Genomic DNA, 1,153,433 nt, shown 5'->3' with positions numbered 1-1,153,433 from the left:
GAGGCTTTTCCTACAAAGAAGGAGACGAGTCAGGTAGTGGCAAAGGCTTTGCTAGAGGAAATCATACCCAGATATGGGGTGCCCGAGGCAATTGGGTCAGATAACGGTCCGGCTTTTGTTAGTAAGGTCCTGCAGGGACTAGCCCAGACTATGGGGGCCAATTGGAAGCTACATTGTGAATATAACCCCCAGAGCTCAGGGCAAGTAGAAAGGATGAATAGGACACTAAAGGAGACTTTAGCCAAATTGGCCCTGGAGACTGGCGGTGATTGGGTGACGCTCCTTCCCTTGGCCATCTTCCGAGTCCGGAACTCCCCCTATGTCCATGGGCTAACTCCCTTTGAGATCCTGTATGGGGCTCCACCCCCCATCATTCAGAGGACCTTAAGCCCAGAACTAGGTGATCTGGCCCCAAATTACCTGACCATGTTGCAGGCTTTAGCTAAAGTGCAACAACGGATTTGGCCCTTAATTCAAGCATACCACGCTGTTAAGAGGGACCCGGCTCCAGAACATGGCATAGTCCCGGGTGACATGGTATGGGTTAAAAGGCATCAGTCCAAAACCCTAGAGCCTAGATGGAAAGGATCTTATGTTGTACTGTTTACTACCCCTACCGCCCTCAAGGTTGATGGCATCGGACCTTGGATCCACCACTCCCACGTGCGTCGAGCCAATCATCAAAAACAAGAAGGGGTCAAGGAGTGGACTGTACGGCGGCACCCAGACAACCCATTAAAGCTAAAGCTTTTGTGGCCCCGGGAACATGCAGAGCCTTCAGGAGCAGCCACGGATGGGGTGGCTGATCGCTCTGATCTTGCTCAATGCCCAGAGCGGGAGCCTCGCAGAAACCAACCCTCACCAGCCCTATAAGCAAACCTGGATACTCACCGATGGGGAGACTCATACCACCCTCAACGAGACTACTCGCACTGCCCCCATAGGAACTTGGTGGCCGGAGCTTCAGTTCTGCTTCAGAGACATCAATCCTGCCTACAAGTCTACTGCCCCGGAGTCAGCCCGACGTTATGGGTTTTATGCCTGCCCCGGCCACAAAAAGAACCAGGAATGTGGGGGGATACAATACTCCTTCTGTAGGTCATAGGCATGTGTCACATCCAATGATAGTGAATGGAAATGGGGGATATCAAAATCAGACCTAGTCAAATTTGCCTTTGTAAATGGGATATTAAGGGGGCACAGAATTCCAATACCCACCCATAAATGCCAGCCCACGGATCTAGATAGAATCAAGGTCACTTTCACTGAAACTGGCAAGAAGGACACCCCTGGGTGGATACAAGGTAAGGTATGGGGACTTGTATTTTATAAATATGGTGGACATGCTGGCTCGACCATAGTGGTCAGATTAAAAATTGAGCCCATAGGGCCACCGTCCACAGCAGTAGGCCCCAATAAGGTACTTAGGCCGCCCAATGTAAAGCCATCTCCCCAACCTTCCACAACTCACCACCTTCCCTCAACCATAGCTCGGGCTAATGTTACAACTCCAAGACCATCAGAAACCAGCCCTCCCCTGGTGAGGCCCAGTCTCATGACCGCATCTAAAGACCCCCTCTGGGAGCTAGTGGGTGCTGCCTTCCTGACGTTAAACCACACCAACCCTAACATGACTAACTCCTGTTGGTTATGTTATGATGTGAGGCCCCCATTCTATGAGGCAATAGGGCTAAACACCACTCACGATACCTCATCTGAGGAAAACCCTACTCAATGTTCCTGGGGAGACCGTAAGAGAGGTCTGACCATACAGCAGGTAAACGGCCAAGGAACCTGCTTAGGAAAAGTGCCAAAGAACAGACGGGACTTATGTACTGTTATTAACGCCAGTTCTACCTGGGGAAATGCTATTAAATGGGTAATTCCAAAGGACAATGGGTGGTGGCTATGCTCGCGGTCCGGACTCACCCCATGCCTATCAACTAAGGTGTTTAACAGCTCTAAAGAATTCTGTGTTATAGTGGTTGTGCTGCCCCGCATCCTCTATCATTCGGAGGAAAGTCTATATTCATACTGGAATATAGGAACAGGTGAGAGAAAGAAGAGAGAGCCTATTTCTACACTAACCATTGCTACCCTACTTAGCCTAGGGGTGGCTGGGGCAGGGACCGGCATAGCCTCCCTGGCTACTCAACATAAAGGGATGTCTTCGCTGCGCGCAGCCATAGACGAAGATATAGAGAGAATAGAAACCTCCATTAGCCACCTAGAAAAATCCCTCACTTCTCTGTCTGAGGTAGTACTTCAAAACCGACGAGGTCTGGACTTGTTGTTCCTCCAAAAAGGGGGACTATGTGTTGCTCTAGGGGAAGAATGTTGTTTTTACGCTGACCATACCGGAGTTGTTCGTGACTCCATGTCTAAACTCCGAAAGAGCCTGGAACAAAGAAAACGAGAAAAAGAGGCAGGGGAAAGCTGGTTCGAGTCTTGGTTTAACCAGTCCCCATGGTTGGCTACCCTTTTATCTGCACTGGCAGGGCCAATAATAATCATCCTACTGCTTGTTACCATAGGACCCTGGATTCTAAACCGACTTATGACTTTTGTCAAAAGTCGAATTAATACTATCCAACTTCTGGTCCTCCGCCAACAATATCAGGCTCTTCATCCTCTCGAGGATGATTCCTCAATTTAGGCCATAAGAAAGGGGGGAATGAAAGGAATATGAGGTCTCAGCGGGCCCCAACCCCCTTGTTGGAGAAACCAGTACCAAACATCCCATGTAGATAAGATAAGCAATGAGGCAGGGCTCAGTTAGGGCATATAGAATGTGAGGAATGCAAGATGTGAGATACGAGCAAGATGTGAGGTACGAGCAAGATGTGAAGTACGTGCAGGATGTGCTCTGCCTGCTTGTCTAATGTTGATAACAAAAATATGCACGCCACTGCAGTCTATATAAGATTTCCCCCTAAGAGGCTCAGGGTCTTGCTTTCCTAACCGGTCCTGCGTGTCCGTGTGGGAGCTCGACCCTGGCTAGCCAGTCCAATAAACTCTGCTTTGTTGATTGCATTCACGCCTGGCTCTCTGTCTCTCGGGGGAATAGGATTCCGGGTCCTAACATTTGGAGGCCCCAGCGAGATTTCATTTTCTCGAGAGACAGAACCTGCCTGCGAGAAAGCAGGGGCGATCCCAAGTCCTAGGCGTTGGGAGGGGATCCCAGACCCTCATTTGGAGGAACTTGAGTGTTCCATTTGGGCCGCGGCGGGGATTCGGCCAATCCCCAGGGAGATTCATTCTGGGAATCTCGCAAGGAGGACCACAGGGTCATATTGGGAGAGGCTTTCCTCTCATTTGGGCTCGAGCATTTTAGGAACCCTGGCGCCAGGTGAAGAACTAATTGAGCTAGTCGACCGACCACCCGTCAAGTGGACGCCTTTCGGCCTGATATCCCAGTTGGACGGTGAGGAGGTTGAATGGGGTGCGCACCAGTGTGAGAGAAGGACCGGTCCGAGCGAGTGCTGGAGAGTGTTGTGTGTGTGTGGAATTATTGTTGCCTTTACCCTTTTTGTTCTATCTCTCTTGGTGTTTGAGTCTCCTTCCACAATGGGACAGGGACAAACAACCCCAAAGTCTCTGATCCTTTCTCACTTTCCAGAAGTTAAAGAAAGGGCCTTAAATGCGGGTCTGGTCATCAAGAAAGGTAAGTTCGACACCTTTTGTTCTGCAGAGTGGCCCACCTTTGGAGTCGGGTGGCCCATTCAAGGTTCCCTCTCCCTAGACCTGATCACTAAGGTTAAAGCAGTCATTTTTCAGCCAGACAATCGAGGCCATCCAGACCAAGTTCCTTACATTTTGGTTTGGGAGGATCTGGTGAGGAACCCTCCCCCTTGGTTAACAGTTTTTCTGACCCACCCCTCCAGTTCGGCCCCCGGGGCTAAAACCCCAGTCACGCCCGCCTTGGTCATAAAGGAGGAGGAAAAACTTCCTCTTCCCACCTTGACCGGTCCTCAAATTAGGGCATCTCCTTCACCATCTCCGGTCTTACCAGAGAGTTCCCCCCTTTACCCATCCCTCGCAGGGGCAGAGGAAGATCGGCCGCCTCCATACGTGACTCCCCCTGGCCAAGCCAGTGCCCCGGAGGAGGAAATTTCCTCATCCTCCTCAACAGGACTGGCAGCAGGAGGAGGAATGGGTCGAAGACTTCGCCCCCGAGGGATCCGGGAAAGGGAGGGGGAAGACGGGCCCCCCTCATCAACACAGGGGGAGGAAACTGTCCCTACACTTCCAGTCCGGATGGTGGGCCAAGGGGGACCGGGAGGAGGGCAACAGTTTCAGTACTGGCCCTTCTCCTCCAGTGATCTATATAACTGGAGGACGCAGAACCCGCCCTTTTCTGAAGACCCCAAGTGTCTCATAGATCTCTTGGAGTCCATCATGCATACACACCGTCCCACTTGGGATGACTGTCATCAGCTGCTCAATACTCTTTTTACGACGGAGGAACGAGAGCGCATCCTCAACGAAGCGAGGAAGAACGTCTTGGGGGATAATGGGAGACCCACAACTCTCCAACTGGCCATAGACGAGGCTTTTCCCCTACGCCGCCCTAATTGGGATTTCGGGACCGCAGAAGGTAGGGAGCGTCTTCGGATCTACCGCCAGACTCTTATGGCCGGTCTCCGAGCGGCCGCTAGAAGGCCCACCAATTTTGCAAAAGTAAAAGCAGTCATTCAAGGGGAAAACGAAAGCCCAGCCGGTTTCTTAGAGCACCTCCATGAGGCATACCGTCAGTACACCCCAATTGACCCTGAGGCGGACCTCCACCGGTCTGCTGTGGTACTCTCATTCATTAATCAGGCAGCTCCAGACATTAGGAGAAAACTCAATAAACAGGAAAACTTAGGGGAGATGACTATAAGGGAAATGCTACAGGTAGCAGAAAAAGTCTTTACCGCTAGGGAAACTCCAGAAGAAAGGGAGGAAAGACAGAGAAAGGAAGACAGGGAAGCCCAGGAGAAATTGAGAAAGGAGGACCGGGAGTTCCAGGCTAAGGAAAACCGAAAGCAACAGAGAGAAATGGCTCGTATTTTCCTAGCGGGTGTCCGGGACCAACCCAGAGGAGGGGGCCACGCCAGGACCCCGGATAAGGAACACTGTTTTTACTGTAAGGAAACGGGGCATTGGAAGAGAGAATGTCCTAAGTTAAAGGGAAGAAGAGGGTTTGGAAGGAGACCGGGGGAAAACAGGGAAAGGGAACGAGCAGTAGAGCAGGCCAGAGTCCTACTAGCCGGAGAAGAGGACTGAAGGAGACGGGGCTCAGACCCCCTCCCCGAGTCCTGGGTAACAATGCATGTGGAGGGGAAGCCGATGGGGTTCATGGTGGATACCGGCGCCCAATATTCGGTTTTAAACAAGGCACATGGACCTTTGAACAAGGCACGAACAAGTGTTGTTCAGGGGGCCACCGGTACGCAGTTATGTACATGGACTACCAAAAGAAAGGTGAACTTAGGAAAACACCAGGTCACACACTCCTTCTTGGTCGTCCCTGAGAGCCCCGCTCCCCTGCTCGGACGGGACCTACTCACCAAAATAGGGGCCCATATCCATTTTGAACCAGATGGAATAATTGTGACTGATCGAGAAGGGAGCCCGATTCATGTCTTGTCCCTATCATTGGCTGACGAGCATCGTCTGTTTGAGAGTCAACAGGAACCAGGAGGGGACATGACTCATTGGGTAAAAAGATTTCCCACGGCCTGGGCGGAGACTGCGGGAACCAGCCTCGCCAAACACCTCCCGCCCGTAGTTATACAATTGAAGGCTTCTGCTCTCCCCATTCGGGTGAAACAGTATCCTATGCCTGAGGAGGCCCGAAGAGGCATAGCCCCTCATATCCACAGGCTAATAAAGGAAGGAGTACTGCGACCTTGTCAGTCTGCCTGGAATACTCCTCTGCTCCCCGTCCAAAAGCCGGGAAGCGGGGACTATAGGCCTGTGCAAGACCTACGAAAGGTAAACGAGCGGACGGAGGACATTCATCCCACCGTTCCGAATCCCTATACCTTGCTCAGCCACCTACCCCCCTCGCAAGTATGGTATACAACCCTTGATTTGAAAGATGCTTTCTTCAGCATTCCATTGTCAGAAATTAGTCAGCCGCTATTTGCTTTCGAATGGCAAGAAGATGGGGGCCAATCCGGACAGCTCACTTGGACCAGACTGCCGCAGGGATTTAAAAACTCTCCCACCCTGTTTAATGAGGCCCTGAGCCAGGACCTGGAACCTTTTCGTCGGAGCCACCCACGAGTCACTCTATTACAGTATGTTGATGACTTACTGTTAGCGGCAGAAACCCGAGAGGAGTGCATCAAGGCTACTGAACACCTGCTAACGGAATTAGGTGAGCTGGGGTATCGGGCAAGTGCCAAGAAAACTCACATCTGTAAAAGGTCAGTGACATATTTGGGTTATCGGATTGCAGATGGGGCAAGATGGCTGACTGATGCCATGAAACAGACTATTCTGGCTATCCCATCCCCGACATCCACTAGGGGGGTGAGAGAATTCCTGGGCTCCGCGGGGTTCTGTAGACTCTGGATTCCAGGATTTGCGGAAATAGCCAGACCCCTATATGAGGCCACCAAAGAAGCTCCAGATTGGAGTTGGGGAGAGAGAGAACAACAGGCCTTTGATCAGCTAAAAGACGCTCTTTTGCAGGCCCCTGCCTTAGCCTTGCCAGATCCTACAAGACCATTCACTCTGTTTGTAGATGAGAAAAAGGGGGTAGCCAAAGGAGTCTTGACCCAACAGCTAGGTCCCTGGAAGAGACCAGTGGCATACTTTTCCAAGAAATTAGACGCAGTAGCGGCAGGATGGCCCCCCTGCCTCCGCATCATAGCGGCCATTGCCGTGCTGGTGAGAGAAGCCGATAAACTAACCTTTGGACAGGCCCTCTGGGTAACGGCCCCTCACCCGGTGGAGGGAATCCTTAAACAACCCCCTGGGAAATGGATGACGAATGCCAGGCTCACCCACTACCAGGGGCTCTTGTTGGATTCCCCTCGGATCACATTCACAGATCCCGTAATCCTGAACCCTGCCACCTTGTTGCCTAACCCGGAACTGCAGACACCTGTCCATAACTGCAAAGAATTCCTCTCCGAAGTTACACAGGTACGGGCTGACCTAAAGGATACCCCCCTGTCCGGCTGCAAATTAAACTGGTACACGGATGGAAGCAGTTTTTTCCAAGATGGAGCCCGAAGGGCAGGGGCAGCTGTAGTCGACCAAGAAGGAAATACGGTATGGAGCAGCGCCCTCCCACCCGGAACATCAGCCCAAAAAGCGGAATTAATTGCCTTGGCAGAGGCCCTGGAGAGGGCAAAAGGAAAGCGAGTCAATATCTACACCGATAGCCGCTATGCTTTCGGTACCATCCATGTCCACGGGGCCATCTATCGCGAAAGAGGATTCCGCACAGCAGAAGGAAAACATCTAAAGAACCTAGCCGAAGTCCAGCGTCTATTAATGGCAGTGGAAAAACCGAAGGCAGTGGCAGTGATGTATGTCCCAGGCCACCAGTCTGCCAAGACGCCGGAAGCTGTCGGTAACAACAGAGCAGATCAAGAAGCAAAGAGAGTAGCAATGGTGAGTCCTCCCATGGAGACAGGGCAACCTTCCACGGTTGCGGCGATAGACGTGCCGGTCCCAGAGCTCCCTCCGCTACCCCCCCGACCAGAATACTCCACAGAGGATTTCACTTGGATGAGAGCCCACTCCCCCTTTAGAGAAGGGGAAGACGGATGGAAAAGCGACTTGGAAGGCAAGTTAATTCTGCCTGAAAAACTCGGACGATTCCTGTTGGCTAACTTACATAAGTCCACCCATTTGGGGCGGAGAAAATTACTAGACTTGTTGACATCTGCGCAGCTCCGATTTCCGAACCAGACCATAGCAGTCCGCCAAATTGTGGAAGATTGTGCCAGCTGCACAATCATGAAACCAGGACGAAGGGAGGGGCACCATACAGGTACTCGGGAACGGGGGAGGGCTCCGGGAAGAAGTTGGGAAGTGGATTTTACTGAGGTAAAACCGGGAAAGTTTGGGTACAAATATTTGCTGGTATTCATAGATACCTTTTCAGGCTGGGTGGAGGCTTTTCCTACAAAGAAGGAGACGAGTCAGGTAGTGGCAAAGGCTTTGCTAGAGGAAATCATACCCAGATATGGGGTGCCCGAGGCAATTGGGTCAGATAACGGTCCGGCTTTTGTTAGTAAGGTCCTGCAGGGACTAGCCCAGACTATGGGGGCCAATTGGAAGCTACATTGTGAATATAACCCCCAGAGCTCAGGGCAAGTAGAAAGGATGAATAGGACACTAAAGGAGACTTTAGCCAAATTGGCCCTGGAGACTGGCGGTGATTGGGTGACGCTCCTTCCCTTGGCCATCTTCCGAGTCCGGAACTCCCCCTATGTCCATGGGCTAACTCCCTTTGAGATCCTGTATGGGGCTCCACCCCCCATCATTCAGAGGACCTTAAGCCCAGAACTAGGTGATCTGGCCCCAAATTACCTGACCATGTTGCAGGCTTTAGCTAAAGTGCAACAACGGATTTGGCCCTTAATTCAAGCATACCACGCTGTTAAGAGGGACCCGGCTCCAGAACATGGCATAGTCCCGGGTGACATGGTATGGGTTAAAAGGCATCAGTCCAAAACCCTAGAGCCTAGATGGAAAGGACCTTATGTTGTACTGTTTACTACCCCTACCGCCCTCAAGGTTGATGGCATCGGACCTTGGATCCACCACTCCCACGTGCGTCGAGCCAATCATCAAAAACAAGAAGGGGTCAAGGAGTGGACTGTACGGCGGCACCCAGACAACCCATTAAAGCTAAAGCTTTTGTGGCCCCGGGAACATGCAGAGCCTTCAGGAGCAGCCACGGATGGGGTGGCTGATCGCTCTGATCTTGCTCAATGCCCAGAGCGGGAGCCTCGCAGAAACCAACCCTCACCAGCCCTATAAGCAAACCTGGATACTCACCGATGGGGAGACTCATACCACCCTCAACGAGACTACTCGCACTGCCCCCATAGGAACTTGGTGGCCGGAGCTTCAGTTCTGCTTCAGAGACATCAATCCTGCCTACAAGTCTACTGCCCCGGAGTCAGCCCGACGTTATGGGTTTTATGCCTGCCCCGGCCACAAAAAGAACCAGGAATGTGGGGGGATACAATACTCCTTCTGTAGGTCATGGGCATGTGTCACATCCAATGATAGTGAATGGAAATGGGGGATATCAAAATCAGACCTAGTCAAATTTGCCTTTGTAAATGGGATATTAAGGGGGCACAGAATTCCAATACCCACCCATAAATGCCAGCCCACGGATCTAGATAGAATCAAGGTCACTTTCACTGAAACTGGCAAGAAGGACACCCCTGGGTGGATACAAGGTAAGGTATGGGGACTTGTATTTTATAAATATGGTGGACATGCTGGCTCGACCATAGTGGTCAGATTAAAAATTGAGCCCATAGGGCCACCGTCCACAGCAGTAGGCCCCAATAAGGTACTTAGGCCGCCCAATGTAAAGCCATCTCCCCAACCTTCCACAACTCACCACCTTCCCTCAACCATAGCTCGGGCTAATGTTACAACTCCAAGACCATCAGAAACCAGCCCTCCCCTGGTGAGGCCCAGTCTCATGACCGCATCTAAAGACCCCCTCTGGGAGCTAGTGGGTGCTGCCTTCCTGACGTTAAACCACACCAACCCTAACATGACTAACTCCTGTTGGTTATGTTATGATGTGAGGCCCCCATTCTATGAGGCAATAGGGCTAAACACCACTCACGATACCTCATCTGAGGAAAACCCTACTCAATGTTCCTGGGGAGACCGTAAGAGAGGTCTGACCATACAGCAGGTAAACGGCCAAGGAACCTGCTTAGGAAAAGTGCCAAAGAACAGACGGGACTTATGTACTGTTATTAACGCCAGTTCTACCTGGGGAAATGCTATTAAATGGGTAATTCCAAAGGACAATGGGTGGTGGCTATGCTCGCGGTCCGGACTCACCCCATGCCTATCAACTAAGGTGTTTAACAGCTCTAAAGAATTCTGTGTTATAGTGGTTGTGCTGCCCCGCATCCTCTATCATTCGGAGGAAAGTCTATATTCATACTGGAATATAGGAACAGGTGAGAGAAAGAAGAGAGAGCCTATTTCTACACTAACCATTGCTACCCTACTTAGCCTAGGGGTGGCTGGGGCAGGGACCGGCATAGCCTCCCTGGCTACTCAACATAAAGGGATGTCTTCGCTGCGCGCAGCCATAGACGAAGATATAGAGAGAATAGAAACCTCCATTAGCCACCTAGAAAAATCCCTCACTTCTCTGTCTGAGGTAGTACTTCAAAACCGACGAGGTCTGGACTTGTTGTTCCTCCAAAAAGGGGGACTATGTGTTGCTCTAGGGGAAGAATGTTGTTTTTACGCTGACCATACCGGAGTTGTTCGTGACTCCATGTCTAAACTCCGAAAGAGCCTGGAACAAAGAAAACGAGAAAAAGAGGCAGGGGAAAGCTGGTTCGAGTCTTGGTTTAACCAGTCCCCATGGTTGGCTACCCTTTTATCTGCACTGGCAGGGCCAATAATAATCATCCTACTGCTTGTTACCATAGGACCCTGGATTCTAAACCGACTTATGACTTTTGTCAAAAGTCGAATTAATACTATCCAACTTCTGGTCCTCCGCCAACAATATCAGGCTCTTCATCCTCTCGAGGATGATTCCTCAATTTAGGCCATAAGAAAGGGGGGAATGAAAGGAATATGAGGTCTCAGCGGGCCCCAACCCCCTTGTTGGAGAAACCAGTACCAAACATCCCATGTAGATAAGATAAGCAATGAGGCAGGGCTCAGTTAGGGCATATAGAATGTGAGGAATGCAAGATGTGAGATACGAGCAAGATGTGAGGTACGAGCAAGATGTGAAGTACGTGCAGGATGTGCTCTGCCTGCTTGTCTAATGTTGATAACAAAAATATGCACGCCACTGCAGTCTATATAAGATTTCCCCCTAAGAGGCTCAGGGTCTTGCTTTCCTAACCGGTCCTGCGTGTCCGTGTGGGAGCTCGACCCTGGCTAGCCAGTCCAATAAACTCTGCTTTGTTGATTGCATTCACACCTGGCTCTCTGTCTCTCGGGGGAATAGGATTCCGGGTCCTAACATTAGGACCATTATAGAGGCTACTATAGAAAGAAACACAGCTGCACATGTAATGATGCTATGGAAATACAAACCCTTAAACCAGGAAAATGCTCTTTAATCCTAGATGCCTCCAGGATCATTCAGGGAACTCAGCAGACAGATTTCCCACCAGATGCTACTACAACCTTCTCCCAATAACTGGCCTTGTCTGCAAGTGAAGCCTGGAAAAAACCATCAGCCTCTGCTCCTGGGGACTCCACAAATTTCCAAATTCTATCCGAACCCCCTTTAACGATGCCTCCACTCAGTATGAAGCAGCCCAAAATACTAACAAAAGGCTGGAATGTTAGGTCCTTGGCAATCTTGGGGCAGGTGGAAGGTCCCGAAGCTAGTACCAAAACCAGACCCCCTGATTTATGACCACTTGCTTCTCCCCTGCTTGTTTCCCTGCCTGATTGTTTCTCAGCTTGCAAAACACCTCAGAAACTTCCAGCTACTCAACTAGTCAGGCATGTTGACCTGTTCCATCTGGTGATCACAGATAATCAGAGGCCAGAGACTCTCTCCTTCCCCCATGGCTTGGCCCCTCCTGTAAAGCCCACTACCCATTTTTAGCCAAGCTACTGCATTCTAAACCTGAGAGTGACAGCCCTACAGTCTGGTTCCTAATAAATCTTTCTTTTCCACACATGGTGTGGTCTTTATTCCGCAGTACCTTACAATAATTAACTTTCATTCTTCAACCATTCTTAATACTGCCTTCACAAAGTTAATTTGGATATTATTTGCTTAGAATTTACTGATAACTTTTTAACTCTGAGCTTCAGTTTTCCCTATGAGACTGCAATGATTTTGTTATGTTGGGGCAATATAATTAAAAGTAAAGTCTTCTCCAAACCCACAAAACCTTAGCAGAGAAAGAAAACAGCATCATTTTTGAATAAACATACGATTAGAATGTGATCCTCAGCACAGGGAATCTCCTAGAGATTGCAAGACCAAACAGACACAACCCAGACATACATGTTTGCTGGACAATCAGTAGTTTTTCCAAATAGTTTTCAAGAGGACTTGACTGTGTCATTTGTTAATTCAGTTCATCCTAAATTCACCTGATCATTGGGTGATCATTTGTGTCAGTTAACTGGTTCTACACAAAGGAAAATAAACTTATAACTTGTTTTTTTGGTGGCACTGGGGTTTGAACTTAGAGCCTCAAGCTTGCTAGGCAGGCATTCTTAGCACTTGAGCCACTCAGAGCCCATAAACTTATAACTTGTGAGAGGAGGTTGTTTTGCACCTTGGAGTGAGGCCCCACCTAGTGTTAGGTTCTTAACTCCCATAGATACCCTGAGACAGGGGTGCTGCTTCCCTTGATATTTACATTTCAAAGAGATGTTCCTAGGTCCCTCAGAAACACATTTCTGGGTCAGAAAACTGACAAGAGGCTTTTTAAAAGATCCACATCCATTTCAAAGGCACAGAAAAAATACTTATAGTTACATGTTTTCTATAGCAAATACTATAAGAAAAGGGGAGGTGAAGAAATATTTCCCTTATTTTGAACAGGGAAATTTTTCTTAATTTTAGTTTTGAATCATCTTTAAGTCTATCTCTATTAACACTTTTTGTTTGTTTTTGCTCACTGCTGGGTGTAGAAGCCTGGGTCTTGGTGCTGGTTAGGCAAATTGCAGGTGGAGTGGCTCAAGTGGTAAAACATCTGCCTAGCAAGTGTGAGGCCCTGCGTTCAAACTCTACAGCAAATAAATAAATAAAATTAATAAAAATTTTTGGAGAGCAGAGCAGGTCCTGCCTGGGAGGGGCTGCTACCAGTGGGAAGGGGGAGGAGGTGGAGAAATGGTAAAGGAGGATGAATGTGGTTCAAACACTGTGTATACAAATATGTAAAAGGAAAAATAATATCTGTTGAAACTATTCCAGGAATGGAGAGAGGGTGAAGGAGAATGGGGTAGGGGGTGAATTCGAGTATAATATATTTGATATACTGTAAAAACTTTTGTAAATGCCACAATGTACCCCCACCCAGCACAACAAAAAAAAAAAAAAAGAAAGAAAGAAAAAAAAAAAAAGGAAAAGTACTTTAACACTAACTGTAACCTCCAATCCTGTATTTAAATTTTGTACAACAAGCTGTGAACATTTTTAGATGAAACTTATTCATGTACTCTTTGATGACTTAGCATGTAGTTAGCACTTTCTGTCCCCATGTACAATTAAAGTTAAGAAATAAAGATTTTATGTAGGTCCTTGGTATTAGTTAGTATCAACTGCTGACTTGTTGTGTGGGAGAATACCAGAATTGACAATATTTCTAGCTTGCTGGTCAGTAATCCTCAATGTGGTTCAAATATCATTTATACCTGTTCTTCCAAGGGCAAAGGTTCTAACTTCAACATGAATAAGCCTCACTTGGACAGCTGTCTAAAACCGTGGTTGCTGAACCTGTTCCTAGAGTTTCCATCCACTAGATCTGGCATGGAGCCCAAAGATTTGCATTTTCAAGTTCCCAGATGTTCATACTGCTGCTTCTGCTGGTTGGGTTCCCACTAACCTAAGATATCTGGCAGGCAGGCATATGCCTTGGTTAGAGCCATACTTCCTGGAATTGTGTCTGTAGATCTTCCTATGAGCAAGAGCCCAGATAACAGTTGAAAAATCACAATTTGAGAACCACTGAGACAAGCTTTCAGGTTAATTTGACTATCACTGGGCAATGAATCACGTGCCTCATGTCTGACAGGTGAGGATTGAAAAAATGCAAATGGGTCACCCTGAGTCTGGCATAGTAAAAGAAAATAAGGCCTTTAGTATGCACCTGAGTTCTGCTACCTACCCATGTTGTACACAGGACCAGTTTCCCAAATCCTCTGATCCTAAATCTCATCTGTAATATGAGATTGAGTCCACTTTGAGAAGACTAATGCATTGTAACCAAGTATAGTGCTTGGCATGCAACAGATATTCAATAAATGCTATTCATTTTATTATAAGAAATGTAAGAAATGTTTTCTTTAGTGTTTGCTTTGATTAAAGTAGAGTTTTCATTAATTAAAACACAATAATTATATTCCAGGGCAATAGAAAAATAAAAGCATATAGGTGTGATTACCTACTCTGGGCCAGATAGTCTTCTAAGAGCCTTACATAAATTCATTCATTTGTTCTCATACACATCTTGTGAGCTGTGTAGTATTATTATTCTAAGTTACAGGAGAGGAAATGTAAATTCAGAGAGCTTAAACAACTTGCTCAAGTCTGTGGTAATAAGTTAATTTCTTATGTGTAGACTTAAAAAGATTTTTTTCCTTCTACAAATGTACTTGGATACTATTGCTACATCTAACAACAACTGCAATTTTTATTTTTCCAGAAATTTTAAATAGGGAACTATCAAAATCAGAACAACATATTTGTGAATGTATTTTAGAAAACTATCTTGAATAGCATTCTACATTGCTACAATCACTGACTGGCAAAACTTAATATTTAAAGATAGTAAATATCAACAAACTATAGGCTATCATTCAAAGATTAAGTATTTCATATTTCTTATTATTGGATCTATTAAAATTAAATTCTATCTGAAAGTGCCAAATAGAAAACTTTATGTGGTTAGTTGAAAATTTAGTATTTACACACCTAGGAAAAGAATTTACTTGATAGATCCCTACAAAAATTAGCAATCTTCACATAGTTTATATTAATTTGAGCAAAGTTTGTGCTTGTTTATACTCATTTTCATTTTCTGGAAATAACATAAATTAAGTTTTAGTGTAATGTAAAAATGTACAACCATATGTTTAATTTACAACTTAAAAATCAACATCACAATGTGGTATCTTTAGCTCACAGTATCCTATTATACTTTTTATGAAGAACTAGCAGAGAAGAGAGCTCCAAGTCTCCAAACAAAAAGAAATGATAGGGAGATGAAAATACCAATGACCCTGATTTAATCAGTACACAATGGATGCATCTATTGAAATATCACATGTACTCCACAAATGCATACAGTGATTAAGTGTTAATTAAATGCTTATTTAAGACAGACAGGCTCTAAATAGTCACTTTCTATGAACTGTGAGTTTTACCTGTGAGGATGCTTATCATCTATCCAGCTTTCCACTGCTTTACTCAGCCTAGTTCTGGCTTCTATTCTTTGTGTGTGTGGTAAATACACATAACAAAATTTATCATCTTAACCACTTTTAAGAACACAGTTCAATAGTCTCAAGTATATTACATTGTTGTGCAAGAGATCTCCAGAGCTTTGCATTTTGCAAATCTGAAAGTCTTTGCCACAAAGCAACAATTCCAGTTTTGTCTGTCCCCTGAGTCCCTGGTAACTATAATTATATTTTTTGAATTTGCCAATTCATTTACTCTAAATATCTATCTATCTATCTATTGAGGGAAAGAGGGAGGGGGGAGAAATGGGGCAAGAGAAAGAGAAAGAGAGGAGGAGAGAAAGAGAGAGGAAAGAGAGAGAGTTGTGTAGTAATTGTCTTTTTGGGACTGGTAAAGTTTTACTCAGCATAATGTCCTCCAAGTTCATCCTTGTTGTAGCATTCCTTCTTTTTAAAGGCTAAATAACAGTCCATTGTATATTCAGATCTTTCATGGACACTTGAGTTGTATATAAACCCATCTTAATACACTTCACAGCTCCTGTCAAGCTTTGGTTCATTGTCATTCCTTTGAAAGATTTCTAATATGGAATATTCACTTAGATTTGCTCAATGGGACTTGAGTGTTAGCTTTAAAGATGCGAGATCTTTCTATGTGACCTTCGTTCTTTCATGAGTTTCTTTCAAGTGTTTCTTAAGTTAACTTTTGGGTATTCATTTTTTATTTGCTTTACTTCTTTCCTTCAGTAGAGTCTCAGGTAAGGCAGGTTGATATCTGTATAAATAACCATACGGATGAAGATGATAAATGAGATATTCTAACTCATACATAGCTGTAGCATTGGCATAGTGAAAAGAAATGGCAAAATCTGAACAGCAACCTGGACCATCTACTGGAGGGTAATAATTATATACCCAGTACCAAAAGGTTCTAGGCAGAAACCCTGGAATTAAGTGTTGTTTTGGCAAAAAGGGATGAAAAGTTTCTTTTCCAGTGGGATCTCTGGAATCGCCTGGTTCCACATTGGCGATTTGCATGCATATCCCCATAGCCAAGTCTTCATAGTAGGGGAAAGGAGCACACGTGTTTGTTTTCACCACATGGATCAATCTCCTTAAGGCTTCTCTGCTCAGTACATATCCTGCACCTCCGCTCATGTAGCCCTGTTCTACATGAGGCTTAAATCTTCTCCCAAAGTAAATTGGTTTTTCAGGGTCATGGTTTGCAAGAAGCCATCTCAAGTTGTCCAGTATGACATACGTGTCATCATCTGTTTTCATGAACCAATCTGCATCTTCCAGGTAGTGGTCGTGAACATACAAGAAGGCTTTAATTGTTTTCCAGGACAGTTGACTTCTGCCTTCCGTGGTGTTTAAACCCACAGTGGGGAAGTCTGTGTTTTCTTCTGAGCTCATAAACAGTGCTGTATTACAACGCTGAGTCCACGTAGCTTTTACATGTTTGGCTCTGTTCTCTAGATTTTGAGGTCCTGTCATTACCCAGCAAAGAACTTTCACCTTCTGATAGAGTTTTTCAGCCACATCTGTATTTTCAGATTTATGACCTGCATCTATTTTCAACATCATTAGTCTTTTCAGATAGTTCTGTCTAGTATCATCTGAGCTCCTCAGAAGAGGATAATTAAGACTGTCAGGCTGGCTGTCACCTTGTTCTTCCAACAAAATACTAAAGAGCGATGAACATAAAAAAAATCCGATTGCTGATCCACAGAGGAAGATTAAGCGATTTCCCCAAGAGTTTAAGGCCATTTTGGAGTGTATTTCTGACAGCAGTGGCGATTGCCTATTGCTTCTGGGAGTATAGTGGGGCGGGCGACGCACAGTTGGATTTCTCCTGCTCTCCACAACCGCAGATGCTCACAGGTGCGTGCAGGTGCCAGCGGGTGTCCTGGCAGCTCCTGCTGTGGCGGCTGCGCAGGTGGCTGGCGGAGACTGCCCAGTGCTCCCGCCCCCCGCTCCGCCCCCGTCCTTGGTTTTAATGGTCCATTGTGTTTGCGCCTGTGTGTGGGATTCTGTGTCACTTTGTCTGAGAGTGTACATTATTTCCCTTACGTTTGTTGCTTTGGAGCAATTGTAAAAACTATAAAGTTTATCGTCTATTGAATCAAAGTAGCTGACGACAATTTTGGGGGTTATTAAATGTAATATGGGCTCAGGTCATAAATGAGAATTGAAAAATAGAGGGTTTCCAAAAAAAATCAACTTAAAAAAATGATGTCTGTTAAAAATGTATATTACAATGACTTTTAATAAACCTGCAAATATGTAAATTAACTGCCATCTTCAGTTTATGTTCAGAAAAAGTTATTACTTTTTTATTACATTTTGATGTGGAAGCAGATTTCCTTGTAACTTTTTTTCCTTTATGGATTGGATTAAATCTCTGAAAATCATTTCTAAGTCTTAAGATGTTTAAATGGTGAATTGAGTTGATTATGAGAGTGGGAGAAGTGTAATAAAAGATAAAGACTTTTCTTAGAAGTAGTATTGCTATATCGACCCTCTGAATGCTCTTTTAGTCCATGTAAGGAGGCAAAGCACGTTCTCATTTCTCAGAGGAAGCAAAGGTAAGGATGGCTGCTTGCATATACCAGTAGAGAACTGAATGTAGACAATTATACAGACAATTAATTTTGCAAGTACATTAGTGAGCCAGCAGTTATTAATCACTTATACTGTAACCTATCAGCATGTTAAATGGTATGAATGATGCAGATTAAGAGCCTGCAAATTAACAAAATTAATAAACTTAATTTCTGAGGCAGTCTTTTTGGAGAACCCCCCAATGCTGTTCATAAAAAGAGGCAAATTGATATTGACTTTAAAGTCAATATGTTGCCATTACTTAGTTTTCAGCTATTGCCAAAAATAACTCTTCTATAGTAATCCTTTCTACTGACTTAACCAGGTGAATATTGGATTCACTTAATACTACAGTCCAAAAAAATCACAAATTGATTTTCTAGAAACCATGGGATATAGGTGGATAATACTTAGAAAGACAGATAAATGGTGATAGATTTCTCTGTTGCCTAAGAGTGTCATTTTGAAGGATCTGGCTATTTAAAATTCTTTCTTAGAAACAAGGCAAATGCTGCTACTGCAGCAACAACCAACACAGAACGAAGTGCTTTCAATTTTTTAAGCATTACTGTATGCAAGTTTGACATTTGCATCTGCCAGGATCCCAGGAGGAAAGATGCAACTTCTTCAAATTAGGGCATTTTGAGAAGCAAGGTTGCCATATGGAAAAACAGAGGAAAGAGCAGAAATCAAGCAGGAGCTGGCTAATCCCACCATCCTACCTGAAAGGTAGTACCTCAGACCTTAATAGGAATGATAACAGCCTGCTTTCTTTTTAAGTTGTCCTTCTTAGACTTTTCCCAAAAAACAAAGAGAACTAAATAGTTGAAAAAGAGGACAGAGGTAATCAGTGTAACCTGCTTTTTTCCAGTCTTGTCTCCCTATAACTGTTTTCTCCATGGCCACAGGTGACTGTGAAACTAAATCCATTGGGCATCTTGCCCTTGGGTTAGGTACTAGGAATCTCTGTTACAAATGACAGAAATGTACTCCAAACTGGCTTAGAAAACATGGAACTTTTGGATCACATATTTGAAGAGCCTGGTTGTTCAGCTAGTTCTAGTGAAACTTGTGAGATTGTGCCTCATTACTCTGGGTTGGTGACATGTCCTCTGACCACCAGAATGACTTTCTAATGATATATGCCTGGGCTGTGTTTCAAGCCTGGGCTCAGTAGATTGATTTAGTTCAATCCAGAACACATGAGACCAGAGTGGAGAAAAACTGGATTCCCCCTGCCCAGGAAAGCTAAAGTGCCTTTGACAGAAGAAGAGACAATCTGTTAAAATCCACTATTGTTCTACATAGCAAGGACCCTTGCTAAAAAAATAAACAAATAAAAACAAACAAAAAAATTTCCATTGTTTCTATCTTATTTTGCTTGTCAGAAATACTTGACTTCAGTGGACTCTTCAGGAAACACGTTCTTTGACATGATGTAATTTTTCCCCACCCCTGGGACATTTCTGAGCAGAGTTTTTTCCCCTTTATTGTTGTGCTAGGTGGGGGTACATTGTGGCATTTACAAATGTTCTTACAATGAAGCAACTGTATCATGCTTGAATTCACCCCTTCCATCGCTCCCCTTTTCCCTCCCTGCTGGATTCATGGAACGGTTTCAACTGGTATCATTTTTGCATTTACATGCATGTGTACACATTTTTTGCACTATAGTCACCCTCCTACCCCCTGTCTCTATCACCTCCCCCCTCCTACTGGGTTAACCCTCCCCCTGGGCAGGACCTATTCCACCCTCCTGTTTTCCAATTTTGCAGAAGAGAAAAGAGAAAAAGAAAAACATGACATTTTTGCTAGCTTGAGATAAAGATAGCTACACAGGGAGTTTCCTTGTAATATTTCCATGCATATTTGTGTTATACCCACAATTGGTTTATTTTCTCTAATTACTTACATTCTACCTTAGTCCCTTTCTTATGGTGGTTTCAGCCAGTTTAAGATTTCTATATTACTTCTTGTATAAAGAATACAGTACCCATATTCAAGTTCTTAGTTTCTTCTTTTATCCCACCCCTCCGATGTGTGACCTTCCCTTAGCGTGACCAGTGTTTCATAATATTGCTGCTTTTGTATTAGGTCTATGTTCCACATATGAGAAGAACATGTGGCTTTTGGCCTTCTGAACCCATCTAACTTTACTTAAGATGATTGTTCTCCAGTTCCAACCATTTATCTTCAAGTGACAAAATTTCATTCTACTTTGTGGCTGAATAAAATTCCATTGTGTAAAAACAGATATGAAGATCAGTGGAACAGAATAGAGGACCCAGATATGAATCCACACAACTATACCCACCTCATTTTTGACAAAGGTGCCAAAAATATATGATGGAGAGAAGACAGCCTCTTCAACAAATGTTGCTGGGAAAAGTGGTTACCCGTCTGCAAGAAACTGAAACTAAATCCATGTCTATCACCTTGTACTAGTATCAACTCAAAATGGATCAAGGACCTAAATATCAGACCTGAAACTCTGAAATTACTACAGGAAGGAGCAGGAAACACTCTGGAACTAATAAGCATAGGCAAGGACTTCCTCAATACAATCCCATCAGCCCAGCAACTAAGAGAAAGGATGGACAAATGAGACTTCAAAAAATTAAAAAGCTTGTGCACAACAAAAGAAATGGTCTCTAAACTGAAGAGACCACCCACAGAGTGGGAGAAAAATTCACCAGCTATACATCAGAAAAGGGACTGATAGCCAGAATATACAGGGAACTTAAGAATCTTAACTCTCCTAAAATCAATGAACCAATAAAGAAATGGGCAACTGATCTAAACAAAACTTTCTCAAAAGAAGAAATTCAAATGGCCAAAAAACACATGAAAAAAATACTCACCATCTCTAGCCATAAAGGAAATGCAAATCAAAACCACACTAAGATTCCACTTCACCCTTGTTTGAATAACCATCATCAAAAACACCACCAACAACATGTTTTGGCTAGGATGTGGGGGAAAAGGAACCCTGGTACACTGCTGGTGGAATGCAAGCTAGTGCAACCACTCTGGAAAACAATACGGAGGCTTCTTAAAAATCTAAACATAGACCTGCCATATGATCCAGCAATCCCACTCCTGGGGATATACCCAAAGAAATACAACACAGGTCACTCCAGAGGCACCTGCACACCCATGTTTATTGCAGCATCATTCACAATAGCCAAGTTATGGAAACAACCAAGATGCCCCACTACTGATAAATGGATCAAGAAAATGTGGTACTTGTACACAATGGAATTTTACTCAGCCATAAAGAAGAATGAAATCTTATCATTTGCAGATAAATGGATGGAACTGGAGAACATCATTCTGAGTGAGGTTAGCCAGGCTCAGAAGACCAAAAATCGTATGTTCTCCCTCATATGTGGACTTTATATCTAGGGCAAATGCAGCAATGTTGTTGGATTTGGGTCACATGACAAGGGGAGAGCACATACGGGAGATATGGGAATAGGTAGAAAACCCAAAACATGAAAGTGTTTGATGTCCCCACTCCAGAGGAACTAATACAGAAACCTTAAAGCAACAGAAGTTAACATGAGAAAGGGATCAGGAACCAGTGTAAAGATCAGTTAGAGATGAATCAACTTGGGTTGTAACACATTTGTACATGAAAGCAATGCTAGGAATCTTTCTGTTTAGCTGTCCTTAACTCAACTAACAAAATGCTTTGTCTTCCTTATTATGCTTATGTCTTTTCTTCAACAAAATTAGAGATAAGGGCAGATCAGGTTCTGCCTGGAAGTGAGGGGGGGAAAGAGGGAGAGGGTGGGAGAGGGGAGCAGGAGGGAGAAATGATCCAAACAATGTATGCACATGTGAATAAATGAATAAAAAAAATAAAAATCCATTGTGTATAAATACCACATTTTCTTAATCCATTCAGCAGTAGTGGGGCATCGTGGCTGTTTCCATAACCCATAACTTGGCTATTGTGTATAGTGCTGCAATAAACCTGGGTGTGCAGGTGCCTTTGGAATAACCTGAGTTGCATTCCTTTGGGTATGTCCCTAGAAGTGGTATTGCTGGGTTGTATGGCAGATCTATTTTTTGTTTTTTGAGGTAGCCTGCATACTGGCTGTACTAGCTTACATTCCTACCAGCAGTGTATGAGCATTCCTTTTTCCCCTCATCCTCACCAACATTTGTTGTTGTTTGTGTTCTTGCTGGTAGCCATTCTAACAGCAGTGAGATGGAATCTTAATGTGGATTTGATTTGCATTTTCTTTATGGTCAAGGATGGTAACATTTTTTCATGTGTTTTTTTTGCTATTTGAACTTCTTCATTTCAAAGGCTCTGTTCAGTTCATTTGCCCATTTCTTCATTGGGTTATTGATTTTTAGAGAGATTAGTTTTTTGTGCTCCCTATATATTCTGGTTGTTAGTCCCTCATCTGATGTATAGTTGACAAAGATTTTCTCCCAGTCTTTGTGTGGCCTCTTTAATTTACAAACCATTTCTTTTGTTGTGCAGAAGCTTTTTAATTTCATGTAGTGCTATTTTTCAATCCTTTTTCTTAGCTGCTGAGCCAACTGCATTCTTCTGAGGGATTCCTGCCTATGCCTATTGCTTTCAGTGTATTCCCTGTACTAGCTTCAAGGTTTTAGGTCTTATATTAAGGTCCTTAATCCACTTTGAGTTGAGACTTGTACAGGGTGAAAGACAGAGAGCTAGTTTCAATTTTCTGCAGGCAGATATCCAGTTTTCCCAGCAACATTCATTGAAGAGGTTGTCTTTTGTCCACTGTATGTTTTTGGCACCTTTGTCAAAAATTCGGTGGGCATAGCTGAGTGGATTCATATCTGAGTCTTCTATTCTCTTCTACTTGTCTTCACATCTGTTTTTGTGCCACTACCATGCTGTTTTTATTGCTATTCTTTACAGGATGAATTACTTGCAGTTCAGACACTAGTGCACAAACTGTTGAGCCCTCCTTCTCTTGGCCTTAACAGTGAACCCAGTTAGATGAGCCCAATGGTGGCTGTCATCCTCCCAGCAGTACTGCCACTGCCACAACTTTGTCTCTGGTCATCTATTCTTGTTTCTGAGTCCCTTGGGTACAGAAACAAAGGCCTGACTTCAGCAAAACCTGCCCTGAGCCTACAGTAGGGAAGCTCCAGCAGGTCAAGTGCCCCATTTAACTCAATAGAACCCTCAAAGCATGGATTTTCTAAGCAACTTCTTGAAAGGATAGGGTAATGGAACCTGGAAATATGGAGTGTTAGTACTTGGCCTGCTTTGATCAGTAAGAAAGGAAACGAGATTAAAAGAAAAAACAGCCTATAAACTGCTTGCCTTTCCTTATCCTAAGAAACAAAACAGTTTCCTGGGCTTCATAGGCCTTTCTGAAGATGCCTGTGTAAGCAAGCACTTGGTTGCTATGAGGCTGGGCATGTGTCCAGGGTGTGGGTTTTGGTTTTGCCGTAGGCTCATGTGATACCAAAGGAATTCAGTGGGTCTCTTCTGAGACCCTGAAGCAAGTTCAAGTTAGACATGTTCTGTGCTCATCAAACTTCTTCTGGAGCATGGAAAAGCACTGTGTGGGTGACAATGTCTAGCTCATTCTTCTGAGCATTATATCACAGTATTTCAAATTCATTTCTAACTCTTGATATTGTGATAGTAAAAGCCACAGACTTAGTCCTATGAAATGTAGCAAATAGCTTCATCTTCCAGATATGAGAAGATTCCAAATCAATTGTGCCTTCTATTGAAGGCACATCCTCACCCTCTCTCCCCAGACAGGTCCTGCTCCACATGCCCCCGTGGTTCTTGGAAATGCCTCTGTTACAGCAGTCACTCACCTCTCTTCCCTTTTAAACTTGGAGTACTTGAATGGTAGGAAATTATATTTTGTTTTCATTGTAGCTCTGGGTCAAGCACAATACCAGGTACATTATTGAAAATAAATTAATATATGCTAACTAGTAGGCACAATTTAAAAGACTTCTCTAGACACCATTTACTACATTCTCTCTCTCTCTCTGGATGTTTTTTAAAATCTATTTGGTGATAAGTTTCTAAAATTTTTAAAGATAATAAAAATTGAACAGCAGTCTTCATGTACAACTACACAGAAGAATGTAGACAACTGCGTGTATACTTATGGAAACCAATCACCTGTCTTACACCTAACACTGTGTTTAGGTGCTGTGCACAAGGCAGGATGAAGGCTTTTTAAAATTTATATTGATTTCTGGAAAACTATTTTAAAAAAACATCATAAAATCATTCAGAAAGAAAAAGACAGGATCAATATTTAAAATCAATATGTAGCCATTATTTTGCTTTTAGTAATGACCGACATTGCCCCTTTATCGTACTCTGCAGTCCTCTGACTTTATATTAGGCGAAAGTCTGATTCACTTCATCTTTCAAAAGCCCTAAGAGGTATGAACTTGAATGTTTAGTAACTGGGAAACAGTGAAAGAGATGACAGATGCTTGCCTGAGAGGGCCATTGTGAAAGACTTAAACTATTGAACTGACTACTTTCCAAACTAGTAGGACACAATTTAAAAGGCCACGGTAGACACCATTTACTACATTTTCTCTCTCTGTGGATGGAAAGAAGCAAATAAAAATATTTTTAGGATCTGCCTGAAGATTAATAGTCCTCAGTGTACCCTGATAAAGATAGGATACACTTAATAAAGATAATTACATAAAACTTAGCATTCATATCAATCAGGATCCCAAGAAGAAGTATGTTGAAAAAGATCCTTTGACAAAGGAAAGGGTGGCATAGGGAGAGTGAAGGGAGCCACATGAGTTGGGGCAGGGACATGGAATGACAGCAAGGGGTTGCCACGCTGAGATCTGAAATAGGGAGAGATTAGTGACCCTGAAAGGAAGGAGGATTCTTTTTTTAATTTTTGATTTTTCTAGAGGTGTCATGATAATTTCATAATGTAGGCAATGTATCTTGAACAGATTCCCCTCTCCATTATAGTTCCATTTTCCCCTCTTTCAGAGGTTTCATTATGCTATCTTTATATGCATACATGAGGATTCTTTTGTGCAGGTCATAGTACGAGGAACAGAAAGACCTTTGTGGGACACTCAGCCATTAGGACAATATTATGCATAGTCTTTGTAACTTCTGAATTTCCAAACTCTCAATAGTGAACTTGAATGATCTTTACATAAGCAACTTATCATTTCCCCCCATAGTGCAGTGTGGTTGCATGTTTGTTGTAACAGGGTGCCTCCTGCATACACTCACACCTGAACCTGGGACTTCTGGTCACTGACCGTCATTTTAAGCCATCCATGAGCTTAAAAGCAGGGGGAATTACTTTCATCAATCTTAAGATTATGTGTCATAAAATTACGTGGAAAGTAACTCTTTAGAGAGAATGCTTTAAGGAACTTGTGAGATTTGTAGCATAGAGGTAGGTTTTATCTACAAGTTTCTCTTTAGTAGTATTCAGTATTAATACTAATACTGAAGGGTTAAGTATTTTTCTGAAAATAATTCTGTGATTTCCACATTCAAGTCATCTCTTCTTGGATTTTCACTCACTCTATCCTAGAAATACTTCCCTGTGCTTAAGAACATAGTGTCAGGATTAGAGTTTAAATCACACTGATGCTATTTTTCTGAATGCCATCTGTCCTCAGATCAATGTACCACAGTGCTACATGAAGCAAATGTGGCAGAAAGCATTAACAGACTACTGAGAGCATTTTTGTTATTATGATGCTATTTCACAGCTAATCTTGTAGCTACAGAGATGTCTCTGTGAATGAGCGCAGTTTCTTTTAATCAGGGATTAGTTGGCCTGACATTCACTTTTAAAACCTTCCTTTATCTTATTCTTAGGTCAGTGTTTACCCAGCAGAAACACTGTAGAATGACATGTTATTACTTTATGAAGATTAATAAAAAATTGAATTATACGATTCAATCTTTGGCACAATTGTACAATTTTATTTGGATTCTTCTGAACATCTGGGAGATGAAATTGTTCCCTCCAATTCCTAAGGTCAGGTTAGGCTTTTTCTACCATATTGTTAAGAGTTAGAAAAGAATTTGACATACTGTGATGGAACATTCAGAGGAAGTGAACTAGAAACAGACACCCACGTAGTGCTTCTTCATGCTTCAGAAGAAGTTTGATGAGCAGAGAGCACATCTAACTTGAACTTGCCTAAGGGTTTTAGAAGGGCCCCACTGAATTCCTTTGATGACATAAATGCCTGTGGCATAACCAAAGTCCACACTCTGGGTATGTGCCCAGGAGTCATGACCATGAATTCATGCAAATATCTTTGTTAGCAAGGGACAAGGCAAAGAAGTGTTAGAAGTGCTCACTGAAGTGTCGGTTTCAGTTAATTTTATCTTAAATTTCATGATTGTTTATGAGAACAAAGTTTACTGGCCAACCTACTGAAATACAACCTGAATAATCACTGAGAGTAATCATCATCCTGAGTTTGAAAAACTTAACAATCAATCTGGAAACACATAATTTTCACATAAGAAGTGGTTATTTGTAATGTGATGCTCAAGAGGATAAAAGTCAAATTCTACGCAAAGTCTACAATTTTTATGCCAAATTGCTGCTGGGATATAGACTGTAGCCCAGCAATCCTCAGACTCTCTGATAATTTTCTTTTAACAAGTTCTTTTCACTGCTAAATATCTCCAAATACCTCTCTCACTCTCAGCTATTGGTATCATCATCTCATTCATCCTTCAGAATATAATACAACAGGGAAAGTAAACACTGTACCTTCCTTACACTCAATGGAATCCTCTCCCATGCACCCACCTTCTCTTTTTCCCCTCTCCTGGTGCTCCTGTGCCTACCTATGTTGATCTTTCAATTTGTGCTTTAGACTGTTCATTTCTGGTCTATCAAGACTGTTCTCTATAATTATTCTCTCTCCTCACAAAAGTTTTTCTTCCAAACTGATCATTTCCATTAATATATAAATACACTTTAATATTTTCTATATTTTAAGCAGCAAAATAAAAATCCAATACATGCTTGAGTTTTTGTCTTCCTTCAGTTACTACTTCATTTTGGGGTTTATCTTGACAACCTGACAACATTTCTCTTCTGTCACAGTTTGCAATCTTCCTCTGCCATTCTTTCCACACAGTGTCAAGAAGCTTCACTCCCCACCTGATCATTACAGAGCTCTTATTCGCCACAGTAGAGATTTCCATTCTGTCAAAACCAAGAGCCAATTCTCTTCCTTTCCTCACTTGCATTCTCAGTAGGACCTGGCCTGCTTGCAGCCTTCTTTCTTCTTCCATGGTATTACCTCCTGGCTTGTCCCACGCTTCCCTATCTCAAATTCTTTCTCAGATCCTTTCATGGCCTTGCCCATGCTAGGCAATCACCCTACTACTGAGCTATACCCCAGTCCTTTTGCCTTTATTTTGTTTTTGAGACAGAGTCTCACCACTACCTTTGTCCAGGCTGGCCTTGAATTTGTGGTTCTCCTGCCTCTGCCTCCCAAGTAGTTAGATTTGCAGGTGTACATCACCATGCTAAGTGTCTTTCTCTTTTCTTTCTACCTGAAAGCCTCAGGCGATCTTAACTAGTCCTTTGACTGTAGGTATGTACCATCTTAAGAAGGATAGTGCAAGAGTCTGACCGATTTTTCCTTCTTTGAAGGTGACAGGGTAGTGCAGAGATTTCAGCTGTAAGAACACATTGCTGAGAATAAAGTTATTCACCTCTCCAGAGTCAATTTACAATGAAGTCCAGGTCTGAGTTGGATCTGTGCCATGCTACAGGGGCAAAAGACTTGGAAACACTTTAGCACCAAAACAGTTCCAAAGAAAATGAAAAAGGAGGAAGAAGATGACTTTGGAGGAATGCAGAGATTCGGGGTGACACAGCCCTTCCACATAAACTTACAGGAACTGAAAGAATCCAGTTCCCATTATGGAGGAACCAAAAGTGACTGTTTCTGTCTGAAAAGTGATTCTACTTTTGGAAAAACAACCAGAGAGCATTTAGTTGTGGAGTGGTGGTAGAACCAGTAGCATTTATTAAGCAGCTTGGTGTAGGACCATTAAAATTGGTCTTCATTTTCTTATCAGCATTAATTTGGAACACAATGTGAGAAATATTCACAGATGTTGGCACTCAACCACAGCTCTACTCGATTCATGAAACTTAGCCAGGTGCCTTCACCTGTAGAGGTGCTCTCAGGCAAGTTAGAGGAAGTTTTGGGTCAGATATGATTGGTATGTTTACAACAAAATTCATAACATATCTTGGCCTCCGTCCGACTCTCCGTGTGTCTCTCACGTCCAGGTTCCGTCCACTGATGATGTCCAGATCCTTGAGATGCAGGAGATTATTCTCTAGGTCTCATAAAGAGAATAGAGGGGAAAAGTACTTTCTGAAATAATAAATGTGGGAAAGTATTACAGATTAAGTTTTCTGTTTGTGTATTTTTCATTTTGGGTAAAATCAGTCTCTTATCTGGAGGAAAGCATTTACAAAATCTTGAGAAGGTGGAATTTGTTACCATTCTATGTGGAATCTTATCTTTTAAAAATATCATAGTATAGTTGGTAGTTAGTGAAATGTGTTTGATAATTCCCTTTGGAGCCATTAAAACTTGTCATAAGCAAGCACATTTCTGTGCTGTTCCAAAGTGGTGTTTATCAGAAGTCACTGGTGAGGACACAAGGAAATCTGACCTTCAGATTCTACTGTGTATTCTTGGTCCTCCTTCCTCTTTTTGGAGTGTACCAGATGGTCCAAGATAGAAGGACCTCAATTCCAGGCCCCAGTGACTCCCCCAACTCTTTGTGCAACTTCTGGGAGATCTCTTTCTGAACCACTATGTAAGTTGTCACTATAAATCTTAACCTCTGGAAGGAGCTCAGTACAAACGTTCATGAATTACAAGTTTTTCCCTTGGTAGGAATAGGAGGATATGGAAGTCCATTCAGCTTCAACCAATAAGAACCCAAAGGACAACAAGAATGGCAGACAGGGAGGATTCTTTTAGACAGACAACTGAATGTAGCTATGACGGATAGCTGCATAGGCTCCCATAGGATCTGTTCACTTATGAACTTATTTATTTCCCTTTTATGCAGGAAACCCTGGGCTTCAGTTCCACTGCTGAGCCATGGTTTCTTTCTCGTGTGCACCTATTGGAGCTCTCCTGGGGAGTGGGAAATGGGCAAGAACCACCTGGTTCTGCCGGGGTGGCTGAGGAAGGAAGCTCATTTGCATATGCATCCTACCACACAGGGTGAAGAAGCTTGCTCAACTAACCTGATAAAGAGGTAACAATTGCTAGAAAATTCTTTGAACCTCTAGGATGTGCTTCAAAGATCCATCACATGACAGAGAGAGATATTTGTTTTATGTCTGGCTTTGTCTGCCATTAATTTTTTTTCTTAAAATATTCATTAGAATAATAAACTTTCAACAATAGCTTCCCAGTAAAATATTGAATTTCATTTAATTTTTAAAAGAACCTGATTTTTGTTGTTATGTAATAAAACAGGAAATTCTGTACTTAAAAAAATTAAGATACATCATTACAAATCAAAATTGGGTGAGTGTAATTTTATGTTACATGTATTCATAGTGCAACAATTAGATTTTCTAACAGTTATACAATTTATGAGGAATAATAATGATTTGCAATAATCATATTATAGGGATTTAAGATTAATTAAAAATATTTAATTCTGTTATGCAGTCTTTTGTGGCAGAACTTCTGCTATGGGATGATTTCCTCTTATTTAGAAAAATCAATGGGCTGAAAAATGTATAAATAATTTATTTTTCCTGCACTTGTCAGCAGCCACACTTTCATAAGCGCAATCTCCTGTATAAGAAGGGCTTGGTGGAGAAAAATGATTCAATCAGTGTCAATGGAGTTACTGATTGATCCCAACTGAACTACTGTCAAATAGCCAGCTAAAATTTACATATACTCAAATACCTGATTAGCCCTAAAGAGAGGGTTTTATATTCAGGCTGAGACATTTCTTTTAGAACTACTAAGGACATGACTTTCTAAATTTTTGAAAGATTTACACTTTAGAAGCTAGTCTGTGCTTCTACACATTTCCTCTTCTGAGGTCAGGGAGATATTTACCCCAGTACTACTTAGGCAGGGAATAAGGCATCATAAAAGGTAATGTGAGTGTATTGTGGCATGTGTGTCAGTGTTTGTGCTTGAGTGTTCTTGTGACACTTTAGAAGCTAAATTACCTAAGTCTATGAAATTTTTGAAATATGCATTTCTATTTCTGGAGGTTTTTTTTTTTATTGTTTTATTATTCATATGTGCATACAATGCTTGGGTCATTTCTCCCCCATCTCCCCACCCCCTCCCTTACCACCTCCTCCACCTCCTCCCTCTTCCCCCCACCCCCTCAATACCCAGCAGAAACTATGTTGCCCTTATCTCTAATTTTGTTGAAGAGAGAGTATAAGCAATAATAGGAAGGAAGAAGGGTTTTTGCTAGTTGAGATAAGGATAGCTATACAGGGAGTTGACTCACATTGATTTCCTGTGCAGGTGAGTTACCTTGTAGGTTAATTCTTTTTGATCTAACTTTTTCTCTAGTTCCTGGTCCCCTTCTCCTATTGGCCTCAGTTGCTTTTAAGGTATCTGCTTTAGTTTCTCTGTGTTAAGGGCAACAAATGCTAGCTAATTTTTTAGATGTCTTACCTATCCTCACATTTCCCCTGTGTGCTCTGGCTTTTGTCATGTGCTCAAAGCCCAATCCCCTTGTTGTGTTTGCCCTTGATCAAATGTCCGCATATGAGGGAGAACATATGATTTTTGGTCTTTTGGGCCAGGCTAACCTCATTCAGAATGATGTTCTCCAAATTCCATCCATTTACTAGCGATTGATAACATTTCGTTCTTCTTCATGGCTGCATAAAATTCCATTGTGTATAGATACCATATTTTCTTGATCCATTCATCAGTGGTGGGGCATCTTGGCTGTTTCCATAACTTGGCTATTGTGAATAGTGCTGCTATAAACATGGGTGTGCAGCTGCCTCTGGAGTGACCTGTGTCACAGTCTTTTGGGTGTATCCCCAAGAGTGGTATTGCTGGATCAAATGGTAGATCAATGTCTAGCTTTTTAAGTAGCCTCCAAATTTTTTTCCAGAATGGTTGTTCTAGTTTACATTCCCACCAGCAGTGTAAGAGGGTTCCTTATTCCCCGCATCCTCGCCAACACCTGTTGTTGGTGGTGTTGCTAATTATTTCTTGAGTTTTTAAAGGAACTGTCATGATGGTACATTGCTACAGAATTACTATAGAATATTTGGGGGATAGATATGCCACAAATTGGGAAATGAATACTAGAGATTTGTTGTCTATTAATAAAATTAAAAAAATTTTAGCATTGCTAATCACAATTTTCACTCTCTAACTGCTTTTGGTTTAAGAGGAAAATAAGGTAAAAACTAATAACTTTATTATACTATAGCAAACCATTCATTATGTATCACTTTATTCATTGTGCATATTCTTTGTACCTTCAATGGGTGGGATGATATTCTTCCCCTCCCCAAAAATATTTTCACACAGAAGCTATAAATATGACTTTATTTTGACAAAGGGTCTTTGCAGATGTTAAAAAGTTAAGAATCTGGAGATGAGATTGTACTGGAATATCCAGCTGGACCATAAAATCCAAGATAAGTGTCCTTAGAGAGAGTCAGAGAGTTTGAGACACAGAGAAGATCATGAAAAGATGGAGGCAGAGATATGCCAAGGAACAGCTGGAGCCACCCAGCTGTTTGAAAGAAACAAGGAAGAGATTCTTTCCTAGAGCCTTCTGAGAAAGCATGGATATGTCAACACCTTGAGTTCAGGCTTTTAGCCTCTAGAACTATGAGAGAATAAATTTCTACTATTTTATGTCACCCAGTTTATGGCAATTTGTTATTGTAGTCCTACAAATCCATGGCGTATATCTTGAGCATATTCTGGAAGGTTTGTGTTAGGTTCCCTAAAAAGGTAGACATTTACTCAGACATGTGCTCTTTGCTGTATTACTCCATATTGCAATGTGATTTTTGTGCAATTTATCTCCAGTTCCTATCATTAAAAGATAAAGATGTATGAATATGATGAAATTACCCTAAGGCTAAAATTTAACCAATTGGGGTTAGCCCTGAGTCTGTGACATTGACCTCCTTAAGTTGAAATTTATAGTATTTCAGAATTTCCTCAAATGCATGAATGTTTTCTAATGCAATTTGTGCAAGTCATAAATTAATAGCTAAAATAGAATTATATATGTATACATATATGTATATATCATACACACATATATAATTCTAATCACGCATGGTACAATGTCATGTTGTATAATCTATCATATATTTAAAGCATCAAAATTTCTTTCCCAGGTGTTCTCTGCTTGCTCTTCTTTTACTTTCAGATCTACTTCTATGAATAAGAAGGATTGTTTCTCTTTTCCCAAGATTCCCATTTTTTAAAACTTTTCATTAGCATATGTTAGTGGTACAAAAGAGTTTTATTGTGACATTTCCATATATGTACATAATGTATCAAATTCACTATTATGCTTTCTTATCCCATTCTCCTTCTTTTTTTTATAGTTTTTGGTGGATTTCATTATTTTATTTTATACATACACATAATGTATATAATCCTATTTACCCTCTTGTCCCCTGTCTCTGGTCCCCCTCCCCAGTCTCCGTTTTTTGTTCACATCTTCTCCTTCTCCTCTTCCTCCTTATTTTCAGATTTAGAATCCACATACGAGAGAATGAAGACTCCCATTTTTAGGCAGTACTAATTCCTGATCAACCTAACCAGATTTCTAAGCAGTTGTCTAGGCTCTGTCAGAATTCTGAGCTTTCTGTCTTTTGGCTTCCCTAAGATGAGCCTCCTACACAGAACAGCATACCAAAATTTCCACTTTCCTTCTTCCCTCTCATTTCTTCTTCTACTTTCTTCTTTCTCTGTCTCCCCGCCATTGTAGCATTTTTATCATGCTTTCAAATAGTCCATTAGAGTAGCCCTTCATTTCTTGCTTGTGATTTTGGTTTTCTTCATTCATTCACATCTCTCTCTCTTTCTGTCTCTTCCTTCTCTCTAATTCTTCCTTTGTAGGAAAATTTAAAGATGTTTTACAAGTCTGTGCTGGTATGGTAATGCTCCTCCTTTGTTCCTTCCCTCAACCACCCCTGGCTTACACCCTACCAGGGCCTACCTCTTCCTATCAGGAGGTAAAGAATAGTGCAGAGAGTGATAATTCTTCAATTCTTGACTTCAGTTACTCTGAACATAGATTACTTAATCTATTAAACTTTTTTATTTTTATTTTTTCCAGAAGAGGAATGACCATCCCAACTCCATAAGCAAACACCAAGCACTCTTATTACCTGTGTTAGTTTTACTTGCTCACATATTAAGGGACAGAGAAGTAGGGAGGTAGCCACGAATAACTGTCCACATTCTCTCATCTTCAGGCAACCTAAGTGCAGGTCTGATAGGGTTTCTACCTGGTGGGGTTCCTGCCAGTGCCCCCAGTTGGCTGTCCTTCTGGACCAAGCGTATCTGCCTCTGGTCACATGGCTGAAAATGAAGGGTTTCATGACAGGCAGTAACTATTGGCAGCCTGGTTTCCAAGGAGCTATGAGCACAAACACACTGAGTATTTTATGAATCACCTCCAACTCATTATCCCTCTTTTTGTTAAAAAACAAAACAAAACAAAAACCAACCATGGTGCCTCTTTCTACTGTGGGCCACTGCCATCCACCCTATGTGGCTGTTGAGCTGATTAGAAATAACACATGCAGGGACCTGGCACTCAATCGGCGAGACTTTCATCCTTACTTTGATTTCCATTGTTGATTGTCATTTCCTATCTGGGAAAAATTCTTCATCCTCCCATCATTCATTCACTCATTTATCTGACAACTATTTATTGACCACCTACCACATGCATTCATGTGCCCAGGCCAGGGATAAAGATGAAAACCACAGAGAACACAGAGCCAATTCAAATACCCAACAGTAGGGGGCAGATGAGCTACAGCAAAACTGGAGGTGGTGTAGTGTCCACTTTGCTTTCCTTATGATGTGTAATCCAAGCAGTGCTGTATTTCCCATTGGAAGAAATATGAGACTTCAGAGAAAAGTGAGGACTGCAGATGTAGATTTGACATCCAAAAAGTAGGACGTTCCTCTACATGGAGCGTCTAGAGTTTATTAGACAGTTTATTTGTCTGAAATGGTAAAAGGTACAATTAAAAAACACAGAAGAAATCATCAGATACTTAACTTGGAAAATGGAAAATGTATATCCTCTGAAATGATTTTATTGTTAATTTTTGAAATATTGTAATAAAAGCACAATGATTATTTATTATGTAATGAATTTTATCCTTGAAATGATGCCCACAGTAACTCTAAGGGGTTCAAACTAATTTTTACAAAAGTAGACACTGAGGCACAGACAGTTTGGGAAATCGCTTGTCACCCAGCCATTGGGCAGCAGAGTGAGGATCTGGAGTCCGAGTTTGAGGTTCCCAGCCCCTTCCTTTGCCCTGCACTTCACAAGCCCCCTGTATTTACTCTGAGAAAAAATGCAGTGACTGCTCTGCTCCTGCAGCTGAAGGCCCTTCTGCCTCATTCTCTGGGCCTCTCACTTGCAGAATGACAAAGATGAAACATTTTTTTCCCTTTAGGTTATAATATCCAGAAAGGGCGTATTTTAATTAAATTTGAGTAAAATATATACTGCACTCAGGGTATGAATTTACTTTCTTCTTCACAATCCTTTGGGGCCACTTAAGTCCTATCTCTGAATTAAAGATTTTGAAGTGAACTTTATTAGTTATTTTATTTTTCAAACTCCTTTTCAATAGTTTCAAACCCACAGGCCTGAAAGGAGTAAAACACTTTAAAAAATTCATGTCAATAAAGGGAAGCTTGGTATTTTCACTTTATACCTGGGCTCTGCATTTCTATAAATGGATATTGCAGGGAAGGGGGTCTGGTGTTTCCTGAAAGTTCATTAGGAAAATAAACTATGCTAGGAGTATAATATACATAACATATATATCTATCATCTATCATATCTGTACAAAAATATGAAAACCATTAAACAAATTTTATTTTTAAAAGTTCATATGGTAGTTTGTTGTAAGGAAAAGAGGTGGAATGTCAGGACTAGTGCATCCTCCCCCACCCCATCCCACTCTCTCTCTCTCTCTCTCTCCTCCTATTCCCTTCCTCCAGGATCCTAGCTGCTTTGCTGGAACCCCCGATCCAAGAAAATGCCACTCTCTCATAGCTCACAGGGAATTTCATCCACCCCAGCATGCCTCCAATTGCCATCCACCACCGACCAATCTTCCCTCAAGGTCCTCTCTCTCAGTGAGTCCTCTTCACATGCAGAGCCCTATTCTCTCTCTCATTTCCTCAAAATCCTAGCACTAGTTCTCGGCTTGCTCTCATCCCTGGGAACTGGGTTCCCCACTAGGGACTGTGGACCCTTGTGGTGAAGACATTCCCTCTGGGTACTCCACATCTCTCTCTCTGTCCTGAGGACCTGATATTTTGGGGTCAGGCTTCACCATGGGAGTCGGACTGTCCCAAATTCCTTCAGACTCCGCATTGGGATGTCTCCTGGCCAACCTTGGGCCTCTCCATGTAATGCCTGATCTTAAGCCACAAAAACTCATTTTTCTCTGTAATTAGGCATGGCCCCAATACCCATTAGAAAATGCCTCCAAATGGCCACTTAATGGCACTTTCAATCCCAATATTTTAAGGGATTTATACAATTTCTATGAGTGTGCTGATAAATGGAAGGAACTTCCCTATGCCCAATCCTTTTCCTATCTCTGCATCAAACCCTCCCTTTGTACTTCCTGTTCCCCTGTGCAGGTTCTATTAGCCTCTAAACCAGCTTCTAAATGAACCAAATCCTCTCCCAAACCTCCTCCTTCCCCATGTAAGCAGACTTCTTAAGCTGCTCTCCCTGCCTGTTTCTTCCTATCTTCCTGAGGGACTTTCCCATCATGGTGTCAAGCCACTTCTTGCCAGCTCTGGCCTCAGGTGATTCCAGCTCTGGGAGAGTTCATGCTCCTTCCCTGTGGGTTGAGACCAAGCCTGGGGTTTATTCAGGTATGCCTCATGCTACATTTGGGGAGATTTGTTTGATTATGGCATCTGATGACTGCTTCTCTCCCCCCCCCATCTAATACCCCTTTTTCCTGAGACAGTGACCAGAGAATGGAGGTTTTGTGTTGCTGAAAGTGTTCCAGTACCAGTCAATGGGAGCGACCTAGAGGCACAGGTGATCGCTAATCCCTGAGGCATGTGTCATGCCTCCAGGCTCTGCCTTTCCCTTCCTTACCTAAGATGTCAGGACACCTTTTCTGCTTCCTCCATGATCTCACCATGTGTCCTTTGTCTCTGTATGCCTTCCCCCCCTGGGCTTACTGGGACCCCACTTCCCATGAAAAACTTATAGCATAGTATCTTATGACTTAAATTATTCCAACTAGCTTGCCAGGCCTCTCAGTCTAAAGTAACTTTAAATCAGCTGCTTTACAAAAAGTGCTTACAAAAAAAAAAAAAAACTTGCAGCTGCCATGCTAATGCCCTAACTCCACTCCCACAAGGGGAGGAGGGAAAGCAAATAGGTGTGCTCCTGCACAGTGGGAACACCTGCCATACCTAAGAGAATCCATAGGCTAACCCAACACACATCCTAGGCTGCCAGCCGCACATGGCGGTGGCTGCAGCCTGCCGCCACTTCCCCTAGAATATTCCCCTCCAAATATTAACACTTGTTGTCCCATATGGTACTGTTATTGGCCTGGGATGCCCTCTAAATGCCCCTCTCTAACTTTACAGACAATTTATTCCTTTGTTAAAAAAGTAGTCTTTATTAAAGAGGCTGCCTGCTGTTAACTAAAAGACAGAATCCTAACATCTTGTTCTTTTGAGATGGGACCTACACCTTCCAGTCTCCTGGCTTGTAGATGTTGGAAGCTTTATACTGAGGCCTGGCCTCAGTATGCCTTGGACGACTAAGAGAAGTGGCCTTCACAGGGTTCCTTAAATTACAATACCATACTCCAATTAGACCTTTCTATAAAAGGGAAAAAAGTAAGCTGAGGTCCCCTATACAAATTTACTTTCATCTCAGATTGTCTCCACAATTGCTATTTAGATACTCAAATGCTGGCCATTCTTTGTAAGTCACAGCATAAACACCCTCTGCCCTACCTTCTAAGCCATCGCAATATTCAGAACCTCCTAATAGGTGCTTCCCCCTTCAATAGGTAATGGTAAGAAGAGGGTGAGTCTATGTCTCCTTCCAGCTATCAGATCTAAGGGGAATTAAGAAAATCTGGACAGCTATACTGATGCCCCAGACCAATATATCTAAGCCTTTATCTCTGTAATCCAAACCTTTGAATTGACATGAAAGGATATTATACTTCTATTAGACCAGACTCTTTCCTCATTAGAAAAGCAATGGGTTCTGGCCCAGGCCACTCAGGTTGGAAATGATTACCATTTACAATGAGCCCCAATACTAGTGGCACCTGGAAATGAGGAAATAAATGTGCCTACCTACAGGGGCACAGGCAGTCCTCTTGACAGATCCACACCAAAAGGGGCTGATAATATGGCTCAAGCAGTAGAGTGCCACTTTGCAGGCATAAAGTCCTGAGTTCAAGCCCCACTACGCCAAAGGAAAAAAAAAATTGGGGGATAAGGGCATAGCTCATTGCCCAGCATGTGCAAAGCTCTGGGTTCAATTCCCCAGCATTGCTAAATAAAAAAAAATGGTAAGAAAGATAATTGGTGCTAATGTCACTTCAGCCATCTCATAGTGGAAGAAAGTAGTTTAACCTAGACCAGATCCCTTATTCTTTAAGTGAGGAAACTGAGGCCCAGAATGGTTCAGAGACATGCTCTCCAGAGTATCAGGTGTCAAAGTGAAATAACAACTTTGCTTTACAGCAAGAGCCTGAAGAAAATCCCCTTACCTTTCTGCAGCATCTTAAGGATGCTATAAGAAAGCATACCACGGTGGAACCAGAGTCACAGGTAAGAGAGGTTCTCCTCAAAGATAAATTTCTAACAGTCAGCCCCAGATATAAAAAACTCAAAGTCTATGGCTGAAAGAGAAAAGTCATTGGATCAGCTAATACAACTAGCCATGTCCTCATTGCCTACATCTTGAGCTTGCTACCATGGTTGACAGGAGGAGCATTTATGCAGAGAATGCTTATGGGGGACAGCCCAGGAGACAGCCCCACCCCCAACCAGGACTCTGCCCTCTGCAAGGGCAACCACTGGAGGTCAAAGTGCCCCCACCTCCAGATGGATTGATGAGTCCTGGGCTCCTGTCCACACTCCACTTCTTCGCATTGTTGTTAAGAAGCCTCATGGTAGCCATTATGGCAGAAAAACAAAAGATTATTTTCCGGCTAGACAGTGGAGCTCTTTTCTCTGTCTTACCTTTCTCTCCGGGTCCCTGATCCAATGACAAATGTTATTGTTCAGGGCAAATCTGGCTAGCCCCTAGAGCTCTGCTTTACCTGACCTCTGACCTGCTCTTGGGGAGACCTCCTGTTCTGTCACTCTTTCCTCATAGTTTCTAAAACTCCAGTGACTCTGCTGGGATAGGATTTACTATCTCAACTGAAAGCTCAAATTCTCCTCCCCCCAAGCAGCTATCTCTGCTGCCCCCTCCTTTAGGAACAAATAGATCCCACAGTATGGACTGATGAGATGAGTGTAGGGTGAGCCAGGATGGCTCTCCCTATTCAAATAAAACTCAAAGATCCCTCACAGTTTCCACACCCAAAAACAATATCCCCTCAAGTCTGAAGGACAGTGAGGCCTCAAGCCTATCATAAATTCCTTAAAACAACAAGGGCTACTAATTAGTTGCTTCAGTCCCTATAATAAATCTAAAATTCTTATAAAAGTTAATTTTAAAATAAAAGTTGCAAAGTAAACAACTGGAAAGGATATAGATAGGTAATGAATGTTTTTTCTTTTTTCTTTTTTGAGAAGTTAAAGGAAAAAGGAATGGTTGTTTGGATGAGAAAGGATTTTGTAAAGAAGGGTTTGTCCTAAAGATTGTTTCAAATAGGATGGATTATGACAAACCATCAAAGGGTTTAGTATGTTATATAAAGGTCTGAGTAAGTTTTAAAAGTGTATAATAAAAAGCTTCAGTGTGTGATAAAGTTAAAGTTGACTATAATCTAAGAGTTGCCTAAAAGATTTTTAGGGTCATGTCAAACTAAAATCAAATTCTCTATGTCTTTAAAATAACAAGGTTGTCTTAATATTTTCTGCTCTGAGTAACATCTACAAAAAAACCATTACAGAGAAAGATTTTATCAAAGAAATCATTTGTGTTTTCTGCTGATCTTGTCAAGCTTTAAGTATTACTAAATCATAGTTCATTTACATATTTGCTTATGTGTCTTAAATGACCACCTTGTAACAGTGTTGTGTCTATACTTTATCTAAATATGGTACAAACATTTACAAAGTTATATACAAAATAAACTAGAGCTCTCTTTTATCCAAAAGTGTTACATTTAACCTAAATCCTGACAGCCCCTGCCTCCCACAAGTCACCTACCAGGTGTGGCCTTAAAGGGACAGACTCACTCCCTGAGTCATGAGAGCATCAACCCAATCTTCCATTTCCCTCCCCCCCCATACCATAAGGCAGCTTAGAGCTTTCTTGGGAGTTACTGGATTTTGCAGAATTTAGATCCCTAGGTATGCAGTCCCTTAGCAGACACCTTTTTATGCTCCTCCTAATATTCCTATTTGGGTCTTAAATAATGTATGGCTGCCCATTTCTCTTAGAAAACTTGCCTCCAACAGACTCTGCTCCTCTGGCTGACTACTACCTTATCTTAACCTTCTCAGGGAACTTCTCAGAGAGCATACAGACCAGATCTTGCCCCACCCTATAACAATTTCTGTTAAACTAGGGGATCTTGTTCTCCTAAAGGATCTTCTACCTTTTCCATTTGGTGGACGAGTCCTCATCTGGTCATTCTCACAACATCCACTGCTGTCAAACTCAATGGGATGCCCCAGTGGTGGCACCTCTCAAGGAACAGTTAAAAAAATGGAGCAGGGTTTGGAGGACCCTTGAAATTGTCTAGGGGACAACATTTCACAGTGGTTCTGGCCAATGCCCATCCTAATGCCTATGTTTCTTGCTCTCCTATTGTTAAGCTTCCTCCCTTGTATCACACTGCATGTCAGCTCTTGATAATCAAAAATTTAACCAGTTGTACCTCCAGGGATATCAACCTACCAGGACTCAGGAGTCTGAGGATCTTACCCCAGACAACACCCCCTGCCAGCAGGAAGCAGCTAAAGAGACCAACGCTTCACACCAATTCCTGATCCTCAGCCCCTACTCTCATCATTATTAAAGAAAAAATGGGGGAATGATAGAGTAATAATGTTGCCATTTTGTGAATCAGCCAAAATGGCAGCCCCGCCCCTTAACAGAAATTCCCATGCTCTAAGACAGCCCCACCCCTACCAGAGACTACCGTGCATGTGCTAACTTCCTTACCCTCCCCCTTCTATAAAAACCATGCTTTGCCCAGAGTCTGGGCTGTGCCGTCTTTTCCCCAGCCAGCCTGGCTTTTTGGGCCTGCTATTAAACTTTGTTCTATGGACGTGAGACTTTTCTTATGAGCTTTCTTTGTGAGTGGCATTTTTCCTAACACTTATGTTTCCCTTGCTAATGGCTGGTCAGATTATGCATTCTTCTGATGGTGCATTCACAGTGTGTGTGTATGTGTAAGCATCTTCAAAATGGTTCTTAAACTGCTGCTATAAGGTTAATATGATACTTAAGGTAACAAAAAACCAGGGTATTTTTTTAAAGATCTCTTTTATAAACTGCTTAGGCTTTTTACACATAGATATGTAAACATCTTGAGAACAGTTCTCATTATAGAGTCAATGTAAAAAAAAATTATTTCTCTGTTCTGCTGCTACTTTTTAAGCAAAACAGTTTTCAAACTTATTTCAATCAGGTCTCACTAAAATGCAGGCATTCAGGGGTTAACACTCCAGCTCAGACCAGAGGGGGGAAAAAAAAGAAGAAAAGGGGGGGGGTGTCACAGCCTGAAGCAAAATCTTGGAATTTGAGTAGTTAAAGAAATGGCCTTCTCATGTTTCATTCTGTCATAAATACAATCTGGAATTAAATTCTCTCTCATAATACATGAGTCTATTAACAAATGGACTTTCTAGAACTTGCTTTTATACAAAAATAATTTCAAGGCTTCTTTCTTGTTTTTTTCATGCAAATATAAGGTTCTACGTTAAAAGATTTTATGAGTTAATTTTAACAGGTTGTATATATATGTATATATATGAATGATATTAAAGATATGATTTTTAAGATAAAAGGATAAAAAACTTAAAAAAAAAAGATAAAGACAAGCTCCCTGGGGGAATACAGAACAAGTTGTCATAAAGGTACAGAGTAAGTTGTCATAAAAAGATGGAACTTATAGATGCTTATGTAAGTGATTAAGTTGACTAAAATCTAAGAGTTAAATTAAAGGTTTTGTAAGGTCAAAATTTAATGTACTGATGTTAAACTAAAACTTAATTCTCTAAGCTCATAACAACAAGACTATCTTTAAAATATTGTATTGTTCTTGATAATGTTTACAAAAAATTGTCTTAAAATTGGTTTTTGTTGTGTCAAGATAACTGTCAGTAATCTAAGTCTGTGAATATATTTTAAAATATGACATGTGAGTTCTATCTCAATAAAACTGTTTAAAAAATAAACTGATAATATGTCACCAATGGCCATCTAAAAAGGGCATTAATACTGAAGTTTCATACCATGTGTGAAAAACAAAAATAAATAAATATACACAAACATAATAAACCTACCATCTTCCAAGATAAACATCTTATAGGTTTAACCCACACATTCGTCAATACAACAAGAATTTATTAAAACACAGAGAGACAAGAGGCAGCTGAGCACAGGGAGTACTGCTGCACTGATATGAGGGTTAAGACAGATTTACTTATGTAAAGCCAAATTACACCCTCCAGATAGGATAAATAAATAATAAAAACTCGAAAAGGAGCACTACACTGGAAGTCAAGACCTCTAGTTTTTATTGGACTCAACAGAGTGGAGATGTTAATCCTACTCCTTCCACATGTTGGGTGGAGGAATTTTTGCCCTGGGATGTCCAGATTGGGCTTGTTATTTTAAGGGGGGGGGGGGCTCCATTGGCTACAGGTTGGTGGGATCCTGCTATATGTCATGAGTCATATGTTAACATCAACAATCTGGGATATGATCCCTTATCAACATCTGAGCCATGATTCTTGGACACTGTGTTTCCTAACTCCACACTTAGTCCCCATAAATATTTACCTGTGTTCTCTGGTGATTTTTGTTGGGGTTTTAACTACTAAGATAACTGAGTCATGTTCATTTAGGAGTTGGTTTATGTTGGGGTTAACAATAAGGACATCCATGTTAGAACTAGACCCCCTCCCCCTTGCAGATGGCTTATCTTTATCTCCCTGGGTAGATGCCAAGGACAGTTGGGCAGACAGTGACCTAACTACAACTTATCTTTCTTGTTGCCCAGAAACAATATCCCTTAGTAACCTTCCTGGTACTTTTCCTCTAGCCCCCTATATCTAGCCCAAGCCTTTGTATGGCAATGGGCTCTAGCTCTCTTGCTGGGGTCACCATCCACAGAGCTTCTGCCTAAACAATAAACCCTGTACTGGTGTTTGAGCCATCTCTCTGCCTCTTCCATGCCTCTTATTTTCTAACAGTTTATATAAAACTTTCTAGATGACCTCATGGTTAAACAACTGTTGTCTTGGGTGATTCTAATATAGTTGGTACCCTATATGTGTCTGCAACTGGGCTATTTGGGTTTACTAAAACTCTTCTTTCCCCCTACAACTGATAAAAATCTAAGGTTTTACTTCAAGAACAACTAAACTAACGTATATATAACCTCTATTGAGTTGTGATGCTGTTGCTGGTTGCTATATGTTAAATATATTTATGTTTTTTTAAGTATACCACACCTTCTAAAATACAAAATTTAGATAAACATGGTAACAAAAAAAGTTAGTAGTACTGATACACTGTTCTGTTAGTTGCTAAATTGTCCATCAAAATTTTAACCATGACTTTTAAGTTTTTGTCATTATAGTTCTGATCCTTCTGGGGCATTTATAATCAAGTCCATAAAAAAAGACTCTAATAACTACTTATGTGTCAACCAGATTAGCTTTTTAGACATTTACTTTTATTAGATTTTGTTTTGTATTTTCCTTGTCTAGAAGCCTGCTGCCTAAGAGCCACTCCTTCTAAGCCTCTTTGTAGCTTAAATTTGGTGAAAGGGTCTATTTGTCACTGACTCCCACCTGATCTGTTTGTTATTTCCCCCCTGACATGGGACCAAAACCAGTCAAACAAACAAAATCCAGAAAAGAGCAACCAATCGAGAGATCTTCAGTTTGAGGCCATATCACCCTGAATGCGCTTGATCTTGTCTGATCTTGAAAGCTAAGGAGCATCAGGCCTGGTTAGTACTTGGATGGAAAACAGATCTTCAGAAGAGACTGCTCAGAGACAAATAGTTTGGAGACAAGGGGGGAATGCCATCAAAGTTCAAATGGAGTCACTGGTGCCAGACCTCTCAAAAATAACCAAAGCTGAGAAGACTGAAGAAATGATCCTTATACATGTGTGGCTATCTGGCATTAAAGTCCTTCCAGACACAAACTCATATTTTTAGACAAGGTCTTCTTAAATACAGACAAAGTAACTATTTTAAATGGCTCTAAACATGTCCTGTGATACTTAAAGATGGTGATTAAAAATTTTTTTTTTAAAAACAATGTGTTTTCTTGGACATATATACTGATAATATATTGTTTCCATGGTAATTCTACTCAGTTTAAAAAAAACAAACAAACAAAACCAAAAGACAATGTCTGGGTAAAAAATAATTAAAATGTCCACCCATTAAAACCCCATTGGAGGGGCCCTTTTGTTGTTATCTTGTCTACTACTCCCACTGCAGTTAAAGTAGCAGAGATTGTTCCTTGGATCTACCACAGTCAAGTCGTCAAGTCAAGCCAGCTTCTCTCGAGTGGGAATGCATTCCTGATCCAGCTTCACAGTGTAAGACAGCCCTCTTACCCTCTGGAATCTGAACACCCTCCCTTGGCAGAATTCTGCTTTGCAGGAAACAATAGGGGACCGAGAAGACAGGATGACAGCCCTGCACTAGTCACTCTGGAAGCTGACTAGTCTACCTATGGCAGAAGCTTGAGGAGTCAACTCTCCAATGGGACAAACGGGTTGTTTTCCACACCAGTTATCTCTCTGTAATGCATTGTCACCCCTTGTCTGTATCTGCTGCTGTAGTTCTCACCCTACTCTTCACCCCCGCTTGATTGGTCTCACAGTGAAAGGTTTTTATTTGCTCTCTTCTATCTCTTTTGGGCAGGATGCATACTTACTATTTATTGTTACTGATCTGTTTTCCTTTCGCGGCCCAAGAGCTCTCTTCCTGTGACCTATGTATGAGTACTATTCAGGAAGGATGTGTTGTTACCAAGACTTTACTCTTCCATACTCACTATTCCTGTGCAGGCTCTGTCATTGGGTCATGCACTCACAATCGCACCACCTATCTAGTGTGCTCCCGTGGTTATCAGCACATCTGCTTCAACCCCACTTACCACCCTCAGGAGCAGTGGTTAGAGATCAGGAGCGTCTGCCACCCTGGGAACCTCGTCAGCTGCAGCCAGGTGTTTAGTCCTGATAAACCAGTGTCATTGCTCTTTGATGCATGTGCGGCCATAGACAGAGGTGGGTGTGGAGGTACAGGCTGTGGCTGTGGGGGCCTAGCTCGGGAGAGAGCCTATACGTCAAATGATAAGTGTATGTGTGGGGAGACAACTCTTGCCATGTGATGATGTGGATTCTTATTACTGTCCTTATTGGGGTTGTGTTTCATAGGCCACATGGCAGAGGGCTAAATATGCAGCCCTCCTTCACAAGGGGACAGCTGCCCCTAACTGCACCCGCAGCACCTGTAACCCTGCAAATTTCACTGTATTTAAGTCATCTGCTTAAACACGGGGAAAAGTAATTAATATAAAAATAGATAAACAGGGTCTTGACCCTGAGAGTCTGATACACCTTAAATTAGTAACTGTTACCCATGAGGGTTCCTCATACCAAGTTTTTCATCCCTTTTATGAGGAGATGAGGAGTAAATTTTCCATCTCTGCCAAAGCTAAAAACTTGTTCCTCTCACTGGCTGAGTCTATAGCCCAGACACTGAATGTCACTTCATGCTATGCTTGTTGGGGGGCCAACATGGGAGATTACTGGGCTTGGGAAAAAGATGGTGCTGGCCTCCTGAGTAAATCATCCAGTACTGTGGTCCTGCCACCTGGGCAGAAGATGGGTCCTGGGGCTATCGCACCCCTATATATATGCTAAACCGCATCATCAGGCTGCAGGCTGTTGTTGAAATTATAATTAATGAAACTGCAAAAGCTCTCAATTTGCCAACAAAGCAAAGCACTAAGATGCACAATGCCATCTATCATAACCGCTTGGCTTTAGAATATTTGCTTGCCTCTGAGGGAGGAGTTTATGGAAAACTTAACCTGAACAACTGCTGCTTCTGGATTAATGATTAAAAAAAAAAGGTCATAAAAGAGCTCACAGACAAAATGAGAAATCTTGCCCTGATCCCCGTCCAGACTTGGAAAGGATGGGATCCCAATGACCTGTTTGGAGGATGGTTCTCTGCCTTAGGTGGATTCAAAACTTTGATGGGGTAATGTGCCTAATCCTAGGATCATGCTCAATATTGCCCTGCCTGGCCTCCCTGGTGCTGCAGTCTATCAGGACTAATATGGAGTCTGTTATAGAAAGGAAAATGACCTCACATGTAATGATGCTATGGAAATACAAACCCCTAAATAAAGAGGATGCTCTTTGACCCTAGGTGAGTCCGAGCATCAAAGAGGGGAATGATGCTGCAGGGAGGAGGACCAGAAGAAAACAAACAAGGCCTGACTCCTGATAGCATAGCAGGGGGGAAGGGATGGCATAGCAGAGAGATAAAGCCTAAAGAATTCAAAGGTGAAGAAGTCACATAGCACTGGGGTAGAAAGGCACTTAGCACTAGGGTGAAGTAGCTCATAGAATTGCATGGAACCATATATGGGTTAAACCTTGTTTTTTAATTTTATTGCCTCTGCAACCTGCTTGCAAGGGTACATAAGGTGAGACCCCTTTGTTCTCGGGGCTCAGCCTTTGGACACGAGTCCGCTGGGTCTGTGCTGGCACAATAAAATGTTGCTTCCTGCTAATTGCCCCAGAGTCTCCTATCTCAGCTAGCAAATTCCCACAACATAACAGGATGAACTATAGATTGGGGGTGGGGGAGAAAAAGAGAAACATTTTCTGTTCCCCCACACAGGAAATGGGAGCAAAGATTCCTGTGTTTCTTAGTTTTAGGAAACAAAAATATTTAACATAATGGAAATCTAAACTTACTGTCATTGAAAATGCATGGCATTATGTCAGTAAGTTTATCTGGACAAATTAAATGGCATTACCAACTGCTATTCTCAAGCCATTCTTGAGAATGTGACATGAGTATGTGTGATTGTCCCCTGAATTCTGTCATGATAAGCTCTATGTGGCAAAATAAAAAGGACAGCTGGGACAGCTTAGAGTTGAATCTCTTCAAAAGAGTGTTTTAAGAGACTTCAGTGCATTCATATGCATCTTGTACTTTTGTTTTGTCTCTCTATCTGGGTGCTTAATCCATCTTTATAGAAATATAGTGTAATGCAAATTCAGATAATTTCTCTTAAACAAAAAATTGTCACTTCTTGCCATAGCAAAACAAACAAACAAAAGTTCTGAATAGAGAGAAGGTCATGATCTAATAACAATTTCTATTAAAAAAACACTTCAATGTTTGACTTCTATCATCAAATTCTACCGTTTTTCATTTTACCCTTGAAAATTGAGATCCAAGATAAGAAAGTAATTTATTAAAGAATATTCATTCTTCTCTCTTTTGAGAAAAAAATGTAGAGGAAGAGAAAGATGGAGACCCCTTGTCAGAGTTGTTAGAAGAAGCTGTATCAGTCTTCAGATTTATTTTATTGCCAAACAGGAGGAAATATTGCCTAGTTTCTCATGTGGAAAAGAAAAATTCAGCCTGTATTTTAAATGATGACTATTGCTACACACACACAACTTCAGAGTAGGAGCAGGAATAAAAACCCTGGTTTATAAGGCTTGCACTTCCAAGAAAGTATTGGAGAGTATAATAAATTAATGTAAACACTGAGAATAAATTTAGAAATATATACTAGGTTATTTTTTCCTAAAGCATAGAGGAATTATCAACTGCAGACTATACCCCATTGCTTTTGAATTATAGAATCTTTTTCCCATACATTCTCTTCAAGTAGCCACCATCCTTTAGCACATCTTGGAGTTTACACTTTTTACTGGGTATGTAGCTTTTTTTTAATTCAAGAAGAAAGAATTTTTTCTAACTTTAGTATCAATAAAAGAGAGATTGAAGTAGTTCATACTAATAAAAACTCCAGGTTACCTGGAGTTCTCAATTTGCTATTTTCCTAATGTAATACAGTACCACAAACTGGGTGGTATCACAATTCTGGAGGCTCTAAGTTCAAAACTCAGGTGCTCCCTCTGAAACCTGTAGGGGAGAAACCTTTCTTGCTTCTTTGGGAAAGACAGCACAAGGGTGAAAAGCCCCACTCATCATTTGTATCTTCAGTGCATGATACCAAGGTGATTTAATCCTGGTAACGCTAACCTTGACCCCTTGACTAAGGCATCAGCTGACCTAGTAAAGTTACCAAGTGTCCCCTTTCCATACTCTGTTCTTTGGGAACAGGTTGCTAATATCAGTGGGTCTGAAAGGAAGAAGGATTAAGTTTCATCTTTTGATGGTGGGGATATATCAAAGAATTTGTTAAAATCAACACAACAATTAATAAGTACTTTCAGGGAGATTCTTTAAGACTGTGCAAGTCAGTTTTACTTCTTCTTACACACCTGCCCATTAATTTAGCAATCATCAGTGGATTTTGCCTGAAGCAAATATTTCTGTGGTCTACCGTGGTGATGTTTTGCTTAACTGATAGCATATTCTTTTGAAAAGCTACTAAAATGTAAGAATTCTGTTGCAAGATGAAAGTAATTATTTCCACCAGGGTGGTTTAGGACTACATAATAAAGCGCATTTGCAGTGTTTTCTCTTAATAATATCAGCTCACTCCCAGGCTCTGATGAACATCAAGTGCATTAGAGCACTGAGCACTGCAAAGGTGTTTAATGGACCCAAGAGATGGTGCATCACTCATCACAACAGTGTTCATTTGCATACACGTTTAGCCCCACCAGGAGGTATGCATTCAGGGGTATCTCAGCAGCAATGTAGCCATTCTCAGGAAAAAGCAGTTCTTCATAAACTTTATAACCTCATTCCAAACTCCAGCTGTCAGTTTACAGCTTTTCAGATTGACATCTTAAATCAAGAAAATGTCACACGTGTACAGTAACTTGCCTAATCTTTTCTGTAAATTGCTACCTGTGGTTTTCAGAAACAGTAAATTGCTAGCAATTGGCAGTGTTTCTCTCTGCACGGCTTAACTTCACTTCTGCAGTTAACAAGTTAGTCTTCAATTATTCATGTACATCGCCCAATGTCTAGGCTTTGATTGACAGCCATTGATTTTAGGACCTATAATTCTGTCTTTTATGTTGAAGCAAAATGTGTCACCTGATTTTTCCATTCTCTTTAAATGTAAAATTAAGACTGCAAGCAGAAAAAATAACTACACCCCCTATTTCTCTATTTCAGTTAAAGGTGAACACGACTCTATACATTTAGACTCTGCTGTCTTATGCTGCTCTGAAGGACAGAGTGTTTCCCCAGACTAATTGCTTGACTGTTCTCCAATAACTCAAATATACAGAATAAGTTTTTCTCCATTTAGTATGTAATTACAGGAGAACAAAAAAATGATTAATTTTACGTGCAAATGAGAACATCCGATGGCTCATTAAGAAAAGGCTTTATTATACTATTGATCACTGTTCTACAAACAAGAAAATGTAAGACCCCCTCCTTGAAACACTGTTTGAATCGGTACTAGCTCTAAGCTAAATAATATATTGGTGCCACAAAGGACTCTTATATTTGAAGAACCCATTTGTTATTTGCTTCTGAAAAATAATTACAGGGCATTTTAAAAGGAACCCCAGCAGGATGGCATGTCTGTTGTTCTGGTCTGTAAAACAGCATCTCAGTGGCTTTGTTTAGAGGTTTCTACATGAACACTTTCTAAGGGCAGTGACCCATAGTAGGATTCATGACAGTGTATGTTCACAGATATAAACTGCTGGTAGAAGTTTCTGGAAAAACAGCATGGGACAGAGATAAAGGCAAGTGCATTGCAGAGATAGATAAACTGCTTTTCTCACATATGGTTGATTATAAGCATGGTTTTTACAGAAGACTATCAACATTAAGTATTAAATATTAGCTGGATATGTGGTGCACAATCCTAGCACTCAAGAAGTTGAGGGAGTAAGATCACAAGTTCAAGGCGAGACTGGGCTACATTTCGAGATCCTGTTTGAAAAAGGTATTAAATATTAAAGGCTTATTCTCTTGGTTCTTAAATACAGTAATCTGTAAACCTGTCACAATTTTTTTTCCCATGGAGACCTTTTGCTCATTCAATGTGTTAAAGATTCCCACTGTATATATACAGGATGCTAAGGTAAGCCTCATATCACAACAGTTTCACATTCTATTATTTAAAGTGTCTATGTGTCCCAGTATGTAGAAAATTTTTATAAGAACAGAACGATCTGGTATATTCTTATGCTCCAATTGCCTTGCTCATAATTTCTAAGTTAAAATTTGTGTATCATTTTGCATTAGACTGGATTGGATATTACAGAAAAGCTTCAACATAATGGCTTACCAGATATTCTATTATTAAAAGAAATTTAATGTTAGGCAGCCCAGAGCTGATACAATAGCTCCACAAAAGTATGAGGTCCTAGAGTCTCCTGTCTTTCTGCGCTATTATCCTAATCAATGTCTTACCTGCTCATGGTTATCTTACAGCAAAGCCACCTGTCATGACTCCAGCTGATCCTTTCTCTACAATCTTACCTTTTCCTATAATTGCTTTGTTTTCCTCACCATTCTGTTTAATGTGCCTTGCTCAACCTTTTTTGATTGAGGGGTCTAGAAGTCTTGTGTTAATTTTAAGGGACCTTTGTGGCATCCTGTGATCATAGCAGTCAGTGTAAATCAAATGCAGATTGATTGGAATGCCCTTCACATTCAAGGGCACTCCACGAATTTAACTCACAGTTTTCCATGAAATCAATAATAAACTTTCACTATGCAAAAAGGAAGTATTTTGGATACACCTATAAGATACACATGATTTTTTTAAAAAAGTAACTTACAAAGGCAAATTGGTGTAGCAATTCCCCTTTATAATATGAATTGTATAATTGTATTTTATGCTTTTTTGTTCCTGTAATGTTGCTTCAGCTAGATATTCATTCATTATCATTTAATTGTGCAGGGTTACTCTGTTTTATTGTTACAAAATAGAAAAAGTTATAAATTGCTATTCTGTTAAGAAAAAGCAAAAAGTGACAAAATGCAAGTATATATGTTTATCAGGTCTTTGATAAGCTTATCAATCATTGCAAATATCACCTAAAATTCTTCATAACTTGAGTTTTTCTCTGAATTGAAGTTTCTCAACTGTGATATTGTATCCACTAAGTGCACTAATTAACTTCACAGCAAGAGAATCCATAATCTTGATGGTATTACTAATGTTCTATTTGTTCTACATATCGTTGTTCTAGAATGACCTTATGTTTAATTTGCTTCACCAGGTATCCACCTGGATATTTGAATTTCCTTTTAGAAAGCACAGCAGCATCATTTCATGAGAAGCTATTTAACCATTTTTTTCTGGAACCCCAAACTAGTTTCACTGAAGTTTAACATTCTTGGCCTACTCTTGACAGTTTAACTTTTTCAACTGGTGGGCCAACTAACTCTCATTTTCTAAAATAATTATAGACTGATTAAGGAAAATCCTGATTGTATGAAAGCATGTGAGAGAACTGGGCAGATTTGGAGATCACCCCATCAGAAGGGCTCCCAGGGCATCAGAGAAACCAACCAAGAACAGAGCTCCTCCCAGTTCCCCAACTTCCAGTTATCTGTGTACTGTGACCACTGCTGGTCCAACCTGTTCCCACCAATGTGGCAAGTTTGAAAGACAGAGTGTAGGAAGGGTTAGAAACCTTCAGGCCACAAGTCACACATCACAAATATGGTTTGTTGTGGCCAGGGTGGAAACATGAGATCAAATTTTAACAACCCAATTTAAAAGTGGAAAGGAGGACTAAACACAAAGAGTGAATGAGGGAGTTAAAGAAGAAAATAAAATGATTTCATATTTACACTCCTGAATTAAAACTTTGAAATAAGCTTCATGGGTAAAACATCTTTTCTTCAAAATTTATTTTCATATTTTGATTAGAGGGAGAATATAGTAAAAAAATGCAAAAGTCTAAGACATATTTCTGGGAATGTGTTCAATTAGTTTTGTATAAACCTTGCTCTATACACTAACTTGAAAGAAAGAATAATAGAGGTAGCTGCTATTAAAAAAAACAATGTAACAGGTCTTGAAAAAACAAAAATAAAACCTATTTATAACCTACTTGTTTGTAAAGAGGGCTATATTACTGTTATGCAAATTTCTGATAAGTAGCTATTAATATAATTAAGTTACACAATTATAACTTAAAAGTTTGGACGGTTTCTAGCTGTCATTAGACTATGTAACCTAGCAGTAAATTAAATTTTGGGTTGTCTTCTGAGAAAAGAGTCTCAGATCTTTGTTCTTGAACTAAATATCATGATAAAATACAATAGAGGTTATAAATTGCAGAAAGGGTACAGAGGAAAAATATCAGATCATCACATTCCTGAAGAATTATTAGAATGTTGTTTTTGAGAATTATATTCATTTAGATTTTAAAGTCTTTAAAGTAAAAAATCCAACTATACCTACTGTAGAGAAAGATCATAACTGCTACACATACCTAAAAAGAAAACCAGTACATGCTGTTAGAAATGCCGTTTCCAAATGATGGTTAAAGAAACACTCAAGAGTTGCTCAGTAAGGCAAAAAGAAGTTTTACTTCTGAAGAAGGGTACAGCCACAGACCACAGTGTAATAGGCAGAATACACTGAGTGGGGAGTCAGCTCAGTTTTTATTTCTTTGCTCCTCACCCTGATGGACTGTTTGGGTTCACAATTTTTGAGACTGGTTACTTAGAAAAGGGGGCACTTAGAGTAAGGGGGGACCTTGAAACAAGGAGAACAAGAAAATTCTTTTGGGTGATATTCATCTTTAAGCAAGCAGTTTGAGATTAGGACATCTGGCGGTAAACAGCTCTTTTACCGCAAGAACCTTGCAAAGTCAAGCAACATTTCAAAGTATGTAAGCAGAAATTGGGGAGGTTAACTGGCAACTACACAATGATAGTTATGCATTAACTCCTTTGACAGAAAAGACCTAACTTTACTTGATTCTCACAACACTTAGAAACACATACATTTGGTAAAATGTATGATTTGTGGACTAATCCTTGTGGATGGCCATGCAGTGTATCAGCAAAAATCTTATAGTTAAGACTAGAGAATGAATTCTATCTTCCCCATTGAGTATATGCGTTTTTTGGGCACATTTTTTAGATTCTCTGAGTTGGGGTTCTTCATAGAATAAGGAAAATAATATTCACCTCAAAGGATTGCTTAAGAATAGAACAAAAAATATAAATGTAAAATAATGTGTACAGAGTAAGCAATCAGAAAATGTAAGCCATTTTTCCTATCATTGCTTTTGGAAGACTTTGAATCAAAGTTCATAATTAATGTGAGATAAATCATGTATTTCTTCCTATTTATCTGTCCTATTTCTAGGTATAAATTTGTTATGTATAGTTAAATATCTGCTGAAAACCTGGAGAATTTGAAGCAATCATAACATCCAGGAATTACTGGTATAAAAAAAAATCACACCTGTCAAAAAAGCCAAGCACAAAGAAAATTAGCTTATACTTTTAGCATCCTTAAGATGATGAAACAATGTCTGGCTAAGATTTTTGAAAAATAAAAGCATGCATTGAATTTTCCACACTTTTTTGTATCTAAAACATTCCAGATGAAACAAGCTTTTGTAATTATGTGCTACACGTAGTGCTTGGAAAGTCATGGAATTTCCAAAGAAACAACAATAACTTAATTGTGCCCTTGCTAATCTTAAAGTGCAACAAGAAAAATAGCCTTAGAGACTTCCAAAGATGCCCAAAGTACTCCTAGTGGGAGTGGTAAGGATGCCAAGAGAATCTGGTGGTAGACATATATCAAAAAGCTATTTACATGTTGAAGGACAGAATTTAATTAATAGTGCTACTGCTGTGAAGTCAATGTGCAGAACTGAGGTCCTATCACAAGGGACCATTATATTTATTTAATGTGTCACTCAGTCCTATGATTTCTCCTTTTATGTTAATGCATAGTAATAAATGTACATCCCTGGGTACTGGCTGAGTGTTGTTGATGGCTGTTACTACTATCAATGATAATGAACGTAATGATAACTGCCGTTTATTGAATGGCCATAATATGCTAAGTCCTTTACTAAGCACTTTTTACATATTACCCTGCTTAATTCTTTCAATAGCTCAATTAGACTGACTCTATCATTGTGTTTACCTTGCAGGAAAGGAAAGGAAACTAAGGCTTCAGGAATTGGGTAATTTGCTATGGAGGATATTTTTAGTTAAATAGCCACTTGTCATTTCTTATATTGCCCCTCATAAGCATTTCTTGCCAGAGAACATTGATTTTTAAAAAATTTTTATTCATTTATTCACATGTGCATACATGTTTCTCCCCCCATTCTCCACCCCCTCTCTCTCCCCCCACCACCCTCACTTCCAGGCAGAACCTGTTCCTGTCCTTTTCTACAATTTTGTAGAAGAGAAGACATAAGCAATAATAAGAAAGACAGCATTTTTGCTAGTTGAGATAAGGATAGCTATACAGGAGATTCCTAGCATTGCTTCCATGCACAAATTGTTACAACCCAAGTTGATTCATCTCTACCTGACCTTTTCACTAGTTCCTGATCTCCTTCTCATATTGACCTCTGTCACTTTCAGTTTTCTGTATTAGCTTCTCTGCAGTGGAGACATCAAACACTTTCATGTTTTGGGTTTTCTACCTAACCCCATTCCTCCCGTGTGTGCTCTCCCCTTAGCATGTGACCCAAGTCTAACAACATTGCTGTATTTGCCCTAGATCTCAAGTCTGCATATGAGGGAGAACATATGAGTTTTGGTCTTCTGAGCCTGGCTAACTTTATTCAGAATGATGGAGAACATTGATTTATTTTAAGCAAAAGTGTACCTAAAGAGTATCAGATCCAGGGAGTGAATCTTGCAGTTTTATTTCCACATAATTCTTCTATCTCTCTTTGATTGGGAAGTGAGCTTGGACACATATCTCTGAAGGGAAAGGGATAGTTCTTCTCCATGACTTGTGGGAAAATGCTCTTTTTAAACCAAATAAAACAAACAATATTCTGTCTTCTGGATGCTATGCAGTTGTAAGCTCTAGATTTCCCATCAGCATCTTGCTATCATAAAATGAATGAATCTGGACATGAGGCTTTCAAGTCAACCTCCTCCCACTGCAATGCTCTCAATTCCTCTTCTTCTGTTCTGTTTCCCATAGAACTCATCACTTTTAACATATTCTAGGATTTTCTTCTTATTATATTCACTGCTTACATGTTTTACCATATATTATTACATTAGTTATTTATGTTATTCACTATTATTGTAGTCATTATTTGTATGTGTTATAGTATCCAATTATATCAATTTAGACCTTTTCTCCCTGGTGGCAATGTGAATTCCACAAGAGGAAATGCAATGTGTTTGCTTGTTTTTACTAATATATCTGCATACCTGGTGCTTTGCCTGCTATTGGGAGGCTTTGCTGAGTGTGAAAGAGTGGAAACGGTAGAATGAACTTGGACTTCTGAGCCACTGAGTTAACCTACCATCTCACATCTTCTTGCTTTTGAATAATAGATTACCTAGAAATAAGAGTTATTTAGGGTTGGGACCTGGTTTACTTTGAGCCAAAAACATCATAAATGATATACTTATCAAACTTCCAAGCTAGGAAATATCCAAAATAAGGTTTAAATGAACATTTGTTTCACTCTCAAGACTGCTATACTGAGTTTAGAGACCACCATGCTATATTGAATTAGAGACCTAATCTAGGAGATGCCATGAGATCACCTTGAAGTTGAAGAAGGTAGTGATGAGGCAATCATTCTGTAAACTGTTGACTACTGTGTCTTACGGAATGCTTTCCCGTCTAAGAATACACAGGGTGACCAATAAGAACTTGCAAGAACTGCAAAGAAGTAACCTACCTCAATCAACCCTGATGAGCAACAGAAAAGCCCAACTACATTCATCAGCTCAAGCAATGTAGAATTCGTTGTCTCATATAATTAGGAATCTAGAAGTCAGATTGGAGATTGTTCAATTTATTGGTACAACACATGTTATGAAGACCCAGATTCTCTCCGTTTTCCTGATCTGTCACCCTGTTTTACTCATTATCTCAATGGAGTTAAACAGATCCAGTCATCATGTCTTACACCCACATCAACATCTAGTAACAAGAAAAAAGTAAGATGCTACCTTTAATTTCTCTTTATTTTTATGATCTAAGAAAGTATCCCTTAAACTTTCTCTGGGTAAACTTGACATTGTGTTTCATTGGCCAGATTTGATCTTATTCTTAAGCAAGAAAGCACAGCATAATGACCATGATTAACTTGAGCAAAGACAGATTCATGCTCTGAATCTATAGAGTTCACCAGGAGTGTCCATATTGTATAGAAAAAGGTCACATAGCAGAGGGATTAGATGTGAAAAAATTCAGGATCATATATTAAATCACAAAACTAAAATAGTTGTGTAGATACAAAAAAATCGATGAAATCAATGGCTTTCTGAGAAAAACACCTCACAAGAATTTCGTGTATAATTTAAAAAGCATGACAAATCAATGGGAAGATTGCATGAATATACTGTTCATACAATGTTTTAGCTGTTAGCAGAAACCTCTATTCTAATGTACTACCTCACAAAATGTCCTAAGACTAAAATGCAGAGGTAATAGTAACATTTTAAATGCTTATAATTTTTAGGTCTGTAATTTCTGTTCCAGAATTCTAACAGGTAAAATAAATTTAAACAGAAAAACTAATGACTTTTATAATATCATTAATTGTAATAGTAACTTTTGAAGTAACATGATTTACAGAAAGAAAGAAATTACATATCTTATTTACAGTATGATGACTTAAAGAAAAGTCTGACACTTCTAGCCATGACATCATAACTGGTACTGGAATTGTTCTTTTGACAAAATAACAGTAAAACTGGATAAAGTAAATGAGTAACCATTTTTCAGGTATTGAGACAGACTAGAAATGTTAGGAAGGAAAATACACAACTTGACCGGCAAAATAGATCAGCCTCACTTTCTGATTGGAGACACTTTTCTTCTATTGCCCCATGTTGTTACTGATTGGAGGAAGAAAATTGGATTGAATGTGTTCCCCAAAATTCATGTTTTGGAAAGTGAACCCATAATATTGGAAAGTGGGGTGTAATGGGAGGTATTTGTCTTCATTAATGCAGACTATAAAAGGGCAAGGGTTATGAGCTCAGCCTATTGCTCTCTTACCCTCTTTTTGGCTCTCTGGTCTTCTGTCATGGGATGATGTAGCAAGAATAGCTCCTGTCAGAAGCTGGAACCTTGACATTGGACTTCCCAGACTCCAAACCTGTAACCTAATATTTTTATTCATTATAAATTTTCCAGTGCATGGTGTACTGTTATAGCAGCACAAAACCGAATAGGACATTGTTGTTTCTTCCCATCCCTTCCCTCTCAAACATTTTTTAATGGTGGGAATTTATGTGGCATTACTGGAAAATAAGGGAGGGGAAGTGGACGGGGGTAGGGATTGCAGAAATTTTTATAGGAATTCATGACAGGTCAGTGTTCAGTGGTTATAATGCACATGTGCAGGGTGGCTCTCCATGAAGTTTAGCAGAGATCACCTGCTTAGGGGGTGAGAGGATTCTGGTTTAACTTGGGTAGAATGACTTCATTGAGTACATTGAATATTCATTTAAGACTCAGAAATGTCATGTCTTAGAAGTAGGGAACATGCTCCTGAAGAAAAGCCACATCCCAAGAGTGAGTTGAAGATTGAAATAGACCTTTTACTAGCTACAAATAAAAACCAAGACTTACAGTACAAAAGAATTTGCCAATATAAGTGTCTTAACTAAAACAAAACTCAACACCCAGTAGAGGAAGAAAATGTAATCTAAATTCCATATAATGTATGAATACCACTGTTTAGCATGCAATAGGTAAAAATTGATGCTAAAAGCATGTCAATAAATGGGAGGGAACATATGACCCACTATGAAGAAAAATGAAACACCTCAAGATGACCCAGATGTTAAAATAAGCAGTCTGGGAACTTATTTATTTTGCCAAGATGCTTATCTGTTGGTGCTGTCTCCTTGTTTTAAAAAAGTAAAACATTTTTAACTGGTAAATAATTATTGCATATATCATAAGGTACAATATGATATATGTATATATACACATTATGGGATGATTATATATTACACATATATCACCTCACATATTTTTCTTCTGTGTGTGTGTGTGTGTGTGATGCGAACATTGAGGACCAGGACTTTAAAATGCTATTTTTTAATGTTTCATGGTTTTAAAGGAAATAAAACAATAATGAACAAGAAGATATGGAATCTCACTAGAAAAATGGAAAATACAAAAAGTGGAAATTCTGATCAGAAAAGTTTAATAACTGAAATAATAAATTAGATTATTTAGGACAAAATTAGGCAATATAGAAGAAAGCAATTAAAGAAGAAAACTTGAAGACTGATGGACAGACATTATTTAATTTTTATTTAACAGAGGAAAGATGGGGGTGGTACAGGAGTACTTAGGTGACATTACAGAAACTATTCAGTTTTCTGACATCAGACATGTGTACAAGTAGAATACCAGAAAATTTTATTGTATTAGAAATAATGATGACTAAAAATCATTACATTTATTAAAATGGATCAACTTATAGATCAAAGACAAACAAACTCCAAGCAGAATGAATACAAAGTGAACACTTTTAGGTACATTATAAATAAACTGCTGCAAGATGGAGACAGAGGAAAATGTTTTAAAATTTTCCAAGGAAAAGATTGTGTTACATACAGTTGAGATTATAATGAGGGGAGCTGTTATCAGAAATAAGGGAGGGCAGAACACAGTGCAGCAACATCTTCAAAGTGCTAAAAGAAAAGATAGTCTGTCAACCCAGATTCTTCTGAAGTTTCCTCCAAAAATGAGGATGAAATTAAAACATTTTTATATAAATGAAAGTGAAAGAATATGTTGCCAGTATGTATACTAAAAGAAATACAAGAAAACAACTGCATGGTAGACTAAGAGCAGATTGGCAAGCACTGCTTGGGTTGATGAACAGACAAGAAAGATCAGCACAGAAACCAACCAGGTGGGTGAACTGGTTCCAGTCCTGAGGGCTACTGTACAAGCCAGCTCAATGTATGGGAGCAAATTCATCTGTCCCTAGAGAAAACTTTTGTTTGCACTGAATGATAAAAGGCAACCAGAACTGACCACAGACTGCCAGGGAAGGAGGTGAAGCTATGGGAATGTTACTACAACCAGTGCTACCCTAAGTGCCACCATTCAGCCAAGTCCAGTGCACCTGGCCACCCCAAGAAAAGTTTTGGGTAAGCAGGCTGATTAAAGGCTCCCAGGGATGGGGTGAAGCCACTCAGCCTAGAGTCTCTATTCAAAGGACAAGTGGGAAGCAAGCAGGCTATCTGGCTAGAGCTTGGCATCTATATCTCTATTCTAAGACAAGCAGGGTTTCAAAGTGAGCTGTCCAGCTAGCCCTTAACCTACCACCTAATTCATATATACAAGTGACAGGAATGATTTGTTCCTCACTCCCCAAATGAAACATTAAGCTGGAGGCCTAAGTGGAAAAAGGTGGGGGGGAGGGGAAGAGGCTATTCATGGTGGACACACAGCAACCACTAAATCCCTTGAACATGAAAAAACTCAGGTTCCAAAAGTGGCAATGTGCTTTCTAAACCATTAGCTGTGCTTGAAGAACCCAACACTGACCCCCAACTAATATCTCACATGTTTGAATTGCCCACTTTGCTCTGGCAGCTGCTCTAATTCAGAGAGCCCTCACCAAGGTTGTACCTGGTTTATCAAGGGCCCTGAGGGGAACACATGAGTAAACACTACAGAACTGCAGACAAAAACCTGAGGGCCAGAGATTCAAGAGGAATATTCAGTGTACTGATAGGACAAAAGACATCCACTCTTCTCAAAGTGAAAGAAATTTTCTTCTTTAATTAATTTTTTAAAAGTTTTTTCTTTCTTATATTGCCATTTCCCTCCTTACTTTTTCATTTTTTTCTTCATTTTTCTTGTCTCTTATTTACAAACCATTCTATGGTAGTTTATTCTATCTCCCTCTTATATTACTCTCAACCTTTCTATTCTTTTGTAATCCCTTACAATAATATCCTTCTCTACAACAATTGAATATCTCTATACACTAGTGTTTTGTTTACTGCAGCCCTCACACTTCACCCTGCACTGCCCTTCTTCCCATCTTCCTTCTTTCTTATTTCCTCCCTCACCCCTTGAACTTTACTACCTACATTTTAACTCCTATGCAAACAAATTTTATTTTCCTGCCCCCTACTATACCATGCAAGAACACTAGTCCCTTTCATATATAACATGATTGGTTTTATAGATAATGCTGTTAATGGTGTTCTACCTCATTTAAATATGTGGTTTGATATTGAATTGGTGAGTCTGTTACTGCTGAGCTGTCCCCAGACCAGTGATCAGAAATGGCATATTAACTTAGTCACTAACTGTCAGAGCCAGCAGTGAGACCTTGCCTGTGTGAGTTGGTACCTGGCCTTGTGAGAAAGCTCCAAGGAACTGAGGCAAAAGTCTCAGACCAAACCTTGCCTGTGTGATTTGGGTATCTGGCCTTGTGAGAAAGCCAGATGTCCAGAAAAACAGTATTCAAGGTTCCCAGATTGCTTTCTGTCCTTCAGATGTAAACAAGAAAGTTATGTTGACCCTGTGCTTCTCCTGCTTCTCTGTTCCCATTTTAAAGGAGACATAACAAAGAGTTAATTTTAACTGTGCTTCCCTGTACTAATGTAACCTTAAAATGTAATACTTGGCATGCTTTTTCTAACCAAATATTCTCTGTGTAAAAGGAGTTTATAAAAGCAGTAGTAGGCTTCATTAAAGTGACTATTGAGCAGGACTCAGTATTCCCCCCCCCCATTCTTTTTATGGCTTTGGTCATCCAGGTTCTGCCGGTAAATGGCTTACAATTAACAAGCACTCTCAGAACATAGAAAATAATGCAAAGGAAAGACTTTAGATAACTAAAACCCCCAACCAACTAATTGACTACAGATTAGCAAATCTCAAAATAGACACACAAGAAATATGAAATAGCAAGAGAATATGACTCCCCAAAATGTCAAACAGCAAAGATTCTGATGGATAGTGAAGGGAATGAAACCTCAATTTCTGAGCTCAAAGGAATGATGATAAGAATGATTAATGAGATAAAAGAACACATGAATAAACAATTCAATGAGATCAAAGTCAGTACAAATAAACAACTAAACTAATACAATGAAAATACAAAGAAACAACTAAATGTACTCAAAAAAGATATAAACAGCTGAATGAACTCAAGGAGGATAAGAATAAAAGCTAAATGAAATAAGGGAGACAATGTGGGGCATGAAAGGGAAATTAAATAAAGATACAGAAAGCATGAAATAAAATAAAAAATGAAGGTGAAACTTTGGAAAAGAAAAGTTCCTTAAGTCAAATAAAATGTCAGTTGAAAATCTCTCCAGTAGACTGAATCAAGTGAAAGAATAGTAGGGCTTGCAGATAAAGTAGACAAAATAGAAAAATCAGATCAATATCCAGAAAGAAAATGTAGCAGTAGGATTTGAATATGCAAGAATTCTGTGACTCCATAAAAAGACCAAACCTATAAATCATGCACATTAAAGAAGGAGAAAAGGTCCAAGCTAAAGGCATAGGATATGTAGTCAACAAAGCAAAAGCACAAAACTTCCCAAATCTGGAGAAAGTGATGCCCATTCAGGTACAGGAAATGTCTGACTCAAAGCCCAGAAGAGACCCAAAGACAAAATTCTCTACAGAATATTATAGTTAAAACATTAAGTACAGAGAAAAAGGAAAGAATATTGAAAGTTGTAAGGGAGAAGTATCACATTATCTAAAAAGGCAAACTTATCAGAATAATAGCAGACCTCAATAGAAACCTTAAAAGAAAGAAGGGCTTGGAAGAAGGTTTTTGAAGCACTGAAAGAAAATACCTGCAAACCTAGATTACTTTACCCAGAAAACCTACCATTTATAACTGAAGAAGAAATAAAACCCTTCCATAATAATGATAAGCAGAAACTAATTCAATTTGTGACCACTAAGCCAGCACTCTAGAAAATACTAAAAGGAATCTTACACAGAAGATGAAGATAAATATACTTGGGAAAGTCTGGAAATAAACAAATCTCATCAGATGAGTAGATAAGCAAATAAAGAGGAGGAAAGAACCAAAAAATAAAAAACAGACAGTAATTACCACATGCCTTTCAATATTAACACCAAATGTTAGTAGTCTCAATTTCCCAATCAAATGTCTGACAATTTGTTTCCTACAAGAAATGTATCTCAATGACAGAAACAAACATTGGTTTAGGGTGAAAGAGTAGAAAAAGATTTTCTAAAGAAATGGATCCTGCAAATAGGTAGCAGTAGCTATACTTATATCTGATAAAATAAATTTCAAACCAAAACTAGCCAGAAAAGACAAATAATGTCACTTCATATTAATTAAAAGAACAATACATCAAGAGGAAATAGCAATTGTTACCATAATTTGTGCCTAATGTTGGTGCACCCAATATTATTAAGCAAACACTACTGTCATTAAACAAGCACAGACAGACCCTCAAAAAATAATAGTGGGAGACCTGAACAAGTCATTATCACCTATATATATGCTATCCAGACAAAAAAATCAACAAAGAAACCTCAGAATTAAATGACACTATAGGCCAAATTGACTTAACAGATACTTATATTTTATCCAGTAGCATCACTATACACATTCTTTTTAACAGCCCATGTAATTTTCTCTAAAACAGATCACATTCTAGGACACAAATCAAGTTTTCCAAATATAAGAAAATTGAAATAACTCTATGTTTTGTATTGTATCAGGCTGCAATAGAGAAAAAAGCTAGACATCAACAACAAAAGAAACTACAGAAAATAGTCAAACACATGGAAACTGAGCAACACATTGTTGAATGAAAAGTGGTCATTGAAGAAAGAAAGGGGGCAATCCAAAAGCTCCTAGAATCTAAGAAACAAGATCTACCAGAACCTATGGGTACAGCAAAGGCAGTGCTAAGGAGCAAAGTATATAACTATGAGGGCCTACCTTAAAAGCACAGAGAGATTTCAAATAAATAGCCTAATGCTTCACCACAAGATTCTAGAAAAGCTAAGACAAGTTAAACTCAAAATTAGTTGGAAGAAAGAAATAATAAAAACAGGGGCAGAGATTGATGAGAGACCAAAAAAATATAAAGAATCAATGAAACAAAAAATTGGTTTTTTTTAAAAGATAAATAAGATTATTAAGCCCTTAGTCAATCTCACAATAAGGAGAGAAAAGACTCTTATTACTAAAATTAGATCTGAAAAAAAGAGATATCATAACCAATACCAACGAAATCCAGAAAATCATAAGAGAAAAAATTTTAAATATATATTCAAGTAAACTAGATAATCTAGAAGAAATAGATAGATTTCTAGATGCATTTGACCAACCAACATTGAGTCAAGAAGATATGTCACCTAAATAGATCTACAAAGTGGAATAATATTGAAGCAGTAATAGTCTCTTAAAAAAGAAAAGCCCAGGACATGATGGACTCACTGCTGAATTCTATTAGACCTTTAAAGAACTAACACCGATACTGCTTGAAATTTTCCATGAAATAGAAAGGGAAGGAATATTACCAAACGCATTCTATGAGGCTAGTATTACCACTCCCACTAGACCCAGACAAGGACACAACAGAATAAAAGTATTAGGTCAATCTCTTTAATGAACATAGATGCAAAAATTTTCTTTTTTTTTTTTTATTTTTCTTTTATTATTCATATGTGCATACAAGGCTTGGTTCATTTCTCCCCCCTGCCCCCACCCCCTCCCTTACCACCCACTCCGCCCCCTCCTGCTCCCCCCCATCAATACCCAGCAGAAACTATTTTGCCCTTATCTCTAATTTTGTTGTAGAGAGAGTATAAGCAATAATAGGAAGGAACAAGGGGTTTTGCTGGTTGAGATAAGGATAGCTATACAGGGCATTGACTCACATTGATTTCTTGTGCGTGGGTGTTACCTTCTAGGTTAATTCTTTTTGATCTAACCTTTTCTCTAGTACCTGTTCCCCTTTTCCTATTGGTCTCAGTTGCTTTAAGGTTTCTGCTTTAGTTTCTCTGCATTAAGGGCAGGAAATGCTAGCTAATTTTTTAGGTGTCTTACCTATCCTCACCCCTCCCTTGTGTGCTCTCGCTTTTATCATGTGCTCAAAGTCCAATCACATTGTTGTGTTTGCCCTTGATCTAATGTCCACATATGAGGGAGAACATACGATTTTTGGTTTTTTGAGCCAGGCTAACCTCACTCAGAATGATGTTCTTCAATTCCATCCATTTACCAGCGAATGATAACATTTCGTTCTTCTTCATGGCTGCATAAAATTCCATTGTGTATAGATACCACATTTTCTTAATCCATTCGTCAGTGCTGGGGCATCTTGGCTGTTTCCATAACTTGGCTATTGTGAATAGTGCTGCAATAAACATGGATGTGCAGGTGCCTCTGGAGTAACAGTCTTTTGGGTATATCTTTAAGAGTGGTATTGCTGGATCAAATGGTAGATCGATGTCTAGCTTTTTAAGTAGCCTCCAAATTTTTTTCCAGAGTGGTTGTACTAGTCTACATTCCCACCAACAGTGTAAGAGGGTTCCTTTTTCCCGCATCCTCGCCAACACCTGTTGTTGGTGGTGTTGCTGATGATGGCTATTCTAACAGGAGTGAGGTGGAATCTTAGTGTGGTTTTAATTTGCATTTCCTTTATTGCTAGAGATGGTGAGCATTTTTCATGTGTTTTCTGGCCATTTGAATTTCTTCTTTTGAGAAAGTTCTGTTTAGTTCACATGCCCATTTCTTTATTGGTTCATTAGTTTTGGGAGAATTTAGTTTTTTAAGTTCCCTGTATATTCTGGTTATCAGTCCTTTGTCTGATGTATAGTTGGCAAATATTTTCTCCCACTCTGTGGGTGTTCTCTTCAGTTTAGAGACCATTTCTTTTGATGAACAGAAGCTTTTTAGTTTTATGAGGTCCCATTTATCTATGCTATCTCTTAGTTGCTGTGCTGCTGGGGTTTCCTTGAGAAAGTTCTTACCTGTACCTACTAACTCCAGAGTATTTCCTACTCTTTCTTGTATCAACTTAAGAGTTTGGGGTCTGATATTAAGATCCTTGATCCATTTTGAGTTAATCTTGGTATAGGGTGATATACATGGATCTAGTTTCAGTTTTTTGCAGACTGCTAACCAGTTTTCCCAGCAGTTTTTGTTGAAGAGGCTGCTATTTCTCCATCGTATATTTTTAGCTCCTTTGTCAAAGATAAGTTGCTCATAGTTGTGTGGCTTCATATCTGGATCCTCTATTCTGTTCCACTGGTTTTCATGTCTGTTTTTGTGCCAGTACCATGCTGTTTTTATTGTTATTGCTTTGTAATATAGTTTGAAGTCAGGTATTGTGATACCTCCTGCATAGTTCTTTTGACTGAGTATTGCCTTGGCTATTCATGGCCTCTTGTGTTTCCATATAAATTTAACAGTAGATTTTTCAATCTCTTTAATGAATGTCATTATAATTTTGATGGGAATTGCATTAAACATGTAGATTACTTTTGGGAGTATCGACGTTTTTACTATGTTGATTCTACCAATCCATGAGCATGGGAGATCTCTCCACTTTCTATAGTCTTCCTCAATCTCTTTCTTCAGAAGTGTATAGTTTTCCTTGTAGAGGTCTTTCACATCTTTTGTTAGGTTTACACCTAGGTATTTGATTTTTTTTGAGGCTATTGTAAATGAAATTGTTTTCATACATTCTTTTTCCATTTGCTCATTGTTAGTGTATAGAAATGCTAATGATTTTTCTATGTTGATTTTATATCCTGCTACCTTGCTGTAGCTATTGATGATGTCTAGAAGCTTCTGAGTAGAGTTCTTTGGGTCTTTAAGGTATAAGATCATGTCATCTGCAAATAGGGATATTTTGACAGTTTCTTTACCTATTTGTATTCCTTTTATTCCTTCTTCTTGCCTAATTGCTCTGGCTAGGAATTCCAGTACTATGTTGAATAGGAGTGGAGATAGTGGGCATCCTTGTCTGGTTCCTGATTTTAGAGGGAATGGTTTTAATTTTTCTCCATTAAGTATAATGCTGGCTGTAGGTTTGTCATATATAGCTTTTATAACGTTGAGGAACTTTCCTTCTATTCCTAGTTTTCTTAGAGCTTTTATCATGAAATGATGTTGGATCTTATCAAAGGCTTTTTCTGCATCTATTGAGATGATCAAGTGGTTTTTGTCTTGGCTTCTGTTAATGTGGTTTATTACATTTATTGATTTTTGTATGTTGAACTACCCCTGCATCCCTGGGATGAAGCCTACCTGGTCGTGGTGAATAATCTTTTTGATGTGTTGCTGAATTCGGTTTGCTATTATTTTGTTGAGGATTTTTGCATCAATGTTCATTAAGGAGATTGGCCTATAGTTCTCCTTTTTGGAGGTGTCTTTGCCTGGTTTTGGGATAAGTGTAATACTGGCTTCATAAAATGTATTTGGCAGTTTTCCTTCCCTTTCTATTTCATGGAACAGTTTAAGGAGGGTTGGTATCAGTTCTTCTTTAAAGGTCTGATAGAATTCAGCAGAGAATCCATCAGGTCCTGGACTTTTCTTTTTGGGGAGACTCTTGATTGCTGCTTCAATTTCATTTTGTGTTATAGGTCTATTCAGGAGATTAATTTCCTCTTGGTTCAGTTTTGGATGATCATATGTATCTAGAATTCTGTCCATTTCTTTTAGATTTTCAAATTTATTTGAATATAGGTTCTCAAAGTAGTCTCTGATGATTTCCTGGACTTCCATGGTGTTTGTTGTTATCTCCCTTTTTGCATTCCTAATTCTACTAATTTGGGTTTTTTCTCTCCTCATTTTAGTCAGGTTTGCCAGGGGTCTATCAATCTTGTTTATTTTTTCAAAGAACCAACTTTTTGTTTCATTAATTCTTTGTATGGTTTTTTTGGTTTCTATTTTGTTGATTTCAGCTCTTATTTTTATTATTTCTCTCCTTCTATTTGTTTTGGGATTTGCTTGTTCTTGTTTTTCTAGGAGTTTGAGATGTATCATTAGGTCATTGATTTGGGATCTTTCAATCTTTTTAATATATGCACTCATGGCTATAAACTTTCCTCTCAAGACTGCCTTAGCTGTGTCCCATAGGTTCCGGTAGGTTGTGTTTTCATTTTCATTGACTTCCAGGAACTTTTTAATTTCCTCTTTTATTGCATTGATGATCCATTCTTCATTAAGTAATGAGTTATTTAGTTTCCAGCTGTTTGCATGTTTTTTGTTTTTACTTTTGTTGTTGAGTTCTACTTTTACTGCATTGTGGTCAGATAGTATGCATGGTATTATTTCTGTTTTCTTATATTTGCTGAGGCTTGCTTTGTGCCCTAGGATATGATCTATTTTGGAGAAGGTTCTATGGGCTGCTGAGAAGAATGTATATTGTGTAGAGGTTGGATGAAATGTTCTGTAGACATCTACTAGGTCCACTTGATCTATTGCATATTTTAGATCTTGGATTTCTTTATTGAGTTTTTGTTTGGATGACCTATCTATTGATGATAATGAAGTGTTAAAGTCTCCCACAACCACTGTGTTGGCGTTTATATATGATTGTAGGTCTTTCAGGGTATGTTTGATGAAATTGGGTGCGTTGACATTGGGTGCGTACAGATTGATGATTATTATTTCCTTTTGGTCTATTTCCCCTTTTATTAGTATGGAATGTCCTTCTTTATCTCATTTGATCAATGTAGGTTTGAAGTCTACTTTGTCAGAGATAAGTGTTGCTACTCCTGCTTGTTTTCGGGGGCCATTGGCTTGGTAAATCTTCCAGCCTTTCATCCTGACCATATGCTTATTTCTGTCAGTGAGATGAGTCTCCTGTAAGCAACAAATTGTTGGATCTTCTTTTTTGATCCATTTTGTCGAACGGTGTCTTTTGATGGGTGAATTAAGTCCATTAACATTAAGCATTAGTACTGATAGGTATGTGGTGATTCTTGCCATTTAGTTGTCTTAGTTGTTTGAAGGTTTGATTGTGTGTACCTAACTTGATGTTACTCTCTACTGTCTTGCTTTTTCTTATCCTGTGGTTTGGTGCTGCCTGCCTTTTCATGGTTAAGTTGGGTGTCACTTTCTGTGTGCAGGATCCCTTGCAGAATCTTTTGTAATGGTGGGTTTGTGGTCACGTATTGTTTTTGTTTCTGCTTATCATGGAAGACTTTTATTGCTCCATCTATTTTGAATGATAGTTTTGCTGGGTAGAGTATCCTGGGGTTGAAGTTTTTTTCATTCAATGCCTGGATTATCTCACCCCATGCTCTTCTTGCTTTTATTGTTTCTTTTGAGAAGTCTGCTGTGATTTTGATTGGTTTACCTTTGTATGTTACTTGTTTTTTCTCTCTTACAGCCTTCAATATTCTTTCCTTAGTTTCTGAACTTGTTGTTTTAATGATGATATGTCATGGGGTAGTTCTATTTTGATCTGGTCTGTTTGGTGTCCTGGAGGCCTCTTGCATCTGTATGGGAATATCTTTCTCTAGATTTGAGGAATTTTCCATTATTATTTTGTTGAATGTACTTGTTTTTGTCTATTTTTGTCCTGAGTTCATTTATCTGTTTATTCATTGTGTTCTCTCTTTCACTTTGGTGTTTATACAGTGCTTCTATGGTTTCCTTTATTTCTTCTTTTGCTTTTTCAAATTCTCTATTTTTATTGTCTTGGAATTTCTTGAGTGTCTCCTGTACATTTTGGTTGACCCTATCCAGTATCATCTCTATAAAATTCTCATTGAGTACTTGTAGTATGTCTTCTTTTAAATTATTCTTGTGGGCTTCATTGGGTCCTTTGGCATAGTTTATCTTCATTTTGTTGGAGTCTGGATCTGAGTTTCTGTTCTCTTCATTCCCCTCTGGTTCCTGTACTAATTTTTTGCTGTGGGGAAACTGGTTTCCCTGTTTTTTCTGTCTTCCCGTCATTGTCCTTGGTGCTGTTACTTTCCCTGTACTGTGTGTAATTAAGTATTTTCTAGCTTGTAATAATAACAATGGTAATATTGAGAATGGAAGAGTGAGCTGAGATGGAAAGCAAGAAGTTAAAGAAAAGGGGAAAACAAATATACAGACAAGAGGGAGAAAGCAGAACAAGGTATCAGACAAGAGAGTTTCAAAGGTATAAACAGGGAGTGTTAGTGTACTAATCGACAGTAAGCTGAGCAGACAATAGAGAGACAGAGAGAGGATTGAAAATCAAAGATAAAAAAATGAAAAATAAGTAAATGAAAATAATATCTATATATAAAAATGAATTAAAATAAAATGGAAAATAGAAAATTAAAAAAAAAAAAAACAAAAATCTTCCAAGTTTATATGCAATGCAGTTTCAGTCTTAATAATTTGGGTGTCCGTCTCAATCTCCAGTCCTGGAGTTGGTGCCTCAGATGTTCTTCTGTAGTTGTCTCATCAAAGGGGATGCATAAAGTAGAACAAAACTGCACACACACACACACACACACAAGAAAAAAAAAAAAGCCCCACCAATTGTCCCCAGTTCAAATGCAATATAGTTTCAGTAAGTTTTTTGGCTTGCAGATGTAATTCGGTTGTTCTCTCATCAAAGGTAGGGAGAAAAAGAAAAAAAAAGCATCTGGAGGCAGTTCTGAGAGTGGTATCTGCAACTGTGGCTTGCCTGCCTGCTGCTCTCAGCCTGTAGCTGGCGGCGTTATTTATGCAGATCTCTGGGGTGAGCTAGCACTCACCTGGTCCCACAGGCTTTGTTTGCTCAGAGTTCTCCTGTGTGGGAGCCTCTGTTACAGGCTTTCCCCTTTCCAAGCACTGGGAAAGGTGACACTGCCCCGCATTGTCAGGCCTGCGTGTTTATTTACAGTTCATGTGGGAGGTGGGTCTTCCCCCCTCTCCTCTGAAGTTTTCCTCCCACTGCCACTTTCAGAAGCTTTCCTGCTCCTGCTTTCTGGGCGGTGCTGCTGCTCCTGCCGGCCGCCATGTTTGTTTACAGTTCACGTGGGAAGTGGGTCTTTCCTCCTCCACTCTCACAAGCTTCCCCGCTCCCGCCCGAGCCTCTCCAGCCTGCCTGGCTTGTTTATTTACAGTCCCGGGAGGGATTCCCTTCCCCCAATCTTCAGCGCTCAGGGCGCCCCACCCTCTTTCCAGCGTGTCCTAACTGTTCTTATTGCTTATTACTCAGTTTCTCTTTTTTTTTTACCCGGGTGGAGGTCAGTCTGTCCAGGGGGCTATGCTGCTCTGGCCCAGGCTTGTCTGTGGGGGAACCATGGTACCGCGAAGCTCACCTGGTCCATGTCTTCCCAAGCCGTATGGGCACTGGCCACTGGCGGCCCCGGGGGCCCTCCTTGTTTCTCCGTTTAACGTGAAGTGGAGATTCTCTGCACCGGCTGGAGATGTGGAGGGGTCAAAGTTATGCCTTTTCTCAGTGATTATGCCTGCAAAGTGTGTCTCCAGCGTCTCTCCAAGATTTCACTATAGGAGGGTCGCTTTCTGCTTCCTACCTCTAGCTGCCACCTTGGAATTCCAAAAATTTTCAGTAAAATACTTACAAACTGACATCAAGAACACATCAAAGATAATACATTTTGATCAAGTTGGTTTTATTCCAGGAATACCAGGATGGTTTGATATATATAAATCAATAAATTGCAATACAGTATATACAGAATCAATGACAAAAATCATGTGATCATCTCAATTCATGCAGTAAAACCTTTGACAAAATTCCACATCTTTTTATGACAAAAGCTCTGAAGAAATTAGGAATAAAAAGAAGGTACCTCAACATAATGAAGACTATGTATGACAAATTTGTAGCTAATATCTTACTAAATGAGGAAAAACTGAAACCACTTTTTCTAAAGTCAGGCATGAGACAAGGGTGTCCACTCTCTCCATTCTTATTCAATATAGTATTAGGATATATAGCCAAAGCAGTAAAATGGGAGAAAGAAATAAAAGGGATTCATGTAAGGATGGAAAAAGTCAAATTATCCTTATTTGCATATGAAATGATCTTATACCTAAAGGACCCTAAAAACTCTATCAAAAACTCTTAGACATCATAAACACATTTAACAAGTAGCAAGATACAAAATCAATATACAAAATCATAAACTTTTCTCTATACCAACAATGAATATACTGAGAAAGAAATCCGAAAATATAATCTTCTTTACAAAAAATCAAAAATACCTAGCAATAAGCTTAACAAAGAAGTGGAAGACCTCTACAATGGAAACTATAAATCACAATGAAAGAAATCAAAGAAGTCTAAGAAGAGAAGACTTCATATGCTCATGGATTAGCAGAATCAATATTGTGGCCCAAAACAATCTATATGTTCAGTGCAATCCCCATCGAAATAAAAACAGTGTGGTACTGGTACAAAAATAGACAGGAATACCAATGGAACAGAAGACTCACACAATCCCACACAGCTAGTCATTTAATATGTGACAAAGGAGCCCAAAACATCCTTTGGAGAAAGGACAGCCTCTTCAACAAATAGTGCTGGAAAACTGGCTACCCACATGTAGAAGACTGAAACTAGATCACTGTCTCTCATGCTGTACTAATGCCAATTAAAAGTGAATCAAAAATCTCAATATAAGACCTAAACTATTGAAACTACTACAGGAAAGAATTAGAAAAACACTGGAGTATATAGCACAGGTAATAACTTTCTGAATAGAACTCCAATATCTCACAAATAAGAGAAAGGATTGACAAATAGGACTACATCAACTAAAAAGCTTCTGTTCAGAAAAGGAAGCAGTTACTAAGCTAAATAGACAGCACACAGAATGAGATAAAATCTTTGCCACCTGTACATCTAACAAGGGATTAATACCCAGAATTTATGGGGAGTTAAAAAAAAAAACCTCTTGAAGAATAAACAAGCCAATGAAGAAATGGGCAAATGAACTGAACAGACAATTCTTAAGATTTTATCATAGGTAAAGTCTTGGCCAATAAATGTACAAAAATGTTCAATATACCTGCCCATAAAGTAAATGCAAATCAAAACTACATCATTTCACCTCACTCCAGGTAATATGGCTATTATCAACAATAAAAATGATGTGCTGAATAAAGAACTCATACATACTACTTGTAAGAATGTACACAATTCAACCACTATCAAAATCAGTATGGCGGTTCCTCAAAAAACTAAAACTAAAAATAGAATTACCATAAGATCCAGTGATATCCCTCCTGGGCATATATCTAAAGTAATGCTAATCAGGATACAATAGTGACATGTGTATACCCATGTTTGTTGCAGCATTATTTATATTATCTAAGCTATGGAAATAACCTAGATGTCCTACAACTGATGAATGGATTAAGAAAATGTGATATGTATACACAATGGAGTATTATTCAGCCATAAAGAAGAAAGAAATTATGTTGTTTCAAGTAAATAAATGGAACTTGAGATTACAATGTTAAATGAAATAAACCAGGTTCAGAATGACTCAGGTCAATTTTTTCCTCTCATAAGTGGGAGATAGATCCAAGAGTGAGAGAATATAATAGTGGAACTGAGGGAGTAAGGGGATGAGGAAGAGAAAAAGAGAATGACAGAGAGTGAATAATATCAAAATATATTGCATCTATTGTGTAAGAAGGCATAATGACATGCACTGAAAGTTGTTCAATGGTAAGGGATGGAGAAAATCATAAAGGAGAGAAACAGAGGGATTAATCAGATTAAATATATTGAAATACCATGATGATACTCCTTTGAACAATGGATAGACACTTAAAAAATAAAGGACAGTAATGTGAAACAGGACCTGTCAAGGGGTACTATTTGGAGGGGGCAGAATGAATGAAAAAGTTGAATATGGTCCATGCACTTTATATACTTGTATAAGAATAGAACAATGAAACCTGTTGTAATCATTTTAACTACAGGGATTGGGGAATGAGAGAAAATGATGGTGGGGGTGAATCCCACCAAGCTACATTGTTAGCATATATGTAAAGGTCACAAAGAAACATCCCTGTAAAACTAATAGATACACTCACACATACACAAAATTGTTTTAAAAATACAAAAGACAATTTTCTAAAGGAAGGAAATGAAATCGGATTGATATGTGCATCCACAGGAATTTCATTTGAAAACTTCAAGTATGAGGCTAAATATGAAAAAGTAAAATAAATAAAAATGATAGAAACCAAACTTATAGAATAAAATGTCTCAAACATGAATAGTAGTGGTCTTGGGTCACTTGCTTTTTGGTCTCTCTTTTTTAGAGGCACTGCAAATATCTGATAGGTACACTAAAGATGCCTCTGGAATACAGAGAAAGCATTGGTTAAAAACCATGACTTCAAAATCTATTCAGACATAGTGGGAGAGGGAAGTAAAATCTACATGATGCTGCTTCTGATGAGGATGTGGTGTAATTCATCTGGAGGGTAAAACATTCTATGTTTAAATATGTCTTCAGTTAAGGTAGGTTTTAAAGGGCAAAATCAAGACAAAGGAAGAAATGTTTTTTCTAGCACAGAGAGGAAGAGGTTTTTGTTTGTTTGGTTTGTTTTTTTTTTTCAACAAATGGCCTGGACAAGGAGAGGAGGAAAACAAAGAAATGAGGTACATGTAGAGAAATGAAGAAGGGGTCATTTGACATTTGAAATGAGGGCAAGTGGGACTTGAGGAAAACAGACAAGTGAGAGGTTACTTGTGAAGGATGTTGTTGAATATGCTCAAGTCTATGCACATACTGTTCTGTGATCCTTGTCTTTTTAAAAATCATGTCCTTTTGAAATGGTATATACAGTAGTCCTATGTGTATGTACTCTTATGGAACCAAGGAAGTGAGCTGGAAGAGGTCCAGCATCCCAGCACACCAAAGGTGGCTGTGAGAGCCCAGTCATAGGAGAACATCAGGACACAGGATGCTGGTTCCCTAGAAGACACTCTCTCTGGTTAAAATGACAGTCCATCTTGAACATGTTAAGGGGAAGTAGAAAAAAAAAATCAAATTACAAGACTCAAAATGGATTGAAAGACGACATAAAACTTTGTGTTCAAAGTGATTTTAATGATAAAATCTCAAGTTATTTTTATAATCTGTATGTGTGAGAAAAGAATTGGCCAATTACTAAAATCTTAGCACATTATTAAAGAGAAATATTAGTGTATAGAGACTGAGCTTAGTTGGAGAGATGTGGTGTCTGCCTTCTCACACATTCATTGATGTGAGAGACGTGAAAAATAGTTCTGATGATAAAGTGGTTGTGAGACAGAATTAATGGACACCCTCTGCAGAGGTTCTAGGAAATGCCTGGGGATTTCTTACTGCTTGACTGACTCAAATGCCCCGAGCTTCACAATGGGTTTTAGTCTTTAGACAGATTTCTTCAGAATCTTTCTCAACCATGCAGGTTTTTTAAGAGCTAAATAAATCACCAGGGCTAGTATAAGCCCTTAATGGTACTCCGAGAACTTTGAGAGTGATTTTAAATACAACAATCATTTGAAAACTATAGTTGCAAATGAGAAGTTTAAAAATATGTATGGCTTTCTATTTATTTATATTGCTTAGGTTCTTCTTTACAGTAACAAGTTTATACTGTTTACAGGAAAATGTTGAATCACCTGACTAAAAATTCAATGCAAGCTGCTCTTCTCCTTGAATGACAATCAAAACATACTTCTTCAGGCAAGAAGTATGAAAATCCTATTCGGTGCTGACATGTGCCACATAGACTGATGTCTGGGCTGTGTCAGGGCACATCCAGATAGCCCTGCACATCTAACCAGGAATTAGTAATGGGAGTCCCCACACTAAGTGTTCTATACTTGATATTTGTTTTTCAGAATTGCTATTCAATTGTAGTACTATTTGCTATGCATGTTGTTGCATTCATATTCTTAGTCAATTGTTTCTCCTGTTTTAATGACAAGAGTGTTCAAAGCAATTATTTTTTTCACAAACCCATTCAAAATTCTTGTCATGCTGACATTATTCATTTAAAAATGTGCGTTGAACAGACCAAAGTAAAGTATACTCATAGCAGGACACATCAAGAAACCCCTTTAAATATTGACTTAGGAAGTAATAACAAAAGACAGGTTTATAAAATAGGTACAGTGTGGGGGGTACTTGGGAGAAGGGGAAGGGTGAATGAAGAGGTAAAGTGAGGGAATATGGTTGATGGGCTTCATATACATATATGAAATAGAACAATGAAACCTCTTGCAATTGCTTTAAGTGGGGCAGAGAGGGGGCTGAGGTGTGCGTGTGTGGGTGGAGAGATGGTGGGGGTGATTTAATCAATGTACAATTTAAGCCTTTTCAGGGTTGTCACAATGAATCCCCTTGTACAATGAATATATCTTAATAAAAATGAAGGAAAAAAGTATGTGAAGGAATATTGGAAGCCAAGCCCACTTCAGCATAAAAAACCAAAAACATGAGGCTATTGTTTATTATATTTCCAAAGTCATTATTTACCATTTTAATCTGCATTTCTTCTATCATATTATCTTGGTTGTTACATTAATAATAATGTATAATAATTTTAAGAGTATTTTTTCATACCAATAGAATTATAAACAAACTTACTACAGAGATACTACCTATTTCTAGATCAGAATAGATGATAAAAACATTCCAGGTGATTGAAAGTGCAAAAGTATAAGTGAAAAAGTAAAGTAAAAGGGAAGGAAAGTGTGGAGATGAAAGGCATATAGAGGAAATAGGTTGCTAATAAAAATAGTAATATATGTAAGTCTTCTGGGAGGGAAGAGTCAGGGAACACTCAGAAACCTCAGAAATGTGTGCTGTTTACATAGTCTGCTAAGATCTTTAAAACTTCTAAGCTCAATACTTTTGAACACTTTTAGTACCTGCCAATAAAATTCAATTTGTTTTTAAAGTGTTCTGTTGGCCTGAAAGATATAACTTTTCTTGCATGCTGAATTGATTACTGCTTTCTGACTATTTTCATTTTGTAAGAAATAACATCATACTAATTTTCTGTGAGGCCCCCCCATTAGCTATGCTGGTAAACTGTCAAGATGAGAGCAAGTTAAGAAGTTCTTCCTAGTCCTGATAGAAGGATAGTTCTAAACAGGTATGGATTTAAATCAAGAAAGTTGATTTTCTTGGCCCATTTTCTGTGCTTTCTGTGGATTATATGGTGAAAAATTTTAACTAAAAAGGCATGGGTCTTTTATGAGTAAGGTTAGGAGTAATAGCAGGTTTTCAAAGTGAATCAAAGACTTCCAACCAAACCTTCATCTTATAGACCTGTTGATATCCCAGGTTGTTTTTATTTGTTTGTTTTACTAAGGACTCTTTTGTATTAGAAAATGTTGTTACTAGTTATTTGCCTGTGCCCTGCATGGGTATGCTGCATAAACCTGACTAAGAGTGTCAGGGAATGAGAAATAAGACACATACAAACATACAGACATAAAACAGAAAAGTGGGAATGGGAGGGCTCCATGCATCTGGTGGGAAATGTGAGCACCTACCTGAGCCAGAGTGTTTGTTTTATAGGTCAGTATAAGGAAAAGACTCAGGTAAAAATCAAGCTTCAACAATTCTTGATGCAAGGTAAAAGGAATGAGTTCTGGTGGGCTAATTTTCCTAAGGCTAATGAAGCTTAATTACAACACATCTGTTCTGGAATCATCAAGGCATGCAGGACAACTTATCTATGGTATTGATTAATCTGGCATCAGGGAGTCTCCTAACAGTTCTGGTACTTTATCTAGTTTTGCATCGAGGGCTGGTATGTGGACACAGCAGATTGTTTTCTTCAAGGAGATGTGAGAACAAAGGTCAAGACACCAAGTTCTGGGAAGAATGAGAGTAGGAGAGCTCTGCAAGCTCCTACTATGGAGAGGCTTTGCAAGCTCCATTATTTCCCAGTCCAGGGTTCATGCCTGGTCCCCAACATCTCCCCCTACTCTATTTCTTAAAAGCTCCCAATGCATTTCTATATCTAATCCAAGGAGTTGCCTTTTGATCTTTCGAGCTCCAACTGAAAGTAAGCAAAAACAACAAATCATTAATAACACAATGGCAATTAAATGCCAGAAGGAATATTTTAGAGTATTAAAAGGGTTAAATCCGTATAATTCATCTAATACAGTCTTTGCTATATCCTCAGGAGCAATTACCTGATCATGTGCTCCCTGCATGGCTGAAATTTTCTGTCTTAAGTCTTGTAGGTTACAGGAATCATTATTATTTTCCCAAGCCCCCATGACATGTGCTCTAACGAGTTTCCATGGGAAGTCCATGGCATTGTAGGTGCTGCAGTGACACAAATGTGTTGGAAGCCTGCACGGCACAGTAAATCTTGACAGCATTTCAGCATTTGAACTTCATCTGCCATAGCCACCAAAGCAGCTTCTAGAGAATTTAAGCAGATATCAATTTTTTCATCTATAGCAACGTGTTGTTGAAAGGCATAACTGTTGTTTCGTGTTAAGGTAATAATGTAATGAGCATTTTGAATGCTTTGGGAGAGGGCTACTGCAGCAGTAGTGATGGTGGCAATAACAGGGATGGCTGCCACAATGCTTGCTATCAAGAGCCCTATAAATCTTTTTTGTCTTACTAATAATGATTTTATTTCTTTGACAACCTGTAGTCCTCTATCATGGTCCCATGAAATTTGTATGTACCAAGATATAAGGGCTTTGTTTTACTAATAGTAGGCTGCCACTTATGAAATTTAACCCACACATGAGGTTAAATTGCAGTTAGAACAAGAGATATCAAAAATAGTTCTATTTTTAGAGATGTTAATTGATCCAGCCAATAAAGCAAAAGCATGCTGAACACAAGCTTGCAAACCTTTAACAACAGCACTACTTAGATTTGATATTAGCAGTAGCAGACCCTACTTTCCATATATCTGATTGAATGTTTCCTCTGTCTGGTCCCACCAGAGGGGAGGTCCAATACCCCATAATATTAGCTTCAGAAGTGCCATTATAGGACCCATATACAAGCTTGTAGCCTGCAACATTAATAGCCATTGGAGGAGGCTCCCTTATGGGGGCGCCAGGGATCGTGTTTGTCATGACAGCGGGGAACATGAGGCCAATGTGTACATTATATGGCTCAGTGGCATTGAAGCTGAAAAATTCTAGTTTTTTATCAAGCAACTGTGTACCATTGCATAAGAGAGCACTTTTCCAAATAGGCATGAGAGGGAGACAATAAGGCAAATTCCCCAGACATATGGATAAAGCAACAGCTTGTCCTGTAAAACTATAATTAGTGAAAGGAGGAACCAGGTGTCCACTGGAGTGACTTCCTACCAGCTCAGAGTCATTAGTAAAAACTGACACAGATGGACTTTTCCAGGTGACTGCATGAAGCAGAGGTGGATGAGGCACAAAAGCCCAATGTACTAAATTCTGGGTTCTGCAGCATTTACCTGCTGACTAATGATGGTAATCATAGCTAGCAGAAGAACAGCAGGAGTGTCTTCCTGTCCCCACCCCTTAATGGCATTCTTGGCCATATCCACCAAGCATTTTATTTGACCCCAAGTTGCGGGGTAGATCCCTGGGTTGTTTTACTGCATTTGTCAATGTGATGATGTTCTCTTGTAGGACCAGTAAGGGTGGTCCCTTATCACTTTCAGTGACAGGATCTCCATTGGTTTGGTTTTCGGCAGGCTTGGGCTGCTCTCCTCCTCCATCAGGTGGAGCTTCTGCATCTGATGGCTGATGGGTTCCATGTGTCTTCACAAACCTTGAGGGTACCCAAATTGGGCCTTCTGCACCTTCAGGAAAAACACAAGCATGGCCTCTGCCCCATAACAAGACCAGGCTGGGGCCTTGCCAGGCCCCAGTCATTACATCTTTCCACAATACCTGTGGCAAATGCTGTTTGTTATGCTGTTTCCAAGTTTTTCAGCTGGACTAAAGCCAGATTCAGAGCAATTAAAAAATTTTAAAGTAAAAAGAGTGGCAGGGGAGCTTCCCCCTTTTGTTTTTGTAATTGAAGTTTTAAAGTTTGGTGAGCTCATTCCACCACAGCTTGGCCTTGTGGGTTGTACGGTATGCCTATGGTGTGAAGACTTTGGTAGAAGAACAAAGAGCCTTGAAGGCAGCAGATGTATAGCCTGGGCCATTATCAGTTTTAATATGGAGCGGCTTGACCATCATCACAAAGGTGGCTAAACAGTGATCTGTGACATGGCATGTTGCTTCTCCTGATCTTGGAGAGGCAAAAACAAAACCAGAGTGAGTATCAAAACAACATGGACATAATGCTGTAGTCCAAAAGATGGAATGTGAGTAACATCCATTTGCCATAATGTTAGAGGGTGAAGACCACGCGGGTTAACTCCCTCAGCAGGCACAGGCAAACAAAGAGCACATTTTGAACATGATTTAACAATCTGACGAGTTTGTTCTTGGGTGATATGAAAATGTTTACGAAGAGCTCTGGAGTTTTGGTGGAACTGAGAATGACTTTGTATGGCCTGGTTTACTGGTGATGAGATATCCACATGTAAAATTAATGGAGAAACCAAGGCATCAGCTTGGCAATTGCCCTCTGCCAATGGCCCAGGAAGGCTAGAAAGGGACTGGAGATGGCCCACAAAATAGGGATGTTGGCATTTTTGTAATAAAGCCCTTAACTCACGGACATTAGTAAGTCCTATATAAGCAGTTTCGATAGTCTTAAGTACACCATCAACATATACACTATCTGTATACAAATTAAAAGGAACATGAGCAAAGTCTTGACAAGCCAATATAACTGCCTGAAGCTCAGCATGCTGAGCAGTGGAAAAACCTGTGTGTACAACCTTTGTCCCTGAGAGGAAAAGTAAGCAGTGTTTCCAGAACCTGAAGCATCAGTAAAAATCACAAGAGTCTGAGGCATGGGATCTTCTCAGATATTGTGAGGAAATAAAAAAGCATGTTGAGAAGCAAAATTAAGAAGTTTAGAGGAGGCAAATGTTCTCCAAGCTGTCCTGTAAAGTTTTCTAATGCTTTTTGCCACATGATATCTGTATGCCATAACCAAGCCGGATGTTCCTTGGTAAATGGGACAATAATAAAGGATGGTTCTAGTCCTAGCAGTTATACAGTGCGAAAACGTCCCATGGCTATTAATTTTGCTACCATATTATGGTAAATGTAGCCACTCTAGCACTCCCTGAGACTGCCAAAGAACTCCTGTGGGTAGACTTGTAGTAGGCAAAATGAGAGGTTGTATTGGTTGAGAATAATCAATACGAATTCTCTGAGAGTTGTGAATAGCTTGTTCAACCTTAGCCAGGGCCATACGACCTTCTGGTGTGAGATATCTAGGAGATGATGGTTGAGTGTCTCCCTGTAAACTTTTAAAGACAGGAGGTGTTCACAAGTGGTAAGTTTTAAGGCAGGATGTAGCCAATTTCTATCACCTAATAATTTTTGAAAATCATTTAAGGTTTTTAAATTATCTTTAGAGATTTCTGTTTTTTGGGGGACAGATAGTCCATCCCTCAATAAGCCCAAATATGAAAAAGGAGATTGTTTTTGTACCTTATCTGGAGCTACAATAAGACCCACTTGGCCAAATTATAAGGAACAAAAGAAGTTTAGAAGTGGGCTTACCTGGCATCCAGTTTTAGTTCTGTCTGGACTATAGATGATATCCTGACAACTTAAAAATGCTGCAGAATGTCAACAGACAACAGTTAAAGGTTTTGAAAAAAGCCAACAAAAATAAATATTTAGAAGGCCAACTCAATTGAAAAACAGGTACTGGGTAACTGTAAATGCTCTGAAGAAGGACCCAGACTAAGAATGAAAAGACTTAGAATAGCCATGGTTAAAGTACTGAGAAGTAGTTTGGGAATTGTCAAACATTTAGTTATTTTCATTGCAGACTGTGTTTTTAGGAAAATAAAAATGACGGATAGTACTAAAACAGCAGCACTAAATGCTCCTGGTTACAGTTAGGAACACATGGACACAAGCTTGTAAAAGTCTAGCATCATTAACTTTATATTTCTTTAAGTTAGGGGGCCAATGCCTATGATCCCAAGTAGCCTTATTTTTTGATGTACAGTTACATTTTATACATATACAGTAACATTTATTTGACTAAAACTAATATAGGCCAGGTTTTAAGTAGCAGGATTGCCCAAATGGCAAGTTTTTGTTTTTTTGAATGTTACTGATTACAAACAGCACACCTGCCAAAAGTTTTATCATGCATTTTATATGTCAAAGTTTCAGATGTAATGCTTTTGGATAAAAGAACTGTAGCTCATCATTTTACATAAACGGACACTTTTAACTTTGTAGGTGTTTGTACCATATTTAGATAAGATAAAGTATAGACAAAGAACACAGTTATAAGGTGGTCATTTAAGAGACCTTTGCTTGAGCAAATACGTAAATGAACTTTGATTTAGTAGTACTTAAAGCTTGGCAAGATCAACAGAAAATACAAGTAATTACTTTGGTAAAATCTATCCAAATAACAGTTTTTTGCAGATGTTACTCAGAGCAGAATAATATTAAGATAGCCTTGTTATTTTATGGACATAGAGAATTAGATTTTAGTCTGACATTACCCTAAAAAAATTCTTTTAGGTAACTCTTAGATTATAATCAACTTTAACTTTATCACACACCAAAGCTTTTATTATATGCTTTTAAGACTTATTCAGACCTTCACATAACATTCTGAACCCTCTGATGGTTTGTCCTTATCCCTCCTCTCCATGTTTGGAACAATCTTTAGGACAAACCCTTCTTTACAAAATCCTTTCTCATCAAAAATATTCTTTTTTTCCTTTAACTTTCCCCAGAAATACACTCAATACCTATTTGTATTCTTCCTACTTGTTCACTTTGTAACTTGTATTTCAAAATATCTTTTAAGAATTTTAAATTTAAATAAAATTTCTTTTTCAATTAGTCTTATTTTTACAGACACCTGTTGTTAATAGATCTAATTATAAAAGAGTTGAATGTAAATTACTTATGATGAAATGACAGAGATTAAGGTTACTGTCCATAAAATAATGCCTATAATTTAGTTAGAGCTGATTGACATAACCTTAAAAAAATGGCTTTCCTTAAAAGTAACAGCAGAAGAGATGGAGTAGAAAAGAGAACAGAAGCCTTGTATTTCTTTCCTAAAGATGTTTAAATATATGTGTATGTAAAAAAAGTTTTAAATTAGGCATGCATAAATGGCAATTTAAGCACATAGATTCAAGAGCTCAAGAACATGTAAAAATGAACTGAGTGGCCACAAGTACATTGATAAGTTATTTTTAAAAATTTTTAGGAACAGATTGAGAAGTGTCACATTCTGTTCTTTTAGGATTTATTTTGGGCAGCTTAACAGCTGAGGCAAGAGTCAATTTTAGAAAACTTTTTAGGTCAGTCTCAGTTTTTAATAAGACTGTTATCACAAGTATTAGATTTTTGTCTCTAATAAGTTAATCATGCAATAGATATACACAAAATTCATAATGAAACACAAAACAAACACATTAATATACACAAAATTTACACAATGAAACACAAAAAAATTTTATTAATTTCAAGTGTACTCTTAGGCATTGAAGACTTTAGATTTACCTTTAGTTTTAGGCATACCTACATAGAGATCTCTTTCTTTAGATCCAGTTTGTCCCACATTTATTACTCCCAACTATATTCAGAATTGTGCTCTCCCCTTACCTATTTTCCTTGTGGACACGTCCTTCAGAGAATGTTCCCTTGCCTTATGCACTGAGTTCTCATGTAGTCAGGCCCCAAGATTGGGTGCCACTTGCCCGAGAGCTGTGTGGGTATGCTGCATGAACCTGACTAAGAGCAGTGTGGAGTGAGAAATAAGACACACACAGACATACAGACATAAAACAGAAAAGTGGGAACAGGAGGGCTACACATTCATGCTGGGAAACGTGAGCGCCTACCTGAGCCAGAGTGTTTATTTTATAGGTCAGTACAAGAAAAAGACTCAGGTAAAAATCAAGCTTCAACAATTCTTTGATACAAGGTAAAAGGAATGAAGTCTGCTGGGCTGATTTTCCTAAGGCTACAGAAGCTTAATTAAAACATATCTGTTCTGGAATCATCAAGGCACACAGGACACCTTATCTAAAGTCTCCAAACAGTTCTGATACTTTATCTAGTTTTGCATTGGGGGCTGGTATGCTGACACAGCAAGTTGTTTTCTTCAAGGAGATGTGAGAACAAAGGTCAAGACACCAGGTGCTAGGAAGAACGAGAGTAGGAGAGACCTGCAAACTCCTACTATGGAGAGGCTGTGCAAGCTCCATTATTTCGCAGTTCAGGGTTCATGCCTGGTCCCCAACAATTATTTTTATTTTTAAAGATATCACTTTACTTTTTTTTGTTTTTAGATAGTTAATTGACAAAGATTGTATATTTATTCAAAGTGTATAGTGTGATGATTTGGTATATATTATTTAATGATTACCACAATCAGACTAACACATCTATCATCACAATTCTACCTACATTAGATCCCCAGAATGTATTCATCTTATATCTGAACTTTTGATTGACATCTCCCCATTTCCTCCACCCCAAACCAGTGTCATTGATATAATTGCTAAGTGGAGATTTTAGAGCTAACCTAATCCAGTCATTTTTAGATTCAGATAGACACTATTTCAAGAGAATGTACGTATAGAGCAGCTTGATTGACCAGGAATGCCAATTTCTTTGAGGAAAAAAGTCACAATATATTTTACTATATCAAAAAATCCCATGAGTTCTGGATTTACTTAATTTTAATCATATAGGTACACTAGTTATATTATTGTTTTCTGCCAGTGATACATGACAGTTAAGTGAAGGATAATTATAAAGGTATATTTGTTTCAACATGTTTACTTATGTAAGTAATTTCATACTTTACCCAATGATAGAATTATGCTTGATGGGTGTTACTTGTAAATAGTTAATGGTAGTTATAAGTCTCTCAGTGGTTCATGATAGTCATAAAATTTAATTTACATCTATTATGAATTTTATCATTCTTGAATTTTTTTCTAAAACTTTAGTTTCAGAATTGATTAAATTTGATGTCATACTGCTCATCTTGCCTTTGAAGTAGAGGTTTTTCTGGTAAAACTTATTTTTAAAGGACCATAAAACTATAGAAATGAGCTAGGGCTCCTGACTCTAGATATTTAGAGAAGCTGGATATGGAAATAGAAAGTTAAAAATAAGTTGTGGAGACTTGCAGCTTCAGCTTCCACATTTAATGAGATTAGAAGTCATCACTCTTAGCCTTAGAACAAGACCAGCTGGACAAACTGAAAATCAATGATTTTCATTTGCTACATAAGAAAATCAAGATTCCAGGGCAAACTAACACCCTTACATTTGGAGAGACTGTTTACAAGAGCAGAGACTGCTGGAATTGTAAACAATAGGAACACAGAAGTGGTAATTGTGATGGATTGTGGGGTACTGAGTATGGAGCAGCATTAGAGAGAAACTCCACAGAACCACAGTGGAAGAAGGCTCCCATACTCCCATGTGTTTCTCCTCCAGGAAACTGTCAAGTGTTCATGTGAGAATCTGAGATCCCCCTGGACTCTATATAAGGTGAGAAATGCTCAGCACCTCTTGCTTAATAAAGCTTAAGCTGAGGGAGAAATGTATAGGAGCCTTATTCCAAGGAAGAGAATTTCTCCCCATTGCAGCCCCTTCCAGATTTCCAGCCTCAACTAAGGATTTAAAAAAAAGCATTCATAGAGGTAAGAGGTAAGGACTTCAAGGAAATGGACAGGAATGTTGTAGCCAGGGAAGGGAATAGGCAGTTAGAGATGTTTTGGGAAGCAGCACTATATAAGGAGAGAAGTACTTGTGAACCGCAGCATCTGTTTTGCCTTCCCAGTCTCCTTTTTTTTTTTTTTTGATAAAAGACATACTTGTTTGTTTAAGATAGCTACACAAGGGGTTTCATTGTAACAGTTCCATGGATAAATATATTATAACCAGAATTGGTTCATCCCCTCTATTTTTTTCCTTTCTGCCTTAGTACCCTTGTTATGATGATTTGAACAGGTTTAAAAATTCTATATTCACTCTTGTATAGAAAGCACAGCAATAATATTCACCTTCTTAACTACCTTCTTTTACACCCTCTCCTATTAGTAACCTATCTTTTCCCCATCATATGTTTTGAGCATCTTTCTTCCAACATATCATGGTTGAATTCCCCCCTTCCATCACTCTCCTTTATCCTCCCTCCTCCATTCCTGGAATAGTTTCAACATTTCTTCTAGGAAACAAATTGTCAGATCTTGCTTTTTAATTCAGCTCACCATTAAATATCCTTTGATTAGGGAATTGAGATAAAAAACATTCAGTGTTGATATTGAATGGTATGTGGTAATTATTGCCTTTTTGTGTGTTTGGTTCTTTCCTACTTTTCATTTGCTTATTGACTCATTTGTTGACATTTATTTCTTTCCATACTTTCCAACTATATTTATCTTCATTGGGAACATTCTGTCTTAAAGTGATACTATGTGTGAAGTCATTTAGCAATATGAAGCTGAACTTCAATTAATTAAAAATATATTGTAACCATTAAAATGTTTTAACATAGGTATAATTGATACATTGAGAAGACAGAATAGAATTCTAAAAAATGTTCAATTAAAATTATCAAAGGCAGTATGTGAGGGGAGAATGGAAATAAAGAACAAATGCAATGAATAGAAAGTTATAAACATGGTTGATGTTAGTCTACATTAATAATTCCTTCAATGTAAATGGTTTCAATATTCTAATTAAAAATCAGAAACTCTCAGAGTGGATAACAAGACCTAACTATGTTGTCTAAAAGAAAAATCTCTTTTTTTCTTTTTTTTGTGGTACTGGAGTTTGAATTCAGGGCCTCACACTTTTTAGGCAAGTGCTTTACCACTTGAGCCTTGACCCCATCCTTTTTTGCTTTGGTTAATTTTCTGATAGGGTCTCATTTTTGTGTTGGTGTGACATTGGACCACACCCTGCTATCTATGTCTCCTTCATGGCTTTGATTGCAGATGTACGCCACCACTCAAAGCTTGCTATTTTTATCCAGGCTGGGCTTGAACCACACTCCTTCTTCCTCTTCCTTCTGAGTAGCTGGGCTTACAGACATGCATCACCACTCCTGGCTATCTTTTTTTACTTTTTGTGGTACTAGAGATTGAACTCAGGGCCCATGTAAGTGCTCTGTCATTTGAGCTACACCCCCAGTCCTTTTGCTTTTAGTTTTTCAGATAGAGACTTGCACTAATTCTGCTTCTGCTGGCCTCAGGCTGCAATCATTCTACCTCTGCCTTCTGTATGTACCACAATGCCCAGCCTCAAACTCATCTTAAATATAAAGACCCAGATAGGCAACATGTAAAGGGGAGGAGAATTATGTACTGTGGGAACACTAATCAAAAGAAAGCCAAAATAGCTATTTTAATTTCAGGCAAATTAAACTTCCAAACAAGTAATATTATTAAAAATAGAAAGAAGCATTATATAATGACAAAACAATAAGTTGTCCAGAAACACACAATAATCCTAAATGTGTATATATCCAAAAAGAGCATCAGAACTATGTGATCAAAATTGATGAAATGAAAGAAAAGAGAGAAGACTACAAAGTAATAGTTTAAGTAAATTCAATGTCTCGCTCAGTAATTGATAAATCAGGCAAAGAAAATATATAAAGACATAGATGATCTATGTTATCAGCTATAGTTGACAGCATCATCAGTTAACTTGATTTCATTAGAAATTTTAGACAAATCTATCCAATAATAAAAGAATACACATTTTTGCCAAGCTTGCTAGAATACTCACCAAACTAGGCTACCCTCTGGACCACAAGACATACTTTAAAAATGTTAAAAGAATGAAATAATTATAAATAGTAATTTTAGACTTCAGTGAGATTAAAGTGGAAATAAATATCTGGAAAATCTCCAAATGTTAGGGAATTAAATAATAAACTCCTGAATAATACAGGTCAAAGAGCAAGTCTCAAAAAGAATTCTAAAATATTTGAACAACTTAAATTCATTGAATGCAGCAAAACCAATAACTAGAAGGAAATTTATTGCAATAAGTGAATATGTTAGACAAAGTATCTAAGACCAGTAATCTAATTTTTTTTCATTATGAAACCTGAGAAAGTAAAGCAAATTAAGCCTAAAGCAAACAGAAGATGGGAAATAATGTTTTTAAAAATATAGCATGAATTAATAAAATTGAAGAGAAACAGTAGAGAACATCGATGAAAGCAAATGTTGGTACTTTGAAAAGTTCAGTATAATTGATTAATCTCTTGCCAGGATCTTAAGGGAAAAAGAAAAAAAACTATAAATTATCAATATCAGAAAGAAGAGACATCACTGTTGATCTCTCAGAGAAAAGAAAAAGGGAATGTAACTTAAAAATGTGCATTGTGAGCAATGCACAAATTGGACAAAATGTACTAATTTCTTTAATTAAACATATGAAATGAGGAGATTTCTTGAAAGACACAAATTAAAAAGCTCCACAAGAAGAAAGAAATTACCTAAATCTTTCTGTTTTTTAAAGTAATTAAATAACTTAAAATCTTTCAAAAAAAAAAAAAAAAGAAGCACCAGACCCAGATAGTTTCTCATGCAAATTCTGCTTATCCGTTAAGGAAGAAGAAATAGCAATAATCCACATTCTCTCCCAGAGAAGAGAAGCAGAAGGAACACATCTTTAAATCATTCTATGAGGCTAAGATACATTACAAATAAGGAAAACTGTTTTTCTCAAGTATAGATAAGAAATTGAAAAATATTAACAAAATGACTCCAACCATATATAAAAAGAAGTATACACTATGAGCAAGCAGGATTTATTCCATATATACATAGCTAGTTCAACATTTGCAAATAAATGTAATCCATAAAAGCAGAGTGAAATAAAAAATCCTATGACCTTATCAGTTGATGCAGAAGATGGTTTTAATAAAATTCATACCACTTTGTGATTAAAAAAAGTTGAAGCAAACTAGTGATAGCAGGGAATTTCCTCAACTTCAAGATGAACATCTACAGAACACCTGCAGCCAACACATTTGATGGGAACAATCTGGATGTTTTCCATCAAGATCACAAACAAGGTAAAGATGCTTTCCCTCACCACTTTTCTTCACCATATAGTACTGAGAGTCCTAGCTAGTATACTTAGAGAAAAAAAAGTATATAGACTGGAAAGAAAGGAATTACATTATATCAGTTTACAGATGACACAATTACTATGTAGAGAACCCCAAGATTAAAAATAAACAAAAGTTCCAGAAGTTTTATTGGAAGTAAAAATAATAAAAAATACTTAAAGGACCCATGGTTAACATACAAGCCCACTGACTTTCCATATATCAGGCATGAACAACCAGATTTTAAAATGATAAATTATCATTAAATTTTAAATTTAAAATTGTCATTTGCATGCCACCAGTGCAAACAATTTGAAACTGAGCTACCCTGGGGACATGAGAAAAACAATTAAAAAATTGCTGCTCAGGAATTCTTGGGTCACCTGGCTGCAGTGTATGGGAACGAGGCATTCAAAAGAGGTAGTCATGGAGACAGAGGGGCTCTGGCATGGACCCTTGGAGAAGTGTAAACAACCAGGAGCACAGTAGTGAAAGGCCTGGTGGTTGTGCCTGAGAATTACTGTAGAAATAGAACACTGAACCCACAGCTGGCAGAGTGCTCCAGCTCCAGGAGTTGCCTGCAGGCAGTGGGGATTGGCCATCAAGTGTGGGACTTGAAAAAACCATCATAGCCATATTGTACTGGGACACCAGCCACAGTGTGTGCAAGGGAGATAGCCATGGGCAGTGAGGGTGAACAGAGAGAGGGACTGACATTTACCTGCAGAGAAGTTAGTAGCTGAGAACATGGGCAGCAAAGAGCATGGTGGTTGATGGCCTTGCCCTCTCTGGTAAGAGGAAGTCCCAATACCCGAGGATTAGTACAGAAGAAGGACCAAGCCTGTGGTTGGTAGAGTATTTATTATTCATGAGCTATCTGCTGGCTGCAGAGGCTTGCTGCCTTATAGGGCTGAATGCTTTGAGTACAAGCCCAGGGCTCATATGATATCCTTCAGGCTCCTGCTTTCCATAGCTAATAACAGGTGGATGGGGTCTGAAAGAATGGAGACTTGCAGGAAGAGTACCTAAATCTTTCATTCTTTGTACTGGTCCAGAACTCAGTGTTCTGTTTGTTCCCTCCTCCAATACTATAAGATACATTTGAATGACACCCCAGGGTTGTGCAGGTGCTGCCCCTGGGGGTACAAACACAGGAGTTATGTGCAGCAAGTTGGAACTTACCTTGTTCATAGAATAAAAAGATCTGTGTGGCCAGCAATAGATTCCAGTACACAAAGAAGGGAAGCATCTAAGATGGGAGAAGCACAGAAGTAGACAGCTGACCCTTGACCAGTCCCACCCTCAACCCACATATTCCACCAACTCATATACAAGGAAATGCAAGAGACTCCAGCTAGTTTTCCTCTATCTGAATGATGCTGTGGATTAAACCTGGTGCCCTCAGCATGCAGGCAAAATGTTGGTTACTGAGCTATCCTCCAGTCCAGTATATGAAATTATATTGCAACCCTCCCACTATGCAGTCCTGCCTGAACACTGAAAACATTTCAATTGCAAGACTACAGGTGATTAAAACTTCCAACCAACAACTTAGCATTATATGCGCAAGAAATATGCAAAACTGAGGCAATGTGACACCTCTAAAGATCCACAATCCCACAGTAACAAACACTAAGATTAGTCAAAGGAAGAAAGCCCAGTCAAAGAACTCAAAAGAATGATTATAGTAATTGTCAATGAGATTAAAGAAGACACATATAAAAACCAGATGAATTCAAACAGGATACAAATAAACAGCTGAATGAAATAACAAAAACAATAGAGGATTTAAAAGAGGAACTCAAGATACATAAATCCTAAAAAAGAGTAAAATTAAAACTCTGATAATGAAAAGCTCAATAAGGCAAATAAAAACTCAGTGAAAAGCCTCTCCAGGAGAAGGAGACAAAATTGGAGACAGAATGTCAGGGTTTGAAGACAAAGTAGATGTTTTAGAATAGTCAAATAAAGAAAAATAAAAAGAAGTATGAATGGAATACTCAAGACCTCCAGTACACCAAATTTCCAAAGCACAAGCATAGAAGAAAAAGAAGAGGTGCAAGCTGAAGGGATAGAAAACATATTCAATGAAATAATAGGAGAAAATTTCCCAAGTCTTCATAAAGAGACAGGTACATAAGACTTTAAGGACATCCAATAGAAGAGACCAGAAAAGAACCACTCTAAGACATATTACAGTTTAAACTTCAAATGTACAGAACAAGGAAAGAATATTGAAAGCTGCAAGAGAGAAGGAATGAGTAACATATAAAGATAAACACATCTAAATAACAGTAGGTTTCTCAACAGAAACTCTAAAAACAAGGAAGGCATAGAATGATATATTTCAGATCTTCAAAAAAAGATAAATGCTGTATCCAGCAAAGCTATCCATCAAAATTAAAGGAGAAATAAAATCCTTCCATGGTAAACAAAAATCAAAGGAATTCATAAACACTAACTCAGCACTGCAAAAGATATTTAAAGGAATATTACACACAGAAGAGGAAGATGAACACAACCAGGACAATATGGGTAAAGAATAAATCTCTCTAGATGAGTCAAAAGCAAATGAAGATTAGGAAAGAAGCAAACATTACAAAACCAACAAAACAATAGGAATTACTACATATCTCTCAATAATAACCCTAAATGTTAAAGGTCTCATTCTCCCATCAAAAGGCACAGTCTTGTAGGTTGGCTTAAAAAAAAAACAAAAATGACCCAACCTGATGCCTACAGGAAGTAAGCCTCACTGACAAAGACAAAATCAGGCTTAAAATGAATGGATGAGAAAATATTTTCTTAGAAAATGGAACCCAAAACAAAGCAAGAATAGCTGTACTCATATCTCACAAGGCAGACTTCAAAACAAAATTAGTCAGGAGGACAAAGAAGGTTTCTTCATATTGATAAAGGGAGCAATCCATCAAGAGGAGATAGCAATTGTGAACATTTACACATCAAATGCTAGTGCACCCAATTTCATAAAGTGAGCACTACTGAATATAAAAGCATAAATAAATACCAACACAGTGATAGTGGGTGACTTCAATATCCCATTATTACAAATAGACAGGTAATTGAGGGAAAAAATCAGCAAGGAAACTTCAGAACTAATCAACACTATAGATCAATGTCTAAAGATTTAATAAATGTCTAAAGAATATTCCACCTAATAGCTACAGAAAATGCATTCCTTTCAGCAGAATTTTCTGAAAAATGGATCATAATTTGGGACATAAAGCAGGTCTTGACAAATATAAGAAAACAGAAATAATCCTCTATGTTTTATCAGACCTCAAGAATAAAACAAGAAATCGTCAGCAAAAAGTCAGAAAATATTTAAACACACAGAGAATAAACAATGCACTGCTGAATACCAGTGCATTCACAAAAAAATAAGGAAGAAAGGAAACAAACAAAAAATCCCTAGATTCAAATGAAAATGAAAACACAACTTGGCAGAACTTTGGCACACAACAAAGGCAGTATTTTGTTTTTTAACATTGTTTAGAACATTGAAGCTTCTAACTTAGGTGCTATTCTTTTTTTTTCTTTATACATATATTCATACATGCATACATTGTTTGGGTCATTTCCCCTTCCCCGTCCCCTTCCCCCTTCCCTCTTCTCTCTACCCCCCTTGCTTCCAGGCAGAATCTATTCTGCCCCTTTCTCCAATTTTGTTGAAGAGAAGCAATAATAAGAAAGACATAGTGTTTTTGCTGGTTGAGATAAGGGCAGCTATACAGAGAGATTCCTAGCATTGCTTCCATGTACAAATATGTTACAACCCAAGTTGATTCATCTCTACCTGATCTTTTCATTACTTCCCAGTTACCTTCCCATATTGACCTCTGTCATTTTAAGGTTACTGTATTAGCTCCTCTGCAGTGGGGACATCAAACACTTTCAAGATTTGGGTTTCCTACCTTTCCCTATTCCTCCTGTATGTGTTCTCCCCTTAGCATGTGCCCCAAGTCCAATAATATTACTGCATATGAGAGAGAACATATGATTTTTGGTTTTCTGAGCCTGGCTAACTTTGCTTAAGTTGAATTCCATTGTGTATAAATACCACATTTTCTTAATACATTCATCAGTAGTGGGGCATCTTGTCTGTTTCCATCCTATACTAACTTCAGAGTTTCAGATCTGATATTAAAGTCCTTCATCCATTTTGAGTTGATACTAGTACATGGATCTAGTTTCAGTTTTCTGCAGGCAGATAGCCACTTTTCCCAGCAACATTTGTTGAAGAGTCTGCCTTTTCTCCATCATATGCTTTTAACACTGACATAAAGGCAGTGTTAAAAGGATAGTCTATAGTTATGTGTGCCTACATTAGGAAATCAGAGACACGCCAAATAAAAAACCTAGTGATTTGTCTCAAGCTCTTAGAAAAACAAGATTAAGTCAAATCCTGAATTAGTATGTAGAAAGATATAATAAAGATGAGAGAAGAAATCAGAAATGAAGACTAAAATAATACAAAGAATCAATTAAACAAAAGCTGGTTCTTTGAAAAGATAAATAATATTGACAAACTCTTAGTCACATTAACCAAAAGAAAGAAGGAGAAGAAACAAATTAATAAAATTAGAGTTGAAAAAGAGGATACCACAACTAATACCAATTCAGAGAATCATTAGGGAATACTTTGAAAACTAATGTTTTAATAAACTGGAAAATGTAGAAGAAATGGATAAATTTCTGGAAATGCATGATCTCACTAAACTGACCCAAGAGGATATCAATCATTTAAACAGACCAATACAAGCAGTGAGATTTAAGTAGTAATAAAGCGACTTCCAACAAAAAAAGAGGCCAGGACCAGGTAGATTTACTGTCAAATTCTACCAGACCATTAAAGAAGAACTAACACCAATTGTCCTCAACCTAAAATAGAAAAAGAAGAAACTATACCAAACTTATTCTATGAAGCCCGTGTTACTCATATTTCCAAACTGGATAAGGATACAACAAAGAAAATTATAGACCACTTTACTTGATGAACATCGATGCAAACATTCTCAATAAAACATTCAATATATTGTAAGAACTTCTGTAAATGTCACAATATACTCCCAGCATGATAAAACATAAAATACTTGTATGTCAGATCCAACAACACATTAAAAAAATCATACACCATGATCAAGTTGGTTGCATTCCATCCTCTGCTGCTGGAGTCCTCCTGTGCTTTCATTCTCAGAGTGGACTCAAGAACCCTGAACACCTAAAATTCCTGTGCATGTCATCTGTGCATCAATATGATATGGCATCATATCAGTGCTCAAAAACTGCATTTTGTAGTATTACAGATTTTTGGTTTTCAGACCAGGGATACTAAACCTGTAGCAAATTGTGCTGTTCTATTTGTGTTTTCCAATGTTCAGCCTTGTTTTTGAATAATAGTCTTAAGAGTATTTCGAATTTCATGGAACCTGCCAGTTATGAATGTCAAAGATTTTCTAAATCTTAGCATGTATTTGCTCTTCTAACACATTGGTTTTCCTTCAAGAATAAAAATAATCTAAGGATCTCAGGGGAAAAACAGCCCTAACACACAATTTGAGTTTTTATGAAATATAATGTGCATATCTCTTTGTACCAAATATCAACATCTCTGCTCTTAGAAAGAAGGAATGCAAATTTCCAGTTTTATAAAGACCTCTGCAAGCAATTGACTTAGAAAGGAAGTATTTAATGCAATCATGACATCAAAGACTTGACTTTTCCTAAAGTGAGTATATGTATTCTCTCTGCTTTCATTTTGAAGTTGGCTGTTATTTGTAATTGAATTGAAATAATAATAAAAAAGGTAAGATTTCTATTATCACTCACATTGTAACTCTCATGGAATATGCACAATATCTTATGATCCTGTAGATATGTTTGCAATATAAACTGCTTAATTTTGCACTTCAAAGGGTCAATGTAATGAAAAACAAAAGCCAGGCTTGGCTAGGCTAGCTCAATATAAGTCTGGAGGAGGAGTGAGAGTGCAGGTAAATTCACTGTTTCTTACTATAGCACAGTCTCTGTGCTTTTTTCATGACTGTGGATGTCTATCCCACTCTGTTAGCTACTGCCAGTCATTTTTGGCAATGCTTTCCAACCCTAGTTCAACTGTCTCCTTGAAAAAGATCTATCTTCATGTTCTACCTCTGCAAATGACTGTTGAATATCTGACTTTTAAATAAAGAATATTTTGCATTCTTTTCTATTTCTGTAGAACTAGCATTATGTAAGATCTTCAATTGAATAAATGAAAATTACCTGCTCCTGACCTCATGCCCTGTACCATATGATAGAATAAGCCTATGAAATCTTCTTCTCTGATTTAGTTCCTTTTACCTAGGTCAAATTCCCTCATTATACATCCTCATTTTGCCATGTGCATGTCATAATTGCAATTTAACATTTACTGGGAATGATTGGGTAAAGTTGGCCTCAGTTCACTAGACTATACAAAGAGAAGATGGGTCTTTTTATTCATGAATGTATCCCAAAGCCTAGTAAAGATTCTACTCAAAGTAAGATCTCAATACATATTTATGGAATGAACAAATTTTAAAAAAGAAAGGAGGAAAGAAAGGAGGTGGGAAAGATGTGATAGGACCAGGAAAGAGAATTGTGGGCTATTTCATTTTATTGTTTATGTCATCCAGTTGGCAGGAAAGGCTTAATAAAGAATTTTATGCATAGATATAGCATGATTTAGGATGCAGTACAAAGATGCATTGTGGAGGTGTGAGAAAGAGTTAAAGCAAACAGCAACTAATATCCTAAGAAAGCAGTGATAGAAGCAAAAAATCAGGGGACCAATATTTAGAAGGCAAAAGCAGTAAGACTTGAAAACAGCTCTCGCATGTATATGTTCCATCCAATAGAAGCAATTGGTTTCAGGATCATCTGTTATTTTGTGACTAACAGTATACCAGCACCACAAAATAAAAAGTCACTAGGATGTAAAAGTGCTTTATGTTCATAGCAACAAACTATAACAGATCCAGAATTCAATAATACTTTGGCACTCTGAAAAATACCATTGTGCTGACAAATGTAATGCCTTGGGATACCTTTGTAGGGATCGTGCAGAAGACTAGTAAGGCTAGCTTTTGCAGAAGAAAAACAAGGCAGAAGTTGCCTAACCCAAGAAAAAAGCCATCTGATCCCAAAGTCTCCAATGTGCTCCATGATGGGCATTTTGAGCACAGCAACAGTTCTGTAGTCCCTAGAATCTTCACCTTTGTGATGTGATAGAAAATAAGATTTATTTTGAGTTTCATAGAAGGAAGTTGTTGCTTTTACAGAATTATTTGTAGGTTTATGTCTTAGAGAGATGGGGAATATTGCCACATTTCAGGGAGAGAAAATATTATCTATCATAAGGACATTGCATGGCAGAGTAAAATACTCACTAATTGTACAATCAAACTGCGTACTCTATGTTTAACTAATTTCTTTGAGAATTTAATGAACTACCTATCAGACATGCCATTTTGCACTTTTGGGGCAATGAATTTCTTAAATGTGATTTTTACAGAAAAGCAAATGAAATACAACAAATAACTTTTATAGCTTTGACTAATAGTATGCCTTTTGTATTATCCTAGAGGAGAGTATGTGTCTTTCATGTTTGGGAGAATCAGCATAAGAAGTTTGGTGAGGTTTATTTTTTTCTTTCCTGAAATTAACTTGATTTGAAGAAATACTTGTAATGTATAGGATGAAACTTGTATAGCTATCAAAATAATTCAGTGCATATATTTATAATTCACCAAATAAATTATAATTTGAGTTATATTGCTTCTTCCAAGATCTTATCTTTCTTTCATTCTGGGCAGACTCAATTTTAAATTTCCTAGGCAAACCTTGACTTTAGATATGTTGTGAGACAAACTATATCACCTTATACTTGGTGTTACAGTGTTTTGTTCTCTCTTGAAATATTCAGTACAATAAGCCATTTTTTATCTTCCTGGCAAATAATCTTTTCTTAATATTATTTAATATTTGAACTCTGAGCAAGAATTCTATTACATGTTAAAATGAATAATAAATTATTTTATCATTATTTTGTAATAATTTGGTAGTACAACAACTATGCATGGAGATCTACACTGATGGTTTCTAAACCCATAGAGCAAATGCTGTATGTAGAAAATTACATTGGAGACCAGAAAATCTGAGATATGACTCTAAAAGAGACTGAAAGTTCCAATTTAAGGAAAAATGCCATGGCAATCTAGCCATGTTTGATGTATGTATAGTCAATACTATTTTGATGTTTCTTTCATGGTTAGTATGACCGATTATGGTCTCTAGATATGGCCACATAAGTGTTTCTTGTCCTATCTCCTCTTCTTGAATCTTACTACTTCCCCATCAAGAGGTAGAGTCTATTTCCCCTTCTCTTCAAGTTGGACAGAATTTGTGACTGCCTTGACAGGGAGAATGCACAGAATCGATGCTACAGGAACTCCACTTATGCTCTCCCAGTAGTTTGATGCTGTCACTTAGCCCCAGTTACTATGTTGTGAAGAAGTCTATGACATATGACATTATTGTAAGACTTCTGGTTGACAGTACTAGCTAAAGTCTTAGACAACTGCCTTCCTCAACTGCCAGGCACATGTGTGAGTGGGTCTTTGGGTGTCAGTTTCCAGCCTTTGAGTCTCCCAGATTCAAGGAGCAAAGACCATTTCTATGGTATTCTGAATGAATTTTTCATAACTGAATTTATGGGCATAATAGTTGCTTGCAACACTGAATTTTACAACTATAATAATTGGAGTTGCTAGTGAGGTGCATATTCAATGTCATATTAAGATCCCATAAAACAGATGTTTGTTACCAATTTCATATACTACTTTATGTGACTTCTCTAGGTATGTGCCAAGGATCTTGTAAGGATTACAATTATTTATAACTATGTACAAATACATATTGTCTTTGTTTTCTTGTTTTCTTAAAAGAATGACAATTTCTGTAAGTGCTACCCACCTTATTATTTCCTATGGCTTCAGGGCCTTAATACTAAATTAGAGGAAAGCAATTCCTTTGAAGCACACTTTGTTAATAACCAACTCTACAGTAAGAAATTATCTCTTAGAGTAAACAAAATTCTCAGAGATGTGTCTCAAGTAGTAGAGTGCCTGCTTTGCAAGTGCTAAACCCTGAGTGTAAACTCTAATCCCACTGTATAAAACTCTTGTGGAATACTATAATGAAAATTAGAAGCATAGGAATTTTCAGGTATGTCAAGGTTAGTGCATTTTCATTATATATGTAACATTGTTAAGGAATTAAGAAATGTACTTAAATATGCATTTTTGTATCTTGCATGATGATGCAAATGAATTTTAAGTTCTATGACAACAAGATCACCATCATGTATTCAGGTCAGTTTTGATCCTATATCTATAATTTTTATAGTCCCATCTGCTGTAATAAGACTATCTAGCATATTTCAGTTATTTTCCCCTTAGATTTACATGGAAGAAGTCATAACTCCAAATGAAGTGAACTAAATGGTAGCTATGCTGATAACCATAGGAGTCACACATTAGAAGTGAAAATGACTGGAAGTATTTCACTAGGTATTTGTGGTAGGAGTTTGGCTGGAATAACATTAATCTTCTTTGAGAAAAAAAAATGTCTTTCATTAGTAAACTGAATCTACCTTGGTTAAGATTCACCACCAGTAAACTGTGAAGAAGAGAAAATTCTAGGAGCTGATGACCATACCTGAATAAAATTCAGGTCTATGAATTATTAAGTGGTTTGTTACTATTTCCTGCATCCACATATTAAGGATGCATAGAAGCAGTGACAAACAAAAATGGTGCAAGTAATGTAGGTAAAAGGTCAGCCTTATTATTCCCTGTTTGCCCCTACTTGTGATTTTAAATAATCCCCAGGACCACTAAAAATGCAGCCAGTTGTTTCTCCATCTTTGTGTGACATGCAAATACAAACACAAGTGCTGTGTTCAGAGAGGAGGATCCCTGAAGAGCAACTGCAGACACACATTCTGAAATGCTGCATTATTTTAAAGCTGTTGTTCAGGAGAAAATGTTTAAGGTAAAATTTTCAGATAGATAAAAAACACAATTCTTTTTCTATCAGAAATACAGGAGTAACATTCCATTTTGTGATGTTAGACCAAAAGTACATAATGAAAGTTTTCATGGTAATACAACAATAAAAGGAAACAAACAAAAATCTTTTCAGATGTGTTGTCCTGTTTAGTCATGTTTATTTTCTTGCAAATATACCTCCAAACTTTCTAACCTGTCTAAAGACACCATTTTATTTCACTGGGGTTAAAACCTATATTTCAATTGCTCTGTTCACTCAGATGGAGTTTGAAACAAATATTGCAAATATTTCTGTCAAAGTCGCTATAATAAAAAGTGGAGCTAATGAATGAGCTTCCTGTTTTAAAAGTAATTTAGCTTTATTGATTGATTATATGTCAACAATAAATAAATATTGATTTCTTCTACTATAAGTTTCCTAAAGACAACTGTTATGGTTTGAATATGAAATGTCCTCTATAGATTCATGAGTTGAACAGCTGGTCCTCAGTTAGTGGTGCTAATGTGGGAAATTATGGAAACTTTAGGAAATGGAGCCTCACTGCAGAAAGCAGATCACAAGGAGTGTGTCTTTGAAGTTTGTACCTGGCAGGGGTCCATGTCTCACTTTCTGGTTCCTGTCCACCATGATGTGAACAACTTCCTTCTCCACATGCTTCTGCTGCCTTGATGTTCTGCACAAGAACACCGTGTTCTGACATTTCTGAAAGAGTGAGCTAAAACCCTTGGGACAGAAAGCCTGAAATACAAAGTTCTTCTAACTTTGAAATACAATGTTTCTTGGGGCTTTCAATTTCCTTGTGCTAGAAACTATTTACAGCTGAAACTTATGGGTAAAAAATTTTGGAAAAAACAATTGAAGTTTAGATACAAGTTTTGTGTTGAGAAATGCTAGAAGAAAAATAAAACCTTCATGGTGTTGCAGATAAATCTATTTACCAGGGCATGGGTATCCTTATGCCACATGGTTTGAAAAAACACTTCCTTTGAAATCAGACTTAGTGAATTGGATTCTAGCACAGAAACACCAGGGGTGTTTTAAGTGTATTGTTACTTATTTGAGAACAAAAATAATACACAGATTCTATCACATAAATTATAGACAAGCGATTAAAAACATCCAGGTGAATTTGTCTTGAATCTTTGAGATAATATTGAGATGTATTTGGGTCTACAGAAGAGAAGTAAAAACTAGAATTTAACATCTGAAATGTCCTGCTTTCTGCAGTATACTCATGCAAGATTAATAGATTGAGTAGTTCTGAACAAACTTCATAGTTTCCTTGCTTCAAAATAATCTTCAAAAGGATGATACTTTGGAAGACAAAATAGATTTTGTAATTTACACATAATTAATTATATGCCATTATTATGCTTGTCATATTGGCTAATGATTCCAAACACATGTCATGAATTTAAAGGAGGTGGGAAATGGACATTTTAATAGATTGATTGGGAGACAATAAAGTGTGAGTACTTTCCTAAATGCTAAAAATGATAATCAGGGTTCCCAGGTCAGTATTCAAATTGAGAATGTGTATTTGTAACCTGTCCAGTTGTAGTACTCTTCAAAGAATAGTGCAGGAATTGAAATTGTATACTTTGATAACAATACAGAGAATAATCATCAGGATGCCTATTTGTAGGTGAAAAATTTCATTAAGGAATAGGAAAATGGAGAGCAGATAGCAGTTGGATGACAGACAGTGAGATCTGATGAGAGAAACTTCCAAGAGTCTCAGAGTACCACAGAGGCTGGTCATAAAATGTCTGGCAGAAAGCAGAAGTCTCAATCAGCAGTAGTCTATGTATAATAAATCTCACCCCATATGCAGAATTCCAGCAGATAGCCCACCATAACTAATTTTGCTTCTCTCTCTCTCTGTCAAATGCACACACACACACATACACACACACACACACACACACACACACACACCCACAGATTGATGGACAGATGGATCTTTAAAGAAATCAAACCATATGATGAGAATCCTAATGGCCAATGTGGATTGCATATCCTAGGAAATTCTCCACATTCAAACATTTTGCCTCTCCCCCAATGATCATATCCTTGCACATTTAACCACAAATCAGGTGTGCTAGGTGATACAATCTGCCCATGTGAGCTGAACTCCCAGTAGACCTTTCAGTTGCCTCCTTATGCAGCGATAGGCTAGTGATCAAGGCTCACCAGCCAATGGAGGAAAGTCTGGAAAAAGCAAGACCAACCACACAGGGAGAAACACAAGCTACTGGGAAGCAGAGCCATCACTGAAAATCACTTTTTGCAGAATGTTTGGTGTCTTCAGAGAGTACAAGAAATCTATTTCAGCCTGATAAAAATGATAAGGTGGTATGAGAAATGAATAATTGGAGAAAGCAAGATTATTCTTGGGCACCAGAAATATGCTGAAATAAACAATTAAGTTATTTGGAAGTTAATATTGTGGAAATCATACAGAAAACAAATAGGCAAGAATTGGAGTGTGAGGATAATTGACAACATAAGCCAAATGAATTCTATTTTCTGCTAATAGAAGTTCTAAAAAATAAAGGAAGAAATTATCAAATAATTAAATAGATTTTCTGGGAATGAAAGGACATTAACCTTCAAATTTCAATGTCTTATTGAGTAGAGAGAAGAACGAATAAAAATAACACATAGATACGTTATTCTTATAGTAAAAAGAGGTTTCTAAAACTGCCAAAAAGAAAAGAAAATAGAAAAGAAGACTCAACATTAGACCAAAAATAAGACTTCTTTTTAGCAGCATAAATATCAGAATAAATTAGAGGAATTCCATTAGCATTCTGAGGAGAAATTATATCTAACCTAAGATTCAATATTTAAATTATCAAAGCTTGTACACAAAATAATTTATTTGGCTGTTTATATTTCAGATAAGCAAGGATCAGAAATGACAAATGTGCTTTTATAGATTAATTACCTAATTGATGATATAGCTATAGAAAGGAGTAGAACAAAGATGAAGATATGAGCTCTGCAAAATAATGGTTATAACCCAACATAAACCTAGTACAAAGTAGCCATTCCAGATACAAACAAAAGAAAGGGGAAAGTTAAGAGGGATGATATAAAAGATCACTCCCCATGGGGGTGATACTGGAAGGTGGTGGTAGAAATTTTAGGAGGTGGGCCCTGCTGGAAGATGGTGGTCAGTTAAGGTTGTGGCCTCAGAGGGATTATGGAGCACCAATTACTCTCTGGCTTCCTGTTTTGAAATATAATTTCTTCTTCCCTTTCACATACCCTCATCATTATAAGACACAGCCAAGAGGGGCCTCAAGTGTACTGAACTGAGGCCAGCACAGGGCCTTTGAACTTCCAGAATTATGAGTCAAATAAACCTCTTTAGTTTACAAAGTTAGCTTCTGTCAGGTATTTCTTAATAGTTGCACAAACTCATAAATATATCATTATAAAATAAATGTTACACATGTGCACCTGAAAGTACCTTTACAAATTAATTTTTGCATTGCCTAAATTGCTTAATATGGCACTTTGCACAGTAACATTTTTATATATACTTCCTAAATTCAATTTTTCAATTTTTACTTAGTTACAAAAATTCCAGACAGCAAAGAATGTTCTTAGATATTTACTTAGTCTGAATCTGTAGACTGAGCATTGTCTAAATTAATAGAGTACATATATCAACTCAAAGTGGGTTAAGTACCTTAATATGAGACCTGAAACCTTGACGCTAGTACAGGAAAGAGTAGGGAATACACTGGAAGCAATAGGCATAGGCAAGGACCTCCTCAGTAGAACTTAAGCAGCTCAGCAACCAAGAGAAAGGATCAACAATGGGACTACATGAAATTAAAAAGCTTCTCCACAACAAAAGAAATGGTTTCTGAATTGAAGAGGCCACCCACAGAGTGGGAGAAAATACTTGCTAGCTGCACATTAGACAAAGGACTGACAACTAGAATATATAGGGAGCTCACAAACCTAAACTCCCCAAAAATCAATGACCCAATAAAGAAATGGGCAACTGAACTGAAGAGAACTTTTATGAAGGAAGAAGTTCAAATGGCCACAAAAACACATGAAAAAATGCTCACCATCTCTAGCAATAAAGGAAATGCAAATTAAAACCACACTAAGATTCCACCTCACCCCTGTTAGAATAGCCATCATCAGCAATACCACCACCAACAGGTATTGGCGAGGATGCGGGGAATAAGGAACCCTCTTACACTGTTGGTGGGAATGCAAACTAGTACAACCACTCTGGAAAAAAATTTGGAGGCTACTTAAAAAACTAGACATCTATCTACCATTTGATCCAGCAATACCACTCTTGGGGATATACCCAAAAGACTGTGACACAGGTTACTCCAGAGGCACCTGCACACCCATGTTTATTGCAGCACTATTCACAATAGCCAAGTTATGGAAACAGCCAAGATGCCCCTCCACTGACAAATGGATTAAGAAAATGTGGTATCTATACACAATGGAATTTTATGCAGCCATGAAGAAGAACGAAATGTTATCATTCACTGGTAAATGGGTGGAATTGGAGAACATCATTCTGAGTGAGGTTAGCCTGGCCCAGAAGACCAAAAATCATATGTTCTCCCTCATATGTGGACATTAGATCAAGGGCAAACACAACAATGTGATTGGACTTTGAGCACATGATAAAAGCGAGAGCACACAAGGGAGGGGTGAGGATAGGTAAGACACCTAAAAAATTAGCTAGCATTTCCTGCCCGTAACGCAGAGAAACTAAAGCAGATACCTTAAAAGCAACTGAGGCCAATAGGAAAAGGGGACCAGGAACTAGAGAAAAGGTTAGATCAAAAAGAATTAACCTAGAAGGTAACACCCACGCACAGGAAATCAATGTGAGTCAATGCCCTGTATAGCTATCCTTATCTCAACCAGCAAAACCCCTTGTTCCTTCCTATTATTGCTTATACTCTCTCTACAATAAAATTAGAAGTAAGGGCAAAATAGTTTCTGCTGGGTATTGAGGGGGTGGGGGGAGAGGGAGGGGACAGAGTGGGTGGTAAGGGAGGGGTGGGGGCAGGGGGGAGAAATGACCCAAGCCTTGTATGCACATATGAATAATAAAAGAAAAAAAAACACCACCACCAACAACAAATGGTGGAGAGGATGTGGGGGAAAAAGGAACCTTCATACACTGCTGGTGGGAATGTAAACTAGTACAATCACTCTGGAAAACAGTGTGGAGGCTTCTTAAAAAGCTAAACATAGATCTGCCATATGATCCAGCAATCCCACTTCTAGAAATATACCTGAAAGATTGTGAGTCAGTTTATAGCAAAAGCACCTGCATACTCATGTTTACTGAAGTATTATTCACAATAGCTAAGCTATGGAAACAGCCCAGATACCCTACTACTGATGAATGAATTAAGAAAATGTGGTATTTATACACAATGGAATTTTACTCAGCCACAAAGAAGAATGAAATTTTGCCATTCTCAGGTAAATGGATGGAACTGGAGAACATTATCTTAAGCGAAGTTAATGAGGCTCAGAAGGCCAAAAGCTGCATGTTTTCCCTCATATGCAAATTGTAGACCTAAAACAAATATAGCAACATTATGGTACCCAAGGGGAAGACATGCACAGGAGGGATAGGGTAAGGGAAGGAAACTAAAAACTTGAATGTGGTTGATGTGCTCACTGTACAGGGATGAATATAGAAATCTTAAACTGGCCAGGGCCACCATGGGAAGTGGACTAGGAAGGAGTGAACAGGACTAGAGGAGGTGAACCAATTGGGGCTGTAACACATAAATGCATGGAAACAACACAGGGAGACTTCCTGTGTAGCTATCTTTATCTCAAGCTATCAAAAATGCCATGTTTCCTTGTTTATCTTTTATATTTTTTTCTTCTACAAAATCAGAGAACAGGAGGGTGGAATAGGTTCCGCAGGGGTGTATTGGCACTGGTGAGGAGGGGATGGCAGGGAAAAAAGTAGGAGGATGAATATGGTGCAGATAATTCATACATATGTATGTAAATGCAAAAATGATACCTGTTGAAACTTCCAGGAATTGGGGGGAAAGAGGCTGATAGAGAGAAGAGGAGGGATGAATTCAATCAAGTATGACATACTTGACACGTAAGAACCTGAATAATTGCTACAATGTACCCCCCCCAGCACAACAATAAAAATGTTTTAAAAAATAGGGTAAAATGTTTTAAGAGTACTCTATCCTTGGAAACTCAGATTCATTTTAAGAAAAGTGATCTACTCTTTATTTTTATTCTTCCTGTTGACTAGTGGCAAAATAACTTAGTTTACTATGTCTTTTCTCTGATTATTTGACCTCCAATATCAGTTCCAATAGGCTGAACAACCACGAGTACTTGTATAGTGTTTGTAGGGGAGAGGTAATTATAAATATATGGAGGAGGTAATTTTTTTAAAATACCAAATATAATTACATAAATTATTCTTCGAACCAGATTCTTCATTCTGAGGTGATGAGGTTAATTAATCACCTCAGAATATTTGAGATAGGTTTCTGTCTACTACCTGAGTCCATATTCTTTATGAGCCTCATGGGTGGATCCTGTTCTTGGAGCTAATGACTCATATTAGATATTGAACCTCCTTGATCTTCGTACCAATTTTGAAGCTTGGAAAAAAGTTGCATGCAGTATTTCAAATATTCTTTCTGTGGAAATAGAAATTGGGAAAATATATTAAAGGAGCTTTCCCAATGAAAGCAAATGCTTCATTGTGTATGGACAGGTTTATGGCAATTGCAAAGCTGAAAGACTGTACCTGAAGGGCATCTGCACTCAGAAAGGTTCTTTTCAACATCCTGTGCACTGACTTAGCCATCATCTATTAGAGTGATAATGAAGTCATAGGACACAAGTGACAACTACTTCATCAACTTCTCAGTATGTCAGGGAATATGTTAAAGTACTAAAGAAAAGCTCTGAAGTCAGAGAAACTAGCAATACCATGAATATGAAATTATTCGATGCTTCAGTGTTTTTAACATCTGTTAATCTCATAAGATGCTAATAGGAATATGGAATAAATTATTGTTCCTCACTAGATTTATGAGAAAAAGTTAGAGAAAGAGCTAAAAATAGAGATGTTTACTGTTTTTTTGTTTGTTTGTTTTAAACATGATTTCATTCTGTAGCTCAGGCTTGCTTTAACTCTTAATTCTCCTATCTCAGCTTCCTCACCTGGAAAAGAATTTTATTCTTTATCCTATATTAGTACCATCTTGTCATGAAATCAAAAACTCTTTGTTTAATTGGACTGAATTCCCAAAGAAACTTCATCACCAGTGGTAGAAACAACACAGGGTGTATGGTGGAGGTTTTTCTCACTTGATCCTTTTTATTGTTCTAGCTAAACCCTTATTGCTTGGGTGATGAAATACAATTCTCCTTATCCTCCCCAAAAGTAATATGGCACTTATTATAATCTTATTATCTGAGCAAGTTTGGTCATGTAACAACCTTTGAGCCTTCATTCCTTTGTTAAATATATGTGACAGTAATCCTTGCATTGCAGGTAAATGCCTGTAAACATGACACAAATAAATGTAGACCTGACTCCACAAAATATAAAGTTCTAACAACAGGGATTAAATAAAAGGAAAGATAAATGTTTCCAGCACACCATGTTTCTCAGTAATACACTTTGAAAATGTCAACATTATGAGTAAAAGGCCTTACCCTTTGCTTAGGGAAAATGGCTTTCATGTTAGTAATGAAAAGAATCATTTGTGCTATGTTGAGTGATTCTTAATGATCAATAACAATACTTAGCACTTATGTAACAATTTTCATCGTCAAACCACTTACTGGCATTAGACAGATTCAAGATGCTGTCATTTTCTCACAAGAAAATCCATGAGATGAAAAGTCGTACTGTGTGTGTGTCTGTGTTTGTTTTATTCCAGATTCCAGGAGGCAAATCATGTAGTACTGGGCCATTTTATGCACTTCAAGACCATTATATTGATGGATCGATGGTACATTTTATTGTTTATAAAAGTAGCAAATGTGTATTACACTGTTACAAGTGTGAAAACATAAGAAAATATGAAGGAAATAAAATCATATAAATTATTCTCAATCTCATTATATGTAAGTAGACAGTATTAACACATTTATTTTTTTCCTTTATTATTTTGTGCAGCGTGGGGTACATTGTGGTATTTACAAAGGTTCTTACAATGTATCAACTATATCATACTTGAACTCCCTACTCCATTTTATCCCCCGCCCTGATTCATGGAATCCTTTCAACAGGTATCATTTGCATGCATGTGTACACACTTTTTTTGCACAGTATTCACCCTCCTACTCCCTTTCCCCACCACTTCCCCCCTCCCACTGGTGATAACCCTCCCCCCCGGGGCAAGACCTGTTCTGCCTTCCTATTCTCCAATTTTGCAAAAGGGAAAAAGAAAAACATGACATTTTTGCTAAAGGTAGCTACACAGGGAGTTTCCATGTGGATTTCCACGCATATATATGTTATTCCCCCTATCGGTTTATCTCCTCTAATTATCTACATTCTACCTTAATCCCTTTCTTATGGTGGTTTGTATCTTAGTCCCTTTCTTGTGGTGGTTTCAGTCAGTTGGTCTATGTTCATTCTTGTATAGAGAGTATATCACCCATATTCAAGTTCTTAGTTTCCTCTCCCGTGTGTGACTTCCCGTTAGTGTGGCCAGAGTTTCATAATATTGCTGTGTTTTTATAGGTCTAGCTATGACATTTACAGCATGTGAATTTAGGCTTATTATGTGTAGATTCCTTGTAAATGTGATCATAATGGATATCTAGTTTGTTGCTTTGATTTTTCACTTAGCAATGGATATGATTATTTTAAAAAATTCAAAAATGCCTATGGTGCTATCCTACTGTATTGTAGGATGTACCAAAATTTACCTTTCCATTTCCACTTAGACATCTAAGTAGTTTTCCTTCTCTTTTTGTTGCTATATTTAATGGTAAGGAATATCTTTTCTGCTTTATTTGCTGATAATTTATGAATATCAATGTACTATCAGAATGTCATGTATACTAGTTTCCCTCTTACTCCCAGTATGGACTCTGTTATATAATTCTAGAAGGCAGGTTTGAGAGCAGACTCTGAGAGTACTATGTGTTGAAAGTTTGGCAGCTACAGAATCAGAGAAAAAACTGATAGAAATTTTAGTAAGACTATATCATGGTCAAAATTGTGCATTAGAAAAATGTTCACTCTTACAGCAGGTTCAGAGTGTCTTCCTTTTGTATCATTTTCATTGAGAAAAGTTTGCCTGGAAATGGAGAATAGTGAAAACTTGTAATCATCTCAGAGAGATGAGAACATGGCTAATACACAGTATTAAGAATGGAAGTTGCCTCTGGAATTCTGTCCTTTGCTTAAGGTCAGTTGAAGCCTTGCGGAAATCACCCACTAAAAAGGCAGGTATGAGCTTCATCACTGTGCTCCATGCTGGCCCTGCATAATATGTAATTTTATGTCAAATTTTATCTAACCCTTCTAGTGTAAACCAGAAACCCAGATATTCTTCTTTTTCTTTGCTTCTAGAATAATAAGTTGGTGGATGTGTGGCTGCATTTTAGAATATACCACTTAGAAGACAGAGAGCAGTATTTTAGGGGGAAAATACCATCACTCAGAAGCAATTTCAGGGCCAGAAGTTCTTCTTCAGTTGTAGTTTATTTTTATCAGCATCAAGATCTAGCTAGCAACTAACAATGCACATACTATAAACATTAATAACTGAGATTTTAGCACAGCAAGACATAAGGAGGTGCAGGGAGCTGGCATTAGGGATAGATGGGATACCATGCAAGAGAATCGACTCACAATTAAGTCATTGAGTGGTATCCACAAATAACAATGAAATGGATACTTATTTCACATTGTGACTAGACTCTCTTTCAACTTTGTGGCTCAACCAAGACAAATTCCAAAAAGTAAAATGAGTTTAGAAACTTTATATTATGACAGGTACCAGAATATAGGAAGTTCAAAACTGTCCAGAAAATGTTATATCTGTTATAAATAGGTAAAAATATGACTAATTATTTTACGATGAAAATTTAGATGTACATGAATTATAATTATTTTTAATTGGGAATAATCTCACATAACATAAACTTCATCATTTTACAATTTTAAAATGTACATTTCAATGATTTTTGGCATATTCACTGAAGCATATTGACAATGTTGTACAATTATCACCAGTATCAAATTCAAGAATGTTTTCCAGAGATGCTGGAGACATATTTGGCAGAGGTGAAGCACCAGGGAAAGCTGAAACTTTAGCTGAACCCCTAGCCTGTGGAAGATGGTCAAGGCTGCTTTTCTGATCATCTCTCTTTCTTTCCCTATAAATTCACAATGGACATTAGTTACACCCAAGTGTAAAAGCTGGGACCCAGAAATTGATCCAACTGCTCTGATAAACTCAGGGGATTTTTGAAAAGTGGTTTCATCTCTTTTCTTAAAATTTCTAACCTCTATACTTGTGAGAGGAGCTTTTATAAATCCAATTTCTCCTGGCCTTATGGGAACTTCCCAGAGAGAAAATATTGATTGCTTAGAAGGAATGGGGAAACTTTCAATATCCTTTTTGCACTGTTCTAATTCCTTTCTTAAATGTGGGGAGGAGCTGTTGGCTCAACTTCTCTACAGTCATTAGTCCCTATTTTCTTCTGGCTCCTTGTTTGTCCCTGGCTCCTTCTGCTCCCTAGTCTGCAGAACATATGGAGGGGGAAATCTTAAAAAGGGATCCCAGAGTTGTTCTTTGAGGTCTTTCTCTTTTTCTTTAAGAGGAAACACAGGGGTGATCAGCAAAGGCATAATCATTTTCCTCCTGTGTGGATGAGGTCTTTTCATTTACATAAATAACTAGAGCTTGGCATACCCAGACTTCATCTGAGTCAAACTTGGGCTAAAAGACAAAAGGTCCACAAATTGGGTTTTTAGACCATATAAAACAATGATATTTGATAATCTTTTGTTTCTTCTTGTCCTTTGCTTAGGGGCTGCCTCCCCAGCACCTTACCATTCTCCCAGTGGGCTATCTGGGAAAATGTCCAAGGGCCCATCCTTGGCTTTGCTTTCCTTGATTTCCTTAGGCCTAGAGTTCTTGTTCCCCATTTTTGGCAGGTCCCCATGACTATCTTATGTGCTCAAGTGCTCATACTGGAGGTTTCTGGTACACCATGAGATTTGCTTCGTTGCTCTCCAGTCGTTTCCCTTGCAGGACAATGAAACCACATATTGGAACTGCACTCACTTTGTGTCTAGGACATGTTTCAGTCACACACACTCAACCCCCGAAAATACTCAAGCACCAAGGCAGTACTTAAAGTTTAATTTCTGTACCTTGGTTAGCGCACAAGTTTGCTTATATGCCGCAATGCTTGCTTTTTCCTCCCTGTGTTGCTCTCACTGTCTTCCAGAAAACAGTCTCAGGTTTGCCTATGGCTTCTGCGGAGAAACAGGGCACCCAGGCAGAGCAGGCCACCCAAAACTGGGTGGGATCCTCTTCCCCCTCACCTGGGGCCCTGCTCCATACAGGCACAGAAATCCCAGATGAAGAGCCCCCAAGTTGTGAGACCCATGCTCCCCTGCCCTAACACAAAGAATGGATTCAGAGACACATGGAATACAGTGAAAGCATGACTTTAATTATGGTCTTGCAACGTTGGGTGTCTGGTATGCAGGCATCCCCCAAATGATTACAACCATATATTCCTAGTGTGCAGGGCCCTTCCTCTGTTTCCTCACTGGCTGAGTACTACAGGGTGTACAGTCTTCCTTGACATTGCCTAAGTTTGATTATTTCCTATTGAGTTAATGATTTCCTATTGGTCAAATTTTAGGAGTGAACTTTAGTTTCTTCCACCTCCCTTTGTTTCTTTGTGTTGGGAAGGCCTCTCTGTGATATGTGCTTTCTGGCACCATAGTGAGGAAGGCTAGTTTAGGGATAGTCTGGGATTTCTCCCCCTCTAGGCTCAAGGACTCCTCCCGCTAGCCCATAAGGGAGGTGAGAGGAGCCAGGTGATGATTTAATGTCTCCCCACCTCCAAGTTCAAGGTGGTATAAAAATGACCTACCAAGAGACCCAGCCCTTGTTCTTCCCTTCCCTTATATGGCAGAACGAGTGACTCCCCCTTCCTCAATAAAGCTACTCTACCTCATCCCATCCATGTGTTCTGCTTAGATTCTTCCATTTGGAATGCCAGGACCAGGATCTTCTAAAAACTCCATTTGCCAATAACATTTGTGGTGAAGCCTTCCAGGAGCAACTGAGGGGTGAGATCCTAATATGCTATCTCTGCTATCCTGTTTATTTCAATCCAGCTTTCCTGTCCTCTGGTCCCACACTTCTCTGCCTGATATTTCAGAACCAAACACCACCCACGGCTTGGATAGTTTGGGACCCTCATGTTGGGACAGCCACCCGATGCCTGGGACTCACTTGGGAGTCCCAACACAAGCTGCAGCCTAATTGGCAAGATACAACATTCTCCCACAGGACTTATGAACTCCTGCCAGCACCCCAAGGCACAGAGTTCATGTCCAAGTTCCCTGGTCCTGCCCCAGGGGATGGACCACATTAAAATCTAGCAGTTCCTTCCCTAACCTTACCCTCCCTGACCCGTAATCTCCCTTCCCCATCCTTTAATTTGCCAATAATAGTTGCACTGTGGAAGAACATACTCCAAATTCTCTAACCCCCACATGACTGGGGATAATTAGGAATGCCCCCACTATTTGGGCTGGGTTTGTATGCCCCGCCTCCCACTTCTTTCTCTTCTTCCATCTCTCCTCTAACTGGTAGTTTTAAGAGAACAAATGGGAGCCACACCTCACTCAGCCCATCCAATCACAAGCTTCTTTTTATTTATTTATTTTTCTTTTTTTTTCTTTTTCTTTTATTATTCATAGGTGCATACAAGGCTTAGTTCATTTCTCCCCCATGCCCTCACCCCTCCCTTACCACCCACTACGTCCCCTCCCTCTCCCCCCATCCCCTCAATACCCAGCACAAACTATTTTGCCCTTATTTCTAATTTTGTTGTAGAGAGAGTATAAGCCATAATAGGAAGGAACAAGGGTTTTTGCTGGTTGAGATAAGGATAGCTATACAGGGCATTGACTCACATTGATTTCCTGTGGGTAGGTGTTGCCTTCTGGGTTAATTCTTTTTGATCTAACCTTTTCTCTAGTACCTGTTCCCCTTTTCCTATTGGTCTCAGTTGCTTTTAAGGTATCTGCTTTAGTTTCTTTGCGTTAAGGGCAACAAATGCTAGCTAGTTTTTTAGGTGTCTTACCTATCCTCACCCCTCCCTTGTGTGCTCTCGCTTTTATCATGTGCTCATAGTCCAATGCCCTTGTTGTGTTTGCCCTTGATCTAATGTCCACATATGAGGGAGAACATACGATTTTTGGTCTTTTGGGCCAGGCTAACCTCACTCAGGATGATGTTCTCCAATTCCCTCCATTTACCAGCGAATGATAACATTTTGTTCTTCTTCATGGCTGCATAAAATTCCGTTGTGTATAGATACCATATTTTCTTAATCCATTCGTCAGTGGAGGGGCATCTTGGCTGTTTCCATAACTTGGCTATTGTGAATAGTGCTGCAATAAACATGGGTGTGCAGGTGCCTCTGGAGTAACCTGTGCCACAGTCTTTTGGGTATATCCCTAAGAGTGGTATTGCTGGATCAAATGGTAGATCGATGTCTAGCTTTTTAAGTAGCCTCCAAATTTTTTTCCAGAGTGGTTGTACTAGTCTACATCCCACCAACAGTGTAAGAGGGTTCCTTTTTCCCCGCATCCTTGCCAACACCTGTTGTTGGTGGTGTTGCTGATGATGGCTATGCTAACAGAGGTGAGGTGGAACCTTACTGTGGTTTTAATTTGCATTTTCTTTATTGCTAGAGATGGTGAGCATTTTTTCATGTGTTTTTTGGCTATTTGAATATCTTCTTTTGAGAAAGTTCTGTTTAGTTCACTTGCCCATTTCTTTATTGGTTCATTAGTTTTGGGAGAATTTAGTTTTCTAAGTTCCCTATATATTCTGGTTATCAGTCCTTTGTCTGATGTATAGTTGGCAAATATTTTCTCCCACTCTGTGGGTGTTCTCTTCAGTTTAGAGACCATTTTTTTTGATGAACAGAAGCTTTTTAGCTTTATGAGGTCCGATTTATCTATGCTATCTCTTAGTTGCTGTGCTGCTGGGGTTTCGTTGAGAAAGTTCTTACCTACACCTACTAACTCCAGAGTATTTCCTACTCTTTCCTGTATCAACTTTAGAGTTTGTGGTCTGATATTAAGATCCTTGATCCATTTTGAGTTAATCTTGGTATAGGGTGATATACATGGATGTAGTTTCAGTTTTTTGCAGACTGCTAACCAGTTTTCCCAGCAGTTTTTGTTGAAGAGGCTGCTATTTTTCCATCCTATATTTTTAGGTCCTTTGTCAAAGACAAGTTGGTTATAGTTGTGTGGCTTCATATCTGGGTCCTCTATTCTGTTCCACTGGTCTTCATGTCTGTTTTTGTGCCAGTACCATGCTGTTTTTATTGTTATTGCTTTGTAATATAGTTTGAAGTCAGGTATTGTGATACCTTCTGCATTGTTCTTTTGACTGAGTATTGCCTTGGCTATTGGTGGCCTCTTGTGTTTCCATATAAATTTAACAGTAGATTTTTCAATCTCCTCAATGAATGTCATTGGAATTTTGATGGGAATTGCATTAAACATGTAGATTACTTTGGGGAGTATTGACATTTTTACTATGTTGATTCTACCAATCCATGAGTATGGGAGATCTCTCCACTTTCTATAGTCTTCCTCAATCTCTTTCTTCAGAAGTGTATAGTTTTCCTTGTAGAGGTCGTTCACATCTTTTGTTAGGTTTACACCTAGGTATTTGATTTTTTTTGAGGCTATTGTAAATGGAATTGTTTTCATACATTCTTTTTCCGTTTGCTCATTGTTAGTGTATAGAAATGCTAATGATTTTTCTATGTTGATTTTATATCCTGCTACCTTGCTATAGCTATTGAGGATGTCTAGAAGCTTCTGAGTTGAGTTTTTTGGGTCTTTAAGGTATAGGATCATGTCATCTGCAAATAGGGATATTTTGACAGTTTCTTTACCTATTTGTATTCCTTTTATTCCTTCTTCTTGCCTAATTGCTCTGGCTAGGAAATCCAGTACTATGTTGAATAAGAGCGGAGATAGTGAGCATCCTTGTCTGGTTCCTGGTTTTAGAGGGAATGGTTTCAGTTTTTCTCCATTAAGTATAATGCTGGCTGTAGGTTTGTCATATATAGCTTTTATAACGTTGAGGAACTTTCCTTCTATTCCTAGTTTTCTTAGAGCTTTTATCATGAAATGATGTTGGATCTTATCAAAGGATTTTTCTGCATCTATTGAGATGATTAAGTGGTTTTTGTCTTTGCTTCTGTTAATGTGGTTTATTACATTTATTGATTTTCATATGGTGAATAATCTTTTTGATGTGTTGCTGAATTCGGTTTGCCATTATTTTGTTGAGGATTTTTGCATCAATGTTCATTAAGGAGATTGGCCTATAGTTCTCGTTTTTGGAGGTGTCTTTGCCTGGTTTTGGGATAAGTGTAATACTGGCTTCATAAAATGTGTTTGGCAGTTTTCTTTCCCTTTCTATTTCGTGGAACAGTGTAAGGAGGGTTGGTATCAGTTCTTCTTTAAAGGTCTGATAGAATTCAGCAGAGAATCCATCAGGTCCTGGACTTTTCTTTTTGGGGAGACTTGATTGCTGCTTCAATTTCATTTTGTGTTATAGATCTATTCAGGTGATTAATTTCCTCTTGGTTCAGTTTTGGATGATCATATGTATCTAGAAATCTGTCCATTTCTTTTAGATTTTCAAATTTATTTGAATATAGGTTCTCAAAGTAGTCTCTGATGATTTCCTGGACTTCCATGGTGTTTGTTGTTATCTCCCCTTTTGCATTCCTGATTCTACTAATTTGGGTTTTTTCTCTCCTCATTTTAGTCAGGTTTGCCAGGGGTCTATCGATCTTGTTTATTTTTTCAAAGAACCAACTTTTTGTTTCATTAATTCTTTGTATGGATTTTTGGTTTCTATTTCGTTTATTTCAGCTCTTATTTTTATTATTTCTCTCCTTCTATTTGTTTTGGGATTTGCTTGTTCTTGTTTTTCTAGGAGTTTGAGATGTATCATTAGGTCATTGATTTGGGATCTTTCAATCTTTTTAATATATGCACTTATGGCTATAAACTTTCCTCTCAGGACTGCCTTAGCTGTGTCCCATAGGTTCCTGTAGGTTGTGTTTTCATTTTCATTGAGTTCCAGGAACTTTTTACTTTCCTCTTTTATTTCATCGATGATCCATTCTTCATTAAGTAATGAGTTATTTAGTTTCCAGCTGTTTGCATGTTTTTTGTCTTTACTTTGTTGTTGAGTTCTACTTTTACTGCATTGTGATCAGATAGTATGCACGGTATAATTTCTGTTTTCTTATATGTGCTGAGACTTGCTTTGTGCCCTAGGATATGATCTATTTTGGAGAAGGTTCCATGGGCTGCTGAGAAGAATGTATATTGTGTAGAAGTTGGATGAAATGTTCTGTAGACATCAAGTAGTTCCATTTGATCTATTGCATATTTTAGATCTTGGATTTCTTTATTGATTTTTTGTTTGGATGACCTATCTATTGATGATAATGGGGTGTTAAAGTCTCCCACAACCACTGTGTTGGCATTTATATATGCTTTTATGTCTTTCAGGGTATGTTTGATGAAATTGGGTGTGTTGACATTGGGTGCATACAGGTTGATGATTATTATTTCCTTTTGGTCTATTTCCCCTTTTATTAGTATGGAATGTCCTTCTCTATCTTGTTTGATCAATGTAGGTTTGAAGTCTACTTTGTCAGAGATAAATATTGCTACTCTGCCTGTTTTCGGGGGCCATTGGCTTGGTAAATCTTCTTCCAGCCTTTCATCCTAAGCCTATGCTTATTTCTGTTGGTGAGATGGGTCTCCTATAAACAACAAATTGTTGGATCTTACTTTTTAATCCATTTTGTCAAGCGGTGCCTTTTGATGGGTGAATTAAGTCCGTCAACATTAAGTGTTAGTACTGATAGGTACGTGGTGATTCCTGTCATTTAGGTGTCTTAGTTGTTTGAAGGTTTGATTGCATGTACCTAAGTTGAAGTTACTCTCTACTGTCTTGCTTTTTCTTTTCCTGTGGTTTGGTGCTGCCTGCCTTTTCATGGTTAAGTTGGGTTTCACTTTCTGTGTGCAGAATCCCTTGAAGAATCTTTTGTAGTGGTGTCTTTTCGTCACATATTGTTTTAGTTTCTGCTTATCATGGAAGACTTTTATTGCTCCATCTATTTTGAATGATAGTTTTGCTGGGTAGAGTATCCTGGGGTTGAAGTTATTTTCATTCAATGCCCAGAAGATCTCACCCCACACTCTTCTTGCTTTTAATGTTTCTGTTGAGAAGTCTGCCGTGACTTACCTTTGTATGTTACTTGTTTTTTCTCTCTTACAGCCTTCAATATTCTTTCCCTAGTTTCTGAACTTGTTGTTTTAATGATGATACGTCATGGAGTAGTTCTATTTTGATCTGGTCTGTTTGGTGTCCTGGAGGCCTCTTGCATCTGTATGGGAATATCTTTCTCTAGATTTGGGAACTTTTCCATTATTATTTTGTTGAATATATTACGCATTCCCTTCGCTTGCACCTCTTCTCCTTCTTCGATGCCCATGATTCTCAAGTTTGGTCTTTTGATGGAGTCGGTGAGTTCTTGCATTTTCTTTTCACAGGTCTTGAGTTGTTTAATTAATAGTTCTTCAATTTTTCCTTTAATTACCATTTCATCTTCAAGTTCTGAGATTCTGTCTTCTGTTTGTTCTATTCTGCTGGATTGGTCTTCTGTTTTGTTTTGCAGTTCTGTTTCGTTCTTTTTTCTGAGGTTTTCCATATCCTGGGTGGTTTCCTCTTTTATGTTGTCTATTTTTGTCCTGAGTTCATTTATCTGTTTATTCATTGTGTTCTCTGTTTCACTTTGGTGTTTATACAGTGCTTCTATGGTTTCCTTTATTTCTTCTTTTCCTTTTTCAAATTCTCTATTTTTGTTGTCTTAGAATTTCTTGAGTGTCTCCTGTACATTTTGGTTGACCCTATCCAGTATCATCTCTATAAAATTCTCATTGAGTACTTGTAGTATGTCTTCTTTTAAATTATTCTTGTGGGCTTCATTGGGCCCTTTGGCATAGTTTATCTTCATTTTGTTGGAGTCTGGATCTGAGTTTCTGTTCTCTTCATTCCCCTCTGATTCTTGTTCTAACTTTTTGCTGTGGGGAAACTGGTTTCCCTGTTTTTTCTGTCTTCCCATCATTGTCTTTGGTGTTGTTACTGTCCCTGTACTGTGTTCAATTAAGTATTTTCTAGCTTGTAATAATAACAATGGTAATATTTAGAATGGAAGGGTGAGCAGAGATGGAAAGCAAGAAGTTAAAGAAAATGGGAAAACAAATAAACAGACAAGAGGGAGAAAGCAGAACAATGTTTCAGACAAGAAAGTTTCAAAGGTATAAACAGGGAGCATTAATGTACTAATTGACAGTAAGCTGAACAGACATTAGAGAGACAGAGAGAGGATTGAAAATCAAAGATAAAAAAATAGAAAATAAGTAAATGAAAGAAATATCAATATATAAAAATGAATTAAAATAAAATGGAAAATAGAAAATTAAAAAAAAAAAACCAAAAAACTTCCAAGTTTATATGCAATGCAGTTTCAGTCTTAATAATTTGGGTGTCCGTCTCAGTCTCCAGTCCTGGAGATGGTGCCTCAGATGTTGTTCTGTAGTTGTCTCATCAAAGGGGACGCATAAAGTAGAACAAAACCACACACACACACATACACACTCACACACAAAAGCCCCACCAAGTGTCCCAAGTTCAAATGCAATACAGTTTCAGTAAGTTTTTCAGCTTGCAGGTGTAATTCAGTTGTTCTCTCATCAAAGGTAGGGAGAAAAAGAAAAGAAAAAGAGTCTGGAGACAGTTCTGAGGTATCTGCAACTGTGGCTTGCCTGCCTGCTGCTCTCAGCCTGCTGTAGCTGGCGGCGTTATTTATGCAGATATCTGGGGTGAACTTAGCACTCACCTGGTCCCACAGGCTTTGATTGTTCAGAGTTCTCCTGTGTGGGAGCCTCTGCTACAAGCTTTCCCCTTTCCAAGCACTGGGAAAGGTGACACTGCCCCCGCATTGTCAGGCCTGCGTGTTTATTTACAGTTCATGTGGGAAGTGGGTCTTCCCCCCTCTCCTGTGCAGTTTTCCTCCCACTGCCACTTTCACAAACTTTCCTGCTCCTGATTACCGGGTGGTGCTGCTGCTCCTGCCGGCTGCCATGTTTGTTTACAGTTCACGTGGGAAGTGGGTCTTCCCTCCTCTGTGGAGTTTTTCTCCCTCCACCACTCTCACAAGCTTTCCCACTCCTGGTTGCTGGACATGCGTCCCGCTCCCGCCAGAGCCTTTCCTGCCCACCCGGCTTGTTTATTTACAGTCCTGGGAAGGATTCCCTTCCCCCAATCTTCAGCGCTCAGTTTCTCTTTTTTGTTCCCCGGGTGGAGGTCAGTCTGTCCAGGGGGCTATGCTACTCTGGCCCAGGCTTGTCTGTGGGGATACCGTGGTACCATGAAGCTCACCTGGTCCGTGTCTTCCCAAGCCATACGAGCGCCGGCCACTGGCGGTCCTGGGGGCCCTCCTTGTTTCTCCGTTTAAAGTGAGGTGGAGATTCTCTGCACAGGCTGGAGATGTGGAGGGGTCAAAGTTATGCCTTTTCTCAGTGATTATGCCTGCAAAGTGTGTCTCTGGCATCTCTCCAAGATTTCACTATAGGAGGCTCGCTTTCTGCTTCCTACCTCTAGCCACCATCTTGGAAATTCCCCCTAGGTCACAAGCTTCTTTTTAAAAAGGCAAAAAAAAAAAAAAACTGCCTCCAGAGGCGCTGACTGAAACCTGCCCTGGGAAAGCATGGCTGCTCAGGAGAGCAAGGGAGGGAGCCATATAAACAGGGAGCAAATAAACTGCTACCTGTGGGTTGTGCCCCTGCACTCGCCCCAGAGGGGATAAAACTGCACGTGTGCCAGGCACACTCTCAAGCAGTAAAGGGAATGGAACCTTCCTGCTCTGTCCTGCCCAACATCGGCACGTGAGGATGGGTGTATGTATGCAGCTTCCCAAGGCCAGTGGAAGTCCTGCCTCCCGGCAACTGGAAGTCCTGTGTCTGGAAGGAAGTTCCAGTTCATACATCCTGCTCTGCAGCCACCTCTGGACCTTCAAAACTTCCCCCACTGTCCATTGGGACCTCCAGTCCTGCCCGCGGACCAACGCTTGGTAGGGCTCTCTTACCCCACTACTTGGACCTACACATCACACAGGTTCTGCCTGAAGCCCCGCCTAGCCAGTTGCACAGCACTGACCGTGACCATGGAGGTCACAGCTGCAGTGTGCAGCACCTGCGTGCACACATCTGCATGCTCAGGCCCTCTGCACAGGCTCAGGCCTCTTCCTAACAGCCTCCAGATGGAAGGCTCCCAGGGCCTGAGCTGGTTGAAAAAGGGAGGACAAAGTCATGGCAGCTCCACTGCCAGTGGAAAGGCCAGGGAGGCTTGGGGCATCTGGGACAAGATGGGAATGTCTAGCTTGGCAGCTCACCAGGTCCACCCAGCCCTATGGCCATGGTGATGACAGAAGGGGACTACATGCTCTAAGACTCTGGGGTCTCCCTCTCCCCAATTTTTTTTAAATGGTGACTGAGGTCCCATGCCTGGCCAAACCACCCTCTTCTATCTCTGCAACCTTCTCTTGTCTTCCTTTTCTGACCCACTCCCTTGCCCACCTATCTGCCATGCCTGTCTGCCCTAGACACACCATCCCAATCCTTGCCAATGCTCTCCTTGCCTGCATAGCCTACAGGGAGTTGAGGAAACACTCACCTAGAGGTCAGATCCCCTTGCTCCAGAGACTCATGCCAGGGACCTACCTGCAAGTGGTTGGCACCCTTTACAGATAGGATTAATGGGATTAAATTCTAGGTTCTAGAGATAGTTCCTAAGTCTTCTTTCTTTAGGGAAACTAATAGGGGTTGACAACAGGACTCTAGCAATGGGACACCTGCCTAACAGAAGTAAGGCCATGGGTTCAAATTCCACCCTAGTGTATTTCTATTATCTGGCATACTTCTCTGACCTTTGTTTTCCTCCTCATTAGGATAATACATGGGCTAGCATTTCAGGACAAGCACTGCATTCAGGAACCCTTTATAGGGATGGAGAGAATCACCATTAGGAGAACAGTTGACTCACAAGACAGGGTACCCTGCCACTCACTTGCTCCAGAGATGTCTAATGGGAAACAGGTGGTAGGGAATTGTGTTGAGGCTTCCTAGATATAAGGAGATGATCCATGGATCATAGGAGCTCTCATTTTTCTCTCTCCTAAAGGATAAATTTCCTCCTTCCCATTCCCTCTCTCTCTTCACAGACCAACATGGGTGGAGCCAACTCAGTTCCAGCGGATTCCTCATTTGGCTGTATCATTAAACACTGGGAATGCATTGACCCTGCTAACCTAAAAAAGAAAAGTTTGATTCATTACTATAATGAGGTTTGGCCTCAATGTTAACTGGGGACTAAAAGATGGTGTGAAAGTGGCAGTCTTGATTATGACACCATCTTACAATTAGATTGATATCGTAAAAATTAAGAGATGGTCAGAGATACTGTACATGAAAGCCTTTATGGCCCTATATCAAAACCCAACCTCTGTAAGGGGTTTGTCAGATCTCAACAAACACTTAAGAATGGAGACATGGATATCCTTGATGATCCTCTGCTGCAAGGAGCATCACATGTCTTCCAAAGGGATGGCCCATTTCCTCTCCTTTACACTCCTGACTCTGAGCCTACATTGCTTCTACCCTGAACTCCTCCCCGAACTCCTCCATCAGCACCCCAACTGCCAATGAATCTGCCACACACTCAAATGGGAAATCTCACTCAGACTCCTCAAAAAGTGCTCCCATCACAAGAAGTGTGAGGGACCAAAAGATCAATTCCTGCTCATATGACCTTCACTGTAAATAATATCCAACAGTGTAGGGAAAAGTTGGGGAGGTATACTGAGGACCCAGATAAATTTACAATTGAGTTTCAGACCCTGGCATTAGGGTTTTATCTCTCTTGGAGGGACATTCAGTTTCTCCTGGTCAACTGTTTCCCTGGTACAGAAAGGGAAAAAATTCTCACTGCTATCCATAGGGAGGCAGATGAGGCCTTCACTAGGGATCCTGTTGGCTGACATCCAGGGGATGTCACTATTCCAATAACTGAGCCTCACCGGGATTATAACACCCCAAGAGGAATGCAGAGGAGGGCCCACATGTTGGAGGCCATCCTTTGTGGAATAAAATCAGGAGCCACAAAGCCTACTAATTATAACAAGGTCAAAGGGATCATCCAAAAGCAAGAGGAAAACCCTATAGCCTCTTATGATAGACTAGAGGAAGTCATTAGAAATATACTACCCTTCATCCTGAGTCTTTGAAAGGGCTGCTCTCCTAAATCACCATTTTGTTAATCAATTTGCTTCAGAAATTATACAAAAGGTTCAGAAGCTAAATCTGGGATCCCTAACCAACAAAACTCAACTTGTAGGCATTGCCTTTCAAGTCTATAACAATCACGATCTGGAAGAGGAAAGGAGGGAATAGAGTAAGGAAAAAAAGGCAAGCCAAACTTAAGGCTACTGTAATTGGGGATGCCCCCAATGCCCAAAAGACATCCTCAGACAAAAAGTCCAGAAAGCTATCCTGCTTCAAATGCAAGAAGCTGGGCACATGGCAAGGAATTGCCCAGAGCTCCTCCTGGGACCCTGTCATGAATGCTCCAAAAGAGGAGGTTTACCAAAGGCAGTGGAGATGCCACCCAGAGAGGGGGCTGGCCAGTCAAAACTCTGGGTGTATTGGCTGAAGCCTAACATGACTGAGGAGGCCCAGGGTGCCCTCAACAACCCTCACATAAGCTTGTCATCACTTATGAGGAACGTTGGGTAGCTTTGGAAGTCTTGGGTAAACAAATTCTGCTCCTTATTGACATGGGGGTACATTACCCTGTTCTCTCTGCTTTTGTAGGAAAGCCTTCCTCTCAGACTGCAATTGTAGTTGATGGGAAAAATCAAATTAGAAACTTCACTCCTCCCCTTCCTTGCCATATTGAAATTCAGTTTTTTGTAAATAGATTTCTTATAGTCCCAAGTTGCCCCACCCCACTCTTGGACCAGGACATAATGAAAAAGTTGAGAGTGGTACTGGTAATAGGCCATTTGCCAGAACTCCTAATGCTTTAAAAGGATCCAAAAGGGTTCATAAAATTCCTTTAGAGGTGGACCAACAACTAAGCCCCTCCACTTGTTATGATGAGATACCTGGGAGGGCAAAGACAGCCATCCCTGTTAAGATACATCTCAGTGACCCCAACCACTATCCCACTTGTAAACAATACCCACTTAAGCAAAAGACTAAAGAAGGACTACAACCAGTTACTTAAAAAATTTCTAGAACATGGACCATTAAAACTTTTCCAATTTCCCTGTAATACTCCTATCTTATCTATAGTAAAACTAACAAGAGAATATGGGATGGTATAGGATTTGTGAATGGTAAACAAGGCTATGGTTCTCACTCACCCTCTAGTGGCTGATCCATATATGATCCTATCCCAAATATCTGAAGACAGTAAATGGTTCACATTCTTAGAATTAAAGGATGCCGTCTTTACCATCCCCTTGCACCAAGACTCCCAATACCTCTTTGCTTTTGAGTGGGAAGGTCATTTATGAGGGAAAGACAACAGTACACATGGACAATACTGCCCCAGGGATTTTGAAATAACCCTCACCTGTTTGCCAGTGCATTGGGAAAGGATTTAAGAGACCTTCAGATTAAGGAAAGGGAACTTTTTGGATATGTAGATGACTTCCTGATCTGTAGCACAGTTCAGGATATTTCCAATAGCAACATTGTTTTAGTTCTTAATTTCTTAGCTGATAGGGGATATAAAGTCTCAAAAAAATAAAGCCCAAATCTCTTTACTGAAGTGTGCTATCTAGTTTGCATCCTAGCTCCTGGGGTCCAGAGACTGTCCACTGAAAGAATAGAGGCCCTCTGTACTGTAGGGGTACCACTGACTAAACACCAACTGTGTTCGTTTTGGGGAATGGCAGGGCTCTGCCGGGTCTGGATACCCAACTTTGGAGTCATATAGACTCATATAGAGCAAAACCTCTATATGAGTCCACAAAGGGACCAGGTAATGAGCCTTTAAAATGAACTGGAGGAAAAAAACATGCATATAAAGCACTAACAAAGGCCCTCACTGAGGACCCAGCTTTAGGAATTCCCAATTTAGCAAAACTCTTTGTACCATACATGTTAGAGAAAAAGGAAATTTCTGTGGGGGTTTTAACCCAAAAGTTAGGAACAGAAACACATCCAGTAGCCTACATCTAAAAAAAAACTATTTAGGACATCCTTAGGTTGGCCAGATGTCTCTAACTGCTACTGCTCTGTTAGTGGAGTAGCAAGTAAAGATAACCCTGGGCCAACAACTAGAAGTTCTAACTCTTCACCAGGTTAAAGACACCCTAGAATTAAAAAGTCACTTGTGGATGTCCAGGAAAAAATTGCCTAAATAACAAGCCACACTTTTGGAATTTCCAGAAGTGACCATAAAGACTTGTAATGTCTTAAATCCTGCATCTCTGCTGTGTTCTGAACTAATGACTAAGCACATTGGTTAGCAGGTGATTATACACATCTATGCCAGCAGGAGGGACCTGACAGATCAGCCACTCCTCGAACCTGAGGCTGAATGGTTTGCTGATGGAAGTAGTTACATACTAAATGGAGAAAGAAAGGCAGGGTATGCAGTGGTGACTCAAGAGGAAATTACAGAGGCATGACCCCTGCCAGCTGGGACTTTTAGAGAGCTTTAACTCTGCTTAAAGGAAAAAGGCTCAATATCTATACTGACTTTAAATATGTCTTCCTGGTATTACATGTTCATGTAGCTATATGGAAGGAAAGAGGACTCCTCTCTGGGAGGGAATCCCCAATAAAACATGGAAAGGAAATTCTCCAATTATTTGAGGCTATCCATCTACCAAAGGAAGTGGTAGTGATCCACTGCCAGGAACATCAATGAGACCTAACTCTGGTGACACAGGGAAACAACCTGAAGGCTAAACAAGCATCTGCAGCCTCTAAAGGCCCTGCTAGCCTCCATCCTGGTTCTCTTTCCCCCACAGGAGCCTGTATATCCTAAATATATTCTTGATGAGGAAAAAGAGGCTGCATAGGAGGACATAAAGACGGAGTTTGGTGGCATGTGAATGGTAAACTAGTCTTGCCCCAAGCAACCCAATGGAAAGTAATTAAGTCTATACATAGCACTTTTCCCTTGAGCTGAGATGCAACCCAGGAGATAATAGGTAGACTGTGGGGACCAGAATAAGGTCTACAATAAAACAGTTTTGCTGGAGTTGCTCCTTGTACTCCTATAACGATCCTGGGCCTAATCTTTCCCCACTGGTTAAGCCAATCCAGAGGTGAAGCTTTTACTCGAGAGAGGATTGGCAGGTGGATTTCACTCACATACCACCCTGCTACGGTTATCATCAGTTGCTAGTTTTTATAGACATCTTCATGGAGTGGATTGAAGCCTTTTCCACTTGAACAGAAAGAGCCTCAGAAGTGGCAAATTCCCTTTTAAAATTAATTATTTCTAGGTTTGGCCTATCCTGAAAACTCCAAAGTGATAATGGACTAGCTTTTACCTTGCAAGTCACTCAGGAGTTGCTCAGGCCTTAGGAATTAAATACCTATGGAAAGCTGGGGTCAGGTGTGCTGGGCACTCAGAAGGAGATGCACAATAGCTGCTTTTACTTCTTATCTATTCTCTTCTTTCTTTTCGAGTTCCTGTATAAAATTTAAAAACTGCATTAGCATAACTCTTAAATAGTCTCTGTCCTTGGACTTGCACTGTCCCATGTTTTCTTTAGCTTATCTTTAGCATAACTTTTTCAAAGCCTATATACAGAGTTCTTGGTGCAGAAAGCTGGGATGGAGACACAACCACCTCAACAGCAGCAGCAGCAGCAGCCAGCAGCCACCTCCACCTCCAGGGAGTTTATCATATACAGTAGCAAACAAAGAGGTGGAGCAACAGTTCTTGGGAGGGTGTGACATGTAACAGGAAGAACCTGTGATTGCTACTCTCTGAACATAAACATCTTAGGAAAAATGGTGTGCTGCATTTTGCCCTCACCCCCTTCTGTGTCTGGGGCCGTGCCAACTCAGCCCGCAGATTATTGGGTACAGCTGTGCCCATGTCAAGTTCTCATAGGCTTCTCATACTCCACTCCCCACAAATACCATTTATATTCAGCCTGGAGACTCCAGTCCTCTGGTAAGGTAGAAAGGGTCAATCAAACAATCAAATGAACTTTGGCTTAACTTTGCCAAGAAACCTCTGGAAAATGGACCCAGTTTTGCTTACTAAGAATTAGAAATGAGCCAAGGGCCAAGATTCATCTTAGCCCTTTTGCAATGCTATATGGGAGGCCACTTCTCTCCCATGACTTATTGACAGACCCTGAGACTGGCAGTCTTTTAAATCATATCATGGACATAGGGACATTTCAACAAGCAATCCAAAAGCTGGGACACACGGTCCTACCTGCCCCAATGAAAGAGGGAAAACTCCAAATAGAACTAGGAGAACAGGTGGTAATTAAGTCTTGGAAAGAAGGAGCCCCGGCTGACAAGTTCCAGCCCAAATGGAAGGGCTCTTATACAGTGATCTCGGCCATGCCCCTGACTGTCAAAGCACAGGGAATAATTGTTGGGGTCATGTTTATAGGATAAAACATTCAACAAAGGAATCTACTTCCAACCAAACACAACCTGGGGATACTTACTCCTGTGACCAAATAGAAGATTTAAAGCTCATCTTCTGGAGAAACCAAAAGACTTCAACTTAAACAAGAAGTATAAGTTCTAATATGGATTATTTGGCTATACTTTTATCTCTTTCCATCCCATCTCCTAAGTACCACCATTCTGTTTACTGCAGAAACTTGGGACACTTCTTTTGGGCATTTTGTGTTATTCTTTTCCTGGGTCTGATACTTGGCTTTGGTCAGCTCCTAGAGGATTCATCAAATCATATCCATCCACTAGCTACCCCAAGTCTCATGCCACCACCTCTGACTAAAACCAGTGAGGTTATATTGGTCAAAACCTTACAGAAATAGGCAAATCAAAATGACAGATTCACTTACATGCTTTCCATAAAACCCAACTTCTGCCAAAAACCATAGGAAGTGTTTCCCTCATGCAAAACAAGTTTCTATCAATGAATACTCCCTATGTAGACTGATGCACAATCTCTGGTATGCACAGCCCACAATAAGGACATTGTCCTAAGTCATCAATCCTTTACTGCCCCAATTACAATGGCATTTCAAACCAAGAGGGCCATTCAACTTACCTCCCTTTTAATTGTGCTAAAAACAGCTACCAAAACTGACACCAAAAAAAAAAAAGCCTAAATCCCTCTCTCTTATATTATCAAAAATTATTTAAAAACTTTACTAGTAATCAAAAAAAAAAATTAAAACCATAGCCACACTTCAAAATCAGATTTACTCTCTAGTGATTGTCACTTTTCAAAATAAGAAAAAAATAGATTTTCTGACAACCAAAGAAACTTCCCAAATCTGGCAACAATCCTCAGATTTCTGGAGTGTTATTTGAGACTTGGATAATGCACCTGACAGGGCACCCTAATGGTTCTGCCAATATTCGTACTTGGGATATACCTGTTAGACTTGCTAATTGAATTTATTCCAGAATAAAGGCCTCTAGAGACAAACCATGACATGACAAGGTCATCAACTTTCAGAGGTGGATGAGATGCCTACAAGCAAACCTTATTGGGCTGGACAAAGAGTCCAGCAATCAATGTCACTGTTCATGTCCCCAGGGACAACAAAAGGAAAGGGGCAATTTTTCTGATAGGGTCTACAACCCCTTGTCATCTCAAAGCAACTACTGAAGATGGGCACCCCTTTCAGCAACCTCAAAGAAGAATTTTTGGAATATTGTCCCTCAGGGGAAGTTTGAGGCAAGCTAGGTTAGGGATAGTCTGGGACTGCTCCCCCTCTTGGCTCAAGGATTCTTCCCCTAGCCCACAGGTGAGGGAGTCAAGTGATGACTTATTGTTTTCCCACCTCCAAGTTCAAGGTGGTATAAAAATTACCTACCAAAAGACCCAGCCCTTCTTCTTCCCTTTCCTCACCTGGAAGAACAGTTGACTCCCCTTCCTGAAAGGATGTGCCCTTTGCCCCAGCAGATCCCCATAGCAGAAACCAGTAAAGCCAGCACAGGATGCCCCGTGCAGGATAAGATAAACAGGATGGGGGCAGGTGGAATGTGAGGAATGTGAGGATGTGAGCAGATTGCAAAAGACGACTAGAAGTACGTGCAAGATGTGCCCTGCCTGCTTGCTAAATGTAACTGCGTGCGTGAATACTGACCCTTGAATCTATAGGCTAAGTAATGTACTCTTAAATGGATAGGCTGGAAATGTATGTGGTGTTACAAACTCATTGGCTATGTACTGTGCGGGCTTTTGCTGTAACAGCCGGTAGGGGCCTATATAAGATCTTCCCTAAAGAGGCTTGGGGTCTTGTCTGCCCAATCGGACCTGTGTGTCTGTGTGGGAGCTTGACCCTGGCTTGCCAGCTCAATAAACTCTGCTTTGTTGATTGCATTCACGCGTGACTCTCTGTCTCTCGGAGGAATAGGATTCTCGGACCCTAACACTTCCCTCCGTACAGCTATTCTACCTCATCCCATCCATGTGTTCTGCTTGGATTTTTCCATTCAGAACACAAGGACCAAGATCTTCTGAAAACACCATTTTCCAGCAATAGTTTTTACTCATTTTCTTATTTCATAGTAGTTTACCCCTTCCAGTTTAAGTTCCCTTGTCAGTTGGCCCTTCCCCAACACCCTGTTTGTGACTTCCTGAGTGCATGAGTTTGCTGTGTCTGCAATGGCTATGTAAGCAAGTTATCAGTAATTTTTCATTCAGAGTAGATGGTTTTGCCTTAAAAATGGACATCCACTGACTTTATCTCCAACAGTTGGAAGTTGTGTTTATTATGATATGGCAATTCTGAAAATCAGGAATACTTACCTGCCAGGTTTTGTAGTTGTTTCTTTAATGACTTTTCTAAACTAATTTTGTAAAATTTACTTTCTTTGTTGTGTGTAGCCATTGAATCTCTTTTCCATTGACTTAGTGGTCAGCTAGTGGTTTTCTTAAGTGCCTGGAACTGAAAAAAATTCTCTGCAAAGGGGCTCTGTTTGTGTTGGGGCTTACATTTAACATTCTCCAACCTCCCCCTGCCCCGCCCCCACCCCACCCACACCATGGTTTAGAACTTTGCCTTTGCTCTTCACTTCCTGGTTGATCAAAGTGCCAATATCAGCCAGAGGTGTGAGTTTAGGAGTTTCTTAAGCCTCTCATGCTCAGAGGTACAATCCTAGGTATGTATTTTGGCCAGTCAATTGGATATGTGACCGATTGTTATGCATTGCCTCAAGGATTAGCAGCTAAATCACTTTCCTGTAAATGTTTTCCACAAATGCCCCTGGATATGAGCATGGAAAGAGAATGCCAGTTAGGTAATATAAAAACAAGCCTTTTAGTTGGGTCTTCTAGGGAGCCAGTAGATAATGAGCTAAGAACAGTTTGTAAATTAGGTGTTTTGTTCTTTCTTATTCTAGTACCGTGATGGTTGACTGTTAATTTCAAGGATGGGGAGTGGGAGATGGGAAAACAGAAACTTAAAATAACAAATATTTTCTGTTCTCTATTCTTACTGAAATTCAACTAGTTTCCTTGATAAGCACTTTCCAGGTCCCTGGAAGTTTGTCATTCCAAAAGAGTCAAAAAAGCATGCTTTTTTTTTTTTTTTTATAACTTTTATGCAAGAAGCATTTATTGTTTCTTTTTCTCCACCACTTTTGCTGATGCATTTTTGTATTATTAGATTTAATAATGACTAAGATAATTAGAATAAAGATGCATGTAAATAACTAAGAAATAAGAGGTAGAAAACATGAAGCATCATAATCAATTTCAATTTGTAAATGTTGGTCAAGCTAACATCCTATATTAATATTCACATGGTTTGTGTTTTCCAAACAATTATGTATGCTTTGCAGTATGATATTTATAATTTAAGAATATATAATAAATGAATATTATATTATATATTGAATCAAGGCATAAGAAAGTCAATAAAAGCTAAGTAATGCCCTCAAATATTTTGATATTGCCAGCATTACTTATTGGAATATATCAGTAATTTTTAGATATGCATTCCAGGGAAATTTAACCTAAAACATTCTACCCAATTAAAGTAATAATATTTCCAAGAAAGATGTTAATCAAACTGAATAAGCAAAATAAAAGTGTATATTACCAGATATCTCCTTGATAGCAAAGTTATTTCCCAAAGTTTAGAGAATAATATTTGTTTTCTTTCTGATTTTAGCATCCAAAAATATTTTCCTGAAACTCTTTTGCAATGTGACTGATTGCATTGGTTGTGTTATTTTCTTCCTGTGAATCAAGTTCTGAACACATTTCACAGACCCCACAAGACATCTGTAGTGTGCATGAAAATTTTACAAATAACAGTGCATTCCAGTAGCATGTGGTCAAATGAATGATTTCATTGATTCTTCCAATGTTTAAGATGCATCCTTATTTTTCTTTTTAACAATTACTAAGGAATAGGTCATTTTTTTGGTACAATATTCCCCATATGGTTCAATTGCATTAGATATTTCAAATCAAACTTTTTCAAATTCATAAGGCTGTCAGTCGTTTTATGTTTCTTAAGAATTTTCAGTTTACTTTCGACATTTTATCACAGTTCTAATTGAATTCTGTTGCTTAACATCTCTCAGACATTTGAGATGTATAAATATCCTCATCACCTATTAATGAAGTATGCCTCAGATTAGGTAGATGAGTTCTTTTAAAAATGTAGACAGAAGACTAGAAACAAATTTCATAGAAACATGATGTAAATGAAATACTTATGAACTAAAGTGAAGAGTGAAAAATGCCTGGAGTATTCCCCAGGCTTCTTCTTCTTCTCCATCCCTATCCCTTATGCTACTGTGTTCCCTGGAGAGAGCTGTGAAGAACATGAGTTGGTGACACATTGGTCAGACAAATAGACCTCTTTTTATTACTTTATTCATTTATGTATCTTTAAAAACTAAATTAGCAATTCATTTATTCATTATCTTTACTTTACCGTGGTTTAGAGCTCACAGAAAAGGTAAAATTATGGATAAATTAACTACCACCTTAACAACACCATTCTGGGTCTCTGGGGGAAGGAGCTATGTCTTGAAGACCATTCTAAATGATGTCCAGTAGCTCAAAAGATCTTCTAGAGCAATAGAATTAGTACAGTTTATCTTTGCTATTTACAGACTCCATATTTGTGACTTTTCCTACCACTAAAACTTGTTTGCAACTGTAAAATCAATACAGTGATTTTTGTGGCCATTTATGGACATACATAGATTGGCCAAAACTGAGTCGTTAACATGTATGCACCATACAGTAAACTGGGAAGTATATCCTCAGTCAAGTAATTTAGTAAGACATTTTTCATGCTTATGTGATTTTTTTCCTATTTAAGATGCTCTCTAAACATGTCCTATAATTATGTCCAGTGGTTGAAGCACAAGAAAGTTGTGATCTGCTTATGGAAAAAGTATTTGCATTAGATAAGCTTCAGGAATGAATTACAGCATTGTTGTCTATGAGTTCATCATTAATGAATCACGACATATATTAAATAAGGTATCTTTAACAGAGGCACACATAAAACAAGCCTATGTATTGAACAGTTGATGAAAATGGGACCAGAGCCTCACAGAGTGAAACCCTGTATTTCCATTAGGAGTAATGGTTCAAAGTGGTTACTCATCTGCATGAAACTGAAACTAGATCCATGTCTATCACCCAGGACCTAAATATCAGACCTGAAACTCTGAAGTTACTACAGGAAGGAGCGGGAAACACTCTGGAACTAATAGGTATAGGCAAGGACTTCCTCAATACAACTCCAGCAGCCCAGCAACTAAGAGAAAGGATGGACAAATGGGACTTCATAAAATTAAAAAGCTTCTGCACAACAAAAGAAATGATCTCTAAACTGAAGAGACCACCCACAGAGTGGGAGAAAATATTTGCCAGCTACACATCAGACAAGGGACTGATAACCAGAATGTATAGGGAACTTAAGAAACTAAACTCTCCTAAAATCAATGAACCAATTAAGAAATGGGCAACTGAACTAAACAGAACTTTTTCAAAAGAAGAAATTCAAATGGCCAAAAAACACATGAAAAAATGCTCACCATCTCTGGCCATAAAGGAAATGCAAATCAAAACCACACTAAGTTTCCACTTCACCCCTGTTAGAATAGCCACCATCCAAAACACCACCACCAAGTGCTGGCGAGGATGTGGAAAGAAAGGAACCCTAATCCACTGCTGGTGGGAATGCAAGCTGGTGCAACCACTCTGGAAAAAAATTTGGAGGCTTCTTAAAAATCTAAACACAGATCTGCCATATGATCCAGCAACCCCACTCCTGGGGATATACCCAAAGGAATGCAACACAGGTTACTCCTGAGGCACCTGCAGCATCATTCACAATAGTCAAGTTATGGAAACAACCAAGATACCCCACTAATGATGAATGGATTGAGAAAATGTGGTATTTATACAAAATGAAATTTTACTCAGCCATGAAGAAAAATGAAATCTTATCATTTGCAGGTAAATGGATGGAACTAGAGAACATCATTCTGAGCGAGGTCAGCCAGGCCCAGAAGACCAAAAATTGTGTGTTCTCCCTCCTATGTGTACTTTAGATCAAGGACAAATACAGCAATATGGTTGACTTGGATCACATGACAAGGGAAGAGCACATACGGGAGATATAGGAATAGGTAGAAAACCCAAAACATGAAAGCATTTGATTTCCCTACTCCAGAGAAACTAATATAGAAACCTTAAAGTGACAGGTTGTCATGAGCAGGGGATCAGGAACCAAGGTAAAGATCAGTTAGAGTTAAATCAACATGGGTTGTAACACACAGGTACATGAAAGCAATAGTAGGAATCTTTCTGTGTAGCTATCCTTAACTCAACTAGCAAAAATTCTTTTTCTTTCTTATTATGCACATGTCCTTTCTTCAACGAAATCAGTGATAAGGGCAGAACAGGATCTGCCTGAAACTGAGGAGGGGAGAGGGAAAGGGTGGGGGAGGGGGGTCAGGTGGAGAAATGACCCAAACAATGTATGCACATGTAAATAAGTAAACAAAACAAAACAAAAAAATAAATAAAAATAGATTCAGGCAGAAACTAAAAAAAATAAAGGAGTAATGGTTCAGTATCTTCTAATGCAATGTTAGGAGTGATTTTATGGAAAATAAAATACTGTGAATAATGATTGATTGTAATCACATTTTTATGCCTGTCAATAACTTTAATGTGTTCTCCCTTACATACATTTTTTTTCTTTTCCCCATCTTCATTACAAAGGAGAACCTATTCTAGTATTTTTGAAATCCCATATGTATACATAAATCTAAATGTTTTTAATTACATAAATATATAATGTTCATGTTGTTGCCTGTGAGATTTTTAATAAATATAATTCTTTTTCTGAGTGATTCAATGTAATAAGAATAATTTTCACTCTCCATTGTGTAAGGTATTTTGAAAAAAGTTTATGTCTATTAAAGTTTCATTGTCTCGCAGTACTAGAGAGAAAACTCCAGCTTCAATAATGTTCTGTAGAGCAGTGTAGGCATGGCCAGAGACAAAAACTGAAAACATCAAGATTGTCCTACTTGGGCTTAGAAACCTAATAGTGGTAAGAAGCTGAGCCCCTCAATAATTCATACAAATCAGAATAGAAAAGTTACATTGGAATAATGCAAATCACATGCTATGGCGGGACAAAGAAGAGGATGGAATTAAAGGATATTTTTTGTTTTGTCTACGTTTTCAAATGAAAGAGGAAAATATTAGGATATTTTCTTTTAAATACTAAGTTCTGACAGCTATCAATAAAGCAGTGCAGAAAGAGAAACATCTACTAGCAAGAAACTAGAAGATAAAGACATAAGCAAAGATATGGATATAATTGTAATCATTTAAACACTTACTGCAGTCATTTGTTTAGCAAATAATTTTTGATACCTATTCAGTGTCTAGTGTATCCAAGGTATTAGAGGTATTGGAAAGAGAGGGAAGAGCGAGTGGGGAAGAAAGAAAAAAATGAAAGGAAAGAAAGAAGGAAGAAAAAGAAGAGAAAGAATGAAAGAAAATAAAATATTAGGAGATAAGGCTTCAAGAATCTGGGAAAGGAATCTGAAACCTGAGCTGACATCTGCCAGTGAAATGCTTATAGCCAAACTACCTTCATACTTCTCAAATATTCAGAGAGAAGTTAAATTTCTTCATATTTAAGAAAATTGTGATTGAGTAAAAGATAACTCTACATTTAATTTTTCATTCTTGTTTTCTATGTGGAACTAGACCAATTTTCCTCACGTACATGTTGAAATTCTTATTTATTTGGCTTCTTAACATTTAAAGCATGTGCAAGTCCTCATTGATCCATCTCTCAAGTTTCTCTTGAATCCATCTACTTCTTTCTTCAACAAATGTCCTACAAGAATTGCTTGCATTTCACACCTGGACTATCATAAAATTTCCATAAATTTTAATATAAAGTTGAATATCCAAAAAATGACTTACAGGCTATCTTAATTTTCAGTAGCGTGTTCTCCCTTATTGTGGATATTTTCACATACTTGTTCCTTCCTGAGACAGTTTTCTTGTTTCTAATTATATAGCCACATAGTAGTCTCAAATCAAAAGTGATATTTTCTGGCATGATTTGATGTCTTTTTCTTTCAAACTTAGGTATTTTGTGCATCTTCAATTTATAATATATAAAGCCATAAAAAGAATCACTTCTATCCCAATGACCAGAAAAAAGAAAATGTAAAATCACTGCTTTTCTTGAACCTTTTAGAAAGCTGAGGTTGAAAGGTAATTTGTTCCCAGATAGTGGTAATTCATCCAAAAATAAGCAAGCACATTAACTATTTCACTGATGACTGAACACAGAAAGAAAATATGGGTAACAAAAATAAAGAGAAGTGAGACAAAATTTTAATACATTCTTAAAGGCCAAGAATGGGTTAGTTCTAAACTGGAGCTATAGGTACAGGAAAAATTGTACTGGTTTGTCACCTCTTTTATTAGACCCCCACTGTATACTTGTGTGAAATACTGAAGCCTGGGCAAAAGATCAAAAGGTATCCTCATCTATGGGCTGGCTATAAGGGTAGTGCTCAGCTGTCTCTGAGATTACCTGTTTCCCTAACTTTGATAAGAAGTGAAAACTTGAGGCATTGGGGAAGGGAACCAAGTCCCAGTAAGGATTTGCTGCTGGGAGGAAAGGAAACAATAATTATTCTTTCTTGGAAAAGCAGCAAGGAATCTTCTTAATTCCAGCTTCTAGCACAGCTACAAACCATGGTCTGATACCACTGCAGGAGGGGCAGAAAACTCTCAAAAGACTCATGATTGCATTTGTCAATCAAAGGAAACAGGAATGGATGCTGAGAAAACCACACCTATAAGGCTCAGGCTCAGAGGGCCTGACTAGGTCTGTGGCTTTGCCATGGGACCAAGGAACCCCCACCTCACCACTATGTGATCCAAGTACAGCTGATAAGGAGCACACTAGATTCAGAGAAGGAGCAAAACCACACGAAGGTCCCCCTACATGTGGCAGAAGGTCATTCTGACCTTGCGGAAAACTGAACACTGAGAAACACCTTGAAGCACATCAGGCTCTATGGGAAACTCAAAGTAATCTCAGCCCATCTTTGGAAGAACTTGAAGTTTGTGATGCACTGATGATAGCAAAGTACCAGCAAAACTGAAACACAGCTTGACTTCTGACCAGACTGACTCAGCTCCTCACTCTAATGGCTTAGAAGAAGAGATGTACTTAATTTCAGGCGTCAGCATTGTTTATTCAAGTTTCTACTGTCTTTTTTGCATGAAGCCTGGCATTTGATTAAAAAAATTATATGGCATACAAAAAAGGAAGGAAAACAACTTGCTGTTAAGAAATAAGAAAATGAAGATAACCAGATACAGATGTATACCAGATGTTGTAATTATCAGTTAGGAACTTTAAAATAAACTCAGTAAAGGACCTAGTGAATTTAGTGCATGAAGAGATAAAGAATTTTTTAAAACAGAAATGCTTAAACAAGTTGTAAGAGTTGTTTTAACTATATGCTAGTTAAACTATCTGTCTCTTGTTGGTGAGAAAAGAAACGTTTTAACTTGTCTTTGTGTTTCCATATGTGCCTTTGTAGTTCTTAATATGAAGCTTGGCTCACAATAAGCAATTTACAAATATTTGTGACAACATATGGCTGAATGTGAAAATGACAAACACAATACTTCTTACATATCATGTGTTATTGATTTAGCTTGGATTCAAATATGTATTCCACATAAAACTTTGGGTTATAGTTATAATAAAATTAACTTCAAAATATATGTCAAGGCAGAGACAACTGTTCTAAAATTTTTAGAATGATGTGGAGTATAAATAAAGAAAAAACTGATATTACAGAATTAGAAGATTGTAAAACAAGATCATATAATACATATGTCATGATGGTTTAACCTAGACTATCACTTTTTTCTTTCATTACAGGCTTTATAATATCTCTGATGATCTCTCCAACAAGGGCACAGTTACTTATATATTTATAGGAACTGCTCTAAACACTTAAAACACATACATGCAGAAAGGCTAGATGACAGTCACACCAATCCCTAGGTTGACATATTCATCATGCTATGCCCAGGGAAGTGGTTCTCATCCAGAGGAGACATCTCAGTAATTGGTAAGGCACAAGAATGCATAATTCCCCTGGAATGCATAATTCCATTGGTTTGATACTTTAATTATGGGTTGTAGCCCAGCAACAGGAGCATCATCTGGGAGCTTGTTAGAATTGCAGAATTTTGGACAGTACCTCAGACCTAAAAAAAAAAAAGGATCTGCATTTTAACAGCATGCCAGAGGAGGCGTGTGTGTGTGTGTGTGTGTGTGTGTGTGTGTGTGTGTTTGAAAACCACCCTCTCAGAGGACTCCCTCACTTCCATTCCCTGCCAAATGTATGCCAATTAATAATGCAACTCATGACTTGCCCTAAAGTCAGAGGCCAAGTAGACCTGACCCTATCCTAGGATTTTGCTTGCTGGTAATTGAAGTAGCAATTTTATTCAAGTTTTGATCGCCATTGAGCTAGTGCTCAGGGATGCTTTTAGGTAATATTCATTGAAATTCTTCAAATATTTTAGCTTAGAATGAAACGGAACTTTTCTAGGCATTTAAGTTAAGGAATGTTGACTCGTGTGTTTCCTTATGATCAGAGCAGTAGTCTCTGAGGTCCTCTTTTCGTCTGCTTATGCGTGCCAGGAGTGAGTGAGTTGGCAGTTCACTGATGCCACTATTAGTTGAAACCTTATTTTATTAAACTAAAAAAAATTCTTTTAATATATATATATGAATGTACAAGTGTGTATGTATACATCTGTACATAGAAACATGTAATTTATATTGTGATGGTTAATTTTACTTTTCAAGTTGGTTTACAATTGCAACTGTTCTGAACATAACATGACTAAAAACAATTATAAGCCTCCATGGGCTTGGGGGCTCAGAAACTAGCCAAACAGGAAAGTGTGAATGTAGTTAAAGAGAGCCCCCAACAGGGCTTCAGTTGTTGCTTTTGAGTTCAAGTATAAAATTGACTTCAGCTTTTGATGTCAGCCATGTGCTCTGCCACCCCTTTCCAGCCTACCTGCACTTAGCCTGCAATGCCCAGAAATGCCTAGGATGGAGAATGTCCAGATGGAAATTTCTTAAATGTACCTCTGAGTTAAAGATCTCTCCAATTCATAGCCAACTCCTGGAAGCAACTTGTATTGGGGAATGAATTTTTTTTCTTCTACTCACAATGGCAGACAAGTAGGAAATAGGTTTACATCAGGGATTAGCAAAATATGGTTTATGTGCCCAGTCCAGCTTATTGTCTGTTTTATAAGTAGTGTTTATTGGAGCAGGACCACATTCGTTCATTTACATATTGCTGTGTTGCTTTGTGCCATTGCACAGGATTGACTAATTACAAGAGACTGATGTTCATGCAAACAGGTTACTATTAGCAGCTTCCAGTTAAAAATAGTGATTGAGCATACTTGTTCATCTAAATTCCTACTTGAAACTCCACTAAAATGAAAAAAACTAAGAATTAATAAAAGCCTAAGTCACAAAGAAAATTTAAGTGGATATATCAGTTAATTTTTTTTTAAACCTGCAAGCAAAATGACAACCAAGAACAGACATGATGGATATGAGAAAACTGAAATTAAAGCGGTCAGTGGAGGAAGATGAAAAGTAACCTGACTTGTATTGTGGAACCTCAATAAGACTCAGGAACTGGCATTCTCCAGTATCTTTGGAGGAGGTGGGGATGGGTGAAGCAGAAGGAAGGACATAAAGAATATTCAAATAAAACTCCTGACAACATCAATCATTGTTAAGAGTTTGAAGTAGAGAGCACAAAGAAACATTTACAAGCGTATATTGATTCAACTACTTTGGAATACAATTGTCAAAAGCGAGTAAAGGTGAAAATGCATATATATTGTGATCACCAATTTCATTCCTTTATATATAGCCTAGAAGAATTGTAAACTAAATACCTGAAGATATCTCAAGGAATATCTACAGAAGTACTGTTTGTCAGAAAAAAAAAATGAATACAATCAGATATCTACCAATAACAAAGTGGATAAAACATGGGGTTATTATAAAATATATTATGAATAAACTAAGTTACATTCAGAAAAATAAAAATTTTTATGAAAAATAACATAGAATAGATTTCCTTGTTTAAAATACAAACTAATTTTCTAGGGTTTGGTCTTACACACATGACATAAATATGAAATCAAACCATGTGAAATCACCATTTGGTAAAAATGGTTAAATAATGAAGATTTCATAAATTATTTCTTTTGGAGAGCAGCAACTGGGAACAAATGTAGGCAAAAGATATAGCATTTGAAGTGGTTGATTTTTAAAATATATGAATGTATTTGATAAACAATTTTTTAAATTGATTAACTACCATTAATTACTCAAGAGCATATTACTGCTTCTAACAAGTTCGAGCTGGTTCAATATTTAGAAAGAAAAATCAAGCTATGCATAGACAATTGACTATCTTTATTTTTAATGCAATTGAGTGACTAAATAGTACATACAGGAATGTTTTCCCTGAAAGTAGAGTCTTTGTTCAGACATCTTCATATGATTCAACGAGAAGTCACCCTTCTGGTTTCTAATCATTTGTGCAACACGCATTTCAGATCTTTGTGATTTTTTTTTGTGACAGGCTATGAAAGATGGACAGTTTTGTATTGCAGGGGACTCGACATAAATCACTTCCCTTATTTTTACCAGTTTTACAGGTCGACCTTTCAGATGTTGGATATGTATTTCAATGGTAAAATTTCAACTTCTCAGCTATGATTGTAAATCAATATTCAATACGTTATTTTTAGTTCCTCTAAATTTCCTCATGATGACCCAATTATCCAAATAAAAAACTAATCCTTATGGTATCTTTCAGTAATCTGGTGTCACTAAATTTCATTTCTATGTAAAGTAATTGATGATCAATTGGGCTAGCTGGAAAATCATGGCTTGGCACAAATTCAATGGCAAAGACAGTAAAATTAGTTTGCAGAGTGTGTGAGAGTTAAAAGCTTGGACTCTAAGAAATCTTGTTCATTTCTTCAATAAACATCTATTAAGTGCTTTTCCTGCTCCTGGATGCTGCTGTAGATGCCGAACAATGAGTACAAAATCCCATTTTCATGGAGGTTACACTGAGAGTCCTTTAAAAATATATGGTATGAAGGAGGGATGCTTCTTCTATTTTAATGACCTCTTAAATGCATTCAAATAGCTTTTCCTTTTCCTCTTTCTCCTTTTGTTCTTTACTGTTCTTTTTTCAAATTTGAAAACTTGGAAAATGAAGTATTTCACTAGGCAACAAGGTTGCCTAGATAGAGTTTGTACAAAAGAATATTAATTATAAAGAATAGAGACATCATCAATTCTAACTGAATCACCCAGGTCGAAGTAGTAGTCAGTGCTATAAACTATTCGAAATTAGTCAGTAACAGAGAAATGTTCTTATATCTCTACAATGCTGCTGTCCAATGAGAATCACTTCTGTGGCCATAATTAACTAATGAGTATTTTATGGCAATAATATTCTCTGAAACTGCTTCTTTTATGGACATATACTCTCAACCTATTTTAAGGAAAACAAAATAAGAAGAGAAAGAAAAAGTATTCAATCTGTCCTGCTTCAAGCACTATCATTGCAAGTACTATTACAAGTCAAAGATACAATTTCCTGAAGTTCCTTGGGGCTGTGCTATTCAGCCTCTTCCCATGCTCAGATACCTGCTTTCTGTCAGGGGAAATAGCTCCTGGCAGAAACCTGGCACTCTGGGGAGGCTGTGCTACTCTGGGTTAGCACAACTGCTGTAATCACAGTTGCCATCACAGTGAGGCCAGACTTACAGATGAAACAGCTCTATCCTTGAACTTCTCTGAGATTGTGTCAAAAAGTGAGGAACATTCACTTTCTCTCGAAGGTTTTAAAAAGTCAATTGTTGAGCAGAGTATTTTTAATAGTTATTTGATCAGAATGCCACAGAAAAGAAAGCCGACCTTAAAAAGTCACCAGTTCTACTATGATTTGATCAAGTTCTTTTTCTTTTCCACCACAATTTATTTTCTGAAATTCCAGGAGATTTATATCAGCTCCTGTGGAACTACACATTAAATATGTAAGTTTCAAGTTTTGGCTTTCCTACCTATCCCCATTCCTCCTGTATGTGTTCTCTCCCTTAGCGTGTGACCCAAGTCCAACAACATTACTGCATTTGCCCTAGATCTAAGGTCTGCAGATGAGGGAGAACATACGATTTTTGGTCTTCTGAGCCTGGCTAACATAGCTCAGAATGATGTTCCCAAGTTCCATTCATTTACTTGTGAATGATAAGATTTCATTCTTCTTCATGGCTGCATAAAATTCCATTGTGTGTAAATATCACATTTTCTTAATCCATTCATCAGAAGCGGGGCATCTTGGCTGTTTCCGTAACTTGGCTATTGTGAATAGTGCTGCAATAAACATGGGTGTGCAGGTGCCTCTGGAGTAACCTGTGTCACATTCCTTTGGGTATATCCCCAGGAGTGGGGTTGCTGGATCATATGGTAGATCTATGTTTAGATTTTTAATAAGTCTCCATATTTTTTTCCAGAGTGGTTGCACTAGCTTGCATTCCCACCAGCAGCGTGTGAGGGTTCCTTTTTCCCCACATCCTTGCCAACACGTGTTGTTGGTGGTGTTTTTGAAGGTGGCTATTCTAACAGGGGTGAGGTGGAATCTTAGTGTGGTTGTGATTTGCATTTCATTTATGGCCAGAGATGGTGAGCATTTTTTCATGTGTTTTTTGGCCATTTGAATTTCTTCTCTTGAGAAAGTTCTGTTTAGTTCAGTTGCCCATTTCTTTATTGGTTCATTGATTTTGGGAGAGTTTAGTTTTTTGAGCTCCCTGTATATTCTGGTTATCAGTCCTTTGTCTGATGTATAGCTGGCAAATATTTTCTCCCACTCTGTGGGTGTTCTCTTCAGTTTAGAGACCATTTCTTTTGTTGTGCAGAAGCTTTTTAATTTCATGTAGTCCCATTTATTCATTCTTTCTCTTAGTTGCTGAGTTGCTGGTGTTCTATTGAGGAAGTCTTTGCCTATACCTATTGCTTCCAGAGTATTCCTTGCTCTTTCCTGACTAAATTCAGAGTTTTGGGTCTGATATCAAGGTCCTTGATCCATTTTGAGTTGATACTAGTACAGGGTGATAAACATGGCTCTAGTTTCAGTTTTTTACAGGCAGATAACCACTTTCCCCAGCAACACTTGTATGTCTTTGGTGCCTTTGCCAAAAATAAGTTGGGCATAGCTGTGTGGATTCATATCTGGCTCCTCTATTTTGTTTCACTGGTCTTCATGTCTGTTTTTGTGCCAGTACCATGCTGTTTTTATTGCTTTGCTTTGTAATATAGTTTGAAGTCAAGTGTTGTGATACCTCCAGCATTGCTTGCTGAGTATTGCCTCGGCTGTTCACGGTCTTATTGTCAATTTTCATCTTTTATTCATTTTTTCTCTATTTATAGTGTCTCTGTTTCACTTTGGTCTTTGTTTAGGGCTCTTATGAATTCATTTATTTGTTTCTGTGTCTTCTCATTTTCTTCATATTTGGTGTCTTGGAATTTCTTGAGTGCCTCTTATATGTTTTGGTTGACCATGTTTGGTAACATCTCCATGAAATTCTCAGTAATTATTGAGTGAAATCTTTGAGGTGTTCTTGTGGACAATGTTGGGTTCCTTGGCATCGTTTATCTTTGTTTTGTTGGAGTCTGGAAGTGGGTATCCATTTTCTCTCTTTCTCTCTGAATTCTGTATTAAATTATTTTTGGGGGGAGAATGGTTTCCATCCCATTTTTGTCTTCCCATCGCTCCACCTGGTACTGTGCAACTATGTTCTTGATAGGCTATTGTGGTTTCAGTCACCTGTTTTCTTTTCCTTGGTTAAATTTTGATTTGTGGGTGTATTGTATTTTTAGCTTAGTGTATGTGTGCTATTTCTGTTCCTGGTCTGGGTGTAATTTAACTAGTATTAACTAATTCACTATAGTAAAACTAATAAAACAAAACAAAAGTAAACAAACAAAAACCCCCCAAAAAATCAACAGGGAGCAGTGAACAAACAAACAAATAAGAAAGAAAACAAACAAACAATCACACAAAAAAACTACAGGTTCAGGAACAATAGAATTTCAGTCTTATTAGTTCTGGTGTTACTCCTTCAGCATCCACTCCTGGTGTTGGTATTTAAGCAGAAGCTCTATTTTAGTCTCACCAGGTGGTTGGGGAGCCTTGCCAGTTTTTCTTGTGTCTTTCAATGGCAGCTACTTAGTTAGCTCCTCCCTCACTGAGGTGTGCCTTGTCCTCCAGTTCAGGAGATCAGCTCTGTAGCACACCAGCCATCCTGCTTTGGAGTTGGGTTTTCACTGTGTTGGTTTACTAAGGGCTTGCTCCTTTGCCTAGCTGCCTTTCTCTGGGGCAAAGTCTGTGAACAGTCAGCCAGCTCCCTGCTGTCAGCATGTTGTGATGGTTTGCTGATTGTTTTTCAATTTTGCTGTGTCATTTGACTTTGGATGTTGCTCACTGGCTCAGGAGATGAGATTTGTGGACCACTACCTGCTCTATTTCAGCCAGGGGCTTATCACCTGCCCGCTGGCAACACTTCTGCCTTTCCAGATGTTTGTTTACTGAACATTCGTGCAGACATCAGCTGCTTGCTCCTACCCCTTTTTCTGGTGTGCTTGTACCACCCTGTCCCCTCTGCTGTGTGTTAGTTTTCAGTCCTTTATTTATTCAGGTTTTTTTTTTTTGGGACAGGGGTTCAGCCTGCCCAGGGGGCTATGCTGGTTTATTCCAGGCATGGCTGGGGAAATACCACATGATGCTTTGTGATCACCTGTTGATCTGCTGAGTGTTTCCCAAGCAGGTTTGGAGCCAGCGTCTGGCAATGCGGGAACCCTCTTGTTTTCTCAGTGTAATGTGGCATGGAAAAGTTTAGTAGGGGCTAGGGGTTCAGGGTGTTGAAGTTCTGATTCTTTTTGATGTTTTATTTCTGCCAAGTGTGGCTCCAGCATCTCAGCAAGATTTTTGATTTATGGAGCTCATGCTTTCTGCTTCTGCACCCTAGTCACCATCTTGGATCCTCTAAGAATTAATGCACTGTACCTATTTTGTAGTCCCATCATTCATTCTTAATATTTAAGTTGATGTTCAAAGGCATTTCTCAATGTATTTCCACTGTTAGTCTACTTTACTTTGATCCTTTCAACCCCTTACATTAGTCTCCCTTACCCCTTTACCTCCCATTCCCTTTTCTCAACAGCTTTCAATATACATCATTATAACCTCTACCTTCACAGATGTTATGTTTTAAGATATTACAGATGCTCTATCATTATCTTTTCCTTTCCCTCTTTCTCTAAGTTACATAGACTACTTCCACTATTACAGACATGTTCTACATATGAGTTTGCATATGATCATATTTGTTTTTGTGTATATGTTTATCTTTGGATCTATCTTCTACATATGAGAGAAAACATGCAGTCTTTGTCTTTCTGAGCCTGGCTTACTTCATCTAACATGATGTCCTCCAATTGCATCCATTTACCTTCAAAGCACATTTCATTATTCCATATGGCTGAGTAAAACTCCATTGTGTACATATACCAAGTTTTCTTGATCCATTCATCAATTGTAGGGTATCTGGGTTGTTTCCAATACTTGGCTATTATGAATAGTGTTTCGATGAACATCAGTGTACAGGTGTCTCTGTTGTATACTGTCTTACACTCCTTTAGGTAGATGCCCAAGAGCAGTATCACTGGATCATACAGCAGTTTTATCTTTAGCTTTTTGAAGAATATCCATACTGCTTTCTATAGTGGTAATACTAATTTGCATTCCCACCACAGTATATAAGTGTGCCTGTTTTGCTGCATCCCCACCAGCATTTGTTGTTGTTATTGCCCTTGAATATGGCCATTCTAACCAGGGTGAGATGGAATTTAAGTGCAGTTTTGATTCACATTTCTTTTACAACCAGGGAAGTTGAGCACTTCTGAGTATTTACTGGCTATTTGTAGTTCTTCTTTGAGAATTCACTATTTAATTCATGTGCCCATTTCTTCTTTGGGATGTTGATTCATGGGAGGTTGAGTTTTTTGAGTTCCCTCTAGATTCTGGATATTATTCTAGATTATCCTTATGGGATTAGTAGCTGGCAAAGATTTTCTCTATTCTGTAGGCTCTCTCTGAGGCTAGTGACTGTTTCTTTTGCTGTGTAGAAGCTCTTTAGTTTGATGCAGTCCCATTTGTTCATTGTTTTTCTTGGATGCTGAGAGGAAGGGAGGGTGAATGAAGGAGATGAAGGTGAGAGTATATGGTTGATGGACTTCATAAATTTATATGAAATAGAACAAACAAACCTCTTGCAATTGCTTTAAGTGTGGTGGGGAGAGGATAAGGGTGATATAATCAATGTACAATATAAGAAAAGTTTGCTCTTGATTGAGGATATAGTTCATGGTAGAGTGGTTTGTCTAGCATGTGCCAGTCCCTGGGGTCAGTCCCCACAACACAAAAACAAAAACCAAGCAAATATTTGCTATTATACCTAAAGTAAAAAATAGATCATTTATGTTAGAAGCTGTTTAGCATCTCCTTCCAAGTAGATTGCTCTTTCTATGCAGAGTCTTTGTAGAAAATATGGACTGGCTCCTGCTTCAACAACAGCTAAGCTGCAAAAGAGAGTGCTTCTTAAGTGCTAGGATGTATTAGCATTTTGCCATCACTGGAAATGTGCCTTTGCAGAGAAGTCATTCCAAAGTAAAATAGGGATAAATGCCTTTTCTTTCTTTTTTTCTGAATTATTGCAGTACTCACTATAAAATTCTGACTCTACATAATGTAGTCCAGTACCTATCAGTAATAAGAAACAAAGAGACAGGCATTACTGTCTGTGAATGTAGCATAAGAAAAGCAAAGGTTTTTGGTGATGCTGAGCAGAATGAGAGATAATATCCATCCTGGTATGACACTCTGGAAGGTATCAGAGTTTAAGCTGAGATTTTGTTGGTTTTGTAAGTAAGTAATGGACTTCTAGATGGAGTCTTAATGCCATTGTGGCTATATCAATTAAAGAGAAGTGTGGAAAATTGCCTGAGTCAAATTTAATGGCCTTATTTGCCAAATAAATACAATGGAGGAAGGAAAAAAAGGAGGAAGGGAAGAACAGGGTGGATAAGGAGGAAGAGGAAGAAGAGAACAGGAAGAGGAAGGAGAAGAGAAGAAAAAGACAGTGGCAAATGTTTTGAAAATAATTTGATAGATTGTTCTGAGTTATCTTATGTCTATAGAAACATTCCTGGCTATGTGTTTTCCCAAGCCTTCCTAGTCCAGAGCTCCTTGGAAACCAGAACATTGGGGAAAATGACTTCCTCATTGCTCTACTATTCTCATACCCAATTTTTATAAACAAAAGTAAAGGTAAAGCAAATATTATCTTAGAAGTCTCTAGTAGGTTATATCATTTGCAATACAGAGACAGCATATATGTATGTGTGTGTGTTTGTGTGTGATATAAAAGCAGACCTTCATTACCTTGTATGTAGTATTTAATGCTGATGTTTATGCAACTGATATATTTTCTAAATTATGTCAATGGTGGTGTGCCACATCTTTCTATCTTTCTACTTGGACTAATGGACTGTTATCATGACAGTTTTTAAATTTCATTTATGAAGGTAATAAGCCAAAAATTTAAATTTAAATGAATCTTATTTTTATAAATTACACAAGATCAGTTATTTTCAATGATAAGAAAATGTAGACATTAATACAAGTATGTAAAAATTAAGTCAAATTTTAAATAACCACTGTGACAAAGAAGAAATCATGAGGGAAATTACAAATAATCAAGATTAATAGCATAGACAAACAAAATAGAGAATAAAAAGTCAGAGACAATCAAAAAAACCAAAAGTGGTTCTTTGAAAAGGAAGGGGCTTCCAAATTGATAGGAGTAGCCTTCCTGATTTTAGTAATTTGAGTTATGTCTCTGTTTTTCCTTGTCAGTCTGGCTAATGATTTGTTACTTTAGTTTTTGCATTGAGATAAAGGCATTGTTTTTATTTTAGGAAATCATTATATTCCTCCCAAATAAAGCCTGACTCTCAAAGCTACTGAAGTAGTCTGGTGCAGTGCTTCTTAAACTATCTGCAATGAAGGAGTAGTTTAAAAATTGTTTCGAATTTGTCATGGATCAATACTTCTGTAAAGTACAATAAAAATAAATGACTAGAAAAATGAAAGAGCAAGCATTTGAAACATCACCTAATCTATTATTATACACAACCAAGAATTACTATGTGAATTGCTGTAGAAGTTTCTAAACAATCTCTATTTCTTTTTCCTTTGTGAACCAGTACAGACCAGAGGCCTGCACTTTGAGCTGCACTGGTTCAGTAGCCTTGTCATTTTTCTCCAGAGATCCATACCTTTTTCATGATTCAATTAGAGCATACATGGCATTGACTCCCAGACTTGTGCAGAACATATACTTTAAGTATGCTATCCTTTCTTCCTTGTCTGGAATCAAGGGAGTGTTTAAGGTTTTTCTTCAAAGATGAATAGAAGGGTATGGTAAATAGAAAAAGAGTTGTACTAAAAATATGAAGCAGAGTGTGGCAGTCAGTTTCATGAAAATAAGGCTTCAAAACTTTTACTCTGAGCCCACAATTAAAAATTTTTTGCCAATGGTATTTTAAAATTCTTTTTACTAAATCTAATCTCTGGGCTTCCTCGAGAAAAGTTTTTGTCAATTTCTTTTTTTCATTTTTCTATGTTTTGTGAATGGGTCATATTCTCATGTTTCTTTGTATGTCTTGTAATTTTTTGAAAATTAAACATTTTGAGTAATATAACTTGGCAATTCTGTATGTTAGACTCTCTCTCTCCTCTGGAGTTACTGTTGTTGATTGTTGAGGGCTAAAGTCATCCATTCGTTTAGTGACTTCTTCAAACCATCTTTACAAAGACAATGTTCATTGTTATGCACAGTCCCTGAAGTCTGTTCTGTGATCACAGCCCCAGCCAATAACCTGAGAGCTGAAAAAGATCTTAAGTGCCTGGAGAAAACCCAAAACAAAATACACCTCTCCTTGTCTGTGCAGACTGGTTCTTAGCTGGGGCATCCTTTCAAACCTAAACCAAGCTACATGTAACTGTCTTCTGTTTTATCTCCTGCTTGCAGGGAACCTACAGATTAACTAGAGGTAAAAGCCTGTGTTCCTTTCAGATATTTTTTGAGAATGTGTCTGGTCCTTGGCATTTGATTTGCACTCTGGCTCTTCTAGTCTACATGGAAACCCTTCAAAGACCTCATTCCTTAGAAATATCACTTCTGAACATAGATCACAGTCTTTTTCAGTCTGTCTATTTGTTCCATCTGCCATTGCTTACCCCAGGCCCCAAATATCTTTTAATCCTTTTGACAGATGCTGCTTCTGCTGGAAAACTGCTTCAATATGAGCCAAAAAGAAAGCTAGCTTCTGTGCCAACCTTTCAGGAAACTAACAGATCAAAATTCATAACTAAATGTTTTGGAGAATAAGATCTGTATTGCCTACTTTCACACCAGTAAGTCTCACCAGTAGTATGGGCTATTGTTTGTAAAGACACCACTGAGCTGGAAAATGAGGGATGGTAGGTAGGTGGGCAAAAATAACACAGTGGTTTTTGTTGTTGTTGTTTGAAAGTTAGCAATCTTTTTCTTTTCTTTTCAATTAAACATCAGTCTGGTTATTGTTTTTGTTTAGATTGAAAAGTTCCAGAAAAGTTAATTCTGTTTTTGCCAGCTTAATCATTGATTCAGTCAAGGTTTTGATTCTTTGAGTTTTCAGCTCCTCCATTTTCCATAACATCAAAGTTCATTTCAATGCAGGGGTGAAATAGGGAGAATAAACTTTTCAATAAATGGTGCTAGGACACCAAGATTTTCACATATAAAAGAATCAACTTGAACATTGTTTCATATCATATAAAAAGTCACCTCATACTTGGACAAAAACCTCATGTAAACTAAACCTATAAAATTCTTACAAGAAAACATAAGGGTAAATTTTGGGATCTTGTATTTGGAAAGAATTATTAGATATGACACAAAAGGTTTAAACAACAAAAGAAAAGTAAGTAATATACCTGCAAAAGTGAAATACTTTTGTGTTTAGAAAGGTATTATCATAAAAGGGAAAGAAAATCCACAGAATGAGAGAAGATATTCTCAAATAAAGCATCTGTTGAAGTACTCAAATTGAGCAAAGGATCTGAATAGGTAGTTCTCTATGGAAAACATACAAATGGCTAACAAGATATAAACAGTATGAGAAAGATGCTTAAAATTATTAGTTATTAGGGAATCAAAACTAAAATAAGATACCATATCATATTTACATTGTGATTATGACTACAATAAAATAAAGATCAAAACAGCAAATATTAGCAAGAATGTAGAAAAATCAGAACCCTCAAACATTGATGGTTGAATGTAAAATGCTAGACCTACTTTGGAAACAGTTTCATTTCCTCAGAGAGTTAAACCTTCTATTACTAACTGACCATCATTTGCAGGCTTATCTATATACCAAATTAAAGACATAGCACACAAAAATTTGAGTACAAATGTTATCTGCAGCATTATTCTTATTATCCAACTGGTGAAAGTGACTTAATTTTCCATTGATTTATTAAAGGATAAGCAAAATATGAAATCCCATACAATGGGATATTATTTGACCATATATAGGAGTGATGCAGTGATACATTCTATGACATAGATGAACTTTGCAAACATTATGTTAAGGGAAAGATGAAAATCACTAAGACTGTGTATCACAATCATGTATCACTTAATGATGGGGTTATTTATATCCTGAGAAATGTATCCTTAAGCAATTTCTGAAACCAGAGTTTTGTATCCAAAACTCCTGGGCTTCCACATGTGAAGTCCAACTATTCAACCCTACATGACAAAGAGACATGGTGAAGGACAAAGAAAAGAGATTTATTATACAGCTAAGAACATGCCATGGGAAGAGGCAAAGGGAACATTCAACCCATCTTCAAGGTACAGTAATGAGCTATAGGTTTAAATAGACAAAGAACAGAGGGCAGAGGAGAGAGCTATGCATATTTAAATAATCCCAAGTCACAGAGGTGTCAGGTTGGTCATTATCTCAGTCCTTGTTCTGGGAGAAGTTCTAGGAGTTGTAATCCAGTGTCATTGCTGCCTACCAGGTTGTCAATCCTGAGGGGGCGCTACTGTTATGGGTTTCAGGTTCACTATAATCTTATGGGATCACCAGTGCCTATGTGTTCCATTGTTGACTGAAATATCATCATGGGGTGAATGACTGTATTTGATTCCATTTATATGAAATGTTTGAAATTAGCAAATGTATAAAGAAAGAAAGTAGATTGATGGATCCTAAGCCTTGATGAGATGAGGGGCTTATGGGAATTAAAGTTAAAGTTGTAATACAAGAGAGATACCTGCATTCCATGTTTATAGTAGCACTGTTCACACTAGCCAAGCTGTAGAATCAGCCTAGGTGCACAAAAAACAATGGATGAATAAACATAATGTGCCATATATATACTCCGTGGAATAGTATTCAGCTATGATGAAGAATGAAATTGTGTCATTTACAGGAAAATAAATGGAACTGGAGATCATCAAGTTGAGTGAGATAAGCCAATCTCAAAAAGCAAAATATAGCACGTTTTGTTCCTGTGTATAATTTAGAACTAAAGTGATGAATAATAATAGTAATTATTAATAATAATGGGACTTGAGTATAAAAGGAAGGTGGGAGGGAAAAGGAGAGAGTATTGGTTGGAGAAGATTGAAGTATATCACATATATATGAGGACATCGTAGTGAAACCACCAAACACTATTTGTAAAGGTAGTAGAGGAGGGAAGGCGAGTTAGTTAGAGGAATATGATAGAGGAGTGAACTTGTTCAAAATAAATTGTGTGCATCTATAGAATTCTCACAAGGAAACCCCTTTGTACTATTAATGTGTACTAATAAAATTTTTTAATAGAAAATGAGCTTAATAAAAGAAGATAAAGTTGCAAAGGACTTTTGTTTTGGGAGTTAGGAAAATATTTGGAGGACCGATTCCAAGATGGCGGCTAGAGGGAGGAAGCAGAAAGCGAGCCTCCTATAGTGAAATCTTGGAGAGACGCTGGAGACACACTTTGCAGGCAAAATCACCGAGAAAAGGCAAAACTTTGACCCCTCCACACCTCCAGCCGGCGCAGAGAATCTCCACTTCACGTTAAATGGAGAAACAAGGAGGGCCCCGGGGCCGCCAGTCACCTGCGCCCAGACTGCTTGGGAAGACGAGGACAAGGTGAGCTTCATGGTGCCATGGAACTCCCACAGACAACCCTGGGCCAGAGCACCATAGCCCCCTGGACAGACTGACCTCCACCCGGGGAAAAAAGAGAAACTGACTAATAAGCAATAAAAACAATAAAGACATGTATGAAAGAGGGTGGGGCGCACTGAGCGCTGAAGATTGGGGGAAGGGAATCCTTCCCCGAACTGTAAATAAACAAGACAGGTGGGCAGGAGAGGCTCCGGTGGGAGCGGGAGCATGTGCCCAGCAACCAGGAGCAGGAAAGCTTGTGAGAGTGCCAGAGGGAGGAAAACTCCACAGGAGAGGAGGGAAGACCAACTTCCCACATGAGCTGTAAATAAACATGGTGGCTGGAAGAGCAGCAGCACCGCCCAGTAATCAGGAGCAGGAAAGCTTGTAAAAGTGGCGGTGGGAGGAAAACTGCACAGGAGAGGGGGGATGACCCACCTCCCACATGAACTGTAAATAAACATGCAAGCCTGAGAACGTGGGTGCTGTGTCATCTTTCCCAGTGTGCTTGGAAAGGGGAGAGCTTGTAGCAGAGGCTCACGCACTGGAGAACTCTGAGTAAACAAAGCCTGCAAGGCCAGGTGAGTGCTAAGCTCACCCCAGAGATCTGCATAAATAACGCCTCCAGCAACAGCAGGCTGACAGCAGTGGGCAGGCAAGCCACAGCCACAGATACCATTCTCAGAACTGTCTCCAGACTCTTTTTTTTTTTCTCTCTTTTTCTCCCTACCTTTGATGAGAGAACAACCAACTTACACCTGCATGCTGAAAAACTTACTGAAACTGTATTGCGTTTGAACTTGGGACACTTGGTGGAGTTTTTTTTCCTGTGTGTGTAGTTTTGTTCTACTTTATGTGTCCCCTTTGATGAGACAACTACAGAACAACATCTGAGGCACCATCTCCAGGATTAGAGACTGAGACAGACACCCAAATTATTAAGACTGAAACTTCATTGCATTTGAACTTGGAGGTTTTTTGGTTTTATAAAAAAATTTTTCTATTTTTCATTTTATTTTATTTTATTTTTATATATAAATATTTCTTTCATTTACCTATTTTTTATTTTTATTCTTACCTTTTTAAAATTTTTTATTTTCAATCCTCTCTCTGTCTCTCTAATGCCTGTTTAGCTTACTGTTGACTAGTACAATAATGCTCCCTGTTTATACCTTTGAAACTTTCTTGTCTGATTCCTTGTTCTGTTTTCTCCTTCTTGTCTGTTTGTTTTTCCCTTTTCTTTACCTTCTTGCTTTCCATCTCTGCTCACCCTTCCATTCTAAATAATACCATTGTTATTATGACAAGCTAGAAAATACTTAATTCAACACAGTACAGGGACAGTAACAACACCAAAGACAATGACGGGAAGACAGAAAAAACAGGGAAACCAGTTTCCCCACAGCAAAAAATTAGTACAGGAACCAGAGGGGAATGAAGAAAACAGATATTCAGATCCAGACCCCAAAAAAATGAAGATAAACTATGCCAAAGGACCCAATGAAGCCCACAAGAATAATTTAAAAGAAGACATACTACACGTACTCAATGAGAATTTTATAGAGATGATACTGGATAGGGTCAACCAAAATGTACAGGAGACAAGAAATTCTAAGACAAAAAAAATAGAGAATTTGAAAAAGCAAAAGAAGAAATAAAGGAAACCATAGAAGCACTGTATAAACACCAAAGTGAAACAGAGAACACTGAATAAATAGATAAATGAACACAGGACAAAAATAGACAACATTAACGAGGAAACCACTCAGGTTATGGAAAACCTCAGAAAAAAGAACGAAACAGAACTGCAAAACAAAATGGAAGGCCAATCCAGCAGAACAGAACAAACAGAAGACAGAATTTCAGAACTTGAAGATGAAATTGTAATTAAAGGAAAAACCAAAGAACTATTAATTAAGCAACTCAAGACCTGTGAAAAGAAAATGCAAGAACTCACCGACTCCATCAAAAGACCAAACTTGAGAATCATGGGCATCGAAGAAGGAGAAGAGGTGCAAGCGAAGGGAATGCGTAATCTATTCAACAAAATAATAACAGAAAATTTTCCAAATCTAGAGAAAGATATTCCCATACAGATGCAAGAGGCCTCCAGGACACCAAGCAGACCAGATCAAAATAGAACCACCCCACAACATATCATCATTAAAACAACAAGTTCAGAAACTAGGGAAAGAATATTGAAGGCTGTAAGAGAGAAAAAACAAGTAACATACAAAGGTAAGTCACGGCAGACTTCTCAACAGAAACATTAAAAGCAAGAAGAGTGTGGGGTGAGATCTTCTGGGCATTGAATGAAAATAACTTCAACCCCAGGATACTCTACCCAGCAAAACTATCATTCAAAATAGATGGAGCAATAAAAGTCTTCCATGATAAGCAGAAACTAAAACAATATGTGACCAAAAGACACCACTACAAAAGATTCTTCAAGGGATTCTGCACACAGAAAGTGAAACCCAACTTAACCATGAAAACTCAGGCAGCACCAAATCACAGGAAAAGAAAAAGCAAGACAGTAGAGAGTAACCTCAACTTAGGTACATACAATCAAACCTTCAAACAACTAAGACAACTAAATGACAGGAATCACCACGTACCTATCAGTACTAACACTTAATGTTAACGGACTTAATTCACCCATCAAAAGGCACCGCTTGACAAAATGGATTAAAGAGGAAGATCCAACAATTTGTTGTTTACAGGAGACCCATCTCACCAACAGAAATAAGCATAGGCTTAGGATGAAAGGCTGGAAGAAGATTTACCAAGCCAATGGCCCCTGAAAACAGGCAGAGTAGCAATACTTATCTCTGACAAAGTAGACTTCAAACCTACATTGATCAAACAAGATAGAGAAGGACATTCCATACTAATAAAAGGGGAAATAGACCAAAAGGAAATAATAATCATCAACCTGTATGCACCCAATGTCAACGCACCCAATTTCATCAACATACCCTGAAAGACCTAAAAGCATATATTAATGCCAACACAGTGGTTGTGGGAGACTTTAACACTCCATTATCATCAATAGATAGGTCATCCAAACAAAAAATCAACAAAGATATCCAAGATCTAAAATATACAATAGATCAAATGCAACTACTTGATGTCTACAGAACATTTCATCCAACTTCTATACAATATACATTCTTCTCAGCAGCCCATGGAACCTTCTCCAAAATAGATCATATCCCAGGGCACAAAGCAAGTCTCAGCACATATAAGAAAACAGAAATAATACCATGCATACTATCTGATCACAATGCAGTAAAAGTAGAACTCAACAACAAAAGTAAAGACAAAAATCATGCAAACAGCTGGAAACTAAATAACTCATTATTTAATGAACAATGGATCATCGATGAAATAAAAGAGGAAAGTAAAAAGTTCCTGGAAGTCAATGAAAATAAAAACACAACCTACTGGAACCTATGAGACACAGCTAAGGCAGTCCTGAGAGGAAAGTTTATAGCCATGAGTGCATATATTAAAAAGACTGAAAGATCCCAAATCAATGACCTAATGATACATCTCAAACTGCTAGAAAAACAAGAACAAGCAAATCCCAAAACAAATAGAAGGAGAGAAATAATAAAAATAAGCACTGAAATTAATGAAATAGAAACCAAAAAAACCATACAAAGAATTAATGAAACAAAAAGTTGGTTCTTTGAAAAAATAAACGAGATCGAAAGACCCCTGGCAAACCTGACTAAAATGAGGAGAGAAAAAACCCAAATTAGTAGAATCAGGAATGCAAAAGGGGAGATAACAACAAACACCATGGAAGTCCAGGAAATCATCAGAGACTCCTTCAAGAACCTATATTCAAATAAATTTGAACATCTTAAAGAAATGGACAGATTTGTAGATACATATGATCATCCAAAACTGAACCAAGAGGAAATTAATCAACTGAATAGATCTATAACACAAAATGAAATTGAAGCAGCAATCAAGAATCTCCCCAAAAAGAAAAGTCCAGGACCTGATGGATTCTCTGCTGAATTCTATCAGACCTTTAAAGAAGAACTGATACCAACCCTCCTTACACTGTTCCACGAAATAGAAAGGGAAGGAAAACTGCCAAACACATTTTATGATGCCAGTATTATACTTATCCCAAAACCAGGCAAAGACACCTACAAAAATGAGAACTATAGGCTAATCTCCTTAATGAACATTGATGCAAAAATCCTCAACAAAATAATGGCAAACTGAATTCAGCAACACATCAAAAGATTATTCACCATGACCAAGTAGGCTTCATCCCCGGGATGCAGGGGTGGTTCACCATACGAAAATCAATAAATGTAATAAACCACATTAACAGAAGCAAAGACAAAAACCACTTGATCATCTCAATAGATGCAGAAAAAGCCTTTGATAAGATCCAACATCATTCCATGATAAAAGCTCTAAGAAAGCTAGGAATAGAAGGAAAGTACCTACCACATTATAAAAGCTATATATGACAAACCTACAGCCAGCATAATACTTAATGGAGAAAAACTGAAACCATTCCCTCTAAAATCAGAAATTAGATAAGGATGTCCACTATCTCCACTCCTATTCAACATAGTACTGGAATTCCTAGCCAGAGCCATTAGGCAAGAAGAAGGAATAAAAGGAATACAAATAGGTAAAGAAACTGTCAAAATATGCCTATTTGCAGACGACATGATCCTATACCTTAAAGACCCAAAAAACTCAACTCAGAAGCTCCTAGACATCATCAATAGCTACAGCAAGGTAGTTGGATATAAAATCAACATAGAAAAATCATTAGCATTTCTATACACTAACAATGAGCAAACTGAAAAACAATGTATGAAAACAATTCCATTTACAATAGCCTCAAAAAAAATCAAATCCCTAGGTGTAAACCTAACAAAAGATGTGAATGACCTCTATAAGGAAAACTATAACTTATGAAGAAAGAGATTGAGGAAGAGTATAGAAAGTGGAGAGATCTCCCATGCTCATGGATTGGTAGAATCAACATAGTAAAAATGTCAATACTCCCAAAAGTAATCTACATGTTTAATGCAATTCCCATCAAAATTCCAATGTCATTCATTAAAGAGATTGAAAAATCTACCGTGAAATTTATATGGAAACACAAGAGGCCATGAATAGCCAAGGCAATACTCAGTCAAAAGAACAATGCTGGAGGTATCACGATACCTGACTTCAAACTATATTACAAAGCAATAACAATAAAAACAGCGTGGTACTGGCATAAAAACAGACATGAAGACCAGTGGAACAGAATAGAGGATCCAGATATGAAGCCACACAACTATAACCAACTTGTCTTTGATAAAGGAGCTAAAAATATACAATGGAGAAATAGCAGCCTCTTCAACAAAAACTGCTGGGAAAACTGGTTAGCAGTCTGCAAAAAACTGAAACTAGATCCATGTATATCACCCTATACCAAGATTAACTCAAAATGGGTCAAGGATCTTAATATCAGACCACAAACTCTAAAGTTGATACAGGAAAGAGTAGGAAATACTCTGGAGTTAGTAGGTATAGGTAAGAACTTTCTCAATGAAACCCCAGCAGCACAGCAACTAAGAGATAGCATAGATAAATGGGACCTCATAAAACTAAAAAGCTTCTGTTCATCAAAAGAAATGGTCTCTAAACTGAAGAGAACACCCACAGAGTGGGAGAAAATATTTGCCAGATACACATCAGACAAAGGACTAATAACCAGAATATATAGGGAACTTAAAAAACTAAATTCTCCCAAAACTAATGAACCAATAAAGAAATGGGCAAGTGAACTAAACAGAACTTTCTCAAAAGAAGAAATTCAAATGGCCAGAAAACACATGAAAAAATGCTCACCATCTCTAGCAATAAAGAAAATGCAAATTAAAACCATACTAAGATTCCACCTCACCCCTGTTAGAATAGCCATCATCAGCACCACCACCACCACCAACAGGTGTTGGTGAGGATTTGGGGAAAAAGGAACCCTCTTACACTGTTGGTGGGAATGTAAACTAGTACAACCACTCTGGAAAAAAATTTGGAGGTACTTAAAAAGCTAAACATTGATCTACCATTTGATCCAGCAATACCACTCTTGGGGATATACCCAAAACACTGTGACACAGGTTACTCCAGAGGCACCTGCACACCCATGTTTATTGTGGCCCTATTCACAATAGCCAAGTTATGGAAACAGCCAAGATGCCTCACCACTGATGAATGGATTAAAAAAATGTGATATCTATACACAATGGAATTTTATGCAGCCATGAAGAAGAACAAAATATTATCATTCGCTGGTAAATGGGTGGAATTGGAGAACATCATTCTGAGTGAGATTAGCCTGGCCCAAAAGACCAAAAATCATATGTTCTCCCTCATATGTGGACATTAGATCAAGGGCAAACACAACAAGGGGATTGGACTATAAGCACATGATAAAAGCGAGAGCACACAAGGGAGGGGTGAGGATAGGTAAGATGCCTAAAAAATTAGCTAGCATTTGTTGCCCTTAACGCAGAGAAATTAAAGCAGATACCTTAAAGCAACTGAGGCCAATAGGAAAAGGGGAACAGGTACTAGAGAAAAGATTAGATCAAAAAGAATTAACCTAGAAGTTAACACACAAGCACAGGAAATTAATGTGAGTCAACTCCCTGTATAGCTATCCTTATCTCAACCAGCAAAAACCCTTGTTCCTTCCTATTATTGCTTATACTCTCTCTACAACAAAATTAGAAATAACGGCAAAATAGTTTCTGCTGGGCATTGAGGGGGTGGTGGGGAGAGGGAGGGGGCAGAGTGGGTGGTAAGGGAGGGGGTGGGAGCAGGGGGGAGAAATGACCCAAGTCTTGTATGCACATATGAATAATAAAATAATAAAAAAAAAAGAAAATATTTGGAAATTAACTGTGGTGATGGTTGCATGATTTTGTGAATATACTAAAAGCCACTTTGTTTAAAAATGGATGATTTAAGCATGGTGCTGTTGGCCCATGCCTTTAATCCTAGCTACTTAAGAGACAGAGATCAGGAGGATCAAAGTTCAAAGCCAGCCTGGGCAAATAGTTCTTGAGATCCTATCTCGAAAAAACCTACCACAATAAAGGGCTGGTGGAGTGGCCCAAGGTGTAGGCCCTGAGTTCAAGCCCCACTACTATTAAAAAAAAAGTATAAATCATGTACTATGTGAATTATATCTCAACAAGACTATTATAAAACAGATTATAAAGCATTTACTAAAGTAGGAAATCAGGGGTCCATAGCAATGTAAATAAAGGAATGGGTAAAGTCACAGTGTGATGAGGAACAATACATTGCATAATCTCAAGATGATCTCCATTGACTTAGTTCAAAATGTATCAGGTAGGGATCTTCATGGAAATGGAACCAAACTCAATATCTACTATGTATGTACGTATCTATCTATCTATCTATGTCTCCCTCTATCTCCAAACCTTAGTATATTTTATTATTAATCCATTAAGTAAATATCTTAAAGGGTTTGTTTCAAGGAATTGGCCCACATGATTGTGGGGCTTACAGTTCAAAATATTCATGACAAGCCAGCAGGTTCAAACTTAGGAGTTGATGATGTAGTCTTAATGAAGACTTTCTTCTTCCTCTTTCAGACTTCTTTCTACTAATTGAGTGAGGCACACTTACATTATCAAGAATCATCTCTTTTACTTAAAGTCAACTGATTTTAATTGTTAACCATGTATGTGAGCTTCATAGCAACACCTATATTAGTGTTTGCTTACCTAACTGGGTAATACAGCATAGTCAAGCTAACATATCAAACCAACCTACTTGTCTATAGAGTTCTTATAAATTTTTGAGATAGGAGGCAACTTTACAATGTATCTTGTTAGGCCTTACATCATCAGTAATGGTACACATTAAAAAATGTGTTACCAGATAAAATGCAATGAGAAAGAAATATCATTTCCGTGGTATCTCTGTCAAAGAGGAATAAAATGAAAATAATCAGGAAAAACATCATCAAAGTTCTAATTTGGGAGAGTCCACAAAATAAATGACTTTTAATCTTCTTAAAGTGTTAAGGTCATGAAAGGTAAGTAATATCTCTTACTTGCCAATGTGATTTGGCAAGTCCATGTCTGCAGTCTGACAGACAGAAGAAATATTGCTGTGATCATGTAAGTTCATGGTGAAGAATCTTATTTTTTCAGGATAATAGCACAGGTTTCCATGTGAGAAGGACACAGAAGACAGGCAGCTGAATTTCACTTTTTGAAAGTAGAAAAGGACTCATCTTCACTGAAGCTGTCACATAGGAGTGCTCTGGGTTATTAACAGATTCTCACTGAAGTGAAGTCTTTGCAGTCTCACATGGCACAAATGCCACTCGTTACTGTCCTCATAATTTTTGCCTTCACATCTTATTCTACTAGTTACAACACACTCATTGATTGTATTTTTTCTAGTATAAGTGATAATTTTAAGTTGTGAGGATTGAAAACATTAGTAGGCCATCCAAAGTTACATCTCTGGTAATATCATGGTTTATCACTGTGCTTCCATGTACAAGATTGAAGGAATTCCCAAAGGACATGGTGTCCGCCAGCCAGCAGCTGATTTGCAGATCTGGTCTCAGAACTACAGCAGAAGTGCATTGCAAGTAAAAATCATCTTCCATACGTACTGCTAGTGGAGAAACTATTGACAACTGTCCTAATCTATAAATAATAAAATTGCCTACAGAATTTGAAACTGATTACTCACTTAAGTTAAACTGAATAATAAGCAAGATTAAATTATTAATAAGTAACTTATAAACTGAATAATAAAGGTACAAAAAGATTTCCAAAGGCTTATACACTAAATGGCTATAGCAATACTATACATTTTAAAGGTTTCTGATGTGAATAACTCACACTAGCACCAGAGTCTATATTTTCTCATAAAGAAGCAAAGGACTGAAATATAAAACAGAAGGTAAAGAGATATTTGGCTCACGAAAGGCCTTCACAGGCTGCCCGGGGGCACAGGATTCTTCTGATTTCATTCTAGTTATGAAAACCCTGTCTTCTTCTTCATCCTTCTCTATCTCCTGCAATTCTTCAAAATTTATTTTGTAATTTCAATTTTTTCTTTTTTGTTTTTTTGAGATAGTGGAGCTTGAACTCAGGGCCTACACCTTGAGCCACTCCACCAGCCTGTTTCTGTGATCAGCTTTTTTCAAAATAGGGTCTCGCAAACTGTTTGCTTAGACTGGCTTCAAACCACAATCCTCTTGATCTCTGCCTCCTGAGTAGCTAGGATTACAGGCAGGAGCCACTATCCCCTGGCTCAATTTTTCAAAGGTTACAATTCACCATTAAATATGCTTCCCTGATTAAACATTTGAAAAAACATAATCAGTTCTAATTAGATGGTTCCATGGTAGGATTCTGGGTATATACTCTCTACTAAAGCTAATTTGAGTGGAGTTGGTGGCTCACAGAAAGGATTATAAAGTTGTTTCTGATTTTAAAAATGTGTAAGTGGTATTTAATCTTTATCAGTTGATAAATCTTCCAACCTCCCAAGAAGAACCTCTGCAATGGAATATGACAGAGCAATAAAAGATTATGTGTGAGCTCTTCTTCATAGACCTTAAACCTGAGGTGCAATTATTACATCTTTAATATGACCATACACATCACTAAATGAGAGCAGCTGTTAAACCTGAGTAAATCGCACAACCTCCCAAAGCTAGTATTTACGAATTACTCAGTTGTAAGCAAAGTAAATAAGCTTCAAAGTAGTTAGAGTGCTCTTAGGAATAAAAAATTTCAGTATAAGAATTTAAATACCACAGATGTTCTTAATAAAATCTTTGCAAAGACAGGAAAACAAACCTGAAGAGCTCTGCATAATCATATGAAGTGTGGAAATGTTAACTGAAGAATGTCATGAGAATTTGTTGGCCAGTGGAATAAAGTTAAAAGTGAATTGAAGACAAACAATATTTTTCTTTCAATCCCATTATATGATCATAAGTGCAGAATTCATTATCACTGACAATTTATCTTCATGATTGTTCATTTTAGTCAGACAAATCTCCAAATATATAGAATCATTAATTAATAAACTACATGCAGTATAATCTTCATAGTGTCAAACTTTAGAGATTACAGTGGGAAAATACCATGCTTATCCTTCTTTTTTTTTGGTAGTATTATGATTTGTACTCAGGGCAGCATGCTTGCTAAGCAGGTGCTCTACCACTTGAGTCATGCCTCTAGCCCTTTATTTGTATTTCTTAAACAGACATACTATAGCCCTAATATAGCATTAAATCCTAATTGTCCATAAATAATTTTGCAGTGAGGATAAACTGACTGAAGGCTTATTTGGATGGATGGAGTCTAATACATTTAATTATTTTTTCATTCAATTTTCATTTTACATATCAAGGCTATAGTTATTTGTTAGTAAGTTTCTTAATGTTGCTAATAAAAATATCTTATCTTTGTCTGGATATATTATACCAAGCTTATAAAAAATATCCATAAACTTAAATGGTTAAATGGTCCTTTAAACCTGCATTATCTTTCTTCGTGATGAAAGCTACACATGAGAAATTTCTTGAAGTTACTGTAATATAACATGTGCCATAAAATAAGCCATCCAGACTTATACTTGATCATCCAGTCTAAAGTGCTAAATATACCCTTAAAAGGGTATGGGAAGGTTTATTACTTACATAATGAGACTTTCTGGAAAGAGAGCAAGGCCAGCTTTCCAGGCTGATCTGAAACTGTCTTGAGGGTGAAGTTGGTGTGAGGGGTCCTGAGTGTGGATGGGCAGGGACTCATGGAGGCTGAATATCCCACAGGGGCTTAAGGAGGAAGCATGTCTTTTTTTAAATTCACTTTATCAGATGTGGTACAATAGAGTTAGGGGTAAAAGAGAGGCTTAAAAGCATTTGGAAAGCATAAAAATAAGGAAATAGACTCTATAGTCCAATGCAAATTGTGCCATTCCTTCTACAGTGTCTTGGAGAGGCCAGGGTGTCTGTCTCATGTTGGGCACTGCAAAAGACTAGAAGTTTCTATTCCATTTCTCTTCACTAACAATGCTTTCTCCGTGCAGGTCTCTCCTAGGTAATGGTGAATAGCTGTGAATTCTTTATTCTCTGTTAGGGACCTATCTCACTGCTCTCTCCCCACCAAGTAACTTAACCATATATGGATTTAATTAAATTGACAAGGGATACTGTGAGTGATGAGATATTGAGGACTGCATGAGGTCAGCAAAGAACCAATTTTAGCTCAAGCACTAGTGACCCCTATTTCCTGCCACCTACAGTATTTAATATTGTCACCTGTGTTCATACAATGACTTGCTAAGGTATGCTACTATCTTAACTCCTTGTGGCCATGACTTGACATCCAGATTATTTCTCGTATTCAGTTTTACCTCCATGAGAAGAATGGCATAAATTGAGGCTGTGGACTCATGTGCTGTTGCTGCCACTGTTTCTAACATTGGACTGGTCTAGGGATTCCATGTCCAATCTAAATCAATACAGTAGTTTTGTTCCATATTCAATGCATTCTAAAGCAATCACAGCCTTTCAGAATTAAAACCTTTTAGACATTATAAATAGAATGAATTAGGGAAATTTTTATCTGTAGTCACATTCTGCAATAAAAAATCTGAGTAATATCAACCAGAGATATTTTCTTCATTTTGGAATTCCTCTTTCCATTTTCCTCTGAAGACTTTTCATTAATGCATATCCTAATATAATGAAAATGATGGAGAAGAGAACAAGGTGCTGCAACCCAAGCACAGACTTAGGTTGTTCCTTCCATGATTCAGTCATGTTATAGGTTACTAGCAATCATTTGTAAATGGAGTCTGTGGGCACACTCTCAGCAATTAATTCAACATGGATACATCCTTCACCACAGTTCTCTGCAGGTCAATGGAATGGATGTTTGTATGTCCATCAAAGATAGATGTGGAATTTAATGCCTTTAAAAATAAGCATAATTGTTCTTATAGAAGAGAATTTTCTTAAAAGTTCAGTGCTCATATTTACTGCTTATTTATGCCTCTTTTCTTCCTTTCTTTCTTGTTCCCTCCCTCCCTTCCTTCCTTCTTTCCTTCCCTGGGGTTGAACTATGCTAGGCATGCACTCCACTATTGAGCACCAGTTTCCCCACTTTCATAGACTCCAACAAGAACAGACAGACCTCATCTATAGCACTGATTTTTCTACACCTATTTCTGTCTGGTAAACTTAGTTATTTCCATTTAGGCAAGACATGAACATCCTACTGTGGTAGACAGAAGAATGGCTGCCCAAAGACACCTGTCTGAATCCCAAGAGCCTGTGAATCTGTTACATGACAAAGGGGAATTAAAGTTGATAATCAGCAGACCTTAAAAAGGGGATATTATCTTTGATTTTGTGGTGAGACTCAATGTAATCCTTTAAAGTGGAAGAGGGCGGTAGAAGGTAGAAGCGGTCAATGAGAAGGATTTAACCCATTGCTGTTAGCCTTAAAACTGGAGGAAGGGACTACAAATGAAGGAATGTGGGCACCTTCTAGAAATTTGAAAAAGCAATAAAATGGATTATCCCCTGAACCATCAGAATGAACATGATACTACTAAGATCTTTATATTAGTCCAGCGAGACCCACTCTGAACTTCTTTTCACCAGAACTATGGTAGTAAATTTATGTCTTAATCCATTGATTTTGTGATAAATTCTTTCAGCAGCAATAGAAAATGGAAGTAGTTTAAAGTGTAGTTGAACTATTGTTTCTATATATTTAAATTTCAATTATTGAAATTATTAAAAATTGATATTTAGCCTAGTTTTAGCAGGGAATTATTTCAGAGGACAGTGTAAAATAATCAAGAATATTTAATTCAACAACTTGTTAAATTTTACCTTTTTCTCTAAGATAAATCATTAAACACCTGCAATGCATGTATGTGTACAATTTCAAATAGAATTCTATTAATAAAATTTTAACATTTTTATTTTACTTATCTTGTTTATGATGTTTAATCATGTATTTCATTTGCAATGCATCTGTCATAGGAAAAACAAAATACATTTAGGGCATGGCTTTATCCATGCTATTGCAATAGGGAGAGTGTTCATTAACTTGGAATATCAAGGAAAGAGAAAACTTGGGGTCTTAAAGAGGCAACTTAACAAGGGAGTCAAGGAGAAGGCTGGACAGAGAGTCTATGAAGTCAAAAGTGAAGTAGAGGTGAGTGTTTCCTCTGAGTACAGCATGGTTATTTAATAGTGAGGTGTTTCATGATTATAAGAAGGGATTTCTCAACCATTGCTGCTTTCAGGGATCAAGAGTTCAACATCATCACACATAGGTGGAATATTTCAGAGAAGAGGGGTTGGTAGCATTGTCATAAATAATTGGTAGTGATAATCAAACAATACAATTAATATGTCTGAGTAAGAAAGGTACAAATGATAATCACTAATGCTGGCAGACCTCTTATTTCTATGCCTTAACTTACTCAATAAAAGTATTTATTCATAATTAAAAATCAACCTTAAGTAATAGTTCACAGTTGGTTGAAAGTTTCTTCAATCTATACTAAGTATTTTAATTATTTAAAAGTTTACCAAATACTTACCCAATATCTGGGTATATAAGGACAAAAAGGACACAAACACTTCCCTTCCAAGAGTGTATATTCCACTGGACAAACTCTGGGAAAAAATCTGTTCATACGTTAGATCTGTGAGGTGGTATGTAATGTTACTAGTTTAATGAATATACCCGGCTTTACCTAGAGTCATCATTAAATAAACTATTTAGTGAAATCTTGGAAGCAAACCATGTATAGATTTAGTTACTTTCTAATAGGAAAACACAGTATCAACACAGAATAAATACTACCATGTACTCGCAGCTACAAGTACCCTAGAGATAATTTACTTTAAATATGAATATTCTCATTTATTGCCTTTGCTAAATTTGATGTTATGTAGGCTGTGTGATAGAATGTAATATTGTAGAACTGTGTAGGAAATCTGAATTGTAATTAGTGACAATAAAATACTTAATTTTTTTCTTCTAGGGAGTTAAGAGACACCTATTTATCATAATACATTACAAATATTTATTTAAACCAGACTGCCCTTTGTACATGTGAACTAATGCTTTGATAAGAATAGATTGCTTTCCTCCATTAGTTATCTTGGAAAAAAGGTACCAAAATTAATTTCATTTAACATTTTATGTTTTCATAGTGGTTTTCATGTCAACAGGAATCAACAATGAAATTATTGGTGGAGTTATTGGTTATTGGTGATGGAGTTATTCTCACAATGACCTTGCTGCAAGAACTTTTAAAATATTTACCTGTTTCTAAAAATTTTCTAGTAGTGTACTATGTATTCAAAGAAGGTGAAAAATAATAACTAAAAGTTTTCTTGATAAGATAAAAGAAAGCTAGAATGAGGTTACAATACAGAATTAACTTAAACTTAAACATATGGCTTCACAAATAGACTCTCCAGGTACAAATTACATTTGTAATTGAAGAAGCAGCTCAAATATCAACATTATGACTAAACACATAGGCTGCTCACTGCAAAGCAGGGAAGAATTTCTGGTAGAAACAATTGTATTGTGCCTTCCCAATATGAATCTATGCCCATTGTATTGCTGGAAAGCTTACTTTCTCTCCTGTGGTTTCTGGACATAAAATTGAAATTGGTATAAAAGTGGAATTTCAGTAGAGTAAATATGGTTGAGAGGATTAAAGAGTAAAGTGAAATATTATCATTATTTCAGTGATAGATTTTTGTGTAACTACTGTATAACATAGTGATTCAAATACAACATCAAGTTAGAATTTACCACTGTTTTATGGGTTGCATAGGGTATGGCCTTGCATGTGTCATAGAGTTATATCCTTCCTGTCTGGTACACAGTGGGGAAGTCATCTGGGGTTACAATATCCAACCTGGTGCCTTATCTTCTCACACTCCATGTGATGACTATTGCTTCACTTTAACTGTACCATGATCCCACCATGAAACTGTTTCTAGAGCCTCTAATCGGTAGCAGAGACCACTGCTTAATTAGCACTCAGTCTGATCCCTGGCTTTAGAATTCTCTAGCTTTGAATTCACCATCTGAGCTGTTGTCTTTATTTATTTTTTTTTTCATTTTTCTTTTATTATTCATATGTGCATACAAGGCTTGGTTCATTTCTCCCCCCTGCCCCCACCCCCTCCCTTACCACCCACTCCACCCCCTCCCGCTCCCCCCCTCAATACCCAGCAGAAACTATTTTGCCCTTATCTCTAATTTTGTTGTAGAGAGAGTATAAGCAATAATAGGAAGGAACAAGGGGTTTTGCTGGTTGAGATAAGGATAGCTATACAGGGCATTGACTCACATTGATTTCCTGTGTGTGGGTGTTACCTTCTAGGTTAATTCTTTTTGATCTAACCTTTTCTCTAGTACCTGGTCCCCTTTTCCTATTGGCCTCAGTTGCTTTAAGGTATCTGCTTTAGTTTCTCTGCATTAAGGGCAACAAATGCTAGCTAGTTTTTTAGGTGTCTTACCTATCCTCACCCCTCCCTTGTGTGCTCTCGCTTTTATCATGTGCTCATAGTCCAGTCCCCTTGTTGTGTTTGCCCTTGATCTAATGTCCACATATGAGGGAGAACATACGATTTTTGGTCTTTTGAGCCAGGCTAACCTCACTCAGAATGATGTTCTCCAATTCCATCCATTTACCAGCGAATGATAACATTTCGTTCTTCTTCATGGCTGCATAAAATTCCATTGTGTATAGATACCACATTTTCTTAATCCATTCGTCAGTGCTGGGACATCTTGGCTGTTTCCATAACTTGGCTATTGTGAATAGTACCGCAATAAACATGGATGTGCAGGTGCCTCTGGAGTAACAGTCTTTTGGGTATATCCCCAAGAGTGGTATTGCTGGATCAAATGGTAGATCGATGTCCATCTTTTTAAGTAGCCTCCAAATTTTTTTCCAGAGTGGTTGTACTAGTCTACATTCCCACCAACAGTGTAAAAGGGTTCCTTTTTCCCCACATCCTCGCCAACACCTGTTGTTGGTGGTGTTGCTGATGATGGCTATTCTAACAGGGGTTGAGTTGTTGTCTTTAGCCAACAATAGAATCATATTATTTTAAACAAATCACAAGCATTACACAGAAATTAACTCAAAATGGATCATGGACCTAGATGTATGTTGTGAAACTATAAACTTTTTAAAAAGAAATCATAGGAGAAAATAATTGGATTCTAATACTAAGCAAAGAGTTCTTAGAATTTACACTGAATGCATAACTTATAAAAGGAAAATCTGTTAAGCTGGATGTCACCAAAATTTTCAAAAAAGGAAAATTAACAAACAAGAACTTCTCAAACTTTAAAAGATATTTCTCTTTGAAAGACCTAGTAGAGAGGATAAAAAGATAAGTTGTAGACTGGAATAAAATAAAACCAGTCCATGTCAAAGGACTACTATCTAGAATATATAAAGAACTCTTTAAAACTCAATAGTAAATTTATCCATACAATGCAATTAGAAAATAGGCAAAAGTGAGAACAGACATTTTGCTAGAAAGGATGTATACACAGTAAGTAAGCAGGTGAAGTTCAACATCAATTAATCACTTGGGAAATACAAATTAAATCAAGGGAGTGAGGAAGATAGACAAAGAGACATCACTATGCACATGAGAGAATGGCTAAAATAAAAAATAATAGCGATAGCACCAAGTATTGTCAATGATGCTTATGAGCTCAATCACATACTTTGCTGGGAATGTAAAAAGGTACAGTCACTCTGTGAAACAGTTTGGTACTTTCTTAAAAAGCCAAACATGAAATCATCATATTTCCCAGAAGGCTCAATGAAGAATGTTTAGTCAAACTATGGTACATCCATACCATGGAATACTAGCTGGCAACAAAAAGATTAAATCTCTGACATATACAACAACTTGGATGAATCTTTGGAGAATTTTTCTGAGTAAAGAAGTCTGACACTCAAAGGTTCCAAACTGAATAAATCCACTTGTGTGATATAACATTTATTACGTGATAAAATTGTAGAAATGGAGAATAGATTAGTGGTTTGTGGGCACTTTAGAAAGGGCTGAGAGGGGTAAGGGGAAGAAAAGATGATGTATCTCTAAAAGGGCCATATGAGGGACCCTGTGATGATGGAACTGTTCTGTGTCCTGATTGCTACCATGTTTGTCAAAATCCTTGGTGTGGCATTGCTCCATGGTAGTTTTACAAGATGTTAAGTTGAGAGAAGTGGATTAGAGGATGCAGGTTCTTTCTCTACTGTTTTTTTTTACAATTGTATTCAAACCTACAATTATCTCAAAGAAAAAATAAAAAAATTAATCAACAAGTTTCTTTGAGATAGATCCTCTTCTGTTAGGGACTGAGCATCTGAGCACTGATCGAGAGCAGTATTGTAACGCTTAACATTTAACGAGAAGCTCTCTGAGTGGAGGTGGGAATGATTTACAAGGCTGACCCTTTTAGTAGTGCTGATACAATAAGGAAGAAGTTCATTTCAAAACTATTGCAATCAGAGAAACCAGGTAAAGCTACATGAAGCATTTTTTGTTGCAGTCCAGGTCTTGCAGAAACAGGGCACTGTTCCATGGCTGCTTCAAGTGCTTACTTATGAATCTGAAATCAATGCAGCATTTCACTAATAGATCATAGATCAAAAGTATTCCAACACAAGATATTTTTCCCAGGCAGAGACACATCATACAGACAATAAAAGAAGGTAGCATAAGGAGCACAGCCATAAAAGTGGCAGAGAAAGGAAATGAAGGACAAGGGACAAACATCTCGCTGGCTGGAACCATTCTCCAGAACAAATGGTACTGTGGTTACTTCAGGTTACTCTCAAAGGTACTCAAGTGATGACATGAATAGCAAAGTGAGATGCAAAGCAAAAAGAGAGATGTCTCTTGAATGTCCTTTCCCATCTGGTTTCAATATGACAAAATTCCCTTAAGTTTTTCCACTCCATTCTATCAGCGATAGCAGTTGATCAATGTTTCATTCACTGCATAATTTATCATGCTTATTATGGTCATCCACATGTATATGTATTCACGATTATTGTCTTTTACTTGTTCTTTTATTTTTCTTTCCTTGTTTCTTGGTGTAATTCCCCTCATCAATAAGATTGTAAATTAACCAAAGGTGAGAACTATTGCCCCCTGTATAGGAAGCTGCTTCTCCCTAAATTTAGTGTAGAATTCTGCACACTGGGGAGGGAAGGAGGTGGCACAAACAATGTATACACATGTAAGTAAGTGTAAAATTATAAAATAAAAAGAGAAAAGACAAAAAGAATTCTGAAGATTATAAGCAGTAGCCTGATCTAACAAGGTGGCAACAACTTCGTTCTCTCTGCTCCTCCTTACTTAAGAAGCAAAACTGTTAACACTGGAAACAATACAAGAAAAACAAACAAAAAAAAAACTATGAAAGATGGTGAGGGAAATGATTTGGGACTACAGGACTGAAAGAAGAATGAGGTACCTTTTCATAAGAATTTGAAACAAATGAGAAATAGAAAAAAATCCCCCAAAAGAAATGAAAATTATTTTAAAAACCCCAGTAAAGGCATGCTCATGCCTGCAATCCTAGCTACTTGGGAGGAAGCCCAGGCAAAATGTTCATGAGCCCACATCTCAATCAATAAAACTATGGTGTGGTTGTGCACACCTGTCATCCCAGTTATTCAGGAAGCATAAATAGGTGGATACTGGTCCAAGCTGGCTCAGACATAAAAAAAGGTGAGACCCTATTAAAAAAAAAACCCATGATGATCACTACTGACTATGTCTGTAATCCTAACTACTCAAGAGGCAGAGATCAGGAGGATCAGAGTTAGAAGACAGCCTGGGAAAATAGTTTGTTAGAATCTATCTTGAAAATATTGAACACAAAAAAGGGCTGGTGAAATGGCTCAAGTGTTAAGAGTATCTGCTAGCAAGCATGATACAAGGAAAGCAAACTCCAATGCTGCCAAAAAACAAAAGAAAACAACAAAACAGAAAAATATAAAACTAAAAATACTACAGATGAATTTTTTTAAAAAGTTACTGGGTGAGATTAATAATAGAGTGGAGAGTGTCAAAAGAAGAAATGCTCAACATCCCTGGCTACAAAGGAAATGCAAATCAAAATGATATTGAGATTTCACCTTATTCCAGTCAGAATGGCTATCATCATGAAGACAAACAACAAATGTTGGCAAGGATGTGAGGAAATAGGAACCTTAATACACCATAGATAGGAATATAAATTAGTGCAACCACTATGGAAAGTAACGTGGAGGTTCCTTAAAAACCTGAAAATAGAGCCAACATACAATCTAATGATACCTCTCCTGAGCATATATCCAAAGCAGAAACTGAGCATATATCCAAAGGAATGTAAGTCAGTATACAATACAGAAACTTACATGCCCATATTCATTGCAATACTTATCACAATAGCCAAGCTGTAGAAACAGCCCATATGCCCAACAACTGATGATTGGATTAACAAAATGTGGTATGTATAGACAATGAAATATTCAGCCATAAAGAATGAAATTATGTCACCTGCAGGTAAACAGATGGAGCTGGAGATCATCATGTTAAGCAAAGTAAGCCAAGCTTAGAAAGACAAAGATCACATGTTTTCCCACATATGTGGAAGCTAGACCTAAAAGACAAACATACATAAATACAGGCATGATAGTACATACACACACACTTACATATAGAGATAACATATTTGCTATAATGGGACTGTTTGAAGGGACCGGGGGAGATGGGAGAGGACAAGAGAATGACAGAGTGAATGATATTGAAATACATTGCATCTGTGTAGGAAGATGTTATAATGATATGCACTGAAAACTGTTCCATGACAGTAGGTGGGGGAAATAGGGAAAGAGAGAGTAATTGAGGGGGTTAATCTGATTGAGGTACAGTATATTCATGTGTGACATACCATGGCAAGACCCCTTTGAACAAAAAAGAAGTTGGAGAACATTAGACTAAATGAAGGGCAGGAATATGAAGCAGGTCCTATGGGTACTAGTGGGAGAGGGGAGGGTGAACAGAGAGGGTGGAAGAGGGTGAAAAGGGTCAATGCACTTTACATACTTGTATGAAAACAGAACAATGAAACCTGTTAAAATTGTTTTAAGGAGGAGAGAATGAGGGAGAATGATGGTGGGGGTGAATATAATCACGGGACATTATAAGCACATATGGAAATGCCACAGTGAGACCCCCCGTACAACTAATATATGCTAATAAAAGTTAAAAAAACCCAAAATCAAAACAAAAAATGAATGGAAATTATAGAACTTAAAATATTATAACTGAAATTAAAAAACTGATTAGATGAGATTAAAAATAGAGTGGAGATGACAGAATATAGAAACAGTGGACTTGCCAGGCCTGGTGGTTCATACCTGTAATCCTAGCTTCTCAGGAGATGGAGATCAAGAGGATTGAGATTCAAGAGCATCCTGGGCAAAAAAGCTAAAAAGATCCCATACCAACCAATAAATACTGCACAAGGTGGAATGTGCCTGTCATCCAATCTACACAGGTTGCATAAATATGAGGATTTAGGTCCATTCAACAACATAAGGATGTATCTCAAAATCACCCAAAGCCAAAGGGCCATGGGTGTAGCTCAAGTGTAGATGGAGTACCTGCCTAGCAAGTGTGGGGTCCTGAGTTCAAACCTCAGTTGTGTCAAAACAAAACAAACAAAACAAAATACTACATATTTAACTGCATAGGTAGGTTCAAAGTAAGCAATGAAAAAAAGACATGCAATGTGTATATTAAATGATATGTGACACATAAATCATAATATATATATGTATCAGTTATGTAGGTTGTAGATATGCATGCACATTATATATATGACATATAAATATATATATGACATATGTATGTATATTTAAATGTCATATATATATATGTATATATATGTGGAGTGAGTTTTCTCTAGCTCCTGTTACTACTGAACCTAACTGGGCCTAACTGAAGGCAATGAGAGATGTAGAAAGGACACAGGATAGACAAACAGACAGAAATCTGGGGCCAGGTATATTGGGTGCTCGGGTGGAGACCCACAACAGCCTCATTGCTTCTTATCGCTATTAATCTGTTCTCTTTGCTCTGCTTCTTTTCTCTATCTTTATTCTTTAAGCTCTTACTCCTTTGCAGTTCTTTAAAACCTTGCTTCTAAAAGTCTTCTTTTCTATTCATTGAAGTCTCTTCCCTTAGACTCTCTCTGTCCCATGTTTTCTCTTAGCTTTTCTTTAGCATAATCTCTCTTAAAATCTTTGCCTCAGACTTGCACTGTCCCATGTTCTATCTTTAGCTTTCTTAAAGCCTCAGTGCTCAGAACTGCACTGTCCCACGTTCTCTTTAAAGTTCTCTGTGCACACTTTCACTCTCCCATGTTCTCTTTAGCTTTTCTTTAGCTTAGCTTTTCTAAAGCCTATATATAAAGTTCTCAGTGCAGACTTGCACTGTCTCATGTTCTCTCTTCAGCTTTCTTAAAGTCTCGGCCCTCAGACTTGTGGCTGTTCCCTCACAAGCTGCCAACCGATTCTGTCAACCCCTCTTTAGCAATTCCCCTTTGGCAATTGTCCTTCAGCAATTCTTTTCCCTTCAGCAACTCTCCTTCTGCCATTCATTTGCCCTTCAGCAATCCTCCCTCCAGCATTTTCTCTTCAGCCAAAACCCCCCATCAAAAAACCTCCCTTTATCCAAAAGCCTCCCTTCATCAAAAAGTCTCCCATCATCCAAAAGCCTTGTATCCTCCTTCTGCAAATCTTTTATACCCAGTGGTAAACAAGGAGGTGGAGCAGCAGTTCTTGGGGAGGGGTGTGACAATGTAACAAGAGGAACCTGCATTCCTGCTTCTCTGAACATAAACAATTTAGGAAAAGCAGTTGAGCTGCGTCTTGCCTTACGTCTTCATAGGCTTCTCCTACTCTGATCTCCATATATATGTATAAAATCCTATTAAAAGTCAGAATGAGAGGAAAGTAAGGGAGTCAATCAAATCCATACTCTGGGTTGGAAGCTTATCTCTAATGCTATAGGGCTTAAGAAACATATTCAAACACATTATTTCAATGGTCTCCCCAAATCTATGTGTAGAACAGGCTTGTCTAACTGGCCCTCTCTAGCAAATAAGGCAACAAAGGAGTGTCTCAGTCTAGTGTTCCAGGTATTGTGGCCACTTTGGGAGTAGACACTTGGAACAAAGGGAAACTTTGCTTCTCACAAAAATCAGTCCCTGTAGAGTTGGAATTAAGAGGTGGGTAAGAAGAAACAAGATGTATAAAGAAATTGGGAGCAGGAAAGAGCTTAAAGTGAGCAAATGTGTCTTAGGAGACTTGACTTGGAAAAGCTATTGAGAGAAAAAAGTAAATCCCTTTTGTGAAGCATTGGAGAGGAACCCAAGGGCAGAAAGAAAGTTATTAAGAGTCCACTTGGAAGGCTGAGAGGATTACCATTTGTTTTCAAAAATAAAATGAAATCTCTTGCCAAAAATCATACTGTAATTTTCAGAGTTGGGGTTGGAATCTAGGGCTGCTTACTCAAGTTGGTTGATTTGGGATTTGAGTCCACAGCACTCCCTCAATTCATATAGTTTCCTTGAAGTTGAAGAGAGAATTCTTAGAGAAAGGAACTTATGACAAGTCATTCCTCGGAAGAAATCATGTCTCCTCTTCCTCAGCAAGCTTGAATAATGAAATTGTGATGAGATGTGTGTCTCAGCAGAGCCTGTCTTATACATGTCAAGATGTCCTTTTAACATTCTTTACATTATGGAATTGAAACTTGGTATTTTTCTGTTGCCAGCACTATGTTTCAGAAAGATCTTCAGGGCTTCATCACTCCTTGCTCCATTTCACCTCATATATTTCTCTTCAAGTTATTCTCTTTCTGACCACTCACCAAAGGGCAGTCCAATACAGGCCTCATTATTTTTGAAATTCATAACAGAATTTTAATTTTCTGGGTAGTTTGTGCCAACTGTGGACTTACTTATAAGTGAGATATAGCATAGAGGAAGAAATAGTCCTGTTAGTGAGGTGTCATTCATCTAATTAGTGACCAATCCCTGTCTGTGACCACCACAAAAAAACAAAGAAAGGGAAATGCAATGTGAGGTGCATTATTCTCAAGCGGTGAAATTTAACTTTAACATTATTGAAAAGGGCAAAACTGCTGACAGTGTGTAGAAGAAAAGTTCTAGTCTCCCGCTGTGTTACAGAACAATGAAGAGTACCTTAGTGTGGGCAATAGCTCCAGAGATGGTATGAACAACTATAATGACAAGCATTAATCTAATTGTCAGAATCCAAACTCTTTATCATTCCAAATTCTATGTGACTTGGCAAGAATATAAAGGTGACTAGGGAAGTCTGGAAAATACTTCTATTATTTATATATTAAGCATTTTTGAGTTCCTTCTATATGCACAAAAGTAGAGAATTAGACATTTGCTGAGGCAGCAATAGCATGAATTTTAAATATGTAAATAATTTGCAATTCAGAAGAAATATTTCATGCTTTGTTCACATTCAAGACTCAAGTCAAAGACCAATTGGATTTTTATCTCAATATCTAAGAATAATAAAAATATAAATGAAACCAGTAGACTCATAATAGCAGCATCTCCTAACCACTCATATAATTTAATTATCTTTATTCAGCAGATCACATAAGCAGCATGTTCACAACTGAAAACATTTAACCCAAGAATAAAAGTCAGTTGTTTATCTAAGAGCTAACAACTATTGTTTTTATATATTAGTGTTATCACTTCACTTTGTTTTTGTCAAAGAAATGGAAGAGATGCTTGGAACCTATTATGCACAACACATCAGGTGAGAAAATGCAGAAAAATATAAAGTAAGTGGGAAAGGAATGGATATAATAATCCCTGGGAAGGAAACAATCTTGGAAGGTTTGCAGAACACACCATTCTGTTCTGATTCCAAAGACTAAGATTAAAAGCCAGAAAAAAACACTTGTATCCTAAATTAAAGACACACACACACACGTGCGTATGATTTAAGGAAAAGCAAGACTTAAGACACGAGTACAGATTTATTTCAAACAGTTTGCTAGATAAGAGTTGTAGTTACAATCCACAGGGAATTTTGGAGATACCAGTGATAAGGGCTGACAGGAAAGGATTATAGTACTAAATGTATGAAATCAGTTTGAGTAATGTGTCACAGGTACTATTGCCAGTGGATCTGTCTACATTTGATGATAATATGGATAAACAGTGCTAGTCGTAGTTTTATATATATATATATATATATATATATATATATAGTTACATACATATAATTTACATATATTGATATAATTTATAAACAATTATATATAATTTACATATATTGATATAATTTATAAATTATATAAAATGTAAAGATAAAAATTGCCTTTTGGAAATCATATGGAAGTTTGCTTCTATATTTTTGTGAAAGAATCATTAAGACCTCTGCCTGTTATTTTATTTAATTCTTCATAAGGTTCCGAATAGTGAATTCTAGCAGACATTACTACTGAAAATAATTTTTTCTCTTTATGCAGAATGTCATATTTCTTTCCCTTGAAAATTTGAGGTCTATAATTTGCCATTTTAAGTTCCCTGTGCACTTGGCATTTGTATCTCAATGTCTAGCATAGTATAGGATTTAAGGCACACATTCACATTATATTTGTGAAATGAATGAATAAATAAATGATTGAGTTTTATTGACTAAGGAGTTTAGAGCGAGGTTTGGCAATGATTACATTCATATTGGACATAATATTGGTGTATTTATTCTTCTCAATCCTGGCTATATATTTTCATTTTTCTTTTTTTTTTTTTTTTTTTTTGCAGATGATATGATCCTATACCTTTTTTTTTTTCATTTTTCTTTTATTATTCATATGTGCATACAAGGCTTGGTTCATTTCTCCCCCCTGCCCCCACCCCCTCCCTTACCACCCACTCCACCCCCTCCCGCTCCCCCCCCCAATACCCAGCAGAAACTATTTTGCCCTTATCTCTAATTTTGTTGTAGAGAGAGTATACGCAATAATAGGAAGGAACAAGGGGTTTTGCTGGTTGAGATAAGGATAGCTATACAGGGCATTGACTCACATTGATTTCCTGTGCGTGGGTGTTACCTTCTAGGTTAATTCTTTTTGATCTAATCTTTTCTCTAGTACCTGGTCCCCTTTTCCTATTGGCCTCAGTTGCTTTTAAGGTATCTGCTTTAGTTTCTCTGCGTTAAGGGCAACAAATGCTAGCTAGTTTTTTAGGTGTCTTACCTATCCTCACCCCTCCCTTGTGTGCTCTCGCTTTTATCATGTGCTCATAGTCCAATCCCCTTGTTGTGTTTGCCCTTGATCTAATGTCCACATATGAGGGAGAACATACGATTTTTGGTCTTTTGGGCCAGGCTAATCTCACTCAGAATGATGTTCTCCAATTCCATCCATTTACCAGCGAATGATAACATTTTGTTCTTCTTCATGGCTGCATAAAATTCCATTGTGTATAGATACCACATTTTCTTAATCCATTCGTCAGTGGAGGGGCATCTTGGCTGTTTCCATAACTTGGCTATTGTGAATAGTGCTGCAATAAACATGGATGTGCAGGTGCCTCTGGAGTAACAGTCTTTTGGGTATATCCCCAAGAGTGGTATTGCTGGATCAAATGGTAGATCGATGTCCAGCTTTTTAAGTAGCCTCCAAATTTTTTTCCAGAGTGCTTGTACTAGTCTACATTCCCACCAACAGTGTAAGAGGGTTCCTTTTTCCCCGCATCCTCGCCAACACCTGTTGTTGGTGGTGTTGCTGATGATGGCTATTCTAACAGGGGTGAGGTGGAATCTTAGTGTGGTTTTAATTTGCATTTCCTTTATTGCTAGAGATGGTGAGCATTTTTTCATGTGTTTTCTGACCATTTGAATTTCTTCTTTTGAGAAAGTTCTGTTTAGTTCACATGCCCATTTCTTTATTGGTTCATTAGTTTTGGGAGAATTTAGTTTTTTAAGTTCCCTGTATATTCTGGTTATCAGACCTTTGTCTGATGTGTAGCTGGCAAATATTTTCTCCCACTCTGTGGGTGTTCTCTTCAGTTTAGAGACCATTTCTTTTGATGAACAGAAGCTTTTAAGTTTTATGAGGTCCCATTTATCTATGCTATCTCTTATTTGCTGTGCTGCTGGGGTTTCATTGAGAAAGTTCTTACCTATACCTACTAACTCCAGAGTATTTCCTACTCTTTCTTGTATCAACTTAAGAGTTTGGGGTCTGATATTAAGATCCTTGATCCATTTTGAGTTAATCTTGGTATAGGGTGATATACATGGATCTAGTTTCAGTTTTTTGCAGACTGCTAACCAGTTTTCCCAGCAGTTTTTGTTGAAGAGGCTGCTATTTCTCCATCGTATATTTTTAGCTCCTTTGTCAAAGATAAGTTGCTCATAGTTGTGTGGCTTCATATCTGGATCCTCTATTCTGTTCCACTGGTCTTCATGTCTGTTTTTGTGCCAGTACCATGCTGTTTGTATTGTTATTGCTTTGTAATATAGTTTGAAGTCAGGTATTGTGATACCTCCTGCATTGTTCTTTTGACTGAGTATTGCCTTGGCTATTCGTGGCCTCTTGTGTTTCCATATAAATTTCACAGTAGATTTTTCAATCTCTTTAATGAATGTCATTGGAATTTTGATGGGAATTGCATTAAACATGTAGATTACTTTGGGGAGTATCGACATTTTTACTATGTTGATTCTACCAATCCATGAAAATGGGAGATCTCTCCACTTTCTATAGTCTTCCTCAGTCTCTTTCTTCAGAAGTGTATAGTTTTCCTTGTAGAGGTCTTTCACATCTTTTGTTAGGTTTACACCTAGGTATTTGATTTTTTTTGAGGCTATTGTAAATGGAATTGTTTTCATACATTCTTTTTCCGTTTGCTCATTGTTAGTGTATAGAAATGCTAATGATTTTTCTATGTTGATTTTATATCCTGCTACCTTGCTATAGCTATTGATGATGTCTAGAAGCTTCTGAGTAGAGTTTTTTGGGTCTTTAAGGTATAGGATCATGTTGTCTGCAAATAGGGATATTTTGACAGTTTCTTTACCTATTTGTATTCCTTTTATTCCTTCTTCTTGCCTAATTGCTCTGGCTAGGAATTCCAGTACTATGTTGAATAGGAGTGGAGATAGTGGGCATCCTTGTCTGGTTCCTGATTTTAGAGGGAATGGTTTTAATTTTTCTCCATTAAGTATAATGCTGGCTGTGGGTTTGTCATATATAGCTTTTATAATGTTGAGGAACTTTCCTTCTATTCCTAGTTTTCTTAGAGCTTTTATCATGAAATGATGTTTGATCTTATCAAAGGCTTTTTCTGCATCTATTGAGATGATCAAGTGGTTTTTGTCTTTGCTTCTGTTAATGTGGTTTATTACGTTTATTGATTTTCTTATGTTGAACCACCCCTGCATCCCTGGGATGAAGCCTACCTGGTCATGGTGAATAATCTTTTTGATGTGTGTTGAATTCGGTTTGCCATTATTTTGTTGAGGATTTTTGCATCAATGTTCATTAAGGAGATTGGCCTATAGTTCTCCTTTTTGGAGGTGTCTTTGCCTGGTTTTGGGATACGTGTAATACTGGCTTCATAAAATGTGTTTGGCAGTTTTCTTTCTAGTGGCTTTCAACAGGTTCCATTTATGGCAAAGAAAGACACCTGTATACCCAAAACCAATACAAGTAAGGGGAACAAAACCTCTTAATGGAGATATAAGGTAGGGTCCCTGAGGAAGAAGCAGTTGAGTGTAACTGGAATTTGTTAAGGGAAGAGAGACAGAGCAGAAGGAGGAAATGTCTTGAGCACTCACAGTATGTTTCAGTTAATTATCCAATCTGTCTAGCAGAGAGTTCATAATGAAAAGTGCTAGGAGATGAAACTGAGAAGACATCTAAGGATCTGACAGCAGAGGATGGAGAATGACAGATTAAAGAGCCAGTATCTTGTGCAGTTGGGAGCTACTGAAGCTCCCAGAAATATTGCTGTTCTTTAGGAAAATAACCTAAATGGTAATTTGAAAGATTTAGAAGATTTAGAGGAACAAGAGACTTAAAGCAGAAGAAATGATTGGAAATTTTTGCAATAATTCACATTGTAGATAACAAAGGCTGAAACAGAGGAAGATCAGTACAGGTTCAAAGAACAATGAAAAACAAAATTAATGAACAGGACTTGACTACTAATAGGATATGAAGATAGTGAAAGTAATTCACTATAAGGTTGAAAGGATGTTGAGTAAGGACATCAGGTCCAACAAAAAAAAGACATTCAGAAGTAACAGAGTGTATCACCCAGGTGTTGAGTGCCACCACATTCCAGGGAGTGTGTTAGAAACTTAAACTTCACTGTTGCTTTGTGAGGTGGACTGCCTTCCTCAAATTACAGTTGCATATGCCTGTTAAGTATTTCTTCCACACCTCTGAAAAGTGCCCAAGGCAAAACTGCAACTCATGTGTACCTGAGTCCAAAGCCATGTTTTGGGCACCTCACTTCCTATGTTCCTTTTGAGCAGATTGAATTTAGGGTTAACTGCAACCCCTCTTTTACAGTGAAGGGTTGTAATTATGGGTCCAGTGTCTAGGAGAGACTGGCTGGGAGACTTAGTTTGTATCATTTTAAGGTACGTGAAGACTGCAGTTTTATAGTAGCTAAGATCACTAGGGAAAGCATGAAAGAAGTCTAAGGATACAAGCTTGAGAAAGTCACACTGGTGCTATGGTTTATCCCCATCAATACTCATGATGAAATTTGACTTCCAATGTAATGTGGAGAGATATCTTTATCAGGAGACTGCATTAAGTCTGTTGGGAGTGAGTTTGGGTTTATAGGACTGGGTTAGATACCATGAAATCAGATTGTTATACTGCAAGGTTGTTCCTGGTGTTTTGACTGTTTCACATGTACCTGCTCGCCACTCTTGCACTGTTGATTTTCATCCACAATGAGTGCCTCACCTGAAGTCAAACAGATACTGGGATTATGCATTGGGACTCCAGTACTCTGAACTAAATCAAACTATTTTCTTTATAAATCATCCAGTGTCAGGTATTTTATTGAAGCAATACAAAATGGATTTAGACAATATAAAAGGGAGGCCATAGAAAAGTTATTAAGTAGTAGAGTGAGAATGAGGAGATTAAGATGAAACCAAGAAGGAGAATGCCAAGAATTAATTAGTGGTCCACGGTCTCAAATATTGTAGAAAGTCATGTGATGGTGAGGTCCCGAAGGAGGCACCTGCATTTTGCAAGGAAGGGCTCATCAGAGCTTCTAGAAGAGCAACAGCATTCAAATATCACAGACTGTTAAACTCAGAAGCAAGTCTTAAGGAATGAAGATACAGAAAGGAAGGGTAGTCTTCTTATTTGTATTTTTAACAGTGATCAAAAAATAGAGATGGAAAAAAAGATTTACTGATGTATAAGAAGGAAAGAGAAAGACATAAAGATAGGGCAGAGAAAGAGAGATATATTATCCTGGCTTCTAACTACATTGCCTTTGTTGTGATGGGCTGCAGATGGAGCTGTGTGGCAACTGAATGACAAACTCTGCAAATTGGAACAACATAAACCCTCTTTAAGTTAGACATCATATCTAATTAAGTATTCTACCATCTAAATGCATTCCCAGTGAGAAATTCTGCCTTTCAGACAAGATTCACCGTTTAGCATATTTTTATAATGAGAAAATACTAAAGATGCTTTCTCAAGCAGTTAATTGTACTATATGCATATATAATAGGACTTATTTGGATATCAAAGAACAAAAACAAATAGTTTCTACTTGCTACAGAAATCTCTGTATTTCATCTTTTAAATTAGTGATCATAAAACAAATATCTCAGAGTCAAAAAGGAATTAAGGACCATAAAAAAACTATTTGCAATGGTCTGAGGCTTTTGGTCTTATTGATGTCAAATGGTATATACAAAAGCAGTAATAAACATTTTGCATCATGACTAGAAATAACGGAGAGACAGAAATATACCTTGGCTCCAATAGAAGAGTTACAACAATGGTTTTAGAACAAACAACTTCAAAATCTTGAGAAATGAGAATAGAAAAAATAACTAGAAGTAAACAGAAGCCTAGTAATAATTTCTAAGAAATAAAAATAGCAAACTAGAATGTAGCAAAACTGATATGGTGACACCAAAAGGAGACCTCCAAAATATTGCTACATCCTAGATAAAGACAGCAAAGGACAGGAATGGAGTTGCTGTTCCTTACAGTGTATGTTTTGCTTCATATGAAACTGAAATGATGGAACCATTTTGTATTCCCAGCAGCATGTGTGAGAGCTCCATTTAGTCTGTATTCTCATAGTGATTGGTGCTTTTAGGATTTTAAAAACTTAGCCATTCTAAAATGTGAAGTGTATTCAACATTTTAATATTTTATCTATAGCACAAAAATAAGTTATTTGGAGATAATGAAAGATAAAGCAGCAATGCTTTTTTTCTTCACAATCTCACATTTATAATCTGGTTGGAAATAAAGAAATCTGATGGCATTTGTTCAGTGGTATTAATTAGAATATTAAGGAACTATGTTTTCATTTAAAAGGTTATTAATATGTTAGTTCTTAATTTTTTCTCAAAAGTAAGTAAAATTTTAATTTTCCCCTTTACTCTTTATTAATAATTGAGGCACAGGAAGTCACAATACCTTCCACATGAGTCATGTCCAGGATTAATATCATGCTATGTTGTCAACTCATTTTTGTTTAGAAGTATGATTCTAAGTCCTAGTAGACAGCAGAAGACGGTAAATCCAGGTTGGGTTTACTTTCACCTGAATGACACACATCATTTCATCCCAATGGTACATTGTGTTATAGGACACAATTTTCCATTCCCCCTGTATCCACATTCTCTGCCATGTAACTTTGCAGTTCTGTCTGTAAAAATCCAAGTGTATTTTCCCATCTCTTGAACTTTGGCTTGGTTTTGTGCCTTGCTTTGGCCAAGTAGAGTTTCTAGTTGAGATAGAAGCAGAGACTTGGCATGAGCTTGGACAATTGGATAATTGCAGTAATTATGAGAATAATATGCCAGCTATCCTGATGGCCAAGGCCAATAAAGGAGACACAGAAATAACCTACTGCAAGTTCTTGCATGGTGGCTTGCAGCATACTTGAAAGATGAATATAAGGAAGACAGTGGTTCCAGACCATCCTGAATGTAAAAGTTAGCAAGACCTCATCTCACCCAATAAGCCACTCATGTTGGCCAGTGTGCCTACGGTCCCACCTATGCAGGAGGCATTGGTAAGAGGATAGTAGTCTGAGGCCAGCCCCTGGCAAAAACATAAGACTCTGTCCAAAAAATAAAGCAAAGGGCTGGAATTTTGGCTGAAGTGGTAGAGCTACAGCCTAGTAAGCATGAGGCCCTGAGTTCAAATTCTAGTACTACTGAAGGAAAAGGACAAGGAGAAGGAGAGAAATGACTATAACCTGAGCTAATCTATAGACTAGTTATCTTTTCCAGTCTGCTACCTTTGGAGATAAAAACAGTGCTTTTCATTATGTGCTACTGAGGCTATTTGTTATGTGACAGTAACTGACAGATTCCATACCTGTATATGATAAAGAATAGATTGACTATGGAGACTGACCAGTATTTAGAGGAAGGACTATAAAGAAGTTTAAAAGCTATGATGCTGAGTGTGTGTGTGTATGTGTGTATGTTTGTTGGAATTTTCAGAATGGAGGAAGAGAAGAAGGATTGGGGGGTAGACTTGGATCCCATTAGACATGGGATATCATGTTGAAAATTTGTTTCAATGGCCAATCTTTTCCATGAAGAAAAAGAATGAAATGATAGAAAAATTTTATTTAAAATGGAGTTGAGTGAGATGAGGTAAGAGACTAGAGGCTGCAGAAATATATATATATATATATATATATATATATATATATACACACACATATATATATGTATGTATGTATATATAAAATACTGCCATTCTCAAGGCAAAGGATTTTGATTCACTATCTTTCCTTTCATTTTGGCAAAATGCAGAGACCCTCCACTGTTGCATGTGTACCATTTATTATTCTAAAATCTCTAAAATTGAGGCTGGCTATATGTTTTTCTCCTTTAATTCAATCTAAGAGCCTATGACTGACCAGTCTCTCATACTAGTGATAGCAGTTACTATCATCATCAATATACAATTATTGAAAAGCACACTGAGTGTCTACCGTTAATCTAAAATATGAATAAATGTAGCCAGCAGCAATAGAGAATTTAAGCTTACTGTGCCAAGTGAAAGACATTAGCCATGTATTATGTTAATCATACAAACAGTGCAAGCAATAGGTGCCCAAACAGAAGCCTTGTAGATAAATCCACGCTGGCTGAACACTGGACAAGGTAGAAGCACAGGAAGATCAGAGTAAATCTATAAGTGGAGGACAGACAGACAGTAGCTCAAATTCAGTGCATTTTGATCAGGAATGATGTTTGGTTTGGATTAGGTATTTAGGATGCTCTACAAATCAGAATAGGTCTGTTATAATGGGAAGACAACTCCCAGGACAGGACTCTCCATTGAAAACAGATTTGGGACAAAGCTGGGTCTTGCAGATAGGAAGTGAGTTTCAGATGGGCAGAAGGGATGTTTCCTGTAGTGAGAATGTGTTTCAACCAGGCTGCTTGAAGACACAGTACTTCAATTTCTGTGAGGTGTGAAAGAAGGAAATTCAGAGAGATTGTCTAAGCACTGCACATTTCACTGAGCATAGCTTTAAAAGGATTGCTTCAATTCTCTTTATTTCCCAAATAGAAAATAAGTATAATGAGCAAATTCACTATCACCAATCCTTCTAGTCTACACTAAAAACAGAATTCCTATATGCACCAGTTTATTCTTTAAAATTTGTCACTTTTTCTTCCTTAAATTGCTTTTCATTAATAATTAAACCTTATATATTAATACGTATATATACGATATATATTATAATACATATATAGATATACTATACATAGTATAATAAGTGTAGATATGTTGTGAGTCTGACAAAAATCACTATGTGAAATCTTTGTTTGAAAACTCATACAAGCAACTACATATGTATATTATATATACAGTACTAGATATGTATGTCTAGATATAGGTGTGTGTACCTACCACATATAGTATTCTATATTATGCCTCGTATTTTATACACATACATACAAGCATACATGTACACAGTCATAATCAAGTCCTTATGTAAAACGCATGAACCCTACACACATCCTCCTGTATAGATCATCTCTACATGACTTATAATACTTAATATAAGGTAAATGTTTTATGGCTAATTCTTGTAATGTAATGTTTAGAAAATAGTGTTAAGAAAAAAAGTGTTTGTACATGTTCAGTACAGACACAACCATGGCCACGCCACTTTTCAAAAGACCTAGGTTTTTATCTTTTCCTTGAGATATAGCCCTTTATGCTCTCTGTTAACCTTTGACAGACTCTTTTAGGATCTTCTTTTGGTATGTAAATCTTAGGACATTTGTTTTCACAGAAATAAGGGTATACACAATATAAGGAGTAAATGAACCAGACATGGGGGAACAATGTTCAAACAAGGAGTGCTGAAGGGAAATTGAGGACCTTTGAAATGTGGGTGGTCACAGCAGGTGAGCCTACACATTACCACATTCAAGTGAATTCATTATAGCACTCAAGAGTACTGCAAATGCAAATTTGCATTTTGGAATTTTATGGAAATTTTCCAACTATCTTTGATTCACAGTTGATCAATTCTGTGGATGCAGGTGTGGATGGCTAACCATACAGTTTCCTGTGCTGGCTGTCAAACTCCCTTTCACATACTTGGATTATGTCAAAATCAGGGACAAATGAAAATAAAATTTTGAGCCTTCAAAGAGAAGAAAAAAACTACTTGAATTACTAACTCAGATGGTAAAGTGATATAGTTAGGAACAAAAGGTCTTTTTAAAAAAACTAAGCGCTAGAACTTACATACCTTTTTAATTGTGAAACCCATTAAACTTTCACAAATGACATTATTCTCTACAGCTCATATCCACGAAGCATAGCATACCATTCCATTGTAGTTAGTAATATGCTAGGAACTGCTTTCCTAGAGAAAAGGCCAGAAAACTAGCCTACTGAACAAAAAACAAACAAAAAAATTCTGCCTAGGAAATACGTTACATAAAAATAGTAGGGAAATGCACTTCTACCTCTAGAGAGAGGAGGAGTTCAAGCTAGTCTAATTTACTCTGATTACATCATCCAAGCTGTTTTAGCTCATATTCTCTCAAAAGAGAGCTCTAATCATCTTTTAGAACCCTTCCCCTATTTCCTGCCACTATTGCAAGCTACTGCTCACTTGATCTCATTTATGATGACAGAGGAAATAAATGCATGCATGCATGAATCAATGAATGCAGAATGCCAGGAATGCTTTCTGCTGTACTCTTTGCAGCTGTTTTTATGCATCAACCAAAGCAGTGGGTGAAACACCATTCTTTCTTGCACAGATTTGGTTCCTTTTGCAAAAACCCTGCTAGTGTCTTATGACCTCATATGGACACACTAGTCATGCCTGGGTACTCTGCACTTTGAACATCTCTTAGACAAAAACAAACTGGTGTCATATGAAGTACTAATCATGATAATAACCTTACCCCTCCAAACATGGAAGGAATTTGGTAGTTTTTCATGCTAACTCAAAGGTACTTAGTACTCTAGCATAAAATAGATCATTTGATCAGTGCACTTTCATGATTTTCTGCCTTATCATTTATGTTTACATTTGTTAGCAATAGTACATTATGAAAAGTTATTAAATTTGTGTGCATTACAGCCTCCACATAAAGACCACCTAAACATCTGTGTGAAATCACTGAGCTCCAGTTCCCCACTCAGGCTGTTTCAGAAATGCAGGCACTGGGTATCTGTGTTGTGGAGCAAGCACAGGGCTAGGACCACACAGAGCTGGGCCCCATCATCCATGAGGAGCATGGTGATGTGACATTAGACAAGTTACTTAAGCTTGCTGAGTTTCAGTTACCTGGTCTATAGACTGCAACAGTTATTTCAGAGTTGCTAAGAGTGTTAAACACGACAGTGTGTGTAAATGGCTTAAGAAAACACAGAATAAATGATTATTATGTGCACCAAAATATTATGAACTACTTCAACTTCTTCCATAGTTTAATCTATTTACTTACAAAAATGAGCATGTTAGATTGAAAAAAAATCTTTTTGGGTCTTTCTAGTCCTAAAAGCCTATAAATTTGATATCCTTTTTACTAGACTGGACACCAAGAATATTCTTCCTAGGGATATTGTTGACCGAATTAACAACAACAACAACAACAAAACCCCCCTCATGTCAGGAATGTGTGCCTGAGTAATTCTCTCAAATCTGAGAGCCCAATCTTATGAATCCCAAAATGCTGGCATGTCATGCAGCTCATATCCTGCTGCCCCTTATTTTTCTGCATCTAACTTGTGCCTTCCTTTTCTTTGCTAGAATCACGTCCATTTTATTGTTCTTATTTATGCTAACTACTCTCTCCTGCTCTAATCATGGTAATTTTATTTCCTCATTCAATACATTCTCAATTATTAATTTAATACATGTCTAACAGTTATCTCCATATCCTAGATGTGAGTGGGCACCGGGGAGTGACAAAACAAAAGTCCAGCACAGCATCAAGCAGAGTTTCAGCTGCAGCTGCTGGGGCTGGAACTGGAGGGTACCGTGCATAGTGAGGAGCTGAAAATTTGAGTAAAGGGTTTCCAAGTAAGAGAAAATAGATGACTTTTTCTCTCTTCCCTCCAAAATTGCTACCAAAAAAAGTCACTGAAAATATTTTCAGGCACTCAAATGCAACTACAAAAGACATAACTGGAAATTACAGGTATAATATATTTGAAATATTTTTCACAGATTTGTGGAACAAAAATCAGAATCTTCAAACATATAGAGATAAATTATTGTAGTTGGTGTGTATCTATTTAACCACAGGATCAAGCTCAGCTGGCACCATCAGATAGGTGAGCTGTCCAAGTGAGCCCTGAACAAATCACCACTCTATTGAATCACATTGGGACACCTGAAACTAAGCAATCATGTTGTGACCATGAGAGGAGGCCACTAAGAATGATGAGTCTATAACTGTGAAGACAGAGATAAAGCAAAAAGACCCTGGGTCCTTAGTGGTACAGATGAGCACCTGACTTCCAAAACTGGGCACTGACATTTAGTGGAATTGGAACCGATTTTCTGTTTTCCATATTAGCGTGAATATGTTTCAAAATAGTAGGAAACATAGTTTAATTGATTTGTCTTGGGCCATATGTCCAGGCCAGACCAGCTCAATGGAGATGACCACCATATTGCACACAGAGCAAAGAGTAATTGCTCAGAAAGAAAATAGCTATCAGAATGTTGTAGCACAATATACAAGGGGCAGAACAGAACTCCTAATACATAGCCTCCTTAAAGCAATGACTCACATACTCATTCTTTCCAGACAGACATTGTTGAGTTAGTGTCACACTCAGGTAAATACTGGGGACACAAAGATGAGTAAGAAATAACCTCTATCCACAAAAAGCTTCATGCTTGGTAAGGACATGTTGAGGAGTAGTCAATATATAACTTGATAAACAAGCATTATTGTAAGCACATATGCACATACTTTGAGAGATAGGAGCATGTGATGAAAAATAATAATTGGGAAATTCTAAGAAAAATTTCTCCTCTGAGGAAGTGAATCCTTGAGTTTTTTTTTTCTCCTTGAAGGAAGGGGTAGAATTAGGAAGAATTACAAATAATGAAGGAATAACTTCAAAGCACGTGAAAGTGTGTTCTGAATAATACATGTTCTTTGTGTATGGCAAAAGAAAGAACAGCACAAGATGAGGTTTTTGCATGACATATAGGTAATACCTTTGGAATCTCAGGAGAGACTCCTTTAGTGATCCAGGTGCCTTCCTAGGAAATCTAAGAGCTATAACATTGAAGTTATCACATTTACTAATATTACCAAGACGCTTCAAGAGATTTACTGGTTTTTGTCATGCTCCTGGATTACTCTCTAACTCTGCTCCCATGGGTAGTTTATGGCAGGTATCCATTGCAATCTCTCCCCTTCTGTACTTACCCCCATAGTTATGAGCTTATGCTGCTCAAAAGTGAAGTGTAGATTTTCTAATTCCTTACATTCTCACCTTGGAAACTAAATGTGTGTATCAGAAGCCTTACTGTCCAATCTCCAGCTCATCAAATGCTGCATCTCTGACCCAGTTATGGTACCTACTGCCAAGTGCCTGTCTAAGATGCAGGTGGGTCCTAAATGTAATGAGGATAATTATTACCTTTTGAGATATTTCAAATGATTAAGCTCTTGTTATAATTAATTATAGAGAACTCCCTTATCTGGCAAAGCCAGGGAACAGGGTGCTCTAGTTCAATTGAAAAAAAAAGAGAGAGAAGCTAAAAGATTTAGTGTTCCTGAAATTCAGTCTGTGGCTGTCCCAGATGATTGGATTTTACCAGAGTGTTCTTCTTCTAGACTATTATACTGAACAATCAGATACCCAGGTAGCATTTTGAAAGGATTTTCAAAATTGCATCAAAACTAGTACAAATGATCTCCCACACTCTTTCCCTCTTCCAATTTATAACTTTGCCCCAGATAAAGGATGAAGTCATTGCAAGTCACCATTTACTATGCCTTGAGACACTCTGAAGCAGCAATAAGAAGAGTAACAGCTGGAAAAACCTGTGAAAATTAAGGAACAGCTTTCTCACTTTCCATTCATGTAGCCTAGGACATTTTCTCCATGTTTCCAATTTGGACAATATTTAAAGTTTCCCTGGTACTCTCTTCTAAATATTGAATATATTATATGTGCACTTTTAAAAAAAGTATCTGTGCAAGTATTTTTATGTATTGTTTAAGAAGCACTGTGACACACAGCTAAGACTACAATGTCTTCCCTCTATGACTGCATCCTTTACCAAGGACTCGACTTACAGAAATCTGCTGTCCTCTTAACTCTGTTGACCATGTTCATTTTACCTGTTTTTCCACCTGTATAGCACTCTCAACTTCCTTTGCTGGCTTCCTTTTCTTCATCTTGCCTCTTAAATATTGCTGTCCTCAAAATTTTTTTCTGTTTTCATTGTGTTTTCTACTTGTGTGATATATTCCTTTCACATGGCTTCAATGATGCACCAAAATTTATCCAAACTAATTTGAGCTCCATTTCTGACCTCTTGGCTGAGGAGTGTTTTCTTAAATGTTTTAGAAGAACTTTCCATTACAACAATCTTGGCCTGGAGATTTTTAGGGCCTACATTCTGTTCTTGATACTTTATATGCAAACATTGTCATTCATATTTATTCTTCTTTAATTGCATCTATTGAACAGAAATTTAAATATATTGATGAGCTTACTTTTTTCCAAATAATATCTTCTCTTCCTTATTTTTTCTATGTATTAATTTATTTAGAGTTTTATTGAGATATAATATAAATATCACACAATTCACCCACTTATAGTGTACAACTCAATGGGATTTGCTGTATTCATAGTTATTTGCAACTATCATCAGAGTCAATGTGAGAATGTTTTCATAACCTCACAAAGACCACCCCCTTTCCTTTTCACCCTTATTCCTATCCTCAGCCCTAAGCAATCATTACTTAATCTACTTTCTGCTTCTACATATTTTCTTTTTTTCACTTTGACATGATAGAGTCATATAATATGAAAACGTTTTGTGACTGACTTGTTTAACTTAGCAAATTTTCAAGGCTCATGTTGTAACATATGATTCTTTCCTTTTGATAACCACTGATATTCCATGGTATGAGCATACTGCATTTTGTTTATCCATTTAACTGTTTATGGACTGTTGGGTCATTTCCACCTTTGGATCATAACTGATATATTGCTATTACATTGTGTATAAGATTTTGTGTGAACACGTGTTTTCATTTCTACTGGGTATATGACTAGGAGTGGAATTTCTGGGTTAATTGGTAACTCTAAAGGTAAACTTGAGTTCAGTTCAGTTTCCAGGCCCAAGAACAGTTTAAGCCCTAAAATGAGCTTTAAAAGGGAAAGTAACTCTATGTTTAATCATTTGTGTAATGGCCAGGGTGTTTTCCAAAATATATTAATTGTTTTATATTCTCATCAGCAATGTATGAGGGTTCCAATTTCTCTTTATCTGTATAAAACTTATTGCTATCTAGCTACTTAGTTCTAGATTTCTTAGTGAGTGCAAAGTGGCATCCTATTGTGGTTTTCCATGAAAACGAATCATGTCAAGAACATGTTCCCATACTTACTGGCCATTTTTTAAACTTTCTATGAAGAAATGCCTGTTCTCATACTTTTTTTCATTGTATCATTTATTACCCTAGTCTTGAATTGCCCTTTTTATTGCTTCTAATTTGATTTAATTTTTGCATTATTTTTCACCTTAAAAACACATAGTATGCAAGCATATTTTATGAGCTACTCCTTTTCAAATAATCTTTCCTGTGCAATAATTTCTCTTGGCGCTCACAGAGATATCTCACATATAGTAAGATCTCATGCTTACAAAACCATATTATTCCCTGTCTCTTGTCATATTGTATTATACATGAACTATAACGAAACATTGACTCTTCTTTTATCATTTCTCTTAGCCATGTTCATATTCCTTAATGTAATGAAATGAGTAAGGCTGGTATTTTATGATTTTCTACTTTAGAGAAAATAAAATATTGAAATAAAAAGGAATCATGCTTTTGACTCATGAATGTTTGCTCATTTCCACAGTCTATGTTGATGGCAGGCAAAAAAATCTGACAGTTTTTATTTGGTAGTTGTTCAATTTCTGATTTATTATATATTTACTTCTGCCCCAGTTCCCTTATGCCATTCTTCTTATTCAATTTTTGGGCTACCTTCAATTGGTTTCATAATTTTCCTGTTTGTATATATTACATTAGATGACATGTATTCTTCATGTATATCCACAGAGTTCCTGCATTCCAGTCATCCGTCTCCAATTCCCCAATACCCTCTGCTCCTATGTGGCACTTCCTGGAACCTACAAGAAACACCCACAATACATCTCTCTTCATCTTTTGCTGCTCCAATCTTGTCTGCATGTAATGCTGCTTCTAAAACCCAAAATACAAGAGTTTAGGGAGTGTGAAAATGATAGCTGTCAAATAGCATCCATGTGGAATTTGTTTCCTTATCTTGTGGCCAGTGTGTGAACAACAATGGCTTTGGTGAGCAAATTAATGAGTCAGTGCTGGGGGCAAGACCAAGTCTGAGGATCCCCACTCTCAGAGGCTGTGAATTGAAAAGGCACAAGAATACAGTGGGGCAGGGCAAGGTGGAACACCGAGGGAAAATCCATGGAGTCTAACTTATGAGAAAATAAGAGCCTATGTTACTCTTGCTCCTGTTGCCTCAGCATGGCACACACAGGAAATACATGGCTTCCTATTCATGGTGTTGATGATTTTACATTTCCACTGCCAGGGGAATATGGATATGCTGTTGACACGATCATAGGACCCTTAAAATACCTATGCGCATGTGTGCATTTCTGAGGACTTGGGTGTGAAAGAGTATGCAAATCTAAGCCTGTTCACTGTCCCCATTTCAGCCTTAACAAGAAGCCACTTGAGTTTCACCATGTGATTGATACTCTAACGTCGTAACCAGCTGTTTCATTTCCATTCCTCTGTAGGAACCTTTCCTCCACTGAGATTTCCCTCTGCTCAGGAGATCTGTAATGGTTCCCTCTGTTCTTGGCTCTTTCCCATGTCTCACCTCAACCAAAGCTACTCAGATCTTTGCAAACAACATATCTTTCCATCTGAAGGTCACAGTATTTCCCCCAGATTCTCATTTCCTCCTTTACAGTTGTATCAATTCAATTTAAAGTCCCTGTGACTCCTTTAGAATGACACAGAAAAGCAGCATATTATTTATGAGATTGGAGAAAAAGACAGGGACAAAGAGAAAAGTAAAATATGAATTGACAAAAAGAAAAAAATGGGGGTGGCAAGGGAAGCATTTGATATATGTTCAGAGCTACTAGAGAAACTTACACTTGCTGTACAAATGTGCATACTCACAGCAATGTTTAAACAATAAAAATATACCAGTCATTCCTGACTTCCACCACATATGTCTCTAACTCTGCAGACTTCTCTGTCCTAAATCCCATCTGAATGGAAATGGGAGTGATTTACTCTCTTGAAACCTCCTCCTATGTTTTCATAAACCCATTTTTCAGTGGCCCAATAGTCAAATGAAATACACATCAAGGAAATAGTTCTGAAATTTTAAGCTTTCTTATTTGATGCAGATGCACAGTCACACAATGCTTTAACTTGCTGCTAGTGCAAGTCTAATCACCAATTCCATAACTGTAATCTACAGTGAAAATAACAAACATTGATGGTGTGCTTGCCTTGTGCAATACACACTTCTAACCACATTCTTCTTTTGTTTCATTTCCATCTCATTTGAATCTTCTATGTATTGCTGCAGTTGAGTAAACAGAGGCACAAGGAATTTGAATTAATTTGTCTGGGTTCTACAGTAAGGCATGGGGAAGAAACATAAATAGCCTGCAGGGAATCAAACCACAAAGCTACTGCCTTGACTCCTCTTTTATGACTCTTCAATAGGCTACACTCTCTACTGACAGCCTTTAAAATGACATTTTCTGTGTAAGCCAACCTGAGACTACCCAGTGCATACGTGCTGTACAACATGGTGAGGAACCACACACACATATATACACTGTAAATTATACTACTTGGAGACTTTTCACACTCTGGCCTTTAGTGCACTGGGAAATTTCCATGGCATCATTCTCACCATCATAATATTTCTGAACTTCTAAAGTCTAAGCAAGAGGCAGAAAAGAAATGAAGCTTTACTTGGAAGAGAGAAGAGTGGAGGCAATGTTTCTCCAGCTCTGGTGAATTATGCAGATTTCTGTGAACAAGTCTCAGTTTTCAGTGTCTGCTGCAAGGTGTTATTTTTATTCTTTTGTATGTCTGCTTTGTTTAATATATCAGGCTTCTGATTTGGACACTATGTCTCCCCTCTGATCACTGTACCTTGAGCTTGGTTTCTGAAGGTCTACAGCCAGTATTTCCAGTACCCTGGTACCCATAAAGAACTTAAACAACTATGAGAAATAAAGTTTGATTTTCCATTAGATTCTACTTTGTACTATTTTTGTATGAACAATTGAGTTTGACTGCCTAAAGATAGATGCAAGGTCTAAGAAAGTATGAGGACTTAGGCAACAAAAAAGTTAAAAATATATGAAAAAGATTTCAGACACTTCCGTTTTCTAAAAGGTCTAACGCTACCCAGAAAGATAACTTTTAGCAAAACAGGATTGCTTTCTTACTCACCTATGAAAAATAAAACAGCACATTTCCAAAAAGAAGATAAAAAGAAATGATTTCTCTCTTTCACATGCTAAAAAGTATGAGGATATAACCCCAAACTAGATTGAAATAAGAGATAATAAATAACAAGTACAGGATTTTGTTGGGTCTAGGGGATCAGAAGACAAAATGTGCCAGTGTCCCCATCCCCGGTGAAAGAACTGTGGGCCTCACATCCTGTAAAGGGATGGATGATTTCACAAGTCATGGCCCCCTGGGGATGTCTCAAAATGCCACAAGGCTGATAAGCAGGAGGGTATCACACAACTGTGTATATGTTCCTGTAGAGATATGTTAAGAGATCACTCCACACGACTCCTGCACCTCCCCTCCCTAACAGAGTATGTTTCTACAAAGACATATCAACAGGCCACTCTACTCCTGACTCCTAACTCCCCTCCCCAGCAAAAAAGGACCAAATAAAAAACCCTCCTCTGTGAATGACAGAGAACTACCAACTTTCTGGGCTCCCCGTTCATTTCTAAGGTAGCTTTTCCTTCCTCTCTAATAAATCCTACTTGTGTGCTGACCTTGTTGTAAGTCGATTTGCCTGCCTCACTGACCAATTCTTTGGCTAGTGAAGGCAAGAACCTTCACCACTGGCCTGCAACATTTCTGGCAACTGCACAAAGGGACAACTTTCCTGGACCAAGGTCAGTACAGTTGAGTGCCAAACCAATAGGAATCTTCCTAAGGTGTGATGGTGAGTCTCTAGTGTCCTGCTGGATACCCCTGATGGGGGAAACCCTTGCTGAAGACTAGCTGAAAGCAGACCTCCCTGTGTGCTGCTGGTCTCTCTCTCTCTGTTTGTGGCTTCTAGAGGGACTTTCCTGCCATGGTATCAGAACAGCTCCTAGCCAACTTTGACTTCATGGTGATTCTGGCTCTGGGGGTGATTTCTGCTCCCTCCCTGCAAGCAGAGACAGAGCCTGAGGTTGACTCCGGTATGCCTTATGGTCTGTTGAAGAGGAAGCTTGTTTTGGTTTTGGTACCTTATGATCTTCTTCTCCCACCTATCAATACCCTCTTCTGCCAAGGCTGCAACTAGAGAGTGATTTTGCATAGCTGACAGTGTTCCAGTACCACCTAATAGGAGCAACCTGAAAGCACATTTAATCATTAATTCCTCAAGCATGTGTCATGTCACTAAGCTCTATTCCCCTCCCTCACCTAGGATGTCAGGTCACCCCTTCTGACCTCACCAGAGTTGGTGGACTTTCTTCCTGGACCTTTGGGAACATACAATCCCTCAGTCCTCTTTCCACTTCCTAAGTCACCTCTGTCTTCTACTCTTTTCCTAAGACTGTCCATACTGTGACCCCATCTTTCCATGGAGACTATGCTCTCCATCTCCTTGTGACATTTACTCTACCACCTTCCCTGGCCCAAGGGTCATGATTGTGTGATGATTAGGGAAGAGCCCAGGGCATTTGGCATCAACAGGTGGCCTGGCCTTTGCTCTAGGCTTGTCTAGGAGGACACCTCTGGGAGGAAGAGGGGCATCCCTTCCACCCTGTTAAGTATATTGTTCCCTTTTGGGGTCCTCCTGGGAAAAGGAGACATGTTATCAGCCCTCTCCCTTCATGTACAGAGCCTTTATGGTAATTAGTAGTCCATTTATTCATAAGGTCCTATTTGAGTTAGCTTGCTTCTTTTGGTGGGAGCATATCAAATACTTGGGACATAAGGTTAAGAGACAAGATACCACATCAGTTAGTGGCCTCAGTAGGGTGGCTGGAATCTGAGCCATTTCCTTTGGTCCTAGCCATTGGTGGCAGAAGGGAGTCACAATGGCATGGAGACACCCACCATCATTCAGTCAGCCCCCATCGGGATGCTGATAAAGGGGGGACTCTGACTGTGAGTTCTTTGGCATTATAGATGGGACCTACTTCTTCCAGTCTTCTGGCTTTAGTGCCTGAAAATACCCACTGACTTGCCTATTGAAACACTGGAAGGAACTAGACCCTAACAACCATAAGAAGACCCTCATCTTTCTCTATACTGAGGCATGACCCAAATATCCTTTGGGAGACCAAGAGAGGTGGCCCCCTGAAGGCTCTATACATTATAATACTATCTTACAATTAGATCTTTTCTATAAGAGCAAGGAAAAATGAACTGAAATTCCCTATATCCAGCTTTTGTTTTCCCTCCAAGACCATCTGGAATGGCTCGGCAAGTGCCATTTGGACACTCAGACCATGGCTATGGTCTGAGGCCTCCAGCCCCTATGGAAACTCAGGGCCAAAATCCTTTGCCAACACCCCAAAGCCAAAATGAGGGATAAAAATATCCTCCCCAATTAGTAGACACAGACCCTCCCCTGCCATCTAGACACCCTGGGCCTATAAATTTTTAACTCAATTGGGTTATGTATGTGTGCTATCCCTTACAACAGGGAGTGGCAGGGAGAGGTAGGACCTATGCTTCCTTCTGGCTGTCAGACCTAAAAGAGATGAAAAAGGACCTGAGCAACTATACAGACAATTCTGATCAATACATCCAGGCCTTTATCACCATAATCCAAATCTATGACTTGGTCTGGAAGGATGTCATGCTCTTATTGGACCAAACCCTTACCACCCTTGAAAAGCAGTGAGTTTTGGCCCAGGCCACTCAAATGGGAGATGATTTCCACCTCCACAGGTCCCTATGCCCTCAGTCCCAGGGAATGAGGGAGTAGAGGTGGCCCAGATGCCAACAGGGGCACAAGCAGTTCCCCAGTAGACCCCTGGTGGGATGCAAATGATCCAGGGGACAAATGTAGGAGACATCACTTTATCTACCTAGTAATGGAGGGACTAAAAAGGGCCAAGGTCAAGTCAATAAACTATTCCCAGGTAACTACTGTATAACAGGGCCCTGATGCATCTCCTTCTGCCTTTTTATAGCATCTTAAGGGCACAATTCAAAAACATATCACTGTGGACCCAGAGTCACAGGTGGGGGAGTTCTCCTCAAGGATAAATTTTTAACTCAATCAGCACCTGACATCAATAGAAAACTACAAAAGGTGGTGGCCAAAGGAGAAAATTCTTTGGAACAACTGGTGCAGCTTGCCACCTTGGAGTATTACAACTAGGACCTAACTAAAAAGAGAGATAAGGATAAGAAACACCAGGACCTTATTGCTGCACACAGGGAGCTTCCCACCTAACAGGGCCCCACTACCAGGACATGCTACTGATGTGGACAGGAAGGACACTTCTATAGAGAATATAAAAGATGGGGACAAACCAGGAGAGAGCCCTGGTTCCCTCCAGGAACATGCCCCATATATAAGGGCAACCATTGGAGGTTGAAGTGCTCCCATCTCTGGACGGAAGTCAGGGTGCCACCTCCCTTAGATTGATGAGTCCCAGGGCCTCTTGTACAGGCTCCACTCCTTGATATCAAACTGAGGAGCCTCAGGTTGCCATTATGGTAGAGAAATGAAAAGTCATTTTTCTCCTGGTCAGAGGAGTCTGCTTCTCTGTCCTCCCTTTTTCTCCAGGTCCCAGGTCCAAAGATAAATTAATAATTTGAGGCATATCTGGCCAGCCTCTTGAGCATTATTGGCCACTGGCTTGCTCCTGGGGGATACTCCACTTCTGTCACTCTTCTCTTGTGGTCCCTGAAACTCCAATACCCCAGCTGGGGTGAGACTTATTGTCCCAACTTAAAGTCCAAATTCTACTTCTCCCTGGGGAATACTTCTGTTTTCCCCACATTGAAGAACAGGTAGATCCCACAGTTTAGACTGACAGTATAACTGTCAGCTGAACAAAAACTGCTTTTCCTGTACAAATAAAACTAAAAGACCCTCCTCCAGTTCCCCCATCAAAAACAATATCCTCTAAAGCCTGAAGGGTGACAGGATATATTGCCCATTATTAACTCCCTAAAACAACAGGGACTTTTAGTGGAAAGCTCAAGACCCTATAACACTCCTATTCTTGCTGTCTGTAAGGGGCCAAATAAATGGAGGTTGGTTCAGGACCTCCGACCCATAATGAGACTGTCATTCCCCTTCATCCAATTGTCCCCAACCCTTATACTCTATTGGTCCAAATACCCCCAGAGGTTCAATACTACTCTGTGATAGACCTAAAGGATGTCTTCTTCTGCATCCCTTTACATCCAGATAGTCAGCCCTTGTTTGCCTTTGAGGACTCCACTGACAAGCTGACAAGAATGGTGTTGCCTCAGGGCTTCAGAGACAGCCCCCAGCTCTTTGGGCAAGTCCTAACCAAAGAGTTAATGAACTGGCAATATCCAGGGGTCACCCTTCTCCAGTATGTTGGTGACCTATTCTTGTGTGGGTCCACTGAGCCTCTTATTTCTAGAGCAACTGAATTCCTTTTAAACTTTTTGGCCACTCAAGACTACAAGGTTTGAGAGAGAAAACCCAGTTATGCCGTCTTTGGGTTACCTACCTTGGCATGACCCTGGAAGGGCAAAACGTTCCTTAAGCCCTGAACAGATTAAGCCAACTTGGGAGTATTCCTTGTCCCAGATCTTGTGCCAGCTGTAAACCTTTTTGGAAGTCACTGGATTCTGTTGTGTTTGGAACCTGTGATATGCAGACTTAGCCAGGCCCTTATATAGGCTTCTTAAAGAGGCTCAACAAAACTTTCAGCCTATCTTGAGTGAGAACCAGAGAGCAAAAAGGCTTTCCAAACTCTCAAACTGGTACTCCAATCAGCTCTGGCCCTGAGCTTGCCTAATCAGGACCATTTCCCGCTATATGTATATGAAAAGGGAAGCCTAGCCCTTGGGGTACTCACTCAGTTCCAGGGGCCTACACCACAGCCAGTGGGATATCTGAGTAAGGTAATAGACAATGTGGCCTGGAAGCTTAAGAGCCTTGGCAGCAGTCTGTCTTTTAATCCCAGAAGCCCAAAAACTAATTCTTGGCTGGCCCCTGACCATATACACTCTTCCTGATCTGGGAGGACTACCTCAAAAGGAGGACAATGTCTGTCATATACTAGACTGCTCAAATACCAGGTTCAGCTCTTAGCATGTCCAGATATAAGCCTCCAAGTGTGTTCAGCTTTAAATCTTCTCCCCACAGAGGAGAGCTCAATCATACACTCATGTGAGGAAGTACTAGCTGAATGATATTTGGCTAGGTCTGACCTCATTGATCAGCCACTTCTAGACCCAGATCTCACCCTCTTCATGGATGGGAGTTCATAAGTACAAGAGGGAATTAGACAGGTGGGAGAAGCTGTGGTGTTTCTCACTCAGACCTTATGGGCTGAGCCCTTGCCTCCTTCCACTAGTGCCCAACTGGCTGAGTTGATAGATCTCACTTAGGTATTACAACTATCTCAGGGAAAAAGTGCCAATATTTATACAGACTCTGAATATGCTTTCCTGGTCCTCCATGCCCATGCATGTCTTTGGAAAGAGTGAGGATTATAACTACAACAGCATCTCCCATTAAACACTCTCAAGCAATCCTAGACCTCCTAGAGGCAGCCTTACTCCCAAAGCACATGGCAGTAATTCATTGCCCTGGGCACCAAGGATCTGAGGGCAAAATAACAAAAGGAAATAATAGAGCTGCTTTGGGCAGCAAAGGAGGAGGCCCAAAAACCTTATGTTCAAGACCCCTTTCTATGGGAACAATCCCTTATCCACCCCAACCATCCTTAATACTCACCCAGTGAACTCCAATAGGCCTCTGAGCAGAGGATGGTGAATAACTCCTGAGGACAATTTATTTCTTCCACAAAGTAGCCAATGGAAGGTCCTCAAAACCTTACACCAATCTTATCACTAGGGATTCATATGACTCTCTCACTGGCTAGTCAATTATTTGAGGGTATAAAACTTAAAGATACCCTCCAAAAAATTAACAGAGGATGTGAAATTTGCCAGTGCAACAATCCCCATAAATCTGCCCTACGTATCCCTAGGCCCCAGCGATGAGAGACACATCCTGGGGAAGACTGGCATCTGCCAGGAGGCCCAGACTATAAATTACTCCTGGTCTTGGAAGACACATTTACTTGATGGGTAGAAGGCCCAGGAAGTAATTAAGGTCCTAATTAATGAGATTATCTCTAGATTTGGACTTCCCCAGAATCTCCAGAGAGACAATGGGCTGGCCTTCTGAGCTGAAGTCACCCAGGGGATCTCTAAGGTTTTGGGAATCAAATACCATCTCCACTGTGCCTAGAGACCCCCATCCTCTGGCAAGGTGGAACGGGCTAATGGACTGCTTAAGAGGCATTTGTCTAAGTTGGCTCAAGAACTTCACCTCCCTGGCCAAAGCTGTTACCGCTGGCCCTAACCCGACTCAGAAATACCCCAAAATCACTGGGCCTGACACCATTTGAGGTACTCTGTGGGAGCCATTTCTTCAAAATGATCTCCTCTTAGACACTGAGACTGCCAATTTGGTGTCCCACACCACCCAGCTGGCCAAATTCCAGCAGATTTTTTCTGAGCTGGGATAAGATGAATCAAGGAGAGACTCTTCCCCACCATTTTGCTGAGGCAATATGATATAGTTAAACTTCCTTATGCCTCTTGTGGCCTCTCTGAAGCTTCTTGGGGTCCTGTTATTTACCCCCACAGAAATTAAGGTTGCTGGACTGGATTCCTGGATTCACACTTCCCGAGCCAAGCATTGGACACGGGAGAATGATGAGCCCACCCCAAAACCACACTCAGCTTTGCTAGCCTACTCCTGTGAACCAGTGGAAGACCTCAAATACCTCTTCAAAAGAACCACATCAGACACGTAACCTATGTTCCCTCTCTCCCTCTGTTTGTGTGTTGTTTACGTTCTTGTTCCCCTATGTTGAGTGTTGGTTTGTGGGTGACCTCTCCCCCTGAGTGGACATGGCCCCAGTAGTTGGCCTTAAGTGGCGGGTACCTTATCCTGTGTGCCCTGTTCCTCATGCTCCACTTACTCTTATAATCTGTGCCTTACTCTGCCTTGTAACAATGGATTCCTACCTCCTTGCAGATGCAAAGTATATCTCCTCCCCTCTTGGGATAATTGACTTGATTTATGTGTCAAACAAGGACCCACTTTCTGCCCCCACAAGGGACAAACCTACATAATGGAACCACGCTAAGACTGGTGTTATATCTCTCAGACTCTTGTCATACCTCCCAGAGATCCAGTTCCGGCCCCTGTTCCTTTTTCTCCACGTATAACGATCATCCATTCTCCTCCAGTTACAGTCACATCTCTTGATAGTCTAACTCCAGCCCCTGTAGACCCACCACTGCCACAGTGTCCCTGCACATCTGCCTATCCCCATATACCACAAAGATGTTACAAAACAGACAGTCTTTTCCTGTTATACAAGTGGGAGAAAATATTCTTTTGGAAACTTAACAGCTAACAGCCATTGGGGTTATGCAGATCCAGTTTGTCCTATGATGACAGGACCTGTCTGCTGGGTGTCTCAAATGACAGGCTTGAAAGCTCCCCCCTCAATCCAATAGGATTAATGACTTAGACCCCAGGATATACAGACTACTTGATCCCACCCATCATGTCCTAAACTATACAAATCCCTCTTTAGCTGAAAACTGCTGGCTATGCCTTTCCCCAAGTCTCTCACAGGTATTGGCTACCCCCATGGACTTCCTTGGAACGTTGCCAGGTAAAATATTGGGTCTTCCTCTGAAAAGACCCAATGTTGCCAGGGCAAAACTGACCCATCCAGCTGCCCAGTGCCTCCAAAGCCTACATGGGTCAAAGCCACTAAGAGATTCCTAAAGAACTTTGTGTTAATATAATGCTAACAACTGACCTAACATTTTTGTTCTTAGTGTTCACCTTATCCTGGAACTTATTTTGTTTGTGGAATCACAGACTATGCTTGCCTGCCTCCCCACTGAAAGTGAATCTGACTCCAGCCCTTTAACCTCACAAATCAATATTATCCCTAACAACCAATCTCTCTATTCCTCTAGCAGCCTACACTCAGCCACAGAAGGCTGTCCAAATCATTCCCCTACTTATAGCTATGGGGATCACAGCTGGAATAGGTACTGGCATTGGAGGCATCTCCTCATCAGTCTATACCTAGCAAAACCTGTCAACAGAATTTAATAACGACATAGAATGGGTCTCACACTCCATAGTGGCTTTGCAAGACGAGGTAAATTCTCTCATGTTAGCAGTGCTCCAAAATAGATGTGCACTTGAACTATTAACTGCTGAAAAGGGTGGAACATGCCTTTTCCTAAGCGAGGAATGTTGCTTTTATACTAACAAATCTGGGGTGGTCAGAGACATGGCCTGGGAGTTACAAGAACACATTATAAAAAAGAGACAAGAGCTAGCCAATTCGTGGTCCTTTTGGAACAACATATGGAGCTGGGCTCCTTGGGTACTACCTGTGGTTGGCCCCCTTGTTTGCTCCTTCTAATACTCCTATTTGGGCCTTGTATAACAAATACTCTTTCCAAGTCTATATCTTGACAGGTACAAAAGATAAAATTCCAGCTCTTAGTGAAAGAATACTCACCTCTGCTGACACATGAACCCCCCATCCAGTTCTATTAGAGTCCCCTGAAGGCCACATGGGTCAACCCCTGAGATGAGTGCCCCTGCATCTCCCCTCCCTCTTCCACTCTACTGTTAGCAGGAAGCAGATAGATGAGTTATCACCCTTTTTTCACCAACAGCAGTTGGGTGCTCATCTCAGAGTGGGGACTTGTTAGTTCTGGGGCATCAGAAGACAAAATATGCCAGTGCCCCCATCCCTGGTGAAAGCACTGTGGGCCCCACATCCTGTAAAGGGATGGATGATTTCATAAGTCATGGCCTCCTTGGTGACACATCAAAATGCCACAAGGCTGATAAGCATGATTTTACAGAACTGTGTATATGTTCCTGCAGAGATATGTTAAACGACCACTACACGCCTAACTCCTGAACCTCCCCTCACCAACAGAGTGTGTTTCTACAAAGATGTATCAACAGGCCACTCCACTCCTTACTCCTAACTCCCCTCCCCAACGAAAAGGCCAAATAAAAAAACCCTCCTCTGTGAGTGACAGAGAGCTAGTGACTTTCCAGGCTCCCTGTCTATTTCTAAGGGCAGCTTTTCCTTTCTCTCTAATAAATCCTACTTGTGTGCTGACCTTGTCTTAAGTCGATTTGCCTGCCTCGCTGGCCAATTCTTTGGCTAGTGAAGGCAAGAACCTTTGCCACTGGCCTTCAACATTTCCAAAGGAGTTGAGAAAGTAAAAATCATCAGTAACATATCCAGAAAGGATTCAAAGAAAGGAAACAAAAATTGACTTGGGTTGTTGAAGATGAAAATAATTCAGAAAAAAAATCCTGAAATATCCCATCTAATTGGTGCATAGTATATATAGAGGAAAGTAGAAGGGACAATGATCAGAGAAACCTACCTGTCAAGTTTTAAAACTATTGAGATTCTTGAATTCCAGTGTAAATATAAAAATACAGTCATGGGCCACATCACAACATTGTAGTCAACAATGAACTGCATGGTTGAACCGAGTGAAGTCACAGGACAATTCATTACTCATTTGTTTGTGGTGGTGTTGTGTAAAAAACATAGAAAAGGAGTAGCACATACAGTTATGTACTATATATAAATATTTGATAATAAATCACTTACTTGTTGATATAGTTACTATACCATACTGTACTATACTTTTAATCATTATTTGAGAGTATATTCCTACACAGCAAAGAAAGTTTTCTGTAAAACATTATGACCTGTTTTCCAGGCAGCAGTATCAAACATCCCATTTTTACGATGGTGTCTTGGTGCAATCAAGACTGATTTTAACCATCTAGGTTTGGTAAGTGCACTTTATGGTGTTCACATAATGATGAGTTTAGCTCACAAAACGTTTTTCGGAGGATTACCTGGTCATTAAACCATGCCTGATTGTAATGGACTTTGTTTTATCGGCAAAAGACTATAAGAAGGTTTTTTCAGTAAATCCCTCAACTTTGACCCCTTTCAAGGTGACAGAATAAATTTTGTGCTATAGACTTTAAGTAGAGATATCCTTTTCAGATTTTATAGAGCTGTTGGTTTCAATAAGCTCCATTTTCTTGTTTTCTTTGTATCCAGCTATAAGAATGATGCTGATGCCACCATCCGGACTGTGAAACAAATGAAGTTTTCTATTTCCTATCAGATGATTGAAAATCTAAATGGTGGAGAAATTGTAAATTCTGAACAAAAGACCTTTAAGCCACTTGTTGTACTTCACTGCACAATTATAAATCCTCCTTGCAGTCTTCTCAGACATTCAGACCTGGCGGAGCTAATTAACTGTTCCTGGCAGTGGGAAGATGTGGTGATTTGATTCACAGTTGCTGAATGGCTTCAAGGTATTTAATTTGAACAATAGAGGAATTAAAGGGCAGCAGTTAGCAAGAGTATCAGCAGATAGAGTGTGCCTATCTAAATGCTTCTTACTCAATTTCAAAATCGCCTGCCTTAAGATTTTTTTTTAAAAAACTATTAAGATAGCTTTACATTCCAAATACCAGCAAGGGAAGCCATCTCTCTGTAATTATGCACTGGCAAATTTAGTAGTGAGCAAGCAGCTACAAAGGCATGGGGGAACTGGTTTATGGTTTTCAAGGCATGAACAGCCAGGCTTCTTTTAAGCTTATGTAACTGAAGTGAGAGACAATACAGCCCACCAGCTAATGATCATTTTGAAAAGTTGAGAGATTTACTTAGGATCCATTAAGTACACCAGTAACTAATTATCAATCCTGCACCCCAACCACGTCCCCTGGTCTCAGAAGACACAACATACTTCAAATGTTTCTTGAATCAAACGCAGAGATAGCTTCGGATAGATTCCATAGTGGCTCATTGACCGCCCTTCCACCCGCCTATTTCATCACCATTGTTAATGCCTTTTCTGTGTAGGGAAGAACCTAAATTTTATTGTGGTGTGATAGTCTTTCCATATGTTATTTCATTTAATCCCCATGAGAATCTATTCATTATAAAGAAACTAAGTCCCAGCAAATTTCAAATTCCAGTCAGCTGTTCCCAGCTGAGAGGCAGTGGCACTCTGTCTCATGGCACAGCCTCTCAGAACTATAGATGTCTCTTCCAGATCTGCCCTGATTTTCTTATCTCCAGACCATCTCTGACTTCATGTGGAGTGAAGACACCTACAGCTGCTTTGCCACCTGAGTTGAGAAGTGCCTTTTGGCTAGTCCAGCTGCTCCTGGAGAGGGCTATGGTGAGGGAAGTGCTGGGGGTGGTTGCCTGGACACTGGAAGTTCCTGCTTATTATCCCAGCCCGTGGCTCCACTCACTAGACTGTTGAAGTACAAAGTGCTTGTAATGGTTTCTTGTGGCTGCTGCAACATATTACCATTCACAGGAAGCTTTAAACAATCTGAATGGATTCTCTCCCAGTTCTAGAGATCAGAAGTACAAAATTAAGGCCATGTGGCTTCCCTAGGTTCTTGGGAAGAATCCTTCTTAGCTTCTTCCTAGCTTCTTATGGTAAGCAGCAATCGTTGACATTTTTATGTCTGGCTGTATCACTCTGATTTCTGCTTCCATCTTCACATGGCTGCCTTCTTTTCCTGAAAGTCTGTATCTTTATGTGTCCTCTCCTCATCTAAGGACACCAGTCTTTGGATTTAGAGCCCATCTTAATCTGGAGTGATCTCATCTTGAGTGAGTAGATTTGTAAAGACCCAAATCTGAATGTAATCCAAATAAGATTACATTCTGAGGTTCCAGGTGGACATGAAATATGTAGCAATCCTATTACATATCATTTTTTCATGATTGCATTAAAAAAATGTGTAGCTAGTTTCTTTCAAATGAGGCAATTAGGCATGTGCACATAATAGATCCTTTTATCTGTGATTCTAGTGCACTTAGAAAGATATAGGACTTTCTTATTTTAAAGATCCTCTTAAACTTGTTTTCAGAATTTTAGATGATTTTTAAAAATTATTCAAGCAGATAGCACAGTAAACAGTAAAACAAACATTATATAGTTACCACCAAGATTAAACACATTATCATGTTTTCTTGTTTGCTATAGATTACTTTTAAAGAAGAAAAGGTGAAAATATAGCTAAGTTCTACATGCATGAATTTGCTTTTTTTGCCCTACTTTAAGCCCCAAAGGTGACTACCACCATGAAATGAAGCTAAAATAAATCATGTCATGTACTTTTGTCCATTTATTCAATAAAACTCTATTGTAAAAATTTATGACACCGTGCCTTTTATTTTCCAACTTCTTTTCTGATTCTCTTTTTGGTATCCACACTAGAGAAACTAGCTTTGTGTGTGTGGTGTAGTGGAATATTTATCATAGCTCTGCATGTGAAAGTGCAAAAAAAAAAAAAAAACCTATTTAACAAGATATTCATCCAAAGGGGATGAGTGTAAGTAAAATCATTTTATCTATTAAGTAGAATGCTATCCAGCAACTAAAATGAATAGATAAGATCTATGGAATTTACGCTTAAGAAAAACTTTAGGAAACAGAAAAAATACTCAAATCATGCATGTAAAATGATATATTTAAATTCTCTACTTTTTTAAAAGATAACTTCCTTGAAAACACAAAATACTAAATGAATTCACTCAAAAAAACCTCTGCTGTGATTTTCTCTATCTGAGATTATAGAAATCCTTCAGTTCACATGTCCAATCTTGTATTCAAGTCAGCTACTGGATACAGGATTTAGAAGTTTAAACAAATCAACACATTGGCAAAGTTTCAGCCATCCCTTGCTATTGACTATACTAAGAAAGGTAAAGAACTCTTTAATTTCCAAGAACTGTTTCTATTTACTATATCTGCGAACAATAATCAGATCAGCGATTATTTTTTAGAAGCTTGGATATATCAACTTAGTTCTCTTAGCATCTTGATATATCAACTTATCTCTGGAAATGTTTTAGGTAATTCATTTGTGTGCATTTTCAAATTGACTGCTCTAACTACTGCAGAATCCAAACTGCCATACATAGACAGCAGTAAATATTCTTCACTATTACTGCCAGACTATTAAACTACAGTGGTGTGAGACAATGCACATGTGCATATTGCTACATGTGTCAGAAGATACGCAATCAATAAAATAATATTGCTCAGAATTTCGGTAGAGTTGAGGTCTGATAGGTAATAGTAGCTTGAAATATGTCAACACATAAATATTCAGTGCCATAACACCTCACACAGGGAAGCAATTACCTGTGCAGTCATAGAATAAGCACGATGCTCTCCAACTGGTTGAAGAGATAGGGCAGCAATTCTTGGATGTGAAGAATAAGCCCTGTCAGCCTCGGTGTGCACTATGCTTTCCTCGATAGAGTTCACCACAGTAGCAATTGTGTAGTTATTAGTGTAATTACTTGACTAAAGTTTTTCTTCTCTACCAGACATTTGGCTAGATGAGGTCAGGAACCATACACAGGATTTTCAAGACACCTGAAAAGGGAGGCGAGTAAAGCCTATTCACTTAACCTAATTCAAACCAATGGTGTCAATAAAGTATGCATAAAAGATCAGATAATATTTCATTATTTGCAAAATGTCTGTCACAGTGCATGAGAAAATATGAAAAAACAGAGAAGACACTTAAATCATTCATAGGCAGTCATAATTCTGTCTAGGAGTTGCCAATATGCCACACATCTGCTGCCATTTCTGACTGCTGTGACTTTAGCAGACCTCACAGGCAGTTTTCTGAGCACTGGATCCTGCTGAGCCACACAGTCTCCAGACCTTCTTCAACAAAGCAGGAGCTTCTCCCACCCAATCAAATTTGGACCTACTCTCCCTCCCTTTGCATTTGTATGAGAAAATGGACTCCACAGGCAAAGCCTCTTTCCCTGTAAAACTCAAGGTCAATTATTGCACTTCTCCTGGTTATTGTATTTCTCTCTCTCTCTCTCTCTATCTTTTTCTCATCTTTTATAACATTCATTTCTATTTTTGTGTCTATTCCTTTAGCTTTATTGCTATAAGCTATCTCAAATATATGTAAGAAAATGTCAGCTTCTAAGTATATACATAAAATGTTATTCCTGAAGCCATGTAAGTAATTGTTATTGAGTCCAGTCAGACAATAAGTAACTGAACTTGTTTTGAAAAACCTAATTATGTAAGCAAGTATTAAAAGGAAAAAATGTTAGATCAGTTTTATTTTTTAAAAACTCATCTCAATGACAGAAATATCCGAGAATCTTCACTATCTTCTCTTGATGCTAAAACGTTAATGAAATTGAGACCTAAGTGTAAGCTACCATAGCAGCTCTTTAAAGGAGATTTTTTGAACATTCTCAGTCATTTTTGCAAGCACTTGTAAATTTGAAGCAATAGAAATAATAGAATTGATGTACAATGCTGATTTTTAGCTTTGATTGAATCTAGGTCATATTTATAACAGAGGAAATTATATTTTTGCATCAAGTACTTAATTTATATATTGATTAAACAAGGACTTTCAATTTAGTGTTATTTTAGCATACATTAAATGCTTATGGAGGCTAAAATGGGTAGATCTATGCTTTTATAACATATTTAGCCATAACCATGATTCATTTGTTATGAGATTGTTGGTCAGAGATACCATGATTATTATTCTATGAAAAGATATGATCTATTTGTGTTGGGTTCTTTGTTGTTGTGGGTGTTTTATTTTTATTTTAGGTACTCAATGAAATTTGTACAAAGAAAGGGCTGCCTAAAATCTCTGACCTTTATGTGCTGGGGTGTTGGAGAAGTAAGAGCCTGCATTGCAGGTAGAGAGAACAAGGAAGGGCAATGGCCCCAATGTAAAAAGGAATTTGAAATCACTTGGAGCAGACACTTTGCCCTGGTTACAGCAGTGAACAAAGGAAAGCAGGGAAGATGAAGAGCTAAGGAATAGCCCAACATGGACGTTTGTCAAGACCAAGGCTAGGAAATCTATTGTTAAGCCATGATTGAATTTTTAGTGCTTCAATGATCTTATCCAAATCATCTTTAAAAATGATCACATTCCCTTTAACTTTAAATTATTGTTATTTGGGTAAATATCTTCTTATAAACTATCCAATAAGTATCTGAAGATCAGGAACAGGTTTTGATCAACCGATGACTTTTTCTACTCATAACTATTCATGACAGAATTGTTACATATATACAAGAGAATGAATGGATTAAAAAATGAAATATTTGAATGTAAGGCAGAAACACTATGTGGATAGAGTTAAAAATACATACTGGACTAATTCCACATATAAAGTCTGAATGGAAATGAGGAGTCTTTAAATTAGCTGCATCTATGATTAATTGTTGGAGATGTAGTTAGGCTCTGAAATTATCCTTTTCCACAAGTTTGTGTATTTTGTATTTCTTGTGCTAATTTTTTTGTTTAACTTAAATAATATCTTACTGACTAGGATCCAGGATAAATAGCTAGGATAATTTATTAAGTTATATCTTTAAAAGAGGTTAGAGTAATTATACATTTGTAACATACAAAAATAAATCAGATGGTAACAATAAAATAGTGACAATGTAATGAGACATCATAAAGAAATATTGAATCCTATTAATGTGAGCTCCAATAGCCTCAGAAACAAAAGCTACAGGCTAGTAACTTCTCGTTTAACTCTTTAAATACATTGCATTTTCTCTGTCTAAATGTTTTCCAAGTGTTTACAATGCAATTTAAGAGATTTAAAAAAAACCCAAATTCCCTTTACATGATAAATCACTGAATTATTCTCACTATATTTTCAAATGCAAATGATAGCCTCTTACTTTTGAAAATTTTGATTTTCACTGATCAAAAGTGTTATGGCAGCTAATTCACAAATGCATCTTTGTTAACATGTGTCAGCAATTAAATTATCTACTCAAGCAAGTAAACTTCAGGCGTGTGCACTTTTCAAATGTGGCTTCAATAATACATTTCATTACATGTGCTCCGTTACCACATGTTCTTGTTATTCTCCAGAGTAAGGTTGAATATGTTCCTCCTGTTCCTTGAATCTGGACAGGCCTGTGACTGCTCTGTCCAATGGCACAAGAGGAAGTGGTGCTGCGTAGCAGAAAAGAGCACCTGTCTTGTTGGGCTTGGCAACTTCTGCTTCCTGCTTTTTGAAATGCTCAGCCTGAAATATATTCTTTTGCTTTGAATTACATCCTTGATAGACTTGATCACCTCAGAAATTATATACTTAATTATTTATGTATTTATTTAATGTTTGCTTCTTCCAAAAGAAAGCAATCTGTTTTTCACTACCCAATCCCTGGCAGAGGGTAAATCCTCAATAGATATTTTTGAATCAGTAAAATAATGCCTGAAAGGGAAAAAACTGCCTGAGTTCATCCCTAGTTTAATGGGCCAGAGTTAATGCAGGCTTTAGACTTTCCTGAGGCTGAGACCTCTGATATTGCATGAGACAGAGACTCTCAAAGACCCACTAACTTTCCAAGGATGAACTCTTGCTCATTTTGATCCAACTTCTTTCCATTTTACATTGCTAAAGACAATAAGTTGATCCCTAGAAGAGATTTTTTTTCTCTTTAGCATGATATGCATAAAACTCTAAAAGATAAAAGCAATGTAACATTAATTAGAAGTAGATATTGCTCAGTTTCTACAAATGTGAAAACTTAGCTGCAACGATAACATTGTGTTCACCAAGAATAAAGTAAAAGGTTATGTTTTTAAATGGGGGCTATAAAAATATTTTGTAAAAATTGATAAATGGGATTATATCAAATATGACCTGCATAGCAAAGGAACAATAGAGTGAAGAGACCACCTTCAGACTGGGAGAAAATACTGCAGACTATTAATCTGACAAGGAATTAATATCCAAATTTATAAGGAAATTATAACTCAACAGCAAAAAAACTTGTGTAAAAATGGGAAAATGATCTGAATAGATGTTTCTCAAAAGAAGATATACAAATGGCCAATAAATATATGAAAAAATGCTGAGCATCACTAACCCCAGGAAAATGAAAATTAGAACCACAGTGAGATATCATCTCACTTCATTTAGAATGGGTATAATCAAAAAGAGAAACTTTAACCAAAGCTAAAGAGGATGAAGAGAAAGAGGAACTCATATAATTGGTAGGAATGTTAATTGGTATGGTCTTTAGGGAAAACAGAACAGAAGTTCCTCAAAACCTAAAATTAGAACTACTACCCAGAACTATTCTATATATATCCATAGAAAATGAAATTACTGCAACAAAGACATACCAGAAGATGAATGAATTAAAAATATGCTATATATGAATAATCAAATGTTGTTCATCCTAAAAAGAATGAAATCATGTCATCTCTGGCAACATGGATGCGGATGAAAACTGAGGGTTCTATGTGGAGCATAGAAAGATAAATATTGCATATTTTCACTTATGTATAAGCTGAAAAAGTCAATTTCCTAGCAGTTGAGAGTCTGAGTACCACCATTCTCCTCATTCTCCTCTCACTAGAGCTTAGGATTGTGGTGGGGAGGAAGGATAGAGGAAAGTTGGATAACAGACAGCAAAGTACAGTTAGATAGGATGAGTAAGTTGTGCTGTTCTATAGCATAGTACTGTGAGTATAGTTCACAGCAATTTATAATGCAGTGTACAAAAAATCAGAAGAAAGGAGTTTGAAGTCTCCTAACATGCAATAAGATAAATGCTAAGTGGGATGGAAGTACTAGTTAGCATGCTTTGATCAGTACGCATTGTTCACATGTATTGAATTATCTCACTGTACCTCTGTCTATGTCTCAGAGAAGTCAACCCATAGAAGTAGAGTGCAGAATGATGGTTGTCAGAGGCTGGGAAGGGAAGGTATAAGAGAAGATGGGAGTGATTTGTCAATGGGCACAAAGTTACAATTAGGTAGGAGTAAGCTCTAATACGCTACACAATATGGTGACTATAATCAACAATGATGCTTTGTATATTTCAAAACAGCTTGAAGAGAAGATTCTGGATATCCCCCACAATGTAATGATGAATATTTGAGGTACAATTAATTGTCCTGATTTCATCATTACACCATGTATACTTTTACCAAAACATCACATGGTATTCCACAAATGTGTAAAATTATGTGTCAATTAAAATTATGCTAAGAGTATGTATGACAGAAAAGCAAACTTTCACTTGATGAAATAAGTAGGGTCAGACTAATCTTCCCATCAAAAAACAACTATTAAACTCTTCTAACTGTAGGAAGCAGCTGTTTTCAGCATTGAATAGCAAGCAGCATAGGCCTGTGAGGATAGAAGGGAAACCCACTACACAGGAGATACATTAGTCTCTTTTTCCACGTTGGAGCACTTTGTGGATTCCAGTGCAGGAAGATGGAACTTTGTGGATTCCCAATGGATGGTGAAGAAATTTCAGTTTATGGGTGCCCAAGAGTCTGTAATATAGGCACATATTCCAGGGAACTCTACTGCCTTTGATGACCTAGTTCTAGGAAGCACTACAGACATTTCTGCACAGTCAGAAACCTACTCATATTCTGGGGAAAGAATCATATTGATGTGGTGGTCTTGCCTGTGCTATAGTAGCTACCAGGAACTTTGTTTTGTGAAATCAAAGAATGAAAGTCACAGACAATGGGGTGAGTGAAAGAGCAGAGGTTTATTAAGATGAGAGGAAAAGAGAAGTAAAGCCCCCATATGGGAGGGGTCTCAGAAAGGCACTCGGGTGGCTCCTTTGTCTGGGTGTTTTATAAAGATTCTTCTTTCTTGGTTGAAGGGAAGCCCTCCATATCCCAATACCATTGACTCCTTTGAATTGCCCACCATGTATGCTTTTCTGTCCATCTCTCGTCCTGGGGTTTAGTCATGTGTGGTCTGTGGGCTGCAGCAGTTCAAGATTCCTGGAACAGTTTCAAGACATCCCACCTTTCTGCTTATTTTGCCTCTAAGCCAAGGGGGGTACATTCCCTCCCGTCTCCTTTCCTTAACCTACCTAACCAGTCCTTACCTCCTAGCTTCCGTTCTTAATATGGCACCCTCTTGGGGGGAGGAATGTTAGTGGCACATTGTAGAAATATCTTATAAGACAGGAGAATTTACTGTGACCCAGGTGATAACAGTTTTTCCTAATACTGGAAATTATATCACATGGAATAGACTAAGCACTTTGTCTTAAATCTGGTTCCTCAGGAAATTTTATGTAAAATCAAGGAATTCAATAAACACTTGCTGTTTCTTGGACACTGATTTCCAACTTACAGTTCCTGAGTTCATTGAGAGAGGCCAGAAGTAAAAAAAGAAGGAACTTTTGTAGTAGAGGGAGCCCTTTGGGTTCAGGCCACTCAACACATGGGAGAGGCTGCAGGTCTTCACCTACATTAACAAGTGCTGGCCTTTGCTCTCCTCCTATTCCAGCACCTAAGTATCCAGACTTCAGTGTATCAAGAGGAAATCATTACTGGACAATGTCTTGGCTAACCTCAGACCCACCTCAGTTGGCATTTCCTTATTTTACAATAATTCATTACTCTGGCATTCATGTTTTTATCATAAACTCAGGGCTTTACTTTGCTCAAGAGAATTATGTTTTTCTTCTGAGTATCTTTGCCTTTGGATACCAATATAATCTGAAAGGCAAGATTTTTTACTTGCCTTGGGCTTATGACTTGTTCTCTTTAATTGTGATGTTCCCTCTAATAATTATACTTAGTGTTTATTGTATTTTTCACATGCTTGGAAAAAAGTCTTGTGAAAGGGAAAGTGCCAGCATTACTTGAAGCGTAAGAGGGCTTAATTAATTTTCATACCCCTTTCAAAGTAATTTACTTTTTCCTGGACACCTAACTAGAAAGAACAGAAAATATGGATATTTTAGAGACCAGACAGCTGTTAGGTTAATATTTAAGTCATAATTTCATGTTAATCAGGGAGGACAGCAGCAGAGGACATGATATTTTCATTTGAGCTTGAGCTTGGCAACTACTAACTATGAGACTCTGGTCAGGTCATACCATGTGAGCCTACAACTCCATTTTTTTCTTTTTGATGGTGCTGGGGTTTGAATTTAGGCCCTCATGCTTGCTAAGTAGGTACTCTACCACTTGAGCCACTCTGCCAGCCCTACTTCTTATCGTTAATGTCATTTCTAATGTCTAATTGCATTTCTAAAGAACAAGTTGTTGAATGCCTTAATTAGTTTTGTAATATTACCAGTCAGGTTGAAGGTTATGGGATTTCAAAGAATTTTTAAAAAGAAACATTCGTATAAGTTTCCACCTGCATACAGATTCTCAAATTCGTGTGATTTTTCCATGAGTGTCCATAAAAATACAACTTTTGTTCTGGAGGATGCAAGTTTGATCCAACCAAATCCAGCCAACTATCTCTTTTTGTAAATGAAGCTTTATTGGAACACAGCTGTGTCTATTATTTATGTATTGTTTATGGCAGCTTTTATACTCTGGCAGAGATGAGTATTTAAGATGGAAGGCATAGCAACACAAAGTCTGAAAAATATATTTTCTATACATTTACAGAAAAACTTTGCCAGCCTCTGATTTAGAGCAAAGAAAATCAAACTCAAAAATGAAAATCAAAATCTTCAGAGATTTTCATCCTCACTCTATTAGTGAGCTTTTCAGTACTATAATGAAATACCCAACACAGGCTACTTATGAGGAAAAGAGGTCTATTTAGCTCACAGTTCTGGAGGTTCAAAGTCAAAACAGGATAGCAGTGGCTCAGTGGGCTTCCTTTTGTCTCTATCATTGCCTTATGGTACATAACAATACTGAGTGCATACAGGAGCATGGGGCATGCTGTGTGGGGCTAGGCTTGCCTGTTTTATAACAACCCTTTCTGGATAACTCAAGGCACTGCATGAGAACTATCTTCCAAGAGTATGTCTACAGTGATCTTCCCACTAGGTTCTACCTCTTAAAGATTCCTTTGCCTTCCAGTAGTTCTGTTCTGGAGACAGCCTCTAATTACTGAAACTCTGGGGGACACTGGAAATCCAAATTCAAAGACTAAAATTAAAATTACATTATTTCAGGACTGAGGTTATAGCTCAGTGGTAGAATACATATTCAGCATCCATGAGGACTTGGATTTGATCCCCAGCACCAGAAACAGAAAGGATTACATTATTTTGTATCTTTTGGAGGTCCTATGTCAAGATATTGTGGTTGCCCATCTATTTCTGTTTTCATATGGACTTAGCCCATGCCACAACTGCATAATTGACAAGTGGCAATTCTAGAAGGAAAGGACCATGTAGGTAATGATAATGACTTTACCTGTTGTCCACACAGAAAATGAGTCATCTTATGCAGCTACTTAGAAGTTTGAATAAACGCAAGTTTAGTTCATTCTGCCAACTTGGCAAAATACCACATCATCAAGAGTTAAATGGGCCTGAAGGAGTTGTGTATGTGCACAAGTGTGTGTGTGTGGGGGGGGGGGGGGCTGAAGTGGGGGGATTAAGCAGGCTGACTACCCTCCCTTAAACTATAAATGTATTATCTAGGTTTTTTTTTTTTTCCTGAGGAAAAGGGTACTTGGGTTTGAACTCAGGACTTTGTACTTGCCAGGCAGGAGCTCTACTTGAGCCAAATCTCCAGCCCTGTTTAGGTGCTTTTAATACTTAAAAGTTACTTTTGAAAAGAATATAATTTGCCACTCTAAATCATTTGCACCTGACTTAAAGGATAGTGAATAGGAGATATTTAAATTATGTATCAAAGTTTATCATTAGTTTTATGATAGAATTAATTGAAATACAAGAAAGCAACCCTATAGCTATAACTAACATAAATGAGTGGATCTTACCTAAAAGCCACAGTGTGGGGTTGTGTGTGAAGTAGATCATTCCAATAGTTCAAAGTACTCTGTAGGCTTTAAATATTTTAAGCTTTCCCTATTTGCTAATGTTTCCAGTCAAACATGGACATAAATTGGAATACAGCATGCTTGCTGGAGCTATGGCTCAGGAAATCAGGCATGAATATTATAGACTATGGATGCAACAAGCTTAGTTTCTAAACTTGGTTGCCATTTCCCTATTTTAAACATATTCTTTTCTAAAAACTTTAATACCTTTATTATTTTGTTCAGAATGAACCTATCATCTTTATAGAAAATTAAGAATGATGAGAAAATACAAAATTTTAGGGACAGACCTCAGAGTGTGTTAAACTGTTGTGTCTCCTCAGTTTCCTTGAATCTGTTGGAGGTCCTCATTCTTGCATTGTCTTTTCAGGTCCTTGACATTGTTTTTGAATGTGTGACACTTTTTTTAGGTTCTCAATTTAAGTATTTTGTCATAATTTGACTGAGGTTATGCTTTGTGGCAAGAATACCAAAAAGGTGATGTTTTTAACATATTTGCTACCATTTATATTTCATTTGGTGTTCCCTCACTTCCTATCTTAATTGATCAACTGACTGATGTTTGGAGGCATGTGAAACATTGTTTCTAATAGTCAAACTGTACATATACAAAAACTATGTGCTCTGACATTATAGGGTTAGGATTAGGGGAGGATGTGGTAAATTTATGTTTAGTTTTATCTAAACCAACAAAATCATCTTCCAAAAGAGTTGTGCACTATTTGGTATTATCCAGCAATAAATGAGAGTTTCTGGTGCTCCAAATTTCTCTTTCTCAGTAGTTTACAGTCTTTATTTTATTATCATTACTTTGATCAATTCTATTAGGTATGTGGTAGTATTATATTATAGTTTTCATTTGTAATTCTCCAATAATAAAAATTTGAGCATTTTTTCATATGCTTACCCATTCACATTTAATGAAGTACCTGTATAAGCAGTCTGCATATTTTAAATTTCTTGATTTTATAGCATTCTAAGAGATTTGCACAGGTCCTTTATTATAGGCATGGTTTTTTAAAATACTTTATCTTAGTCTATAGCTTGTTTCAAAAAATCGCTTAACAAATGTCTTCCAAAAAAAGTAAAAATTGTAACTGGGCGTGGTTGTGCCCACCTGAAGCTCAACACCTGAGAGGTAGAAGCAGGAATATCACGAGTTTGAGGTCAGGCTGGGCTATATACCAAAACGGTCTCAAAAACCAAAAACAAACACAAAGGGGGTCCAAATTGGAAATGTCGATTAAATGAAATCTAGTAAATATTTTCCTTTTATGGGGAGAACTTTTATCATGTTTAAAAACTCAAATTCAAATTTGGTTTCTGACCTTGCTTCTGAAGAAAAGTCTCCTGTTAATCTTACTGTGAGTCCCTTGAATATGTTCAGGTGCTTTTGTCCTTCTGCTTTCAGGATTTTTTTTCCTTAATCTTTTCCTTTCAAATATTTGACTATGACTTACTCTTGAGCTTCTGATGCTTAATGCTTTGTTTCACATTTTCAGCTATTATTTTCTTAAAATGTTTTTCTGTTTCTTCTTCTCCTCATCCCTCAATCTTTCTGCCTCTCTCTCATCTCTTTCTGGAATTCCCACTGTGCATTTATTATAAAATGAATGATTTTCAACAGGTCTCTAAAGCTCTATTCATTTTCTTTACTTAATTTGTCCTTCTGTTCTTCAGACTTGGTAGTCCACTGATCCATCCAGAGAGGTGCTTTCTCTTTTGTTTTGTTTCTGGCTCACATCTGCTGTTGAGGTCCTATAATGTGTTTTTGCTTCAGTTTTTCTGCTGAATTTTCATTTGATGCATATATGTCTGTATGTTAAATAAAAATCATATATATAATGTTATGTATTAATGTTATTTTTATCTTTTCATTGATGTTCTCTATTTAGTAAGTCATTATTATGCATTTCTTTAATGTTGAACATTTGTCTTCTAGGTCACATCTGAACTCTCTCATAGATCTTACTATTCCCTGACCCCGGACCTGTGGGCCATGTTTTCCTATTTCTAAGCATACTTCATTTTTTTTTCACTGAAAATAAAACATACTATATTAGGTAATAGATTCTGAGCCCTAGAGTTAGAATATTTTGTTACTTTTTGTGTTTGTTTCTTATTAATTTAAAGACATGCCTTGGCTGTTTTCTAGTCTGTCTTCCAATTAACGTGCAATGAGTTCTGTACATGTGCTTAGTGAATCATGTCTCTGCTGAGTTTTTTTCTTATCTCTATTTTTAAACCTAGATGACTAGATATTACTCTTGGTTTAGCATATCTTAGTAGTTGATCCAAGATTGCACTTAAAAGCCATAAGCCAGGAAGAATTGCCCCTCATGTTTACTACTTGTGTGTATATTGGGGAATACCTTGAGAGTCCAGGCAGCTTATAAGTCTGCCTCACCTTTTAGTTCCTGCTTGTGCAAGGCCTCACATTCATCCATGGAAAGTAGATAATTGGGGACCTCGCTAGTTTGTACTAAGCATGCATAATGTCTTAGACAATCACACAGCATTCCAGACTACCAGAAATATCTTGAAATTTATCAAGTCTCACTGTGATTCTCATTCTAGAAATTTACCTGTTACATGTCTAGCTGGTATGTTCCTTGCTCCAAACAATGCTGAAGCTTCAAAATTGCTCTCCTTCAGTTAGTTGTCACCAGTTGTTATTGCTTTTGGCAACACCCTTGAAGTGTTTTCTTTTTGCTCTCCAAATCAAGCTGGCCCCGTTCACCTGCAGATCTGCACTGCTTAAGCTTGTTCTAGGCTGCTAGAATTACTGCACTTCAGAGCGCAAAGGGAAGATGGGAATTCCCCAGGACAAAACACTAGAAATTTCTATTTTTTGTATAAATTCAGTATTTGGGGACCTGGGGGTGTAAATCAATGATAGAGTGCTTGTTTGGTATGAACAAGGTCCTAGGTTTGATCCCCAGCACAGAAGAAAGAAGAAAGAAAGAAAGAAAGAAAGAGAAAAGAAGAAGGAAGGAAGGAAGGAAGGAAGAAAGAACAGAAGGAAGAAAAGTTCAGTTTTCTGAAGAAAACATTTCTCAAACTTTTATTTCTTTGGTAATTTCAGGAATCCTAAAATGATTGATATTTTTATAAGTTTTAAAAATTTTGTAATTACATCTTTGGAAGGGTATTTTCTAGTTCTTCATTCTGTTATTCTAGAAGTTAAGCTTCTGTGATTGCCTTATAATTTTCTTTTTTTATCAGTGTATATTAATTGTCCAAAGAGTTTTCATTGTTGTATTACCATACATGTGTATAATGTATTTTGATCAAATTCACCCCCTCTATTATCTTTAGTACGATCTCTCTCTCCACTTTTAAAAAATTTTGACAGTTTCGCTATCATATTTTAATACATGTATGTAAAGTTCAATTATTACCACTGCCTCCATTCATGTGACATACACTCACGAGGTTCTAGCTAATTTGCTACATATGTTAGTCAACTTTCTGTTATTATAACAAGTACCTGAGATAATAGACTTATAAAAAGTAAAGGTTTATTAGAAGTTTCAGCCATGATCAGCTGACCCTTTTACTTTTAAACCTATGGTGTGGTAGCACCTTATGGTGGGGCACATGGCAGAGCAAACCCACTCACTCATGATTGGGAAGCAAAACAAGCAAACAAACAAAAATAATTTTAAAAAAAGAGAGACAGGGTTCCCACAATCCTCTTCAATGGCATAATTTCAATGACCTGAGGATTTTCTACTTGGTCCCATGTCCTGAAGTTTCCATGCCATGGGCTGGGGACCAAGCCTTTAGCACACGGGACTTTGAGGGACATTTTAGATCCAAACTATAACACTGCAGCAAGACAAGGAAAGAAAATATATAAGGAATTTAAAGATAGAAATTAATCTGTTGCTCTCTGCCAATAATATGATAGCATACTTAAAAAATAAAGATAAATTGCTAAAATTAATGATTACTAGAAAATTACTAGAATTAGTGAACAAAAGATTTGTATGTACTATCAATACATGACAATCAAATAGATTTTTATATACCCTCTACAACCAGAAAGGAAATGCAAACTGAAAAGTTACCACTTGGGCCGGGAGCAGTGGTTCACACCCATACCCCCACCTACTCAGGAGGTATACATTGGGAGGATCATGGTTTGAGGCCAGTCTGAACAAAAAATTGGCAAGAACCCATAAGCCAGGTGTGGTGGTGTACACCTGTCACCCCAGTTAGGTTGGAGGCATAGGTAGCAGGATAACAATCAGAGGACAGCTCTGGGATATAAAGCTCAAGAGCCTACATGAAAAATAACTAAAAGGCAAAAAATAGGCTGGGGGCATGGCTCAATTGTGGTTTATTTCTGTATCTTCTGTTCTATTCCATTGATCCACATGTCTGGTTTTGTTTGTTTTTATTTTTGCCAGTACCATGATGATTTTCTTACTATAGCTTTATAATATAATTTGAAATTACTTATTGTTATACTTCCAGCATTGCTCTTTTGGCTTTGTTCAAGATTGCTCTGGCTTCTATAGGTATTTTAGGGTTGATTTTTCTATTTCTGTGAAAAATAACATTGTAGTTTTTATGAGGATTGCACTGAATGTGCAGATTGCTTTTAGTATTACAGCCATTTTCACAATATCAGTTCTGCCTATCTATAAACATGGGAGGTTTTTTCATCTTCTGGTGTCTTCTTTGATTTTTTTTCTTCAAGGTTTTATAATTTACATTGAGGTTTGTTACTTCTATTTCTAGCTTCTTTAGGGCTTTTATCAAGAAGGGATACTGAATTTTGTCACAGGCTTTTTCTGTATCATTTGAAATGGTTGTGTCATATTTTTCTTTATTCTGTTTATGTTCTTATGTGTATAGATTTGTGTATGTTGAATCACCCTTGCATCCCTATTTACTGTCTTATTCTCCCATCCAAGTCCTAACCAGGCCCTACCATGCTTAGCTTCTGAGATCAGATGAGATTGGGCGTGTTCAGGGTGGTATGGCCATAGACTTTACTGTCTTGTTGAAATTCAGTTGCAAATATTTTATTGAGGATTTTTGCATCTATATTCACTAAGGAAATTATTCTAAAATTTTCTTTTTGTGTGTCCTTTTCAATTTTACTGTCAGGGTAAAAGTGGCTTCATAGACTGTGCTTGGTATATGTCCTTTCCTCTTCTATGTTATGGAATAGTTTGAGGAGTGTTGTTAGTACTTTTTTAAAGGTCTAGTAGAAATCAGCATCCATTAGTTCTGGGCTCTTTGTTGGGAGACTCTATTACTGCTTCAATCTCATAGCTGTGGATATGTGAGGTGGCTTATATCCTCTTCATTCAATTTTAGTAGGTTATACGCATATAGAAATATATCCATTTCTTCTAGATTTTCCAATTTATTAGAATATACATTTTCAAAGTATCCCCTAATGATCCTCTCAATTTCATTGATATTTGTTGTGATATTCCCTTTCTCATTTCTAATTTTGTTTATTTGAGTGTTCTCCCTCTTTCATTTGATTAGTTTGACTAAGAGTTTATCAATATTGTTTATCTTTTCAAAGAAAAACTTTGTTTCATTGATCCTTTATAATGTTTTTAGTCTCATTTTCATTAATTTCTGATATCTATTATTTCTTTCCATCTACTGCTTTTGGTTTGGCTTGTTCTTGTTTTTCTAAGAACTTAAGGTTCATCATTATGTTACTTATTTGTGATCTCTCTGATTTTTAAATGTAAATACTTATAGCTATAAACTTTCTGATTTTTTAATGCAAATACTTACAGCTATGAACTTTCTTTCTAAAGTGCCTTTGCTGTATCCCTTGGGTTCCAGTGAGTTGTTTTTTTCATTTTCATTTGATTCTAGGCATATTTTGATTTCTCCCCATTTCTTCAATGACCCACTGATCACTCAAAAGTGAATTGTTTATTATCCATGTGTTTTGATGTTTGCTGTAGTTTCTCTTGTTATTGATTTCTTGTTTTATCAGTCATGGACTAACAAAGTAAAGGAAGCTCTTTCAATTTTCTTATATTTGTTAAAACTTTATGTCTGAGAATATGATCTATTTTGGAAAAAGTTCTTTGGACTGCTAAGAATAATGGGCATTCTATAGATTTTGGGTGGAATATTTTGTAGAATTCTGTGAAGTCCACTTAATGTCTGGCATCATTTAATTCTAAAGTTTCCTTGTTGATTTTTTTATTTGAATGCTGGTCTATTGGTGAGAGTGAGGTATTAAAGTCACCAACTATTATTGTCATGGAATCTTGTCTCTGCTATGTCCAGTAGTGTATGCTTAATGTAATTAGGTGAACTGATGTTCAGTGCATGTATGTTTACAATTGTTATATTCTCCTGATAGAGTGTCCCCTTTATCAATACAGAGTGACATCCTCATTATCTTCTACTTTGGTTTGATTCTGCTTTGTCAGATATGAGAATAGCTATGCTTGCTTGCTTTCAGGCTGTATTTATTTGGAAATTTTTTTCCATCTTTCACATTAAACCTGTGTTTGTCTTTGTCAGTTTGATGCATTTATTGTAGGCCACAAATGGTTGGGACAAGTTTTTTAGTCTAATACTTTTTGATTGAAGAATTGAGTCAATTAATATTTAGAATTATTATTGAAAGATATATAGTAACACCTGCTGTTATGTTGTTTTTGTAGTTTTTTTTCCTTTCTGACTCCTTATTTGCTTATGTACTCATCTAGTGAGACTTCTTAGGGCTGGCAGAGAAGCTTGAGTGGTAGAATGGCTGCCTAGAGAGATTTATTCTTTCTCATTTTTTCATGGTTGTGTTTATGTTCCTTTTCTGTATGTAAAATTTCATGTATTTTCTGTCATACTGTTTTAGCAGTCATGATTTTCTTTAGTTTTTGTTTATTATAGAAAGTTTTATTTATCATTCAATTATGAAGGATAGCTTATCTGGATACTATAATTTAGTTTAGCTCTTATTTTCTTTGAGGGGTTGAAATACATCATACCATGCTCTTCTTGCTTTTAGCATCTATCAAGAAATCTGCTGTTATTCTGATAGGTTTGTTTGTACAAGTGATTTGGCACTTCTTTCTTACAGTTTATAATATTCTTTTCTTGCTCTGTATGCCTAATGTTTTAACTATAACATGCCTTGGAGAGATTCTTTTCTGGTCTTGTCTGTGTGAAGTGGTAAAAATTCTGTACCTGTACAACCATACCTTTCTCAAGATTTGGGGCATATTCTGCTATTATTGTATTGAGCATATTTTCTATACTTTTAGCTTCTACCTCTTCTTTTTCTATGGAGTTGTTGAATTTTGGAGAAGTTATGTTGTCTTTTTTTTTCATATTTCTTGTGTTTCTATGTTGGGAATTGCCAAGACATTTGTTGGAAATTTTAATCACCTGTAATCTTTCTATTAAACTATTTTCAATATTCAAGCAGGACAGTGTAGTAACAGGGTTGAGGTTTTATTTCTCACTTCTGGACTGGTGGTATGGTTTGATAACCAAGCAATCACCCACTTGTTCAGGGCACTGGGCCTGCTCTCCAGCAATGCCCAGATTGAGGTAAACTAAAGCTTTGTAAAAGGGTCTATTTTCTACCTCTGGGATGCTTTCACTGTTTAAGCTCCCCTTCTTTGTGTACTGGGAGCTGCTGCTGGTCTCAAGGAGCTTTATAGCCTGTGGCCCAGGCAAGTTCCCTCTTTTTGTTCCCCCCAGTTTGTGTCCTCAGGGATAGCAAGCATCAAAGCTTAGGGATTTATAATTGCATCACAGATTGCAGGGAACAGAGTCCTGAGTTCTGCACTGTCAGTGGGAGAACAGAGGGGCCTTGGCACTCTGCCTACTGATTTGAGCACTCTCATTCCCTACTCAGAAGTTCGCCTCTCTGTGGTAGAGAGGAGGTAAGAAAGTTATATGACTCAAAATGTCTGTCCTTGGGGTCCTCACTCTATACACTGGGATGCCTGGCAACAGATGCACTGGGATGGAGTTACTGGATAAGGGCTCAATACTTTCAGTTCCCTCCCAGCTGTTCATTTCTCTGTGTGGAGAGTAAACTGTGGATATTACATAATTCAGAGGGTACAGATTCCAGACTTTCAGACCCACCTGGTAGTCAGTACAAGTAGCCAGGAGGCAGGACCTGTCAGTTATAGGCTCCATGCCCTATGACCTATTTCTACCTCAACACTTAGGTGATGGGACTAACTACTTATGGCAGGGCAGAGGGGTGCCTTCTGACCACTGTATCCTTTGCTGCTGGAGCTCCCTTCTGCCTGAACTTCTCTGCAGGTCTCTGTCAGACCCTCTCCGCCTCCTTGACCACATCTCAAGGCCATCTTCCACTCAGACATTGTGGTAGGTTTCCCAAAACTCCCTGATTCATGACTATTTCTTGTTTTCAAGCCTACAGAGTATCTTAGTTGCAAACAATAAGCCCTATCTGATGATGGTATCTTGCTATAGCTCTCCACATTAAGGTTAATGATAGGGGGACTTTTTTTTCACTGAGGTTAGCCTTCCACACTGGAGCAATCACTATTTCACCAAATCCTCACACTGGGTTTGAGACTTTTCAGAGATGTGGGCTTATCCAGCAGGTAGAGTTGCTAGTCTATTGCTCAGGGACATTTGTCTTACCCTGTGATTATATCTTCAGCTTCCACCCCTGTTACCCTGGAGAGCTGGGCATAGGGCTTGGAACTGTTTGCTCCTTTTCTCTGTTGCCTGTTTCTCTGTGCTTTCCTGCTGTCTTGCTGCCTCTTTTGTGATTCTTAATGCTCTTCCTCTCTGTGTCTGTTCAGAATAGTCTCTCCTGTGTTACCTGATTCTTCTCATTCCTGGACTCACAGTGGATGCTTTTAATCTGCCATCTTACTGCACCTCCACAATTTTCTTTTTGGCTTTGGTTTTCAATCATTTAATTTGATTTTCCTTTGTATTTATTGTACTTGAGTTTTGGTGAGTTTCTTTGCTATTCATGTTTATGTCCATCATCAAATTTGGAAATTGTTGGCAATTATGTTTTTATTTCATATTCTTCTTTCTCTTGATCTCTTTCCTTTGGAAATTTCAAGTCTAATAGATCATATGATATTGTATCACATATCTCTGTTGTTCTGCTGTAATCTTGCAGTCATTTGGGTTTATTTTATAATGTCTTTGGAAACTGTGTCTCAGATTTGTTAGTTCTTTTACTTCATTTTATTTTGTCTACATCTAGTGTGCTGTTATAGTTAACAAACTTTTATTTCAGACATTATCTTTTTCAAATTGGCATATTCCCTTTTATTTCTTTTGTGTTTTTTTCCCCTGGCAAATTCCCAGTAGTACATTCTGTAAATAAAATATGTGTCTTAAGTTTTTTATTTTATTTTTTTAAAAAACACTTTGAAGTAGTTACTTTAATGTCTTTGCCTGCTAAAACTAATACTTGGTTTAACTTTGGTTCTACTTTTTATAACAACATTTTCCTTGATTTTTGGTTATAGTTTTCCGACTTCTCTGTTTGGTTTTGTACTGAAATGTCATGTAATATTTTATTATATATTGAATCTTCCATATAAAAAAGGAATGGAAATAAGTGGTACTTGTGTTTATAACACAAAATATTCTTTTCTTTGATCTGATTTCAGCTTGTATAGAACTTGATCTGGTTATGAAAGAATTTGTGGGAGGTTGAAGCAGTACTTTTTTCTGGGACTTTTTGGCATCTAGTCCATTTTGCCACCTAACATGTGTCCATTAATCTTCTGCTTACATCCCCTGTATATGGAAGGTTATATCTCTATCCACTCTCTGTTTAGGCATAAAAGAAACTAGAAATATCTTTTCTAGAAACTATTCATGTTTCTCTGAACTTTAGCTCATTTAAACTTTTTTTCTTTACATTTTAGTTTCTAATGGTATTCATTGAAAATTTTTGTTGTTATTGTGGAGGTTATAGCCTCTAAATCCAAACTACAAATTTTACTACAGGCTGCTTATCTTCAGATAGGAAAAAGAAAAGAAAGGAGTAATATGTTAATTATAGAAGGCTTGTGTCTTTAAGGAAGCAATTTTACCTATCTATAATCTATCTATCTATCTATCTATCTGCACATATACACATATACACACATTTATATAGAAAATGATGAAACATTGCTGGAGTGTCTTATTTTATTTTTAAAATGTTAAAAGTATTTTCAGTGTAGCAAAGGAAACATTCTTCCTCAATGGAGGTATATATAGTCTCAGATTTCAAGAACAAATGCACATTGTTTCATTGTTGACTGTACCTCATTTTCTGCAGCAATGGTTGTTTTATGCAAATGTATGAGGAAATGGTGACAAGAAAATGTCTTTGATAACATCTGCCTGAAAAAGTTCACAGCATTCAACATCTGAATTGATGTGGATGAGAACAAGTTTTCATGTTTCAGAGTTAGGCTGAGGAGTGTGATGACTGCCAAGTCTGACATAGAAGACATGATATGGGGGAGATACAATCTGTGTGCTGCATATTTTTTCCCTCAGGACAAAAGCTGCATGCAAAAACTTTGAGAAAATGTGTTTGTTTGCCTTCCAGTGGCACTTGTATTTTAATTTGGACATTTTATTTTATGCCCAAGCACTACTAAATTTGGTTTTTATATGAATTGAACAGGATGGGTTAAATGAAGTCAAAGTAGCTTTAAAGAGAAGTTAGAGATCATGGTAGTTGCCTTAATAATCTTCCGAAGTGCACTACTTCCCTTATGAGTGGATTTATGAATACTGCTTTCCATTTAAGTGGGCCTTCCTTGTGCAAAGAGAATACATCTTAGAAATCAGTGGACCTGACATAAAGTTCTTACATTATCTTTTGTCACACTGATGACATTTGACATATGCACAGTAAAATATATCACCCTTTTTAATAGTAAAATCATTCCAGAGCTTCCTAATAAGCTTCCTGAAGACGTTTTACAAGCTGTACCTTCCTCTTCAGTCTAACTTGGCTTATCCAACAGCTTGAGTTTTTATAACATATACACACAACTTTCTTAGTTCTCCAAACCTCAGCACTTCTTGGCATTCTAAAGATAAGAAACCTTAGCTAGCAACATGATGTCAACAGACATTAGTCTTCTCACAATAGCCAAGACCATGTATGGCAGCAGGAGTATTCCTGACATCGGATTGTAACATTTTCTAAATAGGTGCTGGCAGGGAGAAAGGGAAAGAGGAAAAGTAACTATTGTAAAATATGAGCAGAACATTTTCAGTAACAAAGGCCAACTCTTCAGGGATAAAAGCTTTACTAATTATTACCTCCCCTGTGAGAAAGACATGGAGTAAGTCCAATCCACTCCATTAGTCTAATCTAGAATAAGAAAGAAATCTAAGAACAATTTGTAAAGGTCAAATCCCAGTGACATTATTCTACCAAAAGACTGAAATTCAATTCTAAGTTTACCAGCACACCACTAGGACCCTATCATGGTGACAGTGAATTATAGGTGAAGAAGCTGCAAAATTCAAATATATTGAATGTATCTTATTGAAGAATGGGTTTGTGTGAAGACTTAAAGGAAAAATGGAAAGCAAAAACAAGGACCATCGCTGAAATAAAGCCTATGAGATCGGAAGTGAAAGTAAACATTAAACACACACAGCTCTGGCTCCTAGTCTGATTGACACAACCTCATACTCAAGGTGTATGTGCCTTAGAAAATAAAATATAAGTAAATAAATGAAAGTTGCACATTCACCAAAAGGAAATTCTGACTTCTTATCAGAAGTCACACAAGTAATGAGAATGGAGTAAAATACTTCAAGTTGTTGAAGGAAGAAAAACATGTAGAGTTCCATATCTAGTGAAATTAAAGGAGAAATAGACATGCAAAAACAAGAAATCTCTTACAATAGTATTGTTCTGCAAGAAGTAGATAAAAGAAGCTACTCAGAAAAAAATAAAATTATATAGGTCAGAAGCTCATGCTGACTATATAAAAATGAAAGCATTTCAATGTAAGAATAAATGAAGCTATAATAAAATATTTTATTTCTCTCTACATTCATCTAAAAGGTGTTTGTTTAAAGTAATAATAACTATGGAACACTGGATTATTACAACAATTGCATAAGTTAAATAAGTGACAGTAATGTAATATGGCAAACTCTGGAGGAACAGGGGACACTCTTTTATGTAACCTGTGTTATATGTGAAGCAACCTAGTGTTATTTTTGTTAGATTTGGATTAATGTAAAATATATTACAAATTCTAGAGAAACACTAAAAACTTTAAAAGAATTGGAATGAATATGCTAAGAAGCAGCAAATCCATTGTACACCATGTTCAAGTAAAATCAGGGAAGGCATTAAAAGAAGGGGAAAAATCAAAGATCAAGTACAATAAGTAGAAGGTTATAAACAAAATAACTATTAAGCCTACTATGGAAAAACCCTTTAACATTAATGATCTTAATATACCAATTAAAAGACACATAAAAAGAAAACCCAGCTATATGTTTTCTATAAGGAACAAACTTTAAAGACAAAGACTTAGTTTCAAAGTAGAGGTTTGGAGAAAGGTACACTGTGATAATATTAAGTAAGTTGGAACAACTGTATTAATTTCAGACAAAAAAATACCTTGAAACAAAGAAAATTTTCAGAGCTAATGAGTAGCCTTTGTATAATGATAAAAATATTAATGTGCCAGGAAGACCTAATAATCCTAAATTTGTATGCACCAAGCAGTAGATTGCCAAGACGTGTGAGGAAAAAATGGATAGGATCACAAAAAGAAATGAACAATTGTACTATTCATGTTGTTGATTTTAATACTACACTTTCAGCATTGATAAAGGACAGAAAAATTATTTTAAATTAATTATTTAAATGACCTGAACAAAGCTATGTGTCAACTGGATCCCACTGACATTTATCCTGCACTGCTTTGAAAAATAGCAGAATAAACGGTTTTCAGCCCTGCATATTATGTTAGCAAAAGAGATACCATTTTGAACCATAAAACAAATTTAACACACTTATAAGAACAGAAGTCATATAAATTGTATTTTCAGAGCAAAAAAGTGGGACTAGAAGTCAATAAAGGAGTATAGCTGGAATAATTCCAAGTATTTGGAGATCAAGCAACATAACTAAGAAGCACAGAGGCAAAAAAGTCTCAGGAATTTAAACATATTTTGAGGAAAGTAAAAAAGAATCAGCAACTTGTCAAAATTTGTGTAACAATGAGAGCAGTGTTTTCAGGGAATTTATAGTGATGAATACATGTAGTAGTAAAGAGGAAACATCTGAAATCAGTAATTTTTATTTACATCTGAGGAAACTGGAAAAGAAGATATAAAGGGAACAGAAAAAAATAAATGATGACAATTAAAACAAAGATCAATAAAAATGAAAACAGGGAACAGCAGAGAAAAATCAAAATTAGTTCATTAAAAAGACAAAAAAAAGTTAAGTCTTTAACCAGATTAACCAAATAAAAAGGGGAAAAAAAACACAACTCAAAAATATCAAGAATGTGAGAGGGTTTATTACTAATGATACTATGGAAATTAAAGTGAAGGAATATCATAAACCAAGATATATTCCACAATTTGATAACTCAGATGCTATGGATCAATTGCTTAAAAAATACAAACAGCCAAAATTCACAAAGGGAGGATGGCTCTTTTAGATTTATTTATTTTTATTAAATAAATTGAATAAATAAATTTACTACCTTCCAAAAAAAAAAGACAGCACCAAGCCCAAATAGTTTTACTACTGAATTCTGCCATATATTTGAGGAATAATTAATACCAGTTTTCCACAATCTCCTCAGAAAATGGAAACTCATTCTATCCAGTATTACCCTTACATGAATGCGAGCCAAAGACATTAACATAAAGAAGGACTGCAGATCAGTATCTCATAATGACAGATGGAAAATTCCTCAATGAAGTATTAGCAAACAAAATATAGCAATCTATAAAAATTATTATATACTATAATAAATTGGGGTCTATGGCTTATTGTACATGCCTGTAATCCCAGCACTCAGGAGGCAGAAACAAGATCAGGAGTTTAAGGCCAGATGCACAGAGAGATTCTGTCTCAAAATACCAAGAGCTGTGGTCAAGCATTGGCCTAGCATGAAAAAAGCCATATATTCAGTCCTCAGCTCCACAAAAATTTTGGTTTATTCCATTTATGAAATTTGAAGACTACCTATAGATAATAAATAGCAAAATTCACAATCATAATGAGGACTTAAAGTGTGCTGTTTCTCATGCACACATACTATATAGATAATATATACTATATATGTCTGTGTGTGTATATATATATATATATATATATAGAGAGAGAGAGAGAGAGAGAGAGAGAGAGAGAATACATTTAGTTTATAAGAAATTAACCTTAGATGTAAGAGCACATGTGCAATAAAATTTAAAGAAAGTAAAATGATATCACATGCAGTAGTAACCAAAATGAGCAAAGGTAGCTATGCTAACAAACATAATAAACAACAAAGGGCAAAATATAATGAAAAAACCAGGAAGATATACACATCAGAACACCTCAATGTTTGGAGCAAATAGTGAAAGAATTGAAGGGATAAATAATTGCTTTACAATGATAGCAGATTTCAGTATCCATATTTAATAATGGACAGAACAAACAGAGTATCAATAAAGAAACAGGGTATGAACAATTGGCCCTAGTGGACATAAACAAAACATTGTATCTAGTAACATGTTTTTTCAACCACACAAGGAAAAAATGTGAAGATGAATGCAAGATAAATTTCATTTATTTGCTCTGTGTGTATGAACATATAGTCCTTTTCTGATGAGTCCTTTGTACCAAAATTTCATTTTTAAATATTTTAATGTCATACTACAATTTGTAAGATGTTTAATTCTTTTTTCTTTGTGTGTGTGTGTGTGTGTGTGTGTGTGTGTGTTTGTGAATAATGGAATTTGAACTGATGGCCTCACGTGCTCTACTACTTGACCCATGACTCCAGCATTTTCTTTTCTTTTTCTTTGTTTTTTTGCTTTAGTTGTTTTTCAGATAGGGTTTCACATTTTTGTCCAGGCCAGCCTAGACCACAACCTTTCTATTTATGCCTCCTGTATAGTTGGGTGACAGAAGCTCACTACCACATCCAATTATTGGTTGAGATGGTGTCTCACTATCTTTCTTTTTGCCCATAATGGCCTCAAACCATGGTCTTCCCAATCTTTGTCACCAAAGTAGCTGGAATTATAAACACAAGTCAGGGCACCTAGCCTGTTTATTATTTTTGAGGAAAAAAATGACTGTACACACAATTTACATCCATTAGCTTTATATTTCAACAGGTTGAATTTAGTATTTATAAAAACATGTCTTGTACTTTTGTGCTTTATATTTCAATTCTTTAATGTAACTAATTCTGTATGTTATAGAATATGCACACTGTGATAACTAAAACACATTAGAATTTGAAAATGCATTACTTAGGCATAAATTTGAGCTATAGGAACTCCTAGTTAAGTGATCATAAAAATTTCTGAGAGTCATATCAATAAGATTCTAGCATGTGAAACCCTGACCATTCTTCCCCCCTCAAATTCATCAATTCAGCAGTTCAGAGACAAATTCCCTTTAACAGAAATCCAGAAACTGAGTGAAAATCTCCTTCATCTCAAGTGACCATGAAATCAGACTCATAGAAGCCATGGGGAAGATTAGGACACATTCATACCAAAACCCCTGTACTCAGCACAGGGTTAGATGATCAGGAGATATCTAGCTCCCAGTTTCTAACAGGAAATGGAAGAGATTGGCTATGCATTCAGTGCCCAACTTTACTGAGAGGGCTCCCCAGAGGGCTGACCTCTGTTTTACCAGTTTTAGAGCTTGGACACCAAGCCTGAGGAAAATGGAGATGAGTATACAACACAATTTTTCCTTCTGCCCAGGACAGAGCAAGAAGACAAAAAATTCCCAACTCTTAGCTTCTTTCTGTGGAGGAAAAGAGTAGAGCTATATTAATAGCACTACAACTTCTCTGATGAAGGATTATTTCTACAGGATAGACTTCAGTTCTGCCACTCTTAGAGCTTGTGTGGCCTGACAGCCTAGGAGAGAGCAGAGCTTGGGCTCATAGACACTAGCCCACCTCAGAGTGTGTGGGCTCACTGGAGTAAGCTGACAAAAGCAGCAGTTATCTGCCCCTCCTTGTGTAAGGAAGGCATTAACAGAGGACCTTAGAATTTCTGGATGGTCTCATTACTAAAGATTGTCCCCTATCTGAAGTCAATCTGAAGATCAAGAGAGGTGCCTGCAAAAAAGACATGAAGACCAGTGGAACAGAATAGAAGACTCAGATATGAATCCACACATCTACGCCCACCTTATTTTTGACAAAGACACCAAAAACATATGATGGAGAATAGATAGCCTCTTCAACAAATGTTGTTGGGAAAAGTGATTATCTGCCTGCAAAAAACTGGAACTAGATCCATGCCTGTCACCCTGTACTAGTACCAACTCAGAGTAGATTAAAGACCTTAATATCAGACCCTTAATATACAGGAAGAAATATTTGGTACCTACACATCAGACAAAGGACTGGTAACAGAATATATGGGGAGCTCAAAAACCTAAACTTCCCCAAAATTAATGAACTGGTAAAGAAGTGGGCAATTGAACTAAACAGAACTTTTTCAAAGGGAGAAGTCCAAATGGCTAAAGAACAATGAATGAATAATAAAGTGAGCGTTTTCTTTAAAAAATAGGAAATATGCTTTAAAAATATGAAATAGAAACTAGGGAAAGGAAGAGTGTAATAACTAAATAAAAATTAATAGCAGAATACATCAAGCAGAAGAAAGAATCAGCAAACAAAGATAGAACACAGGAAATACTTGCATTAGAGCAACAGAGAAATACAAAAATAAATGAGGAAAGAGTCCACAAAGTGGACCAATATACATCGTTGAGGTTCTCAGAGTGAGAAGAGTGAGTAAAAGACCAGAGAGCCTATTCAAAGAAATAATAGCTGAAATTGTCACACATGTGGAAAGGAAATGGACATCTAGTTTGTAGAAACACAAAGATCACCAATGAAAAAATGGGCCAACTAATTGAACAGTTATCAAAATAAAAAGTACAAATGACAAATATATGAAAAAATGTTCAACATTCTTAGCCATAGAGGAAATTCAAATCAAAACAACACTGAAATTCCATCTCACTATAGTCACAACAGTAATCATTAAGAAACTAAACAACAACAAATGCTGGTGATGTAGGGGAGAAAGAGACCCATGCACACTGATGGTGGGAATGTAAATTAGTGCAGCTATATGGAAATCAGTATGAATGTGCTTCAGAAAACTAAAAATACAACTTCTATGTGATCTTTTGTACCACTCCTGGGGATATTTGAAAAAATGCAAGTCGACATGCATACAGATAACTGAACACCCAGTTTTGTTGCTACTATTCACAATAGCCAAGTGCTAGAATTTGATCAAAGTACATTAGATACATCATGTAACTATCACAATGTTATTTTGTACAATTGATTTATGCTAATCAAAAAGGTTTTAAAAAGTCACCAAATAAAATGAATCAAAAATCCATATCAAGATACATTATAATCAGCTCATCAAAGTCAAGACAAAAAGAAAATTTAGAAAGCAGCAAGAAAAAACGGATGAGTTTTCCATACAAAGTAGCCACCATAAGACCATTATCAAATGTCTCAGAAGAAACATTACAAGCCAGAAAGGAGTAAGATGTTACATTCAAAGTGCAAAAAGAAAAAAAAAAAAAAACCCTGCTAACCAAGAATATAATTTCCAGAAAATCTGTTCTTCATTTACAAAGAATGATGAAGACTTTTTACATACAAAAAAAGCTGAGGATGTTCAACACAAGACTTGCTCAAATGAAACTCAAAAGGAATTCTTCAAGTTGAGAAGGTGCTAAACAGCACATTGGTAAAGGTAAATATAGACTGAAGAATAGCTGGATGAGTTTTTTTATTCATTTATTCACATGTGTGTACATTGTTTGGGTCATTTCCCCCCACTGCCACCTGCCTCCACTCTCTCCCTCCTTCCCTCCGTGCTTCCAGGCAGAACCTGTTCTGCACTTTTCTCAGTTCCGTTGAAGAGTAGACATAAGCAATAATAAGAAAGACAAAGCATTTTTGCTAGTTGAGATAAGGACAGCTATACAGAGAGATTCCTAGCATTGCTACCATGTACAAATCTGTTACAACCCAGGTTGATTCATCTCTAACTAATCTTTACACTGGTTACTAATCCCCTTCTCATGTTGACCTCTGTGGCTATAAGGTTTCTGTATTAATTTCTCTGGAGTGGGGACATCAAATTCTATCATGTTTTGGGTTTTCTATCTAACCCCATAACTCTCATATACGTTCTCCCCTTACATGTAACACAAGTCCTATGACATTGCTGCATTTGCCCTAGATCTAAAGACTGCACATGAGGGAGAACATACGATTTTTGGTCTTCTGAGCATGGCTAACCTCGTTCAGAATGATGTCCTCCAGGTCCATCCATTTACTTGCAAATGGTAAGATTTCATTTTTCTTCATGTCTGAGTAAAATTCCATTGTGTATAAATACCACATTTTCTTGATCCATTCATTTGTAGTGGGGCATCTTGGTTATTTCCATAACTTGGCTATTGAGAATAGTGCTTCAATTAACACGGGTGTGCAGGTGCCTCTGGAGTAACCTGTGTGGCATTCCTTTGGGTATATCCCCAGGAGTGGGATTGCTGGATCATATGGCAGGTCTTTGTTTAGATTTTTAAGAAGCCTCCATATTTTATTTCCAGAGTAATTGCACCAGCTTGCACTCCCACCAACAGTGTACCAGAGTTCCTTTTTCCCCACATCCTCTCCAACACATGTTGTTGGTGATGTTTTTATGTTGGCTATTATAACAGGGGTGAGGTGGAATCTTAGTGTGGTTTTGATTTGCATTTCCTTTATGGCTCAAGATGATGAGCATTTTTTCAGGTCTTTTTTGGCCATTTGCATTTCTTCTTTTGAGAAAGTTCTGTTTAATTCAGTTGCTTGTTTCTTAATTGGTTCATTGATTTTAGGAGAATTTAGTTTCTCAAGTTCCCTGAATATTCTGGTTATCAGACCTTTGCCTGATGTAAAGCTTGTAAATATTTTCTCCCACTCTGTGGGTGGTCTCTTCAGTTTAGAGACCATTTCTTTTATTGTGCAGAAGCTTTTTAGTTTTGTGAAGTCTCATTTGTCCATTCTTTCTCTTAGTTGCTGGGCTGCTGGGGTTTTATTGAGGAAGTCCTTGCCTATACCTATTAGTTCCAGAGCGTTTCCTGCTCCTTCCTGTAGTAACTTCAGTGTTTCAGGTTTGATATTACGGTCCTTGATCCATTTTGAGTTGATACTAGTACAGGGTGATAGACATGGATCTAGTTTTAGTTTCATGCAGATGGATAACCACTTTTCCCAGAAGCATTTGTTGAAGAGGCCGTCTTTTCTCCATCATAGATTTTTGGCCCTTTTGTCAAAAATAAGGTGGGTATAGTTGTGTGGATTCATATCCAGGTCCTCTATTCTGTTCCCCTGGTGTCTGTTTTTGGGATGAAAGTAATGTTGGCTTCATAAAATGAGTTAGGCAGTGTTCCTTCCATTTCTATTTCATGGAACAGTTTAAGGAGGGTTGGTATTAGTTCTTTTTTAAATGTCTGATAGAATTCAGCAGTGAATCCATCTGGTCCTGGACTTTTCTTTTTTGGGAGACTCTTGATTGCTGCTTCAATTTAGTTTTGTGTTAGTCATCTGAATAGTCAGGTGATTAATGTCCTCTTGGATGGTCATAAGTATCTAGAAATCTGTCCATTTCTTCAAGATTTTCAAATTTATTAGCGTATAGGCTCTCAAAGTAGTCTCTGATGATTTCATGATTTTCTGTGGTGTTTGTTGTTATCTCCACTTTTGCATTTCTGATTTTACTGATTTGAGTTCTTTCTTTCCTCATTTTACTCAGGTCTGTCAATTTTATTTATTTTTTCAAAGAACCAGCTTTTTGTTTCACTAATTCTTTGTGTGTTTTTTTTTGTTTCTATTTCGTTGATTTCGGCCCTGAGGGACATGGCCCAGTGGAGATTGTGCAAGCCTGAGGGGCATGGTCCTGGCAGAGATCCTGTGGGGCCTGTGGATTGCTGGCTTGGCTGGCCTTAGAGGTGTGGTCCCAGTGGAGGTTCTGCAGTGCCTGTGGATCACCAGCTTGGCAGGCTTGTTGGGTGTGGGCCCAGCGGAGATCGTGTGCGCCTGAGGGGTGGGAGTTTTGGGGTGATCCAGTGGGCCTGTGGAGCACAGCCCTAGTGGGGCTGAGGAGCAGGCTGGAGTATTGGAGATCCCACGGCCTGTGGAGCCTGGCTCTGCAGGCCTATAGGGTGGGGCTTGGCATGCAGCACCGGCTGTTCTTTTAGTAAAGGCATGGAGAAGCCTTCCACAAACTGGGGGTTCAGAGTACTGTAGTTTTGGCTCTCCCTGGTGCTTTATCTCAGCCAAGTGTGTCTCCAGCATCTCAGCAAAGTCCCTGGTTCGTGGCACTCACATGGTCTGCAGCTGTGTCCCAGTCGCCATCTTGGATCCTCCTAGTTGGATGAATTAAAAAAAATTATATGCTGTGTTTAAGAACCTCACTTTAGAGGTTAGGAAACATGTAAGTTGAAAATGAAGAGATGGAAAAAAGATATTCCATGCCAATGAAATCCAAAAGTGAATAGGGGTGTTTGTATATGTAACAGACACAACACAGTTTTAGTCAAAACCTGTCACAAGAGACAAAGAATATTCATAATTACAGAGGATTAACATAAAATGAAGATATCACAAGTAACGTGTACATGCAAGTCAAAATCAGAACACTTACAAATGCAAAGCGTAATTGACAGACTAAAGGGAGAAATGGAGTAACACAGTAAACACAGTAGATTTCAATACTCTACTTTCAATACTGGATAGAATATTCAAACAGAAGATTAAAAAAGAAAAAGGGACTTGTAGAGTGCTATAAACCAAATAGACATAAGGAAACATTCAACAGAATAAGGAGAGAACCTCTGGAATGGGAGAATATATTTGCCAAGAATCCATATGATAAGGGTTAATACCCAAAATTTGAGGAGCCCATACAAGTCTATAACAAAAAGTAGTAGAGCAACCAAAAATGGGGTAAGGACTTGAATAGACATTTCTCCACGAAAGACATATAAATGACCATGTACATATGAAAATGTGCTCATTGTCACTAATAAAAAATGGTCATTAAACTGACACTAAGATATCAAATTATACTTGTCAGAGTAATTTTTCTCAAAACAATAACAGCAAAGGACAAGTAATTCAGGAGGCTATGGAGAAATTGAAACACTTTCAGACTTTCCGTGTGATATTAAAAAATGCAAAATGGTCAGTCACAATTTAAAACAGAATGGTGGCTCCTCTAAAATTTAAAATATAACTACTATATCATCCTGCAATCCCACGTCTAGGTAACATGAAAAGAAATTAGTATCAAAGTCTCCAAGAGATATTAGCACTCCTATGTTTACGATAACACTATTCATAACAGCTAAGATAAAGAAATAATCCAAAATTCCATTAACAGATGAGCTGATCAAGAAAACATGATCTAACCATAATAGAATACTATTCCTCTTAAAAAAAAATAAATCCTGCATTGTGTGACAGCATGGATGGACTTTGAGGACAATGAAATAAGATAGACACAGAAAGACAGCTTCTGCATAATTCCACTCATATGAGGTATCTAATTGTCAAATTCATAAAGCTAAAGATTTAAATGGTAGAGATGAAGAGCCAGAGGGAAGGGAAAATGAAAAGTTTTGATCAACAGGCATAAAGTTTCAGTAATGATGCATAACTCTAGATATGCAGTACATCATACCTGCAATGACATTAATGTGTTAGACAATTAAAATTTGTTAAAAGAATTTATCTTAAGAGCTCTTACCACAATAAAAAAGTAAATACTTGGAAAATGAAAGAAATTTTCAATGTCACAATTATTATTTGTTGTTTACTGAATAACTAATGGCAGAAAAGGAGATTGACTAATCAGCTTATAATTAGAATGAAGACTATTTACTTAGAATATTGTTAAGTTTTAGTGTGAATTTATTGCTGGCTTCATAAAATAGTTGGGAAATGTTTCCTCCTGCTTTTTGAAAATGTGTAGGCAAGATGAGTGTTATTTCTCCCTTAAATATCTAAAAATTGATAATCAAAGCTATACGGATGAGGAATTATCTGTTTCTTTGTGTGCATTTTGGTAATTTACATTCTCCGACTTTTAAAAAACTATTTTCTGAAATTTTAATATATGTATTTGTGATATATATCATAACACCTTCATTTAAACCATGTTCACCTAATAACTCAGTGACATTAATTATGCTCACATTATAATAGTTCTTCCCACATCTAAGCAACAAATTTTATATTACTTTAAGCATTTAATTCCACATTCCTAGTCCACTTCCCCAAATCCTGGTAGCTCCAGTCTACATTCTGTCTCTATAAACTTGCTTATTTTATGCAAGTAGAATCATACAATATTTGTCTTTTCCCTGGCTTATTTCACTTAGCATAAGATTCATATATATTTTTCAATCTCTGTGATGAATGTCATTGGGATTTTTATAAGAATTGCATTAATCATGTAGATTGCTTTTGGTAGTATAGTCATTTTTACTATATTGTTTCTACCAATCCATGAGCATGGGAGATCTTTCCAACCTTCTGTAGTCTTCCTCAGTCTCTTTCTTCAGGAGTTTATAATTCTCCTTGTAGAAGTTATTCACCTCCTTTGTTAAGTTTACTCCTAGGTATTTGATTTTTTTTTTGAGGCTATTGTACATGGAGTTGTTTCCATATATTCCTTCTCAGTTTGTACATTGTTGGTGTATAGAAAAGCTAATGATTTTTGTAAGTTGATTTTGTATCTGCCACCTTGCTGTAGATGTTTATGGTGTCTAAGAGTTTTTGGGTAGAGTTTTTTGGGTTTTTAAGGTATAGGATCATATTGTCTGCAAAAAAGGACATTTGACAGGTTCTTTACCTATCTATATTCATTTATTTCTTCTTCTTGCCTAATTGCTCTGGCTAGAAATTCCAGTACTATGTTGACTAGGAGTGGGGATAGTGGGTACCATTGTCTCATTCCTGATCTTAGAGAGAATGGTTTCAGATTTTCACTGCTAAGTATGATGTTGGCTGTAGGTTTGTCATATATAACCTTTAAAATGTTGAGGTACATTCCTTCTATTCCTAGTTTTCTTAGACTGTGAATAGTCAAGGCAATACTCAGCAAAACAGCAATGCTGGTGGTATCACAATACCTTACTTCAAACTATATTACAAAGCAATAGCAATAAAAACAGCATGGTACTGGCACAAAACCAGACATGAACACCAGGAGAACAGAATAGAGGACCAGATATGAATCCACACAACTATACCCACCTTGTTTTTGACAAAATGCCAAAAATATACAATGGAGAAAAGACAGCCTCTTCAGCAAATGTTGCTGAGAAAAGTGGCTACCTGTCTGCAAGAAACTGAAACTAGATTCATGTCTATCACCTTGTACTAGTATCAACTCAAAATGGATCAAGGACCATAATATCAAACTTGAAACTCTGAAGTTACTACAGGAAGGAGCAGGAAACACTCTGGAACTAATAGGTATAGGCAAGGACTTCCTCAATAAAACCCCAGCAGCCCAGCAACTAAGAGAAAGAATGGACAAATGGGACTTCACAAAATTAAAAAACTTCTGCACAATAAAAGAAATGGTCTCTAAACTGAAGAGACCACCCACAGAGTGGGAGAAAATATTTGCCAGCTATACATCAGACAAAGATCTGATAACCAGAATATTCAGGGAACTTGAGAAACTAAATTCTCCTAAAATCAATGAACCAATTAAGAAATGGGCAATTGAACTAAACAGAACTTTCTCAAAAGAAGAAATGCAAATGGCCAAAAAAGACATGAAAAAATGCTCATCATCTTTAGCTATAAAGTAAATGCAAATCAAAACCACACTAAGATTCCACCTCACCCCTGTTAGAATAGCAAGAATGTGGTGAAAAAGGAACCCTCGTTGGTAGGAATGCATCCTGGTGCAAACACTCTGGAAAAATATTTGAGGCTTCTTAAAAAGAAGACCTGCTATATGATCCAGTAATCTCACTCCTGGGGATATACCCAAAGGAATACCACACATGTTACTCCAGAGGCACCTGCACACTCATGTTTATTGCAGCGCTATTCACAATAGCCAAGCTATGGAAACAACCAAGGTGCCCCACTACTGATGAATGGATCAAGAACATATGGTACTTGTACACAATGGAATTTTACTTAGTCACGAAAAAGAATGAAATCTTATCATTTGCAGGTAAATGGATGGAACTGTAGAACATCATTCTGAGCAAGGTTAGCCATGCTTTGAAGACCAAAAATCATATGTTCTGTCCCATATGTTGACTTTAAGTCTAGGGCAAATGCAGCAATGTGGTTGACTTGGATCACATGACAATGGGAGAGCACATATGGGAGGAGGTATAGGAATAGGTAGAAAACCCAAAACATGAAAGCGTTTGATGTTCCACTCTAGAGAAGCTAATACAGAAACCTTAAAGTGACAAAGGTCAACATGAGAAGGGGATCAGGAACCAGTGTAAAGATCAGTTAGAGGTATATCAACATGGGTTGTAACACATGTGGGCAGAAAAACAATGCTAGGAATCTTTCTGTATAGCTATCTTTAACTCAACTAGCTAAACACTTTGTCTTCCTTATTATGTTTATGTCTTTTCTTCAAGAAAATTAGAGATAAGGGCAGAACAGGTTCTGCCTGGAAGGGAGGGAGGGAGCAGGGAGAGGGTGGGAGAGGGGAACAGGGGGGAGAAATGACCAAAAAAATGTATGCACATGGGCATAAATAATTTAAAAAAACAATTATTTTATGCTAAAAGATTTAGCTCAAAAAATGGTCACGGAAGGCTTAATTATAAAGGAAAAAAGTTACAAATAACTGAAATTTTATAACTACTGTGTACCAGCCCTTACTCATTTACATGTCATCATCAAGATTTCTGCTATATTCCAGTGCCACTTATGTGCCATTACTTAATATGATCTAACTAGTGTACCTTTCTTATTTAAATTTACTTTAAAAGGAGATTTTTAATCCTTGTTGGAAATTAAAAGTCAGTCTCACTTGTGATTTCATTTTTAAAAAGAAATAAAAATTTATAAAATGACAAAAAAAGATTCATCTGTATTAAATATGTCAGAACTTCATTACCTCCACATGAATCATATTCACTATACATACTTTTCTTTTGAGACAGGTTCTTACTATGTAGCTTAGGCTATCCTCAAACTCACAGTCTTCCTGCCTCCACTTGCTGAGTTTAAAAATCTGCACCACCATACTTGCCTCTCTGCTATACATAGTTAACACATTTTGTTTATCCATTCATTTGTTCTTTCTATTTTTTGTCTATTGTAAATAATTTTGCTGTTAAACATCAGTCAGTAGACAAATTATCTATTGCTGTTTTGTGTGCCTCTCTATTATGTCTTTACTTCTAATTCTTTTAAATTTCATTTGCTCCTTTTTCTATTACATAAAGTGAAAATTTACTTCATTGATTTAAAATATGCTTAATGTCTAATATGTGTAACCAAAGCTATTAAATCCTCTCTAATCCTATTTAGCTATTTCTCTGCTTCAATTACATTTCATGTCAAGTATTTTCAAATTTCCTTGGGATTTCTCTTTTGGGACATGTATTATTTAGAAGTGCTTAATTTCCTAATATTTTATGTTATTGTTTTCTAAATAGTGCTATTGTTATATGATTATATATTGGTATGATTCCAAGATTTTTAAACATATATAGTGATGTTTCTTTACATAGAGCCTTGAAATATTCTTTTTGAATGTTCCAAGAGCACTTGAAGAATGAATGTGTTCTGCCTTTGTTAGGTGGGATGTTCTCACTGATGTCAGTTAGGTCAAGTTGGGTGATAGGGATGACTGGCCTTTGAGAAACTTACTGATTTTCTATTTGTTGTCTCAGTTACTTACAGAGGAATGTTAAAGTCTATCATTAGAAATGTGGATTTGTTTGTTTCCCCTTTAAATTCTGTTGATTTTGAGCCAGTTCTGTTACTAGGTACATACAATTTTAATATTGTTTTCCTTCTTGATAAATGTGCGCCTTCTCGTTATGTCCATCCATCATTTCTCTGGTGATATTTCCTTTACTGAGTTCTATTTTGATATTAATATAACCAGTGCCACTTTAGTATGACTAATACTTTCATAATGTATATTTTTTCTATCATTTTGCTTTTAAGCTTTTTATGTCTGTATATGTGAAATGTTTTTCTTCTATAGCATGTGGTTTGGTCTTAATTTATCCCCCAATGTGGTAGCCTCTATCTTTTATTTTATATGTTTAGGTCAATGTTGTCTGTTACAACTTTCTGTAATGGTGGAGTTGTTTCATATCTTCACTATCTAATATGATAGCCACTAGTCACATACTGTTGAGGACTTTATAGCTAAAGAAACTTAGAAAGTGACTTAGAAAATAAATGCAATGAAATCACCTGCAATTTTTTTTAACTGGGGCTTGAACTCAGGGTCTCACACCGTGTAGACTTGTTAGTCAGACTCTCTACCACTTGAGCCACTCCACTAGCCTGCATGGTTGGCTTTAAGTCTACCATCTTACTATTAGTTTCTGTCTCATCTCTTCCTTATTTTGTTATTGCTCTTTTACTACTTTATGTAAATGAACAATTATTTTTAGTGTTACATTTTATCTACTATATTCTCTTATCACAGTTTTTTGTATTTGTTCTCAGTGACTGTATTATAAATTAAAATAGTATCTTTAATATAATAACCTATATTTAAATGTTGTTATGCTTTTTCACATGCATGAAATAACATTACAATAATTTAACTTCATCCTTCCTCATCATGTCTGTTTTTCTCTATATATTTTACTTCTATATACATTATAAACTACACTTTATTTCTTGTACACTTATTTTGAACACTAAATTATCTTTTGAATTTAAAAAATGAGAAAACATTCATAATTACTAACATCTTTACTATTTATGGCCCCTCTAATTACTTTGTGTAGTTCTGAGGTAGCTCATTTTTCTACAGCCTTAGTAAATTGTTTTAGCATACATTGTATTGCAGTCCCACTGTTGATAAATTGATCCAGTCAATCAAATTTTATCTCATTTAAGATTGTAGGAGGGGGGACCATGATGGCAGATAGCTGACAGATCCTGAAACCCTGAACTCTCATGGTTCTGAAAGAATTCTTCAGATTCATGGTAGCAAGGATTACATAACTTGGCTTTTTTGGCAACTAAAATACTGCCAATATTAGGGTACATAATATAGGGTACAACAACCAACCTTTCAATTAGCTTTTTATAGTACATAACTGCCCTGGAAGCCCAGGCTCTGTGGACTGGAAGCTGTTGGCCTCCCTGCTAGGAAGCTGTTTTTCCTTTTTTATTTCTTTTTTTACCCCTTTTTTCTCCTCTCTTAGAAGAGCAAAAATGCAACACAGAGAAAAATGCAACACACAGAACAAGTTCTGCAAGAATCTGGGACATCTTGGACCCAACAATATTTGTGGACATGGAACCTCTGATTGCTACCTGCCTGTGCTGACCCAGGAACTACAACCCTGGCAGGTTAGTGTGCCACATCATCTGCTATGGAGGGAACCAGATAGTCCAGTGCAGATCATGGACAGATTGCACCCTCCCTGGACAAAACTGGTGGCCAAAGGAACAGAGAGAAAAGTTCATCTCTACCTGTTGGGGGCAGAGTCAGAGTGCTGAGCTGACCCAGGCTGTATCAAAGCAGGGAGGCCCAGCCACAGTCTGGGGAAAATAACAATGCATTCATCCAGCTTAAAGAAACTGATAGTGAGCTGAAAGGAAAAGACTTCCATGAGAAAAGTGGCCCACCACAAAGCTCAGTTGTAGTTCCCAGGCTTGCCTTGCAGGCACAAAGTGTTGGTAAGTGCTCACATACCAGCTCTTTGTGGGAGGACTTTGCAAAACCTGCTTACAAAAACAAACTGACCCAGACAATCCATGACCCCAAGAAGAGCTTGGGCTCAAACATACTGAGCAGATTCCCTCCAAAGCTGTCCAATAGAGAGAGGAACCATCCATTACCACTCAGTCCAGCATATCAATCTTAAGAAGAGACAGAGACACAAAGAAAGCTCCTGTTAATAGGATTAGCATCTGGATTAGGGTACTCATTGAACTGAGAGGAAACCCACTTCTCTCCATAACAAGGAAGAAATTTGGACTATACATTTTTTTTTATTATTTGTTGTTACCTATATCCCCTCTCCCATTCTGTCCAAATTTCCATTTGTTTAGCCTTCTCTTGTTCCACTTTACTCTCTCTTCCAATTTTTCTTCTCTTTCTTCTTTTCTCTCTTCATTTCTTCTCCACCTTCCTCTCCTCCTCCCCTCTCCCCTTACCCCTGCCTCCTCCACACTAACTAGTCATGAAAGGTGTATTATACCAACTTTATACATTATCCACATCCTTCCTATCTCTCCTGAATCCTTAACAATAGCACCCTTCCCCACAATGACTGAACTACAGCTTTGTATACATTAGAGATTTATTACCCTGTAGTCCCACACTTCATATGTTTTCTCCCCCTCATCCCATCATCTATACCTGCCCCCTCTTCTAGCACCATGATTTTAACTTCTTATCAATCTCTATGCAAACAACTGTTATCTCTCCAGCAAAGGGTTTTTAAATATATTATGTAAATAACTGGTTGAGCATTTAATCTGTGAATTTGTTATTGCTAAGTGAACAGAAATTTTACAACAAGCTAAATATTACATAAGCTAATCAGAGCATAGTAATTAAGTCCAGGAAAACATAACAAGTGATTAAAACCCTCAACTAACTAATGAACAACACTTGAGCAAAGCACAAAATAGAAACATGGGGCAAAAAAGAAGGCAGGGGAATATGACTGCTCAAAAGGCAAACAATAGCAAAATAGAGGATTTGGTGGAAAGTGAAGGGGATTAATGCTCAGTTGCTGATGCCAGAAAAATGATGATAAATATGTTTAATGAGCATAAAGTGGAGCTTATAGAGGACATACAGAAACAACTCAGTAAATCCTAAAAGACCACGGATTAAAAACTCAGAAGACATGGAAACAACTAAATGAACTCAAACAAACTCCTAAATGAAACTGAGATTATAGAAAAAGAGATAAATGAAATAAAGAAGACAGTACAAGGTATGAAAGAGGAGTTACACAAAGGTACAGAAAGTCTCAAAAAAAAAAAAAGGATCAAACAGAAATCCTGGAAATGAAAAGTTCCTTAAGTGAAATAAAAAATACAGTTGAAAGGCACTCCAACACACTGGAACAAGTGGAAGACAGAATTCCAGGGCTCAAAACAGATATTAAGAAGAAACAGAAGAATCCTTAGACAAAAGAGTAAAGAGCAGAGAAAGGTCCTATGACTCCATCAAAGGACCAAACTTGCAAATTATGGGCATTGAAGAAAGAGAGGAAGTGCAAGTCAAGGGTATAACTAATGTACTCAACAAAATAATAGCAGAAATTTTCCTAAATCTTGAGTAAGAAATGCCTATTTAGGTACAGGAAGCCTCCAGAACACCAAACAGACATGACCAAAATCAAACCTCTCCATGGCATATTATAATTAAAACAATTATAACAGAGAACAAGGAAAGAATGTTGAAGGGTGTAGGAGAGAAAAATCAAATAACATATAGGTAAACCCCTCAGTTCTAATAGATATATACATATAATTATCACAAGGAAACTCCCCATATAGCCACTTTTATCACTAACAAGCAAAAATGTCATTTTTTCTTTTCCCTGCTATGAAATTAGACTAAGAGGGCAGAACAAGTCCTACTCATGGGGCCATTTGGTACAAGTGGGAGGCAGGAGGTGGTGAGGAAAGGGGATAGAAGGATGAATTGCTGCAAAAACTATATACATGTGTATGTAAATGAAAAATGCTACATGTTGAAACTATTCCAGGAATGAGAGGATAGAGGGAGGATAAAGTAGAGCAGTGGAGGAGATGAATTCAAGTATGATATATTTGATATGTTGTAAGAACTTTTGTAAATGCCACAGTAAACCCCCACCTAGCACAACAATTTAAAAAAAAGGCAAACCCATCAAAATAACAGCAGATTTCTCAACAGAAAACTCAAAAGCAAGAAAAGCATGGGATAAGGTATTTTGAGAACAGAAAGAAAACAATTTCAGTCCTAGGATATTTTACCCAGTAAATTATCATTCACAATTGAAGGAGGAATGAAAACCTTCCATGATAAACAGAAATTAAAGCAATACATGACCACTAAACCACCACCACAGAAGATTCTGAAAGGAATCCTAAACACAGATGATACCAAACACAGCCTTGAAAAGATGGGAATTATTTAACTCCAGAGAAGAACAGACAAGTAATCAGAGAGTAGCAGAGAATTAATTGTACATACACAAACTCTTACACAACAAAAACAACTAAATGGCAGGAATCACCACATACTTCTCAATTTTAACACTGAATGTTAATGAACTCAATTCCCTATCAAAAGACATTGATTATCAAACAGGATTAAAAAGGAAGACCTGACAATGTGTTCTTTACAAGAAACTCTCCTTATAGGCAAACACAAACATTGCCTTAGGGTAAAGGGGTGGAAGAAAATTTACCAAGCAAATTGTCCCTCAAAACAGGCAGGGATAGTAATATTTATATCAGATAAAGTAGACTTCAAACCTAAATTAGTCAGAAGAGACAAAGAAGGTCACTTCAGACAAATAAAAGGAACAATACATCAAGAAGAAATACTTTTTAATTTATATGCACCAATGTCAGTTGACCCAAATTCATTACACATACAGAACAGGACACAAAAACACAGATAGACTCTAACACAGTGGTAGTGGGAGACTTTAATACCCCTCTATCACCAATAGATAGGTCATCCATACAAAACATCAACATAGAAACTTTAGAATTGACTAATACCATAGATCTAATGTACCTGAAAGATGTTGATAGAGTATTCCATCCTGCAACAGCACGATATGTATTCTTCTCAGCAGCCCATGGAATTTTTTCCAAAACAGACAATATTTTAGGTCACAAAGCAAGCTTTAACAAAGGTAAGAAAATTGAAATAACCACTGCATACCGTCTGATCACGATGCAATAAAACTAGAACTCAACAACAAAAGAAACAGCAGAAAATACTCAAACACCTGAAGGCTGTATACACATTGCTCCATGATCAGTGGGTCATTGAAGAATTAAGGGAGGAAATCAAAAAGTACCTGGAATTTAATGAGAATGAAAGCACAAACTTTCAGAACATTTGGGACACAGCAGAGGCAGTCCTCAGGAAAAGTTTATAGTAGTGAATGCATATATTAAAAACATAGACAGATCTCAAATAAAAGACCTAATGCTGCACCTCAGACTCCTAGAAAAGCAAGAACAAGCCCAAGAGAGAAATGATAAAAATAAGGGCCAATATCAATGAAATAAAGAATTAAAAAAATGCAAAGAATCAATGAAACAAAAAGCTGGTTCTTAGAAAAGATAAATGAGATTGAGAAACTCCAGGCAAATCTGGCTAAACTGAGGAGGGAAAAGGCTCAAATTAATAAAAATACAAACGAAAAAGTGGAGATCACAACTGAGATCAAGGAAATCTGTGAATCACTGGTGACTACTTTGAAAACCTATATTCAAGTAAATTGGTAAATCTAGTAGACAGAGATAAATTTCTAGATACACATGATTATCCAAAAGTAAACCAAGAGGATATTTAACACCCAAGCAGAGCTATAACAAGCAATGAAATTGAAGCACCAATAGTCTCCCAAAAAAGAAAAAGTCTAGGACCTGATGGATTCACTGCTGAATTCTATCAGACCACTAAAGAAGAACTAATATGAACACTCCTCAGACTTTTCCATGAGAACCCATTGTATGAAATGATTATTACACTCATCCCCAAACCAGACAAGGACACAACAAAAAAGAGAATTACAGGCCAATCTCTCTAATGAACTTAAATGCAAAAATCCTCAATAAAATATCGGTAAACCAAATTCAACAGCATATCAAAAAGATCATACACCATGATCAAGTCAGTTTCATCCCACAGATGCAGTGATGGTTCAACATATGCAAGTCATTAAAAGTAAAGTAATATAATGTATTAACAGAGGCAAAGCAAAACCCACATGATCATCTCAAGAAATGCAGAAAAAGTCTCTGACAAAATTCAATATGCCTTCATGATAATAGCTGTGCTAAAACTAAGAATAGAAGGAATGTATTCAACATAATAAAGGCTATATATGACAAGCATGTTGACAACATCATACTAAATGGGGAAAAACTGAAACCATTTCCTCTAAAGATGGAATGAGACAAGAGTGTTCACTTTTTCCACTCTTATTTAACATAGTCTTGTAATTACTAGCCAGAGCAATAAGACAGGAAGAAGAAATAAAAGGAATATAAATTGTAAAGGGAGAAGTCAAACTAACCCTATTTGCAGATGACATTATCTTATACCTAAAAGACCTGAAAAAATGCCATTAAAAAAACCTCCTAGACATCATAAAAAGCTTCAGCAAAGTAGCAGGATACAAAATCACTTTACAAAAATGAATAGCCTTTCTGTACACCAACAATGAACAGACTGAGAAAGAATATAAGTAAATAATTCCATTTACAGTAGCCTCAAAAATATCTAAGAATTAACTTAGCAAAGGATGTGAAAGACCTCTACAAGGAAAACTATAAACCACGGAAGAAAGAAATCATGACTTCAGACGGTAAAAAGATTTCCCATGCTCATGGATTAGTAGAATTAATATTGTTAAAATGGCTATATTACTAAAAGCAATCTACATGGTCAATGTAATCCCCATCAGAATTCCAATGACATTCATCACAGAGATTGAAAAATCAACCCTAAAGTTCATTTGGAAGCACAAAAGACCTCAAAGAGCCAAGGCAACACTGAGCAAAAAGAGCAATGCTGGAGGTATCATAACACCCAACTTCAAACTATACTATAGAGCCATAGCAATAAAAACAGCATGATACTGGCACAAACACAGATAAGAAGATGGGTAGATCAGAATGAAAGACCCAGATATGATTCCATGCAGCTATACCCACCAGATTTTAAACAAAGTCACCAAAAACATATGATGAAGAAAAGACAGCCTCTTCAACAAATGTTGCTGGGAAAACTGGATAACTGCATGCAGAAAACTGAAACTAGAGCCATGTCTTTCACATGTCTGAACAAATATCAATGCAAATTGGATTAAGGACCTTAATATAAGACCTGAAACTTTGAAGATTATGTGGGAAAGAGCAGGGAATACACTGGAATTGATAGGCATAGGCAATGACTTCTTAAATAAAACTTAAATGGCTCAGCAACTAAGAGAAAGGATTGACAAATGGGTCTACATGAAATTAAGAAGCTTCTGCAAACAAAAGATATGGTCACCAAATTGAAGAGGCCACTCACAGAATGGGAGAAAATCTTTGGCAGCTATACATCTGACAAGTTATTAATAAACAACATATACAGGGAGCTCAAAAAGACTAATCTCCTAAAAATCAACAACTCAATGAATAAATGGACAAAAGAACTGAACAGACCTTTTTTAAAAGAAGAAGTCCAAAAGGCCAAAAAACACATGAAGAAATGCTCACCATCCTTGGTCATAAAGGAAATGCAAATCAAAACCACTTTAAGATTCCACTTCACACCTGTTAGAATGGCAACCATCAAGAACACAACCGCAAATGTTGGCAAGGATGTGGGAAAAAAGAACCTTCATACTCTGGTGGTGGGAATATAAATTAGTACAACCACTAGGGAAAACAGTATGGAATCTCTTCAAAAAACTAAAAATAGAACTGCCATACAATCCAGCAATTTCACTCCTAAAAATGTACCAAAAGGAATGTTAGTTAGGTTACAATGAAGGCACCTGCACACCCATGTTTACTGCAGCATTATTCACAATAGCCTAAGCTATGGAAACAGCCAAGATGTCCCACTACTGATGAATGGATTAAGAAAGTGTGGCATTTATACTCAATGGAATTTATTCAACCACAAAGAAGAATGAAATTTTGTCATTTGCATGTAAATGATAGAACTGGAGAACATTAACTTAAGTGAAGTTAACCAGGTTCAGAAAGCCGAAAACCACGTTTTCTCTCATATGTGGAATATAGAACTAATACAAATATAGCATACAGACCTAATAAAAGTACAGCAATATTATGAAAAGCTGGTCATGCTAAGGGGAGATCACATAGAAGAGGGAGAGGGTAAAAAAAGGAAGTTAAGAAGTTGAATGTGGTTGGTGTACTCTCTATACAAGAATGAATATAGAATTTTTAAGCCTGTTGAAATCACCATAAGAGAGGACTTATGTAGAAAGAAGAAAAAATAGAGGTGGTGAGCAAAGTCAGGTTATAACACATACATACTTGGAAATGTCACAAGGAAACTCCCTGTATAGCTTAAACAAACAAAAATGTCATTCTTTTCTTTTATAAAATTGGAGAACAGGAGGGTAGAAAGGTCCTGTCTTGAGGGTCCTATCAGTGGGAGGGGAGAGGATGTAGGGAAAGGGTGTAAGAGGGTGAATATGGTGAAAAAACTGTGTATACATGTATGTAAGTGGAAAATTGAGACCTGTTGAAACTATTCCAGGAATGAGGGGATGGGGAATAAGGGAGAATGATGGAGGGGGTGAATTCAAGCGTGATATGTTTGATATACTGTAAGAACTTTGTGCGTGCCACATGTACCCCCAGCACAACAATAAAAAAAGAAATAAAAAAGAAATGAAGAAAACATTCTGGTTTCATTAAAATTTGAAAATACCAAGTTTTATTTCTTTAAGGTTTTTATTTCTCCATTTTGGGACTCTAGTTAAACATTTAATAGACTATTTTTTTGTCTCCTATCAGGTTGTTGTAGTCCTATTTGGCTTGTCAAATTCTTTGAATCATGTTTTCTCTATGTGTATCTAATTTTTGGGTTGTCTTCAAGTTTACTGAATGTCTTTATGACTATCTTAAAAACCTGTTACTAACCAATTTCCATACTGAGTTTTATCTAGAAGTAATATTTTGCTCAGTTCTATAATAAATTCAGTCTTTTGTAAGATATTTCTATGTTAGGTTCTGTTTTGCCTGAGTCTATAATATCTGTTACATCCAGGCGTTTCCATAGCTTCATATTTCTTCTTGTTATGGGTAAGAGTTTCCTACTTTTTCATGTTCTAGTAAATTTTAATTGGGTGCTGGTCATTTTGTCTATTGCATTTGTGTTTGGACTATTTAATCTTTCTTTAAAGAATGTTGGAATTTGTTACCAAAACTATCAAAGTTATTTGTGGAGAAGCTTGATCCTTTTCAGGATTCTTTTTAAAATGTTTTGAAGTACATCTGGCCCAGGTTTGCTCTATGTGTAGATTTTTCTTGCTGTTGAGATAAGAACCTCCTGGTTTCTCTGTTGAAGGCCCCAGTGTCAAGTGAACCACCTCCTCTATGGCATATTGTAACTTGATCATCTTCTAGCTATGGGTGAGCTCGAGGAGTTGACTTATAACACAGAGCTTATGTCTTTATATTGTCACAAGTTACTGTATCCTATACATGAACAAATTATTGTCCAACAAGAAACTCACGTGGCACACTATGAAGATTTCTGGATTTTTTTTTTTTTGGCATAGGTCACTTCTTTTAAATATTCTACCCCAAAAAGTTCAGCTACCACCAAAAGGCAACTTGTCTCCTAAATTCAGCAAAACTTCTATGGTCTGCTTAACATTCTGATTTTGAAAGCACTTCTATGTAAAACCTCAGGGCAATTTATAAGTTTCTTTGTTAATTTAACTTTCTCAGGGACACAGTCCTGCACCATCTATTATCCAGTGCTCAAACTCAGCTTTTTCCTGTGATGTCTCCAGTTGTTTTTCTACTTGCCGATGCTGGGAAGCAAAATTAGACACTGTTGACTTCAACATGGCTCACTGAAAATTTCCAGCTACTCCGACTTTTCTAGCATGTTCTCATTTTACAATCAGAAGGTCAGTTGCCTGAGACTTTTTGTCTTCTAACTAGAAGCATGAATCAGGATTAAATATTTCTCAAACTCTTGAAAATATAAAAGTTTCTATGAAATTGTAAATTATATTATTCTACTGGTGTGGTGCCTCTGTATGGTGAGGGTGGATAGTAGTTTCTTGTGTCTCAAAGAGAGGGATTATTTCTTTAATTAAACAGGTATCAAGGTATTATATGAGATTAAGGGCATATCTAAGAGGCCTGATTGAATAGGAAAACATGGTTTGTGGAGGTAAGAGTAGTAAAGACATCTGAAACATATTGTAGTCTTCTACAGCAATATCAAAGAACATTACAGCCATATTCTTTTTTTTTCTTTTATATAAAACAAGATTTATTAGAGAAAAAGGAAAGGCTACAGACAAGAGTAGCGGAGCCCAGAAGCTGGTAGCTCCTACAGCTATATTCTTTAACAGATTCATTGTTACATGTTTATGTTGAAATATAATCTAATTTTGGGGAACAGTATTCTGTTATTCTTCAGTTAGGTTATTACCCATGAAAAAATGAGAGAGCATGAAAAAATATAATGTGAAGCACTATAAGGTGTAAATGATCATGGCAATGTATCATGTCTTCTCTAGATTATTTTCAAACATATGCCCTTAATTCACACCAATGTCACAGAATGTATTGTAGGTGACAATTCTTTCTTCTTATATGGAAGGAGTTCATTAGAATAATCTTATAGTTCTATGTAATTTTTAAAATGATATTCTAATTATTTAAGACTTCAAAATGGTTAGAGAACAAGTTTTTCCTCTACTAGAAAGGCAATGCTGGGTTGGGAATTTAAATTACATGTCTAGAGGGATACTTATCCAGTGGCCTGTGATAATTTCAGACTTGAAAATAATATAATGGTCTTACTTTTCCTGGATGTGCTCACAGCATCAGCAACCTCCATGTGCATTCCTGTGGATTTATTTGGGTGATTTGGCTATATTGTAAGGAACAATAGTTTAAAGATAAGAATAATTATAAAAATAGAGCATATACATAATAAAGTAACCAGGTAAGGTAAAGTAACTGGTTCTAAAATAGTTTTTCTTGCTCATTTTGTTGCTCTTATATAAATCACCTTTCAGATATCAAGCAACTGATAAGTTAACAGTATTTCAGTTCTACTGAAAATTTGATGAATATAGTTCATAGGACAAGTTAATTAACTCCTTTTGAAAAGCTTCTCAGTTGTTCTCAGAGGATGTCAAAAAGATAACTAAATATTCTCTAAGGCATTTTTACCAACTTTATTATGACTGATTGTTAACAAGTAAACAGAAAATAATTTACTTTTTTTCAGGTTAGATAAATAATTTTTAAAAGCCTTTGTTATTTTTGAGTATAGTATTAGTTGCTACACAATAATATCTTTTAGGTGAAAGTTTAAGTTACAGAAAATGTAGGGTTGCATTTATTTCATTTTGCTGTACTTCAATCTATCTGCCAATAGGCCTACATCTGTATGAAATTACAATTCACATTTCAGAGTTCACAAGTTCAAATACAGTAATGGCTTTATATGTCAATAAATTTAGCTTGATTCAGTTTAGTCTGAATCTTAGGCACATAAAATAACATAGTTACCACAAGAGAAAAGTGTTAATATTTTTATTTTAAGTGATATGTAGGCTACATTTAACTGAATAGTGGACTTTTTGATACATTGGTATTAATTCTTGACTCTGTTTCTATGAGTATTCAGAATGGATAAAGGTGTCAGCATCTTTAGGAGAAACTTTTTATAACCAGGAGCTACAAACACATTAAAGAAAGTAGTTGTGCTTCCTTGGCTGTATTCAAACCAAATAAAAAGCAGACATTTTAGTTTCCCATTCTTCTTACTTAACTGGGCAAGTCCTATATTTGAAGTTACTCATTTAATGGACACTTCTCTATAGTAATCTATTCCCTAGAAAATTTTCATCAAGTGACAGCATTGGAGGAAGCTTCTACCTCAGCCTTTAGAGCCCATGCACAGGAAGTATGAGGTTTGCCTTCCAAGCTGAAGAAGAGTGGACAAAAAAACTGGAGAACCACTTCTACAAGGTCAGTATCCAGCTGCACGTTGTTGTATCTGGTAGAGCTATCATCTGCTTCACATCTCATGTTTTCGCCTAACTCCTCTGCATTTCAAAGGCCTTTGCCAATCTCTCTGCCCTGCACCATATTTGCTTTGTAAGCACACTATTTACTCAAGATGGAGCTCAAGTTTACCACATTCATTAAGTCTCTCTGAACATTCTGTAAGCAAAAACTCAATTGTCTCCTCTTTTTTTCTAATGATATTGATATTAATGGAAAGGAGATGGTGCATGTCTTTGGCTAGTCAAAATTCTTTATTTTCTATTTATACAAACCTAAATGTTAGAAGGAAATATAAATTTTCTTTCATACCACTCTTTTCAGTAACTAAGGTTTTTGTCTAATCTTGTCTTGTTAATTGTGGTATAAACCCTGAACATGAGATATGCTCTTTTAACACATGTTAAGGATCCAATACATTATTAACTAAAACCACAATGATGCATAGAGATCTAGAAGATCTCTAGAACTTACTTGTCTTTCATAATTACAACTTCATACTCACAGAATAGCAGCTCCCTACTTACCTTCTCACGGACCCTGACAAACATAGTGTTTGATTTTATGTTAGAATATTTTATACACCCATATATTTACATATTATTAGTATCATGCAATATCTGTTCTTATATCACCAGCTTATTTCACTTAGAATAATGTTCTCCAGGTTCATTCATGTTGTTACTATGGAAAATTTTCCTTCCCTTTAAAGTCTGAAAAATATCCTGCCACATGTGTATATCACATTCCTTTCATTCATCTGTTGATGGCATATTGAAGCACAGATGACACGCAGGAATTTTCAGGTGTTCAGTGTTCTTGGGTCCACTCTGAGAATGAAAGCATGGGTGGACTTTAGCAGCAGAGTTCAGAAAGATTTTATTTGGAGAGAAGAGAAGGTATGCATGGGGGCATGCAGGGGGACCTGGAAACCAGTGGTCCCATGGGTCAGGTTGGAAATTGGGTTTTATAGGTCTTTTTTGTATTGCCTGAGGTTAGAGATGTCTCTCAGGTCTCCTGGGAAGGAGAAGTGTCTCCTTGGCCAATTATCACCTTTTGGGACCTCCTGCAGTCCACCCTTCAATTCCCCCTTCTCAATGATCACCCTGACTGTTGTTAGGGATAGGATGAAGAAGTCTATTCAGTGACTGCTTCCTGCTGACAGGAGGCAATAAAGGAGCCCACAGCATATGGGGTGACCACGAAAGGTGTTATGAAGGGGATTGTGATAGTAAATTGTTTTCATCTCAATCAAGGGCATCTGTAGCTTGATGGGTTCTAAGCAAGAGGAAAGAAACTTGACAAGTAAGTTTAAAACGCAAGGTCCAAACACAAGCAAGAGAATAATGGCAACTAGAGACCCAAGAAAGGGTAGGAACCAAGTCCAGGAGGGGAGCCAGGGTTTTATGTGGTCCCATACCTGTGTAGAAATCTGAGTTTTAAGAGATTGCTCCTGGAGCTACTTAGCCTGTTGGAGAATGTAGTCTGCACATTCCTCTACAATGTCTGAAGTGTTTATATATGTGCAACAGGAAGTATTGGTGATGACACATCCCCCTCCTTGTTAAGCCAAAAGAAAATCTGGGGCCAGGCAGTGGTCCATGACCATACAGGCAAAGGATGACAAAGACCTTTGTATGTCCTTAATGGCAAGGCCAACCTTGTCTAAGATGCCCTCTACTACTTTGGTTAGGTTTTTTGTAGGTACATGATTGGCAATCACCCCATAACTGATTCCAGCTAGGGCTGCAATCAATGCTGTTATCCTTAAAACTATTAGAGTAATCTTCCTTTTATCTCTAGGGAAGTTGTTCCTGTTGTAGTTAGCATTCCCCTTTCCTTCCAGATGGCTGCATGAGCATGCAGGATCAGGAAGGCATACTTAGAATCTATAGATGTTGACTCTCTGTTCTGTTGACAGTCTTAGGGCTTCTGTTGGGGCCACTAATTCTGCCAGTTGAGCACTTGTATTATTACAAGGAAGAGGAGCTGATTTGAGGATGCCAAATTCTGTCACAACTGCAAACCCAGCATGTCTGATACCATTCTTGACAAAGGAACTGCTGTCAGTGTATAATTTTAGATCTGGTCTTTTTAAGGGCTGATTAGTTAAGTCAGGACAGGCAGCATAATTCTCCATAAGTACCTCCTCACATGAGTGTTCAGGATTTCCCTCTGCCTCTGGTAGAAGGGATGCAGGGTTTAGGCTCTGACAGATCCTTAAAGTTATTTCTGACTGTCCCAGAAGCTGGGACTGGTATTTAAGTATATAGCTATCAGATAGCCAAAGTTCTTCTTTTGAGTTTAAAAATCCTCCTAGGTCATGTGGGGTGTAAATCATTAGGGGGCAGTTTAGGATAAGTTTTTGAGCTTCGAGTACTAGAAGGCTAACTGCAGTGACTGCTCGAAGACATCCTGGCCATCCTTTGGCTACCTGATCTAATTCCTTATTTAAGTGGCCCACTGGCTGGGGAGTGATGCCCCAGAACTGAGTCACCACTCCCAAGGCCAGACCTCGCTTTTCATAGACATATAATTGAAATTTGTCCTGTACTGGGAGACCCAGGGCTGGAGCTGTTGTAAGGGTGTTTTTTAACTGGTGGAATGCATTTTCTGACTTGTCATCCCATTTGATAAAAGGCTAGGTCTGCATATCCCAGGATCAAAATTCTATAGTATCCTGTCACCCACAGAAAGGCCCTCAATTGTTTTAGAGTCTTAGGTAGAGAAACCATCAGGATTGGACAGGTTCTATCTTCTCCTAGAGCCCTCATTTCTTTCTCCAGGACAAGACCTAAATATGTAACCCTAGACTGATACAATTGGGCTTTTTCTTTAGAGATTTTATATCCTCTATCTGCTGGGAAGTTTAGTAAGGATTCAGTGACTCACAAAATGACAGGCTCAGGCAGTCCACAGAGGAGGAGGTCATCTACATATTGTAACAGAGTAGCTTGTGGATATTGCCATTCTGCCAAGTCTTGGGTTAGAGCCAACCCAAAGAGATGGGGGCTGTCTCTGAATCCCTGGGGGAAGACAGTCCAGGTGACCTGTCCAGACTTTTGTGAGGGGTCCTCAAAGACAAAGAAGGGTTGACTTTTAGGATGTAAGGGAATGCAAAAGAAGGTGTCCTTTAAGTCCAGGACAGAGTAGTAAGTAGTGCCTGGAGGTATTTGGGCTAAAATCATGTGGAGATTTGGAACTACAAGGTGGAGAGGCACTACTGCTCATTGATCAGGTAGAGATCTCGGATTAACCTCCATTTGTTAGGTCCCTTCTTGACACCAAGAATAGGAGTATTACATGGGCTGGAGCATTCTACTATCAGTCCTTGTCTCTTTAAGACTTTGATTATGGGAATTAGCCCCTCCTTAACTTCTGGTCTTAAAGGATATTGTTTCTGATGGAGAAACCAAGAGGGGTCCTTGAGATGAATTAGAACTGGGACCACTGTTCATGCTCATCCCAGGGTATGTCTATCTGTCCACACCATGGGATCTACCTGTTCCTCTATCAGGAGTAAGCAAAATTACTCTCCTGATGGTAAAAGGAGCTGTACCCCCAACTTAGAAAGAAGGTTTTTGCCCTAGCAGAGTAGGGGTTTCTGCAACAATTAAAAAGGAGTGTCAGAAGTGGAAATCTCCCCAGGAGCAGCCTAGAGACTAGAGTCTGAGTGAAATAACACTCTAGGGGTTGGCCTGATATGCCCCAAACAGTAACTTTCTTGGAGCACCTGGGTTCAGGAGAGAAAGGAATAGCTGAAATGCTGGCTCCAGTATCAATAAGGAGGCTGACCTTGTGCTTTTCAATAGTAAGTATTTCCTGGGGCTCCTCTACTTTTATGGTGGTTACAGAGCTTGGATGGGAGGCCCTGGGACTATCATTGGGTGGGAGGCTCTGGTCTCGGTTCACCTTGGAACTAAGGACAGTGTGCCTTCCATTGATTTCCCCAACAAATGGGGCAGGGTCCCGGAGGTGGCTTCCTCTGGGGATACTCCCTCTTAAAATGACCTGCCTGTCCACATTGAAAGCATGTCCTTGGGTTTGGAGTCTGCCCCAGGGGAGCCTTTCTGAGCACTGCAATCAGAGCCTCCTGGCATTTATCCTTTTTCTTTTCCCTCTCCAGGTCCTTCTTTTCTTTTTTAAAGTCCCTATTATAGTATACAGATGTGGCCATATGAATCAATTGGTTTAGGTCTCTGCTCCTTTCAGCCACCAGTTTTTGAAGCTTTCTATGGCTATCTGGGGTTGACTGTGTTAGACATTTGCCTTTTAGGATTTATCTCTTCCTCCTGTGACTCTGGTACAATGTTGGTATACTTTTGTAAAGCATCCTTAAGTATCTGTAGAAAAGTTGCTGGGGTTTCTAAGGGTCCTTGCTGTACAGCTGTGACTTGGGAGTAATTAAAGTGTTTTATCTTGGCTCTCCTTAGACCCTCAAGAATGCAATTGATGAAGCGGTTATAGGTCAATTCATCCTTGTCATTTTCAGGGTCCCACTTAGGATCATACCTAGGCATTGCCTCATCTCCTGTTGGAATTGGGAATTAGAGTTCCCTTTTAGGTATCCACTGTCTTTGCCTTTCTTTCCCTCCCCTTAAGGGCCCAGTATGACATAGGCCTGTAGGGCCACATTTATCTAATTGATAATCATCCCCAGCTGTTGCTGCCTGATCTAGCATTCACAGTTTCTCCAGAGGAGTAAGATTTGATTTTTGTCATGGGGGAGGCCCCATTTGACATTATTGGGGGCCCTTGAGCATAAGATGGTTTTTTTGGTTTTAGTTCCTCAAGGGAGTTTGGGGGCTTTTTGAAAAGGGTCACAATGGTCTGAGTATCTAGCCTGCTTTTGCTCAGCCATTTTGGGTGGTCTTTTAGGAAAAAGAAAAGTTGAATATATAGGACTTCAGTCCACTTTCCTTCCTTTTTTACAGAACATATCTAATTGAAGAATGGTATTATAATTAATGTGCCCTCTTTTTGGCCATTTTTCCCTATCTCCCAGAGGATACTGTAACTGGCCTGGGTGCAGTAAAACTTGAGTCACTCTTGTTAAAATTAATATTTTAGTAAGCAGACAAGCAGGGATCCTTTGAGGATCCTTGAAGCTTGACTCCCCATCTAAAAAGGGAAGCAAGAGAAAACTGATCACCTTAACAGAGGTTTTCTCCTTTTACCTAAGCATCCCAAGGTGAGGAGATACTCTACGTGAGCGAGGGCATCCCTCTCTCCCAAGCTATCCTGGCACTGCCACCTGTGACTAAGGTTGTGGGGAAGACATTTAGGTACATCTGGCCATGGTCATTCTGCCAGAGTGCCCCTTGATCAAGTTTCTGTCTATTTGTTTTGATTTGCTTGTTTGCCTGGTGACCCAGGTACCTGGTTCTCCTCTACCAGCTGACGGTTTATAATTTAAAAACAACTATATCAAAGTAACCAAGAAGGCTTGCATAGCCAGAGGGTGGACCCCTGCAGAGGCATGGAGGGGACTCTTGATGAGGTAGACTGCCCCCGCCCCACATATATCCTATGAGACGTGTATATTTTCTATAAAAAGAGAGGGAGTGTCTGAAGGCATTTTTTTTTTGTTTTTGCTGCACTAAGGGACAAAAACAGAGAAGACCATTGAAGTCTCTATTCCTTTAACTCTCTCTTTTTCATCCCCTGAGGGCAGACTAGGGAACCTGGTTAATCAGATGTCTAACAAAAACAGTTAAGTTAGAGAGTAGCACTGTAGGGAACACTCCCAGACTTGGTTGAAGAAGGAAACCCACTGCTGTTTAGAACAAAGGGGAAGGTCACTCCCACTGATCTAAAAGGAAAAGGAAGGAGAAGCAGAGGATTGGGGGGAAGAGAGTTTCCAGGTTCAATGCATGAGGGATTATTGGTCATCACTGCTGCCCAGGTCGATCCTGCCAGAGGCAGTGCTGGAGCACTGGAAGAAAGGGGTAACCTCCACTCTCAGGTCACGGGAACCATGAAGAAAGTGTAGAGATCTGATTGTCTGCTTGTTGTGGACCTGGCTGGAGGAGTCCAATACTTACCCACCTTTGGAGCCTCAGAGCAGGTCAGGAAGTTGCATCTTCAGCCTTTGGTGTCACTAGGGCACTGCCCTGGCCAGAGCATCCTTATAGCTTGAAGAGAAACTTTCCTTTTCAGAGGCTGCTTTTGGACCTTCTCCTAAGTGGGTGAGATCTGAAAGGGAGAGAGTTTAAGGAGGGAGGGAGAGGAAAAAAGCCTCAGTGCTCAAGGTTTTAGCTCTGCCCCCATAGCATTGGCAGTCCAGTATAAGTGCCCAGCTGGCCTCCAATTTCTCAGGTTTCCTGCCTTATAGCTGTAGAGGGCTCAGAGATTTTTCTCAGGTTCCCAGGGGAGAAACCCTCCTTGAAGAGAGAGATAGAAAGAGAGAGAGAGTCAGCCCTAGAGGTCCACTGTAGCTAAGCCATGGTTGGGGGGCTCTCCTGGAAGACAGACTCCATTGGAGTGCTGGACAATCATGGTCACTTCCTAGGCAGTCCCCTCTAGTTTGGCACAACCTATACTGAGCTCAAATGAAGAGGTGTCCCTTTGTAGGTCAGCAAATATGATGCACAGATGACACACAGGAATTTTCAGGTGTTCATTGTTCTTGGGGCCACTCTAAGAATGAAAGCACAGGCAGACTCCAGCAGTAGAGGTTGGAAGGATTTTATTTGTAGAGAAGAGAAGAGAAAGGCTGCATGGGGACATGCAGGGGGAACCTGGAAACTTGTGGTCCTGTGGGTCAGGTTGGAAGTTAGGTTTTTATAGCCCTTTTTTGTACTGCCTGAGGGCAGAGATGTCTCTCAGGTCTCCTGGGAAGGGTAAGTGTCTCTTTGGCAAATTATCACCTTTTGGGACCTCCTGCAGTTAGTCCTTCAATATGGTTGCGCTGATAAGTTGACCATGATGCTGTCAGGAACATGGTAGTGTATATACCTCTTCAAGATCTGGATTTCAGTTCATTAATATATACTTAGGGGTGGGTTTGCTGGATTGTAAGGTAATTCTATTTTAGTTTTTTTGAGGAACTTACTTGCCATTTTTCATAGCTTCACCATTTTACATTCCTACCAAAATGATGCAAGGGGTCCAAATTCTGGACTAATTTAGTTTGATTCTCAGTTTCATCACTTTGTACTTGCATTAAGTCATAATTTAACTTCATTCTGCCTTGGTTTTTCCATTTGGAAATTGGTGATAATAGTAGCTATTTTATAAAGTAATTATAAACATTAAATTATATGCATTTAAATGACATCATGAGCATTCAACACACATTATCTATTAAGTAGAGATGTTCTGCAGATGCAGGGAAATAAAGACATCCATGGAGAGCAAGTCTTTTGGAAGTTTCATCAGTTGCTCCAGTTCAGTAAACCCTGCCTCAGATCAGGTGAGGCAGAGTTTCTCAAATATGCCGCTTATCCAAAGAGCAAAGCCATGGGACAGCAGATTTTTTTTGGATCACTGCGGCACATGTTTAATGTTTAATTAGGTAATTGGTGTTTGAAAGGGAACTGGGAAACAGATCTCTTCATACACACTAGTAAAAGCATAAATTGATACATTCTGCATGATGGTTTGGCACTATGAGTCAATATCCCTGAAGATTCCTTTACCAAGAAATTGCACTTTTGAAATGAAACTCCAATAAAAGCATCTTTCATATATGCAGATACTATATAGAGAGTTCTAGAGCTTTCCATGTAATAAAGCAAGATGGAAAGCTGATTAAGATGTCAACTATAGGCTTAAAGTATAAATTTGCCAAAACTTGGGCTATTTTCTTTCCATAAAACAGACTATTATATAATCAATAAACCTATGTTGTAGAATAATATGTAATAACAAGGAATGAAGTTCATAAACTATTTTTGTATAGTCCTATTTTATATTTATTTCATATACATACAACAGAAAAATCTAAAGATTAACTTACTTAACCAGATGATAAATTTATATTCATGTACTCATGCCTCAAAGGTGTGGACAGATCCATACCAAAAACCATATTGACAAGGGTTATGAGTGTCACTGTGCTTATATTTTGCAAATTTTCTATAATGAATTTCCATGAATTTTATGAGGGAAACAATTGAAGGACCTTTACAACACAGCCAGTGATTCCTGTCTTTTCAGTAATATTGCACAGATCAGGATCATAACACTTGAAAGAGGCTCTCTCTATTTACCTTCAGTTTTCCTTAAGAGAGAGATCCAGGCTGTGTTAAAAAAGGAATTCAATACTTCAGTGAAATTTCCTTTGCTTAAGTCTTTTGTGGTATAGGAGTCAAAGATTCTGAGGGAGTTAATCTTGGAAGAATAGGCACCTCTTGACACAATTAAGGCCATCTGACTCTCAATAAAGATGGCAAAAACATGCCTTGGAGAAGAGACAACCTCTTCAACAAACAATGCTGAGAAAACTTCTTCATGCACATGAAGAAGACTGAAACTAAATCCTGATTTCTCACTCTGTACAAAAATCAATTCAAAATGGGACAAAGACCTTAATGTAAGATCTTAAACTTTGAAAGTACTAGAAGATAAAATAGGGAAAACACTTCATGGTAAAGGCATAGGTAATGACTTTCTGACTTTGACTCTAGTAGCTTAGGAATTAATAGCAAAAATCAACAAATGGGATTGCATCAAATTTAAAGGCTTCTGCACAGCAAAGGAAACAATTATCAGAGTGAAAAGACAGATTGCAGAATGGAAGAAAATCTTTGCCAGCTATCCATCTGACAGGGGATAAATATCCAAAATATTAAAAATGTTAAAAAATAACAGATAATCCAATTAGTATAATGACAATTAAGTCAGACTGTTCTCAAAAGAAGCAAAAATTGCCAATAAATCCATGAAAAAAAATTCAACATCTTTAACCATCAGGGAAATGAAAATCAAAACCTCAATGAGACTTTATCTCACCCTAGTCAGAAAGGCTATTATCAAGAAGACAAACAACAAAACTGACAAGGATACATAGGGAAAAAAACACTTATTCACTGTTGGTGGGGATGTAAATTAGTTTAATCACTATGGAAATCAGTATGGAGGATCCTCAAATAAAAAACTTAAATGTAAAACTTAAATGTAAAATGATCCTACTATACCACTCTTGGCTGTATACCTAAACAAATCTTAGTCAGCATTCAATAGACACACCTGCATACCCATGTTAACTGTAGCACTATTTACAATAGCCAAGTTACAGAATCAGCCTAGTTGGCCATCAACAAGTAAATGGGTAAAGAAAATGTGATGTACATACCCAACAGAGTTTTATTCAGTCATAAACAACAATATTATGTCATTTGCAGGAAAATGGATGGAACTGGTGTTCATCATGCTACATGAAATAAAACAGACTCAGACAAATACCACATGTTTTTTCTCAAATGTGGAATTAAGATTTTTTTTTAAAAGACAGGAAATCAGAAGTGAGACTATTTGGGAAGAGGGGCAATTAGTAGGAGTATGGAGGATGACAAGCAATCAGATCAAAATATACTATATACATTTATGAAGATGTCATGATTAAAATATACAAAAAAGTATTCTCACCTTTCCTTGTCAAAAACCTACCTGGATAACTGGATGCCTGGTAAGTATCTACAACCACCAACAAGTTGACAATAACATCGTTGGGGCCAGGGAGTTGGGAGAAAAGGAGCAGACTGGAAGAAAGATGATTCTTGGCTGCCTAACTGCTTTGGGTCATGACCTTGAACTCTCTGTGGTAAGTTTGCTAGCCACACAGACAGGGAGGATGACTGGACATGTTAAGTGGACCATCTACCATGCTTTAATGCTTTTGCCTATAGTAAAAGACCATTATTTTAAAAATATTGAATTCTGAGTGTGAACTAAAGAGAATATCAGCATTTTTAAGAACCAATCATTATTAGGAATGAAGGAAAATTTTTCCACTTTTAAAAAGTCTCATATGTACGAAATTTCAAATAAATAAGACCCAACATATGCATCTGATGAAGTGATAAAATTAGATGTTTATGCTATAGTACATAATCTTTATAGAACACAAAACAACTTATCTGACAAAATAACATCATAGCAGATATTTATTAAAGACTGCATTATAGGGCTGGAGGTGTGGTTCAGGTGGTATAGTACCTGGTTAGAAAGCACGAGGCCACAGATTCAAACCCCAGTACCACCAAAAAAAATTAATATGTCAATTATGCTTTAAAGTACTAATGATGGATATAGCAGTATCTACCACTTACTGCTTATCTACTTTTGTCAGATTCTTTATGTAAGATCTATTCCTCCATACTAAGAGAATGTCATTACCAGTGCAGAAATTGGCCCATCTCATAAGCAGATTAATGAGGAATTGAGACATTAATAATAATCATTATTAATTAATTTCTACTGGTAAAATCATTAAGGATAAGTCCAAGCAATGAGGTGTGCAAAGCTAGCTATGGTGGTATAGGTCTGTAATTCCAGCTATTTGGGAGGCAGAGATAGGAGAATCATGAGTTTGAGGCCAACCAGGCAAAAGGTAGAGACTTTATCTCAAAAAATGAAATAAAAGCAAAAGGGCTAGGGGTGTGACTCAAATGGAAGACCGCTTGCCTGGCATGCATGAAGTCCTGGATTCAATCCCCAGTACTGCAAACAAAGAAGAGGACACTTTGCTGAAGAAGTGACTATAAAACTGCAAGCTATAGGATGCTAGGTACAGTGCTAATGAAGACCAGGACATTCTAGGAAAAGAATATGTAGCAAAGTACATTGAAAACCGGTACTATCTTCATCATACAGAGAAAAATAGACTACATTGGAGATATAAATATAACAACTAGGTCTTATAACATGCAAATGGAAGAGGCACAATTTGATCCAGATTTATTTGACATCAAATCTTTCTTTTAAAATTATTTTATAATAATTTATTTGCTTTCATCAGAAAAAAGGACCTCTGAATTCCCATTCTCAGTTCTGTTCACTCTATTCTTTCCTTTTTTGTTAATGCAGAGATTTTTTTTTGTCTTTCTTGACTTTTGATTTGCTAATAGTATAAAATGGTGAGAATCTTAATGCTATATTAATGTTTAAAATTTTAATGTAAACAAGACATGTCAGATGTCAATATAGGACAATGATTTTAGTCAGACACTATAGGACCTGAAATAATTATTCCACAAGATTTAACTAAGTCTTAACTAATATAGTATGTATTCTAAATGAAGCAGACATATGTCCTATATTACTGAAATATTTAAGACAGATTGTGTTGTGTAGAAAATACAAACATTTTCTTTAGAAATCATTTTTCAGTTAAAAGTTTCATTATGCCACTCCTGAAAAAACTTAAAATGTACTCAAAACTTTATGTATACATATTTTACATCAAAGAATGTCTCCTGAAAAACATAGCTCATTCATAAATGTGTCATCATATTGTAGGTTCTTTATTATAATTTTATAGTGGCCTAGACATCCACATAATGTAAGGATTACTAAGACCAGCTAATAAAGTAAAATAACATTTTCAATCATTATCCACAAATTTCCTTCATAATACAAAAGAGGCACAGTTATTATTTAGAAACTTAGCAACACATCATTCATTATATTTTCACAAAAATGAAGCCTTTCCAGTACTGCACGATTCTGTTTAATATAGCATCAGTTTCTAAGGTTCCATACATACCTTGACAACTTTTTGTTACAATATTAGAAAATGCAAAGTTTTGTTTATGACAAAAATGAAGTCCTGGAAATTGACTGCTAAAATTATGCATCAATAGAAAAATATCCAATTAGGAAATAAAAATCTTAACTTTGGGCTCACACTAGAAGTTGATAACACTTCTAGATTAATCAGCTGTGTGAGAATAAAATCTGCAAAGATAAAGATTAAAGTCAACTCATTCAGAAAACCTGATTATAGATCACTGTGGGAAATTTCTCTAACCTTTGAAGAAATGGCCTTGTTTCTAACATTCCTGTCACCCATACCTTTGCATTCCTAACTCTCCAATGCCCCATCAAGTCTTTCATCAAAGGTCAACCATCCTGCACTCCAAGTTTTAGTTCTGCTATCAAGTAAACTTTTCAGCATGCTGCTTACTAACTTGTTAAATCCAAATTTTCTAGTTAAATGTGCCCACATCAGTAATTTGTTCCATTGTTATTTTGCAGTTCCCGTTGTCTACTATTGTGGAATCAGTTACCAGATGTATTTTCCCATGTTTTTACCTTGCCCTACCTGGATATTTCTTTACTGGGACATGCTCAGTGTCAGCCTCAGTAACACAGGATCCCCTCCTTAGCTATTATGGAGGTCCTGTCTTCCAACCAATCCAACAGAAAGAAGAGAGTTCCCTCCTTAGAAGTCTGAGTGCAGTTTGGTGGAGATCATTTCGCAAACTTGTAAGTTTAAGGATTTCAACTTTTATGTTTCAATTTGCCTTTCCCTATCATAGGAGATGCTTCCTACAGATAGGTATGATATATTATATAATATGCCTAATATAAGGTATATTTCCTTAAAACATAACACAGTTTTTGCATTTTTTCCTAGTTAAGAATTCTGTATGCCAAGTGTAATAGTCAACTTTATGTTGCTTTAACAGAATATCTGAGACTGGATAATTTTAAAAAGAGGTTGATTCTGGCTCACACTTCTGGAGGTTGGAAAGTCCAAGTTTGGCAGCTACATCTGAAGAGGGCCATGTGCTGCTTTAACTCATGGTGGAAAATGAGAGTCCCCAGTCCTTGCTAAAGGGAAATGGGACATTCATTGTTCATAGGTGCTGTGGGATTATGATGATCACATGTAGTTGATACCGAAAAAGTGTCTTCTCAAGCAGATATGTGGAAGATTATAAGATCTCTATATTGGATACTATTATCATAATTTTGACTAAAAACAGTATCATAAAATCATTGTTGGGATGGTAGTTGTTTAACCATGGATTCTCAAATAAAACTGCAAGCAAGGCCAATTTCCTTGATAGGAATATTTTCACCTTGGCCAATATCGTGCTATGAATATAATGTCAGTGAACGTGGAGTTGGAAGAGGTCTGCACATGGTCTTCTGTTAGCTCAAAGGAGCCAACTCCAACACATCTGCATGGGTGGACTTTTCTGACTGCACTGGAGTTGTTATAGCAAAGTCACAAACTCAAGTAAGTAAACTCATATCAAGTGATGCTAACAGAAACAGAGAGCTTCTATAGTAGCTCTAGAAGAATCTGTTGTTTGTAAAGCCATAGGAAATTTGTTCTATTTTTTCCTCTATATTCATATGTGCATACATTGTTTGGGTCATTTCTCCTCCATACCCCACACCCTCCCTCTCCCCTCTATGCCCCTTGCTTCCAGGCAGAACCTGTTCTGCACTTTTCTCCAATTTTGTTGAAGAGAAGACATAAATAATAAGAAAGAGCATTTTTGCTAGTTGACACAAGGATATCTATACAGAGAGATTCCTAGCATTGCTTCCATGCACAAGTGTATTATAACCTGAATTGATTCATCTCTACCTGACCTTTTCACTACTTCCCAGCCACCTTCCCATAGTGACTTCTGTGACTTTAAGCTTACTGTATTAGTTCCTCTGCAGTGGAGACACCAGACAATATCAAATTTTGGGTTTCCTACCTATCCCCATTCCTCCTGTATGTGTTCTCCCCTTAGCGTGTGACCCAAGTCTGACAACACTACTGCATTTGTCATAGATCTAAAGTCTGCATATGAGGGAGAACATATGGTTTTTGGTCTTCTAAGTCTGGCTAACCTCACTCAGAATGATGTTCTCCAGTTCCACCCATTTACTTGAGAATGATAAGATTTCATTCTTCTTTATGGCTGAGTAGAATTCCATTGTGTATAAATGCTACATTTTCTTAATACATTCATTAGTAGTGGGGCATCTTGGCTGTTTCCATATCTTGGCTATTGTGAATAGTGCTGCAATACACATGGGTGTGCAGGTGCCTCTGGAGTAACCTGAGTTGCATTTCTTTGGGTATAGCCCCAGGAATGGGATTCCTGGATCATATGCAAATTATGTTTAGTTTTTTAAGAAACCTCCATATTGTTTTCCAGAGTGGTTGCACTAGCTTACATTCCCACCATCAGTGTACAAGGGTTCCTTTTTCCCCATATCCTGGCCAACACCTGTAGTTGGTGGTGTTTTTCATGGTAGCTATTCCAACAGGGATGAGCTGGAATCTTAGTGTGGTTGTGATTTGCGTTTCCTTTATGGCCAGTGATGATGAGCATTTTTTCATGTGATTTTTGGCCATTTGAATTTCTTCTTTTGAAAAAGTTCTGTTTAGTTCAGTTGCCCATTTCCTTTTTGGTTTATTGATTTTGGGAGAGTTTAGTTTTTGAGTTCCCTGTATATTCTGGTTATTACTCCTTTGATGTATAGCTTGTAAATATTTTCTCCCACTCTGTGGGAGGTCTCTTCAGTTTAGAGACCATTTCTTTTGTTGTGCAGAAGCTTTTTAATTTTATGTAGTCCCATTTGTCCATCCTTTCTCTTAGTTGCTGAGCTTCTGGGGTTCTATTGAGGAAGTCCTTGCTTATACCTATTGCTTCCAGAATATTCCTTGCTCTTTCCTGTACTAACTTAAGAGTTTTGGGTCTGATATTAAGGTCCTTGATCCATTTTGAGTTGATATTAGTACAGGGTAATAAACATGGATCTAGTTTCAGGTTTCTGAAGGAAGATATCCACTTTTCTCAGCAACATTTGTTGAACAGGCTGTCTTTTCTCCATTGTATATTTTTGGCACCTTTGTCAAAAATAAGGTGGTGTAATTGTGTGGATTCATATCTAAGTCCTCTATTCTGTTCCACTGTCTTCATATCTGTTTTTGTGCCAGTACCGTGCTATTTTTATTGCTATTGCTTTGTAATATAGTTTGAATTTGGGTATTGTGATACCTCCAGCATTGCTCTTTTTGGTGAGTATTGCCTTGACTATTCACAGTCTCTTGTGTTTTCAAATGAATTTTAGGGTTGATTTTTTAATCACTGTGATGAATGTCATTGGAATTTTGATGGTAATTGCATTAAACATGTAGATTGCTTTTGGTAGTATAGCCATTTTTACTATGTTGATTCTACCAATCGATGAGCAGGGTTGATTTTTCCACCTTCTGTAGTCTTCCTCGATCTCTTTCTTTAGGGGTTTGTAGTTCTCCTTGTAGAGATAATTCACATCTTTTATTAATTTTGCTCCTAGGTATTTGATTTTTTTTGAGGCTATTGTAAATGGAATTGTTTCCATATATTCTTTCTCAATTTTTTCCTTGCTGGTGTATAGAAAAGCTAATGATTTTGTAAGTTGATGTTGATTTTGTATCTTGCCCCCTTGCTGTAGCTGTTTATGTGGTCTAGGAGTTTTTGGGTAGAGTTTTTTGGGTCTTTAAGACATAGGATCATGTCATCTGCAAATAGGGATATTTTGACAGTTTCTTTACCTATTTGTATTCTTTTTATTTCTTCTTTTTGCCTAATTTCTCTGGCTAGGATTTCAAGGACTTTGTTGAACATGAGTGGGGGAGATTGGGAACACTTTTCTTGTTCCTGATTTTAGGGGAAATGGTTTCAGCTTTTCTCCATTAAGTATAATGCTGGCTGTAGATTTGTCATCTATAGCTTTTATAATGTTGAGGTACTTTCCTTCTATTCCTAGTTTTCTTAGAGCTTTTATCATGAAATGGTGTTGGATCTTATCAAAGGCTTTTTCTGCATCTATTGAGATGATCAAGTGGTTTTTGTCTTTGCTTCTGTTAATGTGGTTTATTACATTTATAGGTTTGCATATGTTGAACCACCCCTGCATCCCTGGGATTAAGCCAAATTGGTCATGGTAAACCACCTTTCTGATATGTTGTTGGATTCAGTTTGCTATTATTTTGTTGAGGATATTTGCATCGATATTCACTAAGGATATTGGCCTGTAGTTCTCCTTTGTGGAGGTGCCTTTGTCTGTTTTTGGGATGAGTGTAATGCTGGCTTCATAAAATGAGTTAGGCAGTGTTCTTTCCCTTTCTGTTTTGTTTAAAAGTTTAAGGAGAGTTGGTGTTAGTAATTCTTTAAAGGTTTGATAGAATTCAGCTGAGAATCCATCAGGTTCTGGACTTTTCTTTTTTGGGAGACTCTTTATCTCTGCTTCAATTTCATTTTGTGTTATAGATCTATTCAGGTGATTAATAGCCTCTTGCTTCAATTTTGGGTGGTCATAATTATCTAGAAATTTGCCCATTTTTCAAGATTTTCAAATTTATTGGAATATAGGTTTTCAAAGTAGTCTCTGATAATTCCCTGGATTTCCATCGTGTTTGTTGTTATTTCCCCTTTGCATTTCTGATTTTACTGATTTGGGGTTTTTTCTCCTCATTTTAGTCAAGTTTGCCAGGGGTCTGTCAATCTTGTTTATTTTTTCAAAGAACCAACTTTTTGTTTCATTGATTCAGTGCATTTTTTTTTGTTTCTATTTCATTAATTTCAGCCCTTATATTTATTATTTCTCACCTTTGTTTGTTTTGGGATTTGCTTGCTGTTGTTTTTCTAGGAGTTTGAGATGCAGCATTAAGTCATTTTAGTATATGGATTCATGGCTCTAAACTTTGCTGTGTCCCATAGGTTCTGATATTTCATATTTTCATTTTCATTAGCTTCCAGGAAACTTTTAATTTCCTCTTTTATTTCATTGATGACTGACTGATCATTGAGTAATATGTTCTTCAGCTTCCAATTGTCTGCATGTTTTCTACTGTTGTTTTTGTTGTTGATTTCTAGTTTTAATGCATTGTGATCAGATAGAATATATGGGATTCTTTCTATTTTCTTATATTTGCTGAGGCTTGCTTTACGCTCTAAGATATGATCAATTTTGGAGAAAGTTCCATAGGCTGCTGAGAAGAATGTATATTGTTTGGAAGTAGGATGAAATATTCTGTAGGCATCAGCTATGTCCCTTTGACCTGTGGTGTGATTTAGTTCTAGAATTTATTTGTTGATTTTTTTTTTAATAGGAGGGTACTAAAGTCTCTCATTACCACTGTGTTGGAGTCTACATATGCTTTTAGGTCCCTCAGAGTATGTCTGATGAAATTGGGTGCAGTGAGATTGGGTGCATATAGGTTGATAATTGTTATTTCCTTTTGGTGTATTTCCCCTTTTATTAGTATGGAGTATCTTTCTTTAGCTCATTTGATCAATGCAAATTTGAAGTCTACTTTGAGATAGGTATTGCTACTCCTGCCTGTTTAGGGGTCCATTGGGTTGGCAAATCTTCCAGCCTTTCACCTATGCTGGTGCTTATTTCTGTCAATGAAATGAGTCTCTTATAAACAACAGAGTGTTGGATCTTCCTTTTTAATCCAGTTTGCCAGACTGTGTCTTTTGATGGGAGAGTCATGTTCATTAACATTAAGTGTTAATATTGATAGGTATATGGTGATTCCTGTTGTTTAATTGTTTTTGTTGTTTGAGGGTTTGATTGTGTGCAGCTGAATTAATGTTACTCTCTGATTCCTTGTCTTTCCTTCTTCTGTGGTTTGGTGTTTCCTGTCCTCTCATGGTTTTGCTTGCTTTCATTTTCTGTGTGCAGAATTCCTTGAAGAATCTTTTTTAGTGGTGGCTTGGTGGTCATATATTGTTTTAGCTTCTGCTTATTGTGGAAGACTTTTATTGCCCCATCTATTTTGAATGATAGTTTTGCTCGGTAGAGTATCCTAGGGTTGAAGTTATTTTCATTCAGTGCCCAGGATACTTCACTCCATACCCTTCTTGCTTTTAAGGTTTTAGTTGAGAAATCTGCTGTGATTTTGATGGGTTTACCTTTGTATGTTATTTGTTTTTTCTCTGTTGCAGTCTTCAGTATTCTTTCTCTAGTCTCTGTGCTTGTTGTTTTAATGATAATATGTCATGGGGTAGTTCTATTTTGGTCAAGTCTGTTTGGTGTCCTGGAGGCTTCCTCTACCTGAATGGGCATAGCTATCTCTAGGTTTGGGAATTTTTCTGTTATTATTTTGTTGACTATATTATGAATCCTTTTTGCTTGCACTTCTTCTCCTTCTTCAGTGCCCATGGTTCTCAGGTTTGATCTTTTGATGGAGTTGGTGAGTTCTTGCATATTCCTTTCACAGGTCTTGTGTTGTTTGACTAATAGCTCTTTAGTTTTTCCTTTAATTTCCATTTTATCTTCAAGTTCTGAGATTCTGTCCTCCACTTGTTCTAGTCCACTGGAGTGGCCTTCCATTTTGTTTTATATTTCTGTTTCATTCTTTTTTCTGAGGTTTTCCATGTCATGGGTCACTTCCTCTTTAATATTGTCTATTTTTGTCTTTAATTCATTTATTTTTCTATTTATAGTGTTCTCTGTTGCACTTTGGTGTTTAATTAGAACTCTTATGAGTTCTTTATTTGTTTTTGTGTCTTCGCAAATTCTTTATTTTTGGTGTCTTGAAATTTCTTGAGTGCCTCTTGTACATTTTGGTTAACCATGTCTAGTAACATCTCCATGAAATTCTCAGTAATTAATTGCAGGATTTCTTCTTTGAGGATTTTCTTTTGGGCATTGTTAGGTTCCTTGGCATCATTTATCTTTGTTTCTTTGGAGTCTGGATTGGGCATCCATTTTCTTCATTTCTCTCTGAATCCTATATTAAATTATTTTTGCTGGGAGAATGGTTTCCATCCTTTTTGTCGGAGCCAGCACTGGGACCTTGCCTGTGTGAGTTGGTATCTGGCCTTGTGAGACAGCTCCAAGGAACTGAGGCAAAAGTCTCAGACCAGACCTTGCCTGTGTGAGTTGTTGTCTTGCCTTGTGAGAAAGCCAGACGTCCAGAAAAACAGTATTCAAGTATTCAGATGTAAATAAGAAAGTTTTGCTGACTGTGTGCTTCTCCTGCTTCTCTGTTCCCGTTTTAAAGGAGACATAACAAAGAGTTAATTTTAACTGTGCTTCCCTGTGCTAATGTAACCTTGACATGTAATACTTGGCATGCTTTTTCTGACCAAATGCTCTCTGTGTAAGAGGAGTTTATAAAATCAGTAGTATGCTTCATTTAAGTGGCTATTGAGCAAGACTCAGTAGTCCCCCCATTCTTTTACGGCCCTGGTTATCCAGGTTCCACCAGTAAACAGCTTACACCTTTTCATCTTCCCATCACTCCATTTGGTACTGTGCAACTATGTTCTTGATAGGCTAGTTGGTGTTTTCAGTCACCTGTTTTCTTTTCCTTGGTTTAGTTTTGTTTTGTGGTTGTATTGGGTTTGTAGCTAAGTGTGTTCAGGAACAAAAGAATTTCAGTCTTATTTTAAGTTCTGGTGTTACTCCTCCAGCATCCAAACCTGGTGTTGGTATTTAAGCAGAAGCTCTGTTGTAGTCTCACCAGGAGCTTGGGTAGTTTTTTTTTTTTTTTTTTTTTTTCTCTTCTTTCAGAGGCAGCTGCTTGGTCAGTTCCTTCCTCAGTGGGGTATGGCAGTTTAAGTTTGTATGTTGTCCTCAGGTTTAAGAATCAGCTCTGTAGTCCACCAGCTGTTCTGCTTTGGAGTTGGGTTTTCACTGTGCTTGATTACTGGGGGCTTGTTTCTTTGCCTTGCCCCCTTTTTCTGGGGCAAGGTCAGTGATCCATTAGCCGGCCCCCTCCTGTCAGCATGTTGTGATGGTTTGCTGATTATTTTTCAATTTTTCAGTGTCATTAACTTCGGATGTTGCTCACTGGCTCAGAAGATGAGCTTTGTGGACCCTTACTTGCCCTATTTCAGTCAGCAGCTTATCACCTGCCCTCTGTCAGCCCTTCTAACTTTCCAGCCCTTGTTTACTGAAAGTTCTCATGGAGATCAGCTCCTTGCCTCTCCCCCTTTCTCCAGTGCATTTGCAGCATCTCTGTTCCTCTGCTGTGTGTTGGTTTTCAGTTCCTTGTTTATTGTTCAGGTTTTTTTTTTTTTTTTTTTTTTGCAGGGCATGGTGTCAGTCTGCCCAGGGGACTATGCTGGTTTATCCTAAGGGTGACTGGGGGAATACCACTTGATGTTTAGTGCTCACCTGTTGGTCTGCTGAATGTCTCCCAAGCAGGGTTGGAGCCAGCGTTTGGTGGTGCCAGCCCTCCTGGTTTCTCAGTGTAACATGGCATGGAGAAGATTTCCACAGGCTAGGGGTTTATGGTGTCAAAGTTTTCATTCTCCTTGCTGCCTTATTTCTGCCAAGTGTGGCTCCAGCATCACAGTGAGGTTTTGGAGTCTTGGAGCTCACATTGTCTGCTTCTGTGCTCTTGTCACCATCTTTAAGAAGGAAATTTGTTTTTGAAAACAAACACAGACTTTAATTTGGAAGGTTTCAGAACTACAAAATAAGTTAGATTCAATGTTTTGTCAAGCTTTTCATGCAAAAGTAAAGCTATCATTGGGAATATGTGTGCCTGGGCTGTAGAATATGGACATCTGCATAGTCTTAGATGAAACTGAGGACCTTTTATTACTGTATTCTTCCCAAGCCTGTAAAAAGAACTTGCCTTTTTCTGAGAACATTAGTCTCATCTTGTTTCAACATCTTGCATTGATTAACATGAGCAGGACCAGTGGAGTTGCTCAAATGGTAGAGCACCTGCCTAGCAAGCGTAAGGTCTTAAGTTCACAACCCCAGTTCCACAAAAAAATAAAACATAATCATAATAATTTATCACCTTGGATGTTTTTGTCTTCCTCCTCCATGTTTCTTGGAACATGGCAGTGGTGTAATGGGGGAAGTTGGTCTTTCTAAGAGAAAGCATGCTTTGCACACAGGTTCTCAAAGTGCATCTCTAGGCATAGCTGTATCTGTATTATCAGAAAATTTGTTAGAAATGCAAATTCCTGGGTCCTACACAGCACCTTTGACTAAAAAATTCTGAGGATGTGTTCAAAATTTGTTGAACAGCCTCTCCAAGTGATCTGACATTTGAGAACCACTACTTAAATTCTACTTTGAGTATATTACAATTTTATTTCACTTGATTAAGGAAAAATCTTCAGCATCAATTAAATTTTTGTATTTAAAAAAAATTGCATAGCGTTTTCTTCTAAGAGCTCACATATATAATTCATATATTTTAGACAAACACAATTTTAAAAGTTCAAGAGTCTCGAAAGTGCATAAGATTCCACCTCACTCTTGTTAGAATGGCTACCATCAAAAACACAGACAACAACAAATGTTGGCGAGGATGTGGAGAAAAAGGAACCCTCATACACTGCTGGTGGGAATTTAAATTAGTACAACACTATGGAAAACAGTATGGAGGCTCCTCAAAAAACTAAAAATAAAACTGCCATATGATCTAGCAATTCCACTCATAGGGATATACTTGAAAGAATGCAACTCAAGTTATTACAAAGGCACCTGCACACCCATGTTTATTGCAGCACTTTTCACAATAGCCAAGCTATAGAAACAGCCAAGGTGCCCCACTACTGATGAATGAATCAAGAAAATGTGGTATTTATATAGAATGGAATTTTATTTAGCCACAAAGACAAATGAAATTTTGTCATTTGCAGGTAAATGGATGGAACTGGAGAACATCATCTTAATTGAAGTTAGCTAGGTTCAAAAGGCCAAAAGCTCCATGTTTTCTCTCATATGCAGAATATAGACCTAATACAAATGTAGTAATATGAAAAACAAGACATGTCAAGGGGAGGACACACACGAGAGGGGGAGGGTAAAAGAAGGAAGTTAAGGTGAATATGGTTGATGCACTTTCTATACAAGAATAAATACAGAATTTTTAAACTGGTTGAAACTACCATAATAAAGGGACTAAAATACAAAGAACAAAAATAGAGGAAATGAATCAAGTCAGGCTATAATACAAGCACTTACATGGAAGTGCCACATGGAAACTCCCTGTGTACCTATTTTAAAGAAGCAAAAATGTAATTTCTTTTGCAAAATTGCCAAACAGGAAGGCAGAATAGGTCCTACCTGGGAGATTGAAACCAATGAGAGGGTGGAAGAGGTTGGGAAAGGGTTCAAAATGGTGAATATAGTACAAATATTGTATACACACAAATGTAAACAGAAGAAAGATACCTCTTCAAACTATTTTTCAAATGGTGGGAGGTGGGAATAAAGGAGAATGGTGAAGGTGGTGAATTTAAGTATGATACGTTTGATACATTGTAAGAACTTTTGTAAATGCCAACAGTGTACCCCTATCCAGCATAACAATAAAGTTAAAAAGTTCAAGATTCTCCTTTTTATGTTATTAAAACTATAATAAAATTATTTACACATTTGTTATATCAAATCAATAAGTAATTACTGAATATCTTGTAAATACCAAGTCATGTGCTAGACATTAGAGGGACACAGAATAAGGATAAATATTTCTTCCTTAAGAAAGATGCCAAAATGGCATTTCTTTTATCATGTGTGGCGACTAAGATAAATCCTTTCTAGTTGTACTCTAGTGAGCCCCACTGATTGAAAGTCTTACAATTTTATTGAGGTAATGAGGCTTATAAAGTAGAAACAATTAGTAATTAGTACAAAATAATTTATAGTGAAGTGACATTTTGTACAGTATAAATTATTAATGCTTCATTTCTTATAATAGAAGAATCATTGTGAGTTAAAAGACTAGGAAACTTTATTGGAAAGATTTCAATTGGGCCTTAACAATCAGTGGAATTGTGATAGGAAGAAACGATAGGCTAGAGGGGTTAGGCAGGGAAGTAAGTGCAATGTTAGTGTGATGGCACAGTGGTGGGGATGAGCATAAGCAAAATGCCAAAAAAAAAAAGACCAGAATGCTTAGACTAGTTGATAAGTTTAAGTAAATAAGTTTAATTATATTAAATGTTAACATAGTTTAAGCATACTTATCATAGCAATTAAACTGCTGTCAAAACTTCTTAGCTCATAAATCCTGGGGAATTTACAATATGACCAGAAACGAATGAACATATGCTACTTAACCTGAGGTTGGTGAAGGATAATGGAAGCCCATGAAAAATGCAGTGAGACAAGAGAAAGCACTTGGATCACAGTGGACAAATTTCCCCTTTAATTCTCCACTTGACCAGCAAGTAGTAAATCTAAGGCACAAGAATAGTGTTAGGAGACCAGTGCAGGTGGCTTACACCTGTAATCCTTGCTACTTGGGAGGCAAAGATCAGGAAGATCGTAGTTCAAGGCCAGCTCAGGCCAAGAGTTTGCAAGACCCTACCTCAAAAATGCTCAACACAAAAAAGAGCTGGCAGAGTGGCTCAGGTGGTATATTGAATGCCTAGCAAATATGAGGTCCTAAGTTCAAACCTCAGTATGGCAAGAATAGTGTTAAGAATGAAGAAAATAGTATGGGAAAAGAACATACCACTAAAACCAGACCAAATATACCAATACATTTTCAGTCTATCCTTTTTTGCCTTTGTCCATCAGCGAGTAGCCTAGTTTACCATATTCAGTACTTTTTCCCTAACCTATCTAATTCATCCTTTTGAATTTTGTGTTGCAGATTGAAAAGCAGAGCAGGGGGTAGGAGCAGTAGAAAAAAAGAGATAGATAGAACTGAACTAGGGAAAAATTTTAGAGAATTTTTGTGGAAAAGAAAAGGAAGTGGAGTATTGCAATAGACTCTATTTACTATGTGAAACAACTCATATGAGACATGTTGACCTAGTATTGCCACTGACCTCTGAGCAAATCAGGATTTCTAACTAGTCAACTACTGCAGATTCCTTGTTAAAAACATAATAATAAATGCTTATTGATGAGTAATATATCTAAAGGCATTCTCAGCAGACAGCTACAAATATGACATCCAGAAAAAATGGTCATAATATTTTAATTGAAAGTTTAAAGAACAAAAAATATTATTTCTTTTCATAAATATTGTCTGATATTATTTATGAAGGAAACATCGTTTTCTGTACCTCGTATAGAAGTTTTTAATCTGAATATTTTGCTCTCCTGGGGAAATTTGGCAGTGTTTGAAGACATTTCTAGTTGTCAAAATTAAGAGGCATTACTGGCTTCTAGTGTGTTGAGACCATGAATGCTGCTACACATCGCACAAGTCAGACGACAGGCTCCATAACAAAGGTTTATGCAGATCAAGTCAGTACTGCCAAGGCTGAGAAACCATGATGAAATCAAAAACTGCTCTCTGCATTAAAAAAAATGCAATGATAAAATAAATTTCAATAAATATTTACTGTTTTGTTTCTCTTTTTAAAAGCAATCTTCTATATTCAAACTATCACATGGCTCTAGGACTCTATTTTCCCATTAGATTTTGAATCCAGTTGTCACTCTCACTCTAAGGTCAACCATCATTTCTGCTACAATTCTTATTTCTCCAACATTTGGTTATTCAATACAATGTTTTCAAAGCCTAAAGAAGAGCACAGGTCTCCCTTGCTCCAAACCCTCCAGTGTCTTCCTTTCAGATTTAAAGTCAAACCCATTACAGTCCATGACCTTCCATATGCCACAAGAGTTGGTCAGCTTGGTTCTTATTCCCATGATGCTACTTTTTTTTTTTTTTTTTAGTATTTTCAGGACACACTGTTCTTCATTGTCCCAAGATGTGCCAAGGTGGTCTCCCTCTCGGGGCCTGCACTTGGAGTTCCTCTAGTTAGAATATTCTTTTACCTAATGTGGACATGTCTTTTCCTTTTTATTCCTTAGGCTCCAGTTTGAAGGGAACTTTTTCCAAAAGATCATGTCCTTGAACAACATCTTATTTTCCTTGTAAAATTATCATTTTCTTAAATTATATTGTGTCTTTATGTTTCAATCAACTATTGATCACAAGTGTGTAAGCTTCAGGAGAAAGGGCCTTTGTCTTAGTCTATTTCCCATGTTTGGAACAATATCTGACATGTAATACATGATAAGCAAATATTTGTTGAAAAAAATGAGTGAATTATTGAAAGAATAAAGGATACATACAGCCCAGGGAATTTTCTTAATGCTATGAATTAATGTAGTAGCTATAGTATCTTTCTTCCAATCTTTGGATATGGTTGCTTTCTCCTCAGAGAAGTATAAAATGACACTCATTAAAGAGGAGTAAATTAGACATGAGGAGAATGACGGAAGACTTTCCCAGAAAGACGGACAATGAAACGTCCTACTGGAGGCACTGAAAGAGGAAGAGCCTTACTGTGTGGAGACAGGTGCAGAGGGACCAGAGGCTCCAGGGTAATTGACATTTCCATAATTGTTCAAGTAGTACTTTCTCACAAGGGGCTGGAATGCTGCGGAAGGATTTTAACCAGTAGGTAATGTTATATAGCACAGTGATCAAAGCCTGGAACATGAATTAATCCAGGCTGTCATTAAGCCACATTTGCACAAAAAGTGAGCTCATGATTTGGGTAAAAGAATGGTTACTGCTGGATGGTCCTGCTTATGTTTATAATCTGACATGTAGGACTCATCTGGATGAATTATAAAATGGCTTAGAGCCAGTCAGAGAACCAAACACTGGGTACAATGACACTCTCTCTTTTGTGATGTATTAAGCACTTCACAAAATTTTCAAGGCATAGTTCTTGACTGGTAAGACTACTTCCATTCTGAACTCTTCCAGAGTTTTAAATACACTGATTTAGTTTTTCTTCTTCTATGCATGTGCAGACTTGCCAGATTATGTTTCACAAATAGTCAGATTCAATCAGACCATTCATTGATACCAGCCTGGACTCTGAGTAGTTACATTTTATCTTCAATAATTATAATTTGTTTTCCATTTACATAATGAAATCATTTTGTTTCACTCCACTATGATCTCAGGGGAAATATTTAAAAATATTACTATTCCTGTAATTATTAATTGTTCATTTGTTTAGCAATATTTAACAAATTCCATTATGTGCAGGTGCTATTACTTGACACGCAGTAAGCACACAGTCATGATTATCTGCAAAGCACAAAGCTGAGCAGTTATTTGGAGCTCTATGAAAAAATAATCCAGACAATTCAGGACCCGGTATGAATTTGGGGGAACTATGTAATCAGAGTTGACCATCTTCACATGGATATCAGTCAAATAACACCAAATATTTTATTCTAGTTTTCTAAATTGTAAGCCAAAATTAATGAGATAAAATTCAAATGTGTTTTAAAATTTCATTCATCTGTAGGCCGTAAGGTCCTGAGGCTCACTGTTTGTAATCAGAAATCGAGTCTTTCTTTATATTCTCTGTGTCTAGCACTGTGCTGGGCACAGAGTAGATGCAATATGTATACTACTGAATGCAACAGAGTGGAAATAATTGTCTTTTCTTCTTTTGTAAATCATTCGGCTATTAGATTTGACTGTTAGACAATTTATTTAAATGTCTACAAAATCTCATATTGAAAACTGATTCCACATGAAATATATCCTCGCTCTTGTTACAACATTCAGTATTTGCACTATCTAGTTTATTGACTTTGTCCACCTGTTCATGTATCCTAGTCACTCCATTACAGCACAGGGACACCTGTGGTCCCCCAATGATTACCTTTTGTAAAATCATGAAAGCTTGTTTGTACATGAATAATTTATATTCACATCTTGTTCCACCTAGCCATTGTAATGACATTGAAATGTAGACAGTTGAAGGCATGTTGCTATTAATATTAAAATAAGGTGGAACTGAAAAGAAGTTTGTTTTGCATTAATGAATCTTTTATGCATACTATTATTCTATTGTCAAATTAGTAATGCAGAAATGTAAATATCGTCATGAACTTGAAAACATGGCAATTTCAGCACTTTAATAACTGATTTGAGAAAAATATTTTGTTGAAAATCCATAGTAATAAAAGTTTTAAACACTGAATTAAGATTTAGAATTAAGGTTAAATAGATAAAAAATAGTTAATCAGATTAAAAGATAATAAAATAAAATGGAAACCTCCAAAATTATAAACTCAGGAAAATGCTTAAATATCTTTTCATTTATTTCTCCAAATAATTAAATAAGAAATAATTTATTTAAATAATAATACCATGGAGATATTAATAAGCCATGATATCTATTTAAGATTTGTTAGACATTACATTATATGTATATGTAGCTTAATATATTATTTATTATTAGGATATATGATTTTTTATTTTAGATTGTTACTGAGATACTTAAAGGAGCAGAGAAATAATAAATTACCTTGTACTTTTTAAATTTTCCATTTATAAAGGAAAGAGAATAATCAGGAAACACATCAAAGCATTTAATGAAAGTTTTGGTTAAAGCTTTTTATTTGTTAGTCATTATTAATTTGCATCAATTTTCACCTCATCTCTGTTTTTCTGTTCTTCCTTTCTTTGCTCCCTATATACTGAAAATTTTCTTATTGGTCCATAGTACTCCTTTCAACCCAAATCTACTTATATTCTGGGTAGTGTCAGTAGTAACGGAATGACCTCTCATGCCAGGGCTGCATGTCCCCACTCTGTACTGATCATACAGCTGCCTCTCCACATTGGAGAGAAACCCACACCTCTGCAGATCAGTGCCTTTATGAATTTATGTTCATCTTTAAGTAGAGCCTCAGTATTCCCTGGTAACTCTATTTTGCTAGCCCTCTGATTCTCGCTCCACATTCCTACAGTTGTTGTCAAGTCATTGCCTACAAAAACTTAATTCATGACAAGTGCAGAACTTGTTCTGCAGAACGCTTTGACTGATACCAGCTGGCCTTATTATGATACATTCTGTATTCTTCACTCTTACTGGATTGGAGTCGTCCTTGTCTTATCTGAGGCTAATCTTTGTTCATTATCCAGTCGACTCCGGCCTCCTCAGAATACTGTCCATTGCTTCTCCCCTTCTCTCTCCTAGTTATGGGCTATGAAAGATCATTCCTCTTAACATTTTTGACTCAATACTTAAATTTGAAAATGCTACAGTATTAGATTTTTGGTCTTCTTTGAAAGAGATTTAGATTTTGTTTGATAGTTACTTGTGGGCTCCTTAAATTATGAAATCTTATTTTCTATTTAAAAATTTTCAGTGACACAAATTATTGAACATCCTTATGAGGTACAGTGTGACATTTCAATATACCAAAACAATGAGTAATCATCAAATCAGTGTAATTGGCATTTCCACACCAAAATAAAAATAGATAAATGTTCTAGAACATTTATCATTTCTTTGTGTTGGAATAGTCAAAATTCTCTTTAGTAAGTGTTTTGAAAAATACAACTGATTGTTGTGAACCATGGTTATCCTAGTGTGCTATAGAACATTAGAAGTTATTCCTCCTATTCAACTGCACTGCTGTACACATTAACCAGCCTCTGTCCATGTCCCTCTCTTCCTCTCTTTCCCAGATTTTACAGTCACCATTCCACTCTCTACTTCTAAGAGAGCAGTTGTCTTAGTTTCCACATATGGATGAGAACATGCAATTTGTCATTCTGTGCCTTAATGGCTAACACACATCCTTCAGTTCCATCTAAGTGGCTGCTAATGGGAGAATTGCATTCTTTTTATGGTGAATAACATTCCATCAAGTACATGCCACATTTTCTTTATCTATTCATCCATAAATGAACATTGCAGCTGAGTTGATATCTTTAAAGCCCTTTTGTTTTCCATTAAAAAAAGCCTTGATTCTTATAGTTTCATTAGTGTGGATCAGAGCCAGTTTCTTAGGCATGGGACTAGCTGTCTAGATGCTGATGGGGAGATAACAAGAGCAGAATCATTTACTACATCATGACCGGAGGAAGAAGCTCTGTCCTTGTTTATTATCTTTTAAATACACTAAGGTTTCTCTCCCTAAAAACACTTCTCATTCACTAACTTACCTTATTTTTCACCATCCTAGTCCAATAAACCCAGGGGTTGGATTATCAGTGACATATTTACTGCAATCCCATACAAATTGCTTATTATCCACTTTGATATTATCAGCAAGTCTTGCTGATTTTGATTTCAAAAAATGTTTCTAATTTATTTGCTTTCTATCTCAAATCCACAAGCAAGTCATTACTGTCTGTCATCTCAGAACGGCACAGACCTCCCAAGTGGCTTCTCTGGCTTCACTCTTACCCCATTTGTCACAAACTAGACAGAGCAATGCCTTAGTAGATTAGATTAGATCATACCACTTGGCTGGTTAACACATTCCAGTGGCTTCCTATTTTATTTAAGAGAGGGTTCAAAACTTGGCTTTACACAGTCTAAGCTGCACACCTCTCTGACTGCCTCCGTTTCTTCTGTACTCTGAGCACTCGGCTACACTGGACTTCGTGTGCTGTTCCCGTAAAGGCTCATTTAACTTTGACTTTGCTCTTGACCTGACTGGTAATTCAATGAGTTCTTCACATGGCATCCTACTAACTAGATTTGAATGAATGCTATATTTAATTACAATAATTCAGACAAATTAAAGACTCTGGAGTAAGAAAAATATGAACTTTTTAGATTTAGACAAATCTAGTTTGAATCTATATTCATTTACTTTTTGAACTAAAAATTTCTTTAACCCTTCTGAGTTTCTTTTCTTATCTGTAAAACTTGGATACTAATGTCTAGTATGTATGCTTTGCAGATATAATACAGGAAAGACACAACATTGAAGGCTATTGTAGGCACTTAATGATTGGTAGCTATTAATACAGAAGGAATATAAATACAATATAAAGCTATAAATATATATAATATATAAATATATAAAGCTATAAATAAAAAGGAATAAAAGGACAAGTGTGATTGTTCTTATATTCATTAGATATATATGCACAAGCACACATGCACATGTATATATACATACACATTGTGTATATATACATAAATATACATGCATATATTTGTGCCATGGTTATTTACATTCAAATGCATGTGGTCTGAGTTTTCATAACCAATGAATTAATCCTTTGAAAAGTTCTAACCTTATCTCACTCTTCTCTACTAATTCTCTCTTCACTTACAAACTTAAAAAGTTAAAATTTGGTGTTTAATCTATAATATAGTCCTTAAAAACACTATAAAGGACCCAGGAACAGTGGTACATGCCTGTAATCTTAGTTACTCAGGAGGCAGAGGTCATGAGAATTGCAGTTCAAGGCCAACCTAAGAAAATAGTTAGTGAGACCCCCCCCATCTCAACAAACAAGTTGTGCCTGGTAGCTCAAGTCTCTAATCTCATCTACCCAGGAGGCTGGTCCTGGGCAAAAAGTGAGACCTTATCTGAAAAATAACTAAAAAGCAAAAAAGGATTGTGGGTGTGGCTCAAGATGTAGAGAGCCTGGCTAGCAAATATGAGATCCTGAGTACAAACCCCAGTACTGTCAAAAAAATGAACAAAAGACTATATCAACTAAAATTTCAAGCCTATTTTTCGTAGCCTAATAATTAAACTTTTCTTGGGGGAAACATTTTGGAAGGTACTATGGGGCTTTTGAACTCAGGTCTTTGTGCTTGCTAGACAGATGCTGTACCACTTGGGCCACACCTCTAGTCCCTTTCTCCTCTGTCCACCCACTTTTCTTTGCTTTTAGATTATTTTTTCAGATAGGGTCTCCTGCTTTTGCCTGGGGCTGGCCTTGGGTGGAATTCTCCTACTTTTGCCTCCCACATAAGGATTACAGGCATGTAACTGTTTGTGTTGAAGTTGGGGGTCTAACTTCTAGGCTGGATTGACCTTGAATTGTGATTCTGCAAATTCCCAATCTCTTCCTCCCTGGTAACTGGGATTATAGGCATAAGCCACTGAGCCCAGCCTCTGGAAAATGTATTTCTGAGATCCCAATATGCTAAAGGCATGAAGAAATGCAAGCACACATTTGAGAAGAGTGTGATGATAGAAGAGTGAAAAATTCTGCAGAGAAGATAAAGATCAGTGGAAGAGCTGGGGGCTGGTGGTTCATGCCTGTTATCCTAGCTACTTGGGAGCTAGAAATCAGGAGGATAGCAACTTGAGGTCAGCTCTGGCAAATAGTTTGAGAGAGCCTATCTTGAAAATACACAACATAAAAAGGTCTGGCTGATTGGCTCAAGTGGTAGAGCACTACCTAGCAAGTGTGAGGCCCTGAGTTCAAACCCCAGTACCACCAAAGGAAAAAAGAGAGAAAGAAAAAGATCCAAGGAAGAAGACCTGAGGTGGTTCAGGAGAGCAAGAATTACCTGCTTTCTTCCCCTTCCCCTGGACAAGGCCCCAGAGGGGGAGGGAAGATTACAAGGAGGTGTGGACATCTTTTGGAACAAGCCTAAAGGTTGACTGGACTTGGGTCCCACTCCTTAGTGAAATGTAAAGTTGCAGCTGAAGGGTAAGGTAACAGATAAACTGGAGTGGCAGTGTGTTACTCAGTTTTCTGCCAATGTGACAAAATACCCATATAAACAACAAATAAAGAAAAGAAGCTCATAGTTTCATAGGATTCCATCCATGGTTAGTCAGATCCATTGCTTTTGAGCCTGTGGTGAGGAAGAACATTACATGGGGGAGCACATGGGTGAGCAAGGTTCTTCAACCTCATGGCAGCTGGGAAGCAGAGAGAGGCCATGGTCTCAATGTCCCTTCAAGGCCATGACCCTAGTGATGGAATTTTCTCCCACTAGGCCTCATCTCTTCAAGGTTGTACCACCTCTTAATAGTGCCACAGCTGAAGACCAAGCCTTCACCATATGGACCTTTGGGGGATATTTCAGATCCAAGCCATAACAGATATCCAGGAATGGTCAGGAAGAGGAGCATACACCACACTTCTGGATCCTCTGGGTCCACAGAAAGTAGAGACAGCCTAAAGCTTTCTCCTGAGGCACTGCAGGGAATTTGGGTATATTATCAACCTAGTGAATCATCTTTAGGAGCAGGCCCAAGAGAGACGAGATCAACACATGCCAACTATGCTCAGTACAGTGGTTCTCAAAGTGAGGTCCCTGGACCAGCAGAACCAGCACAAGTTGCTGCCTACTGCATTGGAATCTCTGTCTGCAAAGCCAGGAGTCTGTTCTAACAAGTTTGCCAGGGGATGTGGATGTGCAGTCACGTTTGATGACCACTGCTCCTGGATGCCTGCAGAGGACAGAGGACGCCAGGACCCAAATTCATTCTGAGGCAAAGTAGGAAGGAGGAGGGAACCAGAACTTTAAATTGGTTGCTTTCCAAAGCTAAATTGACTAAGAAATTACTGAGTTTGGGGAAGTCACTTGAATAATTGAAATCCACACAAACCACAAATACGTCCTTATCTCAAACTTAACACTTTATGACTGCCCATAAACTGTGTATATGATATACAGAGATACAATATAATATGTAATGCATGATATATACCTGAAATATATGAGTTCTATACATACACACATATATATTTGGATCTTTTTACATTGTCTACATAACATCTGTATTTGTATCGTCTCTCTCCATATGTGTTTTATATATATGCATTATCTATCTAGAAATACTGTATGCTTATTTGTCTGTCTGTCTTACTGGGTTCCCAAGTTTCTGAACAGTTTTGCAAGTTTTATGAGTCTGTCCTGGGAGTCATGATGACTCATTCTTGGGCATGCACCTGGTTCTGTGTGTGCATATGCATTGTCTGTGTTTTCTTGCAGACACAAAGGCCTTGATCAAGCTGTTTTGTCCAGTTGTGACTGTGGCAGGCTTTAGTGAGAGTTCAGCCACTGGTCCTTTATGGGCTTCTGCAATCACGGATTTCTATCATCCCTTTCTTTACAAGCTTCTGTGATGCATATAAAGCTGGAAGCTATCCATTCTATAACTATCACTAAACAAAGGAAGGGAATCTTCCCATGCACCCAGGGCTTTGCACATGAGGCCAAGGTGCAGATGTAGCTGCCTTCCATTCTGACTCAATGATTGGCATCAGCTTCTTGACCGAAAGATTGCACAGGAATTAAGCATATGAATATTTAAAGTGGAAGTTTGGATCATTGGTTAGATAGTTTTATGTTTTCTAATAGAAACTTCGATGTGATCTATTTCTCTAGGATTGCTTACTTGTTTAATTGCATCCTGTGACATTTTTCTCTACCAGTTGAATCCTGCTTGTCATTGAGGTCTAATCAAAGACCACCTCCTCCACATAAGCTTCTCTTGTGGCCAGTAAACTCTGGTTTCTCAACCCCTGCAGGCTTTCACGTTACCACTTGGAAACAAGCTTCTAACCCTTCAGTCTCATATTTATATGACACCTGTATATACCTTTTTCCTCACACTGGCAAGGATGGTGTTTGCTGCGGTTTAGATATGGTGTGCATGTGGCCCCCAAAAGGTTTGGTGCTCCATGAAGCAGTGTTGGGAGTAGTAGGACCTTTAAGAGGTTGTCCTACTTCAAAGTAATTTGATCATAGGAGCATGCCTTGGGAAGGAATTAATGTAGTTATTGTAAGATCCTCATTTATTCCTGAGAGAGAAAAACCAGCTCCTGAATCTCTCTGGCTTCTCACCAGGTGATCTCTTTTGTCACTGTTATGCCCTTTGCTATGAGGCTCTTAGCAGAATCCAGGTGATGAGAGACAGGACCTCCCAATCTTGAACTTTTAGCCTCTAAACCCATGAGCTATGAGATACTCTAGTCTTTTACAGTACCTAGCATCTGGTATTTTCAGAAAACGGCACAATACAGTATCTTATTAAGTTTGGTGACTTTCATTTATTCCAGCCCATTGTTGAGCAAATTCTAAAGCTACTGTGTGAGAATTAAAGAAAATGACTTGCTTTTACTTTTTAGACACATTTGGATGTTTTGAGGATTCCTTTGTAGTTATGTAAATCATGCTTGTGTTTTCAGAGTCATCATATTTTTGTAGTTTATCATTTCAATAATTTATTACATGAACTAATGTTATCTTCCATTGTTTTTCTTATAGGAAAGTTATTTATTGGTAAATGAGAACATTTGGAATACTGTTGCTTCTTTATTCTTATAAAATACAATTTACATTTTTATATTAATTAGTTTGTTTCTCTTTCTCTGTCTCCCTTGTTTTTTTCTGGCAGTGGTGGACTTTGAACTCAGGGTCTCTTACTTGCTAGGCTGAGCTATGCAGCCAATCCTTTCTGCTTTGGTTAATTTTGAGAGGGGATCTCACATTTATGCCTGGGCTGGGCTCAACTTCAGTATTCCTACTTACACTGCCATGGGATCACCACTATGCCTTGCTTTTATTGGTTGAGATAGAGGTTCAGCCAACTTTTTGCCTGGGCTGGCCTTGAATTACAATCCTCTGACCTCAGCCTCCCAAGTAACTATGATTGTAGGCTTGATCTGTACTCTCTGCCCTTCTGACACAGACATACACACACACACACAACTCATTTTGTCTTTTTTTTTTTAACTGCTTGACACTAATGTACATTATTAGGTATAATATTGAAATAATAAAAAACAAGCAGCCACAATACACACAATATTCATTGTAAGAATGAATTTGGATATATATTTCCTATTGTTAAGCAGGTGAAAATGACATAAATGTGTCCTGTCAATGTCAGACAACACAAATTAGGACCTCAATATCATTGCAGTAGCATTTATATGTGCAGAGACATTTAGGAAGTTTATGACATAGCCTTCTAGTGACCAAATTTTTTTCTGTGGCACTGTGGTTTGAGCTCTCCACATTGAGTCACTCCAACAACTCTTTTTTTTTTAATTTTATTATTCATATGTGCATACAAGGCTTGGGTCATTTCTCCCCCCTGCCCCCATCCCATCCCTTACCACCCACTCCGCCCCCTCCCTCTCCCCCCCACCCCCTCAATACCCAACAGAAACTATTTTGCCCTTATTTCTAATTTTGTTGTAGAGAGAGTATAAGCAATAATAGGAAGGAACAAGGGTTTTTGCTGGTTGAGATAAGGATAGCTATACAGGGCATTGACTCACATTGATTTCCTGTGCATAGGTGTTACCTTCTAGGTTAATTTTTTGATCCAACCTTTTCTCTAGTTCCTGTTCCCCTTTTCCTATTGGCCTCAGTTGCTTTTAAGGTATCTGCTTTAGTTTCTCTGCGTTAAGGGCAACAAATGCTAGCTAATTTTTTAGGTATCTTACCTATCCTCACTCCTCCCTTGTGTGCTCTCGCTTTTATCATGTACTCATAGTCCAATCCCATTGTTGTGTTTGCCCTTGATCTAATGTCCACATATGAGGGAGAACATACGATTTTTGGTCTTTTGGGCCAGGCTAACCTCACTCAGAATGATGTTCTCCAATTCCATCCATTTACCAGCAAATGATAACATTTCGTTCTTCTTCATGGCTGCATAAAATTCCATTGCGTATAGATACCACATTTTCTTAATCCATTCGTCAGTGGTGGGGCATCTTGGCTGTTTCCATAACTTGGCTATTGTAAATAGTGTCGCAATAAACATGGGTGTGCAGGTGCCTCTGGAGTAACCTGTGTCAGAGTCTTTTGGGTATATCCCCAAGAGTGGTATTGCTGGATCAAATGGTAGATCAATGTTTAGCTTTTTAAGTAGCCTCCAAATTTTTTTCCAGAGTGGTTGTACTAGTTTACATTCCCACCAACAGTGTAAGAAGGTTCCTTTTTCCCCAAATCCTCGCCAACACCTGTTGTTGGTGGTGTTACTGATGATGGCTATTCTAACAGGGGTGAGGTGGAATCTTAGTATGGTTTTAATTTGCATTTCCTTTATTGCTAGAGATGGTGAGCATTTTTTCATGTGCTTTTTGGCCATTTGAATTTCTTCTTTTGAGAAAGTTCTTTTTAGTTCACTTGCCCATTTCTTTATTGGTTCATTAGTTTTGGGAGAATTTAGTTTTTTAAGTTCCCTATATATTCTGGTTATCAGTCCTTTGTCTGATGTATAGCTGGCAAATATTTTCTCCCACTCTGTGGGTGTTCTCTTCAGTTTAGAGACCATTTCTTTTGATGAACAGAAGCTTTTTAGTTTTATGAGGTCCCATTTATCTATGCTATCTCTTAGTTGCTGTGCTGCTGGGGTTTCCTTGAGAAAGTTCTTACTTATACCTACTAATTCCAGAGTATTTCCTAGTCTTTCCTGTACCAATTTTATAGTTTGTGGTCTGATATTAAGATCCTTGACCCATTTTGAGTTAATCTTGGTATAGGGTGATATACATGGATGTAGTTTCAGTTTTTTGCAGACTGCTAACCAGTTTTCCCAGCAATTTTTGTTGAAGAGGCTGCTATTTCTCCATCCTATATTTTTAGCGCCTTTGTCAAAGACAAGTTGGTTATAGTTGTGTGGCTTCATATTTGGGTCCTCTATTCTGTTCCACTGGTCTTCATGTCTGTTTTTGTGCCAGTACCATGCTGTTTTTATTGCTACTGGTTTGTAATATAGTTTGAAGTCAGGTATTGTGATACCTCCTGCATTGTTCTTTTGACTGAGTATTGCCTTGGCTATTCGTGGCTTCCTGTGTTTCCATATAAATTTCACGGTAGATTTTTTGATCTCTTTAATGAATGTCATTGGAATTTTGATGGGAATTGCGTTAAACATGTAGATTACTTTAGGGAGTATCAACATTTTTACTATGTTGATTCTACCAATCCATGAGCATGGGAGATCTCTCCACTTTCTATAGTCTTCCTTAATCTCTTTCTTCAGAAGTGTATAGTTTTCCTTGTAGAGGTCTTTCACATCTTTTGTTAGGTTTACACCTAGGTATTTGATTTTTTTTGAGGCTATTGTAAATGGAATTATTTTCATGTATTCTTTTTCAGTTTGCTCATTTTTAGTGTATAGAAATGCTAATGATTTTTCTATGTTGATTTTATATCCTGCTACCTTGCTATAGCTATTGATGATGTCTAGAAGCTTCTGAGTAGAGTTTTTTGGGTCTTTAAGGTATAGGATCATGTCGTCTGCAAATAGGGATATTTTGACAGTTTCTTTACCTATTTGTATTCCTTTTATTCCTTCTTCTTGCCTAATTGCTCTGGCTAGGAATTCCAGTACTATGTTGAATAGGAGTGGAGATAGTGGGCATCCTTGCCTGGTTCCTGATTTTAGAGGGAATGGTTTCAGTTTTTCTCCATGAAGTATAATGCTGGCTGTAGGTTTGTCATCTATAGCTTTTATAATGTTGAGGTACTTTCCTTCTATTCCTAGTTTTCTTAGAGCTTTTATCATGAAATGATGTTGGATCTTATCAAAGGCTTTTTCTGCATCTACTGAGATGATTAAGTGGCTTTTGTCTTTGCTTCTGTTAATGTGGTTTATTATGTTTATTGATTTTCTTATGTTGAACCACCCCTGCATCCCTGGAATGAAGCCTACTTGGTCGTGGTGAATAATCTTTTTGATGTGTTGTTGAATTCAGTTTGCCATTAGTTTGTTGAGGATTTTTGTGTCAATGTTCATTAAGGAGATTGGCCTATAGTTCTCCTTTTTGGAGGTGTCTTTGCCTGGTTTTGGGATAAGTGTAATACTGGCTTCATAAAATGTGTTTGGCAGTTTTCCTTCCCTTTCTATTTCGTAGAACAGTTTAAGGAGGGTTGGTATTAGTTTTTCTTTAAAGGTCTGATAGAATTCAGCAGAGAATCCATCAGGTCCTGGACTTTCGTTTTGGGGAGACTCTTGATTGCTGCTTCAATTTCATTTTGTGTTATAGATCTATTCAGGTGATTAATTTCCTCTTGGTTCAGTTTTGGATGATCATATGTATCTAGAAATCTGTCCATTTCTTTTAGATTTTCAAATTTATTTGAATAAAGGTTCTCAAAGTAGTCTCTGATGATTTCCTGGACTTCCATGGTGTTTGTTGTTATCTCCCCTTTTGTATTCCTGATTCTACTAATTTGGGCTTTTTTTCTCTCCACATTTTAGTCAGGTTTGCCAGGGGTCTGTTGATCTTGTTTATTTTTTCAAGGAACCAACTTTTTGTTTCATTAATTCTTTGTATGGTTTTTTTCGGTTTCTATTTCGTTGATTTCAGCTCTTATTTTTATTATTTCTCTCCTATTTGTTTTGGGATTTGCTTGTTCTTGTGTTTCTAGGAGTTTGAGATGTATCATTAGGTCATTAATTTGGGATCTTTCAGTCTTTTTAATATATGCACTCTTGGCTATTAACTTTCCTCTCAGGACTGCCTTAGCTGTGTCCCATAGGTTCCGGTAGGTTGTGTTTTCATTTTCATTGACTTCCAGGAACTTTTTAATTTCCTCTTTTATTTCATCAATGATCCATTGTTCATTAAGTAATGAGTTATTTAGTTTCCAGCTGTTTGTATGTTTTTTGTCTTTACTTTTGTTGTTGAGTTCTACTTTTACTGCATTGTGATGAGATAGTATGCACGGTATAATTTCTATTTTCTTGTATTTGCTGAGGCTTGCTTTGTGCCCTAGGATATGATCTATTTTGGAGAAGGTTCCATGGGCTGCTGAGAAGAATGTATATTGTGTAGAAGTTGGATTATATGTTCTGTAGACATCTACTAGGTCCACTTGATCTATTGCATATTTTAGATCTTGGATTTCTTTATTGATTTTTTGTTTGGATGACCTATCTATTGATAATAATGGGGTGTTAAAGTCTCCCACAACCACTGTGCTGGTGTTTATATATGCTTTTAGGTCTTTCAGGGTATGTTTGATGCAATTGGGTGCATTGACATTGGGTGCATACAGGTTGATAATTATTATTTCCTTTTGGTCTATTTCCCCTTTTATTAGTATGGAGTGTCCTTTTTTATCTCATTTGATCAATGTAGGTTTGAATTCTACTTTGTCAGAGATAAGTATTGTTACTCCTGCTTGTTTTCGGGGGCCATTGGCTTGGTAAATCTTCCAGCCTTTCATCCTTAGCCTATGCTTATTTCTGTTGGTGAGATGGGTCTCCTGTAAGCAAAAAATTGTTGAATCTTCCTTTTTAATCCATTTCATTAAGTGGTGCCTTTTGATGGGTGAATTAAGTCCATTAACATTAAGTGTTAGTACTGATAGGTATGTGGCGATTCCTGTCATTTAGTTGTTTTAGTTGTTTGAAGGTCTGATTGTGTGTATCTAAGTTGAGGTTACTCTCTACTGTCTTGATTTTCCTTTTCCTGTGGTTTGGTGCTGCCTGTCTTTTCATGGTTAAGTTGGGTTTCACTTTCTGTGTGCAGAATCCCTTGAAGAATCCTTTGTAGTGGTGGCTTTGTGGTCACATATTGTTTTAGTTTCTGCTTATCATGGAAGACTTTTATTGCTCCATCTATTTTGAATGATAGTTTTGCTGGGTAGAGTATCCTAGGGTTGAAGTCATTTTCATTCAGTGCCCGGAAGATCTCACCCCATGCTCTTCTTGCTTTTAATGTTTCTGTTGAGAAGTCTGCTGTGATTTTGATGGGTTTACCTTTGTATGTTACTTGTTTTTTCTCTTACAGCCTTCAATATTCTTTCCTTAGTTTCTGAACTTGTTGTTTTAATGATGATATGTTGTGGGGTAGTTCTATTTTGATCTGGTCTGTTTGGTGTCCTGGAGGCCTCTTGCATCTGTATGGGAATATCTTTCTCTAGATTTGGGAAATTTTCCGTTATTATTTTGTTAAATATATTATGCATTCCCTTCGCTTGCACCTCTTCTCCTTCTTCGATGCCCATGATTCTCAAGTTTGGTCTTTTGATGGAGTCGGTGAGTTCTTGCATTTTCTCTTCACAGGTCTTGAGTTGTTTAATTAATAGTTCTTCAGTTTTTCCTTTAATTACCATTTCATCTTCATGTTCTGAGATTCTGTCTTCTGTTTGTTCTATTCTGCTGGATTGGCCTTCTGTTTTGTTTTGCAGTTCTGTTTTGTTCTTTTTTCTGAGGTTTTCCATATCCTGGCTGTTTTCCTCTTTTATGTTGCCTATTTTTGTCCTGAGTTCATTTATCTGTTTATTCATCGTGTTCTCTCTTTCACTTTGGTGTTTATACAGTGCTTCTATGGTTTCCTTTATTTCTTCTTTTGCTTTTTCAAATTCTGTATTTTTGTTGTCTTGGAATTTCTTCAGTGTCTGGTGTACATTTTGGTTGACCCTATCCAGTATCATCTCTATAAAATTCTCATTGAGTACATGTAGTATGTCTTCTTTTAAATTATTCTTGTGGGCTTCATTGGGCCCTTTGGCATAGTTTATCTTCATTTTGTTGGAGTCTGGATCTGAGTACCTATTTTCTTCATTCCCCTCTGGTTCCTGTAATAATTTTTGCTGTGGGGAAACTGGTTTCCCTGTTTTTTCTGTCTTCCCATCATTGTCATTGGTGTTGTTTCTGTCCCTGTACTGTGTGCAATTAAGTATTTTCTAGCTTGTAATAATAACAATGGTAATATTTAGAATGGAAGGGTGAGCTGCGATGGAAAGCAAGAAGTTAAAGAAATGGGAAAAACAAATACACAGACTGGAGGGAGAAAACAGAACAAGGTGTCAGACAATAAGATTTCAAAGGTATAAACAAGGAGCTTTAGTGTACTAATCAACAGTAAGCTGAACAGACATTAGAGATACAGAGAGAGGATTGAAAATCAAAAATAAAAAAATAAAGGTAAGACTAAAAATAAAAAATAAGTAAATGAAAGATCTATTTATAGAATTGTATTAAAATAAAATGAAAAAATAGAAAATTTAAAAAACCCAAAAAACCAAAAAACTTCCAAGTTCAAATGCAGTGAAGTCACAGTCTCCAGTCCTGGAGATGGTGCCTCAGATGTTGTTCTGTAGTTGTCTCATCAAAGGGGATGCATAAAGAAGAACAAAACTACACACACATGCACAAAAATAACCCCACCAAGTGTCCCAAGTCAAATGCAGTACAGTTTCAGTAAGTTTTTCAGCTTGCAGGTGTAATTTGGTTGTTCTCTCATCAAAGGTAGGGAGACAAAGAAGAAAAAAAAAAAAAAGAGTCTGGAGACAGTTCTGAGAATGGTTTCTGCAACTGTGGCTTGCCTGCCCGCTGTTGTCAGCCTGCTGTTGCTGGAGGCGTTATTTATGCAGATCTCTGGGGTGAGCTTAGCACTCACCTGGACCCGCAGGCTTTGTTGCTCAGATTTCTCCTGTGCGGGAACCTCTGCTACAAGCTTCCCCCTTTCCAAGCACACTGGGAAAGGTGACACTGCACCTGCGTTGTCAGGCCTGCATGTTTATTTACAGTTCATGTGGGAGGTGGGTCTTTCCCCCTCTCCTGTGCAGTTCTCCTCCCACCACCCCTTTCACAAGCTTTCCTGCTCCTGATTACTGGGTGGTGCTGCTGCTCCTGCCGGCCGCCATGTTTGTTTACAGTTCATGTGGGAAGTGGGTCTTCCCTCCTCTCCTGTGGAGTTTTCCTCCCTCCACCACTCTCACGAGCTTTCCTGCTCCTGGTTGCTGGACACGCACCCCCACTCCTGCCAGAGCCTCTCCGGCCCACCAGGCTTGTTTATTTACAGTCCCGGGAAGGATTCCCTTCCCCCAATCTTTGGCACTCAGGGCGCCGCACCCTCTTTCCAGCATGTCTTTATTGCTCTTATTGCTTATTACTCAGTTTCCCTTTTTTCCCTGGGTGGAGGTCAGTCTGTCCAGGGGACTATGCTGCTCTGGCCCAGGCTTGTCTGTGGGAGTACCATGTACCGTGAAGCTCACCTGCTCCGCATCTTCCCAAGCCGTCTGGGCGCCTGCGACTGGTGGCCCGGGGGCCCTCCTTGTTTCTCCGTTTAACGTGAAGTGGAGATTCTCTGTGCCGGCTGGAGGTGTGGAGGGGTCAAAGTTATGCCTTTTCTCAGTGATTATGCCTGCAAAGTGTGTCTCCAGCATCTCTCCAAGATTTCACTATAGGAGACTCGCTTTCTGCTTCCTCCCTCTAGCTGCCATCTTGGAATTGTCTTGTCTTGTTAATAATATTCCACTTTTCATAAGAATCACTTCTGCTTTAATTCTGTGCTTCAGTAAAGCATTTCAATGCATTCCACATGTTATAAACATCATTCATTTTTCTCTTACTATTCTTTCTTTATTATGACCAATTATGATATCAGAGGATTTTGTATTCTGAAGCACTGAAAATAACTACAAAGCATTTACCAGAAAATATTCCTTATCTGCTCTTTTATTTTCTCTCTGAGGGAAGAATAACTAGGCTATAGTATTAAAAGAGAAAATGTAAAATAAATTTCTGAAAATCACTACAAGAAAATGAGAAACACTGTAAAATAATGTTATTTTTATGTTATTTGTGAAAATGTTTAGAGAGTAGAATGAATAATGAAAGTCTTTCCCAAATTGAATTTTTAACAATGTTCTATCAAAACATTCCTTTGGAACCATGAAAGTGTACTAATAAATGCAAACAACATTCCAATAGTAAAGGGAAAATAAAAGGAATATGAAATTATATAGCATTTTTGATTAAATAAGTTGTTTTATTTCTAAGTTTTTGCCAAAAGTTTATTCAAAAGACCTGCACCTGAGGGTTATTTTTCCTTCTGTATATGGGTGGGATTTCAGTCCCATACTTGCCTGAGCAGGTAACTATTTCAATTCACCCTGAGTTTTCCAGCACAAACTCTTGTAAGTAAAGATGTGCAGCTTTCTCACAGAACTGTGCACCATGTGGCATAAGATTTGCTATAACAGAACATTCAAGATTTTAGCAAAATAGTACCACTTTGGTAAATATTCAGTTTAAGACAGCATTTCTCGAATTTCCTTCCTCCAGACACTGTGTTATTCCTGATCTTAGCCAGCAAAACTGTCTCACATCAGGTGTGAATTAGACTGTCTCTGTTGGATGAATCAACACAGTCCTGCACTTTAGGTCAGTCTTACACAACAGAATCAGCCAAGAGATGCATTAAATACTAGCTATAAATATCTGAAGACTAAAAATAATTGCACTAAACAAGTCTTTCTGAGATGATCTAAAAGCTGCTGTTGTACCCACAGTGGTCTGTTTAACCAAATTTGAGGGAACACTGCCCAGGCCACTTTGGCAGTTCCTGATACCCTCCCAAGTCCTGAATAGGCCACTTTGTGAATGGTGCTGGCTCTCTATGCCGGGTGGCTTCACTACTACAGTGCCAGTACAAGACTTACATTTCTCTCAGGTTCAGCTTGCTTTTGTCTTACAAATTCCAGAGACTCCCTGAAATTGTTGCTGAAGTCACTCATATAGCAGCCTATTTATTTATTTAACTTCTTATGAAGTGCTACTTCCCTTCCTCTCCTTCCATTCTGCAGTAAAACTCTGGTCCTTGTTCCTACATCTGTTGCAAAGGACTTTATTCTGGCTCAAACACCTCTAAGACATGTGGAAACAGTGTTTAGTTCATCTTAATCTTTTAGTGACTTATTTGATGACACATCTTTCCCTCGAGTTATGATTCTACTTTTTCACACATTTTTCTAGTACTGTAAGAAGTCTATTGCCTCAGAAAAATCTAGGTGATTATTCCTGTTTCAATGACTATTTAAATAGATACTGCTTTCCATAAAAAAATCAACACTTCTATACAGCTAATGCCAATATTTTGTTCTACTAAACACTAGATTATACTTTTAAATTGTTATATAATCTAACAATTAGATAAAATTATGTTTAAATATTTTAGGAGGTTATTGAGATACAATTAATATACTAAAAGTTTCATACATTTAAAATGTGTAATTCACAGGTTTTTATTATATTCACAGGTGAGTGGCACCATCAATACAATTAATTTTAGAACATTTTCATCAACTCAAAAAGAAATTCCAGCCAGATGCTGCTGGCTTACACCTACTTGGAGGCTGAGATCTGGAGAATCATGATTCCAGGCCAGCCCAGAAAATGTTCAGGAGATCCGATCTCAACAGAAAGAAGCTGGGCATGGTATTTTATGTTGCTCCAGCTACCGCAGTAAACATAAACAGGAGGATTGTGATCCAGGCTGATCTGGGCATAAAGCAAGACCTTATCTCAATATTAAACAGAGCAAGAAGCGCTGGGGGCACGGCTCAAGAGGCAGTGCACCTGCCTACCAAGCACAAAGCATCTCAGTACCACCACCACCAAAAGAAAAAAAAGAAAGAAAGAAAAACAAAATCCCATACCCATTAGCAGATACTGCCTATTCCCACCTGAGAATCTACTGTAAGTATTCTAAATTCTAATTTAATTTTTGTTTCAGCATTTCATATAAACAGAATCATACGATATGCAGTCTCTTTTAATTGGCTTCATTAATTTAATGTAATATTTTGAAAAGTCATTCATGTATCATGTATCATTCCTTCATTCATTTTTATTGCAGGATAACATTTCATTATTGGATATGCTACATTATATTTAGCAAATATTAGTTAGTGGCCATTTGTGTTGCTTCCATACGTTAGCCGCTATGAATAATGCTTTTATTGACATTTTTGACAAGATGTTATGTGTACACGTTTTTACTTCTCTTAGGATATAAATATAGGAGCAGAATTACTGTATTACATGGTGATTCTATTTTTAACATTTTGGGGGACCTCCAAGCTGTTTTCCAAAGTGACTGCACAATTCTACATTTCCACCACTCCATATGAGGGGGCCAATTTTCCATATCCTCGCCAACATTGTTATTGACTGCCTTTTTGATTATAGCCATCCTAGTGGATATGGTATAGTATCTCATTAAGGTTTTGGTTACCATTTTTGCAGTGGTTGGAAACCCTGAGCATCTTTTCATATGCTTAGAAATATCTTATGCTTTGTATATCATCCTTTTTTTATTCTGATTCTTTGCCCATTTTCAATTGGTTTCTATTTTCATCGACAGAGTTTTAACAGTTCTTTATAAATTCTATAAATATAAAGAAAAATTTCTCTCTTCATATATACATACATGCACCTACAAGTATGTATGTACACACACACACACACACACACACACACACACTACCTCCAGTGTAATGCACAGAATTAGTATAGGTGCACTTATGTTGGTTCCTTATTTTAGCAGAAAGCTTTCAATTTTAAACCATTCAATATATTATGTATTTTTGTTGTTGTTGTTCATGTCCTTTATCAAGTTGAAGAAGTGTCCTTGTATTCCTAGTTTGTTGCAAAGGTGTTGTACCTTTCCCTGTGTCTATTGTGGTGATGGCAGCATGTTATATGTTGCTTATTAATATAGCAGCATGTTATATATTGATATATTTTGTTTATTACTATCTTATGAATATCTCAGATTCATAAGATATAGTGGTCTAGAGTTTTCTTTTTGCAATACCTTTTGTGTTTAGTATTGAACTGATCTGAAATATGAATTGGCACGTATTCTTTTGTTTTCTGTTTTTTGGAAAATTTATGACAGACAGGTGTTAATTCTTCTATTCTTCTTTAAACATTTGGTAGACTTCACAAATATTTCCCTCTATTGGGGCCAGGTTTTTTTTTTTTTTTTTTGCAAAAAGTTTTTATTACTAATTTAATCTCCTGTTAGGAATCTATTTACATTTTTATTTCTTCTTCAGCGAATTTGGTAGTTTGTGGTTTTGTATGGATCTTCTTATTTCATCTAAATTATCTAATTTGTTGGCCTCTAGTTGCTTATAGCAGTCTCTTATAATCTTTCTGTTATTCTAAAGTCAGAAGACCTGGGGGACTGGAGGTGTGGCTCAAGCAGCAGAGTGCCTGTTTTGCAAGCATGAAGCCCTCTCATACAAAACAGAAAAAAAAAGGTCTGTAAGATTGTAAGGTTTTCAGCTATTATGTCCTATTTTTTGTACTTTTGCATATTTTTATATTACCTTCAGTGTTGAGAGATACTTTGCTTGATATGAAATTCCTACTTGACAGTTTTGATTTTTCTTTTCAAGACTTTGAACATATCATCTCAATGCTTTCTGACTTCCATTGATCCTCATAAGAATTCAGCTGTCAACTTTCGTGTTAATCCTATTTCTTTATGTATGATCAGTTGCTTTCTCTTGCTGCTTTATCACTTGCTTTTTGTCTTTGCATTTTAACATTTCTACTGCAACATGACTAGGTGTAAATCTTCTTGCATTTATCTGACTTGGAGACTGTTGAGTGTCTTGAAGGGGTAAATTGTTGATTTCCATCAAATTCCAAAAACGTTCAGCTGCATTTCCATGAATACTATTTCTGATCTTTTCCTTTTCTCTTGTCTTATATCCTATTTATATGTCTTCTGACATGTAGTATTTCACATTTTTTTGAGATTCTCTTCATTTCCTTTCTGTTCTTTCAATTGAATGACTTCTTTTTTGTCGTTTCTTTGCAGTACTGGGGTTAAACTGAGGGCCTCACACTTTTTGGGCACAGGCTCTAACACTTAAGCCATGCTGTCAGCACTTTTTGCTATGGTTACTTTTGAAATAAGTGTTTTGCTTTATGCTTGTGGCCAGCCTGCACCCCTGATCATCCTATTTGTGCTTTCCCAGGTAGCTTAGGATGACAGGTATACTCCCTGACCAAGTCATTGATTGAGAAGGGGGTCTGATGACTGCCTTTGCAGTCTACCCTACCTTCACCTTCTGAGTAGCTAGGATTGTAGGCTTGAGCCACCATGCCCAGTCTACACAGAATAATTTCTATACAGCTGTCTTCAAATTTGTTGATTCTCATGACACTTCAAATCCCCTGTTGAGTCCCTCTGGAGAATATTTCTTTTTTAAGGTTTCTTTGTTTTTCTTCCTTCCTTCCTTCCTTCTTTACTCAGTTCCTACTGCCTCAGACTTCTAGATGCTGGGATTACAGGTATGTGCCATCACACCTGGCTCTCAGGTTTTACAGTTTTCAACTCTAAAATTTCCATTTGTTTTTTAAAAAAATAATTCATTTCATTATATTGATATTTTCTACTTGATGAAACATTGTTGCCAATCATCCTTTATTTCTTCAATTGTGATTTTCTTTAGTGCTTTGAAAATATTTTTAAGGGCACTCTTAATGTAGGTTTTGAGAAGTTCACTGTCTGAGTCCTTTCACAGACAGTCTTTCTTGACTACTTTTGCCCTCTATCCTGTTCATACATTGGTATGTTTTCATTTTCCTGTTTCTGTTTTTGTATTTTTTGTTGGTAATTGGACATTTTTGGTAGCATACAATAGTAAGTCTGAATACTGATTCCCTTTCTGGTCTTGTCACTGTGGTTTGCTTATTTTTTTGCTATGAGATTTGGCTGAACTTTATTAGTGAAGTCTACTTCTTGCATGGCATGAAGCCTCTAATACAGTCCTCAGTGGTTGCAGGCAGAATGGCACAAGGTCACCCCTGAACGACAGTTGCTTTTGGTTATCTCTCCTTCATCTCCGTTAAACCACCTTTTTCTGATGGTATCACACTCAGCTTTTAGGTTATATTAATTTCGTGGATGGTTTCTCTACTGATAATGTCCACAAGGACTTAAACTTCTCGATAGGCTGAACCTCTTAAAATAGGCTCATTTTTTTTCTCTTTTACTCTTGTTGTCTCTGGTAATCCTCTTTCTGTTGAACTTGTTTTTCCAGTGGTGTTCTCAGTCTCATCTTAATTGCATTCCTCCAAAATAGCCAATGTTTTTGTGATGAGTCTTAGATTTGAACTTCTTCACACTTTGTTATAAATAAAGTTAATTCCTTTGAGATGAGTATCAGAACTCTGTTCTAAGTCCTGTCTCCTCCCCTAAACAATATCTCTGAGTCAGTGCTCCTTATCTGGGGCTGGGGACAGTAGCCTTTTCTTGGAGTGAAATTTCTGTTTTAAGAGCAAAGCATTGGGTGAGGGCATAGCTTCTGGTTTTTGTGGCTTGCCTCTTTCAAACAGGCACTTTGTTTCTATAAGTGAGATGAGGCACAGGAAGCTGGGGCTCCCCTATTTTTTTATTGTCATATTGCTCTTTGATAGTCTTGGTTCTATGCACAATACATGGATGAAGGAAGGGTGACTCTACTTCTCAGTCACACTTATCTGAATCAAATCCCTGCAAACTGGAGCTGGGAAAGGTAATATGTGCTGATAGCTGCCCCTCCTGCAGAGATAACCTTATGTTTTTACTTGAATCTGGGACAGAGAGACTTCTGAATCATAGCCACTTCCTGCAGGGGAACTTCCTTCACACCCAGCTGGAAGCTGGAGGTTTGAGGTCATAGCTCAAGTGCTATGGATATGGATATAGTTCTTATAAGATTAAGTAGAATTTCTTGATTAAGTATTTCCTTATAGCTTTATGCTCTTAGGATAACTCACAGAGATTTTAAATTAAAAAAAAATTCACCAGTATTTTGTTTCACTGGCATGCAAGTTCACAAAACTCTTCGCACCATCTTTCCAGAGGTCAAAGCAACACTATCCACTGTGCAGCTTCTCTTTGTAAGGTGCTGTGTCTTTCTGGATGCACTATGTTTTTAGATTAAAAAAACTCACTTCTGTCTTCAGCAATTTAATGGGTGAGGCAAACACATTCACAATTAGCTATTGTATAGAGCACAATATGGTAAAGCACTAGAACAGAGATTCAAAAACCTGAGCTCAGAGTCAAAGTTCCATTGCTAGGAAGCAGCCTAAAAAGGTTCTTCAGAAAAGTAGGAGCTGAAATGGCTTTGATAGACAAAGATGGAGGAAAATACAAAAGGTAAGGAAGGTCAACATGCTTGAGAAGAGTGGAGAAGTATCTATTGTATTGGTAATGGAGGGTGAAGCATCAGAGACTGGGAGAAAATTCTGCAAAATAGGCCAAGGACATTTTATAGATATTCTTTGATTCCATATTAGGAGACATTATAGACTTTGGGCCTAAGGAATATTTTTGAAGTAAGAATGACTAAACAATATTAATTACCAAAATGATATTTGGGAATAAATGAAGAGTAAATTTATGAGAGATGTAACTATAACAGAAGTGAATTATATAGATACTGGCAAAACAGGACCTGTCTTATTCAGATTTAAGAAAAAGAATGCAAAGAAAAGGTAAACAGAAGCTCAGTTTAGATATATTATTTTCTATATCAGTATGTATGTATTGGGCATGTATACATATAAAATAATAAATTGGTTTCAGAATGAAAGGAAAATAAAGGTTATTAACTGAAACCCTATTCCTTTCCAGTGTTACTGTTTGTAAGTGAGTTGGCAAGTGGAAAAATGAATATGCTTCAAGACTGAAGGGATTACATGCCATAAAAGAATTACAGTAAAAATATTACAGGAACACAAAATGTTAAAAGATTACTTTTTGACAAGGGAAGCAAGAAGATGTCATGGAAAAGGTACCTTGCAAGTCCTCTGACCAGGATTTGAATTTAGAAAAGCTTTGGTCCTGCTGTACTAATGGGAGTGAATTATAGCTGTGGCAAAAGTCATGTTGGCATCCATAAGGATTTGGGAAACTTGGGCTCTGTTAGGGGAAGAGCAAATAATCTAGTTTGAAAATTGTGCCAGTTCCATGAAGGACAGTTTTGCAGACTGAATAATTAATTGAAATGATTGCTAGTAAATAAATATTTCTTCAAAAAAAATCTGGGGCCAGGATGGTGGTATACTCCTGAAATACTAGTTTTTCCGGATGATCATGGTTGCGGGGCAGCCCAGGCAAAAACAATGCTGGTGAGACTCCAGTTCAATGAACAAGCTATGTGTATGGTGCCTGCTTGTAATCCCAGCTATACAGAAGGTGGAGGCCAGTCTGAGGCTGGCCCTTGCAAAAAACATAAGACCCTATCTGAAAAATAAAATGAAGAAAAAAGGACTGGTGGTGTGGCTCAAGTGGTAGAGTGTTTACCTAGTAAGTGTGAAGCACTGAGTTCAAACCATAGTATTGGGAAAAAAAACCTCTGATCATCTTTGTATTCATATTTCAATTAGGTGAACTTGACAAGACAACCAGGAGGTAGCAGAGGAAGGTGGAAGTCTTATAGCCATCAGGAAAGTGCAAATCAAACTACAGTAAGATACACTATCACCCTAGTTATAGTGACTATTATAAAAAAACAAAATAACAAATGCTGATGAGGCTATAGAGAAAAAGAATTTCTTATACATTGTTGTAAGAATTCTTTCTAGGCTTCATAATTTTATAAAATTTTAAAAAGTTTAGATAAAAGGGCAAATTTCCATAATGCTGCTTTTCATTTGTATCCTGAAAAGAAACCAAGATATAATTGTGCATATCCAATAAAAAGGAAGAACACTTAAAAACACAATTTCAATATTTAGTATGAAAAATCTCCTTTGAAATAACCAAATAGATACTTTGTTGAGACTGGAGTGAGTAGTGTCCTCAGAAGTCTACTTAAACCCTGAATGGTAGAGCCAAGGAAGGAAATCTGAGATGTTATTGTAGAAATCAGACTTTGAAGCTCTGTGCTCATCAAAGTTTAGAGCAAAAAGGAATCCCTGAAAACCAGATTCATCCTTGCATTTGCCTAGTGGACTCTTCCTATGTGCAGAGAAGATTAATAGAGGGCTAAGTAAATAAAACCCAATAAAATAATAGAGCACAAATGTGTGAATATTGCCAAATAGAAATTTTTTATTGAAAAATTTAAATCACTAACAAATACTTTCATGTTAAAAAGTACCTTTATCAGTAATCATTTTAGAATGGAGGGGTTTTCTCTTAAGTAAAAGTGTTTTTGAAAAAGTCAAATGAAGTGTTCAAGGTATTAAAGAACTGTAGAATGGTGCCAGTTGATCATGTGACAAAGAAAATACATTGTCCTCTGCATATTTTGACCTAAAATACTATTTTGTGTACATTACAGAGGACTCTGCTGTAGTTTGGACCTAGAATGTTCCCCAAAGTCTCATGTGTAAAAGGCTTGGTCTCCAGCGTGGAGCTATCAGGAGATGGTGGACCTATTAACAGGTGGGGCCCAGGAGGAGGTTGGCAGGTCACTGGGGATATGCTTTTGAAAGGTGTAGTGGGATCACAGTCCTCAAATATAAGGTGTGCTCATAAGATGAGCACCTTTGCTTGCTCTGCCTTGCACTCCCTGCCACATGTGTGCCTTACCCACAGACCCAAAGCAATGGGACTGACCAGCTGTGGACTAAGACCTCCATAAACAAGAAATCTTTTCTCTTTATAAGTTGATGATCTCAGGCATTTGTTATAGTGCTGGCAACTTGACTAACACAGACCTACACTATAGCATGCTTGGTCATCTTGATGTTATATGTTCTTCTTGTCACTCTGACAGCCAACCTATAAGGATAAAATATATAAGAATATTGGCATTAAATAATTCAGATGAGTAAATATAATTATAATGATAAAAATAAAAGTATAAGGTATTATTCTCAACACTGAGGTACAGATGACTTAAACAATGAACATGGCCCTGAAAAAAATGTGCATCTTTAAATTTTATAACTTAAAAATGTTCTAAATATCATCAAATCTGCATATAAAATATCTTGTAAACCTTAAGTAAATCTGTTATATTTTCTGATGTTAACAATTCCTTCTGAATTAACCATTGGGAATTTAATTGTAGTGAGGTTTTTGTTTTATCAAAGGCAGGTATATTTAAATCTCATTAAAAAAAAGTCTTTGAGAGCGAAAAAACAAAACCTTTTTCTTTCCCATGAGTAACAGAATAATTTAAAAGGTTCCAAAAATACTTTCACTAGGCTTGCCATTTCCCTTCATATAGATAACATTTTCTCATAAAAATAATTTAGTTACATTAGAATCCAGGTTGGTACTTATTTTTCAAGCAAGTAGCCCTGAGTGTTTGCAGAGCAGATGTGGATTATAAGTAACAGAGCAGAACGTTTTGGAATAATTCCCATCCACGGTACATGAAAATGATTTCTAAGCAATTCCCAATATTTCCCAAGAGATTTAGCTTTAAAGTTTAAAAATAATCAAATAATGTGCAGCTCTAAAGCTGTTAGAAATATTGAAGATTTACTGTACACATTTTCCCCTTCTACTTTTTGCAGCTTTAAAATACCTTAACTAATGGTTCATTTGCCTGTTACCAGCATCAGCAACATTTGGACCACTGAATCCCAGGCAGGAGGGTACAACTTGTGTGTCATATGGGTTACAACTTCTTTGTTACTTTCTCAGCTATATCTGTATTTTCTTCTTTCCCTTCTTCTTTGTCTTCCTCTTTTAACCCCTGATCTGTTTACATCACTTTAAATTAGAGTAAAAGATGAGGTGAATCGTGCACATGAGTGGTTAGACTTGACATCATTTGATCCACTCTCTACCAAGCATTAACTTTAAGGATGGAGATTCAGCAGTTTTTCAAAGCTGAGCACTATGTTAACACAGTTCTAGAAGGTAATTTCCAACACAGCAATAATCAGCAGATGGTAAGGAAGGGCTTCTTTATGTAATCACCAAAAAAACTGCCATATCCTTTTGGCCCTTGAAGAATAAAGGATTGAATAGTCTGAGCATTTTGCTACCACCAGTAAACATTATCATTATCATCAAAGATAATGTGAAAATTTCACCTTCAAAAGAAAAGCATTTCATTAATAAATATTCGAAATGGAGAAGTTGAGGAAAAAGCACTGAAAATGAAAACAAAGGTTGAAATCAATCCCTGAGAAACCACAGAATAATGAAAAACCAGCAAAAAGTTGAAAATGCCCAAGTAGCTCATTACAATTAGTAACATCAAATTGGTCTTTACCACTGAAGGCACATTGGCAGGCAACTGGAAATGTACAGTAAGTAACCTGTGAGTTGAACTGGCAACTGAGCCATGCCCTAAGTGGGCAGCTCCCTTTGAGCAGTTGGTACAATTATCCCCAAATTATTTATGAGGTTGTCTGTGCATGTGTGTCATGATTCAGTAGAGACAGCAGAGTCTATGTCAAAAAAATAAGTAAATAGCACCAGAATACATTGGGAAACTTCCCTTCTTTGCATCCTACTTCATGTTGCTTCATCCTGTCAGAGAATGAAAGATCCATGCTCCTTTCCTCTGTGGCAGTAGAAGAGGACTTCTACTGCTTGTAGAAATAGCACCGTGAGCTTGGCTAAAAGTGACAAAACTCAAGGGAAAGAAAAGTGCCCCAGCCAATGAATCCACTTCTGTTTCATTACATACCACACGATCATTGCAAAGCTTCTTTAGATGTCACGGTTCCTGTGAAGCAGTTCTGCTAAAGTGAGTGTTTTCCATTTTGTTCTGCATGCCCTAGGTGATGTGCTTAAACCAACTGGATTTGTATACTTTATTTATTGGAGATATACATAGTATGATAAATGGGGTGAGAAACCTGCCTATCGTTCTTTATTTTTCAGTACTGGGGTTTGAACCCAGGTGAAAATTCAGGCAGGCTCCCATCCCAATCAATAAGCTGGGCACTGTAATACCAGCTGTTTAGGACGACTTAGGTAGGAGGATCAGGGTCTGAAGCTGGTCCCAAACAAAAATGGCAAGACCCTATTTGAAAAATAACCAATACAAGAAGGGCTGGGAGAGTGGCTCAACTGGTAGAAGTAGTAGAATGTGTGCCTGTGAAACAGGATGCCCAGAATTCCCCCAAATAAAAAAAGAATGTGTTAATAATTATAGACTAATAGATAATTTATGAATATTTTGCATGCATAAAAATCCCCTAACAACATTATAAGGTACATACTATTGACTATATTTGAACCATGAGACAATGTTCAAATCATTTTTGAGGACAAAAATGATTACCGACTTTTGCCAAGATCCTGCTCCTTATCTTCCTCTCCAGCCTTGGTTCCCCAGCAAGTACTGAACTGCTAGAGGGCAAGAGCTCCAGGGTCCTGGCTGTCACTCTTTTGAAGGCTTGCTGCAGTTTCTTGGCTGCAAGCACCTTGCCCCTTACACCTCCCCCCACAGCACTGACTCCAGCACCAGTGATCCTTAGCAGACAGGCAGTGGCCACTGATCACAGTAGTGCTTGGTCTGGCTTGGAGATAGGAGGGTGTATCCTTATGGCTCCCATAACAATGTTCCATAAACTGATTGACTTAAAACAATGGAGATTTTTCTCTCATACTTTGAAAGCTAGAAGTCTGAGATTTGGATGTTGTCAGGTCCACACTTCTTCTGAAACTGTGGGGACTCCTTCCTTGCCTCATTCTTGTTTATGATAGTTTGCTGGGAACTTTGGCCTTCTTGGGCTTGAATTTGCCTCATTCTAATCTCACTTTGCTCTCATCTGGTGCTCAGCCTGTGTGTACCTTTTCACATGGTAGTATTCTTAGAAGGGTGCCGGTATTCAAATTAGTGGCCCACTTTACTCCTGGATGACCTCATTTTAACTAGTGACATCTGCAATGACTTTATTGTTAAATAAGGTCCCATTCTAAGGTAGAGAGGGTTAGGACTACAATATAACTTTTGGAGGGAATACTTTCAACTCATAACAGAAAGAAACTTGATTCTTTCAATTTTCACTTTCATACTTTCTAAAATTTGGTTTGTTCTATAGTCAGTGCTTTTTAGAAAAATAGAATTCCAGATTTAAGATAATAAGTATGATGCTGAGATTTAAGTCATCCTTATGGAATATCCCTCTTGGCTTCTTCCTAAGAATCATTGAATATGTTGGACACAAGATAAGGAATTAATAATAAAAATCCTGGGTGTTCCCATGGATATTTTTGTTGTTGTTGTTGTCTTTGCCCTTGATCTAATGTCCACATAGGAGGGAGAACATACGATTTTTGGTCTTTTGGGCCAGGCTAACCTCACTCAGAATGATGTTCTCCAATTCCATCCATTTACCAGCGAATGATACTTTCCTTTGCCATTGGCACAGAGGTTGGTTTCTCAATAGTTAGATCATTGGTGCACTCACTTTTTAGAGGAATGTTTCTCAACCTTTATCACTCAGTAGAATAATAGTCAGTCTTCAAGATCACATGGAAATTTAGAGGATGGGTAAGAGAATATATCCCAAACTCATTTTGTGGTTGAATATTCAGGAGAGAGCCCATAGCCCAGAGGCAAAGCAGGTGACTAGCAAAGGACAGATGGCATTGACGAGTGTCCACAGAGGCCACCTGCAAAGTTCTGCTGCCACAGGCATAGCAGCTGTAGACATTGCAGTGATGAAATAGCTGGGAATAGAAAGACATCATCCAGGGGGCATAATAAGGTCAAATAGCTTTCTGATTGTAAAGACAGCTACAGAACCAAGCAAACAGAAGAGGTCATTCATAGGATAAAAAGGCAAGATGACAACAACAACAAATCAGTGCTCTGCAATTCAGAGTGGTTGCATTTGGAAATTCTCAGAGCAAATCCTCTGTATGTTTTAGGAAAAGTCCTATAGGGGCTTTGACAAGAGGGTAACTTTTTGAAAAAATATTATTTTTTAAAATAATATTTTGTCTCCCAAAGTCCCACATTAAACTATTTCTACATATAAGAATTATCTGAACCTTTTCCTGACAATGCAGGGTCCTGAGCACAAATGTGTGTCAGGAATCTGATAAGATCCAATATGAAGTGGGCATATGGGAAAGGGGTGAGTACATGAAATGCACTACATGGGACCTAGGTGGTTTCATGTGTTGATTGTGGCATTTTGGTCAATAAATCAACATTTGTAATAGTCGTCCCCCATAAATATCATAATGGAGCAGAAAAATTCTTATTGCCTAGTGGCATAGCCATTGTGACATCATAACATAATGTAGTGTTCATGCGTTTGTGGTGACACTGATGTTAAAAAACCCTACTGTGCTGCCAGTCACATAAAAGTAGAGCACATACAGTGATGGACAGTACGTAATACTTGATAATAATAATAACAAATGACTTGCAAGTGGCTTGAGTATTTCCTATTATATACTTTTGATCACTATTTTAGAGTGTATTTCAATGTATACAAAACTGTCCTGTAAAACACCGAGTGTGTTACTGCTATCACATGCTTAGGAAATGTTGTGATTACATCAAGAAACCATGCTGATTGATTGATCTAGACCATCTAGGTTTGTATAATTATGCCCCGTGATCTTTGAACTACAAAATTGCATAAGGATGTGTTTCTCAGGATGTACCCCAATCACTAAGCAACACATGACTATAGTAGATTCACAGGGAAGAATTTGCAGTGGAATTCAAGCAGATCATTCAATCAACTTATTTGACAGAGAATGCTAGAGAGAGGGGGAAGATTTAGGTTTGAGGCAAAGGTACAAAATCTTAAGAAAATGGATAAAATAAGTGATTTTGAGCAGATGAATGCAACGAGTTTGGAGAAATAAGCTGATTTTAGAGGCAGGCAGAGGGCTAGAGACACCACAGAGTAAACCTGGACCAAGAACTTATATCTTTTATCTTTGTGTATGCACTATGTTCCCTAGACAGCCTGGTTTCTCCCTGCTTTTCTTGTGTGGCTCACAATTCACCCTTCCAGCATGGCATCTTGAACTGAAATAGACGGAAACACAGCCAGCTTCATTACTTTTTGAGTGGCAATGACAAGCAGGGTACCTTCTGCTCAACTATGAACCACCAGGTTTTATAACAGTAAAATCTCATAGCATCTCAAATATCCTGCCTGTGTAGTGATAGAAAGACTAAAGACTGTGCAGTCAGCAGCCATAAAAGAAACTGATGTGGATTTTTTTTCAATATTAAAAACTCTGCCTATAAAAACTTAAAGGACCTTCTGTTTCTACACTACCCTGATGTTAGGACAATCCTATGTGGATATCGATCTGCTGTGAAAATATGGAAGCCTTTTCCAGTCTTTCAGATTCCCCAAATGAATTCTGTTGTAATTAGGCAGTCCTAACATAAATGCTTCACACAGTCATGGCATTCTTGTGTGATGAGTTTGATGCTATAGCAGTCTGGGACCTAATTTGACATTAAGCTTATAATTAGCAAACTGTGCTCTTTTGAGAGGGTAAATGAAATCTCTTAAATTTTGACAATAACTCGCACTCAAAACTTAAAACAACCTAGATAATCTTAATCCTACTCTGAATATATGAACTCAATTGGTCACATCAAAGTTCCTATCAAAAGATAAATCCAAATTACTACTCTGCTGGAGTTAGTTTTACTGGGAGCTGTTATATTTTTATTTGATACTATTTTTAGTAACATGGGAATCTTTTAGTACTTCCTTCAACATTATTATTATTTTTATTTTCTTGGTTTTTATTTTTCAGAGTTTGCAGAGTACTTGTCTGTATTTTAGAGCTTTTATGGATTTGCATTTCATTTCAAGAAAGCACATGTGTAAACAGAACAAATTGTCTTCATACACATCTTTTTTCTGCTACCTCTGCTAAGGAGAAAAGGTGCCTAAAGGCTCTGTGTTTCATGTTTCAGAGGAAGTGAAACTGGCCAGTCTAAAATGTCAACGTCTTAGGACTTTAGTCCTGGAGTACTGTCGTATAGTCTTCTGTTGGTGATCAGGGCAGCTCACTGCCCTTCTGCACAGTACCACAGATTAGGATTTAAACAGAAGTTGACATTTTATTCTCTTGTTGGTTATAGGTATGACCATGAGAGTGAAAATTTGAGCAGAAAGAGATCTGAGAGACTAGGCTATAAGAAATAGTCAGCACTTCAGTATTAAAGTTGCCAAGAATCAATGTAGGGGGAATTCATAAAAGAAATAAGACATAGATCTGAGTCTTTTGTGCTGCTGTAATAAAAGTGCTGAAACTAGGAAACTTATAAACAACAGACATTTATTTCTTACAGTTCTAGAGACTGGGATGTCCAAGATCAAGTGGCTGGCAGTTTTGGTGTCCGGTAAAGGTCTGTTACCCACATCCAAGATGGCACCTATTGCTGAATTTTCCAGAAAGGATAAGCGTTGTGTCTTCACATGACAGAAGGGGTAGAGAGAGACTGTACTCCCTCCTTTAAGACATTTTATAAGAGCATTAGTATGTCTATAAGGGACTCCCCCTCATGACTAAAACACTCCCCAATAAAGGTCAACCTCCCAGCACTGTTGCTCCAGGGGTTATATTTCAACATATCAATTTTGTACAACACAATCAGACCATTGTAGAATGATAGGAACTAAAATCTATAGAAATGAATGAAAATAATAAACCAAAAATAAAAGGATGCAAACAGAATGATCAGCTATATAAGATGCAAGCTTGAAGGGTCTTTAGAAGTAAGGGAAACATGAAAACTATCAAAGTTATTACAAACAAAAAAGTCAAACTCTCACAGCCAGGAGTTGCCAAGAGATGTGACAGCTAAATGTCCTAGAAGGTATCCTGAAATAGAAAAAAGGATGTTAGATAAAATCTAAGGAAATCTAAATAAATTACAGGCTGCGATTAACAATAATGTATCAGTGTTAGATCATTAATTGTAATGAATGTTTCATAATACTATAAAGTAGATTGGTGGGGAAAACTGGGTTTAGAGTACATGGGAACTCTGTGTTAGCTCCTGAACTTTTCTATAAATCTAAAAATAAAGCCTATTGAATAGCAAATGAACTGAAATTGCATGTTAACAGCATGATTAGATATGGCTGAAGCTATAGCTTAAACTCATGAGAAATAAAAATACAAAGATAGATTAGGGGGTGTGGCTCAAGTAGTAGAGCACCTACCTAGCAAGCACCAGACCCGAAGTTTAACCCCCAATACCACCAAATAAAATCAGAAGACATAATTCAGAAAAAGAATAAGAAAGTAATAAGGTTTAAAATAAAGAAAACTTTAAGAAACTAAAATGAGAAAGTCTAAACACCAGTTCCTACAGGAGCGAGAAGAATGATAGGACAGAGGCAATATTTCAGAAGATAATGGCTTAGGATGTCCCAGAACTGATGAAAGATCTCAATCTTCACAATCCAAACCCCAGTGAAGCAAATCAGGTTAAATAAAAAAGAAATCTGTATTAAGATGCATCAGAGTGAAAATGTAGAAACCAGAAGGAAAAAAAAATCAAAATAACAGCCTTGGTGCTGACAAGCCTTCTTTAGTGCACAAATGGCAGCTAGGAGAAAGACTTCTGATGTGCAGAGAAGTCACTGTGAACCTTGAACTTAATGTCCAAAGAAATTGCATCTCCAGAATCTAGCCAAAAGATTTTTTTTTTTTCAGGCAAGGAGTGTTTTCTTCAGGTAGGACCAGTAAAACTGCATAATTAAGTGGGAGTTGAAAGGAACCACTATCTTGATATCATTTAAGTTTGTGATAGTTGTAACTATAGCTTGATTCTTAAATATCACCAAAGACCAAGTTTTAAAGGCTTGGTCCCCAGAATGGTACTGTTGGAAGGCGGTGGAAGTTTGAAGAGGTAGAACCTAATGGTAGGCTGTTACGTTCCTGGGGGTGTGCCTTCAAAAGGACTTAGGGGACCCAGTTTCTTCCTATCTTCTTCCTTGCTTCTGGGATAATTATGTAAGCAGTTTTGCATTGACACATCTGCCATTGCCATTTGTCACCTTCACAAGGGCTCTAAAGCAATGAATCTACCCCATCTTGGGATAGAACTTCTAAAACTAGAGCCAAAAATAACCCTTTTCTCTTTATAAGTTAATTATTGTAGGTATTTCATTATAGTAATATGATGCTGATTGATACATTGCCCTAATACCTACAGTTCCTCCTCACAAGACAGAGTACTGAAATTCATGACGTGTATTGGCAGGAAAGAAGGATTCTAGGGGTATCTACCTGGTCCTTCTGCCATTGGGTTTGTTTATCAGTAGAGGCAACGGTCTAGGATGCCACCTCGTCCTGAGGATGTCTGTTCAAGCTATGTACTCAGAAGCTGTAAAATAGCCATGCAATGGGGTTGAAGAACTTTAGCTCTGACTATAGGCTAATATAAAAATTGTACTTTTCTCCTGATGTCCACAGCCATAAATAAAATTTGTGACACCACAGCAGTATTTTGGGGTCCCAGGAATTAGCTTAGGCACAGAGCCTGTTAGTCCTCAATGGGTTTGGTATTTCCATTTCATTAAAGAATTAGCCTGGTATGTAGCATTATAGCCTTTTGCTTATGACTAAAAAATTTCATAGATTGTGTGCATTGCAAGGTTCATTTTTAAGTCCATCTTCAAGAAATGAGAACTGTTTCAGAACTGGGAATTGAAAGCAAAGCAAACTATTTATTGTGGCTGCTCAAGACAGACTTTTGTTTCTTGGACCTGAACTTAAAAAAAAAAAAAGTAAAGTTTATAAGGAAAGAAATTTAGTAAAACTGACTAAAAGTGGAGGAAAAAGGAGAGAGAAACATTTCCTGTACTCCCATGAAAGAAATGGGAGTAGAGAGACTTCTGAAACTTTATTTTTAGTTTTGATTTGATTCCAGGAAACTCATGCTCAGTTGACCATGGCAATATCATCAGTCAAAATACTGTGTTTATTCTACCCATCCTACTGTTTGTTGTGATAACCATGTTTGCCTCAGAGAGTAAGACAGCTTGGCATCTGTCACCCTGGGGTCTGGAACAACGCTTATTCTTCATGGCAGAAACACTGCAACTGCTCAAAGCCTTTCCATAAGTGGGAACTTGATGTTGTATGGGCACAGGTGGTAATTTAAATAACTAATTAAGCCACTTCACTCCATGGAGTGCTATGTTCCTGGGTTTACCAATAGGAATTCTCACTGCCACCTGCCTTATTTTGCTTGGAGCCAATTCTAGCTTTCTCTTATTAAACTAATAAGCTTGTTACCTGTACTGTTGTTAAACTGGGTCCATTAGAGATCATATATGCAAGCAATAGAAATCAATATTAGACAATAAGGGAGATTTACCAGAGTACAATTGGATGAGCTCATAAACTAATTAAAATTTCTGACCTCGTATTTGGAAAACACATGGGAATCCAGGTGCTCTAGAGTGTTAAGTAAAAAGGCATGGTAGGCTGATGTAAGGATAGGGGTATCTTATTGTCTTTATCACATATGTTGTTTCTTTTATCCTGGCAAATTTCTAAACACAGGAAAAATTTAAAAGTACACATGGTATTTTTTTATTCATATGTGCATACGATGATTGGGTCATTACTCCCCCCTTCCTTGCTTCCGCCTCCCCTCGTTTTTCCCCCCACCCCCTTCCTCTTCCCCCCACCCCCTCGCTTCCAGGCAGAAATTGTTTTGCCCTTATCTCTAATTTTGTTGAAGAGAGAGTATAAACATTATAAGGAGGACCAGGGGTTTTTGCTAGTTGAGGTAGGGATATATAGGGAGATTCATAGCATTGCTTCCATATACATATGTGTTACTTTCTAAATTAATTCTTCTCAAACTAACCTTTTCTCTAGTTCCTGGTCCCCTTCTCCTATTGGCCTCTGTTGCTTTAAAGCTCCTGCATTAGTTCCTTTACATTGAAGACATCAAAAGCTATCTTTTTTTGGTGGGGGGAGTTACCTACCTATCCTCATACCTCCCTTGTGTGCCTTGTCATGTGATCAAAGTCCAATCCCTTTGTTGTGTTTGCCCTAGATCTAATGTCCGCATATGAGGGAGAACATACGATTTTTTGGTCTTCTGGGCCTGGCCAACATCACTCAGGATGATGTTCTCCAGTTCCATCCATTTACTTGTGAATGATAAGATTTCATTCTTCTTCATGGCTGCATAAAATTCCATTGTGTATAGATACCACATTTTCTTAATCCATTCGTCAGTGGTGGGGCATCTTGGCTGTTTCCATAAGTTGGCTATTGTGAATAGTGCTGCAATAAACATGGGTGTACATTCCTTTGGGTATATCTGTAATCTGTGTCCCATTCCTTTTGGTATATTCCCCAAGAGTGTTACTGCTGGATCAAATGGCAGGTCTATGTTTAGATTTTTAAGAAACCTCCAAATTTTTTTCCAGAGTGGTTGTACTAGTTTGCATTCCCACCAGCAGTGTAAAAGGGTTCCTTTTTCCCTGCATCCTCGCCAATACCTGTTGTTAGTGGTGTTGCTAATGATGGCTATTCTAACAGGGGTGAGGTGGAATCTTAGTGTGGTTTTAATTTGCATTTCCTTTATGGCTAGAGATGGTGAGCATTTTTTTCATGTGTTTTTGGCCATTTGAATTTCTTCTTTTGAGAAAGTTCTGTTTAGTTCACTTGTACACCGTATGTTTTATTAGCAATAGTTCTATCAATAATTTTGCGAAGTTTTCTTGCAAATTTATTTTGACAACATTTCTATAGGAAATTTTTTACTCAAATGCTTCCATCAGTTTACTAAAAGACAAGAGAGCAAACATTCAAGACAATGAGAATTATGCTATTTTAAGAATAGTAATAATTGGGCTACCTTTAAGCATGACCTCTTTTAATAGGATTATAAACATTCCCAGAGTAAGAAAATGAGTGGCAATTGACGCAGTAGTTTATTAGACTTCTGTTGAAAAATCAGCTGTGACTATGGCTTGTTAAATGTATCAAGGAGAGGGTGAATCTAACTAAGACATATATTGTAAGCACTTCTGTAAATGTAGCCCCTGTAATATGCTAATAAATGAAAAATAAATGTAGAGATTACATATTTTAACAAGTATCAAGAATACAGTGGGCACAATTTCCTGATTTAGGCAAATGCCATAGGTAATGAGAAGTGAAGCTGAGTTATCCAGTATCTAGAGCTAGGTAATCACCATTGGGAAACTTCCACAAACTGGTGAGATCAGGATCAAAAGAAGTAAAAACACTTATAAATAAGAAAAAATAAATAGTATAGATTAGGAAATCAAAGCAAGCATGGTATTTAAAGGCAAAAGAGACCAGGAGAATCATACAGTAAAATAAGAAAAATAAGAAATAACTCAAAATTCTCCCTTTCTTTATCTGCCAAGAACAAAGCACCTGAAGTTGTGGCTAAAAATTAACCACCAGCTTATAACCTCACTAAGTAGACAGTCCAGAAAAAGCAGGGCTTCTGCTATGGGAAGAGATTTCTTCCTATTAGAGAAAAAAAAAGAAACTTTAACTTAAGTTGATTTAGCTGTAGGAAGCTACAGTTAAGAACAGTTTGTAAATGGGTGAACAATTACTTGGAGTTGGTTTCAGTTAATTGGAGAGAAGTCGGACAATGGTAAACTCAGATTGGATTAATAAAGCACAGATTGTTTTTCTGGCCCTGCCTATTATACTGCTTGTTTGAGTTACTTGAATGCCTACCACCATCAGAACAAGCAAGGAGAATGTCCACATCATAGTGGTGACAGCGCTCATGGGGTGTTAATGACAAGGTTTTAAAACCAAAAAGATTGTCTTCCCACAGTTGAAAACCCAATTTACGGCCAGTGGAGAGGATGCAAAGTCTGAAATGTAGCTTCATAACCTAATTCAGACTCATTCTACAATTACAATCACTCAGGTTTCCCTCTGTACTCATGTTTCTGTGTTAGTATTTAACTCACTAATGGTGAACTATTTTATTATGAAAAAATATTGTTACATATTTCCTTTTAAATAGTTTCAGTTTTTCCTAATATTGCCAGGTTCCACATTTATTTGCTGTTAACACTAGGGGTCAGGCTAAGAATAGTCCTGTTTTCCATACTATGTGGCATGTTAGATACTATAGACACTTTAATATTTTGAATTTTTAGTTAGCTTTTCTGAATTTCCTTGTGTATTATTAAATAACCCAGGTACATTTTCTTAGCAATAAAAACAATGAGTAAATTTTTCCTAGAACCAAAAAATAATAGAATAAAAAGTATAGTTTTAATGTTTATGATATTGTAAGTGAAAGTTTAACAATTTGAGAGTAAAATAGCAATCTACATTTTCTTCCCCTCAATATACCATTGCTACATACACCTTCCTAATCTCATCCATTTCTTCTCTTCTTTCATATTTATCTCCTGCAGATTTACAAGTACTAGCACAAAAGCAAAGATTTACCACAAACTCAAAATAACCTAGAAAATCAAATAAAAGCATTAACAAAGGTACAAAATTTCAGCAGAAGGCCCCAGGTATTCATCCTTATTTGTAACTTACTGAGCATTTAGGTACATCTTATATATAACCAGTATCATACTCAGGTACACACAGACCTAGACTTAATACCTTTTTGTGTAGAATTAGTAAATTCCTTCATGCCACATTTATTAATCCAAAATAGAGCAGAGAAAAGTATGAGGATGTACTTTAAAGCTCAGAGGAGAAAATCAGAAAATAATAAGTTGGAATGGGTCAGACTAGGTGAAACTGGTCTCTAAGCAAAATATAAACAGATAAAATGCATCCCTTGTATTCTAGAATATACTTGTAGCCTACAGAAGTAAGCAAAGACATCTTGTGTGGGCTTGTTTCCTTAATTCACTTAGCTTATATATGCCTTGATATTAACAACTAATCCTTTTTATTATAGCCTGAAAAAAATCATGCATATAGATTTTTATGTTTGCACTCCCTGAAAGAAGAGATAATTTAAGAAATTTTCTCCTTTCAAAGAACCAATGCAATCAATCATGTGCACATAAGAAAAATTTTGCATGAAGAATCATTTGATAAAAAGATAAAAAAAAAAGAAGTTGCACATGAAAAATGATGGCATTTGACAGAGCAGACTGTCCCATACTCACTCTCTGATGTGGCTAGGAAAACCTACCTTTCCTCTTCTTCTCTTTCTTCTTCTTTCTCCTCCTCCTCCTCCTTCTTTCTTCTCTCTCTCTCTTTCTCTCATTTTTGGCAGAAGACCTCTTCTCTCTATTTCAAAATGGAAAGATTAAAATTATAATAGTGTCCAAGAATCAGAATTTTTTAAAAGGTCAAAAGCCCATTTTTATTAAATCTACCTTATAAAGCATACAAATAACAAGATGAGTAACTTTTCTGTTATGCTTGTCCTCTGGCTCCAGAGTGGTTCCTCCACCCAGGCTTTCTAAACCATAGGTGGCTATGTTCTTTTCTCCAGATCAGAACAGCTTAGTCCATGGTGCTTAAGGGAAAGAATCTTAGTTGTGCCACCCAGGAGCTCAGAGGGAGAAGCAGATGACAACACAAAACGACCTATTTTCCCTTTGTATTGCACACTGCATAGCAGGATTCATCTTTAGTAACATAGGAAAACACTTATTCAGATGATTGACATAAACATCTAAATATGTGGCAAAGAAGAGTGAATTTAAATATACCCTTTGCCTGTTTTGAAACTGATTATCTAGAATACCCAGAATGGACACAGATGATAAAACGCTCAACTGCTTGACATTGTTAAGAAGGGCTGACATGTAAAAGTGGTGTGTACATTCTTCATTTATATAATCTTAAGTGCTTGGTTCTCTTTGTATATATTTATGCATTCATCAAAAGTTTCTTGGGAGTTATTTACTAACAAAAAGTTAATGTACTATAGTGGCTTATCATTTAGGAAGACTTAGCTGTGGGTCTATCTAGTGAAATTAATAATCACATCTTAATTATTCTATTTGTATCAGTGTGTGTTTTTATACATTTATATAACATGAGATATATAAACATACAGAGTCCTGTGTGCTAGTAAGAGAGATGGATTAAAAATAAATGAAAGTACAGTTTATTGACTGCTTTCCACATACCCAGCACCATCCCAAGAATATGGTCTGATGGCATTTTCACAAGAAAGCAAAAAGAAGGTTCTTATTTGATCATCAGTTTATAGGTAGTGGAACTGAAGTTAAAAGAGTAACTCATTCATCCACAATCACACAGTGAGTACTAGACAGAGCTAGATACAGAATCTGCTTTCACTTGACTTTGGTGACCCTGATTGACACCTCTCCATTACCTTTAGTTTGAGAGAGAAATTTTCAAAATGCTGGGAGCAACTGACTCTGTAGAAGAGGAACTCTCATTCCATCATCTGTCCAGCCGTTCCAGGTAACATACTGAAGTCAAGCATAGCAGAACACACCAATCTTCTGGTGAACAATATAAGAAACAACGGTGTGTATCTGTGAAATTTTCTTTTTCCATTGGAAAAGAAGAACATGCTAATTTATCATAATTTAGGAAATAGAATAAAGAGAAAAAGGGTAAAAAGTCACCAAAATATTACTTAACAATTTTACTATTTTCAATCATTATTTCATACCTAGTTGATGTCTTTCTAGCATAGGTAAAAATTAAGGTTTTAAAGATTACATTCTGATGTATTTTTATAAACATCTTAAATTACTACATGCTTATTCATTCCACATACCTCATTTTGGATAAGTTAAATTTATTCAAGTTCAAGAATTATTTATTCTTTTCAAAATTTTGTTTCAATATAATTTCAAATTAACAAAAGAATTGCACCAAGGGTATGGAAAATTACTGCACATCATTTACCAATATTCTTTGACAAGATTGTTTTATTTTGTTCCCAAATATTTTATCATTTACTCAATTTTTCTTTCTTTCTTTCTCTCTCTCTCCTCTAATCTTGTGTTTTCCCAACACCTGACCAATAAAGTGAGTTGGAAAGTCTTTAGTTTTTGATACTTCCATAGCTGAAAGATAGATCTTTCTCTTATTACAAGTAAAATTGAATATGTTTATAATGCATTTAAATTGTTTTCTTTGTAAATTGTTTGTTCTTTTTCCTTTTTCTATTGGTATTTCATTCTCTTTTTTCAGTTTTAAATGTCATTTATACTAGTAGTATTAGTTTCTAATCTTATGTATGCTGCCAAGTACATTCTCCCAATTTGAAATTTGCATTTTAAATTTACTTGTGGTGAGTGTGTCATGAAAAAGTATTTGTTCCTTTATTTTATTTAACCAGGTTTTAAAATTGTTTTATTATCTCTAGATTTTCAATATTATTTAAAATGTTTTTCTGTACTCAGACTTTAAGAGAATTTATTCTTTGATAATTTATATAATTTTAAGGAATTGTGTGCAATTCAGTTGCTCAACAAAATATCTATCCATTTATATCAATATAAAAATCATTGCTTCCTATTTAATTCAATGGGCTGAAATAAATTACTGTGATTAATTATAGTCATGATCACATTGTAGCAAGCTGGGTTTTGTGCTCTTTTGACATTTCCTCATTATTATTGAATCACTTTCTTTCTTTCTGGCATGTGTTCTGTCTTCCAGCCTTGCACTAACATTTCTCTAAGAAGCTTCAGGTGGAGCATGCTCCCTTTTGTGTACACATTCTCACTCTAGTAGCAGCTGTGTCCCTGGGCCACGTGGCTGCCTCCACCTTCCTGGAGAGTTGTCTGCTCATCCTGTCCCACCGAAGAACTTTTGCCAAATCAATTTTGAAGAAGAGAAAAAGATGGAGATAGAGACAAAGAAAAGGAAATAGTAGTAGAAAACAGTTATTTTGTTTAATTCTTTACATTTCATTGCTATAATAGTGTCAAGTATTCTTCTGCCGATTACTTTGAATGTGTATAATATTTAGCTTATTATTTTAAGAAATTCTGTATTTTTACTTTATGTTATTTTTATTTAAAGAACTATTCCAAGAGTTGCTTAATAGAAGATTTTCTTTTATATGTATAATTTTTGAGAGGTACTCGTAGAGGTGTTAGTATTTTCTGTTTTACTGCATTGCAATCAGAAAGTGTTATTCATAATAGTTGTAGATTTTGGAAGTACAGATACATTCTTATAGCTTAAGAAAACATTAATGAATTTTATGGTCAATCTTTGTGAATGTTCAAAGTTCATGTGGTCAAGAAGGAGAATCTTCTGTTAAATAAGTGTGAAATTTCTTTTATATTTTATTATGTCTTATTTATTATATTGCTCAGCTCCTCTATATTCTTTTTTTAATCACTTGATCTGTCTTGGTTTCAAGTTTTCTCTTATTTCTTCTTTATTTACTTTCAATTCTTGTAGTCTCTACTCAATAAAGGAAGGAGTGTTTTTGATATAGTATAGTATTCATAGCTGCTACATCATTATTGAGAAATGTGGCTTTTATCATTAAAAGTACCCATCTGTGTCATGCCTAAATTTTTTTGACTTGACTTGACTTGAGTTTGCCTCTCAAGATCACAAGTCATACATTCTTATCATTTCATTTGGCTAATATATCCCTGACCATTCCTTTAGTCTTTTAAATCATATTATTTTAGGCTTCTTACTTATGGACACAATTATAACTTGACAATTCTTTGTCAGTAAAACTGAGAGTGTTATTTTAAGGCTAAGGTGATTCACATCTATTGACATGACTGGTATAACACATATTTTATAGTTTTTATGAATTTATATAATTATAATTGTATACATTGCTATATTTGTTTTCTCTCTTTTTGCATTATTTGTATTTGCTTTGTTCTTTTCATTTTTATTTTATTATTGTTTTTGCTGTTTTGGGAGTTTGAGACATGATTTCACTGTTTTTCTCAGGTTGCCATGGAAGTCAGTACATAGCCTAGGCTGGCCTCAGCCTCCTGAGTGCTGATTATAGTGTTATGTCATCATGATAAGCTCTTCATTTTAAAGTTTAATTTATTATTTCTAATAGTTTGAGTCTTCTTCCAGAAGACTTCCTAAAGTTCTTAGTATCCTGGTTTCTTATGTAAGCATTTATTATTTGGTTCATTGATTGGTTCATTCATTTGACTCCTGCCTATGGCCTATACAGAATTCATTGAGTGTATCCCCTTGTACCTCTTTTAATCTTTTAATCTTTTTTCTTCTATTTTTTGAATGTTATTTTTATTTTGTCAGAACACATAACATTTGTTCACATTCTTCTAACCCCCACCACCCTAAGCCATAGTCTTAGTGCTATAATTTGATAAAATGAATAAATCATGACTCTTTTTGTAGAAGATTTCTCCAGTTATCTCTTGATTTCCAAGCTCCTCCTTCTGCCATTTCTTCAAGGAGAGGTCATGAATTCATACTTGCCTATTTAACATTTTTCTGTAGCATTGATACTTAATTGATAGTTGGGCTTAATATAAAATCTTTGATTTACTTTCTTCCCATGAATATTCTTCCCTATTGCTGTCTTACTTTTTATGTTGTTTTTAAGAAATTTGATGTCAATTTAATTTTCTTGTCTTTTTAATGTATTGATCTTTTTACCTCTGAGTCAAAAGGATTTGCCTATAAATCTTATTTGTTTGTTTGTTTGAGGCACAGGCTCACCATACAGCTCTGGATGGTCTTAAACTTCTGATCCTCCTGCTTCAGTCTCCTGAGTGCCCAGAGTGCTGAGATTACAGATGTGATGAACCATACCTGGCTGCCTATAAACCTTCAGGTTACATTTATCATTAAAATCTTATATATTTATTAATTATACCTTGGAATTGTCATTGCTCCTCTCCAACTTTCTCTCCCTTAAGTCATTCCTATATGAAAACACATCTCACCAAATTCATTGAGTGTGGAAATTCAAAGTTTGTTATTCCTTCAGGCAAATGTAAAGTGAGGGAGTCTCTTGGCTAGGATCCTTTGATGTCAAGTCTAAGAGTGAGAAATGCAGTCCTGAATAAACATGGAGATATCTATAGCTATCTGTATCTATATTATTAACCTTCTGTATATGTGGATTTTGCATCCATGGATTCAACCAACTGCTGACCAAAAATGTTTGAAAAAAGTGAATTTGTATTTAATATGTAGAGACTTTTTCTTTTCATTTCATTATTGCCTCAATAATACAGTATAAAAACTATTTGTATTACACTAGGTATTAAGTGTAATCTAGAGATGATTTAAATTCTACAGGATGATATGAGTAGATTATACGCAAATACTATGCCATTTTATATAAGGGGACTATGATCTGTGAGTTTTGATATACAGGGGTTCTGGAACCAGTGCCCTATGGATACTGAGGGACCTCTCTCTCTGTTTCTCTCTCTCTCTCTCTCTCTCTCTCTCTCTCTCTCTCCTTCTCTCTTTCTCTCTCAGTATGTGTATGGGTATGTAGGTATACATCAGAAGACTACTAAGGATCTAGAATAATATCAAAGTATTCTAATTTCTAGCAGTATCCTAGTGTGTGGGAAGGCACATAAAGAAGCGTAGCAGCAGTGAGCAGAACTGATGTGTCTGGTGGAGCCCACACCAACAGGTGTTAACAATTTAGCTAAATGCCACTTCACTGTAAATGACTTTTTCCTTCCAAATTTATTTCTCCACAATCATTTCAAGAAAAGTTCTTAGGCTGATAGTAGGTATCTTCTATATTTAGAATTTTTACTTTATTTCCAGAAATTTTATATTAAACAATTAAATACTAGATCTACCTTATTATTTTTCATTGTCAGAACCCCTATATTACATGACTTTTTGATGCTAGTCTATTTTTCATGTTCCATCTCAGCCTTTTTATTTTACCTCATTTTCATTCTTTTGACAATAGTCTACCTTTCTCCAATTACCTGTATTAAATTATTGCTTAAGTCTCTTCTCTCAGGTACTATATAAGTTAGTCATCATGCTGATGCAATTTTATCTTCACCCCCTCCTTTATCAGCTCCTTTGCTATTCTTTTCCTCCTGCTATCCTTCATCCCCTTTTCTCCTCTTCTTCCTTCTTCTGAATCCACTTTAATTTCATTTCTTGTTAAACATACAAATGACTTGTTCTAGACAAATATATACATCACAAATGCTTGTCTGTGGACTTTAATATCCAAATTGTGTTAGACGTTATTTCTGCTTTGTGTTTTATGGTTAGTTTCCTGAATCACAATTTCCCCTCTAGGAGAATCTAAGATGACAACTAGGGTACAGAAGCAGATAGACTAAGCTCCATGACTCCAAAACCTCCCTGAGACATTGGAGCCACATTTGGGTTATTCTTTCTGCTTCTACCCAAAATAATAACTGTAATCAAACTAGGTGCAGGAAAAAATTCAAAGACTGACCCACAAACCAGCCTTTAATTGCACCTAACAGCTGTGACCCAATGCACAGCCAGCAAGGCGGGTCCAGATCTGGGGAAACCCTCCTTCTCCACAGTGATTTATTTTTCTTTCTTTCTTTTCTCCTCCTCTATCAAGCAGAACTGAAGCACCAACCAGAATCAAAACTTCAACACCCTGAACCCCTAGCCTGTGGAAATCTTCCCCACAGCACATTAAACTGAGAAAACTTGAGAACTGCCAAAATTGCCATGGCTGCCACCACTGGCTCCAAACCTGACTGTGAGACATTCTATAGACCAAACAGGTGAGCACCATGCATCATACGGAATTCCCCCAGCCACCCCCAGGATAAACCAGCACAGCCTCTGGGCAGACTGAGCTGCCCTTAAAAAACTGAATAGTAAACAGCGAAGTGTAATCTAGCACAACACAAGAGGGGGCAGGAATGCTGAAAGTTCACTGGAGAAGGGGGAGAGGCAAGGAGTTAATCTCAGTACAAACTGTCAGTAAATAAACACTGGATAAGCAGGAAGGCTGAGAGTGGTTGTGCAATAAGCCACTCCCTGAAGCAGGGCAGGTAGCAGATCACAGAACTCATCTCCTGAGCCAGTGAGCAGCACCCAAAGACAAACTAAAAAGCAAACAGCGAGCTGTCATAAAACACTGACAGCAGAAGGGACTGATGGAGCATGAACCTGCCCCAGAGAAAGGAGGTGGGGCAAAGAAATAAGCCCCTAGCATGGAAATCTCAGTAAACAAGCACAGCAAAAAGCCACCTCCAAAGCAGGGCAACTAGTGGACTACAGAGCTGATATCCTAAGCCTGAGGGCAGCATTCAAACTTAAACTGCCACACCTCACTGTGGGAAGAGCTGACCATGCAGCTGCAGGTATAGGGTAACACAGTTATCATCTGAGGAATATATCTTTGGAATTTATCAATATCTTTGACCACACTGCATGATCTGGCAAAGCTACCTCACCTCACAATTTCAATTTAATTGGTAGACAGAAGAACAAAATATTATGCACAGCCAACCACCTGGTGAGACCACATCAGAGCTTCTGCTTATATGCCAATACCAGGACTGGATGCCAAAGGAGTCACTCCAGAACTTAAACTAAGACTGAAATTCTATTGTTCCTGAACCTGGTTTTTGATTTTCTTTGTTTCTTTGTTCATTTTTTCCCATTAATTGCTTTGTTTTTCATGTTTGTTTGTTTTGTTATTGTGGGTTTTCTATTTTTATTTCTATTCTTATTATCTTTTTTTCTTTCTATACTATCAACATTACCATCATCATCTTCTCACCCTCTTCACTCTCCCTCCTTCTCCTGTGCTAAAATCCAATGCTCCCTCCCCAATAACTTTTTTCTGCCCCTTCTCACCAACTCTCTCCCACAGCCCTCACCTTTCCCTCCCATTCTCCCCCAACCTGTCACCAGACTACCCTCCTACACACTCATCACCCACTGACCAACCTAATATATCAACTTTACACAGCCTCAAACCACTGCAATCCACAACAAGCACCCTGTTCTACAATAACAGTAATACATCCAAACACATCCAAGGACCACAAAAATCAGCAGCCCCCATACTGCTTCCCCACTCACCCCCACTTCCCACCTCCACTTTTAGTGCCACTGTATCCAACTCCCCAAATTTCTCTAGCTAGCCTTACAAACATTAAAACTCCAACTCCCACTGCTTATAGATATTATAAAATATAAACTACTGCTTAGGTATTAAACCTGTGAATTAGTTATTACTAAATTACACCCAGAACAGGCACGGAAATAGCACATCAACATAGCTAAAAACACAAGACAGCCACAAAACAAAAATTAAATCAAGGGAAAGAAAACAGATGACTAAAACCACCAACTAGCCTATCAAAACTTAGTCACACAATACCAAGTGGAGCAATGGAAAGAGTAAAAAAGGATGGAAACCATTCTCCCTGCAAAAGATAATTTAATACAGGATTCAGAGGGAAATGAAGAAAATGGATACCCAGTTTCAGACTCCAACGAAACAAAGAAAAATGGATCCCAGTGATGCCCCCAAAAATCCTCAAAGAAGAAATCTTGCAAGTAATCACTGAGAATTTCATGGAGATGATACTAGACATGGTTACCAAAATGTACAAGATACACTCAAGAAATTTCAAGACACCAAAAAGAAAGAATACCGGAAAACACAGAAACAAATAAATGGAGCCCTAAATAAACACCAAAGTGAAACAGAGAACACTACAAATACAGAGATAAATGAGTTAAAGATGAAAATAAGAAATATTAAAGATATGGAAAACCTCAGAAAAAAGAATGAAATAGAATCACAAAACAGAATGGAAGGCCACTCCACCAGACTAGAACAAGTGGAAGAAAGAATCTCAGAAAGTGAAGATAAGATAGACATTAAAGGAAGAAACAAAGAACTGTTAGTCCAACAACTCAAGCCCTGTGCAAAGAATATGCAATAACTCACTGATTCCATTAAAAGACTAAACCTGAGAATCATGGGCATTGATGAAGGAGAAGAGGTCCAAGCAAAAGGGATTCATAATATATTCAATAAAATAATAACAGAAAATTTCTCAAATCTAGAGAAAGTTATGCTCATTCAGGTACAGAAAGCCTCCAGGACACCAAACAGACTTGCCCAAAATAGAACTTCCCCATAACATATTATCATTAAAACAACCAGCACAAAGAATAGAGAAAGAATATTGAAGACTATAAGAGAGAAAAAAAGAAATAATGTATAAAGGTAAACCCATCAAATCACAGCTGATTTCTCAATGGAAACCTTATAAGCAAGAAGGGCATGAGTGAGGTATTCTGGACACTAAATGAAAATAACTTCAACCCTAGGATATTCTACCCAGCAAAACTGTAATTCAAAATATATGGAGCAATAAATTCTTCCACAATAAGCAGAAACTAAAACAATATATGATCACTAAACTACCATTACAAAAGATTCTTCAAAGAGTTCTGCACACAGAAAATGAAAGCAAACAAAACCATGAGAGGACAGGCAGTATAAAACCACAGGAGAAGAAAAGGAATCAGAGAGTAACATTGATTCAGCTGCACACAATCAAACCCTTAAACAACAAAAACAACTAAATGACAGGAATCACCACATACCTATCAATATTAAGTTTGAATGTCAATGGACTCAACTCCCCCCTCAAAAACACCATTTGGCAAACTGGATAAAAAAGGAAGATCCAACAATCTGTTGTTTACAGGAGACACATCTCATTGACAAAAACAAACACTAGCTTAGGGTGAAAGGCTGGAAGAAGATTTAGCTCCAATGGCCACCCAAGACAGGCAAGAGTAGCAATACCTATCTCAGACAAAGTAGACTTCAAACTTACATTGACCAAATGAAATAAAGAAGGACACTCCATACTAATAAAAGGGGAAATACACCAAAAGGAAATAACAATCATCAACCTCAATGCACCCAATCTCAGTGCACCTAATTTCATCAAACATACTTTAAAGGACTTAAAAGCACATGTAGACTCCAACACAATGGTAGTGGGAGACTTTAAAACCCCCTATCATCAATTGATAGGTCATCCAAACAAAAAATCAGTAAAGAAATTCTAGAACTAAATGACACCATAGATCAAATGGACCTAGCTGATGTCTACAGAATATTTCACCCAATTTCCACACAATATACATTCTTCTCAGCAGTCCATGGAACTTTCTCCAAAACTGATCATATCTTAGGGCACAAAGCAAGCCTCAGCAAATATAAGAAAATAGAAAGAATCCCATGCATTCTATCTGATCACAATGCATTAAAACTAGAACTCAACAACAAAAACAACAGCAGAAAATATGCAAACAATTAGAAACTGAACAACACGTTGCTCAATGATCAGTGGTCATCAATGAAATAAAAGAGGAAATTAAAAGTTTCCTGGAAGTTAATGAAAATGAAAACACAATTTACCAGAACCTATGGGAAACAGCAAAGGCAGTCCTAAGAGGAAAATTTACACCCATTAGTGTATATATTAAAAGAACAGAAAGATCTCAAATCAATGATGTAATGTTACATCTCAAACTCCTAGAAAAGTAAGAACAAGCAAAACCCAAAGTAAGCAGAAGGAGAGACATATAAAAATAAGGGTGTAAATTAATGAAATAGAGACCCAAAAAACCATACAAAGAATCAATGAAACAAAAAGTTGATTCTTTGAAATAATAAACAAGATTGACAGACCCCTGGCAAATCTGACTAAAATGAGGAGAGAAAAAACCCAAATCAGTAAAGTCAGAAACACAAAAGGGGAAATAACAACAAATACCATGGAAATCCAGGGAATCATCAGAGACTACTTTGAGACCCTATATTGGAATAAATATTAAAATCTTAAAGAAATGGACAAATTTCTAGATACTTATGAACATCCAAAATTGAACCAAGAGGATATTAACCACCTAAATAGATTTATAACATGAAATGAAATTGAAGCAGCAATAAAGAGTCTTCCAAAAAAGAAAAGTCCAGGACCTGATGGATTCTCTGCTGAATTGTATCAGACCTTTAAAGAAGAACTAATACCAACTCTCCTTAAACTTTTCCACTAAATAGAAAGGGAAGAAGTACTGTTTAACTGATTCTATGAAGCCAGTATTATATTCATTCCCAAACCAGACAAAGACACATCCAAAAAGGAGATAGGCCAATGTCCTTAATGGACATCAATTCAAAAATCCTCAATAAAATAATAGCAAACCGAATCCAACAACGTATCAGAAAGATCATTCACCAAGACCAAGTCGGCTTCATTCCAGGGATGCAAGGGTGGTTCAGCATATGCAAGTCTATAGTTGTAATAGAGCACATTAATAGAAGCAAAAACAAAAACCACTTGGTCATCTCAGTAGATGCAGAAAAAGCCTTTGATAGGATTCAACACTACTTCATGATAAAAGTGGTATTCTAAGAAAACTAAGAATAGAAAAATGTACCTCAACATTATAAAGGCTATATTTGACAAACCAATAGCCAATATCATACTTAATGGAGAAGAACTGGAACTATTTCCCCTAAAGTCAGGAATGAGACAAAGGTGCCCACTCTCCCTACTCCTATTCAACATAGTCCTAGAATTCCTAGCCTGCAGAAAACTGAAACAAGATTCATGTTTTTCACCCTTTGCTAGTATATACTCAAAATAGATCAAGGACCTTAATATCAGACCCAAAACTCTGAAACTGGTATAGAAAAGAGCAGGGAATACTCTGGAAGCAATAGGTATAGGCAAGTACTTCCTCAATAGAACTCCAGCAGCTCAGCAACTAAGAGAAAGGATGGACAAATGGGACTACATGAAATTAAAAAGCTTCTGCACAACAAAAGAAATGGTCTCTAAGGTGAAGAGACCACCCACAGAGTGGGAGAAAATATTTGCCAGCTATACATCAGACAAAGGGCTGATAACCAGAATATACAGGGAACTTAAAAAACTAAACTACCCCAAAATCAATGAACCAATAAAGAAGTGGGCAACTGAACTAAACAGAACTTTCTCAAAAGAAGAAATCCAATGGCCAAAAAACACATAAAAAAAATGCTCACCATCTCTGGCCATAAAGGAAATACAAATCAAAACCACACTAAGATCTACCTCACTCCTGCTAGAATAGCTATCATCAAAAACACCACCAACAACAAATGTTGGTGAAGATGTGGGGAAAAAGGAACCCTCATACACTGCTGCTCAGAATGCAAGCTAGTGCAACCACTCTGGAAAACAATATGGAGGCTTCTTAAAAAACTGAACATAGATCTGCTATATGATCCAGCAATCCCACTCCTAGGGATATACTACCCTAAGAAATGTGGCTCAGGTTACTCTAGAGGCACCTGCACACCCATGTTTATTGCAGCACTATTCACAATAACTAAGTTATGGAAATAGCCAAGATGTCCCACTACTTATGAATGGGTTAAGAAAATGTGGTATTGATACACAAGGAAATTTTACTCAGCCATGAAGAAGAATGAAATCTTATCATTTGCAGTAAATAGATGGAACTGGAAAACATCATCTTAATCTAAGTTAGCCAGGCTCAGAAGTCCAAAAATTGTATGTTCTCCCTCATGTGCGGACTTAAGACCTAAAACAAATGCAGTAATATTATTGGACTTGGGTCACACGCTAAGGGGAGAATGCATACAAGAGGAATAGGAAAAGATAGGAAGCCCAAAACTTGAAAGCATTTGATGTACCCACTGTAGAGGAGCTAATATAGTAACCTTAAAATGCCAGAGGCCACTATGGGAAGGTGACTGGGAAGTAGTGAAGAGGTCCGGTAAAGATGAATCAATTCGGGTTGTAATACACTTGTGCATGGAAGCAATGCTGGGAATCTCTCTGTATAGCTATCCTTATCTCAACTAGTAAAAACACTTTGTCTTTCTTATTATTGCTTATGTCTACTCTTCACCAAAATTAGAGAAAAGGGCAGTGAGGGCAGTGGTGGGGAGAGGGAGGGAATGGGTGGCAGGGTGGAGAAATGCCCCAAACAATGTATGCACATATGCATAAATGAATAAGTAACCCCCCAAAAAAGAAAATTAAAATTTAAAAAAAAACAATTTTCCCTCTAGCTACTTCTTTACCTTTTTCTGCAAGCCTCTCAGTTTTTTCAAGTGAATCATACACCCCTCTCTGAGGTCAGTGCTTTGATTTATGAGAAATATCTTTCATTATTCTCACACTTAGACTGGACTTCTTCTTTGTGGAGATTTTTGGATCAATGTAATCCCTTTCTTCTGTTATCTCTTCCTCAGCCGTTTTTCCAGTATCCATTCTCAATGGTAGGCAAAGTTTAAGATATAGGTAGCTCTGCCAGAAATTGGTGCATATTTTCATACTTACAGGCAATTTGAAGTTTGTAGTGTTCTTTGAACCCAAGTTATATTATTTACCTTGCTTCATTTATCATATTGAGCAAAAGATACAACAAAGCAGTAGCCCATGGGGAGATACAGTGTAACAAAAGTAAGGGATAAAAAATTTTCAAGAATAAGGGAGAGATCAACATGTCAAGTGCCGTGAGGAGGCTGGAGACTGACTACTGTTGGTGGAGGCAGCCTTGGAAAGAGTCTCCTATTGAGTAGCCAAGATAAACTACCTGTTGGAATGGATTCCCCAGAGAAAGCCTGTGGAAGTGGCTAAAGTAAATTTACCAAGTGTGAGAAACTCACTTGAGAAGGCTTGTCGTAAAAGGTCAAGGGTCAGATACACACATGAAAGTTAGATGGAATCCCTTCTTTTTACCTTTTAATTTAAGCATATGCAATAGTCATATTTTATTTCTTGTATATTTAATTACCTGCAGTAATTAAACCATGGTCTCAAAATATTAAGTGGAAAATTCTAGAAACAAATAATTCAGAATTTTGAAAAAACTATTACAACATAACATTATACTTGTTCTACTTTATTATTATTGATGTTGTTAATCTCTTACTGTGCCAAACTTATAAATTATAGTTTATCATAAGTATGTATGGGAAAACACATAGTAGATACAAGGTTCTGTACTATTCATGGTTTCAGACATCCACTGGGGGTCTTGGAACCTCTGTGGATAAGGAGGAACTACTGAATTTACAAAAATTGCACATATCTTAAATATCACCTCAAACCTTCAGAAACTCAGGAGCCTGCAGATCAAAGAGAAGAACATTACCTCCTTTCCAAAAAAGCCCCAGTGCTCCTTGTAGTCAAAAATTAGCCCCCAAAAGGCACCTTCTCTACTAATATCTAACACTATAGTATTAGGTACTGTTTTGTGTCTGGCATCCTTTGCTGTGCAACACATCTGTGAGAATTATTCGTTTTTTATGAGTAGTTGTAGGTTTTCCTTTTGCATTGTTGTTTAACTTTTTGTGTCTGGATATATGACTATTTATTCATCAAGTGTTGAAGGGAATTGGGATAGTTTACTATTTTGGAAAATTACAAATAGTATTATGTGCAATTCATAATTTTCTAGTTTGCAGTTATGTATTTCCTAGTGCATGGCTTGATGAACATATGTATGAATTTCTATGACATTTTTATTTATGAATAGAATTGCTGAATCATAGAAAATGCATATTTATGTAATTACAGCCAAGATATTCTAAAAATGATTATCTTCCTAAAGCATTTTATAAGTGATCCAAGTGGTGAATATTTTTCTAACATTTAGCAACACTTCAAAACTGTGATTTTATGAACTGTGGTGGCTTTTAATTTGCATCTTCCTGATGACCAATAAAGTCATATGTTTATTGCCCAAACACATCACTTGCAGTGAGTTCCAGAAATATTGGTTCAAGTCTTCTGTCTATTATTCTCTTTGGAGAGTTTTCTTATTATTATTGATTTTTATCTTTTAAAAATATTCTAGACATAAGTAATTTACTGAGCAAAGTATATTTTGGGTATGGTCAATATTGAAGTATGTTTTGTACTGATGAAAATAACTTCATAATGTGTGATGCATTGGAAAGAATTGCAGAGGAGCAACCCTGGAGCAAGCAACAGTGGAGGAGGCCCAGCATAACAGGAAAAGCTGGCCATTGAGATGTTGTCATACTAACTCAAACTTTTGTTTAAAGTTAAACATTCCCAAATATTTTAAGTCAATAAAATCATATCCATATGTTGGATAATTTTCACATTCTACACACAGAAGCAATGATTAAAAAAACACTAAAAACACTAAAGCCTTAACACAAATTTAAAGGAGATACACTGGGTCTCTGTTGTGAAGACATGTGCCCCTATCCATAGTATTATTAGAATATTGTCATTTAAATATATATATATATACATATATATAAAATAAGCCCCTTTGCTTTTCATATTTAGCCTTTTAAATAATATTTATTTTGTATCTTTTTATCTGATTATATTATCATATCTTTTTAAATTTTAGCACTTTAGTTATATGATCAATCACTAGGATTTGTGTCTAATTTTTTATATTTATTTAGTGTGTTTTATTTTAGCAAGTTTTAGTTCTTCTGAATTTTTAAACTTCTTTTCCCATCTTGTTAATTTGCATTACTGCTTTTAAGTTTTATTATATTTTTTATTTTTGCTAATTTTAGTTTTAGTTTTTCTTAGTTTGACTAGCAGAAAATAGATTAGAGCAGATACTTAAATAACTCATGTCTTAGTGTCAATATTTTTATTCTCTCATTTTACCTTCATGGATCTTGGGCCTTTTATATCCTTTTGTGAAGCAAATATGCAGTCCCAAATCCACAGCCTCTACCTGTGCCATCAACAGTCATAATTCGAGCCATGTAGTAAGTGGCTGCTTAGCAGAAGAGAGGTGGCTGATGATTCTACGAGGGGTGGTTCCTCCTTTCTGGATTAGTTTAATCAAAGAGTTAAGTGCTCAGGAGACCCTTGAGACTTCTTTTACACTCCTATAAGGTAAGGAAAGGTTTGATAGGACTAAGCTTCTTTATTATGTAATTCTGGAGTGAAGGCAATTTACTCTGTGTAGGATGACCTAACAAATTTTTAAAGTCCCTAAAAAAGGCAGCCTGATCTTGTCTAATATTTTAGAGCAAAAAGAATCCTAACCCCATCTCTCTGTTAACACTCATTTGTCCTAAAACAAGAGTGGACCCCTTAATAGTGTTTTTTGTTGTTGTTGTTGGTTTTTTGGGTTTTTTTGTTTGGGCTTTAAAGGAGTCTTGTCTCTGTAAAGTTAGCCAAAAAGCATGCAGGAGGCAAGTCCCAGTGACTATCATTGATAGTAAAGAATAATATCATTTCCTAGTCTATGAGAAATAACTTTCTCTCAAGTCAATCTTCTAGTTTCCTACCTTACTAGAGAATGATTTTTTCCACTCTATTTCACAATGTAATCATCCCTACATCCCTTTTCTCGTACAGGATCATGGACCCTGAATCATCTGCATTGTTCATTATCACTTGCCTAAAGGTGAAAGGTATATATGATAATTCTCCTCAGCTAGCTTGATTCTCAGTTTCCCATGCATCCTCAAATAAAATGTAGTCTAGAAGCTGGAGGAGTTTTCCAACAGAGAAAATTAGATAAACATGAGATATTGTAACCTGCTTGAGACCTGCTATCTCCAGTAAGCAGTGGTACTTATCATGCTGTAGTTACACAGCTTCATGTTGCAATCACCCAGAAGCCAGTGACAGGTCATTTTACACTAAAAACACTCCCAGTGGCTAGCATTAGCATTATAGTTGCAGTAATATATATCTTTTTACTTTCCTCTTTGGTTCTAATATTTATGCCCTCTAAAGAGACCTGTATCTAAGACAGCAAACCTACTTTCTTTAAGGTTTTTGACTCTTTTCTCTCTGATTATAAAGGAAAAATAATTAATAGAAAGGGCCTGGCCATCTTAATCCTAATAATTGGAGGTGAGGGGAAGGGTAGTAGATGATCTTGGAGCTCACATGCCTAGGTTCACATTTTATAGGTTTCCCATTTTTATTCTGACATCAGTAAGTTAGAGATAGCAGGCCGTAGCATTTAGTCCTCTGCCAAAACTTCCCAGTAACTTGTTCTTGCTAGAAAAATTTCTGTCCATGGTATTATCTACAGCCTAACAGTCAGTATAATTATTTCTTAAGATCAGAAGCCCAGGCTTGGTGATGGCATGAGACAGAGTTTGCTAATTTATACTTGAAGAATTGTTTTCCTTGGGTTATTCATTTCCTTATAGAATATGATTTCAGGAAACACACCCAGGGTGAAATAATTAAGTTTAATCAATGATGTCAAAGGAAAAAGCCTCTACTTAAAATCTAAAACAGAAAGATGAAGTTATTGCTTACTAAGTAGGGAAAAATGTATGTAAGCCAGATGCAGTTTCTTTGAATAAAGCAAACTGCTAGTCTTACATGGGTTTGGAGAAGCAAAGATTTCAAGTATCAGGCATGTACACAGCAAGACTTGGCTAAGGCTATGTTGACCTTTCACTGTGGAGGGTTGGTTATTGAAGTGTTGCTGAACCTCCAATTTCGGTTCAGCTGGCTTCCAGAAGTATGGATCTGTCACAAAATGCCTGGCACCCAGAAGTGTATTTATTGATATGAAGTCATTATTAATCACTTGGGATTGTTCATACCATATCTGTGATTTACTCTTACTATAGCCAAAAGAATCACTTTCTCTATAGAAATTAATACATTTTATATCATTGACTATTTTACACACTGCTTTTTTACTGGATTTACACATGCCCTTGTTTATCCACTTTATCATATTTTAGTGCTTTGAGGGCTTTGTCTTACGGATTTTTATTCTCATTCTCTATAGCACCCTGTATGGTACTTTAAATATCAAGCCTTCAATGGGCTGAGAGATGCTACATGACCCTTTAAGAAATTTAGCAGTTTTGAAGCCAGAGAAGAGTCAGAGGATCCTTCTTGTGGATTCAAAGAGACATGAATAAGGAAAAATATTCAGACAGAGGTGGTTATAGTTACATAAGATATCTAAGCCAAGGGTATACAGTAAAGAAAGAGAAAGATGAAAGAGAGTAAAAAACAAAACTAAAATTCACAAGTGCCTTTGCTTTTCTGGATCCTCAAATCTACATTCTACTGCCAGGGTAAAATTTAAGCTCCACTATTTTGACTCCATGAATGAGAAAAGTCAGATAACTAAGGAGAAACAATATTCTGAAGAGAGAGATGGAGGAAGAGCTTTGGGACCCACGAAAGAGGGGGAAGTACAGCACAAAAGCAAAGGGAATCATAAACACCAGAGAAAAACAGTGCAGTCCCCTTCAGGGGACTAAAGACAGGAGCACAAGGAAAGATAAAGACAAAGAGTTTCCAGAGGCAAATTGCTATAAAAGTCCATAGCTCCCATAACCTTAAGTCCACATAGGAGATAGAGAAAAACTGAGACTCAACATGGACACAGTAAGCTAGTGAGGATTTAGATTTCTCACAGACACTGATTTACATGAGTTCAAGGTGAGAGCTATGCACTCTACATGACTGAAAGTCCTGAGAATTGAACTTTAATTTTGATAGAATAATAAGAACCTTCCAGGATAAGGATAAACTGAAGGAATTCATGTCCATCAAGCCTGCATTGCAGAAGACACTTATAAGAATATTTCACACAGAATAGGATGAAAAATAGTCACAAACATGAAAAACCAGGAAAGAAGAAAATAAAAGGTAGAACTGTTGATTCCATGAGAGCTAGGAAAATATCAAGCACGTTCAAATCAGCAAACCAGCAAAACATGAAGGTGAACAATGCCAAAAGTAAAGAACAATCAGCAAGAGATTCAACTTGGAGAAAAACCAATAATAAAACAGATATTAATGAATACCTCTCAATTATAACCCTGGCTAAACATATTTAACTCTGTTATCAAAAGACACTGATTCACTGATTGAATAAAAAAGAAAGATCCAAGTATCAGTTGTTTACAAGAAATATACCTCACAACCAAAGACATACACACACAAAGTAAAAGGATTGAAAAAATATACCAAGCACGTGGAACTTGAAAGCGAGCAGGAATAGCTATCTTCATGTCAGTCAAAGCAGATTTTAAACAAAAATCAATCAAAAGCTATAAAGAGGGGCACTATATAAGGGGAAACATCCAGCAAGAAGATATAATGATTCTAAACATATATGCACCAAATTTGTATACACCCAAGTTCATAAAACAAACACTTCTGAGCATAAAGGAACAAAGAGGGCCAGAAACAATAATAGTGGGGGATCTCAAAACTGTACTCTCATCAACAGACAAAACATACAGACAAAAAAATTCACAAAGATAGTGTAGAAATAATACCACAGGCAAATTGAGCCTAACAGAATTCTACAGAGTATTCCATCCTACAGCAATAAGCCAGACATTTTTCTCAGAACTTTCTCAAAATAGATCGCATCCAAGGCCATAAAGCAAAACTCAAAAAATACAAAAAATTGAAGTGATCAGGTGTATCCTAACAGGCCATAATGATTGAATGGAAATCAATGGCCAGAAGAACTACAAAACCCTTTCAAACTGATAAAGATTGAACAACATGCTTTTGAGTAATCAATGGGTCATGAAAGAAATTAGGAAATAAATTAAATTCCTAGACTCAAATGAAAATACAATTTACCAGAACCTGTGGGACACAGCAAATACAATGTTGACATGGAAGTTTATAGAAATGAGTTCCCACATCAGAAAATTAAAGAGAGCTCAAACAACCTTATGATATAGCTGAAACAGACACCAATGAAGTTCAAAAGGTAATATGGGACTATTTTGAGAACCTGTATAGCTAACTGGAAAATCAAGAAGAAATTGATAAATTGCTGGACACATATGATCCCCCAAAATGCAACCGAGAAGACATTAATGATTCACACAAGATCTATAACAAGTAATAATATTGAAACAGGTATAAAGAACCTCTCAAAAAGAAAAGCACAGAACTAAATGGATACACTGCTAAATTCTACCAGAACTTTTTGTTTGTTTGTGTGCACTGGAGTTTGAACTCAGGACCTCATGCTTGCTAGGTAGGCACTCTACTACCTGTGCCACTCTGCCAGCCCTATTTTGTGTTGAGTATTTTCAAGACAGGGCTCTGCTATTTATTTGCCTGAGTTGGCTTCGAATCCTGATCCTCCTGATTTCTGTCTCCCAAGTAGCTAGGATTATAGGCATGAGCCACCAATGACCAGGTTTCTACCAGACACTTAAAGAAGAACTAATGCCAATGGTCCTCAAACTATTCCAAAAAATACAAATGGAAGGAAAACTATGAGACTCATTCTATGAAGCCAGTATTACTCTAATACCAAAACCAGATAAAGATGCATCAAAAAAAAAAGTTTTAGGCCAATTTCCCTGATGAACATAGATGCAAAATACATGCAAACATAATCTAACATCACATTAATAAATTATACACCATGATCAAGTAGGTTTTATTCCAAGAATTCAAGAGTTTCAACATGTGCAAATTAATAAGTGTAACACAATACCTAAACAGAATCAAGGATAAGTCCACATGCTCAGCTCAATAAATGCAGAAAAAAGCCTTTGACATGATTTAATATCTTTTCATAATAAAAGCTCTGAAGAAATTAGGAATTGAAGGAACAGGCTCAACATTGTGAAGGTTATATATGAAAAACCTATAGCCAACATCATATGTAATGAGGGAAAGCTAAAAGCATTTCTTCTAAAGTCAGGAATAAAACAAGAATGTCTATTCTCCCCATTCTTACTCAGTACAGTATTGGGCTTCCTCACTAGAGCAGTAAGTCAGGAGAAAAAATAAGGCAGGAGAAGGAACTCAAACATAAAAGGAAGAAGTGAAATCCCTATTTGCAGATGATATGATCTTATACTCAAAAGACTCACCAAAAAACTTGTAGATATCGTAAACCTGTTCAACAAAGTAGCAGGATACAAAATCAATATGCAAAAATCAGTAGCAATTCTATGCACCAACAATGAATAGACTAAGAAAGGAGTCAGGAAAATAACACCAATCATAATAACATTAAAAAATACCAAGGAATACATTTATTGAAGAAAGTGAAAGGTCATTGCAAGATAAACTATAAATCACTGTAGAAAAGAATTCAAGAAGACATCAAAAGATGGAAGCACCTCACATGCTCAGGTATGGTCAGAATCAATATTGTGAAAATGGCTATACTACCAAAAACAATCAATATTTTCAAATAATCTCATCAAATTCCAATGACATTCTTCATAGAGAAAGAAAAACCAATTCTAACATTCATATGGAATCAGAAAGGACCTTGAATTGTCAAGGCAATCCAGAACAACAAGAAAAAATCCTGGAGATGTTACAATACCTGGCTTCAAACTACACTAGAGAACCATAGCAATAAAATCATCACAGTAGCCAGGCACCGGTGGGTCATGCCTGTGATCCTAGCTACTCAAGAGGCAGAGATCAGTAGGATTGTGGCTCAAAACCAGCCCAGGCAAATAGTTCGCAAGTCCCTATCTTGAAAACTCATCACAGAAAAGGACTGGTAAGTGGCTCAAGGTGTCGTCTTAAGTTCAAACCCCAGTACCACAAAAATAAATAATTACATACATACATACATCATGGCACTGGCACAGAAACATACATGAAAACAAACGGAGCAAAATAGAAGACCCAGACACAAATTCATACATCCAGAGCCAGTTGATTTTTGACAAAAGATCTCAAAGCATACAATGGAGAAAAGACAGCCTCTTCAATAAGTGGTACTGAGAAAATTGGATAACCAAATGTAAAAGACTTTAAACTAAATCTCAGTCTCTCACCCTGAACAAGTATCAACTCAAACTGGATCAAAGATCTTAATGTAAGGTACAAAAGTGTGCAATTAATATAGGAAAGAATATGCAAAATACTGGAACATACAGGAATAGGAAATAACTTCCTAAATAGAATTCCATTAGCTCAACAATGAAGAGAAAGGATTGACAAATGAGACTGCATGAAACTAAAAAGCTTCAGAATAGCAAAGTAAACAGTCACTAAACTGAAGAGATAGCCTACAAAGATGGGAGAAAATCTTTTTCAGCTATACATCTGACAAGGAATTAATATATGGAGAACTCAAAAAAACTAACCCTGCAAACAGTCAACAACCTACTGAATAAAATGGGCAAATGAACCAAACAGACAATTTTTCAAAAGAAGTACAAGTGGTCTATAAACATGAAAAAATTCTCAACATCTCTAGCTATAAAGAAAATGCAAGGCATTAATATTTCACTTCATAACAGTCAGGAATGGCCATCATCAAAAAGCACAAACAACACCAAATGCTAACTAGGATGCAGGCAACAAGAACCCTATCCATTGTTGGTGAGCGTGTAAATTAGTACAACCCCTATGAAAAGCAGTACATAAGTTCCACAAAATACTTAAAATGGAACTACCAAATGATCCAGCAATCACTCCTGTACATATATCTGAAGGAATATAAATAGAGTACAATAAAGACATCTGCATGCCTATGTTTATTGCAGCACTATTCACAATAGCCAAAGTATGGAAACAGCCAATGAATGGATTAAGAAAATGTGGTACAGTTACACAGTAGAGTATTATTCAGCCTTGAAGAAGAATGAAAGTATTTTGTTTACAGGTAAATGGATAGGGCTGGAGATCATTATATTAAGTGAAGTTAGCCAGGTCCAGAAGGACAAAGGTTATATTTTTTTCCCACATGTGTGGAAACTATATATGAAAGATAAATGCATACATAAATACATACATGATTATATATATATATATATATACATATATATATATATATATAACATATAAGATGTTCGTTATAGTGAAACTGTTTGAAGGGACTGGAGGAGGTAGGAAAGGAAAAGGGAATGAGAGTGAATAATATTGAAGTATATTGTATCTATGTATGAAGAAGGCATCTCAAAACACACTGAAAGCTGTTGAGTTGTCAGGAGGCAGGGGGTAGAGAGAGAGAGTAGAAGGGGTTAGTCTGATTAAAGTGTGACATATGCATGTGTGAAGTGTAAAACCTATTTGAGCAATTAACACACACTTAAAAAACCAGGGTGCATGTGGTCGATGTTTATATGCTTGCATGAAATAGAATGAAACCTGTCGAAATTGCTTGAAGAAGGAGGAAGGGAGATGGGGGGGAATGATGGTGGGGATGAACATGACCATGCTATATTGTAAGCACATAGGGAAAAGTCACTGTCAATCCTCCTGTACAACCAGTATATGCTAATAAAACAATCTACCTTCATCTATGATCTCACTTGCTTGGGCAGGTCTGACATGGTGTTTCAGCTAAGTGATGAAGCTTCTTGTGTTTCTCCACACACAGACTTCTTTCCAGTCCTACACTGCTTCTAAACAATTCATATCTAAAACCTACTTGAGATGTGATCCTTTCCAGAACACAAGGTTGTTCTTCACAAGTTGCACTGGGATTGAGTACTGCACATTCATGAATGTAGTGCTTGAGTCTCAGGGTACCTTGTCCTTCTATGAGTGCTAATTTAAAGGACAAAGTATCTGCCAGGGCACCAAGAACCACCTCTGGTCCAGAGACTCATCTTAAGCTTCTATACTCTGGATCTCATACAAGAGGTTCAGTTGAACCCCAGAAATATGGTTGCAGCTGTAGAGCCCCAAGGATATCTAAGAATGCCCAGATGTCTGAGAGCCACCTCTAAGAGATCTTCAAATGTAAAAATTCTAGGTGTTTTCAGATTTTCTTTTCTTTTTTTCAGTACTAAGGTTTGAACTCAGGACCTATGGGCTCTCTAAGCAAGCACTCTACCACTTAAGCCATGTCCCCAGCCCCTAGGTTTTCTTTATATTCTGATTCTACATTTTTTAGTATCCTTATTATAGCCAGCCCTAGCACTCACAGAATATAGCTAAAATTTGAATATTTTTAACATTGACTAACAATAAAAGGAGACAATAGTGGTTTTTGGTGTTGGGAGACGTTGCTATTATGAATATTTGTTCTAAGTTGAATATTCAATAAGATAAGTTTGGCAAATTAGCATAATCACTGATTAGTGTCTAATTGAAAACAAATGAAAAGAAGACTTACTAGCTAGTGTCAACACTTTCTATTCAATATGAAATATACAAAAATGATAATATTAATAGTGTAATTTTAGACTAGAATACAAGAAGGGAGTATAAATTGTCCTTAGAGCTCACACACTCTTTGTGGCAGATTTTGAGCAGTAAGAAACAAAGTGCAAAGTGAACTGGAGCAATAAATCATCAGGAGTTACACCCTGCTGGCCTATAAGATTTTCCACAGGAATTCCAAGTGATAGGAGCACACCAGAAAGGCAGGACTCTAATGAACTTCTATTTCTTGGAAAAATAGAAAAATGAATGAGTTGAAGATGTTTCAAGATGTATTTCTTTTTGACAGAGAGAAAAGATAAATATGGCAAACCGTGAGCATGATGTAGAAAAGGTTAGTATTCAAGAAGTTTTGCCAGGGGAAGACAATAATTAGGGAAGTTACCTTAAATAGATGTGGTTAATGAACCTGAGAAGATCAGTAAATGATAAAGAGAGTTATTGCAGCTGCATCATTTTAAGGGTTTATAAAGCAAACACAGTTGTTTGGAACACAGGGATGAGGGTCTTTGAGCTAAAAGTAGGGAAAATTTATGAAGGATATATATTCAAAACAGTGGCATATCAGCTTGTGCTAAGACATAGGGACTTCTGATTTACTTTAGCTAAAATCTCCAATCATTTAAAGGGCTTTTATTAACCCATAGCATTATAAAAGGACTGAGACCTAAGGAAGCCGTTAGTGCTTAAGAGGAAAAAAAGTTACAAAGAAGCAAGAGCAGTTAAGGCTATATGGTTAATGAGCAAGAAATGAAATGTCTGCAAAAGACACTTTTGTGATAAAAGGGATGGAGACAGGCTACCCCATACATTGATGGTAGGAGAGGAAATTGTTAAATTTTTTTTTGCTAAATGAATGTGTCAAATAAGTAATAAATATCATTTGACTCGATAATTCCATTTCTTGGTATTGATTGTAATATAAATTTAGATGAAAATTTAAGCAGAAATATGGCACAAATGTAAAAGTATTTTTTTTCTCTTTTGGAGATAGGACTGGGCTTTGAATTTAGGGCTTCCTGCTTGCAAGGCAGGTGCTCTACCATTTGAGCCACACCTCCAGTTGATTTTACTCTAGAAATGGGCTCTCTTGAACTAGTTGCCCAGGCTAGCCTTGAACTGAGATCCTCCTGATCTCATCCTCCCAAGTAGCTAGGATTACAGGCATAAGTTACCAGTGCCCCGTCATAACTATTTAATTGATACAAAAGCTTAAAAATAGAGGTAAATTAAATTATGTTAGAAAACAGAATGGGCTATTATACTTTATGTTTTGGAGGTAATTTAAGTGATATTTGTCAATGAGTATGATATGAAATTAAGAAAATATGAGTGCACTGTATTATTTATATAGGATTCCAATAATGTAGACATATTCATACAAATATGTATCTAAAAAGTGAAACCAAAGAAATACTAAAATATTAACACTTCTAATTGCTGTGTGGATAAGCTTTACTTTCTTCCTTTTACTTATTATTATTTAGATTATCTACAGTCAGCTTAAACTACGTATTTGAATGTAAAGAAATGAAGCCCCAGAATTGAGTGGCAGACAGAGGAAGAGGTGAAATAGAAAGTGATATAACCTGTGGTTGGAATTTGGGAAGGATCAGCATTCTCTTTCTGGTGAGGAAACAGAATCTCTAGGTTCTGCCATGACAGTTGACAGTTACTGATTAAAATGTAAAGAGTCCAAAATTTCCACAAATCCCATAGGTCAACAAGGCAGCACACAGAATGAAAGAAAATCCTTGCGAACTATACATCTGACAAGGGTTTAATAACCAGAATATACAGGGAGCTCAAAAACTAAACTCTCAAAGAATCAATGACCAAAGGAAGAAATCGGCAAATGAACTGAACAAAGATTTTACAAAGGAAGAAGTACAAATGACCAAAAAAAAAAAAAAAAAAAAGAAGAAATGCTCAACATCCCTGGCCACAAGGGAAATGTGAATCAAAATCACATTAAGATTTTAGCTTACTCTTGTTAGAATGGCTATTATCAAGAACACAAACAATAACAAATATTGCTGAAGATGTGGGGATAAAGAAATCCTAATACACTGTTGGTGGGAATATAAACTAGTATAACCACTACGGAAAGCAATATGGAAATTCCTCAAAATACTAAAACCAGAACTACTATATTATCCAGCAATACCACTCCTGGGCATATATATATAAAGGAATATAAGTCAAGATACAATAAAGATACTTGCACATCCATGTTTATTGCAGCATTATTCACAATAGCCAAGATATGGAAATTGCTCAGATTTTATATATATATATAATATATATATAATTATATATATATAATGGATCATTATTCCATCATAAAGAAGAATGAAATTGTGTCATTCACAGGTGAATGGATAGAACTGAGGAGGGAAAGGAGAAGAAAAGATAGATGGTGAATAATAATGAAATTCATAGCACCTGTGTAGAAACAAGACACAACGAAACACACTGAAAGCTACTGAACAATATATGGTAGGGAGAAAAAGCTAAAGAAGAGTATAATAGAGGAGGTTTGACGGATGAAAGTACACAGGTAAAATATCAAGGCAAAAATCCTTCAAACAATGAACACATACTTAAACAATGAAGAACGGGGATGCTAAACAGGTCATGTTAAGATAAAGGTACTAGTGGGAAGGGGAGGGTAAATGAAAAGGGTAAAGGAGAGTGAGTAAGATTGATGTACTTTCTATACATGTGTGAAAATGGAACACTGAATTTGTCAAAGTCGTTTTATGAAGGAGTAAGGGAAGAGGAAGAAAAATGGAGGGAATGAGCCTAACCACTGTACATTGTACACATATATGGAAATGTCACAACAAAACACCTCTACAGCTCTTATATACTAATAAAAACATTTTAAAAAGAGAAAATGCCTTAACATCCCTTGGAGATTGGTAGATGAAAACTAACCCAGATTGGTAGATAATTAAAATAATGTAATCACCCCAAATAGTAGAAACAATTAGTACCCAGGAACATCAGTTTAAGAAAAGAGTTGGTAAATGTGATTTGAGTAGGGAACCCAGGAGGAATAGCACTTATGCAACCTCCTATCCAGAACAAGCACTGTACCAAGTGTTTTGCAAGCATCATAGAATGTGCATTTTGCTAGTAACATACAAAGGTTTTCTAGCTGAACCAGAGTACTGAGTCTCTCAAAGTCAGTGTGTGCCAATAAGCTACAGTGTCCCTCAGCAGTTACCTTTTGACTTGATATAAAGGACATTTAGCCTGAAGGGTTAGTTACATCTCCAATTCTTCACAAGAGACTAAAATGAATGTCACCTACTGTTGGGTTCAAATATAAACAGACAATGTACAATGTGTCTAGAAAACATAATGAGCCTGAGATTACAGGGAATTTGTATAAAAGATTACCAGAAAGAGTCAGATTGTAGGTGGAGCTCCCATGGGATTATAAAATGTTGAAGCCATTAAATAGTGGTTGGGGCTCTGGACTTGGGGACAAATTATAGATATATTTGTGTCACCAATTAGTGCATACCTGAGAGTATCTAATGAGTAAGAAGAACTAAACATTCAAATGGATATGATTACTCATCCAGTAGATATTAGGCAGCCTATGGTAGTGTCAGACATCTTATTTCCTAACATAATAAACTGTAGATAACAGTCACCATCTTGGCAGAAGACGGATACTATGAATATGCCGAGAATGAATGCTATATCCATTGAAGTAGATCTCCCAGTTGCTGATGGAAAGATCACTGTTCTGACAAAGCACTCATAGCCTGCCTAAAATGCATAATTATCAGCCACTAGGAAAAACAAACTTTAAGAATGGGTGACAATAACTTGTGAGAAAATCCCAGGAAAAGCAGATCTATACTCTTTTAACTTCTTGAAACCATGTAGTGTAGAGAGAGTGTGTTAGAAGTTGTTGATCTTGTTTATTTAGAAACATACCTAAAGTGAAAATTTGAATTTACTCACATGTTTTTAACATATTTACAAATGGAATATGTGATAAAAGAACATTTTTAAAAAGAGCTCTTTTAAGTAGTATAAAACAAAAAATTACAAGTGATAAGAAATGTTTCATTATGTGGACTTGCATCTTATTGTCTTATTCATTGGTCTACTAAATAATAATATAACATAATCAATTGCATATTTAATGAAATAAAGTGATAACTATTTCAGTTAGCATTTCATTATGTTGTAAATGTCAGAAAATCTGCTCAACTACGGTCCCAATAAACATGTTGATTATGTTCTAACAAAAAGTGTTATGGCTAATATGGAAACTCAGTATCATAAAGGTCCTCAATTTTTCTCTTATCTCTCTGTTATCCTCGATATGTTGGCATTTCATTTTTGTGACTGTTGCTTGTTGAAAGATGGCTTCTGCAACTTCAGACATCACATTTATATTCATGATAGAAAGAAGGGAAAAGAGGCACCTTAACAAATCTCTTCTTGAAACAAACCATCTGTTCTAACCAACTCAAGGAGATTTTCTTTGTGTCCTTGGAGAAAATTTTTTGATACAGCCAACTATGGGTGCAATACAATCTGGAAAACTGACTATTGAGGAAATCACTGTTTTACGTCTAGTAACAAAACTTTTAAAAGTATGTGTATTATTGAACCTGAATATGACTAGAGCTGAGAAAATTCTGAAGACAGATAGATCAATGATTGATTTGTTAGAGGACTGGATGAAAACAAGAGAACAGAAGTAAAAGAAAGTGGAACACTACGCCTAGGGTTTAAGCAGCAGCGTGGATCATGGACAAATTCTACCCAAGAGAGATTTTCTTGGACCGTTGGCAGTGGCATTTTCTTGTGTATGTAGTCACCTCATTTGATGTTCCTGGTCCTAGTGTTAGGTTCATCTCTAATTTTCTCTGATGGGATCATTGGAGTTCCCTCCAAATGTAGACTCTAGGATTACTAAAGCAGTTAATACTGAGAATATCATCAGTCTTACCCCAAATCCCATAGAGATACTGGTAAAATTCTAGTAACTTAATCCTTGCTTTATTTCTTTTTCTTTGTCTGGTATCCTAGACTACTGTTCAAGCATAGATTTTATTATATCTTAAAACTAGGAGATTCCTTGATTGTGTACAAAAAAACTAGAGTCATCCAACAATCATTATTTTATTTTCTGCATAAAGTTATTCCAGTCCTTCTTATCCTTTCTACTCTACTATAAGTCCCTTGAGCATGAGGATAATAACTCTTTCTTTGAACCCATAGCAGAAATTTTGCATTTCACATGCATAGGCAAATAATACAGTAAATATTGCTGAATGCAATTCAAACCTTTTAGTGCTTGCTGAAGATATTTAAGGAAAGTCTGAGTCTCAAGCAAAAGAATAGTGACTCTTCATGACATAAACTCCCATCTAATCTGGTCCCCAAATTCATCTAAGACCATTACCACTTCTAAGTTCTTATGATGATGGATAAACTAATATATATACCAATATTCATTAGTCACATGGTCAGTCAAAGATCTATCATTCATCAGCTATTTGTTTGTGTTCCTATTTACCTTTAGATTATTGTACCCTATCATCAAAGATCTATCCTTATTCCCAATATCCAAAGTATCTATCTTTTATTCATTTATTGCTTTCCTGATATAAATATAAACTTTCTACTCAGTTCTTCTTAATTCAGTTTCTTAGGCAGTCCTGCCAATTATCCCTTGCTACAAAACAAATCTCAAAGCACAGTGGCTTGAACCAAAATGCATGACAGGCACTGTTACTTGACTACCATTCTTCTTGTAGCTAAAATCATGTTTCTTCCACATCCTCCACATGCAAAGTGTGTTCGCCCTCTGCAAAAGCTCAAAGTCTCGTCTCAGTATGGAATTATCTCAAAGTCCAGAATCTTGTTATCTGAATAAGTACTAAGTTTGTATGTATCTCAAGAGGAATTTCCTTTTGCTTTGAATGGTTTCTTTTGCTTTGAATACCTTGAGTTAAACTGAAAAGTCCTCTGCCTCCCACACACCCAACAAGTGAGAGAGTTAAGGCAACAACAAGAGACACTCTCATTCAAACTGAGGGAAAAGAGAGGGCACATAACAGACATGGATTATTAGCAATGCTGAATCCAGCCACATACATGTTACTAGTTCTGTGATTGGGGATCTATCAGGATTCCCAGGACATATCCGTTTTATTTGAATGCACTCTTTCTGGGTTTGAATTATCCTTCTTTTTCTGTATCAGAAATGCTCCAGGTTTGCAGCTGGGTAGCCTTATCATCCTCCTTCCTGTCAATAGGAAACTAGGAAGCCACATATCAAAGTTTTATTTTTTCCATTTTGTATTGTCTGTGTCTGTTTTTGTTTGACTGACAGTCATTCTGCCAGTAGAAATCACCTAAATTTTGTAACTATCTATATCAAATTACATCCCACTTCATTAAACAAAAGCCACACTAACATTACCTCACAAGATAGGAATTTACCTGTCATGGACAATTTATGAAGTTTGGAAAAAAGTATTCTTGAGATTCTTAAATATGCTACTGCCTGGCAAAGAGACTCTGTGAGGATTCTTTACACCTTTATGATGTGCTTTTCAAGGGGTCTTAAAGTCCACTCTGACACCAGCCTTTCCCAGAGACATAGTCTAACTGCCTTGGGCTTAACATTTCCCCAAAGTCTGTTAATGGTTTTGAGTAGTTTTTAATTTATTAGCATATTATAGTTGTAGGGGGGATACATTGTGACATTTACATATATGCTTATGATGTGTCTTAATGTCAACAGATTTCGTTGTTTTATTTTCATACACAAATGCAAAATACATCCACCACATTTGCCCTCCACCCTTTCTGTTAACCTGCCCTCTTCCACTGGTATCCATTCCTGGAAAAGACCTGTATTACCTCTCTGCCATTCATTTCTTACATGTGTATTGATTATTTAACTGGGTTTAGACTTGTATTTCAGACATGTATATATCATGCTTTTATCAGATTAGCCCCCCCATGTTACTTACTCTTTTTCTATCATCCTATTATTATTATTATCATCCTATTATTCAGCAGTTTACAGTGCATTACATTATACTATCTTCTGTAGCTGGCTAGAAAAACTGTTCTGGGTACTCAATATGTACTCTAATTTCTGCTTAAAAAGCAAGCAATTCATACTTCCCTTTTTGTATCTTATCATAGGCTAGATTATTTATACCATAGCTTGGATAGTCAACATTCTAGCATGTCAACATTTCAATAAATGTTTCTGCTCTCAAATCTCTCTAGTTAATCATTCTTCATTAGTTGGGTGCATGTCTTATCTTCTACATTACTGCAAATCATAAATATTACCAACATTTGGTGGTACATAATTAGGATTGCTTTTCTTGACATTTAATAATGTACTCCTCATTGTCTTTCATGTATTCATAAACAATCTTTCCAAGGCTCTTCTAGCTTTTCCTAACAGTTTCTGTGGAGTCATTCCAGCTTGTTTTCTGCCTATACCCTAAGCTAATATCTCCAGTTTCAGATTTTTGTATTGGAACACATCACTTCTTGTCCCAAACACTATACTAGTTGCCTATTGCTCTATCACAAACTACCCAAACTTAATGGCTTGACATAATATCCATTTATTTAAATCTGACAAATTTGTAGGTCAAGAATTTAGCCATGAATCTACAGGGTGATTCTCCTGCTTTTTACAGGATCAGTTGGGATCACTATGTGGCATTTACCAAGTGGGGAAAAGTATCTGGAAGGTTCAAGTTGAATTTATTCACATGCTTGGTACTTTGGAGGGGATGTTGGAAATGTAAGACAAATGGAGACTTCTTTCCTCCTCATAGCTCCCCCCTTCACATGTACTTTTTCTTAAAGGACCATCAGAGCTCTTACATGCTAATTTAGGAATTAAAGCCAAAAGGTATCATTTCCACTGTTCTTAATTGGTCAGTCAGAAGTCAGGCCAGATTCAAAAGAAAAGGAAATACAACCCAGGGTTGATAGAAGAAGAGTCAAAGAATTAACAGCTCACCTCCCCCCCCATTTTATTGATCTTTTTCCTATTTGCCTTGTCTATTCATTTGCATAAATGAGGTCTCACTATGAATCAGACGTATGGATTCTCAAAAGATGTACACCTAAGTTCATACAGCCTTAATTTTAGAAGTTTGCATATCCAACCTAAATGCATTTAAAAAATATTTGCAGTTTCATACTGTCTCATGCTCCTCCACTCTTCACAATTATCTAGTCCCCCCCATCCTTATATATAGCCAATTTCTTTCTTTTCTTCTTGTTACTTTACCCTTGCTATCCAGGAAAACTTATCCATCACTTATTTTCTCTTCTAATCTCTCTTTCTCTTTTATCTGTATGACAAGCAAAATATTCTGCTTCAGATCTGTCATGTCCTAATTGGTTTTAGAGCTTGCCCTCCAGCTGCAGCCTATGTATCTTTCCTTCTTGCTTTCTGAATTCCTGCCATGACATTTTGCTCTTTGTTGGCTCTTTCTGCCTAAAACATGTGTGACCATGAAAAACAGTCTTCTGCTGTGATCGTCTTATCAATAAATATATCTCTTCTGCTGAATTGTAAGTCCCATAGAGACAAGGTCCTTGTTTGTTTAATCACTGCTGTATGACAGCAGCCAGCTCAGTGTCACAACTATCAAAGCCTATGAAAATGCTCTAGAATCCTTTGAGATGCTCTATGTAAGTGTTCTTCTACCTCTTCCATTTCTAATATTGGGGATGAAGGAATGAGAGACATAAAGCCTATTTCAAATTAATTCATGCAGAATTTGTTTCCTTTATTAGGATAAGTAGCTTTTTGGAAATTAAGCAGGTAAATTAATCAATATCTAAAAGCACCAAGTTTGGGAGCACAGTCACACTAACTAAAGAACTGCCTCAATGAGCTTAAAGACTTAAATAGGTTATAAGCCATTTTAAAATAGCATGGTGCAATTTTTCACATTTGCATCTTCAGATTCTTTTATACTATAAATTCAGGGATAGCATTTTGGAAGGTTTCTAACATACTACCTGCTTACTGACTATAATAATAAGTGATTTTGGAGGATTCTCTCCTTCCTTGCTGTATAATTTTAAGTGACATATTAAAAACTATAGGTCATCTAAACCTCCCCCAAGCTGTGTTATCATTTCAGTCTTTGCAAGAAATGAAACAGTAAATAACTTTCAAGCAACAACAGCATTAGTATAGTACACTGCAAATGCTTGTGGTTTCCTCTAGAATGTTTTATGTTTAGTTTCTTCACACATTGATAAGATACTTTTTCAATCGATATTATTGACTTCGAAGCAGAAATCATAGAATGCCAGCTCTGGAAATGACTTGAGAAGTCATCAATTGCATATCCTTGCCTCCATATAAGGACCCACAGGTCCACCCTAGCCCACACTGGAAAATATACATTAATTCCATTTTTAAAGGAGCTTTGCTGGAGAAGAGTCCTTCAGTTTTCTTTTGTAGCACATTTCAGTGTCTAATAACCTATAAGTTATTAGGAAATTCCTCCTTATATCCACCCTACATTACCAATGGCACATAGATTTAGAGTTCAATCTTAAGTAACTGGAATAAATTACCTTTGATGTGGAAACAGACACCATTCTGACTTTGAAGGAGTGTTGTCTGTGTGAAATAAACTGAACACATTACTTCTTGGAGAAGGAGTAAGTAATTTTCAATCAAGTATCCTAACTCTACAGAGTGAAATACTGTGGTAAGCTGCATAACTGTAATCAAAAGCTGTGGTTTAGCCCTGCAGAACTTGTGAGTAGTGTCAACATCAGGGCCAACATAGAAAGCAAAAGATGAACCACGAAAAGAAGTGAGACAAGTTGTGGTCAGGCTGTCTGGGTGATGTGTGATACACATGTGCAGGCATTCCACACTGATCTCAGTGAATATCCTATGTCTAAGCAGACAACGACAAGCTGAACCATCATTTCTATGCATGCCAAAGCCTTGTGAAATGGAAGAGTCTTCACCAACAGAGTCTGTTTTGCCAGGAAGTTTTTCTCATGACATCACTGCATTATCTGTAACTATACCACTAACTTACCTTCAAGTAAAAGTATTTTTGTCCTGTCCTTTAAAGTAATGCTTTCTAATGCTTAACCTTGATATCTAATGAGTTCTGCTGATGGAAAGTTAAGAGTTTATGTGAACAGCCAGCACACTGTAAGGGTAAGAAGAAAGTGATAGTTATAGAGTATGCTACTGGAGTTGGTTATCATGAACTCAAGCACTTAGTTGTTCAACTGGGTAAGTTATATAACCTTTGAAGTTAAGTTACTTTAAAAGTAAAATAGAGACAGCCATATCAACATTACAAGTTTGCATGAAGATTAAGAGACCTTAGGAGATCACTTAAAAAAAAAGCTTATATTCTGCACTGTTGTCTCTGACAGCTACATATACAAACATGAACATGCTAATGTTAAAATATCTCATTTATTTTTAGTTTAGTAGACCTTGCAAGATGCAAGCTCAGACCCTCCAGTGGACTCAAGAATCAATTAGAGATAGATTCAAAATTCAATCAGTGTAAGAAGAGATGTGAAGCCTATCTAGCAAACATAGGTTCTCAATAAATATTTGTCAACTAACATCCCATGATAGAAAAAAAGTCATTATAATGCAATATTTAGAAATGGGTACAGAGAAGAGTAGAGATAATGGCTCATGAAGCTCAAAGGGAGAGGACTTAAGAAAATGTAGATATGTAAAGCAGGATGATATGGAAAGGAAATATTGAAAGCTTATATGATTTGGTATTTAGCAGAGATATCTTATGCCTCATTTACTTCCTAAATGTCACACTTTATTCTCCCAACTCAGCTGCCACTCAAAAGGAAAGAAATACCAAGCCTCCCTAATTTAAATATCTTTACAGATAAGTAATAGAATAGGACATCACTCTTCAGTGAGGATGGATTCACTCTTCTGTCTGAGGATACATCTTTGCTCCTATTACAGGTCATGTTCCTTCTTGCATTAGTTGGCTTTCTGTCACTATAATGAAATAACTGAGATAATTAACTCATAAAGAGGAAAGGCTTATTTTGACTCATGGGACTGGAGGTTTCATTCCAAGATTGAGTGGCCCCATCACTTGAGGTTAGCATAACATGGTGGGAGCTAGTGGCAGAAAAAAACACTTATATCATGAACCAGGAAGCTAAGATACACTAGATGGAACAGGGTGCCAAAATCCCCTTTGCAAGCAGCACCACCAATAACCTAAGGAACTTCCCACTACACTCCCACCTCTCAAAGCTCCTGCAAAAGCCAATAGTACTGTGCTGGGGACCAAATCTTTAGATATGGTCCCTTAGAGGACAATATTCAAACTATCGTACCTCTTGTCTGGTTTCTCATCTGATTCTCTCTCATTTCTCTACATGCCACCTCTCCCCATCCATTGTCTCATCCTACGCAATTCAAGTCTAACACAAAGTGAATAAATTCCTCTAATTCTTCATCTTACTGCATTCTTTCAGACCCCCAATTATGTTGTTTTAAAAAGTAGCTTGTGAGACTTAGTTTCTGGTATAGCATGTAAGGAGCTTAGAAGTCATCATTTCATCCTAACAACACATAGAAACCTAAACAAACTGAAAAATTAACAACTTTTTTCAGATCTGTCAGAGAAATAAGCCCACAGGACAATGTAATATATCAAAAATTGGAGCCAGCTGAATATAGAAAATCACACTTTACTTGAGCAGAAGTTCATGAGTGGTCACCATGGGCAACAAATGTCAGGGCAGCAAAACCCAAGCTGTAATTGACAAATTAGCAGAGCCTCAGAGAATACAATTCTGAGAGAGAAAAACTCCAGAAAGACACAGTCATGAGGGTCCTTAGATTTGTGAGTTTTGCTATCAAGACCTCTACTAAGTTCTCACAGTGAATACTGGAGAAAATTCACATCAGGTTCCAGCATGCAGAAGGGAAATGCAGTCACTGTGAAGTATGCTAGAACATTCTGCTCTACTTAGCAAGATTGTTTTACAGAGTTTAACCTTTTGGTGTTTTTGTTAAAGCCTAACTAACTCAAGGGAAGAGAAATACCCAACTCCAGCCAATGGAGGCAATGGAGAGAAACATGAAAAGTGTTTGTGTTGTTCACATCCTAGAGCTACAAACTCGTTATAAGACTGATATCTAAACCAACATAGTGGTTCATGCCTATAATCCCAGTGCTCAGGAGAAGTGCTTCAGAGAGAAGCACTTCAGTGCTTCAGAGAGAAGGATCAAGTGGTCAAGGCCAGCCTGCATAGGAAGTTTGAGGTCAGCCTGGGCTATACAGTGTGACCTTGTCTCAAGAAACAAACAAATAAAAAAGACTGACACCTAATCACAGTACTGTGAAATACCTTCATACCCATACCATACTACCATACTACCAAAAGCTTACTTAGCACATAATCATGTTTGTTTCTCAACAAAAAGTTGTAACACACATAAAAGGGCAAAATATACAGTTGAAAGAAATGCAGCATTTATCAGAACCAGATACAGATATGGCAGGATGTTACAATGATAAGACCACAAATTTAGAATAATTATAACTGATATGTTAACGGGCATAATGCTGAAAAGGGCAGATAAGTAAAGCAGAGAAATGGAACTTCTAAGGGAGAATCAAAAGAAATGCTAGAGATCCAAAGCACCATACTACACGTGAAGAATGCCTTTCAAGGGTTCCCCAGCTGACTCAACATGACTGAGGAAAGAGTCTCTGTGCATGAGGCTATGTCAGTAAAAACTCTAAAACCAAAAGCAAAGGAACAAAGATGGAAAAGAAGTGGAACAGAATATTCAAAAGTTGTGATACAGCTGCAAAAGATTTAACTTACGTGTAATGTGAATACCAGAAGAAAATGAGAGAAAGGCAGAGAAGAAACATTTGAGACAATAATTACTGATAGTTCCCCAAAATTAATGTCAAACACCAAACCACAGATCCAAGAAGTTCACAGAACACACATCAGGATGAATCCTAAACAAGCACACCCTGTCATAGCATATTTAAACTTAGAAAAACAAAGGCAAAGAAAAAGTCTTTTAAAAAGCTAAAGAAAAACAACACCTCCTGTATGGAGCATCAAAGATATGAGTTAAATCTGACTTTTTCTCTGAAAATAGTGGAGGAAAAATTTTAAAGGATTGAGAAAAAAGATCTTAACAATCTAAAATTCTGTATTACTCTTCAGAAGTGAAGGAGAAATGAAGACTTTCTCACATGAACAAAAATTTGTTCCCAGTAAACTTGCTTTGAAAAAACAATTTAAGAGATCTTTGGAGATTAAGAAAAAAGATTCAGGTCAAAAGCTCATATCAACATAAAGAAAAGGAGAGAATCATAAAAGGAGTAAATAAGAGCGAAATAAAAACTCACATTTTTACTTTTAATTGATTCAACAAATAATTTTTTAAAAAATTAGTAACAGTAATAATGTATTCACTTCTGTATGCCTATTAATATATATTTATATATAAATGAATGAATGTCAGTAATGAAAGAAAGAATTAGGAATATTTTTATAAGATAACTGCTATATCTATGATCTGTTTAAGATTAAATACCTTTTCCTAAAATGACATAGACTTGCTCTACCATGATTGTCACTGTAAGCCTACATGAGCAGCAAATTTGACCTCTATATTTTTAACAACAGCTTCTATATTAGGTATTTGCTATGTATAGTTTCTTATTTGTGCCGTAAAAAGTTACCACACACATAGCGACTTAAAACAACGCATGTTTATTTTTACAGTTGTGGAGGTCAGAAGATCAAACTATTTCCATGTGTCCTGGGACCAGCTCCTTCTGGAGGGTCCAGGGGAGATTCTCTTCCTTGCTTCTTCTACCCCCTCAGGCTCACATGCCTGGCCCCCTGGCATCATCAATCCAGTCTCTGCTTCCATATTCACATTGCCTTGTGATTGCTAAATCAGTCACATGTTAACATAAATGCTTTTGCACCGAGAACTATTTAGCTGAGAACCGGAGCAAAAGCAATCATTGCTACTTGAAAATCCATGGAGAAAACAGAAAGAAGGGGGAAAAATCCTGAATTAATCTTCCTCATTTTCTTCATGGTTACTGTAGTCTCAAAGTTTAGGAAGCAGAAGTGTGTTAAGGGGGTCATAGTTTCTATTACAAATTTAAGTTACCAAAGGTTATTAACATTGATATTGACTTTGTGTGCTGTCCTAAAATGAAGTTCAGTTATCCAAGGTTTGTGCTTAAAATAAAGATTAAGAGAAAAACCTCTATAGAGATAGTCCTGTAAACTTAAGCAACCCTCCTTCCTTGGGGGACAGCATCTCATTGTGTAGCCCAAGTTGGCCTTGAACTCCAGATCTTCCTGCCTCAGTCTCCCAAGTACCAAAATTAGAGGCATGTACTACCCTGTCCAGCTTACTTACTCCTTTTAAAATATGAAAAATGATAGTATCAAAATCTTTACTCCAAAAATTGAAATGGTTCTCATTGGCCAAGTACTGTGGCTTTAACAATGTGTCTTGGTAATGATGCACTCGGAACAGATACTGGAAAACAGGGAGGGGGATTGAAGTTGTCAGCAAGCTGTGACATAGGTATAAAAATATGATTATACTAGTGAGTGATCAAAGTTTAGAATTTTTATATATAATTTAACTTCAGTTGTTAGCAAATAAAGTAGAGGATTTAACTATAACAAATTTTATACAATCCTCCTGGTAACTACAAAGAAAAAACCTTCAATACTTCAGTTTCACTAATGGATAGAACATCTAGGCAGAAAATCAATAAGGAAAGAACCGACTCAAGCAACACTGTTGGACAAATGGACCTAACAGATATATCCAGAACTTTCCATTCAACAGCAACAGGAGAGAAATTCCTAACAAGCTCACAGAAAACCATTTCCAGAATATCACATATGTGGTAAAAAAAAAAAAAAAGTCTTAACAAAATTAAGATTAAAAGAGTACCAAATCTCAGACCACAGTAGAATGAAGGAAATAAAAAAAGTAGAAATAAGACAGAAAAATCTACAAACATGGAAACTAAACAAAATTCTCTTGAACAACCATTGGGTAAAAGGAGGAAACAAGAGAATATTCCTAAAATACCTCGAGACAAACAAAAAACAATTACCAATACTTATGAGATGTAGCAAAACCATTATTAAGATTTTTCTGACATAAAGTACAATATTTAAAAAAGAAGAAATACACTTACTGAACTTTATAACTCAAGGAATTAGAAAAAAGAAGAAACTAAGCAGAATGCCATAAAAGGAAATAAATAGTAATAAAGCTTAGAACAGAAATAAGTGAAATGGAGACTAGACAAACAATAAAAAAACCCAACAAAACCAAAATTTGGTTTTTTTAATGATAAATAAAAATTTAAAAACTTTATCTAGACCAAGACAAAGAGAGAGGGCTGAGAGTGGTGGCACACACTGTAATGCCAGCTACTCATGAGGCAAAGATTGGTAGAATTGTGGTTTGAGGCCAGCCCAAGAAAAAAAAAAGGTAATGAGAACCCACCTCAATTAATAGACTAAATTTGTTGGTGCATACCCATGGTTCCAGCTATGTAGGGGGCCATAGGTAGGAGGATCACAGTGTGAGGTTGATCCCAGCCCCCACTCCAAAAAAGTGAGACTTTACCTGAAAAACAACTAAAGCAAAAAGAGCTGGGGGCATAGCTCAAGTGGTAGATGCATGCCTAGCAAGTGTGAGTCCCTGAGTTCAAACCCAGTATGGTGAGAGAGGAGAGGAGAGAAGAAGAGAGAAGAAGAGAGGAGGGAATGGGAGGGGAGGGCAGGGAAAAGGAGGGAAGGGAAAGAGAAAGAAAAGGAAGGGAGAAAAAGAGGAGAAAGGGAAGAAAGAAGAGGAGAAGGAGGAGGAATAGAAGAACAAAAGGGGAAAGAAGAAGAAGCAGCCTGAATAAATTAATCACAAACAACGGGATTCAATCTACTACTAGATAACTTTCAACAATGAAAAACCCAAGGCCAGATGGCTTCACAAATAAATTATATCAAACAGTCTAAGAAGAACTAATATCAACTCTTCTAAAAAAATACAATAATATTTCCAAATTCATTTTATGTGGCCAGCATTACCTTGATTCCAAAAGCACATGGGAAGAAAGAAAACTACAAATCAATGTGGCTGGGGCTAACACACTGCCTGATCTCAAAATCTACAGCACAGCTAATGCAAATAAAACAGCATGGCACTGGCACAAAAACAAGCATAGAGATTATAGGACAGTCCAGAGGACTGAGAAGTAAACCTGTGCATTTACAGTCAAGAACATATTTTGGGGAAAGAACAGTCTCTTTAAGAAATCAGGTTGGGACAGCTGGACATCCTTGCAGAAGAAAGAAATTGAACGCTTATATTCCTTCACAAATAAAAGTAAATGAAAAATGGACTAAAGACTTTAACATAATGTGTAAAGACATGGGACAAAACACTTTGTCATCAGTCTTGGCAATAATTTTCTAAATATGATGCTCAAAGCACAAGCAACAGCAGCAAATAGAAATAGGATAATACCAAACTAAAAATCTATGCAACAAATGACTAACCAAATTTAAAGGTAATCTATGGAATGGGAAATATGTTTCCAAACCACATATCTGATAAGAAGTCAGTATCCAAAATACATAAGGAACTCATACAACTCTAAATAGCAAAGCAAAAACAGAACCAAGCGAAAAAACGTCCCCGAAACAAATCCCCAAACAATTCAATTTAAAAACACAACAAGGGGATTGGACTATGAGCACATGATAAAAGCGAGAGCACACAAGGGAGGGGTGAGGATAGGTAAGACACCTAAAAAACTAGCTAGCATTTGTTGCCCTTAATGCAGAGAAACTAAAGCAGATACCTTAAAGCAACTGAGGCCAATAGGAAAAGGGGACCAGGAACTAGAGAAAAGGTTAGATCAAAAAGAATTAACCTAGAAGGTAACAGTCACGCACAGGAAATCAATGTGAGTCAATGCCTTGTATAGCTATCCTTATCTCAACCAGCAAAACCCCTTGTTCCTTCCTATTATTGCTTATACTCTCTCTACAACAAAATTAGAGATAAGGGCAAAATAGTTTCTGCTGGGTATTGAGGGGGGGGAGCGGGAGGGGGTGGAGTGGGTGGTAAGGGAGGGGGTGGGGGCAGGGGGGAGAAATGAACCAAGCCTTGTATGCACATATGAATAAAAAAAAAATAAAAAAATAAAAAAAAAAAAAAACAGATGAGGGAGCAAGGGAGCCTAGCAAGCATGAGGCCCTGAATGTAAATAAATACTTCTCAGAAGAAGAAGTTCAGATGACTACTAGGCATATGAATAGCTGTTCAGCATCTCCAATAATGAGGGAAATGCAAATTCAAACTAGAATCAGATATTACTCTGTTCCTTAGTATGGCTGTCTTCAAAAAGGCAGAAGGTAACAAGAGTTGGCTAGAATATGGAGAAAAAGGGGACTCTTATATACTGTTGGTTGGAATGTAAATTGTCCTAGCCATTATGGAAAACCATATAGAAAAATTACTCAAAAATTGAAAGTAGAACAATCACATGATTTAAAAACCCCACTACTGGGCATACATCCAAAGGAATCAAAACCAGGATATTTAAGGAACATCTTCACTCCTATGCTCATTGCAGCATTATTCACAATAACCAACATATAGAAATGACCTAAATGTCCTTTAATGGATGAATGAATGAATACTTTAAAAATGTGATAACATAGAATATCACTCAATCTTCAAAAGGAAGAAAAATCCTGCCTTTTTGCAATAACACAGATGGAAGCCTGGAAACATTATGTTAAAAAAATACACAAGAAACAGAAAGTGAAATGCTATGTGATGTTAGATATATATGGAATTTAAAATAGTCAAACTCATAGAAACAGAGAGGTTGGTGAGAGCAAGAAGCTGAGGGGAGAGTGATAAGGGGTGAGACTGATAAAATAGTACACAGTTTCAGTAATGCAAGATGGATAAGTTCTGGAACTCTAATATAGAGTGTGGAGATGATAGTTTAAAACACTACTGTATCCTGGAAATTTTCCAAAAGGAGAGATGGTCACTTAAATGTTTTCACTATGCATGGGCAAGTGGTAAAAATGTAGAGGGAATATATAGGTTAATTAACTGAAATGTAGTGGCCATTTCACAACGTATATGTATATCAAAACATCAAGTTGAACACCTTGAATATATAAAATTGCTATAGATCAATGGTACCTCAATAAAGCTATGAAAAAGCAAAGAAATGTTCTGAACTTGTTCATGCTGATGGCTGCACAGCTCTGGATACACAGTGACTTGTACAATGCAAATGAGTGAGTTGTACTGCATGCTACTTTTACACCAACAAGACTTTTTGCAATAAGTACCCAAATAAATAAAACAACGATTAAAGATGGTCATGTTCCAGAATTCATGTTTATAACTACTATTCTGCACTACTTCTCGTGCTTAATCAGAGCAATTTCAAATGAAAATCCTAATTCATGTACATGTTAATTAACTTGGTTTAGCCTTTCTGTAATGTACACATATTTCAAAATATCATTTTGCACACAATAAATTTATTCATCTTCATTTGTCAATTAAAACATTAAATAAGGAGAAAATGTGAGTTTGCATTCCAAAAATGAAAGAAAATGATAGTATGTACTCATGTCATGGACATGACCGCTTGTCAACCAGACAGGGTGGGGACAGATCAGTGCATCCTATTGACACAGTTATCACTTCTGGTTAAATTCACAGAAAAAAAATGAAAATCTTAAAGAGTGATTTTCAATAAATAAAAAATAAGTGGTAATCTATTTTATCGGTAGCAATATGGATCATCTCATTTAGTTTTCACAAAGATCCTGCCATTGGGTAGGAATTATTATCTTCATTTTATAGAAGAAAAATAAGTTTCAGCAAGGTTTGAATTTGGTCAGAGCAATCATTTCTAAGAGATAGCAGAGAAGTTCTCAACAAGAGGTCTTTCATCAAGTCATGGTTCTATGCTATGTTAGTAAAAGTATCTATTGGAAACAATTTATGCAGGAGGACATATGGACTATCCTATGTCTAAAGTGGCCACAATGAATACAGCAATGAAAGCCATTGAAAAGAAACCATGCAAGGGGCTACTTCCCAGACTGGCTCTTCCCTGTGCTTTATTCCTGGAGAGCAAAGGCTATATTTCATTTTTCTTTTTTTTAAGTAAGTTTTTATTAGGATATATTCATTATACGGGAGGATTCATAGTGACAATTCTAATTAGACTTAACATTGTACATTAGTTACATTGTCCCCATCGTCTCTCCCCCTCAACCTCTCCCCACCCCACTTAAAGAAATTACAAGAGTTTCTGAGTTCTGTTTCATATAGGTATTTGAAGTCCATCAACCACATATCATCACCTTAATCTCCTTCATTCACCCTCCTCCCTCCCACTAGTACACGCTCCCACACACACACGGTACCTATTTTATAGTTCTGTCTTTCATTAATAATTAAGTTGATGTTCAAAGGGGTGTCTCAATGTATGCCCACTGTGGGTGTGCTTTACTTTGTTCCATTCAACCCCTTCTATTACTCTCCCTTACCCCTTTACCTGCCACCCACCCTCCATTTTTCAACAGCTTTCAATACACATCCTTGTATCCTCTACCTTCACATCATATGTTTTATATTACTGATACTCTATCATTCTCTTTTCCTTTCCCTCTTTCCCCAAGTTCCATAGAGTTCTTCCATTGTTACAAACATGTTCTACATCTGAGTTTGTATATGATCATGCTTATTTTTGTGTATATGTTTATTTTCGGATCTATCTTCCACTTATGAGAGAAAACATGTGGCCTTTGTGTTACTGAGCCTGGCTTACTTCGCTTAACATGATGTTGTCCAGTTACATCCATTTACCTTCAAACCACATGTCATTCTTCCTTATGGCTGAGTAAAACTCCATTGTGCATATATGCCACATTTTCTTGATCCATTCCTCAGTTATAGGGCACCTGGGTTGTTTCCAAAGCATGGCTATTGTGAATAGTGCTGCAATAAACATTAGTGTACAGGTGTCTCTATTGTATCCTGTCTTACATTCCTTTGGGTAGATGCCCAGGAATGGTATCACTGGATCATATGGCAGTTTTATCTTTAGCTTTTTGAGGAATCTCCATACTGCTTTCCATAGTGGTTATACTAATGTTCATTAAGCATCACAGATCAACAAGCCTTTATCTGAAATTCAAGTCTGAAAAGTGGAAGAAAATGTCTCTGTAATTCATTTGACTGAAAAATCTTCATGTGGGACCATTTATACACTTTATTATTCCTAAATAAATGGTCATGATTTTCACTGCTGATATACTAATGTGTTTGATTTTAGGATTCTGCTGAGGGTCCCCATGGGAGATATTTTGTAAAAGAAGATGCGTGCACCATTGTACTCCTCTTAAACTTGAAAAATTTTTGCATTCTGAAGCATATCTGGTCCCAAGGGTTGGATGAAGGGATGTGTATAGATACCATCTAGTTTGGTCTTTGCTCTGGGGCACAGTGACTGTTCAACTAATTTTACATTGTTGACTAAGTGCACTTATGAGACTTTCAAACTTTTTCTTTGATGAGGTAACATTACAAGAAGATGGAAAAACCACTCACATTCAGTTTTCTATACCTTTTAAAATCTAAAATCAGAGCTAATAAGATTAATGGATTTATATAATTACATTATTTTCTCTAATAAGAAAACTGATGTTTTTTCATCATTCACATGGGGACTATTTCCAACTTTAGGCCCTAAATATCATGCCCATATGACTAATTTTGCAATTACAAAATATCTTGAGACCATACATTTAGCCCCATTCATAACAAATAGTCACAATCTTTTATACTAGTAATAATGTTAAAAGGAAGGTCAATTTAGAATTCATTTGCTCAGAAATGTTTCAGTGTTCAAAATTATCCAATCATACCTTGTAAATAGTCAAATTGCTTTTATAGACTTTAAAATTATTAAAAAATTATAAAAGAATGGACTTAAATGTGCCAGAAATTGCCTCATTGGAATAATGTGAAAGAAAAATAATTAAAGATTAAAGGAAGTTGGGAGAAATACCAATATTTTGAAGTGCAGATTTATATGAAAATTTCTACAAGATGAATTGAACCCACTAAAAACTCATCAAGTTTTATCATGGGAGAAATCTCATCAAATTCCAGTCACATATACAGACAAGAAACACCATGAAGCCCAGAACAGAGAACGATGGGAAAAGCAAAGGAGGCCAAATTCACAAGGTGTTGGAGTCTAGGAATACTGATAGTACAGTGAAGGGGGAGGATGTCACTAGAGTAGGGTAGGAATGTGTTGTGGTTTGGATGTGAAGTGTCCCCCACAGGCTCGTGTGTTGAACGCTTGGTCCCTAACAGTGGTGCTATTTTGGGAGGTTGTGGAAACTTTAGGATGTGGAGCCTGGCTGGACTGAGTCATTTGAGGCATGCTTTTAAAGGTATACCCGGTCCCCATCTCACTTCCTTGCTCTCTTCTCTCTGTCAGCCATGAGGTGAATATCCTTCTCTCCCACGTGCTCTTGTCGACATGATGTTCTGGCTCACTGTGGGTACAAAATCAATTGAGTGATATCTCTGAGCTGAAATCTCTGAAATTGAGCCTCTTTTAATTTGTTCTCTTAGCTATTTTAGCTACACCAAAGTAATTACTACAGAAAGAATTACCAACTACTCAAAAGACTTGGAAACTCTGGTAGTGAAGGGCTGAGTGAGGACCTGAAACGCTATCTGGACCATGTGAAGGCTGCAATTCAGAGGCAAGACACAGAGCAGGTAAAGCAAGTGGAAGACCATTGCAGTAAAGCAGGTTAAGCATGATGACACTCTGAGCCAGAGCAGTGATCCTGTGGATGGGAAAGTACAGCAAGGAAAAATGGAATACATTCACTTTCTTATTTCCCTTTTCTACTTAAATCTTAGATTCATACTAATGAGTTAGCATCTCTCTGTTGATGGGCTGGAAGCTGATAGACCCTGCCTGTATCGGCATATTTCCATATTTTGGAGAAGAAAACTAAAGATTAATGAGCACATGTATGGCAATAGTTAGAAAGGTTTTGTGAATGTTTCATGAGGAACTGAAGACATATAGCAGCCCTTGCACAATTGTCATAATCTGATGTATTTTACCATTTCTTTCTGTCACTTTTATGGGGAAACGAGTGAAAGAAAAATGTGCAAACCTGCCCATGGTGAGCTCTGACTACAGCAGTGTGATGTTCCTTTTTTAATCAAAGCATCATTCTTCTTCATGATAAACTCAGAGAGTAATGGAAACTACATTGAAGGGGAGAGACTACAAATATATGAGGTTCCTCTTTGCTGTGCTGAAAACAAGTAAAAGATAACATTTCATGGAAGTCATTTGCACTGCACCATAATCCATCAGGCTATTAAATATTTCTTTGAGGATAAAACTCTAGGATTATTAATCTATATAAAACCACATTCTTCAGCCATGAGGAAAGCAGAGAAAATTTCCCAAGGGAGTTTCTACTTTTCTCTAAGCCTGATGAAAAAAACCGATTCAGATTTTTTTCAATAAACCACTAAATAAGATAATGCATATTGTTTTTTAAATGAAACACCCTTTCTATTAAGTTTCTATATGTATTTTTACCTCTGTTGTGAATCCATTGTCTGAGCTTTTTTGAATTAAGCGTTCTTGTATCCAGAACTGAATAAAGTAGGTACCCACTGATTCATTTTTAATTTCCTCCATTATTAGCTATAATATTTTGATATTGAGGGGTATTGCTCACTTACACTTTATAGTGTCTTGTAACTACATTACTTTAGCTAAGCTGTTTATCATTGTTGATGATGTAAAATGGTAACTATTATTTCTTGATGTGTGCATTATGAAAATGAGTTTGCTTGTTATACATGTTATACTATCACCTTCAGTAGTTTGGGAGCTAGCTGGTTCTGTGACTTCATGCACTTCTCTTCATATCAAGGTGTTGGTTTTCTCATTAGTAAAACTAAAAACAAAATGATCTCTACTCTTCAGGTATATAATATACATTCTGAGATTTATTTATACCATTATTAAAATATCAATGTTACTTGCTATCAAATATATGAAGGAATAGTTGCGCATCTACTTGACATTGTGGGCAATTAATAAATGCTTTGAAGAATATGCTACTATAGTATTCTTTCAATAATATGTTGATGTTGAGAGGTGTTACTCAGTTACATTTTATGGGGTATTAGTACTAATATTCTCCTGGACAAAGACAAACTTAGCAATGAATAAAACTTAAGAAAAAGGCATCAGTAAAGTGATATTCCTCATTTCTGAAGATCCAGCAGTATGAATGTGTATATTGTCTAATAGATTAGCAAATAAATCTGGAAATGCAGATAGATTTTTCTGTTAGGTCTATTTGTAGAGCAATTTCCTCAAGTCCTCTGATTCAGTGGTAAAAATACAAACTGAAGATTTTCCTGTAAATAGTGAATCCAGAAATTCTGACCACTGAGAACCACTGTTGGGGAAGATTATTGCAGGAAGAGTTGAGCAATAGACTTTGAATGATTATCTTTACAGGTACTCATTACAGAACTTTTCCTCATTTGGAGTGATGGAATTTACATCAGTCATAAATGGAACCTTAATGTCAACTGTTCCCCTTTTTGACATGAAGGAAACTTATGAGGTATGTACATATGATCTTATCTACTGCACTGTACTTGTTCCCATTTAAAGTGAGAGAAATCAGAGATTTGCTGTGCCTTCTCAGATATGTGATATTTTTGTCACCACTGGGATTGCTTTGAAGTCTGTCTTTCCAGTCTTCCTTCAGATTTTTTTGCAAGATTTGGTCATCCCACTTCATGTTTCCTAAAGCATTATTTAAAATCTTAAGACAAACATCTTGATGGGAACTTTGAATCTTGTAGATTTTTGTTTGTTTGTTGCTTCAAGCAGTGACACTCTACTTCGGTTGTAGGATTGCCTTTATTTCAGACTAATGCCAATTAAATTAAATTTAATGAACACCCCTTCCAAATCCAGCATTGCATTAAGTTTGGTAAGAAAGTGAAAAGAAATACAACATAAGGCCCTCCCTACAAGTCCAAAGCTGTGGCATATTGCTTCTTCAGCTACCTTTCTCTCACCTGAGTTCACAGACACTCTCTATGTTTATCTTCTCTCTTGCACCATTTTTCAAGTTACTTTGTATTTGAAGCAAGAATATCAATAATCACAGAAGGGAGCTGAACTCCCTGTTAACTGGTGCTCCTCAAATGTCAGACTCAGTAATCTAATCACAATGGCTAGGTCTCACACACAGCATCAAATATGCATCACTAATAATCAGAGGTAAGGAATTAAACAGAAGGGACAACACATTATCCTGTGGTCTCTTAATCAAAACACTCACCTTCTCTTTCTCAGGCTGACAAATTTCATTCACATAACTAGCTTTAGTAACTAGCCTGTGTATGATATAGAATCTGCCAGACAAGTTTTCATTGTTAGTCTTACTCTCTTTTGGTGTAAATTTTTCTCTTCTCAAATCCAATATAAGTAACATTTGCTTGATTATAACTGCTGACTTTTTTTGACCCATTATATTACAGCAAGTCACAGAAAACATTACTCTATCTTGTACCTGGAATTGGAAACTCTCTTCCAAATGACTCTTGGAATTAAATACATTGAACACTATGCATTAAATCATTTGATGGGTCTCAATGGGTATTAAAAATAACATTAGATTTTTTTTAATATAGAAAGAATTTTTTTGTGGTATGGGGGTTTGAACTCAGGGCCTACACCTTGAGCCACTCTACCAGCCCTTTTGTTTTTTGAAGGGTGTTTTTGCAATAGGGTCTGATGAACTATTTGCCTGGACTGGCTTTGCACCATGATCCTCCTGTTCTCTGCCTCCTGAGTAGCTAGGATTATTGGCATGAGCCACTGGTGCCCATCTCCCGTTTTGTTTCTTAAGCAGTGCTGAAAAGCAGTGCTAATTCTAACCAGATCACCAGCCAGAGCTGATCCTCAAGATGGTGCAGTAAAGTGTCAGTTTCTTACCTGCCAAAAGTCACCCAAACATCACCTTACAAATCAGTCTGCTCACTTGACAAGTTTTTCCTTTTAATAACATCACAATCCATACCTCAAACCTCAAAGGCACCCTGGAATCATCTTACTCTTTCTTATTTTGTGTCTACTTTCGCTCCATGATCTAATTTTCTTACATTGCTCTCTGTGCTTCATATTATGTTAACTTCCCTCACCTTAAATGTCATGTATGATCTTTTAAGTGATAATGTGAACTCCATGTTTTTTCTGCTCCAATCTATCTTACATATCTAGACAATTGTTATTGTTACTTTAATAATACAATTTTCTTCTCAAAAGTTTCCAGTGGCTTCCCATTTCCTCACATGTATGTATTAATCATATAATGAACCTTGTTTTAAATATTGTGATCTTAACCATAATGGCTTCCCTCCATGAATTCTACTTTCACTTATTCAAATTTTACCTTCTTATTCAAGTTAAAACTGCCAACCTAACTGTTCTGTAAGCTATCTAGAATCAATCCTACATAAAAGTTTTATTTCATGCTACTTGTTAGGGTTATATAAGAAATGAAGAGTAAATTCAAATTGGATAAATTGAGATTTTAATAAAGGAATATTTACAAATGTATAGACAAAGGTAAAGAAATCATCAAAGGTAGTATAGTTTCCTATGGTTAGTGTAAATGTAAGCTGTTGGGACTATTAATATTCCTACAACAAAAAAGGTCATTGTTAAAAAACAGGCGCTAGAAATTGCAGGAGGAGGTTGATAATGTGGTGACCAGGGAAGTTTTTGACTGGTAGAAGATTATGACCAGTCCGAGGCAGTCCACAGAGGAAGGGTTAGGAGAATCAATTTATTTTATTTTATTTTATTGTTTTCTGGGTGGGGGTACATTTTAACATTTATGAAGGTTCTTACAATATATCAGACTTATCTTTATTTCTCTTCTCATCTCAAATGACCTCACACTAGGAACACTACTTGTTCAAACCCTTCAAAAGCTGATAGCTGAAATGTAAAATTGGCCAGTCATCCTGTCACAGTGGGGTTTGCAGAGGGGGGGTTAGAATAATTGTGCAGTGAAAAATAAAAGAGATAAGAGACATATTTATTTTATTATTCTTGAATGTGTTTTTTCTTTACAATTTTATTCTTCCTACTACATTGTTCTTATTTTTGTATTTGCATACAATAAATACACTCTTTTGGTAGATGGTTTTGGAGTTTTAACAAGTACAACTACTACCACAATCAAGATGTAGAGCATTTCCATCACCCTTCATCATTTTCCTCATGCAGTTTCTTTTCCTGGTATCCCAACCTAGCAACCAATAATGTATCCTCCTTCCTGATAACTTTACCTCAGCTAGAATGTCATATGAATGGAATCATGTTCAAATAGCTTTTGAAGTCAGGCTTCTTAATCTTATCAAAGCATATCTGAGATTTATCCATGTCACTATGTATACCAACAGTTCATTTGCTCTTAGTTGCTGATAAATATTGTATTCCATGAATGTAAAATATTTTTAAAACCCATTCATCAATTGAAGGATATACGAGGTATTCCAGTGTACAGTGATTATGAATATAGGTGTTATAAACTTCCACATACTTGTTTTGTGTAAATTTCACCTAGGAGTGAAACCAGTAAATTAAATGATAGGTGTTATTTCACTTTACAAAGTGACAGTAGTATTTTATATCTTTCCTTGGTAATGTTTAAGGATTTCACTTGCTTATATCTTCACTAACGTTTGGTATTATCATTTTCTTTTTTTTTTTTTTGGGAATCAACAGAAGATACTTTTATTAAGTATAAAAAATATAATAAAATAGTGTTTGCATGAGCTGTTTAGTTTTTATTTATTACCATGCAATAGGTGTGCAGGGCAGATTCATTGTGACATTTACGTGTGTACTTACAATGTATCTTAATTAGATTCGCTCCTTCCATCATTTTCATTTATTTTGTTGTTTTGGCCATTCTAGAATCTATAAAGTGATATCTCATTTGGATGTAAATTTGCAAAAATTGATAGTTAATATCTATCCTCTTTCATGTGCTTACCATCCATCCATATATGTATTTTCTGGGTTTGCCTATTCGAATTATTTTTATTGGATTTATTTTTGTTATGTTGACAGTTCTTTATATATTTGGATAAAAGATTCCTGGTGCATATTTTACTTACAAATAGTTTCCCCTGGTCTGAAACCTGTCTTTTCATTCTTTTAATAGTAACTTTTAAAGAGTAAAAGATCATGAAAAGAGAATCAGTCATTAAAATAAAGGAAATCTAAAATAAATTGTGAAAGATAATGTTTTATACATGGGGCATTTGAATACATGTCAAATGAAATGCATTGTTTTTTTCTTTATTTTATTTTATCATTTTTACATTTACTTACATGTGTGCACATTGTTTGGGCCACTCCATCCTCACCAACATGTAGCTTATTTTGAAAAAGCTACATGAGCGTTTAGGGAGTAGCTTAATAGCAGAGTACTTGCCTAGTATGCATGATGATCTGGGTTTGATTATCAGAGCTGCAAACCAACCAATCAACCAACCAAATAAACAAAAATTGCTGCATGCTCAAGAAAGCCAAGATTAAGATGTTTTCATTACAACTTGCTTCAAACATTCAAGGAACCTTTGAATTTAAACCTTTTACAGCTATTTATATTGTCTCAGGACTTATAAGAAAAACTTTCAAATTAATTTATGAAGGGACTATAACATTGATCTCCAAACCTAGCAATTACAACAATTATAACCACATGAATGATGAAAGTGCAGGCTAATCTCACTAACAGATATTGATTAAAAACTTTAAATAAATCATTAGCAATTGAATTCAAAAATACATCTTAAAAGGTGCATCATGATTAAGTGAGATTTATCTCAAGTACATAAAGAAAAATCAACATCAGCTTCTTAATTAAGAAGGAAATACATTACCATTCTTAGCAAAACCACGTACAAGGCAGGAATGACTACAATATCCACTATGACTTAGTCTTATAGTGCAGGAACCATTCAATCGTTCAGAAAAGACATGATATGAAGCATAAAAATTAAAAGGAAAGGAGAAAAAATATTTTTATTCATACATTATCTGATAGTGAACCAAAGGCAATCAGTGAAAAAAATTTAGACAAGTGAATCAGTAATTTAACAGGTAATAAAAGTTAAAGTACAAAACTTGTCTTTTTTAACCCTCCCCCCAGCAGATATAAAATATACTGGGAGAGGAAAAACCCTCACTCATTACAGTATAACAACGACATATTCTGGAATATTTTTAGCAAGCAAATCTAAAGGAGAAAAAATTTTAAATGCTATTAAAAGGTAGAGAAAATAGGCTCAAACACAGAGATCTTCTATGAGTTTGGATAGAAAAAAATCGATCAATTCAAATCATAACTTTCCAAATAAATGCATGTATTTAATGTGACACCAACATATACTAACATGGTTAATTTTATTTTCTTGTTCTGATATTAAACATGCCAACTTTAAACTTAATATAAAAAAAGAAGGCCCAGAAAAACACTGAATAAATGAATGATTGTGGTGAAAATGAGGTATATTATGAGTATATAACTCATAAAATATACAAATCATATAAGTGTATTATATGTAAATATTAAATACACATATATGGCAATATAAATTATCTTCAAACACAAAGTATGTTTAATAGTTATACACATTTTATATAGTCAGATTGATATACCAATAAAACAGAAAGGAGTCTGTAAAAACTTTTATATGACAAAGGTGACATCTCAAATACCTGAGGAAAACATGGAATTTTTTTTTTTTTTTTCATTTTTCTTTTATTATTCATGTGTGCATACAAGGCTTGGTTCATTTCTCCCCCCTGACCCCACCCCCTCCCTTACCACCCACTCCGCCCCCTCCCGCTCCCCCCCTCAATACCCAGCAGAAACTATTTTGCCCTTATCTCTAATTTTGTTGTAGAGAGAGTATAAGCAATAATAGGAAGGAACAAGGGGTTTTGCTGGTTGAGATAAGGATAGCTATACAGGGCATTGACTCACATTAATTTCCTGTACATGTGTGTTACCTTCTAGGTTAATTCTTTTTGATCTAACCTTTTCTCTAGTTCCTGGTCCCCTTTTCCTATTGGCCTCAGTTGCTTTAAGGTATCTGCTTTAGTTTCTCTGCGTTAAGGGCAACAAATGCTAGCTAGTTTTTTAGGTGTCTTACCTATCCTCACCCCTCCCTTGTGTGCTCTCGCTTTTATCATGTGCTCATAGTCCAATCCCCTTGTTGTGTTTGCCCTTGATCTAATGTCCACATATGAGGGAGAACATACGATTTTTGGTCTTTTGAGCCAGGCTAACCTCACTCAGAATGATGTTCTCCAATTCCATCCATTTACCAGCGAATGATAACATTTCGTTCTTCTTCATGGCTGCATAAAATTCCATTGTGTATAGATACCACATTTTCTTAATCCATTCGTCAGTGCTGGGACATCTTGGCTGTTTCCATAACTTGGCTATTGTGAATAGTGCCGCAATAAACATGGATGTGCAGGTGCCTCTGGAGTAACAGTCTTTTGGAATTTTTAATGATTAGTGGTGAAACTCTTCAATAACAATTTAAAGCAAAGTGATTTGGAAACTATAACTCACAGAACCCACTTTAATAAATTTAAAATGAAAATCTAAATATAAAAATTATAACACACAAGCAATAGTAAAAAGTGAGTGAATTATTTTATAAAATGAATGTGAAGAATTCTTTTCTTCAAAAGATTCAAATTTCAATGTAATAAGAGGAAAATGATTAATTAAGCTATATACAATTTTATATTAAATTTACATGACAAAATAAAAGTCAGGTGATGTAAAATGACAAACTGAGAAAAAATTCTTGCAACTAATATCACAGACATAGGTGTCAATTCTCTAAAGTGTTCAAAGGTCTTAAAAATCAAGAGAAGGCATGACTTCCAAGATAGTGTGAGAAGCGCCACAGACCTGCTCTCCATCAAGATAACCGTTAAGTGGTGAATATCACTTTAAAAATATTTTAAGAGTCTTCAAATGATGTCACAAACGTGAAAAATGAAGAGATAGTTTTTCAAGAAAGTTTACTAAACTTTGTTTAGAGCAGAGTTTGTGACACATGACCATGTCCTGCTTCCCCTGATCTGACCTGGAACAGGACGTGATGCTATCTCCACACCAGACTAGAGTGACTGAGAACATGGGACTCCCTCCATGCAGCATCCAGTCAAGGACAATGTTATCTTCCCAGCAGGAGCAGGGGGAGCAAACTGCCAAGATTTCTTTTTGTCTCCCAGACCCATACTGCAGAGGCTAAATTCCAAGTGAGCAAGGGAACCTGAGATGTCGGAGAGCTCTTTCTCCACCAAACCCATCTCACTGGAGGCATGGCAGCCAAGAACACTGGTCCTTAGTCACCTTCATCCTAGACCCCTCTAAAGCTGAGATAAACAAGCCAAGATGATCTGAGTCTGCTGCCCCAACCCAGCATCACTCTGAAATAAGTGGGGCACTGCTCTGCACCCAGCTCAAGAGCAACAGCTCAGAGATTTTGCTCAGTGAAAGAATTAGTCACAGAACAGAGCTCTAAAGATTTGCTCAAAGAAACTAACTTCATTTGGTGCTGAGTTTGGGGATGATCAATCCTAGGGTTGTGGATAATAATAATGGATATTTTTGTGAAAAGCCTCTTGAAGACTGGTAGCTCCATAGAACAGAAAGCTAAATTAAAGGCTAGCTCTGTTATAAGGGAGATCTGGAGCAAGATAAAGATTCTTAAGAGCCCTCTGGAAGTCTGGAGGTAGGGAGAAATCACTCAAATACAGACCTCAAAAAATCTCCCTGCAAAGGCTCTCAGAGCTTGGGGCGTTTTGAAAACAGAGCAATTATTCAGGTAGTAGTGCACCCTGAAAGCTGTGATGGCATCAGGTGTACAGCTTAATGGAGAAAGAGACAAGGAGAACGATGATAACACTTCTGTAATCTCTGGTTGTCCATTCATGATGAAGAATGCACTTTCTTAGGGGACATCAGGGGTTAAGTGTGAACTGAGCAATAGTATTCCCTGGTGTAAGGTGACAATCTTGAGACAGAGGCCAAGAAGATCAACAGTGACCCTGGCCTGGCACTGCAGCACTGTTGGAGCAGTCAACCCTCACTGACATGCAGAGTTCTTGATATCAGAAGGGAGAAAGGCCGACATGAGCATCCTTTTATAAGTCAGATGCAACTCACTGCTGTGCAAACATGGGGGTTAAGAACACACGTGCACAGTTCTATTCCTCCAAAGGTCCTAGGACTTGGTTCCTATGTCACCTTGTGGAAGAGGACGTAGGACGGAGTTTTCTGAAAAATACAGAAAAATCCTGGGCTGTACCCTCAAACATTCTGATTCAGTGATCTAAAGTGAGGTGGCGTATCTGTATTTTTAATAAGCATCCCAAGGAATTTTAGGAAAAGACATCAATTAAGTCCATGTTTAGTTTCAAAGATCATGATAATTTACATACATTATTGTAATTCTCTTCTAAAATTCTTAGTTTTTATTAGATTCATCTGTGTTGAGAAAATTTAGTAATTCAGGAAATTAGGTATGCCAAGAATTCCTGGAATTATGTTGATACAAAAATATAATTTAAATGATTTCATTAATATTCATTCTTAATCACACTTCAAAGGAAGTTTTGTAACACATAAAAATGAATTCCTTATACTCATATTCTGCAGCCAGTCTAAATGAGAAACTATTCGTCTTTATAGTGTAATTAAGAAATGATACCATAATTTCAGATTACTGTGGACACATAATAAGGTTTCAATCCTACTCTCCTTCAACCTGTCAATCCACTCTTTTTTAGCCTGTGCCATCTCTTTGTCTATTTGAAGCAAGTGAGGATTTGTAAGTATTCTATCAAGTTCTCCATATCCTCAATGATACACTAAGTAAACAAAAATATTATTTTCAGAAGGTTGAAGCCCAAACCTCCCATTCAAAGAACTCATTGACTTCATGTGTTTCTGGGGTACAATGAGAAATAGTGTTGAGGAAAAAAATTACTCTGTGAATGACACATCCGTTCAGTTTGACTCCTTCAAACTTAAACAGCAAGAGGAGACGCCCTTGAACTCAAGAGCTACGAAGTTCCAATTTCAGATTGGAACTGCTGTAGTATAACTGCTACATTATAAGATAAGTCATTTTCACATCAATTTCTGTCTATTTTTGAAAAATGGTGGCAATATCTCATACTTCAAAGGCTGAGTATGGAATATACAAAAATTATGGTAAGTAATTTGTGCCTGGAACCTGCTTAGCGCTAAGTGTTATTTTCTCTCCTGTGCCTCAGAGAGCATCTGTTAGCACTCCCCGTGCTGCTCTGGGTCTGGATGTCCTGTGAGGGGAGGCATCCCATTTTCCTTCTTCACGACTCATTGATCGAAGCTTTTGACACTCTTGAACTTCATGTTTCTTAGAAGGTGGTTAGAACTAGTAGCAGACTGCTCACTAGGGACAACTTGGAGTGCCTCTAAAGCAGTATTAATGACGCTATGTACTGAATATCTATGGGAATTTGAAAGGTGAAAAATTATAGGCTTATAAAGTATACTCCCTCCACTGCTTCCAGTTTTGCTCTGGGGTGGATTTTCTCTAAAAATATGTTATCTGAGTGACTGTTAAAGATTCTAATAGCCCCCAGCATCACCAAAAAAATTTCCGATAGCAATAACTAGTCTGATTATGACTGTGGATTTTTAGCATCTCTGCCAAGTTTTATGGTGAAGATTCTGCAAAGCAGTAGAAATCTGAAATCTGGCATATACCACAGACTCACATTGTTCACGTGTTCTAAATAACAAATATTCCTTATCTGATATTCAATCCAGCTACATTTCTAGCAGTTTGTCTTGCCCGTTTGTCATAAAGCAGAAAACAGTGATGATTTTCCAGGCATTTTGTGCATTTTAGTTTAGTTTCCACTAAAAGTAGAGCTTGAGAGGGGCTTCAGGGCAAGCAGTTTGTCTGAGAGATGATCTTAGAAAGTATAAGTTAGAGAGGGAGGGAGACAGAAAGACACAAAAGTGGGGAAAGTCAATATAAGTGTACATTATTGCTTTCACAGCTAAAAGCAATTGGGCTTTGTTCATCCAGAACCATTGAGAAATGAACAGAATACTTCCCAGAAATGTCCTCATGGCTCAGGAGGCCTTTTTCACTGGCACCTTTCTCCCACTGGTTGAAGGTCACTTCCAAGGGTACCAGCTTCATGCTGTTAGTTCAAATGGACCAGGCCAGTCCTATTGGCATCTCTGAAAGCCCTAGAACACAATGTCTTGCTTCAAGATGTGCTTGCTTGTGGTATGACAAGGTGAGTCATCCTTGAGTCATCTACCACCACAGGTAAGGCTAAATATGAGATAAGCCAAGTAGCGTCTGGTACATTCCAGCCTTGTGCACTGTTTGGATTGTCGCACATCCCTAACTAAATCTATGTTGTCACTGCATTTTCAAGGTTGCTGGCTGCAATTTCCATCTGAAAGTTTTATTTAGGTAGGTTTAGCAGAATAAGAAATGACTCTTCTTGCTGCAAGTGGTGTGAAGACCATGATTGGAATTTATCTTCTCCCTCGTCACCCAACACTGTACAGAACTAAGCTGCTTACCCAGTAGAGTGTTCCAGACCTTTGTGCCTGAAAGTCCTGACTTCTTGTTCGCTCTGCTCTTTTTAATGCCATGGTTGGTATAATTTTCTATTCACAGTTATCTTAAGACATAGCAGTATCAAGGGACACCCCAGTGGGTCCTTACATTGCAGGACTTCTGCATTGCATTAGCTCCTGATGGTAATGAGAATAGCACTTAAAAAACAAGAGTTCCCTTTTGTGTTGCAACAAGGAACACAGAGAAACTGATCACAACTCCAGTGAGGAAACTGTCCCTTAGTGAAAGACTGCCACCCTCTTTGATCTCTAATCCAGTGGGGCTGAGGTCGGTATCACACATATTCTGCAGGTGTGTTGCTGGAAGTGATGAGGAGAGAGGCAATTATACTTGTACCTTTGTTGGATGCAGACTTACCTCTTCCTATCCTAGGTCTCTAGGTGACATTACTTCCTATAAGCAACCTTACTTTAGCAAAGAATGCCTCTCAAGATTATTCAGTTTCCATAGAACTCTTGTCCTTATTATTCAATTATGGGCTGCATTTTAGCACATTTTGCCCTATGGGTACAGATGATATTTAAATGTTGCCTGGAGTCCTTTTGGCTGTCAGAACATACCTTGGGTTAAAAATTGAGCCCCCAAATCTCTTTTCATCCAAGGCTTCTAAGACAGTTAATGAACTCATCTTACTCTATAACCTTCATGTTATAGAGTAATATTCATGTTATATTACCCATACTGTTCAAGTATCAGAACTACTGGAAAACAAATGCTTCTCTTTCTATCCTCTCTCATCCCAGTCTACCTCACATTTGATTCAGTAGTTGTGATATCAGTGATTATCATTACCCTCCAATGGGAGTGAGGAATCATGATAGACACGGTTCTAGAACCCTATCCTGAGGGTTCCTATACCATCAATCTTAGTTTATGTTCTAATAGGAAATCCTGTGATAAGAATTAGAATGGAGCTCTTTTTGGAGGAGATAGGATCACAGGAGAATGAGGAGGCAGAGAAATTGAGACAAGGAAAAACAGAAAGTCAATGTAAAGGTAAACTATGAATGAAGCTACTGTAGGCAGCAGCAGCTCAATTATTTCAGAACTGCCAGGAGGCATAGAGAATGCCCCAGAAATATCCCATGATGACCTTGCCTAAATGGACATGTTAAATTTTCTGCTCCTCAGGTTGTGCATGAGGACAGGCTGAAATGAGATCTTACTAAGGTAAATACGGTCTTGTGGAAGAATGGAAAAAGATCCATTGTGCTCAATGAGTTATAGACTGACAGCACAAAAGCAGACTGAGCTTTATAGAATTATCCATGACAGTTAAGACTAAAATCAGAAACACACAAATTGTTGTGAAGAGAGTGTGTGATATGTCTACTGTGTCACACATGAGAACATTTATCTGCTACCTGTCCTGCCTAAGTACCACCCCAACATGAGGCATTCATGTATGAGCTTGGTGAGCATCCAAAGACCCACAGCATATTCTCCTGCATTTTTGTATGCTACCCTGAAGCTGATGCTGATTGCATGTAGCGAAGACCTGCAGGGGCTGGGGTGGTGGGCTCAAGTGGTCTAAGTTCAAACCCCAGTACTAAAAAAAGAAAGAAAGAAAGAGAGAGAGAGAGAGAGAGAGAGAGAGAGAGAGAGAGAGAGAAAGAAAGAAAGAAAGAAAGAAAGAAAGAAAGAAAGAAAGAAAGAAAGAAAGAAAGAAAGAAAGAAAGAAAGAAAGAAAGAAAAAGAAAGAGAAAGAGAAAGAAAATAAAAGGGGGGAGAAATGGTCTGTGATCTTTTTGGAGAGAACTGTGATTTCACATTGTATACCAGGACCCTGGTCTCTACCACTCCTCCCAGTATTTATTTATTATAGTGTGACTATGAAATGTTCCCTTTAGGCTTGTGTTTTGAATGTTTGATCCCCAGTTGGTGATATTATTTTGGGAAGCTGTGGAAACTTTTGAAGGGGGGACATAGCTGGAGGATGTAGGTCAGTGAGGACAGATTCCAGAGGTGTCTTTTTCTGGGCCTCTCTCTCTCTCTCTCTGTTTCTCCCCCTCTTGTCCCCTATGAAGTAAATAGCTTTTGTTTGCGTCATGCTTCTGCCACCATGATGTTCTGCCCAAGCCCATGGAACCAAGTGACTATAGACTGAACCCTCTGAAACCAGGAGCCAAAATAAATCCTTTCCTCATTAATTTGCTTTTCTGAGATATTAGGTCACTGTGGTGAAAAGCCAACTTGTATAGAAAATTGCTACCAGAGAAGTAGAGTCATTGTGGTGACTAAATCTGACCATGTAATTTTCAGGCTTTTCAAACTGAATTGTAAAGGGAACTTGAAAGAGTTTGGAGAAGTAGCCTAGAATGCTGTAAGCAGTGCTTATTGGGTGATTTTGGTGGGAACTTAGACTAGAATGCCAATAGGAATTCAGACAGTAAAGATGGCACAAAAACTGGGCTTGGTGGAAGATTCAAATAGAAACAAAGAGTATATTGGGAATTAGACTAGAGGCCATTCGTGTCACATTTGGGCAAATAATTTGTCTACATTTTATCCCTGTCCTGAAACTTTATGGGGGGGGGGCGCTGCATGTAAAGATGATGAGCTAATTAATTTGGTAGAGGAAATCTCAAGGCAGCACAGCATCCAGGCTGTGACATAGATACTAATGACTGCTTTTAGCCAGGTTTACAGTGAAAATTGGTAGCAAAAAATACAGCAGGATTTGAAAAATGTGTATGTTTACAGTTGCAGACAAGGGGAGTGTGGTTCTTAAAGAGATTAGTGCCACTAAAAAGAAGCCAAGCATTTTGCATTGACACAAGAAAGATACCTTAAAGGCATCTCAGGAATTGGTCACACCCCATCATCACAGAGTCTAGGATGTATAAAATTGGAAACTCATTTGAGAGAATTTCTCTTGAAAAGAGAGATGCAGGAATGCCTGGCTTCCACAAGGCTGCCTAGCAAGTATTTTCCCAGGTTCAGCCACTAAAGCACTCAGAAGCTACTGAAAGCCATAGTCCAAGGGTTCCTGGATACTAATTGAGTTGTCCAGCAGACCTTGTCATCATCCACATGATGCTGGTTTTTCAGGCATGCAGAATGTAAAAGTTATGGGGCCATGGAGGTTTCCACTTAGAAATTCAAAGAAAGGACTGGGAAGCTAAGAATGTATAGCAGGATCAGGATCTCTACAGATACTCCCTAAGAGGGTGAAGCATGAAGCTGTGAGGGTGAAGTCAAAGTTGCAATGGAGACCCATGGATTTTTAAGAAGTGAAGAATATGGAACATCTGCTTTGAAAAGCTGTTGACAAAGAGTGGAGTCAGACCAGGTGAGAGTCTATGTGGACCACAATTCCATATGGCCAAGTTTGATCAAGCCCATTGCCTCTTACATCATGAAACCAGGTACCCTTGATGCCAGACACAAAGCTATAGAATTAATTTGTCCTGCTGGGTTTCAGTCTTGCTTTGGTTCAATCCTTCCTTGCTATTCTCCTGCTCTTCCCTTTTAGAATGGGAATGTTTACTCTGTGCCACTGTATCTTGGGAGTATGCAATTTGTTTTGATATTTATGGTTACAGATAAGAGTTTGCTTTGAGTTTCAGAAGAGACTTTAAACTTGGAGTTTTGGACAATGTTGGATCTGTTAAAATTTTGGGGACTGAGAGATTAGCTAAACATATTTTGCTTTATGAGATGACCATGAACCTTTGGGGTCAGAGATAGAATGTTATGGTTTGAATGTGAAATGTCTCCTTCAGTCTCAAATTTTGAATGTTTGATCCTTAGCTGGTGGTGCTATTTTGGGAGGTTCTGGAAACTTTTGGAAGAGGGACATAACTGGGTCAGGTTCTCTGGGTTATCTTGTCCCTGGCACCTTCCTGTTTTTTCCTCTATTTCTTGGCTTTCATTATGCCAAGTATTCTGCTCCAATAGACCCTCCTTCTGGCCATGATGGCCTCTAAAATCATGAGTCAAAATAAATATTTCCTCTTCTAAGTTCTTTCTGCCAGGTATTTGGTCATAAGATCAAGAAATGTAACTAAAACAATATCAAAATAAGGCTACATTGAACTTTATATCCTTTTCCAAATCAGAAGGTAAAGTATTGTGGTTCAGATGGGACTCATGGAATTATGGACTTGGGTTTACATATTGGCTTTAAAACAACTGGTCACTTTTTGCCAAATTAAACAATAGCTCAAGGTTTAACTGCCTCCTCCTTAACAAGGGCATATCATCTCATTCATAGTCTCGTCAGACAGATTATGCCTTAGTTTTATGTGTTTATATATGTACAGTGTTTAATGTGCTTTATAAACTGTTGGTTCACAGCCAGTGCTTTGTAAGTATCCCAGGGGATGGGAACCTTAGATGGTTGGGCCTTTGCCCAGTTTTCTGCAACTTCCCAGAATGCACCTCTTCCATGCATCCTTCATAGTGTCCTCTGCAGTACCCTTTGATGTGTTTTCTCAGTTGTCATTGCTTGGTACCCATTAATATGCACAAGCCAAATACAATCATATCTGAGAAATTGCCAGATGGCTAGGGAAAATACTCTTCTATATTTCTCCTCATATACCAATCTAGTAATCCTGTTGAAATAGAAAAAGCATTCAAATCTAACATGGCTTACACTTAGAAAACCCCTGCTATACATATCTACCTCTTCCCAAACGTTTTGATAAATCACTGTCCACTCTTCCATAGGCAGAATCTGCACATGATAGAATCAAAGACTGGTGACCATCCATAGTTTGAAGATTTAAGCTTGTGCTAGTCCAGGTCCTCAAGGAAGATGTTGCCAAGACAGGACTAGATGTGCAAGATATGGGGAGATGCCATAGATGCTAAAGGAGGGGAAAAGAGTGGGAGAAAAGAGCCTTTAGATTATAATGTGTGTGTGGCCCCTTTAAGAGTAGGAAGGAAAGGAAGGATAGAGAACTGCCTCAGTGCAGTTGTGAGATAGTCTCATCAAGCTGACAGAGTTCCACAAGCAAAGAATACCTGTGAGGAGTTCCACATGGAGCTGCCTGCTGTCCTCAGTCATGGACAGGAGTGGTGGGGAAACAGACCACAGCAAGTGTCTAAAGAGAGGTTCAGAAATACATCAGTTGGAGGCTGTCTGTCCTGCATCAGAGTTTCTCTTGATGGAGATGTCTACAGAGCATCGCATAGCCACAGATCTTTCTCTATTTCAAAGCAGCACTATCCCATTTTTAATCTTCAAGCATGTATGATTTCTGGCTCCAATTTTATAAATAGCTTAGGAGTGAAATTGGTCAGAACCAGAAGACTGAGACTCATTTAGTGTGTAAACTTACACACTTAGATCCCACATGAAGTCCCGAGTGCTCTGAACAAGGCATAATGTGCAAGGTACTTTTGAGTTAGACAGTAAGAGATGGTTGTTCTGAAAGCCAGCATTATCTCACCTAGAAGTGACATTTGACTTGGTTCACTCAGCTCTGTGCTGCCCTAGATGTGGAGGATTTTAAATGGGTATTTTAGCTAAGTTTCGGTTGTGCCAGATGCTAAACTTCTGTGAGAGGTAATTGCAGATATTTTTCCTGCATCATTGGACTTTGGCATATAACCAACTCCAGACATATCAGGCAAGCCTTTGACTGATCCTGAGCTTTCTGCCTTGCTCAGTGAGCCACTCCTTCATTTCCCCACACCCTGTCCATTTCTAGTTAAGAGATGTGCATGTAGGCTGACGTTGGCAGTTGAGTGGAGGACCTCATACTGCTCTTTTAACAGAAAGATTTGTCTCTGTCCTGCGGTTTATCAGACAGCTTCACGGGTACTATAATGAGTTTGGCAAGCTCATCTTTTGTCTCTATTGATGAGCTTTTGGCTGCATTTTTTTTTCCAGTAGGGAGTCTTTCTCTGTCTACAGATCAATTTGGAGTTGACGTTTAAAGCTGAGACTTCCTTCCACTTCTGAGTAACTTTATTGATACTGATTTCTACAGCCTGTCAGTTCCAATGCTATTCAGTATCTTTTCTAATTTAGTATTAAGAGCATTGCAGAAAATATAAACAGGCTGGTACTTTTGAGGTGTCTTACACTCCAGTATTAGTCAGTCTCAATTTATCAGTTTTGTTGATAACCAAGAGGTCAGATAGGTTTTATCTTTTCAATATTCTATGCCATGGCAAATTGAGTGCCATGAGTTTTCTCTTTCAGGTGGAGTGAACTAACTCAATGTTTAGTGTGGAGATGCACAGTTCTCTTGATTTTATCTTCACAAAGACAGCTGAGAGTGGCAGGTTTGATGTAACTGGGCAATCAAGTGCTTAGAGTCTGAAAAGTGTGGAGAAAGCTCTTCACTGCTTCCCAAAGGAAAAGGTTCAGGTATTAGAGTACTGTTCCAAGATTGCAGCTGAATTCTCATAGATGATGTCACCAGAAAAAATCTGGTTCAGCTCTGAAAAGAGCTCTTCTTCCTTTGACCATTGTCTGCTTTCCCAGTGCAATCATGGTTTAAAAATGTAAGTGCTTCACAACAATGAATTCTATCAAACCATTTTTGTGATGGAGAAAAGGAAATGGAAGCATAACAGGTATAATCTCAATAAGGCTTACAGTGGTAATGTAGAGCAATTGGTACCTTCCATATCCACATTTTGTTTATTCTACTTAATACTGACTTACGCCTTTCTTTTTATATGCTCCTATTTTCAATTGGGTACTAGTTGTCTGGCATACAGACAGAAGTATGCCACAGACAGAAATATATGGCTAATAAGTCACACAGTACTGAGTACCTTCCATTGTGTGTGCACTTTTCTTCTGCTGGCTATTTTATTCTGCTTATTTAAGGCAAAAGAAAAGAGCTTCTTTTTCTCTTCCTTTTAATATATTTTAATTTTATTTTAATGCTTGCTCTGCTTACTCTTCATGGGGATAACCTCTGCTGTTTTGTTTCTTGCATTTCCACTGTGCTAAGGTAGCCACTTAGCACAGTGCCTCCTTTCATGAAGGGAGGAATCACAAAGGCAGTTGGCCTCTTCTCCTTGACCTTCAGGTTGCATTTAAAGAGGATTCTTGTACTGTGTCCCCACATGACAGAAAGAATGCTATGGATGCTTCAGATCAACCTTCAGCTCAATTCCATTAAGTAAAAATTTATGGACATAGTTCCACAGACTGATAGAGACATACTTTTATGATTATTATTATTATTATTGATTACAAATAATAATAATAATAATAAGTTTCAGTTCCATTGTAAACCTAGAATCCAGGATCCTCAGTGGGGTTAGAGAAGCCTCCTGTGACCTTGGACTCCAGTCTTTGTTCTTCTGTTATTTGTTCTTGAAATATGAGCAGTCGGAAGTCTACTCTATTTCATGTGCACTAAAATGAATTTTAATTTTTCATGGTGATTTTACTTCCTAAAAGTTGTAAGTTTTAGAATTTGTCTTCTTTAGATGATAATCTCAAGGTATCAAGATTCAAATTGGGAAAAGATTTTAGTGGTAACACCAAATTCTGATATCACACGTGCTGGCTCAGACAAAGGGAAAGATGTTTCAAGGTGAAAGCTTTTATAAAAGCACTCCTGAAGAAAGGAAAAACTAGTCAGAATTTATTTATGTGCATTTATTATTTACTCTTTCTTTCAATTTGATATAGAATACATTTATTAGATCAGAAACAAAGATTGCAATAATGGTTTGGGAATGAGAAATATTCTATGGTGCAATCCCTTGCAATAGACTAAAACACTGAATTGTAAAATAACCAGTAAATAATCATTTGTGTCTTATATAATCCTTAAAGTGAAAAGTAAATGCCCTGGCTTTTCTTAGCTGACACTGTACATTGATGAGAATGTCTGTATACCAGGGCTGCTAGCGGCTGTCAGCTGTGGATGCAGGTAGTGGAAAGAGGACAGTGGCAGCAGATGGAGTGGGAGTAGCCCTCACGCACAGAATTGTCTAGCTCCACCCTTGCCTTGGAGGCAGTTGATAAAGTTGATGCATGGAGGAAATGGTTCTTGAACTTAGTGACCTGTCTCTGTGAAGAAAGTCTTGATGCGTTGAAAAACAGCAGTGTGGCTGGGCTGATGAGGTTTCCAAAAAGTTCACAATGGAGAACTCTTGTTTACTGGCTTCATTGTCCATGCTGCTGATAACCTGGGACCTTAGAGACTTCTGTGATGTCAGGATGAACTCATCCACAGGGTTTTATGTTACCTGTTTTGTAGGTGGGACTGGAAAAAAAAAAGGAGCCGTGACTACAACAAAATGAACAAAAAGCTTCACACCTTAAATCTCCCTACTTAAATCGCACCTTTAATTTCTCCACTCCCACACAAGACACTTGTGCTGAGTCTCAACACTGATCAATTGCCATCCCCACTTTGATGACAGTGTATACCTCTTCCAATGTTCTCTATCATCAATGCACCATCCTAAAAAATTATTAACCTATGTTAATTGTGTAAAAGGGTTTCATTGTGATATTTCAACACATGCATATCATGGACTTTGATCCAATTTATTTCCTCTATTACACTTTCTCATCCTCTCCTCCTTTTAAACAATTTTAACCAGTTTCCTTGTTCTATTTCCATACATGTGTATGAAGTATTTCCATCATATTCACCTCCCTCTTCATCCTCTCCTTTCACCATCTCCTTTGCCGCAGCCTCCCATCATAAACAGCCCCCATTTTACACTCCTGTTATTCATTTTATAAGTTCTAGATTTCTCATGAAAGAGAACACATGAGATGAGAGACACACAGCATGACAGAGCAACTCCTTCATTTAATTCACTTTCCTTTTCATCTCTCTGTAGCACAATAAAGACAATTAAACTTAGTGATTGATTATGTTTGAATGTATTATGGAATACATAAACAACGCATTGAACCAGAAACTATTCAATCACATTGTTTTTTTCCTCTCTGTATTTAATTTCATATATCATGAGCCAAGTAACTGACATTTATTTTATTCAGAAAAGAAAGAAAAAGAAATTCATTTACTTCATTTGAGTGTTTCTCCTTTATGAATAGAACATTGTATTTGCCTTGAAAAATTTATATTTAGGGAAATATATAGAACTCTTTTCATTAAATGGAAATATTTTTCATATACTCCCTTTGAAAGCAGTACTATTTCAGATTTTCCACTTAACTACTATTACTTATTTAATTCATAGGAATTATGAGTATGAATTCACAGAGTATATAGACCAGGAGATTATCTTTATTGAGGAGAGTGCTTATGAGGCTATTCCTTTTTTTGGATCAGATTATCTTATTTCATTAGATTGTATTTGGGAACAAGTTTACTAGTCTTAAAACAGAAAAAAGTAGATCTAAACCTTTTTAATTATCAAATTTCTTTCCAAGGATAAGTTTGTACTCTGGAAGAATTGGCTCACATATTGCATTTCATTTAGTTAGTTACTCATGAGGTCATACATAAAAACATTTGATGTTTCTCTTTTTTTCTTTTCCCTATGTGTGTGTGTGTGTGTGTGTGTGTGTGTGTATCAGTACTTCTCAATGAGGAACGGCAATGAATAAAATGAGCCAGTGGTATTCAGCAGTCAGACACAAAAAAACACAAGATGAATCTGGAGGAAAACTAGAAATTAATTATTTTTAAATGGTCCTCTTTTATCTTCCTCCCCTTTAAAGTATTTTTGACTTGAACATTGAAATGATATTCATTTATTTAGTTAAGAATTTATAAAAGGATTTATTTTATAACTGATTATGAAATGATTCTCGTAGAGTTGACAGTCTCTGTGAGGTGGGGCATAGTAAGTCATGAAAGACTATAATGACTGATGTAGAAGCAGTTCTCAGAAACCATACAGTTGTCACTTTTCTAACCGATAACTTGATAGTTTTGTTTGAAAAAAGACTCTGTGACAGTGTCAGGGTTGTGGCTTTAGGTCAGTATTCAAGGATGTTACAGTCGCCCAGATTGTAGAAAGCTAGATTTCAGGATGCAAACTCTGCCCCTATGCGATAAAACACAGAACTTAGTTCTCCTATCCTACTTCCTCGTAGTACCCATTGGCCACCTTATAACAATAATGCCCTGGATACTTTGCAAAACAACTTATAACAATAATGCCCTGGATACTTTGCAAAACAACTCGTAAGAAAGAATTTGAAATGTTCTCACCATGAAGAAATGTTTAATGTTTGAGAAGATAGATAGCTTTGCTCTGATTTGAACATTATACAATATATCAAACCAACACACGGGATGACATAAATATGTACAATTATTATGAGTCCGATAAAAAGTAAATAATAGGACTAGTGGCCTGGCTCAAGTGGTAGAGAGCTTGCTTGGCAAGTGCAAGGCCCTGAGTTCAAGCCTCAGGGCCACATAAATAAATTAATAGATAAAGGAAGAAGTAAATAAATAATATATTTAAACAAACAGAAACTGTCTTCTCCCTAAAGTCACTGTGCTATGCTAGGCAAGTCACTAATCCACCTGGACCTTGGTTCTGTAGTCCATGGAACAAAGATATACTAGGCTTCCTTCCCCATGCAATGTCAGTCCTGCAGTGGCTGAAGGGTCATTGCAGTATTGCCCAAGGCAAGTCCATCAACATTCTAGATAAGGCATTCTTATTTTTCCAGGACTTTATAAATCGGAGGAAGTAAAACAGAGCTATTCAAGCATTCATAGCAAAATGGGTGTGTCACCATGATTTGTGTATATATATATATATATATATATATATATATATATATACACACACACACACATATACATATTTGTGTGTGTTAGCATCAAGTTACTTTTATATATTTGAAAGTCTACAGGTAGACTCTAACAATTTTATGTTTAGTGAGTCTCACCTGGTGAGAGAGACATATGGCTTAATCCAAAAAGCTCAATTAGCAAATCATGATAGAAATGAATGTATTCTAGAGAAAAAAATTATACCACAAAGAAAGGCCTGAATAGACCTGGGAACTTTATATTTGTGTTCTTCAGGCTGTTCTAGAATGAAGACTAGGTGCCAATAAAATAGATACAGAATGGCAAAAAACCAAAATAAAGAAAAACAAAAAGAGGTCTAATAAGATCTATATTTTCCCAAGACTGATTACTGGTTTGTTTTTCAGGTATATATGATTCTGGGAGGCAAAGTCCATGTATAAACAACATTTAAACCTTTAAGACAAGACCAAAATAAACAAGAGAGCCAGAATGTTTTTATAGGAGATAATTTTTATTGTATTAATTTCTATATATTGCAAATTGCACAGAAAATAATATGTGCTAACATTAAGAAAAGCAATTAGAACTTAGAGGAAAATATAAAAATAAAATAGTTCCTGATAGTAACCTTGTTAAAGCCATTCTTTCCTCCTAATGTTAAAGTCTTTGAAGTAAATATCATTTTTGCTTCAGAATCTTTTCATAAGAAATAAGCTTTATAATTATAATTAAAGCTCTTATTTCTTTCCAATTCCTCAAATATCCCACTTCCTGTGTGTCTACTATATGTGTAGTCATAAACAGTCTGCTTACAATATGTGCTTTTATATCTCACATAAATTACATTGTATTTTACATACTTTTTGCATTTGCTATTTTCACTCAACATTATCTTCCAATGTTGACCCATCCCAGTCAGACCATTACTTTGTTTTGTTTTGCTTTGTTTTGGTGATGATGGAGTTTGAACTCAGGCCTTATGCTTGTTAGGCAGTTGTTCCATCACTTGAGTCATGGTGTTATCCCTTTGTTTTTCCTTTAGTTACTTTTCAGATAGGATCTTGCCAAGGGCCAGCCTTAGCCCAGGATCCTCTCCCACATAGATAGGACTACAGTAATCACTGCCATATCCAGCTTATTGATTAAGCTGGGGTCTTACTTTTTGCCTGGGCTGGCCTCAAACTTGATCCACCCAATTTCCACCTTCCAAGTAGCTGGTATTGCAGTCATGAACCACTCAGCCCAAATCAAGAACATTAATTTTAATTGATGTATAGTTTCATGTCCTACCTACATATCACAATTTAGTTTTACATTATCCCAATGTTGGGCTTTTAGATTATTTCTAATTTTCATTTATTATTGATAATAATCTGACAATTATCTTTGGACATGACTTTTTGGTCCATGTATGGATGGCTTGAAGAGAAAGATTTTTCCTGGTGGAATTTCTGGTATATATTTTAAGAACATGTTTTCTCTCTATATTCATTTTAATTTAGCAAATAAAATTTGTTTTAAATGATCAGGATATGATTCAATATATTATTTCAGCATGATACCTATTTTTTACAACTTAAAAATAAAACAATACATTTATAGATACTTCTATATTTCCATATCTGTATCTCTAACGTGGAATTTTGACTTAATGGAATATAAATAAAAGTTTCATAGTATACATGAGGTGAATTTTGATATGCATTAAATTTGATGAACACTAAGAATGTGATATGAAGATTTTTATTATTGTTGTGCTGGGTGGGGGTACACTGTGACATTTGTAAATGTTCTTACAATGTATCAAATATATCATACTTGAATGTATCCTCTCCATTCTTCCCTCCCATTCCTACAGTGGTTTCAACAACTATCATTTTTCCATTTACATACATGAGTACACAGTATTTGCACCATATTCACCATCCTTCACTACTTCCCCGTACCATATTCCCAAATAACTCTCCAAAGTGACAGGTTTAAATTTTCCATAGTAGTATATGAGTTCCTTATTCCCAAAGTCCTTGCCATTATTTTACATTTTCATATTTATAATGATAATAAAATCTTATGATTGTTAAATTGCATCTTTCCTCTTTAAATTGTATTTTTAAAGTAAATCAATATTCAGTTTTAGCAACTGTTGTGAATACTTTCTGTCTTTAATTTTTTCTATTTATTTAAGCTCATTGATCCTATTTCTATAGTAAATATTACATTTTAATTACACATTTTGTAAATATCTTATCCAATTTTCAAGCTTGTATTTAATCTTTAAAATGCCTAGAATTTTTATGCTGATATGGTCCAATTTATTAGTTTTTTTAATTCTTCATATTTTTGGTATTTGTTTTTTAATAAACCAATCATTCATTAAATCAAAATCATTGGTTTCCTATATGTACATTTAAAATAGTTTAAATATTCAATTTTATACTTAAGTCTTTAACCAAATAAATATGGGCTTTTGTGAAATGGCATAAAATACAGGTTTCATTTATGTATAGATAGTCAATTATTCCAGCATTGTTTATTTATAGTATTATGTTCCTACAGATTTGTCATTCCATATCTCCCAAGCCAACATATTCAGACAATCCTTAGATCTATTTTTTGATGTTAGAACTATTTTCCCCATTGGTTTTGTTTATTAATGTACCATTGAGCATGAATGAACAATTTAAATTACTATACTTACAATATATTTTAATTTTTGATAAGCTGTTATTTCTCACAACAATAATATCTCTTCCCATCTATTAATTTTTCAATATCAAGTTCTCAGGAAAATACTGATGGGTCAATGGCATATTTGACTCTAAGTGATGTTTGGTGCTAATTGAGCCCTACAAAATGCACTAGATTGGTGGCCATCTATTTCTTTCTATGTAGCCAAGTATTTTAGGAGATTTTATGTATTTATTTTTATTGTTGCGCTGAGTAGGGGTACATTGTGATATTTACAAAAGTTCTTACAATATATCATACCTATTATACATGAATTCACCACCTTTTAGGAGATTTTAATAAAGGAATTACTTATAGCACAGTAGGCCAGGCATAGAAAAACCAGAATGAATGGTGTTCTATTTTGGAGTTTGTATCAACAAGCCATGTGTTTCGCCACTTCAACTGAAGGAAAAAGGAGCAAGAGTGGCTACTGAACCCATAAATATCGTCAGCTTCCAAAGGGGACACTGCACAGAAGCTGTGACACTAAGCAAAGGGACTCAGTCAGCCTGTGCTGATCCTGCAGAGAAGCTGGGACAAACACTCTCTCTTCTCCCTTATTTTCTGCCATTTCAATTGGCTCAATACTGCCAGAAACATGAGGACAAAGAAGACCTCTCAAGTACACAGCTCAGTTCAGCCAGTGTGGAAGTTGGAATGACACTGACCACATTTGGTCCTTCCTGAAACAAAAGATAGAGAAAAAGATAAGTATACTGACATAGACAATTAGTCTAGACATAACCAAGGTGAAACACTGTGGGCAGGGAGGACTATATGTGAAACACAAGATTACTTCATTAATTTCAGCAGTAACAGAAGAGGAAAAAGACAACCTGTTGTACTAAAATACCTCTTCTTCCCAAATATATGGATGCTTTATGCATATGACTGGCTCTGCTATTTCTCAAAGGCCCCATCTCTCCTGATCTTGAAATGAGACTCAATCCAGAGCAGAGCCCACTACTGACTGATTCTCTTTATTACAAACAGGGGATTTCCTCAACCTTGGAAATGTTACAATGTTAATTGTTTTCTGAGATCTGGCTGTGAGATCCTTGTCCTGCTTCCTTTCTTACCCTTGCCTCTTCACAAATGCTTTTTTGGAAGACTCTTTTTTATTTTGGCTAAATGTTATGGCTGTCACCTGAATTTTTCAAACAGAATTTGTTTTTAGTTTTTTCATTTTGTTTGTTGCTTCTATCTTTATATTAGAAACCCTAGAGTTTATCAGATAGAAATTGATATTAGCATAGGTAATAGCTCTTGTTTTCTATTTATTTTGTGCAAAAGTGTGACATAATGTTTGAATTACCTGAAGAATAAAATATAAAAGAAATGTTTTACTCAGAACAGCATGTTAAAATGAACATAGTTTAGGGAACTGGGGATATAGCTCAGCAGTAGAAAGCTTGCCTAGTATTAGCAAGTTCTTGTGGTTGATCCCCGGAACCACAAAAAAAGAAAGAAGGAAAGAAAGAAGGAAAGAAAGGAGAGGAGAAGAAAAGGAAAGAAAGGAAAGAAGGAAGGAAGAAAGGAAGCAAGGAAGGAAAGAAGGAAGGAAGGAAGGAAGGAAGGAGGCTTAGATTCTGTTATCAGCCAATTTTGCTTTCTATTATTTCTATCCTGCTTACTAGATGTTTGATATTAAATAAATTATTGTTCTTAGAACTCCCTTTCCTTATCTGCAGTCCTTGGAGGACTTCATTAAGACTAAAAGATGTAAGAGCAATGCTTACCATATATTAGTCACTTAAAAATTGTTAGTTCTTTTTCTTCCTTAAATGATTGAGGGTTGAATCTTACTAAAAAGGAAGAAAAGGAGAAGGAAGAGAAAGAATAAGGAGAAGAATGTCTATGGAGACTGGTTTAGTAAACCTAGATATCAATATTATTTTGTGATATTTATGTAACCACACTGTATCAGAATATCCTCCAGGTTAACCAAAAGTCTTGTGGCAGAAGAACAAAAACGTGTATAAACAAAATCCAAGACCATTCTCTAGACTGCTAGCTATGAAACAAACTGTTCAACGAAGGTAGTTAAATGTTCCTAAGATAAATATGATCATCTATTTTGTTGACACACACAGTGTGTTTTAATTTTTTAAACTAATCATGATAATGGAATACTGGGAGGGATCACATTTTTAAAAAATCCATTTTCAGTCTTTTCTTGACAATCTTCAGAGATGGCCTGGCAGGGCAGATTCAGACCTCAGCCAGGCAGCAATTCACTGAGCTGAGTAACATCTTTCCCCTTAGCAGACTCCTCCCCATTCGTGGCATCCCTGTCTGCCTGCTTCCAGCCTCATGTCCTGCCTGGCCCTGCATGCATTTCTAGTGGCAATGCCTACTGTAAAGATTCACTTATTAAAACAAAATTTCTGGAATATTGTTTTATTTCTTTACTCACCAAAGCAAGATGTTAATATAAAGATAAAAGACTTAAATTTTGAGTAGTAATATTTGAACCACCTGTAACTATTAAATAACAAATAATTGGGTTGATCAAATAAATCTACTATTAAAATTACTGAAATCCTTTGTAACAGCTGGATTTTCTTTTTTCTTTACAGCTTTGAGTAAAAGATGATATTGTTTGTTCCAGATTCTCAACTCTCTGTAGCTTTGAATCTTTTTTTGATGTCAAACAGGGCTGACTGCAGGGAACTCTTTGTGCAATTTAATCAGGTTAATTTCAATTTTAAGTGCAGGAGACAGGCCTGCTTTTCATTGCCTCCTTTGTGGAGCTATGATGGATTGGCTTGTGTTGAGTTAGTAAGATTTCCAGGAAAAGACACCACAAATGCTGTCCTCAGCAGCCTGTTCACTAATAAATAGACCTCAAGTCTGAAGATCAGCCACTTGCTAGTGTGAGAGTAGAATAAAGCTCTGCTGCAGCACAGAATACATTTCACTTCATAGTCTCATTTGAAAGGCCTTCGGTACTTACATTCCCACAATTCAATAAGAAGCGCAAGTAAGGAGTCACTGTCTGCAATAATATATAGACTTGTTAGAACAAGCACTGTAAGAAAAAAGTACAGTTTCATGCTAATCCAAATATACCTTCTAAACATATTCCTACTTTACCAGATCTATTTATAAGCAGTTTATAGAAATATTTTTGTCAAGTATCTGTCTAGAATACACATGAGATAAGCTCTTAAAATAACTAATTTATATTATTTTGGTAATATAACTAAATAACTAAAATTATTTTAAAATTATTACTTATGTGTTTGTGCGTGTGTTCTTAAGTGTAAAATATCAAGTTATAATTTGTAAAGAGGCATAGCTATACTAGATTGGGAAAATTGAAATGTTTCCTAATAATTTTCTTTACTTTTTATTGTTTGAATTCTTCCAAAGAAAGAAAAATAGACCTCAAGTCTGAAGACTTGAGATAATCATTAAAAACATCCAAAAGATTATGTAACCAAATTCAATGTCAGTCTTAAACTACAATAAGGGAATTTTTTAAATTGTTCTAATCAAAATAACGTCTGCCTCTTACTACACATTTGCCATGGCACGGGGAGGCTCCCTGCTTTACATTAACTTACTCATCTAGTTCCCACAGCTCTCAGTGCCTTTATCGTCACCCTCCTTCTACAGAGCAGGACCAGGAAGAAATGTAAGTTTCTCAAAGCCAATCTTTGTTGGAGCAAAATTCTAGCCCAGCAATCTGGGTCTGGAGTTTTAACCACAGCATTGTGCTGCTGGCTTCCATTTGTCAGATAAATATGCTGATGTTTTGAGTTACAGTTAAACTTCCCCAATGCCTTCACCAATAGACATGACCATTAGATATGTCTATAGGGATCACAGGGCACATCCATTCTGCCCCTCCATGTCACCTTCCATTTGTTTGCAGTGCTCTTGGAATTTCCTGACCTGAAGAGTCTGGTGAAGCTGGGGGGAGGGACAGTTGGATAAGGCATCACAGAACAGTTGACATTCCTTTTTCTGTTTTTTATTTTTATTGGCATGTATTTGTTGTACAAAGGGGTTTCATCAATGTACCACATTGAATCCATGCCCTTATCATTCCTTTTTGTTCCCTCCTCCCCCTTCCTGAAACAAACGAAACAGGTTTCATTGTTCTATTTCCACACATGTGTATAGAATATTTCAACCGTATTCGCCCCCTATCCTCTCCTTTCACTTCACCCCTGCTTGCTTGTACCTACCCCAAACAGTACCTATTTTACATTCCTGTCATTCATTTTTAAGGACAAGATTGAACATATGACAGAGAACATGAGATATTTGACTTTCTCAGTCCTAGTAGTTTTGCTTAACCTGAAGATCTCTAGTTCCATTCATTTTCCTTCAAATGACATAATTTCAGTCTTTATGGCTGAGTAATACTCCATTGTGTAGATATACTACGTTTTCTTCATCCATTCATTGGTTGAGGGGCACTTAGTCTGATTCTATAGTTAGGGATTGTGGCTATATGTTGACTTATATTCCTTCAGAATTATGCCCAGGTGTGGGATAGCAGAATCATATGGTAATTTTATCTTAGTTTTTTAAAGAACGTCCATACTGATTTCCATAGGGGCTGCACTGACAATACTATATAAGGGTTTCTTTTTTTCTTACATCACCAGCATTTGTTGTTAATGACAGCCATTCTGCCTGGGATGAGGTAGAATCTCTGTGATGTTTTGACTAGCCTTATGGTTAATGATATTGAACATTTATTCATATATTTCTTAGTCATTTGTATTTCCATTTTTGAAAACTGTGTTCCATTCATTTGCCCATTTGCTAATTATTTATTCTTTTGGTGTTTTGACACTCTTTATATATTCTGTGCATTAATCCTTTATCTGATAAATAATTGGCAAAGATTTTCTCTCTTTTCGTAGATTTGCTTTTGATTCTGGAAATTGTTTCCTCTGTTGCACAGAAGCTTTTTAATTTGATACATTCGCTTTTAAAAATTGTTGCTACTTTCTGAGCAACTGGGGTTCTGTCTTGGAGATATATTCTTCAAAGTTTCCAATCTTACATTAAGATCCAGAAATAAGCCTACACAGCTACAGCTATCTGATTTTTAACAAAGTCCCAGAAATTTACTTTGCAGAAGAGTTAGCTCTTTAACAAATGGTATTGGGAAAACTAGATATTCACATGTAAGAGGCTGAAACTAGGCCCTTGTCTCTCATTCTGTACAAAAATCAATTCAAAATAGATCAACTAGAAGTTGGCATTTTAATTGATCCTTGAATTGGATTAAGAATTTCCCAAGTAGAGCTGGAGAGGCACATAAATTGGAAAGAAAGAAGTCAAATTATCTTTATTTGCAGATGATCTGATCTTATACCTAAAGGATCCTAAAAGCTCTACCAAAAATCTCTTAGATCTCATAAACATGTTCATCAAAGAAGCAGAATGCAAAGTCAATACCCCCAAATCAGTAGCATTTCTTTCTTTCTTTTTTTTTTTTTTTTTTTTTTGCAATACTGGGTTTGAACTCAGGGCCTACATCTTGAGCTGTTCTACAGGCCTCTTTTTTGTGATGAGTTTTTTCAAGATAGAGCCTTGCAAACTACTTGCTCAGGCTGGCTTTGAACAGTGATCCTCCTGCTCGCTGCCTCCTGAGTAGCTAGGATTATAGGCATGAGACACCAGTGCTGGCTACAGTAGAATTTCTATACACAAAACAATTAACAGTCTGATAAAGAAATCAGGAAAACAATACAATTCACAGTAGCATCAAAAAAAGTTAAAATATCTAGATCATTGTGAGAGATCTCTACAATGAAAATTATAAATTACTAAAGAAAGAAATCAAAGGAGATATTAGAAGAAGGAAGGATGTTCCATGTTCATGGATAAGCAGAATCATTATTGCAGAAATGGCTATACTACCAAAAGCAATTGACATGTTCAATGCAATCCCCATCAAAAGTCCAGTGACATTCTTCACCCAGATAGAAAAGTTAATCTTAAAGTTTATATGGAAGCACAAAGACCTCAAATAGCCAAAGCAATCCTGAGCAGTGAGAGCAAAACTGGAAGCATCACAATACCTGATTTCAAGCTATACTATAGAGCCATAGTAATAAAAACAGCATGGCATTGGCACAAAACCAGACCTGAATAAAACTCCAGTAGTTCAGTAGTTAAGAGAAAGCATTGACTAAAGGGACCACATAAAACTTAAAAGCTTCTGCACAGACAGGAAACAGTTACTAGACTAAAGAGACAGCCTACAGAATGGGAGAACATATTGACTAGCTATACATCCAACAAGGGATTAATAACCTCTCAAAGAATCAACAACCCACTGAAAAAACCAGCAAATGAACTGAACAGACGAGTCTCAAAAGAAGAAGTACAAATGGCCAATAAATACATGAAGAGAAGCCATCCTTGGCCATAAAGAAAATGAAAATGAAAATGACATTGAGATTCCACCTCACTCAGTCAGAATGGCTGCCATGAAAAACACAAATAACAAATGCTAATGAGCATGTGGGGAAAAGAATACTTATACACTTTTGGTGGGAAGGTAAATTAGCACAACTGCTGTGATAAGCAATATGGACTTTCCTCAAAAACCAAAAATAGAGCTGCCATATGGTCTAGCAACACCATTCTTAGGGATGTACATGAAAGAGTGTAAGTCAGGTTACAATGAAGACTCCTGCACACCCATGTTTATTGCAGCACCATTCATAATAGCCAAGTTATGGAAACAGCCAGCATGCCCCACTACTGATGAATGGATTAAGAAAATGTGGTATTTATACACAATGGAATTCTCTTAAGCCACAAGGAATGAAATTTTGTTATTTGCAGGTAAGTGGATGGAACTGAAAAACATCATCTTAATTGAAGTTAGCCAGGTTCACAAAGCCAAAGGCCACATGTTTTTCCTCATATGTGTAAGCTATACCTTTAAGATAAATGTAAACATAAATACATGTATGATCTACATTCATCCATATATATATATACACACATACATATATATATATATATATATATATATATATAGAGAGAGAGAGAGAGAGAGAGAGAGAGAAAGAGGGAGAGAGAGAGGGAGAGGCAACAAGACTGTATTAGTGGTCTGTCTGAAGGGTTTATTGGAAGCAGAAGTAGGAAAGCGATTGCTAGACAGTGAAAAATACTGAAACATTGCATCTGTGTATGAAGATAATATAACAATATAATGCACTGCACTATAAGGTGTTGTATAATAGGGGAATAAGGCAATAGAAAAAGAATAAGTAATGTGGAGGGGCTAATCTGAATAAAGTACAATATATAAATGAACTGTCAAAGTGAAATTCCCTTGGCCTATCAATGTACACTTAAAAAAAATGAAGGACAGAAAGGTAAATCAGATTCTTTCTGAGGATTGGCATAAGGAGAGAATGAAGGAAGGTTGATGTAGTTTATATTCATGTATGAAAATAGAATAATAATACCTGTTGAAATTGTTCTTAAAAGTTGAAAAGGGGCATGAGGGAGAATTATGAAGAAAGTGAATCAAATTAAGGTTTATTATAAGCACATATGTAAATATTGCAATATTTCCCCCCATACAACTAATAAAAAATAAGCAAAGATAAGCTACTCTTGGTAAATTGTCAGGTTACAACAAAGGCACCTGCATACCCATGTTTATTGCAGCATTATTCACAATAGCTAAGCTATGGAATCATCCAAAATGCCCCACAACTGATGAATGGATTAAGAAAATTTGGTATTTATACACAATGAAATTTTATTCAGCCACAAAGAATTAATGTTTTTCATTCACAGGTAAGTGGATGGAACCAGAGAACAACATCTTGAGTGAAGTTAGCCAGGTTCAGAAGGCCAAAATCATATGTTTTCTCGCACATGTGGAATATAGAAATATTATGAAAAACAGGTCGCAATAAGGGGAAGTTACACATGAGAGGGGTAGGTAAGAGAAAGAAACTAAGAAGGTGAACATGGTTGATGTACTCTTTATACAAGAATGAATATAGAATTTTTAAACCAGTTGAAACCACCATAAGAAAGAGACTAAGGTAGAATGAAGAAAAATAGAGGAGATGAACCAACTGGGGTTATAATACATACATACATGGAAATGTCACAAGGGAACTCCCTGTGTAGCTATCTTTACCTTATATAACCAAAAATGTCTTTTTCTTTTTTGCTTTTTTCTTCTACAAAATTGGAGAACAGGAGGCTGGCAGAGCAGGTGGGGAGTCCATCCCAGTGGGAGTGGGGAGGTGGTGGGGAAAGAGGGAAGGAAGGTGAATATGGTACAAATGTTGTGTGTACATGTATGCAAATGCAAAAATGATACCTGTTGAACCTATTCTAGGAATGGGGGAAGGGTGGAATAAAGGAGAATGGAGGAGTATCAAGTATGATATATTTGATACATTTTAAGAACTTTTGTAAATGCCACAGTGTACTACCCCCCCAGGACAACAATAAAAAAGAGGGAAAAAAAAGAAAACGTTTGTTAGCCACACATATAGTTTTTGGACAAGCATCTTCAATGATTTCCATTTTTTCTCATTAGAAATCTCCCCTCTGGGGACCAGGAACTAGAGAAAAGGTGAGATCAAAAAGAATTAACCTAGAAGGTAACACACACGCACAGGAAATTAATGTGAAGTCAACTCCCTGTATAGCTATCCTTATCTCAACCAGCAAAAACCCTTGTTCCTTCCTGTTATTGCTTATACTCTTTCTTCAACAAAATTAGAGATAAGGGCAAAATAGTTCCTGCTGGGTATTGAGGGGTTGGGGGGAGAGGGAGGGGGCGGAGTGGGTGGTAAGGGAGGGGGTGGGGGCAGGGGGGAGAAATGACCCAAGCCTTGTATGCACATATGAATAATAAAATTAAAAAAAAAAGAAATCTCCCCTCTGCACCACTGTCTATCTGACCATGCATTCATGACAAGCATGCATTAAATCCCTTTTATGAGTCACAAACTGTCTAAGAGCAGAGGCAGGCACAAAGGAGGAGCCACAACTTCTGCTTGTGATAAACTCTGAAGAAATTCTTTCAGCTTTTGACCTAATATGCCTGTCCTTTGGGATAATAACTCAGTATTTGAAATGAAGGCTACCATCAAGTATTTTTTTTAAAAAAAAAAGAATTCTAATCTTCCTACCTAATGTACTTCATGGGTGTGACAAAATTTTCAGGATTCTTAGGACTATTTTAGCTCTTCTTTTTCTACCATGACAAAAGGAAATAAGTCACTGTATTTCTAGAGTTAAACAAATTTCTTTCCCCCATACCTTCCCTACTCCATTTCAGCAAAGAAACAGGAAAGCCAAATTCCTTTGTCACTTATTATACCATAGCATAGAGGAAAAGCTGTCATGGAGCCAGATTCTTTAGTGTGTACAGCAAATCCTTGATTGCTATTCACTTGCAGAGGGCACGTATCACTGGGAAGTGGTATGTGGTGATATTATCAGGCCTAATCCTCCTGTGCCTTCGTCTTGACATAAATTTTGTGTGTTCTTTTTCCTGAAAAAAAAGAACAAAATCATTTGAGCATCTTGAAAATAGAAATGGCTGAAATTAGAATTCTACATGCCAGATAGATGTGCAGACACATGAACTAATTGTACTATTCACACTCAACTATATTTCTTATTGCTACAGACTCAATGCAGAATAAAGGTATTTTGTCTTTTGATTATGTTATTTAAAAACTAGACAGGCTTAACTGATACTATAAGATTTGATAATCTTGATAATTTCAGTGAATATTTCATAATTCATTATGAAATAATGAATTCAAATCGAAAGAAAAAATGTGCCAACCTACATCCTGCCTAGATTTATGCAATGCTTTTGCCCACATTGAAGTAGGCAGGTTGAGACATTTGTCATATCCAGGTTTTACTTCCCTTCCCAAATTCCCTGCTGAGGCTGGGTTCCACTGCTACTTGGGAAGGCTGGGATTCTACATCTTGCCATGTGTTTGAGCAAATGACTAATAATTGTCTCTAAAGGTGACCTATCCCATGGGCTTACATGTTAGGTTTCCTCTTGTTGAGGAGAAGACTAGTACATGTAGTAATTCTCAAAGATGGCTGACTGAGTACCCAAATCACTGTGAGGTTGTTTTTCCCGTATAGATTTCTAGGCCTCACAGTTTCAGTTATGGTAGTAAACACTGCTAAAAAGTTCATTATAATGAACTTTAATAGTGATAAATGTCAGTAAATATTTATTTCTTGCTGACAGGTAGGAATTGGATTGTAGTACAGCTTGGATGGTGCTACAGTGTAAATACTCGTGTCTCTTCCAAATTCATATATTAAAATCTAATCACCAGGGTGGTGGTGTTAGCAGGTGGTTCCTGTAGGAGTTATAGGGATTGGTACCCTTACAAACAGGCTTTCAAGAGCTTGCTAGTCTGTTCTACTGTGTGTGGATATAGATGAAAAGTGCTGTGTACAAAGAATGGGCCCTCACCAGACATTGAATCTTCTGGTGTTTTTATCATTGACTTTGTAACCTCCAGAACTGTAAGGAATAAGTTTCTGTGGTTTATAACTGAGTGCAAGGTACTTTTATTATCACAGTCTGAATGGACTAAGAGAGCTGGGTTAAGATGGGCTTGGGATCAAATGTGTCCACATGTCTCTTTCTAGAACACAAACAGAAGGAACAGTGGCCACCTGGGACCTGTATTCTTTATGGCAGATGGCAGGAGCATTAAGAAGGTGAATGAAGGCATGTTATAACTTTTAAAGCTCCCATTTGGAAATGATTTACCCTAATTTCTGCCCACATTTCTTGGGCCAAAGAGAAATACATGGCCAAACCCAGACCAGTATGGTAAGGAAGTATACTCTGACTCAGGGGAAGGTAGAAGTTATGATCAATGTGGATGGGGGGAATGTTCAGGGTGGGGGTGCTGAGGGCCTAGTTGTAACAAGCTGTCCAGGTGATTCTCTTGAAACTAATCCTGCACCTGTTGGAGGATTGTCATCTTGGTGCCATTACAGAATATGGAATCATTTGAGGAATGATGGGCTCTACTCCATCAGAGCTCAAAAAATATGTACTGATTTACCAATAGGTACTGTACAAAGCTAGGTAGAAAATGTTACTACAGTTCATGTAATTCAGTAATAGAAGGTACGTGCAAGTTAGAAGAGGAATAAGTAAAGGGGCGCCTCATACAAGGAAGGCTTCCTAGAGGAGATTACACCTGAGCTCAGTGATCATAAGGGGGAAACATTTTCTAGAGATGGGAAGTGCGTGAAGGAGAGGGTTAGTCTAGGCAGAGAATCTTACAAGAAAAAGTGAGTAGTTTAAAAGCAAAATAATAAATTGTCCAGAGTGTCATACGTTCTCCAAATCTACTTCCTTTTACTTGGTCCCAGAGCTACACCATATTTTTCAGCCTTTTTGCAGTTGCATGTGGCCCTGTGGCTGATTACAGCCCATGAATGAGGCCAGAAATGATATAGTCTCTTTCAGGTCCAGTCCTTGAAAATCTCCCACATGTAGATCGTTGTTCTCTCACCCTTTCTCTTTATTTAGAAGAATGAATGAGTGTGAAGACTCAGACAGAAGGTGCTAAGTCACTGGACTGTCATGTGGAAGGGCCTCCAAATTAAGTGGGAGTGTTTGCATGAGTGAAAGATAAAGTTTCAAGCCACTAAGATTTAGGATGTTTATTTGAGCAGATAATATTACTCCCCTTAACTAATGTAGTTTACATATGTTTTGCTGATGGCAATTGATGGCTCTGAGGCAAAAAGAAAGGAGACAGGAATCACTGACTAAACGCATTAGTCATTTTTCTGGATACCTCCTGGGACATTCTGAGAACCATGTGATTAAAAGATATAGCACCTCAGAATGATAAAATGGGCAAAGCATTACTGTAAACAGGCAGCCCTGCCCAGTTTAAGAGGTTTTATACTGAGACAAGCATAATCTCTTATAATCTGTATTGATGGCAGGTGAACAATGATGATATTATTCTTCTAGCATCTTCTTTATTTTAATGTGTGCCCCCAATGGTTCCTATTTAACTGCAACTGCGGAGATCTCCCTCCTCCCAGTCTTTCAAACTTGGCATTATCAGTCATTCTACAAGACCTAAAGAAAAAAATCCAGTTGGTGAATCATCACATGCCTGGAATTAAACAGTAAAGTAGTAAAACCTCTGAGTTGAAGATATAACAAGTATCACAGGTGTATGTTTCTGCTTCATTTCAGACTAGGATACTATCTGGAAGTTATTCTTCCTGCTAAAAGAAATAGAGACATAAAGGCTTTGCCTTCCTTTCTAATATGAGGACTCATAAAAGAGTCAAGCTCTGCCAATTGGAAATGAGCCCTTCCTAGAGATGTAAGGGGTAGGCAGGCAGGAGAAGCCCTGGACTAAGGCAAATTTTCCTGAATAGAGACTCTAAGTTTTGTACTGAAAATGCATTTGAGCCATCAGAGACTGGTAATGTTTGACATATAATTATAGCGAGGGTCTCGACATGAGTGTGATTGCTCTATTGGAGAGCTTCATGGGGAAATAAACACCCAGAAGAAGGCTTAGCAAATCATCAATACCAGAAGAGAAATACACTCGACCAAACAGAATTAGATCTATTTACCTATATTTTATGTCTTCTAAAGGACTTAACGTCCCTGGAAATACTGCAATATCAGGCCTGTGAGTGGAGTGGTTATAGCAAGCTCATGCTCCACCTGCCTGCTCTAAAATTCCATTTAATAACTGGTTCTTGATTAGAAAAAGTATCATATATTCAACTGATAAGAACAGATAAACTACAGTTGATCTTAGTCAACTGTAAGACTAAGAAGCAATTCTAGTTGCCTCTTGTTAAAAACTGTTTCTAATCTTCAGTTGTTAGGGAATGGAAATGCCCCCTGTGCAAAATCTGTAATATTATTTGTAGTACATGTGAGGCTTGGTTTCATGCTCATGAGTTGCAGGAAGTTCTAACCTACATTGTGGGTTCTGTTGTTATCGCCTAGTTATCTTTGTAAAGTCTGAATTCAAAGGCTATTTTAAGTAGCATCCTACTGTGCCACAAATGGACAGAACTGGTGAGTGCAGCTGGGTCTTAGTTTGGGGTTTTATGGGAAGAATTCAAATGCAAGCAATTTTATTTTGAAGGTGATCTCTGGAAACCATGGTAGAGGAGTGAGGGAGTAAAACCACAAAGAGGAAAGGCTAGAAAAAGGTAAATTATAAAACAAATTACCACTTTGAGCCACCAAAGCTGATGAACTCTGGGAGCAGTACAGCATAGCACCTCATCTTCTTCAGGGTCCAGGGAGCCAGATGCTCTCTGTCACAGGCTAAGTCACTCTGAAGGCGGCATGGGTTTCAGAGCTGCAGCCTGTTGCAGCCTGTCCTGTAGGTGAAATACTGGTGCTAGCTGCCAACAGGAGGAAGTGGAACCTCTGTGTACTGAAATGGCAAGACAAGCAAATGAGGGCCAGGCAAATATAGCACCTACTATCTTTTTTTTTTAACTACTAGGTTTTGAACTCAGCACCTCATGCTTCCTAGGCAGGCACTCTATTAAAGCCCTTTTGTCCATTTAGTTATTTTTCAGATAGGGTCTTGTGCTGCTGCCTGGGCCAGCATTAGATTTATGATTCTCCTGTTTCTGCTTCCCACATACCTGGGATTACAAGCATGTACCATGATACCCAGCTTGTTCTTAGAGACAGGATGCCACTACCATTTTTGGGGGGGTGGCCAAGCCTTGAACAATTATCTATTTCCCACGTAGGTGAGATTATGGGAATGAGCCATCAGGCTTGGTCTGTGAATACTGTTTTAGCAAGACTTTTCCTTGAGTGGATTTGCTGCTTGATAAGATTAGTTTTGTACATTTCCTGCTCTTTAACAGCACAGGTGACTTCGCTACCCACTGAGTATCTATGTCCAGGTATTGAGGGTGGTTTTTTAATCAAAAACTGGATTTCTGTGCTTTTTAGTTTTTTCTTTTAATAAATGTATCTTTTATGTGTGGCGTAAAAACTGAGCTACATTTCCAATTGCTTTAAACGCCATCAGTTCCCTACTGCTGCCAGGTATAAACACATCACAGAAATCACACTGGGTACAAACCCCAGGTAAAAGGGCACTATCTAATAAAATGGACTCTCCTATGGTGAGTGGCACCTCTTCTAGATGAGACTGTGGCCTTGCTGGGGTACATTTGGGATCCAATGAATGCAAAAGAAATGGATGCAATTTGGCCTTGATGGCCACTTTTAATTTTCAAAACTGTTCCATCATATCACAGTATTTTAAAGAAATGATTACTCTTTCTTGTGACCAATTTCATTTTCTTAAGAACAGAGAAAGAAATTATGTGATTTTGTTATTTTTAACTATTGATTAAAAATTCTCTCAACTTCCTGAGTGAAAATGGAGAGCTGGCAGAGTGGCTCAAGCAGTAGAGTGTCTGTCTAGCAAATGTGGGGCCCTAAGTTCAAACCCCAGTACTGCCAAAAAACCAAAAAAATGAATGGGGACCTAGAGGTGTGGATCAGCATAGAGCAAATATAAATCCCTGGGTTTTATTCCCAGCACTGAACAAAACAAAACAAATAAAAAACACAGGAAAAAATAGAACCACACTCATTTTACAAAGCTTATCTTTGTGATTTTTAAAAATAAACAAATGGTACAATTTGTGTATTGGTATAATCCTTTAGGGTTTTATATGTATACTAAAATAGAATGAACAAATAAACATTCATATTTCTCTATATTAGTCTGCGTTCATGTATTTTGTGTACTTTTCTGGTAGACGATTCTTTTTGTATTGCATATGCCTGCTGTGTGTATATACATAGCACATTTTGCATGATTGTTCCTCATTTTAAATTATTTATTTTTGGAATAATAGACTTGAGAAAAATTTGCAAGACTAATACAAAGACTCTGTTATCTTTCATTCATGTTAATGGCAACCTCTCATGTAACTTATTGGCATCATCCAAGGTTGATTCTTCAGCCACACAGACACGTGTGGATACATGCTCCAAGCTCAATCATCTGATAGCAACATGCTCTCCACATGTGATAGGGCAAGGTCTCCTTTGTTTGGTGTGGAGTGGGAGTGTCTCCTCTGCATGGTGGAACACTTACATGCATGCACACATAAAACATTTTGGGTGGCATCACCATTCCCTGAGACTACTAGTGCTTCTTTTCACTTTCAGCCATGCTGCCTTCACCTTTCCTTTGTTACTGTCAATTCTTAGAGGTCTGACTAAGCCAGAGGGCAGCTGAGCTAAATTTTAATGGTAATAAGGAAGTTTTTGTGTCCTTAATAAAAGAAATCTGACTCATGGCTCCTACATCACATAGTAGGCATGCAGTAACATTTGTTGCACACAAATCTGCAGTGGATGCTGAAATTCAGTAAATGCTTGACTTGTTGGTTGGGTCTGCTCAGTGCCTGACAGTAGAACATGCTAAATGCATAGTATGGCTGTATTAATTATTAATTAATTATTAATTATGTATTAATTATGGTGACCAGATCAGTGTGGCTAGACTGTTAAAAGATGGTGCTTGGGTATCTCTCTGAAAATTTAAAACCTGTTATAAATAATATTTCTTGAATCAAGATATTTCTAGGGAATTTTCCTTATCACTTTTTCTTTGGTAGTTCTCTCACTCTTTAGGATTTCAATTATCCTGAAAATCGTCTACATCACTTATCTTTCCCCCATTTTATTCTCATCTTAGCCACAAGAAATAGTCTTCTGAGAGGGATTTTTAAATGCTAAGATGTAAAGCACTTATATCTAAAGAACTATCTCTCTTTTAGGGAATAAAAAGATATAGAAATTGTAACTGCAAACTGTTCTCCCTCCTCCTTTGCTACCTTTCCATCCTAAACTTTCTGGGGCATATATTATTATGCATGGCAAGAAAATTCTAAGTAAAATAGTAGTCTTAACAGGCATGAATGTACTGGAGTCCTTAAGAGGCAAGTTTCAAATTCTCCATACATGTGTGCCCACATTTTGCATCAGTGCAAACCTTGTATTTGCTCCAACTGAGCTGACATATTGTTTTCCAACTGTCTGTCAGTTAATGAAATGAAGCCAGTTGTAAGAAGAGGTATAGAGGATTATATTTGGTTTGCTCCAACGAAGTCTCAAGATGGGACTCAAAATTAAGCAGGCACCTGAGAAAAAGCACATATTTAATGATGCATATTTTAGAAAATTCACAATGAAGACAGAAAGCTTAATAAGGCTATAAACTACTGCACTCAAAGAAAAATGCAAAACCAGAAGTCTTAAACAAATAAAATAAATAACCAGACAAAAGCAGTGAAATAATTGAGAACTTAATTTGAAAAGAATCTTAAGAAGGAACTCAAAGCTGTCATCCCAAACCTTAAGAGAGGATCTTTAATCTGAAAATCAGAAATCCAAAATGCTTCAAAATCTGAAACTTTTTGAGAGCTAACATGAGGCCACAAGTGCAAAATTCCATACCTGACCTCATGTTGCTGTCAGAATGCAAGCACACTAAAAATGTATGAAATTACCTTCAGGTTGTATATGAAACATAAGTAAATTTTATGTTTAGACTCAGGTACACCCCCTAGATATTGCATATGTATGTGCAACTGTTCCAAAAATCCAAAACACTTTGGTTTGAAGAACTTTGGATAAGGGATACTCAATCTGGGCTTGAAAATCTTGTGGAGCTGGGCACTGTGACTCACACGTGTAATCCTGGCTACTAGGGAAGCAGAGATTGGGAGAATCTCTGTTTGAGGCCAGCCCCAGAAAAAAGATCTCAAGACCCCATCTCAGCTAATAAAAAGCTAGGTGTGGTGGTGTGCACCTGTCATCTCAGCTACACTGGAGGTGTAAACAAGAGGATCATGGCCCAGCCTGGTCATAAATGTTAGATCCTATCTCAAAAATAATCAAAGCCAAAAGGGCTACCAACATGTCTTAAATGGCACAACACCTGCCTCACAAGTCCAAGGCCCGAGGGGCCTGAGTTCAAACCCCAGTACAAAAAAAAAAAAAACATCCTGTAAGGCCGAAAAAGTTGGGAACCAAAAACTACAGAAATCTGTACTTCCAGATCTGGCTTCTCAGCGGTGTTGTCTCCCTCCCCCACAGTTATTTTTATTTTTGACAGCTGTCTCTACTCACAACTTTAAGGAAGATAAGACTAGAGTTTCTCAAAAGGAATTTTATCAAGAAACAAGTAAGTAAAAAAAAAAACTGAGACAAAAATAAATAAATAGCAATAAGAAAAACTCTACATACACTGAGATGATATTCAGACATGTGCAGGCACATACACACACACGGAATTCTTGCTATGTACCATGCATGCCGCTACTGCACACACATTCGCCTTGGTCCACTTTCTTCTGCTATAACAGAATACCAACTGGGAACATTATGAAGAACAAAACTTTATTTGGATCGAGAATCTGGAGGCTGAGAAGTCCAAGATTAAGGGGCTACTTCTGATGGGTGCCTTCTTGCTGTGCTGCAACATGGTGGGAAGTATCACATGGCAAGAGAGTATGATGAGGGGATGCAGAAAGGGGTGGAATTCCTCCTTTTATAACTAACCCATTCACATAAATACCCACTGATGTTATAACAGCATTAATCCATCATGAGGGCAAAGCTCTTATGACCTCATCACTTCTTAAAGATCCTAGCTCTCAATGTTATCAAAATGGCAGTTAAATTTCGACATGAATTTTGGAGGGCACATTCAAATCATAGCAATATTCAACACTATATGAAGCATTATGTTAAAGATATACATAGGTGATCATTCTTTCAACAAATATTGAATTTTACTATTGTTAAAAGCACGAAGGAAACAACACTGTATCTGAATAAGGATACGGGAAATCACACAGTAAGAAAAAAAGTGCCTTGAAGAAAAGTAAAATAGAGCAACTGGGCTGCTATTTCAAATAGTGTGTTCCATAAAAGGTGTCCACGCAGTTAAGGCTGATACCCACATGGGGCCACGGTGTATGCTGCACCACAGCGGGGGGATAAAAGCAAATGTCAAGGCTCAGTCCTTGGCAAAAGTCATCCTATACCCCCTTCAAATTTGGGAAAAACAGTGCTCACAGGGCAGCAAAGTGACTTTTCTGATATTCTAGATGAGGAAGTAGAATAAATGACCATATATGTGATGAGCTGCTCTACTTAAGTTGTCATTTCCTCTTAGATTGGCTTTCCCAGATCCTCTTCAGACACTGTCCATTACTCTCATTTTCTACTCTCTTCTCATCTCCTTTCTTTAAAAGTTAGGTAATTTCTTTTAAACCTGGCCCTCACTAGAAGAAAACTGAATGAAAGCCCTTGGTACTGCTCACCTCTTCCAGAGGGGCTATACCTCATTTGTGTACTCACTCTTCCTTCCTTCCTGTAAGCCCTTGTGGGGAGGGCAGGCAATAGGATCACTTACCTTTTCCCAACTGGCAGCCAGCATGGTCCTATACATCATGAGTAGTTAAGAGACAACTGTCGAAAATATCAGAGAGAAGGATGGAGGAAGGAAGGAAACAAAGAGGAAGGAAGGAAGCATTTTAGTTGGGAAGACGAGAATAAGAAACTGCAGAGAGAAATAAAGGTAGTTTCACACAGGTTTTAGACTTGTTATTATGCTATCTTTGTTTCTTTAAATATATTTAAGGCAAATGCATTTTCAACTGTATTAAATTACACAAAGAAATTCCAATCTGGGTTTCTAGCAGGGGGAAGAAGGGGAACGGAAAAAATACATGGGAGTGCCTATACTCTCCTAAAATCACAGCACATGGGTGGTACTGACTCAGGAGGTTAGATCAGTGCAAATTACTGTGGCTTCTTCTGAGGGAATAGTCCACTCTCCTGCTGATATTTGCTACTCATGTCCCAAGTTCCAGCGGCAGGATGGTGAATGTGGATGCCCAAGGGCTCTAGAGTCAGATCAACTGCCTTCATTTTCCAGTTGTTTCCTCTCTCTGGTAGTCAGAGGACTCGCCGTTCCTGTCTTAGCATGTTCATGGGGAAGCTCAGAGCACCCACTGCATGGGGTTGTTGTGAGGATTAATGAATGAATACATATCAAATCTTAGACTGGTGCCTGGATTCTGACAAAACCTCAATGCATGTTAGTTGTTATATTCTACTTCCTAAGTGAACAAATAAAACCATAAATAAAGATAAAGTGGTAAATCTATATACTTTGGAGAGATGAAGTATTACTGTCTTTATTACCATCACTCATGACAGTCTCTGGAGATGAAGACAGTACAGTAGTTTCGGGAAGATATGGACAGAAGTCTTGTTCATTGCTTCTCACTCTTCTGCTGCTTGCTACAGCTTTTAGAGGGGTCAATGGCCTAAGACTTTCTGCAGTGCTCTCTTCCATATGCTAAATTATTTATTTGTCAGGGTCCTTTTTTCCTATTGTTTACATCCACCTAGAGTAAAGATGAGTATGTTTATTGAGCATAAAGGCAGCCATCTCTCATAATCTTTGATCATGGATGTCTTAATGGTTGAGTTTTTTTTTTTTAAGGCTTCTGACTCTGTTTCTCCCCTCTCCCTGAAAATGGACAGAGATGGATCATAAACAATGACTGTTTTTGACTCTTACAGACCCAAACCCGGGTTAATTCATGTGTCCCTACTAGAATTTCAAAGATATCATGAGAGGAATTTCCTGGGAACTAAAACTGTCACGTTATAAATATGTGTCCTGAAGGAGCATTTCAGAAAGAACCAATTAATTGCAAAACAAATAAAAACCGAAATCCCTTTAATGCCTGAATGGCTCAAGCAGTTTTCAAGTATGGAGCAAATGTTTTAAAAACGCAAGGATCTTTCGCCACCTTTTCTTATCAGCCTATCACCAAGAACCCAGGAGGGCAGCAGTGGGTTAGAAATTCTGTCTCTGTGCCAAATTCTGAAGAAAGTCTTGGCGGAGGCAAATGGCCAGAAGGCTTGTTGAGGGTTCTGTTGGCGTGTTCCTGAGCTACTTGCACAGTTCCACTGACGCTGATCCCCCGTGGAATTTAATTCTCTACAGAACTCAGCTTTGTTCTATTAGGCGGAGAAAGGAAGAGTTTCCTTGGGAATCATGGAGAGTTTTGCCCGGGATTTTAAGATCATATTATCTTTATTCCGGAAACACTTCCCATTTCTATAAAAAGCTACGCATTCTCTTCTCCATCTCCTTTTTTCTCACGCCTGAATCAGGATTTCAAAGGCCTTTCGGTTGAGACCTCTGCGTCAGTTCTCGCAGCGTCCAGGCCATCCATCCCTTCTCCGCAGTGCCCCTGGCCAACCAACTCTGTCTAACTTTTCCCTTGCAGACTCCAGCAGGGGCGCCCTCCGGCAACCGACTGCAGCCGGCAAAATCGAGCACAGCCCAAAGAGCCCGGGCTGAGCACCCAGCCAGCGCCTGGCCAGGCGAACCACCGCGTCCTGCAGCCACGGGAGCCCACTGCCAGGCAGCCTCCGGACCTCAGCCTTGCCCTCCGTGGCGCTCGCCCACCTTTGGCTTCTCTCTTCTCGGCATTTACTACTTGGACACCAAATCAAACCATTCCTCTCCACCTCCAGGAGAGCTCAGCTAACCCCTGTTCCCTCCTTTGCAAACCTCTCCAACCGCCTTCCCATCCCGCAGCAGGAAAGCCCAGCTCACTCTTCCCAGTTGCACGGATCACCGCGGGGGCTCCCTCACCGCCGGCCGCCCCAATTCACACTCATTCGTATTCATTCTCCTCCTCTCTTGGTTCCTCTTTCTCTCCCCCCAAAGACTCCTAACAAGACAGGCTGATATCCCCAAGTGGCAAGACAGGCTGATACCCCCAAGTGGCACTCCCTTTCATTCATCCCCTCCCAACACAGAACACACACACACACACACACACACACACACACACACTCACACACACACACACACACACACACACACACACACACACACTCCGACCCAGACAGCCCACTCCACTTTCCAGACGCCCACCTCCTCCATCCTCTCCTCCCCTAAAGAGACATTCACCCACTCACCATCTGTAGCCTCCTTCCGTCCCCTGCCCCGCCCGCCCGCCAGCTCGCCCACCAGCTCCCCCTCCCCAACAAGCAGACCTGCACAGTGGGAGGCAGGGACCCCCGCCAGACGCTCGGGCCGCGCGCGCCGCACTGACCTCCGCCCGCCCTGCCGGGAGTCTAACAAAGGCGGGCGCGAGCCCCAAGCCCGGAGCCCGAGAGCGGCGAGCGGCGGCCGCAGGGCCGGGAGTGCCTGGCCGGGCTGCTCCAGAGTCAGGAAGCAGAGGCGTTAGAAAACGAGGATCTGTCGCTGCTGGGACGCCGCCGGCACCATGGGCTGCTGCACCGGTCGCTGCTCGCTCATCTGCCTCTGCGCGCTGCAGCTGGTGAGTGTCCCGCGCGCCCCTGCTCTGGGACCAGTCCCTACTCTCGGGGACCCGCTCTTCCGCGCACCGGCGGCTCCCGGCCAGGGGTGGCAAGCGAGCGAGCTGGCACTCCAGCCGGCTCCCCTTCTCGCCGCCCCGGCTTCGCTCTCGCAGCCCTCCAGCTGTCCGCATTCGCGGGTCGCTCCTGCCCGCGGGAGGGCGCGGTCTCACTTCTGGTTCACTGCGCCCCCGCCGGGCGTCGCCACGCCGTCCAGGGGCTGCTGCTGAAGCGCCGGGGAGTGAGGGATTTCCCCGCCCCTGTCGGACACCTGGCTTCAGGACCCTCCGCATTCTGCTGAAGTTGCATAGGAGCCTGTGGGCTCTCTCTTCTCGGGATGATTTCCAGTCATGTTAAGGCTGTTTAATTAGGGGGGGCGTGGGAATACTTAGGTTTGAAAGAGCAGCACCTCAACTCTTTAGTGTTCTCACCTTCAGGGGTGGTTGAGGAACCTGGAACTCCAGGAAGGAGATCTGCCTGCGTGCTTTTGACAGAGTAATTTCTGCCTTCCAACTCCCCTTTAGATTTTGTTGAAATGTTTCATGTTCAGTCAGCGACAGACTGACAGCTGTCATCAGGAAGAGAACAGAGTGAACCGGCTTCTTTGGCTTTGTGCCTTGAGGAGGGAGTGAGTGGAATGGGAAGCTGGAAATCGGAGTGGAGAGAAAAAGACCTCTCAGTTCAGAGAACATACTCTTGATCCCTTTGGAACTGGACTGACCCCGTGGTCTATTCCATGGTCACTGGAGGTCAAGGTCAAAGACTTGTGTCAGGCTTTTGTGTGTGAGAGATTAATAGACATTCCTTTTATTGCACTTAATAGTCTGTAGGTGCTCTGTCACATTTTCTTCAAAGCCTTGCATTTATTTTGTCACAAACCACAGAGGTGTAACTTGCACATTTTGACAAGCTAGGGGGAAAAGCTTTCAATGAACTTTACGGAGTAATGTCAACTCTTGCAAGACTCATTAACTGAAGAATGAAATAATGCTGTTTAATAGTCCTTGTTCCTTGAAGGTTTTTTTTTTTTTGTGTGTGTGTGTGTTTTCACTTTTCCTTTGCTTCAATTTTCCAGTCTTCCCTAAAAGTCTCACTTTGGATGTGCTCCTTTTTCATGTAATGCACAAATAATTTCTGAATTCATAGGTTTGCAATCAGTGGCTCCTTGTTTTTAAGCCTCTTGGACAATCTATTCTGTACTAAGAAAAACTTACAGAATATATTTTATAGTTTCCTTGAAAACATAATTTTAAAAAATCACTCAAACATGAATGTTTTCTTTCACTTAAGGAAAAAAGGTGAAGGGTTTTTAGGAATGGGTGTGCATAAATTTTGAAATCTTTGGTTCTGTAGGATTGTGGACAGGCATTCTAGATTGTATAACCCATAATAGCATGATTCCTATTTTACATGGAAATAACACATAAGGTTTTATGAAGCAGGTTATCAATATAATTATGGTTTTCCTAATTGGTATTGTAATATTTGTGGATATATATCTCCACAAATATATATATATATACATATACATATGTATATATATATATATGTATGTATATATACATATATATGGTAGTCCTGATCATCCTCTTTTAAGCTTCCTGCTATCACTGGCATGACAAGTACTTGCCACTTTCTCCAGTTACTGGTTGAGATGAGATCTCCAAAACTTCTTTCCCTGGGCTGGCCTGGAACCTTGATCTTCCCAATCTTAGCCTCCCAAGTGGCTATGATTGCAGGCATGAACCACAGGTGTCCACTGATGATACACTTTTAAGCTTTCATTCTTTAGCCCAGAATGCCCCAGTATACAATTTCTCCATTGATGCAAATGCATCTTTTGCTTCAAATCTTATTTCAAGATTCTATCTTCTCTGTGAAGTCTTTCTTGATGCTCTAGGTAAAATCACTTCTGTTTCTTTCATCTCATTGTCATTTGCTTTCTCTGTTGTGACACATTTCATCTTTTCTTAAATTACCTTAAGATATTTGCATATACCTTTCATGACTAAGCTATAAGCAGGAATCAAACATTACTCATTGTTTGCAAACTCTGCAAGTTCCTTAGTGTTTATATTAGGAGCTAAAGCATACTTGCTGAATTTATGATAATACCTACTATGTGGAGTCCATATAGAGTTTTGGCATAAACATTTCTTTTGACTCTTAAGATTATTCTCTAGAAAACATATCCATTTCACTGATTTGCAGATTAGGAAGTTGATACTCATAGAAGAAAACAATTATTATTTTCAAAATCAATAGCTTTGGGATGTAGGAGACAGTATGGTGATGATAAGCACTTAACATCTGGATTTCAAACAAAGCAAAGCATATGTGTACATTACATTTTGTATCATACATGATATTATTTACATAAAGGATGTGCAGATTCCATTGACAAATTTTAGTAATAAAAATGCAATACTCTTTAGTGTACATTCCTTATAGCCAATTAAATCTGGCAGAATCCTTGTGCTGATTTTGACAAACTCTTGGTTCTCCATTTCTGACGTTAATGCTAATTAGTTTTTTTATTTGATTTAAGGAGAAATAGAAAAATGAAACAAGAAGATAGTATTGAAACTTCATCATTAACATGAACAGATTTTTTGCTAAATTGGATAATAGCTTCTGCATATTTAAAAGTTAATTTTTCAATTTCTTTTGTGCTATTGACAAAGTAATGGTTATAGGCATGACATAGTTTTAGTTTTAATATGCATTATTGAACATATTTGTCCAGAAATTGCTTAAGTCTAGGTAATCAATGAACAATAAGTCACATCCTGATTTGTAGCATTTTTCAATTTCTTTGATCTAAATATTTCCCTCTTTGCCAATTTCAAGTACACCTTCCATTTTACTGATAAAATGGGCACAAACAACCTCAAAACCATAAAAACAATGGTAAAATAATTAAAAAGGGATGGATTTTAAATATTTAATACCTTTCATTTTAGTATGATTTATTTAAACTTAAATTTGTATAATTTAATTTTAATACTGGTTGTGTTTAACAATTGATGCATAAAATTCCTGAACATTTAACAAACCAATTCTCTAGCCCATATAAGTCTGCTCTAGTGTACCACAGAATAGGGCCTCTGATCCCCAGATCATATCCAGTGCTCTTTCAACTGAAAGCTGCTGTCTTTCTTTCCCTTTCATGTTTTTCTCTGCTCCCACCAACTGTTGGAAGAGGGAAATTTTGAACCAGTAAAAGAATGTGGGTGTGGAGAGGGAATAGATTCATTGATCACATTTCCTGAAGAAAATCTTCAGGGTATTCACTAAGTCTTGACTGCAAGATAACTAAATAAATAGCACATTAGCTCCTCCTAAAATTTAAGCAAAAGGAAGTTTTACAATCTTATTCCCATTTCATTTGAACTATATAACCCTGCAGAGGGAAAAAAAAGCAAACTGGGGAATTCTAATTGGAAAGAACTTTTTAATCTGTGGATGACTTTGATTTACCAAATTTGTCTTCTACTTTCATCTTTCCAGTGTTCTGGTCATCTCCCATCATTGCATTTTCTCTATGCTTCTACTCCTATGCAGATTGTATGCATTAGGCCCATGTTTTATATTCATACTCCTGATTTTGCTATATGAAATTAAAGCAAAAGTGAAAACCCTAAATGCATGACCATAGAAAGTTGTGTGAAGAGAATCTTTTTTGAAAAAGTGATTTGTGTTTCACTAGTCCATTTTCATGAAAAAACTTTTAAATACATATTGTGTAATGATATTTTCAGTTTTGATTGTTCTATATAATACCATGTATTCTATTGTCAGATATGTATAGTTTAAGACCTAAAAAGAACACCTGAGCATATGCTTTTGTGACCACACTTCTTTTTTGGTGGCACTGAGGATTGAACTCAGGGCTTCCTTCTTGCTAGGCAGCCTCTCTACCACTTGAACATGCACCCAGCTCTTTATTCTCTTATTTCTTTGGAGAGAGGGTCTCACTTTTTGCCCAGGCTGGCCTGGACCTCAATCCTACTGTTTTAAGCCTTCTATTGTCACTGCAATTATAGGCACATGCCACCATCCCCAGCTTTTTACTGTTGAGATGGGGTGTCCTGAACTATTTTTTACCTAGGCTGGCCTGGAACTGCAATCCTCCCAGACTCAGTCTCCCAAATAGCTAGGATTACAGGTGTGAGCCACTGATACCCAGCTTAGTCACTACATTTAAGTGACACTTAATTGCATGTTCTAAAGTGTAATATTAACTGCACATGTCAGTTTAGAACCTTTTTCTCAGAGCTGCCTCTGAAAAGTTGGAGTTATTGTGTCAGCTACTGTTCATACAAAGCTCTAGCCATCTCCCCAACATTGTAAAGGTCAGACACTAAGGTATGCTAAACAAAACTTTGTGGATGTTACCAGGGGAGATGGGTTATACTTTGCATCATATTAAGATGAAAGCTGTACTTGCTATTAGAAGTAATAATGAGTGTAATAAAAGTTAAAGCTTTCACCTGACATATTGATGGTCACAGAAACCTTAAAAAATTTATACAAACAGTCAGATTTTAACTAATAGATGAATTATATGTTTTTATTTTGGAGAATATCTTCTCAAATTAAAGAAAATTAACACATTTTTCTCACAGTGAAGCCAAAGTTTAATTAACTTTCTATACTGCCTTTAAACTATCTTGTGAGCAAATTCACCTGTGACACTAAAATGTTGAAAGGAAATGTGTTGGAGGTATGTGAATGGTGGCAGTTTAGCTGTGATAATAAGTTTTTTAATTAAGTCCTACAAAATCTACAGCTCACCTGTCATAGATATTGGATAGTCAAGGCAGAAATGCATTTCTCCTATTATGTAGATATGTTGATACCTTTGTTTCAACATGGTTTTAATTTAAGTAGTGTTTTGTCTTCTCCTGGGCAAGGTAATTCTTAATCATTTAGTTTCCAGTCCAATTCTTTATTTCAATACTCTGGTTTTCCTATGAAACTTAGAAAAAGTTAGGAAACTTGAAGTCATGGCTAATGAGACTTTCTTTATAATGTGACTAGTGTGTAAGTCATCCTGCATCAGCCAGAGCTGAGGGGTTGATTTACACATCCTGAACAGCACGATGAATTGTGGTGCTTCTACAGAAAGTGAGAAGGTGTGTGTGTATGTTTTTGATCAAGCAGAAGTGTTCGTAGACATAAGGGCTCTGGTTGAGATACTTTATAAGCCTGAAGGCCAGGTTCATGAGCATGGAATTCAGAAAACATTATTGGACTGGATCTCTAGAATTATGAATCATGAGCAATATTGGTTTATAAAGCCTGGGATGAGATCAACTTGGCAGAAAGGATAAAGTTAAATGAGAAAAGTAGTGAAAACAGGACTCAGGATAGGCTGAGTGGAGAACAAGGATACAGTAGAGCAGAGGATACAGAAGAAGCCAGAAGGAAACAATTAGATTGAAAACACAGAGCTGGTATTTCAATTAAAAAAAAGACAAAATCAAAATCAAATAAATAACGACAACAACAAAACCCTTCCCAGATGTGGTAGTTCAGGCTTGTGAACTTTAATCTAGTGGTTCTGTGAAGGAAGTTGTTGGACAAGTGATTTCAGAGTCCCTGAGGGTCTTCTGAGGGATATGACTCAAACTCTCCAACGCCTACTGGACAGGAATATTTTGGAGAAAGGCTTGGGAATCTTAAATTACTGAAAGGTTATTGCATGATTCTGAGCTACATCTAGGTTTGGGGACTTTCACTCAAATAAGTAGAGTCCCGTGGGTCAGAAGAACTTGGCAAGAAAAGATTTTGATGGTTCTTGAGTTTGTCTGGGAGACGCTCAACTTCTGAAGTTAAACAGGAAAGGCTTGGTCTCCTAAGATGACTCAGAGCCATGCTTGAGATTTCTGGATGTGCTACTTCTCTTAGTGGAAGCTTAATGTCTGTGAGACCATGGAGTCATCCTATGTTGGTGGACTGTTTTGGAAAGACTGGCTGTGTTTCCCTTCCTGACGGTAAGTCACTGAGACAAGCTGTCATCAGATGCACCTACACCAGCTTCTATGCTGTTAGTGTGTAGGCTGGACTGGAGAAGGCATTCAGATAGAAGATCCAGATGTAGGTGGACCATGTACCCCTTTGTGGCCATCTTTGAACATCACATGTATTTCCTTAGTCCAGGGTAGTAAAAATCACTCTACTTCTTTAAAAAAAAAAAAAAGAAGAAGAAAGAAATGTACCTTGGGATTCATACTGCATGGTTTCAAGGTCTACTTGAAGAGAGTGGTTTCAAAAGTTTTTCTCCAGGACGGAGTACAATGGTTATAAACCCTGTTTGTGAAGTTGAGGAATGTTCCTATTTGTTTTACAAGCTGAAGTCCTCATTTTATTGTCATTGACAATAATAATTATATACATTATTGGTATATAATGTGATGTTTTGATAGATTCATTACCTCTCCTATCTTTTGTGGCAAGACGTCTAAAATACTCTTAAGAATTTTGAAATGTACAATGCATTATTATTAACTGTAGCTCTATGTTGTGCAATAGCTCTCAAAACAGTCTTTATGTTTGTAACTCTGGTATTAATTTGAATGTCTTTCTGATCAGTACTTATGTAAAAGTTCTGAAGTTCTCATGACTTAAGCTTCCCTGACAAAAGTTCATATTCCCATTGTCACCTCTTTTCTCTCTCAAGCCCCAGTTACTTATTGATACTTCAGATTCTTCAGATTAAAGCCTAATTTGTGATTCCTCTCTTAGCGGGTCCTTTAGCTTTCCTACCCTGCCCATAAACATATTCAATTACCCTTCACAACGTTGTTTGATTAATACTCCTTAAATGGGATTTTCAACATGTCACCTCTTTTTAAAAATCACATTGTCTCTATTTAAGCTACATTTTCACTCAGTGCCCTATTGACACAGAATGATCTCCACTTCCCCAAGTCTATATCCTCTGTTCTGTAGGAGCAAACTTGAGCATCCCATCAACAACCCATATTTATCCCCCTGTGCCCTTTCCTGAAATAAATTTTAAGGTTGTAAAACTGAGAAAATGAAATTAACAGAGTTCACTAAGATGGAGATATTTATATACACTTGTGTTGTTTTAGTCTTCATAAAATGTCATTAATTATTAAAACAATCTCCCAGTTTTAATCAAGTCATTTTCATTATGGTCGCTTTCATGTGGACTTTTGTTTTGTTTTGTTTTCCAGTTTTCTTTCTTTTTCCCTAAGAATAGATCTTTATCATAAATTTTGAGAAACATATTGTTTTGTAGTCTCAGAACTTCAATAGTATTTATTATTAAAACATGAGCTGATTTGTCCATGTATACATTTGCATTTCTCTTGCAAATTTTACCCATGATGTGGCAGTGCATATATTAGGTCTCCAGAAAAGATTTGAATGATTATCTAGATTACATAAGAGAAAAACTTTAAGTAATTTAAACATAAGAAATTTTGAGTCAATATTACTAAAGATTAAAATACACATTGTCATAAACTTTGCATGGTTTGTCAACAGTTTAGGTGAGTGAATAGGAAAAAGAATGAATGTTCACATTATAATTTTGACTATTCAGCATTTGCTTTCATCAAATGAAGTATATCATCCCCCAAAAAGCAGGATTACATGTATTTAATAAAAGCAAATTAAAGATAAAAAACAACAAACAATGGAAAGACAAAATTAAAGGGCTTTGGAAAAAAGGTGACAGAGAATAGAATCAACTACCTTCCCTTTCCCCAAAGTTCCAATATGTGAATAAAACAACAATGACACAAGGAAGAAAAATCATGCAAACAGATGGCCAGCAAATTTGAAGAACCCAAGAGATACAAAACAGAGTGTATTCAACTCAGGGCTCTTGGCATAAGGTTATTCTTTTTGTGCATTGCACAAAAGTGCTCATGTGCTGTGGTGAAATCCAACACTGCTTGCCTCTAGGGATGCTTTGACAGGGAACTGGAGATTTAGTTTCTTTCAGTTTTACAGTTCAAGGATCAGCTGCCTACTATCACTGTGGAGATGGCATAGAATGGAAGAATAAATATATTAATCTTTGAAAGCAAGACTGGTTAATATTTAAATAAGAATTAAGACAAGAATGAGAAGATGGAAAAGAACAACACAATGTTTTGAAATTAATTGCTGTTTTTGATTTTCTTATGGTACTTTCTGTTATGCTTTACAGTAACTTTAATATTGTTTTTTTAAATAAGGAAAAACTTTTCCAAACAAAAGTTTCAAAATGTTTTGAGTGCCAGTTTTAGGGAGACTATTTGGCAAATGCTTTATAAGGTTAAAGCATGGCTTTTTCTTATGAAAAAGTTTTTTCATCAAAAAAGTTATGCTTTTAATCCCCATTAATGTTGTTTGGTGTTGGCCCAAAAGACCAAAAATCGTATGTTCTCCCTCATATGTGGACATTAGATCAAGGGCAAACACAACAAGGGGATTGGACTTTGAGCACATGATAAAAGCGAGAGCACACAAGGGAGGGGTGAGGATAGGTAAGACACCTAAAAAATTAGCTAGCATTTGTTGCCCTTAACGCAGAGAAACTTAAGCAGATACCTTAAAAGCAACTGAGGCCAATAGGAAAAGGGGACCAGGAACTAGAGAAAAGGTTAGATCAAAAAGAATTAACCTAGAAGGCAACACACATGTACAGGAAATTAATGTGAGTCAACTCCCTGTATAGCTATTCTTATCTCAACCAGGAACACTTGTTCCTTCCTATTATTGCCTATACTCTCTCTTCAACAAAATTAGAGATAAGGGCAAAATAGTTTATGCTGGGCATTGAGGGGGTGGGGGGGAGAGGGAGGGGGCGGAGTGGGTGGTAAGGGAGGGGGTGGGGGCAGGGGGGGAAATGACCCAAGCCTTGTATGCACATATGAATAATAAAACAATAAAAAAATAAAAATAAATGTTGTTTGGTGTTATTGCATGTGAATCTTCATACATTGACAACAGAATATCACATTATACTCACAGATAATATTTTATCAATGATTAGTCTTCAAAATTTCAGTTCAGTTATAGTATAAGCAAATGACAGCATAAACTACTTAAATTGCATTTTAATTTGACAAATTTCTTAAAGATAATAAAACAAAATGGGAGCTAGGCTTTGAATACCTTGTAATGGACCATTCTTACCTAAGTCTAGGTAGAATATGGGATAGATAGCTTAGGATAAGCATAGTAAAAAAAAAATACAGATGTAAGCATTGGCATGATTTAGGGAAGGCGAAGCCCCTGAACTAGTAAATTACTGTTCTCTTTGATGCTTGTGAGAAAATCCTTGGTTCACTGGCTTGTTGGGAGAAACCTTTATCTGTTGAAAAAAGGAAGTGAGAGTAAAGGGTTGTGACCCACAGGGGTTGAGTACTAACAAGAGCTTTAATTGTAAGAATTAGATGGCCCATTTTTAAGGGAAGCAACATGAGGATCATGGCAGTGCTAATGATTTTACTATTTTTTCAAATATTTCTTTTTTTTTTTTTTTTTGCTAAAAGGTAATTCTTTAGAATATTTTCCCTGACTAACGGTTCATTTGAATCATTTAGTGGAATTAAAAGTTGGGTGCTTTCCCTCCACTCTCTCCACAGATTTTTGTCTTCTGAATGCTTCATGCTGATGCTCAGTTCCTTCATTAAGGGGTGTTGGGAAAAGATTGTAGCAATCAGGTTCTCGTAAGAGATATGAACTCAATGGGGGTGATGATAAGTCATAAATATATTAATGACAGGTTTTTTTGATTCCAGTAATGAGAGACATAGTTATACTTTGGTATTGATTAATATATAGTATAATATTATAGCTTGCATATGGGAAGCCATAGCTATGGAGGTTGATTGGTTAAATCAGCTATCTAAGATACAAAGAGGAATACTCTACATTCAAGTTATATTTCCTGTACTGATAACTAGCTGTGAATTATCTTAATTAAGATAATAGAAAATGAAAAATTCTTGTTAATGAAAATTTTGTATTTAAAATGTTTTTGTTGAAGGATGTCTTTTATCTTATGATTTCTGACATGTCTTTAGCTCTAAGATAGAAGTACATATACATTTTAAATAATGAACACTCTTCTGTTTAATCTCTCTGAAAATGGACATTTTGTCTCAGTTTCTACTCTGTCTTCTATACATTTGCTCTTTATCTGGCTGGTGAATAGCAGATGGAGGTAAACATGGACTGGAGCCAGCTTGTACCAGCTGGGGAAAGTTTACTTTTAGGACTTTGGGAATTTTGTAAACCAATTGCTTTATTAAAACCAATAAAATGTATAAATTATTTTAAAAAACAGCAGTAATAATATTAAAAGGTCAATTTATTTATGCCCTGGTGACTATTTTACATTATTTTATATTCCTGTCTGCATGGTAGGAATTCTGTAAGTGTGTTATTTGTTGAACATCTTTTACCAGTTTTGCATCTAGTGACATAATGTTGTAGCTAAAAGTCTATTGTGAAGGACATATTTACATCATGGAAATATACAGATGTCACAAATTTTGGTCCCCTGCAACCCCCTAGAGCCAGTTATTAAACATTTACTAGCATGCTGCCAAGCAAGGGCTTTTGTCAGAAGAAGGCCAATTTTCTTCTTTGTGCATGTAAGAATTGATTCATAAACCCTTCATTAATTATGCATGTGACAATTATTTCAGTAACTATTAAATGCATGCCTACAAAGTGTATTGCATAACCTAAGAATTTCTGTTTATTGCTTTGAGTGCATCTGTAAAATTGTTTAAATATAATGGACAAGCTTTATTTCCCAAAATTCCAGCATTAAGTCATTTGCATGGTGGCTTTTGGATCTCCCTAAAGTTGATAACTGATTTGTAACTAAATGATCCAAAATTGATAATGGTTCATAGGTTTCACTAATAGATGAATCACTAAAATTAGAATTCCTCACCATGAGAGAGTCATTTCTGACTAATACGTGTGGATTGGCTCCCATAAGCAAGGACGGACTTACTCTAATTCCCAGACTCCTACTTACATTATTGTTCCTAATTACTTTTTTCCACAAAGCTGTCAAGTAATCAATGTCAGAAAGATTCTAATACCTTTTACACTGACATCTGACTCTTGCAGGCTAGAATGAGCTATAATTTTCCATTGTACCCATATTGCAATAGTAAATATTCAATCTCAAAGCAGGCTACAAGAAGGTGATTTATTTGAGAATGCAGTAAAAAGTGTTTAGCCCATAATATTCATCTTCTGAATTTTAAAATTAGTCATTGTTACAACATGGAACAAAATCTTCTTGCTCTTCTAATTCCCTTGCTCTTTCTTATGACATCTTCATAAAGCAAGTATTAAAACATTCCCATTAACAGATGAGAAAACTGAAATGTGGGAAAATTAAACAGATGCTATATGTACAATTTTACATTTCTCATGCTTAAGCCATATCGTGTCAGACATTATGATTGGTTTAAAGCATGAACAATATAGAAAGGTAATAATAAAACTTGATGTTTGAGATCTTATGAATAGTTAAAAAAGAGTTTTTTCTGGGCTTAAACCAAAGATTTTGCAAAGAGTAATTGTTTGAACAAGACTTTTTTTTTAATATAAAATGTGATTTTTCATTAAATTTTATTAGCATAAATTGTAAAAAGGAGTTTCATTGTGACATTTATATACATGAATACTTTGATCCATCCCATCTATATTTCTCTTCTGTAACCCCCTTTTTCCTCTCTACCTCTTTTTAAACAGTTTTTAGAACCATTATCAATTCTGGATCCTGAGTTCATTATGCTATTTTCATACATGTATAATATACTTCTATCATATTCATACCTAGTAACTCTCTCCTTTACATGAAATATGAATTTTAAAGTGTGATCCAGGTGTTTTGAGTCATAAATAGAGACACTTGAATTCTTGGAAACCGTTTTTTGTTTTGTTTGCTATTTCTGTTGTGAGAAGGTAGCTTTTCTCATGGTTGATTTCTATCTCATCTTGAAACAAAAGAATGACATGCAAGCTTTCTACAAATCAAGGATTCTTCACTCTTTGCATGCTCTATTTTCTTCAACAGATGAACCACTTTTGGCAATGCTCTCTCACTGTCCAAATATAATCCATTAATACCAGTGGGACCTCGACTCACAAGTATCTTCTCTCTCCATAAGAGTTTCAGCCACTAATTCTTTTTGCTATGTGATGGGAAACTCTTTCTTGGCCTTGGAGTGCATGATTGCTAAAGATCTGAATGTTGTAACCACACCATTGACTGAGTGTCTTAATGCAGAGCCAATGCTTAGAGGAAAGCATTAGATGAAGCCACTGAACCATTAGGGGCCTGAAAAGATCCCCTAGCAGTCTTTTCATCTCACAGAGAGCTGTGGTTGGAAATACACAGCTGGAGTCCTCAGGGATACTTCACACACACGTGGCCCCACTGAAGCATTTCACAAGTAGGAGACTTAATGTTTTGCAACATTTCACAGACCTACATCATACTGAATAACATTGGTCATCTATTATTCATGTGTTTGTTTGGCTAGAGCAAAAATGTCTTTCTACATACTTTTTTACTCCTTCACTACTAATGGTACTTTTATTAGAAGGCAGAGGTTTTTTGGAGAGAGTGTTTCTTAAAGATATAAGCAATATTTTGGTTTAGTAGTTCAGTCTTCTTTCAGGACCACACAAACTACAGAATATTGATTTTCTTAGTAGATTTTTCTGTATTGAAGACAAATTTTCTATAAAGTGCATACTAGAAACCATCCTTGTTGGTGGGTGGACAAAGAATCACAACTTGATGGCAGGACTACCTTAGGAACAACATTTATTGTGATATATTCTTCCCAAACTGGCATATGATAACAGTAGAAACAGGCTGGTGACAATATCAACAGGTTGTTTAGATGAGCTAAATGTGAGTGAAAAGAAAAATGAAAGTCCCTGATATTTGGACTGTCTTTTAGTTCATTCAAATGATGGCAGTTTTGGAAGACTGGCATTCTGTATTCATATTTAGACTCCCATGTATGCAATGATAACAATTTGCAAGAATGTCCTGATCTGAAGATTTGAATTGTGATAAACTATGGACAAAAGATGAGTCAGCAATATAATATTTCCTTAGGCAGTAAATATTTAAATGCAAAAATAGAAGCATGCTATATAATATTATTCATTCTTCTTTACACTGGTCAGACATATTTAGACAAAGGAATGTGAAAGTTTCATATTTCTTGTGGTGAAGTATTTTGCAAAATATATAAACTGAAAGAGAAAGTTAATTTGGAAATACCTGTAGTTCAGATCGCAAAAATGAAGGAATTCAGCTTATTTAGCTTAATAGTAGATGAACAGTAGCACAAGGAGTTGTCAGAATATTTAAAGAAATATGTTCTCTCCACTTTCTGCTTCAGTCCCTGTTTTCTCTGCTCCTGAAATCGTTGCACTTTGTGAGTTCTGACACATCCAAGTTAGTAAGCCAGCTTTGACAGTCAAGATACTGTATACATAATCTTCAGTTCCTTGATTGGTTTCTGTTAAGATCTTAAATCACAGACTTAAATCTTTTCTTAGAAGCAGGAAGAATCAATGCTAACAGCACTGTAAAACAGCTTGCTAGAGAAACTTGGGTACTCTACAAAAGTGATTGATGCCTTGTCATTACTTAACCACATGGTTCACAAGGTTTGGCTACTGTTAACTAGTGATTCTACCTTGTTATTGGCCCATTATATAGCCACAATAAGATGTCATTGGAGCTATCTTGGCACCATAGTTAGCTACACTTACCACTTGTGCTTTCTGCATCAGGCCTTTCCTGCCAAGAAGGATGCAGACACACAAGATTATGTACCAACTTTCATTGTACCATGTCCTTGTCTGGCAAATGTCAGATGCAGATCTATGTGTCCATTGAGATGCATGGTACATGTGCTGCTGCTCTTGTGACAGCAGTCTGCTTGTGTCACACCATCAGTCTTTCTCCTCAGTTGCATCTTTGTGAGAGTGACATTCTTACGGGGACTCTCAGAGGTGACCTAGAGCAGAGTTTTATGATCTGGTCTTTTCCACCCTTTCCAGCACAGTCACTTTCTTGACATAAGAGAAAAGTGACATCAGAAATGCACATCGTATGGTACACACTGTGGATGAAGCAGGGACATAAAAGTGCCATTACAGAAAAGGAGTTTGGCATTAATTTAGGTGCATAAGTGATCAACTATTAACTGTTACTTCCCAAATCATTATTTAAAATTGCTACTTGGGGTTTAAGAGTATTTGCATGCTTCTTTCTATGACTCCGTTTGCTTCTCTCTCCTTAGTAAATCCATGGTGGTGACTACGCTATAATTATTCTTTTCTACAAAATGGCAGGCATAAGCAAGTTCTATAAACACTTTTGTCTGAACAAGATAGTTTCTGAAGCTAGTGAAAGAAGATTTTGAAAATTATTTCTTGGATGTTTGAAAAATAAAGCTAAATGGAGCTATATTTTTCTAAAAACATGTCTACAGCCATTAGTAGAGGCAAAGAAATACCCTGTGCCTATTGCAATAACACTTATAGACACAAAATACATGTATACCATTTTCAAAGAAATCATTTGAGTCATTTACATATTTCTATGGTAAACAAAATAATTTATTTCATCTCAATATAAAATTATTTTATATTTTATTTGTTTTTTGAGCCAGTTCCTTTGTTTTGATCACTTAAAATGTTAACTCTCTGAATTGGAATGTTTGGGAAGGTCTGCATAGGGAAATCTCTTTGGCTGCATATTTTTCAGCACACAGTTTTATGCAGAGATGTGGTATTGACATTGTCATCAAGTGGCTTTAGATTTCAGTACACCTGAAATTTAAATCATTCAAAACTTTTAATGTTTTATGATTCCTTCCCAGTTTGATTTGAGATTTTATGTAACTGAAAGTTAGTGGACTCAAATATATGACGTGACTCCTGCATTTATCATGTATGACCACAGTGCCAATAAACAACACCCTGGGGATGTAGTTCTCAGGTTATTGCATGGACCACAATGCTGGTTTAAATTGAATCTTCCATTGCTTTAAAGGAAGTTGGTTTTATAGCTCCCTCCTCCTTCTTATCCCTTCTTTCTTCTGTGCATTCATTCTTTGTTCACTCACTTTTCTTTGGGTATTAGAAAGCGTTATTTAAGCTCTTCAAAGGGGATCCAGGAGCCTTGGACTCCTTATTCTGCAGGCAAGAGAGGTTTCAGTGTGCTTTTAGTAAAAAAACTAAGATTCTGTGTTTTATAAGACACTAGGGTCTAAAAATGAATTAATTTGGAAAAGGAGCCCTACTACTGAAAAGAATCTTAAAACTATTACTTAGAGTGTGAAGTGGTTCTAGGTTTATGAAAACTTGCTAGGAATTTCATATATTTATTATTTCTTTCTTCACCTGTCTATCTTCTTGTTAAATGATGGCAAATATCTATAGAAATATGCAAATATATGAAATAAAAATGGGTGTTTTTTTATTTTTTATAGATTTTATGGTATGAGTATGCAAATACAATAGTATTGGGGAACAATCAATAGTGTTCACTAAATAGCAGCCCTCTCAGTGCATAGTCTATAGCAACACCCTTTAAAAATCTCCTGTCTCCTACATTTTTCTCTGTGCCTTTGAGATATAATCTATTAGCACTAAAAGAATTGAGCATAAGCAATGTGGAAATTTTTTCTTTCATTTCTAGAGCAAATTTCTATCTACTGCATAGCAATAATTCTGGCATTTAAATAAAAATATCTCCCTGTGTTACCTTCTGTGATGGTTCATCTCATTTGTCAACTTAATTCTATTGAACACCACCTAGGAGATTAGTAAAGTATTCCACTGAATGTGTCTATGAGGTCATTTCCAGAGAGTATTAAGTAATGTGGTGAGGAGGAGACCCCCTCCTAAATGTTGGTATCACCACCTTATAGACTAGGGGCCTAGATAAAATAAAAGAGGGAAAAAGGAGGAAAACAGCACATATTCTCTCCCTCTGCTTCCTGGCCACCATGTTGTGAGCTGTTTTATTCCTCCATGCCTTCCCCACATGATGGACTGGAACCTTTGAAACCAGGAGCCAAAATAAATTTTTCCTTCTGTAAGTTGTTTATGTCAGGTATTTTGTCAGTGATGAAACACTAACTAACACACCTGGGTGTTTTAAAATGATATTATCAAAACTTTATAGAGGTGTTGGGAATATAATAAAGGTTAGTCTTACAAAATATGTTTTAAAGGATAGCCTTGAGAATTGTAGCACATGTCTGTTGTAAAAGTTACCATAAGTTCCATCCTTCATTGTTGCTGTACAGGAATGATATTTTAAGTAAACATGTTTGATGTATACTGTATTATTTTCAAAAGCATAATAACTCCAGTTTCTGAGCTATAACAAATAATATACAGTATTCTTTCATTGTGTTTGACAATGCAAATCTTGTAAGATATGATACAAAATTGGAACAGTAAGACAAATCATTAAATATTTTCCCACAAAACATTTTTCCTTACATAGAAAGCACCCATATTTTTGTCTTTTTAATAAATGAAATTTCAACATTTTCACATCAAATATCAGCAATTTGTTATATTTTCCATTAATTATTTATCATTATGAATTTTCTTGGCTGATAACATGGGACATTAATATCAGTATATTTTGTGTCCGAAGATGATTGTGTTCTATAATTTATTGTTCCATCCTAATATGCCATATTGCTTTTAATTTTAGTTTACCTTTTATTATTTTGTATAATTTTCACTGTATTTTGAGTCCTGCCTTACTAGTTTTATATTTCCCATTGTGCCTATACCTAATTTACATCATACAGTTGTTCAGTAGATACTTGCTGAATTTTGGATAAATGTGTAATTTATGTTTCCTGTATCATTGGGATGCTTTTGGTTTCAGGAAACAAAAACTACCCAGATTAAAGTTGCTTAAATAAGTGCTACTGAAAGCATGGTCCAGCAGGACATCGTCAATGCACAAAGTACTTGTTTCTTGTCTGTAAAGAGCTAAGCATTTAGAAACATGCATAGCAATTTCAATTTATCATGACATCCAAGTGCCTGTTCATTGTCCTCTGAATTTGTGTTTTTACTGTATTTTACAATAGTTTTTGTCTTCAACTGATGAAAAATTTAAACAAACAAATGTAAAAATCCTAAGCAGCCCATGTTTAGACAATGGGTGTTTATTGATAAATCATACTTCATAAGAAATGAAGGAGGAAACAGTTACTGGATTTGGAGTCAACAATGTTTATCAATGGTAGAGATCTAAGCGGCCTTTCTTAGATCCTCTTGATCTTCTACCTGGTTGCTGTATGTCTCCAGCAGTTACATGCCTCATGTTTTCACATAAAAATATTCAACTTGAGAAGGAAATTGCCAGATGCAAAAGAGCCTCTCCTCTTTTATCACTCTCTTTTCATCTGGGAAGGATTTTTTTTTTCCAAATTTCTCCTGGTATCTAATTGATCACAACGATGCCTCTTGTCCTCCCCTGAACCAACTCCTGCTACACTGCCATGGCCAAGTCCATCATGATTTGTCTTCTGGGGGGGATTCCTCATAGCATGATCATAGCAGAGCCCTTTCAGCAAAAAAGGACCAAAGAATGGCTGCTCGTATTTTTCTCTAACAACACATCTTGATCTAAAGTTGATATAATCACCAACAACACTTAAATAAGTGGGGAGGCAAAGCAATATTTCAACTTTATGGAGTAGCTATATATTATTTTATGTATTTGCATAATTCTTTGTATTTCATACAGCTACTCTGCACATAGCCAGTGTTAGCTCTTGTATTAATTACTTTTGCATATCTGACCAAAACAGCTGAAGAGAGGAAACATTTATTTTGGCTCCTAGTGTCTGAAATTTCATTCTATACTTCTTCTCTCTGTTGATTTGGGGCCCAAGGTGAGGCAGAATATCTTAGTGGTGGGAGCATGTGGAGAAGGAGGCTGTTCACCTCATGGCTGTCAGAAAACAGGCAGGGACAAGATATGACAAAGACCTGCCCCCAGTGACCTACTTTCTTTAGCTAGGACCCACCTCTTAAACTTTTCATAACCTACCAAAATAAGATCACAAGTTGGTGACCAATGCTCTAACACATGAGCCTTTTTTTGGAGGGGGATACTTTGTATCCACACTGAAACATTTTCCCACTAACCCCCCAAGAGGCTCTTGGTCATCTCTAATGCCAAATACCTTCATGAATCTCAAAAGTCTTAACAGACTAACAATATTGGAACGTTGTTCAAAAGACTAAGTTCCAAGTCTCCTCTGAGATTCAAGGCAAAGTCTTAGCTGTAAGTCCCTGTAAAATAAAAAACAAGTTTCATACTTCTGAGATACAATGGCAGAGAGTACAAGTTCTCATGCCACAAGGGAAGAATACAAAAAGAGCAAGGAAGGATCAGATCAAGGCAAGACTGAAACTCAGCAGGGAAAATACTATATTGGGTAGCTCAATATCTGACATCCAAGGCACATGAGGTCCTCATGTGACTTTGGGCAGCTCCACCCCTATGGCCTTTCTATTTGCAGCCCACTTGGCCTCTCTCCTGGCTCCACTTGTTTGGTTGATATTCTACATTCTTGACATCTCCATCATTCCAGAATCTCCATTTCAACTTACACTTCACCTTCACAGCTTCTCATACCACTCTTTCAGGGGCTGCTTGCCGGGACTCTATAACAGCTCTATTTTACAGCTAGGGAAAGGATGTTGTAAAGTAGCTTAGTATATTATCTCACCCAAGGTCTTGGACTGGGAGGTAAACAGAGCTGGGATTCCAATTCTGCTCCATGAATGTCTAGACCCAGGTTCTCTCTCCTATGCCAGAAAAGCTATTTTATGTGGTGCTGGTTAGATGGTCCCAGTGTAGATACTGTCAGAACTCTGGGAAGATCTTCCCCAGGGAAACTCTCATAAATAGTTACTATGGCATATCTTAACAATTTGAAGCCAATTATTGAACTTCCTGCACATGGGTCTTTTAGTTTACTAAAATGTGGCCCTGTCTGCTGCTGTATGGAATGCATTCCTCTATACAATATCTTTTACTGTTACCACAAGGGTCAAAGGCCTCTGCTGTTGTCATGGGGTTGGGCATAGTCTGTAGAAGATATATTCTCTATAATTCTGGAATTTAGAAGAACATCATTCAATAAAATTCTTGATCATATTTGACAAGGATAGCTTTCCTAATATTTTATGACAATACTTTCTAGCAATAGCACTGAAGCTTACCTAGGCTTTTGTGGGCTTTCAAAGACCATTTTAACTCAAAAGATTGCCAAAACTCCAACTTTTCAACACTTGTTTGCAGCACAGCTCTTTGACAATTTGCCCCATTGTGGAATTCTCTCTTGAAATTTTAGATTCCAATACTTCAGTTCCCTAGAAAATTGCTCTACAGAAAGGTTAGGTGATAGATATCGAGAAGTCAATTTTTTTCCTTCTACTGGTGTGTGGGCAGGCAATCCTAAATACCTTTGACCATGTTCCATTCTGAAGGTGCTATTTGGTTCAAACTAAGTCATAATATGTAGCAAATTATATAGGACTGTGAAAATAAGTTTGGAAACATTCATCCTTTGTTGCTCAAATATAAATATTTTATTATCATGTTTCTAAAAATTGGTTCCACTTTAAGGTCTGTTTTTCTTACCATGACCACATAATGTCAATTATACTTAACTATAAGTTACTTCAGGTCAGCAACTGACTTGTGTGCCATTTGTTAATACTCATTAATGTTGCTGGAAAACTCAGGAATGTATATAATCACAGCTGAACATTCTCATTGGATCATGGCTTTGTGAGAAGTCATAAAAACAAGAGTTGTGTCAAAATAAGCTGATCTATTGTCTAAAAATTTCCATGTACTTTAATTAGTGTAAAATAAAGCTAATAATTTGTGTTGAAGTTTGAGCAATGAAAAGCAATTTTATTTATTTATTTCACTTTAGCTCATGTGGAGGTTTTTATATTTTCTTCCCATTATTTTGAAACCCAAATCTCATACTTTTTACCTTGAGAACATATTGCAGTATAAATATTATAATATTGAGGGAGTGGGAGCAGTAAAGTCAGTGAAGTTTAGGCTATCCTAACAAGTAATTTTTCTTTGAAAATTTGTGATATATTAAAAATTGGTTTTAAAAACACAAGTAATATTTTTATATCATTAAGAGAACTTGAAACACAGATTATTCCCTCTAGAAAAAAATTAAAAGTATTTATAGGACACTTTAATTTTGGTTGGAAAAATATAGAATAAAATATTATATATCCAAGTGCATGTTTTTCTGCCATGGTTAGAGTACAGTGTGGTTAAGATTTATTATGACCCAAACTTTCAACAAAATAGTTTATAAGAGCAAGATAGGACCATAAATGGGTTTTTAAAATTGTAATAAACCTTTAAATTTTTTATTCTTACTATTGTCCTTAAGCCCAAGATTTGTGGGAGGGCCAGAAATTGGGAAATTTAGAAAGAAAGCTTTTCCTAAGACAGTTGGACAGAGAACTGAGAATTGTCTGGGAGACTATATCAAAGTGTACCTAAAAGCTGAGATACATAAATAAGCTCCAACTCTGATATGGTAGTATTAGAAGGTTTGCAAGGTAGGATAGGTTGAGAATTTCAATTACACTTTATCCAAGCCAGTAATGTAATGTCTTTCTTAATGCTATATTTTCAATATAGTAGAGGAAATACTAACTTTTAATTCTTTCAGGATACTAAGATTTCCATTAGTATGTAACACTAGAAAGAACTTAGGATATTTTCCCTTTTTTATTTTTTTAGATTACATTTTAGATATCATCTGCCACAAAATTGATTTCAGCTCTAGTGATTCTTCAAAGGGCACCATACAATCCCAAAATTCTGGGGCTCTTCTGGCTGATTTGCCCAAAAACTTAGGGAAAGTCTTCAAAGATCTCCTGTGAGCCAGAGGAAGTATACCTGCCAACTGTGGTTCAAGGCAGGGCTGTTGGACAGAGGTATTGCCTAGCGTAGCCAAGCAGCTCATAAGATGTGGCTCTTATACAAGCAGTAGTTCTGTTGGTTAAACTGTAGAAACTGTCTGCTCTCCAACCAGCAAAATCATAGTTCCTTGAATTGATGAGGTGCTGAATAAATGTTTATTGTACAAGTGGAAGTAGATTTTAGATTTAGGGCATTCAATAATTTTAAATTGGAATTCCAACAATAGATCATCCCAGCTTGTTTTTTAACCCAGGGTAGTGTTGTACCTTTCCACTCTTGAGGGCATTTGGATGTGAAGGTATATTTTGGTTAACACAGTGATGAGATAACACAGATGATGTGATGTATGAGATGCTGCTGGCATTCAGGTTTTCTAAGGGCAAAGATGTTAATTCCCTCCAACAAACAAGAATGCCTACAAGATGAGGACTTCTTATCTAAAATAAAACATAACATCTCACTGAGAAACTGTGAGCTTCTGTCTGAGTTCTTTGGTAGAAAGGTTAAAGACAAAAAAAAAATCATCACTTTTTCAAGTAATTGTCTACCTTGTTGATCATATAACATTCAGGAAGAGAGTTCCTTACATTTTGCCAAAACCATAGAAATTCTACCCACTGTGTCATCTCTGTCCTCCAAAAGAATTGAGACTTGTCAGCTTCCAGTGGCATTATTCCTACAACTCATTTACTGACCTTCTCCATCCTGGTTACTTTCTTCAGATCTGGGTTTCCTTTATCCTTCCTTGTTAAAGTGGGCATTCCAAATTTGATCCAATCCTCTTGATATGGCCATGCAATATGAAGAACATGTAACCTTAGTGCCAATAACTACTATCATTTCTACTGATATAATTGAAGATTTAAAAACTTTTATCACCTTATCAATAGCTACAACTTCCAACTTTCTTCACATTAACTATTGATAATCTACATTTTTATCATTCTGTAGCAGGGATTTGTGAACTTTTTTGGTAAAGGGCCATAGGGTAAATATTTGAGTCTTCACAGATCCATTGGTCTCTATTTTAACTACTCAGCTCTATACTCAATAGTGAAAGCAACCACAGACAACACATAAGTCAAGGGCTATGGTAGTGTCTAAAATAAACCTTATTTATAAATAAATCGTAGTGGGACAGATTTGACCCATGGAAAATAATGTGCTAGCCTGATCCTATGTTTAAAGCATTATTAGATTACATTCTAAATGTAGTATTTCTTTGTTATGTCTGTCTATATTGTTTTGTTGATTTCATCCTCTCATTCCATCCAGCTGAGAATCTCTTGAATTCTAATTATTCCACTTCTGCTATCCAATAAAAAGATTCAACTTCTTTTCAACTGTGCGTCACCTAACATAAGGAAAGAAAAAATGCCTTAGAAAGACCTGTACCACATATCTAGGCTTTCAGTTAGATGTAATCAGTGACCTAACTGATAAACTTGTTTTAGCTTAACCATCAATTAATTTATAAAAGGATGGCAAATTTCTACCATGCAGGGAAGAGTTGCTCTTTTTCTTTGTAAGAGTTTTGAAGGACTGCATGCATCTTCCTTCTAAAATCAAGATGGATATTTATGACATTCTTAGTCATTACTAATGCCAAAAATCTAATATCAGTCATGTGAAACAGGCTTTTAGTAAATCATCTGTTTACTCGTGTATCCTTCAATTTGCTGAAAAAGATGTAAATGTTACCAGCTTGCTTCCCTCCCATGCCAACATTGCCTTTTTGAGATATTTGTTCAAATGTATTTTCATGCTTTTGTCTGGCTGGCTCTGACATCTTATGCATTTGTCTGACTGGTTCAGAGATCCTGTGTGGACCCATTAGCACCTTCATGGGAAACAAAAGTGTCAACAATGGTCTGTATGCCCCCACTCTGCCCTCAAGGACAGTCTGGGACGGGCTAACCTCCACCAGATCTCCTGCTGCAAACATTCCAAGGAAAATGAGAAACAAATTTTCCAAGGAAAATCTAAGGTCACATCTAAGAATGTTTTTCCAAGGTATTTGTTTCTGTCCCCATTGCCTATTATAAATAGACCTGTAATTGATGGATTTATGTGATTCCTGTGAAGAACACTGGAAGGTAGACAGATGAACTCTTTATTTGCATGATAAGTGAAACATGAAAACTAAGAAATTTTTAATTTTTTTTTTCAGAGATAGCTTGTACCACACATGTAGTTAACACTCATTGGTTACTTTAAGACCAAATAGTCTCCCATTTGAAGAAAAAGGAATTTGTTGGATGTTGTTAGAGGCAGGACAGCTCCCTTCTCTGTTGCATATATGCTGTTGTTACTTGTGCCCTTCGGTAGTCATTAATGCAGTTGGAGGCTTTCTACCATCTACAGTTCTTGTGAGCCTGTTGTGATAATGTAATTCTTTGGGATTCTACTCTTTGGTAAAATCCAGTTGGGCTTGAGACTCGAATACATAAGGCCTTGGAGGATCTTCAGCCATGTTACATATTTCTTGCGTTCAATTTCCTTTTTAGGTGCTTGCTATTTCATGTTCATGTTCCATTTTGACTTAAAAACATGGAAGGAAGAAATTAGGTAGTCCTGAGTTTTCTCTGCCACTTTCCCCAAATTGTTGCTTCCATAGTCACAGACGTACTCCAGTTTCTTGTGTGTGTGTGTGTGTGCTTGGGGTAGGGCTGGTGCTGGGGATTGAACCAGGGCTTTGAACAAGTGCTCTTTCACTGAGCTATACCCCGAATCCCAATTTCTTTTTTTAATTATACAAACCTTGATTGTTTTCAGTTCAAAGGCCAGTCTTGATGAGGCATTGATATCATAAATCTAAGTACTGTAAAACTTAGTCAAATATTATTTATGCTAGACTTAGTCAAATATTGTTTATACTAAAATACATTTATTTTCTTATTGAATTACCTGATAATTTTTGTAGATGTTGAAGAAAAATAAACTTATTCAGACTAACTTAGCTGTGTAGAAACTCAGGCTATCTTTTTATCAGGTTAAGTCCAAGAAATAAGACTCAAGTAGAGCTGCACATAGGAAAAAAAAAATAGATCTGAGAGCCTGGTAGATTACTTGTATAGGTCTATTATGCCAGTTCTGATTTTTATTTTTTAATTAGTAATTGAGGAGTTTTGTCTTTTTTCTTCTTCTTTCTACAGTGGAGAAAAGTTACTGAGTTGCTAGGCAACATCATTGGCTTTAAGAAAAGAAATTAGAATTCAAGCAATTTTTGTACTTCTGATGACCCCAACCTCTGACCAGTTCTTAACATGAGAGATGATGTTCTACAAAGTATATGCATGCTTATATTAAATTTGAATTTGCCTACATATTCTGTTTTGTGTATTAAAACTACTTTTTAAAAATTAGGTTCAGAACTTATCCAATTTATTGGTTTATCTATTTCTTTCAATTTACAGACAGGCAATATTCAATAGAGTACCCAGAAAGGTTAAATTTAGAAAGCTAGAAATTTAAATTACTAGCAGTCATGCTTTAATTCATGAGAATGGTAATTTTCAATGCTTTCTTTAAAGTAGGAATGTTTTCAATTTGTTTATTTCAATCATTACATTAATTCATTTTGATTGTTTTAGAAATCAACTAATATTCCTGTGCTTTTTTGTCAATGGTAAATGAAATGAAATGCACATTTTCATTGTTTTTCTGAATTTCAGTTTTCTAGTGCTTCATATTTTTATCACATAAAAGTCTATCTCTTTGATCTTTGCCTTGTGTATTTTTTCTTTTGATGTATATAATTTGTATTAACTGATAATAATAAATTTCATTGGTACCCAAATTTCACTTTTAATAATGATGCCTGTTTTTTTTTCAGAAGATATCCTAAAATTAACAGCTTTTGAAAGTCAAGGATAAACACTATTAAATTAATAGGTTTGCTATTATAGAATAAGTATATTCAGCAACATTTTAATGAATATTTTCATTATCAAAAGAGTTATTAGATGGAAAATTGTGTAATTAAGATACCTTTTTTCTTAGTGTGTCTTCCTGAATCTTTAATTACTAATTTGTAACTGAACAGAGGGAGGTTTGTATTTTTGGGTATCTGGCTTTCTCCAAAATTAAACTTAGACCTGGGCAGACTTGTGGTGATGTGTAGGGGGTAAGCATAGACTGGCTTTATTGATGGCTGTTAATGACTCTCTCACTGTCCTGACTTCTTTGAGCTGTCTGGTGTTGCAAACCCTCCCTTTGTGGGCTGCGATGGTGACTGACCTCTCATTGGAAAGAGAGATGAGTCATTATCCTTTACAAGAAAGCTTGTGTGATATGGAATATCATGTTTTCCAAAGTTGTCTGGACTAGAGGCATAGAGTCAGCCTTAAGATTAACATGAAATTTACTTATGCAAAGTTATTTTTTCTCGTTAGAAATTTTCAGAAAGGGAGATTTAATTTTTTTCTGCTATGAAAAGGATTAAGGCATGTTAACAAGGGCTTAGAATATGTCCTTGAGTAAAATTCGCTCTGTTTATTTTAAAAATCCTTCTTTAATGTCCTCTGGACATATTTCTGGCAAGGATGAAGTGACTTTACTAGTATTCAACTTACAACTCTGGGGCAGAACAAAGTAGAGGAGGCAGTGGTTTTCAGGTGGGACAACTGGGAAGTGTGGGATGCCGATCTTGAGAGAAGGGAGACCCACACAAGGCAATTCCCCAGGAAGTAGCAGGGACCTAGAACCTGACCAGAGGGCAGTGGTTCTGCTGATGTGAGGAGGCGAGTAGTGAAGGTCATGAATGAAATCCCTGGAACAGGTAACAGAGAGAAGGTGTGAGGGGGAGATGCAGAGGAACAAGTAGTCCCTGTGATTCTGTATGAAGAAAATAGCTATGGGCTGGGCCACACATGCTCAGAGGACATGCAGAAGCCTGACTTGGTGGGACCACTGTAAGAATGATGGTGATGATCAGAGAGAGCCAACAGAGTCATGGGAGCCTTGGTTCAAAGGTGGAACAAGATGAAGACTCCTTTTGAGCAGTGGAGCAGTCATCAGGTGACTGGGGTCAGTAAAAGTCATTCTGATGAGTGGGATTCATCACACCCTAGAGAAAAAGTAACATTCTAGAACTAAAGAAACAAATGCCCCAAGCATAAAACTATACCTGAAGATCCAGAAAATTTGTAACTAGTTTAACTGGCCGCTGAGATGAAACTCAATGCCCTTAAAAGACAGCAGCATAATCCAGATTCCACAGGACTCTACACAATCATTATGTCTAGAATAAAATTTTAAAAATTATTATTAATATTTGAAGAACCAACACAACAAACAAAAAGTGATCCATGATTTAAAGAACACATAATCAATGTCAATAGTCCTCATAGAGATTTCAGAATTAACAGGCAAGGGCTTAAAAACTCAGTTGTAAATACACTCAGAATTTAAAGAAAAATATGGAAATTTTGAATAAATTCAGAGGGAAACTCAGCAGAGAAATTGAGGGTAAGAAAACTAGACAAAAATTCTGAAAAATAAGTATACTGTGTTGGAAATGAAATATCCCTTTACTCTCAGAGTGGGCACATTGAAGAGGAAAAGAACTAGTCAATAAAAGATAAGTCAATAGACAAATACAAATTTTTTTCAGCAATGGTGATTAAATCCAGGGCTTTGCACAGACTAGGCAAGTGTGCTATCACTGGAGTCACATCTCTAGCCCTTGTATATATTTTTCTGAGATAGGGTCTTACTAACTTTACCCAGGCTGGCTTCAAACTCTGACCCTTGTATCTCTGCCTTCTTAGTGGCTGGGTTTGCAGGTGTGCACCACCACACCTGCCTAAAAAATGTGATACTTACACTAAAAAATGCAGACTTCATATATAACATAATCCCATCAAAAAACTTACAATGCTTTCTATGGAGTATAAATTATAAAGTGGATTTTACAATATTGTGCTGAATGTAAAGGACCCAGAACATCCAAAGCAATTTTGGGAAAGAAGAACAAAGTTGTACAAGTATGAATGGGTCCTCAACTTTTGCACAAGTTTGGTACAAGGCTAGACATGGAGAGTAAGATTACATAAGGAGTACAGCAATAGATTCATACACAGTTGGTCTACTAATTTTTCACAAAGGTACACAGCAATTTGAGGGAGTAAAGGATATCTTTTCAACAGATGGTGCAGGAACACTGAATAGACATATGGAAAAATATGAATTATGACTCCTAATTCACTCTGTTCACAAGAATTCATTTGAAACAGAGTATAGACATCAATGCAAAATCTGAACTTACAACGTTCTAGAAGAAACAGTGGGAGAATATCATTGTGACTGTGGAACAGGCAAAGAATACAAAAACATTAACCATAATAGGTAAAAAAATGGTAAGTTGTACTTCATCAAATAAGAAACTTTGTTTATCAGAAAACAGACTTTACAAATGAAGAAGCAAATGACACTGCAGAAATGCTTGTATTGCACATGTGAATAAATGAATAAAAAAAACCTTCCTGACAAGGGCTTGTGTTCAGAATGTCCTAAGTTTTAATACAAGCCAATAATTTAAAGTCCAAAGCCCAATTAAAAATGAGTAAAGGGCTTCAGACATTCATACAAGAACATAAATAAATAATACAACTATATGAAAAATGTCATCACCATTATTGTTTATAAGTAAAATGCAAATTACAGCAACATTGAAATACTACTTGTTACCCTTTAGAACTGCTAACTATTATAAAGTCTGATATCACAAATGAGGAACAACTAGAGTCCTCACACTATTCGGAGAATGTAAAATGGTACAAACACCAACAATTTCTCAGGAATTTGAATATGTACATATTTTGTCTCCTAGAATCTACTCTGAGGTATTTATACAAGAAAATATAAATATATGTTAAAATGGAAACTACATTTATTATATATTTTTATTAATATATATATTTAATTGATTTTTCAGATCAACAAAATGTATCAATTTGTTGTGCTTAACATATTTAAAAATATGCATGCATTGTGGAATGGATGAGTAGAAGTATTTAGCACATACATTATCTCCCTTTCTTTTTGGATGGCACCTAAAATCTAATCTCAGCAATATTCCAGAATACAGTGAGACATTGTTGTTAATTACAGTCATCATATTGTACAGTGGGATCTCTTTAACTTCTTCCTATCTAACTGAAATTTTGTGCTCTTTGTTCAACATCTCCTCCACCCCCACACTTCCACCTACTGATGCCTACTATTCTCTTCTCCTTCCACAAATTAACCTTTTTTAGATTCCATGTATATGTGAGATCATGAGTATATATTTTTCTGTACCTGATTTATTTTATTTAACATAATGTCCTCCAGTCCCACTCATGTGGCTGCAAATGATAGGATTTTCTTCTTTTTAAGGATGAATAGTATTCCATGATACTGTATAGAGTTTTTATACTGACTTTATTCATAATATCCCCAAACTAGAAACAATCCAAATGTCTTATCAATGTAAAGATGAAGAATGCATTACTAATACAGTAACTTAGGTGAATTTCAAAATTATTATATTCAGAGAAAAAAAACCAACATCATCTTTGAGAAGAACACATGGAACTTTTTACATGTAATATATTTCTATGAAGTCTAAGAAATTCCACTGTGGTAAAATCAGCTTTCTGGTTTTCATGGATGAGGGAGGAGGAAGGCAAGATGAGTGAAAGTTAGCCAATGGTGGATGTGTTCTGTCCTTCAGTTGGGTTGGTGGCTAAAGGGATGTGCACATTTCTACGCACTCACTGAATTGGGTGAGATCCTTATGTTTCTACTTGAGTGTAAATCTTCAATCAAAAACCAAGATAAAATATTCAGTTGTAGATTCCTTATGATACTGTGAAAGTCTGAACTATTTTGGGTTTCATATTTCATGAGTGGCAGATTTACCTGCTAATTAGCATCTTTGTGCCTTATTTTTATGACTGTAGGCATATGCTGGCAGTGGTCATTAAGTTAGTTCTGCATCTTGTACTTTCATTAAAAGGCTTGTTACCGAAGGTACTATTTCTTCCATTTTTTTAGTCATTATGTCCCTTCTCTGGAATAACCAAATGATTGTTAATACATCTATCACACACTCCTGGAAAACACAATTAGACTATATTTAGTCCTTTTAAAGGAAAAGGACTTCCTTTTCCTTTAATTTTGAAGATTTGTGACTGTAGGGAACAAACACATTAGCCTCCAATAGAGTTTCAGATACTTATTATTAGGCTGATTGCTTTACAGAATAGCCATGGGCCCAGATCTGCTTAAGGAAAAGAGCTAGGGAAACCTTAATGACTACAAATTGCAAGAGTAGGAGAAATGATGATGGAGCACAAAATGGCACTGCTGTAATCACACCAAGTCATACCAAATCACACTCTCATTAAACACCTTTTAGAACTAATTGTCTGGAATACTTTCTTTACTGAATTTTGAAATAAACTGACAGTTTATGTGCTTAATACTTGCTGAACTTGATTATGGGATGGAAAGTACTTAATTTTAAGATACAACTTCTAATAGAGTTAATAGATGAAGCAAATATTAACCCACCATAGGCAAGGTATTTGCTTGATTCTGTTGGGAACTTCAAAATGAGAATGATGTTGCTTTTGTAACCATTATGACGGTTACAATTTAGGGAGAGATTATTTCTTTATGATCTTTATGTTATATTTGTTTTTTAGAGACATTGTGTGCTTATATATGTATATATAAATGTGTGTGCAGCAGGGCTGGGGATGAGGTAAGTATAACTCAGCATATTATGCAGGGGATAATCTAGTATAATACTATACTGTGAATTCACACCTTTTAATATTGAACACATATTCAAATTGAATGCAGAACATTCAAGGTTTTCTGAGTTCCTGGACAATATTACAGGAAAGGACAAAAACCAAACCAAACCAAACCAAGAATGGCAAATTTCCCCTACCTCCATCATTAGTTCTATCCCTGCCACTTCAACTAACGTTTCTGTTCTCCTAAAGTAATCCCTGGCTGACTTGAAACCATCTTCCCTCAGGGGCCGGTTTTTTTTGTTGTTGTTGTTGTTGTTGTTGTTGTTGTTGCTGTTGAGATACACTGAATATATTTGCCTTACTTGTGGACACAGACCCTTCTTTCAATTTCTTGAAGTTGTGGACACAGAACTATCCACAGAATGTGTTACTCGAGGGTCAGGGATAACAAGGAAATTAAACAAAAAGAAAATTTGAATGGGGTCCATGGTTTAGCCACAGATCCACATCTCTCCATGAGATCCTTTATTGAGTAATTATCTAGTCCTTGGTATAATCCAATATTGCAATTTTAAAATCATGTGTATTTACCACTGTAGTTTCTTGAATGTTGAAGCTTTTCTAAGCTGCTGTTGCATTTTTAAGTATCTTATGTTTTTCATTTTGGATCTAATTTTGTGTCAAGAGAGTCCCTTACTTTTGAAATGATATAAATTTATAAACTGTAAATATTGACAACTTCTCTTCCATCTTCTTTGCACAATGTGCCACAGTATTTTAGTTTCCCAGAATTTGGTCCTTAAGGTCATTGTAGATGATACTAGACAAGCAGTTTGTTTTAAGAAATGTGTTTTATGTACTTTAGGAAAAAAACTATTTAAAAAATACTTCTGAAGTTCTTTGATTCCTCTAGAGATAGACTTATTGTTTTTTATAATTTGCTGATTTAAAGGAAAATCTTACAATAGGCAGCACAAGAGTGGCAAGAAGCATGACGACAACATGCTGAAATTAGTTTGGAAGTACTATTATTATGTGTGGAAAAGCTGACATGCTTCCCCTCCTGCCTACTGTAAACTCGCTTTACCACTTGTCCTTTCTCAGAACTTAACACAGCCCAGAATATGATTCTCCTTTCCCCAGAAAATGGGAGTCCTTGAAAGGGTATAAGAAAAAGTCTTTGCCGGGGGAGGGTGCTCCAACAATGTCGGTTGGAATTGAGAAGTGTGTTTGTGAAACTCTAGGATGTTAGCGCGTTTTTTGGTTGCTTTCATTTTTGGTGACCTCTGTGACTATGACTTAAGGGAAAATGGTAGTGACAGTGGTGGCCATTCAGACTCTTCCCACTTTCTTTGATGTCCTTGCTGTTCTGAAGATGGAAGACCATGTGGTGCTTAGTTTCTTTCCCTTCTCTCTCTCTCTCTTTTTTTAAATTGCTGTGCTGGGTGTGGGTACATTGTAGCATTTACAAAAGTTCTTACAATATATCAAATATATCAAATTTGAATTCCCCCCTTCCACTTCTCTCCCCTATCTCCCCTTGCCTGACTCCTGGAAGAGTTTCAACAGGTATCATTTTTTTATTTACATACATATGTATGCAGTGTTTGCACTGTATTCATCCTACCTACCCCTCCCCGGTTCTGCCCTCCTGTTTTCCAATTTTGTAGAAGAAAAATCATAAAAGATAAAATAAGAAACATGACATTTTGCTAGTTTGAGATAAAGACAGCTACACAGGTAGTTTCCTTGTGTATTCACATTCATATGCGTATTACAGCTCCAATTGATTCACCTCTTCCAGTCCTCTTCACTACTCCCTACTCCTCTTCTCATGGTGGCCCCTACCAGTTTCAAATTTCTGTATTCATTCTTGAGCACATCAACCTTATTGAAGTTTTTGGTTTCATTCCCTTACCTTGTCCCTCTCTTGTACAGCCTCCCCTTGGTGTAACCCATGTCCCATAATATTGCTGCATTTATTTATATTCACATATGAGGAATAATATGTGGCTTTTGACCTTTTGAGCCTGGCTAACTTCACTTAGGAGGATATTCTCCAATTCCATCCATTTACCTGTGAATGACAAATTTCATTCTTCTTTGTGGCAGAATAAAATTCCATTGTGTATAAATACCACATTTTCTTAATCCATTTGTCAGTAATGGGGCATCTTTCCTGTTTCGACAGCTTAGCTATTGTGAACAATGCTGCAATAAACATGAGTGTGCAGGTGCCTTTGTCATAACCTCAGTCACATTCCTTCAGATATATCCTTAAGAGTGGGATTGCTGGATCAAATGGCAGATCTATTTCTAGTTTTTCTAAGGAGCCTCCATACTGTCTTCCATACTGGTTGTACTAGCTTACATTCCTAGCAGTGTATGAGGGTTCCTTTTTCCCCACATCCTCACCAACATTTGATGAGAAGGAATCTTAGCATGGTTTTGATTTGCATTTCCTTTATGACCAGACAGGGGAGAATTTTTTCACATTTTTTAGCCATTTGGACGTCTTCCTTTGAAAAAGTTCTGTTCAGTTCAGTTGCCCATTTCTTTATTGGATCATTGATTTTTTGGGAATTTAGGTTTTTGATCTCCCTGTATATTCTGGTTATCAGTCCCTTGTCTGATACATAGCTAGCAAATATTTTCTCCCATTCCATGGGTGGCCTCTTCAATTTAGAAACCATTTCTTTTGTTGTGTAAAAGTTATTTAATTTCATGCTGTTCCATTTGTCAATTCTTTCTCTTAGTTGCTGAGCCATTTGTGCTCTACTGAGGAAGTCTTTGCCTATGCTTATTGCTTCTATGCTGTTTTTATTTCTATGGCTCTGTAGTATAGCGTTGTTTTTGCTCAGTATTGTCTTGGCTATTCTCAGGCTTTTCTGTTTCCAAATGAACTTTAGGGTTGATTTTCAATCTCTGTGATGAATGTCATTGGACTTTTGATGAGACTTGCATTGAACATGTATATTGTTTTGGTAGTATTGGCATTTTTACTATGTTTTACTTGTACAGGGTGACAACCATGGATCTAGTTTCAGATTTCTGCAGGCAGATGTCCATGGATCTGCCATTGGCTCTGCCAATTCATGAGCATGGGAGATTTTTCCATCTTCTGTAATCTTCTTTGATTTCTTTCTCAGTGGTTTATAGTTTTCCCTGTAGAGGTCATTTACATTGTTTATTATTTCTTGGTATTTTAATTTTGAGGGGGCTATTGCAAATGGAATTATTTTCCTATATTCTTTCTCAATCTGTTCATTGTTGGTGTATAGAAAGATGACTGATGTTTGAAAGTTGATTTTGTATCCTGCTACATTGCTGAAGCTGTTTATGGTGTCTAGGAGTTTTTTGGTGGAGTTTTTTTATTTTTAGGTATAAGATCATATCACCTACAAATAGGGATAGATTTGCTGCTTCTTTATCTTTTTGTATTCCTTTTGTTTCTTCTTCTTGCCTTGTTTCTCTGGCTAGGAATCCCAGGACTATGTTGAATAGGAGTGAGGAGAGTGGGCATCCTTGTCCTGTTCCTGACTCTAGGAGAAATGGTTTCAGTTTTTCACCATTAAGTATGATGTTGGCTATACGTTTGTCATATATAGCCTTTATTATGTTGAGGTCATTCCTTCTCTTCCTAGTTTCATCAGAGCTTCTATCATGAAATGGTGTTGAATTTTACCTAAGGCTTTTTCTGCATTTATTGAGATAATCTGGTGGTTTTTGTCTTTACTTCTTTTAACATGCTGCATTATATGTAATGATTTGTGTATGTTGTACCATCCCTACATCCCTGGGATGAAGCTGACTTGGTCATGGTGAATGTTCTTTCTGATATGGTGTTGAATTCAGTTTGCCATTATTTTATTGAGGATTTTTGCATCAGTATTCATTAAGGAGATTGGCCTGTAGTTCTTTTTCAGATGTGTCTTTGTCTGGTTTTGGGATGAGTGCAATACTGGCTTCATAGAATGAGTTAGGCAGTGTTCTATCCCTTTCTATTTCATGGAAAAGTATAAGGAGTGTTGGTGTTAGTTCTTCTTTAAAGGTCTGTTAGAATTCAGCAGAGAATCTGTCAGGTCTTGGCATTTTCTTTTTGGAGAGAATCTATTGCTGCTTCAATTTCATTGCATGTTATAGATCTGTTTAGGTGATTAACATCCTCTTGGTACAGTTTTGGATGGTTGTAAGTTTCTAGAAATTTGTCCATTTCTTCTAGATTTTCCAATGTATTTGAGTATAGGTTCTCAAAAGGAATCCTGTTGATTCCCTGGATTTTCTTGGTATTTGCTGTTATCTCCCCTTTTTTGTTTGTAACTTTATTGGTTTGTGTCATTTGCTTCCCCATTTTCATCAGATTTGCCAGGAGTTTGTCAATCTTGTTTAGTTTTTCAAAGGGCCAGCTTTTTGTTTTATTGATTCTTTGTATAGTTTTTTCAGTCTCTATTTCATTGATTTCAATCCTTATTTTTATTATTTGTCTCCTTCTACTTGTTTTGGGTTTTGCTTGTTCTTGTTTTTCTATAAGTTTGAGATGCAGCATTAGGTTGTTTATTTGGGATCTTTCTGTGTTTTTAATTTATGCACTCATGGCTATAAACTTTCCTCTTAGAACTGCCTTTGCTATGTTCCATAGGCTCTGGTAGATTGTGTTTGCATTTTCATTAGCTTCTAGGAAACTTTTGATTTCTTCTCTTATTTCTCCTATGACCCAATCACTGCAGCTAGTTTTGTTGTTGAGTTCTAGTTTTATTGCATTTTGATCAGATAGTATACAGGGGGTGATTTCAATTTTCTTATATTTGATGAGACTTGCTATGTACCCTAAGATATCTGTTATTGAGAAAGTTCCATGGGCTGCTGAGAAGAATGTATATTATGCTGTTGCAGGATGGAATACTATCTGTCATTTGCATTAGATCTATGGTATCATTTAGTTCTAGGATTTCTTTGTTGATTTTTTGTCTGAATGATCTACCTATTGTTGATGAAGGGGTATTAAAGTCTCACACTACCACTCTGTTGGGGCTATAGGTGGTTTTAAGTCCTTTAGTATATTTTTAATGAAGTTGGGTGCACTGACATTGGATGCATATAAGTTGATAATTGTTATTTCCTCTTAATGTATTGCTCCTTTTATTAGTATGAAGTGACTTTCTTTATCTCTCTTGAGTAATTTAAGTTTGAAGTCCACTTTATCTGATATAAGTATTGCTACTTCTGCCTGTTTTCTGGGACCATTAGCTTGGTGTAAATCATTTTCCAGCCTTTACCCATAAGCCAGTGCCTTTTTCTGTGAATAAGGTGGGGGGTCTCTTGTAAACAATAGATTGTTGGGTCTTCCTTCTTAGTCCAGTTTGCCAAATGATATCTTGTAATGGGAATGTTGAGTTCATTGACATTCAGTGTTACTATTGAGAGGTATGTGGTGTCTATGGCCATACCACCCTGAATGTGCCTGATCTCTTCTGATCTTGGAAGCTAAGCAGGGTTGGGCCTGGTTAGTACCTGGATGGGAGAGGTATGTGGTGATTCCTGCCATTTAGTTGTTTTTGTTGTTTAAGGATTTGAGTGTGTTCAGCTGCTGATTTAATGCTATTTTCTGAGTGTTTGTCTATTCTTTCCATTCAGAATTTTCTGCAGTGGTGGATTGGTTGTCATATATTGTTTTAGTTTCTGTTTATTGTGGAAAACTTTTATTCTTCCATCAATTTTGAATGATAGCTTTGCTGTGTAGAGTATCCTAGGACTGAAATTATTTTCTTTCAGTGCTCAAATATCTCACTCCTTTCTCTTAAGGTTGCAGTTGAGAAGTTTGCTGTTATTTTGATGGGTTTGCCTTTATATGTTATTTGTTTTTCTCTCTTTACAGCCTTCACCATTCTCTCTCTGTTCTCTGTGCTAGTTGTTTTAATGATAACATGCCATGGGGAGATTCTATTTTGGTCAAGATTGTTTGGTGTCCTGGAGGTTTCCTATATCTGAATGGATAACTCTTTCTCCAGATTTGGGAAATTTTCTGCTATTATTTTGTCGAATATATTACGTATCCCTTTGGCTTGCATCTCTTCTTCTTTGACCCACCCCCCATGATTTGCAGGTTTGATCTTTTGATGGAGTCACTGAGTTCTTGCATATTTCTTTTGCAGCTTTTGAAAATTTTATCTAAGAATTCTTCTGTTTTTTTCCTTAATATCTATTTTGTCTTCAAGTCCTGAAATTCTGTCTTCCATTTGTTCTATTCTGCTGTAGTGGCTTTCCTCTGTATTTTTATTTGATTTAAGGAGCTTTTTATTTCCAAGGTTTCTGTTTGATTCTTTTTTCTGATGTTTTCCATACCTTTGTTAAATTCCTCTTTCATATCTTGTGTTGTCTTCTTTATTCACATCTCTTTTTTTTTGTCTTCTTTATTTTACTTTGGAGTTTGTCAAAGTCCTCTCTGAGTTCATTTAGTTGTTTTTGTATCTTCTCAAGTTTTTTATTTGTGGTGTCTTAATACTCTTGAGTGCCTCTTGTACTTTCTGGTTAACCATGTCTTGTAGCTTCTCCATAGGTTTCTGAGTGACCTTGTCCATAATTTCCTCTTTGAGAGATTTTTTGTGGGCATCACTGAGTTTATTGGTGATATTTATCATTGTTCTGTTGGGGTCAGGAACTGGGTATTCATTTTATTCATTTCCCACTAAATCCTCTATTGAATTGTTGGTTTTTGTGGGTAGGATTTCCCAGCCTCCTTCTCCCCATGCTTCTGTGATGTGTTGTGCTCCTATGTTGTTCAGTGGCTGATTGGGGATTTTAATTACTTGTTATCTTCCCCTTGACTAATTTACTGTGCTATGATTGACTTAGTCATTAGCTAGGTTGATGTGCTTTTTCTGTTTCCTGACTAGATAGTATAAAAATTAGAAATAACAAATTCACTGATTCATTGCTGGACCAGTTGTTTACAAAATATGTAGTGAGCTGCTTGCTGATATTACCTATAAGCCATGGAGATTGGGGGATAATGGTTATTTGCGTAGAGGTGGATACTTAAGTATTAAAAGTGCTGGTGCTGGAGGAAGGGGAAGGAAGGGGGGAATTAGGGAGGGAAGACAGGTTTGAAACATGGGTCTTCTAGGGTGCTAAGTCCCTAATGTGTGTCAAAGTGCAGTTCAGTCTTTGTGGAAGAGGGTGCTATTGTCGAGATTGCCAAGGGATAGGAAGGATGGGGTAATGTGTAAAGTTGGTATAATAGACTATTCAGTGGATGATGGATTTTGAGGATGTTGAGGTAGTGGGGGAAGAGGGAAGGAGAGGAGAAGAAGGTGAGGAGGAGAAAAGGAAGGGGGAGAAAATGGAAAGTGAAGAGAAAGAAAAAGCAGGTAGAGAAAAGAAAGTTGGGCAATAGAGGGCTTACTTAGCAAGTTAGTGTTAGGACAGAATAGAGAAGGGAGTTAGGTAACAGTTAGATGGAAGAAAAAATGAAGAAAATAAAAGTTAAAATTAAAAAGAAAAGCCCTACAAAATTTCTTAAAGTATATTCTGGACTCTTTCCTCTGATTTCAGGTTGAAGTTATAATACTTTTATTTTTTATAGGGGCTTTGGCCAAGACTGTCCCATCTTAAGGTTGGTATGTTGGATTGTGTGACAATGAGTGTTGCTCTTCCTTATTGGTCAGCTTTTGTGGTGGTGATGGGGGGTGTCAGTTCTGGGTGTTTGAGCCTGGGCTACCTTTAGTGGAGTGGACCCTCTGGATTAGACAGGATCTCAGAAGTGGTCCCATTAGCCCCTTCCACTCACAGGGAAAATCTGTGAGTTAGAGAGGAGTCTTTCTGTTGGTGAGACTGTCAGTTTCAGCTTGCTCCTGGTTTCTCTAAGGCAATGCAGTGCCTGGCTTTCCCCACAGGGGCTGCTGAATCACTACACCCCTAAGTGGGCTTATTCAGCTCTATGTTGTGCCTATCCCCCCAGACAGAAGGGAAATATTCTCTCAGTGTATTTGACCAGCAGTTTTTCCAGAGGGGGTGCAATTGGCTCCCCAGCTGTAGTTCCCTCTCAGTGTGTTGCACTCACCTGGCAGGTTAACAGATTCTCTTCCTTAAAAATGGATTAGTGCACTTCCAGGTGCAGAGAGAAGTTTTGTGTCCACTTGTGTTTGGTGGGTCCCAGTCTTCCCAGATGCTTACAGCAGCTCTCTCTCTCTGAGGTTCTCTGCATTGTGTTGTTGTTAGTGAGGATGCAGGCACACTAAGGTGGAGAGAGATCTGTGCAGGTGAATGGCCATCAGAGGTTCTGTGTCCGAAGGTATTATGATGGGTCCAGATGCTTGCAGGTCTCTGCAGTTCTCTGTGTTGTGTTTTAGCTTTACCGACCCAGATGAGGAGAGGGAATTGAGAGAGAGAGAAAAAGAAAAGAAAAAAAGCGGTGGATTGCTCAGGGCTATCTGACCCTGCTCCCAGCTGTTCCCAGCCGGTGAACAGGCAGGTGGGCTCGCAGCAGCTGCCTGACCCTGTGCCAGTCTGTTATATGCTTTAAAAAGTTAGCTTAAGGGTCTGGTCAATGAATATTATGTGCCCCTATGTGTTGGTGGTTATCTTGTTTGGCAGAAAAAGCAGTATTTCCCCATTCTGACTGTCATGAAAATCTGGAATAATTGTTTGAAATCATGCAGGTCAAATCCCAGGGTCCATCAGCTCTCTGCCATCTTTATTTCTTTCAGTGCCTAGTTTTAAGGAGTACAGCTTACTCAACATCCAGCAGTAGCAAATCACAGTGCAGAAGAGTATCAACAATTAAAAAGGGGAAAAATGTAAATGTAGCATAAGTGAGATGCAGAAATAAACTCTGGAGGCTCAGACATGTGAATACCTAAGTATAAGTCAGTAGGACTTACTACTCCAGATGGTCACAAGACATCTGAGTTTAATAGTTTCAACAAATATTTGTGAGAAGGCTGGTGGGGAAAACTGATCTTTCAGTTTTCTTATTCTCTTTAGAGAAAAGTGGCAAAGCTGCATTCTAAAGTATTGGTCCCAGAGTGCACTTGAATGTCTCTATAATTTCATTTCAAGTATATTGCTATTTCTGGAAAATTAAGAGGTACTGTCCTAGAGCCCTTCAATACTCATCATAAAAACCTCCCCTCAATCTTTCCCCTGAAATATTCTAGGCTTCACAAATGCTAAAGCTCCCTGTCCCAATATAATTTTCACTAGAGGAGAAAAAGTCACTGTACAATTGAGAATCGATGTCTTCTAAACCATCAATCTGAAGTTGCCGGCTATAAAATCTTGGCAAAGTAATTCTCTGACTAAATGGTATATGTTATGATGGAGAAAAGTCAAGAGACTACACAAATATATATTGTGCTTACCTACAAGGATAGCATCTGCATCTTTTGGAAAATTGAAAATTCTAGCTGTTGTATAGGTCATTATCAAGAGCTATGGTGTTCTTTTAAGGGGTCCTTGGAATGAGAACTGATGCTTAAGAAGTTGAACCTAAAACAAGCTAAGGCCAGAGCAAATTAAGTAGGGCAATCATTAGATAGCTCTGAGTCCTGTCCTGGGCTTCCTTGTGTTCGCTGCACTGTTCTCTTTTATGTCTTCTCCTGGCAGGGTTCTGTGTTAGGATTTGATTTCCTATAAAATGGCTTTCAAATTGCTCTGTGTGGGCACAACTTGTTTTGCTACCATTGCCTATTTCTGATGCCACCTCCTGAAATCAGGATGAAACATGACACCCACGGGCTGTCAGATTCTACCTCTGTCCAGTCTCTTTTCCCTGGGCTTGGCAGAATAGGGTAACTCACTCATAGGGAAATATTAAGATGAGACCATTTGAAAACAATGTCAGTTTTCCTCACTTAAAATTTTACATGATTAACTCAATTTTCTATCCTTGTACATTAGAATAAAAAACTGAATTAGACATAATTTTTCTCAAAGATAATTGAATCTGTGTGTATGTGTGCATAATTATTTATGACATATCTTCTTGTGATGGCTTGCATATTTATTTTTTAAAGTGTAAGATAAGATATTTATTTATATCTGCATTCCAAATGTCTAGCCAAGTGCTTGTATATTGTAGGTACCCAATAAATGTCTGTTAAACTAAATTGAATTTAAAATATATCAATGCTGGTTTAAGGAAAGGAAGCAATCATACTAGACATGTGAAAGCACAGAAGATTATCATTGGGCTATTAATTCAACATTGGCCTTCCTAAATTCAGCACAATTCTCTGTAATAAATTGTTCAAGATTTAGTTTCCAAGAAAACAGATCATATAAACCTTACCTTGAAAGGAAAAGGATATAAAATTTATTTTAGCAGGCCTCATAAAAAAAGAACTAGTGAAATATAGTGGTTAATACCTTAACTATTGTTTATTTATATAAAGGAAGATATGGAAATGTTTTTTAAATGAAAAAGTCTCATATACCTGTTCTCAAAGCAGGAAGGCACTAATCAAAACCATATTTCAAGGATGGAATTTCCTGTGAAGGACAGATAATGCCCAGGAATCCTCTGCTTATTTTGTACATTAATATAATGCATGGAGTGTATAATTTTATGTGAATGGATTCTTATTAAAGCATCACTTTTCAATATTTGTGTTCTTGGCAAGCTCCCAGTAACAGTGTGTGTTTTCTTAGCAAGTATCTGTGCTATAGCAAGTCATTGTTGCCGATTAAAGAAAGAATCCCATACTTTCAAATCTCAATATGAAGAGGGAAAGTTGACCTTCAGTGGTGGGTGGTTTAGAATCCTGATTTGTGTTGTTACCTGGACAGAAAACCGAGCTGCAAGGGAGTTTTGGGGGAGCTAATGGAAGTGAGTTAGTGACATTTATTCATATTTAGAATATAAGATACTCAGAAATAATGCATTCTGATATTGTCTGGTTTCATTTTAGAAAATTTATTGTGGATTGTTTCTACATTTATTATAGATCTCTGTTTAGTAAACTTGGTAAATGTAAATCAAAAAGGTAAGGTTAAGGAATACCACATGTTGGAGGATGTTATCTTAAATTCTCTGTCAAAACAATGATAGAGCAAAGATCTGAGTAACATGAGGGAGGTTGTCATACTTAACTGGGAGGTTAAAGGAAACCACCTTCAATTATTTAAAAACCAAAATTCTGTATAGTCTCATCCCTGGCTTCTCTCTTGTGTTTTCATTTCCCCATTGTCACTCTGATCCAACACACTGGGCTTCTTTATGTTCCTGAAGCACAGTAAGGAGAGACCAGGTTTAGAAAATTCACTCTTACCTTCTCTGTTTAGATGAAAACTGAGAAGAGCCACAGTGTACCACAATGGAACACAAATTCCTCTCTCTTGGATACACCCCTCCTACCATGTTACATCCTGGGCTGCCTCAGGACTCTGCAGAGTCCTACCAGTAAAAAAGTCCTCACGTGATGCTGCCCTTCAGCCTTGAGCCTCCATAGTTGTGATTGTATTGATAACAACCTAAAGTCAGAATAACACAGCCATAAAAATTCTGTGTGCTAGGGATACAGTGAGGAACAAGACAGACAAATCTATACCTCCATGGAGTCCTACCAACCTCACACCTCAATGTAAACGCATTGCTTTATTCAAGACCAGCTTGAACATCAGAGGATTAAGATAATACTAAATTTTGTTTGTTCTGCAAGACTACATGAAATCGTTTCAAGAGTAACTGCTGGCTTTGACTAAAGCAATTCACTTTATCTTCTAGTGTTTGGTGTGATTTTTGCGTTTCCATTTAGTGCTAAAACTTTTTGTGTTTGGAGAAGACAAAACTATGGAGACACAAGGATATCTGAGGACTTGTTTATGAAGAAATTGAAGAAGTGGATGCTGGCATGCTTGACATTATTTACTGCCAGGATATAATGTAATTAAAGGTGGGAAATAGTGAAATATAGAAGTCCTGACGACTTGCATGAGAAGAGTTTAACTAACTCAGCTAACAGGGTTAGTGTGGACTCTGCAGCCATTTTATTCATTGCAACTAGCACTCATTTGTAAGGGGATTAAATGTGATAACAACTGAAAATGGTACTCTGATAATCACTGAGAAGAAATCCCATGCTTATGTTTGAAAATCTTTGACTACATCATGTCACATTCTGGGATTTCACATTTACTAAATTAAAAAACTAAGATATATTTTACAGTTAGTGCAATTAACATCTTCAAAAGAGCACAAAAAAAAACCACCCAAGATTAATTTCAAGTGATTAAAACCTTAAATTTTCACAGTTTAGTGTGAGAGAAACTATGTGAGATTTGTAACTTAGCAGATCTGCATTAAGAGCAGAGAAAAATGAATGTGTTCCTTTGATATCCATCTACATGCCAACAGAAACTGGAGTCTATCTCTAGCTCAGACTTCCTTCTTGGATTCCACATTTATACAGTCAGGTGCTGCCTCCACACTGGCTTCCCTAGCATAAGATGTCCAAAGTGCATCCCTTGGCCACCTCCTTCCTCTCACTCATGTCAATATCTTGGTCAATTTTCCTACCCGTAGCACCTGTTTCTGAACCAGTTGCTCATATGAGAAGGCTGACAACCTCACACTACCTCTCATCACTCTTTCCAAATCTATCACCAAATGTTTTATGTCTTATCTCCAAATAGTTTTCTAATGGATTTGCTTTCCTCCATCTCCTCTGCTAGGTCCCAGAAATCACCTGCAAGTAGACTGCTCCACTTTTTTTCTCCAAATTGAGCACCACAGGGAGCTTGCAAGGAGCAGCTCAGGTCTAATTGTGACCTACTTCAATATCAACCTCCCAACAACTTCCCACTGCAATGAGGATGAGGTGCCTGCTCCACCTCTGTCTCCTTCTCTAGCCTCACCTCCCTTTGTCTCCTGTGCTACAGTCACTCTGGCCTTTGGTCTGTCCTCCAGAGTACCCAAGCTTCTCTTTCTAGAGCTTTCCCACATGCTACCCCTAGGTAAACAGGTGGGGCTTCCTTCCCTTCTTTTAGGTATCAGTGTAATGATAGTTAAAAAAAAACAGTCTTTCCTTCCAACCTGAATATACTCCATCAGTTCTACTTATGTTTTCATAATATGATTTTGTCCCTCAGGCATTTAGGCATTTATTATAATTTGTAGCTATATATTTACTTCATGTGTTGTATATGTCCCAAGAAATTCAGGTGGATAGGAAATGTGTGTTTTCTTACTGCTCTATCCCTAGCCTTTATCCCTAACTTATAGGTAGCTGCTCAGTGAATATTTGTTGACAAATATTTGTTGAAAAATGTATAAACACATGCTGTCTCAAAGTTAAATGACCAATGTTCATGTACTAATATGAAGTTGGTAACGAGATTGAATATGCTTAGGTTTTGTCAGTTTTCTCTTAAGAAAATATTTTTAGATTTTCTTTTTGGTATGCAAAAAGCAGAAAAACTTTTCTCCGGCCCAAGGCTGCTTTAATTGCTTCGCTGATTCTGTAGAGCCGTGGCTGTCATGTGGTGGGTGCTCAGATGGAGGCAGTGTATCCCAGCTTTGTTTCATGGTAAATGGAGCCAAGATGGTTTGGCTCAGTGACTCATGCCAGAAAGACAGCTCTGACAATAGGCTTTGAAATACTCCTGCACTATTAAGTCTGCCTTCTAGGGAGACAAGTTCATCACCTTATTAGGATGAAGGCTTCTCACATAGATCTCAGGATTGAAGGCTCACAGTGCAGCTGGAGTGAATTTTATTTTACTGTGCTACTTCCCCCACCTCCATCAACTGCCCATGCAAGATCTGTATTCAAACAGTGTTAGAGAAACAAACATTTGATTGTGAATTTGGGAGCTGGTAATGACTCACAAAAGGAGAAATCTGTGTGTATATTACCACAAATCTTGGTTCTTCTATTTACAGACATTTTTGGTAATTTTTGTATATATTATGTTTAAAAAGTTTTTCATTTTAGCTATGCTTAGAAGTATGGCACAATTTTATTTTTTAATGTCTTTATTTTCCCCTATTTAAAAAGAAACATAGTATTTTGTTACCAACTTTCTGGAACAGTTTTAGTTAAAAATGATTTTTTAAAAATTGATACATTACTTTAAATTCTAGTGTTGATCTGTAAATCCTAGTAAATTTGAGAAGTGGTGGGTGTTGTGGTTTGGTTCCCAAATATCTTGCAAATGTCCATATGCTAAAGGCCTAGTCATCAGCCTGTGGTGCTTTTGGGAGATAGTAGAACCTTTAAGAGTTGGGGCTTAGGAAGTTAGGTCATAGCAAGCACAACCTTGAAGGTTCCCTATGGGAACCCTGGCCCTCTTCTCTCTCTCTTTGCTTCTTGGCCATTATGAAGTGAACAGCTTTCTCCCACACACACTGTCTACCATGATATATTTCACCACAGGCCCCAAAACAGCAGAGCCAACTAAACCTGGACTGAAACCTCTGAATCTGTGACCCCAAATAAGCATTCTCTCCTTTTTTAGCTGTTTACATCAGGTATTTTGTCCCAGGGATGGAAAGTCTACCAACACAGTGGTGCTATGTGTTTTTAAAATCATGATAAGAAAAAGAATCATTTCCTTTTTATTGGTAGGAGCTGAGTGGCTAAAGGATTTTCAGACATTATAGTGGCAATAACACTGATACTGTTGACACAGGCAACATTTGCTCCACTCAGCTGGATCCCAGTCTATGTGTGTTGTGGGTGTGGGGTTGGTGTGTATGTGAGGAGATAAGGATGGGAATACCCTCCACATAATACAAACAGAAGAAAAATATATGCTTTTTAAGATACTGGAATATAACCATATTATTGTACTTCAAAGTAGACAAGAAAACCCCTTTTGGAACAGATGAATAAATAAAATTAAAGGAGAGGCAACAAATGAGATTATACTTCTACTGGTTCATTCACCTGTCTCTGGGGGACACAAACAAATGAATGTAGATGTAGATCATAATTCCATCCACTCAGATGGAAAAGCAAACACAAATTTCTGTAAAAAGTTTAATTTCTAATCATAAAAAATAAAAATATGGGTCTATGTAACCTAACATTACCATCTTTGAAGTATTTACTTCTAGTAATTGAAAGGAAAAAATCATGAAATTAAAGATATTATGGAATAAATGAAAAGAATTTAAAACGTATTCAATTTGGCTAAAGTAATGCTTGTACTTTTTGGAGTTTACTCTTAAATTCCAGTGTTTGATGTCAAATGGGAAAATACTTTTTTCATATAAATCATTCATAAAGTTTCAAGAAATGCCATTTAGTTAGCCACACACCTTTTTGGTGGAACAGAGAATTTGATGAGGCCAGGAAGTACGAGTGTTTTTGGTCTACTGAATCACTTACCTATTCCGCAAATGTTTACTTTCTTTTCTCCTCAGCTGTATTTTGAAGCTCCTTTGTGGCAGGAATTATTGTAAAGTACAAAAAAATGCATACTTTATTGCAACAAAGAATACGGTACACTCTAAGAAAATAAAATACATATTACACTAATAGTGAATAGCAGAAATTATACCACCGGCCTTCAAAGAGAAGGCTCTGAAAACTAAAAGTAATGATTTTAGTACATGAAGAGACTGGGCAATGCACTACTTTGAATATATTTAATGCAGTAAGAAAATGAGTTTTCTGTCATCTACAGTGATCCTCTCCTACCCACAGAGTGTACATTCCAAGCTCCCCAGAGATGTCTGAAAACACGGATATTTTATAGTACTGACTACAGTTGATTCCAGATAACTGAAAACACAGAAAGCAAAACTACAGATAAAGAGGGACTACTGTAATTCATAAGTTTAGAGAAATCAAATACAAGGAGGCAACAATACATACAGTTATATTCAAAGAAATCATTCTAAAGAACACTTGATGTAAACGGTAGTTTAAGAAAATCAAAACATCAAATTGAAAGGTGCATCTCTATGACTAATGCAGACATACTCAAAAGCACACTAAGCTGGGTGTGGTGGTGGTGAATGCTTGTAACCCTAGCTACTCTGCATGCAGTGACAGGAGAGGTAGATATCTGAGCCTAAGAATCTGAGATCAGCTTGGACAACATAGTGAGACCCTGTCTCAAAACAAAAAGAGAAATAAAACCCCAAAAGAAACAGAAAGTAAGTTAATTTAACAAAACCCCAGATTCTTGAGGTTTTTGCACAAATGTTAACTCTAAAGCAGAATAGGTTTCCTAGAAATTGTACTTTGTGTATTACAATTAACTAGTATCAAAGGAAGCATTAAAAAATGAAGGTAAAGAAATATTACTAAATAACGAGTACTATTAGAGGTTATGAAATGCTGAACATAAAACCTTACTTTAAAGCAGTCTACTTCTGCAGAAAGATAATTCTCATTTTTTCAAGATTGATAAACCAGAAAGGAAAGGACCTATGATTACATGAAGTGTAAAGAATTGGGTAGCAAAAACTAAAAATGTAAGCAAAAATGAAGTGAATATTGGAAAGAACATAGTGAAGGTAGTTTTATAAGAAGAGTTCATAAAATTAATAAGAGAAACATTAAAATTCAGTAGATTAATATCCTGAACTATTCATTATGGCATTCCTTAAGACATTTAAAAAATAGAAATGAGACAATTATGCAACAGTGAAGGAGATATTCAAGTAAGTTACAGGATATCATTATATAAAACATGTAGCCCTTTAAAATAATGGTAAAGAAAATTCGGTAGCCACACACACAAAAAAACTGCTTAAAGTGCTACTGTACAGTGGTAAGTGAAAATGCAAGACACACAGGGCATGGACTATTATGATAATGGGTAAAAGTAAGGATTATGTACACATCATAAAAGTTTTGTTTTTTACTTTATTTGATAAACTTTATCACCTTATGGTTTTTAAAATTAGGAACAAGCTACAAAATTTAAGAATTTGAAAAGTTCTTGTATTCTAAAAGTAATAAGTGAAGAAAAATCAATTCAAAATTTTTATGCTTTTGATTTATTTTAAAAAATTTTAATGTTCATTTAAGTATAGTATCTTTTACCTGAATATCATGTTATATATCAGTCTGGAATATATGCTTTTTCTATGAAATGAAATATAACTGATATTTGTAAGTATGGGTGAAAGAAGTTATTAAATATATTGGAATTTAATATGGGAATAATTATTTTGTTTTTCACCATGTTATTCTATGAATGATTTTTTATTTAACATTTTCTTGTAGCATGCCATATGAGTAAAATCTGGTTATTGCACATGTCCCATTTATCCTTTTCACAAATATAGCGTGCTCCTCTCAGATCCAGTTCCCAGTGTAGACGCTCTGATCTGAGTGAGGGGCAAGCCTACAATCGCTTTGAGCTCTTCTTTAAAATGTTGTATACCTTCAGGGTCATTCAGCATTTTGGATTGGTTGAGAATCACAGAAATGGAATTGGGCTCCATCAGCCTTGTATCTCTTTCCTCCTCTGCATGTCTCACTTAAGTCATGGATCCTTCTGGATGCTAAATGGTAAATGTTAAGTACTACTTGCAGGGCCGGGAGACTGAACTGAGCAATCCCCTCCCCCCACCCCGCCCAGTATTGAGGTTTGAATTTAGGGCCTTACACATGCTAGACAAACACTCCACAATTAAGCTACACTTTTGGAAAATTTTATTTGAGACAGGGCCCTATTAAGTTGCCCAGGCCGGCCTTGAATTTGAAATCTTACTGCCTTGGCTTCCCAAGTAGCTGGAGTTACAAGCCTGAACTACCATGCCTGGTTCTAGAAAGAGCTTCTCTTTGTGTGTATAAATTAATACAGAAATGAGGCAAAGGAGCTTTGGTCTAAATTTCAGAGTAGATAGTTCAGCAGAGTCTAAGTATAGAAAGGGGTCTGGGAGATAAACTTGACCAATGTAGACTATTGAGTTGGGAGAGAAACTAGCATTGGAGCAGAATTAGTCCAAGGAGGGAGGACTGAGCTAGAGAGGGTTCAAGAGAAAGAATAAAGAATGAACAGCTTTTAGTCAAGTTCTCACTGATTTCAAAAGTATCCGCTGTTTGCCTACTCTGGGCACAACCTACTCAGACCTTGTGGTAGTGATCACCCTTGAAAGATAGAGTGTGAGAGCCTGGAAAGGGTTTGTGCTTTGAATGGACATGTAGTTATGTGCTAATAGACCTTGGTCATACATGGGTTGTGACTGCCTCTACCTTAAGAAAAGTTAATACGGCATTAAAAATACATATCAGGAATGGGGAAAATACTTCTTGACATAAAAGATAATGTGCATCTAGCACTGCTTTAGGCAATATATGTTGGGAACTTCTACATTTTAATGATATATTTACCATCACTTCCTGAGAAGGTTTTATATACTAGAATGTGCAGATTTATGTATGCATTATTACCAACAGATCTTTTCTGATTTCTAGCTTTCGAGAAACTTTGTTCTCTTCCCTTCCAAAGCATACTTTCTAGGAAAGCAGTGGTGTGTGTTCAATGTTACTTGTCAGTAGCATCTTTAGCTATGAGGTATGACAATCTAATAGAGAGGAGAATGGTGAGTCATGATTCTCAGCATGGGTCACCTCTGCATCCATGAAAGATTATCCAAAACAATACAGGCTGAAAGGAGAAAATTTGAAATCACAAACTCACACTGGGAAACCAGCTTAAAGAGATGAACTAGATACTCAATGGCTACAAACTGGTGTTACATATTAGTTATGTTTTTAAGAGCTAAGAAATATGAAGTTATGCTAACCACTCTTCTTTTGGGGTGACTCAATTATTTAGAATACTCAGTGGACACATGAGGAATAAGGAAGAATTATATCTTCATAAAATCCTGCCCACTTTGATATTGCTCATATCCCACCCTAGGTTGTGGGAACTAGTCTGAGTACCTTCTTAATATGATTCTGGTCAAGATTTATGATTATTCTTTAAGTACGTTAGCTGTACTCCAAGCCTTGACTAACAGTGATGACAAGACTATGGTGACAGCAACTACAGCCACATTTCTGTATGACTTTTTTCTCCAGAAGGAATGGTTCAGCTCTATTCTTCCTGTCGGTTTCACAGAAAGTGGAGGAGAATAGAGAGTCGGAGGCTTGCAGTTTTAGAAAAATGTGTAAGTTCCAAAAGAAGTAAGTAAAGTCTTTAATCATCATTTAGGCAAAGATCTTTCCACATTGAGTGCCTTCTGTGTGTAGTCACTGTATAAGGTATTTTGTTAATGTCATTATTCTAAAACCTTAAGTAATTCTATAAAGTAAGCATTTTATAGATTAGTAAACTAAGACACAGAGAAGTTAAGTAAGCAATCCCAGATCATATGGCTAGTGGTAGTGAAACTGAAATCTGATCTGATATTGGCCTCACTCCACAGACATTATCCTTCCAAAGACTGCACTGTTTTTTCTCTGCCAAGAGCTTAACCTGGCTGTCTAAGCTTTTATTTGCTCTTTGGGAGACTGAAGCATTCAAAAAGAGCTAACTTTTATTCAGACTTCATTCATTATTTCTGAAAAATATTTCTGTGCCATGTGGGGCTCTATGTGCCATGTCCCAGGCCACATGTTAAAAATTTCAAAATATAATTATCAGAGTCTTCATGTTCAAAAAGCTCACAGATGATAGGACGAGAAGTAGGAGAGTAGCTACAATTGATGGAAATAAATAGACATGGTGGAATGGAGCATAGGCAGTGAGCGGGAATCCTTCCTGGGTCAGTGGAAGGATTTGATCTATTCTTTGTGGTTCATCAATATTCCATGGCCCTCAAATTTTCCACTGCCTGAGAAACTCAAATATGTCAGAGTGAACAGCTAGACTCATGAGGCAAAAAGACAGGTGACTTAAGTGCCACAGTGATGTGTCTCAGCTTGCTGTAGCTAAAACTTGTAGAGCTTCACGGTATAGGCCTTTGACTTTGACTTTCCCAATGTCAGGATGAGCAAAGAAGCCAACATCTGTGTAGAAAGGATTCTTTTGGCATGCTGTGAAATATGCTATGTTGCTGCAGCTTGTTCCTATCTTCACTGGTTTGGGCACATACCCACCCTCAGCGCCAAGCTGGGAACTGCATGAATGCTGTCCTAATGAAGGGAACACACCCCCATCATCTGATAGCTTTCCCATGAGGTCTGAAGCCTCATGTAATTTATGACCTCTTAATAAGTTCCCAGGAAGGGGATAGAGGATGGTAAGAGCAGAGTCAGGATTTAGTCACTTCAATAGCCCTTTCCAGAACTGAGCTACACTTGAACTAGAACTAAAATCTGTTCAACTTTAGCAGGGGAAATGGGAACAAACTCAGATTTTTCAATTTCAGGTAGAATCTCTGTGTGTCTCTCTGTCTTTTTCCTTTGTTCTCTACCTCCCTGACTCTATCTCTGCATTTCTGTCACTGGCTCTCTTCTACAAACACACAGACACAAGCTCTGAGATTGATATTGGCCTTAATCAGACAAAAAGAATTTTTTTTAAACACTAATGCTTCCAATTTGAATCTGTCTCTTAGAGTAGCATATAAACGAGAGAAAAAAAAAAGCCAATGTGAATGTTACCTTACCTGCAACCGAAGGTAAAATCCAACTAGAGGTGTCAATAGGACCTTAATCCTTGGGTTTTGTCACACAAAGTCCTATTGAGTGCTGCCTTACCCATGTACCCCTGGAAGTGCTTGGTTTTCAGCAGTGCCACCACATTCTATTCTAAAATTAGCCTGAATGCACTCCTCAACCTGAGTGTTCTTACTTTTCCAATTTCCCTAAAGGGCTTCCAAATGAATAAAAGTACATTCATTTTCAACTGCCCCCTTCCATGCTCAGAATTCTCAAATGGAACTATTCACTGGAGCATGACTGGGCAGTGTTTTCTATTTCAGGTTCGCCAAATCGGTAAACCAGGGCAATCATGTGGGTTATCCATTCATGAGGAAGAAAGCAATTCTCTATACTTGCTCATTAATCTCTTCTACTTCTCTAAACCACATGAATTAGAGGCATCCTTTCTTCTTACCTCAGCTGGGTTCCCAATTTGTTTTCCAATCCTTTTCATCAAAGGCAAATGTACAGGTCAGTACTTCAAAGAGAAGGCACTGTTTCTAGGTGCTATTCAGAAAAATAATTAAAGTTTATTACATAAAAACTATTTGACCTTTATCTTCTCTTTAGAGATTTAATCAATAACAGGAAAAGTGTAAACACTAATTTTAAAATATCATTTTCACCATCATTATGCTTTGTTATATATAGTTACAGACTAGCCCAAGCTATTGACCATAGGAATGTCAAAATACACATTGGAGATTTTAGAGTGATTTTTTTACCTTTTGTCCTAAGGCCAGGCACATATTAGGTACTCAATGAATATTCACTGCACAAAGATGAAAATCCTGTCTCCTATATCGTTTCAGAGATCATAGAGCTTACAGATGATCTCCAGAGAAAATGTTACAGAGTTAATTTTCTTCTTAGTAAACAGACACATAAAAATGATGGTAGTGTTTAAACTGATCATAAAAAATACTATTTAGGAATCTTTGACAAAAGATTCAAATTTTATGTTTGTTTACCATCCCTTGGTGGGTCCTTTTCAGAGATTTAGGTTATTAACTCCTTCCACATTATGTCACTCAAAACCACCATGATATATTGATACATTTATATTGCAAATCACCTAAGCTGTATCCCCGAACTCTAACAGGTAGAATGAGGACATAATATGAAATGTTAGTTCCCTAACCTTGCAACTCTCAGGCTTACACATTCGTTCTTATTGCTGTTTTAATTGTTGGTAGCTATTTGAAAACAGACATAGCTACTAAATATGATAGAAATGCTTTAATGGTTGCAGATATCCAGTAGCAAATGGATTTTAAAGGGAAAAAGTAGCATTTAAATTAGAGAATACTGTGGTGTATACAGATATAATTTTGAGAACCAGCTATTGCAAAAACTGCAACAACCTTAAAAACTCATCTTGAAGCAAAATACAGTTATAGTTAGGACAAACGTGTTAATGAACTTCAATAAGTACCCACTGACTTTGTTTCTTTTTACTTTCAGAGGTCTTTTATTTTAAATGCCACATTTTGCCTTCTTTTCTGGAGACTATGGAAGAAATCCTTCTTTCCTTCTAAAATTCCTTTTAAATGCTCATCCAGGGTCCTGAAAATCTCCCTGCAGACGTAAGCTTGGTAGTATTTAAAAGGTGTTAGCCCTCCTTTTTGGTCATGGGCACTAATGTAGGCTTACAGATGGGAGAGAATGTGACGTTGTTCTCTAATTGCCTTCTCCATCTGGGTTATGAGTATTTATGGGTCCTTGGATGTATCATTATGTTTGAGGAGCCTAATTCATTCTTATTCATCACATTGGCAAATGAAGACATTGGATAATTCTGAGACCCAGGCTTTCTGCACCTCCTGTCCAATACCCTGCACCATCCCCTTGGACTCTAGTGGAACTGAACTGGACAATACTTATCATGAGATAAGAGAATATAGTGGGGGAATGGAGACCTCCTAATCTAGCACTTTCAATGTATTCAGCACCTTGAACTATTAATACCTTCTAGAAATTTTGGTCTCCCATCAAATACTTCGGTTAAACTTCCTTTTCATTTTGTTTTAGGTGTAAATCACTTCAATGTTAAAAGATTTCATTTGTACCTGCCATTACAAATTCAGTTCTCCCTGTATTTCTCAGTATTTGTTAAATGGCTTAACTGTTTTAATTACTGATGATTATTTTCTTATTTTCTGCAATACTTTGTAGAGTTCTTTTTTTTTTTTTGGTATTTCTGATTTATACTACTGAAGGAGGAACCACATTTTATAATCATTTACTAAGGCATTCTTGAAAGGAACATTTTACTGTATGTGGGTAACAATTAAGTACCCAATAAAACAGCTTAGAAAACTAAACTGTTAAGTTAAAATGCAATAGTAAGAGTAGAGCTATGGAAATTTGAATGAAATAGCTTCTCCCAGCTAGAGAAGTACCTAGCTAAATGTATTCATAAGATTTAAAAAAAGGTCATGTCAAGAAGTTCATGACAAGAGAAGGCTGTGTGTGTGTGTGTGTGTGTGTGTGTGTGTGTGTGTGTGTGTGTGTGTGCTTCCATGTAAGAAGGAAAGGAGCAGGTAGAGATATAAGTGAGCAATAGGACATTAAGGAAGAAGTCAGAATGTCCACTGATAATTTTAGTGGAATGATAGACTTAGGCAAAGATCCAGGCAGTAGAATCCCATGTTAAGGATGAATGACACTGAGCAGGTAGAGAACTCAGACCATTTAAGCTTACTTCATTACCCTTTGAAATAATGGAACAAACTTGCAGGTTCTGATCTCCAGGCTCACCAAGCAGTATTGATCTACATGTTTGACCCCCTGCAGGTGTATCTACAGGAAAGCAGTGTTCTGGGTATGGCCTCTGAAGTCCTGCAAAAGCTTTGTTTCTCAGTGTACATTTGAAGAGTCAACTAGCATTCCAATTCTGCACTTTGATTGTGAGCCTTGATCATTCAAATCCCTTCCTGTGAAAGGATTCACTGCTACAGCAGGCTCAAATGTCTGAACCTGTGTCCTATGAGACCTCCAGTAGCCAAACAGCTGGTTTATCACTCTCACGCCGCTTCGCATGCAATTCCATCTTAAATGCCATCATACCCAATTGTTTCCAAGCACATAGTCTTTTTCCCTTCTCCTCTCCTCTTTTCTTCTCCCCTCTCTACTACTCTCCCATTTCTTCCCTTTCTCTATCCTTATTTATTTTTCTTTTATTCTTCTCTTACATTTGCTTTTTGTGTGTGTGCACCACTGTATTCCAGACATATTACTGAGGTCTAGGGATTAAAACAAAACCTTATAATCTCTTTGTTTTGGTTGTTTTGAGACAGGGTCCATAACTCAGACTGGCTTTGAACTCAAGATCCTCCCATCTCAACCTCTCTAGTGTTGGGATTATATGCATGTACCACCATACTGGCAAAACTCCATCTTCTTTTTAGAAGAAAGAGATACAAGTCTGAGTGCCTGTTGTGGTGTTGCACACCTGTGGTCCTGGCATTCAGCAGGCCAAGGCTAGAGGATTGCAAGTGCAAGCCTGGGCTATTACATTTGGAGTTCAAGGCCAGCCTTTGCTACATAGGAGACTGTGTCTCAAACAAAAGCAAAACAAATTTACAGCAAAAGGTTAAATATAGTTTTCATTTGTGGCATAAAGTTTTAATTCCAAAGGATGTGTTATGGCTCTCTTGTGTGAAAGCAATATTTTAGGTTTTGTGGAAGATTAAAAAAATTGTAAGGTTTGGCCTCAAGTTGTTTATAGCCTATTAAATTTTCAGAAGATATAATAGGAGTAAATTCTAAGCAGAATGTGAGAAATCTTATGTGAATTATGCAAAATGTTTTTGCATATAAAAAGAAAGAATACTTTTAGCTAAGGTATTCTTTGATGAGGTGAGTGGTATTGGGGCATGCAATAGAGGAGCTTGCTAAGTTTAAATTGAATAATGTGTTAAATCAGGAGAGAGGGGCCAACGTGAGGTTGTGGAAAAAAAATTTTAAGACAAATAGAGATAGTCAGAGACCACTGAGATGCTAAGTGTTAGAAACATAGGACTCTATAGGGATAACAGGTCAGAAGAACATAGCATTAAGTTAGGAATTGTGGACTAGGATACAAAGCAGCCTTGGCTGGGTAGTGAGGTTGAAGCTAAAGTCAAAAGCTTTGTCTTCCAACAACTATGGGAGGTGCTTAGTAATGCTCTGAAAGATGTAAAGAAAATGATCTATTTTCAGTACTGTTTCTGAAGATGGCTGTGAATGGTCTAGTGCACTGTACTTCAAAGACTTATTCATCCAAAAGACAAAAGAATCCTCAGTCACCTGACTTCCCCTCCACACAAATCAAAGAACATTAAGGTAACTTTGGGTGGAACTTGGTATTTGTCAGGAGTAATATATACATTATTTGAAGTGGTACACAGAGCACATTTAAGCTGTTAATCCAGTTGAGTCTATCTGTGGTTATTAGTGATATCCTTAATCCATTTTAAGACTGGAACTTAATTCATATGGCAATGTGAAGACTGTGAAGGCTTTTTTTTTTTTAATGTACGGCCAAGTTTTGTTTTGTAAAGAATATTCTGCCAAGATCAAATCTGGGTGCAGGAGAACATTTATGGTCATACTGTAGCATTTCAGGAAGAGGTACAAGGTACTAGAGAGATTGCATTATGCATGAGAATGAGTTACAGAGAAGACAAAACCAACAGAACTTGGTAATAAAATTGACTTCAGATAGCAATAAACGTAATAATCCTTAGATTCAAATGGCTTGAGTCTAGGCAATAAGCCAATTTCTGCAAAAAAGTAAGCTCCCATTGGCAAAAGTAGAAAAATAAGCAAGTACATGAAAAATATTAAATTTGGAAAAAGAAATTTTAGATCTACTGAACAACATTAACACTTCATAATTGAAGGTTTACTGGTATATTGAGAGGAAGTACTCAACTACTTTCATAATAAAATGTGTATTATTTTGCCTCACCCTACTCTGAAAGTAAGTCATCTACTCAACTGTGTGTTGATATTTGGAAAGGCTAGTTATTTGCCCCGGGTTATCTTGAAAGTTAGTGTGATTCAGATTGGATAGAAAATTTTCTGTCTTTTCATCAAAAGCAGAAACAAAGAAAAAAAAGAAGGAATGAAGGAAGGAAGGAAGGAAGGAAGGAAGGGAAGAGAGGGAAGTAGAAAGGAAGGAATGACTGCTTAGTTTTAAATCTACCAATGAATACCCAACTATCATGAAACTACGCTTAAGCCATGCAACAAAAGATGTTCTGTGTCATGAAAATGGTATTCATTTCATTGGGAATTTGAATTAAAAATAGCATTTGGACATCTGTCATATGTTGAAATTGAAATGAATTTGTTTAGCCATGATTCACGAATTTGTAAGTGTAACACTAAAAAAATTTACATACACAAAATAAGATTTCTTTTGAATGCTAAATCAGATATGCTAGTTAGTAAGAAAGCATCCTGTGTTTGCTGAGAAGGAAAGCTTTCCTGCTGGAGTGTTATCCAATTTGATAACTTTGGTTCAAAGTTTCAGAGGATTCAGTCCATGGTCACTTGGTCCCATTGCTTTGAGCTAGTGGCACAGCAGAAGGTCATGGCAGGGAGCACATTGTAGATAGAGCAAAGCTGCTCACTTCATGGCAGCTTTGAAAAGCAAAGGTAGAGAGAGAGGAAGGGGCCAAAGCAAAATACACACTTCAAGGCCGTGCCCCATGACCCACTTCTTCCAAGTAGGTCTCACCTCCCAGTGTTTTCTCCATAGCCCATTAAGTTACGAATCCTTCAATGTATTAATCCATAGATGAGGTTGGAATCCTTGTGACGCAGTCATCGTCCAAAGGGCTCACCACAGAATATTGACATACTGGTGACAAAGTCTTCAACACATTAGCTTTTGGGGGATATTTCAGATCCAAACAGAAAAGTTAAGTAAAATATTCATAAGTACTTTATTCTGGGTAACATTGAATCGCATTAAACATCCCACTGACATCTTCTTTATCACCAAGTTAAACAGGACTAAGTGGGAAAAGGAAGAGGAGGCAAATCGTTTCTCCTCTATCTCTCAGCATTACTTTTGCATGTGGAATTATGCAATTTATAAGACATGCTGTGTATAAGAAAAATTCTCTGGGTTTTTAATTGCAAGGTTTGTGATCCCTAAGAAACTACTAAAAGAAAACTGTGTTTGAGTCTGAGTATTCAAAAACTTATTTCTTAATGAATTTCCATGTATGTTTCCATCTCCAGTTTTCAGGAGGGGAGAATGGTTGACATTGGCCACGAGAAGAGATGTGTGAAAATAAGTCTCAGGTGAATTGACACATGGAAAACTGTAATACAGAGTTTAAATTGGCATCTCTTATCCACCATTCCTTTATCATTGTTTCCAGCAAAGAAGAAAAACCCATTTACTTTTTTTCTGTCTCTATTATGAGCTAATGATAAATATGTGACTTGAATCCAAAATACTGTTGTCAAACACTGACTTATGTGAACTCTTTCACTCAAGCATTCCTTATTGCTGATCAAATAGACCATTGCAACTTTCCTTCAGGAAATCATTTCTGAAGATTGACTGACGTGAACTCACTACTCTAAGTCATTTAAGCAACAGAGTTACATCTTTGAAATACTAATACATCATTCTACTTTTTTTACAGTATTCTATTTAGAATTATATTCTTATATCTTTCCTTTTTTTCTGAAAAACTGGAAAAGAAAGATAGTGCAATTATGCAAGTGTTGATATACAAGTGTCTCATAAATTTCCCTGGTATGTAAGTCAGAATGTTTCTTTAGAAAAGCAAGTTCTCAGGGCATAAATATAAGCAATTTTGAGAAAGCTGCTATTAATTATTATGAGCTCAAGGGAAAATAGTACATATTATTTGTGTGAATAATGAGCACAAGGACTCAATGCATAAAAATTTTTGTTCTATTTTAGGGAATTTCTAAATATTTCACTTATATGTCCTAAAAAGTATAAAAGTTTGTTTTTTTCAGAAACTATGCTGTAACAACTCCCATACCTTTGTCAAGGGACAACTGCTTATATTGCACCAAATCCACATTCAGACTAAATATAATCCTGAATGTCCCATATTCTTTCATACACATTTATCCATTTATAAAATATTTATTTTGGACCTACTATGTACAAAACACTGAAGACATTGCTGTAAATAATTTAAACCCATCTGTGCCCAGAGAAGGGACACAATGTTTCCAGATAAAGAGAAGTGGAATAAAATATATACATGTATTTTTATCATTATTGCTTTGTTAACCATCTCTTAAATTAATTTTAAGAATCCTATAGTGGGTAACTCCATCTTCTGAATAATTATCTCTCTCTTAAACACCTACCCAGCCACTTGGAATAAGACCATATATTGAGAGATTTCAAATATTCTGCATTTAATACAATATTGAATTAAATTCATAACAGGATGAAAATTTGTAAACTACTAAATTATTAGGTACATTTTAGCTTTTTCAGTATTTAATACCACCCCAGAAAATGTTCCTACTATATTCAGCTGCTCTTCTGCTGACTTAATCCAGAGTCATAGCCTGGCTATGGCGATTGTAATTTGGGGCACCACCGTCCAAACCTCCATTCAGGTTCTGCTTTGTTCACTCAGATTGCACAGGGGACAAGTCTTTGCACTTGGTTTTGGAGCCCAAGGTATGTGAAGAAATCAGACTTCTTTCTTTCACTTTGGATTAGTGTTTCTCTGAAGAACAGGTTTAAATTTGTTGATAAGTAGTTGATCTTTCCTTGTGAAAGGGGCTGTCCTTTCAACTATCATTATCTCATTCCAACTACAGTGCTAACCAGTACCACATACTTCCTTCTGCTTGGCAGAAACTGAATCTAAGAATTAGTCCTGTTATTTGTATCAAGTTAGGATTTGGAATTATTTTTGATAGGCAGTCTTGAGTTGAAGAGATACCTCTATTAGCAAGATTGTGTTTGGTAAATAATGTATTTGCCAATATTCAAAGCACTTCATACTTTGCAGCACATATCTTTTACCATATGTTTTACACTGTATCTAAAGCTAGCCAACTCTTAGGTTGCAGAAATCTATAATCATGAACACCGAATGCAAAATTCTTTCGTGAAGAAAGATTTTGTGTTAGTTGGTTAAATCTTGAGAAGTCTAAATTGTGGAAGTTACAGGTGAGAGTATTCATTTGCCCACTTTGCTTATTTGCACTTGCTGTACTCAGTGAGTAGGACTTCTTTGGGGGGATAGAATAGCCTAGTACATGGTGTAAATAAATTGCACAAGAAGACTTGAAGACTTAATGGGTACAATAAAGACAGAGCTATCTCTTGTTTTTCTAACAGGAATAACAAATCCATTTTAGTGCATGTTTTCTAAGCAGCAGCCATTGCTTAACGGCATGTTGCAGCTACTTAGAAAAGAAACTACAAATGAAAGTATTATCTCAAATGGAATTCACAGAAAGCTCTTACACAATTCCCAGCATTGAATTGTAATGCAAAACCAGTGCCATGGATAGCATTATTGCATTTATTTTGGCTACTCATTCTGTTGCTTATAATTTCGACCCAGTACCCAGGTATTAAATGTCTTCACCCCAATTTCCAGGGTAGCCACAGGTATTCTTTAGGATTTTCTGCAAATTCTGTTGGGGTAAGTCAATTGTCCATAATACCCCGCTGAAGTTGAGTTCAAAAGTTAACTTTTTAAAGCTGTTTATCATCAGACAATTGCAATGAGAAGCCAACTCTGTTTCCAGTATATAAGATATAAATGTGTCTGAGAGTAGTGGCATGCTTAGGTAGGGAAAGGGTATAAATCAGGAGTATGGCTATCTAGGACAGCATGGTAAAGACTTAAATCTTTCAGTCCTGGGGGCTGGTATTCAGTTAGAAAAAGATGAATTTTCTCACCCCAAATGCAAGTAACTGTTGGGAATTGATTGGCAGTTTTAAAAGCTAATTGATATATTTTTATCAAGCATCATTCTGGTATAAGTTCTCAAATTTTGTTTTTGGAGATTGAGTAAAAGTTTATCAGCATTTTTTCTCAAAAGACCATAGCAGAAATGTGCCTGCACCAACCAAGTATTTTCATTCAAGGCCATATTAGAATGTGAAAGCATTTTATTTTTATTTTTGAAATTTTTTTGTTTTCATATTATTCTTGTACTTTGACATTTACAAAAATGCTTACAATATATCTTAGTTAAATTCACCCTTTCCCTCGTTCTCCTTTATCTCCTCTCCCTCCATTCTTAGAATAGTTTTAACAGGTCTTATTTTTCCATTTTCATATATCAGTACCTAATATTTTCACTATATTTATCCTCCTATACCTTTTCCTTATATCCTACCTATTCCCATTGGTACCAACCCCCACCCAAGAAAGAACCTGTTTTATCTTCCTGTCCTCTGTTTTTGAGAAAAAAGACATTTTTGTTTGTTTCAAACATCTGTACAGAGAGTTTCATCATGACATTTTCATATATATATATTCATATACATATATATGTGAAAATTGACCAAAGTACAGTATATTTGCAGCTGAAATACATCAAGAAACCCCTTTGAACTCTGAGTTTGGAATTAAAAATGAAAGACAAGACTGTAAAATAGGTCGTGTTGGGAGTGGAGGTTACTTGTAGGAGGGGAGAGAACAGATGAATGAAATGAAGGATGGCGACTATGGTACATGTGCTTTGTAAACATATATGATAAATGTATTGTTTTAGGTGGAATGGGGAGGAGGACCGGGGAAGAGGTGATAGGGGCAAACCTAACAAATTTTCAGTGTAAGACTGCTCAGAAATGTCACAGTGATTCCCTATTGTACAATTAATGTATGCTAATACAAATGGAAAAGGGCATATAGAGATGATTAATAAGCACATGAAATATGATCCATGTCATTATGACATTAGGGAAAATCAAAACACAAAGCAACATCCAGTGCTGGTGCAGATAGGGAGTAGCTGTATCGCTCATCCACTGCTGGTGCAAGTGCAAAATGGTAGAGTCACTTTGGAAGTTTTTCATAAAACTGTGACCTGGTAATTACATTCCTTCAGATCTACCCAAAGGAAGTGAAAACTTATATCTACATATAAGTCCACACGCAATTATTTCTAGCAGCTTTATTCATCATTACCAAAAACTTAGAAGTAACTCATATGTCTTTCAATAAATGAACAGATAAACAAAATCTGGTACACAAAGACATGAGAAAACTTGAATATAAGAGATAAACAATAGAAAAATATAAGTGCCCAGCTCCTTGAAGTCACCCTAAATATAAAGCCTTTTTTTTTTTTTTTTTTTTTGGCCTGGAGAAGCAGAAAGAAAGCACTAAATTCCAGGAAAGTCCACAGAGCATCAAGGTACATGTAAACCATTTTGACTGCTCAGTAGTATAGCAATGGGATCTCTCAAGATTAACAATTTGATAAGTCTCAGTATTCCACCCTTGAGAATGAAATGTAGCTTTCTATTTTGCTGATAGTACAAAATAACAAATTGGTTATCCTCTCTCTTGGCTGCAAGCATGGAAATCTTGGACATTTATGTCCTTTCTGATCTTAAAAAAATGCAATGTAAAAAGAAAAGTAATCCTGCAATGCTTCTTCTTACCAAGGCCCCTGCCACCAATTATTAAAGTCTGGATAGTATAATGGGTGTCTCTACTTTCCCTTGAAATGGAGTTGGTTTAAAGAAACTAAATGTATGTACTTTTTAATCTTGAAAAAGATTGCTGATCAGTTATTCATTCTGTAATGAACATTTGGTTTGATTCAATCTCTTGGCTATTGTGAATAAGACTCCCAAGAACATGAATATGCAAATATCTGTTTGAGTCTTTGCTTTTAATTCCTGAAGTGGAATTGCTGGCTCACATGGTAATTCTATATTTAGTCTTAAAGAACTGAGATATTGTTTCCCTTTGTGGCTATACCTTTTGCATATCCAAGGGTTCTAATTTGTCCACAAATTACCAACACTTACTATTTTCAAAATTTTTTTTATGGTAACCATCCTAGTGAGTATGAAGTGGTTTCTCATTGTGATTTTGATTTTGATTTTTCTAGTGATTACTGATGTTGTGAGGCTTTTCATGTGTTTATTAGCCAACTGTGTATCTTCTGTGGGGAAATGTCTCATCAAGTCCTTTGCAAATTTTTTATTATAAATTTTTTATTAGGATATATTCATTATGGGGAGGAAGATTTGCAGTGACAATTGTGATCAGTCTTGCATTGCACATTATCTGCCCCCATGTTTTCTCCCCCTCAACATGCTCCCTACCCCACTTAAAGCAATTGCAAGAGATTTTTTAGTTCTGTTTCATATAGGTATGTGAAGTCCATCAACCATATACCATCACCTTAATCTCCTTCCTTCACCTTTCCCCCTTCCAACTAACATCCTTCTCCCCTGCACACACTGTGCTTATTTTATAGTCCTGGTTTTCATTATTAATATTTGAGTTGATGTTCAAAGGGGTGTTTCAAGGTATGCCCACTGTGGGTGTGCTTTACTTTGGTCTGTTCAATCCCTTCAAGTACTTGCCCTTACCCCTTTACCTCTCACCCTGCATTTTTCAACAGCTTTCAATACATAACCTTATATCCTCTACCTTCACATCTTATAGAATGCAATATTACTGATGCTCTATCATTCTCTTTTCCTTTCTCCCGTTTTCTGAGTTCCATAGAGTAGTTCTACTGTTACAAACATGTTCCACCTCTGAGTTTGTATATGATCATACTTGTTTTTGTGTATATGTTTATCTTTGGATCTATCTTCCAAGTATGAGAGAAAACATGCATCTTTTGTGTTTCTGATCCTGTCTAACTTCATTTAACATTATGTAATCCAACTTCATCCATTTACTATCAAACCCCATGTCGTTATTCCTTGTGACTGAGTATTTCATTGTGTATATTATGTTCCATTTTGTATATATACCACAATTTCATGATCCATTCATCAGTTGTAGGGCATCTGGGTTGTTTCCAGAGCTTGGTTATTGTGAATAGTGCTGTGATGAACATCAGTGTGCAGGTGACTCTACTATATCCTGTTTTACATTCTTTTGGGTAGATGCCCAGGGGTGGTATCACTGGATTATATGGCAGTTCTATCACTAGTTTTTTAGGAACCTCCATACTGCTTTCCATAGTGGCTGTACTAATTTGCATTCCCACTAGCAGTGTATAAAGGTTCCTGTTTCGCCACATCTTCACCAGCATTTGCAGTTGTTATTACCCTTGATTATGGCCATTCTAACTGTGGTGAGATGAAATCTAATTATTGTTTTGATTTGCATCTCTTTTCTGACCAGGGAAGTTGGACACTTCTTTACATATTTATTGTCCATTTGTACCTTTTATTTTGAGAATTCTCTGTTTAATTCATGTGACCTAAAACTTTGAAACAATTCCAAAAAGTTGTTTCTTCACTGGGGTGTTGATTCTTTGGGGCCTGAGATTTTTGAGTTCCCTATAGATTCTGGATATAAGTCCCTTATCGGATGAGTAGCTGGCAAAGATTTTCTCCCATTCTATAGGCTGTCTCTTGAGTCTGATAACTGTTTCCTTTACTGTGCAGAAGTTCTTGAGTTTGATGCATTCCCATTTGTTCATTCTTTCTCTTAGATGCTGTCTTTTGAGTTCTGTTTAGGAAGTTGCTCCCTTTATCTATCTGTTCCAGTGTATTTCCTACTGCTTTTTGGAGTTGTTTCAAAGTTTTATGTCATATACTAAGGTCTTCGATCCACTTTGAGTTGATTTTGGCATGGGGTGAAAGGGATCTAGTTTCAGTCTTCTCCATGTGGATATCCAGTTTTCCCAGCAGCATTCATTGAAGAGGCTGTCTTTTCTCCATCATGTGTTTTGGGTTCCTTTGTTTAAGATCAGTTGCCATAGATGCATGGGTTTATGTCTGGATCTTCTATTCTGATCCCTTGGTCTTCATCTGTGTTTTTGTGACAATTTCATGCTATTTTTATTGTTATGGCTCTTTAGCATAGTTTGGAATTGGGTATTGTGATGCCTCTAGCATTAGACTTTTTGCTCGGAATTGCTTTGGCTATTGAGGTCTTTTGTGTTTCCATATGTATCTTATGATTATTTTTTCCATTTCTGTGCAGAATGTCATTCGAATTTTAATAGGGATTGCATTGAACATGAAGATTACTTATGCCCATATGGCCATTTTTACAGTGTTGATTTTAGTAATTCACAAGCATAGAAGGTCTTTACATCTTCTGATGTCTTCTTTGATTTCTCTCTTCAGTGGTTTATAGTTTTCATTAAAAAAGTCTTTAGTTTCTTTTGTTAAATTTATTCTGAGGTATTTTATTGTTTTTGAGGGTATTGTAAATGGGATTGTTTTTCTGATTTCTGTCTGTACATTGTTGATATATATAAAAACTACTGATTTCTGTAGGCTAATCTTGCATCCTGCTACTTTGCCAAAAGAGTTTATGATTTCTAGTAGGTTTTTAAAAGAGTTTTTATTCCTAGTTTCTTCAGAGCTTTTATCATGAAAGGGTGTTGGATTTTGTCAAAGGCTTTTTCTGCATCTATTTTGAGGATCATGTAATTTTTGTCCTTGCTTCTGTTTATATGCTGTATTATGTTTATGAATTTACATATGTTGAACCATCCTTGCATCCCTGGAATGAAACTGACTTGGGCATGTTATGTGATCTTTTGACATGTTGTTGAATTCTTTTTGCCAGTATTTTGTTGAGACTCTTTGCATGTATATTCATTAAAGATATTGTTCTGTAATTCTCTTTTCTTGTTACATCTTTATTAGGTTTTTGAACCAGTGTAATGCTGAGTTCAGAGAATAAGTTTGGTAGTGTTCCTTCTCTTTCTATTTCCTCAAAAATTTTAAGTAGTATTGGTGCTATTTCTTCTTTAAAGGTTTGGTAAAATTCTGCCATGATTCCATCAGATCCTGGGCTCTTCTTTGTAAGGAGATGCTTTACTACTACTTCAATTTTATTACATGTAATAGGACTATTCAGGTGTTTAATATCTTCTTGGGTCAATTTTGTTTAGTTATATGCATATAGGAATTTATCCATTTAAGCTAGATTTTCCAGTTTATTTGAATATAAGTTTTCAAAGTCCTCTCTAACAATTCTCTGAATTGCATTGGTATTTGTGGTAGGTCCCCTTTTTCATCTCTAATTTTATTAATTTGGATCTTTTTCCCTACTCCTTTTTGTCATGTTGGCTAAGGGTTTGTTGTCTTGTTTGTCTTTTCAAAGAACCAACTTTTTGTTTCATTGATTCTTTGTATAATTTGTTTGGTTTCGATTTCATTGATCTCAGCTCTAATCTTTATTATTTCTCTCTGTCTGCTGTTTTGGTTTTGGTTTGTTTTTGTTTTTCTAGGAGGTTAAGGGAATCATTAGATTGTTTATCTGAGATGTCTCTGGTTTTTTTTAATATAGGCATTTTTAGTTATAAACTTTTAACATGGTCTTTGCTGTGTCTCACAGATTCTAGTAGGTTATATTTTCATTTTCATTGGATTTTAGGAACTTTTTGATATCTTTCCTTATTACTTTGGTCACCCATTGTATTCTTAGTAGTGTGTTTTTCAGTCTTCATATGTTTGAATATTTTCTGGGGATTTTTTTGTTGTTGAGGTCTAGTTTTATTCCATTGTCATCTAATATGATACAGGGGTTATTTTGATTTTCTTAAATTTTTTGAGACTTGCTTTGTGTCCTAAAATATGATCTATGTTAGAGAAAGTTCTATGAGCTACAGAAAAGAATGTGCCTTGCCTGGTTGTTGGGTGAAATACTCTGTAGATATCAACCATGTCTATTTAGTCTAATGTGTGGAGTATCTCTGAAGTTTCTTGATTTTTATCTGGATGACCTAACTATTGGTGACAGTGGGGTATTCCCAGGTCTTCCACTATCACTGTGTTAGTGTCTATCTGTGCTCTTAGGACCATTAGAGTTTTTTAATGGAAATGGGTTTCTCTGTGTTCAGTGCATATATGTTAAGGGTTGATATTTCCTGTTGATCAATTATTCCTTTCATTAATATGATATGACCTTCATTGTCTCTTCTGATAAATTTTAATCCACTTTGTCAGATATGAGTATAGTTACTCCTGATTGTTTGTGGGATCCATTTGCCTGGAAAACTTTTTTCCATCTTTTGACACTAAGCCAGTGTTTATTTTTTTCAGTTAGATGAGTCTCTTGCAAACAACATGTGGTTAGGTCTTGTTTTTTAATCCAATTTGTTATCCTGTGTGTCTTGATTGGAGCACTGAGGCCATTTACATTTAGTGTTAATATTGAGAGGTATCTGTTGTTTCCAGTAATTTTTCTTTGCCTGTTGTTTAGTTTTACCCATTCCTTATTTATTGGCATGCTTGCTCAAAAGGATTTATTCTTTCTTGAATCTACCTGTCTCACTCTGGTTTCTTCTTCTATATGTAAAAATCCTTTAAGTATCTTCTGTAGTGCTGGCTTGGTGGTAGCAATTCCTTTAGTTTTTACTTGTCATGGAAGGTTTTAGTTTCTCCTTCAATTAGGAAGGATAATTTTGCAGAGTAGACTAGTGTAGGTTGACAGCTGCTTTCCTTCAGGGCCCGAATTATGTCTTTTCATGACCTTGCATTTAGAGTTTGAGTTGAGAAATCTGTTGCTATTCTAATGGGTTTGCCTTTATATGTGACTTGTCTTTTCTTTTTTGCAGCTTTCAGAATTCTTTCTTTGTTCTGTGTGTTCTGAGTGTTTTGATTATGATGTGCCTGGATTTGTTTCTCTTTTGTTCCTGATGATTTGGTGTTCTGTAAGCTTGTTGCACATGGATGACTCTTTCTCGAGGTTAGGGAAGTTCTCTATTATTCTATTGAATATGTTGTCAGTGCCTTTAGTTTGTATCTCTTCTCCTTCTTCTATACCCATGATTCATAGGTTTGGTCTTTTCATGGTGTCCCAGATATCTTGCATGTTCCATTCATATATTCTTAGCATGGTCTTTTACTGTTTGGTCTAATTCCTCTACTTTGTCTTCTGTTCCTGATACTCTATTTTCAACTTGCTCCACTCTGTTTGCCAAGCTTTCAAAGTGATATTTATTTGGGATATTGAGTTGTTTAATTTGGATTGATTGTTTTTTGGAGTTTTCATATCTTTATTGATTTTCTCTTTCATATCCTGGATAGTAATCTTAATTTCATTCATCTGCTTGTTTATATTTTCTTTGAGCTCATTTAATTGTTTATTCACATCTTTTTTGAGGTCAAATGTTAATTTTTATGTTTCTTATTTGAGGTCTTTAATCGTTTTTACTATTGTTTTTTGGAATTCATTATTTGATTGCTCTTCCTCTATGCACATGTTTGGATCCTCAGCTGTGGAACTGGCTTATGATGGAGAGCAGTTGTCTTGCTCTTTCATTCTGCATGGAGATTTATACTTCTAGATTTTTGGTTAGGGTTTTAATCTCTTGTGTCCCTGTAGTTGGTGTTTTGAGGTTTTTTTCTCCTGGAGCTCCACCAGTGTGAGAGGGGTATCCTGGATATGTTACCTCTTGCAAGGTTCTTATAGTGATACTGATTATCTGTTTTCTCCCCTCAGTGAGGGGGCTGGAGTTCCTACTCTTTTATGGGGGCTAGGGGCTCTTCTGCAGTCATAGTGGGGAGCATGGGTCTCTGTCCACTGTGTAGAGGTAGGCCTCCTAGCACAAGCACAGTAGTGATTGCCACTTGGTGCAGGAGGAGCTGGAATTCCAGCTCTTGGACAGTAGAGACATGACTCTCCTTTAGGAAGGTGTGTATGAAGTGCTGGTCTTCTGTGTATCTTGGGGGATCAAGATTTCTGGTGCTGCCTGCATAGTAGCAGGTTATAGCTTTTCTTCATTCTATGGGGAATTTGGCATTCTTGCTCTTTGACAGGGAAGCAAGAGCTCTCTTGTTGTCACGGACAGTGGAGAGTGCTGGGCCTCCATGTTCTGTGGGAAGGGAAACCTCCTGGTGCCAGCAGAATAGCAAGGCATGGAGCCTGTGGTTCACTTGAGTGTGTAGGAGTAGACTCCTGGCATTGTGCAGGAAGTTGAGGGTATCCATGGGTCAACAAGGCCAGCAGGCTTGAATTGTCTAGTGCCCACAAGGCAGTGGTGGTCTGAGGTCTACTTGCACTGGAACATGGGCTTCCAAGGGCAATGGCAGGTGCTGCAAGCATGGGAGAGCAAAGCCTGCAGGCAGAAAGAGTTCTGGGGCCTTATTTCCCTCATGGGTCTCTGGGAGCTCAATTCTGTGGCTCTGCTGCTCACTCAGGAGAGCAAAGCCTGTGGGCAGTGGTAGTTATGGGGCCCGATTTCCTACACAGCCTTAGGGAGCGCATTCCTATGGCACTTCTGCCTACCCAGGAGAATAAAGCTTGCATGCAGTGGAAGTTCCTGGGCCTGATTTCCTGCACAGGCTTTGGGGAGTGCAATCCTATGGTGAGACCCAAGCCTTTGGGAAGCAAGAGTTCTGGGGCCCAATTTCCCACATAGGCTTCAGGATGCACAGTCCCTTGGCTTTGCTGCCTATTCAGGATCATAAATCCTTTGGGCAGCAGGAGTTCCAGGGCCTGATTCCCCACATGGGCTTCCAGGAGAGCAGTTCTACGGCTCTGGTGCTTGCTCAGGAGAGCAAAGCCTGTTCCCCATCTTGTTATAGCCTTTAACTCTGTTGATATGGTCCTTTGATGCACAGAAGTTTATTTTCAGGATGCCCAATTAATCTATTTTTTTTCTTTTGTGGTCTTTTCCATTGCTATCATGTTCAAAAATCATTGCCATACTTGATGTTGTGAATTTTTTTCTATGAATTTTGTAGTGCTACCTTACCTTTAGGTCTTTGATCCATTTTTAGTTAATTGTATATAATGCTAGGTAAAAGTTCAACTTCATTCATTCTCATGTGTGTATCCAGTTTACTAGCTGCATTTGTTGAAGACCGTCTTTTCCCCCATTGAATGGCCTTGAAATCATTGTCAAAAAGTCTTTTGACTATATATACTAGCATTCCATTATTATTTTTGTCTGCTTTCATGTGCATTGCACTGTTTTGATCACCATATCTTTGTAGTAAATTTTGAAATCAGGGAATTGGAGTCTTCCAGGTTTGTCCTTCTTTTTTTCCAGATTGCTTTGGTTATTTTAGACCTTTTGAAACTCACTATGAGTTTTAGGGTGGAATTTTCTATTTCTGCAAGAAATGCCATCAGGATATTGGTAGAGATTACGCTGACTCTCTACATTCCTCTGGGTAGAATTAGCACTATAACATTAGGTTTGCCAGCACATGAATGTGGGATTGCTTTCTATTTAGTGAGATCTTTACATTTTTTTCAGCAATGGCTTTTAGCTTTCTCTGTACCTCATTCATTTTCAATTGTTGTTATATGAAAGCTATTAATGCAATGATTTTTATTGGTTCAGTTCTTAGCACATTACCAACAAAGTTTAACCTTATATTACATATTGATCTATCTATTATTACAACTTACATCATTTATAGCCAGAGAAGTGCTTATCAATTTTTCCTATGGGCTAAAAATTTATTAAGACCATTAAATGACATTTAATATAATACTAGAATATTAGTTAGAAAGCAGTGCCAATAGACAAACCTATTGTCATCTTGCTCAGTTCAGCATTATTTTCTACAAAATGTAAAACTCCAATGAAAAGTGAATTAGTTTAATATCCTTCACCTTATTTATGGTTTTCATTTTCTTACTTAATAGACCTGTTATTTCAGACATTATTTTCCTTCACTTTTTAAACTTTATTTTTATTATTGTTGTATTGGGTGTACATTGTGATATTTACAAAATTTCTTACACTATATCATAGTTGAATTAACCCTAAATACCAATAATGAGGCAATTCAAATTACAAGTAAAGCATGAGTTCCTATTATTGCTTATACTCTCTCTACAACAAAATTAGAAATAAGGGCAAAATAGTTTCTGCTGGGTATTGGGGGGGGAGAGGGAGGGGGGGGAGTGAGTGGTAAGGGAGAGGGTGGGGGCAGGGGGGGAGAAATGAACCAAGCCTTGTATGCACATATGAATAATAAAAGAAAAATGAAAAAAAAAACAAAGCATGAGAATCTGTTAATAGAAAAATTTGTTCTGTAGTTTTCTTTTCAGAAGATAAAGAGGTGATGCTGATATTATCTTGCAGAGATATCTAGTCTGCTTATTCTTCTTGGAATAAAGAACCATATAATATTTAACCAATCCTTATTGAACCCAATGTCTTATGCCAAAAAAGACCTCTCAGAGATTGTGGCATATATAAATTTTTTAGAAGAAAGATATATTTAAAAGGTAGAAAATAAATCTTTTATGTCTGCAAATTCCTCAGAGTAATCAGCCCATAACTTTGCACAAATTTCTTTTCTTTTATCCATTCACTCATTTATAATTTATTCTCAGATATTTGTTTAGTGTCTGTGTGGGTCAATTGCACTGCTATGCATTGGGAAATGTAATTGAGTACCATCTTGGTACTGGATGATCTCTGTCTCCTGCCACTCATACCCTTGTGAGGCCCTGTGTACATTGCACTGGGGTTGGTTTATATCACCAGTAGGAAGCTGCAGTAATGGTGGTAGTAAAGATTGTGACTTACAACTTGGGCTTTGCCTTTCTTAGTTTACTTTTTCTGGGGAAACCATGCTAACTTAAGCCCTCTGGATTAGCCCAGGTGGTGAGGAATTGAACCCACAGCTGTGTGAGTGGTTGACCATTAGATATTCTTAGGTCTGTCAAGTTCAAATGACACTAAGACTGACACCCTGATTGCAACTTCAGATGGGTTCTGCACCAGCACTCTAAGAAAACTACTTAAGAATTTCTGACTCAGAATCTTTTAGGTCATAAATGTTTATTCTTTTATCTGATAAATTGAGGACAAGTTTTACACAGTAATAATTAACAACCAAAGAGGAACATGGATGAACAAGACACTATTTTGTCTTCTAGAAATCTCTAATTATGAAAAACTGGTGAAGTGCTGATTTATCACCAAAATCAGGGAAGGTACAATGAGATCACATAGCAGCAACAACTGATTCAGTCTGTGAAGCATAGAATAACCAAAGAAATTATCTGAACCAAAGAATAAAGTGCAGAGGTGGACAGAGCTTGGAAGTGGATAGGCATGAACAGTCCAGATAGAAGGAAGAGGTGAGTGAAGGCCCAGGGCAGGGCCAGCAAATCCAAGGGTCAAGGCTCATGTGGCAGTAAGGAGTGATGAATAATGAGGAAGGGTGAGATAAGCTGGTGACAGACAAGGAAGGAACATGCCTCCTACAGGAAGGAGCTTCTTTGTGTCCTGAGGTTCTAGGACAACCATGGAAGATTTTGAAACAGGAACATGACTGCCTTCAGGGTATGAGGTAGGGTAAGTCTGGAGATAAGGAAATGCTGACCGTAGAAAATGTGGGAGCTCATTAGAGTGTAGTGGCAGAGGGAAGAAAAGACTGGATTTGAGGCATGTTAAAACATTAGACTTGACAAAATTTGATGCTAAAGTACATAATTATCCATACTCACCTCTCAGTTTTTACACTAAGAACCCAGGACATCTAACTTATATGTTCCTCCTCTAGTATAGCCATCTGGGTGACAGACATTACAGATGACCTTGTACTCAAGATGGAAACCTGGACATGACTGGAAATATGCCTCATGTTCCCTTACAACTGTGTTCAATTAGTAACCAATTATATTTGTGTCAAATGTCTGAAACATTCCCTTTTTGTCCTTTCCCCTCTAAGAGGTATTAAGTAAGCCCTTAGTACTTCTTCCTTCAATTTTTTGAATAGCTCCTCATAGTTCCATTCCTAGCCATACTCTCTCCCCACACTGACCCACTAAAAACAAATAAGCAAACAAATGAACAAATGAACCCTAAGGTGAGCACTTGCCCTGCTTGCTCAGACATAGTCACTGGTCTGTGTATTACCGAGGAAACAGTACACTCTTTGGCATGGACACCAATTACTTTTCTAAATTCTCTAGTTTGTTATTTCTTTTTCACTTCTCCCTTTCTCCTCCCTTCCTTCCTTCCTTCTTTCCCTCTCCCTCCCTTCTCTGTCTTTCCCTTCCTTACACTTTCTTTTCCTTTCCTTCCTCACTAATTCTCCATCCTTCCCTCTCTTATCTTCTTCCCCCTTTTCTACTCAAAGCCCAGTGGCAGAACCAATAAAAAACTCTTGGGGTCATTTGTAGACCTTCAAATCTGCCCTTTTCATTGACAGTATTTTCACCCTTTCCTTTCCCCAGCTATTTGTACATGACTTTGAGGATAGCTCTGTGTTGCCTCCTCTTGGACACAACTGTTGGTGTCTACAATTCTCATTTGTCCTAGCTCCCATCCTGCTATATTCCATGTTACTCACATGGAAGTTTTTCCTATAATTCACCTCCTTGAAAACAGGGACTCAGGTGATTACTCATGAGGATGATGAATCATGGGCCTGGTACTGTTGTCACAATATCTGGCATGAAACAGGCACCCAATAAATGTGAATGGCTAGGCAAAGAAGGGTGTTCAAATATTCCTCTTTTCCCCCCTGAAGAATATAAACAAAAGAAGAAAGTATTAAGCTTAAAAAGTTTTTGACTTGAAGATCATGAAAAGTTTGAATAATTCCTTCTTATCAGCTATAGGAAGGAATCTGGTTTTGAATCCCATAACTAAAGAGTGACTTGCCAAGCAGCAAAAAGCAAACTTCTCCCACTTGAACTTTTTATAAATAATTTATAGTTCCAGGACCAAAAGTTATTCTGTATCTTTGCCCTTGTTTGTGCAAGACCATTTAAAGAGTGCTTTTTAACAGTACTTTTAGAATGATAAAAAAAAATCCTATTTTTTCCTGTCTACCTTTGATTTTTAGATATGAGTCAGCTGATATCTTCTCTCAGGGGAGCTTTCTTTGATGTTAGTTGGGACTCCCCAGCTGGATGACCTGGGTAAGGGAACAATTAATGAATTATTTCCATCTTGATTCTAATAGTAAGCCTTTTTACTTGTGTACCCTTTAATCTGTCAGTATTCTAGTGGAAATGTCAATAGAGCCTTATGTCAGAACTACTAAAAGGATTTTTGGAAAAGGAACATATGAAATCCTAAATATTTCAGAAAAAAAAAGAAAGTGTTTCTCTGTCTATTACATTGTCACCCTTGTTTCTGCTTAGTGGACTTTGTAAATATCAGTTAGAATGTACCAACTGAAAATGCTTTAGAATTCCAAGAACTTACTGTTTACACTCCAATATCCATTGCTAATAAATGACTGGTTTGAAATATTCTGTCAATATTAGAGTAAAACCAAAAGCTCAATGGGCACAAACCAAATCCAAACCTAAACTTGAAAACTTCAAGTTAGAGAGAAATGCACTTGAAAATTTGTACAGCAATTTGGGGTTACTTTCCCAATTAGGGTCATGAATAACATAACATCTGCAACATGCTTTGCAGTTTTCTAGGATAATTTCTGGATGAATTCTCTTATTTTCATCATAATGACTCTTTGCTATAGGATATGATGTGATTTTATTCTATGCATGAGGTATTGGGGTCTGAGAAGATTAGGTGACTAAAGAAACCCTGCTAACCTGCTAACCTGAGAAACTAGTTAAGAAATCACAAACCCTGTTCATTTAGTGAGATAAGATTCAGTGTTGTTTTTATTAATTTGTTTCTAGAAAGTTGTTCTTCCATAATTCTCAGTATGGCTTTCAAAAATACACACTCAAATATGTTTTCAGATTTTTCTTTACAGATACTACAGAAATAAGTCACTTTATTATAAACTTTTCCCTTAAGAAATTAATTTTCTTTATCAAATGAAAAACTGGAGTTACTTCTCTCTGAAGGATATTTACCTGAATACTCATATGCATTTTTAAACTTGTGGTTCATTTTTACCTTTTTATGACTCCAGAAATTAAATGATTCTTGGCTGTACATCAAAAGATTATCATACAGTTATTATTTATTTTTATAACTGATGATCTGGTACCAGTTCATTATGGTTCGTGTCCCTTTGGCCAAATAAACAGAATCTGGAAATATGACATGCATTTTAATAATAATAAAGCAATGATTACACATCTTTGTGGGTGTATTAGGGGCTACTTAAGTAAGATTTAATGTCAATTAAGAAATACTACCATGTCATTTTTGTGATACTGTGATAGTCACAAAAGAAATATTTGGTTATTTCAATGAAGTCAGGTATAAACAACCACCTTAGAGGAAGGGTTACTGGTGTTGACATGATTCACCATTTTTCTTAGTTATACACACCATCTCTCAGACATATAAGCTATACACACTTTTTCCTATTTTGAGAGTGACAGGCAAACTGAAGTTTGGATATCAACGTAATTATACATCATTAAATACTTTACTCAGGGCTTTTGGTCCAATTTTCATTATATGAAAGTATTTAAAATGAGTAACTAAAAGCCCTAGAAAATTTCTAATCCCATTTTAGAGATTAATTACAGTTAGATGTCATCAAACTACTGGAAAGTAATGATATTGTCTCATTGGATTTTATCTTTCTTTATGACTCTGGCCCTTCCTTAGGTGTAAGGTAAATAAGCCATTAAGTGGATTTGAAGTGCCACAGGAACTGCAGGCCTGGCTTGACTTTAAGAATCAGGATATACCTTATCTCAACCAGCAAAAACACTTGTTCCTTCCTATTATTGCTTATACTCTCTCTTCAACAAAATTAGAAATAAGGGCAAAATAGTTTCTGCTGGGTATTGAGGGCGGGGAGAGGGAGGGGGCGGAGTGGGTGGTAAGGGAGGGGGTGGGGCAGGGGGGAGAAATGACCCAAGCCTTGTATGCACATATGAATAATAAAACAATAAAAAAAATTAAAAAAATTAAACTCAAAAAAAAAAGTATCAGGATATAAAGGAGCATTGGCACAATATGGAGATCTAGCCTGAGTATTAGGAGTTATATGTGCGTGGCATGTGAAGATCCCTGCCCAGGATTAGTCATATTCTAAAACCTGTGTTGTATGTTAGTAGCATTTGCAATGCAAATTAAATTCTACTTTGTGTTACCTGTTGCAAGACACTGTATAGTTACAACTGCACTAACAAAGTCCACAAACCACATGGCTTAAAGCAACAGAAATTTATTACATCATAGTTCTGGAGACTAGAAATCCAAAGCTAAAAGTGGTCAGGGTCATGCTCTTTCTGAAGGCTCCAGGGAGAAATTTCCTCATAGTTTCTGGTAGTTGCTAGCAACCATTGGTATTCCTAGATTTATTGATGCACCATTCCATTCTCTGCCTTCATCTGTGTGGCTTCCTTCTTGGTATGTTTGCATCCAGATTTCCTGCTTCTTATGACATCAGCCATTGAATTAAGATCCATTTTTCAGCATTACTTTTCCTACTTCTTTTAATGACACCAATTATTGAATTAAGGGCCCTATAATTCAGTACAACTTAGCTTGATTTCACCTGCAAAGATCCTTTCCCCGATGGCTTTGTAGATTAGTGATATTGAAAATGTAATGTATATTTTTAGTACCAGTTGCTGTACAACAAATGACACCCAAACAACAATCATTTCATTGTATTTTCAAGATCTTGTGGTCAAAATTTAGGGAGAGTTTGGCCAGGCAATTCTTCTCCATGTGACATTTATAGTGGTGTCCAGCCACAGGCTCATCTGGAGGGTCAAAAATGGTTTCTGTTGCAGCTAGAAGGCTGATGTAGCTTTATTCCTCTCACTGTTCACATGGACTCAGGACCTTTCCATATACTCTCTCCAACAGAGTAGTTGGAACCTTGTGTGGCATTCAGGGCCCCAAGAGCAAGCAATGAAAGAGCTAGAGATTAGAAATTTTTAGTGTCTTAAAGAACAGGCCTCTAAAATGGGACAACATGGCTCATATAGTTACAGAGCATACTCACATTTCAGAGGAGAGATAGAACTCTATTTGGAAGGCCTGTTGTTCACCTTTTGACCACAGATTACTTACACTCCTCTCATTTCAGCATTGCTTTGAATTTGAGAAGTTGATGCTATAAATTGAGTCCCTTTACAGATGAGATGCTTTGAATATGGTTCCTCTCCATCTGAAGACCTGAGTCTTATAGAAACAATTTGTCTCACATATAATGGTCCGAAAGGAGAAATAGGATGACTGTACCCTGTCCTCTTCAAGAAGGAGAAAAATAGGAAGCATGCAGCAGTTACTGCTCCTCAATAATTCTGAAGTTCAACAGATAGAGGTTAATTGGGTTAATTAGGCTGATTAGGGTCTAGTCCTGTGTCCTAAGAACAACCATTATGCCTCTTAGTTTTAACAAGTCATCCTCCTTTTTCCATAAAAATCTTTATAGGACTTGTATGTATCAAATGATAATCTGATCCACCAAATAAAAGTACCCACCTTACACATTTTTTCTTACATACTACTTTTTATCCTTTGGGCTGAGACTTGGGATACTCTGGGAAAATGATACAAGTTTCTTTCTTGTTGAAGTTATTTCCAGGAATATCCTTAGATTCATAGAGACATATCAGGATTCCTAGAAGGCCTATGAAGCTAATGCTTAAATAATTTTCAGATCTTAGCAAGGAAAATCTTTGAGATTTTTAGCCAAATGGTCATGTTTACCAGGTAGCAACCTGTTTTTAACCTTTGTCCTAAAATCATTTCCGACTTTGCAAGTCTATGACTTAGAGAAACTAGGAAGGAAAAACAATTTTATTTTCATACCTAGTCCATCTTGGCATCTTTATTTTTCATCTAAATTCTGCTGACAAACTCAGCAACTCTTTCTTTAGTTCATCTCTCTTTTCATACTTTACCTAGGCAGCTAGAAGCCAGTAGATATTTTCTCCATTCTACCTGTTAATCTTTCTTGCCAGACTTACAAATTCACTAGGTATTTTTTTCAATTTTCTGTGTTTTCACATGCAACACAGAGGTCAAACTTTCTGCCAATACAGAAAAAGTATCACAAATTCTCCAACCATTGCTGTCTGGGGAGTTCTAGACATCTCCTCTATCCTTGGATATACGATTTAAGAATGGGACACTGCTCCAGATAAGGCAAAAAGGCCATGCAGCAAAAGAACCATGAAGAATAGAAGGATAGTAAAAAGTGATTCAGAGCAGAGCGTTAAGTGTACTTTGAGGTATGAAGTGGGTGACCAGGGCTTGGGGTTTTGTCCAATAGGGTGAAAATTGTGGTACTCTCCAGAGGCTGCCCAGGTACAGGAAGTCATATACCTGCCCAGTTGATGTGTGCCCTTCACATCAACTATGTATGTATGGTTTAACCTGTACATGGGGAGTAGGCTCTATAGAGAGGACATAGACCACTAGCCTACTTGAAGATCCCAGGTGTGGATTATTTCATTAATTGTTGGATCAGGGCTAATAAATTGCTGGTTCAGGTGTGGTCCAATTAGGGTTTTATGATTCTGTCTCTTATAAGGGAAGTAGTTTGGGGGCATTTCCTCCTTTCTATCTATACACTAGCATAACCTCCATTAACATTTTCATCATCACTTAAAGCTTCACCAACAGTCATTTCACTGTTTTCAGGACTTTTTACCAGTAGTTCCTGTGAAGTCCTCTTCTTTATAGTCACAGTCTCCATGATGTACCTCTGGTTTCCATCCATACCCTGATTTCAAAGTTGTGGTCACACACAACACCCAGCAACACCACACTTCTAGAAAATGACTTTATCCCAATTTTCTATTGTTGCACAAATCAAGTAGCTTAAAACAGCAACCATTGTCTTCTCCTTTATAAGTTTTGTACATTAATACAGACTGAGATTGACTGAGAGATTATTCTCCTTTATATAGTATCATTTGAGGTCATTCAGAGGTGGCTGGGGTGGGGTCTACCCATGCAAGAACAGAGTTCAGGAATTTTGTGTGTGTGTGTGTGTGTGAATGACTGTAGTATTTTACTATCTGGCAAAGCTACTTGGCCCTGCATTTGAATGACAAAATTAGATGACTGCCCTGTGGGCTATAGTTTGCTAGTGCCTGATACAGAGGAACCAAGAAGGCCCCATATATTCTCCTCATCTTCACAGAGACAACCAGCAAGTTGAACTCAACAGGCCTTTTGCTTTAGGTAGTTACAGGGCATCTCTGTGTAATTTTTCCAGCAAATGATCCCACCTTCTCACATGGAATCTCAGCTCCAAGGGTTAGAGCTGTAAGACATGGAGGTAGAAGCTGTCAGGCTCTTGAAGTTCAGAGTTGCAAATACAGACCATTACTGGAACCTTCACTGGCCATAAAACCATAGACTTCTCCTTCTCAGGTTGAAAGAAAAGAGACATGGACCCTTAATGGACATTCTGGGGTTTGCTTGCTAGGCAGGTGCTCTACTACTTGAACCACATTCCCAGACCACTTAATGGACATTTTTTTTTCATTTTTCTTTTATTATTCATATGTGCATACAAGGCTTGGTTCATTTCTACCCCCTGCCCCCACCCCCTCCCTTACCACCCACTCCCCTCCTCTTCCCCCCACAATACCCAGCAGAAACTATTTTGCCCTTATTTCTAATTTTGTTGTAGAGAGAGTATAAGCAATAACAGGAAGGGACAAGGGTTTTTGCTGGTTGAGATAAGGATAGCTATACAGGGCATTGACTCCCATTGATTTCCTGTGCGTGGGTGTTACCTTCTAGGTTCATTCTTTTTGATCTCACCTTTTCTCTAGTACCTGTTCCCTTTTCCTATTGGCCTCAGTTGCTTTAAGGTATCTGCTTTAGTTTCTCTGCGTTAAGGGCAACAAATGCTAGCTAGTTTTTTAGGTGTCTTACCTATCCTCACCCCTTCCTTGTGTGCTCTCGCTTTTATCATGTGCTCAAAGTCCAATCCCATTGTTGTGTTTGCCCTTGATCTAATGTCCACATATGAGGGAGAACATACGATTTTTGATCTTTTGGGCCAGGCTAACCTCATTCAGAATGATGTTCTCCAATTCCATCCACTTAATGGACATTCTTAATGGAAAGGGCCATCTTTAATCCAACACAATGCATGACCTTAATTCAATTTTGATGAACTGATGAATATGACATTTTTCTATCTTCAGGGAGGAGCATTATAGTTCAAAACAAATGAAATAATGAGCTGAAATGCAAGGCAGAATAAGTGTGATAAAGTCAGGAACAAATTATGCATGTGGGTACTCTGAAAAGCATGATATTAATTTTGATATATACACACTTGTGCAAGTAATGGCTAGCTGCTTATTTCTGCATCTGTTACTATTGATTACAGTGGGTTTTGACTTTTGTGCAACCAATGATTTATACTGTGACCCAGAATATGTACACACAACACATACATACACTAACACGCACAATACATAAACAAATACACCTGCAATATCAAAATACATAATTAAAATGAGTTTCTTTAAATAATATGCTCAGCATACTTTATTATTTTCCATTTTTCCTAATGTTTTTAATTTTATGAAATTCTAACCATTGTCCACTGAATTGGTTTTACAACTGAAGTTTGGTTTCATTAACTAAAGTATGAAAAATGACTGATTTACAAAAGGCAGAGGATAAAGAACCTTGTAGGTCCTGATTGCATGATAAGTTACTATCCAAATTTATTCTTTATAGGAAGATCTGGGAATTGATTTATCAAGGAATATGAAAGCACTTTTCACACCAATTTTTTGCCTAGTGGCTTCTCAGACAAAACAGAACATGCCAGCATATTATAATATGTGCTATTTGACTCTTGCCAGTGCTCTGTCTTCTAATTCTGAGCTACTTTGATAACACAGTATGAAGTAGCCATAAAACATTGTTAACTTTAATAGGTTGTGAAAATACCATCATGTCTTTGTAAAAGTCATCACAGTTTATGATGAGAAAAACTTAAAGATTTTTCTAGTTTGTATAGAAACTACACAGTGATACTGAGGATTTGAAATGAGAAAAAAATATGGAGAAAATGATCATAAAAATGAATTTGAATTATAGAATTGATATAAGTATAAAATGTAGAATCATGCTTTAGAATCTATGAAGTGAGTATTTGATTAGTGTTTGGCATGAAAGAATGGACAGTCATTCAACACAAATCTTCCATCAAGGAACCTACTTTCTACAAGGACAAGTAGAAGAAAACAAGTCAACAGACAGATAAAGTGATTGTAGATTGTAGTATTCCAGAAAAGAATAAATAGAAGCTAGAATAGAGAAGATCGTGGTCAGCCCCTGACACAGAGTGGTCAGGGAAGGCCTCCACGAGCAGGTGGCATTTAAGAAGGGATTGATGAGTAATCTTGTGGTTAGACCAATAGGAAGAACATTCCAAACATAGCATAGAGCACCTTGCAAAGGTGAGGAGGTGGCTGCTGTGTTTGGGGTACTGAATCCTCCAAATAAGTGAAGCCTGATAAGTTAGGAGAGGGAGTTGTTAAGTGGGAATGTAAGGGAATTAGGGGAGATGGAATGGAGAGACAGACAGAAACCCAACCAATCTAGCTGGGCCATCATCAGGGTTTTGGATTATCTTCTTTTTTGTCTTAGGGTTTTCATTAGCCCAATGTATCTCTGCATGGTCGGGCAAGGTCTAATTTATGTTTTAAGATGCTCAGTTTGACTATGTGCAGATGGGACTAAACTAGAGCAAAACTGAAGTGAGGAGAACACTGGACTTTCTGAACATTTAGGGGTAAATATTAGTCTCTGCATAAGTTATTATCTATAATAGAAGTTAAATTGCATATGAAAATTGGAGAAATCTTAATTTAAATTTAAAAGACCAGGTTTTTGTTCAGTTTACTGGATGCTTAACCCATCTTGTAAATAATAGTCTATTTGCAAAATGATATACATCGCTTTTTATTTTTCTTTAACTACATAGAGATGACATTAGATTTAAATGTAATTTCCTCTATGAAGTTCCTGGAGAGTTATCAGCTAGATAACAGATGCTGGTGGCTCAGGCCTATAATGCTAGCTACTTGGGAGGCACAGATCAGGAGGATCAAGGTTCTAAGCCAGCCTCGGCAAAAAGTTCATGAGATCCTATCTCAAAAACAAAACAAAACAAAAAACCCTTCACAAAAAAACAAGGCTGGTGGAGTGGCTCAAGATGAAGGCCCTGAGTTCAAGCCTCAGTACCATCAAAAAAGAAAAAAAAAGAGTATCAGCAAGCAGGGTGTGTTTGTATATACTCTATGAAAAAGATAATGTATATACTTTGTAAAAAGAGGATTTTTAAAAAGTGAGAACTGAGGCCATATTGTTAAACAAAAAGTTTTTCCAACACTTTTTAATCTGGTAAAAAAAGACTTTATTCCGGACATCTATGACAGGTGTCAAGACCAACCAACAGGGGAGGGAAATAGGGCTCAACTCTGAATACACTCAAAGACAAGTGGGGAAATACAGTCTAGGTGCAAAAAAGTGTGATACTTTTCCACATCCATCACAAAGTTTGCAATGAATTAACCAAATTAAACAGAAAAAAGCTTAACGAATTTATTTAACTAAGTTTTACAGGTCATGGAAACATTCAGACAGAAGATTCCAAAGACACAGGGAAAACTACATTTTTAGGTCTCAGTTCAATGAAAAATGGACAGCTGTGTAGAAATGTGATTGGAAAAAAAGGATCTGATCTGATGGCATTAAACTGTATGGGGGAACCTAGACAGGTCTATGTGTCTGATTTTTCTTGGCCTCTCTGTATACTGGTCCTTCTTCTAGGAATGAACAGGAGCCCTGCCACTTGAAGGTCTTTAAGGGAGAAAGGAGAAGATCAGTGAATGATATTTTAGGTTTCTATGGCTTATTTACGGGAGAAGAGTTCTAGTTTCTAGGACTTGCCCTGAAGAAGAAACGGAGGAAGGAGAAAGGCAAGAAGGATCAGAGGGGATTTGTTACCTCTGATCTTCTTGAGTTCAAAGTTCTTAGCATGCCACAGCATCATATTTTGAGATATCATGTTCTGAGCCCCAACAATAGTCAAGGAGCAGGTAACAGACACGCACAGGAAATTAATGTGAGTCAACTCCCTGTATTGCTATCCTTATCTCAACCAGCAAAAACCCTTGTTCCTTTCTATTATTGCTTATGCTTTCTCTACAACAAAATTAGAAATAAGGGCAAAATAGTTTCTGCTGGGTATTGAGTAGGTGGGGGGGAGAGGGAGGAGGTGGAGTGGGTGGTAAGGGAGGGGGTGGGGGCAGGGGGGAGAAATGACCCAAGCCTTGTATGCATATATGAATAATAAAATAAAAAAAATAAAGTAGGAGAGACTTCAATAGTGACATAATTGGATGCTTGCTGAGGTCAGACCAGATTGGTCAGATGTCAAAGGTGGTGGGATTGTTTCTAAATGGACTTGAACTTAGAAGGACTTTTACTAAACTGGACTCTGCAGCTTAGCAAGAATTGAGGTGGGGGGGGAATAAGGGGAGGAGAAGGAAGGTTGAGGCCTTGTCAAGAAAAAGTCTAAGAGGAGCCTGACCAAAGTTTGGTCAAAAGAGTCTTGCCATTATACATTCATTCTTCAACACAGACTCAGCTGCTATGAAACATAATAGATTAATGGTTGTATTTTATGTGATGCCCATTAAAGTACTCACATTTTTATTTACCTGGGAACTGCAACCATATACTTTGGAGCTTTTAGATTACCCTTGGAACCAGTCTTAGCTATCGCAAGCTTTCTGCACAGTTTATTTTAGAATTTACAGGTCATACACACAGCTCACTTGTTTGCCATTAATCTGAACCTTTTAAAGACAGAAGTGGCAGTGAGAACTTTGAGATACTTATGCATCACTCAACACTGGGGATACATTCTGAGAAATGTGCTGCTAGATGGTTTTGTTGTGGGAGCATCATTGCAGTGCATGTCCATAAACCTAGATGCTTAAAAGCAACTGAGGCCAATAGGAGAAGGGCACCGGGAACTAGAGAAAAGGTGAGATCAAAAAGAATTAACCTAGAAGGTAACACCCACGCACAGGAAATCAATGTGAGTCAATGCCCTGTATAGCTATCCTTATCTCAACCAGCAAAAACCCTTGTTCCTTCCTATTATTGCTTATACTCTCTCTTCAACAAAATTAGAGATAAGGGCAAAATAGTTTCTGCCTGGTATCGAGGGAGTGGGGGGAACGGGAGGGGGTGGAGTGGGTGGTAAGGGAGGGGGTGGGGGCAGGGGGGAGAAATGACCCAAGCCTTGTATGCACATATGAATAATAAAAAAATAAAAATTAAAAAAAAAGATAGGTGGTAAAGAGATGTGAGAAGCTGCTGCTGGGGTAGCATGGCAGACAGCATTACAGCTGTCTTTTTATTTTCATAAATACAAGGAGTACTCTTTAAAATAGCATTTGAAGTATGGTATAGTTAACACACAAACCAGTACCATAGTGGTTCATTTGCATCATCAGATCTTATATATTGCACATAATTGTCTGTGCTATACTTTTATATGGCTGGCAGTACAGTAGGTTTGTTTACAACAGCATCACCACTGACTCTAATGCATGCCCTATGGCATTTCCATGACACTAAGATGTCACTAGGAAGGAGGAATTTTTGAACTTCATTATGATCTTAGCAGACTACCATTCACTGAAATATTGTTATCTAGTGCATGACTGTATGTACTTATGAATTCAACAGCATATGTTTGCAGCATATGGTAGACTTTATCTTACTTGGTTCTAAATATATTTACAGTGTTAATTTTATAAAAAATAAGAAAATGATACACCTCCATATTATGGGCATCGAAGCTTAGATGGCATGTTAACAATAATAGTAAGTCTAAATGAAGTTTATCTTACAAATAATACAACTTGTGAGTTGGAAGAAACCTTGAAGTTCATCTAATCAAAATCCTTATTTTCCCAACTGAGAGGCAAGAGAGGTCACATTGATACTTGGTGACTTTCTGTCAAGTTAGAGCATCAAAAGTAATTTACTTGAACTATAGTGGATTAACTCCCCAAAGAAATTGCCTTTGCTCAAGTACAATTCAATAAAATGTCTTTAGCATTTACCCAGAGCTTCTGTATTTTCTTAAGATGAAAAAATATTACTTGATGCTTTTTTTCATAAAGATCCACAAGAAAAAAATGTTTTGAAAATTTAGTGCTAAAAAATCCCCAGAAAACAAAACTAGTCTGTTATCAAGAGATTTCCATTGAACATGTCAGGCCCATGAGGTCTGTCATGTTTCCTTTTTTCATTTTGTGTCAGGACCTTGTGGTGTCAGATGAAGCAAGGTTAAGGACACTTTCTCCTTTTTTACTTTGTGGTGTTCCTTATTTTCCATTAAATTCTCCTGTGTTCTTTTATATGCCAGTTTTTATTGCAAGCCTCCATACAAATAACTTCTGAAAGCAATCGAGTTATAAGTTATGCAGAAATAAATGCATAGTGACAAAGTAAAGACTACAATTCAAGCCTTCCATCTCCCATGTAAATATTAATCCATTCTGTCATAACTGGTAAAGCATTCACATATCTGATAATTTTTTTCCAATAAGGAGAAATTTGTTCAGTGTTGTGCAAAAGGGGGAGAAAGAAAAAAAGAGATGTTTACCTGTCTCTATAGTTGTGACAAATTTTCAGACACAACAGTTGTACAAAGGAAGAGGAAAGGAGGAAGGAAGGAATGAAGGGAGGGAGGGAGGATGAAAAGAAGGAGGGAGAGAAAGGGAGAAAGGAAGGATGAAAAAGAAAAGAAAATCTTTTGCTTTGGAAAATTGAAAGTATATTATTTTATTGATGTTCAGAACTGTGCACAGTCCTGCTGGAGATGGCTATACTGGATATTCACAATGAAGTTTGTTACAGCCTCTGGTATTCTTTCGAGTATAAGCTATAGCCACAAAACCAATGCAATAGAAATCTTTTAAATGAAGCTTTTCCAGTGTAACAAAACATTTGGTCTCTTGATTTCTGAATCCATTAATGCCCTATGAATACCACCCAGTTACATACTGCTGGGCATCCAGTTGCCCATATGCAGAAGCCTGAGATTTCTGTTTAAAAGTACTCTCCAGCTCTTGATGTTTCTCACCTGATGACACCAAATTACAGGGCTGCCTTTTCATTGATATTCTGAATGGATGAAGGGTTATCATGGTAGCCACAGGCAGCATGGTACAGCTGCCCACACTCTTTGTAATGTTCTCTGAAAAGAATATATTACTAATGTCAACAGTTGAGTTAGGCTGTCACTGGAGAAAGAACTGCCCTTGAGAAGTTAAGATTTGCTTTCTTAGAATTCCGTGGGAGTTATAGTAGGTTTTAGAATGATGGAGCAAGGCATGCTTTAACATAAATATGAATGAGCTAATATGGTCATTTAAGGAAGAAACTGGAAATATTATACTTACTTGAAATATGTCTGAAAGGAATTCAGTGCAGAAGATATAAATGTGCACTTTCATTTTAGATTTCTGGCTATTACATATCGTTTTTCCTTTTTTCATTATCATTATTATTGCTGAATACAAACAAATACTATTAATTATTATTATTAATCCTTTAGAAAAATCTTTTTGCAACTGCATAACTGTACATACTCCAGAGTCTGAGCAGCCACATCTCGGTTTTTGTCACCTAACTCCTGGGTTACCTTTAGAATTTACTGAACCGAGTTTTGCCTCAACTCTTCATCTGCACACTAGGGGCAATAGTAGTCCCCACCATATAGGATTGTGTGGGATTAAATTTATTAATATATATGTAGAGGTAAGTTTGTTAATATTTATAGATCACATAGAACCCTGCCTGGCATAAGGTCAGCATTATTTGAGTAGTTATTATGATTTATTCTACTTACCCAGGTGATGAATTATTTTTCTATTAAAACATTATTCTTATTTATATACCTAACACTTTTATGGCAAAATTTTATTAGTATTATGTGGTCACATTAACTATTCATCTGAGAAACACTTCAATGCACGTTTACAGTGTGTACTTAGTGTTCTGTTTGTATGAATAAGCCTTTTGAAAGTCATTGTGAAATTGCTGCAGTACAGAGATCACATTTTGGTTCTTTAAAGATGATTGTGGTCATCCTTAGAGTCAATGTATAACTAGTAATCAAGTATTGTGTCACATTTTAAAAATTAACATTACTAATGCAGAAATTATTTCACCAACTACAAGATGAGAAAGAAAAAGCTGGAAAAGGCATTTCATCTTGACATGCAAGTTGGGGTTGATGGTTGGGATTAAGAAATAAACTTGACAGCAAGGCTCAGGGGTAGAGAATACTGTGGTGGCTTCTGGGGCAGCAGTGCACTTGGACTCCAGCTCAATAAGCCAAACAAATAACTCACTTTTTGAGGAGTTTATAGGAACATCAACTGTCAAGTAGTCCAATGTCCATGGTTTCTATTTATAATAGCTGATGTAAATGCTAACCATAATGTATATATTTTATATACCTGTGCACATATATTATTTATGATTCATATGTGTTCATAGCATTTCTAGGTGGCTACATTTTGAATTATTTTTATCACAATAATATTGTGATATTTCAAAGTTCTATAAAGAGAGGAGAAGCAAGTGAAAAGTATTTTAAAATGCACATTCAATTGCCCTTATTTAGCTAGATAGCATAATATTTACACATAGTCTTTTAACAGGTATGGTGTATTGTATTTTCTCTTTTCTATATTACTGTGTTTTTTATGAGTTGGCAGTGGGAAGGGATGAACTGTGTGACCTGATAAGTACTTTACACTTGTAATTACTGTATGTTTTATATTGCAGATAAACTGGACATCAGTTTTCCAATTTGCTAAGTAGATAGTAAATAAATGAAGAAAACTAATCATAAAATTTGGAATTGTGTAGTATACTATATTAGCCAAAAAATTATGAGACTTCAGTACTTTATATACCATATCCAGCCATTAAACTAATGATTCCTATTTTCTTGCATTAAAATTATGTTGGAAATAATTATTCACAGGTGTATTTGAAGAGTTTTAAAAATCATACAAATACAGAATAAGCTAGTAAGTGTAATGTCAAGGGGTGTATTAACCTTCCTATTGTGTGTCCTAAAATCAGTCCTCATCAGTTTTGAAGGGAACGAAATGGTGGGCTACGACTATTACTGAATTTGCCAGAGGCTTTTAGTTACAGATATTCAGGGCTTCCCATGCCACTCGAAGGGTCAGTCTGAGTCCAGATATTTCACATGAGCAATTCTCCACAGAATCATCATCACCACTGCATACAATGGGACAGAATGAGTTCAGGGATGGGGTCAGAGCTCAAGTGATAGAGTGCTTGCTTAGCTAGTTTGAGGCCCTGGTTTCAATCTCCAGTACTGGACGGAAAAAGAAGACAGAATGTGTTCTCTAACTCAGTGAAATCACAAATACAACAAGTCAGTGATGATTGCTAGTATTTGAAATCATCAGTAGTTGATTCCAGGAACAAATGAATGACATAACATGACTACTTTACCTTTCATTTACTGTTGTCAAGCTGAAAGCCCTAATGTAAGGAAACATTTACAACAGAAGAACTGAAGAGAAGTGAGTGGATGGATGAGGCATCTATTCCCAAAGAACCAGCACATTTTCTCTACTCCGTCTGTGGTCACATAGCACTGCAAGTAGTGCTTTCCTATGCAGATGGTAAGCTGGTTCTGGAGGGTAAAGTAGTAACAGAGGGTTTTAATATGAAGACATCTACTGTAAGTTTAGTTTAGTTCACTGAAAACATAGCACTTAGCTTATATATATATGCTGAATAACTTAAAATTATATTTCTATGAAGACAAATAAGAATTCAATAAATTATGTTGAATTTAGTCTACTGAAAAAGGAAGACTTATTGGTTTTTTTAGATCTCATGGGAACCTCAGAAGTCTATGGTGTTGTGAACCTAGAAGTTGCAGTGGAGAGAAAAGAATATGTTGAGCATCTCCAGAGAATAGTCTGGCTTTTTAAAATAAGATATCAGACAATTATAGCAAAAAAAGATTAATTTTCAAGTCCAAAGATTCTAAAACCATAGACAACCTATCTGAGAATAGATAGAAGACTTTGAAAAGGCAAATTCTGATCATGCAATTGTAAATGATATTAATGAAAATAAAAAGTAAATATTTCCATCGGAATGTAAGTAACTCTTTAATGAATCAATTTTTGACAAGTGGATGTTTTTAAAAATATGGAAGGAAAGGTACATAACTAAGCAAGGATTGAAAAAGAAAAAGATGAATAAACATAAGAATAGAAACAGATTAAACTCTAAAATGGGGCAATGTTTTTAAAATGTTTCATAATTTAAGAAGTGTTTCTGCAAAGCTTGTTAAAGCAAGAGTAATAAGAATGATGTGATAGGCACATCTCAGGAATAGGTAAGTATAAGGTCACAAAATAACATTTAGAAAGCAAGAATGGGTAGTCTTCATTTCTCCTGTCTTATCCAAGAAAGATAACGAACTTTCTACTGAAAGAAGATAGAGGAACAAAACATGAGAACAAATTTAGTGCTTAAATGTCAAGTCTCAAACAGAATTGACAGGCCTCAAAACAGTTTAAAGTTATGAGTTTTGAGCCACTGTTATACATACATATATGTGTATATATAATTAGAAATCTCTTTGTCCATAAATATAGTAGATTGCTAGAGATAAGCAATCTTGATCCCAATTTCCAAAATTGAGGAAAAGATGAATCGATCAACTATTAATATTATAATTTATTTGCAGCAAAGGGCTGATATACACAGAGCATTAGTACTTTGTAAAAAATGCTGTGATTATTAGAAGGCCTCATGAGTTGACTAAGACCAACTTAAACAGTTTTCTCTCTTCCAAAGTCCCAGGAAGAATGCTTTTATTTGTAGATGATGACACAGTCTTTAAAGCATTAAAGATAACTTTAATGGCATTTATCAAAATTAAGAAAATATTTCTGTTGGCTGGTGTATGTAATCATCATAGTAATCATTTAAAAATAATTTTGTGTGGGCAAATATAAAATCAAAGTATTGCCTAAGATCCATTATTTCTCAAGATTATTGTACATACTTGTCCTTTTCCTGCCATACCTAATTGTGTGGCTGAATCTTTGTAAAAAAGACGTTCATCTTCCCAGTTATCTGGAAGGCACAGGTGTTCCTGTAGAAGTACAGGAATGAGATTAATACTTCATCCCTATAGGAAAGGTTGAATCAAGCTACCCTGCTTTAGAGGGGCCAGGAGTTTATATGCTGAAATTGGAGCTGAGAATGAATTCAGAAAACTTAAAGCAAAAACCTAACCATACACATAAAGATAAAGATTAGAAGTGGCATAGGTATTGGAGAAAATAGATTGTTATTTGTTGAACTGGAAGAAATCAAGATACATAATTTGTGGATAATATTGGCTTTAAATGTAAGACAGGTGAAGTTGAGAAAGAAGATAAAACTTTTTTATCAAAGCGTGATTAGCAAAGCAGAGGTTGAAACTTGGTGTGTGCGTAAACTATAAAGAGAAATATGTATTTGGTTCCAATCTGGGTCCCAGTAGGATCAAACATACAAAAAAAATTAGCCGGGGTGTGTATAGAGAGAAGAAACAAGCCAGACTCAGTTGCCTGGTCTGTTGAAATCCTTCTGAAAGTAAGTTGAAGAGAACATGGCCTGTCAGGCTAGTTCCATCCAGAAGAATTATTTTCAATGCTTCTCAGTCTCAAAGAGTGGTGGTGGATACATCAGACTCTCTCCAAGTAAATCCCTGTCCTACCCCTTCCTCTGTTTTTCCCAGGACCTAAAGAGACTCTAATTGTGTCTGGAAAGGAGTCCACTTGCCTGGACAAATAGTAGTTTATCTAATTAACTTATGTTTAATTTTATGTGGTCTAAAATATATTGCCTTACAGAAATCTTGTGAATAGCTGATGGGAACGTAAAATTGTGCAGGTACTGTGGAAAATGCTATGATTGTTCCTTAAAATTTCAACAAAATTACCACGTGATCCAGCAATTCTACTGAGAATATAGACTAAAGAGTTAAAAGCAGTGACTCAAACATATATTTGTACATTGGTGTTCATAACAGCATTATTCATAATTACCAAAAGGTGAAAAAAAAACCTTAAAGTCCATTGGCAAATGAATGGATCAACGAAATGTAGTCCATACATAAAATGGGATATTTTTCTGCCTTAAAAGGAATGAAATTCTGACATGTCACATCAGGGTTTAACCTTGAAAGTATCATGCTAAATGAAATAAACAAGACACAAAAACAAAAATATGGTATGATTCAAGTTATATGAGGTATCTAGACTAACTGAATTGATAGTGTCATAAAATTGGACTGGTGTTTACCAGAAACAAGGGAGCAAGGAAAAAGGAAGTTATTGTTAATGGGTACAGAATACAGAATTTTAGTCTGGAGAAAAGTGGTGCTGATGGTTGTATGACAATGTGAATGTACTTAATAACACTGAATTATACACTTAAAATTATTTTTTAAAAGATAAATTTTATGTTATGTGTATTTTAATCATTATAAACTATCAAAACATGTCACATTAGACAGTGAGAATTTCCTCACTGTCAGTGCTAAGTAGAGTGCTTATGTATAGGTATACACACATATTTATATACATACGGAGAAGCTGTGCTCTTGGTTGGAGACAAGATTGATCCTCCTGGATGAGTGTGTGAGAGTGATGGATAAATAATAGGGAAGAAGCTAATAGGTTGTGTAAAGACCAGGTCTGAAGCCTGGCAGTACTTTCCAGGCAGGGAGATAGGTTGAAACCAAATAATCAAAGTATTGAAGAAAGGCCATATTAACAAGAGACAGTTATGCCACTGGAAAGATCAGTCCTCATATCTGAACAGCAAGGGATGTATGGATAAGTCAGACAAGGGTGGGAATGGACCACTCTTTCATGCTGCTGAGCTCAGGGTTTTTGCCTCCTTGCCTGTGTGGTGAGCACCCAGTCACTTCTCTGATCATGATATCCTCCCAAAGCCATTCCCACAACCCCTGACAGAAATTATATCTTCCTTTTGCACTGGACACACATTTCTCTCATAGCCCATGGGACATTTTATTCACTCATGCTGATTCCAACCTATTTATTGGACTTTAGCCTCTTTCAGCTATATCCTCTCTGCCTCTTCTGATATTATGGAAGAAATGAGTTTACATAAAATCATGAATAGACAAGAAAGCTGCAAATGCATGAGTTAAAGGCTCTGGGGGATTCACTGAGGTAAAAGAACTAAGCTGAGCACAGTTTTCTAAAACTCTCCCAACATTAAAGATAACTGGCATTTGATAGAGATCTGGAAGAATCATATAGAAAATGGTCGTTTATAATCTCCTGAGACTATTTTACACTATCTGAATCTTAACCAAACTTCTAACTATCACAAGGACCCTGCATGTCATTTTATCATTATAATAGAGTACTCTTTTCTCTCTCTATGCCAGAGTCATTAGGTCCACAAAGACTGTGCTCATCATTGTCCCATTCCCAATATTTTCTTTCTTAGGCAGTGACTAGAAGAAATATTTTAGGTACCATATTAGCAGTATGGAATAAAACAAATTAATGATTTTAAAAACTCAGAATGCCAGAATCATACAAACACTCAATGCATTAGAAAACTCTGTTCCTGCATTAGGGGCTTCAGCTTCCTCTTCTTGGTCCAGACAGACAGACTAATGACTTTGGGGGTTTATACCAAATAGTCTGTCTACCTTCTTACTACTTGCTCAGTGACAAAAATAAACCAACAGCCTACAAACTCTTACATAGAATAGAATTGTCTTGGACTCAAAACCACAAAGCTTCAGTGTGTAGTCCAGTGACCAAAAGACCTGTGGCATCCATGTAGAAGACTGAGATATAGATCTGTGACAGAGATTATCCATGCCTTGTTCAACCGTCAGCCTTCCAAACTCATGGGAAGCCTGCTGTGGGATTTGAGAAGAGTTGATTACAGATTCCTCTGAGATGCTTAAAAGCAGGAGATTTAACTGAACAGAGCAGGTTGGGTCTTGAAAAGTAAATTGAAAAGATACAGTTCACAGCAGCAGTGGAAACAGTAGCATTATAACTATTATTATTTAAGGAAGAGGGTCAAAGAGATGTGAAAGTTTTATATATGTGGAATCCTTTTGGAAAAATAACTTTGAAAGCTATTACACAATAAAAACAGAATTATGAACTCTGCTCTTGGCTGTGGCTATTGCTGTTCCTAATATGAATTATATGCAATTATCAAGCTGGAAAGGGATCTAAAGATTATGTAGTCCAAACTCTTTTTTTCTAGAAAAGTAAAGGAAAGAGTATAATATTTTTTAAAAACTGTGATGTGTCTGAGATTTTGTGGCTTCCTATAAACTAGCAAGTTAGCTTGTCACAGTTTCATGAATGCTGGCAGAAAACTCATGATTGCTGAATAAGAGGTCCTACATGTAGGACTGATAGTAGCCAAAGAATCTGCATCTATGTACCCTATCCCTGGGGCCCAGTTCCTACGGTGGACATAAAAGGGGTCATCTGACATGTGCATATGCAGTGGGACACAGTATACAAGAGCCCTGAGCTTAAGGATTTGGATCATTTCCCATCCAAAAAGCAACCCTGCCCTGTCCTTGGAGGGAGATAGATCTTTGTTATACTGGATTGTAAACATGTCACCCTTTTTCTCTAGAGAGAGATGCTGTCTCTGTCTTCCAAGACTGTTTGTTGTATGAACATCTTTGAAAATATAGTCCAGAACAAAGAGTAGTTAGTACCTCACTGCCAAGATGTGCAAGAATGTGAGCAGTCTATGGAGAATCACCTCCCAACAGAGAGGAGTCACTTGCAGAGGAACACAGAGTTGTCTCTAAGCAGAGGACTCTTTTTACACCATTTTATTTCCCCTAACCACCTCATCTCAACAGTATTTTCATGGTGTATAGATTCTTTTTTTTTTTTTCAAGCTTCAAACATTCCAAATAGAGAAGCAACCTTTGAAGTCTTCATTAGAAGATTTAGGGAGGTAGTAAATCTGTGTTATTCCTAAACATCCAGGTTTTACTCCCTCCTTTTTTTCTAGATCACATTGGTGTCCCTGTCTTACCTTTGATAGGGTCCTGCAAGGCATTACTTGGGCCTAAGGAAGCATTGGTGGTTGTGAAAATTATATGCATCCAGCCAGAAGATCAATTTGCCAAGTGACAAATTCATCAAATTTTCTAATTTATCAAACATTTGAAGAAACATTGCTATTCTTAGTATTATCTTGAAATTATTTTTGGTCATTTAGTGAATTCACTTGTAGAAAACTAGCTTCCATCAAATTAGTTTTGTAAAAGTTGTTTTATTAGTGAATTTCTATAGCACATTAGTTTTCTATCTAGTAAGTAGTTAAAATGATATTTTTTCTTCCTAAAGATACTATCTGTAGTAAAAATGACTTTTATGAAATTTGGATATGGGACACTTTGGAATGTTTTGTACATTTCTAAGAAAATATTTTTAATTAGTTTTATTCATGTTGTTGGTATGAATAAAATTAGTTCTACCTCAGTTGGTTATGTGGTACTCAGGAAAGTGTTATTGCTTGTCTCAGTCTAGCTCCTTATCTAAAAAGAAAAAGAAAACATTTATATTTTTTTGTCTTATAGTTCTATGTGAAGTCCAACTAAAAAGAGAACTCAGTGTAAGACTACACTGAGTGTTCACTATGTATGCATCCTAAGGACCACCTGAAATGAGAACTGTTTCCCCAGTATCTTTTAGTATTATTCATAGGTTGTTCAGGAACTTAGCATAAAGCTCAATAAAAGTTTATTCTTATTTTTAAAAAGAATGATATGTCAAAAAAACCCACAATAGTATGTCTAATAAGTGTGAATAGCTCAGCATGAAAGATAATTCTCCCATTTTCTCAATAAGAAGAACTAATATTTTGGCCATTTTAAAATCATAAACTCTTAGGATTGTACATGAAATTCTGTGGCTTATTAATTTATAATTTTAATGATGCACACACATGTCAATCACATATGCAATTGCTTGGAATGCTGGTAAAACTGCTTTTTCTCATGTTTCATGAAATAGTGTTATTCAAACTCTTTGGTTTTTATTTTTTATCTATTTATTATTTATTTATTTATTGTGATACCATGATTTAACTAGGCAAGAGCTCTAACACTAGCCACACCCCCAGCCCTTTTTGCTTTTAGATTATTTTTCAGATAGGGGTTCACTTTTGCCCTGTTTGGCCCTCGGACTGTGGTCCTCCTACTTGTGTCTCTTGTGTAGTTTGAATTGCAGTTGTGCTCTACATGCCTAACTTATTTGTTGAGATGAAATCTCATTAACTTTTTTCCTAGGCTGGCCTCAAACCATAGTCCTTCTGATCACCATCTCCCAAGTAGAGGCTTGAGTCATTCCACAGGGCAGATTTTGCTTCTGTCTCATGTTGTCACTTCAAATTTTAATTTAACTCATAAACTCAGGGTAATTTCCTTTTCACATGTCTGTTGTAAGTATGCCATGATCTCTAAAATGGAGCAACCTAGTCTATGAATTTTTGAGTCAAAACTTAAACTTTGTGAACAATAACACTGGTAAGTATTAGGACCTGACCCTCCCAAGTACACTTAAATCCCAGAGATGTTTATTGATTCCCTTTTCTTTTCTCCTTTTATTTGTTTGTTCATGATTTGATAACCACTACTTACTACATATCCCATGCTATTAAAATAAAGGAAAACATTGTTCTATAAAGGCAGATAATAAAAAACTACAAGTACCATCTTCAATGAAATAGAAAATTATAAAAAAAAATAGACATAAGCACAAAAGAAATCAGGTCAACCAAAACAGAATCTGCGCTCACTTTCACAGAGTGGCAAAAACACTCCCAAGATTCTGTGGACACATTCTTTATTAATTTGGGTGTTTGTGTGGTTTTTAAAGTGTTTTTATTAGCATATGATAGTTATAAAGGGGTGTTCATTATGACATTTCCATATATACATATATTGTAACTCAGTTTGGTTCATCCTTTTTATTAATCTCCCTCTTCTCCTATCCCCCTTCTAGAAGTGACTTCAACAGGTTTCAGTGCTCCATACTCCATGTATAGAAAATACACCAACCATATTTGCCTTCCTTTGCCCTCTTTATTTACCCTCCACCTCTTGCTATTTCCTACCCTCAACATGACTTGTTTGACTTTCTTTCCTATCAATTCATTCAACTCAACTCTGGGATCATTTGACAGAGAACATCCAGCCAATCTTTCAAAAGACATTCAGACTATGAATTGTAGACCATGAGACATTTTCTCAGGACTTAAGTACAGACAAATTTCTTCTTTATGAGTGAGGATGGAAAGGATAGAGGACAGTTTTCACCTTAGTATTCATGTGGTGTTAGCTTGCTTTAGTTAGGAAATTCACAATTCTCATTTCAATTTTTTATTATTGAAAGAGTATCTGTCCACATTGCTCATGTCTTAGAGCTGTTACTAGTATTGAATAAAATAATAAGTAGAAAATAACTTTACTAATCACAATTTATTTATACATGTGTATTTGTTTATGACCATTCCTTCCTTATTATTCTTTCTTAGTGGTCAGCACTCACATTCACCTTCACTTAAACTTCAAACCTAGGAGGCATCTTTGTTGTACTTTCCCAACAAACCTACTACCAATTCCTGCCAAACTTCTGTCTTAGTATATCCTATTCTTTATGGTCCTCTTTTTCTAAGCACCACTGCCTTGTTCTGGCCTTACTTATTTTGTGTTGACAAGCTCCATGATATCCTGAGAGCCTCTTTTCCTATAACCTTCATAGTAATCTATCTCAAAGGCAAATGTGTCACTCCTAAGACTACATGACTCCTATGTGTCTAAACACACACAAAGTACACTCTGTAGAGCCAAGTTCCATAGTCAAATGTGCTCTTAACTGAGCATTCAATAATCAAAAGACAATTAGAAATTCTGTAGAGTAGTATACTCAAAATTCTTGCTGATGAAAGTTGCTTAGTTGCATATCAAAGGCTCCTAGAAGTCCTAGAATAAAGACATCTCTTGCCCAAATAAAGTTATTTTGTTAGATAAGACTGATTATCTAGACCTAAAAAATCAAAATAAAACAAAAGCAGAAACATGAATATAAAATGAGAAGTGTTTGGTGGTGATAAGGGAAACCAGTGATATAGGAGGGAGCAAAAGGAGAGGGAAATGGGTGATGAATGAGGTAGCTTATATGCATGTATGAAAACAGAATAATGAAGCACATCAAAAATTATAAAAGAAAAAAAGGTCAATAAAATAGAATAAAGGGAGTAAATATGATCATAATACATTATATGCGTGTATGAAAATAAACCCAATTGAACAATTAAATATAATCAGGTGTTATTGCTCTAAGAAAGCAAGTGGCAAAATCCAACCTTGTAAGATAAAGCCCTAACTCCTAAATGCTATCCAACGACCTTCCTTCCATAACCTGGACCTGCCATGCTCTCTCTGTCTTCATCTCTCATCTATCCTATGTCCCACATGTCAGCAAAGTTTGCACAAAAAAAAGTAACAGGCTCGATTTTTGCCAAAAGTGAGATACAGTTTATACTCTTAAAATTCAAATAAGTTTTATGACTTAAACCTCATCAGTTTGTTCTTTGGGGTAGCATATAAATTTTAAAAGATTAGATTCAACACTAGGTTTCTAACTTTGATATTTTAAGAGTAGGCATATTGGAAAACATACAGATTCATATTGTGGAGATAATGAGTGAAAATCAGTGTAGGAATGTCTGAGGCCTAGGAAGTGTTCATATCTTTGGCAAACATGGAGGAAAGACCTGGGTTATGTCACTGACAGATTATCCAAGAGTTACATATGTTCGTAAGACTGAGAGTTGAAGCTAATTAAAGTTCTTATCCTTTTTCTTTTCTTTCTTGTATTTTTTTCTTTTTTAACACTCAGAAGACCTGAAGTCAGTAGTCTGGTAATTAGGCTGTTCTTCATTTTCAGACAGAAATAGAAGTGATTAGGAACACTGAAGCACTGGGCAGGTCAATTGCTCGTCATTAGTAAAGTCACTTAATGCATTTTAATGGTGGTTGATGAAGTACAAAATGCTACATAAGCCAAATGAAAAAGTTTTATACCATTCTTTGTTAAGTGTAGATATAAAGGAGTGCATATTTGCATTTTTATACATTAGCTCCAAAAATTTAACATCTTCTCTTTGATATGAGTAGTAGAATATGTAATTTGTGAGAGATGGGCACTGCTGAGGCCAGGTCCTGTGCAGACTCTACACCTTGGGATCCTCAGATACAAATGTACCCATAATAGATAATTAAGGAAAAGATATGTTCAGTGTTTATGTGCCTAAAAATCATACTCAGAATCATAAGGTCAATTATTAGTGTAAGCTTACCCTGTTTATGTTCTCACATTGTAGATTTCACCAATTTATATAAGTCAACAAACAAAAACAACAGCAGAAGCAATACTGCAAAACCTAGTTCCTGGTGAAGGTTCCATTTTCTTAGAGAGACTTTTAAAATATTTTTACTAGGAGTACCCTATTATAGTTAAGATTCTTAATTGGGGGAGGGGCAGTACTGGGAGTTGAACTCAGGGCGTTGCACTTCCTAAGCAGGCACACTACCACTTGAGCCACATCCTCAGGCTTTTTGATTTGGCTATTTTGAGATAGAGTCTTGCTTTATGTCTTGGCCAGCCTGGAGTATGATCCTCCCATTTATGCTTCCCATGAAGCTGAGATGACAGGCATGCACACCATGCTCAGCTTTTGTTGGTTGAGATGGGGAGGTCCCATTAACTTTTTGCTTAGGGCTTACCAGAAACCATTATCCATTGGTCTCTGGCTCACTCAGGGTTGCCCAGATCAGATAACTCACCTGAGCATAAGGTAGTTTTACTTCAAAGCACTGGAACTGGAGCCCTTTCCAGCATCAACACTTTGCAACTACCCGAGGAGGTTATCTGGCAGGAAAGAAGGGTGGAGCTGTCTGCTCTGCTTATTGAGTCACTGGGTATCTATCACGGTTTTTCCTGTGAATGTTTGAATTGTTTATATTATAGCCAAGAAAATTGCAATCAGGGCATCCCAAGAAGGTGTTTAAAAAGAAATCAGCTTTCTAATATTTGAAATCTGGTGAACAGCAATAAATAGTTCTCTCATAATAGGTATTGAGGGCATAAGAAAGCAGAAATATTTCATAAACCTCATTGTGGTTCTGAACAAGGGTCCTTGCTATTCTCTTAATGAAGTGTAACTCGGATAGCTCATATGTTTTGAAGTGCCAAGCACTGTTCTAAAAGCCTGACATTAATTAACTAATTTAAAGTGAATTAACTCATTTTAAGCCCCAGTACGGCCTATTTGGCACTATTATTATTATTATCATTTTAATTTCTTCATTATGAAAGACAGAATGAGGCTCTTAGAAGGTTAAATAACCTTCTGAAGTTCTCCCAAGTTAAAAAATGGAAGAAGGAGGATCAGGGGATGCAGCCCATCTTTACACACAGAGCGTACAGCCCAAGCACGATCTGCTTCCCACCAGTGTAACAGAATCGCTGGCTGTTCCTAACAAACTGAGTCCAAGTCTAGAAAGTTTAAGTGACTTATGGATGTTTAGTAAGTCATGAAGGAAACATAACTGATGCCATGTATCAAAAGACATTTTTAGAGTTTGGTTTGATTTCAGTAAGTATTTTTACTAAGTTAACATTTTTATGTGACTTGATCTTCTTAGGTTTATGGGTCATTATCTCTGCTATGTCTTTGATGTTTGTATTTAAAGTGCTACATAATTGATCTAGTTGTTTACTTGTTTTTATATTGTATTTCCTTCTCCACTAGCAGAGTACACAGTGAAAAGAAGTGCTTAGGAATGGCAGAATTTCATTAAATATTTGTATAATGCTTAAATGAATCAATGAAATAAAAAGTTAATGGTTTATTTTGCCTAACAGAGGTTCATTTTCTTTAATACATACTTTTAATGACTCAGATCTTTTTAGGGAGATGAGACAAATAAATTATTGAAAATCCTTGTAGATCCATGATTCTATTAAATGAAATATACTTAATGATTAATATTCTTAGTACAAGTATATACTTAATGATTCATATTCTTAACCAACGATGTACTTATTTATTTCTAATTGATGTAAAGTGATCGGTGAAAAGTTATGTGTTTAAAAATAAAATTTTCCCTGTCATTTCTAACAGTGTCAACAAGGAGCCCACTGTGCACATTTTATTTTGCCGCTAGACTTTCTACACAGGTTTAATCTCATTTAATTAGCTCTTGATTGTCCTTGAAGAATTAGCTTCCATGTCTCTTCTTCCAGAAAGATTTCCTAAGTCCATCAAGACTGGCCAGATGTACATTCTGAGCAACCTCCTCTGGCTCCCTTCATAATGCACTGTTATTGTTGGTCTGTTTCCCTCAAGTAGACTATACTGATCGGTCTCTAGCGCCTACAGCAAGGTATTCCACAGCAAATGATTTTATTAAATAATGAATGAAAGAATGAGCATCAGGGACAAAGCAAGTTGAATTTGGAAAACAGAGCAGGAGGCAGAAATCAGAAGGATAAACTGAGACTGCCCTACTTCGCTCAATGGTCATAATGGTTTAAAGAACTGGACACTAGCTTTCAGCTGATGGTTGATAATTTCCAGCCTTCTATGGAAATTCCAAGAAGCTAGGAAAATGAGCCATAACACCAGGAAAAATGTATAGGTAATATATGTTGAGGAAACAGTAGTTGCAGAAAGAGCACAGTGTGCAGAAAGACCAGTGTGCTGAATGCAAGGATAGTTTCCCAGGTGGGTGGATAACCTGCAAAAAATAGCAGATGTGTATACTGTAGAGCAGAAGAGAAATGATATAGTGTGAGGGCAACAACAATAAAGTGAAAGACAATGCATGGCAATCAGGTAATGGAATCATGTGGGAAAGTAAAAAGAGGAGGGATATGCAGAAAAGGCAAGAAAACTAAAAGAAGCAGTTACAATTGAGTTCTATTCTACTGCAGCAAACAGGAGTAGTTCCTCATAACACATACTGGTGATGTTTTCACTACTCATCTGCCTCTGTGCATCCCTAAGATATATTCTGGGAGTTTGGATTGTCTTGATAATGTACAAATGTAATTATGGACAGGGTCTTGAAGTTTGTTCCAGCAACAAGACTTGGGCAAAGATGCAGTTCTACCTCATCAAATGGACATGTCGTGGGCTCTGTGGTGGCATGTACTAATATACTACTCAAATCTAAATGATTGCTACTGGGGTAGATGAAATACATTATTCTAAAATTACAAATTAAATTGTATGTTACAAGTGACTTAAATTGTCAGAGAAAGGAGGAATCATTTTTACACTAGAGTGATTTCCAAGGATTAGAGGAAAATTAATGTGTGTCTAATAAGTTAACTCATGAGCAAACCAATATTTACCAGAAATCATTGGTGAATCTGCTAACTAAATGACTAGTAGTACTTAAAGAAGTAGTTTCATTTTTTTAGTTAGAAGACAAGAATTGTTGGTCTGAAGTTAGAAAAGTCTCCATTCAGTTCTTAATTTCTTTCTCTTTTGCAGTAAGATTAGAGATAATAATAAAAACCTGTGTAGAATGAGGTACAGTACCATAATAATGGGAGATAATAACCCAGAGACATCTTTCATTTGATTTGCCTTCTCTGTGTAGAAGGTCTACGTGAGTTTAAAATTTTTCATGTGCCCTTTCCTTTAAAACCCATCAGAGAATAAGGAAAAGTGAATTTTTATTAACCATGCTAATGAGTGAATGAATGGATTTCTGTATGTGTTCTGTTGTAGCTCCATTAAATGAAAGCACTAAAACAAATTAGGGCAGTACTTAATGTGTATATTAATTGATTCAAGCCAATTAACATAGAAAAAGTCAATTACCAAATCAGGATTTATAGCAATGCCTTAAAGGTGATTATAAAACTTTTGTTGAAATGATTCAACTTGTTTAACTTAGAAAGGTTATAAAATTATGGTATCTTTTTATAAAGAACAAAGCAAAACCAGGGGAATTTTTTTTACTGAACTTGTGGACCCTACATCTTGTCTCTTAGGATTTTAAATATTGAATGGAATCAGAGTTTGGGTTTTATTTCTTTTTAAGAAGCTTGCATAATAGTCTTCAATATGTTCACAATGATTTCTCTCTTTTACTGTGTTTCAAGAAGTATCATAGGAAATTCTACTATTCTATTTTTCTCTTCCTAATCTTTAAAAAAATCACCTACAGAATGTTTCATTTCTATGTTACACTTAAATTTTTCTGATTCTAGTCAGTTAAAATGTAGGTATACATGGGTTAAAAACTTTGATTTGCAAAGTAATTGTGCAAACCATCCCTGAAGATAAATCATTAGAGCTTAACGATGATTTGGTAGAAGACCAAATTTAATAGGCAACTGATTTGTAATTTTCTAAAGATATCAAGGGGTGAAGAATCAAAATAATTACCATCCACAATTCATTAAAGATCTAGATACCTTTTTTCCAAAGTATTTCCTTAATTTTACAATTGGTAAAGTTGCTTAAATTTAAAAAGGATTTGTTACTATTATTATAACCTTTATACATTTTTAGTATACAAATATGGGGGGGAAATCTCCAAATACTTGTGTATCTCTTACCAATTTTGCTCTCTCCTGTACTCCACATTTCAGCATTTGTTATTTATTCTTTCCAATAATGTTTTTGTACTTTATATTCATGGATCCATAGACAGCATGGTATTTTTAACTGTTTAATCTTTACTTAACTTTTAGTACATAAAATATAAATATGTGTAATGGAATACTACTATTGATTTCTTACTGATTCTAGTGTTTTTGAGATTTATTTAATGGTGCATGTAGCTCTTCTTCACCTATTTTTCAACTTCTGCATAGTATTCTGTACTAAAAAATTAGCATTTCTGTTATTCCCAGTTTTTATTCTCACAAATTCTTGCAATGAGCCATTGTACAAATATTGCCTTAAGTACATGCTACAAAAATTTGTCTAAGCCTACAGAGTAAAATTGTATAATTTACCATGTTCTAATCTCTTCATTTACACTCCCTCTTGAAGGATGTAGCCTTCATGTTTAACTACCATAACTCAGGACTTTCTCACCATAAAATTTTGCTTATCTTTTGAAGATAAAGTAATATAATTGTTGACTTAATTTACATTCATCTGATTAGTATGAGCTTGAGCTTTTTTAGCCAATCTGTTTTATGTATTTAAAATTATTTGAGGTAATACAGGCCTAATGAGTTTTGAAGTGTTCCTCCTTATATGTTTTTTTAGAAGAGTTTAAGAAGAATTGGTTTTAGTTTTTTAAATGCACAGTAGAATTCAGCCCTAAAGCCATCTGGTGCTAGGTTTTTCTTTGATGGAAAATTTTAGATTACTGATTCAATATGTATACATTTTATTAGTTTGTCCAGGCTTTCTTTTTCTTTATAATTCAGTTTTAGTAGGTTTGTGTTTCTAGGAATTTTTCATTTTCTTCTATATTGCCCATTTTGTTAGCATAAGATTGCTTATAGTAGTCTCTTAGCAGCTTTTGTATTTCCATGGTATCAGTTGTAATGTCTCCTCTTTCATTTCTGATTTTATTTATTTGCATCTTCTATTCTTTTTTTTTTCTTAGTTACTGTTCCTAGAGTTTTGTTGATTTTGTTCCCAGTTTTGTGAAGTAAACCTAATTCTTAGTTTAATTTTTATTTTTTATTTCTTGTCTCAATTTCTTTTTTTTTAATGCTCTGATCTTTATTTCCACTTTTTGCTAGCTTTGGAATGAATTTCTTCTTTTTCTAGTTCCCAAAGGTATAGGAGTATTTCATTTGAGGTATTTCTTCTTTTTTAATGTATATGTTTATAGCTGTTTATAGCAATCTAGCATTGCTTTTGCTGTGTCCCCTAGGTTTTGGTATGCTATGTTTCCATTTTCACTTGTTGCAAGATATTTTTGACCTCCTTTTTCATTTCTTCTTTGATATATGGGTTTGATCAGGAGCAGGCTTCTTAATTTCCACAAAATTACTTTTCTCATTTTATAGCATTATGATATGAAAAGATACTTATATTGTTTAATTTTTTAAAAATATGTTAAAGCTTGTTTTGTGGTCTAACATATGGTTTATTCTGGACAGATTTTCATATGTGCTTAAGAAAAGTGTGTATTCTGCTGTTGTTTGTTAGTATTCCTCTAATACCAAATAATACTAGCATTACCCTGATCCCAAAGCCAGATAAGGACACTGTAAGAAAAGAAAATTATCAGAAAACATCCCTTTGAACAGAGTCATAAAAGTCCTCCACAAAATACTAGAAAACCAAATTCAACAATACATTAAAAGGATCATGCACCATAATCAAGTGGGGTTTATCTCTGGGAAGCAAGGATATTTTATTACACATAAGGCATCAACTGTGATAAATCACATTAAAGAAAGGAAGAATGAAAACTAATTGAGTATATCAATAAATGCAGAAATGTGTGTGTCAACATCTCACAGGCTTTCATGATAAAAACTCTCAACAAAGTGGGTCTATAAGGAATGACCCTAACACAATACAAGCCATATATGATATAAGCTTGTAACTAGCTTCATACTCAGTGGTAAAATTTGAACACTATTTCTAAGATCAGGAACAAGGATGTTAGCTTAGCATTTCTATTCAACATAATACTGGAAGTCCTAGCCAGAGCAATTAATCAAGGGAAATAAATAAAAGTCATCCAAATTGGAAAAGAAGAAGTTAAATGGTCCTTATTTACAGACTACTCGATCTTATGTCTAGGAAATCCTTAAGATTCCTCCAGAATATGGGTAGAACTAATAAAGAAATTCAATAAAGTTACAGGATATAAATTCAACATACAAAATTAAGTAGTGTTTTCTATTTACTAATAAGGAACTTTGAAAAAAGAAATCAAGAAAATAATCTCATATACAATAGTTACACAAAGAAAATAAATTACTTAAAGTTAACAAAGGGGGTAAAAGACCTGTGCACTGCAAATATATTGATATTAAATAAAATTAACTTAACATTCATGTGTTCTAGAAGGAAAATAAGAAGTTGGAAAATAGTTGTTGCTAAACAAATTTTCAGCTTCAGTATAAAAGAAGACATTGCATAAGTCAGTTGACATGATATAGGTACTTAGACACTGTTAATTTCTATAACAACATATTAATTTCTGTAACAACTTGGCTTTCATGAAAGGAAAAAATCCTTTTAAATTAGGAATTCACCTACCACCATCTTCATTATTTTTACCAAGAATGAAACAATCAGCACCACCTATTGTTAGTATTATGTAATTATTAAAATTATAAAATATTCTATCCATATGATTTAAGAAACCCATTTCCTGTAAATGCACTTGGAGCAGACCTAGAAGAGAAGTTGCAGGAAATCTACAGAGTTCAGCTACCCAAGGCTGCAAAGAGAATGGAAGAAGAAGGAAGGAAGGAAGGAAGGAAGGAAGGAAGGAAGGAAGGATGGAAGGAAGGAAGGAAGGAAGGAAGGAAGGAAGGAAGGAAGGAAGGAAAGGAGGGAGAAAGAAAGGGAGGGAAGGAAAAATCATGAGATTTAAATTCAGTGAAAGTAAACTAAGTAATCCAACCAATAAGAGCCTTGAGTGGTAAATTTGTTTCTTTTCAAGCTCATCTGTAGTAAATCTTTTTATTACCATATATTAGTTGTATGGGAGGGATTCATTGTGACATTTACATATGTGCTTACAGTGTATCTTCATTAAATTTATTCCCTCATTCCCCTGTCCACTGTTCTTAGAACAATTTCAGCAGGGTTTGTTGTTCTATTTTCATACACTTACACAAAGTACACCTACCATATTCACTCTCCTTCACTCTCTCTGTTTCCTTCTTCCTCCCAGTGGTACCCGCACCTAGACAGAACCTCTTTTACCTTCCTATCCCTTAGTTTTTTAAGTGTGTATTGATTTTTCAAGGAGATGTCCCCTTGGTATTTCACACAGATATATATTGTACTATAATCAGATTAAGTCCCTCTGTTCAGAGCACATGTAAACTTAAGGACATAAGTGTGAAGTGCCCTGAGCTGTGGTATAGCTTACTTTGCCCTTCTGTTGGTATAATTTTCTGACGAAAACTGGCAGGTGTCTCAACACCATTTTATTCTCAAAGCTCTGTCAACATTAGGCTTCTGTCCTCCTGACTTACAGCCCTGCAAAGCCAAAGCCAGACATCATATTTTGCTGCTGTTGTTATTTTAAAGGCAGCAGTTTTCTTAATCCTCTTTTCCTTATTCCTGCCCCCATCTCCTCACTCCCTTTCTCTTACCCCAATCCTCCTCTTGCTTTAGTCTTTCTCTTTTTACTTCCTTTGACTTTTCAAGATCCTTCTACATACAGATCACTTTAGCTGTTGTTGATGGAAAAGTTTGATTTAAATTTTTCTGGAATAAAAGATTTAGTTCCACTTTCTCTTATTATTATTCTATTTCAGTTATCTTTTCCTCAGAGACAGTAATAATCTGTAGGTTGGGTGACTGTTTTGTGCCCTCTATAGATATGTTTTACCTGTTTAAATGTCTTTTAACATATATATATGGAGAACTTTTCCATATATATATTTTTTGGGGTTGGGGGAGTAGTGGGGTTTAAACACAGAGCTTTGTGTTGAGCTCTACCTCCTGAGCCACACCTCCGGCACTTTTTGCTCTGGTTATTTTGGACATAGGGTCTTGTTTTTTTGCTCAGGCTGGCCTGCACCAAGATTCTCCTGTTTTATGCTTCCCACCTTAGCTGGATGAAAGGCATGAACCACTATGCATAGCTTTTTTTTCTGTTCTCATAGGGTCTTGGAACTTTTTTTGCCTGGGCTAGCTGGAACTGCAATCCTCCCAATCTAAGCTTCCCACATAGCTTGGGGTGACAGGCTTATGCCATCACACCCAGTTATTGGTTGAGATGCGGTCTTAAGAACTTTTTCTTTGGTCTGGTCTCAAACCATGATCCTCCAGATCTCAGTTTCCCAATTAGCTAGGATTACAGATATGAGCCACCAGTGCCCTTTTGGAAGAACTTTCCATGTATTTTATGTTCTGCAGTATAAATTCTTGTGTGTAAATTTTTGCTCTCCATTGTAAATTTTAATTCCATTTTGTAGTAATTTTAAAACACTTTAATTCACATATTATTGCATATAATCTGCATTTTGGTGCATGTTGTTGTTTTCAATTCAGCTTAATCTGCATTCTATGCAAGTGAGAATACTAAACAAGTTTCTAAACCATCCTCCTGTTTTCTATGCTGAAATATTTTCAGTGTGCTCCTTTCATTTCCTACAGATTAAATTCTCCTTCTCTGCTTTCTGGTTTTCTTTTTGCATATTTTCTAATATTTGATTATAGAAGTCTGTGTTAGAGATACATCTTAGTTCTGTTTCAACCAATCAACATAAAAGGTTTTTAATTGTGGTAAGATTTTCTGAGATTGAAAATGCCATATTGATTGACTATGAGACACAGGAAATTATACTAGGAATTTATAAAGACTATAGATACCCATGTGAGTCTTTTGTTTCTGTGTATATGAGTTTACTTAAAGGGGTAAGGGAGAGTAATGGAAGGGACTGAATAGACTAAAGTAAAGTATATTCACAGCAGGGATACATTGAGAAATCCCTGTGAACATACACAGACTTATATATCAATAATGAAAGACAGGACTATAAAATAGGTACAGTGTATGTGGGGTACTTGTGGGAGGGGGATGGTGAATGAAAGAGATTAAGGTGAGAGAATATGGTTGGTGGGATTCATGTAACTATATGAAATAGAACAAAGAAACTTCTTGCAATAGTTTTAAGCGGGGTGAAGAGGCGGTCAAGCAATATGGTGAGAGTGATCTAACAAATGTATCATATAAGCCTATTTGTAATTGTCACAATGAATTCCCTTTGTACAAATATATCCTAATAAAAAATTAATGAAACAAATATAGAAGCAAATATTTATTTTATATCACTCAGACATACATTCTTTAAATATTATTTCTTATTTAGTTACACATAGAAGTCACATTATTAATTTTACTATCATTTTTCTAAAAAGAGAAAATGCCTTAAATATATGCATTTTATTTCTCTTAATGTTTATTTTAATGGTGCAGGGTTAGTTCATTAAGTTTTTTGGATATTCATACACATTTCTGATAAGATATGTAATTTTCTGCTCAAATGAGGAGAAAATTGTCATTGATCCATACCTCAGAAATCCTTCTCATTCTAGATATTCACATCACACATTGTGTGTCATAAGTATCTGGAACAATAGAAGTGACTTAACTAGGGATGTGGTTACTTATAGTTTTGATAGATACAAGTTGGGTTTTATGTACTTATTTATATACTGGCTTCATTCAATAATTATTGTGTTTTCAATTCATTTTTATGTTATGGTTCCCAGGTTGTTTTATGAAGATGACAACCAATTACAGTCTCATAAAATTGCAATGTTATGAAGTATTTTCAAGAAAGCAAGACACACAAGAAGGCATAAATAGATCATTTTTTATAATCGAATCTCAAGTTTGAGCATTAGTTAATATTTTATTAAATACAACTTGCACAAAGACGTTTAATTTTAACCAAATTTGGTGTTTGTTTCATCATGGTACAAGGACAACAATTTCAATGGTAGGAATGAAAGGAACTCTTATCTCCTCTTACATGCTTGTGTAGATATATGGGCAAAATTAAAGATCTTCCCATTTCCCAGTGCCTGGTTTCTTTAATGATGGGATAATAGGTTCCATTATTGGGAACATGTCTATTTACTTCAATAAATATTACCTTTAAACTTTGAAAAAAAGTGTAGACTTTTTATTGTGTACTTTCAAATTCAAAATAATAAGAAAAGGAAATAAAAGTGATAATCAGAAGGTTAAAGAAACTCAGACTAAAAATGAGTATCATCTTAAAGCCAGAGTCAAAAGGGAAAATAATTTGGATGGTTCAAAGTCTAAAAATGGAAATTTTGACCATGTAGCCATAAGTTTTCTTAATAAATAACAAAGAAGGCATGAAAATATGTTTTGCTAACTCAAATGTCCTTTATTTTTGGAATTAATAAATAGAGGGGTGTGTTCATACAATGGAATACTATTTGCAATGTAAGGGAGAGAGCTACTCATATGTACAATGACACAAATGAACTTCAAATTCACAATACTAAGCAAAAGAAGCTATACTCCTAAACTTACATTCTGTATGGTTCCATTTGCCTGCTATTCTGTGAAAAGAAAACCTATAGGGAAAGTGGATGCAGATTCTGGGAGGGAGAGGGGTTCATTACAAAGCAACAGGAAAGAATTTGAGGGGATGATGGATACTCTACATATTGACCATGGTGGAGGTGGTCTGACTGTGCATTGTCACAACTCACACAACTCTTCACTAAAAGGGTGAATTTTACTACGCTGTTAATTATGCCTTAATTTAATTTTTAAGGCAACACGTGTCTTCAAATGGAATTCACAGTAATAGAAAAATCAAATAGAAAAAAATGAAATTTGCTGTATTCGTTGTGTGGATATAAAAGCAAATACTAAGTTAAGAGCAGGTGTGTGTGTGTGTGTGTGTGCTTCTGTGTGATCATTTTGACATCTTTTTCTGATAGAGCCTGTTGAATAATATTGAGTAAATGTTCATTTCAACCCTTAATTTATCCAAACCCCAAAGAATAGATGTACAGAATCTGATCAGTGGTTGGAAGAAAGAGACTAGAAATGAGGAAGGGACTGCTGGTTTGAGCCCCTGTGAAGGAAAGTTAAGTGGGCTTTGGTAGAATGTGATTTTGACATGACACCATGTGGAAATTCTGGTGGAAGTTCTGATAAGTAAAAATAACAGCGTGGGAGCTCAAAAACTGCCAACGTAGTTGTATTCTCAGCTGGACTGTCTTGCCCTCAGTTTTGTCTGCAAGATGTTTGCCTTCTGAAGGTAGTTTAATTACAGTTTTGTTTGATTTCAGATAAAAAATTTTGGATGACCAAAAAGAATTTTTCTATTATAGTTAAAATATAAGTAGCTCCTGGTGCTATAATGTAAGACATAGATCCTTACTCCTACTACTGGTAATAACTATTAGGTTTTTAAATTTGCAAAGAGAAAATTTAAAAGCACTACATATTTTCTCCTTTCTTTTCCCCTCCCATTTTTGAACTTGTATTTTTCTACAACTCTTTCATAAGCAGGGATAGCAGGTACCTTCATGTAAGTTTTGGCTGTCTTTTGAGTTTCTTTTGTTGGTGATGCATGTCCTATTGTATACAAATTCATTGAGCAATTCTAGAATTTGACTAAAATATAGTAGGACATTTTTGTAGATTTTTTACCTTTTGTTAAATAGTTTTCCTTCACTTTCTTTATAATTAAAAAGATGTCAAAGTAGCAGAAACTCTTATGCAGAAGAGTAAAATAAATATGACCTTTTGTTTTGTCTGCCTTTACTGTCCATCACCTTTTGATCTTAAAAAAAAATCATTCTGTAATTTCTTCTCCCATCTTGTAGGCATTTTCAAAACTTATATTTCCTATTGTTGATATTTATTGGGGGAAGAGGAATACATTCTTATACCTACACATTCAAACAAGCATATTCTAGAAAGCAATTTAGAAAAAACATTTTTGAAAAGTTGTAAAATTCATGCATTTCCTTTGACTAAAAATTCCTGGTTGTAGGAAACTCATTTAGGGAAACGATCCTTGGTTTGTTCCAAAATACCATCAAAAAGAGAGTCAGAATGGAGCTGTTCATGAAGGTTACATTCTAGGATCTGAGTAGGTTCCCAAATGGTAACCCTTTATAGTGCTTACTGGATAGGAATGTCATATTTTAAATGAATTTTGAAAATTAAAGTGTTTTTGTTGATAATTCTCTCTTTGATAAAACATGGGCTAGAATATACTTCAGTATTGAAATTCTAATTATAGTTTAAAATCAATATAATTTCAGAAGTATTAAGAGAGTTCTTAGAGCAAATGTCAGAAATCTTGCCTACTTACCAACAGTTTAGAGAGAGTACCCTTATTCTTACTGAGAGAGGAGAGATTATACTGATTTGTTTTTCCCCATATTTTATTGCATTCTGCCAGTTTGGAAACTTAGAATCCTTCTAAATCAAGGCTATTTCGATAAGTTATTTCAGATTTATAGTTTAGTTCTCAAGTAGCACCTCTGCAGTTGAAATAATGAACCCTTTGATGTAAGGTTGCAAGGCAGGCAAAGCAAGTCAAAAACTTAAAGATTTAAGTTACAATTTCATTGTACTGAGAAAATGAGTTGTCATTAATTGTAGCAGTCCATCCACAAAGGCACTTTTTTTTTTAATCACAAAGGTGTTCATTGTCACTTCAATAATCCTTTTGAGACCTGATGCCCTCGTATCCCTACAATCCATTCTGTAAAACAATTCTTAAAATAAAAATGGTATTAGTGACCATCTTTGGAACCAAATCACTTTTGGCTAATGCTATTCACTAAAATTCCATTTAAAATGTTTTCATTACCAGTTGGTAGACCTTCTGCACAGACTAAGTATGTTCATTAGTATTGGAAATTGCAGCCTAACTCTTGTTAGCTTAAATTGGCAGATGAAGTTAAAATTGGACTTTCGCTTCCCCAAGAGTCATGTTGCATGTGAACTCAGGAGCCTAAGCTATGGAGGGTAGTTTGGCAGCTTTAAGCAAAATGAGGAGCATAATCTTCCTCCTAGGAAGGTTGTTTGTACTTTTCAACTGTGAATTTGAACCATGAAATGAGAGCTTCTTCATGGCAAATTGCACATTGATGCAGTCAAATTTCATGGTTTTGCTTTGTAACTTCACATTTTTAGCTACTAAAGGAAGTCCTGGCACATCAAGCAATTCTATGGGGTGGGAGTAGGAAACAATTAAAGTGAGTCTGGCAAAGCTCCAGTCAGTGGAGACTGGGCAAATGGAGTTAAAATTAGCTACTTTAACCAAACTTCAGTCTATAAAGTTAGAGCATGCTATCTACCTATTTCATTTATTCGGACTGAAGTGAATCATTTGAATATAGGACACTGAACTGCAGGAAAAGTAAGCACAATTGAAATGCATCCGCACATGAAAAGAGCCACACAAGTTTTACTTCTCTTTTTGCGAGTTTGCTAATATTTTTGTATTTCTTACATGCAAATGCTCTGTCCCCCAACTGAAATTAAATAATCCATGCACCTTTAGTGGAGATGCATTATTGGAAACAAATTTATGATCCTTAATATTGAACAAAAAGCCAACCTTATACATTTTTCATTAACCAGATTGGCTTTTTCACCTACCAGCTGTTGGATCATAAGCCATCCATTCAAACTCAGAGATTCAAATATGTCACCTATAAAATTGGACTAATATGACAAAGCCTGTTTTCCTCACACAGTGTGAATAGCCATTATGGAAACCCCATGAACTCTGTAACGTGCAGTATAAATTCTCTTCATCAATAGTGATAAGCACTGCAGGTTTTCCCTTTGAAAACATGTTTGAAATCCACCTCTGACCTGCTCTGGAAATTAGTAAATGTGAACCACAGGCCATGACAGCCATTCTAGACTTTGTGCTATGGGAGGAGCTCAGATGGGGGGAATCAAAAAAGCCTGATTCCAAGCCACTTAGTAGCCATAAACTCACAGTCACTTACTCTGCTCTTCTGAACTTCAGTTGAGTATTCATTCTTAAGAATAAAATAATTGTGCTATATTTAGGAGTGTCAAATATTAACGCTGCTACCTAGTTTAATATTACAGATGGAAGGTAGACCTTCACAAGCCAGTATATGCAGAAGCTATGCCTGGACAGGCTGTTTGGTCCAGTAGCTATAGAAAGAGATTTTAATAATATAAAAATGCTGAACTCACAATACACTCTTAAAACTTGAATTGAAAAGATATATTTAGCTACAATAAGTTATCAACATTTGTCTTTGACAAAACTTTATCTACCTTGGTGCTGCTGTTCTGGGTCATTTTATCTATGGCATCTTCAACCCATTCTCTCCTTTACGCTGTGTTTGTTTTGTTCATGCATGGAGTTCTCACTTTTTGTTGAGTGTGATGTTAGGTGCTGGGAATAAAACAAAGAGCAGGACAGACCTAATCCCTGCCCAAACTGTTTTTACATTCAGCCACCGAAGAAAATCACTCCAGTTGAATATAGAATGTAGAGTTGCAGCTGTTTGAGGAGCTTTGATGGAGCACTATGGTGAGCTAGAGAATTTTCATACCAAAGAGGGCATGCCCCCAGGACCAGAGAGCACTCTCCCTTCATCATTGCTCCATGCATAAGAAATACTGTGAGGTATAAATAGATTTTTAACAACTAACACCTAATATTGAATTTTTTAAATTCATCTTTGCAGAAAACTCTTCTGATGACCTATGGTCTCCAGTAACTTTCCTTGCCCTAACCCTGACCTTTATCCTTTTAATATTGCAGTTTACACATCTCCATTGATAGTTCTAGGATTGTCACACCTCGATGCAATCTCCAGGCTATCAGGTATTTCACCCTTGAAAAGCAAGATAATTTGATAGGGACCCTGGAGCCCCCCCCCCCTTTGCTATTTAAAAGGTACCTGCCCCTGTCTGAGACTACTCAGAGTCTTGGCTCATCAATTGTACTCCCCAAATATTTTCCAGGTTTCCCTGAGGACTGAGCTGGATGCCTCTTGGTCTTGCCCTATACTCAACTGTCCAATAGGATCCATCTCTAAGGACTTCATAGGAGGGTTCTGACCTGTAGCACAACTAATCCGACCTGGTTGAGACAATAATGTCTCCCTGAAGAGCTGTCAGTGGGTATTTGGAAGAGGTTCAGATGGTCAGCTTTCATGAGAATGACCAGTTGGAGTTGGCATAATGAAAAAGAGGCTGAGAAAGGAGAGGGTGACAGAGATAGCAACAATAGTAAGGATGACTCTTAAAAACATTGTGGGTTTAGAGATCTTATCCAATTATTTATTTTGTCTTTTGTTGTACAGGGTTTTGAACTCAGGGCCTTCACCTTGAGCCACTCCACCAGCCCTAATTTTGTGATGGGTTTTTTAGAGATAAGGTCTTGCAAACTATTTGCTCAGGCTAGCTTCAAACTGTGGTTCTCCTGATCTCCACCTCCTGAGTAGCTAGGATTACAGGTGTAATCCACCAGTGTCTGGCTCCAACTATTTCTTTACCTAGGCACATATATAGGATCAAAAATTCCACCTCCTTTCCTCCAGTTCCTTCGGTGCATGCTCACTGTTCTCCCTATTCCTGTACTTCTGATGTTCATTAATTCATATTTCTCTTTCTTAGCTCTATTTTTACTTCCTTTGACATTCCTAGAAGTTTTGCTATGCCTTACCCTGTAATTTTACTTTTAACTTTGATACATCTAAAAACTATGTATTTTTTTCTGAAGAGGGTTTTCTTTATGGAGAAGGGGGTTTTTATGGTAGATCTTAAAATCAGATTAATTGAAATAGGGAGAAAAAAAGGCAGATGACTTTTCTGGTTGAAAAATATCTCAGGAGCAAAAATGTTGAGGGGAAAACATGACAATTGTCCTAGAGAACAATGAGTAAAACTGTGACCATTGTCTTCCAGGTACATTGACCAAGTGCTTACCATGTACTCAGCTCCTGCTTGATAATGAGCAAAGGGATATGATCAAAACAAGCTACCTTCTTCAGAAGTGGGCAAAGAAGTCAGAAATTACATATGAAAAATAAGAAGGGACCTGTGAAGGGGTGTTAAAGTATGAGTGTGTTTAGACTTTATTCTTTAGGCAAATAGGAGCTTTTAAGTACGGTTTTCAGGATGATTTAAGTAGGAAATATAAGACCTTTTCTTCTCTAGATATTTATAGATTTATGTACAATCGTATTCTCTTATCTAGAATAGAACCTCTGTAGTAGTTACTGAAGTCACAATAACTACTTTTATACTTATTTTATGTATATCTTGGTTTCTCTCGGTAGAGCACAAAATAATAACCCTGTTGGAAGTCCTACATTTTATGTAAATGACACATTCTAAACTTGTTCCATAAGTTCAATCATTAAAAACTTAGTATATAAGCATAAGTTTTGATGAGAAGGTTAATGTAATGGAAAATTAACAATAGAGTAAAAACACATTTTACAACCTAATTAGCATTTAATTAAGATAGAATTTTCATTTCTGCTATGAAAAAATGTTAGCTGCTAAAAAAATGTACCTCTTTTGTTAAAAAAAATTCTCTGTTATACACTCACACACACAATCACACACACTCCTAGGGTTTTAAAACTGATAAAGGATTTGTATTTCTTTTAAATGGTTTATTTCTCAGAATCATGTTCATCATAACAGCTATATCTTTTAAAAGTTGAGTTCAATTAATTGTGTTCAATTATTGAACACATGCTAGTTTTAACTTTTAGTGGGCTCTAAACATATATACATAATAAGAAGGATCAGGAAGAATGAGGCTGACAGTAGCAGTCATTTTCAAGTACATTGAAGGGTGTTGTTTTCTGTTATTGTCTGTATAGAGAACACATATGCATGGAAATGTCACAATAAAACTCACCGTATAGCTAGCTTTTTTTCAAAAACAGAGAACAGTATAGTAAAATAGGTCTTGTCTAGGCGTTGGTACCAGTGGGAGGAGGGAGGATATAAAGAGAGGGTGTAGGAGGGTGAATGTAGTAGAAATATTATGTACTCAGTAATGAAAATAGAAAAATGAGACATGTTGAAACTATTCCAGAAATGGAGGGAGGAAGGAGATAAATGAGAATGATGGAGTGGGTGAATTCAAGTATAACATATTGTAAGAACTTTTATAAATGTCACAAGGTACCCTAGTACAATAATATGACAATAAAAGAGTGATGTACTCTAAATGTAGTATGTGTCTGGCAGGTGGTAGTGGGGAGACCCTGTATTTCTTTCAACACAGATTCTGCACCAGGGACTCTTATGCAGATTATCTCCTCAAACTGACTATAGGAGACAGACCTTGTTCATATTCTCATATTACAGATGAAGACAACAAGACTCAGGCCTGACTCACAGATGACAAAGCCATTATCTGACACTTTCAGAGGCAGTTTAGTGTATTTAGGGAAAATTGTCTTGCAACTAAGGTTGATAAGTAGTAAAACTAGGTTGTTGAAAGGTTTTCTATAACTAATACTTTTACATGGTTTAACAGCAGAATAAAATTTTATTTGAAATTTCTTTGGTAGACTTCTGCCTAAAAAAGTGAAAAATAGAGAATATAGCCTTAATATGAGCTAGGATGTCTTGGAAAAAATTTTAAATTGATAAATCCTTTGTACTTTCTAAAGAAAAATGAACTCATTCTCATGAGTCAACAGGACAACCAATACAATCACTTAGACCTCTGGGCTCTCCCTTTTATTACAAGTGTCTACCACTTGAATATGTGTAATAGCCTTTTTCATGCTGTTCTCCTATAAGACACCAATGGGAAAAAGGGCTAAAACATTGAGATACCAATGTCTTCTAGTTTATTGGACAATCCATGCTTGCCAGCACTAGTCATAAGCACCAAAAGTCCTAATCACCTCCAATTACCAGGCCTATGCCTGTGTCAGGGCTTTGACAAAGGTGACAGTGAAGAGGGCTGGGTGACCTCTGTGTTGGTCCTGGGCAACCTTGTCAGAAGGAAGTAGTAGAAAGCCAAACTAAAATCTGTTAGGTAAGAAGGCTTCCATTGTTAACCTTGTTTCCAAACTTGAATATTTTCTGTTTAACATTCAAGTGAGAGCAAAACAAAGAAAAAGCTCTCTGCATTACTTTAAAGCATAGTAAAAGCCTTGGTTTGGCAGTCTACAGCTGCTACTGAAAATGTGGGCACTTAAAGCAGATCACCACAGGTGAACTCAATCAAACGTTCATGTGTGAAATATAAGCTCAGTTGTAAGCCATTCTGAAGAACTATTATGCCAATAAAGAGAAAATGTAATGGATTTTTTTTTCCTATCAGGCACAAATGGGGACTTTCTAATTTACTTCTTATGGAGCCTATTGAAAAAACCCATTGTGATCTACTTCTGAATGTCCTTGTTTTAAAATATATCAATTACTTGGTTTCACAATTAAAAACATAAATTAACCATGCTTTAGACCATATTACATTTTCTAGGAGCATATATAAAGTACTGTTTCCATGTTTTCAAAGACCCTTTATCATTTCTGAATGTGTAGAACTTTAATTACTTTGCTTTTTCTTCCCCTTGAAATTCACAATTTTCCTGTAGTTTTTACCTATTTTTTCTTTGTATGAGAACATTTTAAAATACTGAGGATGTTTTCTTGTCTATGCTCAAGACATTTTTACCTTGTCAATCAAACTCAACTCAAATTTTATTCTTTGCCTAAAGCTTTAATTGTGCATTATATAAGGATGCCTTTTCTGTTTTCCTACCCTAACATCTAATCCTTTAAGTTCACAAAGAACTTTTACTAGCTGGCACCATTTAAAAATTAAAATATATATTTATAGCTATATATTGTTTTATATATATATATAAAACATATGTATATACATATATACATTAGAAGAGGGAAATAAAGTAGTGTTTAACAAAACGAAGGTACATTTCACCCCCATGCCTGCCCCAAAGTAGGCAAAATAGACATTTTATTTAAACAGCTGAATCGAACAGTTCACTTTAGTCTAAAACTGATAGATGGAGTGTGGAGTCTTGATCTGCCGTGAAGACCAGAGTCCAGTTCTCTTACCTTGGTGTTCTTTCTAATACATGCTAGCTGCTTATTATCAATGGATGTTTGCAAATTTATGAGTTCTGCCATAGACATGAATATCTAAATTATTTTACCAGTCTGCCCATGTAGGTTGCCCTCTTCTTCTTCTATTTTCTGGTTAAACTCCATCAATTCCAAGTCAAGAAATCATTTGTTAGTGAGGACAAGTGAGTTGAGACTACTCTCCACTCCCTCCAGTGAAGTAGCATCCTCTGTCTCTAGGGACCACACTGCTTGCTGATGTGAGCTACCACACTATAAGAATACAAAGGTGCCATGTCTTCAGAACTGATATAGGCAAGGAACTCAAGATAAAATGAAAAGTTTTCACTGAAGAGTCACAACCCTAAATGCAAAAAGTCCAGAATTCCCAAAAGATTCAGGGCTCATACAGCTCTCAAAAATGACCTTAGAGACAAGAAGAATTACAGTAGTACATCTTAAATCAAGGGTAAATCAGCAGTCTACCAGATGCCATTGTAGTTGTTGGAAAAGACCTTTCAGATATTATTACTTAAATTACCACATAGGATACCTATTTGAAAGTGTTTTATGTATAATAGGTACCTAATAAATAGGTACAGAATTCACTCACTCTGGAAATCTCCATTTTTAAAACTCTCATGTAAATTTAAAGTCAGAACTCCAAGAGTCAGTTTCCTAGAGACATACATTCCTCCCAAATAGTGTTCTTGTATTGGAGATCTTTACTGTCATCATCACAGTCATGTTCATCCTCATCATTTCCTTTTGTCCAGTGTTTACTTTTTTCCAGGCTCTGTACAGTCATTCCATTTAACTCTCAATAGTAATTCTAGAGAGTATTACTCACTTTACTTCATGCCAAAGACATGGAAACCAAAGGTGGATATTGTCATCTTTATTTTGCATAGCATAAATGAAGACTCAGAGAAATCATGGTATTTACTTTAATCACTCCACTAATAAAAAGTGGATCCAAAAACCAAATAACTCAGGTCCTTCTGACTTCAGCTCCATCAATTCTGCACAATCCCACAGTTAATATTGTGCAAGAGGAAGTTTGTTTTATAATTGCATACAATAAAATTCACGTTTTCTGATTACAAGTCTGTGAATTGGTAAATGCATAGTGTACTATGGTTACAGATCTATGCAAATGCATGGTGTATAGTGACAACCACAGAATGGTTTCATTATTTCCCCAAATTCTCTCATGGTGTCCCTGTGTAATCAATACCCTCCCCAACTTCTGGCAACTACTGAAGGGTTCTTTGTCCCTGCAGTTTTGCCTTTTCCAGAATGATATACAAATAGAATCTATAATATAGAGACTTTTGATCTGGCTTCTTTCACTTAGCTTACTACATGTGAGATTCACATAATCTGCTATGTGCAACAATATACACCATAGTTTATCTGTTTAGCAATCTAGGTTGTTCTTGCTACTAGGATGAGAGATCTGCAGTCTGTCAGCCAGAAAGCCCCAGTTCTCCTACACCATGTAGCCTCTCCAATAGTAGCTTGGGCTCATCTACTTGGGAGGCTCGGTGTGTCAAAAGCAGTGTCTGAAAGGTGCAAGTGTACAGGGGTTTTCCTCTTTCTGGCTTGCACACAGATTTTTCTGTGCTCTGTTTACACCTGAACCTGCCAATATTCTGTGAGTCAAAGAAAATTTACCTGACCAAGACACAGAGTTCTGTGTTAGACTCCATTTTTTTGAAATACATGTGACAAAATCATACTGCAAACTGTGTAAAGTCAGGAAACTTGCTTATTACTCTTTCTAAATCTCTCTATGCTACTCTGTAAATTACTTATAAAAATATCTACTCAATAGGATTATTTTAAAAATTAAAATTAAAAAAAAACTGGCAAGTTCCTAATAAGGCACAGCCACTTGATAAACACTAGTGATGATATCCCTGGAAGGAACACAGTTAGACAAGAACCACAAGGGATCTCTCCAGTAAGAATGCTAGTTTTTGATTGGTCACTTTAATATGCAAGCTTAATTATTTGATTCATGTCTATTTTTTAAAATGAGTTAAGTATGAACAACAAAACTATTGAATACATGAATGTATAACTCTTGCTTCTGACCTGCTATGGCTATTGAGGGGAGTTAAAAGCATTATTAAAATATAGATTATTGCTAAACTGGCTGGCGTAGGAAGGCATCATGATATAAGTAAAGGCCAGTTGTTCTTGGAAGACCAGACTTTGGATACCACCTACACCATTTACTGAGTGAATTTGAGCCATTACTTAACCTCCCTAAGTCTCAGGTTTCTCATCTGTAAAATGTGGCTTATGTAACTGACTGATACATGAGAAAAAGGCAACAAATCACAGGTTTCCTGTACATGTTAACAGATTATAGTTCTTAAATAGTTGGGATATACATGAAAAGGCACACAGACCACAGTAAAGTGCTTCTTTAATTTATTTTATCATATTCACCAATGGTCACAATTACTCTAAGCCAGGCTCGACATGTGACATAATTAAGACAATGGAAAATGGTTGATTCTATATATTAAATAGGGGAGTTCTTTGCTCCATCCAAAGCAAGAAATCATCAACCATTAATCAATTTAATGAGATGACTGTTGCTACATGGAATCATGGGCCATATGAAGGCTCGTGTGATTGTTTAATAAAGCAGGTATATCATAGTTTTCAGTAGTGTTGATATCCTAAACATGGACCTGATAAAATAAAAATATTCCCATAGTAGATTCAGCAAGCACGTTGCTATCATTGACCCCTGATTAAGGAAGTCAGCTTATTTCTGCACCTTTATTGATCACCCCTTCCATATGGAACTTGCCATGTGATCCAACAGCTCATCTTATCAACAACATGCACATTGAAAGAGAACCCATAATTTAATGGAGGACACTTATAGATGAGTAGCTCACATTTGCTCATCAAAATCTTTGTTCCTCATAGGTAAGAACCTATTCCTATTGGGAGGAGAAAAGCAGTAAGTTTTCCATTGTGACAATATCCTCTGGACTGGCACATGTTCTGTAATGTTCTCTGCTTTGAGAAATTCATTTAGCTAGTTCCTGCATCCTTAATTTGAAGACATTAGACCAGATTAAATTTGCAGTGGTCTCCATATCAAGTACCCCATGAGTCCACGGTACTCCCCATGGTACTAATTATAATTTTAAACTTATTCTTCTGTATGCTTTCCTGTCTTATCTTGAAAAAGAAGAAAATAACTGGATACGACTTTTTGCTTCCTAGGTAAATATCTGGCAATAAAAAATATTTCTCTTTTATATAAATTTCTAAAAATCACTCCAAAAATGATGTTTTTGAGCTATGGGTAAATTTAAGTCATATGCTTTACTTCTTATTGGCATTGTGGGGTCTGAGTAAATCATTACCTTTTATCAGACAACACTGACTTCAACATTTAAATAGTTTTCTAAAATGCTTGACTTTATATAATAGTAAACCTTCATTTACTAAGTTGGCACTGAAAATATAATATCTACTTCTTGTGAATCAATATTTATATCCCAAATGTCACTGTGAAGGTTTACCTATTGGATGGAATGGTTTACTATTTATTAATGTATTTTGGGACTCCAAAAGTGTTTTCTTTTTCAGAATAATAATTTATATCTGATTATTCATAACATATAAAATCTGTCAGACTGCCTTGTCTTTGTTCATTAAAAAATTTTGTTACTTACAATGTAATAATTGAAGATGAAAATTAGGGCAAAACATTTATTTTATAATAAAAAAACTAAGAAAAATATGTTTGAAATACTAGTTAATGGCTATTTAAGCCCTAACAGAGGTAGAATGTGGTAATAAGCAAACCCAAATAATGGGTGTGTGTAAGGAATATTCAAGTACATGTAAGCTAACTGAAGCTCACGCATAATTAGCTACATTTTATCACTCCTAATTGGCTACTTTTTTACCTGGCCATTATATTGCACACCACATGCTATTCTTGGCACTCTATAATCATGATTTAAATTAATTTTTAAAACAACTGTCAAGGTTGCATTATCCTAATTTTTAAATTAAGAGAGCAGAGCTCAGGGAGGTTATACAAGCTTCCTAATTACTTTATCTCCAAATTGGGATTTAAGCCAGCTCTGACTGTTCGCAGGCCTCTGGGCTTTCCATAGTGCTGTGAATGTGCTGGGCATAAGGAGCACCAATGCTTTCTAGGTTTTAGTTGCTCTAGATATAACAAATCTCTAGGTGACCAAAAACCCTGTGGTTAAGTGAGCAATTGGTCCATTAGCTTTATTTGTGGGTCAGAACCGGGCATCATACTCCAAAATATTGGTTGCAATGCCACAAGCACTTCATATTGCTTCAATTTATTTTAAGTGACAAGTAATGATTGGATCTGTTTGTGGAGTACAACGTGGTGTTTCCATATTTGGAAACGTAATAGAATGATCAAGTCAGGCTAATTAGCATATCACTTCAACTATTTATCACTGCTTTGTGGTGAGAACACTTGAAATCCTTCCTTTAGCTGCTTTGAAATGGAGATGTGCTGGTGCAATCGGGCACTTCAGACAAAGTGCACTTTCACATCTTCATGCCACCCAATAGGGACATATGGCCCATGGAATGCTGGGTTCTTATTGGACACTTGGGTCTTTATCCTGTGAAAAGAAGGGATAAGAGGGAAAATAAAGGTAGAAATGTCTTTTGCAGTACTTCAGCAAGGAAAAGATACTGATAGAAGTGACTCCCATTTTAAACCCAAGACAGAAAATGAGAAAATGCAGAAGTGTCTCCATCCAATCATCCCAGGGCGGGTGAGAAAATTCTTCTCTGTCCTCTTTTTTAGGTATGCAAGGGGTTTTGCTGTTGTCAGTGCTCTTTCTTTGTTTGCTTTTGAGAATAAAAGTCATTCAGTTCAGTGTAAGGTGAGTGTGATTCATATTCTAGCTTCTCCAGATACAGACAGTCATGGGAACTGCAGTCACCTGTGCATCAGACTGTGCTTTTCTCCTTTTGTCTCCTGGGAACATTACTGGACTGCTCTGTGGAGCCAAGGCTCCTTATAGCTATTGTGACCAAAAGGCTGCCTTTATTTAAAACAAGCCTTACTTAAAAGGACATTTAAATGAAAAGATGTAAATGTGAGGAAAATAAAGATCTAATTTAGGCTATGACATTAGGTCAATGCATGAGACAATATCAAATTAAAGGAATGAGCATTTAAAGTATCAGAAATTGGTAGATGAAAGACAAGAGAATATGTGAAAAACATGAACTGAACAAAACAGATGGCAGCATAAATGAGGAAAAACTATTTGGACATAGCAAAGGCAGAAGAGAAGAGATGTACAGAAATGGAATAAAATAGGAAAGTTGTGAAGTCCTATGAATTAAAAAGTGAGCTGCTTATAAAATATTATTTTAAAATAGATTTTAGTGAAAATAAAGCAATGATATTAGTACAAGCCACTGAGAACTTTTGAGATGTAATTTGCAGAGTCTTATAGGCAAGTTTTTACAGTCTCATTTTGCAGTATGAAGATAATTGTGTAGATTTTGAAGGATACTTGATTCATTTAGAAAATATACATAGTGTCAAAATGTGATAACATTTTTTCACGTTTCTTGGAGTGAATTTGTGTCTGGCTCATCTTGTCCTACCTCTAATAATTTATTGGAACATTAATCTCTGATCCACTTTCAGAGACAACAATGACAAAATACTCAGACAACTTGAGAAAATTCTAATAAAATCCATTAAAAATTGGCAGAAAAAGATTGATAACATATCAATCATTGTGATAATTCAACACTGTGATAGAATCAGACAAAGAAAATTTGTAAAGTCTACACTTTTGAAAAATGTTACTACTGATCATTTTACTGTGAACAGTGAAGTTTATTAGTAATTAAAAGAGTTTACAATAATTCAAAACTAAATAAGCATGTAACATATAGAAATAAATTTATTGCACCATCATAAAGAGCATTTGCTAACTATAACTTTTTAAAATATGTGTGATTTGAAGGAGAGATTTGCTTTCAGTTACTTTGCAGGTTTATGGGCAGAATTCAGATAAATTTTGTTAGTAGTAAGAAGTAGTAAAATATTGAACTTTGGGCGGGGAACCTCTGGCTATTTAAAATTGAAAAAGTTCTCTTGTTTACTTAGTCACTTCGTTATGTAAAGAAAAGCACATATGCATTGTACTTATTGAACCATTAAATGGGAGTCCAGCAAGCCATTAAAATTACTAGGTCATGAAGAGAATAGATACAGTTGAAAAATAAATAAAACCTATGTTGATTAGCTGTCGAAGTGTTGTATTTGCTTGTGAAGATAAACAGAGAAGCAACAGTTTTGGGTAATTATCTTTCATTTTCATCATGGCCTGTTGTCATCATTAAAAGCTGAAAATTAGATTTAAATAAAAACATCCTAACTATTCACCTCAGAAATACTAGAAATAGAATTTATGACTTGGACATAAGAATAATTGATCTTATATTCAGCATCGTGAGTTTCCTAAAGTATACCCACAGCAAGTCTTCATGTTGACGTGTGCAGAAGTGTTGGTTAACTGGGTTGAAAGATGAATTGAAAGGCTAAGAAAGTTGTCATACAGCCCTATGTGTTCATAATTCATGGAAAGTGTAAATTAGGAAGAGACACTAGTCACAATAGCAGTGTGTACTCACTATTTTCATGAAGGATCAATGTTTTTCATATGAAATACAATTCAATATTCCATGGCAGATGCTAAAGAAGTTTGTAAAAATGTCATCCTAAAGACGCTGCTCCCAAAGCCTCGGCGGTGGAACCCGGCTGACCTCCGGTCTGCCTTGAGACCATGGGCGCTCAGCTGAGCGGCGGCCCGGGCGCCCCAGAGCAGGCGCAACCCCAATCCCAACCCCCTGCCCCGGAGCAGCCCCCGCCGGAGCCCCAGCCCGAGCCAGGCCCGTGGGGGACGGCGTGCGCTTCCCCATCGCCTGCCCCTCCTGGTACTGACTCCGCTGCTCTCCAGAGAATGCCAAGCCGCCAACTCTTGCACCCGTTCCTTTGTCTCTTAAACCGTCACCCCTGTGCCCAAAGATGGGCAGAGAATCCAAACAGGTCGCAGGGTCTGGAAGTCTCAGCAGGGCTGCCCCCGGCTTACCGGCTCGCCCCAACCTCGAACTTCAACCCTCAAGTTGTTTCTTTGCCAGCCTGCACCCAAACCCAGATCAGATCTTCCTGTTCACCCCACCCCTCCAGTTGCCTGCATCTTGAGGCAGCCTTCCCTGAACCAGAGCTAGATCCAGGTCAGGCCTCCTGGTAAGACGCTGATACTGGTGAATTGTTGGCCTGTCTGACCCTCATTGCTACAACCGAGTACCCATCCGTGTCCCAGGTCGTGGCACGATGTGCCCTAAGAAGTCCTTGCCATAGTGACCCTACCAATACTCCTAATGTGACTGCTTTTCAGTCTTTGGAGAGAGATGACGTTTGATTGGTCTGGCAGATGATGCTTGGGGCACCCTCTTGAAACTTCTTAAGGCCACTCGAACCTGATCTCTGTTCCCACACCCCAGGGGAAAAAAGCCACACTCTATATTTCTGTTTTATTTAGAAATGATTTAAAAAACATTGTACAAAGGCTGATCAGTTTAAAATGTGACCGACACTGAAATGCTGTGATGTCCCACAGGCTGAGGGGAAGCTGGACTCTGGGGCCCTCAATGCTTTGCCCCTCTGTTTGACTGCCCTGATCTGGGGTGATGGACAAACAGATGACCACAGGCAGGAGAATCCAAGATTGGAAGCCTCTAGGCTGAGCCCTCTCCGGGACTAACCCTGCATCCCTCTCATCTGCAGCCTGGGCTGGCTGCTTCCATCTCCTGCTCTTTCTCAGCTGGCCTTGTAGTACCAGGAGCCACTGGGGAGCCTGGGGGCTCTAGAGCTTTCAAGAAGTGAGAGCACCAACCTGAGGAGTGGAGAGTGACCAGGAAGAGGTGAGGAGGGAGGCCAGGAAGAGATGAATGGAGACACTGATCTCAGACCCTGCAGGGGTCCACAGCCCACTGGATGGCCCAGGCAGGTAATAGAACTTCTTTGTGCTTCATCTGAGGGTATGATGAGAGTTATCCTTGGCCTCTCAGGGCCTACACGAGTTTCATGTGAGTGGACAGGTGTGAGCTAATAAAGTGCTTTGCAAAGTATAAAAAAAAAAAGATTTCATCCTAAGTTTTATTTTAAAAGATTGATAGTTTTAGCCCATATAGTTAGGTTGATGATCAAGTTTGTATTTTGTGTATGATATGAGGAAAGGGTCAAAGTTCTTTTTCGCCCATCCACAAATCTAATTACAGTACTATAATTCTCTTTATTAGAAAAACAGTTATTACCCACTCACTTTCTTTGGCATCTTTGCTGAAAATAATTTGTAATGCAATAAATGTAGGTACATTTCTGGACTCAAAATCTAAGTGTATTGCTCTATATTTTTCTCCTTATGTTAATCTCATTCTCTTTAACTGGTATGTTTTAATTTTAAGTACCTTAAGAAGCAGCTAATTTGGTTACTCTGATTTCATTCTTCATTAAAAATTATTCTAAGTCATTTCTTTTTGCACAAATAGTAACATTAACTTCTAATGTTCTTTTATGTTAAAAACTATTCGGATTTTAATTCTGACTTATTGAATTTCTTAGTCAGTTTTAGAAGAATTGACCTAATTTCAAATTTATGGAAACAATATATATCTTCACTTAGATAAGACTTCTTAATTATCTTTCAGCAAGGTTTTTAAATTTCCTGTTCACAAGATTGCACATTGTTTGTTAAATGAATTCCTAAGTATTATACTTTTAATGGTTTTGACTGTTTGAATCAATTTTTTCAAGTTGTTCATTGTTACTATATAAAAGCAAATTTGATGATTTTATGTTGATCTTACATCCTGAGATTTTTTTAATTGTTGGGCTGAGGGCACATTGTGACATTTACAGAAGTTCTTACATAGTTGGATTCGTCCTCTCCTTCATTCTTCTTTATCCCCCTTCTCATTCCTAGATTAGTTCCAACTAGTCTCATTTTTCCATTATAGCCATGAGTAAATAATGCTTCTGCCATATTCACCCTCCTACACTCTTTTCTTACTGAGATGTTGTTAAGTGCAGTGATCGCAGTGACTTTTTAGTAGATTCTTTAGGTTTTTCTACTGGCTAACAGTGGTAAGAGTAGACATCCCTGTCTTGTTGACCAATTTTAGGGAAATGGTTTTCACCATTAAGTATGATGGTAGCTCTATGTTTTTCACAACTATCCTTTAACAAGTTAATGAAGTTTCCTTCTATCCCTAACTTGCTGAGGAAAAATTTTATCTTTGCCATGAATTGTATTGAAGTTTATAAAATGTTTTTCTTCTTTTGTGAAGAGGATCGTGTAATGTTCCCCTCAATTGTGTGTAAATAATACGTTATATTAACTGATCTTTGCATGTCAAGCCAACTGTGAGTTCATGGAAATATTACACATGCTGACTCATCAACTCATATTATACATGCATACTTGAAGGATTTATTTAAATATGCCCAAAAACAAAAAATTGAGAAGGTTCTCTTTATTGAGATTTAAAATCATTTTAAGCAGGGGATTTAAATTTTTAGAGTTTGACTTCAAAATCTTTTTTGACCTTGAAAGTAGTTTTTAAATGTTTATGTGAATTCTAAGATAAAATTGTAATAAAAATGATCACCTACAGGTGTATGTACAAATGCAACATACACACACACACACACACACACACAGAAAGAGAGAGAGAGAGAGAGAGGGAGAGAGAGAGAGAGAAACTAGTTATACCATAAAAAATATTGGGCCATAGTTTTCTCTGCTGGACTTAGTTTATTATTATTTTTGTTAGCATATGTTAACGATAAAAAGGGGTTTCACTGTGATATTTCCATGCATGCATATAATGTACTGTGATCATAGCCACTCTTCTGTTATTAACATACTTTGATCATGTTCACTCCTCTATTATTCTTTCTTATCTTCTGTCTTCCCACTTTAAAGCAATGTGTAATGGCTTTCACTATGCTATTTCCATACATGTGTATGAAATACTTCGGTCATATTCGCCCCCTTCACTCACTCTCTTCACTGGCTCCTTTCACCCTCCCACTTGGTTCCCTTGTCTAAACAATTCTCTTTTACATTCATGTCATTTTTAAATGTTTAGACTACACATAATGGAGAAATACTTGAGAATTTATCATTATAAATTTTATCTAGGTAGAAAAGAATTTATATACATACTTTTGAATGCCATTTATCCTTTTAAAAAGCTAATAAATTTTCAAGTTAAAAAATCATAAAATAGGTATTAAATCACCTATATAGTGAATCTTAAGTATCTTTAAGATATTATAAGTGCAGAAATGTAGCAATCTATTTTGAAGAATAAGCAAAATTTTAAAACCATACCATCACCTTTAAGTCTAGCTACTTGGGAGGTTGATAGCTGAAGAATCAGAGCTCAAGACTAGCCCTGGCAAATAGATCGCATGATCCCATCTCCAAAAATAATCAGAGCAAAATGGACTGGAGGACTGGCTCAAGTGGAGGAGTGACTGCTTTATAAGCATGAAGCCCCGAGTCCCACCAAAAAAGAAAAGCGAAATAAAACCACACCATCATGTCATTTTTTTAAAATAGCAGAATGTGTAAAAAATAGTACTTATAGGACAATCTTTAATAACCCTTAAGGATGAAAGGCTAATGTTAATAATAAAAAAGAAAATGATGCACACTTAGATCTGTTTTATTTTCATCCTCACAGCACTCTTATGCACAAGGGTGATTGTTTCCTTTCAGAAGGTCTCCTAGTGTGACTATTTCCCTTTTAGAGGCTGAGCAAACTCATTTTAAAGCAGTGCCTTTAAAAGCCAGTTTTTATCTAGCTAAGCCACGACCTGGTGCCAAGGCTAATTCTCTCCTTAGTGTTCAAGACAATTATTCAATGAAATTCTTAAGTTTCCCTTAGAAAGACAATTTCCCCTAGAATATAAATGGATTTAAAGAAATGAATTCTCAAACATTGTCTGTATTTAAAGTGTGAGGTATTTCCTAGTCTTATCCTTGTTTAAGATACTAATGAGTTTATTGTGTTAATTTCATTTCACTTATTTGCTTAAATAATGGTGACTCCCAATTTATAGCAGAATAGATTTGATATGTGTCACATTTCTACTATCTAATCATCTGACAATTTCAGCCCTGTTTCACACAGGAAACTAAGCCAAATTATTTTATATTTTACTCTAGAACAAGTTCTTCCTTTAGTCTGTCTTTGGGACTTATGCTGATCACCCTTAGGAAAATGTCCCCTATCTGTACTTCAGAGAAACTTCCTTATGTGCTTTTGTTTACAGGTTGCAAATTATAATCACTTTGACATTTGCAGTGTCAAGTGATGGTGGAGATGAAACTGTCTTAACTCTTGTTTATCTTCAAAAGAAAGAACTATAGCTCTTGAACAGGCACTGAGATATGTACAGGTTTTAGCAATTTAATGGTGCATATAACAAATCTCAACTACATATTATTTTGAATATTGAGATAATTGGAGTGTTCTTTTCAATCTTCTAGACGAACCATATTTAACCTGGCATGTCTGTAATCAGTGGAATTCCTCACAGATGTCTAAGATTTTAGAGTTTACTAGGAATGCCAATGGCCTGACTGCTATAAAAACACTGATCCTTACTACCATTCAGTTATTTAATTAAAGTGGAAAATAAATCTTTTCATCCCATTTGTGCTTTTCATTGCCTATTCCCAAAAAGAAAGGAAAGAAAGAAATAGAGAAAAAGAGAAAGAAAGAAAGAAATAAAACAAAGCTAAAGATTCTGAATCCTCCTCGTTGTTTTACAGAACAAAATTTTGAGAGTTAGAATTGTTTGTTTTATTTAAATTGAGGCATTACTATCTTAAAGTATGTACTTCTTTTTCTCAGTAGCACAAGCCATTCTACAGATAATAACTCATGTAGACTTTTCAAATTCTGTTGAGAGTTGTAAGCAATAAGTAGAATGTCCAATTTATAGGGAGGACAGTTGAAATAGAGTAATGCTGGAATTGCTGAGAGTCTCAGAGCACTGCAGTGATGGGAGTCAGAATGGAATCTGGGTCTCCTGACTCATAGTTAGTTCTCTGTCCACTGGATCAGCCTCCTTGCTCCTCAGTCCTCAGAAAATAGGTGATAAATTTTATATAAGGCTAACTCTCACTTACTTATAGTTTGCAATGGGCATCTGAGATGCTGGGCTGGTTTACATGCATATCATAGCCCTACAGTTGGTTATGAGTACCTGCAGTGTTGCTTGTGTCAGCTGCCTTGTTGTTCTTGTGGAAAGGCAGAAAGAAAGGTAAACAGGAAAACAGGATAGAAGCAAAAGGGCCTTGGATGTGAGAATCACATAACACAATTATGGAGAAAAGAATAACAATAGATAGTCAAAACTATGCTTCCCTATTTGTGTAAATGGATATGAAGTGAGATAGAATTCCATACTTATATACCATTTTCCACAAACATGAGAACTAAGTCAACAGAAGGGCAGATCTAAACCACAAAATAAGCATGTAACACAGCTTTCATCATTCTCAAGGATGCTGTCTTCCTAGTGCCCAGGCTGATTTCATGCAAGCTACTGCATCTCTAATATCAAAGGAATGATGTAACTGAAAGAATGTGATAGTAATTTGAAGACTTTCAAATGACAATGACAACAATTGAAAAATATATTACAAGGCTCGAAAGGGAACTTATGTCAAGTGTTTAAATTTCACGTAAGTAGTGATTTGAGGCCATGGAGAGACAAATTGCAGCATGCTTACTGTTAGCATGAACTGTTATTGTACAGCTTTGTTTAATCATCTCTATTTTGATTTCTCAGTGATTTCTAGTGTACCTTGAAGATCAGAGTTGGTTTTACTATTTAAAATAAGAAATGCTAGTCACAATTTATATGGGCTAAAATTACTCAACATTATTTTTTGTTTCTATTACTAGAAATACTTAAAATTTTCTCAGAAGATAAACTCAAGTAGTGAAATATGTATTTACACTTGAGATTTGCTTATGCTAGTGGCAAAAAGAGAGCATGAAGAATATGGTAAGTCTTGAAGAAAATATAAATGCCTTATGAAATCTCTCAAAGGGGTGTCTTATAACAGTCTTGATGGCTGGAATGTGTTTGTCACATTACCTGCTGTGTCCCTAGCATCAAGAGTACTTCCTTGTGCATAATCAGCTGTCAGTCAGTATCTAAATGAAGGTTGTAGAAAAGCCAGGTGTCAGTGAGTTATCGAATGCCAGAGTGGCAATGAGATGGAGAGAATAGGAGAGAAACATCAGTTAACATGCTCAGACTAAGGAGTGCAGAAGAATTGCCTGATAGATGAGCAGCTATTAAACAGGACTGGAAGTTGAGGGAAAGGGCCTAATTTAGCGGAGCTAGTAGATGACACAGGTGAGAGAGGAATGAGGTAAGACAAGGCTATTGAACATACAGGAAAATATGGGCCTTGAAGGGTTTGACTCTGATATGAGAAGGAACATTTCTTGTGTTCATTCAGTAGTGAAGGGAAAAAGAGAGGCCACAGTTATGCTAGTCATTGAGAGAGTTCCTGGAGGGTGGTGGTTGAAATCTACACATTAGATCCTCTCTGCCAAGTGACTAGCAGTATTCACAGTAGAGATTGTGGAGAAGGCACAGACAAGAAGTGTGTGTGTGTGTGTGTGTGTGTGTGTGTGTGTGTGTGTGTGTGTATTTGGAGTATTACAGTCTTCTCTCTTCTTGAAAGTGTGAGCATGAGTTCTTGGGACACAATCAGCAGCACTTCAGCTGAAGAAGCCCAAGTGTGGAGAAGGAGGTCAAGAGAGGCCAGTGGAGAGGTAGACCATGCAGTCACAGCACTGGGTAGGTTATTCCACAGTCACTGGTGTCACCAAATGATGGGAGCAAGTGGTAGAGAAGAGAGTGAGGGACTACTAGAAGATCCTTCAGTTAATGATGGAAATGGCAAGGAGAGTGGACATCACAAGTAAGGAGAAGTGATAGCCATGTGTAGAACTCATATGTAGACTCCAAAAAAACTGATCAACCATTTACACAAGAACAGATCATAAACCACTAAAAATTTTAAACCAACTACAGTGAGCTTTCTTTTATGATTTCTTGATTGTGAATACTTTCTTTTTGCCTACTTTTCCTTGTAAAATGTATGAGAAAAGGTAACACTGAAATATTTCTAAAGATACAGTGGTTTACTGTCAAATTAGAATGAGATTCAAGCTGTAGGTATTTGCACAAATAAAATAACTTTTTACAAGCTTAGATTAATTAATATACTCATTTTACTCCTATTTATGTGACATTTATACTAAAAAAATTATCTTCAAATGTACCTAAGTAGTGTCCCAGAAGTCCTTTGTGAAATTCAGTAGCAAATACAAATATCAAAAGTTATATTGGTTACTTTCTTCTTAATAACCTTATGATATTATCCTTGTAAATATAGCTTTCAGTGGTTATTTTTTACAGTTATTTAGAGAAGTTAAGGAAGAAAAATTATTAAAAATTTAAATATTTCAAGTGTTAGTTAATCTTCACATCTGTTATATTAGAAATAAATAATTGCTTCAAAATTCACAAATCTGCTAGATCAGTATATTCAACAGAAATTTTACAGGAGTCCTTGGAATATCTACATTCCTGTGAACTTAAGTTGTTGGATCCTTGGACAGCCATATTTGCATTTCTGCATTGCTAATTTTGATAATGTGAAAATATTTTGCATTGATAAGGACTTGTACTAATGCAAAAGAGACTTCTGTCTTACTTTTACATGGCTTTAATATTAATAACAATATGCCTGAGATTATGGCACATGTCAATGTCAGTAAAATTGGTAGGTGGAACAAAATGTGAATAAATTATTCACATATAAACAAGACCATTCTTGTTTTTCAAAGCGGGTCATTGGGGAATCACAGGTATAGGTGAGATAAAACAAATTGAATAGGTTACAGATGCAAAAGGAAAAGAACAGAGAAGTTAATTGTGCAAGTATTGCACATTGCTGACTTGGAAAGGCATCATAAATATGGAACCAGTTTGCAGTGTTGAATTTCATAGACCTTTAAATAAATTGCAAGTAGTAAACTATAACAGATAAATTGTCAATCTTATCTCACTCTTTCCAGTCAGTAAAAACTTATCAAGAGCCTCCTCTGTGCCAGACACTGTGCAAAGTCTGATAACGCACACACAAGACAGAGCTTCTGGCTTCAAGTGGATGAATTTTACTATGGTGAGATTTTACTCCCTCACATATACACATGTATTATTTCAGTAAACTTAGTTTATAAAACTGAAAATAAAATTGGATCATTTGATTTATATACTTGTAAAGATGATGAAAATGATTATGCACCCTTTTGACATGTAATTATTGTACATGTTTTATGGTGTGATAATTCAATACATGTTTACAATGTGTAATGGTCAAATCAAGGTAATTAGCACTCTCATCTTTTTAAACATTTATACTTTAGTTCAGAGCCTTCAAACTTTTCTTTTCTAGTTCTTTATAAAATATATGATATATCGTTATAAACCATAGCCACCCTACTATGCTGTAGAATTTATTCCTCCCATTTAACTGCAACTGTATTTTGGTACCTCTTATGCAATCAACCTCTCTTGAGCTTCCCCTTACCATTCCTAGCCCCTAGTGACCACCATTCTCCTCTCTACTTATATGAAACCAAATCTTTTAGCTTCTGCATAAGAAAACAACATGTGATACTTGTATACAACTTACCAAGATGTCCTCCAGTTTCATCCATGTTACTGAAAATGAAAGAATTTCATTCCTTATTATGGCTGAATAATATTCCATTGAATATATGCAGCACATTTTCTCTATCCACTCATCTGCAATGAGCACCTAGGTCAATTCTTCTTTTGGCTCTTGTGGACAGTTCTGTGACAAACATGGAAGTGTAAGTATCCCTTTGATACACTGATTTCATTTTCTTTTGCTATATACCCAGTAGTGGCATTGCTGGATCATGTTTTCCAGTTTTGAGGAATCTCCAATGTTCTCCACAATGATTGTACTAATTGCATTTCCACCAACAGTGTATGAGAGTTCCCTTTTGTCTGCTTCCTTACCCACATTTGTTATTTTTTGTCTTTTTAATTAAAGCCATTCTTAGTGGAGTGAAGTGATTATCTCACTGAAGTTTTGATTTGCATTTCACTGATGATTAGTGATGTTGTGAATTTTTCCTTTTCTTATTGGACATTTATAGATTTTCCATGGCAAAACATCTATTCACATCATTTGTCCATTTTTAGTTGGATTATTTGTTTATATACTGTTGAGTTTTTTAATTTCTTGCATATTCTCTGTACCAATCCTTTGTTGAATGAATAAATTTGCAAACATTTTCCTCTCATTCTGTATACTGTTTTTTTTCATTCTGTGGACAGTTTCCTTTGCTATACAAAGGGCCTCAGTGTTTCACAGTCCATCTTCTTGGGAATCTTTTATCCACACTCTCCACCTGGCTAACTTTTTCTGTTCTTTGTGTTTCCATTTACATTTTAGTTCCTTATAAAGTAAAATGTAAAGTAGATCCTGAGAGCTGAGAGCAAAGGCTGTGTCTTTTTTACTTCTAATCCCCAGACTCCTAGCATAGTTCCTGGCTTATACCATTCTTTTATTCACTTTTTCACTTACTCATTGACTCATTCAACCAGGTTAAAAAAAAAAGAACATCAAAAGATCTAGGCCTGGGGAATAGGCTGGTGAATTAGATAAAGTTACTTCCTTATGGATCTAATAAGGAAGGTAGAATCATGAAATTAGGTAATTGTAGAATGTGATAAATTCTATGAATAAAATAAATCATGGAGAGGTAAGATACTATAAGAGTGAAATTTGAGCTGAGACTTTAATATGTATAGATGTGTGATGATCTGAAGATAGAACATTTCACAAAGAGGTAATTGCCCATGCAAAGGCCCTGAGAATAGGTAAGTATTGTCAAAGGACCAAACCACAGGCAGTGGCTGGAGCACAAGGTCCAGGTATGGAATGACAGGTCACAGGAAAGAAAGGGGACAAGACACAGTGTTTGTGGAACATTGTAGGTCATGGTACAGTTTTCAATTTATGTGAATTACTTTCAGAAGCTCTTCGATAATCTTGAGCATGATCTTATTTATGGTTTAATAAAAACCAGTCTTACTATTACTTAAAGAATGAAAAACAGGGAGATAAACCAGAAAGAAGCACAAGATCTAGAAGTATGCTGTTACAGCAATATTGACAATAAATGGTAAAGCTTGAATTGAGGTTTAGCAATCCAAACTGGTTGAATTCAGTTTCTCTTTGGAGAGACAGCACTGGCAAGCCTTAACTAATAGATTAAGAGAGAAGTATGATAGGAATTCAAGAGACCATGAAGGTATGTTTGATTGAATTTCATTATTCAAATTTGAGAATCATGCAAAAAGAAAAGCTTTGTTTTTTTGAACTTTCAGATTTTCCATTTGACATAAACATATCTGCCACAGTTATAAGGGAGTCAATACTTGGAACATTTCAAGCACACATTATATAAGTTTTGCCTTAACTTACTAGTGTTCAGCTCTGCCTGTGGGAACCTCTCCAAAATTATTGTCAGCTTATCAATACTTATTACTATTGATTAAGAACAGAGATTCTGAAATTACACTGCCTAGGTTTATTACCTGGCTCTGTCATTTAAGTAACTTTAAACTTAGGTACGCTATTTAATATCTCTTTGCGTCTTTTCTCTTCTATAGAATGGAGACAATAGAACTTTTCGTATACTGTCATGGGAATCAAATGATTAATGAGTTAATGTATGTAAAGCACTTAGAATACTGGCATATAATAATCATTAAAAACATTAGTTATTTTGTTATTATCTACTTTGGGTAGAAGTTTGTGGTGAGCCTATGAAAAAAATCTTTCCTATTTATCAAAGATCAGTGTCTTCAATACTTGTATAATGTTGGTACCCAAAGAGCTGGTGGCATTGTCACTCTTGTATCTGTGCTGAGATCCCAGACTGGTTCATAGGAGTCACAAGTAGGAGGCCTTCTCTCAGAGGCTGGTTCCTGCTTATTTCCCTTTCCACTACAACATGGAGATATCTCTGCAGTGGAGTGGATTGGAAAACAACTACAGAGAGAGTCCAATCACATGCTTCTGTATTCTCTTTTCCTATGATGTGTAAAGTAAGTGTCCATGGTGAGCAATACACAGATCAACAACCGAAGAAGATGACATACACCTCAAGTATTTTGAGATGTCAAAATAACTCAACTTGCATTATTTTTTAAGGTCAGAGTGTGGGTGAGAAATTTGTTCTACTGGATTTCACAAGGCTACAATCCTGATGTCATCTAGGAGTAAGGCCTCATCTGAAGATCTGACTGGAAAAGGATCTGATTCCAAATCCATGTGGTGATGGCAGTTTCAGTTCTTCCAGAGATATTGTATTGATGGGCTCATTTCCTATTGACTGCTTCCTGGAGGTTGCTCTCAGCGTTTGACTCATGGTTCTCCCTAACGTGACAACTTGCTTCTTCAAAGCCAGCAGGGAAGAATCTTCTAATAAGAGAGATATCACATTAGTATACATCTTAATCACAGAAGTGACACAACATAACTTTTGACACAACTCTTGACCAGTATATAATTCAGAAAAAGGGATTATAATGTGAATGCCCAAAGGCAAGGTTCATTAGGACCATCTTAAAATCTGTCACAATAATAATTTTTAAAATAATTTTTATTTGGTCACGGAAGACTAATAAGAAATTTCCACACTCTTTTATTTTTTTCTTTTTCAATGGTTCTTGCAAACTTTAGATTTGACTTTCATTTTTCTTTTACATATGCTATACCTGCTTGCTAGGGCCCTACTTATTCTTCTCAGTCATGTCACATTGCTTTGGCCAGATTGCATTCATTTTCCCATCCTCATGATTATTAGCACATGGCTGGTAGTTCCAGGTCATATTTGCATATTCCTTAGTGGCTTAAAAGCAACAACACAGATCAAATAACTAGAATAAATTTAGCTAGAACAGTGGAATAAAATAATATATTTGACTCATCACAGTCTTATGCTTTCTTTTGTTATTCTAAATTACAATGCTCTCAACTTCAACTTCTTTGCCTACAAAACATCATGACTGCCCCTTTTGGAGGCAATTATCTATGCTCTTCTCCAGTCCAAGCCACACCCTTCCCTCCACCATAATCTTGTTAAGGCACTCACCTAAGTTCATGTGTTCTTATGAGACTTTTTAGCTTTATAAGATCACTAATTTCTCCTTTCTCTTAAGTAACAAACTATTAATGAACTATACAATTCAAATTATCAATTGGCTATAAATTATTTTGAGCCAGTATCTAATTTTTTGAAATTCACAAGTCTTTTCTCCAATAAGACTATAAGTTGATCAATTAATATGGCTCATTATGGTGCAATGGAGGATAATTTGTCATTGTCATCACAATATTTAGTGAAATATTGTTCCTAAGGAGCAGTATTAGGAAAGTCATGCCTTATTCATAGTGACTATCCTCAATATGTAACATTTTACTGAGTACATACAAGGTATTCGATAAATGCGTATTGACTAGATATGGGAAACTAATAAATATTCAAATCATATATATGATAACTACATATATGTGTGTATATATGTATAAAATTTCATTGCATATTCTTTAAAATCTTAAGATGGAGACTGCTGCACCTAACTAAAATTTGTATCTTCTACATTGTACAAATTATTTATGTGAGTTCAAGAGACCTTATGTAATTTTAAGAAAGATATAAAATATGTATGATGACCAAGATTTGTTTTCTAAACATACAAATACAATATGTTATCCAAACTATGAGTCTAAAGCTTTTCTTTTCCATAAAATGAGAAGTAATATACATTTAAGTCACTGTTACTTTAAAATAATATAAATTTATACCCCAAAGACACTGTTTTTCTGGGCTTCAAACTTTGCTCTAATGCTGGCCTTAAGATAGACTGGCAATTTTAAAGTACTATACTTTAACATTTAATATTACATTTATATACTTTGAAATGTCATTTATATCATTTTTACTTAGTGCTAAAACTTATTTTAATAAATTTCCTCTTTTAGATGAATATCTTTAAGCACAATAAATATCTAAAAATTTTCCTCTTCCTCTACAGGATCTTGTCTCTGCTTCTACTTCTGAAAAGGGGAGTTGCATTTTCCTCAAAATTGTATGTTTGTGACATACAAGTAGAAGTAGACTGCCATACTGAGTCATATGTAATTTTCTGAGAATAGAATATATTTTCCTTTAGAATGTTCTAGTTAACCACATTGTTGATGTAATCATGTACCAAGTTAGAATATTACCAATAATCTAGATATTTGAAGATGAAAAATTTATAACAATTTTTGTACTCAGGATTCAATTGCACTGGGGCCTTTAAGTAGTTATTTTAATTGACTTTTAAAGTAGTACATACTTCTTGTAGAAAAAGTAATAAGAGGCATTATTAGAGAAGTAAAAAACATTTATTGATTACCATTATTCATGTATTCTTATAATTTTTGTACATGAATATCCAAAGCTCATAGGATAGTGATGTAAATAAAAGGCTTTTTAAAAATTTAAAATTAGCTTGAATCCAACACTGGATACTTTTGAAAAGTACAGTGTTAGCATTTAGTATATTGCATGAATGCACTCTCTGTTTTAACTCTATTTGTATCATCAGTTTCAGACACTATTATTGTTTCCCATTAAAATATAAGAAAATTAAAATTTTGAATGATGAAAGTTTAAAGAGAAGGCTTTAAATTTTGCTGTACTTCTTCATAATATTTATTATCTCAATGTCTTTCTTCAGTGTTGTGTAGTTTTCATTGTAAAGAACTTTCAGTTCCTTTGTTAGGTTTATTCCTGGGGATTTAACTTTTTTGAAGGTATTGTGAATGGGATCATTTTCCTGATTTCTTTCTCAGCCTATTCATTATTGATATATAGAAAAGCTATTGATTTTTAATGTTGTGAATTCATATCCTGCTATCATTTTTTATTTGATAATCAGTCTTTAGGATCCTTTAAGTAAAAGAACCCAAATTAATACATCTCCAATTGTCTTAATTTGGGTTCTTTCCCTTTTTCTTTTGTTAACTTGGCTGGAGGTTTATCAATCTTGCTTATCTTTTCAAAGAACCAACTTTTTGTTTCATTGATTCTTTGTAAATTGTCCATTTAGTCTCCATGTAGTTAATTTCTGCCCTGAACTTTATTATTTCCATCTACTGGTTTTATGTTTGACTTGCTCTTGTTTTTCTAAGAGGTTGAAATGCATTGTTAGGTTATTTGAAATTTCTCTGATTTTTTAGGCTCACATGGCTATAAACTTTTCTCTTAACCTTGCTTTTTCTGTGTGCCAAAGAGTCTGGGAGGTCTAGGAATTTTTTTTTATTACCTCCCTTAGTTTTTCAATGACCAATTGATCATTCAAAAGTGAATTGTTCCATCTCCATGTTTTAGAATATTTTCTATAATTTCTGCTGTTATTGATACTCTGTTGTGGTCTGATAAAATATAGGAAGTTATCTCAGTTTTCTTATATTTTTAATACTTGTTTTATGTCCTAAAAAGTGATCTGTTTTGGAGAAAGTTTCATGGGCTGCTGAGAATAATGTTTATTCTGCAGCTACTGGGTAGAATATATTGTGGATACCTACTATGTTTATTTGATCTATATTGCCTATTAATTCTGAGGCTGATTTTTTTGGTCTGAATGACCTATTTATTGGTGAGAGTGAGATATTAAAGTCACCCACTGTTATTGTGCTGGTGTATATCTGATCTTTTGTGTCAAATTCCATTTCCTTTATGAAATTGGGTATGCTGACATTTGGTGCATATGTTTACAACAGTAATGCCTAGTAATGGATTGTTCAATACAAATATAGATTTGTCTATATGAACTGACCTATCTTTGCTTCTTCTGGCTAATTTTAGTTGAAAGTCTTCTTAGTCAAATATGAGTATAGCTATTCCTCCTTGCTTTCAGGGTGCATTTCCTTGGAAGATCTTTTTTGATTCTTTCACTATAAGCTTGTTTGTCTTTGTAAGTGAGACATGGTTCTTGTAGACAGCAAACAGTTGGGTCTCATTTTTTTTTGTTTGGTTTGGTTTTCCTTGTTGTTGTTTCTTGTTTTGTTTTGTTTTTAAATACAGTCCACCAGTTTATGTCTTCTGATTGGAGAACTGATACCATTAACATTCAGAGTTTATACTGAAATATATGAGGTAATTCCTACCATTTTGTTCTTTTGGTAGTATTTTATTCTTCCCTGTTCCTCACATGCTTTTCTACTTGTCTGGTGTGATTTATTTCCTCCCTTATTTTCATGATTGCATTTATCTTCCTTTTCTCTGTGAAGAATTCCTAAGTATCTTCTGCAGTACTGGTTTACTGATCATACATTATTTTCGTTTTTGTCTGTCATGAAAGGTTTTTATATCTTCAACTATGAATGATAGCTTTGCTGGGAAGTGTGGTCTAGGATGACAAGTATTTTCTTTCAGAGCTTGGAATACATCATTACATGCCCTCCTTGCTTTTATGGTTTCTCTTGAGAAATCTGTTATTCTGATGGGTCTGCTTTTATAGGTGACTTGGCACTTCTCCCTTGAACCTTTTAAAACTATTTTCTTGTTCTTTATTTTTAGTGTTTTAACTGTAATATGATGTGGAGAAGTTATAGTTTAGTCTTGTATGTTTGGAGTCCTAAAGGCTTCCTGTACCTGAATGGAATCTCTTTCTAAAGATCTGGGAAGTTTTCTACTATTTTTATTTAATTTTTTAAAATATATTCCATATAACTTTAGCTTGAACCTCTTCTCCTTCTGAGGCCATGATTCATAGGTTTGACCTTTTAGTGGAGTCTCAAAGTTCTTGTTCATTCCATTTATACTTCTTTATTCTTTTTTTCTTTTGGCTATTCTGATTTTTCTATTGCATCCCCCTTGTCTTCGTCTTTTATTTGTTTCAATCTACTGGATAGACTTTCAATGGAATATTTGTTTGACTTATAGAGCTTTTCTTTTCTAGAATTTCAATTTGATTTTGCTTCAGAATTTATATATCCGCATTGAATTCCCTTTTCATGTCTCACATTATGTTCCTTGTTTCATTTAGGTATTTATTTGTGTTTTTACTTAGTCACTTTTTGTATTCTCTTTAATTGTGTTGAGGTGTTTACGCATGTCCTCTTTCATTTAACTGGCCATTCTGCTCATCATTCTTTGGAGGTTGATATTTGAGGTTTCATCCACTTTATTATCATTCAGCTCCTTTGTTGTGTGACTTCCGAATTTTTGAGGTGTTGTGTTGGCTCATTTTTTAAAAATATTTTTGTATTTCTGCATTGTGATTTGCTCTTCTGAAATAAAGTCAGTTAGGGTTTCAGTCATCTACAGATTTTGATCAATGATCAAAATCTAAAATAAATATTGATAAAGCTTAGAAAGTATCTTCTGTACATATATATATATATGTATGCATATATATGCCCAAGAGATATATGTATATGCTTGCTTTTAGACTTTTCATAAAAGCATATATGTGAACTTTAAAAAAAATTAAGCCATCTTAATAGTACTTGGTATAAATAAAGCCACTTTATTTTTTTACCTTATCCCCAAATTCCTGATTTAAATAGAGGCCATATTTAGCATAAATTTGCTCTATTTACAACTATAACACTGTTTTCTTTTTAAATATATCATTTCTGTTGAAGTGGTATTCTAAGAGAGAGAGAGAAAGAGAGCAAAATCACAAAAGTCTGGCTATGTATTAAATAGCAGTTCATCTTTATTAACACCATCATTATCAACAATCTACAAAGATATCAAGTAGCTGAATGTCATGGCCTGGCATAAAAAATAACTGCTAGAGAAAAGAAAAAGACAAGTCTAGGGAAAAAGATGATGCAAGAGAAGAGAGAAAGTCAGTATGAGATCTGATCTTATCTTTATATATAACTTGGTATATTTTATTCAACATGAACAATTAAAAATATTCCTATCTTGAGTACTGAGATTGTGATGTCTCCTGAAAATTTTTATTCCAATTAAGTACCACATTCACTTTACCCCAGGTACAACTATAGTTGACACACATGACCAAACCAGCTTTCAAGTACAACCGACTATCTGATCCAGGACCTATGTTCTTTAAGATGTATTGACTAAATCTTGGGATTATCCATCAGCAGAGAGCAAGGGAAAGGATGAATCCATAATCATCTGATTCCATGGTTTACATTTCATTCCATGGGTTAGAAACTCCTTTGCATTTCAGAGTTGTACATGTGTTGAGTATGGTATGTGAGAGACATGTATGTGAGCAGAAGATGAAGTAAAATCTAGTTATGCCTGAATGCTGATGGTCAGAGCTCATATATGTTTTGTCCATGAAGATATGAAATGGTGATTAAAGGTATACAGTCCACTTCTCACTATTCAACTGCTTTTAGTGTCTGTTCTCTATTATATTTGGCTCATAACAAAATGAAAAAAAGTCATTGCTACTTCTGTGAGAGAGATGGAATAAATCAATCATGTCAGAGAATTTCCTTTAATATGGTAGTCAGTTGCACCCTTTGCAAAAATTAATGCCAGTGAGCTAATGTAATCATCTATAGTCTCCATGGCTGTACCTGCTCCTGAAACTATAATGATCTTTATTATCCCTCTTCTCCACTACTGAACTTCTCATTCTAGCTTTCCCTCTCTCAGTTACCATTTTGGCTGGACAGAGTGAATTTTGTAAGGAAGTGATTTCAGAGTTGCCTAAATCCTTAGTTTCCTTGGTGTTTGTGAGTCATGGTTACCATATTCTCTAAATTATTCTTATAACTAGATGTGAAGAACCCAGTCATGTCCTATAGAATCTAAAGAATATCAGACTTGATCCTCTCTGCTGCATTATTTAGCGGCCACCCTGACTCAATTGTACCACAACTTATTTATTTGCTTATGACCTACTGGTATGAGGAGCACTATGTGAACCAAGGAACACTGCTGCTTTAAGTTCAACAGTAACATTAATATTTTCCCTAGAAGAAGCATTTACTGCCTGAGTTGCAGGGTTGTTTGAATGGATTCTATAGGCAGGTCACTTAGAGTGACTGTAATTGGGGTACATCTCCACTTCTACCTTTTGGTCTCGGGGCCCAAGAAATGTACATAATGAGAATGTAGGACTATATGTTAGACAATGTACATATGATATTCTGGAGGTCACTACCTTGGCCTCACAAGGAATGAGTTTTGTATTTCCACTTAAGATGGGACTATCACAGGCTATTTCATCAATCCTTGTATTGGTTGCTTGTGAGTAAATGTGTAAAAAAATCTCAGGCACATGTCATGATTGGTACAATTCTTTTACCATAAGATAGATATCTAATCCCAAATATATGATCTGTGCTAAAGATGCACCACTGAATCTATACCTCAGCAGAACTGAACAAGGTAGATATTCAGCTTAACAAGATGGATCAAACTGCATAGTCAATTTGTATCTTATAATCAGACAATCATTTGAAAAATATAATTGGTATTTCCATGTAACACAGTTTAATGTTTATGATTCAGGGTAATGAAATTTAAACTTGAAAAATTATTTTTGGGGAAAATTTTTCATTTCCTTCAGAAGCTACTAGCCTTGACTATATCAATAATATAGGAATTATAGAAGTAGCAGAAAATATGAAGTTTATTCAGCCTTCTAAAATAAATATAACAAGTTCTGCAAGTGTAGCTTCATGATGTTGTTAGAAACTACCCGAATAGCCATGTAAAGCAGTATATTTTGGATGGGTAAGTTTGAAAATTTTCGTTAATGAAGAATAACCAGATGTTTATACAAGCAGTAAACCAAATTTCAAGAAAAAGAAAATGATCCATGCTATAAAAAAGAACAAAAATAGTAATTAGTTCATCTTTCAGATCTATTTAAATAAATCACCATAAATTAGTTTTTAAGAAAAATATTTCAGCATATTTAATTATAGTATGGTGCTTCACAAAATTTTCCTAAACTGTGGTTTTGTGTAATGACCACTTTACATTCAACAGAGTCAGAGGGCAAACAGCTGTATTATACAGAAATACATAAACATCAAATGATTATATCAGATCTTAAACATTGCAAATGATCTATTCATCTTGTTTAAGCATCCCACCCACTGCTCAGGATTGGCAAAGAAACACCACACAAGGCTGCAGATTATAAACCAAAGCAACCATGGAATTTTCTTCAATCCTTCTTAGTCTCCATCTTCCAAGTTACTTGGTCTGCAGTAGATTTTTCAAGTCTCATGTGCTTATTAGTAGTAACATCTGACTTCAGCCCAGCCAGGCAGGTGTTGCAGGTAGGAGAAGAATATGCTATTGCTACAAGATCAACTCTGCCTGAATCCTTGTCTCCACTGCAGTTAAGTAATTAGTGACCAAAATGTCCTTCAGAAACTTTGCAGCAACTATTACTCCTATTGAGTTTCTGAGAATTCATTTCTCTGTACCCTCCCTGATTTGGTTTTCCTTACTTGAGGTCTAAGTGTGTGAGTGCTTAGGCAGTGCAGGAGAATAAATTGATCCCCATGGCTTTGCTTTCTGGGGAAGTAGCCTATTTGGAGAACAGCACACACCATCTGCCTGGGGTAGAGCTCATTTTTCTGTATCAGCTGAAAAGCCTGCAGGAGGATTTGGCTATCAGTGGGCGTCTTTCTCTCTTTCTATTTCTCTCTTCCTCCTATTCCCTCACTCTCCACCTTTCTCTTTCTCCCTCTTTTTCTATCTCTCCCTTTTCTGCTCTCTCCCTGCCTGTGACTATGGATCAAGTCTCCACAGGAAACCAGGCTATAGAACTTCACCCTTTAAAAAAGAATGTGCATTCAATGCTTATGATATGCTTTATATTTATATGATGCAATCCTTATAGGAACCTGAGGATTTTAAGGACAATTGTGTTATTTTTATACAGAGGAGAAGTGAGGTATAGATAAATAATGCATTGTTATGAAGTCATATGTTTTCCAATATGTGGGGAAGCTGAGATTCAAACTCAAGCTTCAACACTCCAACTTCACCACTACACAGTGGTTCAGAGCAGGACCAAGATGGGTAGGGATCTACATCAGCACCTGTCATTGTAATGTGCTTTAAAGGGATACTGTTATTTGTCAAGTCAGAGTATAATGATCCTCTCATCCCAGTCTCATGAAGAAAATAAAGTAGAGAAAACTAAATCTGTAGTTTTATGTAGAAAACTACATGCCTGCTTATTTTATTTACACATAAAATGTAATAAAATTATGTATTCTCTTTACTTTGACATTGAATTAAATACTTAAATAAATAACATGATTTTCAAAAAAACAGTTCTTTCCTAAGTCTATGTCAACTTTTCTAGCAAAACAATGTGCTTTGCATAAAGAATATCTTAATTGATTTTTAAGATTATGAATCTTTCACTTGTGATAGCCACAAAGTACTGTAACAAAATTGTAATGTAAAAGTATTCTGAATGAAAGGGCAACAAAATGAAGTCTTTAGTAATTCTGAGGAGAGGTTAAGAACAAAATACAGTTTTGATTTACAGTTGGTAGCATCTTACCATGTTTACTTGGTTTTGAGTATACCACACTAGTGACCTAGAAAATCACATATCCCAACAACATCATCTTGTTCTCATGTTAAACACTGCTAACCAATCTCAGACTCTTTCCTACTGAAAGCAGATACCATCTCAGAAAAATTTTACCACAGAGCCACTCTCAGTTGATATAGTTAGTGCAGGGGTTTAAACTTAGATAATTCATTATCATCTCAGGCACAGCTAAAACAGAAATACTGATTGTGTATTATGTTTTGTGTTCTGTGCTAAATAATGAGATTAGCATAATTTAAGAAATACTAAGGGCTGGGATGTAGCTCAGTGGTACAGTGCTTGTCTAGCATGCGTGGTGCTTGTCAATCCTAGCACCAAAAAAGAAAAGACAAAAAAAAAAGAAATACTAAGATAGTATTTGATTCATGGTAAGCTAACTGTTATATAAAACAATGCCTAATTTCAACAACTTCACCAAATAAATAACTTGTGTGAAGTCCATTGCAGATATTACTGGTTGAGTGGCCCCATGGGGCAGCTGACCTTGAAGGAGTAATATCAAAACTCTGAATCCTTCCAACAGTGGCTCTGTCATCTCTATGGTTGTTGAGAGGGTGTGCAGGACATTTGCTGTAAATCACTGCAAATGACTCAAATCACTTGTGCTTACAGGTGCTAGCCAGAAAAAGTCACACACCTCAATGAAATGCAAAGAACTTAAGAAATGCACTTACTCACTGAGCTATTTCTTAAGTGAAACTGGCCTGAATGTTTTAGAGGCCAGCTACTTAATACTAAGAGAAAAAGACATAGTCCTTTACTCATGAAATTTATCATTTACTGAAAGCTTTATTCCCATCTATGCTGTCTCATGTTCATCACCTCTGGCACTGTATGTATCTTTTAAAAATATCTATAGTCACTTTTATATCTATATAATGGAATATCCATGTTTTATATATATATTTATTTATTCATAATGTACCTACACACGTATTACATGCATGTATACACATCTAGGGTCTGAACCTACAGTCCTTCTCAGGTTTACATGAATTAATGCACTCTTATTATTAGTCATTGATATTCTTATTCTTCATAGGTTTATAATCATAATACTATCACTGGCTTCTTCATATTCTCCCTTACTCAGATTTATCCAATCCAGAAAAATTATTTGGAAAAGAATGATAAAACGATACACTAAAGGTCCCAGAAGGAGTCTTGCATTCCTCAAAGTACAAGTCTTGACATTCAGTTTGTCCTTCAATGTCTGGAACATGTGCTTCACTGAGTTGTTTGTTGTCTTTAGTATCCTCTCCTCAACAATCCATGTCTTTCTTACCTATATAATATTACCTGAAAATGTACTGCTATACCATATAGTCATATATATTTTGAATAGTAAATGTTAATATGATGAAAAATTATTTGATTAAGATAAGAAAGTGTAATAAATGGGGTGAATATGATAAAAGTACATTGTATGTATGTATGGAAACATTACAATCAAACTCCTCACTGTGTACAGCTAATATATGCTAATAAAAATTTTCACCCTATTTACTCTAACAGATTTGGCTGATGATTGATTATATAGATACTCAAAAGCCTTTTAGAGTATCTGAAAATTGTTACATTATCCTGAGCACTCAAGATTATTTTAGTGAAATCATAAATGTCATTTCAACATTCATTCAAGGTGAATTCAATGAATTCTAACTGAATGTCTTTGCATTTAGAAAGCATAATGATAAGAACTAGTGAATCCACTATTGGTAACACACAGTGACTTGATTATGCCAGCTTTGAATTTCATGAGAATAAAAGGAATACATGGAAAATTTGACAATGGGTATTGTATCAGAAATCTTTATTTACTTTCTGAAGTAAACCTTTCCAGAAAAACAATCCACTAGTCATTGAAGTAAGGTTTAATTATTTCAGAATGTTAATTTAGAGTAAGAATCTGCTTCTTTTGGGACTGAGAACACAATGATTTGTTTGTAAGAAATCACTAGGAGCTGGTAGCCATTGCCATGGTGATGGACATATTTAAAGTGGCCTTAAGAAAACATAAAATTATATTTCAAAGCACTGGAGAAAAGAAAATTTAATCCTGAAATTACTCTCTCAAGCACAGCAACTATCAGAATTTCTTCCCCTACAAGACATTTGTTGACAACAACATTAAAGAAAATAAGCCTCTATGAAAAGGAGAACATTCAGAGAGATGGAGAGTAAAAATGAATGAACACGATTATTGTTCCCTAAGTAAAAATTTGCCCTATTTACCAAGGAAATCATATGTCCAAATACTCAGAAATTATTTCTGAGTATTGTCCAACATTGGACCCACTGGTCAATTCAAAAACAAAATTGAATGAAATTAAAAATTCGCAGTTACAGAAGTCATACTTAGTAGTGGCTACTGTGCAGTTGTAGAATATATCCATCATCAGGGAATGTCTGTGGTGAAGACAATACACACCATTCTGTCAAAGGATGGGTCTGGGAAAGGAGGTGAACGGAGAAGGTAAGAGCACCTTAGAATATCTGTCTTGTTTAGGGGGCAGATGTTGATACTGACACAATGGAGATGTTGAGATAAAGAAGAACTATAAATATATTAGGGATAATTAGCAGAAAGATAAAAATAAAATACATAATTTCTACCATTGAAAACCTTCTTTTCAAAGTTAGAAATTATGATTTAGACATTATGACTTAAGATGGCAAAAATAAACTGCAACTCTACTTATACTAAATATAAATAAATAAAACTAATAGTCAATAATTCTCAGACTAAGTTATTAAAATTAATTTAAAATGTTATATTACCACTGAGAGATAGTACTACTGACAAGAACATGAAGAAAAACTTAAAAATAAAGAGAAGAGAGAAAATTATAAAATAAGAAAACACATTATAAAAGGGTTGGCAGACTGGATCAAGTGGTAGAGCACCTGCCTAGCAAGTGCGAGGCTCTGAGTTCAAACCTCACTACCACCAAAAAAAAAAACCATGCAATATGAACTCAATAATAATTGTAATGTCAATTAAAATATCAAACAAATCACAATTCAGAACATAAAGTAAATAAATAATTGAAGCCAATATGTACTACTAAAAAGGATTATTAGGTGAAAAAGTGAGAATCATGAATTTATATAAGTCTATATTGGAAATAAAAGAAGCATCAATTATCACATCTGTAGGAAAAACAGATTAATTAACAACTGTTATTGGGCTTTAAAAAAAAGTAAAAAAAATTTAAATAAGCTACAAAAAAAGAACTCTCAGAAACTGTGAGATGAAGAAAGATTAAAATGTAAGAACACTCTAGAACTTTTGAATAAAATAAATCATAAATTAGTAATTTTACATCATTAATGATTTTACTTCAGACACATTGAGTAGATGTTTTAAGTAGCTATGGAACATGCACAAATGTCAAAGATGAAGTAATTCTCAAAAAAAGTCAGTATAAGTTTCAAAGAATCAAAATCATACATATTATGTTCATTGAACATATGCAAAATAAGTAGATCAATTAAAAAAGATAGCTAAAAATCATACATGTCTGTAAACAAATAAATTATTAATAAACTTGGGTTAAAATTTTAATGCTATGAGAAAAAAGAAATGATTTAAAAGTAAATGTCAATTACAATATCAGCAACTGTGCAGCACAGCTAACATGAGATTTATACAAAAATTACAAATTTGAATGGATTTATCAGAAAACAAAAGGAATTAAAACAAGTCAAATAAGAAACAATGAAAAGGAAAGTGTAGTAAAGATGAAAGAAAAAGGAAAAAAACACAAGATTAAAAAAATGTAAAATAAAAGGGAAATGTTGACAAATCAAGAGAATAAATAAAATTGATTATTTGAGAATATTAAAAGTCAGAAAAACCTCAAACTTATTTTTTCAGAAAATGAAAAGTTATAAACGAATATTAAAAGATAAATCTCTCCAAATATGAGCTAAAATAACAAAGTAGTATTTTTGTATATGCCAATAAATTTGGAAATCTGAAATGATAATACATTCTGAGAAAGACATGAAGTACCAAAACTGGTCACATGAATCTAATGAACAGGTGATGACTATCGAAGTTTTAAATCTGAATAGAGCATGTTCTTTTTCCACCAAAGACGTACTCAAGGCCCGGGATGTTTTACAAAGGACTTTCCCAAAGTCCTTTGGGACAGGTAATCTAAGCCGGATCAGGTGTGGAAAAGTCCAAATTAGTTACATTGCCCACCACAACTCAATCACATAAGAAAAACCAATGAACTATACTCAGTAGGTTTAATTTAGGAGTACAATAATGCTCTACTGTGAGAACACTATTAATACAATTCATCAAATTAACCAATACTGAAAAAATCATAGGATTTTCTCAGATGCACAGAATATTTTATGAAATCAAATATAAAAATTCTTTTGTAGCTATTTCTGCATTTCTGTTCTTTGAGGGACAACATTGTAAGGATGCCATTGGTTTAAGATACATTTAGAATGAAGACTTGAGAAGTTAATCAACCAATCATATCTGAAGACATGCTGAAAAAATAAAACAAAAAGTTCTTCAACTACAGCAGTAAAATAGTATGGAGATGAATTATCTCTAAATTTCCGGAATATTATGTCTTACTTCTTTAAGAAGAATAAAAGGTTTTATCTTGTTGCTTGAACCAATTAGCACTAAAGTTTCTGAGGGACTCTACTCAAAACTGCAGAAGCTGCATTGGGGCTTTTGCCCAGTGGATGGATGGTGGCGTGTGATGGGTTCAGCAGGTTGAGGATGATTTTGACAGTAACATTTTTGACAAGTCATGGGAAATAAGTCAGGATATTTGAAACAGATGTTTTTATGCTAACATGAATAACTAAGGCACTACTGAGCAAAAAAAGCAATTCTGGAGGCATCACAATACCAAACTTTATACTACAGAGCCATAGCAATAAAAACAGCATGGTACTGGCACAAAAAGAGATACAAAGACCAGTGGAACAGAATAGAAGGCCCAGGTATGAATCCACGCAGCTATGCCCACCTAATTTTTAACCAAGGTGCCAAAAACATATGATGGAGAAAAGACAGCCTCTTAAACAAATGTTGCTGGGAAACATTTCTGCCTGCAGAAATCTGAAACTAGATCCGTGGTTGTCACCCGTACAAGTACCAACTCAAAGTGCATTAAGGACCTTAGTATCAAACCTGAAACCTTGAAGCTAGTACAGGAAAGAGCAGGGCATAGGCAAGCAATAGGCATAGGCAAGGACTTCATCAGTAAAACACTAATGACTCAGCAACTAAGAGAAAGGATCAACAAATGGCACTACACAAAATTAAATAGCTTCTGCACAGCAGAAGACATGGTCTCTAAATTGAAGGGGGTACCCAAAGAATGGGAGAACATCTTTGCTATCTATACATCAGACAAGGTACTGATAACCAGACTATGCAGAGAGCTCAAAAAATTAAACTGATTCAACAAAGAAATGGGCAACTGAACTGAATCCAACTTTTTCAAAGGAAACGTCCAAATGACTAAAAAAACACATGAAAAAATATTCACCATCTTTCGCCATAAAGGAAATACAAATCCAAACCATGTTAAGATTCCACCTCACCCCTGCTAGAATTGCTACCATCAAAAACACCACCAACAACAAATGTTGGCGAGGATGTGGGGAAAAAAGAACCCTCATACACTGCTGGTGGGAATGTAAATTAACACAGCCACTATGGAAGACAGTATGGAGGATCCTTAAAAAAGCTAGAAATAGATCTGCCATATGATCCTGCAATACCACTTTAAGGGATATACACAAGGAACGTGAGTCAGGTTACAACAAAGGCACCTGCACACCCATGTTTATTGCTGTACTATTCACAATAGCCAAGCTATGGATACAGCCAAGATCCCCCACTACTGACAAATAGGTTAAGAAAATGTGATATTTATACACAGTAAAATTTTACTCAGCTACAAAGAAGAGTGAAATTTTGTCACTTTTAGGAAAATGGATGGAATTGGAGAATATCATCTTAAGTGAAGTTAGCCTGGCTCAGAAGGTCAAAAATTGCATGTTCTCCCTCATATGCAGATTATAGACCTAGGACAAATTTAGCAAAATTATGGGACATGGGTCACACTAAGGGGAGGCTGTGCAAGGGAGGGATAGGACAAGGGAAGGAAACCAAAAACTTGAGTGTGATTGATGTGCTCACAGTGCAGGAATGAATATAGAAATTTTAAACTCTCTGGGGCCACTATGGGAAATGGGCTAGGGAAGAGTGAAGAGGACTGGAAGAGGCAAATAAATTGGGGCAGTAATACGTGTATGAATGAAAACAACAGAAGGAAACTCCTTGTATAGCTATCTTTATCTCAAACTAGCAAAAACATCAAGTTTCTCATTTTATTTTTTATGTTTTTTCTTCCAAAAATCGGAGAACAGAAGGTCCAGAACAGGTTCTGCCTTGGGGGGATTGCACTGGTATGAGGGAGAGGTGTGGGAAAAGGGGTAGGAGGATGAATATGGTGCAAACAATGTATGCACATGTATGTAAATGTAAAAATAATACCTGCTGAAACTGTTCCAGAAATCAGGGGAGGGGTGGACGGGGGAGAGTAGTGGAGGGGGGAATTCCAGTATGATGTATTCGATACATTGTAAGGACCTTTGTAAATGCTACAATGTACCCACACTCAGTACACAATAAAAAAAAAGCAAATCTCCTTTATTAAAAAAGCAAAACAAAACTCTTGCAATAGTCACATCAAGTTTTTAAAAATGTTTCAGGATAAAAATGTTTAATTGGCATCTTTATTTCATAGTTCTTAGATATCTCTCTTGCACACACACACACATGCACACAAACACACTCATTCATTTTTTTTCTTTTTGGTTTGTTTGGGGTTTTTTTGTTGTGGTTGTTATTCTTGGCAGTACTGGAATTTGAACTCAGACCCGGCACTTGCTAGGCAGATGCTCTACCACTTGAGCCTTGCCACAAACCTTGAAGTTTTTTTCTTTTTCATTAACGTGTGATCACTGTACATGTTTATTGGGTATAGGAGACTATTTCAATACCTGTACAATGTGTAATGATCAAATCAAAGGGTAATTAACATTTCCCTTCCATCATCATTTTTTAATTTAGATTAGGAGTCTTTGAATTCCTCTCTTCCAGGTCTTTATAAAATATATTATAGATTACTGTGAAGTATAATCACCCTACTGTGCTGTGGAATATTAGAACACATTCCTACCTCTTCTTTGGTGCACTGTATCCCTCCTCCCTCTGTCTCCACTCTCCCTTTCCCTTCCAAGTTTCTGATAATTATTATTCTACTGTCTTCTACTTTTAAATAAATGCTTTTAGCTTGTGCATATGAGTGATAAAATGTTGTATTTGCCTTTCTGTGTCTGTCTTATTTTCATTTAATATGATATACTATAGTTCCACTCATTTGACTGAAAATTACAATATGTTCTTTTCATTGCTGAATAGTATTGCATTAAGCATATGTACTACATTTTCTTTATCCATTCATCCATTAATGCACATCTACATGTATGGATGTATTATTTATTTATTTATTGTGGCTATTGTGACTAAGATTGTTCTTTCTCAGCAAGCTCATTCCTTATTTTGACTATTGTGAATGAAAGCACAGTGAACATAGAACCTGTATCTCTCTGATAAAGTTACATAATTTCCTTTGGACCTAAACTCAATAGTGGTGTATGGTAAGTTTATTTTTAGTTTTTTGAGGAAGGTCCATACTGTTCTCCTTAATGGCAGTACTTACTTACATTCACTGTGCTTTCATTCCAGTATCTACTAAGAAACATCTGCCTCCTCAGCTGAAGATTTTCTCTGAATCTGACCAGCTTCTCATCCCTCAAGAAGGGTGGGCAAAGATCCTTTGATTTCTCAGGAATCTCTGAACCAAAGCAAAGTAATAAAATTCACATGTGAAGGGCCCCTTTGGTTTGGGTTGGATTTTGAATATTTTTCTTCTGAGTCCTCTCAGTATTCAGTATGGAAGAAAAATAAGAAGACTGACAAATCAATATTAGAGATAATGATGTTTTCCTACTTTAGCAGCTACCCTGACCTTGGAATTGCATTAAGGAATGAATAAAACATACACCTTAGAGTGTCCAGTCTTGGCTAAAAAGAGGAAGGCTGAATACAGTGAAAAAAAGGGTTCAGAATATCTTTACATTAAAATCCACATCCACTTAATATGATGTCCTCCAATTGCATCATTTACCTTCAAACAGCATGTCATTATTCCTTGTGGCTGAGAAATGCTCCACTGTGTATATATACCACACATATTCATCAGTTGTAGGGCATCTGGGTTCTTTCCAGTGCTTGGCTACTGTGAATAGTGCTATGATGAACATCTGTGTACAGGTGTCTCTACTGTATCCTGTCTTATGTTCTTTTGGGTAGATGCCCAGGAGTGGTATCACTGGATCATAAGACAGTTCTGTCTCTAGTTTTTTGAGGAATCTCCATACTGCTTTCCATAGTGGTTGTACTAGTAGTTAGCCAGGATCAGAAACACAGAAGCTGCATGTTTTCTTTTATATGTGGAAGACAGATCCAAAGATAAACATATACACAAAAACAAGCATGGTCATGTACAAACTCAGAAGTAGAACATGTTTGTAACAGTGGAACTACTCTATGGAACTCAGGGAAAAAGGGAAAGAAAAAGGATATGTATTGAAAACTGTTGAAAAATGAGGGGTGGGAGGTAAAGGGGTAAGGGAGAGTAATGGAAGGGGTTAAACAGACCAAAGTAAAGCACACCTACAGTGGGTATACTTTGAGACACCCCTTTAAGCATCAACTTAAATATCAATAGTGAAAGCCAGGAATGTAAAATAGGCACAATGTGTGTGTGTGTTGGGGGGAGGGCTACTAGTAGGAGGGGGATGATGAATGAAGGAGATTAAGGTGACAGTATATGGTTGATGGACTTCATGTACTTATATGAAACAGAACTAAAAAACCTCTTGCAATTGCTTTGGGTGGTGTGGGGAGGAGGCTGAGGGGAAGAGGTAGGGGAAATATAAATAATGTACAACATAAGTCTGATTGGAATTGTCACTTCAAATCCTCCATATAATCAATATATCCTAATAAAACTGTTTATAATAAAAAATATCCACGTCCAAATGCAAATGAAAAATATTTTCCCTCTATTGAAATCTACTTCCTAAATAAAACAACAACCACAAATCATTATTGAAACAATATTTACTTCAATGAAACAGAATAAAATGCTTCCTCAATATAAGGACGTGCTCAGAGCTTAACAGTAAAGAAACAAATCAAAAAATGCTTCTGCGTTGATGCACCTCATGTTCATTGACAATGATTGTTCTATTCAAATTAACTTAGGAAACTGTGAAAAGAGAACATCTTTGTTAACATCTGCCTGCAAATGTGCAGAGCACTCAGCATTTGAATCCATGTGGCTAAGTACAAATGTTAATGATTCTGAATTAGACTGCATGGAGTGCTGAGACTGCCAAGAGTGGTACAGAGAGCTGCATGAGGGGGACCAATCTGTGTGCTGGACATACTTTTTATTCAGGATGAATACTGAAGTGAAGAGACACTTGAAGGAAATCTATTTGTCAGCCAAAATGATTCTGGTATTTCTCATTTGCTCTCTTGCTTCCAGGCTCAAACACCTGCTAAGTTTGGTCTTTTTAAGAACCAGAAAACATGGGTTGCCTGTGATCAAAATTATACTCACAGAGAAACTGGAGCTGCATGGTGATTGTCTTAAAAGTCTCTGTAGATGTGCAGCCTCCCTGAAAACTTGTATATTATAGATTGTGCTTTTCCTGAACTTGTGGAAAGGGTCCTCATTTCACTATTCAAAGACTCTCACTCTGCCACATCTCCTACCAGCTGTGTTGGTGTGGACCATATCCAGAATCATCATTTGCCTTCACATCAGATCACATCATTCTTTCCTGCTTAACATCTTTCAAGAGCTACCTAGTGGCCCTTGGGTAAAGCCTAACACTCTTAATTTACTTAGACTAAAAGATGTTACATAATTTGCCCTATCTACCTCTCCAGTCTAAACTTGTGCCAGGCCTGGCTTTCTTTCTTGTTTGAACTCAGGGCTCTACAACTTGAGACACACCTTCAGCCCTTTTAATTTTTAGGTATTTTTCAGTTTTTACCCAAGGTCAACCTCAAACTATGCTACTCCTACCTATGCCTCCAACGTAGCTGGGATTACAGGAATGCACCAGCACACCTGGCTTACTTTCTATGATCCAGTTCCTGAATATCAGCACCTCTGGGAACACAGAGTCCTTCAGCAGACACAAGCATTTACATAGTGGCTGCTCTTGACACTGGCCTCCAGGGCATCTTTTACAAGTGGGATTCAGAGTAAAAGGGAAATAACATGGCATGTGACATAAAGTGATTCTGGGTGGCAGACTGTTTTGTGAGCTAAAAGACTTACAAGGACATGCATTAGTCACACAGGCAGTGAAACAGAGACTCATAGCAATAGAGCACAAGTGAAATGTCACCCTTTTTGTGAACACTGGTTTCCCAAAATACAGTTAAAGAAAGAGAAAACAAACAAACAAACAAAATCCCTGATTTTATTGTTTAAATAAGGATAGGACCATTACCTGCACTAAGGAGTACAAATAAAAATGTGAAACTTACAGAAAGGAGCACAGATAAGGAAGCTGAGAGGAAGTAAAGGGAGGTGGGCAGGACTTGCAGAAAAGTCAAGGGAGGAGCAGGAGCCAGGTGCGGCCCCTCTAAAGATGCACAGTTTCACCTCACCAGGCACCTGCTCATGGGACCCACAGTCTATTTTAAAATTAGGGGAGTTTTGCATTATACAAAGTAAGTTTTGTATTATTAATCATACAAGTAATTAGTATACATTTATTATGGAACAACAGGGTTTGTATTCAGCAAATACTGTAACATTAAGCCTCTGCTGTGTTTTCTTCCCTCCATGCTTGACCTAGATAGTTTTTAGAATTAGTTTTAGGTTTTTGCAGGGTTGACAACTTGCTCCTTTGCCAGCCATTTCCCAACATGTCATAAATTCTTCCCAAATTTCCATTTAAATAACTACATTGATTCTATTGGGAAAATAGACCATCATATAATTACACAATATCTCTATGTGAATGTTAGCCATTTCCTTTCTTTTTCCATGTATAAATATGACCTCTGGCAATTGTTTTTACTATTATATTTTTCTGAGTCCATAGGTTCTAAACATTACCTGAGAATTCCAAAATGCTGTCTTTACTGCTCTCAGGGGCACCAATGACTAACAATTTCACATACCCTTCCTTGCACACAGAAAAATAGAGGACTTATATCTGATGTGTCTGTAAGTCACTACTAGAAGTGACAGATAGACCTGGCCCATGTCCAGTCAGTACTGCAGGACAGCCACATTCACAGCTGAAAGGGAGGCTGTGATAAAACAACTAAGTGCTGTGCAGTCCATATTTATCTGTAAGCACAGGAAGTTTAAATTGAAAAGCAAATTTAATTTTCCTTTCTTTAACTCTGAAAACTTTATGTCCCCATTCAGTAGAAATTTTGTGATGATTCTTTAAGGAAAATTCAGATCAGCTAGTCATACCTATAGTCTTGGTCCAGTGATTATTCTGAATGATATTATAGGTTGGTCATAATCTCATGTGTTTTCATATGCTTTGTGTCAAAAGAAACTCATTCTCCTTCCATATTGATTGCCTTGAAAATTTCACAGCTGAACAGCAATCTGTAATCAATGCATCTCTCCTTTCTATTTTATTTGCCTATACTTTAACCTCACGCAGTGAGACAATGTGAGTAGGAAACAATATGTGGAAGATTCTAGAATGATCTTGCATTTACTCTGGCATGTTTTCTTCAGGCCTAAATACAAGCAATTATTAGCTTGCTAGCTTTCTTTTTGTGTGTCTCACACCTCAAAATTCCATGTTTTTTTTTCACTTTGTAGGTCTCTTAACTCTTTACTTTTGTTTGTACAAAGTCTGGGACTTTTGAGGAACATAAAAATGCTAATTGCCAAGTAAAATGACATCTTCTCAGTAGCCTGAGGTATCATATGCAGTCCACAACAAAATGAATTTCTCATTCTATAACATCTACATGAAAAGCTGTTTGACATTTATTACAGTATTATTTTAGGAAATTGGTTAACATGTGCAAAATCCATATTATGTGAACAAAACTAAAATTTCTGAGAAAAGAGCTAGACTCCAATTTCTAGGTTAGCATCATTGCATTATTGTGTACTTAGATAATAACAAAAATGGGGAAGATGGGAATCTATTGATAGTTAAGTAAAAATTCCATATTCATTAAGCTGGTGCTCACAGCTGTTTTATAACCACTTAATCTGACAAGAAAGAATGTGATGGCTTTATTATGCCTCATTCAAAGTCTCCATATTAAACACTATTAGATAATTAATCTTAAACAAACAAAAATGTCTATTTACAAAAATGGAGGACAGGAAGTTAAAACAGGTCCTTTCTTGGGGTTGGTACCAGTGAGAGGAGGAAGAAAATAAGGAAAGGTGTAGGAAGGTGAACATGGTGGAAATAATATTTACTCATATGAAAAACAGAAAAATGCGACCTGTTGAAACTATTCTAAGAATGGGGGAGGAAGGTTAAAGAAGAATGATGAATGAGGTGAATTTGACTAAAATATATTCTAAGCACTTTTGTAAATGTGATAATGTGCCCCCAACTACAGCAATAATACAATAATAAAAATAAAAGATTCTGAATAGTTTATACTAGCCTCAAAAAATAGGTTTATGTAAAATTCCCAACTGTGAATTCAACCCCACACAACAGCATGAACTTCACAGAGTTGCCTGGCAACATTTGGAATAAATATGAGTGAAAGAAAATGGGCATTTTAAAATCCTCATAAATTATTGAAGTTGGGTGGATACTGCCTCTTCCACAAAGTGACTCATGCCCCTGTGAGAAACATATTATTTTAAAGGCAATATTATAGTTTTTTAAAATGTTCATATACCATAACATAGCAAGTTATTTTTAGTAATTTACTTTTATTTAGCTAAAAAACAACACAATTTGTGTGAAACAATATCTATTTTGGTTATTCTTTATGATATTGAAACAGTGGAAATAAGACAGAGGGTAATTATATGTGTTAAAGAATTATAGTCTGGTCTTATAAAGGCATACTGTATAGAACACATAACAACTACTGAAAGTGCTGTCATTGCATTTTTGGTTTTTTGTTTGTTAGTGGGTTTTGTTTTGTGTGTGTGTGGTTCTGAGGTTTGAACTCAGGGTCTACTTCTTGAGCCACTCCACCAGCCCTTTGTTTGTGATGGGTTTTTTTGAGATGGGGTCTCATGAGCTATTTATCCATGCTGGCTTCAAACTGAGATCCTCCTGATCTCTGCCTCCTGAGTAGCTAGGATTACAGGCAGTGAACCACTGGTGCCTGGTGTCATTGCATTTTTGAATAAAGAAACCAGCAAAGCATTTTTTAATATGATACAAAGCTTGAAAAATTTATTTTTTAGCTTTATATCTTGAGAAAGATTCCTGAAATGATACACATTAAATATTATTATTTATCACCAGAAGGGTAGTTTTGATATTTTAAATATTTTACATATTTCTAATATACATATATTACTTTTTAATTTTTACTAAAATACATATTAATCTCAAAACATTTTAAGGGAGCTAAAGAAGGTAAAATTTAATTTTGAACAACTTTGATGTACTTACATAATAAAATGAACATAGTGACTTTTTAGCAAGAACTTCCTGTTCATGCAATTGATAAAGTTTTGAAAGTATTTTTTTGGCTTAATATGTCTATTTAAGTTGACTAAATATATTTTGGTTTTTTTTCCTTTACTGTTGTGCTAAATGGGGGTACATTGTGGCATTTATTTGAACCATTGCTCAGAAATCCAGTCGTCCTTCTCCCACATCATAATCTTATCAATGTGTGATTCAGGGTACAAATAAAGGAAGTTAGTGCTGGAGAAATTTTGTTGTGTCTACAACCTTCACATATCAGAGTCTGATGTTGCACTGAATTGGAAAGTGATTATGAAGCCCCCAGGAAGAAGTTCCTTTAACCATCAGAGAGTCTAGCCTTAAGATCCTTTAAAATCTTCATACCTCTAATGACTAAAAGTGGTCCCAAATGACAGAAAATCCTGGGGCAGCATTTCAGGATCTGCATGGTCTTCCCTCAGTGAACTAGAGGTGTCAGACATAACCAGAAAGTCCACTTACTCAAAATCTCCACTTCATTTCCTTCCCCTTTCCTCGCTTCCTTCTTTTTTCCTGCCACATTCCATCTTCTGTATTCCTTTGCCTCATGTCCACTATGGGATAAGAGAGCTATCATGCTGTGTAAAACTAGTTGATACATCTCAAAGTTCTTCCAGTATTAATAAATGTTCTGTGAAAAATGAAGGTTGTATATGTGTTCAATAGTCAGCTAATTTGTTTTTTTAACCATAATATTTCTAAACTCCTTACTATGTATGTTTGTAGTTAATTTTGATGAAAAGGCCATAGATTTAAGTATTTCCTAAATTTCATTATCATGGAACCCCTTTTATCACAAACCCATGCTTTTTAGAAAACATTTTATAGAACTATAGGCTAAATCCAATGGCATTTACTTTTAGGTAGAGTTGGAAGCGTTTATAGGAAGGGATGACTTGTTAATGATGTAATTTATTTTATTACTTGTGTCAGGTATAGGGGCAGAGACTAGGGAGAGAAAAGTAATTCTTTCCTAAAAATTTATCTAAAATAATACATCATTAAGTCTCTTGTATCCTGGTTTATAAACCCTAATCTTGTAAAATGTTGAATCCAGTCCTGCTGAGTTCAAGAAATAAAATTCTCCTACCCAATAGGATCTGCTCAGGGCCAGAAAGCCACTGCATCTGAGAATTGTTACCTTATTGCCTAAAGGGGAGTAAAATTCCCATCTTTTGCTTTCTCATCCCATGTTTTTGCCACGCATGTTCTACCTTCCTTCATGTTCTCTCTTTTACCTTGTGAGATTAGAGAACAGGGTCTTTGACTGAGTAACAGTATCTTGAAAAAGATCTTTCACACCTTGATATCTTCATATGTGATTATTGGATGAAGAAAAACTGTTGAGAAATAAGATTGAGATTTCATGATGCAAAGAGAACACAGGTTTTAATCCCGATCAACTTCAAGAGTCAGCTCAAGTGCCACCTCCTGAAGTCCACCTTCCGTGACCTTTTCATTTTTAATTCTTTTAATTCTGGGAGGAGGAGGGGCAGAGAAAGGATCTCACTATGTTGACCTCAACTCCTGACCCTGCTGCCTCAGACTTCTGTTTTTCTTAGGAATACTGTAACTCTTCCCCAGAGTATAGAGACAAATCTCTAGCACAGGCTTTTCTAGCCTTATCCTAGGCTGAAAAAGGTCTATTTTATATGCATTTTTCACTTGATCTTTCCCTGTTCACCTTGGCATGCTCAGAATCAAGCTCACTCATATCATAAACTCCATGAGGGCAGATGGTGTGTCTGCCTTGCTCCTATCTGTATCCCCAGGACTCAGCACAGACTCTCATACTTGGTGAATACTCAATAAAGATATTCTAGCTGAGTGGATTGAAGGCTGCAAAATCAAAGGCACAAGAGACTGATAGAATATTGAGGGACTAATTACATAACCTTGTGTGACTTTCATATTCATTAAAGACTTAGTTTTGAAAACCACAGTAGAAATAAGCTATAGATATTTTTACCAGAGAAGTTTTTATCTCCTCTTCATCCAATTAATTAAATTAATTTAGTGTTAAATGAAATTTAAGGTAATAACCCAGAAATATGAGAATTGATGAAAGAAAAATCCCCATCATCTCATAGAGAAAAAGTATAGTAGATATCTAAGCTTTCATTCCTGGTAGAGTTTTAAAAAACTGTTTCATTGCTCAAATTTAATAAGGGTGATTCCATTTGGGACTGAAAGATCAATAAACAACTCTAGGACCGGTTAGTGGATTCTCACATGGTCTAGAATGAGACTCACTTCCCTGATTAGAATGTATCAAGCCACTTGTGGAGTCATCCTGGTTCACAGGCAGCAGATGCTGAGGAGCACTAGTCTAACTTGGGATCAGCAGGACTGAGGTAGTGTGAAATGCATGGTGATCTCACTGAGAGGTCAAATACCAAGGGACAAAGTCATGTCTTGTTCTTAGACTTATTTCTGCATGCTCAGGTCAAGAGATAAGCAAATGCCCAGAACAAATAAGAAATCCATACTCAAAATTCAGTTCACATGGTGCAGCAGAGGGATTTAAACTTGGATGCATCTTCTCTGCCACAGTGCATTACACTTCCAATAGATTATTTCCCCTTACACAGCCTCAAGGAAGATCAAAGACAGCATGAAAAAATATAATGAGCAACATTAGGACAGACATCAACTATCATGCTAATATACAGTTTCTGTCACAGATTAATTTGATGCATAAACTCTTAAGTCCCATCAATATCACAGAGGGTTGTCTGGGTCACAAATATAAAACCACTCTACAATCTTCTTTGTTAACACAGATGTTCATTATACTGTTTCTGTAGTTGTAAAGACATTACTTGGGCTGGATGAAGTTCCTTCAAGTAATAAGAGCTCTTCAGCTAAGGTTTTCCTTGGCTATAAAGGCAGTACTGAGCTTGGATACTAAATGAAATCACTTCTGCAGGGAGTTTTAGTTTCTGATGATTTCAGACTTATGGAAAACCATCATAAGGACACCCTTAATAATTTTACAATATCAGAGAACTTCTCTGTGGATTTTTTCAAGTGATTTGTATATCTTTTAAAGAAAAGCGAATTGAAGAGACTATGATGAAAAGGATGGTCACATAAGACGCTTTGGGAGAATAAAGCCATAGTCAACTGTTTGGTTCCTCATTATGTTCCCATTTTTTATTATATTTCATTCCCTAAAAATGATTCCCCCATATAGATTTAAAATCTAAATTGTTATGATATGGAATAATTGTAGTTATGCCATATCATAACATAAGTGGGGTGAGTGCAGTTCTTAGAACATATTCTGTGTTTCTTTTTATAAGCCATTCTTTAGTTATTCTTAGACCTTCTCAACAGATAATTAAGCGTTCTGTAAGTTACTTTTACAATCCTTGTTAACATTGATTGGTAACAAGACTTAACAGAAAATAAATCACCTTATTTTTCTCAGGTTACCTAAAAACATTAAAAATAATCCTTTGTTTTAAAATGCAAGAAAAATCAATGGCTATAGCAATACTGCTTTTCATCTATAAGGCTTGAGTAAAAACAAATGCAAATATGTTATTTGTTTCATTTTATGATTGTTTGATTTTTATGTGTCAAAAAGATCTTTTACCTGAAACCATGGTAGGATTGTTTCCCCACTACTCACCTTTCTACATTGCCTTTGATTCAACTGTTAAATTTTCTCATTTGGCATCTTCAGTTGGTTCATGTTTTAAATTATTATTCCCAGCTCTGGTTTTCACTATTTTCCTTATGTTCTTGAGTATATTTCTTATGTTTATTAAAATTATTTTCTCTCTCCCTTATTGTTTCTTAAAATAGAGGTTATTTCCACTCTAATTAGTGTTTGCTATTCACAGAGAGATTTTTTAATCAGGCAATATTTGATAGACATTGAGCTAATGGTTTTAATACACACAATAGTAGATACATAGTAAGTATATTCCATCTTACCTATTAGAAAATTCTGTATTAAAAGAGTAAGCAATTTACTCAAGTTCATGAAGTTAAACAAATAATGAAACTATAGAGTCTCATCACTCTCTCTCCAAGACTCTTAAATTTTGCTCTATTACCTGATATACTTAGAAGGATAAGATGGATACATTCCTCTCAGTGGCCATGCACAGGTAAATATACAATGGGAAGAGGAACGAGTAATTAAATAGTGTTTACACCTAATGATTCAGTTATTTGGAGAATTTCTTGGAAAAGCTGGATCTTGAGTTATTACTTTTCATGAGGAATAAATATGAAATGACCAAAAGTTAGAAGAAATCATGTCCATAAATATAGATAATAATACTTGATTTTTTTCAACATGGCAGACTTGAGCCTAGGAAGTTTGCATATGCCTTCTGAAGTAGGTGTTACTATTGTACCTGTTTTTCTTATAAGAAAATTGAGTCCCCAAGAGGGCTAATAAGTTGACCAAGTTCACACAGTACATTCTAGGGCAGGGATTTGAATCTAAACAGCCTTGTTCCTAAGAGAACATCCTTGACTATTCTGCTATACTTCTTATTTTATATAGTTATACAGAGAAGAGAAGCTGACACACAGTTGGTGAAGCACCAACAAATCAAAGGAATGACACACCAGAGTCCAGTTAGGATACAGTTGATGGAGACAGTGCTAGTTCATTTTTCTCTAGCTACTCCTCTCTTTGCCCCTTGTTCTCCTCTCTGATAGTACTCTGGTCTTCCATATGGGTTTTCCCCTAGTCTATTTAAAGTCTACACTTAAAACAAGAGCTAAAAAAAAAACCCTCATTCTGAAGTGTAAGGCCTGGCGGGTTACTTATTTTTCTGAGTCTAATGGCAAGGAACCACATTAGAGCAAAATAATTGACTCTAGAGTTTTTTAGATACACAGAGATTTGTGTTTAATTAGCAAGATATGGAAAATCATAGATTACAAAATGGTACACTTAAAGAAATGAGTAACGGTTTTGTGGCAATGATTCACAGTTGCAAGAAGTGACAGTGAGGTGTTCAAAGCAAAAGCAATTGTTAATTTATTACAGACACTAACAACTAAATATCCTGGAAACATTTTCTCTATTGGCTAGAGTGAAAATATCCATACATTTGTTTTGATTGTTAGTTTCTTGATTCAAACCTCAACCAAATAAATTTAAATGGAAATGAGAAAATCCTTCTTGTGGTTTGTCATCCCATTGACTAAAGTTTATTTAAAGTGTTTATAGAGTTTTCCTCAATAATAATAATAGTAGCACAAAGAAGAGCTCTTGGGATCTAATTGCAGGCATGATTATAACACTGGAGATGGCAGTGTTGTTAAAATTCCATGTGTTGCTGACATCATGATGCATTGCTGGCTTTTACTGGTTTTCCAATGTGAACAACTATCATATGTGATTAAAATATACGTAAAAATTAATTATAAGTATTGTTAAGTATTATTTTGTATGTTTAATATATACTTCTTTTTGTTTGTTTTGAGACAGGGTCTCATTATGTAATCCAGGTTGGTCTCAAACTCAAAATACTCCTGCCTCCACCTCCCAGGTACTGGGATCACAGGTATGTGCTACCATGCCTGACTTGCACATGTTTCTTTTCATTGTGGCAAAATGTATCTAACAAGGTTCACCGTTTACATAATTTTAAGTGTACACTTCAGTGGCATTATATATTTCCACGATTGTTCACCACTGTCCATATTCAGAATGTTTTTCATTATCTAACTGAAATTCCATACCCAGTAAGCTATACCTGTCCATTCCCCTCTTCTCCAGGCACCATTGTGCTCTCTTGTCTCCACAAATTTTACTATCCTAGGAAACACATGTGGGTGGAGGACAATACTTGTCCTTTTGTGTCTGTCATAATGTTTTATTTCAGCATAATGTCTTCCAAGTCCATTCATATTGAAAAATGTATCATAATTTTCTTCCATTATACATGTATAATGCTTTTGTCTATCTGTTTGCTTTAGTCCATTTTCTGTTGTCATATCCAAATACTATAAACTGGGGTGATAAGTATAAGTTTATTTGGCTCATGGTTCTGGAAGCTGAAAAGCCTAAGATCAGATTTGGTGAGGATTTTTTCATGTGTGTCACAATGTGGCAGAAAGGCAAGTAAAAACGTACAATACAGAGGAGAAACTGGGCTGAACATAGCCTTTCCTTTGTCAGGAACCCATCTCTTGAAATTAACACACTCCTGCAATAATGGCACTATCTCTTCAAGAGGGCAAAACTCTTATGATCTAATCATCTTGTAATGGTCTCCCCACTTAATACTGTTTCATTGTCAAATTTCACCATGAGAAGTGGAGGGGGCATTCAAACCATAGCACCATTCGATGGACATTTGAATTGTTTTTGCTGCTGGCTGTTTTAAATAATGCTGTTTTGAACATGAGTGTACAAAGCTTCCTTTTCTATATGTATGACTTGAGTATCTAAAACAAAATCATTTAAACATTATTTCAAACTGAGAAGACATTAGAAATATATTGTTGGTGATACTCTGATGCCATTTCTGGTGAAATTGTTGAAGCATTTTGTGAATATCAGTTATAAGTAGAGTGGCCTTTTAATTTATTCTCCAAACAAGGATGTTTTGACAATAAAATTAGTATGACTAATACCCTAAAAAAATAAGCCTAAACCAGGATTGTCCTAGTTAAAATAGGACATATAGACCTTTATCCTTTGAAAGGTACATGAACAAATGTAATCTTTTGTTGCTAGTGACTGGAAACTATGAAATGAAATATTCTAATCGCATTGGAAGGTAGTTATCTATTTCTCAATTTTGAAAGTATGTTAGGAATTTTAAAACATTAGTATTCTATTTACGTACATGAAGTCAACTTCATCAGCTTTCCCTAAGTCATACTTAACATAATCCTTTCATAGTATTTGAGAAAATGGTGGTATTGATAGAGTTGGCATAAAGTGGCTATGTTTAGGTTTTTAATACTAGCATTTTTGTCAGCAATGAATCCAAATACTCCATAAGAAGAGAATAACGCAATACAATGAAAAGAAATTTGATATTTTGGATTCTTCTTATTCTCTGACATGGGTAGAACAAACTAATACATATAATATAATAATTACTTCTAAAATGAATGGATGAGTTTTAGCTTCATTTATCAGAAATATAAATTCAGACATTCTGGATGTCTGATGATCTTAGTAACCAATTTGACCTCCTACCATAGTCATTCAACACCTAGAAGGGGACTGATTACATCTATGTGAAGAGTCTCTCAGAGTCAAATGGAAATAGGAGAGTTGAGCCCAGTGTATGGGTCAAGAGGGTGAAAGAATTTATTTTGGCTCATGGTTTCAAAGGTTTTAGTTCATGGTCACTTGGCTCCAATGCTTCGGTCATGTTGAGGCAGAACACTATGGTGGGGAACATGTGGTGGAGTTAAGTGTCTCACCTCATGAGGCTCAGGAAGCAAGAGAGAAAGAAAGACAGAGGAAGGTGCCAGAGATAAAACACGCCCCCCCAAGAACATGCCCTCCAGTGTGACCTACTTCCTCCAGCTAGGTCCCACCTCTTAGTTTTCACCAGCTCCCAATAAGGCCAACAAATTATGAATCCATCAATGAATTCATTGATTGGTGAGGTTAGAACCCTCATGATCCAATCACCTCCAAAAAGCCCCACTCCTGGACATTGCACCTGGGATCAAGCCTTCCACACATGGGTTTTGGGGGTCATTTCATATCCAAACCATAATATCCAGCCATCTTTTGTGGAGCATGATTAAGACATATAGGAGGCTATTTTTTAGACAAGTGGAATATTGTTTGAAATGTAAAGACTTTCTCTGAGTGCTCTGGATTAAGACTTTGTTGGGGGTATGAGGAGTAGTAGATGTTACTGTTTCTGAGGAAAGAAAATCATCTTGATCTACTCCTTAAGTTTATGAATTTAAGAATCTGAAATTCTGAATCTGAATCTATCATTTCAGTTGTGTGAATTTTATTCCATATAGAAACCATTATTAGATAAAGGCAGAAGAAATTTGTGGAGAGTTTCCTGTATCCACTGGTAATTGGATATAATTTGTTATTAACAAATTATTATATACTGGGAGTTTGGGGGGTAACGGAGAATGATGGAGGGGGTAAATTCAACTATGATATATTTGATATATTGTAAGAATTTTTGTAAATGTCACAATGTGCCTCCAGCACAACAATAAAAAACTATTATACATAATATTTTATTATCTTTGCTCTGAGATCTGCCACATTTATGTCCAAGATGAGTTTTTCTGATCTCTCAGAGAAGTAAGGAACACCAATTCTGCTAAGGGTATTACATTACAAGGTTATGTCTAAATGACCTTATTTTTAACAAACTGCACAATTTTCCTAGTGTAAGTCAAGTGGATACTTGTATATTGTGGAAATCTTTATTTTTATATTATTTTTTATTTTTATTGTTGTGCTGACTGGGGTGCATTGGGGCATTTACAAAGTTCTTAAAATTTATCAAATATATCATATTTGAATTCAACCCCTCTGCCATTCTTCTTTATCCATTCCTTCCTCCATTTCTGGAATAGTTTCAACAGGTATAATTTTTCTATTTACATATATGTGTACACAATATTTTTACTGTATTCACACTTCAGCACCCTTACCCCACCTCCTCTCCCTTCCCAGGCGGGACCTGTTCCACCCTCAAGCTCTCTGATTTTGTAAAAGAAAAAAAATTATATTTTTGTTTGTTTAAGACAGCTACACAGAGAGTTTCCTTCTGACATCTCCATGCATACATGTATTATAACTCAAATTGGTTCATCTCCTGTATTTTTCTTCTTTCTACCTAAGTCCCCTTCATATGGTGATTTCAACAGGTTTACAAGTTCTATATTCATCCTATATTCATTCTTGTATAGAGAGTACATCAACCACATTCACCTTCTTAACTTCTTTCTTTTATCTCCCCCATCTCTTATGTGACCTCCCCTTAGTGTGACTTGTTTTTCATAATATTGCTGTATTTGTATTTGGTCTATATTTTGTGAGCACTTTATTTTGGAACATATACAGAATTACTTACTTTTCTAAAGAACTTTATTTTATAGGTAGCTCAGTTGACTGTTTGACCCCAATCCACAAATTATTGCTTTACTAATAAATTTCCCTATGAATTCATGATGATTTACTAAAAAAGAAAAAACACACATGTGGGAATTTTTCCTCACTTTTCTACACATTCACATGTTTATTTTAGGAAATTAGTGAACTCATTCTGTCTTTCTATATATGTATATATGTTATATATGTATCAATCACATATATATAATAATTAATATATAGAAAGTGTATGTACATAAATATAATAAATTTGCAATTTCCAAATCATACTTAAAAGATAAAAAAACTGCACACAACAAAATTTGTATGACACAGATGTGAGGACATTTTGACTATTGCAAAAGATGAAGAAAATAGAGTAGCTCTTAAAATTCAATCAATGACCAAGTTTTACAATGGTATACCTGTGCATGTACACTTAAAAAGAGGTTGTTCTTCCAAGTCTGATGATAGTCTCTTTCAAGTTCAACTTAATAAATAAAAATAATCAAAGACTAAACAGCTAAAATACTAAGGGGTAAACAAAATAAATTTTCATCTAAAAATAAAATTCCATTATACTTTTACTGAGTTACCTGACCCTATTTTAGAAAATCTAACCTAAAGAGAACCACTGTTCACTAACTGCCCATACACTAGATCTTTTCAAACTTATGTATAATTGTTTCTACTTCAGATATGAGAAACTGGCTCAGAAAGGTTAAGTAACTTGTTCAAGTGAAGGAGACTTGGATTGTTGTTGGTTTACCCTCAGAACCCATAGCCTTTACTGTCCTTACATTGCCTACTTAGAGTAATGAAGAAAAGTTCAAAACAGACAAACAAACAAAAAAAAACTATGTTTTTTTTAATGTTTATGTCTGAGGGCTTGTGGCAATTTCATATTGCAAAACCAAAAAATAAACACATGATCATAGAAATCCAAAAAGATTGTTGTAATTTGGGTTTTGCCATTTATCATCAGGATAGATAGGTTCACTTTTCTGAGCACTTAAGTAGTGCTTATCTAGCTTTCCTAATACTGTCATATAACTGAGCATCATGTCATAGCATTTTCAAATAACATGGGCTTTTGAAAGTAAGGAGTTAATGCATCTTATTACAAATAGAGCTTACTGCAAAACCCCAAATAACAAATGATTATTCGTTCTTTCTTTATGATTATATTTCCATCGTGGCATGAAGTATCTACTGGGTTTTTATCTGAACTCATAACTGTGCTAGATTATGATCAATCATCTATAGTATTTAAGCATCATGGAAGGTCTTATTTTAAAAGTTTACTAAAGAATCAACATCACATCCAAAGCAGGTTAAAACTGCTTGACATTTCAGAGTATTTCAGGTTTTAGGAATGTAATGTGATGGATATGCCATAAACTCTGTAACAACCCCAGTGGGGCCTGGATAGCATCCCATAGGCAAGCACATTAGCTTTTCTGGTAGGGAACATAGAATTTTCACAAGGAGGATCTAAACAATTAACAGTTTATTTCAAAGTCAGGTCAATGCTGCCAAGTGAAGGAATAACAAAATTATGAAAAACTTTTATCTTTAGAGATTTTAGATTTCAAGAAGATAATAGATAGATGATGATAACAGATAGTAGATTGAAGACCTATAATAATATTCATCATTTGAGTTATAAAACTAAATACCTATAATACCAATACATTTTAGGAGTTTTAAGAAATGAAATAATACATTTAGAAGTTTCAGGAAATGCAGAAAATATAAAGAAGAAAAGAAAACCACTCACATAAAAAAATATCATTTGTATCCCTCCTTCCAGCTTTCTTTCTTCATTGGTGGAATTGCTAAGGAGATCACAAACCTAGTTTGGGTCTGCATTGTCTTTTCCAATATCTATTGAAGAAGCAAGCGCTATTTTTGGATTCCCAAGCTATGTTGTTTGTCTTTCTTCCTTTTTAGAGTTTCTACTTGCTATCTGAACAGTTTACTATGAGAAGAAATTTGCAATATGAACTTTGTTTTTTTGTTTTGTTTTGTTGTTTTAGTGGTACTGGGGTTTTGAACTTAGGGCCTCATGCTTAGATCTTTGAAACAACTCATGAATATTTAAAATGTACCAGAAATATCACAATGCTTTTCTTACCTAAAATTAGACAGCTTCACTGAAGTGAAAAACAAAGCAGCGTTCAGAAAGTTATGAGATCTACTATTCTTCCTGTTCCTCCATGACTGTACATCATCATGTTGACAAACACTTTTTAAAGTTCCTCAGAAAAGGAAAACAAACCTAAGTTTGGATGTCAGATTCTATCTATAGCCTTTGAAATCTGTGTCTGACTTCCTGGGCACTCAGCCTGCTATATTCAATTGTATATCTATATTTGACTGGAAGCATTAACAAATGGAAAGCATAAAATATTTAAGGCCCAGGAAGCATTCAGGACTGTCAAAGTGATCTATTTCACAGACAATGGCCTTATACTGGGGCTATTAGAACAGATTTGTCCATTTATGTCAAATACAGTTAAAATTGCTGCTTTCTTACATTTCATTGAGTTCTATCATAAAGTTAACAATAAATTTATTTGAAGTCCAGTTTCATTTTTATTTCATTTATAGGCTTGGGGTCATCTGATATCTACCTGATTGAGAAAGGTAAAATTCTTCAAACTGAATGAGTTTTATATATTAAAATACTGAAAGGTCTTTTCATGGTTTAGAGAGAAAGCAAGTACCAAATGTTCTCCACTTTGTCCCTTTACTTCCTGAAGAACTGTCTTATTGAATTGTCAGAAATATTGTCTTTACTGAAATGTAATAAGCCACAGTGAACAAATTATACTTTGGCATGGACCACAAGGAAAGCCACAATATACAGGCTTTCCCACCAGCATTGCTGTCCATAAATAGTGGCTATAAATAAATGTCTGACTGAAATAAACCTCAGCAAGATGTAGCCATGGTATCTAAGATCAAATCCTCTGGGGAGGCAAAATAATGTTTTGTTTGTTCTTTTTGTGGGACTGGAGTTTGAACTCGGGGCTTTGCACTTGCAAAGCAGGCACTCTACCATCTGAGGCAGCTTTCAGTACATTTTTCCCTGGCTATGTGAAGATGAGATCTCACAAACTATTTGTCTGGTCTGGTCTTGAACTGCAATACTCCTGATCTCAGCCTCCTGAGTAGCTAGGATTGCAGGCATGAGCCACTGGCACCTGGCTAAAGTAATATATTCTTAAAAGAATTTGACATTCTTTGTGTTTAGGTTACCCATAAGTCTGTGTTTTTAATGTACTCCATAGCTTCAGGGGAAGGTGTTAATTTTATTGTGCTTTCAATGATTGGTTTATTGTTTTCAGTGTATTTGACTCATTTCTTGACTTCCATCTTGCCATTCTTTGGTAAATCATGAAGAATTTTGTGACCTTGCAGATCAAAAACAGGCGAAATCTTACTATGGTGTATAAAGTTATACTTTTTAAGTTCCACTAAATTTATACTCACCATCTTTATAAAATCGGATAACCAAGGCATAATGGTGTTATAAATAGCATTGTGCTCTTTGTCTGAACAAAAATCCTTTTGCTACTATTATAGTTAAGTGACCTAAAGAACATGCTAGCTTATCTTTGCCATTAGCCACAACTGACAAGAGCAGCAGAAGAAATTTTGCTAAAATTATCTGAGAATAGTGCTTAAAGGGAATGTGATTGGAATTAACTTGAATCATAACCCCTAACATTCAAAACATGTGTGTACTTATTATTCCTATTGTTCCAAAAATTAGTAAAGTAGACAAGGATGAATTTTGGATTCAGAAGACAGGTAAGGTAGGAAAGCAGGAAGAGTAGCAAACAGTATGCTTTTCCTAAAACCCAGAAGAATTAAAGGGATAATTGCTGGAATTCTGCTTCCAATTACATTTCAAATCTGCGTAAAATTCTACAACATGCCAATAATGGACAATCGCTGGCCATAACTTAATGGTTCTTGACTATATCATGATGTGAAGGCAATATGTGTTCAGTAGAAACAACACTTCAAATCTTAAATTTTGATGTTTTCTTGGCTAGCAATATGCATATATAGAGAGATAGACAAATAGATAAATAGATAATAGATAGACACTATGTAAAGGAAATAAATATTTCTAAATAATATTTGAAAAATGCTATGAATTTTCCTTACCCATCCCGTTCTCAGCACACTTGATATAGTCTTATACGCTCTTGTACATATATAGGCACTTTAGCAATTCCCTTCTTTCTTTTTTTTATTTTTTTAAGTTTTTTTTTTCTTTTATTATTCATATGTGCATACAAGGCTTGGTTCATTTCTCCCCCTTGCCCCCACCCCCTCCTCCCTTACCACCCACTCCACCCCCTCCCTCTCCCCCCGCCTCAATACCCAAAGGCTTGGTTCATTTCTCCCCCCTGCCCCTGCCCTCTCCCTTACCACTCACTCCGCCCCCTCCCTCTTCCCCCCACCCCCTCAATACCCAGCAGAAACTATTTTGCCCTTATCTCTAATTTTGTTGTAGAGAGAGTATAAGCAATAATAGGAAGGAACAAGGGTTTTTGCTGGTTGAGATAAGGATAGCTATACAGGGCATTGACTCACATTGATTTTCTGTGTGTGGGTGTTACCTTCTAGGTTAAATCTTTCTGATCTAACCTTTTCTCTAGTTCCTGGTCCCCTTTTCCTATTGGCCTCAGTTGCTTTTAAGGTATCTGCTTTAGTTTCTCTGCGTTAAGGGCAGGAAATGCTAGCTAATTTTTTAGGTGTCTTACCTATCCTCACCCCTCCCTTGTGTGCTCTCGCTTTTATCATGTGCTCAAAGTCCAATCACATTGTTGTGTTTGCCCTTGATCTAATGTCCACATATGAGGGAGAACATACGATTTTTGGTCTTTTGGGCCAGGCTAACCTCATTCAGAATGATGTTCTCCAATTCCATCCATTTACCAGCGAATGATAACATTTCGTTCTTCTTCATGGCTGCATAAAATTCCATTGTGTATAGATACCACATTTTCTTAATCCATTTGTCAGTGGTGGGGCATCTTGGCTGTTTCCATAACTTGGCTATTGTGAATAGTGCCGCAATAAACATGGATGTGCAGGTGCCTCTGGAGTAACAGTCTTTTGGGTATATCCCCAAGAGTGATATTGCTGGATCAAATGGTAGATCTATGTCTAGCTTTTTAAGTAGCCTCCAAATTTTTTTCCAGAGTGGGTGTACTAGTCTACATTCCCACCAACAGTGTAAGAGGGTTCCTTTTTCCCCCCATCCTCTCCAACACTTGTTGTTGGTGGTGTTACTGATGATGGCTATTCTAACAGGGGTGAGGTGGAATCTTAGTGTGGTTTTAATTTGCATTTCCTTTAGTGCTAGAGATGGTGAGCATTTTTTCATGTGCTTTTTGGCCATTTGAATTTCTTCTTTTGAGAAAGTTCTGTTTAGTTCACTTGCCCATTTCTTTATTGGTTCATTAGTTTTGGGAGAACTTAGTTTTTTAAATTCCCTATATATTCTGGTTATCAGTCCTTTGTCTGATGTATAGTTGGCAAAGATTTTCTCCCACTCTGTGGGTGTTCTCTTCAGTTTAGAGACCATTTCTTTTGATGAACAGAAGCTTTTTAGCTTTATGAGGTCCCATTTATCTATGCTATCTCTTAGTTGCTGTGCTGCTGGGGTTTCATTGAGAAAGTTCTTACCTATACCTACTAACTCCAGAGTATTTCCTACTCTTTCCTGTATCAGCTTTAGAGTTTGTGGTCTGATATTAAGATCCTTGATCCATTTTGAGTTAATCTTGGTATAGGGTGATATACATAGATCTAGTTTCAGTTTTTTTACAGACTGCTAACCAGTTTTCCCAGCAGTTTTTGTTGAAGAGGCTGCTATTTCTCCATCGTATATTTTTAGCTCCTTTGTCAAAGACAAGTTGGTTATAGTTGTGTGGCTTCATATCTGGGTCCTCTATTCTGTTCCACTGGTCTTCATGTCTGTTTTTGTGCCAGTACCATGCTGTTTTTATTGTTATTGCTTTGTAATATAGTTTGAAGTCAGGTATCGTGACACCTCCAGCATTGTTCTTTTGACTGAGTATTGCCTTGGCTATTCATGGCCTCTTGTGTTTCCATATAAATTTAACAGTAGATTTTTCAATCTCTTTAATAAATGTCATTGGAATTTTGATGGGAATTGCATTAAACATGTAGATTACTTTTGGGAGTATCAACATTTTTACTATGTTGATTCTACCAATCCATAAGCATGGGAGATCTCTCCACTTTCTATAGTCTTCTTCAATCTCTTTCTTCAGAAGTGTATAGTTTTCCTTGTAGAGGTCTTTCACATCTTTTGTTAGGTTTACACCTAGGTATTTGATTTTTTAAAGTTGGTTCTTCGAAAAAATAAACAAGATCGATAGACCCCTGGCAAACCTGATTAAAATGAGGAGAGAAAAAACCCAAATTAGTAGAATTAGGAATGCAAAAGGGGAGATAACAACAAACACCAGGGAAGTCCAGGAAATCATCAGAGACTACTTTGAGAATGATATTCAAATAAATTTGAAAATCTAAAAGAAATGGACAGATTTCTAGATACATATGATCATCCAAAACTGAACCAAGAGGAAATTAATCCCTGAATAGATCTATAACACAAAATGAAATTGAAGAGGCAATCAAGAGTCTCCCCAAAAAGAAAAGTCCAGGACCTGATGGATTCTCTGCTGAATTCTATCAGACCTTTAAAGAAGAACTGATACCAACCCTCCTTAAACTGTTCCACGAAATAGAAAGGGAAGGACATGAAATAGAAAGGGAAGGAAAACTGCCAAACACATTTTATGAAGCCAGTATTACACTTATCCCAAAACCAGGCAAAGACACCTCCAAAAAGGAGAACTATAGGCCAATCTCCTTAATGAACATTGATGCAAAAATCCTCAACAAAATAATGGCAAACCGAATTCAGCAACACATCAAGAAGATTATTCACCACGACCAAGTAGGCTTCATCCTAGGGATGGAGGGGTGGTTCAACATACGAAAATCAATAAATGTAATAAACCACATTAACAGAAGCAAAGACAAAACCCACTTGATCCTCTCAATAGATGCAGAAAAAGCCTTTGATAAGATCCAACACCATTTTCATGATAAAAGCGCTAAGAAAACTAGGAATAGAAGGAAAGCACCTCAACATTATAAAAGCTATATATGACAAACCTACAGCCAGCATTATACTTAATGAAGAATTTGAAAAAGCAAAAGAAGAAATAAAGGAAACCATAGAAGCACTGTATAAACACCAAAGTGAAAGAGAGAACACAATGAATAAACAGATAAATGAACTCAGGACAAAAATAGACAACATTAAAGAGGAAAACAGCCAGGATATGGAAAACCTCAGAAAAAAGAATGAAACAGAACTGCAAAACAAAACGGAAGGCCAATCCAGCAGAATAGCACAAACAGAAGACAGAATCTCAAAACTTGAAGACGAAATGGTAATTAAAGGAAAAACCAAAGAACTATTAATTAAACAACTCAAGACCTGTGAAAAGAAAAAGCAGGAACTCACCAACTCCATCAAAAGACCAAACTTGAGAATCATGGGCATAGAAGAAGGAGAAGAGGTGCAAGCGAAGGGAATGCATAATCTATTCAACAAAATAATAACGGAAAATTTCCCAAATCTAGAGAAAGATATTCCCATACAGGTGCAAGAGGCCTCCAGGACACCAAACAGACCAGATCAAAATAGAACTACCTCACAACATATCATCATTAAAACAACAAGTTCAGAAACTAAGAAAGAATATTGAAGGCTGTAAGAGAGAAAAAACAAGTAACATACAAAGGCAAACCCATCAAAATCACAGCAGACTTCTCAACAGAAACATTAAAAGCAAGAAGAGCATGGGGTGAGATCTTCCGGGCACTGAATGAAAATAACTTCAACCCCAGGATACTCTACCCAGCAAAACTATCATTCAAAATAGATGGAGCAATAAAAGTCTTCCATGATAAGCAGAAACTAAACAATATGTGACCACAAAGCCACCACTACAAAAGATTCTGCAAGGGATTTTGCACACAGAAAGTGAAACCCAACTTAACCATGAAAAGACAGGCAGCACCAAACCACAGGAAAAGAAAAAGCAAGACAGTAGAGAGTAACCTCAAATTAGGTACACACAATGAAACCTTCAAACAACTAAGACAACTAAATGACAGGACTCACCACATACCTATCAGTACTAATGCTTAATATTAACGGACTTAATTCACCCATCAAAAGGCACCACTTGACAAAATGGTTTAAAAGGGAAGATCCAACAATTTGTTGCTTACAGGAGACCCATCTCACCAACAGAAATAAGCATAGGCTTAGGATGAAAGGCTGGAAGAAGATTTACCAAGCCAATGGCCCCCGACAACAGGCAGGAGTAGCAATACTTATCTCTGACAAAGTAGACTTCAAACCTACATTGATCAAATGAGATAAAGAAGGACATTCCATACTAATAAAAGGGGAAATAGACCAAAAGGAAATAATAATCATCAATCTGTATGCACCCAATGTCAATGCACCCAATTTCATCAAACATACCCTGAGAGACCTAAAAGCATATATAAACGCCAACACAGTGGTTGTGGGAGACTTTAACACCCCATTATCATCAATAGATAGGTCATCCAAACAAAAAGTCAAATAAGAAATCCAAGATCTAAAATATGCAATAGATCAAATGGACCTAGTAGATGTCCACAGAACATTTCATCCAACTTCTACACAATATACATTCTTCTCAGCAGCCCATGGAACCTTCTCCAAAATAGATCATATCCTAGGGCACAAAGCAAGCCTCAGCAAATATAAGAAAATAGAAATAATACCATGCATACTATCTGATCACAATGCAGTAAAAGTAGAACTCAACAACAAAAGTAAAGACAAAAAACATGCAAACAGCTGGAAACTAAATAACTCATTACTTAATGAACAATGGATCATCGATGAAATAAAAGAGGAAATTAAAAAGTTCCTGGAAGTCAATGAAAATGAAAACACAACCTACCGGAACCTATGGGACACAGCTAAGGCAGTCCTGAGAGGAAAGTTTATAGCCATGAGTGCATATATTAAAAAGACTGAAAGATCCCAAATCAATGACCTAATGATACATCTCAAACTCCTAGAAAAACAAGAACAAACAAATCCCAAAACAAATAGGAGAGAAATAATAAAAATAAGAGCTTTAATCAATGAAATAGAAACCAAAAAAACCATACAAAGAATTAATGAAACCAAAAGTTGGTTCTTTGAAAAAATAAACAAGATTGACAGACTCCTGGCAAACCTGACTAAAATGAGGAGAGGAAAAAACTCAAATTAGTAGAATCAGAAATGCAAAAGGGGAGATAACAACAAACACCATGGAAGTCCAGGAAATCATCAGAGACTACTTCGAGAACCTATATTCAAATAAATTTGAAAATCTTAAAGAAATGGACAGATTTCTAGACACATGTGACCATCCAAAACTGACCCAAGAGGAAATCAATCACATGAATTGTGACATTGTGAATTCACAACACAAAGTGAAATTGAAGCAGCAATCAAGTGTCTCCCCAAAAAGAAAAGTCCAGAACCTGATGGATTCTCTGCTGAATTCTATCAGACCTTTAAAGAAGAATTGATACCAACCCTCCTTAAACTGTTCCACGAAATAGAAAGGGAAGGAAAACTGCCAAACATTTTATGAAGCCAGTATTACACTTATCCCAAAACCAGCCAAAGACACCTCCAAAAAGGAGAACTATAGGCTAATCTCCTTAATGAACAGTGATGCAAAAATCCTCAACAAAATAATGGCAAACTGAATTCAATAACACATCAAAAAGATTATTCACCACGACCAAGTAGGCTTCATTCCAGGGATGCAGGGGTGGTTCAACATACGAAAATCAATAAATGTAATAAACCACATTAACAGAAGCAAAGACAAAAACCACTTGATCATCTCAATAGATGCAGAAAAAGCCTTTGATAAGATCCAACACCATTTCATGATAAAAGCTCTAAGAAAACTAGGAATAGAAGAAAATTACCTCAACATTATAAAAACTGTATATGACAAACCTACAGCCAGCATTATAGTTCACAGGGAAAAACTGAAACCATTCCCTCTAAAATCTGGAACCAGACAAGGATGCCCACTATCTCCACTCCTATTCAACATAGTACTGGAATTCCTAGCCACAGCAATTAGGCAAGAAGAAGGAATAAAAGGAATACAAATAGGTAAAGAAACTGTCAAAATATCCCTATTTGCAGATGACATGATCCTATACCTTAAAGACCCAAAAAATTCTACTCAGAAGCTCCTAGACATCATCAATAGCTATAGCAAGGTAGCAGGATATAAAATCAACATAGAAAAATCATTAGCATTTCTATACACTAACAATGAGCAAACTGAAAAAGAATGTATGAAAACAATTCCATTTTCAATAGTCCCTTCTTTCTTTTTCCAGTTTGGTCACCAGTTATATCAGAATATTTACTAAGAAATGTAAAAACACTTGCGACTAGATAGAAAGTTAAAGAGAAGTTACTGAGTTTGCAAAATAAAAATCAAGTTAAAGTCAGGGTCAAAGTAATACATGATGAAATTCTGACAAGCATGCTGTCTGCATTTTTCTACATTGATTTTTACTCACACAACATTTCAAGTAACAGCTTAGCTCGCTGGATACCAGCTCTTCCAAAATAGTGGTAATGAGCACGTGTGAGCAATCTGTTTCCAGACTGATGTTATTGGGTGGGCATCTTTAGGATTTATGTAAAATCTACCAAAAAGAAACCTTTTACAGAATCCTAAGAACTGAATATTTCAGACAGTTAAGTTAGGTTACTTAAAATCATTCATAATCAATGTTTTTGAGACTTTTAAAACTTTTTCTTTTGTATATTTTTTGGTTAATCTCCCAATTACTAAAGGGTTTCTTTTACATATTTGATGGAGATGGTGATAGGAAACATAATTAAATGGTTTTCAGATTCATAGAATATTAAAGCTAGAAACAAACAAAATGCTTCAGAAATTATCTCTTATGTGGTAGTCAAAAATTTGAGGTTAGAAAAGCTAAAGGGGCTTTTGTAAAGCAGCTGCCTCCTAGAACACTCTGTTACACATAAACTCCGTGATTGCATCTCTCAGATACATCAGTTAGTAGTGACTGGAACAGCATGATAGGGTCCACCCTGTAGAAAAATGCAGCCCATGTTCAAATACCCTATTTGGGGGTTGGCTTGAGTGAAGGAGTTATTTCTAATATGAGGCTTAAATGTTGAAGATATTGTTTGGTATACATTAATTGTGAGAAAGAGTTCAGAAAAGGAACTTGTAGAAGCATCTTTTGAGAGGAATAAACTAGAAACTCTTAGAAATAAGCATTTTAGAATTTGTACTTTTTTTCTGTTTGGGGATTGAATGCAGAGCTCATGCATACAATTAAGCCATACCCAGCTCCTTATTGCTAACTTGGCAATATTCTTAACTTCTTCCTAAATTAGTGTGAGACATCTTTTTAGAGTATTAAATTTACTTTAATGCACATTTGTTTCAAAAATAACTGAAATGTTGTAGCAAATTTCTTGCAGTAATTGGTGTGCTCCAAACTCATGTTTAGAATTTCTGAAAAATACGGACTTTCATTTTGTGTTTTACTTCATCAAAGAACATGACTTTCATAAATATATACTACTTGACATAGCAGATTTTCAAGGTGCACTCAAATTAAGTTAGGACAAATCAGGATATTTATCTCATGAATGCCTACATTGAATCATATAAAAAAAATTTTTGCAACTGAATGAAAATCACTTATGTATCTGCTTTACTTGTATGTTGTATTGAGTACTTCAAATTTTCTTAAAAATAAGTTAACCATTAGATTAAAAATATCAAAGCTTTTAATTCTAATTGCCTATGTGAATAAGAAAAAAATGAAGTATGAGACTTCTAGTTTTTGAACTACCACAAACTAAAATTCAAATTGAGTATTAAAAATTTGAAAAGAAAAGATTAACAAATTCTTTAAAACTTGATTTAAACATTTCAAAACTAAGACTTCATATCAGGACTGGGGCATGACTCAAGTGGTAGAAAGCTTGAGGCCCTCAGTTCAAACTCCAGTACTGTTCCCCCCACAAAAAAAAATGACATCAAACATAGATCATCAAATTCATGCCTTTGTTCTGTACATGAGGAAGCTGAGGCCAGGGAATGGCATGACTTCCTCAGCATTGCTTAGCCAGCAAATGCCAAACTGTGCTAAAACCCAGTACTGTAGACTCCGCTCAATGAATAAATGCTATAACAATTTATATATTGAACTAACTGCCTTGGGATAGCCACAAAAATTCAGAAAACTTCACAACTCTTGCCTTATTTGGTTTTATTATCAAGTATACAGGGCAGTGAAAGCTATAAATTAAAGTAGAATTCATGCCCATATAAATTAGAGAAGACATTCTACAGTTTAAATATGTGGGCAGTCTTCCTTTTCCAACATTTGAAAATTTAGAAACATCCAGGGGGGAGAAATGAACCAAGCCTTGTATGCACATATGAATAATAAAAGAAAAATAAATAAATAAATAAAATTTAGAAACATAACAAAGCGCCACTTCTGACACTGAAGTGTCATGATTAAAAAAACAAACCATGAACCTTCTCACATAAATGTTAAAATCTTCCTTTTCAATTGATCTTTACATACACACACAGGTATATATCAATGGAATAAAGAATACTCAGATGCTATTGAACAGAGAAAAATAAATACCATGACAAAAATAGTATTGAGCTGCTGCATTATAATGAAATGAAAACTTAATGAGGCCAGCAGCAACATTGGGTTACCAAAGTTTTCTGTCCTGAAATAGCCTCATACTAAGACTGGAATTTGTATAAATACCATTGTGATGCTCAATGTTGTGTTCAGGGGATTACCAAATAGGTAGACTGCTAAGGCTTCCTTCATTCCTGGAGACACACCAGCATTTTCTTTTCATAGCAGCAAGAAAATGTAGCGAAAACACAAAAAGATGCCGCCTGTGCCTAGATAGGAAGAAGCTTAGAGGAAAACTGGAAGAAATTCTATGAGATTTCCCATGAAATCTCTGACTATTCATTCAATAATTTTTGTATTGATTTTAAAATTGTAACTGAGGAACCTTGATGTGGTGGCTCATGTCTGTAATCGCAGCACTCACAAAGCTTTTAGACAAGAGGATTGCAAGTTCAAGGTCAACCTTGACTCAAAACACCATAGGTGGGGCTGTACCTCAGGAGTAGAGCATCTGCCCAGCATGTTCAAGGACCTGGGTTTGATCCCAAGCACTGCAAAAATAAAAATAAAAATAATAATAGTAATAATAAACTCACTGCTTGTTAGCAGTGAATAGTTTGATTTGAAAATTTCATTTTGGCTATTCTTCATTGTTTTGAATATATAGCATGTCTTAAGAAATAGAAGCCTTTCACCCTGTTCCTGATACACATATTGTTCTCCTGAACTGGCTATTTTCTCATTGAGCCATAGGGCTTCCCTTAGAATTTTCCTTCAAGAATGTTTTCTCTTGCATCTGAGGCAGCAGATTCAGAAGTTATCAGATGTGTCACTTGTTAACCAAATTTTCAGTTTAAGTTTTAGTGTGAGTAGTTCCCACTGCAGTAGGGCTTTGGAGTTAGTGCAGTCTTAACCAAATTACAAGAGTCAGGGGGCTCAGGATATAACTCAGTGGTAGAGTCTTTGTTCTACATGCGTGAGGCCCTGGGTGCAATCTCTAGCATTGCAAAAATAAATAAATACATAAAAGGAAGAAAATAATCACAGGTTGAATCAAGGTGATGAATAATCCTAATGTTTCCTGCCTTCATTAAAGATATTTCTGAAGTATTGCATACAATTGCATATTGAAAAGTGCCCATGACCTGCCTTTTGTCCAACTCAACCCATTTTAATTTACCTTGCTTAAAATATTTGCTTTTCTTTGTACACTTTAAGTTCCATGAATACAGGTGTTGCATTTTTCTATTCTTCAGCATATCTCCAGTTCTTGGCATGTGGTGGGTGTTTAATTAATATCTGTTATATGAATTAAGATAGAAAATGAAAGTTTGAGAAATTGTGCACATGGTTGAATCAGGACTGTGTCTGGAGAGAGGACTATGAGAGGGAGGAATTTGAAAGCCATTTTCAAATATTTGGAAGGACGTTAAACGGAACAGGGATTTTTATTTTCTGGTATTCCAGGAGGAAATACAAAAGTCTGTTACTTGTTTAAATCTACTGATAAATATTTGGTTAAGGAAGACTTGAAAATAAATTACAATGTTCATGCATGAGTAAAGAGCTATATTGCAAAGCATCAAACTCTCTGCTACCACCAGTGTCAAATAGAGATGAGATAATCCTCTTGCAGTGGTGAGCAACAGAGCAGATCTTTTTAATCTGTGAGAGGGTGGACATGCTGACTTTGAAGTCCTCTCCAACTAGAATTGTGTGACTTTAATGTAATTGAGCACACAATGATTTCCACTTGTGACTTGTAATTCTTACCTTCCTTCCTTTAAAGACACTTCCTAATTTCATTTGAAAATCTATTTTCTCATTTTTCAATCTAGGTTGACAATGATTGACAAAAAGTATTGAATAAAGCATGATTTAAGCACAATTAACCATAAATTTCAATTTGCACAAAGAATCCTTAACATATTGAATTAGACATATGTGGACATAATTAGAAACAATTTGTGTCTGCCATATATGGTAAATTACTTTGTCTTACCAGAGCCATTAGCATCTGGTTGTACTCAATTAATTTTTATTCAAAGAGGATTTATTCAAGTCTTTTGCACATAGATAGAATAGGTATGTGGCCAAAGTGACCTAAGTCATCACACTGTAATCGTCTCATTATTGATTAGCTACAGATTTGCTGTCTCTTTCATTTGGATTGTGTCTATAGGTAGTACCTCAAGGGAAATGGTTAGTGTATCATCCAGCTTTTTCTGGTCTTCCAATGTTCGAGTTTTACATGAAACAAAACTAAAGGCACTAGAAGAACCCATGTCTTCAATCTCATCCTGTCAACTCCATTGCTTACTACCAGTACTCTCTCTACAAGAACGCATTTGTGTAAACAATTGTGTTGAGTGTTTTAATGTTTACAAAGAAGGAACAAGGCATTTTTAAGAATATAATCATATCAAAAATAGACCTGTCCTTGGAAACAAAGCTGCAAAGTGATGGGTTTGGAGGTAATTGGCCTGACCTTACAACAATGTGAATAATGGTTCATGGTATAATTATGCTATACCATGAATCAGCTGTCATTATGAAGGACTGGAGAAAGGTATGTCTTGCTGGTCATCTTGATTTTGAAAAACGTCTGTGGCAGACAATTTTCGAAGAGTTTGCTTTCATAGAACAAAATCCATTTCTCTGATTGAAAGAGTTTGTGATGCTTTTTGAACATGTGTCTATACATTTGACAAGACTGGAAAGCTTTAACAAGAACTCAAGACTTGTTTAATGATTGTCCATTATGTATAAGGTAACATCTAATCCAAAATTTATAATCTTCTGAGCAGTTATTGAGAGTAGAAAAGAGCACATCCAGTTTAGGGGTTCAAGGTGCCCCTTCTGGGCTGAAGATTGGAACAGAGTTGGAATAAATAATCACAAGTAGAATTGAACTATTTTAGAATATTTTGTCTTGTGAGATTTGCAAGCTTTGTAGTAGTAAACATTCAAGTGTCATAGTTGAAAGAGTGGCATATCAGATTTTAGACTCAACGACAATAGAAAAACAAGTTTGTTAAACAAATGAAAATCTGATTAGTTTACTCTGTTGAACTCAAAGCTAGTAGGTTCCTGTCTACAGCAGTACCTGGGGTTACGGGAGCTAGATCAGATCTAATGTAGGCTTCAAATTCAGATTAGGGTTCCAGCTGCCATTTGCTGCTGCTGCTCTTGACAATTCTGATGCACTCTCTCTCCCCTCAGAGATCTGGGACCTTCCCAGAAATCAAGATAATCTGGGCATACTAAGCAACATGTGGTGTTTATTGATATTAAAGTCAACTGGGTCACTTCAGTGCTATTGAAATTTCTGCAGTCTTTAGGTAAGATTGGTCTTAGGCTATGCCCTATTATCAAGATCCCTATTCCTCTACAGTCATTCATCACCTATTCAATAAATATCTACTGAGTACCTACTACAGTCTAGGCTGTGCTCTCAATACCATGAATGATGCAAAGAACAAAGTCTCCATTCATATGTAGTTTATATGCTGGTGCAACAAGCCAAATAGAAATAAATATATAATTTTAGGGTGAATGAAAGGGGGAAAATCAGAGAATTGAGTGATACAGTAAGGGGAATATTTTAGATGGGACCAAAGGATGTTTTACTAATGAATTAATATTTAAGCACAAATCTGAAAGAAACTGGTAGCCTGGCAGCTACCAGTCTGGAATAGACGTGAAAGTCTAATGCAGAGTTCCAGACTGCCTTGATAATTGCTAAAGGTATATCCCAACACACATATAGAGTCTCTCAGCAAACTCAAGATCAATTGAGCTAGTTGAATAACAAGTTAATAACCACATATGGCAAAGAATACATACTTTAAATAATTATTTTAGAATAGTTACCAAACAAACACCAACAACTAAAATAAACAAACACAAATCTTGGGGAAAGGTGTAATTAGATTTTCAGAGTTGTCACTTTTTTTGTGTGTGGTCCTGAGGTTTGAACTCAGGGCCTTCACCTCAAGCCAATCCACCAACCCTTTTTAGTTAAGGGTTTTTTCAAGATAGGGTCTTGCAAACTATTTGTCTGGGGTTTGCTTCAAACTGCGATCCTCTTGATCTCTGCCTCCTGAGTAGCTAGGATTATAGGCATGAGCTGCCAGTGCCCAGCTCAGAGTTGTCACTTTATATTACTTAAAATATCCAGTTTCTGCAAAAAAAGATTTTCAAAGGCACCAAAAATAACATACCATTCACAGGAGGGAAAAGCAATTAATAGGAATGATATTTTGAGAAAGTTCAAATATTGGATTACTAAAAAAGACTTTAAACCAGTTATTTTAATATGGAAAGTAAGTCACACCTAAGAAACCAAAGGAAGGTATGGGAATTGTGTCTCACCAAATAAGGAATATCAACAAAGAGGTTAAAATTATTAAAGAAGTAGAAATTCTGAATTAGAAAAATTCACAAGATAATATTTGAGCAGGCAGAAGAAAGAAACAGTAGCCAATTATAAAATAAGTTTATTGAGATAATCTAATTAGAGAAATAAAAAGAAAAAAGAATGAAGCAAAGAGAACAGTCTCAGATGCCTCCAAGACACCATGAAGTATACCTGTTGTTCATTCTCATCTCACAAAGGGAGTCTCATATGGAGAATAGAGAAGCAAAGATATAGAAAAATTAATGGAGAAAATAATGGCAGAAATTATTCTAAATTTCCTTAAAAATATTAATTTGCACATCTAAAATGCTTAATAACCTCCAAGTCAGATGAATGCCTAGAGTTTCTTGTAGACATATCAGAAGCAAACTGTTCAATGACAAAGACAGAAGTGATGTCAGCAAGATGATTGACTAGGAGCCACTAGGACTAGTTCTCCCCACAAAGACGGCCAAATCAATGAATAATGGAGGACACTGAAGTACCACAAAGGAGTAGCAACAATCCTGTAGAACACAGAAAACCAGAATGGCCACCTACAGAACAGAAGACAACACCTTGCCACCATCACCCCATTCCCTGGTCAGGATCAACTCAGAACCAAAAGGAATCTTTCCTTCAGGGAAAATATAAGCAAGAGGATTCTAGAGTACCTGGGTTAAAGTGGTGCCCTGTTTCCTGGGGGAAACAGAACCTTGGCCACTCTGTGAAGACAAACACGTTGTATCTGAGTTGAGCAGTTCCCTGAATCCCAGGGAATCCCACCACTACCTTGGTTATGTGCAGTCTTCACCACTGGAGACTCCTGAAGTCCTCACAGGCAGTAAGAGCAACAGAGAGAGCTGCCTGGAAGACAGACAGCTGCAATCTCTCTAGGGGAGGAGCCAACACTATGCCCTATCCCCAGAGATCCATAGAGTTACTGCACTATGCTATCGTGTAGCCTGGACTACTGCTGATGTGTGTCTTGTTCCAAGGGTGAATAAACTATAGCATACTTTTGTCCTTGAGGCTTTGTTGCCACCAAACCACCATTACCTACTAGCCCACCATCTCTGAGCTGAACTCCTGCTATACTCTCCCCATGAGTACAAACTGCTGAGAGCCTCTCTATCTACCTGTCCCACTGAAACTACACCCTGCCACTCAGAACCTGAGCTAAATTGGCACCCTACAGGAAAACCATGCATGTGTTGTCCAGAGCTGACATTTCCTATTTTACCTGAGTTTTAGTCGTATCCTGCCTCCTGGTGAAGCACAGACTTGGGCATTCAGAGAAGTCACACACCATGTCTGAGCTGAAGGAGATCCCTGCAACACAGAGAATCAGTGCCTTGGTCCCCAGAGCATCCACACCCTCTGGGCCTGAGCTAAAGAAGCATATAACCTCCTTAGGAATTACTGCCTTGGCTGAGCTTAACAGTCACAAATTCCAAGGCTGAGTACTCCATATTCTAAGGAAAGAGAACACCAGTAGAGCTAGGACCTCCATCCTTCCTGGCAATCCAAACAACTGTAGAACCTCCCTTCCCTGGAATTGGTCTAATCCTCTAGAGTTTGAGCCATTGATACACCTTCTCCTCTGGGCATTAAATCAACATTAGACTGCTGTTTCCTGCCCCTTAGGACCCAAGCAACGTCAATGCTCTGACATTCCAGGGTCCTTGCTTCCACTGCAAATGACCTTAGTTAATGTTGGATTCTGCTGTATTCCACCATTCTAGGGTCCAGAATCACCACTGTACAGTACCTCATATCCTGGGACCTGAGTGACACTGACCTATTGGGATGCAGCATGGAGGCTATATCATCACTTCTGTAAGGAATCAAAGGCACCACACTGAGATAGTACACTAGCCCCATCTGCAGGTACAAGTATTTCCTTATGAAAACCACTGTACAATGTTTGGAAGAAGTGACTGTTCCATCAGAGGCACAGTCATCAGCATGAGGACACATGGAAATGCAAAGAAACATGATAATACCAAAAGAACACAGTAATTCTCCTATAACTGACTCCAAACAAAAAGAAATTTACAAATTGCCTGAAAAGAAATTCATAATAATGATCTTAAGGAAACTCAATGACATATAAGATACAGATAGTCAATTCAACAAAACAAGAGAAATTCGGTCTTGAGAAATTCAACAAAGAGACAGATACAAAATTCTTCAGCTCAGTCTTGAGCTGAAGAATTCAATGAGAGAAATAAAAAGTGCAAAAAACATCTGCAAGAACAGATAGATCAAGGAGAAGAAAGAATCTCTGAATGTGAAGATAAGTCTTTTTTTAATTACTCAAGCAGAGAGAAAAAAGAAAGAAGAATGAAATAGAATAAAGACAGTCTGTAAGATTTACACATCACCATTAAACAGACAAATGTTCATACTATGGGAATTCAAGAATGACAAGAGATAAAGATAAGGAGAGAAAGCATATTTAATGAAACACTTTCTGAAAACCTCCCAAGTCTCAAAACAAGTATGATCATCGAGACACAAAAACTTCAAAAGTCCTCCAAATAGATTCAACCCAAAGAAATCCTCTACAAGGGACATTATAGTGAAACATCCCAAAGTCAAAGACAAAAGATAAATTTAAAAGGAGCAATAGAAACGTATCATGTCATATATAAAGGTATTTCCAATAGACTATAATAGATTCCTTGCACATCAGGAGAGCACGAGATGATATATTTAAAGTACCACTATTAAAAAAATCCCTGCCAGTTAAGAATACTACACACAGAAAATATGTTCTTCAGAAATGGAGGAAAAAATAGTTTTTCTTAGCTACAGAACGGTTGAGAGAAATCATCATCACTAGACTGACATAACAATAAATGTTCAAGGAAGTTCAAGCTGAAATTGAAGTATGTAAATTGAAGTATGAAATTCTCTATGAAAGTAAATACATACTCAAGTCTAGAGTACTGCAATATCCTTATGATGCTCTTTAAGTAATACACATTATTGTTGGGGGAAGGTAAAGTCTACAGTTTTTGTGTGTGACTAAAATTTAGTTATTAGTGTAAAACAGTATGTCATAACTATGATGTTTTATGTAAACTTCATGGAAACCACAAAGCAAAAAATCTGCAGCAGATACACAAATGATAAAAAGAAAGGAATCAAAACTTCACACTCTAAGAAACTGCCAATGTCAGAACTAAACAAGAGAAGAACAAAGGAAAAAGTTCTGGGTCATGAAAGTAACCAAAAGAGAAGGTTAAAAATATCTTGAGTTGAATAACATAGGAATTAAAATATACTAAAACCTATGGGCTATGGTAAAAGCAGTTCTAAGAGGGAAGTTTATAGCAGCAAATACCTACATTAAAAATGAAGAAAGATATCAAATGAATAGCCTAACAGTATGCCTTAAGGAACTAGAAAAACAAGAACAGAATACACCCTAAATTAGCAGAAGAAATAAAATAATATAGATCAGAACAGAAATAGAAAATAAAAAACCCATTTTTTAAAAAATCAATAAAACTGAGTGATTCTTTTTGAAAATATAAAATTGACAAATCCTTAGCTGGACTAAGGATGACAAAAGGATGAAGACTCAATATATAAAATTAGAAATGAAAGTGGAAGTTCTATAACAAATGCCTCATAAATAAAAACATTTTGAGACAATTATGAATGATTACACACCAACAAATTCGATAATCTAGAGACAATGAATACAATCCTAGAAAAATACAACCTATCAAGATTGAAGAAATAGAAAATCTAAGAATACCAATAACAAATAAAGCAGTTGAGGTAGTAATTAAAAACTTCTGACAAAGAAAAGCCTTGAAACAAGTAGCTTTACAGGTGAATTTTGCCACTTTCAAAAAAGAATTATCAATACTTCTTAAACTCTTCCAAAAAATATAATTTGAGGGAATATTTTCAAATACATTTTATGAGTCCATAATTTTCATGAAATTTAAACTAGACAAAGACCTTACCAGAAATGAAAACTATAGCCCAATTTCTCTGATGATCACTGATGCAAACCCTTGTTAAATTATTAGCAAACTGAATTCAACAGCACATCAAAAAGATTCCACGTCATGACTAAGTGAGGTTTGCCCCTGAATGCAAGGCTGGCTTAGTGTATATGAATCAGTTAATAGGCTACATCACATTTAAAGACTGGAAGACAAAAACCACATGAATTTATCAATGGACAAAGAACAAAGCATTTAACAAAGTTCATGTTTTTTATAATTTAAAAAACTAAACAATTTGGTAAGAGAAAGTTCCTTCAACATGGCAAAGGTCATTTATGAATAACCCACAGCTAACATCATAATAAGTTAGGGGAAACTGAAAGCTTTTGCTCTAACATTTGCTACAAGGCAAGGTCCACTCTTACCTCTTCTATTCAAAATAGTAATAGAAGTACTACCAGTTAGATGGTGCTACTGCTTAGACAACAAAAATAATAAAATGTATCCAAATCAAAAAGAAGTAAAATTATGTCTGTTTCTTTATTACATGAATCTTTATACAGAATCCCAAAGACTCCACCAAAAAAAAAACTATTTAGTCTAATAAATGTGCTGAGTAGATTTGCAGGATACAAAGTCAAACATAAAGAAGCTCAAGATATTTCTATACACAAAGGTTAGTGTTGCTAAGAAAGAAATCAGGAAAACAATCCAACTTTGAAAGCACTTACAACTGCAAAGGTGCTACTATAGTAACTTTAAAACGACAGAGGTCAATATGGGAAGGTGACCAGGAAGTAGTGAAGAGGTCTGATAGAGATGAATCAATTCGGGTTGTAATACATTTGTACATGGAAGCAATGCTAGGAATCTCTCTGTATTGCTATCCTTATCTCAACTAGCAAAAATGCTTTGTCTTTCTTATTACTGCTTATGTCTTTACTTCAACAAAATTGGAGAAAAGGGCAGAACAGGTTCTGCCTAGAAGTGAAGGGGATGGGGGTTAGAGGGAGGAGGCGAGGGGTGGTGGGGAGAAATGACCCAAACAATGTATGCACATGTGAACAAATGAATAAAGGGGAAAAAAAAGCATAGGAATAAATTTAACCAAGGAGGTAAAAGATCTTTATACTAAGAACTAAAACACTGATGAAAGAAAATGAAGAGGACAAAAATGAACAGAAAAATATTCTATGGTCATGGATTAAAATAATTAATACCGTCATTAAATGTCCATACTACCTAAAGCAATATACAGATTCAATGTAATCTTTATCAAGATCCCAATAGCATTTACACAGAAGTAGAAAAGATCCTAGATTTTTTATAAAAATAATAAAGATTCCAAATAGCCAAAGCAATTTTGAGAGGAAAATCAACAAAACACAAAGTTGGAGGCATCAGTCTTCCTGATTTAAGTTTATAGTACAAAGCTAAAGTAGTCAAAAACAGTACGGTACTAGCATTAAAACAGAATCATATACATTGGAACAGAAAAAAGGACCCAGATTTCCATATATGTCAACTAAGAAATACCAACAAACATAATGGATAATGGTGCTGAGAAAACTGTATTTCCATATGCAAAAGAATGAAATTGGACCCTCAGCTTACACCACACACACACACACACACACACACACACAAATGCAAACACACAAAGTGGATAAAAGACCTAATATAACCTAAAAGTATAAAACTCCTAGAAGAAAACATACAGGGAAAACTCTCTGACATTGGCCTTGGCAATGATTTTCTTAAATATTATACAAAAAAATCAGGTTACAAAAGGAAAAGTAAATAGCTGACAATATGTAAAACTATGAAGCTTCTGCACAACAAAAGAAACAATCAACAAAATGAAAGGCAATCTACAGATATGAAAAAAATTGCAAACCATATTTCAGATCATGGTTAATAGCCAACTCAATGGCAAGAGTATATGTGACCTTATTCTAACATGAGCAAATGACTTAAAAAGGCATTTTTTCTAATAATGATGTAAATATACGCATCAGGTACATGATAAGGTATTTAATATAACTAACCAGCAAAAGACAAATTGAATCCCCTCTGACATCTCACCTCATACCTATTAAGATAACTATCATTTAAAAAGTAAGTACACTGTTAGTAGGAACATAGATTGGTCCCATAATTTTGGAAAAAAGTGTGGCATTTTCTAAGGAAGCTAATAACAGAAGTACCATATGGCTGTATAACCCAACCATCCTTCTGAGTACATACCCAAAGGAAATGAAATCACCACCTCATAAAGACGACTGCACTCCCATGTTCATTGGAACATTTTTCACAATATCCAAGACATGGAAATGACCAAGGTGTCCATCAATGGATGAATGGATAAAGAAACTGCTACATACCTAATACGTATTCACATTCATGTTCCTGCTATATATATTATAAATATATATAATATTATATGTATGCAACACTATTCAGTCTTTAAAAGGAGATCCTATAATATTCCACAACACAGATGGTCTTGTGAGACATTATGAAAAATGAAATGTCAGACAAACAAAAAAAATCGAATCAATTTTTAAAAGATAAAAAAGCATAGGGATAGAGAATAAATAAAACAGTGGCTAACATGGTCAGAGTTGAGGGGAGGAAATGAGAGATAGGTCAAAAGATACAAAGTACAAATATATAGGTAAGTAAGTTATGATTTAATGCATGACAGATCTACAATTCATAATAGTACATCATATTCAGGATTTTTGTTGTAGCCACTCTTGCCACAGGAGGAAAAGATGATAAACTATGTGATAAAATGAATATGTTAATTTGTTCCACTATAGAATCCATTTTGATATATGTATGTATGTAATAACATCGTGTTGTATATTTTAAATATAAACATTTAGATGAGGGAAGACAAAGATGCAAGTAGATGAAAGTTGTGGTGGTGGGAATATGTGAAAATTCTCTTCTAATGCTTCCATTTTTCTCAATGAAGTTAGGAATATGACCATCAGTTCAGAATTAAAGGGAGAGCTGTAGAGAAAATATAATTAACAGCTTTTGTACAAGGTCAATCAGTACCGGGGTCAAATCAATATTACAATTCGGAATGCACTCATTCTTCATTGCCATTAACAGGGCATAGCATATAGTTGCTAGCTTCCTCTTTGAGCTAATTATTTGTTGTTTGACACTGAGCTTTTTACATTAATTTAAATGTTTAAATTTTAAAATGTCAGTACTTTGGGCAAAGTTCCTATTGTTCACTTTATATACTGTTGGAAGATTAATCTCCTGCCAAATTATGTTTTAACATTCTCTCAATATCCCTTTTGCTTCCTCACATCTCCTGCATCCATTATCCTTATATGATCAGAGGTCACAAACTGGGGACCTGTTCATATTTTTTTGACTTGCATAACACATATACAAAAGGAAACATTACCAATACTCAAATATCAAGGGGCTTTAAAGTTAAAATATATTTTTCTTTTCTTGGCTTTGAGAAATATCTGATGAACCAATCCAGGTTTAGAGCAAGTTGCTGGCACCAAGCAGCAACGGGCTGCTTTCCAGAGGATATGCACTCCATCTGCAGGCTTTGCAGACTTTGGTGCATACGATTTTTTCTTCATAGAGTGAGTGACCTTCTCTCATGGTGCTGGGCACCCAAAAGTCTGACTGCTTCCTTCTACCCATTTGTTTTTTCAAACTTGCCAATACATTTTGTGGGCTCGAGTCTTATAATAGTTCCCATATTTGACTCTCTTATAAAATATTTTTTGTTTTATCTTTCTATCACTCTTTTCAGATTTTGAGGACCTTAAATGGAAGTGGTATTTTAATTCATCATTGTAATTCCACTAACAGCTAATAACATTTCTATGTAAATAGAAACAACAAATTTGTTTGATGAATAGTAGGTATAGTCCATCATAATTTAGTTGCAGAGAATCTAGTAAATTTTGGATCTATTTTTAGGAACTGTACATTGCTTATGAACACAAAATTGATATTGCCTAGGAAAATGTTGAAAGTCAAAACACTTCATCATGGAGTGCACAGCCACCCAAAAGACACACAAAATATCTATTATCTTCTACAATATAATATTGTTACACGGGGTTTTCTAAGTTTTGTCACAGTAGCTAAAAAGACATTCTAAAATGTACCAATGTTCTATATATACTAATTTGTTATGAAAAGTCATGACTTTGGATAACTTGTGATCTCCAATAATTATATCACACATTTTAGTATATCTTAAAAGTGTAATGTTAGAAAATATCTTAAATTCTAGTTACAATGTTCTACTTGAAGATTTTGACAGGTGTGACCTAAAAAATTTCAATTTTTCTAATGTAAGTCTCAGGACTGAGGATGTCATTCAGTGGTAGAGCATATATGGGGCCCTGTATTCAGTTCCAGCAGTAGAAATAAAATTCTTTAATCACGGGTCAGGAGGATTCTATTTTTAGAAAGCAAAATAATTGTTTATTGTCAGCTGAATTTTCCAGTTGCTTAGTCTTGAATTTGAAAAATGTCAGAGGTGGAATCCTTCTTGATATCAATGACATTCCACATATTTAAATATATCATTTAGTTATTTGCACCTTGAAACAGAGGTGTGAATTATCTAACTTCTATAGTTTAGCTCTAAAATGTCCCCAAAATACTCATGAGTTAAAGACTTGGTTCCCAGGGAGGAGCTGATGGGAGGTGGTAGCAATGTTTAAAAGTTTTAGGTCACTAGGAGCAGGCCCTTAAAGGATATTGTGGGACTCTGTTTCTGCTCCCCACCTTCTTCCTGGCCATGAGGTAAATGGCTGTCTCTATCACACATTCCTACCAGGATGTGCTAATACAGACCCAAAGTAAAACGGCCAATTGATCAAGGACTGTAACCTCTAACACAATGAAACAAAATCAGCCTTTCTCTTTACAAGTTGATTTATCTTAGGTGTTTGTTAAGGTAAATGGAAAGCTCACTCACACACTACCATAGAGAAATAATAGTAAAACTAACAATTTGTTTTTAAAAATACCTGGGATTATCATTCATATGTGAAGATAAAATCAGTATTTCAATATACTGAGTTAAGCTCATAGGAATTTCTCTGTCCTTCAAAGACAGATACAATATAGCATTTCAACTATAAAATAAGTGTATCATTTCATAGCTTTCTTTTCCTCAGAATATTCAAACTCAAATATTTTTATACAATGAATGGATTCTTTAAGTCAATAGTATACAGAATCCTGTTAAATTGCCATTATTGTATACATTGAAAGTAATGTACCATAATCAGGTTTACATATAATTATAAATTGTAAATGTATAATTACTATAATTTAACCTCTTCAAATTGATGTAATTCAACATAATTATCCTGGCTACATATATGTATTCTATCCAGCAGGAAAACCCTTAAATAAAACAAGAATGTTAGAACAACAACTGCAGTATAAACAAACTTTTGAAGAAGGAAAATGTTCAGGGACTAATTACATCTCTGACACTAAATCACACTAAAATACTATTTTAAAGAGTTTTTCCTGTCCACTCAGACTGTAGGTGTGATTAGAATTGTTTCATATCTTTTAAACTCTATCCACATGAAGGTTCTATTTCTGTATTCATTTCTTCATTCAATAAACCAACACATACTTAATTTATTCATAAATATTTGTTATCAGTGTTATGAGTCAGAAGATGAGGCAGTGTCAGCAATGAAACATAGTCAGTCCTCATCCAGAATCTAATAATTTATTTGAATAGCACTACTTTTTTAAAAAAGACATTCCTTCATCTTAAAAGGTTAATCTGATCATGCATTGCCTGTTTGAGTTCCTCAAATGACATCCCATTGGGCTTAAATTCAAAGGCAACTCCTAGTCATGGGCTATGTGGCATTTCATGACCTGGCAGTTACCTCTCACCTCAGTTCTGCTCCGGCTTTGCAACTCAACTGTGCAGCAAGCACAGGAGGTAAGTTTTTATTCCTACAAGACACTGAACTCATTCCCCTCCCAGGACCCTCGCACCTGCTCTGGTTTCTTCTGTCTAGAAAGCTGGTTCTTGCCCCCTTATTCGAAGCCCATAGAAGTCAATGACTGACAGCCATATTTCCTTCATATCATATCTGTGTATTTCTAGGAAACTTTATCACAACATATGATCCTGTGCTTTCTTAGAAAAGAAGGAATTGGAGGAATCCTCATGAAATTATAGACAAATTGGCAAATTCATGAAAACAAACACACAGCCACTCTGATCTTAACCAGTTTATTTACTGTGAAATCTTGCACATTGGTGTTTCTTTTAGTCAATGTACTATGTAAAAACATTTGATACAAAATGAAGTTATCGCTATTATAAGTTCATCAGAAGTCAATATGGAAGCTATAGTAAATCACTGCATATTTCATTAACTATTATTTTTATAGATAATTTACAAAGTCCAAATCTCTCTTAAAGTCTTCTAAAGTAAATTTGTCTTTCCTTCCAGTAACTTTCTTTATGTCAAGGAGAGTCATTATGATGCTAAATAAGTATCTTCTCCATTGAAAAAGAGTTTTTATTTTTAATTAAGTTACTCATGACTTCCTTTCTTCTTCTCTTACACAGATTCAGCCACAAGAACTTAGTATTTGACCTGTTTTCTGACTCTAAGAGTAGCTACTCATGTGATTTCAACAAAGACAATTGCATTTACTTCTTTGTGTATTTAGTATCTGATATTTCACCTCAGAGCACTTGATAGGAGAAGTACAATAGCTGGCTCTGAGACTTTAGGAGGGAAGTAAATTTGTCTCACTGGGACTCAGTTTTCTCATTGAGCTGCTAGGAGGTTAATTTTGGACAGGAAAGCTGATAGCTTTCCCCTGCATACTGTTGTGGTCAGAAGTGTCTACTGTACTGTGTTAAGATCATCTTGAAATCATATCTGGGTTTGCCAAAGAAAAAGAAAGAGATTGTTGCTCAATGTCTGCTAAGGACATGCAATTCAGAAATGGCAGCAGATGTGCTGGGCATTCACTTTTCTGGACAAGATTACAGTTGTCAGTAATTCTTTTTAACTGTCTTTGCTCGTTTTGTACAATTTCTCACTGTGCTATGACAAATAACCAAATCTGCTACTTATTGATTTTTATTTTGCTGTGATTAAATTTATTTGATGTATTATATATGAATGGCTGACACTCCCCTTTTCTGATATCTTCATAAGTTTAGTTCTGCTTAGTATCATATTTATGCTTCTGGATAAGCTCTCTGACAGTAATTGGCACTATCTAAATGGATTTGTCAATCCCTGGCTTATTTTTCTCTTTGCTAGCTTCTCAAAATTGGATCAAATATTTCTAAGTAACCCTTATCCTAGCACTTAGAAGAGAGGTACTGAATTTCTACATCCTTCCCAATAATGAAAGTTATTCTCATTTAACCCAGTGTTTTGTTGCTTTACTAAATTTATGTTAGTAGGCAAAACCTGGATTAACCCATTGTTTAAAATAGTTCATGAAAACATTTTCCATTTTGCAGTTTGGAGCACAGAAGCCTAAGAAAGTACAGTAACTTTCCCACAGTCACACAGCAGGTGACCAATGCAGCTGAATGTGAACTAAGTGGCCCCAATATAAAACTATGCACTCCTCTCCACTCTGGACATACTGACCTTCTGCTTCTGCTGGATTGCTCATAGATGGAGTGGAAACACAGAGATTACTGGTGCCCAGCAGCACTTTAGCCTTAGAACCTTCTGCCTTCCTATCTATCTGCTACAATAGTCTCCCTTTATCCAATGTGGATACATTCCACCATTCTCTTTCATCCCCTCTCCTCCCGTTCCTGGAATAGTTTCAATAGATACCATTTTTCATTTACATACATATGTATACAGTATTTGCACCATATTCACCCTCCTTTACCATTTCCCCGGAAAGAATCTTTAATCACTCAATTTTACAATTGCATATTTAGAGTCTGATAAACTCTATCAATGAAGACTGCAGTGCATAATAAAATCCTACAATGGAATGACCTGACCTATTCTGGAAGATCAGAAGATAGATGCTTTTCTCATCAATTCAATTGAATGGCTCAATACTTTTTGTCTGAATTGCACATCCATTCTCTCCCAGATTCAACCACAACAAAGTCTCTTCAGCAGAATTTGAGCTCTGAGCAGTGTGGGTTCTGAAGCTTTGAAGCTCAAAGCTTACAGCATCCCTTTCTTCAATGATAGAGGTTTCACTAAATATATTTTTTAACATATTTTAAGCTACCATTACCTTATCAAACCTCTGCTCTGTTAAAATATGAGCAATATTGTTTTATTGATTGAGTACCTACTGACGGTAGCAATATGCACACATACATTATTATTGTACCACTATAGTTTTAATAGTCTGGAGGTAATATTGAAGGTAAAGTAATTTACTGTCATCTATAGATAGCAGTTCAAATGCTGTGGTAGTTAGAGCTGCCAGTTTGGAAATTCTGGTCTGCATACAAATGAGCTAGCCAAAGTCTTTTTAGAATTAAGTTTATGAGACAAGAACATAAAAGATAAAACTTTTGAAAGGTACCCCTCATTTGATGACCATACACAAATATGGGAAACAGGAAGAGGTTCTTAGAAAAGAAAGACAGACATGTTTCCCTTTATCCTGAGATTTTTAATGGAGTCAATGATAAGGACTAAATGATAATTTTCTAAAGTGTTGGCTTAATTTAACAAACCAGGCATCTTTCTAAAGTATATTGCAAGATTCAATACATGAGGTGAAGGTAGAGCTGAGTTTGAGAGAAAGAAAACAATGAAACATTGTTTTTACCCCCACCACTATAACATTAAGGATTTTTATGAACTAAATCATTCAATATTTTATGTTATCAAGGGATCAATCTTAAAACTGAAAATGTACTCTTACAAAAAATCACTTTGTATTCATTGCTTTTTGGTCTAAATACATTTTTTTAAAAGCTTCCAGTTCCATAAATATGTGCAGATCTTGTTGATCCATTTTAACTACTAGAAAGCATTGATAACATTCCACTGAAGGAATAAATTACATTTATGTAAACATTGCACAACAGAGAGATGATTGGGTTGTTTTCAATTCTTGTTTTTACTAGAACACAGTAATTCAATGGAAATTCTTGCATATATATCCTGTACTCATCTCATTTCTCCAAGGTAGACACCCATAGAAAATAAGAGAAAAACAAGTTGTAAAAACATGTGCCTTGGGGTTCCAATTATATAAACATTTAAAACTCACAGACATTGTTTATGTATGAACTTGTTCATATTATAGAAGTTCTAAAACATGCATGGAAATGATTCACACCATCATCAGAAGAGTGGATTATTCAAGGAAGGATGGGGTAAGGGGTGAAAGTAGCAGTTTAACAATAACTACTACAGTTTATTTTTTTAGAGAATGATCTTAAGCAAATAGCAATACATGAATATCTGTGTGATTTTAGTGATGGTTATGTAGACCTTGCATCTTCTTATATTTAAATGTGCTTGAAAAGTTTCATAAGTTCTGTGGAAAGTTGTGGGGTTTTATTTTTAAAAATAAAATCTTGTTTGTACCACAAAAAAATGTAAGAGTTGATAAAGCTGTCTCCTGTAGGAGGAAGTCTATATGAGTTAGAAACTCAGCTGTGTGTGGAAAATTATCAAATCCTACATAAAAGGAGGAATCAAGAACTTGTGGTAGAGCTGGGGAAAGTGCCCAGAATCTGGAGTGCTCAGGGAGCTGACCCTTGTCACCTGACAAAGTTAATCCAATCTCAATCCTGGAAGTACTAGAATCAGTTGCAGATAGGACTGAACCCTTGGATGGAAAGGAAGGCATAGGGCCTTCCATTACACATGCAATTAGAATGGAATCAGGGATAAGATAGACCAAAACTAATAGCTGAAGATTCTATAAGGCAGGAAGGCAAAGTTATGTGGTAAGACTGTGGGAAAACAAGAGTTGGAGTCAAGCACCTGTGTTTTAATCATTGGCAAGATAGTCAGCCTTCTTTATCTGAAAAATAGGAGTTACACTATCACAGTGATAGCCTTATGAAAATTAAATGAAGTAACATAAGAAAATGCTTGCCACCTCAATAAGAATTAGTTTCCCTTCTGTTCATTAAAGTAAACATAACTGGGTATAGAATCAGAAGACAGGGAGAAGCAGTCCGCAGACATTAGTACTCTGAAGCACTCTCTCCTATGGAACCTAAGAAAAATCTCATTGCCACTGCCACTCCTCAGACCTGGCAGGGGTGTCTGGGTTTAGGTTACAGTGTGCAAAGACTAAAGTGAATTGCAAATGTGTGAGGAGGGCACCTATTAGACTACCCATGTATTCTATACATTGTTTAGGAGACAGCACCAACTAGATTCAGTTACAAATGTTTAGCAAAAGCTTAGTGGTTCTGACCATGACACAGAGCTCCAGACAACCACCCTCATACTCTGGCCACAGATCCAAATGCAGGAAAGTTGCTCAAGGAGGAAATCTTACTGCCTTACCCCAAGTTCCTGCTGTGTCAACTGTGCCAGCACAAACTCATACAATCACTTCTTATCTCTGCTCTTTGCAAAAAAAAAAAAAGCTGTTTTATACTTTAAAACATTCATCTCAATATACAAATAAGAATCTTTAATATAGGCATTCCCTTTCTGCCTGCTACTCTTGTTCACTGCTGCTTTGTAATTCTCCTTTTATTCAAATTAAATACCTTGCAGTCATTCAGAAACCATGCCTTATGTTGCTACATCTTCCTGCTGTCAGAGCAGTTAATTAGCTCTTGGCAAGTCTTAGATTCTAAAGAGCTTAAAAGGATGGTTTGTAATTTGCACTGAACTACAGCAAGTTACTTCATATAAATGTGGTTAAAAGTCTATTGTTTGGCATTTGTCAATTTCTACACCATCTAGATTTACATTTATTTGGCGGTAATAGAAAATCTTATTTATTTGACACTCCTGAAGGTAGAGCCATCATCATTTCTTATACTGAACAAAGAAAGCCTGTAAAAACCTAAGAAAAAACATAAAAAGAAAATGGGATCTTAGTGGAGCAAAAAGCCCTATAAAATCTGAAAAGGGCTTTTTTCTGGAAGACCTGTCTTATAAAATTGATTCTTATTGCTACTGTTACCTTTAAAGGGGTCAGAAATGGGAGACTTACAGAGAATCTTTCCTATTCATCTTTGCCAGTGAAATAAAGTCCATTCTTTTTAGATTGGCACTCAGAATCCTCAGGGTTTTGAACTTGATACCTTTCTCTGATAATTTTTCTGACTACTTATTTGCATACACATTAAGTGGCAATTCTTGAGCATCCCAGTCCTTCTTTAAGGACTAACTCAAATTTTTTTCTCTCTGTCCACTCTCTGTACTACAAGGGGTCTCACTATCCTATGAAAAAAACATAACAAATAAAAGCAAAGGCTATTCAGATAAATTTAAATTTCAAATAAATAAGAAATATTTTTATATAAGTATATTCCATGTTCTGGTGGTTTCTATTTTTTGTGAACACATGAAGACTTTTTATGCCTGTCTGCATCCTAACTGGAAGTGGAACTCTCAGGTGTTTCCAAGGAGCTTAAAATCTGACTAAAGATACACAACAAAGCTAGGTTGGAAATGCTAGGTGACAAGTAAATAACAATAACAATAAATCTTATAGGAGTTCAGGGATGGTGGTAGAGTTGCCACATCCAATACAGGTTTGTTGCTAGATCCAGCATTTAAGTTTAGATCTAAAGTATCCCCTTCTCATGGGCTGCACGAGCTTGTCCTAGAAACCTAACTGGGAATGAAGGGAGATGCAGAAAAGACAACAGACAGAAGACCAAGCATGCATAAAGCTGGGGCTAGGTAGTCTGGGAGGTCGGATGGAGCCATACCATACCAACCCCCCCCCCTCCAGTGAGTTTATTATATACAGTGGGAACACGGAGTGGAGAGGCGATTCTTAGGGGAGAAGGAATGACACTGTAATCCTCTGGAACAGGAGGGACCTGTGACAGCTTCTCTTCCAACATAAACATTAAAGGAAAAAACAACTGTTCTGCACCTTGCCCACTTCTGCAGCTGAGGCTATGCCAATTCAAGTGTGCAATTTATTGGGCATAACTATGCTTGCTCCCTTCCACAGTTTGGGGCTGTGCCAAACTGAAACCTGCAGCTTATTCAATACACCTGTCAGCTCCCAATATCCCCTTAGGTCCCATGTGTTAAAGGTGTAGTCCCAATCTGCCATGCTGTTGGGAGGTAGTGGAACCTTGAAGAGGTGGGGCCTAATGGAAGGAAGTTGGATTATCAAGGTTGGACTCTTGAAGGGGATATTGGAACCCTGGTCTCTTCTTTTCCTCTTGCACTTCTTGGCCACCATGAGGTAGATGGTTTTTTGCTCTACAACATATTCCCTGCCATGATGGGCTGCCGTGCCACAAAAGTAACTGAGCTAACCAGCCATGGACTGAAATCTCTAAAACTGTGAGCCAAAATAGCTATTTTTATTAATTAGTTAAATTATTTCCTGTATTTGTTACAGTAACAAAAGCTGACTAATACATTATGTAACATTTGTGTTACACGTTTACTAAAAATTTACTTCTGTATATTTGAAATGCAGGTTTAATAGGTGACTTGTGTTGTATCTGGCAACTCCTCTTCCCTCTCTGAGCTATAGTAAGATTTATTGTCTTTACTGTTTACTTGTAATCTTACATTTCCCAACCTAATCTTTCCCCACATCTTCAGTCAGATTTTAATCTCCTTGGAATGAGCTGGGATTTCCACTTCCAGTTAGAACACAGATGGGCATGAAGGGTCTTCATGTGTTTAAAAAAAAAAGGCAGAAATTATCAGGTAGACAGGCAAACAAAATCCCATAATTTTCCTGAAAGATGCTGAACAATTTTTAGGCACAAAGAAATCTTAAAATACTAAAAACTAGTTGGACAAGCTTTTGAAGATGAGACCAAGTCCTAAGACTAGTCAGGGAGCTCAGAGAAAGCCACCTGCCAGAGAAGAACAGTCTTTGTTCTAACCAACAGAAACCAGCAAATGCAGTACAGATCTGTGTGCTGGCATAATATATTGTAATCTGAAAGATCCTAGTGGTTCCCTCTCATGGAGATTTTACCAACTATGCAGAGATTGGGACCTGGGATAGAAATTATAAAAAGACCTCCTGAACTTGTAATAAAAAAAAAAAGGCTAGTACCTACAAGAGAAGAATAAATAACATTATAATAAATAATAGAGGCAAGAAGTAAACATTTCTAATGTTAAAACACATAATCTAAACAGTACTATCAACCTCAAATTCTACATACACTAAAAATATCTTTCAAAAATTAATTTTTTTATAGTCAGGTGCTGACAGCTCATGCCTGTAGTTCCAGCTACTTGGGAGGCTAAGATCAGGAGGATCAAGGTTTGAGGCCAGTACAGAAAAATAGTTTGTGAGACCTCATCTCCAAAATAGCCACAGCAAAATGGACTGGAAGTGTGGTTCAAACAATAGCGTACCTGCTTTGCAAGCACAAAGCCTTGAGTTCAAACCCCACTTCCACCAATAATAATAATAATGTTAAATAAAAACATTTTCAGATAAGCAAAAGATAAAATAAATGGTCGCTAGCAGATCCACACTACCAAAAATGCTAGTTTTTTTTTTTTAAGGCTGAAGGGAAATGGTACCAGACTGAAATTTGGATGTATAATAGGGAATAAAGAACCTTAATAATGGCAAATACAAAGGTAAATATAAAAAATTATCTTGTAACTTATATTTTTATAAGGAATTACAATACTTCATACTAGGCATGAAAATCCATATTAATTTAAGGTAGATCATGATGAGTTAAGAATGCATATTGTAATTCCTATGGCAATGACCTTAATAGTGATAAGAATCATAGCTAAAGGGTCAAAAGAGAGATACCAGGACAAATTTTTATCCTTCCTACCACCCCACCAAAGCAAAGACACAATAGGGAAAGAAGAAAGGAGCAAAGTTCACAAGGGAATAAAAAGAGAAGAAAGACAATGTATCCCTCTATAGAACTCTGTGATAAACTACTTTACTCTTAAAATGAAAGAGAAAGTCACAATAGTTTCAACTTAGAGAAATTGTCATCCCAACACTACTCTTTCTGATGCTTCTGTAGAGGTTTTGGGGTCTCACTCAGAGGTGTTTGGCCATGCTTCATTTCTGTTAATAATTTTTTAGCAATTCTATTGAGTTACAATTTATATGCAAATCATTTTACTCATTTTGAAGGTGCAACTCAATTTTTTTAAGTATATTTGTAGGGTTTTGCAACAAATCACTATCACTTGCTACTAGAATATTTTATTATTCCCAAAGACACCTGAACCAATTAGCCCTTTTCTCCTACTGCTCTGTTTGTTAACTTTTAGAATCCTGGGATCCACCCTCAAGTCACTGAACCCAGATTCCTGCTGGTGGACTTGAAATAGCTAAAGGTGATTCTAAAAAACACTGAAGTTTGATGACTGCCACAGTAATCCTGCTGTCTTCTCACCAAATCTGTTAACTTTGCCTCTTCTTTAGACCTTGGAAGTTCATAAATATCTCATTATTTAATGGTGAGAATAATCCCATTGAATGAATGGTATACGAGGGAGGGGGTGTTCTGCCAACTCCAAAGGCACGTGCTTCTGATGGACTCCCTGGTGTGATCTAGGGACCCTATGTGAACTCATATCCATTTAAAATGGAAAGTTCTTCCCAAAGAATGTGAATACAGATTTTATCGAATCAATATAAAGTGTAGTAGAGAACAGTGGCTAAAACCAAGAGCAATGAAATGTGGAGCAAACTATGACTTTCTATCTGTGTGATGTAGGCTAGTAAATAACACCTTTTTCATGAGATTGTGAGGATAATAAAGTGAAACAAACTAAGTAAATTGTTTGGAAAACTACCTTGGCACATAGTAAATGCTCATTACACATTGATTATTATTATACTTTATAGCTAGGAATTTCAGATCAAAATGTGTGAGGACAAACTTGGAGCATTGTGTTGCTCTATTCCATGATCAAATCAGAAAGTCTAAGTTTTATAGTCACGGAACTTCAAAAAAAAATATTGCCAATGAGAAAAGCATCAGGGTACAAAATTATTTCTCTTATTCAAATGGGATTTAGAAAGGTTGAATCTGTACATTTTTAAATTATTATCATGGAAGCAGTGACTACACAGCTATGTATTGTTTGCTGTCATAGAAGTGTTGGAGGCACCCACATGTGTGCAGTTAGTCATATCTTTTTCTATAGTAATCCATAGCCAGTGTGCCCTTTTCACCTACACTTTTGAGGAACTTATTCTCTTTTCATTTTGTTTGTCCCTTCCCTTGTTTCAGAAATAATGTATTACTTTTCTCTGCCAGTATAAAGGGGCTACAGGAGTTTTTAAGTGAATTGCTACACTGAGAGAGGAAGTGAGCAGCAAGGGAGAATGCTGTGACTTCTTGAGGAGAGAGATGTGGTTTGACTACAAATGATGCAATTTTGATTGGGGGAAACACAGGACAAGTAGAGTAATCAGAGGAAACTCACAGATCTCCTGCGCAGAGTGAAAGCCAGTGCAGAAACTAATCCTGCAGAGAGATAGGGTGGAAACAGCTGGTGGAAATGTTAGAGTATCAATCATGTGGGAAAATTGTGTGGAGCTGAGCCAGGTGAGAGTGCAGGCTCTTTGGCAGGGTTGCAGTGAGGGCAAGGATGGGCTTAGATTTACACACTCACCCACACCTACACACATGCACACACACACACATGTACACACACACACACACACACACACACTCACAAACTTGGGTCTTACAGAGTCCTTTCCCAAGGACAATGACTTGTTTTTCTACTGGCTGTGAGAAATGGCAACCTGGTGTGTAGAATGATCAGGAGCCAAGGACTTTCTCTGCCGGGGCCAATGCTGCAGAGGTTGTTACTGCTTTGATTTCATGGCTTGCAGATTGCACTGCTGTTCTCTTTGCCTGGCTACAGAGCCCAGGCAGCAGTTCCCTCTCAGGATGGCTTCTTATGGCTTTCCATTTTATACAGTGAGTCCCTTGGGTGACACAAATAGTGTTGGGAGAAAAAGAGAGTGCTTGCTTTATTATATGAAGGAAGCTTCTGGGAGGTGCATATTTCAGTACTAAAAAGTTACATGGTGAAAGAAAATGGAAAAGAAGGACTCAGCAAAACAAAAGCAATTTTGACTCCCACTGAAATATAATCAACAATGCAAGAGCCCATATGGGCACAAGCCAGAAGCTGAGAAGAAGGGAGATGACATTCTTGCATGTAGACAGAGCAGTGAAGCACAGCCTACCTTGAACCTAGGAAACAAACTAAAATCTGTGAGCTATATTTACTGCAGATATAACAGGGGTTATTTTTTATGTCAATAGAGACATCTAAAAAGGACAGTGATAAAAAAAACTCAATATCATATTTTTTCTCAGCTGCAACAAAATCTGGAATTTGACAAACAAATATGGTAAATGTAGGACCATTCTATAAGCTATTATTTATACAATAAGGAAAAAGCTGGGAAATAACTGGTTTCTGTGGTCATCCTACTTATACCTTAGATGCTCCTGACACCTTAAACAAAGATGTTGCATAGGGAAGGGGAAAAGCAGAAAAAAATGTAGTGCAAAAATGAAGTCATATACTATGTGTTTTGGGCAACACAAAAAAACCCTGTGTAGAAAGAAAGTGAACCACAAAATAAATAGTAGGTAATAGTGGAAACAACACAGTATTAAGTAATGTAAGGAGAAAGTGGCACTTCAAGTACCATTTAGAAAACTGAGGATGTTTGAAAAGACAGATCCATATTTTATTCCTTTAAGTAATTATGTTAGAGGCATAGACATTTTCAAACCAAATATCTGAAAATTTTAAACTGTATAACATACAAGCAAATATAACTGCTGAAAAATAATATAAATCAAAGACATCAAGATCATGAAAATGTTGAATTTTTGAGTGTATATTTTTGTATTATTGTTAGCACTGCATAATACCAAATTCAAAAAGATAAAATCTTCTAAGAGCTTTTAATATTGTCATGTCTTATATTTTCTTTAGAATAAGGAGTCAGCTTTGTGGACTATAAATAATAATTCAGAAATAAAACCAGGATCTAACCAGAAAATGGTTAAATTGTATAAGATTTCCAGTTAGGATAAACCCTACTTTATTAATGATAATTTTGTTAAGAATACTTGAATTTGAACTTGAAAATTGAAGAACCTTCAGGTGTATCTACCAACCCTAAAAGAACCAGCACTGCAGCAAAAGTTATGAAGTCAAGGGAGAGGGGCAGGTTAAATTCCTAGAGCATTACAGCTCTAGATACCCTCAGATGTGGAAATTAAGTGCATTAGATGAATTGAAAGAATAAATCAAAAATATAAAAATGGTTTATACCTAACCCTTGCCTAAGCAGGTTTTCCCTCATTTCATTTTGTTTCTTTGTGGCTTTGGCTTATCTGCCATTCCCATTCTTAGATAAGAGTGTCTATTTTTAACACTAGAATCATTATCACCATGAAGCTTAGACTGTTGTTATATGTTTGTCAATTTTTCATTTTATGAATTTTTCACAATATTTTTACTCTTAAAAGAAAGAAAAATCATACATAGTCTTATTCCTTTAATACTTTTACTTGTTTTATTTTGCTTGTATCCTTCTATTTTTGTTCAAATACACATTATACATTGGCATAGTTTTTTCTAAACTGTATCCTCTCTATACCCAGCAGCCTGGGACTTTTAGACTTAATGTCTTTGTATAGAACTCTTCATATCCCTGCCAGGCAACACTGGATCTCATAGCTACCACCTTTACCCTGCAAATACATTCCATCTCATTTTCCATTTCAAATTCAAAGGAAGCTTACAATGGGCCTTTTCTTGTGAGTTTATGATGAATCTCTCATATTCAATATTCTTAACTATATTCTACCTTCTGAATGTTCCTCCAAGGGATGTTTTTGTCATTTGGGATGGGAAATTTCTCCCTTGAGTTGAACATGAAAAAATCTTGTTTTCTACCCACTACATAGCAGTAGGTCCTCTTGGCAATAAAAAATGACTCCACATATTCCAAAACACTTAGAAGGTAGTACCATCCTACTGAGAAACATTAAACACATATAATTCACTGAGAACCAAATTTCCACTTAGTATGATCCTAGAAATATGGCAAAGGGCTAACCATCCAAAAGTGTCTCTTCTAACAGGATTGTATGATGTCTGAAATTCCCATATTGTCCATTGCCTCAATTAAGCATATAATGATTTAAAAAAACCACTCTCTCGTCATCTGCCAGGCAGTATTCTAATAACACACATAGATAATTATTTAATTCTCCTTAGTCTATGAAATACTATTTTAGTCTGTTCAGACTGCAATAGCAAAATGCTGGGATAGGGTGGTTTATAACAAACACTTCTTATAGTTTTGGAGGCTGGAAAGTCCAAGATTAAGGTGTCTGCAGATGCAATGTCTGTTGAAGCCCCTCTTCCTTGCTTGCAGTCATTTTTTTTTCTTTTCAGATTAAGAGAAAGAGAGAGATATTCTTATAAGGGCACAAATCCATTGTAATGGCTGCACTTTCACTTTATCTCCCAGAGTCTCATCTCTTCATTTCCACTTACTACAATAGCAGCAGGGCTTCCTGCTGCACATCAGGGATTTAGGATATCAGTATGAATTTTGGGGAAAAACAAATATGCAGTCCACAAATAGGTATTATTATGATTACCATTTTGCTGATGAGGAAGCTGAGGCACAGAGAATTAAGCAACAAGTAATTAGTACAGCTTGTTATATAGCTGGTTAGTGGTAGAGTGAATATTTGAACCCACAAGATCCAGGTCCAGAGTCCATGCATGCACCCTTGTGCTCTCTATAAAGTTAAGGTCACAGTCTCTATGAAGCTGGACTTTTAGGCCAAAAGTCCAACTCTGGAGAATTCCAATTTTAGGTCTAACCACTCACCCCAATATACCAAATAAGAGGTGAACAATAGTGAAGATCAAAGAAAGGAGACTTAATTAATTAATGTGACATGGGCATGCCACAGGAAGAAGCAAGACTGCATTTCAGTCCATCTTCTCTGTACAGACATTTGCTTTAGGCTTAAATAGGGGAAGAATTGAAGTCATAGGGAGATAGATATGCATAATTTAAACAGTCCCTGTCCTGGCAGGTGTAGTCTGGTGGTCAGAGGTGGTATTCACAGATGGTCAGGTTGCTCATTATCTCAGAACTGTTCAGATGAGGCCAGGAGCCTTGTTACAAGAAGAAAGTCACTGAAGCCTCACAGGGGATAACTTTGTCTCCTGTCACAGAATGTTTATCAATCAGTACTGTCCTTCCTGGATTCTAAGATGGCAAAAAAGCAGCTGCAGGAGAGAATGGCTCAGAGCACACAGATACAAATGGAGACGATGCCAAGCTTTCATCCTGCTTTTAGTTAACTCATGGTCCCAAGTAAGGAGTTGGTGCTTTTTTTTAAATAAAAGCACTTTTTAAGTACCTGCTTCATCTTGGGACCACTGCTAAAATAAATTGTCCATTACCTTGGAAGAAAGTATAATCATGTAGTATGCTTATCTTCTACATGGCATACTTAACTCTTGAACTACTGGTAGATGGTGCCATCAATTATAAAATTAACAGATATGGTAGAAGAGGTACTGGTTGAAAATGGAGGCTTGAAAGTCCTTTAGACCCCCTCCCTTGTCACCATGCACATAGTACAGTCTGAAAAATGAAGCAAGCCTTCAATAGGTATTAGAATTAGTGTTATTATCACCATTACTATTAATTGTTTTTATTATTGATATGAATAATACTTGAACTATAAATCCTTTAATAATCAGCTAGAAAGATTTTTTTTAAAGATTCACTTCCTAAGCCAAATACTATACTTACCAAGTAAATTGGGCTATCGGAAGTGGGGGCTAGGGGCTGCTCATTGATGCTTTTGTGGAACTCTGTAACAAATTCTAACATGAAGCCTGGAACAGGAATTGCATTAGTCACCTAAAACTCAAGGCAGTGTGCTAGGTGTGGCAGTATGTTGGGCACAAGTTAGGTTGGAGTCTTGTGTAAGGCAGAGCTCACAGCATGGAACCTTACTGCATGGGCACTAGGGACACGCAGCACCTACACTGCTTCATTTTCTAATCCAGGGTTTCTGTTTCTAGTGTCCAGTGTTTCCTGCAGGTGTGAATCTCACAGGAGATCGTAAGATGCAATGGTGCCCTTGGTGTCCCTTAAGCATATTGTTCACTGAATGTTAAGACTGAAGAGTTTGATGATTCATTTCTGGACATGAGCAGTTCACTGGAAAGTGACAGAATGATCTTGTTATTATTGCAATTATTAGGACTTTAGTTCATTAAGCATCTATTACCACCCCCATTACCTAACAGGTGCTCTATATATGCATCTCATTTAACCTCAAAATAATATAGTAAGTGCTAATTATATAAATTCTATGGATGAAGAAACTGATACAGAGTAAAATCAAATTACCCAGACTCAGATGGCTTCTAAGTGGAAAAGCCTGAATTTAAACCCAGATCTTATCTCCAAAGGCCCTGCTCTCTCTACCAGATAGTGCCCTGGCTAAGACTGCCCCAGCCATGATTGGGACTGTCAGTAGCATCTTGTGAGATCTGTCCAGATCTCACATTGCTCTTAGTCTTGAGAATAGTAGATCAATTTTTGTTTCTGCAGGGAATTGGTGTCAGGTGGAGGCTGAGAAAGTTCTGGAAACATTAGATGTACCCAGTTAGGAATCTTACTAAAGGTGAGAGAAGAAATTAAAGATGTCTATTGCCCTGATAGTCTTAAAGGACATGACTCAGAAGAAATGATAAGGGCTATCCCAGGCTGGAAAAAAATGTTCTGAAGTCAATCAATTTTGGAAATGCTGCTTAACAAGCTTCAGTGTTTGCAATGTAGGTAAGCATGTTTCTACTCTCCCCTACTCCTAGTATAATTCTAAATAACAAGGAAACAAGGGAGTATGAAAGAAGAAATAAGTTGAGAAGATCCTCTCCTGGCATCTTCCTAGATTACTCTAGAATTACCTCAATTTTACTGTGAGTCAAAGATTTTTTTTTTCCGGAAAAAAATTGTTTTTGTATAACATGTTTTCCTGGGAATTTAAATTGAATAAGCACTATACTGTACATTAATTTTTCAAGACTTATTCATCCTATAAGTGATGATTTATATCATTTGAAAATATTTCCCCTTTTCTCCAGCCTCCAATACCTATAATTCTACCTCCTGTACTATGTGTTTAACTTCTTTTAATTCTCTATATAGGTGAGATTGTCTGCTAAAAGAGTGTATTACACGTTTTCTCAACACACTGATAAAAAGTTAACTATGTGAGCTCATGGATATGTTAATTAGCATGATTATTGCACATATGCCAAGCATCACATTTTATACTCTAAATATATATGTATAATTTTTGTCAATAAAACTGGAAAAAAAATCACTGGATGACTTGCAATGTTATGTTGTTTTCAGAATAAAATTTAGGGAGGAAATAATTAAATAGGTTGACTAGTAGGTAAAGTTTTGGTAGAAAAGTTAGGGGACAAAACAGGAAAAGTAATTTCCAGTAGTCCTATCAAGAGGGGTGAAAGCAAGCCCAAGACACTTTCAAAATGGCCTTAGGAAATGGATACCACAGGGATGATTTTAAAAAGGCCCTGTATTTCCATTTAAATGATAGTCCTGAGTTATACACAGAAAATCACTCCCTGTCTGACTTTGGGTTTTCTTTGAAACTAGAAACCAGAGTCCAGGACTTATAAAGTCCACTGAATAGTGATGAGTGATAGGTCCCAGAGGGAACCTATCACTGTAAAACTTCAGTTTGTACAGACAAAACTGAAAAGTGATCAAAATGGAATCATTCCCCAAGAATCTGAGAAGAAGCAGGAGAGAGGCCATGACAGGGTAGTAACTTCAATCTGAGAATGTATCACCACAATGCATCACCTGCCATGACTGACAGTTACTATATGGTCTAGATGAATGGGGAGAGCTAGTCTCAATCCCAGTGCCTCTCATGTTTTTCATGTTGATAATCACCACATCATTGTCATTTCAGATTTATTAACTGACTACAACATGTAATGATAAATTTTCCCTTGATTTGATATTCAGATCTACAGTTTTAATTTCCTTTACCTACAAAATGTTATTAATTGCTCAAAATATCCTCTGCTGACATTCCTTATCTCATACTTGATGCTCCAGCAGCAACTCATCCCTTATAAGTCTTTGTATACACAGTCATCCCTTATTATTCATGGAGAATTGGTTTCAGGATGCCCTGGAGGTACCAAAATCCTTGAATGCTCTAATCCTTTCTATAAAATAGTGTATTATTTGCATATAACCTATGCACATCCTGTCACATATTTTAAATCATATCAAAACTACTTATAATACTTCATACATTGTAAATGAGATTTAAGTAGATGTTACAGTGTGTTATTTAGGGAATAATAACAGGAAAAATTAATATATGCTCAGTAGACACAATTTTTCCCTAAATATTGTAAACTGCAGGTGGCTGCATTTGTGGATGCAGAAGCTTGGGACATGAAAGATGCTGTACCACTCAACCTCTGACCTCCATTTGTCTACCCATATCTTATTCATGCTTTAAGATACCTCTCATGTGCAAATTTCTCTGAGAATTCCCAGATTGGGTTATGTATCCACCTAGTGTGAACATATAAATTCCTGTGCAAAACTCTACCATTGGGCTTTTTCCATTGTACATTAATTATTTCTATCAACCCAACTGGAACTGTAAATTATGTGAAGACTGGGATTAGATTTTACTTATCTTTAATTCCCGTGAACTAGCACACAGATAATCTCAAGACAGAATTGGGTAAATGTCCACTGATTTTATAACCAATTGAAAAAGAACAAGACTGAAAATTTATGAGAGCTTTATAAAAGGCCATCTAAAAATCAATAGAAATAATCAAAGCTTAAAAATAATTCCACCTTCTCCTTTTGATTTGGCAGAATACATGCCAATGTGTCTGCTAATCAAATAAATTATCAAAGCACCACATACTTTGAGATATAATTGAATGTTGGATGTGATAAAAATCCTCCATTGTAGAAAATTCCTAACTTGTGAATAGGTTATATTCCGTTCAATTGAAAATCTGATTTATATGAACCACACATGTATTTATGGAAGGGTTCGTAGCTGAGAATGGTGGTTAGGTGCCCACACTAACCTAATAGCCCACAAAATCCTATGTAACCCATAATGTAGCTGAGTTTCTGTTCCTTGAACAAATAGCTATGCGGTTTCGCTCCACTCAAGGACATTACAGGCCCTGGAGGTCTTGTCAAGATTCTTCCACCTCCCAGTGGTCACTTCTAGAAGGATAATTTTCATTACTTCACAAACCCCATTTTTGTCCAGTATAGTCTTCTATCCTCCTTTCTTTCATTCTTTGTCACATATTTCTGAGATTTTTTTAAATTCTAAGGTTAATTATTTCTCCAAAAAGATAACCAAAACAATATAAAACACATTCAAAGTCTATGATTGAACTTCACACGGAACATGATTGTGCAAAGACTGAGTCCAAATGCCCTATGTGTGGGGAAGCTGCTCTAAGGGAAGGGGACATCAGGGGCCTGAGTGACCAGGGCTTACGGAGGGCAGCAGTAGTAAGGCTACACACTGAAGAGCAGGAGCAAGGGCTCCGTGGTGCATTCAGAAGGAGCGGGAGCCAGGTCAGAGATGAGTTTGCAATATGCAATGCATGTTCTGCTTTTCCTTTGCCTGTGGTGACCAGCAGATCTAACATTGCTACAGGAAGGCATCTCAACCTTCGGCCTCAGGATACAAGTGTGTATTGGCATCTGGCTCCTGGCCCTTCCTCCAGGGTCACCACAGACCTTACACAGTTTGGTCAGACATTTGTGTTGGCCCAAATAATCAGCTTTTTATGGTCTTTTAATATGATAACATTCATGTTTTACACAGAGATGGGTTTCCCTTTTTGTAGCATTGGGGGAAGGGGAAGTGGGGTGATTGTTTGTTTTAAATTATTTTGAAAAGCTGTTATAATCTGGACTCAGAAGTTGAACCATGATTACACAGGGAAGCACAAAACAGGAGAAGAAAAGCCACCAGAGACACTGTTGAATTTCTTCTGCCTTGTGTTGGGCTCTATCTTGGCTTTTGCAAAGTCCTCATAAGAAGCCCTTTGTCAGGGATTTTCAAGGAGAGGCTGCATTGCATTTTGACTTAGAACACTGACTTTGAACTGGGTTTTCTGGGTTCAAATCATAAATCTCCATTCACAAGCTCTTCAATCCAGGATAACTTGCTTAACCACAAGTGAAGCAATTTTTATGGTGCTTGTATGGGGAATGGAAAAATGGATTCCAGATTTTCCCTCGTATCAACACAAATACATTGCTTTGCTTCTCATTTTGTGTGGGATTTCCATTCCACTTTTATGTAGGCAGAGACCCAGAGCGGAGGAATCTTGGTCTTTAGCCATCACTTTCTGAGGAAGCCACCTCTGCAGCATGGAGGCACATGTGAGGCTTTCTGTCACAGCAAAGCAGGTGTAGGCCTGCAGTGGCCCCTCCAGGTGGGGAAAGGCAATTTACCTGTCTGTGGACTTAGCAGCAGCAGCCCCTCCCATCTAGCCAGGACAAATAAACTATGTACACCTCTATCATTGTCCTTGGATTAATTATATATTAATTATCTATTTCAGTTGACCCACTAAGCATTTTATAGTCCCTGGTTGGCAGGGGCCACCAAGCCCTACCCTTCTTATGGGCCAGAGAGTGCCCTAAGGCTGAGCAAGTCCTCTGTCACACAGTATACACAACTTGGGTACCTGCTGCTTGCTTGTTCATTCCTCGTCTTTGATTTTTGACATGGTGCCCTTGAAAAAATTCATATCCTTTATTATATTTTCCCAACAACATTTCAGGGAATGAAACCCTAGAGAGAAACATTGGTAATGGTGGTAGTGAGTGTCCATGGATCATGGGGTACATGTTCTGGAGGCCCATTATTGAGAGACTTTGGAAAGTTACATGAGCTCTGTATGTGCAATTTTAGGAAAGATCGTATTAGATTATTTTCATTTGTTTGCACCACATTGAGAGGAAAAGAACATTTTTATAGCATAAATCCTGTTAAAGTCCTGCTAAGTCCTACTTTGAAAAGAAAGAAAACATTTGTTTATTCATTCACTAGATGTTTATTGTGCGCCCAGTATGTTGGGGTAGCTTCCTGCACTTGAAAATAGGTAATAAAGCTTAAGTTGTACATATTTTGAGGCAAAAGAAGTTTGAATTCCTTCTGTAGAAGTGCAGCACCAAGAACACTGGGGACTGAAAGAACATAGCTTGTGATAGCTTGTGTCTTGTGGGTGATCCTGACAGCAGTACTGAAGGTGGGGGAAGGGAGGAAGGTGGGAAACTAGGGAGATCAGTTATGAGGCTGTAGATTCATTCAGGGAGAAGGGACCAGCATCTAAACAGGGTAATTATTCTGGGAAAAGAGAAGAGGGAATGGATTTGAGAGCAATCCAGAGGCCGACTTGAGAGATTTAATGACAGGTCAGATATGAAGCCTGCAGGAAACTGTTTTAGCTTGAGTGCGCAGAGGATTGATAATGCATTAACTGATTTATGAAACATGGGTGGGAGCAAGGGTGAGTGATGACAATAAGCCCATGTTAATTGGAAAATAGCTGTAGGCTTTTTCGTTGAATCTATGCAGCACAAATGAAAGTGTCAGCTTATGAGTAAAATCAGAGCTAGAGATGAAAGAAAATTTAGAAAATTGTTGGTGCCTAGTTGAAGCTCTGAGAGAGGGTTAAATCATCTAAGACAAATAAAACAGAAAAGGAAAATGCTGAGGGCAGTGTCCCAGGAGCATCAACATTTAAGAAGCAAAATAACACAAGGCAGAAAAAGAGATTGAGAAAGATGGTCAAGTGGAGAATCAGATAAGACTGATAGAGCGGGTGCTCTGACAGAGAAGAGCTCATTCAAAGGGGGTGGACATCAAGCCAAAGAGGAAAGGGGCCTCAATATGTGCAAATTTACTTAGCTCAAAGACAAAAATTCTATAAGGAGTTAATTCATTGCATAGTAGCTCAGGATCACATTATTTAAAAAAATTTTTGTGTGTAAATTCTTTCATCTGAGTATTTAGTGCTCAAGTAGTCAATGTATTTGCTATTTGCAATGTTTCCCCTGGTAGTTTGATATACTGTTCAAATTGAGTTTGGAAGCAGATTTTATCTCTAGTATGGCTAAGCAGAAACTGAGGGGGCATGTTACTTGCCTTTGATTTTTGACACAGTATCCTTGACCTAAGGCAATGTAAAAAAGTAATATCCTTTATTACTGTTTCCTCAACATGCAGAGAGAAAACTTCTGATACTCACTGTGGATTGAAAAAGTGAGAGAGACATTATTAATCTTCCCAGGGCAGTTTTCCTGCTATTCTTATTACTTCTTGCAATTGTCTTAAGGCTCTGTAAATGGTAACTGACAACAACTTCATTCTACATTCTTTTTTCTTTTCTTTCTTTCCCCCTCCCCCGGGGAAAGACTACAAGTAGAAGAATGAAAGGAGGGGGGAGAGGGACAACTTAAAACTGGCTGATATGGTTTGGGAAGTATCTTTGCTGTTGTTGAGATATCTGATGGTGGAATGGAATGGGGGCAACACACTGACAGGATGAGTCTTCTCTCATCTCACACCCAGCAGCTCCCACAATCACTGACATTTTTTTACACCTTTGGTTTTCCCTTCCTTCAATGGGATCTCTCATAGAGATGCCAGATTCCTGAGCCATGCTAGATCAAAGAGTTTACCCAAATGAAAATAGAAGCCTGAACATTAAAATTGCACAAAATGTGTTCATTACCCTCACTTCCCTGAGGACCTACACATTCCCTGTGACAATCACTGGCAATGGTACACTGGAGAGCTTAAGAGGACTCAACATGTTTTCTGGGTCTAGTTTCCAAAATGACATGGGTTTTCTTAAGGATTGTATTCAAGAAAACCTTGGAAATCTGGGGGCTGCTTTCTAGATAAAGGCAACAGTCCTCACAGAGGCAACAGTAGGTAAACCTTAGGAAATATTGAATACTGAGGCAAAGAGATAAGGGCCATGTGGATGTAGACATTCTTAAAACTAATTTCCAAAACCAAAATTTGCTCCTCCTTTTGTTTGTGGATGTTAAGTTAGCATTTCATGTTCTCACATTCAATAGTGATGCCATGAAAAATGGCTGAACTCCATGTTGGCTCAGTGCTTTAATGTTTTAGCAATGCTGTCATTTGAAATTATAATTTTTCAAGAGCTTTGGATATCTGTATGGTCAAAAATGATCACAAAATAGATGTGATATGTCCCCAAATTATGACCAGATAGAAGGGGGTTTTCCTAAAACTATTAACAATAGAATTCAAACCCATTATTGGCACATAACTTTTAAAGCTATCACATTCTCTTGAGATGTGTCATTTTCATTCTTTGTAACAGCTGCCAGTTTCATTGCCAGCTACAAATTACAAGTGAGAACACAGTTTGGGGAAGTATATCAGGAAAATGACAAAGAGTAAACCTCTCAAGGAGTCTTCATGGTCTCAATAATGTGAGAACTTCACTTTGATAGCTTATTAGATTTCTAGGTAACAACTGGACCACCAGAGGAATTTATTGGTCCATTTCATGGCTGACAATGTTTTTAATTTAAAATCTAATTTTATTTTTATGAGTTAATCATTGCATCTTCAAGCTGAAACTTTATCATATTAGGTAATTTTGGCTGCAGAGAATCCAGTGCAATAAACTTGGCAATAACCCCATGAAATTTTAGATCAGCCTCCTTATATTCTAAGACATTGCCTCCTTGCTTACTTTTCTTCATTCACCCACAGAGAACATCGCATGTTCTGTAAATATTCCAGTCTCTACCTTATCATGGTGCCATTTTGAAGGGATTCCTTCTTTGAGTTTTGAAAGCATTCCTTCCCCTCTCTAATTCTGACCTAGTAATCCAAGATGAGATAAATCTCAACTTTCCTGTGCTTTTGTATCACTGTGTGCTCTTTCTTATTATAATTGCCTTATTATTTTATATAATTGTTCTAATGCCCCATCTCCAATAGGCAGCAAGTTCTTTGAGAACTAAAATTATGTCTTCTTCTCATCATCTTTCCATTGCCTTTCTGAGTGGGTAGCACATAATTTCAACATGAATAAATGTGTATGGGAGAAAACGACAGATACATGTGATTATTTACTGTAAGTCCTGTTATTTTCATTTTCTGGGAGATGTATGGTAAAGGTTAGCAACATGTGGTCTCCTTGATAGCCTGGAATCATTGGAATTTGTATCAGAGAAGGAGCTAAGAGTATCAGAAGAGCTGCTACTAATAGAAGAGAAAGAACAATAGACTAAAGATTTTGCAAAACAAATTCTTTGCAAAGCTTGAGAGTCTGAAGACTAACTGGGTAAAGCTGTGTTCATCAGAGAGGTAGTTAGCTAATGAGATTGAGAAGTCAGAGCCTGGAATCACAGTGTGGCTCTATCACTTAGCAGCTGAGTATTTTTAACCTCTTCATTACTGTAGCTGCTACCTAAGTGTGCTGGGAAGATTCAGCGATATTTAGGAGATTGGCAGGTATGCTAAGTGTTCAATAAATGCTAGCTCTTACTATATTCTATTTATTATGTGATGATCATCTGTTTCAGTTGAACACACATTAGTCTGTCTTAAAATGAATTAGTCATTCATAGATATTAAATAAAGAAACATATCTTTAACATTATATATACCTTTAAATTATAGAAGCATAGTAACTTTTTCAATTATTTGCCATACATTACATAGGAATGTGTCAGGATGAGTGAAAACTCTAAGGGTCTCTGCCTGAAGGTCTTTGCAGTCCTAAACTCCACTGCACCTTGCATTCTAATATCTGGATAACAGAGGGTTTTTTTCCCCCCATTTTTAAGGATTGAACTCAGGGCCTTGCTAGCTCTACCACTTGAGCAATACCCCAAGTTCTTTTGCTTTTAGTTTGTTTTTTGGATAAGACCATCCTCAAACCTCAGTCTTCCTGGCTTCACCTCCCTAGTACCTAAGATTACAGGTGTGAACCACCATGTCCAGCCTGATAATAGAGGTTTTTAAAATTCATACTCTACTATAAATAGGTTCGAAGGGACAACAAATTTTAAAAATGAGGACAAAACACATGGTATACTTAAAAGAGCTGTGAGTTTTTATTAATTATGTTCTTCACTCATAACAAATATCAATGAGGCAATGAATAAATCAAATACTTAACATACTGAGTTTGGTGCAACTCATAAGTGTCGTCTGAGACAGAACTTCCTTGCCTTGCAAATTGAAGTTGTTACACCATCCCTTCATGAATATTGTCTAGAGCCTTAGATGAAAAATTGGAGTAGTAACTTCTATCAAGGTGTGCTGCCAAGAGTGGGTCATGACACCAAAGGTCTGGCTTTACATCCAACTTCATTGTTTCCTTATGTGTGACCCTAGATAAATTCAAATACCTGTGTCTCAGTTTTCTTTTATATGTTGGGAACAATAAACCCCTATTCAATTTTCTCAGAGTAGATTTGAGTATCAGATGTCAAAAGATTTTAAAATAGGTAAAGTGCTATCATAATTATAATTTATTCATATTAACCATATTAATAGTAACTGAGATAGTCTTTTTGGTGTATCAATTTAGCTAGGTACAGTCCATAGTTATTCAGACACTAATCTAGGTATTGCTATGAAGGCATTTTGTAAAGGGATTAAAATCTATACTTTAATCTGGCTGAGCCTCATTCAGTAAATTCAAAGGCTTTAAATGCAGGGCTGGGATATCACTGAGAGAAGAAATTCCATTTGTCCCTCCACCCATGGGTTCTAACCTGCCTTTCATGTTGACCTGCCATATGGAGTTCAGATTTGCTCAACTGGATCCCAAAACTGTATAAACTAATCCCCTGAAATAAATCTCCTGATATACACCTCCTGGTTCTCCTCTCTGGTTGACACAGTAGCAGTTTACATTACTCTATGCTTTGAGCAGAAGAATGATATCAAGTATAGGAGGTACTAAGAGATGAAGTAATCACATTAATGTAACTCAAGGATTCAGAGTGTTTAATAGAAGCCTTTTGGGAAAGTTCAGGTAGAGATGAGGGCCAAGACAGATTATAAGACTAAGGACTTTTACCAAGTTTAGGAATATAGGAACGAAATGTTAGCTCAGCAGAAAGCAGAAATCGTTGAATGTTTATGAGACCCTCATGAAGTATAAAACTGATCCATGTGTGCCATAGGAAGGCCCAGCCCATCAATCAAATCACAACGTTATTATGATAAAGAAAGCATGGGAAATCATAAAGGAAAGAACACATGGGCCTGGATTAGAATCATTTGTGTTTGCTGAATCTGAGACAAGTCTTTAAACCTGCAGAAGCACAGTAATACTACTTTTGAGTGAAAATGTGAATAATAATCTTTTTCTCTCAGTGATGTTTTGAAATCAAAAGATAAATGTATATGTTATGTTAACATAAAGTACTCAATAAATAAAAGGCAATAGGATTCCTTGGGTACAATTGTTCCTCAATACACCATGGATTATCATTGTTTGAACATCTTTCTAAGAATCCACAGTGATGAATAAGCATCTCTAGTAATGGTAATTGTTTATGTACTGTTACTCATATATTCCCTGTCTATTGCTCCACATGGAAGGAGAAACGTAAATGTACAAATAATAATAATAATAATAATAATGTCATATGAAGCATCCCAAATTGTGTAAAAATATTTATTATGAATCTCACAATTCTTCCCCGTAAGGAATAGACCCTTAAGTGCTTCTACTAGCAATGTATGGTTTTTTTTCGCATCATTATCAGACACTTCAAAGTACAGGTACACCATAAATAGATCCTACAGGCAAATGGTCAGCAGTTGTTTAGCCTTTGCCTATTTGGACGTCTTCCTTAGTTTGCATAAGTCAATTTTTGACTCTTCTCTAGTCATAAGTTAGAATTGTTGGAAGTATTCACTGTAAGACCTTCCCTAGTTCTCCCTAGTTCTTCAGTGCATGTGAATTGTCTCTTCACAGACTCAATTCTAGTGTTCTAGACTAGTCTCCTTTCCTTATTTCTTCACAGAGACTAAAACAAGCAGTGATCTTTAGGCTTTAGTGACAAAAATTAAAGCTTACTATAGCCTAAATAAAATCTAAAAGTCACTGATAATCACTGAAATAGAGGAGGAAGAGCAGTTAGCAAGCTATGGGTAGTTGAGGAGAGTGGGGATAATTTCATGTTGGGCATCAACTCTTATTTATGTGACTGTAAGCAGTAAAAGTCTAGGCTAAAGAAAATTTTCTGAGCATTATCAGCATATCCTTGATTAATTAGAAAAAACATTCAGAGTGGGGAGGGATCAGGACTTGAAATGATACCTTGGGGAATACCAGATAATAAGCTGCAAGAAGAGAAAAAGAAGTCCTTAAAAAAGATCAAAAGAAGGGGGGATTCCAAGATGGCGGCTAGAGGTAGGAAGCAGAAAGCAAGCCTCCTATACTGAAATCTTGGAGAGACAATGGAGACACATTTTGCAGGCATAATCACTGAGAAGAGGCATAACTTTGACCCCTCCACACCTCCAGCTGGCACAGAGAATCTCCACTTCATGTTAAACAGAGAAACAAGGAGGGCCCCAGGGCCTCCAGTTGCCAGCGCCCAGATGGCTTGGGAAGATGCGGACCAGGTGAGCTTCACGGTACCTCGGTACTCCCACAGACAAGCCTGGGCCAGAGCAGCATAGCCCCCTGGACAGACCGACCTCCACCCGGGGAAAAAAGAGAAACTGAGTAATAAGCAATAAGAACAATAAAGACATGAGGGAAAGAGTGGGGCGCCCTGAGCGCTGAAGATTGGGGGAAGGGAATCCTTCCCGGGACTGTAAATAAACAAGCCGGGCGGGCCAGAGAGGCTCTGGCAGGAGCAGGGCATGCGCCCAGCAACCAGGAGCAGGAAAGCTTGTGAAAGTGGCAGTGGGAGGAAAACTCCACAGGAGAGGGGGGAAGACCCACCTCCCACATGAACTGTAAATAAACACACAGGCCTGACAACACGGGTACAGTGTCACCTTTCCCAGTGCTTGGAAAGGGGAAAGCCTGTAGCAGAGGCTCCCGCACAGGAGAACTCTGAACAAACAAAGCCTGCCAGGCCAGGTGAGTGCTAAGCTCACCCCAGAGATCTGCATAAACAATGCCTCAAGCAACAGCAGGCTGACAGCAGTGAGCAGGCAAGACACAGCTGCAGATACCATTCCCAGAACTGTCTGCAGACTCTTTTTTTTCTTTTTCTCCCTACCTTTGATGAGAGAACAATCAAGTTACACCTGCAAGCTGAAAAACTTACTGAAACTGTATTGCATTTGAACTTGGGACACTTGGTGGAGTCTTTTTTTTCTTTTTTCTTTTTTTTTGTGTGTGTGTGTGTGTAATTTTGTTCTACTTTATGCGTCCCCTTTGATGAGACAACTACAGAACAACATCTGAGGCACCATCTCCAGGATTGGAGACTGAGACAGACACCCAAATTATTAAGGCTGAAACTTCATTGCATTTGAAGTTGGAGGTTTTTTGTTTTCAATTTTCTATTTTCCATTTTATTTTAATTCATTTTTATATATAGATATTTCTTTCATTTACTTATTTTTTATTTTTATTGCTATCTATTTTTTTTCCTCTCTCTGTCTCTCTAATGTCTGCTCAGCTTACTGTCAATTAGTACACTAACGCTCCCTGTTTATACCTTTGAAACTTTCTTGTCTGAAACCTTGTTCTGCTTTCTCCCTCTTGTCTGTGTATTTGTTTTCCCCTTTTCTTTAACTTCTTGCTTTCCATCTCAGCTCACCCTTCCATTCTAAATATTACCATTGTTATTATTACAAGCCAGAAAACACTTAATTGCACACAGTACAGGGACAGTAACAACACCAAGGACAATGACGGGAAGACAGAAAAAACAGGGAAACCAGTTTCCCCACAGCAAAAAATTAGTACAGGAACCAGAGGGGAATGAAGAAAACAGAAACTCAGATCCAGACTCCAACAAAATGAAGACAAACTATGCCAAAGGACCCAATGAAGCTCACAAGAATAATTTAAAAGAAGACATACTACAAGTACTCAATGAGAATTTTATGTTATTTTATTTTTTTATTTTTATTTTTTTCATTTTTCTTTTATTATTCATATGTGCATACAAGGCTTGGTTCATTTCTCCCCCCTGCCCCCACCCCCTCCCTGACCACCCACTCTGCCCCCTCCCTCTCCCCCCAACCCCCTCAATACCCAGCACAAACTATTTTGCCCTTATTTCTAATTTTGTTGTAGAGAGAGTATAAGCAATAATAGGAAGGAACAAGGGGTTTTGCTGGTTGAGATATGGATAGCTATACAGGGCATTGACTCACATTGATTTCCTGTGTGTGGGAAATAATAATTTAAAAGAAAAGAATAATTTAAAAGAAGACATACTACAAGTACTCAATGAGAATTTTATAGAGAAGATACTGGATAGGGTAAACCAAAATGTACAGGAGACACTCAAGAAATTCCAAGACAACAAAAATAGAGAATTTGAAAAAGTAAAAGAAGAAATAAAGTAAACCATAGAAGCACTGTATAAACACCAAAGTGAAAGAGAGAACACAATGAATAAACGGATAAATGAAGTCAGGACAAAAATAGACAACATTAAAGAGGAAAACAGACAGGATATGGAAAACCTCAGAAAAAAGAACGAAACAGAACTGCAAAACAAAACGGAAGGCCAATCCAGCAGAATAGAACAAACAGAAGACAGAATCTCAGAACTTGAAGATGAAATGGTATTTAAAGGAAAAACCGAAGAACTATTAATTAAACAACTCAAGACCTGGGAAAAGAAAAAGCAGGAACTCACCGACTCCATCAAAAGACCAAACTTGAGAATCATGGGCATTGTAGAAGGAGAAGAGGTGCAAGCGAAGGGAATGCGTAATATATTCAACAAAATAATAATGGAAAATTTCCCAAATCTAGAGAAAGATATTCCCATAAAGATGCAAGAGGCCTCCAGGACACTAAACAGACCAGATCAAAATAGAACTACCCCACGACATATCATCATTAAAACAACAAGTTCAGAAACTAAGGAAAGAATATTGAAGGCTGTAAGAGAGAAAAAACAAGTAACATACAAAGGTAAACCCATCAAAATCACGGCAGACTTCTCAACAGAAACATTAAAAGCAAGAAGAGCATGGGGTGAGATCTTCCAGGCACTGAATGAAAATAACTTCAACCCCAGGATACTCTACCCAGCAAAACTATCATTCAAAATAGATGGCGCAATAAAAGTCTTCCATGATAAGCAGAAACTAAAACAATATGTGACCACAAAGCCACCACGACAAAAGATTCTGCAAGGGATTCTGCACACAGAAAGTGAAACCCAACTTAACCATGAAAAGACAGGCAGCACCAAACCACAGGAAAAGAAAAAGCAAGACAGTAGAGAGTAACCTCAAATTAGGTACACACAATGAAACCTTCAAACAACTAAGACAACCAAATGACAGGACTCACCACATACCTATCAGTACTAATGCTTACTATTAACGGACTTAATTCACCCATCAAAAGGCACCATTTGACAAAATGGATTAAAAGGGAAGATCCAACAATTTGTTGCTTACAGGAGACCCATCTCACCAACAGAAATAAGCATAGGCTTAGGATGAAAGGCTGGAAGAAGATTTACCAAGCCAATGGCCCCCGAAAACAGGCAGGAGTAGCAATACTTATCTCTGACAAAGTAGACTTCAAACCTACATTGATCAAACGAGATAAAGAAGGACATTCCATACTAATAAAAGGGGACATAGACCAAGAGGAAATAATAATCATCAATCTGTATGCACCCAATGTCAATGTACCCAATTTCATCAAACATACCCTGAGAGACCTAAAAGCATATATAAATGCCAACACAGTGGTTGTGGGAGACTTTAACACCCCATTATAATCAATAGATAGGTCATCCAAACAAAAAGTCAAATAAGAAATCCAAGATCTAAAATATGCAATAGATCAAATGGACCTAATAGATGTCTACAGAACATTTCATCCAACTTCTACACAATATACATTCTTCTCAGCAGCCCATGGAACCTTCTCCAAAATAGATCATATCCTAGGGCACAAAGCAAGCCTCAGCAAATAAAGAGAAAACAGAAATTATACCTTGTATACTACCTGATCACAATGTAGTAAAAGTAGAACTCAACAACAAAAGTAAAGACAAAAAACATGCAAACAGCTGGAAACTAAATAACTCATTACTTAATGAACAATGGATCATCGATGAAATAAAAGAGGAAATTAAAAAGTTCCTGGAAGTCAATGAAAATGAAAACACAACCTACCGGAACCTATGGGACACAGCTAAGGCAGTCCTGAGAGGAAAGTTTATAGCCATGAGTGCATATATTAAAAAAGACTGAAAGATCCCAAATCAATGTCCTAATGATACATCTCAAACTCCTAGAAAAAGAAGAACAAGGAAATCCCAAAACAAATAGAAGGAGAGAAATAATAAAAATAAGAGCTTTAATCAATGAAATAGAAACCAAGAAAACCATACAAAGAATTAATGAAACAAAAAGTTGGTTCTTTGAAAAAATAAACAAGATCGACAGACCCCTGGCAAACCTGACTAAAATGAGAAGAGAAAAAACCGAAATTAATAGAATCAGGAATGCAAAAGGGGAGATAACAACAAACACCACGGAAGTCCAGGAAATCATCAGAGACTACTTTGAAAACCTATATTCAAATAAATTTGAAAATCTTAAAGAAATGGGCAGATTTCTAGATACATATGATCATCCAAAACTGAACCAAGAGGAAATTAAACACCTGAGTAGACCTATAACACAAAATGAAATTGAAGCAGCAATCAAGAGTCTTACCAAAAAGAAAAGTCTAGGACCTGATGGATTCTCTGGTGAATTCTATCAGACCATTAAAGAAGAACTAATACCAACCCTCCTTAAACTGTTCCACAAAATAGAAAGGGAAGGAAAACTGCCTAACACATTTTATGAAGACAGTATTACACTTATCCCAAAACCAGCCAAAGACACCTCCAAAAAGGAGAACTATAGGCCAATCTCCTTAATGAACATTGATGCAAAAATCCTCAACAAAATAATGGCAAACAGAATTCAACAACACATCAAAAAGATTATTCACCACGACCAGGTAGGCTTCATCCCATGGATGCAGGGGTGGTTCAACATACGAAAATCATTAAATGTAATAAACCACATGAACAGAAGCAAAGACAAAAACCACTTGATCATCTCAATAGATGCAGAAAAAGCCTTTGATAAGATCCAACATCATTTCATGATAAAAGCTCTAAGACAACTAGGAATAGAAGGAAAGTACCTCAACATTATAAAAGGTATATATGACAAACCTACAGCCAGCATTATACTTCATGGAGAAAAACTGAAACCATTCCCTCTAAAATCAGGAACCAGACAAGGATGCCCACTATCTCCACTCCTATTCAACATAGTACTGGAATTCCTAGCCAGAGCAATTAGGCAAGAAGAAGGAATAAAAAGAATACAAATAGGTAAAGAAACTGTCAAAATATCCCTATTTGCAGATGACATGATCCTATACCTTAAAGACCCAAAAAACTCTACTCAGAAGCTTCTAGACATCATCAATAGCTCTAGCAAGGCAGCAGGATATAAAATCAACATAGAAAAATCGTTATCATTTCTATATACTAACAATGAGCAAACTGAAAAAGAATGTATGAAAACAATTCCAATTACAATAGCCTCAAAAAAAATCAAATACCTAGGTGTAAACCTAACAAAAGATGTGAAAGACCTCTACAAGGAAAACTATACACTTCTGAAGAAAGAGATTGAGGAAGACTATAGAAAGTGGAGAGATCTCCCATGCTCATGGATTGGTAGAATCAACATAGTAAAAATGTCGATACTCCCCAAAGTAATCTACATGTTTAATGCAATTCCCATCAAAATTCCAATGACATTCATTAAGGAGATTGAAAAATCTACTGTTAAATTTATATGGAAACACAAGAGGCCACGAATAGCCAAGGCAATACTCAGTCAAAAGAACTATGCAGGAGGTATCAAGATACCCGACTTCAAGCTATATTACAAAGCAATAACAATAAAAACAGCATGGTACTGGTGCAAAAACAGACATGAAGACCAGTGGAACAGAATAGAAGACCCAGATATGAAGCCACACAATTATAACCAACTTGTCTTTGACAAAGGAGCTAAAAATATACAATGGAGAAATAGCAGCCTCTTCAACAAAAACTGCTGGGAAAACTGGTTAGCAGTCTGCAAAAAACTGAAACTAGATCCATGTATATCACCCTATACCAAGATTAACTCAAAATGGATCAAGGATCTTAATATCAGACCACAAACTCTAAAGTTGATACAGGAAAGAGTAGGAAATACTCTGGAGTTAGTAGGTATAGGTAAGAACTTTCTTAACGAAACCCCAGTAGCACAGCAACTAAGAGATAGCATAGATAAATGGGACCTCATAAAACTAAAAAGCTTCTGTTCATCAAAAGAAATGGTCTCTAAACTGAAGAGAACACCCACAGAGTGGGAGAAAATATTTGCCAACTATACATCAGACAAAGGACTGATAACCAGAATATATAGGGAACTTAAAAAACTAAATTCTCCCAAAACTAATGAACCAATAAAGAAATGGGCACATGAACTAAACAGAACTTTCTCAAAAGAAGAAATTCAAATGGCCAAAAAACACATGAAAAAAATGCTCACCATCTCTAGCACTAAAGGAAATGCAAATTAAAACCACGCTAAGATTCCACCTCACCCCTGTTAGAATAGCCATCATCAGTAATACCACCAACAACAAGTGTTGGAGAGGATGTGGGGGAAAAGGAACCCTCTTACAATGTTGGTGGGAATGTAAACTAGTACAACCAGTCTGGAAAAAAATTTGGAGGCTACTTAAAAAGCTAGACATTGATCTACCATTTGATCCAGCAATACCACTCTTGGGGATATACCCAAAAGACTCTGACACAGGTTACTCCAGAGGCACCTGCACACCCATGTTTATTGCAGCACTATTCACAATAGCCAAGTTATGGAAACAGCCAAGATGCCCCACCACTGACGAATGGATTAAGAAAATGTGGTATCTATACACAATGGAATTTTATGCAGCCATGAAGAAGAACAAAATGTTATCATTCGCTGGTAAATGGATGGAATTGGAGAACATCATTCTGAGTGAGGTTAGCCTGGCCCAAAAGACCAAAAATCTATGTTCTCCCTCATATGTGGACATTAGATCAAGGGCAAACACAACAAGGGGATTGGACTTTGAGCACATGATAAAAGCGAGAGCACACAAGGGAGGGGTGAGGATAGGTAAGACACCTAAAAAATTAGCTAGCATTTGTTGCCCTTAATGCAGAGAAACTAAAGCAGATACCTTAAAAGCAACTGAGGCCAATAGGAAAAGGGGACCAGGAACTAGAGAAAAGATTAAATCAAAAAGAATTAACCTAGAAGGTAACACCCAGGCACAAGAAATCAATGTGAGTCAATGCCCTGTATAGCTATCCTTATCTCAACCAGCAAAAACCCTTGTTCCTTCCTATTATTGCTTATACTCTCTCTACAACAAAATTAGAAATAAGGGCAAAATAGTTTCTGCTGGGTATTGGGGGGGGGAGAGGGAGGGGGCGGATTAGGTGGTGAGCGAGGGGGTGGGGGCAGGGGGGAGAAATGAACCAAGCCTTGTATGCACATATGAATAATAAAAGAAAAAAAAAGATCAAAAGAAGACACAGAACAATGTGACTATTTCAAAAAGGGTGTGGTCAGTTATGCCAACTAATCCTGAGAATGTAAGCCAAGAAAATTGTAAACTAAAATTATGTATTAGATTTTTTCATTAGGATATCACAAGTAACTGTGTTGACAACAGTATCAGTGGATTTTTGAGTACAGAAGGTACATTGCAACAGGGTTATAGCAAATCATAGTAACTTTTCCAGGAAGTTCCAGTAAAAAGAAAAAAATAAAGAAAGGACCTTTGTCAGGAAGTAGGGTAGATCTTAGTGGCCCATAACAGTGCTCAATAAATGAGGTGATGCAGTCACTTACCTCCAGATATGAACAGAACAGTGTTTATTTATCAACTACAATGTTGAGATTTGAGACCACTTGCCTTGGAGGCAAACCTGATTTATCTAGAAAACTTTACATAAATATAAATGCCCAATCTCTACTTCAAATCTACTGAGTCAATAGCTCAGGGGAAGACTGAATTTTCTTTGGTCATATTTTTCTTCTTATCTTATTAGGTACCATATGTATTGTTCATGCCCCATTGTTACAGATTGTTTTCTTTTTTATATCAGAGCTAACTTACTAATCATAAAGTGTTACCCCACTGTCTGTAATTGCTCAAATTTATTCTGAATACATATCTTCCAACTTTTGTTCTCTGGTAGTAGCTAGTTCAAATGTACTGACTTGTTACTTTATAAATCTGTGATAATGTCAGGAATACAATTTTCTACCAATTTTGTAATTATGCTTTTTGCAGCAGCATGTGAACAACAGAAAATGCTATCAGTAATTTAATTGGTAGCAATTTTGGATGGAAAGAACAATGTCTGGTCTAAAGCCTACTTGAAAATCTCTCCATCCATTATCAGAAGGACTTTATTCCATGCTTACTTCCTGTCTCTCACTCTCTGTCATGATGTATAGCTACAGTAACTAGAGACAAAACTCTTTGCTTGCTACACTGCATTTTTGCTGTAACTGTGTCAGGCCCAATTACATAGATGTTATATGAATCCTCATTGAATATTTGAATCAAAAATTAAGAACAGATTTGAATGAGGGATTGAAATTAGTAGAACAAGAGTGTAGTCGTATAATTGTGATAGTGGATACCAACAAAAGCAAAGGAAATCTACAGTTGAGAACTCTAAATAAGTAAATGAAGGCAAAATATGATTTGAATGGTAAAGACAGCACTATGCTTGAGAATTATGTGATGTCTTTTGTACAGATCTCTTCAATACAAAATTACCTGGTTTTCCAAAAAACTCAATTGGCCAATGGTGCAGAAATTATGCAGGATAAAAAAGTAAAACTGGTCTCTGATCTTGTGACAGAGAACACATTAAAAATCATGTAAATTGTATTCTTAGGGGATCAGAGGAATATTAAAGGTTTGCAATAAATGAACAAAGATGAAAAAGACTGAACTATAGAAAGTTAACTAGAAAATATATTTTTAATTATCATTTATTGACTTATATCATACTAAGCCATATAACATTTCTCGGCAACTCTATTAACTAATTGTGCTAACATTTGGATAAGGGAACTGAGATTTATAGGGATTAGGTAACATTCCCAAGGTCACACAGTTAACAAATTAACCCATGGGTTAATTTCCAAGCCAACTCCTTCTCACTGAAAAGTTTTCTAGTGACAAAGCCCCACCTTTGCTGGCTTCAGACTGTTACTTTCTCCACACCACAGGTAGGGCTTCATCACTACAGTTCCACTTGTTCCTACTGTATTAGTGTAAGCAAGGAACTTTGAGTATAGTAACTAGGCACTGACTTTTTGGTCACCTTTTATGTTTACATGTAACGTGTGATTAGATATTTTTATTGAAATCTTAGTGCTCTATTACTTTAATAGCTTTTAATGATGTGTTATTCATAATATCTAAACATAAAGGGAAAGACAGAACATTATAAATGCACACAAGAAGAAATAAACTATTTTAAACTAGACTGATAATGAGAATTTTCTCCTATTGCCTTCTATCTGCATGCAAACATGGTATAGCCAACATTATTACTAGAGCTTTCCTATATGGGGAAGAGTTACATGTTTTTATAGCCCCCATGAGTTTCTGGTCTCCACCTTAGTACCTATCTTAGTGATGCTGAAAGCAGTGGGTCTCAAAGCTTGTCCAGGGTATTCTTGCTGGGTTATCAGAGACTGATGACAAAAGGAGTACTATACAGCAAAGAATACCATGGGTTTCCACCTTGAGTGTTGATTCTTGCTGCCATATAAAACTGCTGCAGTAAACACAGTAGCAAGTCATTCTATAGTTGTTTATTCATATCTTAGACTCATATCCATGTTTATCTATCTGTGCATGTGTTTATTCAGGAGACTTCATAATTGAGATAATATGAGAGTAGCCTTTGTTGGTGTCAGGGAATATAAAAAGAGTTTTAAAATGCTACTAGATCATACTTTCAAAGAAATGAAGTGTTGTTGAAACACTTCATTTGTTTGTTTGAAATGAAATGTTTCAAAGAATGAAAAGTGTTGTTTAAAATTGACTAGAATAGATTGGGCTGACTTTATCTCTTCTCTCTGAGAGCAGAAGTTTCATTTGCTCTGCTTTGTTTATACAATATTTTCTTAGTAGGAGTGCTTAATTTTGGTCTGTGGCTTCCTATTTTCCTACTTCCTTACTGGTACAGTGATTCTGTGGTATCTTAATAACTACAATGGCTATGCTTTGCTTAATGGATATGAGCTTTAGAGAATAATGTCATTTCTGAACACTTAATGAGTTTCACAATTAAGAAGGCATTGAAGTGTCTTAAAGGAAAAAAAGACATTTCTCTAATGATACAGCTACCATCAAAAGAGTTGATAATCTGGAAAAGAATTCTCTTCTGCTTTAAGCTAATGCTCTGGTTTATACCTTGACAAAACTCAAAGTGTCTTTTGACTACTACTATAAAAATTCAAAATAATGCAATAGCTTTCAGCTATTAAAATATAGAACTTAATGGAAAGAAAGAGAATGAAAATGATACAAAAATAAAATAAACATAGAATGCTTTGTCTGTAGACTTGAAAAATACATAGTAGAAGAAGATTGGCATATATATTGCCTTAGCAATAAAAGCAAATAATGATCATATCAATGTTCTATGGAATGCGAGATAAGCAGGCAATGACTTCTAGGCAAATCCCAAATTTCCTTTAAAAAGCTCCATGCAAAAGTCATTATAGCCTTGTAAGCAGTCCAGCTTAAAATAAACTCTTCCTGTGGGGGTAACAAATGATCTGTTAGTCCTTGTCACCTTTCTACCGGTCATCCTAGTTGCAAGTTCCTGCTTGATTCTAGACTTTTTTTAATGGAGTCATACAGCAAATCTTATCCTGTTTCAGAAAATCATCCCATTTGGTCAATTCCAATTAGGAGAGGACCTTAAATATTTAACACAGACCCCAAACATTCCTGATTAAATACATAGAGAGTCAAGTTTGAATATGAATTGAAATCTAGGAGTTCTGCACCATTCAGTCTTCAATTCAATGACTTTGCATAATTCACTCTTTGGGTGCCCAGCCTTAGGGAATGAAGTTTGTTGATGTCTGCAGCCTGAGTTTCTGGCATTGCAAATTTCAATTTATTAGCTACAAAAATCTTAAGATTCACATAAGTAAGCATGATGAACCTACTACTGAAAGGACTGAGCAAGTAAGGGGAAGGCAAGGATGGTCAGAAAATCTTTCTTCACTGCATTTATGAACTCAGACCCTTTCTTTTTGATCGTTTTTTCTTTCTCTCTCTCTCCTTCCTTCCTTCCTTCCTTCTTTGTTTTTTGGAAAATTGCCAGATGTGTGTATATGTTTACAAATGTGTCTTGATTGTGATTGTAGACTGTTATCACAGATAAAGAGGTTAACAATCAATCAAGCCTTTGGATTGAATGGAAAGAGAATAATATTTAGTCAGGGTTATTATGTAGCATATTGTGAAACAAGATCTCTGGTTGCTTTGTCAAAGGGGGTGACATACTGGTAGTGGATTGTGACACTTGTTGATCAGGACTAAATTCATGTGAATAATGCTTTCCTTTTGCACTTTCCAATTTCTAGTTTATTTTGTTCAAAGTCATTGCAAGTATTCTATAACACAATTGCTTTCCTCCTCAGACTCCGTATTAAAGGGTAATTTATTATGCTTTATTATTAAGACTCTCAACTGCATTTCCCTCACCTTCTTCCATATCTCCAGTTCCATTCTCTGACATATACAATGCTTCAACTTCTATTCAGCTGCCTGTTCATCTCTCACACTCTTCCATCATATGCACTCTGCTGCCCATTCCTTGTAATGTCTGCAGAAGCTCAAGGGTCAAGGCATGCACTTTTTAAGATTTTGCTTGTATCACATCTACTGTTATCTTACTAGTCAAAGAAAATCATGTGGCCAAGTCCAAAATTAATAATTGGTAAAGTGCATTCTACTTTTTAAGAGAGGAACTGTATAGTTACATGGCAAAAGTCCTGGATACAGGATGGAAAAAGAATCAGGGCCAATAATTTAATCAACCAAATAATACATGATTTTTTCTTCCATTGAACTGAAACCTATACGATTATGCATTAGAGGTTGGAATTGTAATCATATCAAGACAGAGTGTCAGACCCCATGAATCTTGTGATAGAAGGGGAGAGATTGACATAAAGGAAACAAATTTCAGGTGTAATAATTAGTATGAGAATACCTTCTTTTCCATGCACTATTTTCTGTTATCTGGGATGTCTTTCCTATAATCCACTATCTAACAATAGTTTCAAAACTAACTCAAATATTACCTGTAGTAAATTGATTTCCAACTCTAATCCCTTCTAATCTATGTTCTCTCTCTTTTATCAATTCAAATTTCCTGTGTCATGAAGGGCTTCCTTGTTGACGAAGAGTTTTGAAGTAATCAGATTGCAGTGTCAAGTCTGATATTTCTCTTGAAATAAATCACCAGCTCTTCCCTTCTGTTATCAATTCTTAGACAGTGCTTCAACCATGACAAGACATAATAAAAAGGAGGATTAATTGGTGAACTGAAAGATCCTTGCAGTGACAAGGACTCAAAAAGAAAAAGAGAAAGAAAGGAAGGAAGGAAGGAAGGAAGGAAGGAAGGAAGGAAGGAAGGAAGGAAGGAAGAAAGAAAGAAAGAAAGAAAGAAAGAAAGAAAGAAAGAAAGAAAGAAAGAAAGAAAGAAAGAAAGAAAAAACATGACCATGCATTCTTTGCACACCTTGTTTATCTCAGGTTTCAAGGTGTTACTAGGGGGATGGCCAGATTCCAGCTTTAAAAACATGCAGACTAGACTGTTAATAAAGGAGAATATATAAGCCCCCAGTCACTAAGTAACCTTGATTAAAGCACCTGTTTATGGTGACTTTTAATTCCTTGGTAGATTTGATACTGTATCACTTGCCTTTTTATTTCCTTCCTCCACAGGGTTACATGAAATATAATTTTCCTCTAATTAGCATAAATAAAATTTTATGTATACAGTATAAAATATGTTGACTATATGAAAGAATAGAAAGCAGAGGTAGAAATCTCATCCTTACTTTCTGTGAGGAGTGTCTGTTGGAGGTTTCATTTCTGTTCAGTCCTCATAACCTCATAATGAATGTCTTCTCTTTCTTTCTTAAAATCACTCTTCTATGGACAGAGAAATCTAGGACACAAAATTCCTTTTCTCCTTCCAGGTTTTCTCTTTAGGACTACCTTTCATTTGCTTTCTTAAGTTCCTCCAAGTTACAGAGCTTTCTGTTTACTTGTGTCTTTTAATCTCGCCATTTCCCACATTTGTTTCATATTCCAAAACTTTTGTTGTTCTTTTTGCTCCTATTATGGAGTCCAACTGTATTCAGCTCTCTCCATTCTCCATGTCTAGCCATTATGCAAAATGTACATTATTGCTATTGTGTATTCTGCACAGCATGGGATAGACCAAACAGTTTGCAACCTTCGTAGATACTCTTCCTAAGATACACTAAATGCGTGCTTTATGATTACTCACTTAAAAGCTGGAATCAATTTCTGTAGCATACATAACCCAAGGGACTTACATTTCTTGTGTGTAAGTATTCAAATCAGTGCTACTGTATGTATGTGAAATAAAATCATAAGCTTGAGTGACGATCCTTGGTATTTACTAACAATATAACTATGCTAAGTGATGAGTCATGTCTGGAGTACATCACTTGTCTCAGTGGATACATTTTAAATACCAAAACAGAACGCAGGTGGACATGATATTTAAATTAAAGAGGGTTTATGTGGGCCCCATTGCTATTGTTTAGATCTGGAATGCGCCCCAGAAGCCATGTCTTAAAGGCTTTGTCCTGGCCTGTGACGCTTATTGAGGGGTAGTGAGTCTTTTAAAACATAGCGCTTAATAGCAGGAAGTTAGATGACTGAGCTATACCCTTCATGGGAATATTGAGATCCAGGCCCTTTCTGTTTTCTCTTTTTCACTTCCCAGCCACCATGAGGTTAATAGTTCTTTCCTACATTGTGCTCTTGCCATGATGTACTGCTGTAGGCCCAAAGTAACGAGACCAAATGATGAGGGACAGAAACCTCTGAAACGGTGAGCCAGAACGAACCTTTCCTCTTTTTAAGTTGTTAAACTTATTTTGTTACAGTGACAGAAAGCTGACCAACACACCCTTTTTTTTTTTTTTTTTTGGTATGCCAGAGAGCTGCCCAAAGTTGCCTGCAGTCCACCATGTGGCAACCCACATGGTCACAGATCATTCCTTGAGCTACCACCAAATAATTCTACTAAAGCAGTGAAGAAAAATTGTATCTTTCTCATATATTCATGTTCTTCCTTCTCCAGTGCCTTTTTATGTGCAAACCACTCTTCCTACAGACAGAAAATTACTTACCTTGATTTTCCTTGTCCCTTCATTCTCTTTCCTACCTGTGCTATTCTTGTCAGAACACCCATTTATTCTTGAGTTCTGCAGCACTATACTTTTCTTGTCAGTTCCTTGTTCTTATTCTACTTCTCAGTATCCACTTCGACTTCTCTTTCTCCATGTGTTGCCCCTAAATGATCTCAGATAGATCCCCACCCATCGTTTACCCTTCAATAATTTGAAATCTAGATCATATGCACCAATTATTTCCTTAGGCATCTCATACACGTTTGCAGCCGCTTTCTGGGCTTCAGTGTTCTTCTGGCCTACAAAATTCCATGTGTCCAAAATGAAACTGAACTGTAGGGTAGGATGAGGGTCCTGGCCTCTGTTCTCAGCAAAACAGGGTTAGATTTCTGGCTCTTAGTTGCTAAAGGACTGTGAAGAAGATTCTCACACTTCATACAGCTACAAAATGAAGGCCATAAAACCTACTTCACAGAATAATTGTGAATATAAAATATCTGAAACGGAACATGACAAATGGTTGTCATTTGATCCATAGGCTATGTTCTGCTGGGTACCTTCTCTTCAGCACTTCTTCCTATTGCACTCCTGTTGCTTGTCATCACAACATTGTCATCCAGTAATCATTTTTCCCCCTTTCATCCTACTTTCCTACTTCACATCCAATCACTGTTCATGTCATGTTGATTCTAGTTTAGATTCCGTTGAATCCATCCCCAGCTTCTATGTTTTGTACATCACTTTTTATTCTTTGGATTGTTTCAGAAACACTTAAAGCTGATTTCTTTTCTTCTGATTCCCCATTTTTCCAAACCATGCATTTTATCATCATCAGAGTTTCATTGTATTTTTATTTTTCTGGATCACATGAATAACCAGGTTAGTCTTCTTAAATAATCTTCAATATCTCCTTGTTGCCTATATATAATATCATAATTCCCTAGCTTAGCTGTCATTGTCTTTTACAGTGTTATTCCTCCTATCTTTCCAGACTTTTTCACTACTTTTCTTATAAACTTTCTGTCGACACCAGATTACTCTGTTTCCCAAGCAAGGCATCCAGGTTAATGATATCCCTGCACTTTGGAATGACCTTTTTTCCTGAGCAACATCCCAGTTACTTGTAACTATTTCCTTTCAGCTCCTGTAGACTTGTGTGAGTCTCTGTTCAGTGCTTTTTCAGTCTTCATTTTATTTTAGTTATTATACAAGTGTCTTTTCACCCCAAAAGATAAGTTCTTTGAGAACAAAAAGATAAATTCAATAAAGCTAGTTTAAAATATATTTAGATGGGGCCCAACATGGTAGTGCTCACCTGTGGTTCCAGCTACTTGGGAGATTGAGGGAGGGGATCCAGGTCCAAGGCTAGGACCAGCAAAAGCATGAGACCCTAGTTGAAAAACAATGTTTAAAAAAGCAAAAGGACTGGGAGCATGGCTCAAATTGTAGAACATTCACCTAGAAAGTGTGAGACCCTGAGTTCAATCAACAGTGCATACTGTCAGTTTTTTAAAATTAAAATGTTAAAGGAAGAACCAAAGGAAGTAACTATTACAACAATAAGGTCAACATTAGAATAAAGGCAGTTATTGTGGCTATGCACAAATCTGAGCTTCACACCAATTATCAGCCGTGAGGGTGTAATCAATAATTTGTCCACTTGACTCATACTTTTAGGGTGAGCCCCTTGTGCCTCACCCTGGTCACCAAATGCCTTTATGTATGGGGAAGTGCTAAATGGTTGTTAAAATCAAGCAGGATAACCTGAATTTGTCAGTATTTTTATCAAATAAAGCCAGACTCATATCATCTTAATCAAATGGCTTTATGCTTTTGTATGGGTAATGATACCAAGGACTCCCTTATCTGATGGCCTTATGTATTCAATTTTTATAGCTGTCATTTAAAAGTTACCACAAAATAAGTGGCTTAAAATAATCCAACTTATTCTTACAGTTTTAAGGTTAGAAGTCCCATAAGGTTCTCACTGGACTGAAGTCAAGGCAGTGGCAGGGATGAGTTCTTTTATGAAGACTCTAGGATAGATCTGTTTCATTGCATTATCTAGCCTTGGGAGACCACTCACGCTCTTTGATATATGGTTTCCTTCCTCCATCTTAAAAACTAGTGGAGAGCATTGCACATCTATGTTCATTGCTACATATTCACCTGTCTTTCTGATAACAGCTGGCAAAGATCCTCTGCATTTAAGGATCCATGTGTTTATATTGTTAACCTCTGGATGATCCAGAATAAGGACCATCTGAAGGTTCTTAACTTGATCACATACACAAAATTCCTTTTGTCATAGAAAGTCACATGTTCACAGGTTTCAGGGGTCAGTATGAAGACATTTAGGGGGATCATTATTACACTAGCTGTACCACCTTTCTGGTATGTTCTAATTTATAATAGTGACTTTGAATTATCAAATTGAATGATGTAATTCTATTCCCTTCTCTAAAAAAGAAACCACAAAAGTTACATTTTTTTAGAATCTATAGGTAATTGTGTAGTGATATGTGCGTGCGTGTGTGTGTGTGTGTGTGTGTGTGTGTGTGATTTAGGATATGAGCGATTGTAAGGTTAGATTTGGAATCAGAAGACCACATCTAAAGTGACTGTATCAGAAACTACTCCCTCTATAGGGAGCATTGGAAGTTCCCCTTCCCATTTCTAATACTTGGTATTTCTCTATACCTGACATAAAATTGATAATGGGTTAAAATAGTCTATTCCATTTCTTTGCATGGAACAGAATGAAGCAATAAAAATCTCTTACCAAGACTGGAAAGCTCTTGCATAAATGATTGGAGTTTATTGCCAATGTAAAATGCTTTTGATTGTGAACATGCTGAATAAAGATAATAGTGAAAAATTATCCATTGTTTTCCAAAGTATATGGGTGGTTAGAAAAAATATTTCTATTATGTGTCTGTCAATTTCACTATACAAAATTGAGACAATCTTGGGTATTGTGGTTACAACCAGATGGATGAAAAGTTTTTGAATCTAGAATGTGAACAAAGCATAAAATTTTCTTGAGGATTATGAGTTATTCACTGGGACTTATTTAAGACTAACATAATCAGTACCTCAGCAAGTATCTAGTTCTGCACACAGCAGGCACTCAATAAATGCCTGTTTTTTGAATAAGAGAATCACATTCCACTTTTACTCTCTAGTCAATAGTGGTTTGATTATATTCTTTCTTCTCAACCTAATTTGAATCAGGTAGAAAAGACAGACATGATAGTTAGATTAGATAATCATACTATAATTTTCCACCTCATCCTTAAGTCAATGCCCACTTCCAAATTTCTCACACAGTTTTGTGGAATACACAATCTCAGGCTTTCTGCTATGTACCATTGCCTTCCTGGACACATTATAATAATACACTGTTAGTTGAAAACCACAAAGCTGCTGTCATTTATTTCTCTCTTTTAAAAATGGTGTCCCAGGATAGATGAAGGAAACACTAATATACTCTCTCTTCTTTCACTTACAAACTTGCTTCCCTGTCCCACAGCTGAAACAAATTATTCACCAGATTAAAAGTTTTTTCTTGTGGAATGTGTGAAAACAAATGATGCTTGATGATGATGCTCACTACAAGGATGATCTCTAGAGTGAAGGCTTATAGAAAGGACAAGTGAAAAGAAATGGGGCTGGTATTTCATCAGATGGCCTTTGGAGAGCTTCTACAAGTTCATGCACTGGTGACTGAAAGGGGCCAAATTTTAGTTCCACAAGGGGAAAATACTGTTGAAAAATGTCTTGGTATACAAGTTGTTTTATGTTGTTTTTCAGTTTTGACTAAGACAGACATCTGTCAAATTTTGTGTTTGGCTTTCCTATGGGGAAGATACATTATTATTTGTAGAAAATAATTCCTATGCAAGCCATTCCCTGGTCAGCAACTGAAAGTTGCATAACAGGACAAAGTGAAAGTAGGTCCATGATCCTGAAAAGAATCTGATTAGAGAATATTGAAGCCTCCTTTTCTGCAAATGCAGAGAAGTCATCCTTTCAGACTATCCAGAGCCTGGATCTTTCTAGCCAACCTTTCATCACCTAACAGCATTTTTTTTTTTTGCTCAGAAATAGAAGGTTCCCTGATTTTAAGCATTTGCTTTAGACCCATTCTTGCCCTTCTTTTCCTCTACCTAAGACATCACTTTTTAGATCTTCTATTCTCTTTCCAGCTCACACAAGCCATGCCACAACAACTGATTTCCTTTTGCTATACCTTAAGAAATCTTGCCAACTGTCATTTTCCTGTGACCACATTTAGAATCACATGGAAAGCCCTTCATTTGCTGGGAACCAGATAGATATGACTACTAGTTTGTTGGGATGCCTTCATAAAATACAGACATACCTCAATTTGAACTGGGGGTATATCCTGAAAAATCATATTAAGTTGAAAGTATTTTAAGTCAAAATGTATTTAATACATCAAAGCTGCCAAACACCTAGCCTATTTTAAATATGCTCAGAGCATTTACATTAGCCTGCAGTTGGGCATCTTGAGAGAATACGGTACAGCATATCACTAGCCAGGGAAGTTTCAAAATTCAAGATAGTACAGTTTCTAATGAATACATACAGCTTCCACATCATTGTGAAGTTGAAAGTTGAACCAATCAGGGATCACTTATAATGTATTTTTGAAATATTTGATTGGCCAACACCAAAGCATTATTCCAAGATAATTATGTTAGTCAACTCTCTATTATTATATCAACAACCCAAATAAATTTATAAAGAGGAAAGTTTTATTTATCAGTTCCAGTCCATGGCCCTGTTGCTTTTAGACCTCTGGCAGGGAAATACATCATGGCAGGGACACTTGCATAGCAAAATGATTTACTTCATGACTGGGACTCAAAAGAAAGAAAAGAGGAAGTGACTGTCCCCCCAGTGACCCAAAGACCTCCCACTCAGCCCCACCTCTTAAATGGTCCACAGCACCTCCCAATAGCACCAAGCTGGAGAACAACCCTTTAACACATGTGCCTTTGGGGGACAATTTAGATCCAAACTATAGCAATAACATAATCTTCTATAAAAATAATGATCTAGACTCTCCCTTTCTTCACCCATAAGCTAAACCCTTGTGCACATGTGAATTGCATTATGAGTTTTCCTTCAGAATAAAGACATTAAAGCATGAATTTTTAATATGCTCTCTAAGTTAAAATTGCTAATGTATAACACATAGAAATGCACAATTGGCATGAATTTTCACCAAAGAAAATCCCCATGTAATAGTCATCAAGATCAAGGGTTAGAACACGACCATATCAGTACCCAATTCCTGCATCACATCCCTTAACAATTCAATAAACTTCTAAAGAAAGGTTTTTTGAAACCCATTGACTTCCCCTGTCCACAGTCATCTGTTGTTCCCTCAGAGCATGCACAGGCTTGTCTACTTTACTGAAGAGGTGGCTTCTTCTGCAGGGCTTACCCTGTGAACTTATTGAGGGAGCAAAATTACCTAGGACAAGTAAAGAATAATTAAAGGATTCTGCTCCAGTGACTGCAAGATCACCAAGGAAAGGCTAGAATACAGATCAAAATGAATAAGACATGTGTTTGGGGGGGGATTCAAGAAAACCTTTGTTCAAGATTGATAAAGTCACAAACATTCAACTCATTTTCTAATTTATGTCCCAGACCCTGCTCTGCTGCCACACAAAATCTTTGACTACTCACCACACCCATCAGCCTGTGGGAAGCATGTGGTCTTACTCTTCTTGTCCTGTATCTGCCACCTTCATTTATTGCCATGTTCTGTATACTCCTTTCCTTTGTTGCCAATAATGTGTGTCCCTGACTTAACAAAAATAGCCTTGGGTTTGGTACTTCTGATCTATGGGCTAACAATAAAATGCAGCAGTGGTTTCATTCTTGTCTCTAAATAAGCATCCAACTGCCAGGACTATAATGTGGTCACTAAATTACCATAAGATACATGTCCACAATTCCAGAAATATGTCTCTTTCTATGAAGCGGTGTCTAGCATTGCTTTTAACTCTTTCCTCTCACTTTGATTCTTGTGCTAGGAATTTTCTTTCTAAGGATGCCTCTCCTAAATATTATATTATCCACATTTATCAGGGGCTTTATTTATGAAGAGACATTTTTGTACATTTTCTGAAGTCAATCTGTACATAAATACCTGCTGTGGAAAAGCACCCATTACAGGTAAGGAATTGTATTAGGTGCTGGGAAATGAAAGAAATTTGGACATGATCTTGCTCTCAAGCAAACAAAGGTCTAGCAAGGGACACAGCACAAATACTTACATTTTTAAATGCCACTGGTATTTATAGAAAGTGATATAAAAGGCTAAGGTATGGAAAAGAGGAAGTAATTATTTAGGAATAAGAGGAAGAGAAAAAACATCATGAAACAAGTGACACTTAAAAGAGCTTTGAAAGTTGGGTTGGTTTAAGACATGTGAAGATTGGTAATGGTACCCTGGGAGTGGAGTCGGAATTAATATAGGGAAAAGCGAGCAAAAAATAGAGTTTATACAATACACAGTCAATAGTCAGGTGTTAAATCTGTAAGAAATGCTTTCAGATGAAAGAAACAACAACTAAATCAGAAGCAAACTAGCTTTAACTGAAAGGACATTCAGGATTTATCTTCCAAGAAGCCTGGAAGAATTTGACCCCAGATGTGTTCAGGGCCTGTTATGTCAAGGACCTGGCATTCTCCTTTCACCCATCATGCTTAACATGCTCGATCTTTTTAAAAATGTTTAATTGACCCACAATAATTATACATATTTACAGGGTACAGTGTGACATTTCAATACATGTACACAATGTGTAATGATCAAATGAGGGTAATTAGCATTTCCATCAACTCAAACATTCACATTTATTTGTGTGGGCAACATTCAAAATCCTCTTTTCTAGCTATTTTGAGATACACAGTAAATTGCTAACTACATTCATTCTGCTGTGTTACCCCTCCTTCCTGTGTTTGGTACCTGTTATCCAACATGTCTCTATTCTTCCTGCCCCCTGCCCTCCCTAGCTTCTGGTAATCTCTGCTGTATTCTCTACTTCTATGGCATCAACTTTTTTTTTTTTAGGCTTCCATAAATGAGAGAGAACATAATGGTATTTGTATTTCTGTTCCAAGCTTATTTAACTTAGCATAAAAAAAAATCTTGCCTGCAAAGTTACCTTTAGAAATGAAGTAATGAAGTTTTTTTCTAGGCAAACTCCATCTGAGGGAAATCACCACTAGACCAGCTTTAAAAGAAATGCTCATGGAGTCCTACATGTAAAAATCAATGGAAGATAAACACCATCATACTGGCTCTTCTGGTCAGTTTTCTCTGACAATACAGATCAGTGCTAACACACCTGTCTATCTCTATACAGTCCTTGGAGAGCTGATGAATTTGCTGTGATTGTCTTACATCAATTGTGCTGGAGTCCCTTACAAAAACAAAATTGGCTAGCAAGAAGAATGAGGAAGAGGGGGAAAAGGAGGGAGAAGTTGAAAAGAAGAAGAAAACATGACTGAGGAGGAGGACAAGAAGTAGAAGGGAGGGGAATGGTTTAAATGAGTTTAAATGAGATGAGATTTGACAATTATTTGCCATCATGCTGTGTGTGAGTCCCTAAGTGCCATCTTTTCAGTCTTCTGACTTGTCTATAGATTCAGCTTCCTTTTTTAGTAACTTTTTTCCCTGGGCTTCCCTTCTATGGTTCTGGGTATTCTTTCTTACTATAGTTTGCTGGTTCCCATCCTGTTTCCCACATAAAAGGCCATTCTTCAAGGTTTTTGTCTAGTTACTCTCTTCTTCTCATGCCTGCTAAGGAAATCTACATCAGTTTGCCAGCTTTATACCTGTTCTCTAAGCCTCCAGCACAAACTTCAACAACTCTCTGCCTTTAGTTTGGCTCCATCTACTCATCTCACCCTGTGTCTTCCCTCATGTTTTCTCCACCCTTTGGAATTCTACAAGTTCTCCTTGGTGTTGTCCAACAAATCACTGATCATTCATGACTTCCTTCAAGAAATACTTCTTTCAGGATATCTTCATGCAATCTAAGTCCTCTGAACTTCCTCTAGGTTCCCTGTCACCTCACCCACCTCTTACAATGTTTGTTCTTATTCTGTGTTCAGTCATTGATTCAATGACCAGAGACTTTCCAGGTCACTTCAAGACTACTGAGCCTGCCCACTGCCCATAAGTTACTAAAATTATGTAATTTGTTTTTGGTGTTACTGAGGTTTGAACTCAGGGCATTCTGCTTGCGAGGCAGGTGCTCTACCACTTGAGCCGTGCCCCCACCTTGTTTCAAATGTGCAGCCTTGATGCACATTTGTCTCTCTCTAATACAGCCCACTGGCCTTTTTCTTGGCTGCACTGGGATTTGAATTAATGGCCTCATGCCTGCTAGGCAGTGCCCTTACTGGTTCAGCCACTCTGCCAGCCCTTTTTTGTAATGGGCTTTTCCAAACTGTTTGCCCAGGGTTGTCTTCAAATCATGATCTTCCTGATCTTGGCCACCAGTGTCTGGCTAATAGCCTTCTTTTATCTACTCACAAGTACCATGCCAATTCCTTCCTCCAAAGGGTCTTTACAGACTCTCTTTGCCTGGAATATTTGTCTGTCTTCTCCACCTTTACCCACAAATTCCTTCCTTGAATCTGACTGCAGCTCAGATTCCTTGGAGAATGTGAACCACTACCTTGGAGGAATCCTTTGTTAATGCTCAGGTCCATGTCACATGGAGCCTTGTTTTTATTCATTGTGCTTGTCTTTATTTATGACCATGAAGTTGTTTCATCATTATTTGATTAGTATCTACTTCCCCCTCTAAACAATAATCTCTAAGAGACTGCTGACCCCAGTATTCTCAATGTCCTGTGACGAACCTGGTAAGCAGCAGATGCTTAATAAATACACTACTTTTAATGAGAATGAGTGAATTTGCTTTCCATTTTCTATCATGAAATCCTGGAAAAATGAGACAATCCTGATTTAAAATGATCTTCCCAGGACTTTAAAGAGTTCTTATCCATGAAAGTTACTAAAGTTATGTATGTATGATTGATTTAACAAATGAGTAATTGTATTAGGCTAATAAATTTGTGACTATTGATGAAAAAGTGGCTGTTCTCTCTGATTCTCCTAGCCCATTTCTATTCTAAATGATTAATGAGGACCTGAAAATATGTCTTCACTTTTGGATCCTGTGATCAGACCAAAGAACCAAAACACTTCCAATATGTGACCACGTTCTCCTTGGGTTTTCAGGGAATTAATGTTTCCAGTCCTTCTATCTTCTTCTCCCTCATTGTAGTCAGTTCTTATTCTAGTTGTCATTTATTTGATCTTTTAATCTTCCAAAAGGCCTCCCTTGATCTCACATTCCACTATTACCCTTGCTCTGTCTTTTCATCAAAAAGAGGCTAGGTCCTGAATGCCAGTGTCCACACCACAGTTCTTGCTGCTAGGGAATCTTCCCTGGGCAATGAACATGTGTGAAGTAATCAAAGTGTGTCTGAGGTGCTGCCACTGCAGAGAAAACCATGTCTTCCACCTGGGGAACCTGTTTATGTAACTTCATGTTTAAGGTCAGGTAAATCCTTAGCATTTCTCATCCTGGTTTTCCTTTCTCATCAGGAAAATTTATTTTTCATTTTCTCTAAATAGACGATACATTACCAGCAAGTGTCAAAACTACTTCTCTCCCAGAAAGTATTTAAAATAAGTAAAATTAATGACAAAAAATATGGGACAGCAGGGTAGGTGGGAAATTCATGAAGTAAATGAGTTTATCACATTATTTACTTTCCCATTGGTATTATAAGACACACTTTTGGAAAAAATATAAAATGTCAAAAGAAATTGAATTTGATAGCTTGGTTAGCATCATATATGTTTCCTTTGGAACACAATTGTTGGGAAAATAAATAATTTCTTCTGGTCATAACATTTGTATTCCATGAAGACAGCTGTCTTGTTTAGCCTCATCTGAGTAAGTAGTGATCATGAATAGTGATAAATACACATCTCTTATCTTTCTAGAGGAGAAACAGTAAGGCCATTGACTGCAACTGACTGTGATGCATAGTCCAGACAATGTGTGCAAAGTTACATTCTCTTACATCAGCTTATGCTCAGCTTGAGAGGATTCACTCAGAATTTCTAGGTAGAAGATGCAAGAAGGGTTATGGTCGCGACATACAGGACACATCCACTTGCCCTTTGCATTCTGGCTTTTTGAGTATTATTTTTCTAAACCAAATTTCTTAACTGTGATACAGGCAATCCTCCACATAGGATCTGAACCACAATATTCCTAATCTCAGCCTCTGGCATAGCTTGCAATGACAGGTGCACACCATGTGTCCTGCTATTGGTCAAGATGGAATCTTGCTAGCTTTTTGCAGCCTGTTATTTTATTTTGTGCTGTGATAACAGAATACCTAAGACTAGGTAATTTATAAGGAACAGAGATTTATTTATTATAGGTGGGAAGTCACAGGTCAAGGGTTATGACTTTGATAAGGATTTCCCTACAACAAAAGGGCAAGAGCAAATGAGAATAAGGAAGGAAGCAAAGGTGGGCAAAACCAACCTTTTATCAGTAATCCACTGCATTAATTCATTCCTGCAATAGTGGCATTAATCCATCATGAAGACAGACTCCTCAGGACAGGAAAACTTCTTAGTGGTCTTGATTCTCAACACTGTTGCATTGGGAATTATGCTTCCAACATATGAATTTTGGGGGACATATTCAAATCACAGGAAATGGATTCTTCATTACAAAATGATATTTGTGTAGAGTTAGGTCTGTTCCATTGAGTTCATTAAAACAAATTATGTGCCTTCTCATAGATTTACCTCTAGCACATTTTAGTTGTTTTTTTTTTCACAGAAAGTATCCTTGAATTGAGGGCATCTTAGCGATAAGAATCTGAGTTCTCTTTATCATTGTATGTCCAGGGAAACAAGAAGAACTCAATCATTGTGTAAGTAAATAAATTTGTAAAAATGCTCCCTATTGACAAGGAATTATTAGGTAATTTTGACCAATTACTTCAACACTTTCACTAATTTGTATAAATATTCTGGTTATATGAGTTAAATTAAGAGAGAAGTGGAGGTTCTACCATTATTAGTGGTTATTCTTTGTCCTTCTCCACAAATGTATTTGTTATGTCTAAAATTGTTCCCTCTGATAGTTATTTTTTTGTCTTGTTTTTAAAATAATTTCATCTTTCTTTGTCTCTGAAATTCTTTATCATCCTATGAGTTTTATATTAGAGTACACATGGTTGGGATAAAAATTCAATAAAGTAAAATAAATACCATATAAATAGGTAGAATTATGTATAAGAGCCTCTTAGGAAGAAGGTAAATTAAATCAGCAACAGAGAAATAGTAATTGTAAAATATTACTAATATTTCCTCTCTTGTTACAGATACTTCACTGATAAAAACAGGAACAGTATGAAATTTTTTTAGTTGCATAATTTCTTTATCATTAATAATAGCTATATACTTAAAATGTGTTTTAATTTACATTAATTTGATAGGGAACTTGAATATTTCTTTGTGTGCTTATTTGCTATTTGTATTTTATAATGAATTGCCTAGTTATATCATTTGATTGCTTTTCTAGTCAGTTTTCTGACTTATGATTTGTAGGAGTTTCATGATATATTTAAGATATAACTCCTAATTTATTTTAGTTGTAAATCTTTTTCAGTCTATGATCTGTCTGTCAACTTTGTCTAAAATGTTCTGTTGAACAAAAAGCCTAAATTTAGATGTATTCAGATCTTTAATTTTGCTGTATGAGTTGTACATTTGGTGGTCTCAAAGTTTGCTTCTATGGTATAAAATATTAATTCAGAATTTTTGTGTTTTTCATTGGTAAAGAAATTTCTCCCAATACCATCTGCAAAACAATCTTCCATTTCACCATTGATTACTGGTGCCAGCATATATCAAGTTAACACATTTATGTAGCATTTTCTGTGTCCTCTATGTTGCATCACACTGGACATCTCTCTGTTAGTAGGACTGAAATGTCTTCATACATGATAACACTAGGTCCTTGGTTTTGCTCTTTTTTATGAAAATGACCTTGGCTTGCTTCATTCATGTCATTTTCAAGTAAATTTTCAAAAATTCTCATAAAGCTTTTCTGAGATTTGGATTGGCTTTTTATTGAATTTGCACTTGAGAAAACTTGTAAATTTGAGAAAAATAGGATCTTTAAAGTATGAAACTATCTCATCCATTAACAAAATTTATCTGTCCTTTTACTTAGATATCTTTGATGTACTCTAACAGAATTTTTAAAAATGTGGTCTATATTAATCTCCTGGGTTCTTGGCTAATTCCTTAAAAGTTACTTAGTTTTCTGCTTTTGTAAATCTACATCAGTAGTCCCACATCTTTCTTTTGAGATTCATTTCTACTTGTATAACTTCAAACTACCAGTTTGAAATTTCCATGTTGGAAGTCTCTCATTGTCTGAAACTTCATGTATACCCAATTTAGTGTTTGATCTTCATATCGGAGTGAGAATATTTCCCCTCAGTCTTCTACATTTTAATAACAGGTACCACATACAGCTCCTTCCCAACACTAATCATAAATCTTTTACTGCTTTCCCGTCTACACTATTCGTCTCACCATCCCATTTAACCCATCATTAAGCTCTATTTTAATGTCAAAGTTATTTACAAGAGTAACCTTTTCAAAATTAGAACATAAATACTGATTGAATAAATGAACAAACTGTCCTCTGATTGTAGGGGCTAGTGATCACTTTTAGATTGTGGCATCAATATTTTCTTGCTTAAGCATAAAATAATATAATGCTGTTGTCACAAGTAGAATTATTTTTCTAATAAATTCATTCTCAAAATGTTGTGGATATCCATAAGAATAGTGTAAAATATGTAATATCACCAATGAGTCCCAAATTCTGAAAGTCTGTTTCTTACTTTGCAAAGTTGCTGAGTGTCTGGTCCGTTTTCTAAAGGCGATTGTTTTCCATACAGTTTTATAGTGATGCAAGTTAATAGAGTCTTCACCATCTGACAATCACATAATCTGGAATTTCTAGCCTTCTTTATTGAAGGGGAAGAGAATGTTATATGGCCTTGCATCAACTATAAAAAGGCTTGGATAGAAGTGACATATTTTACTCCTATTCATAGACCATTGTCTCAAACTGCACCTAACTAAAAGAAGCAGGGAAATTTAAGAATGGGAAGTGGGAGAGGACCAGTATCTCAAAGAATTTCACTCATAAAAACTATTCAGGGGAAATAGATATCAAAATATAGATACAAGTATAGATGTAAATACAAGTGTGTGTGTATGTAACCCACTTTGAATGGCCTGGGAAGTACAGCATGAGTTTACCTCATAAGACTGTGATCATATTCAGCCAAATAAGTTGATTGTGAGGTGATTGTGAGGGAAAATGTTGGAGAAGCCCAGTTGATTCCAGCACTAAATTACTGTTTGATTTGGGGCTATTTTGATAACTTCCCTGAATGTCAGTTCCTCACTGCAGAGTACTAATAGCAATAGTGCATGATCCCTTCTAGAGATGTGAGAGGATTAGATAAGATAATGCATATGAAGTGTTTGGAATGGTCCCCAGCATGTAAAACTGAACTTTGAAATATTTTATCTATGTATTTGAGTTGTTCATAAGGAATCTTAGCGGCTGCTAATACAGCTTAAGGAGCAAATCTTTTTGTGACCTGAATTTTAGCTCTGTTTTCTGCTAACTCACTATAGAATTTAGAAGTGGCATTAATGCCTGGGTCCTAACTTTGTCAGTTCTCCCATAGAGGGATTTATGAGGCAATGTCTTGAAGTCATTTCAACACTCAAATTCTAATATTAAAAAGCTTTTATAATGTACAAAGTGGACATAGTTTCCCTAAGTAGAAAAAACAAAAATACTGCACAATATTTCATGTAGACCTTTGTACAGGTCATGTACATAATAGAAATTAAGACACATCAAAGAAGTGGGAGACATAGTCCCTGTCCTCATGGAGCTTCTAATACCACTGTAGTTAAACACCTGGCAGTATTAGCTTGTTACTAACAGATGAAGTAACAAAAGACTAGCATTTCTAAATGTTAAGGAAAGAATGGAGGGAAATTGACTTGCTAAAATTCTCATGGTCACTCATTAGAAGTTCTGGAAGCAAAAATCTCATGTCTTCACTTTTTATCCTCCTGGATGCTACCCTGTCTATACAGGCAAGACTCACAGTCTTAAAGTGGTGTTGTCATGAATTAAAATCACATCAAAACAAAGCTGCCATTTAATACGCATTTTATTTTCTGAGAAACTTAGACTCCATGAACATAGTATATACAATATTAATTCCTGTAATCACAGATGGTACATGCATTACATCTTCTTGAGGTATCTTTAAAAGATAGCTAAAAGGGATTTCAAGAGAAGCTAAAAAGCACCTTTGAATTTAAAGTGATGGAAATGAACACTGACTCTGAAATAAACCTTACATTCTGAGGGTGTTTACATGATCACTCTGCATGATGGGCTCTCCTCTAGACAGAGTTGAGTCCAAGGAAGGGCCTTTTCTTAGCTATAACTAATGAGTTAACACCTTAAAACAACCTTTTCAAGTTATAATGCAGATCATATTTTCACAGCCAGTTGTAGACCCTTTAGCTCTATGAAAGAGGCCTTAGGATTAAAGTCCTAAGTCCCAAACGTTTTTTTTGGCAGCATTGGGGTTTGAACTCAGGGTCTTGTGCTTGCCGGGCAGGTGCTCTAACACTTGACCAAACCACTAACTTATGCAAACACATTATGCCATGTCTGCAGATGAGTTGGATCTAAGCCCTTCCTAGGCCAGCCAGGCATCCTCCAGGCTTGAACATTCCTTTTCAACATTTTCCTTTTTTAAAATATATACTCATACTTCACAATTCTCATATGCAAACTAACAAAGAAAACAAAAATCAAACAAAAAACCTTAAAGTCAGTTTGTGCACATTACCTGTATGTCCCCTTACTTTAGATTTGTAACACACTGGGGCACTGAGGCCTGGAAGCTTTGAGTTTTCTGTCTCAGGCTGCTTTCAAGCATGACCTTGAAGTGATCATTTAAAATACTGCTCTTCTGATTTCCTCTTTTCCTCCCTTAGTCTTTTAATCCTGTGCCAGATTTTTGCTACTTATGAGAGGAACAATAATAAGACACAGTTCTAGGGGATTCTTTTTAGGATTGTGACTAGTAATATTAAAAATAGTTTTAAAAAAAGGAAATTAATTTTGATAATATATTTAATCTAACCTAGTATATCCAAAATATTATTACTTTTAACATGTAATCATGTAAAAATGTTGTTATACCTAAATTTTCCTTGTTATGTTTTCTTCCAAGATCTCTGTATACTTTATACCAAATTACCTACAAATCGTGTGCTAAACTTTCATTGGCCATACTTCAACATTATTTATATGTCATAATATTTATACCTGAAAAAGTAGACTTGCAAGCCCAAGTCGTTCCAAGTATACTTAAAATCCTACAAACACTGAAGTAACTATCAGTTTTTATATCTAAGTTTAAATTAAAGTTGTTGGTTTTTTGGGTTTTTTTTTTTTTTGGCAGTATGGGGTTTGAGCTCAGGGCCTCACACTCATTAGGCAGGCGCTCTACCACTTGAGTCACCGTACCAGCCCTTTTTTATGTTCAGTGTTTTTGAGACAAGGTGTCTGGTACTATTTGCCTGGGCTGTCGTTGAAAGGCAATTCTCCTGATCTCTGTCTCTGGAGTAGCTAGGATTACAGGTGTGAACACCAGCTCCCAGCAACTAAATAAATTTTTTTAAAATGAAAGATTGATTTCTCAGTCTTACTAGCCCCATTTTAATCATTTATGTGGCCAATAGCCACCTTCCTGGACACTCAGAGAACCTTTTATTTATTTTTTTTTGGAAAGTAATGTATCAGACAGGATTTAATAGCTAAAAAGAAATAGAAATACCTTTCAAAAACAGGTGAAGTGTCATAAAAATTATTTTTAAATATTTTTAAAGTTCAGGGGAAAATATGACTCACAAAGAAGGAGCTGCTTTCTGTTTGAGTGGAAAGAGTGAGTGACAGAAGAAGCATAAGAGAGGCCATTCTCTTAAACAGCCAGATATAGATGAATAGACTTCAGCTCTAATGGGAGAGATGGTTTAGCTGTAAGAAAGAATTTCTCTCTATTCAGAATAAAACGTCTCCAGAGCTTTGTCCTAAAGCTTGTTGAAATGAGGGCAAATGTGTCTCTGTCTGAGATGATTTAGTTGCAGGCTGTACTGAAGGATGAGCAATTACACCCATATTCTCTCAAGGTCTCTTCCTGCTCTGAGTTCGTGATTCTAAGATCACCCATGGGTAGAGAGGCCACACTGCCAGCTGTTGTAAAATGTTGATGTTGCGACAACAATTTATCTTTGTGATTGCATGACTATTGCTATAGAGTTTTCAAACTTTTTTTTTTTTGGCCTGGTATGAGTTGATAATTGACTGCATTAACGATAAATGGTGGGAAGCTGGGGAGCTGTGGAGTGGTGGAGGAGTACTTTCCATGGCCATAAGTGAAATCATCAGGCAGTAAATCCCATGCATATCTCTGAAAGACACAGATGCCTCATATAGGTGGTCTGCAAAAGACTGCTGATGTCAAGGACACATCCATATTGAGTTAAATGCAGAGGGTGGACTCATGGACTCTAATTGCAAATTATCTTCTTGGATGCTTTAATTGTTGGCAATGTACCTGAACCATGGATAAAAAGAATATCATAGATCTGAACCTGGAATGTAGCATCTGGTTCTCCACAAGGTCATTTCTAATTTATCTCAAAAGATCCATTAATGAAAAGTACTTAGGGGTTGTCAACTCAAGAAAAAAAATGATTGTAGAAACTGGAACACAGCTCTGATTAATGTCATCAAAATCTTGTTCTGGGAATAAGATTTAGTTAAGGTTTTCCCTAAATTGTTTTATTTCTTATTCTAGGGACCTCTGAACTCTTAAATGCTGTAATTGCTTTTAAAACATTAGGAATACAGTACTAGAAGTTCTCAGTGTATTGGCTGAGGTTAGGCATGTTTTCTCTGAACCAGAACTTGATGGCAATGACTATCAAATTACCACAGTCATCTGTGGGGGTGAAAATGAATGGGAAGCAATGAGTCTGAAAAAGCAGTGGCCTAGAATTTTCTGTGATGTTAGAGCTCATCATATGCATATATGATGTATCTAGTTAAATACTATTCTAGGTGAAGGAAAGCTGTGGCCCTTTGGGCCACAGTGACACAGGGACTAAGTCTCTCAATTTTGAGCATATTTCTCAAAAATCTGTAATGAATTACCTAACTGGATACAGCATATGAAGACAGGGTAATGAGTACAGAACAGGTAGTCAACCTTATGATTCATTAGTTAGCCCACTAGTTTTCATTTTGTGTACTTGAAATCAACATTTTTAAGACTGGGAAGTTTTTCTCTTGTGCAAAGGAAGGGAAATGGAAAGCTTCACACTATAGGCACAAGGGTTCTGAATATTAAAGAGAGGAAGTAAGTGATGTGCCAACAAGAAGTTTGGTTTGCATTTCTACGTACAGGTATCTCTACTTATAAGTGTGCAGAGGGGCAAAGGTAAAAAGCAATGAGTTTTTACTGTGATGCCAGTAGCACTACACTGGAGCTAGAACTCTTCAAGACTTACTCTTCAAGAGGAAGTGAACTTGAAATCCAGCTGACTTGCCCAGCCTTATTATTTATACTCCATTATTTGATCAAGCTTTAGCATAACCACAAGAATTCCTACTATGTGGCTTTGTTCCTAAAGAATAATGATTTAATCTCACACTCACAATAGTTTCTTTCAAACAAATAATATTCTTTATTATGAGAGCCTAAAATATGACTCTATGTCAATGACATTGATAAATCTGCTCTAGAATACTGGTCATGCATGTGTACGAAAAACAAGGAAAGATGAATCTTTCTGGCCAAGAAAGATTTTAAGTCCACTAAGATTCAGTGGTTTTAAGAATAACAAGCAGGTTAAATCTCTGATTTGTCTAAAGATTCACGTTGTCATCACAAAGTTTTTGACTACAGAGATTTATGCTGTCATTGGATCTAATTATGAGTTAGTGATTGATTCATTTAGGGAATAACTCAACCAAATGGCAGTGAATTGAAAAACGAGCAGACCCTGAAGGGACACATTGGCAGTGATAACTAATTCTGTCTGCTGATGGGAATCAGCATAGGTCACTCAGAAAATGGCCCTGGATGGAACCAATTACTCACCTCCCATCCACAGTGACTGCTTTCCTCAGCCTTGCTCTACTGACATCAATTAACCCGAATGACACTCTTCAATTATTTGAACTCTCCAGGCATACCCCATCCTTCTAAGGTAGCTATCTGGCACATTTCAAATTTGTTTTGCTTCCTTTGCAAAGGTTTAAAAGTGAGCAGCTGTGATATTTCCAGTCTTTATTCTTAAGAGCACTTTGTCCATCCATATTAGTTATTTGCTTACTCTATTGAGTACATCTGGACATTTTATAAACGAATGCTGGTCTCCAGTGAATTCTTGAGGTACTCTAGTTTAATAGCTGCACTAGTTTGGTGTTGGATATGGTCATATTAAAGATGTATTAATTGCTCATCAAGGTTGATTTTACTAAAGGATTCATGAGAAAGAACCCACACAGAACCTTCCCTTGCCTTGCTCTGCCCCTCATTCTTTGCATAGACTATTGTGGTGAGGGTTGATATGGAAAGACACTCAAGAGTAAGTGATCGTATAAATTTTTTCAATTAGTAATGGCTTTATAATTCCTGCTGCGAGTCATCAACTACACTCAGATTAACTTTAGTGGGGGAGCTGTGTACCAGGAATCTTGCCACAGAAACCCCTAATGAGAGCTGATTACATTTTTTTCAAATGCTTACGCAGGGATGCATACTTAAGAGTGGATTGTAACCTTTTCAAAACTGACATTTCTAAAGAAACAAATACTGAGTAGTAGGAGGAGTCCATTGCAATAGCGGAGGCAGCAATTTCATAACCAAAGGCAAGGATAACATCATAAGGAACCCCTTTGCGTTTGGGAAGTATGCCAGGGATTCAGTGTGCATGGAATCATGGGTGATTACATCTTTCTCAGCTACTCTTTCCTTTTAGTGAGAAAGAATTGTGTGCAATGGTGTTTATTCAAGAATGTAAGAGGAAATAGAAAAGAAGAATCAATTACATTTGGCAACTATGTATGTAGGGTGAGGGGTGAGTTCTGAGCTTGCTTAAACTTCTAAGGAGGTAGGTGCTAAGGTTTGGATGTGGTTAATTCCCATCAAAACTCATGTTAAAATTTTATTCTACAGCTTAAGTGTTGAGAGGTGATGGAGCTTTTTTTTTTTTTTTTGCTTCATGCACAAAATTATTTTATTTTATTTTTTTCTTTTATTATTCGTATGTGCATACAAGGCTTGGTTCATTTCTCCCCTGTGCCCCCACCCCCTCCCTTACCACCCACTCCGCCCCCTCCCTCTCCCCGCACTCGATACCCAGCAGAAACTATTTTGCCCTTATCTCTAATTTTGTTGTAGAGAGAGTATAAGCAATTATAGGAAGGAAAAAGGGTTTTTGCTGGTTGAGATAAGGATAGCTATACAGGGCATTGACTCACATTGATTTCCTGTGCGTGGGTGTTACCTTCTAGGTTCATTCTTTTTGATCTAACCTTTTCTCTAGTACCTGTTCCCCTTTTCCTATTGGCCTCAGTTGCTTTAAGGTATCTGCTTTAGTTTCTCTGTGTTAAGGGCAACAAATGCTAGCTAGTTTTTTAGGTGTCTTACCTATCCTCACCCCAGAGGCACCTGCACATCCATGTTTATTGGCACTATTCACAATAGCCAAGTTATGGAAACAGCCAAGATGCCCCACCACTGATGAATGGATTAAGAAAATGTGGTATCTATACATAATGGAATTCTATGCAGCCATGAAGAAGAACAAAATGTTATCATTCGCTGGTAAATGGATGGAATTGGAGAACATCATTCTGAGTGAGGTTAGCCTGGCCCAAAAGACCAAAAATCATATGTTCTCCCTCATATGTGGACATTAGATCAAGGGCAAACACAACAATGGGATTGGACTATGAGCACATGATGGAGCTTTTAAGAGGTGAGTAGGTCTTCAAGAAGAATAAATGCTTTTCTCCAGGTTGTGAATTTTGCTTCTTCGATTACAGAAGTTGTTACAAAGGAAGCCTGGCACCTCCTTCTGAATGCAGGCATTTCCTCACCTACTCTGTCATGAGTTGACATAGCACAAGGCTCATAGCATAAGTTGAGAAGATGCGAGTGCCATGAGTTTGAATTTTGCTGTGTCTAAAACTATAAGATAAAATAGACCTATTTTCTTTATAACTTGGGCAGCTTTACAATTTTTTATTGCAACACAGAACAAACAACTAGAGATGTCTTCCTCATTTTGTATCCCTACTGATGAGCAAAGGGTGCATAGCACATCTGGATACTAAAAATGGATACTAAATAATCTACTTTTTGTACTTGCAATGAGACTGAGATAGACCTCCAATATCTGTTAAGAAATAATGACGTTTTTCTTGAATTTTTTTTTTTTTGGTGGCACTGAGGTTTGAACACAGGGCTTTACACTTGTTAGGCAGGTGTTTTACCACTAGAACCATACTCCCCGCTCTTTTCTCCTTTAATTATGTTTTGGATAGGGTCTCGTGTTTTTATCCCAGGTCTTTAACCATGAACCTCTCAATTTCTGCTTCCTGAGTAGCTGGGATTACAGATGTGAGCCACAGCACCTGGCATAAAATAATAATGTTTTATAGGTAAGGGTTTGAGGAGACCAGTGGAGGTTATAGAGATGGAATTCCTCCTTCTTTACTCCCCTACCATTAACAATAATATCAGTGAGGTACCAGAGGCTCATGCCTATAATCCTAGCTCCTTTGGAGGCTGAGATCGGGAGAACTGCAGTTTGACTACAGCCAGAGCAAATAGTTCATGAGACTTCATCTCCAAAATAACAGAGCAAAATAGACTGTAAGTATGGCTGAAAGTGGAAGAGCTCCAGTTTTGCAAGCATGTATTCCTAAGTTCAAACCCCAGTAACACACACACACACACACAATAATATGTATAATTACTTTTATCATTAGAAATAATGAAGAGAACATTTTGACAGGATAGCAGAAAGAGGAGGCTGTTTTGCAAGGAAAATGATAGCTTTACTTTAGGCTTTGAGTCTGTTATAGGTCAACCAACTGGAAATGTCAAGAAAGTAGTTTGAAAAGCAAGATCAGAGCTTTAGACTATACTCAAAGTGGTGGTGGTCTACTTACTTACTCACTTATTTTGGTTTATTGACTTATTCATTATTACATGCCTCACTTCAATCCAAAAAGATATGTGAGGAAACTCATAAAAATACTATCACTAGATGAAATAAATTAATTGGAGAATTTGGTTGAGTATTAGTGAAAAAGAATGAGGCTAAGTACTGTTTTATTCTTGCCATTGGCAAGTCATACATTTGCTTGTGTGACCAGAGCTTGTACTGGTCAAAATAAAGAAGAAAATACCAACAGTTATAAAATGTACACAGCACATAGGATAAAATAAAACCAGATGTGAAGAAGTGCAGCTTTCCCACAGTCCCCTAGGATACAAAAGAACCATTCCATAATAAAATGAACAACAACTACACCATTTCTTCCTGGAGCAGTGGTATAGTGCAGCATTTCAAAAGCTCTATCTTACAATATTGTTCCTCAGTGCACACATTTGACCAACAGTGACTTAGAGTTTTTAAATTATCTTAAATTTACCCTTAAGTTTCTTGGAAGTTCTAGGTCTTTTATATTTTACTCAATAAAAGAACAATTTTGTTCTGATTTTTACATAGTGGACCCTTTTCTTTATGAACATAAATACAACTATTTGTAGAGCAATTTGGAAAAACCTACCAGGACTGAGTACATGCATATGCATGTACTCCACTATTGGAGTCCTGACTCCACTATTGTACTTCAAAGGAGAGACCCTATGAGAGCTCTCACATGTGTGCTAAGAAGATGTATAAAGGGTTATTCATTAACATATCAGTTGTAATAAGGAAATTTGCATATAATCCATTGTCTTGTCCAAAAAATGTTTGCTAATTGAACTGGCTAATTACGTAGAGATTTGTCATAAATTTGTTAAGATGAGTGAACTAGAAATACATATATTCACATGAATAAAATAAAAAACATAATATTGAATAAAGAAGTAAACTTTCAAGAAATATATTCAGCATAGTGCCATTTATATAAATGTTAAAATTCATAGGAAAAAAACATTGTGATATTCCATTTACATATTTTCCCACATGTTGTAAAAGAATAAAAATACACATGGGGATGATGGATGTCAGTTTCACATTATATTTGCCTCTGGAGAGGACAAAGAGGAAGGCATTGTGAGTAGGTTGTCAACTGCATCTGCAATGCTTTATTTTTCAAAATATAAAAAAGGAATTCTGATACAAATGTAACAGTGAGCACATTATATATTTGAAATAATGCATAATTAAAATAAGAGCAGAAAAATTACATGGCATAGATATTAACAACTTTTCATCAAGCATTCCTATTTGTTGTTAGTCAGATATTCTCAAGGAAGTGAAATCAACTACATAAAGCTTCCAAAGCAATTAAAATCTATGTTAAAACTACTGCAGGTGTTTATAAGATTGTTGTTATTTGTCTTCCTTTCTAAATCTGCAAAAATTTGAGTTACTTGATAGAACCACAACTCTGTCTTTGCTATGGATTCAGAGTTATCCAAGGAACCCAATAAGGGGGGCGCTTACTGGTCGTCTACAATGAGTGAAATGTGTGTGGCTCTCATCACATGTTAGATAGAAAAAAAGCAGCAGCTCACATTAGGAAGCTGGGGATTTTAAAAGGCTACAAGTTGTGCTGTAGTTTTTAAAAAAACATAACATATCCTAGTTTTGTGCTTAGATTTATGGGTCATATTCAGGCTTATAGGGACCAGACCCCATTTGAGATTGTGTCTGGCACATTTTATTAAAGACATTAATAATTTACAACAGATCAGAGGAGGCAACCTATGGGATGATAGGCCCAGGAGCTGAGTAATGAGAGAAGGGCAGAATGGTTAAGAATTAGAGTGAAAGGGAAAGGGAGGGCTAGGAAAAGCATAAATAATAATAATATAATATTGTGCACAGCACAAATAGGAATATTTGAATATTATTTCAAAGGACAGAATGAGAGGGAAAAAATAGTTGAATCTGACAGAAACCAGAATACAGCTACAATATATAAGTATCTTTTAACTTAGGAACCTATGAAAAAAGAAATTGATCCTTGGTAGTGCACTTCTCACCACAGCATGAAAATGGCTGTTGCCTGATCAACAGTATTTTGGAATAGAGTTCTACCTTTGGGTAGAGTCTGAATTGGATTTTCTGTGGATCTTATACATCTATTCACTTATAGGTCAAACTTTAAAATACTGGATTACTTGATTAATTTCTTTGTTGTATTTGACATGCGCCTCCCAGAAACAAGACCAATTTCTAAGATTCTAATTATGTAGAAATATTTATGTAGCATCACAAGAAATCTCAAAATCTTACAAGATGGAGAAAAAAAATGCCTTGAGTCCATGTAGAAACAGAATCATGAAATATTAGATCTAAAATGGACTTCATTGTAGAAGTGAGAAGTAAAGGCCCAGGGAGTTTCTAGTCCTTCCTAAGGGCACAGGATTAGCAATGGGCAAAGCACTGTACCCTGATAACCACTGATTCTTCCCACTTACTTGGTTGAGGCTTAGTACACAGTAGTGGGTCCTTCAGTAGAAATGAGCACAACTAAAGTGTTTCTCCTGCATGCCCCCTCCTCTTATTCCTGATTTACACCCCTAGTGAAGCCTGGAGTCTAGCTTCTGCACCAGGCACTAATCCCCAGTTTTCCTTCAGTGTTACTGCTGCTTGTGTCATTTCTATATATTCTCACAGTGAACCTTTAAGAGGTAAACTTCACTCTCTTTGGTCCCCAGACTGGAATCCCATTATAGCTCCCAAACCAGAGAGACAGAAGCTCATTCGTGACAAGCTATGTGCCAAAATTTCATTCAACCAGTATCCATCCCTAATTGAGAAGTACAGAATTTCCTGACTCAATGTCAGCCAATGTCTCAGTATTTCAAATGACTGGACTCTTGACTGAAGCTTTCCAAATGAAGTAGTCAGACTTGATTGAGTTTTGTTGGGCACTTTACAGTTTCCTCTATTGTTGAAAATAAAAAATAAGTTAGCTGACTTTACAGGATAACATATTAACTCACTGCTAAATGAAATTTGAAACCAATTTGAGGCCTTTTTCCTCAACAAGAACAAGCTCAACATATCTTTACAAAATAATAATGGAGTTATACTATCTATTTGAAACAGCAAGATAAGGTTTCTACATTTGTGACTGTTTCCACAGTTTTAGGATATACAATCCCTATATAATTAACAGGGTGTTTACTATGTATTCAGGAATTATTTCACTGACCTTCAGCTTTCTTTACTTTGTTTCAGATGTAAAGGATGTTTGCTCATTAGCAAATACTATGAACAGCTTAAAAACTAATGCCTTAAAATAGTTTCTGCTGGGTATTGGGGGGGAGAGGGAGGGGGCGGAGTGGGTGGTAAGGGAGGGGGTGGGGGCAGTGGGGAGAAATGAACCAATCCTTGTATGCACATATGAATAATAAAAGAAAAATGAAAAAAAAAACTAATGCCTTAGAAAATGTATTAGGATGTATACTTCTTCTCCAATCCAATCAGTATGCAATAATAAACAACAATCAAAAGTGTTCATGGCTTACTTATAAATCTGTTTCAGAAACGTCAAGAACATAATGAATCTAAAGGATTCTTGCTAGATCTGACTGTGACTTAATAACATCAATATGAAATTGGTTGCTTACGAGGAACTGATAGAGGGTTTTTTCTTACATGCATGTGCATGCATACCATGTGTGCATGACTTCTGAGGAAAATATATCTAGTAACTTCTTGGTCATTGTATTCTGTGTGATACTGTAAAAAGCAATGAAGATACTCCCACACTTTAGTCTAAGAGGTGATGGGGCCAAAAGTGGGTAAACCCTGATTCATGTTTCTCTCTATTTTCCTGAGAAGTTAAATCATCTCTAGATAAATAGATAGGTATGTAGATATATTTATTATATAATAATAATAAAAATAAAATGCTGCCATAAGAAAACATGTAAAATGCCAGTGTGTTATTTTTGTGGACTTTATGGTTGCCTCAGTACTTATGGTTATCCACAGTACTTGAGTCACATTGGTGGCATCTGACATTGTCCCTAGTGATTGAAGATCTCTCTCTCTCTCTCTCTTTCTCCCTCTCTCAGAAGCTAAATAGCCTTGGAAGCTACAGGTAGCCATCTTACAAGCAGATAGGCAATTAGCCTCCACTGAAAGAAGAACTGACAAGTAAACAGGTCTTAGGTGATTCCTTTTAGCCAAGTGGCACAACATCTCTAAAGTCCTATCTTCAGAATTTTTCAGTTATTGAGCCCATGCATTTCATGTTGCCTATGCCATTTTGAGTTGTTTTTCTATTATTGGCAATCAAAAGTTTGCTAAGTGGCATGGTCTTTCTTCAGAAAACTTGGAGAAGAAAGAATAACTAAGTAATATATCAAATACCTACATTTTATATCATTTTATTTCACTAAGGGGTAGATTCAATTTTTGCAATGATACACATAAGAAAACCAAGGTGCATAGAAGCTAAGTAAACTTTATCTGAAGCCACCATGGCAGAGAAGAATTATAATCAGGTACTTCGGAAACCAAGTCCATTTTTATTCTGCTAGACAAGCAGCTCTCGGCCGATTTCTTCCTTATCATGCACAGCAGATGAGGTACATGTACTGAGCACACTCCCATGGGCATATCTAGTTGAATGTAATTCCTGGCCTCTCCCCATAGCTCAACCTGTTTATCTGCAATTCAGGAAAGTGAATCAGGATGCAAGTTGGAGTGGTATTCTTATAGGAGAACCTTGACATTTCCTTAACTTAAAAGGCAAAAATTACTTTAAAATTCATTGAGGCTCTTTGTAGTCTAACTTCAAATTGTTTTTTTACAAACCTAATACATTGTTCTTTTTTGCCTCTCACTATGTTTGTTATAGACTGAATGTTTTTGCCCCTCAAAAATTCATATGTTGAAATTCTAAACCCCAAGGTGACACTATTAGGAGGTGGGCCCTTTGTGAGATGATTAGATAAAGAGCTCCTGGAGAACTGGAAGCCCCTTTCACTATGAGAGAACACAATGAGAGATAACCATCTGTGGACCAGGAAGCAGCCTGCACTATACACTGAATCTATCAGCACCTTGATCTTCAACTTCCTGACCTCCAGAACTATGAGAGATAAATGTTTGTGGTTCATAAGCCACCAGTCTGTGCTAGTCTGTTACAGGAGCCCAAATGGACCAGAACAATACTAGTAAAAGGGATATTACCTCTTACACCCTCAGAGCATGCTGGAGGTCAAATGAATGAGGACTATAGGTCAGATGTGTCAGCGCTCTTTATCTCCCCAGGAAACGAGAAAATACTCCGAAATATCTTTGAAAATGGACTTGAGGCTTTGGCAAGCAATTCTAGCACCATCCAGGCCAGATTTCCCTTGCCCTGTCTGTTGTCTCTGCTCTGTTGTCTGTACTGTTTTCTTTCATTGAATCTACTCAGCACACTAAGCAAGTTCTCTGCAGACAGCTTAGAGTAAAAATAGACAGAATTTGTCATTGAAAAACAAAGGAGCAACAGTAAAATGGTAGGAATCCAGCAATAACTGGAGTGGCACCTTGACAGAGCCCCATAACTCTAGGACAGGGGTTGACCCTGCAAGGGGACCCAAATACCAGATCTATTTTCTATTTTCACTTCACAGTCCCAAATATTTAGCAGGTTACTGTAATGAATATAGCTCATACACAACTTTGATTAAATGTGTAAGCAAACCACAGCTCAAACTCAAGTAACTTTTAAAAATTATGTCTTTACCCTGTGATCTTAAGAACTGATATATTGGAAGTTATCTAGGGAACCATGTTAATTCTGTCCAGAACACAATCACATTCACTGACACTGCTGCTATTGGATGAGAAGGAATAATTTTGTAAAGGACCTAGAAAATTCATTGTTTTCTTCTACAAATAAATTTCCCTCAGATGTAATGATGTGAATGATAGTACATTCTGATTTTTTCCTTTACTCTCCATTTTCTGGCTCTGAGTTTTTAAATCCCAGCTATCACTCTCCAAGAGCAGCCTATTCTCTTTAAGAAAAGGACTGAATTCCAGGATTCCTGGTTTAAGCCCTGTTAATATGTTCTGTCTCTCTCTCTTCCACATTCACCTTCCCTTCTGAGGGTCTAGTTCCAAGGACCAAAGTGAAGACCCAAATCAAAAAGTGCCTGAGCCTAAACACCTGGGTGTTACCTCTGTGGGACACAACAACAAATACTGGCTACATCTCAAGCTCATTCAAGACATGATGATACCTCATGCCTTCTTAAGAAATTATGAATACTAGGTGATTATGCCTCTTGTTCTTTCCATTCTGTGGTCAGTGTACTATATTCTACTGTCTTTACCTTACATGTCTCAGGGGTCAGAAACTAACTTGCTTATCTATCCTAAAAATACCATATGATCTCTTCCTATGTTCCATGAGGTATTTCCTTTTATTTTTAGCTTAAGGCTTAGATAAAATAGTTGCTCCCTCCTTTCTCTCTCTCTCTCTCTCTCTCTCTCTCTCTCTCTCTCTCTCTCTCTCTCTCTGTCTCCTCACAACTAAAGCACTCATAACCTGCACACTGAGGATTTGGTCTGTCTGTCTGTCTCTTTCTTCCTTTTTTTTTTTCTAATTATGATTGTAGCACTCTCGCAGAGCATTGTAAGGACATAGTCACACGTGACTTTTCCAACTAGACTGAGCTTTTCGTGAGCAGGCACATGATTTCTTTTGCACCATTAGCCTCCTCTCATGACTTACAGATTTTTTTTCTGAGTGAAGGAAACAGGGGAATAGATCAACCCACAATGCAATTTAAGATGCAGCCACATAGAGATGGTCTGAAGCAAATAACTGACTGGGGATTACTTCTCCCTATATCCTGCTCAAGTGATACTGACTGAAGATGAACCCCCAGATTTAAGGGAAACAATGTACTGTTAAGCAGTCATACCACCATCTACCCTCCTGGCATGAATGCCACCTAACAGTTGCACAAAACCACATTCTTTCCTGGGGAAGGGGAAATCTGGACCAGGTCAATGTGTCCAGCTTCCCACCAAGTATTCTTCTGTTTACCGGGTGTTTATAATGAAGTGGAGACTTAATGCACCTCACTTCAGCATGTCTGGGGAATCCCATTGTCACTAGAATCTCCCTGTGAGTTCCAATAGACATGCTATTTTTACTGACTTTGACATCTATTTTTTGGTTAAAGCTCCTTGAGCATGTCTCATTTGGCCAGGGGCTCTATTAAACTGTGGTTGTCAGTGGTTGTCCACAAGAAATGAGATGTCATCATGCTGACCACAACTATTGTCTGGAGGTTACACTCAGCCTCATGGGCCCTAGTCTAGAAAACATCCAGGTCTGGCAGGGAAACAAAGCCACTCATCTATGCCAAAGCACAGGCCGTGATATGGTTCCACTGAGCATCTGTTACTCAGTCCCCAAAGCTGAAGCTTTGCACCTTCATCATCCATTCCAAAATGTAACATCTACATTCATACTGAAGCCCCCAAGGATAGAAAACTGCATCACAATGAATGTGTGCTTTGTAAGCTACAGCGTAATAAACACAATGCTGTAATTATCCATGTTTTCATAGAGCTGGGAAACTAATCTCTTTAAGAATTAGTGTCTCTGGCAGACAGGCTCAGCATTTTGCATTTGTTTTGTGGTGATACATGTGTAGTGTGTTTGTTTATGTCAGCATTTTGGCAATATCTGGATGAACACTACATTGGAACTATTTTTGTATGTCAGTCTGATTAGATGTTAGTATTGTTAAAATCATCTATGGTCTGGCTCTGCTTTGCAATTCTACTCTATAAGGAAGCTTTTTCATGCAGGCTAAGAACGTAGTATAGGTCAGGCATGGTGGTTCACATCTGTAATCCTAGCTACTCAGGAGGAAGAGATAGAGAGGACCGGAGTTCAAGCCCAGCCCCAGCAAAAAGTTTGTGAGGCTCTATCTCAACCAATGAAAGCTGGACATGATTGTATTCACCTGTCATCCCAGCTACAGGGAAGAATAAAGAGGACAATTGCAGTGAAGGTGGTCCAGGTATAAATGCTAGACCCCATTTCAAAAACAACCAAAGTAAAAAGAGTATGGCTCAGATGATAGAGAGGAAGGCTCTGAGTTCAAACACTAGTACTACAAAAAAAAATACCCTACTTCTACTACTTTATAATTTAGCCTTGTGCAAACTTAGACCTTATAGGATCACTTTCTCATCCTCCTTCCTGACAGGGTTACAGGATGCTTGGACAAGGAGAAGCATCATAAAGAACATGAATTACATTCTGGAGGCAAATTTTCTCTGAATTTTGAAGCTCCAGAAAAGATGTCACTTTTCTATGTGGCTTTTTCTTACACTTGTAAAATTGTTCTCTCCTTTCCTTGAGCACTTGATTATTAGTTGTTTATAGAGATAAACCCCTATGTATAAATTGGTTGTTCATAATTATATTTGCAGGAATGGGAAGTATGCCAAAATTTCTAAAATATTCTCTTCATGCTCTGAATATAAAATTATAGAAAAAAATACAAAATTGCAAAACTATTCATGGAGTTAGACAGGAAATAAAGATGGCAGAGAAGAATTGAGAAGTGGATGATAATGGAAAATGTGTAGCTCTCAAAGGATCCACAGTCCCTGGCTTCAGGCATAAAATCATCAGTATGGCAATTTCATAAAGATGAGAAAGTAGGCTGAGCTTTGCCCAGCTACTAAGTTTCCCAATATTTTCTCTATTATTTATGGTTTTTTTGCCTTGAATCTGTACAATGGTCATCAAATAGAAGCCCTTGCCCTCTGTAAGCTTGTTCCAAAACTGTGTTCCAGTGAGGCACGGGAAGACTGGATCTCAGTAACCACATGAAAGGAGTTGAGTGGTCTCTCTTGAAAGTTAGTGACAACCACGCTAGGTGGGATAAAGTACTTATTCTGAAAGAATATTAGATGACATGGATACTAATAAGTAGAACAGTTCACTCTCTGGACTGATTTTATAGAGTAACTTTTCTCTTGCAATATTGATATCATTGAACCATGAAATTGTATCCCCTCTATACTTCATTTGTTAATACAAAATGATGTAATAATCATCATAAATAAATGTATTTTTACCTCCCCAAACTGACAGGGGATGAGTCTCACATGTGAACTACAAAGGTACCATTTTTTTCTTATCGTGGGTAGCCTAACACAGTGATTTTCATCTTTTAGCACAAATCATTATTACCTGGAGGGCTTGCAAAAGCAGAATGCGATCCCTACCCCCAGACCTCACTTCTGTAAATTGTGGAGCCCAAAAATTTGCATTCCTAACAGAATTTACAACAAATTCAAATTTGTTAAAGCCACTGCTCCTGCGCTACATACATTTCAGAACCACTAGTCTAACATGTACCTCTTCTTGACATGACTGTCCTTCCCTGTCATGGAAATGCATCTTTCTTCATTGTAGAAATGAAATGACATTACATTTACTGTTTTTCTTCTTTGTATAGTTTCTGACTTTTTGGAAGTGCCACAGAGTGGTCCCAAAGGGAGTATTCATAATCAGCTTCCTGTGAAACACAGCTAGACAAACAGAACTTTACCCACTGCAGATGTATAATTGGAATCCAAATTGATTTGTGTGCATGCTTTGTTTATGTTAGCATTATTATAAAACTTGGAATTGGACTGTCTTTATGGAGATATTACTACCATTCAGTTCAGCACTAAGCAATTCATCTTTGCATCCAAAATTGGTACAGCTAACAGATGCATAGTGAGTTGAATTCATATACTGTTTGTCTTATTGAAGTACTGGCAGCATATGTCACAGTCTATGTGATATTTCGGTTATCTACATATGTGACATATATATCTATAAATACAGTGACACACATACATAAAGATTAATGTCATATATTCATATGTATTGTATGCACGTATATGAATTATTAGGCTCACTTGAACATGCATAACAATTCTAAGTATTGTTCGAACATTACTCTAAGTGGGCCATGTATGAATAAAGAATTCTTGTAACATTTTAAAAAGTAAAACTCATTTACAAACAAGTTTATTGTAATAAATCCCATTATAGCTGGCTGTTAGCTAAAGAAGACAAGGGTGACAGCTGGTCTCTTTAACATACATCCTTTTTGTTCTAGAGGTGATAGAATCCTATCCAAGTGGATTTGGTTTTTTGTTTTGGTGGGTTTTTTTTTTTTTTCGATGATACTCGGGTTTGAACTCAGGGCCTCATGCTTGGTAGGCAGGTTCTCTACCACTTGATCCACTCTGCCAGCCCAACCAAGTGGCTTTGTTGAATGACATTTGCTTTTAGTGTATTCTCTGTGAAAATTGGATAGGGCGATCAGTAGAATACCAGAGTGTTTCCTGCATATCCTAGATGGTACATCTAGGGACACTTCTAGAAAGGCCTGGGGAAACATGAAACATGGAAGATGTCTGGAAGAGCCTATAAAGTGATATTGAAACATCTGCTGTACCTTTTCTTGTCTTCTAAATTACATCATTTTGACAAATGAAGCAGTTAGTGTTTAGATAGGTTAGTTGCCCATATTCTCTTAAATTATATCAAAATACTACTCAAAAATCTCAATTCGTTTCCCCCAACCTGAACGATATTTTCATATACAGTCCAAACAATCATTAGCCTACATTCCAACAATAGATCAGACAATCTTTGCAGAAAAATTGTGATCCTAGACTCATTCAATATCTCTTAGACCTTCTGCCTTCCTCTCAGGAGAGTTGATCCAAAAGTCACAAATGAGGACCCTCCATCTCATTGGGGAAAAGGATAGCCACACATGGCAACATATACTCAAAAGTTGTGTTTTTGCATCAGGCACTACAGCTCTTCATGGAGACGAGCTAAAAGTCAACCAGTTACCAATATCTTTATTTTGGCATAAATTCTGGGAAGAGGCAGATTTTGAATAGGGACAAATGCTAACATATCCTAACAATTAGACTTAGAAAGAATTCACTGTGTAATTGATTTTTGTTTAGCCAGGGATGGGCTACTTCATAATTTCTATTTTTTGCTGGACTTAGAGACAACTATGTAGTTAGAAGTAAGAGCTAAGGAGCTCATATTGAAGCTGTGTTTGCGAAGTAAATGTGTTGATTTTACCTAGGGAATACCAGCAAAGCTTAATAGATGTGTTCATTGATATTCATCTAATTTTGTAGTTTTCAGTTTGTGGAGGTTGGGAGAGTAAGCAAACATAAGTTATTGGGGATCTAAAGCATCTCACCCATGGTGCTAAAACTGTTGAAAGGTGCTCAGCTTCCTTTAATGGCACCATAGTAATAAATTATTTTTATTAGGAACAAATTTTCCAGTGTTACCTCGCATGATGCTTCTCCTTTTCTTAGTTTGACATCATTGCAAGCCGCTGCTCCCAGATAGTATCTGTTTATATCTAGTAATGCTCTAGTTTACTTCCCACTTTTGTTCTTATACTTTCTGTCCAACAGTGATCAAGCAGCAATTCCTTTGGGCATTAATGTGTAGTTTCACAAAGACTGATTATGAATTCTATAGGAATTTCAGAAAATAAGCTATTTTCAAGCATACAAGAACTCTATCATGTGTAAAGCAGAGCTGGTGACTTTTTCAGCTGACTTTGATCAGATTGCTTTTGAAAGATACTCCTGCTCACTGCTGGATTCACAGAACCTTGTGCAGTATCATTTTTACTTTTTGACACAATATCAGAGAATCTAGGTTCAATGATCATACTGTCATCTGTGTGCCTGGCCTCACAGTGATGGCAACTGTGATTATATCACAACCTCCCTAAAGGTCAGGGTCTCTGCCAGGAGCTGATTCCCCTGACAGAAAGCAGGTGTCTGTGAACAGGGGAAAAGGCAGTAAAACAGAGCCCCAAAGAGCTTCAGAAAATTGTAGTTCTGACTTGATCTCTGCACATGTATTTAGGCACATTTATTTCTTAGGAGAAAATGCTTTATAGACTTCTTTTACTTTCTTTTTGTTTCTACAAAGTAAATCTTAAACAGAGTTCCCAAAGAACTTTTAAAAGAAAGAACTTTCTAAAGGAAAACAGAAAGTAGAGAAAAAATAAACATACCCCAAATGATAATTGAGGGAGGTCTACAGTTGAGAGCTAAAGAGTAGACCTGGAGAACACTCAAGCAAGAGGATTCTGAGGGGCTGGTGAAATGGCTCAAGTGGTAGAGCACCTGCCTAGCAAGTGTGAGGCCCTGAGTTCAAACCCTAGTCCCACCCAAAAAAAAAAGAGGATTCTGAGACATGTCTCCAAGAAGCAAAGTTGAGAGAATAACCATTATGTTTTAATATTTTTGATAGATCTATTCTACAGATGAAGGTTGTAGAATAATTAGAGATAAGTAGGTAGAAAACTAATGGGCAAATTATAAAACTAGAGGAATGGAAATCTAATTATGCTAAATTATATGAACCAGTTATGAAATATCAAATATTGACTTATCAAAAATCATGATTTGCATTTACTGGGTAAATGGTTGGAGTTAATTATAGTGGGTGGGGGTGAGAAGGGTGGAGGATAATGAAAAATGTTAAATACCTTTATCATATGGCCAAAATTTAATGAAGCTAAAACATCAAAAGGAGCTTAAGCATGTTACTGAATTATTTGGAGGTGAACCCTAAAGAAACAACCAGAAGAGTTGTTAACTACTTCTGTTGAGAATAGAAATTACTAGTGTAAGGCAGGTAAGAGACTCATGAGGTTTCATGATTATCAAACTAGTTGTTAAATTATAATAATTTATGTAACTTGGATAAAAATAAAAAATAATAAACTATAATAATAGTTGTTGGGCTTATCTGTCCCATTATCTACAGTTTGTTTTATGAAATTGGGTATTCCAACATTCAATGCAAATATAGTTATAATCTTTGTATCTTCTTAATGTGTTGTTGCCCTTACCAGTACTTAATGACCTTCTTTACCTCTTCTGACTAAATTTGATGTGAAGTCTGCTTTGTCGGATATGAATGTAGCTTGTCTGGATTGTGCCTGGATTCCATTTGCTTGGAATATCATTTTCCATCATTCAGACTGTATATGTCTTTTCCAGTAAAGAAGCAAACAGTTGGATCTTGATTTTTAATTCAGTTAGCATGCATAGGTATTTTAATTGGAGAATTAAAACCATATACATTCAGGGTTGTAATGAAAAATTATGTTCTAATTCCTGTCATTTTGTTGTTTTTCTAATATTTGATTCCTAATTCACACTTGCTTATCTACTCTACTACTGGGAGAGATGGATGTCCAGGAGCAGGTCTTCAGCTTTCTCCCCCAGTTCCAGCCATGTCTATTTAGACCCTGGTCATCATCTTGGGATTTTTGTATCCCCTATACTGAGTTAATGTATTTGCTTAAATTCAAGCTGGTGGGTTATGTATAGATCAAGGTATACTTATTCTTAGCTGAACCTGGAGTATAGCTCACTGACAGCATCTACACAGCATTCTAAGTGTCATGCTTGATCTTGCCACCATGTATAAAGTACAAAACAAAGTAAAATCAAAGTGCCATCTACAATGTGCACAATGCTAATGACCCCAACAGGAATAAACAATATAAGCAAAAAAACTTTAAAAGATGATAAAGAAAAATGGAAAATAATAGAGAAGAAAATATGAAATGGAAAGAAAAGTTAGAATAGTCAAAAAGTGAAAAGAGATAATGCATGAGAAGGGTGAAAATTGAAGGCCATAATTGAGAGAGAGAGAGAGACAGACAGAGACAGACAAGAAGAGAAGAAGTAGAAGAAGAAGAAGAAGAAATAAATAAATATATATATATATAAAATGTATGTATATGGAAAACTACTTACACACATACAAACCAATCAACCAATCAGCAAATTAAAAACAAAGAAAAGTATTAATCAAAAAATGAAGAAAAAAATTATTTTTTTTCCTGGGGTGGTTGTCCAGTCAAGGCACTACCTCTGCCAATTTATACTCCTTCTGTATCTTCTTGGGCTATATGCCCCTTGGAAAGAGTCTATTTACCCCTTTATTTTTTTCATACTGCTTTTCAGTTTGTCAGTGGGAATGATTTGGGTTTATGACTGGTTGGTTTAATTTTCATTTTCTTTGCCTGCTAGTTTAAGGTAGCATGGGACTTAAATTCTCTCTGCTGAAATTTACTCCAGATTTTCTTGATGCAGACTATATTGGGCAAATGCTGAGCTCAGCTGAACATTAGTATCTCAGGCACTCCTGTGAAGCTCACACAGAGAGTAGGGCAACAAACCATACTGGGTGGAGATGTAGCAGGTCCCAAACTTTCCACAGCCCAAGGCTGTGGTTTTCTTAACCAGTTCATACAGGCAATCATTCATACCTGCTGAGTCTTACAACCATTCTTAGAGGCCAGGGCCACCAGTCTTAGAGGGAAAGTAACCTCCACTCCTTTCCATATCTCTAACTGGATTCCCATTGTATACATTTTCAAATGAGCTTGCTTTAGCAGATTTCTGCTGGGGCTACGATGGACCATAAGGTAGCTGCTGGCAGGACACCATGGCAATACTTGGTGTGAATTCCTAGGAAAAGAAAAAATGGGGAAATTTATGTTTCTAAAGCAACAAGCTCACATGTGACCTATTCAAGTTAGCTCTCTACTACAAAACCACACATTCATTTTAAGAAACAGAGTATTTTGCAAACACCAGTCCTCTATTTGGTTCCCCAATCAGCTAAGTTCAAACAGATTTTCTGTTCTGCCTCAGTTCTGTGCCAGTTTCCATGCACACATACTACATCTGTCCCTCCAGCCACGATGGGCTCAGCACTGATGCACTCTTTCTTGCCTCATGCTCCAATAACGAGAGTTTCTGGAACTGTCCATATCTCTGTCAAAGATATGCACTTTTGTAGTTCCCTACCTTGCTGAGAAGCATATTCTGGTTGTTTTGACTCAGCTACTGAGAAGCTAGGTACTGCTTGCTTCTAAACCACCATCTCAGCTCCTCTCTTGGTTCACTAGCACTTTTTCTAGATTTCTGAAAAAAATGTGTGAAAGCAGTAATTGTTGAGACATTTGTTGTCTAAAAGTGTTCAGTTACTTATCAAAATTCACACATGAATTTAAGTATGTGTAAAATTGTGTATTAAAATATTTTTTCTCTGAATTTAAAGACATTTGTTCATATTCTCTAGCTACCAGTGTTGGATTAAGAAGTCCAGTGCTATTTGGATTTCAATTCCCTTGTTGAGTGTTTAGGTGGGATAGGGTCTTTATATCTGGAAACTTATGTTTTTGAGCTCTGAGAAATTCCACTAAACTATTTTATTTTCTCAGTTGTCTCTTTGTGAACTTCTATTATTTAGATATTATGCCATTCATCTCTTCCTTATCCATTTCTTTGCTTTTTAATTCTATTTTCTAAGCTTTTTCTCAATTTTATTTTACTTAGTACATTTTCCATTACTGCTATATTTTTTAATTTCCAGACATTTTTGTGCACTTCCAGTGTTTCTCTTTTATATATATCATTCTACTCTTACTTCATAAATGTAGTTTTCTCTCATCTAAGAACAGAAATGATGAGTTTAGAGTTGTTCTATATTGTTGAATTTTTCTTCTCTCTACACAATCTACTTCTTTTCCATTGCTTTAAAAAAAAACTTTTAGTGTCTTTTATTTTAAAGGTGTGTTATGATCCATAGATATGTGCTAACATTAAAGAATTATCTAATACAAAACTCCATGCACATGTGTGGGGATTACTGCAGACTCCGGGCTTTACTGTCAATCTTGCTAGGCCATTTTGGTTGGGAAGATCCGAGGATAATATTGGCATGTCTTTTCTCTTGGTCTGATCAGATCCCTCAGAGAAGCTCTTGCTTTTGCTAAGGGTAAAGGCCCAGTTGCCAGTGCTCTGGAGCCCCCCTTGAGAAGGAAGCAAGAGGAAGGGGTGGTTTGTAATACCATGTATGTGGATGACACTCAAGTTTTAGGAGACCTCTGGTTTTCATTATAGAAGCTGCACCCCCAATTAGACTTTGTGTTACTAAGTCTAAATTCTCTCTGAATCACAGTATCCAGGGATAAATGTTCTATCTTTCTGCTAGAATTGAGAAGGGACAATCATTGAGCCACATGGAGTGAAGAAAGGAAACTGAAGCCTAATTATTTTAAGTGTTGGTGCAATAGTTAAAGCATATAAAACATGTTTAAAATAATGGAGTGTGTACCCATGTCCCCACACCCAAACATAAGAAAGACCTCTCAATGCAGCTAAAAGTTTCTGATGTTTTCCATTATTATCCTTTCTCTGCATTTTATTTTCCCTACAAAGTATATACCATTATTAAATGTGCAAGTTTTTTCTCACAACATTCAATCTTTCTATGAGATAATTCATACTTGAAGAGGTAATCTATTTAGTAACAGATGTACATCAGAGGATAGAGGAAAACTTTATTTTGCCTCAGAATACTGGTGTTGCTAGCTTAAGAGGAGCCAGTTCCACACTCCTACCATGCTTTGGGTCAGTCTATTTCTTGGTGGCCTTTCCAAGCTACTGGTCTTCAACTGGTCTACCTTGCTCAAAAATCTTTTAGAGGCTGGCAGAGTGACTCAAGTAGTAGAGTGCCTTCCTAGCAAGCACTGAAAAAAAATTTTTTTAAAGTCATTTGTTTTCCTTCCATTTCCATAATTCACATGTAAGCATATCATGTAAACTTTACTCCAGTGGCTCATGTCTTCAGTATTTACACAAAGAGCAGCTTAGAAGTGACACCAATTATGATGGTCAATAGCTTTGATGTAACACTTTGAAGGCTCCATAGAAGACACTGTCATTCCCTTTGCAGAATGCCTTTGAGAATAGTGGAAGCATAGAAGGGATTTAAGATGGTGACCACAAATGCTCTGAACTTCTGTCACATGGATGTAATGCTCTCAGCATCCAGAGTACATGTTAATATTTTATCGGCTGTATATGGGTTCATTGGTTATCTGCTGCTTTGGTAAAATTCTTGCCAATATATAACATAAGAAACTGAAAACCTCAGATTAGTTTTGAATTTAATTCTCTTCTAGTTTTGGTGCTCCTTCTATTTCAGGTGCTTGGTAATATATAATAGTTTTGTCAGTATCTGTCAGGATTTGAATGGTTTTTATTTCATCTAAGTTTTGTTTTTTTATCAGTGTAATAGAAAAACCTACAGAAAAAAATTAAAAACAGTAAAATAGGAAAAACTCTAAAAATTATCCAGTCTCATTAACCAAACTGGTATTTGCATACTTTTTAAAAGTTATTCTATTTTCTTTCTGTGACCCAGAAAGAAAATTGAACACGCTAAATAGAAAAGATTATAATTTGGTGATTGCAATAATATGTGATCAATATTGAGTTATGAAATTTGGAAAATATATCTTAAACAAACAAAAATCTTATATTTTTCTTTTACAAAATCAGAGAGCAGGAGGGCTGAGCAGGGTACTAGTGTGAGAGGTGAGAAGGTGGAGAAATGGTGTAACAACATGAATATAGTGCAAATATTATGTACACAAATATAAATGGAAAAATGATACTTGTTAAAACTATTTGAGGCATGGGGGGAGGGTGTGGTAAAAGCAGAATGATGGAGGGGGTGAATTCAAGTATGATATATTTGATATATTATAAGAACTTTTGTAAATGTCACAATGTATCCCCACCCAGCAAAACAATAATAAAAGAAAAAAAAAAAAGAATTTTAAACTCAGAATCTTCATATGCAACTACTTTCAAACCTTAATGTACATATTTCTCTTAGGCCTCATTTTGATTTTAATCACAAAAGTAATGCTCATTTAGAAAGTATAGATAGCACAGAGTTATAGAGCGTAAATGTGAAGATTCCCTTCCAGTCTAGTGTTCTCTAAAATTTTCAAAGTATAGCCTCTTTAAATTTTCTTTTATACTTTTCCAGACCTCCTTCTATGCATTTAAAATATTTACAGTATTTGCATAAAAAGGGTATTTCCCAAGATCAAAAGATACAATGTATATGGTGCACAATAACATAACTGAAAGTATATATAAATCTTAAGATCTCTTACATAAATAAAGTTAAAACCTACATCTTATTCCACCGCTTGCTTTTAAATGTGGTCATTTAAAATGAGCACATCTTCAATCTGAGGAGATATAAATCTCATTTTTCCTAATAACTGAATGGAATTTAATGAGCAATAATTTGTGTAAAAATTTCCCAATTAGCAAAGACATTGTTTTCAATTTAGTCATTTATTTACATGTGTATACATTGTTTGAGCCATTTCTCCCCTATGCCCCCTGCCCCCTCCCTTCCCCCCCACCCTCCTCACTTCCAGACAGAACCTGTTCTTCCCTTTTCTCTAATTTTGTTGATGAGTAGACATATAAGCAATAATAAGGAAGACATAGTGCTTTTTGCTAGATAAGGATAGCTATACAGAGAGAAGCCTAGCATTGTTTCCAGGCACAAGTGTACTACAACTGAATTGATTCATCTCTACCTGACCTCTTCACTACTTCCTGGTCACTTTCCCAAATTGACCTCTGTCACTTTAAGGTTACTGTGTCAACTCCTCTGCAGTAGGGACATCAAATACTTTCAAGTTTTGGATTTCCCACCTATCCCCATACCTCCTGTATGTGCTCTCACCTTAGCGTGTGACCCAAGCCCAACAACATTGCTGCCTTTACCCTAAATCTAAAGTCTGCATATGAGGGAGAACATAGGATTTTTGGTCATCTGAGCCAGGCTAACCTCACTCAGGATGATGCTCTCCAGTTCCATCCATTTACTTGCAAATGAAAAAGGGATTGGACATTGAGCACATGATAAAAGCGAGACCACACAAGGAAGGGGTGAGGATAGGTAAGACACCTAAAAAATTAGCTAGCATTTGTTGCCCTTAACGCAGAGAAACTAAAGCAGATACCTTAAAAGCAACTGAGGCCAATAGGAAAAGGAGACCAGGAACTAGAGAAAAGGTTAGATCAAAAAGAATTAACCTAGAAGGTAACTCACACACACAGGAAATCAATGTGAGTCAATGCCCTGTATAGCTATCCTCATCTCAACCAGCAAAAACCCTTGTTCCTTCCTATTATTGCTTATACTCTCTCTACAACAAAATTAGAGATAAGGGCAAAATAGTTTCTGCTGGGTATTGAGGGAGTAGGTGGGAGAGGGAGGGGACAGAATGGGTGGTAAGGGAGGGGGTAGGGGCAGGGGGGAGAAATGACCCAAGCCTTGTATGCACGTATGAATAATAATAAAAAAAAGATTTCATTCTTCTTCATGGCTGAGTAAAACTCCATTGTGTATAAATATCACAATTTCTCAATTCACTCATCAGTAGTGGGGCAATCTTGGCTATTTCCATAACTTAGCTATTGTGAACAGCACTGCAATAAACATGGGTGTGCAGGTGCCTCTAGAGTAACCTGAGTGCCATTCCTTTGGATATATCCCCAAGAGTGGGGTTGCTGGATCATATGGCAGATCTGTTTAGATTTTTAAGAAGCCTCCTTATTATTTTCCAGAGTGGTTGCACTAGCTTGCATTCCCACCAGCAGTGAATGAAGGTTTCTTTTTCCTCTACATCCTCACCAACACCTGTTGGTGGTGGTGTTTTTATGATGGCTATTCTAACAGGGGTGAGGTGGAATCTTAGTGTGGTTTTGATTTGCATTTCCTTTATGGCCAGAGATGGTGAACATTTTTTCATGTGATTTTTGGCTATTTGAATTTCTTCTTTTAAGAAAGTTCTGTTTAGTTCAGTTGCCCATTTCTTTGTTGGTTCATTGATTTTGGGAGAGTATAGTTTTTTGAGATCCCTGTATATTCTGGTTATCAGTCCTTTGTCTGATGTATAGCTGGCAAATATTTTCTCCCACTCTGTGGGTGTTCTCTTCAGCTTAGAGACCATTTCTTTTATTGTGCAGAAGCTTTTTAATTTCATGTAGTCCCATTTGTCCATTCTTTCTCTTAGTGGCTGAGCTGCTGGGATTCTATTGAGGAAGTCCTTGCCTTTATCTATTAGTTCTAGAGTGTTTCCTGCTCCTTCCTGTACTAACTTCAGAGTTTCGGTCTGATATTAAGGTCATTGATCCATTTTGAGTTGATACTAGTACAGGATGATAAACATGGATGTAGTTTCATTATTTTGCAGATGGATAAATGCATTCCCAGTGTTGAAGAGCCTGTCTTTTCTCCATCATATATTTTTGGCACCTTTATCAAAAACAAGGTGGGCATAGCTGTGTGGATTCATATCCAGGTCCTCTATTCTGTTCCACTGGTCTTCATGTCTGTTTTTGTGCCAGTGCCATGCTGTTTTTATTGCTATTGCTTTGTAATATAGTTTGAAGTCAGGTATTGTGATACCTCCAGCATTGTTCTTTTTGCTGAGTATTGCCTTGGCTGTTCGTGTTCTCTTGTGTTTCCAAATGAACTTTAGGGTAGATTTTTCAATCTCTGTGATGATTGTCATTGGGATTTTGATGGAATTGCATTAAACATGTAGATTGCTTTTGGTAGTGTAGCCATTTTTACTATGTTGATTCTACCAATCCATGAGCATCGGAGATCTTTCCATCTTTTGTAGTCTTCCTAGATCTCTTTCTTCAGGGGTGTGTAGTTCTCCTTGTAGAGGTCATTCACATCCTTTGTTAAGTTTACTCCTAGGTATTTCATTTTTTTGAGGCTATTGTAAATGGAATTGTTCCCATATATTAATTCTCAGTTTGTTCATTATTCGTGTATAGAAAAACTAATGATTTTTGTAAGTCGATTTTGTATCCTGCCACCTTGCTGTAGCTGTCTATGGTGTCTTGGAGTTTTTGGGTAAAGTTTTTTGGGTCTTTAAGATATAGGATCATGTTTTCACCAAATAGGGATATTTTGACAGTTTCTTTGCCTATTTGTATTCCTTTTATTTCTTCTTTTTGCCTAATTGCTTTCACTAGAAATTCCAGTACTATGTTGAATAGGAGTGGAGATAGTGAGTACCCTTGTCTGATTCCTGATTTTAAGGAGAATGATTTCAGTATTTCACCATTAAGTATGATGTTGGCTGTAGGTTTGTCATATATAGCCTTTACAATGTTGATGTACATTTCTTCTATTCTTAGTTTTCTTAGAGCTTTTATCATGAAGTGGTGTTGGATCTTGTCAAAGGCTTTTTCTGCATCTATTGAGATAATCAAGTAGTTTTTGTCTTTGCTTCTGTTAATGTGCTGTATTACATTTATAGATTTGCATATGTTGAACCACCCCTGCATCCCTGGGATGAAGCCGACTTGGTCATGGTGAATGATCTTTCTGCTATGTTGTTGTATTGGGTTTGCCATTATTTTACTGAGGATTTTTGCATCAATGTTCATTAAGGAGATTGGCCTATTGTTCTCCTTTTTGGAGGTGTCTTTTTCTGGTTTTGGGATGAATGTAATACTGCCTTCATAGAATGAGTTAGGCAATTTTCCTTCCCTTTCTGTTTTGTGGAACAGTTTAAGGAGTGTTGGTATTAGTTCTTTAAAGGTCTGATAGAATTCAGCAGAGAATCCATCAGATCTGGACTTTTCTTTTTTGGGAGACTTGTTATTGCTGCTTCAATTTCATTTTGTGTATCTATTCAGGTGATTAATGTCCTCTTGGTTCAATTTTGGGTGGTCATAAGTATCTAGAAATTTGTCCATTTCTTCAAGATTTTCAAATTTATTAGAGTATAGGTTCTCAAAGTAGTCTCTGATGATTTCCTGGATTTCTGTTGTTTGTTGTTATCTCCTCTTTTGCATTTCTGATTTTAATGATTTGAGTTATTTTCTCTCCTCATTTTAGTCAAGTTTGCCAGGGGTCTATCAATCTTGTTTATTTTTTCAAAGAACCGGCTTTTCATTTCATTAATTCTTTGTATTTTTGTTTGTTTCTATTTCATTAATTTCTGCCCTTATTTTTATTATTTCTCTTCTTCTGCTTGTTTTGGGATTTGCTTGTTCTCATTTTTCTAGGAGTTTGAGATGTAGCTTTAGGTCATTGATTTGAGATCTTTCTGTCCTTTTAATATATGCACTCATGGCTATAAACTTTCCTCTTAGGACTGCCTTTGCTGTGTTTCATGGTTCCGGTAGGTCGTGGTTTCATTTTCATTAACTTCCAGGAACCTTTTAATTTCCTTTTTTATTTCATCAATGACCCATTGATTATTGAACATACATTGTTCAGCTTCCAATTGTTTGCATGTTTTCTACTGTTGTTTTTGTTGTTGATTTCCAGTTTCAATGCATTGTGATTATTTTTATTTTCTTATATTTGCTGAGGCTTGCTTTGTGCCCTAAGATATAATCAATTTTGGAGAAGGTTCCATGGGATGCTGAAAAAAATGTATATGGTGCAGAAGTTGTATGAAACATTCTGTAGACATGTGCTAGGTCTATTTGATCTATGATGTGATTTAGTTCTAGAATTTCTTTATTGATTTTTTGTTTGTTTGGATAACCTATCTGTTGGTGATAGGGGGTATTAAAGTCTCCCACTACCACTGTAGTGGTAGTGCTTTTAGGTCCTTCAGCATATGTTTGATGAAATTGGGTTTACTGACATTGGGTGCATATAGGTTGATAATTGTTATTTGCTTTTGGTGTATTTCCCCTTTTATTAGTATGCAGTGTCCTTTATCTCGTTTGATCAATGTAAGTTTAAAGTCTACTTTGTCCAAGATAAGTATTGCTATTTCTGTCTGTTTTCAGGGACCATTGTCTTGGTAAATCTTCTAGCCTTTCACCCTAAGCCAGTGCATGTTTTTGTCAATGAGATGAGTCTCCTGTAAACAGCAAATTGTTGGATCATTCTTTTTAATCTAGCTTGCCAAATGGGGGAGTTAAATCTGTTAACAGTCAGTGTTACTATTGATAGATATGTGGTTTTTCCTGTCATTTAGTTGTTTTTGTTGTTTAAGGGTTTGATTGTGTGCAGGTGAATCAATGTTACTCTCTGATTCCTTGTCTTTTCTTCTCCTTTGGTTGGTACTGCCTGTCCTCTCATGGTTTTGTTTGCTTTCATTTTCTGTGCACAGAATTTCCTTGAAGAATCTTTTGTAATTGTGGCTTGGTGGTCATATATTGCTTTAGTTTGTGCTTATCATGGAAGACTTTTATTGCTCCATCTACTTTGAATGATCGTTTTGCTGGGTAGAGTATCCTAGGGTTTAAGTTATTTTCATTCAGTGCCCAGAAGATCTCACTCCATGCTCTTCTTGCTTTTAAGGTTTCCATTGAGAAATCTGCTGTGATTTTGATGGGCTTACCTTTGTATGTTATTTATTTTTTCTTTCTTATAGCCTTCAATATTTTTCTCTAGTCTCTGTACTTTTTGTTTTCATGATAATATGTCATGGGGTAGTTCTATTTTGGTCAAGTCTGTTTGGTGGCCTGAAGGCTTCCTGTACCTGAGTGGGCATAGCTTTCTGTAGATTTGGGAAATTTTCTGTTATTATTTTTTTTAACATATTACAAATCCCTTTTGCATGAACCTCTTCTTCTTCAATGTCCATGATTCTCGAGTTGGTCTTTTGATAGAGTCAGTGAGTTCTTGCTTATTCCTTTCACAGGTCTTGAATGTTTGACTAATAGTTCATCAATTTTCCCTTAATTTCCATTTTATCCTCAAGTTCTGAGATTCTGTGTTCTGCTTTTTCTAGTTTACTGGAGTGGACTTCCATTGTGTTTTGCATTTGTTTCATTCTTTTTTCTGAGTTTTTTCATATCATGGGTCACCTACTCTTTAATATTGTCAATTTTCCCCTTTAATTCATTTATCTCTTTATATGTAGTGCTCTTTGTTTCACTTTGGTGTTTATTAAGGGCTCCTATGAGTTCATTTATTTGTTTCTGTGTCTTCTTGTATTTTTGTTGTCTTGGAATTTCTTGAGTGCCTCTTGTATGTTTTGGTTAACCTTGTCTAGTTAACCAATCACTGATGGTTTCAGTCCACTGTTTTCTTTCCCTTGGTTAAATTTTGTTTTGTGGGTGTATTGGATTTTTAGCTTAGTGTATGTATGCTATTTTTCTCCCTGGTCAGAGTGCAATTTAACTAGTATTAATTAGTTCACAATAGTAAAACTAACAAAACAAACAAACAAAAAACCCACAAAAACCAAAGAAATCAACAGGGAGAGATGAACAAACAAATAAGATAAAAAACAACCAAATAAACACAGAAAAAAATTCCAGGTTCAGGAACAATAGAATTTCAGTCTTAGTAGTTCTGTTGTTTGTCCTTCAGCATCTTGTCCTGGTGTTTGGTATTTAAGCAGAGGCTCTGTCTTAGTCTCTCCAGGTGGTTGGGGAGACTTGCCAGTTTTTCTTGTCTTTCAGTGGCAGCTGCTTAGTCAACTCCTCCCTCCTCCTTAGGTTCCAGAAATCAGCTCTGTAGCCTACCAGACATCCTGCTTTGGAGTTGGGTTTTTACTGTGTTGGTTTCCTGGGGGTTTGTTTCTTTGCCTCACCCCCTTATTTTGGGACAAGGTCAGTGTTTCATCAGCCAGACCCCTACTGTCAGCATATGTGATGGTTTGCTGATTGTTTTTCAATTTTGCAATGTCATTTGACTTTGGATGTTGCTCACTGGCTCAGATGAGCTTTATGGATCACTACCTGCTCTATTTCAGGCAGCAGCTTATCACCCGCCCACTGTCAGCACTTCTGCCCTTCCAGCTGTTTTTTTACTGAAAGTTCACGTGACTATCAGCTCCTCGCTCCTCCTGCTTCTCTGGTACACTTACAGCATCCTGTCCCCTCTGCTGTGTGTTAGTTTTCAGTTCCTTGTTTATTCAGTTTTTTGTTTTGTTTTGTTTTGTTTTGTTTTTGTGAGGCAGGGGCTCAGTCTGCCCAGGGGGCTATGCTGGTTTATCCTAGGGGGGGCTGAATGTCCCAACCAGGTTTGGAATTGGTGTCTGATGGCACAGGAGCCCTCCTGTTTTCTCAGTGTAATGTGGGGTGAAGAAGCTTTGTATGGGCTAGGGGTTCAGGGTGTTGAAGTTTTGATTCTTCTTGGTGCTTTATTTCTGCCAAGTGTGGCTCCAGCATCTCAGCAAGATTTTTGATTTATGGAACTCATGCTATCTGCTTCTACACCCTACTCACCATCTTGGATCCTCCTGTTTCCAAATTTTTGTCATAGCAGGAAACACTGTTGTGCATATCTGGGTACAAAACTTATTTGCATATGTATGCAAAATGTCCTTTTAGTCAAAAAAGTCCTAAAAGTAGAATTATTCAACCAAAAGTGCTATGAATATTTAATGGTAATGAAAGACTCAACTGCTTTCCAAAAAGGCAACATAAGTTACAACCAAAGTATAAAAACATGCCTGCTTCTTCACACCCTCACCAATACTGAATATTGTCAACCCTTAAATATTTTGACAATCTGAGCAATAATAAAATGCTATTTCTTATTTTGAAATACATTTTGATGAGTTTGAGCATTCATCTAAACCTAATCTTCTGCAAACAGATAGGCTTGCTGTTAACAGTCAGACATTCTGTATAGTAGATGAAAAGCTACATTTCCCAACATGCATTGCTTCCAGGCCTGGATCTATTTCTACCTCTGCCTGCAATAATAGATTAATGCATTCCTTGTGTGCTTACAACAGAATTCAAGAATTAGATTAAATAGTCTTTCACCAGATCATTCCCACTGAAATCCCATTCATCTTCTGGGCCTTATAGTTGGAATGAATATAAGAAAAGTCACTTTCTGGAGCAAAGCTGATGAAGTACATTGGCTACCTAAAAACATAGAAATTAGTTTCAGAATTGCTGTGAATCTTGCATTTTTGTTCTCAGGAGCACATATTGAGATACTGAAGTGATGGAAGGTACCTATGTGTGTGCCTACATTAGGAATTGCAGACTTTCTTGGTTTCCAAGTAACAAAACTCAAGTGAGCACCTAATGCATTTTTGGTCCAGTTATATCAGTGATTACTTCTCCCAATTTGTTCAATTGATCCATAGCATGTACTGTCTTTTTGTGAATTTTCACTGTTTTGATGTCATTATCACTATATGAATTTGGAAAAGCCACATCATGATGATGAACCACACACTGTTTTGGACCTGAAGTCTCTGGACTGTTTCTGGATAAAATATTCTGCATAATTTCACTTCTATTTAAACCTAAGCTTTAAAATGTTGGAGAGAGAGTAGAAAGGAAATGCAGTTGTACACTTTTAATGCTTGCCCTACACTTAGCATACCATCCCTGGGATTTTGACAGAGGGTGCCAGGAGACCCAGCACAGCTTTAAATATTGAATGATGGGACCTGTGCCAATGTAGCATATGGTTTCAAGTGAACAATGAATATTCTATTATCTCATGTGTGATGCCAGGGAGGACTGTGGATTTGTGGAGAGCTGGTGTAGCTGAGCCTACACCAGAGGCAATTCTTTGCATTATTGGTGCCTATGGCCTGAAGATGGATTGAAGGACTCACTGGAGGAAGGCATATGAGGATGAGGTTATTAAAGAGTTACAACTGTGCTCCAAAAAGGCACCAGAAATTGCTATCATCAAATAAATTTTAATGACTTGATAGTTTCCCTAGAGATCTGCATTTTATCTGAGCTGCCAGGATTTTCTTCTGTTAGCAAGAGAGGTCTCCACTGCTACATCTTCCTTTTGTAGTTATTAATAGAATATCCTGTCTTTGCTCCAGCCTCAAACATTCAGGTTTTTTGTGTATTTTTGCCAAAAAACAAAATTAAGAATACTTTTTTAAGAAAGATATTATTAGCAGTAAAATAATAATAATGTCCTTGGCTTGTGCAACTTTAATTGCTCATCAAGGGCACCTTCTTTATTCATTTATGCTCAAAACAAAACTCACAGATCAATAGTGTAGTGGTGAGGACGTTAGAAATCCTCCATTCCAGGATTTCAGTGATAAAAAAAAAGCTGCATAGTTTGAATCTAACTTTAAAACACTAGAATTTCAAGGCCATTGTTCAAAACAGGCTCTTGGTCACCACCTCTGTGATCGGACACACATGTAGTTGAAGTGGGAGTCTGGGCTCCAGGTGCAATATTGGGGAGGTTGGTGGCTGTGCTGTGTTGTTTGGTGTCCAGCACAAAGTGTGGCATAGCCACCAGGGCTGAGCTCTGTGAGACTTGCTGGCCCACAGTGGAAGATCAATAAGTCTACAAGGCCAAGAGACCCTGTGAACATGTCCCCTATGTGCTAGGGAAAAGAAAGATGGAAGGGTGAGCAAGCAAGAGGGGAGTCATAAGGAAGGAGGGAAAGCCAAAGACAGGTAAAGTTGGCTAGGAAGTAGCCAGACTGCACCAGCTGCAGAGTTCAGGTGCCACAGGGAGCTGGTTGTGAAAGGAGCCCATCAACATTTTGGTTTTGAAAGTGTGGGAAGTGCAGGCATCAGGATCTGAACCTGGTGATATGTATGGCCCAGAGAAGGTCACTCCTTTCTGTTTGTGGCTAAACCACTGCAGGTTCTTCATTCCTCTTTAGTCTTTTTTTTTCTTTTCTTTCTTTCATTTCCTTTGCTTATCATTGAATTTTAAATTAGTTCATGACTGGGATGAAGGAGGCTATCAGAAGAACCTAGTTACAACTATGAATGGGAATATTATGAAATTGGGGGCCAGAATGTCTGTCTCAGGCACTTTCACGTATCTATCGATGGAAATAGATGCTTAGGTTTTGTTGAAAATATGAAGAAATTATAGGAAATATAGTTAAAACACAGTTTTCTTGAGGTGATGAGGATTGTGGGTAACTTTAATAAGTTCATTTTTGGTATTTGATGTTGTAATGATGTACCTAATCCAATGAATAAATGAATGAATGGCAACCCTTTTAGCAGCAAAAATAAATAAATAAAACTAAATAAATGATGGATTTGTTCCTCCAGTTGCCAGCAAGCCAACACAAAGCAGTGGGGTCAGTAATAACTGGGATACAGGCTGAGAGCGTTGACTGCTCCCACTGGTATATTGATTAGCACCTCTGTGCCATACAATGGAGATGAAGGTGTTCTTTGAGACAGACTCTCAAAACTGCCTGTGCACAGATGTGAGTCACTTGAAGATCATTTTAAAAAGAAGATTCAGCTGATGTAGTTTTCCTTGGGGCCCAGCATTCTACATTTTTCTCAAGCCCTCAGGTAATACAGATGCTGATGCTTCTGGCCCACAACCCACATTTTGAGCATACCAAGCCTTGTATTTTAAATGTTTCCTGTATAGCTGGAGATATAAACATAACTTCTATTGGCCTGTGATCCCTTGCATTGATTATTTCATAAGACCTGTCTACTCCATGCCCTCATGGCATCTTACCTGCACACAAGTGAAAGAAATTCAATTTCTATGATGACATAAAGGAGATTAATATAGTTTTCTGATGGCCCCTTTATTCTTTACGACTTTACAAACTAAACTAGCTAGGGTTAAAGTTAAACTTTTAATAAATGAGCTGAAGATACATATTTCACATGTTACTTCCAACCTTTGTTAAGATAAGTAGTGTTGAATAAATAGTGCCATTTACATTTTACAGGTTTAATTGTGCTACTTGCCTGTCAGGACTCAGTTCAGCCCTTCCCTATAGCTAGGGGTTCATACCCTCATGGCTTCATGGCTTCCTTTATGTGTGGGGTCATTACACTGCTCCAAGTGCCATCTCTGATAACATTCATCACTGTGTCTAAGCACCAAGCAGAGAACCTAGCACCTACAATCACTCAATGAATGTCAGTGAAAAAAAGAAATTTTTTAAATCATTTTTACGTTTACTCACATGTGTAAATCTTTATAGGAATAAAAAAGCACAAAAATTATGGCATTCCACTCTGTGGAATAAAATGCACCTGAGAAAATAATTGTGAAAGCTGTAATGACTTGAATATCAAGTTTATATTATGTTAACTGAAAAAATGAAAATAATAACATATTTTTGTGTTTATAATTTTAGTATATAACTTGTTAATAACAAAAATGAGGAAATGAAAACAGTAGGCTATTCAATGATTGGGTTATGGATGATCCAACTTCCCCTTACAAGTCTGTCTTTATACACAGTAAGAACAGTTTTCAATAAATAATCTATAAAAAAGAAATCACAATAGATAGTATTTTACTATTATCAGAGGTCATTCTCGCTCGTCTATATGTACTTAATTACAAAAGCCCACTCTACTAGACTCTTTTCAGAGAAGTAGATGACAGATTTTTGAAAACATTCAAGTAACTCTAAGAGTGATTTTATAGATTATGTTTGTGCTTTCATGGACTTGTAAACTACAATATTTCTAAAATTTGATGAAACTGCAGGGCCCTTAAGAAGATCTCCTTTCCCATTCATTTTATTCTTTTCTCAGCCACACTTAGTAAACCTAATAATAGGCTGATAAGGACTCACCTTATCAAATGAGTGTAGTGAAACTCCAACATCTATACATGCAATTGTTCTCTCCTCTGTGTTTCTTTTTGTTTGGCCTTTGTACCATTTAGTAAAGTTATTTTTTTCTCACTTAAAATTGTTTATCTGTTATCATGTTGTGTAAAATCTCAGTAACATATCAATCCTTTCCTCTTTCTGCCCACAGCTGGTGAATCTGAAAATGTTATCAAGTAAAACTAGCTAGTAAATGATAATATCACTTTAAAATTCACATTTTCACCTAAGAAGTAAAAATTCTACTTAGAAATTTGATAACATTGTCCTTGTTGAAATAGTTTGGCTAATAGCAGAGGACAAATTCTGTTTTCCTAAGACTAGCCTATTGGTTACATTCCCTTATCCAAGTGGACACTCTTCTTATCCCTGTCCCATTCTTCCCCTACCAGTTTCTCCCTCTTTTATTTTTGAAAATTGTATTTTATTTTGTTTTTTATGAGAACATGTTTTCTGTACAGGGGAGATTCATTGTGACAATTCTAAGTAGGCTTACTTTGTAAATTGGTTAGATTGCCCCTACCATCTCCCTCCTGGACTCACTTCCCACCTCACTTGGAGAAATTGCAGGAGGTTTCATTATTCTATTTCATATATGTATATGAAATCCATCAAACACATTACCTCACCATCATCTCTATTCACCCTCTTCCCTCCCACAGGTACCTCTCACATCGTACCTAATTTACAGTCCCATCTTTCATCATTAATTCCCAAGTCAATTTTCAAAGGGCTTTCTCATTGTATCCCCGTTGTGAGTATACTTTACTTTGGTTTGTTCAACCTCTTCCATTACTCTTCCTTACCCTTTTCCTCCTACCCCCCCATTATTCAGCAGCTTTCAATACATATCATTATATCCTCTACTTACAAAGATGTTAAGTATTTCAGTATTGTTGGTGCTCTATCATTCTCTTTTCCTTTCCCTCCTTCCCTGACTTCCATAGAATAGTTCCACTATTACAATCATGTTCTACATATAAGTTTTTACATGATCATTCTTTTCTCCCTTAAATGACCTGCACTTCTAGAGAAACGTCTTGGAATTAATTTTTATCTAAAGACTTAAGTAGTTAATTTTCATATCCAATTGCTTACATATGCATTCCTGAACATGTATATTGTGGTATCATTTTATATTTTTAAAAGTGTGAAATCCATGAAAAATCTTGATTCTGACATCCTAGAATGATGTTGGAGCTCCACGCTCATTATTTGCCATCGGGTCCTCCTGGCAACTCTCCCTCTCTTGCTCCTCCTCCTGAATCACAGTATTTGTGTAGCAAATGTGTCTATCTCCATTGTGAAGGCAGGGTTTGGGTGTACTCTGGTCCAACTCTTACTTAGTCCTTGACACAGACTAGAGACCTTAATAAACATTTGTATATGGTACTATTTATGCAAAGTCACATAGTGAATAATTATCTGCAAAAGAGAACACTTTCATAAACTGCTTATTTTGGAATGTAAGAATCTAATTTCATGTCTGTCTTAATATTGCCCAAATGGTGTTTGTCCTAGTAGATAAAGGAATTGAGTTGAATGAAGGAGAGGAAAAGAAGGAAAGGTCTAGTCTCCAGGCTCCCTAACTTCACTTCACCTTAGAAGCTTTTGTATTAGGGCTTCTGTTATTTTAACAGAGAGCAATGGGGCCATAGAGTTTTTGCTATTCATTTTCAATAACTTACTAATTTGGTGTGAAATGTAATTGAAGTTGAACAATGATTTAAAAAAGGGAGAGATCCAAGCTATTCTAAGAATAATTTCAATATCTCCATAAATATTTTAAAAGGGAAAGATAATGAAGAATCTTAAAAAAGGAGAGAAATTAGTATTACAGTCTTTGAATGTTTGCTGCTGAAATAGGATTCACTCCTAGTCTACAAACTTTTGGCTCAGCTGACAAAGATCAGAGAAGACAAAAATCTATTATACTTGAACAGCTCTTTTGAAAAAATTAGTTTGTAACTTGAATTTCATTCAGAAACTTCAGGGGTATACCATTACAAAAAGGAACTAGTTACTTTGATAGTAATTTCTGTACAGAATACAGTTGTTCTTGAAATTCTTGAGATAAACCTTCTTATCATAGGTATTACTACTTATGCACATTTTATCAGACCATGTGTCTTTGGCTTGAGTAGTCTCTCTCTGGGAAGCACATGTCATACCTTTATTCTCCTTGGGTAGAAAAATAATCTTTATGACCATCTTTCTTGACAATGCTTTTGATCAAATCTTTGGTACTGTTAAACACCAAAGTAGTTGAGAATATTGGTCTTTTCACTGAGTCCCTTATACCTTGATCCAGGACGCAATTCTTTTCTCAACATGCAATTATTAAATATTCTTTTACTTAGCATATAATTATTGAACTCAGTGTGTTCTAAATATCATAGTGTGATTATTTTTGTATATATTACACAATATTTGAGTACATAGTACTGACATCATTGAGTATTGTCTCAGCTACATTTACATATCATGATCAGCTCCAATGTTTTCTGTATTTTACTTCCTAAACATGACTTCTATTTTTCACTTATTTTAAGATTTATTCTGAACTAGCTTAATAGTTTTTAGAAAAATAATAGTACTGTCACTCCAGATTTCCTTTAAAAACACCAGTTCATAATTTTGCCAAGTGGTTCACAACATGACTAATAATCTCTTAGTGGAGAGATTATTGATTTCTTTACATTAATTATCTCTCATAAAGCAATATCTCCAAATTCTTAGTTCAACCAAAAATGAAAGAAGTCAATGAGCAAATTATTCATACTTTCTGTCATTGTAGGTGTCACTGTTCAGTGCTGAGGGAGCATCCATTTCTTATTAAACTGTATTCTGAATGATACTATGTGGAACAAATAGAAAACCATGCTATTTTTGAGCATGCTGCCAGTTCCCCTGCATTTCTTTGTCTGTTTTGATATGTTGAAATCTTAGTTAATGCTGTTGACAACTACGTACACTTTCAGTTTCCAACCAGGTCTTAAGCTTCCACAAAAGAACTGCTGGAAAAGTTTTGGCCCTGTGATAGATGCTGTGATAAAAAGCACCTTTCATTAAAACATCACCTCCCTGCTCTGTGTTGTGTGCCCTAAAATGCAATAATAAATCCAGTTGAAGGTGGCTCTGAAAGCAGAGGTAGAAAGAGAAAATTGCTGGATTTGTGGTTGGCAGTACACAGTTACACAAAGTTGGCCATACAATTGCAATCATGCTGATAAATCAATGGTGTTGCCATGGAGAGATGGCTATAAGAGGAAAAACAGATGGTGGTGGTGGTGGTGAAGACAAAGAAATAAAAGACTTGAATCTCCTCCCATGTAAGCGTTATATAGAATTCAACATTTCAGGAAAGAATGACATTGTGTATACATAGTAGGCTTAAATTACTATTTTTTCACATTACTGCAGAAATACATTATTAAAACTATCACATTATTCATCTACTTTTCACAAGACTGAAGTTGCCTTCTTCCACATCACCGGCCATACCAGTCCCTTTGTTTCATCCAGTTCAGGTAAATACCCAATACCCATTTTCTTTACTAAATCCATCATCATTTGAAGCTAACTGCCTACCAAATATTTTCACTGCAAGCTCTTCCATAAAAGTTATCTTCTCTCTCTGAAGAAAAAAAAGCAAATTGTTGGATTTATTGCATAATCACAATAAGCCTAACACTTATATTCCTTGTATGTATGCTATGCTATGAAAATATAAGCTCATATAGGTCCTAGGTGATTAAAATTATATCTCTTATGCCATAATTTTGGCCTCTAATATTTACATGATGACAATAAACATGCCATATTTTTCTAATCCTCAACTTTCCAAACATACATAATTTTATCACTAGAAAACTAATCACTACTATAAGAGTGCTTCTTTTTCATTTCATCCAATGTTTAACATTAAACTACAACATTAGTTGATGGAGAACAAGATAGGTACAATTTCCACCTTCAACCCAAAGAATAAAGAAGGTTTATGTGAGTAGCTTCCTAATAAAGTACATCAGTAAAAATTACTTCCTTGAAAATGGATATTTTTCTGCCAATTCCATAACAGGGATATACAATGCAGGCAATATTTTATTTGATCAAAACATCTTGAGGTAATATATTTCTGAAAAAATGGGAGAAAATTTCCCTATATGTTATTATTGATAAAATGACTGTAAATATCAGATTTTTAAATGTTTTAATTGTGTGGATGAGCTAACAGTAAACTAAACAGTTCTGGGCTTGAGCTTCAGTTTCCCAAACTGAAAGAGTGAGTAAGAAAAGAAAAATTCCAAAGGAACACTCAAACTTGTCAAATAACAGAAGAACCTATTTGTAAAACTGAAAACAAAAATCTACAGCTTCAAGGCAAAGCTAAAAGAGACCTACACCTATCTCCAAAAGTTAATTAAAATCCTAGCCTCCAACCTTGGCACCAGGTAAAGAAAAAAATTAAATGCCAAATGCTCACAAATACTTTACATAGATTTGTAAACGAAATTAAAAACATTTTGTTGTTGAAAATGATACCAGGCTGTTAATACTTCAAGACACCTGGTAAATGCAAAGGAAAATTCCAAAGCAAATAAAAATCTCCACCAATCTTATTTAGCTTCAAACAAATCACAAAATTTCCTAAAGATGTAATTAGCTACCATCATCATCTATACATTAGATCTCTAGACCTATTCATCTTATATAACTTTGTACACTTTGGTCTACATTTTCCCATTGTCCCCTTCCATGCCCCTGGTAACCTCCCACTACTCAGTCTTTCTATGCAGTTGACTTTTTTTAGATTTACTTTTTTCACTTAGCATAATGTCCTCCAGGTTTTTCTATCTTGTCACTAATGGCAGGATCTGAGAAAGGTTTAGAGTGTTCCTCCTACCAAGCAAATAAACAAAAACAAAAGACAAAGGCAAACAAAGAATCTAAAGCTGTGTAAGGAAAAGGATACATTAATCTGCTTGACTATAATAATCATTTTATTATACACACACACACATATCAGGACATCATGTCGCATACTTTAAATATATGCAATAAAATTTCCTGAAGGTAAAGTTCCAAGAAACTAGATTTACAGTCAAATATTTGGAATAAAGAAACTGCATTGTGAGGCAAGAAAAAAAATAAAGTTGAATTAAAAACACAAAGATCAGACATCAAATATGAAATAAGCATGTTTAATATAATCAAAGAAATTAAAGAGGGACCAGAGATGAGGAAAGAAAAAAATGATTTAAGTATATTTTTTAGAAAGAACCATGTTGCCTAAAAATGTATGATAAATTTTTAAAATTAAAACACAATTGATGGGCTTAGCAAATTCAAAAGTAAAATAAACAAATGGGAAAATATTTCTGAAGATACTGCACAGAATGCCATTAGAAAAAAAAGTTTGAAAACCAGAAAATTAAGGGACATGAATCAAATGAGAAGTTCTAAGAAACAGAGAGTAGGATAAGCACAAATTTTTGAAGAACAAATGACTTGAAAGCTTTCCACAATTGATGACAAACACCAATCATCAGATTCTAGAAGGGCAAAAATTATCAAGAACGATAACTCTATTGTTTTTCTGATATTGATGTCATTGATTTAGCCTTTACATTTCTTTCCTTCTTGCTTAGATTTGTATTGTTTCTAGAGTCTAGAAGTGGAAGCTTAGACTGTTGACTCAATATTTTGTCCTTTCTAAAGTGTGCATTAATTTATCCCTACAAATTTCTTTTTCATTGTGTTTTATCTGTGACATACAAGTTTCAGTATATTTTCACTTTGATTCAGTTCCAAGTATTGGTGAATTATTTAGAAGTGTGTTATTTAGTTAGTTTCATGTTTGGGGAGGTTTTTTTTTCTTTCTGTTATTAATTTCTAATGTGATTTCATTTTAGTGAAAGAATAGGCTCTGTTTGATCACAATAATTTAAATTACTTTTATTAATAATTTTAATTCTTTTTTGTCATTGAGATTTGTTTATGCTCCCAAATATGATCTATCTAGGCATTTGTTCCGTAGGTACTGAGTATGTATTCTACTATTTCTGAGTAAATGCTTCTGTAAAGATTGGTTGGGTGCTGCTGTTTGGTTATATTGTTAATTTTCTTTGCTATTCTTATTCTCGCTGATTTTATGACTAGTTCTTCTATCAGTTGTTTGGTGGGGAGAAAGATATTGAAGTCTCCAACTATAATAATGGATTTGTCTATTTCTCTTTCCAGTTCTGTCATATTTCCTCCACATATTTGTCACTCTTGGTTTGCCTCATGTATTACCATGTCTTCATGGTGGATTGGTAACTTTATCATTATATACTATCCCTTTCTGTCTCTGGTAATTTCCTTTGTTCTATAGTATACTTTATTTAACGCTAATATGGTCATTCCTGCTTCCCTTTCATTAAGATTTGCATAATATATCTGTTTTCATTGTTTAAGTTCCAGTCTACTAATATCACTTATTTGGAGTGAGTTTCTTGTGGATAGCATACACGAGTCATGTTTTTTTGATCGACTCTGCCAACCTTTATCTTTTGTTATGTATAGATCATTTACATTTAATGATATTCATGATATATTAAGGCTTAAGTCAAACATTTTATTTGCCATTTTCTGTTTGTTTTACTTTTTTCTTTCCTCTGTTTTCTTTCCAGGCCTTACTGTTAGTTACTAAGACATTTTTCAAAAATTTATACTGATTCATCTATAGTGACTTTGAGTGTGTCTCCGTGTATGACTTTTTAGTGGTTTGTCTCATGGAGACATAACTTATCAGTGTACTGTTTCACTGGTTTAAGGACCATGCTTTAGGTCCTTTCATCTCTCCTCTTTTATAATTATTTTAAATATTTTCTCCATATATCTGTGGAACTGTGACATTTTTGGAACCACAACAGAAAATTATGAATTTTGCCTCAAGCATCACACATAATTCAGAAAGTTTAAGAAGAGAAGCGGTACTTACTATCTCCATAATTTAACCTTTTATTTCCCTTCTAAAGCTTCAAATTTCCTTCTTTGATCATTTTCTTTCTTTTTCTGGGCTAAGTCTACTGGTAGTGAATTTTCTCAAGGGCAATTTTCCTTTATCTGAGAATGTCTTGATTTCTATCTATATATTTTTGCAGAATACAGTATGATGGAGCTTTTTGTGGTACTGTTTTTTGTCTTTAATTCAGAGCCTCATGGGCTTAAATCACAACCCCAGTCCTTTTAGCTTTCATCGTTTTTCAGATAAACTCCTGTGTTTTGTTTTGTTTTGGTTTGGTTTGGTTTGGTTTGGTTTTGCCTGGGCTGACCTGGACTATAATCCTCCTACTTATGCCTCCTGTGTAGCTGGGATTACAGGTGTGAACCACCATCCTCAACTTGTTTTGTTGATACGGAAATCTCATTTACTTTTTCCCAGGCTGTCCTGGAACTGTGGTCCTCCCAATCTCAACTCCTGAGTTTCTGGAATTACAGGAGTGAGCCACAGTGTTCAGCTACAGTATGAGATTCTTGATTGACACTTTTTCTTTTTTTTTTCTTTGAGCATATAAAAAATCTTCTACCACCTTGTTCTGGCTTCCATATTTCTGATGATAAATCCAATGTCATTCTGTTTTTTCCCAATAAATTAAATGTTGTTTTTCTTTGCATGCTGTGGTGATAATATGTCTTTGATTTTCAGAGTTTTAATTATTATAGTAATTTAGATCTTGTTGAGATTCACTCGGCTTCTCAAATGTATACATTTATTTCTTTGCTAAATTTGAGAATTTTTCAGATATTATTTCCTAAGTACTTTTCCAGGCACATGCTCTCTTCTCTTCCTAAGTTTGTAATGACAGAAATATCAGATATTTTGTTACGGTTCCATCGGTCTTTGAGTATCTATTAGGTTTCTTTTTTTTTTTTTTAAGTCTTTTTGGTTTACATTGTTCATCTTGGAAAGTTTTTATTGTTTTAACTTCCATTTCACTGATTCTTTCCTCTGTCACACCCTTTCTGTTGTAGAGTCCATCTGCTGAGCTTTTAATGTCAGTTGTCACATTTTGAGTTTCAAAGATTCCCACTTGGTTCTTCTTTATATCTCTCATTCATGGATGGTGACTATCTTTTGCTGAGGCTCTGTAATTTTTCATTTCTTTCAATTTTGCTTGCAGTTGCTCATCAGTTTTAGCATGACATCTTTAAATTTTTTGTCAAGTAGTTTTAACATCTCTCTTGTTTTGGTATCAGCATCTATTATTTGTCTTTTTGTCTATTTTTTTCACTTAGTTTGAAATCTTTCTGTTTCTTGGTATGACAAAGGATTTCTTAAATGAAATGTAGATGTTTTCCTATTATGTTGTGAGACTCTAGATATTTTTAAACTTCCCCTTTTAGATGATTTTCTTATTCTGACACAGCTCCTACAAGATACCGCAACTGTGCATCTTGTTACTGCCTGGTGGAGACAGAAGATTCCCCATTCAGACTCCACTGACACCTGTGGTAAGGGGCTCCTCAGTAGTACTTAGTTTCAGTGGAAATTTCATCTGTCCATATGTTCTTGGTAGACACCAGTGCTTTAATAGCCTTTTGTCCTCGAGTGATGGTGAAACTCCTGACTGTCCTCGAGGCTTCTTATGCTACCCTAGCAGTATAGGAGAGAAATGTTCCTTATTACCTGATGCAAGCTCAGGCTCATCATACAGTCTCACTGTTACCATGGGGAAAGAAAGGACTTGCTATTTTTCAGTGGCAATGAGCATCCCAGTTCCCTCTTTAGACTTCTCTGAGACTACCCTTGCCTTGTGTGTTATATCCTCTCTAGAGTGGAAGGCTAGGCTCCCTGCTTTATATTTCTTGGCATAGGGTGAGGCAAAGGTCACATTTTCTTTAATGGTGTTTAACTGAAGTAGACTGATTTATTTATTTTGCTAGGTAGGCACTCTATCATTTGAGCCACTCCACCAGCTCTATTTTTTGTGTTGTGTATTTTCAAGATAGAATCTTGCAAATTATTTGCCTGTGCTGCCTCGACCATGATCCTCCTGATCTCTGCCTCCTAAGTAGCTGGGATTACAGCCATGAGCCACCAGCTCCCACCCAAACAGACTGATTATTATCTGAAGGTTTTCTCTTTTGTTAGGTTGCCCATTTCTTGGCTTGTTAGCTAGAGAGCAGATTTGCAGGACTTTTCTGTCTGTACAACATTGGTATTGAGGGTTTGCAAAGCAAAAAGAAATCCCAGGAAACCACCACCTCATGGTTCTTCAGCTCACCAGTGGCTCTACTTTCTTCTCTGCATCTTTCAGAGTATTTCTGTGTTTATTGTATACATGAGTGCCAAGGTTTTCAGGTGAACCTAATAGGATAAATGAAAGAAGTATGCTAATTCCATATTCCTATAGGTAGTCATCTGGGTATCTTGCCTGTGTTTTTTCCTATTTTTTATTGTTGTGCTGAGTGGGGGTTGATTGTGGCACTTACAAAAGTTCTTACATATATTAAATATATCATACTTGAATTTATCTCCTCCACCATTCCTCCTTTAACTACCACCCCCCCCCCCGATTTCTGGAATAGTTTCAACAGATATCATTTTCTATTTACATACATTCATACACTGCTTTTGCACTATTTTCACCCTCCTACACCCTTTCCCCACCTCTTCCCCCCACTCACTGGCACCACCTCCTCCACAGTGGGCAGGACCAGATACACCTTCCTGTTCTCTGATTTTGTAAAAGAAAGAAAATAATGACATTTTTGCTTGTTTAACATAGCTATACAGGGTGTTCCTTTGTGACACTTCCATGTATATGTGCATTATAGCCTGATTTGGTTCATCTCCTCTATTTTTCTTCTTTACCTTAGTCTCTTTCTCATGGTGGTTTCAGTCAATTTAAAATTCTATATTCATCAACAATATTCACCTTCTTAACTTCTTTCTTTTACTCTCTTCCTCTCATACGTGAACTCCCCTTAGTATGACCTGTTTTCATAACATTGCTCTATTAGTGTTATGCTTATATTCCACATATGAGAGAAAAAAAGCAGTTTTTGGCCTTCTGAACCTGGTTAACTCATCTAATTTGATGTTCTCTAGTTCCATCCATGTACCTGCAAATGACAAAATTTCATTCTTCTTTGTGGCTGAATAAAATTCTATTCTATATAAATACCACATTTTCTTAGTCCATTCATTAGCATTGGGGCATCTTGGCTGTTTCCGTAGCTTAGTTTTTGTGAACAATGTTGCAATAAACATGGGGTAAATATGCCTTTGTTGTAACCTGACTTACATTCCTTTGGGTATATGCCTAGGAGTGGAATTGCTGGATCATATGGCAGTTCTATTTTTGGTGTTTTGAGGAACCTCCACACTGCTTTCCACAGTGTTGTACTAGCTGACATTCCCACCAGCAGTGTATGAGGGTTCCTTTTTCCCCCCCACATCCTTGCTAACATTTGTTGTTGCTTGTGTTCTTGATGGTAGTCATTCTAACAGGACTGAGGCAGAATCTTAGTGTGGTTTTGATTTGCATTTCCCTCATGACCAGGGATGTTGAGCATTTCTTCATGTGTTTTTTTAACTACTTTGTGTATTTTGTTTAAATTACTATAAATTGTTTAATTTATTGCTATAAGCTTGCTAATGGATATCAAAAACTAAATACATGAATGAGACAAAGAAAAAAATATCTGTGAAACCACTTCAGAAACTGTACATTCTCTTTAATAAAATATTTAATTAATTTTGAACTTAATCTAAGCCTTCAGAAAGAGGCAATATTGTGGTGTATAGAGTCTAGACCATGACTCCTGGCTGAGGTAAATCCTAAACCAGTTCCAATGTATGTGATTTGTATTTCTCCATTGTGTTAGGTAATCTCTGCAAGATGAGGAAGAAAATACATATTTCTTAGGATTTATTGGGACTAATTTATGTAATTGGGACTGACTATATGTAATGCTTACCACAATGAAGGTGACAGACAAATATTAGCTTTATCTTTTTCCTTCAACTTAACTAGAAGTGGAAATAGATTTGTAAAAAATAATCCTTCCTTTACTTTCAAATATGAGAACCTCTGAAACATAGACCACAGCATTATAAATATGTGCTACTGTAATATTAACTTGTTTGGGCTGAAGGATGGAACAGTAATTAATTATACTCATGGAACATAAGATTTCGAGGAAAAACCCTGTCCCTACAATAGTCTTTACAAATACCGATCCTCACTGGAAGCAAAGGTATGGGTGTTTCTGAGATGCAAGTTCAGAATGTGTCCATGTGACCAGGGTAACGGCTCGAAAATTAACCCGTATCCACTCCCCAGCACTAGAAGAGGACCTAGAAGATAGATTATGCTATAACTTCTGTTTTATTTACTCTGTTCTGATACCTACATGAAAGAAACTGAAAATGATGAGATTGATCAAGCTTCACTGGTGTATTGAGAAACATTCTACTGTCCGTAAAGTATCAGCACAATTAAGAGCTAGATTCAATTGTCTCTTTAGAATCTGGAGAGCAGTAACACAGGCCAAGGTGATGAAGACCATTGAACCAAAGTGTCTTATAGTTCTCAGTTAAAGATAAATGTGAAGAAGAAAATGAAATTCAAGGTCACACAAGAAACACCTCAATTATTGTCTAAGGCTTTCACCAGTTCTACAATTAAATACATGTTATATTTGTCAGTGTTTTACCCTCCCTAAGTTGTGAACAGGAATAGGATATTCAGGAAATCACTACTTAATGAACTTGGAATAGGAAGAGAAAGGCAAAGAGAACTATCAAAATAAAAATAGATAGTTAATGATAACATCCTTTAACATACCAGCTATTTATTACTTAAATGTCCATTCTATTTTTAAATTAGAATTCCTTCTCTATGACATAAATGCTTATGTTCAATATTTTTCTATATTATTTTTAAAGAGGAAATGTTTATTTCATTTCCAAACAATGAGTAGTTCTTGCTGAAAATGTGTACTCTAAAAGGATTTGTTTTAAAGGAATGATTCTTGTAGGTGGTCTCTACTATAAGAAAAGGCTTTTGAAGAAACTTTTGGCCCTCTCTTCTGTCATCTCATGCTGGGTTGCCATTTACATAAAATCGTCATGGGAGTTTTAAATGCCATGTTCCTGCTAGCTGTTTGTAGGATTCTATAGGTCATCCAGCCTAGGGTTTCAACATTAGTTCTCTCAGATCTATTATGGCTCCACTGGAGGGTTGAAATTCAATCTTCAGTCACTGTTCTGTAACAAATTGGCATTTTGGGCTTTTGCTAAAATAGTTCCCTTGTTCCTGACTTGATCTATTCATGTACTTTGTACTTTAGCTGCATTTCTACAGGTTGGCTTCTGCTTGGGAGTAAGAGGAGGAAGATTTAGATTGGAGCAGTTGTGGAGTAATTTCTGGCAGACACAGAGTACTTAGAAACTGAATCAAATGATGTAAATGATCCTCTTTAGAGCTCAAGTGAGTCCTCAGGCAAATGTCAACAAATTACTCCCTTCTACTTAATTTTTGTGAAATACTTATGCAGGGTATTATTGAGTTAGTATGAAAGAGGGAATGAGAGACTTCATACTCTATTTTTTTATGGCATGATTTGTTTTTTGTCTGTATCTGTGTCTAGTGCTACTATGAAGCAAGTATAAAAGCCCTTTCCTTGATGAGAACCTACTGGTAAAATGAAATAGTATTAAAGTTTACTTAATTATAAGAACTTCTTTTCCCATAATTAGATCTCACAGCTTGAAACCTTTTGTAGTTAGTAAAGGTAATGGATTGAATGAGATTAGGCAGTAAAATAATCCCAGGTTGTGAATAACCCCAAAGTTATTTTTTTTAGTCTTTGTGTTTCCTTACAGGATTTTGTGCTTAATCCTCACCTATTGTTTGAATTAATCTAATTATATTTGGTTTAGCATACATTGGAAAGCACTTGACTTTTTTGTGCTCATGTTAGCAGGCAGGGAGGGAAGAGCTTCCTACTAGAATTAAGCTCAAGGGGGAAGTTCAAAGCACTTTGCTTTGAGACACTATCAAATTGTGCAATCCGCAGGTGGCCCATCAATACTTGTTTTTAATTTGCCTTAAATCAAAGGATAATGACAGCTCAATTTGAATCTGCAAGCTGATACTGTGAAAGATCTTCCATAAGGGATTCAAACACATTAGCTTCAAAAGTGCAATTTTTTTCTCCCCACTTTCAATGAGTTAACAATATCTCCCTGCCAATTTTCTTTGGTCAGAGTGACGATGTAAGCCTAGCAGACCTGGTTTAATCTTCACTTCTCACAGATAATTGTCCTTTAAATTCTAGCTAGTATTTCTACACTGTCCCTGTTTTAAATTACCTTCACAAAGTCTTAGTTCAGTTCCCATCTTCTCTCAACTAATGATTGTAAAATCTTCAACGATGCTTTGTAGTTTCAGTCTGTCTCTCTCCATCCCCATTACCTCCCTACTCCCAGTACCAAGCAAGATGAAAACACCTCTAGACCTTTGACAGAGAGATTTCTAAAGCATAGTGTTCTTTATGCAGCTCTTATATGCAAGAAATACATCTTTTAATGGTTTCCCAATACCTGTAAGGCAAATCCAGTCTCTGACCAAGAATTTATTATTCTTCATTTTCCCCTTATGGGTATCTTCCACAGTATGTGCTCTACATCAGAGTTTTGCAAAGTACAATTCTCAGCCCACTGATAAGTGGGATAATTAGTTTATTTGGTATAGTCTAGCAATATATATCAATAGCAATATATATCAAAATATAATAAAATGGGCAGTGCTTCTTATTATTTTATTTCGGTATGTATGTGGTAGAAGATGTCAAACGTATTGCCTACTGTGAGTTGAAGTAAGATATACACACAAGAGACAGAGAGAGAGAGAGAACACAGGTACAGAAATATCTTTTTTTAAAAAATTATTGTTGCACTGGGTGAGCATTGTGATATTTACCAATGTCTTACAGTATATCTTTGTTGAATGCATACCCTCCATAATTCCCCTTTATCCTCCCTTCCCCCATATTCCTGGAACTGTTTCAATGGTCTAATTTTTTCCATTTACATACATGAATACATAATATTTCCACTATACTCACCCTCTTACGCCTTTTCCTTATATTCTCTTCCTTCCCACTGGTGCCAATTCCCCAGACAGAACCTGTTTTATCTTCCTATTGGTACCAGTCCATGTCCATTGTATTGGACATTACAAGTAATACAGAGAGGATTTAAAGTAAGCAGGAGTATGTGTGCACATTATGTACAAACACATGCAATTTTATATAAAGCACTTGAAAATCCATTGACTTTGGCATCCATTGGTGTCTTGGAACCAATCCTCCAAATACCAAAGAATTACTGAATATATGCCAAATATACTAAAATTATGTATCTTTTCTCTTCCATTAAGTTTTGTTGATTGTGCTTTTTAAGTACTTTTTGTGGAGTTAAGGCTGTATTTGTTTACAACAAACTCATAATTCTTATATCATATATTTTGAACTACAAGGCTACTTCAATTAATTTTTCTGAAAAATAACCTTCTATTGGGTGAAAGATGGCTTGGGAGAAGTCGTGATTACCTCAGTAGTGGGGCTGGTCACAGCAGAAATAGTTACCCTGCTTCAGATGGAAGAAGGCAGGGAAAACTCTTGGTTCCTCTTAGAGAGCCAAGATGAGACATGGACACAACAGGATATGGTGCCAGCCCTAGGAGAACCCTAAATTGAAAAAAGCAGGAAATAATAATGTAGTAGTAAAATATTGAATAGTAAGTCAAAAAATATTACTGTGATGTACTTTGATGAAGAAACTGAAGCTGGAGGAAGGGTAGCACAACTGGAGAGTTTCCAAAAGGAGCAACATGCTTCTTCTAAAGGAATGAAGGGAATGTCTCATCTAGAAGTGAGTGAGGTGGACAAGAAAGAGGATTCAGTCATGAAACATATTACCACACTTCTTATGTTATTTATGCCTCTTGTGATAAAGATTATTTCAGAATTTAACCACATTAAACAACATTCATTTTGTTGGATGATTTCAGAGTAGTATAGTCAGGACATAAAGATATTAGTCCCAGCTCTGATATTAATTGTCTTATTGTTCATTTCCTCATACATCCAGTAAGATAATAGCCATTAAGTTACTTTTATGAGCATCACATTAGAATAATAAGTATTGAAAAACTGAGTGCTAATGTCTTATCCATAGCATTGCCATTTTTTTTCAGGTTTTAGATCATTTCTCTAATGTATTGATCTACTCCCTGCTATGTTGAGAAGTTGGGGATGTAGTTGTCACTCTGCCAGTTGATGTGCACAGAATAAACAATGACATTTTCTGAGCGAATCTGTAACATATGGATGCCTTTCATAGGCACGTAGCAGCTCATCAGCCTTAATAAGCCTGTCCATCTATAATAAAATATCTACTCTTCTTTTTACAGGAGATTTCCCTTCATAATGTTACCTACAGTTCCTTAATATTTAAAAAAGAATGGACTTCCAACATAACACGTAGCTGTTTTCTGAGGTTCTATGTTGTTTACTTGAAGTTTATACTTTCATTATTTTATTGTAAGAGTAGGAAATGTCCATTGCATTTTCTTGAGACACAGGGACTCAAATCACAGAGATGGAATTCAGGAGGTTTTTCAAATGTTCTAGAGACCAATGCTTCACCTGCTAAAGCCAATTTAAGGAGCAACTTAGACAACTGCCCTTGACATTGAAGAACACACTCTTCTTAGCATTAACAGTTCCACCTCCCCCTCCTTGCATAAGCACTGATGGCCACTGAGGCTACTGGAGATGCTCCTGATGATCCAACAATGGAAACAGGGGGAGGCATATTAAACTGTTTAAATTTCATCTGACTTTATCTATTTCACTGAATCATTGGTTTCTGACTTCACTGACATAGCCTTTGCCATCTAACCCCTACCAAAAAATAATACAAACCTATACAAAAGAATGAGACCTTTAATACTGTTGCCATCTTTATTGGATGAAGCCAAATCTAGAATTCCCTGTTCCACCTCAAAGTCTGTGTACATCCTAAGTCTTGTTATCTGTCAATAGACTTCTCAAGAATAGTGCCTTCTTTAGCATAGTGGTAAATCTCAGGTTTTTAGAACTTTTGAGATATGTCAGTAGGAAGTAAAATCATGATACAAATGCTACTGATCTTTTCTTCAGAGGCATGAAATAAAATACCGAAATCAGCGTTTGAAATATAAGAGTATAATTGGTATAAGCCATGTCTATGTACATAGAAATTGACTATCATCCACATCAAGCATGAAAACTCCTTTGGGAGTTGATAAGAGATTTTAGAACAAAGGAAGTATTGGTGGTGTTGATGGTCCCATAGACTTTGCGCACATAAAGTAACTTGCTTCACACAAAAAACAAGATGCTGATGAGGATGTGGGGAAACAGGACCCCTTTATACACTGCTGATGGAAATGTAAATTAGTGCAGCCACTGTAGTAATCAGTATGGAGGCTCCTCAAAACATTAAAAATAGAGCTTCCATAAGATCCAGATATGCCACCTCTGGGTATATACTCAAAAGAATCAAAGTCAGCTTATTATAGACATACCTGCATACACCTATTTATTACTGCATTATTCACAACAGCCAGGTTATGGAAGCAGCCTAGGTGACCATTAATAGAAGATGGATAAAGAAAACAGGGTATATTTATTCACAATGGAGTTTTATTTAACCATAAAAAAGAATCGAATGATGTAATTTTCAGGAAAATGAATGGAACTGGAGATCATCCTGTTAAGTGAAATAAGCCAGCCTCACAAAGGCAAGCATCACATGTTGCCTCTGCTATGTGAAATCTAGTGGGGAAAAGAGGGAACAATAGTAAAAGGAGAAATTAGGGATGTGGAAAGAAAACAGGGGGAAGATAGATAAGAACAAGAGAGGTGATTAACATGATCAAAGTACATTACATGCATGTATGAAAATATCATAATGACAACCCTTACTTTGTACAATTAATATACACTAATAAAAAAGAAAAGAAATGATACGTCTTGCTGACCTCAAAAAACAGAAGGAAGGAAATCTGCTTTTTTGAAGGAAACAATGCTTCTTTGAAGTTGCCTGAGAAGTATCAATTTAGCTAATAAACATATTAAATAGAGCTTTTAAATCCTGATTTTAAAAATTAAAGATTTAATCCTTCATGATTATAAAATATTTACTACTTGAATTCCTAAGGTAGAAGTTACCCTGAAGAAGGTAACAGTCATACAATATGCTTTGATTTCCTTGGCTTCATCAAGTGCTTTATTATTCAACCAGTATAAGTGACACTGTTTGAATCCTTTTCATTGTATCTGTCTCTAGTGAGCAGGGAAAACTTCCAGGGGGAATGAGAGTAAAAAACAAGTCACTTCTATCACTGATAAGTTGACTCTCCAAGGCACTCACTCAATAAGAATAAAACTTCTTAGCCTGCCATAGTGGCTCACACTTACAGTCCTAGCCACTTGGGAGGTTGAGATCAGGATGGTCACAATTAGAGGCCAACCCAGGAAAAGAAGCTCATAAGACACCTTCTTAAAGGAAGAAGCTAACCACAGGGGCGCCATCTGTCATCCCAGCTGCTGCAGGATGCCTAAAATAGGAGGATCAAAGTTCAGGCCAGCCAAGGGATAAAGCAAGATCCTATCTCAAAAATAACCAGAGCAAAAGAGCTGATGGTATGTGTCAAGTAGTAGAGTGTCTGCCTAGAAAGCATGAGGACCTGAGTTCAAACCCCAGTACTTTGTTTCAAAAAAAAAATAGCCTTCTTCCTTGGTTCTTCTTTGGATGAAGCTTGTCCTATAGACCTAACATAAATGTCCAGGAACCTGTTTGGGCACCTGGAGTTTTTACAGTTCTTTAATTAAGTATAAATTAATTTTAATAATTAGGAATAATTACTAAAAGCAATTATACAAAATACCATATGAAGCATTGTTAATCATACTATATAGATCCATAGGATGATACTTTCTGTATTTTTGTTAAGATTCAGGTTAGCTTTATTTTTAACTCATTAAGTAAAGAGACACATTCTTTTTCATCACAGTGTTTGCAGCTCTTATGTTCTTACCCATCTTAGCTTTCACTTAGAAATGTCTTCACAGTTACTTAGATCAGTGCTTCCTGTTCTATTTCAAATTGCTGACTGGTTTTGCTTTCCTAGAGCTTCTTACTACCTTTATGTTTCCTTGATTTCCCTAAATTTATTTAAGCCTCAAGTCTTTCAAATGTCTCATTCATTCTCTTCTCTGCTGTGGCTTCTCTGCAGAGGTCTTCTTTGATCGCCCATCCTCTGCTCTCACCTGGAATGGGCTGCTTTCTACTAATGCTGTTTTGCAAATGTGTCCCCCTAAGTCATGCCACTATTTCCTAGGTGCCCATTTCAGTGATGTACAGGTAAATGTTTAATAATAGGTTCTGAAAACAAACAAATAAACCCTGATTTTTAGCATTTTCCAATTCTGCTTTGTAAGTATTCCCATAATGGTCAATATTGAGTTCCCAACTTGACGTCCCTGTGCAGTTGGGAACAGATGTGCATGATCCATGTTCTTAGCCACCAGGGGTTCCACTGTACCCTGATTAGAACCATTTGGGTGTTAACATTTCTAAAATATACTCGTCTGTTTCTGAGTTTAAAAAGTGACCTGGGTACCATTTAATTTCATTTTGTGGTTCTGGAACATCAGGCACCAGAATTGAAAAAGTGGTGTCTCTACAGAGACAGTATTCAGACAGGAAATACTTGTTGGCAAACTAAACAACTTAAGATATCATAGACAAAGTTTATTATATTTGATTAGACAAAACTTAATTTTGAAGTGCTTTGTGTTATTGTAGTTAGCTGACTTTTTAAAACACAGTGCTCAAATCTAATTTTCGTAATCTGTACATTTATTGCAGCTGTCTTTTGCTTTATTCTTAATATGATCCTGTCCCGATTTTTTTTTTGAAACAGGGTCCCACTGTGTAGCCTGGGCTTGTCTCAGACTCACCCAGCTTCAGCCTCCTGAGTGCTGGGATTACAGATATGTGCCTTTACGCCCTTTGTCTCGTTATCTTTGATGGTCTTCTATTTGTGCTCCTACTCCAACAAACCTGAAATCTATTTTTCAGTTCCAAGAGAATAAATGTTTATAAAGATAAAGCATCTTGAACAAGGATGGCTAATTTCTAATAACTAGCATTAGTGTGTTCTTTTTCATATCATAAATGGGAACACTCGTTTCTTCTGACAGAAGAAAAAGCGGGTTTTTCTCTGTCTGAAAAGTTCACATTAAAGGTTTTTGTGATGCACGATAGCTTTAAAATAAGGTTGCTGTTTCAGAATGAATTGCCTGCGGCTGCTCTTCAGGGTTGCTTTTTTTTCTGAGCCCATCACTTCTGTTTGGACATAAAAAACAGTGCATATTTATATCACTGATGGGCCAATAAATAAAATGCTGCATTTTCAGAGGAAGGTTCCTGGGAAATAATTAGAGTCAGAAGCAGAGACAAATCGGAGATTGAAAACTCAGTGTTGCTTGTTACACTGCTCTGATTATTTTGTGCTTTATCGTTTCTGTGCATTTGTGGATGCAGAAGATGGTGACAAATCACCTCCTGATTAGGAAATACCCATGAAATGAATGTGGATCTGGCTCGGCTGTCTTTAGGCATTAGCTCTTTTCTCTTTCCCTTCACAGCTTGCTGAAGGCAAATCTTAACCAAGGCAAATTCTGCTTGCTGGATGGAGGACATTTCTTTATGTCCAAGGAAATTAAAGCTATTCAGGCAGACACCTGCTGCATAACTAGGAAAATACCGAGGGTGCCATTTTCATTTTAAAACTGCAATTTCTATTGCCACCCATATGGCTAATCACGAGATCATTTTGTTTGAATTACTATTTTATCAAAGGAAACCTAGAAAAATGCCTGCAATGTGCAAGATCAGTGTCCAAAAACAGCAGGTGGAATTGTAAAATTGTCACATATAGAATATAAGAACTATCATTTGTACATATTAATGACATTGTTGGTATTCACTGGACTATCTGAAATTCAACTGTTTAATCATAAATGGTTTGTATGTTGTTTGATATTATAGAATTATTTGAAAATGTAATTATATATAATTCAAATATAATGAACTATGTCACATCTAAAACCATAAATATTGTTTGGGTAGTCAAAAAGGACTTTATCTAACCTGAGCTTTCTTATAGGTGTATGAACTCAGTAAAATGTAATCAAAGGGCCTATTTAACTCCAGTTTTATATCAGGGTCTTGAACTTACAGTAAGTAAATAAGTAAGCTTCATATTGAAAAGTGTTTAGTTGTTATCACTATGAAAAGTCTAATAAAAGGTAAAGATACTAAACAGATTTGACTCAATGTTTTGGTTTTCTACTGCTGTGAAAATACACATATAAGAATCAACTTAAAGGCAAAAAGACTTATGTTAGCTCACAGTTTCAAAAGATTTAGTCTATGGTCACCTAGCTCCATTGTTTCTGGGTTGTGGTCAGGCAAAACATCCAGGTGGAGAGCATGTGGTGCTGCAAAACTCTTTACCTCATAGTGACCAGGAAGCAAAGAGAGAGAGGAAGGAGCCAAAATATACCCTTCAAGAGTTGTGCCCCAGCTACCTACTTCCTCCAACAGGGCTCATCTCCTGAAGTTTCCACCACTTCCCAACAGCCCATTAAACCATGAATCCATGAGTGCATTATCCCATTGATGAGGTCAGGACCAATCACCTCCCAAAGGCCCTACCTCTGAACACTGGTACATAGGGACCATGCCTTCAATACATGAATTTTGGAGGTGCATTTCAGATCCAAACTGTAATAGTTAACATATATTTCATACAGGAAGGCAGGGATAAATGAGAGTTTTATTTTTCCAAATTAATGCCAATTGTTTTATTGAAAACCTGAACTTACTGGTTCTTACTCTACGTTTGTAAGGCTAAACATTTCATCGAAGAGAATGGTAAATTTAAATTATATATGTATGTCTAGATTTTTTTCTACTTTAGAAAATGTTTTAAGGATTAAATCTAACTCTTAAGATAGGCTTAAGATCTATATAAACTTGAAATCACAATGTTCAGTTATGTCAGTGTATTTTCTGAGATAAGTTGTCCAAAACAGTGAGATATGAAACTTCTAGTGATAAAGCTGGAGACATACCTTAGTTGTATAGTGCTTACCTAGCATGCATAAGGCCTTGGGTTCAATCTTTAGTACCAAAGAGTTAGTGGTAATAAAGTCCACAAGTATGGCTAAAATTAAATATGCAGTTTTCTCTATCTGGGAAATACTAGTTAAAATGGTATAATTACGTTTGGATTAGCTGCTAATGAACTTTTTGTTTTGTTGCAGCTCTCAGCATTAGAGAGGCAGATCTTTGACTTTCTTGGCTTCCAATGGGCTCCTATTCTTGGAAATTTTCTACATATAATAGTTGTCATATTGGGTTTGTTTGGAACCATTCAATACAGACCTCGTTACATCATGGTGGTAAGTCTTATTTTTATCATCTCTCTTGAAATAAATTCTAAAAATTTCTATAAGAAGATGAATCAAATCTAAGAAATTTAATCAAATTTGATTAAATTTAATCAAATTTAAGAAGTCCCCTTCAATATGATGTGGTATTATAATTCTATTCCTTCAAATACTCAGTTTTTTAAAGAAGTATTAATGTGTGGAACACACAACACAGTGAATGTTTTACCATGAGAGCTAAGCACCATGGTTGAAAGTCTGAGATGACAGTGTGACTCATAATATAACTGAATTCAAGTTACACAAGGAAACCCAAAATAGGATTTGGATATAGTAGGAGTTCTGGTTATGATCTTGATGCTATGATGAGATACAATGAATATTAACAATATATCAGTGCACTAATTCATTACTAACCTTCAGTAACACACTCACCAACTCTAGAAAGCAAACCTATTCAGTCTAGTTGTTTAATCACTGAAAACAACAATACATAATTTTCACTTAGGACATTGCAAATGCATTTACTGAAAAGAATTTAGTATACATTATTAAAATATTTCACACTATTTATTATTGAATGTTTCTCCATTTTGTCAACATCGATTTAAAGATAATTCATCCTCCAAACTGTGTCAAACATGGTCAGCCCTCACTCCATTGTAGGACAACTTAATGAAATGCATAATGTGATCCACAATCTCATGAAAATTATAAGAAGATTATGGGAAATAATGAGTTTTAATAATATAAGCAATTGTAAATAGGAGTAACGTACTTTAAACTGCTTATCAAGCCAGAATACCACAGCATTCAGTAGATTATTGAATATTTTTACAATGTAGTGACATTACCATACTAGAAGGAAAATAAGGACTTAAATATTGTTATTTTCAGTTTTCATTTAAGTTTAATTTTCATTTAATCCAATCTGTTGAAAAAAATTAATTTCCTACTTTTCCTGAAAGTGCACTAGTTCTCTACTTTGAATCTCAAAATTAGCTTTTTGTATCATTCATTGTATTGTGAAGGCAACTGGCCCACAGATGGACTCAGCATTCTGCATGGCCCCAGCAGTGTTTATGTCATTCCGTTTGCTTTCCTTTTATTTTCTTAAAAATAGCAACTGCTGAGACATTGTGTTATCTGCTGGAAAGGTGTTTCCTGTAGTTGGACATTCCATTTTAGATGGTTTAATATCAGGTAAAATATCAAAATACTTTTGGATTCTAAATATATACTAGTGTAGTACACTCCACTGACTTTTTAAATTTTATACTGTTGGTATTCGGCTGCAAAACCAACGACTTCCATAAAATGGTGGCATTGTCTAGTCCTAATACTTTTGCTCTTTCGATACTAGTCCTAATACTGTTCATGTGACTATTGCCTTGGCACATATTGGTGATTGTTCCAACCAATAAAGCAGGTCAATACTAAGAACAGCAGAAGTGATTTTGAGAGAAAAATCTTCTGCACTCTAAAAGCTCTTTCCTGCTTAAGGAAAAGTGAGATTGGATTTCTGCTCCAGGCCTTTTCTCACTGACGTGGAAAAGTTGGTACCTCTTGAAGCACACCTTGATTCACATGATGTATGCCATATTCATTTTCAGTCTTTAAAAAAATACTAAAATTAACTAAAGGCCACCAGTTATGGTGTCAAATCAAAGCATTCATGAAAACAGCTCAGAGGCAGCTGCCTGTTATGTAATAAAACAAAACTAAACAAACAAACTTAGTGTGGTCACCTTTCTAAATAGCAACAGGTGCTGCCCCTAAAAAGGAACCTTTGCAGACAAATTTGTCATTCTTGTGGATTTCTTTAGGCATTTCCCCCAAATTGGCAATCTGTAGCCATGTGAGAATGAGAGGTAATCTGTACTCCCACGTAAGCAACAATATTTCTAAGATTGATGGAGAACAGAACCATTTCCAGTGTCAAAACTTATAATGATAATGGCAAGAGATCATCTGGGATCTGGTGGTGGAAGCAAAACATGGATTTATGCTAAATCAACTTATGTATAGATATCCTGCTTGCTTCCAGCCTTCCTCCTTTCCAGGGTGCTTTTTTGCACTTTCCTAAATTATGGCTTAAAGCTCTTTACTTGCTCCTTAGTAGTATACAATATAAAAATATTCTTCCCCTATGCACCTGACCAAATTCATGTCTCATGATCCCTTCCTTTCTTTCCTTCCCTCCTCTATCCATCTTTCTTTCCCTCCCACCTCTTTCTCTTCCTCTTCCTCCTTCCTAATTTCCTTCCTTCTTTGAGGTCCATGTATTTACTTATTCGAAAGATATTAATTAATTTCCACTAAATGTCTGGCATTGTCTTAGATGTAGAGTATGCTAATGAGTGAGTACAGACACATTCTTGTCCTTCCTGGGTGCTCACTTTATGGTCTAGTCAGGGAAGGCATGCCTATATTGAATGATGTCCAAACATCGGTTAAGCTGAAACTGTGGTAAGTGATAAAAAGGAAGGACATGCTGTGTCATGAGATATCTAATGATGTTTAAGCAGGATAAGGTGCCCTGCAGAAGTGTCTGGAGCTGAGATCTGCAGTGTGAGTGACTGAGAGTCTACATGAAAGAAGGGCTGATGGGGGTCCTCAGCGGGAAGCAGCATGGAGCATGTAGAAAGAGCTCAATAGTGACCCTTGCTATCCAACTCATGAAGCATTCACTGAATACTATACTATACTAGAGTTGGGCAACTATAATAAAATGCAAATTATAGAATCATGGAAAATAATGTGTGTTGTGTACATATTTTTTCATTGTTTTCCCATCTTATGCCCTATCAGTTCACAGGGTTCTCCATGATTGAGCTATCATCCCTTCTCTCTCTGATATCCTTTCCTTTGCTTCCCTCCCTTCCTTCTTCCTTCTGTGTTCAGGAAAGGAAACATCCAAATTTCTAACACAAATAATTCATATTTTTGCTCATATGATTTTCTCTTTTATTGCATTATGCCAACCAAATACTTGTCATTTTATTTACTATCTTACCAGGACTTTTTCAGGAAGGGGGCAGAAAACTCTCCGTGCCAAAAGTTTCACTTGGTTTAATCTTCCCAAATGCCCTATAAGATCTGTATTAGCAACCCCCAATTTTACAAAGGCTGTATGACTTGTCCAGGGAACACAGATAGAATACAAGAGAACTGGACACATGTTGGCCTCATTCCTCTTAATATCAGCATCACGAAGTTTCTTTAGCATAATTGTGCTTTGCTTCCACCACCAGATCCCAGATGATCTCTTGCCATTATCATTATAAGTTTTAACATTGGAAATGGTTCTGTTCTCCATCAATCTTAGAAATATTGTTGCTTACGTGGGAGTACAGATTACCTCTCATTCTCACATGGCTACAGATTGCCAATTTGGGGGAAATGCCTAAAGAATAAGAAATCCACAAGTATGACAAATTTGTCTGCAAAGGTTCCCTTTTAGGGGCAGCACCTGTTGCTATTTAGAAAGGTGACCACACTAAGTTTGTTTGTTTAGTTTTGTTTTATTACATAACAAGCAGCTGCCTCTGAGCTGTTTCCATGAATGCTTGGATTTGACACCATAACAAGTGGCCTGGAATTAATTCTAGTATTTTTTTTAAAGGCTGAAAATGAATGTGGCATACATCATGTGCATCAAGGTGTGCTTCAAGTTTTCCACATCAGTGAGAAAAACCTGGATCAGAAATCCAAACTCACTTTTCCTTAAGCAGGAATAGAGCTTTCAGATTGCAGAAGATTTTTCTCTCAAAATCACTTCTGCTGTTCTTAGTATTGACCTGCTTTATTGGTTGGAACAATCACCAATATATGCCAATTAAACTTAATCCATTTCAAACAAACAAACATTTTGGAGCACCAGGTATCTGCTAAATGCTCACCCTGAGATTAATAAAATATGAGGTCTGGCACTGCAGCAGTTTAATGGAGCTCAGAATATAGTTTTGCGAAAACACAGATGGTCAGACAGTCACTGCCATTTCTATCAACACTTGAGTTCAAAGAATTAATCACCCTTATGAAAATGGTAGGTAAAGGACCATGTAGAATAAGCTCTCCAATGTCTACAGGCAAACTTCCAAAGTCCTTAGAGTAGAAATCAAAGCTTATGATAATCACTCCTTGGCTTCCCTCTCCTGTGCCTCTTGCACTCTCAACTTGCTGACTTCATGCCAGCCATGCTGAAGCATCTGCATTTTTCAAAGACCACAGCCTTCTCAGTTGGCACACATTAGACCTTCTGTCTAAAATGTCTATTCTTATCCTGTTGGCAAATTCTTAATAATCCTTCAACTGAATTGCCACCTATTAAAAGCCTTACCCACCCACATTCTAGGACTAAGTGCCTTATCCTCTTTGCTACCACAGATCCTGATAACTCCCCCTCTTCTACCCTCCCCCCCACTATTATTATTCCTATACCCTTCCACCTTCTCACTGCACTCAGCAGTGTGCTCCTGAGGGCAGGAAGGACTGTTCCTATCCACTGTGGTATCTAGGTCTATCCTTGTACATATAGACCTTTAAATATCTTAATATGTAGATGAAAAAATAATAAATGAATTTAAGACTATTGAATGAAGTGACTTTAAAAATGGAGTAGACCATGATTTGTTAGAACATGCTAGCAATAGTTCAAGAGGAGAAATTGGTCTTACTACCTTGATTACCTCAATCAGTTAAGAAATTACATGACAGAACAGTATATGTTGTGTTATCTGCATGTACCATTAGCTGACTTACTCCATAAGACCTATTGCTTCTAAAGAATGTAATATTGTAGGATTCTGCTGCTATGAGGATTGAGGTCCAACAGAAGACTATTAGAAAAATCCACCTAATCACTAAATGAAAGAGCAATAATTCTGCTTCAGATACATCATTGCTAAAAATGTGCTATTTACTATTTATTTATTTTTAGAACACAGAAACAACTTTGCCATGCATTTCTCCTTTAATGATTAAAATTCATATTTTCTAAGAGAATATCAAGTTCATATTGAGGATTTTTTTTTGTTAAATACAATTATGAAATGGTGAAATAGTATTTATCAGCCTTAAGGTACTATTGTAGAATCAATCATTTGTTGTCTATTTTTTTCCTGTGCCAAATATTTTTGATTTACTTCTGAATTTTAAAGTAAGTCTTCCATAGATTTATTTAAATCTTGATTGTTTCATGAATGAGTTCATTTAATCAAGCAGACTTATTAATTTGAAGGAAGAAGAGTTAGCTTATTTATTTAACACTTTTTGAATAAAGAGAAATTTAGAATTAAAAATAACTCAAAGCTACCTTTAAAAAGTAAAAACAAAAGGCAAGTACATTTGTTAGGGTCACAATTTAGTTGCTTGGACTTTTACGCCAATACTAGAATGCAAAGAACAACTCACTTTAATTTGAATTGCTCTATAGAAGGATAGGGGCAAAGCTCAAGTCGTAAAGTTCTTGCCTAGCAAGTGTGAGGCCCTGAGTTCAATCCCCAGTACAGAAAGAAAAATAAAAGAGATATATGAATTGTTATATAGTACATCTTCTGTACTATGTCTTAATAAATGTCTTCCCCGAGTAATGATCAACATGACAACTGAGACAGTCACATTCCAGTTCATTTGGTCCTGGATTTAAATCCCACTCTGCCAATTCTTGGCCACATTTACCTCATTTGTAAAAACCTGACCATTTAATACACAGGTATTAAATGCAAAAATGATATCTGCTGAAACTTTTCCAGGAATCAGGGGAAGGGGAATGAAAGAGAGCAGTGGAGAGGTGAATTCAAGTATGATATGTTTGATACATTGTAAGAACCTTTGTAAATGCTACAATGTGCCCCTATCCAGCATAACAATTAAAACAAAATAAATAAAAAATTATATAATGTGACTTGCTTGCCATAGCCTAAAACAGAGTAAGTCTTGAAAATGAATGAACTATTAATGTGTCTTTTTTTTGCCTGAACTCTGCTTTCCTTGCCATTAAAATGTATATATAGATGGCAGATTTTTCTTAAAGTTCTGAACATGAATACTGAACTCCAGAAAATATTGGAACATGAATGAGCAGGGATCCTACACTATTTTTTTTACCTACTTAGCATATTGTGAATAAATATTGTGGCTGATTGATATGCACATGAAAGAATCAATGACAAAGTGACCTTTCTGATAACTGGAAAATAAGCAAGCTCAGAAAGTGAAAATAATTCACAATATAGACTAATTGCTCAATGGGGGAGAAATAGACTGGAAGATTTCTGAAGTTCATTTCCATTAAAAAATACTAAAATATCCTCTTAAAACTAGGAATTTTATGGGAAACCACACAGAACACAGGAACATTATTTATTCAACTTTATGGGTGCTGTCTATGTGAATTAGGATTTAAAATATGAGTCCTGGTGGCATGTGCCAGTACATGGGAGGTTGAAATCTGGAGAATCACAGTTGCAGGCCAGCTCAGACAAAATAAAAGTTTGCAGGATTCCATTTCAATGGGAAAAAGTGCCAGTCATCCCACTTACTGAAGGAAGGTAAAGTAAGATTATGGTCCAGGCTGCCTGGACAAAAGACCCCATCTCCAAAATAACTAGAGCAAAAAGGGATGAAGGTATGGCTCAAGTGGAAGAGAATTTGCCTACCAAGCTCAAAGCCTGAGTTCAAACCCCAGTACTGCCAAAATAAAACAAAACATGAGTACTAAACATAAACAAAGTAGGAGAGAAAGAAAAATTATGCATAGAGTGATTTTTTTTCCATACCACAAGAATATCTAATTTACCTGAACAGATAAATTTAGGTGAGTAGGTTTTCCCCTAAAGATGTATTAAATAAAGCCTACCAAATTAAGCATATAAGTTCTGGAAGCAAATTGTCAGGCTTCCCATGCCAACTCTGACATGCAATATGGGAACCAAAGGATGACTTTCTCTGCCTTGGCTTTAATGTGGTAACTGAATGACATGATCTGTGTAGAATGGTACCAGAAACACAGGAAACACCAGAATCATATCCTTTGTTATTGCTAGATGTGGAGGAGCTAACATTTGGGGTCAGCTTAGCCTGGTAGTTTTACATGTGAAAGTTCAGAAGCAGTAATCAATATACAACTTGTAAGAGATCCTGCATACACTTCAATCACTAAGTTTTTGTTATAATTTTTAAAGGATTTCCCTTGTTGTGCCTTTGTTCTAACTTTGAATTGAATTACTTTCCTAAAATAATACTTTTAGAGTTGAGTGTCATTTACTAAAGAATCATATGATTCTGCAATTTGTTTAGCTAATTTTGTTACTTTAGTCTTGCTTCATTAATTTTCCTCTCCTTAACCCTTGTCACTGACTTTTTTTCTCTTTTTCTGCATGACTGTTTTTTCATTACTCTCACATTCTGATACACTTAGGTTTATATGGAATGGAAAGTATCAAACTAAATGCCTTAATGTCATCTGATTAACAAGAGCTCTAAAATTTGTTGGGATTGTGGTGACTTGAAAAAGTACACATTAAGGATATAGATAGGTGATTTTCAATGTCAATGGGAGTATTTTGTAGTTCAGAAAACCATGATTCAATGCATTTGGCATGTTTTAAAAGCTATGCAAGTCCGTCCACTCATATTAGAGACTTTCTGAACAGAAGATATTGCAGCATCAACAATACCTGCAAATACTAAAAACCCCACCACACATTTTACTTTTATGAACTGTTAAATGTTTTAACATACATTCCCAGTGATTTGGAAGTTTAACTCATTATAGAATTGTATGATCTATTTTTATAAAAATCAAAGCATTCTCTCAAAAAATAGTATGATGTGATATCAAAAGTATCCAATTACAGGATTGCACAACTACATGAGATTATTTTGAAAGCCAATTTAAAAAGCATAAGTGACAGAAAGAAAATGTAAACTGAATTTCACAAATAGTTAAATACTTCTGATAGTTTCTAATAAGATCATGGCTATTTTATACAAGATCTAATATTCATATTTCCATTATTGACACAGCACAGAATAAGCTAAGGGAATGATTTTATCTTAATTTAAGAACAGTATACAATGATTATAATCATGGATAGAAAGGAATAATTTAACTAGCTTGCCCAACTAAGAAGTTACAATTCATAGATTTTTTTTTTTTCAGCACAGTAAAATGAATAGGCAACTTGTTGTATTTGATCTGTCAATTGTGCTCTATGGCATACACTATCTCAGTCATCCTGTGTATAAATTCTCTGTATATCAATGCTCTGACTTTTTTGTCTGCATAGAAAGTGAGTGGATAAAGTGATCCTTACAACCATTTCCATTAATGAGTCTGATCTAGGTCTACCTTAGTTAAGATTGACTAATGTTCTGAAAGAAAGTATTTTCTAGTACATAATATATTAATAAAAACAGTTAATTAGTAAGTTTTAAAGTTTGTTGTATATGAATGGAAGATATTTCCCCATTACAGAAACTGGTAGCTTGTTTGCTTATTACTTATCCTGTTTATTAATTTCTGTTCTTTAAAATGTTTTCTATGATTTTTAAAAATTGTATGATTATAGAGGCACATCCATCAGATGGATTAGGTTATTTTGCTCTGTATATTCATTTCTAAACATGGTCTTCATTCAGGGAGTTCAAGGTTTGATTAACATTCCTAAAACTTTCACAGCCTAATATTATAACTTAAAGATGACTGACAGATGGTTAGACATACACCCATATAGGCAAATAGATACATAAATGGACAGAAAATAGATAGAGAGGTTACAGAAAATTTGTATAATTTTTGTTTCCCAGAAAACATAATACTCAGAAAACAGAAATTATATGAGCACTTGGATTTATTTTTTTCAAGAAGTGAATCTTTTGAACAATTCTGCAACGAAAGGGAAATAGTATGTAGATGCACACACAAAAAAAACACTTTTGTTAAACAGATTTAAAAATTTTTAAATCAGAAAATGTTAACATTAAATTATTTCTAATGTTCACACAGAAAAGCAAACCATACAAACTCCATAATAAAATGTGTCCTTGAACACATGTCCTGGGAACTTTTAAAAATGTTAAAATTTCCAGTTTGACTAATGAGAGGCAGCACATAAAAGTTTCATGAATGTTTCTTATCAAAAAAAGAATAGTTTCAGTAAAGACTTTACATTTTATGACTATACATTGATATTTTTGTTTTTCCTGAAAAAGGGAATTTACATTAACAGTGTAATTTTTTTCTTTTCTTTTTCTGATAGTACTGGAGGTTGAACTCAGAGTCTTGCGCTTGCTAGGCAGGTGCTCTACCACTTAAGCCATGCCTCCAGCTCAAAACTATATTTTTTAATGTAAAAATATACATGTAGATATTCAGCTCCCTGAGGATCAGTGATGTATCAAACATGATTTATTTTTAAATTCAAAGTTTTAGAAATAGTATATGTAGAACTCAGGACAAAAATAGACAACATTAAAGAGGAAACCACCCAGGATATGGAAAACCTCAGAAAAAAGAATGAAACAAAACTGCAACACAAAATGGAAGGCCAATCCAGCAGAATAGAACAAACAGAAGACAGAATCTCAGAACTTGAAGATGAAATGGTAATGAAAGGAAAAACTGAAGAACAGTTAATTAAACAACTCAAGACCTGTGAAAAAAAATGCAAGAACTCACCGACTCCATCAAAAGACCAAACTTGAGAATCATGGGCATCAAAGAAGGAGAAGAGGTGCAAGCGAAGGGAATGCGTAATCTATTCAACAAAATAATAACGGAAAATTTCCCAAATCTAGAGAAAGATATTCCCATACAGGTGCAAGAGGCCTCCAGAACACCAAACAGACCAGATCAAAATAGAACTACCCCATGACATATCATCATTAAAACAACAAGTTCAGAAACTAAGGAAAGAATATTGAAGCCTGTAAGAGAGAAAAAACAAGTAACATACAAAGGTAAACCATCAAAATCACAGCAGATTTCTCAACAGAAACATTAAAAGCAAGAAGAGCGTGGGGTGAGATCTTCTGGGCACTGAATGAAAATAACTTCAACCCCAGGATACTCTACCCAGCAAAACTATCATTCAAAATAGATGGCACAATAAAAGTCTTCCATGATAAGCAGAAACTAAAACAATATGTGACCACAAAGCCACCACTACAAAAGATTCAGCAAGGGATTCTGCACACAGAAAGTGAAACCCAACTTAACCATGAAAAGACAGGCAGCACCAAACCACAGGAAAAGAAAAAGCAAGAAAGTAGAGAGTAACCTCAACTTAGGTACACACAATCAAACCTTCAAACAACTAAGACAACTAAATGACAAGAATCACCACATACCTATCAGTACTAACACTTAATGTTAATGGACTTAATTCACCCATCAAAAGGCACTACTTGATGAAATGGATTAAAAAGGAAGATCCAACAATTTGTTGCTTACAGGAGACCCATCTCACTGACAGAAATAAGCATGGGTTTAGGATGAAAGGCTGGAAGAAGATTTACCAAGCCAATGGCCCCTGAAAACAGGCAGGAGTAGCAATACTTATCTCTGACAAAGTAGACTTCAAACCTACATTGATCAAACAAGAAAAGAAGGACATTCCATAATAATAAAAGGAGAAATAGACCAAAAGGAAATAATAATCATCAACCTGTATGCACCCAATATCAGTGCACCCAATTTCATCAAACATACCCTGAAATACCTAAAAGCATGTATTAACTCCAATTTAGTGGTTGTGGGAGACTTTAGCATCCCATTATCATCAATAGATAGGTCATCCAAACAAAAAAATCAATAAAGAGATCCAAAATCTAAAATATACAATAGATCAAATGGACCTACTTGATGTCTACAGAACATTTCATCCAACTTCCACACAATATACATTCTTCTCAGCAGCCCATGGCACCTTCTCCAAAATAGATCATATCCTAAGGCACAAAGCAAGCCTCAGCAAATATGAGAAAATAGAAATTATACCATGCATACTATCTGATCACAATGCAGTAAAAGTAGAACTCAACAACAAAAGTAAAGACAAAAAACATGCAAACAACTGGAAACTAAATAACTCATTACTTAATGAACAATGGATCATCGATGAAATAAAAGAGGAAATTTAAAACTCCTGGAAGTCAATGAAAATGAAAAAACAACCTAACAGAACCTATGGGATACAGCTAAGGCTGTCCTGAGAGGAAAGTTTATAGCCATGAGTGCATATATTAAAAAGACTGAAAGATCCCAAATCAACGACCTAATGATACATCTCAAACTCCTAGAAAAACAAGAACAATCAAATCCCAAAACAAATAGAATGAGAGAAATACTAAAAATAAGAGCTGAAATCATTGAAATAGAAACCAAAAAAAAAAAAACCATACAAAGAATTAATGAAACAAAAAGTTGGTTCTTACATCAAAAAGATTATTCACCACAACCAAGTAGGCTTCATTCCAGGGAGGCAGGGGTGGCTCAACATATGAAAATCAATAAATGTAATAAACCACATTAACAGAAGCAAAGACAAAAACCATTTGATCATCTCAATAGATGCAGAAAAAGCCTTTGATAAGATACAACATCATTTCAAGATAAAAGCTCTAAGAAAACTAGGAATAGAAGGAAAGTACCTCAACATTATAAAAGCTATATATGACAAACCTACAGCCAGCATTATACTTAATGGAGAAAAACTGAAACCATTCCCTCTAAAATCAGGAACCAGACAAGGATGACAATAACTCCACTCCTATTCAACATAGTACTGGAATTCCTAGCCAGAGCAATTAGGCAAGAAGAAGGAATTAAAGGAATACAAATAGGTAAAGAAACTGTCAAAATATCCCTATTTGCAGATGACATGATCCTATACCTTAAAGACCCTAAAAACTCTACTCAGAAGCTTCTAGACATCATCAATAGCTATAGCAAGGTAGCAGGATATAAAATCAACATAGAAAAATCATTAGCATTTCTATACACAAACAATGAGCAAACTGAAAAACAATGTATGAAAACAATTCCATTTTCAATAGCCTCAAAAAAGATCAAATACCTAGGTGTAAACCTAACAAAAGATGTGAAAGACCTCTACAAGGAAAACTATACACTTCTGAAGAAAGAGATTGAGGAAGACTATAGAAAGTGGAGAGATCTCCCATGCTCATGGATTGGTAGAATCAACATAGTAAAAATGTCGATACTCCCAAAAGTAATCTATATGTTTAATGCAATTCCCATCAAAATTCCAATGACATTCATTAAAGATATTGAAAAATCTACTGTGAAATTTATATGGAAACACAAGAGGCCACAAATAGGCAAGGCAATACTCAGTCAAAAGAACAATGCTGGAGGTATCACGATACCTGACTTCAAACTATATTACAAAGCAATAACGATAAAAACAGCATGGTACTGGCACAAAAACAGACATGAAGACCAGTGGAACAGAATAGAGGACACAGATATGAAGCCACACAACTATAACCAACTTGTCTTTGATAAAGGAGCTAAAAATATACGATGGAGAAATAGCAGCCTCTTCAACAAAAACTGCTGGGAAAACTGGTTAACAGTCTGCAAAAAACTGAAACTAGATCCATGTATATCACCCTATACCAAGATTAACTCAAAATGGATCAAGGATCTTAATATCAGACCACAAACTCTAAAGTTGATACAGGAAAGAGTAGGAAATACTCTGGAGTTAGTAGGTATAGGTAAGAACTTTCTCAACGAAACCCCAGCAGCACAGCAACTAAGAGATAGCATAGATAAATAGGACCTCATAAAACTAAAAAGCTTCTGTTCATCAAAAGAAATGGTCTCTAAACTGAAGAGAAAACCCATAGATTGGGAGAAAATATTTGCCAGCTACACATCAGACAAAGGACTGATAATCAGAATATATAGGGAACATAAAAAACTAAATTCTCCCAAAACTAATGAACCAATAAAGAAATGGGCAAGTGAACTATACAAAACTTTCTCAAAAGAAGAAATTCAAATGGCCAAAAAACACATGAAAAAATGCTCACCATCTCTAGCAATTAAGGAAATGCAAATTAAAACCACACTAAGATTCCACCTCACCCCTGTTAGAATAGCCATCATTAGCAACACCACCAACAACAGGTGTTGGCGAGGATGCGGGGAAAAAGGAACCCTCTTACACTGCTGGTGGGAATTTAAACTAGTATAACCACTCTGGAAAAAAATTTGGAGGCTACGTAAAAAGCCAAACATTGATCTACCATTTGATCCAGCAATACCACTCTTGGGGATATACCCAAAAGACTGTGACACAGGTTACTCCAGAGGCACCTGCACACCCATGTTTATTGCAGTCTGTTCATGATAGCCAAGTTATGGAAACAGCCAAGATGCCCCACCACTGACGAATGGATTAAGAAAATGTGGTATCTATACACAATGGAATTTTATGCAGCCATGAAGAAGAACGAAATGTTATCATTAGCTGGTAAATGGATGGAATTGGAGAACATCCAACTGAGTGAGGTTAGCCTGGCCCAAAAGACCAAAAATCATGTGTTCTCCCTCATATGTGGACTTTAGATCAAGGGCAAACACAACAATGGGATTGGACTTTGAGCACATGATAAAAGCTTTAGCACACAAGGGAGGGGTGAGGATAGGTATGACACCTAAAAAATTAGCTAGCATTTGTTGCCCTTAATGCAGAGAAACTAAAGCAGATACCTTAAAAGCAACTGAGGCCAATAGGAAAAGGGGACCAGGAACTAGAGAAAAGGTTAGATCAAAAAGAATGAACCTAGAAGGTAACACACATGCACAGGAAATTAATGTGAGTCAACTCCCTGTATAGCTATCCTTATCTCAGCCATCAAAAACCCTTGTTCCTTCCTATTATTGCTTATACTCTGTCTTCAACAAAATTAAAGATAAGGGCAAAATAGTTTCTGCTGGGTATTGAGTAGGTGGGGGGGAGCAGGAGGGGGTGGAGTAGGTGGTAAGGGAGGGGGTGGGGTCCGGGGGGAGAAATGACCCAAGCCTTGTATGCACATATGAATAATAAAACAATAAAAAAAAAGAAATAGTATATGTAGATTTACACTTGTATATTTGAGTCATGATAAAACTTAATAGAGCATGTCACAGAACTTATATTTAACTTCTCTAACATAATAAGCTTATCAAATGTTAATAAGTCATTGAGAAGTTATATTTTCTTATTTACCAAATACAGATAGCCATTTCAGACTATCAACTCAGAGGTTTTCTATTATACCTACCAAAATGATTAACAAGATATTTCCTGCAATACAAAATTGTAACAGATAATTAAATATTTGCTTTATAATGCAATAATCTTTACAATTCATCCTTCCTAAACTGTAAAGTGGTTAGGAATTGTGGTACTTTCTTTTACATAAAACCCTTTTCTCTTCATAAAATCCTGAGCTAGAAGGTTATTAAGGTAATAAAACTAGAACCACAACTCTTGTCATTTCTGTATAAAACTATAGCTATGGGTTTAAAAAAATTATTAAGAAATGTGGCAACAGGTAAAGTTGCTCTGTAGTTCTTCAGAATATTTCCAGATCAATTAGTCAAAAGGAGCAATTGGATTTAACTTCTACCTGCAAGCCAGCAAATCACTTTAGAAATAAATCTAGTTTTATTGGCATCCACTGAAAGTAGGAACTATTGAATTTTTAATTTCTTGATCTTAGGAGACCTCATAAGGAGCACTCTTTCCTGAGCTTTCCCCATCCATTTATTCCCAGATGACTTAGATTTATTTACATTTTATTATTGATTTATTTAGAATACATGTTTCATCTCCACATTTTTTTTCTGTTTTTCCCCACCCCCCACCCCCTTCTATCCAGTATACAGTGTGGACTGCCCTCTGGGTCACCTGGAATGTGTTCATCATCTGCTTTTATTTGGAAGTAGGTGGCCTCTCAAAGGTGAGTTTGTCATGCCTTTGAAGTATACCTTGAAAAGAGTGAACTTACATTATTGTTATTATTCTATGTAAGTAATCTAAGTAATATTACAAATGGAATACTAATCAGAAATGAGTCTGGGTGCCATTCATAAAAGAATGCACTTGGGAACATGCCAATATAAAGGAACTTCAAAATAATTGCCTCTGGTTTTGTTCACTACACCCACTTAGGACTTTACTTCTGCTGCACCCTTATGCCCATTTTAAAAGGCAGAATGTCACAACGAACTCAGCCCCAAATGTTAAGGGGAAAATTATTTTGAACCTTCCTGTGTTAAAAGTAGAAAAAGGGATTACAAAGAATGAAATCTTTATATATGTAAGTAAAGCACACGTTTACTAACACATAAATGCATCAGTGTGATCACTCCTATTCTGAAATACTGATCAGACAGAAGGCACATGTCTTAATGTGTATGATATACATGTTATTTCTGCCTGTCTAATGCTGTTAGAAGAATACGCAACTTTCATTAGGCCTCCTGAAAAATGTCTTTTGATTTCCACCCAATATGAGAACAAAGCATGTAAATTTCTGTTTGTAGTTCTTAAAATTCTTTTTCTTAAGCAGCACAGTTTTCACTGTAGGTAAGAAATGTAACAATGTAATGCAAAAGGTATAAAAAAGATTTTTTTTAGCATATCTCATTATCAAGTACATTTGCACTAATTATTCTGTCTGCTGTCTTACAACATTCTCATATTTTAAATAACATTATGGTCTTCTACTCACATTTGCGGTTTATGTCTTAGAAAATCTATCTTGACCAGTACAGATACTTTCAGAATTTTTGGACTCCACTGAAGTCCAAATGGTAGCAAAGCATGTTTGATTCAGTCAAACAAAAATTCTCTGGAAGGATTTGTTCCAGAGCCTCCAGAGGTGGTTACTCTTTCTTTCTATCCTATACTAACTTTAAAATTAGAACTTGTTATCATTTCCTCATATTCAAGAACCAAAAATGACATTTCCAATAATGAGTTCCTCACATAAGTACTAACATCTTCCTTAAATATTTGTGCTCTTTGATTGCATTCTTGAAATAGAAAAAGTACTTAAATCTATGTCCAGGTATAATCTATAAATGCAGATTAAGAAGTAATTTTAAAATGCAAATCTTATGAATGAAAGAATTATGAATAATAAGTTAAGCATAACATTTTCAATGCCTCACATTTTCTGCCTGGCAATTTGAATGGTCATTTAAAATCATGTTTTTATTTCACTGAGTGGAAATTATGTTTTATTTTCTTCCATATGAACTGATCTGGAATAAATTAGACCAGAGGAAATTGGTCCTGTGGAACTGGCATCATAGTATGTTGAAGGAAGACTGAATTTCAACTCATAAATATTTAGTTTAAATCTCATCTTTAGCACTTATCAACTGTGAGATGTTAGCAAATAGCTTCACCTGGCTGAGGCTATAAGAAATACCATAATATGGCAGCTTGGCCAGTGATTACAGTAGTAAATGTTTGTTGCCCTGTCTATGCACATAGCATGTAGTAACTCAGGTAAGCTTCAGAACAACTCTGTGAAGTGATCAAAACAAGTAAGTAACAGCAGTCCTTTGCTCCACACAAGTCTGATTCTCCTTTTCTACTTGTGGTTAATTTAGTGAACTGCTTTTTATATTTTCTAAATATCAATGTGCATATCTGAGGTCTCTTTTTTGTCTCATTTCTTTGGGAGTAAGGCAAAAACCATGGACATAGTCATCCTAGTTACTCATTTTCTTACCCACTTGAATGCCATTAAGCAGTCAACCAAGTGTTCTTTGTGATTGAAAAGATAGATGACTCCAAAAGGAGCATTTGAAAGATTTTCTGTTGATTTCCTTTTTTTTTCCTACTGCCTCCTGGTAAAGGCCGGTAACATCTCCCTGGCTAGCTACAGCCAGGAGTATGCAGGAACCCTATTCTGAAAAATAGAGCAGAGTTAAAAATCCTTGACAAAGGAGGAGTGCCCCTGCCACTCTTCCAGGTTGAATTCCATTATCTATAGGTGCTGGTTATTATAAGAGGCATTTCTTTGGAATTACTGACTTCAACTGGGGAGTGGATTCTGAGAAGCCTATGAGAACTTGGTGTAAGCACAGCTGTGCCCAGTGATCTACAGGTTGAGTTTGGCATGGCCCCAGCAGCACAGCTGCTTTTCCTAAGTTCTTTACTTTCAGAGAAGTAGGAACGCAGGTTTCTCTTGTTACAATGTTAAGCCCCTTCCTGAGAACGGTTGCTCCACCTCCTTGTTTACCACTGGATATGAAAGACTCATTGAAGGAGGATGTGAGGTTTTTTGATGGAGAATTGATTAATTGGTGCGATGCTTGTAAGAATGATGCTGCTGTTGCTGTGGCTGAGTTATGTTAGAGAATAGAGGAAACATGGGACAGTGCAAGTCTAAGGACCAAGACTTGAAGAGTTATGCTAATGCAGTTTTTAGATGAAGCTGCTGTTGTTTGTCTGCAAGTCTGAGCACCGAGACTTTAAAGGCAATATGAGACAGTGCAAGTCTGAGGGCAAAGACTTTAAGAGAGATTTATGCTAAAGAAAAGCTAAAGAAAACATGGGACAGTGAGAGTCTAAGGAAACAGACTTTAAAGAATAGAAAAGAAGACTTCAGAAGCAAGGTTTTAAAGAATAGTGAAGAAGCAAGGTCTTAAAGAATAAGAGAAAAAAAGGAAAGTGAAAGAAGAGAATAATAGAGTAAAAAAGCAATGAGGCTCCATCCAAGTGCCCAGCACACCTGACCCCAGCATTATGCAGCTTCTCTATCATTTGTCCTTTCTGCATCTCCTGTTGCCCCCAGTTAGCCCAGTTAGGTCAGGAGAACAAAGGAATGAGAAAACAGATTAATAGAAGCTACCCTATACGTTGGGTTTTGCTCTGAACACACGTTCTGAAATAGTGAATCTTTCTAAACAAACTGTATCCAAAGTAATGTCTATGAATTTGGGAGTTATTGCAAAGGCAAGCGTGGTCTATGAATGGCCAGTTTGTATTCCATGATGTTATTTTGCTCCATGTGCAAACAGCTTACATCCTTAGAGTGAGAACAGTCCTGGTTTAGCTGAAAGTGAACCACCATACAGGCCATGAGCTCAGAAGCAGTCCTCACAATGCTTAGAAGGCTAATGGGGCTCCTTGACTCCTGTGTGTTTGAAATGCCTCATTTTAATTTCTAATAAGATGAATATTGATGAGTGTAATCTACATAATCAAAAGCTCTTTGGGATACTCATTAAGTTTTAAGAGTATAAAAAAAGGTATTGAGGGCAAAAAGTTTCAAAATGACTGCCCTAGAGTAACCAGTATAAATAAATAAGTAATGCATTCAGTGAGAAACTAAAGCAGATGATACAAATAGAAAAGAATATGATAAATTAAGACCCAACTGCACAAATAACTATACAAAGTGCAAATCAAACTAAATACTCCAATAAACATAGATTAAAACATTGAATTTTTTAAAAGATAGTACCCAATGGTATTTATATGAAATTTACTTTAAATATAAATATATATATATGTTGACATTAAAAAGATGAAAATCATATGCTGTTTAGGAGGAAACCTCTGTGGTTATGTTAATATCAAAAATAAAGTAGACTTCAAGAAAAACACTATTAATACATGTAAAAAATGCTTTATAGTAAAACATCAATACATCAAATAGACATAACAATCATAAATCACATAAAAAAATAATTATATAACACATGGACATTTACAACATATTTTTTTGAGAAATATTGGAAGAACTGACAGATCCAGAACTACTGGTAGAGAATTTAATAATTCTGTCATTATTATTGATAGAAAAAGTAGACACAACTCAGTAGAAATAAGAGGTTTGGACAACACTGTCAACCAACTTGTATAACTAACATCTGTAGGATGTCACATTCATGACTCCATAATACATGTACTGTTCAAATATATGTGGAACAATGGCCAGAAGTGTATTCTTCTGGGTCATAAAAAAACTTAATAAATACCTAATGACTAAAATAATACAGATTATTCCGTAGTTATGAGAAAAACAGTGATTTGAAGTTGATAATACTAAGATCTCTAGAAAATCTTTAATTTTGGAAGGTTTGGCATAATCCGCAATTCAAATAAGCAACTTTAACAAAACTATAAAAGAATTTTGAAAAACATAATAAAGAAAACAAAACAAATTAATACTTATGAATGAATAAAACCAGAAATAACATATAGCTTTAAATTGATACTAGAAAAAGGAAAGTTAAAAATCAATGAAACTTTCATGTTAAGAAATAAAAAGAAGAGCAGTCTGTTGTTCCATAGTTTATTTCTTTAATAGAGTAACACACTGAAAACTCCCTAGTAAAACTGACCAAGAAAAAAGAAGAAGCAATCTTAATTATCAATATCAATAAAGAAAGCAGAGACATAACTACAGATTATATGAAAATTAAAATACTCGATTTAAAAGATTAAATTAAAAAAATTAAACAATTTTGTTTCAACAACTTCAACAAATGAAAACCTAATATCTAGATAGAATAATTTAGAAAAATTAACACAAAAAGAAATAGAAAATATGAATAACTCACAAATTTATAACTAAAAACCTTTCCACACACACAAAAAAATGTTTAAGCCCAAAAGGTGTCAATGATGAATGTGACAAACATATAAGAAAGAAATAATGCTAATTTTACCCAAACTCTTCTAGAAAATAAAGGGCAAAGGAACATTTCCCAGATAATTTTGTGACCTTTTTAGGCAGAAGTTAAGTTGACATCAACATCCTAGCAATCCTTAGGTCTCTCTCTAGGAAAGCTCTCATTAGCCAATCAGCCAAGAGGGCCTCATGTGGTTAGTGATGTTTTTCACCACTGTTCACTCCTCTCCTATGCTGCTGGCTAAGATCAAACTTCCTCTATCCAGAAAATCAAAATCGGCTCTACCCTGGTATTGCCCTCCACCCACCCAGGATCTTCTCAGAAATTGTCACTTTTCTTATCTCTAAATGCTCATCCAAATATGTTCCTGAAAATAATCCCTCTATGCTGCTCCTGCAGGTGGTAGAAGCATCTATAGTTGGATTGCATTTGAAGACTGTTTTTAATCCAATTACATTTTAGTACATTTTAAAGTGATATTATTAATCCTTAAATCATTTTTTCTATTGAAAAGAGACCATGACTTCAGATTTTGTTCTTTCTTTTTCCTTTTTCCACGCCCACACCCCAAGTAATGTTTCTTTTTGGTGAGAGTACTTTTTCTCATTGTAATGTAAAAATAGAAAAGTTACAAATAAAATATACAGAAAGTAGACAAGAAAAATTATCACTACAGCTTCAACCAAAGACTACTCCATTGATACTTTGCTTTGAGTTTATTATTCTACACATGTTACATTGCCATGGATTGTCTTTTTTTCTTAAATATTTTTCACATTATATTGTAGAGGAAATTTACATACTGACTGTTTTTATACATGAGACTTAATGTTGTTACTAAATTCTTGGTTAATACTTTTAATCAAAGAGACATAGGGTTTTCTTTGTGTGCTCCTTCCTGTTATGAGGCCTTACAGGTTTCTGAAACATTTTGTTGAATTTTTCCTCAAAAAAGGTTCTATTAGCTGCAAAAGGTATGAGTATGCATAGTGTCATTAGTACAAATTAATCCCTTTCCTTACATATATATTTTTTTTTCAGGGGGCTAATTTCATAGCGAAAATAGTTTTTTCCTTATTTAATTAGGATTTCTTTAAAATGTAATATCTTCCAATGTGCTCAACAATCAGCTCTTTTCCCTCTTTTTGTTAATGAATTGTGTCTTTTTACATTTTAAGTGATAGCAACAATGTTTTTTATCTTAAATCCCCTGGAACTTAATTTTCCCAAATTGTACAAAGTATCTTAATAGACACTTTTACCAATAACTGACCAATGATACAAATAATATTCACTTAGTAGACTTCTCACTGATTTAAGATGCAATAAATTCTTATATTTCTAGAATACTGTTATTTTTATCACAGTACTATTACATTTATGTCAGTTTTTATGATTTATTTATAGCAGTAATTCTCTATCTGCAATCCAATCTTTCAAACTCTATGATTTGACCTTCTATATTTGTTTTTTAGGTTAAATTTGAAATAAATGTGTTGCATTCAATACATATGCATATATGTATATATATGCATATATAGAATTTTAGCTTTGTTTTTATTTATTACACTGAACTTTTAATTTCAGAAAGATTGAGGAAAAACTTGTATTAGTGAATCCAGAAGGAAAGTCTTGAGTAACAATTGCTGATAGGAGGTCATATAGAATAAAAACTAAAGAAAAGTGAAAAAAATTACACTTTGGTTCAAAAGTCAGATTCTCTATAAACTAGTCATCAGTGACTATATAAGGATTCCTGGGTTACTTTTGGTAGAAGCCATCTTTGTCTAACTCATGTAGAAGAGACTGTTGGAAAGATAAGGGCTCATAGAACCAAAAAGCTGTAGAACTAGGTTGGGAACAGCTGGGGCGCCCAGGAGCAGTGACAGTCTTGTCAGAAAGCTACTGCTTAGATGGAAAGAGGATCCAGCTGTTGTCCAACTGCTCATGATTTAAATTGCTAAGGTGTGATGGTAAGGATGTGATTGTCCCATCTGGATCCACCATCTGCCTCCTGGACCGGGCAGGACTGCGTCTGAGATTACAGGTCTGATTCCACAATAGGAAAAAGGTAATTGCAATGAAGGAAACTAAGACAGTGTCAAGAGACGGAAACATCGGTGGCGTCATAGAGCACTACCTGACCATTCTTATTAATTGTGTTCATTTCCATGGGCAGGAACAACCATACCTCTGACCTGTTAGGAGGTCTTTGATGGCCATGTCCAGATTTTCCTTTTGCTTTTATCTCATCTGTAAGTCAGTCCTGCATTCGCCACCATGGTCATGAGTGCCCTGGTTCTCCCCACACCTCCTAGCACTTGAAGGAAGTGAATAACTTATTTTGGGGGAACATGGAGCTGGGTGGTGGTGATGACTGTGTGTCATCTGAAAGTGAAAATGCACTGAACTGAAAGTGTCTGCACTTACATAATCTATGGAGCTTCAGTTTCCTTTTCCACAAAGTAACAAAACCACTGCACACATGTTGTTGAGTAATTGAAAGAATTAAATAAGATAATGCACATTCAGAACTTAGATCTTGGCATATTATGAGGTCTCAGTAAATGATGGCTGTGTTTATTGCCATCCATATCAGCATCATCTTTATTATTATTGGAGAAATGAAAGGCATCACAGCCCTTACTCTGACAACTTTGGGGACATATATTTATTACTATGCAAGAGCTGTAAAAGGGAAAAATTGTAGGACTGAATGACTTGTTTAAAAACATACAAAACAGACCCTCATGGGAGGACCTCAGATATGCATATTAACTTCACAGCCATAATGCTATTAATTAAATCCGTCCATTCCTCATGTAAATAGGTTTTGATGTACAGCTACAGGCAGACTCCCAGTGTCCTTCTGTTCCCTTTAGAAGTACTTAGAGACTTCTTTGGAAGTCTCTAAGGCTGGGTTTCATGCCATATTTTAAGATTACCAAGAGCACAATTAATAACTTATTGCTGTTTTTTTGAAAGTTACAAGCCTTGAAATCATCTTTTCCTCTCTAGAATCAATTCAGAAGGTAAACATGAAAACTTATCTCATTTGTTACATTTAGAGATACAGAAAAAGAAGTTATGTGGAGAACTCTCTTGTACTTTTTTATACCAAAGGAATTAGGCTAATGTCTTAATGATATTAAGTTTTTTGGGTTTTTTGTTTTGTTTTGTGTTTTGGCAGTTCTGGGCTTTGAACCCAAGGCCTTGTGCTTGCAAGCAGGTGCTCTACCACTTGAGTCATGCCTCCATCCCTGGCATTGTTTTAATTACTCCAAATTTTAGAAACTACAGTTCCTTCTAACTGACTTTTCTTGAAAGATGTGTGGGTACTGAGTAGTGATTTTAAAGAATGTTGAATGTATCATCTTTTCAGAGTCTTCTGAATGTGTGTGACTGTGCATGAGCATCCATGTGCACATAAAATGAACATAAAGACATTCTAGGAGAATGTGTTCTGTAATAATCATGAACTTTGGCAAGGGGCCTTCTAAAAACTTTAGGCAGGAGGCAGAGGAGGGAGCTGGACTAACTCATGATTTTTTACACTATATAGGTGTTGTCCATTGGCTTTCCTATTACATCTTTACCTCTAGGGTAGCTATTACTATCATTTCATAGATGAGGAGCCTCAGCTAAGGGAGGCTAACTTGCTCAAGGCTCACAAGCAGTAATGGAGGTTTCAGGTGTTGATGATTCCCAATACTCCACATGCCTTCCACATAAAAGGAAAACCCACCTGAGTTTGTTTATGTGTTATGTTTTAACAACTACACTTGCTTTTTTTATTTTAACCTTTGTTGTTGTGCTGGGTGGCGATACATTGTGGCACTTACACAGGTTTTTACAATGTATCAAGTATATCATACATGAGTTCGCCTACACTTTCTGACTTGTGGGTGTTTTGGTTCTTAAGGAAATTTAAACTATTTCTCCAAAAGGCAATATAGCACCTTGTGGAGCCTCCTTTGCATTAAATTGACACTGTTGCTCAAATGATCCTCTTTTTCTGTAAAAAAGTCTTCAGTTGAATAGTTCATCTGAGCAGCCAGCAGCATAAGTGAAATATTTCTTCTTTTTTAAGGCTCATTCTTATCAACTTAGTCTGAATTGGGCCTGTGTGCTTCTTGGGGAATTTTTTTTTTTTATCAAGATTCATTTTTCTTCAAGTTTGTATACTTCCATCAAATTTGGCTTTGGGCAGGCACATTGAAGTTGGAAAATTTAAGAAAGTCAATTCAGAGCTTTGCATAGAAAACAGACCCCTCAGTTCCCTTCAATTGCTTAAAATCAACCAGTTATTTTTTTATTGTTGTGCTGGGTGGGGGTACATTTTGGCATTTATAAAAGTTCAACCAGTTACTGTTTAATAAGCACTCTAAATATTTTTGTCTCATAAAGTTCTTTTTCTTATGGCAGTTTCAAACCAAATCGATGTTTCCTTTTCCATTTAAAGAAATACAACTTACTGATTCTTCTAACGTGCTTTAAAGTTAAATTCACTTTTTTCTTTTAATGATCTCTTTCTTTCTAGATATTGTTCAAAAAGAGTCCCGAAATGTGATGTTTGAAGAGGGTGAGGGCTAGGTTGCCAAATAGCTGTATTCAGGGACAATATATCTGGCAAATGACACAGAACTAGCATCCTAAAAACTCAGAAAAACTGCACACTTTAGCACTATAAGAATTTTATCTTATTTACTCTATTGTATAATAAATGGAATGTCTATGTCAATCATCACTCCAGAAAAACACTCAGCTCACTATATAAACAAAGTATTTCAGGTTCTGAACCAATATTCTAGTATATGTGTGCCATGCACTCCTGAAGAATCTTTTGTGTGTAATAAATCTAAATGAGACTCAAAGGCTTAAAAATGTTTATTTCTATATTTAGTCCCTACATAAACCTTTTCAAAAGAGAAGCAATTATTTTGTTTAAAAAGCAGTCTGGCAGCATAAAATATAGCTATGTGTTTTTTATTCTGAAGAATTTAAACCACATCTTCTCCTTTGGTAAGGGACTAAGTGGAAATATGGACCTCTCTGTATGGTGAGATAATGCATTAGCTTTTCCTTAGTAAAGAAAATTATAAATAAGGTTAAAAATTAGCCATATTTTTATAGATTTCATCAGTACAAACACTTTGAATATCTTTATTCTAGAAAGCCAGCATAATGCAATGTTATAGTCCAGTGATACATAGAAAGCACAGCACAAACCACTAAGTAATTACAACAATCCTGAGTTATATTAGGAGTTTTTCACTAGGAATTTGTGTTGTAATTTCATGCCTTTTTGTAGGGATTCAAAAATTTTTTTTCAAATTAGCAGAAGGATATGCTATTCTATCAACTATAGCTATATTTCTTGTTATATGATTGGAGTTGCTATATCGAACAAAGCCTATGCAAATAAAATTGAATAACTATCCAGAAATGTGTTGGCTCTGCTGTTTGTATTTTATTGGTTCTTCATTTTCTAATAAAAATATGACCAAGATCAATTTTTAGAGAAAGGTAAACATTTTTCCTGAATATCCAGGTTATTGTCTTGACTCATTTTGTTATAATCATGAAATGGTTTCATTTCTTTGAATAAATAAACTGACTCTCAAGTCTTCTGTCTCAAATCTGCCTCCAATTCCTTAATACATTGTGTATAGATTCTATAGCAATATTAATCTTGAAAAATTAATCTCATCTGATCTCTTCCCCTCACCTTAAGCTAATCACTTTATGTCGCCAGCCATACCTGAGGCTTTTAGTTTCCTTTCTCTCTCTGGTCTAGTTTCTGCATTGGGAGAATACATAGGAACTATCCATAATTTTACAGAGCTAAACTTGACCTGATGCTAGAGGTTGTAAGTGATCTTGACCTCCTGCTGGCCTGGGGCTGTCTGAGCCTCCTCTAGTGGCCTCTGTTGATGAATCTCTAAAAACAGCAAAATTTCCCACTAACTTCAATAAACCAATATTTGTTCTTAATATAGCTATGATTATTTCAATACACAAAAGTTTGTAAAACCATTTAATATATAGCATAAGCCATTCTGAGTAGACCGTGGCTGCTGAATTTCCATGTAAGCATCATTACTAAGAGAATTTTAGTGCTCCAGAGAAAGCTCACTTTGTTGCTTATATTCAAAGACTTTGCTGTGTTTATAAAAGAAAACTTAAAGATGCTACTGTAGAATTTTTGATGCAGTATTGAACATAAGATCATTTTAGAAGAACAATGTGTATAACATGTAAATGCCATTAAAATTTTGGATTTTCTTGCTGTAATGTTAATTTGTTTTGAAGACACATTCACTTTGTTGTGAAATGTAAATTAATAGTACAATTGTGGTGATGAAGAATTTCAGGTGACATTTGCAATCTTCACAAAATTATTAAAGAGCCTGATAAACATGCTTTTAAAGCCAAAATAGCAATGTATGTACCATTAGGTTGCCTTATAAAATAAAGTCATACCACATAGTCAAGTTCTGAATGAAGTATGCAAGAGATCCTGCAGTAACAGAGAAGCCAAAGGTAACGATTACTCAACACTTCCCCCCACATATATTGCAGAAGTAAAAACACAAGTAATTTCAATGCTTTGTATCAAATTTCCCTATGCATCCCATTGATGGGAAAATCACAGATAACAGCATATCTTAAAAGTTCTTTTTGCACAGAAATCAATGTGGCATGAAAGCTTCCTTAGCAAAAGAGCTCTGGACCCCTGGCTCAGAAAGGATAAGTTTGAGAAAAAGAAGAAGAAGATAAACAAGATAGTCAGGGAAATATGTGACAAATGATTGACCAGGAGATCAGTGTCAGAGAGGAGAAATGAGAAAGCAGATATGTTTTGATTTCACTTGGTGCACTGTGATGCTAAAACAGCAACCTGAAAACCCTGAAATGAGATGCTTTTTGGTATGAAGGTCCAAAAAGTCAGTGTCTGCCCATGAAGAGTTGCCAACTGCGACATGGGCCTGCCCAGGGAAAGGAGTCAGGAAATGAGAGATTCAAGCCCTCTGTCTTGCACGAGGACTGACAAAAACAAAAAGAGAGAAATATAAAGATTGCTCAGAAATTGTGGCCACTGAAAGGAGGCAACAGGTGACAAAATTGAAATAGAGATGCTATAAGAAACATCTGGGGTTTGGTAATCAGGGATGAGCTGAGGTCTCTCTGCCCTTTAGAGGATGTAAGCATTAACAGTAACAGAGGCACAGGAACAATGCAGCATTTATTTGTGTGTACCATTAACTGTCAGTGTGCATGTGTTTTAAAATCAGCATACATATACCACTACTGGGAGTATATCTGAAGAAATTAAATCAGTATATCAAAGAAATGCCTAAACTCCCATTTTCCTTGCAGCACAATTTACAGTCACCATGATATGGAAACAGCTGGAATGTCCATTAACTGATGAATGGATAAGAAAATATGGCTTATATACAATGGAATACTATTCTGCCATACAAAGAATGAAATTCTGTAATCTGCAGCAACATGAACGAATATTATGGTAAATGAAAAAAGTCACATGCAAAAAGACAAATGCCACATGTTCTCTCTCAAATTTGGAAGCTAAAATAAGATAATTTTATGGAAGTGGGGAGTAGAATAGTTGTCACTAAAGACTGTGAAGGGGAGAAGGAGAAAGTTTGAATAAAGGATATCAAAATACAACTTGATAAGAATTAGTTACAGTGTTCTATACCACAGCACGGTGACTATAGTTCACAGCAATTTGTTATATTGCATAAAGAACTAGAAAAATGGATTTTGAAATTCCTGGTATAAAGAAATGATCAATGTTTTAGGAGATGGAGATGCTATCTTGATTTGATCATTACACATTATATACATGCACAAAATCATCGCACTATACTCCACAGCAGTTTGAAGTTGCTACCTAGTTCTCTATATACCTGAAAGGTTGGCTTTCCCAACCTTTCATCTTACTATAGAAACCTAGAAAAAACTCATAATTAAATAAAAATGAAGCCAGAAAAGCAAATAAAAGCATTAGTAAATGAAATCTACTCTATCTCTTTGACTCCAGTTCTCTGAGAATTTATTTATGGAAGCTGAATATCAATACTTTACAAACTTTATAGAAAATGGAGACTATCCATTTAAATTCATTTACAAGTGGGACATATAGAGTTCTATAAAAGTCATATCACTGCATGAATTCCTAGGTATCCAAACTCATCCATGTAATTAATTCTTCATTAAAAATTGGTGCCAGAAGTTCTCATTTCCCTTAAGATAGTCCCTCTTCTTCTGGTCAAGCAAGAGTCTCGGGTGGCAAAGCTCAAAAACTATATATCTTTGCCTCTATATGAATGAATATATCTTCTAAAGTAAGCTCTGACTACCGAGATAGAAAAAATTGAGAAATGTCTGGAAAGACTGCGTAAGAACTAATGAATTAGAAGCTGGTCCAAACTTAGTGATTTAACAATGTAAATATATCATCTTAACATTTCTTCTTAGGTCAGAAATCCAACATGGGTGTCAGTGGGATAAAACCATTATAGTGTTCTTGTCTGGAGGTTGCAGAGAAGAATTTGTCTGTTGGTATTCAGTTTCGAAGCTGCCCACTTGTTTAGCTCATGAATCCCTTTCTTCTTCTCCCAAGCCAGTGATGGTGGCCAAGGACTTCTTATGCTGCCATCTCTCTGGCTTTCACAGCCAAAAAACATTCTGTTTTTAAGGATGCATGTGATTAGATGGGTTCACCTGGATGATAAAGGATTATTGGACCATACGAAGGTCTTTCACTTTTGTCACATCTGCAAAGATCCCATTGCAATATAAAGTAATATATTAACAGGTTCTGAATTAGGAATGTGAACATCTTTGGGGGACCATTTTTCTGTAACCACCATGGGAATAAGCCATCTTGGTCCAGGAGGTGACTTTGATGATATAATTGGTCAAAATTTAAAAACTGATCCTGGAACCCTAATAACTTCTGGCATTTTCATACCAACCCTGAGCTGCCTATAACCAAATTTCCTTTTATATTAAAAATAAGGTTTATAACTTGCACTATTTTGGAGTTTGAAATATGCAGTTAAAATAATGCCAAACTAAATCATACAGAAATCTATATGTGACACAAAATGTATAGAGAGTATTCACCGAGTGTTAGCTTGGTTCAGAGCACAGTGCCATAAAACTAAGGCTGTATCTAATTACTGCCCTCATAAAATGATAACCGAAAGACTGTCCTCAATTAATGACATAGTTATGTCCTGAGAAAAACATTGTTAACTTGAAAATGTGAAAAATGCATTTGACCCTCTTAATCTATGGCAGCATTACAGCTTAACAACCGAGTACACTATAGAATATCAGTTTTTTCCCCTCATGAACGTAGTTGACTGGGTTCCACTTTCCTGAGAGAGTATCGCATTATATATGGCTAGCTCAGGAAAAGATGAAAATTTGAAAAAGTACTGTTTCTCCTGAATGCATATAACATTTGCACCTTATATAATGGAAAAATCATAACTGGAACCACAGGAGAACTATCAGTAACAGGAAAAACACACAGCCAATAAGTACAAACGATAAAATGTAGTCAATGCTATGATAATGGAAGGACAAACAATCCTAATGCCACAGAACTGGAACGTAGTCTTCACCAGGATCACAGGCAGCCTTACCAAGGAGATTAGGACTGTATTTTTCTCAGTAAAGAAAAGCATTTCAAGCAACATGCTGACTTTCATGAAAATGCTGTGAGAAAAGTACTTTTGACATGCTACCTTATTTAATTCTCTGTAATGAATTTGAGTTAATCCAGCCATCTCCACCTCATACTCTCTTCCCAGATTCTCTTTTGGGTGGTGTACATTGGAGAGAGAATTCTGTGAGGTTATGTAGACCAGAGCCAAAGTTACTAACCTTGGGAGGTGACCTCATAGGGACATCTTGTAGGTTTTCCCTTGTAAGTAAAATTTCTTAAAATGAGGGGGGGGGGGGTCTCAGTGACCTGGAACTATCTGTTCAGGTATACCTGTGAGAAAATCCCAATATACTTGGGGTCATACACAGTTAATTTTCCCAAGCCTGAACAGACAAGGGTGCACCTCAAATATAAGACTGTTTCCATGCACATTCTACTATTTAGCTAAGAGCCTATACTGATTTGAAAAGTATTTCAAGGAAAGATAAATATGCTTCCTACAAAATCCCCTTAAGATAGTATGCTGCTGAAAGAAAAAGATGGTACTGAGTTAAGAAGTCCTTTCAGAATAAGCACTATATTCTTAAACTTACTTTAGCAACAAAAATTCAATTTGGTTGAGTTGTCTGGGGACATGATTTGACCTTATTTCCTGAACAATGTGCAATGGTTTGACAGCATCATTTCTAAATGGGCCATCTGATGTTTTACTTTGTAGACATAATTCATCATTTATTCTTATCCTGTAATTATAGAATTAATGAAGAAAACACTTTCATTTGTATTTGACATATTAGGGGCATTAAGGCTATTTTAAGTATTAGTCTGAGAAATTGCTCTGTCATGCTTCAGGGCAGAACAGGGGATCAGAAGCACTGAATGTGCAGTGAGCTGTGCTCATCATTAACTAAGATACTGAGGCAAAGGATGTAGTTATTATTTCCTGCATATAATTAATCTTGCATGTCAAAAGCCTGATATGAATTTCAGTTCAGTATAAAAGGCCAGCAGACTAGTCCCTGAAATCAGTGTCGTCAGAAGAGCATAGACATTGGATGATGTATATGAATAATTGAAGACTGACTTGTTAACTGCAGAAGTGAAACTAGCTGTGCAGACAGGCACATTGTCAATTGCCAGCAATTTACTATATTTTTGAAAACCACAGGCAGCAATTTACAGAAAAGATTAGGCCAGTTACTGTATACATGTAGCGTTTTCTTGATTTAAGATGTCAATCTGGAAAACTATAAACTGACATCTGGAGTTTAGAATGATGTTATAAAGTTTAGTGAAGACCTACTTTTCCCTGAGAATGTCTATATTTCCACTGTGGGAGGCCCCTGAGTGTACACCTCCTGCCAGGGATAAACATGTTTATGCAAATGAGCACTGTCATGAAGGGTGACGCATTTGCTTCCTGAACCATTAAGCACCTTTGCATTTCACAGTGCTCTAATGCACCTGCCATTTATGCGAGTTTGGTGTGGAGCTTTTATTTCTTGGAAAAGAAATTGCTGTCCATATATTTCTTCAGTCCTATGCCACCCTGGTGATATCGTCACTTTTATCCTGCACCAGGAGTTTACTTTATAGTTCTTCATAAGAAAATGATTAAAAGAAAATCCTCTTTTTATTAGTGTAATTTCTTTCCACTTATTTTCCCTATTGGTGTTAAGTCACTAATAATAATTTCTTCATATTGAATTTCTTCATGTTTGAAAGTAAGCTTAGCCCCCAGTGGAATTTGAAGCCACTAAAGCATGAGCACTATTGGAAGAATATTCATGAAATGTAGCACCTCATATTTTAACCACAATAAAGCATAACCTATGACTGATCACTTTCAGAGCTGTACCAAGAATGGGATTTTATATACATTCAAATTTATTATCAATATTTACATTCATTTCATTTATCAACTTTTCAAAGGATTCCTAGCAAGTTTAAATCTTGTAAATCAGAACTGTAATTTTTATTCCTAATCTGAAATCATGTGCCATGCTATCTTTTAAAAACTGAGCTACTTCCCACATGGGAAACAAGCCAAGACTTCCTGTGTGTGTCATTTTTAGCAATAAAATCAATTGGAAAACTAAGACATGTATGCTTTGTTTTATTTTTTCCCATTTCCCCATCCAGTTGGGTCTATAAACTCCTTTATAAAGTGATGGCAGAACTTGTGTTTCACTTTAATCATTCTTTGCTCACATGTTTTGCTTTCAAAAGCAAAAGAAAACTAGGATCATTTGATAAATCAGCTTAATCATTTGTATCAAATATTAGAGGCAAATGTAAAATACTAGTAATTCATAACAAAATCCAAAAATTAAATTGCATAATAAATAGAGATTAATATTAGGATATAATTCTGGCTTACCCCAAAGACTTGTTATTTAGCTTTTTTAAAAAAATCAATAAAATGAAAGTCCATATGAACAGAATATTTTTTTTGGTTCAGTACTGGCGTTTGAACTTAAGGCTTTGCACTTAGTAGGCAGGTGCTCTACCACTATGGCCCCTGAACCCTTTTTGTTTTAGTTAATTTTTGGAAAGGATCTTGTGCTTTCTGCCAGGAACTGGTCTCACCCCACAATCCTCCTGCCTCATCCTACTATGTAGCTGGCATTACAGGTGAACTTTGTTATGCCAGCCCTGTACCTGATGTATTTGGAAGCCTAGCTTAAGGATGGAAATAATCAATCTCATTCAACATTTCCAAAATGCTCTCCTATATGTAAAATCAAGCATCAGTCATTAAGGCTTGTAAATTTATAATCTGACATCCTTAAGCCTTCTTTAAAAGTAACAAATATGTTCATAATTACTTCAGAAAGAAAGTTTGTTGAAAGCAGCAGAAAATGAATGTCTAAGGCCTACATTGTGATATGTTTATGTTCTATGGCTTCTTCCTGCTTGGATTAGACTATAATGATTTCAACTTGATCTATTGCTTTACTATTAGAAACTCTATTTTTCATGAAATCATTGAAAACTTCACATACTTTATCAGGAGTATCAAACATAAAGGTGGTTTATTATTAGTTTGCATTTATACTGTATTTTCCTTCCAGTAGCTCTAGGTGTTTTGCAGAACATGACAGCAGACATCAAAACACCCTGTCAGGTGTGTAAGGTGAGAAATAATGCTGCTGTAAATGTGCCAAAGATTAACACTTACTGGAAAATTTCTATTTCTACCTATTTTTTAGAAATAATATTTTTAAAATTTTATTTGAAATGCATTCCAACATTTTTAAACATTTTCTTAACTTTAGAATCAGACATTGTGTTTAATTTTTTTGAGCACTTAATCTGCTCTAGGTATTATTATAAGTGCTGACAATATAATTGGGGACCACAAAACCTTCTTATGCTAGTGGAAAAGATGTGGTATATAAATATATATATATATATATATATATAATACTATGTGTACTAAGTGCTAACAAGGAAAAAGTAAGGGGACAGAAAGTGACTTCATAAGAGCAGGCGGGGTTAAGAGCCCTCTGTGGCAGAAGGGAGTAAGCTATGCACAGATTCAAGGAAATGCCAAGACCCCAAAATAGAAACATGTTTGGCACGCACAAAGAGCAGCAGGGCTGGCCGTGTCCTGCTGCTAACATGCTATCAGCAAGGTAAGGAATACAAGCCATGTATCTGGAGAAATGGGAAGGGACAGAACTTATAAGAGCTCTGTGAGCCATGGTAAGGGTTTGGATTTGGTCTAAGTTGAACATGGGAGAGCAGGATCTAAAATAACTGTGTAAGGGACAAGAGTAGAAGTGAGAAAACCCACAGAGAAATAAATGTGGCAGCCTTTGACAGATAAAGGTAGCTTGGATGAGGGTGATGGAAGTGACAAAAGTGCGAGTAATCATATTTCAAATGTGGTTTGAAAGCAGAGCTGTCAGAATATGATAGTGGGTCAGAGGTGATACATGAGAGAGCTTTAAATTCTGTCTCTGCCACACGTACTGTTGTCTCAAACCCAAAGCTTCTTCTCATCAGTGAAAGAGCAGCAATAATGATGTCAGGGAGTAGCCAATAAGACTGAGACCTTCTGTGACTACAGTGGACTCTTGGTACTTTTAAAACGTATCCCTCTTCCCCTTCTTAGCCAGCCCTTTTCTTTCTCATTTTGTATTCTCTTGAACTTAACATGCGTCTTTTTCTTCCCTTTAATTTTCTGCATCTACTTTCTCATGTTGAATGTTGTCTTGCTCTCCAGATGTCTTTCTTCAGGTTATGTCTTGAACATGGATGGAGTTGATTCAAGTAAGGGGAAAAAAGACTACCTTTCTTAGTTTCATGGGAAATCCACTCCATACTTTTAGATTCTATTCAAAATCTTTGATGTACTTCTAATAGATATGCCTGAAATCTTAGTGGGGAAAGAATGATGTGGAGTATTTGTTTCCTCTCTGATCAAAGACAGTCTTTAGCATTAAGATCAAAACCAAAAAAGGCTTTTGAAATTGAGATTCAGTTCTAACAAGCTGTATATATTTACCTTGAAATTCTTCTCATTTCAATGAGACTTAATTATATGTAAACTCAAGTTTTGGTCTTTGGAAAAATTCTAATTGTTAGGCTTTTTTTCTGGTATCAACAATCTACAATTCTCTAACACCACCTGGGTATCCAACAACTCAACTAAATTCTGACACTAGTGTAGACCCTACAAGTTAAGGACTTAGTCCATTAGACTGATCCCATATCACTTACCAGTTACAAATGGTATTCCCAACCTAGCTGTGAAACCAGAGTTTTATACCCCAGATTCAAACTCCTGGGACTTCTTATGTCAGGTCCAGATCCAGCCACTTAACCCTGTATACCAAATAAAGAGACATGGTGAAGGACAGAAGAAAGAGCATGCCACAGACAGACAACATTTCAGTTCATCTTCAGCCATCTTTAGGGTACAGACCTAAGATTTAGCTTTAAATGAACAAAGAATTAGTGCAGGGAGCAAATATATACATAGTTAAACAATCCCAGTCACAGGTGTGGCCTGGTTGGTCATTACTCAGTCTTTGTTTTGGAAGAGGTTCTAGAGAAGTTGTTATGCAGAGTCATTATCGCCTGTCCGTTGGTCTTTCCTGAGGAGGAAGCGCTATTATTTTTAGGGGTAGTTTCCCTCCATTGCCATGAAGATGTTATCAATCAGTCCTGCCCTTAGGGCAACTTAAGGTGGCTGCAGGAGAGAATGGTTCTGGGCACAGATACAAAATGGAGACTGGTAAGCCTAACTTTTACCTGCCGTCAATTAATTCATGGGCCCATGTAAGGAGTAGGTGTTTCTCAGCAAAGAACCTGTTAAATACAACTGCATTTGTGCATAACTGACTACAAGTTCAGTGCTGCCTATGACCATATCTCAGATTCAAAAACTCTCTGGAATGATTCAGAGAATCCAAGAAAGTGTATTACTTAGGATTTCTGGTGTATTATAAAGGATACAACTCAGAAAGAAACAAATAGAAGATAGATATAAAACAAGGCATGAGGTAGAGTTTCCATGCCCTCCCCTACTCTATCACCAACTCAACATTTTGATGTGGTGAGTGTTCAGAAACACAGAAATTCCCAGAACGTCATTGCTCAAGAGTTTTAACAAACTTTTACCATGTAGACATGATGATTGGCATTGGTAATTGAACTCATTCTCCAGCTTTCCACATCTTCCCTTAGGGGTGTGGGCTCACAGGTATAACTATCTGGTCACATGATTTGTTCCTTTGGCAACAAGATCCCATTTTAAGGCTATCTAGCTCCACATCACCCCCCAAAATCACCTCATTAACATAAACTCTGGTAAGATTCAAAAGAGCTCCTTTTTTGTGGTACGGAGACTTGAACTCAGGGCCTTGTACTTGTTAGGCAAGCACTCTACCACTTTTTCCATGTTCCCCCAGCTCAGGAGCACCTTACTGACAACAAAAGATGTTTCTATCACTCAGGAAATCTGAGTTTTAAGAGCTTTGTGCTAGGGAATGGGGAAAAACACCAAATTACACACAAATTACACACAAAAATACACACACACACACACATGTTAATTATATTATATACCACACTAATCATGTCACCTTTAATTACTAATGTTGAGAAAAAAACCTTTAGAAGGAGCCTGATAATAGTGCTAAGGTTAAACCAGAATGAGAAAGACATTGTCCCTGAATGCAAAGAATATAAAACCGTGTACAAAGGAAGAGGCAAAGACTTTAAGGTCTATTGGGTCCTCATTTAGGGAGCTCATTTTATACTCATATTAATCTTCCAAAGAAAGTCTCTTTCCCAATTATATAGATAAGAAAATGAAAGCTTATAGAAGATAAGTAATTTATTCCTGATCAACCAAATGAAACTTAGCAAAGGTAGTGTTTCATCTAGGGTTGCTCTCTCCATAATGAAAAGCTTAGCTATCCATTACTGATAGGTGTCTCTGTCATGAAGACAAACACCACATGGAAGGAAAAAAAGGAGGGAGGGAAGGCAAACATATTACTGTTTCATGTCTCCTTCTCCTCCTCCTCCTCAGGAGGAGCATTCTGTTTTATCTAGGCAGGAGGAAAGACTGAGAAAACAGAGATTTATGAATAAACACAAGCCAGTCCCAGTGACCGACACCAGGGCTCCATAACATGATGATAGGAAGACATAGCATAGTAATCATGTGAATTCAAGTTTCCAAAACCGTGTATCAGCATTCATATTTCCAGATTTCAGAAAGTCCTTGGTCCTGAGTTATCTGAAAAATTATATTGTCTTTGTTCAGTAATTAGGATTTGAAATGCTCAACGTCCCACTTTCTAAGTTCATTAGTGATCCTTTTCGCAATTTCTGCAAGGGAACTTTGTGATTTATAGCAGTTCCACCCCCATCCACTAATTAGTCCTGCCCAGCACCATTCATCCCATTCTGTGTTTCAATAAATCAAATCTTATCTCTGAGAAATTAAACTCTCTCGTGAAGACACATAAACTGAGCGGCAAAAAGGAGACTCCTACTTAAAAAATTGGCGTACATGTCCATGGATGTTTTCAGGACTGAGATGTAGGTTTGGCTTTGAAAGAATCTAACTGATATCAGAATGTAGGGACTACGCTGATAGTCCATTCAATGGGGAACAATTGCAAGAAGGCAAACCTAAAACTCAAGTGATTCAAATCCAGTGAATCGTCCAGCTGTGTCTGAAAACCGGTGCCATCTGTGAGGAATTGAAGCTTTGTGCTCTTGTGGTGTATGGTTATTTGTGGTGGCTTTTCTTCTCTTTTTAAAAATTTATTTATTTTGCATTGCTTTCAGAGAAAGAGAGAGAGGATAAGGGAAAGAGAAAGATGAAGGAAGAAAGGAAAGGAGGAAGGAAGGAAAGAGGGTAGGAAGGAAGGAAGGAGAGAAGGAGAGAGAAAGGTAGAGAAAGAGGGAGAGAATGAAAGAAAGAAACAAAGAGAAAGGAAAGAAGGAAGGAAGGAAGAAAAAGGGGGAGAGGGAGAGAGAAAGAGAAAGAAGAAAGAAATGAGGGGATGAAAAAGGGTGAAAGAAGAAGGGGGAAGGAAGGGAAAAGAGAGAGGGAGAGACAGAAGAAGAGAGGGAAATAGACAAAAGACAGTCTAAGAAGAGAAAAGCATACAAAGTCAGAATTATGTGACACATTAGCATTTGTAAAGAAATGAAGACCTGAGAAAGAATTAAATCTGAGTTTGATGAAAGTAGATGGTCATGGGAAAGTGTGACAAGACATAGGAGTGTGACCGAATGTTAATAACCTGGAGGATTTAGCAGGGTCTGTGCTTTCAGATCCCTCTCTGTATCCTCGTGTCTTCGGAAGATGCTCCCTTTCTCTGAGAATTGGATGGACCCTTCTCACTCAAAGGTCTTACAACCAGCTTCTGGAGATGGTCAGAACATCTTCCTGCATGTGCTGTTTCTCAAATTCCTTTAACTTAAAATGTCCATCATGCCATGAGGCTGTATTTTGGAATAGTATGTCACCAGGCCCATCCTCTCCAGTCCATCAATACAAATGTACATTAGTAATGTCGGTGGCTGATAATTTAAGGATTTCAGGGGTAATTTTGAAAACATTATACCTGATTTTTGCCATTTATGCTGACTTTTAACCAGATATCTCCATATGTGCCAACTGCCCTTACCTATCAGTGTCAATTCTTAGAAATCTGCTAGCTGCAGCTCTGCTACCTGTAAGAAGAAAGATAGGAAAAAGTTCCATTTTTTTCTCTTAGAAATAAAAAGAAAATTATATCAGGCCCCTACACCTCTAGCTTCCTACCATTTTCTTTATGTATCAGGTTAATGATCTGATTAACATATTCAACAATGGCCTAGGAAAGGCTGACATTTCCCAAAGCTTTTTGGTCAATGATTAAAGTAATGAAAGTTGCCAGTTATTGAGGCCAAGCCCATAAATGCCTAAAATTCACTTACTGCCTGAAAGGTCAGGTGAATTAAAGGAAAATATAGGGCTTGTCTTGAATAGTCTGAGTGTGGAAATCCTGAATGCTCTTAAAAGTGGTTGAAACCAAGAGGCCTAGAATTAATTCTAGCCAGCTTCCTGGTATTGATTAAGAAGCAATCACAAGTGCTCATTTGTGGGCAAATTAATAGATAAGTCCTTTTCAGAAGGTCATTTACATGTCTTCTTTTTAATTAATATTACTGACTTCAAGATTTGAAGTTAAATTAGCCCATTAATTATAAAAGTCATCATTCCGGAGAGTAGGAAAGGATAATTTATTTAATATCAGATTCAGGTTTTCAATAAAGTGCCCTTTCTTCTGACACCCTACTAGAAAAGGTCTAAAGTTTTGGATTCTGAGTTTAATGGTTGATCATGGCCTAAGTAGATCTGTTTTGTTGTTACTGATTACAAATGCATTACATTAATTTTTCTAAAATATATTTTCAAAAAATATATTTTTATTTCTGTGCTTTTAACATTTTCCTGTCATAACATTCTTTGTGAACCATGTTTTAAGCTTTTTATTTTTTTATTTTAAGATCCTTGTTCATATGTAGCTATGCGAAATAATGCAGGGAAATCCTGTGTACTCTTTATCCTATTTCCCCCAATGGTAACATCTTGCAAAAGTACAGTGGAATAAATATCACAGCCAGGATATAGAATGGGTGCAGTCAAGATGCAGAACATTCCCTTCACCACAAGATCCACCTGTAGCCCTAAATAATCACACATACTTTCCTTCAATCTTGTCCTTGACACCTGGAAACCACTAATGTGCTCCCTATTTCTATAATTTTGTCATTTCAAGAATTCTGTAGAAATGTAATTCCATGGTATGTAACATATAGGGCTTATCTTATTTCACTGTGCATAATTCTTCTGAAGATTCATCTAACTTGTGTGTGTCAACTATTTACTTCTAAATAATAGTTGATGGTCTACCTGTGCCATAGTTTGTCTAACTATGCAGTCATTAAAGGATACTGGGTTGTTTTTGATGTTTGGCTATTTTTAATAAAGCTGCTATGAATACTTCATACATGTCTTTTTGTGAATATAAGTTTTCATTTCTCTGAAATACCCAAGGGTGTACTATTTGGGTCATTTGGTGGGTCATATTTAGTCTTTTCTCAAGTGACTGTACCATTTTACATCCCCACTATCAATATATGAATGATTTAGTTTCTCCACTTCCTGCCCAGCATTTGGTATTGTTACTATTACTTATTTCAGTTATTTTGCTAGGTGTGTAGTGATAACTCAATGTGGTATTAATTTGCATTTCATTAATGGCTAATGGTATTGAATATATTTTCATGGACTTTTTTGCTATTTGCAAGATGTCTCCTGATTTTCTGATTCAATTACTTAGGTTTTTAATGTTAAGTTTGGAGGCTTTTTTGTATATTCTAGATACTAGTCTTTTGCCAGATATATGGCCTGAAAATATTTTCTCCATTTTTATAGCATGTATTTTATTCTCTAAACAAGATTTGTCATGAGCAAACATTTTTAATTTTAATGAAATTTAATTATCAAATTTTCTTTTTATGAATATTTTGATGTCAAATCTAAGAACTTTTTGCCTATCCCTGAAGATTTTCTCCTTTTTTTCTAACATTTTATAGTATTATGTTTTATATTTAAGCTTGTGTTCATTTTGGATTTTTACAATAGTCTCCCCTTGTATGTGCTTTTCTTTACCCATGAGTTCAATATCAACCATGAATGGAAAATACTAATTGGAAAATTCCAGTAATAAAGAATTCATAACTTTTAAATTGCACGCCATTTTGAGTAGCTTGATGAAATCTTGCATTGTCAAAGTATGTCCTGTCCAAGATAAGAATCATCCCCTTGCTGTGAGCACATGATAAAAGCAAGAGCACACAAGGGAGGGGTGAGGATAGGTAAGACACCTAAAAAACTAGCTAGCATTTGTTGCCCTTAACGCAGAGAAACTAAAGCAGATACATTAAAGCAACTGAGGCCAATAGGAAAAGGGGAACAGGTACTAGAGAAAAGGTTAGACCAAAAAGAATTAACCTAGAAGGTAACACCCACGCACAGGAAATCAATGTGAGTCAATGCCCTGTATAGCTATCCTTATCTCAACCAGAAAAAACTCTTGTTCCTTCCTATTATTGCTTATACTCTCTCTACAACAAAATTAGAAATAAGGGCAAAATAGTTTCTGTTGGGTATTGAGGGGGTGAGAGGGAGGGGGCGGAGTGGGTGGTAAGGGAGGGGGTGGGGGCAGGGAGAAGAAATGAACCAAGCCTTGTATGCGCATATGAATAATAAAAGAAAAATGAAAAAAAAATAGAGGGAGAGTGCAGTGGCTCAACTCTATAATCCTAGCTACCCAGCAGACAGAATCAGAAGCATCATCCTGGGCAAAAAGTTCATGAGACCCCCATCTCAACCAATGGCTGGGAATGGTGGTGTGTTCCTGTCATCACAGCTACAGAGGAGAATTGTGGTTCAGACTGGCCAGACATAAAGAAAGACCCTATTCAAATAATAACTAAAGCAGAAAGACCTGGGAGCATGGCTCAAGTGGTAGAGTGCCTGCCTAGAAGTGTGAGGCTCTGAGTTCAAACCCCAGTATTTAAAAAAAAAAAAAGATAACAGACAAATGATAACAAAGAATTAAAAGTTGGTATGGCTATATTAATACCAAATAAAATAGGTCTTAGGATATATACGGAACTTAAAAAACTAAATTCTCCCAAAACTAATGAACCAATAAAGAAATGGGCAAGTGAACTAAGCAGAACTTTCTCAAAAGAAGAAATTCAAATGGCCAAAAAACACATGAAAAAATACTCACCATCTCTAGCAATAAAGGAAATGCAAATTAAAACCACGCTAAGATTCCACCTCACCCCTGTTAGAATAGCCATCATCAGCAACACCACCAACAACAGGTGTTGGCGAGGATGCGGGGAAAAAGGAACCCTCTTACACTGTTGGTGGGAATGTAGACTAGTACAACCACTCTGGAAAAATATTTGGAGGCTACTTAAAAAGCTAGACATCGATCTACTATTTGATCCAGCAATACCACTCTTGGGGATATACCCAAAAGACTGTGACACAGGTTACTCCAGAGGCACCTGCACACCCATGTTTATTGCGGCACTATTCACAATAGCCAAGTTATGGAAACAGCCAAGATGCCCCACCACTGACGAATGGATTAAGAAAATGTGGTATCTATACACATGGAATTTTATGCAGCCATGAAGAAGAATGAAATGTTATCATTCGCTGGTAAATGGATGGAATTGGAGAACATCATTCTGAGTGAGGTTAGCCTGGCCCAAAAGACCAAAAATCGTATGTTCTCCCTCATATGTGAACATTAGATCAAAGGTAAACACAACAAGGGGATTGGACTATGAGCACATGTAAAAGCGAGAGCACACAAGGAAGGGGTGAGGATAGGTAAGACACCTAAAAACTAGCTAGCATTTGTTGCCCTTAACACAGAGAAACTAAAGCGGATGCCTTAAAAGCAACTGAGGCCAGTAGGAAAAGGGGAACAGGTACTAGAGGAAAGGTTAGCTCAAAAAGAATTAACCTAGAAGGTAACACCCATGCACAGGAAATCAATGTGAGTCAATACCCTGTATAGCTATCCTTATCTCAACCACCAAAAACCCTTGTCCCTTCCTGTTATTGCTTATATACTCTCTACAACAAAATTAGAGATAAGGGCAAAATAGTTTCTGCTGGGTATTGAGGGGTTGGGGGGAGAGGAAGGGGGTGGAGTGGGTGGTAAGGGAGGGGGTGGGGGCAGGGGGGAGAAATGACCCAAGCCTTGTATGCACATATGAATAATAAAAGAAAAAGGAAAAAAAATTAAAAAAAAAAAGAATCATCCCCTTGTCTGGCATATCTACTCAATCATTTAATAACTATCTTGATTATCACATCTACTGTTGTTTCAGGAATACTCTCGAAGTCCTGGAATGTACTCCACACAAATAAAGGAGGACTTCCATCACTAAGCTGTATTTTTATTCATTATATAGGATTGAATTAATAATTTGCAATGGGGGATTGTGTGTGTGTGTGTGTGTGTGTGTGTCTGTGTATGTTCGTGTATGCATGCATATGCATTAAATCAAGAAATTCACAGAAAAGTGAGGGTAGGACGGGGTAATTTGATTGAGGTATATTATATGCATGTGAGGAAGTATCACAATGAAACCCTTTTGTACAAATAATATATGCTAATAACAAAAAGAAGAAGAAAAAAAGAAAAATGAGGGTAAGAGAAAAGAGATATAATTGATTATTGAGAATTAACTGCAAGTCCATTTGAATCAACTTGAGATCAGGAATCTGGAGCTGACTCCCCATCCTAGCAATCTGTTTTTGCCAGTTTTCCAAGGTGTAGTTCAAGATGTTACTCATCTCTTTTGCCCCTTCCTTTCACTTCTGTTGAGCTAACCAGGTCTTTGATCCACCAACCCACTTATCTTCCTCTCCTTTCTTTCAGTTATTGCTTATTTTTCTGGTTGCAAAGAATATCAATCTAGTACTGATATTAGCAACTACATTCAAATACAGTAAAACATAAGATCAGAAAACTGTTCCCTAGAAGTGTGTTCATGACAATGGCTATGCATTTTTCCCTGCTCCAAAGGGTATAAGATGATCTTCAATAAAGCAGTAGACAAGTATTTGTTTATAATCCAGATATAGCTAAGGTAGATGTACAAGTTTAGGTAAACAAGCCATCAACCAGGACTGAAAGCCTCAAAGGAAGACAGAAACATGTCAGGTGAAGCACTCCGTGGAGAAGAGAAATGAGAGAAATTCATGGGTCTGTGTACATGGAATTTGTAAACCAACTTCTTCACCTTTCTTTCCTTGTTGACCTTATAATTGTCATTATTTTTTTGAGGTCAGTTGTTCTTTGTGGAAATATCTCAGAGTCAATGTTAAACAAATGTATACAACAAAATGATGAAACTTGAGGAAATGATTATCACTTGCTAGTATGTAGAGGTCCAAAGTCTCCAGAGGAGAATCTCTCTGGTAACAGACAGACAGAAAGGAAGGGAAAGGCCAAAACCTGAAGTCATTAATTTTAAGGAAAGAAAAATCTCTGTCATATTTACCTCAGGATCATAGCAATGCAAATTTCCCCAAGGGCTGGAAGAGTGGAACACCTGCCTAGTAAACATGGGTCCCTGAGTTCAAACCCCAGTACCACTAAATAAATAAATAAATAATAAATATATGAAAGGAAATTTCCTCAAAATCACCAGCAATGAAGCAACCTCTAGGACATAACATACCCATTTATCACAGACCTAATACATGATTTAAGATATTCCTGTTCTATAAGAACAATAATGTCAGAAAAAAAATTTCAGATTGCCTTAAATTTATATGATAAACATAGCCAGTTGATAAGATGGTTATTTGAGGAATAATAATCCATGAGACAAATGTTATGCAGGGTAAATAGTTGATGGTGGATATTTTAGTGTGTCTAAATAACGTAAGAACAAATGGATATTATAATTAGAGAAAAAATCATATATTTATAGAGATTTTATTTAAGTACCTAAGATGTTAATTTTATGTAACCATTTATAAAGTTTATAGTTATGTGAAACTTTTACTAACATGATTTTTTTCCTATAGTCATTATTTTATGCACAAACTGTTCAGTAAAGAATACATTTATAGGACTTAGGAGACTGAAACAGAATGATTACAAGTTTGAGGCCAGCAGGGACTACACAGGGAGACCCTGTCTGAAACAAAACGAAAAAGGACTTGACAGTAAAAGGGAGACAATAAGAATTGCTAGGGATGTAGAAAGGGAAAAGGTGGGTGGGGTAAGAAAGAGTAATAACGGGATAAATATGATCAAAGTATAATGTATGCATATATGGAAATGTCATAATGAAAGCACTTACTTTGTATAAATAATATACACTAAAAGAAGAATAAGACCTGACCTCAAACTAGCGTTAAAAAAATGTTTTTTTATATATTCTGGATAACAGACTGCTATGCCATGTGTCTTTTGCAATTCAGAAATTTTGGATTTAAATGAAGTACAAGTTGTCAGTTATTTCCTTTCACATATTGTGCCTTTGATGTTTAAAAAACCATCGAAGTATCAGAGTTCACTCAGATTTTTCTCTTATGTTGTCTCCTAAGAATTTACATTATGTTTTACATTTCTGTCTGCAATACATTTTGTGTTAACTTTAATACATTGTAAAATCAGTGTCTACATTCCTCTGGTTGCATTTTGATATCCAGTTTTACCATCACCATTTGTTGAAAAGATTTTGCTTCATTTTGTTACTTTTACTCCTTTATCAAAGATCAATTGGCTATATATAGTCAATTTGGCAGCTCTCTGCTAAGGTCCACTGACCTATTAGTTTATTCTTTACTACACCTTCATCTGACTGTCACTTTATAGTAAGCTTTGAGGCCAAGCAGTATCAGTTCTCTGTTTTCTACCTTACTGAGACGATTATTTTTGGTCTGGACAGTATTGAGTCTTCCTCTTCATGAACATGGACCATCTCACCATGGTAGTTTTACTGATGTGGTTTCTTATGCATTTTGTTAGGTACATACCTAAGTATTTCATAGTGGATGGTGCCAATGTAAACACTAATAATAGTAATGTGCTTTTAATTTCAGATTCTACTTGTACAATGCTGAGAAAATAGAGGAAAAGAAGTGAGGTTTTTTTTCAGGTAGTGGGGGCTAGGTCTTTTTGAGTTTTCATAGAAAAACATGCTACCTACAAATAAGGCAGCTTTATTTCTTCTTTCCCAATTATGGATATCTTTCATTGTCTTATGGGATTAGTTTACATTTACAAAATGATTTTGAAAGCAGTGGTGAGAGCAGTCATCTTGCTTTGCTTCTCATCCTAGTAGGAAATTTTTGAGTTTCTCAAGATTAAGCATGTTAACTATAGGTAGATATATATGTTACTTAAAAAGTTGAACAGCTCCCCCTACAAAGCTCTCTTTGAAAATTTTTCGAACATTAATAAATGCTGGATGGTTTTGTGTATCTATTGATACTATTACATAACATTTCTTTTGGCTGTTGATGTAATGGATTATCTCAGTTGATTTTCCAGTGTGGGAGCATAATAAGAATAATAAGAATAAATCCCACTTGGCCATGGTGTGTAATTGTTTTTATACTTTGTTGGGTTCAATTTACTGACATTTAGTTGAGTATTTTTGCATTCATATTTATGAGAGATATGGAGTTCTCATTTCTTGTAATGTCTTTGTCTTGTTTTGGTGTTGGGAAATACTGGCCTCATATAATGAATTAGGAAGTTATTTTTCTGCTTCTTGCTTCCAGAATAAATTGTAGAGAATTAGTATAATTTCTTTTAAATGCTGTGAACCCATTTGGGCTTGATACTTTCTGTTTGAAAAAGTTATTAATTTTAGGTTCAATTTCCTTCAAAGATACAGGCCTATTCAGATTATCTACCTTTTCTTATGTGAGTTTGACATTGTCTTTCTTATGTGAGTTTGACATTGTCTTTCAACGAATTTGTCCACCATATATGATATTTATGTGTATAAAGTCATTTATAACACTCCTTTATTATTCTCTTAATATTTATGGGATCTGTAGCAATGTCCCCTATTTTATGATTGATGTTAGTATTTATGTTGCCTCTCTTCTTTTTAGTTACCCTGGCTAGACACAAATCAATTTTATTGATATTTATGAAGTACGAGCATTTTGTTTTGTTAATGTTTTCCTACTTACGTCCTGTTTTAAATTTCATTGATTTCTACTCTATTTTTTCATTATTTCTTTTATGAGAGGCAGTACTGGGGCTTGAACTCAGAGCTTCATGCTTGTTAAGCCACTTGAGCTACACCTCCAGCCCATTTTTCATTATTTTTTTTCTGCTTACTTTGGGTTTAATTTACTCTTCCTTTTCTAGTTTCCTAAGGTGGAAACTTAGATTGTTAATTTTAGATCTTCTTTGTTAACATGTTCAATTTATTTTTCTAAGATATTCAACTTTATAAATTCCCTGCTAAGCAACACTTTTGATGCATTCACAGACTTCTAAAAGTTAGGTTTTAATTTTCATTTAGTTCAAAATAGTTTTAAATTTATCTTGAGATTTCTTTCTTGACCCCAGTGTTATTTTGAAAAATGTTGTTTAATCTCCAAGTATTTGGAGATTTTCCAACTACCTTTATGTGACTGATTTCTATTTTAATTCCATTGTGGTCTGAGACAAGCCACTGTGTGTTTTAATTCTTTCAGATCATGACCCAGAATGTGATCTATCTTGGTGAATGTTCCATGTGAACTTGAGAAGAATGGACATTCTGCAGTTGTTGGATAAAGTAGTCTTTATATATGTCCATTATATCTAGTTAATTGATAGTGTTCTTGAGTTCAACTATGTCCTTTCTCACTTTCTGACTACTAGATCTGTCCATTTCCAATAGAAGAGTATTGATGTTTCCAAGTATAATATATCCAACTGTATTTCTCCTTGGCATTCTATCAGATTTTACCTCATGCATTTTGACACTATTGTTAGGTGTATTTGTGTTAAGGATCATTATATCTTCTCGATTAAGTAATGCCCCATTTTATTCCTGGTAAGTTTCCTTGCTCTCCAGTCTTTGTCTTAAATTACTATGGACATTCCTGCTTTCTTTTGATTAATGTTAGCATGGGATATCTTTCTTTATCCCTTTACTTTTAACCTATTTCTGATTTTACATTTGAACTGAGTTTCTTATAGACAAGATATACTTAGGTCTTGTTTTTGATTCACTCTAAAATTCAGTATATATTGTCCTTTTTTTGGGGGGTGGGGGGTTGTACAGGATTTGAACTCAGTGTCTTGCCCTTGCTAGGCAGGCACTCTCTCACTTGAGCCATGTCCCTAGCCCTTTGTGCTTTGTTATTTTTTCAAATAGAGTCTTGCTTTGTGTCTGGCTGGCTGGCCTAGGATCATGATCATCCTATCTATGCTTCCCAGGTAGCTGGGATTAGCTGGCATGTCACTATCCCTGGCTTGTTTGTTGAGATTGGGTTTGTTAACTTTTTCCCCCAGGCTGAACTTGAACCTGTGAGTTTCCCAATCTCTGCCTCCCAAGTAACTGAGATTATAGATGTGAATTATTGTGCTTGGCCTAGACTATTGGGTAAAGTGATCATTTGTATAGTTGATATCTAAAATATCTGTCATTGTTTTCTTTTTTTTCCTCTTGTGCTTTGTTTCTATTTTTGTCTTCCACATTTTTTGACATTTGTGCTTTTAACTGAGCCTTTTATGATTCTGTTTTGTCTCCTTTCTAAACTTTCAATTATATAACTCTAAACTTTTTTAGTGTTTATCCAAGTGCTTACTAGATAGATTTACAAATCTACTTTCAAATAACACTATACTGTTTTAAAGTAGTGAAAGCTTCTTATAATAACAAAATATTCTTAATTGTCCCTTTCATCCCTTGTATCACCACTGTCATTCATTTCAATTATATAGTTGCTTTTTTCCATTAAGCCTTTCACATATTTCATTAGTTTTTAAATGTCTGGTATGATCACTCCCATTTTCCTACCATATCCTACTTATCTAACTCTGGCTCTAACACTTGTTCAATCTCTTCAGACTGTGTTTTTGTCTTTTATTATTTTAGCCCTGAGATAGTTCTCTGTTCATTAGTTCCCATCCCTAGAGTAGAAGCACAGAGAGTTTCTTCCTGTATCACAATAAGCAGGAGGGACTCCCAGTGGTTCTATATTAGCACATCTCAGACAAGCCCTTCAAAGGTGATCAATGCCTGGTGATTTCCATGGAGACAAGATGGGAAGCAAAGAAGAATTTGTTTGTTCCCTTTATGAACTTGTTTCATGCTGTCTGGATAAATCCCATGAGTAGAGAGGTTGAATTCAGATCAATAAAGAATCCAGGGACTGTTATTACTGAGCAAACACATCATGTGTTCTATTAAGCAGAGACTAGAAATTATCAGGACACCAGGTCATGGTTGTCATTAGACTATTAGACATTGACTCTGGTACTCCTAATGAACACCAACCCTTGCACTTCCCAGGGTGAAGGAGGGAGAGCCATGGAAGGTATCATGACATCATGTCCAAATGCAGGGACTTTGTAGACACATTCTCTGGATTTGTATCTTAGTCTCACCTGCTAGCTCTTGAGCAAGTTACTTAGCTGTACCTCAGTGGTCTCATCTATACAATCCGCACAATAATTGTATGTTCACCTTTAGATAGTCATAAGTATTAAATGGAATAGTGCATGTAAAGTGTAGAAAATGGAACACAATCCATTTTAAATGAAACAATGAAATAATAATGCACTTTTGCTGAAAGCATCTTCCCCAGGGTTTAAGTGCTAATTTCAGACAGTCAGTTATCTACCCTTACTGAAATGTGGCCAAATTTAAGTCTTCTGATCAGTGAAATATAAAGGAATATTTGGCAAGGTTTCAAAGATCCTTGCCAAATTGCTAACTGGATGGTTCATGCATACCACTGCTCAAAGGGAAGGATTTGTTTGTGGCTAAACGAGGAGAGGGAGCCTTAGAAGAAGGTTATTTTCCTCAGAAAAGCCTCCTGTCTCTTCCCTCTGATGCCTGAGAGCAGCTGAGGGAGGTGATGGAGAATATGCCCTCATGGGTAAGAAGCTTTACATTCAAGTTGCAGTCCTGACATTTCGTGGTAGAATAATTGTGCTAATTACTCTCTCTCAAATTTAGCTTCCCTGTTTGAGAAATCTGGATGCCAATATTTCACAGAATTAAATGTGCTTTATTTCTTTGTAAGCAATGGTATCATATGCAAATATTAACTGTTTTTTGCTACATCAATTCACTGATTCAAATTCACCTGAAAACGTTTGTGTCCTGAAAGGGTTCAGTCGATGTGGCAATTATAGTAAATTGCTTAATCAGGACAATTAGGCTGCTCTCCTCCTAGACATGGCTAGGATCAGAGATGGTGGGTGATTGGAATTTTCTCTGTGTTGTGGTAAGAATGAAGAGTAGCACTTCTTGGAGAATGGAACTGAGTATAAAAAGTTCCAGAGAGAATGATTGTCAAATTCTGCAAGTTTCTTTGCTGCTTTGGAAAGTAGCTGGTGTAGGCCCTGATAATTTCAGCTAAATAGCTAAGAGGATGATGATGATTGCAACAATTACAAATTACTCTTTTTTAACTCTTTTCAAGTTTCAAAAGTACCTTATCTCATTATCAAGTTGCCACTCCCTGACAAAACGGAGGACTGGAAAGTATGGATCTTTTACATCCCTTCAGTTGCTAGTTTCATGCTGGTTTGAGGGAAAGGCCAATGTAGTAGTAGACAGCACAAGAGATAGAAAAGAGTGGGAGCAGTGAGGTCAGTCTTAGCTCTACACCTTATTGGCCAAGTGTGCTTAGACAAGTTCCTAAAGTCCACATGGATAATTTCCTCATCTTGAACAACCATAGCAAAAACCTTGCAAGTTGACATATGATTGAAAACTTTCTGCATCGAACTTTCATCTTCCTGGTCACTCAGTGGTAGGTTCCATATCATCATAGCCACATGGCATGTCTATAAATGCATTGTGTCCTTTGAAACACCCAGGGAGGTCTCTGAATGCTATCTATGGTCCCCTTCACTGTGATTTGTACCATTACTGGCTTCACAGTTGTGGAAACCTATGTCCACAAAAGTTAAAGAGCTTATTAAAGGCTGTAAAGCCATCGTGCACATCAGATTCAGAAAACAACACATGAGGTGGGGGCTTTGAGAGATGGATCCCATATCCAAGCTTATGTTAGTCAGATGTTAACATGTCATTATCACAGTGCTGAATTAAGTGTTTGTATAAGTTGATGCACAACAAAATACATTATTGATGTGCAAATGTTTTCCAGCTGGGTTAACCTGTGATTTGGATGGCAAATTTTTGCACATTTTTGTTATCACCTGTATTTGAAATTAGGATGTTTTTTGATGAATTGTGCCATTATCTGACTAGTTTTACCATTACCAGGGCTTTTGTTCCTATTTCCAATCTAAATGTTTCATTTTTGGAGTTGTATAATGATATGTCTTATTATTCAATGCTAAATCATTTTAAGGAATTCTTCTAGCAAGCTCTTTCCTCCTTTCCGTATATTAAGAAGTAAATTTTCTTTCTTTTCATTATTTATCTCTAATCTATAAAATGCTATATTCTTAATGTCTTCTCACAGCACATCTATAATCACAGCTATCACTTTAGTTTGTGTTCCAATGTATCAAGAAGTTTGTATTGATTTCTTATGTATAAGTCAAATTCTTATTCCTATTATAAGAAAAGAAGACATATATTGGTATCTATGTCCTTCGCCAGAGGGCTGCCTCTAAGAAGACAGGGAATATCTATTTTTCTTTCTTCCTCATTTCCTTCTTTTTTTTTAATTTTTTATTCATTTATTCATGTGTACACATATTGTTTGGGCCATTTCTCCCCCCTGTCCCACAACCCATCCCTCTGCCCCCCAACCCCCCCTTGCTTTCAGGCAGAACCTGTTCTGCCCTTTTCTCCAATTTTGTTGAAGAGAAGATATAAGCAATAATAAGAAAGACAAAGTGTTTTTGCTAGCTGAGATAAGGATAGCTATACAGGGAGATTCCTAGCATTGCTTCCATGAACAAGTGTATCACAACCCGAATTGATTCATCTCTACCTGAATTTTTCACTAGTTCCTGATCCCCTTTCCATATTGACCTCTGTCACTTTAAGGTTTCTGTATTAGTTCCTCTGCAGTGGGGACATCAAACGCTTTCATGTTTTGGATTTCCTACCTATTCCTATACCTCCTATATGTGCTCTCCCCTTGTCATGTGACCCAAGTCCAACTACATTGCTGTATTTGCCCTAGATCTAAAGTCTGCATATGAGGGAGAACATACGATTTTTGGTCTTCCAAGCCTGGCTAACCTCGCTCAAAATGATGTTCTCCAGTTCCATCCACTTACTTGAGAATAATAAGATTTCATTCTTCTTCATGCCTGAGTAAAACTTCATTGTGTGTAAGTACCACATTTTCTTAATCCATTCGTCTGTACTGGGCATCTTGGCTGTTTCCATAACTTAGCTATTGTGAATAGCACTTCAATAAACATGGATGTGCAGGTGCCTCTGGAGTAATCTGTGTTGTATTCCTATGGGTATATCCCCAGGAATGGGATTGCTGGATCATATGGCAGATCTATGTTTAGATTTTTAAGAAACCTACATATTTTTTTCCAGAGTGGTTGCATAGCTTGCATTCCCACCAGCAGTGTACAAAGTTGCTTTTTCCCCACATCCTAGCAAACACCTGTTGGTGGTGCTTTTGATGATGGCTATTCTAACAGGGGTGAGGTGGAATCTTAGTGTGGTTTTCATTTGCATTTCCTTTATGGCTAGAGATGGTGAACATTTTTTCATGTTTTTTTTGCCATTTGAATTTCTTCTTTTGAAAAAGTTCTGTTTAGTTCAGTTGCCCACTTCTTTATTGGTTCATTGATTTTGGGAGACTTTAGTTTTTTAAGTTCCCTGTATATTCTGGTTATCAGTCCTTTATCTGGTGTATAGCTGGCAAATATTTTCTCCCACTCTGTGGGTGGTCTCTTCAGTTTTGAGACCATTTCTTTTGTAGTGCAGAAGCTTTTTAATTTTATGAAGTCCCATTTGTCCATCCTTTCTCTTAATGGCTGAGCTGCTGGGATTCTATTCAGGAAGTCCTTGCCTATACCTATTGCTTCCAGAGTATTCACTGCTCTTTCCTGTACTAACTTCAGAGTTTCTGTTTGATATTAAGGTCCTTGATCCATTTTGAGTTGATACTAGTACAGGGTGATAAACATGGACCTAGTTTCAGTTTTTTGCAGATGGATAACCATTTTCCCAGCAACATTTGTTGAAGAGACTGTCTTTTCTCCATCATATATTTTTGGCAACTTTTCAAAAATAAGATGGGTATAGTTGTGTGGATTCATACCCAGGTCCTCTATTCTGTTCCACTGGTCTTCATGTCTGTTTTTGTGCCAGTACCATGCTGTTTTTATTGCTATTGCTTTGTAGTATAGTTTGAAGTCAGGTATTGTGATACCTCCAGCATTGCTCTTTTTGCTGAATATTGCCTTGGCTATTTGTAGGTCTATTGTGTTTCCAAATAAACTTTAGGGTAGATTTTTCAATCTCTGTGATGAATGTCATTGGGATTTTGATGGGAATTGCATTAAACATGTAGATTGCTTCTTGTAGTATAGCCATTTTTACTATGTTGATTCTACCAATCTATGAGTGTGGGAGATCTCTCAACTTTCTGTAGTTTTCCTCGATCTCTTTCTTCAGGGGTTTGTAATTCTCCTCGTAGCGGTCATTCACTTCCTTTATTAAGTTTACTCCTAGATATTTGATTTTTTATGCTATTATAAATGGAATTGTTGCCATATATTTTCTCAGTCTGTTCGTTATTGGTGTATAGAAAAGCTAACTATTTTTGTATGTTGATTTTATATCCTGCCACCTTGCTATAGCTGTTCATGGTGTCTAGGAGTTTTGGGGCAGAGTATTTTTGGGTCTTTAAGGTATAGAATCATATCATCTGCAAACAGGGATATTTTGACAATTTTTTTAATCTACTTGTATTCATTTTATTGCTTCTTCTTGCCTAATTGCTCTGGCTAGGAATTCCATTACTATGTTGGGTAGGAGTGGAGATAGTGGGCACCCTTGTCTCATTCCTGATTTTATGGGAAATGGTTTCAGTTTTTTTCCATTACGTATGATGTTGGCTGTACGTTTGTCATATATAGCCTTTACAATATTGAGGTACTTTCCTTCTATTTCTAGTTTTCTTAGAGATTTTATCATGAGGTGGTGTTGGATCTTGTCAAAGGCTTCTTCTGCATCTATTGAGATGATCAAGTGGTTTTTGTCTTTGCTTCTATTGATGTGTTGCATTACATTTATAGAATTGTGTATGTTGAGCCACCCCAGTATCCCTGGGATGAAGCCAACTGGTCATGGTGAATGATCTTTCTGATGTGTTGTTGGATTTGGTTTACCATTATTTTACTGAGGCTTTTTTTTTCTTTTAAATTGTTTTATTTCTGTGTGAGCTAAAAGGAAATTTACACACTGAAATCTCAGAAGACCTTGGGCATGCACATTTCCCTTGCCAGAGGCTCCTTTCCATGTCTTACTGAGGCTTTTGCATCCATGTTCATTAAGGAGATTAGCCTATAGTTCTCCTTTTTGGAAGTGCCTTTGTCTGGTTTTGGGATGAGTTTAATACTTCTTCATAAAAAGAGTTAGGCAGTGTTCTTTCCCTTTCTATTTCATGGGACAGTTTAAGGAGGGTTGGTATTAGTTCTTCTTTAAAAGTCTGATAGAGTTCAACAGAGAATCCATCAGGTCCTGGACTTTTCTTTTTTGGGAGGCTATATTGCTGCTTCAATTTCATTTTGTGTTATAGATCTATTCTGGTGATTAATGTTCTCTTGGTGCAGTTTTGGATGGTCATAAGGATCTACAAATTTGTCCATTTCTTCAAGATTTTCAAATTCATTAGAATATAGGTTCTCAAAATAGTCTCTGATGATTTCCTGGATTTCAGTGGTGTTTGTTGTTATCTTCCCTTTTGCATATCTGATTTCGCTGATTTGAGTTTTTTCTCTCCTCAGTTTAGTCAGGTTTGCCAGGGGTCTATCAATCTTGTTTATTTTTTCAAAGAAACAGTTTTTTGTTTCATTGATTCTTTGTATATATTTGTTTGTTGCTTGTATTTCATTAATTTTCGCCCTTATTTTTATTATTTCTCTTCTGCTTGTTTTGGGATTTGCTTGTTCTTGTTTTTCTAGGAGTTTGAGATGTAGCATTATGTCATTGATTTGAGATCTTCAGTCCTTTTAATATATGCACTCATGGCTATAAACTTTCCTCTCAGGACTGCCTTTGCTTTGTCCCACAGGTTCTAGTAAGTCGTGTTTTCATTTTCATTAACTTCCAGGAAACTTTTAATTTTCTCTTTTATTTCATCAATGAAAAATTCATCATTGAGCAATGTGTTGTTCAGATTCCAATTGTTTGCATATTTTCTACTGTTGTTTTTGAGTTCTAGTTTTAATGAATTGTGATCAGGTAGAATGTATGGGATTATTTCTATTTTCTTATTTACTTACTGAACTTGCTTTGTGCCCTAAGATATAATCAATTTTGGAGAAGATTCCATGGGCTGCTGAGAAGAATGTATATTGTGCAGAAGTTGGACGAAATATTCTGTAGACATCAGCTATGTCCACTTGATCTATGGTGTAATTTAGTTCTAGAATTTCTTTATTGATTTTTTGTTTGGATGACTTATCTATTTGTGATAAGGGGGTATTAAAGTCTCCCACTACCACTGTGTTCATTTTTAGGTCCTTCAGAGTATGTTTGATGAAATTGGGTGCACTGATGTTGGGTGCATATAGGTTGATAATTGTTATTTGCTTTTGGTGTATTTCCCCTTTTATTAGTATGGAGTGTCCTTCTTTATCTCGTTTGATCAATGTAAGTTTGAAGTCTACTGTGTCCAAGATAAGTTTTGCTACTCCTGCCTGTTTTCATGGCCATTGGCTTGGTAAATCTTCCAGCCTTTCACCCTAAGCCAGTGCTTGTTTCTGTCAGTGAGATAGGTCTCCTGTAAGCAACAGATGGTTGGATCTTCCCTTTTAATCCAGTTTGCCAAATGGTGTCTTTTGATGGAGGAATTGAGTCTGTTAACACTTAGTGTTAGTATTGATAGTTAAGTGGTGATTCCCATTATTTAGTTGTTTTTGTTATTTAAGGGTTTGATTGTGTGCAGCTGAATCTGTGTTACTCTGATTCCTTGTCTTTTCTTTTCTGTGATTTGGTACTGCCTTTCCTTTCATGGTTTTGTTTGCTTTCATTTTCTATATGCAGAATTCCTTGAAGAATCTTTTGTAGTGGTGGTTTGGTGGTCATATATTGTTTCAGTTTGTGCTTATCATGGAAAACTTTTATTGTTTCATCTATTTTGAATGATAGTTTTGCTGGGTAGAGTATCCTAGGTTTAAAGTTATTTTCATTCAGTTCCTGGAACACCTCACTCCATGCTGTTCTTGCTTTTAAGGTTTCCATTGAGAAATCTGCTATGATTTTGATGGGCTTACCTTTGTATGTTATTTGTTTTTTCTATCTTACAGCCTTCAATATTCTTTCTTTATTCTCTGTGCTTGTTGTTTTAATAATAATATGTTGTGGGGTAGTTCCATTTTGGTCAAGTCTGTTTGGTGCCTGGAGGCTTCCTGTACTTGAATGGGTATCATTTTCTCTAGATTTGGGAAATTTTCTGTTATTATTTTGTTGAATATATTACGAATTCCTTTTGCCTGCACCTCTTCTCCTTCTTTAATGCCTATGATTCTTAGGTTTGGTGTTTTGATGGAGTTGGTGAGTTCTTGTATATTCCTTTCACAGGTCTTGAGTTGTTTGACTAAATAGCTCTTCAGTTTTTCCTTTAATTTCCATTTCATCTTCAAGTTCTGAGGTTCTGTCTTCTGCTTGTCTAGTCTACTTGAGTGGCCTTCCATTGTGTTTTTTATTTCTGTTTCATTCTTTTTTCTGAGGTTTTTCCTTATCATGGGTCATTTCCTCTTTAATATTGTCAATTTTCATCTTTAATTCATATGTCTCTCTATTTATGGTGTTCTCTGTTTCACTTTGGTATTTATGTAGGGCTCCTGTGAGTTCGTTTATTTGATTTTTTTGTTCTTCTCATATTCTTTATTTTTGTTGTCTTAGAATTTCTTGAGTGCCTCCTGTACCTTTTGAATGACCATGTCTAGTAACATCTCCATGAAATTCTCAGTGATTACTTGAAAGGTTGCTTCTTTCAGAGTGCTCTTGTGAGCTTCACTGGGTTCCTTGGCATAGTTTGTCTTTGTTTTGTTGGAGTCTGGAACTGGGTATCCATTTTCTCCATTTCCCTCTGAATCCTGTATTAATTTATTTTTTGGAGGAAAATGGTTTCCATCCCTTTTTCATCTTCCCATCTCTCCAATTGGTGCTGTTTCTGTCCCTGGTCTCTGTGTAATTTAGTATTAACTTATTTATAATAGTAAAACTAATAAAACAAAGAAAGAAAGGAAAAAAAAAGATAGAACCAAAGAAATCAGCAGGGAGGGGTGGTGGACAAATAAACAGGGAACAAAACAAACATACACATAAAAAAAAATTCCAGGTTCAGGTACAATAGAATTTCAGTCTTAGTAGTTCTAGTGTTACTCTTTCAGCATCCAGTCCTGGTGTTGGTTTTTAAGCAGAAGTTCTGTCTTAGTCTCTCCATGTGGCTGGGGAGACTCACCAGTCTTTCAGTGGCAGCTGCTTAGTCAGCTCCTCCCTCATTGAGGTGTGGCTTGTCCTCATGTTCTGGAGATCAGCTCTCTGTCCCACTAATAGTCCTGTTGGTCCATGTCTCCCAAGCAGGCCTGGAGCCTGCATCTGGCAATGCAGAAACCCTCCTGTTTTCTCAGTGTAATGTGGTGTGGAGAAGGTTCATATGGGCTGGGGGTTCAGGGCATCAGACTTTTGATTCTTCTTGGTGGTTTTTTTCTGCCAAGTGTGGCTCCAGCATCTCAGCAAAATTTTTGATTTATGGAATTCATGCTTTCTGCTTCTGCCCTCTAGTCACCATCTTGGATCACTCCCACCCCTTATTTTCTTCTGAATTCCCAGTAGAGTGCCTAGATTGTAGTAGTTCTTGTTGCATATTTTTAAATGAATATTTGGCCATGTGGCTTCAATTCATTTTACTTTTATTGTAACAAACAATTTATTACATTCTCAGAACAATCTATTTGAAAATATTTTCTCTCCCCCACCATATTTTTGTACTACCTAATTTATATAAAACAGTGTCTCAGGGACTGGCAGTAGAGAAGTGAATAGGTCTTGCTGATACATGGGGGGGAAGACACAAAAGTGAAGAGATCAATCTAGTAAGGTAGAGAAAACTCTGACTATGGTAAGTTTGTTACCAAATTGTGATTCAACCCCTCACATGTATAAATGCATTTTGCTCTCACCACTGCTCCTTATTAAGTGCTTTTGTTCTACTTGCTCATCTCCAGATGTACTAAAAGTACCTACATAAGGAATAAGGCAAGTTCATCTTTGTGCCTCAGTTTTCTCATTTGTGAAATGGAGTTTTATTTATTAAATTAATGTTTTTCATGTCCAGTGTGTGCCAAGCAGTAGGAATATGGGAGCAAACACAATGAAAGATAGCCTTACCCTTATGGTCTTACATCCTACCTTATATGGGTACTGGGAAGATAAAATGCAGTCATTCCCAGTATCATTAGGGGATTGATTCAGTACTCCCCACCCACAGATATCAAAATCCATTATACTAAAGTTCCTTGTAAAAATTGAGTAGTATTTGTATATAATCTATGCCCATTGTCCTGTATTCTTTAAATCATCTCAAGATTACGTATAGCACCTAATACAGTGTAAATGCTATATAAATAGTTGTTATACTATATTGTTTAGGGAATAATGAAACAAAAAGTCTACATATTCTGTACAAACATGATGTTTTTTAAATATTTTCAATCCATGGTCGGTAAAATTCATAGCTATAGAACCCATGGAGATAAAAGATCAACTATACTAGTAAAGTCACTGAGAAAAATGTTGGCATCTAGTAGGCAGTCAATAAAGATTAGCCATTATTATTATGCAAAGACATACCTAGACTAAGTAGATAAATATATGTTTTCTATTGACTATAAGGGAATTGTAAAAAGAACCAAGGGTTCAATAGAAATTCATCATAGCTCAGTAAAAAAATTGTAAGTGTTGGCCTGTGATGACTACCAATTACAGGGCAGCATAAGCTGTTTTAGACTAGAAAATACTAATCAATGTATTTCAAATTCACTCCTTTTCATTGGGCATTTAAATTTATAAAATTTATCTATGGACCTATACCCAAAAGTTTGATTCATTTTAGATTTTTTAAAAAGTACTAATATTTCTAATATTAGAATTATTAGAATATTTGTAATGAAATTATACTTGAAAATTGTTTGAGCAGGAGCTGGCTAGAACTATTAAAAACATTCTGTAGGATGGAGCCCTATCTTTCAATTGAATACAAATGATGTTCTACAATAAAATGAGGTGTAAGCCAGACAGCAGACAATTAGAATAAGATTTAACCTAATTAATGCTGGAGAATTGAGACTCTTCATTAAAAGTAGCACTTCTTAATCATGCAATAATGAAGCTTTGGTTCTCAAAGGCTAACAGGAAATCTGACCTTAAAAAAGTATTTCTAGATTTTTCAAATCTATTCATAAAGTCACCAGACCTTTCCTTGTTAAGACTGTGATAGGCTGTGCAACAAGAACACTCTATATCCTCTACCTCAATGCCTTCATCTCCACCACTTTTCTCAAATCTCTACCTACCCTTCTTACCCCAAGATTCACAGGCATTGCTGTTATTTCAAAGCAGAAATGGAGGCAATCAATTACAGATTTCCTCAGCCTACCTTATCTCTTTATAAAAGCACTCCTCAGTGTGACTCAGAAGAAGGTACACGTCCTCTGTTAGGTCCTAAGATCTCTAGAAACCACAACTTTCTTTCATGTGTTTTTGTTCTCTCCCACTCCCCACCACTGCTAGACCTTTTCATCTTGTATACAAGCTTCAAGCCTCCTCTTTATTAGGAGAAAATCAACTTTCCCTCAGCTCCTGTCCCTGATTTTTTTTTAATCATCAAGTTTGTAGAAGGACAACTTTATTCCAACTGTTTCCACTTCCAAGTCTCCCATTTACTCCCTAAAAGGAACACCCCTTGTTTTCCAAGAAACTACTCTCCTCATGGAGAGTTTTCTTTTTCAAAGAAAAAGCCAAAATATGTAATGACCTACAAAAAGTTCCCTATAAACTGTCCTTTGCTGAGTTTTCTATTTCTCTTTTTGATTTTCCCCCACAGGTATTTTTCACTCCATCTGTTCCAAACTTGCTTAGTAGAATCCAGAAATTCTACACCTTTTGGGTCAGGTGACATTGGCTCAACAGAAAGAAACTGGGCACTAGGTAGGAAAAAAACACACAAATAAACAAGCACTCGTGTGAGCCCTGAGGCACTGTGGGCATTGTCAGAAGGTTCAGATTGTATTGGAAAGAAAAACAAACAAAGAAATCAAACATCAAATGAAACAAGTAAACAAAAGAAACACCTGAAATATATTTTAAATGCTTTAAATATACACCAGTCTACATGAGATTATATCTGTTATACAATAGGCACAATTGTACTTGTGGTAATTTCTCTCATTGTATACTGTTTTATTCTGAGGGTCCTATAAATTGTTCTATGAAGCATCTGTTCATGTATAGAAATTCTTAGGATGTAGTAATAAAATGATATCTTTGTATGTTTTGAGATAAAAATTGTAACATTGATAGTTCTTGGAGAAGGGCTTTCCTTTCCCCCAGTTGGTGACCATGGGGATTTCTCTCTACACAGTCATATGCATGGATGTGCATCTGGATACTGCTTAGGAAACTGCTGTAGTTAGAATATTGCATCCCCCCAAAAGATCACATTTAATCTTTTCCCAAAATGATGGTATTGAGAGGTGGGACCTTTAAGAGGTGATTAAGATTAGGGACAACAGAGAGTGCCCTTGCCTCTTCTACCATGGCCGGAAGGAGCCATCTATGAACCAGGAATTTAGCCGTTACCTGATACAAATATGCCAATGCCTTGGTCCTCAATTTCCTAGCTTCCAGAATGGTGAGAAATATTTTTAGTAGTTTATAAGCCACTAGACTACAGCATTTTGTTAAAGTAGCCTGAGAAGACTAAGACAGAAAGTTTCATTATATTCTTACATCACTGTCTTTTAGTGATAGTAACCAGTGGTAGACTTTTAGCAGAAGCCATACAGTGATTTGGATAATGCAAGAGAAAATTCCTGCATGATGGCTCTGTGCTATCTGTGCAGAATATTTGAATGCCAAACTGTGTGCAGGCACATGGTATCATCACCAAGATCAGAACTGAGCCATGATTGCATGGAGATAAGGATCTCTATTCAAAGTGGTGCAGGCTAAAGATGATTCAATAAGAAAACACCTAACTGATTTCCATCTTAAGGTTTCAGAAATAGACGGAGGTTGAGAACTATGGCTGGAGAAGGTCAAATTTCCAATCCTATTAATAATTAATTTATTTGCAATACTCACTTCCCAATCTGTAATGCAGAAATCTTCAAGATATTCTATATCAATGCCTTATAATGAATTTCAAGAAAGAGAAATTTTCCCATTTTTGGGGCTTCCAAAAAATTATAGAAATATGGTAGTTTGTGGACATGCACACATACACACACATATGTAACAATAGCTCCTGTAAGAATTTTGCTAGTGTACTTTATTTACAATACTTTGAAAAGAACAGTAAAGTAAATTTCACTTTGTACCCTAAAAGATGAGAACTGGGCATGGTGGTTCAAGTCTATAATCCCAGCTACTTGGGATGTGGAGTAGGAGGATCACTGCTTGAGGCTGACTCAGGCAAAAGTATGAGACCCTATCTGAAAAACAAACTAAAGTAAAAGGACTTGTGGTAGGGCTCAAGTAGAGCACAATGCCCTGAGTTTAATCCCTACCACTGCAGAAAAAAAAAAAGATGAAATTTGCAACAGTAAAGATTACTATATTTTAAAACACACATCTACAAACAATGCTAAACCCTAAAATCCACATTCACTGTAGTTCCACAGACTCCTACCCCCTTTTGTTTTGTATCAGCACTTCCTCTAGGAGAGCATTTTCTTGGCATATGTTCATAGTTGAAACTTCTATCTTAAGACAGGACTTTCTTCATGCATAGAAAACTTCCTTAATTGTACCAATATTCTAAACAAAAAGAATTCATGTCACCGGTATAAATTTTCCTTCAAATGGCCTCATTAGAGAACTCAGAGTTTACAGTTAATCTTATGTCTATATTGTAAAATGATAATAATTAGCGATGGCAAGTTGATATTTGAAAATACACACTAGTTAGGCTAATCTCATTTCATTATGATTAATTCTTTAAAAGTTGAGTTTTGTTTCTTTGAAGTGAATTAACTTTCTTATCTTACTTTTTCATTCTGTGCACATATCAATAGCTATCGATTTCCTCTAAAAAAGAGTGAATTCAGTATTTCTTGGAAAAATATTAAAGTTTCACACTTGAAACTCAAAACTTGAAGGTTTATGAATATTGGGACAAAAAAAGTTCAAATAACAAATAAGCTAATTGAGGCAACCAGACATGAAGCAACTGTTTTCCTCTAATTCATAAAATTGATTATTTAACCAAAAGACATTTTCACTGTTTTTTTTTTTCTTATGGTGAATGTTCTCTCTGTCCCCATTTTTAGTTATACAAAGGTGTTTCATTGTGGTATTTCCATATATGCAGATAGTGTGCCCTGATCAAATATTCACCACCTCTATTGCTCCTTTTCACTCTTTTTATTGCCTGGAAGCTCTAGAGATCTCCCCTGAGGCTGCTCAAAGCATTCCTGGCAATATTCCTCTCCATGGGGACCAAGCAAACTGTGGAAGAAACCCAACCTCAGGGCAGCATGAGGCACATGCAAATGAGCTGCCCATTTCTGTGAAACCTGAAGGCCAGGTGGGTTCTGCTTTTTTGCCAACCCCATCAGTAAACTCCAACAGGAAGATACTAATCAGATACACCTGAGAAACAGGAATCTTTTCTACCTTGGAGTACAAAACAAAAACATGAAACCAAACAATGAGTGGCACACCTTCCAGGAATATCCTCCTTATCTGCATTTAGTATTCCACCACAAAGACTCCTTGGTGTTTTGGAACCATTATTGGAGGAACCTAAATGGATCTCCAGGACTACTTTTTTTGTCTCTGAAGAGTGCTGTAAATCCTGGGCATTTGTCATTAATTCCTTGGAAAGAGTCAAGATGCATAATGATGTTGCAAATTGTACATCAGAAAGAGAACTTCTAACATAACCTGGATGCCCCCAGTGTCAGGAGACTTGAAGTGAAGTCTTGCTATCCTGCACAAAAGAGTGGGAGCCAAGAAGAGGAAGACAGGAGCAAGAACACATGGTAAATGTAAGGGTCAGGTGTCTATGAAGTGATATATGCTACCCATTTAATGGTAATCCCCTCTACCTATGACACATTATAAATAGTTTCCTGGAACGATCAAGAAATGTCCTTTATTCATTCCAAAAGGAATCACCAATAGATTCACTAAGGTTGGAGGCCATAATATTCTATAAGTACAGGAGAGCTAACAATATACTAACAATACGTTCTGCTTTACAAATATATGTAAAATCTTGTGATAGGAATTCCTCCAAATGTGAGTGTGTTACAGTGTTTAACTCTCGCCCAAAGCCCCCACTGAAAAAGTGAATGGATGACCCATCCTAGTAAGTTCTATAAAATACTTAGAAAATTTTTATAAATAAGTAATAGTGGGAGGAGATTGGGAGATTGATTTTTAAATGAAAATCAATCCCAGTGTTTTTCTCACAAACATCATTTAAAAAAAAAACTATTTTCTCCATTCTTCTTATTAATTCTTGCTCATGTAGCATCTCTTCCACAGCTGAGAGGGACTGGTGACAGTGATCGCTAACTGGAAATGAGAAAGACAGAGAGGCAAAGCTAGAGACAGTTTATATATATCATTAACACCTGACATATCTACCCTTCAAGTCTTCTATAGTCATATTGGCCATTTTCTAAGTTTCTGAGAGAACTCCAGGGTCTGAAAGTATATGAGCCCTTGGAAGGTTAGATTCAGTGATAGAATAAGTACTGGACAGGTGCAGAACTAGAGTATATTTGGGTCTCCCTCACCTCAAATGCCAAAAATGGAGATATTTTTTGATATTGTTGACAACATTCCTTTATCTCAAGACCACCCCACCTTAAGGGTCATAACAAAAAGCAACCTATTCCTAAGCCAGATGCAATCTCTTCCTTCCCAGAACTCCAATCAGCATTCATATACCTAAACTGCTAGACTTGTATAAGCACAGGACTGTTTAGTTCACTTACAGTCCCAAATGTGCACAAAGGAGGCTGGGTGCCTCCACCCCCGGCCCTGGTCTCTGCTCTTCCCAAAGGCAAATTCCACAGCATTCTTTGTCCTCTTCATAATAAGGCTGCTAAGCCAGTTCTTAGTCTTTGGCCCTGGATTTCTCTAGAGGATGGCCCTGAAGAAATTTGTTGCTTTGTTCTATGCCATGCATTATCTTAGCACTCTTCTCACATCTCAGATCAGGAAAAAAACATCTCATCGACCCACAAAATGCCCTTTAAGTTGATTTAAAGTCAGGGAACTGAATGAGACCCCTATTAACTGAGGTAGATGGAAAAAGAGTAATAGAGTAGACAAAGGGGCCAGAGTGGAACCGTGGGACCTTCAAAATATGGAGGCTTCAGTGTCGGAAAGTGGACCAATGATTTGGCAAAATAAAGTCCACGATGATGGAGAGAAAAAAAAAATGAGATTCACTGACAGGGTTTGGAAGAGAGAATCCCACTCAGGAAGTGCAGATAAGGAGAAAGTGAAAAATGAATAATCTGCTTGAAGAGCTGTATTGAACATGAGCTGAAAAATGAGGCAGTGGGTGTAAGGCGTAGCATCAATGAAGCTTGGGTTTTTTTGTCTTTTTTTTTTTTTTAAGTCTGGATAGTATGAAAGCAAGACCCTACCTGAAAAATAAAAAAGCAAGCAGAACTGAAGACATGGCTTAAATGGTAGAATGCCTGCCTAACAGAGGCCCTGAGTTCAAATCCTACTAATGCCAAAAAAGGAAGAGAAATTGAATACTGGTAGGAGCAGAAACACACAAAAAAGAGGGAAGAAGGAGAATATAGATACAGGAAGTATAAATTTGAGTTAATTTGGTAATGGGAAGTAAACTGGTTCTTTTCCAATTACTTCTATTTTATCATTAAAGAATGAGGGAGGACACAGCTGAGAATGAGGAAAGGGCACATTTGGACACTGGGGATTGAAAAATAAGTCAAATAAACATCTTGGAGAATGAGAATACAGGTATACTGTGGAATTATAGTAAAATTTCTGAGCTTCTCCAAGTACCCATTCAAAATTTGTGCACATAAATTTAGCCCTTATCTCTAATTTGGCGTTTAGTGTACACTGCATCATATTATTTATAACCATTTTGTATATGTATATGTTCTAATTGATGCACAGTAATTGTGTATATTTATAGGATTCAGTGTGTCATTTCAACAAATACATACAATGCGTAATAATCATAGCAGGGTAACTGGCATATCTGTCACCTCAGACATTTATCATTTGTGTTGAGAACATTGAAATTTCTCTTCACTAGCTAGTTTGAAATATCCAATTAATTGTTGTCAACTATAGTTAAACTATTGTTCTGTAGAATATTAAGTTTTTCCCCCTGTCCAACTGTATCCTGCCCCCTTTTAGTAACCTTTTGAATGTGAAGATTGTAGCTTCCCAAATTATTTCTCAAAGACAGAATTTCAAGCTTGCACTACTTGGTATCTTCCTCCAGGACATAGCTTCATGTCCTGAAAGTAGGTACTCATAAACATTTGTGGAATTTAAGACCAAAGATTTAATTTTAAACTGTGAATGAAACAAATGTTTCAAACCCTTCTTCTTTTTGCCCTGTTCTTATTAACATAGATGTTCATATACATTATTGCTATTTCTCCTTTGCACACACCCCACCAGGATATGGTTTAGTCTCCATATCACCACAAGAATTCAGCGGGAACTCTCTGCACAACCCCAAGGTGGGTCCAACCTCCCCAGCCGTGCAGATATCACCTCTGCTCATCACATCTGTTCTCAAGCTGAGGAAGTTGCTAGAATTCTTCTCTGCTAGAAATTAGGACTGGTTCCATTCAGATGTGTTTTTATGCTCAAAATCTTTAACCTCAATAATTTTGATCTTTGGTATCATAGGAGCAAAAATTGTTGAGTGCCCTAGAAATAGAAGGAAAAAGTATAATTCTTTTTTTCACATTTTTGCTTGTCTAAAAGTGGTCCCAATGCCAGCAGCCTCAGTGTTGTATGGAAGCTTATTAGAAATGTTGAATTCTTCTGCTGGTCCTGGTGGTACATGTTGTGGCCTGTAATCCCCAGCTTTGGGGAGACTGAGGCAGGAGGACAGAGAGTTTAAAGTCAGCCTAGGTTTGTAGTAAGAACCTGTCAACACACACACACACACACACACACAAAGAGTCTTACTTATAAATATGTACAATTACTATGTGTTAATTAAAAATAAAAGTACATTTTTAGAAAATAGATCTGTAAAATGAAGAGTCCACTGCAGACTTATTGAAACAGAATCTGAACTCTAACAAGGTGCTCAGATGGTTTGTGAGTTACCAAAGCTTAATAAGCATTCTTCTTGATGGTAAGAGAATTTTTGAAATGAAGTTATCTAATTGTGCTAAGCGAAAGCTTTGCAAAATACATGAACATTTAAAAAGATTGTTTTGACTTTTGTTCACAAACAATAGCACACTATCTTACTACTTATCTTCTGCACCTAAGGAGCAGAAGGGTTTTTTGATCATTGCCACACAGCTGAGCTCTGTTTAATGTAGGTTGACTCTTGCACATGAATTGCAACTAAGAAAGTGACCATTAAATATCTAATCACAATAACACAAATACTGTCAGTAGTCCATTGATGCTCTGTGCACATTTGCTCCTTTGAGGCTTCAGGTAAGTGGTTGGGAAGACAACTGGGATACCAATAAACAGTCAAATGGCTAATCCCAGTCCTTGGGTCAAAATCCCAAAACAGAGAAATGTTTCTTGGGTGAAAAACTACTTATAAGTTAAGAATTTCATTGGTATAGTAAGATGTAAGCTCAGGAAGGGATGAATTACCTTAATTATCGCCTCTTGAGTATGTAAATCACAAAACTTTTTTTGAGAAAACGTGTATGAGAATAGATAATACAATTAGAAAGTGTGGATATAGCTTGTGTTCAATGCTGTATCTTATAAGTCCTGTCAAAATCTTATAAGGAATTATGGCACGTGCAATTCTATGATACATTTGGCTGAAATGAATTTAAGAAGTTCTACATATATTTTTAGTAGACCCTTACTGACCTTACTGACCAGATGACTGATGAGTCACCAGGTAAAATGTTCTCAGCATGTTTGAATGAATCCCACCAGAAAAACATGGTTAAAACAAACCACACCAAACAACTATACTTTACCTTTTAAAAATAAAGTAATACATATTGATTGTTGAAAGTTTGGAAATTAAGAAAATTACTCCTATACCTATGTGCTTGAGACAATGGCTTAAAACCTCCTATTGAAATGGAAACCAGATTGTCACTGGTAAGGTTGATGTTCCAACATGCAACCATATTAAATGACATCAAAGAAATGTCACTGAAACCACAGTCAGAATTCTGCATCTCTAAAATATGGTATTTATATACAATGTAATTTTATTCAGTCATAAAGAGGAATAAAAGTTTTGTTGTTTTCAGGTAAATGGATGGAATTAGAGAACATCATCTTAGATGAAGTTAGTCAGGTTCAGAAAGCCATGTTTTCTCTCACATGTGGAATATAGACCTAATACAAATACAAACAACATTATGAAAAACAGGTCATGCTAAGGGGAGGTCACTAAAGTGAGAGGGAGGGTAAAAGAAGGAAGTAAAGAAGGTGACTATGGTCAACGTACTTTATAAAAGAATGAATACAGAATTTTAAAATCTGAAATCTTTAAATCTTTAAATCTAAAACCACTATAAGAAGGGGACTAAGGTAGAAAGATGAAAAATAGAGGGGATGAACCAATTCTGGTTATAATACAAATATACATGGAAATGTCACAATAGCTATCACACAAACAAAATTTTTTTTCAAAGTGGAGAACAGGAAGGTAAAATAGGTCCTGTCTGTGTGAGTTGGTACCACTGGAATGGGGAAGGATATAAGGAAAGGGGTGAATGTAGTGGAAATATTATGTACTCGTGTATAAAAAATGGAAAAATGAGATCTGTTGAAACTATTCCAGGAATGGGAGGAGGGGGATAAAGAAGAATGATGGAGGGGGTGAATTTAACCATGATATCTCATAAGAATGTGTTTGTAAATGTCACAATGTACCCCCAGTGCAACAATAAGAAAAAAAAACCTGTGTCTCTCAAATAAACTACTCCTGTCAGAAACTAATAGGTATGGTACTTAAATGAAGACAGTATTATTTTCTATATTTGTTGCCAGCATACATATTCACATCCATAGAATCATTTTAACAATATTTCCTTTTAGGCTTCCAGTTTTATTTGAAGTTGGATATTGCTGGTGCTGAACTCTGACTTGCAGGTTCTCAAAGAACAGTCTTGTCCTTATGACTTATTCCCTATTTCTTGGCCGATTGTAACATTAAACAACATAAAGCACAATGCAAAAAGAATAGTAAATAGTAGAACTTTCTGATGAAGTGAATATATACCACTGAATTCTCTCATTAATAATTTTCCAGAAGATATTAAGTTCTTATATTTTGTAGCTTTTCCCTTGGTCCCTTTTCCTGAAGAGAAAGAAAACATTTTACTTTATGAAAAATTATAAGAAATACAACCTAATAATGATTAATTTTCTGTAGGTATTCCTTCTTTCCTTTTTTCATACCTCTATATCTCTATATAACTATTATCTCAATTAGTTAATATCCTAACAATTTATTATCCAAAAGATTTGATAGTGAATACAAAAAGAGACATATACTTTTGTTATTATTATTATTATTCATATGTGCACACAAGGCTTGGGTCATTTCTCCCCCCTGCCCCCACCCCCTCCCTTACCACCCACTCTGCCCCCTCCCTCTCCCCCCACCCCCTCAATTCCCAGCAGAAACTATTTTGCCCTTATTTCTAATTTTGTTGAAGAGAGAGTATAAGCCATAATAGGAAGGAACAAGGGTTTTTGCTGGTTGAGATAAGGATAGCTATACAGGGAGTTGACTCACATTAATTTCCTGTGCATGTGTGTTACCTTCTAGGTTAATTCTTTTTGAGCTAACCTTTTCTCTAGTTCCTGGTCCCCTTTTCCTATTGGCCTCAGTTGCTTTTAAGGTATCTGCTTTAGTTTCTCTGCATTAAGGGCAACAAATGCTACCTAATTTTTTAGGTGTCTTACCTATCCTCACCCCTCCCTTGTGTGCTCTCACTTTTATCATGTGCTCAAAGTCCAATCCCAATGTTGTGTTTGCCCTTGATCTAGTGTCCACATATGAGGGAGAACACATGATTTTTGGTCTTTTGGGCCAGGCTAACCTCACTCAGAATGATGTTCTCCAATTCCATCCATTTACCAGCGAATGATAACATTTTGTTCTTCTTCATGGCTGCATAAAATTCCATTGTGTATAGATACCACATTTAGACATATACTTTCTACAATAGCAAGATAAAATAAAATAAAAGGTTTCCTAGATCTGAAATTTATATATTATTAAGCACAGAGAGATCACCTTCAAAGTTTTATTCCAGTCATAGTTTTAAGGACATATTTTTAAATGTCCTAGAAATATATGCAAATGGCCAAAGAATGTTAACACTAAAGGAATCCCTTGAGATTCTCTCACTTAGCCCTTTTTTAACTTAATTTAGCATCAAAACAGTAAAGTAACCTAACCAAGCCCATTCAATTAGAAGATTTGACTCCTAGTATAGTCAATATGATTCTACATGTTAAATAATACTTTGCAAATTTGATATGGTGTAGAGAGCTTTTTCATGCTTTCTGGTTCTCCTGACCTAACTGGGGGCGATGGGAGACTCAGAAGGACAAACTATAGAAGACAAGCTGCATGTGTGTCGGGCACTCAGATGGAGATGCACAACAGCCTCGTTGCCTTTTTACTTCTCTTCTCTTTACTGTGCTTCTTTTCTCTTTCTTTAAATCTTATTTCTAAAGTCTTCTTTTCTATGTTTTAAAGTCTCTTTCCTTAGATTTTCTCTGTCCCATATTTTCTCTTAGCTTTTCTTTAGCATAATCTCTCTTAAAATTTTTGCCCTCTGACATGCACTGTCCCATGTTCCCTTTAAAGTCTCGCTGCTCAGACTTGCAGACAAACAACAGCAGCAGCATCTAAAAACTGCATTAGCCTAACTCTTAAAGTCTTGGTCCTTAGACTTGCACTGTCCCATGTTCTCTTTAGCTTTTCTTTAGCTTAGCTTTTCTAAAGCCTATATATAAAGTTCTCAGGACAGAAAGCTGCTCTGGTGGAGACACACAGCCAGCATCAGCAGCAGCAACAGTCAATCAAAAATCCCCATCAAAAAACCCTCCATCAAGAAAACCTCACATTCTCCTTCAGAGAGTCTTTTATATCCAGTGGTAAACAAGGAGGTGGAGCAACAGTTCTAGGGGAGGGGTGTGACATTGTAACAAGAGAAACCTGTGTTCCTACTTCTTTCTCTGAAAGTAAGCAACTTAGGAAAAGCAGCTGTGCTGCATTTTGCCTTCTCCCTCTCTTCTACAGCTGAGGCCATGACAAACTCAGCCTGTAGATCATTGAGCACAACTGTGCTTATGTCAAGTTCTCATAGGCTTCTCATAATCTGCTCCCCACAATATGGTAGAAGCAGAAATAATATATGATAAAAACATAACCTACAGAAGTGAAGGTTTTCCCATCCAAGCCTGATTCACTGCAGGCTGGTCACCCAGAGGAGAAACTGGTAAGGCTCCAGGAAAACTGGGCTGTGATGCAATCAATCCTTATAGTATGCTGATGTGGGGAATTGAGCCAAAAGCCCAATTACATTAACTGCAAGAGTCAAATTTTGACACTTCACCCTTATGATGCTAGGAAAAGAATTGTTGATATGTGCCTTAATAACTCCCAAACCATAGGCCAGGATCCCTTCCCCCAAAATCTGATGCCCCTGTGAATCCCTATGTGCTGTTGTAGACAGCAGTGGGTAGAGAGGACCTGCACACCTGCTCCCCAAATAAACACTGCTTCAGGAGGCCCCTGGTGTGTGCTGTGGGTTATTTGCCTTTGTTGCTTAATAAACACCTACTGAATTTTCCCACCAGTACTAAATACACTAAGCATGTTTATTGAATTAGAGCTGCTCTTGACTATACATAATTTGACTTTCTTTCTCTCCTATAAATGCCCAGACTATATTTGTGTGGACTCCAGTAAAAGACTCTAGGTTCCAATTTGTTCTAGCTAATGAAAAGAGCCAGTAATAGATGGAAATGAGGCAGCAAAGGAAAGTCAGGCTGGCAGAGTCAATTACTCTGTGTGGCTTTTTATGTTTGATTAACCTCTCACAACCCTAGACTTTTCAAGTCACTGCTTGTGCTGGTTTCCTGCATGATCCTTTGTGGCTTTCCTAGATCTTTTCATGACCTTGACATTGTTCCTTTTGCAAATAAAGACCTCCTCAAAATATCCTGATTAAGTGGGTCAACTCTTTCTATCTGGGAGCCTGATAGATACAAACCAAGATCAACATTCTGATTTAAGAGAACAGTTGGATTGTTTTGTTGAAGAAGATGACTTGAAGACAGAAAACTCTTTAAAGTGACAGTTGTGGACCACCCAAAGAATGAATCTCTATTTAATCTTTCTATTTTTATATATGTTTATTCATCTGTCCCAAATTTCCTAGAAATTCAGACTCATTACTTTTAGGAACCTTTTTAAGATAAGTTAATCAGATATAAACATAATGTGTTTATAACATATGTGGAAGAGACAACTACAGACAAGGTACTTTTTTATTCTGATCAAAAGCAAAGTAATGACTGCATATTGGTTACAAATATTGATTTTGGTAATATCTTTTTGAATATTTTTTGTTTTTTAAATGGTTTCTCAGAAACTACTATGTGACTGGAGGTGTAGCCTAATGGTAGAAGGGTTTCCTAACATGTACCAGGCTCTAAATTCAATCCCCTGCACTGCAAAAAAGAAAGCAATTAATATGCATTTGAAAGATCTTTATTCTTCATCATCCATATCAGCCTGCACAATGTCAAGCACAACACAGATGAGTAATAACTGGTTTCTGATTAATATGTTTGCATCATTAATTGCTTATGCAGCTATCTACATTCAGTTCTGTAGATCTGTATGCATGCTGGCCATCCATAGCTATATTATCTCTAGAAAATGTGAACTTTGTTGCATTTTCTCATTACATAGATTAAAAGGAAACCCAGAGGGGAATTATGTAGCAAATATTACTTGTAAGAAAGGTCTTTAACTTTGCTTGATTAGGTTATCATTCACCTAAGTGGAATCACAGCAGTCTCTAGATGGTCTGATTCCAATGCTAATTAAGAGCCAGCTGGGCAGGAGAAGCCAAGGGATGTAAGAATAGATGTGGGTGACTATTAACAGTGAACCCACTCCTCAGTGGATTCAAATTGCAGAGTTGCATGGCATAAAAATAAGGATTGTCTAGAGTGAAGCTGAACCTTTGATTCTTTGACAACAGTGTATTTCATACTTTTTACAAAACCCTCCATTTAGCCCCAACTTTTACTCTAAATTTTTGAGGTTTTTAAGAAGAGGAAAATATCCTAGTAGATAGTACATGAATGACAGGATTTATTTATCACTTTGTGATAAAATATACTGAAATTGTATGCTTTTGAAAAGGGTAACAGTAGGGAGAGTACTTAGTTTTGCTGATGTTTTATTTAAATACAAATGAGGACAATTATCCTTAAAATAATTCTGCACTAGAGATTGTCTACACAACCATGATCACACACAGCTTCTGAATACTCTCCCTCCTTTTCAAAATCAAATATTTTATTTAAAATATAAACCAAATTTGTATGGGAAGGTGGATTCTCTGAAGGCTGAAAAATGTGCTTTTCTAAAGTAGGATGAGGGGAGGAGCTGTTTCCAAGGGCAGTTTTCCTGCTGCACACCAGCTCTGGTTTAGACAAAGACTTTCTAAGGCTTCCATTCTCAATTCCTGTTGTCATCATTGGTCCAGTTTTGTGATGCATACCATCTGAGATTCATATTTTTTATTGCTTACCCATTAAGCACATTTTACAAGTATTTCCTACTTAATCTAAAGACTCATTTACATGAAAATGATATTCTCTTTTCTAAAAAACATTGCTGCTTTCAAAAGATGTTTGTTGCTTCATAATTAAGTCTCTAAACTTATTGCATTGAAATATATTTTTAAAAACTTTGGCAATAAAGCCAAATGTAACATATAAAAATCTATAAAATATCACAATGTCATAAAAAGCAAAGGGTATTTTTTTCTCATTCTATTAGGGATATGCATGCAGACTTGTTGACTGTTGAATTTTTTTTTTTTTTTGCTATTACGTATCTATTAAACACCTTTATTTTCCCACCTGCCATATCAACCCTGCAAAAAACATGTTTTAATAAAGTTTACAAGGTGATTTTTAAATCCATTTAATTACATGTTATTAGCAGGAATTGAGTAAGTGCATTCCTATGGGATTAAATCCATTTCTACTAATAACCTGTAAGGCGTCCATTTACAGTCAAAATGACAAAACAGTGTATAGATTTAGGTTTTGAATCTGGGCCTGTGGAGCTTTTCCAACTTCAAATAAGTCATGTGAGATACTGAAGGAAACTGGTGCAGAAGATAATGCATGGACATAAAAATGTCCTTACTGAACCTGTAATAACGTGTTCTGAACATGAAATCCGAGTGTGAAAGTTAATTTATATGTTTTTAATGTTTGTAATAAGCCATTGCATTTATCCATTCTGAACAGACTTAGCTTTTACATAAAGTTGATTTCTTTGGAAATCTATTCCATTTAAAAAGTCTCATTTATGATGTGAGGCCATATTACATATATTTTACAGCCCTAAAAATCACTATTAACGTCTTCTATTTGACAGATGATAAACTGTAAACAGAGCAAAAACTATTATGGAAGCTACACATGTGATCACATAAAGAAGTACAGTGTAAAACAAAATAAAAATGATACGTAAAAATATTCTTAAAGGTATAACCAGTTTAGCTAACCACAAATTTAAAACTCTAAGCTAGCAAGCCAGAGGAAGAAACAGAAAGCAGTGTCACCTCGAAGTGGCATAAGTAAAAAAAAGAAAAGAAAAATGACTTGTATTGCCAGCTCCTTGCACAATCCCTGGCAAACTACTATTCTTATGAGTGCTTAATTTACTCACTTGTTAGGAAATCAATTCTTAAACACTGGGTTTTGACACTATATATTTCACCAAATCTAGAATGTAAGACAGAAAAGACACAAACTATGAAATGTATAATAATAATTGCATTGTCTATGTCTTACTATTTCTTAAACTAGTCAATGTTAGCTTGTTTCTTAAAAGACATTCTGACACCAGCCTTGTATTTCTATAAGCTCCAATGCTAAAACAGTCTGCAAAGACAAGACTGTACACAACAGTTACACAAAATTCTGGGAGAAAATACTGGATGTTCTGGGACTTGATGCAAACAGAAAACAAAGAGGCAACACTACTGAGAAAGATGTTCATATATTAGGACAATTTTAAACCAACCATTGTTCTGTGTTCTGAGGAATGCAACTATGAGCAAGGTAGGCAGAGGCCTTGCCCTGACAAGGAAAGGAGACTCTGAGTGGATCCTTTAAATGTTGTGAGAGTAAATACACAGGGACAGTGGGAGCTGCATCAGTAGCCACTGGACTGGAGAAAGGAGTGGGACTCCAGAAAGGCTTCCTGGAAAAAGTGATAACTAGGATGAGGGAGGCCTGAAGGATTGGTAGAAGTCAGCAAGGTTAGGAGAGGGAAGATTGTGTTAGCAGAAGAAATGGATTAAGGGAAGACTCAGATGTACAAGAGAAAAATGAATTAATGAGGAAATGAGTATCCCTAAGGCTAAACCTAAGTCACCTAGATTACTAAGAAGAAAGAACAAATCTGGGATAAAAGTTTGGGAGAGGATGTAAAATGCAGACTACATAACACTAAATATTTATCTAAAAGTCATGGATAGGGGATAACAGTCAGAGTAACTCTCATTAAAAGTTTACCCGAGACAACAAAACACCTTTGAGATGGTTGTTTCAAAGGGGCTTCTCAATGCAAAATAGACAAGATATTCATGGGATGCAGGAAGAGGACTGGCAGAGGATGTGGCAGGGAAAAGAATGCAGTTTATGAGGCTGGAGTGTATGTAAAGGTAGACATGCCAAGTCCTGCTGAGGAACTGCATGTGCAGAGTGAGAACTAAGAGAGAGTGATGGTCAAGGAGTTTCTGGTTTCTGACTTGGGAAACTAGGTGCATGGTGGTGCTAATCATTGAAAGGAAACATCAAGGAAAGAATAGTTTGGTTTTGGCTCATGGATTCATCTGGGGTGTGTTGAGTTGAAGATACCTGAGAGCTTTTCAGGTGACAATGTCCAATGAGAGCTGGAGCTGTAGATCTGAAGCTTTGGAGAACAGCCTGCAATGGAGATGGAGGCCTGGAAGTCATCCAATTACAATAGGTGATTGAGATTTGGTGAATGGGTGATGCTCCCAAGGAGAATGTGTTGTGAGAAGAGAAGTGACCTAGCAGGAATCCTGAGGGGTACCACAAATTGATGAGCAGAGAAAGATGGTTCTGTGATTTAGTCCATGTTCCCTAAAAAGCAAAGTTACATGTTCACCCTTTGTATTATAGCAAGTCAGTGAGAGTATGGGTAACATATAAGTGGAGGAGGAGAAGTAGGAAAGTAAATCCAGTAGTACACAATCTACTTAATTCACAAAAAACATAACCTGGTGCTTAGTCATGTGAGATCTCTAGGCAGACACTAAAGAACCACTCCCTCCCCTGATATGAGTCTGTCAGGTTAAGGAAAGGCATATGTTCAATTTATCTTCTAGCCTCCTTCTATTTCCTGCCTCTCCTTATCCAAATTTTCCTCTTACCCCTTCTAGGGCTTAGCCCTTCTAGGAAGCCTTGGGGAAGCCAGAGCATCCATGAGTTCAGTCTGGTTGAGCCTAAGTGTTGGGTCTTCTACTGTTCTCCCTACAGTAGACACCATAAAGACTTTGCTACAGCTCAGCCAGTACCCCCTAGAAGAGGTGTGTGTGTGTGTGTGTGTGTGTGTGTGTGTGTGTGTGTGTGTGTGTGTGTGAGCGGTAACCTTAGGAGATGAAGCTCTGGCATAAGAAGCTGGAATTTTATAGATGATAGAATGGTGTGAGTCTCTCAATAGATTCTCTTTAGCTAAGAATTGAGAGCAAGCAATTGGTTATCTGAAATCGTTTGGTAGAATGAACAAACTTGGTTTGATATATTCTATAAAGAAACCTGAGGAATAGTAAGAAAAGTAAGAGAAAGCAAATAATGTCAAAGATTGAAAGAAAAGATTGTGTATCTAGAATGGGTTGTCAGTGACAAATATTCTGTCAGGTAACATAGAAACTTCAGTGGATATATAAATTCCTGTACTTCTGGCACTTTTGATTTTTCTGTGGGAACCACGCCTCCCCTACTATGGATCATTTGGTTTTGGTCGAGTGAGATCTACCCAATGGTCCTGAGGGTTAGTATGTGGCCCAGATACAAACAGTCTGTGATTCCCTGAGCACAAGGATGGCCTGGGAGCCAAAGCGACAAAAGGGACTCCATGCCAATGATTTTGCTTGACAACTAGTAAAGATCTGGAAGCCTGGAACTTTTATATTATGTAAACAATAAATGCCTTTTTCCTTACATCTGACTGAGTTGCTTTTCTGTTACTTATAATCAGAAGACACCTTGTTATTATAGAAGCATGTGTCAGATTTAATGACAATGGTTACGGGTAGCCTCAGTGAGTGGTGTTAAAAAGTAGTACTGGTAGAAGTTGGATACATTCTCATTGTGTGTTCATCTTCTTTCTTCAACCCTTAACACATAGTTTCATCTTATAAAAAGAGAGAGAAAGTAGTACTAAAAACAATGCTGGGGTCTTGGAGTCGTACTGCTCTGGACCTTACCTTAGGAACAGGTATGTTATATCAGTGTTGCCAGAGCCCAAACAAACCCTCTGCACCTTCAGCAACTGCAAAGTCCCTATGATTATAAAAAGATTTGTCTTAAGTTTCCAGTTTCCCTAAATACTTTACCTGTACCAACTAAATAATGCATATTTATTAAATACAAGTTAATTTAAGACTCACCACCTACTTGAAAAAAGGAGCAGCCCACAAGAGTTACTCTATTTAGAATTTTACAGAAAGCAACATTCTTCTAACAGCTAAAAAAATTAATATTGAATCTGAGTCTGGTCATTTTGATGACTATAGAAGTAGTTATATTTATTATCAATTGTAAAAAATTATTTGCCTCAACATAACTCCTATCTTCACATGGACTTGAAATAAATCCATCATCAGAGTTTCAATTTTCTTTCTCAGTGTTTCTCAAATAAATGCTTCTTTTCTACTTAGAATATATTCCAGAATTCAAATGCTCACTACTTCTGGTTTGGGATAAAGTTAACAACACCCGGGTTGATCTTTGTGCCCTCAGTCACTGTTTGCTTCAATCTATTGTCAAGTAGATGATTCCAAAGTTCATTAAATATCCCAGCATCAGTTAAAGCATGCACAGAAAGACTATTTTCCCAAATACCCTGGAGAACTTTATTTTTATGGTTCTTAAGAGCATAAAGTTTGCATTTATTGCTCTGAGTAGTATATGTGTCTTTTTAATCTCACATTTTTTTCTTGAGTTGATTGTTAATTTTTTGAGTTTAGGATGGCATCTGTATTTATTTTATGTTGCTATAACAGAATACCTGAGACTAGGTAATTTATAAGGTAAGAAATGTATTATGGCTCAGTGTTCTGGAGACTAGAAATTCAAGAGCAGTGGCGAGAAGAAGAAACAAAATATGAGGTCAGCCTCACTCTGGTACCACCTGCTCCCACAATAACTAATCCAACCCCATGAGAGCAAGAACTCTCTCCCTCCTTTGACAAAGGCATCCATCAAAAACCTAATTACTCTACAGACCCAACGTCCAAATACCACCACAATGACAACTGAATTTTAACATGAGTTTCAGAAGAGACAAACTATATTCACACCATGTCAAATGGTTTTTAATAGGTTTTATCTCATGGTTAGGGAAAATTAAATAAAGAGATACTTTCCATAGCTAGTTTCATACCAACACACAGCATATGAGTATTGAGTTCTACGTTTCTTATGATCACCACATAAGGACCAAATCTGCAGTGGCACTGAGCTCTCAGTTAGCTCATAAGTTATGATCTAATATCTGCCTTTCATTTAATTGTTCTTCTCATTATTTCATAGAACAGGTGAGGCTGGAAATCAGTGTCAGTCCTGATGTCATATTCTTAATATATTTTTAAATATATAAAAATATGCATGGCATGAACACTGCTGAAGATGTTATAAAAAATAATACTTAGTGATTTTTATGTTGGCTGAAACTATTTTTATATGAAAATATAAATTTCCATTGCAAGAGAATTTTCTAACAAGAATGCTCATTTTGTCTTTTGTAGGATCTTAATTGAGCATTTCAAACTGTTTTAAAAATTCAGAGAATGTCTTTAGATGTGTATTTTCAGTGAACTTTCATCTGATTATAATTGTGATTTCCCACCAGCACCTCAAAAAAGAAAACATTTTTGGAGAGAGAGAGAGAGAGAGAGAGAGAGAGAGAGAGAGAGAGAGAGAGAGAGAGAATGCATTTGCAATATTATTCCCCTTTGGGAAAAACACTTTTTTTTTTTCAGAACAACACTGATATGTGTTCTTTTTCTATTTCTAATTCATGATTTAATTATCATTCACATTTATATTCATATTTGCATGATAAAAAGATGCCATATTTTTTAAGCACCTGTTTATGGTCTGAATTTCTAAAAAGAAGTACCTAAGGAAACATAGAGGAATAACAATTTTTCAAGTCTCATATTAGAGCAATTTACATTACTCTCTAGTAATCATCTCATTAAATCTTATTGGCAAATAATTGTCTCTCTTGTGGAAGGATTGTATCTTAATCTGTTCAGGCCTTTATAACAAAGTAGCATAAACTCAGTGGCTTATAAACAACAGAAATTTATTTCTTATAGTTCTGGAGGCTGGGAAGTAAGAGACCAAGGCATCAGCTGGTGTCTGGTGAAGATCACATCCTGTATCATACATAGTGCCTTCTCTCTGTGTCCTCAGCAGGTGGGAGGTGCTAGTCAACTCTGGTGGTCTCTCTTATAAAAGCACTAACTCCAATTATGAGGGCTGAAGTGTAGACTAGATAAGAGGGAAGGAAAATTAGAAGGAAGGAAGCTATTTAGGAGAATGTGGTAGAGCAGGAAACATAATCTGCTGAATTTCAAGTAGTGGCAATAGGAAAGAACAAAAGGGAAAGGATAGAAAATATTCATAAAAATTGGCAAAATCAGTATAGAACATGGAGAGACAAGGTGAGAAAGAATGTCAATGACTTGTAGATTTCTACACAGCTGTGTTGGTAGTGGTCTGTTGTCAAAATCCAGGGAAAATCCGGAGAGAAAGCAGATTGACAGTTCTAGAATCAGAGAGTTTAATTGTAGTGGAAGGTGAGCATGTTCATTTTGGACACAAGGCCTCTAAATAGAGATGCCTCCAGGTTAGCAGCAGCATGTCTAGCTTGGAGTTCAGGAGGAAAGGGAAATGTGTATTTTGACATCCTAAACAGGTGATTATTTGCAAACATGGGTATGAAGAATGCATTCAGTAAAAAGAACAAAATAACACAAAATTGTGGCAGATCATCATGAGCAAGTACTGGGTAAGGAATCATGGCCAGTGAAATAATTTGAGCCTTGGGAAGACTGGATTAGGGATTAAGTAGACCCCATTTCCATTGGATATGCAAGTAAAATTACATAAAAGTCATCTGCTATGGCCAAATCTCATGGTTGTTTCTCCCAAAAAGACCAGAGGGATGTCACCAGGGAGAAGGTGACAGCTGAGGGAAGACCTAAGGATGTCTTCCTTAAGCAGTGGCCTCACCATCATGAAAAACAATGGTGCCCATCTGGAGCCAAATTGCTGCCATCCCAAACCATACCTGCTATTGATTTCCATTTATACTTCCTGCTTTCCAGTTTAGATAATCTGATTCAGCAACTTGTTCTGATGTCAACCTTGAAAATCAGAAATTAGATATTTTTTTTTCCCTTTTTGATGGTATGCTGCTTGAATTCAGGACTTCATGCCTACAAAAGCCAGTACTTTTCTGCTTGAGCCATACCTCCGGCCTTTTCGCTCTGGTTATTTTAGAAACAGGGTCTTCTTTTCCCCCAGGCTGGCCTGGACCACAATCCTCCTATTTTACCTTTCCCTCAGTAGCAGGGATGACAGGTGCATACCAAAAAGCCTAACTTTTTGCTGTCTAAATAGGGTCTGGTGAACTTGTTTGCCACAGACAGTTCCAAGTTGCCCAGGCTAACTTGGACCTGTGATCTGACATCAGCCTCCTAAATAGCTGGGATTACAAGTGTGGGTCACTGGCATCTGGCCCAAGACATAGATTTTTAACCATGAGACTATTTCAGTGGCTTGCAGAATTTTAGCAGCTATTATTTCATACATCAGGAAACATTTAACAAATTAATGAAACAAAGTGAGCAGGTACGTAGAATTATGGAATCCTTGTTTGGAGTTCTTTAGTGGCTTTGGGCAACTAGTGTCAATAATTAGGTCCTGACTGTACTCTCTAATTATATTTAAAAATTATATCTCCCCAAAGCCTAAGTTTAGACTTTGAGTTTGTGAATTGGAATAATAATGTTTTTCATGGTTACAATAAAATGTCTAGTTCCAACCACTGTCCCCAAAGTAAACATAGTTCTCATCCTTCCCACCAGCTGTTTTGTAACCTTGGACTCATCAATTACTGCTTATTTTAAAGAGAAGTCTGTAATGGTGTTCTGTAGTTCTGAGGTTGCCTCTGGCTAAGACTGTTCAGGGAAGATAAAGAAACCCATAAACTAGGCAAGGAAAAAAGTGAGTAGCAAATCCACACATTACCAAATAATTGAAGATTTTATTAAAAATCCATTTGTGTGGAATGAATCCCTTTCAAAATAAAAGGGTATTCTTTGTGTTTTCTAAACTCAAGCATTAGAAAGATCAATTTTCAGTAGATGAGGCTATTGTTTATTTTGTTTATAATTCTCTTTGGGCTATTTTGTTCAAACTAGAAAACAGTATCTAAAAAGTTCCAACTTTTAGACTACTGAAATGGCTACCTGTATATGTAATTCTTCCTTTCAAAGCAGTTATCTAGGCATATCTGAAATTTGATATTTTTCATCAGCTGCTCAGAACAGTTTTGTAAATATTTCATTTCCCAGGCATACAATGCAATTGCTTAAGATGTCAGAACATAGCTTAGAAATTGAAATAATGCAGTATTACATTTATTCAATGATTTCACTTTAATTTAAAAGATTGGTCAATATTCTACATTCAATTATATTTATTTGTGTCTGTTTTACATATGTATTATATGAAAAGTAAATTGTATTCCATTATATGTGCACTGCCAAGTCTCAATAAAAATAATTAAGTAATTCTTTTTTATCATCTTCTATATTCAAAGTCCACTCTATCGATGTTATTAATTTCCCCACAGATGAAAAGCTGAAAAAAAAAAAACCTTTGTGACTTATATAGTGCATTAGCAACTCTGTAGTATCTTGAAGGCAAGGTTTTAACATTATCATTCTTTCTTCTGTATCCAAAATAGTCTTTTGCACACAATGTGCTCTCAGTAAACTCTTGTTGAACCAACTCTGCATGCATCTTGTAAAATGTATCTCACAGATGGCACAGCAGACAGAACCCTACACTAGGAAATGGTAGCTCCTTAAGCTGTTTTGATTTCTGCTCCTTCCTGGGTGATCTCAGACAAATCTTTGTCTCTTAGAGGTTCTTGATTTGAGGAATAAGGATAAAATTACCTGTCCTGTCTCTCAGCAGGCATTAAGTGGAGCAAACAGAGAAAGATCTGCCAGCATCCAAAGAACAAAGAAGAAAGAATGACAGGGGGAAAAAATGCAGATCTGTGGGTTTATCTCAGCTGTCCATGGGACTCTGTGTTTACACTCAGCTTTTAATTATTTGCATTAATGAAGGGTGGCTAGGCATGAATATTCCTAAGCACTTATGTTTGGGTTTGGCATTAAACAGAATGTGCTCTGTGTAACATACTGAGAATACATTCTCAGTGTCATGAAATCAGGCTGCAAAGGTCTAGTTTTACACTGTTGGCTTCAGGGTAAACTTGTGAAAATCCCTTAATTTTCCTGTGCATTAAGGATCCTTGTTATGTACTCAGACAATTGTGAGGCTGACATCATAAACATAATACACCATCCTTCAGCAAAAATTTCATTTGGCAGTGAGGAGTCAATGTAATATTCTTCATTAATCTATGTAAGCAATCATTTTGTTTACTTTTTTGTTTTATTGGTCAGTAATTAGTTGTGTTTATTATTGTCAGTAGATATTCATAGTTACAATTTATCATTGTTTGGCATATAATATGCAAATGAGACTTACCTGTTCATATTTTGTGATGGCTCACTTTTGAAAATGAATATATCACACTGTGAAGGTATTGAGTCATAGATTGAGTCTTTAAAATAAGTACAGTATTCACAGCTTTCCTTCTACTCAGTGATTTATCATTGACAAAACATGAGTTTTTGAAATAGTGTTGAAATAATTTTCTTTTTAGGCTATGCATTTCTTGATTTGGTTAATAATTTTATCCTCCCTGTGCAGCGATTGGCTGGTAAACTATTCCTTGTACCTTCAGGAAGTGAAGTATTACCTACTTATTTCTCTCCTTTATGCCTCCAGGCTACACTGTAATTCTAACTTGTCCTAGTTTGCTGTGGACATATTTTTAAGTGTCAGAATGTTCTATATATTTACACTGTAGTATATATCTGGAATGTAGGGGTTATTCAAGGCCCTTGAAATAGAGCAGTGATGAGGACAAAGAAGTGACAAAGAGAGAGAGGCCTAACCCACTGGGAGAGGCATGTTCTGGAATCCTCTCTTCCATATGAAAATTCATCGTTTTCCACCCTCCAAGTGTCCACTTCAGCCAGAAATCACTTGCATCTCCATGGAATCTCTTTGACACTTGCTTGGCTATGCCAAGATCACAAAGTTAAATTAGTACCACAGCCAAGAGGTATCCCACAGGACACTCAAGCCACTTCATTTCCATGTCCCCAAGAGTGATTTACTTAGATTTGTCTCTCCCTTCTCTGTGACTAGCAATGACCTACTCTATAAGGACTTATCTTCACGCATGCTGTTCCACAGACAGTGGCAGTTAGACAGAGCCCTGAGGTTAGAGCCCACCCAGCTCTGGTCTTATCAGTTGTGTGTTAAGGTTATGACATGAACCTTATGATATTTTACAAAGATTAAGTGTGATGATACACGAGAAATGCCTTAGGACCTTGCATGTATTAAGCTCTATTTTTAGTAGATTGTGACTGGAGGGGATGGAGCATAATATGTTACATGTTGTCACTGTAACATAAAGGGGTTTATAAGACTAAAGTGCCCTCACATGGTCCATTGCACTGGATGGAAATGAATAGCTGCTCTTTTTTCTTGAATAACACATTCAGTATATGCTGCTTTCTGGTCCAAGGATAAAAACAGATTTGGCTGTGCAATGGTTTATATCTTCTCTGGATGGCTGGAACAACTCAAGGGAGGTCTGCCTGCTTCCTCAAAATGGAATCACTCCTAGTACAGTGTCCAGGTTGGGGGCAAACAGGGTTTCATGGGTAGAGCACAAGTACAAGAATCATGGAACCTGGGCCTGTATTACTGCATTGTAGTGCTAATTTAATGAGTGAACTTGGGCAAACCACTTTCCCCTTCTTCCTTCAATTAGAAGAAAAGAATTGATCTTATGGTCACACCTCATAGAGATGTACTGAAGATGAATGTAGAATTAATTAAGTCTGTGGATAGTGAAGAGGTATCCATGTCGGAATTATACATTTAAAAACAGAGCTCCTGTTTTATTTTTTCTTCCCTTTCTGAGAAGAGTGAAGAGCCCAGGTGAGCTCCATCTTACCTTAGTAGAGATGGTGACCTGGAAAACTCCATTGGGTAATGTCTTAGAAAATCTTAATGCATTAGAAGTGCTAGTGAGGTGATTTAAGGTGGATCAAGCAGCCCAGGGTGCCAGGCAGAGGTTGTTCTTGATTTACAAAGCAAAGGAATCTTGTCAAAGGTGGTTAGGGATGAACAGCTTGTGGTATGGATAGGACATGCCATGAGATAAGAGTAAACAGTGCACAGAAACATTCCAAATCACATCTTCTCAAGTCTTGCCACATGTCCTCCATGTCTACATCCCACAGCCTACCAGAGGAGAGGAGTGGCTTTACTCAGTCAGCCCAGGTGAGACTGTCTGCTGGGCTTCCAGAGCATGAGAAGGCATCCTGCTTTTGCAGCCTTTTCCTGCCTGGTTCTAATATATGCTGAGAGAGAGAGAGAGAGTACACTGGGCATGGTAGCTCATGCTTATAATCCCAGATACTCAGGAGGCAGAGATAAGATCTGGAGGATTGCATTTCAAGGCCAGCCTGAAAAAAATGTTCATATGACCCCCATCTTAATCAATAAAAGCTGGATATGTGCTGTGTACCTGTCATCCCAACCATGCAGGAGATTAAGTTAGGTAGGAGGATTATAGTCTATGCCCACCCAGACATAAATATAAGATACTATTTTAAAAATAACCAAAGCAAAAAAGAGTGGGAGTATGGCTCAAATGGTACAGCACCTGCCTGGCAAGAGTAAGACTCTCAGTTTAAATCCCAGTACTACCAAAATAAATAAATAAGAAGGGAAAGAAGAAAATGAGAGATCAGGTATAAGAGACACCAGTAAAGGTTCAACTGACATAGGATGGAACAGGGTGGTAAGCAGCTGGACGAAGGTTAAGGGTGCCCAGTTTTTCAATTAGGATCTCTGGGAGTTAAATGGTGCTGGATCAAGTAGAGATCATCAGACACCAATTATAACTAATATTCCATTTATATAACAGTATATACTCCTGACTATCCTAAGGCCATCCACTACTTATCTCCACACAGGATAATGAGGCCAGAACTCAGGCTCCCACATCTTACTCTTAACTTTCTATGCAGTATCACCTAGCTATTCTATTTATATCTTTTTCCAATATGTAGCAAAACAGTCTCAGTGAATATGGTGGGACATTATTAAAAGAGAAAAAAAAAAGGGATGTGTGGATGAATCCAGTCAACCATCTAAAGCAAAAGTACTTGCTACCAAAAACTACTCTGGGCATTTGCTGAATAAATGGATTGAAACTATGTAAGAGAGTTTTAGTAGCTACAAGAAGCTGCATGCATGATCTTAAAGAGTGAAGTGGTTGGCAGAGTGGCTTAAGTGGTAGACTGCCTGCCTAGCAAGCCTAGGCCTTGAGTTCAAACCCCAGTACTGCCGGGGCTGTGGGGGTGGGAAAAGGAGGGCAGGAAGACAAGAAAGAAGCAGGTACAAATATCAACTCAAAGTGGATTAAAGATCTTAATATAAACCTGAAACTGAAACAACTACAGGAAGCAGTAGGAAATACACAGAACTTACAGACACAGGCAATGACTTCCTAAATAGAAATCCAACGGTTCAGCAAATAAGAGAAAGGAAGAACAAATGGGACTTCATCTTGGAGAGTACAATATATTTGATACATTGTAAGAAGCTTTAAAATGCTACAATGTAGCCCCACCCAGCCAACAAGACAAGAGTGGCTGTCTGGAAAACTTAGATCTCCATATGCAAAAAAATAATGATCTTTGACCTCTTGATAGTAGATAGATATAGAAAAAATACATGTAAATATAGAGATAGAGAGAGAGATATAAATGGATTATAAACTTTATACCTTTATGGACTTGGGTTCAACAAAAAAATTTTTAATAAGACACCAAAAACATGATCTTTTTTTGAAAATTTTGGGTTGGACTTCACCAAAATGAAGAACTTTTGCTCTTCAAAGACACTATTAAACAAGTGAAAAGACAAATCAAATGTGTGTGTGTGTGTGTGTGCGCGCGCGTATGTATCACATTTTCTTAATTTATTCATTAGTTTTAGGGCATCTAAGTTGTTTCCATAACTTGACTATTGTGAACAGTACTGCAATAAGCAGCAGAGTATAAGTGTCTCTATTGCATCCTGACTTAACATTTCCTTGGATGGATGCCCAAACACAGTATCACTGGATCATATGGCGGTTCTATTTTTAGTTTTTTAAGGAATTTCCATACTGCTTTCCATAATGGTTATACTTATTTACATTCACACCAATAGTGCATAAGGGTTCCTCTTTCAGCCCAACCTCTCCAACATTTGTTGTTGTGTTCTTGATGATAGCCATTCTAACTTGGATTTTGGTTTGCATTTCTTTTATGGCCAGGGAAGTTGAACACTTTTCACGTATTTATAGTTTCCATTGCTTTTCTCATTACTAACTACCCTGGTCTCATACCAATAACAGACCAAAATATCTATTTCTAACCTCAACTCTTAACTCTAGGTATTTTGAACTCTCCACTTGAACTACTTCTAAAATGTTGTGGCTCAAAATAAGAACACCTAGAATATATTAGAAATACACCTCAGAACTGAGTCAGAATCTGGATATTAATAAGATCCCCAGGAAATTTACATGCATATATGGGGTTTGAGAACCATTGGAATAGAACATCTCAATCTTAATACCTACTGAAACAACTGCCCTATTTTCCTCCTGTTCCCCCTATTACTGTAAGAGATTCTTGTTCAAATTTCTTTTCTAAGAGTCTAAAGCCTCTTTATAGCTTACTACTAATTTAGGGCAAGCCAACTAGTGACTCTCGACTAGCAAAGATTTGCCATAAAGAAAATGAAGGTTATGCTTCATGGCCCCTCAGCGCACAGGGCCTTTTCATTGCTCCCTAGTGCAGAACTGAAGTCCTCTAGTGGTCAGTTCATTTATCTTAGATTTTGTAAGATCTGCATTGCAGTCTGAAACCTTTCCCTGTTCAGCCCTGCTTCTTCCTTCTTTTTATCTTTGCAGGCATTAACTGCTAATAAGCCTCCTGCCTTCCTCACTGTCTCAGCATCTGCTTCCAAGAGAACCAAAATGACACATTTTCTAAATTCTTTTCTTTCTTCCATTTTGGGGAAATGTATTTCATCAAATGACTTTGTACATAGTACATAATCATGCTGACATGTATAATCATGACTACACAACAAAAGGAGAAATACAAAGGACACCTATTGCAAAGTTAGTTCAAAGACCAAAGTGCCTTTATAATCTATTCACCTTTTCCTTCCTTCCCTTTGGCTCATTAAAATGACTGTGCTCTTGCATCCATCCATCTAGGGCAGAGACATGGCGAGAGCTGTATTGTGATGGATGGCACTGTCAGACACCCACTGAGTATTTAGATATTGCATTAGTGCATTACATTTACAAATAGCTGCACTACAGGAAAGTATGATTGCCTCTTTTCTGTGTGTTCTTCTGCATGTTAAGGGAATCAGCTACCAAAGGGTCATTTGCTTTAAAAAAAAAAATCTTTTCCTTTCTTCTTCTTACCATAGGTTTGTGCTACTAAACTATAATGGAAGCAAATTCCCAATATTTTTGTCTACAAAAGTTTTAATCTAAAAATAAAATCTATGTTTACCATCTGAGTTTAGATAATCCAAAATAATCCAAGCTAGCAAAAGTAACACAAACAATCTACCTCATTTCTTGCTCAAGGATTAAAATCAGTCCGCTTTTAAAAGAGCCATTTTGTGCATGTGTGTATGTGTGTGAGATTTTAGGGGCTCAATATTTTTAAAAGTAGAAGAAACAGGGTATATTCCTTCATCTGCAATATAAAGACCTGTTCACCATAGACTTTGCCTTAGTGAAATGCCTTCACACATTCTCTGTGCCTGAGTGTTGGCACTTTATCTCTGAGATATACTTTACTAGACCCAATACTTCAGACTTTGTGAAACAAAGCAGAAAGTAGTTGCCATACCATTAATTCCTTTTCAATTCTTTGTCTGTCTGAAGAGTCAGAAATTTGATTCAGGATCCCTAGATTCTGCGCTTTGGCTGACAGTAACTAATCCTTTCCTAAAGTCTCCATTCCCCCATGTTTTTGTGAAATGGTTCTAACCGTCATTGCAAATGGCCCTTTGAGAAGGTCATTATTTTTCTGGGTAAGACTGAAGTTACAGTAAATCTCTCCTGGGGTTTTAAAACAAACAAGTGGGGCCTTGACAATGACAATGTTGCTATTCTACTTTGGATGGTTTTCAAAATAGGTTAAAAGATGGAAACTGTGGTTCCTGTTCCCTGATTTTTTTGTTTCATTTTGTTTTTGCTTTTTCCCCTCAGAATCCTTTGTTCCTATATATTTCTAAGCCTGGTCCCTGCCTCCTACCACTTGTGTGAGGCCCCCACAGGTGCTCATGTGCTAAACACACACATACAGTAGTGTACTTCAAATAAATCTATTTTGCTTTGTAGCTAGTTGCTTTATCTTGCTTATAATCAAGAATCATAATTATATTGATGCCTGCAATTATATTCATATAATGACATATGACTAACAATGATGTATCTTACAAATATAAAGCAGATAAGCAAAACCCAGTGCAGTAGTTATCAGAGTCCTCAAATATTGAAGCTTTCCAACTACTTGTGTAAGGAAAGAGTGTATCCAGTGGTCTTCCATAAATTCATATTGTTTTCTCACAGACTATCATTGCTTTTGAACTGCATTAGTATTCTTTCTTCATTCTCACACATTTGAAACTTTTAAGTCTCTGTGGGAGAGAGGTCACCAGAATGAGAACGGGCTACTTCTCATCCCACTTCCCTTGATGAGCTGAGAGTTTTGAGAGTCTGCCTGACAACTTTTTACCTTAAAAAAAGTCCATTTCTGCACAAGAATATTCTGTTATATCCTTCAGGTGCTCTTGACAATAGTTTCAGATATAATTGCTTAAAGCTGAAAATTTAGTACCAAAATTTTATTGACTTGAGAGTACAGGTAAGTATTATCAACATGTCTCTTCATGACATTAGTAAGGTGCTTAACATGTAGCTGAGTACTTCTGAAGAATGAAAATAAGAATTTTGATGTTAAATTTTAGCACCAGGAAGCTATGTGATTTGTACTTTTATTGATTCTTTTCAGAATATTTAGTTTTTAAATGGGAAAATAAAAAATTAAAATGATGCACTGGTATTTTTTTTCTATAGAAGTTTTGTTTTGCACGTAACATAAAATTCAACTCAACTAACCTAACGTATGTGTTCCACATGGGTCACAGTTTGATTACATTATTGGGCTTCTGTGTCTGCCTCTTTAATATTTTCTTATTTTTTCCCTGCTCCCATGGTAGTTTCTTCTGAATAGCTTCCCTCATAGTAGAAAAAAATTGCTCCTGCAGTCCCAGGAATGGTGGCTGTACCTATGGTACTTCATCTAGAGAAAGGTTACATAACTCCATCCCACAATTGCAAGAAGATGACCCAGACTCAGTCAGACTTACCTGGATTGGATCATATGCCCACCATAAACCAATCACAGGAGCCAGGGTCATGGACTGTGCTGATTGGCCTATCTAGGTCATATGTCCCATCCCTGTAGCAATCATGAACTCAAGACTCTGCAAAACCACATGAATCTCCAAAAGAAGCCATTAAGAAGAAGGAAAGGGAGAAAACTACATACATAGCACAGGCCACCAACACATGTCTCACCACCACTTACTGGATAATCATTTTAAATTAGGAACAAGAACTGTAAGATGCACCCCTCCATCACTTTGTACAAAGGCTTTCGCCTGGGAAGCAACACAAAGATACTTCCTAATGGGTGGACTGTTCACTGTGGCATGGACCTGAATGTCTCGGAATGCTATCCTTATGAGTGTCCTAGAAGTACTCACCAAGAAACACTAATTCACAACAATGTAATGCAGAATACTCCTCCATGTAACTCAAAAAGCAAGTTTATCCAATGAAATGAAAAAAAGTTCCTCTCTTTTTTTTCCCCTTATTGTTGTGGTGAGTGGGGTACATTGTGGCATTTAGAAAATTTCTTACAATATATCAAATATGTCATGCTTGAATTCACCCTCCTCCACTGCTCTCCTTTAGCCTCCTCTTCCTCCATTCCTGAGATATTTCAACAGGTATCATTTTTGTATTTACGTACATGTGTACACATAAAAATCTCCTTTCTTCAAAGTGATCATACAGTTGCTCTAAGCAATCTATAGATACAGTCAAATTATTATTGGAAGTATGGTAATATATGGAACCAGAAGATATGTCATTAGTTTTACAATTCACATATTCAATTGCATCAGGCAATGATAATATGATGCCTCGAACTTTTGGATAGGCTCTGTGTAGAGAGCAGATTATGAAAACCCTATGAAAATGACATAAGCACAGCTGTGCCCAGTGTTCTGTAGGCTGGTTCGGTACAGCCCCAGCCACAGAACAAGGCTAGAGTAAGCTGTTTATGTTCAGAGAATGCAGTTGCTCTTGTTACAATGTCACGCCCCTCCCTGAGAGCTGTTGCTCCACCTCTTTGTTTACCACTGGGTATAAAGGACTTAATGAAGGAGGATGTGAAGCTTTTTGTTTTTGTTTTTTGGCTTTTGACTTTTTGGATGTGAGAGGCTTTTGGAAGGAAGGATTGCTGGAGGGAGGATTGCTGAAGGTAAAAGAATTGCTAAAGCAGAATTGCTATAAGAGAACATGGGACAGTGCAAACCCAGGGGCAAAGACTTTAAGAGAGATTATGCTAAAGAACAGCTAAGAGAAAACATGGGACAGAGTGAGTCTAAGGAAAGTGGTTTTAAAGAATAGTGAAGCAAGGTTTTAAAGAACTGTAAAGGAGTAAGGCCTTAAAGAATAAAGATAGAGAAAAGAAGCAGAGTAAATGAAGAGACTAATAGAGGAAAGAGGCAAGAGACTGCAGTGAGTCTCCACCCTAGCACCCAGCACACCTGATCCCACTTTCGGTCTATCTGTCTATCCTGTGTCCTTTCTGCACCTCACATTGCCACCCAGTTAGCCCCAGTTAGGTTCAGTAATAACAGGAGTGAGAAAAAGCTTGCTCCAGATCTGAGCAGGGGAATCCTTGGTCAAACTCAGGGCTTAGACAGGCTCCAACCATGTTTACCCTAATACCTCCAATTGTAATATACTTTGTGGCCATCAATGCCTTTCCTTGGATGATTATTTTTCTTCAGATAAAATTAACCCTTATTAAGAAGGCATTTTTTTGTTTTGTTTTGTTTGCTGTTGTTCAGGAATCATGCTATTTAAAATAAATTTTTCATCACTATGTTAATTTAAGATTTAATTCTATAAGGATAATCTTATTGATAAAAATCTAATTTTTGCTTTCATATGCTAGGTAAATGATATTTACTAGAATTTTATAGAATTTATGAATTCAGTAGCTGTAAATGGAGATATTTGTCGAGTATATATAATATGTTGTTCTCTATACATACCCTATGTTATCTTATTTTATCTCTGTAATAGCCATGTGATAGAGAAACCATAAATCAAACATTACAAAGAAAAATGCTGATGTTCTGCAAGGTCTAACAAATTCTTCAAGGCCAAACAATTAGCAAATGGGGAGGTAGACTCAACTCCTTATTGGTTTGATTGCAGCACTGATGGACTTACGCGTGTAGCTCATGGCAGAACAGAAAGAGGAGCTTCGTGTTTGCCCCAATTCATTAGTAAACTATTAAAAAGAAAAATATATAAAGACAACAAACATTCTTGATTCATGATTAAAATTTTACTGAAAATTACCAATTCATTTTTTATGCATGCAGTAGGCAAGGATAGCAGAATATGCAGTAATGGCCAAGAAATCATCTTTTTTTGCTTTTTTGTTTCCTTGTGGTGCTGCCTTGTGCATGCTAGGTAAGTATGCTACCACTGACCTACATCCCCAGTGCTATTTGCAGTAATTCCAGTTGTACACCAGCATTAACAGTTGTGTGAGATAAGAGCATGCTACAGGAAGGTAATAGAGAAGAAATTAGAAAGTTATAAATGTTTGCTGAGCGTGTACTATGAAATCTATAAGGAGGAAGTTACATTGGTTGGGCAACCAGAAAAGGCTTCATAGAAGAAGGGGTATGTGAGCCAAAGCTGAAAGAAAAGTGTTAAAGATTTTAGCCAGAAGAGATTAGGAAGAAATCTTCTGGGTAAGAAAAATTGTATGAGCAAAGTAAACAAGTAAAGAGGATGTTTAAGGCACAGAAAACAGAACCACTGAATTTTCAATGGCAGACCTAGAGGTTTACAAAACTTAGTAAGTAATAGGGAACCACTGAATATTTTAGAGCAGATGAAAGAAATATTCAGATATATAGTTTAAGATGATTAGTGTTAATGTATAAAATAGATTGGGTTTTTGTAAAGAAAAACTAGAAATGCAGGGACTCACCAGCTCAGCACACTGACATGTATCAGTTAAAAAACAAACAAACAAGTACTGAATCAAGGCACAGAAAAAAGTGGTTCAAGAAAAAGCAAAAGCACAGTCTTCTGTGCTTGCCACACATGAAAACAGAATGGAACAAAAAGACGAAAAGTCAAAGTAACAGCAGAAAATCTGCCTATCATCCTCCTCTCTCAAGAGCCTCCACACTGCAGGTGGCCAGGTATCCCATTGTCATTCTCTTGCCTAAAACCTAGAAATCACTCCAGAACATTAATCACTCCAGAACAATGAAACAATTCCTAAGCTCCACAGAAGGATTTAAATGGGTCTCCTGTGTGTGTTAGGGGTGTTGGCAAGGAGGTGATTTATTTATTGAAAATTATTCATGTGACTATTGTGTGACTGAGTAGCCAGGGCTGATCATGGGCATACAGAATAACATCCACCTTCCTTACCAAATGCATGCAATTCCTATAATCTGACTGCCTCTGTCTTCACCTAGACACAGGGAAGAAATTCTCCAAACAGCAGACTCTTCTGTGTCCTGTGTCTGGGCTGCGCTGTCTCTTCTCCTGGAATTCTCTCTCTCTGCCTAGCAAACAGGAATGCAAGCAGTAGCTCAGGAAGTCATTATTCATTCCATCAGAAGCAAACCTAACTGTCACCTTGTGTGCCACCCTGTCTCTATTAATGAAGTTCCTTGTGCCCAGCACTGCCCAACTTGAACTAATTAAATGAATGTCTACAAGAATTATGCTGGGGGATGGGAACAATAGAGTGGTGTCACTGTCATCAGAAATACAAAAGGTAACAGATGGTAAGGAATGAACTATTTAATTGCAATTAAGTGCCTGGTGCCCTGCTATCAATTTGCTTAAGGTGTGGAGGAGTAGATTTTGATGGAGATAATAACCAAGTGCATTTGCACAGATTTGCTTTAAGTACCAGGCAGACACACAGGTGGAGAGTATCAGCAGGCCACTGTAAATGGGAAATGAGCTCATGTGGACCATATCTCAGGAAGAGGCTTATGTGAACAGAAAGGACAAGAAGATGGGGAGAATCATTTTACATTGTTACTTCACAAAGGAGAGCAAGTGTTCTCGCCTTCCAGGAGAGCATAGCCAATTACAGAGCCTCCAGATAAGGCCAGCGAAGGGAGGGAGTGCAGGTCAGGCATCTCGTCCTGCCTTCAACATTCTTTTCCTCATACCTTGGGTTGAGCTGTAAGACACTGAGGTTTCCACACACAGCTTCTGCACAGACTTTGTTGAAATACTAAGACACTGAATGAGTGGTCTTGGCTTAGCTTTTGTCTGGGAACTCAGAAGTTAATTATTTTTTCATGTTAATGCTTCTGGTTTCAGTTTGATCATCTGTGAAATGAGGTTACAAATATGTAACCTACATATCTCAAAGGATTATCATGCACATTAATATATGCAAAAGAGTTTTGTAAACTGCAAAGTGATATAAAAATGAGAAGTGATTTTTTTCCTATCCATAGCAAGACCTCTGTCTTGTGTCAATTCTATTAAATTTTTCAGATGCCCTGAGTGTCACCACAGATCACCAAATTCAACTCTGCTTTTCATGATCTCTTACTCCTGTTTCCAAACCACCTTGATGGGTTTTCCAAAAATAATTGAATAATTTACTATAAATCTAAGTTCATCATTTTTCTTATGTTCTTTCTACTCTAGAAGAGCATACACATTTTTCTTCTAAAACTTGAGAAATTCATCCAAATCCATGGCGGCTACATTGATGCAGGCAACGGGAAGTAGCAAGAGCAGAGGCAATTATCCTTCCTGGAAGAGCACCAGGCTTAATGCCTCTGCCACAAGTGTGTGACCAACATCTGATGCTCTGTACTGGTCATTGAGGGCAAAGGATTCTAGGATTGCAACATGGGCTAGGAAGGGAACAAAGCTGAGCCAGTAGCCATTGCTTCTCTCCCCAGCTCATCCAAAACTGCAAGTTGCACTGTCAGGGCCATCAGGCAATGACATGCTGGTGGTACAGGAGGAAGGCAGTCCTCTTTCAAGCCAGTGGGCATGTGCTCTCTAGCTCCTCAAATTCACCTGGTTTATCACCACAGTCAGGTCAACCAGGCTCTGGAAATGACATTGCTAAAGCCTGATTTTAAATTAACAAAAAATAGGGAATTTATTTGAAATTTTTTCCCATTACTCCTGTATATTGTCTTTATTTATTAAAAGTAACCACCCATGAACAATACATTCCCTGCAGCAGGGCATGGCGGCTCACATCTACTTGGAAGGCAGAGATTTAGAAGATCGTGGTTCAAGGCCAGCCTGGGCAAAAAGTCAGTGAGACATCATCTCAAGAAACAAGTTGGGAGTGGTGATATGTGCCTATAATCCCAACTACATGGAAGGCATAGATAGGAGAATCACACTTCGAGACTGGGCTGGACAAAATCATGAGAGCCTGTCTGAAAGATAGGTAAAGAAAAAGGACCTGAAGGCATAGCTCAAGTGGTAAAGCACTTGCCTGGCAGGCACAAGGCCCTAAATTCAAACCTCAGTAGAAAAAAAAAAAAATCCCTGCTATTCTGTTGGCACTGTAAGACTACAAGCAAAAGAGGCAGTTTTTGCATGTCAAGCAACATTCATAGATCGCCTGTTCATGCCAGGCACCATGGCGCAGGTTTCATTTAATATTCACAACCATCTTGTAAGGTGGCCCCTTCTTTCAAAAGCCCAGAGATACTAGAAAAACTACACAACAAGATGTGCAGTTAAATAGATGAACAAAAATTTACATCCAGCTATACCTGACTCTAACAAACACAATAGATAACAAAGAATCCACTTTGCTTTACGGATCAAATTAAATAATGAAGGATTTTAGACACTAAAAATATATCTAAGTTTCTGCTGAGTGATACAAGATTTAAATATTTGCAAACCAATTTTTAGATAACCGTATGTAACAATCTTTAAATATGGTACACAACTGAACAAAACCTGGGATTTTTTTGTATCTTTGTTTGGGGATAGGATGTTGTGCTTTGTTTCTTTTTGGTTTGTTGACTTGTTTTAGCATTTTTTCAAATATTTAGATTAGAGATAAGGGCAAAATAGTTTCTGCTGGGTATTGAGGGGGGGAGCGGGAGGGGGTGGAGTGGGTGGTAAGGGAGGGGGTGGGGGCAGGGGGGAGAAATAAACCAAGCCTTGTATACACATATGAATAATAAAAGAAAAATGAAAAAAAAAAAAAGAAAAAAAAAAAAAGGTCAAAAAAAAAAAAAAAAAACAAATATTTAGTAGTTCACAATCGCCAAGAGACAGAGTTGGAGATGGACAATGCATGCAGAGGACAGTTGCAGTAGATGCCTGCACTGCCTCAAAGGAATCCTGAACTCCCTCAGAGTCATCCATAGAGGCAAGGAGGCTGAGCCCTTGTGCTTTCATATGGAGCACTGGGGGTGAGTTAGAGGGCATAAATCTGGGGGACACAACATCCTCACAAAGGGCATCCTCACAAAGGGCAATTCTTGCAAAAGAACTAATCTGAAAGCCATCTGGTCCAGCCAATCTAGAACAGAAAACATGGGAGGTTTACCACAGCATCCAACATAGTCCTCCCTCCCCTGTGTCCTCAAGATCTACTTGATTCATCTAATAAGCTCACCTGGTCACCTGGTATGGGACCAGCTCCTGCAGATTCTTGGATAACTAACAAAGGGAAGGTTGGTATACTAGTCTGCAACCCATGGCTGTACTGGTCTTGGGGCTACAGGTAGGGTAACCTAAATGAGCATTTCTGAGCACTCAGAGTTCTTTTTGAGCCATGGAACTTCACTAAGAGATGTTCCCCAACACTGACCCTAGCCACTATATACTAGACCTTTCCAGGGCATAACCTGGACTCCAATTCTGAGAGGCATATTTTCCTTCCTCTGCCCACTACCAAGCTTGAGATATGCTTTCTTTCCCTAAGATGTATTTCTTCTGGATTATATCTACCCTTAGGGGATAGTCCTTATCCACATTTTATATTGGGGGGGATATCTCCTAGTATTTTGCCATGTTGGGTATTTTATTTTAGTATATGCAATTAAATATTTTGTATTCCCCACTATAGTGGGGTTAATTGTATCATCCATAGGTACCAGGATCTCATTCTTGAAACTTTTGCATTTTATCTTATATTGTCAAGTCTTTCCAATTTGAAGTGGGAGCTTATTCTGGATTATCTGCGGGGTCCTAGTGCTGTCACAAGTGCCTTAAAATAGACAGGAAGAGGGAGATTAGACACACATAGCAGAGAAGATGATGTGAAGACGGAATAGAGAAATATTTGAAAATACTGGCCTTGAAGTCACTTCTTAGCTAGTGCTGCCACCTGAAGCAAAAAGAAGCAAGAGGTGGATCATCCCCTAAACCTCTGAAGAGAACACAGCACATTGATGTCAGACATCTGGCTTCTGGAATTATGAGAAAATAAATTCCTGTTGTTTCAAGCCACATAATTTGTGGTGGATTGTTACAGGAAATTAATATACCCACAGTGGAACCCAAGGCCCAGCTCTTTATAGGATTTATTTCTTTTCACATTTTACTGGGAAACTCCCAGAGATATTAGGAGTGGGACTGGAGGTTATATAGTAAATGTAGGTTTCCTCACTCCAGGTCCAAAATCAGACAGGCTGGGTTTAAATATAGGCTCTACTCATTTCTAGCTGTATGACTTCAGACACATGACTTCACATTTTTAAGTTTCAGTTTCCTCAGTTGCAAAATACTACTAATAATTACATAATAAAGTCACACTGAATGGATTAGGTTAAATGACCACCTAGAATATTAATAAAGCATTAGGTGCAATGAAATGTTCACTAAATACTAGCTATTACCATGAACACATATTTTAGTCAGGTTGTATGTATCATTAAAATATATATTATCATCTATAAATCAAAATATATGTAATCTGATCAATATACATGGCAATAGTATATATCAATCAATACAAATAATAACTGTATATTTATTAAGGATTTATTAGATCTTAGGAAACTCAGTTTCTTCTTCTGAAAATAGGAATGAGTAGTATTGACTTTAAAGAGCTATTGTGAGAGTTAAGTGTGACAGCTTTCATTAAGCTTTTTGCACTTTGCAAGGCATATAATAAGCATGAGGTATTGTTAATACCTCTATGTGTTATTTTTCTTAGTCATTGCCCTACCTCTATGAAAATGGTGCTATTATTATCCACATTTTATAGACAAGAGTTGGAATAAATTGTTCACAGCCAGCATTACCTGAGCAAGGATTCAAGTCCAGATCTGGCTACGGTTGCAGTCTGAGAGTCCTACATTTCTACATTCCAGTGGAAAATAATTTACCATTTTAGACTTTATAATTTCAGTACAGATGTTAACTGTACTCTTTACCACATAGATCTCTAAATCATCCCTCTACTATAGAGAAGTGTCATTGCTGAGAACAATGAAAGAGAATGTTAGCAATCACCTTGTTAGAATTTTCCAGGCAGTAGGAAGCATTAATAGATAATTATCTAGCTCTCCTGTCTTCCAAACAGCAACCTCACTGAGAAACCTTTAAAATGTCCATGTTTCATAATAATTGATCTTTAAGAATGCTTTGCCTTTCTACATGTGAATTGGTACATATACTTGAAAAGTTAATGACTTTATGTTTACCTAGTTTTACCCATACAACTACCTAGGACCTTGAAAATATGAGCATATTAAGCCAACAGATACTTTAGAAGTGTGTCACTGATATGTAGAATTAATTACTAATCACTAAATCAAGCTGATTATGTCTCTGAAGACACTAGTAATGTTTCCTGAGTTTTCAGTTTTATTCATTCATTGAATCATTATTTCGTGTATAGCTAGACATGTGATAAAAATTTGACAAGGTTGTGCAAATGAAGCATGCTTTCTCATGGGAGATAGTCATTCCACTAGTCAACCAATTTAAAAAAAATCAAATGATAGATGAATGTTTTGCAGAGAAGTTAAACAAGGAGAGAACAAGTGGCAACCCATTCATTAAACCATTACCTATCATTTGTTAGAAATCATCATGAGGACACAAGAAGCTTGAAGGCTCGTTTTAAATTTACTAACTCAGAGAGCATGAAATATGCAAAGGAAAAGAGCATAAAGATTTTAAATGGGTCAATTGTGTACAACTATTACTTCCAGATAGGAGGAAAAAATGGGGAGCTTTAAGGATGAGAAAAGTTCCACATGCATTAAATGATAGATAATGGCAGTGAGAAAAGGCACAGGGAAGTGTGAGCAGAGCAAAAAGCAATGGAAGCAGGCTGTCCAGCAGAGCTACTCTCTGTGCTATGGTCCACATTTCCCCACTTGCCTACATCTCTGCTTTCACTCCCTTTCTGACTCTAAATGTATATCAAAATTTAAGTCAAGACTGGAAGTATGGCTCCAGTGGTAGAGTGCCTGCTTTGCAAGTAAAAAGCCCTGAGTTCAACCCCCCAAAATTCTCTCAGTCCCACCTCCCAAAAAAGTATTGATGGATAAATGTATAGAAAAATAATAAAAGAACTTAAAATAACCGAATGGAAGATTTAAGTCAAAAGAGAAGCTCAACAAATTCAATAGTGTTTATGAAGGGTCTGCAAAAGTACTTTATTTGTTTCTTGATAGTAGTTATTTTCTACCTCTTCTCAGCTCTGTTAATGCTTCATCTCTGCCTTTGCTAGAGCATTTATTTTCTACTTGAATCCCAGATATTGAGGCACCTGTTTTCTCCTCTAGTAGTTTGTAAATTCCTTGAAGGAAGAATCCACATCTGTCTTATTTGCATTGCAGTGAGTTACACTCAGTAGACATTAAATAAATATTCGTAAATGAGCTTGTGAGATAGCCAAATAAGGGATTTGACAGTGACTACTCCATTCTACCCAATACCCACAGTTAGCTCTCCCCATCCTCACACTGGTTGCCTAATAACTATTGCCAAATAGTTTATTAGATTATTATAATATTAATACAGTTCATTTAAGTGATCCAGTTTACCAAGATGAATATTTTACAGCCCAGTCATTTCACAAATAAGTTTAGCTAAATATTCAGACTCAAGGCAGGTGCCAGTAATGAGAGGATTTAGGAATGAATCAGCATTTACTAGTAGGACAGTTCAAATGTTCTTCCTAGGAGTCCTTGAAGTGATCTGTGTGACAGCTCTGGTCTGAGATGAATTTTAGATCAAACAGATTAGGAATTTCACGAGCTTAAAAACATTGTACACCTAAAGATCAAATATTTCTTTCTGTTGCAGCTCATATATAGACATAGTTTCTAGAATACCCAGTAGGAACATGGTGCTCACTCAAGGAAGCCAAAAATTATGACTTCTCACCAGTATTTATGATCCCAGTCCAGATCAGTTTGCCAACATGGGTCAGTTTTTAATCATACTCACTGTTACTTCATTACACAGTTGCCATGTCTTTATCAACTCACCAGGAGAGAAATGCTAAAGAGCTATGAGAGGTAAAATTCCCATTTAACAGGAGAAAATACATTATTAACCCTTTATCTATAATTAGTAACTGATTTATTGAGAAAATTATAGTGTACCAAGTGTATAAAAGTAAAGCTGTGTTTTTATCTGTCAGTAACTGCTTCAAGGGTGCTCTGCTAAATCTTACTTTTTCTAGTTGTTAGGTGAGCACCAATAATACAATCATAGCTAGAGTCTTGACTTGCTACTTTCACTTAGTTATTAAGATGGTCATTGTGAGTTCTTGAAACACAGAATCTCATAAACATTTTATAACTCTTTTCTTCTTTCTGCCCTGCCCTCCCAACCATAGAACAGAAGGGTACGTGAATCTCACATGCTCCTTTCTTCATGTATCATTCAAGACATTGGCACAGAAATAAGAGACAAAGTAGAGAGGTTGTTAAAAACCTATTTGAGGTTGAAGTGTCAACTTTCTCTTTAGATGGTGGCACTCCTGGCTTGTCTTATATGTGTGGAATGACAAAGATGGATGAACATTGCCAAGTAGTCTCACTGATAAGACACTCATTCCTTAGCTATTTTCCTAGATATTAGTGGTTATAAGTGATGTGTAGCACATCTTCCACCCAATTCCTACTTGTAGCCATGTCCCACAGTCTTCTTTAAAAAATAAGCTTTAGCCCACATTCTCATCAAACATCTTGCATCAACCTGAGTCTCATAGGCCTGTTCAGAATCCATCTTATCCCTCAAGAACTGGGAACTCAAGAATGATCAAGGGCAAGATTGTCTGGTACCATCTCTGCCTGGCAGAAGCCTTCATGCCATCTCTCCCCAGTGTTTTCCATCCCTACTGCAGTAGGACAGAAACTCTGATGTCAACACAGATGTCCAGACAAGGAAGAATAGTTAATTTTCTCTTCTTAAGAAGGGATTCGACTTTGATGAGTTGTCTCTTAGCACTTTTCTTCCTTTGCTTTTTGTACTGAAAAAACATAGTTACCTTTTTTTTAAGATTGTTTATACATTGTTTGAGTCATCTCATTCCCCTCCCTGCTGCCCTCCTCCCCCAACCTTGCTCCAGAACTGGTTCTGCCCTCTTCTCCAATTTTGTTGAAGAGAAAACATATGAGATAATAAGAAAGACACAGCATTTTTGCTTGCTTGAGATAAAGATAGCTATACAGAGAGATTCCTAGCATTGCTTCCATGCACATGTGTATTACAACCTGAATTGATTCTTCTCTACCAGATCGCTTCACTACTACTTCCCAATCACCTTCCCGGCCTCTGTCAGTTTAAGATTACTTAATTAGCTCCTTTACAGTGAGCACATCAAACATTTTCAAGTTTTAGGTTTCCTTCCCTTTCCCTATTCCTCCTGTATGCATTCTCTCCTTAGTGTGTGACCCATGTCTAAAAATATTACTGCATTGGTTTTAGGCCGATAATCAGCATATGAGGGAGAACATGATTTTTGGCCTCAGGCTAACTTCACTTAAGATAATGTTCCCCAGCTCCATTCCTTTACTTGAGAATGACAAAATTTCATTCTTCTTTGTGGCTGAGTAAAATTCCATTGTGTATAAATAGCACATTTTCTTATCCATTTGTCAGTAGTGGAGCATCTTGGCTGTTTCCATAATGTAGCTATTGTGAATAGTGCTGCAATAAACATGGGTGTGCAGGTGCCTTTGGACTACCTGTGTCTCTTTCCTTTTGGGTATATCCCTAGGAGTGGAATTACTGGATCATATGGAAGATCTATGTTTAGTTTTTTAAGAAACCTCCATATTGTTTTCCAAAGTGATTGTACTAGCTTACATTCCCACCAGCAGTGTATGAGGGTTGCTTTTTCCCCACATCCTTGCCAACACCTGTTGTTAGTGGTGTTTTTGATGATGGCTATTCTAACAGGAGTGAGGTGGAATCTTAGTGTGGTTTTGATTTGCATTTCTTTTATGGCTAGAGATGGTAAGCATTTTTTCATGATTTTTTGGCCATTTGAATTTCTTCTTTTGAGAAAGTTCTGTGTAGTTCAGTTGCCCATTTTGTTATTGGTTCATTGATTTTGGGAGAGTTTAGTTTTTTATGTTCCCTGTATATTCTGGTTATCAGTCCTTTGTCTGATGTATAGCCAGCGAATATTTTCTCCCACTCTGTGGGTGGTCTTTTCAGTTTAGAGACCATTTCTTTTGTTGTTGAAGCTTTTTAATTTCATGTAGTTCCATTTGTCCATCCTTTCTCTTAGTTGCTGAACTGCTGAAGTTCTGCTGAGGAAGTCCTGGCCTATACCTATTGTTTCCAGAGTATTCCCTGCTCTTTCCTGTACTAACTTCAGAGTTTCAGTTCTGCTATTAAGGTCCTTAATCCATTTGAGTTGATATTAGTACAGGGTGATAGGCAAGGATCTAGTTTCAGTTTTCTGAGAGCAGATAACCACTTTTCCCAGCAGCATTTATTGAAAAGGCTGCCTATTCTCCATTATATGTTTTTGTGCTTTTGCCAAAAATAAGGTGGGCATAGCTGTGTGAATTCATATCCTGGTCCTCTATTCTGTGCCACTGGTCTTCATGTCTGCTTTTAGCACTTTTCTTCCTTAGATTGGAGAAAATAACATACCCTCCAATCTAAGGAAGATTGGAGGAAGATTCTTCCTTACCCTCCTGAATTCTGCTCTCTTGAAAAAGTGGTACCTCCTGCCTCTCCATGTTATCTTACTAATCTAGGTATGCGGGATGTGGAGATTGGGATGAGAGGCCTGAAACACCTGTGCTGCTGGGCCAGCAACTTTCAGCAAAAATATGTGGAGCATACGGCTATAAGACTGTCAGTTCTATGACAGAATAATATGGGGTGACTTAACATTTTTGTTCACAGATATGAGTCAGAGATAGAGGGTGATTTGTGTCCTCTCAAAACACTATGTTAAGACCCGAACTCCCAACACCTCAAAATATAATTATACTTGGATAGGGTCTTTAAAGATATAATTAAGGTTAAACGAGGTTATTGGTGTGGATCCCAAAACAGCATGACTCATATCCTTATAAGAAATTAGGATACCAGACATTTATAAAAGGAAGACCAAGACTAGCCAATCAGAGAGGTCCATAGAAAGAAACAGCTCTGCCTATACTTCCAGGATTCTTGGAAGGTAACTATCAGTAGCATAAACCAGTGAGTATGAGGTAAGGGTTATGGCAGCCCTAGTGAGCTAGTGCAGTCAAGAAGACAAGGTTCTGCTTTACCTTTAATGTCCTCCTGTTCAAATAAGCTGGAATACAGTGTTAGCAAGCTGTGTTGAGAAGTCTCTTACCGCTAGTGACGGCTTTCCTCCCAAACAGGTCAAATTCACCCATTGGGAGAGATTTAGGAGAAGACAATAAGTAGGAAGTGTTTTTAATCCTCTCTTGGGAACATATAGCTTAAACTAGCCAGAGCTCAAAGGAGCAAATGGACTCACAAAGACTAAGATTCAGGTGAGATCTTCCAGTTATTCTTTATTGTTATCCCATTTGTTTAGAAAAATCGTGTTAAAAATGTTCTGTCCTCATTTTTAGTCTCCGGCTTGTAAAATACCCTCCCTTTTATTCATTTTCATTAACTTGCTATTCCTCACAAATGAGGAAATTTAATTTAATAAGGTATATTTCTTCACTTGTGAACCACCTGCTTGGCTCTTACACCTTGGAAAATTAATCAATAATAATCATTTTAGATAAGTCACAGTGACTTTCCTTGTTCCTTTAACAAAACAAGTTCAGGAACATCAATTTTTCTTTGCTTAACTTTTTAGTCAAATGTGGAAATTTTTTTTAAGTTTTAATGCTATTTATAGCCTCATTGACATCCAAATACTTGCACCAAGAGGTTTAATTATTATTTTAATAGATTTACATAGAGAATATCTGCAATACTGCATATAAGGGAATATCCAGTGGAATGGGGGACTTGTGACAGTGTGACTTTTAAGTCTCTTGGTTAAAGTATTTGCAGACAGTTGGTAGATCATGTACGTCAGGCACTTCATCTACATTTGTAATCCTACCTCATATTATAGGTTTTTCCCATCAACTCCTCAAGAGCCTACTTCATACCCATATCCATAAAATTTTAAGAATTAATTACATTTTTAAAAACATGAACAGTGGTGATTATGGAAGCCACGGTGGTATGACACTCCAATCTCCTTTGAAGAATAAAATGCACTTTCAAGAAAATAGCTAGCTGACAGCCTGCAGCTGCCAGTCCTTTGGGATCGGACACAGCTTTCTGCAAGTCCATACACTCCCCAGGCAGTTCCCAGCTTATCATAGCACAGTGATGCTATTAAATCTGGACCGTTTGACTGATGAGATGCATCTTGAACAGACCATCTTTGCTTGTCAGAACTTTGCTCAGAGTTGCACAGAAATCCAGGGCTCTTCCCACTTAACCTTCCTTCTTCCACGTCTCCTTACTAAAGTGTCAAATCTCATGTAAACTGAGCTGCTATCCCCATCCAGTTCCCCTACACTTTATCTTTCACAAGCACACTCCAATTAAATCTCTTGCATCTTTAGTGTTTGCCTCACAAAGATCCTTGACTGAATAGTCTCTGTACAACACATAGAAAGTGCATATGATTAGAGCAAGTTTTAAGGATGCCCTCCATTATTTCTCCGCCTGCACCAAACCATTACTGTCTTGGGAAAATAGAAGGGTATAATTTGATATAAGGCTTAAATCTAGGGAAGGATTTTTGGTTTGTCTTTATTTAATTTTTTTTAAGACTAAGAGAATTCATGACAAATAAATGAAAACAAGCAAGTCAACTCTGAATTGTTCAGAACACACACATTAAACTAGTCTCATTGGTAGAATATGTTTTTATTTCACCTGCTGAAAACAGAAAAACAGTATGACAAGTAAGGGATTTTTTTAAAGTCTTTAATCTGATTAGTCTCCAGGTTTCAGAACAAGTTCTCAAGGCATAATTCTGTGCCTCCAGAGTTTATTCCCTTTCTCAGGTGATGTCTAAGCTTCAGAGTCTCCTGAGAAGTTAAGGACCTCAAGAAAAGAACGTCCCTTCCATCCCGATTAATCTGATGCTCCCTCTGTCTGTGTCTGCCTGAGTCTTCCAAGCAATGTTTTTGCTGTCTCCCCAGGGTTTTACCTAAAAGCAAATGCATTTTCTCATACTCTAAAACTCTTCATCCTGTTTCTGAAGTGGTTCTGGTTCCACATGGTTCCATGCAAAGAGGAAAGCCGAAGACACCTTTTTCATTGAAGCATTAAGCACTCTCCTTATTATATACTCCTCCACTCTTTATTTATCAAACTAAGTCACCAATACAGATTACCATTTTCAAAATTTGCCAGGAAGTCCTGCTCTCTTTTTTATCTGTGCCCTAAGCTTCCATCTTCCCCTGAAGTATAGATGTTTTGGAACATGAAAATAAAAAGGTAGGAGTCCTTTTCTGATTATTGTTCTGTACATCCTTCTCCTGGGGCAACCAGCACAATGGCAATCATCTGCTTTTAGAGGTAAAAAAAATGAGGAAAATAACAAGGGAAGGAAGAACCATCTTATTTTGTTACTTCAGCATATGGCTAGACAATAAATTAAAGTTTTAGGTTGAAAGGGAAATTAGAGGTTTCTAATTCAACTTTCTTTCCAGTTTTCTCTATTACATGAGCCTGACAGATGGTCACACAAACTCCATAATTTCAGTGACAGATAATTTACTTTCTCATAAAGTGCATTCCAGAACTGTTAGACCTTTTAGAAAGCCCAGTCCTTATATTGAATATACTGAATGTATATATATATATATATATATATATATATATATATTCAATATATAATATATAAAATCTGTTTCCCCACTGTGAGAGGCATAAGATGATGGGAAGGACATTGGATAAGCAGACAGAAATGCCACAAATAGTCTCAATAAACTTCAGTTTCTTCATCTACGAAATGGAGCTAATAATGTCTGTTTTTTAGAGTCATAGGAATGATTAAATGGGATGTACGTGATATAGTATTTGTTGTAGTAGATATGTACTCCATATTAATTCTGTAGGTTCAAAAGTGTATATCCAGTAATGGCCCAAACATTCATTCATGCTCTTGTAAAACAATGAGTTCTCCTTTTGTTCCAAAACATGAAATAAATCCTGATAAAATGGTAGAGAATAAAATGAATGTATATGGGGCCTTAAAAAATATAGTGTATCTAAAATTAATAATGAGTTATAAATATGAGCAATTCTGTAAAGGAAAATACCACAATCCTAAGTAAACACATACAAAGAGAAATATAAAGAACAAGTCCACTTTCCATTACACACACGCAGGCATACCAATACAAGTATAATGTATTATCTCCCCCTATAGAATCTTTGTATATCAAAAATAAACACTCAGGTGCCAGGCATGGTGGCTCACATGAAGTACTAATCCCAGCTACTTGGGAGGCAGAGATAAGAGGATCACAGTTCAAGGCTAGCCTAAGCAAAAAGTTAACAAAATACTATCTAAAAAACACAAGCCAGGTGTGATGGTTCACACCTGTAATCTCAGCTGTTTAGGAGACAGAGGTAGGAGGATCATGGTCCAAGGTCATCCCTGGAAATGGCAAAAGACCCTCTCTTAAATACAAATTAAAGCAAAAAGGGTTTCTGTGCGTAGCTCAAGTGGTAAAGTGATTGCCTAGCAAGCACAATGCCCTGAGTTCAAAATCCCAGTACCACTAAAAAAGAAAAAAAGAAAGAATAAACATTCCAAGATCTTCATTCATTCTTCATAAGGCATGGTTATGGGATGGCTTAACTTATCCTATTAAAATGTAAAATGTTAAGAATTTGTAATGACTTAGAAAAATTTTAAAAAACATAAAATGTTGAAAAATCCTTCCTTATACTAACTTTGAGCCTATTGGTTAGGTTATTCTTAATTCTTCTTTGTGTGATTTAAATCTCTTTCATCATGCAGAATAACTACTGAAAACGTGTACTTCTTCTCATGTTTACACATTCTATGTGCCAATTTTTATTTGGTATTATATTTGCTTCAGTAATGTCGGGACAGGGGGAGTTTTAAGACAAATTATAAATTATTTCCTTCTGGAAACTTATTTTAGAAGTTCCTTATAAGGTATTTAGGGAGGGTTTCTACATGTATCTTATCACTTGTCCTATTATGTTTTCCATTGCTAACAGCAGAGTACCACAGACTAATTATAAAGACAAGAGGTTTATTTTGCTCACAGTTCTTGTCCAGTGTTGAAAGGCTCTAGCTAGTGTGATCGTCTTCGTGGCAGTGTCCTGAGATGGTGCAGGGAAATCACATGACAGAGGCAGACTGAGCACGGGAGAGCAGTTAGTGCTGGCCTAGTGACAAGTTCAGAAAAGAGATCATATGATCAAAGTGAAGCAAGAGAGTTGAGAGGGGCCAGGATCCATCTTTTCTAACAATCCACCTTCCAGGGAATTAAGCCACTTCTATAGAAGCAACATTAACCCTTTCAAGAGGGCAGTCATGACTGTCACTTCCCACCAGGCCCCACCCCTTCATAGGTCTCCCTGTGTTTCCATACCCTTATGTTGGGGGCCTAGCTTTTAACACACAGACCTTTGGGGAACACACTATATCCAAACCAAAGCATCACTAGATCTGTTGATGTTGTTAAGGGACCCAAAGTGCTATGTACTGTCCCTTCTAATGTTCCTGGTCTTGTGCATATTTTATCCAGTTGGCCCTGGTCTCCTGATCAGAGAACACAGTCCCCTTGAGATCTAACTCCTTCCCTGTTCTTCCCACACACCCCAGCATTTAAGTTATAAGTTTAATTTCACTTCACACTGCTTATTTTCCTCTGGTTTGAGAAGAATTTGTATTTAGCTGGTGCCTGTACATTTTCTCATTTTGAGCAGGGAAAGATTTGACCATCAGAAGTTCCCAAATATGCAATCAGTTTAAACTAAGTAATCCATTAATGTCCATTCAACAACCAAGGTTGTCCTGATAAACCTGGCTTCAAACCTTTAGTTGCTGACATGCATGGTCCTGAAAGACTCTTTCCTTTCATAAATTGAATCTCATGGGGCCTCACTACATTTTTATATCAGAAAAGAACTTTTAAAAGAATATTTAGATATTCCTACTAACACCACACACATGTCCAGAATTTGAGGCAAATTATTTTCCCAGTAAAAAGATTTACAAAGTACCAGTTGGAGCTGTAAATTCCCCAAGGAAAATTACAATATGTTCAATCTTGATTTTCTTAACTAGTACTAAAGGAAACTCACTAACATGGTGCTACTTCTTCAGTGTGGTGTTTTTCCACCACACTGAAAAACAGAAAAACACAAAGCAGAAAGGGAAACATAGATACCACAGGTTGAGTATGGAAGATAGGAGCTAAAGCAGGCTCCTTAGCTTGGCTGCCTTGTGTCCATTCTTGACCCACTCTACCCATCCTAAGTAGTCTCCTTTGGATGAGCCAGCTGGGCAGTGCCACCAATCACAGGGACTTCTCCCAGCTGAACTTGTGCGCCAACTGGGTACTTCCTGACTACACACATTCACCAGCAGCTACAACATCGGGGGCAGAGAGTAATGAGTCAGGCACTTGTCCCTGAAAGAAGGAAGAAATGTCACTCTTTCCCTGTGAATAGATGTGGTTGTTCTCACTGTCTCTCTTGAAAGCCCCATTCTCTGAAGTACAAGCTATTATGCCAAGGCAGATGTACAATCTGGGAAGTTTTCCAAATTAATCACTGAAAAGTGGGAGGTATTCAGCATTAGTGCCTCCATGGAAGTTTCTGTCTCAGTCTCAGTGCCTGGCTGGCAGCTCTGAAGAAGTTGCCCAGAGGCTGGGTAGGTAGGATCTGGAACATTATGACAGAGACACTTGTAGCCTGTTTCTCAGTTTGCAGAGCTGATCAAGCTTTCCCTGACAGCTGCACACATTTCACATGAGCAAACTGTTCCACTAAGGAGGCAACAGCTTGAGTATGTCTGAATTAGCTATACTCTGCAAAGGTATAGTCACGAGCTTCACTGCACAGTGTGTATAGGGGAAAGATGCAAAAGCAATTGCTGCTGTTACTGCTTCCGGCACAGGTGGAGGGAGACACTGTGTTTGTTAAGTGCTTCATCAATTTCCATTGTGTTCCCTGAGACTCCAGACCCAGACAAGAAGCCAAGGAATAAATTATGAAGTCAGATTTCCCTCTTGATAGAATGCAGGAATGTATTAGACTCATCATCCTTGCCATCTACAACATAGCAAATACTGCCGTTTCAGGTATATTGTCAATGCTTTTCTTATAAGAAGTTCTTGAAGCTAAGTAGCAATGATGCTTCTTTATCTTGCATAACCATTGTCTTCTCCCTTATGGAAGTGCTTTCAGCATTGACACAGTTGGTATTGAAGAGGGGATGGCTGAAATGAAGTGTGGGCAATCTTAAGTATCTCTGACCTTAAGTACCTCTGAAAAAGAGGGTGAGGGACTCACATTCCATTGTTTCTGATCTTAAGATGTTTCAGACCAAGGCTTAGAGAATCAATAGAGTGGGGGACATTGAGACTGAGTACAATAGCCGGTGCCCTCACTGGTGTGTGAGCCTGAGTTAGATGACATGGTGAGTTCTTCAGTGTTTTCATGTAGATATCCCATTGTCCCAAGATTTCAAAACTTTTCAAAAATAATGGTAAGAGGTTGTTACTGTTGGGCTTGGTTTTTGCTTTATACAAGGTGAGAAAAAGATCTGCTATATTTCAGAATGTTAAATTCTAAACTTCTGAACATGATCTGATATTTTCTGACAGGCCATCCTGAGCTTTTTTTTTTATCATGTCATGGCAGATGTCAAAAGAGAAATGAAAGCTCTAATGTATACTTGAAGTCAAGACTCAGAACTGGCATGCCAAGTTACTCATTCTGTTGGCTAGAGAAGGCCAAGAAGCCAACACAGATCCAAGAGATGGAGAAATAGTTTCCATCTTTCCCAGGAAGGATCTTCAAAGTCCTGATGCAAGGAGCATAGACACAGGGACACTGTTTCCAATCAAGTTTCCAAGTTCATGCATAAGTAGGAGCCCAACTAGCAAAGATATGTGTAAGAATGTCACGAGGTGTAAAAAGCATAAGCAGCACTTGTCTGTAAAGGTCAAAGCAACTGCTGTTAGAACAAAGATTTTGTATATGTAATGTGCATTGTAGAATGCTGGAGGTTTACAAGAAAGAGGACTAGAAATGATGTTTGGAAGGATCTCCCATTTCATGTTAAAGGATCAAAGCTTTATTCTAGGATCAGATAAAAGAACCAAAAATTATAGCAATGGAATGCTTATTTACAGTCCTTACTACTGATATCTATTTCTTTATTCTTAAAACTCTTCTGTGAATTTAATGATAACTATTCTTTCCTGGCTTATTACTTAATTCTCTTATTCTTCAGTTTTCTTTCCTTCCCTCTTTCTTTTTTCTTTCCTTTTTTTAAAGACAGGATCTTGCTATGTATCTCAGGCTGGCCTGAAACTCTGATCCTCTTGCCTTAGTTTCTCAAGTACTGGGATTACAGTTGTATACTACAACACCCAGGCTGTTTCCTTTATTATCTCTCTTTCCCTGTCTTCCCTTAATTTGAACCACCCGACATTCCTTCATTTGCCTTCTCATTAAAAAGTTCCTCTTCACCAATTTAATCCACTTCATTAATTTTCACTAATGTCACATTAATGACTCCCAGATCTGTAACCTTCCCAGAGTCTCTACTGAGCTGTGGACTTGTTTATCCGGCTTCAATCTGGATATTACACTTGCTTTTCTAACTCAACTAGTCTCAAAATTGAGCTTCATTATCTTCTTTCCTGTGCTTCTCATTTTCCTATGTATCCCCTTACTTAAATCACCACTGTTATCCATTCTAACATAAGCTAGAAGGTCAGGAAAGCCCAGGACATTCTCTCTCTCCCTTGTCTCTCACATTTAGGACACAGATCAGTCAATTATATCTCCTCATATGTTATGAGAACTAAAATGCTGCATTATAAGCTGTGGCTATGGTTCTTTGAGTTCTCTAAATTTTTTAGAATGGACAGAGATAATGTGACTTACTAATGTAGGGTGAAAGAATTTATCAAATTATAATATCCTTACTAAGTCATATTTAAGCAAAAAACTTATATCTTTGAAGCATTCTGTAATCTGCTTCAAATACCTAAGAGTTTGCATACTATTATAAGAGGCAGGTATGTTATTTTGAAAGACTAGAGAGATAAAGCCTTCCAATGTGAGTTTTTACTCTTAAATATACATGTTTCTAGCCATCTTCATGTGACTTTCAGTCATATAGCATCTAATATTTCTCCATGTCATCACAAAGACTCAGTCTATCCTTTCCCTTTGTCATCACACAAATGGATTAAGTTCTCCTCCCAAGTCTGACATTGATACACAAAATGAACACTAAAAGTGCTAAGTCCTGCCCACCACCTTGAGCAAAAATTGTTTAAAGCAGCTTTTTTTTTTTCCAAACAAAATCTTATACAGGGAACTTAAGGTTTCTACCCATTCCTTCCAGGCACCCTCTGCACATGCCCTAAAGAATCTAACTTTTAAAAAAATCATTGGACTAGAAGAACAATGAGAATAAAATGCCCTAGAAAAAGAGAAAGTGTTATTTATGCAGAAATACACAATACTTTAGGCTACATCTAACCAATCCTAGGAAACAAAAAAAAAAAGAGAGAAAAAAGGCTGCACAAATTGGAAGAGATTGAATTCAGAATCTCAACCAGACAAACAACAGACTATCACCCCCAATTCTGACAAAAAAAAAAAAAAAAACTAGGTTGCAACTGTAGAATGGGGCTTTTACTCTCCCACACCCTGTCCTTACCTTGTTATGTGAACATCCCTGTTCCTACTGGATTCCTGAAGTAGACTGACTGATCATCTAGTGCCAGTCCTTGACGCATCCAATAAGTGAGTAGAACACCTTCCAGGGCCATTTGTAAAAAAAAATTGGCTATAATACATATATACATGGAAATGGAAACGTCACAATGAAACTCACCATATAAGCTATCTTAAAAAATAAAAATATCTTTTATTTCAAAAACAGAGAACAGGAAGGCAAAACAGGTCCTGTCTGGGGGGTTGATATCAATGGAAGGGGAAAAGATATAAGGAACGTGTGTAGGAGGGTGAATGTAGTAAAAATATTATGTACTCATCTATGTAAATGAAAAAATGAGACCTGTTGAAACTATTCCAGGAATAGGGGGAGGAGGGATAAATGAGAATGATGGAGGGGATGGATTCAACTATGATATATTGTAAGAACTTCTGCAAATGTCACAATGTACCCCCACTACAACAATAGTATGATAATCAAAAACTAAAACCAAGCACTACTCTATTATCTATGAAATATGAAATAAAGTTCACATTGCACAGTCTTCCACAGAAAATCTACCCTAGAGAAGTCCTTAGTCAAATTCTCTGGTCAATTCTACTCTTTCTTAACTCAGATCTCCTCTTTCTTTTTTTTTTTATTGTTTTATTATTCATATGTGCATGCAAGGCTTAGGTCATTTCTCCCCCCTGCCCCCACCCCCTCCCTTACCACCCACTCCGCCCCCTCCCTCGCTCCCCAACCCCCTCAATACCCAGCAGAAACTATTTTGCCCTTATCTCTAATTTTGTTGTAGAGAGAGTATAAGCAATAATAGGAAGGAACAAGGGTTTTTGCTGGTTGAGATAAGGATAGCTATACAGGGAGTTGACTCACATTAATTTCCTGTGTGTGTGTGTTACCTTCTAGGTTAATTCTTTTGGATCTAACCTTTTCTCTAGTTCCTGGTCCCCTTTTCCTGTTGGCCTCAGTTGCTTTAAAGGTATCTGCTTTAGGTTCTCTGCATTAAGGGCAACAAATGGTACCTAATTTTTTAGGTGTCTTACCTATCCTCACCCCTCCCTTATGTGCTAAAGCTTTTATCATGTGCTCAAAGTCCAATCCCCTTGTTGTGTTTGCCCTTCATCTAATGTCCACATATGAGGGAGAACATATGATTTTTGGTTTTTTGGGCCAGGCTAACCTCACTCAGAATGATGTTCTCCAATTCCATCCATTTACCAGCAAATGATAACATTTCGTTCTTCATAGCTGCATAAAATTCCATTGTGTATAGATACCACATTTTCTTAATCCATTCGTCAGTGGTGGGGCATCTTGGCTGTTTCCATAACTTGGCTATTGTGAATAGTGCCGCAATAAACATGGGTGCGCAGGTGCCTCTGGAGTAACCTGTGTCACAGTCTTTTGGGTATATCCCCAAGAGTGGTATTGCTGGATCATATGGTAGATCAATGTCTGCTTTTTAAGTAGCCTCCAAATTTTTTTCCAGAGTGGTTGTACTAGTTTACATTCCCACCAACAGTGTAAGAGGGTTCCTTTTTCCCCGCATCCTCACCAACACCTGTTGGTGGTGGTGTTGCTGATGATGGCTATTCTAACAGGGGTGAGGTGGAATCTTAATGTGGTTTTAATTTGCATTTCCTTAATTGCTAGAGATGGTGAGCATTTTTTCATGTGTTTTCTGGCCATTTGAATTTCTTCTTTTGAGAAAGTTCTGTTTAGTTCACTTGCCCATTTCTTTATTGGTTCATTAGTTTTGGGAGAATTTAGTTTTTTAAGTTCCCTATATATTCTGGTTATCAGTCCTTTGTCTGATGTATAGTTGGCAAATATTTTCTCCCACTCTGTGGGTGTTCTCTTCAGTTTAGAGACCATTTCTTTTGATGAACAGAAGCTTTTTAGTTTTATGAGGTCCCATTTATCTATGCTATCTCTTAGTTGCTGTGCTGCTGGGGTTTCGTTGAGAAAGTTTTTACCTATACCTACTACCTCCAGAGTATTTCCTACTCTTTCCTGTATCAACTTTAGAGTTTGTGGTCTGATATTAAGATCCTTGATCCATTTTGAGTTGATATTGGTATAGGGTGATATACATGGATCTAGTTTCAGTTTTTTGCAGACTGCTAACCAGTTTTCCCAGCAGTTTTTGTTGAAGAGGCTGCTTTTTCTCCATCGAATATTTTTAGCTCCTTTGTCAAAGACAAGTTGGTTATAGTTGTGTGGCTTCATATCTGGGTCCTCTCTTCTATTCCACTGGTCTTCATGTCGGTTTTTGTGCCAGTACCATGCTGTTTTTATTGTTATTGCTTTGTAATATAGTTTGAAATCAGGTATCGTGATACCTCCAGCATAGTTCTGTTGACTGAGTGTTGCCTTGGCTATTCGTGGCCTCTTGTGTTTCCATATCAACTTAACAGTAGATTTTTCAATATCTTTAATGAATGTCATTGGAATTTTGATGGGAATTGCATTAAACATATAGATTACTTTTGGGAGTATCGACATTTTTACTATGTTGATTCTACCAATCCATGAGCATGGAAGATCTCTCCACTTTCTATAGTCTTCCTCAATCTCTTTCTTCAGAAGTTTATAGTTTTCCTTGTAGAGGTCTTTCACATCTTTTGTTAGGTTTACACCTAGGTATTTGATCTTTTTTGAGGCTATTGTAAATGGAATTGTTTTCATACATTCTTTTTCAGTTTGCTCATTGTTAGTGTATAGAAATGCTAATGATTTTTCTATGTTGATTTTATATCCTGCTACCTTGCTGTAGCTATTGATGATGTCTAGAAGCTTCTGAGTAGAGTTTTTTGGGTCTTTAAGGTATAGGATCATGTCATCTGCAAATAGGGATATTTTGACAGTTTCTTTACCTATTTGTATTCCTTTTATTCCTTCTTCTTGCTTAATTGCTCTGGCTAGGAATTCCAGTACTATGTTGAATAGGAGTGGAGATAGTGGGCATCCTTGTCTGGTTCCTGTTTTAGAGGGAATGGTTTCAGTTTTTACCCATGAACTATAATGCTGGCTGTAGGTTTGTCATAATAGCTTTTATAATGTTGAAGTACTTTCCTTCTATTCCTAGTTTTCTTAGAGCTTTTATCATGGAATGATGTTGGATCTTATCAAAGGCTTTTTCTGCATCTATTGAGATGATCAAGTGGTTTTTGTCTTTGCTTCTGTTAATGTGGTTTATCATGTTTATTGATTTTTGTATGTTGAACCACCCCTGCATCCCTGGGATGAAGCCTACTTGGTCGTGGTGAATAATCTTTTTGATGTGTTATTGAATTCAGTTTGCCATTATTTTGTTGAGGATTTTTGCATCACTGTTCATTAAGGAGATTAGCCTATAGTTCTCCTTTTTGGAGGTGTCTTTGGCTGGTTTTGGGATAAGTGTAATACTGGCTTCATAAAATGTGTTTGGCAGTTTTCCTTCCCTTTCTATTTCGTGGAACAGTTTAAGGAGGGTTGGTATCAATTCTTCTTTAAAGGTCTGATAGAATTCAGCAGAGAATCCATCAGTTTCTGGGCTTTTCTTTTTGGGGAGACTCTTGATTGCTGCTTCAATTTCACTTTGTGTTATAGGTCTATTCAGGTGATTTATTTCCTCTTGGGTCAGTTTTGGATGGTCATATGTATCTAGAAATCTGCCCATTTCTTTAAGATTTTCAAATTTATTTGAATATAGGTTCTCGAAGTAGTCTCTGATGATTTCCTGGACTTCCATGGTGTTTGTTGTTATCTCCCCTTTTGCATTTCTGATTCTACTAATTTGGGTTTTTTCCTCTCCTCATTTTAGTCAGGTTTGCCAGGAGTCTGTCAATCTTGTTTATTTTTTCAAAGAACCAACTTTTTGTTTCATTAATTCTTTGTATGGTTTTTTTAGTTTCTATTTCATTGATTTCAGCTCTTATTTTTATTATTTCTCTCCTATTTGTTTTGGGATTTGTTTGTTCTTGTTTTTCTAGGAGTTTGAGATGTATCATTAGGTCATTGATTTGGGATCTTTCAGTCTTTTTAATATATGCACTCATGGCTATAAACTTTCCTCTCAGGACTGCCTTAGCTGTGTCTCATAGGTTCTGGTAGGTTGTGTTTTCATTTTCATTGACTTCCAGGAACGTTTTAATTTCCTCTTTTATTTCATCAATGATCCATTGTTCATTAAGTAATGAGTTATTTAGTTTCCAGCTGTTTGCATGTTTTTTGCCTTTACTTTTGTTGTTGAGTTCTACTTTTACTGCATTGTGATCAGATAGTATGCATGGTATAATTTCTGTTTTCTTATATTTGCTGAGACTTGCTTTGTGCCCTAGGATATGATCTATTTTGGAGAAGTTTTCATGGGCTGCTGAGATAATGTATATTGTGTAGAAGTTGGATGAAATGTCTGCAGACATCAACTAGGTCCATTTGATCTATTGCATATTTTAGGTCTTGGATTTCTTTATTGATTTTTTGTTTGGATGACCTATCTATTGATGATAATGGTGTGTTAAAGTCTCCCACAACCACCATGTTGGCGTTAATATATGCTTTTAGGTCATTCAGGGTATGTTTGATGAAATTGGGTGCATTGACATTGGGTGCATACAGGTTGATGATTATTATTTCCTTTTGGTCTATTTCCCCTTTTATTAGTATGGAATGTCCTTTTTTATCTCGTTTGATCAATGTAGGTTTGAAGTCTACTTTGTCAGAGATAAGTATTGCTTCTCCTGCCTGTTTTCGGGGGCCATTGGCTTGGTAAATCTTCTTCCAGCCTTTCATCCTAAACTCATTCTTATTTCTGTCAGTTTGATGGGTCTCCTCTAAGCAGCAAATTGTTGGATCTTCCCTTTTAATCCATTTCATCAAGCAGTGCATTTTGATGGGTGTATTAAGTCCACTAACATTAAGTGTTAGTACTGATAGGTATGTGGTGAGTCCTGTCATTTAGTTGTCTTAGTTGTTTGAAGGTTTGATTGTGTGTACCTAAGTTGAGGTTACTCTCTACTGTCTTGGTTTTTCTTTTCCTGTAGTTTGGTGCTGACTGTCTTTTCATGGTTAAGTTGGGTTTCATTTTCTGTGTGCAGAATCCCTTGAAGAATCTTTTGTAGTGGTGGCTTTGTGGTCACATATTGTTTTAGTTTCTGCTTATCATGGAAGACTTTTATTGCTCCATCTGTTTTGAATGATACTTTTACTGGGTAGAGTATCCTGGGGTTGAAGTTATTTTCATTCAGTGCCCAGAAGATCTCACCCCACGCTCTTCTTGCTTTTAATGTTTCTGTTGAGAAGTTTGCTGTGATTTTGATGGGTTTACCTTTGTATGTTACTTGTTTTTTCTCTCTTACAGCCTTCAATATTCTTTCCCTAGTTTCTGAACTTGTTGTTTTAATGATGATATGTCATGGGGTAGTTCTATTTTGATGTGGTCGGTTTGGTGTCCTGGAGGACTCTTGCACCTGTATGGGAATATCTTTCTCTAGATTTGGGAAATTTTCCGTTATTATTTTGTTGACTATATTACACATTCCCTTCGCTTGCACTTCTTCTCCTTCTTCGATGCCCATGATTCTCAAGTTTGGTCTTTTGATGGAGTCAGTGAGTTCTTGCATTTTCTTTTCACAGGGCTTGAGTTGTTTAATTAATAGTTCTTCGGTTTTTCCTTTAATTACCATTTCATCTTCAAGTTCTGAGATTCTGTCTTCTGTTTGTTCTATTCTGCTGGATTGTCCTTCCGTTTTGTTTTGCAGTTTTGTTTTGTTCCTTTTTCTGAGGTTTTCCATATCCTGGGTGGTTTCCTCTTGAATGTTGTCTATTTTTGTCCTGAGTTCATTTATCTGTTTATTCATCATGTTCTCTGTTTCACTTTGGTGTTTATACAGTGCTTCTATGGTTTCCTTTATTTCTTCTTTTGCTTTTTCAAATTCTCTATTTTTGTTGTCTTGGCATTTCTTGAATGTCTCCTGTACATTTTGGTTGACCCTATCCAGTATCATCTCTATAAAATTCTCATTGAGTACCTGTAGTATGTCTTCTTTTAAATTATTCTTGTGGGCTTCATTGGGTCCTTTGGCATAGTTTATCTTCATTTTGTTGGAGTCTGGATCTGAGTACTTGTTTTCTTCATTCCCCTCTGGTTCCTGTGCTAATTTTTTGCTGTGGGGAAACTGGTTTCCCTGTTTTTTCTGTCTTCCCGTCATTGTCTTTGATGTTGTTACTGTCCCTGTACTGTGTGCAATTAAGTGTTTTCTGGCTTGTAATAATAACAATGGTAATATTTACAATGGAAGGATGAGTGGAGATGGAAAGCAAGAAGTTAAAGAAAAGGGAAAAACAAATAAACAAGAAGGAGAAAACAGAATAAGGAATCAGACAAGAAAGTTTCAAAGGTATAACAGGGAGCATTAGTGTACTAATTGACAGTAAGCTGAATAGGCATTAGAGACATAGAGAGAGGATTGAAAATAAAAACTAAAAAAAAAAGATAAGAATAAAAATACAAAATAAGTAAATGAAAGAAATATATACATAAAAATAAAATAAGATAAAATCAAAAATAGAAAATTAAAAAAAAAAAAACCAAGAAACCAAAAAACCTCCAAGTTCAAATGCAATGAAGTTTCAGTCTTAATAATTTGGGTGTCCATCTCAGTCTCCAATCCTGGAGATGGTGCCTCAGATGTTGTTCTGTAGTTGTCTCATCAAAGGGGATGCATAAAGTAGAACAAAACTACACACACACACACAAAAAAACCCTACCAAGTGTCCCAAGTTCAAATGCAATACAGTTTCAGTAAGTTTTTCAGCATGCAGGTGTAATTTGGTTGTTCTCTCATATTAGGTAGGGAGAAAAAGAGAAAAAAATAAAAGAGTCTGGAGACAGTTCTGAGAATGGTATCTGTGGCTGTGGCTTGCCTGCCCGCTGCTGTCAGCCTGCTGTTGCTGGAGGCGTTATTTATGCAGATCTCTGGGGTTAGCTTAGCACTCACCTGGCCCTGCAGGCTTTGTTTACTCAGAGTTCTCCTGTGCGTGAGCTTCTGCTACAAGCTTTCCCCTTTCCAAGCACACTGGGGAAGGTGACACTACACCCACATTCTCAGGCCTGCGTGTTTATTTACAGTTCACGTGGGAGGTGGGTCTTCCCCCTTCTCCTGTGCAGTTTTCCTCCCAACGCCACTTTTACAAGCTTTCCTGCTTCTGATTACTGGGCGGTGCTGCTGCTCCTGCCAGCCACCATGTTTGTTTTCAGTTCACATGGGAAGTGGGTCTTCCCTCCTCTCCTGTGGAGTTTTCCTCCTTCTGCCACTCTCAAAAGCTTTCCCATTCCTGGTTGCTGGGCACGAGTCCCTGCTCCCGCCAGAGCCTCTCCGGCCCGCCGGGCTTGTTTATTTACAGTACCAGGAAGGATTCCCTTCCCCCAATCTTCAGTGCTCAGTGCGCTCCACCCTCTTTCCAGCGTGTTTTATTGTTCTTATTGCTTATTAGTCAGTTTCTCTTTTTTTCCCTGGGTGGAGGTTGGTCTGTCCGGGGGGCTATGCTGCTCTGGCCCAGGCTTGTCTGTGGGAGTACCACGGTACCATGAAGTTAATCTTGTCCATGTCTTCCCAAGCCATCTGGGAGCAGGCAACTTGTGGCCCGGGTCCCTCCTTGTTTTTCCATTTAACTTAAAGTGGAGATTCTCTGCACTGGCTGGAGGTGTGGAGAGGTCAAATTTTGCTTCTTCTCAGTGATTTTGCCTGCAAAGTGTGTCTCCAGTGTCTCTCCAAGATTTCACTATAGGAGGCTCGCTTTCTGCTTCCTCCCTCTAGCCACCATCTTGGAATCAATCCAGATCTCCTTTTTCTTAACTCACATCCTGTGCTCTTAAAATATTGGAAAAATGAGAGATCTTTAAACTTACAGTATTTCATGCCTTCTTATAAATATTGTCCTCTCTGCCAAGAATTGGCTTTTCTCCAGCTTCTACCCATTCATCCCTCACAACACAAATCTATTATGTTCTCCTCCCTTAACACTTTACTAATCTTTTTGTCTTTAGGCAGCTTTGATTCTTCCTTCCTATTGCCCTATACTTTGTATGTGCATATAATGTGACTAATCGTGCTGTGTTTTAGTTATTTGGTGACATATCTTTATGCCAAACTTAACTGCAATCCCTACAAATGAAAGTACCAGTTCTTATTTACCTTCTCATCACTAGTACCTAACAGTACATGGCATCAAGCAATTGTGTAGTGGTATTTGATGAATAAACAATATAAGAAAAGCTTTAAGAAAGTAAGGAGAAAACCTGGAGAATAAACTAGAGAAGAAGAGACATGCAGACAAACAGTTTAGAAGGGGATCAAGATCATCCAGGTTGATGAAAATAACAATGAGTTGAAGCAGAAAATTGCCAGTGAGTACGGAGGAAAGAATATTGGTCATCTCTGAAGCTGGAATACACAGTACTCACAAAAGCTTTAACAACTAGCATTAATTAACAATAAACCCAAAATTGAGACCAGAGCTAAGAATGAATGATTCTAATAACAAGCCTGGGGAAAGGAGGAGGGAAGCTGAGTAATATGGTTTCAGACATGGTAATCATGGCTTCTATGCTGTGCACAATGTTACTTACTGCTGACCTGCTGCTTAACTGTACCATCCCCAGTTCTGAAAGCAGAATTCAAGGGACAGTAGGGACTCAAGGACTGTTGACCACATGTCCTATGTCAAGGAATACCTGGGATGGTCATAATCTTCTCTGACACTGGAGACACATATTTGAATTTTGATGAATCAGGTAATTTCTTTCCCAGCACCTTAAAATGAATGGTGCCAAGTGAAGGAAATATTTAATTATTTGACTTGATTCCTATATTTTGACACCTGAGGTATATTTTCCAAAGGAATTTATGTTAGCTATCCTGAACTTCTCTGCCCAACGTCTTTTAAATTCCTGTTAGGAATTTTCCCTTAAAGGTCACTTCTTGTAATAGAGCAAGAGTGGATCTGGATCTTGATTCAAAGCTTTTGTTGAACTCACAGTGTGTTTTTCTACTGACTCAGAACTAATGACTTACTGCTCTCTGGAGATTTTATATCCAGAGGCAACATACACCATCTGCTGAATGAAAATCCTAGGAAGGGGTTGGATTAATTCTCCATTTCTAATGAGAAGAGAATAATACTAGCAATGATTCTAATTATACCTTGGATTTACAGAGCTCACTCCTTCCCAGGAACTAAAGGAAAGGCTATATCTGTTACTTGTACATTAAAAACCTTAAGTGATTTGACAGAAGTTATTGTGCAGGCCAGTGTGATTAGAAGCCAAAATGAATAGGAATCTGATTTGGGGTTCTATATCTAGGGCTCATTTGCTTCACATTCCTTCCTTTTTTAAAAAAAGAAAAGAATAAATTTTAATTTATAGAATGAAGAATTATAATTTGACAAAAGGAAGAAGTTTCTGAAAGACATTTGAAAAGCTTTGGAGTATGCATTATGAGAAGCTGTGGACTTTCTTTTAGTAGAAGTATTCTAACATAAAGCAGATTTATATGTTTAAACCATGTATCAGGATGCTATATTTGATTGAGGCCAAGTGTAATAAATTAGTTTTCAAGATTCCTTCCAGTTGCATTAACTCAATGACTTCTCTATGATATCCTGTTACACTTTTTTCTAGTAAAATTAAAATATATGTAATAATAAATGCAAAGTGACACCATTAAATTGCTTCCTTTTTTAGTAGGTAATAAGTGAAAGAGACATAGATTGAATCTTTTCACACTTGCCCTTCTACAGTTTGTTTTCAGAAATGTGGCAGGAGTGATCTTTTTAAAACATAAGACTCAGGGCTTGGCTAAAGCACTTTCCTTGTAAGTTCAATGCCCTGAGTTCAAACTCCAGTACTGTGAGAAAAAAGTCAGAACATGGCAGCCCTCTCTTCAGCACTCTGTGTCATTCTCTGTTCCACTTGAGGAAGAGTCAAGTCCTTATAATGGCTCAGTTTTCTATATGACCTACATACATCTCCCCCCAACACATACATACCTCCCCTCTACCTCTGTATCCTCATCCTCTGCCTTACTTGTCTCTTTCTCATCCCTCTCCTGAGAACACTCCTACCTTGGGGCCTTTGTTGCTATTTCTTTTCCCTGGGATTCTCGTTCATCACTTACCCTGCTGGCTGTCTGCCTCCTATTCTTCAACTCTTTTCTCAGATATTATTTTATAAATGATTCTATCTTCATTAATGCCTATTAAAATTTCAAGCTTCCTCCACACTTAAAGCACTATTTTTTAATAGCATTTGTCACTTCTTACTTCAGAATTTATTTTCTTGTTCATCTTTTCCTTCCCAGTCTCTAGAAAACCCCTGAAGGAAAAACAACATTGTCTATTCTGTTCATTGATACATTTCAAACACTCAAAATATTTCTGGGCACACTCTAGGTTCTCAATAAAATGTTTTGAAAAAATAACTTATTAATTATTAACCTTGTGGTCTAATGACTGAAAGTGACTAACAGGTAGTTTTTACTTTTGTAAAAGATACAATTTATATGTAACAATATGCTGGATGCAGACAAGCAAAAGGTTGTCATCCTTACATATTGCTCAAAGACATGCTTTATCAAATAGAGAGATAATTCAAAATAATATAGAAAGGCAAAGTACAAAAGAATTAATACTGAATATCAGTATGAATAAATTATAGAATTAAATTTTGATAAGTTTAAACATTGTTAAAAACAATGTACACTTTGAAAATAAATATTGAAAGAATATATAATGTACAAATAATCATAAATTGGATCCAAAAGGACAGACTCAATCAATATAAACTGGGAAATGGAAATAAAATAGAATGAACAATATAAAAACAGAGAGAAAATGTTCCCATTTTTCAGATAGCATAGGTAGAATAAACATTGTCCCAGTATCATGATGTCACTGGAAGAAAAAAACCCAAGTGCTTTTTTAAATCCTCACTTTTGAATAAGACTTATAAACATTTGAAGAGTTATCATGCTCTATTCAAGAGCTTAATCTATCAGAGCAGCATAAATATGGATGTTCCATGTAACTCCTAAGTTCAAGTTCTTCTTTTGTCTCAGTTCCTTCCTTCTCCTGCAAGTGACAAGCAAAATTGTACAAAACCTCAACTTAGTCCCTGCATCACAGACAACTCAGCCATCACCTCACTTCTAGATGTTTTGATTCTATTAATTCAGCCTATACCACATTTGCTCTTTTTGAGGCTAGATGAATGACTCTCATAGAATTCCTATTAAGTTCAACTCTTACAACTGTTAGGCTACATTTTCCACACTGTGTTCAACCAATTGCAGGACCTTAAACTTTTCCAACTAAATTGGAATTTGGTAGATTTCAGCCCAAGACTACAACATATCAGTACAATTTGAATTCAGTGTATTCATTAATTGTGAAGGTAGTTTCAACTATAAGTTTGGGGGAGTATTCTATTTATTTAAGAGATATAAGTAATAGGAAAAAAAATGAAAAGAACAAGTGAAGAGATGGAACCCTACAGCCAACTACTAGAAATCTCCCTTGTGATTGACATCAACTCATTAATTAGACACATCGAGTTATTACAACTGAAGTAGTGATTGAGCCTCTTCTCTATTTTGAGATTTTGTTATTTCTCTATTGTAAAAAATAAAAACATTACCTAAGATTTTCCCAATTTAAGGACCATTCACCATCTGCTAAATATATCATAGAAAAATAATCCTGATATGTTATTATCATTAGACATACATCATGATCTTCCTTGTGATATTTATACATCATATTTTAATAACTTATTCTGAAATCTTTTTCAAGATACATATCAAATTTGCATAATTTTTCTTCCTAATTTTTGAAAACTAGGAAATTAATTCAGTATAGTTACACAAAAGCTCATCAAGAAAGGTCAAATAGGTTTAAAGAAATTAGTACGTTATGCTGCATTATGATAAAACACACCACTAGATTTCTCTGTAATTATACTTTTAATTCTAAATCAATTACATTGAAAATCTATATTAAACTGTGAATGATGACCGATTAAAAACATCTTTAAATGGCATTGCCCTTCAAAATGAAATTACTGTTAATGAAGTAAACTTCTTTGGATATTGTGAAAAATCTGATTAAATGATTACTGCTATAGCTAATTGGAAAACCTGCATATCAAATGCTTCTAAATATCTGCTTCTCTTTCACTTACTTTTCTACCAACTCTGCAGGTGGAGGAGAGAGGTGAGAAGGGAGAGTTGAACTTAAGATCTCCAAAAGTCTAATTTCCTCTTTACCATCATTTATTCACCCTGTCCTATCATTTGGTGTTGTTAAAGGAAAATCTTCAAACTTGGTGTTCTTAACATTTCTGAGGATGTGATTAGTTAGTCTTGAACTGTGGTCTGTGTGATAGACTAACATAGAAAAGTAACTTTGCAGCTTATTCAGTATCTCCAGTTTAAAAAAAAAAACATAACCTGAGATTATTGGTTAGAACCCTGATGCATTTAAATAAGATTATTTTTAAGAAGTTGGTTATTTTCCATATTCACACATGTGTAGAAAATACATCAACTATATTCACTGTCCTCCTCCCATGGAACATTGAACCTGTGGCACTCATTTTCAGAAGGGAGTGTAAGAGCGAGAATAATGGAGGGTATAAACCTACCTGTATGCATATATGGAAATGTCACAACAATCTCCCCTGTATAACTATTTTATAATAACAAAAATGTTAACAATATAGAAAGAAGTTGGTTATTAAACTAATTAGTAGTGGTGATTTTGAAATTTAGAATAACTAGTAATTTAGGCAATGTCTCTATTCCATGAAAATGGGCAACTCAAAGACTGGGGCTGGGGCTGGGGCTTTTTCAAGCACTTTTGGTTTCTCTGTTTGAATTTACTTGCTATTCAGAAAAACTGCAGAGAGTAAAAGAAAGAGGCAAGGAAAAATGCCAAGCATCTCATGTTCTCACTCATTTGTGGATCCTAGATCTAAAAGGATGATGATGATGGTAGTGGTAGTGCTGGTGGTGATAATACTGATAATGTATAATGACAGGAAAGTATATGGGGGACTGTTGGGAGGGATACCAGGAGGGGGAGGGGGAAAGAAAAGAATGCTGAGGGATGAAGAGGACAAAAGTACACTGCATATACATATGAAGACAGCATAATGAAACCCACCAAACACTGTTTGGAAGAAGGGAGAAGAGGAAGAAAGGGAATGGAATATAGTGGAGGAGTACTTGTTCAAGGTAAATTCCATATATTCAATTATCACAATGAAATTCCCTCATATTATTAATGCATAATAAATCAAAAATAAAAATTAACTGCTAAAGCTGCTAGAAAGAGAAAAAGAAAAATGCACTGAGTCTGAAGACCACAATGATTCCAGTTCTAACACTAGCACTGTAGGTTGGGTTGTTACCCAGAGTTGCAGTTTCCTAAGCTAGAAAATGGAGAAATAATATTTTGCAGGATCACTTCAGTCTGATTGCCTTCACGTATGGAAGTGTCTTATAAACTATAAAATACTGTGCAGATTCCTGGAAATATACTCTCTTTTCCCATTCATCACCTAATCCAATCAGCACGGTCAATTTGGTAGATATGTTTTATTTAAACCCTGAGCCACCTATTAATCATCACCTTTGGTAATGAATATGGAAATGTAAAAATAACACATTCTGTCTAAAAAAATTGAAATGCATGCTCTATAACATAAGCTGTATTAGTTCAGCTAAAAAAGGAAATTTATCTTAGAAGCGCTTATTTAAAAACAATAATCAATTAACTTTTGTATTGTTAATTGACTCTTCAACAAACATACCTTGTAGAGGCTAGATTTCTCTGTTATGTGTAAAGTCAAATAAATCATCACTGAACCATATTTTCCATGCTGAAAAATATGATATCTTTATACTATTGTTTTCCATCTGTTTACTTTATGGACCCTAACTGATCCATGGCACCCATGGCCAGAAACAAATTACTTCTAAATATTATGCTGTGTTCTGATATTTTATCTTAGCTGTGAAATTATACATAGCTAGTCTTTTCTCCTATAAACCCATCTGTGGTTGCTGAAAAGTAAATCATTTTGTTGAAGGTCAGCATTAAATTCATCCACATTTAACTTTTATTAATCCCTGTGTGTTGCTTGGGTGGTAAGCTTTTTATCACTGTGCTATAACTACTTTTTGGACCCAGAATATTTTCTCTCTATTTGATTCATAACAATGAGACCATTATGCAATAAATGTTAGGATTTGGCCATCTGGGCATTTTAAAATGTGGCATCAGACCAATGGAGTTTTGATTTGGTGTACAGTCTGGTGTTCACCTTTTTACTACAGCCATTTGTCAAAAATGCACAGCCTGTATCCAATAGTTTACTGTGGCCATGTATGCTTTAGTCACACTTCCTAATTCTCAATTAGAAAAATCTCAGATTTAGTCACTATGTATTTTATGGGTTGTGGAAACATAGGGGGTCCTTAAAATGGATAGATAGCTCAAAAACTTGGCAGGCAGTTAAATGTGAACTAAGTGAGATTCCTTGCAGATCCATGATTTATTGTCACTCCTGTGCTCAATCTGTGTTGAAATAAAAGCAAAAGCCTACTTTCAGCATGAGTAAATGGGGGATGGCAAGCTTGTAGAGTCACATGCAGCAGAGTTATATATGAAAAAGAAAAAAATGTAAAGGAAGCAATTTCCTCAGCCATTCAAATTAGCTTTCTTCAAAATGAGTCTCTGGAACCCTGTTACCATTATTTGAAGATTGATCAGAGTACTTTCCAGAACTGTCTACTAACTGAAAGGCTGGAAATCTTTAAAATCCAAATGCCACCTCTTCCATGAAGCACAACTATTTAGAACTCATTTTTCTGTTGTAATTCTAAAACACTAAGTTATAAGGCTGAACTCTAAAGCCAATGCATTTGACTCAACCTCCTTCCCCCAACACACATAGGATGTAGGACATGCATCCTTTCACTGAGGCATCATGTTCTTCCAATTCCCCTAAGGCACCCTATGGGCTAATGACAGCCATGTGTGCTTTTGTGCCCATTGCAGAAAGCTTTCATTCTTCTTTGATAATTTTGTTCATTGCACACCTGTCTTCTTGTCTAGATATGAGTCAGTATTGACACCTCATTCATCTGGTGATTCTCACAGTATCTTCAACACATGAAGACTTGCAGGAAAAGAATGGTGAAAGTCAAATGAATTGCACAAAATTGCAATTTGCAGTTCTGCCACGCTGCTTATGTTCATTCTGAGAATTTAAATATGTCATCTGTGCGTCATATTTGACAAAAAGTGTACAATTTCCTTGTTGAATATTAGGGGAGCGTGGTGATAGAGAATGAGTAAATAACATTAAGTTAATTTGATTAAAACACAATATTACGAAAACAAAACCCCCTTGGACTATCAATACACACTTAAAAATGATGAAAAGCAGAAGGGAAAAATAGGTCTTTTTAAGGGGTGGGTACCAGTGGGAGTATGTGGGCACAAGGAAAGTGGGAATGAGGGTGAATATGGTGGATGTATTTGTATTCATATATGAAAATAGAAGAATGAAATCTATTGAAATTGCTTGAAGAAGTGAGGAGGGGGAAGAGAGAGAACGATGGAAGGGGTAAATCTAACTAAGATATATTGCAATCATATGTAAATATCACAATGTATCCCCTGTACAACTATTATGCTAATAAAGCAATAAAAATGTACATCTTCTAAGCCAAGACTTTGCACATTGTTTCACTCAGAAAGCATTCAGTTTGAGACAGGAGAGCACACAACTACGTTGGTTTTTAAAATGGGAAGAAGTAAAAGGCATGAGGGAAATATTTTAATATAGAAATTATAGACACTTTTGAGGGAATTATTTGGTTATTATAATTTTTGAAAGTTAGATACTTATCCAAAAGTGTACATAAGGCAAAATCCTTGTCAAAAATATATTTCCTGATCAAATTAATAATTACTGTATTGCCGAGGAAAAACACTAATGGCTGAAACAAACATAATTTTTAGATACTATACATTTTGCAGTTTAGAGATCAGGAAACAGCACGGTATGACTTTAGTAAATTATGCCACCAACATACTACCATTACTCACTGATTCATTTTTTTAAATTGAAAGTGATTTGATTTTAAATTTATCTCAGATAGCTCTGTTATAGAAGATACTTAGCAATATTTAAGATTTGTTTTCAGAATTTTGTTATGAGAGATTTTATCTCCTTTCATTTTGATTCCCAAGATAAATTTAAGATTGCTTTTATAGAAATATTAATATCCTACAACATGTCAATGTACACTTTAATGAAGTCATATCGTAACAAAAGAATTAAAAATAAAAACCACAGGGAGCTCTGATGCACTGCATAAAATTCTCAGCATTAATGATTGCCCTCGTTTGCATCAATATTTCATTCCTTTTATCCTGTATCATCATGAGAGTAAGCAATATTAGGCTAATATATTCCAAAGGAGCTCATTGTAGGTGGGGGTAGAGATAGGGGGTATCATTCCATGACAGCACTACTAAATTTAATTGCTTCTACTCTGCAAGCAGTATATAAATTCATTGCTTTAATTTATTAAAATGTATTACCTAAAACCACAGTTAACTAAGTAATACAGTTGCTTAATATTATGATATACACTGTTTCTGGTCATCTCTCACTAGGTATTCTCTGAAGCAAATTCTCATTTTAATTTTAATAATATTATCTAATTTAGGTTTTAAGATCAACAGACCATTTCAGCAAAAGAAGCATTAAATATAGGCTTCTACTTCTATTCATGCAAACAAATAAGGTGAATTTTATTTTAATTTATTGTATTATTTTTATTAGTCAATGTTTATTTTATTATAACTATGACAATGGTAGTGACATCTCAGACATATTGCCAAATACAGGTACTTTCCCTTTCCTAAACAACTCCTCCTTGGAAGTTGCCATTATCTTTAGTTTGCTAAAAACTATTTGCATTAAATTATCCCCAAATCCTCCATGAAATGTCTAAATATCACTTAAATATATTTTAGACAAGTCAGCTATTCAATCAATTGTATTCTAATTTCATTATTTAATATTAAGTAATTCTTAATTCCATTCATTGAAAACCAGAGTCACTGGTGAGAAGGCCAAATTCATTTTATATTCCAATCTTTTATCTGTGACTAGTTCCCCCAACCTGGAAGATTATAGCATCTTCTGTTTTCATATGCCCTGGGGTTCTGGATATGTTGATTAGATGTTGGTCCATTTTGATCCACTGTACTAGACTCTTTCAATATAGAAACTAACTCATGTTCATCCATTTGAGAAATATTCTCATTTTATTTTAGCTCATTTGCCATTCAATTCCCCTCATAGGTATTTTGGAATTATCAAAATTTGGTTACACTTCTTCTTTGGTTGGATCTCAAACATTCTTATTTTTTGTTTCTTATTTTCAGTCCTTGAAAAATGTATCTTCTGCTAAGGTAGAAAGGAGAAAAATAACCAATTTGAGTTATAATACATATATATATATGGAAATAGCATAATGAAACACCTTGTACCTGTATAGCTATCTTAAACAAACAAAAGTATCTCTTTTTTTTTCAAAACAGAGACTGGGAAGGCAAAACAGGTTTTGTCTAGAGGGTTGGTACCATTGAGAGTGGGGAGGATATAAGGAAAGGGTGTAGGAGGAGTGAATACGGTGAAAATATTAATAGAAAAATGAAACCTGTTGAACTATTCCGGGAGTAAGAAAGGGAGAAATAAAGAATAATAATCACGAGGGGAGAGGTGAATTATGATATAAGAACTTTTATAAATGCCACAATGTAACCCCAGTACAACAATAAAAAACGTATCTTCTGGAAGATTTATTTTCTAACATTTCTAAATGAATGCCTTACCCTACCTTAGTATTTTCTTACCCAAATGATGGTTTTCCCCTAAGCATTCCCTTTTCATGGAATCTTAATGTTGCTTCAGAGAATATTTTCTCCCTGCTTTCTTTGAATATGAATGCTAGTCCTTTTCTCCTGAAGAAAGAAAGCCATCTGCATCATTGGGTTATCCATTTCTTCAAGTACTTAATGTGTTTCTCCCTGTTTGCTGTGGTCTCTGTCCCCATCTTAGTGGCTTTATTCAAATGTCTAATAATCATTAGCTTCGGGTACATACTTAAAACTTGGGAGAGTGATTGCTTAAAAGTTCTTAATGCATTCAGTGAGTCCTACTGGCTGTCACCTTCCAGAAGACTGATGCCCTTGGCTTGACTATCCAAGAATCAGACATGCCAGGAAACGTCTAGTGTCCTACCTGGAATATAAAGCCAGGCTTCATTCATATAGTCTTCATTCATACAGTCTTATATATTTTTCTTAAAACTCTTACTTATATTTTAATGGGATTTAAAGATGGAACCTGTATCTTGGCCAAGCATTCTCTTTTATTTCTAAGTCTGGTATTATTTTGATGAGAATAACACTTATAATTATTGAGAACAGATAATGAAAGGAATCTAGAGTTAAACAATGACTATCCTTTCTGCTTTTTCTTCTTTTGAGGCAGGATCTTGTTTATGTAGCCCAGGCTTGCCTTGAACTCATGAGAACAAAGACTTGGTCAAATGGAATCACCCATGCTGCATTAGCAAAACCTTGCACAGTTCATAACCATGAAACACCTTTTATTTTTTCTAAATGTTGCAGGAATCTCAAGCTGAGATACCATTGTGGTAGTTTAGCAGGAAGTGACATTTTATTGTGCCAGCACAGACTCTGCAGACTCGTGTCCAAAGGCTGAGCCCTGAGAATAAAAGGGTCTCACTTTATATACCCTTGCAAGCAGGTTACAGAAATAAAAAGCAAGGTTTAACCCATATATGGTTGCATGTGACTTTGGTGGCTATTTCATTCCCCCAGGGCTATGTGATCTTTTTCACGTTTTAATTCTTTTTTATCTCTCCGCTATGCCATTCCTTCCCCACTATAACAGAAATTCATAGCCCTGCCTGAAGGTACGGAATAGTTTGTTGTGAATGTGTATTCTAAAACATTGCGTAAATATGTTATGGACAAATTAGCCTTCCTTTTCTTTATAAGAGAAAATAATACTAAGTTTTAGCGTATATTAATTTAACAATATTGAGTTTCATTGTGACATTTTTTATACATGTGTATGTCATATTGTGATCACACACACGTGCATACACGTGCACATAGCACACACACACACACACTGTTACCTTCATTCTTGTTCTAATCTCTCTCCTTAGTCCCCTTCCTCTTCTTTGGTTGTGCCCCTCCTACTTTCATGTTGCCAGTCCCTCTACCACCAAGGTCCACACATGACAAAATATGCAGTAGTTGTCTTTCTGTGTCTGGCTTATTTTATTTAACATGGATCTCCAGTTCCCTCATTTTGGGTTTTTTTTTAAATATGCATGTTAGATGACATAATACCATCTGAGAAATTTCTTTGTAATGCTTTACTTTTTTAAATTAAATTATCATCTATAATTTCAAAGTTCAATCTTCTGTAGTTCAAAGAACTTAGATTAACAAGGAGAAGACAATCTCAACAGAGACCCAGAATCATGGTCTAGATTAAGATTTGGTAAGAGAAATCTAGAAATATATTTAGAGCAATTGATGAGTTCTGGAGATAGAGGATTCTCATGCTAGATACATAGCAGGCCCTCTTTCTGGAAACTCATGACTTATATTGTTGGACATTTTTCTTTAATCGTTGTCAATAATTTTTAACTATTTATGTCCTGTAACCTCCACTTTCTAATGGGAATGCAATGGGAATTCCCATTTTATTGGGAATTACTTGGGTATTCTAGAAAGTTCTTTCAAGTTTATTTCCTCTTCTCTCTTATTTTCTATTCCTTTGTCTTTTAACTCTACTCTCTGGTGGATTTCGGAAAACAAAACTTATCTTCTACCTCTTCTACTGAAGTTCATTTGTGTTATTATGTTTCTAAGTGCAAGTATCTGTGTTGTTTATAATTAAAAACATACTATTTTTTAATTTTGGCACGTTACTAATTGTTTTAAGTTTCTTCTCCTTGCACAAGATTTCTTCGAAGTTGCCTGCCTTTTTTCTTCTTTGTGTGTTGCTCTTCATCTTGACAGCCTTTCCCCAGGTTTTTCTCATCCTTTGCTTTTGCACATGCTTATGATGAGGGGATATAAAAATCTGATTGTCCCTGGTGAGCACATGATGGGGTTTTACAACCCTGAACTACACTGTTAGGTTGACCAGTGTGGATCATTTCTTGGGGAATCCCAGGTGTCAGTATCTTTGTCTTTTTGTTTGGGAGCAGATTAAATTCCCCAGAAAAGAATCTTTCAGTTCCTATCTAAAAGGGAAGCAGAAGAAGCCAGAGGGGTTGGCATTCAGTGTTTGGGATCCCCAATCAGTGTGATAGGTATATCCTTGCCTATGAGGAGCACCCTCCAGCTCAAGATCCTCTGTTTCCCTATCTAAGTGAACAAATCTCCAGACCTGGCAGTCATGAGAAGAGGACATCAGTAAACTAACGGTCTTCAGATAGGTTCAGTTCAGACTGAATCCAGAACAACCTCATTTCATCTTCCAGAAGTAATTGATGCTTTTGCTGATTCTGCAAATATGACTTGGATTGTCCCTAGTTTTCTGTACTGATATCATTTTCCACACATTTGTTTATTTATAGCTTCTGAAACTACGACTTTTGCTGCGTCTGTATTCCCCACCCTTGAGGGTTGTGTTTAGAATATATCGCTTTACTATAGATTTATCTAATTATTTTTTCAGTACTGTGTCTTAACGAGGGACCAAAATGCTATAGTTTTCATTTTTATTCTCTCATAGCATATGACAATGTCTTACATATAGACACTCAACTGGTATTTGTAGAACTGAATAGATGAATACTTTTAAAAACATCCAAATCAGAGTACTACAGCACTTTCACATACTACAGATTTATGTATTTGACAAATTAATGAAACTAAATATCTCTTTCTCCCTGATAATGCAACATAGATACGACTCCATAAAAGTCTATATTATATAAAGTTCACAATAAAAATACTTACTCTTGTGTTCTTATCTACTCAACAAATATTTATTGGCCAACCATAATGTCACTAATAAGAACTGAGATTAATGTTTGCATTTTATTACAAAGCATGTATATTATAAACTGGATATTATTCAGTTAGCAGGAATGTTTATAGGTTAAGATTTGTTAGCTCCCAAATGAAGAGGTGATTTAATTAAACATTTCTGTAGTTTATATGTATCACTACATACAACTTTGATGTATCAACTCCCTCATTCTATTACTAAATGTAACAAGGCAATGTTTATTGCTTCTGAATAAAGCTTCACCATGTTTCTGAGAATACTAAAAAGTTAATTATAATACATTTGGAATTTAGGTATAATCAAGTTAATATTATTAATATTTCTTCCAACCAGAATTATACTTAAAACCACTATATTTTGATAAGTCAGATTCAGTTTATCTAGATAACATATTATCTTAGAGGTGTAATATTAGATATTTAATTTTTATACTTGGATATTTGATCTATACAGGTTTATGCATCAGTAGGGAATATAATTTGCCACAGATCTCTCCATTTTTCATTTTAGAAATAGATCAATTGCTTGTACAATAGTATGGCATTTTTCATGTAACCATATGCACAGATCATAATCGGTATTCATTTATTTTAAAAGTGTTAAGTTTATGTTCAGATGGTTTTATTGAATGGCAAATCTTCACATAAGGGATTGTAGCATTATTTTTGATGTATCTATTTTTTAAATAAAATAATATACAGGGCTAGATAACTCAAAAATAGAGAGGACTACTTTTATTGGTTATAAGTCTTTAGCATTTATTTGACCTTTTTGCATCAGATATATTATTTTGATTAAAATTAAAAATTATTTGGAAAGAAAATAACTAATACCTAATGAACATTTTCCATATGCCAGACATTCTACCAAACATTTTTATGGGTTGTTTCATTTATTCCTCCTAGCATTTCTATGAAGTTATTGTTATTCCATTTTATAGATAAGAAAAATACCAAAACCAATAATAAAAAATGAAATAAGGTAATAATATTAAGAGTAGTTAATACTGTATGAGTATGAGCTACCTTTAGGACAATGTTCTAGGTGCTCTGTGTGCATAGTAGTCCTCCATGTTTTTCAGTTTCACTTTCCATGGTTTCAGTTACTTGCTGCCCCAAAAAATTAAATGGAAATTTCCAGAAAGAAACAATTTATGCACTTTAAATTGCACACTGTTGTTAAGGGCCAAGATGAAATCTCACACTTCTTGTCTGTGTTGACCAGGAGAGAATCATCCTTGTTCAGCATATTCACACTGAGGCTGCTATCTGCCTAGTCACTTAGCAGCCAGCTCAAGTGTCAGCATACTTAGGGACTGGTAGTACTCACCACTTCAGGCATCTACTTGGGGTCTTGAAATATCCCTCTAGGATACTAGGGTTCTACTGTATTGTATCATATGATCTCCACCACATGTATGAGGCAGGGGCCAGTATCACTCCTGTTCTACAAGTGAACAAGGGAGGCTCAGAGGAAAAAAGTAACCATTTCACAATCACAAAGCCAAAATTCAAACCCAAGAAACTGCATCCACAGTCACTGCTTAAAACATGATGCATGTACCACTTGGGAAACTTTATGCTGCAAGTAACAGAAACTATGACTCAAAATGCCTCTGATCCCAAGGGCATATCCCATTTCACATCACAAAGCCTAGAGGGAGAGTTGGTTTCAAGGCTGGCTTATGTAATGGGATCGTCAAGGACAAGACTCTTCCTGTCTCTCTATTTTGCTTTCAAAAACAGGTCTGCCACTTACTGGCTAGCCATTAAAGCAAGCTTTATAAGACATGCTGAACCTAAGTATACTCAAAGGTAACAGGGAGTGACAATCTTGTAGGTTTGATTTAAGACTGGAAGGAAGAAGGCTATAGTCATTCCATCCTTGATATCTTGGTAACTCAGTTTTCTCTCATCTATGAGGTCAGCATAATGATCTTACCTACACCACGGGTTGTTGTGAGGATTAAATCAATTAAAATGATACCGGACTGGATTGCTCCCCCCCCCCCGACACCCAGGTTCATATCCTGGTGCAGTCAATGATTAAAGGTGCCAACAAGGAGTTGAGAATTAAAGCAAGTTCACACCAACCAGGAGTTAAGAGTAAATCTAGCACAAAGTTTATTGAAAGGATAGTCTAACTGGTGGGATTTAGTGAAAGAGCTAAGTCAAGGAATGACTGCAGTTCATGAGATTATATAGAAGTCAATTTAGGCACCCTTCCCCACTCTACATTTGACACTGTGGCTATAATTGACCCTCTAAAGACTTTTGGTCAAGCCTGACCATCTAATTGCCCTCCATTCTTATCAGACTGGACATTCCAATAGGGTCTCATTAGTCCATCCTGTCCTTGAGGCTTATCACCTATATTTTATGGCTACTGCTCATTATTCTGGTGAGACCCCTTTTTTATCTTGGGAAAGTTTGCTGTGTTACTCTCTTTTAGTGGTCTGTATTTCATCCCTTTAGACGTCTGCCTTTAGGAATGTTTTATCTTGTTTCCCTTATCTAGGAAGAGAAACTACTGTGCCTCAGCACCTTTGTACAAAGCTGGTTTCTCAGTCTCCTAAATGTTTTGTTTTTAAGGATGTCTTCCTATCTCCTTTATCTAAAACAAAGTTCTGTCATCTGTTCCTTGTTCCTTCACATCCTCAGGGTTATTTCTGTCATTTGTTCCTATGGACATTTCTGCCATTTTACTTCCCCTCACATTTGTCCCTTTACAAAAATATATAAACTGCTAAGAACCATGCTTGGCACATTGTAAGTCATTTTATATATATATATACATATATGTATACATATATATATATATGTATACATATATGTATATATATATTCACCATTATGGCTGCTATTATTATGACACTATCCAGAAGAAGAAATTACAGTGCTCTCTTAGATGTGAAGAAACTTGCTTAGTCACTGCAGATTTTCTTACACCTTTAAGGCTTGGCAGAAATTGGGTTAAGTTGCTTTTCTGAAATAATTGCCAGACACAATAACAGGTTTGTCACTAGACAAACCTTTGGACACTTGACAACTAAAAGCAGAGTCACCTTGTCTAAGGCACAGGTCTATGCAGAGGATGGGAGGAGGGGGCCATAAAAGGAACAGGCTTGCAGCAACCTCTCTTGTCTAGTAAGAAAAAGGGGCAAAAGCTGTTAGATTAAGGATTCTCAAACACCTTGCATAAGACATGATAAAAACAGCAAGGAGAAAGTCAGCAACCTGTGTTTGCCTCCTATCTCTGCCATGGAAGTGCCATTTGTTTGAAATGCTGACTTATCCAGAAATAGAGGCAATGTCACCCAGGGTCATTTTGACTGACTGGATAACTTCCTCTTCCTCATTCCTTGATTCTGGAATGTCTCTGCTAAAGGGGAACAACAAGTCAATGACCTCCCCAGTAAAAGACCCCCTTCCTCAATCCTTTCAGGTCAGGGACACACAGACACTGTGCTTTATTGCCAGGCTCCATAAACAAGGGAGAATAATAATATATGTCCTCCTATCTTTACAGAATACTTTTAAAAAATCAAACATGATAATATATTTGAAAATGTTCTGTGAGTCTGTAGGATGATATACAGCAATGAAGGACAGGGGTTAATTTACCACTACAAGGCTTCTGATCCATCTACTAGGACAATAGATTAGTCCTTTCCTGATAATGGATTAATGACAGATGTACAACATTAGAAGCTATGTGGATCATTAACCCATGCCACTAGCATCTTGGTATAAAAGTGAGCAACTTTGTAGAACACATATTAGCAAGAACATTAATGAAATGATCAGGATTTAATGTTTCCTAATGGGCCATTATATGCTTTTTTGTTCTTGAAGTAGATTAAAAAAATACATGAATTGGTGGCATAGAGATTAATATCATTCTAAAAAACTGGCATCAGGGCACTAATAGACACATGGGAACTTGCTACCTTTGGCCTGGAAACTGGGATTCTAAGAAAAAACTTAGAAAATAACAGCTGTTAAGAATCATCTCTCAAGAAGTCCAACTAAAATTTACCAATTACTACCGAAGTAGCTTAGAAAGGAGGCCATAGCAACAGCTGAATTATCCAAGTTTCAATTCCTTTTAAAAATGACTTTGATGAAATGGCTTTGATCAGGAATTTTGCTACAAATAGGGGTTTGAATACAGCTGAAAATAGTTTCAGATTCAGAATGTGAAGTGTAAAAAGGCAACAAGTCAATAAGTCATCACTTGGCTTCTGTTGAAACATGGTCACATTTACCTTAAGAGTATGCATTTTCTACCAAAAGTATTTTTGATATTTTGGAAATACTTCATTCAGTATTCATTTTCCTACAAGCATTAGTTGGATATTAAGATTTTCAAACATGGAAGTGATTCTTTTTTAAATGTTTTCCTATCTTTCACTCCTGCTTTGATCAATTAGTGATTTCTGCCTATAAGACTGGCATTGTATTACAAGGTATTTTTGATGAAACTGAAGATGTATGGCATTTTATTGTGAATTATATAATTTATTATAACTAAGATTGTCTTTGCAATACTGCTATGGTTTATGCCTAGTTTGTCTCCTCAAATTTATGCAGGAATTTAATCCTCACAGTCACATTAACGTAGTAAGAAGGTAGAAATCTTTAGATGTAGAGCCTTGGGACATGATTAGCTCAGGCCTTTCTTTTTTATTTTCTTTCTTTTTTTTCCCTCAGTCTTTGAGATTAATCTAGGTCTTCATGTATGCTAAAAAAGCATAGACCGTCACTAGGGTATAGCTGTCAGGATTGCATCCTGGTAGCTCTACAGGGTTGTAGAAAGATATACCCATGCTCACATGATGTAAGATAACTAAGGAGGGTCCTTGCCAGAGCCTGTGCTTATTGTATGGTCTTTCAGCCTCCTAAACTGTGAGCTAAATAAATATCTTTTCTTTGTAAAGTAGCCTGCATCCAGTATTTAATTACAATAACAAAAAGCTAACAAATATACAGTACCAAATCATGAAACCATTATTTAGTTAATTTGATCATGTGCTAATCTTGAATTCAAAATTAGTCAACTTAATATTTTAAATACCTGCTAGTAGTAGATATACATAGTAAAGTTATTATTAAAAAAGTATTTAGATTTACTAATTTATTATAAATATATTTCTACACGAATATAAGAAATAAGACTTACACATAGAATATCAAATCTTTTAAATGTGCTACACAAAAATAATTCCCATAAAATCTTTGTCATGGTGAGTCAAGTGGAAAAAATATAGTTATAAGCATAAAGTATATGATGTTTCCAGAGCATGACTTTCTTTTATCTATCTCTTTAACCTATGTTCTTGAATTTTCTGAGTTAGTATGGCATACTACTTGTGAAACCTTATCAAAAAAAGGCTGTGGTAGTTGAGGGAACTTTTCTTGTTATACCCTTGCATAGCTATAAGACTGTACACATTTCATGCTGAGTAATTCCCTAGTACTTTAACTCCAAGATGGAATTTAAGGAATATCAAATTTATTGGCTAAACTCTTAAAAACACAGTCACACCAATTATTTGTTGATGAGTTGTTAAAATACATTTTAATACATTTAGTATAAATTATATAGCAGTTTTTCCTTAATTCATTAAACTAATTTATTCATGTAAATACAGTGGTTTTTGCATGATTGTTATTCCTTTAAATATGTGATTGAAAATATTCAATTGTGGCAAAACCATTTTTCAAAGTAATTTGATAGGACACAGACTAGAAACAGACAATCTAGATTCCAATGCCCATTTGGCATCATATTAGCCGTCATCTAAAGCAAATTTATGTCTATAGTCAACCATTTTCTTTGTTTTCTCTCTTGGCTTGTTTTGTTTATAAAATACTTCTTTACCATGAAGTAAATATTTATGTTTGTTTCCTCTGCTCCTTTTTAGTTTTTACTTTATGCTTAAGTCTGTAATACATAAAGATTTGACCATCTGATTTTTAAATGTACATGTTATTTATTTTATTTAACAACCAAAAAGACACCCAATAAGTATTTCTTCTATGCCCATTGTGTGCCTGGGTCTATACAACATGTGTATATAGATCAATCTGTGCAACTTCTTGATACATGTACAATCAGTGGGCAAAAGACTATAAAGACATAAATTACACTACAGACATATAGGCTGTAGTGAGTAAGAAGGTAATGTATAGCTCTGCCAAGGTTTCATGGTTAACTCTCTAAAAAGTGCTGAGCTCATGGTTAACTCTCTTAAAAAAGCAAGACTCACATTCACAGACAGAAAGCAGGTAAACTATTGACTATGCACTGGCTCTAAACTGCTGGCTAAGGCTAGATAAGGTCAATAAACATCGTCATTGGGAAGCCTTGTTACCACCATTCTCACCTCACAAGTTCAAAAAGATCACAATATCATGATTACTTTCCTGGTAAATGTTAGGTACAGAATGGTCTTCAGAATTTTTAAGATCTATCAGCTTTTTAAAAATCTAAGAAGCAACTAATCCACAAAAAATGTACCCTTTACTTGCTGCTAATGTTCTTTGGCTTAGCTCTTTAGTAATTCCTCATGTTGACTAGGATTCTAGTTAGATTTTCTTGAGAACTAATCTTCAAGACTCATCCATTGAGAAGCTTTGAAATTTTCTGGAATGAGCTAGTCCTATGCATCACTGTCCTACAATCAGCTAAGATTTTGTTTTGTTTTTCACTTTGAGCATTCATCCGACTTTGTTCTCAATTGATTTTCAGCAAAATGACAACATAATAATCCATTTGTCTTATTCTTTGTCTGACAGATAAGTCAGAGACATCACCAATACTAATGTTGTTTTACTCTCCTTCTAATCATCTGGGTATATTTCCATCAGATGCAAGAATTGATCTAGGAAAAATAATTACCACAATTCAGACACAGACACTAAATGAAAGACCCCATTTTATGTGTAATTATGACCAAATTGAGTATTTATCAAACTAAGAAGCTGTAATTTTTACAATCCTAGGTAGAATCTTTTTTTAATAATGAGAATCATTATATAAATGATCTACAATGTTTTCCATAATAACTCCTGGTATTTTATGAGGAGATTATGGCCCTAATACATTTATGCATTTCCATTAAATTATGGGAACACCTTTATTTTTCAATGTTAATAAATAAATATGCATTGTATATAGTACATTCTATTACAAGCCATTTGAATTTCATAGCAGTATTCATGGTCATGAGTAAAATAAATGACCAATGCATACCATGAGTCATTAATTAGCTGCCTAAATTTCAAACAGAATTATGATCTTGTAATTTGAATTCTGTCTTTTGCTAATTGTATTTAGTGTATGTATCTATCCAATGGTTTCCAGATTTACTGAATGAATACATAAAATTGTCTTTTCTCCTGAACCCAGGCAGCCAATCTTTCTCTGACAATGGCAGCTTTTATTTCCTACTCATCCTTTATTCCAAACAATATTCCCCAAAGCCAATGATGGCCCAAGCTATCAAGTTATCTGGCCTCTTACTGCAAATTGGTCCTATTTGTTGGATTGCTCAAGAAGCTGCTATTTAAATTTTGGACAAAGGGTAGGAATAGAGAAGACAAGGGAGATTGCTCTTCCCCAAGTTACTTTGCCCTACTGGCAAGAGTGGCTGATGTGTTTTCAGCTCCCCTTTACTTAACTGTACTTCTTTAGTTATGTGACAGTCTTATGCGAAATGAAGTATGTATGTATTATACATCTGCTCTTCCCTTACTTCAAGGTTTTTATAAAGGACAATGTAACATCCTGTACTAGTTTCTGGGGTAGTGTACAGGAAGAGATAGTTGGACAGATATCTGCTATTGTATAATTTATGTCACACATACACTCCAATTCCAGTTATTTCCTCATGGCCTACTCTGTCCTAGTGTAAAATCTCCCTATCAGAATCATATATAAAAAACAGAGATTTTAAACACAACTTTTCCCAAACAGAGGCAGGTATACCAGATATCATAATCCTTTGTAGAAGACTTCTTCAGTTCTAAAACATACAGAAACTACCTGGACTTTAGAATTTAAATAGAAATTTTATGTAATTTGCTTAAAGTATTTTAGTACCACTACTTGGCAGTGGGCCTGAAATTAAAGAATCTTAAATAAGTAAATGAAAATTAAACTCCTTATGAATATAGAAAGTGTGTAAGTTCTATTTTAATTCTTCTTTGATTCATGGTAAAATATTCAGACTGCTACATAAATTGGGACTTTCGTTTTTGTTGTTCTTAATGGTGACTCTACAATAAGGATGCCAGGCTTTTAAGTCTCACTCACTAGATCCTCTGAGCAACTGTTGCCTTTGAGTGCTATGAATCCTTCTTTGGCCAAATCCTGTCTTTAGAAACATTGCCCTTCATGGAGGAAATAGACCTTTGAAGAAATGATAGTTATGACAATAGAAAAAATTCTGTTTGATCTATTTCCAGAACATCTCCAAATTAATTTTCAAAGTGCCAGACTTCGCAAAAAGTGCATATTTCATTTCCAGAGAAAGAATTGTTTCAATGATATATGAGATCTTCCAGTCTCAGGAACTCTGTGCGACATATATATATATAAAATATGAAATATTGTGCACTCTGATGAACACAAAAAATAACTGTAACTGCCTTTCTCTTAACGAGATGAGCAATGATAAATATATACATTCTTCTCAGCGATCTTGTAGCCAATGAGATTTTTAAACTTACAATAATCTATTTGCATAATGAGATTATTGTTTTCATAAGAAGGAAACCTACGTTGTTTGAAAACTCCTTGTTTTTAGATAAAGGGAAAGCTGACCAGGACAGACAAATGCTTCCTTGTCTTGGCCATTGTGATCAGGAACTATTGAAGGATCCAGGGGAACCACAGTGAGAAGTTAGCAACCATTTGCAATTTGAAGGAAAAAGTTTTCTTAAATGTCAACTTCCCCTTCTCTTCTCAGTGTTTATTGTCCACTCACTTGCCATGTCTTCCTTTATGTTGGTCTTTCTTTATGGTGACCTCATACTGTTGTTACTTCAGGCTCTGGAAGATGTAGGCACAATAACCTACCCAACACCCCTTGAAGATCCCATCTGGCAAATCTTCTCCTGGAAATATCCTCAGCTCATGATAGAAGACTTATTTCATAGCTAGAGGCAGACCTGTGAAAGGGAGGGAATTTTTCCACTTTGCATAGTAGTACATGTATTCATCTAGTGTGCTCATGAAAAGTACAGCTAGGTATGATTTTGGAATAATACGGATGCCTTGTTTTCAGAGTAGCCACTATCTTGGAGCAGAACAACCAGAAACTGACTAATGCCTCATGGGAAAAAAATGGGCTCTCCATGGTCTGCAAATTGAAAAAAAATTAAATTGTTGCTTAGAAAGGTTCGAATTCAACTTTTTTTGAAGAAAACTAAAAGTGTCATGTTTTGATTAGTGAAATTAAAATTACTGGGATTAATCATAGCTAGTAAGAATTAAAGCATTCACATTCTAATATGAATTAATTAATGGCTTGGAAGCACCCCAAGCTTCTTAAAACATTAGGAAAAATATCCTCATGACTCAGCTATAAGTTAAAAACTTTTAGAAGAATGACCTGCATTATCATTCCTCCCCAAAAGAATTAAATAATATTAAATTTAAAAAATGTTTGCTATTTAGGTAACTCCTTTGTAACCATTGGACATTATATACTCACAGACTATCTGGCTAGTAATAACTTCATATTGTTTAGATGAAGATGGAGAGTTAATATTGTCATGAAGAAGATCTATATTAGGTACGATTTCCTATAGTTGAATCAAAGAATTCATGGAGACAGGAAGATAAACAGTCTCAAATTGATGTAGCTGCAGAAGGCAGATGTGGAGTTTTATTCTTTCCTCATCCCCTCCACTACAGCAACATGAATAGGCTCCTTCCTCTCCACATACACATGTAAAGATCTGAATAGAACGCTAAAGACCTTAGGGAGAATCTAGGTGTCAATCCCATGAGCTCCCTCCTGCAAACCACCCAAGGTCTTTGCTCAGCCACTTGAGATTGATGGTTACAGATAAGAACCTATAGGAGAGGTTTTTACCACAAGCAAGCAGGCAATTAATCTGACCACTTTCTTGGCTGCATAATTATTTGAGCAAAGGAAGCAATTAAGAAAGAACATTCTTTAGCAGAAGATTTTCAACCATACCAGCAGCCACATCCGTACATCAAAAATACCAATATTGTTCCATTTATTCACTTACCTTTCAAAAAGAGAAAAACTAAAGGGATTATATGGCTTTTTCTTTTGTTTTCTGAAAAAATCCTAGCATATGAAAAAAAAAAAACCTTTTCTTTCTCAAACAAATAGAATTTCCTACCTAAACTGAAAATTAAGCAAGCATATTCTTTCCAGGTGGTAAATGTAACAAAAAACAAATACAAATAGAAAAATTTCTGTTGTGCAGATATGCATACGCATGCATGATTTATGAATACACCAAACTATAAATATAACAAACTAGTGCCAGCATGAAGCACAAAGGTAGCACAATTTTATAGTCTCAAAAATCCTAATTAGCATAAAAGGCATAACATTGTAATCAAACAATTACTGATTAACACAAAGACAGAGAAGCCAGATGCGTTGAATGGGTTGGTAATTAACTAAGTAAACTACAGGTGTTTAAAATTCACATATTACAAATGAAATGTACGTCATGTTTGTAAAAATTATCTGCAGGCAAATCTTAGTATATTCAGGCACAGAAATAACATGCAATTAATGTAAGTACCTATGAATGTGTACCATACCTGCAACTGTAGAAGAATATTTGGAGCATCACCTGCATAAGTTGTTTTCAATATTCAAGTATTTAAAGCTTTTGGAAGGTTGTTTTCAGGGACATCCGTGATTTTGCACTATGAACCTGGTATACTTCAAAAATAGATGAAGCAACATAAAGGGAGACATGGCAAGTGAGTAAAAAACTAAAAAAGTAAATGCTGAAACCAGAAGGGAAACCTAACCTGTGAAGAAAAGACAAGCTTTCCTGCAAATTGCAGATTTTTTCTGACTTCTCCCTGTGCTTCCTCTAAACCTTTCAAGGGAGTCCTACAGCTCTAATCACAATAGCCAAGATATTGAATCAACTTAGTGTCCAATAAAAGATAAATGTGTAAAGACAATGTGGTACACATGGAATTCTGAGCCATAAAAAGAATGACGCCTTTCATTTACAGCAACACAGATGAGCCTGAGGACATTAAATGACATAATCCAGGATAGAAAGATAAATACTGTGTGAAAAAGTTGATCTCATAGATGTATAAAGTAAAATAGTGGCCACTACAGGTTAGGAGGGTGCTATAGTTTAGATCTGGGGTGTATTAAATAATTAATTGCTGGCCTGTGGTGCTGCAACATTTGAGGTGGTGAAACCATTAAAAAGTGGGGCCTAGTGGAAGAAAATGAGGTGTGTGCCCTTGAATGGGATATGGGAACCCTGGACTCCCTCTGTCTGTACTTTTGGCCTCCATGAAGTGAGCAGCATTGCTTTTCCACATAATTCCTGCTATAATATTCTGCCTCATCACAGGCCCAAAGAGATAGGGCCAAGAGCCCATAAACTAAAATTGTTGATTGATTCTTTGAACTAAAATAAACCTTTCCTTGTTACAAGTTTAGTAGCTCAGTATTTTGTTAGTTTATACGCTGGTAAGGTGCATTAGAGAATTGCTTATTAACAAGTAATATGTCATCCCACCCATATAAAGTATAAAATTTTGTGGAATTCTGGTGTAACTTGGTAACACATCAGAGGGTTATGTTGCCCAGACAAGGAGTTGGAAATGGCTTTCAAAAATGTGATATCTGTGCTGAAACCTGGAAATAAAAAGGGGAAAGCCAGATAACCAGGATGAGGAAGAACTGATTGTAGAGACAGGGACAGAAGTGAGGGGTAAAAGTGAAAGACATTGTCTCTGAAGACAGACCTGGAGTATGAAAAACAACAGGTTAGAGAGTACAGATCATTTGGGAAGTGGAAAAAATTTCACTATGATCACAGCAAGGAATATGAAGGGAAGAAAACTGAGTCTGAGGGGTGGCATTTAGAAGTAGAGGAAGGAAAAGCCCCTTTAGTTTTGCGAATGAGTTAATTTTTTAGCTTTGGGCAAAAGGAAGCCTTTGGTGTGTTATAAGTAACTTACTGGCATCAACATATTAGGTTTAAAAGACATTAGTTTGGTTGTGATAAGGAAAATAAATTGAAGGAAAACAAGAGAAAATGCCAGCCATGGAGTTTAGAGACAATTGAAACAGAAATGAATGGAAGGGTTTTATCTTAATTTTCTTCTTTAAAGTATATATATTACTTAATAGAAAGAAATAAAATAGACTGAGTGTGGTGAAGCATACCTGTAACCCCAGCCACAAGGGAAACAAGCAGAGATGGAAGGATTGTGGTAGGAGGTCATCAAGGGCAAAAAAGTTAGTAAGACCCTGTCTCAAAAAATAAGAGGGTGAGGGTGAGTGAATATGATCAAAGTACTTCAAATACATTTATGAAAATAGAATAATGAAACCCATTAAAATAGTTTTAAAAGGGGGGAAATAAAGATTAATAAAGGAAATAAATTTAATCAAAGTGCATCATATGCATGTACAGAAATGTCCTAATGAAACACCTATGTACCATGGATATATACTGAGAGAGAGAGAGAGAGAGAGAGAGAGAGAGAGAGAGAGAGAGAGAGAGAGAGAGAAGATAAAGAAGAGAGAACTAAGCTGGGCATGGTAGGACATGCTGGCAATCCCAGCTACACAGGAAGCTATAGGAGGACAACACCAAACTTTAGAAAGTTCTGACTTTCCAAATAAGAGAAGAAAATATCCAACCCCAAATCCTTCCAGACATCCCGCCTCACTTAAGTGAAGGAAAACTGAAAAGTGCTTCCTAGAGAGACATCCTCACTAAAGACCAAGCCCTAATCCTATGACTGCAGAATGGTACTCCAGCATCACACATTACACCACATCTCTAAAGTTTCACTTATAGCACTTCCTTTTATGTACTACTTATTTTGTACTATTTTTAGAAAATCTGAGGGGCCTGGTTTTAAAATAAATTAGAGATGAATATTTGTATGTTGCCCAGATTAGTATGGAAAAATGCTTATACTCATTCCGAATTCTCTTTCCTCTAGTTTCTTCTTGGGAGATCTTGCCTTTTCTTACAATTAGCTCCATTTAAATGATCTAAGAGAAATATGCAAAACCAAGACAGGATACAGACTTGGAAAAGACAATATTTTGAGAAGGAATAAAGCATCAGTAGTGTCAAAAGCTACTGAGAAGTCAAGAAAGAGAAGTAGCAAGAACTCTGTCAGAGATATTATCTGTGAAGTTAGTCAGAATAACTATGAAGCAGATTACCATTTGAAAGTGAGTTTACTAAAATCCTAATTTACCAATGATAAATCTCTCATATTTAGTTTTTTAAAATGTCTATAAACTTTAGCACTTTGTATATGATGGGATAGTTTTAGCAGTTTTAAGGGTTTTTGAAGATTTTTAACTTAATTGATTATTACTTTTTGCTCATGTAGTAGCAAAGCAATGTCCCCACAAATAATTCCCAAAACTTATAAATATATTGCCTTATATGGCAAAAAGGACTTTGCAAATGTAATACTAAGGGTCTTGTGATGAGATTGCACTAGATTATCTGAATGGGCCAGCCTAAGAAAAGATGCTGGAGCCTGACTAAAGTTTGGTCAGGCAAAGAAACTTAATCATAACTGACCCAACTCCCTTCAGACAAGGACTAAAGAGCTCAGGCAATAAAATGAACCATCTAAAAATCATCACTGTGGTCAAATATAAAGTATCATCAGCTTTCAGCCTACTCAGTCTCTCCTTCTTGGCTTCCATTCCAATTCCCTTTGTTTTCCTTTTATGTCACTGGCTGCCTCTTCTCAGTCATCTTTACTTACTCCTTTTCATATCTCCAGCTTTTAAATGTTACTCCAGGATTTATCCTAAATCTTCAACTCTTCTTTTGATTTGATGATTTCTCTCTTCCTATGGCTTTAAAGACAATCTCTATGGTGAATATCCCCAAAATTATATATTTCCTCTCAGTTCCAGTTTTATATCAAAGTTGATAATCCATTTAGATGCACGAGGCATTTTAAACCTAAAAGACAACTGCAATTCTGGATTTTCCTATCTGAACACTACCTCTTGTCTACTCTTATTCATCTTAGAAAATGGCTCCATTGTCCTCCTCATTACTCAATCAAAAACTTAAGTCATCTGTTCTTCTCATTTCCACATACTATTCTGCCTCCAAAATATGTTTTTCCTACCTCTAGCACTTTCTCCAAGTCTCCTTAACTACTGTAATAAGAACCTATCCAACTTTCATTTTTGTCCAATCAAATTCACTTTATATATAATTCTCAGGATTTTTTTATAAATGCAAATCATGCAATACCAACATTTGACTTTGAGTAACACCTAGATCCTTTTTTCTAACTATGTCTTCAACTTCTCAAACTACTCATCCTCAGTTCAGTTTCACTTCAGCCATATGGGCCTTTCCACGAGTTCCTGGAATATTTAAACCTCTTTGCCATCTTGGGGTCTTTGTATTTGCAGTCCTGTTAACTTGGACCACTCTAGATCTTCACATATGAGTTTTTTCTCATTCAAGAGATATTAACCCAAATATCAACCATCAGAGAATCCTTTTCTGGGTATCTTGTATAAAATAATTATATTCCTCACACCAGTCACTCTCTAGCAAATTTTTTATATTACTTTTTGGAGTGTATAATTGTTTTGTTTGCCTACTTATTTAATTTTAATACCCACTTTTCCTCTATAATCTACATTCCATGAGGACAGAAGTATGATCTTTTATGTTCACTCTTAAATCCCAATCCATAGCTCACCAGTAACTCTTTACTGCTTCCTAAAGTGGTATAATCTAGGGAATTAAGTCTCAGAATGAGAATAAAAGGCTTTATGATATCTATGTTCTATGATTAATGGTAGAGAATTAAAAAACCCCAGCAATACCTAATTATAAAGATGAGAAACTAGAGATCAAAATGATCAGTAGCTAGTCCTCACTCTGCACTCTGCAGACTGTTCTTTATATTCAACACCAATGGCACACATGGAAATGATGGTGGCTTGCTGTGGCCTGCAGGAAAAATTGAGTGAACAATAACAAATGATAGACTTTTCCCAATGAATGCTTGAAAACCTTGTAAGACTTTCTGTGTTAGCCACTCTTACTGTGGGAAAATGATATATAATTGTTGGTATACTTAGACTGATGCTGAGTCTTTGTGTTACAAGTTTCACATACTTAAACCTCACTGTGAAGTACCATGTTTTGTCTTTATTACATAGATCCACAATGCTTTTTTAAATGTTCAGTGCTTCAATGAAAAGAAAAGAGAAATATAGAAAGTTGCCTTTAAATTTTTCAAATCATATTATGAAATTAAAAAGTATTTCTAAAGATGTTTCAACTAGTATGAATTCTATTATATAAATATAAGTTTAAATCAAACACTCTAACATTAAACAATTTTGACTTCTTCAGTAGTATATATTTCTCTATGACATCACATTTTTTACTTCCAGATGGGTTAGCTCTGATGAAACAAAATGAAAAGACAAGGAAGGTAACTAGTTATATAAAAATAGATTCAACAATTTTTTGAGTTGCAACTGAGCTGATTTTGTGTGTGTGTGTGTGGGACCAGGGTTTGAACTAAGGGCTTTGTGCATGTCACAACTAAGGAGAAAGAAAAATATGCATATTATTAGTTGGGAGTCTGCTCCTAGAAACAGATAGGATTAGCTAAAGTTAAATTAAACACATACCAAAAGAAGCAGATGATCACAAGAACACAAAAGAGAGGGATTAACTCTTTCATAAATGAGAAATCATATTGCAGTATACACTAAAGAAGTGAGTACTGATTTTTTTGGATATGATCTGATTCTAATACTTTGACTACACTTACTGTGACTATCATGTCAGTAACCATGTCCACACACAGACATGAACAACATTCCAAGGGATCCTGGAAATCTTTTTTGTAATTCAAATATTCAAAGTACATGGGAGCAAGTTTGAAATTAGCAGTAATAAGAAGAAAGAACTTGTAAGCATCTAATATTTACTCAAATAGATGCTAGGAGAAAAAGCATGTACTCTGGAATAAACTTCTAAGTTACAACTTTGTGAGTGTGAAATGATAGGTCTTATGTCTGGTTCTCCATGTGTTGACAGTTACTCTTCTTTGCTCACCCTTAATGCTACCATCCCATTTTCTTTTTCTTTACTCCCAAACTTTATGGAAAAAAAAAAAGAAATCCTCTCTCTTGCAACCTTGACATGCTCTCTCTTTAACTTTCCTTGCACCTCTTATAGCCTCCTGCTTTGTTTCATTTTCTAGTTTCTCTTCTCTCCTTCCTCTCTTTCTTCCTTGTTCTATAAACTGTCCTTTACCAATCACATACAGGGCAGGGTGGGGAGGAAAAATTGTTTTCCCTCTAACCTACTTTCCAAGTTCTTAGCTGGGAGCTTTATAACAAATGACAGATTAACAAGAGGAAAACAAATACAAGTTCATTAGCATGTATATTTCATGTCTATTTGGGAGACTCCTGAGTTGGCTCAGAACTTAGATTTAAATATCATCTTTGGCTAAAAACCAAAAAAGAATGGTATGAGAAGGCCAGGTATGCAAAACTAATAATAGCTAACAGTGGTTAGCAAACTTTGTTGTGTACATTGCTCAGGTACTATCTCCAGTATGACAAGGGCTAAGGCCATCCTAGGTGATCGACCTTTGTTTTCCTGGCAGAGGTGGAAGGAAGGACACCTTTGGAAATGTGTGTCCTGCTTTTAAGCAAACAGAGGGAAGGCAGAGAGATTTTCTTCTCAGTTGCCTTCAGCTCAGAATAATGCTTATTATAAAGTGACACATTTTGGGGCACCATATTCTACCATCTTCCACATGCACTTGCACAAACACAAATATTATTACTTTTTTTTAGTTCTACAGATAATAACAAAGATATCAGTTGTCAGCTTTCTTAACCATGGTGTGCTTAAATTGTTGCATAACATTCTAATTCCAAGAATGGAAAGAACAATACATTTGAGCTATTTGAAATTAATTTTAAGATTATTTTATCCATGGTTTAGCATTAACCCATATATCTCAGAACTGTAGATCTCAATGTGGTAACTAAAAACTTAAACAAAATAAGTGATCTCATGAATTTACTTAATTATGTTTAAAATGTCTTGTAGTTTTCTATAAGATACGTTTTATCTGACATGCCTTATATAGGAAATAGAGTTGTCATGTGTTAAGTATTTTCCTTTTATGTTTGAAATCTAATACTGAAGGGCATAGAAATCAGACACAAACTTAAAATTTCATAGACCACAGGATGTTTGAAGTTTAAGTATAATTTTATGCTATTGTTGTTCACTTTTAAATTTTAATAGTCATCTCAAAAAATAGTACAGTTTGTAGTTATAGCTCCAGTGATTAAGGGAGAACCATGCCAGGAGATTATATGAGTGTAACAAATATGTACAGTTAGCTCACAAATTGACTTGTGTTTTATTTGCACAACATAAATTTTAGTTAAAGTCATATTGAATAGAACTTACATTTTGCAATGGAAAAGGTCACTGAATATGAACGCTTAAAAAATTGAAACTGGTGGAAATCATGCTAATTCATCCTGAGCCAAATGAATTCTATTAAGATGGAAATATCTCATAACTCATCTGTAGTGATCAAAACTAACTGTAGGAGATTAAATCTGATGACCATAGAAGGGAGCAATCAGTGTGCATCTCTGAAATTTGCCTGCAGGTAAATTGCCTTATGTTAAACTGAATTCACTAGCTAAAGCAATGACTTTATAATATTTTCCCATCAGATGATAACTGCAAATGATACTTGTAGCAAATCAACAACCCCCCAAAATAAAATAAAACATTTTATTATCAATAAAGGAGGTACTGTGAAGGTAACTGAATAGCAAACCACCAACAAACAAAAAGGACTGCCAAATGTTTTATTATTGATGTAATTTGAGACATAAAGGTACTTTGTTTTTTGTTTTCTTTTATTATTCATATGTGCATACAAGGCTTGGTTCATTTCTTTCCCCTGCCCCCACCCCCTCCCTTACCACCCTCTCCGCCCCCTCCCGCTCCCCCCCCTCAATACCCAGCAGAAACTATTTTGCCCTTATCTCTAATTTTGTTGTAGAGAGAGTATAAGCAATAATAGGAAGGAACAGGGGTTTTGCTGGTTGAGATAAGGATAGCTATACAGGGCATTGACTCACATTGATTTCCTGTGTGTGGGTGTTACCTTCTAGGTTAATTCTTTTTGATCTAACCTTTTCTCTAGTACCTGTTCCCCTTTTCCTATTGGCCTCAGTTGCTTTAAGGTATCTGCTTTAGTTTCTCTGCGTTAAGGGCAACAAATGCTAGCTAGTTTTTTAGGTGTCTTACCTATCCTCACCCCTCCCTTGTGTGCTCTCGCTTTTATCATGTGCTCATAGTCCAATCCCCATAAAGGTACTTTGAATTCCTTAAGTTGAGGAAAATTTAAGAGTGCAAAGGAACTTTGTCCACTAACATGCACTGGAAATGTTTCTAACCTGATGACTTGTCATATACGGCAGAATATAGGAGGCAGGTTTCCCTACTGCCCTTGATCAGAGAGCACTACACTAGTGCTTTCACTAGTGCTGACACTGAAAGTGTCAGCCATTTACAAGTTCAAGGGCTTTCCATTTCTCATCAGCTTCCCCAGGTTTTCAGAATTCCAGCCTCAGTTTCAGGAACTTAGGGGTATACCAAGCTACTAGATGGAGACTGTCCTCCAAGGCATCTCATAATACTCAAGTGAGCATCACTTGTGCTGCACGGTTGGTGAACATCCTTGGCCTCTCACCAAAGGCCATAGATGGCCCTTATTCTGGTACAGCCCCAGGAGGAATGAGAGCAGAGCTTGTTCAGAGGGACTGGAGCTGGAAAATCAGCTCCCTATAGAGCGGCACTCTGGGCCAGTGCCACTTGCCTGCTCTGCAGCATCCTTCCTCCCCACTTCTGCTTCACAGGAGTGTTGTAATCGTTATTTGGCAGTCAATAACTTGGTTCCTCATCTTTTTTAATCTATTGTCTATAACAAAAACATTATATCAATCCATCATAGCTGAGACTCCAGAAATAAAGGTTGAATATCCCTTATCCAAATTGTTTAGGACCAGAAATGACTCAGATTTCAAGTATTTTTAATTTGGAATATTTTCATATACATGAGCCTGAGTATGAAATTCATTTGTTTCATGTACCCTGCACACATAAAGAATGAAGGTAATTTTATACAACATTTTTAGAGTACCTGCACTTTACAACCTGTATTTTAGATCAGGTGTGGGATTTTCCACTTGTGCCATCATCTTGGCATTCAAAAGTTTTAGGCCTGAAATATTTTGTATTTCAGATTTTCAGGTTAGAGATACTCAATCTATACTAAAGAGAGTCTCTTGAGGATCAAAATTCCTGACCTGTTATCTCCACTAAGCACTTTGGAGACATTTTAACTTATAAAAATTTAGGAGTGGATGCTGGTGGCTCATGTCTATAACCCTAGCTACATGGGAGGCAGAGACAAGGATGATTGTGGTTTGTGGCCAGTCTGGACAAACAGTTTGCGAGACCCTATCTTGAAAAAACCCATTACAAAACAGGGCTGGCAGAGTAGCTCTAGTGATAGAGGGCCTGCCTGGCAAGCATGAAACCCTAAGCTCAAATCCCAGTTCTGCTAAAAAAACAAAAAAATTAGGATGGTATAGTTGTTCTTTGGATTGACTGTGGTGGTATTTTCTAAAAACAATTAAGGAGAACGTAAGTAACTCCCTTCAAAGTATGAGGAATGGTCAGAGGTTAAGAGGGGAAAGACATCAAATGATGTGAGAGACTTCCACGATGTGATAGACATAGCAAACACACTGACTGAGTAGAGCCAAATCCTTACTCTACCACTAACTAGCTGTGCGCTACCTTGGGTGATACATTTTCCTCACCTGTATTTGTTTCTATTGGCTGCTATGACATATTACCACAAACTTGTTGGCTTAAACAACAGAAATTTCTTCTCTCACAGTTCTGGAGCCCGGAAATCTAAAATGACTTTTATTGAGCTAAATTTGAGGTGCTGGCAGAGCCACGCTCTCTCACAAATTTTAGAAAAGAATCTTTCCTCACTCTGCGTGCTTCTAGTGGCCAACAGTATTTCTTTGCTGTTAACCACATCAACTCAGTCTCTACCTCTGTAGCCACATCACCTTCCCCTCATTTGCTTTGTATCTAATCTCCATCCACTTCCCTCTTGTAAGAATACATATGATTTTAGTCTGGGCCTACCCAGATAATCCAGGAAATAAATAAAATATAATTAAATCACATCTACAAATCCTACATTGCCATATAAGATAAAATGCATGGGTTTCAGGGATTAGGACACAAGTATCTTTTAGAGAGACAATTATCATTGTAATATAAAAATAGGTTGATAATAGTATATACATAAACATTATAGGATATCAAGTCAGCCTTCTACACATGTGAGTTTCATATTCATGAATGATCAAAAATAATAAGAAAAATTGTGCCTGTACTGAACATGTGCAGACTTTCTTCTTCTCATTATTCCCTAAATTATACAGTAAAATAACAACATACTATTTTTACATATACATTTTATTAGGCATTTTAAGTGATCTGGAGATCATTTAAATTTACAGGAAAACGTGCATAGGTTATATAAAAATATTACACCATTTTATAAGGGACTTGAAATTATATACATTTTGGTATCTGTAAAGGATCCTAGAAATGATCCCCCATGGATACTCATGAACAACTGTACTATTTAAAACTCAAAGTCTTACTTATAATAAAACTCTCAGTAAAAGCTGGTCTAGAATGGTGATATCAATGCTACAACAAAAAATGCAGGAAAAAGTTTTCAAAAATAAGCAAAATATTTTTAAACGAACATGCATGGAAGGTTTCACCTCTGGATTTTTAATATGTGATAACTTTACAATGTTAATAATATTCAAAGGACTGTATCTCTACATTGAATAATAACAAGCCAATGGTGCAGACACACACAGCCATTTTTAGCTTTGTCATTTGTTCCATTTTATTTGAAATTGTAATCTGGCAATTTCATCCATCCTAATTCTTCCCAAGGTTGAAGTCAAAAACGTTATGTAATACAATTGTCTCCTTTTGTTATCTTGTCTCCTGCCCACATAGGATACAGATCTGATGACATTCAATATCTCTGTGCATCGGTCATGGTGGAGGGAACATGGGCCTGGCTGTGAGCGAAGAGTGCTGCCTCCATCAGCCCATGGCATGATGGACGATTACACCTATGTCTCTGTCACAGGCTGTGTCATCAATTTCCAGTACCTAGAGGTCATCCACAGTGCTGTCCAAATACTGCTTTCTGTAAGTGTCACTTTTACGCCATTATCTGATAAGGATTCTTTTTTATTGGTATTTTACATCTACCTACCTGGTAGTTAGAGTCACAAATAAACACAAAGGAAATAGTAACAGTGGAAACAGCAGCAATTATCTTGTCATTAGTCATACATACTGGCAGGTTATATTGTTTTCTTCTTGGTATCCAGACATTTTGCTTAAAACCATTTAATTGCTGTAGTTGAGCTACAAGTCACACTATCCAGTGAAGTAATATCACTATCCTCCAAAGTGGTACATTGTCTGCTAGCTTCCTCAGACTCTTCAACTAATGCATTCTTCTACTGATGCACACTAGTTCCAGAGGAAGACAATGGAGACACACACCCAATGACTTGCTCAGTCTAATAAACTTCACATGTCAAATGATTATTCCTGAAAAAAAAAAGTCCTCCAAAGGTGCTTAGCATTTGATGTCAGGATAGAGGTCTATACAGAGAAGGAAATTCACCTGACTAGACCACAGAGACTATATGTACCAGGAATTCCTTAAAGTAATTTCTTTCCATCAGCAATCCATATTGTGGAGTAGAATTAATTTAAAATGCATATTATCAAAAATGGTGTGCCTTTGAGACCCACCAAGGATTTGTCATTTAGTTTGATCAAAATACAGTATAGCTCTTATCAACCACATGTTTCACATTAACTATCTCTGTTCTTCTTCCCAACTGGCTAGAGTTAGAGCAGGAGATGCAGGCTCAATAACAAACAAATCAGAAATATAGAAGTACATGTGAGTGGAGAATGTACTTTGGAATTGTTTCTAGAAAGAACTTGGGGAAATCCTTGCTATCACTTACCATATCCATTACCAACTATTATGTAACAAATGACTCAAAAATATAATTAATTCAAACAATATCAATTTAGTGCTTTGAGTTCTGTAGTTAGAAACTTGGGCATGGCTCGTATGAATAGATCTGCACCATATGATGCTGGCTAGGTCACTCAGGTGTGCCTTTTAATCAGAGCTTTAGCAGGATTGAGGCATCTAAGGAGGCCCCACTCTCCTGTCTGTGTCTGGCTCCCATTCTTCTCTACACAGCTTCTTCACATTCTACAGCAAACTTGGCGGTCTCTCTTACAGTGAGGCAGCTGGGTTCTATATGAAAACCCCCAAGCTACTAATTATATAATCTATTTTACTGTCCCATTGGCTATCACAGGTCACATGACTAAGTACAGAGTCAATATGGAAGGGGGTTACAGAAAGGCAAGAATACCATAAGGCATGTCTCATTTAAGGTTACCAATGTAGTAGTCCTACTTCACTTGTTCAGTCTGTAAATTATTGTTTTTTAACCCACATGCCTCTGTTTTAGAACACATTTGAATTATTATTTTTTACAAAGACTAAAGATTAGTGTAAGGAAAAAGCAAAGATCTTTTAGTGTTCTAGGTCAAAAAGACAAATTTGACACCAATTCAAAGCAAGGGATTATACCTCAAGGCCAAGGAATTTTCCCCAGACATGCAACAGGAATTTGACTATTCTAGGCTTCTATAATCATATTTACATGTATAATATATATGTTTATCAATCTTTCTTTATTCTCTGGGTTTTCTTTAATCTGGCAATTATATTTGAAACTATGGTAAAATATATATGTTTAAATCTTTGTTTTATAAAAATATGGAAGCCGATTTTCTCTTAAAATGTTTCATTCTAAGGAATAAAGGAATTATTATTATATGCTGGAGTTTAAAGATTTTGTTAATTTTTAATATCCAAAGCATTTTAGGCTCTCTCATATGTACATAAATTACCCTCCTAATATTCACAGTAAATTGCAAAATCATTTTTGAAATCATGATATCATAGTGTCCAATGCTTTACAAAGCAATAAAACCATCATGGGATCAGAAAGTCATTTCACACAGTTCCTCCAACCTGCATCAATAGCAAGGTGAAAGTATTTGTTAAGGAGCTGGGCTGTCACATAAAAGTATAACCATAAGAGAAAGTAAATACACTTTTTTGCCACGTAAAAGTAATTGTCACTTATAAGTGAATTTCTCAGCATATTTTAGTGAGCATTCAAGTTGCCAGTGTGCAGACATAATTCTGACCATACTATTCAGCCTTCAGGATTTAAAAGGATTAGTCGCTGCTCTCTGAAGATTCTTGTGTAATACACTTGAAAGACAAATTTTTAATATTTTTATCTTTTCTACTGAAATAAAATACATCCTGAATTTGTTTCAAACTACAAAATTACATTAGTCACACCCTTATCCACAGGTATGTATATATAACCAGACCCTCAGCGAGTACCTGAAACAACAGATGTTACCGAATCTTACAGTGTACCATGTTTTCCCTGTGCATCCATATCTATGATAAAGTTCAATTTATAAGTTAGGCACAGTAATAATAATTGCCCATAGATCCTGGCAACCTTAGCATGTTAGTTGTTTTTTTTTCTTTCCTTAAGTCAAGAACTTTCACCTTTTCACTCAAAGAATGCCCTTTACAACTTTGCCAGTCTACCAGCATCATTACTCTTATGCTTTGGGGCCATTAATAAGTAAAATAAGGGTTGCCATACCACAAAAATCAATCTAATAAACAATATGATGATTAATGGGAGTGTAGTGTACATAGCATGGGAACATTGGACAAAGGGATGATTCATATCTCAAGCAGGTTGCATTAGGACAACACCTGATTTCATTATGCTAATACTCAGAATTACATGTAATTTAAAAACTTAAGAATGTCTTATTTCTGAAATATTCCACTTACTATTTTCAGGCAGAAGTGGACTGTGGTTAACTGAAACCAAAAACAGGACCACAAACAAGGGGAGGACTACTTCGTACTACTGCTGTAGTTGATTGATCATGATTAATATTAGTATTGTGACTTTTTAAAATCTAATGATACAAAAAAATTAGTCCCGAATCCTGTATTCATTACCTAAAATGAGTTGTAAAACAAAGGTGACAGCTGCAATATTTAGCAGCCTGTTCAGGGCAGAGCAGGTAAAAGCCAAGAAAACAGATGGAAAGTTTTAAGATGGGTCATGGTCCTAGAGACTCTGCTGCACAAAGGGTTGCCCTTTTAACTACTGGTAGGATAGAAATATCTAGAAGAACCTTAGGAGAGGGACTGCCAACCATGATCAAGATGGTGGACAACAAAGTTCCTAAAAGTTTTAGGGCCAGTAGGTCTCTACCAAAGTAAGTATTTGAATGATTTACTCATGATTACAACTCTGCTAGTGAGTTGAAATGTCCATCATTTAAGACTGGAACTTAGAATGAAAAACACTGAAACATTTACATCTATGTGTGAAGATAATATAATACAATATACTATAAGCTGTTGAATAATAGGGGAGCAAGGCAATAGCGAAAGAGTATGTAATGGGGGGTTAATCTAATTAAAATAATATCTATATATCTATATATATATAGAGAGAGAGATCTGAAATGCCAAGGCAGAACCCCCCCCTTGGACTATCAATATACACTTAAAAAAAAAAGGACAGGAAGGCAAAATGGTTACTTTCTGGGGTTTGGGTACCAGTGGCAGAAGAGGGCATAAGGAAAGGGTGAAGGAGGGAGAATATGGTAGATATATTTTGTATTCATGTATGAAAATAGAATAATGAAACCTGTTGAAATTGTTTTAAGAAGGGGGGAGTGGGGATGAGGGGTAAATTTAAAATATATTGTAAGCAATATGTAAATATCATAATGTATCCTCCTTGTACAACTATTATATACTAATAAAAATAATAATTTTTAAAAGGCAAAAAACACTGGAATTTAGAGCTGGAAGAAAGGTAACTCCACTCATAAACATTCCACAGGAACTGTGTACAAGTTGGATGAAACCATTAAAAAAAAATAACAGAACTCTTAAAGGTGGCAGTGGGTAGGGTTCCCCACAGTAGTGTCACAGGCACTTGGGGAGCATCCTTGCCTTGCTGCCCCTTCATGTCCCAGTGCAGGAGGACAGCTCTTGCCCATGGTCCCTGCACACCAGAAGCACGCATGCACTTCCTTCTTAGTGGGAGAGAAGTTGTGCAAGGCTACATTCCCTCCTAGTGAGAGAGGGCGAGTTCACTTTCCAGAACCTAGAAAAGATCTTTAAAAGTCACTTTATTGATCTCTTGAGAACTAATTTTACACAAATATTTTCCTTAATTCTCAGTGTCAAGATATTCTCCCTCAGTTCTGATAGGTGACATGCTTCATTCTTTCACACCCTTGGAAGTTGTTGCCACAGTCAGAGCTGGGATAATAGAACTCTGAGAATGGGCTTTCCATCATCCCTGTGTCCTTGGCATTGTTTCTGTCTCATCACATCAACAGTCATCACTGTTCTCTGCCCTTCATATCCATATTCAACCTAAAGGCAAAGTAAAACTCCCTAAAGAAAGGTGAAAAGTAACCTTAGACCACAAAGTATTATACATGGCATTGTTGCCCTCAAAGGCTATATGAATATCTGCTCCTTCTACCCATAGAGTCAAACTGTACAATGACATGTGCAGTTAACACTCTTGCTAACATTACTCATGGAGTGTAAGAGTGAAAATCAAAAGAAGAGTGGAATTTGAGTTTTTGAAATAAATTCAAGCTGCTATCAATTGTATGCCCCCAAGAATGTAAATGCAGTTAAGAGAGTTAGTTTTTAATCTCTGTGCTAACATTAACATTTATTTAGCAAACTTTTTAGCATGTGCTTGGAGATGCTCTAAGTGTTTTAGAAAGTATGAACTCGTGTAATGTTTAAAATGACCCAGAAAGTAGATATTATTATAGGTATTTTTCAGGCATGAAATTGAAACTTGAAGAGAAGTTAAGTGATTTTCCCAGGGCCATTAAGTGTAGTTTCCCAGGGCTAACTACATCAACAAGCACCCTCCTGGCATGGGAAAGGAGACCCTTCCCTTTCCTTGAAGCCCATTGCCATGCTCAGTGGCAGACCACAGAGCAAGGAGACTGTAGCTCTTCTGTTGAGTTAATAAGGTTTGCTTGACAGCTCCAGTATTTAGAAGTAACTAAGAGTGGATATATCTGGAAGAGACTTGTAGAATGAAAAATTCAAAGTGTTTCCTTTCACTTTCAAAAGTATCTCCCAACCACCTTTTTTGTTGTTTAAAAGTAGAGAGTTTCAGTATTTGTAAGGTGCTAAATATATTAGACATTATCCTTGCTGACTTTCTAGATACCAGGATGAGAAAGGAAATCATAGTCAGCCTCTCTTGACCTAAGTTCTTCCCAGAATTACCCCATGTCCCAGAGAATATATTTTACATGAAATATATGACTTCTGCCTACACCCAATCTTGAGTAGCTTCTAAGTGCCGCATAGAATTACTAAAGATGCAAATCAGTTACTGTCTATACGTCATCTCTGGTTTCTGTAATTCAGTTTCATTCTCAAGAAACTGAATCTACAGTTGATTTAAAGTTTCACTTACCCAAGGAATCATTTATTACGTAATAAAAAATATTGAGAGAGGGCAGGTAAGCTTCTGAAACTTTGCTGTGCTCCACTGTATTTTCTTCTCTCATCTCCTCTTTTCCTTTTCTCTTCTCTTTTCTTTTCCCATTCCTCTTGTCTCCTTCCTGCTGGCTTCCTTTCCCAGATGAAAGGTTTTGTAATAAATTTATATTCTATAAAAAGAAAAATGTTATTGAGAGTTTGTGGTTAAGGGAAGAATTGCCATGTCAACAATGTTCAAAAAGTTTTGGCAACGTGTGTGTGTACAGAAACAAGAGTATGGTTGATCAGTAAAATTGTTTGGATTTAAGTGTTCATTTGAGGAACTGTGATTTTCATTCATTTACTTCTCAGTGTTTGTGTTTATGCAGTGCACTATGCCTTTGAAATGTGCACACATTTTCATATGTTTTTATTGAGATATAATATGCATACTGTGCAATTCACCCACTGAAACTATATAATTGAATAGTTTTCAACATTTTGACAGATATGTGTGACCATCACTATATTCAATTTAGAACATACTGATCACCTCAAAAAGAAAACCCACCCTTAGTTATCAGAACCTAGGCCCCCTTGATCTCTACTCCTAAGAAACTACTAATCAACTTTTTGTCTCTATGGAGTTTCCTAAAATAGACACTTCATATCATCAAAATCATATTATGTGGCCTTTTGTCTCTGGCTTCTTTCACTTAGTGTAGCATTTAAAGGTTCCCCCTCAAGCAGCATGTGTCAGGACTTTGATCCTTTTTATGACTGAATGACATTCTACCACATACTTGCTTTTAATGTCTGCTCCTTTTGTACATGTATGTATAGTATTTAGGCAAATTTTCAGAACTATAATTCAAATTTATGTATGCTTCACCCTCTCACTGATAAAATCCTAAGTAGAATTTAAGCAATACACAGTGTACTTGTCTACATAATATCCCATATTCTCTTCGGGAAACATCTGGGTTGCACATAGCAATTCTTAGCTGTTGTATAGATAGTCTGTCTTCTGTAAACCTAATACTACTGTAGTCTATCAGAGTATACAGCAACTGTGGGTTTTAATAATTTAAAGAATATGATCATTTAGAGGTCAAATTCCTTTTATTTCATGATTTTCTCCATCATGACATGTACATGATTTGATTCTGTTCTTTATGTTAATCAGGTACGACAAACACTTGTGTCTGCAACCACAAATCTCATACATTTCCAAACAACAGAATTCATTCTCTTGAGCTCTAATGCTCATGAGTAACCTAGACATGTTTGCAAGTTTTCATAAATTATTACTACCCTCCTATTTTTAAATAATCTCTTAAATATTGATTATTAAATGTAAAAGTGAGTTATGTAATTCAGTAAACTTAAATACAGTTTCATCAGAGAAATGCAAAGCTTAATTAAAAACCATATGTAGCACAAAAGCCATTAATACAGAAACTCTGAAATCTGTTTAATAATTAATCAAGACAAACATTGTGCCTGTAGGTTTATGGAGATATTACAGGCAAGAAATTTAATTTTAATGACATTTTACTTAGGGTAATTTAATGTCATTTGGATGTTGCCAGACTTTTCATCTTTATCCCTAGGTTAGAATAACTATGAGGTTAATAAAGTAGCTTTACATTATAACAAGAATACATTTAAAAACATTTCAGGCCCCCTTTTAAAAGACAAAATGTTGTGTAAATTCCATGAAGAAAATGTTGCCTTGTCACATTTTTTATTCTTTTTAAAGAAAAACAAGCACTTTCCCTAATTCATCCAAAAGAACATATTTAATTGGCTCCCATTTTACACAAAGCACTATGTTGACAACTTGGGGGTTAGAGGGTGGAGATACACTAAACAATTTTGAATTTGACATGGTCCACCCACAGTATCTTTTCGTCTATGGTGTTAAATCAGGCAAAAATCAATGTGCCATAACTTAGAATAGAATATGAAAATTAATTTCTAAATGTCATCAGGGCTCACAGGAGAAAGCAACATTCAGAGAAGCTGTGGTGTTTAACTTCTGTCTAAAGAACTCTCTCAGATGAGAATGGGGCAAAGGAATTCCACACAGAAAGAACAGCATAAGCAAACAATTAAAAATAAGAAATTAGGGGAATGGTTAGTAGCTCACTTTGGTTCAAGCAAAGGTGCATGTCCAAAAGCAGTAGTTTAAAGCTGGAAAGAAAGATTGATGACAAGAATGGAAAGGCTTGAACACCAAATTAATGTCAGGTTTGACTAATGTCACGTCATAGCCACTCCTTGGAGATTCACTCTGTGACTTAGCATATTGAAGTCGTTGAGAAATTCTGCTGTTAAAAACGAAGTCACTGAAAGCAAATAAGAGAACTCTCCCAGATTAAAGGAGACTGAGGACACAGGACATGTAAATAGAATGTATGATCCTAGACCAAAAGATACACACAGCAGGGAAATTATTCAGATTCGTGTAAGATCTGTGGATTTGAAAACTGAATTGTACCAATGTTAATTTTCTGGGTTTTTAAATCATTGTAGTGTGACTATATAAGATGCTAACATTCGAGGAATCTGGGTGATGGATACAATTTTTCAAAATTTCCTTTAAACCTGAACTTTTTTTCAAAGTGAATCTTTTAAAATATTCTAAATAATTATAAACTTTTGTTTCTAAAGGAAACACTTTGAGAAATACTGTAAAGATTTTAGAAAAAGTTATGGGATATCAGTGGGAATGGAAATCAAAGGATAGATCCAAAACATTGCTTGAGAGTTGACAACCAAACATGAGGGGAGGGGAATCTTTATATCCACAGAACACATGGGAGGAAGGGCTGGGCTGACTAATTGCAACTCATTTGGACATATAATGTGCCTTGATTCCATTCTCATTCTTCACATTTTAGGTGCTGGGTTTTTTTTTTATATCTAATTACCTGTTGTGGTAAAACAAACAAATAAAATACAAAACTACATTCCTTTTTTCATTGGGTCAGTAGAGCCTATCCATTGCAATGAGCACTAGGAAAGGGAAATTAGAGATAAAATTATCCAAAAGAGTTCACAAGAATCCAAATATGAATTTTTGAGAGAATAAATTGATTTTCTGGTTTCAAATAATTCAGAACTAAAAATAGCATTTGTTATATTAAAGTTGTTAGAAATTTCCACTTAAAATGTAGTCTCTGGAGATCTTCAGATAGTTTATAAAATTCTAGCACATGGTTTCTCATATACATTTTTCTACAACCTATAAAACAACGAAAACATAAAATGTTTTTTTCAAAATTGTATTCTCTTTACCAAGTAGTCAGATACAACCTCAAACCAATATCAGATAGAAAATGAAAATAACAGGCTTAGGGCTAAAGCATCAAGATTATGGTCTAAAGTTTTAGTTTTCATATAAATCTTTACTTGATCAATATAATACTTTACTAATTTAATTATATAGAATTTTGAAGAATATGTTATACCAGTGATCTAAACATAGAGGAGTTGACCTAAGTATTGAAGCTCTCTAAGTTTTAATAATGTTTAACTTAGTAAAGACAGTGACCAATCAAAAGTTCTCCATCATTCACAACCAAAAAAAGCATCTAAGGAAGTGAAATTACGTAATAGTTGTTGACGTGAATCCAGGAGACAATTTAGAATTGAGAAGACAGCCCATTAGACAAAAGGCCTCAGTACCAGACTCTCAATGTATATTGCATAATTCCTAGTTTGTGAGGTATTTATGTGTAGGTATACAAAACTAAGCAAGCTAGTTGTAAAGACTCAAAAGTCATATAAAAGACATAGAAGTAAGGTGTGAACAAGTGACTTAGAGTGTGTACACACAAAGCATCTTAGTCTATTAAGTCCTACCCTACCTGTTCTGCAATGGAACACCAGGAGAGAGTTCAGGTCATTCCTAGATAATCAAATATTTGATTGTGTGACTCCAACTTGAAGTATGGTTACATCTTTTTACTAGACTATTGTCAGAAGTACCTTTTCAGATTTCCAAAAGAATAGACATTTGAGACTTCATAGAGCTTAAAGAACAGGTCTTGTGATTGGTTTTGTGATTGGTTTTATGCTGTTTGTTAATAAATATCGGTATATGCGAGGAAGAGTTTATACTGAGACTAGGGTAATTGTTGGTAACAAAATTATGGGAAAGAAAAACTTTGATCCTTGAATTTCTCTAAATTTCTACCCCAACAAAAAACTGATCATCCATATATAATCAAACTGGTTTAGTCAACACTTACCAAGCAGACATCTCTTAGGAAGTAATATTTGAGCTGAGACATGAATGAAGTCACTCAAAGAGTAGAGCTAAGAATAGTTCAAAAGAAACAAATGCTCACATGATTAACTCTTGAACAATAGTGGAAAGAATGATTAAAGATGAAGTCAGAGAAGTAAGTAGATGTTAAAGACGATGTGACACAGGAACTTGAGTTTGATTCTGAAGCATGGGGTAATGTTACTGTCTCATCCAGGAGAGTAGCATCATATATAATTAGGAAAATGATTCTGAGACTGCTCAGAGAATGTGTGGGAGAGAAAAACTAGTTGAAAATAAACCAAATAGTAGGCTACTACAATAGTCCCCAAGGCAGAAGACAGTAGCTTGGACTTGGGTGATAGCAGTATAAATATAAATGCCTAAACAGTAGTTCTTGCAAGAAGAAAGGAAGTGGTAGGTGAGGAAAAGGAATAAGGATTGAGCTTAGGTTTATGCATTTGATGTAAATAAGGTAGATGATGATGGTAGTTACTAAGATGAGAGAATCAGTGGATTTTGCTGCACTGGTACCTTTTCTCAAGAAAAAAATAAAGATGAAAGAAAGGAAGGAAGGAAGGAGGCAAGAAGGGAGGAAAGAAAGAAAGAAGAAGGAAGGAGAGAGAGTGGGAAAGAAAAAGAGAGAACAAAAAGAAAGAAAGGGAGAGAGAAAGAAAGAGAAGAAAGAAAACAGATTTTTTTTAAAAGTTTCAGTAATTAGAGAAACTTTTCTAGATGTGCCATGAAACTTACATATTCAATGTAAAAGAAGTACCATCTAGGAAGTAGAAGGTATGCTTTCTCAGACTGAAAAACACTGCCATTACAGTGGGTCAAAATCAACTGTCATCTTTTAATGGCTTAAAGCAATTAGTGCAGTGACAGCCATTCACATTCAACTAGAAGTAAAAGTGTTAACAAGAAATTGATTAATGTAAACAGCTTTTTAAAATTGATTTATGTCAAAGTTAAGAAAATGTTTGCAAAGCATAATTACTGCTTAGTCGCAAAGATAATCAGGATGTGCTATAGACAATGAAATAAGAACAAATTAAAATCTCAGGACACAACAGCTTTTAATTAATGAGCTAAACTAATCCAAACAAACAAGGAACTGTGTTGTAAAGCTTGGCTCTGAAGGGCTTTAAAGCCAGTGATTAAATTAAGAATCACAGCTATCACTTACTGAACAGATTTTATGTGCCTCACATCTTCTTTTCAAGTGTTATCATGCATAACTTTGATACTAGTATGAAATAGGCTTTATTATCTCATATATATATGAATTATCTCATATATATTATAGTATAGTATATTATCTCACATATGTGACTATATAGAGAGATAGATAGATAGATATAGATATAGATATGAAAAAACCTGGACATAAAAAATAAGTTTGTGACGAAAGGTGCTGTGGTTAGTGATTAGGGAGAGAACATGAGAAAGGAATTTATAAAACCAGTAAAGGACGGGCCTTTAAGCAGCAGGTCTTAGTACCTTGTGTCTTTTCCTATTCATGGTGAGTGAGTTCCATGCAGGTCAGAAACTGGCCACTGGGAATGAGAAACTGGAGTACTTGTTCACCAATTCCTATTCCTTTTTGGTTGAGAACTTCCTAGGAATGTTACAGATCCTTGGTATTTCAGGCTGTCCTGCCAGGACCTGAGAAGTTGCCACTGGGTTAAAGAAATTCCTCAACCAAAAATTGCAGTACTCATTAAGTAGAACAGCTCACCATAACTTGAGGTTAGTTCACAAGTGTGTGAAGGGAAGGGAGCACAAGGGATAGATGGCACATGATCCAAATGGAACAGCAGAAAACTCTCAACTTTTCCTCCCAACTTCCATACCCTCCATTTCTGCTAACAGCACCTCAATTGATTTTTAGAGAGTTTTTCATTCACTCTTTCCCTCTGTGTGGTAAAGGTGGGCTCTCATTAGGGTGCATCTAGCCAATAATAAAGGCAAAGATGATATGTTCATCCAATAATATATGAGGTTCAAAAGTGCTTTGATGGCCCTCCCATGATTAAAGCACATTATATAGGACTAGGAAGCAGCATATATTCAGTGGAGATATAAACTCTTCAAACATCTCTGACTGAATACAAGAAAAGCCTGGAGATCACAGAAGGAAATAAAAGCCAGGAAAGATGTTGCCTAAATTTGTAATGCACTCCATCACTCACATACAGAAACATCAGTAGAGTAGGAGTGTTTTAGTGAGTCTGGGCTCCTATCACAGAACACCTAAACTGAGTGGCTAATAGTAAATAGAAATTGTCTCTGAGAGAATTCAAACATTATACTCACCAGGAAAAAAAATTAAGGCATCAACTGTAAATATGCTTAAAATGAAAGAAAATTCATGTTTTAATAATGAAAGGAAAGTATTACAATAATTCAATAATAGGAAATCTCAATAAAGATATAAAAAATATAAAAACCAAGTACGTATTCTAGAATTGAAATTTTTATAACTGTAATCAAAACTTAACTAAATAGGTTCAGTAACAGATTTGAAATAGCAAAAGAAAGAATAAACTTAAAAAAGATTAATAGAAATTATATAATGAAATGAGTAAAGATCAACATTGAAGAAAAAAATTGACAGAACCTCAGAGACATGGGGACCCTATGGAACCCACCAACATAAGTGTAGCTGAGTTTCAGAAGGTGAGACATAAGAGAGAGAGAGGAGCAAAAACTCTCTTTGAATAGCTAATAACCCTCAACTTACCAAATTTAATAATAAAAAATGATCAGCAGATACAAAAACTTGACAAACCCTAGCAACGTAAATGCAAGGAAATTCACACCTAGACTGCACCATAGCCAAACTGTTGAAAGTCAAAGAGAAACCCTCAAAAGCAGTAAAAGAAAATGCAAGTCACCAGACACAAAGAAATCAAAATAAAATTTACAACTGACTCCTCTTCAGGAACAATAGAAACTGGAAGACAATGAAGTGATGTAAAGTGTTAAAAAGAAAGAAAGACAGAGACAGCGGGACAGAGAGAGAGAGAAGGAAGGAAGGAGGGAAGGAAAGAAGGAAGGAAGGAAGGAAGTCAACCATAAAATCTATTCCAAAATAAAGGTGAAAAAGCAGGGTACTAGTGACTCACACCCGAAATCATAGCCACTCAGGAGGCAGAGTGATCTCATAGTTCAAAGCCAGCTGGGGGAAATAGGAAGACTCTCTCTCAAAAATACCTCACACGAAAAAGGGTTTGAGGAGTGTATCAAGTAGTACAGTGCCTGCCCAGCAAGCATGAGCCTCTGAGTTCGAAACCCAGTGCCACCAAAAAGATAAATTCAAAAATAAAAGTGAAAAATGAAGATGAAATGAAGACAATTCTAAGATAAAGCAGAATATTTGTTGCTAGATCTGTTTTACAAGAAATACTGAAGGAAAATTTTCAAGATAAAAGAAAATAACACCATACAATGACTTGAATTAATAAATACAAAAGACCATGTGAATGTATTATTTCTCTTTTTCCCTAGTTTATTTAAAAGATAAGGGACTTAAAAACAGTAATACTATACTGTATTGTTAGGTTTCTAAAATATGCATGTGTATTACATATAAAAATAATAACACAAAGAAGTAAATAGAAATAGAGCAATTTTGGAGCAAAGTATCTACTGTTTATTAGAATAAAGCCCATATTAAGTTAACGATGAGTAAGATTGAGACAAATTAAATACTTATTGTAATCCTTAAAAGATCCACAAAGAAAACAGCTTTTAAAATGTAGTTTAAAAGTCAATAGAGGAATAAATGCTATAATAAAATATTTGCTTAACATAAAAGATTACATGGAACAACAAAAAAACAAAAAGATACGAAACATATAGAAAAGAAATAGAGAAATGGAAGGCATGACTCCAAGCATATGAATAATTGTTGTATAAAGTTGACAAAACATCCCATTCAAAAGGCACAGGTTGCCAGAATATATGAATCTTTAATAAGTTCAAGATCTAACTGAATGCTATCCACACAGGACATACTTTGCATTCAATGACACAACATAAGTTGAAAATAGACAAAATGTTATTCTATAAAAGTAATAACATTAAAAGACCTGAAGTAGCTATATTAATATCAAACAATAGACTTGAAGAAATTTACTTAGAAATGAAAGGATTTTAGGTGGGGAGAGAGGAAGGAAGGGGCCCAAATAATGTATACACATGTAAGTAAATATAAAAATGAGAAAATAGAATTTAAAAAAATGAAAGGATTTCATAATGGTGAAAGGATTTCATAATGGCTAAAGGATTAAGACATGAAGAGAATGTATATGCACTTAACAACAAAATCCCAAAGACCTATATGAATACTGAAAAAATTGAAAGAAGAAATAGAAAACTCAAAAATATAGTTGGATATTTTAATATTTCACTCAAAAAATAATTGATCAAACAAATTAACAGAGTGGTTTAACTGTGTCACCCCCCCTGCACACAAGTTCATACGTTGAAATCCTAACCACCAAAGTGATAATATTGAAAGCTGAGGTCTTAGCTCATGAGGATTCTGCCACAATGAATGCAATTAGTGAACTTGTAAGAGAAACCCCCCACATACATGCGCACACAGAGAACTAGCTAGCCTAGCCCACCATATGAGAACATAGTAAAGTCAGCAATTTGCATGTGAGAGGGCCCTCAGCAGAACGCAGTCATGCTGACACCCTGACCTCAGACTCCAGCCTACAGAAATATGAAAAATAAATTTCTGTTGTTTATAAGTTATCCAGTCATGGTGTGTGGTTATAGAAAGGAAAATGGACTAAGCCACAGAGAATCAGAAAAGTTATGAAAGATTAGCCCAACACTAATAATCAACTTTACCTGACTGACTTTTATAAACTCTACCAGCAGGACACACATTCTGTTCAAGAGCACGTAGATTAGAGGGGGCGGGGGGTAAGCGGGGAGAAATGACCCAAACACTGTATGCACATATGAATAAAAGAAATAAAGAGAAAAAAAGCATATGGATCATTTTCCAGGATATACTATATGTTAAGTTGTAAGACAAATCTTAATAAATTGAAAAGAACCTAAGTCATTCAAGTATGTCTTTTGGCCATAATAAAACTAAACTGAATGGAAACAAAAACATAACATATCAGAATTTATGGTATGCAACCAACACAGTTGTTATAAAAAGAATATATCAGAAGTAAACAAGTTTTTTCAAATAAATAATCTAAAAATGTTCACCTTAAGGAACTAGAAAAAGAGCAACTTACCATGAGGCAAGCACAACTAAAGAAATAACAAAGATTAAGGCAGAAATCAATTACATAAAAAAAGAAAAATGGAGAGAAGTCAACACAACCAAAGGTTAGCTCTTTAAAAAGACTAACAAAACTGAGAAGACTTTAGCTAGTTTGACCAAGATAAAAATGAAGGAAGGTATAAACTATCAAATTCATAAATGAAGGATTATAAAAGAATGTTATGAACAACTTTATGACAATTTAGACAGATTACATAAAATAGATAAATTTCTAAAACTGACTTAAGAAGTTTTGTATATATATACATATATATGAATATACTGACCAAGAGGAAATCAATAAAATGAATTAGGGATTAAAATTACCCAACAAAGAAAAAATCCTAAGTCCAGATAGCGTTATAGCTTTATTGGTGAATCTATCAAATATTTCTGAGGATTTAGTACCAATCTTTCAAAAGTCAATTCAGGAAATAGGGTAGGAAGAAACACATTCAATATCCTTCAGTTAGTAATGTAAGGACTGAAACTTCAAAACCATGGCAGGAAAACATGGGGACAGCAGCTGAAGACATAGGCATAAGAAAGCATTTTCTGAAAAGGACTCCAATTGCCCAGGAAATAAGACCATGATTTGACAAATGGGACTGCATCAAATTGAAAAGCTTCTGCATGTCAAAGGAAACAAACAACATAATGAAGAGACAACACACAGAATGGTAGAAAATCTTTGCCAGCTATTCAATGGATAATGGATTCATATCCAGAATAGACACAGAACTCAAACAATTAAATTAATAAATTGGCAAATTAAAATTATACTGAGATTCTATCTCACCCCAGTCAGAATGGCTGCCAACAAAAAATGCTGATAAGAATGTGGGGAAAGAAAAAACCTGCATATACCATTGGTAAATAGACCATATACCATATGCAAATAGACTTCCGGAAAATCAGTATGGAAATCACCATGCAGGTTCATTTAAAAGGTTAAAAGAGACCTACCTTATGATCCTGTTATACCACTGTTGGACATATATCCAAAGGAGCGTAAATCAGCCTTCCAGAGAGATACCTGCCTGCCTCTGTTTATTGCAGCACTATTCACAATAGGCAAGTGGTAAAATCAGCCTAGGTGCCCAACAAACAATGAATGGATAAAGAAAATGTGATTTATATATACACAATGGAGTATTATTCAGCCATAAAGAAGAATGAAATTATGTCACTTACAGGAAAATGGATAGAACTGAAGATTATCATATTAAGTGAAATAAGCCAAGCTGAAAAAGCTAAACATTGTGTGTTTTCTTTCACTTATATGCAAAATCTAGGTCTAAAATTATTTTTTAAAAATAACAACAACAATAGGACTTGAGTACAAAAGTGACAATGTGGGGAGATCTGTAGAGGGGAATGGGGAGGGTATAGGTGTGAAAAGGACGAAGTATATTACATATATATGTATGGAGACAGCACTATGAATGCCACCAAATATTGCTTTTAAAGGGGGGAAGAGGAAGGAGTGCAGTTAAGGGAATACACTAGAGGGGGTGAACTTGCTCAAAATGCACCGTATGCATGGCATAGTTCCTTTGCATAGCGGCCCACCATTTGTCTCTTCTTTTAATGACATCCTAACAAATCTTTGATTTCTCAGAAAAAAAATACACTTACACATATATGGAATTTTCACAAGAAACCCTGTGTACTATTAACTAACCCTAATTTTTTCCTGAAAAAGTTTCTGAAAAAATCCTTCAGTTAGGCTACTATTACTGAAACACCAAAGCCATACAAAGACATCTCAAAGAAAACTGAGGCTCAATATATCTGTGAACATAGACATATAAACTTCTAATCAGATACTAATCTGCTGAATCCAGTGACATTTGAAAAATGTTAAGATATTCACTTAACACCTATGAATTTTGGTATAATAAAAAAAAGAGAGACAATAACAAATGGGTAAAGATGTGGGGAAATTGGACCCCCATACACTGCTGGAAGAAATGGTGCCACTGTGTTGGAAAACAGTCAACATTTCCTAGAAAGATTAAATATAGAGTTTCCATATAAACCAGCAATTTCTCTTTCAAGTTTATCCCCCCAAAAACCACATAAATTCACAAAAATATACACAAATATTGGTAGCAGCTTGATTATAACAGCTCAAAAGTAGAAATAACCAAATGCAGTTTATTAATTCCATACTTGCATGCTTTAAATGAGCAACTTGTATGCTATGTAAATTAAATGACCATAATCACATAGCTGCATAATTAACACTGCTTACAAAAACACAATATTATAAACTCTTTCCAAGATGCAAGATTAATTAACATTTAAACCACTGTCTTTTCTTTTTTCTGTTAAAATAGTATCACAATGAATAAAGGTATTGCCATTCTTTTCAAAAGTTTTTTGAGAGACAATTATTCATTCCTCCCTTTTCGTTTTGGCCTTAAAACCAAGCTATAAAAGGACACAGAAAACAGACAAATGAAAATTAAAATATGAACCCTATTCCTCACAAATGCAATAGAAGAACATGGCATTGGACAAGCATCTAAATTGGCATTACAATCCCTGCCTCCCAAATTCGACATCCTCACAAGTGTCCTCAGTGAGGCCAGTTCTGAAGTAAGTGGCAGAGACCTGATAATGTTTCCTGCAGCAATCCCTACCTCCACCACAACCCCGACCTCCAGACCTCAACAACACACACACCCCCCAAAAAAAGAAGAGAGCTGGACTCAAGGGATCTAAAATTCAGCAAAGAAATTTGAATCCCTCCAAATGGCGTACATAAGGAATGGAGAGAGAAGTTCCCCTAACTACTTACACCAGACACATGAAAAATCACCATTAAAGCATAGTGACTCCCATCTGTAATCCCAGCTACTAGGAAGGTAGGGGCAGGAGGATCACAAATTTGAGGCCTGCCCAGCAAATTTAGTAAGACTCTATTTCACGAACAAAATAAAAATCTAAAAAGGGCTAGGGATGTGGTTCAAGTCATAAGAGTACATGCCTAACAACCTTGAAGCCCTGAACTCAATTCCCATGATTGAAAAAAAATGAAAGAAAAAGAGAAGAAAAGAAAATCACAATTAAAATTTTCTATTATTATAAATAAAAGTTTGCAAAATGAATAAATAGTTAACGATAATTGCATGTGACACTGTAGTGCTGAATTTTTTTTATCCCAACCGAGGTAATATTTTTTAGAAGTACTCACTATTTTTCTGTATTGGGAGAAGGGTAATTTAGGAGTGATCAGAACTTTCCCATAAAATTCTGCACCATCCCAATACTCCATAGAGACTGCCACCTGCTTTCTGAGTGACCAAGTTCTGCTTCACTACACATCTACTCCTATAGAAGGATGCATGTTGAATTGCTTAGCAAAATTGAAGAATAACACCTACAGAGGTCATGGTGGGTGATCCAAGGAGAAGTAACAAAAGGGCACAAAAAAGAGAATTGGTCTTGTAATTGCATTCTGTCAAACAGCTAGATAAGCAGCCAGCAGTTTTGCATTAGAATGCATTTGGTTAGCCCATTTACAATGGGCTGGTAACCCCATAAATATTTATTGCCAAACTAAAGAAAGCAGCATATGCTTTTACCCTTTGAGAAAGGTCTACAACATGCATGGTGTCAGTGAAGTATGAAACCCTAATGATTTGGTTACTTCTTAATATGGTAAAGGCTGGACTGTGGTTGGCACATGTACCCAGGTGAATGCTGCTGTCACAGGCATGCTCCTGGAGGGCAATTGTGAGCATCAATCTCACAGCTGCTCTCTACCTTGACCCAAACCAGGGTAGTGTGGAACTCGGGGATTAGCAGACATAACCTTGAATGGTTGGGAATAGGGATTAGCCCCTCATAAACAGAATGAATACAAGAAGAGAAAGAGAAAAAGGAGATGCTTTCCTTGAGATGACTCAAGGAAAGGATTAATGTTAATCCTTCAATGTAGTTTGGAGGAAATGAACTGATTCTTTCTTTGATAGGCAAGGCATCACTCAAGCAGAAAATATATTCAATTCCAATTCTATATGCTGTACGTGACAAATAAATGCTTTAAAAATATCATGTATGGTTTTGTTGATGTTTTCATATCCTAACTACTCCTCAAAAGATTTAGACAGCTAATAATAAGAACATAGAAATTTAAAGACCCAAAATAGGTATTAATAAGACAAAGAAAATCATGAGAAAAAAGAGAAAGCAGCAGAGAAAGAAATATCAACCTGCTGGTTGTGAAATTCTACAATAATTAAACATAATAACTATGAACATCATTTGCAAAACCAGAGCAAAGAGGAAAGATCAATGAATAAATAATATTGTCCCCATATTTTAAATAGTTCTTAGAGTATTTCAGAAAATACACATCACTGTAACATTTGTTTTTCTTGCTGTGTTGATGTGGTGATGAGTACAAATAGGCAGTGAGCCATAGGCTCCTTGTTTGTGTGTAAAGAGTACACCAACATTTCTAGTGACATTTAAAAGGGAAGTTCAGAGGCTACTTTCGAATTTGAAGATTAGAATTTTTAGAGCAGGAATTCTAAAAGAAATAATAGTTCTCTCTTGAACACTACTATTATTTCTGTTAACTTTCTAGGCAGTGAGAATACACAGAGAAAAAGTAGACATGGTCCTGTCTTCACTGCACTTAAAAACTATTGAGAAAAACACAGTTTGGAACAAGTAATTGCAACTCTGATAATTGCACCCGATGGTGCAAACTCCTCTTGGCACAAACAGCAAAGAGCCTCAACCTGGGTGATTCAGAGTGCAGAGTCTGGGATCACAACGCACGGGTTGCAATTCGACCTTGGCCAATGACTAGCTGTGGAACTACAGCCATATTACTTGGCTTTTTGTGTTCTCAGATCCTTGGCTCTAAGGTAGGAGTAATAGCAGTGCCTGGCTCCTATGGAATTGTTCGCATGAGGATTAAAAGGGGCTGCTTCTCATGACAGATTTCAGATTAGAGATTCTCAAAGGTTATGCTAGAATTCTCAAATCTGGGAAACTCCAAAATCTGAAACACTTCTGTTTCCAAACTTTTTGGATAAGGAATATCCAATCTGTTCTGAATTATGAGTCAGCTCAAAATTATAACAATTTCATAATACTTTACTATAATATGGGATTTTTCAAAAGTATGAATCAATAAATCAGGCTGTTTTGACATTCATAGATTGAAAATTTGTTGAATTTTCTTTTATATTGCATAATAAGGACTAAAAAACTTCAGTGTGCAGAGTACACATGAATTACTTGCATTAGACCCATTAGAACAAATTCTACATGTACTCTAATTTATTTTAATGCTGTTGTTTGTGAACAAAACATACATATCAGGCTTGCTAGGAAATAGAAAATTGTCTAAATAAGTGATTTTTGGTACTCTCCTGTACCCTAGTTCCATAGCCATTGAAGTGGAGATATATTGACATCTGGATTCCTACTAACAATGTAAATGCCTCTTCCTGTTGTGTGAGAATTATCTCCTTCTAAGAAGGGCTTCTCCATGACAAACTATTGTCCATATCCCTACCAAAGAGTCCAGGAACATTTAACAGCATCACCTAACCAAAAGGCCTTCAAATTAAATACAAATAAATTTATCTTTTGTTTGCTTCTTGGTTTTATGTTAATTTTTTCCTTTGGTTTTATTGAAGTATAACTGACAAAAGTTGTATATATTTAAGATGTTCTACATGATGTTTTAATATAGTATACATTGTAAAATGATTACAACAATCAAGCTAATTAACATATCTGTTACCTCCACCTATTGAGTTTAATTCATTCCTGTAAGCACTAATGTATTAAAATAGTCTGGAACCTCTGAGCCTTGACCTCCCCATGTTTGTGAAAATTTGATTCCCTCACTGTGAATTCTACTACATAATTTCCCTGTATTTCTCTCACCATCTCCACAGCCACTGCCTTAATTTAGACTGAATAGTTCCTTAGCAATTCTTCCTGCTATATCTTCCAATTTTTAAAAAAAGTTAATGTCTCTATTTTACCCAGAAAGTTCACTCCAACCAGTATTTTCTGTGGATTCTAGAATAAGTGGACAGATTAATTTAAGCTAGTCTCAAACTTTCAACAAAAGAAAGGATCCATTTACAGGGAAATTGGGGTTGTTACTTCAAAGTCCAGACTACTCATTTTCCTGGCTACAATTGAAACAGCATGCTTTTGAGTGGAAATGTTGGATAGAAATGTTGGATATAAGTTGTATCTAGTACTATTGATTCCAAAATATTGGGGTCACTTCTATTTTCTAGGCTTATTTCACTCCACCTATCAGTAGTGGAAAAGGATGGATGTGATTTTGCTTCATGATGTCTGGCTTTCAATTTTTAACTTTTTGATTTGTTTGGGATCCTCTTCCAAAATTTCATGTGCCTTTGTCTGTTAAAAATACACACATCTAAAAACACATATGCATAATAAGTACAGGCTCATGCCAGAGTCAGAGAAAATAACAACATGGTTCTTTTTCTCCAAGGCTTCCTGGCCCTTTAACTGAGACATTGACCTTTAACAGGTGAGAGTATTGCATCATGGTATAAGCTGACCTAAAGGTAGAGGACAGGTATCAAGGATGTGTGGATTAAAGAAGGAACTGTTAAGTCTGATGAAATCAGGAAACATTTCACAGATGAGCTGATATGTGAATTAGTCTTGAAAGGTGAATAGAAATGTATAAGTAGAAAACTTAGAGACTAATATTCTAGTGAAAGGGAATGGTGTAAACAATTTTATGAAGAGGTGACACTACATGGTATGTCAGGGAAGTATAATGAGTTAGCATAGTTTAAGAATTCAATAGGAAAAGTAGTGGAAATGAGAGGCAAAAGGTAGGCAGGTGTTAAACTCTAGGGGGATCCCTTTTCTATGGATGCTCAAGATTGAACACATAGGGCTCAATACAATTGTCTCTTTCTCCACAGTTTTGTTATATACAGTTAACCAGTCTTAAAATATTAAATGGAAAATTCTAGAAATAAACAATTCATAAGTTTTAAATTATGCATAATTCTGAGCAGCATGATAAAATATTTCACTTTCTTACTCCATCCTGACTGAGATGTGAATCATCCCTTTGTTCAACATATCTCTACTGTATATACTATCTGCCCATTAGTCACTAATTAGTCATCTTGGTTATCACTTGAACAAGAGAGAGAGAGAGAGAGAGAGAGAGAGGCCAGTCCCATAACTTTTATTATAATTGATCTATTTTATTATTGTCGTTGTTAATCTCTTAGTATGCCTAATTTATAAATTAAACTTTATCACAGGTACATACATATAAGAAAACAATATAAAGAGTGTTTTGACACTATCCATACTGTCAAGCATCCATTGTGGGTCTTAGAAGGTGTCCTATAAAGATAAAGAAGGGATAGAGCATTAGGTTGACCCATTGAAATTGATATTTCTATAGGTGAAAGGGTCAGACATTGGAATTCCAGAGATTTAAAAATACTAAAACTTATCTGAAGATTCTTAAATTACCTTTAACTTTGACATTTTTGGGTGAGTTTGTCAGAGGGGCACATTTACTTGTGAGTAAAGAAGCCAACATAATGCTTCTCAGATGAAGGATAGTTTGCTGGGGGAAATAAAAACAGCTCTGCTCAGAGTTTAACTGCAAGAGCTAAACCTCATGGAAAACAGAAATGACCCCACCTTGCCTTTACCATGGCGTGGGTTTCTGTTCAATTGTTCTTTTCCATTTTTCTTTCTCTATTAACTGGCTTCTTTGGCAGAAGAAATCCTACCCAGATTTCTTATTCATCACAGCTTCCACTTACTACAGACATGGCACTACCAGCCCTTCTCCAAATCACAGCCCATTGGGTCCAGCTTTCTTGGTCAACTGAGAGCTTGTTTTGAAATCTTGGGAGAATAAATGCCATTGGCACAGCTCATTTTTTGGTTTTAGACAAAAATTGCTGGCTGGCTTAAAAACCATCTGCTTCTGTGAGGTCTCTACCAACCAATTGGTGAATTATCTGATCTGCATCTGTGAGAATAAATGGGTACCCAAGTGAGGATATGCAGGTAAGCCCATTGAGGCTTCGTAGCACTTCCATTTCTCCCAGGAAAGGTTATGTGAGAATCCCTGAGTTGGTTCTGGCAGTCTAGAGTTTCATTTTCAGCTCTAAGAATACCTAAGAAATGTGTCCTTGTTATCATTATTCAGAATATCTCTATTCTTCATCAAACCTGACATTTTTCCATTAAATAATTCCTATCTTTGCTGGATGGTGAGCTGAGGGGAAAAATAATCACTAATACATTGCAACAGCAAGATGCCCACTTTATTAACTAAATTCTTCTGATATTATAAGCAGCAGTTGATAGTCATTCCTTTTCTACCTACCCACATTACACATGCTTAAATATCTGATCTTTGACTTTAAAATAAAAAGACTCTCTCATAATGCCAAAGACTACCAGGAGAATGAGTGAGCCCTAGTGCTGGCAGTAACTCTGTTCCTTCTTTCATCTTCTCCTATGTCTTCATTTTACCACTGTTAGTCACCTTTGCACATGTCAGATGTCATTTCTTTATAGGAAGTAAGATGGCTTGACTAGTAACAAAAGACCTCATACCATGTGTAGACTCTAGTCTAGCTCCAATAAATACCAAGTGGAGCATGAGACAAATGTCACAGAAAACCTTTTTCACTTCCAGTGTAGTATGTGAGTACAAGAAAAATCCATTCAACTGTCACTAATAAATGCCATTAATAAATAAAATGTCATCAAGTGAAGGTGGAACTTAGTAACAGTACTGTACTTATACAAAAGTGCTCAACCTGAAGCTGCTTTCAGGAAAATCTAAAGCTCCTCCCTCTCCAAATCTACCTGTAATGCTGTCATTACATATGTTAAAGTGTTGTTAAGGTGAGGAAGTTGGGAAGGGAAATTAAAGAGTGGTAAGCAGGAGAATTGGAGGTCTTTCAGTCTCAACAGTCTTTCTGGCCTCATTTTCTTTCCTCTCCATCTCTTATACTTTTCATTTATTTGAGGGAAGGTAGCCTGTTTAATCTAAGACTTCCTGATACTTGCTTACAGCCTTATTATTCTGTATACAACTTGTCTGCCCAGAACTAAAGAACAGATGAACTTGGTGGCAATGCAGAGTAACTCCCAATAAGGGACTGTAGGGCAGAGATGGTGAATGGTAGTGTGACTGCGGGAACACAGCACTTAGATATCTCTTGGGTCCTACTTCTTACATTGTCTTTTCCCCCTTCTAATTCAGTATGCAAGTATTCACCCATCCATCTCCTTCAGAGATCTTGAAAGATACCTTTATGTGTATATGACAGTGGAGATGACCAGAAATTACCTCAAGTCCAGACATATCAAAATTTCTGGAGAACAAGGTCCAGGAATTTGCATATTTAGCAAACTCAAAAGTGACTCCAACTGTCAGGTGTCTAAGTCCTACTTATTTAGAGGCTCCAAATGTGTATGACATGGATTTTTACCACCAAGAAGGTTCCCCTTTGGTTCTTCCCAGTCTATTATTCAAAATTTATCCCTAGTTGAACTATTTCTTGAATGGGGGTGTGTGTGGTGGGGAATAAAGGAGAATGGAGGAGGGGGTAAATTCAAGTATGATATATTTGATATATTATAAGAACCTTTGTAAATGCCAAAATGTACCCCTACCCCACACAACAATAAAGTAAAATTTAAAAAGTACAAGACAAAAGAAACCAAATTAAACAAACAAAAAACAAGAGTGAATGCTTCTGAGGTTTTTATTAACATTTATAATTGAAACAAATGCTAAAATTCACTGACAGGTTAGTAAAATGAAAGATGTACTTTTTACCCCATCTTGTTCATGGACCCCTAAACTCTATGCACAAATCTCTCAATATCTGTATATGCCAGCTTGAGAAGTTTGTAAACAAGGATTTTAAAGGGGTGTTGTGTAGTGGTAAAGACACCTACACACTTTAAAATCAGGTGATCTTAAGTTTGATACAAGTTCCAGAATTTGCTGGCTATAGACCAGCTAAAAGCTACTTAACTTAGTTTTCTGCAGCTTTAAAATAGAATTAAAAGAGAATTGATAACTTAGTAATGCTACATATGCTTTTAAATTCAGTTAGGTAGCATTATAGTCTGGAACACTGTGAATGTTAGAAATATATGTCACATATATATTCTTCACTCTACTCTATGGCCATCTTATTCAAATCCTTAGGTCCAGAAAATCAGTATTATATGAATTTATTTGACAATATCAGCAAGTTCTTGCTTTGGCTTGAAGTTATTACTTACTAATTATGTCTTCAGATCATACATGTGTGTATATAAAATGATCCCAACCTTGGAAATTATGATTCTTTATAAATCCATTGAACATCCATTAGATGCATCCACTAAGCCTCAAGCCCTTTCAAAGCCCCTTTCAAAAAGTCTATGAACTTGGCCAGAAAATGACTGCTGTAAATTCTTTATTTGAAGGCTTATAAAGTTATCTGTTCCTGCTAATGCTAAAGCCAGCAGCGGAAAACAGGTATGGCCTGCAATAGAGTGGACAGAGCTGCCCTACCTGATTATATGATTACCCTGCATAGAAACACACATGATGCTCAGCACTTACCAACTGTGGGCAATCTGAATTTCTCACATATAGGTTATTGATGACCAAACATATCCAAACATCTGGATTTGCAGAGAATATTTATTCTGGACCCATAAATCTCAAAGAATCCGTTGAGCCAGAGGCTTCAGTCCAAAGCCATCTTGTACTGTGCAGAGGAACAAGTGTAGATAGGGTAATAAGTGCTGTATAGTTTAACTTGGTAGAAAGGAACTATGAGTTTTATGATGAGAGAATACTAGTTCCTTTGGAAAAATATGCAGGGAGATATGTAGTGACATTTACATATGTGCTCACTATATATCTTAGATTCACCCCCTACATCATTCTCCCTCATCCCTATCCCCCTTGCTTAGAACAATTTCAACAGATTTTATTATCTATCTTCACACATGAATCAAAATACATCCATCATATGTTCCTTTATTTACCCTCTCCTTATGCCCTCTCCATGTCCACCCTAGCACATGACCTGTTTGATCTTCCTGTCCTTCATTTATTAAGTGAATATTAATAGTTCAAGGAGATTTTGACTTGTTATCTCACACATGTATATATTGTGCTGTAATCAGATTAATCCCCCTTACTTATCCTTCTGCTAGCACCCTGCCCTTTTATTCAACAGCTTACAAGTGCATTTAAGTTAGATTATCTTCATACACAGGTGCAATTTTCCATGTTTTTCACTCTCTAACAATCTCTTTCTTCTCCCTCCTCCCCTTAGACCTCTCACACAGACCCACTACTACAATCATGTTCTCTTTCTTTCTCTCCATAAATATATATGTATACATACAATTATATATGTATTTATGTGTACATCTAGCTTCTACATAAAGGAAAACATGACATTTTGAGCTTGGCTTACTTCACTTAACATGTTGTTCTCCAATTTCATCCATTTACCCGCAAACAACATAATTTAATTATTCTTTATGGCTGAATAATATTCCATTATGTACATATATGATATTTTCTTAATCCATTCATCAATTGTGGGCCATCTGGGCTGTCTCCAAAGTTTGGCTATTGAGAATAATGCTTCAATAAACATGGATGTGCAAGGGACCCTATCATTTTCTGGCACATATTCCTTCAGAGATATGCCCGGGAGTTGTATTGCTGTATTGTAAGGTAGGTCTAGTTTTAGTTTTGTGAGGAAACTTTACACTAATTTCCATAGTGGTTGCACTAACTTACATTCCCAACAGTGTAGAAGGGTTCTCCCTTCCCCTTCTCCACAAACATCTCTCTAGCATTTGTTGTTGTTTGTGTTATTGATTACAGTCATTCTGACTAAAGTGAGTTGAAATGTCAATGCTATTTTGATTTGCTTTTCCATTAAGGCCAAGGATGCTGAGTATTTCTTCATATATTTGTTGAACATTTGTACCTTTTTTGGAGAATCACCTATTCAGTTCATTTGTCCATTTATTCAGAGGATTGTTGATTCTTTGCAGGGTTAGTTTTCTGAGCTCCTGGCAATTCTGCTTATTAATCTCTTGTTACATGTACAGCTAGCAAAGATTTTCTCTTACTCTGTAGGAGGTCTCTTCAATCTAGTGACTATTTCCTTTGCTGCTCAGCTTTTTAGTTTCATGCAGTCCCATTTGTCAATTCTTTCCCATAACTGCTGAACTATTGGAGTTCTATTCATAAAGTTGTTACCTATGCCTATGTGACCCTATGTATTCCCTATTTTTTCCTAGTGTAATGTCACCATTACATTACATTAATGTCTTTGATCCACTTTGAATTGATACCAGTACAAAGTGACAATTTGGGATGTACTCTTAATCTTTGTAGATGAATTACCAATTTTCCCAACACCATTTGTTGAAGAAGCTATCCAATACATGTTTTGGGTGTATTTTGACAAAGGTCAAAAATCAAATGGCTGTACATACTCAGGTTTGTGTTGGGTCCTTTATTCTATTCCATAGGACTCCATGTCTGTTTCTGTGCCAGTACCATGCTGTTTTTATTGCTATGGCTCTATAGTATAGTTGGAAGTCAGGAATTGTGATACCTCCAGTGTTGTTCTTTTTGCTCGGAATTGCTTTGGCTAGTTCATGTCTTTCATGATTCCATATGAGCTTTAGTATTAACTTTTCTATCTCAGTGAAGAATGTCAATGGAATTTTGATAGGGATTGCTTTCAGTAGTAATGGCAGAATCAGTATTGTGAAAATGTCTATACTACCAAAAGCAATCTGTACCGTAATAGTTGTTCTTATTTTATACATGTGCATACACACACACGCACACGCACACGCACACACACACACACACACACACACACAAACACACACATAGGTACATTGAACCTAACAGGAACTTCAAGGCATCACTCTAGAGCGTTGTCATTCTGAAAGCAGAACATGAGTAGTCTCTTGTGACTTTATCCTGACATGCTGGTCTTCCCAGTTAAAAAAGTTCATCTCTTAAGTCATTTTTGGTTGTTTAAAAAGAGAACAGACTGTTCTCCAATGCAATTTGTTTAAAGAACAACAGCTCCACTGTGATATAATTAAAATTAAATGAAAATGTCTTCTACCTATTCTTCGCATGTTTCATTTGACTTGGTTTTTCTTTTTTCTTATTTATTTATTTCATTTTTATCTTATCATTTTTACATTTACTCACATGTGTATACATTTTGTGGCCACCTCCCCCCCACACCTGCTGCCAGACAGAACCTGTTCCTCCCTCTTGTTCTCCAATTTTGTTGAAGAGAAAACACAGAGATAAAGAGAAAGACATAGAATTTTTGCTAGTTTGAGATAAAGATAGCTATACAGAGAGATTCCTAGCATTGCTTCTATGCACATGTGTATTACAACCCACATTGGTTCATCTACACCAGACCTCTTCACTACTTCCTGATCCCCTTCCCATAGTGGCCTCTGTCAGTTTAAGATTACTATATTCGCTCCTTTGCAGTGAGCATATCAACCACATTCAAGTTTTAGGTTTCCTTCCCTTTCTCTTTTCCTCCCATCACGGTCTCCCCTTTGTGTGTGACATATCCAATAATATTACTGCATTTGTTTTAGGTCTATAATCTGCATATGAGGGAGAACATGCAATTTTTGGCCTTCTGAGCCTGACTAACTTCACTGAAGGTGATGTTCTCCAGTTCCATCCATTTACTTGTGACTGACAAAATTTCATTCTTCTTTGTGTCTGAATACAATACCATTGTGTATAAATACCACATTTTCTTAATCCATTCATCAGTAGTGGGGCATCTTCGCTGTTTCCATAGCTTGGCTATTGTGAATAGTGCTGCAATAAACATGGGTGTGCAGGTGCCTTTGGAATAACTTGAGTTGCATTCCTTCAGGTATATCCTTAGGAGTGGTATTGCTGGAGCATATGGAAGATGTATGTTTAGTTTTTTTAAGAAACCTCCATATTGTTTTCCAGAGTGGTTGTACTAGCTTACATTCCCACCAGCAGTGTATGAGGGTTCCTTTTTCCCTGAATCATAGCCAACATTTGTTGTTGGTGGCATTCTTGATGCTAGCTATTCTAACAGGAGTAAGGTAGAATCTTAGTGTGGTTTTGATTCGCAATTCCTTTATGGCCAGGGATGGTGAGCAGTTTTTCATGTGTTTTTTGGCCATTTGAACTTCTTCCTTTGAAAAATTTCTAGTTAGTTCAGTTGCCCACTTCATTGCTTCGTTGATTTTTGGGGAGTTTAGTTTTTTGAGCTCCCTGTATATTCTGGTTATCAGTCCTTTGTCTGATGCATAGCTAGCAAATATTTTCTCCTACTCTGTGGGTGGTCTCTTCAATTTAAAGTCAATTCCTTTTGTTGTGCAGAAGCTTTTTAATTTCATGTAGTCCCATTTGTCCATTCTTACTCTTAGTTGTTAGGCTGCTTGTGTTCTACTGAGGAAGTCCTTGTGTATGCCTATTGCTTCCAGAGTATTCTCTGCTCTTTCCTGTACTAACTGCAAGATTTTGGATCTGATACTAAGGTCCTTAATCCACTTGGAGTTGGTGCTACACAGTATGAAAGGCATGGATCTAGTTTCCATTTTCTGAAGGCAGATAATCACTTTTCCCAGCAACATTTATTGAAGGACTGTCTTTTCTCCATCATATGTTTTGGCACCTTTGTCAAAAATAAGGTGGGCATAGCTGTGTGGATTCAAGTCCAGGTCCTCTATTTTGTTGCTCTGTTCTTCATATCTGTTTTTGTGCCAGTACCATTCTGTTTTTATTGCTATGGCTATGTAGTATAGTTTGAAGTCAGAAATTGCAATACCACCAGCATTGCTCTTTTTGCTCAGTATTGCCTTGGCTGTTCACTGTCTTTGTATCTCAAAATGAACTTTAAGGTAGATTTTTCAGTCTCTGTGATGAATGTCATTGGGATTTTGATGGTAATTGCATTGAACATGTAGATTGCTTTTGGTAGTGTAGCTGTTTTTACTATGTTGATTCTGCCAATCCAAGAACATGGAAGTTCTTTACATCTTCTGTAGTCTTCTTTGATCTCTTTCTTCTTGGTTTCTAGTTCTTGTAGAGGTCTTTTACATCTTTTATTAAGTTTATTCCTTGGTATTTTATTTTTTTTGAGGCTATTGTAAATGGAATTCCTTTCCTATATTCTTTCTCAATTTGTTCATTGTTGGTATACAGAAAAGTTACTGATTTTTGTAAGTTGATTTTGTATCCTACTACATTGCTGAAGTTGTTTATGGGTTCTAGGAGTTTTTGGGTGGAGTTTTTTGGGTCTTTGAGGTATAGGATCATGTTGTCTGCTTTGACCATTTCTTTACCTACTTGTATTCCTTTTATTTCTTCTTCTTGCCTTACTGCTCTGGCTAGTAATTCCAGAACTATGTTGACTAGGAGTGGGGAGAGTGGCTGACTTTAGGGGAAATGGTTTCAGTTTTTCCCCATTAAGAATGTTGTTGGCTATAGGTTTGTCATATATAGCTTTTGTTATGTTGAGGTACATTCTAGTTTTCTTAGAGCTTTTATCATGAAATGGTGTTGAAACTCATCAATGGCTTTTTCTACCTCTACTGAGATGATCAAGTGTTTTTTTTCTTTGCTTCTATTATTGATTTGTGTATGTTGAACCATCCTTGCATCCCTGGGATGAAGCCAAGTTGGTCATGGTGAATGATCTTTCTGATATGTTGTTGAATTCAGTTTGCCATTATTTTATTGAGGATTTTTGCATCAATATTCATTAAGGAGATTACCCCATAGTTCTCCTTTTTGGATGGGTCTTTGTCCAGTTTGGGGATAAGTGTAATACTGGCTTCATAGAATGAGTTAAGCAATGTTCCTTCCCTTTCTATTTCATGGAAAAGTTTAAGGAATGTTGTTATTAGTTCTTCTTTAAAGGTCTGATAGAATTCAGCAGACAATCTGTCACGTCTTGTACTTTTCTTTCTTGGGAGACTCTTTATTGCTCTTTCAATTTCATTACATGTTATAGACCTGTTTAGGTGGTTAATATCTTCTTGGTTCAATTTTGGATGGTCATAATTACCTAGAAATGTGTCCATTTCTTCAAGATTTTCCAGTGTATTGGAATATAGTTTCTCAAAGTAGTCTCTGATGATTCCTTGAATTTTCTTGGTGTTTGTTGTTATCTTCCCTTTTTTGTTTCCAATTCTACTAATTTGGGTCTTTTCCCTCCTCATTTTAGTCAGATTTGCCAGAGGCTTGTCAATCTTGTTATTTTTTTCACAGAACCAGCTTTTGTTTCATTGATTCTTTGGTTTTTTTTTTTTTTGGACTCTATTCGATTAATTTCAGCCCTTTACTTGAGATCTTTCTGTCCTTTTAATATATGCACTCATGGCTATAAACTTTCCTCTTAGGACTGCCTTTGTTGTGCCCCATCATTTCTGGTAGGTGGTGTTTTCATTTTCATTAACTTCCAGGAACCTTTTGATTTCCTCTCTTATTTCTTCTATGACCCATGATCATTGAACAACATGTTATTCAGCCGCCAATTATTTGCATATTTTCTGCTCTTGTTTTTGTTTTTGAGTTCTGGTTTTATTGTATTGAGATCAGATAGAATGCAGGAGTTATTTCTATTTTCTTATATTGGCTGAGGCTTGATTTTTGAATTGATTTTTCATTTATTCTCTGGAAAAGGTGAAACATTTTGTTTCAGAGAAATCCCTCCTCAGGAGGCTTAAAACTCTTTGCTCATACAGAAATCACTTTAGCTAAGCAATAGCATGGCAAATGGATTTTTTTAGGCCTTAAAACTTATGACCTGGAATGAGAATTCTTGTTACCTTGAAGTTCAATAAAATGCAACTCACACATAATATATGGTGAGAATCAGTTTAATAGCCTCCTTGGTCATAAGTAAATTTAGTAAGATATACTTTTACGAAAATTTTGGGCATATAAGTTAAACAAATATTTCCATCAAAATCTGGCAGTTAAAACATGACATGTTAAAACAATCTTGAGAAAAATGAGTCACGTTTTAGTATTTGAAATGAATGATGGCATTGCACTCTTGTTGTTCGCCTATGTCACCTGTGAAACTGTGACCTCCTTCAACACTCTCTGCTTTTCTTGTTTGTTTTAATGTCCAGAAGAATGTCTTAAACATGTGGAATTTCAGTAAAGTCAGTGGTATGAATGGACAAAGCAATACATGAAAAAAATTTAAATGAGTAGCAGTATCTTAACAATTTAAAGAAACTATAATGTAGGCTGGAGGTATAGCTCCGGGCTAGAGTGCTTGCTTAGCATGCATGAGGCCCTACATCACACATACGTATACACAGACTCTCACAAAAAAATGAAACCATACTGCTAGAGGCTGAATTGTGTCCTCTAAAAAATTCTTGTATTGAAGTTCTAATTCCTAGTGCCTCAAAATGTTGCCTTATTTATAAATAGGCTTGCTTAGTTGAGATGAGTCCCTACTGGAAGAAGACAGACCCTAATTTCATATGACTTAAGAATTATGAAATACTATTTAAGAATTTAAGATTTATGATTTAAGAACTTGGAGACAGACCAATCCACAGGGAGAATGTCATGTGAAGATTGGAGTTTTGCTGCCACAAATTAAGGAACTACCAGCAGCCAGGAGGTGGCCTGGAAACGTTCCTTGTCTAGTGTCTTCAGTGTGAGCTTGCTCCTGCTGACAGCTTTCTCTTTACCTCCCAGCCTCCAGAACTGAAGTAATAAGTTTGTATTGTGTAGTCTACTCTGTTTGTGGTACTGTTGCTGTTGTTTTGCAACTCTAGCAAGTAGTACATATAGCAAGTAAGAATTTAGAAACAGGAAGTGTTTCCAAAAAGTAGATGTATCAAGAGAACATATGTACCAGAAGAGTGTCTCAGCCACTAATGGAGGTACCAGAAGTAGACTCATGCTTTTGAAGAGATAAGCAGGACTCCTGGCCAGGCAGGATACCAATCAACAATCAGAAGGGAAGGAGGAAGACTAAAGCCTACCTTAGGAGAACTGCTTCAAGGTCAAAATTAGATCTGGTTAAATGTTGTCCTCAAGTTTAAATTGATGTGGGGAATGCAGCAGAGTGTGTATGAGGATTTAGGGAATATGGATGTGATAAGAAGAGATGCATAAACAGAATGTTTTTGTGTTTGGGGCTGCTGTGGTACTATTGGGAGATCATTTAACCTTTGCATGGTGTGGCCTAGTGGAAGAAAGTCAGATGGCAGGGTGGGGGAAGTATGCCCTTAAGGACATATTGAGAACCTAATCCTTTCTTCTCTTTCTTTTGTGGCTGCCATGAGTGGGCAACTTCCTCTGCCATGTGTTCCTGCAGTGATGTGTGCCTCATCACAGACCCTAAATCAACTGATCAATGAATCATAACTGAAACCTCCAAACTATGGACAAAAATAAACCTTTCCTCTTTTTAACTTGATTTATCTCAGGTATTTTGCTATAGCAATAGAAAGCTAACTGAAATAGGTGTTTCTTAATTAATGTTAAATTGGCTATACTGCATATATAATTAGATTATTATTCATATATGCCTGTAATAGATTCTGTCAGTTACTACATAAGGAAGAGTTCCTTTGAGACTGTCTGCTAGGTGCTATTTGTGGTAAAAAGTATTCTAGCATAGTGGTTAAGATTGGTAGGACTATGGAGTAAGATCAAAGACCAAGCCTACCATCTTGCCACTTTATTTGTTACGGAATTCCACTTTAGTACTGAACTTTATTACATAATGTTAGATCTATTCTTAAAGGAAGAAATTCTGAGAAACATAACTAAAAATCATGAGACATACAATGTGAACTGTGAGGAGATTTTTCTCCACCATCAATTCACAACAGATACTTTCAATATGGCCTGGCAGAGTGGCTCAAGTGATAATTTCAATAACATTGTCCTTTCACCCTCATACACTGTTGGTGGGAATGTAGACTAGTACAACCACTCTGGAAAAAAGTTTGGAGGCTACTTAAAAAGCTAAACATTGATCTACCATTTGACCCAGCAATACCACTCTTGGGGATATACCCAAAAGACTGTGACACAGGTTACTCCAGAGGCACCTGCACATCCATGTTTATTGCGGCACTATTCACAATAGCCAAGTTATGGAAACAGTCAAGATGCCCCAGCAGTGACGAATAGATTAAGAAAATGTGGTATCTATACACAATGGAATTTTATGCAGCCATGAAGAAGAACGAAATGTTATCATTCACTGGTAAATGGATGGAATTGGAGAACATCATTCTGAATGAGGTTAGCCTGGCCCAAAAGACCAAAAATTGTATGTTCTCCCTCATATGTGGACATTAGATCAAGGGCAAACACAGCAATGGGATTGGACTTTGAGCACATGATAAAAGTTTTAGCACACAAGGAAGGGGTGAGGATAGGTAAGACACCTAAAAAATTAGCTAGCATTTGTTGCCCTTAACGCAGAGAAACTAAAGCAGATACCTTAAAAGCAACTGAGGCCAAGAGGAAAAGGGGACCAGGAACTAGAGAAAAGGTTAGATCAAAAAGAATTAACATAGAAGGTAACACACACGTACAGGAAATCAATGTGAGTCAACTCCCTGTGTAGCTATCCTTATCTCAACCAGCAAAAACCCTTGTTCCTTCCTATTATTGCTTATACTCTCTCTACAACAAAATTAGAGATAAGGGCAAAATAGTTTCTGCTGGGTATTGAGGGGGTGGGGGCAGAGGGAGGGGGCAGAGTGGGTGGTAAGGGAGGGGGTGGGGGCAGGGGGGAGAAATGACCCAAGCCTTGTATGCACATATGAATAATAAAAGAAAAAAAACATTGTCCTTTCTTTTCGAAGGAAATATCATCAGACAAATGCCACGCTTATTAATAATTGGCTATGGGAAACCAAGCTCCCTTTGTACTGGGAACTAATGCATGTCCTCAGAATGATGAAGGGGATGGTACAGAATGGAAGGTGCAGTGATTACCCTGTCCAAAATCACAGCTAGAACATTCCCCCAAACACAGGCAGCTCAAGCTGGGTGCCAGGGCTCACACCTGTAATCCTAGCTGCTTAAGAGGCTGAGATCAGGAGGACAGCAGTTTGAGGCCAGCCTGGACAAATAGTTCTCATGACCCTATCTCAACCAATAACTGTACACAGTTATACACACCTGTCATCCCAAGCTACACGGGTCAGGGAGTGGGGCTGAGATCTGAAGGATCACAGTTCCAGGTGAGTCAGAGCGAAAAAAAAAAAGGTTCCAAGACCCCCATCTCAATGGAAAAAAGTTGGGTATGTGCCTGTCATCACAGCTCATATGGGGAAGCATAAAATCATGGTCCAGGCTGGCCTGGGCAAAATGTGAAACCTTATCTCAAAAATAACCAGAGCAAAAAAGTAGTTGCTCAAGCATGAAGCAGTGATTTCCAATTATCCCCCTCAAAAAAAAAAAAAACAAAAGACACATACAGCTTCATGTCACTTAATGGTGAGAATCCATTGTTGGACAATTTTGTCATTGTGTGAACATCACAATGCACTTACACAAACCTAGATTGGGTAATGTCCTACACACCTAGGCTGTAGCCTATAAACCTACACTTTACAAAGCACCTGGCATCTTGATTTCTCCATTCCTCTTCCAGAGGCAACCATTATCCCAAAGTTATTATCCTTCCCCTCATGTTCTTATTAGTGAACAGGGAGCTACGTAACCTTTTTAAATTAAAACTTTTTTTTTCTATTTACAATGCTTTCTTCTTGCTCCCTAGCTGCTTCTTTCCTAGTACCTGTGGGACTGACAGAGTTCCTGCTCTATGCTCTTAACTTCTCTTATGCTAATTAAGAAGTAATATTTCTGGCCTTCCAGTGGTGACATTAAATTTTACATATTTACTTGATTTTAGAAAAATCTAAACTTAATTTATATTTTTATTTTCTTTTAATCCCAATATTGACATTTTATAACACCTCAATTCCAATCATCCCTCTCTTAATTTCCATGTTAATTTTGTCTATGTTTTAGGTTCACCTTATTTATAATGAACACAACTTAGTAACTAATATTCATTTATAGCAACAGTTATACTGTGTTCACAAGCATATTAGTTCTTTGGTCACCACTGCTTCTCACACACTATTCCTTTTAATCTGAGTACAGGTTCCTTTTCTTGAAGTATTTACCTTCATAGTTCTTTCGCCAAGAATTTGTGAACTCTTGATTCATTCTTTGTTGGCCTGAATATCTTTATTTCACTCTCCTTTTATAATAATTTGGCTCAATAGTTTCTAGATCAACAAGTATGTTCCTCAACATTTCATCTTCTGGTGCATATTGTTGCTGTGTGAGATTATTAATCATACTGGTTCAGTAAGCATTCATAGAAATGTGCATGTGTGAAGAAATGTGTGGCTTGAAATTTTCATGGGAATATAATGTTAAAAGTAATCAAGGTAATTTTACTAATAGCATATTTAAATTTTCACAAAATCATTTAAAAAATATAGTGAATGCTTATCATAAGCCGTGGGTTTAAATAGATTTATCCTATTGAATCTTACAATCTTAGGAAATTGGTTTAATTACTCTGCATTTTGCAGATCAAGAAATAATACAGAAACCTTAAAGTGACAGAGGTTAACATGAGAAGGGGATCAGTAACCATTGTAAAGATCAGTTAGAGATGAATCAACATGGGTTATAACACATGTATACATGAAAAAAATGCTAGGAATTTCTCTGTATAGCTATCCTTAACTCAACTGGCAAAAATGCTTTGTCTTCCTTATTATGCTTATGTCTTTTCTTCAACAAAATTAGTGATAAGGGCAGAACAGGATCTGCCTGGAAGTGAAGGGGGAAAAGGGGTGAGAGGGTGCGGGAGGGAGGCACTGGGGAGAAATGACCCAAACAATGTATGCACATGTGAATAAATGAATTCAAAAATAATAATTAAAAAATAAAAGATAGACATGAGAAAAACAAAAGAAAAAGAAAGAAACCAAATAATTTAGTCTTGATTACACAGTGAAGAAATGGCATTCATGATGCAAGGTTAGGTTTTCTAATTCCAAGTTAGGTAAGTTGCCTACAGATCAATGATACTTTTATTAGTCACTTATTTTTATAATAGTAAAAGAAAAGACAATATTAATTAAGATACAGAGACTTAAGATACAGTCTTATTTAATGATCATGTAATCTGTGATGGAGTCTTCCTCACCAAGTTTAAGGTAAAGTCAGACCCAGAAGCTTGAGGACCAGAAGCCCCAACACGGCTTGGGGGCTGATGAAGTCTCTGCTTTGGAAGGCTGAGCATCCAGAACCCAATCGCTTTCTTGAGTGCTCAAGTTCATGAGTTTTAGATTCAGGGTAGGTTCCCTCAGCCACAAGCTGAAAAATTAAAAAATGGCAAAATTGAAAAATAACTGACCTTTGAAATACAGAAGAGCCTTTACTCTGGAGAAAAATGTAATTCAGTTTTCAGGCACATTCCACTTTATGATTTGAAGAGGTCTCAAGGCATACCAGCAAGTATAATGGGACGTATTTGGAGAAGTAGGTAATTTCTAAGGTAAAACTTTTTTATTATTATTTACAGCATGCAACCAAGAAAATGAAAGGTACCGGTTTGCAGTCTGGACCCCACATCAGATTTACTTTCAGAAGCTTTTAGGTCCATGGGATTCCGATTTCTCATTTACGAAATGTTAAACTTGTACTAGAAACCTATCTTCTAACATGTGGAGGTTCTTTTTTTTTTTCTTGACAGTACTGGGGTTTGAACTTAGGGCACTGTGCTTGCTAGGTGGGTAATCTACCACTTGATTCACACTACCAGTCTTTTTTGGACTGGTGTGTTTGCCCAGACTGGCCTCAGACTGTGATATTCCTACCTATGCCTCCCTTATAACTGGGGTTACAAGGGTGCACCACATCCAGCCTGTTGGTTGAATAATGTCCTGCTAACTTTTTGCCTCTGGGATGGAGTTGATCCACAACCCTCCCAATATCCAGCTCCAGTATGGCTGTGATTACAAGTGTGAGCCTCTTACAGCCAGCGTGAATAAGCCCCTTGACCTAACTGGGAGCAACTGAGAATTGAGAAAAAAGACACAAAGACAGACATATAGAGAAACTGGAATCAGGTGGGTCCGACACTCCTGATGGGAGATGCCTGCAACACCCTCCACCTCCAAGTGCATTTATTTATACAGCAAGTGTGGAAAGTGGGGTGAAATGCAGGTTGAGGTTTCATGGGTCCAGTCACATAGGTGGCAGGAACAGTGCAGCTGTGGTATGTTGTTATTTAGTACAGACTATCCTGACTGACTAGGTCAGCGTGTTCTGCTTTTTGTGCAAGGCAGCCTTGCTAAACCGTGCCTCCCCTTGGCTGGGTCCGTGCCTATCAGCCAAGACCCTTTGACAGCTGTGCTTATGCCAAGGCTATGTCCACTGCCTCAGTCTCCCCTCTTGCAAGGCAGCCTTGCTGAACCTTGCTCACTTCCTTCCTGCCAGGGCCTTGTCTTCTCAGCACAAAGGACCTTGACATGGCCTTGCTCATGTCAAAGTTTCTTCTCAGTCTGCTTAGTTACTGGTCTCCCACATGAGCCACAGTAACTCAGCCCTCTTTTTGTTAGTTTTCCATAGTACATATGTATGCATGCATGTATGTAGGAGGGAAGGTACTTGCTCTCTTTTCTCTCTTTTTCTGACTTCTATTAAATTGATAAAGTTTTAAATATTCTTGGTGTGATGTGTGTTTTTTAGTGTATGGATGTATTTGCTGCTTACTTGGAAACTGCCCAAATGTTCCACTAAAAATTACTTTTAATTCCTTTTTTTCCTTTTAAACTAATTTTTAGAAAAATCTATTTTGAGAAAAATCTGGATGTGTGCACAGTTTAAGAAATTATAGAGAAAGAATCTATTTCCCTTCATCCGTTTTTCCACAATGGTAATATATCTTGTAAAACAAGACTGCAATATCACAACCAGGTTACTGACATTGTTACAGTCAAGACAGAAACAAATTTCACCTCCTCTATGATCCCTTTTATTGCTTTTTTATAACTACACCCATCTCTTCCTCTCCCCAACCTCCACCTCCATCCCTATCTCACAATCATTTTGTTCTCCATGTCTATGTGTTGTCATTTCAAGAACACTATTTATGTAAATGAACCTCTACAGTATGTACATGTTTGGAATTGGCTCTTTTCACTAAGCACAATTCCTTGTGTCTTCATAATTGCATCAAAACTTTATTCCTTTTTATTGGTATACTAATAGAATTCTTTGATATGGATATGCCATAGTTTAACTAATTGCCTATGGAAAGACTTCTAAGTTGTACAAGTTATATATGGTTTTTAGTTATTACCAAAACAATTATGAATATTTATATACAAACTTTTCTGTGAACCTAAGTTTGTGTGCAAATTTTCATGTGAACATTTTTCTATGATATTTGAGAGTATAGTATCTGAGTTATACGGTATTTGCACGTTTAATTTTAAAAGAAACTATAAAACTGTTTGCCCTAGTGGTTATGCCATTGTAGATTCTTACAAGCAATTTATGAGGGATCTACTGTCTCTTCAGTCACCAGCATTAACGTTGTCACTATTTTTTTTTAGTTTAACTATAACCTGTAGCTAAAAATACTAAATAATGCTTTGTGTGCTTACTTGCCATTCATACAACCTTTTCAGTGAATCGTTGGTCCATATCTGATGCAGTTTGGAACTGAAATGATCTCAAAAGGTTCATGTGTTTGAGACTTGGTTCTCAGCCTGTGGCAATATTAGAAGTGGTGGAAACTTTAAGAAGTGGGGTCTAGTGGGAAGTTTTAAGACACTGGGCCATACCCTCAATTTAGAATTGTGGGACCATGGTCTTTTCTCTCTTTTTCACCTCTATTCTAGTCATAATATAAACAGATTTAGCCTTACTCTCTGCTGCTGCCATGTTGTTCTGCTCATCACAGGCTCAATAGCAATGGGCCAGTTGATCTTGGACTGAAAGTTCTATAACCACGAGATAAAATAAACCTTCTCTCTTTATAAACTGATTATCTCAGGTGTTGTTACTAAAACAGAAAGCTGATACCACCATGTCTTTTGCCCATTTTTATTTATTTGCATTTTATTGCTGAGTTTTGACAATTTTTATATTTTCCATATACAAGTGCTACACTGGAGATGTGATTTACACATATTTTTCTCCCAGTCTGTAGTTGACCTTTTCATCCTCTTTCACAGTGCAAAAGTTTTAATTTTCATTAGGTCAAATTTATCCATTTTACTTTATGGATCATGTATTTCATGTCAAGTCTAAGAAGTCTTTGTCTACTCATGTGCTCCAAAGATTCTTGCCTATTTTTTTTTCTAACTGTCTTGTACTTTTCTACCATACAAGTCCATGATCCATGATGTGTTAATTTTTGAATAAGGTGTGAAATTTAGATCAAGCATCATTTTTGCATATCAATAGCACCATCCCTGGATAACTATCTTTTTTCCAATGAACTGGTTTTTCCACCTTTGTCAAAAATTAATTAAGTATATCTGTGTAAATCCATCTCTGGGTTCTCTATTCTGTTTTTTTGATATATGTCTCAGTCTCTCCATCAGCACCACTCTGTCTTAATAGCTATAGCAAATAGCAGATCTTAATATTGGACAGAGTGTAATTCTTCTCACTTTTTAATGGACTTTTTACTTATCCTAGGGTTTTTGCCATGCCCATATAAATATTGAGAATAATTTCATAAGTGTAATTTCATTATTAGTGTATAGAAATGTGACTGGTTTTTGTTCATAATATTCTGCGACTTTGCTATACTCACTTATTATTTTTTATTCCTTGAGATTTTATGTAGACATATCATCTTTAAATGGGAACAGTTTTATTTCTTCCTTTCCAATCTGTATGCTTATTAGTACCCTCAATTTTATGATAGAGAAGTAGAAAAGTATATATTTTTAATAGAGTACAAATTTATTCATTCTCCTCTCTGAGTGGTAACATTCTTCATACCTAACCTCATCTGTTGTAAGCAGATGCAAAAATTCTGTCTGGTCTTTTTAAAAATATAGTCAATAAATCATTAAAATTATTGACATATTGTATTAGCTTTCCATTACTGCAGTGAAATACTTGAGATAATTAACTTATAAAGATAAGAGGTTTATTGAGCTCATGGTTCTGGAGTGTGATTCTGGTGGTGATACCATGTAGCAATGGCAGGGAGCACATGGAGCAGCACACTGTTCACCTCATGGCCAGGAAGTCAAGCAATAAAGAGGAAGAAGCCAGAGTTCCACTATTCCCTTCAAAGTCATGTCCTCCACGACCTACGGACCTCCCACCAGGCCCCATCCACTAAATGTTCCCACACTCTCCCAATAGCCATCTTGAGAAGCAAGACTTTAATTCATGGACCTTTGCAGGGCGCTGCTCATATTCAAACCGTGGACCATATCTCACCATTTTTTGTGTTCATCACCTTGTCTTAGAATTACACCTTCCCTCTAAGATCACTTTTCTTTTTCTTTCACTTAATAATTTTTTTATTAAGTAAGCACCTCATGTGATAAATTCTCTTAGTTCTATAGTCAAAATATTTCTTGCTTACTCTGATATAATTTAGCCAAATATAAAATTTTAGATTGACTCTTCTCTTAGATATGTTTGAAATATTTTAGCATAAAGTTTTAAAGATTCTAGACTAATCATTTTTTCCTCAAAAATTTAAGTTACTATTCCATTGTCTCTGTATTCAACATTGGTAAATAAGAAATCTGCTTAATTATTTTGTGGATGATTTTTAAAATTTTTTCTCAGGTAGCTTTTAAGATTCTCTTTGTCTTCAGTGTGTCTAGGTCTGACTTTGTTTTTATTTAGCTTGATCAATACTTGAACTAGAAATTTGATGCAAGAACTCATAGTTTTCAATACTGGAAATATTTTCATTATTTATTCAGATATCACTTCTTGAACATTTATCAATTATATTGGAGACTTCTTTATATGCTTCTTACATCTATTTCTCCCTCTCTTACTCTGTGTCCCCTATCTAGAGACTATATCACTCACCGATATTTAATTTAATGGCTATATGTTTTATTTTAAAGATCTTGCTAAGGTTCTAATTTTCATGAACATTTCCCCTTTTGATGGATCAGTTATCTTTTTGAGCATCTTAAACATATATAGTTTAAATCTATTGTTAGACTTACTTTTGCAATTAACTTGAAATAAATTCATGTTCCAGTCATTGATTTTGTCAATGATCTCTTTAAGTAGGAGGCTTCCAAATATTCTTGAATTTTATTCTTGAATTATTTGAGTAGAAGGTTTTTGTTTTTCTGGCTTTTCCCCCCCTAGATACACCTTCTTCTGGCATTTTGTCAGCTGCTCCCTCCCCCAACTCTTCCTCACTGACTGTAGACTTTCATTTGAGAGCCAGGAATCACAGTGATTGTTCAGAGCTCACTACCTAGGATGTTAAGGTTGTCACACATCCAATCACCTACCTGCATACATCTCAGTTCACCTTCCATTGTGGAGATGAATATATGTTCTTCTGCCTCTCAGAACCTGTGGAAGATTCTAAAGTTACAACATCCAACAGAAAGTGCTAGGTCAGTTTACCATTTTCTATACAACAAGATTCCCCCAACCTAATCCTCAGGTTTCAGTCAGAGTGTCTCTGATATTTTGTGGAAGACTTCTAGCCACATTTATTGTTAAAAATCAAAACCTTGCAACCACGGCCTACTTTCAGACCAGGGTGCAGCAGGTTTGAGTGCTCATTTTCACTCACCATTATTATGTTTGTTTCCTGTTTCATATATGTTTACCCCATCTTTTGAACACATCATTGTCTTCTTGTATTATCTATTTTCATATTTTATAGCTGTGTATTTGAAATAGAAGGAATATATTCAATACTGTACACTTAGACCAAAACCTGAATTGGAATAACACCATTTTGTCTGTTTGACTTTATGATTCAAATAGTTTTAAATTTAAAGATAAAGCTACCCACCAAAACTAGGATCCTATCAAGTCACACACATCTATTCAAACCCATGTAGCATATTTTATACACACTAGATTGCATATGCACGTACATGTATAAGCATCATGAGTTAATGAAAAACAGAAGAAAAATGAAAATGGTCTGTAATAATGAAGTGTTGCACCAACGGCAATTACTTGTTTCCTTGTTTTCACAATTATAGCAGATTATTGAGGGGAAAAACTAGATAAAAGATTCCTAGGACTCAATATCTAATTTTGAAACTTCCTGCAAGTCTGTAACTTTCTTTTATTCTTTGAAATACTGGGAATTGAATTCAGGGACCTTCCCCCTCCTAAGTAGCTGGGATTATAAGCATGGATGATCGTGCCCAGCTATGACTCTGATTACTTTTAAATAAATTTGTAAAAAGAAAACTGGGTTATAAAATCCTACAAATAGTAGGATTAGTTATCATTTTTCATGCAAGAATCAGGTAGTTCTGGAAAGAAACACATGAAAGTGTGTATACTTTCTAGTGTACACTATAAAGTCATGTAGTCTTGTACATGATACAATAAACAATATTTAATGAAATTTAATGTGCAGTCCCTACTTGAATAAAATACAACTATTAAAAAGCATTTGTGGAATAATCAAAGAAATCTGAAAATAAATTGGGTAGTCTAATAAGGAATTATTGCCAGTAATGAGTTTATCATAAAGAAATGATACGATACTGTAGTAACAATGGTAGCTGTATTAATCAAATTTTTCCATTGCTGTGACAAATACCTGAAATAAACAACTTAAAGGGAGGAATTATTTATTTCAGTGCATAGTTTCAGAGGTGTTGGTTCATAACCATGGGCTGTGTTGATTCTGGTCCCATGAAGAGGCAGTACGTCTCGGTGGCTGGAAGATGTGGCAGAAGCTACTCACATCATGGTGGACAGGAAGCAGAGAGAGGTAATGGGAAGCCATGAGCTGAGGACAAGATACATCCTTTAAGGGTAAATGTAATTGAAATATTTTGCACTCTTGTATGTAAATGGAAAAATGAGATCTGTTGAAACTATTCTAGAAATAGGGGGAGGGGGAATGAAGGAGAATGATGGAGGAGTAAATTCAACTATGATATTTTATAAGAACTTTTATAAATGTCACAATGTATCCCAGTATATAATAATAAAAACTTAATCTTATTTAGAGGTTAAAAAAAGATACATCCTTTACAGTCATGTTTTTAAAATGATCTACTTCTTCCAGTTAAGCCCCACCTCTAAACTTTTCAGAAAGTCCGAAAATAGTGTCACTAGCTTAAGGACAAGCCTTTGATAATGAGCTTATTGGGGACATTTCATTCAAGCCATAACAGAAGTTAAGGAAATATTATTAATTTCATATTAACAATTTCATTGTTAATTTTGTTAGGAATTATTAGTTTTATTGTTTTGCTTAAAAATTATATCAGAGTTACAAACTAAAATATGAACCAATAAAATGTTATGATAACTCGGATTTGCTTTAAACCACTCCACTCTCAGGGCATCGATGATATCTGATTGACAAAAAATTACTAAATATTGAAGCTGGTTGATGGATGAATAGGAATTCATTAATATTATTCACCTTATCTTATGCTAATTCTATATTTGGAATTTCCATAATGAAAGGTAAAATATCTTGCTCAATCACTCACATTTACATAAAACAGTTTCAGATTATTTAACACCTAATCTTCATTTTAATTTATTCTGAATTAAAGCCCAGTGCTTAGCTTTTTAATAGTAGTGGTGGTAATGTTTCCTTTTGGGGGATCATAGTCTTCTGTATTCCAGTTAGGTACCAGCTATGACATTATGGATAAGAATTTATTGCAACTCTGTTTCTTTCATAAATTGGAAAAAGCTATTTTTTTTCACAGAAATTACTGGGAAACTATTATTTTGCTTCAATTACTATTGCTCCATGACTGATTTTTGTCAGCTCTGAAATTTTAAATCCCCACTTTTGACTCTGAGAATAAATGGATAGGATTTTAAAACTTTCTATCCAAATGATTCCACAATTAAAACAAACAAACAAAAATTCAAATAATCTCTGTAAATACATTTTATTTCTTAAAAAGTTAAGTAAAATATAAAAAGGTTGGGGTTGGGCTAATTTGATGAAGGATGGAAAGCAAGGCAAGGGAAACAGTATTGCTGTAAAGAAAAAAATATTTATGCTAGTAAAATATTGAAATATTGGTTGGAGCCAAGCATAGTTGAGAACCAAGGTTTGAATGGGGAAGGTATGAAACTGAAAGATCATAGGAACTACCTGAGTAAGGGGATTCCCTAACTAACAAATCTGTTTCTAATCTTATAGGCAAGAGACACACTACAGGTTTGCAATGGATGAATAGCAGTTGTAACTGTTGTAAGAACCTCAGGTAGTGGTGTGGAGAGTGAATAGAGGGGGAAGATCTGGCATTAGAGAAATCATAAGGGAAACTTTATAAATGGCCAAGACAAGAAACAATGAGGGTTTGATCTACACCATGACATTGGGAATGAATGAAAATTCTCAGTTCTGAGGCACATTTAAAATTTGGAGTCTCAGTTAAAGAGAAGGGAGGAAGAGGAACAAGTTATGGCCCTGCTTCACCTGAAGATGACAATATGTTCTAAGAAATGTATTTTCAGAGATTTTGAACTTATACAAACCTAAGTGGTATAGCCTCCAATATAGCCAGGCTATATGGCGTAACCTGTTGCTCCTCGGCTACAAATCTGCACAGCGTGTTAGTATACTGGATACTGTAGGCAAGTGTGACACAATGATAAGTATTTGTATATCTAGGCATATCTTACCATGTAAGTGATATAATGAAAATACTAGTATGTATTTTTCAGCTCCTTATAATCTTAAGGAGTCACCATTACATATGTGGTCTGTCCAAACCATGATATGCAGCCATCACTGTAGTTGATAGTAACATCATTAACAACTCTTGTGATATACTGTAAGCACTTCTTGTAAATGTCACAATATGCCCCCAGTACGGCAATAATATGACAATAAAATACATAAACGTATAAACAAAAACAACATTTGTGAATACTGGACAGGGAGAGCAGATGTGGGGATGGTGGACATAACGAGTAGAGCAGCAAACATGTTCACATGACAAGAGGGCAGAGCTCAGGATGGCCACTTAGGGCAGAGGTCGGTTGTCCTTTATTGAAGCGAAAGCTACCACCCAGGGAGAATATGTTAGGCAAACAGACAAGGAGACCAAAGGCAAATAGCTAGTGAACCCATAAACTAATCTGTGAATACAAAAGTTATTGATTAAAAAGCAATAAGCAGAGATAAGAAGAACCATAGAAAAATGTTACTGGTGATTTTAGAAGAGCTTCACGGAGTGGGTGAGAACTTAGAAAATTCCAGAGTGTGTTAGGATACTATATTAGGGGGCTCTAACAACCCATGAAAAAAAAATAAACATAAACATGAAGGTGCATATTTAGCTAAATAATTTGAAGCAATCTGAGTCTATAAAGCCTTTGTTTTTGTTTAATTATCTTTGTAGTACTTGTTGCCTGGTAGTTTACATTCTCCTGAGCCTTTCATAAGCATAATTATAAGCAGGAGTATTTTAATTGATGCTGATTGCATTTTACCTTGAGACACTTACAAAATTCAAAGCCTAAATTATCTTTGTAGAGATGAGCTACAGAGTTTTAGCTTTTGGTTTCCATAAAGTGAAAATTGAGTTAGGAATGATGCCAATTCTTCCCTTCTAGAATGTCTTTCTCTACTTTATTGATAGTAAATACTCTCTTTTATTTTGTACTTGGTAAAGTCAGCTCTCAAATATCTCATTGCCAAACAGGTAATAAACTGTAGCCAAGTTTTATACTTCATAGGCTAAAGATGGAGAAATGGTGGGTTTTACTTTCCTCTTTTACTACATCAAGACTGAGGTCTTGTCTCCACATCCAAATTCAGTTTTAATATTCAGACATGAAATTTTTCCCATCATTAGGAAAAATTTGCTCCAGAAAAATCATAATCTTAGGAGGAGAAAGAGCAGTTGATTGCTGATTGGTGCTTCTTGTCAATGTAGCAGATAATCTGTGGAATGGAGAGCAAGAAACCAAATTTGGGAGGCATATTGCTTCATTTTTTATTTTATTGTTGTGCTGGTAGGGGCACATTGTGACATTTACAAAAGTTCATATAGTGTATCAAATATATCATACTTGAATTCATCCCCTCCATCATTGTCCTTTATCCCCTCCTCCCCCATTCTTGGAATAGTTTCAACATATATCATTTTTTCATTAATATACATGTGTACACAGTACTTGCACTATACTCACCCTCCTTCACTCTTTGCCACCTCCTCCCCTCTCCCACTGGAACCAACCCCCCATCCCAGGCAGCACCTGTTCCACCCTCCTATTCTCCAATTTTGTAAAAGAAAGAAATTGACATTTTTGTCTGTTTAAGATAGCTACACGGGGAGTCTCCTTGTCACATTTCCATGTATATATGTATTATAACACAAACTGGTTTATCTTTTCTGTTTTTCTCCTTTCTTCTTTAGTCCCCTTATGGTGATTTCAACAGGTTTAAAATTTCTATACTCATTCTTGTATAGAGAATACATCCACCATGTTCACCTTTTTAACTTCCTTCATTTGTCCTCTTCCCCGTATGTGACCCCCCCTGATATATTGCTTCTTAGTTCATTTTGAATTATGTCATTATTTTTTAAATGATCATGAATTCCTAAATAATGTACTAAAATAAAAGGCATATACTTACATGTCCCGATCCACATATTCAGCACAGAATATTAAATATTAAATGAGATTATAAAATATAATATATGAACTTGCTAAAATGTCCTTTCTGAGCTCTTGTACCCATATCATTTGAAGAAAAAGCAGTTGGGAGATTCCTGAGTAGCCCACCATTCCAGATCCTTGCATTCATATGTGCATGTGTGTGAGATTTAGAAAGTGACACTATGACATTAAAAACAGGGACTTGAGAAAATAGTAAATTTCTTATTTGCTTTACATTGGAAAAGGAAACCTGCAGAAGATATATTTTGTGAGGCAATTTTCCTATACCCATGGTGTTGAAAGGCATCATATAGAGGTTATTGACCAAAGCTACAGATTGTCTGGGGAAAAAGTTTCCTCCAAGATGCAACTGTGAAAATCCAGTTTCTCATTACTAGCTTATAACCCTGTGTGAAGTTTAAATTGGGTTGAGCAAGGTTACCAAATCCTTCTGTTATCAAAATGAAGCATATTGTCAAAAGGAAAAGGCATCAATTGATCTATAGTAGTTGTTCTATTGCTGATTTTATCTTTTTGATGGTAAGGCATAATTTATTTCCTCTCCCTGGAAAGCAGGAGAATATTTGAAGGATTCTGAGTAAAGGCATCAAATAAAGAAAATCCATCAACAAATTACAAAAATAGAGGGCAGGCGAGAGTTTCCTAAGTATAATAAGAATTTTTTAATGAAATCACTAAACTGTTAGATATTACATGCTAATCAAGTATAAAACATTTTACTTTAGCAATCTGACACATATGTACATAAAATACATGCTAAATTTGTGTGGTTTAGTAAGCACCAAGAGGAAGGTCACAGAATATCTACATTCCTAAATAAACTAATTTAAGTGGAGCTACATAAAGACCACCTAAGAAAGACTTATGTTTTAGCCAAATCTTGGAAATGACCCCAAATTTCAACTCTCTCATTTTTTGCACCAAGGTGGAAGTCACGGGTGTTAAATTACATTTGTGTTTTCACTGAATGTTCAACTGCACTGTAATGTGTAGCCTCAGAAGTCAGAGGAACAATCCTCAGGGGTCTTGCTTTTGCATAAGACACTTCTCTTCTTAGTTAAAAAAAAAAGTACAAATGCAAGAGAAACCACAGATCATTTCCCCTTGATATTTAATGTTAACTAAACTAGCCTTCTGTATCCTGTGGGTTCTGCATCCATAGATTCAATCAATCATGGATCAAAAGTGCCTGAAAATAATTGCATCTGCACTGAAATTGTATAAGACTTTTTACTTGTCATTCCATAAACAATATAGTATAACTATTAAAATAGTATTGCCATTGTATTAGGTATTATAAGAAATCTAGACGAGATTTAAAATATACTGGAGGATTGTATAGGATATATGCAAATATTAAGTTATTTTATAAAAGAGACTTAATTGTAATTAGATGATAGATTTCTTGTTTCTTTTAAAAATTTTTTATTACAACATGTTCATTATATGAGGGGATTCATAGTGACAATTCTGAATAGGCTTGTATGGCACATTATTAACATTACCCTATTGTCTCCCCCACAAACCCCTCCCTACCCTACTTAAAGCAATTGCAAGAGATTTCTTAATTCTAATTCATATAGGTATATGAAGTTCATCTACCATACAGTGTCACCTTAATCTCCTTCCTTCACCCTCCCCCCTCCTACTAGTACCCCCCCACACACTGTACCTGGCTTTCATTATTAATATTTAAATTGATGTTCAAAGGTGTGTCTCAATGTATGCCCACTGTGGGTGTGCTTTACTTTGGTCTGTTCGACCCCTTCCATTACTCTCCCTTACCCCTTTACCTCCCACCCCTCATATTTCAACAGCTTTCAATACATATCCTTATATCCTCTACCTTCATATCTTATGCTATGTGATACTACCGATGCTCTATCTCTTTTCCTTTCCCTCTTTCCCCAAGTTCATAGAGTAGTTCCACTGTTACAAACATGTTCTACATCTGAATTTGTATATGATCATGCTTGGTTTTGTGTATATGTTTATCTTTGGAACTATCTTCCACATATGACAGAAAAATGTATGTTTTGTGTTTCTGATCCTGGCTTACTTCAATTAACATGATGTCCTCCAGGGGCAGTATCACTGGATCAAATGGCAGTTCTATCCTTAGTTTTTTGAGGAATCTCCATACTGCTTTCCATAGTGGTTGCATTAACTTGCATTCCTTCTAGCCATGTTCTAAGGGTTCCTGTTTTGCCACATCCTCGCTGGCATGTGTTGTTGTTATTACCCTTAATTATGGCGATTTTAACAGGGGTGAGATGAAATTTAAGTGCTATTTTGATTTGCATCTCTTTTATAACCAGGGAAACACTGTTTCATGTATTTACTGGTCATTTGTACCTCTTCCTTTGAGAATTCCCTGTTTAATTCATGCGCCCATTTCTTCGTTGGGATGTTGATTCTTTGGGGGCTGAGTTTTTTGAATTCCCTGTAGATTCTGGATATTAGTCCCTTATTGGATGAGTAGCTGGTGAAGATTTTTCTCCCATTCTGTGGGCTGTCTCTTGAGTCTGGTGACTGTTTTCTTTGCTGTGCAGAAGTTCTCTAGTTTGAAGCAGTCCCATTTGTTCATTGTTTATCTTAGATAGTGAGCCCTTTGAAGTCTGTTTAGGAAGTCATTCCCTATACCTATCTGTTCCAGTGTATTTCAAAGTTTCAGGCCTTATGTCAAGGTCTTTGATCCACTTTGAATTGATTTTGGTACAGGGTGAAAGACAGGGATCTAGTTTCAATCTTCTACATGTGGATATTCAGTTTTCCCAGCAGCATTTGTTGAAGAGGCTGTCTTTTCTGCATCATATGTTTTGGTCTCCTTTGTCAAAGGTCAGTTGGCTATAGATGTGTGGATTTATGTCTGGATCTTCTATTCTGATCCTTTGGTCTTCCTGTCTGTTTTTGTGCCAGCATCATGCTATTTTTGTTGTTGTGTCTCTGTACTATGTTTGAAGTCAAGCATTTTGATACTTCCAGCATTGGAATTTTTCCTCAGAATTGCTTTGGCTATTCAAGGTCTTTTGTGTTTACATATGTATTTTACAATTGCTTTTTCTATTTCTGTGCAGAATACCATTGGAATTTTAATAAGAATTACATTGAACACATAGATGGCTTTTGGGAGTACGGCTATTTTCACAATGTTGATTCTACCAATCCAGGTGGTCTTTCCATCTTCTGAAGTCTTCTTCAATCTCTCTCTTCTGTGGTTTATAGTCTTCAATAAAAAGGACTTTGATTTGTTTTATTAAATTTATTTAGTAAAGGTACTTTATTTTTTTAAGGGTAATGTAAATGGGATTGTTTCTCTGATTTCTTTCTCAGTCTGTTCATTGTTGGTATATGGAAAAACTACTGATTTCTGTATGTTAATTTTACAACCTGGAACTTTGCTGACAGAGTTTATGATTTATAGTAGTTTTTTGGTAGAGTTTTTGGAGTCTCTTAGGTATAGGATCATGTCATCTGCAAATAGGGATAGTTTGACTTCTTCCTTCACTATTTGGATCCCCTTTAATTCTTGCTCTTGTCTTATTGCTCTGGCTAGGAATTCTAAAACTATATTGAATAGGAGTGGAGAAAGCAGACAGCCTGTCTCATTCCTGACTTAACAGAAATGGTTTCAGTTGTTCTCCATTTAGCATGATGTTTGCTCTAGGTTTGTCATATATAGCCTTTACTATGTTGAAGAACATTTCTTCTATTCCTAGTTTTTTCAGTACTTTTATCATGAAAGGGTATTGGATTTTGTCAAAGGCTTTTTCTATTGAAAGGATCATGTGGATTTTGTCCTTGTTTCTGTTTATATGCTGTATTATGCTTATGGATTTATGTTAAACCATCCCTGGAATGAAACCAACTTGGTCATGGTGTATGATCTTTTTGACATGTTGTTGTATTCTGTTTGCCAGTGTTTTGTTAAGAATCTTTGCATCTATATTTGTTAAAGATATTGTTCTATAATTCTCTTTTCTAGTTATATCTTTCCTTGGTTTTGCAATGAGTGTATTGCTGCCTTCATAGAATGAGTTTGGTAGTTTCCTTCCCTGTTTCCTGGAAAAAGTTTGAGGAATATTGGTGTTAGTTCTTCTTTAAAGGTTTGGTAAAATTCAGCTATGAATCCATCAGGCCCTGGTTTGTTCATTGTAGGGAGACTATTACTGCTTCAATTTCATTGCATGTAGTAGGCTATTTAGGCATTTAATATCTTCTTGGTTCAATTTTGGTTGGTTATATGCATCTAGGAATTTATCCCTTTCATTTAGATTTTCCAGATTAGTTGAATATAAGTTTTCAAAGTACTTTCTATTGATGCTCTGTATTTCATTGGTATTTGTGATTATTCCCCTTGTTCATCTCTGATTTTATTTTATTTGTTTTTTTTTTATTTTTTTTCATTTTTCTTTTATTATTCATATGTGCATACAAGGCTTGGTTTATTTCTCCCCCCTGCCCCCACCCCCTCCCTTACCACCCACTCCACCCCCTCCCGCTCCCCCCCTCAATACCCAGCAGAAACTATTTTGCCCTTATCTCTAATTTTGTTGTATCTCTGATTTTATTAATTTGGATTTTTCACTCCTCCACTTTGTCATGCTGGCTAAGGGCTTGTCCATCTTGTTAATATTTTCAAAGAACCAACTTTTTGGTTCATTGATTCTTTGTATATATAGTTTGTTTGGTTTCTATCTCATTGTTCTCAGCCCTGATCTTTACTATTTTACTCCATCTACTGGTTTTGGGTTTGGTTTGTTCTTGTTTTTCTAGGAGCTTAAGGTGCATAGTAGAATTAGGTTATTTATTTGAGAGGTCTCTGTTTTTTAATGTAGGCACTTTTATAGCTATAAACTTTTCCCTTAGCATGGCATTTGCTGTGTCCCACAGATTCTGGTAGGTTGTATTTTACATTTTCATTGAATTCTAGGAACTTTTTGATTGTTTCCTGTATTACTTTGGTTACTCATTGGTTTTTCATAGTGTGTTGTTCAGTCTCCCATGTGTTTGAGTATTTTTTGTCTTTTCTTTTGTTGTTGAAGTCTAGTTTTATTTCATTGTGATCTGACATATTTCAGGGGGTTATTTCAATTTTCTTGAATTTGAGAATTGCTTTGTGTCCTAAAATGTGATCTATTTTGGAGAAAGTTCCATGGGATACAGAAGAGAATGTGCATTGTCTGGTTGTTAGGTGAAATAGTCTGTAGATATCAACCATATCCATTTGGTCCAATGTGTGGAAGCTCTGAAGTTTCTTTGTTGATCTTTTGCCTGGATGAACTATCTATTGGTGACAATGGGGTGTTCAGGTCTCCCATTATCACTGGTCTCTCTGTGCTCTTAAGGCCATTAGACCTTTTTTAGTGTAGATGGATGCCTCTGTGTTTGATGCAGATGTGTTAAGAATTCTGTTTCCTCTTGATGAATTGTTCCTTTAATTAATATGAAGTGACATTCATTGTCTCTTTTAATTGATTTTAGTATGAAGTCTACTTTGTCAGATATGATTATATATACTCCTACCTGATTATGGGGTCCTGACTCTAAGCCAGTGTTTATTTTTTTCAGGGAGATGAGTCTCTTGCAAGCAACTTATAGTTGGGTATTGCTTTTTAACCCAGTTTGCTATTCTATGTCTTTTGACTGGGACATTGAGGCCATTTACCTTCAGTGTTAATATTGAGAGGTGCCTATTGTTTCCAGTCATTTTTATTCCCCTGTTGTTTAGTTTTACCTATTCCTTGTTTATTAGTCTGCTTGCTCAAAAGGTTTATTCTTTCCTGAGTCCTCCTGTCTCACTCTAGTTTCTTCTATATGTAAAAGTCCTTTAAGTACCTTCTGTAGTGTTAGCTTGGTGGTCACAAGTTCCTTTAGTTTTTCCTTGTGTAAGGTTTTAATTTCCTCTTCATTTAGGAAGGATAGTTTTGCTGGGTAGACTAGTCTAGGTTGATTGACTGTTGTTTTCTTTCAGGGCCTGAATTTTGTCTTTCCAGGACCTTCTTGCATTTAGAGTTTAGTTGAGAAATCTGTTGCTATTCTAATGGGTTTGCCTTTATATGTGACTTGTGTTTTCTCTTTTGCAGCTTTCAGAATTCTTTCTCAGTTCTGTGTGCTGAGTTTTGATTATGATGTGTTTGGGGGTATTCCTTTTTTTTTTGTCTTGATAGTTTGGTTTTCTGTAAACTTCCTGTACCTGGGTGACTCTCTTTCTTAAGGTTAAGGAAGATTTCAGCTATTATTCTACTGAATAAGTTGTCCATGCATTTAGTTTGTATCTCTTCTCTTTCTACACCCATGATTCATAGGTTTGGGCTTTTCATGGTGCCCCAGATATTTTGCATGTTCCATTTGTATTTTCTTAGCATTCTTTCATGATCTTTCACTGTTTGGTCTAATTCCTCTATTTTGTCTTCTGTTCCTTATACTCTATTTTCAGCTTGCTCCATTCCATTCACCAAGCTTTTGATTCAGATATTTATTTGGGATATTGAGTTGATTATTTCAGATTATTTTTCAGGGTTTCCTTATCTTTATTGATTTCCTCTTTCATATCTTAGATAGACTTCTTAATTTCATTCATCTGCTGTTTGTATTGTCTTGAGCTCATTTAATTGTTTATTCGTGTCCTCTTTGAGGTCAATTACTAGCTTTTATGTCTCTTCTTTGAGGTCATTAATCATTTTTACTATTGTTTTGAGAATTCATTATTTGATATCTCTCCCTCTGTGCAGGTGTTTAGATCCTAGTGGTAGAATTGACATTTGAGAGAGAGCAGTTGTCTTGCTGTTTCATTCTGCATTGAGATTTATGCATCTGGAGTGGTCTTTGGTTAGAGGTTTAATCCCATGTACCCCTGTAGTTGTAGTTCTGAGTTTTTTATCCTGGAGTTCCAGTAGTTTTCCTCAGAGAGGTGTATATCAGAAATGTTACCCTTTGCAGAGCTCTTGTTGAGGTGCAGATTACCTCTTTTCTCCCCTCAGAAAGGGGCTGGAGTTCCTGCTCTTTGATGGGGGTGCAGGTACTCTCCTGCAGTCACAGTGGGGAGTACTGGGTCTCTGTGCACTTTGTGTCCATATCGTGTGTCTCATCATGTGCTACTGTCTATAGTGGCCTAAGTTTCTTTTTAAAGAACTAACATCTATGTGATGCTGTGTAATTTTTTGTACATGTATATAATGTGTAATGATCCAATAAAGTAATTAGCACATCCATCACCTCAAACATATAACATCCTAGGATTTTGGTATCTGTAGGGATCTTGAATCCACGTCCTGTAGATACACAAGAATGCCTGTACAGATGAATTGCACATAATACTAAACAGAAAACTAAATCACAAGAATATATTTTAGAGATGCTATGGAGTTGAAGCCTGACAACTAATTTACATTGCCTCTATACCATGAATTGTTATTCAAATTTGTTTTAAAACCTAGCATCAGACTTGGCCAAACTTAAAATGTCACTTTGAGAAGGTAAATTCTGCAGATTGTATGGTAAACCCATCATAATCTGGTACAAATTTACCTTTCCACTTCAAGAGTACCATATGCTTCCATGTAGTCCAACTGTAGACATGACTTCCATCCACATTTATAATCACTGTAAGTTTGTATGTTCACAGCAATCATTTTCAGACAGATGAAAAGGACAATTCCTGATTCTCAGAAAAGTGTCATTTGGGCTCAAAGCAATGTTGTTCCAAACATATCCTCTGTAGTATCCAAAACTTATCACCCATACCAGCAGTATTAGATTGAATTCCATAAGAGACAGATTCTGAGGTGGAAATTTATATACACAGCATTTAAAGGGTTGTGCCCTTGGAGTAACACCTGGGGGGAGTGAAGAAAACAGTGCTGAAATAGAGTGGAGAACAGAACTGCAATGCAGTCTCAATAAAGACATCAGCCAGTTCCACCAGAGATATCCCTTCAAAATTGCTCACTTTAGGGAAGGACGGTGTGACTATATGCTCCTGTATTGACCAGCCATAGATTATGAACTCCTCTTGGGTGTGTGTTTGTGGGGGGGAGGTAGAGAAGACATGAATAGAGACACTTTCTTCATCTGAGAGCAATTCCTAAAACCTAACTAAGCAAACAACCACCAAGCACTACTACTACTATCAAGGGCTAGAGGAATGAGTACTTGGCTCTTATGGGGAACCTGAGTGACATGTTACAACACTCACTACACAGGATTTATTTCCCTAATATTTGTTGTTCCCCCTATGTATTAATGAAACAGTCATTTATTAGGTACTCAACCTAATGATAACAAGATATCTGTTTGGTCTTAGTAATATATAGATGAATGTAAAATGATTCTGCAAACTAAGGGAGAAAAATAATACTAACATGTGCTCTGATAAGGATAGCCACAATATGCTTTGGAAATGCAAAGAAAGGAAGTTTTACATTCTGGAGAAATTCAGTCAGTCTTCATGTTACATGGAAAGCTCAAATTCAATGCACATATATTTCAAATCCAAGCTTTCCACTTGGCCCAAAATGCCCTCTGCACTCTCTTACCAATTTATATCCTCTTTATGGCCCTGACTCAGTTCTAACACTACCACAAATTCTGACTCTGCCTTTCACCAACCAACTCACCAGTCACCTGGGATCTTGGTGACTTGCTCTGTACTACCTCACTTAGTTCCTGATGCTACATGTCTTTTACTGGCTCACAGAGGCATTATGTCACTCTACCTAAATGGTGGGTACAACAGGACCAACAAGATACTTAACAGGTGATTATCATAATTACAGAATGGAATTGAAAGAGACATTAGTGGTAATCTTGACCAAAAATCCAAAATTATATTTTTAAAAAGCCAAGAAGGGAAATTGTGGCTTTCTTGACGTCTATCAACTAGCAAAGCAAAGATTTTAAATTAGGACCAATTTCATGGATCCCCATCCACTTCCTTACACCATTTCTGCCAACAAATGAACTGAATCATGAGTTTCAGTCTTAATAAACTTAAGGAAACAATAAAGCACATATTAGGAATATAGGTTTTTTTTCAAAAAATAACAGACAAATTTTACCAAGCTCATTAATCTTATACTTTCTAAGCATTTTTCAGTTTTACTACACATAAATTTTAGTAAAAAAAAAAAAAAGTATCTTACTATAGAGTCAACTAACAGTTGGAGCAAACACCCTAAAAAATTGTGTATGTCCATTTGAGTTACTATGCTCTCTAATCTCTCTACTCTACTATGCTCTCTAATCTCTTTACTTCTAAAAGAGACTGAATATTGTAATGAGATAAAAAAAAGATCACTAGATTAAATGAGTCACTGTTTTGATTAGTTTTGACAATTTGTTAACTTTAAATAGCTAAACTTAAACCGGTTAAACAAGCTAAGTGGAATGATAGTCTGTAAACCCAACTAACGATGAGAATAACCCAGAGATTCTTTAACAAACTCTTGAGTCCATGCTCTGGAAATCTTCATTGGCTAGGTACAAAATAAGATCAACAGGGCTGTGCATGAGAAGATCCCACAGCTGACCCGTATGCATAGTTCAGTGTGGAAACTGCATGGTTGTAAAGTGTGAGGTGACAGAGCTTGGTCCCACATGGCCCCACTACTGAAGGAAAAGTGTTTCTGCCTCCTGCTTATGGCCCCCAACTGCTGATTAACTTCAGGAATCCCCATTAGTCACAGGGAGGTCCAGAGAAAGACATGGAAGCAGCCATGCTTTGAAAACAGCAAGCATACATTTATGGGCACATCAGTAGCATCCATGAGTTATAACAGATGCTGCATTCTCAAATTCAAAGCTCTTCTCCTGGCTCAGGGCTTCCACTTCTCAGTCATCACCATGCTATCACCTGTAAAGCACCTCTGCTCATCTCTAATCATCATACTGGAAATGACCTCAGTTATTTTAGCTTTCTTTTCCTAACTTAAGGGAATACTAGATCATTGAAAAGGCTTTTCAGGGCTATTTGATGGGCATAAACAAAATAGCATTACATTAACAGTTTATTAGTCTCTAACCAATATATATGTATTTGTATGTAAACTTAAATATCTAATCCAAGGAAGTGAACAAACTTGTACTTATTTAAACTTGCTTGAGTAAAGCTAAGTATTTATTGCAATAGCAGACAAAACCCTACTCAAAATGTTATCAGCATCTCCACTGACATCTTTATTCTATTTATTTCGAGATGATTAAGTTCTCTTAGGCGGTACATATTAAAATGTCCTTAGAGCAAGAGTCCCTTTTCTCTAACTTTGTTAAATAAGACTTCCCATGTAAAAAAAAATTCTATCCATTCCATAGTAACAAGGTTGATTTTAAATGGATAAACCCAGAGAAATTGAGTTCCATTCCCTAAGCACTCCATAATTACCACATAACAGGCAGTGATTGCTGCAAGACAAAAACCTTATCTCATTAGTACCTGCTGTTTGGGTAGAGAGAAGACAATTATATGTGAAGGGTACCATGCTTTTGGAAATACTAATTAATTATATATTATTTATTGGAAATACAATCCTGTCCTTGTACTGTAGCTAGGAAAACAGAGGAAGTAAGTGAGAACTTAAATAGCTGACTTAAATAGCTGAGACAGGCTGAATTGTAATGAGCTAGAGCTATTTGCTCTATCTGCATCCTTTGCTGGTGTGGATACAGCTTTACACCACCAGTCTTCTCATATCTCTAAGAGTGTGAAAAGGAAATTGCTTTGTCATCTGGAAGGTTTTAGCCAAGCCAAGCTGGCCTCGGTTGTTTAATTTTTCTTTTACAGAGGGGAGTAATAGCTAACTACCAAATACATAATTTTCCACCCCAAAGCAAGGAAATGGTGACAATAAAGCAGTAGCAGCTTGACATGTGCTACATGTCTAATTAAATTCCTTTGTATTAATGTTGTAGAATTATACCTGCATTCACCATTGTTTTTCTATTATTTGCTGACATTAGTGACAAAAAAGCTAAGAAGAAATGGAATTTCTTTACACATGAGGCAAAGAATGAGGACTTAAGTTCCCACAAGCTTAGTAATTTGCTTTCTCTGCAATACATGTCTAGAGTGCCAAGGGAGAGAACATCAAAGGTTGAATATGAGCAAAGTTGCTGACCTCAATTGGCTCTCATAATGCAGTGTGTAGTGTGTGTTTTTGTGTGTACGTCTGGGTGTATGTGTGTGTGTGTGTGTGTGTGTGTGTGTGGTGTGTGCTACTGGGGATTGATCCAAAGATCTATTGACCCAAACCTCCAGTCCTTCTGTCTTTATATAGTTTTTGAGGTAGGGTGTCACTGACTTTTCCTGAGCTAGCCTTGAACTCCAGATCCTCTACTTCTACCTTCCAAGAAGCTGGGATTACAGGCATGTGCCATTCATAATGTGAGTTTTAAGGTAGTCATCAATTCTAAATATGTGTTATACAAATGCTATAATGTGAAGAATATATATAGTTAACTTAAAATCTCTATGTAATTTATTTTTTTAACCTAAATTGACTGTTAGTAGCTTGACAAAAAAAAAAAAAGGCTAAAGATGTAACTCTGTACTATCTGTTTCTCAGGCCATTGTACTCTCACATCTCTATCCCATAAGTTGGTGCACCAGATAGTATGTAAATTTTAAAATAAATAAAAGCAGAAAGTATAATATAATGAAGCCTATTCAATTATAATGTATCTATCAACCAGCTACTTTTGATCATATACCCTTATCATTAAGTTAATGAATACTTCAACACAACTTAGATGTAAATTGTGAACATATGTTATTATTCCAATGTATTATATACATTTAAAAACATATCCTACAAGTACAAATTTTAAAAGCATGAATTAAATTGTTATGAAGTTTTATGCATGAATGTCAACAGCAGCTTTATTTGTTACTGGTGAAATCTTGAAATAACCAAATATCCTTCAACAGATGAATAACTAGCTAACTAGTATATTCATACAATGCAATGTACTCAGTAATAAAAATGTACAATTTGGGTTGTAACACATTTGTACATGAAAGCAATGCTAGGAATCTCTCTGTATAGCTGTCCTTATCTCAACTAGCAAAAACACTTTTTCTTATTATTGCTTATGTCTTCTCTTCAACAAAATTGGAGAAAAGGGCAGAACAGGTTTGTCTGGAAGTGAGGGGGTTGGGGGGAAGAAGGAGGGGGCATAAGTGCATATTCAATGTATGCACATATGAATAAATGAAAAAAAGGTACAAACTACTTATTGCATATAAAAAGTAGTTTAATTTCAGAAGCATTGTCGGAAGCTAGTCTCAAAAGATTAACATACTGTTCTGTTTTCCTTAGATTTTTGAAAAGATAAAGCTATTGTTAGGGAAAATTAATTAGTGTTAAACAGGGGGTAAGGTGGAATAAGGATATGATTATACAAGATAGCATGAGCATGTTTTTTGGAGGTGATAAGGCTAGTCTACATCCTGGATGTAATGATGATTTTACAAATCCCCACAAATATCAAAAATTCATTGAATTGCATATAACAGGAAGAAATTTTATTTTTTTATATGATAATATACAAACAAGCAACAGGAAAAAAATATAAGTGAGTTCTAGTGTTTTTTCTTTCTACCTCATTACTCACCTTAATTTGAAGCTAAGAGATTAGGTGACCTCTAAATTCCCTTAGACCATAGTCTGAAATAATCAAGTTACTATGACAGTTTAAAAACAACCAAAAATTCTTTAACACTTCTCCCATTGAGAGTTGACATCTTTATCCCCTCTCTTTGAATCTGAGATATCTCTCTAATTGCTCTGGCAAACAGAATACAGAGGAAACAATGGTATATCCATTTTCAAAGACAGATCTTAAGAGACTAGAAAGTTCCACTTCCTTTCTCTTGGAATACTCGCTTTTGAAGCCCAGCCAACATGCTATGAGGAAGCCCAAGCAGCTCCATGAAGAATCCATGAAGAAAGTAACTAAGGCTCATGACCAAGGCCTCAGCCAACATCCAGCACCTACCTGACAGCCATGTTGGAAGTGGATATCCAGCTCCAGACAGACCACTCCTGCTGACACCCATGGACAGAGATGAGACAATCCACCAAATCCCAATTTGCAGATTCACGAGCAAAATAAGTTGCTCTAGTTGTTTTACGCTACTAACTTTGAAGTGGTTTGTTATATTGTCATAGGTGAATAACAGAATAACAGTTGTGTTATATCATAACAGCATCAAACTGAAACACGTCCTTAGGAACACATAGGCCTAGGTCATGGATCATTATCTTAATGCAGAGTTTCTTAGTGTGTCAACCTTGGCAACCTGAATCAGACAACCCGGTCTGAAGTATGAAAAACCCAAAGCCCTCAGCCCATGACAAACCTAAGGAGTCAAATCACTTGAATTAGGGATCCAGACACTCACATTTTAAACAAGTTGCTCACTTAATTCTTGACAACTCAATGTTTGACTCCCAGTATTTCAGCCACACTGAGAAGATTAACTGGAAGTATTTGGACCAGGTGATGATACCATGTCTTTAGTAGAAAAGGTAAAGAAACTCAGGAAGGGAAGAAAATGCTACAAGCAAACTTGATAAAGAGATTTCTGAAGAACTCTTTTTCTATAAAACAAAACAGAACCCCGAGAGAATTCTAAATAGACATTAGTAGATAAGAGATTCTAACTAGACACTAAAACATAAGCGATAATGAGACCAGGTAGATTGCAAAAATTAGATAGGATACTTATTTATTCAGTAGCCACATATTAAGAGGGTGTTTAATTCCACTGATCTTTAAAAAATTAAAACACATTGACATGGAGGCAAGAAATTGGCAAGGCTAATATTTTGGCAGTTAGTGTCCAGAAAAATATAAATGAGAATGGATAGATGATAGATAAAACAAAAATCATTTAAAAATTACAGTCACCTCTTTTCTTCATGTCAATAAGATTTCTACTTATCAGAGGTTATTTTCACATAAACTAGACTCCTGTAAGATAATCTTCTCACCTTTCATCACAAAATGAAAGAGAGAGAAAAAATTGGCACGTCTGCTTCAAGTTGACTTTGCAATGAAGTGGGACATGAATAAATTGAAGAAATAGTCATTGAGCTCCAATTACTAAAAGCAAAAGTATCCATTGAAAGAGAAGACAGAAATCTATCGAGATGTATTTGAACCTTAAGGTGATGAAAGTAGTCTCTGAAAGGCAGAAATAGAAAGGATCATGACAGAACACAGAAAAATTTTATGTATTTCTTCAGATACTAGTATTATCTTTATTTTTGTTTTGTTTTTATTTGTGCTTTTGGGTTTCTTTTAAACATGGCTATAAGTCACCTGGCACATTTTCAATAGTCAAATGATCTTTTGATGACCTCTTATCAAGAAATATCTAAGATTTGTATTAATTATTACTGATTCCTCCCACTAAGAAATAAAATCTACAGATTTTTCCCTTTGTATTCAATAAGCTGACGTGTATAAGAATTAAATCTGAGTTTTAATAGTAAATTCAAGGGTCAACATAAACAATTGTGTTAATGAAGGGATTTAAAAATCAGATTACAATTACAAACAAACAATATGTAAAGATTCAATATAATTTGCCTTTGAATTATAATTTCAATATAATTCTACTAAAGTTAAATTGTTTCCTTATATTTCTCATATCTATCATCAGTTTTTTTCTGAGTTTTTGAATATATGCCCATACTCTCAGGGCTTGATTTTATAGATATGTGTGCAAACATACATGTACCTGCACATACTACTACAAAAGTAGTTGTATTACTGAAAACCCTGTGCTAGGAAATAAAGCACAAAGTTCCCATTTGACCCTCACCTCTAAAATAAATGTTATAATATAATATACATTTTTTGGCGGTCCTGGGATTTGAACTCAGGTTTTTACTCTTGCTAGGCAAATGCTTTACCACTTGAGCCACACATCTAGCCTTTTTTGCTTGTGTTATTTTGGAGATAGGGTCTCTCTTTTCATCCAGGCCAGCCAGGACTGTGATCCTTCTCCTTCAAAATTCTACTGTCACTGGGATGTCAGGTGCATGTCACTGCATCCATCTTTTTTCTGTTAAGATGGGATCTCGTAAACTTTTTTGCCTGGGCTGTCCTGGAATCCTGATCCTCCTGATCTCAGCCTCCCACATAGCTTGAGATGACAGGTATACCCTCCATGATCAGCAATTAGTTGAGATGAGGTCTCACTAACTTTTTGTCCAGTCTGGCCTCAAACCATGATCTTCCCTAGCTCAGTCTCCCAAGTAGCTAGGATTATAAACATGAGCCATTGGCACCCTGAATAATATACCTTTTGGTTTTAGATTTTGAATATAATACATGATGTTCACTTGAAGTAAGATATAAGGAACATTTAGCAAATTAACTAAACATAATCCTACATCTCATTGGTAAACTTCAAGACTGTTTTAATGACATGATGTCACTGTGGCACTTTCTAATTGTCTTCAAGATTTCCTTTTAGCAAATCCCAAAGACAAAGCAGCTGTTGTTTTCTCAAGTGCTTAGATTAACATTTTTTTTTAACCTGATGAAGGCAGAGAATCAACAGAATCACCAGCACGGGTCAAGATTGGCTCAAAGATAGAGCTGGGTGTGGGCTTCTCTTTGCATTATCTTTATTTCTGGCTCAGAAGACCTTATGGTTTCTGTGAAGTTCATGTTGGAATTGACTCTAGCATGAATTAGTATCCAGAAATGATTAAGAAACAGGACCGGAGGCCAGCCTAGGAACTAGAGCAGCATTTAGTCTATTCAAGGAGTTAAAAATAAAATATGTGCAGGAAACTAAAACCTAAACCTTTTAACAAACTATGTTTGTCTGGGAAGTGGGAGTGTGATGGGTGTATTCATTATTCATTATGAAGGGAATAAATGCAGCGTCTGTTCAGTTCACTTACAGAAGAGACTAGCCTCATCAACCTACCTCCTCTTGACATTCCCTCAAAATTCCACTGTTTGTTTCCTAAGACAACATTAGCCAGACTTCCTCAGTGTTGGGACCTTGTAAATGACATTGTGTATAATGAACTGGCATTTATTTTTAATGAATGTTATCTTCTTTCTGTCTTCACAAACTTGCAATTTATTTAAAATGTTTGAAGTCAGTTGATTCTATGTATCTTCATGAGACCAGGAAGGTAGCACTATCACCATTTCAGATTGAAACACTACTTTGTTTCTTTTAAATCAGTAGTTAATGACTTAATAGAGATCAAAACAGCTGAACTGTACTGTGGATATTCAATAATATGCAGGCACAAGAAGCACCTACAATCAGTATCAGAAAATTTAGAACCTTTTTTTTCTGTGCTTAAAAATTCCAGTAAGATTTTAAAGTTGTCTTAAAGTGATTTTTAATTGCCCAATGAAAAATGTAAGTTCTGTATGTGAAATTAATGTGTATGGCATTATATTAGTGTGGCTAAATGTGCTGGCATTTTTGGTGACCAGAGAGTAGCATTCTGTTTGAACTCCATAGCTCAGCATTTCATTTTCCCATCTCTCTTTTGATTTGTAACAGAGTACTTTTTAGAATAATTAGTAGATTTGACAAAATAGCATAGACTGTCAAAAAATATTCAAGATTTTTCTAAATTCAATATCCTTTGAGATTAATGAGGAACAAAAGACCCTGAGCTAATTCACTTTTATTCTCATGACAAACAATTTAAATTTATAAAAGCAATTTTTCTTAACTAAACATAATCCAGTGTGTCCTCTTACCAGAGGGAATGCTGTCCTAAGAGCTGTAGGATAACTGGGGGATTGAAATCAAGAGGGACCTCAAACTTATTTGAAATTGGTTTGGCTATGTGGTCTGTTTATAAATGTCTATTATGTGCAAGGTACATTCTAATGCTACTAAGAATGGTGAAATTTAGGATAATTCCTTTTGGCTCTTAAAAACTTGTCAGAAAACCAAAATTTATATAGAAAAAGTAGTTAAGCCCTAAGACAGAGAAGTATGTGAAAGTATCAATACATATGGAAAGGCACTGTTCAAAGTGCTTCTCTGAACACCAGAGGAGACAGATGGAACATTTAGAAAAAGATTTGTAGATTTGGTGGATACTTAATTAGAAATAGAAGATATAAATAAGTAAAATTGTGTAGTTTAGAATAGCTCTCAAGGTATCCCATAATTGTCTTAGTTGATAAATGTTATTCTGCTTCTGAGTACTTGCATAAATTTCATACAGAGAAAATTCATCCTTCAGATGGAACTTATGAAGGTATTGGTTGTTGGGGAGCTATTGGTCACATATGTGGACATCTTTGCATTTTTAAAACATAATTATTAGGTATCAGAGCTGGAAATGCCAATATGCATATGTATTTTAATTTCCAGGAAATAACCAGTAATCCTATCCAAAGAAGTAACTCCTTAGCATTTGAGAAGCCAGTTTGTAACCACTTAAGAAAATGTAAAAGTGTGTTCAAAGTCCTTCTACTACAAACAGACAATGGTATTTTTGTTCTTGGGAGTCAGCAAGATTTCTCAGACTCTTTTAATGGAAAAAACAACAAAAAATGAATGATAGTTATTACATGTTGTTAGCTCTGAATAATTAGGGGAGAAATTTTAATACACACAGGGTCTTCTCTGATTCCACACCTGAGCACCACAGAATGTAGACCGGTCAGATATAATTTCATCCCCCTTGTAACGTGCCCACCCAATCTCTGACATGTCTATGTTGTATCATATTTTTATTCTACCTCCTCCCTCCTCCTAGCTTAACAAGAATTTCCTCATCTATCATCAATTTCATCTCCCTTATTTATGCACAACCTCAGTTTTCTTTTTTTAACCAATCTAAATGTGTTCAGCCTGACAAACTATCCCACTGAAAGATTTTAAAAGGTTTTGCCTATATTTTAAAAATAGACTTCCATCTCACCATAGAGTGAAATATAGAGAGACCACCCAAGTCACTGTCAAATGGATTGGGTTTCCTAAAACATTTTTCACTAGTTACAGATAAAATTTAAAAATAGGGGTTGGTTGGTAACAATGGGAAGAGAAAGATGGTGGGGAAAGGGGATAGGAAGGTGAATGTGGTGCAAATACTTTATACACATGTATGTAAGTGCAAAAATCATACTTGAAGCTGTTCTAGGAATGGGGAGGAGGGGAGATAAAGGAGAATGGTGGGGGGGAGGGTTTCAAGCATGATATATTTGATACATTGTAAGAACTTTTGTAAAATCCATAATGTATCCCCACCTAGCACAATTAAAAAAAAGAAAAAAAAACAAGTAAAAATTAAAGGGGTATTGACCCATGTAGTGACCTGATAATACAGTATTTATGATGTATATAATATTGCCTAACATAATCTGCTCAGTTCCATCAGATTTTTAAGAAATTAAGCTTTAATTGGAAAATGTGGTTACCTTTTCTATAAGGGTTTCACTTATTTAAATCTGGAGAGTCAGAACAAACAAGACAATTAAAAAACATATCAAGAAAGAAGAAAACATTGGCTCCTGTTCTTTTATCCTATTCTCAACATTTTTTGTATGTGTTAGAAAATGTTTCCATGAAGAGTCCTTCAGACATACAGATTGCCTGAGAAGTTCAGATTGAAGGTATCTTTGCTCATAAGTCTTCCAGAACGAAAGAAGTTCCTAAAAATGCTATAATTCTAAGCAAGGCAAACACTGCTGGGTGATCTCTTTAGTCATTTTAAGAGTTGTATTTTCAGTCCCAGTCTATGTTTAAAAAAAAAATAGTAACTCAGCCCACCTAAAGGAAAAAATGCAATTATGGGAAAGGAAAGAAAGAAAAAAATCTGTATTGAATAAATGACTTAGTGAGAACATTTGAGAAAGAATAATCACATGATTGGGTCTTAACAGCTTTTCATCATTGCAACACCTCAGGGATGGTGACAAATGTGCTTGCTTGGACACTTTTGTAGTTTCCCCAAGGACTTTCAAATCGAAGAGCTGAGCTACAGTGTTTGCACATTACTGCAGCTAGATGCTTATAAGCATCATAACGCCCTCCCCACAAAAGAACTGTAAGTTCTTACAGCCTCATCCTGGGAACCTGTTAATATGCTACCTTAAATAATACAAGAGACTGCAGAAGTGATTGTGGGTAAGGACCTTCAAAGGGGGAGGTTTCCTGAATTATCTGAAGGAGTCTAATATAATCATAGATCTTTTACAAAAGTGAGTGATTCAGAGAGATGAGACTTAAGAATTCAACCAGCCATTTCTGGCTTTGAAGATGGAACATGGCTGGAGCCAAGGAACATATATATACACACAGCCTGTAGAAGCTCAGAAAGGCAGGGAAACTGATTCTCCCCTGCAGGTCCAGAGGAGTGGAAGTCTTCTGCCACTTTGGATTTAGCCCTAGGAGATCCATGTTAGACTGTCGACTCCTAGAACTACAGGGTAGCAATTTTGTGTTTTTTACATCACTAATCTTGAGATGATTTTCTATAATAAGAAATAAGCAGAGTGCTTTTTTTCTTGTCTGTGATGTAAAAGCTCTGTGTCTCCTTCTAAAGGAGCTCTTGCTGTAAGAGGAGACAGTCCAAGTCACCTTGTGACTCACCCCTCTACTTTGCTGGTGTTTATATCAATTCATGATTTTTCCTCTTTATACAAATGAAATGTGACCCAACAAGTGAGAAAGTTGGAGGACAAGCTCATTAGTTGTAAGGGTCCAACACTTAGTAGCAAAGGTCCTAATGCCTACAACTAAAGAATGATTTGAGATTCTTTACAACTTTATGATAAAATGTTTTTTGCACACCAGATTATTGTTGCAGTAACAATAACTTCCAGGGCAAAAGGTAAACTGTGACCCAAGCATGTAGATCATTGTCCTGCCTCATAGGACAGAACAACTTTGGCTGGTACTAAAGATTATTTTTGCATTTCTACCTTGAGCTGTTCAATGAAAGGATTCCATTATTTATAGAAGGCATATGGGTCATTGAATGTTATATTGGGTAGAAAGTGAGAGCTTCTGCAGAATAAAATAAGTCCTTAGAAACCATCTGTACCTGTGTCCAACAAAGAAGAATGCTTTATCTCTGGAGATGATAAGGATTTCACACTCCTTTCCAAACATTTCAGATTAACTGCTTACACTTGGGAGTCTTAGTTAATTTTTAGATTAGCACTTAAAACAAAATGTGAAATCAGATGAAAACTTTAACATTTCACCAAAAAAAAAAAATAGTGAAGGAACTTATTGCATAGGAAGAAGGTCTTTTCTGCCATCATCATCGTTTAATTCCCTCTGGCTCCAATTGCATCAGATATTTATGGTTGAATTTCTGATAATGCTTTCATAATGAGAGCATTTTGTTTTCTTGTACTATATGAATTTTAGCAATACAAAATGCTGATGCATTAGAATTGGATGTGGTTTTATGAAGACCAGTTAAAAAGCATATTGAGGCAAAAGACAAGAATGAGAGTTTGTGGTCAAGGGAGCTTGTTTCATTTTGGTGGCTGTGCCCTCTTGACCATCTTGTAGACATTGATCACCTCCAGGACTGAGAAAGGGCAGAAGCACTAGACCTTGGCAACTGATGAATCACAGCCCCCCTGGCCTCCATGAGCTACACTAGCATTTCAGAGGAAACACCATTAAGAAAGGTTGGTGATGCCCTATGCCCTCCAGTGCTACCTTCCTTTATGTTCCTTTCATGTTCTGAAAAGAAGTTGGGTAAAACAGTATCTATGTTACCTACCAGGAGTGATTTACACAAACATAAATCATTGAAGAACCATTGTCTAGTCCCAGAACATATTTGGATATATTAGAAATTAAATGAAAATTCCATCATTTGTTATATTTTTGGTGTTAATATAAAGGCAATATCCAGTTAGCTAGGGTTTCCATGCTTATGTACTTTCAAGTATCTTGCTTCTACATTGGCCATATGGTTTACATCTTCTTCTTCATTATATGTGTTTGTGAAGCCATTAAAAAATACTGTACTGAACAGAACTGATTTGTCATCCTATAATTATTTAACATCCTTCTCTATGATCCTTATCATTCATATAAGAAGTTTGGAAAAACAGATTAGGTCTTCTCTGACTCTCTTGTCTCCATCATCCCCTGGGTCCTGTCCTAAAGTAGCAATAAACAGGGACAGAGGGAATATGCTACCCCCAGTGGATGAAGAGAGACCATCAGATAAGGAAAGAAAGCTCTCTAAGTGACTGATGTTGCGTTTCTATTTGTTGTCTTGGTTTATTACGGTTGCCTTAGTTAATATGAAATAAAGTCAGAGTAAAAAAAGTTTTAGACAGACATTCACATAATAGTCCAGGCAGACATGCAGACTGCTGACCAGGCACAATATCCTGGCAGGCAAGACAGAGCAAGGGGAAACTGGCATTACTTAAGCAAGGATCCAATAGTGTATTAGGGGAAAAAGAGGGATACAAAGGAATGACAGGTGTTGTTGGGATCAATCCTTTATTTTCACTACATATCCAACATGTTGCAAGAATTAATACAATCTTACTCAACACATCATTTCCCCCTATTTTCTGTATTCTATTGTTTTCTTTAATAAAAACACATCTGCTATGTGATTTTTAGATATACACTAGGTCCTCTGTTGTTGTAAATACAATATATCAAATTTCTAAGACTTGAAAATTTCCCAAAATACAGAAAAATTCCACTCCAAACTTGAGTTTTTAAAAATTCACATATGATCACACAGCTACCAAAAAGGAATAAAGATCAAAAGCACGAATATGGCATGTACAAGGTGGGAAAAGAAGTCTGTGCTTTTGGTCCAGTAAATGATGAATGTGTAACAGAGAAGCAAAAACTAAAAGAGTTTGTCAAATGCGTTTCCTTAGAAATCAATGATGAGATAATGAAGGCAAGATTTATCCACAAGGAGAAGTGCAGCAAGCAGATCAGCTTTTCTATTGTTAAAGATGAAGAGTTGGCTCATTTTATTCCTTTAAATTCATGTTTTAAGAACTAGCACCATTCTTATGCTGCTGTTTTCAGTACCGATGGCAAGCTTTAATCCTGTTTATATATGTTTAGTTTATGAAATGATGATGCCAATGATGAACTATTATATTCTTATAAGAAAGCAGAATTTTCTACCTATCTTTTTTCAATGTTAAAAGGAGGCTTACTTTAGTTTTAAACAATATATTTTCTTTGTCCCTTTAATTTGTTCCATAACCTTACCTCAAGTAAAAATATACTTAATGGAAAGACTCTAGTTCCATTTAACCAAAATCAAACCAATATACGAACACATTTAAAATTCTTTAAAGATGATAAAATAAAGAACTCTCATCTCCCTTTCCCTGCTCCCTTTACAAATTGTAATGAAAGACTTATTCAATCTTCCCTTCCAATCCCCACTAGTAAACAGGTCTCACTGTAGTTAGATCTACATCTAAAGTAGAGACAATGTCTGTGTCCTGGGTGGTGGTCGGTATGCCCCCAGTGGTGCTGACCTTGGTAACATAAAGAGAATGCAGCCCATAAATGGAAGAGCAAAGGAAATGAAACTTTTAATAGCTTTGCTTTCTTGGTGTTTTGTCTCTTGACAAAACACTCTTGCACTTGACATTTGTTGCCATTTTGTGTTTTCATTTTAAATTGTGGAGCCAGACTGTGTCTCTGTGTTGAAGGGAAGAGAAGGGGTGACCTCAGAAATGTCAAAATTATTACTAACAGCAGCTGTTAAGTTTGAATAGATGGATGAGAGCATTTTATCAATCTGCTTCAAAGCTGACTGTAGGCTAGGGACCTGAAACAATAATGAAACTATTTAAAAATTGGAAGAAAAGAAATATTTGCTATGACAAGTGTGACTTCTTTTCAAGCAAGGCCATGTAGTGTGGTAAAAGCACATGTCTTAGGAATGAGGACATTATCTGGGGAGACCTAAATGTAATGTCACTATTGCCCCTCCCTACTTGTGACCTTGGACAGAATCCAAGATCTGAATTTCACCTTTCTCACTGTAAAATAAAATCATATTGTCTGTCTAGTAGGGCTGTTAAGAAAATTAACAATATTGTGTATGCAATGTGCCAGGTTCCAAGGAGACCAAAGTGCCTTTCCTCTCTTGTTTCTATTTTATTTTAACATCACAAATAATTTGTACTAACAGAGGTAGAGAATGAGGTGCAAAGCCATTGTGAGAGACTGGCCCCTCCTACAAGTCTCAAAGAGAGAGTGTTTAATTCACTTCCTCTTCCTCCTGCTAACTAAACACTTTCCTGATCAGCCCCTGAAGAAGTTTGAACAGTCGGCAGTACTTGCCCACATTTTTTTTTTTTTTTTGCCTATGGATTTCAGGTCAGTACACTATGATATGGAGTTATAGATGAATTATTCTTTTTGATGTAGCTTGACCTTTGGTTGCAAATGGTGACTGGAACAGTTGTCCAAGATGACTCTCTTATCTTGCATTTGGCTTGCAGCCAAGAGTTTGCAGCTTCCAGTTCATACACCTGAGACATGAGTCCATTGCGGGAACCTTGGAACTTGATGAAACTGGCCAGCAGTCTGGCCTCATTTCAGGACAGGCAGAAGGCATTATGCTGAGTGCATACTTGAGTCTTAAGAGAGTCAGGGCAAATAGATTTGTCATGCATTTTGTTTATTGGTCTTGACTTCCCAGACAACTGTGTGTTCTTCTTCTAGACACAGCAAAAATGTGTGCTTTGATCAGTGATGATATCTGCCATGGGGACTGGGAAGAATTATTAGAGCAAATATAAAAGAATTGGAAACTTTATCCCCTGGGAATCATTAGGGTTCTCCTTTAGTTCAATAAGGATATCAACCATTACTCAATAGCTGACCTTGTCTAGGCACATAAAGCATGGTGCTGTGATTGGCTAATTGCTTGAATTGGGTAATACCACCATGAATCCAACATTCAAAGATAATCACAATCTCTCATCAATGCCAAAAGAGTTTCTAAGCCCACTAACAATGTTTAAAGTCACCAGGGGTGTACACTCCTGGGTACTACTTAGGACCTCACAATCTTATTATTCAGGGTCTTACCCTGCTTTCACTGGAAGACACCAAAAGCAAAACAGCTCTGATAATTTCCACATCACTTCCAACAGCCAACATCAGGCAGGCACAATTATTGGAGTATAAAAGCAAACAAAATGTACTATTCGAGATAGAAATCATAGGACTTTGAAATGTATAATAGACATTTTAAGCCAAAAAAAAAACAAAAAACCTGCCTTCTACCTCTGTGCCTGAGCTATTGATTTTCTGCCAGATACATGTATTCATGATCAGTCAAAGATGGCATCCCATGGAGAATTTAATGGACGAAATCTACAGAAGGGCCTCATCTACCCATCTATTGTCTGTCCTCCTTGTCAAGGGGAGAAGCAAGGATGCACATCTGTGCAGTGAGCACCAGGTGTTTCATAAATCGTTATCCAAAGTCAGTATCTTCCCACTGAGTCCAAGCTTGCAGCATTAGCGCAGGTGAACCACAGGATCACACAAAACAGGAGTCACTTGAACACATGCTGGTCAGAATCATTAAAAAAAGATGAAAGACCTTATTTTGAATTTACTATAGCCACTTTGAATGTACACAAAGGCCTCACAGACTTTTTTGATCATGATTCTATTGGGCTATTGCATAATTTGATGTTGGGTGACAATTAATTTTTTTCTCATTACTTATCCAAAATTACACAGTGCCAGCCACACTATAAAAACATTAACTTGATACACATGGTAGAGTCTTGGGACATGGAAGTATGTCCTGACATTATGATTCTGTATTAGAAGTACCACAGTTGTCCATCTGGCTCATTTTTCTCTAACCTAATAATGCTTATATGTTTTTAACTTCAGAACATTTTGTGCTCTTTTTTCTAATTAAATTTTGCCGTGAAATTAGTATCCTAGGATTGACATAACAATGTACTGCAGAATGGGTGGCTTACACAACAGAAAATTATTATCCCACAGTTCTGGAGGCTAGAGGTCTGAGTTGGTAACATTGGTTCTGCCTAAGGACAGTGAGGGAGAATATGTCCCATGCCTTTTTCCTAGCTTTTAGTGGCTTCCCAGCAATCTTTAGTATTTCTTGACTTGTGGAAGCATCACCTATTCTCCACCTTAATATTCAGCTGGTGTTCTCCCTGTGGGTATCTGTTTTTATGTCCAAATGCTCCTTTTTTAAGGACCCCAGTCATATTGGATTAGGATCTACCCTAATAATCTCACTTTGACTTACTATTCTCCGAAGACCCTACTCTCAAGTAAGGTCGCTTTCACAGGTACTGGGAGTTAGTACTCAATCTCTTTTGGAGAGATACATTTCTTTTTTATTTTTTACTTTTTTAAATCATGATATTACTTATGCATACTTAGGATACATTGTGACATTGACAAAATTTCTTAGAATATATCATTATTGAATTCACCCTTGGGGGGATGTATTTTATTCCATAACAAGTCTCTTTTACAAAATATAAAGCAGCTACTTACCTTGAATTGGGATAGAAGCTAAGATCTCCTGATCTCTCTCTCTCTCTCTCTTTCTCTCCTTTCTTGATATTTCTACAAAAATATCAAGAAAGCAAAGTTTAAAAATAATCATTGCTTGGATAAAATTGATATGCAATTTTTGTCAGAGGTCTAGTAAGAATTAAGCCTTCTATTTACCAATTTACTATTAATTCAATCTTTAACCACTTGGACCTGTGACTTACTTTCACTATAGAGGATGGCTCCTGTGAGGGAGCATGGGAAGGTTATCAAGTACCTAAGGAAAGTTGTGACTAAATCTGAATATCATTTCTGTGGAGTCTAACTACATCACTCAGAAAAATTAGCTATTTTCCATCCAACCCTCACCATCAACTCACAAAAGACTGGTGTCACTTTCTGGTGAGAGTCAAGCCTCCCATTTGCCATAGCACACATCAGCAGATCCTCAATGACCTTGGTATGCAAGGGTCAGCAGAGACATACATATTCCTAAAACCTTGCTCAGTAAAGATCACTGGGCTTATGGGGGACACATAAAAGTAGGAAGTTATTAAAAATTATATCACTAAGAAATACAGATCTAGGACAATAAATATGGTATTTTACCTTGAAAAAGATGCAGTATTTGCTCATGAAAGTAGACAATGGAAGGGCTACAGTTTGTGAGCTCTTAAATGCTGTCAGAAGTTTGTTAGAAGATTGTAACTCTAGATGTGAATGAATGTGGCTTATAACAAGGGGGTACATTTGGGATGTGCACAGTTTGGGCATTCTAACACAGTTTAGTCAACTGGATAGTTTTCTGTGATCTCCTATTGTTTCTCATAGACTAAGTCATGTATAAGTAAATTTAACATTTGCATTATGTTCAAATTATCCCCTAATATTTCAATACAGGTTACGTTCAGAATGTTTCTTAATATACCAGTGCATATAGAACAAATTCACATTTTCAAAGCAAGCTTTGTAGCAGAACTGGTGGTACATAGAGATGTACCTTCAATTGACACTATGTATCAAAGAAAACAAGGCTAGTTTACTCAAGAAAAGGATGTTCTACCTTCAGCACATCCCTTGCCATGTTCATCTCCACCCTTGTTTTTTTCAACACCCCCTGCCTGCTCTCTACCCCTATACTACCTTAAGGCCAGGGAGCAAATACATCCAGGTGATCCACGTAAGCTCTAGAAAAGGCCTGAGACTGCAAACCAGATCTAGCTGTCCATTTCATATGTACCTTTGAAGAGCTCACTACAAAGATGGAATGAGAACAACTTTTCAAACTCTTTGGGGGTGGAGAAGGGTTACAAAACTTGCCTATCCCAGGGATATAAAATCCAACTCCCAGGAAACCTTATGGTTCACATTGTGTTTTCTCTTTATTCTTTTGTGGCACTGCCCTACTATCGAAAGTATCTCACTCAACATTTTGGTTCATGTAAGTAGAGAGAAACCAGGTTATTTGGAACTTGGAGGATTAGTAGAGATTGTCATGTTATCCATTATAAGGTCAAATTTGCTCAGACACAATGCAAGCCACAGACACAGAGACCTCCTGAAAGAATGAAAATGTATGCCTGGAATCTCAGAGAACTACATCAACTATAACAGATGCTAGGGTAAAAGAAGATTGGGCTGTCACTAAAGAAAAGAAACTGGCTTTAGACCTTGTTCTGAGCTACCTGAGGCTTCAGCTTTCTTGCATTTTAATGTCCTACCTTGGACTAAAGTTTATGTCCCAGCTTCTTCTTTGCTCAACCCTTCTACTGCAATAATGTAGAATGTATGTTTTTCTCAGCTTTGCCGGAAACTGTGATAGGTTCATCCCACCCACTGTTGTATTTTGTCCACTTTGTTAAAGTTCCATCCTCACAGCCAGTCTGCTGGGATTCAGTTCCTCTTACCTATTAACTCAAAACCCTGGCTCTTCTGCTCCACCTACCAGCTGAACTAAAAGTGGGATCACAGAGAGGAGCTTTTCTCTTGGTCAGGACCCTACAAAGAGTTTATGGGTGTCTGTTACACCAGAATGAGAACAATCTCATATAATTTTCAAATTTGCATCATTTTCAAAATATTGTGAATATTCACAGTATTTTTTAGAGTATTCAACTGACTCACTATCTCATAAAAGAATGGCAAATTTATTCTTTCAAATAACACAGCTGTAATGCTATTTTGTAATTTTTGATTATATGAGGATATTAGCATATTCATTTTGAATAAACTATCGTACTGTTTTCACTAGGAGTTTGGCATTTAATTAATGTTTGATAATATGAATGATTTTAGGATTCAACCCTGGCCAAGATTGAATAGCCAGTCTCATCTTCGTATTCTAAAGTAACTTTAAATGAATGAACACCTAAAAAAAGAAAGATTCATCTTGAGGTCCATGCAGGAGCACACATGGAAGCTTTCTTCTTTTATTCTTGGTGTCACTTGTGGAACAAAGTGACTTTCTTGGTACTCATATAGAACATATAGGGATACAATTGTTTTCTTGCATTAGAAAGCTACACTTGTAACCAAATTTCTACATTTACCACATTGCATTGACTGCAATCTGATCTGCAGTTCAGTTTGATTATTGATACTGATGGGCAAAAAGTGATTTTGTCATTGGTAAGTCAAGCATAAAAACAATATTAACAATATCAGACAGCTGGTCCTCTGCATTTTAAGGCAATAAACACATTGATTTGACTTTCCATTTATATGACAGAGTTAAAGTATCACAATTATCCTCAAATGGAAAAAGAAGTTTTTTCCATGTGGACGGCAGTGTGCAAAGCAGTTTATATTTAGAAAGAAAGTCATAATTTGCAAAAAAAAAAAAAGGTAAATAAATAAAACATACTATAGAACCAATGAATGAAATCGTGTCTCAAAGGAAATAGTAAGACAACATGAAGTTAAGTATGTTAATAGTGAAAATTAAAGAATTTAAATAAAACTAGCTCATTTAAAAGATAATTAGATATTAAAACCTGAAATAGAAGGTGAAATTTGAAAAATAATTTAAAGCATTTTCACAGATAAAAGTACTATTTTGCAGCATAATATCTAAGTTTCTCCTCCTTCATACAAAAAAGGTGCATAAAAATCATGAAACATTCTAAGTTATAAATAAAATGTATTCAAGGGTTTTCAAAAGTCACTGAAAATCACTTTAGAATTGGAGAATACTAAGATATTTTATGATCTATAGCTTTTAGAATAGGATACAAGAATAAAGACAAGAAATGACACAGGGACTGCAAAGAGTAAGAATATTTCAAAGAAGATTGGGTAAGACAAGAGCAGCTTTGGGGTTCAGATCTGGAAAAAATTTTAAAAGACCTTAAAAATAATGATTTATGTTTCCATCCTGAAATGCAAGAATAATAAATTCCTGGTTTAAGTATATTTGTGTGTGTTTGTACCTGTGTATGTTCATCTGTATGTGAGCACGTGTGTACATATACACGTATGCCATATATACAAATGCATGGTCATTGTGTGAAGACAGTGAAAAGCCTAGCCATATCAGTCCTCCATACCACACAACTCTGAAGTTGAAGGAGAGGTAAAGAAAGAGTAATTACAAACATCTATTTTTTTTCAGAAAGAAGGCAAAATACCTTAATGAATAAAAACACAATCTTTAGAAATGCAAATCATTTTATCATCACATGATAAAAGCTTTAGCACACAATGGAGGGGTGAGGATAGGTAAGACACCTAAAAAATTAGCTAGCATTTGTTGCCCTTAATGCAGAGAAACTAAAGCAGATACCTTAAAAGCAACTGAGGCCAATAGGAAAAGGAGACCAGGAACTAGAGAAAAGGTGAGATCAAAAAGAATTAACCTAGAAAGTAACACACACGCGCAGGAAAAAATATTAAAATAATTTGCAATCCAAACCATAACTTCTAGAGCTGAAAAATGAAAAGCTAAAAGAAAATAAGTAAGGCTTAGAATGATTTCTTCAGGCTCTGTAGATAATTTACAATTAAATCATCCAGTTTCTTTATTAAATATAGGGGTGGAACCCAGGACTTTCTCTATATTAGGCAATGTCCCCAAATCTGAGCTATATATCCTAACTTGGGTCTTTAGTGTTGCTGTTTTTTTCTTATAATAGGGTGTAAGTATGTACTCCAAGGTTTTCTTGTTTTCTCTGTGTAGCCCAGTAAGAGTTAAACTTCACATACACCTGCTACATCCTCCTGAGAGCTGGGATTTCAACCTTGTACCCCAATGCCTGTGCAAAATAAAATAATCTTCCATTGAGCATCTAAAAAAAAAAAAGAAGAAAAAAAAACTTCCCTGTATAGCTATCCTTATCTCAACCAGCAAAAACACTTGTTCCTTCCTATTATTGCTTATACTCTCTCTTCAACAAAATTAGAGATAAGGGCAAAATAGTTTCTGCTGGGTATTGAGGGGGTGGGGGGGAAGGGAGGAGGTGGAGTGGGTGGTAAGGGAGGGGGTGGGGGCAGGGGGGAGAAATGACCCAAGCCTTGTATGCACATATGAATAATAAAACAATAAAAAAAAAAAACTCACCAAGATTCCACCTCACTCCTGCTAGAATAGCTATAATCAAGAACACCACCAACAACAAATGTTGGCAAGGATGCAGGGAAAATGAACCCTCATACACTGCTGGTAGAAATGTAAGCTAGTGCAACCACTTTGTAAAACCTTATGGCAGCTTCTTAAAAAACTAAACATAGATCTGTCATATGATCCAGTAATCCCACTCTTAGGGATATACCTAAAGGAATGTGACTCAGGTTACTCCAGAGGCATTTGCACACCCGTGTTTATTGCAGCACTATTCACAATAGCCAAGTTATGGAAACAGCCAAGATGCCCCACTACTGAAGAAAGGATTAAGAAAATGTGGTATTTATACACAATGGAATTCTACTCAGCTACAAAGAAGAATGAAATTTTGTCATTCTCAAGTAAATGGATGAAACTGGAGAACATCATCTTAAGCAAAGTTAGTCAGGCTCAGAAAGCCAAAAATCACATGTTCTCCCTCATATGCAGATTATAGGCATGTTCTCCCTCATATGCAGTAATATTATTGGACATGGGTCACACACTAAGGGGAGAATGCACACAAGAGGAATAGGAAAAGGGAAGGAAACCTAAAACTTGAATGTGGTTGATGTGCTCACTGCAGAGGAGAGAACAAAGTAATCTTAAACTGACAGAGGCCACTATGGGAAGGTGACTGAGAAGTAGTGAAGAAGTCTGGTAGTGATGAACCATGAACCAATGTAGGTTGTAATATAAAAGTACATAAAAGCATGTAAAAAATGATAAAATGAAAGAAAGGAAAAAAACCCACAATCTTTAGAGTCATAGATATCTAAGCTTAAATTCTGGTAAGTCACTCTACACCGTGTCACATAATGCTATTTATTTATTTATTTTTGTTGTTTTGGATGGTACAGGGCTTGAACTCAGAACCTTATCCTTACTAGGCAAGAGCTCTATCACTTGAGCCACACCTCTAGTTTTTTCTAAGGTTCTTTTCTGATAGAATCTCACTTTTTTCCCCCAGGCCAGTCTGGGCCCATGATACATGGAACCTATGCCTCCCATGTATAATTATAGGAAGGAACCACCACTCCTGACTTGTTTGCTGAGATGGGGTCTTGCTAATTATAGCCTGGACTGACTTTGAACCATGATCCTTCTGACCTCTCCCTGTCAAGTAGCTGGGATTACCCATGTACACCACTATACCCAGTTATTTTTGGTTTTTGAACACAGGGTCTTATATAGCCCAAGTTGGCCTGAAACTTGCTATGTAGCTCAGGCTGCCTTTAAAATAGTGACCCTCCTGTCTCAGTTTCCCAAGTGCTGGGATTGCAGGAGTGAACCACCACACCTGGTTACATAAGGCAATTTAATTAGTTTTCCCACAGCTCCCTGTATTATTTACAAAATGAGAATAGTAGTAGATCCTCCTATGATTTTTTTTAAGGATTAAAAGAAATCATGTATAAATCCCTCAACATAGTACCTAAAACAATGTGTACAATCAGTACAGGATAAGTGATATAATCATTATTTTTACCAATAAACATACCAGGGACTAAGCCAAAGTAAGACACCAGAAATCCCAGGAAGAAAATGTAAGGTAACAGGAGGGAACTGAGAATTGACTAATCCATGCCTGTTCCAACTCAAAAGACATATACAGAAAGGAACCTGTGACCTCCATTAACATAGACACTACGTCCTTGACTGCCCTTTCTCAGTAAGTCTGTGACCATACAGTCCATTCAGGAAGGTAACTCTTAAGAAGATAGGAATAATGAGTGTCCACAGTAAATTTCATACCAAAGTGCACCTACCTGCAAGAAACATTGGCTGATAATGACGAATCCAGTAACCAAGAGTTCAGTTCAGATATTTAAAGTAGTACATTACATACTTGTCATAACTGCCCTTTTCGAGAAGTTTGAAAACAGAACAAAGCTTCTCTTTGATTGAGCCATGGCACCAAAAGAAATAGATAACTTGGTCATATTTGCATGAGTATATTGACAGTGAAAATATATGCATATATTCACGAACACATGTACAGTGAAATGTAGAACACCCAGCTGTGTAAGAAAAATGGCTTTAAAACATATCTCCAACTAAATCATTAAACTGACAGAAAACCTTGCTTGTGATTCCATGTCATTCTGCAAAGAATATACTGCATCTGACTAGAATGCAATAAGAGACCAGGGTGCCTGGAGTTTGAAAAATCTCTCTAAAGGAAAAGGAAGAGAAGTGTGACTGTTAGAAAAGGAAGCAGATGTTCTCACTAGAATAAAAAGTCAAATTATGAACACTTGAGCTTTTTAACAGCTTTAAATCACCCTCCATGGTGCAGCATCAGAACTTGAAACCTTAATGAAAGCAAAAATCATTTTATCAACCGTAGGGTATTTTTCCCTTTGATTTTTCCTTTTCACACATTCTTGGTGTGTTCTCACTTTCCCCCATCATGACCTGGAATTCGCTTCTGTTACAAGCTAGGACTCTACGAACAAAAGGAAATGAACCAAGGCAGCATTGATCTGAATCATTTAGGCAGAAACAATTTAGGCCTGAAGTAGGAAGAAGTTTCAGACAACAGAGTATTTTGCCTGGATTAACCGCGGACTTGATTTGGCTTCAGATCTTCAGTGGCGATGACACCCACAGGGCTGTAATTTTGATTCATCCAGTGCATCAACTCTTTTGTGTGCTTTGGGACCCTCTTGTGATAATGCCAGCATTGTCATATACATGAATGCTTGCTTTAAAGCACACTACTCAATTCTCATATTATGAAAAACTTAGTAAGGGAAAATTGCAAGCATTCAACATTTATAAACCCTGATAAATGCAGCTTCTAAATACTCTAGTGAGTGTCAACTAGCAGGACTGTCATCGGGTGCTTCACCTCACCCGATAAAAGCATCATGGATAACATTTCCATAACCTGTCACTAGAGCTCAAGAGATGGTTCTTCAGCTGGAAAAAGATTTTTCCTAATTTAGCATTTAGGCCTCTCTCACTGTTCCTTACAATAGAAACAGGAGAAAAGAAACACATGAAAACATTAAATCTGTTGCCTTTGTCCCTGGAGCATTTTCCTTCAGAAAAGAAATGGATGAGAACAGAAGAATTATAAACCAGCTAATAGACAATAGGTAAGACTTCAGCTAAGAATGCTTGGGAGAGAGATGTTAATTCTAAAGAGAAGACATTAGAATTCTCTACAAAAATGACTCAGAGGTGAAATATTGGAGGAAAATAATGTCTTATGGTGGTGTGTTTTCAACAGGCAAATTAATTTAGAAGGAAGGTTAATGATATCTAACCTGAGAAATAAACTAAATAATGAACTGATATCTGACAGAACTCTTCGAATTTAAAAGGGATCAAAGGAAGAATAGAAAAGTATTTTGAGCCAAGGTAAGAAAACAATGCAAAATTTAAATAGGATTTTGAAAAGAAATAGATATTTGAGTCTCAAAAGTATGGTAGACATTGAATAAAGTCATCTACTCTTATTGTTTAACTTTAGAAAAGTGGTTAGAGGAAAAGACTTGTCTTCAGATTTCTCTTTTTTTTTGGCAGCATTGGGATTTGAACTGGCTTGTCTACTTACTAAGCAGGCACTCTACCACTGGAGCCATTCCATCAGCCATTTTTACTTTTACTTACTTTTATGCCGTGGCCAGCCTGAACTTCAATTCTCCTGTTTATGCTTCTGTCTTCCTGTGTAGCTAAAATGACAGGTGTGTGCCACCATGCCCAGCTTTTCATTGGTTTAGTTGGGGTCTGGCTAACCATTTGTCAGGGCTGGCCTCACACTGCGAGTCTCCAGATGTCTGCCTCCTGAGTAGCTAAGATTGCAGCCATGAGTCCCTGTGCCCAGCTTAGATTTCTTTTTTTTAGCACAACAAAAATCATTTTGGGAATTCTGGAGTCAAGGACTGGCTTTTTCCAGCTTTATTTAGCTAAAAGTGATAAAAATCATATTTATTCAAAGTATACAATATGATATTTTGATATATTTATACATTGTGAAATAATTACCACAATCAAGTTAGTTAACCTCTGTTAACCTAAGTTGCCTCAACATAGTTATGTTTTTGTGCATGGTGAGATCAATTAAGATACATTGTTGGCTAATTTCAATTATATAATACATTTTTAACTCTGGTCACCATGCTGTACATGACTCCAGAACCTACTCATCTTTCAACTGCAAATTTATATCTTTTGAACAACATCCCTTCATTTCTCACTCTACTCAGCACCTAGTAACCACTCTTCTACTTTTTCTTTCTATTAGCTCCATTTTTTTAGATTCTACATCTAAGGAGATACTAAAGTATTTGTCTTTCCATGTCTGGCTTATCTCATTTAGCATAATGTCCCCCAGGTTAATCTATGTTCTCATAAGTGGCAGGATTTCCTTCTTTCTGAAGGCTGAATAATATTTCAACTATATTTAAATACATTTAAACTATTATATATATTTTTTTCTTTATCTATTCATTCATTAATGGACAATTAGTTTGCTTCTGTATGTTGACTATTGTGAATAAATCTGTAATATACTTGGGAGTAGAGATCTCTTCAAGAGATTGATTTTATTTCCTTCTGTCTTTAATGAGTTTCTTTGGAGGGAATTTTTCTGGTATAGCCATCTGCTCTGGAAAATTCTATACACTAAGGACAACAGAAGATTCAATTTACCCTACTGGTATAATATCTCACTTTGTTCTTCGAGTGGTCAAGTAGACCTTAGGAAATAAACATAATGAGGATAGTGAGGGCTGTCTCCAGACTTCAGTTTAAAGGGAAGGCCAGGGCTGGGGCTGCCAATAGCTGGATCAGTGCCTCGGATGCCCTTCCCAAGGGAAGCATGGCAGAATAGGAGTTTGGTCATTAGGGATGGGGACAGCTGGAGGTGGTGTCAGGTGCATGGTGGGATCCCTCCCAATAACCCTTCAGACTTTAGTAAAATTATCATTTTTACCAAGTTTCCTGTGGAAATTGATTAGGACACAGAAATCCCCCCCGCTTCCCATGTGTGTTGTAACCAAGAAGCAAATTAATTTAGAAGGGAAATTAATTATATCCAACTTAGGAAAATATAAATAGAATCCATTTAGAGATTTGTAACAGAACAGAGCTGTACCTGCTAACCTGAGCCAAAGAACTCTGCTGGTGAGAAATAGGACACGAAATATGCTGAAATCATGGGGAGGACTTAGGGATCACATTGGTTTCACAAAATGTTTTAAAGTTCTGAGAGTCTGGGAGACCCTGGTGATATCTGGGGTATTTAAAGCCCCAGGGCCCATCCCCTCAGGTCTCCTCACAGCAGAACAGTTGGAAGTGCAAACACAGGGACATTCACACTGATACTCACCATTCAGGCCACTTCCTGCCCAAGCATTAGGACCTGGACCTGACAGCAAATTTTGAGCATTGTGGTGCCATATGTGCTTTTGTTTATTTAAATAAGTAAAAAGTGGTTAACCCTGCCAATGGCATTGGAGTGGGTAGAGGAAGTTATTTCTCAGAGGGAAAGGAGTGAATATCATAGGACCATGTATGTTCTGTACCAAGAGTGAGCAAGAACTGAGGTTCCATGTCAAAGGTGCCAATTAGGACAAACCAAACAGAAAATAATAGGCAAACTTTTGTTCAGTGTGATAGCCTAAGCAGGAGGCCAGAAAGAAGGTACCACCCTCCCCTACCCCACCTGTAGCATTCCATATGATCAGGGTGGTCTCGCTGTCAAGGAAGCCCCAAAACAGGGACTTCTGCCATTATGGGGGTCAGGAAGAGGAAGAGAATAAGGAGCTAGAGTGAAAAAGTACAGAATCCTACTTCAAAGTAAAAAAAAAGCGTCTTCAAGCCCTCTGCCCCAGGTGGTCTTGGTAGAGACACCCAAGACTAAAGTTCACTTAATAAGTGTTCTCAAAATGAGGCAACAAGGATAGGAATGGAGTCATGTGTGCAACCATGGCCAGCTGTGGAGAGGGCAGAGAGGATCAGTCTCCAACTGCAACCCCCATCAGAGACTGCAAGGCACTGGCTGCCTCAGGTCAGGTGTGGACAGGACAGGTGGTCCCTGTGAAGCCCAGTATGCAGGTGAGCCCAGCATATAAGAATTTGATCTGGAGCCAGACTCCTCACTCCCTAGTTAAAAATTCAAGACTAAATTTATGTTATTTAATCTTACCCAAATCTGACATTTATATATTCACAGCATAGTATCCTTCATTTTCCTAATGAAAAAGAAACAAGGCTTTATTTTCTGTGAAATTGATGGTATCAACAAACAGAAAGACACAAAGTGATTAAATAGGGGACTTTGTAGTTCAGTCAATAATCAGATATGTGCAATAATTTGGTTTGTGTCAATCTTCTCATTTTTCTGGTGTTTTAGAATGTGAGGAGGGTTTTTTTAGTAAGGCAATAAATGGATCTCGTTAAAAGAAAATATATTGCATTGTTTTACATTTCTTTCTGTAAAAGAATTAGACTTTCTACAATATTCTAACAGAGATTATATCCTGGATAATCAAATAATCCTTTCCTTACCAGCTAATACACCCTCAGAAAAAGCAAACTTAAATGTGTAATTTTGCTGCTGTGACATGAGCTGCTGAAGGCCAACAGCAGACAAATTAACCACTGCGATTCACCTGAGCCTTGGTTGATATTTCAGCTCCTTACAGGGAACATTTGCAGCTGTTGCTGCTGCTGGTACTGCCCAGGGGCTCAATGAAAGGGGCTGTGTAGGGAGGATCCAACTGACAGAGCTCAGAGCTCGGCTGTCTCTATGAGTTGCCCACCAGGCCTGCCTAGGCCCGTTCTTTGTTCAACAGAGGAAACTGCTCCTCCAGGGAGCTCGGCAGTCTTTTGTAGGAATGTATTTTGCTTTTAGGCCAAATTCATCCTTCAGAGAATTGGAATCACATCTATAAATAGAGGTTGTAAAAGCTGCTTAAGTTCTAAAATCTTCTTAAGTCAGAGGCCACCAGCCCCTCCGTTAAGATGCACATGATGTGCTTACCACATGGCAGTTTCTGATTACTGTATTGAGAATAATTCATTTCATCCAAACAGAAATTCCATCCATGGGCTAGGTAATAGTACTATTATTGCTCTGATTTTGTAGCAGAGGAAACAGAGAAGGAAAAGGTCACAAATCTAACAAGTAACATAGCTGGTATATGAACTTGAACAATCTGGACCCTTGACCAACATTCCAAATGCCTCTCCTGTGAAGTGAAGGGACCGAATTCACTTAGTCCCTTGATATCATCCCATGACTCCAACCAGAAAACCTAACAACAGAAGATGGAGATCCCTTCTCAAAAGCCCCACAATTAACTTCACATAAAGAAGACTTTCAAGTAAGACCAAGCACTTCATCCTCCTTCCAGGTGTGGGCCCAGAATTTAGCATGGGGTCAAATCAAGAGCTCATATTTTTTCTACAATGGCATTTGGGATAAGTGAAGGGAGAGGAACACAATTAAGGAAGGGAACAGTCTTCGAGCAACTGTATGCTTTACATTTAAGCACCATTGGTCCATATCCTTTAAAAACAGGAATTGTTTTCTGCACACTCATTCCCTCCAGACCTCTCTGTTTTATTATGAAGATGAAACAGAATGTAGTTGGTGTAAGGACCCTCCCTATGGGGACTTCAGATTGAAGACTCTTCTTTCACATTACCTTCTTGTCAACTGACAGAGTCCAAAGTCTACTAAGTACTGGAAATCACATGGTGGGGATACATTGAGAAGCCCCTTTGAATAGTGACTTAAATATTAATACGAAGGACAGGACTGTAAAACAGGTACAGTGTGGGAGGGGGTACTTGTGGCAGAGGGAAGGGTGAATGAAGGATATTAAGGTGAGGGAATATGGTTGATGGACTTTATGATACTTACATGAAATAGAACAAAGAAACCTCTTGCAATTACTTTAAGTGAGGTGGGAGAGGTTGAGGAGGAGAGACGCGGGGGGTGATCTAACCAATGTATAACATAAGCCCATTTGAAATTGTCACAAAGAACCTCCCCGCAGATCTAGAGAAAAGGTTAGATCAAAAAGAATTGGCCTAGAAGGTAACACACATGCACAGGAAATCAATGTGAGTCAACTCCCTGTATAGCTATCCTTATCTCAACCAGCAAAAACCCTTGTTCCTTCCTATTATTGCTTATACTCTCTCTACAACAAAATTAGAGATAAGGGCAAAATAGTTTCTGCTGGGTATTGAGGGGGTAAGTGGGGGAAAGGGAGGGGGTGGAGTGGGTGGTAAGGGAGGGGGTGGAGTGGGTGGTAAGGGAGGGGGTGGGGACAGGGGGGAGAAACGACCCAAGCGTTGTATGCACATATGAATAATAAAACAATAAAAAAAAGAACCTCCCCCCATGTACAACAAATATATACTAATAAAAAAATTTTTAAATACTGGAAATCAGGGAACATGACTAAAGCTATGAGTGCTGGAACTAGATGGCTAATTTCAAATTCAGTTGAAAGAGTCACATTGAAAACCAGCTCTATATTTAGCTCAACCAGCATATATTTAATTTGCACACTGTAATGACTTTTCTTCTATAAGATTTTATTTTTAGAATAGTTTTTGATTCACAGAAAAGCTGAGCAGAAGGTAGAGTTCCCATGTATCCCCTATTTCCACATATGGATAACCCCCCACCCACCATCAACATCCCACACCAGAGAGTATATGAAAACTGTCTTTACCTTTCATTCAATTTTGCTATGAACCTAATAGCGGTATAAAAAAGTAAAGTTTATTCAGCAACAAATACTGGTAAGGCTTGTGGGGGGGAAGTAACCCTTACACTATTGGTGATAACGTAAATTAGTCCAGCAGCTATGGAAATCAATATGCAGGTTCCTCAAGAAGCTAAAATTAGAACTACTAGATGACCCTGCTATCTGAAGGAGTGTGAATAAATACACAAGAAAGATACTGCACACTCATGTTTACAGAAGCACTGAATACAAAAACCAAGATAATGGAACCACCCTAGGTGCCCAGTAAGCAATGATTGAATAAAGAAAATATGGTAGATATATACAATAAGTATTATTCAACCATAAAGAAGAATTAAATCATGTTATTAGCGGGAAAATGGATGGAACTGGAAATCACCATGTTAAGTAAGATAAGTCAAACTTAGAAAGATAAATATTACAGTGTTCATTCATATGAGAAATCTAGTCTAAAAAATACCATAGCATGATTGTAAAAGGGGGATTTTTGGGGGGAGGAACAACTGAATGGGAGGGGGGAAAGGAAAGGGTGATGATGATGAATATTGCAGAAATATGTAACATATATGTATGAAAATAGCACAACGAAACCCACCAAAAACTGTTAAAAAGGATTAAAAACACTTATACATTATTCTGTATAAAAAGAAGGAGGAAGGAGGGAGGGTAGTTAAGAAAGAGTAATACAGATATGGTGAATTTGATCAAAGTACGTTATATGCATGTTGTAAATCTCACAACGAACTCCCTTTATACAATTAATTTATACTAACAAAATTTTTTTAAATATATTGACTTAACAATCTTGAACTAGAGTAGTACATTGTTTAAGATGGATTATTTTACCTTGAACATCATCACCAAGAAGTCCATAAAACTATGAACTTAGGGTTCACACTCAGGTGTTCTACTTCCTATGAATTTTGATAAATATATAATGACATGTATCAATTATTGTAGTGTCATAAAGAATAATTTCACTACCCTAAACATCCTTTGTGTTGTATCTATTCATCTATCCTTACCTGAACCCCTGACAGCAATCATTGTTTTACTGTGTCCATAGTTTTGTCTTTTCCAGAACATCACAGAAATGGACTCATAGAGTTTGTAGCCTTTTAAGACTGGCTGCTCTCCTTTTGTAATTAACATTTAAGTTCCTTCATGTCCTTTCATGGCTTATTACTAGTTATTTTTAGGCTGAATAATATGTTGTTTGAATAAACCAATTGATTTATGCATTTACTTGCTGAAGGACATCTTGGTTGCTTCTAAGTTTGGGCAATTATGGATAAAGCAACTATAAACTTTCATGTTCAGGTTTTTGTGTAGACATAAGTCTTAAACTATTTTGCACAAATACCAAGGCATGTGACTGCTGGATCATATGGTAAGAATATGTTTCATTTCATAAGAAACTGTGAATTACCCTCCAAAGTGACTACCATTTTGAACTCCACAAGCAATGAATGAGACTCCTATGGAATTTAGAATGTTTGCCACATCCTCATCAGACTTTAGTGCTGTCAAGGTTTTTGGATTTGGACCATTCTAATATGTATATACTGTTGCTGTTTTAATTTGCAACTCCTAGTGATGTATGCTGAGCATCTTTTCATGTGCTTATTTTCTGTCTATATATTAACTATATATATTGTTTAGTGAGGAATCTGTTCAGATATTTTGCCCATTGTTAAGTGGATTGCTCCTTTTTTTTACTGCTTAGTTTTATGAGTTCTTTGTAGACTTGCCATAGTAGTCCTTTATTAGATGTGTCTTTTGCAAGTTTTTCTCCCAGACTGTGGCTAGTCTTCTCTTTCTTTTGAAATTGTCCTTGGTAGAACAGAGCATTTTAATGAAGTCTTCCTTATCAATTATTTCTTCATGGATTGTGCCTTTGATGTTGTCTTTAAAAAGACATTGCCATGCAAAGTCACCTAGATTTTTATTGCATATTATCTTCAAGGAATTTTATAATTTTGTATTTTATATTTAGGTCTATAATGTATTTTGACTTAACTTTTAGAAGGATGTATTCTTTTTTTTTGCATATAGATGTGCAGTTGTTCCAGAACTACTTGTTGAAAATACTGTCTTTGTTCCATTTGCCTTTGCTTCTTTGTCAAAAATCAGTTGACTATATTTGTGTGGGACTATTTCTGGGCTCTCTATTCTGTTCCACTGATCTGTTTGACAATTCTTTTGCTGGTACCTCCCACACATACAGGGTCCTACCCTGCAGGTTTTATGCTTGTGTCACTGTTTTTTAGGTCAAGATTCCACGTATGAGAGAAAATGTAGTATTTGTCTTTCTCAGTCTGGCTTATTTCACTTGATGATTTCCAGCTCTACCCATTTTCCTGCAAATGACATAATTTCATTCTTTATGTTTTGTCTTTATTTCTAATCACTGTTTTTAAATTTCCTCTTTAAATTGCCCTTTTCTCTAGTTTCTTAAGGTGCAAGCTCAGATTATTGGCTTTAGAACTTTCTTATTTTCTAATATATGAATTAAATGCTCGAAATTTTCCTCTAAGCAGTATTTTCACTTTGTTTGCCTCACAAATTTTATAAGTTATATTTGCACTTCCACTTAGTTCAACATAATTTTAAATTTTCCTTGAGATTTTTTTCTTTAACCAGTGTTAGTTAGAGATAATGTTATCCGATCTCTAAGTGGGAGATTTTCCAACTATCTGTCTGTGACTGATTTCCAGTTGAATTCCATTGAGAGCAGAAACTTTATGATTTCTATTCTTTAAGATGTAATTGATAGCCCAGAATATGGTTTGTCTTAGTGAATGTTCCATTTGAACTTGAGAAGAAAATGTGTTTTGCTCTTGCTGGATAAAGAAGTCAATAGATGTCAATTATATCCATTTGTTGTTGATGCTATTGAGTTCAACTATGTCCTTACTGATTTTGTGCCTGATTTATCTGTGCATTTCTAATCAAGGGTGTTGAAGTCTCCTAGCGGACTCATGTATTTCTCCTTGCAGTTCTATCAGTTTTGCCTCATGTATTTCAATGGTTTGCTGTGTAGGCATAAGCACACTAAAGTTCATTATTTTTCTTGGAGAACTGAGTTTTTTTATCATTACATAATTCTTCACTTTAATCCTGATAATTTACTGTGAAGTCCATCTGAATTTATTATGGCTACTCCCCATTTCTTCTAAAGAGTAACTTTCTCCATCCTTTTTCTTTTAAGTTATACATGTCTTTATTTGAAAGAAGGTTTCTTGTAGGACTGGAGGCATGGTCCAAAAGTAGAGAGCCTGATTTTTAATCATGAAGCCCTGAGTTCAAACCCCAGTACAACAAAACAAATTTTAAAAATGATGCTGATGAAGAAGAAGTTGTCTTGTTTGAAGATCCCCTCTGACAGTCTCTCTCTTTTATTTAGTATATTTAGACAATTGAATAAGTTTAAGTAAGTGGAAATTGATATATTTGGATTAATATCTACCATATTTTTACTGGTTTCTATTTACTGCTCTGATTCTTTGTTCCTGTTTTTGTCCTCCACTCTTTTTCTGCTTTTTGTGGTTTTCGTTGAGCAGTTTATATGATTCTAGTTTCTCTCTTTTATCAACTATACTTTTTAAACAGTTCCGCTCAACTTTGCAACACACATTTTCAACAAATTCAAGTCCATTTAAAAATAACCATAAATCACTTCCTGTGTGGTCTGAGTACCTTTCAGTAATAAAAACATCCTATTTCTTCTATTTCATTCTATTCTTTGTATTATCGTTGTCATTAATTTTACTTCTATATAAGCATACGTGATCAAATACATTTTGCCATTACTATTACAAAGAGATTATCATCTATTAACCAATCAATAAGAAAAATAAAATTATTATTTAATCTTACTCATTCCTTCTCCAATATTCTTCCTTTTTTTATGTGGATCTAAGTTTCTAACTCATATTATTCTCTTTTCTAAAACACTTGTAAGGAAGATCTGGCAAAAATGTTCTCAACTTTTGTTTGTGTAAGAAAATCTTTATTTCTTCACTTTTTAAAAGCTTATTAACTGAACAATCAGGATCGCACAGCACTCTACTGAGCACCTAATAAAGAGAGGGCCAAGTCCTTCTTCTTACTCCCTGGAGTCTGAAACCCCTGGAAATCATACTGGTAGCCTAGTCTATGAATTGACAAATGAACTAAAGTAACAAGCTTTATGACAGAAACACAATTTTAAAAACATCACATTTGTTTTGGTAAAAGCAGAACTCTTCACATTGAACTGTGTTGGCCCATAGGGCCGATAGTAACTGTTGTATGGGCTTTTTAAAAACATTTTGATTACCCATATAATAGTTGTACAGGGGGTTTCATTGTGACATTTCCACAGATGCTGAAGACCAGTGGAACCGAATAGAGGACCTGGATATGAAGCCGTGCAACTATAACCAACTTCCTTTGACAAAGGCACTAAAAATATACAATAGAGAAAAGACAGCCTCTTCAACAAATGTTGCTGGGAAAACTGGTTAGCAGTCTGCAAAAAAACTGAAACTAGATCCATGTTTATCACCCTATACCAATATTAACTCAAAATGGATCAAGGACCTTAATATGAGACCCCAAAGTCTAAAGTTGGTACAGGAAAGAGTAGGAAATACCTTGGAATTAATAGGTATAGGCAAGGACTTTCTCAATGGAACCCCAGCAGCTCAAAGCTTAAGAGATAGCATAGATAAATGGGACATCATAAAACTAAAAAGCTTCTGCTCAACAAAAGAAATGGTCTCTAAACTGAAGAGACCACCCACAGAGTGGAGAAAATATTTGCCAGCTACACATCAGACAAAGGACTGATAACCAGAATATATAGGGAACTCAAAAACTAAATTCCCCCAAAATTAATAAACCAATAAAGAAATGGGCAAGTGAACTAAGCAGAACTTTCTCAAAAGAAGAAATTCAAATGGCCAAAAAACACATGAAAAAATGCTCACCATCTCTAGCCATTAAGGAAATGCAAAACAAAACCACACTAAGATTCCACGTCACACCTGTTAAAATAGCCATCATTAGAAACACCACCAACAACAGGTGTTTGTAAGGATATAGGGAAAAAGGAACCCTTTTACACTGCTGGTGGGAATGCAAACTAGTACAACCACTCTGGAAAAAAATTTGGAGAATTCTTAAAAATCTAAACATAGATCTGCCATGATCCAGCAATCCCACTCCTGGGGATATACCCAAAGGAATGCAACACAGGTTACTCCAGAGGCAACTGCACACCCATATTTACTGCAGCACTATTCACAATAACCAAGTTATGGAAACAGCCAAGATGCCCCACTACTGACAAATGGATTAAGAAAATGTGGTATTTATACGCAATGGAATTTTATGCAGTCATGAAGAAGATCAAAATGTTATCATTCGCTGGTAAATGGATGGAATTGGAGAACATCATTCTGAGTGAGGTTAGCGTGGCCCAAAAGATATGTGGATTTTAGATCAAGGGCAAACACAGCAAGGGGATTGGACTTTGATCACATGATGAGGCGAGAGCACTCAAGGGAGGTATGAGGATAGGCAAGAAACCCAAAAACACCAAGATAGCATTTGATGTCCCCAATGCAAAGGAACTAATGCAGAAACTTTAAAGTGACAGAAGCCAATAGGAGAAGGGGATCAGGAACTAGAGAAAAGGTTAGTTCAAGAAGAATTAACTTAGAATGTAACACATATGTATAGGAAAGCAATGTGAGTAAACTCCCCTGGATAGCTATCCTTATCTCAACTAGCAAAAACCCTTGGTTCTTCCTATTATTGCTTATACTCTCTCTTCAACAAAATTAGAAATAAGGGCAAAATAGTTTCTGCCTGGTAACGAGGGGGTAGGGAGGGAGAGGGAGGGGGCATAGGGAAAGTGAGAGGGTGGGAGGAAGGGGGAAGAAATGACCCAAACATTGTATGCATATATGAATAAAAGAAATTTAAATAATTTTTAAATTTAACTATGACATTGTATAGATGTAAAAAAAATTTTTATTATCCATATAATAGTTGTACAGGGGGGTTTCATTGTGACATTTCCATAGACACTTACAATGTACCTTGGGTAGTTCATCACTACTTCCATTCTCTCTCATCCCCCTCCTTCTTAATTAAAATGACTTTAACAGATTTTAATGTTCTATTTTCATACAAATATATAAACTACATTAACCATATCTACCCTCCTTTACCCTCTCCATTCCCCCTCCCCCTCCCACTATTACATTCTCTCTAAGAGGACTTGTTTTGTATTCCTACTCTTCATTGTTTAAGTGTATGCTCACTGTTCAGAGGGAGTTTGCCATGATATTTCACCTGTGAATATATTGTACTTTAATCACTCTAGCTCCCCCATTACTCTTCTTTATCCTTTACCCCCATACCATGTATTATTCAACAACTTTCAGTACATTCCATTGTGCCTTCTTACACTGGTGTGATACATTCCAATATTATTCAGTTTGTATCATTCTTTTTCCCTCTTCCTCCTCCTCCTTCTCCTCAAACAGTTCCACTATTTCTGAACCTGGCTTACTTTGCTTAACATGATAATCTCTAGCTCCATCCATTTATATGCAATGGCATAACTGCATTCTTTATGGCTGAATAATATTTAGTTATATATATGTATATTTATATACGTTTAATGTACATTATATATATACAGTACATATATACATATATGTAGTATATTATATTCCATATGATATATTAAATATATTATAATATATATTAATCCATTATCACAATCATCAGTTGTAGAACTTCTGGGCTGAGAAAGAAGTGAGGAAAACAACCCCATTCGCAATAACCTCAAAAAAAAAAAAACTAGGTATAAACTTAACCCAGTTAGTAAAAGATATAAAACCTTAAAGAAAGTAATCAAAAAAAACATCAGAAGATGGAAAGACCTCCCATGTTCATGGATCGACAGAATTAAATCATGAAAATGGCTGTACTACCAAGAGCAATCTAGACTCAATGCAACACCCATCAAAATCCCAATGTACTTCTTCACAGAGATTGAAAAATCAATCCTAAAATTCATATGGAAGAATAAAAGACCCCAAATATCAAAAGTAATTCTGAGAAAAAAGAACAATGCTGCAAGTATCACAAAAACAGACTTCAAATTATACTACAAAGCCATAATATCAAAAACAACATGATACTGGCACAAAAACAGGCACAAAGACAAATGGAACAGCATAGAAGATCCATGAATAAAACCACACAAATACAACCATCTGATCTTTGACAAAGGAGCCAAAGATATACACTGAAACTGAAGAAAAGACAGTCTCTTCAAAAATGGTGCCAGGAAACCTGGCTATCTACATACAGAAGACTGAAACTAGACCCCTGTCACTCACCCTGTACAAAAAATCAATTCAAATGGATCAAAGATCTTAATGTAAGACCTGAAACAGTGAAACTACTATGGGAAAACTGTGGAAGCTATAGACATAGCAAGTATTTTCTGAAAAGGACACCACATGTCCAAGAAATAAGAGCAAGAATTGACAAATGGGACCACATCAAATTAAAAAGGTTTTGCACATGAAAAGAAACAGTTACCAGAACCAAGAGATAACCTACAGAGTGGGAGAAAATATTCTTGAGCTATTCAACAGATAAAGGATTAATATCCAGAATGTGCAAAGTGCTCAAAAACTAGACATCAACAGAATAAATAATGCAATTAATTAATGGGCAAATGAACTGAATATACAGTTCTCAGAAGAAGAAATGCAAATGGCTAACAAGTACATGAAGCAATGTTAAAAACCCTTAGTCAAAAAGGAAATGCAATCAAAACTACACTAAGATTCCATGTTACCCAATCATGTTGGCAATCATCAAGAAAATAGACAACAGCAAATGGTGATGAGGATGTGAGAGGAAATGGAATCCTCATACACTGTTGCTGGGAGTGTAAACTAGTGCAGCCACTATGGAAATCAGTGTGGAGGTTCATCAAAAACTAAAATACAAGACAGATACCTGCACACCCACATTTATTGCAACTCTGTTCACAATAGCTAAACTGTGGAAACAGCTGAGGTGCCCAAAAACCAATGAATGTATAAAGAAAATATTATATACACACATACACACACACACACACACACACACAAATACACACACCATGGACTAATAAACAAAAAGAAGAATGAAATTATGTCATTTGCAGGAAAATGGATGGTACTGGAGATCATCATGTTGAGTGAGATAAGCCAAGCTCAAAAAGCCAAATATCATATGTTCTTTCTCATTTGTGGAACCTAGACCTAAAATTATAGTGATGACAACAACAACAACAACAATAATAATAATAAAGGGACATTATGTAAAAGCGGAACTGTCTGGGAAGGAATCAATGGGAAGGGGAAAGGAAAAGATACTAAGGAGTAAAGACAGGATTATAATATTATATATATATATATGTATATATATATATATATACATATATATATATATACATATATGAATATATATTCCACAAAATGCTGTTTTAAAAAGGAGGAAATGGAGGAATGAAGGGAGTGAACTTGTTCAAGGTACAACTGTACACATATATAGAATTATCACAGTGAAACCCCTCATATTATTAATGTATGCTAATTCAAACATAAAATTTGATTAAATTTTCAAAAAAGACAATGGGCAGAGGTGTGGCTTGAGAAAATATATGTATGCATAATCATTTATCATTCACCAGTAAATGGATGGAATTGGAGAACATCATTCTGAGTGAGGTTAGCCTGGCCCAAAAGACCAAAAATAGTATGTTCTCCCTCATATGTGGACATTAGATCAAGGGCAAACACAACAAGGAGATTGGACTTTGAGCACATGATAAAAGCAAGAGCACACAAGGGAGGGATGAGGATAGGTAAGACACCTAAAAAATTAGCTAGCATTTGTTGCCCTTAACGCAGAGAAATTAAAGCAGATACCTTAAAAGCAACTGAGGCCAGTAGGAAAAGGGGACCAGGGACTAGAGAAAAGGTTAGATCAAAAAGAATTAACCTAGAAGGTAACACCCACGCACAGGAAATCAATGTGAGTCAATGCCCTGTATAGCTATCCTTATCTCAACCAGCAAAAACCCTTGGTCCTTCCTATTATTGCTTATACTCTCTCTTCAACAAAATTAGAAATAAGGGCAAAATAGTTTCTGCTGGGTATTGAGGGGGTGGGGGAGAGAGAGGGGGTAGAGTGGGTGGTAAGGGAGGGGGTGGGGGCAGGTGGGAGAAATGACCCAAGCCTTGTATGCACATATGAATAATAAAACAATAAAAAAAATTTGATTAAATTTTCAAAAAAGATAATGGGCAGAGATGTGGCTTGAGTACCTTCCTAGGAAGTACAAGGCCAGGAGTTCAAATCCTCATATTGCCAAAAAAAAAAAATTTAAGTTGCCTTTCAAAGGGAAAGGTTTTTTATACTCTGTCAGAAAATATGTTTGCATAATCATCACCAAATAGAGCCTTAGCAAATAAGATGGATTGTTCTTCTTTTATTTCTGATTTTCTCAATGTTAGATAATCTCAACAATGATTCAAGGATGTGTCTGGCAGGTACTTTCCTCATTCAAGTGACTGCTTTACGTTCAGCATGTGAGTAAAACCTTGCTGTTCAGGCCACTTTTATCTTTCCATCAGTTTTTGCCCATAACATTCAGGACACAGGTGAAAACTTGCTGTTTGCACCAATTCTGCCTTTCACCCAATTTACATTTCATGATGTTTTCTAATTTATCAAACGGCAATTTCCTGCCCACAACTAAAGTGTTTCCTTTCCCTTTGCGCCATATAGAATAGAGTAGAAAAAGCATCAGATAAGAAATACATTCAAGCATGAACATTAGTTAAGGTTTCTTCCTCCTGTCTACCTGGAGCACCGTACTTGCCCATACTTCCATACTCACCAACTGCCTTTTACTGACCAGGGAAGTGGGATGTGAGGTTCTTTCCCAGTACTTGCCCATACTTCCCTACTCACCAACTGCCTTTTACTGACCAGGGAAGTGGGATGTGAGGTTCTTTCCCAGCAGGCTGTGGGCTTACCCAGAAGCAAAGTGGTACCGCTTCTGGCGAGGGTGAAGTTCATTGTTCATGCCACACCTCATCATCAAATAAAAGTCTTTTCTACTCACTATCTAATGTGTCATTTCCCAAATTTTATCCCTTTATAATCATGAGGTAGTATTAAGCTTTATCCTGTGAAGACTACTAGTTGGTTGCAGTTTTATTCTTTAATACAAATAAGGTATCTGAGAATGCCCAGAAGGAAGAAAGGTAGGAGGAGTGTACAGTGGTGCTGGATCTCTTAGAGTGAGGAGAGTGTGGCAGAGGTGGGGCACAAGCACAACCAACAGGGCTTCACAATTAATTGTTGAAATATTAGTCCTAGTTAGCCTTTTAATAGAGCAAAATTCCTTCCTTACTTGCCAACTCATATGGTATTTTTGCTCCTTCTAAGATGTAGATAAAATTCTTCCAGAGCTTCCTAATAAGAGGCTTAAGAATGTGACTCCCCTCAATTTTCTCTTCATCTGCTCTTTGTCCTCATCTTCTTTTCCCCATTCTCCCTTCCATCCTCATAAAATAAATGCTATTTGAATGAAATGAGTAAAGAAGGGATGTTAGGGAAGTTCCTGCTGAAAATCATGTGACAACTCATCAGGAAGTGGAATGTGGCTTAAATTTCTTCCATGTTAAAACTGGTTGCAATAAAAAGAAAAATAGCAAAAAGTAGGACTGATGAATATGCATAAGATAAACATTATAATGGATTCCTGAGGGTATTTTTATTCATTTTAACAAGGAACATTTTAATGGTTCTTTGCTACACAACCAATTAGTTACTTTTTTGAATAGAGACATCACTAGGTACCATGTAAGGTAAAAAAAAAAAAATAGAATTTAATAAAAGTAAAAAAAAAAAAAAGAAATGAAAAGGAAAGGAAGCAACATAATTCTATAGATAACATTATTTCACAGTCAGTGCCTAACAAAGGAAGGTTAAGATTTCTAAAGACATCTGAAAAATCTCTCTCTGAATCTGCATCTGTCTCAGTCTCAGACTAACTTCACTTCACATTAGCACCCTGGAAGGAAGAAGGCAGACATTTTTTAGGCTATCATCATATTAACTGACATGAGAAGATGTTTCTTGATCTAACAAAATGTGAATGAGATTTATCCTGACACTTCCCAGGCTGTGGTTATCAGCACCCTGGTGAAATGCTCAAACCAGATGTTTGAAAATATAGATACATACATACTTCCAAAGAAAAAAATATCAAAACCAAGTTTGTCACTGTGCTCAATTAACAATGAATTCAAATATGAAAAGCAGAAAATCTTGAATGTAAAGATTAGATTACTTATTCTCATATCAAAATCCTACATTTGGTAAAAAGTATTTAGTTAATTGTTTATTCACTTAGATTTATGTACACAGTCTTCTGTTAGCTTCTTACAAATAAATAAAAGATGAAGTCAAACCCTCTTAGAGTCTGTCATTAACTTAGAAAGTTCAGACATACAGAAGTGAGAGTTCAGAAATAGTAAGAAATTTGGTGGGTGGTGATAACTAGTCCCACGAGTGACTTTCCTGACCTACAAAATAAGGGGATGGTAGTAACTCATTCTGTAGGTTTTATTTCATTCCATCAGTATAAAAAGTTGGTTTAATAAGGGAAAAATATATTGTGCAATCTTTGCACACTGCTATAGACAACCTATATGGTCTGACACATAAAGAGTACATGGTGCTAAATGTGATTGAAGCAAGAGACTGTCTCCAGACATGAAGATGCCTACAAAGTTTTGCATCAAAGTTTGTGTTCCAGGCAACCTGCTCAGCTTACCTCTCACTCATGCATTTATGCCCCATTTTAAGGATGTCCCCTGTCCATAGGAGAAGGAGAAAGGCAGATGGCTCAGAGGGCAGGCCATAGGGCTTATGGACTCCAGAACATTTGATTCTTCTGTTTCAAGGGAAAGCTACTATTTAGTGTGAACTGATTGTTGACCTACAGAATTCAGGACCAGTTTTTTCTTCCAATTTTTTAAGGAAAACTAAAAATTTAAATTTCTATGTGAAATATTCCAAAATGCTCTCCCAAAATAATGTTTTAATTTTTGGCAACCATCTTAGCATGTTAAGGAAACAGTCTGAACTAATGAAATACTATCTGTGAGTTATGGACTGGATTCAGACTAAGGACATCAGTTTGTGACATGGATCTGCTGATTCAGTGTGGCTGGAGAAGTCAGAGAAAGCCTGTGGCATTTACCTGCAGGGCTAGAGTTATTTCCTGAAAGTGTGTGTGTGTGTGTGCACACAAGTACATGAATGCATCCACATGCCCATACACTTGAAGACATGGCAACTGGGAAGGTACAAAGGGAGGTGGGTGATTTCTGTGAGAAAAATGCTGGAGTTTTGATTATTTGTATAATGATCCTGGTGTAAAATTCACTGGTAGGCAAGATGGAAGATCAAAGTTGAGTTAAATCCCAATTATGCATGCTAATTTCCATTCATGTACAAATATCTGATTAAATTCATATAATGCAGCTGGGTCCACTTTCATCTTTAATGAAAAGAAAATGCCACTCAAAGGGCATGAAAATAGACTGAAAATTCAAAGAATGTTTTAGGGGTTTTGATACTCACAGGACCCAAAGGTTTTCACATTACTGTTGTTTCTGTTCTGCTTGTTTACTTCTTTTGTTCAGTGTTGTAAGAACTCTTTGTCTGTTATTGTTATTTTTGTTTGTTGAAGAAGACAGAGGGACATACTATAAAATTCAAATTCTCCCTGGCCTTTGAACCAAGAACTGGTTCAAGTGCTCCTCCCTCCAGAAACAACAGGTGCTGTCAGTTTTTTGGATGAACTTCCAGAAATATTGTGGGCATAAGGAATCATAGCTATTGAATGTAGCCTCATATAAAAGAAAGTCCAAATAATAGTTATGTAGGTGGTAAAGACTTATTTTTCTAATACAAGGGGTCTGGAGGCAAGCATACCAGGCCTATGATGATCAGATACTCAGAAACTTTTTATCTTTCTTTGTGCTTTTGGGGATATAGTTTTCATCCATAAAGAAGTCACCTTATGAGCACAATATGGCTGATAGAGGGAAACCTATCATATCAACATTCCAGACAAGAAGAAGGAAGAAAAATAAGTATTAACTCCCAGTTTCCTTTAAAGAGATTTCCTGAAAGTCCCAACTACATAAAATTGTTCAGCCCAGTCTCAGGCAGTAGATTTTAAAATGAGTTCTTTACAACTCCCAAGCACAGAAATTCCGTGGATAAATAAAAAGGAAGAATGGAAATTGAATAGATAAGCAGTCACCTACAATATACTAGCATATATATACATATATATATGTATGTATATATATACATACATACATACATATATATATGTATGTATATATGTATATATATACATACATACATACATATATATATGTATGTATATATGTATATATATGTGTATATATATATATATACATATATATACATACATATATATACATACATATATATATATATATACATATATATACATACATATATATATATATACATATATATACATACATGTATATATATATATATATACATATATATATGTATATATATATATATATATACATATATATATGTATATATATATATATATAAAATTTCTTCCACCACATTTTAAAAAACAGATGCTGGCATACTATACACAGTCTCATTGTTTTTGACTCTACCCTTGCATTCATTAAATTTCAGTAGGGCCAAAGCCAAAAGACTAAACTTGGAGCTGATTTCTCTAAAAGACAGACTCTGCCCTACTTGTATATTCACCATAGAAAATGTTTCCTTCACTCCTTGCTACTTAAAGAGTCATGTGCAAACCAGCAACATCAGTGTCAACCCGGATCTTGCTATAAATGTAGTCTTGTGCCCCATCTCACATCTACTGAACAGGAATTTGCAATTTAACCTTATCCACATGGTATGGGTGAGCATTTCAGTTTGAGAAGCAGTGCACACCCTCAGCCCCTACAAAATCCCAGTTACAGCCACACCTGGGAGTATATTGGGAGCCCTCTGCAACTCACTGTGAGGGTCATTCTATGTCCTACGCTGGGTCTGTCAGACCATGGCCAGCAGGAACTTGGAGCTGTAGACTTATTAATCTATTCCCAGTTTCAACAAGCTCAGGTCCCTTCCCTTAAGTTCTCAGGCTGGACTCCTTCATCTTCTCCCCTCCTCTTCTCTCCCAAATGGGGAGGAAGGTGGCTTTCAACTCCAGTTGTCTCTCCCCTGATTTCTGCCTCCCATTTTCTCAGGGAACAGTCCTCGTTTTCAGGTCCCATGATTTTTCTCAAATGGGCCTCACTAGTTTTAAAACCAACAGTTTTAAGAGTTTATCACTGTCCTGAAGCTCAGGTCCTGGGTTGGTTTGCTTTCTTGAGTCAGGACAACCATGGTATCTTGGCAAGTTCAGGCTGCTACAGTAGAATAGCATAAACTAGGTGGCTTAAGAGCAACATAAGAGCTATTTCTCACAGTTCTGAAGGGTCCCAGCATGGTTTGCTTCTAGTAAGGGTCCTCTTCCTGGTTCACAGACAGCTGCCTTCTTGCTACATCTTTGTGCAGAAGAGGAAAAAGAGAGAGCCCTAATGCCTTTTTATTTACTTAATTTTTTTTTGGCAGTACTGGGATTTGTACTCAGGGCCACATGCTTGCTAGGCAGGGTACTCTGTCACTTGAGACACACCCCTGGCCCTTTTTTGCCCAGGCTATCCAGAACTAAGATCCTCCAACTCATACCTTACACATATCTGGGATTTCAGGTTGTAGCACCATGCTCAGCTTATTGGTTGAAGTAAGGTCTCAATAACTTTTTTGCCCAGGCTGACCTTGAACCATGATCCTCCCTATCTCTATCTCCTAATAGTTGGGATTACAGGCATGAGCCAGTATTTCCTGCCTCCTGTCTCTTCTTATAAAGGCAATAATTCTATCATGATGAGTTGACTACATGACCTAGGTACCTCCCAAAGGCCTCACCTCTTAATGCCATGGCATTGGGAATTAGAGTTTCAGGGCAGGAATTTAGGGTGAGTTGTTATACAAACATTCAGCCCAAAGCACTTGGCCATTGATCATAGCCACGATAAGAACTGACTTTGAAACCTTGAGCCAAAATAAACCTCTCCTCCTTATATCTTGTTTCTCTCAGATGTTCTGTTACTCTGACAGAAAGCTGAGTAACATGCTTGCTGCTTTGTCCCATCATTCTTTAAGTCCACTATTACCACAGCAAGAATTTCTTCTGGTCCCAAGGCCTGACTAAAACACAGAGGTATGGTAAGCATTCCTAACTGGATGGAGCTATGGAAGTGTGGCTGAACCTAATCTTTATAGTCTAGTTGGGCACAGTGTCAACACTGTGTGAATTTGGATGGATAAAAAGGCCATTCAATTTGACAAAATATAGGCCATTAACCTTTAAGAGAGCAACCTCAGCAGAAAAGCAGGGCCAGAAGCCAAACTGCAGTGAATTAAGGAAGGAATGAGCATCAGAGGAAAGGAGGCAGCCAGCATTTATTTCAAACACTTGTGAGCAGAAGGAAGAAGTCATAGGATGTACAGAATCAAGTGACATTTTTATAAGATAAAGGGAACTAAACATCTTTGAAGACAGTGGAAAAAGCGTTTGTACAAAGAAGATATTAGAGACAAACTCAAAAAAGCAAAAGAAAGCCTTTGAAAATCAAGATAAGGGAAAAATATTAGAGAGAAGATATCTTTAAGGAGTAGGGACTCCTCTTCAGACACATTAAGGAAAAAATGAAGAAACATAGAAACAAATACAACCAGGTGTGTCTGCAAGTTGACTCACCTTAATAATATTGCTCTCAACAAATAACAGGAAAAAGGAAGGGGTGTTTCAAGTTAGAGTTGGGGCTTTCACAGAGGCAAAGATTGCTCTTGCAGGAAAAGCTTATGGAAATGTTCTTCTCATGTATTCTCTTTATTTGAAGAAAGTGAAGCTATGAATGAATAAGATAAACTGATTTGCCAAGACGGGTTTGAAGAAATCTATTGACCATCAGGATTTGACACTATCTGGAAGAATCTCTGAAGATCATGTGTTCAGGCTGAAAACAGAATATTCCATGCAATGAGTCTGAGGCTAAGGCTGAGAGTGTCATGAGTTTAAAAATAGTGATGAAGGCTGGGCATGGAGGCTCAAGCCGTAATCCTAGCTACTCAGGAGACGATGATCAGGAAGATCATGGTTTGAAGCCAGCCCAGGCAAAAAGTTTACAACACCCCCACCTCAAGCAATGAGTATGCACGGTGGTGTGGACCTGTCATCCCAGCCACATGGAGAAGCATGAATAAGAGGAGAGTGTCATGGTCCAGGTTGGCCTGGCATAAAGTGATACATTATCTCAAAAATATCAACAATAAAAAGGTTGCAGGTATGGCTCAAATGGTAGGGAACCTGGAGCTGAAGGCCAAAGAAGCAACTGAAGTGAAAGTTAATTTCTTCTCCTTTGTAGGGACTGAACATTGAAGCTCTGCTCTTTTTTGTGACCCAGTAGCAGGGCCAAAAAAAGTACATGCAAAAGTGATTCAGGGTTGAGCTAGATGTGTTGGCCAGTGAGCAGGAATGAATGAAAACCGAACACCTGGGGCTGCAGGGCCAGTGGCATGAAACAACCCACTAGGTGCCTCAGTCATGGGGAATTGCCATTATACAAACTTCGTCTTCTCAGATCTTCCCTAGTGAATGTGGGGACAGTTTGAACTGTGTTAAAGGAATAGTCCTTTTGAAACTATATTTGTGTTTGAATCCTGATTCTATCACTAACTAGCTATGAAGCAAGTAACTCTGATGCTTGGCTTCCTCATCCACAAAAGAGTGATAATAATACTCACCTTACAAATACATTGTGAAATTTGAATTACCAAGGACTTAGTATTAAATAACAAACAGGCATTGTGTAACCTAAGTGATACCTAACCCCAGGTAAGTATTCAAAAGTACTTAACTCTACTTCCTAATATAATGCAAACATGCATCATATTTTTACTAGAAAAATAGTAGTAAAATGTACTTCCATCAGTTATTCTCTATAGGTTCCTATAATGAATGAGATTATTTTCTCAGCTCGGCTCCACCATAAAGAAATGTTGAAAACCATCAGACCTGGTAGGCATTGTGGATTTTCAGTGGTTGCTTCTGAGAGAGATAGTAATGAGGACTCAGCACCATTTTAATATTCCATGTCTTTACAACTCTACTAAACACCTTCTTTCTCACTGAATTCACATGGCACCAAAGCTTCTTCCCACACAGTTTCTACCTTCAGGGCACAGCAGCAAAACCAAGCTCTAGTTACCACTGAGCCCTAATACCTTCCTCCTGGCTTGGTCCATGCAGCTAAACCTTTTCTGTCTAAAGGATAAAGCAGATCTGAAACCAGAAACCAGTAGTCAGACCTATTGTCAACTCTTTGTTTTGAAACATCTGAAACAGAAGCAGAGGTACCATTTACCATTCACTCACAACCACGTAAAGCGTAATCCATTTTTTATTTAGGATTTTTGTGAAATATAGCATATTTACAGAACTTTATTTAAAACAAAAGTACAGTTAGCTTGTTAAAGCACCTCAACATTTCATGTGTTTTTAAGCCATTTGGACTTTTTCCTTTGAAAAACCTCTGTTCAATTCACTTGCCAACTTCTTCACTGGGTCATTGATTTTGGAAGAGTTTAGTTTTTTGAGCTTCCTGTTTTTTGAGCTACTCATTAATCCCTTGTCAGATGTATAGCTAGCAAAGATTTTTTCCCCATCCTATGGACAGCCTCTTCAATTTGGCAACCATTTCTTTTGTTGTGCAGAAGCTTTTTAGTTTCCTGTAGTCCCATTTGCCAATCCTTTCTGTCAGTTGCTGAGCCATTTGAGTTCTATTTACCTCCACTCATTTTGGACATGGTTAGTAGCTATGTTTGGGTCCAAATACATGGTACACCTGAATTTCAACAAAGTGCCTAGTAACCAAACTCCAAAAATAATGAATTTGATGGACAAAGACAGTGACTAATATTTGAAGGGAAACATCATGGTCACATAGTTCTGAGACTATTCCAAAGCTATCCTGGAACTCTTAGGGAAAATGGGTATCACTAGTAAAAGAAAGAAAAAAAATTTCTCATTTGTATTGATTCCAACATATTATGAAGAATAATTATAGTTGTTCACACTGAATTGAAAGCATATACAATAAAACCAAAGGTAAAATCTTAGAACTCCAGCTCATTAGTTATAAGCATGCTGGAGCTATTTTTATGTTTTTTGACAAGTTTTACACGTCTAATACTTTTTTGACTGGTAACATTCCAACCCCCAAAATTCCTTCTGGAGTCTTCTTGGCTAGGCGTGAATGTGCTTCCCTTTGATGGAAGTTGGCACTCAATACTTGAGCAAAAAAATGTTTTTAAAAGTTTAAACCACCATTTAAAAAGTACACAGTATGTGGTGAGTGATGTTTTGAGTGGATGGCACTTGATTCTACTTAAGGATTGCTATGAAGAATTATACTTCAATTCTTGGGGCTTGTAGCATACAGAAATTCACACCAGCTTTGATAAATAAATGCAGCTGTGGGTTGTAGAAGAATTACACATTGATCAGCAATAAGTAGATAGGTTTATATCATGGTTCCCAAGCCACAACATCACTTCCAATAGGCTAATTAAACTCTGTGCTCAGTTTTAAAATAAAATGTCAGAAATATCTTTCCTAATACATCAAGGGTACACCAAAATTGAAAAGCACAAAACAAGTAAGTATGCTCTAGCAAGTCAGAGACCAGATCCAAAATGAGCCCTAAGAACAACAGGTCTTTGTAGCTCAAGAGCAAAGTCAATAATTCAAGCAGGTAAAAAGGCAACCAAGGTCCAACAAGCAACTCTGAGGTCAGTCTGACTGCACTCAGACAGTGGGCTTCACTCAAGTCCAGACTTCAGTTTACTGGGCTTGACTCTATTTAAAGGATCAGGCATGGAGAAGGAAGAGCTCAATGAACCCTAGATTATTTATAAGTCCCTATAATCACATAGACATGTTCACTCAACCTAAGACCTAACTCCAACATTCTGACACCATCAAAAATATATCTCTTTGTCCCCAAAAAACATCTATAGTCATCATTCACATTTACAAAAACTGTTTCAATTTACATTTACAATGTAAAACAGATAAAGATTACATGAAATTTACCTTGATAGAAGCATTTATCTTCAAATGACCTCTTAACACTGAGGGACAATAATCCTATCAAGCTCTTACATACTACTATTACCAAATGATTAAATTCAACAATGGACAGTTAGAAAAGTCCTAGGTGCAAGGACCTACTTAAAGAGGAACCATTAGAAAAATTTCAGACACTGCACTTACCTCAATGACTTGCAACCAGAAATGCATTATTTGAGGACATTCTTTGTAAGTCAGAGTAATATTTGAGTCCTCCATAACATTGCTGAGATGGTTTGTGCAGAAAGTTCGTATGACAAAACATGTCATTAAAAGTCTTATCTTCTTTGGTTGAGGCCAGCAAATCATTCGTTTTTCATTTTGAAGCTGTCTACACAAGTGCTTCACATACACGTAAAAGCAATAAATCCCTAGAGCCTGAATAAATGGGATGCTGTTACTGCTGTGCTTTTTTATGGTCATTGTGGAGGAAACAACTGATTTCCATATTCATTGATTCATCTGGAGTCCAGGGTGCCAGTGGGACTCTTAGGAGAAGGAACCAAATGTCTTCACATAATTTCAGGCTTCACTTGGCGTAGGACACCTTCATAAACAGACAGAACTCTAATTCCGGATTCCTGAATAAACAGTGTGAGCAACTTGGTTAAAAGCAAGCAGGGTATGTACTGCTAGGATTCACACCATCCCCAAAGTGATTAGAATAAATAGGAAGCCAGTTCATCTCAAAGTTTCTTCCCTTAAGGATCCTAAGACCCAGGACTTGTGTTCTCCTGGACATGCAAGAGAAACCAGATGGGCATGGGTGACAGTTGCATAGAAAGGCCCTTCTGAAAAAAAAAAAAAAAAAAAAAGGTCTTTCTGGGAGCTATAGAGAAAGAAATGTGTCCATGAAACACTGTGAGAGGAAACGTCTACCTGGATTAAGAAAATGTGGTATCTATACACAATGGAATTTTATGCAGCCATGAAGAAGAACGAAATGTTATCATTCGCTGGTAAATGGATGGAATTGGAGAACATCATTCTGAGTGAGGTTAGCCTGGCTCAAAAGACCAAAAATCGTATGTTCTCCCTCATATGTGGACATTAGATCAAGGGCAAACACAACAAGGGGATTGGACTATGAGCACATGATAAAAGCGAGAGCACACAAGGGAGGGGTGAGGATAGGTAAGACACCTAAAAAACTAGCTAGCATTTGTTGCCCTTAACGCAGAGAAACTAAAGCAGATACCTTAAAGCAACTGAGGCCAATAGGAAAAGGGGACCAGGAACTAGAGAAAAGGTTAGATCAAAAAGAATTAACCTAGAAGGTAACACCCACACACAGGAAATCAATGTGAGTCAATGCCCTGTATAGCTATCCTTATCTCAATCAGCAAAACCCCTTGTTCCTTCCTATTATTGCTTATACTCTCTCTACAACAAAATTAGAGATAAGGGCAAAATAGTTTCTGCTGGGTATTGAGGGGGGGAGCGGGAGGGGGTGGAGTGGGTGGTAAGGGAGGGGGTGGGGGCAGGGGGGAGAAATGAACCAAGCCTTGTATGCACATATGAATAATAAAAGAAAAATGAAAAAAAAAAAAATGAAATTCATGTAAAAAAAAAAAAAAAAAAGAAACACTGTGAGAGGAAACGTCTACCTGTTGCCTGTTCTTCAGTCTCTGAGCGTTTTTCTTTATATAAACCCCCAAAGTTGTTAGTGAGCCCCTGGACAAAGCTGAACCCTCATGCCCCTAGAAAAGGAAGCCAGAAGTTTTCCAAATTAGTAACTGTGTGCTATGTTCCTGGACACACTGTTGTCTATTATCTTCATGTATGATAAGAAGGAATGCTAACTTTAGGCTTGCTATGAGGGTTGGAATATCATCATGTCTGATGAAAAACAGTGTATTAATTCAACAAAATGTCCAGAACACTCCTTTTTTGTGGTACTGGGGTTTGAACTCAGAACCTTCACCTTTAATCACTCCACTAGCCCTTTTTTGTGAAGGGTTTTTTAGAGATACGGTCTCTCAAACTATTTGCCCAGACTGGCTTCAAACCCTGATCCTCCTGATCCCTGCCTCCTGAGTAGCTAGGATTACAAAGAAACTCCTAATTCACCATTTCTTCTCTCCCTAATAAGCAGATGAATTTAGGAGTAACCACAGCTATTTTAAATATAAAATTTTATATTTAAAATTTTGACATATCTCTCATATAATTTCTTCAATTAATAAATACGTGTGTATGCATTTAGTATAGTAAATTCAAAACAATTGCCTTTAATTTAAATAAATAAATATTTTTCAAATATTTAATTTCATGTAAAGTCAACCAATAGTTGACTCATAAGTGAAAGGAACTTAATATTCCTTTTCTTTCAACATTTTTATTTCATCCATCTGTCTAAAAAGACACTGGCTCATTCTCATTTTATTGTATGATCCAGAATGTAGCGATGCAAAGCAGCAAAAATCTGTGGAATTTACTGAATCAAGGCAATAACTAGTATACGCAGGCAGAGTTGGCTTTTCCATTGACTGCACAACATGGTGACCCACATGGGCCACTAGATTCTAAACTTCACCCACTTTATTTCTGACATATCCATTCCCTTCCCTCACCTCACTTTAAAATGCAATATTTCTCAACATTTATTCATTCAAAAACTTGATGAGTACCTTCTTATGAAGCAAAGTACAAAATACATACATACAAAGTCAAGCTGGGAAAAAACTCTCTTGAAGATCCTGGTGGTGGAGATAAACATACAAATAGACAGTATGTGAGCTGTGCCTCAGTTGAGAAGCATGAGTCTGGATCAAAGTAGAAGAAGCAGATATTCTCCCTGAGGGAACCAGAGCAGGATTCAGCTTTGCATTGGTTCCCTCAGAGGATAGTTCCTGCCTTCCAGTACCTACTGAAAAGATAACAAATGCACACAGAGCTGTGATACAAAACAATACCTGGGAACTGCTGTTTAGAGAAGGAAGAACAAAGTGAGAGACAGTTCAGACTAGAGTCAGATCAGACAGCATAATCACTGAAAGTGATGTTTACCACTGAGCTTAAAGGATGACAGGGTTTATGCAGCAGAGATATGAGAGCAGGGTGAGGGGTCATGAGCAAGTAAAGAATGTAGTGTGCTCAGGGAGTTGGAGCAGAGGTACACAACAGGGAAAAGTGGAGGATAAGCCTTGAGAGCCAGGTTGAGGCAAGATTATAAGAAAGCTTGGAAGTGGTAACAAGTGCATGTGTGCTTGAACAAGCAAAATGATCTTGACTCTTGACTACCTAAAACAGTGCATCAAAATTTATGGTAGTGTTTATTCCTACAAGAACATAAACATGCTACAATATCACTTATAGGAAGGAAGGAAAGAAGGAAATTTCATTGACTTCTCATTTTTTCCAACTACTACTGTTCTGCTTTCTACTCTCCTGTTCAGCAAAATCCTTGAAAGAATTGTTGACATCCTATTTTCTCAAGAACCACTGACCAGACTTTTGCCCTCTCCTCCACCAAAATAACTTGCTTCAAGGTCACCAGTGTCCTCCACCTTGCCTAGTCCAGGGGTCAACCCTCAGTCCTCATTGTCCTTGACCTACTAGAGACACATGGCACAGCTGACTGTCTTCACTTTTGTTGTCACCCACACTCTGGTCAGTCCTTTTCAATTGCTTCTGTCTTCCCATCCCTAAATGTCATAATATTCCAAAACTGCATATTTGGACCTCCCTTTCTGCCTCCACCTCACTTCTTTAATGATGTAATTCAGCCCCATGGTTTTAAATACTTTCTATAGAAAGTATAGAAATTAAATTACAGTAAATGTGTAATTTACTTTATACCTCAGGGTTGTGTTTTCAGCAAGCAACATTTAGAGATGAGGTAACTTCTTACTCTTCTCCCTTCCAACAGTAAGGAGAATTTCTTCCCCTTTCTATAAAAGTAGCTCAGTGTTCCTCTCCTGTAACACAGCCCACCTACCATGTGTGCAGGTGTCCATCATGGTACAAGGGGCATTGGGAATGTCACAAAAGGATATAGCATTAAGGCTGCTGGCTAGAGTAACAAAGTTCTTTGACTCAGACCCCACATCTTGAAACACTAACAGGCTACTTTGTTACTTTTTAAGTAGGGTAACAATCTCAAACCCTGAACATTTCTGACATTAAATAGCTATACTTTCTCTACAAGTAACTTAATAGTTAACCAAAATAAATTGCATATAGAACCATTCTACTCACAAATGTTCAATGAAATGACTTTCACAGGGACATAGCTCTACACAAGGCAAAATATATCAGCTTTTGCCTGCCTCCCATAGGCAGCCTTAAGTGAGGATTTTATAGAATTTTTTTACTGTTGTTGTTTTGGTTTTGATTTTTGCGGGTGGGGGCAGCTGTACTGGGGTTTGAACTCAGGTCCCCACTCTTGCTAGGCAGGCACTCTACTCCTTGAGCCACTCTACCAGTCCTAGAGTCATTCCTAATTTGAGAAAAAAAAGTCAACTAAAAAAGAAACATTCTAGAATCTCATTTTACCTGAAGATGTTTCTCATCATCCAAACTTCATGCAAATGATGAGAACTTTAAGAAAAGGGTTGAGGAATAATTGTGTTTAAGATCCTTTTGTCCTCCCACCAACCCACCAATCTCACCAGAACCTCTCCTAAACAGGGAGCATCTGTGTTCCCTAAATGAGCTTCTCTCATTCATCTATCTCATTTTAAAAGGGGTTCTTTGAGACACTCATGATTTCAAAGGTAATTCAATTCTTCAAATCCTTCTTAATAAGATTCATAACTAGGAGGACACTCAGAAAGTGGTATCATTTTGGTGTCTGCATGGGTGAGAACTAATCTTGTCAATCTTTGCACAAGAACTGTAGGTCAAAACAAATCAATACATGGTAAAATACTTTTTCCAGAAACTAATCAATCTTTTACACAAAAAGTGGTGTTGGAACCCAGACTTTTGTAATTTGCATTAATTAAATATATTGAAGAAGATGGAATTATGCTGCCAGAATTTACAACATGGAGAAAATAATCTTAAATACTTTATAGAAATAGATGGCTTTAATGGGAGAGAAAAATGTCTTTAAAAAGAAATGGCTCTTTCAAGACTTTATTAAAAGCAGAAATAATCTGGATTATCATCTTTCTGTTATTTATTTTGTATGTGTTTGCTGTCAAGAATGAATTTATTTCATGTCTTATAGACAAGCAGAAAGCCACAGGGACTATTTCAATTCATATTCTGGGAAGCCAAGAAACACACAAGTCAGCCATCTACAGATTAATGATTAACAGGATGTCTAGACAGGTTCTCATGAGCATAACATTATTAATTAAATATCAGTTTGGTTAATCGCAATAGCAAAAGTAATTTCTGGAATAAATATTTTATGAAAATACCCATCAATAAAGCAAAAGTAAAAGGGATTATTTTTAATTAATTCATTTGTAATAATATTGTGACTAAGGCTGGCAAATTCTGTTTGAAGGACTGGAGAATGATCTAATATTTCCAGTATGGCATGTCTTCATCTTATTGTTTTTAGCTAATGGCACTGTACATTTCAATTTCCTGACCAAAATTTCTTTTATGTCATCTATCAAGGCAATATTAAGGACCATTAGTGAACAACTGGATCTGACAAATTTTCTGTTGCTATATACTGTTCTGTTCTTTATTTTGTCTGCAAGGATTTGTTTTAGTATAACAGGATAAAGTAGGGAGAAGGGGGGTAAGGAGGCAGGTACATTTCCTGCTTCACATTCAGGAAATGGAAGTAAAGATTCCTTGCTTTTTAAAACTGTACTCCCACATTTCATCAGTACAAAAAAATTCTCTAGGCAGGGAGAGATAGTGTATTGTCATGATTAAACACCTGACTTTACTTTCTGACAGTCAAAAGATGTGTTATTTTGAAATGAAAGAATAAATTTATTGAGCATTCTCAATAGCATATAGACAATGAATATTTTCAGAAAACAAATCTAACCTAATTTGGTTTTAGAGTGGGACTGAGGTTTGAACTCAGGGCTTCATGCTTGTGAAGCAGATGCTCTACTGCTTAGGCCACACCTCCAGTCCATTTTGCTCTGGTTATTTCGGAGATGGGGTCTCACAAAGTATTTGCCCATGTTGACCTCAAATTACTATCCTTCCTATCTCAGCCTCCCAAGTAGGTAGGATTATAGGTATGAGCCACCAGCACCTTGCATAATCTAATATTTTTAATATAATCCATGGCTATAAGCTTTTGGAAAGAAATACAAGCTATATAGAATTTAAGTAAGCACATATTTCTGAAAAAGTTTGGCCAACATCTCTTCCTATCCCTAAAACTTTCCTTGAATTTCAGCTGCACTTATTTGTATGATCAGGACAATAAAGCTTGCATTTATTTTTTAACATTAGCCATCTGGCCACATCTTCCTACTTACCTGGAAGAAAGTTTGCATTTGAATTATATAATAGTATCCTACAAACAAATAAAATTTTATTTCAGATTATAAAGATTTCTAGAGGGTGCTTAGACACATAACTTTAAGTATACAAATATGTAACCAAACAATTTATGAATAAGCTATTAGCCATGACTACTTTCTAGGCCTGTTAGAACAGCTTGAGGGCAGTAGGAGTAGGTGCTGCAAACCTAGTTTTATGTCAAAATCTCTATCAGGCTGGGATTTGTTTGTAAGGGAAGGTGGCCTCCTATTGAGTTTCCAAGCTCAACTCCATCAAATTAACTCTATATATTGATATGTGAGAGGAGTGCTTCAGCGTGACTAGGTTTGCTCTCAAGGGACCCTCTCATCAATACTCTACCTTTTCTTCCAGTAAATGCCAATAAACCAACCAGGAAATGCTGATGGACCTACCAATAACTGCTGACAGATTGAGACTTGCCAAATAGAATGAGACAATATTTTTAAGACACCAAAATATATGTTCCTGTCAAAGAGACCAACACTATGCTAATACATACTTTAGATATTATTCTCATCTCAAAGACATCAATAGGGCCAGAGATGTGGCTCAGACAGTAGAGTGACTGCTTTGCAAATGTGAAGGCCTGAGTTCAAACCCCAGTCCCACCAAAAAAAAAAAAAAGAAGAAGAAAAAGAAAGTCAAAGACACCAATAAAAAAAAAATAATAATTCACCTTACCTGAAGGCAACATAAAGGTATACATAGAAGTGTTATATCTTTCCTAAAAAATAGTACATTCTGTTTAAACAGTAGAAAAGTAATACTCAATGTTGTATTGAACTATTATGAAGCCTTTGGGTTTACATTAGAAAAGCCCTATAGCATTCAGTCAAAAGATTTTTGTGTATTATTGCTTTCTTCTCATCTATCTAGATGAAAAATATAAAGATTTGCAAGATTTGACTTCCTTAGTTTGATGTAGAAAAGATTGGAATAGGCAAGCAATCATGTAGCTATAGCCTGCATATATAAGCAACTTTTGAGATAAATTTGGCAATGCAGAATCTAAATTCCTGACTGTGCCCAATAATGGAACCAGTTCAGATAGATTCCATTATAGCATGATGCATTCACTCTACCTCTGAACTTCATGTTTGCAGTGAAATAGAAAAAGACCCAGAGTGTTGATCATCTTAGTCAACCTAGATAGGAAAAAAGACACCCTTGACCTGTTCAGCCGCAACTTGGTTTAGCTCTTTATAGTTCAAAAGAAGTCCAATTTATCAATGTTTATGTCACTAGAACTCAAATCACCTGAACTCATTAAACTATTATTCAAGCAAAAGTTATCATCTCCAAAGTTATTTCTCCAAAGTAGGTCCTACACCTTCAGAAAGATACACAAAATCGTAGGTCAGGTGGAGACAGTTGCCTAACATGTCAGTGACCTTGAATTTGATCCCAATACCACATAAAATATGCAATTAAAAAAATGTAGAACACATGTATTAAAAAGTATAAAAAAGTTATTTGCAGGAGCACTGGAATGAAATGTTGCATTTTCTTTTTCTATTTTTTTTCCTAAAAGACTAAGAACATTTAGTTTTTAACAATACTTGATTTACAATTTAACATTGGTGGCCTACATCTCAGAAGGACGCATATGGCAAGGAGATACCAGCATAGCCTGTGGGGGAGCAAGGGCTCTTCAGTATAACAGGATTAGCAGTGACATTCATGTTGTCAGAACTGAGATGAATTAGAATCTCTGTGTGCTAGGTTCAATACATTACAGGTTATGTTTTCTATTTTTAAGAATACTAATGTTCAAAAAATTGTAAGAGATGTAAATATTTTTCTGGAAGGGCTGAAGGTAAAAATTAATTGTGCATGAAAATTTTATTCTTTGTTAAATAACAGACCCAATGTGCATTCTCCTCTTAGTATAAACTCTGTTAGGTGCAATATAAAATAAAAACAATGGTGATATAATCAAAAATACAGGACAATACTCCCTAATTTGAAATTTTCAGTATTACTATTTTTAATAAATGCTGTTTAAAATAATTAGATTCTGCTTTTAGGATACACATGTTTACAGTAAAGTAGTAAAAATATAAACTAGATATGCAAACACTGAGTTGCTGTTAGAAGTTTTTAAACAATGGCATTGCTGAGAAGAATGAGTTGATATGCAACACGACTTCTCCCAGTTCCTCTCAGGTGATATTGTGATCACTCTTGATATATTAAAACTTCAGTAATTTCCTCATGTGGCCTCTCTATCCAAATTCTCCATCTTAACTTAAAATACAAGTTTGCTGATGTGATAGGCAGAATAACGGTTCCTAAACGGTTTCCACACTCTAATCCTTGTGAATAACTATTTATGTCAAAGAGCTATGAACTAAAGTTACAGATGGAATTAGGAGTGATAAATCATGTGGCCTTAAAAATGGGGAGATTATCTAAAATTGTTCAGGAGGATTCAGTACAATTTTCAACACCACTTAGAATAGGACAGGGAGCATGAGGAGAACCACCAAGACAGCAGCCTAAGAAGGATCAGCCCAATGTTGCTGGCCTTTAAGATGGAGAGAAGGAGCCATTGCCAATGAATGCAGACATCTTATGGAAGCTACAAAAAGCAATGGAACAGAATTTGTCAGATCTTCCATAAGGGCTACAACTGTGTAAATATTCTTGATGTTAGTCCAGTGAGGCCCATTTCAGACTTCAGGTTTCAAGAACTTTAAGATTAAAAAATTTATTCTATTTTAAACCACTAAGTTTGTGCCAATTTGTTACAACAATGCAAAACCAGTATAAGAATCCATGTGGATACACACATACATACATGCCTAACAGAGTCCACTAAAAACTAGAAAATTGTTTGTTGGAAGATGCCTTCCAGGATATGGTTTGGTAAGAAAATGTCTCAATGTTGTGAAGCCACCACTAACACTTGCTGACAGCAAAAAAAAAAAAAAAAAAATGCAGTAAATATAGGAAAGGCTTTACCCCATAAGACCTCACATAAATGAATGAAAACACCAAATTAACAAGTGGGCAAATGAACACATAATTTGCATAAATGTGACTAATAAAATATGAAAATGTTTCTGATGAAGTAAAACTATTGCAAAATAAAAAATAAATGACAAGATGTTATTTTGTTTGTTTAATTGACCACCCAGTAATCAGGAGCAGGAAAGCTTGTAAAAGTGGCAGTGGGAGGAAAACTCCACAGGACAGGGGGGAGGACCCACCTCCCACATGAACTATAAATAAACACGCAGGCCTGACAACTCAGGTGCAGTGTCACCTTTCCCAGTGTGCTTGGAAAGGGGAAAGCTTATAGCAGAGGCTCCCGCACAGGAGAACTCTGAGCAAACAAAGCCTGCGGGGACAGGTGAGTGCTAGCTCACCCCAGAGATCTGCATAAATGACTCCGCCAGCTACAGGCTGAGAGCAGCAGGCAGGCAAGCCACAGTTGCAGATACCACTCTCAGAACTGTCTCCAGATGCTTTTTTTTCTTTTTCTCCCTACCTTTGATGGGAGAACAACTGAATTACACCTGCAAGCCGAAAAACTTACTGAAACTGTATTGCATTTGAACTGGGGACACTTGGTGGGGCTTTTGTGTGTGTGTGAGTGTGTGTGTGGGTGGGTGGGTGTGAGTGTGTAGTTTTGTTCTACTTTATGCATCCCCTTTGATGAGACAACTACAGAACGACATCTGAGGCACCAACTCCAGGACTGGAGATTGAGACGGACACCCAAATTATTAAGACTGAAACTGCATTGCATATAAACTTGGAAGTTTTTTGGTTTTTTTTTTTTAATTTTCTATTTTCCATTTCATTTTAATTCATTTTTATATATAGATATTACTTTCATTTACTTATTTTTTTTTATCTTTGATTTTCAATCCTCTCTCTGTCTCTCTAATGTCTGTTCAGCTTACTGTCGATTAGTACACTAACACTCCCTGTTTATACCTTTGAAACTCTCTTGTCTGATACCTTGTTCTGCTTTCTCCCTCTTCTCTGTATATTTGTTTTCCCCTTTTCTTTAACTTCTTGCTTTCCATCTCAGCTCACTCTTCCATTCTAAATATTACCATTGTTATTATTACAAGCTAGAAAATACTTAATTACACACAGTACAGGGACAGTAACAACACCAAGGACAATGACGGGAAGACAGAAAAAACAGGGAAACCAGTTTCCCCACAGCAAAAAATTAGTACAGGAACCAGAGGGGAATGAAGAGAACAGAAACTCAGATCCAGACTCCAACAAAATGAAGATAAACTATGCCAAAGGACCCAATGAAGCCCACAAGAATAATTTAAAAGAAGACATACTACAAGTACTCAATGAGAATTTTATAGAGATGATACTGGATAGGGTCAACCAAAATGTACAGGGGACACTCAAGAAATTCCAAGACAATAAAAATAGAGAATTTGAAAAAGCAAAAGAAGAAATAAAGGAAACCATAGAAGCACTGTATAAACACCAAAGTGAAAGAGAGAACACGATGAATAAATGGATAAATAAACTCAGGACAAAAATAGACAACAATAAAGAAGAAAACTGCCAGGATATGGAAAACCTCAGAAAAAAGAACGAAACAGAACTGCAAAACAAAACAGAAGGCCAATCCAGCAGAATAGAACAAACAGAATACAGAATCTCAGAACTTGAAGATGAAATGGTAATTAAAGGAAAAACTGAAGAACTATTAATTAAACAACTAAAGACCTGTGAAAAGAAAATGCAAGAACTCACTGACTCCATCAAAAGACCAAACTTGAGAATCATGGGCATCGAAGAAGGAGAAGAGGTGCAAGCGAAGGGAATGCGTAATATATTCAACAAAATAATAACGGAAAATTTCACAAATCTAGAGAAAGTTATTCCCATACAAATGCAAGAGGCCTCCAGGACACCAAACAGACCAGATCAAAATAGAACTACCCCATGACATATCATCATTAAAACAACAAGTTCAGAAACTAAGGAAAGAATATTGAAGGCTGTAAGAGAGAAAAAACAAGTAACATACAAAGGTAAACCCATCAAAATCACAGCAGACTTCTCAACAGAAACATTAAAAGCAAGAAGAGCGTGGGGTGAGATCTTCCGGGCACTGAATGAAAATAACTTCAACCCCAGGATACTCTACCCAGCAAAGCTATCATTCAAAATAGATGGAGCAATAAAGACTTCCATGATAAGCAGAAACTAAAACAATATGTGACCACAAAGCCACCATTACAAAAGATTCTGCAAGGGATCCTGCACACAGAAAGTGAAACCCAACTTAACCATGAAAAGGCAGGCAGCACCAAACCACAGGATAAGAAAAAGCAAGACAGTCGAGAGTACACACAATCAAACCTTCAAACAACTAAGACAACTAAATGGCAGGAATCACCACATACCTATCAGTACTAACGCTTAATGTTAATGGACTTAATTCACCCATCAAAAGACACCGTTTGACAAAATGGATTAAAAAAGAAGATCCAACAATTTGTTGCTTACAGGAGACTCATCTCACCAACAGAAATAAGCATATGCTTAGGATGAAAGGCTGGAAGAAGATTTACCAAGCCAATGGCCCCCGAAAACAAGCAGGAGTAGCAATACTTATCTCTGACAAAGTAGACCTCAAACCTACATTGATCAAATGAGATAAAGAAGGACATTCCATACTAATAAAAGGGGAAATAGACCAAAAGGAAATAATAATCATCAATCTGTATGCACCCAATGTCAACGCACCCAATTTCATCAAACATACCCTGAAAGACCTAAAAGCATATATAAACGCCAACACAGTGGTTGTGGGAGACTTTAACACTCCATTATCATCAATAGATAGGTCATCCAAACAAAAACTCAATAAAGAAGTCCAAGATCTAAAATATGCAATAGATCAAGTGGACCTAGTAGATGTCTATAGAACATTTCATCCAACCTCTACACAATATACATTCTTCTCAGCAGCCCATGGAACCTTCTCCAAAATAGATCATATCCTAGGGCACAAAGCAAGCCTCAGCAAATATAAGAAAATAGAAATAATACCGTGCATACTATCTGACCACAATGCAGTAAAAGTAGAATTCAACAACAAAAGTAAAGACAAAAAGCATGCAAACAGCTGGAAACTAAATAACTCATTACTTAATGAAGAATGGATCATCGATGCAATAAAAGAGGAAATTAAAAAGTTCCTGGAAGTCAATGAAAATGAAAACACAACCTATCGGAACCTATGGGACACAGCTAAGGCAGTCTTGAGAGGAAAGTTTATAGCCATGAGTGCATATATTAAAAAGACTGAAAGATCCCAAATCAATGACCTAATGATACATCTCAAACTCCTAGAAAAACAAGAACAAGCAAATCCCAAAACAAATAGAAGGAGAGAAATAATAAAAATAAGAGCTGAAATCAAAGAAATAGAAACCAAAAAAACCATACAAAGAATTAATGAAACAAAAAGTTGGTTCTTTGAAAAAATAAACAAGATTGATAGACCCCTGGCAAACCTGACTAAAATGAGGAGAGAAAAAACCCAAATTAGTAGAATCAGGAATGCAAAAGGGGAGATAACAACAAACACCATGGAAGTCCAGGAAATCATCAGAGACTACTTTGAGAACCTATATTCAAATAAACTTGAAAATCTAAAAGAAATGGACAGATTTCTAGATACATATGATCATCCAAAACTGAACCAAGAGGAAATTAATCACCTGAATAGATCTATAACACAAAATGAAATTGAAGCAGCAATCAAGAGTCTCCCCAAAAAGAAAAGTCCAGGACCTGATGGATTCTCTGGTGAATTCTATCAAACCTTTAAAGAAGAACTGATACCAACCCTCCTTACACTGCTCCATGAAATAGAAAGGGAAGGAAAACTGCCTAACACATTTTATGAAGCCAGTATTACACTTATCCCAAAACCAGGCAAAGACACCTCCAAAAAGGAGAACTATAGGCCAATCTCCTTAATGAACATTGATGCAAAAATCCTCAACAAAATAATGGCAAATCGAATTCAGCAACACATCAAAAAGATTATTCACCATGACCAAGTAGGCTTCATCCCAAGGATGCAGGGGTGGTTTAACATATGAAAATCAATAAACGTAATAAACCACATTAACAGAAGCAAAGACAAAAACCACTTGATCATCTCAATAGATGCAGAAAAAGCCTTTGATAAGATCCAACATCATTTCATGATAAAAGCTCTAAGAAAACTAGGAATAGAAGGAAAGTTCCTCAACATTATAAAAGCTATATATGACAAACCTACAGCCAGCATTATACTTAATGGAGAAAAATTAAAACCATTCCCTCTAAAATCAGGAACCAGACAAGGATGCCCACTATCTCCACTCCTATTCAACATAGTACTGGAATTCCTAGCCAGAGCAATTAGGCAAGAAGAAGGAATAAAAGGAATACAAATAGGTAAAGAAACTGTCAAAATATCCCTATTTGCAGATGACATGATCCTATACCTTAAAGACCCAAAAAACTCTACTCAGAAGCTTCTAGACATCATCAATAGCTATAGCAAGGTAGCAGGTTATAAAATCAACATAGAAAAATCATTAGCATTTCTATACACTAACAATGAGCTAACGGAAAAAGAATGTTTGAAAGCAATTCCATTTACAATAGCCTCAAAAAAAATCAAATACCTAGGTGTAAACCTAACAAAAGATGTGAAAGACCTCTACAAGGAAAACTATACACTTCTGAAGAAAGAGATTGAGGAAGACTATAGAAAGTGGAGAGATCTTCCATGCTCATGGATTGGTAGAATCAACATAGTAAAAATGTCGATACTCTCCAAAGTAATCTCCATGTTTAATGCAATTCCCATCAAAATTCCAATGACATTCATTAAAGAGATTGAAAAATCTACTTTTAAATTTATATGGAAACACAAGAGGCCACGAATAGCCAAGGCAATACTCAGTCAAAAGAACAATGCAGGAGGTATCACAATACCTGACTTCAAACTATATTACAAAGCAATAACAATAAAAACAGCATGGTACTGGCACAAAAACAGACATGAAGACCAGTGGAACAGAATAGAGGACCCAGATATGAAGCCACACAACTATAACCAACTTGTCTTTGACAAAGGAGCTAAAAATATATGATGGAGAAATAGCAGCCTCTTCAACAAAAACTGCTGGGAAAACTGGTTAGCAGTCTGCAAAAAACTGAAACTAGATCCATGTATATCACCCTATACCAAGATTAACTCAAAATGGATCAAGGATCTTAATATCAGACCCCAAACTCTTAAGTTGATACAAGAAAGAGTAGGAAATACTCTGGAGTTAGTAGGTATAGGTAAGAACTTTCTCAATGAAACCCCAGCAGCACAGCAACTAAGAGATAGCATAGATAAATGGGACCTCATAAAACTAAAAAGCTTCTGTTCATCAAAAGAAATGGTCTCTAAACTGAAGAGAACACCCACAGAGTGGGAGAAAATATTTGCCAACTATACATCAGACAAAGGACTGATAACCAGAATATACAGGGAACTTAAAAAACTAAATTCTCCCAAAACTAATGAACCAATAAAGAAACGGGCACATGAACTAAACAGAACTTTCTCAAAAGAAGAAATTCAAATGGCCAGAAAACACATGAAAAAATGCTCACCATCTCTAGCAATAAAGGAAATGCAAATTAAAACCACACTAAGATTCCACCTCACCCCTGTTAGAATAGCCATCATCAGTAACACCACCACCAACAGGTGTTGGCGAGGATGCGGGGAAAAAGGAACCCTCTTACACTGTTGGTGGGAATGTAGACTAGTACAACCACTCTGGAAAAATATTTGGAGGCTACTTAAAAAGCTGGACATCAATCTACCATTTGATCCAGCAATACCACTCTTGGGGATATACCCAAAAGACTGTTACTCCAGAGGCACCTGCACATCCATGTTTATTGCGGCACTATTCACAATAGCCAAGTTATGGAAACAGCCAAGATGTCCCACCACTGACGAATGGATTAAGAAAATGTGGTATCTATACACAATGGAATTTTATGCAGCCATGAAGAAGAACGAAATGTTATCATTCGCTGGTAAATGGATGGAATTGGAGAACATCATTCTGAGTGAGGTTAGCCTGGCTCAAAAAACCAAAAATCGTATGTTCTCCCTCATATGTGGACATTAGATCAAGGGCAAACACAACAAGGGGATTGGACTTTGAGCACATGATAAAAGCGAGAGCACACAAGGGAGGGGTGAGGATAGGTAAGACACCTAAAAAACTAGCTAGCATTTGTTGCCCTTAACGCAGAGAAACTAAAGCAGATACCTTAAAGCAACTGAGGCCAATAGGAAAAGGGGAACAGGTACTAGAGAAAAGGTTAGATCAAAAAGAATTAACCTAGAAGGTAACACCCACGCACAGGAAATCAATGTGAGTCAATGCCCTGTATAGCTATCCTCATCTCAACCATCAAAAACCCTTGTTCCTTCCTATTATTGCTTATACTCTCTCTACAACAAAATTAGAAATAAGGGCAAAATAGTTTCTGCTGGGTATTGAGGGGGGGGGAGAGGGAGGGGGTGGAGTGGGTGGTAAGGGAGGGGGTGGGGGCAGGGGGGAGAAATGAACCAAGCCTTGTATGCACATATGAATAATAAAAGAAAAATGAAAAAAAATAAATAAATAAAAAATAAAACATTTTTGACTTAATATAAAAAAAGAACATATAATTTGCATAAATGTGACTAATAAAATATGAAAATGCTTCTGATGAAGTAAAACTATTGCAAAATAAATGAAAAGATGTTATTTTGTTTGTTTAATTGACATTTTTAATGAAAGTGTCCTCTGTTACTTTGGGTGTGGCAAAGCAAGCATTGTTAGTTACTGCTGGGGTAGGATAAGATATATAACAAATTTATTTTTTGTTTATTTTTACTGACCCATAAGAATTTCACATTTTTATTGTATTGAATATTCAAAATAGCTAAAAGGCAGGATTTTGAATGTTCTTACCAGAAAGACATGATGCAAACTTTTGTGAGAACCGGTTCGCTAAATATGTGATAGAAATATTTAATGATACTTTTGCTGTTGTATCTACCTCTTGGAATGAGAGAAAAAGCATTATTTGTCATAGTATGATTTGTAATTTGAAAATGACTTTAAATAACAGAATATTGCTTAAATATATTACTACAGATTTAAATGATGCAAATTTATGCAGTCAATAATTAAGCTTATGAATAACATTAACTTCGGTCATAATAGTATAAATATGATATTTGGCAAGTATATGAAAGAAGACTGGGAGAAAATGCATTAAGAAGTTATGGTGATGGGATTATAGGCCATTTCTTTTTTCTTTTTTTTTTTTTTAACAAAAAATTCTTTATTCACTCTTCTTCAGATGCTGCAAAGAAAAGATGTGGTTAGGACAAAATTGTGTTGGATCTGAATGCATTGCTTAGGGTTTGCCTGACCTTATTCTTCTTTCTGCAGCTGAAATGGAGAATGCATTCTGCATGATTAAGCCTCCTAAAAGGATGACCAAGGTCTTGCTTGAGTTTAACCTTCAGGGTAAGGTAGGAGTTGTCTGACCTGGTCAGCTATGTAAGCACTCCACCTTTACTCCCTGTGAAGTTGCTGGGGAGAGGCAGGGAACTTCAGATAAGGGAAACAGAGATTTTGAAATATTTACATGTGCATACACATAAACACACATGTATGTGCATTTCTCACCTCATCTTGTTGAAAAAGATGTACAGTGTGTACTATTTTTAAATATACACAACAACCAGGCCTAGGATAGCAAAGCCTTTCCTAGCAGGTGTCCACAGGGAGTTACCTTCAATGAATACATAAAAGAATGGTTCCCAATCAGATTTATGAATACATAGTTTTCAGGAGTGCTTACAAATATTTGAAAAACATAATTGCTTACAGTAGGATTCAACAGGCTAAATTTTTCCCTTCAAATAAATTTTGTGTACACCATTCACTTACTTAGCAAATCTCTTCTTTATAAATAAGGAAAGACATACTTGAACCCAGCTCTTGTTTATTTCTTTTTTCTGTATGCAACTGCTTTACTGAGTGAGGCTGGCTTGATAGAATCGAATCAAAAGGCAGTTTTATTCATTCTCCCACTTCCTCTGTAAGTACAATCTGTGACCTTGTTTTATCTCAACTTTTGGATCCTATTTCAAGCTGAATTTATAGTTGTTTTAACCCCTCAGAGATATTAACTTATCCTGTCCAGGTTGATGTAAACTCTTACCCACTAAAGATGACTCCTCAGCTTGACCCTGATTTCAATGTGCAAATCTGCAGTGAGAAAGAGAAATATAGCAGCTTTCTCCTTTTCTCACTCCACTCTTCACTAACTTCTCTAACTTCTTCTAATTCAGGGATGAATTAGAAGGAGTGCTGATAGGAGGAGAAGTTAGGAGTAGGTCTTAATAGGACTGGTCCACATGTAATGGAGCAGGGGCTGCTCTCTGGGTTTGACAGTTCCCATAGGCTGACATCCTCCTGGGAGTGATTCTGTGCATTCTTCAGAACCCCACTCAAATCCTCCTTGAGGATGCTGTCTGAATTATTAGTCCTCTGGTTAGACACATAACACCACTACTCACCTTTTGTACCAAAAGTACTGACATTCTTCTTCTGAGGTCCTGCCTCCGGTAGGAAGCCAATTCAGAACAGCATAGGAAGCTTTCTCCAAAGGCTTTACTCCTAGATCTCCCCATTCCTAAGCTGCCAAGTCCACCAGTCCTGTCTGTTCACACACTCAGACAGGAACCTCACTAGCCAAAGCCCCCTGAATTTTGATTCTTCTAACTGTTGGATGCCAAGCCCCCTTTTTCCCCAAAGTACAAGAGAGGCCAAGGTCCCCAAGTGCATCTCTGAAGCAACCCCTCACGTGGCTTGAGATGAGGGACAGTGCCCTTGAGGTGGGAGGACTTGCCAGTACACAGGCAGCTCCTTGTGTAAGTCCTTCTTGTAAGACTTCACTTCCTAACCTTTCAGCCTCTCAGGGTGTGTTGAACTTTATATAGTCTTGAGGAGGATTATAAATTCAGGTCCAAAACCACACGGGAACTTGGAAGTCCCAAATCTATTGTTCTCTATGTTGTGAAATTCAACCTTTGACAGTGGGGCTATCAGAAAAATTTCCTTCCCAATGTTACTTTATAATGAGGATGGGGAGAGGAAACAGGCTTTAGCAATGGAGGGGAATGCCATGAAGGCAGACTAGTATAGCTGTTGAGGTTGTGATTTTTCACAGCTATCAAAGAACTTAGAGTAATTTTAGACTAGACTATATTCATTGGCAATTTGTCCTCCAGGAATTGCAGTGTCTCTGACTCTGTGGAATAAAAATCATCTTCTCAGCATAATAAGTGCAGAAAACAATTTGAAAAGCTATAAAGGCTGCACTCTGTGTTTACATTTATTTTTGAACAACTAGTATCCAAAGTATAAATTATTTTTTCTATTTTACTTTTCTGCTAACTAATCACCAGAAAGTTAATGCACTTTCTTATGATATAATTAACAAAACAATTTGGTAGTAATAGATATAATTTATACTCTCACAGCATTTTAAATAATTAAGTAGATTATTGCTACTTAATTTATAAGCAGCACATTTTGGTTTCTTTTGTGGCTATTAAATATTAAGATGGTTGTAATAATAATGAATGTAGAACTAATTATTCTATAAATAGTAAAAACCTAAAAAAAATCTAAGTGAAATATCTAGAAATTTTTTCCCATTCTTATGTGCTTTCAGAAAGTTAGTAAGGTAACATAGAAATTAAAAGGTTCTTTGAAATCACTGCCATTATTTTTAAAATAAGATTTTTTAAATTAAAGTTTTATAAGTTACTTATATATATATATTCTTTGCCTTTATCTATTGGATTATATAAGCTATTTATGAACATTTGGCACAACTTCTTACAGAACATTTTTTCTTTTTTACAGTTGGTTGGGTTTGTGTATGCCTGTTATGTGATCAGTATTTCAATGGAGGAAGAAGACACCTGTAAGTACTGTTATTCCTCCCTATAGGTTCACATTGGGTGACATAAATCATCCAAAACTAATCATTATAGGGCTATGAAATCTTTCATATTCAGAATCCAAAATGATTGAACTCAGCATAACAAAGTTATAATCAAAGGATGACAAACTAAACTGCACACAAATAAGGAGGCACTAAATAGTGAAACTTGCAATCTGAGTTATATAGGAGCATGGCCAGAGACTCGGAAGCCTAAGTATTGCTGTCATACCTTGCTTTAGGACCTCTTCAGCAGAGCCTAAGCAATATGCTGAGTAGGTAATCAGAGCTTATTTTATCATCACCAATTGTGCCTATGCTGTTGACAGAATTTTAATATCTGACTAATAGTGACAATATCAACACAATGCATTATAGCAAGACCTATATGTATATAAGCTACATAAAATGTTATGCAAAAACTAAAAATTACAATCTTCAAGGTAGAATGCAAAAAAACTACAAGCAATACTAAAAACAGAATTAATGGAATGTTTAGAAGCTAAGTCATATTGTAGCATCCAAATAAAAGTCATGTTATAGCCAGAAGTTATATGTTAGGGATTTAGCCACATAGGTTAATAACTGACATTTATTGAACATCTGCCAATGTACAAAGCATTTCTCACACAACTCTCTTACAGGCTCATGTAATAGCAAAGAAATTTTTAATTTATTTTTAAAAAACAAATTACTTTAGATAAGTCATACTTATCCAAACTGAGATTTGGTTTCATCAGTGAAATTATTCCCTCAATTGTTTAAAATGGGTCCTTTAATAAAATGAGAATATATATCTAGCCATAATATCTTCTTTCTAGAATCAGACTTTAAAAGGATCTGATGAATGTTCCCTTATAAAATAGACGCAGTGGGTGATGTATGAAGTAGAATCTCATCTCAATTTACTGAGCCAAATGTGAGAAATATTAGGCCTTGATATAAAATTTATCAGGCAATGAAAACATGCAAACATATTCCATCATGTTTTATGTGTATTTGAGGATATATTTTTAATGGTAGATGAACCAGAGAGTTTCTGATATTTCAAAAGTACAGTTGTTTAAAACAAATGTACAGTTGTAATGACAACACATTTCACATTTCACTTTGAGATTAACTTCAAAAGTTATGACTTCACAAATTCCATTAGTAGTTCCACAATCTGACAAAGTTAATGTACAGAAAATTGGCAGCATGCTTCAACTCAAGCCAAAGTAAGCTGCAGCCAGAAGCAACAATTCGGTTGAGCACGACCGATTTTACCTGGAACTGGGACCTTAAAGAAGTTACTGGAAATTGGGCTGAATAAAGACTTCAAAAAATTGACACATTGACAAATCTCATCTGAAACTCTAATAAAATACTTTTGAGTAGGTAACTCCCAACCTTTCCCTCACAAAAAACAGGCCTCTTTCTTTTAATCTTCACTAAACTGGCTGGAGACTCTCAAAAGATGCCAGTACTCAGGCTACTTTATTGTGTGGGAGAAGAAAAGTATAGTCATTAGTCTCCTTTTATCTAATAGAATAAATATTTTTTTAAAAAATGAAACTTTTCCTTGAGACTTGTGATTTTAAGTAAAACCAGGAAACACAAAATGGCATGCAAAATAAGAAGTTCATATAAACTGGACAAACGTTTTTTGACCTTCTATCCACCTTCTTTTAGAACAATGATGTCAGTATACATAGATTTTATTGCTACTGACAGATATTGTAGTTCCATTGACTTTGATGCCTTTAATTAAGTTAAGCTTCACTATAGAAATCTCTGAATCAGCTATTTTAATGCCCATCAAACTAGGACTGAAGCAGCTAGCTGCTTGTAGCCTAGTCTATTCATGTTTTAATTCAAGTGTTTCTTATTAGGGTCATACATTAAGTTACTGAGATATATCTGGATATAGTAGTTGTGCTGCCATCAATTCAAATAATACTTAGAGTCAAAAGGAGCCTTGGGTGCTCAAAACAAAGTGAATGTGCCCAACTTAACATGATAATATGCTGGAAGAGAGACGACAGTGAAAAGTAATCACAAACCTTTTAGTCTGATAGTTCTCAGTCAATGGCAATTTTACAGTTTTATTGAAAGAAGCAAGAATCAAAAGTGCAGAGGTAATTAAATTGTCCCAGGGTCTTCAGAAGGCAGATATGAGTAAAAAGTAAGGTCTACAGCCAATTGCAATGATCTCATCGATTAGTACAATTTGTGCCAACATTCAGCTTTTAGGTGCCATAATGTGCCGCCCTTTGGACGTGACATTTCCAACCCCCCACCCCATCAGGAGCACATGTCCTTCAGTTTTTTTTTCCAAAATTTAAATACAAAATAAGGAAACAATACTGGTAGCTTTCCAATTGGTCTAAGTATGCACCCAGAAAGTTTATTCTGAAAAGTAAATTCAAATATAATACAGTGTTGCAGTATTTTGGCAGACAATGTATCATTTATCATTATGATTCCTATTTGAGCCAATAAAAATCTCTGCATTATTCAAAATGCAAAGTTAAGCCTTGTTCTTGAACTGAAAGCTGTCAGCCAGTCTTAAAAAATTAATAACAGTCCTAGCTTCTGTCCTCTGCACTGCTTCACTGATTCTATGGAACTAACATTTCAGGTAGATATTTCTGAAGGGTAATAAAAGTTTGAGGAAACATTCATTTCCAGCCACCTATCTTTCTAGTTACTTCTCAGCCTCTTTACTAATGATTTCTCACAAAAATCATGATCGCAAGTGAAAGACAATGAAATAAAAAGCTAGCCGAAAACAAAGTGCTAGGTAGGCATCAAACCTTTTCATCATTTGTGCTAATAAAAAAGCAAATTTATATGTCTTTCTTCTATTTTTATTCTTTTTATATATCTATCAATCTCTATGGGCACTTTTGTGAGACCAGGATCTTTGGAATCTATAATCATAAAGCCTGTCAACATCTTGCTTGTGAATCATCTATTACTGTAAATGAAGTTGCCGGCTTGTTACTATCTTGTCAGACTTAGTACAAAGATTGTTTTTAATTCAGGCCAGTGTGGTGGCAAGGCAAAATACACTGAAAAGTAGTGGTTCACCTGTATAAACACTGCCAGGCTTAATTTGAAGATTGATTCCAGCACTAGTTCTCATATTAGGCTGCAAATTACACCTGGGACATTTATTTCCTCTCACAAAGTCTAGGCTGGGTTATATATGTTAAATGGTAAGGAAAAAAGATATATCGAAAACACTAATAGTTTTTTAAAAGAAAATTAACTCCTCAGACCTGAGTTTCATATTTCACATTGATAAATTCAAAATAACTCTCTGTACAACCATTTGATCCTTGCTAGTATGACTTTAGGGAACTTCTCATTAGGGGAAATAAATGGGTTTTGGAAAAGCATCCCATCTTCACTATCCTTAAGGCTTCCTGTTGGTTGGTATTTAAGTTAAGTGCCCATCTGCCCATGACATCTAAGAGAATGAAGTAATATTACCAGGGTAATAATGCAAGTTAGAAAGAAAATGATTTTAAGCCCTATCCATCTCTAAAAATTTACAAGAGAAATCAATAGGAAACTGACTAGCTTGAGTGTTAATTTCCAGATTTACCTTCTTTGGTTTATAATGTATAGAAAAGATTCAGAGAAGTAAGGTGACCACAAAACAAGGTCCAGGCAATTGGAAAAGGTCATAGCAGAGGCACGGATGATCTTCAGGGGAAAAAAAAAATGAGTTCATTGATTTGTGTCCCTTGCAATGTATGGGGCGGGAGGGTGGGAGGACAGAAGAATATTGTTAGAATCAAAGATGGAGAAATGTGTGAGACTTTGGGTAATTATAGTCCCGAAGTCATAGTCAACAAAGGTGTCCCAGTGTTTGCTCATTGTGATGTTAGGAATATATTGGTTCTCAGAGAGTGTAGTCTTCCTTCAGCAACTGTCTGTTTGGTTCATGTAACTCTCCCAAGAGCTGGTTGCCCTATCTGCCTCCCCAGAGCTCACGTTTAGAGCCTGGAACATTGCCTTTGTACAAAGCATACAATCAAGAAATGTTTGTTGAGCCAGACACAGTGGCTCATACCAAAAATCCCATTTCCACCAAAAAAAAGAAATGTTTATGGAATTTGTATTGTTAGATTCTTTGGCCTGCCAACACATTTTTTCAAAACCCCAAGTTTGATGGGATGATACTGCCTATGTATAAATTTGGTAAGATGCCTAATACATTTACAAATATTTATTTGCCACAAATGGAGGTCATGCATTTCTTTAACATAATTAGTTGGACTTTTAGTAATTTTAAGGTCAAGATATAGAGAGACTGATGAAGCCTCCACTGCACTACATTAGAACAAGAGTTTAATTGTTTTTCTTTATTGTGTTGGGGATCGAACCCTGGGCCCTGTGAATTCTAGACACGTTCTTTGCTACTGAGCTACACCCCAGCCCAAAAGCTTAATTTTGTGGACTCCCAGACAAGACATTCCTGAGAAAACAGAGACTTAAAGATAGATGCATGAAGAAAGAGAGGCAGGAATTTTAGAGTGAACTCATCTACAAAATGTGGCCAAAGGGGCAGAGCCATATTGCTCCCCTTTTTTCAGACCCACTGACCAGCAGGTGGTAACCTCTGCCAGCCCATACATGGGAAAGTCAGGTAGCATGGGATACGATTCAAGCTGCAGTGCTGTGGTTTAGAGATAGGATTCTGGGTCCTGGGGAGTTTATCAAGACAATATGTCCCAAGAAGAATATCATAAATACACAAATACCCAAACCAGTGAATCAAACAGGACTCTTCACAGATGCAAGGTAGAGAAGCCCTTTCATCAGAACCAGCTCCAAAGTCAGCACTAAACTCATAGTGAAATAGAGCCTAGGCAAGTTTCTATCTCATTAAACCAGGACTTCTGTAATTCATCCTGACTAAGGACTATCTACAGCCATGTATAGTACTCTCTCACTCATCTCCAGTCACATCCATTTACTAAATTCTCCAAGCTCTTCACACTCATGCCTCAGAGGTCCCTTCCCTCTGTCAACTCACTAATATGTGCATTCCAACTTAACTACTTACCAAATTTGGCCTCTTTCATCCTACTTTCCCAGGGTAAATATTGCTCTATGCTTTCTTGTGCATTTTGGAAACATTTATCACAGCTGTAATTTTCTAAGGTCATGATATTCACCAGGGAGAAGCTCATTTCCTAGCATAATGGGCATGCTATTTAAGAGTCAACAAGTGAACCAGAATGAATCAAGGTATGAGCAAATGGACCCTGGCAGAGGCTGGAGAAAGGCCTTCCTCTTCTCTGCCTGCATTTGTATGCATGACTATTCTCCACACAAGCCAGAAACTTGGGCATATTAGTGGACTATCCCCTCACCTTTCACATCCAGTGAATCACCAAATAAACTAAGACACCCTTCCTGTCTTAGTTTTCTGGGTTGCTGTAACAGACTAGCCTGGACTGAATAGCTTTTAAGTGGGGCTAGAAAACCCAAGATTAAGAAACTGGCAGGTCAGAAGTCTAATGAGGGCCCACTTTCTGGTTCATACAAGGATGTCTTCTCACTATATCTTTACATGGTGGAAGGGGCAAGACAGCTTTCTGGGGACTCTTTGATAAGGGCATTAATCCTGTCTCCACCTTTGTGATCATCTCCTAAAGGCCCCACTCCCAGTACTCCCAATGCCATCACCTTGAGAACTAGGTTTCAGCATAAGAATCTGAGGGTAACACAAACATCTAGACCACAGCTTCTCTCTTCAAGTAACTAACAGATTCTGTATGTTCTTAATCTTTCTTCTCATAAACACCCTCTTCCCACAAAAAACCCTATTCTCGGTGCATCGGTAGACCCTGAACATGTCTCTGAAACTGTGCTTAACTTATTTTTGCAACTACTGCATCCCCCACTCTTTTACCTTACCTAGTATCCCCAGATCTGTTTTTTCATATGCAATGTCATAGGAAATCAGGGAATTTTTTCGTACAAAATACATACAATGACAGCAAGAAAGCAAAGAGAGAAATGAGAAGGGGCCCAGGTCCCAATATCACTTTCAAGTGCACATCCCTAATTAGCTAACTTCTTCTATTAGGCCCCACCTCCTAAAGGTTCCACCACCGCCTAGTAGCATCACAAGCTGACCACCAAACTTTTAGCATACAGGTCTTCGTGGGGCATTCAAGATACAAACCGTACAGTTATACCAAGAATAACCTGTTTTGACAGAACATTTGACACCATAAAGCAAACAATATCTGTACTCGGAAAAGACTCTCATTTTCTAAGTTTTCCTGTGAAACTAGATGTTCAGAATTATTTAAATGAAGGTGATCCTAACTGCCAGTCTCTAGCTCTATGTGCATTACCACATCACATCACCTCTTCCTCGGGGATCACTAAAGTACTCCACAATTCTATAGGTCATGCCCACAGGTGGGTGTTATTTCAGGGTACAATCAGGCTCATCACATTTTAGTCTTCAGTGGTTTACAAGTAGTCAACATCAGGAGCCATTGCAAACCACCTGATCTCTGCGTGCAGATTTATTGTAGTGTCATGGGAAACATTAGCCTTAGCCCTAAAACAAGCCCTCTATAGGCAGGTGCTGGCACATTCTCACCATTACCAACAGCCCTACACTGTCTGTGGGTCTGTAAATTGAGAAAGAAGAATGAAGAATCTGCCATCCAGATGCTACTGGATGGAAACAAGGGATTTGGAATCCAGTGTAGCATGAGGGAGCAGAGTAAAAAATAAGAAAAGTAAAATCACATTCTTGTGATACCCTGAATTCAGTGAGAAGAGATTCACTGTAAGGATTTTATGAAGGTCCTGAGCAAGTGTTATGATTGAGAGGTTTTTACTGATTCCTGTGTTTCTATTGATTTTTTTCCAGACTGAGTCTCATGTTGATTCTTCTTTACTTTTGGCTTTGTTCAACTTTGGGGTTTGCTGATTTACTGAGTTGATCATGCTTGCTACTGTTATATCTCTTGTAGGTTCATCATTTCCCCTTTTGAGCTTTGGGCTGTCAGTGCCTTAGAGAACCCTACACTCGTTTCAGGCATATTAAGAGTCCACAGTTGAGGCCCAAGTAGATTATGTGAGTCACACCACCCTTCTCTTCTCCTGTCCCATGTCCTTAGCATTAAGACAATCACAGAGAATTTGTCTCAAAGAAAATAGAAGCCAGCAGGCACAGATTCCTCAAGTTCCCAGGCCCTCTCTCCCCTCAGACCCATCTTTATCTATCCATGATGTTCATCTTCCTGACATAGAAAAAGAGGCTTCTGTCCTATGGCTTTTATGGCTTTAATCATCACCCCTCCAACATATTGAAGCATCTTCTCCATTAATTATTCTTTCTCTTTCCCTTCCCCCAGCCACCCAGTTTCTTCCTCCCACTGACTCTTTTTTCTCACCTTACAAAGTCACAAAATTTAAAACAAAAAAAGAAATGCCTCCTAACTCCCCACCTGGTATGTATTTAACTTCTCTCTCATGCTTGTTCCCCTCATGTCCAGACTTTTCAATAAAACAGTTGAGACTGATAGCATTCACTTTTCACTTCCAATTCATGGCCATGGCTGCTGTCAGTCTTCCTGTCCTATATCATCACGGAAAATCCCATCTCCAAGGCCAACCATGGCCTTCTAATTGTTAAATTCTCTTAGATTTCATCGGGGTTCATTAGAATTTATGGATTTGGTCACTGTTGACTGCTCCCTTCTTGAAAATTTTCTCTTCTGAATTTCTTGACAATCATATTTCTTGAGTTTTGTCAGGCAATCCCATCTCTTCAACAGCACATATTTCACAAATTAAAAGTTATTTCTAAATCCTAATGCAAATGAACCAAATTTCTCATGCAGATACAGCTAACAAAATTTGAAGCACTTGTTCAAGCTACTTTTGAAGTGATAATTTTTTTTTTTTAACTCCAGGCCTCATGCTTGCAAGGCAGGTGCTCTACCAATTGAACCACTCTACCAGCCTTTTTTGTGTTGAGTTTTTTCAACATAGGGTCTCTCAAACTATTCACCCAGGCTGGCTGGCTTTGTACTGATCTCTGCCTCCTCAGAAGCAAGGATTACAAATGTCAGCCACCAGTACCCAGCCTCAAAGTGATAAATTTACCAAGCCATTAAAATGTTAACTAGCCATCTCTAGTATATAGCTTATACTCACACTGTTATACCAAGCATTTTAAGATCAGGCAATAAAACAGAAGATTTTTTTTTTCATTTTTCTTTTATTATTCATATGTGCATACAAGGCTTGGTTCATTTCTCCCCCCTGCCCCCACCCCCTCCCTTGCCACCCACTCCGCCCCCTCCCGCTCCCCCCCCTCAATACCCAGCAGAAACTATTTTGCCCTTAGAAACAGAAGATTTTAAAGACCAAACAATAAAAAGAGATGTTTATGTCTTTTGGATGACAAAATGGCATGTAATAGTTTCAAAATCTATAGTCTTGGACTAAATATTTAAGATTTTATAAAGATCTGATTTTATAATTCTTTTTAAGATATGTCATACAAGTAACTAGAAATAAAAGAATACTCATCTTGTGCTCTTTATATTAAGAACTTTACTGACCACAAAATAATAAGTTGGTATTCTTTCTAGGAGCAATATTTGAAAGTGAACCTAAATGTTGGCATGGATGTCAACATGAAAATCTATATGAGGTACAAAGTAAAGTATTTATAAATTATATTGAAGCTCTACTTAACTAGCTTTTCTATTTTGTGTACATTTTTCCTTATATGAAGATACCTCTCTCTCTCTCTCTCTCTCTCCATTGTAAGAACAGAAATTCTCTATTGGAGTTAATGGTATATTTCAAGGACATGTTTCCTAAAGCTTGTGTCCAAGACTGGCTAGCTAGTCACTAAACCTATGTGTTTCTTCTTCTCCCAGGCACACAGCTATATCATAATGTCCTGGCCTCCATGGGTCATGTGTCCCATGAGACTAAATTCTAGTGTAGATTCCAGGCCTAGCCCATAACTAAGTTTCTCTGGCAACTAGCTCTCTATGGTCTTCCACTTTACAGACAGACAAGAAAGATTATAAGCCATGTTTAAAATGGAAAAGCCACCAATAACCTTGGTGTCTGAGTTATTGCTTAGAGGAAAGTTGATGGCATAACTTTAAAATAGGATCTTAAGTGCCTTCGAGGCACAAGGGCTGAGGAGCACCCAGAGGGTCTCAAGGAAGGACTCCCAGAGGGGAGACGCCTGAGTAAAAACCTGCAGTAGTTCTCTTATCACTTGGGGTGGAACATTGCATTCCTGGAAAGGGCTCTTTGTAGAGATAGCATATAAGTAAGACCTGAAGGACAAAAAGGAGCTCTGAGGCAAAGAGCCAGAAGAGCATTCTGGCAGAAAACCAGAAAATGAATAGAAATCACTTCATGGAAAAGGCTCCCAGAAAAAAAATAATGCTGTGGAAGCTACACCAAGGGGTCAAAGACAAGATCTGGGCTTTTTTCTGACCCACTGATTCGCAAAAGATTACTGAATTAAAGGATATATTATATCAGGGGCTTTGTTTTAAGCCTTGCATTGAGCAGGAAGGCTATGGGAAAAACCTAAATAGCTTAACATTTTTTTCACATGTTCTGAGAAAAAGTACACAGAGTGGACTTGGTTTGTCCACTTTTCCTTTGCTCTCTATTTACCTCATTTTCTATTTATTCATAGACATGTTTGTTTGGGGAAAGTAAATGAAATCTGTTTTGTTTTTATTTATGGAGAACGAAGAGTCCAAGTTACTAGTCCTGCTGTGGAGCCCAGAACATCATATCAACTGTTTCCATCCTCATGAAAGAACAAAGCTGCAGGGAAATAGGTGAAAACCAGAGTTTCCTCACACTTTGTAACTGAGCATTTTCTGATGCCCATGATGAGGCTTTTGCATGCAGAAAATTCTGCCTATGTCTACTCAATGTTCTCAATCATTATGCAATTCTAAACATGACACATTTTTAAGACTTGTTTTGTCATAAGCTCTGACTGCTACATAGAAGTTTTAGGACTCCATTTACAAATCATTTTGGGGAAGATTTTTGTTTGTTTTTATTGATATTCCTTCACGTATATGAAGTAATATTACCATTTTAGCATTTCAAGCATATGGTTCAGTATCATGAAGCCCAGTCACAATTGTGTTGCACAACCATCACTACCATCCCTTTCCACAATGTTCTCATCATGTCAAAGTCTCTGCCCCTGTCTTAGTCAGTTTCTGTTACTGTAACAAACTGAAATGATCAGCTTATGAAGACAAAAAGGTTGTTTTGGTTCACAGTTTTGGAGATTTCAGTCCTTTGAGGTGGTCTAGTGCTTTTGTGTGATGATGAGGCAGCAAATGATGGTAGCAGAATGTGACAAAACTAATATGCATGCCTGGACTGGCAAAGTGGCTCAGGTGGTAAAGTGCCTGCCTAGCAAGCACAAAGCCCTGAGTTTGAACCCCAGTACTATCAAAAAAAAAAAAAAAGAGGAAAGTGTACTGTATGCCTTGTGGTTAGTACAAAAGGGAGAGAAGTGACCCAAATGACCTAAAACTTCCCACTATACCCCACCTCCTTAAGTTCCCACCACCTCCTGCTGTCACCAAGCTGTGGACCAAACTTTAACATAGGACCTTTCAGAGCTAAACTATACAAGCATTCACGAAATAATAATTCTTCATCGTTCCCTCCTCTCTGCTTCTGGTAACTTCTTTTCCATGGCATATGCTTAATTTAAGTACTTTATATAGGGGAATCACAGTATTTGCCCTTTTGTATCTGGCTCATTTCACATACCATAAGGTTTTCAGGGTTCATTCATATTATAGCATATATCAGAATTTTATTCTTTTTGAGGCGGAATAATATTCCACTCGGTCTTCAATTACTGTCTGATCTATTCTTTTTTTTTTTTTTTCATTTTTCTTTTATTATTCATATGTGCATACAAGGCTTGGTTCATTTCTCCCCCCTGCCCCCACCCCCTCCCTTACCACCCACTCCACCCCCTCCCTCTCCCCCCCTCAATACCCAACAGAAACTATTTTGCCCTTATCTCTAATTTTGTTGTAGAGAGAGTATAAGCAATAATAGGAAGGAACAAGGGGTTTTGCTGGTTGAGATAAGGATAGCTATACAGGGCATTGACTCACATTGATTTCCTGTGCGTGGGTGTTACCTTCTAGGTTAATTCTTTTTGATCTCACCTTTTCTCTAGTTCCTGGTCCCCTTTTCCTATTGGCCTCAGTTGCTTTAAGGTATCTGCTTTAGTTTCTCTGCATTAAGGGCAACAAATGCTAGCTAGTTTTTTAGGTGTCTTACCTATCCTCACCCCTCCCTTGTGTGCTCTCGCTTTTATCATGTGCTCATAGTCCAATCCCCTTGTTGTGTTTGCCCTTGATCTAATGTCCACATATGAGGGAGAACATACGATTTTTGGTCTATTCAAATTCAGTAGTCCAAATTGTTTTAAATAACATTTAATTTACAGCTTTAAGTCCCTGAAACATTTAATCTGCATTGAATTAATTGTAATTATCATTCTTTTGTTGAAGTTCCTCAAATATTAATCCTAATAAACAGAATATTTACTAGTTTTTAAACTGCTCCAGCAAGCCAAATAAATCTAATCAAAAAGCTAATAAAATATATCTAATCTAACAATCTAATAAATACATAAATTAAATCTCAAATTTTCTTAAACATCATATGAATTTAATGAAACATTCCTGTCTTTCAAACTAAAATCACTAAAACTAAAACTAAAACCACTGATCCAATTCAAATTTTGAATTGGTCTTACAGGATAAATCTATCAGATCTGACTGGCAGATAATCTACATGATTGCACTAAGAATTACAAAGATTTTATATCCCAGGAAGACACAAATTATCCTAATGTTTGTAAAATCCTATTCTGTACTTTATAAAAGAATATTAAGACTTTGCTCTTCATATAGTGAATTAGAAATACACTTTCTACAGTCAATTACAAATACACAACTCTGATAAATAAGCACCTCAAATAACTTGAGATTGCTGCATGCTCAGGAGTTTTCAGCTATGAAGCAGCATCTAAAGTTCAAGCGGATTCTATTTCTCTGCCAAAAGACTTAAGATGTACATAGAACTTGTTGGAACAAGAAGAAATCTCATTTCATACCTTTTAAATGTGATTAATATAGCAACCCACAGAAACAGGACTCAGATGCCATCAGATTTGAATAGACAAAAGACTTCACTCCTATTAAGAGTCTCTTTTTGGTTAATTTCATACTTGTTAGCTCTTCAAAGCATTTTAATGTCTCCTTATCTGTCTTGACAGACACTTTGTTGACATTCCATTTGCTTCTTTCAGCCATATCTCCTGATGGTCTTCTGTACTCCTTCTATAGTCTAAGTAGGTTGCCAAGTCTTGTAGACATTTCAATGTTTGATTAAGTTGCATTTCTTTCATATCTTTTCTTGTTCTGAGATCAGAACACCTGTCCAGATGCAAAAGTAGTCCAGATCCAGCATATTACTATTCAGTTTCAGATGCCTAAACAACCTTAAATAGCTAATGGCTTTGTTAATTTATTAATTCAAGAATGAGATTTTAGCTGGGTGCCAGTGTCTCACTCTATAATCCCAGCTACTCAGGAGGCAGAGGTCAGGAGGATCTTGGTTCAAAGCCAGCCCCAGACAAAGACCTTATCTTGAAATTACCCAATATAAGCAAAATATCTTTATTTTTTTCAAAAATGGAGATCAAGAAGACAAAACAGGTCCTAGTTGGAGTGTTGGTACCAGTGGGAGGGGCGAGGACATAAGGAAAAGGTGTAAGAGGGTGAATGTAGTGGAAATTTATGTACTCATTTATGAAAACGGAAAAAATGAGACTTGTTGAAACTATTTCAAAAATGGACGAGAGAGGAGATAATGGAGAATGATGGAGGGGGTGAATTCAACTATGACATATCGTAACAACTTTTGTAAATGTCACAATATACCTCCAGTACAACAAAAATATGATAACAAAAAAAAAAATACCCAATATAAAAAAATGCCTGGCAGAGTGGCTCAAGTAGTAGAGCACCTCTTAACAAGATCAAGGCCCTGATTATAGAACGGTGAAATGTAGATAATGATCTATAGAAAGTGAATCAGATGTATAGAACAATAAGCAGATTCTGTGTCTCAAGAAATCAAGCATGGATTCTCAGAGCATGTGAACATGTTCATATATGAAGAATATCACTTTTCTAGGAAGAGAACAAAGAAAACACATTTTAAATACCAGGGAAACAGTGTCTTAAGCCCCAAGAACTTAGAAAAGTCTGAATATTTAGAAAGGCCTAAGGAAAATCTCAGGAAGTCATGAGTAGTTGAGTAGGTTTGGTTTGGTAAGTGAGTGGTAGGTCAGCCTTTGAGGGACCTTGGATTCTGTTTTATACCAGTGATTTTCATTTAGAGAATGTCAACATTTATAGGAACTCACTGCTAAATTAATTACTCTTCTAACAAGAAATGACTGGCCCAGAAGGCTAGTTACCCAAGCCTTACTCAGCACAGAAGCAGACACATACACACATACCAGGGAATGGGAGAATTGATATCTTGTCACTTCTGCCCTCACTCAGGTCACACCATTTGGGATGCTATGCCGAATGATGTACGCCAATGAATGGATTTCATCTCAAGAATGATATGATCAGATTCAATTTTCTTTGAACCGTAATTCATAGAAAGAAGAAGGATTTATAAAAGAAATCTCAGCAGGGAAATGGCATTTAAGATGGAGATTGTCCTAGATAAGGGAGAACCAAAAGTAATAACAAGGACTATAAAAAAAAGAAATCAATATTTCAGAAAAGAAATTGTGTAAAATTGTAGAAGCAAATGGTAAAAAAGTAATATGGACTTCAAAGCCAACAAGTATTTGTCATTTGATTTGTCGAGCAAAGCAAAACATTGGCTAAACATAAGAATGATTTTAAAAATGTATTAGAAGAAAGACTAGATAACTACAAAAATATTCATAGGGAAAGAATTCATCTAGAGTCATGTAGACAAATTCTAAGGTTGCTTTTAAGCCTTGTACCATTTTGAACATTATTTTTACTTTCAGCCATTCTATTTTTGCTTCATTGGTCCCAAACGGAATCCAGAAATTCGTCACCCCATTATTTAAATATTACATGCCCTTAGAAAGTTTTAAAATGGGAAGAAACTGTCAGCACTGATTATAAGAGCTGGATTCTTGAAAGAATAAGAAGACAGAAGTATAGTCAAATAAAAATGCAGGATAGAACCAAAAACAAAAAAGGGAATTTTTTTAAATCATGTTTTTTTCAGAATAGACTGTTTCTCCAAATGAGTAGCAATTCATAGAAAGAGAAAAGGCCTTTGTCACCAATGAATCTGAATATATAGGAATTGAAAAATTACAATTTTGGCAGCAATGTCTGTCAAACTAAACTGTAGTTGGTAGCCCTAAGCCGCCAATTCGTTCAATTACTGAGCTACTGATGAAGATTACCTGAAGAGTTAAGGGCAGCTCCAGTACAGTGAAATAGAGCACAATTTGTGCATCTTTCAAAGAGCTGAGATACTTTAAAGAAAATAGAAAATATACTATTGAAGACAAAGACTAAAGCAAGAAAAAAATAAAGGTTGCTACATTTTCCAAAAATGAGAAAATTAATACTAAAAAGTGTATGTGTGTTGGGCTGGGGGGGAGGAGGATGGTGTTGAACAGGTGTGCTATAGGCATCTTTACAAAGATGAGACAAAAAGAGCCATGAGCAAAGTCACAGTGACAGTAGGTAGTTATTATCATCAAAGCACCCCTCTAGGGACATTGCAACCCACTTTCCAGACACAAGAATCAACGACAACATATTAAAGTGAGCAAGGTCCAAGGAATCCTTTGAGAATAACCAGAATAAGCATATCACTATCCAAAGGAGTAACACTGAAAACATGAGGACAAAGTCACTTTGTGTACTTTGCACACAGGGGATTTATTATCTACAAGGAAAACCATTCAGTGACATAAAATGCTAAGAAAAGAGAGATATCTCCCCTCAGGGTCTGTAGTATTGGGGGGTAAGAAAGAATAGAGAATAAAATCGATGCTAGTCAGAAGCTAAGAGAAAGTGAATGGGATCGTCACATGGGCACTCTAGAGGTTCCCACCCAGCCCAGAAACAGCCACAGTGGTAAAGAGCATACCAGTGCCCTCACATGACACAATGACACAAATTCTACTTCCACAGAAGGCTTTCTTTGTGTTGAGAAAACTCATTTTATGGGGAAGTCTACCTTTATAGAGTAAAAAAAAGTTCACAGAAAGTAAAATCTCTAGGCTTCGAAATGTCAATTTCCATTCCTCCAAATTTTCTATTCTTTCCCAATGTGAGTAAAACCAGCCCCAACACAAGTTCAGTTCAAGTTCCATTAGGATAGAATGCTCTTCTGGAGAACTGAGAGAAGAGAATTTTGAAACTTTCACAAATCATTGTATAATCCTAAACTAAACAGAATTTTTAAATTTTGGAAATCAATAGTTTATGGAAATGTGTTATCAAAATAAGAAATTTGATTGTCATTGTACAAATATTAGGAGGGAGCACCTGCAAGAGGTGATTAGTTGATTAAAAGAGATGAATGTCTTTGTCAAGAGATGTCTGTAGAGCAGGTCCACCCCTAGTGCTTTCTCTCTTCTACATGCTCTCAGAGACTTTTCCTTCTGATTTTCCTAATGTTATGAAGCTGTACAAAAACCCTTGCCAGAATCTGCTGCCATATCTTTGAGCTTCGCAGCCAACAGAACTATGAGCAAGAAAAACAAACAAAGACACTCCTTTTCTTATTTAATATCCACTCTCAGGTTCACTATGACAACAATAGAGAACCATTATGCATGCCCACACACTGGGAGGTCTTGCATTTACTTTGAGTTCACATCCCCTAGTGTGGAGACCACCTGTCTCTTATTTTCTCTCCTCTTCTCCAGAAGAAGAGCTGGGGATCCCAGACAGAGCTGGGGTTGCTTCCATACCCTCTAGACTCTGGGTGATTGCTCTCAGTATTTGCCACACCAGATCATCAAGGGCAACTGCAGCAATATCAGCTCTGCACAGCAGTACCTGAGGCTGAGAGAGATTGGAATACAAGTGAAAAGAGTCCATTTTGCCTGGTTATTACCAAGCAACCTCTGGGACTGCGTATTCTACTCTTCCAACTGGAGCTGGTATGTCCTGGCATGTCTCATTGTCCTGTGGGATACCTTTCTTCAGTTTCACATGCTTTCTGAAAAGTTGAAAACATTTGAAACTTCCTGAGTCAGAATGAGAGCAGCAAGGAACATACACAAGCTGACACTTGAGTACCATCTGCTTGCTTTGAGGCTTGGAAGTTTCAAAAAATCATTTCAGGCAGGCTGAAGCCAGCCCCAGCCACCGCTCTGGGCATCAGTGATGCTTTAGGGCACTGTCAAGTCCCCTTTGCCCAGCAGACACATCATGGCCTCTTATGGCCACTTAGTCTGACCATGGCTGTGGTTTGGCACAGCAGGTTGTGTCTTCTGAAAGCTCAGATTCTTTCAACAGGAAACAGCAGCAGATTAGTGGCAGTGCAGAGTGACCTGTTCCTTAGTAACACCACATAGTTTAGTTGCCAACTACCTGGAAATAACTGGTCTCTCCTAAAAGTCCTCATTATTGGTGGGGTGTCATAAAATCCTCTCTGCATGAATTAAGTTGATGTCAAGCCTCCTCCCCAGCTTTTTTCATATGAATTCATATTATAGAGCAGGAAACTCACAGTGTAATGACCCTTTGAGTTCTTTAAGGCCTGAGCAATGCTTCCTTAAGAACTTGTCACTGGATTTGGCAACTTGTAAAGTTTCTGCTAAGAAAGGCCTAATAACTTCATAGCAGGAACAATCATAGACAAGAAAGCAAGTTCAGAATCAATACATTGGAGCTGTAGGTGGAGTTCAGTGGCAGAACAATTGCCTAGCTTGGTCCAGACCTTGGGTTCCATCCCCAGTATCATAAAAATAAATAATTAATTTATCCTCATCTTCATGAGTCTTGTCTTTTTTCTAAGCTAAATGCAGTGGTACAGGGGCTCTGTGCTCCTCAATAGCTGGATCTGAAAATGCTTACATTATGGTTATTTGATGATTATAATAAAAACCTGCAACATAACATAATGGACATTCCACATTTTCCCTGTAGATGGCATGTTTCAGCTATAGGTATATCAAAGTTAAAGGCTAAACTCTATATTTGAAGTTCTTAGTTTAGGGTCCATGAGTGCAAGAAGCTGTGAATCCAACAAAAGTATTTAATGGATAAAGAAGTGTGCATTTTTTACAAAGGAGTTCCTTGAGTTTTATAAAATTATTTTAAAAAAGGTCTGAAATCCTAAAAATAAAAGGAACCATGGTAAAATACTTGCAAAATTGCACAATTTTGAGGCCCCTTCTTTCAGTTATACAGCAAACACGTGTTGACCGCTTAGTATTTCCATGGTGATGTGACATACGATTTAGGAAAACAGATGAATCAAAGATTTAAAATTTTAATTCTAGTGAAAGAAAAGCTGAACACTAATATATATGAGCTCCTACCAAGAACTAACCAGACCCTATACTGTGCATTCTATACATTTTCTTATATTAATAAAATTACTTCAAAGTAAACCAAGTGGAAGTCACAATTAACCATTGTGGAAGACACGTCTAGCAAAACAAGTCATAACTAGATTTCTTGTCTAACTTCACCATCTAGAAGTGGAGTTTCTGTCCCCTTCCCTTGAACCTAGTCAGGCTCAGTAAATGACTTGACTAGTAGAGTTTGATTCAAGTGACTCTGTGTGACTTTTCAGGGTAGGTCATAGAAGGTGACACAGCTTCTGCCTGATCCTTTATCTTGGGTCTTTAGTCCTGGGAATCCAACTACCATGCTGTGAGAATGGAGAGGCTAGTGTAGACACCAGCAAGGCTCCAGCCATCAGTCCCGGCTGAGCAAGCAGCCAACAACCTGCACCAACTTGCAAGCCACATGAAGCAATCACTTCACAAGTTCCTTTTCCAGCCCCCAGGAAAGAGCTCCAGCTAACACAGTGTGGAGCAGAGATGAAACTTTCCTGCTGCATTCTGCTCACATTGTCAACCAAGAGCAAAATAAATGATGATAATTGTTAAGACACTATTATGTGGTACTTTAGCATCCAGTAATAGATAACCAGGAAAGTAACTTGCCTATTTGAGCAAACTGCAACTAAGAGGTTAAACAAGGTACCTAGTGTCCTAAAGCTAGTAAGTGTTGTAAAGCTGGAGTTCAAGACAAGACCAGTTGACTTGTGAAATCAAGTCAACAGGATGGAGGAGAGAGTTTTAATTATATCTGATTAGTAGTTCTTCAAATAGAAAGATGAAACTATGGCAAAATGTTCATTTCTGTTTAATTCTAGCAATGGAAACCAAGTGTCAGTTATTTTATATTAATTATTGTTCTGGTTATTAAAAACATTTTATAAATTCAAACTGTCTTTCAAAGATAAAGGTCAAGTATACTTACAAATTTTTAAATATATTTAATTAAAATCAAACATGCATTAATTAAAACATGGATGTAAAAAGTGAATTAATCTCCAAATTGTATAAAGTTGCCTGACTTTGTAAAATCAGAAATATTACTAATGTGATGTCTACATGATAAAAAGAAATTGTTTCTGTTTGCCCAATTCTAATCACTTTTCTCTCATCTAATCCTGGTCGTTCACATTTTCATGTATATATCCTGAGCTTTTGGTTGCTAGGCATAATGAATAATTGAGTGCAATCCATAGAGGAAGACCCATATATCAATTCTGGATTTACAATAAACACCACCGGTCTGTCAGTAGGAAATGGAAATCATTAATACTTAAATGGCCCTTGAGAAGTACAATGAATTTCTCAGAGATAAAGGGGACACTTCCCCAAACCGGAAGGACTAGGTCTCCAACTTCACATGACACATAGTGAATTATTTCTCAGATGAAGCTGCTGGGTTGACAACCTGCTACCTTGCACATGTTTTGCCCTGAACACACAGGGTAGAAAGTAAAAAATTCTTAAATTCTCCCTTACTTCTATGTTGTGTCAGTCAGGTTTGCAATGATTGAGTGAGGATTGAGTTGGTAACATGAGTGACAACCTGGTTCATGAATAGTGTCCTAAAGAGAATTTCCAATTGGTTGTGTATCTTTGACAGAAGAAAGCAAATCTGAATTTATACAGTAAAATATCTCTGTATATCTAGAGTGGCTCTATAATTTCTTCATTTGGATGAAAATCCTTGTCAAGAATTTGTATAGTTACCTAAGTTGCCACAAAAATATTCCTTGACAAGCAACATTATATCTTTCAAGAAGTGGCTTGACTGTGCTGTTGGAAGTTGACACAGGAAGTGTATTTGAAAAGATGGCAGGGAGACATCCAAGATGGTGACTGGGACACAGCTGCAGGCCTCCTGAGCTCTGTGAACCAGGAACTTTGCTGAGAGGCTGGAGACATGCTTGGCTGAGGTAAAGCACCACAGAAAGCTGAAACATCAGTACTCTGAACCCCTAGCTAGTGGAAGCCTTCTCCGTGCCACAATATACTAAAAGAATAGCCTGTGCTCATGCCAAGCCCCATCCCCATAGGCCAGTGGAGCCACTGCTCTGCAGACTGTGGGGTCTCCCATCCTTGGACCTGCTCCTCAGCCCCACCAGGGTCATGCTCCCCCAAGCTCCCACCCCTCAGACCCGCACAATCTCTGCCAAGCAGAGCCCCTAAGGCCTGTCAGGCCAGTAATCCACACACACAGGATCTCCACCTGGCTGTGCCTCAGGCCTGCACAATCTCCATTCCACCAGTCCCTGCCCCTAAGATCTGCCAAACTGGCGATCCACACATGCATGGTCTCAGCCGGGCCAGGCCCCTTACGACTGCCAAGCCAGTGATCCACTGACATTCATGATCTCCACTGGGCCGTGCCCCTCAGTCCTGCACAGGCCTGCAAGATCTCCACCGACTGCACCTCTCATGCTTGCACAGGCCTGCACAATCTCCGCCAGGATCATACCCCTAAAGCCTGCCAAGCTGGCAATCCACAGACACAAACAATCCCACTCCGCCAGCCCATACCCTTCAGGCACTCCAGGCCCACGATCCAAAGGCACTCTGGTTCGCCTCAACAAAAGGCCTCTGCCCATAGGCCCATGGGACACCACCCACCTGCCACCCGCCACGGGAGGGCTCCAAACCTCCTAAGAGACACACACAGACAGGTCTGGATGCTAAAAGAGTAACATCAGAACAACTAAGACTTCAATTCTACTGTTCCAGAATGAGTAATTTTTTTTTTTTTTTTTTGCCCTTCTTTAAGGGTTTTGCTGCCTGGTTTGCTGTACGATCACCCACTATCTCTCCCATTTTTTTCCCTCTTCTCTCTTCCTTTTATCTTTCCATCTCTTTCTCTTTTTTATCCTTGGCTCTTGGTTTTGTTAGTATTAATATTGTAACCCAGCTAATACTAAATTACACATAGTCCAGGGACAGAAATGGTACCTAGTGGAAATATGGGTAGACAAAAAAGGGGTGGAAACCAGTCTCCCCCCAAAATTAAAGTAGTACAGGATTTAGCATGAACTGAAGAAAATGGATACCCAGATCCAGACTCCAACAAAACAAAGATAAACTATACCAAGGAACCCAACAGAGCCCACAAGAACACACTGAAAGAAGAAATTCTGCAAGTAACTAATGAGAATTTCATAGAGATGCTACTAGACATGGTCAACCAAAACATACAGGAGGCACTCAAGAAATTCCAAGGCAAAAAAATTAAAGAATATGAGAAAACACAGAAACAAATACATGAAATGATAGGAACCCCAAATAAATACCAAACTGAAACACATCACTATAAACACAGAGATAAATGAATTAAGGGCAAAAATTGACAATATTAAAGAGGAAGTAGCCCACGATATGGAAAGCCTCAGAAAAAAGAATGAAACAGAAATACAAAACAAAATGGAAGGCCATTCCAGCAGAATAGAACAAACAGAAGACAGAATCTCAGAACATGAAGATGAAATGGCAATTAAAGGAAAAATTGAAGAACTATTAGTTAAACAACTCAAGACCTATAAAAAGAAAATGCAGGAACTCACTGACGCCATCAAAAGACCAAACCTGAGAATCATGGGCATTAAAGAAGGAGAAGAGGTGCAAGCAAAAGGGTTCATAATACATTCAAGAAAATGCCAGAAAATTTCCCAAATCTAGAGAAAACTATGCCCACTCAGGTACAGGAAGCCTCCAGAACACCAAACAGACCTGACCAAAATAGAACTACTCCATGACATATTATCATTAAAACAACAAGTACAGAGACTAGAGAAAGAATATTGAAGGCTGTAAGAGAGAAAAAACAAAATAACATACAAAGGTAAACCCATCAAAATCACAGCAGACTTCTCAACAGAATCTTAAAAGCAAGAAGAGCATGGTGTGAGGTCTTCCAGGTACTGAATGAAAATAACTTCAACCCCAAGATACTCTACCCAGCAAAACTATCATTCAAAATAGATGGAGCAATAAAAGTCTTCCATGATAAGCAGAAACTAAAACAATATATGACCACTAAGCCACCACTACAAAATATTCTTCAAGGAATTCTGCACACAGAAAATTAAAGCAAACAAAACCATGAAAGAGCAGACAATACTAAACCACAGGAGATGAAAAGGCAAAAAAGTAGAGAGTAACATTGATTAAGCTGCACACACTCAAACCCTTAAACAACAAAACACCTACATGACAGGGATCACCACATAATTATCAATATTAGCACTGAATGTTAATGGACTAAATTCCTCTATCAAAAGCCACTGATGGGCAAACTGGATTAAAAAGGAAATTCCAACAATCTGCTGACTACAGGAGACCCACCTCATTGACAGAAACAAGCACTGGCTGAGAGTGAAAGGCTGGAAGAAGATTTACCAAGCCAATGGTCCCCCAAAACAGGCAGAGGTAGCAATATTTATCTCAGACAAAGTAGACTTCAAACCTACATTGATCAAATGAAATAAAGGACACTCCATACTAATAAAAGGGGAAATACACCAAAAGGAAATAACAGTTATCAACCTATATGCACCCAACGTCAATGCATCCAATTTCATCAAACATACTCTAAAAGACCTAAAAACAAATATAAACTCCAACACAGTGGTAGTGAGAGAACTTAATTCCCCACTATCACCAATAGATAGATCATCCAAACAAAAAATCAATAAAGAAATTCTAGAACTAAATCACACCATAGATCAAATGGACCTAGCTGATGTCTACAGAATATTTCATCCAACTTCTGCACAATATATATTCTTCTCAGCAGCCCATGGAACCTTCTCCAAAGTTGATCATATCTTAGGGCACAAAACAAGCCTCAGCAAATACAAGAAAATAGAAATGATCCTATGCATTCTATCCAACCACAATGCATTAAAACTTGAAATCAACAACAAAAACAGCAATAAAAAACATGCAAACAATTGGAAGCTCAACAACACATTGCTCAATGATAAATATGTCATTGATGAAATAAAAGAGGAAATTAAAAGTTTCCTGGAAGTTAATGAAGATGAAAATACAACCTACCAGAACCTATGGGACACAGCAAAGGCAGTGCTAAGAGGAAAGTTCATAGCAATGAGTGCATATATTAAAAGGACAGAAAGATCTCAAATCAATGACCAAACACAAAAGCTCAAACTCCTAGAAAATCAAGAACAAGCAAATCCCAAAACAAGCAGAAGGAAAGAAATAATTAAGATAAGGGCTAAAATCAATGAAATAGAAACAAACAGACAAAAAAACACACAAAGACTCAATGAAACAAAAAGCTGTTTCTTTGAAAAAATAAATAATATTGACAGACCTCTGGCAAACCTGACTAAAATGAGGAGAGAAAAAACCCAAATCAGTAAAATCAGAAATTCAAAAGGAGAGATAACAACAAACACCACGGAAATCCAGGAAATCATCAAAGACTACTTTGAGAGCCTATACTCTAATAAATTTGAAAATCTTGAAGGAATGGACAGATTTCTAGAAACTTACAACCACCCAAAACTGAACCAAGAAGAGATTAATCACCTAATTAGATCTATAACACAAAAAAAATTGAAGAGCTTCCCAAAAAAGAAGTCCAGGACCTGATGTATTCACTGCTGAATTCTATCAGACATTTAGAGAAGAACTAATACCAACTTTCCTTAAACTGTTTCACAAAATAGAAAGGGAAGGAACACTGCCTAACTCATTTTATGAAGCCAATATTACTCTCATCACAAAACCAGACAAAGATACCTCCAAAAAGGAGAACTACAGGCTAATTTCCTTAATAAATATCAACACAAAAATCCTTAATAAAATAATGGCAAACCAAATCCAACAACACATCAGAAAGATCATACACCATAACCAAGTTGACTTCATCCCAGGGATGCAGGGGTGGTTCAACACATGCAAATCTATAAATGTAATACAGCACATCAATAGAAGCAAAGCAAAAACCACCTGATCATCTCAATAGATGCAGAAAAAGCCTTTGACAAGATCCAACACCACTTCATGATAAAAGCTCTAAAAACACTAGGAATAGAAGGAACGTACCTGAACATTGTAAAGGTTATCTATGACAAACCTACAGCCAACATCATTCTTAACAGTGAAATGCTGAAACCATTCCCCTTAAAATCAGGAATGAGACAAGGGTGCCCACTATCCCCACTCCTATTCAACATAGTACTGGAATTTCTAGCCAGAGCAATTAGGCAAGAAGAAGAAATAAAAGGAATACAAATAGGTAAAGAAACTGTCAAAATATCCTTATTTGCAGACGATATGATCCTATACCTTAAAGACCCAAAAAACTCTACCCAAAAACTCTTAGTCACCAGAAACAGCTACAGTAAGGTGGCAGGATACAAAATCAACTTAAAAAATCATTAGATTTTCTATACACCAACAATGAACAAACTGAGAAAGAATATATGGAAACAATTCCATTTACAGTAGCCTCTAAAAAAATCAAATACCTAGGAGTAAACTTAACAAAGGATGTGAATGACCTCTACAAGGAGAATTACAAACTCCTGAAGAAAGACACCTAAAAAACTAGGTAGCATTTGTTGCCCTTAACGCAGAGAAACTAAAGCAGATACCTTAAAGCAACTGAGGTCAATAGGAAAAGGGGAACAGGTACTAGAGAAAAGGTTAGATCAAAAAGAATTAACCTAGAAGGTAACACCCACGCACAGGAAATCAATGTGAGTCAATGCCCTGTATAGCTATCCTTATCTCAACCAGCAAAAACCCTTGTTCCTTCCTATTATTGCTTATACTCTCTCTACAACAAAATTAGAAATAAGGGCAAAATAGTTTCTGCTGGGTATTGAGGGGGGGGAGAGGGAGGGGGCAGAGTGGGTGGTAAGGGAGGGGGTGGGGTCAGGGGGAAGAAATGAACCAAGCCTTGTATGCACATATGAATAATAAAAGAAAAATGAAAAAAAAAAAAAGAAAGAAAGAGATCGAGGAAGACTACAAAAGATGGAAAGATCTCCCGTGCTCATCAATTGTTGGAATCAACATAGTAAAAATGGCTATACTACCAAAAGCAATCTGCATGTTTAATGCAATTCCCATCAAAATCCCAATGACATTCATCACAGAGATTGAAAAATCTACCTTAAAGTTCATTTGGAAACACAAGAGACTGAAAATAGCCAAGGCAATACTCAGCATAAAGAGCAATGTTGGAGGTATCACAATACTGAACTTCAAACTATATTACAATGCAATAGCAATAAAAACAGCATGGTACTGGCACAAAAACTGACATGAAGACCAGTGGAACAGAATAGAGGACCCAGATATGAATCCACACAACTATACCCAGCTCATTTTTGACAAAGGTGCCAAAAATATATGATGGAGAAAAGACAGCCTCTTCAACAAAAGTTGCTGGGAAAAGTGGCTACCCGTCAGCAAGAAACTGAAACTAGATCCATGTCCATCACCCTGTGCTAGTATCACTCAAAATGGATCAAGGACCTAAATATCAGACCTGAAACTCTGAAGTTATTAAAGGAAGGAGCAGGAAACACTCTGGAACTAATAGATATAGGCAAAGACTTCCTCAACAGAACCCCAGCAGCCCAGCAACTAAAAGAAAGGATGGACAAATGGGACTTCATAAAATTAAAAAGCTTCTTTGCAACAAAAGAAATGGTCTCTAAACTGAAGAGACCACCCACAAAGTGGGAGAAAATATTTGCAAGCTATACATCAGACAAGGGACCAATAACCAGAATATACAGGGAACTTAAGAAACTAAACTCTCCTAAAATCAATGAACCAATAAAGAAATGGGCAACTGAACTAAACAGAACTTTCTCAAAAGAAAAAATTCAAATGGCAAAAAAACACATAAAAAAATGCTCACCATCTCTAGCCATAAAGGAAATGAAAATCAAAACCACACTAAGATTCCACCTCACCCCTGTTAGAATGAAATCTTATCATTTGCAGGTAAATGGATGGAACTGGAGAATATCATTCTGAACGAGGTCAGCCAGGCTCAGAAGACCAAAAATCGTATGTTCTCCCTCATATGTGGACTTTAGATCTAGGGCAAATACAGCAATATGGTTGAACTTGGGTCATATGACAAGGGGAGAGCACATATGGGAGATATAGGAATAGGTAGAAAACCCAAAACATGAAAGCATTTGACGTCCCCACTCCAGAGGACCTAATACAGAAACCTTAAAGTGACAGAGGTCAACATGAGAAGGGGATCAGGAACCAGTGTAAAGATCAGTTAGAGATCAATCAACATGGGCCATAACACATGTGTACATGAAAGCAATGTTAATACTCTCTCTGTACAGCTATCCTTAACTCAACTAGCAAAAATGCTTTGTCTTCCTTATTAAGCTTGTGTCTTTTCTTCAACAAAACTAGAGATAAGGGCAGAACAGGACCTGCCTGGAACTGAGGGGGGCAGAGTGGAGAAATGACCCAAACAATGTAAGCACATGTGAATAAGTGAATAAAAATAAATAAATAAAATTATACGTAGAAAAAAACAAAAAGAAAAAGATGGCCAACAGAGTTTTCCTGGCCTCGGGTTCTCCCCATGAGATCTTTGATGTAACACCTTAGTTTCTGAGAATGACATAGACAGTGATAACTATAGAGCTGAGTTTTCTAAATAGTAGATGCAAAGTCTTAATTGTGCTAATTTTTCCTAAAACGTACTTGTCCTTCCAGGCTCTAATAACCAGAGTACACAGGCCTTGGCAGGTCCCCAGCAGGCTGTGCCTGGTTGTTGCCTACTCCCCCCAAACTTCTGTGCATGCCCACTTTTCTACTATAATTACAGATTTTATAGGGTGTTTCCTTTCAAACCTCTTTTTGAATATCTTTGAGAACCTGCGTGTGACTCTTCTAGTTCTCATTTTTCATAGAAATCCATCCCATATTTCTACTGAACTTTCTCCTATCCTTCTCATGAAAGTGAATTTGAAAAATGCATACTAGCCTTATGTTTTTATCAGTGTAACATGACTGCCTTTCTGCAAACTATTTAAAATCTGAAGGTCTTTCCTGCTGAGTTGTTTTGCAAGTCTTTTGTTAAGTCTTTTTTTTTAAAGTCTTCATTGTGTTAATTCATACACAGTGAACTATTGTTTTTAAGTATGAGAACATCATTATTTTGTAGACTTGTAGGCTTCTGTTGCCACAAAAGCCTCATTATTGTGTCCCATTCATAAAGCATTCTTGATATTTTCATTTTATTCATTACCTTCTATTCTATGATTCCTCCTTAATAGTTTGAGTTTTTGTAGACTTGTTCAGTTCTGAAATCTTGATAGCTTAAGTTTTGCCTATATGTGCCATCTTATTTTCTAGAAGTTTGAAAAAATTTACATCACACTAGAATTCTGTTATGCAGAGAAAGAATGACTCATTTGTAATGCCCTGCCATGGGATGAACATATGTCCTAATGTGGTTGAAACAGTCTATGCTTACCCAAGTGGCCCTGGCATCCTATCTGGTTTAGACTTTGTCCCAGACTATTTAGATTTCAAATAAAATATTATTGCTAATACTTGCATTGGGAGCCTTAGAATGGTAAGCAGATAGCACTTTCAAAATTTTGTCAGTCTCATTAAGGAATGTGAGATGCAGGTGCAAGAAACAGTATTCTCTTTTTAACACATGGTTAATCTCTAAGAAAATCAACAATAATGTTCTCTTTTCTCCAACTCTTAAAAGGCACAACCATAATTGGCATCTTCGTTTCAAGGGCAGTATGCAGATCAATCATTGATAAGAATCCAGACAGTTGGACAGAGGTGCAGCAGATGGCCTACTCCTTCCAATCTTAGATGAAAGGAGAGAAGTTCTAGCAGCTTCAGCCCTTACCAGCAGAGCTCCACCAGACCACAGCTGACAGGGTTCAGGGAGACCTCCTGGAAGTGTTGGCTAACATGTTAATCCATTAGTACAAGAAGAATTTCTCAAGAATTTAAGAGAATGACACTAGTATTGTATCGATTTATAATGCCAGTATTATATCATTTCATCAGATACTTTCAATAGAAAATCAGTTGATTTATTCTCAATGATTATTTTGATGTAATTTTCTTTTTTTGTTTGTTTTAATTTTTTTTTGTTTGTTTATTTATTCACATGTGCATACATTGTTTGGGTCATTTCTCCGCCCTGCCCTCCTCCCTTGATGTAATTTTCTTAAATTTAATACATGGCATCAAAGTAAGCTTTTCAGGTGTTCATTCTATCCAATATAAAAATCTAATATTATTTTAAATGCTGTGATAACTCAGTTGAGAAATAAATATTAGGTAAGCCAGTCTCCTCCTGCAACAAACTGGCAGACCTAGCTGTGGGACAAAAACCACACATGCCACAAACCTTAACCACAGTGTGGGGATTTGACAGGACAGTGACTTCCCCAGTATGACAGGCCACTATCAGATGAAACAACCTTTCTTCTCCATACCTCAGAATGCCATGGCAAGGCATCAGCTTGGAGAGGGATTTCTGATTAAGCCTGAGGCCCCATTGTCCCAAAACAATTCTGGTAAAGTCCTTCATTATTTGAATTAGAATTGAGTGTGTGTCAACCACATAGTATGAGCTGCCCCCACCCTAAGGCCTTCCACCTGCACCTTAAGCTAGAAATTTCCTCTCTTTGCAAAAACTTCATCACTGGACAAACCAGCTTGCATGTTAACAAAATCCAGGGTGCAACCCTGCCCCCCTAAAGCTGCTCCCTAACCAACCACTGCAAGAGGAGCTAACTTGGACAAATCACAGGGAACATAACAATTCTCTCCAGTAAGAAACATAAACTTTTTTCTGTGTTTTCATTGGGTTGCTTCTTTTCTTTCTTTTTTTAAAAATTTTGGATTCTTATTGTCAGAATCATTTTTATTTCTTTGCTTTTTTCTCTTTTTTCTCAAACTATTCTCTATTTTTTTATTATAAATATATAGTGCTCTCCTATACCTACTTCTCACCCCTTCTTCCTACCTTCCTACTCCCCACCCTTCCCAATGCTAATTACATTACTCAATTTCCAGTCCTTATAGATATCAACCTTATAGATAGGGTTAAGCTCCCAGATCATCCCCTTGGGACCAGAGTTTTGATCTGATACAATCTTAGTGGGGAGAAATTTAGGGGTTCCAATTCCTCCATGCTCATTCAAAGAATTAGTTTATTGCTGAATTCTTGACCTTGTTACTGCAGTATGTTCTCCACATATGTAAGAAAGTAAATGAGAAACTCATACAAAACACAGCATAGAAATTTAAATATGAAAAACCAAGGCAGTGTCTCCCTTCAAAACCCCATAACAACACAAAAACTGAATCTAAAGAAAATGAATTGTCATCTAATAAAGATTTCAAAAGCCTACTATTAACAATGATTAATTAACTGAAAGATTATTCAAATAAACAGATAAATGAAATTAGAAAGTCAATTTAGCAATATGGAAGGGAACTTCAGTGAGGAAATTGAAATTATGGAAAAAACAAGTAGAAATGTTAAAAATGAAAACCTCAATAAATCAAATAAAAAACACAGTGGATAGTATTACTAGTAGACAAGATATGACAGAAGAAAGAATATTAGAGATGGAGGATAAGATTGAGAAGATATTGCATGCACAAAATCACAAAGAAAAAAAATGAAATCCTAAGATTACAATACACAAGAACTCTGGGACACAATTAAAAGACAAAGCTAAGGATTCCAGGGTGGAAGAAGGAACTTAAATACAAACCAAAAGCATAGGAAACCTATCCAATGAAATCATAGCAGAGAATTTCCCAACCCCATGTAATGATATAGACACCCATGTACAGGAGGCATTTTGAACTCCAAATGGAAATGACCAGAAAAGAAAACTCTTGTCTACCATAATTAAAATCCCAAAATTTAGAGAACAAAGAAATAATAATAAAAGCTAAAAAAGGAAAATGCTAGTTTACATACAAAGCTAAACACATAAGAACCACCTCAGACTTCTCAGCACAAGCCCTAAAAGCCAGTATATAAGGTGCTATATAAATCAAGCTCTGAGAGACAATAACTGCCAAACAAGAATATTATATACAACAAAGCTATCTTTCAATCTTGATGGAGAAACAAGGACCTTCCAGGATAAAGATAAGCTAAAGTGGCTCACGTCCAACAAGCCTGCATTACAGAAAATACTCAAGGGAGTACTTCACACAGAAGAAGAAGAAAAACAATCACAACACAAGAGATCAGGAAGGAATCAAGCTCAAAGGGGAATTAACAAAACCATGAGAGCCAGAACAGTATCTAGCATGATCACCCAATAAATCAGCAAAATCCTAAGATAAACAATGCCAAAAGTAAAGCACAACCTGGAAAAAAATCAGTAGAAACAGAAATCAGTAAACACTTCTCAATCATAACTACAAATGTAAATGGACTTAACTCTCCAATCAAAATATACAGATTCTCTGCTTGTCTCAAAAAGCAAGATCCAACAATCTGTTGTCTACAAGAAACACACTTTATAGCCAAAGACACAAGCTAAAAGCAAAAGTCAAAAAAAGATATGCCATATCATTAAGAATAAATGTTAGCATATATCCCACAGTGATTGTTATGTGGAACTTGGAAAGAAGTTCTGAGTTTGTATTTGTAACAACATACCCAAAATAGTAACAGAATTGATGATAAAATTAGTTACTCTAGCATGTGAATTAATGGATTTGTTAAAATCTGTTGTTACAATTTAAATGTGATTTAATAAACATTAATAAAGAATAATTCATAAAAAAAGGAAAAGATATACCAGACATAGGAAAATTGAAAACAAGAAAGAGTATTTATCTTTGTATCAAAAAATCAGATTGCAAACAAAATCAGTCAGAAGAGATAAAGAAGATCACTACACACTTATACAGGAAACAATCCAGAAAAAAGATATAACAATTCTTAATATATGAACTGAACATTGGTACCCCAAGTTCAATAAGCAAATAGTTCTGAGCATAAAGTGGTAGATAGATACAATAATCATGGGAGATCTCAACACCCTACTCTCATTAATGGAGAGAACATGCAGACAAAAAGATAACAAAGATATCCTAGAGTTAAATAATACCATGAATGAAATGGACTTAAGAGATATTTATAGCATATTCTCTCTTATGGCAGCAGCCCACAGGCTTTCTAAGCAGCCCATGGAGTTTTCTTTAAAATAGATCACATCCTAGATCATAAAGCAAATCTTGACAAATACAAAAAAGTTGAAATAATCCCCTTTATACAAACAGACCATAATGGGGTAAAATTTAAACCAATGGCAATGAAAAACATTCAAACTCATGGAGATAGAATAACACAATTGGACTATTATGGAATCATTGAAGAAATTAAGAAGTTCCTAGAGTCAAATGAAAATGAGGAGCTAGCACACCAGAACCTGTAGGACACAGCAAAGGCAGTTGTAAGAGGAAAGTTTACAGCCATGAATGCCCACATTAGAAAATTAGAATGAATAAACAACCTGAGGATGTATCTAAAACTCTTAGGGAAAAAAAAAGAGCAATCAATCCCAAATTAGTAGATGGAAAAAAAATCATTAAAATTAGGACAGAAATCAATGAAATGGATGCCAACAGAATGAGACAATGAATGAATGAGTAAAAAGGTTGATTCTTTGAAAACCAATCCTAAAGTTCATATGGAAGCACAAAGGACCTCAAACATGTGAAGCAATTGTAAGCAAAAAGAACAATAGTAGAGGTATCACAATATCTGACTTCAAACTATACTACAGAGCCATAGTAATAAAAACAGAATGGTACTAGTATAAAAACAGACCTGAAGAAAAGTGGAACAGAGTAGAAGACTCAGAGAAAAATCCACACAGCTATAGCTATTTGATTTTTGACTAAGGGGCCCAAAATATGCTTTGGAGAAAAGACAGCCTCTTCAACAAATGGTTCTGGGATAACTAGATATCTCTATCCAGAAGACTGAAACTAGATCCCAGTCTCTCACCTTGTACTAGTGTCAATTCAAAGTAGATCAGTGGCCTTAATATATCATCTAAAACTGTGAAACTTCTACAAAAGAATAGGGAAAACACTGGAACATATGGGCATAGGAAATAACTTCCTGAATTGACCTCCAGTAGCTCAGCAAATAGAGAAAAAATTGACAAATGGGACTATATCAAACTAAAAAGCTTCTGCACAACAAAGAAAATAGTTACAGACTAAAGAGACAGCTTACAGAATGGGAGAAAATCTTTGCCAGTTATACATCTGACAAGGGATTAATAGGCAGAATCTATAGGGAGCTCAAAAAACTAAAACTGCAAAGAATAAACAACCCAATGAACAAATGGGCTAATGAACTGCACAGATAATTCTCAAAAGAAGTACAAATGGCCACTTAATACATGAAGAAATGCTCAACATCCTTGTCCATAAAGAAAAATGAAAATCAAAATGACATAGATTGATCGTAGATGATCATAGATGATGATCAATAATATAAACAACAACAAACTGGTGAAGATGCAGGTAAAAAAAAGCAACCCTTATCAACTGTTGGTGGGAATGAAAATTTATGCAACCATTATGGAAAGCAGTATGGCATTTCCTCAAAAAACCAAAAATAGACGTAATGTGTGATCCAGCAATACCCCTCCTGAGCAGATACACAAAGGAATGTAAGCCAGGATACAATAGTGCCATTTGCACACCCATGCTAATTGCAGTACTATTCACAATAGCCAAGCTTCGTTAACAGACCAGATGCCCTATAACTGATGGATGGATTAAGATAATGTGGTATATATACACAATAGCATTATTAGGCCATAAAGAAAAATGAAATTATGTTGTCTGCAAGTAAATGGATGGAACTGCATATATCATGTTAATCAAAGTAGCCCAGACTCAGAAGGACAAAGGTCACATGTTTTCCCTCATATATGAAAGCTAGACTTAAATGATAAATGTATACATAAATACACATATGATCTTATGCATATGTATATATACACTTACATACAAAGAGAGAGAGAACATGATTGTAGTAGTGGGTCTGTCTGAAGAACCAGGAAGAGGCAGAATAGGAAAAAAATGATAGAGAGTGAACAATATTGAAATGCATTGCATTTGAAGCTAGCATAATGAAATGCACTGAAAAGCTGTTGAATAATAGGGGAGCAGAGCAATAGAGAAAGAGTAAATAATAGAGGGAGTTAATCTGATTAAAATACAATACATAAATTTGTGAAATATCATGGCAAAACTCCATTCAGCAATCAATATATACTTTGAGAGATGAAGGGTCTGGGCACCAGTGTGGCTCACACCTGTCATCCTAATTACTCAGAGGCAGACATAAGGAGGATCATGATTCCAAGGCAGTCTGGGTAAAAAGTGACACACTATTTCAAAAATTCCCAACACAAAAATGGGCTGGCAGAGTAGCTCAAGTGGTAGAGCGTGTGCCTAACAAGTGTGAGGCCGAGTTCAGTACTGCAAAAATAAAGAAAGAAAGAATGAAGGATAGATCCTGTCCAGAATTGGGTACTGGTGGGAGGGGGGTAGGGTAAATGGAGAGGTTGAAGGAAGGCAAACATAGTTGATATACTTTGCATGCGAGTATGAACAATGAAGCCTGTTGAACTCCTTTTAAGAAGTGGCAAAGGGGGGATGTGGAAGAATGATGAAGGGGTGAATCTAATTAAGATACATTGTAAGCACATATGAAAATGTCACAATGAACTCTCACTCACACACACTAATACATGCTAATAAAAATACTTAAAAAAATAAACAATAAAGACAAAGTATATTAGGGAAGTACAAATTTTGGTAGAGTACAATACAAGGGTAAAAAAACAAAAACAGTATTCTTTCTAAGAAACTGATGAAGCAGAAATGTATTTGGAATTCAGGTGCATAGGTAATCCATGTTGCATAGCAACAAAGCTGTAATATTTTGCTAATGAAAATAGACACTAGTTTTCAACTGTGTATACATATGTATACACTCATGTGAAGAGTAAATAAGCTAGAATATTTTTAAGATAAAGGTGATGTTGAAAACAAAGAAAGAACTTTAGCTTGGAAAAATACATTTTCTCTCCTTCCATTGCTTCATCTATCAGGCTGTGAAGATTTATCTTGTAAACTAATCTGTTTCCTACAATAATTGTGAGTATTTTCATAAATGAATCTTCTACATTTTAGTTGCATTCCATTCAAAATGAATTGAAAAACTTACACAGATTTTTCAAAAAGGCACCCTTAAGAATTAGATTAAATATTTAGTAAGCTGTAATAACTGAAAGCATACAAAAGGAAAACATTGGGTTTTCTCCTCACAAAAGTAAAAGAGGGTCATTTACATAGTAAGAACTCAAGTGTTAGACAAGATTTGACTTTTCATTTTTATAATTTCCTGTTTGCAGTATCTGGTCATGGTACAAGTCTCTTTGGGTGGAGCTCACATTTTTAATCGGAGAAAATTATATCCTGCATCAGAATGAAAAGAAGTTGATCTGAGACAGCCTTTGCAGGATTAGCATTTGATGAAAACAAGCACAAGTAGATACAACTCAGGTTTTTTGCCTTGTAAACTTTTTGCCAAAGAAAGTTATAGGGAAGTAAAATGACGGTACTTGGGAAAACGTTTAAGCTAAAATACATTTATCCCTGTTTAACAAATGTGCATAGGGTTTAACCACACTAACAAGGAGACTCTTCAATTAAAAACACTATAGTATTCACAGATTGACTTAGGGTATCAATAGTTTCAAATTTAATAGTCACTTAAATATGCTTTGAAGAAGGCTATAAATAAACTTATTAAAATAATAATATTGACTATATATATTCTTCTCAAAATGATATGATGTATTAGAAAGTAAGGTGATTAATAAACAGGTTAAAGTACATGTACTTAATGATCCTGTTAACATTACATTTTAATGTACAAATGATCAATACAGAGTTTTTTTTTTTGGTGGTACTGGGGTTTGAACTCAGAGACTCTCACTTGTACTCTACCACTTGAGCCACACACCCTAGTCCTTTTTGTTTTAGTTTATTTTTGAGATAGAGTCTCGTGTTTTTTCCCCAGCTGACCTCAGATCACTATCCTCCCACCTCAGCCACCTAGCTAGGATTCCAACATGTACCACCAAGCCTAGCTTGTTTTGTTGGGATGGGGTCTCACTAACTGTTTTGTCTGGGCTGGCTGGAACCATAATCACCCCATCTCTAACTGCCATGAAGCTACAGAGGTGGGTTTTTCCTTTGACACATATGGGTAGATGTTGTCTTTAATTTTAGAAATAATTTTATTTTGAATATAGTTTTCAAACTGAACCATTTTATTCACAACTCAATATATGCAATATTTATGTTTTAATACTCTCTTTAACTTCCAAAAGTGCTCTGCAGATTAACTGATCATTTAACTTCAATCAGTGTGATCATCCTTCTGAAATTCTGTCCACTGATCAAAGGTTAGAAATATTCAATTGAATGTATCTAATCTAACAAAAACACAGTCTGAACTGACTGGTCTTATTGGTCACTATGCAATGTCCATGTCTCACGTGCATTACCTTCTCACTGCTTCTCTCCTTAAGGTGGTGAACAGATCCTTCACGTCACCTAGTAGAAAAAGAACAGGTTTCAGGCAACTCGGTTCTCCAGGGGGTGGCTGGAGATGTCTCTTGCCACTTGGTCTCTGGGCCCCATAGACCCCCAAAGTTCACGTCTGCTCAGTGGGTTGATGAAATTTGATTTTCCCAGGCTTACTTTAACTCTTCCACAGAAAGTAAAAGGAGGGAAGGGATCAAGGTCTGGCCAGGGTAGCTGCAGGTAGTTAAGAATTCAACAAAACTTCTAGGCCAGTTCATCTCTCTCTAACTTTTATTTCCCTGAGATGCCTGCTTGAACTGACAAAGGATACAGTATCTGTACACTGAGGCTTTAGCATGCACACACACCCTTGAGAGTTCCATGTCTCCATATTCCTGTGTAACTGTTAATATTAAGGCGTGATTGTACAATCAAAGCTCTGTTTAAAGTAAGTAACAGTTTTAGTGGACTATAGAATAAGAGAAACAAGAAGTGAGGAAAAAAGATTGAGGATTATCAGAACAAAAAGAAATCAGAAACACAATTACAAAGACTAGTCAATAAAAACTGCAAGACAAGTTCCACGCTGTCCAGGAGAACGTGAAATTTTTGCAAAAGATATGTGCCTATTTTTTAGGCACAGGTGGCTTGAATACAGAGTTATGGAAATAGATTGTATGACTTCTTAAAAAGCTTTCTACTGAGTCTTAAGAAGAAAATGGATTCTGGTAAGAAGAAGAGAAAGTATACTTCTTGATATGTAGGGAAGGGGGCACAGCCACATATACACACAAATCTCATTTTACTGAAACCAATGACAGCTGTAATTTTTCAGATCCTAAGACTCCAGATTATTTGTATGATTCTTAAAATTTCCTCATTTTTTGGATGATGAATAATATTTTTAGTAGCCATTATACTATATACACATTTTTCCATTTTGGGATAAATGATATTCTTGTTAATCTTATGCATATGTATTTTACTTTAACATTTAGTATTCTGATTATTTTTATTTACACACTTATTCAATGTGGGCTGTTATATTTTCAGTTGATTTCATAGGTGGACTTGATACACACTCCTACTACCAGGATCATGTTGAGTTAAAGCCTGTTAAACCTGTAAGTAAAGGTGTGATGGTTTAGAAAATATTAATCCTTCTAACCTGGCCAAAACTAACCAAACCTGAAGTAATTTGAACCTACTACTAATCATTGGTTTAATATTCCACTCATATCTAAAACTTACTTTTCACATGTAACCCAACATCATCACTATTATTACTCATTCTAGAAAGGATTTGAATTAGGTAACATGGTTTATATTTCTAAAATGATATGTTATGTCATTTTAGACATAAATCATACATCTTATTTTCCTTATTAGTAGTTGGTTGTTTCGTATCAGTTGCATCTGAAAAAAATACGATTATTCATTCTTCAGAAATGAAGACTGAGTTTTTGTCTTGGGGCAGCATTGTATAGTAGAAGGGGTCTCCTTTCCACAATGGGTTAGGATTCAAGCTCTGCATGTGTGGTTCTGGGTGCCGTCCTCAACATCTCTGAGATGTCTATCATCTACAACACAGACTCATGGAGGGAAGGATGGACGAATGCAAGGAATGATCAAAGGAAATGCAGCTCACATGAGCAGTTGCATGTTATTGTTCCCTACACTCAAATATTTGACTAAGAAGTTCAGAACAAGTTTTCTAAGTCCCTAAGGGACAGGGGAAAAGTCATCACCACCACCAAAAAAGTCCCACCTCAAACTGGATCAATTTCAGTTGAGGATAAGGAGAAATCTTGGTCACCTGATTGAGCAAATGCTAGAAAACAAGGAAACAGAAGCAGTGGCTGCACTGCTAGAAAATTCTAAAGAGCAAATAGATAAATGCTGTCACATGTTAAGCACTTTGCCTGTAGTATCTCACTTCACCCTTATGAAAATTAGTATATAGCATATACTAATTAGTATTCCCACCTTATACATAAGGAAATAGAGGCCCATAAAAGTTAGGCAGCTTTCTCTGGGTCCTAAAATAAATAAGTTGTGGAGCTGGCTCACTCCTGTGTGATAAACTTTCACCTGGTCTGATGGGTAGACCTGCACAGATGGTCTTGCTGTCCTTTCTGTGCAACCTGACAACCTATAATTCCATGGTGACAAAGGATATCATGTAAAACAGTTGCTGATATAATAAACACACAGGAAAGACTTCACCTGCTGAAGTAATACCTATAGGTATTACTGCCTACATCTGCACCCTTCCTCTAGCATCTTTGGGGACTGAAGCCCCAAAAAGTCTGCACTTGGCTCCTCCACTGCTGAAAAGGGAATTAGTTTTAGTCTGGCAGATTGAGCTAGAGGAAATATACATCACAGGTTACACAAATCAGAGCCAAGCCTGTCACATGATAGCTATTTAAATAAATTTTGGTTTCTTTTTTCTTTTTTTTTTTTTCTTAATACACCTTTTTTATTTATTTAACCTAAATATTGAGCACCTACAATGTACCAAATTTTGTGCTAAGTACTGAATACAAATAAAACAAAGGAGAATTGAATAACACAGTAAACTCATGCTATCAAGTCCAAATGTACTCTTCCTCCTGATGCCTCAAAGTGTAGCTCTTTCCCAGAGATCTGTTGTTAGCCTTTTTCTTTTTTTAAAACTTTTTAAATATTTATTCATATGTATATACATTGTTTGGGCTACCTCTTCCCCGTGCCCCCCAACCTCCAAACCCCCACCCTCACTTATAGGCAGAGCCTGTTCTGCCCTCTTGTTCTAAAATTTGGGTTTCTTAATGTAAATCCAATTTGGAAAAACATTTACCCTATATAACACCCAGGACCAAGTAGTTACCACATCATTACTCTTGCTTCTGAGTGCTTATAAATGATGTTCTCCAAAAGTTTGTATTTGTGGCTTTGGGGAGTTTGGCAGGGGTTGTGACAATAATAAGGATGATGAGTGCACTGGAAGTGAGAAGAGAACTGAAACAATGCCTAGTGTGACTTGGAAAGCCTTCATATATTTGTTATGAGATAAGAGGGTGATGAATGGGTTCTTAATCTTACTGTGAAAAAAAATAACTGCAGAGAAATTGCAATATGAAAAATGTTGCAATGTAAGAAAGGTCTTTCTAGTAAAGAAAGTTATTAAGAACTGCAATTGATTAATGTTGATAATGGAATCTCCTTTCTTGAGTGACTTTAATGAATAGACTCACTTATACCTGTGTACCTTTAAAGGTGTTCTGTAGCAAGTCCCAGGGGCAAGTGACTCCCTTTTATGTTCTCTGAAGTAATTTCCATCTCTGAATTGAGAACACATAAAACATCCTCTTAAGATCACCTGAAAGGCTTTGGTTTTCGCTATCTCCTCAAAGGATTTTCCCAACATCTCTGTTCACTGTTGAACTCTCACTATCTCCACTGAATGTAGCATAAGCTACAGGCTTCAGAAACTTTCTGCTTTGGAGGATTATGCATATTATCACATCAGATGAATATGGAACACCTTTCAGCCATGAAGAGAATAAGAATCTGAAAGATCAAACATAGCCTGAACTGAAATCATTGTGCATGAAACAATTTCAGAGGTCAGTGTCTGTGAGCCTCCCCACCACACATATATTGCTGTGTGGATCCAGTCAGCATCTGTTAGCCTGTTTGATGCCTTTTAATAAGGCCTTTGCATGGGATTCCATAGTACCCAGCTCAATGATATCACCAAACCCCACAACCCCACAACAGCTTGGAGAAAAGCCAACCTTCTGTGCTGAATTAATAGAGAGGGGACTGAATGCAGGTGTTTTACTCTCATGAAAGCCCTTTAATCTGCATGGGGTACAAAGCCAGGTTTCATGAGAAATCCACTTCATTAAGATCAGAAGAGTTCTTGACACATTCCCAGGCATGTGTATGTGTACAGGTACCTTCAACCTGAGATGAGTAGCTACAGGGGGCCAGTCTATTCATCAGTAATACTAGAGAATTGTGCAGGAAACCTCATTTCTCATGTTTCAGTGTCAATTTTCTCACAATCGTATTATGTGTGAATATATATGCTAGGAGTGAGGTTGCGACAGGGCTGAAGGTGGTTCATATAGGAGTTTAGCTTTTCATGCTTTGTCTCTTTCTTTTTAGAATAATGATATCAAGTCGTCTTAGCCTTACTGATTAAATAAGTCCGTTTCCTTCGGGGTACAGCTCATTGATTATTTACAATGTGTGTACAGGCACTGTCCTGGGTGATGGATATGAGATTTGACCTCCAGCAGCTAATGATCTAGTGGAGGAGACATACATAGAAACAACAAAGTGTAAAATGTGCTTTCCAGGGCAATTTTATGCAGAAATGGAAATGACTTCTCACTTAGTGAAGAAATTCTTCACTGGGAGACATTGAAAAGATGATTTAGAACCAAGGGCAAGATGGCGGATGATTGACATCCCTATAGCCTAGTGGGAAAGGAAGATCAGACTTTTCCCAAAAGTCACCCATGGGGTCCCATGAGCAGCAAGAAGCAAAGCCCTCTCCAAATCTGCCAGTAGAGAAGCAACTAACCATGGGAGGAATGGGAAGAATGAATCATGGTTCTATACTGCAGCTCCTCCACCCCTGAAGTCACCCTGGCTCCAGGCTCCATCACTTGGTGCTCCCTTGGCGGTAAGTCCTACTTCCCAGCACACATAGAACTCAGAGCTCCACGCTCCCTCCTACCACATCATCTACTACTTTCACTCTGAAACTCCAGGGAAACCAGTGCCCCTGTGCAAGCAGGACCCTCAGCTCCTGCTGCTCCATGGGTCATAGAAGGTACCAGGCAGCAGGCTCAGTTCCTCCAGAAGCAACACCACAAAACTGAGCTCCCTGAAACCCATGAGGGAAATAGGGCCTGGGAACTCCCACTGCTCACAAGCTTAGTTCTCCTGAGCTGGCAATAGAGCCATTGAACTGCACTCCAAGTGCTAGCAGGTAATCAGGCCCCAGGGATCCTGCTGCTTGCAGGCTTGGTTCCTCTGAGCCAAGCCTGCAGCAGAGCCACAAAACAGTGCTCCCCAAAGCCTATGGCGAGAACAGGCTAGGAACCCCTGCAGCTGGCAGACTTAGTTTTCCTGAACTGAGCCAGCAGCAGAACAACTGAACTGTGCTCCTGGAAGCCTGTTCAGGAAATCAAGTCCCAGGGCTCTCACTACCCGACAGCTTGGTCCCCCATGCTTACAGCACTACTGCACTACCCTCCTGGAGTCCATGCCTGGAAAACTGGCTCCAGAATTCCTGCTGTCCAAAGCGCTTGGTTCTCCTGTGCATCCAGCCGTTGCCATGGCTCTGGGTAGCCCAGTGACAGCAAGCAAGCCTTAGGTTTTATACTCAGACTTGAGTATCCTGTGTCTGCAGCAGCTGCTGTAGCTCCTGGAAGCCTATGCCTCAATGTAAGTACACCCTAGGGCCCCCACTGCTTTGTGGGCACCAGATGATTCAAGCCCACTGGCTCTGCTGCCCCACAGGTACCCTCAACTTGCTACTCAGTGCCAGGAGCCTGCTCCTACACACCCAAGTGAATCTCAGGCTCCTGGCTTGGTATTTTTTGGGACCAGGAGGCTTCCCTCCCAACAGATCATAGAGGCCCCGCACTCCCCACTGTCCCTGACAGCAAGAGAGACCTCACTCCCCCACCAAAGAGCAAGAATGCCAGATTCCCCACTGAAGGGAGGAAAGCTATAGCCTGCCACTCTGCAGGAGGCACCAGGAGCCATGTTCCCCCAAGGTACACAGAAGCCCAGAGCTTCATGTTGCACCTCCTTGCAGAGGAATTACATCTCTCCTGTCCAGGAGCAGGAATCCCAGCTCCTCCACTGAGTGGCAATCCACTAGTCTGCTGGTGCTAGGAGATCTGTACCCCACAGTGCACAGAGACCCAACTCTCTGCACTGCAACTGCAGGAGAGCCCCTGCACCCCTATCAAAGAGCAGGAAATCCAGCCTCCTCAGTGAGGGGAGAAAAGAGGTAATCGGCACCACTACAAGAAACTGAAAGCAGTAACATATTAAGCATACCCCTCTCTGAGGAACACTGCTGGAGCACCAGGAGAAAAAAGCCTCAAAACCACAACTACAGGGACATAAGGGATTAAAGCCCTAACCAGAAACAACTCCAGATGCATAAATCTCAATGCAGAATGAAACAGCAAGACAACCACTCTCCCTCAAAAGCCAATTCTACCACTAAGGATCCAAACACCTGCATAAAGGAAAAGCTATCAAATACTGAATTTCAAAAAAGAAAAAATTGTGAAAATGATTAATGACTTCAAAGAAGAAACACAAAATTTATTATTTGACCTCAAAGAGAACATGAATAAACAATTAATGAGTTCAAAGAGAATACAAACAAACAGATGAATGAAATTAAGACTACCATAGATATGAAAGAGGAAATCAATAAAGATATAGAAACCCTGAAAAATAATCCAAAATAAACAACTCAATATCCCAAATAAATATTGCAATCAAAAGCTTGGTGAACAGAGTGGAGCAAGTCGAACATAGAGTATCAGGAATGGAAGACAATGTAGAGGAATTAGACCAAAAGGTAAAAGTTCATGAAAGAATGTTAAAAAAATACAAACAGAACATGCAAAATATATGGGGCACCATGAAAAGACCAAACCTACGAATCATGGGTATAGAAGAGGGATACAAATTAAAAGCACTGACAACCTATTCAATTGAGTAAGAGCAGAAAACTTTCCTAACCTTGAGAAACAGACAGTCAGTCAGGTGCAGGAAGCTTACAAAACACTAAACCATCAGGACCAAAAAAAGAAATACCCCCAGACGAATTATAATCGAAACACTCAGCACATAGAACAAGAAAGAATTCTGAAAGCTGCAAAAGAAAAGAGACAAGTCACATATAAAGGCAAACCCATTAGAATAACAGCCTATTTCTCTACTCCAACTCTAAACACAAGGTCATGGAGAGACATAATTCAGGCCCTGAAAGAAAACAACTGTCAACCTACACTAGTCTATACAACAAAACTATCCTTCCTAATTGAAAGAGAAATTAAAACCTTCCACAACAAGGAAAAACTAAAGGAATTTGCAACCACCAAGCCAGCACTACAGAAGATACTTAAAGGACTTTTACATATAGAAGAAGAAACTAGAGTGAGACAGGAAGACTCAAGAAAGAATAAACCCTTTTGAGCAAGCAGACAAATAAACAAGGAATAGAAAAAACTAAACAACAGGAGAATAAAAATTACTGGAAACAACAGGCACTTCTCAATATTAACACTGAGTGTAAAAGTCCTCCATGCCCCAATCAAAAGACATAGAATAGCAAGAAACAAGACCCAACCATATGTTGCTTACAAGAGACTCATCTCACTGAAAACAATAAACAGTGGCTTAGAGTCAAAGGGTGGAAAAAAATTTTCAAAGCGAGTGGACCCCATAAATAGGCAGGAGTAGCTATACTAACATCTGACAAAATAGACTTCAAACTAAAACCAATCAGAAGACACAATAAAGGTCACTTCATATTAATGAAAGGAAAAATTAATCAAGAGGAAATATCAATCCTTAACATATATGCACCAAACACAGGAGCATCCATCTACATTGGAAAAAAAAAAACTGTAATGGCCTGAAAAGGACTGATAGACACTGACACAGTGATAGGGGGAGAACTGACTCCTCCACTGTCACCAATAGATAGGTCATCTAGGCAAAAGATCAACAAAGAAACTTCAGAGCTACTCCACACATTAGACCAAATAGACATAGTTGTTATCTACAGAGTATTTTACCCAACAACTAGGCAATACACATTCTTTTCTGAAACTCATGGAACTTTCTCCAAAGTAGGTATTCTAAGACACAAAGCAAGTCTTGACAAATTCAAGAAAATCAAAATAACCCCCTGCATCATAGAAGACTATAATGGAATAAAACTGACTTCAACAACAAAAGAAACCCCAGAAAATATTCAAGCAAGAGACTGAACGACACACTGCTGAAAAACCAATGAGTGACCAAAGTAATACAGGAAGCAATCAAAAAGTTCCTGGAATTCAATGAAAATGAAAATACAACCTACCAGAATCTGTGGGACACAGCAAATGCCATGCTAAAGGGGAAAATTTTTAGCTATAAGTTCCTACATTAAAAAACAACAGGGACCTCTCAAATAAACAATATAATGATGCACCAGAAGCTCATAGAGAAACAAGAACAAACCAAACCCAAAACCAGCAGACAGAGAGAAATACTAAAGATCAGGGCAGAGATAAATGAGATCAAAACCAAACAAACTATACAAATAATCAGTGAAACAAAAAGTTTGTCCTTTGAAAAGATTAACAAGATCAACAAACTCTTAGCCAACATAACAAAATGGAGGAGGGAGAAGACCTAAATTAATAAAAGCAGAGATGAAAAAGGGGACATAACCACAAATACCAATGGAATCCAGAGAATCATTAGAGACTGCTTTGAAAACTTATATTCAAGTAAACTGGAAAGTCTAGATGAAATGGATAAATTCATAGATGCATATAACTAAGCAAAATTGAACCAAGAGACATTAAACACTTAAATAGTCCTATTACATGCAATGAAATTGAAGCAGTAATAAAGAGTCTCCCTATAAAGAAGAGCTCAGGATCTGATGGATTCACAGCTGAAATTTACCAAACCTTTAAAGAAGAACTAATACCAAGACTCCTCAAAAACATCTCCAGGAAATGGAAAGGTAAGGAACACTACCAAACTCATTCTATGAAGCCAGCATTACACTCATTCTGAAACCCAATAGAAACACAACCAGAAAAGAGAATTACAGACCAATATCTTCAATGAATACAGATGCAAAGATTCTTAACAAAGTACTGACAAACAGAATTCAACAACATGTCAAAAAGATCTTACACCATGACCAAGTTGGTTTCATTCCAAGGATGCAAGGATGGTTCAATATACATAAATCTATAAACATAATATAGTACCAAACAGATGCAAGGACAAAAACCACATGATCCTCTCAATACCTGCAGAAAAAGCCTTTGACAAAATCCAACACCCTTTTGTGATAAAAGCTCTGAAGAAACTAGGAATAGAAGGAACATTCCTCACCATAATAAAGGCTATGTATGACAAATCTGGAGCCAACATCATACTAAATGGAGAAAACTGAAACTGTTCCTCTTAAAGTCAGGAACAAGGCAGAGCTATCTGCTTTCTCCATTCCTCTTCAATATAATTTTAGAGTTCCTAGGCAGAGCAATAAAACAAGAGCAAGAAATAAAAGAGAGTCAAATAAGGAAGGAAGAAGTCAAACTATCCCTATTTGCAGATGACATGATTCTATGCCTAAGAGACCCCAAAAACTACTAGAAACCATAAATGCTTTCAGCAAAGCAGCAGGATACAAAATTAGCATACAGGAATCAGTAGCTTTTCTATATAACAATAATGCACAGACAGAGAAAGAAATCAGGGAATCCCATTCACAATAGCCTCAAAAAAATAAAGTACCTTGGAATAATTTAATGAAAGAAACCAAAGAGCTTTTTAATGAAAACTGTAAACCACTGAAGAGAGAAATCAAAGAAGACATCAGAAGATGGAAAGAACTTCCAAGCTCATGGATCAGTAGAATCAACATTGTGAAAATGGTCATACTACCAAAAGCAATCTATATGTTCAATGCAATCCCTATCAAAATTCCAATGACATTCTGCATGGAGATAGAAAAAGCAATCATGAACTACATATGGAAACACTAAAGACCAAATAGCCAAGGCAATTCTGAGCAAAAATTCCAATGCTGGAGGCATCACAATACCTGACTTCAAACAATACTACAGAGCCATTAACAATAAAAACAGCATGATATTGGCACAAAAACAGACAGGAGGACCAATGGATAGAATGAAAGACCCAGACATAAATCCATGCATCTATAGCCATCTGATCTTTGACAAAAGAGCCCAAAATACATGATGGAGAAAAGACAGCCTCTTCAGCTGGAAAAACTGGATAGCCACATGTAGAAAAACTGAAACTAGATCCCTGTCTTTCACCCTGTACCAAAATCAATTCAAGGTGGATCAAAGACCTTGATATAAGGCCTGAGCCTTTGAAAAAACTCCAGAAACCAGTAAGAAATACACTGGAACAGATAGATATAGAGAACAATTTCCTAAACAGAATTCAAAAGGCTCACTATCTAAGAGAAACAATGAACAAATGGGACTGCATCAAACTAAAGAGCTTCTGCACAGCAAAGGAAACAGTCACCAAACTCAAGAGACAACCCACAGAATGGGAGAAAATCTTTGCCAGCTACTCATCCAATAAGGGACTAATATCCAGAATCTACAGAGAACTCAAAAACACAGCCCCAAAGAATCAACTCTCCAACAAAGAAATGGGCACATGAATTAAACAGGGAATTCTCAAAGGAAGAGGTACAAGTGGCCAGTAAATAAATGAAGTGTTCAACTTGCCTGGCTATAAAAGAAATGCAAATCAAAACAACACTTAGATTTCATCTCACCCCAATTAGAATGGCCATAATCAAGGGTAATAACAACTACAAATGCTGGTGAGGATGTGGCGAAACAGGAACCCTTATACACTGCTGGTGAGAATGCAAATTAGTACAACCACTTTGGAAAGTAGTATGAAGATTCCTAAAAGAACTGCTATATGATCCAGTGATACCACTCCTGGGCTCTACCCAAAAGAACATAAGACAGGATACAGGAGAGACACCTATACATTGATGTTCACCACAGCACTATTAACAATAACCAAGCTGTGGAAACAACCCAGATACCCTACAACTAATGAATGGATCATGGAATTGTGGTACATATACACAATGGAGTATTACTCAGCCACAAGGAATAATGGCATAGGATTTGAAGATAAATGAATGTAATTGGTGGACACCATGCTAAGTGAGGTTAGCCAGGATCAGAAACACAAAAGATGTATGTTTTACCTCACACAGGGAAGATAGATCCAAAAACTAAACATATATACAAAAACAAGCATGATCACATACAAACTCAAGTGTAGAACATGTTTGTAACAGTGGAACTACTGTCTGAAATTCAAGGAAAAAGGGAAAGGAAAAGAGAATGATAGAGTATCAGTAATATTGCATACCATAAGATGTGAAGGTCAATATGAGGGTGTGTATTGAAAACTGTTGAAAAACGGGGCGAGAGGTGGTAAGTAAAAGGGTAAGGGAGAATATTCGAAGGGACTGGACAGACCAAAGTAAAGCACAACCACAGAGGGCATACATTGAGATACCCCATTGAGTGTCGACTCAAACATTAATAATGAAAACCCAGGACTGTAAAATAGGCATGGTGTGTGCAGAGGCAGGGGAGGTACTAGTGAGAGGGGAGAGGGAAGAGAGGAGAGTGAAGGAAGAAGATTAAGGAGACAGTATATGGTTGATGGACTTCATACACCTATATAAACCAGAACTAAAAACCTCTTGCAATTGCTTTAAGTGAGGGAAGAGGAGGCTGCTGGAGAGAGACAATGGGGACAATGTAAATAATGGACAATATAAGACTAATCAGAATTGTTACTATGAATCCCCCCCATATAATGAATATATCCTAATAAAAATTTACTTAAAAAATGAATAAAAGTAACCCTCTCACAGTTTCTTTAAGTGGGGTAGGGAGGGGGCTGCTGGAGAGAGACGATGGGGGAAATGTAAATAACATACAATACAGATCTAATTGGAATTATCACTACAAATTCTCCCCTAAATAATGAATATATTTTAATAAAAAGTTTACAGTAAAAAAATGATGATTTGGAGTTTATCAAAAGAACAAGTACAGCTACTTTTCAAAGCAGTTTGCAGGTACTTATAACACTAAGCATATTTTTACCATATGATCCAGCAATTGAGCTTGTTGATCTTTACACAAAGGAGTTGAAAAATTAGGCCCACACAAAAACCTGCGCACAGATATTTATAGCATCTTTATTCATGATTGCCAAAACTTGGATGAAACTAAGATGTCATGGATGGGTGAATGGATAAACTAGCAATCTAGATAATGTAATATTATTCAGTGGTAAAGAAAATGAGCTATAAAGTCATGAAAAAGAAAATGCATATAATTGTAAAAAGTGAAAAAAGCCAAACTGAAAAGGCTATATACTATATGATTCCAACTATCTAATATTTTGGAAAATGCAAAACTAAGGAGACAATAGTCAGATCGGGACTGTGGGGAGGAAGCGATGAATCAGTAGAGCATAGAGGATTTTTTAGGGTAGTGAAACTTCAGGATGATACTGCAGTGGTGGATAAATGTCATTATACCTTTGTCCAAACCCATAGAATATACAACACCAAGAGTGAATCCTAATGTAAAGTATGGGCTTTGGACAATATTGGTGTGTCAATGTAGGTTCATCAATTCTTTTTTTTTTTTTTTCATTTTTCTTTTATTATTCATATGTGCATACAAGGATTGGTTCATTTCTCCCCACTGCCCCCACCCCCTCCCTTACCACCCACTCTGCCCCCTCCCTCTCCCCCCCCCAATACCCAGCAGAAACTATTTTGCCCTTATCTCTAATTTTGTTGTAGAGAGAGTATAAGCAATAATAGGAAGGAACAAGAGTTTTTGCTGGTTGAGATAAGGATAGCTATACAGGGCATTGACTCACATTGATTTCCTGTGCGTGGGTGTTACCTTCTAGGTTAATTCTTTTTGATCTACCCTTTTCTCTAGTACCTGTTCCCCTTTTCCTATTGGCCTCAGTTGCTTTAAGGTATCTGCTTTAGTTTCTCTGCGTTAAGGGCAACAAATGCTAGCTAGTTTTTTAGGTGTCTTACCTATCCTCATCCCTCCCTTGTGTGCTCTCGCTTTTATCATGTGCTCAAAGTCCAATCCCCTTGTTGTGTTTGCCCTTGATCTAATGTCCACATATGAGGGAGAACATACGATTTTTGGTTTTTTGAGCCAGGCTAACCTCACTCAGAATGATGTTCTCCAATTCCATCCATTTACCAGCAAATGATAACATTTCGTTCTTCTTCATGGCTGCATAAAATTCCATTGTGTATAGATACCACATTTTCTTAATCCATTCGTCAGTGGTGGGACATCTTGGCTGTTTCCATAACTTGGCTATTGTGAATAGTGCCGCAATAAACATGGATGTGCAGGTGCCTCTGGAGTAACAGTCTTTTGGGTATATCCCCAAGAGTGGTATTGCTGGATCAAATGGTAGATCGATGTCCAGCTTTTTAAGTAGCCTCCAAATTTTTTTCCAGAGTGGTTGTACTAGTCTACATTCCCACCAACAGTGTAAGAGGGTTCCTTTTTCCCCGCATCCTCGCCAACACCTGTTGGTGGTGGTGTTGCTGATGATGGCTATTCTAACAGGGGTGAGGTGGAATCTTAGTGTGGTTTTAATTTGCATTTCCTTTATTGCTAGAGATGGTGAGCATTTTTTCATGTGTTTTCTGGCCATTTGAATTTCTTCTTTTGAGAAAGTTCTGTTTAGTTCACTTGCCCATTTCTTTATTGGTTCATTAGTTTTGGGAGAATTTAGTTTTTTAAGTTCCCTGTATATTCTGGTTATCAGTCCTTTGTCTGATGTATAGTTGGCAAATATTTTCTCCCACTCTGTGGGTGTCTCTTCAGTTTAGAGACCATTTCTTTTGATGAACAGAAGCTTTTTAGTTTTATGAGGTCCCATTTATCTATGCTATCTCTTAGTTGCTGTGCTTCTGGGGTTTCATTGAGAAAGTTCTTACCTATACCTACTAACTCCAGAGTATTTCCTACTCTTTCTTATATCAACTTAAGAGTTTGGGGTCTGATATTAAGATCCTTGATCCATTTTGAGTTAATCTTGGTATAGGGTGATATACATGGATCTAGTTTCAGTTTTTTGCAGACTGCTAACCAGTTTTCCCAGCAGTTTTTGTTGAAGAGGCTGCTATTTCTCCATCGTATATTTTTAGCTCCTTTGTCAAAGATAAGTTGCTTATAGTTGTGTGGCTTCATATCTGGGTCCTCTATTCTGTTCCACTGGTCTTCATGTCTGTTTTTGTGCCAGTACCATGCTGTTTTTATTGTTATTGCTTTGTAATATAGTTTGAAGTCAGGTATTGTGATACCTCCTGCATTGTTCTTTTGACTGAGTATTGCCTTGGCTATTCGTGGCCTCTTGTGTTTCCATATAAATTTAACAGTAGATTTTTCAATCTCTTTAATGAATGTCATTGGAATTTTGATGGGAATTGCATTAAACATGTAGATTACTTTGGGGAGTATCGACATTTTTACTATGTTGATTCTACCAATCCATGAGCATGGGAGATCTCTCCACTTTCTATAGTCTTCCTCAATCTCTTTCTTCAGAAGTGTATAGTTTTCCTTGTAGAGGTCTTTCACATCATATACCTTTGTCCAAACCCATAGAATATACAACACCAAGAGTGAATCCTAATGTAAAGTATGGACTTTGGACAATATTGGTGTGTCAATGTAGGTTCATCAATTCTTAAAAAAAGTTCCACCTTGATAGGGGATATAGGTAGTGGGAGATGCTATAGGTAGATATGAGAAATCTTTGTGTCTTCTTCTTCTTGATTTTGTTGTGAATCTAAAACATTGTCTACAAAAAACAGCAGAAAAAAATAGGTATTCCCCAGCATGGTTGCTGATTTGCTTGGCCAGTCTACAAAGGACAAAGTCAAACTCATTGATGATTCAATGTGGTATTTGCCAGAACTCTCCCATAAAAGGTATTGAACATACAAGGAAGCAGATGCTGAAGCAGAGCTGGGTCCTGGACAGCTACAGCATGACTCCACTGTCTAAAATGACATCACTCTTTGCACCTAAAGCAATAGAAATACTCTCAGTGGTTGTCATCTGGGTCGAGCTTAGGAGCATGTGACACACAGGTCAGGGGTCACCTGTGCTGGGGTCCATCATCTTGCCACAGCTGCAAATGAAGGAGTGTAACTCTCACCATAACTCCAACCAGGGTCTCCACCAGGATCTCCCCCATCACCACTCCCACACGACTCCACCTTTCACAAGGACAAAGAGCAAGGGCTGTTCTTATTATGAGTACAGAGCCAAGAAGTCAGGTGGTCAGTGGGGCTTTGAAGAGGACACCTACACATTTGCCTAGAAGGAGGCAGCAGTGGCATCAGGGGAAAAGGGCTAACAGCAAAAGACTTTTCCTCAGGAAGAAAAATGAAAAACAGCATGGCATAAACTCATACAACTGTGAAAGTGAGATGCTCAGAAAACATCATGGTGAGCTACCAAATTAAACTTTGTTAAAATCATGACAACTGTATTTCCATCAAAATGGTTAGCAACTGGGTAGTGGAAAAATTAAGCTCCATGTGGCAGTAATTCTTCATATAAAAATAATTAGACCAAAGCAATTTATCAAAGAAAGATAGCAGCTGCAAACCACAACTGTGCTGTGTAGTAGAGGTAGAGCTATGTCTGATTATGCTAGAAAATTTCTACAACTGCTTCTAAGAAAGACTGGATGAGAAAGCTGACCCCAAACTTCCCCCTTTACTCTTAAGCAATCTTTTTCTAAGGCTTCCAAAAGAGAACTTGCTTTTCTTTGGTATCTTGCCTTGTCTGATTGCCTTTGCTGGAGGTTAATTTTTCTTCACAAAAATTGCTACATGCTATGTGGCCACTGCTGATTGAGTGGCCGTTATTGCCACTAAGTGCTAAAAGACAGAGGAGGCTAATCCCCATTTCAAGCTGGCACTGCAGCCTGCTCCACAGTGTCCTCACTGCTTGTGCCTCTGAGAGTCCAGACCTTCAGGTCGTGGGACTGACACAGAGGGGGCAATCTATCTGCTCTTTCCTGAAAACAGCTCTTCTCTACCAGTACCTCCAATTTCTAAATTCATTCCATATCTGACTATTTTGCATTTATAGCATCTAGATTAGACTACTTAGTAGGACAAATAAGGCGTGCGTGTATGTGCATGTATGTCTATGTCTGTGTCTTTGTGTGTGTGTGTATTCGTCTATGTCTCTGTGTGTATGTCTGTGTGTGTCTGTGTATGTGTTGTGTCTGTGTCTCTGTGTGTACGTGTGTGGGTGTCTGTGTCTCTGTGTATATGTATGTGTGTGTAGGAGTTGGGGAGATAGAATAATGAGCTCTCAAATCCTAATTTAAAACCCAGTAATCACCAGCCATGTGCTAGCAAACACAAAGCTGGAGGAACCTAGAAATAAACAAAATGGCAGCTCTCTCTCTTTATTCAGTTCTCATTTGTCCATGATTGGCTAAGGTTTAATATTTGTCTACATAGATGGGATACCAAGGCGCATAAAATTCTTCTTGCTGTCTGTCCCCCTGGCACACAGAGTAGGTTGACTGAGATCTGCTTATAGCGATGGCTGCCACACTGTTCTCATTCTGAGCATGGAGTCCCATTCCCTGAGGGCTAACATCAGTCCCTGGAAATGGAAGGCATTTATGGAGGCATTAACTCTTCAGGGCTGTCTCAAGGGCATTACAGCTGCAGCGCACTCAGCATGGGTTAGTTGTCCCCAAGGAGAGATGGCTTCCCTGCCTGCTTTACTTAGCGCAATTGTAGTTGCATTAGGGTTCATTGCTCTCCCTGGTTTTGGAGCTTTTTCCTTTTCACTGACATGAGGAACTTTTGGATCCAGCATAAGAAATGACTGCACCATTTCAGGGACTACTTTCAGAGCCTATGCTAACGTACTGCTATTTGACAGACTGCAACAAAAGGGCAGGGTTTACATGGCTTGTGCAGTATGTGTATGTGTGTTGTGTCTGTGTCTCTGTGTGCATCTCATCACCATAACGGTTCATGCACCTCTGTCCTTGCTAGGAAGGGATGATGCCACCAACAGTGCAGATGCAAGCAGCCTGACATGGCCACCATGACTAGAGGTCACTCATCCATTCTATTCTCACTAGAGAAACAGACAACATTTCTGTTGATATATGACCTTACTCTCTGCTCCTACAACTTTGTGAAGCCTGGTTTTCATGCTGCCTTGTGAAACATGTGAATCCTTTTCCATGACAAAGATGGTTGGCATCTGAATGCTGCCCTCTAGGGAGGATCAGTTCCTAACTTTTGTTTCATTCCCAGGACTTTTCTTGATATTTATCATTGGTGCCTATGGCAAGAAAATATACTTATGTAGTCAAGTGCAGTGACTGATGCCTGTAATCCCAGCTACTTGGGAGGCAAAAATCAGGAGGATCACAGTTGGAGGCCAGCCTGGGCAAAAGTTAGCAAGTCTCCATCTCAGCCAGTAAAACTGGGTATGGTGGCATATGCCTGTCATTTCAGCTAGGCAGAAAGCATAAGTAGGAAGCTAGGAAGATAGCGTCAGCAAAAATGCAATACCCTATCTGAAAAATAACTAAAGCAAAAAGGGCTGAGGGGGGGTGCTCAAATGGAGGAGTGTAAGCCTGGCAAGTATGAGGCTCTGAGTTCAAACCCCAGTACCACCACCAACAACAAAAAAAGTAAGAAAAATTACATTTATGCGGTGGTGTGGAGATAATGATCCACCATCACCTCCAAAATTGATCAGCAGTGACATAGTCCATTTTTCCATGTTTCCAAGAGACACTATCCTCTATTTTTAAAATTAAAGGCAATACACATAAAAAATTTTAAATATACATTTTTTCATTTTATATTCATATCAAAAATATTTATTACTTGTGTATTACCCTGGGTTCTGGGGAGAAATAAGAAGAAGAAAGTACACACACACTAAAAAAAAAAAAGAGAGAAAAAGCACACCTGGACACACACCCAAACACACACCACACATACACATATGAGCAATATAAAAAAAATTAGGAAACCAGTAGAAAAATGACAGTTGCAAGCCTAACAAGAAAGCCTATTAAGACACTGAAATTGTACCACTACGTTATTACTTGATTTCGTTCTGCCTTGAGGGCAGGTATCCTCAGGTAACTAGTAACACATTTTGAAACCTGCTTAAAAAAATTTTGACCTTAAGATTTCCAAGCTGTCATTCCCAGATCTACTGATTAATCATAGCATCATTAAAGAGGGGACAACCAGGCATTCTGTGTCCCCTGATATGCCAAGTAAGTACACAGCACTCTCCAGGAAGTGCCTGGTCATAAAGTCAAGCCTGACCTTAGACAATGTAGAAAACACAAGCACAGCAGAATGAGTTAAATCTCGCCACAGGGAGGCAAGCTTATCTGGAATGTGGGCAATAGTGTAAGGCAAAATATTTTTGGAAAGAACTGGAAACTGCTAGTGATTAAAAGAGATTTAAAAGACATAATAGTCAAATACAATGCTTATGCCTTATTGGATTCTGATACTAACAAACAATTATAACAACACGTTCCTAGACAAATAGGTAAATATGAATATGGACTGGCTATTAAATGATAAAGAAATTGTTGATAAGTTGGTAAAAATAGATAAATTCCTGCCTGATGAGCAGGTGCTCTCAACCTTTGAACTTTTCACTTGGTAGTGGGCTGTCCTGATATCAGCTTCCTTGGTCTCTACATGATAGCAAAACTTTCTAGATGTTGGGAAATCGCCCCAGATTCAAGTCTCTGGGTGAGAGCTGCATAGAGATGTGAATGAAATAACATAATGCTTGGGATTTGGTTTTAAATACCTTAGCCAAAAAAAAAAAAAAAAGTCCTGGTTGAGACATGAGGCTTTAATAGTATCCCTATAATTCTACTTGAAGCTGAGTGATGAATATGAATAGACTCATAATACTATTCTCCCTTCTTCTGTATCTGATATTTAAAAATCAGCCTGTCAAAAACTAACACAAGCCAGCAGGTTTTCCTTTCAATGCTTCCTCTCAAAGTTGCCTCAAAAACTCCTCACAGACATATTTCCCAGTGGCTGGAGTAACACTTCCAGAATTTTCATCTAGCATCACAGGAACAAGCTCAGTCTGCCTCACTACTGTACTAATCTGTGTTTCTAAAGCCCAGAAATAGAAAATATTAGCGAAGAAGCAAAGCTGACATTAAAGATAAATGTAGTAGATATTTTGAAGTTTGTTCAACTGCCCCCCCCAATACTACCATTAACAAAGAAGCACACCTTTGCCTATACTTGATCCTTATCCTAAAAGACATCATGTATTGAGTGAGTAAATGAACTTCAGAACCTGCACTCCGGGCTGGCAGAGGTAGAATGTCCTGAGTTCAAACCCCATACTGCCCAAAACAAACAATAAAAAACCTGCACTCTCCCTTCTAATATGCAGATTATGTAAAACTATAAAATCCCACCATAATCTCATCTCTTTCTTCTTCCATTTAAACCTCTGTTAAAATGCAAAGAGGTAAAATCGGTAGACACATTGGCTTGGCATTCAGAACACAGAGAAATAGAATAGCAAAGAAAATGCGATAGAAGGTGAGAGAGAGCCGAGGGCCTCTTAAGGCACAAAGGAGGAAACATGACTTTCAGTCAGAAAAGTGGTTACCAAAAAAGTAAAATCCAGAAAATTCGGATTTTTTTAACTATTTCAAATTATTCAAATTATGACTAAAAATTCTACTCAAAGTCATAGAGTTCCTGAACCGAGTTAGTAGAAAAAGAAGTTTCTAAATGGGGATAAAAAATAAGTGTGAAACACAGTTGTTTTTGCTGTGGTGCTTATAATTTGGTTGTAGGATAAAAACTTTCACGGCTGAAAGAATGAGAGCACAATGAGTTAGGGAGCTGGAGCCATGAGCTGCACACAGGACGTGGGTGGTAGCTGGATGAGAAAGCAGTGTGATTACAGAGGTGAGAATCTTCCCAGAGGTGAATTTCAACTCAACCTCCAAAAGTGAGTGGGATTTGGATCAGCTAAGACTTCACATAAGAGGAACAATGAAAGCTAATGTATTCAACAAATTTTTATTAAGTGCCAACTATGCAGCAGGTACTGTGTTGAGGTTCATATAAAATAAGGAATACGTGTAGAGTCTGTGCCAAAAGTGTGGAGACAAGGGTAACTGACATGGGGTTGTATATTAGCTAAGGTTCTCCAGAGAAACGAAATCAGTGGGTTTATATGTTTATATGACTGTGGGTTGTATGCAGAGAGACAGACAGACAGAGAGGGGGGGAACAAAAAAAAAAGAGATATTAAGAAGTTGGCTCATGAAATTAGGGGGACAGAGAAGTGCAAAATTTGCAGGGCAGACTGGCTGACTTGAGACCCCCAGGAAGAATTAAACCTGCAGCTTGAGGCCAAATTCCTTCTCCCTCAGGGAACTTTGGTCTCTTTTTCTTAAGACTTTCAGCTGATGGGATGGGGACCACCCACAGTTTGGAGGCCAATTTGCTACACACAAAGTCTACTGATTTAAATGCTAATCTCATCTAGAAGATACCATCATAGTGACACTGCCATTTTAACAACCATCTGAGCTCTGTGGCCTAGGCAAGTTGACATGTAAAGTTAGCCATCACAGGAAAGAAAGTAGGTAAGGGGCACAGGTCGAGGGTTAGTTGGTAACAAAGCCAGACTAGGACAACTCTTGAGCCGTCCACCAAGAGGAGGCTGGAGAAAGAATACACCAGAGGGGTGGTTTGTAGTCTGGAGACACAATACTACCTTATCATTTTTACCTCTGAGGCAGCTAACTGCAATAACAATGATTAGCACATTTATTCCAGGGACACCTGTGCCACACTTTGAAGCCCAGACTACCACATTCCACTCTGAAAAGCAGGAAAGCCCAGGTTTCCAGCTTTCTTATTGCTGTAATCAGACAGAACCAGAGACACGCACAAGCTGTTTTGCATTTCAAAAGACCTGGATGAATAGAAAGGATTTTGGTTTTCAGTGCTGAAGTTCTTTAAAGCAATTCATATTTTCTTTTCTAGGTCGAAATAAGTAATGACATTGACTCTGAAATTCGACTGCTGGACTTGACTTAGGGAACAATGCACCATTGACAGCAGCACTGTGTGGATCCGACATGTGTCACCTTCTTCCCAGAGAACAGACTGTGCCTCCTGCTTTCCCACGAATCATGGAGTTCTTAGGTCACAGCCTGCATAGTATTAGTATTGTTCGCTAGATGAGTTCTAGGTGCTTGGGTGGGTATTTTTTTAGTCATTTTCTTCTTATATGAACACTTGTAAATTGAAAAAAAAATTGTTTTTAATTTTTTAACAATATTTAATCTGAGGCATGCAACATGATAAAAAAAATCTGTGAAAACCTTCTACAAGTCATTTCTAAGAGAAATGTCAGTATGTGTTGAGGTGTGACTGAATATTGCTAGCTGCTAAAGGTCCTCTAGGCTCCATGGATTTGCACTGGCAGACATTGCCTGTGGGTGTTTAACATAAGGGTAGACCTGTGACAGCTCATACATGGATACAAAAAATGGACCAAGCTTTCAGAATGAATATGGATCATTGTTCAACATCATAAGACAAAGCATGGAGTCCTTCTTTGCTCTCCACTTCTCAAAATGCAGAACAATATTATGGCTATCTAAATTTTTGTATTCATGCATGATATCTTGTTCTTCTAGTGTTTTGAAATATATTTCTATCATGGGTGCAAGAATGTGTGAAATGATTAGTGGAGACCCTTCCTCTTTGGAGAGAGCATGGGTGTCTCCGAGGTCATATTTTCTTCTATTTCGTGAAATCCTAACACTGATGGTAGACCTAAACATACATCTCATGGGCTGTGATACAGAAATCATAGCCATCTATCTGCAATCAGGAACTTTGCTCTGAGGATATTCAAAGGCAGCATTAAGATACTGTGGAATTCTCTATAAATACTTCTAAAGAAAATATTTATGCTTGAACTGCATCAATTTTTCTTTCTCCTACTCTATCCCAATGAGAAAGTGATATGGGAAAAATAATTTTCTGTAGGAAAAAAAGTCTTGAAACCATGTCATAATTGTGTTTTTTAATTAAAATAAAATTGCATATGATGAAGTGCAAAGATACTAGGGGTAAAATTTGATTAGTTTTGAAAATGTATACACCCCCATTACCAATGCCTCAATCAAAAAACAGAACATTTCTACCACTTTATTCCCTCATGCCCCCTTTCAATCAGTGCCACATTCCCATAGACAACCACTGTACTAATTTTCATCATTAATTTTGCCTGTTCTCAATATCATATATGCACTCTCACATCACTTATTCATCTTTCCATTACTATTTTCTGTTTGAAAATCAGTCTTGCTCACTGTGTTTAAAAACCACAGTGAGGCTTCCCTGAGGTCACAAAGTTGATATGTGCACTGTTTAGTACAGAGATGGTTAATATGCCATGCATCTGTAAGAAGTCTATAAACCACCTAAAACTGTTGTAAATTTTTGTATGTGTGCAGAATCCTTTCTTCTCCTTCTCCTCTTTCTTCCTCTTTCACTTCTTTCTCCTCCTCTTCTTCTTTCCATAGATTAAATGAGACTCTGTTAAGAATTGGATCTTAATGCAAGAAACTTTGCCCTGGTTACACCAAGTTCAAAATAACCATAGTGAGCTTTCTGGAAGCGGATTTTATTTACTGGTCTCTGCATTATGTCCCTTCAATCAGCTGATCCTCACTAACTCCTATAACTTTTTATCCTTACTGAATAAAGCCAGATTCAAAATGAAGAGGAACTAGCAAACACCTTAGAGATGGCAAAATCTAAGCCACCATTCTGCAGTTGAATGAGCTGTAGCTTAGAGCTTTGGTAGGCCTCTCCAAAACTCTGCATTTGTTCAGAAAGGCAGGAGCTGTGGCCAAAAGAAAAGAAAGTGGAGGACAAAAGTTGAGGTTTGCGTTCCATTCCACCACTGTGGCCTTGGGCTGTGTTTGACATCTCTGTCCGACACAGGAGTTTTCCTCATCTATGAAGTGGAAATAGGATCACTCTAAAGGAAAAGGTAAAGATTTGGTTTAAAAAAAATGTAAAAACTACTCTGTAACTGTGGGGTGGTCCACAATCAAAAGAGACCATTGTTGTAAGTACTGTCAGAACAGAGTTGGGCCCAGACTGGAGCTCTGTGACCCACTCATGTGCCATGAAAAATCCACAGAAACAACAAACTCTTCTGTTTACTAAAAAGTGGTGGGAAAATTGCCCATGTTTAAGCAATTTGAAATAATGCAGATTACAAATCTCATTTTTAATTAAAAAATAAACTATATTCAAATTCAAATCAATGTTATTATTGAACAAGCTAAGAAAACATCAAGTAGTATAGAAAAATCAGTAAAACAGAAGGTTAAAGGTAATATTCAAGTATTTGATACTGTCATTTCACTATTCTCTCACCACACTCAAAAAGAAACATGGCTAACATTTCACAAAATAGTGCCACACTAAGTTTCGTTTCTCTTTTCTCTTCATGTAAGCTTGTATGCTTCTAAGGTATACCACAGCCTTACTTTGTCTAGCTTCCATTAACATATTTGAGGAGGAAATCCTTACCTTAGTGATTTTTCAAGAAATTCAATATAGGTAGCAACTTTATTTGTTAATCTTTCTTCAGTTGAATTATGAAGTTATAACTGTTTTAGTCCCCCACCCCAAGTAATCCATAAGGATTATTCTAAAGTCCTGCAAATTTTGCTACTCATCAGAAATGAATTAGATTGATCACCCCTCCTCCAATTTCTCTTTTCTGCTTGCTGTCTGTAATCATTCTGGCTACTCTTTAGAAGCTCTGCCTGCTTATGACAAACATTTAAAGAGAAGGTCAGGGTTGTGCAATAACACTTGGCAGTTATTGGTTAATCTGGATAATTCCAATACAGTATTGACATGGCAGCTTCTGCCCATGGATGAGTAGTTCCGTTTCTTTTGCCTCCTATTTTAGAGAGTCCACTCCAGTGGGGTTTTCAACAGGGACATGTTCACTATATGTGTTCTGGTCCAAGCATGGCTTCTCCAAATGCAGTTGTGTGTCTGGTCAGGGAAAATGAGTGCATCCCTTTGCTGGTTGGTACTCTTATCAGAATCTTACACTGTAAGAGATGGTGCAGCTCATGTACTCCTGTTAAAGCTGAAGATTGGACTTCCACTGCCCTTAGCCTCAACATTGAGTGGAATGTGAAGGGGAAAGTGCAAAACCAATGTTTTTTATCCTCTTTGAGCAACTCTGACACCAAGTCTTGTCAACCTTGGCCAACCATTCGCCCAGGCAGTGCTTTCTGCCCTGAATGAATGACTTCCCCTTCCTTCAAGGACTCCTACTGACACTGTGTGGCACCACAGGAAGCTGGGATGCTTCCATTTTACCTTTTATTTATTGGAGTTTCCAGCCATGTTTCAGAGTCAGCGAAAATTAAGCAGGGGAGGCATAGGAAAGGTTAGAGAACTCACAGGGAACAGAATATGTCCTGGGCATGGAATGGTTCATATCAGAGAAATCCTGAGATCTCTTAGGAAAGTCTCTAAATGAATATGTCCCCAAGAATCTTAGCCTTCCTTCTACCTGTCATATAATGTGAGTGATATGTCCCCGAAACAAAAACATACATCCACACCCCTCCAAATCTGGAATGTGATTGGCTCATTTGTTTGGATGGTAACTTGACCATCCAAGTTACCATCCAACATTTTGTCCTAGCAAAATGTTGACTCTTTTCCTTTTTCCTTCAGAAAAAAAAGAGAAAAAAAAAAAAAAAGACCTGCTATTCCTATTTCCTATTCCTATAGACCTCCATAAAGGAGGCAGCCAGCTTCAAGCAGCTGACTCTAACAAAATATGGCAAGACTGCCATCTTTCTCACTTAATGAATGGGACACTCCTGATTGAGCAGAATTTGTCTTCATTAGGACCAGAAGCAGCTAGAAAGTACATTGCAAAGCTCAGGAAAACCATTATGACTTGGCTAAATTGAGAAGCAAATAAAAACCAAAATTGCTCTTTTCAATCTTTGCAAATTAGGAAGGAATCTTATGGAGATTAAACAGACCTTTGTTTTATACCTAAATTTAAAAATTATGAAATCCCAAAATCTGGACTCACTGGGGCTGATTATTTTTAAGGCAAATACTCACTTATCATTTCTGAGTTACTTTAATATGCAACTAAAAGAAATTTTATACTTGATTAGAATTCAAGTGTTCTAACTTGACATTTTAGCCCAAGAGAGTATCTGCTTTCTTTCAAGGGGTGACTGAATTAGATAGGAAAAAATACAAATAATTGATCTTTTAAAACTTAGAAACCTAAAACGTCTGGGTTAAAAAAATTTCCTCCCAATTTAAGAATGATCTGTAACTTTTTTGAATAGAAGATTTTTTGAAGTATTTAAAAGCCATATTTAATATGTGATAAATAGGCCCATAACTTAAGAATGTTAAGACCAAAAGTACAACCAATGGAGGAAATCACTCCTCATGTAAGTGGTGTGCAGTTCAGGTAGGGAGCAGATGTATTTTAAAGATTAGAATTATGTATTTATTAACAAAGAATTCTCTTTTTTTTTTATTATTCGTATGTGCATACAAGGCTTGGTTCATTTCTCCCCCCTGCCCCCACCCCCTCCCTTACCACCCACTCCACCCCCTCCCGCTCCCCCCGCTCAATACCCAGCAGAAACTATTTTGCCCTTATTTCTAATTTTGTTGTAGAGAGAGTATAAGCAATAAGAGGAAGGAACAAGGGTTTTTGCTGGTTGAGATAAGGATAGCTATACAGGGCATTGACTCACATTGATTTCCTGTGCATGGGTGTTACCTTCTAGGTTAATTCTTTTTGATCTAACCTTTTCTCTAGTACCTGTTCCCCTTTTCCTATTGGCTTCAGTTGCTTTAAGGTATCTGCTTTAGTTTCTCTGTGTTAAGGGCAACAAATGCTAGCTAGTTTTTTAGGTGTCTTACCTATCCTCACCCCTTACAACAAAGAATTCTCAAAAAAAGAATGATCAAAGTTCAAATTTTGTGGGTAACTCTTCTGCCTGATAAAAGCTTAGCTTCTTTATTGAAGGTGTTAAAACTTCTTAAGTATTGGTATTTGTAGAAAAATTTGGCATCAGGTGAAAAATAATTGTTTTCTTTGAACTTGGATGTTTATAAGAGTAATAATCCTGTTAAATGTTAAGCATTTAAAAATGACATGTTCAAAAAATCCAAAATATGAGTTGATTTGAACTTGGGAGATAAATTAAGAGAATTAAAGGAAGGAAGGAAGGGTACGGTACTGGGGCTTGAACTCAGGGCCTTGCACTTGCAAGGCAGGCGCTGTACCAGTTGAACTACATCCCCAATTCTTATCCTTTTGTTGTTGTTGTTGTTTGTTTTGTTTTGTTTTTGATTGACTAAAAATATTGAACATTTCCCATCTAGGGCATGCTTTCCCTTTCATCTTCTAGTTTTTAAAGAAAGAGTTTGAAGAAACCAATACAGATGTTCTCATAGAGTTTACTTTGGTCTACATCCTTGTCGATCTTTCTTAGTTAGGATTAAATTTTCCTAAAAGTGACCCAAATAAGTGACCAGGGCTTAAATAATATAGAGTCTTATTCCTCTTCATTTTTCAAATTTTTAGAGACAGAAAAGTTCTGTATGTACGCTTCCCAGAGGCAGGGACCCAGGTTCATTCTGTTAACTGACCATCAGTATAGTTACCATTCTCCTTCCAGCAAAGGAGGAGGACAAGGAAATATTCTTCTTTCCTGTAAGGGCAAATCTCAGAAGTTGATAACACTACTTCTGCTTATCTTGCATTGACCAAAGCTTGATCTACCCCAAACTTTGCTTCAAAGAAAACTAGGCATTGCAGTGTTTATTCTTGATGATATTGTGCTCATCTAAAAAGCGGGAGGTTTTTTTCTTAGTAAGAAGGGTAAATGTATATGTAAGAGTGCTAAGAAGTCTGTGCTAGACAGTTTGAGCTAATTGGCAAGATTTCTTGGGATAAAGTTTTCATTTTCTTTAATTATAACACATCATAGAAAATATACATATATTCTTCATTACTGTGGGGAATTTGGCCTTCAAGTTTATGAAATAATAATTTCTGCGTTATCTTGTTTCCTTATCTGGTCTTTGTGGTTAGAAAGAAAATCAAATCTATGGCACTAGATCCTTCTATGTTTCCTATAATTCTGCAGAATATAATCCAGCTTCTCTTCTTTTGCAATTGAATTTAAAATTGAAGAGGCTTCTAATGCATTGCTTGGTCCTCCCTGTCCTGCTATAATAATAAATTAATTCTTTTATGATCATAACAGACAACTCTATTTGGGCAGGACCTTACCTTCTGAACTGAGTAATAGTGCCATTATTTTGTTATTCAACTCAGCAAACACTTAATGGACATAGTGCTTAGGAAGGTGGGGCAGGACAGATAAGTGAGAAGTAGTGATCCTTCTTGTTCCGATATTTTCTCTCCATCAAAATTGTTCTCCTTTCATCTGTTTTTCTTCAAGAATATACTGTTGGTGATAGTAGAATGAATATTTACTTTCTCTAAGAAAACATACAATTGAGGGAAATTATTTAAAAAAACCAAAACTTTGTAATTAGATTTTGTTGTATATTCCTCCTAGTCTACACATGTGAATTGTGACTCTCTCCCATTTCTCTCTCTTTCTCTTTTTTCCCCTCCTCTTGTACACACAACACACACACACACACACACACACACACACACACAGAGACAGGAACAAAGTCAGAAAGATGGAGCGAGAGCTTTCCAGTTACTAATTATTCAACATTATCCCCTGAAGTGATTTCAGCCATTGAAGTGTTGGTCATGCTCTCCCAATACCTTAAAGTGTTCAAATCTAGCAGCTGGAGTGATGATTTAAACTAAATAGGATCTGCTGGACACAGTGTTATGTGCCTAGAGTCCCAGCACACAGGGGGCTGAGACAGAAGGATCACTTGAGCCCACGAGTTTCAGGACAGCCTAGCCAGTAGAGAGAGATTTACATCTTAAAAAAAAGAAAGCCTAGAGTGGGTGACTTGTTCATTTGGTACACACACATCTGCACACAAACTTCAACACTTGAGTTTACTGTTTTCTAAGCAATCAGATCTTTCAAATGTGCTATATAATCATTTCCTTAAATGATAAATGCTATGTGATTATTTTAGGAAGTGAAAATTAAAAGAAATAAGATGCTTAGTACAAGCTGCTATTTCTCTACAAGATTGAAAAGAACCAATGTGATTCCCTTTGCATGGTTAACACACGAAGAGACTAGGCTCACAGCTGCAGTGGCTTTGCCCCATGTCCCATCAGACTATGTGAGCCCTCAGTCCACCCTTCTCTCCTCTGCATTTGGTGGCCATCAGCTGGCACAAGTCCTGACTAAACCACACTGTGCCATTGGCTGCAGTTTGAAGCTCTTTTTGTCTAGGCTTGTCTGACTCTGGATATCACAGCTGCAGGTCAGTGCAGGAATCCACCTGCTGTTGGCTTGTTCCTCCTTCACCTTCCCTCTGCTTGGCTCCGAGCATCACAGAATTACCATCCCGAGGGCTTTGTCTTTTCATTGCTTTTTCTTATCTTTGCTTTGGTCCTCTCAGAGAAAGTAACAAATCACAGCCCTCACCTCACTGTTCCTTGCTATCCAAAGACAGTAGAACATGGTTCTGACTGCCACCTGCTTTCTTTACTCTTGGTTGAAACACAATTGAATGTGCTAAGTCTAGACGAGCTTCCTACTGATTTTTTGCCAGCCAGCATGAAGATTGCTTACTTTTATTTTTTGATCACAGTTTCCCTATGTAGACCAGGCTGCCTCAAATCATGATCCTCCTGACTCAATCTTCCAAGTGCTAGAGTTACAATCACATGCCACCATGCTCAGCAAGACAGTTTACTTATAACTGCCCAATAGCAGGTCTTTCTAAAAACTTTTTCCCCTGGGGAAGTGACTGTGAAAATAATTGCTTAAGCTCACTTTTTAACTGCCTCACAGTTTTACTTCTTCTAAGACTTTTTTTTTTTTAAAAAAAGGAAATTGCTGTCTTCTCCTTCTCGGTTTCTTAAGTCTGTTATGTTTAAACCTAACGTAACAGTCAATGAATGCAGCTTTACAAAATAGTTCAAGAGGATCACCTGTCTTATGAAAGCAAGAGCCTAATCATGACAATCATTCCTACTGAATTCAGGTGATGGTAATACAGACATAGAGTTATATGTGTGAATGTTAACTGACTTTCTGGGTCCTTCATCAAAATTTGCATTGTGGAGCTGGAGACCACAATTCATGTGTCTGCCTAGCAGTGCAAGGATCTGAGTTCAAACCCTAGTACCACTAAAAAAAAATTGTGTTGTGCAGCCTTTTCTTTGCATTGTCCAGAGTTTTATTACTATAAACTGTTTTGATTTAATCAAGTTAACTGGCCAATATTTTTAAAAATATTTTTGTAGTTTATTCTATAGCTTTTCATTTTTGCCATGTTTCTAAATAAAAGTTGTGCTCTGAGGATAATGTTTGTAGGCAAAATATAATGCATGGAACATCATGTTAGATACCTTTAGAAAATGGAATTTGGGGCAATTTATGTGATACTTAAATTGTTTCCACGGAACAAGCAAAGCTCATTAATTCCTTTCATTATTTTTAAACCACTTGTTTAATGTAATGAATTTTTAAAAAATCAGTTGATTAGTGTTAGACTTTCTAACATCATAGAGAAAGGCCATTAAGCTCAAATCACCTAAAGTTCACCCAGAAATTGAAATTGCTTGGTCCTCTGTGAAGTTTTCTCTGTGCTCTTAGCCTACAAAGTCCGATCTGAAGACTGAGCTTGAATTGCCCTGGTCCCATTAGTCTCTGTCAAAAAGGAGGTCTGGACATGGCTTCAGGGTAGGATTGAGAAAACAAACTCTTGGTCCTGTTTTATTTTTTTCTCATTCATTTCAGGGCTTATGACGATTTACCTACCTTGATTTTTTTCTGCCTGAGTCTCACATTTCCAATTCTACAAATATGGTGCTGCATAAGTATTACAACCTTTAAGAAAATGGAATGTTTTCTTAGTTTCCCTTTAACTCTAAGAAGCCATATGACAGAAGCTGCTGGAAGGTTCAAGTATTACTAGCATCAGTGATAATCATAATAAAAATATGTCTCACTTTCTTTTAAAGACATAGACATTCCATTTTCAACCTATATAACTCAAAGAAAATGTGGGTGTTAATACTTCAAAATACTTTTACATCCTTAGGGATAAATCTGAAGTGAAGAGAATTAGAGTTTCTATCCACATCTGTTCCTGAAGCGAAATGCCTGATATAGAGTAACAAAGTGATTCCTCATCTTCTGGTAGTAGCTTGTAGGTGAGAACTCCCACTGAGAACTTTTGATCTGGCAACACTAAGTAATTCAATTTACCATTGAAGTTAAAAAAAAAAATACAGAAACAATAGTCTTCTTGGTTGTGTTTACCTTTCAAATTTTTCTGAGACTTCCTGTATGTGACAAGAATTCTGCTACCTGGCAGCCTCATCTATCTACAACAGAACTGAGAACCAAAAGATAAACAAAAAGGGCTCTGACCATCCCAATAGATAGACTTTATAAAAATTCACACTCTGAAATTCCTGAGTTTTATTCATAAGGAAATCTCTTCAACCTATTACTTAAACCTATTACTTTAAGATTTATTCTTAAATGATTTACAATTCTAGTTCATCCTAAAGAAACAGTTTGCATATTTTATACAATCTATACCTTTGAAAGGTGTAGTTACTGATAGTAACTAACTAATTAAACATACATCTCTAAACAACAACAACAAAAAAAAAACAGGGATAAAAGGGCTGGAGACATAGCTCAAGCACTAGAGTGTCTACCCAGAAAGTGTGAAACCCTGAGTTCAAACTCCAGTACTGCCAAAAAGAAAAAAAAAAAAAAGAACAGAGAGAGAAAACAAACCTAAGAATCTTGTTGTGTGGGGATATTAGAGCTAAAAATGAGTATATGTAACAGAGACTATGGGTAACATTGTATTGTTTCACATGACAGCATTTCACTCACATTATGATTAATTCAGATGATCAAATTAAAATGTCATTTTTGTGAATTAGGACAATTTTCTTATCTGCCCTGAAACTATATTAATTATTGGCTTTTATTTCAATACGATGATTTATGGTTATCTGCTGTAAATTTTTTTCGGATAACCACACAGATCTTCAACATTGACAGCTTTGCTGATCCCTGCTTAATCTGCCCAACAATACGTGATGGCCCTATCATCATTGTAGCCTTCCTACATAGTTAGGTTGATGTAAATTACATTTTGAAAGACTCCTCTACAAAAAAGGCAGAAATAAAGGTGCTTAGGTGTCAAAAAAGGCACAACAGGAGTAATATTCCAGATACAATTCCAGATACGTCCCAAATAACAGCATGATATAGTGAGAAGCTATCTCAGGAGGGAGGAAAGGATGAATGGATTTTCAAGACTGTGAACCCTCATACTAGTTCCAGGGAATTTTCCCTTTTGATAAATCTTTCTTCCCCTTCCATCCCAACAGTTACCAAATTGTCTCCTCTGGTGGACTTCCTTGATGCTTTTTGGTTACAAAGTTCTCCAAGTTGTAGGGTATTTCACTGGAAAGGGAAACACTTACAGAAGGCATAGCACACTGGGGTGGCATGCTTTCTCCATAGGATCCAAAGATTATGCCTACATTCTCCAAGACAAACTTGCTTCCTGTGCCATTCTATTCTTGGCTTGTCAGCATTTGGTGAAAGGAAATCTCTCTGTTGCTAGTACCAGCTTATACCAAACTGAGACATGTTTCCTTCTCCTTCGTGGGTAAGTCTGGTTTGCCTTTTGGTGTGTAAAACTGACAATACCCAGAAGATATTATTGATCTGGAAATTTCGTTGCAATTGCTACTGTACTAGTATTTGGTAAACCAACCGAATGAGACAGGGTAAGACAGGATTGCAAGAACTCCTTCAAGTCACACCATGTGCTAGTGGCCACTGGTGTCAAGTTATGGCTGCTGCCTCTTTCTTTCAAAACACTCCTGCCAAGTGTCTGCTATGTGCAAGACACTGTTCAGGCACTAGAGCTATAAAACAAAATAACAACAAAAAGTGTGCCCATGAGGAGCTCACAGTCCAGTGGTGATGAGGTGTTCTAATCCTCAAGGCTCTAGGCAAAGGCCTGGTATACATAAGGTGGACCCTGACAGGAAAAGCCAAATCTTTACCTCTTCCAGATTCTGAGCCCCAGAGGCAGGACACCCATTTGCATCTTCCCTCTGCTATCTCCTTATGCACTCAACAAATACCTAGTGGCCTTCTGCTTTGTGGAAGAAGCCAAGGATGTGATAAAAACAAATCAGATACCCAGTTTTCCTTGAGAAATTTACTTCAGAAATCTTGGTAATGTCCAGGCTGTCCATGGGTTGCTTTCATTGAGTTCAGCTTCTACAGTCAATACCTGATTGCTCTGTTTCTAAAATCCTGCTAGACTCTGGACCACCCCCAGGCAGGTGTGTGCCACATTTATCACTGTGAGTTTGTATGAAAGAGAAAATGGATAAATTAGGTACTTTTTCTGAGTTACAGATCGTAGAACCATAGTAATCCACATCAAATCAAAGTGAACCTGCAGAATGTCCAGATTTGCATTAAAGATGGCCAGTGTGCCGCCACTCCTGACAATCTAAAACAATTACAGCTACTACTTGATTTATCCATACCCATAGGTTCTTTCTTGCTACCTCTGTGGTGATTTGAGTGTGGGGCCATAGAGCCTAGTTTATTGGTTAGTATTTAAATAAAACTCATCACAGACAACTTAGGGAATTCACTAAAGTAATAAAAACAGCGCTAAAAAGGGATCTCTATGAACCATGGTACGATAGCAAATTAATACATAATTATTTCTTCATTATTGTTTCTGACAAACTGCTTCTTGTTGCTATTATTATTATTAAATGCAGGATAGCAATACATAAATGGTGAAAATGATTTTTGGTTGTCCTGACCAACAGAATGGAGTTTGTTCTCATGTCTGTAATACTAACTCTGCCATCTTATGGAAAATACTGGAATTACCTGAAGCATTTCATTATTTCAAAGGCAAGGATCTGCTGGTAAAATGACAGACAGACCAGAATGTAGCAACTTCTATTTCTACATGCTTTTAAACCTTTAACCTTTTTACCAGCAGAAAACATTTTTCAGAAACAAAATCTTTCCATCTTCAATAATTCTCATATTGCTTGATGACCAAGATGTCTCTCAAACTTGACATTGGAACTTAATGTAAAATCTCGAATGATATTTTGTACTGATAGGAATTTCTACTGTCCCATAACACTGTGTAGTGACTTCACTGTATATTAACTTCTTTTCTATAGGTTTTTAAGCTACCAGATGAATCAAATGAAAAAGTAAAATCCTGTCAGGAACTATCATATATGGTATTGGTAGCCTGTGAAAACAATGAATGTTTTTTTTCCTTATATAAACTGCTAACAAGACTTCACAATTACTTTTTACATTTTGTCATATAACACTTGTATATTATACTCACAGTCTAAAGTGACCATAATCTTTTATTTAATAGAAAATACATACGTTTTTACATCTCTCTGAAACCTGTGATTCTGAATAAATTTACAGTCAGCTGTAGTATTCTTTTCAATTTAAATAAAAATGTACAATGAAGTAGAAAAGGACTCCTGTTTTTATATGTTCTTCCTTGCAATCCAAAATCCAAATACTTCACAATCCAAAACTTTTTAAGTACTGGGATGATGTCACTAATCTAATCACCTATACCATGAGACTTTATTTCATGAACAAAATTACTTAAAAAATTGCATAAAATTACACTCAGGCTATGCATATAAGGTGTATATGAAACATAAATGAATGTTTGCATTTGGCATTGGGTACTACCGCCAAGATATTTCATTACGTAAATGAAAATATCCAAAAATTCAAGACACTTCTGGTCCTAAGCATTTTGGATCAGAGCTACTAAAACTGTGTTATGTGTTTATTATAGTAAATTTGGACAAGACATATATTTTGAATATCCCTGCATTCTGCAGATTTCAAGAGTTTTCACCTCTATTTCACCAAAAGTAGAAGTTGTAGGTTTTCATGACCACAATACCCTTCCCCAAGAATTTCTAAACAACCCAGAGAAGTTCCAGTAATGCACATCTGCCCAGCTGGCTTGCCACTGCTCTTGGCACCAAATATTCTGGGCTTCTCTGCCAAGGACTCTGACTCTCCTAACAGCCTTTTACTCCTGCCTCCTCCAAAGTAGTGTAAGAAAAACAATCTTTTCTATCAAAGTATATGTCACCCTCTTAGATTATGTAAAATTCCTCAGCTCGCCATGTTAGGTGACTTGCATTGTTTAAAGGGTTCCTGTTTCTTCTTCTGGATTCTTGTACAGCCCCATTGCCTGCAAAAATTGCCTGCCAAAATACATGCCCTAACCCATCTCACGAGCCTTTTAGCCAGTTGAGAAAGACTGTGAACATTTGACCTGGACAAATCTCAGGTAAGGGGCAGGTACAGCTGTGTCAGGGATATAAGGAGGAGCCACTGTCAGCCACTTTGTGCTCATGTGTCCACTCAACTGGAGTGAGTACATGCTTTCACCCTTTTGACCAAAAGAAATTGTCAAGATTTTCTTTGTCTCTCGTGAGTCTGTTTTTGGCGCAGGAGGGTCTTTAATTCCAACAGTAGGAATTAGAGCTCCCTTTCCAGTCCCCTACCAAAGTGGAAACAAACCTTTGTAACTAATGTATTTTACTAAGGCTTGATGATAAATGTGGGAATTCACCACAGAAAAGAAATATTTAACAGAAGTTCGCAGGTCCCAGTAAGTCAAAGGCATACTGAGTTCACCGGCCCAGCTGCTCTCCATCAGCCCTGCTCTTCTCTTCCTCTGCCCCTGCCAGTTACCTATTGCTCCCAAGGTGCTATTGGGAGGTAGCAGAAACTTTAAGAGATGGAGCCTAGTGGAAGGTCCTATGTCGTTAAGGACACGCCCTAAAAGGGGATAACAGGATAGGACCCCAGTCCCTTTCTCTTCCCCCCTCTTTGTCACCCTGGCCAAGAGGTGAGTGGTGTGTTCTTCTGACACATACTCCCTACCATGGTATGCTGCCTCACCACAGCCCCAAAAGCAATGGGCCCAATAGATCACAGATGGAAATCTCCAAAGCTATAAGCCAAAATTACCCCTGTCTCTTTATAAGTTGACTTATCTCAGGTATTTATTACAATAATAAAAAACTGACTAACATAGTGACATATTCCCTTAAAGATGCAAACACAACATAAAAATTATAAATATTTTTTCCCTATCTCCATTGATCAAAGATTAAATTATAGGCTAATCTCAGAGCATCTATCTACTTACAAGCAAAATAAAGAAAAATTCAAATTATCTTTTTGCCTTTTCCTTTGAATAGGCACTGAATTGCCATGCCAAGTTGGGCAAATGAAAATGATATTATTTGTTCCTATAACCTAATCGTTGGTATGATTAGGTTACAGGCATGTACTCTTTTCTTGCTCTTCCAATTGTTTACCTGCATCAAAATAACTTTAGCATCATTTTTGAATTCCTCCTCTCCAACCCTCCTGCCTCTGCATTCTGGTCATCTCTGTATTAAATAGCCTCCTAGTGGAGCTTAGACCCCCCAGCTTTTCCCCAAAACTCTGCTTTCAATATTATATTTCTTTCTCTTTTTCCTTGAAATAAGGTCTCACTGTGTTGCTTAGGCTGGCCTTACACTCTTGCGCTCAGCCTTCTAAATGCTGGGACTACAGGTGCTTACCACTGCACCTGGCAAATCAATATTATATTCTTATAATAACAAATCCAAGCTTTGTTTTACTGCCCTGCTTAAAATATTGAAGTAAAATAAAAATTCAGATCCAAACTCCTCAGCTTGATATATTAGCCTTCCATTATCTGATCTGACCTGTTATTATCCCCATATTTTGTGTGTCCCTTTCTTGCTTTTGTCCAAACATTGCCCCTGCTCTTTCATGCTTACATGATTTGGGAGCTCTTTATGTATCACATATGCTAATGGACCTGTGTTGGAAATTCAATCCCCAATTCAACAGAGTTGAGAGGCGGGACCTCTAAGCAATGATTAAGCCATGAGGGTATTCCTTCACGAATGTGAACCAGATTCATTATAAAAAATGAGTTTGGCACCCTCTTGCTCTCTTCTCACATGCTGTCTCGCCATGAGATGCTCTCTGCCATGTTATGACACAGCAAGAAGCAACTCCCACCCCATACTACCCTCAGTTTTGAACTTCTAGCTTCTGGAACTGTAATGAAGAAATCTGTCCTTAATAAATTTTCCAGTCTGTGACATTCTGTTATAGCATTTCAAAACAAAGAAACTGCTCACACCGTCTTGAATTCTGATTTTTAAAAACGAATTTACTAATTATTAGTCTTAGATTTATGTAATCTGCAAATTTTTAGACAATTTGTTATTATTCAAAAGCTACACATTGTTGAATAAGAGTGAGTAAATGACCACTTAACTCACATCAGTCAGGTCCCCAAATGCATCCTTAGAGTAGGGGTGCTGCACTACTTTAGCTAAAAGGCCATTCTGAAGTTCAGGCTCATCATTTTCTGATCTTTCTACTGCAGGTCAATGTGTTAACGTTATGAAAAAGAAACTTTTCCTGGTCTGAGGTATGCTTTGAAAATTCTTATTGGCTTTTAACACCATCATTCTTAAGATATTGTAAATTATATATTAATATCTTTCCTGGAATTTCCATTAAATACACTAATGTATGATTTGTGAAATCTTTCTTCTAATTTTTAAAAAAAATTTTCATATTAATAACTCATTTTTAGTCTTCTGTCATCCCTTTGTTCCTCTAATATCCTCCATGTTCACAAGGAACAGTCATTTTACCTGCACTTCTATTTATTCAATCTTTCAACAAGTAGTTATTGAACTCTGTAATGTGCCAGGCACCGGTCTGGGCTGTGGGGTTCATTTTAGCCAAGCAAACAATTTATTCATTTAAAGAACTCAATTCAACTATGATATATTGTAAGAACTTTTGTAAATGTACCCCCAGTACAGCAATAATATGATAATAAAAATGGTTAGGATTCCCTTGTTCTACATGGACTACAAAAAAAATTTTTTTTAATTCTCTGTGTCATGGAAAGTTATACATTTATGATCCAGCTAGATCTTTCTTTTTCTTGATGTACACTTAAAACAAACCAGTAAACAAATGAAAAATAAATTCCTGTGCTCCCTTCTGCAGGACACATGCAAAACTGGAAGGGTGAGGATAGGTAAGACACCTAAAAAAACTAGCTAGCATTTGTTGCCCTTAACGCAGAGAAACTAAAGCAGATACCTTAAAGCAACTGAGGCCAATAGGAAAAGGGGAACAGGTACTAGAGAAAAGGTTAGATCAAAAAGAATTAACCTAGAAGGTAACACCCACGCACAGGAAATCAATGTGAGTCAATGCCCTGTATAGCTATCCTTATCTCAACCAGCAAAACCCCTTGTTCCTTCCTATTATTGCTTATACTCTCTCTACAACAAAATTAGAGATAAGGGCAAAATAGTTTCTGCTGGGTATTGAGGGGGGGGAGAGGGAGGGGGCGGAGTGGGTGGTAAGGGAGGGGGCGGGGGCAGGGGGGAGAAATGACCCAAGCCTTGTATGCACATATGAATAATAAAAGAAAAATGAAAAAAAAAAAAAAAGAGAAGATTAATACAGCCCCATGCAGGGATGGCATGCTAATTCACAAAAGGGTCCATATTTTAAATAAATAAATAAAAATAAATTCTCATGGTGGTAAGTGCCATGAAAAAGCTAAAAGAATTATGTGTCAGAGGTTAAGTTGACAATAAACCCAAAAATGTGAAGTTGGAGCAAAGCAGTAAACACTTTAAAATTAATTCATATGCAGGTAAGTGTTATGCTGTGATAAAGAATAGAGTGGCCACATAGCTTATCTCTGAAGATACAATCTCTCTGAGCAGAAGAATCAGCAATCTGTGATTAAGGAACATTAGGAGATGCCTTCCCATCTGTGGCTGAGGAGTCTTATAGGTCAAGGCAAGAACAGAAAACCACAAAGGGACATTAGGTCTTAACCAGCATTAGGTTAGTCTAATCACCTCCAGTGGCACTTTGTGCAACAAATACCAACAACACTAGGAATTACAGGTGGTTTTCTTTTTCTTTTCTTTTATTTCTTTTTTGTTTGTTTGTTTTTGAGACAAAGTCTCACGTTATAACCCAAACTGACCTCAAATTCACCATTCTGCTGCCTCAGCTTCCCCACTGCTTACAGGCATATGCCACCATGCTTGGCTGTGTGTGTCTTTAAGAACTAGAACTGTTGGGAGAGAACAAAGCAGTTCTTCCTCCTACTTAAGCACAAATTTAATTCAGCTTCCTTCCTCCTTGTTTCTACTGTCTGAACCTATTCAGAATACTATGATGCCAACATAAAGCAAAGTTCGCTCTTTTTCAGCTCACTGTGACACATAGAAATCTGACGTTAGTCAATATGTTGGAAATGGAAATTCAATCACAAAAAAATTTATGCTTCCAGATTATGTAGAAGCAAATTCATTGTTAGCTTCCAAAAAGCATTTTTCCCAAAAGCTGATGTCTCCTTAAATGGTTTGTTAAAGGATTCTAATGAAGACTCACATGAGCAGAAATATCAGCTGTAATGGAGCTTGATTCAGTCTTTGTCATTTCGGTGATGAGAAATAAAAGCGACTGCATATCTCCAGTTAATGCAATCCTTTTAGAGCTCTTTAATTGAGCATGTCTTTAAGAGACAAAGTGTCCTGGGAAATGAAAACTGATGTGAGCATTTTTCTTGGCTTGCAGGCCTGGTTACAGAGCAAACATCTTCAGAGGAAAGAGGAGTGGGTAGTTCCAGAGAAGTGCTTCTTAGGGTGACACCACATTTAATACTCCACTCTTGCTCCTTTCTCCCCTTTCTTTCCTTGCTTTTCTTCTTTACCTTTCCTTCCTTCCATCTCTAAGCTTTCTGCATTATGTGGGAATCCCCCCTCTCCATGTTGTTTTATACCCCAGTTCTACTGCTCATTAATTCTGTATTTTTGAGTCAGAGCAGTTTCTCAGAGCCTGAGCTTCCTTGTCCATTAAAGAAACATGGCATCTGTCCCATGTAGTTGCTAAGAGAAAAAAATGCATATAAAGCAGATAACCTAATTCCTAACATATGGAAACTCCCTCATGAATCTTTGTCTTTAGCACCCATCCCACCTGCTCCAATATTCCCTTTTCACCTCTTCTCTACCCATGCCAGAGATCAAAAAATGTTCACCCAGCCCTCACCCACTTCACTGTGGCTCTGGAATCCAAGGAGTGAAGGCCACTGGTGTAGTTTAAAATCCTCAGCAGTATATTCTAGCATTCATGTCCACTTGGTTTTTTATTTCAAGAAATTTCAAGGAGAATTTCCTGACCCCTCTGCTAATTAAAGGCAGAACTTTTTTTTTTAAGTTGGGAAAAGCTATATGATGAATTTGAATCCTGTACCTGCTGTCAAGTCTTTTTACTGAGAAGCATGTGAATGCTTAGATGCTATATCAACCTGCCAAGAGAGGACAATCCAAGGAAAGAACTAGTAGCCAGTTAATTAAGGCATAAAACACACTTTATTTGAAACACTCTTCTTCATGTGGAGCTCAAAGGAACAAATTCATTCTGGATCTCACTTTGCCATCACCTACAGCCTATGAGTCTTTTGCTTCTAGATATACAAAAGGGAAAAAAGAGAGTAAGGGTTATCATGCAGGCACTTTGTTAGGGGCCAGGTCTGGAAATGGTAAGCATCACTTCTGCCCACCTTCCTCAGGAAGAATTATAGTCATAGCACCTACTAGGCAGCAGGTAAAGCAAAAAATAGAATGCCGTTCTGGCCCAGAAAGAAAAGTAAATAAAATAGGGTCAATGTATAGCAAACTCTGCCTCTACAATTTCGTATTAAAAATAGCTTTATTTAGTATTTTTAGTTGTAATGAGTATTTATTATATTAGGATTTCACTGATATTTAAGAAAATTGAGAACAAAAGAAATTATGCTCAAACTTTAAGTGCCCATAAACTAATAATGACTGTCTTTATCTGAATCTTTCCATATGTCCTACAAAAGCCAAACAGATCAACAAGGAGAGGAAAGGATACAACATAGAATATTCTCTTAAATTCTCCACCCCTCTGCTTTTTAGAAGAGAAATCTTGCACAACTGGCCCTTCTCTTTTCCACTTTTCCATGGCCCCTCCATCTCTCTTTAGTCTTTCTGCTCCCCATTCACTCTTGTTCATTCTCTGGTATCAGTTCTGGTTAGGATAGAATCTGGGTTTGAGAGGATAGAGATGGGAAAATTACTATGCTGAAGGAGTCGTAGTGGCTTTATATTTCTTAAAGGCATTATCTAAGTCATATTTGTGTTACCTTCTGGCTCAGAGAGGTGGAAAGTGTGAGGAAGACAAGGAAGGAAAAAACAACTACCCTTGCAGAACTTGTTGGGATCATTTCTTGCTGTGTAAAGGCAAGTTGAGAGCTAAGGAAAAAAGCATTCCTCTAATGAACTACAAACTAGAGCAAACCACTGCTTTTAAAAAAATACTGTCTAACTTCAGACTTATGGCCTTATAGTATCCCAGAGTCATTTGTAATCTTTGGATTTCAAAGGCATTGCCTGGAGAAGTGTGGGAGCCACATAGTCCACCTTCCTTTTCTCCAGATGTGGAGAGTCCAAGTGCCAAAAAGAAAGGAAAATCCAGGTTTCCCTTTTACTGAGGAAAGCAGCATTTTCTTTCATGAACAATCAGACCCTGCTTTCTCACAGTTTTATCAGCTAGACTACAGCTCAGAAAAGTAAACAGGGAAAAGTAGGTGAACCATAAAATTAAGTCTGTATCATTGGATTGTTAACTAAAGCCATTAAATTTGTCATTTGGTATCTAAATATTGGAGTAAGACACTGATGATTCTGTGAAATTGTACCTAAAGTAAACTAATTCAGAATAGTAATACAGCAAACAGCATGATTGAAAAATTTGAAAAACTACTCAAGCCTTCCAATTGGTATTTATATTAGCACATTCCCATCCTTAACGACTTAAAGAGAAATAGCTTTACAGATGCTGAATGCATAAGGGCTCAGGGAATGTGGAGGAAAAGCAGATGGTTTATTTGTATCTGGAAACATTTTAATATTAACAAATAAACTACAGTTAGATGGGTATGGCACAGGCATATTCTATTGCATGCTTAATTCTGGGAAGCAATGATTTCAGAATTTGTCCTCTGTGTTCTTCAAATGGCTTCGAGGTAGTCTAGAGGTAATAAAACCAGGCTAAGAAGACAGACCACAGAGGAGTGAGAATCCACACTGTGTACAGTGAAATTCAATTATGGAGATTGCTTAGCCCCTACCCAAGAGGGAGAGGAGGGAAAGGAGCTTCTGTTGTGCTGAGTGTGCTGGGACCAGTGCCGTTGCTGAACTAAGAATAGGTAAAACTAAACTGGTCTATATGAGAAATGTCATGGAGACAAACGGTTGAAAAAAAAAAAGACTGGGGAAGTAGAACACAAGCAGGAAGAGAAAAAGGTAGGTGGAGAGCTTGGACAGAAAGTGGAGGAGATCGGAATAATATAAAACTTTAAGAAGTGGGGACAATTATTTCACAATGTATCTGTATATAAAAACATCAAGTTGTACCAGCAGAGTGGCTCAAGTGGTAAGTGCCTGCCTAGAAAGTGCAAGGCCCTGAGTTGAAACCCTAGTAACACCAAAAATAAATAAGATAATAAAATAAAACATCAAAATTGGAGGAGAGGACAGAACAGGTTCTGCCTAGAAACAAGGCGGGGGGAGGGGGTTGTGGCAGAGGGGAGAGATGGCCCAAACAGTTTATACACATATGAACAAATACATAAACAATTTTTTAAAATTTAAAAAGTTAAACATCAAGTTGTTCACCTTAAGTATATAATTCCTTAATATACCTTAATAAAGGTGAAAATTTTTTTAAAAAAGAATGAATTTTAAAAATCCCAAAGAGTGGTTCAATATCAGTAGCAGAGCTTCCTCTGGGCTTGTTAGAAGTGCAAGGTCTCACTTCACCTCCAGCTCAGTGAATCAGAAATTCTGGAGTGGCCCAGTAGCCTGTGTAGTAGCATGTACTCCCAGGATTCAGAGGTGCTCTCAAGTACTGGAATACACCATCTCCTTAATAGGATATCTAAGTTGACCTGTTTACAAACACCCAATAAACATAAAAGTAATGTAAAAATTGTTAGAAGCTGTCTTCTGCAGACCCATTTACTGAAAGAAATATAAAGAAAAATTTAAATCTTCCCTCAAAACAAAGAAACAACCATTTTTCCAGTACATTTGCATAAATCAAGCTCCAAATAGAACTTGCAAATTGTTAGATAAAGAAGGGATAATGAGACTCCACAAGAGATGATAGGAGTACATTTGCATTAACTTCTGAAAAAAAAAATCTGGGTTGTCTTGGATTTTGAGGCTATTATCACTGGATAAGAATGAAGAGGTAAACAGAAAAAATCTAATTCTGGGGTTTAAGTTAAAAAAAGAAAAGGAAAGCAAATTAATAGTATTTGGAGCTTATGACTTACTCATGGGACCCTTGGTGAGTTAGAGGGTCCCGGAGTAGGAAGAGCTGGTGTTTCTAGTCCTGTAGCTGTGGCCATGTGCAGTTGTCAGTTCCACCGCTGTGAACTCATCACCATTCTGAATAATTCACTGAACATTAGGGGTCAGATGCTTTCATGTATTCTTACTTTACTGTCAGACTAGAGCTAATGCATGTAAAGTATTTATGACTATTACTAACTTCCAGCACACCAAATAAATGGGCCCTTTAAAAAGAAAAAAAAAAAAGGAAGAGTAGGAGACATAGGAGGAAGAAGAAAAGGAGGAAAAGTGGAGGAAGGGTGAAAAGGAAAAACGTCTTTCTGGAGAGTATTTTCAGAAAAATCTTAATGCATATTTCACAATATAAAAATTTCACTCAGAGATCTAGGTTTAGTGCTTTATTGGAATCAGACTTACAGAGGGCATTTTCTAATGGATACGCATATGGATAGCTAATGGATTTTGAGTTGGAAAAGCCTCATGTCATTTGGGTAGAATTACTCAACTGAGAGCAAAAGTCCAGTACATTGTTTTGGTATGCTTAATGTCTGGGGCCAATGCCCTCAGTACTTACCTACTGACTAGGATCAGAGGCCGTGTAGACCTTCAGATCACCGCTTCTCGTCATTCATTTTATAGAAGAGGCCACTTTGATGCCACTTTCTAAAGTAGGGTCAAATCCTACTCACAAGGTTAGTTGTAAAGTGTGTACATCAAGCAAAAGTTAAGTGTAGTCAAAATCTCCTTCAAAAGCACTGTAATTCACCCCTCTAGCACAGTAATCATGGCATGATATTCAGCCCAGTCAGGAATTTCTCTGGCATTGAACACAGAACTCTTCAGTTATTTATGAGGTACATGTAGACAGTGATAAAATAAAGTCCTTGTCTTTATGCAAATTGCATTCCAGGTAAGGAGGCAGAAAATAATTACAAGAGCAAGTAGATAAAATTACTTTAGAGAGTTTTATATGCTGTGGAGACAAATAAAACAGGGGAAGGGAAGTCACAGAACCAAGAGTTATTATTTCATGTAGAATGCTCAGAAAAAGGCCTCCTGAGACAGTGACATTTAAGTAACACTGGAAGGATGGTAGGCAAGAGCTTTCTCTCCAGAGAAGTGCATTAAAAAAAATTTTTTTTATTATTATTATATTATTGTTGTACTAGGTGGGGGTACATTGTTGGAGAAATGCATTTTAGGCAGGAGAAGCTGCAAGCACAGGGGTGACTTGAAGGTAGGTGATACAGGAGGGTGGCCAGTGTCCTGGTGTGGCCCCAGCAGGGTAGGTAGGAGTGAGGCCTCAGAGGCAGCATCCAAAGTCAGGTGTTACTCTGAGTGAATTAGGAATCAGTTGGAGAATTCTGAGCCCAAGAATAACATGATGGAAGGATCATTCTGACTCCTTTGAAGAGCAGACAAAGGAGGCAACAGTCTGTGGCAATACTCCAGATGAGAGAGGAGGGTGGGTTCACCACAGTGGTAGCAGCAACAGTGGTTTGAGGTATAGGATTCTAGGGTCACCAGAATCACATGGTCACCAGTCAGATGTGTTCATTCTGCTAAGGTCTGAATGTCCCCAAATCTCACTGTTGAAGCTTCCTCTTCACTGTGAAACTATTAAGATGTAGGTCTTAAGAGGTCATTAAGTGATGAGTGTAAAGACAACATGAATAGGACTGGGGTCTTTTTTAAAAGAATCTTCGCACATCTTTAGGCCCTATTTTCCCCATTTAAGGAAACAGCAAGAAGGCCCTCACCAACATCAAACATCTTGGCAGTCCCTATGAAGGTGGCTTGATTTTGGAGTCCCTATGAAGGTGGCGCTGTTTCTCACACTCCCTCCCTTGCTGGTGTGAGTGAGGTTTTCTCTCTCTCTTCTTGGTTATTACTGGACCTAACTGGGCTTAACTGGGGGCAACTGGAGATTCAGAAAAGACACAGGATAGACAGAAAGTTGGGGTCAGGTGTGTTTGGCATTTGGTTGGAAATGCCCAACCCTAATTGCTTCTTTTCTCTCTCTTGATTCTTTAAGGCCTTACTCCTTGCAGTTCTTTAAAACCTTGCTTAAAACCTCTTTCCTTAGGCTCTCACTGTCCCATGTTTGCTCTCAGCTTATCTTTAGCTTAATTGTTCTTAAAGTCTTTTGCCCCTAGGCTTGCACTGTCTCATCTCCCTTTAGCTCTCAGTGCTCAAACTTGCAAACCAGCAGACATGCCTAAAAACTGCATATGCATAACTCTTCAGGTCTCAGTCCTTAGACTCACACTGTGCACTGTCCCGTGTTCTCTTTGGCTTTTCTTTAGCTTTAACTAAAGGCCTATGTATGAAGTTCTTGCTCAGGTTTGCTTTCTGAAGCCTATGTTAAAGTTCTCAATGAAGACTTTCTATTAACCCCTCTTTAGCATTTTCCCTTCCATAGTTCTTTTCCCTTCCAAAAGCTTCCCACACCAAAAGGCCCAAAGTAAAAGATTCTTCCCAGTATTCAAAGGCAAAAAGCCAAAAGTCAAGTCCAAAAGCCCAGCAAAAAGTCCAAAAGCCCAGGGTAAACCCCCAAAAGCAGAAGCCCCTCTTCCTCCTTCAGGGGTCTTTCATAGCAGCAAACAGGATGGAGCCACAGGGAGGGGTGTGACATTGCAACAGGAGAAACCTGTGTTCCTGCTTCTCTGAACACAGTTTAGGAGAAACAGCTGTTCTGCCTTTCCCTGTTTTGTGGCCAGGGGCTGTGCCTATCTCAGCCTACAGGTAAAAGCAATTAACTGTATCTCACCTTGTTAATGTCCAGTTTTCATAGGCTTTAATACACTCCCCACACCCTAGTCTCCAGCATTGTGAGAAATAGATTTCTGTTTCTTACACAATTATTAATAACAGGCTCAGATACTTTGTTATAGCAACATGGACTATGACAATGTTATTACAGTGTAGGGATTAAGTATCTTCCCATGATTCAAAGTGGAAAGCCAGACCTGAGGCCCCCTTTTGAAGTGATGCAAAATTCTGTGCTTACCTAACACTAATATGCTAATATATAGTGTTTCTGTCAAGGAATTGAACCAGCTCCCTCGCAAACATGTAAACCTACCTTCTAGTGTTCAGAAATTTAGGTGGCAGAGGAAAAGTAAAATCACACTATAAAGAAGCAAGCAAGTCAAAAATGGAGGACGTTCTATAAGACAACTGGCATGATACATCCAACAAGGTGATAGAATTTTAAAAATTAAAAATGAAATGCCAGGGGAGGACTTGGGAAGATTTTCTGCCTCTAGCCCTTCTTGTGCTCAGCTTTCAGCATCTTCTGGAACCCACTTCCCCTGACTTCCTTTCCTACCTGTAGTCTATCCGCTCAACTTTCTCTGCTCCTGGACCCTGGGCCCCTGTCCAGTCCAGAGCAATTTCTGTTTCCATTGTTCTTCCTAAGGCCAACTCTGTAAATGTATAGAAGAATATTTTTGAGATTTTTTCATGACTAAAACCTCCATAATCTGTGATTCTCCCTAGTCTGCACACAGTTTTCTGTACTCATTTGGAAGTTGGGACCATGTGAGAATATCTGTTTGCCAATTGTTCTTGTATTCATTTATTCAGGTCCCACTCAGGGTGGCACCTCTATGATTAAGGACAAGTGGTTTTGGTGATATTTTGGTTTTACAACTTGTAGAGCTCTTCATGTTTCCTTTATTTTTCTAACAATCAACTGCTGATGCCTAACCAGTACTCAGGGGTGTGGATGGTATGAGAGAATTCTGTGATATTGTAAAGATTTTTTGCCATCAGTTTTCTTGGGAATTTTTTTAAGGGTATTTTTTTTCCTTTCACTATGTGGGTTCATCCATTTGATTTCCAATGATAATTTGAAAGATGTTTTTAAAACTACCACGGCATCACGATCCAACCACCTGAGATCAGACAGACTTTGCTGATGAATAAACCAACTAAAGAGAATATGAGACAAAAGTTAGTGAGGTCAGATAAGAATTAAAAGGGCATGTCTTCCATTTGAACATGTGTGATGTGCTATTGCTTTGTAGTTTTAATTTGCATTTCTCTACTTAATTTCTCTTTTGGTCTTTTGTATGTCTTCATTTGAAAAATATCTATTCAGATCTTTTATCCATTTTTAAGTTAGATTACTTGGGAGTTCTTGTTTTTGTTGAGTTGCTTATAATTTTAGATATTTATCCCCATCAGATATAATTTGCAAATACTTTCTTCCACTCTGTGGATTGTCTTTTCACCTTGTTGATCTTTTTCCTTTATTGTGCAGAAGCTTTTTAGATTGATCCAGTCCCATTTGTCTATTTTGGCTATCGGTATCTGGTCTGTGAATGGTTCTCCATCATTATCCAGTCTAATGTCACAAAGTTTTCCTTTATGTTTTCTTAAATAGGTTTATGGTTTCAGGTATTGTACTTAAGTCTTTAATCCATTTTAAGTTGCTTTTTGTAAAGGGTGTGAGATAAGGGTGCATTTTCATTCTTTTGCATGTGTATATCCTGTTTTCTCAACAAATTTATTGAAGAAATGATTCTTTCCCCATATGTGTTCTTGTCATCTTTGTCGAAAAAGATCAATTGACTGTAATTGTGTAGATTTATTTTTGGTGTTGGTGAGGTTGTGGGAAGAAAAGAAACTCCTATTCCTTGTTGATGGGAATCTAAGTTACTTCAGCTATTATGGAGAACAATATGGAGGTTCCTCAAAAAGTTGAAAATAAAACTACCATATGATCCAGCAATCCACCATCTGGATATGTATCCAAGGGAATTGAAATCAATACACCAAATGTATGTATGTGCAGTCTCATGTTATTATTATATCATCATTCACAATAGCCAAGACAGGGAATCAACCTAAGTGTCCAAAAACAGATCAATGGACTTAAAAAGTGGTATATATACACAATGGAATACTAATCAGCCACAAAAATTAATGAAATTCTGTCACTGGTGACAACATAAGTGAACTTGAAGGCAGCTATGCTAACTGTAATAAGTCAGGCACAGAAAGACAAATACTGCATGATCTCACTTACAAGTAGAATCAAAAAGAAAGCAAACTCACAGAAGTAGAGAGTAGAATAGTGGTTACCTCCCAGAGGTGTGGGTAAAAGGAGCAGGAGGGAATAGGAAGTTTTTGGTCAAAGGATAAAAAGTTTCAATTAAATGAAGAAATAAGTTTTTAATATCTGTTGCACAGCAGGGTGACTATGATCAATAATGATATACTATATATATCTCAAAATAGCTAAGAGACTAAATTTGAAATGTCTCGCCACAAAAATAAGTAAACAAGGGATGGATTTATAAATTTAATTTAATCATTCCTCATTAAATACATGTAGCAAAACAAATCACATTGTACCCTATAAATGTATATAGCTATGATTTATCAATTGAACTTAATAATAATTTTCAGAGAAAGAAATTTATCTTCTCAGTGCCAAACTAGAGAGGGACAGACACACCAAACATTGTTAGACAGTTATATGTGGTTTGGCCACATGGAGATTATTGACAACTTTGACAATGGGCGATGGAGATAAAAACACCAATGGTGAGTAGAATAGACTTGGAAAAGGGTAGGAGGGGATAAATGACAGGCAAAATGACTCCTGCAAGAAGCTTTATTCTGAAGGGATGCAGCAAAATATGGTGATAATGAGACAGAGTATGGAGTCATGAAAGAATTTTTCTTTTTTTATTCCCCCCTGTGATGCTGGGGATCAAAACCAAAGAAAGGATTTTTCCAAAGGTAAGAGGCAATATGTCTAATACATGTGATCATCAGAATGATGACGTAGGAGAAGGGAGGCACTTGCTCTGATGATGCCCTTGAGCCGTGGGAAAGGGAAAGGATCTGGTATCCTGTCGAGGAGTCCATCTCACATGTCAGTATGAACTTGAGCATATCTTTTATTGCAGGAGAGTATGCTGATTAAATGAGACAGTTATCAACTGTTCTTACAGGACTCTATAAGATGCTCAGCAAATGACAATTCCCCTCCCCTTTTTCTGTCCATTTATGTTCTTTCATCATAAGGTGAAGATTAACATCCAGGCTGGACACAGAAAAAACTAAGCTAACCAGAGCTAGTTGTAAGTTAAAGACAATGCTTTTGGAATTAGTTGAAGATTTGGAATTAAGAGAAAGTTTCCACAAGATAATTCACCTATACTTCACAAATGCTAAGGTCATAGAAGACAAAGGCTCAGTAACAAATACAGGGGAATTAGGAAGATGAAAAGTGAATGCAATTGTGGTTCTGGATTAGATACTGGACCCAATAGCAATTTTTTTTATTTGTTATAGAGGGCAAGAGTGTAATAATCAGCAAAATTTTAATAGGTTCTGTTGATATTTATAAAAATATAATATTATGTGAAACAAGATCCTTGATTTTAGGAAATATAGATTGAAGTATTTAGAGATGAAAGTCAATGCATCTGCAATTTAACCTCAAATGGTTAAAAAACAACATGTGTAATGTGTATGTGTGTTGGGGGGGCATATGTACATATACAAGATCACAAAATAGAGAAAGAAAATGGAATGTGAATGTGCAAAATGTTAACATTTGGGTATTTTAGACAAAAGGGTATAAGGAAATTCTTTGCATAATATTTGTGGTTTTATATAAAGCCAAAGCTATTTTAAAATAAAAAATGTTAAGAAAATTTTTCTTTTTAAAAGGCAAAGTCAATGACTTTTATTTCATAACATCAACAAATCCTACAGAGGAAAAAAAAAATGAAAATTAGCTGCCAGGTTTTAGAAGGGAAATACATTCAAATGACCCAAGCCAGAGTCCAGGCAAGGTCTGAAGACTTCTAGAGGCCCTAATTAGAAGGGATGGGGCCCACAATGGTAAAACCTTGACCTATTCTCATTAGCTCCCAGTCAGTTCTTTCTTTAAGGTACAGTTCAATGGGAACACACCATTTTTGTGGTTTCTAAAATACCCTGAAAGCACTACTTGGATTGTCAGACCTTTCTGTTTGAAAGCAAAGAAAAGGTAAAAGCCTAATGGTAGTAGAGGAACAGCAACAATCCTCACACAACAGATCCTACCTGTAAACAGCTGGTCTGAGATAATGTGTTCAGAAATGACACTCTCTTCATTCCAGCACCTCATAGAATGTAAAATAAGAGTCTGCAAGCCTTCATCATGTGATTTTAACTGCACTGTTTTTTTTCAGCATTAACCAGATTCAGCCCCTTTAACTTGATGTACCCAGTACTTACTTTTGAGAAAGAATCATCATGTAGAATATGGAAAATACGCATATGTACAAAAACATGAATAATTCCAATGCATTGTGTCTCTGTATAACATGTATTGATGTATAAATACATATATTGATAAATAAAAATAACAAGCCCTTAGAAATCAGTTAAAAAGTTGCCAAAATTAGCTGGGCGCTAATGGCTCACGCCTATAATCCTAGCTACTTGGGAAGCTGAAAAATGGAGATTGCTGTTCCAGTCCAGCCCACAGAAATAGCTCCTGACTCCCCATCTCCAAAATACCACAGCAAAATGGACTGGAGGTGTGCCTTAAGTGATAAGAGTGTCTGCCTTGCAACAAGAAGGCCTGAGTTCAAACCCCAATCCAACCAATAAAGAAAAAAAAGAAGAAATAAAGAGAGAAGGACTTTACAAGTTAAAAGAAAGAGAAATAAGTAAAAAAATCCTAAAAATTTTATTACATAAAAATAAAAATTCCTGCTTGGCACCAGTGGTTCAAGTCTATAATCCTAGCTACTTGGGAGGCAGAGATCAGTAGGAATGTGGTTTGAAGCCAGCCTGGGCAAATAGTTTGACAAACCCTATCTATCTCGAAAATATCCAGCACAAAAAAAGGATAGTGGAGTGGCTCAAGCAGGAGAGTGCTTACCTCGTAAGCATGACTCCCTGAGTTCAAACCCCAGTACTACCAAAAAAAAAAAAAAGTATTCAAGAAGTGTCAGGGTAACCCTTAGCTGTCCTGGGCAGTGATCAGCAGCCAGGTATGTATACCACTAGAGGAGGTAGCATGACAAAGTCCACAGTTCCTGTGAAAGGGAAGTGGCTTTCATACCTGTCTTGGTGGCAAGGGAGACAGAAACACGCTCAGCATGCTAATCTGTTTAGCTTTGGGTCTATGAATAAGAACCAGTGAACAAAAGGGCCTCACTCAAACAGAAGCTACAAAATTCAGGCACACACCAAGAACAGTGATAGGGAGAAGACTGACTTGGCCATCCATGGAGGCATGGGTTGTCACTGGTGATCAATAGGGAAAAAGAATGGGGCCATAGCAGTACAGGGGACAGCATCTACCATCTTTTTGAGGGAGTCACACAAGTCTTACAAACATAGAGGAAGGTAAATAGGAGGAAAACTCCATGTCAGAAGAGGCATTTGGAGATCAGAAGATAGCACAGCTAAGCAGAACAGGCACGGATGACTGGATTAACTACCAGAGGCCTTGACATTTGGGCCCTTCAAGAAAAGGGAGGAACTGCCCTTCTCAGTACTAGCTACTTCCTAGAGTAACAATAGCTCCTCACAAGCCAGCACTACTCATAAGCAAACTAATCAGTTCAAAGCCACCTCCCTACCCCACACACTAATCTCCCTTCTTTATGAACTCATATACTGTATATTACCTTGTCCTAATCACCCTAGAGCCAGTCACCAACAATTAGTTCTGCAAACTAGTCAATCTTAAACCTGTTTAGCCTGCTTATCCTGCTTCACCCATTTCTTCCCACACAAAAAAGACTCTTCCCTACAGTTCCCTTCACTCTGGGCATATAATCCATCTGTTGTCCCTCTGTGGCCCTGTGTGTATGGCATCATATGCTCTGCCTCTGTTGGGAACTGTGAATAACAAAGTACCTTTTAAATGGTATTGTCTCCCTATCTACTGGCCTCCTCTTACCTGGATAAAAAAATTGTTTTAAAAACAGTGGCTGATGGGCAGATGGTCAGCATCAGTCACTGACAAATTTTAGCAATTCTATCTCAATGGTTTGAGAAGGCCACCACATCTAACTGGCCCAGCACTGGGACAAACACAGCTCACGGGTGTGGAATTGAACTGCTACCTCTCAATGCACTCAGCACCTAGTGGACTTGCTCTGAGAGGATCTGGGTCTCAGGCAGGGCACATGACCCAGTGTCTGTCTGCCTGAACACACTGCAAGGTTCGCCCAGCAGCCCCACAATAGCAGGAGCTGAACAAAATTGTTTATCTTAAACCACTAAATTATAACAGGGACAGTCATCACAACAACAGCTTCTGAAATACTATTTGACACCCTGGAGGTTAGCACTCCTTCAGTCTGGGCCTGGAGCCCTTTCCTATGGCAGAGAGCTGGACAAAATCTCATACGTCCTGCTAGGCATGCTCAAATGAGGTCCCTGCCAGACAGGGAGCATCTGCAGTTTCACTCTGGGCATCCTGAGGTACGTAAGAAAGTTAAGCCCCAAGAAGCCACAACAGCAGCAGGCCACTGCAGCAGACCTCTTCTTGACAATGACTATAAGCAGAAGTCTATATGATAAAGAGAAGCAAAGATCTTTCTGTGGTTTGCTCTTGAAGACATGAGGAAAGCTGAGGGAGCCTAGTCCTTCAACTTTCTCTTCCTATACACATAGGAAAGGATTAAAACACCAGTTTATTGTCCTTTAAGGCTGCTCTGAAAATCACAGTTTAAGCACAAGGTTAAGATGCTGCCTCTTCCCATTTAAGCTTGCCCAGTGAATGCTGGGCTGGGTGGTCTTCTCACCTGAGAACATTCTGCTTCAGCACGCTGACTGTAAGGCAACAGGTGTTCATCCTGCTGAGACAAGGCTGGGACTATAGCCTGACATGACAGGGCACTCAATGAATCACAAAGGCACCCCAAGAAGGCTGGGTAAGAAAAAGAAAAGGATACCCCGAATATTAAAGTCCCTCTGGAAAAGAGACCAAAGAGAACCCTGAAGAGAGGGGTTTGGAGTACACGGTGTCTGGTGGTCTACAGCAATTCTAAACCAAGGAATGTACAGGGAGCCCACAATCTGGTTGCTGGGAGAAGAGGGATTAAATCACTAACTATGCTGGCTTTGAAGTAACAGAATTAAATAGCCAAAGTGGGCCAGGGCTGGTAGCTTTTATAGTTGGAATGTCTTATAGTCATTAAAAAAATAAGTAAGTGTAGTCCCTTGCTACCATATCTCCAAGAGAAAGAGATACAACTGGTCACCTTCCTGAATACCATAAAGCAAGCTATGTTCCCCACTCCCGCCACTGCCCTTGACATTGGAGCTCTTAGCCTGGACTCTCTTGGCTTGCACTTCAAGCCTTTTTCAATCCCTAATTCTAGTTTCCATTGGCCAGTCACTGAATTTGTCTGGTCTGTTTGCTCTTGCATTTTCTGATTTCCTGTGTGCACTTTGGCTTGGACCTGCCTCACTGCCCCACTTTGGACTGTGTTAGGGAGAATTCTTGTCCTGGCTGAGTCACCTCACACCTCCTACAATGAACAATCCCAACCTGCTGAGCGTGGTCAGCTTAGTAGCTCAACCCTTGCAAAGAGCAGAAATCCAGACAGCTAGGATGGCATAAAAACATGCTTTTGATCAGGTTAAGTGAAAGAAGCAGGACACAAGTCGTATTTGTAACTGTGTGAAAATATGCCAAGGGGAAATAACAGAAGCAGGTTCTTTTTCATTTGTAAAAAAATTATCATTGATACGTTGTTATTGTTATAACATTTATTCTAAGATAAGACAGTTCAAAGCTTGCTTTATGTGGCTATTTTCACTCAAAATTAGGGTCAACATAATTATTTTTAATTATACCAACAGATTTGCATACATTATTTTTTTAGTTTCTTTGTCCTTGGATAGACTACTGAAGAGGAGCCAAACAATTTAGATTCCTTTGACTAGAGAAGGTAAAAAAATGCAAATGTTCATCCTCACTTCATTTTGCAAAATTGAAAAAGAAAGAATAGTTTTATCTATTGATATCTAATTCAAGATGAAAACCTTTATTGTACTATTTAAGTTATAAACGTGTATGAAGTATTTTTCAGATTCTTAGAAATTAGGAAAGTATCTACTCTGAGTTTAAAAACTTGGAGTTTTAAAAGATCTGAAGTCCTCAGAGTATAAATAGCAAGTTTCATAGCTAAGTGACTGTGAGGTTTGCCCAACATTGCACAGCTAGGAATTGGTAGAAATAGGACTTGATACGGGGCATCCTGACTCCTGGTATTCTTTCCTTGTCTTATCTTCTGAGAAGCTGGAAGATATGACATATAAACTGGACAAGAAAGAGTTGTGACTTTTAGTTTGTGAGCAGTTCAATGTAATTTGGAGGTAATGCGGCTAACCTAAAACAAATACCACTTAGGCTTCATTAATGGAAATAACAAATTTCCATTGCCTGCTGTGATAGCCTAAACTTACTCCATTCTGAGATTTCCTAATTCTCTCACACCCTTAAATTTCTTCCAAAAATGTTTGCAGAAGGAATTAACTTGAATTAACTATAGAAAAATATGTTAAAATGATATTACAAATTCTAAAGATCATCTATATTATAAAACAGCCTGGCTCTAAATAAAGCTTCTGAGAAAATATAATAAATGTCAGAGAACTGGAAGCCTAAAAGCATGCCAAATTTATCCACAAAGGAACAAGTCCAACAGGAAAACTAATCATTAAGGACTTTCCCTTAAACCTAAAGGAGAAACCAAAGCAAGCTTTAGAGAGTGCATTATGATGACAAACTTTAATCTATAGGGAAAATGCACAGCATGACCATGTTTGTTTAAAGCGCTTCTCTTCCCTATGTCTTTGTAGATGATCAAGAACATTTCCTGATTGGTTTGGAACTTCCCTGCAGGCCTCTAAAGATGCCCATGTATGAGGGTCTGGTTCTACCCATCCAGAAAACCCTCCCCAGCCTACATTTTGTCTAATTAGTCAGCAGAGGAAAGGGGATTTTAATATTAAATCCACAAACTTATGTATATGAAGAGCCAACCTCTTAACAGATGGAGTCATTCAGGACTTCCTCATAGATAAGAGTGAAAAACACCCAGTATTGAAGCCTATACTTTTATAGCCATTAGTATTTAAATAAACAGAATAATGGTGCTAGAAAGCGTTCTTTAGGTTCTAGTAATTTCCTACAATCTCTTCCAAATGGTTGAAGGCAAACACAACCTGTTAAAACATTCAGTTAGCTGGTTCTATCCTGACATCTAGTGTTTCTCATGTGTTACTGCAAAATAACTCAATTTTAAACTATTTCATGTATCATTATGAAAATGATATATGGAATAAAACCTTTTTCCACTTTAGAATAACTAAGTTCAATAAGTGAAATTAAATTCCAACAAGCAACATAGTAACAAACCTTCTAAAGAGCAGCAGACATTTTCTTAATTCTCTCCCTAGTGAGAAAACTTGTCAATGATATATTTTCTTGCAATTCCATCAAGTAAAATCAGCAAGACCCTACATGTATGTAGGGCATTTACTGAGGTCTTAATGGGTTGTGTACTTTCATGTGATTTATTACTGTGCTTTTAGAAGTCATGGTACTATTCTAGCCACAAAATCTTGGCCTACTGCCAAGGTTTGGAGGTTTCCCTACTCTGCAGGGTATAGTGGGGAGACATTTAGCATCTCCCATAAAATGTTTTGTAACAGTCCTCAAGTCAAGTACAGTGGTTGGTCTTCAAGCCCATTTCTATAACGCTATATAGAAATGTAAGACCAGCCTCTTAAGACCAAAATTTTCATTCCATTCAGGTTATTCCACACAGGTAAGAGAATGTGAAAGCAGGAGGAAAGAATGGCAGCAATCATTCTCCAAACAGCCTTAGAAACTGAAACCAGCTGAAAGCTGGAAACACATCAGCTGTCTCCTTCATGCAGAAAGTCCCAGGCTTACACAATGCTTCCTGCCTCTTTCTTGCTATTCCTCTTTCTAATCTACACACAGTTCCTCATTCTCTTTTTCCTTTAGCTTGTGCTCTCCTCTTGCTAAAAAAGAAATATATGGCCCATTCCTTCCTTAGGCTCTACACTTCGAGACACTCAGGCATGAGAAGTGGCTATCCCATCCGTCAAGGACCTTTCAGACTGCTGCTCAGCAATAGCAACAGGCTCATCTACTAGTGTCCTCTTTTGGTCCCACTGACCTGCTGGCATTTGACCTAATGAGGGACATTCTCTGCTGTAACAGTCTGGTCTTCACACTTGCCCTCAAGCAGTAGTGAGGGAAACTTAGAGATTCTTAGGGCTGGGAGAGTGGCACTTATTCGGCATGAACAATCCTTAACACCACTAAAAAAAAAAAAGGAAAGAAATTTTATCATTCGAATAAAGTGATTCAAGTACAAAAACTTCAAAAACAGCTGAGAGTTGAAAAAATGATAAATTTAGTATGAGCAAAAACTAATGATTGTTCACATTTTCTTGCATTTGTGGTCACCAGTGAAGCACAGTAAGAAACTTTAAAAGAGAGCAACTGGAAGCCAGTGTGCATGTGCAGAAGGATGGATGCAGCACCATGAGAAATGCTGCAGTCTGAGGTGCTATTGGAGCCCTGCAGAGTCAAACAGTTCTGTATGGTTCCAATACAAAAGAGTTGGGAAAGGGCCTTGCATGGTAAGTAACTTTTCTAATGGTAGAAGGCATAAACTTGACCAGGAATGGCAAACTTGACGAGTAAAGATTCAACAAAGAGTCCAAATCTGCCACATTTCTATTAAAGTTCTTTCTTGTCTAACTACATTTGGTATTCCTTTTGATTTCTCTGTTTCATTTATTACCCAGTATCTTCAGATTACTGTATTTATCTTTCTGCATGTAAAAACCATTCATGATGTCCTCCAACATTTCACAGTTGCCTGTTTTTTTCTTCTCTAGCCACAGCTCTAAAGAGCACAAAATACAGATGTATTTCATTAGATACAGCTCAGAAACTGCTTTCTCTTTTCTAGGAGCTTGCTTGTCCTCAAGAAATTCCTAACTTTCAGATTTTTCAGGGTTTATATGCAGGATTGTGAGGAGTAGAAGACAACAGTACATACAGAGAAATCTATGAAACTGTAATAAATGTAAAATAAATGTGTAACAGCATTTTAATTATTTTTCATGTAAAAATAATCATTTACAAGTAATTACAGGTAATTACTGTGCTAGACACTGTGGAAGATAAAATGTTCAAGACACAGACACTGCACTGCTTTTAGGATATATGCCCATTAACTGTGAAGCCAAATCACAGCAGAAAAGGAGATGACTATGTATACTTCTACACACTTCCCACTAACATACAATACACACAACACACACACACACACACACACACACACACACACACACACACACACACACAATTCTCCTGAGACCCAAAGGAAGGAGACATCACAGGGAAGTAGAAGCAGAATTTTAAGTCTTAAGAAAATAGTGTGCTGGTGGCTCACACCTGTAATCCTAGCTACTCAGGAGGCAGAAAGCAGGAGGATCATGGTTCGAATTCAGCTCGGGCAAATAGTTCATGAGACCCTATCTTGAAAAACCCTTCACAAAAAAATAACAGGACTGGAGGAGTAGCTCAAAGTGAAGAGTTCAAGCCCCACTACTGCAAAAAAACAAAAAGCAAACAAACAAAAAAAGAAAATAGGTAGGTGGGTAGAGGATGACATTTATTTCTAGTATCAATCAATGAGGAAAAAAATTTATATTTTGAATAAATTAAGCTTTTTCAATCTTCATATATAAGAAGTCTTTTCCATGAAGAACATTGATTATTTATCTATCTCACTGTTGATTTATCAAATATAACAGAAAAAAATCATCAGAGTCAGTCACATAGAAAAGGGGTCTCTGGTTTCTCACATTACCATAAGTAGCAATTTACAACAGTTTAATCAGGTAATTACCCAAAGTTGCTCTGTTAACACATCAAAGATTCTCAATCAAACATATAACATTGCTGAAATACAGAAATATTTCCAGTATAAAATGGAGAGAACTGATAGATCAGTGATTTCTTCTCTTCCTGTTCAGACTCAAAGTGATGATTGTTTTTCTGGGCTGCAAGACAAAGAAAATGTTTGTTTTTAAAAAGACTGGATGACGAGATTTTCAAGATTACTTTATAATAGTTCTCCCCACAATCAGCATTATTAAGTGGGAAAAACACCAGCAAGTAGAGAAATGCTTCAAAGAATCTTCCACCCCAAATACAGCCACACTGGTAGCAGCTATACTTGCCCCACACCAGGTCCTATGTGGTGCTTGCAGCTCCCTAATTTATTTAAGCACTTCCTAAAAGGAATCTGAGCATGGGAATTGTGATAGGTCATGGGCCTAACACTACAAAAGTTTAAGCTACTCACCACACAGAACTGAATGGTATACTGTTTTCATAGTAAACCTTTACTGAGATGCTACAAGAGTAAAAAAGATGGAGAAACTGGTGAAGAGAGGGCAGATGGAGAAATGAGGTGTTTCCCAGACAAGGCACAATTATTAAACAAACACAAAAAGACCTAGTGTGGGAGTTTGCCATGGTCAAATTTTGGATATGAGGGGATGAGAACTCACAGCTTATCCTAAAATCAAAGTAAACATAGATTCGTTTGACATATTTAAAGAAAACAACATTGGCAGATAAAGAGCCAAGGACTGCCACTGCCATGTGATAAAAACTTTAGCAAAGGCTCTTCTGCCTACTGTTATTCTCACTTGCTGGCCCACAAAGACAGGAGAACAGTCCTTTGGATTACAACTATGGGAAGGTTGTTCTGTGCTTGTTTGTTTGTTTTTAACTTGGGAGGTTTTGTCCTGAAGGAGAATGAATCCAATAGGAGTTATTGGCTTCCCAGTGAGGGTAGAAGAGTACATAAAAACTTAGGGTAAGCTTGGAGCTAACATGAAAACAAAGCTCACTGAGGTCTTCAAATGACCATGCCTTACCTGAATGACGCACTCTCCCTTGTAAGCTGTGCTTTTACCTCTGTCTTACACTCACATCACTCAAATAAAAAATATACATCTTCACCCAAATTCTCAATTTAATTTACCACATGAAATAGCATAAAAATCTGTCTTCTAATCACTAAAGACCAGCAAAGCATAGTAGCTATCTCCAGTGTGGCAATGCCTATAGACAGACAGACTTCAAATTACACTGGTGTGTATATTTTTACATTACCATCCTGGAAAAATAATGTTTCATCCTCAGAGGTTATTATAATTAAAGTTTTATTCCTAAAAAGAAGAGTAATATGAGAGAATCAAGAAAGAAAAAAAAAAGGAAGAACTCAATATTCTTTAAGCTGTTGTTCAAGAATTTAGCCTAGGGCTGGTGGAGTGGCTCAAATGCAAAAGCGCCTGCCTCGCAAGTGTGAAGCCCTGAGTTCAAACCTCAGAACTGTCAAAAAAAAAAAAATTCAACCTACTGTGGCCTATATGATACTATTAAATAATTATCCTGGGTTTACTTGAACACCTAATTATCTCAATTTCAGGACTTTCACATTATGTGATACTTTTAAAAGTTAAACCTATAGACCTCGTGAAAGTTACAGAACAAAACACTATACAATAGTCCAGATAAGGGCATTTCCTTCAAAATTACACTAGAGTAATAAAATTATGTAGCCACATATTACCTTCAGAAACAAAGAACTGTGCTAAGTAAAATGCAGTCTTCACAGCATTAGGTGCGTGGGAAATGCCGCTTAAGCTCTTCCACTCATACGGAGCTTTCTCAGGGTGCCACTGCACACCATATACCGGATATTTATATCCTGTATCAAGAATACAAATCAGCAAGTGGTAAGAAAGGCTTGAGATGTTACTTTAAATTGTTTCACGTTCCATGCTTAAAACATTTTAGAACTCACTACATCAAAGTAAATCTGTGTATATTCTGAGATGCAAAATAAGTAATTTCTGTTCATAATCAATATAAAAATTCCCAATAGCATATTTCACTGATTTTCAACCTTTTACAATTTGTAATATGGCTTACTTTTCCAGGTAATCGTGGTTAAACTAAAACAGTTCAGCCTTAACATGTATCTCAGACAATAGTCAAATACACGTTTTTGCTTTGTTTCTGTGGTGTGTTTAATCGATTGAACCCAGGACCTCACATATACTAACCACACATTTACATCTGCAGGCTCAAGTGCACATTTAGTTAGTTTCCTCCATGACAGGTCTTTCTCTGTCCCCCTTCCTACATGTTTTCATCCCATAATAATATTTCTATGAACTATGCCAGCAATTCTGGTTAATACACAATCACCTATGAAAATTTATATACTCATCTCTTTTTTTTTCAGGTGACTTTCCTCATTTTAATAGGAAAACACTCTCCCCTCTATTATTATTTTTTTTTTGCTTTGGTATTATTACTATGACCACCATCAGAAAGTACTTAGGGAAATGAAGAGATTCAGCTGAAAGTGGAGATGTGAAGTAGGAAGTGCACTGCCCTCCCACTTCCCACTAGACCTTTCCACTGCAGACCAGGTTATAAGAAGGGAAACATTTCATCCCAGCCTTGGTGGGGGTCACAAGAGGCAAAATATACCTGCAAGTAACTCTGGGCACTATATCCTATCACTTCACACTGCCCCTCTCCCCACCTCCTTGTGACTTTGCACCTTCTTTCTGTCTGCCCCAGGACTACCCACGAAAGTACCAGCAAGAGGCCCACAGGCCGGGTGACTAGGAAATAAAACTATAATCCACAGTCAAATGAAATGTAAACCTAATGTATTTCTCTGAGATGTGAAAGGCATTATTGCCTTAAATGGTAAATTGTAGTGAAGATTTAACCAAATATATATATAGATACATGTAAATAGATACCCCAACATTCACTGCAATTTCCTGGCAACTATAGGAATCATTCCCTGCCTCACTGATTTACAAGAGCAGCAAAAGCAGAAAGAAAAAATTATGCAAACAACAGACCATCTGAAGGATTCCAATCTTACATATGTCAGAAAACTTTCAGTGATAAAATTTTCAAACAAGCCTGTTATGATGATTACAGCCGAAAGAACCAAGAAGGAGCCTAAATTCCTAACTTGCAACCTAGCACTCTTTTATTTGAATAGCCATTCAATGATAACTTCTGAGTTTTACCCAAAGGTCTCAAAACAGAGAGGAGACGAAAATATGGCTCCAGCTTTCAGTGAGTTCTTAGTCTACAGGGGAAGATGGAACTTGAACAAATACATGTAGTAAAACAGATTCATTCTGGCCAGGTGCGGTGGTATATGCCTGCCATCCCAGCTCTACAGGAGCCACAGGTAGGATTACAGTATGAGGTCATCCTTAGAAAAAAGTCAGATCTTACCTGAAAAACAAGTAAAGCAAAAGAGGACTAGAGGTGTGGCTCAAATGACAGAGCAAGTACAAAGCCCTGAGTATAAGCCCCAAGCCTCAATACTGCTGAGAGAGAGAGAAAGATAGAGAGAGAGGGTGGGGGAGAGAGAGAGAGAGAGAAAGGAAGGGAACACAAAGCAAGCATAAAGGAAAAGCACTGAAGAAAAGGAATGATGAAGGAGGTTTCCTGGAGATGATAGAGTTGACGTGACTCTTTCAATATATTTGAGAGTCCCATCAGAAGGGCATGGGGAAGAATGGAGCCTTAAAGAGAAGACAAGCAAACAAAACATGAGAAGCAAAGGTGAAAAACACTGCTGTGTGGAGAGCAGTAGGTGCTAAAGAGATCTCATAGGCAGGAATAGAAACCGGAAGAGAAGCACGGTGGAAATGATGGGGTAAATTTAGACTTTATCCTCCAATGGTGAAGAGCCACTGAGGAGTTCTGTTCAGGCAACCTGATTAAATTGGTTGGGATCACCATGACTGGCTGGAAGATGGATGTGTAGAACAATTAAGAGGTGACTACAGTAATCCAGATTGTAGCTAGAAGATGGTTAATGCTGAAGAAGGATAGGACAGGATGAAAAAGGAGGAGGAAACATTCAAAACAGATTTGGGAAGTAGAAATTAGCATGAATCTTTTAAGCATGGAGAATAAGGGCAAAAAATGAAGGATGGTTCCCAGGTTTTTAGTTTTGGGTGTTTTGGTGAAAGGCAATGCCACCAACTGAAGGTAAAAAATGCAGGAGGGGAAATGGGGCTGGAGAGAAAATAATAACTTCACTTTGCATTGGGTTGATCAACCCTTCCCAGAATTCCCTAGATGGAATTATCTCTGTCCCTTCCTGTTTGATCAGTGTGCTATGGTTTAGATGTGTTCCCCAAAGTCACATGGGGAGTTAAGTTGAAAACTTAATAGTATGTGGAGTTGGGGCTTTTGGGATGTAATCAGGATTAGGTGAGGTCATGAGGGTGGGACTAATGGCACTAGTGGCTTTACAAGGAGAAGAGAAACTGAGCTAGCACACTTGCTCTTTCTCACATGTGCTGCACTCAGCAATGTTAGGAAGTAGCAAAAAGGCTCTCATCAGAAACTAGCAGATGCCAGCTAGTTTCCTGGACTGTGTCCTGGACTTTCCATCCTCCAGAACCTTGAGCTAAATAAACCTCTATTCTTTATAAATTACCTAGTCTCTGGTATTCAGCAACAGAAAACTGACTGGGACACAGTGATGTATCTTTGAATAACAGTATGCTCCCACTTTATTTTAGTTTTTTTCCACTCTAGCACCCTGTCCTCTCAGGTACCTCTAACCAGCCTCACCAACTCAAAGATAAGGCAAAGAACATCATACACACAAAGCAGATGGAGTTCCCTCCTTCACTGTGCTCCTTTCCTACTTCCAACTTCTCCCAGCACCTAACCTGTCTGCCCCATCCCATCACACTTTGTTTATAGGAGGTCATCAAAGTTTAGAATCCTCCAGATAGAGACAGAAGACAAAGTCTATAAAGTGACATCTCTTAAGGCTTCTGGATAAACCACTAACTTGCATTGCATTTCAAGATCTTTATTGCTATCTAGTTAACTGTGTGTGACCAACTGTGCTTCCTGTTTTTCCAGGAGTTTCCTACTTGTACAGATGAGTGAGAAATACTCTAGGACAGATATACAGAGAAATATCCAAAGACTAGTATCTACACCCATAAATACAAGCATATATTTAATAGAAAAAAAACATCTATTTATCTCAACAAAGTTGAATCCATATCACATCCACAAGTCATCCTGAATATTTGGGTTGTTCTTCTTCACTGGCAACTATGAGGGTATTGCATATTTAGTAATAGCAGGGTTTACTAATATTTGTTACTATTCACAGTTAATATTACAGTCTGAAAAAAATGTTAGTCTTAAACTTCACATTACTCTTATTGAAAGACAAAACAAAATTGCTACTATGGCAATTCTTTTTTTTTATTATTGTTTTATTATTCATATGTGCATACAAGGCTTGGGTCATTTCTCCCCCATGCCCCCACCCCCTCCCTTACCCCCAACTCTGCCCCCTCCCTCTCCCCCCACCCCCTCAATACCCAGCAGAAACTATTTTGCCCTTATTTCTAATTTTGTTGTAGATAGAGTATAAGGAATAATAGGAAGGAACAAGGGTTTTTGCTGGTTGAGATAAGGATAGCTATACAGTCACAGAGTGGGAGAAAATATTTGCCAGCTACACATCAGACAAAGGACTGATAACCAGAATATATAGGGAACTTAAAAAACTAAATTCTCCCAAAACTAATGAACCAATAAAGAAATGGGCAAGTGAACTAAACAGAACTTTCTCAAAAGAAGAAATTCAAATGGCCAAAAAACACATGAAAAAATGCTCACCATCTCTAGCAATAAAGGAAATGCAAATTAAAACCACACTAAGATTCCACCTCACCCCTGTTAGAATAGCCATCATTAGCAACACCACCAACAACAGGTGTTGGTGAGGATTCGGGGGAAAAGGAACCCTCTTACACTGTTGGTGGGAATGTAAACTAGTACAACCACTCTGGAAAAAAATTTGGAGGCTACTTAAAAAGCCAAACGTTGATCTACCATTTGATCCAGCAATACCACTCTTGGGGATATACCCAAAAGACTATGGCAATTCTTTTTAAAGTACCACTTACCTATTATAAATCTCTCCTTTAATTCTTCTCACTATGGCTTAGGGATCACAAGAACAAATTGGGGCTAAAAGCTCAGTGACCTGGCTACCAGCTCACATAATAACCATTATTTTCCCCATGTTCTCACTGCTTTTTTTCATTTGGCAATATTCTTTTTTCCATCTACTGTTTTCAGCTTTCAAAATTGAAAAAAAATCATTTATTTGAAAAAATGCAAAAAGAACATATACATATAGTTTAGGAAACAAAATGGATACCTGATTATCTATCACCCAGATTAAGATATAAAGCACAACTAATAATTCCAAAGTTTTAAGGATCCCTTCCAAATCATATCAGCCTCCCATTAGCACAATAAATATTACTGGAGTGAATAATTCATCACCTCATTCTTTCCTTAGATATACTGTTTCCCTTTTGCCAAGTTTTGAGCATCATATAAATGAAAACCTATAAACATATAGTATATTTTTCCCTTGTATTTTCTATTCACTCAAAATTGTTTTCAACATTCACTTATGTTCACAACATGTGTCATGGATGAAAGTGTTTCATGGTTATAAAAGCTGTTAACTGAACAGCTGTTTGGTATTCCATTGGATTCATTTATTTAACCTCTGCACTGTTGGGCATTTGGGCTGTTTCCCTTTTTGTTATAATATGAATAATAACACCATGTGCATTGCTATGTACATGAAAGGGTTTCACTAAGGTATTTTTTAACAAAGGAACACAACTGCTGGGTAATATTACTAGAATGTTCAATTTTACAAGGAAATGCCATAATGTTCTCCAATACAGTTGTAGCCATTTCCACTCTAATCTTAACGGCATGAATGTACCTGCTGTGTCATATCCTGGATAGCTTTGGTATCAGCACACTTAATTGTGTCAATCTTGCCAGTATAAGATGGTTTTTTGCTGTGGCTTCCATTTGCATTCCCCTAGTCATGACCACAGTGAGCAACTCATCTCACTGAGCCACAAGTATATTGGGCAGTCAGGTTTCTTCTCTTAGACTACTGCAAATCTCTTATCCATTAGTAATAAGCTACTTTATTCTTAATTCATGGTTTTGCTTTATGTAAGTTAGACACAGATCTTTTGCCAGTTACATGTATTACAAGTACCTACTTTTTTCTACTCCGTTGGTGCTTTTTTTAAATGAATACAACTTCTTAATTTGGTTGAATTCATCAATCTTTTCCTTTAGAGTTTTCATTTTTTTGTCTTGAAAACTCCTTCATTTACACAAAATCAGAAAGATATTCCCTTTATTTCCTCTGAAATCTGGTTTAGTTTTCCTTTCCACATAGGTCTTTTATCCATCTGCACTTTTTTTAATATGAAAAAAGAGTCTATCTCTTTCTCCCTTTCCTTCTTTTCCTTCCAGCGTTCTGGCTGGATATGTTAGAACTCCTCAACTTTAGACTCCAGATTCTAATCTTTCTGTCAACACATTTTATACTACTGTCTACTACAGATTCTGAATACTTCCATTACATTTACTTTTTATTCTAGCTGACTATTCTCTATTTCTAAGCTTCTTATTAAGGTTTCTTATTTTCATTTCTAATAGCTGAACTTACTCTTTTCAAATGTTTCATTCCTATGTTTTCAAGAGCACTTTTTTAAAAACTTGAAATAGGATTGTTAGATATTATACTGTATCTCGTAATTCTAATATCAAAGGTTTGTACATGGCCAACTCTACATCTATTCTGTAAGTTCTCACACATGCTACTTTGCTTCCTTGTGCATTAGTCATTTGGGGCCATGAATTGCTCACACTCCTCTAAACCTCAGATGTAGACATTCCTTGTAGCCTGTAAATGCCTGCTCTTCCCAAAAGAATCATTTGAATTTGCTTCTGCCATGAATGTCTGTGCACTACCTGTCAGAGACAACTTTAAACAAAACTCAAACTTCAGATCTGTTAAGCTTCCCAGTCAGCACAATGTAAGGCACACTAGGAAACCAGCCTATCATTATGAATGCTCAAAGTTTACTCCCTCTACCTCCATCCTACTCCCTCAGTATAGGTTTAAAACGGGCAATTCTTCTTGCAGTTCTGCAGTCAGGATTCCCAGTGTATTTAGAGTTCACCCTCTCTTACAGGTACTGCCTTACAGATCCTGCTCTGTGGGGTTCTCTCCATGACGGGGAGAAGGGGCTCCTGAGCATTATATCAAGTTCTGACTCAGTAATAATGCTGGTTTAAATACCCCAGTCAACTCAGAGTTTTGGACTTGAATGTCCTCATTTTCCTGCCACTTCATCAATATATTTGAAAAGACATTTTCTCTAGCAGCCACACTTTTTGTTATTCTTTGAAGGAAAACTTGCTAATCTGTAATACTGCTAGAAATACAAGTCATTATCTTCACTTATTTCTTCATCCTCCCCCCTCCCTATTCTTTGTCTCACTATCTCATTCTAGAAAATAACCAGGTAAAATTAAACTGATTTGGAACATGGACATGCCTCCTGTCTTCAAAAATGCCCTCATTTCCTTGTTCAGCCCCAAATCAATATGATTTCATACATAAGAAAAGAGGTACCAGGCTCCAGAAATGGTGGTCTCCCAAACCAGACATGAGAAGTAGAGGCAGAGGGACTGAGAGTTTGAGGCCAGCCTGACTACACAGTGAAACCCTATCTCCAAAACCAAAGAGACAGAGGAAGTAATAAAATGAAAATAAAGTACACATGCTACAGTGATATACATACCTTCCATTGATGAAATGAACTCTATCTTGCCATCTGTATTTGTAGTTAATACATTGAAAAAGTTCATTAACTTGTCATTCATTGTAAAATTCTGGAGTATAAAAATAAAATAAAATTATTTACTCTGTAGTTATTCCATTATATTAATTTCATCATGTAGCTAACGTGATACCTTCACAGAAAGACTCCATTTGTGGAAATTTGCAGTCAGAGGTTCTGTGGCTAATGAAAGCAGTAAGTCAGTAGGAAAATTCTGGAACATTCTGCTTCTCAATGCACCTGAAATAAATTTAAGTACAAGAGAAATAATTTAAACAAAAGGGAAAATAAAAATTCATCAACGTCACTTATCTGCAGCCAAAGAGAAGCCATTAGTAAGACACTTAAAAGATAAGCAAAGCACATTATTTCCATGGAAGTATTCCAGTCACAAAATGTGTTTAACATAAATTCAAATATGCTCCAGACTTAAGAAATTTTCCTTCAGATTTTAATATAAGTAAAATTCTTCTGATAATGAGAATTTGCAGGTTAACCATAGAATAAGTAGAGAATCTTAACTGTAGTTCCCCAGATATCACTGAAAAGCAGGTAAAACTTTTCAAGTATGTATTTGTTTTCTAATAAATGGATCTAAAATTTTCAACACATTTTCAAAGATGTCTGGTGCTTAGAAGGTAAAAAAAATATCGGCAAGGTAGAAAAGCACATTAACCAAGTCAAACACATTCTACTCAGTAAACAGATGAAAGAAGCAATACATCTTCATTGTCAACCAAGAAGACTTTGTAGTCAGATACACAGACTCAACTACCGGTAGAGGGATTCAAAAGAGTAGTAATAGTCTGGACATGCCCAAGCCTTTGATGCTAGCTGTCCCAAACTAGGCTTCTCATTCTTGTTAACGACGCCCATGAGAACCTTGAAATAATGCTTTTTTGTATAAACTAGGCTTTTGACACATGCAACCAAAATACTCTGACCTAAAACAGTCTTCCCATAAAGTTCTTGCAGTGATTAAGTAGGATAATGGAAGAAAGAGCTTTCAAACATATAAAGAATTCTATAGGTCCTATTACTTTCCTTCCAAAATCCTAAGAGAACATTAATAGTTGGTAGCACTTAAATATGAAGATGCAGAGATCAAGTAACCTATAGGAATCATCATCCGCTTACATTGAATGTTATAATAAAGATTCTTGTTATTGTTCTAATTTTCTGACACAGATTCTAAAACCATTGGAATTTCCTGAGGTATAAAAATGTCATTGTTAGCCAAGTGTTGGTGGCTCATGCCTGTAATCCTAGCTCGAGAGTCTAAAGATCAAGAATATTACAGTTTGAGGTCAGCCCAGGTAAAAAATTAGTGAGACTCCATCTCAACCAATAGTTAGGTGCATCTGTCATGTTAGCTACAGAGGAGGCTGAGATCAGGAAGAACACTGTTCCAGGCCAGCCGAGGCAAAAATGTTCATGAGACCCCATCTCAACAGAAAAAAGCTGGGTATGGTGGTGTGTGACTGTCATCCAAGCTATGGCAGGAAACCTAAAATAGAAGGATCATAGTCCAGACTAGCAGGGACAAAAAGCAAAACCCTAGTTCCAAAACAACCAGAGTAAAAAGGGCTAGAGGAGTGACTCAAGCAACAGAGTGCCTGCCTAACAAGCATGAAGCTCTGAGTTCAAATCTCAGTACCACCAAAAAGGATGTCATTGTTATGGTAAGGAAGTGACTTTGGGTGGGAGAAAATCTTTGCTAGCTATACATCAGACATGGGACTGATAACCAGAATATATACGGAGCTCAAAAAACTAAACTCCCCAAAAATCAATGAACCAATAAAGAAATGGGCAACTGAAATAAACAGAACTTTTTCATAGGAAGAAATCCAAATGGCCAAAAAACATTATGAAAAAATGCTCACCATCCCTGGTTATAAAGGAAATGCAAATCAAAACCACACTAAGATTCCACACTAACCTCACCCTTGTTAGAATAGCCATCATCAAGAACATCACCACCAACAGGTGTTGGCAAGGATGTAGGGAAAAAGGAACCCTCATATACTGCTGTGGGAATGCAAGCTAATACAACCCCTATGAAAAACAATATGGAGACTTCTTACAAAACTAAACATAGATCTGACATATGAACCATCAATACCACTCCTAGGGATATACCTGAAGGAATGTGACTCAGGTTATTACAAGGCACACCCATGCTTATTGCAGCACTATTCACAATAGCCAAGCTATGGAAACAGCCAAGATGTCCCACTACCAATGAAAGGATTAAGAAAATGTGGTATTTATACACAGTGGAATTTTACTCAGCACAAAGAATAATGAAATTTTGTGATTCTCAAGAAAATGGGTGGAACTGGAGAATATCATCTTAAGCAAAGTTAGTTAAGACTCAGAAGACAAAAAAATTGCATTTCTCCCTCATAAGTGGATTATAGACCTAAAACAAATGCAGTAATATTATTGGACATGGGTCACACATAAAGGGAAGAATGTGCACAGGAGGAATAGGTAAAGGGAAGGGAACCTAAAACTTGAATATGGTTGATTTGCTCTATTTAGCAGAGTGAATATTGTAATCTTAAACTAGCAGAGGCCACTAGGGGAAGGGGACTAGGAAGTAGTGAAGAGGTGTGGTAGAGATGAACATCAATGTGGGTTGCAATACACATGTGCATGGAAGCAACACTACGAATCTCTCTGTATAGCTGTCTTTATCTCAAACTAGCAAAAACGCTGTCTTTCTTATTATCTCTTACAGTTTATCATCAAAAAAATTGGATAACAAGAGGGCGGAAGAGGTGGGGGGGTGGTCCAAACAATGTATACACATGTGAGTAAATGTAAAAGTGACTTAAAAAAAAAAAAGGGAGTGACTCTGGTAGGACCCCAGAGTATCTCGCGATAGGTGCTGATTACCAAAAAGACTACATGATTAAAAGGTTGAGACTTTGAGCCAGTCCAACCTTCAGATACAGAACAGAGTCTGGAGACTGAGTTCACTCATGTGGCCAATGAGTCAATCAGGTTTTTGCAAGGAAACTCCCATAAAAGCTCTAGACACCAAAGTTCACAGGAGTTCCTCACTGGTGAGTATACTACATTATGAAACAAAACATGAGGGATCCTAGGAATCCTCAAATTTGTAGAAGATAGTAAGAAGATGGAATAATGGCCTGGGGATGTGCTTTATGGTGACACACAAAACAGAGCAATCTTATTGGAGATCATGTCCATTAACTTGTGGGATCTGCACTAACTCTAGGTGTTTAGTGGAAGAATTAAATTGCAGTCCAGTCAGTTGGGATTGAAAAAAAATATAGAGCCAAGGGGAAAATGTTGACACTATACTAATAATAGCTAATATTTGTAAGAGTTATATTTAAAGTAATTAGCACACTGGATAGAAAATATCATCTTATTTAAGAGAAGTAGACTCTCATGCAATGAGGAATCTGAAGCTAAGAGAGATTAAATTATTCCCAAAGGTCAAAGTGAGAAAATTAGGACTCAAAACCAAGATGAATTTCAGAGTTATTAATCACACATGGGCTTGGGTATTACTAGAAGCAATGAATTATCAAAATCTAAAATGCCTTTAAGTCATCTTCACAAATGAATACAAAGGGGAGCACTCACATCTTCAGCATGGGTAAATACTTTAAAAATAACGTTTTAAGTAATTTTTTGATACTTTGATACTTTCTACTTATGAATCCTATTCAGTCAACATTTTTTGAAGGGTTTAAATGAGTATTCTCACCTCCAGTGAATTTCAGCGGCAATGGCACTGAGGTAGTATTTGTGAGAGTTAGTAAGCGTTCCTCACTAATCAGATATGAAAGCTCTTGAAATCCAAGGCATGTGCCCCACACAGGAAAATAGTCTCCTTCATCAAAACTCTTTGGACAGTGAGAGAAAGAAAAGCAAAGTTTATTAAAACTTTTTTAAACAAAAGTTAAACACATGGGTTTTCATTACTAGCCAGGCTCCTGAGTTACACAGGGATTTCTGCAGAATTTTCCAAGATCCAAAAACAGATTATCACTTAATCTCCAGACCAAGCTCCCAAGCAGGCTGGAAAAGTAAGTTGTGGATGCACTGTATATCTTGGTCTAACTGTGAAAGGCCGTGGGTTATTTAATCTAGCTATCAAAAATTATTAAATAAGTGTCTCAAATGCTAAAAGCACTTATTTAGGGAAATATTTAAGGGAGGGTGGCCAAGATAGCAGGGCCAGCAAGATTAATTAGAAAACTGCCATTAATAATTAAGGAGAGAAACAGAAAGGAGCTAAGCTATGAGGCAAACATGCGCCCAAAGTGAGGCATTACAATGAAGCAGTCAAGAAGTCAGTGGGATATATGATCTGAGGTTCTCCAAAGAAGCCACCAACTGTGCTGAAAATCCTATGGACTGACTTATTGACTAGAATATTGTGATTGGAAAAATGGAATATTGCAAATCAAGAGGCCAAACTATCCTGGGCTATCTTTAGTACCTTTTAATAGCCATTTAATATCAACCTCTGTATCTGATTGAACATTTTTATAACTACTAGGCAAAATTTTGGGAATATATTATTAAACTTAGCAGACCTCTGGCTTCTACCAATCTAAAACCTAAGGATGTTATAACATCTAAAACCTACAGTAGAGTTTTCCCCACTATGCTACAGGTTGCCTACTGGATGCCCCCACCAATGGCTTTGGTAAATGCATTAATTATGGCATTCTTTTGTTCTATAAAGTTCATTCAACCTCTTCCTCTGGGAGCATGTGATTTAGGGTAACCTTAAATTTGTGTTCCAGGGCCTTGGTCACTCATATTTGGTTCAGAATAAAGTACCTTTTATTCCCTTTGCAGCACAACCTATCTTTTGCGTTGATGGCTTACTGTGAAGAGGTTAAATAGGATAGAACAAATTGAGAGGAAGAGCAGATTTCAAGAAGCGAGAATCAATAATATCAGACCGATGCTCAGTACATAATAAAAGGATAAGATGCTAGAGGGAGACGCTAGAATTACCAAGCCACATAAGGATGTTGTTCACACCTAGAAGCCCAGAACATAGATGGGACCAGCCACTGACTGCTAGAGAACAGTGCTAAATGTTATGGGAGATAGGCTGGTTAATTGTGAAGGAAACATTACCAAATACTTACAAAAAGAATTATCCTTATAGAAACTGACAAAAGCCATCTGGAGTGACAAGCAATGACAGATATTTACCTGCATGGACAAATTGTAAAAAATTCTGGCTGCATGGGCATAATCGGAGAGCACCAGGTCCGCACTTCCTCCAGGGAAAAGGATTCTGAAACAACATCAATTAAAATGCATTTTTCCCCATACACACATACAGAACATAATTTTTTCATTTTAAAGCAATTTTTTCCTTATTATCTAAAGCAGTAGTATCATTAAAGAAAATTAGAAAACTAAGGGATATATATATATATATATATATATATACATATGTATGTATATATATTATTGATAATACTAGCCATTCAGAAACTACTACAGTTAACAACACTTTGATGCATATGCTTTTAAAATTTCTTCAATAACAAGCTTACTTAATGAAACAGAGTATAAATAAATTAAAGTTAAGTAAATGAGAAAGGGGCAAGAGGAGTACCCAGAGCTAGAAACCAAATAGAGACAAAACTCTTTTAATTAAGGTGGTAAGTGACATCAAATCAACTTCAGGTTCTTAATTCTGAGTTTAGCTCACAAATAATTTTTAACTATGAAAAACTAATCACAAAAAGTATTTAGATTAGAACTAAATAGCTATAGGAATTTACCCCTGAGATCTCTTTAGAAATAAGCACAGTGTTAGCTCTTGAAAACAAACACAATGACCATTCAACAGGTCTAGAAAAAGAAGAGTCACAAACATTTGATTTTGTTTTACTCTACCCATAAACAGGAAATACAGAAAAATATTTATCATGTGCTATGTTAGCTTTTTAAGTTAACTTTAAATTTAGAAACTTATATTAGGTCTTGAAATAACTAAGGATTCAAAAGACATCTGGTCTCTGTGACCTGCAAAAGTTGGACTAAGCATATTAAAATTCTGAAAATATACCAATATGAATGAGATATGTCAAATATCATTTTTGAGATTGTTTTTCATTCAAAAGCATATTCTGCTTCTATAAGTCAGACTTAGTACTAGTGTGAGACAAAGATGATTAGTGCCTGCTGATAGGAAGATGACAGCCTAGTAGAAAACATTTCAATACTGTATAGTAAGACATCTGCCACAAAACCATGCAGAAATTGCCACAATTAAAAGTACCTTAATGGACTGGAGGTATGGCTCAATTGTAAAGTGCCTGCTTTACAAACTCAAAACCCTGAATTCAAACCCCAGTCCCACCAAAGAATAAAACAAAACAAAAACTCAGTCCCACCAAAAAAAAAAAAAAGGAAAAATAAAAGTAGCTTAATTGCCAGGTACCAGTGGCTCATACCTAATCCTAGCTACTTGGGATACTGAGATTGAAAGTATCACAGTTTGAGGCCAGCCCAGGCAAACAGTTCATGAGTCTCCATCTCCAAAATAAGTACAGCATAATGGAATGAAGTTGTGATTCAAGTGGTAGAGTGCCTGCTTTGCAAGCGGGAAGCCCTGAGTTCAAACCCCAGTCCCCCCAAAAAAAGCAGTGGAGGCATGAAGTTTAGCCACTTTTGCTCCAAAAAAAAAAAAAAAAAAGAAAGAACAAAAAGGTGGCTTAATCAAGACTCACTTGCTGTTCTCTCTTTCTATTAACTCAGTATTTAAAAAGCTGCCTCTAAGCAAATTTGGTATGTCTAATCTTGAAGTTCTTTCGGACAGTAAAACTTGACTGTCCCTCCCAGATTACAACCTCCTATGAGGCAGGCTTTTTCCTTCTCTGTATTCTCCCAAAAAACAGTATTGGATCCCCTGCAAAACAGGAGCTCAATAAAGGTGTGTTTGAAGCTGCATTAGAGTACTGCTCTTTTTTGTAGTGACAATCAGAAAGAGTAAATTATAGCCCCTGTTTTTCCCTCTTTCAGAGCCCAACTTTTGGTGCCTGTGCTGTGCTGTGCTGTGCTGAACTGTGCTATGGCAGAAACTATGGGCCTATGAAGAACATGGAAGGGGAAGACACAGTAAGGGATTCCCTGGTCAATTTAAGAACCATTGCTGGATTCTATGAAGACACACAGAGCATCTAAACAAGCTGACCACCAACAATACTTTTTCCTGTCTATACAACTACTATTCCAGGTTCCTTTCCAACAGGGATGCAGTTGAGGAAAGGGTTGGAAAGGGATGAAGTAATTCAAAAAATATATTGTGGGGCAGGGGATGTAGCTCAGTGGTTAAGCATGCACGGAGGCTCTGGGTTTGATCCCCAGTACCACAATAAAAAAGTATGTTTTGGGGGCTCTTGCATTATATTCTGATCTAGACTTACTTATCTTTGTTCTTATCAAAGTACTTTGTGCATAACAGGCAACAAGCATTGTAAGTGCTTTACTAAACTGTCCTGAATTTACAGTAAATATTTACTAAACCAACTTGAATGAAAGGTAAATAATTTTTGAACATAGCTTTAAAAAATAAACCAATGCATTAATATAGCTTTTAAAAAGTAAAATAACAACAAAGCTCTTTAAAAAAAAAGCTTTATGATAAAAAGAACACAAGACTTCTTCACCCTATTCCCAATCAAAAATAACTACTGTTCATTTTTTGTGCAAATTTAGCAGAAATACACTATATAAATCTCCCCACCCTTATCTTAAAAACAAAAGCAAGCCAGGGGTGGTGGCCCAGGCTGGTAACATCAGCTACTCAGAAAGTAGAGGCAGAAGGATCACCTTGGCAAAAGCAAAAAATAGAAAAGGAAGGGGCTGGATATAACTCAAGTGATAGATCGCTTGCCTAGCATGTGTGAGGGCCTGGATTCAATCCCTAGTACTGAAAACAACAACAAAAAAAAGATAAAAAGCAAGTAGCAAATATACAATATATGTACCACTGTGTGTCTTGCTTTTTTCATGTAACAATACATTCATATAACAAAAAAGTAGTATCTATATATATGTTCTATTTTAAACTCTTGCATAATACTCTACTAAATGTACCTAGTTTATTTCATTTCACCAATTCCTACCTGCTGGACTAGTGAATAACTTGTAAATTGAAGTTATTAACACAAGGAGTGTAATATATTTGTAAAATAAAATTCCCTTTGAAGTTCCCAGGTCAAAGAGTAAATATTCCTAATTTAACAGATTTTGCAAAACTGTCCCCCAGAAGACTATATAATTTATAGTCCCACTAATAAAATGAAAATCCTTGTTTCTTTATACGCTCATGATGGAGTAATTTTCTGATCTCTGCCAACCTGATAGTCAAAGTGGATTTTAACTGCTGTAATGAACTGTTCTTCCTTAAACTAAGAGTAGTTTAGAACATTTCTTCATATGGTTAAAATCCTTTTCTGTGAGTTAACCAATCATATCTTTTGTGGTAAAGCTAAAGAATAAAAAATAATTCCAAGTTCATTCAAATTACCCCTGAAAGATAACCAATCATTATATTCAATCATCTGAAAGATAACCAATCATTGTCAAACATACGACTTATAAGACCCCTAAGCAAGCAGTTTGTGTTGCCATTCAAAGTGACTTACAAATATTCAAGACAAGCAATAAAAGAACAAAGATTACCTTGCACATGTAAAAAATTTTTATGTGTCTACTATGTAACGATTATATATATTTCCTAATTTGTCTCATACTCTTTCTGAAAATTTTTCATCTTCCAATAAAATATTTCCTACAAAAAACTCAGAAAACTAATATCCAAGACAGTTATAAAACAACTTTACAATGGTTATATAGAAGCAAATATAATATTTATACATATTTTTGCAAAAGCAGACAGTTATGTAGACAAATGATAGACTGCATCAAACCAATTGACATATACATTGTATCAAGCCAACTTACCCATTGATGGATTTGAACATTTCTTCATACTCTATATGTGTAAGATCAGGCCTGAAAATAATAAAAGCAATTTACAAACCATTCATTTCTGAAACCTAAGAAAAAAAAGTAAACTTCCAAATGAAGTCACCATATTAACTTTTAAATTCAAATGAATAAAAAAATTTTGGCAGAACTGTGTGTTAGTCAAGTACTCTACCACTGAGTTACATCCCTAACATGAAAAATAATTCTTAAATATTCAGCAATTACCTCTCTACCTTCCTAGAGCCATTTTTTTTTCCAAACTACATATATACCACATCATTAAATACTTGTTTTGCTAATCAGATAGGTAAATGTTTTTCCATGGTCTAATGAAATTTAACACTGCAAAGTATGTGCTAATATGCAAAACCTTGTAGACCATGAGTTTGGAGACTCTTAGTTTTCTGATAGCAAAGAACTATAAAAGAAATCTAAGGGCTGGGACCTGGTGGCTCACACCTATAATCCTAGCTACTTGGGAAGCAGAAATCAGGAGGATCTCATTCAAGGCCAGCTCAGGCAAATAGTTCTCAAGACCCTATCGTGAAAATACACAATGTAAAAAAGGACTAGCAGAGTGGCTCAAGTGGTAGAGTACCTGCCTGGCAAACATGAGGCCCTGAGTTCAAACCCCAGTCCCAGCAAAAGAAAAGAAAAGAAATCTAAGAAGTTTGGTTGTTTTTTGTGAAGATTAAATAAAAAACTTTATTATAATGCCCATTGTAACTATAAGCAACTCTGGAGAATAAAAACAAATACAAATACATGCCAAATCCCTACTTCATTTCATCACCAATAACCAACTGCAAAGGTGTGGGGACTAAATGGGTATTCAAAATTAAGAATGGTTCAGATCTAATGATACATTACAGACATCACTGTAGACTTGCCTAACAACTCTGAAGCACCATGAAGGACTTCCTAACAGTCACTATGTAATTGATGGTTTTAAACCCTATGGTATTAATCTATGACAATTGGCAGCAACCTTTAATTAAGTCACAGTAAGATGTCTGCTCTTCCAAAAGTTCAATAAAATGTCTGTGGAATCCTTGCAAGAACACTCCTGCATTAGGCAGTTTTCTGTTTCTATCAGAAAATAACAAAGCATATGCCTTCTCAAACCCCCACAAAAGCAGGTTTACATAAGATGTCAACCACAGTCCATTTCTGCCCCAGGGGAAAGTTTTAGGGGGAGCCAGAACACCTCTCCCACTAGTAAGTAAACACCTGTGACGCCTACACTTGACTGTGCTCTGCCAACGAACTCCACGGGCTCTGCTGTAAGTCCAATAAGCCGCAAGACCAGGTCTGTTTTTAGAAGTTCATAGTAAATCCCCTTTGGTCAGAGAGCCCCAAAGCAGAGCTTATGACTGTTTTAAATGGAAGTCAAACTGGTAGCCAGCCCTGCCTTCAAAACTGATAGGGAAGTGAAATGTGAGTCTATATGTTCTCCATATTCTGCCAGTTCAATCTTTCCAGACTATACTAGCAAAATCCTCCCTATACATATTTAAATCAGGATAGGCAACCATCAGGAGGGAGAATGGATGGAGATTTCTCAGCTGCACTCCAAGGACTCCTGAGCCAGCTAAGCTGTGCAGGCTGGTTTCAGTCATTTCATTAATTCTAAATAATTGTTTCCCACATTGTCCATGACAGATTTGGGGCCCCACTTATAACTATTAACAGGCCTAATTGTTGAATGTATCACAAACTCTCCTGCCTCCGGGGCCTATCAGTGAAAATAAGCTAGGTCCCACTTTTTGAACACAGATGTCATTTGCATGTTGTCAGATATTTCATTACAGAGAAGCCTTTCTCAAGAAATACATGAGAAACACTCCACTCTCTTTCCTTAATCAAAACAAAATGGCTAAGCTCAATAATGATGGCAAATTATAGTTTCAGTAACCTGAAAAGGAAGGGTGGTACCCTTGTCAGTAGACAGCACCTGCCCCATTTACAATCAGTCCCAGATAGCTATCTTCAAAAGAAGCCCAAATTTCAGTCTTTTACAAAATCTTCTGATTTGTAAACTTTAAAAAAAATTTTTTTTGTAGCACTGGAGTTTGAACTCAGGGTTCCACACATGCCTGAGAGGTGCTCTACACATCTCCAGCCCTTTTTGCTTCAGGTATTTTTTGAGCAGAGTCTCACATTTATGCCCAGGCCAGTCTGGACTATGTCCTCTGTTTATGTTTCCCACTTAGCTGGGATGACAGTCATATACCACCACTCCCAGCTTTTATTGGTTGAGATGAGGTCTAGTGAACTTTTCACCCTGTCTGGACTCCAATCATGATCTTCACCTCCAGAGTAGCTAGGATTACAAGCAGAAGCCACATTGCCTGACCAAAAAAAATTTTTTCTAAACACTATGAACTTAAACCAGAAGCAATCAGTGGTTGTACACTGTATTTCCCACAAGTTCCACAACGGAAACAGGATGACCTGAGGGCATCAAGTATTTGAGAAAGAAAGTAGCAGAAATAAGGTAGGAGACAAAAGACAAACTTCTTCATCTGTGGCATAATTTTGCCTAAGTCTCCCATCCACTTCCTTCTCCCTTCTAAAGTACAGAAGGTAGCCCCCAGTAACCAACACACAGATACAAACCGAATAGTAATGGTATGTCCAATATTTTACCTTAGGTAATCCTTTGCAGGCTAGTCTGGGAATTTGGCTCCCATGTATTATATTGTTTCTACAGGATCAGAATTTCAAGATATAATTTTAAGATATATTCCAATTTCAAGGAATAGATCTTAAATGAACTTTGGAAACCCAAGCTGGAGATTAACCTCTATTCCTATACTCACATTTCTAGCCTCTAGTATAAATATCAGCATTCTGCAAGTCATCTGATTTCAAAACTTCCCTGGTTTCCAGCATTCTCATCTATTTCTGCTTCCCTGTGTCATTTCATTTCATTAGTCATCGAGTCTTACTGGTTCTTTAAAAACATGTACCGATCAACTCCACAACCAGGGTTGTAAACCACAGCCTACACGTCCATTACTTCGTCACACCCGGTGCATCGCAAAAGCCTCTGAACTGAGCTACCAGCTCCCATCTCTCCTTCAGTGTCTGGCCCATGTTATGAGCACTAACTTCGTAACAGAACAGTTTGCATTAGTAAGCTTCCATTGAAACTTTGCAACACTGTGCTGAGGACTCTCCTCAGCTCTAAAACTCTGGTGTTATCTGGATTCCAAATCAAGATTGCATTTGAAAAGTTAGATTGGCTACCAAGAAATAAAAACCAATGTTAAAAGTAAATGTTCAGTTAAGGTACATTAATTGAAAAAATCCAACAAGAAGATAATTCTTAGGAATTTGACCATAAGATTATTGTGTGGTACAATTCCGTAAGTGTAATATTATCAATTTATTGTCATCATACTTAATTATATTAATATTTATTATTTTAAAGTATTATACTGTTTTATATTATATTACATGTAATATTATTAATATTAATGATTTAGTTTTTAATAAGGAGTTATTTACAAAATGGGCTGTACAAAATAAATAGCTATGTTTTGTGTGTGAAATCACTTAGAATGGATTGAATAAGCATTCCGGGAGATTCTAATCCCCTAATTTTAGCTGACAATACATTATAAAAACTTTTAAGATTCTGTTTGCTAGCTCTTTCCAAATATGAGCATGAAATGAATTCAGTGCTTCCAAATGAAAACACGTAGTGAATCACATGTTCTTACGGGGCCATTTTATCATAAAACTAAAGTAGCTCCTTTAAAACTACAATACCTGTCATTTACACTGAAGCAACACTGATATAGTGATCATTTATAAACTTTTAAAGGGTGTGAAAATATTTTTAATAGCCATCTTCTAAAAAAATCTCCTTCATTCCCTAAGTGCTCCCTTATCCTAGTACTAAGGAAAAAGTTGGTTAAGTCAGAGACTCGATTATTCCATTATGTTCATGATGTCTGTAAGGACTATCTTTTCCAGAATAAGGGAAACTACCTCAATGCTAGCATTAATTTTTTTTTCAAAACTGAGGTTGAACTCAGGGTCTTACTCTTGCTTGCTAGGCAGGACTTCATACACTAAAAGTTTAACATGAGACTGTAGGTATTAGGTTTGTGGCAAAAATCAGATGCATTGTCACTACATTTGAATTTAATCAGAGAGAAAGCATTTTAGAAATGGAATAGCAATTTTTATATACAGTGTAAAAAACACTCAACCATACCTTACTGGTACGACTCTTGCACCTGCAGACTCTAGATACTTCACATAGGAGGCAGCAATATAGTATTTTCCAAGGTTTTTCATTTCTTGACTCTGACATCTTTGCATCAATATTCCTAAGTTTTAAAAGAAGTTTTAGCTTCAAGTAAATTAATTTCTTGCTCAAAAACTGAAGCACATCACAGTAAAAATATTAATATTTTATTCTTTCAATTCACAGAATTAAATGGGAAACATCTTTTGCAAGTCCATTCACAGAGTTTGGAAAAGTAGTAGTGGAGGATGACCTGGGTGCCATTTAGCTTCCTCTTGCTCACCACATCAGGGAAGTCAAAAAAGTCCCCGAAGCAAGATTAGATAATACTAGCATCCTTCATGTAATCTTAGACGTAGAGCCCATCTCTGAGTGTAGATCCTTAAGTCCACAAGATGGCCACTCCCTTCTCCCACACACTCAAAGACACAATGGTTTCCTTGCCTGCAAGGCAAGAGTAGAAATATCTTCCACCCACATCTCTTCTCCACCACTGTAATTCAAGCAACCAACATGCTTGAATCACAGACTATTAAAAGGTCTCTATCCTTTCTCAAGGAGCCCTCCAACGCCAACCACTTTTCCAAATGAAAGCAAAGCTGACTGACCACCATTCCTTCATTCACCCAATACTGATGAATCATACTGCATGCCAGGCACTGAACGAGTTGTGGGGCCATATGAATGAAGATCACAAAAATCCCTGCCCTGTGGGCTTTCATTCTAGAATGTGTAGCTAGAGATACAGGTTAGCATGGGTCACCATCTTGTTTAGGCATCTCAGTGGTTCCTAAACCTTAATAAACTCTGTAAGACCCTGTGTATTCTGTCCTACCCATTTCTCTGGCCTCCTCTTACCATTGAAACCGAAGTCCAGCACAGTACTGGCATCCAGCAACACAGAAAATGTCAGCACATTCTTAGCATGTACAAGAACCTGGGCTCAAACTCCAGCACACACACATGAAGGAATATATCTGTGGGTTGAGTACCTTTGCCTGTATCATTCAGTATTTCGTTTGGAACACTTTCAGTGCCTAGAACACTTTCAAAGGCCATCTGACAGGATCAGCCTGTCACCTGTATTAGTCACATCTGTATTTCCAGCTTCTTACAATAACTGGTATGCATCAGATACTCAGATAAGATATGCTAAACGTCAAACTGTGCTCAGGAAGAGTATTTCTCCTCTCACTGGTAGGTTAAGATTGTCTTCAACTAAGGAAAATGAAACTGGGTTAGGGAAGGAAGAATTAGGGAGTGCCACAGGAAATGGAGTGGTACAGGGCAGGCAAGGTACCCGGAAAGAAGGCATGGGACATCATGGGAACTCAGGTGCCGGAAAGAGGAAAGAAATTAGAGTAAATTCCACCAACACCCCTCCACCACCCCTTGTCTCCCGGATATTCACTTTTCTCATCCCTGGGAAGAGTTCAGACTGTACTCCCTGTCTCTCTACGTGTAGCCAAAATTCCATACACACTTCATGGCCTTTTGTATTTTCTTTGTCTTTGAATCCTTTGCACTTCCTAGAGTAATGCCTTGCACATACTAGGTGCTTAGTCAACTATTCGGTCTTAATCGATGGGGATGACCAAAAGCATACTCCCTTTCTCTGCATTAGACCTTGGGCTATCCCTGATTCTAAGAAATGGAAACAAATCTCCTATTTTCATTCCTTTTTATGCAACTCTGTGCATAAAATTATATAATTCACCTTGAAGAATATAACCAGCATTGTAAGAATATGGAATAAGGCATTGTGGGTTCCAACTATTAGTATGCAACCCATTGGGCACTGCCCAAATAAAAGAAAAAACTGTCTAGTTTGTGTTTGGTTACAGCATACAGTGCTCAGTTTCATGGGGGAAAACCTAGTATGAATGGCATACCCCTACACAGAGTGGGATAAAACTAAGTGAGTTATCCACCTATGAATTTCTTTTGGCAAATTTTAACTCCAGGTGGATTACTCCAAGGTAATTTCCCAAGTCATATCTCAAATATCTATTCTATTAATGTAAGCTGATTTAATTCCCTTTAAAACATAAACGTGCTTGAAAACAACAAAAAATTTACGTGCTTCACTTTAAGATTAAGCAGAATTGACGCTAAGATTACCACTGCCGCTTGATGATGCTGACGATGACAAAGTTCAAGGTAATCTTTTACATTTTTATGTACAATGAATGTACTCGAAACACACCCTCAATCAGGGAAATTTTAGAAAATATAATGCATGTACAGAGTTTCTAGATGCAAACAAACAGAATTGCTACTAGCTATGCAGAGAAAGAATCTTTTATCTCTTGTAGTACAAATGCCTAGCTATATACAAAAAAAGAAAATCCGCAGGAATGTTCACTGTGCCCCTCTCCCCTCTCCCAAGTCTAACCATGAGGTTAAGGAGACATCTGCTACACTTCAATGCAATCCAAAGGGAGTGTGGCCAGGGTTACCGGTACTGACAAGGAATGTCCCCCAAACCCTGTATTTGGGGCTCCGGGTGGGGCGTGCTGTGGGAGCGCAGCTGTAGGGAACGCCCGGGACCGACCCCAGCCCCTCCCCTCGGCGGGGCTTCTTACCAATGATGGGCTTCGCTGTGGTGCGCTTGGAGGGTCGCGACAGCCCTTGGTTCGCCGCCCAGCAGAAGAGCAAGCCCAGCACGCACAGCAGGCTGCCCAAGCTCGCCATCGCGCCACCTGCCTCCTGCTGCTGCTCAAATGCACTGCGGGAGGGCTGGGGCCGCGGCGGCCGGGGAGGCCCGGAGGCGCTGGTTCACGGGGACGCGCACGGCGCTGCGCCGCTGCACCTCGCGGGCCTATGGGAAATGTAGTCCGGGCGCGCGCTCGCGGAGGGAACGAGGCGCGGACGGGCAGCCCAGGCGGCGCGCCAGCCTCATCGCTGGGCCAGCGACCCCTGCCGGGACTCCGCAGACGCCTGGGGCGACACCAAGTGGTCTCCGCCGCTGGGAATCTTCCCTTTCCAGTGTTATGTCGCCGTGGCCCTAAGTCACCAGTACAAAGTCGAGACCGGCAGTCCGGTCCTCGAGGGGTGGGGTCTGGGTCCCAGCTCCGCCTGCTGTGGTAACCAAGCAGCAAACAAGGCTGCCAAGATTCTAGAAGTCACCCGAGAATTTTGCTGCTTAAAAGGACAGGGCCGGGTCTCTAGGAATGTAGACCTCGAGTTTGACAGTCCGGCATTCGATGCACCCACAGCTTGTGATTCCGAGGTGATCTCCACGTCTTGCTATTAACTTGGGGGTCCAGGCATCTGGAGGAAATGAAGAGGACCATGGAGGACAATGGATGTGAACACATTCCTGGGGCATCGCCCCACCTTGGAACCGAGTCATGGAGGGGCTGACGCCTGGCATCTACTGCAAAGACGCAGGTGCGCATCACGCCTGCAATCCATGCCTGGCCCTGTAAGACTCACTGCTCGCACCACCGCAGACAACCAGAGATTGTCCTCTAAAATGGGCGCAGAAACGATGATTTTGGCTCCTATTCATTAAACGCATTTTCAAGATTCCAAAATATATGGATATATAACTTACGGAGGTCAAGTTAAATTCAGATTAAAACTGAGTAGTATTTCAAAACCTAGGCAATGCGAAGTATCGAGGATGAAAAGTTGAATTGAGCAATGTATTTTCCACAAGAGGTTTACAATTTATTAAGAAAAAAAGACACTGAACATGACCTGTAGGGAGAACAAAAACAGCATCTTGGCATATGACTACAGTAAGTAGCTTGGTTTAACAAAGAAATAATGATACTGTAGAAAGATGTGGTGAGAGATACTGTGACAATGCCAAGCTATCTTTAAGCATAATTGAATGGACAAGGAGCGTTTGCAAATATGAATTTGTGGTGCAGGAGCGATTGACTATCCACAAAGGAGAAAAATTATTACATGGCATTAATTACATTAGGTATAAATGTGAAAGGCAAAATATACTTTGATTAGGAAATTCTTGGTGATCAGAGGGTTCATAAAACATGCTAAAAAACAAGTGTTAGTGGGAAAAATGATAGATTTCATGTTAAATATTAAAAAGTATGTAATTTTAAGCAAATTACAGGTAAGACACGCATTTGGAAAATATATTTATAAAATGTAGAGTTTTTAAAGTATTTATTTGTATAATCACAAAGATGAACATACAAAGAAGTAAAATCAAAACAAAATAGAAAAAGAATATAAAAAGCAAAGCAAACCAAACTTGTTGATGCAGGCAGTATACTCTTAAACATCCAGAACTGTAAACTAAATAAACCTCTTTTTGTTATAAAGTATCTAACCTCAGGAGTTTTGTTTATACCAACACAAAACATACTAAGATGATATTCTAAAAAACACATGCATGTAGGAAAACAGTTGTACAAGTATGTTCTTTGTAGCACTTTTGTAATAATGAAATATTAAGTGCAATCTAAATGACCATCAAAGAATGAGTTAATAAATTATATAATAGGTCATCAAGCAGCATGAAAATAAATAAATTGGAGCTACTTATTAGCAGGGATAAATCTGTCCTAAAAAAGTGATAATGGCAATAAATTATACATGGATCTAGAAGATTTCAACTCTCTGAACCAGAATTTGTCTGTGCATCTTTTCCAGAAAACCAGGAGATGTGTGAAGAACGCAAATGAACTTATATATGATACATGCCTGGTGATGCTAGGAGACAGCATACCGCAAACACTAAATTTCCAAAAAATAGGTAAGTTCCAAATTCTAACAAAACATACTCCACTACTGCAAGACTCTGTGTGTGGGAAGTGAGGGAAGCAAGACCTCACAGAATCTCTGAAAAAGAGAAAAGAGGAGTGGATGATCTGGACAAAGCAGAAGCAAAACTGAGGCCCGAGAGAAAATCTCAAACATTAAATGCCAAACGCTGAACAAGCTTGGGTCTTGATGGGTTACAGCACTAGCACAAGGAAGGAACATGAAAACGAGTGAGACCAGTGGTGGAAGCTTCAACTAAGAATGGCTTCTGAGGTGAATCAGCTACACTGACAAGAGAGAGTGCACCTTAAAGACATGACAGTCCAATGACATGAAAAAGAAGAAAGGAAAATTAAAATCCTGAAGAAACAAAAGAGAAACAAGTCATGACATCTACCCCTCCACACACACTCCCACATACACATCACTGCTACCATTAAAAATATTTTCTAGTAAGGAATTATACTTGACTATACTGACAGGAATATGTTCACTATAGACTAATAAAAAATAAAACACCTTTCTTCAAAAAAAACTATAATACAAAACTACTTGAAGACTTGAAGAAGAAACATAAAAATAAATTGTAACATTTTCACTAATGAAAATTCTTCACAAAAAAGCAAAATTAAATATCCTCAAACAACTATGAGACATGTGTGTATCAAATCTAGAATCAGAAATTCAAAACGTAGATAGAAATGGACAAAAATAGGAAGGAATGTGACAATCGTTGATCAAATCAGGTAAAACTTAAAGGAAATTACCAAACAGCTCCAAAATGAGAACTAAATGACCACTGTCCAAGACAGAAAATATTCCAATGAGGATTTAATAAATACCAAATGAAGAGGAGAATCATTTGGGTGCTGACTCTTGCCTGTACTCCTAACTACTTGGGAGGCTGAAATTGGAAGGATCAAGGTTTGAGGTTACCCAGAGCAAATAGTTCCCAAGATTCTATTTCCAAAATAATCAGAACAAACTGGATCAGAGATGCATGACACAAGAGGTTAGAGTGTCTGCTTTACAAGTGTGAAGCCCTAAGTTTACCAGTGCCACACACACAAAAAAAAAAAAAAAAGAAAGAAAGAAAAAGAAAAGGGATCAACCAAGAGAATAAAAATGGCATGAAGATATAAAAATAGGTCAAAGAGAAAGTGCTGAAAATGGATGACAGGCAAAGATGGTCACACATACATATATTATGGGAGTCCTGGAAGAACAAAACAAAGCAGTAGAACAGGACTGACATAAAAAACTGTAATCCAAAAATACTCATACATGAGAAAATTGGTGACCTCTGAGACATATTCTAGCAAAACTATAGGACATTCAGGAAAAATTAAAAATTATCTAGGCCACCAGGTAAAATAATTTACTAACAAGGGAACAGTTATTTGAATGATCTCAGACTTTTCAAAAGCAATACAAAAAATCAAGGCAACAATGCAGTGTCATCTTTAAAAAAGTTAATTCTTGGGTCTACATGTAGTCAAACTGTACTTCAGTGACAGGGCTACAGAAACACAGTTTGAACTGAGGAAATATTGTATTCACACTCTCTTAGTAGAAAACCAATTCAAAGGTAAAGTTCATCCAAACAAAAGATAACTGAGAAAATTTAGCAGAGTAACGAAGTGTAATCACTTAGTTTACTTACTGATAGAGTTAATACTAAAATAAGAATGGGAACATGGGTCAAAGAATACAGTGCAAGCATCATATGTTTTGCCAAGTAGAAAAATTGCAACAAAAGAATTGAGAGGAAAGGGGATAACTGGAAAAGAAAGTGACATCCTTACTGAGTACAGGCAGTGGATGGAAGCTAACAAGGGCCACTTAAAACTGACCAACCAGATAAAACAAATTAATAAAAGAAGGATAAAAGTTACAAGTATTGGTACCTATACATATAGATGACTGATTAATTGATATGGAGATATATTTTAGCTCTACTGAGGAAAAGAGAAACCAATGGAACATTTTTGTAGTTATAAAGCAGTGACAAAAAAAAGATTGGAAGATATAAAACACAAGGTAGATTTTCTCATGGGACATATGCTGAGCTATGCAATGATGCCAGCGATTAGGTGGGGTGGGGGTGTGCTGATCAGGAAAGGCAAAGTGAAGCCATCAATACTCCTGCAGAACTTTGGGACAAAGCTCCAATAGAAAGAAGGGCCTGCACAGTAGGTCTCCTCTTTGAGACATTTGCCAGGTTTTGAACCTACAAAGGACAGAAACTACTTTTAAGACCTGAAAAAGGTGGAACTTTCAAGGCAAAGAGCAAAGAGAATACTCCAGGATATCAATCAAAATATCCTGAGGAATAATATCCTGAGGAACAATTCTGAGGAATAAGGAATGAACCAGAGGTGAACTGAGTCTTAATAAATCTGCTACCCAGCCCAACCCAGTTCAAGGTCTGCTTGAGACTGAAGAACTTCTCACATTAACTGGCAAAAGAAAGGAAGGACTATCACTGGTGAAAATAATACCTGGATCCATGTTCATCATATAATAAAGATTACTAAAGCTGAAAGAAGCAGAAATATGAAATAGTAATCTAAAAAGAAAAATAAAAAGTAGCTAGAAGACAAGGCTGTTATTTTAAGCAGAAATATTTTTTTTAAATAAAGAACAAAATGAATGAGATTTTCAACAAATAATTGGAATCTATAAAAAATTTTTTTTAAAATTCTCTTTAATGTACCTGAAGAAGAATGTATTCTTGTTTTGTATAACAGTTTTAACTGCAAGACAGAATACTTTAAATGATCCTCTTATGCATGAAGATGGTATAACAAAATGCACTGAAGACTGTTGAATAATAAAGGAGCAAGGCAATAGAGAAAGAGTGATAGAGGGGTTAATCTGATTAAAGTGCAATGTGTGCATGTGTGAAATACCACAGTGAACCCCCCCTTGAACAATCAGTATACACTTTAAAAATAAAAAAGGAAAGACAGAAAGATAAAACAGGGCCTGCTCAGAGGTGGGTACCAGTAGAAGGGGAAGGATGAAAGCAGAAGGTGAAGGAGGGTGAATATGTGGGTGTCCTTTGTAGACATATTGAAAATAGAACATAAAATCTGTTGAAATTGGTCAAAGAAGCTGATAGAAAGATGAGGGAGAATGATGGGGGTGGTGGTGAATCTAATTAAGATACATTGTAAGCAAGAAGTTCACAACGCACAACTAATATATGCTAATAAAGTGGGTTTTTTGAAAAAAGAAAATTTGACACATGAAAGTAGTGGGGGGACAATTTGAGAAGAGGAAGGGGACAAGTAGAAGGGGGAGGGAGACAAGAGAGGGTAATGGGGTAAATATGATCAAAGACATTATATACGTGTATGAAAAGTCACAATGAAACATTTCATGAAATTGATACATGCTAATTAAAATTTATGATAAAAAACTTAAAGACTACAAAACCAAAGACTACCAGAAAAAAAGGCCACCAGAAATAACAAACAAAAACAAAGCTGTCTTCTCATTTGTCAGCTAGGGATCACCCCACTAGTGAAGAAACTCACTGATTGGTTTACTGAGAGAGTTGATCCTGGTGGTTATGCTATCAAGGATTGAAAACACAGAAGATGATGGTTGGCTAAAACAAGCCCCATTTTTCATTATTTGGACAGAGACTTCAGATAGGCCAAGAAGCATCTAGTAAGTTCTAGAAGTGAGTTTGGTTTCCAGGATATGAACCTGGTGAACAGGCATACAAAAGCTCCAAGTTCCACAAATGAAGTTCTACATATCTAATACAGTTTCCAAGAGGTAGATCCCAGCCACTTTGTAACTGATACCTTATCTTTCCCACCTGTATTTAGATGTGACTAAATAGCTTCCATGATGACCTTTTGCTCTTGGAAACACTTAAGGACCATATGAAATGATAAAATTCATTGTCAATGACTTATTTCTCTTAAGCAACTCTAGCAGTTTAACCACATTTGTTGGTGCCTAGAATGTAATTTTTCCCACTTCAAAAAGGACAGTTCTCTATTCCCTTCTATTCATAGAATGGCCAAATATACCATTCTATGTTTACATCAACTGTCTATCTAAGACAATTCAAATTGTAAGTTTCTTAAGTCAATGTTTTACCTAATGACTAGAGCAGAGTTTCACTGTATATATAGCTCAATTACCTTCATAAACTCTTCAAATTCCTATCTATACCAGTAAGTCTTGATTTCTTCTACCACCCACTGTTAACTTCCTTTCCAAAAGTGTCTTTAGATCTAGCAGTGAAAGTAAGAACACAGTGACATTTTGCTGTTGTGAAGACCAATGATTGATTCTGAAGATGACAAAGAAATTTAAATAGTTTAAAAGGGTAGTTGAGCTGCACATATGGCAAGGACTGACAAGACTAGACATATAACCTGATCATGTCCAGTGTGCTAGGTCATACCGGTATGCTCCTCTTTCCCAAATGTAATCTGTGTTTTGGGGGGTAGCTAAGTGAAATGGAGGCAATCCTTTCCCATAGGTTATCTTTTCTCGCATACGAGGTTGAGAAAAGGATATGTGTATAAGGAGAATGTTCTGATTGGGACTTTCCCATATGTGGAACTTTAGTACCCTAGATGGCAGTACTCCATTATTATTATGGAATTATTATTATTATTATTATTATTATGGAATTACTTCATATAAAAAAGTTGTACTGTCTATGTGAAAATAATGAAGAGCTACAAATACTGCTATTGGAGTTGGCAGAGCAAATTATACATACACAGAAATCAGAACCTAGAAAATTGTTGTCTGTACCAATGGAATAGAAGACCCATACACAAATCCATGCAGCTATAGACACTGATTTTTGACAAAGGCACCCAAAACATACGATGGAGAAAAGACAGCCTCTTCTACAAATGTTGTTGGGAAAACTGGATATCCATGGGTAGATGACTGAAACTAGGTCTGGGTTTTTCACCCTGTACAAGTATTAATTCAAAGTGGATCAAAGATCTTAACATAAGACCTAAAACTTTGAAACTACTGTGGAAAAAGTAAGGAAAACAGTGGAATATATAGGTATAGTTAAAAACTTCCTAAATAGAATTCCAGTGGTCTATCAATTAAGAGAAAGATTGAAAAATCACACTATATGAAACTAAAAACTTCTGCACAACAAAGGAAATGGTTCCCAGACTTAAAAGGCTGCCCACAAAATGGGAAAAAAATCTTTGCCAGCTATACATTGACAAGGGATTAATAACCAGAATATACAGGAAACTCAAAAAAAAGAAAAAAGAAAAAAAGAAAAACTAAACTCCCAAAGAATCAATGACCCAATGAAGAAATGGGTAAATGAACTGAACAGAACTTTTCAAAGGAGAAGTATAAATGGCAAAAAAAAAAGGGCCATAAAGGAAATGCAAATTAAAACCACATTAAGATTCCACTTTACTTCTGTTACAATGCCTACCATGAAGAACAGAAACAACAAATATCCCAAGGATGCAAGGAAAAGAAACCCTTCACAAGGTTGTAAATTAGTGCAACCACTATGGAAAACAATATGAAGGCTCCTCAAAAAACTAAAAATAGAGCTGGGTGCCAGTGGCTCACACCTGTAATCCTAGCTACTCAAGAGGCAGAGATCAGGAGGATCATGGTTCAAAACCAGCCTGGGCAATTAGCTCGTGGCATTGTATCTCAAAAAACCCCTTCACAAAAGAGGTGAAATGGCTCAAGGTGTAGGCCCTGAGTCCAGGCCCCAGAACAAGAAAAAAATTCGTAAAAATAGAACTGCCATATGATCTAGCAATACCAGTCCTAGGCATATAAATGAAGGAATATAAGTCATAATGCAATAAAGACAATTGCACATCATGTTTATTGCAGTGCTATTCACAATAGCCAAGCTATGGAAACACCCTATACAGGGCACATAGTTCACAGACGGTATCTCGAAAACATACAACACAAAACAGGGACAGAAGAGTGACTCAATTAGCAGAGTATGTGCCTAGCAAGCATGAACCAAACTAGAAATGTCACAATGAAATCCCCTATGAAACCATCACATACTAACAAAAATGTTTAAAAAACAAGAAAAGAAAGCTGCTGTCTGTGAAACTGCAAAAGAAATAAAATGACTTCCTAAAACTGATCCAAATTGGATTTGGATAGCTGTTAAAATTGATATAAAATATAGGAAAATTTCCAAACATGTAGGAATGAAAAACAACCAAATTCATAGCTGTGAAGATTTTAAGACTGGGAAGAGGAACTTGAAGGAAAATGGTTGAGAGAAGAGAAAAGGTGTAATTAAAAGCAATAATTTTTGGGTATATCCCCAAGAGTGGTATTGCTGGATCAAATGGTAGATCAATGTCTAGCTTTTTGAGTAGCCTCCAAATTTTTTTCCAGCGTGCTTGTACTAGTCTACATTCCCACCAACAGTGTAAGAGGGTTCCTTTTTCCCCGCATCCTCGCCAACACCTGTTGTTGGTGGTGTTGCTAATGATGGCTATTCTAACAGAGGTGAGGTGGAATCTTAGCGTGGTTTTAATTTGCATTTCCTTTATTGCTAGAGATGGTGAGCATTTTTTCATGTGTTTTTTGGCCATTTGAATTTCTTCTTTTGAGAAAGTTCTGTTTAGTTCACTTGCCCATTTCTTTATTGGTTCATTAGTTTTGGGAGAATTTAGTTTTTTAAGTTCCCTATATATTCTGGTTATCAGTCCTTTGTCTGATGTGTAGTTGGCAAATATTTTCTCCCATTCTGTGGGTGTTCTCTTCAGTTTAGAGACCATTTCTTTTGATGAACAGAAGCTTTTTAGCTTTATGAGGTCCCATTTATCTATGCTATCTCTTAGTTGCTGTGCTGCTGGGGTTTCATTGAGAAAGTTCTTACCTATACCTACTAACTCCAGAATATTTCCTACTCTTTCCTGTATCAACTTTAGAGTTTGTGGTCTGATATTAAGATCCTTGATCGATTTTGAGTTAATATTGGTATAGGGTGATATACATGGATCTAGTTTCAGTTTTTTGCAGACTGCTAACTAGTTTTCCCAGCAGTTTTTGTTGAAGCGGCTGCTATTTCTCCATAGTATATTTTTAGCTCCTTTGTCAAAGACAAGTTGGTTATAGTTGTGTGGCTTCATATCTGGATCCTCTATTCTGTTCCACTGGTCTTCATGTCTGTTTTTGTGCCAGTACCATGCTGTATTTATTGTTATTGCTTTGTAATATAGTTTGAAGTCAGGTGTTGTGATACCCAAAAGACTGTGACACAGGTTACTCCAGAGGCACCTGCACACCCATGTTTATTGCGGCACTATTCACAATAGCCAAGTTATGGAAACAGCCAAGATGCCCCACCACTGACGAATGGATTAAGAAAATGTGGTATCTATACACAATGGAATTTTATGCAGCCACGAAGAAGAACGAAATGTCATCATTTGCTGGTAAATGGATGGAATTGGAGAACATCATTCTGAGTGAGGTTAGCCTGGCCCAAAAGACCAAAAATAGTATGTTCTCCCTCATATGTGGACATTAGATCAAGGGCAAAAACAGCAAGGGGATTGGACTTTGAGCACATTATAAAAGCTTTAGCACACAAGGGAGGGATGAGGATAGGTAAGACACCTAAAAAACTAGCTAGCATTTGTTGCCCTTAACGCAGAGAAACTAAAGCAGATACCTTAAAGCAACTGAGGCCAATAGGAAAAGGGGAACAGGTACTAGAGAAAAGGTTAGATCAAAAAGAATTAACCTAGAAGGTAACACCCACGCACAGGAAATCAATGTGAGTCAATGCCCTGTATAGCTATCCTTATCTCAACCAGCAAAAACCCTTGTTCCTTCCTATTATTGCTTATACTCTCTCTACAACAAAATTAGAAATAAGGGCAAAATAGTTTCTGCCGGGTATTGAGGGGGGGGAGAGGGAGGGGGGGAGTGGGTGGTAAGGGAGGGGGTGGGGGCAGGGGGGAGAAATGACCCAAGCCTTGTATGCACATATGAATAATAAAAGAAAAAAAAAGCAATAATTTTGCCCAAACAATGTACGCACATATTCATAAATGAATAAAATTTGAAAATCAAAAATTTTGAAAAAGAGTCTAAGATTGATTAAATAGGAAAGAGGTAAATGGTACAGATGGCATAAAGGGAAAAAAAAGGTATGACTCCAGGAAATCTAGATACTTGGGGGTAACAGAAAAATAAAAGGAAAACAATGAGAAAGACAACAAAGGGAGAATATACAAGAAGAACAAGCTCTCCTATGAGTCTTATAATATAAGACTTATAAGAGTCTTATAAGACTCATAGGAGAGCTTGTTCTTCTGTCTTGGGTAGAAGATGACCACTTCATTGTGTCCTGCTCTTGGGAAAGCAGTCCACTTATGATTGTCATCTACTGTGGGGGACTCCTGAAAGAGCTTCAACTTAAGATTTCCTTTTGGTGTGGATGTCTGGTTAATGTAGGGCTTATGTATTTTAAATTGTGCAATGTGAACTAGTAAATGTATTCTTTGTAGTTTTACAACAGCTTTAGTGGGGGGAGGACAGTTGTATTTTGGCTGAGGCTCTGTAGTGTGTATCTGTCATTTTCATTGTAGAAGGGGAAACGGTAATAAGTTATTGGGAGAAGAGGATAGAGAATACTTATGGTTTTAAAATATGGGCATGGAGAGTCCCAATTAAGGAGCTTGGGGACAATATCCTTAGTCGTAATTATAAGGGAGAAACAACAGCAGAAAAATTAGGGATCCAGTATTGGAAATAACCAGCTAATCCCAGAAAGCCTGAGTTGTCCTTTAATCTTAGGGAAAGAGAAATTGATAATATTGATTATTTTGGAGGACAAAGTGTTTTCTTCCAGGGAGATTTGTCCTAGGCACTTAGGAACTATCAATTGCATTTTGTCTATAGATACGTCATACCCTGTGGACAAAGGTTTGGAGTAAATAATGAGTGTTGACAATCATCATTGAGCTGAGAATATCATCTATCTACTGAATTAAGGTAGTATTGCAGCTCAGAAACTCTAAGACATGACTCTTTGAAGTTCCTCAAAGAAGTTGGGCATAAATCATGAGTGGATATGAAGGAAGGAAGGCTTGGAAGAAAGATTGAACACAATATGGGGTATGCCTGATACTTCCCATTCCAGATTCCTACATCTCCTCAAGTGCATGATGCATAGAAAGAGACATGCCATACCATAACCTCTGCATGGAAACACACCCCCAGAAGCTGCAATAGCAGATTGGGTTTGTTAACTGTAGAAGAAGCTGTTCAGGAGAAAGAAATTGCATCAGGGTTTGTTTATTTTTCAGTGATTCTTCTGAATAACTTTATAGCATCCAGATTGTATGCCTATGAAATTAAAAGAATTGAAAGTTTCTGGGCATGGTAGTGCATGCCTCTAATTCCAGCTACTGGGGAAGTTGAGGCAGGAGGATCATGAGTTTGAGGCTAGCCTATATAAGGTCTATATAGTCAGACCTTATCTCAGAAACAGCCCCCCTCAACCAAAACAGAGCAAAAACAAGGGATTGGGAGTGTTTGGTCATATAGCTCAGTGGTAGGCCATTTGTCCCTCATGAGCAAGGCCATGGGTTCAATCCTCAGCACCAAAAACAAATACGTGTACACTTAGCAATGAAAGTTAATTAGTTAGGATATTTAAAGAAGTAAAATTATAGTGGAGTCTGAGACAAAAGTAAAGCCCAATAGAAGAGAACTTGCCATTGCAAGACTGCTAACATGTAGAAAGAAAGTAAAAAGGGAGATCAACTTTGAGGGCTTGTAACAAGGCTCCAGAGGTCAGCCTGATAATATCTTATGTATCACAGAGTTTCATCATGCCACACAAGCCATGTGGCTGTCCTCTGATGCCTGTCACACAGTCTTGCAGCAAAATATTCCTGGGTCAGATCTGCCCTCTGTTAATATTGACCCTGTGCTAGATAGTGGTTAGACATGGGTCATACAAAGATGAAAAAGACAGCGTCTGCATTTCAAAGTAACTTCTGGAAGGGAAACAGGCAGGTAGGCAGCTATAAATTCAGTCAAGGAACACCCAAGAAGAAGCAAAGAATTCTTACTGGGCAAGGGCAGGGAAAGCCTCACGGAGCTGACAAGTGGGTAGGACTGAAGATAATTAGGTAGAGAAATGGCATTGAGCAGAAGAAACAATAAGAACAAAGGTTCAGAGTACAAACTACACCCCCCCACACACACACACCCTGTCATCTGTATCTTGTGTGAAAAGGTGATTCTTTCAAAGTGGTGAGGAAGTTGCTGGGGTGAGTATAGGTGGAGTCAGGAGTCCTGCAATGTGAGTATAGAAAAGCAGGTTGGGAATGGGTGGGAAGAGTCTTGGGTGCCAATTAGCAATTTACTCTGTGTGCAATACGACTGTCTTGAAAATCAGGAAATAAAGTCTTGCAGGAAGATTACTCTGGCATCATGGAATAGGTGGGAGAAGGGAGGAACAATGGGACACCTTGTGGTTCAAGAGGAAGCTATTACAGCAGATTGGATGAGAGGTGATTAGACATGGATTGGCGTCAGACCTTTCAAGGTAAGGCTGATAGAGTCTGATGGCATTGATCCTTCTGGCATGTGGAATCAGGTGTATTAGGAGCATTGTTGGATCCTGGAGTGTGGGGACTTTGCAGCCATATCAGTCAAATTTAGTTTGGTTGCGTTATTTATTATCGCTGTGATTCTGAGCAAAGGATGTAAAAATGAGCACATTGCCACTTTACCTCTAATTTTTAGGATCAAATGTACAATGTATGTGAATCTAATATAATGGGGCACAAATACTGTTAGTACTCTTCAGATGGTGTTGAAGCCTTCCTAAATATGATTCATATGGATCTCTGTAGATAAATAACCCACTCTTCTGTGCCCATCTCCTTTTTTAAAAAATAACAGTGCTATTTACTATTTTTCAAACATGACCTATTCTCAAAATCTTGAAGTCTTTGCTTATGGTGCTTTTCTTGAAATAATTTTCTATCCTTGAGTTCTTTTTGGCACCTAGAAAAGTTATTTCTCCTACTCCAAATAGCACCTCCTCTAAGAATGCATCCTCACTTAATGCAGGTGGGAATTATCTTTCCTTCTGTTAAACTCCCAAAGTACTTTATTGGAATTACTTTAATGGACTTTACAGTATACTGTACATTATCTGACTGTCTTGGATATATTTTTTCTTCTAGGTAGCATCTGGTTAATTTTTCTATGCATTTAATTCAATGTACAGTGTTATAAGTAAATAATAAATTAATATGGTAGACTTGAATTGATAATAAGAGAGCTGTCAGTCAAGTGCTAAGTATAGGGCTGGGAGGAAGATGGTATTTGTCCTTGCTAACCAGAAACTTGTGGAAATACATAGCTGCCAATCTTCATTTTATTTCCCTCAATTCTAATTCCACCTTTGTAACTTATAGTTCCTCTAGAACATCTAATGTCTTTAGACATCATTTTACTAACTGGCTGAGTAGTTTGTATGTGTGACCTGATTTTTTTATCTACAGTCTTCATTTATGTGACTGGCAAAGATAATATATCCATAGAACTTTAGTGCTATCATTGTAAGAAAAATCTACTTTACAAATAAAATCCTGATCTAAGTTAAAAACAGATTATTTAAAAAGTAAGTTAATTGATCTTTCTTTGCAATGTTGTGAATTGAGCCCATGTCCATGCACATATACATAAAGAGACCACAAATGAATTTCATAAAGCTAAGCCATGCATACTTAAGAAATTAAAACTCCAAGCAAAAAAAAACAAAGCCACAGTGTGTCAATTAATCAGATAATTTGATTTTCTTTTATAGACTTTGATTTTCTTAGAGTAGTTTAAGGTTCACAGCAAAATTGAACACAAGGTATGAAAATAGATAATTTAGGACTGGAAAATGTAGTACAGTGGTAGAATGCTTGCACTTTATGTACAGCAGAAGGTAATAGAAGACCAAGCAACAGGAAAAATGAGCTTTCAGTTAAAACTTAAAAAGGAAAAACTGACTTTTGTATAATAGACAAGTAGACGTGGTAAGCTTCTCTTAAATTTTTCTGAAAGGAAACATAACTTTTGAAAAAGAATGTCTCATGCTTTTTTTTCTTTTTTTAATTGTGCTGGGTGAGGGTACACTGTCATATTTACAAAGATTCTTACAATGTATCAAATATGTCATACCTGAATTCACCCCCTCCACTGTCTCATACTTTTAAAATGAACAAAAAACCTCTACATGTAATGGTTCACATGAAAGATATTTAATTTTTTGAACAATACTAAAATAAATTATTGTGCAGTTCAGTAACACAGTGAGTGTATGTGAAGTTAACATTTTAAAAGGCACTTCTTACACCTAAAAAACTAGCTAGCATTTGTTGCCCTTAACGCAGAGAAACTAAAACAGATACCTTAAAAGCAACTGAGGCCAATAGGAGAAGGGGACCAGGAACTAGAGAAAAGGTGAGATCAAAAAGAATTAACCTAGAAGGTAACACACACGCACAGGAAATCAATGTGAGTCAATGCCCTGTATAGCTACCCTTATCTCAACCAGCAAAAACCCTTGTTCCTTCCTATTATTGCTTATACTCTCTCTACAACAAAATTAGAGATAAGGGCAAAATAGTTTCTGCTGGGTATTGAGGGGGTGGGGGGGAGAAGGAGGGGGCGGAGTGGGTAGTAAGGGAGGGGTTGGGGGCAGGGGGGAGAAATGACCCAAGCCTTGTATGCACATATGAATAATAAAAGGAAAAAAAAGGGCACTTCTTGTATAATCACAATAAATAGCATAGACAATTAGACAGTTATTTACCTTGGCACCTCATAAAATTGCCTACTCATTTCACATTTTCTTCTATAGTGTTTTTCAGAAAATTGCTTCATTTTATAACAATTTCAAAGGACCATCATAATATGTACCTATATTGATTAACTTAATTCTATTTACTGATAATTATATCAGTAAGAATCACACTGAAGAGATATTTTTAAATGTTACTCTTCATTTTAACTAACCATTCCTTTGCAAAGTCATGAGAAAGTGTTTTACACAGCCAAATGTAAATGAAGTAGAACCTGTGATATAAACCTCCTTTGAGGAATAAAAGTTGGATAAGCCAGAGGTGTTCTGTTGCTGTTACTCTTTATTCTTTTGTATGTTTTCCATTATTATTTTAAATTGTATGATTGTGTAAAGACTTAGTATTTTTAAGAAAATGAACATGATCTAATCTTTTAAATAAAAATTATAATGTAAAGTTAACTCTACAATAGTATCTAATCAGTTGAGCTGATTAGACTAATTTTCTTATAAAGAAAAACACCCTGTACAATGAAAAATATCCTCACACAAAGATACTATTGTAGAGTTAATGTTGAAATAGTTAGCTGAATAAATGTTCAACAAATTTAGTACCTAATGTTCTTTTATTTTCAAGTTTAAAATAAAATTATTTATAATATATAAAGTATAAAAGTTATGTCACAAATTGAAAAGTTTATTGAATATAAGGAATGAGATTCTATCTTTCTTGATAAATGAAATTTTTTGACATAAACTACAGTACAAACAACACATTCTAACTGCTAATTTTTCACTAAGTACAAATTGTGTGGTTTAGCTTGAATATTCTGATATAACTGTAAAATCCATATTATTTTATGAATAATATGAAAATTATCAGCTATAATTGACAGCTATTCACAAAATGTAAACATTTCCTTTCCTTTATGTGGTTCTGTTAATTGTCCAACTGAAAGTAGCCCATGTATATACCTAATAATTCCCTCTCTAAATCTCTATGTAGTCAGAAGAATAACCATAAAGAGAAGTCAAGATTACATTCTTGATTTGTTTAAAATTGCAAAACAATGTTAAAAAGTCACAAACTGTCCTATGTTCTAAAATTTTAATCAGTTACATTGACATGAGTAATTTCCCAGAGACCTATCGATATTATGTACAATAGTGTGGCATATAGACTCTTTGGTCCAACAAATTTATTGTGCAAATGTGCTAAAATAGAATTTCCCTGAGATGGACTATCTTGCTGGCCCACGAAAATAACTGTGAAGTTGTATTCAGATTTCAGTCTGAACTATAAGCTAATCTGACACCCCCACCCAAAATAAGCATTGATAGGTTTTTTTTTTATCTCAGTTGATATGTGCAGCATTTCTTTTCAGTGGGCTATTTATAAACCTATTAATAAATAATGTAATCAGAAAAACTTGTTTAAAATGAAACTTTCTAGAAATATGCAAAAAGATACACAAAGATACATATGAACAGTCACTTTAGAAGTAATTATGTTATCCCTTTCAGTGCAAAAATTGGGTATTTCTTCTTTCCTTTTAAGGTGTACTAATTATTTCAAAAGTAAAAAATCTTCCCAAATACTCATATTACTCATGTCAGAGATTTCTTTTTACATTGTTAAAGATCAGACAAGCATTAATTAGTTTAGAAGATTTGCTCTTTCATTTATGCAATTAGATGGAGCTCTTAAATTTTTAATTTGGAAGTCATTCACATGAAACAATATTTCATTGAATGGTCTCAGAAATGCTGCTGAGGTAATCTTCAGACTTCATTATAAAATTTGTCCACTCCTGACAAATGTCCTCCATGGAGAATTCTTCACCACCATACTCCAGAGGAAGAATGTTGGGGAAATGCTGAAGTAAGTTTTGTTTGAAATTCATCCCATGCATATGAATCTGAAATAGCCAAAATGTTTTAGAAGGTATCCCTTACGCCTCTCACTATATTAGATGCATTCCCAGTGGAAAAATCAACCTCATTAAATAAGATACACTAATAATTTCAAGGTAGGAAAGTACATCCTTTATTCTTCTGCTTTTGAATCTAAGTTTTGCATATGTTTAAGCTGGCTGCTATGAATCATATAATTTCATTTCTTTCTTAGGTTTGCATTCTGATAATTACCTAAGATTTATAAAAGGATGATAAAATGTATTACTGCTATTAATTTATAGTAAATAGAAGCATACATCTAAGCCCAGAATTAGGTTCATGAGGAATTATTTGTGTGATATAGTCAATGGATATTCTTGGACAGTACAACATTGAGAAATTATGAGGGTTGAAAATCTTAAATTTGGGGGGTTTTAAGCTTTAAAAACTGTGCATACGTTGCCCTAAAGATGAAGCCATAGAAAGCTAACATGCATCTTCCTAAAACAAATAAGTAAATTTTTCCATTGCTAGAGCAAAATGCTCATGAATTCAACAACCATTTAGTAAGCACCTAGATGTGCTAGGATATGAAGACTGATGAATGAAATGAGTAAAACTCAAAATCCCAATCCTGGATTTTGTTCTGAGATGTTTAAAATATTACTAGCTAACTGAGACGAAATTCTATCTTCTCAGGAAAGGGGAAATTAAAAAATTATATAGTATTGCCAAAATCGTGAAAAGGAAAAAAATGATTTTTTGTCCACATTCTCCCTTTTTTATTAGGTCCACTTTATTCTTATTTTTTTTGTTTTTATTTTTCCAGAATATAACCCAAGATAAAAATGTTTATTTTTAAATCTTTAAGAGTTAAACAAAGGCTGGCTAGCTCTTATCAAGTTACACTGAAGAGAAAAATAAATAAATAAAAAGACTGATTTTTCTAAAAATACTGGAATGAAAAGTGCCAACTTTACTAAAGCAGATAATTTAGAGTCATTCTTCTTAAAGACAGAAATACCCCTTGGATAACCTGCAAAGAAACTCTAGGGTCTTAATTTTCTGACCAGATATAAGATGTTATTTTTTTTAAGGTGAAAGAATATAACTTGTAAAATTCCAAATATCCTATTCTAATTCATGTTATCACTATTTGTATTTGATCGGTTTTTGAGATGTAAATTACAAAAGTCTTTAAAAACTATTTTGTGACAATGCAGCACAGTGGCACACAGTTGTAGTCCCAGCTACATTGGAGGCTGAGATAGGAAAATCACTTGAGCCCAGGTAGACCAGGTGGACAATGTAGTGAGGCCCTAAACAAAAGCTCTAAGAATTCTCCTGTACATATTAATGTAGGTGAATGGGTGCTGTCTCTTTTCAACCTTTCAAAAATTCTAAAAGATATTAGAAATTCACCTGAGATAAAATACCATGGGATAGGTTTTTAAAAAATATATCAAAGTGCTTTATTTTAACTAGCATGACATTAAGTCATACACCCCAGAGTGTTGTGATTTTCAGTTACATGTGTAATTAGGAAAATACTTCTTTTCATTTACATACATAATACATTCACATAGAAATCAAAACAAGATAACAATACCTGTGAGATGTCATGCTACCCACTCTATCGTTATCCAGCCTACTTAACCTCATCTATCTCCACTTGGTTCCCTATAGCTAATATGTATATCCTTTTAATGTCATTTTCATGCAACTACAACTATATATATTCTGATTATTTCCTTTATATAGAAAAGGTAGCGTACCATCAATACTATTCTGCCTTTTGTGTATTTTGTTTTACATGTATCCTGCTATGTCATATTCCATTGTGTGGGCGGATCATAGTTGATTAACCAGTCCCCTAATGATGAATGCTTGTTAGTTTTTTGAGTGCAGTTATGTCTGTAGGATAAATTCCCCAAAGTGTTAAATGTGATTGTGGTAACTACTGCCACACTGCCCTCTAGAGGCAATATGACATCTTGTACATCAGTAAAATATGAAAAGCCTAGTTTCCTCACAAATTTAACCAATACACTTGATTTTTCCAAAATTAAAAGTAAATTTTAATTTGTAGGAGTATTTGGCATTTTAGAGAAACATTCAAAATATTGGACCAATGGTGTGTGTTGGTGGGCTGGGGGGGGACGATAATCAAGCAATCCTTAAATGAAAAGGGGTTGGAATGTTTAGTGTAAAGGAACCATGATTTAAATATGTTTTACTTACCCGTGCCTTAATTTTTTCACTCAGGAATGGCTTAATCATGGAAAAGACAGCATGGAAAATTACTGGCTCATTTATCAAATGGATGCCACGAACTTTCAGTGGGAAAGAATCCTTTTGAAAATAAAGAAAAAAATTCTACTAACAGCATAAATAAGAACTGCAATTATATTCCTAAAGATAAGTCTCTTCTTTGTACACTTTCTAAACTTATAGCAGTAACTAAGGTGTGATTTTTTTCAAAATTATTTATTCCATCAACACAAAAGCCCAGCTTATAGTTCATTGTCAGTAGATCGAAAAGATCTTTAAAAAGGTTTTTCTCTATGCCTTAGACAAAGTACTTTAAGAAATAATTTCACACTTTTGTTGGAAAATCCATTCCCAAATCACATGTAAATGTTCTCTTAAGGAAATAGCAACCATTTTGAACATTTATAATTTAACATTTTTTGCCAAAAGAAGGTTGAGAGAATAATCAAATGTTCATAAAGATTGAAAGAATAGACACACACTTTTTAAACTTTAGAAATTGCTATACATCTTTAGCATCAAAGTAATATAGACTTATTTAAGAAGTTTCAAAAGTTGACTTAAAAGTTCATCAGTAGTTTTCTTACCCAAAAGTTGTATTGTTAATATACAGACTTTTTCTTTCAAGGTTTTCTCATACAAAACTCTTTACTTTTTTTTTTTTCATGTCCAGTTTTTAGATATTTGTTATTGGTTTGGGGCTTTTTCTTCTAGGTCTTTTCTATAATTTTATTTTAAATATAATTGCTAATACAATCACTAAACAATTTGCATCTTGTTTTTAACATTATGAATTTTAATATTTCAATAATCCATGCAATGCATATCCCATAATTAAGTGATCATTTTCCTATTTCTGGCAAATAAGTTGTTTCTAATTTTCATTTTATTGTAATAAGAACTCTTTTATTCTATTTTATTTTTAAATTTTGGGGTTTTTTTTTTTGAACTAGCATGCATTAATAATACAAAGGTATTTTATTGTGATAATTCCATCTATGCATACAGTATACTTTGAAGAAGTTCACCCCCTCCATTATATTTTTTTCTACTAAAAGTTAATTTTAGTAACTGTCTTTATGAACAATAGGAGTGGTGGTTATAAACATGACATTTACATTCAGATGACCTAGGCTGTAATCCTTACTTCTCTACTGACACACTCCCTGTGCCTAGGCATTGCTCTCACCTCTCTGACATACTTTATTAGTTTGCAAAATGTGGAAAACAACAGTCAGTTTGACCATTCAGTGAAAATGCATTTGAAATAATTAGCAAAGTACCCAGCACATAGTAAGTTATTATTGCTATTATAATATACAAAGCCCTTAGTATATTTAAGGTTATTCTTTAGCCAGGTTCCCAGAAATAAAATTACTAGGTCAAAGATAATGGCCAAAAAAAATTTTAAAAAAAAACACCTTTTGATTTCTGAAAACAGCCTTATCAATTTATACCTACCAAGACTTATGTGACGTTTTATTGTATCACTGCTATACATACATACATATAGATGTGTATATATATATATATATGAACATAAACACACATATATATGATATATGTACATATATTGCCATACTGTGGTTTGAATTAAGGACCTTGTGCCATTACAAATATTTTTAGCCAATTTTTTTTAATTTTGGAAGAAAATTTTAATGACAAGAAAATAGGATCATATTTATAAATGTATAAATTCAGTGGTTGCTAATTTTGAACATATTTATTTTTTGTAGTTTTTTACATTTTAATAAGTTAATTATACTTCCTATTAGCATATTAAATTATATGTATCATTTCTAACATTTTATTTCCATTTCTAATAAATGTACTAACAAAATTAAAAACTATTATTTGGAGATATTGTGCCTAGCAATTAAATTATAAACTTACTGTTAGTACAGCAGCAATCTTTTTGGCTACAGATGGGGTAATCTGAAAAGCATGAGAAATCTGCCAGCCTTCTAGATCAAATATAGCCTTGACTCCATTCTGCTGAGTTTCTACCTCCTGTACAATAAGCTCCGATGTGATTAGACTTACGCGAAATACGTCATAAGCTGTGAAAACTTTTGGGTCCCAATATGCTAAAAAAAAAAGTATATCATATATTAGCATTGTGTAAAGACTAAGAAAGATTCTTTATGGGCACTAAATCCTTTTAGACTTAAAAGATCAGTATAATTAAAAACATGTGCAAAGGATAATGTATTGAATAATAGGTTACCTGAGATCTAAGAATAGGTGCCTGCTTCTTTCTCCCTCCTCCAATCCCTGGCAAAGAACAGCTTTTTCAGAGCATTGCAGGAAACAGAATGAATACAAGTTGGATTTGATTGCCAAATGAATCCCAAGTTCATGTGCAGGAAAGAGCTGTGCCTAGAGATGAAAATGCCTCTGACTATGCTCTGAGCTCAGAAGTGTTAGAAATGGGAAGAGTAAGGACCTGGATTGTGAGCAGTAGTGAGGGTCCTGTAGTAACTGTTGTAGTTTGCATTTGAAATGTACACCAAAGCCTTGTGTGTTTAAGGTTCCGTCCCCAGTGCAGCAGGGTTCATAAGTGGAGCCCTTGGAAGGTGATTGGATCATAAGGACTCTAAACTCCACAATAGATTAATCCATTCATGGGGTCACAGTTTAATGGGCTATTGGAAGGTAGTGAAAAACTTGGTTCATGGGATCTGGTGAAAGAAATGGTCACTGGAGGCATGCCCTTGAGGGGTACATTTTGTCCCCAAGCTCTTCCTCTCCCTCTTTCTCTTTGCTTCCTGGCTGCTATGAGCTAAGCAGTTTTCTCCCACTGTGCTCTACTTGCCATGATGTTCTGCCATGCCACAGGCCCACAGTGTTGAGGCTGAGTGACCATGGACTGAAACCTCTGGAGCTGTGAACCAAGATAAATCTTTCTTCAAATTGGTTTTCTCAAGCATTTTGTCACAGCAATAGAGCAACCAAAGAGGTTGCAAATGGAAATGTATGGGGAGCAGATAAATAGGTTGATCCCAGTGACAAACAGCACATAGCACAGTCATGTCCCCACAGGCTTGGACAAAAAGTTGGACTTGGAAAGAAAACCTGGGGAAGCACCCAGGTAGCAGTACACATCCAGGAAAAACAAGGAGCATCTGTGCTGAGAGGAGGTACTGACACTCTTGTCCATACTCCTCACCCACCATAACCTGGGACAGGCCATTGGAAGGCAGAAATGATAGTAACAGACTGGCCAACAAAATCTTAAAGCATTTTCTTAAGAGGCAAATCTAAAAAAAATGCATCTATTAAAATGTAATATTACTCATATCAAACTCCATAGACAATGGCAACAAAACTGCAAGGAATAGTTTTTTAAAAAAAGCATGAGACATTAAAAGAAACATAATAGATTTCCTGGGGGTGGGAGGAGGACACTGAAAATTATCAGTATAGGCAGTTATTAAGAAGAATCCATTGAGATCTTGGAAATAAAGAGATAATTCAATTAAAAAATTAATTGATGAGATAAATGATAGAAAAGACAGATTTTGGATAGTGCTTTGGGAGAGCAATTCTCTCAAACATAGCACAAAAGAGCAAGATTTGATACTTTCTCTTCAACAAAATTAGAGATAAGGGCAGAACAGATTCTGCCTGGAAGCGATGGGGGGGGAAGAGGGAGATGACAGAGGACTGGGGGAGAAATGGCCCAAACAATGTATGCACATATGAATAAACAAATTTAAAAAAGAGCAAGATTTGATAAGTATGAATGAAAAGAGACAGATGCAGCTAAATTTAAATTTTTCAACATCCAACTAATAAGCCACTTAGAAGGTAATAACAGAGATCAGGAAACAGAGGAGAGGGTAATAGTAACAGTAGTGAAAATTCTCCCATAGTTGAAAAGGAGATTTAAGTCTTCAGATTGAAGGGTCCATGATTACCTAATAGGTGGCATTAAAAACAAAAATGATTCATAACTAAGTAATGGCCCAAGTTCAAGAAAGGGCAACTGGGAAGGGTAATGGTACCATTTATTGAGATGGAAGAAGAGAAGCGCTTTAGGTAAAAAAAATAAAAATCATGAATATGAACATGGAAACTAGTGACTAAGACATTCAACTGGATATAGCTAGAATAGAGATAGATCTGGACAACCAGGGAGAAAAGCGGGGAGTGAAGGCACAATTCTGGCAATTCTTTGGGTTCATAGGACAATCTAGAATAGAGATTGTCTTAGATCTATGTTTTCTCTGCTATAAAGGAGAAATAAGGCTGGTTGTGGTGACTCACACCTATAATTCCAGCTACTTAGGCGGCAAAGATAGGAGGATTGTGGTCTGACTCCAGATTAGGTAAAAGTGCAAGACCTGAAAAATAAATTAAAGCCAGAAAGGACTGGGGGCATGGCTCATGTGGTAGAGTGCTTGTCTAGAAAGTACAAGACCCTAGTTCTGCCAAAAAAATAATGCAGCATATGAAGTGTAGTCTGAGGCAGATGTTCTAAAGAATTTCATAATGTAAAGTGTGAGTAAAACAAGTGATGACAGCAAAAGAGGCGAAGAAGAGCAGCCAGTCAGGCTAAAGGAAAATATGGCAACTGAGAGGGTGAAAAACAGTAAGATTTGATGAAAAGTTCTCTGGCAATTACATAAGGTCTTTTCAGCATAGGTGGGAATGAAAGCAGATCAGAATGAGTGGAAGAGGAGCTGTGAGAAAGCACGAATGTTGAATATCACTAACTTATAAGATTGGCTTAGAACAGGAGAGGGGAGATGGCTGGGGTAGAACCTAAAGGATTTTGTGGGATTGAGGACAAATTTTTTTTCCTTTGGGATGGCTGAACTTTAACAGATTGAAATGTTACTTTGATAGCATCTATTAGCAAGGAAGAAGATAAAGATCTGGAAAGAGAAAAGATAATCACGAGGACACCTAGGAAGGCAAATGGGATCGCACTTGCTTTCTAAAAAATCTCAAGATTCTTGGTAAGGATTTGAATAATCGATCCAGATCAAAAAATACTACACTAATTCAGATACTCACTGAATGCTACAATGATGAAAACTATGAGCAGAACAAATGAAGCATGCAGGTCAGAAAATAGTTCATGACCTAAATTTCTGAGTCAACCAACTTGTCTGACCTGTGCTATCCATACAGTACTCATTAGTCACAAGTGACTATTCAAGTTTGAATTAAAAATTCAGTTTATTAGTTGCAGTAACCGCATTTCAATTGCTCAATAGCCACATATGCCTGGTGGTTGTTGTACAACAGCTTCATCGTTACAGAAAATTCTAGTGGACAGTGCTGGCTAGACTTTATGTTCCACTAAGGTTAAAAAAAATAAATAAAAATTTAATTCCTGGGCTGGTGGAATGGCTCAAATGGTGGAGTGCCTGCCTAGCAAGCTCTAGGCCCTGAGTTCAAACCCCAGGACCATCACCTGGCAAAACTGACTAAAATGAGGAGAGAAAAAACCCAAATTAGTAGAATCAGGAATGCAAAAGGGGAGATAACAACAAACACCATAAAAGTCCAGAAAATCATCAGAGACTACTTCAAGAACCTATATTCAAATAAATTCAAAAATCTTAAAGAAATGGACAGATTTCTAGATACATATGATCATCCAAAACTGAAGCAAGAGGATATTAACCGCCTGAATAGATCTATAATCAAAATGAAATTGAAGCAGCAATCAAGAGTCTCCCCAAAAAGAAAAGTCCAGAACCTGATGGATTCTCTGCTGAATTATCAGACCTTCAAAGAAGAACTGATACCAACCCTCCTTAAACTGTTCCATGAAGTAGAAAGGGAAAGAAAACTGCCTAACACATTTTATGAAGCCAGTATTACACTTATCCCAAAACCAGGCAAAGACACCTCCAAAAAGGAGAACTATAGGCCAATCTCCTTAATGAACATCAATGCAAAAATCCCCAATAAAATAATGGCAAACCAAATTCAACAACACATCAAAAAGATCATTCACCACAACCAAGTAGGCTTCATCCCAGGAATGCAGGGGTGGTTCAATATATGAAAATCAATAAACGTAATAAACCACATTAACAGAAACAAAGACAAAAACCACTTGATCATCTCAATAGATGCAGAAAAAGCCTTTGATAAGATCCAACACCATTTCATGATAAAAGCTCTAAGAAAACTAGGAGTAGAAGGAAAGTATCTCAACATAATAAAAGCTATATATAACAAACCTAAAGCCAGCATTATACTTAACAGAGAAAAATTAAAACCATTCCCTCTAAAATCAGGAACCAGACAAGGATGCCCACTATCTCCACTCCTATTCAACATAGTACTGGAATTCCTAGCCAGAGCAATTAGGCAAGAAGAAGGAATAAAAGGAATACAAACAGGTAAAGAAACTGTCAAAATATCCCTATTTGCATATGACATGATCCTATCCCTCACATGCGGACATTAGATCAAGGGCAAAAACAACAAGGGGATTGGACTTTGATCACCTGATAAAGCAAGAGCACACAAGGGAGGTATGAGGTAAGACACCTAAAAAACTAGATATCATTTGTTGCCCGCAATGCAGAGAAACTAAAGCAGATACTTTAAAGCAACTGAGGCCAATAGGAGAAGGTGACCAGGAACTTGAGAAAAGGTTAGTTCGAGAAGAATTAACTTAGAAGGTAACACACATGTACAGGAAAGCAATGCAAGTCAACTCCCTGTATAGCTATCCTTATCTCAACTAGCAAAAACCCTTGGTTCTTCCTATTATTGCTTATACTCTCTCTTCAACAAAATTAGAGACAAGGGCAGAATAGTTTCTGCCAGGTAGCGAGGGGTAAGGAGGGGTAAGGGGGGGGAATTAAGGGAGGGGGTGGGAGGAAGGGGGGAGAAATGACCCAAACATTGTATGCACATATGAATAAAATAAAAAATTTTTAAAAATTCCTTCTCTAGCATCTACCTAATATTTGTTGAGTGCCTATATACTAGGTGATGCTCTTATTATAAACTATGTGTGTCTGTATGTATGTGTGCTTATAAAATAAGATTTAATGCTTACAGCAACTTTATGTGATAGGTTATTACACATGAGAAAATAGTTATAGCTTTCCATGCAGCTAAAATATAGTAGAACTGAGGTTCTAACCATGCAACATGCCCCATAATTCTATTCATAAGAACTAAGCCAGTCAAAATTTCACCTTCATCGATAAATTTTACTTTTGCTGTTGTAGGATAGTAATTGGTTTTAAACTCTATCAAATATACTAAATACAAAAACTCCATTTGTTTGTCCCTTGCATCATGCGAGACTAGGGTGAAATGTCTGTCCAACAACCAGAAAACAGGCCCTCCTCAGAACCAAATCTGCTTGATCTTAGACTTCCCATCCTCCAGAACTGTGAGAATTAAATTTCTATTTTTATAAGCCACCCCAGTCTATGACACTTTATTGTAGTCACCTGAACAGATAAGACAGCAACCCACAAGAAACACTAGAAACACCTCAAGATGAAAAATGAGAAGTAATAATAAAAAAAAACAGCAGTTAATGGGGTACAGCATCTGTAGCAATTTTCAGGGTGGTGAGTCCCCTACATCCTCCTCCATCTGAGGGAATGAGCCTCTTGCTCCTCAACTGTGGGTGACATTGAAGTAGTCATTCACTCATTCCACAAATGAGTACCTTCCATGTACCAGGCCCTGTTCTCAGTGCTTGAGATATATCAGTGAATGTTATGAATGTAACAGACAAAATCTTTGACCTCATGGAGCTTAAGTTATTATTGTTCATAATTTTTTTCTTGTATTTTCTAGTAAGTATTTCTTTTTTACTTTTGCCCTCCATTTCTTTTCTCATTTCTTTTTTTTTTATACAGTTGACTATGTGGGAAAATGAAAGTAGGATGTTCACTGGTTTCTGTTAAAGTCTTACAATGGCTAAAATGTTATTATGTTTAGGGAATTTTAAGACCTAAATTAAACTTAAGTTAAACATAAAAGTTTAAATTAAAACCTAAATTATTAAACCTAAATTCATTAAAGCTTTCTATATGAAGCTAAGGAAGAATAGAAGAAAAGAAGAGAGGAGGAGGAGAAGAAAGAGAAGGGTAGAGGGAAGCAAAAGGGGGAAGAAAAGATGTGTACCACTCACCAATTCGGTAAATAAGAACTCTGCTGCCTGTGCAGTCCCTGGATCGCAGAACTCCATGGTAGCCAGCCTTCAAAAGGCCAAGAATACTTCTAGGATTCAGGTCTGCACTTAATTCTGGACATTCTGCTTTCCATTTATAATAGTTTTTTAGCAACTGAAAAATAAAATTAATATCATTCATAGATGGCATAGGTGGTAAGAATCTTGTAAAAGCAGTAGTAAAACCTTGATATTGTATATAAAGCTTCCCATCCATTATCAGAATTTTAATCTGGGGAAACTTTAGAGCTGTTTAAACCAAAGTCCCCTTCATCAAAGTTCTGAAGTTATAAGAGTTAATCATAAATTTAAGGCTGAGTAATTTTCATTTGCCACTTATGTTACATAGTCTCCAAAGACAACTGCCCAAAGTCTTTCCTCCTGGGACATACATTCATTCCTTCCAGCAAGAGGTGAGGTCTGTTTGATTCCCTCCACTTGAATGTGAGCTGAATAGTGACCAACCACGTGGTAAGAAGCCCTGGAGAATGAGAAATTATCCTAGATATCAGGTTCCCATCTGAGGCCACTCAGAGCAGAGAAGAACCATCCCCACTGAGCCCTGCCCAAACTGGAGAACACAAGCAAATAAGAAAGTTGTGATTTAAGCCAATGAGTTTTGGAGAGATTTGTTACTTAGTAAAAGACAACTGAAACAGTACCTTCAGTATTTTCTGAAATAAGGAAGAATACAAATAAATCAAATTAATTAGGAGAACCAAAGGAGCAGTACACCTGGATAATAAATAGACCTCAGCAAACTACGATTAGAAAGAATCCCATTTTTTTCCAAAAAAGAAAACCAGTGTAAATAGCTAAGCAAGATGAAATTATTATACCTTAATTTTCTTCTTTATGACTTTTCAGTCTTCTCAATATGTTTTTGAGTTTTAAAAGATCTATTAGCATTATGGAAGCGGTTCAAATGAAATGAAAAGACATTTTATCTTTGAAAATCATTGGAACAAACATTGCAACTGTGTTTGCAAAAACAGTAATAATCTAGAGGAGAAACTACAAAAATTATAAGTAGAGGGTGAAATTTGGAGCCTTGAAAAATGTCGCTGGCTGGGGGTGTATGAGAGAAGCAGCACCAAGGTATGGGGAAGAGGACAGAGTCATTTGTGTTGCTCTCTCTCTCTCTCTCTCTCTTTCTTTCTCTCTTTCTCCTTCTCGTTATCCCTCCCTCCCTTCTGTCTTTGATTTTGTCTCCTCCTCTTTCTCTCTCTCATCTCTTCACTTAATACACTCTTCTTAACTTAAAAAAATAGACTGTTGCTAAGAATTAAATGCAACAGAGAAGTAAGAAATGAAAAAGCCAGTCAATTTGCCAACAGAGAAATAATTGGTGACCTAAATAGCCATTTTCAAAAGCAGTGAGAACAACAGCCACATTGTAGGTTCTGATATATTCATTGTGTTTTATAAGATGAATTTCTCTTCCTTCTCCTGTCCTAGGAGGCATCAGAGTAAATGTGGATATCATTTTATAATGCTCAGTACTTTTCAATAGTTTTCTCAGACATAAAAGCAGGTCATTGAACTCTGATTCAAGCAAAATGTTGGAAACAGCATATTGGTAACTACATGGAAATGAAGATTTTATTTTCCTTTGGAATGATAAAAGTTGTGGCTTCACTAGAAGGCATCTTTTATTTAAAAAAACATTTTATTAGCATATACTAGTTGTACAGGGGGTTTCATTGTGACATTTACATCTGTGCTTATAACACATCCTAATTAAATTCACCCCTTCCATCATTCTTCCTCATTCCTCTCCCTCCCTTTTCAGAGAGTTTCAACAGATTTCATTGTTCTATTTTCATACACATATACAAAGTACATTGACCATATTCACCCTCCTTCACCCTCTCCACTTACCCTCTCCCCTCCTCCTGATACCCATCTCCAGAAAGAACCTGTTTTACCTAGAAGACATCTTTTAGATAATGGAAGCATGGTGCTCAGCCTATTTATCTTACTGTTAGGCTTCTGAGGAAATAGATGCATGTGTAGAATGAAACAATGGATCAATGCATGAGTAAATCAGTTGGGTCCACACACTTGAAATATTGACTTCTACAAAGACACAAATCACTTTCATGCCTCTGACACTTAATTTCCACAAGAAGGAAAAGTCCCAGCAGCTGTAATGACTAATAGGCAACCTTAGGGCCAGTTAACACATAATAGCATTGAGGTTAGACAAATCTCCACCAACCAAGGTGCAATGACAGTCCCAGTCTAACCATCTTTTTCTCTTTCATTGGCGTATACTAATTTTTACAAATAAGGGATTTCATCATGACATTTCCATGTGCATCTGGTCTAACCATATGAGCTAAAACTTCCCTGCTCGATGTGTGGAAAGAATTAAAGATACATAACCCAGTCCCTAGAAATTCATGACACACAACCCACTTCCCAGGAAAATCCTTCCTTTCTCCCAGGAATGACCACTCCTGTGTCCTTGAGCCCCAGTAAAAACTAAAGATCTTGAGACCTCAGGGCAGCTGTTTATTCCTGAGCTAGCCCATTCTCCCATCTCAAGAGTGTACTTTCACTTTTCTTTGCCTTAATAAACTTGTTCTTGTTAACTCTCCTCTGTGTCTGTCCTTGAATTCTTTCTCTCATAATGCCAGGAAACTTCTGGCCATAACCCAGTGACAACAGGCTCAGAAATTTCATCTGCATGTTAGGAAGCTACAGAGTAAATATTAGTTTGTTACTCCTGATGTTAGGGCACTTGCATAACCATGGAACATAATGAAAATAAAGTTATATTTTTATTTCACTCCTAATTATCAAAGTAAACCTCAACAGATCTAAACCAATGTAAAAAAGAGAAGCCATCCATCTCTAGAGAAAAGTTTGGATGGAAGAACTTACAAAACCTAAAAGTAGGGGCTGATGGTGTATAGCTCAATGGGAGAGCAGATGTGAGCACCTGGATTCAATCCCCATTACCAAAACTCAAACAGACAAATACTCAAATCAATAAAAGAATACTCAAATCAATACAATTAACTATATTTAAAATTTTTAGTTTTTTTGGAAAGAAAATATCATAAATAATATTAAATGAAGGCAACAACGTAGACCAAAGGCCTATTTTCTTTGAAACGGACAGGTATTTTATGAATCAAAATATATAAAAATGAATAAGTTGCAAAAACAAGCAGTTAACCAGTAAAAATTAACATATTTAGATAATACGATTAACCTCACTTGTAACAAAACAAATACATATTATTCTAAAAATGAAAAATAATTTCTCACCCAGCAGGTGGACACACAAATTATATTTAATAACACAGTGTTTGGGTAATAAATATGGAGAAAAAGGCACCATTATGTAATGCACATTTTATCACAGTGATAAAAGTAGGGCAAACTCTCTGGAATATAGTTTGTACTCATCAACACTGAAAAATATGCATCGCACTTCATCCAGCAATTCTGCAGGTTGAATGTATCTAATAAGGATGTATTTCTATTTATACGCAAAGATGAAGCATGAAGACATTCTAGAATGCGTACTCAGTGGAGGAAGAAGCCACAGCGGCCTTGCTTAAGTGTGCCGTCTGTACTGGTGGGCAAACTGTAGGTGTACAAAAATAATAATAACCACTGAATGAAGAAATGAACAGCGTGTGTGGCAGCACTGGCACTGGTAGTAATAATTCCTATGTCTAAAAACAGGTGATTGGTTAGGTAAATTTAATATAATATATCTATCCTTTGGAATACGATGTAGCTGGGCGCCCAGGATTCATGCCTGTAATCCTAGCTACTTGGGAGGATCCTGGCTAGAGGCCAGCCTGGGCAAATAGTTCATGAAATTCCATCTCCAAAATAACCAGGGCACTGGACTGGAGAAGTGGCTCAAGCGGTAGAGTGCCTTCGGGAGCTGGAAACCCTGAATTCAAGCCCCCATCTCACCAAAAAAAAAAAAAAAAAAACTAAACAAAATAACCAGAGCAAAAATGGAGTGAAGGAGTGGTTCAAGCCACAAGGCTCCAAGTGTGAAACCTTGCGTTTAAACCCCAATTCTACCAAAAAAAGGGTATATGTGTACATGCTCAATGAGGTGAACCCCATTATAAGTCAGGTAAGAAAAGAAAATACAGAAAACAAGCATCTGCTTGTGTGAGCATAGACCATGTCTGGGAAAGTAACCAAAAAAGAGATGACAGATATTACCTACATTATTCTTTACCATACTAATTACTTTTTCAATAAAAATTAGTTTAACAAAACTGATACTGAGACACGTTGGAGTTCTGTACAATATTTTCTCTGGAAGAATGGGCCAGATCTGGTCCAATCACTGATCGTTTTTACTCTGCGCCAGGCACTATACTGGACACATTTTGTTCTAACTGTTAAAGATCAAAGTTCAGTCTTTGCAACCAATCACTAAGGTAAGCGTTTTCTCAGCGTTATTTAACAGACAAGGACGCTGAACGCCAAGCGACAAATTCAAAGTCACATCTCTAATTCCTGCCTTTCCATCGTCCCTTCTTTCAACCAGCTGTAACACACTTGGAAAAAGAACGCCCCATCCGTACCCAGTATTCAAATACATTGGACTGCTTTACTGCCTTAACATTTAAGTATTACTATTAATAATACTGTTTTGCCAGGGTATTGCTTCAGATGTTCAGTTTTGCCGGCAATTTCATTTCCCCCACCACGCGCAGAGTTCTCTGACAATTCTGAACTTTCTGCTTCTTTCCTGTTCCATTTCTTCCAGGGAGCCGACAGCATGCCCTCCCTCCCCCGCACACACACACACAGATTTACAGGCTCGGGACTCTTGTCTAGGGCAGGTTCCTGTCTTGCTGTCAGCCGGGAGGTCACTTTCTCGATTGCCCTTGTCCATTGGCCCGAAGACTGGAAGGACACAGCAGGTGACACAGTAGGCGGTAAAGCTCCCTCCTGCACCTGGGGCAGGCTCCGCTCGGAGTGCGTGGAGCACGCTTACCCGCCAGGCCAGGTCCAGGTCGAAATCCCGGGCGCGCAGGAACCGCAGCAGAAAGGCGTCGGTGAAGGGCAGCTCTGCGAGCGGGGCGCCCGCCTCCCGCGCCCGGCGCCGCAGCTCCGCCAGGCCGGGCTGCACCAGCGGCGAGTGATCCGGCAGCGCGTTGAGCTGCTGTCCCGTCGCTGACCCCGGCCGCATCTCTGCCATACCCGCCGAGCCGCCGCGGCTGCCAGGGCGGCGGGGAAAAGCGCCCGGCCCCGCGCCATCTCCGCCCCTCCCCGGTGGCCGCTGGCCAGCTCACACCCACCCCCCGGGACGCCTCGGACTTCGCATGCCCGGCCGTGGGAAGGCCCGAGCTGCCTCTTAAAGGAACCTGCGAGGTGTCCCCCAGGGTGTTAATCACGTAACCCGAGCCTTTTCCCTCTGAGGAAAAGCACTGGTATTCAACGTCAAGAGCATAATGCCGGAAGGTTACTTGAGATATTTAAAAACTCATCTACCTGAGTCCACCTTCATTAAAAAATACATGTACATATACATTTGAATGGATCACACTAACAGGTCAACAGTGATATCTTTGGAGAATGTAATGGTGGCTGATTTTTCTTTAGGTTTCACTGTGTTTTCTTCTAGTTTTCTAAACTCTTCTTAAACATGGTTGTGGACCTATCTTGTATTTTCAGCCCATAGGGCACTATTTGGCATATTGTGGTTCTAAATAAATGCATATAAATTACTAAAAATAAAAAATAAAAACTCATCTACCAGAAGACCTTTTCCCCCTCCCTCCTTCCCCTTGTTCCTTGACTCCTTCCTTCCTAGAACCTTGGAGCTAGGAAGAGCCTGAGAACAATCGATTTAATGGCCTGGTGGCAGATGCTCTAGGAGCCCTCCTCTCTACTGCTTCCATATGGCAGGACTCTCCACCTCCTGTATCACACCAGCTGTTTCTAAAATGTAGTCCACTCAGCCACCTTCAGGAGTCACTACCCCTTCACTTCCTCCCCTCCCCAACCAAGAAAATGCATCTCAGTTTTTGGCACCAGCCTTGTTATTGTCCTATACAAATAAATACCTAAGAATGCAATGCATATTTAAACACTGTAAGCTTACACGTCACACTCCATTACCACTTAACTTTAAGCCCTGTGTGATGAATATGTGAGAACTCTGCAAAGAAAATAAAGCAGGGAGATGGTAAAGAAATCTGAAAAATGATTAAATTGATCTTTTCTTGATTTCTATTCATTGGAACTATTCTAGAATTGACTTCTTAAAGGGAAATTCATGAAACTAATTCTTATTTTTATAGGGTGTGCCAGGTGAATACTTCAATAAAACCAAATTCTTGCTTTGAATGACTTCAGAGGATGGCAAGTGAGCCTGACATTTCATTCAGTAGAAAGCGTTATTGCCTAGCATGGTGGCTCATGTCTGTAATCCCAGCTACTTGAGAGGTGAAGGTTGAGAGGATCTCTGTTCAAGGCCAGCCCAGGCAAAATGTAAGTGAGACCCCATCTCAACAAATAAGCCAGATGGTGGCCTGCACTTGTGATCCCAGCTTCTGGGAGGCAGAGATAGGAGAATTGCCATCTGAGGCCTGCTAGACCCTATCTGAAAAAATAATTAAAGCAAAAAAAGAACTGGAGGGATGACTCTAGTGAAGGAACACCTACCTACCAAGCCCAAGGCTCTGAGTTCAAACCCTAGAACCACCAAAAAACAAACAAGAGTTGTTGGGTGGTTTCTGTGTCCAGACCCTGTTCTAGGTACTGGAGGCACTCCTGTAAACACAACAGGAGGTGGTAATCTTGTGGGAGGTGGGGAGAAGGCAATAAGCAAGATAAATCAGTAAATACAATATAAGAAAGGGTGATGTGTGTTGTAGGAAAACAAAGCAAAGCAGGGAGTGGGGCCTACCATGGTGGAGTCAATTCCTGAGGGAGGTACGGAGCAGGCCCAGAAGTGTCTGTAATGAAAGGGCTCCATGAGGAACATCATTAGAATAAATCAAAGTCAAGTGAGCATGCTACTGCTATTTTAAACTATCACATCTAAATCATGTGAGTAAATGAGTAATTATGTCACCATCAAAAGGCAGTATGATTTTCATTATATGACTACAGACACAAATGTAAAATTGAAAGTAAAAACACAACAATCCTGTTTGATTTGGAAAAATCAACATGAACTCATGACGTATTTTTCCTTAACAGACTCCATTTTTTACTTCTCTCCACTAAAATCCGACAGAAATAAGCAAGAAAGGGAGTCCTTTTGTGGCCCCTTCAAGTCTAGAAACCTAAACATACTCTCCCAGGTTTCATGTTGTTATCCATATAATGATACATTATGTTTGTCTTCCTTATCAGCTTCCTGTTTGCGAGACGCACGCACATTGTTACACATGCAATTCATTTGTCTGTTCTCCTTACATAGAGTGTTCTACTGTATGACTGTACCACAGTCTACCTCTTCTGTATTTATAGATATGTTCATTGTTTCCAATTCAGATATAGCAAGCAGAGGACCTATAAATGTTCTTTGGCATATATTTTCATAAACACATTGTATACATAGTGTATTTTTATAAGACAGGTGGTACATATGTTACATATATGACCCTATGTACATATATGTAGGAGTGACTATTTTCAGTTTTAGTAAATACTGCCAACTAGTTAATGAGAACTAAAAATAAGAATGCTATTAAATGCATTGAATTCTATTAAAGATTTTTTTTTGGTGGTACATTTTGTCCTTAGAAAATGTCTGTGGACAAATAAAAAAATTTTCTGGATTCCCAGTAAAAAATACATCTCCATAGACCCCAAGAATTGTGTCTGGTTAATGGCGCTCATCTGAGAGAACAGTAAAACTTCTCATATCTCTTGGAGAGAGTCAAGCGTAGTTCTTACATTACTATTCCATTGGGACTAGGAAGTCTTGCATGGCTTCCTGCAATTTACATCTTCTGGAAGAAAGAAATCTGAGAACCAAGAGATGACATTAAAAGCTAAGAGTCAAGAGGGATGATGGGTCCCAAGGAGGTTTTCTTTACATATCAAAAGTATGGGGGGAGGTAAGGAGGAGATCTCTGTTAGAAGGAACAGGGAAGCTACCTCTTTCCTCTTTTAAAAACAGAAAAATTATTTTTCCTGAACACCCTCCACTGACATGATTGGTCCCATAGGAATCTTTTGCTTGGGCTTATGTAAAGGGAGGTATGCAATAAGAACATTCATTCAAGATGAAATTAATAAAAATGAATAGTAAAAGCCCAAAAATATCTTATTAGGGATATATAGTCAAAATTTAAATTAAGCTAAGTAATGCTTTCTCTGCAGGATCAGCATATATATATATATAATATAACAAATATATATTTATAATAAATATAATTATATTATGTAATATAATTGTATATCATATTATATAATTATTATATATAATAAGCATATATTATATAATTATTATATATAATAAACAAATATATATATCTGTTTTCCTGAGGTTTTTGTTTTCTTTCCTTCCTTCAGTCCTTCCTTTCTTTGAGACATTGTCTATATTGCTCAGCCTGGCCTTTAACTCACAGTCCTCCTGCCTCAGCCTCTCTTAGTGCTGGGATTACAGGCATATGCCACATTGCACATTTATTTTTCAGTTTTGAGAGATTACTTCTCCTTTTTTATAATTTAATTTTAATTATAATAATGTAAAACATTAACTAGGTTCAGAGTCAAAAAATATGAATGAAGGTATATTCAGAGAAGTTGTACTTTCACATCTGTCCCCTTCACTTTATTATTTCCTTTGCCATTTTTAAAGTATTGTTTAATTATTCTTCTTTCTCTTTTTTAAATTTTTTCCTTGGCAGTGCTGAGGTTTGACCTCAGGGCTTCTCACTTGTTAGGCAGGTGACTCTACCACTTGAGTATGCCTCCAGCCCTTCTTTCTCTTTTTGAGAATAAAAGCTAATACTGTTTACCTTGAAAAACCTACGTTTGAACTATATGAGTCCACTTATACACTAATTTTTTTCTGATTTTGGTGATTCACAATTTGAGAAAAAACTCATAGATGAACCACAGAGCCTAGAAATACCAAAAATAAAATACAGTTAGACATGTCACGAATCCATGAAACATGCAAATAATAATATACTTTATCATTTACTGTAAGACATGTACAAATCTATTATACAAAGTTAAAATTTATCAAAACTGAAGAACATATGCAGATCATACATGATGCCATTCATACTTGAAAGAAAATGCAAGCAAATGTAAAGATGCAGTGTTATCATAACTGCATAAAATTGACAGTAGTGCATACTATGCTGCTATAATAATTTTACAGCCACCTCCTTCTGTCATCACGGTGAGCTCAAGTGTTGTTACTACCTGCTTAAAATTCTGTGTGACATTAATTGTTTCCATGTGAGCAGTTGGTCTCTCTAGGAAATTATATACAGTAGTAAAGAGTGATCCCTCCAGTCCTTACATACCTTTCACCATATGTAATACATTAAGCACACAAAATATGTGTCAGCCAGCTGTTTATGGTATCAGTAAGGCCTCCAGTCAATAGCAGACTATAGTAGTTAAGTTTTGGTGAGTCAAAATTTATGAGGGATTTTTGATGGCCTGTAGTTCAGCACCTCTAACCCTTACTGTGTAAGGGTCAAGCATACATAGATCTAATTATATTCTTCCTTTTTTATTTATAGAAAATAAATAAGGTATATTATATTTATATTACTCTTTATACCTTCTTTTCTTCATTTAACAATATTCCATATCTGTATCAGTTAGGGACCTAGCAGGAAACAGGTGACACATCCAAAATAAACAGTTGACTAAAGTCTACAGAAGGGAACTATTTAACAGATGGGCTGAAAAACCAACAAGGAAAGGTGACATATTCCAGAGTCAGCTACACAGGGGAACTACTAGTGCTCTTCACATGAAAGAACAGGGGAAGTATTCAGTGAGACTGTATGCTTAAGCTTAAGGAGAGAACTATCCTCAAACTATGGCCCATATTCTCCATTTTGTCCTGTGCTTATGCCTTTTTCTGAATGAATTTTCACTACTTCTCATGGAACAGGTAAGGTCCTTATCCTCAACCCACATGTCTGGGTCTGTGACCTGAAAGGTAATGATTGTTGGTCAGCAATATAGGGTGCCAATTCTAAGCATAGGTCTCAAAATGCCTTTTGTTTCTCTGTTTCCGCATTTTCATTTCTTCCATCAACATGAGAATGTGCCCATTGGAGGGTAAGTGATCCCTGCCGCAGAACCAAATTCTCTACTAGCTCAGCTGAAGATATTCCTGATCAGCCAAGAGTCAGCTGATTCTCACACACATAAGCCCAGCCCAAATCAACAGAGCCAGGGAGCCAATCTCTGCTAATTTCAGAGATATGAGCAGTAGATCTTGTGGTACTAGCTTGCCTTGCAACCTCATTTTGCCAATAGGTAACAGATTTGTTGTTCATATGGCCTAAATTAGAATTCATAGCCACCGTCATCCACTACTCATTCCACGGTCACTTTATTCTCTACCAGTGAGGCAGAATTCTTTACCTGAGAGGGTGAACAAAACCTTCATTTCTATAAGCCCCAAGTCCTTGATGGTTCTGACTTGGTTGGTAATGGAGTTTTCATTGACTACTACCGCACCCCAGAGGGTTCCTGGTGATTTAGGCTAGGTTGCAAGCAGTCTGTTTTGTCCTTCTCCTGTCATGACTCACCTTACCTTACGGTTGATTAAGGAACCCCAAATAGCTTTTGGTAGTTTCAGTTTTTAATTTATTGGAATGACATGTTCCCTAGTGAAAAAATTATTCTTTTGGGCACGGGGAACTGCAAACTTTCTAAACCAATGTTTTTACTACAAGTAAGCCAAACATTCCAGAGACTACAATCACTGCTGCCCCTTATTTCCTCTGCACCTGTGCAGTAGGGTGATGGTACTAATGTACCATACATTTGGCCATATGTTTAAGATATGTCTGTATCCTCTAGTACTGGTCACAAACTATGCAGCATGTTCTCCCAGATAGCATCATAACTGAGTCTTAGGTTACTTCTTTGTCAGTCTTCACTTGAGTCTAAGTCAATCAGCTGCTTCAACTTTGGGGAGATTTCCATATCAGTGGATTCTGTTGGTATTAGCCCTTTACTACACTTCTTAAGCTATATAACAAATTCTACAGTTGGAGGCAATGGTGTACAGAATAACATACTAGGATAAGTTATCTGTATGTCAACCCATAGTGATTTTTCTGAACCTCTTTGATAAGAAAAGCAAATCTATATTTAAAAGTTTTCCGTGAAGACACATCGCTGCACCTCCTAGGAAAGGTTCAGCATAATCAATGGGTGGGTGACTGGATTGTCTCTCCAGGGAATGATGCATATTGGGTCTCAGGCTGGTTTGTCCTGATGGCAATTTGGGAAGGAGCCTATCAGAACTGGTGAAGGGAAGTCCGTGTTTTTGAGCCCATGTACAGACTATATTCCTACCACCGTTCCAACTTTATAATTGGATGTATTGAGCAGGATATGGGATGTCTGGGGAAAGAAGGTAACATTCACCCACAGGAATTTCTGACAGCATTCTTTGCCATGAAGGTGGCCCTTTATCTTCACTTTTCCACCATAAATCCTTGTCACCAAAAAAGCACTTATATTTGCAGTCTGTGCTCACCTCGAGACGTAGGTACATCCACATACATTTCCACACATTGCCTGATTACCAGTTCTCT

The 1,153,433-nt window shown here is 36.8% G+C and overlaps 3 protein-coding genes, 2 long non-coding RNA genes, 1 other non-coding gene and 1 pseudogene across 11 annotated transcripts; 2 read left to right on the top strand and 5 right to left on the bottom strand.

Moving 5' to 3' along the window:
* Positions 1–16,044: 16,044 nt before the first annotated feature.
* Positions 16,045–17,115, bottom strand: LOC109702421 (glycoprotein-N-acetylgalactosamine 3-beta-galactosyltransferase 1 pseudogene; annotated as a pseudogene).
* A 374,654-nt stretch (positions 17,116–391,769) lies between these two features.
* Positions 391,770–460,405, bottom strand: LOC141421665 (uncharacterized). Of its 2 annotated transcripts, XR_012446332.1 has the most exons (4): positions 460,276–460,405; positions 404,530–404,677; positions 401,720–401,928; positions 391,770–397,994 (listed from the first exon to the last, which is right to left on the bottom strand). It is a non-coding gene; the product is annotated as an uncharacterized lncRNA (long non-coding RNA). The 2 variants fall into 2 exon arrangements; XR_012446331.1 differs by lacking the exon at positions 460,276–460,405 and having other exon boundaries at positions 404,530–408,752.
* On the bottom strand, positions 401,123–401,319 carry LOC141421944 (U2 spliceosomal RNA). Its single transcript, XR_012446625.1, has one exon. It is a non-coding gene; the product is annotated as a U2 spliceosomal RNA (small nuclear RNA).
* Nkain3 (sodium/potassium transporting ATPase interacting 3) lies at positions 409,639–1,108,249 on the top strand. Of its 3 annotated transcripts, none has more exons than XM_074068602.1 (7): positions 409,639–409,918; positions 716,790–716,927; positions 731,820–731,900; positions 870,550–870,747; positions 996,504–996,564; positions 1,032,944–1,033,014; positions 1,105,540–1,108,249. In XM_074068602.1, the coding sequence occupies exons 1-7, from the start codon at positions 409,865–409,867 to the stop codon at positions 1,105,699–1,105,701; spliced, it is 765 nt and encodes a 254-aa protein (XP_073924703.1). In that variant the 5' UTR covers positions 409,639–409,864; the 3' UTR covers positions 1,105,702–1,108,249. The 3 variants fall into 3 exon arrangements, with proteins under 3 accessions (XP_073924703.1, XP_073924704.1, XP_073924705.1); XM_074068603.1 differs by lacking the exon at positions 1,105,540–1,108,249 and adding an exon at positions 1,052,853–1,057,471; XM_074068604.1 differs by lacking the exons at positions 1,032,944–1,033,014; positions 1,105,540–1,108,249 and adding an exon at positions 1,052,853–1,057,471.
* Positions 1,089,312–1,114,575, bottom strand: Ggh (gamma-glutamyl hydrolase). Its single transcript, XM_020182290.2, has 9 exons — positions 1,114,360–1,114,575; positions 1,111,742–1,111,856; positions 1,107,487–1,107,537; positions 1,103,716–1,103,800; positions 1,102,247–1,102,385; positions 1,098,632–1,098,738; positions 1,098,460–1,098,550; positions 1,091,307–1,091,444; positions 1,089,312–1,089,723 (listed from the first exon to the last, which is right to left on the bottom strand). The coding sequence occupies exons 1-9, from the start codon at positions 1,114,466–1,114,468 to the stop codon at positions 1,089,602–1,089,604; spliced, it is 957 nt and encodes a 318-aa protein (XP_020037879.1). The 5' UTR covers positions 1,114,469–1,114,575; the 3' UTR covers positions 1,089,312–1,089,601.
* Positions 1,114,576–1,126,796: 12,221 nt separating this feature from the next.
* LOC141421664 (uncharacterized) lies at positions 1,126,797–1,133,641 on the top strand. Its single transcript, XR_012446330.1, has 3 exons — positions 1,126,797–1,126,841; positions 1,126,938–1,127,087; positions 1,133,505–1,133,641. It is a non-coding gene; the product is annotated as an uncharacterized lncRNA (long non-coding RNA).
* On the bottom strand, positions 1,128,330–1,146,897 carry Ttpa (alpha tocopherol transfer protein). Of its 3 annotated transcripts, XM_074068600.1 has the most exons (6): positions 1,146,484–1,146,656; positions 1,142,070–1,142,158; positions 1,141,639–1,141,792; positions 1,135,404–1,135,597; positions 1,133,481–1,133,591; positions 1,128,330–1,131,262 (listed from the first exon to the last, which is right to left on the bottom strand). In XM_074068600.1, exons 1-6 carry the CDS (start codon positions 1,146,560–1,146,562, stop codon positions 1,131,089–1,131,091), a joined length of 801 nt encoding a protein of 266 aa, XP_073924701.1. In that variant the 5' UTR covers positions 1,146,563–1,146,656; the 3' UTR covers positions 1,128,330–1,131,088. The 3 variants fall into 3 exon arrangements, with proteins under 3 accessions (XP_073924701.1, XP_020037880.1, XP_073924702.1); XM_020182291.2 differs by lacking the exons at positions 1,142,070–1,142,158; positions 1,146,484–1,146,656 and adding an exon at positions 1,146,665–1,146,883; XM_074068601.1 differs by lacking the exons at positions 1,133,481–1,133,591; positions 1,135,404–1,135,597; positions 1,142,070–1,142,158; positions 1,146,484–1,146,656 and adding an exon at positions 1,146,665–1,146,897.
* Positions 1,146,898–1,153,433: the final 6,536 nt, after the last annotated feature.

This window comes from Castor canadensis, chromosome 3, assembly GCF_047511655.1.
Source record: "Castor canadensis chromosome 3, mCasCan1.hap1v2, whole genome shotgun sequence".
NCBI lineage: Eukaryota > Metazoa > Chordata > Mammalia > Rodentia > Castoridae > Castor > Castor canadensis.
This window is presented reverse-complemented; position numbering and strand designations above follow the sequence as displayed.

What these genes read in the sequence shown, in the direction of transcription:
- Nkain3 (XM_074068602.1), top strand. Translation starts at nt 409,865, where the DNA reads ATGGGCTGCTGCACCGGTCGCTGCTCGCTCATCTGCCTCTGCGCGCTG. An exon ending in GCCTCTGCGCGCTGCAGCTG is followed by an intron (nt 409,919 to 716,789) that starts GTGAGTGTCCCG and finishes GTTTTGTTGCAG; the next exon opens with CTCTCAGCATTAGAGAGGCA. An exon ending in AGTTAAAGCCTGTTAAACCT is followed by an intron (nt 1,033,015 to 1,105,539) that starts GTAAGTAAAGGT and finishes TCCCTCTTTCAG; the next exon opens with AGCCCAACTTTTGGTGCCTG.
- Ggh (XM_020182290.2), bottom strand. Translation starts at nt 1,114,468, where the DNA reads ATGGCGAGCTTGGGCAGCCTGCTGTGCGTGCTGGGCTTGCTCTTCTGC. An exon ending in CACAGCGAAGCCCATCATTG is followed by an intron (nt 1,111,857 to 1,114,359) that starts GTAAGAAGCCCC and finishes TTTAAAACTTAG; the next exon opens with GAATATTGATGCAAAGATGT. An exon ending in ATGTTCAAATCCATCAATGG is followed by an intron (nt 1,103,801 to 1,107,486) that starts GTAAGTTGGCTT and finishes ATGTTGTTTCAG; the next exon opens with AATCCTTTTCCCTGGAGGAA.
- Ttpa (XM_020182291.2), bottom strand. Translation starts at nt 1,146,868, where the DNA reads ATGGCAGAGATGCGGCCGGGGTCAGCGACGGGACAGCAGCTCAACGCG. An exon ending in AGTTCTTATTTACCGAATTG is followed by an intron (nt 1,135,598 to 1,141,638) that starts GTGAGTGGTACA and finishes TTTTTTTTTTAG; the next exon opens with CATATTGGGACCCAAAAGTT. An exon ending in GTGAAAAAATTAAGGCACGG is followed by an intron (nt 1,131,263 to 1,133,480) that starts GTAAGTAAAACA and finishes TGGCTATTTCAG; the next exon opens with ATTCATATGCATGGGATGAA.